Consider the following 959,844-nt stretch of genomic DNA (forward strand, 5'->3'; position numbering starts at 1 on the left):
GTCCCATCTCCCCAGGATACACCTCCCACTGTCCCAGCTCCCCAGGATACACCTCCCCATGTCCCAGCTCCCAAGGATACACCTCCCACTGTCCCAGCTCCCCAGGATACACCTCCCACCGTCCCAGCTCCCAAGGATACACCTCCCCCTGTCCCAGCTCCCAAGGATACACCTCCCCCTGTCCCAGCTCCCCAGGATACACCTCCCCCTATCCCAGCTCCCCAGGATACACCTCCCACCGTCCCAGCTCCCCAGGATACACCTCCCACCGTCCCATCTCCCCAGGATACACCTCCCCCTGTCCCAGCTCCCCAGGATACACCTCCCCCTGTCCCATCTCCCCAAGATACACCTCCCACCGTCCCATCTCCCCAGGATACACCTCCCCCTGTCCCAGCTCCCCAGGATACACCTCCCACTGTCCCAGCTCCCCAGGATACACCTCCCACTGTCCCAGCTCCCCAGGATACACCTCCCACTGTCCCAGCCCCCCAGGATACACCTCCCCCTGTCCCAGCTCCCCAGGATACACCTCCCACTGTCCCAGCTCCCCAGGATACACCTCCCACCGTCCCAGTACCCCAGGATACACTTCCCACTGTCCCAGCTCCCCAGGATACACTTCCCACTGTCCCAGCTCCCCAGGATACACCTCCCACCGTCCCAGTACCCCAGGATACACCTCCCACTGTCCCATCTCCCCAGGATACACCTCCCCCTGTCCCAGCTCCCCAGGATACACCTCCCACTGTCCCATCTCCCCAGGATACACCTCCCCCTGTCCCAGTACCCCAGGATACACCTCCCCCTGTCCCAGCTCCCCAGGATACACCTCCCCCTGTCCCAGCTCCCCAGGATACACCTCCCACTGTCCCATCTCCCCAGGATACACCTCCCACCGTCCCATCTCCCCAGGATACACCTCCCCCTGTCCCATCTCCCCAGGATACACCTCCCACTGTCCCAGCTCCCCAGGATACACCTCCCCCTGTCCCATCTCCCCAGGATACACCTCCCACTGTCCCAGCTCCCCAGGATACACCTCCCACCGTCCCATCTCCCCAGGATACACCTCCCACTGTCCCAGCTCCCCAGGATACACCTCCCCCTGTCCCAGCTCCCCAGGATACACCTCCCACCGTCCCAGCTCCCCAGGATACACCTCCCACTGTCCCAGCTCCCCAGGATACACCTCCCACTGTCCCAGCTCCCCAGGATACACCTCCCCCTGTCCCAGCTCCCCAGGATACACCTCCCACCGTCCCATCTCCCCAGGATACACCTCCCACTGTCCCAGCTCCCCAGGATACACCTCCCCCTGTCCCAGCTCCCCAGGATACACCTCCCACCGTCCCAGCTCCCCAGGATACACCTCCCACTGTCCCAGCTCCCCAGGATACATCTCCCGCTGTCCCATCTCCCCAGGATACACCTCCCACCGTCCCATCTCCCCAGGATACACCTCCCCCTGTCCCAGCTCCCCAGGATACACCTCCCACTGTCCCAGCTCCCCAGGATACACCTCCCACTGTCCCAGCTCCCCAGGATACACCTCCCACCGTCCCAGTACCCCAGGATACACTTCCCACTGTCCCAGCTCCCCAGGATACACCTCCCACTGTCCCAGCTCCCCAGGATACACCTCCCACTGTCCCAGCTCCCCAGGATACACCTCCCACCGTCCCATCTCCCCAGGATACACCTCCCCCTGTCCCAGCTCCCCAGGATACACCTCCCACTGTCCCAGCTCCCCAGGATACACCTCCCACTGTCCCAGCTCCCCAGGATACACCTCCCACTGTCCCAGCTCCCCAGGATACACCTCCCACCGTCCCAGTACCCCAGGATACACTTCCCACTGTCCCAGCTCCCCAGGATACACCTCCCACTGTCCCAGCTCCCCAGGATACACCTCCCACTGTCCCAGCTCCCCAGGATACACCTCCCACCGTCCCAGTACCCCAAGATACACCTCCCACCGTCCCAGCTCCCCAGGATACACCTCCCACTGTCCCATCTCCCCAGGATACACCTCCCACTGTCCCAGCTCCCCAGGATACACCTCCCACTGTCCCAGCTCCCCAGGATACACCTCCCACCGTCCCAGCTCCCCAGGATACACCTCCCCCTGTCCCAGCTCCCCAGGATACACCTCCCACCGTCCCATCTCCCCAGGATACACCTCCCACTGTCCCAGCTCCCCAGGATACACCTCCCACCGTCCCATCTCCCCAGGATACACCTCCCCCTGTCCCAGCTCCCCAGGATACACCTCCCACCGTCCCATCTCCCCAGGATACACCTCCCCCTGTCCCAGCTCCCCAGGATACACCTCCCCCTGTCCCAGCTCCCCAGGATACACCTCCCCCTGTCCCAGCTCCCAAGGATACACCTCCCACTGTCCCAGCTCCCCAGGATACACCTCCCACTGTCCCAGCTCCCCAGGATACACCTCCCACCGTCCCAGCTCCCCAGGATACACCTCCCACCGTCCCATCTCCCCAGGATACACCTCCCACTGTCCCAGCTCCCCAGGATACACCTCCCCATGTCCCAGCTCCCAAGGATACACCTCCCACTGTCCCAGCTCCCCAGGATACACCTCCCACCGTCCCAGCTCCCAAGGATACACCTCCCCCTGTCCCAGCTCCCAAGGATACACCTCCCCCTGTCCCAGCTCCCCAGGATACACCTCCCCCTATCCCAGCTCCCCAGGATACACCTCCCACCGTCCCAGCTCCCCAGGATACACCTCCCACCGTCCCATCTCCCCAGGATACACCTCCCCCTGTCCCAGCTCCCCAGGATACACCTCCCCCTGTCCCATCTCCCCAAGATACACCTCCCACCGTCCCATCTCCCCAGGATACACCTCCCCCTGTCCCAGCTCCCCAGGATACACCTCCCACTGTCCCAGCTCCCCAGGATACACCTCCCACTGTCCCAGCTCCCCAGGATACACCTCCCACTGTCCCAGCCCCCCAGGATACACCTCCCCCTGTCCCAGCTCCCCAGGATACACCTCCCACTGTCCCAGCTCCCCAGGATACACCTCCCACCGTCCCAGTACCCCAGGATACACTTCCCACTGTCCCAGCTCCCCAGGATACACTTCCCACTGTCCCAGCTCCCCAGGATACACCTCCCACCGTCCCAGTACCCCAGGATACACCTCCCACTGTCCCATCTCCCCAGGATACACCTCCCCCTGTCCCAGCTCCCCAGGATACACCTCCCACTGTCCCATCTCCCCAGGATACACCTCCCCCTGTCCCAGTACCCCAGGATACACCTCCCCCTGTCCCAGCTCCCCAGGATACACCTCCCCCTGTCCCAGCTCCCCAGGATACACCTCCCACTGTCCCATCTCCCCAGGATACACCTCCCACCGTCCCATCTCCCCAGGATACACCTCCCCCTGTCCCATCTCCCCAGGATACACCTCCCACTGTCCCAGCTCCCCAGGATACACCTCCCCCTGTCCCATCTCCCCAGGATACACCTCCCACTGTCCCAGCTCCCCAGGATACACCTCCCACCGTCCCATCTCCCCAGGATACACCTCCCACTGTCCCAGCTCCCCAGGATACACCTCCCCCTGTCCCAGCTCCCCAGGATACACCTCCCACCGTCCCAGCTCCCCAGGATACACCTCCCACTGTCCCAGCTCCCCAGGATACACCTCCCACTGTCCCAGCTCCCCAGGATACACCTCCCCCTGTCCCAGCTCCCCAGGATACACCTCCCACCGTCCCATCTCCCCAGGATACACCTCCCACTGTCCCAGCTCCCCAGGATACACCTCCCCCTGTCCCAGCTCCCCAGGATACACCTCCCACCGTCCCAGCTCCCCAGGATACACCTCCCACTGTCCCAGCTCCCCAGGATACATCTCCCGCTGTCCCATCTCCCCAGGATACACCTCCCACCGTCCCATCTCCCCAGGATACACCTCCCCCTGTCCCAGCTCCCCAGGATACACCTCCCACTGTCCCAGCTCCCCAGGATACACCTCCCACTGTCCCAGCTCCCCAGGATACACCTCCCACCGTCCCAGTACCCCAGGATACACTTCCCACTGTCCCAGCTCCCCAGGATACACCTCCCACTGTCCCAGCTCCCCAGGATACACCTCCCACTGTCCCAGCTCCCCAGGATACACCTCCCACCGTCCCATCTCCCCAGGATACACCTCCCCCTGTCCCAGCTCCCCAGGATACACCTCCCACTGTCCCAGCTCCCCAGGATACACCTCCCACTGTCCCAGCTCCCCAGGATACACCTCCCACTGTCCCAGCTCCCCAGGATACACCTCCCACCGTCCCAGTACCCCAGGATACACTTCCCACTGTCCCAGCTCCCCAGGATACACCTCCCACTGTCCCAGCTCCCCAGGATACACCTCCCACTGTCCCAGCTCCCCAGGATACACCTCCCACCGTCCCAGTACCCCAAGATACACCTCCCACCGTCCCAGCTCCCCAGGATACACCTCCCACTGTCCCATCTCCCCAGGATACACCTCCCACTGTCCCAGCTCCCCAGGATACACCTCCCACTGTCCCAGCTCCCCAGGATACACCTCCCACCGTCCCAGCTCCCCAGGATACACCTCCCCCTGTCCCAGCTCCCCAGGATACACCTCCCACCGTCCCATCTCCCCAGGATACACCTCCCACTGTCCCAGCTCCCCAGGATACACCTCCCACCGTCCCATCTCCCCAGGATACACCTCCCCCTGTCCCAGCTCCCCAGGATACACCTCCCACCGTCCCATCTCCCCAGGATACACCTCCCCCTGTCCCAGCTCCCCAGGATACACCTCCCCCTGTCCCAGCTCCCCAGGATACACCTCCCACTGTCCCAGTACCCCAGGATACACCTCCCACCGTCCCAGCTCCCCGGGATACACCTCCCCCTGTCCCAGCTCCCCAGGATACACCTCCCCCTGTCCCAGCTCCCCAGGATACACCTCCCACTGTCCCAGCTCCCCAGGATACACCTCCCACCGTCCCATCTCCCCAGGATACACCTCCCCCTGTCCTAGCTCCCCAGGATACACCTCCCCCTGTCCCATCTCCCCAGGATACACCTCCCCCTGTCCCAGCTCCCCAGGATACACCTCCCACCGTCCCATCTCCCCAGGATACACCTCCCACTGTCCCAGCTCCCCAGGATACACCTCCCACTGTCCCAGCTCCCCGGGATACACCTCCCCCTGTCCCAGCTCCCAAGGATACACCTCCCCCTGTCCCAGCTCCCCAGGATACACCTCCCACTATCCCAGCTCCCCAGGATACACCTCCCACCGTCCCAGCTCCCCAGGATACACCTCCCCCTGTCCCAGCTCCCCAGGATACACCTCCCACCGTCCCAGCTCCCCAGGATACACCTCCCACCGTCCCATCTCCCCAGGATACACCTCCCCCTGTCCCAGCTCCCCAGGATACACCTCCCCCTGTCCCATCTCCCCAAGATACACCTCCCACCGTCCCATCTCCCCAGGATACACCTCCCCCTGTCCCAGCTCCCCAGGATACACCTCCCCCTGTCCCAGCTCCCCAGGATACACCTCCCACTGTCCCAGCTCCCCAGGATACACCTCCCACTGTCCCAGCCCCCCAGGATACACCTCCCACCGTCCCAGTACCCCAGGATACACTTCCCACTGTCCCAGCTCCGCAGGATACACTTCCCACTGTCCCAGCTCCCCAGGATACACCTCCCACCGTCCCAGTACCCCAGGATACACCTCCCACTGTCCCATCTCCCCAGGATACACCTCCCCCTGTCCCATCTCCCCAGGATACACCTCCCACTGTCCCATCTCCCCAGGATACACCTCCCCCTGTCCCAGTACCCCAGGATACACCTCCCCCTGTCCCAGCTCCCCAGGATACACCTCCCCCTGTCCCAGCTCCCCAGGATACACCTCCCACTGTCCCATCTCCCCAGGATACACCTCCCACCGTCCCATCTCCCCAGGATACACCTCCCCCTGTCCCATCTCCCCAGGATACACCTCCCACTGTCCCAGCTCCCCAGGATACACCTCCCCCTGTCCCATCTCCCCAGGATACACCTCCCCCTGTCCCAGCTCCCCAAGATACACCTCCCACTGTCCCAGCTCCCCAGGATACACCTCCCCCTGTCCCAGCTCCCCAGGATACACCTCCCACCGTCCCATCTCCCCAGGATACACCTCCCACTGTCCCAGCTCCCCAGGATACACCTCCCACTGTCCCAGCTCCCCGGGATACACCTCCCCCTGTCCCAGCTCCCAAGGATACACCTCCCCCTGTCCCAGCTCCCCAGGATACACCTCCCCCTGTCCCAGCTCCCCAGGATACACCTCCCACCGTCCCATCTCCCCAGGATACACCTCCCACTGTCCCAGCTCCCCAGGATACACCTCCCACCGTCCCAGCTCCCAAGGATACACCTCCCACTGTCCCAGCTCCCCAGGATACACCTCCCACCGTCCCAGCTCCCAAGGATACACCTCCCCCTGTCCCAGCTCCCAAGGATACACCTCCCCCTGTCCCAGCTCCCCAGGATACACCTCCCCCTGTCCCAGCTCCCAAGGATACACCTCCCACTGTCCCAGCTCCCCAGGATACACCTCCCACTGTCCCAGCTCCCCAGGATACACCTCCCACCGTCCCAGCTCCCCAGGATACACCTCCCACCGTCCCATCTCCCCAGGATACACCTCCCACTGTCCCAGCTCCCCAGGATACACCTCCCCATGTCCCAGCTCCCAAGGATACACCTCCCACTGTCCCAGCTCCCCAGGATACACCTCCCACCGTCCCAGCTCCCAAGGATACACCTCCCCCTGTCCCAGCTCCCAAGGATACACCTCCCCCTGTCCCAGCTCCCCAGGATACACCTCCCCCTATCCCAGCTCCCCAGGATACACCTCCCACCGTCCCAGCTCCCCAGGATACACCTCCCACCGTCCCATCTCCCCAGGATACACCTCCCCCTGTCCCAGCTCCCCAGGATACACCTCCCCCTGTCCCATCTCCCCAAGATACACCTCCCACCGTCCCATCTCCCCAGGATACACCTCCCCCTGTCCCAGCTCCCCAGGATACACCTCCCACTGTCCCAGCTCCCCAGGATACACCTCCCACTGTCCCAGCTCCCCAGGATACACCTCCCACTGTCCCAGCCCCCCAGGATACACCTCCCCCTGTCCCAGCTCCCCAGGATACACCTCCCACTGTCCCAGCTCCCCAGGATACACCTCCCACCGTCCCAGTACCCCAGGATACACTTCCCACTGTCCCAGCTCCCCAGGATACACTTCCCACTGTCCCAGCTCCCCAGGATACACCTCCCACCGTCCCAGTACCCCAGGATACACCTCCCACTGTCCCATCTCCCCAGGATACACCTCCCCCTGTCCCAGCTCCCCAGGATACACCTCCCACTGTCCCATCTCCCCAGGATACACCTCCCCCTGTCCCAGTACCCCAGGATACACCTCCCCCTGTCCCAGCTCCCCAGGATACACCTCCCCCTGTCCCAGCTCCCCAGGATACACCTCCCACTGTCCCATCTCCCCAGGATACACCTCCCACCGTCCCATCTCCCCAGGATACACCTCCCCCTGTCCCATCTCCCCAGGATACACCTCCCACTGTCCCAGCTCCCCAGGATACACCTCCCCCTGTCCCATCTCCCCAGGATACACCTCCCACTGTCCCAGCTCCCCAGGATACACCTCCCACCGTCCCATCTCCCCAGGATACACCTCCCACTGTCCCAGCTCCCCAGGATACACCTCCCCCTGTCCCAGCTCCCCAGGATACACCTCCCACCGTCCCAGCTCCCCAGGATACACCTCCCACTGTCCCAGCTCCCCAGGATACACCTCCCACTGTCCCAGCTCCCCAGGATACACCTCCCACTGTCCCATCTCCCCAGGATACACCTCCCACTGTCCCAGCTCCCCAGGATACACCTCCCACCGTCCCAGTACCCCAGGATACACCTCCCACCGTCCCAGCTCCCCAGGATACACCTCCCACCGTCCCAGCTCCCCAGGATACACCTCCCCCTGTCCCATCTCCCCAGGATACACCTCCCACCGTCCCATCTCCCCAGGATACACCTCCCCCTGTCCCAGCTCCCCAGGATACACCTCCCACCGTCCCAGCTCCCCAGGATACACCTCCCACTGTCCCAGCTCCCTAGGATACACCTCCCACTGTCCCAGCTCCCCAGGATACACCTCCCCCTGTCCCAGCTCCCCAGGATACACCTCCCCCTGTCCCATCTCCCCAGGATACACCTCCCTCTGTCCCAGCTCCCCAGGATACACCTCCCCCTGTCCCAGCTCCCCAGGATACACCTCCCACTGTCCCAGTACCCCAGGATACACCTCCCACTGTCCCAGCTCCCCAGGATACACCTCCCCCTGTCCCAGCTCCCCAGGATACACCTCCCACTGTCCCAGTACCCCAGGATACACCTCCCACTGTCCCAGCTCCCCAGGATACACCTCCCCCTGTCCCAGCTCCCCAGGATACACCTCCCACTGTCCCAGTACCCCAGGATACACCTCCCACTGTCCCAGCTCCCCAGGATACACCTCCCCATGTCCCAGCTCCCTAGGATACACCTCCCACTGTCCCAGCTCCCTAGGATACACCTCCCACCGTCCCAGCTCCCCAGGATACACCTCCCACTGTCCCAGCTCCCTAGGATACACCTCCCACTGTCCCAGCTCCCCAGGATACACCTCCCACTGTCCCAGCTCCCCAGGATACACCTCCCACCGTCCCAGCTCCCCAGGATACACCTCCCACTGTCCCAGCTCCCCAGGATACACCTCCCCCTGTCCCAGCTCCCTAGGATACACCTCCCACTGTCCCAGCTCCCCAGGATACACCTCCCACTGTCCCAGCTCCCCAGGATACACCTCCCACTGTCCCAGCTCCCCAGGATACACCTCCCACTGTCCCAGCTCCCCAGGATACACCTCCCACTGTCCCAGCTCCCCAGGATACACTTCTCACTGTCCCAGCTCCCCAGGATACACCTCCCACCATCCCAGCTCCCCAGGATACACTTCTCACTGTCCCAGCTCCCCAGGATACACCTCCCACCATCCCAGCTCCCCAGGATACACTTCTCACTGTCCCAGCTCCCCAGGATACACCTCCCACTGTCCCAGCTCCCCAGGATACACCTCCCACTGTCCCAGCTCCCCAGGATACACCTCCCACTGTCCCAGCTCCCCAGGATACACCTCCCACTGTCCCAGTACCCCAGGATACACCTCCCACCATCCCAGCTCCCCAGGATACACCTCCCCATGTCCCAGCTCCCCAGTATACACCTCCCCCTGTCCCATCTCCCCAGGATACACCTCCCACTGTCCCAGCTCCCTACCACACACCTCTCAGCCGCTCTGCTCTGTTGCCCTAACTGCAGCTGTGCACTGGGGAGGGTTTGCCGGAAACACCTGGAATCGGGAATCAGCACAGGGGGATTCCAGATCCTCCTGGGAGACCAGCGAGCGAGGTAGCGAGGTGCTGATCTCGGCCTCACTGGTTAGCAGGGAGGGAGGGGGAGAAACGTGTGGCGGGGGTGCAGGGCAGGGAACAGAGACTCAATGCAGACCACTCTCATTACCTTACTGGAGGCCAAGAACAGGCAGGGTCTGGGACTGGGTCACTCACTGCTGCTGTTACATGGGGAATGTTTACTAGGGGGAAAACTGAAAGAGGAGGGAAAAAAAATAATGAAAATTGGGAGGGAATGAAAAAGTGACCTTTCTTGTTTGGTCTTTGGATGCTGGCAATGTCACATTTACCGCCTTTCTCTAGTTGCCCTGAGGAGATGTTGCTGAGCCGTCTTACAATTGGGGTTTGTTAGATCACTAAGCCACACAACTGATGGTATCTCTTCAATCGGCAGCCCGTCCACCACCTTAAACACCCACCCCCTCCATCACCGGCGCACCGTGGCTGCAGTGTGTACCATCCACAGGATGCACTGCAGCAACTCGCCAAGGCTTCTTCGACAGCACCTCCCAAACCCGCGACCTCCACCACCCAGAAGGACAAGGGCGGCAGGTACATGGGAACAACACCATCACCTCCAGGTTCCCCTCCGAGTCACACACATAACAGCCCGACTTGGAAATATATCGCCGTTCCTTCATCGTCGCTGGGTCAAAATCCTGGAACTCCCTTCCTAACAGCACCGTGGGAGAACCGTCACCACACGGACTGCAGCGGCTCAAGAAGGCAGCTCACCACCACCTTCTCAAGGGGCAACCAGGGATGGGTAATAAATGCCGGCCTCGCCAGTGACGTTCGCATCCCGAGAATGAATTTTAAAAAAACATAATGTCAACCAGAAGCCAGACTGTGTTGGGAGGTCAGGTTAGTGAACCAGTTGGGATTTTACAACAAGCTAACAGTTTTATGCTGCCAGCTCAAACATTTATTTGGTTTAACATACTGCAGAGGGATTTGAACAATAACAACTTGCATTTATATAGCGCCTTTAACAGAATAAAACATCCCAAGGTGCTTCACAGGAGCATAAAATCAGACAAAATTTGACACCGAGCCACATAAGGAGATATTAGGGACAGGTGACCAAAAGCTTGGTCAAAGAGGGAGGTTTTAAGGAGCGTCTTAAAGGAGGAGAGAGAGGCGGAGAGGTTTAGGGAGGGGATTCCAGAGCTTAGAGCCCAGGCAGCTGAAGGCACGGCCGCGAATGGTGGAGCGATGGAAATCGGGGGGATGGGCAAGAGGCCAGAATTGGAGGAGCGCAGAGATCTCGGACGGTCGTAGGGGCTGGAGGAGGTTACAGAGATGGGGGGGGGGGCGAGGGCCATGGAGGGATTTGAACACAAGGATGGAGAATTTTAAAATCAAGGCGTTGCCTGACCGGGAGCCGATGTAGGCCAGCGATAGGTGAACTGAGGAGGTCTAACGGAGAACTGCATTTCCACACCGCCATCTCATCTTTGTGTCTTCCAGGTGTTTGGAAACAAAACAAATTCCGAGCCTTTCAGCTCCCCGAACGTCAGAGAAGGATTCCAGCTCCCACCGAACGAGGCATCGGCCAGTCTTCTCCGCCCAAATGCCGGTCTGTTCCACCACGGCTTGATGCAGGCCAGCCGCACCTCCTATTTGGTGAGCGGCCAGTCCTGCGAGCCCAGGGGCGGCATCGTTGTCTCGGGGCCCAGGCCCCAGCTGGTGGGCCAATACTCCGTGCCCGACATCATCACCATCGAGCATAACTACTGCAGTCGGCGGGCAGTCAAGCGCGCCAACGGGGCCGGCGCCGCCGGCGGAGGAGGAGGAGGGGGCGCCCGGCGCATCCTGAGCGCCCACCGCTGGAGCTGCGGGGCGGCCGCGCTCCGCTCCACTCGGCAGCGCACCCGGACCCGGGCGCAGGCCAGGATCGAGGTGGACGAGGCCGTGGACCTGGTGGTGGGCATCCAGCAGGCGGGCAGTCACTCCGCGGGCAAGAGGGAGGCGACGGCGGCAGCGGAATCCAGCGAGCACCTCCAGTCGTTACGGCATCGCAAGGTTAGTACGAGGCGCCTTTCCCTCTCTTACCTTCCGTTCCTACTCCTGAAGGAAAGGACTCCCATTTATACCGAGCTTTTCACGGCCTCAGGACATCCCAGAGCACTTTACCGCCAAAAAAGTACTTTTTTGAAGTGTAGTCACTGTTGTAATGTAGGAAACGCGGCAGCCAATTTGCGCACAGCAAGATCCCACAAACAGCAATGTGATAATGACTGGATCGTCTGTATTTTTAGTGATGTTGGTTGAGGGATAAATATTGGCCCCAGGACACCGGGGAGAACTCCCCCTGCTCTTCTTCCAATAGTGGCCGTGGGATCTTTTACATCCACCTGAGAGGGGCAGACGGGGCCTCGGTTTAACGTCTCATCCGAAAGACGGCACCTCCGACAGTGCAGCGCTCCTTCAGTCCTGGCACTGGGAGTGTTGGCCTGGATTATGGGGCTCAGGAGTGGGGCGTGAACCCATGACCTTCTGACGCAGAGCTGAGAGAGAGAGAGAGAGACCCACTGAACCGCGAGACTGCACAGGCAGGGGTTACCACTGGTAGTGGTGTTAGGTCATGGGGTTCACAAAGAGTTGAAAAGGAGGAAAACTTGGCTTTCGAAAACAATTAAACTCTCTCCTTTAATTTCTCTTTACAGGAGAAAGAAGGCCTTGCTTGGAACGGCTCTGGGCCCAGCAGCGGCCAGACCGACAGCCTGAGCAGGACCGAGCTGAGGAGCGAGCGCAAGATAGAGGCCGACGACCAGCCCCTGAAAATCCACAGGCTCACCCCGGAGGAGTACAAGAGGGTCTTCAGCGCGGTGGTCGGCAAGGCACTGACCAACACGGCCTCCCGGCCCACCCGCAAGTGCAGCCTGGAGTTGGCCAGGAAGATCAAGGAGCAGCTGTACAACGCCGTCAACCGGCCGACCTTCAAGGAGATCGTCCACACTGACGGGCGGGTGGAGTTTATCGAGCGCTACAATACATCGAGCAGGAAGAGGGTCCCGCCCCACTTTGAGCTGGACACCACCGGGGAGCCGGACTCCGAAGACAAGGGCTCAGAGTGGACTGAGTTTGTGGCAAAGAACGTTTGAAGCTGAAGTCACTGCCGTTGGGATTCTTCCCTCCTTCGCTCTACCCCTCTCCTCCCTCTTTCCCCCTTCCTCGTCGCCGCCCGCACCCCCCCCCCACTCCAATAAACACCAAATGCAATTATTTTTATTGTATTTGATGGTCGAGTGTTTATTAATTAAATAAAACTGAAATAAAAAAGGTTTTACATTTTTCCTACATGGTATCCTATTTCTGATTCCGTAGGGGAAGTGTTAAGTTCGTGCCTCGCGTTGTAATATAATAAGGCGACGTCACATTCCAGGCATCACAATCCCGGAATCCCTCTCCAGATGTCACATTCCGGCTATCACACTCCAGTTGTTACACTCCATGCGTCACACATCAGTTGTGACATTCCAGATGTCACACTCCAGTTGTCACACTCCAGTTGTCACACATCAGATGTCACACTCCAGTTGTCACACATCAGATGTCACACTCCAGTTGTCACACATCAGATGTCACACTCCAGTTGTCACACATCAGATGTCACACTCCAGTTGTCACACTTCAGTTGTCACACATCAGATGTCACACTTCAGTTGTCACACATCAGATGTCACATTCCAGTTGTCACACTTCAGTTGTCACACATCAGATGTCACACTTCAGTTGTCACACATCAGATGTCACACTCCAGTTGTCACACATCAGATGTCACACTTCAGTTGTCACACATCAGATGTCACACTTCAGTTGTCACACATCAGATGTCACACTCCAGTTGTCACACATCAGATGTCACACTCCAGTTGTCACACATCAGATGTCACACTCCAGTTGTCACACATCAAATGTCACACTCCAGTTGTCACACTCCAGTTGTCATACATCAGATGTCACATTCCAGTTGTCACACATCAGATGTCACACTCCAGTTGTCACACATCAGATGTCACACTCCAGTTGTCACACATCAAATGTCACACTCCAGTTGTCACACTCCAGTTGTCATACATCAGATGTCACATTCCAGTTGTCACACATCAGATGTCACACATCAGATGTCACATTCCAGTTGTCACACTCTAGTTGTCACACATCAGATGTCACACTCTACTTGTCACACATCAGATGTCACACTCCAGTTGTCACACATCAGATGTCACATTCCAGTTGTCACACGTCTGATGTCACACTCCAGTTGTCACACATCAGATGTCACACTTTGTTGCAGTTGCAAATAAAACGTGCAGTGTTCTGCTGAGCTGCAAACTGAAACAGACAAGCACATTCCAGTCTCTGTAGCTTCCCAACCAGACAACAGTTAACACAAGCCACGATGAATTGCTCCCTATCTGGGCTGGTTGTCCAGAGAGTTCTAAACTATTAGGCCTGTTTCTCCACTTCTGACCTTCCTTATGCAGGGCAATTCATTAATTATTAACGATTTTCAATAAATTTTCATCAGCATCAGAACCTCAGCTATGATCCTATGCCCCTCCCCCTCCCACATACAAACCCTGCCTGTCCTCTGTCCTCACTTTGCAAAAGGACCAGGGCCACACACCAGGGCAGTGGGTGTAGAAGGAGCGAACACAGAGGAGGCCAGCTCCAGCCTGTGTTCTGGAACATACCTTTACAACAGCAACAAGGATTCACATCGCAGCCATTGTGAGGCCTGGTATACTAACAGGACACACAATGCTACACTGCAATCACCTGACCCATTCAAACAGGCCTCATAGCTGCTGCTGACTCCACTAATGGCACTCACAGCAGTCTCGTCCTTAACCCTTTAGCACCAGAGGCTACCACCGCATACATGCTGTGTCTTTCTTTTGGTGATTTTTCTTTTGTGCTCATGGAGCTACAGTACGGCAGCTTTTAGCACTCAGTGTCAGGATCCATCTTTCACAGGTCAGGAAGAGCATAGTTAGAGTAGAACTCCCTCCATTCTGCATCTATCCCGTGCTGTACCTGCCCTGGGAGTGTTTCATGGGACAGTGTAGAGGGAGCTTTACTCTGTATCTAACCTGTGCTGTACCTGCCCTGGGAGTGTTTGATGGGACAGTGTACATAAGAACATAAGAACATAAGAAATTGGAGCAGGAGTAGGCCAATCGGCCCCTCGAGCCTGCTCCGCCATTCAATAAGATCATGGCTGATCTGATCCCAACCACAAATCTAAAGAACACAAGAAGTCGGAGCAGGACCCGGCCACATAGCCCCTGGGCCCTCTCCGCCACCCACAGGGCATTGACCGATCCGAACTCAGCTTCATGTCCAATTTCCTGCCCGCTCCCCATAACCCCTAATTCCCTTTACTTCTAGGAAACTGTCTATTTCTGTTTTAAATTTATCTAATGATGTAGCTTCCACAGCTTCCTGGGGCAGCAAATTCCACAGACCTACCACCCTCTGAGTGAAGAAGTTTCTCCTCATCTCAGTTTTGAAAGAGCAGCCCCTTATTCTAAGATTATGCCCCCTAGTTCTAGTTTCACCCATCTTTGGGAACATCCTTACTGCATCCACCCGATCAAGACCCTTCACAATCTTATATGTTTCAATAAGATCGCCTCTCATTCTTCTGAACTCCAATGAGTAGAGTCCCAATCTACTCAACCTCTCCTCATATGTCCGCCCCCTCATCCCCGGGATTAACCGAGTGAACCTTCTTTGTACTGCCTCGAGAGCAAGTATGTCTTTTCTTAAGTATGGAGACCAAAACTGTATGCAGTATTCCAGGTGCGGTCTCACCAATACCTTATATAACTGCAGCAATACCTCCTTGTTTTTATATTCTATCCCCCTAGCAATAAAAGCCAACATTCCGTTGGCTTTCTTGATCACCTGCTGCACCTGCATACCAACTTTTTGATTTTCTTGCACTAGGACCCCCAGATCCCTTTGTACTGCAGTACTTTCCAGTCTCTCGCCATTAAGAAAATAACTTGCTCTCTGATTTTTCCTGCCAAAGTGCATAACCTCACATTTTCCAATATTATATTGCATCTGCCAAATCTCCGCCCACTCACCCAGCCTGTCTATATCCCCTTGCAGGTTTTTTATGTCCTCCTCACTCTCTACTTTCCCTCCCATCTTTGTATCATCTGCAAATTTTGATATGTTGCACTCGGTCCCCTCCTCCAAATCGTTAATATAGATTGTAAAGAGTTGGGGACCCAGCACCGACCCCTGTGGAACACCACTGGTTACTGGTTGCCAGTCCGAAAATGAACCATTTATCCCAACTCTCTGCTTCCTGTTCGATAACCAATCCTCCACCCATGCCAGAATATTACCCCCAATCCCGTGATTTTTTATCTTAAGTAATAATCTTTTATGTGGCACCTTGTCGAATGCCTTCTGGAAGTCTAAATACACTATGTCCACTGGTTCCCCTTTATCCATCCTATACGTTATATCCTCGAAGAACTCAAGCAAATTTGTCAGACATGACTTCCCCTTCATAAAGCCATGCTGACTTTGTCCTATTAAATTATGCTTATCTAAATGTTCCGTTACTGTCTCCTTAATAATAGACTCCAAAATTTTACCCACCACAGATGTTAAGCTAACTGGCCTATAATTTCCAGCCTTCTGCCTACTACCCTTTTTAAATAACGGTGTTACATTAGCAGTTTTCCAATCTGCCGGGACCTCTCCTGAGTCCAGGGAATTTTGGAAAACTATCACCAAAGCATCCACAATCCCTACTGCCACTTCCCTCAAGACCCTAGGATGGAAGCCATCAGGTCCAGGGGATTTATCCGCCTTGAGTCCCATTATTTTACTGAGTACCATCTCCTGAGTGATTTTAATCGTATTTAGCTCCTCCCCCCCGAGAGTCCCCTGTTTGTCCAGTGTTGGGATATTCTTAGTGTCCTCTACTGTAAAGACTGAAACAAAATATTTGTTCAGCATTTTTGCCATCTCCATGTTTCCCACCATTAATTTCCCGGTCTCATCCTCTAAGGGACCTATGTTTGCCTTAGCCACCCTTTTTCTTTTTATATAACTATAGAAACTCTTGCTATCTGTTTTTATATTTTTTGCTAATTTCTTTTCATAATCTAACTTCCCTTTCTTAATCAATCCTTTAGTTACTTTTTGCTGTCTTTTGAAGAATTCCCAATCTTCTATCCTCCCACTAAGTTTGGCTACCTTATATGTCCTTGTTTTTAGTCGGATACTATCCTTGATTTCTTTACTTAGCCACGGATGGCTGTCATTTCTTTTACACCCTTTTTTCCTCAGTGGAATATATTTATTTTGAAAGTTGTAAAATAACTCCCTAAATGAACACCACTGCTCATGTACCGTCTTACCCTTTAATCTATTTTCCCAGTCCACTTTAATCAATTCCGCTCTCATACCATCATAGTCTCCTTTATTCAAGCTCAGTACGCTTGTTTGAGAATCAACCTTCTCACCCTCTAATTGGATATGGAATTCAACCATGTTGTGGTCGCTCGTTCCAAGGGGATCCTTAACTAGGACATTATTAATTAATCCTGACTCATTACACAGGACCAGGTCCAAGGTTGCCTGCCCCCTTGTAGGATCAGTTACATACTGCTCAAGAAATCCATCCCTGATGCACTCAATGAACTCGTCCTCAAGGCTGCTCTGCCCAATTTGATTTGTCCAGTTAATATGATAATTAAAATCCCCCATAATTATGGCTGTTCCCTTATTACATGCCCCGACTATCTCCTGATTAATACTTCTTCCAGCAGAGTTGCAACTATTAGGAGGCCTATATACTACGCCCACTAATGTTTTTTTTCCCTTATTATTCCTTATCTCCACCCAAACTGTTTCATTATCTTGATGCTTTGTCCCAATATCATTTCTCTGTATAACAGTGATTCCTTCCTTTATTAACATAGCCACCCCACCTCCCCTTCCTTCCTGCCTGTCCTTCCTGATTGTTAAATACCCTGGCATATTTAATTCCCAGTCGTTGTCACCCTGCAGCCATGTTTCTGTAATGGCCACAAGATCATATCCATACGTAGTTATTTGTGCCGTTAACTCGTCCATTTTATTACGAATGCTACGTGCATTCAGATAAAGAACTTTCAAATCTGTTTTGTGACGCTTAGTTCCTGCTTTTTCCTTTTTTAACACTTTACCTATTACTCCATACCTTCTGTCCCTTCCTGTTACGCTTTCCTCTCTCTCCCTGCTCAGGTTCCCAACCCCCTGCCACTTTAGTTTAAACCCTCCCCAACAGCACTAGCAAACACTCCTCCTAGGACAGCGGTCCCGGCCCTGCCCAGGTGCAGACCATCCGGTTTGTACTGGTCCCACCTCCCCCAGAACCGTTACCAGTGTCCCAGGAATTTGAATCCCTCCCCCTTGCACCATTCCTCTAGCCACGTATTCATTTGAAATATCCTCCTATTTCTACTCTGACTAGCACGTGGCACTGGCAGCAATCCTGAGATTACTACCTTTGAGGTCCTATTTTTTAATTTACCTCCTAACTCCCTATATTCTGCTTTTAGGACCTCATCCCCTTTTTTACCTATATCGTTGGTGCCTATGTGCACCACGACAGCTGGCTGTTCGCCCTCCCCCTCCAAAATGTTCTGTAGCCGCTCCGAGACATCCTTGATCCTTGCACCAGGGAGGCAACACACCATCCTGGAGTCTCGGTTGCGGCCGCAGAAACGCCTGTCTATTCCCCTTACAATTGAGTCCCCTATCACTATAGCTCTGCCACTCTTTTTCCTCCCAGCCTGTGCAGCAGAGCTACCCGTGGTGCCAGGAAGTTGGCTGCTGCTGCCTTCCCCTGATAAGTCATCCCCCCCAACAGCATCCAAAGTGGCATATCTGTTTGAGAGGGGGATGGCCACAGGGGACCCCTGCACTACCTGCCTGCATCTCTTACTCTTCCTGGTGGTCACCCATTCACTTCCTGCCTGTATACCCTTTACCTGCGGTGTGACCAACTCGCTAAACGTGCTATCCACGAGTTTCTCTGCATCGCGGATGCTCCACAGTGAGTCCACCCGCAGCTCCAGCTCCGAGATACGATCGGTCAGTAGCTGCAGGTGGACACACTTCCCGCACACATGGTCGGCAAGGACACTGGTAGTGTCCATGACTTCCCACATCTTGCAGGAGGAGCATATCACGGGTGCGAGGTCTGCTGCCATGACTTGCCTTAGCTTAGTTACCCCTTTTAAATTACGTTGAAATTAGAAAATGTTAACTATACTAGGGACCTAGGTTCACTAAAAAAAAACACTATCTGCTATAAAACCTGCAGATCTTCCCTTTCTTATTACTTTACTTACAGTAAAATGGTAGAAATACTCACCTGAACCTACTCACCAATCAGCTGCCTCCCCTGTGCCGCGTCACTTTCTGACTGGTGACGTCACCCCGAACTCTGCCGCTGGTCTCAGAGTCTCGCTCTCAGAGTAAGCTCTGGTCTCGCTCTCTCCGCGCTGTTTATATCCCCGCTCTGGTCTCGCTCTCTCCCGCCGCTCACCGACTGGACTCTCGCTCTCTCCGCGCTGTTTATATCTCCGCTCTGGTCTCGCTCTTTACCGCCGCTCACCGACTGGACTCTCGCTCTCTCCGCGCTGTTTTTATCCCCGCTCTGGTCTCGCTCTCTCCCGCCGCTCACCGCTCTCAGGTCCACTACCGCTCTGCAGGAAAAGCAAGGCAAAGCAGCACCTCCTTCCCCCACTTTACCAAACTCCCACACGTACCGAACTCTCAGCACACTATGTTGTCCTCACACTGTCACACCGTTGATGGGACAGTGTAGAGGAAGCTTTACTCTGTATCTAACCCAGTACCTGCCCTGGGTGTGTTTGATGGGGACAGTGTAGAGGGAGCTTTACTCTGTATCTAACCCTGTACCTGCCCTGGGTGTGTTTGATGGGGACAGTGTAGAGGGAGCTTCACTCTGTATCTAACCCGTGCTGTTACTGCTCTGGGAGTGTTTGATGGGACAGTGTAGAGGGAGCTTTACTCTGTATCTAACCCGTGCTGTACCTGCCCTGGGAGTGTTTCATGGGACAGTGTAGAGTGAGCTTTACTCTGTATCTAACCCGTGCTGTACCTGCCCTGGGAGTGTTTGATGGGACAGTGTAGAGGGAGCTTCACTCTGTATCTAACCCGTGCTGCAACTGCCCTGGGAGTGTTTGATGGGACAGTGTAGAGGAAGCTTTACTCTGTATCTAACCCAGTACCTGCCCTGGGTGTGTTTGATGGGACAGTGTAGAGGGAGCTTTACTCTGTATCTAACCCTGTACATGCCCTGGGTGTGTTTGATGGGGACAGTGTAGAGGGAGCTTTACTCTGTATCTAACCTGTGCTGTACCTGCCCTGGGAGTGTTTGATGGGACAGTGTAGAGGGAGCTTTACTCTGTATCTAACCCGTGCTATTACTGCGCTGGGAGTGTTTGATGGGACAGTGTAGAGGGAGCTTTACTCTGTATCTAACCTGTGCTGTACCTGCCCTGGGAGGGTTTGATGGGACAGTGTAGAGGGAGCTTTACTCTGTATCTAACCCGTGCTGTACCTGCCCTGGGAATGTTTGATGGGACAGTGTAGAGGGAGCTTTACTCTGTATCTAACCTGTGCTGTACCTGCCCTGGGAGGGTTTGATGGGACAGTGTAGAGGGAGCTTTACTCTGTATCTAACCCGTGCTGTACCTGCCCTGGGAGTGTTTGATTGGACAGTGTAGAGGGAGCTTTACTCTGTATCTAACCCTGTACCTGCCCTGGGAGTGTTTGATGGGACAGTGTAGAGGGAGCTTTACTCTGTATCTAAGCCCAGCTGCTGTTAATGTCCGTGCCGTACACACTCCTTTCTAGTTATGTAACCTAAATTCTGTCCAACAAAAAAGTAAAAGAGACAAAAATATCAAAGAATTGAGCAGCAAGGTTCACTATCAGGATCCATTTTAAAAATGGAATCTCACCACCAGACAGTTTGGATTAACTTTAACACCCTATTTTTGTTGATCTTTAATAAATGTTATTTAAGCAGTTAATGAGCGTATCAGGGTAACAGACTTGACAGAAATGCCGAGCCCAATAAAAAGAAAGCACTTTCATTTCTACACGGCCTTTCACGACTTCAGGATGTCCCAAAGCGCTTTACAGCCAATGATGTACTTTTTTTTAAAGTTTAGTCACTGTTGTAATGTAGGAAACGCAGCAGCCAATTTGCGCACAGCAAGATCCCGCAAACAGCAATGTGATAAATGACCAGATCATCTGTTTTTCGTTAGTGATGTTGGTAGAGGTGAAAGATCTTATGATGTTATTGGAAGAAGAGCAGGGGGAGTTCTCCCCGTTGTCCTCGGCCAATACTTACCCCTCAACCATCATCACTAAAAACAGAGTATCCGGTCATTATCTCATTGCTGTTTATGGGATCTTGCTGTGCACAAATTGGCTGCCGCGTTTCTCTACATTAGTGACTAGATTTCAAAAATACTTCATCGGCTGTAAAGCACTTTGGGACGTCCTGAGGTGGTGAAAGACCCTGTAGAAATGGGAGCTTCTTTCTTTCTCTCATTCTGGTGAATCTGTACCCCCTCCAAAGCTGATATATCTTTCCTGAGGTGCTGACCAAGGTCTTCGGTGCACAGGGACGGGACATAGGAATATAGGAACATAGGAACAGGAGTAGGCCATTCAGCCCCTCGTGCCTGCTCCACCATTTGATAAGATCATGGCTGATCTGTGATCTAACTCCATGTACCTGCCTTTGGCCCATATCCCTTAATACCTTTGGTTGCCAAAAAGCTATCTATCTCAGATTTAAATTTAGCAATTGAGCTAGTATCAATTGCCGTTTGCGGAAGAGAGTTCCAAACTTCTACCACCCTTTGTGTGTAGAAATGTTTTCTAATCTCACTCCTGAAAGGTCTGGCTCTAATTTTTAGACTGTGCCCCCTACTCCTAGAATCCCCAACCAGTGGAAATAGTTTCTCTCTATCCACCCTATCTGTTCCCCTTAATATCTTATAAACTTCGATCAGATCACCCCTTAACCTTCGAAACTCTAGAGAATACAACCCCAATTTATGTAATCTCTCCTCGTAACTTAACCCTTTGTTGGCCAGGGGCTGTAGTAACCTGAGATTCCCAGCTGCTGACACACGGGCAAGAACAACTTTTGAACTGAAGTAACCTGAGTTCAGTCGCTGGCCTGAGCTGGCTAGAACCGGTTTGAATTAGCTAAGTTTTGTGAAAGACAAAGGAGATGTGATAAGACACAAGTCCTTATTTAGGAAAGGAGTAATAAGGTAATGCTACCTAAGTCCTTGGGACAGAGCCAATGAGGAGAAGACATAGACTAGGCGAGCAAGCCTAAACCAACGGGAGAGAAAGACACACAGCTTGAAGAGATAAGATTCGGAATAAGAATGAAGAATCTGGGGCGTGGAGCCAAAGCGAAGACTCCGGAGACCAACCATCGCGGAAGTGGAAGAACCTACGTCAGGGACGTAGAGACGACGTCGAGAGAGAGAACGGAACGCCTGCCCAGCGTCAACTCTTCTTTTCGGGTATTATCCTTTATATTCTGTGACCACTCAGGCAGTGTCAGAGAAACCTAGTGGGTGTGCGTTTAGATCCTAGTTTGGGTATAAAACTGTATAACCTGGTGCAAACTGCATGTCTATATCTAACCAGACGTATAAGCTATATGTATATGATCTAACGGCGTGAATAAAGCGAATTGAGAGTTAAGAGAGAATTGACTCTTCTCCTCTTTGTACTAAGCCAATAACCGTAACCGGTGACCTCCAGTCAACACCTTGAAGCCCGGGTATCATTCTAGTAAACCTATGCTGCACTCCCTCCAAGGCCAACATGTCCTTCCGAAGGTGCGGTGCCCAGAACTGCTCACAGTACGCCAGGTGCGATCTAACCAGGGTTTTGTATAGCTGCAGCATAACTTCTGCCCCCTTGTACTCCAGTCCGCTAGATATAAAGGCCAGCATTCCATTAGCTTTATTGATTATTTTCTGCACCTGGTCATGACATTTCAATGATCTATGTACCTGAACCCCTATGTCCCTTTGGACATCCACTGTTTTTAACTTTTTACCATTTAGAAAGTACCCTGTTCTATCCTTTTTTGATCCAAAGTGGACGACCTCACAATTGTCTACATTGAATTCCATTTGCCACAGTTTTGCCCATTCACCTAATCTATCAATATCGCTTTGTAATTTTATGTTTTCATCTACACTGCTTACAATGCCACCAATCTTTGTGTCATCGGCAAACTTAGATATGAGACTTTCTATGCCTTCATCTAAGTCATTAATAAATATTGTGAATAATTGAGGCCCCAAGACAGATCCCTGCGGGTCTCCACTAGTCACATCCTGCCAATGTGAGTATCTATGCATTATCCCTACTCTCTGTCGCCTTTCGCTCAGCCAACTTCCTAACCAAGTCCGTACTTTTCCCTCGATTCCATGGGCTTCTATCTTAGCTAACAGTCTCTTATGTGGGACTTTATCAAATGCCTTCTGGAAGTCCATATAAATGACATCCATTGCCATTCCCCTGTCCACTACTTTAGTCATCTCTTCAAAAAATTCAATCAGGTTTGTCAGGCACGACTTACCTTTCACAAATCCATGCTGGCTCTCTCTGATTAACTGAAAATTCTCAAGGTGTTCAGTCACCCGATCCTTAATTATAGATTCCAGCATTTTCCCCACAACAGATGTTAGGCTAACTGGTCTATATTTCCCTGGTTTCCCTCTCTCTCTTTTCTTAAAAAGCAGAGTGACATGTGCAATTTTCCAATCTAGAGGGACAGTTCCTGAATCTAGAGAACTTTGAAAGATTATAGTTAGGGCATCTGCAATGTGCTCACCTACTTCCTTTAAAATCCTGGGATGGAAACCATCTGGTCCTGGGGATTTGTCACTCTTTAGAGCTATTATTTTCTTCATTACTGTTGTTTTACTTATGTTAATTTTATCGAGTCCCTGTCCCCGATTCAATATTAGTTTTCTTGGGATTTCCGGCATGCCATCCTCTTTTTCTCCTGTAAATACCGACGCAAAGTAATTGTTCAACATGTCCACCATTTCCCCATTGTCAATGACAATTTCCCCACTTTCAGTTTTTAAGGGGCTGACACTGCTCCTGACCACCCTCTTTTTCCTAACATAACTATAAAAGTTCTTCGTATTGGCTTTGATATCCCTTGCAAGTTTCTTTTCATACTCTCTTTTTGTAGCTCTTACTATCTGTTTCGTGACCCTTTGTTGATGTTTGTATCTTTCCCATTCGCCAGGATCTGTGCCATTTTTTTGCCTTTTTGTATGCCCTTTTTACTTATGTCTTATACTGTCCCTTACCTCAAAGGGGCGGTACAGGGGGACTAGTATGAGAGAGCTTCGGGGAGAGATGAGGGGAATAGCCCGTCCCATCACTCGGGAGGCAAAACCACAGGCACTTGCCCCTTTAAGAACGAGTGTTGCAAACGCGGGTCCAATATCACTGGGGCGGGGAGGGTGGGGGAAAGGATGAGGATTGTATGAGAGGTGGGTGAAAAATGAATGGCAAGATTTGGGATGTCGTGCAGCAAGCGTCTGAGTGGGGAACTCCCGAGGGTCTGCAAGTTTCGGCCGGTTTTGTTTGTCTGTGATCTTGGCGATGTCCAGGGATCCGTGTGAAGAGCCTCTTGGGACTCGTGTGCATCGAACACCGAGTGCAGAAGTTTCAAGAGGACACAACAACTTGAGAACGCTTAAAAAAATATATATATATAAATTGCAGTTCGCTGTGCAATGGGCAGGCGGAGGAGGCTGCGTCTGCAGCTGATGCTTGTCCTGACTCTGGTTGTCTTCCTGCTGGAGTTGGTCGCTGGTAAGATGACCAGCTCCTTGACCGTGCTGTCCCACTCCTTCCACACACTGTCCGGAGCGCTGGCTCTCGGCACAGACCTGGTCTCCCTCCGGCTCGCCTCCGGCAGCCGACCTCCACCCGCCAGAAACACCTTCGGCTGGCTGAGAGTTGAGCTGTTGGGGGCACTGGTCGATGGCATCTTCCTCGCCGGCCTCTGCTTCACCGTCCTGGTCAAAGGGCTGGAGAGGCTACTGCAGCCTCGCCCCGTCCGGCAGCCCGGGGTCCTGGTCGGGGTCGGAGTGGCCGGGCTGCTCCTCAACCTGACGGGCCTCTACCTGTTCAAGGGGCAAGGTGGGCACAGCAGCACCGAAGGGGGGTGCCCGAGCCAGGTAGACCGCAAGCAAGAAAACCAAGGTAAGACTCTGCAATCGCCTTGAATTTATGTTAGTTATTTACAAGTTGGGAGCCTATGGCTTGGTAATAGCATTGCCATCACTGAGTCAGAAGAAAAGAACTTGCATTTATATAGCATCATTCACCACCTCAGGACGTCTCAAAGCACTCTACAGCCAATGAAGTACTTTTGAGGTGTAGTCACTGTTGTAATGTAGGAAACGCGGCAGCCAATTTGCACACAGCAACGTGTTACTGGCCAGATAATCTTTTATTAGTGATCTTGGTTGAGGGGTAAATATTGGCTCTTCTTCAAAATAGTACCTCGGGATCTTTTACGTCCATCCGAGAGGGCAGTCAGGGCCTGGGTTTAACACCTCATCCGAGAGACGGCACCTGCCAACAGTACAGCACTCCCTCAGTGCCGCACTGGGAGCATCAGCCTAGATTTTGTACTGCAAGTCCCTGGAGTGAGATTTGAACCCACAACCTTCTGAGTTGGAGTCAAGAGTGGCGACACACTGAGCCACAGCAGATGCAGGGTTCGAGTTCCACTCCAGACAGCCCCGGTGAGTGGAGACTGGACTATGGTCTCTATACTGGGTTGACAGCCAGCGAAGTACTCACATCTGGATACAGCAACCACTGGCTCAGGGGGTAATATTCCCGCTTCTGAATCAGACGGGTTGGGTTCGAGCCCCACTCCTGACAGTCCCAGTGAGCGGAGATTGGAGTGCTAGCTCTGATTGACATCCAGGGAGGGGGTACTTGTGCCCGATGCGATTGGGTGGTCTCTCCCTTCCCCCCCCCCCATTGTAAAGGGCAGGTGGGGCCCTTTACACTTGATTCCACCCCACCTTAGAAGATACTCTGAAGATGAACACCATGAGGAAGGCAAAGGGAAACAACCTTTGCTACTTTTCCCTAGTAAGTATCTCAAGTGTGAGACTTGAGTTTGTAACTTTCAAAAGGAAATTGGATAAATACTTGAATAAGGAGAAATTTGCAGGGCTATGGGGAAAGAGCAGGGGAGAGTGGGACTAATTGGATAGCTCTTTCAAAGAGCCGGCACAGGCCTTTTCAAGTATTTATCCAATTCCCTTTTGAAAGTTACTGCCTCCACCGCCCTTTCAGGCAGCACATTCCTGATCATAACTCGCTGTGTAAAGAAATGTCTCCTCGTCTCCCCTCTGGTTCTTTTGCCTGAATTGGGGGTTAAGCTCCTTGAATAACAACAGTACTTCACTGGCTGTAAAGCACTTTGGGACGACCTGAGGTTGTGAAAGGCATGATATAAGTGTAAGCTCTTTCTTTAACTACAATGGCTGTTGTTAAGTAGACAGATGAAGCTAATCTTAGTAGCCCCACAGCAGACCCAGTTGAGATGATGTAACCCGGCACAGACCAGGGAATTGTAACAGGGAATCTTCCTGCTCTCAGTGGCTTGGTTACCCACTGACCCGGTCGGGGAGCTGGCGAGTCCCATTTACAGGAAACATGAATATTAGGCTTTGTTACCAAGATGGCAACTACCTACATTTATGTAGTCCCTTTAACGTAGTTAAAGGTCCCAAGGTGCTTCACAGGAGCGTAAACAGACAGAATTTGACACCGAGCCACATAAGGAGATATTAGGACCGATGACCAAAAGCTTGGTCAAAGAGGTAGGTTTTAAGCGACTTAAGGGAGGAAAGAGAGGTGGAGAGGTTTAGGGAGGGAATTTCAGAGCTTAGGGCCCAGGCGGCTGAAGGCACGGCTGCCAATGGTGGAGTGATAAAAATCAGAGTTGCGCAAGAGGCCAGAACTGGAGGAGTGCAGAGATCTTGGAGGGTTGTAGGGCTGGAGGTTACAGAGCTAGGGAGGGGGCGAGGCCATGGAGGGATTTGAAAACAAGGATCAGAATTTTAATTTTAATTAATAATAAGAGGTTTAGTGGGGGAATTCCAGAGCCTAGGCAGCTGAAGGCACGACTGCCAATGGTGGGGTGAAGGAAACTGCAAGAGGCAAGAGTTGGAGGAGATTAAATGACGAAGGATGTGGACACTGGGATCCTATTAAAATTGATGAGACTGAGCACATGGTTACGGGTGAGGGGAGATCCAAACCGCACCAGCATCAGAACAATTGCCAACTCTGACGTTGGTCACTTGGCAGAAAATGACCAGAAGGCAACAACAGTTGGATTAACTACCTCACTAAGCCATTGTGCTGAATGAAAAGCCCTTTCATGTTCCTGGCAAATGATTGCCAGACCGCCTGAATGGAATGAGGGACTCTGGAATGTCCGGAGGGGGGCAGGGGAGGGGGGGGGGGGTTTCAAATTAAAATCTGACGTGCAGCAAATTGAGTTCAGTTAGATCAAATGTACAATGCCAGAGTGTACAGGAGCTGACGCTGATACACACATGGGTCACACAGTACTAGATGCGCAGGACACAGTGTCAGTTCATGTACATGTACAGTACACAACAGATAAAAGGGAACAATTCACTCACATCTGTTTCTGTACAGTCTGTGTGTGTCTCAGTGTCAGCTCATGTACATGTACAGCACACAGCGGGTAAAAGGGAACGATTCACTCCTGTCTGATTCTGTACCGCCCGTGTCTGTCTCAGTGTCAGCTCCTGTACATGTACAGTACACAGCGGGTAAAAGGGAACGATTCACTCCCATCTGGTTCTGTACGCCCTGTGTGTATCTCAGTGTCAGCTCCTGTATATGTACAGTACACAGCTGGTTAAAGGGAACGATTCATTCCCTTCTGGTTCTGTATGCTCTGTATGTGTCTCAGTGTCAGCTCCTGTACATGTACAATACACAGTGAGTAAAAGGGAACGATTCACTCCCATCTGGTTCTGTACGCCCTGTGTGTATCTCAGTGTCAGCTCCTGTACAGTACACAGCGGGTAAAAGGGAACAATTCACTCTCATCTGGTTCTGTATGCTGAGTGTGTGTCTCAGTGTCAGCTCCTGTACATGTACAGCACACAGCGGGTAAAAGGGAACAATTCAGTCCCGTCTGGTTCTGTATGGTCCGTGTGTGTCTCAGTGTCAGCTCCTGTACATGTACAATACACAGCGAGTAAAAGGGAACGATTCACTCCCATCTGGTTCTGTACGCCCTGTGTGTATCTTAGTGTCAGCTCCTGTATATGTACGGTACACAGCGGGTAAAAGGGAACAATTCAGTCCCGTCTGGTTCTGTATGCTGAGTGTGTGTCTCAGTGTCAGCTCCTGTATATGTGCAGCACACAGCGGGTAAAAGGGAACAATTCAGTCCCGTCTGGTTCTGTACGGCCTGTGTGCAGTAGGTCCTGTACAAGTTACCTGCAGACCTCTTGACCCAGGTATGGTTTGGGATGTGGGAAAACCTGAGAGGATAAGCCTTTCTCCCCCAGATGATGAGGTGTTGACGATACAAGTTCTGTTGCCATGCATGTCACCCTAACGCACTGGTTTTTTTGGAACGCAGAGCTTCTCAGCAAAACGACGACAGACAGCGGCCCGCGAGACAACAAGGGCTCTTTGGATGAAGGCTACGAGGTGCCTGTCGTGGCGTGTGAAGAATCGCACCTCAATATGCAAGGGGTCTGCCTGCAGGCGTTGGGGGTGACTCTCGGCTCGGTCATTGTGCTGGTGAATGGGTTGATGTATTACACCTCCTGGCCACCTTGCCCCAAGGGTCGGCTCTGTTACAGCCCCTGCGTCGAGGAGCAGTGTGAGGACAATCGGATAGACGGGACGAGGACCTCTTCGGATGCCGGCCTGCTGGATCGGGTGGAACTGGACCGCCTCTGTTGGCTGCTCTACCTGGACCCCGCACTCTGTTTCGTCGTGGTCTTTGTCGCCCTGTATGTCGCCTACCCCCCCTCAAAGGAGTCGGCTCTCATCCTACTGCAGGCCGTTCCCCGGGGCCTCGACCCGAGCCGGCTGCGAGCCCGGCTGCTGGGGCTCGAGGGGGTGGCTGCGGTGCACGAGCTCCACGTGTGGCGGCTGGTGGGGAACTGCCTGGTGGCCACGGCCCACGTCAAGTGCCGAGAGGCAGACTGCTCCGCGGGGCTGGTTGGGCGGATAGGGGGCCTCTTCTGCCAGGAGGGCATCCACGCCACTACGGTGCAGCCAGAGTTCTCTGCCGCCTGGTGCGGGTCGCGGGTGTCTCTATGCGAGCTGGCCTGCACGGTGCAGTGCGCCTCGAAGCAGTGCTGCTCTGGGTTCGGGCTGGACAGCACAGCCCAGGACCCCGGCCCCACAAGGGAAGCCTCTCATCGGCGACCTCAGACCATGGTCAACAAGGTGACCGAACGGCCCAATGTCACTCTTTCAGGTTACGTTACCGCGGAGTACGAGACCACTGTCTAATACTACACACACACAGACTGGGCTCTCCACTAGCACCGACTCCTCATTAAACCAATGGAGAACTCAAAGCAGATTGGTCTATGGTGGTCTTGAAATGCTTTGAGTTGTCTTATTGGTTAGGGGAGAAGAGGAACAGTTGCTTTGCTATGACTTAGAATTTACAGCACAGAAACAGGCCATTCGGCCCAACTGGTCTGTTCTGTAAGTTAATGTTCAACGCGAATCTCCTCCCACCCCTCTTCATCTCACCCTATCAGCATATCCTTCTATTCCTTTCTCCCTCATATTTATCTAGCTTCCCCTTAAATATATCTGTGCTATTCACCTCAACCACTCCATGAAAGAACAGAAGAAATAGGAGCAGGATTAGGCCACAGGGCCGCCGCCGCGAGCCTGCTGCGCCATTTAATAAGATCATGGCTGATCTTCGACCTCAACTCCACTTTCCCGCCCGATCCCCATATCCCACGTGGTACCGAGTTCCACATTCTCATCACTCTCTGGGTAAAGAAATTTCTTACTGGATTTATTAGTGATTATCTTATATTTATGGCCTCGAGTTTCGTTCTCCCCACCAAGTGGAAACATCATCTTTACGCCTATCAAAGCCCTTCGGAATTTTACAGACCTTGATTATGTAACCCCTCAGTCTTTTTTCTAAAAGAGCCCCAGCCTGTTTGAGTCTTTCCTGGTAAATTGTAACCTCTCAGTTCTGGTATCATCCTTGTGAATCTTTCTTGCACGGTCTCCAATGCCTCTATATCCTTTTTATAATACGGAGACCAGGACTGTGCACAGTAACTCCAAGTGTGGTCTAACCAAGGTTCAGTATAAGGCTAGTGTAACTGCTCTGCTTTTCAATTCAATTCCTTTATTGGAAGAGCTCAGGAACGTGTTTTTTCACCAGCATGTGGTATAGACAATGTGCCAATAACACACTTCAGTTTCCAACATCACAGCTGTCTCCTTCCAAATTTGGACTTGCTTGCTCCAAATACAAAGAGAACACGAGTTAGATGACACTCCCCTCCCCACCCCACCCCCAGCCCCCTCCACCTAATCCGCATCTCGATCATCCCCACACAGTTACCTCTGGAATCCTCCAAGGATCTATCCTTGGCCCACTCTTATCACTTGTGACCTGGCAACTGCTATGTTTAAGTGAAGATTTATTTTTAAAAAGAAATTATATTTGGAAAAATACTCTATTTGGCCACTTTTGGGTATTAAAACACCTTCTAAGAGAATTCTCGGCCAAAGGGAGCCCATCACATCTGATGTGAAATGGATTCTCAAGGCAGTTTGTTTAAAGTGAGGAGGGCTCACAACTAGAATTCAGGCTTGTAGGCCCAGCCAGGCCAAGGCCCACTGTGTAGGCCACATGTCCATGGTTGCCATGAGCGTCGTCAATCGTACAATCCAGGAAAAGGTGTTTTTAACTCAATTCACTAAACTGCTTTAAATTGGAACTGTCTTATATGATGCTTGATGAGTCACCCAGGTATTCAACTACAGGGGCCATCACAGTCGAACCTGATCCTGCCCTCTCCTGACATCCACATCCAGTTCTAGCAGGGGGTTGAGACCAGGAGCAGAAACTTTGGATGATTTCACCACTTGTAAAAAAAAGTTTCCCTTTAAAGTGCAATTTATTTAAAATACATGTAACTTTATTTAATATAGTTTAAACAGAGAAAAAACTCTGCAGGGCTATCATATTAATAAAAAATAATATATAGTGACTGTTTGTGTCTGGTGTGTGCAACAGAAAGACAGAATACAATCCAGGGCAACTGCAGGAACAAGACATCTGGCCCCATTGTCCAGCCATATATTCCAGTCCCGCTCAGCCTCATGTCTCCTGGAGGTCCCGACTCTCACCAAGGTACGAGTCCCACAGGTGCCAGTTGTGGGCAGGGTATAAGAGCTGGAGGGGATGGGAGAGACGCAGCGGGAAAATCACAGCTGACCCCTCCCCCACCCACGCAATTATCACCCAACAAAAAAAGCTGTTGAGGCTGGGGGTCAGCTGGAAACTTCAAGACTGAAGTGGATGGATGGATTTTTGTTGGGTAAGGTTATTAAGGGTTACAAAACCAAGACGGGTAGATGGGAGTTAAGATACAGATCAGCCATGATCTAATTGAATGGTGGAAAAGGCTCGAGGGGCTGAATGGCCTCCTCCTGTTCCTATGTCCCTAGAGCCACGACATAGTGATTTATTTTTTTTTAAACTCACCTTCCACAGTTGGGCAGGGGGCCCTAAGGGAGGGAACGGTACACCAGTGTACCGGGAGAGGATGCAAGATGGCAACTCGGAGAAAGGTGAACAACTTGTGATTTAAAAAAAACACAATCACTTTGTTTCACATTTTTAATAGTAATGTGTACAAGACAGAAAGAGAGAGAGAGAGAGAGAAAAAACAGCAGTCACAAAAAGGACAGGAGACACACCATGTATACAGATGAAGAAATCTCTTCAGAAAGACAAATACAAACAGGTTTAGAATTTTTTTCTTTTTTTTTTAAAACACAAAAAAACCCTTTCTACAAACATTTTTTTTCTACAGTGTAGTTGATATTAAAGATTCAGAAACTGAATTATATAAAATACCCTGGACTGTGCTGTGAACTAGAGAAGCTCGTGCGACAAGTGTGGGAGGCACTTTTTAAAATGGCGGACAGGGTGGGCGCGGCCAGAAAGGGGACCATTAACGAGTGTTGGAAAAGACGAGATAGGAGCCATTCCCTGTGAAAGAATCCTATTAAAAAAAAATTGTGCTCAAAGTGATGTCAATGCTGGGCAAAGGAACACTTTCCATTTCAGGCACTGCCAGGGCAGTTACAGCACGGGTTAGTTAGATAGAGGAAACCTCCCTCTACACTGTCCCATCAAATACCCGCAGGACAGGTACAGCTCCGATTAGATACAGAGTGACGCTCCCTCTACACTGTCCCAAACAACTTGCCTCAGCCCCAATCTCGGAACAGAACCCCCTACTGCACCAGTGCGGAATTTTTCCATTTCCCACACCAGCCATCCTTAGACCCACCAGTGGCACCGCCAATTAATGCTAGTTTTGTGATATAGGCCCAAGCCCACCTGAACCAAGACTGCCCAACCTCATCTCACATGGGACCCTTAACAGTCAGCAGACTGAGGATACTTTCATCCCATCAGCGTGTGTTGGATTTGATCAGGAGTCCCAAAAGGTGAAAGGTCCATGCCTAATCCTGCCTGCCTCCTCCCTTTTTTTTAAAAAAAAGAGATCCATTTGTTTTGGGAGGAAAACCCAAGTGATAGCCTAGCCATGATGTATGCTGTGCATCAGACTGGAAGGATGAGAACCCAAACGACCTTATTAAAAACAGCCGTCCACACAGACAAAAGTTACATTCTGACTCAGGCTGTCGAAGCATCTGAAAGAATCACCACGGGCAATATTTGGGACCATGTGACATATTCCCAATTCCCACAGAATTCAATCGCCAGTTGCTCATCCTTCCTTAATCCTGTGTTTTTTCTTTCAACCTTTAACATGCCAGTCAAGGTGTTTCTTTTTAAGTCCAACTTCAGTTAAGTCAGCAAAACAATGGGTTAAAATCTGCTGTTGGAGGCAGCCATTTTGTGAAGAATCTATCCTTGCAGTGATACATTCTGGCGACAAAATGGCAGGCAGCACTTCCCATTCAAGATAATGCCAGGAGAATGAAATTGAAACAAAAACTACTCCCCTCCCCCACCCCCATTTGAAAAGTTAAAAAATAAAACACAGTGCGACAGACACCGAAAACAAAATTCAGGTATGTTACCAATCTACTTTAAGCCATCACAGTCGAGGCAATAGCAGGAAGCAATAGGACACAGTCTGAACAGTTTGTCATCTCACGGCTTGGAGGCATATGATAAGCACCCATTGTCATTGCTTTTTTTTCTTTAAATTATCATGAACAGTAACATATTAGCAATGGAAAAATAAGTTTTTTTTTGCCATAGTATAAAATTTATTATAAAAGTCATGGTACCCATTGCTACTATTAGGGTGGTTTCGGCCCACTTAGGCCTGTATGCCACATCCATGGCAAGAGAGAAACCTTAAACACAGTGGCCAATTGATCACTGATATTTAATGTCGGGGGGGGGGGGGGGGAAGGGAGGTGGAGAAGGAGGCAATAAACCCAAATAATTTGAAGAAAACTGGATGCAGCAACCTTGTAGTCATCTTAAAGCTAAATTCTCTTCCTCTTTTCCACCTCCCCCCACCCGTAACGTGTTAAATAAGAAGGAAATCGGTGTACAATGACGGCGCAGCTCAGGATTAACCGTCACATGGAAACCGTGTGCAATGCTCCCAAACTGCAGTGCTGCAACCCAGCTGCTTGGCACGAGCCCGTTCGACGTTCACCACCCCCCCCCAAATAAAACACAATTGAGCTGCACAGGCACCCCCCCCCCCCTCCCTGTAATGGAACATCAAGATTTAACTCTTCTCCCTCCCCCCCCCAACCACCCCTCGCAGGAAAGTTTATGCAGGGGCATTAAGTGGTACATTTGAGGCATCACCAGGGGGAGCAGGAAAGAATGGTCGCCCCAGCTGTGATATGGTGCTGGGCTCCTGCATCACCCTCCCTGTCCGGCAGGTGTCTATAGTGCGCCCTCTGGGGGGGGGGAGGGAACCGACAAAACACGGCTATAGCGCCACCCAACGGCAGCAAACGGTCACTGCAGCCACCTAGCACCGAGGGAGAGTGGAGCGGGTCACGTGCTACACCACTCCATTCCGAACCAACAGTCCCTCCCTCCCCCCCATTTCCTACCTGCAATTCGACTCAACTGGTTGCCCGCTCCCAACTCACCTCAGCCGACAGACTGAATCCCAGAGACCCCGCTGATGGAGGAGGAGGAGGGGGAATGAGGAGGTCCCCATCAAACAAGTGCCCGAGGAGAGGGAGGGGGCACCGACTCTTTTTTTTTGGGGGGGGGGTGGGTCGGTCAAGCAGGTTAAGGATTAACGTTAGCCCCATGATGAGACTCAAATAGAACAGAGAAGAAAGAAAGGAGGAGGAGGAGGAGGAGGAAAGGGACGCCGAAGAAAGCCACCCACCCTCTCCTCCTCGACCGTTTCCAGACAATTCAAGATGGCCGCGTAGCTAGCTGTAAACAACGGAAACGAACGAGCACCGAGCGGAGTTGCGCACGCGCGGTTGGAGCTGGGCGCACGCGGAGGGACGGTTTTTTTTTGCGCGGGCCGGGCCGGCGCACGCGCGGTTGGAGCTGGGGGGGGGGGGGCACGCGGAGGGACGGTTTGTTTTTGCGCGGGCCGGCGCAGGCGCAGGCGCACGCGGGCTTGGGAGTTGGTTTTTTTTTGGGCGGGAGGATTGGCGCGGGACGGGACGGCACAGCACGACGTCCCACACTTGGCAAAAGCACCGAGCCCTAATTCATCTGTGAGGAGAGGAGGAGAGACAGAGAGAGAGAGAGAAAATTATATATTTTTTTGTTTTATACCTGGAGTTACCCCGCCCCACCCCCACACACCACCCCCAAAAGCCCCCTCCTAAAAGGAAGGAGTTAAAACAGTTGAGAGTTTTCACAGAGTAAACGTGACTGCAGCGCACCGCCGGAGAGGGGGTGGGGGGGAAAAAAAATCTATAACAGTCGACAGAACTACTGACAACGGCGACGGAGGAAAACTTTCGGCGACGCGGCCTCGTTCCCTTGCTGGTTCCCCCCCCCCTTTCCTCCCGGGGGTTTGCTTTAGGCGCGCTCCCCGCGGATGCGGCGTGCTAGCTGGATGTCTTTAGGCATGATGGTGACGCGCTTGGCGTGGATGGCGCACAGGTTGGTGTCCTCGAAGAGGCCCACCAGGTAGGCCTCACTTGCTTCCTGCAACACAGAATTTAAAACACAGTTAGATGCAAGGGGTTGGGGGGGGCGGGGGTGGAGGAACGACTGAAGGTTATATTGGGGGGGCGAGGGAGAAAAAAACGTCGACCTACTTTTAAACAAACAATCTTGGTCCACTTGCTTCTGGGTCCCTCTAGTGACGCCACTGGCACAGCCTTTGTGTCTTGGAAGTGAGTCCCCTGGTTTCATGGTGGCGCATACAGTGTAGCCCAGGGCCACCGAGGTTAACTGCAACACCCAGGATGCCAGAGACGACTGTCCTACTCTGTGTAGCTCAGTATCACACTCCATTGGGGACGGGGGAGCAATGTCATGCTTTATACAACAGTATTCTTTGTTCACTGACACCTCCCTCACCGCCCCCTCCCGGTACCACGACCCCCAACTTCCTACGGTACCCTTCGTCCGCCCCGTGTACACGCACCAGGACTGCCATATTTAACATGGCTCTCTCAGCCCGCCAGCAAAGACACATTCCCAGGATCTTTAGTCTCACTGGATGGCAGACAAGTAGGCCAGGCGATAGCAAGTGGACCAATAATTGGCAGCAGACTGCCTGCTCACTGAATCGCGCCCAAGGCCAGTGATTTGTGGTTTCCCCCTCCCCCCCTCTCTCCCCGCCTTGAGACTACAGAATGAGGAAGGAATCCCAGAAACCCACCTAACAAATCAAAAGTGAGCTTACCCAGACATTGTAACCCAGTGGGGCCCTGAACCACAACCCACTCCCCTGCAGACTGGCACAAGGTCCTCAGGCTCATATCTGAAGAGGGGCAGCCTCCACTCTATTTTAGATTATAACAGCTGGGCTATAAATAGCCTAGAAAAACATGGAGCAGTTACAACCCAAACCCCATCATGGCCTAGCCAGCTGTTGCTGCTGGGTGAGCTTAATTCCCAACTGAGCATGCTAAGTCAACAGCTGAGTGCCAGGATCATTTCAAGTGGCACCACCAGAATGGAAACAAACCAAGAGCAGTGTCTGCACTCTGTGCCCGGGTCCAACATTTCATCTAAAAGCACAGCAGGCAGGGGTTGCTGGAAAGTGAGATTATTCTTTAAAACCGTGGTTTAGGGATGGCCTGGGAATGCCCAACACTGTGTTTGGTTGTGGGGGGGGGGGGGGGGGTGCAGGGATGCCATCTGGCCTTGGGTCCCAGCTTGCTCAGTTTCCCATCTGAGTTGCAGCACGCAGTCCAGAGTGAAGAGACAGACACAGCACGCTCTGCCAGTGTGGGAGCCAAGAGGAACACAAGGAGCATGGTCCTGCTAAGAAAACAGGATACTCGGGGAAAATAGGTGGGAATTCACCCAAAGGGCTTCACTAAAAGCCTCTGAATCTGGTTAATGTCCAATAGACTTTGTAAAATAAAGACAAGGCCTAGAATTTGACCATCTTCCTCATTCCAGGTTGGTCCACAACACATTCAACCGAGGCCATGGGCCTGCTCCCCCACCCACGAGGAGGGCCGTGACCTCTACTTGTGATTTCCTTGGTGATGCAGCAGGGGTAGGAAGTTGTGGGGGTCGGACTGCCCATTCCATGGCATGTGGCCCTGCCCAGCAGTGAATTGGGACCCCCCCCCCACCACTAATGGCGGGGAGGCGCACTACTCAGATTGAACCCAAGACAGGCAGGGGGTGGGACGAGGGGAGCATGGTTCGCTTGGCGTAGAGAAGAAGGGCGGCCCCACTTCCTACACTGGCGGTTTAGTCCGTACCTGGAGGGCGCCGATCGCCGCGCTCTGGAAACGGAGGTCCGTCTTGAAATCCTGCGCAATTTCGCGCACCAGGCGCTGGAAGGGCAGCTTGCGGATCAGCAGCTCAGTGGATTTCTGGTAACGGCGGATCTCTCGCAGGGCCACGGTCCCGGGCCTGGAAACACAGACAGAACGGCAGGTGTCAGCTTTAGAAAACACGGGTAACCCAAAGCGATCGATACCCGATTCCCACTGCGGCATGGCACAGCAACGGCTCTCCAGGACACCCCAGCCCGATCACCTGGGAGAGAAAGGATTTTGGTGACTGTTTGGCAAGAGTGGGGGTGGGTGGGCGGTAGCATCTCATCCAAGCGGTCATTCGTTATGCAAGACTTTAGACAAGAGTGTCAAAGGGCTATTTCTCAGCAGAAGGCATCACAGTCGAGCCCAACCTTGTCCTCTCGAGAATTCCAGCAGGGGGTCCCTTTGCAGTGATCAGGAGCAGGGGGAGCCCTGGCTGATATTTTGCTCTCTTCTACCTACTGGTGCGGAGCTAATTGTCCCAGCATCATCTGCACGCGCACTCCCATCCCCTCCGACCAGAATAACACACGCACTCAGCACGTAACTTACCGGTAACGGTGAGGCTTCTTGACCCCTCCGGTGGACGGCGCACTCTTACGTGCTGCTTTCGTGGCCAGTTGCTTGCGGGGGGCCTTCCCACCAGTAGATTTACGAGCCGTTTGCTTGGTACGAGCCATGTTCCACCTTCAGTTCGCTGTACAGCTTCCTAAACACGGAAGGGAGACAGTTGAAGAGCGACAGTATTACTGAGCCCTCACTGTATCCCCGACATGAAAACCGGCAAAAGGCAATGTGCCTGGGACAGAGCTGGGCAACATCATGGATTTCTGCAATCCTTTCAAAACCAGTGCTCGTAATAAGAGTGTTTATATGTAAATGCATTTAATATACATGAATGTGATTGCATGGCGATTGAATTTCAGTAATAGTGATCAGCGGCAGCACTCTCCCCTCTGAATCAAAAGGTCGTGGGTTCAAGTCCCACTCCAGAGACTTGAGCCCCATAATCTAGGCTGACACTCCCAGTGCAGCACTGTTGGAGGTGCCTTTTGTTTTGGATGAGACGTCAAACCGAGGCCTTCTCAGGTGGACGTAAAAGACCCCATGGCACTATTTTGAAGAGCAGAGAGTTCTCCCCGGTGTCCTAGTCAATATTTATCTCTCAACATTATCTCTGCTATTTGTGGGAGCTTGCTGTGTGCAAATTGGCTGCCACATTTTCCTAAATTACAACAGTGACAACACTTCAAAAGTACTTCATTGTCCTGAGGCCATGAAAGGCACTATGTAAATAAAAGCTCTTTCTTTCAGTGAGATCAAGCTTTGTAAGGGTTGTAGAAGTTTGGAACTCTCTTCCGCAAACGGCAATTGATACTAGCTCAATTGCTAAATTTAAATCTGAGATAGATAGCTTTTTGGCAACCAAAGGTATTAAGGGATATGGGCCTAAGGCAGGTATATGGAGTTAGATCACAGATCAGCCATGATCTTATCAAATGGCGGAGCAGGCATGAGGGGCTGAATGGCCTACTCCTGCTCCTATGTTCCTAAGCTAAGAACAGACCCATGTGCACACTCGAGAGGCTGCGCTCACTGCAGGCGCACTGCACCAGGGCAACGGCCCTGGCACCCAGAGATCGGCCTCCAGCCCCCTGGCTGAGGTCAGCTAACATGCTTAGGCCAGAGATCAGAGCTAGGGCCCATGGCTCAGCCGCTCGACTCAATGAGCCATCGGGCGAAATTTTCTTGGCGTATTAAAGAAAAACTCACTGATCCATGCAGATCGGGGAGGGCTTAGATTCAGTCCCCAGTCCACGCTGAGATAACCGATCTGGTAGCTGCAAGTGACTTCGGCTCGGCAGGGCTAGGAAGGAAGTGGGAGGGGGAAAAAGGGAGGGAAATCATCATCCAGGGTTCCCATACCTGACCGCACCCCAGAGAGCGTTGCTGGGAAGCGCACAGATGCAGACACTGGGCTGCAACAGTCACACAGCCTGTCGGCACTCACTGTCCAGTGTCATGGACAGGAAGAATGGCCACTTGGACAAGGCACTGGAAGGAACTGTGCCCCAGTGAGGAGTCAGCATCATTTTCCTTGCCCAAAATACTGGCTTCCAGCTTACTCTGGCAAGCCACCCCTCCCTAGATACAACAATCAGGCACTGCATTGCCGTCTAATTCTTTTGTTATATGTAAAATTAAACTCGCCTTACAGTAGCAGGATTGTAAAAAGGAATGAAGAACATCCTTAATGGGGAAACAAGAGAGAATTAAGGATGAATTGGGAGAATTGGATCAATATTTGAAGCAGAGGAAGATGCAACAATTTTGGAATGATCAAACAAAGTGGGCAGACATGATGGGTTGAACGGCCTCCTATGCTGCAAATTCCTGTGGTTCTATTCCAGCTTCCTCACACTGTGTTAAGTAACTCTCGTCATCCAGCACCCTATGTTACTGGCTATTTCTACTGATGTTAATGCAGCTCCCTCACACAGCCACTCAGTAACCCCTAGAGCCCCATATTACTGACCGCATCTCTACTAAATGTTAATCCAGCTCTGCTACACTGTCAGGCTCAGTGACCCCATCCAACCAGCACCCAGGGAGAGTGGGCCGTTGCTGTGGAATTGGTCATTTGGTCGTTTCATTTGGAGGAGGGTAATGAAAGACGGTGACCACAAGAAGGACCAACATCCTACCGCATCCCAGTCAGTAATCTGAAAACGGCCTGCCGCAAGATTCTAAACTAATTACACTTGCGAGAACTCATCCAGATGCAACCAGTCGCTTATATATTTTTTTAAAAAGCAAACACACACCACACAAATGTCAGATGGTACTTATCACCCCAAGCACAGCTGCCTGAGCAGGACAACCTACAGCCCTGGCGCTGAATGCTACTTTGCCACCTGCAGATAGCACACCATTGCCAGTGATCAGACTTGACAACAAGGCTGGGTCAAGGGATCAAGAGCAACATCTGCATGAAGCAGAGGGACCAGTGACAGTCCCAACATAACCAGCATCTCCCGACTTAAAATGGCTCCCTTTCGGATCAAGTCTCTGGAGACTTATTCGAGTTAACTGCGATTAAACATGGGGCACAAACCCCTCATCAGCTAGGACATTCACAGGTTAAGTACAGATAAAACAGTGAGCAATTCACTAGATTTTTGTTCAATCACCACCACCCCCTCCAAAAACTGGGAGGAGCCCCCACTGTTACTGCTAGATAAAAAGGAAGGCCTGTTATTTCTAGAACATTCTATTAAATCTGGTCATCGGTACAAAAGATATCCGACAAAAGGTGAAACAGGTGATGTAGTGCAGTAATAGGGAACCATTTGGGGTGGGAAAGGGCAGGGACAGTCAACACTGCAACTCCCAGGTTGCTTGTCTCCACTTAACTCTTCCCCCCGGCAACCCCTGAACCACAACATTTAATACGGTAACAGTTTGTGTTAATTGAGCTGCCTTACAAAGGCAGGCTCAGGAACTCCTCCCAGCCTGACGCCTCCCACCCTCAATCCAGACCAAAAAAAAAGGATACTTGTACAACAAGGCTACTGACTCCTCTCTCTAATCTACAATATAGTGACAGTTTTAAATGGCAACTTAGTGGTTTAAAAAAATTACTGGCCTAATTAATGATATTTCCACTCTCAAATCAGATGTTGGAGCCAATGAACTTGGTACAGCTGCACTATGCATGCTTCTAATACATACTAGCTCATTCCTGACTCAAGTCCCACAAGATGAAGGATTAAATCAACAGCTTCTTGGCCCTGTTTTCTCCCCTGGAGACAGTCTCGCTGGGATATGGGTGCCACAGGCACCTGCCACCCTCGCTACCTCACCCCAGTGGCCGCTGCGCACGTGCGAGTCCAGGCGGAACGTGAACGTGCTGGCAGGCTGTTTGACTGTGGAAGATGCCACAGTCAAGGCAGATCCTGGCTGTAATCAAGCTCACTCAGCGCAGGACAGGGTTCAAAACCTGGGAACTTGCTGATCTGCCTGGCCCAGTATCACATCAGGAAGTGCATTTCCGCACAATGGTGGGAGTTCTGCCCCTCCCTCCGCCGGCTAGTGCTGTGCTATAGGTGGCCACCGGCAACCCCGAGGAGGTTCAAAATGGGGCTGTCGGCCTCTTTGTAACAAAAAACGATTGGCGGAGATAGGAAGCTGATCTCCTCTCTCTCTCTCTCTCTCTCTCTCCCCCTCCCGGCCAGGAGAATGCTGGATCTCACGCAAAAGGCATACAAGGTGACAAAGTAAGTCCCACGATTCTGTTGTGCCACTGTAGAGACAAGCAGCATCGAGCGGCCTATCCAACACACTGCACCATGAAGCAGTATGGCAGAGTTGGCACTAGACCGTCTGCCAACGGTGAGCTTGTGGTCTGACTCAGCCAGCATGGGTGGGGTGGTGGGTGTTAAAAAGTAAGTCCTTCAGTCTATGTGGAGTTAGCTGAACTGAGCCAGGGAAATCAGTCAGTGCCCCTACCCTCGGTCGCCACGCAGTGGGCCAGCGGGGTGTGCAGCTGTCAGGCTCAGCCTCCGTGCCCCCAGTGTTCGAATGGTCCGGGGTGGGGGGGGGGGGGGGGGGGAGGGGGGGGGAAGAGGGAGGGATAGAGGTTGTACTGTCTGGGCTCACACATGAAGAATGGTCACAATGTAAGACAAGGTACCAAAGGTGCCCCCAGCATCAAACCCCAGCAAGGGTCAGCACCTTTGGGTGGGTGGGTGGGGGAAAAGGAGGAGGACGGGGCCATGAACTGAAAATAAAGTATAAACAGGTACTAACAGCCCAGCCCAGCAAACCTCCTGCTATCAGGTTGTAGAGCTGCAGTGGCTTAGGAGCAGGTTGCTAACCTGATCCTCTTATCCAGCATATGGCAGGTAAAGATTTACTTGGGAAGTTGAGAGGAGAGCAAAGAGAAGATTGTTCTTCAAAAACAGATCAGAATAGCCATCCAGAACAATCCCAGTCATTTGAATGGGTAAAAGGGGAAGAACAGGGGCTGGGCTTGGCTGTGCTGCATCTCCTAGTGTAATATCCGGCCAGGTGGTGGGGCTCCCAGAAGAATGGTCGCATAGGGGATGTGATCAAGCTGGTTCTTGTGGGCCTGCACCCTGGCAAGAACCAGCAAATCGGGGAAGGCTGAAATAAAAGTGGGGTTCAGGTAGTGGGGGGAGAAAAAAAAAGTTTAGAAAATCTCACGAGCGCTCAACCAAACAAATAGCTTGCCGCCTCTCTCCCCACAGAATAAAATTCAAACAGCAGTGATCGGGAAAGCAGAGGATGACCAGTAACGTGCGAGTTGTTGCAGTGATGGGGAACAAGCTCCGGTTCAGCATCGGAAACTCCAATTCCCGGTTGGCAATGGACACAAGTTAACCCCGAGCTGGCAAGCTCCTGATCTCGGCCGGAACTATCAGAGGGCAAGAGACACCGGGTGGAAAGCCAGCACTGAACCAGATACCTTCCCAGGAGGCAAGGTCAACAATGCTGGCAGGAGCCTGGGGACAGGTCACTCCCAAACCTTTGAGTCTTAACTTATAACTAGTGATGGGTGATAACACGATCAGACTCCGGAGAGTGGAGGACGTTAATGATCCAGTTGAGTTTTTGGCCACCGTAATGGTTACCAGGTTTATTGAATTCCTTTTCACGCTTGCTACAGTGGGATGTGAACTCCCAACCTCTGGGTGGCTAATCCAGTACCATGCCTTCACCATTACTTGCACTCTCATCCTTTGCCCCCCTCATCTTCTCACCAACCCCTCCTTTCTGTTTGTTGCCTGCTGATTTGAAAAATGGAGAAATTCCACACTGAGGCACTATTCTGTGGTTGAGGCACAATGACGGGCATGCAGAGGGAGCTTTACTGTATCTAACCAGGCTGTACCTGCCCTGGGAGCGTTTGATCCTCTTATCCAGCATATGGCAGGTAAAGATTTACTTGGGTAGTTGGGAGGAGAGCAAAGAGAAGATTGTTCTTCAAAAACAGATCAGAATAGCCATCCAGAACAATCTCAGTCATTTGAATGGGTAAAAGGGGAAGAACAGGGGCTGGGCTTGGCTGTGCTGCATCGCCGAGTGAAATATCCGGCCAGGTGGTGGGGCTCCCAGAAGAATGGTCGCATAGGGGATGTGATCAAGCTGGTTCTTGTGGGCCTGCACCCCGGCAAGAACCAGCAAATCTTGCCGGGATTGTAGAGGGAGCTTTACTCTGTATCTAACCTGTGCTGTACCTGCCCTGGGAGTGTTTGATGGGACAGTGTAGAGGGAGCTTTACTCTGTATCTAACCCTGTACCTGCCCTGGGAGTGTTTGATGGGACAGTGTAGAGGGAGCTTTACTCTGTATCTAACCCTGTACCTGCCCTGGGAGTGTTTGATGGGACAGTGTAGAGGGAGCTTTATGCTGTATCTAACCCGTGCTGTACCTGCCCTGGAGTGTTTGATGGGACAGTGTGGAGGGAGCTTTACTCTGTATCTAACCCGTGCTGTACCTGCCCCGGGAGTGTTTGATGGGACAGTGTAGAGGGAGCTTTACTCTGTATCTAACCCTGTACCTGCCCCGGGAGTGTTTGATGGGACAGTGTAGAGGGAGCTTTACTCTGTATCTAACCCTGTACCTGCCCTGGGAGTGTTTGATACTGACACTGGGGCCCCCAATGTGGATAGTGTGCCACTCTCAGAGCTAACATTCAGCTTGATGAACACAAAAAGTCGCACCTGCCCCTGTGCGGGTGTTAAAATGTACACAAAAAAAACAACGCTAATCCCAAAGAGAATCTAAATCCCAGTTTCACACCTGACTGATCCAGATTTAATCTGGAATACAGGTCACAATGACATCCAGCTGCTGTAATAACGGTCACCTTATGTTCTTAAATGAGGGGCTCACAGCCTCTGTCCACAAAGAGTGAACTCTACATAATAAACATCTGGCAGTCAACACGGCAATAACGACGGTTTGAGACAAAGCAGCAAGTGTGGAAATATTTCCCGCTTAGAAGTTAGAGACATCCAGATGTTTACCCCCCTCCCCTGTTTAATCGATCCAGGTTCATTGACACATTAGACCCCTGAGAACGGGGTCTACATCGCTAACTCGAATTCCCTAAAATCATTTATTTACTTGTTCTCATTTATATAAAAAACACACGGATAATTAATCAGATCTGGTTATAAACGCGGTTTTTAAAAAATCGGGAGCACTGAAATAAATAATTGAATTGTTTAGTAAATGAAAAGTTAGTTGAAATAAGGCGCTGATGTGATTAAATAATCCTGGAATTCAAAACAAAACAGCATTCTCTGCAAATTCAGAAATCAATCACTCGATCAATTAATTATTGGAACATTGCAGGCCTGAATTATCCCAAAAGATCCTTTTCTGTCCCCGGGACTATCCCGCCAATCTTGGTAAATTTCAGGTGTTTCTCCCCCCCCGGTTCAATTTCAGCTCGATTGAAATTTACAAATCCGCGCCGTTTGCGCGAACCACGTGGGGAGTAGACAGGATCAGTAACAAAAACACACACACACACACACACAGCGAGAAATAGAAAGCTGCAATTAAAAACCTCTCAGAAAATTCTCACCCGAGAAAATCCATCCCTGGTGTATGGAGCCAAAATAATACAAGACATTTAAACTTGAAAGAAAGAGAGAGCGCGCGGAAAAAAACACACCCCGCCTCTTAAAGCACTCAAAATATTTATTAATTCTATTCTACGAATAAAAGATAGATATTCGTTAAAAACAACCCACCGATTCAAGAGTTGAAACAAATCAAACCCGGGTCGGGTAAATGCGGATCGCCAACCGTTCTTGAACAGATCTTTTCCCCTATTTTAAAAACGGAGCAAAAAAGAAAAAGCACAACATGGACACCCTGAGCAATCCTGTGGAATAAACCGTTTGTTTTTATTATTTCAAATCGATTCGAAATTCTCGTTTGAATCCGCGTGCAAACCGACAGGGGAAAAAAAAACTTATTGAAAAGTGCAGAGTCTGTCAAGAGGCAGAAAGCGCCAATCAAACACACATCGGCTTCGAGCGCAAAAAAAAAACAAATTCTCTCCCCTCTCCAACGTTTATGGCCGATTGTGTGTGTGACACACACACACACACAAAAGAAGGACAAAATGGTGATCGAATCTAAACCCCCCCAGAGCTCAAGGAACCGAGGCAATGAGACGAGGGAGAAACCGCCAGCACCATTTGCTGCGTTTAAATAACTAACCCCCGAGCTACCTCAAGAGTCACACAAACAGGAAACAAAGCAGATAAAATGTGTCCGATCAACTGGGCACTAATTAAACACAAAACCACTGTAACGAATATTTGATACCATTTAGCCACAAGACACACACACAAAAAAAAACAACAGGAGCTTTCAATGTAACAAGTCCACACATACACACTAAAAACACTTACTGCTTCCTGCATTGGGAGAGAAAAAAAATACATAAATAGAAGGGCTTGAACCCCAACTAAAGCCCCAAACGGTGACCTGAGGGGTTAGCAGGCGGTAAATTGGGGTAAATAGCCCCCAGTCCCTCACCTCCTCTGGCTGCTTAAATTTCTCTTGTCAGTTTCCCCCTCAATTGCTCGATACACAATGGCAACGTTCTAGCGTATCCCAGCGACCCACACTCGCTACACGTCCCGGCCCAATCAGCGCCCTCCCCCGCAGGGGCCCCCCCGCCAGCCAATCGCGTGCGGCAGAAGCTCACCACAGCACCGGCCCCATTCATAAAGCTGGCGAGGCCGCGCGGGGAATTCAAATCCCCGGGATTTTTTGTGTTTCTTTTTTAAAAAAAAACTTTCATCGATCTTCATCTCTTTCCCCTGGTGCAGCTCTTAAAAGGAAATATTTTTTTCAGAAGTGGACAGGAGATCGTAGAGCCAAAATAGCCCAGTGCAATGTCAGAGGAAGCCAAATCGTTTTTTTTCCTTCCTTTTTGAGAATGAGACTCCCTATTATTATTAAAACTTTGGTGCTGCGATCAAACAGCAATAATGACTCGTATTTACACAGTGCCCTTAACGTAGAAAGGCGGCTAAGGCTTTTCACAGAGGCATAATCAGAAATAAATGGATGCTGAGCCAAAGAAGGGAATATTAGATGGGGTGGACCAAAATTTTGGTCAAAGAGATGGGTTTTAAGAATCTTAAAGGAAGAGAGAGTGTTAAGGGAGCGACATCCAGGGCAGGGGGTCTAGATGGTTGAAGCACAGCCACCAATGTTGGAGCGAAGGGAGGGGGAGATGGAGATGGGGAGTGCTGGGGAGGGGGGTGGAGGAAGCTACAGATAGAGACTTTCCAATTGCCTGGATGGGTGCAGCTGTAACAACATCCAAGAAGCTCAACAGCATCCAGAACAAAGCAGTCCACCTGATCAGCATCTCATTTATTGGCCTAAACATTCACTCCCTCCACCTATGGCATATCATGGCTGCGGCGTGTACTATCTACAGGATGCACTTCAGCAACTGTGTCGCAATAGTGCCAATATGAATTGGGGGAGGAGAGAATAGTGTCAACATGAATTGTGGGGGGGGAGAGAATAGTGTGAACATGAAATGGGGCAGAGAGAATAGTGTGAACATGAACTGGGGCAGTGAGAATAGTGTGAACGTGAACTGGGGTGGTGAGAATAGTGTGAACGTGAACTGGGGCGGTGAGAATAGTGTGAATGTGAACTGGGGCAGAGAGAATAGTGTCAATATGAGCTGGGGTGGAGAGAATAGTGTCAATGTGAAATGGGGGGAGATAGTAGTGTCAACATGAACTGGGGCGGAGAGAATAGTGTGAACGTGAACTGGGGCGGTGAGAATAGTGTGAACGTGAACTGGGGCAGAGAGAATAGTGTCAATATGAGCTGGGGTGGAGAGAATAGTGTCAATGTGAAATGGGGGGAGATAGTAGTGTCAACATGAACTGGGGCGGAGAGAATAGTGTCAATGTGAATTGGGGGAAAGAGAATAGCGTCAACATGAAATGGGGGAAAGAGAATAGTGTCAACATGAAATGGGGGGAGATAGTAGTGTCAACATGAACTGGGGGTGGAGAGAATAGTGTCAATGTGAATTGGGGGAAAGAGAATAGTGTCAACATGAAATGGGGGGAGAGAGAATAGTGTCAACATGAAATGGGGGGAGAGAGAATAGTGTCAACATGAAATGGGAGAGAGAATAGTGTCAACATGAAATGGGGGAAAGAGAATAGTGTCAACATGAAATGGGGGGAGAGAGAATAGTGTCAACATGAAATGGGAGAGAGAATAGTGTCAACATGAAATGGGGGAAAGAGAATAGTGTCAACATGAAATGGGGGGAGAGAGAATAGTGTCAACATGAAATGGGAGAGAGAATAGTGTCAACATGAAATGGGAGAGAGAATAGTGTCAACATGAAATGGGGGAAAGAGAATAGTGTCAACATGAAATGGGGGGAGAGAGAATAGTGTCAGCATGAAATGGGGGGAGAGAGAATAGTGTCAATGTGAACTGGGGGAGGAGAGAATAGTGTCAATGTGAACTGGGGGAAAGAGAATAGTGTCAATGTGAACAGGGGGCAGAGAGAATAGTGTCAACATGAACTGGGCAAGCAGGGGAGAAGATTACCTCTCTGCCACACAGACCATGCGAGCCCCAGGTTTGGTGTTGAGTTAACTGACCTCAGTCAGTTAGGGGGTCATCTATTGGACTCGGAGCCTCTGGGATCACTTCGTCACCCCTTAAACACTGTTTATCAAGCTATTTCTGATTCAAGTAATGTCCCTACCTCCATTTTAATTGTGTTGTTAGCATCTGTTAAACAATTAATTACCTTTTATCGGCTCGCAGATGACTGAATAAATAAATACTCTTGTCCGATTTCCCTTGGCGTTACTCATGGGGTCTGGAGCACGGGTTGTGATGTTCCGCTGCTAAGCTGGCTTGTCCCTTTAAGGCCGACTGCTCAGGCAATTCCTGTTGGAACGTTATCTAAGTAGGTACACCCTGAGGTCATTTAGAGGCTAATTGCACGGGGAAGTTTCTCTATATTGGCAGCTGCTTGTAAATCCCCAGCCCCTGGCCCTGGGGTGAGACCAGGTAACCAAAGTCAGAAGAAACCAGCAGGAAGTGACTGGCTTTCTTTCTCTTTTTTTTTAATATACATATATACTTGAACTGCCATGGACACACATTAGATTCAAGAATATGGACAGCGAGAGATATTTTTTGCCTTGTCTGAATAAGCAGTAGTGGTTGCAGGGTGTATGTGGCTTTCAAGCAGGAGTCAGTCAGGTTTAATTAATCGTTGCCCTGATGTGGTGTTTTTCCAGATATCGCGCTTGCAATTCTGCACCATTGCCACAGGGTGGTGCCAGCTGGTAAATGATGCAGGAGGACAGAGGGTGAATTCCCTGCTCACAAGTTCCCATGCTTTCTCCGAAATCAATACCCTGCTGTGACTCTGCAGGAGTATTTGGCTCTGAACATACGGCCCTCAGAAAGGGATTTTATTAGCAGGTCGTTAAGTACCGATATTCTCTCGCCTTTTTGTAAAAACAGGAGATTCCCACTCCGAGCCCCGCGTGGAATCTTCACTTTATTGGGATATCTGATCAAGAAAAAGCCCGCAGATGTGTTTGTGTGTGACTCACGCTCACACGCAATTACACACTCACACAGAGCAGCACAATTAGACACACAGAAAACCAGACACACTCACACAAATGAATGTTGGTCCAGGACGCTGGGAGAAATCCCGATGGGATCTTTTACATCCACCTGAACAGACAGACGGTTTAACGTCTCATCCAAAAGACGGCATCTGCGACAGTGCAGCACTCCCTCGTTACTGCACTGGGAGTGTTAGCCTAGATTATGGGCTCAGGTCCTGGAGTGGGGCTCGAACCCACAGCCTTCTGACTCTGAGAGGCGAGAGTATACCAACTGGAAGACTGTGGCCTGTTCATTGATGGAATTTGAAAAAGGTGTAAGGTCAGATATCCACCTGTTAAACCAAGTGGGCAGCTGTACAGTGACTGCCTTCACAGGTTCACCAGACTGATTCCTGGGATAAGGCAGGACTGTCGTATGAGGAGAGATTCGGTCGACTAGACCTGTATTCACTCGAGTTTAGAAGAATGAGAGGGGACCTCATTGAAACATATAAAATTCCGACAGACTGGATACAGAGAGGATGTTTCCCCTGGCAGGAGGGTCCAGAACGAGGGGTCACAGTCTCAGGATACGGGGTAGGATATTTAGGACTGAGATGAGGAGAAATTTCTTCACTCAGAGGGTGGTGAACCTGTGGAATTCTCTACCACAGAAGGCTGTGGAGGCCAAATCACTGAATGTATTTAAGAAGGAGCTGGATAGATTTCTAGACACAAAAGGCATCAAGGGGTATGGGGAGAGAGCGGGAATATGGCATTGAGATAGAGGATCAGCCATGATCATATTGAATGACGGAGCGGGCTCGAAGGGCCGAATGGCCTACCCCTGCTCCTATTTTCTATGTTTTCTATGTTTTCACGGGCTGAGTAATGGCAGTCAGCAGAGATCAAGTACTCGGAGCCCTGCTGATATGGTTAAAACGAGTAAGAGAGCTTGGCCTGATGACTCAGAAGTTAAATGAACCGCCTGGTGTTGTGCTGAGCCGTACAGACCAGGAAGGGCCCAGGGATGCTCCTCGATCTGTTAGCTGATCTCATCCAGGGTGGTTTTAAGGAACACTATGATTAGTCTCAGTGAGGGGGAAACATCCCATTCCTGATCGCTACCTAGTAATCCCGCCCCGGAAAGAGTGCCTGTGTGGATGTCAGGTGAGGATGTGTGTGATGCCCTTCACAGTCGAATAGCCTGCTGCCATTCACTGCCTGGGCTTGTGAAGAATGAGCGAGGGACTGGATTGCTAGCATTGCCCAGGGGTCCATGCACTTGGTTTCGGGGAAGGTTGGTGTGAGATCTGAGCCCCATCGCCAATGAGGGAACATATCCATCGGTCCTCAGATGAAGTGAGATTAGATTAATCATTCAATTCCAGCATTTTAACCTTCCTGTTTGCTTGCACCTTTAGGTGAAGAGGGAGGAGAAAGCAGACCCAAGTTTATGGAGATGTCCAAGGAGTCGCCAGGATCAACAAATGCAAGGAACTCAAAGAGGGGGTCTGATTAATGGGAACGACCCTCACTTCCTGCAACAGCTGGAGCTTCCAGACCGGAAAGCAAGGCACGTTGGCCAGAAGGTGACATTCTTAAAGCAGGAATTTTGGCTCCAAAACTCACAGCTTGTATTTGTCCAACATGAATACATGTGAATCGTTTAGTTAAAAATTAACTTCTTCAACTCCGCCCCCCCCCCCCCCCCCCCCCCCACAGGAAGTTAATAACTCAGGTTAGGTCCCATTCCACAGGCACCCATTACTTTGAGGACCTTTCTGGTCTCTGTGTGGCTCAGTACCAACTCAGAGAAACTAGGAAACTGATTGTCACCATTTCATTGTGCTGACCGACTCCTTTCTGGGGTACAGGTGGGCACAGTGCGCCTGTACGGTACTGACCTGTGCCCACCCTTGCTCTCGCCCCTCGGCAGCACCCACAGTTTGATTGATACAAACAGAGAGGCATCAGGTGGCCAAGCAAACCTTTCCCCCCTCAACATTTTATTAACAGATTCCTGGGCAGTGGCGGTACCTGATGGATAGATTTATTTATTTCCCCTATTGTCCCCGCTCCTCTCTCTTTTGCTGATCTTCTGATTTCATCTCATTCGCTGTTGAGAATTCCCTGGTTTCCGCTCACCCCTGTCCCCCCGCGGTCCCCAGCAGCCTGTCTGTGTTTGGTAACTCACCGTTTGGTGAATTGCAGACGGCCTGGGGTGATGGGGGGGGGGGAAGCAAAGGGGCAGTCATCTTGGGCCTCTGTCACGAATCTCCTGGTAGCATTGGCAGGGGACTGAGCCCGGGGTGGGAGTACGCCAGTGGCTCTATGGTTAAGTGCATCTCTCGATATACCTCCCAATGTGAAACTGAGCCAAGCAAGTCCCAGGTTCAAACCCCTGACCTCTGCTCAATTAGTGTCTACATCCTACTCCAGGAGTTCGCATTGACCCTGATTTACATTACAGGATACCTACCTCTAGTATGGTGATGTCCCCCCTCCCCATTCCTCCCTCAGCCAACACCACCAAAAACAGAATAACTGGTCATTTACCTTATTGCTGTCTGTGGGATCTTGCTGCGTGTAAATTGTCTGCTGTGTTTGCCTACTCGACAACAGTGACTACACTTCACTAATACTTAATTGGCTTTGGGATGTCCTGAGAATGTGAAAGGTGCTATATAAATGCAAGTTCTAGTTGGTATCCAGCTGACAGTAGGAGTGCTACAAATTAGCCTTAGCTGCCTGGACTAGGGAGGGACAAAGTTGGCCTGGATTCCAGCCCAACATTCCTCACTGGTAAGTCCTCCTGGGAAGTGATGTGACGACAGGATGGGGGCTCGATTGTGACGGCTTCTACAGTCAGATTGGCTGCCATGTCAGCCGTGGCTGTGTGGTCGCACACTCACCTTTGAGTCAGAAGGTTGTGGGTTCAAGTCCCGCTCCAGAAATTTGAACATATGATCCAGGCCGACACTCCCAGTGCAGTACTGAGGAAGTGCTGCACTGTCGGAGGTGTCGTCTTTTGGATGAGACTTTAAACCGAGGCTCCATCTGCCCTCTCAGGTGGACGTGAAAGGTCCCACGGCCAATATTTGTCCCTCAACCAACATCACTAAAACATTGCTGTTTGTGGGACCTTGCTGTGCACAAATTGGCTGCCGTGTTTCCTGCATTACAACAGTGACTATACTTCAAAAGTACTTCATTAGCTGTAAATTAGGACGTCCTGAGGTGGTTACAGATGCTGTGTAAATGTAAGTCTTCCTTTTCTTTTTGCCGACACAAAAATAAAACAATTCCCAGGAGAGAGATTTACACAAAAATACTTTTTATTAACATCGGAAAATGTGCAAGAGATCTGTTTAAAACCATCGCCATTTCCCAATCGTACAATAGCAGGCGGCCCATAATATATACAAGCAGCGGCCAATAAAATAATTCCTGAGAACATCGCTCGCCAAACCACGTGATTTGATTGGAGGAGCCTGGCGTCCATCACCGGCGGCCGCCATGACAACCAAGCCCCAGCAGCGAGCAGACAAAAGAAAATTAAACTTGTTGAGAAATCACATTCGGAATAACATATGGCCTGCAGGAACTCAGTACAACCACGTCCTGAGGTTGGGAGCACATCAAAACAACAGCTTCGACCTGAAGCTTTCTGACATGCGAGGAACCCAAAGTCCTTGTGACCAACGTTATGAGAATTTTAAATGGACTACAGACATCAATACACCGCGCACAGACTGAGTCCATCAGATAGGAACATAACACACCAATCTGCTCTGCTCCCTCTCTGTAAGAGAGGCGAGGGGTAAGGGAGGAATGGATTTATTTAATCCGAGGGCAAATTTACATTATTAAACGGAAACTTCCGGCATCAATCAGGCAGCGAAGAGAGAAAATCAATCTGGCCCAGATTCCAGACTTCAAATGTTGGGCACCAGGGCCAAAATATGAGCTAACAGAAACCAGTGTCCTGACCAGTGGTACAGATGAAGACTTGAAGGGTGATCAAGGTGCAGTTGGATGATGGGATGCCAAAGGGACAAGCCTCAGTAAGATGAATGTCCTTTCTTGCCCTTATACGGTCTTCCACCTTAAGTGGAGCTGAGCACTGAGTTGGTGGACACTGTCCTTTTCGCCATCCCGCACAACTGACTCCGTGAGATATGCCTGTCTACTGCACTCCACCTCAGTTCTTTCTGCAGTGCCACCCGGCCTGTAACGAGTGCCAGATCCAGACGCACAAAAATTGGTTGCCCGTTAGCTGCTCTGCGTGAGTGCAACCGCCTGGCGAGGTCCTAACGGGAAAGACCGCACGCTGTTGCCAATGCAAGGAGTAAAATAGAGTCTTGGAAGGAGGTTGTGTCCATCGGGGGCGTGCGGAGTTCGATTGGATTGTTCTGGCCAACCCAGCAGTGAGGCCCTCTTTTTCTGACCCATTTTTCTCCCATTCTCCATCCCTCCTTGCCCACCTTAGGCATCTTCCTTACCTAACCAGGTGATGGGATGAGCCCCATGGGTTCTGGCAGAAAACAATGAGTGGATTGAGAGTTAGAACCTCTCCGGATGGATGAACTAAGATGGACATCCTCATCGGTAGTTATCTTCTCATTACAATCTTTAAGGAGCATTGCTTGGGTTGACCAGCGCATTGACCCTGAGGTCGGGCTCAGGAGGAGGAGTTGCACACTTTTTAAGTTTCCTCAGTGTTCTCTTGCTCCCACAGGGCTTATCATCTCAAGCCAACATTCATCGTAGAAAAATAATGTAAAAATTACCAGCAGAAAGACTTGGGCAATGTGCATTCAGTGTTAAACTGTCCTTGAAAGAAGAGTACGGAGGCCACACATTGGGTCCGCTGGCCCAGTTTAGGACGGGAGTGGGTTGGCCTTGTCATGCTCGTAGGTCGGATTCTGAAGCCCAATGCCGAGTGAGGGAGAGGCTGAAGAGTCGTGCGAAGCGGCCTTCTGCCGCCTGATGCAGAAGCACCTCAATAAGACGCAGATGATGATGAGGAGGAGCAGGAGGGTAATGGCAACGGCGATGTAGAGTATCAGCTGGCGGTTGAATTTCGTCTTGAAGACGATGCAAGGCCCAAATCCGGGCTCGGCTCCCAGATCCCCCTTGCCGACCTCGCTGGAGCCGGCTTGGTTGGAGGCCACGGCGCAGACCACGTAGCTGGTGTCCGGATTCAAGTCGTTGAGCGTGAAGACCCGGGAGCGGCTGGGGATGAGCTGGGTCGTGACGTTGTCCTTGGCGCCAAGCGGCCTGAACACCAGGTGGTACCCGTCCACCACGGACAGCGGCTCGCACCAGTGGACGCTGGCCGAAGAGTCGGACACCTGGGTGACCTCTCGGACCCTGGGCTGGTCCGGGGCAACGTCTTCACCGGAGAAACCGAGGCAAAGGCACATGTTGGCACGCTGCAGCTCCTCGCAAGGGACCTGCATGTGGGCGCAAGGGTTGTAGTCGCACCTGTCCATGGACCCCACTGCGATTGGCTTCATCGTTGGCTCTTCCTCTTCATCATCTACGTAATCATCGTTGGAGATCTCAATCTGAATGTAGCCTCTTCGCGTGGTCCTGGTGGGTTTAGTGGCCGACTCCGGCTTCTCCGAGCTCAGGTCAAGGTTGGGACCCTCCTCTGCAGTTGCCGGCCAATCCGTGGACCCGGGGCTCGGGTATGTGGGGACCATTTCCCCCCAAGCAGTGATGCTGACAGCCAGAATTAAAACAAGGAAAGCAGATAACTGGATCACCATAGTGCCTGGATAAGAACAGAGCAGTGTATCAGTACGGTCAGTCTAACTCCGAGTCAATATTTAATACTTGCCCCCCAGTGTCCTGGCCAATATTTATCCCCCAACCAACACCTAAAACAGATGATCTGGTCATTTATTTCATTGCTGTTTGTGGGACCTCGCAGTATGTAAATTGGCTGCTGCGCTTCCCTAAATAACAACAGTGACTACATTTCAAAAGTACTTCATTGACTTTGGGACTCCTGAGGTCGTGAAGGCGCTATATAAATGCAAATCTTTCTTTCTTTTCCAAAAGTGCTGGCTGCCCTTCAGTGCCTCACCCAATTTTTCATGACACCCCAGCAAGTGTCAGTTGCGTTATTCTACCATGAGAGGCGTTGCAAGCATCCTGTCCTCGCCTAGCAAGTGCATTTCGAGCAGGGACAGCGATGAGGAGAAGAAATCCTCGGCTGATTTTTTTTTTCCTCAGGGGTGCTGAGGCCAAATGCAGCGTCCCTTTGTGGACCGCCCGAGATCAGCTACCCCAGGGGAGGCCAGGGACTTGAACTGGGGAGCTGCTTGGCTCAACTCCACATCGGGTGTCCTGACCCAATGTTTATCCCACGACCAGCATCACTAAAACAAAGTATCTTGTCATTTATCACATTGACGTTTATGGGATCTTGCTGTGCACAAATTGGCTGTTGCGTTTCCTACATTACAACAGTGTCTACACTTCAAAAAGTACTTCATTGGCTGTAAAGCGCTTTAGGACATCCTGAGGTCGTGAAAGGCACTATATAAGTGGGACTTCTTTCTTTCTATATTTATATTATATAATTACTACTTTTAATTCAGAACTCTAAAAAGTTATAGAGCAAGGGGCTTACCTGCCTGTACTCCTGACAATTCGCTCCTTTCTCTGCTGTTTTATTTGATTGTCTTCCGTCTATTCACAGCCCCAATGCAGCCTGTGCACACTTCTAGTTAGGTTCCTGGAGACTGGTTTTTGCACTGTGTGTGTGTCTCTCTCTCTCTCTCTCTCTCGCTGTCTCTCGCTCTCTCTCTCTCCCCCTCTCCTGGTGTGAGCTGCTCACCGTTGTGCCTCTGTCCAGTTTATATAGAGCACAAAACGCTGACGTAACCCAGAACTTCCTGGCAGGGCTTAAGGAATTTCTTAATCAGGGGGCTCAGACTGCAGAGGTTTCAGGCAGCCAGCTGGTGAATGGAAATCACTGGAGGGCTTCAGCTATGCAAAAAAAAATGCAAAACACTCTGTTTCTCTGTTGCCACAGGATCTTGGAAAAAGTATTTTTAAAAAACCTACAGAAAAGTGCTTGGAACTAATTAAAAATATGAATTGTATTGAGCTGATTTTCTTTTCTTGTCCAGTTTCTCTCCCTCTTCCCTCCCACCACCCTCCCCATCTGACCCGAGCTGGGGTACGGGTTCCATATCAACATACGAAAATGATGGGCGGGAGAAGACCCGCTAGCCCACTCCCCGCTGGAGGATCGTGACTGGACCCTCACTACCCAGCCCCCCCCACCTCCCCCGCAGCCATGTAATCTCCTGGGAGAGGCAGGAAAAAAAAAACCCAGGGACAATAAGGGAAAAAGTACTCTGGAAAATTCCTCTCCCACCCACCCCCCACCCACTCAGGCAATCGAAACCCAGTCCAGGAGATCACATGGACCAAGTGTTACCTTCTCTGCCCCAGTCAGAAGCCGGTCCAGCTCCTTCTTGAAGGTTACAGAGAGTCACCACCCACCACACCAGCCGGCAACTCGTTCCAGAGGCTCACTACTCTCTGGGGAAAGAAGAACGGCCCATCGTCCAGTCCATTCCTACTCCTGCGTAGTTTAAACGCATGTTCCCATGTCCTCTCCAATCTGTCAAACTGGAATAACCTTATCAATCAGCGTGCTATCCAGCCCTTCCATTATTTTATGAATAATGCCACAGATCCTGCCCTTTGTTACCCCACCCGACCGGCCATTGCTGATTTTAACTCGCCTTAATCCCGGGATGGTTACTGGGTGGGGTAGCCCCCCCCACCCCGCCTCCCCCCACAAGATTCTGCCCAACCCCATCATTGCCTTTGCATCAGATTCCCGATTCAGTCACGACGCCATCAAACCTGGCGGCCGGGTGACCTGCTCTTGTCCTGCCGCCATTGCCCTTCTTAAAATGGCTGCCAAGAGTCACGTGACTGTCAGCGTCCATTTTGAAAAAGGACATCAGGCTTCACTTGCCGAAGGCTCCCCACTTGCACTGACGCATTTCACCTGACAGCGGAGGCATATTTTTGGAAAGCCCCAGTGCCTTTTAGCCGGTGCGCCGCGTTGGAATGGCGCAATGGGAGTTTGTGCCCAGTTTCCGATCTCTCGTGAAGGAAGGGGCGCCAAGGAGAAGCCAAACATTTCTCTACTGGGTGGGCGGGAAAATCCAGAGGCCGAATCGTGTCATGCAAGCTCCTCGCAATGGTTACAGCAAAACATTGCCACAAGGCTTTAGGAACAAGTCCTTCCTACTCACCCCCACCCCGTCACCAGGGAAACGGATTGTAATGTGGGAAGAGTAACAGAAAAGGAGGGTTGAAAATATGAATTAATCCCCCAGATTCAGTTCACGGTTTGTTTACATCTGTTTCTGTTCAGTGTTTCTTGTTTAGATTATAAACAGGCAACGGGACATAAATTTTTGAACTTGCTGATGTTATTGGGGGTGGGAGGGAGTCAAGCTCCCTGGTTCAAATGGATTGTCTCATCCCCTGCCAGATGGACGTGCGTTTCCAGTTTCGCCTCTCCCTTTGGTTTCCACGGAGGTCTGGCCAAAGAAACGATTACGGTTTTTAAAAAATGAGGCTTGCTGTGCAACAAGTGACACTCCTCAACCAAGATGGCCGACTGCTGCCGAAGTCCTTCCTAAAATGGCCACCGAGAGACTCCTGGTGGCCATTTAAAAAAGTCAAGACTCCACTTGACTTTTGCGTCTTTTTATCTCTGCCCACCCCCCCCAGTCGTAGGGGGAATTGAAAACATCGCATGTTAAATGACTATAAAAATTGCAGATGGAAGGGTCAAGGGTGTGCTTTTGACCACCTCCTATTGGCCATTGCAAGAGTGGCATTAGATAGAGGGATGGGGACCGGATGCCTCCTTCTCCTGTTAGCCACAGTTGGTGTGCAGATCAGAGACCCTTGAAAATGGGGCAGAAGGAAAGCTCCCCCTCCAGCTTCGTGGGTGGTTTACTGGGTAAAAGGTGCTGTCTGCTGAGCCAGACAGAGCATAAGGCCCCGGATGCAATCCCTTTAGTCTGTGCTGGGATAGCTCATCTCAACCGGGGGAAGGGGTGCTACCATTGACCTCAGCATCCCCGGGGTTAGGGAAGGGGAAAATCAGCCAGGGTTGCCGCTCCTAATTGTTGTTCCTGCTGGAAAGTGCACAATCACTCCCGCCCTACAGCCCACCGAGAACTCCACGTTCCTCCAACTCTGGGCTCTTGCACATCCCCCACTTCCTTCGCCCCACCATTGGCGGCCGTGCCTTCAGCCGTTTAGGCCCCAAGCTCTGGAACTCCCTCCCTACACCCTTCCGCCTCTCTCTCCTCCTTTAAGACTCTTGTCACCTGTCCTAATAGCTTCCTCCTTTTGGCTCGTTGTCAGATTACGGTCCTGTGAAGCACCTTGCGATGTTTTACTACTTCTCTAAATGCAAGTTGTCGTTATTGTTGTTGTAAGTGTGGCTGTCGAGCGAGGACAGGATCGGGCTCGGGTGTGATGCCGTCATGGTGGAATAGCCTGACCGAACTCCCCGAGTGGGGTTCACACACAAAAGGTGGGCTTTTGGGTGAGGTAGCGGAAGGCTGCTGAAGCTCTCCGAGTCTTACCCTGGCACGAGCCAGTGCCTTCAGGAGACGAAGGGGAATAAACTAGCGACAAACAAAAAGCGAGCCTTACTCTCGGGATTTTTCTCGGGCTGTAGACACCCACACGACGGGGAATGGAGGCATTCCAACGTGAGACAGACTCAACAAGTGTTCGGAGTCAAAAAAAAACACACAGCCCGCGACAGGGGCAAATACAGACACTGAATTTAAGTCAGTCAGCTCTCTCGCTGGGCTTGAGCGTCTAAACATTGTGTAATTTGTGAAGTGATTGGTGTTGGGAAATTGCCTGGCAGGAGGAAGCTGAGGGTTCCTAGCTGCATCTCAGTAACGTCTTACCTTTAACGCTCTTCCAACCTGAGGCCAGGTCGCAGAGAGACTCGGCTTGTAGTCCCTCGAGTACAGAAGATTAAGGGGTGATCTAATCGAGGTGTTTAAGATGATGAAAGGATTCGACAGGGTAGATAGAAAGAAACTATTTCCTCTGGTGGGGGGGAGTCCAGAGCCAGGGGGAATAATCTTAAAATTAGAGCTAAGGCCGTCAGGAAGCATTTCTTCACACAAAGGGGAGTGGAAATCTGGAACTCTTCCTCTCCCCCCAAAAAAAGCTGTTGAGGCTGGGGGTCAATTGGAGCTTTTAAAACTGAGATGGATAGATTTTTGTTGGGTTAGGGTATTAAGGGTTACGGAACCAAGGCGGGTAAGTGGAGTTAAGATACAGATCAGCCATGATCTAATTGAATGGCAGAACATTCAACGGCATTACCATCGCTGAATCCCCCACCATCAACATCCTGGGGGTTAGCATTGACCAGAAACTTAACTGGACCAGCCACATAAATACTGTGGCTACAAGAGCAGGTCAGAGGCTGGGTATTCTGTGGCGAGTGACTCACCTCCTGACTCCCCAAAGCCTTTCCACCATCTACAAGGCACAAGTCAGGAGTGTGATGGAATACTCTCCACTTGCCTGGATGAGTGCAGCTCCAACAACACTCAAGAAGCTCGACACCATCCAGGACAAAGCAACCCGCTTGATTGGCACCCCATCCACCACCCGAAACATTCACTCCCTTCACCACCGGCGCACTGTGGCTGCAGTGTGTACCATACACAGGATGCACTGCAGCAACTCGCCAAGGCTTCTTCGACGGCACCTCCCAAACCCGCGACCTCTACCACCTGGAAGGACAAGAGCAGCAGGCACATGGGAACAACGCCACCTGCACGTTCCCCTGCAAGTCACACACCATCCCGACTTGGAAATATATCGGCCGTTCCTTCATCGTCGCTGGGTCAAAATCCTGGAACTCCCTTCCTAACGGCACTGTGGGAGAACCTTCACCACACGGACTGCAGCGGTTCAAGAAGGCGGCTCGCCACCACCTTCTCAAGGGGCAATTAGGGATGGGCAATAAATGCCGGCCTCACCTGCGACGCCCACATCCCATGAACGAATAAAAAAATAACAGGCTCAAGGGGCTGAATGGCCTCCTCTTGTGCAAGGGTTAATCTCCGCCTCTGGGAACCAGTTGAGACAGAAGTAGGTGAAAGGTTAGTGCAGAGCACTCTTTTCTGTGGCCTTACTCAATGCAGCAAGTTGAAGCTCGGAGACATTCCACAGCGTACAGGTGCTCCACACTCCTTTTATCAATTTACCTTTTTTGGGCAAGACTGTGCAGATATTCTCAACATTTTTTCAGTTTGCACCCACCCACAATACCAAGCACTGCTTGGCAGAGTTAGGGATGAGTGTTCTGATGAAATCAGCCTTTTTATTCATTCAGTCCATCCTGAATAAAACTTCCCCGAACGCAAAGTCTGAATTAATCATGCGGGTCACATGTGTTGTAATAGCACTGGACTGTCAGGAACCTCGGCTAACAGGGCGGGCAGCACCGACAATCAGACACATATCTTCCCTCTCGCAATTAAATTACAAATTTGGATGCGTATTAGCATTAAAAAAGTACTAAACGAGCAAACGTATATAGAGTTCCTCCTCCGTACATCCTCGCTGTTAAAATCGAGATTTATTGCACCGTCTCTGACTCTTTCTTTTCCCAGATCTCAGAACTGTGAAACAAATGAGTAGCATTTCTGCCTCTGAGTCAGAAGGTGCAAGGTTCAAAACCCGCTCCAGACGGTCCCGGCCAGTGGAGACCGGAGCTCCAGACGGTCCCGGCGAGTGGAGACCGGAGCTCCAGACGGTCCCGGCCAGTGGAGACCGGAGCTCCAGACGGTCCCGGAGAGTGGAGACCGGAGCTCCAGACGGTCCCGGCGAGAGGAGACCGGAGCTCCAGACGGTCCCGGCGAGTGGAGACCGGAGCTCCAGACGGTCCCGGAGAGTGGAGACCGGAGCTCCAGACGGTCCCGGCGAGAGGAAACCGGAGCTCCAGACGGTCCCGGCGAGTGGAGACCGGAGCTCCAGACGGTCCCGGCGAGTGGAGACCGGAGCTCCAGACGGTCCCGGCGAGTGGAGACCGGAGCTCCAGACGGTCCCGCCGAGTGGAGACCGGAGCTCCAGACGGTCCCGCCGAGTGGAGACCGGAGCTCCAGACGGTCCCGGCGAGTGGAGACTGGAGCTCCAGACGGTCCCGGGGAGCGGAGACCGGAGCTCCAGACGGTCCCGGAGAGTGGAGACCGGAGCTCCAGACAGTCCTGGGGAGTGGAGAGCGGAGCTCCAGACAGTCCCGGGGAGTGGAGACCGGAGCTCCAGACAGTCCTGGGGAGCGGAGACCGGAGCTCCAGACAGTCCTGGGGAGCGGAGACTGGAGCTCCAGACAGTCCCGGGGAGTGGAGACTGGAGCTCCAGACGGTCCCGGCGAATGGAGACCGGAGCTCCAGATGGTCCCGGGGAGTGGAGACCAGAGCTCCAGACAGTCCCGGGGAGTGGAGACCGGAGCTCCAGACGGTCCCGGCGAATGGAGACCGGAGCTCCAGATGGTCCCGGGGAGTGGAGACCAGAGCTCCAGACAGTCCCGGGGAGTGGAGACCGGAGCTCCAGACAGTCCTGGGGAGCGGACACCAGAGCTCCAGACAGTCCTGGGGAGTGGAGACCGGAGCTCCAGACGGTCCCGCCGAATGGAGACCGGAGCTCCAGACGGTCCCGGGGAGTGGAGACTGGAGCTCCAGACGGTCCCGGCCAATGGAAACCGGAGCTCCAGACTGTCCCGGGGAGTGGAGACCGGAGCTCCAGACGGTCCCGGCCAATGGTGACCGGAGCTCCAGACAGTTCCGGGGAGTGGAGACTGGAGCTCCAGACGGTCCCGGCGAGTGGAGACCGGAGCTCCAGACGGTCCTGGCAAGTGGAGACCGGAGCTCCAGACGGTCCTGGAGAGTGGAGACCGGAGCTGCAGACGGTCCTGGCGAGTGGAGACCGGAGCTCCAGATGGTCCCGGGGAGTGGAAACCGGAGCTCCAGACGGTCCCAGGGAGTGGAGACCGGAGCTCCAGACGGTCCCGGAGAGTGGAGACCGGTGCTCCAGACGGTCCCGGGGAGCGGAGACCGGAGCTCCAGACAGTCCTGGGGAGTGGAGACCGGAGCTCCAGAGAGTTCCGGGGAGTGGAGACCGGAGCTCCAGACAGTCCTGGGGAGCGGAGACCGGAGCTCCAGACAGTCCTGGGGAGCGGAGACCGGAGCTCCAGACAGTCCCGGGGAGCGGAGACCGGAGCTCCAGACAGTCCTGGGGAGCGGAGACTGGAGCTCCAGATGGTCCCAGGGACCGGAGCTCCAGACAGTCCCGGGGAGTGGAGACCAGAGCTCCAGACAGTCCCGGGGAGTGGAGACCAGAGCTCCAGACAGTCCTGGGGAGTGGAGACCGGAGCTCCAGACGGTCCTGCCGAGTGGAGACCGGAGCTCCAGATGGTCCCGGGGAGTGGAGACTGGAGCTCCAGACGGTCCCGGGGAGTGGAGACCGGAGCTCCAGACGGTCCCGGCGAGTGGAGACCAGAGCTCCAGACGGTCCTGGCGAGTGGAGACCGGAGCTCCAGACGGTCCCGGGGAGTGGAGACCGGAGCTCCAGACAGTTCCGGGGAGTGGAGACCGGAGCTCCAGACAGTCCCGGGGAGTGGAGACCGGAGCTCCAGACAGTCCCGGGGAGTGGAGACCAGAGCTCCAGACAGTCCCGGGGAGTGGAGACCGGAGCTCCAGACAGTCCCGGGGAGTGGAGACCGGAGCTCCAGACAGTCCTGGGGAGTGGAGACCGGAGCTCCAGACAGTCCCGGGGAGCGGAGACCGGAGCTCCAGACAGTCCTGGGGAGCGGAGACCGGAGCTCCAGACAGTCCTGGGGAGCGGAGACCGGAGCTCCAGACAGTCCCGGGGAGTGGAGACTGGAGCTCCAGATGGTCCCGGGGAGTGGAGACCGGAGCTCCAGACAGTCCCGGGGAGTGGAGACCGGAGCTCCAGACAGTCCCGGGGAGTGGAGACCAGAGCTCCAGACAGTCCCGGGGAGTGGTGACCGGAGCTCCTGACAGTCCTTGGGAGCGGAGACCGGAGCGCCAGACAGTCCCGGGGACCGGAGCTCCAGACAGTCCCGGGAAGTGGAGACTGGAGCTCCAGATGGTCCCGGGGACCGGAGCTCCAGACAGTCCCGGGGAGTGGAGACCGGAGCTCCAGACAGTCCCGGGGAGTGGAGACCAGAGCTCCAGATGGTCCCGGGGACCGGAGCTCCAGACAGTCCCGGGGAGTGGAGACCGGAGCTCCAGACAGTCCCGGGGAGTGGAGACTGGAGCTCCAGACAGTCCCGGGGAGTGGAGACCAGAGCTCCAGACAGTCCCGGGGAGTGGTGACCGGAGCTCCAGACAGTCCTTGGGAGCGGAGACCGGAGCTCCAGACAGTCCCGGGGAGTGGAGACCGGAGCTCCAGACAGTCCTGGGGAGTGGAGACCGGAGCTCCAGACAATCCCTGGGAGCGGAGACCGGAGCTCCAGACAGTCCTGGGGAGCGGAGACCGGAGCGCCAGACAGTCCCGGGGAGTGGAGACCGGAGCTCCAGACGGTCCCGGCGAGTGGAGACCGGAGCTCCAGACAGTCCTGGGGAGTGGAGACCAGAGCTCCAGACAATCCCGGGGAGCGGAGACCGGAGCGCCAGACAGTCCCGGGGAGCGGAGACCGGAGCGCCAGACAGTCCCGGGGAGCGGAGACCGGAGCTCCAGCTCTGAATTCTGGGTTGACATCGAGCGGGATACTCGCATCCGGTGGGTGTAGCTGTTCCCCCCCCTTGCTTCGTCGTATGGGTTGTGGGAGTCCATAAAAGCCTCCCACCGTAGAGGACTAACCGCCCAATTGGCTAGTATATAGATAGTTACGGCCATGAAAGGAGTGTTCACAGCCTGTTAGACTGTCAATCAGCCTGCAGATTGTTCCGTTTCTTCTCACTGTTCTCCAAGGGAAGAGTGTGAAGATACAAAAACAATGACAACGCCACCCTGTCAGACTGTTAATCAGCCTGTGAATTCCTCCACTTCGCACTATTCTCCAAGGGAAAACATCAACCTCAGAAGTTTAGGACTCCCCACTGATCTCTTTTATCTCCACATATTTGTTGTTGAGTTAATTTATATATTTACGTTCTTTGTGTGCGTGTGGGGGGATGGGGAGTTGATTTTTTTTTTGAGCTCACTGAGGTTAGGGAACATCAGTGATCGGGAATCAACAGTTTTCACAATCGCAAACCACCGGGTCTCTCGAGACATTAACAGCAGCCCACAGGACAAGCTGGTCAAGGAACTTCACTCTACACTGTAAACGGGAGAAGAGGCGCACCAAGGAACAGCTGGAATAACACCAACCCCAGGCGGACTTGTCGACAGCATCGGTTTTTGCTGGACTAAAGCTGCTTATCATGGCGGGTCGCCATGACGACACGCCGCAGCAATTAGCCGCTGGCTTCTTGCCGTGCAGGAAGCTTCTTGCCCTGGTTTAAATAAGAAGAAAAGGGATTTTCACCGAATAACGTGAGCGAAGGGACAGGCGACCTGTCTGTTACACGTACATACCGCCACGCCTAAATTCACTGCCTAACCTCTTCGTGATGCCTCAGTCCAGGAGTGCCCAAGCCTTTTGTCTTTATGGGCCAGTATGGAGCTCAGGAGCCACATACAAAGTTTAAATTAATCTGTAGCTCGCTCGAGTTGCTGATGCTAACAGATCTCGCTGTTCTGATTTAGTATTTATCCAATGAGGCAACTACAGCCCTTTCCAAACCTCAAAGTCCAAGACAAACAAACGGTTCAGAAACGTAAGTAAAAGAAAGATCTTGCATTTATACAGCGCCTTTCACGACCTCGGGATGTCCCAAAGCGTCTCACAGCTAATGAAGTACTTTTGGAGTGTAATCACCGTTGTAATGTAGGAAACGCAGCAGCCAATTTGCGCACAGCAAGCGCCCACAAACAGCAACGTGATAATGACCAGCTCATCTGTTCTAGGTGTTGGTTGAGAACGTAAGAACTTAAGAAACAGGAGCAGGAGTAGGCCATACGGCCCCTCGAGCCTGCTCCGCCATTCAATCAGATCATGGCTGATCTTCGACCTCAACTCCACTTTCCCGCCCGATCCCCATATCCTTCGATTCCCCTAGAGTCCAAAAATCTAACCATCTCAGTCTTGAATATATTCAATGACTCAGCATCCACAGGGATAAATATCTGAGTGAATCGGAAGGGGTTTGGCCCATCGGGATTCTGTACAATGGGACTGAATGGGAAGGGGTTGAGGGATAAATATTGGCCAGGACACCAGGGAGAACTCCCCTGCGCTTCTTTGAAATAGTGGCCACGGGATCTTTTATATCAGTCCGAGTTGCCTGGGCTTCAAGGGCTGGGTTACTGAGTCTCCGAGGCCCTTCATGCGGCCCAAGGGCCAAAGTTTGGACATCCCTGTGTTAGTTCAAGAGTTTATCTTTTAGCGTGAAGCTGAGCCCAACGGAAAGGTGCCAGGTTTGATTCCTTCAGTCTGTGCTGGTCTAGCTGCTCCCAGCTTTCGTTGTGGTAGAGGTGCTACAATTGGCCTTAGTGCACTTATAATTGGGTGGAGGAAAAATCAGCATGGGGTCACTCTCCTGATTGCTATCCAGGTACCCCTGCCTGGTGGAGTGAACTCTACTTGGATATATTTTTTAAAAATTCCACTATATACGAAGCAGCTTTAGATGTCACAGGTGATCCTAGGCAAACGTGTACCTCATCTGAGCGTAGAATCCCAATGGGACAAACCGCTTCCCATTGACTCCCATTGTATAGATCCCAATGGATCAAACCCCTTCCCATTCACTCCCATTGTACACAATCCCAATGGACCAAACCCCTTCCCATTCACTCCCATTGTACAGAATCCCAATGGATCAAACCCCTTCCCATTCACTCCCATTGTACACAATCCCAATGGACCAAACCCCTTCCCATTTACTCCCATTGTACAGAATCCCAATGGATCAAACTCCTTCCCATTCACTCCCATTGTACAGAATCCCAGTGGATCAAACTCCTTCCCATTCACTCCCATTGTACAGAATCCCAATGTACCAAACCCCTTCCCATTCACTCCCATTGTATATAATCCCAATGGATCAAACCCCTTCCCATTCACTCCCATTGTACAGAATCCCAATGGATCAAACTCCTTCCCATTCACTCCCATTGTACAGAATCCCAACAGATCAAACTCATTCCCATTCACTCCCATTGTACAGAATCCCAACGGATCAAACCCCTTCCCATTCACTCCCATTGTACAGAATCCCAATGGATCAAACTCCTTCCCATTCACTCCCATTGTACAGAATCCCAACGGATCAAACCCATTCCCATTCACTCCCATTGTACAGAATCCCAACGGATCAAACCCATTCCCATTCACTCCCATTGTACAAAATCCCAATGGATCATATTCCTTCCCATTCACTCTCATTGTATACTATTCCTGATCCTTTCAGAGTAACTCATGTACAGTATATAACTTTCCCCAATTATCGGATTGACACACTCAGCGCATTAACTGTATTCATTCTACTTATTTTAGCCAGGATTTTAACACATTTATTGATGTAGTGCTATTTATTTAGCAAAACTCTTTTATTCAGTGTTTTCTGTTTTGATTTAGGCTGAATTATATAATTTGTGATTGCATTGGCTCTGATACAAGCTGCCTGGGTTTGCTCAAGTTTGTAACATCCTTATCGTAACATAACATTTCTTGGCAAACTCATCTGTTTCTTAGAAATCCACTGCATTATTTAATTGGTAACTAACCATCTGGAGGGATAGGCCTGAGACAGGCAGGTCCTGGGACCAGGAGGGATAGGCCTGAGACAGGCAGATCCTGGGACCAGGAGAGTCAGACCTGAGACAGGCAGATCCTGGGACCGGCAGATCCTGGGACCAGGAGAGTCAGACCTGAGACAGGCAGGTTGTGGGACCAGGAGAGTCAGACCTGAGACAGGCAGATCCTGGGACCAGGAGAGTCAGACCTGAGACAGGCAGATCCTGGGACCAGGAGAGTCAGACCTGAGACAGGCACGTTGTGGGACCAGGAGAGTCAGACCTGAGACAGGCAGATCCTGGGACCAGGAGAGTCAGACCTGAGACAGGCAGGTTGTGGGACCAGGAGAGTCAGACCTGAGACAGGCAGATCCTGGGACCAGGAGAGTCAGACCTGAGACAGGCAGATCCTGGGACCAGGAGAGTCAGACCTGAGACAGGCAGATCCTGGAACCTGGAGAGTCAGATCTGAGACAGGCACATTATGGGACCAGGAGAGTCAGGCAGATCCTGGGACCAGGAGAGTTAGACCTGAGACAGGCAGATCCTGGGACCAGGAGAGTCAGACCTGGGACAGGCACGTTGTGGGACCAGGAGTCAGACCGGAGACAGGCAGATCCTGGGACCAGGAGAGTCAGACCTGAGACAGGCAGGTTGTGGGACCAGGAGAGTCAGACCTGAGACAGGCAGATCCTGGGACCAGGAGAGTCAGACCTGAGACAGGCAGATCCTGGGACCAGGAGAGTCAGACCTGAGACAGGCACATTATGGGACCAGGAGAGTCAGGCAGATCCTGGGACCAGGAGAGTCAGACCTGAGACAGGCAGATCCTGGGACCAGGAGAGTCAGACCTGAGACAGGCAATTCCTGGGACCAGGAGAGTCAGACCTGAGACAGGCAGATTCTGGGACCAGGAGAGTCAGACCTGAGACAGGCAGATCCTGGGACCAGGAGAGTCAGACCTGAGACAGGCATGTTGTGGGACCAGGAGAGTCAGACCTGGAACAGGCAGATCCTGGGACCAGGAGAGTCAGACCTGAGACAGGCATGTTGTGGGACCAGGAGAGTCAGACCTGAGACAGGCAGATCCTGGGACCAGGAGAGTCAGACCTGGGACAGGCAGATCCTGGGACCAGGAGAGTCAGACCTGAGACAGGCAGATCCTGGGACCAGGAGAGTCAGACCTGAGACAGGCAGATCCTGGGACCAGGAGAGTCAGATCTGAGACAGGCAAATTGTGGGACCAGGAGAGTCAGACCGGAGACAGGCAGATCCTGGGACCAGGAGAGTCAGACCTGAGACAGGCACGTTGTGGGACCAGGAGAGTCAGACCTGAGACAGGCACTTTGTGGAACCAGGAGGGGTAGGCATGTCACTGGGGGCTGAGATTCCTGCCTCTCGGCTCCTGATATATCAGTGCCCAAATGGATAGGGTGGCTCTGGCTGGAGAAGTGTTGAGACTGGCCAATATCGAGATCCACAGACACAAATTGGGGGGGGGGGGGGTTCCTTAAACCTGCACCTTTTTATCTGGGTCTGGGTAAGTGGGATCAACTCCATTTATGTGGAATTCTCAGTAGTTTGGTTCGAAGACTGTGGAGTGTGTGGATGGGTTTCCAGTCGAGTCAGACACTAGGCGACCAAAAAAAAAAAATCCGAGGAGAGAAATGTTTTCACTGAATCTTTCTTTTCCTGTTTGGAAAAAGTTGTCTTCTCAGAATGAGTTGTCAGTAAACGCGGGACAGGCTGGCCCCTGAAAGTTGACGTTCTTTGTGCCTCTGAGCCCCTCCCGGGGTCCCGCTGGGTTCCTGCCCTGTTCCAGTTGCAGGGAGACCTCGCACACAATTCTTGGTATTGGAGTGCGATGCTCCTCCTTATAAAGGCACAAAACCTCGGCGTGACATCCGCCAGCTGTGGGGCGCTGACCTGAGGCTGACATTCCTGCTCCGTGAGATACAGCAGAAGGGAATTGGCGAATGTTCAAGGTGGGGGCATGACGAAACTCGCCTTCCACACAAGAAAGGGATTGGAATGTTGTGAGGGTGATGTGAGTGGTGGGGGAATCGTTCAAACACTTCACTCGTCTTTCACGTCCGTGACTTTTATCTTAAACCCCTCGTTGCTGAAAACCTGAAACGGTCTAAATTTAGGAAAACAGAATTGCCTCCCCCTCCCTGTCATTGACAATCTACTCAATGAGACCCAGCTGTCACCTCTGACCCCTTTCTTGCTGCTGGCTCTGTTTTCTTGGGAAGCGCTGTTGCAGCAAGTTAGAAAATCAACAACATACTGAATTTTTTTTTGGGAGGGGAGGGGTAGAATCATACAGCACAGAAGGCGGCCATTGGGCCCATCGTGCCTGTGCCGGCTCTTTGGAAGAGCTATCCAATTAGTCCCACTCTCCCCCTGCTCTTTCCCCGTAGCCCTGCAAGTTTTTTTTTTCCTTTTCAAGTACAGACCCAATTCCCCTTTTGAGAGTTGCGACTGAATCTGCTTGGTCAAAGAGGTAGGTTCTAGGGAGGGGCGGAGCAGGAATTCCAGAGCTTAAGACCAAGGCAGCTGTAGGCACAGCCGCTAAATGTGGGGCAAAGGGGAGGGGGGGTGGAATGGATAAGAGGCCAAGCCTGACCCCACCAATAAATTCCAGTGTTAACCTGTGTCAGCACACTGCACTGGAGATCTTGAAACATTTGCCTGAGGAAGGAGAAAATCTCCGAAAGCTTGTGAATTTAAAATAAAATTGCTGGACTATAACTTGGTGTTGTAAAATTGTTTACAATTGTCAACCCCAGTCCATCACCGGCATCTCCACATCATGGACTGTACTACACAGTGGTCAATGATTAGCCTTCCCTATATCCTGAAGGCAGCTGCAGTGATCTGTGGAAGGATTTGAAAACAAAGATTTTGAATTCAGTGCATTGTAGTCGTTACACTTCATTGGCTGTAGAGCGCTTTGGGATGAACTGAGGATGTGAAAGGCGCTATATAAATGCAAGTATTTTCTTACTGTTCTATGGATGCAAGTTGACGGCGAGTGTTAAATGATCTGTATGAGAACAGTCAGCAGAGAGGGACCTGGTTATAAAGACCAATCATCTCAATGCACAAAGAGGTTTGGGGAGATCTTATCTGAGACTACCAGCAGCGCTGTGTGTGTGTGTGAGCTTTTTAGAGAATCAAAGGGAGGAGCCTTGAAACCAGGTGGCACGTGTTGCCATGGTCACCGAGCGCATTAACCTTTTTTTTTGGATGCTCACCTGTGTTCAGCATTAACCCCCTCCCCTCCTGCAGCTAACTGAACACAGATGGTGGGTCCCAGTGCCAAGTGAGGCAGCTGCCGATCCACAAACCCATCACTTCATGCAGTCAATTTGGACAAGCGGAGAGTTCCGGGGGCTGGTTTAATATGATTCAGGCTGCAGGGGCAGGCCCAGCTGCACATTCCAGAGAGTATTAGCAAACAGCCACTGTGGTTCGGCTCCATTCTGGGGCTTTTCATTACAAACCCAGGCTGATTTATGAGGCACACTATAGAACAATATTACTCATAGATCATCTGAACTAACACGGTTACAGCTTACAACACAGGATATAAACTGTAGGGAGAGAGGGGGAGGGAAGAGAGAAGGAGAGAGAGAGAGAGGAGGGGAAGAGAGAGGGAGGGGAAGAGAGGGAGAGAAAGAGAGGGGGAAGAGAAGAAGAGAGGGGGACAGAGGGAGAGAGTGAGGGAGAGATGAATAGAGAGGGAGAGACAGACCAGATAGAGACAGAGAGACAGAGAGGGAGAGAGGAGGGAGACAGACTGAGAGGTGGTACTGACATAGGCAGACAGGTACAGAGAAAGGCAGAATGAGATTCAGAGATACAGATAGAGAGATTGACTGATAAATACAGAAAGATACACACTGAATAGGGACAGATACCGATCGAGAAAGATAGTGAGATTCAGACAGAGATAAAGACTAAAATAGACCAATATACGGAACTGATGCAGAGAGAAAGAAACATACACAGAGAGAATTTACACAGAGACTGACAAAGTCAGACAGAGAAACAGACAAAGATAAATCACAATGATTCTTACTTTCCTAAGGTGCAGGCTTTGGTCACAGATACCCTGTCCTGCACTGAACCCCCTAACCACAATCCCCTACAATTGCCAATTAGTAACCATGGAGTCCCCCTTCAGACACAAACCAACAACCACCCCATCGATTTCCAATTCCAATTCCTGCAAAACTGGGCATCTATCAGTATAGATGGAGGTGAGAGGACACGTTGGGTAAAGGGAGAGACTTTCCTGCATTGCATTCCAAGGCAGCATCACCGGAACATTAAAAGTGGGAAACGGACATTGTGACAAGACTCCAGTACTCAGCTGCCTCCCCCCAACCCCCCTTCCTAACACGGTCAGAGATCTGCATCTCTACCTGGGCTACTTTTGAATCAGGTATTGAGAGGTCAAAGTGAGAGGGTTGAGCGTCACCGGGAGAGCTAGGGGATTGGAGGGAAGGGTTTCAATGGGAGAGGTAGGGTACTGGAGGGAAGGGTTTCAATAGGAGGGGTAGGGTACTGGAGGGATGGGTAGGGTACTGGAGGGATGGGCTTCAATGGGAGAGGTAGGGTACTGGAGGGATGGGTTTCAATGGGAGGGGTAGGGTACTGGAGGGATGGGCTTCAATGGGAGGGGTAGGGTACTGGAGGGATGGGCTTCAATGGGAGAGGTAGGGTACTGGAGGGATGGGCTTCAATGGGAGGGGTAGGGTACTGGAGGGATGGGCTTCAATGGGAGGGGTAGGGTACTGGAGGGATGGGCTTCAATGGGAGAGGTAGGGTACTGGAGGGATGGGCTTCAATGGGAGGGGTAGGGTACTGGAGGGATGGGCTTCAATGGGAGGGGTAGGGTACTGGAGGGATGGGCTTCAATGGGAGGGGTAGGGTAATGGAGGGATGGGCTTCAATGGGAGGGGTAGGGTACTGGAGGGATGGGCTTCAATGGGAGGGGTAGGGTACTGGAGGGATGGGCTTCAATGGGAGGGGTAGGGTACTGGAGGGAGGGATGGGTTTCAATGGGAGAGGTAGGGTACTGGAGGGATGGGCTTCAATGGGAGAGGTAGGGTAATGGAGGGATGGGCTTCAATGGGAGGGGTAGGGTACTGGAGTGATGGGCTTCAATGGGAGGGGTAGGGTACTGGAGGGATGGGTTTCAATGTGAGGGGTAGGGTACTGGAGGGATGGGCTTCAATGGGAGGGGTAGGGTACTGGAGGGAGGGATGGGTTTCAATGGGAGAGGTAGGGTACTGGAGGGATGGGCTTCAATGGGAGAGGTAGGGTAATGGAGGGATGGGCTTCAATGGGAGGGGTAGGGTACTGAAGGGATGGGTTTCAATGGGAGGGGTAGGGTACTGGAGGGATGGGCTTCAATGGGAGAGGTAGGGTAATGGAGGGATGGGCTTCAATGGGAGGGGTAGGGTACTGGAGGGATGGGCTTCAATGGGAGGGGTAGGGTACTGGAGGGATGGGTTTCAATGGGAGGGGTAGGGTACTGGAGAGATGGGCTTCAATGGGAGGGGTAGGGTATTGGAGAGATGGGCTTCAATGGGAGGGGTAGGGTACTGGAGAGATGGGCTTCAATGGGAGGGGTAGGGTATTGGAGAGATGGGCTTCAATGGGAGGGGTAGGGTATTGGAGAGATGGGCTTCAATGGGAGGGGTATGGTAAAGAGTGACAAGTGCCAGTGGTCTGAAAGGTCTTTTCTAATCCTTGACAAAGGTCAGTTGAAACCATGCATTGCTCTCAGGATACTGTACCACAATCCAGAAAGTAAGATCTGGGAAAGTAAGAGGCGGAGTGATTTCCTCTCATCCCTGTCTCTAGTGAAATTGTAAAGACATTCTTTAGAGTCAGGGGTATGATTTTGTTACAGATTGGGATCTGAGGAAATATTTGTTTATGACTTGTCTAGAAACCCGGCACTGGTTCTTACACCCTGGGGTTGAATTCCCTCTGTGTGCTATTTTTAGAGTCATAGAGTCATAGAGTCATAGAGTTATACAGCACGGATAGAGGCCCTTCGGCCCATCGTGTCCGCGCCGGCCATCAGCCCTTCTACTCTAATCCCATATTCCAGCATTTGGTCCGTAGCCTTGTATGCTATGGCATTTCAAGTGCTCATCCAAATGCTTCTTGAATGTTGTGAGGGTTCCTGCCTCCACAACCCTTTCAGGCAGTGAGTTCCAGACTCCAACCACCCTCTGGGTGAAAAAGTTCTTTCTCAAATCCCCTCTAAACCTCCCGCCTTTTACCTTGAATCTATGTCCCCTTGTTATAGAACCCTCAACGAAGGGAAAAAGCTCCTTAGTATCCATCCTATCTGTGCCCCTCATAATTTTGTACACCTCAATCATGTCCCCCCTCAGCCTCCTCTGCTCCAAGGAAAACAAACCCAATCTTCCCAGTCTCTCTTCATAGCTGAAGCGCTCCAGCCCTGGTAACATCCTGGTGAATCTCCTCTGCACCCTCTCCAAAGCGATCACATCCTTCCTGTAGTGTGGCGACCAGAACTGCACACAGTACTCCAGCTGTGGCCTAACCAGTGTTTTATACAGCTCCATCATAACCTCCTTGCTCTTATATTCTATGCCTCGGCTAATAAAGGCAAGTATCCCATATGCCTTCTTTACCACCTTATCTACCTGTTCCGCCGCCTTCAGGGATCTGTGAACTTGCACACCAAGATCCCTCTGACCCTCTGTCTTGCCTAGGGTCCTCCCATTCATTGTGTATTCCCTTGCCTTGTTAGTCCCTCCAAAGTGCATCACCTCGCACTTTTCCGGGTTAAATTCCATTTGCCACTGTTCCGCCCATCTGACCAACCCATCTATATCGTCCTGCAGACTGAGGCTATCCTCCTCACTATTTACCACCCTACCAATCTTTGTATCATCAGCGAACTTACTGATCATACCTTTTACATTCATATCCAAGTCATTAATGTAGACCACAAACAGCAAGGGACCCAGCACCGATCCCTGTGGTACCCCACTGGCCACAGGCTTCCAGTCACAAAAACAACCTTCGACCATCACCCTCTGCCTTCTGCCACTAAGCCAGTTTTGTATCCAAAGTGCCAAGGCACCCTGGATTCCATGGGCTCGTACCTTCTTGACCAGTCTCCTGTGGGGGACTTTATCGAAGGCCTTACTGAAATCCATGTATACCACATCCACTGCGTTACCCTCATCCACACGCCTAGTCACCCCCTCAAAAAATTCAATCAAATTAGTCAGACATGATCTTCCCTTGACAAAGCCATGTTGACTATCCCTGATTAATCCTTGCTTCTCCAAGTGGAGACTAATTTTGTCCTTCAGAATTTTTTCCAATAATTTTCCTACCACTGATGTTAGGCTCACTGGCCTGTAGTTCCCCAGTTTTTCCCTACTCCCCTTCTTGAATAATGGTACTACATTAGCGGTTCTCCAGTCCTCTGGCACATCCCCTGTGGCCAGAGAGGTTCTGAATATATGTGTCAGAGCCCCCGCAATCTCCTCCTTTGCCTCACACAGTAGCCTGGGATACATTTTGTCCGGGCCTGGGGATTTATCCATTTTTAGGCCTGCTAAAACCGCCAATACCTCCTCCCGCTCGATGTTCATATGTTCGAGTATATCACAGTCCCCCTGCCGTATTTCTATGTCTACATCGTCCTTCTCCATAGTGAAAACAGATGCAAAAAATTCATTTAGAACCCCTCCTACATCTGCCGGCTCCACACACAGATTGCCATTTTTGTCCCTAATGGGCCCTATTTTTTCCCTAGTCATCCTCTTACCCTTAATATACTTACAAAACATCTTAGGATTTTCCTTTATTTTGCTCGCCAGTGTTATTTCATGGCCCCTCCTTGATCTCCTAATTTCTTTTTTAAGTATCCCCCTGCACTTTTTGTACTCCTCTAGGGCTTCCTCCGTCTTTAGCCTTTTGTATCTGCCAAAAGCCCTCCTTTTTTTCCTAATCCATTCTCGTATATCCCCTGACATCCAAGGTTCCCTGGAGTTCTTGGAACCACCCTTGACCTTTACGGGAACATGTTGCCATTGTATGGTCTCAATCTCCCTTCTGAAAGACTCCCATTGCTCCGATGCGGATTTTCCTACAAGCAGCTGATCCCAGTCCATTTTGGCCAGATCCTGCCTTATCCTATTAAAATCGGCCTTCCCCCAATTTAGAACCTTTATTTCCGGCCCCTCCCTGTCCTTTTCCATGACCACCTTAAATCTCACCGAATTATGGTCACTGTCACCAAAGTGCTCACCTACTAGCACTTCTTCCACTTGGCCGGCCACATTCCCTAGAATTAGGTCCAGTACCGCCCCCTCTCTTGTAGGACTTTCTACATGCTGGCTCAAAATGCTCTCCTGGATGCACGTTAAGAATTTTGTACCCTCTAAGCCTTTTACACTCTGAGTTTCCCAGTTAATATTGGGGAAGTTGAAATCCCCCACGATTATTACCCTATTATTTGCACAATTTTCTGAGATTGGCCTACATATCTGTTCCTCGATCTCCCCCTGACTGTTTGGGGGCCTATAGTACACTCCCATCAAAGTGCTTGCCCCCTTTTTGTTTTTAAGCTCCACCCATATGGCCTCATTAGAGGAACCTGCTAATATATCATCCCTCCTTATGGCAGTAATTGATTCTTTAATTAATATTGCGACCCCCCCTCCTCTTATACCTCCCCCTCTGTCTCGCCTGAAGATTCTGTACCCCGGAATATTGAGCTGCCAGTCTTGCCCCTCCCTCAACCATGTCTCTGTGACAGCAACAATATCATACTCCCATGTGTTTATCAACACCTTCAGTTCATCCACCTTATTCGCAAGACTCCTTGCATTAAAATAGATGCCATCCAGCCTTGCCCTCACATATTTGCCCTGTCTTCCAAGCTGACTTGTTTTTTTCTCTATATTTGGCTGCACATCACCCCCTATTGTAGCTCCACTCTGTATCCCATCCCCCTGCCAAGTTAGTTTAAACCCCCCCCAACAGTGCTAGCAAACCTCCCCGCAAGGATATTTGTCCCGCTCTGGTTCAGGTGCAACCCGTCCGACTTGTACAAGTCCCACCTTCCCCAGAAGCAGGCCCAGTGATCCAGGAAACTGAAACCCTCCCTCCTGCACCAACTCTTTAGCCACGCATTCATCTGTTCTATCCTCCTATTTCTATACTCACTAGCCCGTGGCACTGGGAGTAATCCAGAGATTACAACCTTTGAGGTCCTGCTCTTTAATCTGCTACCTAGCTCTCTAAATTCTTGATGCAGGACCTCATCTCCCTTCCTACCTATGTCGTTGGTCCCAATGTGGACCACGACCTCTGCCTGCTCACCCTCCCCCTTGAGAATGCCCTGTAGCCGCTCAGTGACATCCATGACCCTGGCACCAGGGAGGCAACAAACCATCCTGGAGTCACGTTTACGGCCACAGAAACGCCTGTCTGTTCCCCTTACGATAGAATCCCCTACCACTATAGCTCTTCCACTCTTTTTCCTCCCAGCCTGTGCAGCAGAGCTACCCCTGGTGCCAGGAAGTTGGCTGCTGCTGCCTTCCCCTGATAAGTCATCCCCCTCAACAATATCCAAAGCGGTATATTTTTTAGCACATGTACCTGTACAATTTAACACAGTCATTAATGTATTTATTTTAAATAGGTTAGCAGCTTTGTTAAAACAGCCAGGATGGGAATTTAACTCGAGCACATGAACCAGTCTGTGCGCGGAGGGAATTAAAGGCCCAAATATTTTGGGAGGGGTTACACTTTAAACAGACGCAATAAACCAAAACACTGAGTGGCAAAAAAAAACATTTTATTGCATAAATATAACTTGTTAGTTTGAATTATTAAAAAGGAATATAAAAACTGTGTGTTTAGAATGCTCTAGTACGTTCTGTTTCTGTCTGTGCCCTGTTATGAGGTGCGTGGTATATACATCGTCACTCTGATTTCTCGTCTTTTTCACACAAAGCTGTTCTGATATCTGCAGGTGACATTTGCTGAATCCACAAGAGGTGGCTGTTGACTCCGGTTTTCCAACTAGGAGTGTTCTTCATGTTCAGTAGCGATGTGAAGGGACCGGGATACTGCGGGGTAATGTATTCCCGTTTCAGAATAACAAGTGGGAACAGTGGCGGAGCATGAGTCACCACAGCAGCCACCGCCAGAGCCAGGTATGTACGAATTCTCCACGAGTTCAGCCGCAAACAGGTCCCCACCCTCGTCTCCCAGTGGGGAAGGAGTCTTCCTAAGGTAACTACAGAGCTGAAGCCTGATAAACTTCTTTGGAGATCCGAACAAAAAGTGAATGTGCAGCTCTCAGTCTGCACATCTCACCGAAAACAACTGACAAATACAATTATTTTTCACAGTTTTCCACCCTCCACTGGGATTCTGTACAGTGGGAGAGAATGGGAAGGGGTTTGGTCCATTGGGATTCTGTACAATGAGAGTGAATGGGAAGGGGTTTGGTCCATTGGGATTGTGTACAGTGGGAGTGAATGGGAAGGGGTTTCACCCATTGGGATTGTGTACAGTGGGAGTGAATGGGAAGGGGTTTCACCCATTGGGATTGTGTACAGTGGGAGTGAATGGGAAGGGGTTTCGCCCATTGGGATTGTGTACAGTGGGAGTGAATGGGAAGGGGTTTGGTCCATTGGGATTCTCTACAGTGGGAGTAAATGGGAAGGGGTTTGGTCCATTGGGATTCTATGGTAAGATCAGTTACATGCTTATTTGGAGTTACTGGTATGAATGGCTGGGCTCTTTAACCCCAAACACAAGGTGGTCAACTTCAGCCCTCTCCATGATCCTCCTCAATCCAAGTCATCCACCAGTGCGTGAGTTCCCCTCCAGCGGCAGAGAGACTGAGAGTCAAAGTGATTGGCTGAGTTGAAAGGACTTTTCTTCCCAAAACGATCCTCAAGTGTTTCTCAACATTCTTGCCCCTGCCAGTCTCTGTGCCTCGTCGTAGTTTTTCTCCACCCCGTGAACCAGCTCATTGTGCGCATCAACAGGCGGTGCTAAATCCCGATTGGGATTCACGTCACCTGGACAAAGTGCGAGCCCTAATTCTTGCTGAGTGAAAAGTCAGGTCAAAGACAGACTTGCTCACTTGAAGGGCTGTTCATTTTAAGACCTTATCCCTGCACGGGGGCTGTGGTTAGCGACAGCTGTCGCTCGCTGTGCGATTGAGACAGAGCAGGACTGATTCCCCATCCCCACAGCCAAAGGACTCCCCACTCCACAACGCAAGCCAGTTCCTAGCAGGCAAATGTCATTCTGTGTTTGGCCGTCAGGATCAAACAGAACCACAACAAGGCCAGAAGGTGATCAGTTTAACTATTGTATTACTAGTCTCTGACAGAGATATAAAGAGAGAGATGAAGAGTGCGTGTGAGAGAGACAGCGAGAAATGGATAGGGTTCGATGAAGTAAGGAGATTCATGTGCAGCATAAACACCGGCGTACACCAGTTGGGCCGAATGGCCTGTCTCTGTGCTGCACATTCTACGTTAAGGGGGAAAGGAGTTAGAGAGAAAGAATGAGAGAGAGAGAAGGAAGGGGGAGATGAGAGGAGAGAAAACACAAAGGAAAGAAAGGAGAGAGATAGAAGGGGAAGAGAGGGTAAAGGAGAGAGATGGGGAATGAGAGGGAAGGATGTGACGGAGAAAGCAGGACTAACAACTCTTTCACAGTTCATTGCAGCAGGCGTGGAGAGGGGGGGGGAAAAGGCTTTAAAACGAAAAAGAATTGATAAGTGATGGTACCAGGAGTGACTGCACATGACGAAAGACCTCCCTCAGTAACGGCTATTAAGAATTATCTTAAGCACCCCCTGATGGTACAGGTACGCATGTGCAAGGGTGGCCCTTCCTTCGCTGGTACAGCTGTGTCGTGTACAGCTTGTTGGATTAGCAGGGATTAATTCAGTTAGCATTCAAAGTTGAAAACTATTATTTTTTTTTAAGACACACAAAGCCCTTTTGTTCTGTAATGAATAGTGGTGTCTCCCAGAGACAGAGTGTGACTCAAAGGGCCTCGTGTCCGCCCGTTAGTTTGTGAAAGAGTTCTTCGTTAAGGGTCTCGCTCTGGTCCTTGGAGCGGGTGGACATGAAGATGTAACCGCCAATATACTCGTGGACTATCTTGCAGCCAGCTGTCAGGCAGCTGAAGGCAATGTTGATGTTTTCGTCAAACTCAATCGCGACCTGAGAACAAAAACGACGAGGAATGTAAATTAAACTTTCGCAAATAAACAAATACATTTTCACCAGCGAGAGGGTCGGCAGCCAGAAGATAGAGATTTAAGATCATTGGGGAAGACGAGGAGAATGTTTTTTTTACGCAGCGAGTTGTCATGAATGTGCTGCCTGAAAGGGCGGTGGTAGCAGATTCAATAATAACTTTCAAAAGGGAACTGGATAAATACTCGAAAAGGGCAATGGGGAAAGAGCAGGGGGGAGTGGGGCTAATTGAACAGCTCTTTCAAAAGAGCCGGCACAGGTACGATGGGCCGAATGGCCTCCTTCTGTGCTGTACGATTCTAAACCTGGTATTTAATTTGGTTCAGTGCAGTGAGTTCAAAGAGGCAGCCTCCATTAGTCTGTGACCAGAGGCCAGCCTGTTACACCAGCTTGGTGAACACACAGGGCTCAGCAATAAATGCCCTAAAAATAATCCAGGAGAGGAGATGACAAAATATCTAAGAGCACGGCCTGGGGGGTGGGGGGGGGGAGCACAGATCTTTTTTTGTAGAACAGAATGTTTTTTTATTGTGGTCATGGATCCCTGAGACTGCATTGTGTAAAGAGACTGTAAGCTGATCTGGGAATGGGGGAGGAACGGGGACTGTCTGACAGGACGGTACAGCAGCCAAGTTAAGGGTTGGTCACTAACCCAAAAAAAACCTACGTTTTACTGAATCCAACAGCACCATTTTTTTGTTTAGATTTTGTGCGAACCACATCCCTTCCTCATGTGACACCGTTTGTAAATCAGTCAGAGTCTGACGTGGTCCATGAATGAGACGCTTTGTCCCTGTCACTGATATCTGCTATGATTCACACTCTCTCAGATATGCCCCTGTCAATAAGTCTCTTGCTTACCTCTCTGTGGTTCAGCCTCTCTCTCTCTCTCTCTCTCTCTGATACATCACTCTCGCCCTCCTTCTCTCTCTCTCTCTCTCTCCATCGTGACTCAGCCCCTCTCTGCTTGTCTCAAGACACTCCCTTGGTGAAAACATCTCGTAAAGAGTAAGTTACTGATGTTTTCCCTTGTACTATCCAGCACTCTCTGTGAGGTACATCAGCAAGGTAAGGGGCTCAGAAAGAGGAGGGACACATTCCAAGTTAAGGCCCATTAACTTGGTTTGACTTATTCATTTTTTTTTTAAAAAGTTGATTTTCCTGAACCCAATTTTTTCTCAATCTTTCCCTAACCAGGGCGGGGAAGCTGAGATTAACTGAAGTCCTCAAACACCGGCCCCAGCTGAGATCAAGTAAGCAGAGCCAAGGTCTAATTGAATGGCGGAACAGGCTCGAGGGGCAGAACGGCCTCCTCCTGTTCCTAACTCAACACCCGGGACCCTCCGCGGTCGGTGTGGGTTGGGACCGCACTGGGCAGTGCATTTGCCCGTGGAGCTACAGGTGCTTCGAATCACCGTGCTGTTCTGGCTCAGTGGGTCTCCCTCTCTCTCGCCTCTGAGTCAGAAGGTCGTGGGTTCAAGTCCCCACTCCAGAGATTTGAGCCCATAATCCAGGCCGACACTCCCAGTGCCAGTACCGAGGGAGCGCTGCACTGCCGGAGGGGCCATCGCTCGGATGAGACATTAAACCGAGGCCCCGTCCGACCTCTCGGATGGACGTAAACGATCCCACGGCCACTCTTTCAAAGAAGACCGGAGGCGTTCTCCCCGGTGTCCTGGGGCCAACATTTATCTTTCAACCAACACCACTAAAAAAACACATTACCTGGTCATTTATCACTTTGCTGTTTGTGGGATCTTGCTGTGCGCAAATTGGCTGCCGCGTTTCCTACATCACAACAGTGACTACACTTCAAAAAAAAAAGTACTTAATTGGCTGTAAAGCGCTTTGGGACGTCCGGAGATTGTGAAAGGCCCGGTAGGAATGCAAGTTCTTTGTTTTCTTGACGTAAAAAGGTCAGTAATAAATCTAAAAAGCCCCCACCCCCCCCTCCCCGTACCTGTCGGATGTCCCAGTTGACGTTCCACTGCCTCATGTTGTTGAAACGCCACATCTTCACCACGTCCCCCACGTTCAGGTCGATGCGGATCAGCCGGTTCGGAGCGATGCCCAACACCTCATCCTTCTTACAGCCCTTGAACCTGTCCCAAACAGTCACACCGTCACAAACCAGCTCCAGGCCTCTCCACGCCACCCAGCCAACAGCTGCCTAAATTGCGCCCCGATCGGGAGGCGTTCGATTGCGCGCGCGATCCCTCTGGTCCCTCAGCCAAGTCACCATCATTCTTGCAGTGCGAGGGTCAGCGGACTATCCGACTGTGGGAGGCATCGCAGCCGAGCCCGATCCTGTCCCCATCCGACATTCACGCACGCTTCCGTCAGATAGTGATAAGAAGCAGGAAAGCCTGGCTGATTTCACCTTCCCCCACCCCAGGGAAGCCGGGAGTGGTGCTCGGATCACCTCCTTGGCTGAGATCAGCTTGCCCTTGATGCTTGAGGCGTCAGCCGTGCCTCAACGGGTAGCACTCGCCCCTCTTAAGTCAGAAGGTCGTGGGTTAAAGTCCCGACTCCAGCGACTTGAGCACAAAAGCCAGGCCGATGTCAGTGCAGAGGGGAGTGCTGCACCGTCGGAGGTGCCGTCTTTCGGATGCGACGCTAAAACGAGGCCCCGTCAGCCCCTCTCAGGTGGGCGTACAAGATCCCACGGGCCACTATTGGAAGAAGAGCAGGGGAGTTCTCCCTGGTGTCCTGGGGCCAATATTTGTCCCTCAACCAACATCACTAAAACACAGATCATCCGGTCATTATCACATTGCTGTTTGTGGGATCTTGCTGTGTGCAAATTGGCTGCCGTCTTTCCTACATTACAACAGTGACCATACTTCTAAAGTACTTCATTGGTTGTAAAGCGCTTTGGGACGTCCTGAGGTGGTGAAAGGCGCTGGAGAAACGGGAGTCCTTTCTTTCTTTCCTCATAATGAGACCGGGTAAAGATTCTACCTGCACGCTCCCACGCACTGGACACCGCGATCGGTTTACCGTCCTTTAAAATCAGTTTCAAACGTAAAGAACGCTGTGACCGCTACCTGACGACGAAGTAGGACAGTCCGAACTCCGGGAGGGACTGCCAGGCCTGAATGAACTTCATCTTGGTTTCCGTGAGGGCAAGTTGGGCAACGTTCTGATAAGCCTCCAGGATACGAGGGGTTAACTGCGAGAGGCAAGGCGTCAGAGGTTACAGCTCGTGAATTGTTTTCTTTGGTCAGACAGCTGTCCCCATGTTTGATTTTTTGAGTTGAGCCACTGAGGGTGAGTAGCAGTTTGCCTGACATCGAGTGCATGATCTCCCTCTGCAGCCCCACATGTCCCGCGGGTTCAAACGCAGGTTCGCAAGATCCGAGGCTCAGGGAGCATCAAGTGTGGATAGGGGCATTGCTGGAGTTTAACCAGCTAAAACCACATAGGCACAGACCCCCGTCCCATCACTGTGTGGGGGAATCACAGACACAGACCCCTGTCCCATCACTATGTGTGTGGGGGAATCACAGACACAGACCCCCGTCCCATCACTGTGTGTGTGGGGGAATCACAGACACAGACCCCCCGTCCCATCACTGTGTGTGGGGGAATCACAGACACAGACCCCCGTCCCATCACTGTGTGTGGGGGAATCACAGACACAGACCCCTGTCCCATCACTGTGTGTGTGGGGGAATCACAGACACAGACCCCTGTCCCATCACTGTGTGTGGGGGAATCACAGACACAGACCCCTGTCCCATCACTGTGTGGGGGAATCACAGACACAGACCCCTGTCCCATCACTGTGTGGGGGAATCACAGACACAGACCCCTGTCCCATCACTGTGTGTGTGGGGGAATCACAGACACAGACCCCTGTCCCATCACTGTGTGTGGGGGAATCACAGACACAGACCCCTGTCCCATCACTGTGTGTGTGGGGGAATCACAGACACAGACCCCTGTCCCATCACTGTGTGTGGGGGAATCACAGACACAGACCCCTGTCCCATCACTGTGTGTGTGGGGGAATCACAGACACAGACCCCCGTCCCATCACTGTGTGTGTGGGGGAATCACAGACACAGACCCCCCGTCCCATCACTGTGTGTGTGGGGGAATTACAGACACAGACCTCCCCGTCCCATCACTGTGTGTGAGGGAATCACAGACACAGACCCCTGTCCCATCACTGTGTGTGAGGGAATCACAGACACAGACCCCTGTCCCATCACTGTGTGTGGGGGAATCACAGACACAGACCCCTGTCCCATCAATGTGTGTGTGGGGGAATCACAGACACAGACCCCCGTCCCATCACTGTGTGTGGGGGAATCACAGACACAGACCCCCGTCCCATCACTGTGTGTGGGGGAATCACAGACACAGACCCCTGTCCCATCACTGTGTGTGTGGGGGAATTACAGACACAGACCTCCCCGTCCCATCACTGTGCGTGGGGGAATCACAGACACAGACCCCCGTCCCATCACTGTGTGTGTGGGGGAATCACAGACACAGACCCCCCCCGTCCCATCACTGTGTGTGGGGGAATCACAGACACAGACCCCCGTCCCATCACTGTGTGTGGGGGAATCACAGACACAGACCCCTGTCCCATCAATGTGTGTGTGGGGGAATCACAGACACAGACCCCCCCGTCCCATCACTGTGTGTGGGGGAATCACAGACACAGACCCCCGTCCCATCACTGTGTGTGGGGGAATCACAGACACAGACCCCCCGTCCCATCACTGTGTGTGGGGGAATCACAGACACAGACCCCCCGTCCCACCACTGTGTGTGGGGGAAATTACAGACACAGACCCCCATCCCATCACTGTGTGTGGTGGGAATCACAGACACAGACCTCCCCGTCCCATCACTGTGTGTGGGGGAATCACAGACACAGACCCCCCGTCCCATCACTGTGTGTGGTGGGAATCACAGACACAGACCTCCCCGTCCCATCACTGTGTGTGGGGGAATCACAGACACAGACCTCCCCGTCCCATCACTGTGTGTGGGGGAATCACAGACACAGAGCCCCGTCCCATCACTGTGTGTGGTGGGAATCACAGACACAGACCTCCCCGTCCCATCACTGTGTGTGGGGGAATCACAGACACAGACCTCCCCGTCCCATCACTGTGTGGGGGAACCACAGACACAGACCCCCGTCCCATCACTGTGTGTGGTGGGAATCACAGACACAGACCCCCCCGTCCCATCACTGTGTGTGGGGGAATCACAGACACAGACCTCCCCGTCCCATCACTGTGTGTGGGGGAATCACAGACACAGACCCCCATCCCATCACTGTGTGGGGGAACCACAGACACAGACCCCCGTCCTATCACTGTGTGGGGGAATCACAGACACAGACCCCCGTCCCATCACTGTGTGTGGGGGAATCACAGACACAGACCCCCCCATCCCATCAGTGTGTGTGGGGGAATCACAGACACAGACCCCCCCATCCCATCAGTGTGTGTGGGGGAATCACAGTCACAGACCCCCGTCCCATCACTGTGTGTGGGGGAATCACAGACACAGACCCCCCCATCCCATCAGTGTGTGTGGGGGAATCACAGACACAGACCCCTGTCCCATCACTGTGTGTGGGGGAATCACAGACACAGACCCCCGTCCCATCACTGTGTGTGGGGGAATCACAGACACAGACCCCTGTCCCATCACTGTGTGTGTGGGGGAATCACAGACACAGACCCCCCCGTCCCATCACTGTGTGTGGGGGAATCACAGACACAGACCCCTGTCCCATCACTGTGTGTGGGGGAATCACAGACACAGACCCCTGTCCCATCACTGTGTGTGTGGGGGAATCACAGACACAGACCCCCGTCCTATCACTGTGTGTGGGGGAATCACAGACACAGACCCCCGTCCCATCACTGAATGTGGGGGAATGACAGACCCACGTCCTCTCAGTCCATAGTGCAGAGTTCTTTAGAGTTAGTGAGCACCGTGGCTCAGGGTGATATACGGGAGCTCCCGTACCTGTTTGACTTTGTACTTCTTCTGATATCTGATTGACACAAGCGACTTTGTGTTGATGTCCTCTGCGTTGGCGTCGGAGGTCACCTGCGAGTTGGAGTTGACCTTCTGCATTGTGAGGAAGGAGCGGATACTCTGGACCTCGCTGGTGTAGGAGCTGTCTGCCATGGTTTTATTCTTGGCTGCTAACCGACAGGCTGCCATCCATTTGGCATACTGTTCCTCCTGGCAATGGGCAAACACTGGTGTCAGCAACAAGTTCTCCTTTTTAAATCAAAGAATCATAAAATGATACAGCACGGAAGGAGGCCATTCGGCCCATCATGCCTGTGCCGGCTCTTTGAAAGAGGTAACCCATTAGTCCCACTCCCCCTGCTCTTTCCCCGTAGCCCTGAAAATTTCTCCCCTTCCAAGTATTTATCGAATTCCCTTTTGAAAGTTATTATTGAATCTGCTTCTACCGCCCTTCCAGGCGGCGCGTTCCAGATCATAACAACTCACTGCGCAAAAAAAAATTCTCTTCACCTCCCCGCTTTGGTTCTTTTGCCAATTCATTTTTAAAGAAGATTTTTTTCCCGTCCGACTCTTGCCGGAGTACAGTTCCGCAGTCACCCTCCAGTACCTCGCCCAGGTAGCTGCCCCTCGTGTGAGCCGACAGAACGAGTGCAGGCTGGCTATTCAACTGAAGAGGGCATCACAGCCAAGGCCCAGCCGCTCCTGACAACCGCACACCGCAGGGAGTTCAATGGTGATCAGGAGCAGGAGTCCTGGCTGCTTTATCCCCATCCTAACCTAAGGAGCTCTGAGGACAACTGCAGCTTGTCCACTGCTGCCCCAGCTTGGTACCACACCAGGCAGTGCCACAGGCGGAGCGAGCGCCTGAGCTATCTCCTTTGGAAGGTATTTAAAGCTGCACCCAGCTGAGAGGTGGAGGGAGGCAGCTCACGGTTCACCTGCTCCCAGGAGTCTGTGATGCTGTTCCACGAGCAGCCACCCGGGGGCCACACCGAGCCCGGCATGTGGGGCACTGCCCTCTGGTGGCAAGACCGAGCTCGGCAGCATCACTAAATCTCCAGCCAAAAAACCCCAGCCACCATTTAAAGTTCCTGACACGGCAGCTGACTGTCCCCACCGGTTATACTGACATTCTCCGACTGTGTCAAAACCTGAGCGGACCTGAGGCTCAGGTCCTCCTGCAGGGAGGGGGCTGTAACTGGAATGGGTAAAGAGTGTAAGTAAAGTCACAGATCAAAGGAAGACTCACATTTCTATAGGGCCTTTCACGACCTCAAGACACCGCAAAGTGCTTTGCAGCCAATGAAGTACTTTTTGAAATGTAGTTACGCTGTTGTAATGTAGGAAACGTAGCAGCCAATTTGTACACAGCAAGCTCCCACAAACAGCAATGTGATAATGACCCAGAGAATCTGTTTTACTGATGTTGGTTGAGGGATAAAAATCGGTCAGAACACCAGGGAGAACTCCCCCTGCTCTTCTTCTAAATAGTGACCGTGGGATCGTTTTCGTCCACCCGAGAGGGGCAGACGGGGTCTCTGTTTAACATCTCATCCGAAAGACGGCACCTCCGACAGTGCAGCACTCCCTCGGTACTGGCACCATAGAATGTCGGCCTGGATTATGGGGCTCAAGTCTCTGGAGTGGGCGCTTGAACCCACGAGCTTCTGACTCAGAGGCAGGAGTGCTACACGGCTGACACAGTGCAGATCTTGCGCATTCCCTAGAGGATAGAACAAGAGGTAGACTGGCTGCCACTCAGTCTCCGACCTGACCTCTCGGCAGGGTGGGGGGGGAAGGTGCATGTTCCATTGTTGGGGGGGGGGCGGGTTTGGAGAATAACCCTAGTGCCCAGCTCACCGAGACCGTGCATCATGGTGGGCCTCACCACACAGTCTGTCCCAGTTCCTGTACCGACCCAATAAACCCTTCCCCCAACCCCCCGTTTGACCCCAGCCCCGTGTACCCCCACTCACAGTCTCGCAGCGTATGATGACCTCGGTCATCCCTTCCGGAGCTGGGATCAGCAGCTTGATGCAGAACTTCTGAGCTGCGATGTTGACGTCAGGAGCAACCTCACAACCTGCGGGGTGGGGGGGAAAGTTGAGGCAGGGTTAATGTTCAGTCTCGGCCAGCGCGCGCGGACTGTCTGAAGGAGGGACGCAAACCCTCCTTTTGCTGCTGCGTGTGACGCATTGTAAGTCCTCCACTGGAGGATGTGGGTCATGTAGTGGTGAAGTTCCCGGACCAGTAATCCAGAGGCCTGGACTAATAATCCGTGAGTTCAAATCCCATCACGGGATTCAGTTTAAAAAAATCTGGGAATAAAAAGTTGGTCTCAGTAAGAGTGACCATGAAGCTGTCGGATTGTCGTAAAAACCCAACTGGTTCACTAATGTCATTCAGGGAAGGAAACCTGCCGTCCTTACCCGGTCTGGGCCTATATGTGACTCCAGTCCCACACCAATGTGGTTGACTCTTAACTGCCCCTCTGAAGTGGCCTAGCAAGTCACCCAAACAGAAAGAGGCCCGTCACCACCTTCTCAGGGGCAACTAGGGGATATGCAATAAGTGCCGGCCTTGCCAGTGATGCCCACATCCCCGAGAATGAATTCAATAAAAGTGCTATCAGGAACAGCTTGTAGCCTGTAGGCCAATTGTCACGCCTTTTAACTATTGCCCTGGATGAGATCAGCAGACTCAACGCAGTCCCCGTGGGGCTGGAACCAGGGACTTTCCTGGTCCAGATGGCTCACTGCTACATCGTGGCTGGAAGGGGGTTCCCTCCTCTTGCTCCTCAGCATTCCCACTTTCCATTTCCCCAGTGACCTGCCCCCAGGTGTCCCCGCCCGCTGTGTATGCTCTACAATCCTCCCTCCAGGCCAAAGGGTAGAACCCTCCCCCCCCCCCCCACCCAGATGTCCTAGAAGCTTCTGTAAATCCTCACCCTTGAGGTGCATCTGATGAATCGGCTCCCCAAACGTATCTTGGCTTTTGTAGCAGGAGATGGTCATTTCCTTAAATATAAACCAGTACTGCTTGTAAGCTTTGAGGGTCAGCTTCTTGGGCCTGGAGAAAGGGAAAACGGGAAAAGTATTAAATCCATGGGAATGACCGTCGCCCCTGTGTGTCCCTGCCTCAAGTACCCTGACCGTCTCATTGTCCCATTGGCCGTTTAGAATCATAGAAGCTTACAGCACAGAAAGAGGCCATTTGGCCCATCGAGCCTGTGCCGGCTCTTTGAAAGAGCTATCCAATTAGTCCCATTCCCCCCTGCTCTTTCCCCACAGCCCTGCAAATTTTTCCTTTTTAAGTATTTACCCAATTCCCTTTTGAAAGTTACTATTGAATCTGCTTCCACCGCCCTTTCAGGCAGCACATTCCAGATCATCACAACTCGCTGCGTAAAAAAAAATTCTCCTCATCTCCCCCTTTGGTTCTTTTACCAATTATCTTAAATCTGTGTCCTCTGGTTACTGACCCTCCTGCCACTGGAAACAGTCTCTCCTTATTTACTCTATCAAAACCCCTCATAAATTTGAATACCTCTATTAAATCTCCCCTTAACCTTCTCTGCTCCAAGGGGAACAATCCCAGCTTCTCCAGTCTCTCCACATAACTGAAGTCCCTCATCCCTGGGACCGTTCTAGTAAATCTCCTCTGCACCCTCTCCATGGCCCTTGACATCCTTCCTAAAGTGCGGTGCCCAGAATTGGACACAATATTCCAGCTGAGACCTAATCAATGTTTTATAAAGGTATAACATAACCTCCTTGCTGTTGTACTCTATGACTCTGTAAAGCCAAGGATCCCATATGTTTTTTTAACAGCCTTCTCAACTAGCCCTGCCACCTTCAAGGATTTGTGGATGTGCACCCCCAGGTCTCGTGGATCCTGCACCCCCTTTAAAATTGTATCAGTAAAAAATTTACCATCCAGATATTGGTTATAGTCACCAGGATTTCAGTAAAGTGTAATGGGGGGGTGGTGGGGTGTAGTTGAAGACGGCGAACGCCCTGAGTCACCATCCCCAGGGGCTCAGTGAGTTTACCCAGGGAGTATCCGAGCCCAGGCTCGAGCCCCGAGTTGGCCGATCTCAGGCGAGACGGTGGTAGAGTTGTTTCAGATGACCCCCCGCACCCCTGTGTGCGCGTGTTAGGGGTGGGAGGGTGGAAACGAGAAAGAGTCTCTGCTTCAATCTTCAACTCCCTGTGGAATTCAGTGCGCGGAAACGTGCAAAGGGCAAGAAGGGGCTATTCTGCCCAGCAAGCCCGTCTCTCCTTGTACCCTAACTCACCCAGCCCAGCATCCGACTCCAACCTGAACTCCCCAAACACCTCAGTGGGCAGATTATTCTAAGCGGGCGTCACCCTTTGAGTACTGAACTTTCTCCAATATCCATATTCTAAATTTACTTTTCACTCATTTGACTTTTTTCCCCTTGCCTGCTTGAGGTAACTCGAGGCTGGGCTGGGCTGGTTTCACCTCACCTCTCATCCTGCAACCCGGAATGCCATGAAATTCTGCTCTGGGAACGCAGTCCATGTGATGCAACTTACCTGAAGAGCTTGAGGTTGTCTCTCAGCTCGGGAATCGAGGTGATGCTGTCCTGGAAAAGAGGCAGTGAGAGTTAAAGTTCGTTCGCAGCCTCAGACCACCCTCCTCTCCACCCCTCCCAAACTCTTGGGGGGGGGAAAGTAATCAGATTTACGCTTTCTCCCCTCATCTCCCAAAGGTGCTGCTGTACGGGTTTCATCAGAAGCGGGCACCCTCCACCGCCCCATTCTCCACGCGTGAGCCTTGTCAGCAAGTTATTCGAACTGGAAAGGCATCACAGCCGAGTCTGATGCGGCCCCTCTCCCAACACCTGAACTATCCAGCAGGTGTCACTGGACAGCGACCATGGGCGGTAACCCTGCCTCGCACCGCGCATGCTTCTAAACACGCTGCCTCCAAACACGCTGCCTCCAAACACGCTCCCTCTAAACACGCTCCCTCTAAACACGCTCCCTCTAAACACGCTCCCTCTAAACACGCTCCCTCTAAACACGCTCCCTCTAAACACGGCCCCTCTAAACACGCTCCCTCTAAACACGCTCCCTCTAAACACGGCCCCTCTAAACACGCTCCCTCTAAACACGCTCCCTCTAAACACGCTCCCTCTAAACACGGCCCCTCTAAACACGGCCCCTCTAAACACGGCCCCTCTAAACACGCTGCCTCTAAACACGCTCCCTCTAAACACGCTCCCTCTAAACACGCTCCCTCTAAACACGGCCCCTCTAAACACGGCCCCTCTAAACACGGCCCCTCTAAACACGCTCCCTCTAAACACGGCGCCTCTAAACACGCTCCCTCTAAACACGCTCCCTCTAAACACGCTCCCTCTAAACACGGCCCCTCTAAACACGGCCCCTCTAAACACGCGCCTCTAAACACGCTCCCTCTAAACACGCTGCCTCTAAACACGCTCCCTCTAAACACGGCGCCTCTAAACACGCTCCCTCTAAACACGCTCCCTCTAAACACGCGCCCTCTAAACACGCTCCCACTAAACACGGCCCCTCTAAACACGGCGCCTCTAAACACGCGCCTCTAAACACGCGCCCTCTAAACACGCTCCCTCTAAACACGCTCCCTCTAAACACGCTCCCTCCAAACACGGCGCCTCTAAACACGCGCCCTCTAAACACGCTCCCACTAAACACGGCCCCTCTAAACACGGCGCCTCTAAACACGCTCCCTCTAAACACGCTCCCTCTAAACACGCTCCCTCTAAACACGGCGCCTCTAAACACACGCCCTCTAAACACGGCGCCTCTAAACATGCGCCCTCTAAACACGCGCCCTCTAAACACCGCGCCCTCTAAACACCGCGTCCTCTAAACACCGCTCCCTCTAAACACGCTCCCTCTAAACACGCTCCCTCTAAACACCGCGCCCTCTAAACATGCGCCCTCTAAACACCGCGCCCTCTAAACACCGCGCCCTCTAAACACCGCTCCCTCTAAACACCGCGCCCTCTAAACACGCGCATGTACACATCTGCACATATGTACAGACATATATGCATGTACATGAACATACAAACACATACAGAAACAGAAACATATACAAATGGCATACATGTACACACACATATAAAGACATCTGCACACATGCCAGCACAGGTGCAGATGCAGACACAGTCCGTCCTCACCAGGACGTCTTTAGGGTTCGATCCCTCCAGTTTAACTTCCAGTGTGGAGAGGGCAGCCTCCACTTCATCCAGCTCCGAGTCCTTGTGAACTTCCTCTGCCTCCCCTGACTGCGACCGTTTGTTTATGTGGTACTGGAATTTAAAAAAATGAATTTTATTGCATTACCCAGAAAAAGCTCAACCTTTGTGCACATCAAGGGTAAAGTTTACACCTCACAAACAGTGGGAACGGCTCCATTCCCCCGGATATCCCGAACTGCTGATCTCCACCTTGTCTCTCAGTCTGGGGAGTGCAGGACCGAAGGACCAGAGGGCTTGCTGTCCCCAGCCTGCTGCCGTCTACCACCTAGTGGCTCGTACACAGCAGCACAGGTATCCAACACATGCTGTACCTGCCCTGGGAGTGTTTGATGGGACAGTGTAGAGGGAGCTTTACTCTGTATCTAACCCTGTACCTGCCCTGGGAGTGTTTGATGGGACAGTGTAGAGGGAGCTTTACTCTGTATCTAACCCTGTACCTGCCCCGGGAGTGTTTGATGGGACAGTGTAGAGGGAGCTTTACTCTGTATCTAACCCGTGCTGTACCTGCCCTGGGAGTGTTTGATGGGACAGTGTAGAGGGAGCTTTACTCTGTATCTAACCCATGCTAAAACATCTAGTACCTGCAGAGCAGCAAACATCATCATCTCCTCCTCTGTACACTCAATCTCCTCGAGGAGGACAGCCCACCGTGCCTGTTCATACAGCTGGTTTATCCGCACCACATCATACTGAAGGACAAGAGACAGCAACAGGTTAGGGATCAGAGTAGTGTTTTAGTGGCTATTCTTAACATCATACTCTGCTGAATATTGCATTCTCACAGTACGAGTGTGGGCAGGGGACCTGACGCCCCATTTCCCCCACTGGACTGTAAGGTTCTGTACTGTCACATGCCTTGGCCACTTTCAAAACAGCCGGCGATCTTCTCCAGGACCTTTGGTGTTTATTCCGCGAGAGTAGCAAGTACGGGAGAGACGGGTGGGCAGACTGACTCACAAGGAGGAAGAGTGTCTCATACACACAGAGTGACAGAAACACACAGACGGACAGAAAGAGAGAGGGCAGCACACAGACATGGAAACGTACACAGGTGCAGCAAGATAAACAGGCAGAAGGAGACAGCGATCTACACAGACAGGCAGCAAAATAGTCAGGGTTTGCAGAAATATCTGGCGATGAGGTGGGAGCGGCGGCCCCTTAAGGAGAAATGAAAGAGAGGACGGTAATGAGTAAAGAAGGGGAGGGCCTTAGGAAGCAATGAAGAGGAAAGTGTTCGGAATTATTGAATGAGAAGGTGCTGTGTAAAAGGGGACATTTCTGTAGCGTCTTTCACAATCTCAGGACGTCCCAAAGCACTTCACAACCGATGAGGTACTTTTGCAGTGTAGTCACTGTTGTGATGTTGTTTACAGACAGGAAGAGGTGGGCGACAGCTCCTCCCCTACCCCTCCCTCCCACCGCCGAATCAGTCCCTAATCACTCCTTACCTTGGGGTCCAGGTCAAAGAAGCTGAAATATTTGAAGCGAAGCAGCAATTTGTCATTCTCATTAATGCCCTGTGACATCAGCGAGCGGGAGGAATCCAGCCACCTGCCAAAAGAAAAGGCCCAGGAAGTGAGGGCAGTGTGCGAGCAAACGGAATCCAATCGTGTAATCAGGCACGAGTGGGGGGGGGGGGGAGGGGGGGATTGTTTTTTTTTTATTCGTTCATGGGATGTGGGTGTCGCTGGCGAGGCCGGCATTTATTGCCCATCCCTAATTGCCCCTTGAGAAGGTGGTGGCGAGCCGCCTTCTTGAACCGCTGCAGTCCGTGTGGTGACGGTTCTCCCACAGTGCTGTTAGGGAGGGAGTTCCAGGATTTTGACCCAGCGACGATGAAGGAACGGCCGATATATTTCCAAGTCGGGATGGTGTGTGTAGGGCAACTGGCCCCTGGGACACAGCGATGGATGTACGGGAGGGCAGTGGGGGAGAGGGAATGAGGGAGGCAGTGATGGACGCTGGACTCAAGGTTTCAACTCTTCAGTATTAAATAACAACACGGCTCCTGTGCTGGCAGTTTCACAACCCGACCGGCTCCTGAACAAAACCAAACAAGCGGCCAACCCAGAATTCACACCGAGAATTTCTCACCAACACTAGATCTGCCGCACTGACCTGTCCACCTCCGAGCAGCAATCTACTGTATGGGAGACAATCCGAGGGGATTGTAACGTGTTTGTGAGTTTCCACTTCCATTATCTGGGACTCTGCCAGTCTCATCCATCCATGCACAGGCATCTCATTCTTAGAAGAGACCGTTTTGTACTTAATTTGCAACGAATCCAATCTAAATCTCACTGTGGCGATGCCGCACGCGATGTGGAAGAAAATTCCAACCCCCACCCCAGTTTTCCAAGGACAGGTCACCGGCCCTTTAAAGCTCAAACCCCTCTCACCTGTTGTGGACCTGGGCCTTGTCGGTCAGCGAGCTCGGCCTGTTCATCTTTGCCATGACCTCTGGTGACACATTGGGCTGGCTGACGGCCAGTATCCTGTAGCCAGCCTCCCCCTCAGGGGTGTCCCTCAAGTAGTGGGCTCCACTGGGATGATTGTACCTCTGGTCTAGGATGAAAAAGAACTTGGTCTCAGCTTACTCGGCACAGAAGGGTACCCTAAATGGATGTACGTCTATACGCAAGCTCACCTGAGCTGTAGTCTGACTTTTGGGACAGTGAGAGGGAGGGCAGTGGGAGGAGGCGAGGGAGGGCAGTGGGAGGAGGCGAGGGAGGGCAGTGGGAGGAGGCGAGGGAGGGCAGTGGGAGGAGGAGGGGGAGGGCAGTGGGAGGAGGAGAGGGAGGGCAGTGGGAGGAGGAGAGGGAGGGCAGTGGGAGGAGGAGAGGGAGGGCAGTGGGAGGAGGAGGGGGAGGGCAGTGGGAGGAGGAGAGGGAGGGCAGTGGGAGGAGGAGAGGGAGGGCAGTGGGAGGAGGAGAGGGAGGGCAGTGGGAGGAGGAGAGGGAGGGCAGTGGGAGGAGGAGGGGGAGGGCAGTGGGAGGAGGAGGGGGAGGGCAGTGGGAGGAGGAGGGGGAGGGCAGTGGGAGGAGGAGGGGGAGGGCAGTGGGAGGGGGAGGGAGGGCAGTGGGAGGAGGAGAGGGAGGGCAGTGGGAGGAGGAGAGGGAGGGCAGTGGGAGGAGGAGGGGGAGGGCAGTGGGAGGAGGAGGGGGAGGGCAGTGCGAGGAGGAGGGGGAGGGCAGTGGGAGGAGGAGGGGGAGGGCAGTGGGAGGAGGCGAGGGAGGGCAGTGTGAGGAGGAGGGGGAGGGCAGTGGGAGGGGGAGGGGGAGGGCAGTGGGAGGGGGAGGGGGAGGGCAGTGCGAGGGGGAGGGAGGGAGGGCAGTGCGAGGGGGAGGGAGGGAGGGCAGTGCGAGGGGGAGGGAGGGAGGGCAGTGCGAGGGGGAGGGAGGGAGGGCAGTGCGAGGGGGAGGGGGGGAGGGCAGTGCGAGGGGGAGGGAGGGAGGGCAGTGCGAGGGGGAGGGAGGGCAGTGCGAGGAGGAGAGGGAGGGCAGTGCGAGGAGGAGGGGGAGGGCAGTGGGAGGAGGAGTGGGAGGGCAGTGGGAGGAGGAGGGAGGGCAGTGGGAGGGGGAGGGGGAGGGCAGTGGGAGGAGGCGAGGGAGGGCAGTGTGAGGAGGAGGGGGAGGGCAGTGGGAGGGGGAAGGGGAGGGCAGTGGGAGGGGGAGGGGGAGGGCAGTGCGAGGGGGAGGGAGGGAGGGCAGTGGGAGGGGGAGGGAGGGAGGGCAGTGCGAGGGGGAGGGAGGGAGGGAGGGCAGTGCGAGGGGGAGGGAGGGCAGTGCGAGGAGGAGAGGGAGGGCAGTGCGAGGAGGAGGGGGAGGGCAGTGCGAGGAGGAGGGGGAGGGCAGTGGGAGGAGGAGGGGGAGGGCAGTGGGAGGAGGAGGGGGAGGGCAGTTGGAGGAGGAGGGGGAGGGCAGTGGGAGGGGGAGGGGGAGGGCAGTGCGAGGGGGAGGGAGGGAGGGCAGTGCGAGGGGGAGGGAGGGAGGGCAGTGCGAGGGGGAGGGAGGGAGGGCAGTGCGAGGGGGAGGGAGAGAGGGCAGTGCGAGGGGGAGGGAGGGAGGGCAGTGCGAGGGGGAGGGAGGGAGGGCAGTGCGAGGGGGAGGGAGGCCAGTGCGAGGAGGAGAGGGAGGGCAGTGCGAGGAGGAGAGGGAGGGCAGTGCAAGGGGGAGGGAGGGAGGGCAGTGGGAGGGGGAGGGAGGGAGGGCAGTGCGAGGGGGAGGGAGGGAGGGCAGTGCGAGGGGGAGGGAGGGAGGGCAGTGCGAGGGGGAGGGAGGGAGGGCAGTGCGAGGGAGAGGGAGGGGAACCCTGGCCGACTTCTCCCCTCCCTGTCCTGTGAGGCCCTTCATGGTCAAATAGGCTCGCCTTTGGTGAGGTGCTGGATGGTGTCCAGACCTGTGAACAGTCAGCCCCTTTCAGGCAGAGAGAGGAGAAGTAAGAAGATGTGTAGCGACCATGTTAAAAGGATCTGCGCCAGCACCAGTGTGACCAGTGAATGGGAGAGTCCGACACTCTCCAGTCCCTGCCAGTGCCTGGGAAGCAGGGGGACTGCACCAGTTAAAAGTACTTTACAATTCTGTAAAAATGTCTTGCAAGTGAGAAATTCCACTGGGGGTTTGGTGGGGAGAAGTGAGATCAGGGAAATCCAACAGTTATCAAGCTGGCCTGATAATAATGGTATGGTCTGATCGGTCCAAAATCATCACTCAAGTGACGCATACTCATGGAATCATAGACTCATACAGCACAGAAGGAAGACAGAATCAATCAGGCAGTAATAGAGTGAAATCAAGCTTTTATGGTTTAAAAAACGGAAATTAAAAGCTTGAAACCACTCACAGAGTCAGAATCATACAGCACAGAACGAAGCCACTCGGCCCATCGTGCCTGTGCCGGCTCTTTGAAAGAGCTATCCAATTATTCCCAATCCCCTGCTCTTTCCCCACAGCCCTGCAATTTTCTCCCTTTCTCCTTATCATAGAATCATAGAAGGTTACAGCACAGAAGGAGGCCATTCGGCCCATCGAGACCGCGCCGGCTCTGTGCATGAGCAATCCGGCTAGTCCCACTGCCCCGCCCTATCCCCGTAGCCCTGCACATTTTTTCGTTTCAGGTACTTATCCAGTTCCCTTTTGAAGGCCATGATTGAATCTGCCTCCACCACTCCCTCGGGCAGTGCATTCCAGATCCCGACCACTCGCTGGGTAAAAAAGTTTTTCCCTCATGTCACCTTTGGTTCTTTTGCCAATCACCTTAAATCTATGCCCTCTAGTTCTTGATCCTTCCGCCAATGGGAACAGTTTCTCTCTATCCACTCTGTCTGGACCCTTCGTGATTTTGAACGCCTCTATCAAATCTCCTCTCAACCTTCTCTGGTCCAAGGAGAACAATCCCAGCTTCTCCAGTCTATCCACGTAATTTAAGTCCCTCATCCCTGGAATCATTCTAGTAAATCTCCTCTGCACCCTCACATCCTTCCTAAAGTGTGGTGCCCAGAACTGGACACAATACTCCAGTTGTGGCCGAACCAGTGTTTTATAAAGGTTGATCACGACTTCCATACTTTTGTACTCTATGCCTCTATTTATAAAGCTCAGGACCCTGTATTCTTTTTTAACCGCTTTCTCAACCTGCCCTGCCACCTTCAACGATTTATACACATACACCTCCCAGATCCCTCTGTTCCTCCACCCCTTTTAGAATTGTGCCCTCTAGTTTATATTGCCTCCCCTCATTTTTTCTACTGAAATACATTACCTCGCATTTTTCCGCATCTGCCACGTGTCCGCCCATCCCACCAGCCTGTCTGTGTCCTCTTGAAGTCTGTCGCTATCCTCTTCACTGTTCACTACCCTTCCAAGTTTTGTGTCATCCGCAAATTTTGAAATTGTGCCCTGAACTCCCAAGTCCAAGTCATTAATATATATCAAAAAAAGTGGTGATCCCAGCACCAACCCCTGGGGAACACCACTGTACACCTCCCTCCAGTCCGAGAAACAACCGTTCACCACTACTCTCTGTTTCCTGTCATTTAGCCAATTCTGTATCCATGTTGCTATTGCCCCCTTTATTCCATGGGCCGCAATCTTAATAGCAAGCCTACCACGTGGCACCTTATCAAATGCTTTTTGAAAGTCCATATACACCACATCAACTGCATTGTCCTCATCGACCCTCTCTGTTACCTCATCAAAAAACTCTATCAAGTTAGTTAAACACGATTTGCCTTTAACAAATCCGTGGCCGGCTTTCCCTAATCAATCCACCACCAAGGTTAAAGTGACTGGCCTATAGTTGCTGGGTTTATCCTTACACCCTTTTTTGAATAAAGGTTGTAACATTTGCAATCCTCCAGTCCTCTGGCACCACCCCTGTATCTAAGATTGTCTGGAAGATTATGGCCAGGACCTCCGCAATTTCCCCCCTTACTTCCCTCAGCATCCTAGGATGCATCCCATCCAGAACAGGTGACTTATCTATTTTAAGTACAGCTAGCCTTTCTAGTACCTCTTCTTTCTCAATTTTTAGCCTATCCAGTATCATAACTATACCTCCCTTTACCAAGACTCTGGCAGCATCTTCTTCCTTGGTAAGACCGATGCAAAGTACTGATTTAGTACCTCAGCCATGCCCACTGCCTCCAAGCGCAGATCTCCTTTTTGGTCCCTAATTGGCCCCACCCCTCCTCTTACTACCCGTTTACTGTTAACATGTCTGTAGAGGACTTTTGGATTCCCTTTTATGTTGGCTGCCAGTCTATTCTCATACTCTCTCTTTGCCCCTCTTATTTCCTTTTTCACTTCCCCTCTGAACTTTCTATATTCTGCCTGGTTCTCACTTGTGTTATCAACCTGACACCTGTCGTATGCCCCTTTTCAAATATTTATCCAATTTTCAAGTATTTATCCAATTCCCTTTTGAAAGTTATTATTGAATCTGCTTCCACCGCCCTTTCAGGCAGCGCATTCCAGATCATCACAACTCGCTGTGTAAAAAGATTTCTCCTCATCTCCCCCTCTGGTTCTTTTGCCAATTATCTTAAATCTGTGTCCTCTGGTTACCGACCCTCCTGTCACTGGAAACAGTTTCTCCCTCTTTACTCTATCAAAACCCCTCATGATTTTGAACACCTCGATTAAATCTCTTCTTAACCTTTTCTACTCTTAAGGAGAACAACCCCAGCTTCTCCAGTCTCTCCAGTTCAGTTTCTATCACTCAAGACACTTGCAAAACAAGCTGATCACTTTAAAATGTATCTTCGAAGTTTACGGCTGGAAAATTTTGATAATTACTTTGTGACCCTGTCGGCGCTGTGAGACTTTCCAAATCCACCACCTCCTCCTCCGACTCATTGTCCTTGTCCTTCTTCTTTTTCTTCTGGTTCGGGTCCTCTGCCGGTTTCAGGAGCGACAACTCCTCCGGATGTCGGATACCTGACAAACAAGTTAAAAAATGAGTGAGCGATGGTCTGCTGGAAGGCCAGAGTGGTGAGACTCGAGCCCCTCCCCGCTGCGCTGCCTGTGATGTCCAACCTATGGCAATGTTGCTACACGAACGGTCTCAGATTGTTCCATCTTGTCTCGGAAGTCCACATGCTTTGCAAAACAGGTCCAAACCAGTTGTGTAGTGAGTGCAGGAAAGCGAAGAGCAAAAGATCCACCCGCCATAACTTGCAGCCTCTGTGGCGTTTCATTATTAACTTGGCTTGAGGTGCCAACCATGCCTCAGTGGGTCGCACTCTCGTTTCTGAGGCAGAAGGTCGTAGGTTCAAGTCCCACTCAGGAGACTTGAGCACATAATCCAGGCCGACACTCCCAGTGCAGTACTGAGGGAGTGCTGCACTGTTGGAGGTGCCGTCTTTTGGATGAGATGTTAAACCGAGGCCCTGTCTGCCCCTCTCAGGTGGATGTAAAAGATCCCACGGCCACTATTGGAAGAAGAGCAGGGGAGAGTTCTCTCCGGTGTCCTGGCCAGTGTTGGTCTGGGATCAAACTGACTCATTTTGAACAGTTTCCTTATCTTGACAGCTATTCAGTGTCCTGAGCCTGGCAGAGACTCAGGTGGAGATTCATTAGAGGGTGAGTTGTCCCATTTTCCCAGACATGAGTGTAACGGCTCTACAACTAAAATCCCCTGGATAAGAGAGAGGAAGGTGGGGGGGGGGGGGGGGGAAGAGAAGGATCAGGAGGGAAGGGAGCAAAGGGAGGTGGAGCAAGGAGGAGGGGAGGAGGGAGAGGAAGGGGAAGAAAAGGAGGGGAGGACGATGAAGGGGAGGACGGAGGAGTGGGAGGATGGAGGAGTGGGAGGACGGAGGAGTGGGGACAGGAGGGAGAGACGGAGGAAGAAGAGAGGAGGAGAATGGGAAGACAAAGTAGGGGAGGGGCAGAATGGATGCAGAAAGAGAATCAGGAAAAGACTTACTGAGTATTTTACAGATGCCGATGATGGATCTGAAGACGGGGCTGGAGAAGCTTGCTTTCAGCCTCACAGTCTTCATATTGGGGAGCTTCAGCTGTAACGATTTGTGCTGAGTTGTGAAGAGGAGCTTGGCGTCTGCCTGGATCCCGCACTTGTCCAGCGTCCAGTTGGTTTTGAGGACCCAGCTGTTTTTCTGCTCCCACCACAGCCCATGGTCTGACCAGTTCTTCTTGATCTCTGACAGAGGAAAGGGAACAGAGTGAATGAGCCGCAGCTCCTCCGCCCAGCAACATAATCTGATTGGACATTCCTTAAATAACGAGCACTTGAAATCCAGCAACTCGAAGATTCCCCCAATGGTTCAATCACTGCCACAAATGGAACGGAGCCATTGAGGCCGGCATTATCCCAGTCTGTGCTGCCCCCCCCCCCCCCTGTATCCTAACTCACACCAAGTCCCGTTCACCCATCACCCCCTGTGCTCGCTGACCCACACTGGCTCCCAGTTTAGCAACACCTCATTCTCATCCTTGTTTTCAAATCCTTCCATGGCCTCCTCGCCCCCTCCCCATCTCTGTAACCTCCTCCAGCCCTAAAACCCTCCAGGATCTATGTGTTCCCCCATCTTTGGCCTCTTGCCCATCCCCAACTTCCTTTGCTCCGCTATTGGCGGCCGTGCCTTCAGCTGCCTGGGCCCTAAGCTCTGGAATTCCCTCCCTAAACCTCTCCGCCTCTCTCTCTCCTCCTTTAAGACGCTCCTTAAAACCCACCTCTTTGACCAAGCATTTGGTCGCCTGTCCTAATATCTCCTTATGTGGCTCGGTGTCAAACTTTACCTGATTTACACTGCTGTGAAGCTCCCTGGGGACATTTTACTATGTTAAAGGTGCTGTATAAATGCAGGTTGTTGTTGAGTTCGCTGATCTCAGACGGGACGAGAGCAGGACACGCTACAGTTAGCTTCAACGCCTTTGGATGAAGGGGAATAACGATCAGGTAGCGGTCCCACGTCTGATCGGTACGCAGTGACTCCTGCTGGAGCGTATTTGGGTGGGGGGTGGACACGACAAAATCGAGCATGTGACGCCGTCATGGCCCAACAGCCGACTGTCAATGACCATCTAGCCTTACGCACGAAGAATGGCCAGATGCAGAGTTACTGGAGGTTGCCCAGCCCTTTTGGACATTTACTTCAGCGCCATCATGAGCAGAAGGGATCTGTGGCTTTGGAGGCTCCTCATATGGTCAACTCCAAGAAGAGCCTTTATCTCTTTTTAAACATGGAGGGGAAATCCCATTTTTAAAAAAAATATCTAGCTGCAAAAACGCGATTAGTTAAAAATATTTTTACTCCTTTCTGAGAACTGGAATGGAACCCCGAGACAAGACTCACTCGTCAATCAGCCGCTGCGCGAGACCCTGTCAGCTGATGCCCACAAAATGCTGCAGCCCGGCCGCACAGCAAGAGTAGGTAACAGCAGCGCCTGTCAAACCCGCCTCTCCTCGAGCAGAGACAGAGCGAGGCAAATAAAAGAGCATTAATTCAGGCGGGTACGATCCCGGCCGGCTGCAAACCCGAGAGTCTCGGAATGTGCCCCGGAGGCTCGAAACCGGTTTTGGTTCCATGTACTCGACAAGATTAATGTTTTGCCTGGACTTTGCTACGTGGTGGGGTCAATATTCTAACTCGGGGCGGGGGGGGGGGGTGGTGGGTTTGGTAGAAGATTAAAGGGTGGTCTAATTGAGGTGTACAAGATGATTAAAAGGAGTCGACAGGGTAGATAGAGAGAAACTATTGCCGGTGGGAATGACGTCAAGGCCGGAGGGAGGGGAAACTGGGGCAGGAGGTGGCCCTCGCTGGGTAACCTGGCAGCGCTGGCTTCTTGGACGGGGTTTCCAAAAAGATGCAGGGAGTAGGGAGGTCGGAGGATTCCTATGGGCGTGTACATATAGGCACGTGTGCTACTGTCGGGTGGGCCCGGAGAGGGTTCCTGTTAAAAACGGCTGCTTGCAATGGCTCGAATTCATGATGCTAAAATCGTTCCAGGACCAGCCAGAGGCTTCCGTTTGTGCCCGGATGCCCAGAGCTGTTTCACTTCCCCTCCTCCCCCCCCCCACCCCCCCCACTCAGCGAACCAGAGACTGGAAGAGCTTTTGCTCCTGTTTAGGAGATATTCTGGCTTCTTAGTGGTTAGTCTCTTTCTTTCATTTCAGATCACAAGATTTATTTTACATCAGTCAGAAAGAAAGAAGGAACTTGCATTTATATAGCGCCTTTCATAACCTCAGGATGCCCCTAAGGGCTTTAAAGCCAATGAAGTACTTTTGAAGTGTAGTCACTGTTGTTATGTAGGAAACACGGCAGCCAATTTACACTCAGCAAGCTCCAACAAACAGCAATTGATAACGACCAGATAACCTGTTTTAGTGATGTAGGTTGAGGGATAAATATTGGCCCACAAGCAAAATACCAGCCTGGTGTAGTCCTTGAAACCCCTTCCTCAAGTGGGGTTTCCTGGTGTCTCTCGACAACTATCGAGGCAGCCCTACAAGGTAAGTCAGGCCCAAGATGGAAGGCCCTGCACTGATGTTCCCTTTTAATGGGCTGGAGTTGGAACGTTTTTGTTTTTCAACAGCACAGTGTAGCCGCGGGGCAGAAATACCTGAACATCCCACCCTGTTTGCCAATGGTAGGAGGGTGTGTTTGGAGAGGAGACAGCTCCGCCCCCCCCAACTCCTTCATCTGATCCATTCACCAACTCGTTTCCGAAGAATCTCTGACTTATTGTGAATCAGGACCTGTGATTCAGCGAAGTCAAGTCCTGTCTTTCTAAGAGGGATCATCTTAAAATTCTAATAGTGTCCCCACTTCCCACTCTCCTCCAGTAGCCAGTTGTTAAAGGCATTGCCCAGTGAGGTACAGTGCTACACAAACCAGGAAGGTCCCTCGTGTTCAAATCCCTCCATGGCCTCACCCCTCCCTACCTCTGTAATCTCCTCCAGCCCTACAACCCTCCGAGATCTCTGCGTTCCTCCAATTCTGGCCTCTTTTGCATCCCCCACTCCCTTCGCCCCACCACTGGCGGCCGTGCCTTCAGCTGCCCTGGGCCCTGAGCTCTGGAATTCCCTCCCTAAACCTCTCCGCCTCTCTCTCCTCCTTCTTTAAGAGGCTCCTTAAAACCCACCTCTCACCAAGTCTTTGGTCAGCTGTCCCTAATATCTCATGTGACTCGGTGTCAAATTTCTGCGCTCCTGTGAGGTGCCTTGGGATGTTTTATTGCGTTAAAGGCACAATATAAATGTTGTTGGTTCCATTCCCAGTCTGTGTTGGGTCAGATGATGTCAGCTGGGGTGCCAAGTTAGGGCACAACAATTGGTCTCAATGCCCCTAGGCTGGGAAGGGCATAAGAAAACCGGGGGGTCAACTAGCCGGAGAAAATTCCCCATCTAGGCACCGTCTAGGCTGCTTGAGCAAGGAAGCAGAACACGGTGGGTATCCATGGAAACCGTCCCCCCAAGTAAGAGTCACACCTTCAAGAGAGGGCATTGAGGAAAGAGGCAGAAGGGAGGGTGAACCCTGGGCTGCGGGCGAGACGGGCATTTCAGCAAAGGCCCACGTGTTGATCATTCCAGATTACCAGATGCCTTGAACTGACACGGACTGTTGCCACAGAGAAACTAGAGCCCCTCGTTGGAATGCAACACATCAGCAAGCTCCTTACACTGTAATTAGATAGGCCCAATGAATCATGTAATTTTCCTCCCACAGGTTTTCGAAACTCAAATCTGGTGTCACCTAGTCACTACTTTCCGATTTACCACATCTCACTACCTCACTCCTTTCAAAAACATTCCTTGAAAACCTACCTCTTCAACTGTATTTTTGATTCCCTCCCCCGCACCCCCTCTTAACCCTTCATCTCCTCCGCAACCCTTTGTAAAGTGTTGAGGGGTTCACCTCTGTGAGGAGCATAAATGAAAATTGGTACTGTGTTGGCTTCTCACCTCCTCTTTCTAACCCTGGCATTCTGGGGTCTCTCGTCAACAGCGATAAAGGATAAGGGCCAGCTCACTGTGGCTGTGGAAGACTGTGCCTGAGGCCAGACGTAGCATCAGATAGGTTTGGACAAGACCGGCTTGAAAGAATCAACAAACTTTCATTTATTTGCAAATTAATGGGAGCGTTGATTTAAATTTTATGGCCTAAAACAGGTGGATAGGGAGCGGAAAATGGCCAGACTTCCTGCCCACCTAGTGTCCCCAATGCAGTTTCTGTCGGGCAAAGCTGGTGGTGGAGGAGACACCTAACTTCAAGTTGGCACTTTATTTAAATAATGATTTGGGACGTGTCAGTCCTGGCCGCCATTTCACAAGGTCACAAGACAATTACGGTTGAGTTCGTCTTTCCAGAAGTGTTCCTCCACATTGCAGCATCTAATTAGTTGTTAAACGATTCCAGGATTTTCGCCTCCACTCTTCTGTCCGGGAGTCCATTCCAAGTGTTGATGACTCTTTATGTGAAGAATGTCCTGATATCAATCCTGAATTTATCATTTTTCTTTTTGTTCATTCTTGGAATGTGGGTAAGGCCTGGCATTTACTGCCCATCCCTAGTTGTCCTTGAGAAGGTGGTGGTGAGCCGCCTACTTGAACCGCTGCAGACAGTGTGGTGACGGCGTTCCCGAAATGCAGTTACCATGGGAATTCCAGGGTTTTGACTCAGCGACGATCAAGGAATTGCGATACATGCCAGTGCATGACTTGGAGGTGCGGGTGTTCCCACAACATTGTCCTTCTCGGTCGCAGAGGAGGGAGGTGTTGTCAATGTAACCGTGGTGATTTTCTGCAGTGCATCCGGTAGATCGTACATACTATAGTGTGGCAGTGACAGATGGGAAAAGATGTTGAGCCCCGTGTCCCTACAGCTTTGGCAAATTTGTCTAAACCCCTCCCTGCGCCCCCCCCCGCCCCCCGCTAAAATTACCCCAGTCTAAGCTGCGCCAAAAGAGGACAACCTGGGCTTAAACATGGCCCACAAGGTTCCATGAAGTTCCATGAAAGCTTGGGCACTCCTGCAGTGGGACCACGTTTCATTAAACACCCCTTATAGAGGAAAAGCAGAATCTCATCCCATTAGAAGCATCTTAACCAGCTCCTAATGCAGGATTCCTACCATTTGAAGCATCTTAACCAGCTCCTAATGCAGGATTCCTACCATTTGAAGCATGTTAACCAGCTCCTAATGCAGGATTCCTACCATTTGAAGCATGTTAACCAGCTCCTAATGCAGGATTCCTACCATTTCAAGCATGTTAACCAGCTCCTAATGCAGGATTCCTACCATTTGAAGCATGTTAACCAGCTCCTAATGCAGGATTCCTACCATTTGAAGCATGTTAACCAGCTCCTAATGCAGGATTCCTACCATTTGAAGCATGTTAACCAGCTCCTAATGCAGGATTCCTACCATTTGAAGCATGTTAATCAGCCCCTACTATTTATCCACATCCCTCTGCCTTTTCAGGCTTCCTCCTGTGTCAATGGCCATTCCAGGAAAAGATGCAGAATGGCCGTAGTCTCTGCACAAGAGAAGATGGCTCCCAGCTGGAAATGCACGAGGTCTTCCTCCGCCCCCTCGCTCAGTTTCTGCAGACTCTGGAGGGCTTTGTCAGACGCTGCTGTTCTGCTGAACTCAAGTCCCCACGTGACTGTTTGCAATGTGCCGCAACTTCCTGCTGTTAGTATCTTACTCATCCAAGGTACCAGAGGCCGACCAAACCACATCCTTCTGCATCGGCACAGTGGGAAAGGCAAAAATATGAAAAAGAGCGTAGCAATGTTTGATTGGTGGGGCCCTAGCAATGAAGGCAGGGATCTCAGATAGTGAAATCCAGAAGCAGTGGCCTGAAAAAAAAACCCCTCCTTCGCACATCTACATAAAAGGTCAGGCTGCAGTACACCCTGCGCCCATTGGTGACCTCACTACCCCACGCACACATACACTGCCTCAAGCTGGGGTTTCTGCTCCTGTCTGCTCTTCCATGAAGCCTTATTTGAAAAGTGCAAGCGTGTGGAGATCAGGACAGGATCGGGCTAGCCGGTCCGTCAGGAAGAGTCAAACAGCCTTCCTCTACTCACCTGTCTAGACTTGCGTTTATATAACGCCTTTCGCAACCTCAGGACATCCCAAAGCGCTTTACAGCCAATGAAGTACTTCTGAAGTACTGTAGAAGACGCGGCAGCCAATTTGTGCACAGCAAGATCCCACAAACAGCAATGTGATAATGACCCGATAATCTGTTTGAGTGATGTTGGTTGAGGGATAAATATTGGGCAGGACGCCGGGGAGAACTCCCCCTGCTCTTCTTCTAAATAGTGGCCGTGGGATCCTTTATGTCCAACTGAGAGGGCAGACGGGGTCTCGGTTCAACGTCTCAGCCGAAAGACGGCACCTCCGACAGTGCAGCACTCCCTCAGTACTGGCGCTGGGAGTGTCAGCTTGGGTGATGGGCCCAAGTCTCTGGAGTGGGGTTCGAACTCGCGGCCTATCTGACTCGGAGGCGAGAGTGCTACCACTGAGAGATCAAAGGATATTAGGGAATGGTACTCCAAAGGAATTCACTGCCTCAACGAAAAGAGGGGAGAAAAGAGAACATTAGGGGTAAAAGTAAAATGGCTATTTCGCCCATCCAGCTGGTTCATTATTTACAGCCTAACCTCCCAAAGCCACTGCTAAAAGCACAGATTAGAAGCCCAAGGACATTCTATAGATCCAACTGTTCGATCTCAACTGGAATATCACATCCAATTTTATCTCAAAATTAATTGTCTTTGAAAAGGGTTAAAAAAAATCTTCCCAGCTCCACAGCCCACCTGAGGGTCTCTGCCGGCCTACGACTGGCCCCCTTCTCGTTCTCTTTCCCACCTCCCCCACTCCTGAGACTTGCGGAAGCAGGACAGCTCACTGCGAGTATTTAGATGAGGCCCGAGGACCAATTTCTCATGATCCTCGGGCCTGAAAACTGGCCGAAACGAATTTCCAGGCCAAGATGTTGCTAAGTTGTGGACCAACCTCACTAGCCCAGTGGTTCTGGGGCCTACTATAGCACCCAGGCTGAGGGCAGTCAACTCTCGCACTTTCCTGCAGGGTTCACTGGACAGTGAGTAGGAATGGAACCCTTTCTGATTTCCCCCTCCCTGACCCAGAGGCAACTGTGGTCCTGGCTCAGCACAGACCAGGATCAATCCTGGGACCATCATGGTCTGTGTGGCTCAATGTCTTAATCACCTTAGGCAGAATAGGTCTCTCCTTATGCCCTTTCTGAGTACGTCCATGTGCTAATATCGCGCACAAAGTGATTTCATCCCATTAGCGTCAACCTGGGTCGAATTACAGTCAGTTTTGTGCTTGCTAGAAAATAGGTTGAAACTGTCCCAATCTCATTCCATGGATCCTCACAGCAGGCAAAGTGTAGAGGTTTTCTCCCCATCACTCTATACTGGACTCAAGCTCAGGTAAAAGGACAGCATTATACCTGTGTATCAGTTGATCATCGTCAGTGGTCCACCATTATTAGAACTTACCAATTTTTTCAACAAGGTTGAGGATGACACCACCGATGTGCATGTCCCCTGTAACTCTCAGCGTGATGGGAGCAGCATCAGGGCCCAATTCTTCAACTCCAATGTTTAGCTCCCATGATGCGCCTACATAGTCACCACTCGAAGTCTTGATGCCACCCAGCGCCATCTTTCAACATACCTGCCGATGGGAGAGCAGCCATTGAGTCAAACAAACTTTGTAGCGAGTTGTTATGATCTGGAATTCACTGCCTGAAAGGGCGGTGGAAACAGATTCAACAGTAACTTTCAAAAGGGAATTGGATAAATACTTGAAAAGGAGAAATTTGCAGGGCTACGGGGAAAGAGCAGGGGGGGGAGTGGAACTAATTGGAGAGCTCTTTCAAGGAGCCGGCACAGGCACGATGGGCCGAATGGCCTCCTTCTGTGCTGTATGGATTCTATACATCTCACCTCTGTTCGGTCCTTTATCACAGATGTGGTGAAAGGCATGGTGTAAATTGGAGACTTTCTTTAACCGTGGGATGGGCCCATTGTTATCCTTTCCCAATGTCCACACACTCACACAAACTTCCCAGCAGTGGAGAGCAGGCATTCTGGCTCGATCCCTCACTCTTAAAGTGCGTGCATGTCCACGCAACGCCCGCTGATTCCGTATCCCTGCGTGCGTGCGACATTTAATTAACAACTAGTATAAATGAACGTCTAGAGCTCCCGTGCAGTGTGAGTGGAGCTGCTCCTCTATCCCGGCCAGGGTGGGTTGCCTCAACAGAAAGCAGGTGTCTGGCACGCTTTGGGTCTCCGAATCAGGAGTCCAACCCTTTGACAGTCTGGCTCCTTACATCCGGCTCTGTTTATGACTGGGAGCGACGGTCGAGACACACAGCAAACACTGAGATTTGTTTTTCTATATTTTATTAGCTGGGCGTGGCTCTGAATTTCAGTAAAATGGCACATGTCCAACAGCGATAAAAGCACTAGTGAGTCGCACACACATCACTGACCAGTAATGACCTCAGTATATTTGTACTGAGTTCGGATCGGTCAATGCCCTGTGGGTGGCGGAGAGGGCCCAGGGGCTATGTGGCCGGGTCCTGCTCCGACTTCTTGTGTTCTTTAGATTTGTGGTTGGGATCAGATCAGCCATGATCTTATTGAATGGCGGAGCAGGCTCGAGGGGGCGATTGGCCTACTCCTGCTCCAATTTCTTATGTTCTTATGTTCTTATGTACTTCTGACATCATCCCACTTTTAATCTCCTCTCCCTTCTTAATTCATTTATTATCAAATAATAACTTGTATTAGAAGGTGCCTTTTGTCTAATGTAAAGGAGAGTGCTGGTCATGGGCAGGAAGTAGTGGAGAATAGGTGGCCAAGCTGACAGAAACCACGGTAAAAGAGGCAGTTTTCATAGGCGTGGAAGAAAGAACAAACTTGCATTTATATAGCGCCTTTCACGACCTCAGGACGTCCCAAAGTGTTTTACAGCCAATGAAGTACTTTTGAATTGTAGTCACTGTTGTAATGTAGGAAACATGGCAGCCAATTTACACATAGCAAGATCCCATAAACAGCAATATGAGAGTGACCAGTTAATCTGTCTTTTTTAGTGATGTTGGTTGAGGGATAAATATTGGCCCCAGGACACCGGGGAGAACTCCCCTGCTCTTCTTCAATATAGAACCCTGGGATCTTTTATGTCTACCTGCGAGGTCAGACGGGGCCTCAGTTTAACGTCTCATCCGAAAGACGGCACCTCCGACAGTGCAGCGCTCCCTCAGTACTGGCACTGGGAGTGTCAGCCTAGATTTTGTGCGCAAGTCTGTGGAGTGGGGACTTGAACCCACGACCTTGTGACTCAGAGGGAGACAGTGAGGTGAAGAAGTTTAGAAAGAGATGGAGGAGTGGGGTGAGTGGCCAGGGGAGGAAGGGTGGAGGGTCTGTGTTGGGATGTAGGACTGGAGAATGTTGCAGACATAGGGTGGGGTGAGGCAGTGAAGGGAATCTAAAGATGAGGCCGAGGATTTCTGAAACCAATGGGCTGGAAGCAGGAGTGAATGGAAGGCATTGAGCACAGGGATAATGGGTGTGTGGGTCTTAGCATACCACTGGCAGAGATCAGGATGTGCTGCGGTTCATTTAGCTCAGGAGGAGGATGAGGAGAGAGCTGCTGAAATTAAGCCTTGAGGTGGTGAGGTGAAGTTTGGGTGGTGTGGAGATGCAAGAGATGAAATTCACTGCCTGAAAGGGTGGAGGAAGCAGATTCAATATTAACTTTCAAAAGGGGAATTGGATATATTCTTGAAATGGGCTCTGGGGAAAGAGCAGGGGGGAGTGGGACTAATTGGATAGCTCTTTCAAAGAGCCAGCACAGGCACGATGGGTGGAATGGCCTCCTTCTGTGCTGTATGATTCTATGAAGTAAGGAGACCTGGCAATGGATGTGGAGCAGGGCACTGGGAATGCACACTGTTGACTTCGGTCTTAGTGATAGACAGGAAGAAAGATGGGATTCGCAACAGGACGCCTTCCATCTGAACTGAAGAAGGTTCTGACTCATCCAGAACTTTAGGTCAGAGAGGCAGTCCAAGGGTGACAGTGAAGAGCGACTGAGGGTGGTGGGGGGGAGTTAAAGACAAGTATCATTGGCGTTAATATACTGTCAAATGAGATTGCTGAGGGGCAGGCAGCATGTAGATAGTGAGCCAAGAATGGACCCTTGGTGAAGGTGCTCCCATGGTAATGTTAGGGAGGGAGTTCCAGGATTTTGACCCAGCGACAATGATGGAACAACGATATATGTCCATGTCGGGATGGCGTGCGAGACTCGGAGGGGAGCTTGGAGGTGATGGTGTTCCCACACACCGGCTGCCCTTCTGGGTGGTGGAGGCTGTGGGTTTCGGAGGTGCCGCAGATTGGGCTCAGCTGTGATGCCCTCCCCCCCACCCCCATGGTCAAATAGCCGTAAGACACCCACAGCCTGGGTTCGCGCATCAAGAACGACCACTTGGATGAGGTTGCCGATGGGGTGCCAGGGCCTTTGGGATGGTGAGATTCAGCAACTTCAGGAGAGGAGGTGGGGAGAAAACTGGCCATAAAACTCCCCCCTGCAATATCGTTGAAAGAGAAAACAAAATAAGATGTTGCACATCTCTCTGCTTACAAACACTGTGAAGTAAAGCAACAAGATCCCAGTGCCTTCAGTTTATCTGGCTGACAAGCCACAATATCCTGTCCACAGCCCGGGATCAGGGTGCAAGTATCAAAGATAGCAGTTGGAACAGGAGTGCTGAGCTGTCTCGGAACTGCTGGGGACATTACTGGACGGTTTAGCTTCTGTGACTATAAATATCGGCCAATCGCCCAGTGCTTATTCAGCAGCTCGATTCAAGTCCGCCAACCAGCGGCTGATTGTAATTTCAGACACTCTGCTTTAAATGAATTCCAGTTAATTAAAGGGGTTGGCAGGCCCTTCTATCAAGTTGGATGTGCCTCTGAGTAATATTTTATCTGTTCTGCACTGACCTGCCGTTTAACAGAATTGTGCCCTTAAATAGATTTATGAGGCTCCTGTTAAAGTCCCTCCCTATCTCTTGCCTCCCACTTCCTGCTTCGATTCAGCTGCACCCTTCTGTAAATCAAGCTGGGATATTCCATGATGTAAAGGATGCTGTGCCAATGTAAGTTGTTTCCACGGCATTGGGAAAAATACAATATGCTTTTTACTTTAATATACACAGGACACATTACTTGGCAATAATTAACTGCTGATTATCCCTCGACTAACTTGCAATAAATGTGCTACAATCATTGCTCCTTGGTGTGGACATAGATATTCATAAACAGGGCGAGCACTGGCTGTTGCTATCAGAACCAAATCCCTCCCACATGAATTTCACTGAAATTATTACATAATGAAGGGTTTTGATCGGAAAAACTGTTTACACTGGCGGGGGGTCGATAATCCCGAGGACACAGATTTAAAGTAATTGTCAAAAGACCCAGAGGGGGAGATGAGGGGAATGTTTTTTTACGCAGCGAGTTGTGATGATCTGGAATTCACTGCCTGAAAGGGCGGTGGAAGCAGTTTCAATAACAACTTTCAAAAGGGAATTGGATAAATACTTGAAAAGGAAAGATGTGCAGGGCTATGAGGAAAGGACAGGGGGAGTGGGACTAATTGGGGAGCTCTTTCAAAGAGCCGGCACAGGCACGATGGGCCAAACGGCCTCCTTCTGTGCTGCATGATTCTATTAGACAGATTATGATTCTATGAGTGGTTTCAAGCTTTTAATTTCATTTTTTTAAACCAGAAAGCTTGATATCAATCTATTACTGCCTGATTGATTCTGTCTTCTCTCCTACCCTTTCCAACTTTGGTGGTGTCTTGCAAAATGAACTTGACCTTTCAACTAAGCATCTTAATTTTTTAAAAATTGAATTTGAGGGTTAGGATGGTGGTTATAAAGTGCTGGACTGGATGCGTGCCTCGTCACCATTCAATGATCCAGCAGTTTCCACACGGATCATGTCGTGATCTGAAATCAATACAATGTGTACCAACACATAGTAAAACGTCCCAAGACGCTTCGCAGGAGCAATTATCAAACAAAATCTGACTCGAGCTACATAAGCAGAGATTAGGACAGGTGACCAAAAGCTTGGTCAAAGAGGGAGGTTTTAAGGAGCGTCTTAAAGGAGGGGAGAGAGAGGCGGAGAGGTTTAGGGAGGGAATTCCAGAGCTTAGGGCCCAGGCAGCTGAAGGCATGGCCGCCAATGGTGGAGCGATGGAAATCGGGGATGTGCAAGAGGCCAGAATTGGAGGAGCGCAGAGATCTCGGAGGGTTGTAGGGCTGGAGGAGGTTACAGAGTTAGGGAGGGGCAGAGGCCATGGAGGGATTTGAACACAAGGATGAGAATTTTAAATTTGAGGCACTGAAGAACCGGGAGCCGATGTGGGTCAGCGAGCACAGTGGGTGGTGGGTGAACAGGACTCGGTGTGGGGTACGGGCAGCAGAGTTTTGGACGAGCTCACGTTTGTGGAAGATGGAAGATGGGAGACCGGCCAGGATAGCACTGGAATATAACTATTAATGTCCTTAATGAGAGTATTCTCGGAGTCCTGCATCCTCACAGCGTTGAAATGAAGACTCAAAGCACTGTCTCCTACATAAACCCATTCTTTCCGAAGACCAAAAAACTGTGGGACTTCTCATCTCCCTCAGTCGTCTCTCCCTGCTACAAATTGACAGGCTTTTAAAAACCAAGTTGCACCTTCCTTCCTGATTAATCTTGGCTTTCATCCTTTTGTATTCAATGGGACACGGGGGTTTCACGGTGAAATGAAATTAAAAATAATTGATGATATCTGCAAAATCTGCTGATCGTGACTCCAGATAAAGGGTTAGTACATTCATGAAAATTCACCAACAATTCTTTGCTTCGCCTGGAAAAGAAGTGGAAAGCATGGTGCCATGGGGGTAACAAAGCATTGCCCCCACAGTGAAGTAGGACCTAGGCACGATTCGTGCCCTCGATCCGTACTCGTTGAGTGCTTGGGTCTTGGCTGTGCTGTCAGGAGGAGGTATACTGAGGGGGGTAGCCGGGGGCTGCACCGACAGAAAGGAAAGGGAGCATCATCATGGGAGGACTCGCAAGCTGCCTACTGTCGGCTGGTTACAGAGTGGCACTGCCAGAGGACGGGGCCAGGGGCCACCTGTCCTCCCAACCGCAGCTGTTGAACGCTATATAAGAGAAAAAACCCCATCATACTCTCATTAAGGAAAATGAGGAGGGGAAATCATTTAAACAGGTAGATTACAACCGGATCGTATGTTCCCATGTAACACAAATACTTCTAAAAATATAAATAAGCATTTTAAAACAAAACAATTGTTTTTAAAAAAAAACTCAGTTAAAATAGTGGACGATGGAGTTTCGATTTGTGTTTTTTTTTTAAAAAACCAAGGGTATTGGATGTACTTTACGTGGAGAGACTAGAGAAGCTGAGTAGAAGGGGAGAAAATTAAAGGGCACTGGGAAAAGAGAAGGGGAGTGGGGTTAACTGGATAGTTCTTTCAAAGAGCCGGCACAGGCTCCCTCTGTGCTATCAGATTCAATGATTTTACAAACTCATCTGTTCTAGCACAGTTGCATATATGTGTCCCATATACCGTGAAAATTGCAAGGAATCGACCAGAGTTCACTCCAACAACCTCAAACTTATAAACTTCACTCCTACACAGTCTCAAAGTTGCCCTTACCAGTTTCCACAGAATCTGGGTTCTCCTGATTCCAGTTGTTAAAAGTTCAGATAGCAATATTTGTCGATAATAAACCTTTCTCTTGTGCTCGCTTCCACACCCCTCGCTTCTGATCTTGCTCGCTCTTCTGCAGGGCGTAACCAAAGGTTTCAAACTGCGAACAGTTTCCGTTGAGTAAGAATATCGAGTCACACTTCTGCTGTTGGACAAATAGACACCTACCCGGGTTGAGAGAGGCCATCAAGATCCAGGGCTGACTTTTCTCCAGATCATACCGAATCCAAAACAATGCATGCACTTTGCAGAGCTCGCTGCATCAATGCATATAGTAAATCCAGATTTCTGCAGTGGCAATCTCTGCATACTGCATGCAAGAAGTGTGCAACTTGACTAGTGAGTGTGCAATAATGCATAGGCGTGCTGTGGCAATCCATATATGTGAGGCTGTGTTTTTAAAAAAAATACCTCTCGGGCTGCTTGTATGTGATTACAATCCCTGTCTATTTGCCTGCGAAACTCTCACCCCTCCTAGTTTGGCTACCCTTATACTCACACTCAGATCCTTTTTTTTCGTTGTAAATTTGTTTAAAGCTGAGATTTTTCTTTGCTGAGAATCGCGGTAAAGGTTGGGACTTGTAAAAAGGCCCTGTTTGAACACGTTGTGAGGGGTTATTAACAACAGTCACGATTGCCCGAGTGTGTGTGATGTGTAGAGGCTGCGGTATGCATGTTCTCGTCTACAGCTAAAATAACTCTACACAACACTTGTAGTCTGCACACAAACAGGAGCAGACTGGCCTGTGTGTGCTGTGACACTCCTATTGGGGGAAAAAAGGTACATAATCATTCACAGCTCCATTTCTTATACACAACGCGCTGTAGAGTATTTTCAAAGATCAGATAATTGACCAGCCAGCCTAGCTGACCTAGAGCTGGAACTTGAGACTATACATCATCTGTAAGTCATGCACTGACTCATGACGTTTTCACAATTGTTGTGTTGATTATTAAGAGGTGATTATATTCCTTTAAAACACTTTTAACGGGTCAGGGTGTAGGTCGTCATATTTGATTGCTTTGTACATAATGCCATTGATAACTGTTGGGATTGTGGTCACCATAAAGCCCTTGTCCAATTCCTTCCAATGACGTGAGGGGGAGGCCTTGCGTGATCCCATGAACCTGAGAGCTATGCTGGCAGGAGTTTAACTCCTGGAAGGGCCACCCAAGTCAGACAGGTAGAAAGACAGGAGCCTGACTAAAGGCAGTGCACTGGACCTCCTGGTAGAGGGCTGAGAGTCAGGCTAATGAAATGTCCAGGTAAAAATGCCATTATGGAAACATCCCAGAGACAAGACTGGACTGTTGCAGGCTTGCAAATGTAGACATCAACTGTGTTCTGTGGGATGTGAGACAAGATGATACTCCGATCGCAGTCAAATATCTTGTTCTAGACAAAGAGGAAGAAATGGGTTGCCTCGTGTGCTGCTAGGCCCAGGAGACCCTAACTAACTTGTCCAATTACATAGAACAACAGGTCTCTGGGAGTTGTCACAAGGACATTTTCAGCCATTGTTAGCGTTACAGGTTCGAACAACCTCCACCATTTTATTTTTAAAAAATATTAAATTCCATTATTTTAATTTTCTTTTCCCTAATTGTCCTGGGTTTACCGCCCCTCCCAGGAGATTACATGGCTTTCGGGTGGGGGGTGGGGAGTGTACGTATTGTGATGTACAAGGCATCGCAGTTGTATGGGACAGGCTGGATGGATCAGAGGGTCTTTTACTGTCCATCGTTGTTTGTATAAAACCCAGTACAACACTCCGTATCTGCTGAGGGCGACTGCAGCCTTCACCTAGTTACGGATCCTTGTAGAAACAAAATTCTACTTTTGCTCTTCCCACTGACAAGGCGGCCGGATTCACACCAACTTCCCCCCCCCCCCCCCCACTTCCGAGTGGGATAGCACTTTCCCTCCACTCCACATCTCCCAGTAAGCCGGAGCTAATCTTAGGCACTAGACAGGGACAAACTCACATCACAGCTGTTTTTCTAGCTTCTAATACTTGTGTATTTATAATAATTACTGTCATTGGTTAACTTACTAAGATCAGGAAGGGTAAGGTTCTGCCAACTCATGATTTAGTATATCTGAGCAAAACGGCTTCCTGTTTCTCCTGTCCATTATTCCTAATATTCCTCCCAAAAACCAATTGTGAATATTTATTTCTCCCAACTAGGTTCCTGTCCCTTCCATCCTCTTTATCCTGTTAGTGCTACAACGGACAACCATTCGTATCGAGACACTGAGGCCTATTTCCTGTGCACTGCCTACACAGGAAACTCTTAGTTACTGTTATATGACCAGTGAGCTGTGGCTTTGAACTTTTGTTCCTGTTGCTTGGCTGAAGGCTCCCCCAACAGACTGACATTTCTCTGCCTCCTGGCATGCCAAGAAAGGGGTTTCCCCACCAACTGCTTTCAACCCCATCTGTTCTGTGGCCTATTTTCACAGAAGTGATGCTGAATGGTTATAATGAGGGCCAGTGCCAGTGTGTTGGTGTCTGCCGTGACTCAGTGGTACCACTCTCGCCTTTGAGTCAGAAGATTGTAGGTTCAACTCCCACTCCAGACACCCGAGCACAAAATCTAGGTTAATGCTCCTAATGCAGTACTGAGGGAGCACTGCACTGTCAGAGATGCTGTCTTTTGACTGAGACGTTACACCGAGGCCCCGCCTGCCTTCTCAGGTGGATGTAAAAGATCCCATGGCACAATTTCAAAGAGCAGGGGGAGTTCTCCCCCATGTCCTGGCCAAAATTTATCCCTCAACCATCATCACTAAAACAGATTATCTGGTCATTATCACATTGCTATTTGCAGGACCTTGCTGTGTGCAAATTGGCTGCCGCGTTTCCTACATTACAACAGAGGCTACACTTCAGTAGTACTTAATTAGCTGTAAAGCACTTTGGTGCGTCCTGAGGTCGTGAGAGGTGCTATATAAATTTGAGTCTTTCTTTTTAACCAGTGCACTGCTTTGACCTGGATGGTGTCGAGCTTCTCAAATGTTGTTGGAGCTGCTCCCATTCAGGCAAGTGGAGAGTATTCCATCACATTCCTAACTTGTGCTTTGTTGGTGGTGGAGGGGCTTTGGAGTCAGGTGAGCCACTTGCCACAGAATATCCAACCTTTGACCTGCTCTAGTTGCCACAGCATTTAGGTGGCTGCTGCAGTTGAGCTCCTAGTCAATGGTGACACCCCTAGGATGTTGATGGTATTTATTTCAAAAGCCTCAAATCCTTGAAAAACGAGCTTCCTGTGCTGCTTAGATCATCCTGTAGAAGTTTGTGCTTGGACAGACAGCAATGTTCTGGAAGACTGCATTGAGAATTTTCCTCAAACATGACATCCACCACCTCATCATCCATGCAGGATGGTACTCCCATTCATGCAGTCACTGGAGCAGGGCTTTCAAGATCTTGCTACCTCTTGCAGCTTCGGACTACCAGTTTTAAACAAAAACAAGGAGGCCGAGAAGCCAATTGCAATGCAAATACCTCCCCTCAAGTGACATTTCGGAAGGATGTAACAAATTCAGATGAAATGGAGTTCCCCTTAAAATATAGGAAACATGGACTTTTCATGGCAAATAGAATACTTTAATCGTGATGCTACAACTGACCTCAATGCCCGTCACCACCACCCACCCCCTGAATTTTGAGTGGGGGGGGGGGGGGAAATCCAGCTCCTGATGACCACACTTATTTCAAGGCTCACAAGAATGGTCATTTGGGAAGGTACCCCAGGAAGTCTATGGAAATATATCCCAGGAAAAGCTAGCACTTTTGGGAGAGGAAGGAAGGAATTTGGAGGAAATATTTTGACTAGAGCTCCCATTTTAGATGGACAGAGGTAAGAGGCGGTGAAAAAGCAGAAACAATATGGTATCAGTGTATACAATTAAGTACTTGCTATGGAACCAGTCATGCAGGCAAGCCATTCACCGGAGAGAAGTTTTATTAAATTTCAGGCATTGCAGAAATTTCTCTCAGTTGTTGAGGAAGAAGGGGGAAAAGAAGATAGGTGTTTCTCAACTTAAGGGGAAGTTTACACTAAAATTAAGTGTCACTACATTATCTGTGAATTGCAACATTTATAGCAGCAGAAATTAATAAAAATTGACTAAAAATGTATAGTTGGATACAACTTTTTATTGCAACTCTCTGCATGCGATAAACTGCAAAATATCTGAAAACCCCGACATCTCTGCGGTTACTGCAAGGTGACAACAGCAGCAGAGATGCACATTTCACATTGTCTTCTTACAAATGAAAAAAATTAAAATTACAGAAAGTGCACAGGCTATAGGTTTGCACCAAGATCTTGCTAAATATCGTCAGATATCTAAATAATCAGATGTTACAAATACAAATTAAGATGAGATGCTGTACACGGTGTTTATTTTGGCTATTTTAATTCCCCCCCATCCCAAATCCCCAGAGGGTATGCTCCTGAAGAACTGTCCTAGTTTCATCTCTGCTGAAATTTTGTGATAGTCATCACCGGATTGCAATGAGACCAACATCGATGAGTTTTTGAATCTTCTGGGCTATAACAGGATTCTTCAAGTGGCTGGGGAGAAAGGAGAGGAGAGCAAGCATTAGTTGCACTGATATGACAGTTCAGCAACATAACAGAGTGCAAATTTGTCTTCCCTCCCCCATTTAAGACCAATACGGTGGGGTAGCACAATACCACACTGCAATAGAAATCTAAATGAACTACTTTACAGGTTTAGAAGAGTTGCTCATCAGCAATTATACTAGGCATGCTACATAAAGCGAGGCTCCAAACTCATACAGGACAGTCATGAATAAGATGCAACCAATTTTTGATAGGTTAATGCATGTACTCACTCGCTTAGTGCCTGTGGGTCCTTCTGCATCTGCTCCAAGATCAGCCTCATTGCAGGGTCACTCATGATCTGCTGCACCTCTGGGTCACCCATGGCACGGCGTTTTACATCCTCCGGGGTATCATTTCGGTTATACTGCATCATAAGGCAGCGCTGGTAGCCTTCAGAAGCTTCCTAAGCGAGTTTGGGAAAAAGTTATTTGTAGGATTGTTTTGATCACAGTAACTCCTGGTTACTGGATGTTGCCTAGCAATGTCTGCATGTTGATGCCATTAGAACTGTCCATGAAGTATGTGCTCCACATTGACAATGTCAACACTCCCCACATTTCCAACTGTACACTTAGGAATTGTCCCACCCCCAAGTTATGGGAAAAGTTCTAAGTGACTACAATTGTTAGCTTGTCAGAGTACTGCAGCCCCAACAGTGTCACAACTTCCAAAACGGTCACCTAAACTAGTCCACTAGCTTGGTGGAGAACTTGTATTTTCCTGAATGTGTCTTATTGGCTGTGTTTTGGGAGGGATGGGTCCAATGCTGTTTTACCACTTGTGTCCTTGTCAGAGAGACAGACTGTTTATGCACAGGGCATGGAATCAGCTCTCAACCATCAATCCACAAAAAGAGGATTGCTTGTTCACCAGATCCTCACTTTTCACTTCAAGCTCTGATATAACTAAGGAGGAGTGTCCTGGATTGCAACCCTCTGTATAAGACATTAATGCTACCCCTTCTCCTTACCCACAACAACCGTCCTCTATCTCCCATAAGATCACCACAAACTACTTGATTGAAGTCTCTCCAATCTATAATGCTCTCCTTAGATTTTTACATCATAGCCTTCGAACAGAACCAGAAGAGCTGAAATCAAAGATGATCCAATCATACCTTGGAGTTAGAGTCCAGCTCAAGTGCTTTCTGATAAACATCCATGGCTTTTGAGAAATCCTTCAAGGCTTCGAGGGCTGCTCCTTTTCTTGTGTAACCCTTAACTATAATAAGGTAGAGTGTTTGAATTAGATTCATTTGCAACATTCTATACCCAAACTACAGACAGCCTCCCTTTCAGAGACAAAAAAATCTAAACAACTGGATTTTTATTTCTGCATTAATTAGATGTGCAAATCAAAAGGTTTGCAGGGAACCAGATTTTGACACACTGACTGCCATTCTAACTCCACTGTGCTCAGCACACCTGTTATAAAACTATATGATAAATAGCATCTAGGTTACTGTCTTACTAATCTTGCGATCCAGTCACTCAACGGGATTATTGCCGGTTACTCAATGCCAGTCTCAAATGTATCGCATATTCAGTGTCTCCTCATTCCCCCTCACCAGTAATCAAAGTACAGCCCTTGCCAAGAAATGTCTGATCTAGCCTCTAACTGGTATGCATTCAGCCCTGGATGAATCTCATACTGTTTTACCTGTGAGGACCTTAATGCTGCCACTCAGCGCCTCCCCATCATATGACAGGAGGTTTTAATTTTGATATTTTAATGCTGCAGTTTGGGGGGGGGTTTCAACATTGAACTGTCTCTGTGCACAACTAGTCTCTAACCTAGCAGCTTGGGGTGAGGAAGTGGGGGGGGGGGGGGGAATTATGACCCAGGTATATTAAGAAGTACCTGATGTTGAGAAGGCAGAAAGATAAACGGCTGCTACAGCTTTTGAGGAATTTACATTTGACTTCAACATCCCTGGATAGGGAGGAACAAATAGCAAGAACGCTAACTGGCAAACTCTGCTACAAATGCATGTGTGTGAAGGCAGGACTAGACTTGGCTATGAGAACACTGGTGAGGTACCAGAGAGTTATCAATGCTATTCCAGTAGAGGAAGAAATTGGCAATGAGAAAAATCCATATCAAAATATACAGACAAAATGTCTTTGAAAGAAGTTTTTAGAGGTACATCTTTTGTTACAGTCATAAATTGTAACATAGCAACAGGTTAGACTTTAATATTTAAAATAAGTGCTGTAATCCACCAATAGGACTTCTACCTGCTCCCTCCCAACAAAAATTAGTATGAATTTGGGTTGACAAAGTTTGACAAAATTTACATAGGCTGAGTTTAAGAATCAATGCAAAACAGACCGATTATCCCATAACAAAATCTGAGCTACTTACGGAATGTGGGATCAAGTTGGATACAATCCTCACAGTCCTGTAAGCAGAGAAGAGAAAAGGCATCTTAAATTATTGCCAGTTACAGGCTCAAATAACTACTCATGCATGATTCATAAATCAAGACATACGGGGGATTAAAATGCCATCATTTGATGAAAAATATGAGTGAATATTCTAACTGGAAAAGTTAATGATTTTCATATATTACCTGGTTAATAAAAAGGCAGTGATTAAATTACTTATGGTGGAGGGGGGGGGGAAAGGGAGAATAAAATTCCATTGGCCCATTATTTAAAACTGGAAAGAAAAAAAAGTCAGATTGCAAAAATTGGAAATTTATTTTATAATCACATTGACCTATAGCAGTGGAAATTCCACACTTTTTCTGACTAGAACTAGTGTCTTCAAGACCTATAAATATATTTTATAACAAGGTAGTTATAACCTCAATATTATGACGACGTTAGGGAAAGTTCCCAACGACCGAATAATACTTCATAAAAAATAGCAGCATTGAAAGTACCTATATTTCAGGTTTAAGCTCTGAATCTATTTGAATAGGGATTTCAAAACTCATGTTATTCATCCCCTAATCTCCACTTTATTACAAGTTTGTGTTCAGCACTTGGAAAATCAGCAGCCTCCATTAGACTCCTACTTAGAGGAAGTTAGAAAATCCATTTTCATTCCCATCCTACCAACCACATCACAGCAGTAATCATTGCTGGATTATTGTAGTCAGTAGGACGTGAATGAAAATGGTTTTTCTAATCCCTCTAAGTAGGAGTCTAGTGGAGGCTGCTGATTTTCATTGGATGCAGATGAATAATGGTCAGCTTTTCAAAACAAAAAGCGTTGAGTGGCTTTTTTCTATTCCACTGCAGCTAGCTGGGTGTCAAAGGCAGTTATTTGAAGATCAAAATATAGTCCATTAGCTAGAATGACAGATTGCCAAATTGAAATTTGCATTCTGGCTTCTAAAACAGGCAAGTTTCAGCTGACATGTTGGGTGCAGTAGCTTTCCATCACCTCATATGTATGCTTCCCAACCAGTCACTCACCAGAGCAGCATTGTTTGCATTTGTAGACTATATTTTCACTTGGGACATATGACTTGTCCTGGGTTAGGAAGGAAAAAAGAAAACCCCAACCAGAATTTCTGCTCCTGATCGATAGCCAGTGATCATTGCTGGAAAAGGTGCACGTGTCAATGTTGGTTGAAGAAACAACTGGGCTCGGTTGTGATGTCTCTTTCCTAATCCCAATAGTTGAACACTGCTAAGGCTCAGATGAAAAATGGGCACTGGTACCATATCCCGCCAAGAATCAGCAACCTCCAGAAAACAAAAAGTGAAAAGATCGTCCCTTCAAAATTTCCTCCTCACCTCCCCTAATTGTGCTGACACTTACTGCCCTCCAGTACTTGCATCCAAGTTAGGATTCAAGTGTGAACCTTGATACAGAGCGTGCCTACAAGCTATCCAATCTAGGTTAGGTATGGAAAGGACACAGTCGAGCCAAATCTCGCCCTTACCCAAAATCCACATACACCTGTCCTCCCTCTCCAGCCAAGATCAGCTAATTATGTAGATTTACATAGAATCTAGAGCATGGAAACAAGCCATTCGGTCCAACTGGTCTATGCCGGTATTTATACTCCACATGAGCTTCCTCCCATTCTAATGACCTCTCCTGCCCCTGTATCCCACTATCCCCTTCTCCCTCATGTATGCATCATACCTGCTCTTAAATGCTATCTATTTCAACCACTTGAGTTCCATATTCTCACCACTCTCTGCGTAAAGAAATTCCTCCTAAATCCTTTATTTGTTCTGTTATTGGCCATCTTGTATTTCTGCTCCCTTGTTCTGGACTCACCCACAAGTGGAAAAAGTTTCTTCACATCCACCTTATTGAGCACAGACCAGGGATTAAACCAGAGATATTCCTGATCTGCATTACTCAGCTCCATGCGGCGCAGAAAACTTACCAACTGTGCAGCTGGGGGAAGTTCAAGATTAACTGTTCTAAAAGCTTTTATAATTTAAAGATCAGTATTACCTTCAAAGCTAGCTGGAATTCTAAGAGCTTGGTATAGCAGGCAGCTCTGTTACTGTAGAGTTTAGCATCATCAGGATTGCGTTTAATAGCTTCTGAGTAATGTTTCATAGCTTGTGGGTAATCACCTGTGATTAAAGTGAGAGGGCCATCCATACATTAGATACCAAATGCAGTTTAATTCATACAGAAGCAATTGCGCATCATCCAGGATCTGTACAGACACGTTATAATCCACAGTCTCCAATCATGGATGGTGTGGATGAGATTTTGCCAATTATAAACGAGGTCTAACAATTTAAAGAAATACTTCAGGTTTGAAAGCTTCTATTTAGAACATGCTCGTCACACGTATCATCATCCAGTCTACATGTAAAAAAAAAAATCAGATGACCTCCCATTGCTTTATAAAACAAATAGCAAGTGTCTCAATGTTAAATAGAAGTGGTTTTCCCATTGAAGTCAAGCAACAAGAACATTAGACCAGTCATTCAGTTTCGCAACAGCACAAATGCCCCTCTTTCTCACTGCCCATCCCATCCAATCACAGCACGGGAAGTACTCAACTCCAAACCAAGTCATCAATGAATGAATGTAAGCTATTGCAGTAAAGAGCAATCTCTATTATTTTAATGGATTCGCTGCCCATTCTCCATCCTGCTATCACCCGTTCCCATTTGGCAGTGGGGCGGTCAGGAGCAGGAAAGATCCACTAGCGCCCTCTTGTTATTTCTAGGATTATCTGATGGAAGTGATGACAGACGGTGAATATGTCTGTCCCTATCTGGGCGAACATATTCAAATAAAATAATTCAATGAAGGAGGAATGTGTCAACAGACATATTTCCCATTATTAACACCGTAGCAAATCTAGGTGTCAGGATCTCAGTGTCTAGCATTGCTAAGTTGCAAGGGCAGGTCAAAATCAGAGAGCCATCTCACAGTGAAATCAATCGATTGCAGTAGGCATTTCCCAGTCTTGTGGTTCACTGGACAAGCTACATTGCAGCAGGTCCTGTAGCCATTTCCCTCTCCCTCCACCCAATGTGGATGACCTGGTGGCATTAGAAATACTGGGAGCCTGCCAAATAAAATTTAGATGAGCTTGACCCCAGGTTCTTGCCGGATCAGAAATTCTAGGCTTTTTAGCTGTGGGATTCCAACAGAACCTGTTTGAATGCCCCAAGTGGATTGGAATTTCACTTTGCTGCTCAGTGCAACACCTGAACCAAACCACTGTAGTTTTGTTAGTCTTGTGAACACATTCCAACTTAAATGAAAAACACAAGTTGAAACGGGTTTAAAAAAATTCTGGGCAAGGTGAACACACTTTCATGGTGGAAAGTCAGAAACTTTTATGCATTCAACAAATTGCTATAAAGAACTGGAAAAAAAGTTGAAAACAAAAGCACAGATGTATCACAATGAGAGGTACAAAACTAAGCATCACCAAAACTTGGCAGGTATGCAAACTTTCAGGTGAAAAAGCCAGTTGGGATAAATTTTAAAATACAGATATTTGTTAAAAAAAAATCACTGACATTGAACTTGTTTTCTAGACACTGATGCAGTGTTGGGGTTCTGTGGCAGCACCCTCCAGTGCCAGAATATTGCTACTACAGGATTACGTCACTTCAATTTAATAAAACTTTGAACATAAAGATAAGTCAATCATTTCTGGTACTGGTTACACTCCTTTCCACCTGCATTTAAACACATGCAGAGCTTAAACTTAGTGTGACGTTACCATGCTGAAAGAACTCATTGCCTTTGCTTTTTTCCTCAAGGGCGAGCTCAGGATTAAAGTACGCTGCCCGCTGCTCATCTTTCAGGATCTTCTCAGCCTATAAAATAGGAAGAGTTATTTTGGAAAATAAAGCCACTAGAAAAACTAGGCAAAATACACGAACACAGGCATTTGGATCCGTCTTCCACAATGGGAATTCCCATATATAGCAGCAAACAATACCAAGTGCACTCATAGCACCAGAAGTAAGGTATGTCCCCCATAGTGAAGGAGATTTAAAACAGCCATAATTGGCCCCATTTTTAGTCTCTCCCACCCCCATTTTCCAGCCAAAAGAAAGCAGTGGGGTGATGACATTCCCTGACCTGGATCACTGGGTACTAAAACCACCTGTCTGCTCGAGTATCAATTTCAGCATTACTCTTTAATCCTACCCAAGCACAATAAGAGTGGAGGTAAGGACAGAAAACTCACCTGCTGACATTTCTTTATGACCTCTGGAGTCCTATGCTCTGCTAGTGACTTATTGTAATACCGAATGGCATCTTTGTACTTGTCTTGCTTGAAGTAGGAGTTTCCAATTCGTGCATATGCCCTGAAAAGATGCAAGGAAGTTAAGTTTTCAACTAAATGGAATTAAATGGACAATGTTGATAAGTCTTTATTATTTGTATCAAGGCATACACAAGCTTTAATCTCCTCCCTTACCACCTGGCTAATCATATTCATGTAAAAGAATCTTAGTCCTATGCACTTAAGAATGAGGATCATAAAAGTTAATCATTGTATTTCAACAAGATATTGTGGAATAGCATTACCTTATTGCTCCTGTTCAACCTTAAAACAAAATCAACTAGTTTTAAAAAAAGTATGCTCACTTTAGGCTGTCCTCTTTTCTTCTCCCAAAATGGTGAAGAAGAGGACTGTTCAAATAATGGAGTGAGCAGTCTTAAAGTTAGTGCTCAGCAGCTGGATTAGTCCACATATCACATTTATTCAGCTTACCATGACCGGCTCCCATTCTCCTGGTATAGTCTCATCTTTGCTCCTTCAAGTCAAAGAGCACAACCAAGTCTACCATCAATCAGCTGTCTACATCAAGCTCTACTGGGCCTCACTCTTCTATGCAACATTCCTCCCCCCCCACAAACTACTCCGGGATCATCCTAGAGAGCAAAGATAACACTGGCTTCTTCAATCCATGACCAACTGTCTCCTTAAATCCCTCTAGCCTTACCTCTAACAAGAAGCGCAAGGATAGAGACCATCCGTTCAGCTGCCTCTGCTGCTACCCTCCTCCACTAAACCAAACCTCCCCTCAGGACCCTGCCCAAGCCTTGAACACCTGTCTTTCTCTAATTTCTCTCTTCAGGCGCTCTCTGAGCTCAACAGATCCACAAGACCCACGTCCTTCTCCCTTGACCCCACTCCCACTAAACTGTTGACCATCCAACTTCCCTTTCCAGGCCCCATGCCAGCAGACATTGTAAATGGTTTCCTCTCCTCAGGCAATGTCCCCCTCATTTTCAAGACTGCAATCATCACTCCCTCCTCAAAAAAAAAAATCTATCCTTGACTCCTCTGTCCTTCAAAGTGTTGCTGCCTCCCGAATCTTTCTTGCAACCTGTTTGAATCTCTCCAATCAGGTTTCCACTCCTTTTATAGCATCAAAACGGCCCTAACCAAGTTCACAATCGATTGTCTCTTTGACCACGTACATAATCCCTCTTCATACTACCTGCAAGCCTTTGACACAGTTGACACAATCCGCTTATAATGCTTTTCGTCCACTGCCCTCGATTGATTCCACTTATACTTCAAACGTAGCCAAACAATTTCCAATAGTAATTTCTCTTTCCACCTCTGGGAGTTCCCCTTCTCTGCCGCAGACACATCCTTGGCCCCCTCACCTACATACTTGTCCCTTAGAGTCATCATCTGCAAGTATCGGGTCAGCTTTCACATGTACGCTGGTAGTACCCAACTCTATCTCTACACCACCTCTCGATCTTCTGCGCTCTCTTGACTGCTTCTTCAACATCCAGTCTTGGATAAACTGCAATTTCCTCCAACTAAACACTGGGAAGGCCAAAGCCATAGTCTTCAGTCCTTGGCACAAACTCTGCCCCCCTGCCCCCACTCCATCTCCTTCCCCAGCTACTGTCTCAGGCTGAACCAGACGATTTGCAACCTCTGCATCCTATTCGAATTTGAGATCATAAAGACAGCCTCCTTCCACCTCCGTAAGATTGCCCACCTCGATCTCAATCTATATGCTACTAAATCCCTTAACCACACCTCTGTCACTTCCAGATTTAAATATTCCAATCCTCCCCTTGGCTGGCCTCTCACCCTCTACTCTCCGGAAACTTCAGCTCATCCAAATCTCTGCTGCCTGCAACCTATCCTGCACTAAGTCCCGCTATTCCATCACCCCTCTTTGCTCATCCAGTTATTTTAAAATGCTCATCCTCATATTTAAATCACTTCATGGCCTTAGCCCTTCCAATCTCTATAACCCCATTCCCCAAACTCCCCATTTCTCTGATTCTTGCTCATACCTTTGCTCCACCATTGATGGCCGTGCCTTCAGCCGCTCTGGAATTCCTAAACCCCTCTGCCTCGTCACCTCCCTTTGTTCCTTTAACACCTTCCTTAGAACCTCTCTTTAACCAAATTTTTGGTCATACCTCCTAATATCTCCTCCTTTGGCTCGACGTATGATTTTTGATTACGCCTTTGGGATGTTTTTCTACATTGAGGGCATTGTATAAATGTGAGTTATTGTCGCTATGAAAAATACTACAACTAGGGCAGCAGCATTCAAAGGGTAATTAAACCTTTACCAGCAAATAGAGAGATGCACGTTTAGGGTAGACGTACTTTGCGAACATCTCCATAGGTACATTGGAATATAGGAACAGGAGTAGGCCGTTCAGCCCCTCGAGCCTGCTCTGCCATTTGATAAGATCATGGCTGATCTGTGATCTAACTCCATATCCCCGCCTTTGGCCCATATCCCTTAATACCTTTGGTTGCCAAAAAGCTATCTATCTCACATTTAAATTTAGCAATTGAGCTAGCATCAATTGCCGTTTGCGGAAGAGAGTTCCAAACTTCTACCACCCTTTGTGTGTAGAAATGTTTTCCAATCTCACTCCTGAAAGGTCTGGCTCTAATCTTTAGACTGTGCCCCTACTCCGAGAATCCCCAACCAGCAGAAATAGTTTCTCTCTATCCACCCTATCGGTTCCCCTTAATATCTTATAATCTTTGATCAGATCACCCCTTAACCTTCGAAACTCCAGAGAATACAACCCCAATTTGTGTAATCTCTCCTCGTAACTTAACCCTTGAAGTCCGGGTATCATTCTAGTAAACCTACGCTGCACTTCCTCCAAGGCCAACATCCGAAGGTGTGGTGCCCAGAACTGCTCACAGTACTCCAGGTGCAGTCTAACCAGGGTTTTGTATAGCTGCAGCATAACTTCTGGCCCCTTGTACTCCAGTCCTCTCGATATAAAGGCCAGCATTCCATTTGCCTTATTGATTATTTTCTGCACCTGTTCATGACACTTCAATGATCTATGTACCTGAACCCCTAAGTCCCGTTGGACATCCACTGTTTTTAACTTTTTACCATTTAGAAAGTACCCTCTTCTATCCTTTTTTGATCCAAAGTGGATGACCTCACATTTGCCTACATTGAATTCCATTTGCCACAGTTTTGCCCATTCACCTAATCTATCAATATCGCTTTGTAATTTAATGTTTTCATCTACACTGCTTACAATGCCACCAATCTTTGTGTCATCGGCAAACTTAGATATGAGACATTCTATGCCTTCATCTAAGTCGTTAATAAATATCGTGAATAATTGAGGCCCCAAGACAGATCACTGCAGGACTCCACTAGTCACATCCTGCCAATGTGAGTATCTACGCATTATCCCTACTCTCTGTCGCCTTTCGCTCAGCCAACTTCCTAACCAAGTCCGTACTTTTCCCTCGATTCCATGGGCTTCTATCTTAGCTAACAGTCTCTTATGTGGGACCTTATCAAATGCCTTCTGGAAGTCCATATAAATAACATCCATTGACATTCTCCTGTCCACTACTTTAGTCACCTCTTCAAAAAAATTCAATCAGGTTTGTCAGGCACGACCTACCTTTCACAAATCCATGCTGGCTCTCTCTGATTAACTGAAAATTCTCGAGGTGTTCAGTCACCCTATCCTTAATTATAGACTCCAGCATTTTCCCCACAACAGATGTTAGAATTATAGGTCTATAATTCCCTGGTTTCCCTCTCTCTCCTTTCTTAAAAAGCAGAGTGACATGTGCAATTTTCCCATCTAGAGGGACAGTTCCTGAATATAGAGAACTTTGAAAGATTATAGTTAGGGCATCTGCAATCTGCTCACCTACTTCCTTTAAAACCCTGGAATGGAAACCATCTGGTCCTGGGGATTTGTCACTATTTAGTGCTATTATTTTCTTCATTAGTGTTGTTTTACTTATGTTCATTTTATTGAGTCCCTGTCCCCGATTCAATGTAAGTTTTCTTGGGATTTCCGGCATGCTATCCTCTTTCTACTGTAAATACGGACGCAAAGTAATTATTCAACATGTCCACCATTTCCCCATTGTTGATGACAATATCCCCACTTTCAGTTTTTAAGGGGCCGACACTGCTCCTGACCACCCTCTTTTTCCTAATATAACTATAAAAGTTCTTTGTATTGGTTTTGATATCCGTTGAGAGTTTCTTTTCAATCTCTCTTTTTGTAGCTCTTAGTATTTGTTTCATGACCCTTTGTTGATCTTTGTATCTTTCCCATTCGCCAGGATCTGTGCCATTTTTTGCCTTTTTGTATGCCTGTTCCTTATGTCTTATACTGTCCCTTACCTCTTTAGTTGTCCATGGCTGTTTTTTTTTGGCAAATAGAGTTCTTGCCCCTCAGGGGTATAAAGCGATTCTGTATCACATTAAATGTTGCTTTAAACATTTCCCACTGATCATCAGTCATTTTACCCATTAACAGATTTGCCCAGTTTACTGTGGACAGTCTCTGTCTCATCCCATGGATGTCGGCCTTACCCAAGTCTAGAATCTTAGCAGCTGATTCACTTTTTTCCCTTTCAAACACTACATTGAACTCGATCATGTTATGATCGCTGTTGGATAGATGTTCACACGCAGTTAAGCTGTTAACTAAATCTGGTTCATTACTCATTACTAAATCTAGTATGGCTTGCCCCCGTGTTGCCTCTAGGACATACTGCTGTAGAAATCTATCCCGGAAACACTCAGCTTTGATGCTGGGTTAATCGCTTTACACCTTCTAGTTTTCACTGTATCTGTAGTGCCTTTCAGCTGCTCTACGCTTTTCCCTTCCCCTTGTTCTTGAACAACTATTTGTATTGTAAATTTCCTCTGGGTCCTCCCCTCTCTTGCTGCTCTCCTGACTCCACGCTCAGATTTCCATCCCCCTGCCACTCTAGTTTAAACCCTCCCCAACAGCAGTAGCAAACCGCCCCTGCAAGGATATTAGTCCCGGATCTGTTGAGGTGCAACCCATCCGGCTTGTACAAGTAATCCCGAGATTACTACCCTTGAAGTCCTGCTTTTTAAACTTATTTCCTAACTCCTTATATTCTGCTTGCAGGACCTCATCCCTCTTTTTACCTATGTCGTTGGTACTGATATGGTACCGATACGTCCTCTGGCTGTTCACCCACCCCCTTCAGAATGTCCTGCAGCCGCTCAGTGACATCCATGACCCTGGCACCAGGGAGGCAACATACCATCCTGGAATCACGTTTGCCGCCGCAGAAACACCTGTCTGCTCCCCTAATTATAGAATCCCCTATCACTAGTGCTCTCTCGACCTTTCTCCTCCCCACCCTGTGCAGCTGAGGCACCCATGGCGCTTTGGACTTGGCTCTGGCTGCACTCCCCAGAGGAACCCTCTCCCCCACCAGTACCCAGAACTGAATATTGGTTGGAGAGTGAGATGCCCTCAGGGACTCCTGAACTACCTCCATGGAGAACTTTAAAACTTTGACTTGCACATTGTACAAAGGTTGTGTACGAAAAGTTTGCAGTTGTATTTTAGAATTGGAAAGAACAGAATCAATAGTACTCAACTCATGTACAGTAGATCGAATACTATCAATGCTTATACCCCCCTCCCAAATATAGTTAAAATAATATAATGGGGCATAAAAATGACACTGATCCACCAGACCTGAGCCAGTGAACGACTGGTCCACGGGGACTTAGGAATCTTACAGTGCAGTGAATTGTTGTACACTGAGTTCAGTGAATTCTACAATATTTTATCAGTAGACAAATTTTGTTGACTGCACATGGTTCACTTACTTTGCAATTGGCCTGTAATCTTCACGGTTTTCCCGTCCTACTTCAATGGCGTTTTCACAGATTTCACGGCATTTGTCAAATTCATTTCGCTCAAAGTACACAGCTGTAAGAACAGAACAATATTTCAAGAGGTAGACTCAGCTAATTCTCACTGCAGACAAGTTGTTTTTTTTAAATAAAAGAGGGAAATCATTTATTCCACGTTCACATCCTGTACCAACCCAACTGAGGGGGATAGACAAGCAACCAGCTCCCAGGTATCTGGAATCGCTATCTCAAAATCAGCTACAAGGGAGATAGCTGTACATGAACAACCTCGAGAAAATCCAACCAATTTTCCGTGAGCAAGTGTCTGGCTTCCACTTAACACAGAAAGGAAGTTTTGGGGGGGTGGGGGGTGGAGGAAGGGAAGGAGAGAGTAGAAATTCAGTGTACGAAGGATTATGCAGGCCACTTCTCCATGGTACAAAGCACCTACAAATTTCATAATATACGTTGTTAAAATAATTAAAACCCTTCATGACTGGTATGACAGTTTTTCCCCTTTTCTTCCCCTCTCACTTTTAAAGCCCATCAAGCACAATTCCCAAGAGAGCAGTCAAGTGACCTTCTCCAGGGTCCAGATAATGCAACAACATGTGGACTGGAGCCAGATGGGTCCTGACCTCTGATGGGCCTTCTGATGACAGAGTGCAAGAAATATAATTCACTACAATCCTCACCTGCTTTGTTGGTTAAATAGGTCATATTCGTAGGGTCAAATTCTGCTGCCTGCTCATAATGCTTTAATGCTGTTTCAAAGTCCTTTTTTTTGTAGGCTTCATTACCCAATTCTTTCTCTTTCAATGCCTAAGAATTAATTTAAAAATACATATTTAGGATAATAATGGGAATGACTGCGAGGTAATTTAATCATGATATTGCATTCCAAAGTGACAGAGGGCCCTTTTAGATAGTAATGTACCTTTTTTTTATTTTCAGGGAGCTCCTCATCCATTGGCTCTGGTTTAGTTTCTTTTTTGTGTTGGGGTGGAGCAGGATTCTCTTCCTCATCATCATCTGTGCCTTGCAGATCAATTCCAAGCAAAACACTTAGCGTGGTCATAACTCTGGGATCTTGCAGTCTCCTGAGAAAGCAGAAAGGACACCAGCTGCTTACTGTACATTCAACAACACACACTTTGCTCCTAACTAGAAGAGACAGCCAGCGATCTGTCCGACTATCTTTCAGAGGAAGACCAATGTATATTTTGTAGGGTAATAAACTTTAGAAATTCTTCAGGCTATTCTGGTCACAGCTTTGATATAATTCAAACTGCACTCACTTAAGCAGTACCCATTTATTTGGCAGACTGGTTAAATGCACAGCCCAGTTTAGTGCAGTTTTAGCTAGAAAAATGTTAATATAAATGGGATTCAATGTACTATACAAGCGCAGGCCTTGCATTATGATCACTGTTCTTAAAAAAAAGAATCGATTTGGACTTACATTTTCCATTCCACTTAGAAAGAGACAGACACATTAACTCTGCACCTCTCTCAAACACCACAAAAAATTGGGACTTATTTCCCTGATTGTTCAGCCACAGACAAGGAAAGATCCAGGTTTGATCCGTAGTATGTGCTGGGTTACCTCATTTCAGCCAGGGCAGTGATATGATAGCTCCCTAGGTTAGGAAAGAGAACAAACAAAAGGGTTGCCCTTCCCAATTGCTATTGGATGATTCCTTATGGAAATACATGTGAACTTGGGCTCAGGGGTGATGCCCTCCCCTGTAAATGAATGGCTTGCCAACACTTATTCCTTGTGTTTACACATGAAACACTACCAGAGCACAACTGTGGAATTGTACTGCTCAAGAGAATCAGCAACTTCAGGAGAGGGGCAACGGAGGAGAGAAGATTGATAAAAAGAGATTGAAACTTGCTGCATGGGTAAATAAAGGGCAGAAGCTGGGGTCATTTCATTCAGTATCTACTGCATTGTACTCATTTCACCAGATCTTAAATTTATATTCTAAAAGTATGGGTTTAGATCTGGAGTTGGAGTTAAGTATTCAGTATGGCTAGAATAGCATTAAAAAAATTCAGTGCAAAATGAGATATTAGCCAGCATTCTGGGTGACTTCAAAGTCAATCTTCTATCTAACTAAAAATTCTCCCAAATGATAATGGAATACCCTGAAATGGAAGAGACTACACGTACGTGGCTAGGTCAGCTGGTTTGTTTTTCAACTGTTCAATCATTTCTCTGTAGCTAGGGTCACTCAGTAGTGCCCTTGTCCTGGGGTCGCTCTCCAGCTTCTGGTACAGGTTCGGAGAAGCGAACGGGTTCATGAACTTCTTTTCTGCAAAGAAAACAAATCACATTACTATATAGTGTCCAATAATAGAATTATTTTGCATTTACAGTCTATTTTTGCACTGAAAATATGAATCATTCAGTAATGTGAATTAAGCAAAACATCACAGGAGGCTTTTTAAAAAGTAAAAAAAAATCCACTAATTCTAATCAAGAGGCTGAATTAGCAGAAATAGATTGTAAATAGCAACATACCAGGGTAGATTTTCATCTTTAACGCCTGGGCAGTAATCTAGTGGAGTGGATCGCCCACCCAATTTTCATTCCATTGATTGTGATAGAGTGAAAATCAGGCGCTCTGTCAGATTACCACCCAGACATTGAAGACAAAAATCTACCCTGGTATGTCAAAACATCTTAAAAAGCACTTCATATAATCAATTACTCCTATCTGTTTCCTGACCAGAATCTGCTTCAAATTCCCTAATGAGATGATAGGCAGGTGATCTGTTCCAAGGCACTTGAGTAGGACTTGGATTTTCTTTGCGAGAAAGGAAGGAATACACCTAGCCATTGATGCTCACCAGTGGCTCACCAAGCCAAGATTGACACTTCAGAAATTGCACATGCAAATCTTTACCTTTCTGTGCACTGCATCAGCCTTTCATCCCACTGGCCAGCTCTATTTTTGTGACAGCTTAAGTTGCTACAATACTGCAATATTGTACTGCAATATTGTACTATTTGATTCTTTCCAGTTCAAATGGCCAACTCCACCCTATATTAAGAAGTTTGTAAAAGTTAGATTTAGTGTCTTACCTGCTAGCCTGGCATCCACATTTTGCATTCCCTCCTTCAGCTGTTGGCTCCCTGGTTCGTGCTTTAGTCCCTCCTCATATGTTTTCTTCGCCTCCTCAAAGCGATTAAGGAATTCCAAGGCTGCAGCCTTCCTTGAATAGCCCTAAATGTGGCACAATTATTAAAACAAATATTTTCAGGCATAAAAATATGAATGCAAGTTACAAAAAGTTATAGAATTTACAGAACAGAAACAGGCTATTTGGCCCAACTGGTCTGTGCTGGTGTTTATGCTTCACACAAGCCTCCTCCCCACCCTATCAGCATAGCTTTCTATTCCTTTCTCCCTATGCTATTTGCCTCAACTACTCCTTGTGGTAGGCAAGTTCCACATTCTCTCCAATCGGAGTGAAGACGTTTCTCCTAAATTCCTTATTGGATTTATTAGTGACTATCTTACATTTGTGTCCTCTACATTTGGACTCCCCCGCAAGTGGAAATATCTTCCCTATATCTACCCTAATAAAGAGGAAACTTGTGGGGAGCGCACTTGAGGTGCTGTGCCAGCAGGCAAGGCTCATGGCCGGGACTTGCGCTCGGGACGTCGGCCCCTGGAATGTTTCAACAATAACTTGCATTTATATAAAAGTGTCTTTTAACGAAGTAAAACATCCCAAGGCGCTTCACAGGAGCATTACCAAACAAAATTTGACACCGAGCCACATAAGGAGATATTAGGACAGGCGACCAAAAGCTTGGTCAAAGAGGTAGGTTTTAAGGAGCGTCTTAAAAGGAGGAGAGGTAGAGAGGTGGAGAGGTTTAGGGAGGGAATTCCAGAGTTTAGGGCCTAGGTAACTGAAGGCACAGCCGCCAATGATGCAGCGGTTAAAATCGGGAATGCGCAAGAGGCCAGAATTGGAGAACTGGGAGGTTACAAAGAAAGGGAGGGGTGAGTTTAAGATCATAAAACTCACTCCCAACAGCTCTTTGGTTAACAGATCTCCTGTGTTTAGGAGGGAGAGAACATTTTACGGGGTAGGAGAAATCAACCTGCGTTGGAAATCTCCAGTTATTGTACAAGTTTAAGGGAATTCGGAACTTTCCACAAGAGCATGTTTATCCTTGAACTGCTGCACCCTGTTTTGCCATTCACAGTTTCAAAATTAAGATTGGAGAACCTGGACCCCAGTGGCACAACATCGTGATGTACAAGCACTTAACACAATACAAGTTAGAAACTGAAAGTGAACAAAAATAGAAACACAGAGACTAAAAAACAAAGTTGTATTTATGCCTTTATGCCCTCAGGACAGTACAAAAAGCTTCACACAATGAACTGCTTTTGAAACATAGTCACTTAAGTTTTAGGTAAACACAGCAGCCATTTTGTTTTACATACAAGAGTTCTATATACAAATGCATGGAGTATAAGGAATAAATTAAATGAACTACAGGTTCAAATTCAAATTGGAGGGTATGACATGATAGCTATTACTGAGACTTGGCTGCAGGATGGTCAGGATTGGGAACTAAATATACCAGGTTATAAGGTCTACAGGAGAGATAGGGAAAATGGAAGAGGGGGAGGAGTAGCCTTAGTGATGAGAGATGAAATCACTTCAATGATAAAGGGGGATATAACGAGAGGTAAGCACCCATCAGAGACGTTATGGGTTGAATTGAGAAATAGGAAAGGATCTAAGACTATAGTGGGAGTTGTATATAGGACCCCTGGCAGCAGCTCTGAAGTGCTAGATTGTATAAATGCAGAGATTAGACAAGCGTGTAAGAAAGGCATAGTGGTCTTAATGGGGGACTTTAACCTTCACATAGATTGGGAAAAGCAGTCTAGCAACTGTCAGAAAGGTAGTGAATTTCTTGAGTGTTTCTGGGATAGATTTCTACAGCAGTATGTCCTAGAGGCAACACGGGGGCAAGCCATACTAGATTTAGTAATGAGTAATGAACCAGATTTAGTTAACAGCTTAACTGCGTGTGAACATCTATCCAACAGCGATCATAACATGATCGAGTTCAAGGTAGTGTTTGAAAGGGAAAAAAGTGAATCAGCTGCTAAGATTCTAGACTTGGGTAAGGCCGACATCCATGGGATGAGACAGAGACTGTCCACAGTAAACTGGGCAAATCTGTTAATGGGTAAAATGACTGATGATCAGTGGGAAATGTTTAAAGCAACATTTAATGTGATACAGAATCGCTTTATACCCCTGAGGGGCAAGAACTCTATTTGCCAAAAAAAAACAGCCATGGACAACTAAAGAGGTAAGGGACAGTATAAGACATAAGGAACAGGCATACAAAAAGGCAAAAAATGCAGCAGCCTATCAATCTGGAGGGTGGTAAACCTGCTTAAAAAATTAAAAAGACATCCTGACGTCAAAATCACCAGGAAGTCCAGGAAACCCATACTTCCGGGTTTCCCACCTGGAAAAGCTCCCCCCACCCCTCTATCTGCAGCTCAGAGTAAAAATCCAGGTCCTAGTGTCCAGCTGGCAATCCTCCCTCAACCAACCAAAGCCATCAAAAACAGATCAACTTGCATTTATACTGCACCTTATCACAAATGTTCTCCAAAGCACTTAATGTTCAACAAATTACCCGGAGGTACAGTGATTTATGTAGGCAACCGCGACCATCATTTTGTGCAGAGGTTAACTGCATTTCCTGAAAGATAGCCTACCTTGCCCCAGTCTGGCTTAATTTCAACAGTTTTGCAGCCATCCTCATAGGCTTTCTGATACTCTCCCTTTTTGGCATAAGCAGCAGACCGGTTGCTGTAAAGGACGTGGTTCTTGGGCTCCAGCTTTATGGCTTCACTGTAACATATGATGGCATCATCTATCTTCCCGGCACTTAGGGCTTGGTTGCCCTTCTCCTTAAGTTCATTCACCTAAGAGAAAAATAAAAAGTTAACATACTAGAATAAGACTATTGTTTCATCTTATGCTGTTGCACGAGTCTACCGTTAATTACTATTCAACCACATTGATCAAGGTCATTATTTAGACATTGGCAGCTTTGGGCCTGAATCCACACAGTGCTGTTTTAACCTTACTTTTTGTATTCTCAATATAATCATTTCTTCCTTTCATAAAGAGATAGTCTATGTCTATTTTAATTAGTAAACTATTCTAAAAATCCACTCAGCTTATTAAAGCTGGTAATGGGACCCCCCACGTAGCCGGATATCAACGATCTTCAGCTGATCAGCAGTAAACGAAGCAGTCCAGTTCAGTGACAAGTTCTGAACCAGTTGACAAGCACCCACTCGAAACTATCATCACAGCAACTTTTCTGCTCAACAGCTTCCCGAACACCACGCAGGAGTCTGGGAACTCACCACGTAGAAATTCATGGACACAAATAAACACCATACCACTCCATGACAGATACATTTATGTCCTCACACATTGCTAAATATCTAATTTTGGTTCCTCTGGGACAAGCAGATGAATTTGGATGCTGGACTTGTACAAGATGTCGTCATTTTTACATACCGAGGTAAATAGGCATGCCAGTAATTACAGTTGTTATAAAGATTCCAGAGAGGCAATGACATCAACAGGTGCAGGGATCTTTTTAAAAAAAAATCTGAACTGTCATAAGTTATTTCAATGATACTGAATTGTACCAGGATTGTAAGAATTTCATTCATTCATTACTGGCTGAAGACCAACAGAAATGTAAAGCTAGTGGCCCACTAGATTATGCCACTGATCTATTATAGGCAGCATAAATAGTACTTCAGCACAGAAACACTATAAATGAAGTGTCATATTCCTGTAAAAGCTGTAGTAAATGTAACTATTGCTCCAGTGTCGGACTTACTTCACGTACCAAAACTATTAGGACCACAGAGGTGGTAGCAACAAAAAAGACTCCAACCATAAATTGTAAATATACATTAATGTTACCATTAGTCAAGATTAACACATTTTTATTATTTATTGCTGGAATGGCAGTATTTATTGTCCGTCCCTAGTTGACCTGAGGACACTAAATGTTAAACACATAGTGTGGGACTAGAGTCCTTCGTAGGCCAGGCTGGGTCGGTGTGGCAATTCTCCTCTCAAGGATATTAGTGAATCAATTAGGTTTTTATAATAATCCAGCAGCTTTCATGTTAATTTTTGAATTCAATTTCACTCAACCTCCAGGTTGCTAGCACCATAACACTAGGCTACTGTACCCGTACCTCTGGAATGGAATGAAGTTTATAAGTCACTTGCATTTGACATTCAAATTTACTAAAACTAACAAATTTCAAACTCAAGCATGTTCCTGTTGCTAAAACCATAGGAATCTTGTTCTCAGCCCCTGAGATAACGTTTCCAGGTCTTTTTCTATTATAGAATGTGCTGATTCCTCTTCAGCCTAAGAGTAAACATGTTTCCTTAGCAACTACACTGCTACCAGTGAATGGGAGATGTAAACCAGGCAATTAAAATAGTTTCTGTACTCAGAACCATAACAACAGAACCAAACTTTAGCTGCTTGAAGACACCAAATTTGTTGCATTATCTTAATCCACTGCAAGGCTACATTGCTTTTATGCTTTATTCTAAACTTATAATTTCCCTTTATTGCTGTTTATATTCCTGGCACAAACACAACACGCCATAGACCCACTAGATACATCCACCTGACTGAATCAGCATTACAACTCAACATCATTCATTGCTCGTGGATATCGGTTAGGACAGCCCCTTGGATGTGGCTCCAGTACGCATCTCATGTATCCAGGTCAATTGGATGACATGGTCAAGAGATGAGCAGAAAATCTTTTGCACCTTTCCGAAAGAAGCAATTCCTGCTGATCCTGACACTTTCAGCCTGGTAAGTCAATTTGGTTCTGTGTAGTGTAACTAACAATGAGATCTGCAAATGTTAGACAGACCAGTGGCTACACAGACAGAAGGTGCTTTTACATTGCCATTTGTTTGGATCAGATTAAAGGAGTTGGTATCCACATGTCCGCTCCCACATTTTCACTGCTAAAACTAGCACCCTTCCTCTGGCAGCACAATTGTATGCTCGGTTTTTCATGGGTCTACGATTTTATGTTGAGGCTAAGAGATTGTTTTAGCAGTGTAAACATAGAGAGCCACTGTGTACAGATACAGTACCACTCCCTCACGATCCAAACAAGCAATGTCAAAGTGGCAGAGCAAGGCAGATGAAAGAAAGAACTTGCATTCATAGAATTCAAAAGAAACCATCAACTATTCCATATCTTAGGGACATCAAACATGGCTCCTACAGACCTAAACACGCAGGAACGAGGTGGTTCAATTGGTTAGATACAGGCCTGTCACCTCTAGAACATGGTTTCAAATCCATACCAAACGGTTAGCATGAAAGTTGTGTCTGTCTACTGACTTGAGTTCAATGTGAAATGACCTTGGGCTGTCTAATCCAATTCATTCACTAGACCAGCACTGCGCTACTATACGGCCATGCTGAGGTCTTTCAACAAAGCTTGAAACATCACGCTGTACACACACACACACACACGTTATGTTTGTGATACTTGCCTTGAGCAGCAAATAGTTCTACAGAGTAACACTAAAAACATTCTTGTATCAGTCACAGTAATTCTAACAATAGTTGATCTTGCTGTCCGAGAGTTCCAACTATCGAGATTTTAAATCAGTAGCAGAGCTAATTTTGATGGGGACCAAAATTCTCCTACTCCAAAGTCAAGGATCTAATCACCTGTAAAGTCATGATTAGCAATGGTTCAACAAGCCTCACATTCAGAAGGAATGGAAAAGATCAACTCAAATTTAGATATGAATTGTCAAAGATTAACCAGCATTAATCTAAAGAAAATAGAAATAGGAAAAATTGATTTATAACAGATACAAATCTAAAGACAAGACCAGCAGCTTTCCTTTAAATATATAGTTATTTTGGGTCAGAAACAAGACAGCAGGAAAAAAAAATGGTCTCTCTTTTCTTAACAGGTTCATACAAAAGTAACTATTTTGCTGGTGTTGTTAAATCCATCAGGTTATCTCATGCAATCACTGCAGTCTGATATCCATTACTACATCCAGCACCAACAGTGCTTCAAGGCCGTACCATATCTCAGGATTGTAAAGACATTGCTGAACAAAGCTGGAACTTTCCTCTTGCCATCTGTGATGTCAACAAACGATTGCTTTGTAACACAATGGCACTTTGTGGCACAATTCTGTACTCACCAACATGTACATAGTACTTTACTCTGACCCTCAGACCAGGTGGATTGTCCAGACCATTACATCAATAAGTAACGACAACTCAGACATAGCTGCACGACTTTTTAAATATAATGTCAATTTAATAATCCCACTGATGTTCTTCATCAGCAAATCTGATCCCTGGAGCATGAAAAGCTATAACAATGCTCAAAATGAACTCTCTACCAGTTGAAGTGATCTGGGGGACTAGTGAACATGTGCTTCCTATCTTGAGCAAGTACACACAGGACACTTTCTACTGAAAGTCTTCAAACAAATCCTGGTGTACAGACACATACAGTAGACTGGTGATTTGACAGCTTGAAAACCTTTCTATGGAACAGGAGTGGGGGGGGGGGGGGGGGGGGGGGAAAAAGTAATTGGGGCTGTATCTAGTTAAATCGACATTCAATTGAAGTAACCAGGCGCACTGTAAAAGTTTGTTGTAGTATGGTTTTCAGTGCATGCAATGGATGAACTTTGAATATCCTCCCCTCCCAAAGATCTCCAATTTAGCCATCGGACAGTGTCCTTTGGCTGTCAAGATGAGATGGAATGAGTTAGATTGTGGAACTCTGATCAGTAAGCATGAAATGCAGACCAAAGAATTATATACAAATATACTTGTCCAACTCACTTTAAAAAACTGGATCACAACCACTTTGACATGCAAAAAAAAGTATCAGGGATGGCAAAAGCAGGGAATGGAATACATCCCACTTTTACAACCAGCACTATCAAACTGTTCCCCACCCCCCACTAACACACGGCACAAGTTAGATGAGAGATAAAGCTCTCTCTACTCTCCCAACGTGCCTCAACTCAAACCTCAAAAGCACCATCCACTGCACCCATGAATTTTCTAATGCCCGCATCAGCCATCCTGAAGACAGTTTTAATGCCAATTTTATGCAGTGCATCTGCAACAGTGAACCGTCTGTGGAGCGAAATTTTAAAATGGCTCCCAAAGTTTAAAGACAGCGGGGCGATTTTAACCCTACCCAATCGACGTGGGTGGGCTGTTAAAATGGCCCAGGTTACTTACCTGCTCTGAAGCTGCCCGAGCTGATTGTTCCCAATTTTAACGTGCTCAACAGAGCAAGCAACAAGGACACCTGCCCAAAGCGGCAGGGTCCCTCAGTTTAACATATTCATGGCGGGTTCTGATGATGTCGCAGTAGCTTTCTCGCCAGGTGAAGACACCGGGGAAAAGGATCCGGGTCAGCAGAGGCACAAACAGTTACGGTTTTTAAACTTTAAAAAAAATTCCTCGTGGTGCGATGCTGTCAGTGGGTGGCCTCCAAGCCACGCGATTTTCTGCTGCTTCCTGCCCAGAACAGGTGGGAGGTCAGCCAGCAGGATTTAAATAAGGCTCAGAAGTTAAAATACCCCAGGCCTTATTTCTGGAGCAGCAGGTAAGTTTCTAACTTACACTGTTATTCACCTGCCCAAAACAGGCCCGGTATTAAAATCAGACAGTGTTATTTTACCTCATTTCTCTCTCTCTCTTCTCCATAACTCTCCCCACAGGTTAATTAATACCAATTACAGGTACACCACAATGGAGGCCTTTTGAAAAATGAAAACTGTTACCACGAATGGTAAAATCAATTGTAGATCAGTACAATATACAGTGCTACCCAATAAGAACTTGAATTGTACATTTGGAAGGGAAACTTTCTTTGTTCTTAGATAAAATCCCCACAGATCACATGTGTAGTTAGGTTGCAATTAGAATTTACTGTTTCATTTACAAAACCCTAAACTGGAGATCAGTTTAGGAAGTCTCCAAACAAAATGGTTGGAGAATCCAGAAACAGTGCTCAACTCCTGATAACTGTAGAATTGATCAAGTAGGGAATGATGCATGGGGCCTAAAAGGACATGGCAAATGATCTCAAATATTTAATATATAAAATGAATGTAGAGAGTACTCAACCTCCAACAAGCCTTCAGGTGTAGCAGCCCACATGGCTGCGTACCATTCTCATTCACACCAAGAAGTTCTCAGCAGGATATCAACACACTGTACAATCAACAACCCTTCCCCATCAAGTCATGCCTCTTGGAAGCACACTAGTAAAGATCCCTTAACAGCTGCCATATGAGTCTTCTTGGTGTGTGCACATGCCGAATGAGGGGAAGAATAACAACTGTTACGGCTTGCATCCCCCACTATAAAGGACGATTGGAGATGGGAAAAGTTGGTAAATTGGACACACTGAGCTAGTTCTATGTCAGAAATGGAACAAGTGACAAGAGATACCAGCCCAAAAGCAGTAACAACCTTGTATGTGGCTAATTTCTCCTTGACCACCTGTTAGCTTAGTAATACACATGCACTAATTATTTATTTTTTTTGTTTCCATGGTGGGAGAAGAAGCTACATCTGGGCACACAGGAACTATCTTGAATAGCAACAAGGTCATACAAAACAATGAGTGTGCAAGAGGTACAAAATTACCATGAAACAAACTACCCATTAAAGATTTGCTGATTACAAGATGTTATTTAAGAGAATGAGATTAAGTCACAAATAGGACCTTGAAAATATTGGTGCAGCATGCTAGAAGAGTTTTTTCAGACATGGAGGGAACTGCAACTTGGGGAGAGGGGCACACACTCATTCCTGGAGGCTTTCTGGCTACGATTACGATAAGAGTGGATCCAACCGAGGACAATCTCACTCAGCTGGACAATGGAGGAGTCTGAATTTCAGCTTCTGTCACTTTTAATAAGTCTGTTTTCCAATGGAGAACCCTAGCAACGAGAAATCTCGATTTGGTGAGACTCTGTTACAAGTTGAAAATTGACAGTTTCTGTAGTTACAACTTTGCAAAAGGTGGGGTGGGGGGGGGGGGGAGGGAACAGGGGGGGGGTGGGGAAGTAAATCAATTTGAACCAAAGATACTCCCCCATGACTTTCCTTTCCCTCTAAGCCAACAGTGAGACTATAAATAGACTATCAGTGACGATTGTTGGGACTACTGATGAAGGATTGCCACTCCAAACGTTAGCCTATCTTTCTGTACTTCTATTTTTTTGAACTACAGTCACCAGAACCAATTCTAAAAACACAAAGAAAATACCCACAGTATTCACAAGCATTTATAAAGCTGTCAGACGTAAAACCATAATGGGAGGGCAAGGAATTAAGGTAATTTATTACATTTTAAATCCATGATAATGTTCAAACCAAAGAGGTCACAAAGCAAAGAGATTACTAAAGTCCCCAATTTTCCTAAAGACAATACTCAAGATGTCAACAGCAGCCTAGGTCACTATTGTGTAAACCAATCCCAATATTTAATTTTGTTTTTTTAAAAAAAATTGAGAGAAAAATATACATTTTACTTCTAGTTTCCCAAAAGAAAATCTGTTATCTGAAGAATTGAAACCAACAATGTTAAAAGTTAAATCGACTTAAGTGAAGGTGATTTTCCTTCTTTGTGTAGTTAGTTTACAAAGATTTTACAGTAGATAATTTAATTCCTTAATATGGTTTAGCTCCACCCAAACCCTTTACATATTATTATTAAAAAAAAATAACACCTACCTCCTCACAATATTTTCCCTACACTTTTTATCTACTCTATGTTCACTGTTAGTTGATTATAGAGGCGATGTTAATGTTTTAATTAGCTCACCTTTGCCTGATCCATTAACAGCTCGACCGTCTCACCGATTTACCATGCGCCTTCTCGAACTTACCAGAACTCGCACCAGAATCCCGCCCTCACCCACTCTCATTGGCCGGACCTTTCGACACCTCCCTTCTGATTAGTCCGCTCATCAATCAATCACAGCTGGCGCCGGCCGGAAGGGGATGCGCGCGAGTGTGTGTAAAAAAAACCCGCCTACCAAAGGCGCTCATTGGTCGCTCGGATACATGCGGGTGGGGGGAAACCGCGTGGTTGTCAATCAAGAGACAACAACCAATCGCAAAAATACATCCCGCCTCCGTTCTGTGACGGTTGAAGTAATCAACGGCGGTCCATCCCTCTCTGTGACGTAAGCAGCGTCCAGCGTAAGACCCTACCCTCCGCGTCAAACTACGCATGTGCCACGCCTGCCGCCTTCTCATTGGTTCCGCAGGCCATCAATCAAATAGGAACGCACGTCAGAATTTTGACAGCTTTCTCCAAGAGTTAGATTGTGATTTAAACAAGGAACATTCTGGATCATAGCCATGGGGTGCTTCATATTTTGAAATTTGCACGAACTGTGCACCTCCCTGGATATCTAACTTTGTAAATTTAAAAATGCATGCAAAAATCAGAACTTTGGACATTTTATTAGGTTTCAGTTAACCTCAGGCTCCAAACTTGAAGAAAGAATTTGCAGTTACATGGGCCTTTCCAATCCTCACAGCCAATGAAGTACTCCTTGTAAAGTAAACAACTGTGACTACAATGTAATGTCCCACAAACAGCAACGAGATAGATCTATGACCAAATAATCTGTTTTATTGATTGAGGGATAAATGTTAGCCAGGACATCGGTAGTACTCCCCTGCTCCTTTTCAAAGAGTGTCGTGGGATCATTTACATCTGCCAAGATCATGCTGCACAAGTTGACGTACAGAAATCTTTGAAGGTGGCAGGACAAGTTGAGAAGGCTGTTAAAAAAGCATACGGGACCCTTGGCTTTATAAACAGAGGCATAGAGTACACAAGCACAAGCCTTTATAAATCACTGGTTAGGCCCCAGCTGGAGTATTGTGTCCGATTCTGGGCACCACACTTTAGGAAGGATGTCAAGGCCTTAGAGAGGGTGCAGAGGAGGTTTACTAGAATGGTACCAGGGATGCGGGACTTCAGTTAAATGGAGAAACTAGAGAAGCTGGGGTTGTTCTCTTTAGAACAGAGAAGGTTAAGGGGAGATTTAATAGAGGTGTTCAAAATCATGAAGGGTTTTGATAGAGTAAATAAGGAGAAACTGTTTCCAGTGGCAGAAGGATCGGTAACCAGAGGGCACAGATTGAAGGTAATTGGCAAAAGAACCAGAGAGGAGATGACATCTGCTAATGCTCTGTAACCACTCACTCGGAGGTGAACAAGATTAGCTTGGGATGACTCTGCGTTTGACTTTGTTCTGTGTTTTTAATGGGTTTTTTTCTGTGGGGAAATGCCTACCTCCATTCAGCTTGTGGTTGAGAACACACTATGTGTGGAATCATGAGTGTACTTTATTCTGTGGTGCAGAATATATTTGAATACCTAAATGCAAATCCTCATCTCACTTAAAATACATCATAAACACAGAAATGCAAGAAATATAAAAAGCCAAATAACCTTCAACTATGCTTTTTCAATACTTGCTATGTCTAGCTTGCTATCTCTTATTTTTCTTGTAACTACAAGCTCTCTTCAATATTGAGTTACTCTTCAGTGATATTTTGTGCCTGTGGGAAGGAACTATATGCAGATCTTCAGACACCGATTGAAATATAGTCTCTCACCCAAAAAGCTGTTGAGGCTGGGGGATCAATTGAAAATTTCAAAACTGAGATTGATAGATTTTTGTTAGACAAGGGTATTAAAGGTTATGGAACCAAGACAATTAGATGGAGTTAAGATACAGATCAGCCATCAACTAATTGAATGATTTACAGGCTCGATGGGCTGAATGGCCTCTTCCTGTTCCTATGCAACAGGCGCAAGGGGCTGAACGACCTCTTCCTGTTCCTGTGTAACAGGTCGAGGGGCTGAACAGCCTCCTGTTCCTATGTAACAGGCTCGAGGGGCTGAATGGTCTCCTCCTGTTCCTATGTAACAGGCTCAAAGGACTGAATGGCCTCTTCCTGTTCCTGTGTAACAGACTCGAGGGGCTGAATGGCCTCCTCCTGTTCCTATGTAACAGGCTCCAGGGGCTGAATGGCTTCCTCCTGTTCCTATGTCACAGGCTCAACGGGCTGAATGGCCTCCTCCTGTTCCTTCCTAGAACAGACAAGCAGGAAGAGAAAACTACAAATCCTAGAAGCCCTTGCGCTGGGCATCCGCCTCCCCTGATCTCTGATTGGCCTCCATTGCCCCGCGTCACGTACCCGGAAGAATTTCGCGGGCGTTGCGTGCACACGGCGAAGAAAGTTTTTAAAAAAAACTCAATTAAAAATTTTTATTTTAAAAACTCTTTTCCTCGACCCCCGCCGCACAAATGTTGCTTCAAAGCAAACCGATGGAGAAACTTTTCGCTTTGAGAAGCCGGAGTTGGAGTGCTGTTTGGAACGGGCGGCCGTTGGTGGTGTCGGCGCGCGCCCGCCGGCCGACAAGTTCAAACGCGTTCCAATCCCAACCGTCCCGCGGCTCGGCGCCCGCGCGCTCGCTGTTGTCCGTCGGCCGCCGCCGCCGCCGCCACTCGCTGCCGTCGAGCGGGGCCCCGGCTTGTGGCCTCTCGACGTCCTTCGCCAGCATGACATCCAAGGAGTTTAACCCCACTTACCCCACCACCGACTGGAAGGTGGCGAAAAGTAAGTTTCGTTTTCAGCCCCCTCCCCACACACACACACACAACTCCCTCCTTCTCCACCATCACCTCAAATGGAAGGGGAAAAACCAATCTTCTTGGAATCTAGAGATTAAAAAAACATATTTTAAAAAATTCATCTAACATTGCAATAGATTCTTCCTCAGAAATAAATGTTACTTCCCAATGTCACAAATATAACTCACTTAACATAGTAAAATGTCCCAAGGCGCTTCACAGGAGTGTAAATCAGACAAAATTTGACCCCGAGCCACATAAAGCGATATTAAGACATGTGTGACCAAAAGCTCCAGCCAAAGAGGTAGGTTTTAAGGAGCATCTTAAAGGAGGAGAGATAGGAGGAGAGTTTTGGGAGGGAATCCCAGAGCTTAGGGCTTAGATGGTTGAAGGCACGGCCGCCAATGGTGGAGTGAAGAAAGTGGGGGATGCACTAGAGGCCATGATTATTGGTCATCATTTTCTACCAACATTTCCCATTCAGTTTCACTATTTAACCTATCGCCATCTGGTTACAGGCTTAAGCTAATAGATAGTTCTGTGGAACCAGTCTCTGAAGTCTTCCATTGCCTTTTAAAAATAAACTTGTATTCATCAACTAACTGGGCAATGTCATGGACTATTTACTAGTTTACAGTAAAATATCAAAGCCTAACTGGAACTATTCCTGCAGTTGCAAAACCACTAAGTTTGGTACCAGCAACAAGGTGGAAGCAGATTTAATAATTTTCAAAAGGGAATTGATAAATACTTGAAGGGGGGGAAAGAGCAGGGGAGCGGGACTAATGGGATAGCTCTTTCAAAGAGCCGGCACAGGCACGATGGGCCGAATGTCTGCCTTCTGTGCAGTATCATTCTATGATTCTAATAGACTTTGATTGAATACCCTCCTCACCCTTCACTCTCAACCCGTTAACCTCCTCCTTCCTTCCTATTTGTTTCTCTCAGAAACTTTTTAAAGTTTAAGGCAGTCAAAATTAAATCTGCAACAGGCGGGTAAGTAGAAAACTGTCACTTTGTCTCACTCCCTCCCCCCCCCCCCCCTCACATAGCCACACACACACAGTATCTGCATTTAAAAAGAAACTACAAATATCATCTCAGTAAAGCTTTCTAAATTTGTTATCTTGTTCTTTAAAATGATTGGAAGAAAAGTTACTGAATAGATAGTGCTAGAAGTTTAAGAAAAATATTCCATCAGTACAGTTGTCTGGTATTGAGCATCCTGGGAAATTGCATCCTGCACATGCTCAGACTACAATATCCAAATCATTATAAGTCACATCACTGGGCAAAAGTATCATGCACGTGCCAAGGCTTTTGGGAGAGACTGAAACCTTCAAGTAAAAACTTTAATGAAAACATTAAAGAAAATGGATACATTTTTTCATGATATTGTGAAATATATAATTTGTTTGATCCCTAGACTACACTGAGTTAACTGTAATGTCAGCCAAGACAAAGATTAGGCATGCTACATGTGGCTACAGTGCCCTGGGTTAGGGAAGTAAAATTGGCCAGGGTTCCCGCTGCTGATAGCTGTCCGGCAACCGTTGCTGAAAGTACACATGTGTAGGCATTGGATGAGGGCAGGATTCGGCTCAACTACGATGCCCTCATTGTATATTAGCACTCCCTGTTGAGACTTACACATGATTATAAAGGGTACAGCAGTGTAGTGTTTATGTTATTGGACTAATAATCCAGAGTGTGAGTTCAAATCTCATCATAGCAGTTTGAGAATTTTAATTCAGTTTAAAAAAAGTGTACATGAAGCTATCGGTTTGTCGTAAAAACCCAACTGGTTCACTAAATGTTCTTTAGGGAAGGAAACCTGCTGTCCTTACCCGATCTGGCCTATATGTAACTCTAGTCCCACACCAACGTGGTTGACTCCTAACTGCCCTCTGAAGTGGCCTATCAAACCACTTGGTTGTATCACCACCTTTTCAGGGCAATAAATGCCGGCCTTTCCAGCGATCCCACCTCCCGAGAAGGAATTTAAAAAAAAATAATGCCCACTTGAATGAGGTACTGGAAAGCAGCTGCCATCTGTGGAACTGGATTGCTAGCAAGGGAGTCAAACTGTAGGAAGAGGAAAAAAAACTGAAGAGGGAATAAAAGAGTGGATGCAGTATTTGACAGAGGTCATGGATATGTGCCCACAACTTCTGTTAGCTAGAGTTTAGGGTATGTAGAATAAGAGGTGTAGCTCAGGAATATTTAATAGTTTTTGAAAAGTACCTATGATTTCAGTTTGCTAAATTGTAACTTGTGTGCTAGGGAGTGCTTACATCTTCATACAAATTGTTCACTGGTGCATTGTGCTCAGGAGCAGTAGGATGTTTACCCAAGATATACCCCTGTGAATTTGTGATCTTGACCAGACTGACTGGAGTCAAAATGCTTCTGCAGAGAGAAAGAATTGTCAAAGATCAGTAAAGCCTTGGAATAGGTTGACTGGTTGTTTATTGTTGGGGGAAGGATGTGTGGCAATGGTAAGAGGATCTACAGTGGCATGGAAAATCCCTTGGGGAAAAACGGGGATAAAAATACAGAACCTTTTTGTTTGTCTTTTTTCTAATAAAGAGCATCTAGAGGAAATTGATCAAACAGAGAAACGAATATACTACAAAGCTGAAAGGTTTGTTACCCTTGATGAGATTCAAACATGGAAAGACTTTGCTGAAGGTGAGTAATATATTTTGATATTTAAAAGAAAAAAATAAACTTGAAGGAAAAGGTACCTCAAAAGTTAGAACTGTAAATGGTTAATACTTAAATGTGTTCCATATCTTCCCTTCCTTCCTGAAAATTCTTATTAAAAAAAAATCACATTTTAAGGCTTATCAGTTTTTAGTGATCATTAAGTCTGTGCAGAGTTAAGAGCTCTGCCAGGAGAAAAGTAAGAAGGGAAGGAGGTCTACAATTCACCTCAGTGTCCCTGAACCAGGAAAGGAAAAAAGTCAGCTAAGGTTCCTGCTCTTGGTTATTATCCAGTGATGGAAGTGTGCATATGTGGAAGTTTGGTGAGCATAAGATTGGGCTTGGCTTTGATGCTCTCCAAATAGCCTGGTGACATTTATTCTCTCGGTGCACAAATGAAGAGTGGCCATTTCAGTGAGGTACTGGAACCTTTCCCCAGTGCGATTCTGCATCCTCAGGAGAAAGTTAGCAAGTTTGGGCAGAATGAAACTATAATTTTATCAATTAACTTCATATTTCAGAGTCCACCAAAGTGTTAAAAAACATGTCTTTGGTAATGGAGGAAATGTGTATAATATGGTTAAATTATTTCAAAACATTAACTTACTCAGTTCTGACAGCTGAGTAGGAAATGAGTTCCAATTTCCCCAAATATATGTTATATACACATGAAAGAATGTTGAATAATAAATTTACTTAATAATCTGTACCAAAGATGGTATATATATTCTACACCAATATATATCAGACATTACTTTGCAAAATACTCTTTAAGGGCTTGAAATGAAAGCTGCAGAATCAGTGATTGACAAAACTCTGGTTTATGTATTCTTTAAAAAAAAAACTGGCCTGTCAATATCCAAAACATTGTGTACTTACTTTACATTATACATACAGTACCTGGAGCCACTTAGTAAAGATTGTATTATTCAGCATGTGGGAATGCTATGAAAAGACCATTATGTTGCCATTGGAAATCAAGTATCAGTCCCTTGCACAAGTTCACTGCCGTGGGCCAGTCATATTACACAGCTTGCGTTGATTCTAAGTAGTTTCAGTTTTTCATTGACAATCAGGATGTGAAGTCACTCGAAGCAAACAGTGTGAGCCCATTTCCAAGAAGTGGTTTCACATTGCTTTGGCTTCACACCAGCTACAGTATAACTGCAATTGGCATGTGGTAAAGTTTAAAAACTTTTCAGGTAGTTTGACTTTTCAAACTTTTTAAAGTTAACTGAAAGACTGCTTTACCTGCTCCTCATCACTGTAAGGAGGTATCTGTCTCAAACTGGCAATTGTAATAAAACCATGCCATCACAGTTGTTGCTCCATTGCTAAGTCCAGTTATCTCGGTCTGGGAAATCTGTTAATTTTAAGTCCTATTTTATAAGCTCAGCTGCATTATGGAATTATATACAAGTTCGTGTGGAGGATAAATGCCAAAATGGACTGGTTCGGCCAAACAGCCTGTTTCTGTGTTATAATTTCGATGTAATTCTATGTAATATATAGCAACATTTTCTGGAATTACAATTGTTTATCAGAGCTTTTACTTAATTAAAAGTGGCTATTCAGAAATTAAATCTACTTTAATGTCTTTTTGCATTCCTTTTATTTCTGCTCTAACTAGAAAAAGAAAGTAAAATCAACTTTTCGGTTTGTGTAGAAAAGTAAACTTTGAAAACTCTTGTTTCATGACAATATACAGTTGTTCCAAAGTACTGCAATTCTGTTTAATAAAGCAATGAGTTCAAAATACCACGAAACCTTTTGAAGATCTGAGTCTCCCTGGTGGTTAAGGATTTTTTCTATGTTTAAGAGAAAACAGTTTTTTAATCATAGTTTGTTCACTAGCACCACTTGCACTTGACTCATTAATTTCTACGGTTTGAGATTCTTTTGTGGAGATTAATCCGCTTTTGTAACACTCAAGTTCTTCTTGTGCAACAAGCAACTGGGCCTTCAGCTTATTGCGTTCTTGCAATACATCCCTCAGTTCCTGTAGTGTGAAACGTGGGCGATCTGGGTTGTTGACATCAACCACAAGTTTGTCCTGCCGAGTGCATTGCTGCTTCTTTGAATCGCTTACTGCCTGTTGAAGTCTTTCCGTTTCAGCTCTGAGATTGTCCCGTTCAATTTTCAACGTTTCTACTGTTAGGTTGTGCTTATTCACCAGCGACTCGAACATTTCTAGAACTCTGATTATCTTATACTGCAGCTCAGAGACACTGTGGCAGCCTTCTGAGCCGCTGAGTTTGATTAAATCTCGGCCAATGACGTAAGATATATCGTAGACATCTTCAGCCGTGAGCTCGAATGGATCTTTCTCAAATGCTGATGCAGGGTTCAATTCCTCCATTGATTTTTCTTGCAGTGCCAATTTGTCTCCTCACCCTCCTGCTAGACTGAAACAGAAAATAAAACCAGATGATCATCAAAGTTTAAGAATTACTGTTTTATAAATGGCATGCTTAAGAAAAGCTTCACTGCCTATATTCAAATAATACACTTATAAAATGGGCAGCTTTTTATTTGATTACCTGCTTCAACAAAATGACTGTTCTCCTCACTTCCTTTTTTTGCAACTAAGTTTCACATGACAGGAAGCAGTAGAGTTGTTTGATTGACATTTCTAAAAACCAATCCAAGATTTTGTTTGCCAAACCCTAGTTGCTTAGCAACACTAGCAGAGAAGTAGGATTTGTGCCTGCTTTTTTCTCTTAAAAAGAACTTTTTTGATTCCATAATGGACTGCATGAAAAGTACTAAAATTAACATTTTTCACCCTCTTGTTTTTTTATTCGTTCATGGGATGTGGGCGTCGCTGGCAAGGCCAGCATTTATTGCCCATCCCTAATTGCCCTGGAGAAGGTGGTGGTGAGCCACCTTCTTGAACCTCTGCAGTCCGTGTGGTGAAGGTTCTCCTACAGTGCTGTTAGGTAGGGAGTTCCAGGAGTTTGACCCAGCGACGATGAAGGAAAGGCGATATATTTCCGAGTCGGGATGGTGTGTGACTTGGAGGGGAACGTGCAGGTGGTGGTGTTCCCATGTGCCTGCTGCCCTTGTCCTTTTAGGTGGTAGAGATCGCGGGAATGGGAGGTGCTGTCGAAGAAGCCTTGGCAAGTTGCTGCAGTGCATCCTGTGGATGGTACACACTGCAGCCACTGTGCGCCGGTGATGGAGGGAGTGAATGTTTAGGGTGGTGGATGGGGTGCCAATGAAGTGGGCTGCTTTGTCCTGGATGGTGTCGTGCTTCTTGAGTGTTGTTGGAGCTGCACTCATCCAGGCAAATGGAGAGTATTCCATCACACTCCTGACTTGTGCCTTGTAGATGGTGGAAAGGCTTTGGGGAGTCAGGAGGTGAGTCACTTGCCGCAGAATACCCAGCCTCTGACCTGATCTTGTAGCCACAGTATTTATGTGGCTGGTCCAGTTAAGTTTCTGGTCAATGGTGACCCCCAGGATGTTGATGGTGGGGGATTCGGCAATGGTAATGCCGTTGAATGTCAAGGGGAGGTGGTTAGATACTCTCTTGTGGGAGATGGTCATTGCCTGGCGCGAATGTTACTTGCCATTTATCAATCCAAGCCTGGATGTTGTCCAGGTCTTGCTGCATGCGGCCACGGACTGCTTCATTATCTGAGGGGTTGCGAATGGAACTGAACACTGTGCTAATATCAGCGAACATTCCCATTTCTGACCTTATGATGGAGGGAAGGTCATTGATGAAGCAACTGAAGATGGTTGGGCCTAAGACACTGCCCTGAGGAACTTCTGCAGCAATGTCCTGGGGCTGAGATGATTGGCCTCCAACAACCACTACCATCTTCCTTTGTGCTAGGTATGACTCCAGCCACTGGAGAGTTTTCCCCGATTCCCATTGACTTCAATTTTACTAGGGCTCCTTGGTGCCTCACTCGGTCAAATGCTGCCTTGATGTCAAGGGCAGTCACTCTCACCTCACCTCTGGAAGTCAGCTCTTTTGTCCATGTTTGGACCAAGGCTGTAATGAGGCCTGGAGCCGAGTGGTCCTGGCGGAACCCAAACTGAGCATCGGTGAGCAGGTTATTGGTGAGTAAGTACCGCTTGATAGCACTGTCGACGACATCTTCCATCATTTTGCTGATGATTGAGAGTAGGCTAATGGGGCAGTAATTGGCCGGATTGGATTTGTCCTGCTTTTTGTGGACAGGACATACCTGGGCAATTTTCCACATTGTCGGGTAGATGCCAGTGTTGTAGCTGTACTGGAACAGCTTGGCTAGAGTCGTGGCTAGTTCTGGAGCACAAGTCATCAGCACTACAGCCGGGATGTTGTTGGGGCCCATAGCCTTTGTTGTATCCAGTGCACTCAGCTGTTTCTTGACATCACGTGGAGTGAATCGAATTGGCTGAAGACTGGCTACTGTGATGTTGGGGATATCGGGAGGTGGCCGAGATGGATCATCTACTCGGCACTTCTGGCTGAAGATAGTTGGAAACGCTTCAGCCTTGTCTTTTGCACTCACATGCTGGACTCTGCCATCATTGAGGATGGGGATGTTTACAGAGTCTCCTCCTCCCGTTAGTTATTTAACTGTCCACCACCATTTACGACTGGATGTGGCAGGACTGCAGAGCTTTGATTTGATCCGTTGGTTGTGGAATCGCTTAGCTCTGTCTATAGTATATTGCGTCCGCTGTTTAGCATGCATGTAGTCCTGTGTTGTAGCTTCACCAGGTACGTTTTTAGGTACGCCTGGTGCTGCTCCTGGCTTGCTCTTCTACACTCCTCATTGAACCAGGGTTGATCTCCTGGCTTGTTGGTAATGGTAGAGTGAGGAATATGCCGGGCCATGAGATTACAGATTGTGCTGGAATTCAAATCTGCTGCTGCTGATGCCCCACAGCGCCTCATGGATGCCCAGTTTTGAGCTGCTAGATCCGTTCTGAATCTATCCCATTTAGCACGGTGGTAGTGCCACACAACACGTTGGATAGTCGTCTCAGTGCGAAGATGGGACTTCGCCTCCACGAGGACTGTGCGGTGGTCACTCCTACCAATACGGTTATTGACCGATGCATCTGCGACAGGTAAATTGGTGAGGACGAGGTCAAGTAGGTTTTTCCTTTGTGTTGGCTTGCTCACCACCTGCCACAGGCCTTGTCCGGCAGCTGTGTCCTTCAGGACAGGGCCAGCTCGGTCAGTCGTGGTGCTACCGAGCCACTCTTGGTGATGGACATTGAAGTCCTCCACCCAGAGTACATTCTGTGCTCTTGCTACCCTCAGTGCTTCCTCCAAGTAGTGCTCAAGATGGAGGAGGACTGATTGATCAGCTGAGGGAGGGCGGTAGGTGGTAATAGGAGGAGGTTTCCTTGCCCATGTTTGACCCGATGCCATGAGATTTCATGGGGTCCGGAGTCAATGTTGAGAACTCCCAGGGCCACTCCCTCCTGACTGTATATCACTGTACTGCCACCTCTGGTGGGTCTGTCCTGGTGGGACAGGACATACCCAGGGATGGTGATGGAGGAGTCTGGGACGTTGGCTGAAAGGTATGATTCTGAGAGTATGGCTATGTCAGGCTGTTGCTTGACCAGTCTGTGGGACAGCTCTCCCAACTTTGGCACCCAGATGTTAGTGAGGAGGACTTTGCAGTGTCGACTGGGCTTGGTTTGCCTTTGTTGTGTCCGGTGCCTAGTGGTCTGTCCGGTTTTATTCTTATGACTTTTCAACTGAGTGGCTTGCTAGGCCATTTCATAGGGCGATTAAGAATCAACCACATTGCTGTGGGTCTGGAGTCACGTATCGGCCAGACCGGGTAAGGACGGCAGGTTTCCTTCCCTAAAGGACGTTAGTTTCATGGTTTTTCAACTTTAATTTTCTTTTCACGAATTTGTCTCCCCTCCACTCTGATGGCACTGACTTATGTAGGAGTACAATTTCAAGAGTGCCAACCGCATGCCAGCATTTCACCAAGTGGCCTTGACAGTGAGTTCCTGATGGGCTATTTCACAATGGGGCATCGCAGCCAAGACGATCCTCTCTTCACTTAATGTACGTCGATGTACACTTTCTGGCAGATACCTGGATAGAGATGGGAAGCGGGAGCTCTGGCTGATACACTCACCTTCCAGTGTACTGACATCCTGGCTGAGAGAAACTAACTCAGCACAGATCAGCAATTGAATTTGGGACCTTCCTGTTCTGTATAACTGTATTACATTAGGTGCTGCATTTACCCCCTAAGTTATTGAGGGGGAAGAGATTGGCTTTTCAACTTTATTTTCTAACCACCATGCTTTTTCTCTCATTTCTTTTTAAAGACATTCTTTCTCATATTAAAGGAATTGTAAGCCCCTCTAATTCTCAAAAAAACTGTAACAACTTTTCAAGTTCCCTCATTTCTCACAAGGCTGCTGTTTAGGGGGGTAATTGAGGCAGTCACAACCAGCCTGGCCATTGACATCACAAAACTGCACCATCCTGCATTCTCTCTGTCCATTGTCATGATTTCATTTAAATACACATTCTCTTATCTCAGCTTTATTTTTTCCCAGCTGGGAGCCATTCCATCACCCAAGGGTTCTGATCTTCTGACTTACAGCACACACACCCTGCACATCACAATTTCTGTGTAGTTGCATGCAGGCTACCATCTCATTACTTCAGCAATGGACATTTCGTCCCAGCTGATACCAAACATCTTCTTAGCACTGTGCCTTCCGAATGCATCCATCTGCTATTAATTTAATGCAGTTAACAATTAAGTATCATTTGAAATGTGTATTTTTAAAATTGGGGAATTAATTTCTAAATCTAGTCAGTCCCCACTTTTCCATCCTGTGTCAGATTCAGCTGGATCGACGAGCACTGCAGTGAGCAGGCATGGGAACGCTGAATATCTGACTGGAGTCCATTTTGATTGACATGTTCACAATTTTTATCACTGGCAGTTTACTTGAAATTTAAAAAAATGGGTCAGGGACAAATGCTTCTGAACTGATACAATGTAGGTATGAGCCCTTAATTTCCTATAGCCGGTTTCCTGATCTTGACAATGCCATTGGAGGAGGTGCAGAATAGGGTTTGAATGCCTCCTCTTTCAAAATAAGGCAAAAATGTCAATTGCCATGTCACCCAGTGCACCTCCAGGTCGGCACCTGCTCACATTCTCGATTGAATAGCTGAAGGCCGGTGATGTGAGGCAGGAGAGTTTAATTCTTTTGCTATATTAGTGTTCCCAAGTCATCAATTCTGTCTTTTTTTAAATTGAGCAAACTGAGTGAAGGGCCAAAGCCCAAAGTGTAGGACACAATCAAATTTGAAAGGGATAGAAGAGAAGACCATGCAAATCAGTAAAATAAAAAGGAAAAACTGCAAATGCTGGAAATCTGAAGTAAAATGAGAAAATGCTTGAAATGCACAGCAGGTCAGTCAGCACCTGTAAAGAGAAAAGACAGTGTATGGCATTTTGGGTATGTATCTTTCATCAGATTGTAAAACGAAGTAAAAAAGGAAGTAAAGAATTGCACAATATTGAGGTTCTAGGAAAGAAATAGAATAACAGACTGATGAGTTTTGATTTCGACACAGTAAGGATGCAGAGAGGAGAAGGAGCGTATTTATTCCACAAGTTTGTGTTGAAATAATAAAATAGGTAAACAATATTAAATATTTTTCATTTCCCCCACAAAGGTATTTATCCGTCCTTTGGTCTCTCTATCTTGCACCATTCCCAGCCAAGGGGATGGTTTGACAAATTGTTCCTAGACACCTACCAATGTTGCTGTAAAAACAGCTTTAAGGAGATGTCTAAGTCTGTATATCCCTGTGATAGTTCACTCCCTTCCTGTAGGGAAGTCTTTTGCTCATATGTGCCCATAACAGCATGGTCGAGAACAGAAACTCTATGGAGGATTGTGGTGGAAACATACTAGTGCAATGCATTTTAGATCCATAGTGTCGGGCCACCTTTCTTCCCCACTCACTGTGTTTCAGTGAGTGTGTTGTATGAAGAAGCATTGTTCAATTTCTTTAGTTGTGGTAATAAGGGAATTGCAAGGTGGGTAAAACTGAATCGAAGCAATGTTTCCATTCTGTCCCATTCCCTGAAAGTAGAGCAATTCAGATGAGTTTTGCTGAACCCTGATGAGTTTTTCAGTGTGCTTTTATCATCTCTTCTACCCCACCCCAAGGCGTTGCTCATAATTGTTGATCAATTAGCTTAAGTAGGTAGCTGGACAAAAGATGCTGTGTGCATTTACTTTGCTTTGAGGGTTTATGTCACCGTATTTTATAATGCGTGTTCATAAGAAAAGTTCATGTTAAAAGATGGCCATTTGGCAAATCAAAGCTCATCCCTCTGGTACTATACCTGGCAAATTATTCTAAACATTTCTTGCTCTGATTAAAGACAATCTTCCGATTATCTGTTCTGAACTTAGTCTTAACTCATTTCCTTTTATGTCCTCTGGTCCTACTTACTTTGTGTACTTTAATACATGGGTTTACCTTATGCATTGATAACATTTAATATTTTAATACTTAAAGACAGCCCTTCAACTACATTGCAATGGGTTTAATGCACTGAACACTTGTGCCTCTTGTGTCTGATTTTAAAGAGGTCAGTACCTTTTATTAAGCAGTTCCTAATATCACCATAGCTGTTGCTAAAGTAACACATAGGAGCAAAAGAAAATGGGACCCGCACCGTCCTAAAGTAACCATCCTTAAACACTGTATTTATCATGGGTTAAAACTGCTATTCTACTCTTGTGATCTTTCTCCACAATTAGTTCAGTGATGGAGACAAAATATGCAGTGGAATGGGATGAATTGGATTGGGCCTACCCCAAGCCTGCTTTGTTTCCCATCTGGTTAGTGATGAACCTAAAAAGAGGCCATGGAGTCTCCCTGCAGAGGATAGAGGAGGAATTGGATGAAATTGTTCACAAGCCTCTTTATGGGTGGTCAAATGATGGAGGCATTGAGCATCTTTGCAGGATTTTTTTTTGCTGAGTATCCGAAATCCCCGTGAGTGAGATTCTGAAAGCAATTGAGCGCTGATCAGTCCCAATGACTGAGAATCATCATTTTTTTTGTTTTTTGTTTAAGCCCCTTGAGAGGTGGGGTGGGGGGGGTATAGGTGTGAATGTGGCCCATTTTTCTGATGACACTGGGCCATCCATGTCATCCCGACAGATCAATTAAAAGAAACAAATTAAATCATAATTTTATTTTCCTCATCGACGATGCACTCCTGTCCCTGCGGTGCCCACCGGTCGTGGAAAGCCTCAAGCGCACCAGCATCTTTGCAACATCAATAGGGGAGACCTCTGGTTTGCAGGAGCGAGGACAATTGGAATACCTCAAGAATGCCAAGGTGTGATGCTTGCTGACTGCAATACATTTAGAGACTGACTGCAGAGAACCGTGAGTGAAGAATTCAGAGACCGTATTTCAGTGCAACAGTCTGTGTTCAAACAGATCAGAAGTCAACATGAGCAGTTGCCTTACACAGTGTTCCTAGATGAGGTCAAAGTTGCTTTGTCACTTGCACTGAATAAGATGACTGGAGTAGTAGGGGCTACTGGTGCAGATGGTGTAGTTGTCTGTTTCTAGCACATTTGTTTTCATTTTAGACTCCCAGCATTCATACTTAAAAGATCCAGTTGCATCAACACAGAATGTCTAATTCAGTTGAAGTGTGCCTTTTCACTTATCCTTTGTAGAAACTCTTTTTCAGAACTTTTTTTTCACCATGTCATTGTAAGCATAGAATTCTTTTGTTCAAGTTTATATTTATGGAACATGCCTCATTTATTTTTGAATGGAGAATATTTAAAAGGAAAAAATAGTTATGTTATCAGCTGAACATCAGCTAAGTCTTTATTTGCAACTGTGTATTAAATTGACTTTTGCAATAGATTTTTAAAAAATTGTTCTAGGGACATGGGCAACCCTAGCAAGGCAGTATTTATTGCCCATCCCTAGGTGCCCTGAAGATATTGAGTCAACCACATAGTGTGGAACTGGAGTCATATGTAGGCCAGACAAGGTAGAGATGGTAGTTTCCCTTCCTTGAGGGACATTAGTGAAGCATTGTTTTTTTTTACGACAATCCAACAGCTTTTATGATCATTTTTTCCTGGTGCCAGCCCACAAGCCAGATTTGTTGAATTAAGTTTCACAACTTGCTATGATGGTAGTTGGAGTCACAATCACTTGGTTGCCACTAAACTAATAAAATAATATAATAGGGGCTTCGCCCCTTTCACTCTATGCTGTCCTAGTACTGCAGTACCTCTAGAAATGGTGCTGCCTCCCTCTCTGGGATGGGAATATTCATTCAAACAGAGAATAGAAGTTAATACAGTATTTATCATGTTTTATAGTTGTATTTAACGAGGTAATAAGAGATCACATATGAGGAAATATAACATTTTATTGGATTGCTTTTGTTGAACCATGATGTTCACCACTATAAGTATCATTCATGTGTGAAGTGACTTTTAAAAAGTCATCTCAACACTTCAATCTGATCAGCAGTGTAGTGTCCTCACCAGTGCCGCCAAGGAGCAGAGATGTGCCTAGAATGTGTGCTGTCAATATGATAGTGTATTTTTGATTTTGATTCCACTGGTTCAAATCTTCAACCTTTTCAATTATTTATTTACCTCCCCCACTCTGTTTATTCTGGCAATTATATAAGGTATAATTACTGCATTGAAACCATGCCCCTGCATCGAGAGTACCTTCACTGAACTGCCCCCTGCTAACACCTTTGCTCGAGCATGAGAGAGAAAGTAAACTCAATGTAGAAGGTAAATACTGTTATAAATTAGCATGGATCGGAGTACAATTCAATTAACTACACATAAAAGAATCTGTATATAATTTTTTTAACTGTTTATGATTAAACCCAGAATGGGCACCAGCTTTAACATTTGTACTTTTATTTCACTAGACAATAAAGAAAGGATTTCACATAAAGGCTCGTAAAGAGATTTAGAATTTTATTAAATGACACTTAATGAAATGCAAAAAGGACACCATCTTGACCACTTATAGACTCATTTGTATCACTTGGTAATAATTGAGAGGCTTCCACAGTTTAGGAAGTGTGTTGCATAAATGTGTGCAAAGACATTATTAATTTGATCAAATTGCTTACAGAAAGCTTAATAGAAACCATTAAAGAGCCATTCAGATGTGAATTTTTATTTTACTGTCTCATATTCAAGAGGTTTTCACAGTTTAGGAGGTTTTAAAAAAAATTAAATGCACCTTCAGGAATTAAAACTCTTGTTCTTACTCAGAATTAGCGGTCTGCTACTGGAAACCCTCGCTTTCACAATAGGGCTTCAGTTATGTGGCGAGATTGGAGAAGCTGGTGTTGTTCTCCTTAGAATAGAGAAGGTTAAGGGGAGATTTAACAGAATTGTTCAAAATCATGAAGGGTTTTGATAGAGTAAATAAGGAGAAACTGTTTCCAGTGGCAGAGGGTCCCTAACCAGGGGATACAGATTTAAGATGATTGGCAAAAGAACCAGAGGCGACATGAGGAAACATTTTTTTACACAGCGAGTTGTTATGATCTGGAATGCACTGCCTGAAAGGTCGGTGGAAGCAGATTCAATAATAATTTTAAAAAGGGAACTGGATAAATATTTGAAGGGAAAAAAATTACAGGGCTACGGGAAAGAGCAGGGGAATGGGACTAATTGGATAGCTCTTTCAAGGAGCCGACACAGGCACGATGGGCCGAATGGCCTCCTCCTGTGCTGTATCTACTATGGTGATACTATGAATGCCTGTTTCAGGCGTGTGCCCTAGTTGTCTACGGAATAGTCAACACCAATATGGTGGGTGGCGCACTTCCAATGCAGATTGAGTGCATGCATGCCGCCCACCATATTGGACTCTTAGGCGCCTGTGAAACGGACGCAGCGTGATCCAATTTTCAGCCCATTATCTGGTCATTTATCTTATTGCTGTTTGTGGGACCTTGCTGTGTGCAAATTGGCTGCTGCATTTGTCTATAATTTTGAAAATACTTCATTGGCTTTGAAATGCTTTGGGATATACTGAGGATGTGAAAGGCAGCATATAAAAGCAAATTTTTCTTCAGTAAGACAATTAAATTTTCATACAGTTACTGCCTAGTTATGTTGTTAGAAGGTATAGGATGCTAATGTTCTGTTAAATTATTCTGGGGGAGAGTGGGGCTAGGGCTCACTGTCTTGGTGTTTATACCCAGAAAGAGTGTTTTGCTCAAAAAATAGTTCAAAACCTCTGGTTTAGCTTTGTCATGGTTCTGTTTTGTAATTACCTAATTTTGCCTACATTTTGTTTTGCAGAAAATAAGTTTAAACAGCTGATATCCCACTATGCGAAGGACGATGTTATGAATGAAAAGCTTTCACTCTTGCAGGAGGACATCACCAAGCTGGAAATTGATGTAATCGTCAATGCAGGTTGGTACATTGGCACCTACATTACATGCAAACATACAAAAAGAATGGCAAGAAAAGGCAATCAAGCTTGCCCCACCCAGTTGATGGTGCAATCCACAATTCTATAAAAATAACCACCGGGAAGAGGCAAAAAAAGTAGGAAAAACCTGTGGCCAATTCAGGAAAACTCTGGGAAATGTCTCTCATCCCAGATGTGGCCCTCAGACTGTGGCAATCTGACCCTCAAAGTCAAGGCAGTTCGGTCCTATTTGTACTTATGTTTCTTACTTGCTTTTTTTGTCCTGTTCTTAATTTTGTGAGCCTGGAGGTTTAGAGGGCCATTTATAGTGCCGTTGGTTCATTGTTGGATTAAAGCATTTCCTAAATCAGGACATCAAGATCTGTTAGTATCATCAACTTGAGATAGATGCAAAATTAATGGGAATATGGAAACTTTATATATGGCCACCAAAGCTCCATGGTATGCATCTATGTGATGCATGAAGAAGAAAGTCTCCCCATCTTAAAACAACCAAGCTCCAGGAGAATGTAATTGCCTATGATTCATGACAGTCTCTGCTAACTAGCAACTTACCCCTCTGGATGAAGAGAAAATAATTAGAAGCGGCCAAGACGGATTTCAGAAAGGAAGATCGTGCTTGAAAAACCTGAACCATTAGACAAAAGAATTATTTGAAGAGATGACAGATATCGTGGATGGGGGAGATGAGGTGGATATGGTGTACATGGACTTTCAGAAAGCCTTTGACAAAGTACCTCACAGGAGAGTATCGGAGAAGATTAAAGGGTTTGGATTCAGGGTGGGTAGCAAATTGGATTCAAAACTTAGGAAGGAAGAAACAGAGAATTGAGGGCAGTTTCTCCGAGTTTTTGGAAGTGCGTAGCAGTGTCCCACAGGCTTCTGTCTGGGACCGCTTCCGTTCACTGTGTACATAGGGCTAGAGGGAGTGGTGTGCAAATTTGCAGATGATACTAAAATACGAGGCATAGTAAATAATTCTGAGGACCAAAGGAAGCTACAAGGGCATATTGATATGGGCAAAAAAGTAGCAGATGGAATTTAATGTCACTAAATGTGAGGTGGTACATTTTGCTGAAAAGGGGGAAAGCTGGGTGATTATATTTTGAATGGGGGAAAGCTGGGTGCAACAGCAGAGGGATTTGGAGTTTCAGGTTCACAAGACCTTAAAAGCAGTACCTCAAGTGCACAAGGCCATAAAAAACTAGAGGTATACTGGGTTTTATGGCAAGAGGTATAGAATATAAAAATCAAGATGTAATGGTGAATCTATATAAAACCTTAGTAACACCAGAGTTGGAGTACTGTTTGCAATTTTGGGCTCTGCACTATAGGAAGAATGTTGGGGCGATATAGAGGGTATGGTGCAGATTCATGAGGAAATTCACGAGGCCTGGTATGAGGAAATACAAATATGCAGAAAGACTTGGAAAAATTGGGGCTGTTTTTGTTAGAACAACAGAGATTATGGAGTGATTTAATAGAGATATTTTAAATTATGAAGGGATGGGGCAAAGTAAATAGAAACTGTCTCCAGTGATTTAGGGGTCCAGCATGAGGGAACACAGATACAAGATTAATGTAAGATATTTAGGATAGGGGATGGGAGAAACCTTTTTACATAGAGGGGATTGTGAGGCTGTGGAATGCAGTACCAAAGGTAGCAATTGAAGCAGAGACCATGTCAACATTTAAGAATAGGTTAGATAGGTGGTTGAACTAAAGGGGAATAAAAGGATTTGGAAACAGAGGGCACAAGCGATTAGGATTGCTGCTCATGTGGAGGATAAACACCACCTGGATTGTATTGTAATTTCTGTAATTCTATGCAACTGGAATTGTCCTTTCAGGAACTCGTTAAGTTGCCTTTTAAAGGACTGTAGCAACTCCATATTTACCAAGTCTTGGCAGTTTATTTCAGACGGCGATGACTTGGCTGTGAAAAATATTTCTTGGCATCTAACCTAATTATTTTTCTATTGATTTTATAGGCATGACCTCTAATCCTACTGTAACCTATCCATTTCAAATAATCTATCTAACTGGACTGTATCCAATCCCCACATCATTTATAAAACTTCAATCACATTCCCCCTAAGGTGGTTTTTAAATTGTAAAGAAACACCTGTCTGGTACCATGGACAGCTCTTATCAAATTTGTTCTGTAACACTGAGTTAACAATCCATTCACTTTTATCCTGCAGGAGATGGTGGGGTGGGGGGAATCATAGTCAAGCTTGGAGGGTGTTATTTACATGACACAACATCTGTACATTGTGACTGAAATACTGGACAATAGTTTAACTTTTGGGATATTTATGCTGATATGGGATTGCCAGCCATGCAGTTTTGTACCAGGTAGTCTGATGAACCCTTCCTGGAATTTATAAAACAATAGACTAGGTACAAAGTCTGATTTTTATTTTCCATTCACATCTGTGTCTCTTGATATGGAGGCATTTACCGGTTATTATGATTTTCAGTAAGTTCTCATCACCAGCAAAGAAAACATCTTTTAATTGAGTTTTAATTGAGTGCTCAGTGCACTGGATACTGCAAAGGTTATGGGCCCCGACAACAGCCCGGATGTAGTGCTGATGTCCTGTGCTCCAGAACTAGCCAAACTGTTCCAGTACGGCTACAACACTGGACATCTAACCGACAATGTGGAAAATTGCCCAGGTTTGTCCTGTCCACAAAAAGCAGGACAAATCCAATCCGGCCAATTACTGCCCCATCAGCCTATTCTCAATCATCAGCAAAGTGATGGAAGGTGTCGTTGACAGTGCTATCAAGCGGCACTTACTCACCAATAACCTGCTCACCGATGCTCAGTTTGGGTTCCGCCAGGACCACTTGGCTCCAGACCTCATTACAGACTTGGTCCAAACATGGACAAAAGAGCTGAATTCCAGAGGTGAGGTGAGAGTGACTGCCCTTGACATCAAGGCAGCATTTGACCGAGTGAGGCACCAAGGAGCCCTAGTAAAATTGAAGTCAATGGGAATCAGGGGGAAAACTCTCCAGTGGCTGGAGTCATACCTAGCACAAAGGAAGATGGTAGTGGTTGTTGGAGGCCAATCATCTCAGCCCCAGGACATTGCTGCAGAAGTTCCTCAGGGCAGTGTCCTTGGCCCAACCATCTTCAGCTGCTTCATCAATGACCTTCCCTCCATTATAAGGTCAGAAATGGGAATGTTCGCTGATGATTGCACAGTGTTCAGTTCCATTCGCAACCCCTCAGATAATGAAGCAGTCCGTGCCTGCATGCAGCAAGACCTGGACAACATCCAGGCTTGGGCTGATAAGTGGCAAGTAACATTCGCGCCAGACAAGTGCCAGGCAATGACCATCTTCAACAAGAGAGAGCCTAACCACCTCCCCTTGACATTCAACGGCATTACCATCGCCGAATCCCCCACCATCAACATCCTGGGGGGTCACCATTGACCAGAAACTTAACTGGACCAGCCATATAAATACTGTGGCTACAAGAGCAGGTCAGAGGCTGGGTATTCTGCGGCGAGTGACGCACCTCCTGACTCCCCAAAGCCTTTCCGCCATCTACAAGGCAGAAGTCAGGAGTGTGATGGAATATTCTCCCCTTGCCTGGATGAGTGCAGCTCCAACAACACTCAAGAAGCTCGACACCATCCAGGACAAAGCAGCCCGCTTGATTGGCACCCCATCCATCACCATAGACATTCACTCCCTTCACCACCGGCGCACCGTGGCTGCAGTGAGTACCATCCACAGGATGCACTGCAGCAACCCGCCAAGGCTTCTTCAACAGCACCTCCCAAACCCGCGACCTCTACCACCTAGAAGGACAAGGGCAGCAGGCGCGAAGGAACACCACCACCTGCACGTTCCCCTCCAAGTCACACACCATCCTGACTTGGAAATATATCGCCGTTCCTTCATCGTCACTGGGTCAAAATCCTGGAACTCCCTTCCTAACAGCACTGTGGGAGAACCTTCACCACACGGACTGCAGCGGTTCAAGAAGGCGGCTCACCACCACCGTCTCAAGGGCAATTAGGGTTGGGCAATAAATGCTGGCCTTGCCAGCGACGCCCACATCCCATGAACGAATTTTAAAAAATGGCTTTTGACTTGGCAAAAGGTGGCAACCCTATATATCACAAAAGAGCTAAAACTGCCGATGCCATCCACCATGTAAGTTATAAAGTGTCGATTGCCATCTTTGTGGTTTTGGCACAATGGGGGTGGGGATGCGAGCTAGTTGGGGTGTGAACAGATGTCCTCACTATCCCTGCATAATGCTCCTTGCCCTAAACATTTTCTCATGCGATGCTTAGCAACCGACAGCAGTGTCCTCTCCACTGCACTCTATCACCTTTATCACACCATTAGTCTTTGTTCCTTTTTGCAAGGCTGCTTAAAAACTTCTATATCTAAATTGTTATAAGGTCCTAACATCCACCTCCACTGATTGTACCTCACACTTCCATCCCACATCTCATATGTTGGCTAAAAGGTGAACATGTGACCCTCAATCATACAGCAGCAATTTTAGTAACAGAGTCAGCAGGTCATGTCGCTATGCAAAATTTCAAATTTGAATGGTTAATTAAAAAGTTATTCGTTTGATGCAAAGTGACTACAAAATATTACATTTAATACAATTTAGTACAAAATTCTAAGTTATATTAAAAATATATATTTAATTTTTGATCCTCTGGGACCAATCATTTTTAATTCTGATCATGTCTTAAGATTAAGGACCAGATAATTCCAATTTATATTCAGGAGGTTGGCTCTGAATGCAGATGAAGGGTTATGATCTTCCAGCTCTGACCTGCCCCTTATTACCTGTTACTCGACGGTTGTCAGTGATTGTATTTGCTGGAGAAAGTTCACAAAATACAGTTACTGATTAGCCTGGGTAATGAACAGTAAAATATGAATCAGGTTTGGAAGATTGCAACTGTTTCTTTGAGTTCAGATCCAATCTTCTGAAAAATACATTTTATTTTGAAGATATCCAGAATTTTTTAAAAAAAGAATCTGAGCTGTGAGATTGTGTGAAATTTGTTGAGTTAATAGATTTATTTAAATAACTTGTGTTGTTTCTATATTAAAATAAATTCAGTTTATTATCTTGAAACCTGTGCATCAGCTTTAAAGCACTTTTTAAAATTAATTAATAGAAAATTTTCAGTTCAGGGAATATGCTGTATTCCATTACCGAGATGCCTTGTGACCTCAGCTGAACTGATGGTTTGTAAGATATGTTCACCCTTCAGTCTGTTTACCTTTTTCCAGTTTTTTTCCTTTCCTGAAGCCACTGACTCCTGTCGGGGCATAGCTCCATGGATACGAGCTCTCTGGTACCTTACTCAAGTAGCCCTTCTTCATGTGAACTTAGGCAGTAAGACTATTTGAGAGTAGGGGGCATCATAGCGGAACTTATCATGTTCATGCATGTGCATATCTGAGCAGGTGTCACAGGACCACAATCAGGAGCAGGAATCCTGGACAATATTTTCCCCCTCTCCCTGGCCCAGGGTCACAGAGGTGAATTGTAGCACCTCTCTGCTATCCAAGCTGAGATCAGCCAACTCAGCACCGACTGGGAATAAAATCTTGCTTATGCTGAAATCATTCAGGATGGTGGTAGGCATGTGACACTGGTCTTAGTGTCCCTGAGTTAGGAATGGGAAAATTCAGGCATACTTCCCATTCCTGAATGCTATACAGTGATCTCCTTCCCTAAGCTGAGGCACTGAAGCCAATTGTGTCAGACCAGGGACTAAACCTGGGACCTTCCTGATCTGTATAGATTGGTACCACATCAGATAGCGCATTTACTACTGAACAAATGAGAAAGCTATCCTCATAGTTTTCTAAAATCATCTGAAGTAGATTGGAAAAATCAAAGGGATGTTGAAGTTAATCATAGTTCTTTCGAAAGACTTATGGAAGCAAGACAATCTCTTCAATTAGAATGAGAAAGCAACGAGAACCTGAGATGGGTGAAAAAGATAACGGAGTACAAATGGGATACAAATATAAGAGGGCATGCTGGAAAACATGGCTTGTGAGAAAGAGTACTTGGATGAGAAGAGAAATGGACAATGGATGCAGGGCAGTATTTGGCAAAACTGGAATAAAAACCACCGAAAATGCTGAAAATCTGAAATAAAAACTGCAAAGCTGGAAATGGAAAGCATTTCAATCTGTCAGAAACTTGCTTCCATCTGAAACATTGATCTCTGTCTTTTTCAGATGCTGACTGACGTATTCATTTCCAACATTTTCTGTTGGATAAGATTGGAACTGATAAATAGAGTTGAAGTATATAGACATTTCTTTGGAACTCTGCTAACCTCAACAGAAATAATATAATTCCGATTGGTACTGTGAGCGGTAATGAATATGAATGACAGTATTTCATTAATTTTGCTATCACTTGCAATATTCATCACTGTTTTTCTCAACCCTTCAGTTTCATTATTCTGTGGCTGCACCAATCTATTACTGCTGGTCAAGGCAGCAGATTTCCTGAGAAAGGGTGGCTAAGTCAGTGCTTTTAACATCCTTTTTAATTGTGAGGGTAACATTGTTTTTCTTTCCAAACCATGTGGTCAAGAGGCTGGTGGTGCAATCTGCTCCCAGGATTCCCCAAGCACTGCTGTAAAACCAGTCACTAGGAGGTCCACAAAAACAACATCTGGGATGACTATGCCTTGAAATTTACTCTCCTTTCCTATAGGAAACCACCGAGCCTCTGCTGGGCACTTTAACCTAGGAATTCTGTAGTGCCTTGGAATAACCCAGGTCTGCTTACTCACTCATTTGAAATGAAACTTTTAAAAAATCTTAATTTAAAAATCAACACTATTTTGACACACCTAACTCTGAAAAGCAAATAACGACCCCATGTGTAACAGGTTCGGCTGCTTTCCGTTTCCAGCATTGTCATTTTTATTTCAGATTTTCAACATTTGCAGTTTTTCTTTTTATTCCAATTCTGCCAAATATTGCCCAGCATCCTTTGCCCATTTCTCTTTTCCTCTGAATACCCTTTCTCACAAACCATGTTTTCCAGCATGCCCTTCATGTTTCTATCCATAGAGCTAGGCCATTCAGGAATGAAATCAGGAAGCACCTTTTCACAAAAAGGGTAGCAGAGAACTAGAGCTCCCTCCCCAAAAGGATGTGGAGGCTGGGGGACAATTGGAGCTTTCAAGACTGAGAAGGATAGATTTTTGTTAGGTAAGGATATCAAGGGATATGGAGCAAAGGCAGGTAAATGGAGTTGAGGTGCATATCAGCCCTGATTTAATTGAATAGCGGAGCAGGCTCAAGGGGTTAAATGGCTTCCTCCTGTTCCATATATTCCTATCCCATTTGCTGTTCTTTTCAAGTTTTTTTTGCCCTCCATGATCTTTTTCACCCCTCTCATCCTGGCAACCCTTCTTGTTGTTTTCTCATTCTAACTGTAGAGGTTACCTTGCTTTCATGTCTTTCAAAAGAAACTTCAGCATCGGTTTGCCGTATGTCATGTGCTCTCTACCCTTAACATTTAATCTAAAATATGCTTGACTGTAACAGTTTATTGGCCCCAACTTAACCTCAGATTACCCAAAATCTTTTATTACTTTCTATTCTGTTTGTATCCTATCTCAGTTGCCATTTTTTTAAGGCATATTCTCCCTATGCTTCTCTTTTGGCTTCTGTCTTCAATCCTTTTCTCCTTTTTCGTATGCATTAATTTCAGATTATGTTTTGAATATTAACGTTACAAATGTGATAATACTACTAAATGCCTGCTGGTGGTGCTGTTGATCTAACAGAAAGTCTGTTCCCCTCAGCACCACCTGCAGACTCTGTATTGTCCTTCTTTCCAACTTCTAAAATCAACCTATTCTCAAGACCATAATTTTTGCAGTGATTCTAGAAATGCAAAATGTCAAGACACAAAACGTATTGAGGTCTGCTATAAATCATCACCTGTGCTAAGTATAGAGTGAGGTGGTTGCATAGTAATTGGCACCCAGAGTCCCTCGCCATTTGGGTAAATTAAAGGTTGGTTCTAGGAAACAGGTTCTTTCAAGAGTATTTCATTTTTATTAACGCTTTTAAAGATTCCTTGCACAGTAGCCCAGATCAGTTGCTCGATAAGTAACTGCCCAGAAATACCTGGAAAGAATAGAACCTTCTTACTCGAGCACTGTGCAGTCCATATATACACATAGTGAGCTGAGCTCATACTTCTGCTTTGTAGACATATGCACAAAAACATTTTACCTGAGGCATTTCTAAAGGTGGGGGGCAGAAGAGGGAAGAAATATTTAATGTGATGTATAAGGATGTGGAATGGAAATGATAAAAGCTTGTGATAGTACAACTGGTACTTCAATACGTCAGTGTTGTAGTTACAGGAATATATTTTGTTTAAATGGTTAATGCTGATGACAACATGTCAGTTGGGAGCATTCACTGAGCCTTGCAGTATGAGCAAGGAGTTAAATTAACATCGATAGTGATATAGTTGGAAAGGGGGGCCCTTCAGCTTCAACTATTTGCATTTTAGTAACTTCCCATGTTTCAGTACCTTATTTACCCCCCTCTTCCAACTTGGTCTAAGGTTGTTAAAGTTGAATTAAAATTTCAAAATGGATTTCTTGGTGGGAATTGGATTGAAGGGATCTATGTTTTCATCTACTGCTTTGAGACTGAGATTCTTAATCTACTCCCGCCATAATCTCAGTCCAGATTACTTTTTTGATGTGTTTTGTGTTCATCAAGTTGAGGGATGTTGGTGCTCGGCATCAGTAGTGAATAATTGCTGTAGGTTGATTTATTTTCCTTGTTATATATTCTGAAAATTCCCAAACAAATAAGTTTTTTTTAAAAATGGGGTGCTGATGGTGTTGCTCGCTGTTGAAATCAGAAATGAATGGCTGAAAGTTAACCAAATGTGTATTAGTGCTTTTGAAAGATGACATAACACTAATTTGTAATGCCCACTCCTCCTCTTCTCTTCCAAAAGCATTGACTTATGCTGCTAAAAGGGCGCACAGGTACAGGATGGTCTCCAGTACCTTGTCCAAGTGGCTATTCTTAATGTGAGCCTAGACAGCGATTGATAACAGACTACTTTATCTGGCCACTAGACAATGATCAGGAGTGAGAACCCTGGCGGATTTTTTTTCTCTCTGCTGACTAACCCAACGATGCTGAGGCCAATTTAGCACCTTAGTTGTCACCCTGGCTAAGATTGATAAATTCATTAGATGCTGAGAGTTGCGACCTTCTCATCTGTTTGGCCCAATTTACCATAAGCCCTTTGCCCCCTCCAACCTTTCAGGTTGTAACTGATTATAAATAATAAAATGGTAGTGATGACCTAATGGAATGTAACCTTTTGATGATTTTGTGGATTCTTGCTGTTTACTCTGTTATTGCTTTATCAGTTTTTGATTAAACAGAGATAAAAAGAAAGACTATAAATGCTGAAAATCTGAGAAAAAACAACGTTCTGGAAATTCACAGTAACATAGAATCATAGAATCTTACAGCACAGAAGGAGGCCATTCGGCCCATCATGCCTGTGCCAGCTCTTTGAAAAAGCTAAGCAATTGGTCCCACTTCCCCCACTGCCCTTTCCCCATAGCCCTGCAAATTTTTCCTTTTCAAGTATATATCCAATTCCCTTTTGAAAGTTACTATTGAATCTGCTTCTACCACCCTGTCAGGCAATGCATTCCAGATCAGGACAACTCACAGTGTAAAAAATGTTCTTCTCATCTCCCTCTTGATCAACATCTGAAAGGTATAGTCAGTATGATGCTGAGGGCCTCTTGTGCACTTTTTTTATTTCTTAACTACAGATGTGTGTGTGTCAAAAATGACAATTTAAAAAAAAATATTATTCTATCCCAAAGTTCCTACTCACTTTCTCTCGACTTGTTTTGCCTACGGCCACTAGACTTTATGCTGATGAATATATTTGAGTCTGCTTGGAGAGCTCCGGGACTATTTACAATACATTTTGTCATGTATTTTTCCATTTGATCTGTTAAGTGTTTTCACTGAACCACTGAGACTATTACCCAATTCTCCTTTCCGCAATATGTCTGTAAATAGGATTTGACATTTGTAGTAAGCCTACAATGTTCTAGATGCATGTGTCAAGCTCCCCTGATTGCTCAGCTGGTTAAAGTAGTATGTAGTTGCGCTATCTAGACCAGGAAGGGCTCAGGTTTGATAACCAGACTGTGCTGCATTAACTGATCTCAATCTGAGTGGCTGTAAGGGCATTACAATTGCTTTCTGCATTACTGGTCCTTGCTTCTGGTATATTATCCTTTGACACCTGCTAGATGTCAAGTGAGATCAGATCTGACTTGGCTGTAATGTCCTCCCCTCCCCCCAAACATGGTAATCTGTCCTGCTGATGCTCATTGTTTAGGATTAAAGGTGACAATTATTATCTGGACAAGGTACAGGAAACTAGCTGACTCCCATGGAACCATAATCCAGAAAAGTGGGAAAATTGACAGAAAAAGGATTTTAAAAAAAACTGAAGCTCATCTGTCACCAGGGTCTTTAGAATTCTATGGTACCTCAAGGCCAATTTCTGTGACAGTCCAACTAGGTTCTGCAGAGAAAGAATGTGGACTCTGTAGTGGGTTGATCCAATTGCTATGACACATTATTGTGTGGTTCACACATTTATATCTTAAAGAAATTGTAACAGTGAAGAGTGGCAGGAAAATAACAAAGAAGCTGCTTACAAACTCCAGGCAGCATATAATTACAATTACAATCATTTTACAGCAAAAAAGCAAACAAAAAACTTGCCAATTTTACATGTATCCTCTTATTACCCCTATAAATTGCTAACACAATTCTTAGAACATTATCATAAAAGGAAAAACATGCTCATTTAAAGATTAATTTCTTTCCAATCGTAGCCAGAGCATCTCCAGCAGTGGCTTCTCTTCCCACCCCTGCAATGTTACCTCTGGAGTCCGCCAAGGATCGATCCTTGGTCCCCTCTTCGTCCTCATCTACAAGCTGCCCCTCGGCAACTTCATCCAAAGATATGGGTGAGTTGAGTTTCGGACCCTATATCCTCTCCATCATGAAATCCGCCTACTTCCAACAAAGCCCACTTTAGCCCCTGCCTCAGCCCATCAGCTGCTGAAACTCTCATCTGTACCTTTTTCGCCTCCTGACTCAACTATTCCAATGCTCTCCTGGCCAGCCTCCCATCCCTCCATGCTCTGTAAACTTCAGCTCAACCAAAACTCTGCTATCTGTATCCTATCCTACACCAGATCCCGCTCACCCATTACTCCTTACTGACCTACATTGTCTCCCTGTCCCCAATGCCTCCAATATAAAATTCTCACCTTCATGTTTAAATCCCTTCACGGCCTTGCTCCTCCTGCAATCTCCGCCAGCTATACAACTCTCCCAGAACTCTCCATTTTTCTGACTTTGGCTCCTTGTGCATACCCACTCCTTTTGCCTCACCATTGCCGGCTGTGCCATCCGCTGTCTAGACCCAGTGTTCTGGAATAGCCTCCCTAAGGCACTCCGCCTCTCCATCTTTTAAGACCCTTCTGAAAACCCACCTCTTTGACCAAACTTTTGATGACTCCTCCTAATATTTCATTCTCTGCCTCAGTGCCCATTTTTGTCTGATTACGCCTCTGTGAAGCACCTTGGGACGTTCTTCTATGTTAAAGGTGAAATATAATTGCATGTTTTTTTACAGCATTACTCAAAAAAAAATTAAAAATAAACTTAAATGATATATGGTATGTTAAATCACATGTATATTAAACATAGATCTGTAGGAAACCAAATTAAACGCTCAATTTAAAAAAAAAGTACCTTTAGCAGTAGAGCAGTAATCTTTTGTAGGTGGTGCTGTTCAGTCACATGCAAGTCCTGCAGAGCAATAGTGGATCTGTAACTGAGAGCAGGCCTTTTATATGCTCCCTAGAAGCTGTCAACGCTTTCTTTGTTATTTTCCCACTGTGCTTTGCTGTGCTGCCATCTGATTGGTTCATTGATATCAAATGCTATTTTGAAATGCAAAAGAGCAGTTATATATAACACGACAGCCATTTTCTGTTCTTTATTTTTATCTTTTAAAAAATATTTTATGTTAAAAATGGGTTTTCCATTGTGGGGGAGAAACTCTGTTGTTAGTTAGGCAAGTGATGCTGCAAAATTGCAGAGTGCTAGGGGCTCTTGTTATTGTTGTAAGCAAAAATAGACCAGGTAACACGTCGGGTTGAAATGGGAAGCAGGAAGTCGCTGATCAAATGAAGCTATAAGTATCGCTGTGTTGAAATCACTACCTATCACACACAGTATCCTTAACTCATTCTTTCCCAGGACTTCAAAACTGTGAAACTCCTTACTTCCCTCAGTCATCCCTTCATCCCGCAGTTCATGTCCAAATTTGCAGAGCATAATAAAATAGGAGGCATAGTAAATAATTTTGAGGACTGAAGAAAGCTGCAAGGAGATAATAATATGGTGGAATGGGCAAAAAAGAGGTGGATGGAATTTAGTGTCAGTAAATATAAGATGGTACATTTTGGTAAAAAAGAATAAACTTTGAATGGGGGAAAGCTGGGTGATGTGGAAGAGCAGAGGAATTTGAGTTTCAAGTTCATGAGACCTTAAAAGCAGCAGCTCAAATGAATAAGGCCATAAAAAAGCTGATGGAATGCTGGGTTTTATGGCAAGATGTATAGATGTAATGCTAAATCTATATAAAACTTTAGTAAAACGAGGTTTAGGGCTCCATACTGTAGGAAGGATGTTGAGGCAAGAGAGAGGGTACAGTGCAGTCATTAGAATGCTGCCTGGTGTGAGGAAATACAAATATGCAGAAATTGGGACTTTTTTTTTTAGAACAGTAGAGATTATGGATTGACTTAATAGAGATGTTTTAAATTATGAACAAATGAAACAGAGCAGATAGAAACGGACCATTTCCAGTGATTGAGGAGTCTACAACGAGGGAGGCAAAACTTGTTCTACACAGAGGGTTGTGAGTTTGTGGAATGTACCACCAGAGTTAATGATTGAAGCAGAGACCATGTCAACATTTAAGAATAGGTTAGATAGGTGGTTCAAGGACCCCGATCCTGATCCCGGACCCGAACCCCAGACCCACTTACCTGAGGGCCGCTGCAATGCCAGCAACGTCCTGATCTTGTACTCCTCTTAGCTGGCGGGCTCTTATTGCCTCGCCGGCTGCATTGAAATTATGCCCGATGCCCAATAATAGTGGAGCCTTGGGCCTCACTATTCAGGCACAGGGAATGTACTCTGCACCCCAAATTTCTGGGCCTAAGATTATTAAGTCTGTGGAAAAGGAAAATCTGGCATATTAAAATTAAATTGTGAGAGTTGGACACAGGTTTAAACTAGTAAAAGGTAAATTTATGACAGTTGTCAGGAAATTCTTCTTCACACAAAGAGTGATCAACACATGGAATGGACTCTCAGTTGGAGTAATGGAGTTGAAAACCTTGGAATCCTTTAAGAAACAATTGGATACCTTAATTGGTTGACTTTAGGGTCTTTCTAGCTGGGTTAAAGGGTCTTTCTCATGTGTAATTATCTTGTAATTCACTGTGAGCTTTTCACTGAGTGAATGAAAGAGAGAAACACTAGAAGGAAAAAGAAGCAGAAACAGAAAGAATAGTTTGGGTGAGAGGGCAGGCAGGCAACAGGTTTCTGTTAATGGGGGTTTCATTTCCTCCCTGCTTAGATGGAAGTTGCAAAAGAAAGCAATGTGGATTGACGTCCTTAGATTTTGTTTTCTTTCCCATTCTGTGGGGAAGTGTCTGATCATCCACTGATATGGCTGAAATTGAGAATTGGTCCATATGAGAAACTATGATTGCCAGATTGCCTACATCAATACAAAAATTTGCTATTTGAAAAAACAGAGTTACATTCAGTCATGTGCAACGCAGATTGTCTGTGTGTATGATTTATCTTTTAATATATATATGTTTCATCATCAGCTTCAAAGTTTACTTATCTGGGTGAATCATCATGGTACTTATAAGATCACAAAGCATGTTATGCTGATGATGCATTGAATGTGCTTTTTTCACATTGTGACTTGAAACTTAATCTCTGATTTGTCTTGCTTCATTAGTTCCCCACCCCTACATCGGTGTCCCTGATTCTAAGGCAGTATTTCCCTTTATCTAAGTGTAAAGAAGGTACTAATCTAAATGAACTGGACCATGTTTCTAATTGAACAGAAACTAGAATTTTGAATTAATTTAAACTAAAGGGAAAGTTAAGTGAGTGTTCGCTGCATTCTCACATGAAGGGAGGTTATTGTGCATTGTGGGGGAAGGAGTGAATTCTTGTGTAACTTTGGTTCTTGGGGACCTTCCTGCTCTGAAAATTCAGTTGAGAGTTGCTAGAACTGTTGAAAAAAAAATAAGAGTTAAGATGAAAGGAACATTCATTTATTCCCCAGATCTGATGGTACTTTAGTAGACTAAAGGCAGTATCACAGCAGTCTATAAATAAGTAATTTCTTCATTGAAGTCATGAAAAAACAGGTCCTGGGCAAATAAAAACTCCCTCTTTAGTTGCTGAGCTGGGCATGTTAAAAAAAATTGCTGATGGCAAACTGTGAAGGATTAAAAGTTCAGGAGGCCTTGGAACTATAGCCCTATGAGCCGGGTTCAATTGGTTGAATTTGAGAAAAGGGTTGTAGCAAAATAATGGGCATGACAGGGCTAATGCTATACAGATGGTTAACGATGTGATGGCTATTGAGGGGACTGAAAGACGAAGTGCAGATGTCACTGCATTTAAAGCCCTTTTAATTAAAAAAGAGATGCAGTGGGTTACGCACAATGAACTGAGAGTACGTTCAGCTTCAGCACATCACAACAAAGTTCCCTCTTCCGGTGTCACTCAGGATTTATTGGACCCCCTACTCTTCAACAATGTGTGCGGCTGACTTTAACAGGCATGTATCTGTAGTTATACTAGAAGACCTTTGTAAGAAGACAAAGTAACTGTTTTGCCTATTACAGTCTATTTAAAAAGTGTCTTTTTTTATGGAGTTAGTTGTACTTTTAAATTTTTTTCCTCGAGAATTTGTTGAACTTTTCAATTATAATGAATATTGCAAACCTTATTTAAGTTTTTTATATTGGCAATTAGAAAAAATAACTTTTCTAAAAAAATGGATGATATGTAGATGTTTTTATTGGTAGCTGAATATTTGACACTAAAATTTAATTTGATGCCTATTTTTTATTATCACCAAAAAAGAACAATTTTCTTGGGGAGTGGATGGGGGGGAGGGGTAATGGATAAGAGATGCAGAGATACTTGAAAGATAAGTACTAAAACATGCAATCCTCTAGTATTAGTAAAAAGTTATTTTCTACTTCGGTTAAAATTGTTTGTGACAGCATGGAAGGTTCCGACCTCAGTGTTGGCCTTCTGATGGACCAAGATTCACAGGTGCAGTAAAAGTCAAGAATATTGCTCATAGATTGTGGGTTTCTATTTGAGCAGTGGCCTTCCTGGAGCCCAAGCACCAATATAAAAGTCCAATTACTGTTAAGAGCTGTGCAAAACTGCCTTAAATGATGTGTCTCCAGTTCTTAATTTTGTATGAGGAACGTCTAGCCTTTGGTGTCTCCCCAGATGGTCAACATTTGAAAAATCAAGGTCACAAATTAGCCCCGTTTATATTGCAGATTCAGCAATACTGGCATTACTGGTGTATGGAACAGTGTGTTACTAAATCATATTTGCAACTTTATTGTTCTGGCCACAATGTTGGAGCAAGGCCAATGATGTCAAACATGCAGTTTGTCCAGGACCAGATCAAAATGGTATGTCCAACAGCAAGTGCCACTGCAAGCAATAATTTACCTGTGCCATCAAGAGCACTTTCATTCCACTTAAAGCGAAATAACCTCCTAAGAAGGGTTTTGATAACACTATTGCTGTGTAGTTTATGCTGTGAAAGTGCCTCCTGTAAGATAAATTGGGTATAAAATGAATTACAGAGCAGCTTATTGCTGAGGGATAATTTACATTTGTGAATTATCTTGTTCCTTTTTGCACAGGTAAGACATAATCCCATGGCTGAAAGGCTTTGCACACCACTTTATATTTAGCAGTTCCTCAGAAATCCTCCTGTTTGTTAATACAATTTCAAATTGTGTGCTGACCAAGAAGCATATCCCTATTGCCTGTACAAATTATTTGTGGAGCTTTGCTCTGTGTGCTTAGAACCAGCATTTGATGTGTATGCCTTAAGCACTGCTTGTTGGTAATGTAGGCTAGAGATGAAATAAAAGGTTTCATTTAGGTTTCCACGACTAATCCGTTAGAGAGGGTGGGAACTTCAGCAGCAGCCTAATTGAAGTGTTCCATTTACTTAGGCATTTCTTTGAAGTGAGAGTTGTACTCATTGATCTCTGGGGTATTTGAACTCTGAATAAAGAATTTTAAATTCTTCTTCATTTTTAAAAGGTAGTAGCAGTGGTGGCGAGGGCTTGAGTTTGAGAGATTACTTAGCAATGAACTTGAGTTCTAATTAAGTAAAAAAGCATGTTATTTTTCTTTGACTTTACACATATAAGGGCAGAAATTGTGAGGCTTCGCTGCTGTACGCAAAGTCTTACATATTGGGTGCAGAATTGGGGTTATGATGTTGTAGCCCTATTTCGGATCTTTTCTCAGGCCTACTGAAGCTGTGCACTGGCAACAGAGCCTTGCACTTTCTGCCATATATTCTAGTCTTCGTTACCTAAGCAAGTGTACTATAAATGTTTTTCATAATTGGGTACCCTGACTGAAGGACCAAGGCTTATAATGTGGGACAACTACCAAAATTGAAAAATAGTATAGGATAGAAGAAAAGGTAGTTAGAAAGTCGTGATTAGATGACACCAAGCTTGCTTCTTAAATTGTGGGATGGAATCAGATTGTACAGTTTGGTACTGCCATGTAAAGTGTAGGTTCATGCTTGTTGTTTCCCAGTGGTGAATTGCTGATGTTGCTACAGTTGAGGAGGCGAGGTACTTACTAATCAGAGATTAGGGACTTTCCCATAGGAAAGGAGAAAATAAATCAAGGGATTGAGTTAATCTTGGTCATTCTTGTGAAGTAAAAATAGAATGTGATGGAAATATTGAGTTGTTCACTCAACATCTGAAACAGAAAAGCCAGATTAACATTTTGGGTGAGATCCTTCTTCAGTCGTGGTTTTTGATCCCACCTGAAACATTAACCTGTCTTTCAGATGCTGATAACCTGTGCATTTTCAGAATTTTCTGTTTTTATTTCCAACATATAGCCAGCATTCATGGTTTTTATTCCCATCACTCTCATGTCTGGGGCTGGATCAAAATCACTGGGATCAAGTCACTGCCCATCCTCTCTTCTGGGTAATGGTGCATTCCATTGAGAGTCTCTCAAAACCTTGAATAAACACTCAAAATTGTTTAATTCTTAAATATTTGATCAATGAGTTCAGCTGTGTGGCCTTTCATGACATAACAGAAAACATTGGCCGATCGAGCGCCTCTTTCCATAGAAACCCATAGTTCCCCCTATTTTTCTCCAGGAATATATCATTGTGATTATAAAGAGTGATAACACAATTTGATATATTCCCCTTTTAATTTTTTTGGCTATGCTGTAGTTTTTGATATACTGTGGTTTTAATTAATTCTGTGCTAAATGGATAGCTGAAGACAGTGTAGTTAATAAAACGGTATTTTAAAGTTGTCTGTGACATAATTACTGCAGATTTATAGAGGAATTATTAGCAGCTGAGTACAAGGAAATTGTATGTTACGAATATGTTATATTACTTTGGAGTTGTGAAATTAACGGGGATGGAGCCCTCTGTCGTAATTTGCATGCCATTATGATTTATTGATATGTTCATTTCTGAAATATTGCCAACTAATCTATAGGCACTTTCATATTATAAAACTGCAGCCAACGGCAACGCATGGTTCTCTTGCCATCAACTGCACTTAGAAATATAAAACCAGTTGACTTGTCTAGTTTGGGCAGCATCAGAGACTCACTTTTTTGGAAGGTCTTGTAAACTGCTACCAGATTCCTTGATTTTGATCTGGCTATACAGACTGGCTGTGGGTGAAAATGCAATCTGGGGTGTGGCACTAGGAGGCCAGTTTTGTTACTGTTCTTTCAATGCCTTCACGGATAAAGGCACAGCCTAGTAAAAGGATTAGCTGTTTATAGACCAGTAAGATCCCAAGTTCAATCCTCAGTCTGTGCTGAGTTAGCTGATATTAACTGAGCCATAGTTGGAACAGTGCAATTGGTCTCTTTGCCCCTGGTACGGGGAAGGGAAAAGTGAATTGGGCTCTGGCTCTTGATTAATATCCAGTGACCTTTTTCTAGAAGTTTGTGTACGTGTGTGTGTGTGAACACACAGGATTTGCACATGAAGCGAAGGGAGTTGGGTGAGGTATCTGTGGAACTGTAATATAGGAAGAGGTTGAATTTCCCCCTTCAAGGATAATGTACCACATCTCCTTGTGATTGGTTCTACACTGGCATTGCTGGAGGCCTAGAGATGTGGGTCATCTTTTTTTTTGTTATTCGGTCATGGGATGTGGGCGTCGCTGGCAAGGCCAGCATCTATTGCCCATTCCTAATTGCCCTTGAGAAGGTGGTGGTGAGACGCCTTCTTGAACCAATGCAGTCCGTGTGGTGAAGATTCTCCCACAGTGCTGTTAGGAAGGGAGTTCCAGGATTTTGACCCAGTGACGATGAAGGAACGGCGATATATTTCCAAGGCAGGATGGTGTGTGACTTGGAGGGGAATGTGCAGGTGGTGTTGTTCCCATGTGCCTGCTGCCCTTGTCCTTCTAGGTGGTAGAGGTCGCGGGTTTGGGAGGTGACCCCCAGGATGTTAATGGTGGGGGATTCGGCGATGGTAATGCCGTTGAATGTCAAGGGGAGGTGGTTGGACTCTCTCTAGTTAGAGATGGTTATTGCCTGGCGCGAATGTTACTTGCCACTTATGAGCCCAAGCCTGGATGTTGTCCAGGTCTTGCTGCATGCGGCCACGGACTGCTTCATTATCTGAGGGGTTGCAAATGGAACTGAACACTGTGCAATCGTCAGTGAACATCCCCATTTCTGATCTTATCATGGAGGGAAGGTCATTGATGAAGCAGCTGAAGATGGTTGGGCCTAGAACACTGCCCTGAGGAACTCCTGCAGCAATGTCCTGGGGCTGAGATGATTGGTCTCCAACAACCACTACCACCTTCCTTTGTGCTAAGTACTTCAATTTTACTATGGCTCCTTGGTAGCACACTCGGTCAAATGCTGCCTTAATGTCAAGGGCAGTCACTCTCACCTCACCTCTGGAATTCAGCTCTTTTGTCCATGTTTGGACCAAGGCTGTAATGAGGTCTGGAGCCGAATGGTCCTGGCGGAACCCAAACTGAGTATCGGTGAGCACGTTATTGGTGAGTAAGTGCCGCTTGATAGCACTGTCGACGACACTTTGCTGATGATTGAGAGTAGACTGATGGGGCGGTAATTGGCTGGATTGGATTTATCCTGCTTTTTGTGGACAGGACATACCTGGGCAATTTTCCACATTGTTGGGTAGATGCCAGTGTTGTAGCTGTACTGGAACAGTTTGGCTAGAGGTGCGGCTAGTTCTGGAGCACAAGTCTTCAGCACTACAGCCAGGATGTTATCGGGGCCCATAGCCTTTGTTGTATCCAGTGCGCTCAGCTGTTTCTTAATATCACGTGGAGTGAATCGAATTGGCTGAAGACTGGCTTCTGTGATGGTGGGGATATCGGGAGGAGGCTGAGATGGATCATCTACTTGGCACTTCTGGCTGAAGATGGTTGCAAACGCTTCAGCCTTGTCTTTTGCACTCATGTGCTGGACTCTGCCATCATTGAGGATGGGGATGTTCACAGAGCCTCCTCCTCCCGTTAGTTGTTTAATTGTCCACCACCATTCACGACTGGATGTGGCAGGACTGCAGAGCTTTGATCTGATCCGTTGGTTGTGGATTGTTCTGTCCAGTTTAAACTGGTGTTCACCATCCAATGGTGAGGAGTGTCTCAAAGGAGGTCAGAGAAGTAGAGAGGTGCAGGGGTTTAGGGGGGGAAATTCCAGAGCTTAGGGTATAAATGGCTGAAGGCACATCCACCAATTGAGGGGCAAAAGAAATCAGGGATACACAGGAGGCCAGAATTAGAGGAATACCGAGTTCTCGGTGGGTTATAGGGCTGGAGGAGGTTACTGAGGTAGGGAGGGCAAGGCCATGGAGGGATTTGAACACAAGGATGAGAATTTTTGATTTGAGGCGTTGCTGGACCGGAGCAAATTTAGGTCAGCAAGCACAGGGGTGCTGTGTGAACAGGACTTGGTGCGAGTCAGAATATGGGCAACAGAGCTTTGGATGAGCTGAAGTTTATGGAGGGTGGAAGATGGGAGGCCAGCCAGGAGAGCATTGGAATAGTCGAGTCTGGAGGTAACAAAGGCATGGTTGAGGGTTTCAGCAGCAGATGAGCAGAAGCAGGGGCAGAGACTGGCGATATTACGGGGGTGGAAGTAAGCGGACTTGGTGATGGAGAGGATTATGTGATCGGAAGCTCAGCTCAGGGTCAGATGGGATGCTGAGGTTGCGAACAGTCTGGTTCAGCCTCAAACAGTGGCCAGGGAGGGGTTGGAATCAGTGGCTGGGCAATGAAGTTTGTGGCGGGAGCTGAAGACAATGGCATCTGTCTTCCCAATATTTAATTGGAGGAAATTTCTGCTGTTCCAAAACTGGATGTTGGACAAGCAGCATGACAAATCAGAGGCAGTGGAGGGGTCAAGAGAGGTGGGGATGAGGTCGTCAGCCTACATATGGAATCTGACGTGTTTTCGGATGATGTTGCCATGGGGCTGCATGTAGATGAGAAACAGGAGGTGGCCAAGGATAGATCCTTGAGGGAGTGTAGAGGTAACGGTGCTGGAGTGGAAAGAGAAGCCATTGCAGGAGATTCTCTGGCTATGACAGAACAGATAAGAATGGAGCCAGGTAGTAGCAGCCCCATTCAGCTGGATAATGCAGAGGGGCGTTGGAGGAGGATGGTAGTCAACTGAGTCAAAGGCTGCAGACAGGTCGAGAAGGATGAGGAGGGATAGTGCACCACGGTCGCAGTCACAAAGGATGTCATTTGTGACTTTAATAAGGGCTGTTTCAGTGCTGTGGCAGGGGCGGAAACCTCATTGGAGAGGTTCAAACACGGAGTTGTGGTAGAGGTGGGCATGGATTTGGGAGGTGACAACATGTTCAAGGACTTTGGAGAAGAAAGGCAGGTTGGAAATGGGGTGGTAGTTAGCAAGTACAGAGAGGTCAAGGGTGGGTTTTTTGAGGAGCGGGATGATAACGGCAGATTTGAAAGTTGAAAATGTAGTTGTAGGGAGGTGCTGAGTGGATGCCAGGCTTTTCTCACAGGCAAAGTGGAAGATTCAACAACAATTTGCATTTATATAGCGCCTTTAATGTAGTAAAACGTCCCAAGGCGCTTCATTTCAGCGGAAGAGTCACCTCTCAAACACATCCTAAAGCCTGGTCATAGAGCGTTGTCGGGAAAGGAGGTCTCACATCTCCTGGCCAAGTAGGTTGTGTGGTATGGGGAGACTTTGGAGAAAAATATAATTCACAAAGTTAAGTTACTAGTGATGGCAGTAAGCATCAAGTCTTTATTTTTAAAATTTTATTTTGAAGAGAACAAGGAAATTTTCACATTTGTATGTACAAGAAAAAAAGTCAGCCTGTTTCAGTCTGAACACACACTTAACATTGAAATTTCAAGGCACCTACAAAAAGAGGCCAAAGGGCTTCACAATGCACTTTGGTTTTGTCTTCTGAAAATCCTTATTTCTGTGTAGTAATTCTCATGATCAAAAACACAGCAAACCAACCCTAAACAATACAACATCTAGAGAATGAAAAAGGAATGACAATATCTTTCTTTAAATGGCTATTGAGCTTAACTAATTAACCTGCTCCCCTTGATTTACTGTCTTCTGTAGAAAGTAATTATTCACATTATAAAACAGATGCCAGAGTTGATATCAATAATTCACTTTTTGAAAGCCAGGTCTTCTTAGGAAGCAGTCTAATAACTGCGAGTGCTGTGAAAAATGAAACTGTATTTCTGCAGTTCCATCATTTCCCCCCATGTTCTCTGAAGTTAATTTTTGTGTGTTCACTCCTTGTCCCTCAACCTCCACTCCCAGATTTGAATAGAACATTAGAATGGTGGGTGCAGGCAATATTCACACTGACTTTTCAACCATCTGCGATATTTAGTGCATAGCACTTTTAACTAATTTCAGAAAAAAAATCCCGGGACAGATCCCTGCCATGATGTATATTTGATCACTTTTGTCCAGAACAACCTGAGAATGATAAATAGTGCTATGCAACATTATATTGTTTCTGCAGTCAACTGTCCCTCCCAATAATGACCACCGCTTCATCATATTCTCAGTGGACTGTTCTGGCATTTGCGTCAGAGGTATATCAGTCTGTGCAGCTCATGACACCATCCAAGACAATATTTTATTTGATAAGCAGGGTGCGACATACATTTTTCACAGTCAAGTGGATGCCATTATCAAGATTTTGACCTCATTTAAAAGGTTACTTTAGGATTCTTAAGTAATTGGTTAGTCTGGGATTTACATTAAGCAGAGAACATAGCTATTCTTTATACTGCAAGTAAGGAAATATTAGCGCAAAGCATACTTGTTGTAACCTTAGGATACCAGCATGTTTGCACAGAGTTAATTTTGCTGAGCAACAATTGATTCTGAATGCTGTATGGTGTGAGCCTGATCAGAGTTTAAATGCAGTTACTTTAAATTTGCAATGACCTAGGCCTGTGAGAATATAGCAAATTTTATTTGATAGTGAAAATTTCCTGATTTACAGTAGTCCCTGTAGCTAGTGTTCTGGTGATGCTATTATCTATTTAAATGTAGCAGACTGTCGGTAGCCATTATTGTGCTAAAAATGAGAAGTGAATTGTGGTAATCTTTGGCTTCTCCTCGGGTTGCCTTCTTTTGCCAAGTGAAAACCAAATAGGAAGTAAAACAGGAGCAGGTTAGGGAAGGGATCAAGGCTTGAGTTCTGAGATTTGTTTTGCTGATGGTAAAAATTAATCAAAACTTTAATTAAAAAAAAAATGGATGATGTGGGCATCGCAGGCAAGGCTGGCATTTATTGCCCACCCCTAGTTGCCCTGAGAAGGTGGTTGTGGACTGCCTTCTTACTAGGCCACGTCAGAGGGCAGTTAAGAGTCAACCACGTCGGTGTGGGACTGGAGTTACACATAGGCTGGACCGGGTAAGGACGGCAGGCTTAATTCCCTAAAGGACATTTGTGAACCAGTTAGGTTTTTACGACAACCCGACAATTTCATGGTCACTTTTACGGATACCAGCTTTTAATTACCAGATATTTAAAATTTGAATTCAAATTCTCTAACTGCCCTCGGTGGGATTTGAACTCCTGGGGTCTGAATTATTTTTGAATTATAGTTGAGTTAATTAACCACTATACTACTGTACCCTTATGGCCTCAATAATTAATACTTCCACATGATAACTCACAGAAATACATGGAAAAAATTAACTTTTATCTTAGAAATAAAACTTTTGTTGTCTGGTTTACCTCCTAGAAATATCCAGATAGTCTGCTCAAAAACTGGACTGTCTGTGGCAAAATTGGCAGGTAGTAGCCCTAGATTCTCCCTGATGCCTTTTGATACATGCACTGAGATGTTAAATGACATTTCATTATTCTTCAAAGTGGTCCCAATAAATATTCCTTGGAAAGGGAAAATGATGTTTCCTTGTGTAATGTTGACACCATTTGCCATGAAAGGGTAGATATATGGCGGGTTCAGCTGAGCTGCATAGTACAATTTTTGCAGTAGAGTTTACCCACTAATGCTATTGCCATTATGGCCTCAGCTGTATAAAAATAAATAGGTCTGCTCACCAGGGGCACACGATCATTTGTTCACATTTCATGAAATGAAGGAAGACAAAAAAGTAATTGTTTACAAAATATAACATTGTTAAGGAAATATTTTTTAGTGAATTATTTCTTGGTTTTGTGTCACCTCAGGGTTGATGCCCCTTAGTTCATGTGAAGTAGGTTTCATTGATTTCCAAGTAATTGAGAGCAAAGCGACATTATTGTTAGCAAGTGAACTAAGGTGGTGGTAGTATGGCTGACTTAATGGGCCATGTGTTTACCCTCTAATTCTTTCATGATACTCTACGGCTGACCACAGTGGTGTTTTGACAGCTGAGGAGATGGGATTCAAGACATCATCGAAAACCATCTACATTTTTGGTTTACAGGTCAGTAATGCTGTGCTATTTCAAAATGCACAAGTGCATTGCCCACCACAGTTGATCAAAGAGCAAATGTTATAGAATGCTTAAGGATACTGAAGAAAAACAATCTATCTACCTTGCAAAAGACTAACTTAGAGCTTAAATAGATTTATAAATTAATAAATACGTGCTTTCATTGGGAGTGGGGAAGGGTTTTTTAGGGGTGGAGCAGTTAGATGACAGGAGAACAGTAAAGGTTGGATTGCATATTCCTTTAAACCCAACAATCAGTGAAACATGAATAAAGGAAACACTTTTGAGAACAACTGTGTTGTCATTACAATTTCAGTAAAACATAATGGTGAGTGTGTGAAATGTTTGTACTACATGTAAAAATCATGTGTAATGTGAATTACATCCAGCCGTACACTTTATAGATTTTACCTGTCCAAACTTGAGTTGTGATTGAAGAGAACATTTTAATCAGTGTAACATTAGGGTGATGTACTGGTGATTACAGATCTCTCAGTGGTGATGATGCTAGTGGTGTGAGTAATTTGAGATGATGAACAGAGAATGTGTACATTAAAGCTGATGACCTTAAATGTGATTTTTTTTGTTATAATGCATTAGTACCATTACACTAATTATGACCAGTAATAAAATTGAAGAGAATATATTTTGGGTAGGGTAGTCGTTATGTTGCATATGGTTACAGTCAGTGTTGAATCGACAGGTCAAAACTCAAATGTGCTGTGCTAGAGAGTGTTTGGACATAGGTTCAATTCCTGATCTTGGTTGTGCTGCCCAGGGTGGGTGCTAAATAGATGGCAGGCACCACCCTGTGAGAGTGAAGGAAGATTGGAGAGGAAAGTCATCCTACTGTGCAGCACACTTCCTGACAGCAATTTGACTGCAGGACATGCTGCAAAATAAATTATCTATCCACCTTTTTGAGTGCAAAATTATGTGTTACATTGGAGGAACTTGACAGCAGTAAATGTCAAGTTGACCAAATCAAGTGTATAAGTTTGGTCTAGTTCCAGTCTGTATTAAGATCTGTAGTTTTCAAGTTAGAATTACATAAGAACATAGGAACAGGAGTAGGCCATTCAGCCCCTCGAGCCTGTTCCACCATTCAATGAGATTCCTCATACAAGCAGAATTTTAAAAAATCCTCCCACTCACTTTTCTCCTCTTTTTCTCCTTTCCTGATGGGGGTCTCTTATGCTTAGATAGGTGTGGTTGCAGCCAGGTACCATTTGTTACCTTCTCCAAGTTTCCATGTGTCAACCTGGAGAGGAAGCATCTGTCGGTAATTTGACTGTGAGGCACATCACAGGTGAGCCTCATTGCATATTCTTTCTCTCTCTCTCTCTCTGTTATGGGGCCAGCTTGGAATCTCTTTGATTTGTATAGCTCATTTACTCACTGGGCCATTGAAGGGGGTAAAATTTATTTTCCATTTATTTAACTAATATTTCACCAAATGCTATTCATGACATGATATTTTCTAAATTATTAAGCTAAAACATGGATGGGAGGATGGGTGAGACATTATAATAGTGGATGCTTACAGTCTTTGCACTAAAAATGCCTTTGTTTGTCAGCCAGTAGCAGAGTATTTTAAAGTATTGTCCTCGTGGCCAATGTTATTTCAGGCACAACGTCTATGATGCTTGATGCTCAGATATGCAAGTAATATTGGTGCAGATTATCATTCACGCTTGGCTGCTAGAAATGGTTTGTAAATCAAACCAGTGGAAGCATCTGGCAGTTTTCCTGTTTGGTGGAGTGATACTGTAAAGAATATTGGTGGCTCATTTTTCCCTTTTTGTTTTTTTACATTTTGAAAATGAGTTGTGTTACCAGTTTAAAGCTTTAATATCACATTTCTCTCAAGTAATGGTGCTGAGAATTAGAATCAATATTTTATTTCTTGTACTATGCTTTGTGACATTATGTACTGTGCACAGCATTTTAATTATATTCTGGGTGGCTGAGACAAATGTTTTGCATAACATTTTACTTAATTGTCTTTTTAAGTGATGCACTTTAAAAAAAAATTGTTTTAATTTAAGGGTGTATTATACTTTTATCTCTTCTGAGGCCACATATAAAAAATATATGCTAAAATTGTTCTAATATGCCTCTAACTCGGGTGATTCTGCTTCCGTCTAGATCAGTTGGTGTGACAGACACAACAGTCTAAACCTATCATGTACATCATTGTCTGAATGGTCAAGCTGCAGAACATTCAGCCCATCTAGAATGTAAATACTTATCCTGACACTCTTGGCAGCATTCTGCTACATTACACTCAGCCTTATTAATTCCAATTCTGAAAGTAATTTAAGAGTAATGGGGAGGGGGGAGCAGGGGCAGGGGAGTAGTCATTATTCTCATTAAAATGCTCTGATTTAAAAAAAATCAATATCTCATGGTTATTTAACAACAAATTAAGGCTGAGAAATGGTAGTAAAAGGTTAGATGACATAACTGTGCAATTACACCATAATTAAGAAGAATGATTTATTTAAAAGATCAGTTGTAACTCAAAAAACACAATTTTAAAGAATATTTACAGGAAAGTCATCAGAGCTTCAAATGATTTCTCAATTATTCTCCAATCCAGGTTACCGATGTGTCTGGTAGGCAAAAGTGTAGAAGGGCTTGAGGCTCTTAGCTCAAATATTCAGGAAAGCCCCATCAATAATATTCAGCAATCAAGTGAAAATCTTTTGGAAGGGAGTATGGGGATCAACACTTTCAATAAAGACTGTACAAACTTCTCTGAAGGAAATCTCTACATATAAGAACTCCATTTCTGGATGATCTCTGGTATTGCCTTTGCACCCTCTCATCCTATGTAAAGATGTCAAAAGTCTGATCTTAAAACGAAGAGCACAGGACTCCAGATCTTAGGTTAGCAAAAGTTCAGACACTTGCACACCCATAGTATCTTAAGAGATACTTTCCATTGAAAGTGTAACCTTTTAGCACCCATACCATGTTTAACATCAGCCTGGGTTTGCTTCAGTTTGAGGTTGTTCTTTACACAATGTTCTACGTAACTTCTTTTAAGGGGAGAGGATTTTGTTCTTCGTTAACCCTTTGAGTACTTGATTTTCCTAGTCACTTTTGTAATTGCATTGTTTTCTTCAAAACAAATGTTTTGTGATTTTTTTTTAACCTATATGTATTGTAAAGTAGAATGTGGGGTATTCCACTCATAGCCAGTGAAGTTTTAGGTAAATCGGTCAAAATGCATTTGCCCAAATCAAATGCAACACATGTAAATTTTTCTGCAGTTAGTGTTGTGGGAAATTATGTAACCACAGAGTTACATTGAGATTCACAGTGTTATTCAAATAAAATGTTCAAATTGTTATTTTTTAAGTTAAGAAAATGTTTTAGGTGAAACACTTCCCACAATAGTCCTCAAAGGGTTAAATTGAGGATAAAATTAATAGTGTTACTGGCCAGACAGCTACATCCATTTTGGCCTGACATTTAAGGACATGTAATTCACATTTTAGATACATACTATTTTTAACAATAGGCAGAAGTCTAACTCGATTTTTTTTTAAAAAAAGGTTTCAGCGAAATTTTCTTTAAAAATAACTATGAAAGTTCATCTCTTCTTCCAATTATGATAAAGTCCTAAAACAACACAGTAAAGAACTAAATATTTAAAACTATTTTACTCTTTTTTTTAAAACACCATAGCAGAATAAAAAATAATAAACAAAACATCAACAAATGATTCCGCTAGAATTGGGGATAAACCTTAAATCCTGCATAAGGAAACATGAGTTTTATGTGTTCAGCCTTCAGTTTATTGGTTTTTGCTTGACTGTATACTGTAAATCTCCAAGGTGGGAGAAAAAAATCATTCCTTATGAATTCTTCTCCAAGATGTTTACCTATGTGACACTAAAGGATTTTGGAGTATTTAGATTGCCTTATGACAGTGTTTCCAAAGTAGGCTGTTCGTTCTTTATCCCACTTCTAACCAAAATGCGAAAAGAAAAACTGGCTTGTACACAATTAGGTAGCTGTGTTTTCTTTCTAAATGTCCAGCTTTTTTTAATATTCATTTAAGCATATTAAATATAAATTATGTGACAAATGTACAAAATATTGTGCCAGGCATTTTCTGCTGGACTTTGTGTGTTTTATCCCTAATATTTTTTGACTTTTTTATGTAATATCTTTTGTTTGCAGTGCAGTGGAGATGATCAAGCTATGAGGCATCACTGCAATCACGTGTAAGAATATTCGGCATCTGGTATTCCACCGTCTCTGTAACCTCGGTTACTGCTGAGGGCTGTACTATGAGCGTTCTTGTAAAGACTTGTCCCATTGGATGGAAATATGGTGTGAATCACATATTCCTCCTTTGGTCGTTGTTGGTTGTTGAGTGGAATCATCTGAAACCCACTCCCTCTGATTTCCAAAATGGAATTATCTTTCTTTGTCCCTGCTTCTGCATAATCATCCTTTTTTCTACAACCTCTGTTGTATGGCTGATCCTGTGAAAAAACATTCCCATTGTTGTTGATGTAACAGCAGAATGCAGCAAGGACGACGACAATGAACACTAAGGCAGATGCGCCTCCAATAATACCAGCCAGTGGAAGGCCTACTTGGTCCGATTCCTCTTGCTCCCTGTTTAATGTTGTAGTAGGACTATATAAATCGGCAGTCTCTGCTTTAGCACAGACTGGTGTTTCATCCCTTACATAGAAGTTGCTGGTCTCCATTGTAACCATGCATATGATGTAGGTTGACTTGGGTTCAAGGGCTGTGAGAAGATATTCAGTCTTGTCTCCTTGTACCAAGGTTTCAGTGATGGAACCTACTGATGGGTTATGGTCTAGTCTGAGCCAACTGAGCCTGAAGGATGTGACTGGTAGCATTGCCCTCCATGTTATACGAATGCTGTCAGCAGTTAAAGGCATCACATTAATGATTAACAGCTTTGATCCTGGCCCTCCTGACAAAGGATAGTCCACAGCTAAATCTGGTGGCTTCAAATTTGGTCGTCTTGGTTTGTATGTGAATTGTAATCCTTGAGTGGCAGTAACCGTACGGACAATTGGGGTTGTTTTCACAGCTGTGTTGCTGCCCTGCAAGCTGGTCTCAAAGCACTCATCCATTTCTGTATTAATGTCTTTGACTGCCATTCCTCGAACTTTATCAGGCCCTTGGCACATAAGCCCTCGCACGTTGACGTGAAATGCAGTTGTTTGTAACCAGTCTCTCAGCCACATCATTTTGCAGCCACAATACCAAGGGTTGTTGCGCAAGAGTAGCTGACTCAAGTTTGCCAGGTCATCAAAGAGTCCTTTGGGCAAAGTTGTTAAATTGTTGTTAGAGATGTCCAACCGCTGTATCTGTCTCATTTTAGAAAAAGCAGTGGGTGGAATGTAGCTAATGAGGTTATCCTGAAGGTACAGCTTCTGTAGGTTTGAACTAGGTAGATTTGGTGGTGGAAAAATGAGAGAGTTTCTGATCAATGAAAGTTCAGTCAGATTTTGAAGTCTGCTGAAAGTTTCATCTGCTATTCTTTGATTAGCTAAAAGATTGCCATCCAGTACCAAGCGCCTCAAATTGACCAAGCCTTTGAAAGCATACTGTGGAATAGTTGCAATCCGGTTGTCATCCAGCCTCAGTTCCTCCAGTGTTTTAGGAAGGCCAGTGGGGATGCTGCTTAGATGGTTCCTGGACAAAAAGAGCAATTTGAGGTGCTTACTGTTAGCAAAAGCATCTTCCTCAATGCTGACTGTGGACACTGAGTTATCATCCAAATGTAACTTTTCCAACAAGGGAATCCTTGAAAGTGCATCGTGTGTAATGGCCCTAATATTGTTGTCCTGAAGATGCAGCTCTTTCAGAGATCTAGGAAGGTTTATAGGAAACTCATCCAAAGCATTTTCATAAAGGTAAATCACTTTTATATTCAATAGATTCTTCAGTTGGTTCGGGATTCCAGCATTGTTAATCTGGTTGTTTTGTAGGAAAAGAGTTGTAGAGTCTTCCGGTATTTTGGCAGGAATGGATGTCAAGCCTCGGTCATTGCAGTAAACAAATCCATTGTCACATCGACACATAGAAGGACAAGTAGAAATGACACGTGGTATCAAGAGTGCTAATATGATAACCCAGAACAACAAACTTTTTTTGATATCCATTGTTTGTAGCAGCATTTGGAGATTAAATTACTTGTAGTTTATATTTTCATCCACTTACTATGATCTGTTGGGGGGGATGAAGTACAAAATATACATTAGTGAGCATACTTTTTTCTTCCCCTGCTTCCTGTTTCATACACCGTTCCCCAAACAAAAGGGCAGATAGGTCATTTCACTAACCCCTGCCACCAGGTGGAGCATGGCGGTTGCTTATCCTCTGAGCACCAAATTGCCTCAGCTACATTAATGAACTATCACAGAAGGCCTTTCATATTATAAAAGTGCAGCTGACTGTACACATGTAGTTCTCCATCCATCAGCTACACTTGGAAATGTAAAAGGGCCAATTTACCTTGTCGTGGTGGCAACGAAGACCCACTTTTTCTTGGATCTTTTGAACTGTCGTCGGATTTGCTTCTGCATGGCGGCGGATGGAGAATAGCACAAGTGGTAATGTAAACCGGAAGGAGTGAAGCTGGTATAGTATTTTTACTCTCCTAAGACTGGACCAGTAATATAAAAATGCCGTAAAAGTGATATTACTTTCAATATATTCTCTGCATTCACATCCTAAAACTAATATGCCAAAAAGAGTAATGGCAAAACTAATCTTATCAGGCAATGGCTCAACTCTATAAAATTTGATACTTAATTAGATGAATGCTCAAAATGTATTCGGGTTTCTAAGTAGAGTCCTCCTTGATGTCTTTTCTTCTGAAAAGATTGGAAGGTCTTTTTTCAAAAATATTGCTACAAGTAGTAAAAAGGCCAAATATCATTTAAGATTACAAAATCAGAGCAATTCCATGAGCATGTCATATATACATGTATGAAATAGGAATTAGTTTATTTCATTGTTTATAAATTTGCAATTATTTAGATTTGCTATTTTCCAGTTCCTTTAAAACTAGAAACCATTGACAAAACATTTTTACCACCCTAAACATAGGAACAGGAAGAGGCCATTCAGCTGCTCAAGCCTGTTCCACCATTCAGTTAGGTCATGGCTGATCTGTACCTCAACTCCATTTACTCACCGTTGCTCCATATCCAACAAAAATCTATCCATCCCAGTCTTGAAAGCTCCAATTGTCCCCCAGCACCACAGCTTTTTGGGGGAGAGAGTTCCAGATTTCCACTACTCTTTGTGTGGAAAAAGTGCTTCCTGATTTCACTCCTGAATGACCTAGCTCCAATTTTAAGATTATGGCCCCTTGTTCTGGATGTCCCCACCAGAGCAAATAGTTTCTATCCATCTACGCTTTTGAATCGCTTTATCATTTTAAACACTTCAATTAGATCACCCCTCAACCATCTAAGCTCAAGGGAATATAAGTCAAGTTTATGGAACCTGTCCTCATAATTTAACCCTTTAAGCCCGGTATTATTCAGAATATAGTTCCCTTTTAATTTGAATAGCTGAAACTCATTTATGTAGCAAAGGTGACAACAGACAATTTTCTCACTGTTGGCAGTCAGTACAAAGGCAATGCTACAATAGCAGTATCCATATCAAAGAAAAAGTCTTTTTAAATTGTAATATTACCATCCTGCAATGGCCAGAGGGTGTTGCAAAATATTTTCTGTAGTAGCTTGGTTGTGTGTCAATGAGGTGAATCGTAAAAGAATTTTAAATTGCATTGATTTGAATAAAGGTCTAATTGCTTTGCTGATGCTCACTATAAAATTCAGTTGTGTATGGTGGCAACATAAATGAATAGCCCCGATAACAAGCTAGCAGGGCTCAAAGTTGTGCCAGGAGGACATCAGCACAGTAACTGACCAAAGATTACTTGTCCACAGTCTAAAAATATAACCGACATTACTGCTCCACAACATAATAATAGAAACTGATAGCTTGTACACAAATGCAGGTGTTTAATGAGCATAGTTTATATAAAAGCTGATCCAGATGTATGGCACAGGCACGATGGGCCGAATGGCCTCCTTTTGTGCTGTATCATTCTACGATTCTATATGCAGGCACTATGTATTGAACATATTTGGACATTGACATATATTCACTCATTAATTGGACCAATTGCAATCTATGGGCCACTTAAGGATTTTTAAAAATTTGTTCCTGGGATTTGGGTGTTGCTGACAAGTCTGCATTTATTGCCTATCCCTAGTTGCCCTGAGAAGGTGGGTGTGGGCTGCCTTCTTGAACTGCTGCCATCCTTGTGGTGATGGCATTCCTACAATTTTTTATTTTCGGATATTCTATGTTTTGGAGTTGTTTGTGTTTCCCCCTAACCTTAATTGAAGTATTTGGAGATGCATTTTTCTGTTGTGTTCATGGCACTGGACATGGGGCAGATTCGACAAAAAAACAAATTGGCCTGGGAAAGTTCGGGGTTACAGGCAGATATGATGGATGGCAATACGATGTTCTTGTGTTACTACAATAGCAAGTCAATTTTTGTTCAGACATAAGGTGCACAGGTCAAGGGCAAACTTTTGTAGTCCCATATTTGTACTGAGACCACTCTGGAGTCAAACAAAGAAACTCTTTCAGGGGAAAATTAGCAGTGACATCCTTTATCCTGGTTTGAGTGCTGAGTTCACAGTCTGTACTTCGATGAGTACAAATATAGACTCATCCAAATTTGAGCTTTTGGTTACTGAACAGCAGTGTGTAAAATTAGATAAAATTTATTCCTACCAAAATTGTTAAAAAATTAAGTCCTGCTATCATGCTTTACAACTGAATGGCCAGCTATATTAACCAATTTCAAGAATTTCATGTGTATGTTTGACACTAATTCAAAGCTGCCTATGGGATCTGACCTGATCGATTTTCACAGTTGAGGTCATGGAGTGGGATAAATTACACACACCTGTTTCTAACAAGTATTATGTGGTGAGGAGGAAGATTTTGCTTCTTCCTTGTGAATAATAGAGCATTATAATTTCAGCCTTCTTGAAATTATGTGTTGGGTATAGAGGGATGATTACATAAGAGTCTACAGCACAGAAACAGACCATTCGGCCCAACTATGCCGAGCCTCCTCCCACCCTATTCCATCTAACCCTATCAGCATATCCATTGATTAATGGAAGAGTGGTCTATAAAGTTTCATCATAATCTTGTGATTAAGTTACAGGCTTGTATTTTGCTCCTTGGGATATTACATGAAATACTAGTGTATATAAAATATCTAAGTACTGCACATCCGAACATGCCAGTTATTCACCTTAGAACTCGCTTTGTTACCCATATCAGAATTTATTTGTGCATAATACTATATTGCCTTTGTTTTAATTAACAAGCTGTGATTCATCAGGATGTTGTGAATTGGAATTTTATGCCATCCTTTTTTGGAAATTGTGTTCACTTATTTAACCTCGTCTTAGATCATGATGCTAATATTGGTAAAAGGAATTAAACAATGAGGGAGCAAACTACTTAGCCTCAGCATGCACTGGTCATCTGTCATACCCAGGTTAAGCTGCTTCTGTTATGATTCATCCTTGGGATAATTTGTTCTGAGTGGTGTGCCTTCTACATCAATACTATTGGGCCACACTCTTGACCAGCTTCCACTCCACTATGAAATAGCTGACGATTGCTGCTGCACCCATTTTGTAGGATGAAAAATCCTCCATACAATTTACTTCTCGAAATACTGTGCTAATACATGCAATTCTTGCTCTTCCTTTGTGTCATCAACTCCCTTTGTGAAAGGGGTTTAGGACTCACTTTTTATTTAAATAGAACCTGTGCAAAAGTGCACATAGAATCATAAGGCCTTCAACAAGCACTTATTTTATTTCACTTGCATTCATTTCAGGACTGTGGGCAAAGCTGAGACTAGTGATAGTGGGAGGAAAATCCGTTACCAGGTTTGCTTACCAGTTTAGTCAGATCTTTTTTTCCTTTCAGTTAACACCCAGAGGAAAATATACACTTTAATTGTTCATAAGAGATGTTTTACCGATGTCTGTGTTGTGGATTCCTTAGGGGATCTGGAATTTGATCACAAATTTTTACTTATGAAGACTAGTGTGAAGAATCTATTTTAAAACATCTGCCATTCAAAAGTATTTCCAGACTTGATTAAAAATATTATGAGGACAGCTTTGAAAGTTGCACTTCCCCCAGAGTGTGTCTCACTGGCTGAGTAGTGGGGCCGACACGCACTGCCTGGTTAGGTATTCAACATCTCAGCTCTGGGCATCCCAGTCTCTGAAATCTGAAAATTTTTTAACTCTGGGCATAAAGCTGTGTTCAGATAGCTGCATTTTCTGTTGAAGCTCCCGTCCAAAACATTAACCTGTCTTTCTCGTTCAGATCCTGACTCAGCTGCAGTGCAATTCCAGCATTTTCTTTTTTGTACAAAGCTGTGATTTTTTAAGTTGGTCCTGTGAAGTCAGCATCTACTATTTTTCTAAATTATTCCCTTGAGGAGGGATGTCTGTTCCAGCACATTTTGAGACTCAAAGGATGGCTCCTTGGAGGGGTGTATATTACGCGAACACTATAATCTAAAAAGGAGTGTAACTAATGCATTTTTATTACAAGATTCTAAACCGAACATAGCCTTTACAGCAGGTTAAATTATGTAGCATTTTACTGTGATCCTCCCTCTATCTTAAATGCTTCTGACAAGGTCAAGATTTATTTTGAGCTCTATGGCCTTCCAGCTGTTGGGCATCTCTGTTCCCACACACCAGCTTCATCTCTTTTTAAGTATGACTTTGCAAAGCACCAATAAAGCACTAATAGTGCTTTACGCAATAGCTAATTTGTTTTAAGAAACTGAGTATAAGCCGCAGACTTTAGAACAGGACCATTTTAAACAAGTTTCATAGATCTTTACTTAATTTTTCTAGTGAGTCACGGTTTGTGGGTTTTCTCATTGTCACTTGGAAACATAACCTTGTGATGTAACTTTGTAGTTTCTAAGCATTTATTTTAACAAAAACAGTATGGAATTTAGCAATACCATTGTAACTTCTTCCCTCCCTCCCTCACATACCACCAGTAAACAATAATATTATGTGCTAGCATCTCAAGATTGAGGTCACTGGGGTGGAGTTGTTTCACCTTGTCCTGTAATCTTGCTGAAATTCAGTTCTGGAACTTGGATCACCCAGAAGAGCTAGCATTACTTGAGACCCCAAGAACAAGATAGTGCTTTAGAACTCCCAAATTGCATACTGATTTTTGTGAATTGCTATTTTCATCTAGCTGAACTTAAGCAAACCAATACACATTTTAGTGATGTTGCTATACCAGCTTGGTTTTTTTTCTAGTGCGTAACATTTTCACTTGAATGCAATGATCAACCAAATGGTAATGCTACATATTGGAATAATCTTAAAAGAAAAAAAAACATGGTATATGGCAGCTTGGGAGGAACGAGGAGGAAAAATAACAGGCACATGAGCATAATATTGATAAATTAAAGAAAGATGGTAACTGTGCCTTGAGGTGAGAGAAGGGTTGTCAATCATTCAATAAGTTTGTTCTTGTGTCCTGAGCAGGAGTGTAAGAGAATTATTAGAAGAACCTCCCAGATATGGAAACTGTGTTTACGTCTTGGGACTTTATTTGGAATTAAGGTTGTTCAGGGGAAAGCAGGTGTTTGTCAAGAGAGAGACAAACAAGCTTCTTGGAGGCAGCTTTGGCAATGAAGAGAGTTGTGGGAGTTCCACTTGAGATCTAATGAGATGGCGAGACCAAGAATGTTGATAGATGAAAATGGATTAAATACCAACATGAGTTCAAGAGACAAACTATTCTGACTGTTTCTCTTTCAAACTTGGCCATTTCTACTCATAGGCGTAGACTGCAAAATTATTGTTGATCTTAGCAAGCATTGTTTAACAACCAGCTGGTCACTGGTTGCAAGATTGACCTATTCTGCAGAGGAAAATGGGAGCAAATCATGTGCAGAAGTACCAGAGCCATTTCAGAGTAAGGACAGATTATGTTTTTGTCCCTCTCTTTTGCTCACTTGGTTTAAGTGCCACAATATCAATCTCCAATAAAAGCCAAAGAAAGACTACAGATTTTCCAACTGACGGGCCATGCTCAGAGCTGTAATAAATATTTTTATACACCGAATTACGTGCTGTTGTTAAATAGAAAGAAAAATGAAAGTGGCACAGCATCTGTTTGGAAAAGATTAAAAAGTTATTTGGCAGCACTTTTTATATTTTTTAGATTCAAGGAAAATGGAAAAGATAAGGCAAGATTAAAAAGCAATTTGATGCTCCCATTTAGAATTGGGAAACTGATGTAGCATTGCTTTAAAAGATTATAGTGAAACTTCCATCAGTACATCAAAGCAGTATCCGCAAGATTCACTCACAAGTGTTTCTATCAGTGAGAACTTTGAGTATATACATTTTTTAAAAAGAGCTGAATGTTTGCTCATAATGCATTTTCATGCTCCAATATCTTGTGTCACTTAGTGGTAGAGTACAGGTTTACAATCTGAGAGGGGCATCATAAGTAGATAAGGCATTTATTTCCCCACTTTCTGAAGACGTGTCACACTGGATCCTGCTCACACGCCTCTTGATGTCTGGTTATAGAGGACATATTGAGAGAGTCCCAAGAGAAGGTGGTCAACATGCTTTCTTGGCTGGGGGATGGTATAACATGGCATAGGGGATATTGAAAAAATTACTTGATGGGTGATGTAAAAAAAATCCATCATGTTGTATTAGTTTATCGTATCTATCAAATTTGACTCTATTTTAAATTGCTCGAATTTAGTAATCCTTCCTAGTTACAGTTCTTATGAGCTTAACATACAAACAAATCATACTGCACTTTCAGTAGGAAAATTTAATTGAACATGGATCCAAAAGATTATTCCTTACTTTATCTAGGGATTTAAATGACATTCAGAATTGCTTAATCTTCATTTGTCTGGTTTATTATGACATTGAAAACCTCAATTTGATCACAGCCTTGTAGGTTACTCTCACCAAATTTTTTTCTGCCTCTCTCCTTACCTCTAATATTTCAGTTATATTGGCTTTACAAAATAAAACTTTAAAAATGTTATTGTGCATGTTTTGCCCCAAAATGTATCCCGGAACAATATAATTATATGCTTCATTGTACAGTGCCTTTTACTGCACTACAAACAGATGCTCAGCGTTGTTTCGTTTGTTCTGCCGTTGCCCAGATCGCGACAGATCCTTGTTGGTTATACTGTACGTTGGGGACTGGATTTTGGAGCTGTTCCAGTTCCCAAATTGCAGTACAAATCAGAGCATTACATAAATGTCCTCATTCTTTGTACTGTTTATCATACTTGTGTGAGTTGCATTTGTGTAGATTCTAGCACCCTTGAGAAATGACAACAGGTGACTGTGTCGGCGAAGGCAATGGCCACATCATCGATAATGAAACTGTGCTTGGGGATAGCAAGAACAGGCTTTTGTGTGTTCAATTCATCTTCTCAAGTAATGCAGGTTTTTCGGTTTGTTAAAATTCTGAACATGTTCTTACAAGGTTTAAGGGTTTTTTTAGAGCCTGCTATGGTACTGACAATGGAAGTTTTTAGTTGGTATACATATCTTCTGAAAGCAAGTGTACGTATAGATGTAGTACAATAAGAATTTTTTAAAATGTGAAGAGTGTAAGAGCATAATGAGACCTCAATATGTTCACTATTAGAGATGGGTGAAGTTAATGACTAACAGGTTTTGTAAGGAGATGAAGGTGACAGGTGGGCTATATTATGTCCTTGAGCACCTCCATATGACTCTTGCTACGGTCTGTTCTGGATTTTATATGCTACAAATTCTAAATCTCTGTCATCATGTAACGACTTGCTAATCCAAGGAAGAGATATTGCCTTCTGTTTTCTCATGACCATACTAACGCTTTTTATTTTCTCTGAAGGAGTTTCTTTTTACCCCCTATCACTATCAGAAAAGAAATGGCTTAGTGGCACGTCACACTGAAGTTGTAATGTGGAGTGGCAGAGTTGTGAGTTTTTCCCTAGTGATTTACTCAGGCAATGAGTTCCTGACCTTAGCCAGGTCGTTTGCACTGAGGAGGAGGCAAGGTATTGTCTCAGAGGACAGGAGGAAAATTGGAGAGTGAGTCAACTCTACTCCACTACTGGATTCTTCATCATGGCTAGGTCAAGAACACTATGATCCAGATTGCTGGTAACACGAAAGTCTCGTCCTGCCTGCGCAGGGGCATTGGGTGCAGGGTAATAGCGGATCGCACTACCCCCGCCCAATAACAGGCCCAATCCAATTTTTTTCCCCCACTTACTCTTGCTATATTATGGTTCCATGGGTACGGCAGCCCTTTAGGGCCATTTTTCACGTGTATGCCTAGACAGTGAGTGTGGGCAGGCTATTCAGAAGTGGAGAGCATCATAACTGAGCCTGACCTTGTTCTCATGCAATGTATATAGAAGCCCTGGGATAATGATCACTGGTAGCGTTTCTTGGCTTTATCAGAATTTAACTTCTTTCAGAGCCAGGATTCGGGAATGAATAAACCAGCATCCAAATGAAATAAAAAGTCATCTCTTTGCTCTATAATGCTTTGACATTATTCTGAGAACAGATATTACTGACTAGCTGATTTTAAATGAATGAAGTTTTTTATAAAAATAAATTGTAAAAGTAATGAAGATCTTGTCAAAGCATTTGTATTAATTCTTGTTAAACCTCCATGACTGCACATTTTTATTTTACTCTACAACAATGAACAGTTTTTAATATTAAAAAAAGGAAACCTAACCTACAGTCCTAGTTTTTTGAAACAAATGTAAAAATCGTAATAGCTTTAAGAATTTATATTTTAAAAGATCTCTATGCAGCTGCCTAAGTGAATACATTTTTGTCCAGTTAATGGAATAATATATTTTTGTACCTTTCTACAAAGTGGACGCTTTTTGCTCACACTACATATTTTATCATATTTACAGTCCAAATTATACCCAGCTACATTCTCTGTTCTGTCATTGATAGCATTAAGTACATTTTGACTCCATAAACTTAAAGACCACTTGGTCTTGAATTTCTGCCTTGAGACTCACATAATTGGTCTTCCCCAACACCTTCAGATGTTCTTTTTATGTAGACATTTTTGCATGCTTTGGCAAATCAGTGACGTTGAAAATTACATGAACAGACTTGCATAGGCTGGTAACTGTGGAACTGTTTTCCATTATTTTTGCAGCAGTTTAGTGACATCACCAGATTATTTTTCCAGTTTTACTGGACTAAAATAAAAATGGACAAAAACAATAAAGGTGAATCTACTAGGTTTAGTAATTGTATTATTACGTGCTTCTTTGTGCATTTTTGAAAAATTTCTACTTGTGCGGTTGACTATATCTTGGATCCAATTTTGGTGATTGAGTTATGTCAGTGGCCCCTGTGGAAATATCATATTTCTTTTCTTGAAAAATATTTCCCCCTCCATTCTGGAATACTAGAATATGTTTTCACAGGTGCCATCAACCCCTCAGTACTTCGCCCAAGTGACATTCTTCATATGTGATTCTAGATCACTGGTAGCCTATTTGACTGTGAGGCACATCACCTTAAAACCACATGAATGTACTTTCTAGCAGAGATACTGTATAACGATCAGAAGTGGACTCCAAAGCTGCTTTTTTTTCTTCTGCTTAGTTCAAGAACACTTAGACTACTGCCCTGGGGGATTCAGTGTAATAAGCTGGTCAGGGAGGACTATAGAAAGATGGGAATTGTTATAAATAACCAAAGCTGAAATCAAATGTTTTGCCCTAACATTCCCTCAGCATCTCTGTTCTATCTTCCCTCTTTCCTTTCTTTTTAAAAACTTTGAGTTTCCTCTTGCAAAATCATGTGTCACTACCAAGGCTTAACAGCATCTCAGTTCTTTGTGGGTGATCCCAGTGCATTCTGTTCCTTCACTATTCATAATTAAGTGATAACTGGTGCTCTGATTGGCCTGTTGAATGGTCTGTGACTGATGCCTCCATTCATCTTCTAGAAATTTGTTTGCTTCGTGGGAATTGGGTGACCAGCACCTTCAATTAGTTACTTACAGTGTTCTCAAGTCAGCAACCAAATACTGATTACTATCTCTATCTCTGACAGGCTTCTTGTTGGAAACAGCAATTTTTTTCTGAAATTATTAAACTTACTCAAATTTCATTTTACTTTATTTATTTGATTTACTTTTCATTTTGCTGTGGGTACCCAGGTTTCATGCCCATGCTTGGTATGCTTTCACAAGATTCAACCAATTACAATTTTAAAAATGTCTTCATATCATTTAAGTTTATCTTTTCAGCTTTCAATTTATCAGTTGTTTGCCCCTATTTTTCTTTTAACAACATTTTTGCTCCTGAGTGGTGGTGAATAGAGACATTCATTTGTTTTTATACTGCAGCCATTTTAGGAGGCCTAACTTGTTTAAATAAAATTGAACTTGGGTGAAATTTGATTAAAAGGGTTTTATATCAAGCCTTTTCCTCAGGGTTAATTGTTTCCTGTCTTTTAAATAGAGAGATTTATTTTTATACTGAAGCAATTTTAGGAAGCTAGCAGTACTTTCCAGTTTTATTTTTATATATCTTTTTCAATTAAGACCTTTTCCTGAATCTTGATTCATCAATTGTGCTAAGTACTTTTTTTTTAAAAGTACATCCAGCCTTCTAATAGTTTTAAAATAGGTTTTCCGTGTTATAATTTGCAACCATTTGTTATCCTGATTGTTATCTCAGCCATATTAGGAGGATCAACTAGTTTTAATCTCATTTCATCCAATTTCATTTTTATTTGAGGCTTCAATAAGTTTTTCTAAATCAAAACTCATCTTTTCTCCTGAGTATTTTTAAATAGAGCGATTTTAAACAAACACATTTTATATATACAAACCTTTAAAGAAAAGAAAGACTTGCATTTTTACAGCGGCTTTCACGACCTCAGGACTTTCCAAAGCACTTTGCAACCAATGAAATGCTTTTGAAACGTAATCAATGTTATGTAGGAAATAATTTGCGCACAGCAAGCTCCCACAAACAGCAGTGAAATAAATGACCAGATCATCTGTTTTAAGTGTTGGTTGAAGGATAAATGTTGGCAAGGATACTGGGAGAAACTCCCTTTCTCTTTATCCAGTAGTGATGCGGGATCTTTTATGTCCAAATGATTGGTAGACGGGGCCTTGGTTTAACGACTCATCTGAAAGATGGCACCTCCGACTAAATTATCGGCCTGAATTTACGTGCTTAAGCCTCTGGAATGGGACTTGAACCCACGACCCTCTGATTCAGAGGTGGGCCACTGTATATAGTAGACACTGTATTTTCTCCCATCATATGGTGAGAAACAATTAGTTGTTATGAGCTCTGACCTCACCCTTGCTGTAGTCATTTTACACAGATCAGCCTATTTTTATTCCATTTTGCTGTCTCACTACAGATTTTTGCCTACACTACAGTTAAACATTTAAAAAGGTAATTCATTTGTGAAATGCTTTGAGATGTATTATGGTATAACATAAATGGAAGTATTATTTATTTATGTATTTATAGCTGGGGTATGTGAGGAGCTTTTTCTACCTGCTAAATTATCTCTTTAATTTTGATCTACGAGCAACACCAGTGGAGATCAACTCATAATTAATAAATGTAAGGTAACAAGTAATGAAAGAACCTGCATTTATATAATGCTTTATCACAAATTTCAGAAACATCCCAAGCACTTCATATGCAATGAACTACTTTGAAGTGCAGTCACTATTATTATGTAGGTGAATATGGCAGCATTTTACATACAACAGCAATGAGATGAATGGCCAGATCATCTGCTTTTGGTGGTGTAGGTTGAGGTAAAAATGTTGACTAGAATAATGGGGAACTCCCTGCTCTTCTTTGAATATTGTCATGTGGTGTTTAACATCCACCAGAAGAGGCAGACAGAGCCTCAGTTTGAGGATTCATTTGAAGAATGATACCTCTGACTGTGCAGCATTGGAGTTGTCAGTCTACATTATGAGCTCAAGCCATAGTATTATATTTCATACATCTCTTTTATGGTGTTTACCTTTTACCAGACATATCACATTATTAAAAAATACTTTTGGTAGAGTTCCTGCCAGTAAAATAAAAGGTCATGCCAAACCAGTTACTTATTTTCTTTTGTGATAAATGATAAAATTAAAAGAATTCTTTTTAAATTAGTTGCATTCTTCTAGTGTCTATCCTATAAATTCTGATTTATTGAATTATTTTTGTAAATTTTTCATATGTAGAAATCTCAAACCCTCTCTAGTTATAGTTATAAAGCATATACCTCCCTGAGGCAGAATGGCTCCAATGAAATAAGAGTCCGAAGAATTCTTTCACCTTTCATTGTGACTAACCTTGAGTTTCTTCCACTAAGACATTTTTGATAATTGTAAACAATTTTACAACACCAAGTTATAGTCCAGCAATTTTATTTTAAATTCACAAGCTTTCGGAGACTTCCTCCTTCCTCAGGTAAATAATGGCTATCATTTTTGATAGCCATTATTCGCAGGCTTGACTGAAGTTTTCTTCATTTCAACTGGGCTAGGTGATTGTTAAGAAAACATAAGAGTATTGGGGTCTTTTTTTTATTAAGTAAATAAAAACGAGTCTTCCAGAAACACATTTTATCGAGACCCAAATTGTCACTTTTTACAATTCTGAGTGTTCCACACTTCAGACTGAGGATCTAGCTAACCTGACTCCACTGGTAAGTTTTTGATATTTTTTTCAGAAAAACTGTTTTACATTTTGAACAACACGCTGCTACTTAAAACAAAAACTACATGCTGTTCCTGATCTTCAATCTTTACTCACAAATGTGCATCCAGATTGATAATTTGCAGCTTTTTTCTCCCGAGGTACCTTTGGGAACAGAGAGAAGCAGTGCAAGTTATCCATTCTCTGTGTCACTGCTTTTTCTTTGTAACCTCAACTGTAAAAGAAATGGATGGGGCAGGGGGTTGGAGAAAGAGAGGGAGTCCCGACAAACTGAATAATGTGCAAGTGCTGAGGGGGCACATGATAGAGTCTCGTCAGATTTGGACCCCTGCCATTGCAAATTGTTATTACAGTTGTTTCAAGGTATCAGGTTTTTGTTGTGGTAGGCACCATTAGGCTGGCTGCCTGCTAACTTAGTCAAACAAAAGTGCATATGTTCTCAGTTAGTTATACTGGCACTCTGTGAATGGGGTTTCTTTTACAGTTTAATGGAGCCTTTTCTGTCACATAAATAACATGTTTTTGCGGCTGGGTTAAAAATGTAGAAAACTTTCCTCCTCCCCCCCCCCCCCCACCCAGAACTGACATAGTACAATCCAAGTGATGTTTCTAAGACCTCTTGAATCTTCCTTTAGTTTCTTTTTATTTAAATGTTATCCAACTAGCAGGTTTACTAAAGCATAATCAGATCTTTAACCTTAGTGGCCCTGAAATTATGTTGAGTGATACTGTTGTGTGAATGCTTTATATGTCTGTTGAAATCCCTCTCCCTACTATTTTAGAGCAGGTGTTGGCCCAAATATTGGGTTAATGCTGCCACTAAAATAGCAAAGAGAGGAATTTCAGATGAATATGTTAGGCATCTCTACAATAGTATGCCACAGTGTTATTTCTGGATCAGTGGGTTTCAGGAAATTTTATTGGAAGATAAAAATCTGCTGAAAGTTTAAACAGTTTGCAGTTTTCTGATTGGCCTCATAACACATGTCCGAGTCAGGATGGCTCTGGTGAGCCAGCGAATGTCTGTTCAGGGTAATTGTCTCTTTCCCAGTGCTTTTGCAAGCGAGTGAGGCTGAGGAACCCCCATTGTCTTATAGTTATCCAATTCAAGCATGGGTGTAGGTGAAGCCCCCTCACGTCTTGGTGCTGTGGAGCGTCCACTTTTGTGTTTTTTTAAATTGAAGCCAGTGGTTTGAGGCTGCAGTGTATGAGAATGAAGTGGATGCTGGATGGGTGGGAGTGGATTACAAGGTAGTATCCAGTTGAAGGGTTCAAGTAGTGTCATAAGCCATAAGAAGTTTTTCAATTCATTTAAGTTTTTTTAATACAGATATCTGCTTATGCTGCTTTGCCATTGCTCTTGTTGGGTAGTAACACGAGATTATAAAATATCTGGTCACCACAGAAAACAGCGCAGGACCTAACAGAACAATGTTTTTTGACGTATGGTGAACGACATAATTCATCATCTTACATAATGTGACATATCTAAACACTGGATAACAGGATCTTCAACTTCTGGACAAAATTCCACACATGGTTATGTATATATGACAGTGTATTTAATAATAACTATGAAACAGGTCAGCAACTAAATTTCAATCTCTCTTTCTCGATCTCTCCCTCTCTCATGTTAGCTTGGTTCATTTGGTGGCATTATCATCTCTGAGACAGAACATTGTGGATCCAAGTTCCACTCAAGGATATGAGTGCACAATCTGGGCCATATTTTTTAAAGGTGACATCTTTTGGATGAGACTGTAAAATGAGGCCCCATCTGTCTATTCAGATGGATGTAAAAGAACACACAGCACTTTTCAAAGAAGAGCAGGGTAGCTTTCCTGGTGTCCTGGCCAACATTCATCGCTCAACCAATACCACCAGAACAGATTAACAGGTCATTCATATCACTGTTGTTTGTGGGATCTTGCTGTGTGAAAATTGGCTGCAATGTTTGCCTATTTAACAAGTAAATTATTGGCTGTGAAGAGCAGCTAGGGATGGGCAATAAATGCTGTCTTACCAAGAACAAATTAAAAAATTAATAGCAAAACTGCAAAGCAGGACCTCTGCTGAGTTTATTTTGATAACTAACTAAGTTTTAAAAAAAAGCAACAATAGTGCACTGGGCTGTGAAATACTGAACTTCATTTGCCATAGTTCGATGGATTCACATCAATGCCTCTTCCCAATACATATTCTAATCAGAGAAACTATTATGTAAATTATATAGGCAAGACAAAAAGTGGCAGCACCGTAAATGATGCCAAAACTAATGCTTAAAAAAAATTAAACTAATGACAAAGTTTAGATCTGCGTAACCTTTATCAATAGAATGTGACATTTCATTTGAGCACCCAGCTAATGTTTCCCCCTTAGGGTCTTTAAGTAAAGAAGGGATTGCAGTGCCATGGTCAATTAAATGTTATGATGGCAAATGCAATAAGACTTTATGTTTTTGCCCCAAAATGTCAGTCAAAGTCAAAGAACAGTAACTACGCAGAGGACTTTGAGTGTTTAAAAAAAGTGTTGAAATAATATAGACTAGAGAATGGAGTATTACATATCCCAGAATTTATATAAAATAAAATTATGACTGAGTAATATTTCATACAACAGCTCAACTATATAGTTGTCTTTGATTCTTCAGTAATGAATCAGAATTTTATTTTATCTCCTTTTTGATGCAAAATAATATATTTTTTTAATTAGTTATTCTATTTCTCTTTTGTTTCTTGCTTAAGTCTTCATAAGCCATAACTTTTCCCAGGCTGAACAGTTGGACAGTTGACTTGTTCCCAGGCTTCTGCTGAGATACCCTTGAGCCAGGTGCTAGGAAATGCCAGAAGAGCAGTCTGGGATGAATCTCCCTCTGATCTTCCCTTCCTCCCTGAGAAAGCTCCTGATCTCTACTAAGTGGCATTGATGAGATTGGGACCTCACTCGTGCGAGGAATCTGGGTACAAATTTGAGTTCTAGAACATCATGTTAGAGTTCTCACAAGATTGATGTTGACTTTAGGGTCCTCAGCTTGCGCAATGGCAGTGCAGTAATTTTATATACAAAGCGGCCCTCAGAGCCACTTTTATATTGGTTAATTATTTTTAAAAAACAATTTAAATAAATAGGTCTTTATTACTTCTATAAAGGAGTTCAATCTCTCTCTTCCACCCCCCCTCCAATCCCCAAGCTTGCGATTTGTGTGCATTAAATCAACAGTGCAAAATTATTAAATTGTTAATTAAATTGAGTGTTTGCAATGCTGAAGAACAATTAAAAGATCAAGGCCATTTACTGTTTTAGAGAGTACAGTGGAGATTGGGACACCCCCCGCCCGCCCAATGTAAAGAATCAAGACAATACGAACAAGATAAGGAACGTAACAGGGTGAGCCAGCATATTGCTTGAAGAAACTCTTCGTACTCTGTGGCATGGCATACTGGAGCTCCATTATACTGGCCCACCCTGTTACATTTCTTATCTTGTTTGTATTGCCTATAGAAACCTGGAGGAATGCTAGTCAGGAGCAGTCTTCAGATCAGTAATTCAGCACACGAAGGAGTACAGCTGCATTCAACCCTTGCGTCACCACTCCATGGCATAGCTATTCTGCACCATGGCTTGTTGGTTTTACTTTAAAACTTGCAATACTCAAAGCATAAAGCTTTGACATCGGAATTTCCCCCCAAAATAGGTTTGTTCCAGCAAATTCAGCTTAAAAACTCGAAAGAGAAAAGTATACTCTTTGGAAAGATATTAGGGATTTTCTTTACAACTATTTGACAATATTGTACTTGGAAAGATCTAAAGATTTGAAGTTATTTTGATAAAAGGAAAAACCAAAGCTTTTTATTTAAAAAAAAGTATAGTGAATTTTTACTTGCTTAAAGAACTGATTCTGAGTTACTATGCAAGATCTTATTGAGATTGGGACACCCCCCCCCCCCCCCCCCGCCATGTAAAGAATCAAGACAATACGAACAAGATAAGGAACGTAACAGGGTGGGCCAGCATATTGCTCTAAGAAACTCTTAGTACTCTGTGGCATAGCATATTGGAGCTCCAATATTTCCAGTATCTCCAGCAATGTTCTTGAATTATTAAATATTCCTTCATACAGGCATTTGGAGAGGCAGGGACTGATTAGGAACAGTCAGCATGGTTTTGTGAGAGGAAAATCATGTCTCACGAATTTGATTGAGTTTTTTGAAGAGGTAACCAAGAAGATAGATGAGGGCTGTGCAGTAGACGTGGTCTACATGGACTTCAGCAAAGCCTTTGACAAGGTACCGCATGGTAGGTTGTTACATAAGGTTAAATCTCATGGGATCCAAGGTGAGGTAGCCAATTGGATGCAAAATTGGATTGACGACAGAAGACAGAGGGTGGTTGTAGAGGGTTGTTTTTCAGACTGGAGGCCTGTGTCCAGCGGTGTGCCTCAGGGATCAGTGCTGGGTCCGCTGTTATTTGTTATTTATATTAATGATTTGGATGAGAATTTAGGAGGCATGGTTAGTAAGTTTGCAGATGACACCAAGATTGGTGGCATTGTGGACAGTGAAGAAGGTTATCTAGGATTGCAACGGGATCTTGATAAATTGGGTCAGTGGGCCGATGAATGGCAGATGGAGTTTAATTTAGATAAATGTGAGGTGATGCATTTTGGTAGATCGAATCGGGCCAGGACCTACTCCGTTATTGGTAGGGCGTTGGGTAGAGTTATAGAACAAAGAGATCTAGGAGTACAGGTTCATAGCTCCTTGAAAGTGGAGTCACAGGTGGATAGGGTGGTGAAGAAGGCATTCGGCATGCTTGGTTTCATTGGTCAGAACATTGAATACAGGAGTTGGGATGTCTTGTTGAAGTTGTACAAGACATTAGTAAGGCCACACTTGGAATACTGTGTACAGTTCTGGTCACCCTACTATAGAAAGGATATTATTAAACTAGAAAGAGTGCAGAAAAGATTTACTAGGATGCTACCGGGACTTGATGGTTTGACTTATAGGGAGAGGTTAGATAGTCTGGGACTTTTTTCCCTGGAGAGTAGGAGGTTAAGGGGTGATCTTATAGAAGTCTATAAAATAATGAGGGGCATAGATAAGGTCGATAGTCAAAATCTTTTCCCAAAGGTAGGGGAGTCTATAACGAGGGGGCATAGATTTAAGGTGAGAGGGGAGAGATACAAAAGGGTCCAGAGGGGCAATTTTTTCACTCAAAGGGTGGTGAGTGTCTGGAACGAGCTGCCAGAGGCAGTAGTAGAGGCGGGTACAATTTTGTCTTTTAAAAAGCATTTGGACAGTTGCATGGGTAAGATGGGTATAGAGGGATATGGGCCAAGTGCAGGCAATTGGGACTAGCTTAGTGGTATAAACTGGGCGACATGGACATGTTGGGCCGAAGGGCCTGTTTCCATGTTGTAAACTTCTATGATTCTATAATGCAAAGAGTCCTCTCTCCTTAAACAGAAACAGCAAAATAGGCAATGTAAAAGTACCTTATTATTCAATTTTGTTCCTGCTAATGCGTGTCCTGAACACCAATTTATTTTAATCCTGATTTCAACCCCTGAGCCTACTGGGAAAGGCTTGTCTAAAAATGTTAAATGCTCTTAAGTGTGAATTGCTAACAAATCAGAAAAAGCCATGTTACCACTCTTGTCACTGGCCTATTTAGCATGTTTCTTGTGCTAGTGGGGGGAAAAAAATACACTTTAATGTGTGATAATTTTAGTTCATCACCTTAAATTGCTCCCACAATTACCATCTAAAGTGACAGGCCTGTAAAGCCAGTATTTCAGTCTGGTTCAGATATAGTTCAGAATGCTGTCTTCGACATAACCCAAGTTCAGAAAGTCAAAATATATAACTGGGGTGTTTTTCCACAGTTTTAAGTGAACACCATTTGAAAATTTCATGCGTCCTCCATTACAGATTACTGAAATCCTAATGAGAACATTGAGTCTGACTTGAATCTTACCTCCTTCACTGTGTTTTCAGCTCTCGCAGCATCTGAATTGACCAGAATTAGCTAGAGTGGCATGCATTCAGCTGCTGACGGGGTCCTCCTTTGGTCTGTTTAATGTTTCGGTTCAGGCATACATCAGTAGCTTTGCATTATCCCACTTACACAGGCAAATCCCCCACACATTCCAGTGTACACATTCCAGGCTTTCAGTGAGATCTTCCCTTTTTTTTATTCAAGCAAAGATACTGAAAATTGTTAACTTCTTGTGTATATATATATATATATACATATTTTAAAAAACTTTTTAAAAATCCTTTTTTGATTACCTTTTTGATTTCAGCCAAAAACCAACGTCTTGCAAATTACTTCCTAGCTGGATTCTTCAGCAGCAAGCAGGGAGTTAGCAAGCAGAGGAAAAGCTCCACAGTCTATAGTCCTGCTACTGGGGAGAGCAGTCTCCAGAATGAAGTAGGTGGGATCCCTGGTATAACATTACATAGCTGTGGCGTTGAAACGCAGGCCCTTATCTGTTCAATCACTTGACATGCAATTCAGAGCTGTCACAACTCCTAAGGAACTCCCAATGTGAACATTGACCAGTGGTGTCCACTTGTATGACCACGGAATCTGGCACAACTCACTTCTCGTTGCTTGTAGTACTTCTTTAGAACACGGTAAACAGTTTAAACGACAGAGAGCTGCTCTGCCACTTGTCCTTTTCTAACAAGAAAAGCTTTCTTTCTCCAGGCTTGTCTGTCCTTTTGTTAAAAACAGCCAGAGGTTCTTCCCTACAAATAGTAAAAGAAAATTAGCTACACCCTTTAAATTGTTTGCTTGCAATTTTGTTACTGCTCTAGATTTGAAGAAATATTTATTTTTCCTTTTGTTCCTCTTGAAGCACCATGTCTTACTGGGTACAATTCCGTGGGCATTGCGATCCTCCAAAGCAACTAATCTTCGTTTGTAAACCTAAACAGGGAGCTTTGACAGGCATATAGCCGAGCCCTTTCCTGTCCTTACCTGACGTTCACCTAAGTCAACTTTTCAGCAGGCAGGGGTTACTGGAGAGTGATCAGGGGCAGGGACTCTGATTGATTTCCTCTATTTGCTAGCTCTGAAGCCAATGTACTTCTGATACAGCCACCCTGGCTGAAATCAGCTAATTCAGACCATGGATTTTACCGGGGACCCTCCTGGTTTGGGTGATTCAGTCACATGCTGCCTTTATCAACTGACTTATCAGGGAAACTACCCTGGAATGGTTATTATCAGGGATTCACCTTTTGGAGAACTAGAAGTTCAAAAGGCATATACTGTACTACCACTCCATACAACACATGTTGCAGTACTTCACTATGGTATCCATAAATTGTGTCATTAGTGACAACCACTAACAAATCCTGCCAAAGGCAACTGCTCCTCTAATACATGCAGACTGGTGCTTTTGTTTTCTCTCCCTTTCGTGGCTTTAGCTGTCAACATGACTTGTTCCTTTGTTGAAAAATCAGAGGTTCACCTGCAAATGGTTACAAGAAAATGAGGCTGCACACTGGGAACATGTTTGAGAGCAATTCCATTTCAAATGCGACACTGGCTCCCTTTTACTGCAAAGTCTATTACTGTTGACAGAGGAGTAATTGTTTGAAAGGGAGAAAAAAGTAATATAAGAACAAAGTGATTACTACATAACTGATTAATTTCCCTTATCGCTCAATGGAACAGAGCTAGTGAAGTAAACAAAATGGAAAGTTTTCATTATCATACCCCACCCTCATTATAAAGCTCTCAGTAATAACAGTATTTATAATTCTATTTCTGCAGTACAGCCCATCTTTGTTAAAAGGCCCTCAGTTGCTGCTGTTTGATACAGAACCCACCAAGTTATTGTGCTCTGAGTCATAACACCATCTTTGTTATATACTCTTCTCACCAGAAAGATCACAAGATCCTTGGAGTTCTATACCAACGGCAGCCCCGATTTCTGTGGTAGTGCTGGAAAGTAAATAAGACTGCACTGCTGCTGTAGAGAAGCTGAGACCTGCCTAAGAGATGGTTTTCTCCAGCGCCTCTTGAGGCTGCACTGCTTCTGATGGCAAATATAAACACTGCCTCCAAAAGCAGAGGTGAGCATTTTTCCTGGCTACTGGTGGGCTGAGTATTAGGCCCCAAAATTCAGGCTAACACAGAAGTTTTCTGACCATTAGACCTGTATGGACTTTACTCACCCATTGGGGAAGGATGGTGACAAGCAATGAAGCCACAAATTGAAAACTGTGCATGTTTAGGTCTGTGTATGTGCATTTGTTTGTCTTTTTGCTCTGGTGTTGTGAAATCTGACCAGCATTTTAATCAGGGTGGATTCTACAGAAGCAGGAATCTAGGGTATTACAGAATTACTTCTTGAAGCAGCTCCATAATATAAAGAGGCGCTGGTTGTGACATCCCAGTTATGCATTACAACTGATTATAACAGCCTGATTCTTTGATATCACATTTTATTATTTTTGGTTTGTTCGGTGTGATGTATATTTTGTGAGTGAGTTACAGAGCTGTCAATGAAAGGGTTGGGAGATGTTCAGATGTCCTGTACCAAAAGAATGAAAAAGCTTGATTGGTTTATACCTGTCTTGTTAACTTGGACATTAGTTTACAATCTTGAACTTGCTCCCTGGTAAGTGTTGTAAAATAAATAGGATTTCATTCATTTGGGGGTTTTTCAATTGGGTTGTCATGTTTATACCATTGAACGACATATATATATATTGATAGTGTCAGCTGTGGTTCAGTGGTAGCATTCTTGCCTTTGAATCAGAAGGGCCTTAAGCACAAAATCTTGGCTGACACTTCAGTGCAGTGCTGAGGGAGTGCTGCACTGTCAGAGGTGCCGTCTTTCAGATGAGACGTTTAACCGAGGCCCCATCTTCCCTCTCAAGTGGACATAAAAGATCCCATGGCATTATTCGAAAAACAGCAGGGGATCTTTAACCGGCCAACATTTATCCCTCGGCCAACATTTATCCCTCAGCCAACATTACTAAAACAGATTATCTAGTCATTATCTCATTGCTGTTTGTGTGACCTTGCTGTGTGCAAATTGCTGCCGCTTTTCCTACATTACAACAGTGACTACACTTCAAAAAAAAAAGTACTTAATTGGCTGTAAAGCACTTTGGGATGGCCTGAGGTCATGAAAGGTGCTATATAAATGCAAGTTCTTTTTTATTTCTTTCTATTACATACCTTAACGTATGATAACTTTCACAACAAAGTATAAGAGCATAAGATATAGGAGCCGGAGTAGGCCATACGGCCCCTCGATCCTGCTCCACCATGCAATCAGATCATGGCTGATCTTCGACCTCAACTTCACTTTCCCGCCTGATCCCCATATCCTTTGATTCCCCTCGATATTAATGCTTTGGGATAGATATAGGAGACTATTGACAAGTGTCATCAGGTTTTTTTTTACATTATAATGCTTGAAATGTTTGCCCCATGAGAGCTATGCTATAACGTGGATGGAATGTGTATTGGTGAGTCTGAAGGGTCATGTTAAATAGAATGTACAATGGTTTAATTATGAATTTGTTGTAAAATCACTTCTGTCTTACATTTTATTATTAGAATTTTTCTGTATTATAGAGAAATGGTGTGATTCAGGATGCCTGTAGTTTCACAAATAATGAGCTTTTACTCTCAGCTGGGGTGTTGGGGAGAACAGATCCAGAAGACAGGGTAGACGCTTTTCTCCTGAAAGTGAGTCCATCTTTGCCATGATCACTTACTTCCTAGTTTGCTGATTGTGGCATCTTGCTGTGTGCAAAATGACTGCCGCATTTCCTACATTACAACAGTACACTTCAAAAAGTACTTCATTGGCTGTATAGCACTTTGAAATCTCCTGAAGTCGTGAAAGGTGATATATAAATGCAAGTTCTTTCTTAGTAGCCAGTTAGAAACTGGCTACTAAGAAAGCCTATGAGCAGAATGCCTGGCCAACCTCTATGCTGGGGCATGAAACAGGAACATTGTTGGAGACTACCCTGTAACAATCTGACAGTGATGTTGGCGGTACTGGAACCCTCCTCTGGAAAGAGATATCACAGGATACATTTGACAGCTGCCTCACGTGGCATGTGTGTCAGATCTGCCATCTTGGCTGCCAATGTCATTTAGCAAAGCTTGACTTTGGGAAAGGCTTCAGTCAAAATGGCATTGGAAACAGATCTGTAATATAAAAAGGGCATAAAGTCGCAAAGTCAATCTGTTCAGACAATCATGCTTTAGGTTTGAGAACTAAAATTAAAATGAAGAAAGTTAAAGGTGAAATTCCTCTATAATCATAACAATAAATAGACCACTAAAAAAAAAGGTGTTTTGCCATTTCCTACTTCTGTCCAGTTTTTTGATAGGATTCGTGAAGACAGACATTTCAATCCAGTCTGTTTTAAGGTTAGTGAATTGCAAGGTAAACTAATACACTGTTGATTTTGATCTGCTTTCTTTTGCCTTTTAACATTTTAAATAATGTGGGTTTGAGAGATGCTTTCTTTCACTTTTTTGATCTGGCATTTGTCACCATTATTTAAGCATATGACTTTTTAATTGTGATTGTTATCTAAACAGCTGCTGTGTAAAATGTTTTGTCTTATCAGTAGTGCTGCTGCTGGTTTGATAAAGGCTAGATAAACATGCCATTGATGATTGATGAGAATGATTTTCCTAAAGGGGTTGGGTCTGATAAACATTTCCATTGTTTATCAGACCCAACCCCTTTAGGAAAATCATGAGATCCCCTCTCATTCTTCCATTGAAAATTGACTGGGTCAGTTTCCTGCATTTACTGAGACTTAGTGAGGCGTTTACTAATTTTTCCTTTTTAATTTTTTTAATTCCCTTTCCCATTTTTTGGTTTCTCTATGCTGTGCACTGTACCTGGATATGAAGGCAAGGAGACGACATGATCCCACACCAATGCCAATGTAACTTTGCAGTGGGAGATGCGTAAATGTGACCTAGAGTGAATGTCTTGCTGATTCATCCCTTCCTCACTGGAGGGATTGCATGGTTTCCAAATGAGGTATTCCTTGGGTGGTTCAACGGATATTGTGAACTTGCTGAACAGGAATTGTAAATACAAACCTGTCCTGCAACTTCAACGCAAAGGGCTCTGCTGCCATGCCATACTACACTATATACAGCAAATATGTTGTCTTTGCTTCAAATATATTTTCACTGTTACATGAAAAAATTATTTTAAACAAGGGTTGTTTCGGTCACCCTGTAGCTACCTGACCTAAGTGGGCCCAATGGACGTATTGTGTATTTCTCTTAGGACACAGCTTCTAGTGCACCACAATGGTTACATATGCTGCAGATATCATTGTATTTTACACCCTGCCAACCAGAATATTCTTTTTAACTTTTTATGTGGATTTCAATGATTGAAAAGTTAGTTAGTATGTAGTATATTAACACAGGTTCACTATATTCCCTATACTGGATACCTTTTTTTCCTTCTACCTTTTCAACAACAACTTGCATTTATATAGAAAGAAAAAAGAAAAATACTGCGGATGCTGTAAATCTGAAATAAAAACAGAATATGCTGGTAACGCTCAGCAGGTCAGGCAGCATCTGTGGAGAGAGAAACAGCGTTAATGTTTTGGGTCGATGACCTTTCATTAGAACTCACATCGGACCATGTCTTTGGATGGTGTCACGGGTACATATGCGGGTACAAGCCTTCTTTCTCCCCCCAGATTTTTGCCCATTGTCTGTTTCACCCTCTGGGCACTATTCCTCCTGCTTCCAAGGCACCACCAATGGCTGAACTACTGGACACCAGGAGGTTTGTAAGAATAGATTGGTGCAGAGTCCTCAACTCATTTCCCCTTCCCCCCCCCCCCCCTTTATGGGGAGATGCTTGGATTCTGCTCTGTACCTTCCTGGAGCAATATGGCTGAGTTTAAGAACTCGGTGGAGTGGAGGATTAAATATGCATCTTGAAGTGTGGATATGTTGTATGTATTACACACGGGCTTGTCACCTTTTGCCAAATCCAAAATTGAACAGTGGGCAGAGCAGGAATGAAGCATATGATATAGGATCAAAGCTTGAATTCTGATGATGGCTTTGCTGATTATGAATATTAATTGAAAACTTTAATTAATAATATCTCAATTTCATGAGTCATAGAAAAAAAAATCAAACAGCCATCTATTTTAAAACACAGATATTTAGGAGTAGAAATAACTCTGCGCCTTCTTAACAAATTGCTGTTGTTAATTGGGTTAATTAGCTTGGGGTCAATCGTGCAGGAATATTTTTGCCACCATGAAAGTGTCAGTCTTGGTTCAGAGGTAGCACTCTCACTTCTGAGTCAGAAGGTCATGGGTTCAAGCCCCATTGCAGGACTCAAGCACCTAATTTAAGCTGAGACTCCAGTGCAGTACTGAGCGAGTGCTGCATTGCTGGAGGTCCTGTGTTTCAGATGAGACATTAAACTGAGGCCCTATCTTCCTAACACGGACTTAAAAAAATGAACATGGCACTATTCGAAGATGAGCAGGAGAGTTCTCCTGGTGTCCTGGCCAACATTCATCCTTCAACCCAAACCATCAAAACAGATTAACTGGTCATTCATATCGCTACTGTTTGTGGGATCTTGCTGTGCGCAAATTAGTTGCTGCGTTTGCCTGCATCACAATGTTGACTGCATTTCAATAGTGATTCATTGGCTGTGAAGCACCTTGGGACGCCCTGAGGATGTGAAATGCTCCATATAAATGGAAGTTTTTTCTTTTCTGTCTTGTTACTATAACGAATACAGGAATTTCATTCAAACACATTAAAGACTAGTTTAAAATAACGTAAAAGGTAATTACCACTTGGTGACTAGTTCATGTTTTAGAAATTTGCAGACTGCTTACTCACAAACCAGATGGTAGAACCCTAAACGCGCAGTGCAACCTTTTTTTCCCCCCGCTTGTTTACATTTTCTATTTTTCTCCCACAGCACACTCCTCAGTTTGGCTCCAAAGATGGAGATAGGCAGTGCAAATGGCCATTCTGTAATGAGGTGTGCAGTCTGGGATGACTTGCCAATTTAATTTTGTTGTTGACTGTGGCAGACCACTTGTTTATGCACCTCCCTAAGGCAGCTTAATTGTCAACAACTCAGATTGGAAATCATGGGTCTCAATACTTCTCTCCCCCCTTCCCGCACCCCCCCCCCCCCCCCCCAAGAAATGTTAATGCTGGACCGCAAGTCACTGACGGAGACGCTTTGCATAATTTATTAATCACAACTGTGAGGTGGGAACATTTGAATAATGGTATTTCCCCCCCCACCCACCCCATACACTTAGAGGGTTTGAATCTGAATTCTGCAGCGAGTGCATTTGCTGCAATTATGGTTAAAATATCTATTATTTTGAATGCACCTACTGTTAACGTTTCACATTTAATATACTGGTACCAGTCCCTGCTATGCGTCTTTTCTACAATAATGCAACTGGTTTATCTCATCTCCTTGTTAATTCAGCAAAATATTACAGATGACAAATATGACCAAATGACTGCTGAGTTAAGCTTTAAACTGGCTTAAGGGGAACAAGGAAATGTTGACAGAACATTTGTCAAGGAGTTTAATGCGGCTGCTGGAACACAAACTTTGCTAATAAAAACTTCAGAATAAGTGTTGTAACATTTTTGCTTTGCTTTTCCCCTTGGTATCCTTTGATTTCTCCCATTACTGACATCATGCCTAGCCAAGCATCATTCTCTGGTACACAGGGCAAACAGCCAGTTCCAAGATCCCTTCCAGTGCTGTTATCTAACCAGTTGCTAGGAAGTAACTCTGTTGTTCAATTTTCCCTCCAGCACTGAGCCTCCTCTTGGCCGTTGATAGCCTGACTGAGATCAAGACCCACTGTGTGGAGAATCACGAGTATCAGCTGAGCTGCTATGGCCAGTGAACATTAGTGTAGCAATTATGATGCTATTACACTAACATGGTTGTTCAACAATTCCAATTCAATAAAGTATTATAACAACAAAGCCATATCTCTCAACTACTATTGTACATATATCACTTCCCAATATTAATGGTTAAAATCTGTGTTCTTCAATAGATCTGTTCAATGGCAGAAGCAATTTCAGTTACCATAAAGGCCGTCTATAATTGTCATAATTTTCACAGTTGTTTATGTTTATATCATATATTAACAATTATCACAATTAAAGCACTATGATTATTCAGCTTTAAAAATAGGACACAATGCACAGAATACAGATAAAATAAAATACAAAGAAAGACTTGCATATATGTAGGGCCTTTCATGTGCTCAGGATGTCCCAATGTGTTTTAGAACCAGTGAATCACTTCTGAAGTGTTGTTACTGAAACATAGAAAATAGGAGGTGTAGTAGGCCATTCGGCCCTTCGAGCCTGATCCTCTATCTCAATACTATATTGCCGATCTCTCTCCATACCCCTTGATGCCTTTTGTGTCTGGAAATCTATCCAGCTCCTTCTTAAATATAGTCAGTAACTTGGCCTCCACAGCCTTCTGTGGTAGAGAATTCCACAGGTTCACCACCCTCTGAGTGAAGAAATTTCTCCTCATCTCATTCCTAAATGTCCTACCCCGTATCCTGATACTGTGACCCCTCGTTCTGGAGCCCCCAGCCAGGGGAAACATCCTCTCTGTATCCAGTCTGTCTAGCCCTGTCGGAATTTTATATGTTTCAATGAGATCCCCTCTCATTCTTCTAAACTCGAGTGAATACAGGCCGAGTCGACCCAATCTCTCCTCATAAGACAGTCCTGCCATCCCAGGAATCAGTCTGGTGAACCTTCATTGTACTCCTTCTATGGCAAGTATATCCTTTCTTAGGTAAGGAGACCAAAACTGCGCACTGTTATTGTGTAAGCATAAAGTAGAGGTTGCATAGGGTGCTATAAAGTTTTTACTGTAGGTAACACACAATGGATAACCTATGAAGACTAATTATTCAGTTATGTATCAGATATGTCAGACTTAATGGAATGATGAATTCACTACTCTATGAGATGATCACATAAGAAATATCAATCTGATAAAATATTGTGTGTGTGGAACATGGTTCTTCACACTGTACCATGCAATGTTAGAGTAGGTTCAGATCTGATATTGCTACACAATGATGTATAGATATAAGCCTTGCTATTTTTTCGGGGGGAGATGAAAATAATGCAGAGAAAAAGGCAAAATTGAAAGAAAAAAAACTTGCATTTATAAAGCACCTTTCACGACCTCAGGACATCTCCAAGTGGTTCACAGCCAATGAAGTACTATTGAATTGTAGTAATGTAGAGAAAAGCAGCTGCCAATTTTCGCACAGCAAGGTCACACAAACAGCAATTAAATGAATGACCAATCAAACTGTTTCAGTGACGTTGGTTGAGGGGTAAATATTGGCCAAGGCACCAGGTGAACTCCCCTGCTTATCTTCAAATAGTGCCATGGGATCTTTTACGTCCATCTGAGGGGGCAGACGGAACCTTGGTTGAACGTCTCATCAGAAAGGCAGCACCTCCGACAGTGCAGCACTCCCTCAGTACTGCATTGGGATTGTCTGCCTAGATTATGTGCTGAAGTCCTAAAATGGGGGTTGAACCTTTAACTTTCTGACAATAGGCGAGAGTGCTATTATAGAACCAGCGCTGACACAAAAGAGGAAGGTCACTTCAGGCCAATTCTCACATACTGTTGTCGAACTGAAATTGGCAGAACAACAGTTGAAGGTAGCCTCCTGCCTTATCTATCAGGAAATGGTGCATGGCTTAGGGAAGAGGCCTTCAAACTGCAACCCATACGCCACATGCAGCTCCCATGCCCTGACAATCTGACCCTTAAAGCCGAGGCAACTCAAGTCATGTTTATGCTTATACATTTCTTTGTTGGTTCGTTCTCCTGAGTTTTGTTGGCTGGATGGCTTGGAAAGGTCTATTTATATCAGTGTTGCTGCATTGGTGGATAAATCCTAATCAGATTGGTTAGCAACACAGCTTGAGAAAAACAAATTGATAGGAACATGGATTTAAACTTTGTGGGCCTCAAGAGCCACATATAAAGACAAAAACCTTGGATACCCATGGCTTAAGGGAACCAAGAGGGCATAAAATAATATAAAAGTAATACAGGCTGATTTTCCTGTCCACTCCTCTGCCTAGGAGCCCTCAAAGAAATCTAAAAAAAAGAAGTTTGCATTTAGGTGGTGCAGGATGTGGTTCACCCAACATTTTCAGAACACTATTCAGATTTTGGGTTTGTACCCATGAGTTTCCAAGTGGCAAGTTCTTGCATTCTGTTAGGGGACACACAAAGAGAGATTACCCATATAAATGGGTCTCTATTAGGTATGAGTGCAGTTGAACAGTCAGGAGATACCCCAGTGCTGTGGCAAGGATACTCAGTCCCTGAAATTTCCTGTTTTCTCCCCACATCAGAAGATGCGGCATTCACTTAATCTACCTCGGAAGGATGAAAGGCTAAGTAAACTCTGCTTGAATTTAAACCCAAGACCTTCTGGCCCAAGTCCACCGTTTAAATGGCTGAACCATCCGACCCAATGAGCAGGTGATGTGCAAAAGGTGACAAGATTCCCGAAGGGAGAAGAGTCAAAATGAAAGGGGTTCTTGATATTTGCCAGCAGTTAATAACAAAGCATCATTGGCAGAGACCTGGGAACAGGTAAATTGTCTGCCTACTGCTCTCACACCCATTTGCCCATTAAAAGTTCGTACTGCAGAAGATCGTAAAGAGGCAGAGAATAAAAGAGGAATAAAAGACTTGGATCTGAGTTCAGATGTGAACCCCATCTTATTTTCACTCACAGGACAATGTAGCACTAACCAGAAAGAAATTCAGTTGTTTTCGGGTCCTCATCACTGCATTTGAGGCAGTTGTGATGCTGCACTAAAATGCAAAGCAGTGCTTTTTTTAATGATCCTGTGAAAAGTCAAAATGGACAATTTTTTTTTACTCAAGACCTTTCAATCAACCTCAATTTTACCAGGGTCTAAATCTATTGGCTTTGTAATGTGCACAATGTTTGCTGAAACACCATTAAGCAGAAGGGAAAATGGTGTGACCACTTCAATAACATCAGCGCATCTCTCTTACTGATAGATTGCAGAGCCTCTGCTATTAGGATGGGCAACTGTGTATACAGAGTTATCCTGCTAATGGACAAAAGTGGAAAGTAATGAATATTTAGTTACTGCTGGCACTGAAATTTTAAACTGCAGTATTGATGCTGCAAATGGCTTCTGATTTGGTGATGTATTGTACGACTATGTGCCGAGCTGAAAATAATGAAGGTGCAGATATGATGACTTTAGTCATTTTCTCTTCATATTTTGATATGTACTATGGTGAGCTGTTTCTTTAACATAAGCCTGTGCTGAATGCAAAATATTAACCTTTTCTAATGGTACAGATAAACCCTGCATTTACTCTACTTTGCATTGTGATTCTATAATTGCAACCTTGTGAACATTTCCAGAAAGAACATTCTGCTCTTCCAGCAACAAACAAACTACAAACTGTATATTACTGATGTACAGTGTATACCTTCAGGTACATGCATGCCACTATATAGGCATCTATCTGCAGAGAGATAGGGCATGATTTTAAAAGTGAAAAATGGGTGGGTTGGGCGCGGGGCAGCAATCAAAATCGCTGTTTTTGGGAGCGGGCAGACATCCCGGCTGGAACCCACACATTTTTGAATGAGACTCAGGAAAATCTGTGTGCGTGTGTACAGCATTTATCAGGAAGTCCCGCCCCCCACTTAAATCCAGCAGACTGATAATTAAAGGAGAAAATGTACCTCATTGAGGTACTTAAGGTGGTTTATTTTTTGTGTATTGGATAGTTAAAAAGATTTTAATGTTACCTGGGCGGCTTTCCCATGGCATCCGATTCATGCCTGGTGAAACCAGGCGGGAAGGGCCGGATCAGTGAAAAATAAACTGAATAAATTAAATAAAATTACATTTCCCATTGCAAACAAATTAAATAAACATACCTTAAAAAACAATGTTGCCTGCATCCCACCCCCTCCCCACTCCGATCCCGATGTCCTACGTCCGCCCTCTGATCCTGATGTCCGACGTTTTCACTCTAATCTTTGTTCCACCCCCCCCCCCCCATTTCTAGCCTAACTGTCGATGAGGTCTCTCTCTCTCCCTCTCCCCCCCCCCCCACCGTCTCCCCCCACTCCCCTCCCCGGATATGCAGCTCCTGTTGGCAGCCAGCCTGTCAATCAGGCTGGCTGCCGGGCACAAAACCCATTAGAGGCTTTGATTGGCTTCATTAGGGTTGCGATTGCATTGCAACCCTCCTGCTTCCCTTCTGGGTTTGGCGCCCGCAAATCACTCCCCGGACTCTTCCCGCCGGCATATTAAAATTCTGTCTGCAGTATAGGCTTTCTGGAAACGTAGACGGTGAAGATTGCATTTGCACATCTAATTGGTGACGTGCTACTGTAGCTTCAAGTCTGCCTTTTTATACTGCTTTGAACAAACCGCCTTCTGGGGTGATACATGTACACTTAGTGTAAAGATTGTTACTTTCTATATTTAATCATTTACAATAATTGTTCCTATTTTCTCTTCTACCTCCAACCCAGCCCTGCAGGCACTGACTCTTGCTGGGCCGTTCTTCATGTGCGTATACAGACAGCGAATTTCATCAGGCAGTTCAGCTGCAAGTGGGGAGGGGTGAGGGCGTGGGGGGGAACCGGAGCCGAGTCTAATCCTTTCCTCATTCGATGTCCATGAATGTGTACTTCCATTAGATAGCGATTAGAAATGAGAACTCTGGCTGTTTTCTTTTCACATTCACTAGCCTAAGGGCAGAGGACAATTGTGTAATTCAACCAGCTAATTCAGTAGAGATTGGCGATGGAACCTGGAAGCTTCCTGGTATGCATGGCTCCATACTACATACATGCCGCAATTACCAGCTGAGCCATTGAGGGAGCTTTCAATAGATTTTTATAATTAGATGTAGCTAGGATTAATGTACTTTCTCACCAGTGTAACATTCTGAATGACTTAATTTAAAACAGATGTAATAAATATCTAGTAGATAATAAAAGTTTAGTAATAAATACTGGAGAAACTATGTGGTATAAATAAAGTAAATTTAAAATACCAATCTACTTGGATGCATACAGAATGTTTGTCAAAAACCTTGGTGGATCAGTTAACTTAGGAAATACAGACTATTTTTTGTGTTTTGCCCCTTCACTTTGTAACTGAGAAGTTGCCAGTGTCCCTAAACAGGTATTTATATATATTAAAGAGAGGGAATTTGGTTTAATTATATTCTGATATGGAGCCATTCAGGAATATTTTTTTCTGCATCTTTCTTTAGCATGTTCTTGCTTCAGTGAAGAAAAAGCCTTCCCTAAATTTCAAAATTATGTGTAGTGGAGGCATTACTACCTGCCTCTGCATCTTGCAAGGCTGTTTATCAGGTTTGGAGGAATAGTGGGTACAGTGACATGACTTGTGACACTGCATCAGTGACTACTTCTTACTGTTTCTCCCTCGTTTAGGTTTCATTACTACCACTCCTTTTCATCCTTTATTTCTCAGGAGGAGGTAGCAAACTCTTTGTACATCTCGTTGCAGCGCTGCACAATGTTCATTCAAACAGGAGGTGAGCTTGTGTGGAGTTGTGATCTGGTTCCACCAGTCTCCATCTGATGCTCCATCTAACATTTTGGTAAAAAAACTCAACCATTTTTCTCTCAGCAGTGGTTTCCTGAATTTGAACATCTAATGCTGCTGGATATACCAGGACAAAATCTTATTTTATTCCTCCTCTTGTAGTTGTTCAATTTAACTAAACTGTTAAATTGAAACATTAGGACTGATTTTATGACATCATGCTCCTCGCAAGGAGACTCATTTGCTGGGAGCGCATATTGGAAAATTGCTGGTGAACTCCCACGATTTTCTGTCCATTACAGATTAATGGAAGAAAAGTCAAGGGGAATGATCCTGCAGTTTCCTCGTGCATTCCTGGGAATGTACGTTTGTAAAATCAGCCCAATTAAGGGAAGAATTGCGCTGATGGCTATGTATAGAAACATCGTAACTATATTGAAACAGAGCAAACCAGGAGACTCGTGGACAGCTTGGTCCAGTGTTAGATATTTTAGCCTAGTGTCTCTTGTTCCTTGGAAAAATCACCTGTGAATTCTGACCAATGTTTTGCTCAGTATAATAACTTTAGTAAAAAAGGAGTAAGCTGACGGGATCTGTACATTCAGTTCCTCACAGGTAGAGCTCGTGATGTCAGTTATTCTTTGGAGAAGCCAGAAGAAAGAAGAGAGGAATCAAGGGAGTCATCAAAGGCACTCTTGTGCACCTTGCAGCAGGCAGAGCACGATTGCCAGAGACCTATGAGGTGATGTCTTGGTCAGGGAATGGTGTACTATGTGGGGGCTGAATCTAAAAGAAGGTATAATAATAATTTATAAAGTGGGTAATATTTATTTTTTAAGCACAGAAAGATGGATTGAATAGTTTTATCATAAAAGATTTAAAAAAACAATAATATTGGTCCCAAATATTTTTTTTAACCAAATAGCCTTAGACTAGAGAAGAAAGGAGTTCCCAAAAGCACATGTGAATCCTCAATGCTTCTTCTGTTATATGGCAGTAATTACCAAGACATGCATACAAGCTGACCTGCTGCCTCTGAATAATTATACCATGGCACAGCCTTTTGTCACAGTCAATGTGATCCAGGACTTTGATGAATGCTTGTTTTAATTTTCTGTACTGAATTTGTAACTCATTCCTATGAAATGTTTCTCAGTACAATAAAGGATGTGTTCTCCCTTCCATACCATTATTTTTTGACTCAACTTCTTAAAATTGCAATTTTCTTCATTTTTCTCAAAAGCTTGGTGCATTATCTTCTATGTAAGTTTCCTCTCAGTAACTTACATCGAAGATAATTAATTCCTAATGCAGTAATCAAATCGGAGGGTTTAGATACCACCATAAATGATGAGGGAAAGGTTTGAGTGGTTTGTAGCTATCATCTGGACCTCAGATCAAGATTGCTGCCTGGAAATCACTCCAATGTATCCACCAATAATCTAGTTTTGTTAGGTCAGTTTAATTCTGTGTTTGCTTCTTGTTCTGGCAGTTAGTGTCATGGCAGACATCAACCACCATGCTCGCTCAAGATCCTATGTGTTGGCACCCCACTGAAGAATTGAATATTGTTAAGTAATCACTGCAAATTCACTGCAGTTAATTATCAAGAAACAAGAAGCAAACACAGAATTAAACTGACCTAGCAAAACTAGATTATTGGTGGATACACAGGTAGTAAATATTATATGGTATTGATCTGATTGAGAAGTTCTGGTGGTAAACAATGAACAACAGAGCTGCATTTTTCAGATGAGACGTTATACTGAGGCCCCGTCTGCCCTCTCAGGTGGATGTAAAAGATCTCACAGCACTATTTCGAAGAGGAGCAGGGGAGTTCTCCCCGGTGTCCTGGCCAACATTTATCCCTCAACCAACATCACTAAAACAGATTATCTGGTCATTATCAGATTGCTGTTTGTGGGAGCTTGCTGTGCGCAAATTGGCTGCTGCGTTTCCTACATTAAAACAGTGACTACATTTCAAAAGTACTTCATTGGCTGTGAAGTGCTTTGGGACGTCCTGAGATCGTGAAAGGCGTTGTAGAAATGCAAGTTTTTCTTTCTTTCTTTGTTGTCTGAGACCTGATTGACTTATTGCTTCAAGATCACTAAGAAGGATCTGTTCATGTTTAAAGCAGGTTTGTAAAATAGTGAATTTTATTTTCCAATTAATTATTTTTGCCTGTTGTGGTGCCATGTTTCCATTGTCATTTCAAGACTTATGTAGGAACTGAAGAATTGTTGAATCTGTGACATTGGATCTTACGATGACATGTTGTGCTTGTGGTAGGACCTCAGACTCTAACTGGTTGTTTGAAATGCTGCTGACTTTGACAGATTTGAACAGTTAATATTCTTGGTAATGGTGGTAGGGAGGGTAGTGCGGTGAGAAGAAGCAATATTCTTAAAAGGTGACTGCTATTAAGTGAACAGTTTTCTCCTAAAGCTTTGGCTAAACCAGGAACATTAGGAAATAGCTTAGATGCAGGGTGAATAAACGTAACCAATCCATAAGTACCTGTCCACTGCATTGATCTGTCGAGAATAGGACATACATATATTACTTGCGGACCTCCTACTAATCCATATGTTGGATCACCTGTATGCTCTTTTCATGTTACTTGCTTTATGCATTAACAACTACACTGATTAATGCATTGAAAAACAAAACAAAACCCTCCAACTGTATAAATAAAAATCAAAAACTGCAGATGCTGGAAATTTGAAACCCAAACAGAAAATGCTGGAAACACTTAGCAGATCAGTTAACATCTGTGGAGAGAACAGACAAATCAATGTATCAGGTGTAGACCCATCATCGGACCTGTTCTGTGGAAGGGTCGGGACACAAAATGTTGACTTGTCTGTCCTCGCCACAGATTTTAACCGACTTACTGAATGTTCCCAGCGTTTTCTATTTATGTTTAAACCCTCCTACTGTTTTTGCTTTCATAATGATAATGGTAAACTTAGTTTTATGATGGACATTTTAAGCTGTTGGGGAGGAAGGTGGAAGACACAAACGTTTTTTTTTTAACAAGTAGAGGGGTTTGCAGTTACACGATAGGGACCATGGATTGCACTGCCATTAATAAAGAACATTTAAAAATATTAAAATGCATTGGAAAAGTGTGTGCAGCAGCAGATATAGTGCCTGCTGAATTGTGAACGTGTTTATGCAGTCAACATGACAATAAAGCAGCATAAAAGCATGTTGATCCTAGGTTGTTCCAGGAACTTTAGCCTGCCTCGCAATTTCCTAGCGAGGCGATAAAGTCCCTTTAAAATCTATTTCCAGAACTGAGAGGTTATAACTATCAGAAATAACTGAAGAGGTCTTTAAAATTATGAAGGGATTTGATAGGGTAGACTTAGAGAAGAAGTTTCCACTTGTGGGGAGACCAAAACCAGGGGTCATAAATATAAGATAGTCACTAATAAATCCAATAAGGAAATCAGGAGAAACTTCTCTACCCAGAGAGTGGTTAGAATGTGAACTTGCTACCACATGGAGTAGTTGAAGCGAATAGCGTTGATGCATTTAAGGGAAAGCTAGATAAATACATGAGGGAGAAAAGAATAGAAGGTTATGCTAATAGGGTGATAGAGGTAGAAACCCTCATCGCATTTAAAAAGTACTTGGATATGCACTTGAAGTGCTGCAACCTCCAAGGCCATGGACCAAGAGCTGGAAAGTGGGATTAGGCTGGATAGCTCTTTTTCAGTCGGCACAGACAGGATAGGCCGAAGGGCCTCCTTCTGTGTCGTAAATTTCTACGATTCTATGAGATAGGGTGGGAGAAGGCTTGTGTGGAGCATAAACACCAGCATAGACCTGTTGAGTCTGTTTCTGTGCTGTAATTTCTATGTAATTCTATTTTGCAGAGAACAAACAGCTATACCCTAAGCTGCTCCTTTGCCTGTGTAAGTTACTTTGATTGTGCACACTTTTCAGAAATAGAAAAAAAGAAGCAATCCTTTTACCTAAGCCGGTGAAACATTATGCTTTCTGCTCTGGATAGTGAGAGTATTTCATCATTATTTATACAGCAATCTAATTTTAAAGTATTATTACAAGACATTCCTTTTCATCGTTTCTATACAGAATGAAGTGATCTACTGTAGTATTACAACTAAGCCTGCAGGATTCGTACTGGAGCCTAGCAATTAACCTCCTCTAAAACTAATGACGTCAAATTTTCAAGAACAACATTCTGTGAGTTTTGATCCCCAAAACAATATGCAAACTAAGCTCCTTAAGATTAGTTTTCATAACCACAATGCAGTAAACCTAGCATTTTTTCTAGGGAGCACATAAAATTTCAGCACGTTTTTGAATGTCCACTTCATATGGCACAGAAGCACAACTGCATAATAAATTAGAATTGATGAGCATTAAATTAACTATCTCTGCAGACAGAATTAAATTCTTGCTTGTTGCACGGCTTGTACAGTATATGACCTCGTTATTAAATCCTTGCAAGAAGCAAATGTTTTCCTGATGAAATGGTCACAAATGAGCAAGTCTCACATGATTAATTATAAATCCTGATATATTGCATTGATAAAGGTGGGGTTGCAGCTTTTTATTTCACAAACATGAAGGGCTCATAACTCATGACTACTGTAAGCTGAATAAAAGCAACAACACATTATCAGTACAGTATTCTAATTATTCACTTACTATGTTGACATTTGCAATAAAAATGGAATAAACTTTTTCTTCTCTGGTTTTGACCAGTATAACTGTTGCTGGGATGTTGCTGGGATGTGATTCCATGGGTGCTGGCAGTCCCCTGGACGCCTCATCTAAATGGCCGTTCTACAAGTGTGATCATAGATTTTGGGTGTCCTACTCAACATCCACATACATACACTTTCCAACAGGAGTCACTGGGTAGCGGCCAGGAGCATGAACTATGGCTGATCTTATTTTTTTCCCTTTCCTAACCCGTGAGCACTGAGATTAATTGCGGTACCCCTCCTGCTGTAGCAATTGAGATGAGCTGGAAATCAAAGTAAAAAGTACATTTTATATAAAAATTAGAGAATCCTTTCTCTATTCTCGTCAGTCTTGTTTCCTTGCAGATCATGCCAGTTTGAGTGACAGATATGATTGTTGAAGGTACTGCATTTTGTTAGTATTCGACAACACATTGTGTGGGAAATAAGGTCAAGCTGCAGGTTGGCAGGGACATGTAAATGCATCTTGCTCAGCCCTCCTACCTTGGAGCCTGGATGAGGATAGTAGAGGTTTTCTGCTTCTGTTATATCTCCCCTCCCCCCCTTCTCTTTGTCCCCTTTATGTGGAGATGCCGGTGATGGACTGGGTGGACAAATGTAAGGAGTCTTACAACACCAGGTTATAGTCCAACAGATTTATTTAAAATCACAAGCTTTCGGAGGCTTCCTCCTTCGTCAGGTGAGTGTCACTCACCTGACGAAGGAGGAAGCCTCCGAAAGCTTGTGATTTTAAATAAATCTGTTGGACTATAACCTGGTGTTGTAAGACTCCTTACATTTGTCCCCTTTAGGTTTCTTCTGGTTGAAATAATGGGCAGGGGACATCGTCCCAGATATTTGACTCCGATACCAATAAGTTAGAAACAGGCTAACACAGTGCGCATGTTAAAAAATGGTGAGAAGACAGACCCATTAGCCTTACTCCAATTCCATTAAAATAATGGAATTGATTATCAGGAATAAACTTGAGGATTATCTATGCTGCAATAACACCCTGGTGAACAGCAGTCAAAGTGGCTTTAGATGGGGAAAATCCTGCCTGACCAAACTCCTTGCTTTCTTTGAGGAAGTGACAACCCAAGTTAATTGTGATAAACACTGTGATGTTGTGTACTTCAAATTCTAAAAGGAATTTGATAAAGTTCCACGTGAAAGATTACTAATTAGATCAATTGTAAACAATTTTACAACACCAAGTTATAGTCCAGCAATTTTATTTTAAATTCACAAGCTTTCGGAGATTTTCTCCTTCCTCAGGCAAATGTGCCTCAAAAACATTTGCCTGAGGAAGGAGAAAATCTCCGAAAGCTTGTGAATTTAAAATAAAATTGCTGGACTATAACTTGGTGTTGTAAAATTGTTTACAATTGTCAACCCCAGTCCATCACCGGCATCTCCACATCATAATTAGATCAAAGCTGTGGAGATTCAGGGCAAAACTTGGATATGGATAAGAAACTGGCTGAAGGGTAGAAAACAACAGGTACTGATTAGAGGAGTAGGAAGGGTGAAGTACTGAGTCGAGTGTCGCAGGGCTAAGTGTTAGAACCATTACTGTTTCTAATTGATGTAGTAACTTGGATTCTGAAACTCAATGCAAATTTGTTACATTTAAAGATGATACCAAACTAGGAAGGGCAGTGGAATCAAAATAGACAGCCCAGAAATTACAGAATGAGCGAATCAAAGTATGTAAGTGGGCTGAACAATGGCAAATGAAATTTAATTGCACGTAGGAAGGAAAAATGGGCAACATACATACTGCATGAGTGGTGTTGGAAGCTAAGGCTGAAGTTGAAAGAGACCTAGGAGTCTCAGCAGACGCAACATGTCCAATCATTTGCAGAGCAGCAATCACCAAAGCCAATAGAATGTTGACCTACACAGCTAAAACAGTAGAATACAAGTTAGAGGTTGTTATCATAGAATTACAGAGAAATTACAATACAGAAACAGGCCATTCTGCCAAACCAGTCCGTGTTGATGTTTATCCTCCATGCGAGCAGTAGTCCTAATCCCGCGATCCTGCTCTGTTTCCATTTCCATATCCCTTTATTCCCTTTCCTTCAACCACCTATCTAATCTATTCTTAAATGTTGACACTGTCTCTGTTTGAACCACTAACTCTGGTAGTGCATTCCATAACCTCAGAAACCCCTGTGTTTAAAGAAAAATCTCCTGCTCTCTGTTCGAATCTGGTATCTATAAAATCTAATAAGTCTAAATAGCCTAATAACACCCACTATCTAGGCATTATTTGCACTTGGTTTATTTTCTATCTATTCATATGTTCATTGTAACAGCCCTAACTTAAGAAGTAGACGTATATACTAAAATGTAGGGACAGAGATCTGTGTGTATTAAAAAGGGAACCGACTAGTAGTTGTATGAGGATAAAATGTTGGCTGCTGAGCTCATTTATTTTGAAGAATGTCCATTTGTGTGAGGTGTCAGAGGGTGGCTGATGACCATGATCCCAGAATACATTCACACCTTTATGACAGGAAGGGAGAAAATTAAGGTATAAAAACACACTCTAAAGCCTTCAAAAAAGTCCTTCAATTTTGTGATCATGATGTCATCTGAAATTAGATTGCTACCCTATAATCACGCCCAGGTATCCATTATTCTGTATATAGTTTTTAACAGTACTGTAGTGAATTACGGAATTAAGCCACCTGGCAGTAAAATTATCATCAGCTACTGCTGGATAAATAAATATCACTACAGCAATAATACTGCAGCGGTAATGGCATAACGAATGGGGCTGGGAAAGAATGATGTGCCTGTGTCTCTCACACACATTTCAGCATTTATTGATCGGGCAGCTGTAAATCTTTCATTTATGATAGAAAGTCGTTGGTTCAACCCAAGATAAATTTCAATCCTAAAATATATATATACCTCAGTGACCTCACACTTTAAGGAGATGAAAGGGAAAATGTAAGACAATTTAATATTTGACCTCACTTTAGCCGTTAGCCAACTCAACATTTGGCATTTGTTTTTTCTAGTCTGGCTTATAGAATACATTATAATGCAGGCAGTTGAATCAATTTATAATGTGAGCTTTTAGAAAAATATGAGTATATACTATACCCTGCAAAATAATACGGTTATAATTTAATTCATACAGCTAAAAGTATAGTTGACCTTCACCCATTGATCCATGACATCAATCTGCGAACAACATAAATCTGCTACTAAAATTGAAAGGAGTATATTCAGGCTTTTAAGCATTGCAGTATTAGAATGTTAAGAAGGGACCTATATTTGTGGAAGTTAACGGATTTGCTATTAGTAATTTTAGCTGAGGGACTTACTTTAAAAGAAACTGTTAGATATGCACCACTGAGTGGCAGTGACGTGCTTCTGTTTTGCACTTTACACTTCATTATGTGCCAAGGTACCAGTCTCAGGCATACTATTTAGAGTCTTTGAGTGGAAACTAGGTATCCCCTCTCCCCTCCGGTGGGGGTGCGGTGGTGGGGGGGGGGTAGAGGGGGGAGGAGGAAAATGGCAAGTGAATTACTTTCTACACTTTTTACAAATTGATGAAGAGGGGCATTTGCCTAGGAGGACTAAGAGAAGCAAAAGTTTACAAAAGTAAAAACTGTTAAGGAAACATGTTTAGGGAATAAATGCTTTTCCTCTATTTTGTGTAATTTAAGGAAACATAATCCTGACTCCATAGGGCGAAGAATTTATTTTTCTTTAGTGGAAAGTGTAACTGTAGTAGTATTAGTGGGTAAGCTCACCATTGCTAGCTCTGTTGATGACCTAGTGGGTCAAGACACTAGGCTGTACAGATGGGGGAGGTCCAGGTTTGGTCCCATTTCTGTGCTCAGTTAGCTGTTCTCAGCCAGGGTGGAAGTAGGTGTGTTACAATAGGTAACAGTGTCTCTGGGCTAGGGTATGGAAAGATCACCCAGGATTTTCATTCCTGATCGCTATCCTGCTAGAAAAGTATATGTGTAATTGGAACTGCATTGGACTTGGCTGTGATGCCCTTTGTAGAAGAGTTTGCTGACTCTCGCCATCCAGGCTCAGGTATGAAGAATGGCCACTTGTGTGAGGAAGCTGAGTTTTGCTGGCCCCTGTAGAATTGCACTCCAGTACGAGTCACCACCTTCAGGAAAGTAAGGAAGAAAAATTGGAGGGAAAAATAAGATTGTGGTCATTCAGCTTTACTGTAGAGTTATGTGTTTACCAGCAAGTACTTTTATAATCTTTCTACGGTAAGAGCAGTGGAATTCCACCTTATTTTTTAATTTCCTGAGCTTGCTAACTCATAAGTCATAAATCGAAGAGTGAGTTATGAAGGACTTTCTCACTTGGATGGGATTAAATTGGATAATTCTCCATTTCCGTTATTCCCAATCTTCCATTTCCATGAGTGAAACACTCAGGGCGTTAATGGAAGTTGGGATATATGATAAAGAATGGGGTCTGACCATATAATTTGGAAAGTAATCTTCTTATTTTACACTAGTCAGTTGGTAGGATAGAAGTCAACGCACAATGATGAATGAGATGAGCTGTAATTGAGCTGAGTTGGTATAGTACTGCACGGCCTGTGTGGCTTGCTCTGCAGATGCAATTATATAGTTCAGACAGACTTTTTCATTCATCTGCAGTGTGCTCAACTTACTGTATATAAAGGTTGAAATAAAATGTTGATGTATGTCCTCCTGTAAGGACGTAACAGTTAGACTTGGTCCCCAATCCATCACATGGACATTTTAAACTGCTGAGCCAAGTTTTTTTATGATCTCCAGAAATGAACTTCAGGTTCAAACAGCTTTAATCCTTTAGATTGACTGGGGTTGTATGTTTTGACATGACAGCCAGATTTCCAAGAAAAAGTTTAAGAATGTTAAAAGTATTAAGCCTAAAGGTCTTCTAAGGGATGTGTTATGGCACTTGCATTCCAGTAGTTTATTTTTGTAAAGTTAAAAATAAGTACTTTTTTCTTTTTGAAAAGTTGCCCTCTCATCTTCTGAAGGCAGTAGCTCCTGTAGTACCTCATCCAAGTGGCCATTTTTCATGTGTGAGACTATACAGTAATTGTTTGACAGCCAAGCCTGATGTCACCCTCACCCGAAATCCTGCGCTTTCCAGCTGGGGGACTCACCAGCTGGTGACGAGGAGTAGGTGGTCAGGCATTGCTTCCACTTTTTAGTCGAGAGACTCCAATTGTAGCACCCCACTGCTATCCTGGCTGAGGTGAGATAACTCACCACAAACCAGAATTGAACCTGGGACCTTTCTAGTTTGTACTTTTCATTACTACATCATGCAATAAATTTACTTGCCGAGCCATATATTTGAACGTTGAATTAACCCAGTCTTACTCTATGAACCTATATTACCTGACCATTCAACAAATTCCCTTCCAAATAGAGTGAAAAACCATGGGCCATTCTTGCCTATCTCCAAGAACCTAGTTCTTCACTACCTTTGGCAGAGGTATGGGAGTGCACACACAAAATTGCAATAAATAAATGCATTGTACATCTAACCTTGTTATATGAGGCTATTTTATATTGATAGTGTGCTGTCAGGTTCAGATGTGTGGTACTTCCATCGCCACCAGCACCTTATCAACAGAAATAAATCAAATTCTATGCCTTTGAAGTCTGGGACCTGACGTTTCTGAATCCTTGCGTGGAGCTATAGGAGGCAGCAGAAAATTGTGTTCTTGCCTGTCGACCCTGCACTTGGGACTGCTGAAATGCTAGTAAAAAGGGAGAGCAGTGCTGGGAGGTCAGCAGCTTCTCCTTAAGCACCATTCCATTGTGCTCCAACATCATTATAAAAGTGCCTTAAGTGGAGTTATCTGGCTTTTCATATATTTCTTCCATCGACCCAGATGGAGAGTGGTGGGAATAAGTTCACAATAGTATCTTTTTTCATCATTTATGAAACTCATTAACTGACTGTGTATTAAAAAGCTTTCTTCTTTTCTTAGTGCCCTAAAACAAGAATGTAAGAAATACAGACAAACCTTTTGGCGAACAAGTCACAACCTTGTCTTGGAGATTGGCTGACCTGTGACTGCTTTTTACACGTTTTTTTAAAACTTCTGATTGTATTTTCCCTGCCTCTGTTCTACATGGTAAGCTTCCAGAATCTCAGAATGCAGTTGAACAAAAGACACTGTGCTACTAAACTAACAGTACAACAAAGAAAACAGTATCACTAGCTCTTTTCAGATTGACTTCTGTTGCTGTCATTCTCTAGTAAGCAATTGCCATGTCACTTTCTCTATTTTTTGCCCTCTCTTAATGTTTATCTTTGCTCTCTGTATCAATATTTTTTGGCTGCTCTTGCTGAATTTGCAAGCTCCTGACATCTATTAAAACAGTAAATTGCAGGGTTTGCATTCATGAAAGCAGCATTACAACAACTTGCATTTATCTTGTGTCTTTAACATCATGACCAGGATTCAGTACAGTGCTGATTGTCAACTGGAGCAAAAATAATTTTTAACTCCCCTCTTCACTTGGTAAAGTTAGCCTGTAGCCAAGCCATACAGACCAAAAAATCTTAAGGTCAATTCCTGTTCTGTGCTGAGTTTGTTGATCTCAGCCACTTCCGAACTTTGAGAAATGGTGTCTCTAACACCGGTCTTATGCAGCATAAAAGCTGCTATCCAGTAGGAGAAAAAGTAGAGGGGAAAAACTGAAGGATAGAAGCTGGAAAAGAAAACACACTGGGGAATATTTCCTTTGTTTTCTATTTTAGGAAGATTATAAATGCTTTCTTTATACTTTCCTCACTGATGTTACTTGCACGTTGTTTAGTTGGTTTGTTTCTCAAGCTCAGCCAAAGGTGGAATGTAACTTGCCATGGCTCATTGGTGAGCAAAATTGTCCACCCCGCATTCAATATATTTTTATTTATTGAGAGAGTTTCATGGAGAATATTCAGTTTGTTCAATATAGCCCTGCTTGCATCAGATTTGAAATAATCTAGTTTAGTGAATTGGGATTATAAATGGGTCATGTTAATGAATACAGAGGAGGAGGTGGTCTATGTAATGGTGCATTTACCATACAGTGCTGTTGCTTGTGGCAGTCCTGACTTTGGCAACAGCGCTGTAAGATAAACAAGGTGGCACTGAAATCTACCTGAAAAGGTAGTTTTCTATGGTGTCTCTGCAGCCAACGGTATCAGGGCGGCAATGTAGACTCATGCCTCTGACGGCGCCAGTTGCCATTTTTTCTGGCTGTGAATGGACTGAGCACTTAGACCACCTGCAAAGGCCAACAATGTGGTTTTTGCAATACTGGCCAGCCACTGAGGAAAATCCAGCAGTTAGAACTTCAGTCACAAATTGTACATTTTTATTTTGTCTTTGTAGCTGGTGCTTTATAATCTACCTCACTGTATAAAGGCTATAATAGAACTGCTCCTTGAAAATAGAAACAGAACTTGAAAGCAATATTTATCAGGAGCTTGAGGTTTGTACATTTTTACTCTCTCTAGGAACAGATGAGTTTGGAGTATTTCATGCTTTCTTTAAAAAAAGAATCATTTTTATTTGAACACAAAGTTAATGAGATCAGTAGAACTAACATCAGTGAAGTTGCTGAGCTCAACTGTGTGAGAGGACAGAATGAACATACACCGAGAAGCTGAAGTACTGTAAAGTTAATGTGAACTTAATGATGGTCTTTTAATGATAATTCAGTTGCTTTGTACTGTATCTCCAAAAAGCCAGTTCTCCCAGTGATGTTATCAGCATTCACTGTTTAACCAAAACTATTCAGTGGAGGGAAGAAAGACGCTAAACATGGATGCTTTTACATAATTGTAGGATCCGGGACCCAGGTCTCAGGTAAGCAACCGACGTGAACTCTGCTCCTGCATTTAGAGAGTACACTGCCGGTTCCGGTCTTCGTATAGACAGACTATGAAAACCCTCTCTTATTGGCTCCTCCCTATCCTCTGTTTTACAACCAGGACCTATCTATCCGAATCTCTGTCATGCCATTATAACCTGAATTTCCTCTGTGTCCATTCGTGTGTGCAATTTGGCTGCTGCTCTGGACCGCATCCTCCTCCAATGCCTCTCCTTCATTGTTCAGCTGAATGGAACTGCCCTTGTTTGATTCCACTCTTACCTATCGAATCGTAGCCAGAGCATCTCCAGCAATGGCCTCTCTTTCTGCCCTCTCTGCTGTGCCCAAGGATCTATCCTTGGCCCTACTTATTTCTCATCTGCGTGCAGCCCCTCGGCGACATCATCCAAAGACTTGTCATCAGGTTTCACATGTACACTGACAACACCCAGCAATACCTCTCCACCATCTCTCTCAACCCCTCTACAGTCTCTGTGTTGTTAGCCTGCTAGTTCGACATCCAGTCCTGGATGAGCCACAATTTCCTTCAATTAAACATTATGAAGACCACAGGCATTGTCTTCGGTCCTTCCACAAACTCTGTGCCCTCGTCTCCGAATCCATCCGCCTCTCTAGCCACTGTCTCACGCTGAACCAGACTGTTTGCATCCTCGACATTCTATTTAAGGCCGGCTTTCCATCCTCCACCCTCCATAAATGTTGTAATATTTATATATCAAGGTGTCCGCCTTGGCTCAGTGGTAGCAGATTACGGGTGTACCTGGGCTCTCGTGTGGAGAAAACTCCAGGCCAGTTTTTTAAATAATAAATTTCCTGAAAGAAGTGCTGATGGAGAGAATTATCCGTTGAAATTCAACAAACAGAATAATTGGTATTTAAAATGTAAATGAATTATTTGAATCAGAATGGTAATTTTTTTGTCTGTGTAATAGGACAAGTGCCAAAATATAGTTGAAAAGAAACAAGACTAATAAATAATGTGGTCTTAAGAACCCTCCTTTTATGCTGTTAAAGAATGGCATGGAAAAGAGCTGAAGTGATTGTACTACAATATCCTGGTGTCTTTGTTCATTTTTGATGGCCATCATTTACATTTAAATGACATGCTGAACATTTCACACTGCTCAACGCAAAAGAATTAGGATGTCACATAACTGAAAGGTGATGAGAAATTTACCGCTGTGCTTGTCTGATTAACGTTGCAGTCTTAATTCCAATCTAAAGGCAAATAATCTCAAGAGCTCAGCAGAGAATGTACTTTTGTTTTCCTAACATGAAAAATTCAGAGTGATTCAATATGATAGCGTTGCGTTTAGGCTTTTCTTTAGAGACCCAGGTACTGAAGCACCAGATCACTGGATGTTTCTTCATTGATCCCCCACAGAACTGTGATTCAAATCCTAGGCTCAAACAACATTCTAATTCTACCAGTAGCTTGCTGAAGGCGTGCTTATGAAAACATTTTGCTCTCGAGGTAGTTTGATTTGATAAAATTATTCGGGCTGTGCAGTTTTCAATTTTAAAATTCCTTTCAATTTTTATTTGGTGAGTTTTGTGTTTATCAAGTCTATAAATGCTGAAGAATGGAACATTCTTCAACTTTCTTGACTTGGTGTCAGGACTCCCATCAAGCATTTCCCTTTTACTACAAGATAGACAGACAGTGATGATCTGTCAATACTGTCAAATTCGAGCAATGCTCCTTTTAACACAGCTTTTATATTACACTTAGTGCTGTGCTAATATTGCTGCTAGCTCCTGAGGCGCAGGTCATGCATAACCACTGGCAACACTAAAATAAACTCACCAGTTGGGTCTTCTTGGCCACTGGCCATATTGAATCTGATGAGCTTACTTTATTGTTGCTGCTAGTTGCACAAGACCTGTTGAGGGAGCTGATGGCACTGTGGCAATATAAAAGCAAGTTACTAATCTCAGAAGGTTACCTGCTGCTGCATCATTGCAACATTTCTATTCCCCACACCCGCCTTCCATCCTTGTGGACTTTGAGTGAGTGTGACAACTACTGCCAAATTCTAGGTAGTTTAGTATGATGGACTTGTGCCCATATTTGTTTCAGTTAGTACCCTTTAACCCATCAGAGAGAGAGAGAGTGGGTTTACATGACAAGAATGAAGCCGGTGGCAAACTCACACTTCCCTAGGTGTTGGCTGTACTTATAAACATAAATCATCGACCTATCTTGTTCTGGCAGCAGAAGAGACCCACTTTTTCATGGGTTTTGTGAGATGCTGTGGGGGTTACCATCTCTGCTTATGGTCCACTAATTGTGTGGAGCTCTTTTAATATGTATGACATCAGTGGCTGGAAGTCATTCAAAACAACAACATTCTAATCTCAGATTTCAGGTTTGTGTGTCTGTAAAATCAATGTTTTAAAAACGGGGATCCAGTGATTTCCAGTTTTCAACTTAAAACTGCCAAAATAGTAAGTGCAGATTGAGACATAAACAAATTTAGTGAATGCTAAAAAAAAAACTGCCCACAGTGTTTTCAATTGGGCACCTTCAGGACTATGAAGAGTGATGCCAGATGTGTAGCATAACGGGGGAAAGCACCACACAGAGGTTGGCATAGCATCGCTCTCCCAAAACTGGATAATAATCATTAGTAACATAAAAGCAGTGAGTGAACACTTTTACCCCGTTAGCCCGAGCTGCAATCGTGCCGAGGGCCGAGAAAGGGAGTGTTCTAACTGTGTACATCATTCTCCTCTCCCATCCTTGCAATTACTTTCTAATAATAATTGTAATTCAGGACTTGCTAAAACAATTTTATCTCATTTAGAGAATAATGGAATAAACTGTGCAGCAAAAAAAACCACAAGCACTGTTATCCTGAGTAGAAAAATAAATTTTATATTCGTGTTATTTTTACAGCACAGCTGGTTGGTCCCCTATATCTCATAAAATGTAGGAAAATGTGTTAACACATGATAATGAATCCCTTAAAACATTACTGCCTTTCCATTTATATTTTCTTGTTCAAAATTGTTAACTGTAAATTACAAGATGTGCGTCAGGCTATTTGTGTTTGTTTATGTATGGATCTGAGGTGAGGGATGATGACAGTGCTTAGTGCTGGGGAATACAATTTTTTTCCCATTCTATTTTGTAAGCAGCCTTGGGCACTTTTTTCCCCAGCAATTTTTTCTCTTCCTTTCCTGAAACTATTGACTTCAGCTTGACTCATGGTTCAAAGGGTACCAGCTGACCTCTAGTACTTTGCCTAAATGAGCACTGTTCATGTCTGAACTTAGAGGCTGAGTGCTGGAAGGCTATTTGACCACAGTGGGCATTACCGGTGAACCTGATCCTGTCCTCAACAGAAGGGCAGAGAGGGAGAAAAATGCCACCTTGAACTTGGGGTGGGGGGGAAAGAAAGAGTGCCATCTATTGAGGGAAGCGGAGAACAAAAATGCCCCCTTGAACTCGGTGAGGGATGAAAACATGTGTGAAAAGGGTAAGAAACCTTGGCCATGCAATTCCATCAATAACTGCAGGTACAAGTGCCGAGTGGATGATCCATCTCGGCCTCCTCCCGATATCCCCACCATCACGGAAGCCAGTCTTCGGCCAATTCGATTCACTCCACGTGATATCAAGAAACGGCCGAGTGCACTGGATACAGCAAAGGCTACGGGCCCCGACAACATCCCAGCTGTAGTGCTGAAGACTTGTGCTCCAGAACTAGCTGCGCCTCTAGCCAAGCTGTTCCAGTACAGCTACAACACTGGCATCTACCCGACAATGTGGAAAATTGCCCAGGTATGTCCTGTCCACAAAAAGCAGGACAAATCCAATCCGGCCAATTACCGCCCCATCAGTCTACTCTCAATCATCAGCAAAGTGATGGAAGGTGTCGTCGACAGTGCTATCAAGCGGCACTTACTCACCAATAACCTGCTCACCGATGCTCAGTTTGGGTTCCGCCAGGACCACTCGGCTCCAGACCTCATATCAGCCTTGGTCCAAACATGGACAAAAGAGCTGAATTCCAGAGGTGAGGTGAGAGTGACTGCCCTTGACATCAAGGCACCATTTGACCGAGTGTGGCACCAAGGAGCCCTAGTAAAATTGAAGTCAATGGGAATCAGGGGGAAAACTCTCCAGTGGCTGGAGTCATACCTAGCACAAAGGAAGATGGTAGTGGTTGTTGGAGGCCAATCATCTCAGCCCCAGGGCATTGCTGCAGGAGTTCCTCAGGGCAGTGTCCTTGGCCCAACCATCTTCAGCTGCTTCATCAATGACCTTCCCTCCATCATAAGGTCAGAAATGGGGATGTTCGCTGATGACTGCACAGTGTTCAGTTCCATTCGCAACCCCTCAGATAATGAAGCAGTCCGAGCCTGCATGCAGCAAGACCTGGACAACATCCAGGCTTGGGCTCATAAGTGGCAAGTAACATTCGCGCCAGATAAGTGCCAGGCAATGACCATCTCCAACAAGAGAGAGTCTAACCACCTCCCCTTGACATTCAACGGCATTACCATCGCCGAATTCCCCCACCATCAACATCCTGGGGGTCACCATTGACCAGAAACTTTACTGGACCAGCCATATAAATACTGTGGCTACGAGAGCAGGTCAGAGGCTGGGTATTCTGTGGCGAGTGACTCACCTCCTGACTCCCCAAAGCCTTTCCACCATCTACAAGGCACAAGTCAGGAGTGTGATGGAATACTCTCCACTTGCCTGGATGAGTGCAGCTCCAACAACACTCAAGAAGCTCGACACCATCCAAGATAAAGCAGCCCGCTTGATTGGCACCCCATCCACCACCCTAAACATTCACTCCCTTCACCACCGGCGCACTGTGGCTGCAGTGTGCACCATCCACAGGATGCACTGCAGCAACTCACCAAGGCTTCTTCGACAGCACCTCCCAAACCTGCGACCTCTACCACCTAGAAGGACAAGAGCAGCAGGCACATGGGAACAACACCACCTGCACGTTCCCCTCCAAGTCACACACCATCTCGACTTGGAAATATATCGCCGTTCCTTCATTGTCGCTGGGTCAAAATCCTGGAACTCCCTTCCTAACAGCACTGTGGGAGAACCGTCACCACACGGACTGCAGCGGTTCAAGAAGGCGGCTCACCACCACCTTCTCGAGGGCAATTAGGGATGGGCAATAAATGCCAGCCTTGCCAGCGACGCCCACATCCCGTGAACGAATAAAAAAAAAGTTGTCACCCTTTTTGTTATTCTTCTTGTATGATTAAGATTCAGGTTTCACTCCTTAAGATTGTTCTACCTATTTCCACTGGTATATTTATCATGTTATTTAACAACAAATATCACTCTGGGAAGTGCTTGCAATCTACTGTTTTTTTTCTGCAACAAAGAATTGTATGTAGCACCTGATTGTGGTGTGTTGGAGTGGCATGCCGGAGCATTAATGTGTAGTATAACATAGAGATGTGCTGCAGGTTTGATTCCCCTCTCCCCTTAATCTGGTTAGTACTTGATCTCAGATGTGCTGCTGTGAGAGTGAGTGAGCAGACACCAAGTGGCAAGAGAGGCTAAGCTCTTCATCTCAGCTGGAGGAAAATCAAATAGTTTCCACTGGGATGCTCTTGTTTAATGGCTGAGACTTGCAAGCAGATCCTCACGTTGTGCTCATGATAAAATGCATTGGTCTGTGGGGACCAGTGAAGGGAGAAAATTGAGCAGAAAAAGAGGATGTGTGCCCTCATAGGGTTACCACCTTTTGCCAAGTCCAAAACCAGATAGGGGCAGGGCAGTTGGTGGCTTGATTTCTGATATTTGTTTTGGTGTTGATGACAATTTATTGAAGACTTTAACCACTACTTGCCTCCACATTGTAAAACACAAATACATGGTAAAACTGGACTTCAGTTTAAAATCTACAGAATTTTGGTGGTATCTTTGCATTTTAGAAATGTCTGCATGTACTTGCCAAAAATCCTGTTGTGTGGTCTAAAGCTAAACATGACTGCTCTCAGCCTTCATAGCAGGATAACACCATGGCATCTACTGAAAATTCTTTTAAAATTAGTTCAATATAATATTAAATGGAATGTAGCCACATGGATGGAGATGGCTGGGAATTGAAAAGAGAGAGTCGGGAGGTTTGTTTGATTGGTGGGATGTGGGTAGTGGTGCCCCCCAGGGATAAGCACTGGAACATCTTTTGTTTACTATTTATGTAAATGATTTGGACATCGGGAGTGTAGATGCAGAATTGTTTGCAAGTTCTTCTGTAATATACTGAGACTGTGTGATCACTAAAATTATTTAGTTTGGGGCAGATTACGCAGCATAGCAGCTACACAAAACGAATTGGATTTTGAGTGACAATCACAACTTTTCACGTTAGGCCGCTGGACCTTGCCTACTAGCTGGGAAAACTCAGTACAGGCCAGTGATATGCTAACCAGTCTGCGCTTACCCGTGGCATTGCTGGTGACAGTCATTATGTTTGCCACTAGCAGCACTGCTACCTTGAAAGGAGCAGATGAACATCACCTCTTGAGGTGGTTCTCCATTCCCGCATAGCATAGTAGTGTTGCTGAGGAAGTCAGGGCTACTATTGGTGGCATTGCTGAAATATAAAGAGGGTATGAAATACACAATGGCCCAGATTTTGCTGCCAAAATAACGGCGAGTTTAATGCGCACGCTGTTATTAATGTGTAAATCATCCAGCAACTTGTGGCAAGGTAGAGATATACCGTGAATTGCGAATCGCCACAAGCTGGATGATTTGCGCCACTCCGCCGTTAGCCTCGTGAAAATAGCAGCACACCCTCAACCTCCCCGTGAGTTTCAAGAAATTGCTGCATTTGGACATTAATTGCCAATTAAACATGCCGCAGAAAGTTAAGGCTAGTACTTAATAGCTTAAGTACCTTTGCCCTCACTGCGCTGTTATCAGCTCGCACTTCCAGCAACTTGCAGGGCAAAAATGTTTGAGCTGAAGGGTGAGGGAAAAAAAATCTAACCATCTGGGCACGAGATGCCACACTCCAGCAAAACCTGGGCCATTGTATTGCAGCACATGCAGTGTCTGCTGCAGAATAATTTGGTTGTGCTGGTCAACATGCCCACACCACAGCACAGTTCTAGGAACTGAACTTGCCTAAAATTCCATATTGCGGTGCTAATGCATCTTTAAATTTTCTAAGTATGTAAAAATATGAAACCTTTTTGATATAGAGGATTATATACAGCTAGACTTGTCACCCATTTGATGTGCTGTGTGGTGCTTTTATGTTTGCACAGAACTTTATTCGGCTTTGGGATAGTAATGTATGTGTGGCGTGCTCCATTCAGCTTTTGTATGGAGCTCCAGAGAACAAACGCGTGGGCCTCACTCTTCGTGTTTACATTACTAAAATTGGCTTTCTTTTCCCAGTGGGAGAACTGTAAACCTGTATTTACACTTTGGAGTGCAGCTGACAGAGAGTGGATGAATCTCCCTCTGTCAGCTGCACTCAGAAGCTGCTATTACATTGGTGCTGTTTCAGTTTGGGAGACTGGTGGACATGATGAACCAGCTTCTTTACTCTGGTGGCAAATCCACTTTTTCATGGTTCTACGTGCTGGAATTAGCAGTGTAAATGCCGGGAGCTAGCTCATAAATGTCAGTCTCCTGGAATGTAACTAAACCAGTACCTGCATAAAAGCAACTATATAATGTGAAAGCATTGTTGGAGTGAATTTTGCAGAGAAGACAGAAACTGAAATCAAAGGCAGTGGCCATTCTGGTGTGTGATTTGGTTGTGCTAGTTGATGACGCGGCAAGGATTGTCTTGTGACTGCTGGGAAGCTGTGGTGAGATCTGCTAAGAGGATTTCTGGGAAATGTAGGGGATGACATTACACTGGGATGCAGTCTTGACCTCAGCAATGGAAATGTATTGAATTAAAACCGAAACACTTGTAAGTTGATCCAGTCTTCGAGACACTTAGTTCATTATATACAGTCAGAAACTCGATTTTATCTATTTCTCTCCTAATTAGTATAAATTAACTATAGTCTCAAAAGAAACTGGGATGATTTAGTACTGAGGTGGGGGGAAATAGTTCCTTCAACACTCAGACTGTTGATTTGTAACTAATCTAATATGTTAACATTCAAGTCTGGGGCAGACAGATGGCATCAGAGGTCTCAAGTCCCCGGTTTCTGTATGTGATTAATCCCAACAATCATCCGTACCAATGGGGAAAGACAGTCAGTGGAGACCAGGTGCTCTCCCATATGGAGGGACAATAAGTTGCCTGGTTGCTGTAATCCATCTAGTTTACACATGCTTGGGAGCAGATTTTCTGCCTTTATTTATGTTTAGAGAATTATAAGTGGGGTTATGAATCCTAAGGAAGGGAGAGAAAGAAAATAAATAAGAAATGGGCTAAGGAGGCAAGTATATATTTAATTCTTTTTAAGTAAAAAGAAAGGAAGAACTTGCATCAATATAGCACGTTTCACAATCTCAGGGCATCCCAAAGCGCTTTACAAATTTATTCTCCATAGTGAATTTTCAAAAGGAATGTTATGTTTTGGGGGCATCAAATAGGAAGCAGATTTTCTCGATTCACCCAACATAATTTGAGACTTTAACGAAGTACTTTTGAGGTGTAGTCACTGTTGCAATGTAGGAAACATGGCAGCCAATTTGTGCACAGCAAGGTCCCATGAACAGCGATGAGATAATGACCAGATCATTTTTTAAAAAAAAGTGATGTTGGTTGAGGGATAAACATTGGCCAGGACACCAGGGATAATTCCCTGCTGCTCTTCAAATAGTGCCATTGGATCTTTTACATCCACTTGAGAAGGCAGGCAGGGCCTCGGTTTTTAAAGTCTCAAATGATATTGGGTGAATCGAGAAAATCTGCTTCCTATTTGATGCCCCCAAAACATAAGATTCCTTTTGAAAATTCACTATGGGGAATAAAATTGTAAAAAATTCGACATTCAATACAGAGGTTCCTATTTAAACCAAGAGCAATATTAGCTTGCTAAATCACAGTTCTCCTTTAAGTAAGCTACAAATTTCAGTCTGCTCGCAATACTATGAAGTACGTAACTTTTTCTTTGTCATCTGAAAAATACAATAAATGTATTTTATATTTACCAAAACACTGATTATAATTCACATATCATGTTAGACGATATCAAACAATAACTGAAGGCAACTTCTACTTGGAATTTTAGGTTAATTCTGGAAAGGAACATTTTCAAGCACAGTACCTTGCCCATTCCCTCTCTGATACATAATGACCTCAAATACAGTAAGGTTTGGTGTTGATTTGGCGTTTTTCACCCTTGATTCACCCAATAATTTTACAATTGTCTGTTTCTAATGAACATATTTTCCACTTCATTAAAGACAGCTGCCTAAATAACCTATGTATATGTCTCTTGTAAACTAGAGCGGTTGTATCGACAGCTGCCTGCAGTGAAGTGTACAATGTTATGAAGAAATGCAGACACTGCAGAATTATCAGTTGAAGTGTGCAATGCTAATAAAACATGCATTGCTGATGACACTCTTTAAAATCTTTGTAGCATTTGCTGTCATTACAACGGACATTTCAACATCAAAATTAAACAAGTAACTTTTTTCGCTGACTTACAAATGTTAAAACTTCGGGTAAACTTTTGTGCTTATTGGTAGAGTGATGTCTGTGCTGGGGACTGGAACCTCTTTTCAACATTTTTTTTGACCAGCATCAAGTACTTCCAGGTCAAGTAATTCCACCACAGATTAAATGTAGAATCTTTTCATACTGGTCCAACGGTGTTCCTTGACCCCAGCTTCAGAAGAGCGCCCCTTACAATACCAATGTGTCATTTTAATTAACTGCACAATCATCCTTGTGGCCTCTCTAAGTGAGACTGACTGTTTAGTGCCAAATTATGGTTAGCTTTGTGTTGTGGATGGATTGAGGTTGCTCAAATTGGTTTCAGTTTCCATCATATCAACCATTTCTCCGAAAATAAGGGCTTTCTTTTCATCTGTTTATACTGGACTAGTTTTAAATGTCATTGAAAGGATAGGCTTCAACACCCAGCATCCTTTTCTAGCGTGTTCTAGGTTCATCAATATTCTGATGTACTCTGTAATGCTCATTACCGATAACCTCTTAAAAATTAGTAGCTCAGATATTCAGTGAAAGAAAAGAACAGCAGGCTTTGAAAGTGAAAAATATTCTTCAGTATTCCAGGGGTTAAGGAAACATTATCGCTCCTGTGTGCCTGCGAATGCTGAGTTCCAAATCTAACCCAAAAGGCAAACATGCCCAAGTCTTTATTACTAATTCAAGTCTCGTCATAAAGCTGCAGCCCTTGGGAGCAGTAGGAATAACAATGAGCACATATTTATTTAACAGAAAAATAACCTACTTTTTTCTTTCTTTCGCTTTGTTGTGTTAAAGGCCATCTGTAGTCCTGCAGGGAGGTTTGGAGTACAATTACAACAGGCCATTAACCTGAGGGATGAGTAAAATCAAAGGTGCAACTAGAAATTCAAGTCTTCGGTGATCCCAGGAACGGTGTTTTGGGAGAATTTCAAACTGATCTGAGCATTTGAATGTTACTTTGGCTTTGTAATATGGGTACAGAGGATCAGATAAGGACAGTTGGGAAGATATTCAGCCATAGCAATTTTTAAAATTCATTCTCAGGGTGTGGACATCACTGACAAGGCTGGCATTTATTGCCCATCCCTAGTTGCAACCTTCTTGAACTGTTGCAGCTTGTTATTCTTTGTAGCGGTTTGATACAGCTGAGGGGTTTGCTTGGCCACTTCAGAGGTAGGGTTGCCAATCCTCCAGGATTGTCCTGGAGTCTTCAGGAATTAAACACCAATCTGAAACTGCTGCAAGCAATCCAGGAGAAAAATATTAGTTATAAAAATATTGGAGATTGAGGAAAAAAAGGCTGTTTGACTGACAGTCAAGATTCATCCAATCGGGTAACGAAGAGTCTGTGTTCTAATTGGTGCGGGAAGTCGGTGCACTGCAAGAGGGACGTGTCGGGCGACCAATGGTGGGAGCGTGGGGGTTGGAGGCAGGAGGTCATGTGATGAAAGCTCCAGGAATACATCCAACTAAAGTTGGCAACCTTATTCAGAGGGCAGTTAAGAGTCAACCATGTTGGTGTGGAACATATAGGCCCAGACCCGGGTAAGGACGGCGAGTTTCCTTCCCTAAAGGACATTAGTGAACCAGTTGGGTTTTTATGACAATCCAATTGCTTCATGGTTTTTACTGATTGCAACTTTTATTTCCAGATTTTTAAAACTGAATTCAAATTCTCAAATGGCCATGTAGATTTTGAACTCGCGATGTATGAATTACTAGTCGAGTAATATAACCACTACACTACCGTACCCAACTTGAAATGGAACGAAAGAGACTGAAAACCGCACTACCTGCTATTGTGGAGTGGTAGAGGTGGTATTTGAGTCCACGGCCTTGAAAAGACTGGAGCCTTAATCCAGCCACTTGGCCAAACTGCCACAATTCTATTCATATTTTAGAAAAAAAATCCTTATTGTATTTATTAATATTTCCTTTTATTGACTTTTTAATCTGTAAATTATCCCCCATCTTCATAGGCATTTCTGTGGCAGAGAGATCATGTCTTAGGCCTGTTTCCACATAGCTCCTGTCTGGGGTCTCTGCATCTGGTTGTCCAAAGATCTAGTGACCATTGGGCATGACTCTCCCTCCAGGGAGATACTGCATTATCTGCATTTTGCAGGGGCCAAATTGGGAACTGGGCAGGGTTAAACCTACTTCTGTCCTTCCTCTGTGGCTAAGAGTGTTGTTGGTCTCTAAAGCTCAGCATACACTGTTTGTGCTATATGTTTTTATATTATATGTTCAGAAACATTGCTTCCTTTAGCAAATAAAGCAAGAGGTGTTGCTGCAGTTGTAACAGAGCGAGGGAGGGACGATATATGAGCCATAGGCTTTTGAGAGTTCTGTATCCGCGATAGGTGGTATAGCTTTAAGAAATTGTTGCTATAATTGCCTTTAATCAAGAACAACTCCCAGCCTGGAAGAATAAAAGGCAGGAATATAATCCAGTTGGGGAGAGGAATTTGGAGAGGAAGGAACGGAGAGGAGTTTGAAGAGGAAGGAACTGAGAGTGAGAAGGTGTATGCCAGAAAGTAATCCCTGTTACCGTTTTGTTCATCGCTGCATTTAAAGACACAACTGCTGTGGGTGAAACTTGACTTGTTTTAACCATTAAGTTCTGGTCTGCCTGTCATATTGACGACTGGGTCCTGGGCCTGCTTCAGCTTGTTACATAGTCCATTGATGCACTAACATGCTGTGCCATAAACTGAATGGGTACAGACTGGTGCCAGCAGTTTCCCTACACAGCGAGTTGCTGGACTCAAAATGGAGCTGTAAGAAGAAGCATGGAATTCCAAAGGGACGGAAGAAAAAATGATTCCACGCTGTTTTCACTTTCAGGGGAATTTTTAAATATCAGACATTTGCAAAGAAGTATAATTAATGTACAAAAGTTAATTACAAAATTCACAAGCCTCAAGCAAGATTAGATGTTTTTCACCACAGAATAGTGGATATATGCAATAGACTGTCAGAAAAGATAGCTAATTCTGGGTCTTTTGATATCTTTAAAAACATGACAAGAAAGGGAAATAAGCATTATAGAGATTGATTCACTTGGGATTACAATCTTGGATGGGGAAGGTAGAGTCCATGATTGAGGTAGTTATGCATGGACTATGAAGTAGGCTTGGTGGTCTGAGTGGCTTTGACTTTTCTAAAAAAAAAGAAAATTATGTTCTTAATTTTTTCTCCTATCTACTTCTGGCAGTAATTTGAATTTTAAAAAAAAATACGATGGCCATGACATCATTAAAGAGCTGTTTTGGAGCAGTTATTGAGCCCAGTAGAGAGAAGGAACTGAATGGAGATCGGTAGATACACATGTTCACCCAGGGTAAGATCCAGCTGGTTGTCTTATTCCAACTGTGCATGTTAATTCAGCTTCTTTACACCTTTCTTCCAAGAACTTTCATTGGTACTCACTGTCCAAATTACAAGAAATATACAGACAAAAATAAAAGAGTGTTGAAGTGGATCATTTCTTGTGAATTTTAGGAATTTTAAATGGGGAATTGACTCTCCTTTAAAGAAATAATAAAACACTGAGACTGGGCAGATGGCCTGTTCCTAGGTTTCTGCTGATGCTACTCTTGAGCTATTCCTTAGGGAATGCATGAGAATAACCTTATGAATTCATTTGTGTTGACTCCACTGCATTAAGTCCTTGGAGTGAGAAAGAGTCTGTGTAGAAAGGACAGACTAACAGGAAAGTCGATACCCAACGCATCACTTTAGTCTGACAGATAGTAATTATACCATGTGATTGTAAGATTACTTTGAATGTATTTATTAAGGGGTTGTGACTGTGTCCCATTTAATACTGAATCTATACTCATTACTTTTCTCATCACTCCATGGACTCATAGCTAGCCATGTGAAACAAATAATTATCAGGTCTATCCATTGGAGCACTTCCAAGGGTTAAAAAGAAAATTGTTTGTAAAATGTTTCTTTTTAGAATTTGTTTTTGTTGTCTAATTGTTGCTTAAAGTTGTTGATTTTGTACAGAGACAGGTGGGATTTGTGTTTTGCAGTGTTATTCATCTGTACAGCAGGTTCCATTTGTGAATTTTTCTGGGAGCACAGTGTCATTTGCAGACTGTTTTCCCCACATTAACGTTTTGGAACATTTGAGCTGCAGTGGGAGCTGTGTCTGTTTTAGTATGGATTTTAAGTGCAGTTTTGGAATTTTAATCTTTTTTGAAACATTAATTTAACATGATCAGGAACTACATTGCCACACAAGTTGCCTTTATTGCACTATCTTCTGTACATAATGAAGTGCTTTGCATTTGGGAGTAGTAAAATGACCAGGAAAAAAATTGAATATAAATGAATGGCAAATGAACAACTAGCATTGAAGTATTTGATTCCTGAGTCGGTGGCCTGAATTTGAACAGTCCTGACATTTGAAATCTCTTAGATCATGATTTTTTTTTCCCTCCCAGTTTTGGATTGGATCATCTGGCAGAGCAGGGAAAAAAATTACTTGTGGAGGGAATATATGGTAGGGAGAGCATCTCTCTCCACTTTGATTAAGCATGCTGTCTGGCGGATCTATCAGCAGATGGATTGATGGTACTTGTGATTGCAAAATAAATACAATGAGGGAGGCTAGTCAGTCCGTTTAACTCATCCATCCAAAAAAAATTATGCTCCAATCACATAATCTAAATAGATTTTGAATGAATCTTAAGATTTTTGCCTACTCCATCCCACCTGGAAGATCATTCAAGTATTCATCACTCTTTGCGTGAAGATGTTTCTCCCGACACGTCCCAAGTTGTCCTTTCACCACTTTCAGCCTATGAGACTTTTTGTTGTAATATCTTGGCTTACCTTGAAAGAGTGCTGTAGATTTACTTTATCTATACCATTTAATATTGTGTATACTTCTATAACGTCTATATGTACATGAAACTAGAGTACTCTCAACCAAGAAAAGTGAAAGAAACAAGCTGTATGCAACCTTTGGAAGAGAAAGTGGGATCTAAGAATAAATGGAGGCTTCCTTTGTGATTTAATTATACAATACATTTCTAAAAATGATTATTCAAAATAAATGAACATACGTTCAGCATTTTTTCTTGTTGGTGAGCAAAAGTCATATAGCACTGCAGAGTGGTACGTGATCAGGATAAGCAAACCTTCCATGGTTCGGATATTTAATTTGGTTTGATCTGAAGTAGTCTAAAGCAATCAGACTTTTGGAGCCAGACCGAAAAGTACTAAAATTTCTATTTTTTCAGATTGAAAAATTGGCTGCTTGCCATTTCTTGTCTGAGAATTCTATCATTAGGGGAAAACATTTTGAGCTTATTGGGGCCTGAAAGTATGTTAAGATGATGAGATTTCTTACTCCCATCTCCCCCAACAAGGTACATGCTGAGCTTTAGCTAAGGGCAGGCAACCATTACAATCTCTGGGTTGCTGCCCTGCCCATTAAAATAAACAATTGGACTATTTCTGCTGCCTTAATGAATCAGCTAATGCACAATTCAGTCAGGTATCTCACAATTTCCCTCACATTGCCAGGGAAGAGGATGGAAGCAAACGTGCAACATTCGGCTGAGGCTAGTTTCCAAACACTTTCATCAACACTAATTAATGTTTTAATAAAGCAACTATTTTTTGATAATGAAGGGAATGACATAATGTTTATCTTAAGAACACCCTGTGAAACCTTGAGAAAATATTGGGAGTGGGGAGAGATAATTTAGAGCAATTCCAGCCTTGAAGTATAATGCAAAGATGCCTTTTGTGCTGGGTGAGAATATCAGTTCATTGAGCTTTTTGATCAATAAATCTCAGTAGGGGAACTGACAAATGAATCGGTATTTGGTTAAACCTCTGGGAGTACAGTGCTTGCCTGCACATGAGCCTGTCTCGTCATTGAACTTGCTGGAATTCATCTTAAATATTTGTCTGCTTGATGGAGCACTAATTAAAAGGAAAGTAGGAACATTATTATTTTATTAAAAAATTTTGTCAGTGTAATTGGTCAGATGAGCACTCTAGGGAGCCAAGTACTCCCTGATTAGCGTAAAAGAGAATCATTGTGGTTTGCGCTGCCTTGTCTTTGTAGTATTTGTTGACATATTACAGCAGTCAGATGTGAATTACTTGTTAATAGCAACAACCACTTGCATTTCTTTAGTGCCTTTAACGTATGAAAATGTCTCGAGGCACTTCACAGGGCCGTAATCAGACAAAAATCGACACTGACAAAAAAATGAGATATTAGACAGGGTGACTAAAAGCTTGGTCAAAGAGGTAGTTTTTAAGAAGGGTCTTAAAAGGAGGAGAGAGAAGTGATTAGGTTTAGGGAGGGAATTTCAGAGCTTGAGGCCTAGCTAGCTGACGGCACTTAATTAACTATGTCTATGTAAAGAAAGCTTGTGCACCTTATGCAGAGAAAGCAACTGGTTAAGTATGCTACAAGGCTATTACACAAGGTTTTTTGTAAAAAAATGCACTGTTTCTTGATGTCATAAACCAAATGAATGAAACTCCAGGAACAGTTTTCACTGGCAGTAGGGTCAGATACCAGAGGACACAGATTTAAGATAATTGACTGAAGAACCAAAGGGGGAATGAGGAGAAATGTTTTTACAGTGAATTGTTAAGATCTGGAATACACTGCCTGAAAGGGCGGTGGAAGCAAATTCAGTAGTAACTTTCAAAAGGGAATTAGATATATACTTGAAAGGGAGAAATTTTCAGGGCTATGGGGAATGGGCAGGGGGATTGGGACTAATTGAACTATTCAAAGAGCTGTCCGAATGGCCTCCTTCTGTGCTGTATGATTCTTTAAGCAGTTTGTACAGTCAACTGAACCTCAAAAATGTGTTGCGACCTTGAGCAGAATCCCAGTTGTTTTATAATATACACAGTTTTGTAATTTTGCTTAAATGGATACAATTCATATCTTTGGCTGCTGTCGATTTCCTAATCGTCATTCTGGCTAAGTTTTGTTAATGCAGTATCCTGTCTTAAGATTGTTTATAAGATTGTGTAATTCTAGACAAGGGTTGTAATATCACAGGTTAATGGGGAGAGGGTGTTCCAAAGTCCTTACATTGAGTCATTGGGCAAGAAATCTGCTATTGACTAGTGTGGTGTTTTAACTACCAACTCCATGAATTGTATAATGGTTGGGCAGATGATTAGGGAATTTGTTGGAAAACTAGGTAGTAAGATAATTGTAAAAATCTGACAAAAATAGAGCTGTTTGTGTTGACATGATGTCAACACATCATTAGAAACTAGTTAATGAGCCAATCAACACATTTTGTTTATGGCAATATTCCAGTAACTTCTCACATGTAACACACACCATTTGAAACTGAAAAATGGCCTTGCTGTTCATTGCATGTGAACATTTTCAGAAAACAGAGCTTCAAATGATTTCCATGAATTGCATGCACTGTGGAATGTAGGCCTGAACCCCAGATATGGGTTATGAGCCAACAGTATTCTCACTTGGATTTTAGAGCAGTGTACTGATGAATGTATTAAAAATTCTCACAGCTATGTTATTGTTTTTTACCCAGTCGGACCAGCAAAGCATAATAATGGGCAAGTGAAATGATTATTCTGTTTCTACCCGAATTGTTAAAAACACCAGCATGATAATCATGGATTTTATTCTTGCAAACATGGGGTTGTGTCTAGAGACAGCATTTTGGGTTATATAACACTAACTTTTAATTAAGTGTATCACATAAGAAACGTAGTTGCATCCCACCGAAGCATATGGGCTTCAGTGTAATTTATTTTTTCCTAATATGTATATGTAAGTGTAGCATGCTTGGGAGGAACAGGTGACTTTGGAGCTGTGGTTCCCAAAGCTCTCCACCGCTGGGGGTTTCCTTGCCTCATGTCTGGGTCTGTTGGAGACTCATTGATAGAGATTCATTGCTATGATTAGATACCAACTCCATTGTCGTATCATGCGACTACCAGGATGGCAAACTAGGTCTTTTTTGTCTGGTAATTTCTATATTCCTAGTGACAACACTGCCAAAGGTTTTACAGAAACAGAGAAAAGCAGTATGTGTGAAAAATTAGAAGGATTAGATTTTCTGGATTCATGTATACATCAGTTATCAGGAAGGTCCAGAACTGTTTATTATATTATGATTGCAGAGAATATTGCTGAATCCACTATCCACTCATTTCCGGTTGTCAAAAGAACTACGTATGAAAGGCTTAGAACAACAAGTTTTCCCTGTTTTGCTAACTAGACAAACAAAACTTACATTGTCAATTTCATGAAATGAGACACGATAAGAAATTGGTCCACGCAGCGCCCAATATGGCGGGCAGGAAGCATGCGCACATTTTCAGACTTGAGTGTGCCATCCACCATACTGGGTAAGGAAAAACAAGACGCATCCTTTACCCATGCCTGAAGCAGGCGTTAGGCCCTATGGATATGCAAATAAGGGGCCTAACGCCTTTTTTAGGTCCCGTCTTCAAGATTGGTTTGCCCTGAGGCAGCCACGATATTGCAGTTTCTTAAGCCAATCGAATATCTTATAAAGCGCACTTTGCACCCTTATCGGCTGTGTCTCACGTAGCATGCCCATGATTAACAACTATCCTTTTATGGTGACATTGCTCACTGGCATCACATGGGTTACACAGCACGTTCACCTATCTTCTCCGCAATGCAGAAAACACCACACCATCAGATCCAAAGGGTATAGGCTAATAGATTTATTTAAAAATAGAACACACAGTAAGATATAGCAAGTTACTTAAAGTACTATACTTAAGGTAATGAAGGGATAAATTATCTTTTTTTTTTAAGAACATATTTCTTACACAGCTGACGTGAATGATGCAAATGTCTGATCAGTGGAGCTCAGATCTCGATAGAACTGAAGATATTGGGAGCAGTCTCCAGTACACATTTCAGATGGAAAGTTTGTCTTGACACTGCTCAATCAAATGAAATAAAGGAAGCAATGGAATAGAGTGTTTGCATAGAATTACTGACAAGCAGGTGTTCACATGTCATCACATGCATTTACTCAGTACTTTGCTTTGACCAAGTACAACTTAATTAGCATCTAGAACAAATCCTCAGTATTCTGAATACAGATCAAACAATCCAGCCTATTTTTCTAAGTCATCCTAACTCCAGTCTCCATTTTGAAATTTGGTAGGAAAAGAAAGCTTCCATTTTAACTGTGTCTGTTTTTCAAATACAGAAATATTCCTTCATGTCTCAGTCTCCACTAAATGGAGAATTTGGAAAAAGGTTTGCATGAGTCTTCCCAGAGACAGCGAAGAGTTTTCTGGATGGCTCCTGGTAGTATTTTCCTAACCTACTGCAGGTACATAAATGTGTTCCCCTTACATGCATAAACAAATCTCTGCACATAATATGAGGGAGCAACTCTTTACGTTTAATGTCCATTTGTCAGGGTGTTGGTTTCTAATAATGGAGGCTAAAAATATACAAAATGTGGGAAAATATTAAACTAATGCATCTTTCTTTAATAATTATCACTGCAATAGATCTGCTGAAATAAAATATTTACATGCAGGATTTTTTATTCAGAACCTCTCCCCAAAGTTGAATAATGATACAGTCCTTCTAGAATTTGTTATTGTTTATATTAATATTTTATTTTACTTTTTGTTTTTCAGTTCTGAGATAAAGAAATGCAACTGAGTAGGGCAAAAGAGTAACTAGGGCAAAAGAGTAACTAGGGAGAGAGTAGGGCCTCTTAAGGATCAACAAGGTCATCTATGTGCGGAACCACAAGAGATGGGCGAGATCCTGAATGAATACTTCACATCGGTATTTACGGTTGAGAAAGGCATGGATGTTAGGGAACTTGGGGAAATAAATAGTGATGTCTTGAGGAGTGTACATATTACAGAGAGGGAGGTGCTGGAAGTCTTAACGCGCATCAAGGTAGATAAATCTCCGGGACCTGATGAAATGTATCCCAGGACGTTATGGGAGGTTAGGGAGGAAATTGCGGGTGCCCTAGCAGAGATATTTGAATCATCGACAGCTACAGGTGAGGTGCCTGAAGATTGGAGGGTAGCAAATGTTGTGCCTTTGTTTAAGAAGGGCGGCAGGGAAAAGCCTGGGAACTACAGACCGGTGAGCCTGACATCTGTAGTGGGTAAGTTGTTAGAGGGTATTGTGAGAGACAGGATCTACAGGCATTTGGAGAGGCAGGGACTGATTAGGAACAGTCAGCATGGTTTTGTGAGAGGAAAATCATGTCTCACGAATTTGATTGAGTTTTTTGAAGGGGTAACCAAGAAGATAGATGAGGGCTGTGCAGTAGACGTGGTCTACATGGACTTCAGCAAAGCCTTTGACAAGGTACCGCATGGTAGGTTGTTACATAAGGTTAAATCTCATGGGATCCAAGGTGAAGTAGCCAATTGGATACAAAATTGGCTTGAGGTCAGAAGACAGAGGGTGGTTGTAGAGGGTTGTTTTTCAAACTGGAGGCCTGTGTCCAGCGGTGTGCCTCAGGGATCGGTGCTGGGTCCGCTGTTATTTGTTATTTATATTAATGATTTGGATGAGAATTTAGGAGGCATGGTTAGTAAGTTTGCAGATGACACCAAGATTGGTGGCATTGTGGACAGTGAAGAAGGTTATCTAGGATTGCAACAGGACCTTGATAAATTGGGCCAGTGGGCCGATGAATGGCAGATGGAGTTCAATTTAGATAAATGAGAGGTGATGCATTTTGGTAGATCGAATCGGGCCAGGACCTACTCCGTTAATGGTAGGGCGTTGGGGAGAGTTATAGAACAAAGAGATCTAGGAGTACAGGTTCATAGCTCCTTGAAAGTGGAGTCACAGGTGGATAGGGTGGTGAAGAAGGCATTCGGCATGCTTGGTTTCATTGGTCAGAACATTGAATACAGGAGTTGGGATGTCTTGTTGAAGTTGTACAGGACATTGGTAAGGCCACACTTGGAGTACTGTGTACAGTTCTGGTCACCCTATTATAGAAAGGATATTATTAAACTAGAAAGAGTGCAGAAAAGATTTACTAGGATGCTACCGGGACTTGATGGTTTGACTTATAGGGAGAGGTTAGACAGACTGGGACTTTTTTCCCTGGAGAGTAGGAGGTTAAGGGGTGATCTTATAGAAGTCTATAAAATAATGAGGGGCATAGATAAGGTCAATAGTCAAAATCTTTTCCCAAAGGTAGGGGAGTCTATAACGAGGGGGCATAGATTTAAGGTGAGAGGGGAGAGATACAAAAGAGTCCAGAGGGGCAATTTTTTCACTCAAAGGGTGGTGAGTATCTGGAACGAGCTGCCAGAGGCAGTAGTAGAGGCGGGTACAATTTTGTCTTTTAAAAAGCATTTGGACAGTTGCATGGGTAAGATGGGTATAGAGGAATATGGGCCAAGTGCAGGCAATTGGGACTAGCTTAGTGGTATAAACTGGGCGACATGGACATGTTGGGCCGAAGGGCCTGTTTCCATGTTGTAACCTCTATGATTCTATGATAACTGGTGTAACCATTTAGAATACATTACAAAATATAAAGGCCTGCTCCTCTCCTCAGCTGTCACTGTACTTGCAAGACATCAACTAATACATAGTATACATGTTTTTGTGTAAAACATTATCCCAGAAAAGCTCATGAGTTCATGCTTTATCTTGTTTTTGATGATCTACAAACTAAAATGAATTCAAGTTATTTTCATTGCTTCTAAAAATGGTTTTCCTGGGGGGTTTCATCTGCACACTGAGCTTCTGATTTCAATCACGTCACCATCAATGCACAGGAGTGTAGGAGGGGACAGGGCAGATCTTAGAAACAGCGAGTCCTGACATGCTCTGTAATTGGTAGAAACAAATGCCTGTTGGGAGTTTTAGCCTGCTACCCTGTTGAATCTTTTTAGCTGAGTGTGATGGGTCTGGGAACTCATATGTACTTAAGAGTCTAGAAACCAAATTAATGATCTTAGGTAATGGAATCAAGGAAAATGGACATTTGGGAAGGAGTCATAGATTGTAACTGGGAGGTCCTTATTTGGACGCACAGCATATGAACATCAGCAAAAGCTCTCAATTGGGTATTACAGCCTTTACTCACTTCCCAGCTACATTTAACTATATTTTTATATCTCACCATGAATTTAAATATTGGACATTAACTTGTAAATTATTGCGTTACCACTGCTATGGGGAGTGTTAGAGTTACGCTATTGATAGTTAAAACTAATGCTGATTAATCTTATCAACAAGGTATAACTGCCAACTGAATAGAACAGACGGAATCTTGTTTTAATGTCTCATCCAAAAGATGACACCTCTGATAGTGCAGCATTCTTTTAGTGTTGCACTGAAGTATCACACTAGATTATGTGCTCAAGCAATATAATCAAAATCTCTGATTCAGGTTGTAGAGAAAACATTGGCAATAAAATGAAATAACCCAAGTGAGTTAAACATTACTGCATTAATATGCTTAAAATTTGATTATTGTTACATTGCATGTCATAAATTTGAAAATTCACATTGATATTCTCCACTCTGTGTGATGCAACAGGGGAAATCAGAAATTCATATTGCGTTGGAACAGTGTCACTGATAATACTTCATGAGGGCATTTGCACCCCTTTATCTATAATTTAAGCCTGCATTCAGTGTAAGTGAAAGAGCCCCGTTGACTAGAACTATTGGTCCGCAGTTTTTTTATTTCTCTACCAGTTGGGAGCTTCCACTTGCCAACTATCCGTGGTAGCACGATTGAAATTGAGAGCTCAGACCTGCGTTCAATCACTTCATGGTGCAGCATATAGCATTGTTCTTGAGAATGGTCCTTGAGTAAAAAGATTTTTGGGACTGTGGCCCTCAACAAAGTGTCAGAGAAACACTGCTTTAAATTGTGGTTTTGTTCTGAACAAACAATGCAATTCTACCTGATTTTCACTATATTTTTAGTCTGAATTTCATTTTTTAGTACTAGTGTAAATCAGGTCCAAATGATTAAGAACTGGTGCTAATTCCACCACAGTGGTAAAGTGCTCAGTGCATAATTATTCACAGATCCAGGGGTAAATTTGGGTAGGTGTAGGATGCAGGTAATTGAGTGTGTTCATTTTAAAGGAATGGGAAGAATGAGTGGTAAGTGTCACAATAGGGTGAAAATTTTGATAGCTGTTCGGGAGGCATATAAAGAGCTCAACGTGTAGCAGCTTTTCCAAGGCTGAAGGGGCAGGGGATTAAGAAGGAAAAGGAAATCTCATGAACAGGCATAACTCTGCGAACAACTGAGAGAGCAGCCAGCACCTACCCTCTCTGTTTGATGGCTGCTGAAGTCAAGGTGGTTGCAAAGAGTGCTGCCCCCTTTGCTACTCCAAAGCACACCCCCATTAGTCCACATTATAGCATGCCTGTATGGAGGTGGAGGCAGGCTAGAGACTGCAAGTGATCGGTGCTATCACTGGCTATGCCAGCCCCATGGTGCTTGTTCGCAACAAGTGCCCTTACAAGCAGATGGACACAGCTCTGCTCTCTGCTGATCTGAAATTTTTGAAGACTGTTCCTCACTGCAGTTGCCAAATAGATGTAACAATGTCTGCAAATATAATTGGTGTCATCTTGGCAGGTGTAGCTAGTCAAGCTTTGCTGGCTGAAGATCATACTGGCATGACTTTTTTCATGCAGTACCACATAAAACGGACATACTGTAATTGCAGTGCTTCTCAAGAACCATCCATGTTTAGTCAGGTCTTCACATGTATATGAGCCATCAGGTCTGCTATTGTAACTTACCATTAAAGTTGGAGCCTCTGCATGCACTTAATGTCTGCCAAAGCAATGTCCAGTGACCTCTGTGTGCAGATGCCCATGAGTGGGCATGGAGCACCCCTCATGCAAGCTGACCTGTCGTCTGGCATCCTTTTGGTGGCCCTCCTCTTCTCCCAAGCACCTTAGATGGTAGGGCTAGTGCTTCGCGATGTATTGAAACAAATTCTAATTTCTAAGCATTCTGAAGTATATTCTTTCCCTTTTCTGATTATTGTGCTATTTCCATAAGGAAATGGCTGAGAATCTGTTCTTGGGCCTGTGACTAGGCAGATGTGTGATTCAGCTTTGGAAGGACGTACTGAGACTAGTCTGGAACATAGGAACAGGAGTTGGCCATTCAGCCTCTCGAGCCTGTTCCGCCATTCAATTAGATCATGGCTAATCTATATCTTAACTCCATCCATCTGCCTTGGTTCCATAACCCTTAATACCCTTGCCGAACAAAAATCTACCAATCTCAGTTTTGAAATATTCAATTGACCTCCAGCCTCAATAGCTTTTTCAGGGAAAAGGGCTTAACTTTCTTTCTCTTTTCCTCCCTATGGGAAAGTGCTTCATCTCCCAATTGGCCAGCAACTTCACATAGGGGAAGAATGCAGTTGTGCCAACTCAGCAATTCATAACTCTGCGATGCAGCACACCATTCATTGAGCAGTACAAAAAAAAATTACAGCAGTACAGCAAAAAATTGGAGGTTGGCAGTTTAAGTACTGCATTTATGAAGATGCATTAAGTGGTGCTGCAGTGGTGCTGTAAATCTTATGACTTTCAGCGCCTTTTTACTGTAGATATTGAACACTGCAAACTTGCATTTTTCTCCTTTCATTTACTGGTTCCAGTTGAATCTCCAACTTAGCTCATTTACTGTTCCCTGAGGAAGCAGATGTGTGTAGGAGTGACTAGCAGCATTCAGTGGAAGTACTGCAGGAAAATAAAAAAAGATAGAAAGGTCTCCAGTGATATCTATAATATGTTTAAAAATATTACATCTGCATACACTTCTGATAACTTTTTTCATTATGAAGTTCTATATTCACATTTATAATGGAAATTGTCTAGGTAAATTTGTCATGCTTCAATCGCACCCTCCCCCCAGTGGAGGCACTGTAGCACCAGCACTGGTAGGAGGGAATAATTACAGTATTGCATGTTTACATGCCGACATAGGAATTTATAATAGAAATATAAAAATAAGGACAGCATTATGACTTTAAAATGGGGACAGAATTAAATCTGCACAGCCTAATTCAGTGATCTCCTGCCTTCAAACTCCACTTCACTCAAAGACTGCTCTTGGTCTTGACTCCAATGCCACGGGACGTTGACTGGTCCCAAATAAAATTTAAATTTAAATTATAATTAGTGGAACAGCATCCTACTACCAGTAGTATTCCCATTATGTACGCAAGATTAAATGATTGGAACTATACATTTTCACCCACCTGCAGCTGGCAGATATATCTCCCATCCATCTCTCTTGTCTCTCTCTCTCTCTGAAAACATTGTATGCCTGTCCATCATACATTCAATATCACACACTGTCTAATGCAAATTTCTATGTCACATTTAAAAAAAAGTCAAAAAACAAATGCAGTCAAATTTGCAATACCTTGAAAATACCAGAGCCATAATGTTGCCAGTTCTTAATTGACTTCTCTATGAACACGCCCAGTGTTTATTTTACACCACACTTCAGTAGCAGCATAATACACTGGGGTCCAGAATCCACGGGACTTGAACTTGGCTGTAACGTTAGATCATGCCTGCTGGTGCCCTCCAGCAATGATCCCGCCAGAAGCTGCAGGGGGTCAGTGGGAGGGCACCTAAGTAGCAAAGGGCTGATGGGTGCAACCATTACCATGGGCGCATCACAAACTTTCTCCACATCTAATTCGTCAGGGCATCAACTAAAATGTATTGAAGTCTTCCATATAGACACATCACAATGTTAAACATGTACTGTACAAAAAAAACTCAGTCATACTTTTAGAATCATAGAATGGTTACAGCAAGAGAACCTTCACTACACGGACTGCAGTGGTTCAAGAAGGCAGCTCACCACCATCTTCTCAAGGCCAATTAGGGATGGGCAATAAATGATGGCCTTGCCAGCGATGCCCACATCCCATGAATGAATTAAAAAAAGGAAGGAAGCCATTCGGCCTATCGAGTCCATGCTGGCACTATGCAAGAACATTCCATCTAGTCCCACTCCCCGTCCTATCCCAGTAGCCCTGCAAATTTTTTCCTTTCAAGTATTTATCCAGTTCCCTTTTGAAGGCCATGATTGAATCTGCGTCCACCACCCTCTTGGGCAGTGCATTCCAGATCATAACCACTCGCTGTGTAAAAAAGATTTTCCCTCATGTCACCTTTGGTTCTTTTGCCAATCACCTTAAATCTATGTCCTCTGATTCTTGACCCTTCTGCCAATGGGAACAGTTTCTCTCTATCTACTCTGTCTAGACCATTCATGATTTTGAATACCTCTATCAAATCTCCTCACTACCGTCTCTGTTCCAAGGAGAACAACTCCAGCTTCTCTAGTTTATCCACGTAACTAAAGTCCCTCATCCCTGGAATCATTCCAGTAAATCTCTTCTGCACCCCCTCTAAGGCCTTTACATCTTTCCTAAAGTGCGGTGCCCAGAACTGGACACATACTCCAGCTGTGGTCGATTCAGTGTTTTATAAGGATTCATCATGACTTCCTTGCTTTTGTACTCTATGCCTCTATTTATAAAGCCCAGGATCCCGTATTTTTTTTCAACTGCTTTCTCAAACTGCTCTGCCACCTTCAACGATTTGTGCACATATACCCCCAGATCTCTCTGTTCCTGTACCCCTTTTAGAATTGTGCCCTTTAGATTATATTGCCTCTCCTCATTCTTCCTACCGAAATGTATCACGTCGCATTTTTCTGTGTTAAATTTCATCTGCCACATGTCCGCCCATGCCACCAGCCACCTGAAGTCCATCACTATCCTCCTCACTGTTCACTGAACTTCCAAGTTTTGTGTAATCTTCAAATTTTGAAATTGTGCCCTGTACATCCAAGTCCAAATCATTAATATATATCAAGAAAAGCAGTGGTCCTAGTACCGACTCCTGGGGAACACCCCTGTACACCTCCTCCCAGTCCGAAAAACAACCGTTCACCACTACCCTCTGCTTCCTGTTACTTAGCCAATTCTGTATCCATGCTGTGACTGCCCCTTTTATTCCATGGGCTTCAATCTTGATGACAAGCCTATTATGTGGCACTTTATCAAACGCCTTTTGAAAGTCCATATACACCACATCAACTGCATTGCCCTCATCCATCTTCTCTGTTACCTCATCAAAAAACTCTATCAAATTAAACACAATTTGCCTTTAACAAATCCATGCTGGCTTTCCCTAATCAATCCACACTTGTCCAAGTGACTGCTAATTCTGTCCCGGATTATTGTTTCTAAAAGTTTCCCCACCACCTAGGTTAAACCGATTAGCCTATAGTTGCTGTGTTCATCCTTACACTCTTTTTTTTGAACAAGGGTGTAACATTTGCAATTCTCCAGTCCTCTGGCACCACCCTCGTGTCTAAGGGTGTTTGGAAGATTTTGGCCAGTACCTCCGCAATTTCCACCCTTACTTCCCTCAGCAACCTAGGCTGCAAACCATCTGGTCTGGGTGACTTATCTACTTTAAGTACAGCTAGCCTTTCTAGTACCTCCTCTATCAATTTTTAGCCCATCCAGTATCTCAACTATATCTTCCTTTACTGAGACTCTGACTCTGGCAATTTTCTGGCTCAAATTTCCCAGAAACCAATCAAAAAACACTTTTCCACTATCCATTTACTTCACTGTGTGTCATCACATCTCTCAAATGTCTACCACTCACTTGTGAGTAATGCCACAGGAAATTCATTGGTTAAAACATCAAAACATAAGGATTTTCAGGAACAGGTATTAGGCTCAAAAAGCCTGTACTTTTTCCAAGATTTATGCACCCACCTTTTCAGCCATATCCCTTTTCTCTTCTGAAATGTATCTTGAATTTATTTGCACAGTTTACTATAATGGCCTTCTTAACTGGTTCCTTTGATAACAGACATGCAATATAATGTTAAAGAAAATTGTTCCCAATCTGTCCTGAAGATGTTGAAGTTTTGCAGTATTTCAGAAACAGACAGTTCGTTTTCTCATGTTGCAGACCTTGATTCTTTCTCTCCCCCTCATCCCCAAACCTCCCAACCTCAATAGTACTGCCACTTTTTGCAAGACCTAATTTCCAAGACCCTGGTTAGACCGCACCTGGAGTACCGTGAGCAGTTCTGGGCACCGCACCTTCGGAAGGACATATTGGCCTTGGAGGGAGTGCAGTGTAGGTTTACTAGAATGATACCCGGACTTCAAAGGTTAAGTTACGAGGAGAGATTACACAAATTGGGGTTGTATTCTCTGGAGTTTCGAAGGTTAAGGGGTGATCTGATCGAAGTTTATAAGATATTAAGGGGAACGGATAGGGTGGATAGAGAGAAACTATTTCCGCTGGTTGGGGATTCTAGAAGTAGGGGGCACAGTCTAAAAATTAGAGCCAGACCTTTCAGGAGTGAGGTTAGAAAACATTTCTACACACAAAGGGTGGTAGAAGTTTGGAACTCTCTTCTGCAAACGGCAATTGATGCTAGCTCAATTGCTAAATTTAAATGTGAGATAGATAGCTTTTTGGCAACCTAAGGGATATGGGCCAAAGGCGGGTATATGGAGTTAGATCACAGATCAGCCATGATCTTATCAAATGGCAGAGCAGGCTCAAGGGGCTGAATGGCCTACTTCTGTTCCTCTATTCCTATGTTTCCTTCCTATGAATGGGGACAGGATATTCACAAGGTGATGCATCATGGCTTGAGCTCTGAATTGTTTGCTTATAATGAAAATTCATTGAAAATCTCAGTTAATAAACATGGTCCATTAAAATAAATAGTAAGCAGGAAAAATAATTTTGTCGTCTGGTTTACAGGTTACAAATTTCCAGACAGTCTACTAAAAATGAGGCTGCCTGTTTCAAAACTGGACAGTGGCCACTGCACCCTGGATAGGTTTTGGTTATGTGATTAACGGGAGCAGGGTGGGGGAAGAATAAACTGCACAGTGCTGAAATTCATCTATTTTGCAAAATCTTCAATAATTTTTATAATGGATGGTACATGAGGAGAAAAATAAGTTAGCAATAACTGTGAGCACCACAGTTGTTTTGAAGGGGACTACAGCTTTATTGTATTTATCTATTGTAAAAATGCAGAAAATTGCCTCAAATTGTTTGGCAGTTACCATCCCCCTTCCCCCTCACTTTGGTTCAAGAAAATCTTTGTGCCTAATCTTGTGAGTTGACCTGCGACATAAGTAATCTTATTATTGGAAAGCAGGAATTCCCTTGAGATAGTTTTAATGAGGTACTCTCAGCCCTGCTAATGCTAAACATACCAGAGCTGCACTGTTCAAAGAAAAGCATAATACAGGCTGGTTGTGTGCTAAGACAGTGTGGGTTTTCATTATCGAACACTTAAGTGTTGCTCTGGCGGTTGCTGGTTGCGGTATGGTTATTTAATATGTTTAAATGCGTTGTGAATGAACATTTTATTCTGGTATAAAGCACAAAAGGGTGGTGTACAGTCGCTCTTTGTACATTATGTGGGTTTGGTATATTTACTCTGCTGTGCCTGTGTGTGTGTGTGTGTGTGTGTGCGTGCGCGTGCGCGCGCACTTTTTATTGACATGTCTTAAATGTTTCTTAACATCTGTGCAGAGGTATAGAATACTTAACGTGTTGTAGTGTGGAATATAAAAGAACTCTTTTTAAATAGCGAAAGTGGATTTACCTAAAAGGAGGGTTACTGGGTCATTTTGGGAGTTTTCAGGCAGACTTACTTCCCAAAACAATCCACAGTGAAAATATTGTTGATGTTGGCTACTGGGAAATGATGTGCTTCAAACACTGTAGGAGATATCATCCCACTTTTGAGATCAGTGTACTTATGCTACTGCTTTCCATACTAAACCCCATTTTCAGTGATGTACATCACTTCTCCCCTTTCCCACGTGGATAAAATATCTCTTTCCAGTGGGCCATCTACCACAGTGAAATTTCATTTTAATTTTTTAATAGTTTGGTATGGAAAGCGGTAGCACAAGTACACACAGGCATGATGGGCCGAATGGTCGTCTTCTGTGCTGCATCATTCTATGATTCTATATGTCAGCTTTATTGTTCGTTTTTCTTTTAGCATGTTGCAACATATATCAATAACCATATGTAGTGATGGAAAAATTGTTTCTTGTTTGTAATGTTTTATAGTTCAACTTATTAAATCGGACCATCTCTCAGCATAGTAACCCTTACCCTGGCCCTTTCCATTTTTTTTCTTTTTCCAACTACACTTTAATGGCATCATTTTCCCTTTTTGGCTGCCTAGGTCCTAGTCTATGGAAAAACTTCCAAAACCCCTCTGCATCTCCATCTCCCTCTCCTTCTCCTCCTTAAAAGCCACCTCTGAGCAATCTTTTGGTCACCCCATCTAATCTCTGCTTTGGCGTGGTCTCCATTTTCCCTCGTGTCTCTGTGAAGGCCTTGGGGCTTGAGTGGTTTATTTCATTAAAGGTGCTATGCAAATTGCTGTTGTCCAAACTAGCTAGCTATCCCTGTCTCACAAATTGTTTCTCTTTTCTTAAGACCGGCGCATCGTACTCTACTGCTTTCCCATTTTCCTTTATTCTCTGCTTCGAACAATAAATTTGTAATTTTCAAGATTCATCATATAGACACATATTTTCTTCCGTACATTGGGTTTGTTGTAACAAGTTGGTTTTGGCTCCCGGGGTTTAGCGAGATTGGCTGGGACAAGAGATCCTGTCTACCTGAGCTGGTATCCTATTGGTTGGGGTAGCTGTCTTTGTCTGACTATAGATTTATCAGTATTGTTGGCTTATTGATGCTTTGGATGGTTGTCTCTTCCAGGAAGGTGATCTGGGTGTTGGATATACAGCTTAAACTGCAAATTTAATAACCAGGACCATACACCTTAACAATCAAAGACACTTTATTTTACTATTTGCAGCAAGCTAATATTTTCACTTTGTACTATTATTTATTGGCTTCTATTAAGTTTATTACATTGTTATGGTTTCTGCAAATAGACCCCAATCTGCAAGGAGAAAAGACTAAAGCTAACCTCGGTAATATATAAAAGTTTCTTAAAATAAAAAAGAAAATCAAAGCAAGTTTCTGGGAAACATCAAAAAACTCTGTGCCCCTTTGATAGTGATTCAGAAAGAAAAAAAACAAAAGAAAAAACACTTTAACAGGCTATTTTTCAACAATTTTACAATAGTAACCCAGAATACAACGAAGTGTTAATCCATGTGATTGAGAAGTGAGAGAAAAATTATGCGAGTTTTGGTCTGGAATGTGCTTAATTTATTTTCTCACACCTCAATCAGATTAACCCCTTATTATATTTTGATATATAGTTTAATATGTCAATCCCTCTGACTGAGAAGTGTAAAAAAAACAAATTAACCACAAGAAGCCTTCTTTTATTCCCCAGCTCCTGTAATTCCAAAAAGAAAGGCACTTTTACATGACAGCAGGGCTGCACTCCATCTTGTAAACAAACTCAGATTCTAGGAACTGAAAGAATTCTCAGACTTGTTGGGATAAGGAGTTAGTTTCTGCTGTGTAAATATAAAAAGAGGGGCAAAACCGATGCAGGAAACTATTGAACTATTAGTCATACTTCCATTCTGTGTAAAATAATGTCATCGATTATCAGGAGTAAATTTGACAATTATTTGTACAATAACCTAGAAAACAGCAGATAACATAGAAAGAAACTTTAATTTATATAGCGCCTTTCACAACCTCAGGACATCCCAAAGCACTTTTCATCCAATTAAGTAGTGTTGAAATCTAGTCACTGTTGTAGTGTAGGAAACTCGACAGTGAATTTACACACAGCAAGGTCCCACAACACAGCAATGAAATAAATGACCAGGTCATCTGTTTTAGTGATGTTGGTTGAGGGATAAATGTTGGCCTTGACTCCAGGAGAACTCCCTACTCTTCTTCGAATAGTGCCGTGGGATCTTTTACATCCACCTGAAAGGGCAGACAAGGCCTTGATTTAATATCTCATCTGAAAAACAGCACCTCTGACAGTACTGTACTCCCTCAGTACTGCACTGAAGTGTCAGCCTGGATTATGTGTTCAAGTCTCTAGAGTGGGGCTTGAACTCACAACATTCAATGAAGAGTAGCAATCAGCAAAGCCAATATTGAACTACATTCCGATAACAGTAGATCGTAGGTCAAGCGAAGTCATGACCAAATTGTACAGTGCCTTGTTCAGCCTTGAAGCTTGAATACTGTGTCCACTTCTCGGTCTGAGTTATGAGGAAACACTGGAGAAACTTTGGCTTTTTAGCCTGAAAATGAGGTATATGAGCGATGATTTTATAGATGTATGCAAGATAGTTAAGGGAATGGAAAAGATAAATCTGGAATATTACTTTAAACTAAACTGAGAATAGGACAATGGAACATAGGTTCAAACTAGTAAATAGTAAAATTTAGGATTGAAACCAAGGAAATTCTTCTTTACGCAAACAGTGATCAAGTATGGAATAGACCTCCTGCTCGTCATACAAACACTGCAGGGAGAGAGAGAGAGAATGCCCACTATTCATACAACACTGCATAATCTCTCTAATTATAAACTACACTTAATCCAGTTAAAACCTTAATATAGCCGATGTTGGGTTCCATAAAAGGATATTGAGGGTTCAACACAGATTCACTAGTATGCTGCCTGGTATGAGGAAATGCAAATACGAAGACAGACTTGAAAAAGTGGGTCTTTTTTCGTTTGAACCTCGCAGATTATGATGTGATACAATAGAAGTGTTTAAAATTATGAAAAGATGAGACGGAGTAGATAGAAATGGACTGTTTCCAGTAGTTGAGGGGTCAAGAACATGAGGCCATAAATACAAGATTAAATGCAGGAGAAACTTCTTTAAATAGAGAGTTGTGAGGATATGGAATTCACTTCTAGGGTTAGTGGTTGAGGCAGAAACTATGTCAGCATTTAAGATTAGATTGGATAGGTGGATGAAGAAAAAAGGGGTTGAAGGGATTATGGGAACAGGGTGATTCGAACAGTTTGCTAATGTGAAGGGTCGAATGCCCTTTTTCCGTGTTATAACTTCTATAAATGTATTTCTATGTATGTTAAAGATTGTATGGACAAAGTCTGCTTATGGGAATTGCTGTTGAATTGTTGAGAAAGAAAACTTCAATGAAATATCTGAAATTGTAATAGTGTGTATATTATAATTTGCTTACATGGCATGTTTTTGGACGTCCTATTCCATTTTTACCTCTCCTGCTAAATTAGTTACATTCAAATAAAAAATTCAGTAACTAATGTATTTTTCATTTAGAAATATTAGTGTAACAATACAGTTTTGTGAGAATGAGATGTGATAAAAAAATTGAGTATTTTTGTCAGTAATTTGAGAGTCCTTTGTACTTCATTTCTTAACTTAAAAGTAACTAAGATAGATTTTGCTTCTGCATTTGCAAACTAGGAGAATGGCTTCTATTCTTTTGGCTCTGCATGAAGTCTGAGAAAATAGTCACCAAGCACACCCAAGTGCCAGAAATAATGTGTCACCAAAATATTAATTGACAACATAATCTAATCAGGAAAGCCCTAACAGAGCCAGCATTTGTCACATACCACAGGTGGCCATCAGCATACTTTGTGTCAATGGAGTTTGATGTATATTGTTCCAGTAAAGTGCCTTATGGATAGAAGGATTGGGAATTTTTGATTTATCATTAAGTTATGTTTCCTGCCTGCCATAGGAGGCTTAGGAGGTCGTTTAGTGCCCGTTTTACAGGCACTGTGCCTCAAAGTTCTAGGCCAGGAACTTTAAACTTACTTGAATCTTTAGTATTAATTTTAGGGGTATCACTGAAGATGCCATCTCTTCCTGCTTCATCTGTATCTATAACTATAATTAGTTGCATTTCTATATCTCTATAATAAACATTCCAAGGAACTTTATGTAGGAGAGAGCATACACTGAGCGTTAATAAGAGTTAGGAGAGATGAAGGAAAGCATGGGCAAAACATGGTTGTACAGATAGGTTTTGAGGAGGCTTTGAAAAGCAGGGAGATAAATAGGTTGAAACAATGAGGTTTAGGGAGAATATTCCAGAGAATATAGCTGAAATATCAGAAGATTCTGCCACCAATGGAGGGGCAGAGAGAGGAATGCCAGATTCAGAAGACTAAAGGATGCAGGTTGGGATGTAGGACTGGAGGACATTGCAGAGGCAAGGTGGGGGGAGGTTATGAAGAGATTTGTAAATAAGGACAAAGATTTTGAATTCAGGATAGGGAGCCAGTGGAGGTTAGCGAGGACTGGGGTGATGGGTGAGCAGCACTTACTGTGGTACAGGATCCAGGCGGTGGAGTTTTGGACTAGTCAGAGTTTGTGTAGGATAGAGCTTCAGAGGCTGACAAGTAAGGTGTAGAAGAAGTTAAGTTCCGAGGTAACAAAATCATGGATAAGGATTTCAGTGGGATTAGCAGTTTGTAGAGACAGAAATAAGTGGTCTTGGTGATGGATAGGATGTGAGATTTGAAACTTGGCTTGGGGTAGGACAGTTCATCAAGGCTGTACACCATTTGGTTCACTGAGTGAACAGCCACGGAAGAGGAATGAATCTAATTTACATATGATCAATTGCACCCATTATAGTAGATGGGGCAATGGGCTATTAGTTTGGTGCGAGTTTAGTGCCAGATGACCAGCACAATACTAGCGAAGGCTTCATATTTGGCTCTCGCTTTTAAAGCGGCACCTCGGCCAGATTTGCTCCCAAATTTTGGTAATTGGCCATTCTTCATATATGAGCCTATACATATTATAAGTGCAGGTAGACTATTTAATCGAGAAGAGGGACAACACAGCTGAGTCTGATCCTACCTTTGTCTAGCTTATGCACATACTTTCTAGGAAGGGTTTGCTGCATGGTGATCACCATTGGGAACTATTGGAGATTTTCCTCTCCCTAGCCCAAGGACACTTAAATCATCTGTAACACCCAAATTGCTGCCTAATTGAGAACAGTTAACTCGGTGTAGAACCAAACCAGAATTGTCCAAGTCATTATGACTAATTACCACATTGCATTTATTCACTGAGCCCTTATGGGTGCTCTCCTTGGTTTTAATGTAACGGAGATTCCCCTTCAGTGTGCTCTCGAGCTTTCAAAAGTAATTGTAGCCATCAATCTTGCTTTGATTATTACTTATTAATGGAAATGGGGAAGTTTCCAGTGGAAAAATCTGCGAGTGGTACAGCTACTTACAAAAAATAAATCTGCCTTACACAAAAGGTGAAAAAAAAAACCCTTAAGCACCTGGCATTCGTCTTCATGAACTGTCCTTCATGAACTCATGAACTGAGAGGACAGTTGTATGGATCACGGACTCCTTGCTGATTGTTCAGCCAAAGGGAGCTTGCTGCAGAATGAGACAAATGAAATGTCCCTGTTTCTAACAGCCCCCTAGGCAAGATGCTTCCCCCTACACCAGCCTAACAGAACCACCGATACTCGGTCCAATTTTCTCTTTCTATCTTCTTGATGGTCCAGTCGAGGTTGAGGCAAATGGGGAATTGCAGGAACTTGTTTCCTGGCCACTCTTTGGTGCATTGGGTATGAGTGCAACAATTGCCCGTGCTATAAGGTCACACCCCTGCACCTGAAGAGTCCACAAATTATATAGACTCATCATTTATACAGTGCAGAGAAAGGCGGGGTAAGCATAAGAATGTTCTTTGTAATTTTGTTTTTAAATATAGAAGGGCCTTCAGTTCAATCTATGGTCTGTGTTGTTAGTGTAACAGGCATTACAGTTGGACTGTACCTTGAAAGCATCCAAAGGAAACAATTCATGGAATCAAAATGAAGTTAAAAATCAATGATGAACAAACATTGATTGGGATATGTAACAACTTTATGAGCTGAAGAAGTAACAATATAACATTTGGTAGACGTCATGCTCCTTGGGGAATTCATAATATATTGTGAAGTAAACATTAAAATAATTAAGCTGCAACAAACGAACCATTAAATTTGCTGATGTTTGTATGATTACAATTAACAAGGCAACTGTGTTCATTAAGAGGGCAGAATACTTTCTGATTGGTGTGGGATTTAATATCTGTGCTTAGGGATACTGCAGGGTCAGATAAGTGGAGGTTGTATACAACAGCGGTGAGCAGCTGACAATGGCATGGAAGATTAAGATGAGTTGATGCATCGCCTCCAAAATGTTTTCATTGGATGCTTGGTGTCTGGAGTTATGGCGAGCGCACCGATCTCTCCATTGCTAACCTACTCCAAGTTTTGCTGGTTTTCTAATTAGAATAATCTGCAATGGATACTTTTATATATTTTCAGCTAAAGTACATTTTAGAAGTAAAAAGTTTGTGTAAATGATCTTCATGTTCCCTGCTTTGTTTAGACGGGATTGCTGAAAGAATCACTTTAAATTGGCTGTGCTACAAAGATTGGCAAGTTAACTTTTTAAAAAATCTGCTGGCTATAGATTCCTGATTCAAGCATAAAATTCCTGGGTAAATGAGTTGTGAGTTGTGTCAGGATTCAGTTCCAAAATAGATTGTGAGATAAATACAGACAACATGATAGTGTCACGTAAGTGGCTCAAACCTGTTAAAAGGCTACTCTTATGGCGCATGGCCGTGTTATTTACTGCAGTGCAATATAAGCAAACATTAATATAATTACTTGTGCTGCAACAAATGGACCATTATATTTGCTGATATTTGTGTGATTGCAGTTATTAGGCTGTTGTGGTGGGGGGGGGGGGGGCGCGGGGGCGCGGGGAGTGCAGTAATCCTACAAAGAATGTTTTACGGGCCTGCCACGTGCCTGAGCAGGAATATGGTATTGAGAGAGGATCAGCCATGATCATATTGAATGGCGGAGCAGGCTCGAAGGGCCAAATGGCCTACTCCTGCTCCTATTTTCTATGTTCCTATGTTCCTCCATGTTGTGACTGGAGTAAAAAAGGCAGTATAATGGTGGGCTTGTACAGCCACACAGAGCAGTTTGTACTTTGTCCACTTAAACAGCACCACATCTATAGATTTTCTCCTTCCAAACTTCAGAGCTGTGTTTGGTGAGAGCATTTGAGTTGGAGTGAAGGATCGTGGTTACAGGTCTGAGACTGGCGGCAGTAACAAGAGTAATTTGAACAAATGAATTAAAAGCATCATATAACAAGAGTATTGGCACAACATTGGTACCAACATGCTGAATAAGCCTAGTGACAACCCTAACTCTGCTCTGTTGGAAAACTCTTATTCTAAAATAATTATATATCACTAAAACAGATTATCTGGTCATTATCACATTGCTGTTTGTGGGATCTTGCTGTGCACAAGTTGGCTGCCGCGTTTCCTACATTACAACAGTGATTACACTTCAAAAAGTACTTAATTGGCTGAAAAGCGCTTTGGGACACCCTAAGGTCATGAAAAGCGCTATAGAAATGCAAGATCTTTCTTCCACATTAGAGCTCGTAATGATTGTTCTTCTGTTGTAGTTATAAGAACGGACTTGAATTTTGATTTTGAAATATAGAATTTATTTTGTGATGTAGGATCAGATAGCATCAGATCATGTGGTAATACTAGGTTGTTTTGATATTCTTGTCTTATCATAGTCAGCTTTTTATAATATCTCTTATTTTGTATTATCTGTCTTACCAAAGCTACACACCTCAGTTTGACTGCCAGAGAGCTTTTCTACAGAGATAAAATATGAAAAGATCAGTTACTTTGTGTTCAATAACAATCTTGCCCTTATAAACCTGACTGTCTCACAATGATAAGCTACAGGTTGGAGCCTGTCATTTCTCACATGATAAGTTAACATATGGACTAGATTTTCTCCCCATTCATAGGTTTTCTGCCTAATGACTATCTTTTAGAGGAGGCTAGGCATTTCCTGACAGATAATGAGGGGAAATAATCTGGCAAGTCATCCCTGGATTGCTCTCTTAAATTTTAGTGACTGCAACAAGAATGGCTTTCATAAAGGACTCGAAACAGGTTTTCTGTGCTCGTTTGTGGTGGAAGTTGATTTAAAAGGAAGGGAGAATTGGTGGAAAAGCAGAAACATTTGATTGGCCCACTATATACCCTGGTGAGTATCTGTGTGGGGAAGAGAGATCTTTAGTGACCTTCAAGAGCCTCTAACCTAGCCTTTGTTGTGTGTTCATCCTTCTTCTCTTCATAACATCAAAATAAATGTATTCCTATTGACAAATGCAAGTTTAGCGCGCAAGGCAGTACTTTGACCAGAACTGAGTAAATATAGCAGCATAGGTCACTCCCTCAAATCCAAAGTACCGAAAAGATTGCTATGCTAGTAAAGAAACACCCACCTTCAGTAGCAACACACGATATAGTAGCAGTAATTACTTGGGGTGAATATTGAGGGGAATGAGGCAAAGGGGTTAGCCATGCCCTCTTGACCCTATTTAAATGTGGTGGAACGGGCATGTGGCAGGCCTTAAAAGAACTGGCGGTATTTTGAGAGGAGAATTCAGGTGCAGTTTTTTTGCGGTGGATTTGTGATAGCCTTTAAGAACGTATTTCCCAAAACAGATGGTAGTTCACTGAAGAATCCAGGCCCATATTTCTAATGTTACCTGGCAGCTGAAATAAAACACATTAGATAGCCTGGGAATTGCACCAGAATATGATTAAGAAATCATTAAGTTGATTCTGCACTGCCTGGACTCCAATCAATCATTAGACAACTAGCAGAATGTTGCATTATGTTTTTTATCTCATTTTATGTTTGTCAGAATTAAACTGGCAATGCGCTGTCACCATGTTCAATTGTTACTTTGTTGAGAAAAAAATGTAAAAGTGCAAGTCAACAATTGGAAAGCACTCAAAACAAACAATATAAAACTTCAACTCCTTTATTAATTACTGAAATTAGGCATGGGGAACACTGTCCTTATGGAACAATAATGGTTGTTAAAATTAGGATGATGAATTCCATAACGTAGTTGTCAAGTTGCTTTTATCTGCATTATAAATTTTTTTGCCGTTTTGAGTTTTTTTTCTTTGTTTCGTAGAGGGATGCAGAAATTAAAACACATTTGTTACCTAGATGGATATCTTATTGCAGTCTCAATGCATCTCACTTGCAGAAGCCACAAGGATGGGTAGTGTGATGAACAGGAATGTCACACTACTACAGCAATAATTGTTCAGAATTCGTGGTTAAGCAGCAGAAGAATGTCCCAAGGGGCTTCACAAAGGCGTAATCAAAAAAAATTGGACATTGACTTCCAAAGAAGGAGATATTAGGAATGGTAACCAAAAGCTTGGTCAGAAGTGGGTTTTAAGAAGGGAGGGGCAAGGCCATGAAGGGATTTAAATATGAGGCTTTGAATCATTGGTCACTGGCAGCCTATGTAGGTCAGTGAGAACAAGAGTAATGGATGAGTTGGACTTAGTGCAGGATAGGATAAGGGCAACAGAGTTTTGGATGAGCCAAAGTTTACGGAGGGTGGAGGATGGGGGGCCTGCCAGGAGAGCATTGGAATAGAAGAGTAGGAGGTGACAAAGGCATGGATAAGGTTTCAGCAGCAGGTGGGGTTAAGGTAGGGGCGGAGGCGGGCGATGGAAATAGATGATCTTTGTGATTGGAAGCTCAGTTTGAGGTCATATAGGATGCAAAGATTGGAAACAATCTGGTTCTGCCTGAGCCAGTGGCCAGGGAGGGGAATGTAATCGATGGCAAGTGTATGGAGTTTGTGATGGGTGTTGAAGATGATGGCTTTAGTCTTCCCAATGTTTAGCTGGAGGAAATAGTGCTTCATCCAAGACTGGATGTCAGATGAGCAATTTGACAACACAGAGCCCGTGGAGAGAGGTGATAGTGAGGTAGAGCTGGATGTCGCAGTTAACATGTGGAAGCTAACTCCATGTCACCGAGGGACAGCACGTAGGATGATGAAGAGGAGGGAGCCGCGAATAGATCCTTGGGGGACTCTGGAGGTGACGATATGGCGGGAGGAGCAGAAGCTACTGCTGGCGATGGTCTGGCTACGATCGGATAGGTAAGAGTGAAACCAAGTGAAGACAGTCCCATTCAGCTGGACAATAGTGGAGAGGTGTTGGAGGAAGATGGTGTGGTTGATTGTGTCAAAGGCTGCAGAGAGCTTGAGGAGGACAAGGAGGGATAATGACCATTGTTGCAGTCAGAAAATATCATTTATGACTTCTGTTAGGACTGTTTTGATACTGTGGAAGGGGTGAAAACCTGATTGGAGAAATTCAAACATGGAGTTGCAGGAAAGTTAGGAATGGATTTGGGAGGTGATAACACATTCAAGACTTGAGAGGATAAGGAAATTGGAGATGGGGCGGTTGTTTGCAGGACATAGGGCTTGAGGGTGGATTTTGATGTCTGTTTTGAAAGGAAGGGGGACAGTACCTGAGGAGATGGAGCCATTCGCAATGTCAGCTAGCAAGGGAGCCAAGAATGGAAGTTGGGTGATCAGCAGTTCAGTGGGAATAAGGTCAGGGATGTGGGAGTTGGGTTGCATGGATGAGATGCATGCAACCCAACTCCCGTTGAGGGCATGAGGGGAGACGGAAGAGAAGCTGGAGAGAGAAATGGGTTCAGGGTTTAGGGCTTTTGAGGTGAGAGTCTCTCATTTTTATTTAAAAATGCCATCTAATTTGACACATCTCACTCTTAATAATCCCAGTTCCATATGTTTAAATGGGTTTGCAATTAGTTACTCTTTTTGATTACAGTTTTCATTCCGAGGATTTTCCCAGCGTTAAGGCACATTGTTGGCAGTGGGGAGGGGGGCATTGAAGAGATGTATTTTGCATCCAACCTGATCAGTACCGGGTCAGCTAGTATTGGAGAAATATTTTATTCTCCAGCTGACGCCTCCTCCCCTTAACAAGAATAAACATTTAAGGAGAATAAAAAGGAATTGTCACTTGTGAATAATTCAGTCAGCATCAAACATGAATTCCAAAAAAAATGTGTTTGACAAGTGGCAACATATCCTCTACAATATCTCTTTGAAATGTTTTGTGTTCAATCAGTTTGACTTTGGTATGGTACAGAGCAGTCAGTGAATTCCCTTAATTGTTTTGCATTTCAAACTGATTCACTTTTGTGTTCAGTTCAGGTTGTCCTTGATGGGAAAGTACGCCATGCATATAGACAAAAATATCTTGAATATCTGCATGTCACAGTGTTTCAGATAATGATTGTGGGAGGACAAACTGCTCGAGTGATGTATCCCTGAATTGTGGATTTTGAAAGTCAGAATTGGTGCCTATTGGTTTTGACTTGCTGCAGAAGTAGACCAAAGAGATTTGCATGTCTTTAATGCTAAGTTAAAAACTTTATGCACAGCATATATATTTTTTCTCAAAAAAAATTAATCTAATTAATAAGGAACAAAAAAATTGCAGGGATGGTAATTCCCCAAGGGTAACACGTAGCTGTAGCCTCCTCACTGATTTTACTTTTGAGCACTTATGGCATTTTTATGGCTGAGAAATTCCTGCAGCTGCTCTCTCTGGGTTTTGCCCACATGGGGGTGGTACACACTGCAAGGTTACCTTATTACCAGCAAAAGGTCAGATGTTGGCTGTTGCTTGCATGTTTACCTGCCTGTAATTATGATAAATTCCCCCATCAGGAGCACCAGCTGAGGCCTATTAAGAATAGTTGGGTCTTGTAGTTTACGCATTGTTCTAATATTAACTTTACATCCGTACAAATAGTGTGATAGCATTTGAGGTTTATTAGAAAATAGTAGCTCCTCGCATTGCTGCTGCAGCTTTGGCAGTCGCAAATAGGATTGCCAACCCTCCAGGATTGCCCTGGAGTCTCCAGCAATTGAAAATTAATCTCCTGCACATTGCTATGAGCAACCAGAGAGGAATCATAGAATGATAAAGCACAGAAGGAAGCCATTCGGCCCATCATGCCTGTGCCGGCTCTTTGAAAGAGCTATCCAATTAATCCTGCCACTCTGATCTTTCCCCATAGCCCTGTAAATTTTTCCCCCTTCAAGTATTTATCCAATTCCCTTTTGAAAGTTATTATTGAATCTGCTGCCACCGCCCTTTCAGGCAACGCATTCCAGATCATCATAACTTGCTGCGTAAATTTTTTTTTTCCTTATGTCGCCTCTGGTTCTTTTGCCAATTACCTTAAATCTGTGTCCTCTGATTACCGACCCTTCTGCCACTGGGAACAGTTTCTAATTATTTACTCTATCAAAACCCTTCATGATTTTGAACACCTCTTTCAAATCTCCCCTTAACCTTCTCTGCTCTGAAGAGAACAATCCCAGCTTCTCCAGTCTCTCCACATAACTGAAATCCCTCATACCCAGTACCATTCTCGTAAATCTCCTCTGCATGTCATGTGGAAAAGTCATAGGGACATTAAAAACAATGTTTTTATAAATTTTCTTTTAACACTTTTGTTTATTAATTGTATAAATATTGGAGATGGGGGCAAAAGGCAGTTAGACAGGGCGAGGCATGTGGTCAGGTGATGAAACCTCCAGGAATACATCCAACCAAAGTTGGCAAACCTAGTCGCAAATGTTGCAGAAATAATGGCTCTCAAAGTAACATTCTTTAGTTGTAAACAAAGTTATGTTATACTCCAAACTCTTTAATAATCAAACATAAATAATTTCTCAATTAACCTGTAGTAATGACGAATCAGCCATTAATCGTACAATGTGCACTTGATTTATTTTTAGCCCTATTTTCATAGGTTAACTGAATTTCTGTTGAACCTGAATTATTTACTGAGACAGGTGGTGTTGCAGCCTCTCGCACAATGCGGGGCTGATAGTTGTGACATTGTTATTGGTCTAAACCAGATGGACACAGATACAAGTGGTAAGAAGTGGGAATACTCCATACAAAATGAGCATTTAAAAACAAATCTACATTTCACAATCTTTTATTTTTCACTCATAATGCTCCCACCCCAATGCTATTCTCGAACAAGGCACTAGGAAATAGTCAAGAGCTAGTCACAGTGATTCTCTCTGATTTTATTTTTCACTTTTCTCCCCTCCTAACTCTTGGGAAGCACCTGACCTCTGAGCACCTCTACCTCCCGAGATTGTTAGCTCAACATTAGGGGAGTCAAAGTAGAAACCCGCATGCTACTGCCCTGAGACATTTATACACCAATGGTTGTCGTGCCAGCAGTTATCAGCAGGCTTCTGCTCTGAATTAATTTTTGTGTAACATATAAATGCTGGTGTGAATTCTGGCTTGTACTTTCTTCAGTGTGGTCCCCTCTCATACTGTCAAGAACCAAATTACTCGACTTTTTGGTTCTCCATTGTTTTTGGCTTTTGCATTCATACGGAGTGGTAATTACTGTGCGTGTTCTATGAGCTCTTCTAATTATAGTACATCTTTCAATATATCATTTTACAGCACAGGGGGCCATTCGGCCCTTCATGCCTTTGTCGACTCTTTGAAAGACATGGCTTTCTTATGGCTCCCAAACCTCTTTTTGCAGCAGAAAAGAGTGATAATTAAGTGTCACTGTTGAGGCAAATACCCCTTTTTACTGATACCAATGAATAGAATTATAAAATTTTAAACAAACTAAACCATTGCTACCTTTTACCTCTCTAAGATTTGCACTGCTACTCAAGATTTTAAACAGGGTTTACGTAAAGGTGACAATTGAAGTACTACAACAGAAATCAAGCACCATTTTTAAAAAAATTCTCTCCTTTTAAAGTTTCTTATTCTGCCTGAGATTTTATTTTACAGATGAACTTCAAAATGTTTGTTTTTTAAAAAGTCAACATCGCAAGATTATGATTTGTGTATTAAAGATCTTTATTGATGATACTATTACAATATGAAAAACTTGTGAAAACTGTATTTGTGTGTGTAAAAATTCCATATGATTCATTCCTGCTAACAATGTTTCGGTTTTCTCAAGTTTAAAAAAAATTAGTAAGAATATGGCTTTTTACTATTAATAACTATTTATGTAGCTTGTAAACCACATGGTGTTAGGAACAGAAACCTATAAAAGGACAACATGGTAATTTCCTAAGAACTAAAATATTGAGTAGATAGTTAGCTACCATGTTAGGGCAATCCAAATCTAAGGACATCAATGTATGCATTGAAAGTGAGGGAAAAGTTAGAGTAATAACTGCTCTTATTAAAATCTCTTATTATAACTTGGTGAAAGGAATCAATGCACATAGCAAAATCACTGTTACACAGCCAAGTAGCATAACTGTAGCCATTGGGGAAGAGAAATGAATAGCATGCAAAATGTTATAAATCAATGCAAAAGTAATAAACACATTATAATCAGTAATTAACACACACCAGGATAAATTCTACTTTGGTGTACTGCTATTAAACACTTTGACCATTACCCAGTTCATCCAAAGGAATTTATCAAAGTCAAAACAATTCAAAACTTTTTCCTTGCATCCCTTCCCATCAATTTTCTTTCCTCCTCTCTTAAAAGGTGCTGTCTCATGCTGGGTTACTAACCCTCCAGTAACTCGCTCAAAACACATATATATCTTAACTTTTGCTTGCCTTTTTAAATTTACCCTTTCATGAAAAAGTCTGCAGTCAAGTCTGGTTACAAATATGCCTGATTCAAAGGACAGAATTTCAAAGTACTCTTCCAATTCATGCCCTGCACAATGTAGCTGGGTTACCTTGATCTATGTCCAGTATTTCACAGCAACTGCTTTGCTACCTGGATTCAACTGGAATTGTTTAGTTGCTCAAATTTCTGAGGCTAAGACGTGAAGATGTTTAGTGCCTGTGTTAACTGGAAATGGAGCTTGGATGAGAGAGTAAATATGGAGGAAATTGGCGATCTGCCCTGCTAATTAAGAAGTTTTAGCAATTACCTGATAACTGTCGAGTCAAGAAGAGTAACTTGGGCAAATTGTGCTAATTGGTTATGCTAAGGTAGTCAGCTCAGAGGAAACCTTCTGTTAACAATAGGATTTCACATTATTGTGCTGAGTGAGCACAGACTAGATACGTTTAGACAATCTCAGTGTTGCCTGAAATTCCTGTTAGCAAGTACTCTTGAATGTCCTCATTGCTTGTTGTCAACAAATGTTATTGGCGGTCAAAGAAGCAATTCTGCAGGTCCCAGTGCTGTATAAATGGTGGCAAGTCTGTTTCTGTTTAAGTGACTTCTGGGGCAGCACTACCTCTAGCACCTGGGGAACGACTTCTTTGGTGGTGTGTGCGGAAGTAGTAACACCATCGATTTAGTCCATTGAATTGCTGGTAATGTTGATGCTGAGTGATAAATTAAACATGTGATGAATGAGTCTGGCCTTAGCTTGAAGTTGCAAATATGTTAACATCAATTTATCTGCGTTAGATTGTAAAATATGGACTGTTTTAAAAATTTTTTTGAAGAGTTACTTTTATTTTTTGCTCCCCATCTCTCCTGAAATGCTAACTCATGCCGAGATACAGTTACAGTAATCAGGTAGTGGCCTAGTGGTTATGGTACATAAGTTCAAACTCAATAAATCTGGTAATTTGTGAGCTTGAACCAGGAAAGTGATCATGAAAAGCTGCGGTTGTAAAAACCCAACTAGTTCACTCATGTCCTTCAGGGGAAGGAATCTACCACGCCTATCCAGTCTAACCTGCATATGAATTCAGTCTCACAATATGTAGCTGACTCTAAAGGTCCTCCATATGAATTCAGTCTCACAATGTGGTGAACTCTAAACATCCTCTGATGTGGTCTCCATCACCTTCTCAGAGCAGCCAGGAATGGGCAATAATTGTGGCCTTGAATGTGTTACCCACATCATGAGAGAAAATTCAACAAAAGACTTTGGGCTCAATTTTAAAACGGAGCCAGGAAGGGGGTAGGGGGGTCAAATTGAGGTTTCTTGGACGTCCTTACGATTTTGACGTAAGGACGTTTTGTTTTGTTGGTTTCCCGTCCGACTGACCGTCTGATTGACAGGCTGGTCTCAGTCGGACGGGAGACCAGCCAGGGAGAGGACATAGTCAGGTAAGTCTTTGAGGAGCTTAGAGAGTTACTGTTAATATTTTTGCACCACAGATTGACAAAAGGGGCATGCAGGCAGATGACCTGGTCCATGAGTTAACTTGCCTTGTGATTTTCCTTTCTTGTTTGGGCTGACCTCCACTTGCAGCTATCCTGAAATCAAGAGCATTTATTTTTTGTGGGGAATTGTGGGTGCAAAGCAACATTCTACTACTCAATGGCACATCATGCTGTGCTATTGGCAGACAGGGCCTTCAAAGATGCTACACTACCAGATATAAATAGTCATGTTGTTATTCACGACTACAGAGGAGAGGGAGTCCTCAAGGACTTGATCGTTGTGGAATTTAGAGTTCTGCACACAGACCTCAAGGGAAGGAGAGTCCCAGAGGAATCTCATTCAGTTGTTGTGTGTTTGCTGCTTTGTGTAGGTGTGTGTGTGTGTGTGTGTGTGTGTGTGTGTGTGTGTGTACGTGCTGAAACTGAAGAGTGTGGTGCATCTTGTGAACATCTATTTCCAGCAGATGTGTGTTGTTCTGCAGGACTGAGAGCGAGTGATATTCTGTCCATTTGCGACACTTGGTTTCAAAGTTAAAGAGACTGATTATTTTCTTCCTCACCAACTCCACATAATTTTTATCTTCTACTAATCCACCAAAGCAGTAACCTTTGTACCACTGTATTTGAGGGGAATGTGAAAAAGATTTTTTAAACAAAAAAATTGAACAAAACCAATGTAATATTTAAATAAAAAAGAAAGATTTGCATTTGTACAGCACCTTTCACAACCTCAGGACATCCCAAAGCGCTTTACAGCCAATGAAGTACTTTTGAAGTGTAGTCACTGTGGTAATGTGTGTGGAGTGTGTAATGATCTGGAGTGTTATTCTGCAGAGTTTGGATTTTTCTTATTTACTATTTTTTCTTATTTTTCCTTGCCTGTTTGCTGCAAAAGATTTTTCTGTTTTCTAACTTATAAGCATACATATAATAATGGCAACACTCCTCCCCTAATTCCTGTTATGGCTTGATCTAAGGGAAACTTAATATTAAAAGGATATCACTAAACAATTCTGTTGTCAGTAATGGAAAAGAAAAAGTTATCAATGTTTTAAATATCAAGTCAGTGTTTTTCCATTCCTCAAACAATTATTGTAATATATTAGAAGCGACTGTATTGTGGATAACTGATCAATTAATCACTCATGTCATTGCTGTTTGTGGGATATTGGTATGCATATAATGACTGCTGCATTTGCTTACAACACATTCAAAGCAGTTTATTGTATGTGAAGTGCCTTGAAATGTTTGAGATGTGAAAAGGTGTTACATAAAAGCAAGTCTTTCTCCTTTCTTTCTCATTCACAGCGTCAAACATTGAGATAAATTCTACATGCACAAAATTAGCCTGCCCAATTGCTTTTTCCCCACTTCAACACTACTATAGTGGGAGTTAGTGTTGGTTAGTAAGTAACAATATCAGATGAAATACATTAATAAAAGTAACCCATTTTTCCCTTTTACATATTGGTGAAACAAGTAGAGGCAGCACCTTTACTAATGTCCTAAAGCTACTATCTGATCTGAAAAAACAAGTTAGGGCAAAATATTAAAAACATTTTGTTGTTTAGATATGTATTATCATAATCTATAGAGTGATGCTTCAGATATTCAAGTTTTGAGCAGTAACCTAAGTTTCTTCCTTAGGGCTTTGTAAAGTGATTTCTATTGTCATGTTCGGTGAAGCTTTCGCACTGAACATGCAGTAGGGTTTTTGTCCAAAACCCTGTCGTGGTGCGCTTTAAATAGACAATAATGGATAGCTGAGAATGATTACATGGCAGTAATCTGATTGAAGCGATCACCTGAACAGCAGATGAGATTACAGCTTTGAAATCACTCCAGGGTATCTTAAAAAAAATGTGTACCATGTACTTCATGAGATAGATGTATTCTGTTTAATATATATTTTTCTTGTTTTTCCTACCTGTGGTTTTCAGTGTGGCCGCTGATAAATTTACACTGATATTCACACTAATGGACACAACAATTGTGATGAATTCTCTGCAAATGTATTGGGAATATTCAGTTGACGTAATGAGCAATAATATAGCCAGCATATTTAAAGCCATAATTTCACAAAGGATTATCAGATCTGAATATTTTAATAGTATTGAAATACTGGATGATCTTCATAAAGAAAAACCATAAATACCAGGAATCAAAAATAAAAATATAAAATACTGGAAGTACATGGCAAGCCCATCAAGATCTGAAGAGAGGAAGGAGAGATTAATCTACCTTGTTCTTCTTTGACCCCATTCCTACTAAACCCCGCACCACCCAAATTCTCTTTCCGGCCTTTATGCTAGCTGATATTATAAATGGGTCACTCTCTTCAGGCACTGTCTCCCACCCTTTCAAAACCGTCATTATCATCCCCTCTTCATCACAAAGAATGCCTGCTTCCACCTCTAACATCGCCCGGCTCTGTCTCAACCTCAGCTTATCTGCTGCTGAAACCCTCATCCATACCTTTGCCACCTCCAGACTTTATTAATCCAATGCTCTGCTGACTGGGCGCCTAGCCTCCACCCTTCGTAAACATAAGCTTATCCAAAACTCTACTGTCCTGCACAAAGTTCCACTGACCTAACACCCCTGTCCTCACTGACCTACATTTGCTCCCAGTCCTCAATGCCTCATTTAATTCTCAGCAAATTGTCATCCTTATGTTTAAATTGCTCCATGGCCTTGCTCCTCCCTATCTCTGACTCCGGCCTTTTGTGCATCCTCCCTCCTTTCGCGCATCCTCCCTCCTTTCGCCCCACTATTGGTGGTCATGCATTTGGCCATGTAGGCCCCAAACTTTGGAATTCCCTGCACCTCCCTCTCTTCCTTTAGATCCTTCTTAAAACTCACCTCTTTGTCCAAGTTTTGGTCACCCCTCCTAATCTCTGCTGCTTTAGCTCAGCATCAGTTTTTCATTGAACTTCAGTTTTTCGACATTAAGAGCGCTAGATAAATGCAAGTTTTTGTTATCGTTGACGTTAGCTTTTTTCTTTTCAGATGCTGAAAAATCAAAATTTTCTGGGTGGCGTTGTGGCAGCCCAGAGTGGATGGGAAGTGTATTCATTCATGTCTACCATCCTACACAACACTCAGTCTCCAATCTCAGCTGTGCTACAGTGCAAGTTCTGAGTAGAGGCCAAACACTAGCCAGAGCTATGACAGCAGGTTGCACATCTGCCTCATGGTCACATTGGGTGGAAAATAACTTGAAAAATGGTGCTGTTTACCAAAAAAAAGTACTGATTACATTCCAATAATTTTGGCATTTCTAGACCAACATTAGCCAAAATGCCCGGTGACATGTGCTTGTTATTTTGCACACATGAAATTTATTCCATGTATATATGAAATATTGAACGAACCAGAACTAATTTCTCACAAGAAACCAGCAGTTTAAAAATATGTCCACCAGCTGTGCATCCGCTTTCACAATCAGTGTGCACCAGTGTAACCATGGCAACTCTCACCGTGACTGGCCTTAAGCATTTGGGAGTTTCAGGAGAACAAAAATATAAGAAATATAAAACTTACTCATAACTTTAGTCACTTGCCAGTTCTGTACTCCTGTATTCAGTAATTTAATTTGCAATATTTTGTATCTTACCTCATTTCACAGCATAAATGATGACGCTCATCAGTGAAATGTGAATTATTTCACTGCCCACACACTCCATGCCACAAAACAATTGCTCTCGTCTCTCAGCAAACCCTCGAGACATTATAAAACTCAACTGGTTTCAGTATTTAATATATGAAAACAAAGTTAATATATTTGAAAAAAATCAACTGAATTTTTACAACCTTCTTGTATAAACAGAGTATATAATAGCCAAGTGTGCAATGGCTATTTATAGTTTGCTGATGAGGACTATCGACAAAACACGATCATGAATTAGTTGCTTGTGTTATACAGTTATCTTTGATGGTGAAATTTAAATGAGCATTGCAGATGTTCTGATTATAAATCCTCAATTAAAATAATAGTTTGGAGGTTGCCAGGGATCACATGAACTATACGTTGTAACCGCCACATTTTTATCCCCTCCATTCTGAAGGCATTGACATGCCAGGGTACAGTATCACAGGTGTAGATACTCTCCAGTACTTTGCCCAAGTGGCCATTCTTCATGTATGAGCCCAGAGAATGAATGTCAACTGGCAATTCACTCGTGAGGACCATCACAGCTGAGACTGATCCTGTCCGTACCAGCACTTTCAAGCAGGAATCACTGGATATTGATTCCTGAGGCACTGAGGCCACTTTGATTGTCTCAGCTGCTGCCCTGATGAAATAGCTAGCAGCATAGATCAGGGGTCAAATTTGGGAACTTTCTGATCTGTATGGCTAAGTTCCATACTGGACAGTATTGTACTGTACTTTTAAAAAGGATTTTACTCAATTTACAATCAATCATATACCTAAAGAAATATGCATGATGATTTATTCTGGTCTTATTTTCACCCTTCGAGGACTAGGGTAGCAGGATTGTATTTATACTGCACCTAATTTAATCTTCTGAGGACTGCAGTAGTATTTAAGCCCATATCTTGCTACACCAGGATGCATACATCGGTACACTGCCTTGCCTTCTATTACCACATTACTGAATGTACATGATATTAATCACTCCCAATCATATTCTCCTCCCTTCTCCATAATCCATTGCATCATACACCTGTAGATTCCCAACTTCATTTGTGTTACTTCCCCTCCAAACCTGTATCTTGCTGTCCTCCCAGGGAGACAGCCCCACAGCTCCAACCTAGGCATCCTCTCTTGCCCATCATCTGCTTTGTCTCCATCTTTGATGCCCTCATCCCCACTTGATCGCAGGTGGTTTCCGACTCTATCTTCTCCCCAGCTACAACAACCACCAACATGGTCTCAAATCTACAGGTCAGAGACTAGAGTGTACTTGTAACACAATTGGCTGCTCAATGCCAGGGGCATGATTTTGACCCCGAGCCGGGAAGGGGGCGGAGGGTCAAATTGCGGGCGGGAAACTGTCCTAACGATTTTGACGTAAGGACATCTTTTAATATTTTTTGTCAGTTTGCCTTCCGACCGACCAGCCTGATTGACAGGCTGGCCCCAGTCGGACGGGAGAGCAGCCAAGGAAAGGACATGTTCAGGCAAGTCTTTAGGTAAGTGTTTGTTTGTATGGATGGGGTGGGGGCCATGGGTGGGCATAGTGGTCACGGGGGAGAGGGATTGGGGGGGGGGGGGTCAGTCACTGAGGGGGGGGGGGTAAAAAAAAGAGATGTCGGAATTGGGGGTCATCGTGGGGATCCGCGATCGTTGGTGGGGGGGGGGGGGGGAAATCAGGGATCTGCACGGGTCCGTGATCGTTGGCAGGGAATGCCGCTGCAGGTAGGCTTGTTGGACCTGGGGGAAGTACTCCTGGTCCTTTGGGCCCACAACCTGTGCCAGAAAGGCACATACCCGATAGTTTGGGGCCTTCTCGCCTACTTTCACATGGGATAAAACAGAAGGCCCGGAACCCGGCCCCCAGGGGTTGAAATTGGAAACTCTGGAAAAATGGAGGCCCGCAGCCTCCTTAAAGGGTTTTAATCACCAATAAACCTCCTGGGAGCGGGTTGGTCGCCCGCTCCTCGTCCCACCTGGTGAAAACCGGAAGTGGGCGGGTTGGGAGCGAGTCTGAAATGGTTGTGATTTTGAATGCCCCCCCCCACCCCCAACTCACCCATTTTTCCCTTTTAAAATCGTGCCCCAGATCTTTTTTGACCATCTCAAGCAGTACAGTCACTCCCACTCAGAGACCAAATCCTTCTTGTACTGCAGGATGATTCTGAAGGCCAAGGACAAGCTCACAATTTTCTTCACCTCCATTAACCTTATTTGAGAAATAGCCAGCCATACATCCCAACACAAACTCTATTTCTTCTGACTCTGGATTACCACATGTCTTTGAACCTTTCCGCTCCACCCTATCCTATCAATGGAGGGCAACCCACTAGTTGTTCTGACCTTGTCCTCTAGAATTCTCTGCTAAAATAACTTCCCCGTGATCTCCCTTCCTACCTTCAAATCCTTCTAAAAATCTATTTCTTTGACTTTGCCTTCCATGTCTCTTGCCTCCTCAACCTTAACTTTGTTGCTCAATGTCTGTCTCTCTCCTGTAAAACACTCTTAAGACATTCTTTTATGTGAGGAACAATATATAAACACAGTTGGTTGATGATGATTGTATGCTATTATAACCATGTGCACGGTCACAACACGATGTGTTCCTGTCTTGTATTAAGGCTGTGATCAAACTTTCCAGCTTTAAAATCGTAGGGGGCTCCTTTGATGGTAAATGCACCATTTAGTGAGTACTTGCCTGGGCTATAGAGTCAAGGTTTCCATTCCTGATCATTATGCGGTGACCCCTGCTTGTATGTGCGTGTTTGTGGATGTCAGGTAAGAACAAATTGAGTTTGACTTTGATGCCTCTCCACAATGGAAAAGCCTGTTGATGCTCACTGTCTCAGCTCACACATGAAGAATGGGAATTTGGACAAAGCAATGGAAGATCGCCAGTGCTGGTGGAATTGTATCCCAACTCACTGCCTTTGGGAAAGGAAAAGCGGGTGAAAATTGATAGAATACCTGATAGTTGTTTCAAGAGAGTGGCAGCATGTTGAGCCTCAGAGCTAAGTGTACCTGGTCTTTCTCTCTGCTCCCCTACTAGTCCAACCTTGTTCCCATGCAGTTGTAATTTAAAAGCTGACCTAAGCCTCGAACTGTAAAGAAAGATGCATTCCAGCCCAGACTCTGATGAATCCCGTAGCCCTTTCTATTCAGGTAACACGGGTTGTAACCTGAGGCAGCATTTCCTTAAAACAATAGTGGAATACTTGAAATCCCTTACACAGTCACGCAGGGCTGCAAACTCTTATGGAAATTGCTGTTCTATGAAAACAAAGCTTAGTGTTTAACGTGCCCTTGCAAATACTCCTTAAAGCCCCAGGATTGTAATTTAATATGACATTTCCTGGCAACCAATTTGCTATTGTGTGATCTGCAGTGAGGAACCAGCATATGAAGTGGGGATACTTTTTAAAAGAAATATAGTCATTGCAGGCATTTCAAGTGCGTGATTATTTTGAGGTTTGTTTTTAATGAGACTTTTAATAGAATTTTTCTTTATTTTTTTAAATGTAGGATTGTATCAAATGTGTATTCTCAGGTTGCCTACCTCATTTGCTGATAGTCCGAAGGCCAGAAACCACAGATAATAACTGAGCTCATTGCTCTGAGTGAATTAACCAGGTTTTATCAAATTGAACACTACCATAACGGAAAGCTGTAGGAATTTTTTTTTGCAGTAGGTTAAGAATTTAAAACAGGGAAGCAAATTTACAATTATAGGGACTGCAGCTTCAATGTTCTGGTCAGAAAATAGAAACTACAGCAGCTGTCTAAAACTGCTTTTACACTGGCACTCATTTAATTTGGAGACTGACATCCACAAGCCAGTTCCCTGCGTTTACACTGCTGAATCCATCTCCCTTATTCCAGGGGCAGAACTGTAGACCCATGAAAAACTCTGAACAGTCTCCGAGAATCTAAGCTAAATAACTGACAGTGTAAAAGCGGCTTAACATGGCAACAGTTTACATAAGAAAACATCTACAGAAGACAGAAAATTGATGGAAAAAGGGGGCAAACTTTGTTCAGAAAACCGTGCTAATAAAAAAAAAATTCTGTAATTTTATTCTTTTAGTTCTAATTCATAATGCAGTCATTCCTTATTTGTATGGTCCCTTGGTGGAATCCTTGCTTATTGTTATAGATTTGGTTAAAGGTTTTCTCTCTACTGTGTTATTTATCTTGTTATACTGCCAACCCTCAGCTATCTTCCATCTCGTAACGTATTGGAGAGCATAGATGGGTATTGCTTCATTCATTTTATCACTTGTCATGACTCTGCCAGCAGTGTTGATCACCACCAAGAATGCTGATTGGAAGGGGTAACTTAGCCCAGCAATCTGAGGGAGCTTGTAAACAGACATTGTGGTACAGTCACTACCCCATGTGCTTCAGCTGTTTTTGATAGCATTTGTTAACTCTGCTCTTTGACAGTGTTGGGCTTTAAAACTCTTAAGTTGTTCCCTTTCAGTGAAAATCAGAAAAAAATAGCCTACTGTAACAAATGTAAATTACTTCTAATGGTTCGATTTTTAAAGCAGAGTACCAGTGAGACTCCCTCTATGTATGTCATGTATGTGCTGACCATAGCTGCCAATGTACACGTTTTCTCAATCATTATTGCCTATTTGCACTAGAGAAATTGGTTTGAAGCCATTATTTTACAAAATGTGAAAGCCTTGTAACTAGGGAATGACCATAGGCATGACAGTATGAGTGACATTTTTGGAAAAGAAAGCAGATGTTCTGGAATACAAAAAAAGTGCAGGCATTAGATGATATTTTATAGTGGTAAATGATCACATCACTGGACAGCAAAATCCTCAAAAATGTACATAGCAAAGGTCACAATATAACATTGGGGTAGTTAGAATTATTTTTAAAAATTAGGGAAAAATCTCAAGTAAAAAGGCAATTTGTGTTTTTAGTATTGTAATATATTTCTGTCTGGCGTTCTACTGTGGTGCCTTATACTTGTCTCACTTGAACAGCATCATCCCCTTCATAATGTCAACTCCTTGTGTAATGCTGTGGGTTTCTAGAATGCTCAAAAAGTATTGTGTTTTTTTAAATTGATAATGCACAGTTTAAAGAGTGAATACCAGTATCCATACTTATAAAGAATTATCATCTTCAACATCTTTTAATTTCTTCTTTCAGTTGATTTTATTTAAATAGCAAGTGTTGATGAAATTAGAGAAACTACCTTGTGGCGTTATGAGCCTAATCGGGTGAGGAAACTGATATAACTACATGAAGCTGAAGGACCATTTCCACAAATGTTCATGCAGCTTCTTCTCACTGTTGTATACTTGGAGGAAGGAGTTACCAAGTCTCTAAAGGCAACTTCAGTGAGGCTGTGTTCCCAGACTGGAACATCTTCCTAGATGAGAATGTGAGTTGGAGAAATGAAGCTATATACCATTAATTTCCGTGAAGGTTCTTCCGATCGCCTGCCTTAACTTAACTATTTGCATTTACATAGCGCCTATAATGTAATAAAACGTCCCAAGGAGCTTCCCATGAGCATTATCAAACAAAATTTGGCACAGAGCCACATAAGGAGATATTAGGACAAGTGACCAAAAGAGGTCCATTTTAAAGGAGCATCTTAAAAGGAGGAGGGAGGGCTACAGAGGCGGAGAAGTTTAAGGAGGGAATTCCAGAGCTTAAGGCTGCCAATGGTGGAGTGATGGAAATGGGGGATGCACAAGAGACCAGACTGGAGGAGCGCGGAGATCTCGGAGAATCGTAGGACTGTTAACACTGTTTCTATAGGGTTTCCACGGATCTTCTGCTGAAGTTACAGTGCACATTCAGGAAAACCCCCATGGAAAATCTACCTCGTGGTGTTATAATTTATTCTGATTTACGTTCCTGTCAAATGAGACTCCTTTCTGGGAGATCAGCCTTACTGAATTTGCTCCACAAATCAGCACTTGGTGCCTGAACAATATTTCATCAAAAAGCAACAGAAATAGTTAGCAAAACACTCTTACTGTGGCTTATTGGGGAGATGCACTGCTTGATGTTTTACTGAAGCTTTTATATCAAGAAGGTCCAGTTTCATTCCTTACACTATTAGTTAGTTAATCTTAGCTGGGACAATGGGTAGGTGAGGCCAGGCAAGCCGTTTTATTTCACAGCTTTCCACCACTGATTCCCCCACCTCAGGAGAGGGGTGGTGGTAATCCCCGATGCAGCGGCAGAAGACCCACTAATGCCCTTTTTGAGGGGGGCAGGGCCCGGTAGAAGCCACCTCTCCCTCCCATTGAGCCTCAGATCCTTACCTTTTTTGGCCTTGGCCATGGCCCAGTCCGAGGACTAAAATCTGCCAGGCTCTCTTCGATTTTTTGGGTTGGCAGTTGTGCTGCAGTACCGCCAGCATTTTCCTCTCTGGCAGTGTGGCTAGCTCCCTGTCAGTGGTGAGGTGATCCCCGCTGGGAGCCCTACCTCCACAGCTAATGATTCTATGACACCACCCCCACCACCAAGGCAGATTAAGGAAAATCCAGTTCTTCACCTCTAGGTTCACACATGAAGAATGACGATTTGGGTGAGTTACTGAACAATGACCATAGAACTGTACCTCAGCATGAGTCAGTGCATTCAAGAGAGAGGAGGAGAAAAATAGATAGCAAAAAAGGATGTTGATGATTTTATAAAGGGTACTGATAATGCAATTCATTAATTATGTTGTCAAGGAAACAGGATATTGGTATCTTCCTCATTTTCTTTTGTAATTTGTATATTGTTTATTTAAACCACCAGGATGTTTGAGTTGGAAAAATGCATAAAAGCAATATTTTCAATGCAAAACATATTTTTAGTAATTTATGACTGGCTTTTCTCTGCATTACTTTATACCATTGCTTTTTGTTTCATTCAGTCAAATATTGACATAATATCTGTGCTGAAGCTACCCCATTATACGATTTTATTTTGACAAAATTATTTCTAGTAGTGATTCTATTCAGTAACCTCTTCACTGTCATAACATACATTCTTTGTCTCTCTCAAATAGAGAAACTGTATGAACATACACCTATGTGTTGCTGTAACATTCTGACTTTAAAAGAGAAATCATATAAAACACCCTTCACTATAGTACACGCTGATATAACAAATGGTGTTTGCAGGTCCATCTTTCATAAAGAAACCACATTAAAAAACTCTTTGTAAAATAGATTAATATTTCAGGTCTAATGAAGGGTCCCACTTGAAACATTAAACTATCATTCTCTTCCAGATATTGAATAAACTGCTGTGAATGTCCAGCACTTTCTTTAGATTGTTTTATTTCAGGTTTCCAGCATTTGTGGTTTCTTTTATCTTGGTAAAATACAATCATTATAATGCTTTCTGTTATGACCTGGTGCTTTCTGATCCACTGTCAAACAAACAAACCATGTGAAATAGCCCCGTGATGACACATGCTTTTGTATGGATACCAAAAACAGCATTATAAAAAATGTAGGCATTTCCCCATTGGTGTGGCACTGATCCACGGGGTTCAAGGTTTAATTCCTGCTTCACGTTGGTTGAGATGATCTCAGCTGGGGCAGCAATGAGAATTGTAGAATTTTACAGCACTGAAACAGGCCATCCAGCCCATCAAGTCTACATTGATGTCCATCTTCACATGATGTGGTGATGCTGGTGATGGACTGGGGTTGACAACTGTAAAGAATCTTACAACACCAGGTTATAGTCCAACAATTTTATTTGAAAATCACAAGCTTTCGGAGATTATCTCCTTCGTCAGGTGAGCGTGGGACTCCTTGAACGTTTCGCATTTATAGTCAGAGAATACCTGGTGATTACAGATAATCTTTCCAACTGCCCGTTGTCAAGGCAATCAAAGTGTTCAGACAGAGAGGTGTTACCTACAGGACCACCGAATATACAAACAGCCAAAACACAAGACAGAGAGAGAGAGGGAGAAACAGGATGTTTCTCCCTCTCTCTCTCTCTCTCTCTCTCTCTCTCTCTGTCTGTCTGTCTGTCTGTCTTGTGTTCTGGCTGTTTGTATATTCGGTGGTCCTGTAGGTAACACCTCTCTGTCTGAACACTTTGATTGCCTTGACAACGGGCAGTTGGAAAGATTATCTGTAATCACCAGGTATTCTCTGACTATAAATGCGAAACGTTCAAGGAGTCCCACGCTCACCTGACGAAGGAGATAATCTCCGAAAGCTTGTGATTTTCAAATAAAATTGTTGGACTATAACCTGGTGTTGTAAGATTCTTTACATCTTCACATGAGCTAGCTACTCCCATTCTCCTGGTCCCTCCATATACTCTTTAATATACCTCTTTCAACCAACTATCTAATTCCCTTTCAAAAGTATTTATGGACTCTGCCCAACAACTGTTTATGGCAGAGAATTGCACATTCTAACGTGCAAGGATTTTTTCCTCCTAACTTCCCCTTTAATCCTTTTTTCATTTTTAAAGGGTATGAGCAAGAGAGTAAAATAGGTGGAGAACGACAGCACAGAAAATTGCTGATCCATATGGCCTGTTTTTGAGCTGTAACATTCTTTGGTTCTATTATAGTAAATGGAACTATATTCATTTGAATTGCCACATGATCTTCAATTTTATGAAGTGAAAATATCTGTGCGCCGATGGCAGGAATTTCCTTCGGGCTTCTCCTGCTTCACCACTGTAAGTTTGGCGCAAAGCCCAATTACGTGCACAAATAGGGTCTCTGTCTCACTTCCACCAAAGTTATGGCGATGGAGTGGGAGAAGGCCCGAGGAAATTCCGCATTAGAGTCAATCATTCATGAGAAAGTAAGAAACAAGCAAAAGCCATTTGGTTCAACGAAACCTCTGCCTCCATAAACGGCGTGTAAACTACCCCATTATAGACTCCACCCCAACCATCCAAACTCCTGAGGAAAAGTTTTGCAAAAATGCTTCCTGATCCCCAAAGATAATCAAGCGAAGCTCCTGAATATTCATCCATCCTTGCATTCTTTCTCAATTCTTCAATTTTGTGCTCTGAAACGCTTGGAAACAGACTGGGAACAGACATTTTGTATAGAATTTATCTTGCAATGACTTGTAGTTATGGTCCATTGACGACATGAATGGGCAGATCAGCCCACTGTCACCCAGTAAGATATGACTGGAGTGAAACTTATCATAGAAAGATTACAGCACAGAAGGAGGCCATTTGGCCCATCAAGTCCACACCGGCTTGTGCAAGAGCAATCCAGCTAGTCTCACTCCCCCGCCCTTTCCCCGTAGCCCTGCAATTTTTTTCTTTTCAAGTACTTATGCAGTTCCTTTTTGAAGGCCATTATTGAATCTGTCTCCACCACCCCCTCAGGCAGTGCATTCCAGATCATAACCACTTGCTGTGTAAAAAAGTTTTTCCTCATGTCACCTTTGGTTCTTTTGCCAATCACCTTAAATCTATGTCCTCTGGTTCTTGACCCTTCTGCCAATGGGAACAGTTTCTCTCTAGCTACTCTGTCTAGACCCTTCATGATTTTGAATATACCTATCAAATCTCCTCGCAACCGTCTCTGTTCCAAGGAGAACAACCCCAGCTTCTCCAGTCTATCCATGTAACTAAAGTCCCTTATCCCTGGAATCATTCTAGTAAATCTCTTCTGCGCTCTCTCTAAGGCCTTTACATCTTTCCTGAAGTGCGGTGCCCAGAACTGGACACAATACTCTAGTTGTGGCCGAACCAATGATTTATAAAGGTTCATCGTGACTTCCATACTTTTGTACTCTATGCCTCTATTTATAAAGCCCAGGATTCCGTATGCTTTTTTAACCACTTTCTCAACCTGCCCTGCCACCTTCAACGATTTGTGCACATATACCCCCAGATCTCTCTGTTCCTGTACCCCTTTTAGAGTTGTGCCCTCCAGTTTATATTGCTTCTCCTCGTTCTTCCCACCAAAATGTATCACTTCGCATTTTTCTGCGTTAAATTTCATCTGCCATGTGTCCGCCCATGCCACCAGCCTGTCTATATCCTCTTGATGTCTATCACTATCCTCCTCACTGTTTACTCCCCTTCCAAGTTTTGTGTCATCTGCAAATTTTGAAATTGTGCCCTGTACACCCAAGTCATTAATATATATCAAGAAAAGCAGTGGTCCCAGCACTGACCCCTGGGGAACACCAGTGTACACCTCCCTCCAGTCGAAAAAACAACCGCTCACCACTACTCTGTTTCCTGTCCCTTAGCCAATTCTGCATCCATGTTGCTACTGCCCCCTTTATTCCATGGGCTGCAATCTTGATAAGCCTACCATGCGGCACTTTATCAAACGCCTTTTGAAAGTCCATATCCACCACATCAACTGCATCTACCCTCTCTGTTACCTCATCAAAAAATTCTATCAAGTTAGTTAAACACTAACCTTCAAAAACAATCATTCATTCAATAAGTATACAGGATCTCTCTTTGTAAATCATCTTAGGCAAGGTTAAGGCATTCCTAACAAGCAAAGAGATGTTTCAAACATGTACATTCAGCCAGGAAGTATTCTGTCTCCATGGCAACTGATTATTGGATTGGAGCAGACAGTATTTCTTACAACAGTGTTAATTTTCTCACATTTTACACAAGTAATTATTTTTAAATGTTTGCGTGTAAATTTTACAAAGTACATATCCCAATAGTCAATGTCTTCTCTCAAAACCTTTCCACTGTTGTCGACTGCAGGATGAAGTCGGTAGAAGATGCAAAGTACTTCAGCATTCTATTATAAAATCATATTACGACCTTTAAAATAGTGTGGCAGCTTAGATAAATCTAGTTCCTTAAAGGGGAAGGAAGGTGTAGGAAACAAGCACTTTTTCAAATAAATATCCTCTTGTTGGTCTTGGTACCTTTAATAAAAACAATCTACTCTATTTAAAAATGTCAGGTGAGTGGTCCTGGTGTAACCATTTAATTTAGTGATGTCATAGCAATGACATGAATCACTGAAGAAGTGAGTGAGACTCTTTACTGGTTAACGTGCTAAAATTGCACTGGCAACTAGCATTTGAAGCACTCTGATTCAGAAAGTTATGCATTCAAGCCCCATTACGGACTTCCTTGAGCATACAATCCAGGCTGACACTTTAGTGCAGTACTGAGGGAGTGCTTCATTGTCAGAGATGCCGTCTTTCAGGTGGGATCTTAAACCATCTGCCTGTTGAGATGAATTGAAAAGATTCCATGAAACTTTTCAAAGAAAGAGCAGGGGGTTCTCTGTGTCCTGGCCAATATTCGTCCCTCAGTCAACACCACCAAAAACAGATTATTTGGTCATTCATTTCATTTGCTCTTTGTGGTAACTTGCTGTGTGCAAATTGGCTACCATGTTTGCCTGAATAACAAGTGACCGCAGTTCAAAAAAACAATTCATTGGTTGTGGAGCACTTTGGGATGTCCTGAGTAAATGAAAGGCACTATAGAAATGTAAGTTCTTTCTTATCTTTAAAAAAATCGAGAGAAGCTAATTGCCAGCGTGATTTTAGCGCATTGCAAAAAAAGCTTCATGGTTACTTCCCTGCAATAGACATCGCTATCATGATACTAAGTCAATTCCTGGGACCCACTCACGATATATAATAATTTCTAAGTAAATATAGATAAAATTATTTTAATAAAAGTCACCAAGTCTAACAATGAAGGAGCATTTACAGGATAAAATGCCCGTTTCTTATACTTCCTTTTTAAGGGACAATTTATGGAGGAGTCAAATTTAGCTAAACAAAGGATAATAAATGGATTGCAGTGAGCTTAAGGCACTAATTTAATTGAGCAGTTTTGATGTCATAAACTGTGAGTGCGAAGCTTGAAAGGTTTCTAAATGTAAGAGGTTGAATTGTGCCTTAAACTCACTGCAACATTTGCTGGTTATTTAGCCCATAGCCAACAATTACTGTGTAAATAGAGGTAACAACACCTCTATTACAATGCCGGACAAAGGAACTATTAAATTCTGTATGCAAATATTTGCACAATGTAATTTTCAGGATTTTTTTGGAACTGTTGTACAATGGCTATGCTGAGCAGTACAGGTGGTGTGATATAGTTGAAATAGTAATAAAGTTATCATGTAGGAACTGAAGGTACAGTAGCACTGGTATTTTTCCGTAAATCTTTTTATTTCAGTTTTCTCCACTCCTCCTTATTGGTGTGGTATGGTTCCATGAGCTCTGGTACCTCGCCCAATAGACTATTCTTCATGGGTAAACCTAGACAGTGAGTGCTGGCAGGCTACTTGACTGTAAAAGGTACCTCATTCAAGCTTGATTCTGTTCTCATCAGACATTCAAACAAACACACTTTCCAGCAAGGGTCACTGTGATCAGGAGTGGGAATCTTGGCTAACTGTTCTCCTCTTCCAAGCACCAAATGTGCCTCAGTTGCTGTCCCACTGAGATCAGATAATTCATCATAGAGTCTGGGCCTTCTTGATCTGAATGGCTCAGTATGACATTATGTGATGCATCTACCCAGTGAGCCAATGGGGCTGCTAATCTGCTTGTTCCATATCCTGTGGAGCCTCCCCAGTGGCCAATGATTCTTTTGTGGCAATAACTGTGCCTCACAAATTTCTTCCCTGGTCATCCTCATCAGCTTAGGAAATAGGCCATCTGTCTCAGGAGATTTGTTAATCTTAACTCCTTTTAACTTATCAAGTATCTGCCATTGATTTCAAAACCCTTTGGATATTGGTTATACTACAAAGATTGGATTGCAAGTTATTATTACCCTTTTTATACTTCTGGAAAATACTTAAGTGCATTTTACAATCAAATTCACTACCACTTTTAATTTGGAATTCAGACATCCCCTCTAACTGCTCTTTTACTTTTATGATATTGAAAGAAGTATTGCTCGAAATGAGGTCAGTTAACTCAGCATTTACAGGAAGTAAACCTGGGACCTTATGGCCAGTGCAGCTAAGTGCAATGTCCTGTGGTGCATTTGGCCACTAAACCATTTGGGAAGCTGTGTATTTGAAAAAAATATAACATTAACATTTGACATGTGTGACGTAATGTGAAGTATAGCAACACCAATTTGGTTTTCAGTTAAATTATTGAAAGAAAATATTACATGGGAGTCTTCAAATAATGATGCTACTTGTGAGAATGAACTGATCATTTAAGATATAGTGACTCGTGAGTTAGGAGGGGTAATTTTGTGAGGCTTTGCTTGGAGCCTCGCTAGGTTGGAGCACAAGGCAAAGGTGGGGCTATAACTATAGGGCTGATTCTGAAATGTGGATTTCCAATTAGCAAGGCTCACATTGGGAGTGGAGCCATCTAAATTAGTACTGGGTAAATTTCACTTGTAAGAATAAAAATAATGTTTTGCAATTGCTTGTCAAGGATTCAGTTTATCTTTGGTGTCTCCATTGCTAACTACTACTCAGTATAACACTAGCTGTTCAGACTAGGAGGTCCAGGGTTCAGTTTCCAATCCGTGCTGAGTTAGCTGATCTCAGCTGGGGTGCTACCATAGCCTTCAGCACCTCTGGGCTGAGGAAGAGGGGAGAACAACAGCCAGGATTCCTGCTCCTGTTTGCTAACTAGTGACCTCTGCTGGAACGTGTGTATGTGTGTGCACGTGCGTATGTACGTACGGACTGGGTTCAGCTCTTGTGTGCTCCCCCCCCCACATTTGAGTAGCCTTTTGACATTCACTGTCAAGTCTGATGCATGAATAATGGCCATTTGGGTGAACGCAGCAAGTGTCTGTGGAGCTGTACTCAGGCAAGTTGTCAGTGGCTTCTGGAGAGGAGGCGATACATTGGCAAAAAACAGCATTTATTGGGTAATTTAATTCAGGCAATGAGGATAGCTGGTATCGGTACATCCAAACTGACTGCAATGGAAAGCATTCTTCTGAGTTGAGACGTTAGCAGATTGTTAGCGTAGTCTGAGAGGGGGAAAATTATATTTTGCATCTCATTTATCCTGAGAGTGGTAGATGTTGATACTGGATGCAGTAAAATGTGGAAAGTGATCTATTTCCAACAGTGAAATTGTTCACCTTGATGAATGCAAAATTCAATAAATTTTAAATCAGAGATCAATCAGTGAGTGTCTCCAGCTTTGATGTGTATAATTTTTTTTAAAAGAAAAAGATTAATATTCCTACTGGGAATGCTGTATATAACCTATGATTTGTTATTTTAATGATGCATTAAAACTTTTACAGCTTTAGGACAGTGACCCAATATAAGATTAAGCATGTGCACTGACCTGTGGTAAAATAGAGGCATCGTTACTTCAGTAGAGGATCAGGTGTTGGTCTTGTGGCCTTATAATAGAATCTCAGTTTAGCAGAGCCTGCTTATCTATGGAGCTCAGTAAACATCTAAGCACTGAAAGAATGATTCAGATTTGAAGCAGTGGCAGGTCTGTAGTGATCCCTTTGGGTTTGTTCATTCTGATGGTCGTCATTAGATAGGTTCCAGTGTATTCTGAAAGGAGCTAAAATAATGCCAATACTTTGGTTTGATGCATAAATGCTGCTACAGTTAGGCGTTAAGTAAAATTAATATTTTACTGTTGAGTCTTGGAAATAAGTTGAATATGTTCCACTCTGTTTTTCCAGTGAGGTGAGCACAATTGTAAGATACTGAATTTAATATTTTGTTCTACCCTTCAATTTAAAAAAAGTTGTCTTTGTTTTAAAAACGGTTATTCCCAAACACACATCATTCCCCAGGCGAACTGCTCCCAGCCCTCTGCCAATACTACCGTGCAACTGTGCAATTGTAAGTGTACAAGTGTGTCCCAGGTTAACTTTCCCTTGTATATATTTTGCTTTACTTTCCTATGGGGAAAATGGCTCGCTTTCTGATCAGTATCATCCACAGATGGCCCCAGTTAGGATCTGGGGACTCAGTGTGTGGGGAATCATGAGGAGGAGGAATAAACCATGTTATAGCCTCTTGGAGTAATGCATGGTACACCAGAACACTGCGCCATCAGGCTGCCTTAGATTAACCTTTGAACAGATCTACTGCAATTGCTGTGACACTGTAATTAATCCCTGAAGTATTCAATCTGGACTGAAATTCAGTACGGAGCTGAGAATGTCTCTAGCAAACGGGCACGTTTCTTGTGAAAAGCTTTTTTGTGGTTTCTGCAGAAACATTGCCCCTGTTTGTTTTTAAATTACAAGATTTATTACAGTTACATCCAGAGACATGATAAATACATGCAGTCCTGATACAGATGCATCCTTATGACCATTCAATTACAATAATAAACCCACTATGTTTTCAGCTTTGACTGCTGTCAAAGCTCAGTTTACAATAGCAGCAGATGAAAGGAACTGGAGGGGCAGAAAGAAAACCAAAATCAAAACTGGCACTGAAAAGCAGGAGAGCAAAAAGAAAAAGAGGACCAAGTGGAACTTTCAAGCTCCACAAACAAAAATGGAGATCAGCGGCATGGAGCATTATCACATTCCCTGTTACATAAACTAAGTCCTCTGTTGCTGCTTACGAAGTCCATTATAACACAGCCAGCCTCGTCAGACGCTACTCTGGTTAGACTATCTACGTAGTCAGTAATGGTACAATCAGTCCTGTTATATGTGAGTCTGGTTTACAATGCAACTTTTCTCATTGGGTTGTATCCTATAATCGTCATATTATGGGATCCTCTATAATTGGCAGACCAAAAAAGGTTGATAATTTTATCAACAACGAAAGGGAAATTACCAAATATGGTTTTGGGCAGAAGGTTCGTTCTACTCCTGAATGCTGAATATCATACCGTGAAATCACTATCTGTAACTGCTTCTTGAACAGCTCTTGATTTCCATAACACTCTTTATTACATGTGTTGTATGGCAAGTGCCTGAAACCAGATAATAAAGGGAATATCATATACTTCCACACAGCCAAATATCTGACATTTAGAGACGTCATCTCTTTTTGTTACTGAACACACGGTAAATGTATAATACTTGAGGGTGTTTTTGTTAACCCTGGCAAACAACGTCTGCTTAGTAACATTTCATTTTTTTTGGTTGGTGGGGGGGGGGGGGTGGAGAAATAAATTCAGGTCAAAGGTTAGGCTTTTAGTACAATATGGTTTAATCCTCCTTGCCGTTCAGTGAAGTTGCTGAAAGGCTCCATTGGTTATGTGTGCTGCTCCTTCTCACTGCAGTGTCTCTTTTGTTCTTGGACTTTTCTCCATTTAAATCAATACGTGTCCTAATATCGGAGCTCCTACAAACTGTGCAGTTTTATTTCTTACAAAAAAAAGTCATGCAGCTTGCAAACTTGGCAGCTGGCATCTGTGCCGTCTCATGGACTGTTTCATAGAAAACTGTGACAACTTAACTGGTTTTTAACAGTGTAGCTCACAGAATACGTCAGGGCTGAACAGACTTTATGTGTGAGCAGGTTCGAAAGCGGTCACCCAATGGTAAGCCTGGGCTCTCAGCATTATTTGTTTCCAGGCTTTTTTATATCTCGCGCATTTCTCATTTCTTTCTCCCTCTGCAGATATCTGCACAGCATCTGTTATTTGGGCCCTAAAGCATCTTCCACAAATTCATTAACATTCAGTGCATAGAACAGTAAAAAGCACAGCTAATTTCTCGGCGGGAATACTCAGAAATGATCTAAATTCAGTGCATAATACAAAAGGGGAAAGAAAAGTGAGGACTAAAACTGTAACAGCTACAAATCGTGCAGTGCAGTAGATTTTTCAACATATTGCTTTGAAATCTCAGCTGTTTCACCAGAGAAACCAAAAATATAGAAAATCGCCTACCTGGTAAAAGCAGTTTAGACCATAACATTCTCTCTCAAATGCATACAAAATATATTTCTTTTAAAAATTAATCTTTATACTGAGTAATAAAAATTGAATTAATCAGCAATCTTAAGATTGTCAGGAATGAGCCCCTAAAGAGAGATGCATATTATCTAGTGCTTTTGACAAGCAGGTGAAACTGAAGAATGATGAGAATTAAGCTGCTGGTAATTTACTGCAAAATTACATTGCTTTGTGGTGCATGAAAACAGAATTTAAAAAAGGGAAAGTAAAGAGAAAGAAGGGAAGACTTGAGTTATACGGCGGCAGCTTGATGTGGCAATTGGAACGGGTTTGCAGAAAGAACTGGCTTCTTCATTGTCATAAGCTAAACAAGCAGAACGTTAGGAGGCAGCTTTTGGTTTACAGACAATTCAAACTCATTATACCTTTCTTTGGAGTTCACATAGTTGATGGTTAAATAGCTGAATATGCCTGCTTGTGTCTGCATGTATTTTTTTTCCAAGCTTACAATTGTTCTTTTTCTCTGTTCAAATCAGGGTATTAGTTTATACGGACCTAAGGAGTACAGGTATTAATGTCTTGTGTTAGAGATACTTAGACAATAGCAGATTCAGCCTTAGAAACTTATTTTATGGCACAATGTTAACACTGTTATATTTCTCCTGTTCATTACTTCCTCCACACAAAATGATAGCTATTATTCCTGTTTGTAATTTGCTTAGCCAAATTGCCAATTTTGTTTATTTGTAGCCAAAAAATATATACTTTGTGTTTGAACAAAACTGCGTCAGGGTGGCAGTAAAAATTATATCCAGTTTTGCACAATGCTGTTCCTCTTTGTAAAGGCGAGAGAATTTCACAGTTGCCTGACTTAACCTTTTTTAATTTACAAAGAACATGGACAACTATGGGCCCTGAATTAAATACACTAATTGGGATTGTATTAAAATATCCAATTTCATAAATAAAAGCAAAAGTAGAGCGTAAGTTTCCATCAGCAACCAGAAGTTAGTTACCACACGAAGCGCTTTCTAGTAAACGTGCTCGCTGAGGGGAGGAGGGGGTTGGTGTTTTTGGATCATAACCCTTGATAAATGCTACTGCAGCCTGTGAGTCGAAATGAGGAATCAGATTAATATTAGTTTAATTTATCAATGTAAATAAACTATTACAAGAATATTACAAATTAAGACATTATTTTTCCTCTCTACATTTCTTTTACGGCTAACTTTTATCGCAATCATATTTTAATATATTGCAAGATTCATTGTCACAAGTTTGATTTGTAGATGCACAGAAGAATTTCCTATTTTGAGAACGGTTAGGATCTTTCAGCCCTCACAGGGTTAAGCCCCACAATTACTCGTATTAAGATCTGCCAGTACTGACTGAATCTGTTCACAAGTGTAGAAAACTTTGTGTGTATTAGACACGGGGGCCTTTTATTCAGATTGCTTGCTCTGCATTTAATAATGAGTGGAGATCAGGTTGCATAGGAATCCTCTGTAATCCCTAAAGTAGAAAAAAACTCCAAATAAGTAAAACATGTTAGCGCCTGCTTACCTGTTCAAGGTTTACTCATCTTCAGGCACCGTGATTCAAATTCAAGCCCCCATAAAACACGAGATATTCCAGTAAGGGAGGGAAAAAGAGAGCAAATAGAGGACCACACGCTCCTGAAGTCAGACAGCACGAGCAAGGTACAAAGCCACCAGACGTTCACACAGCAAGCAAAAACAGGTTGAGTCTCAAAGCTCCATAGATGCCTCAAACAAGCCAGCTAGTACCCACTGCAAAACCTCAACTGGAGAACTGAGGGCTCCTGCTGACACGCTTGCAGAAAATTCTGATGAGATCACCGGTAGGTTGGGCTTCTGGGTTTGACAGACAGCTGAGGATGTGTTTGGGATCCTGCATTTCCAGCTATCTTGAGGGGATGTGAAGCTAACCTTCTTAAGTGGGCTATTCCATACAGAATATAGTAACTCAAATCAAGTGTGTTCATTTAAACACGACAAGCTGGAGACAAGAAGGAGCTGAGACAACAGACAGGAAAAGCAGGTTAAATGTTTAGCTAGTTGGCTGCTGTAACTTGTGAGAGTTTAATTATTTTTATTGTTTTCCAATTTACCTACAGAACATTTTGTAAATTAGGCCAATGCCAGCTGTTTTTAACATATAAAAATCCTGAGTAGCATGGCATAGTATTTGCTTCCAAACCAGATGGCCTCGAGTCTGCCATCCAGACCTGGGAACCTCTGCATTGGATGAAATGGAGTGCGCACTGGCAATCTAACATGGTACAGAAGTTCAGTGCATTCTATGAAAGATTTTAAGGGGGTTGTGGGATATGTGTCCTGTGCTTTTGCTATGTATTTTGTTGTTGTTGTTGTTGTTGTTGTAGTATGCTATTAAACAGTGTTTTTAACAAGGGGCAGCATTTTGGAATTCTTGAAGACGTTTTTACTACATTTATTCTAAGATGAGATTTTGTGGAGCTATCCTGTTGCTGCTACCCAGTTCCACTGAATACGTTCTGAATATATGTAGTCTACCAATGCATACTGCATTCGTATGCAGATTCGTTAGTCTGTGTGCATACAATGTACCTGTGTGTGCAAATTTTTTTTTGAAATATTATTTACTTATTAAAAAAACTAGACAGCCAGGTTGCAGCTGCATTACTGAGGGCAGAACTGACAAGTGGCAAAATATCAGTTTTCAATGCTGTGCTTACACAAGTTTAAATTATCAAGTTCTACTCCTGCTATGTGCCTCATTAACATTGATGCTGACTTAGAATTACAGAGTTCATGGCAAACAGAGGTCAGATTTTCAACAAATTCAACCTCCTCTTGTCACTATGAACTGGGTATTTGGTATCTGCCCAAGACCCACATAGAACTCCTAAAACTCTGAGAGTCCCCAAATATGCTGCTGCCCAGTTTCGTTTTGTTAAGTTCAGGGCAGGGTATTGGTTGGAGCTCCCTGAAATAATATTTCAAATTTAGAAAGGGAAGAGATTGACATTACTGAGCTTGCTGTGATACATGTGAACATGTACATACCAACACCAGCCATGCTTCTTTGTATATATGTGTGTATGTATATGTATATATGTGTGTGTGTATAAATGTACACACGTATGTATGTATATAGAATTATTTGATCTCCCGTGGCACTGCACACGGGGAATAAAGACTAAGTGCAGTCTTCTGGAGAAGTGGAATTAGATGGCAGTAGATAATTGGACCAAGGGTGCAGATATAATCCAGTCACCATTTTAAAGCCATATGTTCTGTTCTTATTTTTATAACAAAACGTACAGCAATTTGGGAAGTAGAGAAGTAGACTTGGTTGTAGCATTTTTTTGCAATGCAGGCTGTAGAACTGGGAGAGGCAAAACAGATGGTACAGTACCACCACCGGTGGGAGTGTGTGATTACAGTGTGACAGGTTTATTTGCAGTTCCCATTATAAATATGGATAGTGGAATTAATAATGGAATAAGTTGACAGGAAGAATGTGCAGATTTAAGATTTTGAATGTTATAGATAAACATGCTTATAAAAATGTAGTTTATTTATTTAAAGGGGCATCGCTGTGCTTTGGGGAATTTCTGTACAGGCTTAGTATCTAGAATATTCTGCTCCAAAAATACTGATTCAGATCTGCCATTCTGATGCAGTGGATGTTGCGTAATGAATTTTACAGTAAATATTGCAATGCAAGTTTTAAGTTTTGTTTATTGTAAATTTATACAACATTTAAATGCAGACAGGATCGGTCACGTAATTATGATTTCTCTTTTCACAAACCTGCTAAGATGATGCGCAAGTCGTGTTTCCAGGGCAACAGTGTCACTTAAAATTCTGTGAAATCTGACGGTACAACCCAAGTATCAGGTAAGATTTTTGGTTAGTACGTGCAGTTGACTAAAACCCACAAATTATGTCCGCAGTTGATGTACTTTGTACTCTGCCACATCAGTGAGTGCAGCAATTTGCACAGTGAACGGGAAAGTGTTAAGTTGTCTGAACAATTAGTAATTGGAACATTTGGAGAAAAAAAATAATTGGGTTTTGCTTTTGTTCCCTGAACATCTGACTGAATGAATTGTTTTCATTTTAGAAACAAATTATGTAGTCTAAATTGACCTTTGTGTAGAGAAATATTCTTCAGAAGTTTAAAGAAATATTTTAATTTGGCAGATAGAGTGAAAACTGGTTGTCAATCTTTTGTTTTATGATTCACACAGTTTCAAGGAGTCATCTTGCTAATGTTTGATTTTGCTTCAACTTACTAATATTTCTCCCTTACATTACTGTGGCACTGTGTGATCTCACCTTGGCATCAGGTGGAGATGAATAGAAAATGAGATGGGTATAGAACAACATTAGCAAATTCTTGGGCTTAGGAATGCTGTCAGGAAAGGGAGGGAAGTATGGAGAATAAAAGGATGAAAAGGAGAGAATTACCCTGTTAGGGATCAAATTAAATACAGATTGAAGTGAGCTGGAACAGGGTCAGCTTTGGCAAATATCAAATTGCAGTCCAACATATTCTTGAAGGTGCACTGAAGGGCATGAGTGGATCAAGGATTTAATTTTGGCTGTTTTACACCATCTAAAAGGAGTCAAATTGCTGCAGCTTTAGATTTACACCACTATCTGGGAGCTGTAATTGTTTTTACTCCAGTCCAAAGGTAGCGGAAGTAACTGCACAATTTTCGAGGTTCATTTTCTATTCAAAGCAGCTGCAATTTCATTTAAACTCGGTTTATCCTCCAGCAGTCAGAACGGCCAAAATCAGCCATGTTGCAGGGCCCCAAAGCAGCCGCAGATGGCTTCCAGACCTTGCACAGATTATTTTAAAATAACTTTTTGTTCACTATAAAGCTCCTGTGATTACGCAGTTTAGTGAGATGGTCACACCGCAGGTAAAGGTTGTACAGGCAGGAAGTAATTGGGTGACCACCAGGCAGAGTAAGAAGAGCAGGCAGTGCAGGGGTCCCCCTGTGGCCGTCCCCCTCTCAAACAAATATACCGCTTTGGATATTGTTGAGGGGGATGACTTATCAGGGGAAGGCAGCAGCAGCCAACTTCCTGGCACCAGGGGTAGCTCTGCTGCACAGGCTGGGAGGAAAAAGAGTGGAAGAGCTATAGTGGTAGGGGATTCTATCGTAAGGGGAACAGACAGGCGTTTCTGTGGCCGTAAACGTGACTCCAGGATGGTTTGTTGCCTCCCTGGTGCCAGGGTCATGGATGTCACTGAGCGGCTACAGGGCATTCTCAAGGGGGAGGGTGAGCAGGCAGAGGTCGTGGTCCACATTGGGACCAACGACATAGGTAGGAAGGGAGATGAGGTCCTGCATCAAGAATTTAGGGAGCTAGGTAGCAGATTAAAGAGCAGGACCTCAAAGGTTGTAATCTCTGGATTACTCCCAGTGCCACGGGCTAGTGAGTATAGAAATAGGAGGATAGAACAGATGAATGCGTGGCTAAAGAGTTGGTGCAGGAGGGAGGGTTTCAGTTTCCTGGATCACTGGGCCTGCTTCTGGGGAAGGTGGGACTTGTACAAGTCGGACGGGTTGCACCTGAACCAGAGCGGGACAAATATCCTTGCGGGGAGGTTTGCTAGCACTGTTGGGGGGGGTTTAAACTAACTTGGCAGGGGGATGGGATACAGAGTGGAGCTACAATAGTGGGTGATGTGCAGCCAAATATAGAGAAAAAAACAAGTCAGCTTGGAAGACAGGGCAAATATGTAAGGGCAAGGCTGGATGGCATCTATTTTAATGCAAGGAGTCTTGCGAATAAGGTGGATGAACTGAAGGTGTTGATAAACACATGGGAGTATGATATTGTTGCTGTCACAGAGACATGGTTGAGGGAGGGGCAAGACTGGCAGCTCAATATTCCGGGGTACAGAATCTTCAGGCGAGACAGAGGGGGAGGTATAAGAGGAGGGGGGGGTCGCAATATTAATTAAAGAATCAATTACTGCCATAAGGAGGGATGATATATTAGCAGGTTCCTCTAATGAGGCCATATGGGTGGAGCTTAAAAACAAAAAGGGGGCAAGCACTTTGATGGGAGTGTACAATAGGCCCCCAAACAGTCAGGGGGAGATCGAGGAACAGATATGTAGGCAAATCTCAGAAAATTGTGCAAATAATAGGGTAATAATCGTGGGGGATTTCAACTTCCCCAATATTAACTGGGATACTCAGAGTGTAAAAGGCTTAGAGGGTACAAAATTCTTAACGTGCATCCAGGAGAGCTTTTTGAGCCAGCATGTAGAAAGTCCTACAAGAGAGGGGGCGGTACTGGACCTAATTCTAGGGAATGTGGCCGGCCAAGTGGAAGAAGTGCTAGTAGGTGAGCACTTTGGTGACAGTGACCATAATTCGGTGAGATTTAAGGTGGTCATGGAAAAGGACAGGGAGGGGCCGGAAATAAATGTTCTAAATTGGGGGAAGGCCGATTTTAATAGGATAAGGCAGGATCTGGCCAAAATGGACTGGGATCAGCTGCTTGTAGGAAAATCCGCATCGGAGCAATGGGAGTCTTTCAGAAGGGAGATTGAGACCATACAATGGCAACATGTTCCCGTAAAGGTCAAGGGTGGTTCCAAGAACTCCAGGGAACCTTGGATGTCAGGGGATATACGAGAATGGATTAGGAAAAAAAGGAGGGCTTTTGGCAGATACAAAAGGCTAAAGACGGAGGAAGCCCTAGAGGAGTACAAAAAGTGCAAGGGGATACTTAAAAAAGAAATTAGGAGATCAAGGAGGGGCCATGAAATAACACTGGCGAGCAAAATAAAGGAAAATCCTAAGATGTTTTATCAGTATATTAAGGGTAAGAGGATGACTAGGGAAAAAATAGGGCCCATTAGGGACAAAAATGACAATCTGTGTGTGGAGCCGGCAGATGTAGGAGGGGTTCTAAATGAATTTTTTGCATCTGTTTTCACTATGGAGAAGGACGATGTAGACATAGAAATACGGCAGGGGGACTGTGATATACTCGAACATATTAACATCGAGCGGGAGGAGGTATTGGCGGTTTTAGCAGGCCTAAAAATGGATAAATCCCCAGGCCCGGACGAAATGTATCCCAGGCTACTGTGTGAGGCAAAGGAGGAGATTGCGGGGGCTCTGACACATATATTCAGAACCTCTCTGGCCACAGGGGATGTGCCAGAGGACTGGAGAACCGCTAATGTAGTACCATTATTCAAGAAGGGGAGTAGGGAAAAACCGGGGAACTACAGGCCAGTGAGCCTAACATCAGTGGTAGGAAAATTATTGGAAAAAATTCTGAAGGACAAAATTAGTCTCCACTTGGAGAAGCAAGGATTAATCAGGGATAGTCAACATGGCTTTGTCAAGGGAAGATCATGTCTGACTAATTTGATTGAATTTTTTGAGGGGGTGACTAGGCGTGTGGATGAGGGTAACGCAGTGGATGTGGTATACATGGATTTCAGTAAGACCTTCGATAAAGTCCCCCACAGGAGACTGGTCAAGAAGGTACGAGCCCATGGAATCCAGGGTGCCTTGGCACTTTGGATACAAAACTGGCTTAGTGGCAGAAGGCAGAGGGTGATGGTCGAAGGTTGTTTTTGTGACTGGAAGCCTGTGGCCAGTGGGGTACCACAGGGATCGGTGCTGGGTCCCTTGCTGTTTGTGGTCTACATTAATGACTTGGATATGAATGTAAAAGGTATGATCAGTAAGTTCGCTGATGATACAAAAATTGGTAGGGTGGTAAATAGCGAGGAGGATAGCCTCAGTCTGCAGGACGATATAGATGGGTTGGTCAGATGGGCGGAACAGTGGCAAATGGAATTTAACCCGGAAAAGTGCGAGGTGATGCACTTTGGAGGGACTAACAAGGCAAGGGAATACACAATGAATGGGAGGACCCTAGGCAAGACAGAGGGTCAGAGGGATCTTGGTGTGCAAGTTCACAGATCCCTGAAGGCGGCGGAACAGGTAGATAAGGTGGTAAAGAAGGCATATGGGATACTTGCCTTTATTAGCCGAGGCATAGAATATAAGAGCAAGGAGGTTATGATGGAGCTGTATAAAACACTGGTTAGGCCACAGCTGGAGTACTGTGTGCAGTTCTGGTCGCCACACTACAGGAAGGATGTGATTGCTTTGGAGAGGGTGCAGAGGAGATTCACCAGGATGTTACCAGGGCTGGAGCGCTTCAGCTATGAAGAGAGACTGGGAAGATTGGGTTTGTTTTCCTTGGAGCAGAGGAGGCTGAGGGGGGACATGATTGAGGTGTACAAAATTATGAGGGGCACAGATAGGATGGATACTAAGGAGCTTTTTCCCTTCATTGAGGGTTCTATAACAAGGGGACATAGATTCAAGGTAAAAGGCGGGAGGTTTAGAGGGGATTTGAGAAAGAACTTTTTCACCCAGAGGGTGGTTGGAGTCTGGAACTCACTGCCTGAAAGGGTTGTGGAGGCAGGAACCCTCACAACATTCAAGAAGCATTTGGATGAGCACTTGAAATGCCATAGCATACAAGGCTACGGACCAAATGCTGGAATATGGGATTAGAGTAGACAGGGCTGATGGCCGGCGCGGACACGATGGGCCGAAGGGCCTCTATCCGTGCTGTATAACTCTATGACTCTATGACTCTAAATGTACTTCTAACATTGACAGGGGGCTGCACTGAACTCACGTTGGAACAGGAGTAAGCCATTTAGCCCCTCGAGCCTGTTCCGCCATTCACTGAGATCATGGCTGATCTGTGACCTAACTCCATATATCCTCCTTAACCCCATATCCCTTAATACCTTTGGTAAACAAAAATCTATCAATCTCAGATTTAAAATTAAGAATTGAGCGAGCATCAACTGCCGTTTGCAGAAGAGAGTTCCAAACTTCTACCACCCTTTGCATGTAGAAGTGTTTCCTAACTTCACTCCTGAAAGATCTGGCTCAGACTTTTAGGCTATGTCCTAGACTCCCCAACCAGCAGAAATAGTTTCTCTCTATCTACCCTATCAATTCCCCTTAATATCTTGAAAAGTTCAATCAAATCACCCCTTAATTTTCTAAATTCCAGGGAACACAACCCTAGTTTGTGTAATCTCGCCTCGTAATTTAACCCTTGGAGTCCAGGTATCATTCTCGTAAATCTACGCTCCACTTCCTCCAAGGCTAATATATCCTTCCTAAGGTGTAATGCCCAGAACTGAACACTGTACTCCAGGCGTGGTCTAACCAGGGCTTTGCATTAGCTGTAGCATAACTTCTACCCCTTTGTATTCTAGTCCTCTAGATATAAAGGCCAGCATTCCATTAGTCTTTTTGATTATTTTCTGTACCTGTCCATGACATTTTGATGATCTATGTACATTGACCCTAAGTCTCTATGGACCTCCACTGTTTCGAGCTTTTCACCATTTAGAAGGTACTCTGATCTATCCTTTTTAGGTCCAAAGTGGATGATCTCACACTTGCCTACATTGAAATCCATTTGCCATAGTTTTGCCCCTTCACTTAATCTATTAATATCTCTCGCTAATTTTATGCATCCATTTACATTGCTTACAATGCTGCCTATCTTTGTGTCACTGGCAAACTTGGATAGGTGGCCCTCTATCCCATCATCTAAGTCATTAATAAACACAATGAATAATTGAGGCCCCAACACAGATCCCTGTGGGACAACACTAGTCATATCCTGCCAGTTTGATTACCTGCCCATTATCCCTACACTCTGTCTCCTGCCGCCCAGCCAATTTCCTAACCAGGTCAATAATTTGCCCTCAATTCCATGAGCTTCAGCTTTAGCTAACAATCTCTTATGAGGGACTTTATCGAATGCCTTCCGGAAGTCCATATAAACAATGTTCATAGACATTCCCCTGTCCAATACGTTAGTCACCTCTTCAAAAAATCCAATCAGGATGTCAGGCATGACCTTCCCTTTACAAATCCATGCTGGCTCTCTCTCTGATCAGCTGAAAATTTTCAAAGTGTTCAGTCACTCCATCCTTAGTTATAGACTCTAGTAATTTCCCGACAACAGATGTTAGGCTAACTAGTCTATAATTCCCTGGTTTCCCACTCTCACCTTTCTTTAATAGCAGAGTGACATCTAAAGGAACGGTTCCTGAATCGAGAGAACTTTGGAAGATTATAGTTAGGGCATCTGCAATGTTCTCACTACTTCCTTTAAAACCCTGGGATGGAAACCATCTGGTCCTGGGGATTTGTCACTCTTTAGTGCCATTATTTTCTTCATTACTGTTAATTTGCTTATGTTAATTATGGTGAGTCCCTGTCCCTGATTCAAAATTAGTTTCCTTGGGGTGTCTGGCATGCTATTCTCTTCCTCTACTATAAATACTGACGCAAAGTAATTATTTAACATGTCCGCCATTTCCTTATTTTCATTTACAATATAACCATTATCATTTTTTTAAGGGGCCCACATTGCTCTTGACAACCTTCTTTTTCCTAATATAATTGTAAAGAATTTTTGTGTTGACTTTGATATCCCTTGCAAGTTTCTTTTCATACTCCCCTTTTGTAGCTCTTACTATTTGTTTTGTCACCCTTTGCTGTTTCTTGTATCTCTCCCAGTCACCAAGATCTGTGCTATTTTTTGCACATTTGTACGCTTTTTCTTTTAGTTTTATGTTGTCCCTTATCTGTTTTGTCGTCCATGGCTGTTTTTTTTGGCAAGTAGAGCTCTTGAACACCTCCCACTGATCTTCTGTCGTTTTACCCATTAACAGATTTGCCTAGTTTACTGTGGACAGTCTCTGTCTCATTCCGTTGAAGCCGGCCTTACCTAAATTTAGAATCTTAGTGGTTTCTCCCTTTCATATACAACGTTGAACTCAATCATATGATCGCTATTAAATAAATGTTCACGCACCATTAGGCTGTTAACTATATCTGGCTCATTATTCATTATTAAATCTAATATGGCCTGCCGTCTTGTTGGTTCTAGGACATATTGTTGCAGAAAGCTCTCCTGAACACACTCAAGAAATTCGCTACCTTTCTGACATGAGCACGTCTGCTTAGCCCAATCTATATGAAAGTTAAAATCCCCCATTAAAACCACTCTGCCTTTGCTACATGCATGTCTAATCTCTGCATTTATACATTCTGCCACTTCACAGCTGCTACCAGGGAGCCTATACACAACTCCCACTACAGTCTTAAATCCTTTTCTGTTTCTTAATTCTACCCATAAAGTCTCCTCTGCCTGCTTACCTTTCATTATATCCTCTCTTATCATTGAAGTAATTTCATCCTTAATCACTAAGGCTCCTCCTCCCCCTCTACCAGTTTCCCTATCCTTCCCATAAAGCTTATAACCTGGTATATTCAGTTCCCTGACCTGACCGTCTTGCAGTCATGCCTCAGTAATGGCTACCATGTCGTACCCTCTAAGTTGAATTTGCTCCTGCAGTTTATTCAATTTGTTCCTTATACTCTGTGTGTTTATATAAAGAACACTTACCATGTGTTCTGGGACCCAGGCAACATAGAGCAAAATCATTCAGCGGATAATAGTTTAAAGAAACCAAATACTTTATTTCTATTTTCTTTTCCAATTTTCTCCCCTTCTGTCATTGAATCTTGCTGGTGCACGGTTCCACGTTGCCATCCATCTCCTGTACCTTGCCCAAATGGCTATTCTTCATATGGAAGCCTAGACAGTGAGTGTCAGCAGGATATTTGATCATGGAGGGCATCACAGCTGAACCTGATCCTGTTCTCATCCAATATCCACACATATGCACCGAGCAGCAGGGGTCACCAGATATCAATCAGGAGCAGGAAAACTTACTGATTTTTCCCTCCTCTTGTCCAGGAGTGCAGAGGCAGGCCTACTGCCAGCCTGGCAGGGATCAGCTAACTGGCTTCAAGCAGAAATTAAGAGCCAGGACCTTCTGTTCTGTACAGTTCAATTAGATTCTAACTTTATCAACTGTCATCAGAGGAGCTAGTATACCTTTTTTTAAAAAAATGTTGGTTGAGTATATCTGCATTCATTTATCACTTTGAACTGCCTGCTAGGAGGTGCATAGGAGCAACCAGGAATTTTTTCTCATCACTTTTCACTCCCTCTGCCCTGAGGAAGTGCCTAGCTTCTCCTCAGTGCCTATCCTCAACACTGTACAAGAGGTTATAAATTCAGTGGCACAGGTGATTGCAGAGCACTACTGTACCACCCATGCAAGTAGTATTTTTAAATCTCTTAATACTACTCCTTTCTATAGAATGAGAGTTTACCGATGTTAGAGTTGATGTCATCCTTGGAGCTCCCCCAGTGGCCTAGTGAATAAAAGCACTACCTAATGTCGTGCTTAAGCTATACAAACCAGAACGTTCCAAGTTCAGTCTCTAGTCTTGTGCTGAGGCAGCTGATCATAGCTTGGCAGTAAGGACGTTACAGAGATCCTCAGTGCTCCTGGCCTAGGGAGGTGAAAATTAGTCATGGTTCTTGCTCCTTTTACTATCCAGTAGCTCCTGCTGGCAAGGATGCGTGTGTGGCTATCAGTTGAAAACAGATTTGCGCTCAGCTTTTATGCCATCTGTGATCAAATATGCTGCCTGATGTCTACATTGTCACTTGGGCAAGCCATTAGAGGATTGCCAGAACTTATGGAACTATACCCAACATGAGTTAATCCCTTTATGAAAGTAGGGGAGAAAATTGAGGGGGAAGCTCCTCTGACCTCAGCTACATAAAACAAAGTAAGTTGTGTATAGCTATTATGGATTAAATTTGGTGTGTAGGGCACGTGTCTCATTTAAAATTAATTATAAGTACCTGCAGTGCTCGTTACTTCTGCAGGGGATGCTGATATAGGTGTAGCACTTTTAATATGCAAAAGATCCCAAGTTGCTTCACAGATGGTTGTTGGAAATGGAAGTAGATGCTGAGCTGGGAAGAAAGAGATTAGGAGATGGAACGGATAGCTTGGCTGAAGAAATTGACTTTGAGAAGGTTTTTGAAGGTGGAAAGAGATGAAGATGCAAAAAACCCCGGAAGGGAGTTTCAGAGAGGACTGAGGCTCAATTATCTTTCCTTACCCCTTTGCTTTCCAACATATTTAATAGCTCCCTTTGCTCAGGCCCTTTCAAAACTGCCATCGTCATTACCCCTCTCAACCCATCTGTCCTCTACAACGACCACCATACATCTAATCTCCCTTTTCTTTCAAAGGTCTTTGAACACATCGTCGCCTCTCAGCCCCATGCCCACCTCTCCAAAGGTTTCCTGGTCAAATCCCTTCAGTCTGGCTTCTGCCCTTTTTACAGCACTGAGACCACTCCGGCTAATCTCACTGCATTATCCCTCCTTATCCTCCTCAACCTTTCCTTAGCATTTGACATGGTCGACCATGCCATCCTCTTTCATTGCATCTCCTCTGTTGTGCTGTTCCACGGGACAGCCCTTGCCTGGTTCCACTCTTACCTGTCTTATTGCAGCCAGAGCATCTGGAAGCAACTGCTTCTCTTCCCACCTTCACACAGTCATCTCCGGATTTCCCCAAGTATCTATCCTCACCTTCCTCACCTAGATGCTGCTCCTTCTCCGTCTCTACCTCACCCCTATTGCAGTTGAAAATCTTGTCCACACTAGTGTTAGCTCTAGACTTGATTTCTAGAATGACCTCCTTGCCAGCCTTCCATTCTCCTCTCTCCATAACTCCAGCTTGTTCAAAATTCAGGTGCCTGATTCTTGTCTAGCACTTCAGTTCTGTTTACCCCAGTCGTTGTTAATCTAAACAGGCTCCCTTTCACCTAACAAATTGAATTTAAACTCTTCGTCCACTCTACTAAGTTCTTTGGTAGCTTCCCACCTTATGTCTTCTCCCGAATTCTTTAGTCCTTCGACTCTGGCATTCTGTGCATACCCCCCTCCCTTTGCACCATCACTGGTGACACAGCCTTTAGCCAGCTTGGGCCTTCTCCTCCTATCTACTTTTCTCCCTTCCTAGAAAAGCCTTCTTAAAACCCATTTTTTGAGCCTACCTTTTGGTCACCTCTCCTGACTCTCCCACCAAGGCTTGGTTTAAAAATTTTCTCTCCACAAAGTGCCTTGAGACATTTTTCTGTATTAAAGGTGCTACATAAATGCACATCATTGTTGTTGTTTTTATTATTACTATTATGCTTGCTCAATCATGATATAATCTATCCACCAAAATCTAATTCTATCCTCTCAATGCAGTCCTTATGTCTCTATTCAATCTGACAATTCATTCACTATGATGTTTACAAGACCTGAACTACAAATGCGTGCATGCGCCCAGCTTCATTAACAGCTGACAAAAAGAAAATGTTTATGTAGGTTTCAGTGGGTTGTACACAGCAGTGATGCTTTATTAGATAATGAATCCAAAACTCCCTGCTTATTTCTTTATATAGTAAGTTACTGTATTCCTTAAGACTGACTATGAATAGTGCACCGTTCGTTTCTTTCCTTTTGTCTGTAATTAGCAGCAATGACTAAAAAATAAGGTTGTCATGTTTCAGGTAAGCTAAATAATCCAGTTTGCAGAAAGTTCTGTAATAGAATAAATATGTTGCAGATTCACCTAAAATCATGGTTCCAATCTGCCCCAAAAGCCTAGTGGATAAAGGTATCATCCAGTGTAGTTGTAGGTAATATAGACTAGAAAGTCCTTGGTCCACTAATGCTCCGTGCTCAGTTAGTGATCTCAGTGAGGGTGGCCGTGGTGTTACTATAATTGGCCTCACAAGCCCACAAGGTTAGGGAAGTGAAAAATCCGCCTGGACTCCGGCTCTTGACTGCTACCCAGTGACGCTTGCTGGAAGATGTGTGGATGTTGGCTGAAAACAGGGTCAAGCTCAGGTGTGAGTCCCAATTTTATGAAAGTGGGGTTCAGCTGGCAAATAGTGCATCAATGTCCTGTGCTAGCAGCTCAGAGGGCATCTCATCCCAAATTTTACGACGGGAGTCCCTCCCATAATTTGAATAGGCTACTGGCAAATGAAAAGCTTGCCCAGAGAACTTTGCCTGTCGCACATTTGGATTAGGGGGCATAAAATCTGGTGAGGCAACAGTTCCTAGAGGAATGCAGCTTGCCATTAAAGGAGAAGTTATGGTGGTAGCAAAATAGTGGACTGATTGTTCACAATGGCGCAGCAGAGACAAATGGACAACATGGCTCCCTTTGATGATGAGAATTAGAGATATCCCAAAGAACGTTAGCCCTACTTGGGATTGAAAGCCACCCTTCAGTAATATTACAGGTGCAAATTGCACATAGGGAGGTCATCAGTCATGCCAGTGCAGTCACTGAGGACCCTCATATTTGGCTGAAATTGAAGTTTGCTGGTATCCGGAGGAAGGCGTGATGTGTGGCTTATCAAGCATGGCACAAACCTAAATTGGGAAAGAAGGAAAAGGAAACCTAATATGCAGGAAGGAGTTTAAAGGCAAGTGACACAGCAGCCCGGCAACTGACCCCTGTTTGATGGTTGCTGAATCGGAGGTGGCACTGCATGAAGTGGTTGCAAGGAGATTGGTCCTGTTTGCCACTCCACAGCACCATCCTCTAGGATCAGCATTGTATCATGCCTGCAAGGAGAGGGGGCAGGCTCGTGACCTCTGCTGACTGGCAGTCATTGGCAATGCCAGATTTGTGGTGCATGTTGGCACCAAGTGTCCTTACAGCAGGTAGCACACTTTTGCATCTGGCTCTCTGCTGATCAGCACCCTTTGAAAACAGTTCCCTGTGATCAATACCAGCTAGATGCAACAATGTTTACAAATAGGGTTGGGAGCACCTTGATGAATGCGATCAAGCTTTGCTAGATGACAATCACCTTGGAATGCCTTTTTTCAGCGAGTCCTACTGAAAACATAGCATACTATGATTAGGGCATATCCAAAGAATCATCAAGCTTAATGGTTAATTGCATATTTACATATTTTACCCGTGCCATCAGGTCTGCTGTCATGAACTCCCTTGGGAATAGGAGCCTCTAGAACATATCTGCCAGAGTAAGGTATGTGTGCTTGTCAATGCAGGTGTGCGGGTGCCAGTGGGTGGGCACAGAACATCTCTCATATAATCTGGCCTGTTTGGTATCCCTCTGTTGACCCTTCTCCTCCAAAAAACTAAGATGGGGTAATTCCCATTGGTGACACAAATGGAGCTGGAAGAAAAAAAAACAAGCAGTGGAGCAATTACTGCAAGGATCCTGAAAACCTAAATGGAAGCAGGAGAAAAAATTAAGAAAATTAGTGCACAAATAGCCTTAAACTTTGTGCACTAATTTTCTTAATTTTTTCTCCTGCTTCCATTTAGGTTTTCAGGATCCTTGCAGTAATTGCTCCACTGCTTGTTTTTTTTTCTTCCAGCTCCATTTGTGTCACCAATGGGAATAAATCTTCTTATTTGGTCCTTTAAACTTACTTCTGGATACACTCAGCACCAAGTAACCCTGAATTCCCATTATATATGGGTATCATTATGATCTTGCCATGCCACAGCTAAGGGCTGGAAGATGACTATTTTGGGTGGGAGCTTCTGCTGTCTGCTGTCCGCCCCCAAGCCGCAGCAAAAACTCGAGCAGCAGGCAAAATGGGCGCAGATTTATTGGGTGTGATCTCTGTCCATTTGTACAATCTGCTTCACCGTACTACCCGTGCCTCTTTCCAGGATGTAACAAATACTAAAATCAGCCTCAGTTTCTGAGGCTGCATTTAGGCAATTTGTTAGAGGGTGAAGTAGGCTGAATTCTGTATTGCTTTCGGCTCATGCTGCAGCAATACCTGATAATTATCTTAAAATACAGTGTAGTGTAACAGGAATGTGCAAGAATACACACCCTACATCTTGGTTCTACTTTTCAAGCTTTCTCTGAAACCCATGTTAATTTAAAATAAGGACAATGCAGAGGTCTGGTGACCCAAATAGCTCCTGCAAGTTGTCCTTGTGGAGCCAGTGCGTTTGCTTAATCTTTAATTTAATAGCTTTGTATCTCATTGCAAAGCCCTTGATGTAGGGTTGTCAACATCAACGAGATGTTGGAGGTGACATTTATGATCAGCAAGACTGACAGATTGCAAGTCCATTTGTAAAAGTGTTTCTCAGAGTGACATCAAAGCAGGAAACTAAAATGAGTGCTTGTCATTTCTAATGAGGGACCATTGACATGTCTGTTTGATGTTGTTGGTTGTGGAAAGTTGGGAACAAAAACCATCCATTTGCAAACACTCTTGAGAAGTACAAACACCAAAATGTGAATCTTATAGTAGCAATCCCAAGTCAATTCTTCACATTTAAAATCATTGAAAGATTGTTACGTTATTATGGCCCTGAATTTCCATAGGGGTTCTCCCAATCCCTATTGGCAGGAGATCGGCAGAACTCCCGGAGGAACATCTGGAAATGACCATTCAGACCGTTTCTCTGGGGCTCCGCTGGTCTTCTGCTGAAGTTACAGTGGGAGATCAGGAGAGCCCTCGCAGAATTTTCAGGAATATGTATTTCAACTCTCATAGACCTGATATCCTTTAAAAACTCTTTAAAACATATGCTGGGAATTTCCTCAGGGGTTCGCCCAATTGGCTGCCATAACTTCGGTGAAGATTGGTGGAAACCCCATTTGAGTCTATCCAGGGTCTGTATAGGCTGCATTGTTTTGGATGAGCTCAACTTTATGGAGGATGGGAGGCCCTTCAAGAATGATTGGAATCGCTGAGTCTGGAGGTGACAAAAGGCATGGATGAGAGTTTCTGCAACAGATGGGCTGAGGTGGAGGTAGGGGCACAGGTGGGCGATGTTACAGAGATGAAAGTAGGCAGTCTTTGTGATGGAGAGGGTTAGGGTTGGAAACTTAGCTCAGGATTGAATAGGATGCCAAGGTTGCGAACAGTCGGTTCAGCCTTAGAATGTAGCTTGGATGGGGATGGAATTGGTGTTGAGAGTACAGTTTGTGGTGGGGCTGATGACGATGGTTTTGGTTTTCCCAATGTTTAGCTAGAGGAAATTGAGGCTTATTCAAGACTGGATGTTGCATGAGCAGTGCGACAGCACAGAGGCAGTGGAGGGGTTGAGAGATTTCAACCTACAAGGGGCAGATGTTAGTCGGGTGCTAAACGCTTAGCACCCAACTAGTGTTACTTTCTGTGGATTAAGATAGTATCTTAAATTTGTCCAATACCCTTTATCCAGACCTTTGTTTTAAGATACTGTATGACTTCTTGTCCCATCACTATTTAACTTTGCAGAGCATTATTTTCATAATTAGAACTGAATTCACACTGCCTGAGGAAGGGGAAAGCCCCCGAAAGCTTGTGGGATTAAAAATAAAATCGTTGGACTATAACTTGGTGTTGTAAAATTGTTTACAATTCATAATTAGAGATAGTAAGCCAATGTTTACTATTTGTGGTAAGAAAAATACACATCACATATCAATGTAATCTGCCTTTTACAAAAAAAAGGAAAAATAAATTCAGTTTTCTATTGAAGTACTGAGAGGATGCTACATAGAACTGCTGTGTGCACGGCACATTTACTGCTATTATGTTGGGCTTTATTCGTTATAATGAAATTCCAACTACATTGTTTTTGTTTCTACACAGCCTACAATACTCATCATTGCAAACAGCTGTCTGTAAAACTGATGTAAATAAGTATCAGGAGATACATGTACATCTGCAGAGATGTGTAGGATAGGCTCTTTAGAAATGCACACAATGGGATTACAATTGTGGAGGTATTGGGTGAGCATGGAACAATAATTGTAGATATTCTGTATGTACTAAGGCCGAAACCTGATGAGATTATATTGATTCCAGATGGAGGGAAGGAAAAATAGGAGAGCAAATTATCAGGACTACAATATCTGTACCTCTGAGTATTTTGATGAACAATGGCATTGGCTTGCACTCAAAGCTGAGAAGTGGTGTGTGGTGATGAGGAGAAAATAGAACACTTTAAATCAGAGACAATCAAGCGCAGTAGGCAAGACATAGATCCCCACCCCCACCCTCCCTCCCCTCCCCGGACCAGTTCCTACAGGCATAGTTGTCCTTTCCAGATTTAGATAGCTGAAATGGCTTGTCACTGCCCCAAGCAGAGTTGGATCTACCATAAGTTTGCCTCATAACCATCTTATGGAATTAATTTCCAGATGTTTCATGCTACCTTATTCTATCTTTTCACCCTGTGTAATATTCTGATCATGGCTACCCTGGGATATGAAGCTTCTCTGTTGCTCTGCCAAATTTATTTTTTATATGAAAAAATCCTAAATGAAAAGTATTAACAAAAACTGGCAGAAATATAAATAAAAACGAAAGCGGTTATCATCACAAATTGCTTTATAATCAAGTTTAAGACAATTTTACATTTGCCACTTCTGCAGTTTGGATCAGGCAACTGACTCCTGTGTGCTGGTTCCCTGTGTTTGAATCTGGAGGTGATAAAGGCATGGATGAGGGTTTCACCAGCAGATGTGGTGAGTCAGAGGTGGATGTGGGTGATGTTACAGGGATGGAAGTAGGCGGCCTATGTAATGGAGAGGATATGGAGTCAGCTCGCGGTCGAATAGAACGCCAAAGTTGCGCACTTTGGTTCAGCCAGAGACAGTGGACGGAGAGTGGGATGGAATCAGTGGCAGGGTATGGAATTTGCAGCAGTGGCTGAAGATAATGGCTTTGGTCTTCCCAATGTTTGGTTGGAGGAAATTTGGCTCATCTAAGACTAGATGTCAGACAAGCAGCCTGACAACACAGAGGCGGTGGAGGGGTCAAAAGAGGTTGTGGAGTGGTAGAGCTTGGTGTTGTCAGCATACGTGTGGAACCTGACTCCATGTCTTCGGGTGATGTCACCATGGGGCAGCATGTAGATGAGGAAGAGGAGGGGGCCAAGGATAGATCCTTGGGGAACTCGGGAGGTAACCGTATAGGGGCAGAAAGAGAAGCCATTGCTGGAGATGGTCTGACTATGATTGAATAGATAAGTGGAATCAAGCAAAGGCAATCCCACTGATCTGGATAACAGAGGAGTGGTGTTGAAGGAGGATGGTGTTGTTAACTGTATCAAAGGCTGCAGAGAGGTCAAGGAGAATGATGAGGAATAATACACCATGGTCACAGCCACTGAGAATGTAATTTGTGACTTTAGATGGAGCCATTTCAGTGCTCTGCAAGGGGTGGAAACCTGATTGGAGAGATTCAGATGAGGAGTTGTGGGACAGATAAGCACCGATTTGGAAGGACAGAGGTTGAGGGTAGGCTTTTTCTTGGGGGGTGCGGGGGTGAAGAGAGGTGATGATGATGGTAGTTTTAAAAGGGAACCATTTATTAAGTCAGCTAGTATGGATGCCAGGAAGGGACGTGGGTGGTCAGCAGTTTAGTGGGAATGTGATCAAGGGAGCAGGAAGAGATGAGCTTGGAGAAGGCATGAAGCCAAATGAAAGTTCAGTTCAAGGCCAAAGCAGGGAGGAATTGGGGGGAGATTTGATGGTAGGCAAGAAACGGGGGGGGGGGGGGGGCGGGGAAGCAGCAGAGGCAACTGAGAAGATGGTCTCAATCATAGTAACAAAGAAGTCCATGAGCTCCTCACATTTGTTGGAACTGAGGGTGGAGGGGCAGGGGAGAGGGATTTAAGGAGATGATTGGTAGTGGAGAAAAGAAACCGGGGGTTATCTTTGCATTCCAGGTTAATCCTGGAATAATTGCTGGTTTTGACAGAGAAGACTGAGGCCCAATAGCGCGTTGTGCGGTCCAGCCAAATCTGGTGATGGATGGCTAAACCAGTCGAGTACCAGATACGCTGAAGTGTGCACCTCTTAAACTTCAGAGAGTGAAGATGGGGGCCATACCAGGGAGAATGACCTGTAAAGGTTTTGCTGGGGACAAGGGCATCAAAGCTGGAGGTGAGGAAGGGGTTGAGCAAACCGATGGCTGCAGGAATATCATGGTGAACAGAGGGGAAAAGGCTAGGAAGCTGGGAGTTTGAAAGTGCATTTGCACTCCTTCCCCGTTGGTAACTGCCTGGGTTATATCTCCTAATAACATCACAAAAATTGGGAAACTCACTGTGGTGGGGTGGATCGCGAGTGCAGAGCTGCATCTTAACACTCTGACATAATGGATTGAAGCAGCATGTTCTGTACTCCCATTGTTCCTCAAATTCTGAAGACGCTAAAGAGTTAACCTGATGCCTTTAAATTTGTAATTAGCCAGTCCCAAACATTAATCTCCGAATGACTGTTCATTATAATTTATGAGGAAAGGGTTGCACCGTGTATGGAGATATTAGCCAAGAGGCTGAACTGCATTTGCTAAAATCTCATTAGATCTAATTTTTTATGAAGGCAAACCATTACAAATGAACAATTACTGCACTTATGATTAACAGTCACAAGTAGCTTGGTTTGCTCACATTGACTGTAATTCATCTTTAAAATAATGTTAATGTAATTTTTTTGGACTCTAATGAGCATTTCATTTTGCAGTTTCTGCATTGTTATTTGTTTAACACTGTGCTGTTTGCAGGTACCCTTAGCGTGTTATGGCTTGAGCTTGAGGTCTACAGAATTTATAAAACTGTTGCTTTAACATAATACGTGATTTAGATTAATGGGCAAAATATGTTGCTGGCAGCAAGAGAAAATGTTTCACATCAAGACCTTTTAAAGCGGGACTTTCTCCTCCAAAAGAGGTCCTAAATGGCAGATCTGCTATAAAGAGGGGTTCTAATTGTGAGGGTTAAACAAGGACTCTTCAGCTCCCCTGATGGCCTCACAGGTAAAGACATCACCCGGTGTAGTAGTGAACCATTCAAATCAGAGAGTCCCAAGTGAGTTCCCTGCTGAGTTAGCTGTTGCTAACTGGAGCAACAATTGAAGTGTTACAACAGGCCTCAGCACTCTGAGCAATGAGGGGAATAGAACACAGCCAGAATTTTCTTGTAAATCGGTTTCCTACATAACAACTGTGACTTCACATCAAAGGAAATCTTTAGCTGTGAAGTGCTTTGGGATGTCCTCAGGTTGTGCTAAATGCCAAGAGATCACATGGTTCCATAGGGTGTGTATATATTGTGATGCATAAGGTATCACAATTGTGTGGGACAGGTTGGATGAACCAGAGGGTCTTTTCCTGTCTGTCATTGTTCGTAAATGCATGTTTTTTTCTTCCTTTTATCCAGCAACCTTTGCTGGAAATGTACATAAGTGGTTGTTTGGTGAGGACAGGATTGGGCTCAGCTGTGATTTCTCCCCATGATCAAATAGTGCCAGCCTGCACTGGGCTCACACATGAAGAATGGCCACTTAGGTGAAGTGCTAGAAGGAACCACAGCATGAATCATCACCTTCAGGAGGGGAAAAAACCAAAATCCATTGGTTATTATAACATCCTTTTGTTATGTTTTTGTCCCTGTTTAAACTCAGTTTTTTAAATCAACATAAACAGTAATGGGGCGGGGGTGAGGGAGCGGTTGCACTATCTAATGGATAGGGTGAGCATTGGTGGGCCTGATGGTTTTTTCCGTCCCTTTTCATAGATTCACATGTAACTGTGAGATAATTGTAGATTCTGGCTGGGAGGATTTATTGAGCTGACAGTCTGTGGGAACTAAATTAACAGCAGCAGAAATTTGATCATTAACCCAGTGGTATTTCAGCTTCAACTGTGCATGTTAATTCACTATCTTCGCACTGTCAATCTTGATGTTTTCTAATGCTTGTGACTGTGTAAAGTAAATACTGTAGGATGGGCAAGCAAATGAAATGTGTGAAATGACATTGATTAAAAGCTTCCAGGTAACAGAGAGAGGTGAGAATTGCACTTTGTTTGGGATTGAGTTTTGGGGGTCTGGAAGTCATGAAACTAGATCCGAAGGTTTGATCCCAGTGATCGGTGCATAATAATGCCTTTTACCATACGCCTCTGATCTTGGGAGAGCAGCACCATATCAACTTCCTCGTGCCCCTCTCCCCAATAAATATTTGTCATCTGGCAGTGCTCTCTTCAGTCCATTGGAGACCAATGTAGGAAATTGACCAGACTTCTCAGTGCATGCAGACATGTGGAACTGGCTCTGAGCTGACCAGCTAATCTGATGCCAGCTCACGAGGCCCAAGAAAACATTGGCTGCCAATATCAATGGAACTCCTGAGGTTGCCGTTGATGGTGCACAGCATATCTACAGGGATAGCATCCTTCCAAATAAAACTGCCTTGAGTCATACTTGACTGATAGTTAACATGAGCACCAGCAGCATTTTAGTATCTTGCCCTGGTAATCATTCTTCATGTGTGAGCCCAGACAGTGAATGTCAGTAGCATATTCAATTATAGCAGGCCAAGTGTAATCCTGTCTTCATCTGCTGTTTATGTTTGTGAACTTTCCAGCAGCAGTCACAGAATAGTGATCAGAAGCAAAATCCCTAGCTGACTGCTCCCACCTAGTCCAGGGGTGCTTATTATTACTCCCTTACTGTCACCGAGCTGAGTTCACCTAACTCAGCGCAGAGCAGGAATGAAGCTGAGCGCAAACCTGGATCCTGCTGAGCTTGTGGATCAGTGCTGCACCGTTTATCAGTTATGCTATCGGGTAGCTGTCAGTTAATTTTTAGAAGAACATCTACCATTAGCTGCAGATAAGAACATAAGAAATAAGAGCAGGAGTAGGCCATACGGCCCCTCGAGCCGGTTCCACCGTTTAATAAGATCATGGCTGACCTTCTACGTCAACCCCATTTTCCCGCCCTATCCCCATATTCTTTGATTCCCATGGTGTCCAAAAATCTATTGATCTCAGTCTTGAATATACTCAATGACTGAGCACGAACAGCTTTCTGGGATAGAGAATTCCAAAGATTCACAACCCTATGAGTGAAGAAATTTTTCCTTTTCTCAGTACTAAATAGCCGACCCCTTATCCTAAGATTGTGACCCCTAGTTCTAGACTCTCCAGCCAGAGGAAACAGCCTCTCAGCATCTACCCTGTCAAACCCTCTAAGAATTTTATACGTTTCAATGAGATCACCTCATTCTTCTAAGCTCCAGAGAATATAGGCCTATTCTACTCAATCTCTCCTCATAGGACAACCCTCTCATCCCAGGTATCAATCCAGTGAATCTTTGTTGCACCCCTTCTAAGTATATCCTTCCTTAGGTAAAGAGACCAAAACTGTACACAGCACTCCAGGTGTGGTCTCACCAGAGCCCTATTTAATTGCAGTAAGACCTCCTTACTCTTATACTCCAACCCCATTGCAATAAAGGCTAACATACCATTTGCCTTCCTAATTGCTTGCTGTACCTTCATGTTAACTTTCTGTGATTCATGTACAAGTACACCCAAATCCCTCTGACTACCAACATTTCCTAGTCTTTCACCTTTTAAAAAATATTCTGCTTTTCTATTCTTCCTACCAAAGTGGATAATTTCACATTTCCCTACATTATTCTCGATTTGCCACCTTCTGCCCACTCAGTTAACCCGTCTACATCCCTTTGCAGCCTTTTTGCGTCCTCCTCGCAGCTTACTTTCCCACCTAGCTTTGTATCGTCAGCAGACTTAAATACATTACACTTGGTCCCCTCATCTAAGTCATTGATATAGATTGTAAATAGCTGAGGCCCAAGTACTGATCCTTGCGGCACCCCACTCGTTACAACCTGCCAACCTGAAAATGACCCGTTTATTCCTACTCTCTGTTTTCTATCCATTAACCAATCCTCAGTCCATGCTAACACATTACCCCCAATCCCTTGAGCCCTAATCTTGTGTAACAACCTCTTGTGTGGCACCTTAACAAATGCCTTTTGAAAATCCAAATATGCTACATCCACTGGATCCCCCTTATCTATCCTGCTAGTTACACCCTCAAAAAACTCTAATAGATTTGTCAAACACGATTTCCCTTTTGTAAAACCATGTTGACTCTGCCTAATCATATTATGATTTTCTAAGTGCCCTGTTACTATGTCCTTAATAATAGTTTCTAGCATTTTCCCTACTACTGATGCCAGGCTAACAGGCCTATAGTTCCCTGTTTTCTCTCTCCCTCCTTTCTTGAATAGCGGGGTTACATTTGCTATCTTCCAATCCACGGGACCGTTCTAGAATATACGGAATTCTGGAAGATCAAAACTAATGCATCCACTATCTCTGTAGCCACTTCTTTTAAAACCCTTGGATGTAGGCCATCAGGTCCAGGGGATTTTTCAGCTTTAGTCCCATTAATTTCTCCAGTACTTTTTCTTCACTAATCTTAATTACTTTAAGTTCCTCACTCTCATTAGACCCTTAGTTCCCCACTATTTCTGGTATGTTTTTTGTGTCTTCTACAGATACAAAATATTTGTTTAATATCTCTGCCATTTCCTTATTACCCATTATAATTTCTCCTGTCTCTGCCTCTAAGGGACCCACGATTACTTTCGCTAATCTCTTCCTTTTTACATACTCTTACAATCTGTTTTTATATTTCTTGCTAGTTTACTCTCATTTCAATTTTCTCCCTCCATCAATTTCTTGGTCATTCTTTGCTGATATCTAAACCCCTCCCAATCCTCAGGCTTACCACTCTTTTTGGCAACATTGTAAGTCTCTTCTTTTAATCTAATATTATCCCTAATTTATCTAGTTAGCCGTGGTTGGATCACTTTTCCTGTGGAGTTTTTATTCCTCAAGGGAATGTATATTGGTAATTCTCAGGCAGGCAAGGATATACTGGGGAAAATTACAGCGGAAAAAGAATGTGATGTCATAAGGAGGAAGAGTGATCACTGTCCCACTACAGGCTCATAAGAACATAAGAACATAAGAAATTGGAGCAGGAGTAGGCCAATCGGCCCCTCGAGCCTGCTCCGCCATTCAATAAGATCATGGCTGATCTGATCCCAACCACAAATCTAAAGAACACAAGAAGTCGGAGCAGGACCCGGCCACATAGCCCCTGGGCCCTCTCCGCCACCCACAGGGCATTGACCGATCCGAACTCAGCTTCATGTCCAATTTCCTGCCCGCTCCCCGTAACCCCTAATTCCCTTTACTTCTAGGAAACTGTCTATTTCTGTTTTAAATTTATCTAATGATGTAGCTTCCACAGCTTCCTGGGGCAGCAAATTCCACAGACCTACCACCCTCTGAGTGAAGAAGTTTCTCCTCATCTCAGTTTTGAAAGAGCAGCCCCTTATTCTAAGATTATGCCCCCTAGTTCTAGTTTCACCCATCTCTGGGAACATCCTTACTGCATCCACCCGATCAAGACCCTTCACAATCTTATATGTTTCAATAAGATCGCCTCTCATTCTTCTGAACTCCAATGAGTAGAGTCCCAATCTACTCAACCTCTCCTCATATGTCCGCCCCCTCATCCCCGGGATTAACCGAGTGAACCTTCTTTGTACTGCCTCGAGAGCAAGTATGTCTTTTCTTAAGTATGGAGACCAAAACTGTATGCAGTATTCCAGGTGCGGTCTCACCAATACCTTATATAACTGCAGCAATACCTCCTTGTTTTTATATTCTATCCCCCTAGCAATAAAAGCCAACATTCCGTTGGCTTTCTTGATCACCTGCTGCACCTGCATACCAACTTTTTGATTTTCTTGCACTAGGACCCCCAGATCCCTTTGTACTGCAGTACTTTCCAGTCTCTCGCCATCTTTTGTCATTGTTGGCAGTTGTGAAGTCTGTCCAGTTACGTGCAGGAAATTACAGTGAGATGGAAAAGAAACAAATCAGTGAGCCTGCTAATAGAGCAGCACAGAAGTGTGTGAGTTTATTGGGCTCCAAAGTGGGAGGACGCAGGCCCTTTCCCTCTGCCCAGTTCTCGTGCACGGTGAGTTTCAGTTCTTAGGCTGTTGAATTTAAAATTCTCATCTTAAATGTGCCTCTTGTGCATCCCCGACTTCCTTCGCCCCACCATCGGCAGCAGTGCCTTCAACTCTCTAAGCTCTAAGCTCTGGATTTCCCTCCCTAAACCTCTCTGCTATCTCCACCTCTCTCTCTTCCTTTAAGATGCTCCTTAATACCCACCTCTTTGACCAAGCTTTTGATCACCTGTCCTAATGTCTCCTTATGTTGCTCAATGTCAAATTTTGTCTATCTGGTGTAATATTAAGGTTGTTGAAAGAGTGGGGAGACATTGATCATAAGCAAGGCATTTTCGCAGCATATGGGAGCAAAATTATTGATCCATGTTGCTTTTCTGCATTACCCAATTAAATTGATACCAACAAAGGTCTGGGAGTAGATCACTGACTCATTGGCCCCCATTTTCAAATGAAATTGCAGGTGCGTTGGAGGTGGGGGGGGGGCTGCGAAAATCGGGAAAATTCCAAACGGGTGAGGAAGCTGGCCCAACCCGCTGACTTCCAGGTTTCCCACAGACGCGCCTGTGTGCGCACGCGCTTCCCGAATGCGAAGTCCAGCCGGCAATTAAAGCTGGCGGGATGATCGTTAAAGAACCCCAAATGTACCTCAGTGAGGTACTAAGGGCACTTTATTTTTGACATAGTAGATAGTTAAAATGATTTTAAACTTAACTGGGCGGCTTTCCCACGGCTTCCGATTCACGCCTGTGCCGGATCAAGCAAAAATAAAGTAAATAAATTAAATAAAAAACCATTGCACAAAGTTTTAAAACAAAAAGAAACATATCTTTCCATCGATGTCACCTGCACCCTCTCACTCCGATGTCCCCTACTCCCCCTGTTGTCCCCCCCTCCGATGTCCCTCTCAGCCCCCAATGTCTCACTCTCCAATGTCCCTCTCAGCCCCCAATGTCTCACTCTCCAATGTCCCTCTCAGCCCCCAATGTCTCACTCTCCAATGTCCCTCTCAGCCCCCAATGTCTCACTCTCCGATGTCCCTCTCAGCCCCCAATGTCTCACTCTCCAATGTCCCTCTCAGCCCCCAATGTCTCACTCTCCAATGTCCCTCTCAGCCCCCAATGTCTCACTCTCCAATGTCCCTCTCAACCCCCAATGTCTCACTCTCCGATGTCCCTCTCAGCCCCCAATGTCTCACTCTCCGATGTCCCTCTCAGCCCCCAATGTCTCACTCTCCGATGTCCCTCTCAGCCCCCAATGTCTCACTCTCCAATGTCCCTCTCAGCCCCCAATGTCTCACTCTCCAATGTCCCTCTCAGCCCCCAATGTCTCACTCTCCAATGTCCCTCTCAGCCCCCAATGTCTCACTCTCCAATGTCCCTCTCAACCCCCAATGTCTCACTCTCCGATGTCCCTCTCAGCCCCCAATGTCTCACTCTCCGATGTCCCTCTCAGCCCCCAATGTCTCACTCTCCGATGTCCCTCTCAGCCCCCAATGTCTCACTCTCCGATGTCCCTCTCAGCCCCCAATGTCTCACTCTCCAATGTCCCTCTCAGCCCCCAATGTCTCACTCTCCAATGTCCCTCTCAGCCCCCAATGTCTCACTCTCCAATGTCCCTCTCAGCCCCCAATGTCTCACTCTCCAATGTCCTTCTCAGCCCCCGATGTCTCACTCTCCAATGTCCTTCTCAGCCCCCGATGTCTCACTCTCCGATCTCCCCACTTCCCCCCCCCCCCCCACCCCGATCTTCAGTGCGCTTCACTCTCTGTTCCAGCACAGGATGACATCTCTCTCTCTCTTTCTCCCCCCCCACCCGGGCATTGCAGCTCCTGTTGGCAGCCAGCTTGTCAATCAGGGGCTGCCAGGCGCGAAACCTGGAAACAACTTTAATCACCTTCAATTATATCGCGATCGCGTCAGAAAAGGTAAGTCTTTTTTATTCGGGTTTGCCACGCGCACCTTCACTGCCCCCGCCCCCGCTGCCATCCTGCCACCATTTCAAAATTGAGCCCATTGTCTCCATTGGGGAATGATCCATGGGACACATGAACCAAAATAGTCAGCAGGGATTACATAACAAATGAGAAAAGAAAGATTAGAGCTTTACAGTCTGGAAGGAAGACAGTAAAGGAAAGTCCAGAATGGATAACTTAAATCCAGAATATTAACTTCAAATTAAGCCAGGGAAGCAGGACAGAGAATATAACTATAAATTAGTGATAAATAAAATAGATTTTAGACAATGTGATAAATGTTTCGATTTATCGGCCAGGCAGAATGGTAGAGATAAAATCATTAGCACTATTCAAAATGCAGTTGGATACTGTAATGGAAAAGTTAGGGCACTAGAAGGATGAGCTTTGATCCAAATGGCCTTTTCTTGTCCTGGATATTATAGGCCTGAAATTCCTGGGTGGGAAGAGGGTGCAAAGCGGACAGATTGCCCATTAGGGTGAGAGGGGAGCTGGAATTTGGGGTGGAAACCATATCCACCAGGATTGCACCTTGTTTCTGTTGCACCCTATGTTCCCAGGCTACCCTAGAAATTTCACCCATTACACCACCCGATAGACCCAGCGGGACCCATGCATCCTGAGAGATGATGGAGGTCCTTTACTGAGCCTTAGGATGGCTATGAAACTACCCAAGAAGAAAATAATTTATACCAGAGGAAATCAGTCACCTTTACAAAGATGGTAGTTCTCTCCCTTGGCAGCAGAAGAAAATGTACCTGGCTTCAGGGATGCCAATCCGACTACCGCTGGCACAGCTGAATGGGCGACTGTAGTGCCTCGACAAGTGTGGGCTGCCTGCTTTATCATATGGAACTGACTCTGTCCTTGCAGTATGAGATGAGATCAGCACCTCAGTGCTCATTGATGCTTGACAAACCTGCTGTGCTTGATTCTCAGCGAAGCAGGAGCCCCAGAATTTGAGGGCATGTATTTGTATGTCAGAAAATAGTTTAAGTCTTTCCAAAACTTCAATTTCTTTTTTTTCAAAAAAAACCAAAACTCATGTGACTGATGGATAGCTTGAATTCAAATGAGTTTGAATAATAATCGCTGGACTCAGCTTGATTTTCACATTGCATTTAACAGAAAATGGGGGAGAACACTCATAACATTGGACAATGATCTGGCAGTTGGTTTTGCGCACTGTTTTCCATGGATTTAGAATCATAGAACGGTTACAGCACGGAAGGAGGCCATTCAACCCAATGAGTCCGTGCCGGCTCTCTGTAAGAGCAATCCAGCTAGTCCCACTCCCTGCCCTATCCCCATAGCCCTCCAAATTTTTTCCCCAATTTCCTTTTGAAAGCCACATTTAAATCTGCCGCCACAATCCCTTCAGGCAGTGCGTTCCAAATCATAACCACTCGCTGTTTAAAAAAGTTTTTCCTCATGTCGCCTTTGGTTCTTTTGGTAATCAACTTAAATCTGTGTCCTCTGGTTCTTGACCCTTCTGCCAGTGGGAACAGTTTCTCTCCATCTAGTCTGTCTAAACCCTTCAAGATTTTGAATACCTCTATCAAATGTCCTCTCAACCTTCTCTGCTCTAAGGAGAACAACCCCAGCTTCTCCAGTCTATCCACGTAACTAAAGTCCCTCATCCCTTGAATCATTCTAGTAAATCGCTTCTGCACCCTCTCTAATTCCTTCACATCCTTCCTAAAGTGTGGTGCCCAGAACTAGACACAATACTCCAATTGTGACCAAACCAATGTTTTATAAAGGTTCATCATAATCATTTGAGGTATAATCTAGGATTCACAGTTTTCCCTCATACTAGATTTCATAAGTCTTTAGAGTGTCTTTTATCTGTGATGTCCTGCTTTTGTTTCCAATAACCAAACTGTGCTTCACTGACTTTGATTGACACAAGATTAGTTCATTTATATCTTTGGTTGCATTTCCACAATCTAATAAAAGCAAAAATAAAAAAAATGCCGTCAACATCACAGATAAAGTAAAAGTTGAAAGAATAATTCGTATTTTGTAGTTTTGGCTTTGATATTAAATTCCGCACAACCCATTCACCAGCCAAACTGGTGGACGCAGACATGCCTCAGAGCGCTGCTAATTAATTCATCCTCTGCTTTTTCCCTTCCTGTGCTGGACACTTCTGATTCAAATTGGAAACTTCTGATTCTTTTTTATTATTGAGGAACCCAAATAAAAGGCTACGGCCCATAGTGCAGGACGCAAGTAAGGTTGAAAAGAGACAGAGCGGTGATTTGGTAACACCAAGCTTGTGTTTTAAAACCCTGATTATAGAAGCAAGGGAAGACTGAAGGAGATAAGGATTTGTACAGTTTTTAAAATCCTGAAAAAGAATGAGTTAAGGACTTGGATTAATCTTCCCTTCAACGCAGTAAGGCAGCAGGAAGTAGGAAGTGCACGTAGGACAGCCTGTGCATGTGGTGTTGGGAACTGACACCATAAGCCGAAGTTGTGTCATTCTGGTGCAGTGCTACATAATAAAACCAATATGTTGTTGCTCTAGTTAAGTGTCAGCTGTGGCTTAGTAGTAGCACCCTCACCTCTGAGTCAGAAGGTCGTGGGTTCAAGTCCCACTCCAGAAACTTGAGCACAAAATCTGGGCTGACACTCCAGTGCAGTACTGAGGGAGTGCTGCACTGTCAGAGGTGCTGTCTTTCGGATGAGACGTTAAACCGAGGCCCTAGCTGTCCTCTCAGATGGACGTAAAATATCCCATGGCACTATTTCGAAGACGAGCTGTGGAGTTCTCCCCAGTGTCCTGGCCAATATTTATTCCTCAACCAAAATCAATAAAAACAGATTATTTGGTCATTATCAATTGCTGTTTGTGGGATCTTGCTGTGCACAAATTGGCTGCCGCGTTTCCTACATTACAACAGTGATTACGCTTCAAGAGTACTTCACTGGCTGTAGAGTGCTTTGGGACGTTCTGAGGTCATGAAAGGCGCTGTAAAAATGCAAGATCTTTCTTTCTAGTTTGTAGGTACAGGACATATAAAACTAAAAGTTAGTGACCAATAGAACTGTGAAAGTAGTCCATATACAATATATAGCAGTTATATTGGTTCCTGGCAATCAACTGCAGGTTGTTTTTTTTTGCTAACACTGCCACAATTGTAATGACCGGAATTTGGATGTCCTCAATTGTACAGAGTACAATGGCAGTTGTCTACCCTGACAGCTGTAGTTTATGTCACAAACATGGATAAGGTGCATGAAACCCACTCCAATCAGTATAATATAAAATGTACATAAGTGGTGTTCATGCAAGCTGCATTTATTCTTTTTTCAACATGTTTTATCCTGGTGTTAGGTGTCATAACAGAGTGACAGATGGGAAGCTCCAGTAATCAAACCATGTATTTCAACTGAAATGATATAGATTAAATTGAAGCAGTGTTGGGTTTTATTTCACTACAGCAACATACCCTTCAAATGTTGTATTAGGAATAAATAATAGCTGTGCAGGGAGCTAAATTACGATAAGTAGAGGTACCGCCATTATCCCAGTGGGGCTTCAATGATTTTTGCCATTTCAACTGGTGCATGTGTTAATTTTGTACTTAAACTACTCAGTAACTTCTCCAACCCAGTCCTCCTAATGAAGCCATCAAGAAACATATTTTTCAATTAATACAGCTAGACTGCTTTCCTGGTGGCTCATTCAATAAATGTACCAGCCAGTGTGGTACTGAGCCATACAGACTAGGAAGGTCTGATGTGTGGTTCATGCAGAGTTAGCTGTACTACAGAAACCAAGAAGGATTCTTACTGCTAATCACGATCCAGTAACCGCTTGCTGGAAAGTCTGCATGAACAGGCATTGTTTTTAATTTGCTCTTGGGCTGTAGGCAGTGCTGGCAAGGCCACATTCCCTGCCCATTCCTAGTTTCCCTGACCACTGAGTGGCTTGCTAGGCCACTAGAGTAACTACACATGCAGTATAAAGTCCAGTATAAACCAGAATGGGTAGGGGTGGCAGGTTGCCTTCCTTGAAAGACATCAGTGAAACAGTTGCGTTTTACAACAATCCAGTAACTTTCATGGTCATTTTTCCTGTGTCCAAATTGTCATTTTTATTAAATTTAATTTCACAACTTGTCATGGTGAGATCTGAACTCAAAACCTCTTGGTTGCTAGACCACTACAGTACTGTACACGGGTAAAGACCAAGATTGGGCTCCATGGTTGCATAAGTACCAACAATCACTCAGTACACGAAAAGTGGATATTTGGGTGAGATACTGGAGGGCTGCCTGCATCCATGGAACCATGTCCCACTCAGCATCAGTCAACGCCTTCCGGGGAAAGGGGCAACGAAAATAGTCTGAAAAAAAATGTTAAGTCATTATTGGTCGGGAGACTCACATTTTAAAACTGAACTGGTAAAACTATAATTTTACTTTTTGAAATATTTAAAGGATTAAATTCCCCTTCTTGCCATTGCATGCCTGAGAAAATGATTGAGTCAGAACGTGATTCCTTAATATACTGGCGTGCTCGTATAGTTTAACTACAGCTAGGAGCTTCGAGTATTCAACACACAACACACAATCAGCTGGAGCTTTACACAAGTCTACTAAAGAATTACGGCATTTTATTTTTCTTTCTTACATCACGAATGGAGTCGCAATCTTGCACCAAAAAAGTGATATGGCCTTTTGTGACCCCTGGAAATGTATGCAGAATTTGAACTGAAGTCATAGATAATCCTTCAAGTTCAACAAATGCTCTCTAAATGACTCTTCAAAGCTTTAGAAGGATTTTCAGATTTGTAGCACTGCCCTGGGCATCGCAGGACACATCAGCAGTTATTTAGAATGCAACAAAAAAAACCTCTATCAATGGTGAAGCGCATTGGAGCGTGCTGCACTGCAACAAGTAAGGAACGTAGTTTCAATCTCCCATATCCATTTGCTGCTGTGTGGAACTACGGAGCAGAGAAAAAGAAAAAAAGAGACACTTGCATTTAATATAGCTTCTTTCACGACCTCAAGATGTCCCAAAGCACTTTACAGTCAATGAAGTACTTTTTGAAGTGCAGTCACTGTAGTAATGTAGGAAATGCAGCAGCCAATTTGCAAACAGCAATGTGATAATGACCAGATAATTTGGTTTTTTTTGGTGCTATTGGTTGGGGGATAAAAATTGGCCAGGACAGGGAGAGAAAATTGGATGGATAATTGTCACCGCACTTCCTAATAACTGACCCAGTGTAGTGTTAGCTGAGGCTTGGTTTCTTTCCCACTTTCTTGGTCTGTGGAAACCAAAGATACTTTGAAGAAAATGAAGAGATGAATTTCCTTACAAAGTATAAATTTAACAAAATTCAAAAGTTAATTAAACTTTACCATCTAATAAGATCCTTTCAATATGACAATGTTGGACAGGTAAAGACTCACCTTATTTCTAATATGGACTGCCTGTATTTTGTCTCCCTTTGAAAATTACCTTGGCTTCTTACCCAAAACCTAGTATTAGTTTAATTTACTTTCCCCATTAATTTTATGCAGAATTATTGACATACGCATGGGAGATTATTGGTCAAGTTAGTGGACTCAGTGATGTACTGCTATTTCTTTGAGGTATGCAGTGCCAAGATATTGTTTTGGTTACAGCATACAAGGGGCATTCAACTGGAAATGTGATAGTAGAGAAAAAGTGAATGCAGAAGATGTGCATTAAATCAAGGCACAGCTAGTTGTAACTGGGACTTGGGTGGGAAGGGGAAGCAATTTCAGATTACCCTGAAGAACTTGTGGTGGTTGGCACAGGCTACATAAAAGTTAACATCACACTGCACAGGAGCTGTATAAACAAATTGTACAGGAGCAGCCGGTTATACAACTGCAGAGCCTGTCTGAAATTCTAAATCACTGAATACTGGTTCCTCTGTCACTGATACAATTTATTCTTTTGTGCTTGGCAGTTTGACACCCAGTCATTAACGAACGTAGAGCAGGGATATCCAATGATTGCCCTTGGGCCGGGAGTTTGACATTCAGGCATTAACGAAAATATAGCAGGGGTATCCAACTATTGACCTTGGGCTGGGAGTTTGACACTCGGGCATTAATGAACATAGAGCAGGGGTGTCCAACTGTTGCCCTTGGACCATGAGGCCCTTGAGCCCTGGCAATCGAGTGTACGAAGCTCAGACAATTCAGTTCTTATAGAGGTCTTCAAAATTATGAAGGGGTTCGATAGGGTAGATGTGGAGCAAATGTTTCCACTTGTGGGGTAGACCAAAACTAAAGGCCGTAGATATAAGATAGTCATTAATAAATCCAATAAAGAATTCGGGAGAAACTTCTTTACCCAGAGAGTGGTGAGAATGTGGAACTTGCTACCACATGGAGTAGTTGAGGCGAATAGAATGCATTTAAGGGGAAGCTGGATAAGTACATAAGGGAGAAAGGAATAGAAGGATATGCTGATAGGGTGAGATGAAGCTGGGAGGATTCTCGTGTGGAGCATTAACACTGGCATAGACCTGTTGGGCCGAATGGCCTGTTTCTGTGCTGTAAAATTCTATGTAGTTCCATTTGAATTTCATGTGCCTGGAAGTTTGGAAAGTTCTGAATCCAATTGCCTCATTGATGGATAAATCATAAATCAGATCACCAGGATCTATTAGCATCCACAACCTGAGATCTGAAAATTAATGGGAACATTCACATAAATTTTACTTGGGATTGACGAGGCTCTGTGGTACACATCTTAAATGGCCCTTGAAAACAAACAGTTCAGACACTCCTGCAATACAGTACCAGATGTGAATGCATAGTTGCCAAGGTGGACACCCTTTTTCAAATTTACACTTTTTAAAAAACGTAAACATTTAATTGCAAATTTAATCATGGCAATTTCAGGAAATGACATCTCTCAAAGAAAGTTACTTGGAAAGAAACAGGAAGAAGTCTGACTGTAGATTGTTCCTATAGAGACAGAGCACATTAAAGTCTTTAAAAATTCTCAGTTCGAGAGCACTGCTCACCTTGTATGTATTATACATACATAGGAATATCTAATACAGAATATTATTAATAGAATTAAACAATGAACCACGGGGATATATCTGACTAAACTTGAGGATGCTGCCTACTATGTGAACCCATTGGGTGATTTTTTTTTTCCCCCCAGTTTCTTGAAACAGAATCTAGCGCCACATATAATGGTGGATCATCTGAGTTTAAAAAGGCATTTCCAAATTGGTTCATATTGAGACAGTTCCCAGTTGTGTGTTCCATGAGCCAAGTGTTCTGGAAGTATAGTACAGTATAACAAATTCTGTGCTTTTAATTTCAGACAATAATTTATTTGAGAGGCATTAATGGTGCCTATGGAGATATTTGCGAACAAAACCGGCCCCATTTTCCAATTTGAACGAAGACAGCGTTTGTCAGTGCGCAGCATGGGGGGTTGGTGGTGTCATAGAGTTATACAGCACGGATAGAGGCCCTTCGGCCCATCGTGTCCGCGCCGGCCATCAAGCCCTGTCTACTCTAATCCCATATTCCAGCATTTGGTCCGTAGCCTTGTATGCTATGGCATTTCAAGTGCTCATCCAAATGCTTCTTGAATGTCGTGAGGGTTCCTGCCTCCACAACCCTTTCAGGCAGTGAGTTCCAGACTCCAACCACCCTCTGGGTGAAAAAGTTCTTTCTCAAATCCCCTCTAAACCTCCCGCCTTTTACCTTGAATCTATGTCCCCTTGTTATAGAACCCTCAACGAAGGGAAAAAGCTCCTTAGTATCCATCCTATCTGTGCACCTCATAATTTTGTACACCTCAATCATGTCCCCCCTCAGCCTCCTCTGCTCCAAGGAAAACAAACCCAATCTTCCCAGTCTCTCTTCATAGCTGAAGCGCTCCAGCCCTGGTAACATCCTGGTGAATCTCCTCTGCACCCTCTCCAAAGCAATCACATCCTTCCTGTAGTGTGGCGACCAGAACTGCACACAGTACTCCAGCTGTGGCCTAACCAGTGTGTTATACAGCTCCATCATAACCTCCTTGCTCTTATATTCTATGCCTCGGCTAATAAAGGCAAGTATCCCATATGCCTTCTTTACCACCTTATCTACCTGTTCCGCCGCCTTCAGGGATCTGTGAACTTGCACACCAAGATCCCTCTGACCCTCTGTCTTGCCTAGGGTCCTCCCATTCATTGTGTATTCCCTTGCCTTGTTAGTCCCTCCAAAGTGCATCACCTCGCACTTTTCCGGGTTAAATTCCATTTGCCACTGTTCCGCCCATCTGACCAACCCATCTATATCGTCCTGCAGACTGAGGCTATCCTCCTCGCTATTTACCACCCTACCAATTTTTGTATCATCAGCGAACTTACTGATCATACCTTTTACATTCATATCCAAGTCATTAATGTAGACCACAAACAGCAAGGGACCCAGCACCGATACCTGTGGAGACTAATTTTGTCCTTCAGAATTTTTTCCAATAATTTTCCTACCACTGATGTTAGGCTCACTGGCCTGTAGTTCCCCGGTTTTTCCCTACTCCCCTTCTTGAATAATGGTACTACATTAGCGGTTCTCCAGTCCTCTGGCACATCCCCTGTGGCCAGAGAGGTTCTGACTATATGTGTTAGAGCCCCCGCAATCTCCTCCTTTGCCTCACACAGTAGCCTGGGATACATTTCGTTCGGGCCTGGGGATTTATCCATTTTTAGGCCTGCTAAAACCGCCAATACCTCCTCCCGCTCGATGTTAATATGTTCGAGTATATCACAGTCCCCCTGCCGTATTTCTATGTCTACATCGTCCTTCTCCATAGTGAAAACAGATGCAAAAAATTCATTTAGAACCCCTCCTACATCTGCCGGCTCCACACACAGATTGCCATTTTTGTCCCTAATGGGCCCTATTTTTTCCCTAGTCATCCTCTTACCCTTAATATACTTATAAAACATCTTAGGATTTTCCTTTATTTTGCTCGCCAGTGTTATTTCATGGCCCCTCCTTGATCTCCTAATTTCTTTTTTAAGTATCCCCCTGCACTTTTTGTACTCCTCTAGGGCTTCCTCCGTCTTTAGCCTTTTGTATCTGCCAAAAGCCCTCCTTTTTTTCCTAATCCATTCTCGTATATCCCCTGACATCCAAGGTTCCCTGGAGTTCTTGGAACCACCCTTGACCTTTACGGGAACATGTTGCCATTGTATGGTCTCAATCTCCTTTCTGAAAGACTCCCATTGCTCCGATGCGGATTTTCCTACAAGCAGCTGTTCCCAGTCCATTTTAGCCAGATCCTGCCTTATCCTATTAAAATCGGCCTTCCCCCAATTTAGAACCTTTATTTCCGGCCCCTCCCTGTCCTTTTCCATGACCATCTTAAATCTCACTGAATTATGGTCACTGTCACCAAAGTGCTCACCTACTAGCACTTCTTCCACTTGGCCGGCCACATTCCCTAGAATTAGGTCCAGTACCGCCCCCTCTCTTGTAGGACTTTCTACATGCTGGCTCAAAAAGCTCTCCTGGATGCACGTTAAGAATTTTGTACCCTCTAAGCCTTTTACACTGATCAACATCCGAAAAAGTTCTGCATTAGGTTTAACCAACCCCCTCCCAGTTTTCTCTCCACCTCTCCTGTAGCTGCTAACTCTTGCCAAGGTATAGTTCCAAGGGCACTGGCAGCCCTCTGATGTCTTGCCCTAGCTGACCATTCTCCGTGTGAATTTAGGCAGTGAGTGGAGACAGGATATTCAGCTATCAGTGGCATCGCAGGCATGCCTGATGCCTGCCCTTGCCCAATATCCACACGTGGACACTTTCCAACAGGGGTCACTGGATAGCAATTTGGAGTGGGATCCCCAGCTGATTGTTTTGTAATCCCCTTCTTGACCCAGTGGTACTGAATCCAATTGTAACACTCAACTGCTTCCCTGGCTGAGATCAGCTAACAAAGCACAGACTGGGGATTGTGAATAGTTCTTTTTTACTTTTCCTCGAGCTCTGTTTTCAGGATCAGCACTGATCACTTATGTCTGCCTTGTGCCTTGGCGCCAAGCCCGTTAACCTCTGTTCCCTGTTGATTCAAGCATCCACTTATTTCTTTTTAATAAAGGCTTTTCCCCTTAGCATTTTCCATTTTAATTACCATATTATATTCAAGCCTGATCACACACTCTTTTTCCCTCCCCTACACTGTAAACTGAAAATTTAGAAATAAATGATGGAAAAAAACGAATGTGGAAACTCTGCTAACCCATGGGATCTTCTCCATACAAGAATAGAGTATTCCCAAATAGCAAATGATTATTTTTCAAGAAAGAACTCACTGAGTGTCTTAATAGTGTATGTCCCTTGTTTGTGTTGTGAAATGCTTTTTGAGAAATTAGTTAGGAGTGTTGGGTCAGAGCTCAGCCCTGCACAGAGCTCCTTTGTGTAAATATTGATCGTATCAGTGGGCAAGAGAATTTCTATCAGGTGCATACAGAAGGAGATAATGATTTCAGGTGAAGAAAGAAGCCTTTATTTCCCAGATGACAGAGACTTCTGGCTGAGAATAGCTTTAATTGTCAAGAAACTGTTTTCATCGTCAAAAGTTGACTAGTACGCTATAAACCCTTGGAGTATTGAGATTCTTTTTTTCCCTCTCTCATTTCCTCAGCCTGGCTGGTAGCTACTCACAGAAGCATACAAGAAGGTGGGACAAGAAAGGGTATTTAAGCCATCTAGCCTGTTCTTTAAATCCATATACAGTGCTCCCTTTTGTCCCCTATGACTGGTATTACATAGAACAGCACAGAAACAGGGCATTCGGCCCAACTGGTCTGTGCTGGTGTTAATGCTCCACACAAGCCACCTCCTACCTTACTTCATCTCAGCCTAACAGCATATCCTTCTATTCCTTTCTCTCTCATGTACTTATCTAACTTCCCCTTAAATGCATCTATGCTATTCGCTTTAACTACTCCATGTGGTAGCAAGTTCCACATTCTAACAATTCTCTGGGTAAAGAAGTTTCTTCTGAATTCCTTATTGGATTTATTAGTGACTATCTTATTTTCTTATTTAGGACATTGGTGGGGAGGAGGCTTTGATGATTAGGAGCATTGCCATTCACAGGAGTAGGCAGTATGGGACCTGCACCATACAGTAGAGGGGAGGCTGAAAGACAGTATGTTTGACTGAGTGGCGTCTAATTTCCTTCATTTGCTAATATTAAATTAGTGTGAGTCTCAAGCAGAGAACCGTTAACTTTTTCACCAAAATATACCCAGTATTTATTTGCATTTCTGTGAAGCTTGCTAGGATTCCATGCAATGCCGTGTATGAATTTGTGTGCAAATGTCACTAGTAAACATCCTTGTAAATACATGGAGAGAAAAAAACTATTGGATCAGTTAAAAAATAAATATAATTTAGAAATTTAGACCCATAGAGTCCTTTGTAACGTTGAAGTGGCGTGACTGTATCAGGGTTAGGTGTGATGTTACTCCAACCTGACAACCCCTTCAGTCAACCAGGAACGTTATTTGAGGCAAAAGTGGATAGTCTGTGCTTCTCAGGGTGGGAAGTTCTGGTAATCACTAGAAACATAAAAAATAGGAGCAAGAGTAGGCCATTTGGCCCGTTGGGCCTGCTCTGCCATTCAAAATGATCTTGGCTGATCGTCTAATTCAGTACCCTGTTCCCACTTTTTCCCCATATCCCTTGATCCCTTTAGCATTAAGAAATATATCCATCTCCTTGAATACATCTAATGACTTGGCCTCCACTGCCTTCTGTGGTAGAGAATTCCACAGGTTCACCACCCTCTGAGTGAAGAAATTTCTCCTCATCTCGGTTCTAAATGGCATACCCCGTATCCTGAGACTGTGACCCCTGGTTCTGAACTCCCCAGCCATCGGGAACATCCACCCTGCATCTAGTCTGTCTAAACCTGTTAGAATTGAGATTACCTCTGATTCTTCTAAACTCTAGTGAATATAGGCCTAGTCGACCCAATCTCTCCTCATACGTCAATCCTGCCATCCCAGGAATCAGTCTGGTAAACCTTTGTTGCACTCCCTCCATGGCAACAACATCCTTCCTCAGATAAGGAGACCAAAACTGCACACAATACTCCAGATGTGGTCTCACCAAGGCTCTGTATAACTGCAGTAAGACATCCCTGCTCCTGTACTCAAATCCTCTTGCAATGAAGGCCAACATACCATTCGCCTTCCTAACTGCTTGCTGCACCTGAATGCTCGCTTTTAGCGACTGGTGTACAAGGACACCCAGTTCTCGTTGCACCAAGTTGACTATCCGTGGTATTTCACAGAGGTAATCGAGACCAAGTGCAGAATTCAGGTCAAGCAGGGTTTGAGGGTGTGAAATAACTGAATTGGACTAAGAGGGGAAGGAGGCAGATGGAAGGGCAGGGGGAAGGTTGAGAATGGAGGGTGAGAGATGTGGGGAGACTGAAGGAGAAGGGTAGGGAGGGGGTTGGGGAGGTATGGGGAAAGGAAGGGAGAGAGGGAAAGAGACAGGTGGGAGAGGATGGACGGAGAAACGGAAGGAGGACAGGGAGGTTGGCCCTAATCTGTTGACTGATATTCAGTGGGAGAGCGGAGGGTGGGGGGGTTGTGATTCTTATTGAGGTGAGCGGGCTGGATTTTTGCTTGGGGGAGAGGGTTCAGGGGTTGGGGTGTTATTTTGTGAACAGAAATTATGGGGTTGCCGTAGATTATTGATCTTCTTGGGTGGGGGGGCGGGGGGCTTGTGGCAATTTATAGGTCATAAGTGGCTGGTGGCTTGCTTTAGCAACTACTATTGTCCTTTACAGTGGTTTCTGCACAATTGCTCTCCTGCTTCCAAGCTAGAGAACTTCAGCAGCTATTTTCTTGGTGGAGAACAACAGCTTTGAGGAAAATGTGACCCTGGCCTATTTTGAGTTGGTTATCCTGGCCAGAGCAACTGTAGGAGTCCTACAAGTGACCAAGGAAAAATCATCTTGGATTCTCACTCCTGATTGCTCTATAGTGATCCCTGCTAGAAAACAGCAAATGTGTGGGCATCAGATGAAGGTATGAATGGCCTGTCCTCTTCCCCCCCCCCCCCCACCCCACTGCTTATATTCACTGTCTAGGTTCGCACATGAAGAATGGACAAGGCAACAGAGGACTTTTACCCTAGCAAGAGTAACTGCGCTCAGCAGAGAAGGGGAGAAAAAGAGAAAATACATTTTGTGTTAGGAAATCCTCATAGGAACATAGGAACAGGAGTAGGCCATTCAGCCCCTCGTGCCTGCTCTGCCATTTGATAAGATCATGGCTGATCTGTGATCTAACTCCACATACCCGCCTTTAGCCCATATGCCTTAATACCTTTGACTGCCAAAAAGCTATCTATCTCAGATTTAAATTTAGCAATTGAGCTAGCATCAATTGCCGTTTGCGGAAGAGAGTTCCAAACTTCTACCACCCATTGTGTGTAGAAATGTTTTCTAATCTCGCTCCTGAAAGGTCTGGCTTTAATTTTTAGACTGTGCCCCCTACTCCTAGAATCCCCAACCAGCGGAAATAGTTTCCCTCTATCCACCCTATCCGTTCCCCTTAATATCTTATAAACTTCGATCAGATCACCCCTTAACCTTCGAAACTCCAGAGAATACAACCCCAATTTGTGTAATCTCTCCTCGTAACTTAACCCTTGAAGTCCGGGTATCATTCTAGTAAACCTACGCTGCACTCCCTCCAAAGCCAATATGTCCTTCTGAAGGTGTGGTGTCCAGAACTGCTCACAGTACTCCAGGTGCGGTCTAACCAGGGTGTTGTATAGCTGCAGCATAACTTCTGCCCCCTTGTACTCCAGTCCTCCAGATATAAAGGCCAGCATTCCATTAGCCTTATTGATTATTTTCTGCACCTGTTCATGACATGTCAATGATCTATGTACCTGAACCCCTAGGTCCCTTTGGACATCCACTGTTTTTAACTTTTTACCATTTAGAAAGTACCCTGTTCTATCCTTTTTTGATCCAAAGTGGATGACCTCACATTTGTCTACATTGAACTGCATTTGCCACAGTTTTGCCCATTCACCTAATCTATCAATATCGCTTTGTAATTTTATGTTTTCATCTACACTGCTTATAATGCCACCAATCTTTGTGTCAGTCCTTCTCATCTGAGAAGGACTGTCATTTAAAAAGAATTGGATATGAGTCGGACTGGTGATATGTTGCAGCACAAAGTGGCTAGATAGTTCAGTCTGTTCATGCAGGCCAGCAAAGTATTTTTCTCATTGGCTGGTCTGAATGTAAATTCCTCAGCCAATGAAGGTAGCCAGGTTGCCAGAAAAAAAAAGCAGGAAATTTAAACCAACAGTTTCCATTCATTCCAGTGCTGTGGAATCCACACTGCAATATAAAAGAAATGGATATTACAGCACCAGGAGCCTCTGACAATGTACACAACAGGCCATTAATTGAAAGTCAGATTAATCTCATGAGTCCAGGACATCTTCACTTGACTGCATGAGAGGCATTTAATTAGACACTAACTATTGGTGCACAGAAAAAGGATGTGATCAATTATTTTTATTTTATAATCTTTGTGATGTGTGGAATGTTGTCTCAAATTTCCAGAAAGATTTTTTTTAATATCCCTGTCAGAGGTTTAAAAGGCTGACTGCATCTACTAAAATGGTCCCATTGATTTATTCCTGATTGAATGAATCCAACTAGCTAAAGACAGCTTTCAGCAATGTGAGAAGTACTGAAGTACAGAACCTGGCAGCTGCATTCATTGCTATTATGTGAACCCTGTTACTGTACTTACAGAACCTCTTTACAGAAATCGTAATGCTGGGATTGTGCAAATGCCTAAGTATTCATCTGAAATGGGAAAAGATCTTCTCATTCTTGTGGCTTTTTACTCTTTGGTGTTGCACCTATCGAATGTATCGCTTTTGTCCTTCCCACTCGAATATAGCTGATTTGTGCGCTGTCTCACTGGAGCCCTCATAGCTCAGTTGCTTTAATACACTGCCTAGTGTGAAACTGAGCCATACGTATTAGGTTTGATGCCCATTCTGTGCTGAGTTGGTTGATCTCGGCATATATAGCAACAGGGGCAATACAAATGGAATCAGTGCCCTGGGCCAGGGTGGGAAAAAATTAACCAGGTACCCTGTTTCTGGTCAAGATCCAGGTAAGTGTTGATGTGTAGACATCAGGTCATGACAGGAATCGGCTGGGCTGTGATATCTTCACTGGTTAATAGCTGACACTTACTATCTAGGGTGACAAGTGAAGAAGACTGGCCTCTTGGGCAAGATAACAGATGGCACCCTGTGCTCGTGGAACCTACTCCAGCAGATTGGTAACATGGTGTGAGGTGTGGCAGAAGGAATTGCCAGTAGCCTGGATGCATTGCTGCAAGATACCAAGGTCACCCTGTACTTTGAGTGTAGGAGAGAAAAATATAAAGAGATGGGAGAACTTAGCCACAAACTAAAAGAAATTAAAGGAGCCACTTGGTCCTGGAACATAGGAACAGGAGTAGGCCATTCAGCCCTTCAAACCTGTTCCGCCATTCAATTAGATCATGGCTGATCTGTTGGTTGGTTCTGATCTGATCTGTCCTATCCTGGGAGTAAGAAAATCTATCTGAGATATTTGAAGGAGCATTGGAAACTAGGCAGGATAAAACCCCTCAACATTCTTCCATCCCATAGTCTCATTCTATGCAAAATAAAATCATTAGATGGACGTGAAACATTGGATTTGTTGCTGCGATCTACTCAGGCGTTTGTGTTGTGCCCTTTTAAGTTGCGGCTGTAGTAGCTCTTTGCAGAAATAGCAATTCAGGGCTGTTATGCATGTGTTTGTGGAAGGGGGCAGCCTCTCAAAACCTGTGCTGACGAAGCTTTTATTCATTAAGCTTATCAGGGATAAGTTGCTGCTGGCTGGTGAATTGTGTTTTTCTTTCTATGTGTCTAAAAGCAGATACTTTCCCAAGAGTGATTTCATGTGTCTGTGTAAACAGGAAAATTGGCTCTTCTAAGACTTGGCATCTGATAGAATGACAACAAAGCTGGCGATCCTGGAAGGGATGATGTCCCATGTTAATGGCAGCAGTTGGTTCTGAAGTCACATCATTAGCGCTGTATTCAGATTCAGAGTGTAAATCAGGGAATAGTACAATGTGCTTTTTGTTGTTGTGATAGCGCAATAATTTAAAAAAAGCAAAAATCCAATTAGCACTGTGAGATCAAAAAACACCCTTAGACCTGGCCCTTTTTTGTGTTTTTTAAAAAAAAAAACCACATTTTTAAGGTCATTTGATCAGGAATTGCCTTGAGCAAATATGGTAAGTCTGTCCAGACTGTTCCATTGTCCAAAATCTAACCAATTGGCATTGTACTTAGCTTGATTAAGAAACAACCTGTCCATTGTGTTCTGCCTAGGGTCTCACACCTTATATTCTTGATCTACTTACTAGGGAAGAGTTGCTGAGGTGGTTTCCCGTTGCCTTCCCCATGGTTTTTATCTTCAGAGTACCCTCCTAGGTGGACTGAAATCAAGGCTAAAGAGCCACATCTACCCTTTATGGGTGGGGGAGGGGGGCACCTGGACCCATTGGACGCAAGTACCCCCTCTGGATGTCGATCCCGTATTCAGAACTGGAGCTCCGCTTGCTGGGACTGTCTGTGGTGTCAGAATGGCTGGCTGACGTCTAGTCATGGATGAGCCAAAATCTCCACCAATTGAACATCAGGAAGACTGAAGCCATCGTTTTCAGCTCTGCCATAAACCCCACTCTTGCCACTAATTCCATCGCCTGCCCTAGTTATTTACTCAGACTGAACCAAACCAAATAAAACCTTGGAGTCCTGTTAAACTCAGAGTTGAGTTTCAAATCATACATTCTATCCATCACCAAGACTGTTTATCTCCACCTCCACAATGTCGGCAGCCTCCGCTCCTAGATCAGCCCCTTTCCACTGAAACCCTTATCCATACCTTTATCTCCTCTAGCTTATATTTCTTCAATGCCTTTCTTGCTGACCTCCCACATTCCATCCTCCATAAAATTAAACATGTCCAAAACATCAGTATTTTGTCATGCAACCAAGCCTCACTTGCCCATCACCCTCATCCTTCGCTGACCTAGGCTGGCTCCCTGTGTTCCAACACAATTCAAAACTCTTGTCCTCATCTTCAAATCCCTCCACAGCTTCATCCACCTTATTTCTGTAACCGTCTTCAGCCCAGAGATGAGAAAGATATGGATGAGGGTTTCAATGGCAGTCGTAGTGAGGTAAAGGCATAGACGGGTGGGGGGTGCTGCAGTAGTGGACCAAATGTGGGATTTGAAGCTCAGCTCAGGATGGAACAGAACGCTTGAGGTTGCGCACATGTGGGTTCAGTCTGAGTAAGCATCTGGGGAGGGGAGCGAAATTGATGCCTGAGGTGCAAAGTTTCTGGCAGAGGCTGAACAGTTTGGCTTTGGTCTTACCCAAGGCTAAAGATTTTGCCAACGCTGTTCTGTTTAAACCAAACATTAGGAAGTCAGCGAGAACAGTCAAGTTTACTGTTCCCTCTGGGCTGGTACGGAATACCAAGTGATACAGACCAAGAATGTACCAGATTCAATCCCTATTTTGCGCTGAGTTAGGTGATATCAGCCAGGACAGCGATGGGGACACTACAGTTGATCACAGTATTCCTGGGCTAGGGAGGAGGCATAAAAACAGCAAGAGCTCCTTCCCAGTGATCTTCTGGGCTCAGATGAGCAGTGGCCACCTGGTGATATACCAGAAGGTTGCAGTCACCCCTGGAACTGTATCCCAGTAGTGCCTTCAGGGGAGAAAGAGAGAAAGTTGGAAAAATAATTGAAGCTGGTGCCAGTGGTTTGAAGTATAGGTGTTAGTGCAGGTCCATGAAATGTTTGGAAAGTAATGACGCTACTTTCTTCGTGCAAAATACTGTGTGATTGTGTTTTTGTCACCTGTGACTCTCTCTTTGACAGTTGTGTCTGGGATCTCCAGAGAGGGACCTATAGATTCATTATAACATTCTCATAAGCAGTGGGACACCATTAAAAATAAATGAAGTCACTGTATAATTTCAAACACTGATAAATAAAATTCATATTTCTGATACAGTAAAGCTTTTAATTTTTATATTTATTTTGTAATATTTGGGAAAAGTGGCAGAATTGCAGAATCTTTTATAGAAGAATGAAGTAAATTTACATGCATCTGTTTGTATTGTTAGGGATCAAGATGAGGTTTGGTGATGCTGGGGAATGAAATGTCTTTACATCTTCCATGAGTTTTCTACCTCTGGTAACAGAATGAGATATTCCCACATTAAAGACTTCAGCTCTGGAAAAGATTTACACTCTGATTCCACCATACCAATTCATACAGGGTGGTGGTACTATCTAGTTTATATGTTTTATATGTATATTCATCAAGGAGTAAAATAATTACATAAAGCGCAGGACCAAAGGTCCCCTGTGACTTCTATCACTGACACGGACAAGAGCAGCAATGTCATGGGATCACCTGCACCTCCAAGTTCCCCTCCAAGTCACACACCATCCGACTTGGACATATATTGGCATTCCTTCATTGTTGCTGGGTCAGAATCCTGGAATTCCTGACCTAACAGCATTGTGGGAACGCCACCAGCACTAGGACAGTAGTGGTTCAAGGAGAAGGCTCACCACCACCTTCTCAGGGCAACTATGGATGGGCAATGAATGCAACTATGCCAGAGTTGCCCACATCCTGAGAATAAATTAAAAAGAAACCTCTGGTGCAAGTGCCTGTGAATCCATATTAGGTGAGCCCATTGATATAATAGCCTGATGGACTCATTGTCTTGGCTTACAGATGAAGAATGAACACTTAGGGGGTACTGAAGTTTGACTTAAGCCCATGGAACCGTACACTGGCAAAGAGTCCGACAAATGAGGAGGACAGAAAATTTGCTCCTTTCCATACCGATCAAACTCCTGTGCCAAATATATTCTGGGTAAGACCCACAATCTGTTCAACTATGTAGCATTAAGGAAGCTGCAGGAGACCACAATCACACATCACAAACTAATTAACTTATTACTAAACTACACAGCAAAACTGCCTCTTCATTTTTGGGGCTGGGAGGAAAACCAAATTTCTTCCTACTCATTCAATGAATACAAAATGCTGTTTGCAAACACTGACTCACTGAATAATCCAACAACATTTGTATTTATACGATGCATTTGACACAGTTCGTATTGTTTCTGTCTGTGCCTTTCGTTAATATTAATAGCTACTGAAATGCTAAATGTCCCAGATTTCTGTCTTTCCTGTGCCTTCCTACACTGTCTAGCTCTGGCCACTTGGCAAAAAGAAAAAAATGGAGGTCATATTTAGAACCAACATACCCACTGACTCACTGTGGACAACACCAGAGGAGATGCACTAGTATAACAAAAAAAAGAATAAACCCTTCAAGGCTGTAATCACATTTTGGAGTTCAGATGACTCCCCCTATTAGATTATTGCCTGCTTAACCTCCTTATACCTATTCTGTATATGTAAGATATTATGTGTGTGTATATATATATATATATATATTATAGCTTCATAAAGTATGTGGTATAATTGTTTATAGTAATAAACTGGAACTCCTTTCCTCCCTCCTGCAATCATGCTTTTAAAACCCAAGCCTGATGTCAGTTAATTACTACTTCTTGACTTACCTTGTATCTTCCTTTACCACTTTGAACTTTGGTGATGTCCTGCACAATGGTATTTAGCTCTTCACTGTGGTTTGTCAGTAAATATATATACAGTGTGATATATTTTCCTCTATACTGCTAGAAATCAAGAGCTAGTGTAGCTGTAGTTACAAGATGTCTTTTATCTTTTTTCTTTATACCTTTTTACCTATATCATGCTGCCTCCACGGTGCATGCTGTATAACAGTACAAGAAGAAGTATGTTTCTTCTTTTCTTGAAAGCTCCTAGAGATTAGTAACTGGAGCAGCTTGGCATCTCGGATGGTTTTTAATAGAAAAACGCCAACATGTTTCATGTAAATATTTTTCATTCCCTGCCAAGTTTCTGCAGCAGCCCCTGAGGTGATGGACTAGGAAGGTGGAATCTGAGCATAAATCTTGAGAGCTGAGCCCCAGGTGCAGTGCCGTGCTGTCTTTACAGTGCCTGACATCGTAGCCTTTAACGCCTTCCTATGAAGAGCTCTCCAAGCACACGAAAATGTGACTTTTTTTATGACCACTCTCTGCAACCCTGCTGAATTTGCAAAAGATAGAAAGAAAAACTTGCATTTATACAGAACCTTTCACAACCTCGGGACGTCCCAAAGCAATTTACAGCCAATGAAGTACTTTTGAAGTGTAGTCACTGTTGTAATGTAGGAAACGCGGCAGCCAATTTTCACACAGTAAGATCTCACAAACAGCAATGTGATAATGACCAGATCATATGGTCAACCAAAAGTGATGTTGGTTGAGGGATAAATATTGGCTAGGACATTGGGGAGAACTTCTCTGTACTTCTTACAATAGTGGGATCTTTTACGTCCACCTGAGAGGGCAGATAGGGCCTCGGATTAATGTCTCAGCCGAAAGAGAGCACCTCCGACAGTGCAGTACTCCCTCAGTCTATGGAGTGGGACTTGAACCCACAACCTTCTAACTCAGAGGCAAGAGTGCTACCCACTGAGCCATGGTTGACACTTTTTCACTAGTTGGATTTGAATGTTGTGTGTACAAGTGCAGGCTTATGCATCTGTTTACAACAGCATTGAGACAAGTTTCTGCTGTAGCGACAATAGCATTTACTGCAGTGCAGCTTTCCCCAACAGCATGGCAGACTTTTGGTGGAGTTCTTTTGGGACAGTTGTCTTGGCTTCTCCAGGAATTTCGCTTTCATGAAGACTCCCCAAATGCAACAATAGAACATAGGAATAGGAATAGGCCATTTAGCCCCTCGAGCCTGTTCCGGCTCGAACACAGCCAATGAATACAGCGTCATCTGGGTCTGATTAGAATCATGAAGTGAAAGGACAAAGTTCTAATAAAATTAAAATGAGAATGGTCAAAGGTTTTAATTCCTCTTTTATGTACTTTAAATTAAAGGAGTAAATTATTTTGCTCCCCTGATATTACTGGAGTGTTCCACTGATGATATCTGTCAAATCTTGGACAGAATCATCTTCACTCTTCATCTGGGCTCACACATGAAGAAGAATCATGGGTCAATCATTAGAGCGGTCCACTAAATAAATAAACTCAGTGCCATCTTATTGCATCATATACACCTGTCTGTCTGCACACTGATTGCCTTGGCAACGGGCAGTTGAAAAAACTGTCTGTTATCACCAGCATTGTTCTGTGAATTATAAATGCGACTTCATTTCGAGGACTTCATTTCCGCATCGTTCACCTGAGGAAGGAGGTAGCCTCCGAAAGCTTGTGAATTTAAAATAAAATTGCTGGACTATAACTTGGTGTTGTAAAATTGTTTACAATTGTCAACCCCAGTCCATCACCGGCATCTCCACATCATCATATACACGACAGATCAAATCGTTGATGTCTTTTTTGGTGTTGGGAACTTTGGACTGCAATCTCACTGAAACAAAATAATTCTTGTGGTGCTCAGAGGGTTTAAAAATATATCAGGTGACCAGATTTACTTGAATCGGTTCCACTGAAAGACGTTTTCTTTTCAGATTCTTACATCATATATGGAGAGATCACAATATGATCTTTTTTTCCAACTGCACCAGCACAATTTAGAGAAAAGCTGTTTGTTACCGTGACATAGCCCATTAATAAGCGCAGTTGTGAAACATCAGCCCATTTCCTAGTTTGTTGGAATTGTGCAATAATTAGAACAGGATACTGGCTGTCTCTGTGGAAGAAAGGCTTTAGGACTTTTACTGGATGTATTGGAAATGACCATGACACTCCTTATCTCAGCCTTGCTGCTTCCTGACCCTGGAAGACAGAAAGGTGCCAGACATGTGCGTTTGTAACCACGGAGTGTTTGTTTCCATGGGAACTTGAATTCCAGCGCTTGAGAAAAATGTGCATTTTAAAATAAAAATAACCCATCAATTTCTCCTTTTTAATCTTTTGCTTGTAATATAATTAGGCTGAGGTGATTTGTGCTTACAATATATTTCCTATTAATCAGTTATTAAATATCACTTGATAAAAGTTGCATGATTAGTCACTATGAATAATCCTTTACAGTGGATCTCATAGCAGTTATGTGGTGTCCAAGCTATTGAAGGCTACCATGTCACATACTGTTGGCAAAGTAAAATCAAAGCAAAATACAATGGCCTCTGTGAACCCAATAGCAGACCTTCTGGTGTATGTGGCTTTGTGCTAATCTGGGTGGTTCCTTTACCCTCTGTGCTATTGAATGTTATAATTGTCTGTGCAGCACATTGGTACATTAATGTCTTTGCCATGAAGTGTTTGGGTGTGAGTTTGATTTTCACACCCTGCTGAGTTTCAATCTTACTGAACAGAGAGGGAGAGGGAAATTCAGAGGGTGAGTCATCATCAGATTACTCTTGTGTACCTCCTGGTGACTAGCTTGAGCAGCGATAGTAGAGTTCTGGGAGCAAGTCAGCCATAGGAGTGGGGAGGGGAGGGCAACTCCTTTCATTGCCGATCTGCTAAATAAAAGACTGACGGAGTGATTCCACAAAACAAAACTCCCAATGGGGGGCAAAGCTGACAGCTAGTGCATTTTGGAAAATTGCGGACTGAGCGCCTGTAATTTCCTGAGATGCCCTCCCAACTAATGATTATAGTCCTGAACTAGCAACTCAGAGGTCGTGAGTTCAAATCCTATTATAATAATATGTAAAATTATGTGCAATAAATCTGGTCAACTGGCACCGGAAAAAAAAATGCCATGAAAGTTGCCAGATTGTTGTAAAAACCTAACTGGTTCACTAGTGTCCTTCAGGAAAGAGAACATGCCAGCTCCACCTGGTCTGGCCTACATGTGACTCTAGTCCCATCATACGTGGTTGATTCTTAATACCTTCTGAAGTACCTTAGTGAGCTGCTCAATTGTAAAACAATCTCTATAATAGGCCCACTTCCTCAGGGCAACTAGAGATGGGTAGTAAATGCAGCCTTGCCAATTTCGCTAACATTCTGAGAACAAATAGAAAGATTTAAAAAATGGCCAGCTAATTGAAGATAATAAAGCAATCTCTCTATCAATAATTGCAATGATTGTGGTGTTTCTCTATATCTGTTATTCCTGGTTAAATTAAATCACAGTGGCAAAGTAAATGCTTTACTGTAGTAATCTTATGATGTGGTCTTATTTCTTGCAACCAGAATATTTCAGTCCTTTTCATTGGCTTTGTAAATAGGGGCATTGAATACAAGAACAAGGAAGTCATACTAAACCTTTACAAATCACTGGTTGGGCCTCAGCTGGAGTATTGTGTACAATTCTGGGCAGCACACTTTAGGAAGGATGTCAAAGTCTTGGAGAGGGTACAGAGGAGGTTTACCAGGATGATACCAGGGATGAGGAACTTCAGTTATGTAGAGAAATTGGAGAAGAATGGGATTTTTCTGCTTGGAGCATGGAAGGTTAAGGGGAGACCTAATAGAGGTATTCAAAATAATGAGGGGTTTTGGTGGAGCAAGTAGAGAGAAACTGTTTCCTCTGGCAACTGGGTCAGTAACAAGAGGTCACAGATTTAAAATAATTGGCGAAAGAACGAGAGGGGAAATTAGGAGAATTTTTTTTTACGCGCAGGGTTGTTGCGTTACCTGGAATGCACTCTTCCCCCCCCCGCCCCCCCCCCCACTTACGTCTAATTAGTATGACATTCATTTCACAAATTGGTGTAGGTAGACTGAGTTTGCCAATTAGAGCAGGGTGCCTGCAGTTGGTATTTTTTATCATTTATTCTGTTATGTAGTTGTGTACCGGCCATAGAATTTTTTAGGAATCACTTGCAGATTGTTTCTCAGTTTGAAAACCTGTAATTGTGTCACGGTTGTTAATCCTTCAGTGTCAATGTCATCATGCATCAATGATGTGGGACATTAGCATTGGCACTGACAACTGCTGTCAGTACAAAACTATAAAGTTCACAGTACATGGGATAATTTTGCGCGGCAAGGCTTTCAGCTGTAGCCTTGCTAAACGGGAAACCTGGGTTGGAGAAGGAGCTGTAACCCTACAGGGCCCTTTTTGCGAATTGCTCCTATCTGCAGAGACTCCACTCCAGGAGGAGACCCTCATAACATTACCCTTTCTATGTTACATAAATGAGCAAAAAAATTCCCCCAATGAGAAAGTGCAGAGATATCCCACCTTTTGGAGCTGGGAGCTGGACACATTTGTCAAAATCAGTGAGTGGGCTGCATGTGATTGCACAATAATGCGAACCCCCAAACACAAAAAATTGAGACCTTTTGACCATCCTCCTTCATTCCCGTCATACTGCCACTCCTTGTGTGCCAACCCAACCTGTCCTCGGAAGCCTGACTCTTTCACACTCTGCTTCTCATTCTTTCTCAATCTTCCAACCCCCTGCCTTTTCTGATCCACTCTCTCTTCTGCTCCCTCTCCCCCTTTGCCCTTCCTCCCTCTCTCTCTCTCTCTCTCTCTCTACCCCCTGCTTGGCTGATGTCCCCCCCTTTGTTTCTCACTCCCCTCATAGGGCACAGCACATCTTTAGAAAGATTCCATTATCCCTGCTTAAAAAAACGTTTCCTCTACTGAATACAGGCAACAGGGGCCACTAAGGCAGCATGGGGATTGGGAGATAATACTTCAGCTCTTCAAAATCGCTGCGTTAGGGTTAGGGTGCTGCATTAACCCTAATGCAGCACTGGCAGAACCTGCTCCCTGATTGGTCAAAATCCATCAATCTGGGAGCAACCTTTTCTAATCCTCCAGGCCTGGGAATCTTGTACAGCTTGAAGGGGATAAAGTCAGCACAAAGAAGGAGGGAACCAGCCAGAGCTTTGTAGACCAGATCAAAGAAGCTCACGGGCCACATCTTGAACATCACCAATTAGGATGCCGCCCAGTACGGTATCAAATCATACTGACCAAGAAAGTTGAAGGTTTGATCCTTGATCTATGCTCAGTACATGGGTTTCAGTCAGGATGGCAGGGGTTGCTGCATTTTATGCTGATACCCCTGAGTTACAGAGACAAAAATTTAATCGGGTTCCTGCTCCTAATCACTATCCAGTGAGTCCTACTGGAAAGTACATGCATGTGGACATTGGGTAAGGACAGGGTTAGGCTCAACTGTAATGCTTTCTACAGTTGACAACACGTACTGTCTGAGCTCACACATGAAGCATGGCCTTTTGGGTAAGATACTAGCATTCAGTGACCTAGGAATTGCACACCAACAAGAGTCAGCCCCTTTAAGAAAGGAGAGAAGGCAATTGGAGTGGGTTGGGGATAAGCTGCATTGGGTCTACTGATGATAATTCAGCTTCCTTATATAGTCTGGCTGTAACACTCCCCCTCCCCATTGCTGATGAGACCAACAGTGCTCACTGTTCAAACAAAATATGTTTAAAAAATTATGAAAACAGAAGAAAGGAAATTAAAACAAACTAATTATTCTGTAGCCACTTGATTTATAGACGAGGCCTTAAATCTCAAATGTGGGTGAGTAGCAGGTTCAGGTGAAAAACACTTGTCAATTTACCCTTGATACCTTGTGTATTTACTAAATTATGGAGTATGTTCAGCAAAGTGGCGTTATATTGGTACTTGTAGCTAAAAATTAAAGGAGTGAGATTTAAATTGCTTGTGTTTTATTCTGTGGGATAAACCTGTTGGATAAATGTCATTATTTTGTTCACATGATAAGTGTTTCATGGGAAACTTCAGTGTTAATTTTTTTTAAATAGGTAATTAAAAACTTTAAAAGCATATCAGACTTACCAGCATTTTTTATTTAAGGGCTGATGTGGCGTCTTCTGCATTACAAGAAAATCCCACCTCTCGAGTGTTGTTTCTCAGGCTCAAGAACTCAGCCTCTAATATAATTGCTTGGAACTCCCATCAATAGCTTCTGCTAGTCACTTTTTTGGGGAAAGCTCAATTTAGCTCCCGCTCTGATTAGGCCATAAAAGAAAATACTGTTACCTGCATCACTCTACAAAAAAGTTTCAATTCCTGCTACTCCCAGTTTTCTGACATTGGTTCTCAGTAGGTGAATCTTGGCAGCTGTTGTGTTCAAATGTATAAGCACAAAACCTGGTGTATAGTATGTCTTCAATTAACATATCGAGGAGATTACCAAACATCATTTCAAGCGGATGGAGATAGTTTAATATAAATTAGGTTCATGCTATGCAACCTGCTAAAGAAAATTTTGCACTCCATGGGTTAAACAGAATGATCTCAGATAGACATTAACTTTTTAAGAACTATAAAGCGTGTAATTGAGAACAAAGTGGACTTTATAATTCTTTAATGTGGAGTGCTTGCTTGGGTAATGGGATGTAACATATAGTCACAGAAACCCAGCATTCGCAGTTAACAACATCTATGAATGAATTTGCTAGTAATGTTTATTACAACTATAACAATTCATCAAACTATAGAATACCTAGAGAAAGCTCTATGTCTAGATATAAACATTTAAAATATAATAATGAGCTAATTGTCTTGTCACTGAGTGTTGTGTCCACACACTCGATTTGCCATTTACTGGGCAGTGAGTTGATTGATATCTAATCAAGATGTTTGGATGGCTTATATATAGAATAATAATGGATGTGGGAGTGAGTTACAGGGTAGAATCTAATTGAGGAGTTTGAATGGATATATTGAATTACGGATTTCCAGAAATCAGTAACACACTGGAATCTAATCCAGTGGATATATGGAATAATGGCTACATGGGAATGAGTTAGAGGCTAGTAACTAATAGAGAAATTCAGATGGTTAATCTACAGAATGACATATAATTAGGAGTGGGCTACAGGCTGGAAGCCAATCAAATGGTTTTGATGGGTACATAGAATAATGAATATTTGGGAGCCAATTATAAAGCAGTAATTTTAATGAACAGTTCTTCTGATGATGCAAATTATTATAATGAAGAAATATCAGGTCTCTTTTTTTGACAGGGGTAGTTGAGATGTTGTATAACTATACAATGGGAGTGATTGCAACCTAATCTGTTGGTTCAGAAGGAATGCTAAGCCACAGGAATGAAATTTGAGTGGTTTACAGCCATAATCTGAACCCCAAGGTTAGATTAAAGCCCTAAAATTATTAATTGTTGTCTGTTGTTTATTTCAAGATGCAGTTCTGTGTGTGGTTGTTATTCTGTATTTTCTGCGTTCTGGCATCAGATGATAATGTTCTGTATGTCGGATGTGTGAGAGCATTCATATCAATGAATTAAGATTTTTGTACTGGATAAGGAGAGAAAATTTCACGCTAGAGATTCCCCCTCCCAATTTTCTCCCCTGAAGGCACTGGGGTACGGACCCATGAGCACCACTATTTCACCTCTGTCGCCTCCAGATATCGAGGCTGTGGTTCTCCTCCCAACGGCAGTTTTTCCAGCCAGGTGGGACTTCATTAGGTGTGACTTCATCAGGTGCGCATAACAGAATTTCTGCCACCAAAAGGGAATCTGCCATTGTCAAGCAGCAAAATGCCAATGGTGCTACAGCAGGACCACCACTGCAAGGCCAGAAGAGGCAGCCGGGCAGTTAAAAGGGCGGAAGCACCCAGAGGATCTGCACCTCGGCTGCTTTGTAGGCCTCAGCAGAGACAGAGGCCTACTAAGCAAGGTAAGTGAGGACAGATTGGAGGGAGAGAAGACTGCTCTCCCTCTGTGGAGGGACCTCATAGCCATGACCGCTGCTTCTCGGGCCTACCACCACTTGTCCCATGGCAGCCCACGGATGTGGCAGTAACACAGGGGAATGAGAAGGAAATCTGCTGGGCACCTAGGCGACACCTCCTAACCCCCCTGTCATTAGTATGTGGTGAGTGGGGAGGGAACGGTCAGCAGCGATCGTGTTGAGGGTTGGGATGGGAAATGTAGCTCGGGCGGTGAGTTAGCAATAGGCCTCAAGGCCTGAATATTCCATCATTCTCTGTCGTTATCCCTCCCAATTTCAGTCAGTATCGCAGCAAATTCAGCCCTGAGTGTCAGCAGGATATTCAGCCATGTAGACCATCACAGCCAAGTGTGCTGACCCGGAGTACCTGAGTACACCTGCACTTTCTAACAGGCGATAAGGTGCGGAAAGTTGAAATGCAGAGCTAACCGTCATTAGCTGAAGCACCATTTGGCATGTCTTTGGCCATGGGAATACTCTATGTTTGTTCATTCACATCAAATACAACATCTTCTATCCATTGTATGATACCAGGTACCATCATTCAATCTTGTGTAAATATGGCTGTCTTAAATTTGACTCTAGTGGTATCCTATTAATATGTCATCTGTGGTAAAACATACTGATCATATCGGTGTAAATTTGCATTGTGACTTTTGCACCAGCTGTAGCACATACTTATGCTCCTACATTAGCGGGCTTTAAAATCCCAAATGAAGGTGAGACTTATGGTATAGGTTTTACAGTAAATATAAAACCTGCAGAACTACTTTGCCTGAATCTAAAGCTAGGCTGGAATTGGCAATATGCAACTTGTAGTGAAAGAAAAGAAGCAAAGATTAACTAATTGATGCCAAATAACTTTAATTTACATTTAGACAAAGCAAGTATTGAGACTAAACCACTAATATAATCTCTCTACCTTGTTAATATCTGACTTTTGATTTCCCTTAATGATTTCTTTAGATAGAAAAGTTTTTTTTTGTTTTTCTGGCCTCACCTGAAGGCACCAACACATAAGGAGTACAGATCCATGGGCAACAGCAGCCCTCCTGCACCTCACCAAGAGACCATGTATGAGCCTAGACATGAAATTTTGACAAGCTGTTCCTTCATGACAGACAACAAAGTCAAGTCTATCTTGTCCACTATCCTTGATAATAAGGAGGAGTTACCCTGGCTTACTTAGTCCTCCTTAGCTCAGGACACTGGGATAATTGTAACTTAGTCAGCATCTCCTAGTTAGATCAGCTAGCGCAGCACAGATAGGGAATTGAACATAGGCCTTCCAGGTTCTGTTTGGCTCAGTAGTGCACCATGTACTTTTATCCACTGATCCACTGTGGGTTTAGCCAAGTGTCTATTGAAAAATATTTTACCTGCAGAACAGTACATTGATGCTTCAGTCTGCATGACATGGTGCAACTCAACTTGTGCCCACTGTTGCCATATGGTGAATTTCTGATCTTTTCTCTGTGGGGCAGAAAGTGAGTGAAGCAGTCCAGGTCCAAGAAAAGGGAGATAAAAGAAATCACCCTATGAGTTGCTAATAGGAACTTCTTAATGGTCTGATAAAAGATTTGCACTGAGAACTGAACATTGCATTGTTTTGTTAGAATGTAAAGAAGTGATCTATGGCTCGTGACACATCACCTCTTCTTTGGCACTTCTTCACTAAGCACACCCAGTGGAGAAAAGGCCAAAACAACAACCATTACAGATGACCTTTACTGTTATGAATGATTAAGATTATTTTAGCAGATTTTGAATTGCTTTGCTTATATTGACGTTGAGAGATTATAGACTGTGAAAAGCCAAAAACTTGTCAGGATCAAATACTGGCTGGTTGACTGCAGTTTGGCTGGTATGTCAGTCAGATAATGATGTGAGGCCTGAAAGGAGAGAAATTATTTTGTTGTTATCCATTTAGCTTAAAATAAACACGTGCAGGCTTTAGTTAGCACAATGTCTTCAAAGTTAGATCAACACATGTATAGGTTCAATTTTATTATTCCAGATTTCTGCAGAGGACAGTTTAACTCAGTGTTTTGGATTTAACTTTTCAATACAGTCTACTATCTTGTATACCATTTTATTTTATGGTATTCTCTTTTTTTTGTAAGAATCTGCTTTCATGCCAAGCACCATGCTCAGCCAAGAAGACAGACAGACAGGCAGCTTTACCTTAAGCATCTGCCAAATGGCACTCTTCAGCAGTCTGCTGAGAAGCTGCAAAAAAGATTTATTGGGATGATACCAGAACTGAGAGGTTATACCTATCAGGAAAGATTGAGCAGGCTGAGGCTCTTTTCTCTAGAAGAAAGACTGAGGGGTGACCTGATAGAGGCCTTTAAAATTATGAAAGGGTTTGATAGGGTAGACGTGGAGAAGATATTTCCACTTGTGGGGGAGACCAGAACTAGGGGCCATAAATATAAGATAGTCACTAATAAATCCAATCGGGAATTCAGGAGAAACTTCTTTACCCAGAGAGTGGTGAGAATGTGGAACTCGCTACCACAAGGAGTAGTTGAGGTGAATAGCATAGATGTATTTAAGGGGAAGCTAGCTAAACACGTGAGGGAGAAAGAAATAGAAGGATATGCTGATAGGGTTAAATGAAGTAGGGAGGGAGGAGGCTCGTGTGGAGCATAAACACTAGCATGGACCTGTTGGGCCAAATGGCCTGTTTCTGTGCTGTACATTCTATGTAATTTTATGTAATGTAGGTGTATGAGAGTGGTCCTTAGTGACTCGTACTCTGATTTTAGCCTTCCTTCTCTCTGGGGAGGGTCAGTACAGAACCTCTGATGTCACCTCCAGTCATTGACAACTATCAAAGTACAGGAGTTTACTGTGTGGGAATCAGAGGAATGAAGATATATCAATACATTGCACTTCAACACCTCATTATGCTATGCCAACAGCTAGGATGTCCTCATTTTAATAAAAAGGACTTCAGATTCAGTGATCTGAAAACATCAGTATTTTGATCCATACTGTATGAATTGCCTCCGATTCTGACTTGCACTCACCCCTGCTTTCATTTAATTGAAGGTAATGGTAGGGTTTGGTGCCTTGGGAGCTTTGTGCTTGGATCAGTCTGAGTGAATTCAGACTAGCCAGCACAGCTTTCCTTCATTTCACTTTTTTTTTCATTCCACTTTCCTTTTTCACACCTGTGATGCATCATTACTTACCGGTTAGTGCACCAGTACCTCATAGCACAGAACTAACCCATTGTTCTCAAACCCCTCACGAGGTTCTAGACTGAGCCATCGAACCCAAGACCCAACAAAAAAATGAAATGTATTATAGCTGCACCATCAGTGAAACCCTTCCCCACAGGAGTCTATTCTCCTGCTGGTATCTATTTAAAATGCCATCTGGGGCCTCATTCAAATACTAAGCTGCTCCGCATATGACAGTATTGAGAAGATCTTAGCAGCCACCTCCTTTGGGAGGCTTTTCACTCTATAATAACACCATCCACTCTTGCACAGTGCTTAGATTAACTGAAGATTGAAATTCAGATGAACAGGGTCATTATCTCAGTTCCTCGTACTTGAGGAGAGCAGGTTTTATAATTTAACCCTTACCTTACGCTTATGAAGCCAAAATATTCTTCTGCAACTAAAACTTCTGGAATGCCTAAATATTATCAGAAACTGCTGGAATTGCCAACACATTGATCTGAAAGAGAAAAGACAGTGAAATGTTTCGGGTAGAGACGCTTTGTCCGAGCTGCTACAGGAAGGCAGGACTAATAAAAACAGAGAAGGAAGGGGAGAATAATAGGTAACGGTCAAGGGTCATGGATTACTATTGTAAAGAGGCAGCTTATGTGTTTAATATCCTATGAACAGACCTTGTGTGGAAAGAGGTGAAAAGACATTGATGATGTACCAAGAGCATCTCATGCGGGTTGTGAAAAGGAGTGAGAAAGACACAAGGTGGATAAAGCAGTTCCAAAAGCAAATGGACCACAGTATAATTTACGCTCTACAGTTTTAAACTTGAATGGAGCTGATTTTAATGCAGACCAAGTTTCGGCAGGCACTGAGGTTATCGTACGGTTAACACCAGACTTGCAGTCTGAGCCAGGAGTGCGTGGCTTCCATTGACAGCTGTGTTAACACCGGTTAACTGGCTATCGGCTTTGAGGTGATTAACTGTGGCAAACTGTGGGGATGGATTGTTGCACTGATGTGCTTACTGTCTTCTTGAATTTACAGAAAGAAAATCCAAATTAGCAAAGTGACACTTTTTGGAGGCTTGGGAAGGATGATGAGTTTTATTCACATGGAGATGAAGGTTGATTGTGTTGGGAATCAAAAGCAATGTTTAGAATAGGATTTATTAAAACTTCAATTTATTTTTCTCTCCCAAATTTTTATTCTTAAGATCTCCCTGCCTCACTTTCCCTTCCCTGAGCAGAAACCTGCTGCCAATGCTGTTCTTGATCCAGCTACAAAGAGGTGTGTGAGAGCAGCTTGTTGATTTTTTTTTCCTCTCTCCCTGGGGGAAGTGATGATTTCTCCTTATGCCACAGTTGCAAGTGGGTATTTGCAATGTGGGAATCATTGTTGCAAACCATATCAAGCCCCCTTCAGTCTTCCTCTTACTCCTTCTCTCGACAGGCTTTAAAAACCCAAGCTTGGCATTACCAAACCATTGCTTCCTGATTCACCTAGTCTTTTTCGTTCTGCACCGAGTCTTTTTTTCCCCTCTTACTTTTTATGCACATTAAGGTGACGGATATTAGTGCTAGGGAATGGAACTCTTCAAACACCCAGTGTTGTCATTAAGTACTCCCAGGTCAGATGTAGCACGACTACATGCTCCCTCTGCTCTGTTCCAGCAACGTGCCTCACCCCCCAACCAAATCACCTTCTGAATCAGTATGACATAAATTTTCCATTTCCTACACTAGCCATACCGTGGCCTTTGAGTAAGATTGGCAATTAGTGATGAATTAGAGTTGGTTTTGTGTGGTAACCCATTAGGAACTGGATTGAGATTGCTCAGAATCATTTCACATCGGACCCTTACAGCCATTAAACAAATGAGATTTTCATCCCACCAGCCTGGGGTGGATTTGAACTCAGGTCCCAGATGTGGATGGCCAGTGTGTAATCCAGTATGCCACCAAGTCTCCTTAGCACAAACCTTTTACGATGATTTCTCAAAAAAAAGCTGCTTGACACAGTTCGATCGATCATCAACACTCCTATTATCTTGACCGTAACTTGAAGAGATGAATCCTAGAAAGGGTTAAAATGGACTTCCATTGTTGATATGGCAAGAGATTGAATAGAGTGGTCACCCAGTGGGGGGGGGAAGTCATGTCCCCTCTAATCATTTTGAGGTCGGTCAATGCTGCCAGGACCCTCTGTCACCCGTCTTCAGCCTCCAGGTTCGGTCTGCTAGTCAGTGCGGTTCCCGGTTTGGCCTTCAGACTGGGTATGTTGGCATTCCCCAGTTCCCAGCTTGGTCCCCCGCATGCTAAGTTGGCCAAATTTCAAGTTCGACCCCCAGTTGCCAGCTAAACCTTTGAACTAGAGGGTACGATTGAGGATTGTCTCTTGGTAATTTTTGGTAATTGAAAATCCAGACAGGAATGTCTGGTTATGATTGTGCATATGAGAATAGACATGTTCTGTACAAGCACGCAGTTTTAAAAAAAAATATACAGCACTGTCCCCATCTGGTAGGCAGCCATAACTGAGAAAGATAGAATTCAAACAAGTAACATGCCACAAAAGTACGTGAGATAGCAGGGAAGAAAAAGAAACATTCTAGTGTAGAAGCTAGCAAGTTTCTTTGATTATTAGCTCCTCAAAACTGGAAGTAAATTGCGCTCAGCTAGTTGGCAAATCTTTCCAGCCCTGAATTGGACTGTTTTCTTTCCTTCACTATTAATGACATCAAGCACTCCCAGGTGTACATACTGTCTTCCTGCTTTCCCCCACCCTCAGAGATGCAAAAGGCCTGAATGCTTATTGTACTGCTAATGAGCGTTCCCCCTCAATAGGGAACCACAGAAAAACAGTCCCGAGTAAAACTGATGCAATTGAAATAAAGAATGAGTGTGTAGAGATAAATAAAATTAAGGATGGAATGTACACAGTACATCTTGCAATAGTCACGGGTAAATGGTAGTCTGTGTGGACAGTGTATAACATATGACATTACAAAGTGTACGATAGCGTAGCATGAAACTACACTAAATGATTACTGCAAATAGATTAATTATTAATCCTTGGGTGCGCATTTCTACTCAGTAAATTATGAAAAAGGTACAGTTTCTAGATTGTAAGGGATAATATCTACTTACAGAACTGCTGTTAGAACTGCCACCCTCGTGATGGTCTATGAAAACCCAAAATTGTGTGTTAGAATTAAAGAGATGAGCTTCAATGGCTCTTCATTGTCCCCAGGTTTTATTATATGTGTAATTCAACAGTTATTTTTCAATTTCCACCTCTTCTCCCCTTGTCCCCATCTCTCCTGAAAGCATAATTCCATGGATTCTCTCCAAACATGTAATAAAAGGCCCCTCAGAAGGGGGAATGACACCAAAACAAATTAACATTGCTAAAACTAAAACTATTAAGCAAGATTAAAAAATATACCTGTAGATATAAATCAAATGAAATGTAGCCTTGTGTGCACAATGCATGTTTCAGTGATTGCAAATCATGGGAGACTGTAGCCTAGTTTTTCTGATTGGATCTGCCTGGCTAATGGCCATGAATCGGGCAGACCCGATCATAAAATGGGGTGGAATTCTCTAACACCCATTTGCTGCCATTATTTCCAGTAGTCACAGGAATCGCCAGTCCATTTCTGGTTAATTCCCAGGCAAATTTAATGGAAATGACATCATAACCTTGTATGTTCAGTTTTTGGTTATTTCCACCTGATTGTCACTGTTTCATCTTACTGCCCAGCGTTGCTAGGTGCTATGGAGAGATGGGAAGAAAAATGAAACCACCTTGTATCAATGTTGATAGCAAGACTTTGAAGCTTATTTCTGACTCCATTTTGGATTTTTTTTTTGCTGTTGCTAAATACTTTGACATTTGCCTGTGTACCATTTGCTGTGGGCCTGCACATCTCAGGCATGTCATAAGCAGTTTCCCATTGGCAATTCCTTTGTACCTTTGCTTTCTGATGGTAGAGGAGGAACAGTCATGGAATGCCAGGCTGGTCAGACTGCATCGGAAGTGCACGACACCCACCTGCTGGCACCCTAAAACCACAATATATGGGTAGAGATGCTCATACCTGCATTTTTCAGAGAAGCAGTGCCGTGGGAGCTATCACTTTACAAAGGAAGCTAAGTTACGTCACATACATTGAATTACATGCATAGAAGGTGTAACATGGAAACAAGCCATTCGGCCCAACCAGTCCACATCAGTGTTTACCCTCCACTCGATGTTCTAATCACATTTACTCACCCTGTTCCCATATCACTGCTGTTATTTTTAAAACCAAATTGCATTACACTTACTACATTGAATTCCATCTGCCACTGTTTAGCCCATTCCTCCATATTATCAATGTGCCTTTGCAGTTTCCTTTGGTCTACTAAAGAATTAACTCCACCTCCTGCTTTGGTATCATCTGTAAATTTTGACACCACTCAGTCTAGGCCTACAACCAAATCATTACACAGTGAACAGAAGTAGCCCCAGAACTGAACCACTATCCACTTCCAACCACTCTGGAAAAACTTCTCTTAACTCCTACTCTCTGTTTTCTCCCTTTTAATCAATTTTTAATCCATTTTGCTATCCTCCTCCGAATCCAATGCCCCTTAATCTTCTCTTGTAATCTCCTAACAAAATTCCTAAAGTCTGCCACATCCACTGCATTTCCCCCCGCTCCATGTCTGTTACCTCCTCAAAGAATTCAGTGAGGTTAGTCAAGCACAGTCGTCCCTTTTGAAGTCTGCTGGCTCCTTCTAACTCTTTTCTCCTTATATAGACACAAATTTCATCCTTGATTCGAGACTCTAATAGTTTCCCTATCACAAATTGCAGGCAGGCCTACAGCCTACTTCCACCACAGGTGTTACAAGCTGGATAGCCCAGTGGTGAAGAATAGAATACGAGAACCTAGTCTTCAGTTGCTTCTAAGCCTTTATTCACAGAGCTCCACATTACACCCACCACCCCTAGATAAGCTCTCTCATATATGGATACAAGAGCGCCCCAATTGATACACACCACCTGAATACAATTAACACTGATTGATATAAATCACATGGATACAATTAACAGGCACTGCACAGCCAATTGCTTAGTAAGGTTACAACCACCCTTATCCGTTATACTTATAGAGTTTTTTTTCAGGCTGTCACGAGGGACACAAGTAACATTAGTCAATCAACTGTGCACAGATGTATTAAGCAAACCACAGATGCATTGTTTGCTAGAGTAAATAATTTCATCTCCATCCCCATTGACAATTGGTGGCAGCATGATGGGACACTGCAGTTTTATAAAAAGGCAGGATTCCTGCAGGTCCAAGGAGTAATAGATTGCACCTATGTGCCCCCGGCTCAGTACTCAACAACAGGAACAGGAATGTTCAGCTTGTTTGTGACAGCAGCACTGCAATTTGCAAGTGAATGCTCACGTCCCTGGAAGTTGCTGCAATGCCTTCATTTTGAGACAAACTACTGCGCTGGCGCTTTTTCACCCTGATGTGCAAGTGCATGGAAGGATATGAGTGAAGAATATTTCCAGTTGAGGGCTGGGAATATCAAGGGACAACGCTGCTTCTTAGGTAGTGATGGTAAGCAATTAAAGCACTTAAACACTGTGATGGAGAGGTCATTATAAATGACAGACATGCTTTATTGCTGTTCTTTCTTAGACAGTGTGGCTGACTCCTCTTACCATGCCTGACCTGATGAGGTATGCCCTGGCTACTTTTTTCCATTTCTTCCCAGGCAGCTTTCTGTGAGGCCCTGTAGTCCCTCATGCTAAGGAGGCTCTTGCTCCTCAGCCTCACTTCCAGCATCTGTGAACCTGGGAGCTCTCGGCCCTCCTGCGGATCTGCCAGGCGTATTCTCTGAATTTTGTTTCAGTAAAATCAATCATGGTGATGTCTGCCACCTTTAAGCTACTGCAGGCCTTCAAATTCTGCATTCAAATTTCTCGTCCCCTAACAGGCAAGCTTCCAATCAGGTGTTTTTGACGCCTGGGGCTTATTGGCTTGTGGTCTGGAAATAGCAAGCGCTAATGGGTCAGCAGGAAAGAAACTGTTTTGCAGGCTTGAATGGAAGCAGGCAAGGGTGCTTCAGCTTCTCAGTCCGGTGCTGGTCAGCAAAGTACTCGATGTTTAAGCTGTCATTGGAAGTGAGTTGAAGCTACCTATGTTTTGGCGTGTGCTGCCTCTGATGGCTGAAGTGCTGCTTTGTATACATTCGCAACACTGTGACAATAAATAGCTTGAATGATGGAGACACCATGTGTTGGTGCAGCCCATTTACAGGTTGCAGGTGTATCTCTGAGTCCCACTAATAGCCAATTAACAGATTGCAGCTTTCCTTAAAGATGTTGCAGGTACTCCCATTAATGGGCAATTAACAGTTTACAGGTGTACTGAGATGTCACATTAACAGGAAAAATAAAATGACTACAAGACAGCCTGTCTGCATGTGTGAGATGTGATTTTAAAAACTGGGACAATATGTGTTCTATATGTACATTCTCCCTGTGGAGACAACGAAGTGGGCAATTTACATTACAAGAAATCTACAGTGAAAGAGGCATCTGTAGTTAATGCACCACATGGTGAGGCACTCAAACACACAAAAATATCCCAGATTCTAAATTCCAGTTTCCTCCCCATTTCTCCCCTTCTCCAGGAGAACTTCTTTCTTTTCTTCAAATGGGATCTTTAATGTCCACCTGCACCTCTGCAACCGGCAATTCAGTACCTTAGTTTAATGTCTCATCCAGACGATGGCACCTCCGACAAAACAGTATTACCTGTCAATTTATGTTTGATAATGCTCCTGTGAAGCACCTTGGGATGTTTTACTGCATTAAAGGTGCTATATAAATGCAAGTTGTTGTTGTTGTTACCTCAGTACTGCACTGGAGTGTTACATTCGAGTTCTCAAATGGGCTTAAATCCACAATCTCATCACCCACAGGAAGAGTGCTAGGGATTGAACTAAGCTTTCATTATCTGGTTATATAACAAAATAACAACATTTTTGGGGGGGAAATGCAGCATAAAAGAAAACTCAGAGATGTGAGATCATTGCAATGCTATTGTGTAAGATCGAAACTTATGAATTTTCTCATTGCTTTGAACAAACACTTAAGTAGTACAAGCACACATAGCAGAAATAATGCAAAACTGTGACCTCTGACCAGGCAGCATTCACACCACTTAATAAGCTTTTAATACAGCTGAGAAAAAAAATTGACAGCTCCTAATAGCAAATTGTTCAAACCTTCAATACCTAACACTTTTATCACTGCATCATCTATTCCTCAAAGACGTGTTAGATTACTGACCATTCATTATTATCTTGAACTTCATTCTTTATTATACAAAGGCAAGTTGTCTTGAATCAAATTTAGAAACATACTACCGAGTAGGTCTGTATATTCTGTTAATTTGCAAATGGAATGGATCAAACATTTTTCCCACAGAAACTACATCATGCTCTTCAACAACTAGTTATCTTTATGCCAAACTGTGATGTCGGTAATCTCATGTGATGTTGCTCACAGACAAAAGAAAACTGTGCTTAAGCTGTCTCTCTGTCTCCCACTCTGTAAGCTTTCTGCCTTCCTCTGTTTTTGTGTTCATATTTCAGTCTTTCTCTCTCTTTTTCTCTGTAGCTCTCACATACTTTCTATTGTTGTTACCTCTCTATAATCTCTCTGTCTCCGACTCTTTTTCTCATCTTTTCTCTCCCTGTTTCTGTAAATCCCTCCTTCCCTTTATCTTCTGCTTACCTCCCACAAGTGTTTCTTTATTGAATTACTCAATTTGTGCTTTTTAAAACTTTTTTAAGCCCAGAGCATGCAGCAGGATGTCAACGAACATGTACTGGGCTGGATGTACGTACACTGGCTAGGCAGAAAGAAGCCACCGGAGAGCTATTTCAGCATGCACTGATGAGAGAGGAACTAGCTCCTAGAACTATAATGGGAAGTGAATGGGCAATAGGGTCTAGAAGTGAAGGGAGTCAGCGCATGGGCTGGGATAGATTTCTATCTGGATCCAGTGGTGGTCTTGTCACTGTCGTGTTGACTTGTTGGATATGAAGCTGTGGCCCCAACCCATACTGATAAATCTGTAAGCCGTCCAATCTGAGGAAATATTTTGATGATGAAGATTTAGCCAAGTGCCAAGAACGTAACAGATATCCATATTTGATCCAGAAATCTCAGTTACGCCGATATTGGGTGACTAAAATTTGGGCGCAAACCTATGGCAGCGCATTACTGGGGTAAATAAAAGAAATTCGCGTGAGCTGGTCTTTTGCATGGGGGTAGAGCTATCTAGTTGAGCGATAGAGGGTTTTGCTGGATGTATCTCAGAAGCGGCGCAAACAATCAAGGAAATTTGCGTGTACCAATGTTTCAGCATAAAAGTGGTATAAATCAGTTATGCTTGAATTTCCTGGCAAAATAAATGGTACCACGCACACTTAACGTCATAGTTATGCTGAAAATTTGGGCCAAACGGTACTCTTACCACGTCATGGTACTTTTGTATATTTATTCCTAGTTTATGTAGGATTATTGTGTTATTAGATAATACAAAGCGATAGTGACTATAACCGGTAAGATTTCTCACAATTTGCAAGTGAGTTTGTCTTTATGACTGTCATTCATAAGTTATCGGATCATTCTCACTTTTCCAACCCGTTTTTCCATGATTGCCTGGCCTCTGCTTTGAGGTTCCATGGATTTTGTCAAAATTATCTAGTTATATCTTCATAATTAAAATCTCTAGGTGAAGGGAAAACAATAATTGGCAATTAGTTTTGGGGAGTACAAAGGGAATAAAAAGCAAGAAAGATGTATTGTGGTCACCTTGACCAAGGTGATCATATGGTATTGGCGATGGTGTGAACTGAAGGAACCTTCTTTCATTTGGTAATATTGGACATTAGAAGGCTGAGGCACCAGAATGCATGTCAGTCAGTGGATGAAGTATAGACTTTGGTTGAAAGCAAGAATTAAATCAAACTGTAGGAAATCAACCTATTAGGTGAATGACTTGGTTTGAAGAGTTGAGAAAACAAAGTTGCCTTATCCCAGGGCTCACACAAGTGCCACTAGAGCGCTGACAGCACAATTACAGCTTTCTAATAGAGCATCCACCGCATTGTGGCTATGTCAGGAACCCACACTGGAGTCCAACCCACCATGAAGCTGAAACCTGAACTAACAGTATGTGGGCAGTTCTGCTGAGAATTTATTGCTGTGGTAACAAGCCTGGGACCACAAAGTGTGAATCCAATTGAATTCAGCAATGTTAAATAATTCCATACTGTTGTAGCTGCTGTGATCTTACTTTAACCTCTTGAATGTTGAATGGCCTTTGGTACTTTCTCAGCCTACTAGCCTTCTCTAAAAGGACTCATAAGCTTTGTTATAACAAGGGGAAGAAATAGTAGTAGATATAGAAACTGTATTCTATATATTTGAAGACCTTCTATTCCAGATCTGAATGTCAGAGTATAGCATCATCAGAAACTTCAAATGCAAAGCTGAAGGGTTGTGGAGAGCCCGTGTCAATTTAAACTTTGTGCCTCTTATACATTTGTTGACTTGCAAATTCAGTGTCCTCACAGTAGATTCCTACAATCCTACTTTATTTATTAGACTTGGAACCAGAAATGACAGGGGATCCTTGTCAGACCAGATGCTGGAATTTTCTGATGCATGCAAGTAGACCTGCCAAGTGTCACTCATTAGAAGTGACAATCACCTATCTGAGTTTAAATATCCAACCTGTTTTGATATGTCATTCTTAAATACAGTTTTGCACGTTTAAATATGTCGCTCTTGCTGATCATAAAAGTCACTCCGACATTTCTCTCATATTGACATCTCTGTACAAGTGAGCTGTGCATTTGATCCTTAAAGGGTAATTGCTTTCAGTTTCTGTCTCCACCAGTAGAGATAAAAAGAAAATACAAGGAAGACATTCAAGTATTAGAAGCAGTGCTGAGAAGAGCCGCACGTATGATCCCCAGTTTTAGAGGCCTGTTATCAGGAATGACTGGATAAACTGGGTTTATCAGCCTTGAAAGGAGGTGTCCAAGAGGTGACCTTATAGAGGTATATAGCTAGCTATCGGAATGGTAAAGGTAAATCTGGACTATCACTTTAAATTAAAATGTGAGAGTAGGATAAGGGGACACAGGTTTAAACTAGTAAAAGCATGCACATTCTTATTAGGACTACTGCTCGGAGTGGAGGATGCACATCAACACAGACTGGCCCGTTTCCCTATTGTAATTTCTATGTAACTGTCCATAGACAGGCCAGCTGAAAGGCGATCCATGTATAAGAATTAGAAAAGGTGAATGTGTGTCTTACTACTCCATGGTTCAAGATGCTAGGCACAGCAATCACTAGGCTGTCTCAGTAAGTTCAGTTCTGTATGACGAAACTGATCTGTTAGATATTCTTAGCAGACAAAGGAGTTTTACTGGTTTTTGTGTAAAATTGATTCACTAAGGCTTCTAAGATTACTGAAGTTCAGCACAAAGCCTGTGTAATAGCTTTACTGATATATGAAGCTGGAACTTGGGATCGTGAAGAAAGCAGATGAGAGTAGATTAAATACTTGAAGGAAGATGCTTTAGATATGCAGAAGGAATCAGGAAGAAAGATTATGTTTCAAATATAGAAGTGTGGAATAGATTTAAATAGCTACTTGTAAGCAACATAATGAGAATGGACCGGTTTAGTTGGTTTGGACGTGTGTAGAGTGGTAAAAAAGAAACTGGCTCAATATGGATACAAAGAAGGGTAAAAGAAGGAAGAGTTTGCGCAACATTGTGAAGTGAGACTGGACCCGATTTGCTAAGCACGTGCACGTAAGAAAATAACAATCTTTAGCAGAGGAAAAGACCAGTTAGTTCAATAAACCTATCAATTTTACAGAGACCAGCCCCACTTCCTCCCTACCATCTTACATTACCCCTTAATCCCATTCTTTCTCTGGAAACGCATCAAATAGCTGCTTGGGCCCATTTACACTGGCTCTTTAAGTGAACAAGTAAATGTGAGCATAAACCACTTCAAAAGGCTGATTTTACAAAATTGTGCACCCGGCTGGGATCCTCGCCCACTGGGAGCATATCTAAGGCAATTGCGGCTGCGGTTCCCATGATTTTGCATCTGGACTGCATTCGTAAAATCAGCCTTCACGTGTCTACATTTTTGATAAAATTATTGAGTAGATGAAACTGTAGCCCAAGGAAATTTGTGAGAATATTGCACGGTAGTTTGCATTGAAAGTAGATTTTCGTTCCTTCCCAACTGGAAAGCACCTACTTCGAAAGTACTTCATTGGCTGTAAAGCACTTTGGCATGTTCTGAGGTTGTGAAGGTGCTATATAAATGCAAGTCTTTCTTTTATGTGGAATTCTGTACAGTGGCACTGAAAGTGCTTGGGACTTCTCTCTAGTGGGAAGTAGTTTGGTCCAATGAAATTTTATGCATTGAATCTGGACTTCAGCCTGTGTTCATGGATATTGTGTGTTGAAATGTGCCAAGGCTAAGATGAGTGTACGGTATGTTAACTCTCTTTTTCCTCTTCTTTGTTTGCAGCAAATCCTTCACTGATGGGAGGAGGTGGAGGTGAGTATTTTGGATTTGATCTTTATACTGCCTACTATAGCAGAATAGTTTTTCTGACATATGCCCTGAGGTACAAATTGGGGCAACTTCAACAGCAAAAAAACAGTCATACAATGGAACCATCCAGTCATATAAAAGGGGCATAAGTGTTTGTATGTGTCTGTGTGCTGTTGAAGCCCAAATTATTAAGTCTCTGGGCTGTGTTAAGAACTATTCTCATGTAAAATGGATATGAAAATTCTCTCCAGAAGCTACAAGCTCAGTTCTGGTATTACATCAGAATCAAAGCTCAGCACCACCTTAACTCCATGTACACCTTCATTATCTACATTTCTCTTTTAGAACATTGGCTTATATTTGATAGTTTGTGGCTCCATCGAGTAACCAACAGAACTTTTTTCTCTGCCATGAGTGTCATGTAGCAGCCAACAAATACGTCAGAAATAGCAATGTAAATATCATTGCTACGTAACCAGGCCAATGAAAATAACCGTGCAGTACGCATCACATGGGGTATAGTCTCCACTTTAACATAGTAACAGTTTCAGGTAGAGGAAAACCTTCAGTCCATTCATCCCAATGATCCACAGTACTCCCTTGGTGCATTTCTAATAACCCCAACTCCCATTTGTTGACGAGAGCCTGTCTAGTTCCTTCTTGAAACCCGTGAAGTTTTCTTGTGTAAAGTTATAGCAGTGGCTATTTAGTAAAAGGATGTTAATTTTGTTCAGAGAAGAAAATATTCTTCAATATGTTTCTCTTCCCAGCCGGAGTGCTAAGTGCATCCTGAAAACAGTGATAAAGTAAAAATAAAAACTTAGAACTAGTGGTTTCCTTTGGTGTTGCTCACGGTAAGTTGGAGATAATGCTGTTTTTATAACAGGAGCAGTACGCAATGTGATGCTACAAGTGCAGTTGCTATAATAGGCACTTCCTGAGTTAATTAAAGGTTAATTGGTCTTAGTGAGGAAGTTTGCAGATTAGCAGGTGCTTTTAAATTTGCAGCTCCAGGTGAGAACAAACCATCATGAAATTACTATCTTCCTCTTTTTATGTATTTTTGACATCTTGAAGTGTGACATCTGAAGTGGGATTTTTGATGTGTTAGACACAAGACTTTTTAAAATATACTGCTGGATCTGTAATGGCATTATTCACAATAAATCGGATGATGCATTGTTTTATAAAGATTGGAGTGTTATGTCATTTAACGCAAAATGTATTACTCTGCTGCCAAGGCACAGCTGTGCCCTTTTAAGGTCACACTGTCTAATTGTTAAGTAAACACACGTTCTGGTCAGTCACAGTTTAATTTTTCTTTAGTCAGGGAGCTTTGAGGATTGGAAAATGCCTGTAAGTTTGGGGTTACAAGTCAGAAGCATCCAGCAATAAGAGTCTGGATTTTTTTTTAAAAGTGTGATTCATAAGGTCACTGGGGTACAGACAATCTCGCTCCTTTGTCAGGAAGATCATTTCTGCTGTCCTGGAAACGGGTTTCTTTTTAATGCTTTTGTTTTAGTGTGGTATAGAAAAGAACTTTGCATGTAGACAGGTGTAACAGACAAAGCCTGTGCTGGATAGGACGCACATGAAAGACTGGTGGTTTTTGGAAAATAAGCCACTCATCACTGCCAACATAATGCACTTGAGCCTTTGTTGCTGTGCGTTCCATGGTCAGTTTTCTCTGTGATTTTTTCCCCCCTATTTACCACCAATTGATGGCAAGTATGGAAACTGCACAGCTGCACCTTGAGATTTATATTTTTCACAATCCAGATGTTCTGTTCTGTTCTTCACTGTGCTTGCATATGCTACCATAGGTGAGACCTATTTGCCCAATATGAGCTGCTCCGCTGTAATCTTTAATGTGACTGGAAACAGCCCTGGTTTATTGTTGATAGCAGCTGGAGCCAATAAGTGTACGTGTGAGTCACTCTGAGTATGCATTAAAAACAGTTCTGATGGTGACCATTCAACATTTTTAACTTTCATTAAAATAGAATTTTAAAAAAACTAATTGTAAAAGTTCACACTATGGCAGACACAATGTTTGACCCACATATCAATATAGCTTTAACTTGATATAAAACTTTTGAGAACACACTGCCCTAGGAACTGAAGCGTTCTCAAAAAAAATCCGCAATATATTGATGCCACCCACTTCCTGCCCCATGTCCCTTAGTCCTCCTGCAGATTGCTTCGGGATATTTCATTACATGAAAGTTTCTGTATGAAAGTAAGGCGGTGTTGTCGAGAGGGAGACTGTCCCTTTAAAAGAGGTGTGGCAATGGGGCTTCTCATTTAAATAAAATATGTGCAGATAAAGATCTGTGGACTGTACAGTTAGTGAGGATGATGATGAAATATAGAGGAAAATGTTGATTTGTTTGTAGAAAGTCGCAATCCTTGGGATTCCAGCCTGTTCAGTCAAGACTTCCATTAATGCCAGTAAATGTTATTGCTTTATTAATGCTAAAGATCTTTATGGTACAGGAAGAAGTAAGAGAGTAGGGGAGAAGATTTGTGTTGTCATTTCACAAATACATATGCATTAAAGGCACAGATGGGTAATAAATTTATCTTGTGTTTCAATTATTGTAATAAATCATAAGCAGATTGCTTAGCTTTTTCTTGCTGACCAGCAAATTAGTTCGACAGTGGTTTGATTTATCTCAGAAAGTTATAGCACCTGCGAGTGCTTTCCTCTCAGTTGTGCTTTCTGAAATGTGTGTATAAAGTACTCAAAGTGCCGGTAAATTAAATGGGATTGTGGCTAATGTTGACACACAGTATTTAAAGTTGTCAGAAAAATATTGAGCAGTCAGTCAGTTGCATTGAGAGGAAGCAGGCTGTTGGTATCATTGAAATATATGCATTATTCCCAGATTAAGCTGCAGACCTTTTGGTGGAGTAAGTAGATAACACTTCCACTGGTATCTGTTAAAGAATATCTCTGTAAATGGAACTAACCATATTTCTTAATGATATAAGATGTCTAATCTCAAATATTTGGGAGCAGCCGCCTTTACTAATTGTAATTTAAGCACCCCCCCCACCCCAGATCTTTGTTGCTATGCTGTCCTTAGTTGGATGATAGGATGGTCCAACATATGAATGCTGTCAATGCTGCTTTTTTATCAATCTGCCAAGAGATCCAGCTTGGCATGGGTTAGAATCTCGCTCCTTGGTCAATTTTCTCTGCCTTCCCCAGCCCAACTTATCTATGACTGATACGCATTAACCCTATAAAAAGATTAGAGCACCATTGTCAGTGAAGGCTGGCCTTCAACTGTAGTAGTCCACTTATTGTGGGATAGAATAATGAGGCAGTCTGATTACATTGTTGACCTGTCTATCTATCTATGTATATATCTACCAATTCCTTCTTGCTATTATTACTATTAAGATATTTTTTGTAAGTGATGGGGGTGGCAGTGTGTATTTGACTTCTTTAGATATCAGTTGTGTTGAATTTTGTGTAAGTGGGAAGGAGCATCTCAGGTCAGACTGTTCATTTGAGCTTGTAAGTACAGTGTCAGTTAATCAGAGAACTGTGCTCTCACTATGATTGAATTAATATATGCAAACATATTATCATGTTTATGTCCAATAAGGTAAGATGTTGCTTATAACTGGGTTTGTATTAACTAAATGCCTATTAAGACTTTTGAGTCCAATTTTCAGAAATATAACATGGTGAATTTGAGGAATCTGAGTTGGTGCAATAATATTCTTTTATCTCTAGGTATCTTTAGCAGGGATTGTAAATATGACAAGACTATAGACTTATTGCCTGTGCTAGTGGCAGAACATCAATACAGTACATGTCCTTGTTTTTACTCTATTGACAGACTGTTTAATTTGGACCCTTTCTGTGGTGCATAATTGGAATGTCAATCGTCCTATAGATACTTAGAGCACTTGCTTTGATCTAATATTGGCTACATCAGTACTCGGCACTGACATATATCATGGTTATACTTAACTTCTAATGAAATGACTCCTGGAATGACATAACTAATGAGATTCAGTTGTGCCGGCCAGGTTATGTTAACTGTACACACTGCTCTTGCTCGGAAATTTGCCACACCATTGCGCATATGAAGAATGACATACATTGAGTATGTAGAGCAGTATGAATTGGATACGTACTTGCACAGTGGTGCTCTTGACTTTAGGATGAAGCTAGTGAAACGTGACTGGCACACATCATATTTGTCATTGTATCACCTACAGTCTGGTGGAGTCAGACTTGTATTGGTAGTTAAATGTTAGTACTTAGTGTTAGTCAGCCATTAGTGTCAGCTTGGCTCAGTTGGTAGCATCTGAATCAAAAGGTTGTGGGTTGAATTTCCACTGTAGGACTTCAACACATAATCTAAGCTGAAACTTCAATGCCAGTACAGAGGGAGTTCTGCATTGTCAGAGATGCTGTTCTTTGGCTGGGACAATAAACTCAGCCCTGTCTACCAATTACAGCAGTGTGATCTTGCATAAAATGGCTGTTCTTCTTAGTGTGGTTCTAGCATATGCAATTTCCATTGAGAATCACTGGGAAAAGATCAGGAGTGGGAACCGTGGCTGATTTTTTTTCTCCTCCCCAGCCCAGGGACAGTTCTAGCACTCATAATGACACCCTAACTGAGATCAGCTAACAGCACAAGCCATCGATTGAGTTTGGGATCTTCCTGTCTGTATGGCTTAATACTATTGCAGTGGTCAACATGTGTGAACTTAATGGGAGTGAAATTGGTCTTCGGTGATAGCGAATCGGCCACCCGTTTTACACTCTGCCCGATTTTCATTTCCATTGAAGGTTTTGCGCTACGGCCAGAGACCAATTTCACCCCCAATGTGTCAGCAGATTATTCAATCATGTAGTTGGATTATTGCTGGTCTTATGTACTCGCCTAACACTCACGCACACACTTTCCATCAGAGGTTGTGAATTGTGAATAAGTCCAAGCACCTCTCTGCAGTGAGAGGGAGTTTTGGGACTACTCCCATTCCTTCTTTGTAAACAGAGTGGCAGAGGAGTGGGAGCAAATCATCTTCAATCAGGTATGGAACGCAGTGCGAGAGAGAGAAAATGAAACAATCCTTAGGAATACAACTTTCAAAAATTTGAGGTTGGTGCTTTTCTTACGGCCAGGTGACCATGAAGCTGTCAGATTGTCGTAAAATCCCAACTGGTTCACTAATGTCCTTTAGGGAAGGAAACCTCCTGTCCTTACCTGGTCTGGCCTAAATGTGACTCCAGTCCGACACCAATGTGATTGACTCTGAATTGGCCCAGAAAGCCACTGCTACAGGCAGGTTCAAGAAGAAAATCCCACCAGCACCTTCTCAGGCTCACTAGTGGTGGGCAGTGAATGTCAGGGAATGCCATATCTCAAGAATGAATTTTTTTAAAAAGTGGCATATAAGTCCTTCAAACCTTCAGGATATACTGTACAAAATGATCACGTAAATCTTCTGGAGAAACGAGAAGTGATGTAAAATATATTAAATAGAGATATACAGCAGACATTGATGTAAAATATACAGGAAAGAGTGATGTAAAATATACAGAGAACTGGTGCACTCATGCCAACCATCAGTGTTTGACATCTGCTCTATTGGTAGGGGGATGGCAGTGGTCTTGGAGAATACTGCCAGCAATTGTCGACTTGCCTTGGAGTCTTCTGAGGCTGGTGAATTGGATTCTATCTGCGATCAAGGTATTTCAGATCGTAGTTATTGTTTGTTAACTACAAGAAGGGGAACCCTACTGAGTCTGAAAGCTACTAAGGAATCTTGCTGATATGAGTGGCTCTTAAGGTGGTTCTTTGGGTTGTCATGGCAAGCATATTGGATGCTTTGGAGGCCCAACAGTAATCAGAAATGAACAGGCTTCATTTTGCTCTTATGATGAATGTGTAGAGCAAGTTGTCACTTTATATGAGATTGCGGAGTATTGTAATACCCGGGGGAAACTACTAGCTTTGCTTTTATCAATTTTTGTAAGGCTTTTGACCTTGTGTCTCGTGTAGTTAGCATGAAGAAACTGGAAACTCTACATGGCTAAATCCTGGATTTTATCTACAAAATGTACTCAGGCTTCAAGGTCTCTGTAAGGATAGAGGGAAACTCACTAAATCTCTCTCTCTTGAAAAAGAACTGAGGTAAAGTTGTCCACCATCACCCATCCTATTTGATGTCTTCATCAATGATATGTTGGATGGTATCATAACAAACAGCCTTGGAATGTGTTCTGAGCATTTCTGTAAAAATGCGGAACTCCTTTTCACAAATGATATTGTCTTGTTGGTGGACTCACTGAGGATTTAATGTGCTGTACTCACCAACTGGGACTATGGCTAATCAATGGGATACAACAGTGAGTTGCCTTAAATGTGGTATTGTAGCTTTGCTTGACTCGAGGCTGGAGATCTCGAAGATACTGATTAAAAGGTATAGGGGTCATCTGTCCCAATTGCTTGATTCATATCAGTCCTGGGTGGGTTGGGTGATGTGGGTGGGGGGGGAATCACAGTCCTTCAGCAGCACACTAAGAAGAGCAAAAGGCACTTTTGTCTTTCTTCAATGACAGTACAATCATAACGCAGATTAGTTTGTGGCATATTGGACATGTGTTCAAAAATCATGGTTCAGAATTCCAATACATGGAACAGAAACACTATCTGCAGCCCCCTGATTTACATTATCCCGCTGTACCAAGCTCATTATGTATTTGTTACCTTCTAATGCTATAAAAGTCAATTGTAACTTTATTTTATTTTCCAATATTTTAAACATTTGAAACTATTCCAGAATAAATTATTTTTGGCTTCTTGGTTATTGGAGAAATGCTGGAAAATGCATTTTAAAAAAAGGTGTGAAAGAAATCTAGATTTCCTCAGGGAGTTTATCCCCAGAACCTCCAAGGAAATAAATATTGTGTCTTCAGTGCTCATGCTGGGTTCTGAAATTTCTAAATCCACCGCTGTAAAAACCACACTTCTGTGTACTTGATTTATTTCTCCACTACAAGTGATGGAACATTGCTTATACCTGTAGCTTATGACATTCTCATTACATTCTCAGTGTAATGACTAGTTTCACATGCTATAGACAAGGACTTTGAGTTTTGGTTTTCACAGTGAAGTGGAGTGAATTGTGAGATGTGATTTCCAAAACACTAGTAAAAATTCTGTCACCCTAAAGCACTGCCCCTCATCATGGACCTACATTCAGAGCTGTTTGGAGTTGTCAGTCGTTACTTGAGTTGCCCATTGTTTGGGCTGTGACAGCTTTTGCAAGTTTCCTAAGGTTGATATTTATAGCTGCACCCCAGGTGGATCCATGAAAATGCAGTTGGGGCAGAAGTAGGCTGATGGTAGACATTGTTTCAATGCCTTTTGGATTCTGCCAACAGTCACATCACACAACAGGCTGCTTCATCAATGGCTTGTTACGCTGAAAAACAGCAAAGCTTCCTCAACCTTATTACTAGGTGGTGACCCCCATTGGAAATACAAGTATGTAGATATTGGGTATGGACAGGATTCGGTTCAGTTGTCATAGCTCCCATGGTTAAATCCCCCCATGGAACTCACTGCCCAGGCTTGTACCTGTGGAACGGCAACTTCAGCAAGGTATTGGAGAGCCACCTGAACCTAGTGAAGTCATGTGCAGCATGGAGGAGAATAGAAAGAAACAGGTGGCACAAGTAGGAGGGGGAAGAAATCTGAGACGTCTGCATGTCTGGCATTGGATTTCATGCACCATGAATTCCTACATCATAAACTAAATATACCTTTACTTGTGGGGGAGACCAAAACTAGAGGCCATAAATATAAGATAGTCACCAATAAATCCAATAGGCAATTCAAGAGAAATTTCTTTACCCAAAGAGTGATAAGAATGTGGAACTCGCTACCACAAGGAGTAGTTACGGCGACTAGCATAGATGCATTTAAAGGGAGCTGGATCAGCACATGAGGGAGAAAGGAATAGAAGCATATCCTGATAGAGTTAGATGCAGTAGGGTGGGAGGAGGCTCGTGTGGAGCATAAACACCGACATAGATTGGTTGGGCCAAATGGCCTGTTTCTGTGCTGTAAATTCTATGCAATGTAATTCTCTGTATGTAGTTGTCACATGACATGGCATCTTCAGATGGCAGCACAAATGCAGTTTTATGCTAGTAAGAAAAATAATTGCAAAGCAAATTTACCCACATTTTGGTATTCAGGTGACAAATACAAAGCACTTGCGATTTACAGTGTTCTCTGAGCCCCTTAGCTGGAATTCTGCCTTTTACTACATGGAGCAGTATACAATATCTTCTGTAACCCAGGAAGGAAAATCTCATCAGATTGAACAAACTAATCCTGTGCTTCAGAGTTAAATAAGAGGCAAAACTATTGGTTGCTTTTAATGATTGTGGTTTTTTTAAATATAAAAGGTAAACCCAATTTGCAAAATATTACCACTTACAAATCTTGCACAGAGCACTTCAGCCTCAATCTGCAGGCCTCCATTTTTCCCCCTGAAAATGTCTGTTATCAGAGTCCGATCAGCCTATTGTGTTAATTTCTGTACCTGCTTAGTGTAGGTTTGGGACCCAGCAACCAATGTAATTGCATTATTTAAATGTTCAAATTTGTATCTGTTGTATTTTCCCAACATTACAACAGTGACTACACTTCCAAGAGTACTTCATTGTTTGTGAAGCGCTTTGGGATGTCCTGAGGTCATGAAAGGTGCTATAGAAATGCAAGTTCTTTCTTTTCTATTTCTATACCTCAGCTAATTCATAATATCTCAAAATCAACTTCAACTTTCTAACCCATTATTAGTTTTTAGAAGGATTTTATAAACTGGTTTACTAGGAAATCCAGTGGGATTAGTTGGATAGGAAACATAACTCATCTATTTATAACTTACGGTCCCATTTCTACTAATCCATATGAATATATGAGCTGTTGATAATACCGTTCAGTATGTTGTGCAATATAATTTCAAGAGGTATGCTTTTAGAGGTGACCTATTCAGAGAGGTGGGGAAGTAAGGTTGGTCACGTACTCCAGATTTGGATGCAAAGGCCTGTTAACTGTGGCAGGGTTAACCAGACTGCTGCATAGAAAGCAATAACCTGCATTTATACAGTGCCTTTAACGTAGAAAAACAGTCTAAGGTGCTTCACAGAGGAGTAATCAAAGCGGCAAGGTTGCAGCTTGGTGGAATCTGGGGGTGGATGATTTGTGACATCGAATCATAGAACCTTACAGCACAGAAAGAGGCCATTCAGCCCATCATGCCCATGCCAGCTCTTTGAAAGAGCTATCCATTTAGTCCCACTCCCCCACTCTTTCCTTATAGCCCTGCAAATTTCCCCTTTTCAAGTATATATCCAATTCCCTTTTGAAAGTTACTATTGAATCTACTTCCACCACCCTTTCAGACAGCGCATTCCAGATCATGACAACTCAAGTTCCTTTTAAGCGAGATTGGAAGTGGTGATGCTATTGTTATAAAGTACCTTTATTGATAAACCAAGGTGAAGAGCCAAGGCCCATAGCGCAGAACCCCAACAACGTTGAAAAAAGTAAATGAGAAGATGATGTAAATCAAGTAGGTAAAGAAAGGGATAGTTTTGTAACCATAATGAATGGTTGCATGCTCTATACTGGGAAATTGAAGATAGGCAGATCAATTTAAATTGGTCCGTTGTATTCATTACCCCAGAGCAGTACAGTCGGAGTCCCTTATTACTGCTTAAATATGGTCTCTGCTACTGCTTGAGCTTATCTTTCTGATCCTTTGTAGTTTTCAAAAGTTGTTGTAGAGGAGAACTATCTTTGCTGCTGATGTTGAAGGACATGATTGGTTAATACCATTTAAAACGCAAGTGCATCTGGAGAGGGTATTCTGAATCAAGCTCAATTGTCTGTAGTTTGAAAGTATAGGGTTTAGCCATTTAAGATGCAACATTTGCTTTTCTTCCAATTTTCACCCCTCTCCTAAAAGTGCTGACTCTTGATGGTTTATGATTTGCAGTCCCTGCTAATCTTGCTCAATGGACCATTCTTCATGTCTGAGCCATGGCAATGACTGTTGGCAAGCTATGAAGGGTGTCAAATCCAAGCCCAATCATGTCCTTACCCAACATCCGCACATGCGCACTTTCCAGCATCACTGGATAGTTGTCAGCTGTGGGAACTCTTGACTTATTTGCTCCTATCTAACATAAGAGTGCTGTGGACAATTGGAACCACTACTGTAGTTTTGGCTGGAATCAGCAGTGCTACCTTTTCAAACTTTGTGGTTAAAGAGTGTGTGTGACTGTGTGTGTGTCTCTCTCTAAAGAAATTCGGACCTAGAAATTTGATCGCACTGCACCTGTTTTACAGGCATAAAATTGGCGCCTAAGCGGCGGCGCACACAAACCCGTCCCCTGCTGGAAGTGCGCCGCTCGCCCTATTGGATCAAGCTGCTCTGCAGGCGTCTAGGACGTGCGCAGGAAGTATTAAAAAAAAACCCCAATACAATATTAAAATAAAGGTCCTACGCTTGCTGTAGGACCCTTTTGGAAAATTGGTCTGCCCCAGTGCCTGACTCGTCGCATGATTAGCCCACCCAGCAAATCATTGTGTCATATAAATACACTGAAATGTGTTTTTCACAAAACTCAAGCTGCAGGAATAGAAAAATAAAATACAGTCATTGGCAAGGTTTATATCTCTATTTACAGATTACTATGTATACTTGCTGAAAGTAGAAAAAAATCTGTGCCAACTAAGATAACAGGTTTATATGTTATATTTTATAATTTTAATTTGGAGAGTTATAAAAAAGGATCAAAAGCTTTTCTTTCAACATAATTTATGCAGGGACGGTATGTGATATTTTTTAGATGGATAGCATATGTGGTTAGGATATGTAAATAATAAAGTGGATATTCTAAGTCTGCACATTTGATCTTCCAACATGTGTTCGTAGTGGGCAAAGTTCCTTGCCGCAACCTACCCTGCACATTTATTAACTTCAGTCATTAAAATATATATATTCTGACTTTTGAAAGAAGTGTTAATACTCCTTTTTTTGTAGAATTAAATGGTAAGGAATTAAAATAGCAGCTCAACTCCATTCCCTATTGAATGATTTTCTGAAATATGTTTTCTTTAGGATTACTGCCAAGAACTCGGTCAATTTTGATGCACTTGTAATGCTCATTTCTCAGAACCGCCACTTAACTAGTGTAAATACTGGCAATGACCATTAAGCCATTTGTGGATTACGACAAACAGTAGCAGTTATATCTCAGCAATGAATTCACAAAGCCTGGTTTACTGACCGGTCCATTGAAATGCTGTTGATTCTGTAAGTGCATAGTGAAACAGTTTCTTCGTCACTAGAGCACTGGACAGCATAGAGCTGACTCCAGTGATGCCCCCTGTAATGCCTAGAAAGACCGTGGCATAAAAGTTGAGGGCACTGGTGATTTTCACTGCCATTGGGAGTAGAATGCAGACGATTGCTTGTTCCTTCAGGTCTTCATGAACCAGACAGCATACTTTAGTCACACCCACCCTGCTGAATCTGAGGCTCATCATGCATTGTTGCTCCATGAAGTTCAGCTAGTTCATTCTGTTCCAGTAGTTCATTGTGTGAGTGTTAAATCGTCTTTGTAGTCCATGGGCTCTTAGGCTGCCAACTTCACTGTATTTTGCAATAGCTGACTATGGCATTTCCACATTCTGTGAGGCTGATAGAATCCTGTCAGTGCAGTCTGGTGCTCCCAAACCTTGTTACAGTAACTCCAGCTTTAAGGACACAGCTCCCTGGTCACTTATAATTACTGCAGGGGAAAACTGCAGCATTTCTTGAGATAGGTTGTTTACAAGGCCTTAAAAGGCCCTTAAACACTTTTTGGTAATAAGCATACAGTTTTTTTTGTGTGGGCAGAAACCCTAAAAGGTAGTGATAATAGTGGAAAGGCAAGCCTCTGACTTTTACCTGGTTTCTCATTTCTTTTAAAGCACCACTGTATGATTGTAACATATAATACACAGCAGAAATACAGTGTTGTATCTAATTGCAAGAGAGGCTAAGCATCTTTTGAGCGTGATGTAAATGCTTATGGCAGAGGGACGAGGCTAGCAATTGTTTGGGGGGAGGGGTTATCTATTGTAGGGTTTTTGTTATTCTGGGGAAGGTTGGATAAAACAGGGTTATGGTCCAGGGCCTAGTTATGGGAGGGATGTTGCTGGTTTGGGGTCTTCTAGTAAAGAAGGATCAAAATTGGTTAGAGCCTATGTTGGAAAGCACAATAAAGGCATGATTTGGCATTCCCTCCAGGCTTACCTCTGGATCGTGCTGCAGAGTGTTGGGTAGAAGAAGACTAAGAATCGCAGACTTCTAACACTTCTGAGTTTTGAAAATGTGTACGTTTTTTCTAGCACCTCTGGAAAGAAATTTACCGTAAATTTTTAATTAGCATTAGTGATGGACAGAACATTGTTGCTGGAAAGACTATTCCATAAGTTAGAAAATAGCTAAACTGTTGTCAGGTCATTAGCTGATCACAGGTGCATGAGATGCACAAGATCGAACTAGTGATTTTCCCCCTTGACTTGGGGAATGGTGACATTTCCATTCTCTACCTTTTACCAGTCTCCTGCCTGAGACCAGGATCTCACTGTTTTATGGAGTTGTGAATGCAGTCTCAGATCCTGCTGTTCTGTTGCACTGGACACTGGTTCACCAGCACAACTGCCATGGTATCTGTACATTTGCTGGTGTATCTGATGCTACATTTGTAATATAAATGAGCAGGCAGAGAGTACCATCTCAAGGTAATGTTACCATGTGCTGCTGCAGACACAGCACCGCTGACAGCAGACAGCTGGACAAATTTGGCCTGGAGGCAGACATTTTGTGCAGAATTCTCTCTTCTACCCCACACTAGCTTAACAATCGTATGGACAGTAGAACCCTATTATATACAGTAGGTTGGGATGGACAACCGTAGACTCAATGCTAGACCTGTGTATGACCAGAACAGAGATAAAATAGTCGTGACAAAGCCAAGATCAGAGATTTTGGAACAAGGAATTTGCCTGAAGTTGATGTGCATACGTTTGAAATTAATTAACAAGACTGTCGTGGAAATTATTGCAATTTTTAATAGGTAGCATTTAAAACCTCCTTAAACTGTATAATCTTCTACTTTCTGACATTCTAATGATATCAATGTGTTGCCTTGCATGCAGTGCCCATACTTCTCTTGGAAACACCCCTATACTTTAGTTACTTTGTAAACAATTTTACAACACCAAGTTATAGTCCAGCAATTTTATTTTAAATTCACAAGCTTTCGGAGGCTTCCTCCTTCGTCAGGTGAACGATGTGAAAATCCTTAGTTACTTTGGTTATCCATAAGAGCTGTGTCAATTGATTTTTCTTATTTCCCCAGCCATTTGGAAAACATCTTGCCTTTTCTCCCTTTGTTATGCCATTCTGTCAAGATGCTGCACCACTGGGATGCCTATAAAATATCTTTAAAATGGATCATATGAGCTCCCCTGATGGTTCAGCTGGCAATGCCTGTGTGTAATTGAGCCACAAAAAACAACAGATTGCAAGGTCAATTCTTGGCCTGTGATGAATTAGCTGATCTCAGCTGGGGTAGTGGAATTAAAATTGAATGTGGGGTGGGATGGACAGAAAAAATCAGATAAGGCTGCTGATCTCTATTCAGTGACTACTGTTGGAAAACTGCATGTACAGACATTAGTTAAGGACAGCAAGGGTGTCCAACCTGTAAACCTTGAGCCCTGGCAATCTGACCCTCACAGCTCAGGCACTCAGTCCTATCTGAGGTTATATTTCAAAATTGCCGGTTTGTCCTGTTTGAATTTTGAGAACCTGGAGGTTTGGAAAAGTTTTTAGCACTGTTGTCTCACTGGTGAATAAATCCTAAATTAGAGCAACAAGATCTGTTAGTATCAGCAACTTGAGATGCATGCAAATTAATTGGAACATAGATTGAAACTTTATATGTGCCCCGTAAGGCTCCTTGGTCTGAATCTATGTGGCCCACAAGGTCAAAAAGGTGGGATGATAGGATGAGGCTGGCTGTGATGTACTCCATGGTCAAACAGCCAATGGACACTCATTGTCCAGGCTCACATATGTGATTGGCTGCTTGAATGAGATGCTGCCAATGCCCAAGGACTTGTATCCCAACAAGAGTCAGCATCTTCAGTAAAGCAGAGGAGAAAATTGGAGGGGAAGGGAACCACTGGAAAAAAAAGAAAAGTAGGTTACTGCCTCCATTTCAAAACTTGTATGTTACCAATAGTATTTCTTTGATCTCTTACTTAATATATTGTTCTCAATTTATGTATTTTCCCTGTTATTTTCAAAAGATTAAGAAATGTGTAAATGGACATGAGCTGAATTGCCTCTTTCAAGGCACATGGTGCTGCTTATTATCACTTAAACTGTCACTGTGATTTTACACTTGTTACATGAAACCCTGTCAAAATATGTTAAGTAAATTAATGAATTAAACTGTTGGCATTAAAGTAAATCTCCAGAGCTGACAACTGATGGGCTGCTAATTAAAGTCTGACAAACAAAAATTTGCAATTCTGACTATGTGTTATGTTTGTGAAACTTCTGCCTCCCTCATTTTAGCTAACCTGATTTATGACCTTGGACATTTCCTTAATATTAGATTAAGTATCAGAACTGTTCACAAGGATTGCTCTGGTAGCCTGGCGGGTTTGGCTGCCAATACACTGTGCGCTTGCGCTGGTGTTAGTACTCTTGATTTCACACGCAAAGTGAGTTTTGGGGCATCAACTGGAAGCTCTCTAGGGAGGCAGAGGAAGGAAGAGAAAGCAGAAGACCGTTGCTCCAAGTTCACGTGAACATAAGAGAATCAAGCATGCAAATAAAACATTTCAGCTCATGGATGCTAATTATTCTAGTCCTCTAACTCTCTGTTATAATTGTAGCTTCTCGGGGGCTCACAAAAATAATCTGGGCTTCTGCACCGCACCCCCCCCACAATCCGCAACTTAACCTCGCTTGTGGCAGTGGCAGCTCCAACCTGATTTTCAGGCTTTGTTTGGAAAAGGTGTGTTGGGATGCCAGTTTTGCCCCCTGCAGCTTGCCTGATGAATATAAATGAAGGCAGAGCCTCAAAACCTCAGGGGTCTCTTCACCACCAGAATGGGCAGCTGACCAGCCTACTCCACTGGTGGGCCACCCAAAAGTCAAAATCTACCCCAATCAGTGCTTTTTATGTCAATCCAATGAAACAGGGATCACACTACAGAGAACAAAGAATGTACAGTTCTGTCTAAAAAGAAAAAGAAAGAAATGTATTTATACAGCGCCGTCCACGACCTCAGGTTGTCCCAAAGTGCTTTACAGTCACTGTTGTAATGTAAGAAACACTGTAGCCAATTTGCGCACAGCAGTGTGATAATGACCAGATAATCTGTTTTAGTGATGTCCATTGAGGGATAAATATTGGCCCAGGACACCGGGCAGAACTCCCCTGCTCTTCTTCAAAATAGTGTCATGGGATCTTTTGCGCCCATTGAGAGGGCAGACGGGCCTCGGTTTAGCGTCTCATCTCCGACAGTGCAGCACTCCCTCAGTACTGCATTCAGTCTACAGAGATACAAAAAAAATTCACATTAATAGAACAAACCGCTTTAATCTTTTCAGTAACCGAAACAAGGAATTCACACATTGCAACATTGTCCCATCACAACAACCAACTATATGTTAAACAACCCCAATGTTTTTCTCTCTACTTCGCTGCCTGGCAGTCAATTCCAAACATTTATCATTTTGTGAGTAAAAAAGTTCTTCCTGCCATCTATTTTAAATTGACTTTTTACTAATCTCCATTTATGTCTTCTGGCCATACTTTCCCAACTTACTTTGAAGCAATCTGGCTTTACTTTCTCTACACCATTTAATATTTCATATACTTTCATGAGGTTCTCCCCTTAATCGCCTTGTTTCGAGATGATAATGCTTAAGCTTCCCTCATCTTGCTACATAGCTCATTTTATACTTTAGATCAGCCTTATTGATCATCTCCTCAGCCTTTTTTAATGCACGTTTATCTTTTTTGTATTGTGGTGGTCACATCTGAATACAGCATTAGTTGTGGTTTGATCACTGCAATGTAAAGCCTCAGCAGAACTTTCACAGGCAGATTTTTTAAATTGTTTCACCACATTGTCTGGACATTGCAAGTAGCATATCTTCTATTACTCTTTGGTCCTTATCTAAGTATCCCTGTGTTTATTCAGTTCCTTGCATTGTATACTTAAATCCCACATTTTTTCAGGCTCTGTGCAATCCTTCATTTATCAATGTTAAGTTTCATTTGCCATTTGTCTGCCATTGTAAATCCTTTTGCAAATCTTTAGATGCATTTTCTTTCTATACTATGTTCTCCATTTTAGTATTGTCAATCTTTACAAGCTTACAATTAGTTTAAGTATTTATATATAAATTAAAACAACATTAGTTCAACTACTGGCCACTGTGATACATCACTCAGCATCTCACCTCAAGTCTGACATTACAGTATTCTGTTTTTCTTATATTTTAGCCAGCTTCTTATCTAGGCTTATGTTCTTCCCTTGATTTCAGCGCCTTATATTTTAAGAAGTCTTTTTTATGTGGAATTTTGTCAGTCACAATCTATTTTAGGGAGTGGCAGTCTCTGCTTTATCTGTAATGTCTTCAAAGAAAGGAGATTTGTCAGGCAGAATCTAATGCTAGCTGCTACTTATTAAGTTATTGCTGTATAGATACTCCTGCAGATTAGATCCCATTATTGATGTTTGTTTAATAGGCCTAGAAATTCCACATTGTTTTTGGTGTATAATTACAGTATATAATTGGGCAGGTAACTTTTTTGACAGCAAAATTGGGCGTAAGCCATTTACTCCTGTTTTTCACCCCAAAATCAGTCCCCTGAATTCACTTGAACTTTTTGACCCTTCCTGCAATCTGCCTGCTCAGACCCAAGTGAACTCATTTACATGTATTATAATGAGGGCCAGTAGTGCTGCTCCTCCTAGTTTCCTGTGTCCTGCACAAGTTCACTGTACAAAAAGGCCTGGACTTGGACACCGCTGCGGAAGCTGCCCTTGCTGTTTGGGAGGCAGAAGTACATGGAGGAGAGCATCGCGATGACTTTCACTCAAAGAATTCCTCAGTGACTGCTGCAAGGGACATCAGAGCACATCTCATCACTGAAGTCTTCTCTTCTGTTAAACACAGAACCTTTGACACCAATGCTGTACCTCCTTTCCCACCGTCAAATAAAGGAACAATCCTTTGATCACTACCCATCCTAGAATATGACAGCACATCAGCTCTCTTTCCCCTACATGACTGTGCTAGTAATCATCACTTGTTTGAATAATTCAGCACTACATAAGTGTACTCTTTCCCTGTATGACTTTAACCTCTACAAATAACAACTCATGACATAAGTGCACATTCTATTTTAATATAATAAAGTCCAAAGTGAACACAAGCCAACTTATTCCTTTCTAACACTGTGCTTCCCCTGGATTTCTGAACATGCCTTTCTTTCACCAATTCTGGTACTTGTCATGTGCAATATCACGAGGAATGATTGACTGCTACAAAAGGGTCATGGGACTCTCATGGAAGCTTGCATCGTGACCACCATGGTCTGTTGCAGTTTCCAATGAAGATGCCGCACATTCCATTGATATCGGTAACAAAGAAAAGGCTTCCCCGATGTTGATGAAAATGGGAGCTGTAGTCTCCAGAGCCACTAACTGATGCAAACTAAGGATTGAGTATGGGACTGTCCCGTTCTGTTTGGCGTAGTACACACTAGTCAGTGCTAAGATGGAGCGTGGATTTGAGCTTTATTGCTTTTTGGTTAGGGTGCCAGTGTATAGAATCAGAGGTATTTCAATCTAGTAAGTTGGAGGGGAAGGACAGGAGAAACTAATGTGCAGCATGTTCCATTTGAATTGCATCTCCTGCTGACTGATGCAGAGCAACAATTCTGACCATCACAGAAGAATTCTTCCAAACAGACCATTCCAACCGGAGTAAGGTTCATTGTGGTGAGCAGTCTGTATTGGGGAAAAAAATGGAGCAAGTTGAAGGCACAGGATTCATTTAGTATTCACAAGTGTACCAATTTTACATTTGTGCATATGCAAGTGGACATAATTTGTGCATGTGTACAGTGTTTCTTATGCAGCATACTGTGTACCTAAATTTCATCCCCTGCCCTGCCCTTCCCTACTAAGATTTGGACTAGACAACAGATGGTAATACTGAGTGTGACTGATATTGGTGATAGCGCAGAACCCTGCATCCAACACTTTGCTGCCTTTCGTCGCTCCATCATGCTGCACTATCATATTTTCTTTTCATATAAAGCCAGTACTTCAGTGGAACTGCATTCTGTTCACACACAAAATGCCTCACACAGTTTGGACATTAAAAGACAAGCTGGCAGCACAAGCTCAAGTGTAAGTTAATGCAGCCTGGAGCAGTTTGTTTAAGACTAAATATACATTTGTGCCGGAGAGCGACGAAAGGAAATAACCTTCAAATCTAATGTGGTAAAACAAGCTTAGTCTCAACACTGACAGGTTGAACTGAATCCTGATGGCACTCCCAGCTGCCAAGAAATGTTGCTTGTATAGTGTTTCTGCTGGATCAGGATTTCTACAGCGCTGGGTAAATATAAACAATGGCCATTTCGCAAATGAAGTAGAATCCTATCAGTACAAACGTCCACATGGAAGACCATCCATTCCCTTGATCCAGTTTTAATAAAAGGAAGCTGTATCCAACTGAATTTCTGCACAAAGGGAGATTTTACTACAATTACTAATGATCACCAACGCTACTGGAGCATAACTTCATGGTGTTACCAGAGGAGGAATTCTGAATAAGATGACAGTTCCCAAGCTGTCTCTACCCATTTTTTTGAAATATAAAACATGTTTGGGGTGCGAGGGATTCAATTGCCACCCGCAGTTGAAAATGAGACGGCCGACGATTGAAAATCAAGAACAAAACTTGCCCGTTGTCCTCCCATAACCCGCCCAATACACTTTTCAAGTGGACCTTGAAATGTGTGCCTAGAGCTCCTGCACGAAACTTTTGGAAGCCTACATACACATTGAAATCAGGGTCTTATGCCAGTTGTAGGACCCCGATGCAACTTTCAGGTACCAATGGTTGGATCGTGCACTATGCACTCTCTCCGCCCATTAGTACCAGGCTTCTAGCAGCCTAATCAATCCTCAGCTTGTGTGTATGTTAATTCAGTTCCATCAGCTCTCAAACAAAACACTTTAAAAATCTTGACTAAAGGCAGTTAATTGCAATTTTGTTATGAACTCAAAGTGATACACCCTTTTCAATCTTCTCCCTCCCAAAAATGCCCACTTCAGCACGGAGTTTGATATTCTGTATCAAAGGCCTTGATGGGAATGGTGTGCGTCAATCTAAATTGAGCTGCAGTAAAATCAGTAAACACGGTTCTATAAATGACAACATTGCATACGAATACAGACAGTCAGCAATATTTGGGAGATGGACTGTAATTGCTTTGAGTAGTTTTCATGTAAAACTGCAGGAGTTTGCAGCTAAACGACAGAGTGAGAGAGCTGTTAACAACTGAATTAATGTTTACTTGCTCAATAAGGTGAAAACCAACCCTTCGCACATAAATCCTTGGATTTGTCCTCTGTTTAGATACTGCTGTGGCAGGAGTGATTATAGTAGCTGAATGTTAAGAGCACTTCTCTGCTAAGCACTTTTATGTTTGTGTGTGTGCGTAATTTGTGTCAATCGCATATTCCTTTAACCCCATGAGGGCCATATCCCAGGGTATATTTTTTTAAATATGGGATCGACAGGCCACATCCCCTCATGGCACAGTGGATAAAGGCACTGCCCAGTGGTACACTAATCCATACAAATCAGAAAGTCACAGGCAATATGTGCTGAACTTGCAGATCTCAGCTTTGGCAGCAAGTGTGGTAGTTGTACAACTGGACTTAGTGCTCCTGGGCTAGAAAAAGATCAGTGAGGGTCCCCACTTCTGATTGCTCTCCAATGACTTGTGCTGGATGTGTGTGTATGTGGATGTTGGGGGAGAATAGCTGTCATTTCACTTGGATGAAATACAGGAAGATAGCTGGAGTCCAAGGAATCATAGTCCACCAAAAGTTGGTATTTTCAGGCAAGGATGGGAGGAAAATTGACTTTGAGATAAGTGGGTAGAACTGTGCTGCTATTTTGCTATATATGCTATGATGTTGAATTTGAAAAATAAAAAGGTTTTCTGGTTTCAAACATCAAACAGATAACTTAAAATGCCAAAATCAAAATACTGCAGATGCTTGAAATCTGAAATAAAAATAAAAAATGCTGGAAACACTCAGCAGGTCAGACAGCATCTGTGGAGCGACAGAGTTAACAGAGTAAAAGGTCAGTGTTTCCAGCGTTTCTGTTTTTAATTTAAAATGCCAGTTAGTTTGCAGCTGTAGAGCATGTGACATGCATAAGCTATACAGTGCCAGACCTAAGTGAATTGTCCCCTTTTATACATCGGCTGTTAAATGATAGTGCCTTTGTTACACTCCTTTCTATGCTACTTTAAGTGGTTATTTTGAAATTACATTCTGATTATTAGTATGGAAACACATCAAGCATTTGTACACTAATCCTTGCATGGTGTAATTTCAAAATAACCACGTTAACGCTTCCTTAAAAGCAGAGAAAGGAACTCTTGTTGCCTCACAAATCTGTGTCCATCTTTTTCGCAACTCCCTGTTTGAATCTCTAATTAGATTTCCACTCCTGCCACAGCACCAAAACTGCCCTAACCAAAGTCATAAATGACATCCACTGTGACTGTGACCATGGTGCACTATCCTTCCTCTTCCTCCTCGACCTCTCTGCAGCCTTTGACATGGTCCACTCTTATCCATCCAATTATAGCCAGAGCATCAATGACTTCTCTTCACACCCCCTCACTGTTGCCTCCAGAGTGCCCCAAAGATCTACCTTGGCCCCTCCTCTTCCTCATCTGCATGCTGCCCCTTGGCGACATCATCAGCAGACATGGAGTTCACATATAGGTTGTGGAACCCCAGCTCTACTTTTCCACTACCTCTTCGCCCCCTCTGCTGCCTCTATGTTGTCATTCTGTTTATCTGACATCCAATCTTGAATGAGCCATAATTTCCTGCAACTAAACATTGGGAAGACCAAAGCTATTGTCTTCGGTCATCGCTACAAACTCCATACCCTTGCCAATGATTCCATCTCCCTCCCTAGCTACAGTCTCAGGTTGAACCAGACTGTTTGTAACCTCTGCATCCTATTCGATCCTGAGCTGAGTTTACGATCATATATCCTCTCCATCACAAACATCGCCTACTTCCACCTCCATAACATCACCCGCCTTCAGCCTATCTGTTGCTGAAGCCTTCATCCATGACTTTTATCACCTCCAGAATTGACTCTTCCAATGCTCTCCTGGCCAGCCTCCCATCCACCATCCTCCGTAAACTTCAGCTCATCCAAAACTCTGCTGCCCACTCACCCATCACCCCTGTCCTCATTGATCTACATTGGCTCCTGGTCCCCAAAATGTCAAATTTAAGATTCTCATCCTTGTGTTTAAATCCCCTTATGATATTGTTCCTCTATTTCTCTGTAACCTCCTCCAGCCCTACAACCGCTCTCCCCCACACCCCCATATACTCTGTTTCCCTGATTCTGGCCTATTGTGCATCTCCTATCCCTTCGCCTTCAGCCACCTAGGCTTTGTGCTCTGGAATTCCTTCCCTAAACTCCTTTGCCTCTCCACCCATCTCTCCTGCTTTAAGACCTTCCTTAAAATCCACCTCTTTGACTAAGTTTATGTTCACCCTTTCTATTATCACCTTCTGTCGCTTGGCATAACCTCTTTGATTAAGTCTCGGTGAAGCGCCTTTGGGTATTTTTCTCAGTTAAAGGTACTATGTAAATACAAGTTGTTGTGGTTATTATTTAATGTGGATACAATAAACATCTTCATGTTAATCTTTAGACAGCATAATTCAAGGCCAGTGTTTTTTTTATTTTTTATTCGTTCATGGGATGTGGGCGTCGCTGGCAAGGCCAGCATTTATTGCCCATCCCTAATTGCCCTTGAGAAGGTGGTGGTGAGCCGCCTTCTTGAACCGCTGCACTCCATGTGGTGAAGGTTCTCCCACAGTGCTGTTAGGTAGGGAGTTCCAGGATTTTGACCCAGCGACGATGAAGGAACAGCGATATATTTTCAAGTCTGGATGGTGTGTGACTTGGAGGGGAATGTGCAGGTGGTGTTGTTCCCATGTGCCTGCTGCCCTTGTCCTTCTAGGTGGTAGAGGCTGTGGGTTTGGGAGGTGCAGTCGAAGAAGCCTTGGCGAGTTGCTGCAGTGCATCCTGTGGATGGTACACACTGCAGCCACTGTGCGCCGGTGATGGAGGGAGTGAATGTTTAGGGTGGTGGATGGGGTGCCAATCAAGCGGGCTGCTTTATCCTGGATGGTGTTGAGCTTCTTGAGTGTTGTTGGAGTTGCACTCATCCAGGCAAGTGGAGAGTATTCATTCTCACTCCTGACTTGTGCCATGTAGATGGTGGAAAGGCTTTGGGGAGTCAGGAGGTGCGTCACTCGCCACAGAATACCCAGCCTCTGACCTGCTCTTGTAGCCACAGTATTTATGTGGCTGGTCCAGTTAGGTTTCTGGTCAATGGTGACCCCCAGGATGTTGATGGTGGGGGATTCGGCAATGATAATGCCGTTGAATGTCAAGGGGAGGTGGTTAGATTCTTTCTTGTTGGAGATGGTCATTGCCTGGTACTTGACTGGTGCGAATGTTACTTGCCACTTATCAGCTCAAGCCGGGATGTTGTCCAGGTCTTGCTGCATGCGGGCATGGACTGCTTCATTATCTGAGGGGTTGTGAATGGAACTGAACGCTGTGCAATCATCAGCGAACATCCCCATTTCCGACCTTATGATGGAGGGAAGGTCATTGATGAAGCAGCTGAAGATGGTTGGGCCGAGGACACTGCCCTGAGGAACTCCTGCAGCAGTGTCCTGTGGCTGAGATGTTTGGCCTCCAACAACCACTACCATCTTCCTTTTGTGCTAGGTATGACTCCAGCCACTTCAGAGTTTACCCCCTGATTCCCATTGACTTCAATTTTACTAGGGCTCCTTGGTGCCACACTCGGTCAAATGCTGCCTAGATGTCAAGGGCAGTTACTCTCACCTCACCTCTGGAATTCAGTTCTTTTGTCCATGTTTGGACCAAGGCTGTAATGAGGTCTGGAGCCGAGTGGTCCTGGCGGAACCCAAACTGAGCATCGGTGAGCAGGTTATTGGTGAGTAAGTGCCACTTGATAGCACTGTCGACGACACCTTCTATCACTTTGCTGATGATCGAGAGTAGACTGATGGGGCGGTAATTGGCCGGATTGGATTTTTCTAGCTTTTTTGTGGACAGAACATACCTGGGCAATTTTCCACATTGTCGGGTGGATGCCAGTGTTGTAGCTGTACTGGAACAGTTTGGCTAGAGGCGCGGCTAGTTCTGGAGCACAAGTCATCAGCATTATAGCCGGGATGTTGTCAGGGCCCATAACCTTTGTTGTATCCAGTGCACTCAGCTGTTTCTTGATATCACGTGGAGTGAATCGAATTGGCTGAAGACTGGCTTCTGTAATGGTGGGGATATCAGGAGGAGGCCGAGATGGATTATCTACTCGGCACTTCTGGCTGAAGATGGTTGCAAACGCTTCAGCCTTGTCTTTTGCACTTACGTGCTGGACTTCGCCATCGTTGAGGATGGGGATGTTTACAGAGCCTCCTCCTCCCGTTAGTTGCTTAATTGTCCACCATCATTCACGACTGGATGTGGCAGGACTGCAGAGCTTCGATCTGATCTGTTGGTTGTGGAATCGCCTAGCTCTGTCTATAGCATGTTGCTTCCGCTGTTTAGCATGCAAGTAGTCCTGTGTTGTAGCTTCACCAGGTTGGCACCTCATTTTTAGGTACGCCTGGTGCTGCTCCTGGCATGCTGTTCTACACTTCTCATTGAACCAGGGTTGATTTGCTTGTTTCCCATATTTTTCTGATATAACATTTCCTTTGAGATGCAGAAAATATCCATTTTCTGTGTAAAATAGCGACAGGTTGCATGAGGATTGTAATGTTAACTCCTGACTTTTTCTTTAAAGTGTGATGCAAACAGAAGTTTTTCATCAGGCTCAATTCGTTTTGTGGCTACATGGTTGAAGCCCATGAGTCTCGCTATCAGCAGTAGTTTATCGCATTGGTTCATTGGTGGCATAATGCTGATAAATCGTTTGCAATAATACTGATATCCCTCGTGGGAATGAACTTTTGCGAGAGGTAAAGCACTCAGTGCTAGTTTTATGGAGTTCTAATTTGCAGTGAGATTAAGAATTAACAACATTTGTTGTGCTGATGTGCAGAAATGCCAGTATAAACAAAAATCACTTTTAAACCATTATGACATCCCGAATAACAAAGTGCCACCACCAGCGTAATTCTCTCCAATCATTGAAGGTGAAAACAAATGACAAAAATGCTCATTAAATGTATTTTTTCCAGTTGAAAGCATGCTATAGGTGTTATAAATAGAAAACATCACTGCCAACAGTGTGTGGTACGATCAAGAAATGAAGTCATGGCTTGGATGCCGGTACATTATCCATTCCGCACAACTTGTGGGCATATTTTGATGGCAATACTGCCCATGCCACCCCTCCTGCATTTTTAAACATGCACATAGCTGGGGGGGAGACATCATTCCATTTTGTTATCTTGATCACTGAAAACTCCATCTACTAATTAAGTTGAGAAGCTATAGAATCTAGGGACCAGAATACTTTGGAGAAATGTGTGACACCCACGCAAGTTACATCATCAGATTTTGTTGTGGCTATTCTCAGTGGAACCCTGTACCTAAAAAAACAAAAAAATGAGTTGTGCTTTCAAAAAACACGGTTGCTGCTGGTGTGCTTCTCATGTGGAATGTTTTTAGACTAGTTCTGTGAGATAAAAAGATAGAAGTTATTTTTGGAAATGTTATCACACAAAATACTTAATACACTTGTATCAAATTCCCCTCTTCATTATTTTAATGGTGGCATTAATCAGTTTATTTTATAACTCCATTAAATTAGCAGAGAGAGAAAATTTCGGTCTAGCGTGTTTGTATGATAACACGTTTTAAATTCCCAATCATGTAGGGCAGACAGGCAAGCTGTTTCCAAATCTCAGCTATTTACTACTGTTTTAACTGTGAAGGTTGGGGAATTGTTTAGCAAGGTCAAGACTGGTTTAAAAACCCCGATTGCTTTCCTCGTTCTTCTCAGTAACCCGTAACTCTTTATAATGGCCAAGACTATCCAAACGTTGAATACTGCTTCCATATCTGGGGAAGCTCTTGAAACATTGTTCTCACGCTCCTGATAGTTGATTCCTTTCTCACCTCAAGCCTCCAAACTCACCGGCTCTGCCATAATCTTTCTTGCTCTTTCTTTTTTATCAACACTACTATGGTCATTGCTCCTCCAAACTTTCCTCTCTTGTTCATGCTAATCACCAAATACATTGTCCTGCACAGGCTTCCTCCTCCGGTATGCTGCATTGTAATTAAGACTCATCGCACAGCCTTTCACACGGCAACTCATTTTTTCCCAAAACTACAAAACTGTGGAACTCTTTACTTCCCTCCTACAATATATAAGCTTTTAAAACCCATCATGTAGTCATTCCTTCTTGATTCACAAGAGAAATTTAAAATAAACCGTTGTGAGTGTCACAGGAGTTTTAGAATGCTATCATAAGCAGTTTTCAGTCCTGCTATTGTTTCATCAGTGATCCAATAATATTAAGCGATTGCATTTATAAAGCTTCTTATCACATTGAAACACCTCAGAGTGCAATGCACAATGGGGTAGACTTTCGCCTGGTGTAGCATGTTAGCCATCTGCCCGTGCCAGGAGCGAAAAGGTTGGAAATATTACGAGGCCCAGACCTCATTTAAATAGAACCGGCAAGCTGCCCACCCTAAATGGGCGAGTTGCCCGCCCTACAGCACGCTCTAAATAGGTGTCCCAATGCAGCTCAGCAGATTTGGATTAGCATCGGTCGGCAGCAAGGTACGTGTTTGGGGAAAGTCGTGATTGCAATGTGGGGTGGGGGGGGTGGTGTCTGCGGTGGCAGGGGCACAGGTTATTTCTGTGGGGCCGGGAGAAGCAGTAAGTGTACAGACCCCATTTTGAGACCATCACCCCCTTGTTAATGCCAATTTGGCTAAGTTAAAAATAGCCCCAATAAATTACCTTTGGAGTGTAGTGACTGTTGTTATGTGACAAACATGGCAGCCATTCTGCAGCAGCAATGTCCCACTAACAGCAGTGCAATGAATGACCAGGAAGTGTACTTGCCCAATGCAGGAAGAAACCCCCCCACCCCTAATGGAAACAATTTTACAACACCAAGTTATAGTCCAACAAATTTATTTTAAATTCCACAAGCTTTCGGAGGCTTCCTCCTTCCTCAGGTGAACGGTATAACTTGGTGTTGTAAAATTGTTTACAATTGTCAACCCCAGTCCATCACCGGCATCTCCACATCACCCCTAATGGAGGCATGAACGTGAATATCAGTTATGACTGAGATTGATGCTTCAATGTGTGGTTCAAGTGTCTAGTACTCCAGCAAACACAACTGATCTCCTCTTTTCAGAAACTTCATATTTTTTTTCAATCAAGCTTAGGTTTTGAAGGTTAAGTTTTTAATAAGAAGGAATACATTTTTAAAAATTACTTTTTAAAATATATTATTAATTTGGGGCATATTGAATAATCTGCTTAAAGCTGTAATATCATAAATATTACAGTCTCACTATAAAATATTTAAAAAGTTAATAGGACATCTGTCAGTGTGTTCTGGAATAGATAGGATTAAAAACTATGCTTTTATTAGGGTGGAGGATAATTTATTTCATTAGATTAGCGGCCAAGCCTTCAGATGTCTCGGCCCTAATCTCTGGAATTCCTTCCCTAAACCTCTCCACCTCTCTCTCCTTCTTTGACCCTCCTTAAAACCTACCTCTTTAACCAAGCTTTTAGTCACCCATCCTAATATCTCCTCCTTTGGCTCGGTGTCAATTTTAGTCTGATAACGCAGCTCTGAAGCACCTTCGGACGTTTTTATCATGTTAAAGGCACTATATAATTGCAAGTTGTTGTTGTAGATGATGCAGACAGCACTGTTGGTATGTTGTGACTAAAGTTTCCTGGTTTGTTTGATAATGGACCTGCTGCTGTGTTTTTTGTTGAGGTAGTTGGGCTGTTTGAAGCATGTCCTTTGAGAGGGAGAGCTTGTGTACATTTTCTGACAGCTTAGTGGAAAGGTGAAGAACTGAGTGAGGCTTTTAAGACAGGTGAGCGATTTCAGCGTGGGCTGCTCTGAGCAATGATCATATCACTCATCGTCAGGTGGAAAACATACCGCCTTTCCTGGAATAAAAGGAACAAAGTGATTAGTCTATCATGTCAGTTCCTCTTCCCGATAGAGCAGCTGAGATTGGGAATTCATCCTGTGAGGAAGTCACAGGTGCAGACATCCATGGTAGAACTCTCCAACTTTAATCTCAGCGATAAACAAAATACTGAAAAGATCAGTGTGAAATATGCATTTTACTTGTTAATATTCCTATGACTCACAAGCAACATTATGAGGAATGTTCAATGAACCTTATGAATGGAAATAATTCTTTTTTTAAAAAAACATGAACTTTTTTCCCTGCTAATTTTCCTCCCTTCTTCTCAAGGTATTGACTTGCTGGCTTATGGCTCCATTGGCACTGGCAGCTCTCTGAAATCTTGCCCAGACTCACCTCCTGACTCCCCAAAGCCTTTCCACCATCGACAAGGCACAAGTCAGGAGTGTGATGGAATACTCTACACTTGCCTGGATGAGTGCAGCTCCAACAACACGCAAGAAGCTCGACACCATCCAGGACAAAGCAGCCCGCTTGATTGGCACCCCATCCACCACCCTAATCATTCACTCCCCACCACCGACGCACAGTGGCTGCAGTGTGTACCATCCACAGGATGCACTGCAGCAACTCGCCAAGGCTTCTTCGACAGCACCTCCCAAACCCGTGACCTCTACCACCTAGAAGGACAAGAGCAGCAGGCACATGGGAACAACACCACCTGCACGTTCCCCTCCAAGTCACATACCATCCCGACTTAGAAATATATCGCTGTTCCTTCATCGTCGCTGGGTCAAAATCCTGGAACTCCCTTCCTAACAGCACTGTGGGAGAACCTTCACCACACGGACTGCAGCGGTTCAAGAAGGCGGCTCACCACCACCTTCTCAAGGGCAATTAGGGATGGGCAATAAATGCCGGCCTCGCCAGCGATGCCCACATCCCATGAACGAATTTTTAAAAAGCCCAGGGATGCTGAAGCCAATTGGTTTGCTACAGATGGTGCTCAGAAATGATTTATTTGATGCTGAGTATCTTCTAAGTGCTGTTTATAGTGCAGTACCTTTTTAAAGAGTTGCCCTGATGACTCAGCTGGTTAAGAATGTGAGCTAGTTGAGCCTACAGATCAGGTCATTTTCAGGTTTAATCTGTGCTGATCAGTGGTTAAAGTATAGTTTGTTTAGAAGGGTTACACAACGCTGGCCCCATAAGCTTTGTAATTTCTTTCCTCAGGATTCAGACACCCCTCCTACATTCCGTGGAACTGGTTTTGTTTCATGGGTTATTGAGTTTGCTTTTCTTTCCTTGACAAAGTCGCTCCTAACTTTTCAAATTCTGCCACTTGGTCCAAGTGTTCTTTTTTCCAGCTTCTGGGATCTTACAGCTTCATCCTCTCATCCTGACAGAACAGCTGACCGAAAAGTACGGAGAAGTCACAGCTAATTGCACGCATCCACAATCTCCCCACTCTACAGGCCTGCCAGACAGCTGCGGGACCACGGTTGTTCTACCGCCACACAGACAGAACAACTGACTGAAATGCCGGGTGCCAGACAGGCGGGAGAGGTTCCTCAGCTCGCAGTCAGCCGTGAGACTTCGCTCAGCTTTGCCCCGTTCCTCGATCAGGCATTTCAATCTGCTGACTTGACTGCGTTGTTCCACTAGTTTGTAAACAGCTGGCTCACAGCTGGCTGTAGTTACATGTCTTCTTTGGGTTAGAGAGGGTAAAATCGTCCAGGATTTTTGACCGTTATCCAGCGAATCTTGCTGGAACTACCCGTGGGCATCAGGAGGGCACTGGAATGGGGCGAGCTACAGTGACCCGAGGGTTGAATGGCTTACTGACGCTCACTGTCGAGGCTCGCGCGTATTAGTGGCCACTTGAGTAAAGTACCAGAGGGCAAATGTGGGACCGAACTCAGCAAAGAGTAAATTGTTTCCATGGAGCATTGTCTGCCCCCTCCAATAACGTTGCCTATTTTCATTTGCTTATGAGTTTCCATTTTACGTGTTGCTCTGCAGATAAATAGATTTTTTTTTTGTAAACTGTCTTCTCCTGTCATTGTGAGCTATAGTACCAACCCTCATGCACCCAGTATGAGTTCTGAGCTTTGTTATTGATTGGCTCATACAGGTCCAAATTAAAGGGATGCGTTCACTTGACTTAAGTGCCCTGCATATGAGAACAGATATTTATTTCAGCCATTGTCATCAAGTTTCAAAATCAATTTTAAATATTTGTCAGCCTTAGTCAAAGCTGAGGGGGAAAGGGAGAAGTGTCAGGCAAATCCAGTGAAAGGAAACCCAATATATAGGCACGTAAAAAATGGAAAGCAAAGCAAAGGAGTGGCACAGAATTTGACCCCCTATTTCAGGTTAGGTAAATTGGCATGCAGCAGCATAAGCTGGGTGTAAGGAGGGTTGCCCAATTTGGCAGTTTAGGGCAACCTGCCTAAAGTACATCAGGGCAGCATTCTTGACGACACATGGTAAATGCTACTTGCATGACCTAGGAATAAATGAAGAAGAGAGCACACTTAAAGGAATCTGACAAGGAAACAGTACCCAACAGTATCACATAACTCATGGATGGCCCAAAGATTGTTTCCTGCAAAGTATTGTGCGTTCTACATGTACCCATTACCCATGCCAAGCCTTCATGCGACCTTACAGTACATTCTTTGCATCGCATGTACCCACACCTCAGGGGCACACCTTCAAGTTGCAATATTGGAAACCTTGTCACACTCAAATCTTTCAAGCCTGTGACAACTCAAATGGTTTTAGAACAAATTAACTGCATGATGCACAGATATTTATTGATAACCCAAGTTAGTTTGTAGGTTGTTCACATATCTGTCATTGTGCATGTACTCCTTCCGTGTCATTTGCTTGTGTATGGAGTAAAAGCACTAAGGAAATAGGTGAATCTAGGCTAAAAATGCAGTTTACTTACACCAAAACAGTTATGACTTTTTTTTTGCTTCAACATTTTAGCATGTCCTCATAATGTAACTTGTAGTTGATAAGTTTTTAATTTATTCCATTGACAGAATCAAAAATAAGCAATTCTTTAAAATTATTATTTTTGCCAATTTCTGCCCCTCCCTTCAGACTCTTACTGAGATATGGTTCCAAGACCACTGACAACTCTCTCTTAACTCATCCAAGTACCTATATATTTCATATGTGAGCAAGCCAATTGTGGGTATTACAATTGAGCCTGATCTTGTTCCCACCCATTCCCCACATGCTCTAACAATGGGTTGCTGGTTAGCAATCACCAGCAGAAATTTTGACGGATTTTTCCTTTACCTCGTTTGGGGTCATTGAGACTCCATCTGCTGCTCTAGTTGAGGTCAGCTAACTCAGCACAGACTCAGCAACCTGAGACCTTCTGGTCAATATATCTCATTCCATACCAGGCAGTATTTTTACCTCTTAGGCCATTATATCTCATTGTTGTTACCTCATGGACTGTACATTGTCGCCTGAATATTTTACGCAACTTACTGTGTGTGTTTTTTTAAGCCAATGAATAAAAATTGAACAGTCTAAATTATTAGCAGTAGAAATTGTGCAGCAGTTTTCCAACATGTACTGTAAATAGCTTATCACTTTCCTCATTTCTTTACTAAACCTTAGTGCATTACCAGCTTATCCTGTGCACAAAGTACAGGCATTCACAGCTGGCGCGCAAAAGCTATTAGTTTTCTGTAATGGAAATCACATACTTCTCAAAACAACAACAGCACGCTGTCAAGAATATTATTTGGGCACACAATGAAAAAGCAATTTTTCAAGCATTTACTGTATCGTTGAGTTTCCTCCTTTTAGATTTAATGGAAAATCGACTTTATCTGATGTTTTGTTTTCACTGACTGACAACACATGGGCAAGGTGCAAAATCAGCATCACAAACTCGTGCAGCAATGCCCAGTAATCAGGAACTCCTTATCTCCCTCAGTCTTTCCTTATCTTCTGCAATCTGTAGTCTTTTAAAACTCAGGGTTGGCCTCACCTAATCACTACTTCCTGATTTACCTCATTCTTTTTACTCTTTCCAACTTTTTGGTGTCCTACACAATGTGCCTTGGCTCTTCAATGAAAACAAATTACTCACTGCCTTTCCTGTCAACCTTGAGCTGCAGTCAGGAAATCGTAACCAGGCTATCAAAATAATCACACAAGAATGTAAGGAAATGGACCAACATAAAGGCAATTAGCCAATTAAACCCATTGCTGTCAACAGGCCACGTGTGGTTTGTGCTGGAGTGGAGTCTCCTCAGTCTATTTAATCTCTTGAGGGAAGTGACATTTCATAACTCTTTCACTTGTTTGCAAAACTCCCAAAAGAGAAAGATCCTATAAAAATTTCTCCTTGACCCCCAAACATAATCAGGCAAAAACTCCAGTACATCATCCCAACATTACAATTAATTCTTTCATCTCCCGCATTCCACGGACACTATTTTGATGGTGCGATGGTAAGGGGAACTTGGATGAGAGAAGAGAAAATAGCCAATAAAGAAAGATAAAATAGACAAGTCCAAAATAAAATTCTATTAAGTGTAAATGTCAGCACTTGTTGGGATTGATCTATAAAAACTTGTTTTGTACATGTATGACTATGTAGACGGAGCAAAGTCTTTGGGGAATTTAGCCAATTAACACCTGAAATAGCTCCCTTACCCAATTTCCCAGAATGCTGAGCAGAGCAATGACTATAGTCCCCGTTACTCACAGGGGATTGAGGTGATGAAAATGTCAGATTGTAGCTGATACAGTAATGGGTTAAAATAGGAAACAGAGGCTTATTGATATAAATGGAGGGACTTTGATGGCAGAGACCAGAATGTCATTGTGCAGTATGCTCTGTATATGCTAACTCAGGGAACAACGGGTATTCCAGATTAGCTTCAGAATCTCTAAGGACTGCACTCCTGGGGCAGCTGCCAGAAGCTCCACGTCAGGGTCTGAATTTGTTTTTTTTTCTTACATATATAACAAAACCCTGCTGAAGAATATTCCTGGCGCTCCCCAGTCACAGTATAGTAACAGCAACAGTGAGTAGAATGGTGTTCTTATTCTCACAAGGTCCCGACTACATGCAAGGAATGTAGATGATTGCATGTTGGCCATGTGGGAGAATATTGCATACTTACATGAATAAATTGTATATGTTTTTTCCTCCTCTCTTCCTGTCCAAAAGGTACTGACTCCTTGCAGGGTTACAGTTTCATGGCTGCCAGTTGATTGTTGATACTTTTCTCAAGTGGCCATTCTTTAAGTGTGAGCCTGAACAGTGATGGAGGTCATTTTAACCTACCTCGCCCGGCGGGAAGCTGACAGGATTGGTTTGGCCGCCTGTTTTACATCTCACCACGTTTTATGCTCCAACCCGAACCCACCCATTTCCTGCCTGGCGGGTTGTTAAAACCCCCCTCTTCCCCCGAGTGTCAGCAGACTTTTCGACCATGAGTAGTACCCAGTGGAGCCCACTTCTGACCCATCTACCATTCACATATGTGTACTTTTAGCAGGCCTTCCTGCTGCTAGATCAGGAACTGAACCTCCAGCTGATTTTCTTCTGTCCCTAACCCAGGTGCACTTCAGTCAGTTGTAGTACCCTACTCTGGTCGAGATCAGCTAACTCTGCACAGGCTGGGGATCGAACCTGAGAACTTTTGTGGTCATGTGGCTCTGCTACTTACTGGCCTAATAAACAGTCATCAGTTACTAAATTAGTTTTCTTATGTTATCTGGTTCAGTTGTACCTTTAAGCTCTTTTCTCACCAAAATGTACTGGACAAAAAGGTTTTTATATTTAGTAATTCTTTGCAAAGCCTTACTTTCATTTTAAAGAAGGCTTCCTCTTTAAAAGTTTTTATTGAACATTTGCACCAGTTACTTCATGTGTACTGAATGTCATTGTAAGACTGTGAAATGCATTTATTTTTAGTGTGCCAGTTTTTCGTTTAGATTTTTTTTGGTTTAGAAAATTTGGTTAGGTAGAGATACACTTTCTTCAAGTGTCCTAATTACTGCAGAATTAAATATAAGTGGCACTGAATCAGAATAGAGATGTTGATCAAGTGTTAGCTTGGACCAGTTAGAAGCACTCTCACCTGTAAGTTAGAAGGTTGTGGGTTCAAGTCCCACTCCAGGCTGATACTCCCAGTGCAGTACTGAGGGAGCGCTGCACTGTCGGAGGTGCCGTCTTTTGGATGAGATGTTAAAACAAAGCCACATCTGCCTTTTCCAGTGATTGAGGTGTACACTCACAATTCAGAGGCACTGTTTTTGAAGAAAAATGGGGGGGGTGGTGGGGGGGGGGGGCGGTTGGGGTTCTGGCCAACCGTCGCAACCAACACCACCAAAAACACAATAACCAGCCGTTCATTTTATTGCTCTTTCAGAGACCTTGTGTGCAAATTGGCTGCTCTGTTTACCCATGTAACAACAACAACAACTACAACTTGCTTATAGTGCCTTTAACGTAGTAAAACTTCCCAAGGCTTCACAGGAGCATAGTCAAACAAAACAGTAACTGTCTGTGTAATTAAATGTATGTGAAATACTCTAGAAAATTTCAGAGAAACATGATATGGTGCAATGTAAATGTAATTTCTTTTTTTCCCAAGTCTGACCCTCTTCTTCACCAAGTCATCCTCTTTGGTCCACGAACCTCAGCCTTTCATGTGCGCAGCATGGGAATGTGCGTCACATTGTGGACTTCTCTAAGTTCCTCACACCCACTGTGAGTAACTACTTGGGAAAGAAAGAATTTCAGCAGCCTTTCGGCACGTTGCATATGCTACAGCTTGCTAGAAAACACGGAGAAATGAAAACTGTTACTTAGAGGGCCTATTTAATGAGGAGATTGCGTACTGCTAGAGGCTAAAACAGAAGAGGGAGTTTCTGGGTTTGATTGCCATTGTGATTTTGCTAAAAGGAATAAAATTGAACTGTTAAGTTGAACTAGCTATTTTTAGCAAGGTACAGTCTTTGTTATAATAGCAGACAGTGGAATCTCAACTGAACATGATGATGCATTCATTACCAATATTACAGCACGATTTCAATCCAGTTGCCCAGGCTCGGTTGAGGTGCAGAAGAGTAGCTGGTGCTCATAGAACTGTAGTCCAATAAGAGTCAGTGCCTTAAGAGATGAGAGGATAGAAGGAGAGATTTTTTTTTTAAAGTGATGAAAAAGGATGTTTGATAGTTAGATATTTTGTGGGTTCTGCCTGCTGAAAGTTGATTGAAGCCTGGAGCTTCTCTTGTCCTGGTGCAGCGTCTTTCTGAAGTTGTTTATCAGTAGCTTTTACCTCAGGAGTAGCAGCCACACGCCACCTCCCTGTCTTGGGACTGCTACTTCTGTTTACCGCAACACAGTCACAGGTGTGCTAGTGGTTTGTGCTCGAGATAAATGAGTGAGAAGAGAAATCAAAGCAGAACTCTAATTGGACCGTGAAATTAGCTCTCGAACAAAATTCTGTTGTGAGTTAATTAGCGTTTATGTGACTTATTGTTTTGGATAGGGTCCTGCCAAGAGAAGCAGTTGTTGACATACCTTTTAACTAACTTGACTAATTAACCCAAGTGCAAGGCGGCATAATGAAAGAACGCCCAACAAACATTGACTTAAGCAGTGTATATAATACGATGGCTTGCCATATTTTTCCTACAAAAGGCTGCTAAGTTTTGGCCAGCCCAAAACTGACCACGGTCAAGAAATGCATTTGATCATGGTTTGAATTCAAAGGTTTGCTTTGCTGATTAAAAAGTTCATCAAAAAGTTTAAGAACTTCAGTAATTAATGCCTCCATACCATGAGCCACAGCAGAAAGTAAGAAATTATTGATTTTTGTTTTAAAATCCAGACATCTGTAATCTGGTTTACATATTAGAAATTTTTGGGTCGCCCTTTTAAAAGCCATTCTGCTCTTTCCAAAATCGAATGGATGACTACTCCGTTTATATTATGAGAGTGAGGATTCATGTATGTTGTCTTTTTTTCTTTAATTTCAACATTTTATATATTGGCAGGCAGAGGGAATGTGTGTAAACGGGGTTTCAGTTGCACTTCCGGTAAAGTTATGGTGACAGAGCAGGAAAAACTACGAAGAAATTCACTCCAAGCATTTTTTGTACTTGGTAGAGACTTTCTGCCTTGTCGGAGTCTCAAAGGTTTCTTGTTTTTTTTTGGTTTTATTAGTTAGAAATGTGCTAAGTATGCAATAAAATGAATATTTTGTTTCAAAAGTCTAGATCTTTTGCTTGGAAGTACAGTGGGGCAGGACTGCGAGGGAGCACTCTTTTGTGTGGCCAATTCTCTGGGATCAGAGTTCTCTGACAGATTTCCAACAGCTTAATATGTGTTCCAGAAACTGTGGTTCAGAGTGTCTTGGTTAAAGCAGAAGGGAAGCCTAACACACATACTCTCCCCCTTGGCATATTTTCTCTTCTTTTGTGACCTGCCACTTTGGGCCTCCATTCCCTGATCAATTGCTATGGGCCAGAATTTGTTGGCAAAATAATAGCGCATTTAATGCACACACTGTTATCAGTGTGTAAATTGTCCGGCAATTTGTGCCAAGGGAGAGATCCACCGTGTGTTGCAAATCGCTACAAATTGCTGATTTACTCTGCCGTTGGCCTTGCAAAAACAGCAGCTCGCCCTCAACCTCCCCATGAGTTTTAAGAAATTGCTAACATTATCAGCTCGCCCTTCCATTAGTTTGCGGCGCAAAAATGTTTCGAGCTGCAGGGTGAGAGAAAAAGTCTTATTAACAGATCATGCCGAGAGATGGATGCCCTGCTCCATCAAATTCTGAGCCATTGTGTTCAGCACTTCCTAGGGGAGCACCATTCATTAAAGTGGAAATCAGTGCTTTGGACTGGGCTGGGTGCCACTCTGGAGATACCCGAGCCACAAAAGTTAGCAGTAATTGGAGAAGCAGCATTCTGTAGAACTAACATTATACCTGTAAATCCTGTCAAATAAATAATTTTTTCCCCTGATGTGAAGTCAGGGAAAAACATGGGACAAAATAACAAAAATTTGCATTTATATAGCACCTTTAACATAGAAAAACTTCCCAAAGTGCTTCGTAGAGGTGTAATCAAAAAATGGATGCTATACCAAAGAAGGAGATACTGGCAGGGTGACCAAAGGTGGGTTTTAAAGAAGGTCCTAAAGAAAAGAGGGAGGCAGGGTGGTTTCGGGAAGGAATTCCAAAGTGTGCAGCCTACATGGCTGAAAGCATCACCACCAATGAAGCGACAAAATGAGTGGGGAATGCACAAGAGGCCAGATTCAGAGGAACAGAGAGTATGGGAGAGGGGTCGTTGTAGGATTGGAGGAGGTTACAGAGATGGGAGGGACAAGGCCATGAAAGGATTTAAATCAGCGAGGAAAGGGGTGAGATAAGGGGAGTAGGGAAAAACCGGGGAACGACAGGCCAGTGAGCCTAACATCAGTGGTAGGAAAATTATTGGAAAAAATTCTGAAGGACAAAATTAGTCTCCACTTGGAGAAGCAAGGATTAATCAGGGATAGTCAACATGGCTTTGTCAAGGGAAGATCATGTCTGACTAATTTGATTGAATTTTTTGAGGGGGTGACTAGGCGTGTGGATGAGGGTAACGCAGTGGATGTGGTATACATGGATTTCAGTAAGGCCTTCGATAAAGTCCCCCACAGGAGACTGGTCAAGAAGGTACGAGCCCATGGAATCCAGGGTGCCTTGGCACTTTGGATACAAAACTGGCTTAGTGGCAGAAGGCAGAGGGTGATGGTCGAAGGTTGTTTTTGTGACTGGAAGCCTGTGGCCAGTGGGGTACCACAGGGATCGGTGCTGGGTCCCTTGCTGTTTGTGGTCTACATTAATGACTTGGATATGAATGTAAAAGGTATGATCAGTAAGTTCGCTGATGATACAAAGATTGGTAGGGTGGTAAATAGTGAGGAGGATAGCCTCAGTCTGCAGGACGATATAGATGGGTTGGTCAGATGGGCGGAACAGTGGCAAATGGAATTTAACCCGGAAAAGTGCGAGGTGATGCACTTTGGAGGGACTAACAAGGCAAGGGAATACACAATGAATGGGAGGACCCGAGGCAAGACAGAGGGTCAGAGGGATCTTGGTGTGCAAGTTCACAGATCCCTGAAGGCGGCGGAACAGGTAGATAAGGTGGTAAAGAAGGCATATGGGATACTTGCCTTTATTAGCTGAGGCATAGAATATAAGAGCAAGGAGGTTATGATGGAGCTGTATAAAACACTGGTTAGGCCACAGCTGGAGTACTGTGTGCAGTTCTGGTCGCCACACTACAGGAAGGATGTGATTGCTTTGGAGAGGGTGCAGAGGAGATTCACCAGGATGTTACCAGGGCTGGAGCGCTTCAGCTATGATGAGAGACTGGGAAGATTGGGTTTGTTTTCCTTGGAGCAGAGGAGGCTGAGGGGGGACATGATTGAGGTGTACAAAATTATGAGGGGCACAGATAGGATGTAGAGAGTCATAGAGTTATACAGCACGGATAGAGGCCCTTCGGCCCATCGTGTCCGCGCCGGCCATCAGCCCTGTCTACTCTAATCCCATATTCCAGCATTTGGTCCGTAGCCTTGTATGCTATGGCATTTCAAGTGCTCATCCAAATGCTTCTTGAATGTTGTGAGGGTTCCTGCCTCCACAACCCTTTCAGGCAGTGAGTTCCAGACTCCAACCACCCTCTGGGTGAAAAAGTTCTTTCTCAAATCCCCTCTAAACCTCCCGCCTTTTACCTTGAATCTATGTCCCCTTGTTATAGAACCCTCAACGAAGGGAAAAAGCTCCTTAGTATCCATCCTATCTGTGCCCCTCATAATTTTGTACACCTCAATCATGTCCCCCCTCAGCCTCCTCTGCTCCAAGGAAAACAAACCCAATCTTCCCAGTCTCTCTTCATAGCTGAAGCGCTCCAGCCCTGGTAACATCCTGGTGAATCTCCTCTGCACCCTCTCCAAAGCGATCACATCCTTCCTGTAGTGTGGCGACCAGAACTGCACACAGTACTCCAGCTGTGGCCTAACCAGTGTTTTATACAGCTCCATCATAACCTCCTTGCTCTTATATTCTATGCCTCGGCTAATAAAGGCAAGTATCCCATATGCCTTCTTTACCACCTTATCTACCTGTTCCGCCGCCTTCAGGGATCTGTGAACTTGCACACCAAGATCCCTCTGACCCTCTGTCTTGCCTAGGGTCCTCCCATTCATTGTGTATTCCCTTGCCTTGTTAGTCCCTCCAAAGTGCATCACCTCGCACTTTTCCGGGTTAAATTCCATTTGCCACTGTTCCGCCCATCTGACCAACCCATCTATATCGTCCTGCAGACTGAGGCTATCCTCCTCACTATTTACCACCCTACCAATCTTTGTATCATCAGCGAACTTACTGATCATACCTTTTACATTCATATCCAAGTCATTAATGTAGACCACAAACAGCAAGGGACCCAGCACCGATCCCTGTGGTACCCCACTGGCCACAGGCTTCCAGTCACAAAAACAACCTTCGACCATCACCCTCTGCCTTCTGCCACTAAGCCAGTTTTGTATCCAAAGTGCCAAGGCACCCTGGATTCCATGGGCTCGTACCTTCTTGACCAGTCTCCTGTGGGGGACTTTATCGAAGGCCTTACTGAAATCCATGTATACCACATCCACTGCGTTACCCTCATCCACACGCCTAGTCACCCCCTCAAAAAATTCAATCAAATTAGTCAGACATGATCTTCCCTTGACAAAGCCATGTTGACTATCCCTGATTAATCCTTGCTTCTCCAAGTGGAGACTAATTTTGTCCTTCAGAATTTTTTCCAATAATTTTCCTACCACTGATGTTAGGCTCACTGGCCTGTAGTTCCCCGGTTTTTCCCTACTCCCCTTCTTGAATAATGGTATTACATTAGCGGTTCTCCAGTCCTCTGGCACATCCCCTGTGGCCAGAGAGGTTCTGAATATATGTGTCAGAGCCCCCGCAATCTCCTCCTTTGCCTCACACAGTAGCCTGGGATACATTTCGTCCGGGCCTGGGGATTTATCCATTTTTAGGCCTGCTAAAACCGCCAATACCTCCTCCCGCTCGATGTTAATATGTTCGAGTATATCACAGTCCCCCTGCCGTATTTCTATGTCTACATCATCCTTCTCCATAGTGAAAACAGATGCAAAAAATTCATTTAGAACCCCTCCTACATCTGCCGGCTCCACACACAGATTGCCATTTTTGTCCCTAATGGGCCCTATTTTTTCCCTAGTCATCCTCTTACCCTTAATATACTAAGGAGCTTTTTCCCTTCGTTGAGGGTTCTATAACAAGGGGGCATAGATTCAAGGTAAAAGGCGGTAGGTTTAGAGGGGATTTGAGAAAGAACTTTTTCACCCAGAGGGTGGTTGGAGTCTGGAACTCACTGCCTGAAAGGGTTGTGGAGGCAGGAACCCTCACAACATTCAAGAAGCATTTGGATGAGCACTTGAAATGCCATAGCATACAAGGCTACGGACCAAATGCTGGAACATGGGATTAGATTAGACAGGGCTTGATGGCCGGCGCGGACACGATGGGCCGAAGGGCCTCTATCCATGCTGTATAACTCTATGACTCTATGACTTAATGTGGGCTAGGATATGGGCAGCAGGGTTTTGGATGAGCTGAAGTTTATGGAGAGTGGAGGATCAGGAGAGCATTGCAGTAGTCAAGTCTGGAGGTGACAAAGGCATGGATGAGGGTTTCAGCAGCAGGTGGACTGAAATCGGACCAGAGGTGGGTGATATTACAGTAATGTTTGTGATGGAGAGGATATGGGGTTGGAAGGTCAGCTTGAAGTTAATGCAGAGGTTGCAAACCATCTGGTTTAGCCTGATATGTTGACCGGGGAGGGGTTGGAATTACTGATGAGGGTAAGGCATTTGTGGCGGTGGCCCATGACAATGGCTTTGGTCTTCCCAATGTTTTGTTGGAGGAAATTGTGGCTCATCCAAGACTCTATGTCAGACATGATACGTTAGACTGCTGCAAATAATGCTGATGAGATGGATGGTTTGAAAATCAAGATTTCATTGAACAGAAGAGTATTATAAACCAAAATTGCTATTTGCACATAGATAGCACATATACTACACAAACTGTAAACATAGAATACAGTGCAAAAATGGTTAACAGCACCTTATGTGTCAAAATGTTAATGCACAATCCAGTATGTTGGCTTACTTGAGAGTAGTATAGAATTTAGCCCTGTGTGTGGAAGTACTAAGCTATTCAATCCAGGAAGGCCCAGGTTCAAAGTGTTTACTGATGTCAGTTGCAGAAGCAGTTAGGAGTGTTACAGTTAGCCTCTGTATCCATGTGTTTGGAGGGGAAAATAATCAACAGGAGTTACTGCTCCTGATCGACTTATGCTGAAATTCTCCTTTTATGGGTGTTGAGTGAGAACAAGACTGGGGTCCGCAGTCAAGTAGACTGTTGACACAGTGCAAGTTATTGTTGATGACACTCTTTGTCCACTTGAGGAAGGTAATGAAAGACTGTCTATGAAATCATACTTAGCATGAGTCACTGGCTTCAAGAGAGGAGGGAAAAATTGGAGAATATAAAAGAAGTTAGACCATATACTGCAGTCAGGCACTAATTATTGACACTTAATCTATTCCACAGGTGATGGGTGCAGATTCACAATCTACTGTACCGGTGATGGGTACAGATTCACAATCTACTGTACAGGTGATGGGTACAGATTCACAATCTACTGTACAGGTGATGGGTGCAGATTCACAATCTACTGTACAGGTGATGGGTACAGATTCACAATCTACTGTACAGGTGATGGGTACAGATTCACAATCCACTGTACCGGTGATGGGTACAGATTCACAATCCACTGTACCGGTGATGGGTACAGATTCACAATCTACTGTACCGGTGATGGGTACAGATTCACAATCCACTGTACCGGTGATGGGTACAGATTCACAATCTACTGTACCGGTGATGGGTACAGATTCACAATCTACTGTACTGGTGATGGGTACAGATTCACAATCCACTGTACAGTTGATGGGTACAGATTCACAAACCACTGTACTGGTGATGGTTACAGATTCACAATCTACTGTACTGGTGATGGGTACAGATATACAATCTACTGTACTGGTGATGGGTACAGATTCACAATCCACTGTACAGTTGATGGGTACAGATTCACAATCTACTGTACCGGTGATGGGTACAGATTCACAATCCACTGTACAGTTGATGGGTACAGATTTACAATCTACTGTACTGGTGATGGGTACAGATTCACAATCCACTGTACAGTTGATGGGTACAGGTTCACAATCTACTGTACTGGTGATGGGTACAGATTCACAATCCACTGTACAGTTGATGGGTACAGATTCACAATCTACTGTACTGGTGATGGGTACAGATTCACAATCCACTGTACAGTTGATGGGTACAGATTCACAATCCACTGTACTGGTGATGGGTACAGATTCACAATCTACTGTACTGGTGATGGGTACAGAGTCACAATCTACTGTACTGGTGATGGGTACAGATTCACAATCCACTGTACTGGTGATGGTTACAGATTCACAATCTACTGTACTGGTGATGGGTACAGATTTACAATCTACTGTACTGGTGATGGATACAGATTCACAATCCACTGTACAGTTGATGGGTACAGATTCACAATCTACTGTACCGGTGATGGGTACAGATTCACAATCCACTGTACTGGTGATGGGTACAGATTCACAATCTACTGTACTGGTGATGGGTACAGAGTCACAATCTACTGTACTGGTGATGGGTACAGATTCACAATCTACTGTACAGGTGATGGGTACAGATTTACAATCTACTGTACTGGTGATGGGTACAGATTCACAATCTACTGTACTGGTGATGGTTACAGATTCACAATCTACTGTACAGGTGATGGATACAGATTTACAATCTACTGTACTGGTGATGGGTACAGATTCACAATCTACTGTACAGGTGATGGGTACAGATTTACAATCTACTGTACTGGTGATGGGTACAGATTTACAATCTACTGTACTGGTGATGGGTACAGATTCACAGTCTACTGTACAGCTGATGGGTACAGATTCACAATCTACTGTACAGGTGATGGGTACAGATTTACAATCTACTGTACTGGTGATGGGTACAGATTCACAGTCTACTGTACAGCTGATGGGTACAGATTCACAATCTACTGTACTGGTGATGGTTACAGATTCACAATCCACTGTACTGGTGATGGGTACAGATTCACAATCTACTGTACTGGTGATGGGTACAGATTTACAATCCATTGTACAGTTGATGTTTGCCGATTCACAATCTACTGTACAGGTGATGGGTACAGATTCACAATCCACTGTACTGGTGATGGGTACAGAGTCACAATCTACTGTACTGGTGATGGGTACAGATTCACAATCCACTGTACAGTTGATGGGTACAGATTCACAATCTACTGTACTGGTGATGGTTACAGATTCACAATCTACTGTACAGGTGATGGGTACAGATTTACAATCTACTGTACTGGTGATGGGTACAGATTCACAATTTACTGTACAGGTGATGGGTACAGATTCACAGTCTACTGTACAGTTGATGGATATAGATTCACAATCTACTGTATGGGCTTTGGCAGGAATTTGATAAATAGCAGGCTCTTAAGTCCTTTCTCGTTCTGTTGAAGTACTTTTCTTTATTCATTCCAAAGCTGCTTTGAATGAACAAGGCATCAGTCAAGCTCTTTGCCCAAGCACTGAATAAAAGGAAGCCTTTTACTAAGCTCGGGATTTTAATGCTGACAATCTGGTATTTGTTTCGAATGACAAATGAACGCAGAATCCATTGAGCGAATGGACAGGGAGAAACTTTATTAAAGGATTTTTTATAAGCATTTCCAAAATGCCTTTCAGCAAAGATGAGCTCCCTCATTTTAAAAATAGCAGTGCTGCAATGCAGCAGGTCAGGTTACATTGTGATCCCTGAAACATTCAACTTCAAAATACAGAGGATGCTGAATCTCAACCAGATAGAAACCAACTTATTTATTTCTTCCTTTTTTTTGTTGCCAGTTTTCTCCCTTACCTCCTTCTCTCCTGAATGTGCTGACTCACAAAATCACAAGATAATTAGGGATGAGGAAGGCCATTCAGCCCATCTTAGTTTATCCACCCAGAAAGTCCTAAATCCTTCTCATTGCAGCATCCAACTGTTTCTTAGATGATTCCAAGGTTTTTGCTTCCATTACTCTTTTCTGGAAGTCCATTCAATGTATTGATCACTCTTTGTGTGAAGAACTTCCTCATATCAGTCCTAAATTTACCTTCTACTAGTTTGAACCTGTGTCCCCCTTGCCTCAGATTCAATTTAAATTAATATTCTGGATTTACCTTTTCCATTCTGCTAACAATCTTATACACTTCTAGAAGATCACCTCTCAGACACCTCCTTTCAAGGTTAAAAAGTCCAAGTTTCTCTAGTATTTCCACATATCTCAGACCTTTGACACCGGCAATCAGTGGCTCTTCTCTGTGCTGTTTTCAGTGCTTGAATGTCTCCTTTGTGTCTCAACAACAAGACACAGTATTCAAGGTGTGCTCTGACCAGAGGGCTGTATGGTTTGATCACGACTTCCTTGTACTTCTACAGTTTTGCTACATAGTTCAAAATGTTATTGGCTTTGTTGGTTTGCAAGTCTGGATTTGGTTGGACATGCTGAGCATTGAGTCAACTAAAACTCCCGTGTCTCTTTCAACTTCATCCTTAGCTATTTTAACACATTTATGGAGTATGTGTGTTGCCCGTATTTTCTTCCTATTTGCAGTAATTTTCACTTGTCTGTAATAATTTTGATCTGCCATTGTTCTGCCTAATCACATATTTTGTCCAAATCATTCTGTAACTTCTGAGCTGCTGTCTCTGATTCCACTGCCCCTCCTTAATAAAGTTTTGTATCATCTGCAAGTCTGACCAAGTTTATGAACCAGTAGTGGTTCTCAATACCGAGACCTGAGGCACCTCACTCAGTGTTTCCGCCCCACCCAGACATTACGGCCAGGATTTTGACTTGGAGCTGGGAAGAGGGCGGGTGGGTCGAATCGCGGATGGGAAACCCGGAAGTACAGGTTTCCTGGATGTCCTTACGATTTTGACGTAAGGACGTCTTTTTTTTGTCCGACAGGCCGGCCTCATTGACAGGCTGGTCTCAGGTGGATGGAGCAGAGCAAAGAAGAGGACATGAAAAGGTAAGTCTTCGATTGTATGGATGGGCGGTGGTGGGCACGGGCACCGATGGGCATGGGGGGGTCACAGGGTGACGGGGGAGTCAGTCATCGGGGTGGGGGGAAGGTCAGTCACCGGGGGTCAGTCACCAAGGGTGGAGGGTGGTTCGGGATCGGGGTTTATCGCGGGGGGTGGGGTCCGCGATCGTTGGGGAAGGTCGCGATTGTTGGGAGGGGTGGCTACATTTCGGGCTTGTTGAGCCTGGGGGAAGCACTCCTGCTCCTCCGGGCCCACAAGCTGTGCCAGAAAGGCACTCACCTGCAGTTTCAGGCTTTCTCGCCTCCTCTCACGTGGCATGAAGGAGAAGGCCCGAGAATCCCGGCCCCCATGGGTTGCAATTGCAGAACCTGAAAAAATGGAGGCCCGCAGCCTCCTTGAAAGGTTTTAATGACCAACCTGCCTCCTGGGACCGGGTTGGTCACCTGTCCCGGTGAAAATAGGAAATGGGTGGGTAGGGGGCGGGTCTGAAATTGTTGCAATTTTCAATGCCCCCTCCCCCAACCCACCTGTTTTTCACAGTTAAAATCCTGCCCAATGTCTCTAACAAGTACCCAATGTTTTCTACCCTTCAGCCAATTTCTTATCCATTCCCAAAATTTACCCTGACTATAAACAGGTTTGAGTTTAACTAATAGTTAAACTCACGTGGAACTTTGTCAAATGCTTTTTAGAAGTTTAGGTACATCACATTGTAGGGTTTTCCAAAGCCCACCTAGGTTGTCGCTTCCTTAACAAATCTGAGGAGTTTGGTCAGGCAGCATGTTCTCCTTCTGATGCCCTGTTGACTTCTAATCACTTCCAGACTAGACTATTCCAATGCTCTCTTGGCTGGCCTCCCATTCTCCACGCTCTCTGTAAGCTTCATTTCATCCTAACGTCTGCTGTCAGTCCTCTATCCCACACCAAGTCTTGCTCACAGATACTCACTATTCTGTATATAGGCTGGTAATGCATTGCAAGGTATAGTTTGGTTCAACGCTTCATCATAAACTGTGAGAACATAAGGAAAGTCAAGGATGTGAAAAGGTCATTCAGCCCATCGAAGCTCATCCCTTTAAGATTAAGATTGTTTCATTGTAGCATCTTGCTGGATTTTGAACATCTGTAAGGTTTTTGGCCTAACTACCCAAATGTTTATCACTCTTTGAGTAAAGTTATTCCTAGTGCAACTATTTTAAATTTACATTTCAATAAATTACATTTCTGTCCTCCAGTCATACTTTCTGTCTTACTTTGACATAATATTCTAGGTTTACATTATTTCCTATTTTCTATAATTCCATACGAGCCTTTCTTAACTGCTTTTTCCTGCACTGAAGAGCTTGAGGTTTTCTAATCTTTCCTCATAGCTCATCTCCTTTACCCTTGGGATCAACCTTGTTGCTGTTTTCTATAGCCTCACCAAACCTTGTATATGTTTTTTGCGGCATTGTGATCAGAATTGAATATATTACTCTGCAGTAGTCTGAGGCCTACTCCAAGACTGTGGAGATCGAATTTACTGCAATACTGTGTCATGTGTAGTTTATTTTAAAAAACATTCTTTTTTTCCAACTTTTTTATAGTTAGGTAATGGGCACATTAGAACACTGTAATGTAGATGAAAAGGTAACAAAGATGATTATGAACTGGAGGTAAATGGCATTTGTGATTTTCCTTTCAATTTGTATCTTGTATAAAAATGTTAGGCCTTTGTATTAGATGTGATATCCCTTTCCCGAGGAATTTCCCTACATTGACTCCTGGTCCGGCAACGCCTCCATTTTAAAATTTCCATCCTTGTTTTCAAATCCTTCCATGGCCTCGCCCCTCCCTATCTCTATAACCTCCTCCAGCCCTACAACCCTCCGAGATCTCTGCGCTCCTCCAATTCTGGCCCCTTGCGCATCCCCGATTTGAATCACTCCACCATTGGCGGCCATGCCTTCAGCTGACTAGGCCCTAAGCTCTGGAATTCCCTCCCTAAACCTCTCTGCATCTCTCTCCTCCTTTAACATGCTCCTTAAAACCTATCCCTTTGACCAAGCTTTCGGTCACCTGTCCTAATATCTCCTCATGTGGCTAGGTGTCAAATTTTGTTTGATTTACGCTCCTGTGAAGCGCTTTGGGATGTTTTACTACGTTAATGGCACTATATAAATGCAAGTTGTTGTTGACTTATCTTATTTACCTTTCAGTGGATAGAAGGATCTGTACTACTTTAATAACACTGATATCAGCTAAAAGCTGCAGACATCTCAGGAGATTATCAACTACATTTTAGAAATTATGTACATCACAAAGCCTTTGAGAAAGCTGCTAAAGCTCTCTTGCTGGTCTTGTACAAGTTCTGTCCTTTTGATATTAAAATGGCAAATCGATAATCCAGACAGTGTGAATCTAACAGCTTTGCTAATGGGTTAGTTTTATACATTTGTACTATCATCTCTGTGGTTGAATATATTTATCAAACAGAACTTATTTAACTGGCAAAGATCACCAAAGAATATCTGGTGTAGAAGAGACTGGGAGACATAGTCTGTTACAACGCTCCTTTGACATTTATGACCTGTGTTCAAATCCAGTCCACACTGAGGGATGAAAAACTTGACTGTATGGCTCCTAAGTGAATTGAGTTTTGGTAGTCTGGTTTCTGCTAGGCACCTGTTCACAGCACAAAACACCATAGTTTGGCTCAAATTGGCACTAGATTAGTAACTGTACTGAAAGAAGCATGTCATTGTGGTATAGTGTCAATGCTGTGTGGTAGGAACTCTAATACATTGTTGAAACAGTCCAGAAGAAGATTTACTCTGTATCTAATCAATGCTATGGTAATATTGTTATCAGCACCAATAACATAATAGAGGGGGAAAAAAAATCACACTTTGCACCTTGCTTTCATGTTGTACAATATGCTTCTTAATTCATCACTGTATTCCACAACTAGTGACAGATGTTACCACTGCTACTTCAATGCCATTTTTCTGCTCTATCCCCATATCCCTTGATGCCTTTACTATCGAGAAATCTATCGATCTCTGTTTTGAATGCACTCAATGACTGAGCCTCTAAAAAGCCCTCTTAGGTAGAGAATTCCAAAGATTCACCACTCTCTGAGTGAAGAAATTTCTCCTCATCTCAGTCCTAAATGGCCTACCCCTTATTCTGAGACTGTGACCCCTGGTTCTAGACTCCCCAACCAGGGGAAACATCCTCCCTGCATCTACCCTGTCGAGCCCTATAAGAATTTTGTATGTTTCAAAGAGATTACCTTTCATTCTTCTAAACTCTAGAGAATACAGGCCTAGTCTACTCAATCTCTCCTCATACGACAATCCCGCCATCCCAGGAATCAGCCTGGTGAACCTTCATTGCACTCCCTGTATGGCAAGTATATCCTTTCTTGGGTAAGGAGACCAAAATTGTACACAATACTCCAGGTGCGGTCTCACCAAGGCCCTATATAATTGCAGTAAGACATCTTTACTCCTGTACTCAAATCCTCTTGTAATAAAGATCAACATACCATTTGCCTTCCTAATTGCTTCCTGCACCTGCATGTTAACTTTCAGTGACTCGTGTACAAGGACACCCAGGACCCTTTTGAACATCAACATTTCCCAATCTTTCACCATTTAAAAAATACTCTGCATTTCTGATTTTCCTACCAAAGTGGATAACTTCACATTTTTTCACATTATATTCCACCTGCCATGTTCTTGCCCACTCACTTAGCCTGTCTATATCCCCTTGAAGCCTCTTTGCATCCTCCTCACAACTCACAATCCCACCTAGTTTTGTGTCATCAGCAAACTTGGAAATATTACATTTGGTCCCCTCATCCAAATCATTGATATAGATTTTGAATAGCTGGGGCCCAAGCACCGATCCCTGCGGTACCCCACTAGTCACAGTCTGCCAACCTGAAAAAGACCCGTTTATTCCTTCTCTCTGTTTTCTGTTTGTTAACCAATTCTCAATCTATGCCAGTATATTACCCCCAATTCCATGTGCTCTAACTTTGTTCACCAACTTCCTGTGTGGGACCTTATCAAAAGCCTTCTGAAAATCCAAATACACCACATCCACTGGTTCCCCCTTATCTATTCTACTAGCTGCATCCTCCAATAGGTTTGTCAAACATGATTTCCCTTTCAAAAATCCATGTTGATTCTGCCAAATCCAATTATTATTTTCTAAGTGTCCTGTTATCACAGCCTTTATAATAGATTCTAGCATTTTCACTACTACTGAAGGCGGGCTAACAGGTCTGTAGTTCCCTGTTTTCTCTCTCCCTCCTTTCTTAAATAGTGGGGTTACATTTGCTATCCTCCAATCTGCAGGAACCGTTCCAGAATCTATAGAATTTTGGAAGATGACAACCAATGCATCCACTATCTCTATAGCCACCTCTTTCAAAATCCTGCAATGTAGATCATCAGGTCCTTGGGATTTATCGACTTTCAGTCCCATTAATTTCTCTAGTACTTTTTTTTTACTAATACTAATTATTTACTAATACTAATAATAGATATTGTACAGATGTAGTGGAAGGAGGACTGAAAACAATCATTCTGATCAGGGAGGCTGACATGTGTAAAAAGCACTGCAGTACGTTTTTACGCACGGAGAGCTGGTTATGAATAAACTAATGAAACAACAATTAAATATGTTAATTCATTCATTAAGATATTTCAGGTACCATTGATGGACATCTTGAAATGTTAAATATTCCTCATGCAGCACTGTGTGAAAATGAAATTAAAATAATGAGAGAATAATTTCCCTGCAAATTTGAGCAGAAAAATGCTAATTGATTTCTAATAAAATGCCCCTGGTTAACAGTACAGAATAAAGAGCATTTTACTTCTGATAATTCTAACTCCCTTTACCAGCATATAATAAAGATACATATTCCTGCCCTGTTTATCAGTACAGAATAAAAACTATTTTACTACCTAATGATAATGATATCCGTTACCATTACAGAATGCGGAGCCTTTTACTCCTGAAGATTCTGACCATCTGTACTAGTCCAGAATGAAGTGTGTTTACTCCTGATAATACTGATCAGGTTTTTCCAGTATAAAAGAAAGAGCATAGGGTAGAAATTACTGTTGAAGATATTAGCAGTTGGAAGCTTAATGCGCTCGTACTGTATTTGTCTCCTTGCTATTTTAATGGAAGCGTTAGCCCATTTCAGTTAAATGAGTTAATACTGCTTTGAAAACAATAGACAGGCATATTAAACATTCATTATTCTATTCCTGATTATTCTGACCATCTATACAGGTACTGAATAAATACATAACAGATATTAGACACTTTGTTTTGTCATTTGGACATCAGACTTTTTTCTACACAATGAAAGACTGATAAAGTATTAAAAGTGCATTCAATTTCAAGTTTGGTTTTCTGTGCTTTTGTGTACGTTTTTTAGTGTGTTTGGCTCTTGTGGCTGCCCCCTTTTGAGTCGTGAACTTCTCTATGCTGCTTGTGGATAAGCTCGACTACTAAGTGCTTCTGTAGGTAAGGGCAAAAAACTGATATATGACAGCATAGCCAATTAGTGAAGTGCTGGAAGTACATAAAGCCCACTACCTGCATCTGTGCCAGGTGTCTCCTTCGCTGTAGTCGCTATGGGCTTATTGCTTTCAAAGCTACAAGATGGCTCAGAACTGCTGTTGACTTGAGTGCCAACTGGCTGCTTCTGTGCTATTTCACATATGCCACTGCTAGAGGGTATCTTCTTACAAAGTCCACTGATTTATGTAAGCATCTATGAGCTCTTGAAATCCTTCTCTCCTGATTGCCTGTAATCACTTTCCAAGCAAGTTGAATCTGGCCATGACTACGCCTTGGGATTGTATAGTTGCAGTGGCCTGAAAACTTGAGGTCTCCATTGCTGGCATGCTGGTGTTTCCCTGTGCTCAGTGGTACGCTGCCAGTTAGACAACTGTTGCTATAACCTAGCCATAACAGTTTCCAGTACTGTGTGTATGGATGCAAGTGACCGTTTATCACCTCCATTGTAAAGCAGGCTCATTAAGATCTGAATCCCTTTGGAACTCAGGAGGCGCATTAAGGATGCTAGACCTCCACCTTGAACCAGCTGGCTCTTCTTCAGCCGTGCTACCCCTTTATCATCGGTGCTCAGTCTATCACTGGCTGCTTTATCCTCAACGTCATTATGATGATCTTATGTAGTGTATGAATCTGTGTTGATGGCTGCTTCAAGTGGGGATGGTGACTGTTGGTGTTCAGGTGAATGATGCTTTTGATTTGTGCTTGGTTAACTGCTGGGTTCTTCTGGCTCTGAGAAGAGAACAAGCACACTTATCCATTTAGGTATTGCCAATACGTGCATTGTTATGCACAATCAGTGTGCATGGACATATTGATATACCATATGATTAAGATGGTGCATACCAGTGATTAGGCGCACCTCTCCAATCTCCTCAATCTAAAGACTTTCCAGCCTTCCTTCCTAATAGTTCAACTTTTGCTTCCTCATATGGATTGCGTTGTGACATGTAATGTGGTCCATCTCCTGCTACATGCAGGGGCTTCCTTTTATGTCCAGTTTTTCCTTTTAACATAAGAACAGGGCGGATCAAGAAAGAATGATTTGGCCCATGAAAATTACTTCCTGCAGTTCGTTGCTTTCCCATCATTTACACGTATAATGTGATTTTGCATAACCCTGCATTTTCACTTCTACCTTATTTGCTCTATCCTTTCCAATATTTCTCTGTGTTAGTGCAGCATTTTTGTTTGCTTATATGTCTTTTAACAACTGCTACTTACCTTCACGTGTATCTATCTTGTGTTGCTATTTTATGATAACATTCGTGCTTTATGCTTGTGGTCTTCTTACTGGGTCCTTCAAATATTTGACATGCAGCTCTTTCAATGACAAATTGCTGTACTTGTTACCTCCTTAGTGTATTTGGGAGTCACCATCAAAATCTAAACAATGATGTAGAAAGGGCATTTTATCTATCGTACGAGGAAAGGAAATAGAGTGAAGAATGTTATACATTTTTATGTCCAGAAAATATGTATTCTTCATTCACAATGGATGTAAAACTTTAACCCCCACAAAGAGTCAGTTCCCTTTACTCTTATAACCTGACCTCACCACACAGAATAAAGGAAGAAAATTAAGTCATTCTCTTAAGTGATGGATGATTTTATTCTAGTTTCCTGTTGCAGGGAAACAGTTTGAGCTTTAAGATGCTGCTGTTTTTGAGACTGTTAATTTGGAGCTTCCTCACTACATACATCCCTGAGGCCTGTGTGAAATCATAGCAGTGGGATTTTTCCCACCTTACCCTTGATACTGCATTCTCCCAACAGAATGGGACATGGTTAAAATTGGGTCTCTCTCCTTTCAGCCCTCAGCTGGCCAGGGTGGATTAGTGGCAACCACTGGCTTTTAATTGCCTCGAGCCTTTCAGGCGCTTTCCACCTTCCTCTTATTTAGCTTTAGTCCTTGTGCTTTTCTGGAACAAAAGCTGCATCTGCGCCGACAAACACATCATTATTATCAAAGCTAGGATGTTGCTGTGAATTATACATTACAGGACAACTGGAATGCACCCAGCCTTTCACTCACTAATTGAACAGAAATAAGAGCGATAGGGTTCTGTGTTCTTGGCCTACCTTGTTCCGACTTCTTTGTGGGGGGAGAAAAATTAGGAAATTAAATCATCTTAGCATACATTTTTACAATTCTATTGCCAGCAAAAATAAATTCCTACTGAATTGCAATGAAGTTCAGTTTCATTGCCGCCAAATTAATATTACAGTTCAGTATAGAGACTGATTTATATGTGATGTGGAGATGCCGGTGATGGACAGGGGTGGACAAATGTAAGGAATCTTACAACACCAGGTTATAGTCCAACAATTTTATTTAAAATTGTTGGACTATAACCTGGTGTTGTAAGATTCCTTAGATTTATATGTGGACTGCCATCAAAAGCCTTCACAGATGTAAAGCGTTAAGAAAGAAAGAACTTGCATTTCTACAGCGTCTTTCACGACCGTAGGGCGTCCCAAAGCACTTTACAGCCAATGAAGTACTTTTGAAGTGTAGTCACTGTTGTATTGTATAATGAAAATATGTGGCCCCTGCCACAAAAAAACAGTACAGGAATATTTTGAAGATTCTGATATCATTTGCCGAACTAGAAAAATAACAGAAAATGCAAGAAATATACAGCAGGTCGGTCAGTACCTTTCTTAAAAATAAAGGGTTGGTGTCTGGTGTAACCCTTCATCACAGTACTGATGGAGAGTCCTGCCTGAATCATTAACTTGTCTTTGCTCATTCAGATGCTGACTGACCTGCTATGTGTTTCCAGCATTTTCTGTTCTTATTTCAGATTTTCAGCATTTGCAATTCTTTTTGATTTATCTCTAGAATTTTTCGGTATTTTTGCGCTGTGGGCTATTTTTAAAGCCCTGGTTGATAAACCTATGTCAAATTTCTCCATACAACTAATTGTTGTTTGTATACACTAGAGCTGTGAGTAATTCAAAATAGAACACAAGAGAAATGACAGTCATAAATGTACAAGTGGGTAAGTCGGGAGAGTGTCACAGAAGTTCCTGGTATCCTGTGACTTGGCACAATGGTATTTGTTACTTGACAGTAAATTACCAGGAAATAGACTGTGTGATATGGATTATAATGTGCATACAAAGGTGCAAAAAATCAAAAGATTTTACCTGAGAATTGTGACTGCTAGAAATCTGAAATGAAAACAGTAAATGCTGGAATAAACCTTGAAAAATATGTGCTCTTGCCAGACTTTCCTTCCCTTTTAATTTTGTATTGTGTGACTAACGCACAGGACTATTGATTTGTGACACTGTAAAACTGCAATTCAGTGGAGTGTCTGATGATATCATTAGCAATCAGAGCAAATTTGGAATGGTTTATGAATGTCAACAAGACTTTGACTGAATTATTCACATAAATTCACAACTGGATACTAGAGGTATCAACTATTCAAACAAATTGGTTAACACGTTTAAACTAAATTCCTGTGTTTACTATTCAAACAAAATAGTTACACCATTTAAAATAGGTGTTCTTTATGTCACCTATCCCATCAGTTAAATTAGTCGGTTTTATGTTTTGTGCCTGTTATCCAGCAATTGTATTGTGTGTGATAGCGATGGTGAGGTATACATGAAAAATTGATAAAGATGACGGCGACTAGGACACTGCCTGGTGTGGTGAGTTCCAGTGACTTTTCATCTCTCAGACCTGCATTTCAAATCCAGTCAAGACTGATGAGATAAAAGTCTTTTCCTGTTGGCTGTAATGGTGAAATGAGTTAGGTAGTTTCAATCCAATACATAGTGAGCATGTGCTTACTGAAAAACCTGTTCCTAATTTAGCACTTTTTTTTGGTAATCTCTCCGAGAGACCACAGGATGGCTGGTGTGGGAAATGCCGCACTGACGTTCTTCTGAGGTTGGGGTTGAGGCACATTGAGACAGAATAGGAGAAAACTTACTCTGTATCAAACTGTACTATACCTAACCTAGGAGTGCTTGATGGGACAGCAAAGAGGGAGCTTTAAGAACATAAGAAATAGAAGCAGGAACAGGCTATACGGCCTCTCGAACCTGCTCCGTCATTCAATCAGATCATGGCTGATCTTCGACCTCAACTCCACTTTCCCGCCCGATCCCCATATCCCTTGATTCCCCTAGAGTCCAAAAATGCAACCATCTCAGCCTTGAATATATTCAATGACTCAGCATCCACAGCCCTCTGGGGTAGAGAATTCCAAAGATTCACAACCCTCCTCATCTCAGTCTTGAATGGCTGCCCCCTTATCCTGCAACTATGCCCCCTAGTTCTAGACTCTTTAGCCAGGGGAAACAATCTCTCAGCATCTACCTTGTCAAGCCCCCTCATAATCTTATATGTTTCAATGAGATACACTTTATTTAAAGTTACACTTTATTTAACCATATTATTCTCTGCTTAGGAATGCTTGACGGGACAGGTAGAAGGAACTTTATTCTGATTCTATGTGTGCTGTACCTAGTGCTTGGTGCTGATTTTGACTGCTGGTTGTTAAAATTTTTGAAAAGAGAGCAGTTAAACCTTTTTGGGGGAAAAAAGGAAAATATGGCCTGTATTCTGTTAGGTCTTTCCAATGTCATATCTTTTATGAATAACCCAAGATCAAGCTTATCTTCTGCTAAAGTGTTTGATTTGATCACATTGTTACCTCGGTCACGTTACTTTCCTTGAATTTACTTTGGGTGATAGCTGCGATCCTTTTCAGTGACATGTTCATGATTACATTGGCAATAGCTGTACTTTTCCAATATCAACTCTCTTTCCTCCAGTAGATAGTACAGCACTATTTTGCTGTGTAATGGGCCTCATATAACAATAGGCTTGCAAAACACAGTCAACATTGGGAAGAAAGACAATCACATTCTGAGTGAAGCTTAGGAGCATTTAAAAATTTCCTCCCCACAGGATTTTACCTTCTGGCAATCCAAGAATGTCCATTTGAGTTATTGTAGGAGCCTTTGATTCTCCTTTTAGCATAAAGTCCTACTTCTTTCATCAAACACAAAGATTGCTATGGGATTTGGTGTGATGATAAAATGATGCAAGGCTTTCCCAAACACAGTGATCTTTTAACAGTAGTGTCTCCTGGACAAGACAGTAAACCAAGGTCTGGTCTGCCTGTTCCGGTGGTTTGAGAGGATGTTATGGCATTGTTTGAAGAATTGGAAGTTCTCCTGGTGTCCTGGTCAACAGTACTCACTCAGCCAATACTATCAAAAAATAGATCAAGAGATCATTATTCTCACTGCTGTTGCTGGTGAAGATTGGCTGCTGCATTTTCCTATAGAAACAAGAAAATAGGAGCAAGAGTAGGCCATTCGGCCCTTCGGGCCTGCTCCGCCATTCAAAATGATCATGGCTGATCGTCTAACTCAGTACCCTGTTCCCGCTTTTTCCCCATATCCCTTGATCCCTTTAGCATTAAGAAATATACCTATCTCCTTCTTGAATACATCTAATGACTTGGCCTCCACTGCCTTCTGTGGTAGAGAATTCCACAGGTTCACCACCCTCTGAGTGAAGAAATTTCTCCTCATCTCGGTTCTAAATGGCATACCCCGTATCCTGAGACTGTGACCCCTGGTTCTGGTCTCCCCAGCCATCGGGAACATCCTCCCTGCATCTAGTCTGTCTAGTCCTGTTAGAATTTTATATGTTTCGATGAGATCACCTCTCATTCTTCTAAATTCTAGTGAATATAGGCCTAGTCAACCCAATCTCTCCTCATACGTCAGTCCTGCCATCCCAGGATTCATTCTGGTAAACCTTTGTTGCACTCCCTCCATGGCAAGGACATCCTTCCTCAGATAAGGAGACCAAAACTGCGCACAATACTCCAGATGTGGTCTCACCAAGGCCCTGTATAACTGCAGTAAGACATCCCTGCTCATGTACTCAAATCCTCTTGCAATGAAGGCCAACATACCATTCGCCTTCCTAACTGCTTGCTGCACCTGAATACTCGTTTCAGCGACTGGTGTACAAGGACACCCAGGTCTCGTTGCACCTCCCTTTTCCCAATCTATCACCATTCAGATAATACTCTGCCTTTCTGTTTTTACAACCAAAGTGGATAACCTCACATTTATCCACGTTATACTGCATTTGCCATGTTCTTGCCCACTCACCCAACTTATCTAAATCACGTTGTGGAGCCTCTATGCATCCTCCTCACTGCTCACATTCCACCCCAGCTTTGTGTCGTCTGCAAACTTGGAAATGTTATATTTAGTTCCCTCATCCAAATCATTGATATATATTGTGAATAGCTGGGGCCCAAGCACTGATCCCTGCGGTACCCCACTAGTCACTGCCTGCCACTCTGAAAAAGACCCGTTTATTCCTACTCTCTGTTTCCTGTCTGTCAACCAATTCTCAATCCATGCCAGTATATTTCCCCCAATCCCATGTGCTTTAATTTTGCACACTAACCTCTTGTGTGGGACCTTATCAAAAGCCTTCTGAAAATCCAAATACACCACATCCACTGGTTCTCCCCTATCTATTCTACTAGTTACCTCCTCAAAAAAGTCCAGTAGATTTGTTAAGCATGATTTCCCTTTTATAAACCCATGCTGACTTTGTCCAATCCCGTTAATGCCCTCCAAGTGTTCTGTTATCACATCTTTTATAATCTCAGCATCGCGGATGCTCCACAGTGAATCCACCTGCAGCTCCAGCTCTGAAATGCGGTTAGCCAGTAGCTGCAGCTGGACACATGAGAGAGAAAGCAGTCACTTCACTCCAAAAGGAATTCATTGTGTGAAGTGCTTTGAGATACTTTGATCCGATAAGACACTTCAGCAAGCTTCTAATTGGGGAGTGCAATGCTCACCATATTACAGATTGTGTCTGCTACCATATATATTTTAATCAAAGTGTAAGAGCAAAATTATTTCACAAAAAAAACACATATACCACCTACTGCAACATGGACTTTAGTAATATTACATAGAATGTACAGCACAGAAATAGGCCATTCGGCCCAATAGGTCCATGCCAGTGTTTATGTTCCACACGAGACTCCTCCCACCCTACTTCATCTAACCCTTTCAGCATATCCTTCTGTGCCTTTCTCCCTCATGTGTTTATCCAGCTTCCCCTTAAATGCATCTGTGCTATTTGCCTCAACTGCTCCGTGTGGGAGTGAGTTCCACATTATAAACACTCTCTGGGTAAAGAAGTTTCTTCTGAATTCCCTATTGGATTTATTAGTGACTATCTTATATTTATGGCCCCTAGTTCTGGTCTCCCCAGCAAGTGGAAACATCTTCTCTACGTCTACCCTATCAAACCCTTTCATAATCTATCAGTCTTCTCCTTTTTAGAGCAGGACATTCAGGTGTCCTTTTAAGGATATCAGGATAGATTTTCACCTTGCCGTCATCAATGGAGATGAAATTCAGACAGTTTCTATAACAGGTGCCTGATCCGCAGCACCAGTTTACACCTGGCTGGCCAGTTGTTAATCTGTTCCATCACCTGACATCCAAAATATTGAAACAGCATTTACATCAAGATGCAAAAAAAAGGGGGGGCATCAGAATCTGCATGCAGGGTAGCAGAATTGGAAAGTCACAGGCACGCATTAGGGGCACTGTGTTTTATTGAAGCTGACAGTTAATTACAAATCCTTCATATTCCCTGTTCGGTGATTTCAATTAAACAGCATAATTTGCTTGTGACAAAAGTGATTTTTGAGGTAAGAATATAGAACTGAAACTTTCGAAAAAAGAATTAGTTCAAAACTGAAAGAAAAATAATTTTGTCAGTCCTTTGACAAACAGTGGCATTTCTGTATCACACTTCTAACTGTGCAAAGATTACACTTCATATTCAGGGAGTGCTGGGAATTTAAGAACAATCTATCGTTCTCTGTGTTACACTGGGAAATAATAAAAATAAAATTGTTGTAATTTTTTCAGATAAATCTGAACAGCATTTCTTTCTTTGTGGCTGTTTCTGTCTTTGGCATCACATCAGGGCGATAAGAAAATAACAGTAATCCTCAGAGTGAGAACGATTACGAGATACACGCCTATCTCTGAATCACTTACTAGATGTGAGAGTTGGTGATAGTAATACGAATGTAGCTCAATCATGCCTATGCATGTGCCTGTTTTCCATCAGAATTATATTCTGTAATAGTTCAGTCCAAAGTCTCCTTACTATCTGTACAGTTCACCCCTTGGCCTCCATTACTGTCTGTGTACTTTGCAATATTTCCAGAATATTGCAGAAATTCTACATCCACGTGTGCATACAAAAGTTGCAAAGAAGATTCAGTGCCTTAAAGAGTTAATGCTTTTCTCTGAATGGGTGGGATCATCCTTGGAAAGCCTCCATGGATTTTGTGAGGCGAATAAATTAGCTTAAGTGATTTTTTAAAAAATTAAGCCTTTTTATTTATATACTTCATCAGTGCAATTACCAGTCAACAGTATTGCGGCAGTCATTTAATTGGTGATTGTATTAATTTATTCTGGATTGTGTTTGCACTTCATGAATTCCCTCTTTTTTTAGAATTGAATGTGCACTTTTGTTATTTGCTTGTTTTTGTGATTTAAAGATTCGGAGCTTTAGATGATCGGGCTATGAAACCTTAGTTTGTTCCCTCCAATTTCCTTCCCTCGATGCATTGACTTGCTGGGGTATGGCACAAGTGCCAGCAGCCAAACAGTACCTCACCCAAATGCCCATTCTTCATGTGCAAGTTTAGAACAAGCAGGGCATCACAGCCGAGTCTGTTTGTGCCCTCATGCAATGTCCACACGTGCACTTCCCAGCTTCTACCTTCTACCCTGCTTCCTTACAGTCAGGAAGGAAGAAAGAAAGAAAGAACTTGCATTTATATAGCACCTTTCATAACCTCAGGACATCCCAAAGCACTTTGCAGCCAATGAAGTACTTTTTGAAGTGTAGTCACTGTTGTAATGGAGGAAACACGGCAGCCAACTTGCGCACAACAAGGTCCCACAAACAACAATGTGATAATGACTAGATCATCTGTTTAATGGTGTTGGGTGAGGGTTAAAGATTGGCCAGGTCACTGGAGAGAACTCCCTTTTATTCAATAATCAGTAGCAGGCGCCCGGGCTGATTTTTTCCCTTTCTAGCACTAGGGACCCTGAAGTCAAATGTAGCACGTGGACTGCTGCTCTGAGTGACATCTAACTCCACACAAATTAGGGGATGTACCTGGGACTTTCTGGTCAATATGACTCAGTATCACTCCAGCTAAGTGCATTTACTTACTAAGCCATCAGGAGAGCTACTCTACAGTACTTTTGCATTTCTGTCAGAATGTTTCTTCTTATCTCTAAGTGAATGTGAAATCCTTATTTAAAAATGCAAGCATCTTAGTTTTATTTCAACAAGAGGTGTCATGACTCATCCTCCAATGGCTGTTCCATAGTCTCAGGTTTGGATATGGGAATTTCTCCTGATACAACAAACATGGGGCTCAATTTTAAAACCGAGCCATTAGTACAGGTTTCCCGGACATCCTTATGACTTTGACATAAGTATTTTTTTGTCGGTTTCCCTGGTCTCAGTCGGACGAGAGACCAGCCAGGGAGAGGACGTGTTCAGGTAAGTCTGCAGGTAAGTCTTTGTTTGTATGGATGGGGGAGGCACGGGAGGGGCATGGGTGGGTGCAGGGGCCATGGGTGGGCATAGGTTTGGCATGGGTGGGCATAGGTTGGCACGGGGTCGTAAGTCATGGGGGGAGGGATCAGGGGTCAGTCACCGGGGGGGGGTTGTTGGGATCAGGGGTCACTGCAGGGGTTCGCAATCGTTGATGGGGAGGGTCGGGGGTGGGAGGATTGGAGTGGGGGGAGGATCGGGGATCGGGGGTCCGCGATCGGGGGGGATCCACAATCAGGGATCGGGTGTCCACGATTGTTGGAGGGTCGGTGCAGGTGGCTTGTTGGGCCTGGGGAAGCACTCTGGGCCCACACCTGCTTGTTAGTCTCGGGCCTCCTTGCCTCCTTTCATGAGGCGCAAAATAGAAGGCCCGGGAATCCCGGCCCCCTGAGGTTGAAATCGGGAAGTCCAGAAAAATGGAGGCCTGAAGCCAGCTTGAAAGGCTTTAAGGCCAGACCCGCCTCCTGGGAGCAGGTTGGTTGCCCGCCCCAGTGAAAACTGGAAATGGGCGGGTCTGAAATGGTGGCAATTTTCAATGCCCCTCCGCCCTTAACCCACCCGTTTTTCACTTTTAAAATTGAGCCCATGATTTCACTCAGGGGCTATCAGGAAGTGTGTGGGGAGGGGGCGGGCATAGTGTTGTCAATTCTGGTTGGACATATTCCTAGAGGTTTCTTCACATGACCTCCCACCCCACACGGCCAACAAGCCTTTATTCCCCATCTCCAATATTTTTATAACTAATAAACAAAAATGTTCAAAGAAAATAACCCAATGTTTTTCTCCTGGGTTGCTCACAGCAGTGTCTTTAATTTCTGGAGACTCCAGGACAATTCTGGAGGTTTGGCAACCCTAGGAGTGGAGGGAATAGAGGGAAAATTGAATGGTGAGTCACCCTGGATTACTATTACACATCTTTTGATGGTTAGCACAAAGTGGCAATAGCAGAATCCTTGCATCAAGCGTACTCCTGCTGTCCCAGGGGATTGGTGCATGCCATAGAGAAACAATAAACTGCATAAAAGTAGGTGGGTCTGATAAACAACCTTTTAACCATTATAATTCTAACAATAATGATAGATTAAATTGAGAAGTAAAAGATCCAAAGAAGGGCTTCCACCTAGGTTGTTGGACTCAAAGCTTAGTAAGTCATGACTTCAAATGCCAGTCACAACTGACAATTAAACTGGGCGCTTGACTAGTTCTTTTATGGGGCTGTTGGATATATTGCTGCACGTCAGCGGGGTGGGATATGAGAAGAAACATTTGCCGCTGTAATCCCCACTCCAATGAGTGCATTTGCTTCTGGCTGGCCATGTCGCACCGTTCATGGTGATCTGAGAAGTATGTAGGCCAGGCTTTCTCAAGGAGGAAGCAATTGTATATATTTGGGAACTTAAAACACGGGTTGAAATGTACCTCCATTTTAGATATAAATGCAATTATCGCATCAAACAATTGGATTTTTAGTTCTGCCATTTGATTTGATATGCAGATCCAAGTTGTCCAATTAGGCAGCCCAGTTCCCACTGTTGCCATGCTAAGTGGTTGCAATATATTGACCAGAAATTTTCTTAACCAGGCTTTGAGAATTTATTTTCCAATTAGTAATGTCCTGAGTTTTTACTTGTGGATAAAAAGTGAATGTTTTCATACTCAGGGCTGAAGTGCCTTCTGCTGTGTTTGTCACATGAACCTCTTCTCTTCTCCTCCCGTTCTACTTCTGGATCACACTAAGCCCCTGACTGCACTGCTGTACCACAGCATTTCTCTTGCTTCTTCGACATCGGTAGGGACGTTCCGACCATGAGCAGCTCTGACAGATATGTTGTTTTGCGACATGGTCACATACTGCATCCCCCATGCCTAACTCAAGAAAGTTTCCCAAGAGGGCAAATGGGTGCTTTGCTCCGAGGCCCCAACCAGAGAAATGTATGATGCAACTACTGAGATGTACACAAGACTGGGATGACTCATTTAGTATACAAGCTGACAGCTCACACATTGTATAATTATCTCATATTGCATAGATTGAACAAATACTCCTGCTGGCAGAGGGTTAATACCTAGCATATTTTATCACATTCACTTGAAGTTAGTGTCTGCTGGAGCAAACTACTATTTTTATGTCTTTTTTTAAATACAATGTGTAAAAAATTGGAATTTTATATTAAAAAGAACAAACTGTATATTTACTATAAGGCTATATATGCCTCATTATAATCTGCCTAGTGCTTAACATCTCTGCAGTTTCTTTATAACAAACCCCATTTCCAATCCTTGCCAACCGATAACATCAGATTTATATTGTACACCCTGTGAAATCAATGTGTTTGCTGCACTCATATCCAATATTAAGAAATTGAGGTGACCCACTTAGGCTCTTGGGTCTTCACACCCAATGATAGGTAAATGCATTAGATACACAGTCCTGATATTAAAAAGGAGATAGTGAACATGGCTAATGAGCAGCATTTGCCACTGTTTGATCTCCAGCAGCTGTAGTACCCTGGCTACAGTGCCTCTAGTTTAGCAGCTGAAAGGAGGATTATTATCTGTGGGGGAGGGAGGGGTTAGTAATTATGGTAAAACCTCAGAGCTTCCTAAGCTGTTATCAATAGCAACGAGCTAGCCAAAGTGTTGACACACTGCGAGTCCAGCACAGGCTTTTCAATGGGAGTTTTGGGGAACTTTTTAATCTTCTCTTAGACACTTCTCTTCAAAAACTTTTAACTGTTTCTGGTTCTGAAGGTGCCCTCAAAACGTCATCAAGTTCAGCTTCTCACATAATTGCCTCTGAAAGTTCAAGATTTGCTAATAATTTTTATTTAATTCTTTTTGCCAAAATTCTAATTATATCCATTTCAGTCAGGGTACAAGGTGAAGTAGGTTAGATTCTGGTCTTTGGGACTTGGTTTCAAAACCAACAACAAAACAGCAGCTTACATTTATATAGCGCATTTAATGTTGTAAACATCTCAGTGTTTATCCAATCCAAGGTGAAAGTTTCCTCTGCCTGCTCGCTGTAAGAGTCCTGCATGAAATTACTTTGAACCCAGTTCCTAGTGGGCATGGACTTTCAGCATTAAACTGACCCTAATTTGACACTAAATTGGCACTCTCAGTCAGAAGGCTTCACAATAACTCATATGGGAAATGGAATAGGAACATAGGAACAGGAGTAGGCCATTCAATAATACCGCAATGGCCTTTGATGCGCTCATCTGACGTTGTTGAAGCAGTGTAGAGGAAGCTTTACACAGCATCTAACTCATGCTGTACCTGCCCGAGGAGTGTTTGATGGGACAGTGTAGAGGGAGCTTTACTCTGCATCTAACCCGTGCTGTACCTGCCCTGGGAGTGTTTGATGGGACAGTGTAGAGGGAGCTCGACTCTGCATCTAACCCGTGCTGTACCTGCCCTGGGAGTGTTTGATGGGACAGTGTAGAGGGAGCTTTACTCTGCATCTAACCTGTGCTGTACCTGCCCTGGGAGTGTTTAATGGGACAGTGTAGAGGGGGCTTTACTTTGTACCTATCTCGTACTGACCTGGGAGTAGTTGGTACTGACATTGAGTGCTTGAAATGGAATGTACTTCAATCGCCAGCAATAACATTCTTGATGAGTACAAAATGCACAAAAAAAATCAATTTTGTTCTCCCAATTCTGACAGTATAACATTTAAACAAAGCTAACAAAGGGAAGAGGAATCTAGGTTACTGCTGTCTGGAGAGTAGTTTATTGTAACCTAAATATAGGTCTATGCTGGTGAAAGGTTGAAATTTGAGTCTCTTTTTGTTTTTTCACTTTTCATTTATTGTCCCGCATTATAATATATTTATCTTCCCTCTTTGGGTCTCCCTGGGGCACTCAGCTGAAAGCGTGAGCAACCAAGCTCTGCCTGCAAGCTCCTGCCAAAACTGTGCTTGAACTAGCCATGACATCCACCCATTCCTCGTCTTCTTTCCCACCACTACCATGGAGCAAATTCTAAGCTCCCCCACCCGACCTCACCCTGTGGCATAACTGAAGCAGAGAACTGTCCACGTGTAGTATTGTGGGAGGTGAATTCCATGTTCTGCTACTTTGAGCACATTGATTTAGTCAGTGGACTGGGCCACTGGTGAGGTATTAAATTTCATTTCTTTCTTCTTCCAATTTTATCCTCTCCTGAACCTTACATAGAATTTACAGCACAGGAAGAGGCCATTTGGCCTAACTGGTCTATGCCAGTGTTTATGCTCCATACGTGCCTCCTCCCACCCTTTTTCATCACACCCGATGAGCTTCTGACTCTTTCTTGGGGTATGGTTCCTTGGGTAACCATTCTTCATGAGGTATCCTGATCAGGAGTGAAAATGCTAGCCAACTTCTCCCCTGCATTGTGCGGATGTCCTATGGTCAATTGTAGCACCGCAACTACTGCCCTGGGAGGAAGTAGCTAACTGAGCACAGAGCCTGAATTGAAGCTGGAACCTTCTAGTAGATATGGCTGAGTGCTACACTGGGTAGAGGGTAGTATCTTTTTCCCTTTAGGCCATCTGGGGGAAGCAGAGTTAACTTTCAAAATAAGACTGGAGGATTGCAGTGCTGCAAAGTGTTGAAGCAGCAACACATTGTGCCACAGAATGGTAACATGTGGATTTATGCTTTGCTTTTTGCAAGTTTTAAATTGAAGGCCAGACAAACTCAGTGATTTTCACTAACCTTAACCCTAACCCTAATGCAGAGTGCTTGGCCTTCTCGTTTGGTTTGGAGACCAGGGAAGAGATGAAAATAGAGGGAGTCAAACCCTTATTACATAAAGGATTTCCCCCATGGCTCAGATAGTAAAGACAAAGGGCTCAGTTTTAAATCCGAGCTGGGAAGGGGGCAGGGGGGGGTCAAATTGAGGACAGGAAACCCATTAATACGGGTTTCCCGGACGTCCTTACGATTTTGAAGTAAAGACATTTTTAATTTTTTTTGTCGGTTTCCCGTCCGACTGACCGGCCTGATTGACAGGCTGGTCTCAGTCGGATGGGAGACCAGCTAGGGAGAGGACGTGTTCAGGTAAGTCTTTGTTTGTATGGATGGGGGGGGGGGCATAGGAGCGGCATGGGTGGATATAGGTTGGCACGGGGTCGTGAGTCATGGGGGGAGGGACGGGGATGGGGGGAGGGTCGGGTATCGGGGGTCCGTGATCGGGGTTGGGTGTCTGCGATCGTTGAGGGGTCGGTGCAGGTAGGCTTGTTGGGCCTGGGGGAAGCACTCCTGGTCCTCCGGGCCCACAAGTTGTGCCTTTCTGGGCACTTACCTGTTAGTCTCAGGCCTTCTCGCCTCCTTTCACGAGGCGTAAAACAGAAGGCCCAGGAATCCTGGCCCCCCCTGAGGTTGAAATTGGGTCCAGAAAAATGGAGGCCCGAAGCCTCCTTGAAAGGTTTTAAGGCCCGCCTCGCCTGCTGGGAGCAGGTTGGTTGGTTGCCCAGGTGAAAACCGGAAATGGGTGGGTTGGAGGCGGGTTGTGGCAGGTCTGAAATGGTGGCAATTTTCAATGCCCCCCGCCAACCCACCCGTTTTTCACCTTGAAAATTGAGCCCAATGTATATTTAAGCCATACACAACAGCAAATTCCAGTTTCTGTCTCCAATCTGTGCTTAATTAGCCAATCTCAGCAGGGGAAGCAGTTAGGACGCTACATCTGGTCTCGGCACCTCTGGGCTAGTGAGAGGAAATCCAGCCATGGCCTCACTATTGACGGAAAGTGCAGGTGTGTGGCATGTCGAGTGAGGACAAGCTCAGGTTAGGCAGTGATGCCCTTCATTGAGAAATAGTCTGCCAATGCTCGTTGTTTAGGATCGCACATGAAGAATGCCGCAGCACTCATGGAACCATATCTCAGTAGAAGTCGATAACTTTGGGAGAGCAGGAGGTGAGAAACTTTGCAAAAAAAAAGGATTTATCTAGGACCAGCAATTCACGACCAACTCTCCCATGCTTCTTGATGGTCTCTAATGGGTGCTTTGTACCAAATGAATTAATCTGTGAATGGACAATACTGCTGGAATGGTTACCTAAAGGAATCCTGCTAATGTCCAGCTAATGCAACAATACAATTAGTAGTCAGATTGGATTAGCAAGCACTGCATGGGATGAAGCTAATTATTTATGATGCCTGGATTCCTTTCTCTGACAGATTTTTATCCAGAAGCGATCAGCCTGTTTTTATCGGCAGCTCCCATTGCTGCTGTAAGCATTTTTCACGCACACATTGGAACTGAAAGGGTCCTGCTGAGCAGAATAACAGGAGAGGAGGAAATGCCCAGCCTGAAATTGATCACAATGCTCGAAACGTGATATTTCTCAGGAATTGGCAATTTCTCCATGTTTACTAATTAATTTTTATCTCCTGCTCAAATATAATGAATTTCATTCACGTGAAATTTAAAACTAAACACAGTTGATGACTTGGAGCCACAGGACTTTAATAGAACTCATGAATTACCAGTTCCTTAGGCACAAATGAAAGTTAATCCCAAATGTTGGGTATTGATAAAATATAATTTAATTTTGCTGTGTTTTTCCTCACAGTATGCAATCTCTGCATCTTCCATTGGGATTAGCTCCAAGGAAGTCAGCTGCTTTGCATACCAGCATTCCCAGATGCTGATCAGGTGTTTGTTGTATGCGATGCAGCAATTCTCTATAGTTTCCATATAAACCTTTGATCATTTTCTTCTTATTTTGTCAGCAGCTTTTGGCAGGAGAGGTTTCTACGCTTCACCGGGACTCTGAAAATCAGGTGCCATGGAGTAATTCAGGGAACTGAAAGAGGAAAGAAACTTAATTAAATGATGAGAAATTGTTGGTTGAATGTTTTGAAGAAGTTACAAAGTTGATGGATGTTGGATGTTGGCATTGTGTATCTAGACTTCAAAAAGCCTCTGACAAATTGCCACGCAAAAGGCTGCTAAGCAAGTTTGAGTTTTATGGGATTGATCGGCAGATTGTGGGTTGGATAAGGAACTGGTTGCTTTCCTGTAGCCAATTTAGTTATTAATGGTATAGGTTCTGCATGGAGGACGGTCATTAGTTGAGTCCTGCAGGGATCAATGTTAAGGCCATTGTTCTTTACCATCTTTATCAACGATCTGAATGAAGATATCGGGGGAACTATCTGCAGCTTTGCAGATGACACAAAGGTATGTACAGGTATTCAGGATCCTAGATGAACATAATAGAAATGGGCCCATGTCTGGCGGATGTCTGTTAATATAGATGTCATGTGATGCGCTTGGGTAGGGGAAACCCCAAGCATGTGGCAGCCTTAGCTCAGTGGTAGTACTCTCCCCTCTGAGTCAGAAGGTTGTGGGTTCCTGCACCACTCCAGAGACTTGAGCACATAATGTAGACTCACACTTCAGTGCAGTATTGAGGGAGTGCTGCACTGTTGGAGGTGCCATCTTTCAGATGAGACGTTAAACCAAGACCCCATCTGCCCTCTCTTGGTGGAGGTAAAAGATCCCATTATTCATAGGAGAGCAGGGGAGTTTTGCTAGTGTCCTGGCCAATATTTATCCTTCAACTAACACGATTAAAACATTATTTGGTCATTATCTCATTACTGTTTGTGGGACCTTGCTGCCTGTAAATTGGCTGCTGCATTTGCATACGTAACAACAGTGACTACACTTCAAAAGTACTTCATTGGCTGTGAAGCACTTTGAGACATCCTGAGGATGTGGAAGGTGCAATATAAATGCAAGTTCTTTCTATTTTCATGTATACACCATGCAGTATTGCGTGCTCAATGCTGGTGAGCAGGAGAAGGACCTGAGGGTTATAGTGCCTGAGTCATTGAAGGGTGATGACCAGTGAAAGCAAATAGGGTGTTAGGATGTATTGCCAGGACAATTGAATATAAAACAAGAAACACTCTTCTTTCTTTGTATAAGGCCCTGGTCAGTGACATCCAGAATACTGTGTCCGGTAGCAGGGGATATAGATATTGGAAAAGGCTCAGAGGAGGGCCAGTGGAATGATAACTAGCTTTAGAGCCCTTAGTTACCAGGGTTGTGTCACACAGTCACTGTGGTATCCTGGAGCTTGCTTGATTGCCCTCAGGGGTTGCAGAGAAATATCCTAAATTGACCTAAAGTTTTTCTCTGGCTATTTGACTGTCCCAGGAGATAGTATGGCTACATGTGGGGAGGGGTGGAAAATGAGGGTGATATGTGTGTGGAAGTTACGTCATGGCAGGATGGCACAGGCTTGATGAACTAGCTGGTCTTTTCCTGTCCTCTCTGTTATCTCGGTAACACCCTCCAGCCCTAAAACCCTCTGAGAAGTCTACATTCCTCCAATTCAGGCCTCTTGTGCATCCCCGATTTCCTTCGCACCACCATTGGCGGTCATGCCTTCAGCTGCCTCGGCCCTAAGTTCTGGAATTCCCTCCCTAAACCTTTCCGCCTCTCTATCTCTCTCTCCTCCTTTAAGATGCTCCTTACAACCTACCACGTTGACCTGTTCTAATATCTCCCTTTGTGGCTCAGTGTCAAATTTTGTCTGATAATGCGCCTGTGAAGCGCCTAGGGATGCTTTACTACGTTAGGGGCGCTATATAAATGCAAGTTATTGTCCTCCTTGCACTACCATCGCATCTCCAGCACTCAGCGATCCTTACACTACAATTGAATCTTGAATACAGTGTTCTAAATGATCCTTGCACTATAATTGAATCTCTAACAGTTTTTCAGCAAGCTTTGCACAATTGAATCTCTAGCACGGTGCACTCTGAGCAATGCACTGCAGTTGAGTCTCAAATACAATGCACCCACTAGGTCTGGCACTATAATTGAAATTCTAGCACAGTTCACTTGGTGAGCCTCAGTGCATTCTCTAGTTCTGTGCACTCTTTAAAGAAAAAGCTTCAGCTATCTACTGATAAAAGCACATTTTATATAAAAGGATCTGACTGTTAAAAGTTAAAAGCAATTAAAAAAGGAGCTTTACTCATAAGTTAACAACACAGATAGTTCCCTTTGTAACATTCTCTGATTTCTCTCACTCATCATTTATTCATGTGTTTCATGTATTAAAACTAATGGTCAAAGACAGCATGAGAACAACCATTTTTTGCAGAATTTCCCCTGCAGTAATACTAAGAATGGAGACTGTAGACAGCAATACCCATTCATGATGTCATTGCAAGGGGAACTCAACAAAACTGTCCATTTACAATTTGGAACAAGTGCAGCTGAGGCCTGGAGCTGTTCACCTTCCTGCCCTTTTTGCCTGGCAGCGGTCTGGTGGAGAGGATCAGGGAAAAGAGGAAAAATAAAACTCCATTAAATTTAAAAGAAAATATTCAGTGTGGGATCAAGAGTGGCTGAAAGACCAGTGGAGATGCACATATCACCTCCAAAAACGTTTAGGGCAATGTGTCAATTGAATACAGCTCCTGTATAAAGAGGCAGCTTGTTCTGAAAACTTCAAAATAACATTGTTTTGTTGGCTGTCTGGGAAAGTTCTCATGACATAATTTTTCCTACTTTATATAGACTTTTGTGATGCAGTTTTTTTGCCTTTAATACTTTGCAATTTGATTTGCGTGTCTGCAGTTTATACTGCGGAGTGGATTGGAGACTAGCAGCAATACAGAAACCGCTGGCTGTTGAAAGACCCAGGATTGATCCTCAGTGCCGAGTCAACTGGTCCCAGCCAAGGTTGGCAGTATGTGTATTAAAGTTAACCTCAGCAGATGCGGAAACTTACTCTAGCAAGGAATTAGTGCCTTCAAGCGATGAGTGGGAAAATTGGGGGAAGAAGTGTCTTTAAAATGAATGTGTGCACTGCACTTTCTTTAAAGCCATTTTCATGACTTCAAATATTGGCCAGGACATCAGGGAGAACTCCCATGATCTTCTTCAAATAGTGCCATGGGATATTTTACGTCCACATGAAAGGGCAGACAGGGCCTTGGTTTAATGTCTCATCCGAAAGATGGCACAGTACAGCACTCCCTCAGTATTGCACTGGAAGTATCAGCCTGGATTTTTGTGCTCAAGTATCTAAAGTGGGACTTGAACCCACAACCTGCTGATTCAGAGGCGTGGCTCAGTGGTAGCACTGACTCAGAGCTACCACTGAGCCAAGGCTGACACCCTGCATTCAGACGGAGGCAAAAGCAAGTTAGGAGAGTCGGATGGAGGTATCAGGTTGGGAAATTCATTGTAGAGGCAGCACCAGGCCAGCAGATTTGGGTTGGAAGCAATAGCAGGTTGGGAGAGATGAATCGAAAGTGTTAACAGGTCAAGAGAGTTGGTAGAATATCACAGTTCACTGAGCAATTCAGTGAAATGAAACAAAAGTACCACATGGAGTAGTTGAGGCGAATAGCATAGATGCATTTAAGGGGAAGCTAGATAAACACATGAGGGAGAAAGGAATAGAAGGTTATGCTGATAGGGTGAGATGAAAAGGGATGGGAGGAGGCTCGTGTGGAAAATGATTCACTGGCATCGACCAGTTAGGCTGAACAGCTTGTTTCTGTGCTGTACATTGTATGTAACTCTCTGTAAGTGAGCCAAGGAAGCTGTAGAATTGGGGAGGCTGGGACACTCTGTCTAGGCCATTTAAATAAACTGAAAATCAAGTAGAGATTTAAGAGAAGGATTTGTGCAGTGATATTTTATGCATTTAAGCAGGTCATTCGTTTATCAAGTATTCATTTATTGGGTTTCACTGTATAATCATCGAAGTCAGATCATTTGTTGTCTCATGACCTCTTGCACATAGGCTCAATATCTCTTTTTCTGTCTCGTTTCTTAATATGGCAGTAAATCCTCTCCATCCAGTTTTACGTTTATTAATCTATTAATCAGGCAAACTAATTTAATCATGTAATCTTTGTTTAGTGAGGACTTGAAAGGAATCAGTGCCAAGCTGCCCCTGACTCTGTCTATGCGTCACTCAGCATAATAGTTCTGAATAAATAAAACCATACCTCAGTGTAAGAATGGAAAATAAAATCGTTTAATTCTGTATAAAATGGTCCTGGACTTATAAGGGGAGGGATAGTGGCTGTTGATGGGAGGACACAATGTGGGTTAAGTCTCATGCATCTGGTAATGGAGATGTGACAATGTGTAAAATAAATTTTTGGCACGTAATACAAAGGGACACGAGTGAAGTTACTTGAACAAGAATGCTTGAGTATGGAATTTGAGGGAGAGATAATGGGACCCACAGAGATGACTCCATCAAGGACTGGCAGTAATAGACATTGTTGTGTTAATGCAGTTTATCAATGAAAAATTATCTCTGCTGCTAGATGCTTGTTAAAGTGACTGTAAATCTGAGTTTCTGTTTGATATGTTTGATTATGTTGCTTTTAGAGATTAAAATGAGTTGTTCTGTGGCAAGGACTTTAAGGCTGCTGAATTATATCAGAGTATTGTGTGTTGCTCTCTGTGCCTTGTTCCTCAAGTCCACAGATGCCACATCAGACAGATCCTGAGTGTAAGATTTTTGGTAGAGAACGGTATACCCAAGGCTTCCACTTGCTCCAAAAATATAACTATGATTAAAAACCACAAGCTGCGTCTGTCATATGGACCACTGGGGATAGCCAAATGGCATTAATGTATTCTTCTGTTCGCTTCCCTTGTGTTTCTCTTCTTTATCTCCCGACGTTCTCTCTCTCTTTTAATATATTTCTCTCTCTGTGTTCACAGCCCGGTTGGCTACAGGTTTTGCACCTCTTGCTTTCTCTGTTTGGATTTTGGGAATTGCTGCTGAATATGTGGGAATTGGTAGGCCTGCCCTAATCAAAGTTTATTTAGCTATACTATAGGTGCTTTACGGGGGGGGAGAGATAAATACTTAAAAGGAATAAAGGAACAGACAACGAGCCATGGTACATAAGATAAGAGAGGTGAGCAAAAGCTTAGTCAAAAATATGGATCTTGGAAAAATATTTTAAAAGAGGGAGAGAGAAGTGGAGAAATGGAAAGGTTTAGGGAGGGAATTCCAGAGAGTAGGGCGGAGCTAACTGAAGGCTCTGCCCCCAGTGATAAGGGGAAGGGATACACGAAAAGCTAGAGTCAGAGAACTGAATACTATATGAAGGGATGTAAGATTTGACCTAAGCATGAGGTTGCAGGGATAGGGTGGGATGAGGCCTTGCAGGGATCTGAAGACCAGGATGAGGAATTTAAATGTAGTTTATTGGGAAGATAGAAAAAGACGGGGGGTCAGAAAAGGACGGGAGTGATGAGCGAGAAGGACTTAGTGCAGGACAGAATGCAAGCATCTGGGTTTTGAAGAAATTGGAAGTTTATGGAGGATAAGAGGCCAGCAAGGAGAGTATTAGAAAAATCAAGCCTAGAGCTGACAAAACATGGGCAAAACAGCAGCAATGGTTATTGTTGTAGGAGTAGAGGTGGGTAATGTCAAGGAGACGGAAGTAAACAGTCTAGGTGATGGTTAGGATGTGAGGTCAGAAGATCAGTTGTAGGTGATAAAGGATGCCAGTATTTCACACGTCTGGTTCAGCCCAAGTGAGTAGCTGAGGAAGGAGATGAAGTCAGTGCCAAAAGAGCAGAATTTATGAGGGAGCCAGAAGTTATGGCTTTGGTCTTCCTTGTTCAGTTGGGAGGAAATTTTAATTAATCAATAACTTGATGTCAGACAGGCAGTTTGCCAGCACGGAGGGAAGTGGTGGAGAGATGGACTTGAGAGCCATCAACATACATGTAGAAGCTGTCCCCATTCCTGCAGATGACTTCTCTGAAGGGCAGATGAGGAAGAGGTGGAGGCCAAGATCATCGGGGAGTTCTGGAGGTGACAGTTTGGGGGAGGAAAGAGAAGCCATTGCTGGAAGTTATGTTCAGACATACAGGAGTGGAGCAACGTGAACACAGTCCTAAAGAGCTGAACAATGGAGGAGGATATAATTAAACAATTTAGAGAGGTCGATTAGGGATACCACATCCCAGTCACAGTCACAGAGGTTGTCATTTGTGCCCTTAGCCAGGGTGGTCTCAGTACTGTGAGTAGGGGTGGACATATACCCAAATATTAACATGGTGTTCTTTCTCTAATGCTGACTGAACTCCTGTGCACTTCCAGCACGTTCTTTTTTATCCTAAAAGTATTCAAACCTGGTGCGTCATTGTAAAACTCATCTTCCACTTAGCTGTAAGATACACCTGGAAGTGTGACCTGTGTTGCAGTGCCTTGCAGACAGAATCAAAATACGTACTGTATACACACATATCAGACTAGAAATTTAGGTTACCGCTTGGTGGTTGAAAGTAGGGTGGGTCGTATATGTGAGTTACTGTAGTGGATGGTGCTATATTACATTGGGGAGCACCCTCACCTGCTGCCGATCTGGTTCTATCCTGTCAATTTTGGAATCTCTGGTGCTGATTGCCATTTTCTAGTTCTGAGTCTCGCACTCTGCTCTCTCAGCCTCCCATTCTCCCACTCCCGAGATATGAGCAGGGGTGGTAGCATAAGGAACAGTCAGTGCACATCAAAATCAAATTTCCTGCTCTCTTGGAAGTGACTAGAGGTCTTGTATGTGGGCCATAGATTTTTTTTCAGGTTTTTTGTCTGGAAATAAGAGGAATCAACTTATACATGGATTGCATTATCCCATGTGTATAAATTTAAAACTATTCTGATACTGAAGTTGCACTTGATATGTTAAGAAGAGGCTTTGTACAGAAGTCCTGAGAACACTGGCCTGCACTTCAGCACTGAACAAATCTCCAGTGTTTCTCACAATTACAATGTGAAACTAGTTAGTCCCAGCATCCTTCTTATCATTCCAATCTCCACTCATGGAAAGCTGCTTGCTGTTCAGCCCACCTTCATTCAGGATAGCTGTGTGCTCCAAGCTGCAGACCCCGTTCCAGCATAGTGCTGCTCCTGAATTAGGTGACCACAGTAGTGCAAATGAGATACAAAAGAGATAAAGTTGATGTTGTGCGAACACGTTTTTCTGAAATTCCTTTGCCTGCTATTTAAATGGCAGCCTTAGCCTGTTTGCTTAATGCCTTTGTTAAAATAATTGTAAACAATTTTACAACACCAAGTTATAGTCCAGCAATTTTATTTTAAATTCACAAGCTTTCGGAGGCTTCCCCCTTCGTCAGGTGAACATCGTTCACCTGACGAAGGGGGAAGCCTCCGAAAGCTTGTGAATTTAAAATAAAATTGCTGGACTATAACTTGGTGTTGTAAAATTGTTTACAATTGTCAACCCCAGTCCATCACCGGCATCTCCACATCTTTGTTAAAATAGGGGTCAAAGGGAATTCATATACATTAAGGCATTTGTTACTGTACAATTTCACAAAAATTGACAATGCCAGATGTCTACACAAAATGTAGTAGTGATAAACTTGGCACAGGGTGAATTTGCTAACTCCATTTTCTCTCTGGCAGAGAGTAATGCATTTCCCTGTCCAGCTGACTCCTCAGTACATGTGTACATACAAGGATGGGAATTTGCCATGACCTTCATGCACCCTTCTCTCCATAGGCTGGATAATGTATTTTGTTTGCCTGCATTGCATCTTATTGTAACAGTGTTGAATGTGATGAGGATCTAAATCATTAATAATGCCATTGAGTTATGTTACTTCTTTGAGGTAACACTTTTTAAATTTGTTCCATTTATTCTGCTCCCTGAACCTTGTACAAATCTTTGCACATTGCTGCTCGTTGCCAACCGTCGGTATTGAGGAATGCAAACTGTTACATCCAGATCTGATTATGTTTTTTGCACAAGAGTCCTGTTATATCCAGGACAAACACTCCTAATATATCCAGGTCTGTTGCCACAACCTTTTTGCTTGCAACAGGATCAGGCTGTATTACAGCGTTTGAATATATATTGTATTTAACACTGCTGCGGAGTGTCCTTGGTTGTCAAGCAGTGATGTTAATAGTCATGGTTACAACTGGCATTAAATGAGTTATTATCAGTTTGTGAGGTGAAAATGTCACAGGGCCATTCAGGAGATATCCAACATGGCAATCATTGGAGAACCCACCAGAATTTTTGTAATAACCATGCAGTCTGAAATTATTCACATATCTAGCTGCAATATATTCAACATCTTACATCTGCATGCACTTCCTGTCAACTTTTTACATTATAAATTCCTATGTCCACATTTAATTGGAAAGTATCTATGTCAATTTGTCATGCTTTAATTACACCTCCCCACAGTAGAGGTGCTGCAGTGCTGCCACTCGCGGGAGGGTGTATTAACAATGCAACAAGTTTAAAAAGGCAGATTCCATTATAAATGTGGACATAGGAATTTCTAATGAAAATATATAAAAAAAGGAGCTTTGCCTACCCTGAACTCCCCACCTTCCCACCTGTGAGTCCCTCCCGATACCTGTTTCATGCCACTTACCAGGAAGCCGGCGGGGGACCAAGTGCCACCCGATCTTCACCTGCCGACATTGACTCTGCGCCCTCTTCATGCCCATTCCAGGTGGGAAGTGGACCATTGGCATTTAAATGAGGCCCGGCACTGCTTCCTGCTGGGTAGGAAATCAACTGGCTGGACCAACTTCCCGCCAGAAATCCGCTCTGAGTGGCAATCAGCCCCTTAGTCTTCACTCCCCGTGTGTAATACCATAGAAGATCAACTAGTAACGTTATGAAATTAATTTCCTAATTTGCCCACATTGAATTTCTGTTTTGTGAGGTTTTACAAATTATGGGATCTTTTAAATTGTTTCATTCTCTTTTGTTTCTGCCCCAATTTTCTACCTTCCTCTTCTAAAGGTGCTGATTCTTGCTGGGCTAAGGTTTCATGAGTAATGGCTGCCTTTCAGTACCTCTCACAAGTAGATATTCTTCATCAATGAGTCCACACAACGATTAGGAGCAGGTACCCTGGCTGGTGATATCATATAATTCAAACAGACTGGGGATTGAACATGAGGTCTTCTGGTCTGCATGGCTTAATATTGAAGCGAGTAGTGCCTCTGAGTCAGAAGGTTGCAGGTTCAAGCTCCACTCCAAGACTTGAGCACAACATGTTGACTGACATTTCCAGTGCAATACTGAGGGAGTGCTGCACTATCTGAGGTGCCATCCTTCGGATGAAACGTTAAACTTAGGCCCCATCTGCCCTCTCAGGCGGTCATAAAAGATCCCATGGCGCTATTTTGAAGAAGAGATGGGGAATTCTCCCCGTGTCCTGGGCAACATTTATCCCTCAACCAGAATCACTAAATAACAGATTATCTGGTCATTGCTGTTTGCGGGAGTTTGCTGTGCACAAATTGGCTGCTGCGTTTCCTTACATTACAATGATTGCACTTCAAAAGTAATTAATTGGCTGTGAAACACTATTGGACATCCTGAGATCATAAAAGGTGCCATTTAAATGCAAGTTCTTTCCTTGCTTTACCCATTAGACCAGAAAGCTGGCTTCATGGAGTTTCTATTTTGCAAGATGGTAAACCCCTTTTAAGGATGAGTTTATAATCAAATAATTAAAATTCTTGCGTGTGTGTGAATGTCCTGTACAGTTTGGTTTTGTTCTTGGTGAGAGAGTACCTCTGCACTCAGGCATATCAGCCAATCTTGTTTGCTTAATTACACTCTTTAACATTAATTGTCAGAATGCTAACACCATTAAGGGCCTTCTCTACAGTGAAGATGTGAATGCAGCAGTGCATAATTAAATAGTTCATGTCCTACTCATTACCCTTTACCTTTGTTGACCAGAGGTCACCGGTTCTGGTTACTGGCTTAGTACACAGAGGAGAAGAGTCAATTCTCTCTTAACTCTCAATTCACTTTATTCACGCCGTTAGATCATATACATATAGCTTATATGTCTGGTTAGATATAGGCATGCAGTTTACACCAGGTTATACAGTCTTATACCCAAACTAAGATCTAAACGCACACCCATTAGGTTTCTCTGACACTCCCTGAGTGGTCACAGAATATAAAGGATAATACCCGAAAAGAAGAGCTGACGCTGGCCAGGCGTTCCGTTCTCTCTCTCTTTCGACGTCGTCTCTACGTCCCTGATGTAGGGTCTTCCACTTCCGCGATGGTTGGTCTCCGGAGTCTTCGCTCTGGCTCCACGCCCCAGATCCTTCATTCTTATTCCGAATCTTATCTCTTCAGGCTGTGCTGTCTCTCTATTTCGTTGGTTTAGGCTTTCTGGTTACCCTGTGTCTTCTCCTCATTGGCTCTGTCCCAAGGACTTAGGTAGCATTACCTCATTACTCCTTTTCTAAATAAGGACTTTGTGTCTTATCACATTTCCTTTGTCTTTCACAAAACTTAGCTAATTCAAACCGGTTCCAGCCAGCTCAGGCCAGGACTGAACTCAGGTTACTTTAGTTCAAAAGTCGTTCTTGCCTGTGTGTATCAGCAGCTGACGTCTCAGGTTACCTTCTGCAGCCCCTAGCCAACACCTTAAACAAGGAATTGGTCAACCTCGGCCAAGGTTAAGCACTTGCAAAGCGTACTTTCAAATGGTTTAAATTCAATATTTCCATCTATTCAACTTAAGGCCTTGGCTGGTGAGTGAACATTCTGTTAAATGAATAATGATTCTGTATATATCAAAAAACTCAATATTTGTAAAGTAATTATCAATTCTGTTTACTTGACAAATAGTCTTTATTTGAATGTTAAACTAAATAATAGTTGTAAATGTTCAAGTTACTTCAGATACAACACCAAGAGCAGTGTGAACATGCATCATCAGCCAATGTAGAGGAATTTCTGATGATTTTCTGATTTGGACATCTGTTGGCTCGTCTAAGAATAAGGGCTGTCCAAAAAGGTCTATCAGTTTGATAATGAGACTCCTTTTTAACAACTTGCTGAATAAAGACAATGAGAATGGAGTTATATTTTGAAAACCATATCTTCATTTTAAAAGAACAATTTGAGGTGAATTGTGGAACAGCATGTTGGAAATGCTGCTACACGGGTTCACACCCACAATCATTATTATGTTGTTACTGACCGGCATGACTTTAGATTAGAAGGATTTTGTTCTGGAGAATTATTGATATGTGGAATAGACTCACAGCTAAATCAGTTATTGTTGGATTGATTAACATCTTTTAAAAACAGTTGGATGAATATCCAGTTAGGAACAAGATTGATGGTTATATGATAAGTGCAGATAAAGATGGTCAAACGCTATGTAGAACATAATGTGTCCTGAGGTCTGTGGAAGAAATATACTAAGGAAGGCAACTGGTCGAGAGTGAATAGTATAGATCGTGACGTTGGATAGTTATTGTAGAGTTTTGATGGGTTTGCAGAAGCTTTCAGCAGTAAATTTAGGTAGAGCTCTTGGTAGAATGGTTGGATGTGACCCATGGAAGGAAAGGGTTTGATGGGTCAAATTACTTTTTCTGCTTCGAGTCTTCCTTATGTTCTTGTCAACTTTGCCTTTGTGGCTAAGCAGCCAAGTCGAGGCCAGGAAATTCTCCACAGGAAAAGGAGGTAAAATTGATGGGAGAATCACTCCAGAATGCTCTTGTGTACATTCTATCAGCCGGTTGCACAGTAGCATTATCGAAAGTCTGGGTGCAGGCTTCACAGAGTATTCTCGCCCTTTTGATGGTTCAGTTGATTAAAGGCAACATCTGGTGTAGCCTTAAGCCATACACAGCACAAGTTCTCGGATTGGATTCCTGGTCTGTGCTGATTTCACCTTGTGTCCTTGAACTAGGGACATGAAGGGATCAGCAGAGGTTCCCATGCCTGATCGCTATTCAGTTACATCTTCTGGCATCCCAACAATTTTCATGTGAGAATTGTAACATAACAGTAGGCCTTAAAAGGTGGTGGAAGCAGATTCAACGGTAACTTTCAAAAGGCAATTGGATAAATACTTGAAGGGGAAAAAATTGCATGGCTATGGGGAAAGAACAGACGAGTGGGACTAATTGGATAGCTCTTTCAAAGAGCCGGCACAGGCACAATGGGCCGAATGGCTTCCTTCTGTGCTGTATTGTTTTATGTGGATCTATGTGGTAGTGTGGCACGCAGCAGCCCTTCAGCCCTGGGAAGAAGAGTAAAAGTGGTTACATAAAGTAAATTCACTTTGGAAATGGGATAGATAAAGTGTTTTCTTTCTGTATTCCTGCCTTGATCTGCCTTCTCAATTACAGCTCCCATATAAAATGAATGCCTTCAGCTACCCTCTCTGCAGTGCATCAGTCAAGCTAATTCTTGGTGCTAATGAGTTTTTTTCTCTTGGACAGCATTTGCACAAGACTTGGTACATCAAAAGAAAATGAAACACAGGCTTTTATGTTCAAGGCCAGTGAAAACAATTTGAAGAATGGGAAACAATTAAAAGTGAAATAATCCCACTTTAAGAATGCTTTCAGTGATGTTATAGGACTTGCATCATATTTTTTGACAATTTTTCTCCCCCCCTACTCTCTTGAAGGTGTTCACTTCTGCTGGGTAAATAAACATAAAATACTTGGGTTCATATGGCACCTTTCAGGTCAGTATCTCAAAGTGCTTCACACTGTTTAAGTAAAGTGCACTAGCAACGTTGAACAAGCAGCAATGAGACGGATGACCAATTAATCTGTACCATTGTGGTATTGATTGAGGGAGGAATATTGGCCAGGACACTCAAAGACCCCATGCTCTTCTTCCAATCGTGCTTTAAAATCTTTAACGTCACCTGAATAACTGGAACTAGTAGACAATACCTTGCTTTAACGTCTCAATCGGAGCATTGCACCTCCAACAATGCTGCAATTCGTCAGTACTGCACTGGAATGTCAGTCTAGATCATGACCTCAAGCTACAGCATGGGGCGCAAACCCTCAACGTTCTGACCCAGAGGCGAGAGTGTCATAAGCTGAGCCAAGCTGATACAGTTCTATGAATTCAGATGCCCTCCCAAATGTATCTCACCCAGTTGATGATTCTTATTGTGTGAGTTGAGTCTATGGGCATGATTTTAACATTGAAAAATGGGTGCGTGGGGGGTGGGGGCATTCAAAATCGCAACCATTTCAGACCCGCCGCCATTTTCGGTTTTCACCGGGGCAGGACAAGGGACGGGCAATCAACCCGCTCCCAGGAGGCGGGTTGGTGACTAAAACCTTTCAAGGATGCTGCAGGCCTGCATTTTGGCAGATTTTGCAATTTCAACCCCGGATGGCAGGGATTCCCGGGCCTTCTCCTTCACTCAACCTGAAACGAGGCCAGAAGGCTCAAAACTGCAGTTAAGTGCCTTTCTGGCACAGCTTTTGGGCCCCAAGGAGCAGGAATGCTTCCCCCAGGCTCAACAAGCCTACCTGCAATGACCCCCCCCAATAATTGCGGAACCCCCCCTCCTGATCTCCGACCAGCCCCCCACCCACCCAGGTCTCTGCTCCCCCCCCAACAACGATCATGGATCCCTGCAATGATACCTGATTCCCCCCCCAACAATCACAGACCCCTGCGATGACCCCTGATCCCCCCAACGATCGCAGACCCCCGCGATGACCCCTGATTCCAACACCCTCCTCCATCGTGACTGACCCCTGATCCCTCCCTCCATGACTGACTCCCCCTCCATGACTCCCATGCCCACAGGTGCCCCCATGCTCACCCATGCTATCCCCTGTGCCCCCTCATGCCCACCTATGCCCCCCCCCATCCATACAATCAAAGACTTACTTGAAGACTTACCTGAACACGTCCTCTCCCTGGCTGCTCCCCCGTCCGACTGAGACCAGTCTGTCAATTAGGCCGGCCAGTCGGACGGCAAACCGACAAAAAAAAGATGTTCTTACGTCAAAATCGTAAGGATGTTCGGGAAACCCGTACTTCCAAGTTTCCCGCCCGCAATTTGACCCCCCCGCCCCCTTCCCGGCTCGGGGTCAAAATCATGCCCAGTGAGTAGGCTGTTCAACTGGTGGGCTGATCACTGCTGAACCAGATCATATCCTCACCTAACATCCAAACATGCTCTTCCAAAAGCAATCACTGATGTATGGGAAACTCGTTTGATCCCTTAGACCAGGATACACTGAGGTCCATTGTCGCCCCAGCTGAGATCAGCTAACTCATCACAGAAGCCTTATTTTCTTCTTATAAATTTTTCATACAGATTTTGTTCCTGTTTTAGTTTTTCACTCTCAAGGATGACCAATGAGCACGTCATCTAATCGTCCTCAACTGAGAGACTGGTTACACTAGCCACTCCTCTGCTGTACCAATTTGACTCTGTAACCACCATTAATATCAAGCTGGTCAACTTGCCCTCCACCATTCTTTAATTACATTTATAATAGAAATATAGGAATCTACAGGGCTGGAAAACACTATTATGGTCTAATAGGTTGGACTCAAAATCTGGAAAATATACCCCATTGCATCTCTCCTCTCCCTCAATCAGTTCCCTTGCCAAGTAATTCATCCAGCTCCCTCTTGAATTTGCTGACACAATCCACCCCCACTGCTCCTCCAGGCACTTCATTTCCACACAATCAGCATCCTCTCTGTAAAGTAATTAAATCTAAACATGCCTCAACTCAGAAAACTTCAGTCTTCAGTACAGAATGTGTGTTCTCTCATTCGAGATGCTGAAATACTGGCTATGTAGATATAGCTTTAGCTGATTTTTATTTCAATTTCCAGCATTCATATTTTCTTTTTGTCGCCAGTGGGTGTAGAGATTGTTGCTTTAATTAATCTGCTTCAAAACAATTGCAAGAGCCGTGCTCTGCCAAGAAGAGGTTAAACTGATTACAGATTGTTCCTTAACTGGAAATTACTCATAAAAAGAACCTAGCCTTGATATTTAAACCAAATTCCAATTCTTCAGGGAGTGTGTAATACTATTCTCCATTTAGTTCGTGTTTTAAAAACACAGGCATTTGGAGCGATAATCAATTGACTCACACTCCTAAAATCAATTCGCACAGCCTGAGACAGCAGAAAGAGTGAAGGGCCTTGGATGAACATCATATTGACAGCAAAGAGTCCATATGTTCTTCATGTGTCTGACTGTGATTGCAGTACCATTTTTATCAACAGCTGCTTTGGTAGTAGCCACCAGTCTCCTCTTCAGCAGTCATGTCTTTCATCCTCTGTCAGTGATAGAACCAGCAAAACCTAGATATACCTAAGCTTAAAAGAAAAACAAACTGAGATGACACTGTAGTGGTTATAACAACATAAAATGTGATGCTATGTCAGAGAGGCAGTAACAGAAATGTTGAACCACAGCTATTTTCATTCCAGCAATGTGATGTTTCTTATGGGGTTTCCTGATTCTCTCCCTCTTTTGGTCTCCAAGCACTATCAAAAAGAAGTAGTTCTGGTACTTTGAGACCACTGCTATTGGTGCTCTGAAAGGAAGTGCAACTTGGGATATTTTCCCTCCCCATTCATGAGGAAGGACCTGGCCAGGCTGGTTGGATGATGGCATGGGTGAGATTGAGAGCTCACTCAATATGTACTGGAGGCATGAACCTTGGTCCCGCCTTTCCACAGTACATAGAATTAACTCCCAGCAAATTACATCACTGCATTGCCTTCCACTTTGCTTGTATTAAATTAGTCACTGTAGGCTACTGTGCTTCAGTTTTTGAAAGGGATATATGATAGACATTTTTCAAATGACCATACATAAAGTAATTTTAGACAGGTGGTGAGCGTTCTGGCCCCAGATCTGATTGGCCCCTGCTAAACAGATAATACCTCATGGTTAGCACAAACCAACGAAAAAGCCAGAAGCAACTCTACGTTCATTGATACATCCATATGGACACAAAACTTTTATAATTAAGATTTATTGTGGTCTGAACAGGAGATAATTGATGATTCCAACCTCGTTCAGTGACTAGACATATTTAATGCGGTTTTAAACACCGCCCTGTATTTATATAAATGAATAAGAGTTGTGCCTAAGCTGGTTGTCCTTGAATTGGTCACGGTACACTGGCTGTAGAAAGGTGTTTTAGCTTCATGATGTGCTGCTTACAGAATAAAGGTCCGATGCTACCTGGCAATGCAGCCTAAAAATGATCCAATTATGGCGGTGCTATGTGCCTAGTTCCAATTTTTGAGTGGACTACCTGGAAATTTCTAGAATGTAAAACAGTCTTTTATTCCCCAAATAAAAATCCACTTTTTCCACTTCTGTGCCTTGTATTGTGGAGCCATGAACCATCGAGATCATTTTGTTTTCCAATTAATTTTCATCATCAGTAATGTAGACCTTAGAACTAAAGCCAGGATCTCAACATCTTCTCCTCTACCCATCCCCGCCCTGCCCTCTGTCCAGCTTTGGACCTGGCAAAAAGTGACAAGTCTTTGATTTTTTAAAAAATGAATCACTTTTCCTCTCATTGTGCTGTCTATCCGTTTGACACACAAATGTGATGCTCAAGTTATATACAGAGGCACTTTTTAAATCAGTGGCTTTGCCTTTCAGTTTAAACTGTTCACCATTCAATATATTTCCGATGCATTGTTTTAACTATGTGATTATTTGAAGTAATAAGCTTTCAGGAATCAGTGAGGTGCTCTGTGACTACTGCTAATATCAATGAACTTGTGGCAAGGTACAACAGACAGTCCCACTATCTCTTCACCCTGGAGGAGAATGCTTCACTAACACAATTCCCAACGACCTATACTGTAAAAACTTTACTTGTCAATGACATAGAAAGATCACGTCATCTAATTGTACAGATTTGACTCACCTGGAAAATAGTTAGTACCAATAATCTAACAATCTAGTTGGATATTTTTAATCTAAGTGAAAGGATCTCCAGCGGGAGAGGTTACATCCAACAGCAGTGTTGAAGATAGTGTATTTTCAAGATGAAAATTCAGACAAAATTTCCCTATAGCCTGGAAGACTATAGCCTGGAAATTACTGTAAGCCATTTTATCATTTTGGCTCAGTAGCAGCACTCTCACTCTGAGTCAGGAGGTTTTGAGTTTGAGCATCAGTGCAAGACTTGAGCACATAATCTAGGTTGACAATTCAGTGCAGTATTGAACAAGTGTTGCATTGTCAGATATCTCATCTTTAGGTGGACATAAAAGATCCCATGCCACTATTTGGAGAAGAGCAAGGTGATTTAGACAATATTCATCCCTCAATCAACAACACAAAAACTGGTCATTTATCTTGTTTGCTGTTTATGGGACCTTGTGTGCAAATTGGTTGCCTTGTTTTCCTACAGTGACTAAATTTCAAAAAAATAATTAAACCGGCTATGAAGCGTTTTAGGACATCCTGAGAATGTGAAAGGCAATATATAAATGCAAGTTCTTTCTTTCTTATCATACAAACACTTAACAAGCACCTTTCAATTCCTTGCTCTGCTATTTTGCTGCTGTCCAACACAAATCACTGACTAGCCACAAGTATGGCTACGGCAACACCATTTTAGCCACATGCACTAATTTTAGTAGAACACGCCTTACACACCACACAGGTAAATATACTTCACACATGTATATTTACTTAACAAACATCTACCATCATTCAGTGCGAAACATTACAGCTTTTCTCTTTCACCAAAGTTTGGAATTTGGGCATGAATTCATCAGACATGGCACATCTTGGTGCAGCTTCCAGGTTTTTGTCCAGCAGTTGTGAGCGGTGCTTTGACTTAGTCAGAGTGATTGCTGTGAATGTTGACTCGCACCACAAGACAGATCTCCATCCAGAAGGTGGTTGGATGCTGCTTGCCCTTTGGAATGACATGTTCTGTTGGAGCAGGTCGTTATTGTGTGGGCCTTGCTTTCTCTTGCTGATCTGGAGTGGTTATTCCGATTGGTTGAGCTGACCACATTGACAGCTCCGCTCTCCATACAATGTTTCTGGTGTTTCTATGGTGCTGAAGTCTGCATTTTCACCTATCTTACACGCCATTTTAGCAGATAACCAATAAGCAGTAACCAAGGAAGAAAGCACACACAACGATCAAAAAACACTTGCGCACCTGTTTTTTGTCTTACCATTTTACCAACAAACATACAAAAAGGTTAAAGTACACATACATATGCCATGCGAATATAAGTATTGAGATCACATACCCAATGACAGTGTCTATTACTCATTTTTTATTTACTAATCAAAAATGCAATTAGTCACATCTGGATTCCTAATTAGCCAAGTGTGGCCAGTGGCTAATGTATTGGACAACACTGTGCTATTTAAATGAAAAGCTTAATGCCTCCATTAAAATAGCAGAGAGAGGAATTTGATATGTGTTCATACCATGATGTTGCTCACAGTAATTTCCAAGTTTATAAAATTCAAATAAAGAGACAAGACATGAACTAAAATAAATATTAATTCTCAGACTAATGTAATATTGCTGGATAGTGGTCCAACTTAAAGCAGACAAAAGAATCCCTGTTAACTGGTTCTGATAGATTCGTAAAGATTTCAGTCCACCATGCATGCAGTGTGATTCAAACCCCGTTACCCATGACATATAGATTTATTAGACTTAATGACTAAGGACATCTTAATTGGACGAAAGTGGCCACATCGGCCAAATCAAAAGTACAATGATCAGAATCAAAATGGCCATTAAATAGGAGAAGTAAGAGGCACAGCGATAAATAAACAGGGACCTGGAGCTCCACTGATGATTCACTAGATAAATGTATAATGTGGTATTGAACCACGCAGACCAAGAAGGTGTTGGGTCAATTTCTGGTTTGTGCCAGGTTAGCTGATCTAAGCCTGGTTTTGGAGCACTGTAACAGCCTGGGTAGGAGGGGAAAAGATTGATTGTGCTCCCATTCCTGATGACTCTCCAGTGAAAGCCTGCTGATGGTGTATTCATGAGGTGAGGGCATAGGCCTCCTTGGGCATAATTTTATTATGGTTGGATACCCTGCAAACAATCAGACATGTGACCCAGACATGAAGCGTGGCCAGTCGGATGAGGTACTAGAGGGCTGCATTGCCCATGGAATTTACTCCAGCATGAGTCAGCACTTTCAAGAGAAGGAACAGGAAAGAGGGAAAATGGGAGAGGGAAAAACATTGTTTCCAGTTGTCCTTAAATTTCCAGCACTATCCCTGAATAACTTGGGTGAGTCCAGTTTTGTCCCTGATTGAAGCTGACTGTTTAAACCTCTCCTCCTCCCCCCACGCCCACACACACTATTACAAAAGATTTGTATACTTGCTTGAGATCAAAGCTGAGAGGTAAATGTACTGAGCATACGCACAGACATACTTTTCATGTGCGCCTGGATGGATTTTTTGGGGGGATAGTGACAGTGCTAAGAACGGTGTCTGTAGCTATGTGTCCCTGAGATTAGGGTTTAAAGATTGGGATGTCCGAATAATTAGAAAAAAAGTGATGCAGTTCTCTGCTCTCTAAAGAAGGTTATTTGCAGCCACTCAGGAGAACAGATTGGTTGCTACAGGTGAAAGTGTAGGCAGGCAGGGTTATCCCTTCGGCTGAATCAAAATGAGAAACAGCTGCTTGCAATTCAGGGCACACAGAAGCTAACCTCGCTACACCAGTACACGGCAGGCTGCTGGTCACACAGCAGCTGCTTCTAGGTTCAAGTGTCAGGCCTATTTGTGAAATGTTCAGGCAATACAGAGCCTACCTTTGTTTCATGGTTTGCAATTTCGTTTTTAATTTAACTTTTATCTGACATTTTCCTGTTTTTCTGCCCTTCGTGGTGCCTGACCATCCCTTCACAGAGGATAATACACCGATTCGTTTCTTTTTTATGATGAATGAGGTGATTTTGCCTGTGCTAAGTTATATGACTAGAAGCAACCCAACTAGGATTAAATTAATTTTACAGATTAAAAAAAAAATTGGGGTTTGCAGCAACCAGATGATATCATGGGCCTGGCCCACAGTCTGTGAAAAGATCTCAGCCAATTCCATTCTAGGTTCCTGTTGACCCATAAGCAATTCAGGCTTTCGCAGTCCTCCACTGGGGATACAATTTACCCAGGCTATAACATATATGTCAAGTGGTTGACACTAAGATGTATGTTAGGCAGTACAAGGCATAAGTGATTTGTTCCTTTTAACCTGGTATGTACTGCACATGTACAGGATTGACCCTGAGATGTACACAAGTCGTACATATTCAGTGCAAGTGGATTATTAACTCTACAGCTATGTACGCAACCTCATTTTATTTTTGCAAATATGATCCTGTTCTTGAGGTAGAGTTCTAGCTGCCTACAGTACATCAGCCAAATAGATATTCTTCCTTTCTAAGCCTAGACTTGCGATCGTTGGAGGGCCTATCTTCTATGTAGGGCATTACAGATGAGTGTGATTCTCTCCTCACCTAAAGCCACACTCATGCACTCTCCAGCTGGAATCACTATATAGCGATCAGTAGTGGAAATCCTGTCCGATTTTCTTCTCCATAACTCATAGTAGTATCCCTAACTTCAGCCCCCTACTTCAGTTCCTGGCGGAAGTTTTCTGTAGCAACTCGCCAAGGCTTCTTCAACAGCACCTCCCAAACCCGCGACCTCTACCACCTAGAAGGACAAAAGCAGCAGATACTTAGGAACAACACCACCTGCACGTTCCCCTCCAAGTCACACACCATCCCGACTTGGAAATATATCGCCGTTCCTTCATCGTCGCTGGGTCAAAATCCTGGAACTCCCTTCCTAACAGCACTGTGGGAGAACCTTCACCACACGGACTGCAGCGGTTCAAGAAGGTGGCTCACCACCACCTTCTCAAGGGCAATTAGGGATGGGCAATAAATGCTGGCCTCGCCAGTGACGCCCACATCCCATGAACGAATAAAAAAAACAGTGACTACACCCCTGTAAAGTGCTTTGGGATGTCCTGAGGTCGTGAAAGGTGCTATATAAAATGCAAGTTGGTTCTTTCGTTCTTTTGTTCTTTCTTTCTTTCCTCCATTACAAGCTAAAAATATCTCCACCTTTTAGTTCATCTGCAACCAGATCAGAGCTATCTTTTAATTTGATGCGACTGTATAGCTTTGATGTATCCTTGATGTTTTGCTGTGAGTTACATTAAAAAAAATCAGTCCTGAGTTGTGTGTGTTTTTTCTTGAAAGCTAAGAAATCTGTTGCCTGTGAGCAGCTGGTACTTAGTAGGATTTAGTTTTGGTAGCCATGTGAAGGATTGCATGTGCCGCAATGGATCAGTGACCTTTATCAACCCTTGTACACATTGGCGAATTAAAAGTGTTTCAGATTAAAGTCAAGCCTCCCTCTGGCAGTTTTATGTAAATACGCCAGATTTAACCTTCACAGCACCCAGAGGCTTGTACTAGTCTGAGCCAGGGAATTGGTGAGCTCTCTTTGTTCATTTAAATGTTGTCACTCCAGATTGTGTTGAACTGCACTGAATCCCGTTTACGCAGTGAGGGTGCCCCCAGACTACTGCCGTCAAGAATCTGAGCCCTGTGTCAGCTACCGTTCCACCTACCCTGTCTATACGATACCAAAGCTGAAATTAATGATTATATATTTATTATATGTAATAGCCTACTTCCGTAAAATAAATGATGATGTTTCTCTCCACTTTCATTGTAAAATAGTATAGCCCCAGGATACTGGTGTGATGCGATACTTGTATAACTTGTGGACCCACGATCACAACACATTCAAAACGTTGTTCATTCCCTGTATAGATATCATATCACACTAATACCCATGGGCTATCCTCGATTTGCTATCCCTGAATTTACATCTCCTTGACTTGAAAAAGTGAATGTGTCAAGCTGTATCACTCTGTAACCGCAATACATGTGCAATGAGTGGACGTGACATTTTATGAATAATCTGATACTTGCCAGCAGTTCAAGACAATCTCACCATCGATGCCACTTTTCAAAATAAATTGGATAGTTAAAAATGAGCCAGGTTCACTTCTTATTTTTTTCTCTTGCCAGTTTTTCTCCACCAATTTTCTCCTCTCCTGAAGGTATTGACACCTTCTTAGAGTAGAGTACTACAGGCACCACTATCCTGCTCAAATGGCCATTCTTCAAATATGAGCTTTGACAATGAGTGTCTTCAGGGACCATTACAGCACTCTGGATAGTGATCAGGAGTAAAAGAAAGACTAGCATTTATACAGCGCTTTCATGACCTCAGGACAACCTAAAGCGCTTTACATCCAATGAAATACTTTAGAAATGGAGTCACTGTTGTAATGTAGGAAATGTGGCAGCCAATTTGCGCACAGAAAGATCCCACAAACAACAATGTGATAATGACCAGATCACCTGTTTTTAGTGATGTTGGTTGAGGGATAAATGTTGGCCAGGACACTGGGGAAAACCGCTGCTCTTCTTCTAAATAGTGTTGTGGGATCTTTTACGGCCACCTGAGAGGGCCTCAGTTTAACATCTCATCCGAAAGACAAACCCTGACTTATTTTCTTCTCCCCCTCCTTAATCCATGGGCATTGAAGCCAACTGTAGCACTTCTACTGCCATCATAGATAAAATCAGTTAATTTAGCATAAACAAGGAATTAAACCAAAGCTATTCCTGGATCTTAGGTTTCAGATTCTGACTGTCTTATCTATCTGAACCGTTAGAGGAGCCCTAGAATATTTTAGTTTTAATAGTTCTTATGCATTCTTAACCCAAATGCAGCAATACTGTAGTGACTCATCTTATTTATTACTATAATTTCTGGGAACACACAGCTACATCAACCTGCAAAATGCTATTTTGTCATCAACTAAAGAATTTGTCATTAACTAAAGAATAAATATTTTCTAAATGATACATCCTTATTTCAAAGACTCTTAGGGACCGATTTTCGGTTGACCGAGCTGGTGCGTTGGGAGCGGGAGGGCTCCAAAAATGGCGGGATCCCGGAGCGGGTTCGGAGCCCAGCTCCAACCCGCTCCCTTCTGGGTTCCCCAATTACGTGTTCGGGTGCACGCGCAGGTCCCGCATGCGGGACTCCCACTGGCAATTAAAGTTGGTGGGATGATAATTTAGATACTTATTTAGCTAGTTGAGGTACTTGACAGACCTCGGAGATTTTGGCAGGGGTGCAATTTTGAAGGATCAGCGTGTTTCCCGTGCTGTGAGAAACACTCCTGTTGGAACAGACGTGTTTCAGCCAGCAGCCAGTGGGAGATGCAAAGGATTTTTTGACAGTTGGGTGGAATACCTCATTTATTGCAGCAGGGCACTCTGTCACTTCAGACAAAGTTTTGGCTGCAACATCTTTGTCTTTCCACTCAAAATTATTAATTTATACCCAAAACTCTGCTGTACAAACACATTTACCTATTTGCGGACCCCCTCAAACTCACACTGTCAGGATGGGGGGCGCCATAGCTGCATTCATCACTTCATCCGAGGACGAGCAACATCACCAGGCACCCCTTCCACCTTCGCCACGTGGAGCTCCACAACACAGTGCTGCACCACAGGCACCTGCACAAAATAGTCGTGCAACCCACTGTAGGGTGACCCAATGAGTGGCATCATGTGTGGGTGTTCATGGTGAACCTCATGAAAGGGACTTATTACACAAGCCAGTCAAGAATGGCCAAGACGTGGCAGTAGTGGTGACAATAATAATATTTAATGTGCCATTAACAAAAATCAAATATAAATAAAAAAACATGACAAACTGTCAAACACCCTTGTGCATCCCCCTTGTGCTCACAAAACCTTTGCCTTACACTCCTACGTGGTGCTTCCCCTGTGGCTGCAGCAGAGGTAGTGGCAGGTTGCTCTTGGTCGTGCCCTGACCGATTAGATGCTTTGGGTCTATGCTCTCTGGGTTTCGGTGCCCATGAGGGCCCCTCCAAAGACTGCTCCACCTGCACCTCGATCACCTGGAGAGAAGGCAGCATTGCGGGTACTGGTTGAAAGGGGGGCAATGGGTGAGACGTGGGAGCGCTTTTAGCAGCCTCCCCACTTCCATGTCCCCTTTCACCATCATCCCTCTCCTGGGTCAGGCCCACATCACTCCTACCACCCTGCTGGATAACAGTTTGGAGGACATGTGTGAAGCCTTGTAAGGCCAGTGCTAGTGTATCTGCCTGCTTGTTTAAGGCGGCAGAAAGTTGCTCACCCTGAGTCTGAAGGGCCATTGGCAGGGCCTCATTGGACTCATTGGTGAGCCATGCTTGAAGCTCGATGGAGGCTAGCCTTCCCTCCATTGCAGACATTCCCGCACTTATCTGCGACACTATTTCAGAGATGCCCTCACGCCCCTGTGACAGTACCTCAGAGATTCCCTTCTGTACCTGTGCCACTATTCCACTCATGCAGGAGTTGGACTCCTCCATCCTCTGCGCGATTGTGGAGAGTGCGCGTGGCACCTGTTCCAGCACCTCGCAAATGTGCTGCTGCCCCTTGATCATTCTTCTTTTAAAGGATGGCCCCCAGGATTCAGCATCTATGTCCAGCTGAGCAGAGCTTGGAGAAGAGTGCTCCCACCGACGTGGACTCTCCACAGCTGCCCCTGCCACCAGTGTCTGCTCGTGTTCACATGTGTGTGGTGACTCACCATGTGCGACCCCAACTAAGCAAGGACAGGGACCCACTGAGGTGTGTGTATCTGCGCTGGTGGATGGCTCACTCAGATGTGACAGTGCCCCCTCAGAGGCCGGCAGGTCCTCTGAGGAATCGCCCTCCACCGTCACGCCGGTCGCTGAAGGCCCTGTAAGAGAACAGAAGGCAATATTAAGCATGATGACAGATGTTGAGGTACTGAAGATGGCAAGGCATGTTAACATCATTTGCTATTGTGAGTGCTGAATGTTAAAGTTCTGTCATCAGCCATTTGTCGGGTGGCAGTTTCGGTATCCCTGATGGACAGGCACTGGAGGGTACGGCTCACTTCAAGAGTCTCCTGCTCCACGTCCGTGAGGATGACCTGATGTTGTGGCCCCCCTCCGGTCTTCGCCCTCTCCCATGCATTCCGGGCTCTCTTCTATAAGGGGAGAAAGTAGAGAGGCGTGAGTGAGGGATGGTGATGTGGCCAACCGCTGAATGCATTGGTTTGGGTGAGGCTGACCGTGAAAGAGATGCATCAGAGGGTGAGTATGAGACAGAGCCATGACATTGTATGAGGATTGGGTTGAGTGGTAGTGGTGGGATGAGTACTGGGGAGGTGAGTAAGTGCAGGTAAATTGAGATGAGGTTTGAGTGGATGTGAGGATTGATGTGATAGAGTAGAGTTGGCATGTACAGAATGAGTGGGGGGTGGGGGCAGTGATGTGGAAGACAGAGTGTAGGAGAATGAATAAGTGTACTCACTTTGGCTGACCTGGTAAGGTCATTGAAGCGCTTCCTGCACTGGATCCATGTGCAGGAGACGTTGCTGCTGCTGGTGACCTCCTCTGCCACCTCGAGCCAGGCCTTCTTGGTGGCAGAGACAGGCCACTTCCTCCCGTCCACCTGGTAGAAAATATCCCTCCTCCTCACCCCATCCAGTGAGACCTGGAGTGAGGCATCAGTAAATCTGGGAGCAGCCTTTCCCCTGGGCTGCTCCATTCTATAATTTTGGTTCTTTGTTGCAGGAGCAGCCATTGGAGGACTGCCCCTTTAAGTAGAGCTCCTCCAGCTGACAGCCTGTGATGTGGGTGCGCAGTCCGCCCGCTGCGCAGGTTGACGACGGGAAACCCGGAAGCCACGGTGAGTGGCTTCAATTTGCCCGCGATCGCGTGGGGAACGGACGGAATTCACTGGGTGGGTTACTCACGCGCCCAGTCACCGCCCCCCCCCTGCTGCCATCCCGCCTCCCTGGTAATATCGGGGCCTTAGTGCTCAGTGCTGTAGAATTTCAGTATTCGCGATCACATCGCCACCTATGACAGGTTAATGCTTTAAAATCCTTGTTTTAGTTTCCAAAAACTTTTTCCTTTAAACACAAATATTCATATTATTAAGGAAATAAACTTGGAGTAAATGACTCTGTGAGTGTGAGGGGAGGTGTAGTTAACATACACATTTCAATCCACCCAAACTGATTCAGCAGAGTGTAGAAGCAGTTAGGTTTGGGGTGGGATCTGGTAAGATCGAGTTGTGAAACAGGATACGGATAATGGATTCAGCCTTTTCTCACTCCTACGGTCATAAGACAGGATCACGGCGTTTCATATTAATGATCTTCACTCATCATCTAACCTTATCCACTCTTTCTCTGGTAATTTCACCCTAGATTCATCCACTTATTTCAGATCTCATTCCCTCAGTGCTCACAATCTTTGACCTCTCATGTAATGATTTACTCTCTACACATTAATCTCATTCATGTCCTTTGATGGAGAATGGAAATTCTTTTATTTCTTCATCTCTCATAACTCTAACCAACAGATGTTGCCACTTACCTTTGACTGCTTCACCCTTGGTCTTTCTCCATATATTGGCATCCTTGGAGTCACTTCCTTCTCTGACCTCATGGGATTCTAGCATTTCCCCATTGCTAAAGTTTCCTTCCAGAAGGTTGATTTTTGACACTTCATTTGATGTACCTGCCAAACTCTTCTTTCCCTTCAAAGCCCTTAACTTGTTCACTATTTATAGCAAAATAGTAAACTCATTATTTATGTTTACGATTTTGCTATAAGGAGAGAAAGCTGAAATCTCTCCTTTTTAAGTGAAATCTGTCCAAGATTTGAATACAGCTCCTATGTCTAGGGAAACTCTCCTTGCATTTATCTTGTACTCCCGGAGAGGATACAAGAATAAGTTTATTGACTGTTGGTCCTTCTCTCACCTTGAGCGTTCAACCTCTCTCCATTGAAACCTTCTTCATCCATATTATTGATACTACAATGGTCAGTGCTCCTATTCTCTTGTTCTTTCCAAACTCCAAATACTCATAGTCCTATGTTCCCTTTCCCCTTCCCTCTTCCTATATTGAAATCAAGATTAATCGCAGCTTCTGCTACTTTAACTCATTCTTTCCCAAGAACTTTGAACTGTGGAACTCTTTAACTTCCCCAGTCTTTCTTTCCTCTTACAATTTCAGGATTTTTAAAACCCAAGCTTACGTTACCTAACCACTATTTCTTGATTTACCTCACTGATCTTCTACTCTTCAACTTGGAGTCTCAATTTACAAAAATACTTACACCTGTGTCCGATGCAAGGGTATTTACTGATTATTGGGCATCGCAACCAAGTTCATTGCGCACAGAATTCTCAGCACCAAACTGATACCATTCTATATTCAGTGAGACTAAGTAAGCAAATCTCATTCAGAGAGCATTGTTTGTGGAAATAAAACATATCAGTTGGTGTTTGGGGGCGTACCTTTGGGGATACGATGGAGATGCATCATTAAAGTAATGTGCTGGAGTTCTGCATTGCCTGTGACCAAAGAAAACCAGAAGCAGTCTCATCCTTCACCTTGATGAACACATAATCACACATACACTGACAATTTCTTTTGTATATATTATGTAAAATAAATCATGACTAGACAGCTGGCAGAGAGAAGAAACTGCCTAAAATGTGGCTGTAAGGATTCAACTGTTCATTGAACTCAACATTCAATCAGTTTCTCATCAAATTTTCCTGACAGATATCTGTGAGGTTATTATGCAGCTCTATATTTAGAGGTTTCATTCCTTTTATTTCGGTTACAAAGACTAACAGATGAATCCTGCTGAGGGGCTCCATTACACACAAGGAGGGTCATCAAAGAAAATTGATTTAAGATTTTGTTAAACTTGAACAATCAAGTCTCTAATAAAAGATCTTTCTTATTATGAAAAATGTAGAAGAGCCAATGCCCATAGTCCAAGACACTGTCAAGTGTGAAACAAGTAGGGGCATCCTTTGACTGGCTGCTGCTGCCCAAAATTCCGACCCAGAGCACTCCCAGCACATCATGCGCATGTTAATGAGGCTTTCAGATGAGACGTTAAACTGAGGCCCCATCTGCCCTCTCAGGGGGACGTAAAAGATCCCATGGCACTATTTTGAAGAAGAGCAGGGGAGCTCTCCCCGGTGACCTGGCCAATATTTATCCTTCAACCAACACTTAAATACAGATTATCTGGTCAGTATCACATTGCTGTTTGTGGGAGCTTGCTATGCGCAAATTGGCTGCCGTGTTTCCTACATTACAACAGTGATTACACTTCAAAAAGTACTTCATTGGCTGTAAAGTGATTTGGGACTTCCTGAGGTTGTGAAAGCCGCTATATAAATGCAAGTTTTTCTTTCTTTTATTTTCTATTTTGCATTTTGGGACAAGGACAGCTTACTCGGGGTAGAGTGGGGGGGAACAGACACAGCCAACAGTCCCACTGCTGTGCAGCCGCCATCGCATAATTGACACCATAATGGATATGCCAGGGCAGAAATGCAGTATAAGAAGTATTCAAAAGTCAGACAATCTAGATAATGCACAAGTTACCAAGTTGAGTGGATTCTAAGGAATTCCTTTTTACCGGTAGCGTAGCCTGTGGAATGGTAAGATGTGGGCTTGCAATCGAGGCATGAGTTACTGATCTTAGCCATTCTGTCATTGGGATGAGTGGAGGTTTGATGCTTCTTATCAGGGACAGAGAACCACAATGGACTACTGATATATACCTTGCACTGGCCAGTTGGCAAAAGCATGGCTGTGGCTTGGTCATGTTGGTAGCTTTAAACGTGACCTGTCACGGTAGCCTGGAATAAACAGGGGGCCAGGGTCTAAGCCAGAAAAATAATAAGATCCAATTTTACCGAGTGAGCCACGCCATGACAACTTGACCCTTTTGTAACCCACAATATGATAATAATGTGTGGAAACAAATGTGCCCCATGGTGGTGCATGGGTTCCCAGCACGGAGTAGGGGAGGAAGAGATGAGAGAAAAGAGAGGATGGTGGTAAGGAGGAGAAAAAAACATATGAACTTTGATTTACTTTGATGAAGAACTATGTTACTTTTTTTTAGCAATATCAATTTTATTTGAACTGATATACACACGACCCAGGAATGCTGGACACAGAAGTATTTGTAATCAATAGTGTGGAATGCAACCATTCTAGGCTTTGGCCCTGTTGAAGTCGATCTTTGTGCAAAGTATGGCAAAGTAATGTTTTTGGCTCTGAATTACACTGACCCTGATGGAAGACTCTCTGTTTGCACAAAGGTATGTTGAATGTGCATTTTAATGGAGTGTTATGGATACCCACAATGGGAGGCAGGCCAGCTTTGCAGTTTGTCCTTGAAATGGGCTATTAAGCTTTCTCTGTGGTCTAGTGGGCAAAAGCACAGTGGGTTAGTGTTACTACAGTGGCTTGATGCTACTGTATATCTAGGTTTCCCTACATAGCTTGCATACAGGCTGTAACTCCAACTCAAAATTATTTTGCTTTAAAAATATATGAGCTAATATATAAGCTCAAGAGACCAAAAGGTCCCAAGTTTGATATTTGGGTTGTGTTAGAATTTACAGCATAGAAACAGGCCATTCGGCCCAAGAGGTCTATTCCGGTTTTGATGCTCCACACGAGCCTCCTCCCCACCTTACTTCTATTCCTTTCTCCCTCACGTGCTTATCAAACTTCCCCTTAAATGCGTCTATACTGTTCTCCTCAACCACTCCATGTGCTAGCGAGTTCCAATTCTCACCAATCTTTGAGTAAAGATTGAGTTAGCTGATCTCTGACATAAGGTCCATTTAAAAAAGAAGTGTTACAGCTGCTACTGGCTTCTAGAGATGAGGTTTCTTGGGAATGCTGGTGCCCAGGGTAGGCAAGAAGAAAAGGGAGAGCTGTGTGTTGCCTTGCCTGCCCTACTCAGGATTTGGAGCTTCTTACAGCACTGTTTTGCAGTCCTGGGTGTGAAGGAGTTGGCAGTCATTGCCAGTGCCACCTCCCTCCAGGTGGCACGAGTGATAATTCTTGGTGGCATGCACACACTGGAGTCTGACCTTCCTGGGTATGCTCATTTACATATCCATTGGTGCGAGCATTGGTGTAAAACCAAATTGAAACCAGTGCAAGCAGCTGAACCAGCAGAAACTTCTGTGCAGACTTTTAAATGCAGCATTTAGCCTGTGATATTCAGCAGAACACTGGGGGAGAATCAGGAACACTTTTTCATATCTCTCTCAAATTACTTCATTGCATGACTTACCAAAATTTTTAGTACACTTGGCCAGAATTTTTAGTACACTTGGCAAGTATCATCTGTGTCCAAAGGGCAGCAGGTCATGGCATCAAGCCAGAAAAGAATGCACAACTTCACTTGTTCAGTCCTCCCTCTCTGATCCTCCTGAAGGCACTGTCTGTAAGAAGTAATGCTGTTGTAATCTCTAAGTCCCCTGGACTAAGACTGATGACCTCGATGGGGTGACTTCCCACAGTTCCAAAGTGTCTCTTTGTAGAGTCCTGTACTCTGTAGTGTTTTCAGTGGAGCCGTTTAGGGGTCTGTCAGATCACTCCGCATTGCTGAAGTCATGATGTGGTCTGACACGAAGGAAGATCCCTACTCAAAATTCTCCATGTGTGTAACAAAATTGACATTTTTAAAAAATGCCCCAAGAAAACTATAGTCAGTAGTGTTAATTTACTTTGAATAAAAAGTGCTCCCTCTAGACTTTATTTCCGCCTTAAGTAAATTGGCTATTAGTTATAAGAACATAAGAAATAGGAGCAGGAGTAGGCCAATCGGCCCCTCGAGCCTGCTCCGCCATTCAAATAGATCATGGCTGATCTGATCCTAACCTCAAATCTAAATTCATGTCCAATTTCCTGCCCGCTCCCCATAACCCCTAATTCCCCTTACTTCTAGGAAACTGTCTATTTCTGTTTTAAATTTATTTAATGATGTAGCTTCCACAGCTTCCTGGGGCAGCAAATTCCACAGACCCACCACCCTCTGAGTGAAGAAGTTTCTCCTCATCTCAGTTTTGAAAAAGCAGCCCCTTATTCTAAGATTATGCCCCCTAGTTCTAGTTTCACCCATCCTTGGGAACATCCTTACCGCATCCACCCGATCAAGCCCCTTCACAATCTTATATGTTTCAATAAGATCGCCTCTCATTCTTCTGAACTCCGATGAGTAGAGTCCCAATCTACTCAACCTCTCCTCATATGTCCGCCCCCTCATCCCCGGGATTAACCGAGTGAACCTTCTTTGTACTGCCTCGAGAGCAAGTATGTCTTTTCTTAAGTTTGGAGACCAAAACTGTATGCAGTATTCCAGGTGCGGTTTCACCAATACCTTATATAACTGAAGCAATACCTCCCTGTTTTTATATTCTATCCCCCTTGCAATAAAAGCCAACATTCCGTTGGCCTTCTTGATCACCTGCTGCACCTGCATACTAACTTTTTGATTTTCTTGCACTAGCACCCCCAGATCCCTTTGTACTGCAGTACTTTCCAGTTTCTCGCCATTAAGATAATAACTTGCTCTCTGATTTTTCCTGCCAAAGTGCATAACCTCACATTTTCCAAATCTCCGCCCACTCACCCAGCTTGTCTATATCCCCTTGTAGGTTTTTTATGTCCTCCTTGATCGGGTGGATGCGGTAAGGATGTTCCCAAAGATGGGTGAAACTAGAACTAGGGGGCATAATCTTAGAATAAGGGGCTGCTCTTTCAAAACTGAGATGAGGAGAAACTTCTTCACTCAGAGGGTGGTAGGTCTGTGGAATTTGCTGCCCCAGGAAGCTGTGGAAGCTACATCATTAGATAAATTTAAAACAGAAATAGACAGTTTCCTAGAAGTAAAGGGAATTAGGGGTTATGGGGAGCGGGCAGGAAATTGGACATGAAGCTGAGTTCGGATCGGTCAATGCCCTGTGGGTGGCGGAGAGGGCCCAGGGGCTATGTGGCCGGGTCCTGCTCCGACTTCTTGTGTTCTTTAGATTTGTGGTTGGGATCAGATCAGCCATGATCTTATTGAATGGCGGAGCAGGCTCGAGGGGCCGATTGGCCTACTCCTGCTCCAATTTCTTATGTTCTTATGTTCTTATGTTCTACTTTCCCTCCCATCTTTGTATCATCTGCAAACTTTGATATGTTACACTCGGTCCCCTCCTCCAAATCGTTAATATAGATTGTAAAGAGTTGGGGACCCAGCACCGACCCCTGCGGAATATCACTGGCTACTGGTTGCCAGTCCGAGAATGAACCATTTATCCCAACTCTCTGCTTCCTGTTAGATAACCAACCCTCCACCCATGCCAGAATATTACCCCCAATCCAGTGATTCTTTATCTTGAGCAATAATCTTTTATGTGGCACCTTGTCGAATGCCTTCTGGAAGTCTAAATACACTACATCCACTGGTTTCCCTTTATCCACCCTGTAATTAAATTATAATACAATTATCTGTTATGCAACTGAGATGCTTTAAAACATAGATGCTGGAAATCTGAAATAAAAAAAGAGAATGCTGGAAAACACTCAGCAGGCCGGGCAGCATCTGTGGAGAGAGATACAGAGTTAATGTTTCAGGTTGAAGACCTTTCATCAGGACTATGTTAAATTATGATTTTTTAAAAAAATATTAAGCTGGGACCCTAAGCTGCAACAGATACAAGCTGGAGCACTATAGTTCATGCCCCATCCAGCACTGCCCTGTTCTGTGGAATAAAACCAGTTCTTTTACAATCCTGGATGAAGCTGTTATAATGCAACTGCCATGTAATCAATCATAACATATAAAATATTGAATGCATTTTTCAAACATAATATTGGGCTACCTTAGCACCCAAATGAGGTGCTGATGTCTTGTGATAATGGACACTGTAATTCAAGAGATTGGATATAAAATGTCATAGAATATATACTTTTTGACTTGTACAGTTCAAATAACTTCTCAATATTATAGCTATGTGGTCACAAATTCCGACAAAGTGAATTGATAATCTCAACTGTTCAGACCTCCAAACCTCATATAACATAGGACCCTTACAGCTGGTTAAGAGAAGAGACTTTCATCCCATCAGTCTCAGTTAGACTCTAGCCCATGTCCTACTGGTGAAAGGACAATGTCTAACAAAATGCACCAACCGTGCCATAAACATGGCATTATTAAACCTTCCACTGCTGTAAGCAGAGATTTGCTGCGATCTGTTTGCTTGAGTGCAATTATTTTTAAAAAATAAGCCCTGTCCTCTCCTGTGGAATATGGATTTATTTGCAGTAGTCACCCTCAGGTACCTTGCCAAAGTGGCCATTCTCCATGTGTAAGTCTAGACAGCGAGTGTTGGCAGGCTATTTGACTGTGATGGCACCACAGTCAAGCCCAATCCTGTCTATTCATGGACACTTTCCAGCAGGGGGTCACTGGATAATTATGTGGAGCAAGGACTCTGGCTGATTTTTCTCTGCCCTCGGCTAGGTGCTTTAAGTTCAACTTAATGCTTTTACTTACCACCCTGGCTGGGGTCAGCCAACTCAGCACAGACCAGGAATCAATCCTGGGATCTTCCTGATCTGTATGGCTTAGTTGCATATCAGACATTGCCCTGGTGAATGTTATTTACACAGAATTACATAGAATGTACAGCACAGAAACAGGCCATGCAGTCCAACTGGTCTATATCGGTATTTATGCTCCACACGAGCCTCCTCCCACCTACTTCATCTCACCCTATCAGCATATCCTTCTATTCCTTTCTCCCTCATTTATTTATCTAGCTTCCCCTTGAATGCTTCAATGCTATTCGCCTCAACTACTCCTTGTGGTAGTGTGTTCCACATTTTTTTGTTGTTATTGTTTTTGAGCTGCATCTATTGTGAATGGGTGTGGGGGGGAATCTTTGCTCTTTTGAGTACTGTATATACAGTTCTATTCTTTAAGTTAACAGGAACCAATCAAATATATAGGAAATCATTTTTAAGTTACAACTGCACAGATGCAAGCTGTTTACGTTTCATTGAGCACTGCCTTCCAGCTAACAAGTCTCAAATGTTAAATTATTTGTTTGACTAAGTTTCCTTGTTATAACTATTTAAGGCTATTATCTGGGCAAGACCTGGTTGGTTACAATGATACCTGCAGGCATGATTGAATCCTAGACGGAACAAGATCATTCCTGTGTTGCTGGAACTATGGAAGCATTATCTGTGTAGTGCAACTGGTGGGGGTTGATTAAAGTAATTTCAAATGTTAGATTGAGAGCCTGAAATTTTGCGAGATTAGCTAAAGGGGTCAGGAGATTTCACATTTGGTTGATCACTTTCCTCAGGAGACAGACTGCATTGATTAGAGTCCACGAAAGGACAGATTGTAAAAGTGTCCAAATTTGCAGACAATACTAAATTGGGGGCAATGGCAAATGATGACTGCTAATGCCACAAATTGGAAAGGATCTTGACGAGCTCGACCTGTGGGCGGAGAAATGGCAGATGCAGTTTAATACAGGGAAATGTAAGGTTTCGAGATGTGGCAGAAGGAAGGTTGCTGTAGATGTTGTGCTAAATAGGAATGTACTTGAGCTATCAGAGGAGGAGAGAGATCTTTCAATAGAAGGAAATTCGGACAGATTCTGTTAGCGACATGTAACCCTCACCAGCTTTTCCTTTCTGCGCTCCGTTCAGGCGATGCTTAACACCCAAGCAGTAAAGATGAAAATCTAGCCCGTGATATCTAGTCCAGATCACAAGAGGATCCTTTTGCTGCATTCCTGGTTTATGTTATTGTATATTTAGATATTGGGCTGTGGACACACTCTAAACGTAAGATGTTCGGACCGTTGTGAGAGTATGTTATCCTCTCCATCACCAAGACCGCCTACTTCCACCTCCATTACGTCGCTCGTCTCTGCTGCTGCCTCAGCCCATCAGCTGCCAAAACCCTCATCCATGCCTTTGTTACCTCCAGACTTGACTATTCCAATGCTCTCTTTGTCGGCTGCCCACTTTCCACCCTCCATAAACCTCAGCTCATCCAAAACTGCTGCCCATATACTAACTCGCACCAAGTCCAGTTCACCCATTACCCCTGTGCTCACTGACCTACATTGGCTCCTGGTCTGACAAACCTCAAATTTAAAATTCTCATCCTTATGTTCAAATCCCTCCATGGCCTCGCCGCTCCCTATCTCTGTAACCTCCTACAACCCTACAACCCTCCGAGATCTCTGCGCTCCTCCAATTCTGGTCTCTTGCCCATCTCCAATTTCCATCATTGGCGGCCGTGCCATAAGCTGCCTCGACCCTTAGTTCTGGAATTCCCTCCCTAAACCTCTGTGCCTCTCTACCTCTCCAAGGCACTCCTTAAAACCTACCTCATCACCTGTCCTAATATCTCTTTATGTGGCTCGGTGTCAAATTTTGTTTGATATCGCTCCTGTGAAGCGCCTTGGGATGTTTTACTACGTTAAAGGTGCTATATAAATGCATGTTGTTTTTGTATAGTTATCCCAACAACCAGTTTTAAAAATGAGAAAGCTGTAAACAAAGACCAATCTGACAGACTTTGTGAATCACCCACTGCAGTTAGGTTTTATCTTATTTACTTCAAAATATAGAACAAGATTAATGGAGAACTAAGAGTCATTTCCTATTGTAACATTTGGGAGTAGGTGGTGATTCTGTTGAGTTCAGTTCCTTTCTGAGTTGCATGCAATGTCATTTAAATAGTCAGCAATTAGCTGCTCACATTATTTGAGCCATGTACAATCCTCTTCTACTTCATGAGATTTGGCTGAAAGAAGCGCAGTCTTCTGAAACTTGGCACCAATTGAACTCTTGTTTTTTTTTTCTCGATGCCAGGCTTCTCATGGGAGCCAAATAAAACAGACTGGCAGCCAAATCTGAGCGTTGGGTGTGAAATCCAGCCGAGTGGCTCATTTTGCACATGGTTTCGCTGTGTGTTCTTTGTGTCAAGATGCATAATGATCTGGTGCTGTGTGTGTAGAATTCTGTGCAGCCAGTATCTTGCTAACAACTTGGAATTTCTGAACCGCATTAGTACATTTCATATCACAAAACCACCTAATTTTCAGCTTAATTTTCTTGAAATGTTACGGGTGAATTTATGAAAAGGTTAAGATTACATCACTGCTTATTCGGTGCTGCATAGTCCTTGCCATTTATCTAGTGCAACAATCGCAGCAGATTTAAATTGTTTGATTGTTATGTTCTTTTCATCTTTTTTTTAACTCTAATAGTTGTTCTCCCATGGCATAGCACATGAAAATCAAAACCAATTCGAATTTTTCAGGTGAAGCAGGATTGGATTCATTATCCCCCATCCACTGCTTCACCTGAAAAATTCGAATTGGTTTTGATTTTCATGTGCCATGCCATGGGAGCACAACTACTATTATGCCCTTCCCCTCTCTCATCCTTATCCTCTCCCCACCTCCCCTTCCCTGGCTCCTCTACCCTTCCACCTTCTCCCCTCCCCATCCTCCCATCCCCCCTCCTCCCCTCCCCTTGCCCACATAGGATCCATTATCCCCCATCCACTAATGTGGGTGGGGGCAGCGGAGGAGGGATAGGGATTGGAGAGGGGAAGGGCATCATGGAGGGGATGGGAAGAGGACAGGAGGGAGATGACAGTGGGAGGGGAGGGACAAAGGAAGGGAGTGCTGAAGAAGGGAAAGTTAGATCAGTTGGGGTAAGGGTGTTGAGGCATGGAACAGCTAGCCATTAAAGGAGGTTCTGTGGATGGGAAATGGAGGGGGTTACTGTAAAAGAGGAAATGAGGCAGAATAGGAGTAGCCTGCAAAGGGGCAGCTGCAGGTAGAGGGGGGTTAGAGAGGGGAAAGGGATTGTCAGACGGTGAGTGGGCTGGATCAAGAAATGCAGCCAGCAGAGGAGGGTGAAAGGTTCAACATCTTGTTCATCAGTGTTGGGGGGGGGATTTGGGGGGGTGCGGAGGATTGTAGCCGAATCTTGCTCATTGTTCGGGGAGGGAGGGGTAAGGAGCCAAACTCTTGCTCATTGAGGGGAGGGAGGCTGAAATCTTGATCAATGGCAGAGGGTGGAGGAGATTCCTTTGTGCTCACTGAGACGTTGTCCTGTAATGTTAAGTCCAGCCCCATTGCAATGAATTAGTCATGTAATATTATGATTACAACACCACCTACAGGTGCAATACCTTTAGACTCTTGAAACTGTTTACTGTTTATAATATGTAACAGTCTATTGGCTATTGTCTTTCAGACTATTCTTGTAGGTGAGCTTCACTCCTTATATTCTGGAGTGTTTTCATTTAGCCTGGCATCAACTCCTGGAGTTATCTACCAATTCTCTTCATAAGCTACAGACAGACTGTCTTTGAAGTCTAGAGACAAAACTTAGTGATTTTGAAAAGTGTCAGTTAATAATTACCCCTGAAACAGCAGCATACCCAAGATTTCCTGATATACATGGCCATGGGAGTGAGGTGAGCATGAACTTGCACCAATGTTGCAAGCTTAGAAGATTACCCCAAAACCATATATCTGTAAAGCATTAAAAAATCCATAACTTCACAGAGGACTATTGGGTTTGAATGACTCTGAAGTCTTCTAAGCGCAGAAGTGTTTCTGTGAATCTCAGTGGTTTAGACAGTAGATTGCAGTAGAAAGTTTATACTCTCCGCTAGCATTGCAGGTATTCATAAAACTAACCGAATAATACAACTGGTGGGGAGTAATTTCCTCTGATCTAATTGCATTAGTAACATCTTAAACATAATGAGAAGATTTCTTATGATTGTTATTTGGAGCAAAATTGTAAATACATTCAAAAAATGCAGTTTCACTAGAAATAGCAACTTGAGGAATTCTAGCCCACAGATAGGGACAGTGTGAATCAGCTAGATTTGTAATTGAATATTTTTTTTTGCCTGGTTATTGCAATGTTCAGATACACTACAGTGAATGCATCATTACAAATAGTGAGGTAGATTTTCAACTTGGCACTGGGCATAAAACAGGCATTGGGGATTGATTTCAATGGAGATGAACATAGGGCAGGTTCCATAATGGGTGGCTGATCCGCAATGCCAGCTTCACGCCAGGGTGGCAAGTGGAAAATTGACTCCAGTGCTTACAGTTTATCTCAATATAAATTTTTAGGAGGTAGGTTTGTTTCAGTGAGTTGAACCCCATCGTGAGGTGGCGCAATATTAGTAGCATTCGACGTGGTAGAGAAAACATCTCCACAGGCAACTAGGGAAACATTAAGCAGATCGAGTCATAGACAGTTGAATTTGGGACAAGGCAGTATAAGCGGCAGCATCTCAGCTCCAGTTATGATAATGTCGGATCTCCTAACCATCTCTCAATTTCTTAAATTGTCTATGTTTTCCTAATTTTCCTGCATCCCAGAAGGACCAATTTTGACCCTGACCGAAGCAGATCATTGTAGACAATGTGCCAATTCCATTCTTTTTCTTCAAATTTCCCTGATTCCAGTTGACCTCAATGGCAGACACTGCATTCTAACATACAAACATGCCTCAAATATGTGCTTGCATGGAACATTTTTTTCAACAATGGTTATACTGTAATTGTTTCCATGCTAGTGACCAATTAAATATAAGTCTGCGGATTATGTAGAAATCCTGTTGTCTCTTAAAAAAACAAGCAGGAAATTCTAGTTTTCTCGCCTTTGCTTCCCTTCTCTCCTAAAGGTGCTGACACCTGCTGGGTAAGAATTCTGTTGCTGGAAGCTCTCTAGTGCTTTGCACAAGTTCCCATTCTTCCAGTCTGAGCATAGATAGTGAAAGTCAGCAGTCTATTTAGACCAAGGAAGAATCACAGCCAAGTCTGATCCCATCTTCAAATGATGTCCAAATCGATGCAGGAGTCACTGGATGGTGATCAGAAATTGCTGATTTTTCACCCCTAGCATGAGGCTAAAGATAGTACCACCACCATTGTCTGGCCGAGATCAGCTAACTCAGCACAGATACGGGATTAAACCTGGAACCCTCATGTGGTCTGGTACTGCACCAAGCTGTGCATTTACTAAGTGAGTCATCAGAGTGGCCCAGAAATGTTGAAGCCTTGATTGGCTTGCAGGTGACAATGTGACCTTTTACAAACTCCAGTTAATCCAGAACTGAGTCCTGTTCTATATACTTGTCACCCTGTCTTTACCAGGCTCCAGTGACCCCTTGTCCTCCAGCACATCAACTTCAAGACCCTCAGCTTTGTATTCAAATCCTTCAATGCTCTCACCCCACCCTTTCTGAGAGATGTCCTTCAACTATCTGTCTTACCCCATACCATCTGCTCCTCCGAGACTTGATTACTGCTTGTTCCCCATTCCATCTTCTTCTTAAGTTACTTACATCCCTCATTTTCGGAACTCTTTCCCATAAACACTTTAATTTGCTACTTCACTCTCTGCTCCATTAGAAGCCTCCTGTAAACTTATTCCTTTAACTGTGATTTTGGCCCGTCTGCCCTTAACCCTTCCCATTTCCTAATGTCCAAATACATACACTCTCAACAGTGGTCACTGGATAGCAATCAGAAACGGTAACTCCAGCTGATTTCTCCTCACCTAACCTAATTGTAAGGTCCCTATCGTCATCTTGGCTGCAATCAGCTGACTTAACACGGCAAAGAAGCCAAATCTGGAACCTTCCTGGTTTGTACAGTTTAGTAGCCAAACCAGGCAGTACATACATTCACTGAGTCATCAGAGCACCCTGGTGTGCTCCTTGCCCTTTTATAAAGCACTTAGAGGAGTTCTTCTATGCAAGGGCTGATTTTAGTTGTTGGTTTGCAACAAAGATGCAAATTGTATTTTGGCCTGATGTTAGCATTCATTTCCTCCCCACCGTTAAGTGCCCCTGGTGAGTTCCTGTTGGCTAATGCCATTCTAAAAGAAAGAAAGACTTGTATTTATATAGCGCCATTCACGGCCTCAGGACATCCCAAAATGCTTTCCAGCCATTGAACTACTATCGAAGTGTAGTCACTGTTGTAATGTAGGAAACACGGCAGCCGATTTGCACACAGCAAGGCCCCACAAACAGCAATGTGATAATGACCAGATAATCTGTTTTAGTGATGTTAGTTGAGGGATAAATATTGGCCAGGACACCTTGGAGAACTCCCCTGCTCTTCTTTGAAATTGTGCCATGGGATCTTTTACGTCCACCAGAGAGGGCAGATGGAACTAACTCTGGAACCAGCTATTTGGAGAAATGTGCAATGGGGAGTCTCACCATCCAACCTTACTATTGCATTTTGCCCAGCAGTAGTAGGATAACTTGCCACATGGGAAGTCACAGCCACAACCCCGTGTTACTTGGCAGCATCAACTGCCACCCAAAGTTTCTTTGAGGTTGTTGCCCTGCTACATAAAGAGCATTTCTCAGGTATTTGGACTGTTAATGGTCAAAGGATTATTTAGTTTGGATAATCTGGATGGTGCATGCAGTGATGCACAATAAAGCTTTTGTCAGTGATAATTACAGTTAAAATAGGCCTATGCACCAACTCATACAATTGTATGAGGTCCTGCTTTATTGCACATATAATAGTCTACTGTGTAAAATGGTCAGCTTGCCAGCAAGTCCTAGTACTACTCTGCAGAGGAAACCTGAGGGGAAGGATCCATTCATTGGCATTTTCCTGTCTGAAATAGCTTAAGCCATTTTGATACTAAATGACAGGCTTTCATTTTAACTAAAAGTGGAATGTAAAAAACTGGGAGATGTACCAATTTTAAAAACAGACTTATCTGGCTGGGTTGGCTCGGAGTATTTTCTATCATGAATGTTCCAATTAAAATTGTCCATATATACTGTGGAATGAGATGAGGTGCTTTTAAAGCGATGCATTGTCTTATGTTTGTGGCTTGGACAAGCCAGAGATCCCCCTGCACGCGAACAGGCTGTGGGCAGAAGCTGCTTTTATATCTTTTAACTTGGATTCCTGGAGCCTGGCATTCGGGAGTAAGCTCCCAGTGTTGATGCTGTTTACCCCAGCTTAGCAGCTGACCTGTAAACTCAAGTAAAACTGGCTCCATGAGTCTACTGTTGCGCAATGGAAAATGAGAATAATTGCATAAATGGTGGGAGCGCCTCAGAGAGGCTGGGCTCCTGGAATCTAGAAGAAAGAAGAACAACTTGAAAGAAAGGCTTGCATTTCTACAGTGCCTTTCATGATCTCAGGATGTCCCAAAACGCTTTACAGCCAATTAAGTACTTTTTGAAGTGCAGTCACTGTTGTAATGTAGGGAACTCAGCAGCGAATTGCGCACAGCAAGCTCCCACAAACAGCAATGCGATAATGAGCAGATAAACTGTTTTTAGTGATGTTGGTTGAGGGATAAATATTGTTCAGGACACTGGGGAGAACTCCCCTGCTCTTTATAAAAGATATAAAAGAGACTGAACAGTACAGAAAATGGCAGCGAGCCAAGCAAATCCAGCATCATTTTCTTAACAACAATGCATTTGGTCAAAATTAGTACACTAAAAATATCAAGAAATTTATATTCAAATCAGTGTACAGGATTCATGTAATCTTCAAAGAAAATGTTACACAGAAGCTAATTGTTTAACTAGGATTATATACATGCAACCCAGTGTGTAAATTGTTTCTGATTACTAAGAACCAATTTGTATCAATTGCATTAGTATTAAATAATGTAGGTGTGCAAGACATCCCCATACAATAATAGAGCTTAGAAACTGATGTCATTTGCCCTTTAAGTATAAAGCGACGGTATGGCAATTTATTTGGGCAATCCATGTACAAAGGCCGAGTTTCTAACTACACAGTACTGACAGGAAGCCTTGGCTGCTGGCCATGCATTTTGGGAAATTGTTGGTGCACTGTTGACAATTTTCTGCCGATTTAAATGAATGGAGGGGAAATCGGCAGCAGTGTGCCAGTGATTTCCTGATATGCACAGCCCGCGGGCAAGGCGCTCCACCTGTAACGCGCACTCGGAGAATCGGTCCCACAGTGTGTATCTACTGATGGAAGATGGCATTGGTGTATGAAGATGCTGTGCTGTGACAGGGATATGACATTCATTAACTCTCACCAGTCATCATAGTGAGTTTCAGGATGGTAATCGAGCACCAGAGGTATGGGAACTATTGATCACTTATTTTTGGCTGGAGAATGGTGTATGCAATGCTCATAATATGGCCGGGGGGCCTTTTTGCAGCCTATTTCAAATACTTTTGTGACCCTTGACTGACTTGCTGTTCTATGTGCCTCTTGGCTTTCATCTCCTGGCCTCCCTACCTGAGGGGTGGTGACTAAGCTAGGATTCAGTGCTGTTCCTTCTCTTCTTGCTCTCCAGTAAAAGGAATGTTAAGAGGCAGAGTTATCCCACTTTCCGTATAGCAAGTTGCTTGGCAGATTGTACATCTCCATCTCTTGTGGTCCTCTGCTCTCCTTATGGTGGAGAAGATCCCTATATTCTGGGACCTGAGGTCAGCTGTAATGGTCGAGAACGAGGTGCTTCTTGGCCAACCAGAAGGACAATTCCAAGTGTTTAGAGGACAGGCCCTGAGTGCCCTGGTGATGTCGTGTGACCGGTCGAGTCTGGCCAAGTGCCCAAACAATGATAAATGCCTATAGATACTTGTGACAGAGGAGGTTTGGGCAATCATCTTTCTTACCTGACTAATGGTGACATGGCTACACCCTATTAAAATAGAACTATTGGCACTATAATTTGGGTTTTCTTCCTGTGAGGAAGTGCTTGGCCTCCAAATGCCGTCAATGATATGACTGAAATTAGATACTCACTCCATAGTGCAGCATTCCTGAAAGTTAGCTTTAGCAAGACATTGGTTGGGATTGTAACCCATGCAAGAAACTTAATGAGTAACACTGGAGAGAAGTGGAATAAGTAATTTTAGCATTCAACACCGTTCAAACGTGAACAGATTTGAGGCCTGCTTCTAATAATCAACAAACTAATTAGCTGGAAATTGCAGTTCTCAAAGGGTTAATAATTTATTTAAGCTCAGGATGCAAGGTTGTTGAAGGATTAATTGGTAGTTAGAGTCTCTCATGAAATGTAATAGAACTAAACCTGGTTTATCAGGCTAATACTTAAATGCCAGCTGTCATACTTATGGGGATAATTTTTTTGATTATGATTGCCTCAATAACAGATTTGACAGCTTATGAAATTTAGCCTTTAGTCTCCTTAAATTCTTTGGATTTTGGAGATGAAAGCAAATCCTACTCTATATACATTAATTTGTAAACCGAGTGCAAGTTGACAGATATTTAGTTGCAATTGATGATTGATGAGAATTTTAAAATATCTGCCCTGGTGCAGGTCCTAGAGGTAAGGTATATTGTGTATTCTTTTTCTGTTATTTTCTTTCCTTCTCTCCTGAAGACTCTTGGTGGATATTGTTTCCCAGGCCCCTGCAATCCTTGGATACCTCTCCTAATTGGCATGTATGAGCCTAAACATTGAGTATCAGCAGGTTATTCAATAATGGAGGGCATCAATAATGAATCCACTCTTGTTCTCACCTGATGTCTTCACAAATGGGGTCACTTAGTAGTGATCAGAAACTGGAACTTTTTTCCCATTCATAGCCCATTGGTTCTGAGAATCAAATGCAGTGCCCAAAGTGTTCTCCTGTTGAGAGCAGCTGATTCAGCACCAATCAGGAATTGTGCTACATTGGATGGTTCATTTCCTAGATGATCAGGGGTGTCGTCACCATAATGTTGAGTTAGCAACTCTATTGATGTTCTAGGATAATGTGTTCCAAAAAAAACTCATTTATAAGCAGCCATGTTGGTAACTTTTTTTAAAGTTGAGAAAGTTAGGTGACTGGCTAAAGCCTACAGTTCAGGACATCAAAGGGTAGGACAGAAGACAAGGTTGAATCAGCAAGTAGTGAGTAAATGAACCTGTAGACTGTGGGAGGAAGGAAAGACTGAGGAAAGTAAGGAGATCCACCATTTTGTGACCCTGGGAAAGAATGAGTTAGAGTAGGATATGGCGCTATAAGTCTTGATTTCAACATTGTGAGGATGTAGGTTGGAGAAACACCATATAGGGCTGCACATTTGAAGCTTAGAAGGAACAAGACACAAAAGTTCAAAAAAGCAATGACCATAATAGTATTGATAAAATATTGAAAAGAAAGACATCGATGGAAGGAAAGAGTTTGGAGGCTTGAGGTGTAAGAAAGGTAGTTGTATCCTGCCTTGGAGTCTCAGAGATGCCAGAAGAAGTCTGCCAACATTCAAGTCTTAGATGGACTTGCCAAGATGAATGACGGTTCTGTGCAATTTAAAGGAAGTTGAAGAATATTAGAGTGGAATCATTAGCAAAAAAAATTCAATAGGGTTGTATGATGAGTGGAGAACAGAGCAGAATGGGAGAGAATACAAAGCCCTGGGGAAGTCCTTAGTTGATGGAACATAAGTTGGAGAACGGGTCATCAAAGTGCAACATTTTATATTGCTCTAATAAAAGGATCTTCCCTGCTGCTGGCCTTTAGTGAATCTGGCAAATTTATTTTGATGTTGATGCCGGCCCCTGACCTACGAGTCTCATACAGCTGCTGGAAAGACTCAATTTTTACTGCATCTTCCCAGTCGCTGGGCTTAGCGAGTCTATGACATTACTTTGATGTTGCTACCTATGAGACCTGTACATCAGGAGCCAGTGGCATTAGTGCCATATAATAACAGCCAATTATTCTGTGGAATTTTTTCTTTGTCTATCATACTTTTAAGTAGTTAATTATTGTTTGTGAGATTTTTTAAATTATGCATTGATATATTGTGACCTCAATTTATGTATTCGTCACCCGCACCTTGTTTGTAGTGGCAAGTAGGATTCAATTTACTAGAATAATAGTAATTTGGCCCTACTTTCCTCTACAAATATCATCAATTTAGAGAATTCTGAATAAATGAAGACCACCAATGCAAATTGTGTTTCCGTAGTACTTGCACCCCTGTGCTCGCTGTCCAGCAGTGCCTCGCATTTAAAATTCTCATCTTTGTATTCAAATCCCTCTATGGCCTCGCCCCTCCCTATCTCTGTAACCTCCTCCAGCCCTACAACCTTCCGAGAACTCTGCATTCCTCCAATTCTCTTCGCCCCATCATTGGCAGCCGTGCCTCCAGCTGCCTAGGCTCTAAGCTTTGGAATTCCCCCCCTAAACCTCTCAGCCTCTCCACCTCTCTGACCTCCTTTAAGATGCTCCTTAAAACCTACCTCTTTGACCATGCTTTTGGTCACCTGTCATAATATCTCTTCATATAGTTAAGTGTCAATTTTGTCTGATAACGCTCCTGTGAAGTGCCTTGGGATGTTAACTACATTAAAGGCGCTGTATAAATGCAAGTTGATGTTGTTATTGCATTGAGCTACTGAGGATCAATTGGAGACAAACATAATAAAGCCACCATCCGCAACACATAATTTTTTCCCTAAGATACAAAGCAAAAACACAAAATTCTGCCCTGTGTTTTTATGATGGCAAAATTGGTCATTCTGCACAGTGTTGATTTTAGTGCAGCCTACCTAACATACTGAGAGAATCACAGTTCTAAATCTAAGCTATGAGAAGAGGATGACGAGCCTGGGATCGGTTACTCTGGGCATTCAAGTTTCTTAAGCGAACAAATAAATTGAACACTGAGAATACGTTTGAGATTGCCACAAAGTCTAGAACCAGGGAACATGGGCTGGAGCTTAGAGGGAGGAAGGGACACAGATGGCTTAGATTTAGCTACTTTGCGCAGAAGGTGATGTATCTGTAGAGTGGAATGGACTGTGGAAGGAAGCAGTGGAGACAGTGTGGAGATATTTAACAAAGAATTGGATAGATAGATATTTGAGAGAGTGAACGATTGTGAGGTATTAGTTCTTAGGACTGTGATCTTTTCTGGTCCTGTACTTTCGTATCTTAGAGGTTTTGTGAGGTGTGACAGACTATATCCTTGTATAATGCTATCCTTTACCATTGTGGCTGTTTCGTCAATTGGAAAGTGTCCTTTTTAAATCAAATGCAGAAATGGGTGGCCCTATGTCAGATCAGGAATCAGTTAACACAGGTTTAGATCTGGGTCTATGGTGCTGTGCCCTTCACACAATTTGGATTGTTAATTTTACTATTGCACTTTCTTAATCAAGATATAGGGCATGATTTTATCGCGGGGTGGGGAAGTGGGATACCTGATGGGAAGCCCGCAAGTACGTGTTTCTCGGACGTCTTTACAATTTTGACGTAAGTACGTCTCTTTTTGTACATTTCCCGGCCGACAGGCCGGCCTCATTGACAGGCTGGTCTCAGTCGGACGCGAGAGCAGCCAGGGAGAGGACGTGAAAAGGTAAATGTTAGATGATGGTGGGGGGAGGGGGAGTACAGCCACCTTGGAGGGGGGGGGGCTCAGTCACCAGGATGTTGTCAGTCATTGGGGGTCATCAGGGGTTGGGGGGGGGAATCGGTCGATTGTGTTTGCAGGGTCGCTGCAGGTAGGCTTATTGGGCCTGGGGGAAGCACCCCAAGGCACTTACCTGCAGTTTCGGGCCTTCTCGCCTCATCTCACGTGGAGTGAAGTAGAAGGCCCAGAATTCCCAGTCCCCAGGGGTTAAAAACAAAAAAACCTGTAAAAACTGCGGCCAGCAGCGTCCTTAAAAGCTTTCACTGACTGACCCACCTCCTAAGAGCGGGATGGTTACCCGCCCCTTGTCCCGCCTCCGTGAAAACCAGAAGTGGGCGGGTTGGGAGTGGGTTTTAGATTTTTAAAATTTTTACTGCCCCCCCCGCCCCCAACTCACCTGTTTTTCCCATTTTAAATCATGCCCAGAATGTCCTTGTTTAGAGTGAATACATTGTATAAAAGCTTTGCACATGCCTGAAATGCTGAGGCCGGTGGACTTGGCATTTATCCAGCCTATGAAGCTTTTATTGCCTCATACACTCCTCTCAACACGAGCGTTATCTCTTAATTAACAAATGATTTATAATAGGTTGGGAAGACTTCAGACTAAGTCCCTTGCCATATAAAATTGCTTTCACTCAGCACAATTTCCCTGACAGAACTGCTTTCTTCTCTCTCTCTGTCTCTCTCTCGCTGTCTCACTATCTCTGTCTCTCTCTCTTTCTGACTGCCTGTCTCTCTTTGTCTCTATCTCTGTCTCTTTTAGCTTAGATCCACCATCGAATCAGATTTCCTAATCATTCCCATGCCCCTGCCAGAGGACACCAGCACAGTGCACTACAGATATAAATCTTCCTTTAGCACATAGGATACTGCCAACTCCATGTAGTGTTCAATGGAAATGTGAACAGGTAGCACTGTGAGAAAAAAAAGTTCACATTGAAGTCACCTGAACTAGCCAGCAATATAATTCTTCCCATTTAAAATTGAAATTTACAGCTAACTTTTACCAATTTAATTTCAATTGCTTGCCTACATTGTGAAATATACAGAATACATGATGAGCTGTGGACAGCAATCTGCATTGTACTCTTGGCACCGACTGTCACTCATACTCATAACTTCATCACTCACAAGATACAGGCCAGCCCACTTGTGGGATATAAATCATATCACATGGCTCCTAGCCATGGATACTCGATTTATACTAAGGGTTGCATAGTTCATCTCATTAGATGACACTTATTGCAGTTTTTCTGGCACTATTTTTTTGACCATATATGTGCACTGATGAATGATCTTATTCATCTAATAACTGAATATGATGTTAGTCAGACAATGTTTGGCGTATACTATGGAGTTCTGGTCACCCGATCAAATGAAGGATTTATTACCCTTGAGAGAGTCCAAAAGCAAACCGGTACGGTCGCTTCAGGTATTGGGAATTTAAGTTGTGACGAAAGGTTAAGGAAGTTGGGGTTGTTTTCTTTGAAAAAGATGAGATTTCAAAGTGATTTTTAAAAGGTTTGTTCTTGGGGTGCAGGTGATGCCGGCAAGGCCACATTTGTTGTTCATCCCTAGAGAAGGTGGTGGACCGTCGTCTTTAACCGCTGCAGACCTTGTGGTTCTGGTGCTCCCTCAATGGTGTTAGGTACGGAATTCTAGGATATTAACCAGCAATGATGAACAAATGGCAATATATGTCCAAGTCAAGATGGCATGTGACTTGGAGGTGAACTGGCAACAGATGCTGCCTAAAAGGATCCAGTCACAAAGAAATTCAGGTGGTAACTTTATCTGACACAAACAATGCTGTTCTCCTGATGGAAGTAGGCTGGAGGTCTTCAGCCAACAGTTGACAGAGCTCCTCAATAGACTCTGGGGGGGAAGTGCAGCCTTCAGAAAAATCTAGGTAAAACCTTCTTAGTCTGTGAACACTGGTGAGGAAGTATCTGCATGTAGGGATCAAGCCGCTTCTGTGATTCTTACTTTGATGTGTCCCCAATCTGGTCTCTTCCATCTCTTCATCCTCTTCCTCTTCATAACGTAGGAAAAGAGGGATTTCCATTGGGAATTCCATTCTCCCAATCGAAAACTGTAGTGTTTGCAGAGCTTCCTGGAAATAGCAGCAAAAGTCCTGACAGACCCTTCAAAGTACTTAAAGAGATTAATATGAAGTCAAAGTAACACCAACCTTCTGTTACACCAAACAAATTTGTTTTATGAAAGGGAACTCACGTTTGATAAATTTATTAGAGTTTTTTGAAGTTGTAACTGGCAGGATAGATAAAGGGGAACTAGTGGATGTCTTTTATTTGGATTTTCAAAAGGTATTCAATAAGATGCCACATAAAAAGTTGTTACACAAGGTAAGGGCTCATGGGGTTGGGGGTAATATATTAGCATGGATAGAGGATTGGTTAAAGGACAGAAAACAGAGAATAGGGATAAATGGGTCATTCTCAGGTTGGCAGGCTATAACTATGGGGTGCCGCAAGGATCAGTGCTTGGGCCTCAGCTATTTACAATCTATATTAATGACTTAGATAAAGGGAGCGAGTGCAATTTATTCAAGTTTGCTGATGATACAAAGCCAGGTGTGAAAGCTAGGTGTGAAAGTAAGCTGTGAGGTGGACACAAAGGGCTCTATTTTCGCACCCGCGATTGGATGTGTTTGTGGCGGGGGGGCTGCGAAAATGTGGGATTCCCGGGGCGGGTCCGGAGCCCGGCTCCAACCCGCCCCATTTTCGGGCTCCCCAGTGACGCGCTCACATGCGCGCGCAGCCCCCGCATGTGGGACTCCCGCCGGGCCACTTAAAGTACTTGAACAGGTATTTCAGGTTGTTTACAGACCTGATTGACCTGATATTTTAGGAGGGATCGAATTTTGCAATTAACTGAGACTGTTTCCTGTACTGGGGGAAACACTCCCAGTTGAAATGGACGTGTGGCAGCTGCAAAGGTCCATTTGACAGGTAGCGGGGGGGAGACCCTCAGTCATTGCAGGGGGCCACTCTGTCACTTTGGACAAAGTTTGGCCTCCACAACCCTCCTCCTAACAATCAAATGCATAAACTTGCACACTTACCCCGGTGTCCAGACACAATTACCTACCTTGCGGACCCCCTCAAATGTACATCTTCCGGATGGGGGCCGCCATAGCTGCAGTCATGACCTCCTCGGAGGGCGAACAGCATCACCAGCCTCGCCGGCCATGCCGTCCACCTCTGACACGTGGAGCTCCACAACACAGTGCTGTGACACATCCACCTGCACAGCAGGAGGGAGGGCAACTGCAGAGAGAGATGCTTCGCAGAGGGCACTACCCTCGCCACAGGGTCTACAGACTGAGGCTCAGCTTCCATGGACATGTAGTCGTGGACATCTGCAGCCTCCTTCATGCCGAGCTGCTCCCAGCTGGCCCGAGCACTATCTTCTTACCTGTTGCTGTCAAAGTCACCACTGCCCTCAACAACTTCTCCTCCGCATCCTTCCAGGGTGCCACCGGGGACATCGCTGACGTCTCTCAGTCGTCTGCACAAAAGAGCCCTGCAAATACACCTACACCCACTCTGCAGTGACACAATGGGTGGCATGAGTTGTGGGTCTTCATAGTGATCCTCAGGAAAGGGCATTATTGCACAAACCAGACAAGATTCGCAAAGATGTGACAATATAATATGTTATGTGAGTCGATCTGAAATTAAATATAGGTAAACACCATGACAAACCCTCAAACACCCTTCATGCTCACGACACATTTGCCTTACGCTTCCTACTGCACATATGTGATTCATGCCCTGAGGCTGCAGCACAGGTAGTGGCAGGTTGAGTGAGGCTGACCGTGAAAGAGATGCATCAGAGGGTGAGTATGAGATAGAGCCATGAGATTGTATGAGGATTGGGTTGAGTGGTAGTGGTGGGATGAGTACTGGCAAGGTGAGTAACTGCAGGTAAGATGAGGATGAGCTTTGATTGGGTGTGAGGTGTGATGTGATGGAATAGTGTTGGCAGTGCAGAAGGAGATGTGGGGTGGGGGCGGTGATGTGGCAGACGGAGTGTAGGGGAATGAGTAAGTGTACTCACTTCGGCTGACCTAATTAGGTGATTGAAGCGCCTCCTGCACTGTATGCAGGTGCGCAATATGTTGGTGGTGCTGGTGACCTCCTCTGCCACCTCGAGCCAGGCCTTCTTGGTGGCAGAGGCAGGCCGCTTCCTCCCGCCTGCCGGGGGAAGATCTCTGTCCTCTCCCTCCTCCTCACCCCATCCAATGATACCTGGAGTGAGGCATCATTAAACCTGGGAGCAGTCTTCCCCCTGGGCTGCTCCATGCTGTAATTTTTCCTATTTTCTGCAGCATCAGTCAGTGGAGGACTGCCCCTTTAAATAGGGCTCCTCCAGCTGACAGACCTTGCTGTGCATGCGTAGTCCGCCCGCCACGCAGCTTACCAGCGGGAAACCCGGAAGCACAGGTAAGTGGCTTCAATTATCCTGTAATTGCGTGCGGAGCACCCTGATTTCACCGGGCGCGTTACCCACGCGCCCAGTCGACCCCCCGCTGAGAACCCGCTGCCCTGCTAATATCGAGCCCAAAGAGTCTGCAAAGGGATATAGACAGATTAGGTGAGTGGGCAAGAAGGTGGCAGATGGAGTATAATGTGGGGAAATATGAAGTTATTCACTTTGGTAGGAAGAATAGAAAAACAGAATATTTTTTAAATGGTGAGAAACTATTAAATGTTGATGTTGAGAGAGACTTGGGTGTCCTCATACAAGAAACACAAAAAGTTAGTATGCAGATGCAGCAGGCTATTAGGAAAGCAAATGGCTTGTTGGCCTTTATCACAAGCGGGTTGGAGTACAAGAGTAAGGAAGTTCTACTACAGTTGTACAGGGCTTTAGTGAGACCTCAACTAGAGTACTGCGTACAGTTTTGGTCTACTTATCTAAGGAAGGATGTACCTGCCTTGGAGGTGGTATAACGAAGGTTCACGAGATTAATTCCTGGGATGAGAGGGTTGTCCAATGAGGAGAGGTTGAGCAGAATGGGCCTATTCTCTCTGGATGTTGGAAGAGTGAGAGGTCATTGAAACATATAAGATTATTAGGGGGCTTGACAGGGTAGATGCTGAGAGATTGTTTCCCCTGGCTAGAGAGTCTAGAACTAAGCGGCATAGTCGCAGGATAAGGGGTCGGCCATTCAAGACTGAGATGAGGAATTTCTTCACGCTGAAGGTTGTGAATATTTGGAACTCTCTACCCCAGAGGGCTCTGGATGCTGAGTCATTAAATATATTCAAGTCTGAGATGGATAGATTTTTGGACTCTAGGGGAATCAAGGAATATGAGGATCGGGTGGGAAAGTGGAGTTGAGGTTGAAGATCAGCCATAATCTAATTGTATGGTGGAGCAGGCTTGAGGGACAGTATGGCCTACTCCTGTTCCTATTTCTTATGTTCTTACGTTCTTAATTGGTCTCCTCAATGCACTATCTGCTTCAAGGATATCTTTCTTACCTAGTGATGGTTTAATTTGGGATGGATGTTGGGGAAAATGGGCCAGAGGGGTTAACTTTGCCCACTTGGCTCCATTTTAAATTTAAAGAGGACTGGCAATTTTTTGGGGAGGATAATTCTAGTGCAATGTTAGACCAGCAAATTTGAGGCAGTAGTCATCACAGCCCCATCATAATCCATTTAATGCCCTCAAAACTGCCAGAAAACAGATGGTAATTCAGAGGAAAATCTTGTCCTGACAGTCAAGTCGAAACAGAGGCCAGTGCTACATATCCAGCAAATTATTTAGATCACATTTAATTGAAGGCCTTTGGAAGTAGACTAGTAGCGAAATATTTAAAATACTGTTTAATAATTTCATTTAATTAAAACAAAAACTTAAGAGTTGAGTCCCTGTCTACTCTTAAAGTGCTTTTCCCCTTGTAAAACAGTAAGATTCATTATTGCTGGAGAATTTAAGAGCACCAAGGAGCTGGTAGAGTTCCCCAGCACGGCTCCAGATGTCAAACAGTTATGCTTAATTGTCAATTCTTGGAACCTGATGCAGCTTCCACTAAACTGACAGAAGCAAAGGTCCTTTGGAAAGTCTGTTTATACTCGAGTGTATCTCATTACTGACAGGTCAGCAACGAGGAACAATTAAATCCCTTCCCGTCATTATCTTAATTACACCATGGAGCTAAAGTGCTAATGAGACAGAAAACCTGAGATGCAGCTTTGAGCCCTGTCAAGCTCTGGTAGTGTTGTGCTACTGATATTATCTTTGATATCCGACTTGGAGTTCTCACCTTTTTTTTTGTAAAGTTATTTTCTTTTTTTCTCATTCTCGCCTTCAGGATCTATCCATGCAGGGTAATGAACCCAAAGGAATTACCTTGAAGGAGCCTGACAGTGTGAGAGAGATGAATTAACCTCAGTAGAGGCACTGTTGTTAACCCCCTAGGTGTATAACTGCATCTGCTGTTAGTAATTGAGATCCCTTGCAACTGTCAGGATCATTAACTTATTCAAACCAGTGTCACAACATTAATATTGAATCTTTAAATTAACAAGTATGTAGGGGTGAGAAAAGGATTGCTGGAGTTGATGGGAATTCTTTGTAACTGTGTTCTGAAAGAGGTGCGGATGATGCCCTCAACTCTTAAAGTTTGGTGTTGAAGTTAGAGAATGGTAGAGATCTACATGAAGGGTGTTGAAACCCACCCATTTCCTTAAAAGAATCCAATCTACAGCTCCCTGATGAGTTAGTTGGTAAATCCAGTGTGGAACTCAGCCGTATGGAACCAGAAGGTCCCAGGGTTGATCTCCAGCCTGCGTTGGGTTAGCTGATCTCAGTTGGGGCAGCACAGGCTCTACAATTGGTCTTTGCACTCCTGGGCTAGTGAGTGTAAGAAATGAACCACACTGCCTGTCCCCGATCACCATACAGTGAACTTTGCTGCAAAGTGCACGCATGCAGACGTTTGATGAGGACGTGATCGTTCCTGACTCTAATGCCATTCACGATTAAATAGCTTGCTAATGCACATGAAGAATGGCAACCTGGTTGATACACTGAAGGACACGTGGCATCTGTGGAACTGTACCCTGACAAACATCAGTGTCTCCAACAGTCAGGAGAGCATCACGTCACTTGCACATCCCTGCGCCTCTTCTCCTTACAAAATCTAAGCCGACACTCCCAATGCAGTACTGAGGGAGTGCTATACTGTCGGAGGTGCCACCTTTCAGATGAGACGTTAAACCGAGGCCCTGTCTGCCCTCTCAGGTGGACATAAAAGATCCCATGGTACTGTTTCAAAGAAGAGCAGGGGAGTTCTCCCCGGTGTCCTGGCCAATATTTATCTCTCAACCAACATCACAAATGCAGATTATCTGGTCATCAACACATTGCTGTTTGTAGGACCTTGCTGTGCGTAAATTGGCTGCCGCGTTTCCTACATTACAACAGTGACCACACTTCAAAAGTACTTCATTGGCTGTAAAGCGCTTTGGGACATCCTGAGGTCATTAAAGTCTTTCTTTTTCTTTTACAAATAGAAAAAAACTGACTCGTGCAACACTTTATCGTTGTGACAGCAGCTCTTTGAGAAAGTACTTGTCTTTTTATAATGCCTTAACATATCTTCAGGACATCTCAGAAGGCTTCACAGCCAATGAAATTAAATGAAGTGCAGTCACTGTTGTCACGTAAGAAAATATGGCCAATTTGTGCACAACCAGATTCCAGAAGCAGAAAATGAAATAAATGACCAGTTCATCTGTTTTGGATGATGTTGTTCGAGGAAGGGATGTTGGCCAGGGTCTCTTATACACAGTAAGCATTTCCTACATTCAAGTCTCGGGACCCAGACGTGGTTAGAGAGGCCAAGCTCAGAAGTGCATCACAAGAAGTACAAACCTCCATGGGAATTGCTGTAGAAAGGAAGTATGAGGGAAAACAATGATTAAAAAAATAATGCAGCTCTGTGCTTTGTAAGGAATGTTATCTGCAGTCAGGCATAATAGATTGACCGTCACATGTGAATGTGTCAGCAGGCAGTGGGTGATCAAAAATGAAAAACAGGTGCTAACATTTCATGGCAGTCAGAGGCTAATCTCCCTGCACCAATACAATGCAGGATGCTGGTCACACAGCAACCTGCCTCTTTCTCAGGTCGATATATGAAATGCTACAGACCTGACAGTTCTTCTTCGAAGTTATTCCCTCTTGATGATCTCTTGTCTACGTGCAGCCTGCGTTAGACAATGAGCCGTAGATTTTTCTAGGATTGAAACCTATCCCATTTGGTGAGATGCTCAAAGAAGTATGTTTAACTGCGAGTTGGGAACAGTAGCTTCCTCAATACATAAAAGAATGTGGAAATGAGAGGATACAGCATATTAAATCCAGCTTCCTCCCTTACCTAGCAATTGGACAGAGGCTTTTACCTATAATCCCTCATATACTGTTCTCATCTCTAGTGCCATACAAGCACAACAAGAAAAAAGATTCAGCTTGGCCCACTCTCACTCACCTCCCAGCAATTCTTTACAGAGGTATTAGCATAGGCCAGGGAGCAAGACTTACACCAAGCCTCTCAGCTAAGGATGGTACTGGGAGACCTAGAAAAGAAGGGGAGAGAATACCTTAAAAAGGAGTGTCACCTTTAAAAAAAAAAGTGTCATCCACCCCTCCAGCATTCCTCCTCATCCAGGATCAAATATCTGATCTTGTTACATCCTTTTCCTTACCAGAGGTGCACACACCTGAACGCCTTGCTGTTTTAGGAATCGATTTATTTTTCTTCTAAATGCTTCAGCTGCAGTAGGTGGTACTGTATTACATATGTTGAATATTCCAAGTGTTACAAAGTTCATTCTGAAGTTAAGTTTCTTTTATCAGCTGATTTTTATCAGCTCACAATCGTTTAGTGTGGTTTCTCACTTCCACTGCCTTCCTGGTTAGGCTTTTCCACATATCATCATCCCCTGCTTGAGGAGATGGTATCTTAACTGTATATTCACCGTTTCTCATCTAAGCTTGAAATCATGTCCCCTTGTCCTAGACATTGTTTTAATTTGATTATTGTAGAATCCAATTTATCTATTCCCTTGTAGATCTTAAATACCATAATAAGGTCACCTCTAAACTGCCTTTGTCCAGTGTTAACATCTTGAGCACTCTTAGTCTTTGCTCATGTGCCCAACCCCATTTATGTACTTGGTGTCCTTCTTTATACTCCCTCCAAGGATAGGATCTACCCCTTATGTCTCTGAATATTGGGTTGCCATCCACCGGAATACTCGTGTCTGATGGGAGTAAAGTAGCCCCTCCCCCATACATCATAGCCCAGGCAAGCGGGAGCCCAAAGCTCCGACCTCTGAATACTGGGTTGACATCACAAGGCAGCCAGTGAGCCTTGTTGGAAAGTATGTGTGGACAAGGGATGATGATATGATCATGATAGGCTCTAATGCTTACTGATGCAAAATGAATGAAGTAACAGATTGGTTGGCACCTTTGGAACTGTATCACAGCAGGAGATACAGTGAGGCGGGGGGAGAAAATAAAAGATTTTTAAAATTATCCATTGCATTAAATGTAACAAATATACAAATACATCAGTGTTAATATTTGTCAAACTCAAAATGCTTACTGCTTCAAAGAATGGGCGGAAACTGCGGCTAATTATCCTCCAACCCTAACTCAGAGACACTGAGCCAAATTGTAACACATCCTCTACTGCTCTGTTGTTTGAAACAGTCAAAACAGAAAATGGAACTGTAATTGATATGATTGGTTCCTGTACATGGATGTAAGCAGATAGGGCTGAGTGCATTTTCTTGTTACCAGCTTATTATATTTGTAGCACTTTTCCCAAGCGCAAAGTTTCAAGACAAAATTCAGGGTAGACGGTCCATAACTGTAGTCTCACATTTGACAGCTTTTAGCTCTAGAGTTATAGTTCTGAGCAACCTCAGCCCTGAGATATTAGTAGCAGACTTGAGACGTGAGAATATAGGAACCAACTGTAAGTTCCAGATTGATAAAAGGAGTAGTGTCAAGAAGTGACTCTCATAATGCTACAATACTAAGTTATCAGGATTTAAAAGTAGATACTGCTGTTTGCAAAGAATTTAAAGGCAGAATAACCTTGTACAAAAATAATGGATTTCATTCTTGGAATTCCCATTGTTTCTATGCTTCGAGAAAGAGATGATGAGGAGAGGGAGGAGGGAAGCCCTGCGAATCGGTCATCAGGTGTGTAGGCACCATACCAGAGGGTCTATAGATCAAGGAGGTCATATATGAACTTCTCTCAAAGCCACTGTGAGAGAAGGAGCAGTTTCCTTTAGAAGTGAGTTATTCCTGCTGTTGGCATCAGACCTGAAGCCCATTTCTACCAGTTGCACAGCCTAGTTAGTGTCTGTAAAGGTACCAACAGCTCTAAATTTTTATGCAACCAGATGTTTCCAAGTAGCCTCGGGCGACACAATCAGTAGTGCACCACTGCATTAAATAGTTGACGGATGCTTTGTTCAGGCAAGCCATAGATTTGATATCCTTCCCCGTGGAGCCACCAGATCAGCGACATTGAGCATTCAAATTTTATCAGGTGGTAGGATTTCCCAAGTACAGTGTGTCATTCATGCCACCCAATGTGACATTAAAGGCCTCAACTGAAGACTCCCTAAATTTCATCAACAGCAAGGGTTTTCATTGCTTGTCTGCATGTGAATGAATGCTGCCCTGGAAGCGGACATGGTTCTTTTGTTCTCTGACAGTCAAAGATACCTGCATTGATCAGCCAGAGCAGTATGTCACAATGGTTGCTTGAAGACCAGGGTTACCCACTTCAGCCACAGCTGGTGGCACAACTGCATCATCCGGGAAACCATAACAATGAACAGAATACCTGCTTCATTATCGAACAGGCTCATAAATATCTTGAAGTCCTGCATCTGTTGCCTGGATAGGTTGGGGGAATCCCCCGCAATACAGCCCAGCAAGGGTCTTGAGAATTATAATGGCATGCTGCCTGTTGCATAATTTTGCAGTTAGGAACCTTCCCATTCGCAAAAGATGAAGAAGAAGAGGGTGCAAGCCATCAATCCCCTCATCATGGTTAGGGCTCCCAGGAGAGAGAGGACAACTGTTGCCAGCAGCATGTGATATTCTACAGGAAGTTAACAACTTTTTTAATTAGAAAGGATACACCCCATCTCCAGAGCTCATAATGATGTTGAGGAGTCTTTGCAAATAATCAGAACTCAAAGCTGCTATACATTACCCATCCTTTCAGGGAAAGAACACTTCCAAATCTTCATGAACAAATAAAAAGAGACCCGAAAGCCTATATAAAAATAATCCATAAATGCACCAATCTGCCAAAGACATCTACATTTACAGATTGTCTCTTTATTATGTCCTATTATTATTTCTTATTGTTGTACCTACCCCTTATGCCTAATCCTTTTCAAATATGAACCTAACCCACATGGTGCTGCTTTAGCGTCATGAGGTTGGAGGCTGAGACTTTACTGATGGAGGGTTGAGGACTGAGGTGGCCATCATCTCAGTGCTATTGATGTTCTTGCAGGACCTGTTTCCAGTGTCATGTCGCTTGTACATTTAATGCCTGCATGACTCAGAGGCTCCCGCCTGAGCTGGAATTGGAGGGCGCTGGATTGATGTAGCAATACCGTCACCATCATGAAGTATTTTGGATGGATAGGTGCAAATGAATATGTTGATGACTTAGGAAAGCTGTTTCCGTAAACTTCAAAAACATTGCTTATGTGGAGAAAATTGTGTCGGATGAGGTTTAATTGGGACTGTGTTTTTGAGTGTGTAATGCAGCCAGATCACTCTCTTATGGGTGCTACCACCCTCAGGATATGAGAAGTGATAACTCCACAAAATGCATTGTCTGAATGGTGTGTTTTTTTTTGCAGTGGACGGTTGTATCCACATGGCAGCAGGGCCTTTGCTACGGAAGGAATGCAGTACACTGGGAGGGTGCAGCCCCGGAGATGCTAAAATTACCAGTGGTTACTGCCTGCCTGCCAAGTGTGAGTAAAGATAATGTTACCTTTTTCCTGTTAACACGAAATAAGCTGTTTCCTTTCATGCAATGGGAAATCTCTTCTGTATCAGACGCTGCAGTCACACTTAAGTTTATGTTTTGGGACAAAAAATTAAAGGATATAAAGAAAAGAGCATTCTTTCACTAAAGCTAAAAGTAAGAAATCCTGCCAGTAAGAGACCCGTGTTTAACCATTCACGGCATTCCAAAAGAATCATTAGGTGACTATTGTTCCTAAGAGGTTATGTTTAAAAGGCCTATCTAACCTCTGATCCTCAACATACCTACGCTGTGTCATTCTGGCTGTGGGCAGACTGAGCTCAGTGCATAGTGGCACTTTTCTCAGCATTGGGCAAGCTCCACGACCAAACTGAGAAAGCTTTGAAAGTAACTCAGAAATCATGCTGCACGTGCAGTATAACATGGCTAATTCAGCAGCAAAGTGACCCACCGAAAGTGGTTAAAGGCACTTTAAAACCAAGTGGGAATTTGGGAGAACTCAACAAAGAAACAAAGCAGAAATCGAATGTATCAGATATAATCCTTGGTACACCATGAAACGCTTTTTCAGAATGTCAATATGCAAACACTGAATGTTTAGGATTCTACCAGGTTCTTCAGGGTGTACTGTGAAATCCCGATGTACAAGTCTATAATTTATGCCCATAATTTTATGACCACCTAGTGTGAATTCCTATTACCCAGATTTGTAGATTATTAAAAACCTGCATGAAGGTCTGATTTTATTCAACATATTTTATAATAATTGTAAAAGATCAAGAACACATCGAATGTGGGCATTTTAAGTTGTTATCTAGGAACACCATTGGATTCTGTAAGATGTGGTAGAATATTCAGTAACATTAATTGGAGGGGATATAAAGAATTGTTTAATGGCAAATGTAAGTACAATATAATTACCTTTTATTTTACTGCCAATGGATTTCCCATGGCATTTCTCACAGTTAGTTGGATGATACGCTGCTTTATATGGACAGAATTTTCATACCATCTAATGCGTCGTATATTACTCTGCTGCCAAGGTGGATCTGTGTTCCTTTATAGCCACAAAGTCTAATTATTGTTAATTATACACAAGCTCAGGTCAACCAGAGTTTAATTGGTTGCTCACAGACAAGACTATCTCCGACCACTTCCTTGTATCCCTCACCACCCCTATCCCCCTACCCACCTCGAACCCCAATTTCTTCTATGGCAGCCCTTGGAAAAAAGATCTCCCTCAAGTCACTTACAACTGCATTTTGAAACCCCCATCTAGGCTTTGGCCCTCAGTTGCCACAATACTTCTGCTGCTGTTGATCTGCTCAACCCCTTTAGAATGTACCACATCTTCGTTCCCTCAAGATGGCTTTGTCTGTGATCAAGATTCTCAAGACTCTATCAACTCCAAGGGGTGCAAACTTGAGGTTATTTGGTGCATAAATCGTTTAACCATCCGCCATCAGATCAGGCTGGACAACATCAAGCACTATTGGGCCTTGCTCTCCTCTGCCAAAAGTGCTTACCATTCCAGGATCATCCTGGAAGCAAATTTTACCTCTGGCTTCTTTCCTCTACTACCAACTGTCTCCTTAAACCCCTCTCCCCTGTCCTTCGTGCCTCACCTTCAACAAAAAGCGCGAGAAACTCATGGACTTCTTTGTCACTGAGGTTGAGACCACCTGTTCAGCTTTCTCCGCTACATCCCTCCTTGAGCTTTGCATTCATCCAATCCTGGCCTCGTGGGCATCCTGAAATCCTTCCGTCCTAACATTGGCAGCCGTGCCCTCAGCCATTTAGACCCTAAGCTCTCTTTTAAGACTTTTTTAAAAGTGTGACATAACATGCACCAGATGTTCCATTTTTGCATAATATTTATAGATAGATAAGATTGTGTAAGAGCATTGCACATTTTCTCTGAGGTTTTCGACACTAAAAACATTTTCATGCCTCTTTATCATCAGGGAAGCACATTTATTTGAGTATTCCGTGCTCCTTCGTGCCCATCTAATCTTTTCACTAGTGGACCTGCAGTGCACACAATGTAAAAGGTAGTTTATGATCCAAGAGACCCACAGTATACAAGAGATGCTTGGCTGAGTTATGCATCTAAGATGCTAGCAAAAGGAATATTGGCTTCTGCATCACAAAACATCTTGTCCTGCTGTCAAATATCAATTCCTCAGGCTCCCTTAAAGGCTATATTGGTAAAGACTGTGTATAACTGAGCTATATGGACCAGGAAACTTACAGGAAACTTGTTGATCTCAACACAAAAGTAGTCTTTTCTCATTCAGTGCTTTCTGTAGCGTGCCCCTATTTTTTGACATGTGTTGTGTGTGCATTTATTACAATTTTAACAGCTGATCTAATTAGAATATTTTTAGTTAATCTTGTGCCCTGGAAGATTGCATTTGTCCATTTATCTATTCTTTCTTCATATCCACTCATGCTATGATTTGATATTCTCGGCTGTGTCATTCCCTTGGAGTTCGAATCCTCACTCAGACAACAAGTTAAAGGTCTGGATGGTGTTCAGTAGTATATTCCAGTCATGCATTATTTTCTTGTTTTGTCTGGAATAATGCATTTGAGGGGTGTTGCAGTGTGCGCTTTGAATCTTTCACACAGAAGTCACAGGTACACTCAAGGGGCTGATGTCGATTGAGTGGAAACTGTTTATACCTTAATCTAATTTTTGTTGCGAAGTATCCTACGGGTGTAAAAGATTTGATATAGGCACATGCAGAATGTATAAGATGAATGGATGTTTTTAAAAACAGACTGACAGTTTATAAATTGGCAGCTCACCATCTGCTGGGAATACCTGACAGCTTGAGGAAAAACGTGTTCGAAAATCACACTGCTGACAACAGTGATTTTAAGTGACCTGCTGGACTGACATTATTAATCAGCAGTGAACCATACATTTCAGAATTAAGGGAATTATCATGAGCATCATCATAATCTGGCATCTTCATTTTTTTTTGACCTAAGTGGATGAATTCTTTGCTTACTTACTGTTAAATGGCAATTGATACTTAATAATGATCTATGAAATCTAGAGTGACACAGAACATTTGTACTCCAGTTTGCTGTGCCATTGAATGATGAGCAAGGGTTTGTGCCCTTGCTTATTCACATCATAAGATAGATAGTAACACTGGTTAAATATCACCTCCACTGCAGGACTTAAGCACATAATCTAGGCTGAAACTTTAGTGCAGTACTAAAGAAGTGTTGCTCTGTCAGAGGTGCCATCCAATGAATGAGGTTTAAACTGAGGCCCATCTGTCTATTCTGTTGGTTCAGATGGATGTTAAAGATCTCATGGTAACATACAAATAAGTTCTCCCAGGAGTTCTCCTGGTGTAATGACCAACATCGTTCCCTTAACCAACACCAAAATAAAGAGTTAAGAGATCATTTATTTCTTTGCTGTTTGTCATAGTCTACTGTATGCAAAATGGCTTTCAAGTTTGCCTACAAAGGAAGCCTATCATGCAGCCCTCAGATAGTCGCTCAGTAATTCTTTCTAAGGGTGTTGCAATGCAGGGGAAGGCTTCCTGAGTATAACAATGACATTTTTCCCTCAATATCTGCAGTGACTCCCAAGATGTGGCTAACAGTATCCAGGAGCAGTCCCAGTTTAGCAGTGTCCCTTTAACCAACTATTTCCACCTTGATGTCATGACAAACTGCACAAATTGTGACATCATCCTGCCCTAACTCCGTCATTTGCATCTGGCTGCCACTGAGAGGGTGGACACTTCTTCAGCGCATCCTAAAACTCATTGGAATCGATGCGAGGGTGCGTCTGCAGGGGAACCCCAGCGTATATTGGACCAGTATAAGATTCCTGCCCACTGCAAAAGTGCAATTGCAGACTTATGCCCTCTACCAACCCAGAAAATTTGGAGCCTATACCTGTAGACAATGGGAACAGATAAAAGCAAATAAAAAAGGCAAATTTAGGATTGATGTCAGGAGGTTCTTCCCACAAAGAGTAATCAAAACATGAAATGGAAGCAAAAACCGAGGAGTCATTTAAGAAACAGCTGGAGGGACTATGGGGTCTTTCTGGATAGTTGAACTAAGATGGCTTTCTTCATCCATATCTGTAATGTAAATAAACTGGATAATATATGCATGACTCAACAGTAGCCTAAGTAGTGGGATTTAAAGATTTCAGAAAATACCTTATAGAGCAAATTGGGTGGGATGGAGGAGAAATGCTTTAAGATACCTGAAGGTCCCAAAATATCTGTGGTACCAGGAAAGTGTGGGGAGGGGGGAGGTGTAAAGCATAGCAGTGCTACTGACCTGAGTGTTGCGCTGAGTTGCATTCTTCAGTTCAACTTGGTTCATGTTATTGAGTTGCTAAGTGTAATTTTTCTATCCTAATCTAGAGTTCAGGCACTATTTGCATAAACCTATTCAAAGATTAGAGATGAGATTAAAAGTCTGAGTTCAGAATTTTTATGGTTGATCAGATATTTATTGTTCTTCCTTCATCAGCCCACTTTTTATTTATATTTATATATATATATATATATGTGTATATATAATGTATGTATACAAACCTTCAAAAGCTCTTGGGCCAAACAGCGTCACTAATTGTAGTTGTGTATGTCAGTATAGCATTGATTTAGCTACAGCAGTCCTGAGACCCCAGATTTTTCAGAAAATCCCTCACTTCCAGCTGTGAAGGATCAGGAGCTGTCAGTAACTGTGTCCAGGGCATATACTATGTGTCAGTTTCACACAGGGTCATGAGCCACACAAGAATATTACTGACCTCCCCTGCATACTTGGAATTTATTTCTGCAGCAGTGTTCCTTCTTCATAATCAATTATAAAAAATAAAATTCAATTTAATTATTAATATTTTAAACAGGAGTGTATTGGTAAGATTATTTCTGTGAAATGGGGAGGGTAATCATGATATGAGACCTTCTCTTTAATTTTTTATATAAAGGATTGCTACTGGTATTGGTGCAGGAAACTGGAAGGGAGACCAAGATTTGGAAGTAAGAATGCAGGTTAAAAGCTCGTCAATAATTCATATAGTTTCCCTGGGTCCATACACTACATGGCAATTGCAGAGTCCCACTCTGGAGGCTGCTCAAATTATGTTTAATGCAAGAATGGTGGAGAACTCAATCTGTCTGCTGTCGTCTTCAATATTACTAATCTGGTTATGTTGTCAGCATCAATGTTTTTAACCACTCAATTTTTATGCAAAGGAATTTCTGGCTCCCATGCCAGAAATTCTCCACAACACAAAGCTTTAATTTTGTTGTGCTAATACTGTTTGTGTGGATTGTGTTCTGCCCAACAAAAGAATGTGACCTGATGCCCTAGTGGTTAAAGGTGCCACCATGTCCAGTATTTGCTCTAGCTATAGCTTCACAGCATTGGTCATGAACCTTTAGAGATCCAAGCATTAGAATGCGTATGCATGCTCAGCATTTGACCTGCCCACGTGCATAACACTGCACTTTTCTAAGTTACACGCCATTTACCAGTCACAGGCCTGACCCCCTAGCGCCTCTAAATCATCTTATTGTAGTCAAGCGTCCTCTACAGTCCTGACTCACACATATTTTTGTGTCATCTGCAAACTTGCATATTATTCCAACATTTAGGTCATTAATGAAAATAGTAAATAGCAACAGTCCTAACACCAATCTCCAAGCAGAGCCAAATCCTCTTTCTGCCTAGGGTAGACTCTCCATACTCTTGCCACCGATACCATTCCTCTACCCAGCCTTTCTTAGGCTGAACCAGACTGTTTGCAACCTCGGCATCCTACTCAATCCCAAGTTGAACTTCCAACCCCATATCCTCTCTCTCGTAAAGACCAGCTACTTTCACCTCTGTACCAGCACCCATTGCTGCCCCTACCTCAGCCCGTCTACTACCAAAACCTTCATCCATTCTTTTATCACCTCCAGACTCAACTATTCCAATGCTCTCCTGGCTGGCCTACCATTCTCCACCCTCCATAAACTGCAGTTCATCCAAATCTCTGCTTTCCCTTTCCTAACTCGCACCAAATTCCACTTGCCCATCAGCTTTTCCCTTGTTGACCTATACTGGCTTTAAGTCCCCCATCACCTCAAATGTAAAATTATCATCCTCATGTTTAAATCTCTACATGGCATCACCCCTCCCTATCTCTGTAACTTCCTGCAGCCCTGCACAACTCCTCCCCCGCACTCTCCATTCCTCTGATTCTGGCCTCATGTGCATTCCCTGCTCCTTCCATCCCACCATTGGCTTCTGTGCCTTCAACCACCTGGGTTCCATGCCCTGGAATTCCCTCCCTAAACCCCTCCTCCTTTCCACCTCCTAGCCACTCCCTTCTTTCCTTTATGAACTCCTTAAAACCCACTTCTTTGACCAAGCTTTTGGCCACACTTCCAATTACCTCCTTTGGATCAGCATTTATTTTTTGATTGCATCTCTGTGAAGTGCTTTGAGATGTTTTTCTACATTAAAAATGTTATATAAATACTAGTTATTGCTGTTGATTCACTGCACAATGTAGTCTTGATCTTGATTAAGTAACATTGAAGGGGAGAGAAACAAAATCTAAGTACATCTCCACCAGAAAGGTCCATTTTAAGCATAAATACTACAGAGACAAACATTCAGCAGCAGCATTAGAAAGAAAGACTTGCACTTATATAGCGCCATTCATGACCTCAGGACGTCCCAAAGCACTTTACAGCCAGTGAAGTACTTTTTGAAGTGTAGTCACTGTTGTAATGTAGGAAACACAACAGCCAATTTGCGCACTGCAAGCTCCCACAAACAGCAATGTGATAATGACCACATAATCTATGTTTAGTGGTGTTAGTTGAGGGATAAATGTTGGCCAGGACACCGAGGAGAACTCCCCTGCTTTTCCTTGAAATAGTGCCTTGGGATCTTTTATGTCCACCTGAGAGGCCAGAAGGGGCCTCGGTTTAACGTCTCATCCGAAAGACGACGCCTCCAATAGTGCAGCACTCCCTCAGTACTGCACTGGGGCGTCAGCCTGGATTTGGTGCTCAATTTAATGCAATGCTTGAGCTTAATATGTAGTAGATTGTAGAAGTCTTTTAACTTCATCCAGATGTTCAAAATATCATCCGTATAACCACAACAGCATAATTGAATAATTAAAATTGAAACTCTCAATTGAATCCTTTTCCATCTCATTTCTTTAAACATCTGTCTGGAGCATTTGAGTTACTAGGGTAATTTGATGTGAGGAATGACAGACATGTACATGTGCTTCCTGTTTCTTTCTGCGTTGCCAGCTTTCTTGCATCCTTTGGGAAAACAGGGGGCAACACCATTGTCACCCTATTAGTTCTATGGCTACAGCATCCTTAAAAGGATTATATAGGAAATCCTGGTGAATGTGGATCAAAGAAAACCCAGGCATAGACGAGCTGCTAATTTGAGCATGCAAGGGAGTTGGTCCAGGAAACGAATAACTCAGAGCTCAGCAATTCATACCACAGCCCTGTTCCTGGTTCGTTGATTAAATAAAAATCACTTCAAATAGTGGTTATGTAAAGACACTGCACAGTGTGTCACTAATTGCAACAGATTAATAGGGTTCCTGGTTTAATTGCCCATACGTGCTGAGTTAATTGACCTCAGCTGGGGTTCTAGAACTGGCCTCAGCAACATCTGGGATAAGGAGGAGAATAAGATCATGGGAGCAACAGCACTTCTCATATACACATTGTTTGAAATAAACTGCTTTGTCCCTTTTCCCTTGGGTAGCCTGCTGTTCACTCCTGTGCTAGCAAGCCTCGTTTAATTGATCTAGAATACTAGGTACAGATGTGGTTGCTGTGATATAAAAGGACCATTCAATTTCTAAAGGGGAGCAATGAAGCTGAGCCCCAGTGTTAGAGGGATGAACTATGAGAAACAATGAGATAAGCTAGAGGTCTTCAGCTTCATAAAGAAACGTCTCAGAGGGGATATTTTAGAGTAAACACCGAACAGTGCTTTCAGATATGCAAACGGAACAGGGTCTGGGGAAGTTTAGGACAGACGCCAGGAAAAATGTCTTTATGCAGAGGTGATCAACAGGTGCCAGGAAGAGTCAAGCATTTATGAAACAGCTAGATGCTGTAATGGGAAGCCAGTAGGGCTTGTATTATGGAAGACTGCGATTAAATGAGCTGAAGGGTCTTCTTTATCCAAGACTTTATGATGTTGTGGTTTTACTATGGGTTTGAGGTTGTTGAAATTGTAGCTCCCAACTTGTGCTTGTTTTGCTGAAGTCAGGAAAGAGTTAAAAACACAAATTCCATTACAGTTCCCTTGCAGCAGTTCAGATAGTTGACCTCTCATTGTTTAAGTTCAGCCACTTAAAATTGTTTCAGTAAAATGTGATAAACCCGGGAATTCGAGTACTGTTATTTTCCTCTGAATGTCCAGAAATTTAGAAACTGCAATTCTTGGAAGCATTTTCAGAAAGGCGGCAATCTGTAGTTCAGAAAGGGTTGCTTTCAGACCTGTTTTAGATGTTAAATATTCCAAAAAGACCATTTTCATTCAAAATCCTTAATAAGCTAGGCTGACTCTACCTGTTGTACATCGTTTGACCTTGTGGATGGGAATGGTGTGGGAGGGGGAGAGAAATACAGAAGCTAACTTTGCAAAGAAAAGGTGATTGAGTTTGTAAAAGATACAGGTGGCCTGGATTTTTACTACCAGTAGGTTTCTGGTGAGTTAATTTCCCGCCCACCTGCAGAATAAGACCCAGCAGTGGGAAGCGGAAATGGTACGTCCCGGAGGTCACCGACTGACAGCAAATCAGTGACTGGATCGGCTGCCGGGCTGTCACTACCGGGAGGGAGGGAGGGGGTGAGATTGTGGCAGGGGAAGCCTAATCTTTCTGTGTGGGGCCTGGAGTAGCACAAGTAAAGTAAAAAAAAATTACAGTTAATTAAATTAAATTAATTATGGGCCTCTTCTCGCCCAATTCCTCTTTGCCGCTGGGTTGGCCTGACAGGAATCTCACTGCCGCTTCCCGCTCAGGCCGCCTAGTAAAAATTGCAATTGATGCCATTGGGACCCAACATGCGTATGTTAAAAAGGACCCCGCTGGCTTTGGGTGGATGTCCTTGTCACCTGCTTAGGAGAGCAGGTGAAAATCGGAACCGGTCAGCTCCAGGGTGGGTACTGTTTACTATCACCCTCCCCCCCCTCCAATAGGTCTGATCCCTTTACTTACTGTTTTTTTTAGGAATATCTCATAACAAATCTCTTGCTGATTTTACCAGCCCTAATGTGGAAGTGCCTCGTCTTTGCTTCCCGATTACCCCCAGTGATGAGACTAAGAACGAAAATTCAGTGATACTGGGGATTGTAGGTGCAAACCCATGTTCTACCAGTCTATCACACAACATATTGCTGTTTCATTTGCCTGAATAAGAGGGCAAACAGGTGACCTTCTGCCTTCTGTCTGTTGCTTCTCCACTCTGGAGGTTGGTGATCAAATCATACTTCATACTTTCCAGCCTCTGCACAGATTGTATCAGTATCAGTCCCTGATGCTGCAACACTGACACCAGAACTGAGAGGTTATAACTATCAGCAAAGACTGAACAGGCTGGGGCTCTTTTTTCTAGAAAAGAGAAGGCTGATGGGGTGACCTAATAGAAGTCTTTAAAATGTGAAGGGGTTTGATAGGGTAGACGTAGAGAAGATGTTTCCACTTGTGGGGGAGACCAAAACTAGGGGCCATAAATATAAGATAGTCACTAATAAATCCAATAGGGTTTACTTTTACATATAAGATTTGCCCAGAAACTGTTCCCTCGGTTCAGCCAGCCCCCTCTCCTTCTGTGTCTCCTGTCGGAGTTTGTCATTGTGCCAAACGCAGCCTACAAATCTGGGTCAGGCTGCGAAATCTCAAAACTGCAGCTAAGGACCCTAAGGCATAAAAAAAAGATTCCCATGCAGATGAAATGTGCAGAAACTCATTCTGCTTGATAGTTTGCTTAAAGGCTGATGCCAATTGATAGATGAGATGTAAGTGTGCACTCACTCTGAGGCAATCCAGCCTCTTTTCCAAATATTATCATTATGTCTTCCAACTACTGCTTATTACCCTGTCTAATTGTGCTCGCACCCCTGTTGTGTGTTAGCTGACCATCCCAATTATTGCTAACACATGCCATGCTTCATTTGAATGTGCGATGTCTGTCACTTTGATAACATGCTTCCATGTGGTCCAGGGTTCTGAATTAGCTGTTTTAAACCAATAGCAACATTTGCTAATGAGTCAGATACCCTTGAGAACATTTTATTTTGACTAGCAAGATTACAAACGCACTGAGTAGAGTCCCATCTCCCCACCCCTCCTACCCCACACGCAGAATTCTCATTTATTTTCTTATTTAACTAGAGATGTTCTACGATAAGTAATCATTAATTGACAGGAACTTTTGGCTTCCCGCTTTCCTCAACTTAAATTTGTCCACAGTAATTACTATCAATGTTTACATATACGAGAGACTGTTTACTGGAGTATTTTGTAGGTCATAGCCTGCTGAATAAACAGTGACTTCATATAGTTAATGCTTTAAGCTATGTGGTGTTACACTGAGGCCTGTACATTAGAAGGTTCCAGGTTCAATTCCTGGTCTACATTCAATCAGCTAATCTCTTCCAGGGCAGCAACTGATGTGCTTTAACTGGCCTCAGTGCCTGTGATCTGGAGAAAAGGTGGTGAAATCAGTCAGCATTCCAGTTCCTGAGTGCCAACCAGTGACCCATGATGGCAATTGCATGTGTAGACTTTGGGTGAAGATGGGATTGGGTTTGGCTGTGAAGTCCTCCACAATCGAATAACTTGTTCACACGTGCAATATGGCCAGTTGAGTGATTTGCTGCTGATACCCATGGAACTGTACTCCGGCATGAGTCAGAGTCTTCAGGAGATAATTGGGGGGGGGGGGGGGTGGTGTAGTGGCTGTAAAAAAAATAACTTTACACTGTTACATCGAAGAAAGAAACACTATGTGGTTAATTTTAAAATTAAATTGCGGGGGCGTTCGGGGCAGGTGGGGGGGTTGCTCCAAAAATTGTGGAAATCCCGAGCGCGTTCGGAACACGGCTCCAACCCACAGACGTGCGCACCTCCCGAATGCGGAAGTCCCACTGCCAATTTAAGACACTTATTTAGACACTTAAAGTACTTAATTTTGTCCACATTAAGGCAGGGGTCCGATTTTGAAACATCCTCAGCATGTTTCCCATGCAGTGGGAAACACTCTATGTTCTGCCAGACGTGTTTCAGCCAGCAGCACATTCAAATGCTTGTTTGACAAATGGGGAGAAAAGGTGAGTTCTTGCTGCAGGGCACTCTGTTCTTTCACACAAACTTTTGGCTGCAAGATCTTTGTGTTTTTACTGAAAATTCTTATTTTCTACATACAATTCTTCTGTTCATACATATTTAACAACTTTTCGGACCCCCTCAAACTCACACCATCAGGATGGTGCATTCACCACTACATCCGAAGACGAGCAACATCGACTGCCTTGCCAGGCACAGCGTGCACTTCCACCACTTGAAGCTCCACAACACAGTGCTGTGCCACAGGCACCTACACAAGAGCACAGAGGGCATCAACAGAGAGAGCGACATTGACCCTCGCGACAGGGTCTACAGACCAAGGCTCAGCTTCCTGGACATCTCCAAAGAGCAGTGCATACAGGGGCTCAGAGTGAGTTGCCAGGTTGTCGCAGACATCTGCAGCCTTCTTCTTGCTGAGCTGCTCCACGCTGGCCCGAGTGGCATCTTATTACCCATCGCTGTCAAAGTCACCACTGCCCTCAATTTCTTCGTCTCCGGATCATTCCAGGGTGCCACCGGTGACATCGCCGTGGTCCCTCAGTTGTCTGCACACAAGTGCATTAGGCAGGTCACCGACGGCTTGTTTTGCAGAGCCTCGCAGTACATCAACTACCCCATGGACGACCTCAGCCAGACGGAGAGGGCAATGGGATTCCACTCTGTGGCTAGCTTCCCACTGGTGCAGGGTGGAATCGATTGCACCCATATAGCAATACAAGCACCTCCACACGAGCCAGGCCTGTTCATCAACAGAAAGGGGTATCACTCCATCAACACTCAGCTCGTTTGTGACCACTGCAAAAGATTCCTTCTACAATTGAGCATGCTATAGGGCTGCTCAAGATGTGATTTAGGTCGTTCTGGGGGAGCACTTCAGTACACACCAGACAGAGTGGGATGCATTATAGTAGTGTGTTGTGCCCTGCACAACATGGCACAACAGAGAGGAATGCAGCTTGAGGAGGCCCCATCCACATCTGCCACCCACATGGAGGAGGAGGAGGAACCCATGGGTAGAGCAGCGGCTCACCTGGCTGCTCGTGAGGCTAGGGAGTCACTGATATGTGAACGGTTCTTCTAACATCAGAAAGTGTGAAGAGTCCAGTTGTCACACCACCTGGAAAGAGCAGCGCCCACACCACCTCCCTGCACAAAACAGTCCTGCAACTACACATACACCCACTGTAAAGTGACCCAATGGGTGGCATCAAGTGTCGCCATTCATGGTGAACTTCATGAAAGGGCCCTATCACAAAAGCCAGTCAAGAATGGGCAAGACGTGGCAGCAGTGGTGACAACCATAAAATTTAATGTCACTTTAACAAAAACTAAATATAAATGAAAAATATGACAGTCTGTCAAACTCCCTTGTGCATACCCTTCATGCTCACAAAACCTTTGCCTCTCTCTTCTGACAACTTCTACGTGGTGCATCCCTTGTGGCTGCAGCAGATGTAGTAGCAGGTTGCTCATGTTCATGCCCTGACTGCTCAGATGCTTTGGGCCTATGCCCTCTGAGTTTTGGAGCCCGTGAGGGCCCCTCCAAAGACTGCTCCACCTGCGCCTGTGCAGGGGCAGACTTGGCCACTTGGAGAGGAGGCAGCATTGCAGCTACTGGTTGAGAGGGAGGCAACGGGTGAGACATGGGAGCGCTTTGAGGGCATCCCCACCTCCATGTCCCCTTTCACCATTATCCCTCTCCTGGACCAGGCCCACATCGCTCCTACCACCCTGCTGGAGAACAGTTTGGAGGACATGTATGATTCCTTGGAAGCCCAGTTGTAAAGTTTCTGTCTGCCCGTTTAAGGTTGCAGAACGTTGTTCACCCTGAGTCCGAATGGCCGTTGTCAGGTCCTGAATGGACTCATTTGTGAGCTGTGCTTGAAGCTCAACGGAGACTAGCCTCCTCTCCATTGCAGACATTCCCGCACTTACCTGTGACACTATCTTAGAGAGTTGATCACGTCCCTGTGACAGTATCTCAGAGATTTCCTCCCGAACCTTTGCCATCATTCCACTCATTCAGGAGTTGGACTCCTCCATCCTCTGCGCTATTGTGAAGAGTGCGCGTGGCACCTGTTCCAGTACCTCGCAAATGTGCTGCTGCCCCTCGATCATTCTTGGGGTTCAGCATCTGCGTCCAGCTAAGCAGAGCCTGAAGAGGAGTGCTCCCACCGACGTGGACTCTGCACAGCTGCCCCTACCACCAGTGTCTGCTTGTGCTTGCTTGTGCGTGGTGACTCACCAGGTGCCGACCCAACTAACTGAGGACTAGGACCCACCGAGGTGTGAGTATCTGCGCTGGTGGATGGCTCACTAAGATGTGACGGTGCACCCTCAGAGGCCGGCAGGTTCTCTGAGGAATCGCCCTCTGCCGGCACTGCGGTCGCTGAAGGCCCTGTAAGGCAATATTAAGCATCATCACAGATGTGTCATGTTGCGATGAGCATACTGAGGTGTTGAAGATGGCAAGGCATGTTAACATCAATTCATATTGTTTGTGATGAATGTTAAAGTTGTGTCATGAGACGTTTGTGAGGTGCCAGTCTCGCCGTCCCCGACAGACAGGCACTCAAGGGTGTGGCTCAGCTCCAGCGCCTCCTACTTCGCGTCTGTGAGGACCAGTGTTTGTGGAGGCCCCCCTTCAGTCCTCGTCCTCTCGCGTGCATTTTGTGCTCTCTTCTAGAAGGGGACAAAGAACAGACGTGTGAGTGAGTGATGGTGAAGTGACTAACATTGCATTGGTTTGGGTGAGGGTGAAAGAGATGCATCAGAGGGTGAGTATGAGACAGAGCCATCACATTGTATGAGGATTGGGGTGAGTGGTGGTGGTGGGGTGACTAATGGGGAGGTGAGGAAGCGCACGTAAGTTAAGGATGAGCCTTAAGTGGGTGTGAGGAGTGATGTGATAGAGTACAGTGCAGAATGAATTTGGGGTGGGGGGGGGGTGGCGTTGATGGTGGTGATGTGCAACACAGAACGTAGGAGAATCAGTAAGTGTACTCACTTTGGCTGACCTAGTTAGGTCATTGAAGCGCTTCCTGCACTGGATCCAGGTGCGGGATATGTTGCTGCTGCTGGTGACCAGGCCTCCTTGGTGGCTGAGGCAGGCCACTTCCTCCCATGGGCTGGGTAAAATACAGCCCTCCTCCTCCTCACCCCATCCAGTAGCACCTGGAGTGAGGCATCATTAAACCTTGGAGCAGCCTTGGCCCTGTGCTGCTCCATTGTGGTGTATGGGTCTTTGCTCCAGCAAAAGCCTTTGGAGCAATGGCCCTTTAAATAGAGCTGCTCCAGCTGACAGCCTGTGATGCGGATGCTCAGTCCGCCCCCTGCGCAGCTTTCGGACGGCAAACCCGGAACCGAAAGCCACGCTAAGCGGCACCAATTAAATTGCGATCGCGTGCGAAACGGACATTTTTTATTGGGCGGTTTACCCACGCGTCCAATCACCACATCCCCCCCCCGCCCGCTACCATCCCGCCTTCTAATATTGGGCCCTATGCCTTTGCCATACTAATAATGTAGCCCCCATTCAGTATCATACTTAGTTGAATGTCCAAGTATACAATAGGCAGTTGACATTCTAATTACGGTTGGATGCCTGATGAAAGTTCAAAGTTGTCCAAAATTGTACAGTATGTCAATCATAAGCGTAAACCTTGGTTCAATATTGATCTTCTGCCAATTGGTGTCAGTGATGTGTTCAGTAAATCCTGTCTGTTATTATGCATTTACAGAACAAGGACAAACATTATTGCTACACTGTCATTTGCTCTACTTCTACTTTTTGCTCCAGAAAATTGAACGTGGGAGTCTGCAGGGACTACTAAATCTACCATTGCTCCTGCGTGTGCAGTGATCTTTCTAAAGTCCCGACCATATTGCTTCGCAGCTCAGCTCCACCCACTCCCTGTTCAAAGTCCTCCAATCAGGCTTCCGTCCCCATCCACAGCACCAAGACTGCATTAGTGAAACTCACCACAAACACCTTGTGCGACTGCAAATGAGATTCATTACCCCTCTTCATCCTCCTCAACCTCTTCACTGCTTTCAACACGATTGACCTCTCCATTAGACTATAATACCATAAGAGATAGGAGCAGGAGTAGGCCATTTGGCCCTTCGATATCATGGCTGATCTGATTTTTACCTCAACTCCACTTTCCCGCCTTTTTCCCATATCCTTTGACTCCCTTGCTGATCAAAAATTTGTCTAACTCAGCCTTGAATGTATTCAATGATTCAGCCTCCACAGCTTTTTGGGGTGAAGAATTCCAAAGATTCATGACCCTCTGGGAGAAGAAATTCCTCCTCATTTCCGTCTTAAACGGGCAACCTCTTATTCTGAGACTATGTCCCCTAGTTTTAGATTCCCCATGAGGGGTAACATCCTCTTAGCATCTACCCTGTCAAGTCCCCTTAGAATCTTATATGTTTCAATAAGATCTCCTCTCATTCTTCTAAACTCCAATGAGTATAGACCTCAAACTTTCCTCATTAGACAATCCTTCCATACCCGGAATCAACCTAGTGAACCTTCTCTAAACTGCCTCCAATGCAAGTATATCCTTCCTTAAATAAGGGCACCAGAACAGTATGCAGTTCTCCTTTGGCATCTCCCTTTCACAGTCCTTCTCCATGATTTGCTTTTTTGTGGTTCCACTGTGGATTTACAATGCTTCCAATGGCTTTTTCTTCCATGCCCTCACCTCTGGATACCCTGGATAGGGTTCCATCTTTAGACCACTCCTCTTCATCTTTGCATGCCATCTCTCGATGGTGGCATCATCTAGAAGTATGGGGTCAGTTTTCACGTGTGCTCTAATGACCTCTCTGCCTCCTCCCTTGACCCTACACTGTTGCCAATTTCAAAGTGCCTATCTGACATTAAGATCTAGGTGAGCCAAAACTTGCTCCAGCTTAACGTTAGCAAAATCAAAATTATCCATTTGACTCCCACAAAAACCTACGCTCCTTGCCTCAGCTCCATCTGATTCAAAGCTGTTACCTTAACTTAAGCCCAGAAGTTCAGAACCTGGTTATTCTGTTCAACCCCAAACCAGCCTTCCTTCCCCACGTATTTTCCATCACCAAGACCACTTTCTTTTACCTTGATGTGGAGATGCCGGTGATGGACTGGAGTTGACAAATGTAAACAATCTTACAACACCAAGTTATAGTCCAACAATTTTATTTGAAGGATCCCCAGGTAATGGACGAAGGGCGCATAGTCACTGCCGGCTCCCAGGGTGCCCATGCTGGGAAAAAGCAGATAATATCTTAGAAATACTCCGAGCTTGCCAAGGCTTCTTGGACAGCACCTCCCAAACCTGCGACCTCTACCACCTAGAAGGATAAGGGCAGCAGGCACATGGGAACACCACCACCTGCACTTCCCCTCCAAGACATACACCATCCCGACTTGGAAATATATCGCCGTTGCTTCATCGTCGCTGGGTCAAAATCCTGGAACTCCCTACCTAACAGCACTGTGGGAGAACCTTCACGACACGGACTGCAGCGGTTCAAGAAGGTGGCTCACCACCACCTTCTCAAGGGCAATTAGGGTTGGGCAATAAATGCTAGCCTTGCCAGCAACGCACACATCCCATGAACGAATAAAAAAAAATGTTGGATATGTGAAACAAGAACAGAAGCAAAGTTGACACAGTAAATGGAACTATAAAGAGAAAAGACAGCTTGATGTTTTGGGCGTAACCCCTTCTTCAGAACTGAAAATTGAAAGATCGTTTATATAGTGATAAGTACTTACAAGGAGACATCTCCTCAGAGCGCTTTGTAGGTTGGTGGATAATGAGAGAAACTCGAACATGAGGGAGAAAGGGAAGAGGGTCATTCATCAAGAAGGGTTTTAAGAAGGCTTTTGAAAGCAGGGAGGGAGATAGCAAGGAGGAGATGCTGAGAGGAGTAACAGAGGAAAGGGCAGGGACATAAATGGCTGAAGGTGCAACTGCCACGATGGAGCAGATGGAGCAAGCAATGATAAATAGGATAATGTCGAAGGAGCGTAGGGTGTGCACAAAGACCTAGTGCTGAAGGAGATCACGGAGGGGTGCCATGGAGAGATGTGAAGGTGATGATGAGAACTTCTGCGACACAGGAAGCCTGTAGAGCTTGATGAGGACAGATATGATTGGGATTTGGGCTTTAGTGTGCTGAGAACACAGGCCGCAGCATTTTGGATGATGTAGCTTTCAGGTTTTGAAAACATGAGGCCAGCCAGGAAAGCCTGGGAGAAGTCCAGGTGTGAGGTGACAAAAGTGTGGATTAGAATTTCAGTAGAAAGGGAGAGTTTTTTTTTATTCCTTCATGGGATGTGGGCGTCGCTGGCAAGGCCAGTATTTATTGCCCATCCCTAATTACCCTTGAGAAGGTGGTGGTGAGCCGCCTTCTTGAACCGCTGCAGTCCGTGTGGTGAAGGTTCTCCCACAGTGCTGTTAGGAAGGGAGTTCCAGGATTTTGACCCAGCAACGATGAAGGAACGGCGATATATTTCCAAGTCGGGATGGTGTGTGACTTGGAAGGGAATGTGCAGGTGCTGCCCTAGTCCTTTTAGGTGGTAGAGGTCGCGGGTTTGGGAGGTGCTGTCAAAGAAGCCTTGACGAATTGCTGCAGTGCACCCTGTGTATGGTACACACTGCAGCCACAGTGCGCCGGTGGTGAAGGGAGTGAATGTTTAGGGTGGTGGATAGGGTGCCAATCAAGCGGGCTGCTTTGTCCTGGATGGTGTGAGCTTCTTGATTGTTGTTGGAGCTGCACTCATCCAGGCAAGTGGAGAGTATTCCATCACGATCCTGACGTGCTTTGTAGATGGTGGAAAGGCTTAGGGGAGTCAGGAGGTGAGTCACTCGCCGCAGAATACCCAGCCTCTGACCTGCTCTTGTATCCACAGTATTTATGTGGCTGGTTCAGTTAAGTTTCTGGTCAATGGTGACCACCAGGATGTTGATGGTGGGGGATTCGGCGATGGTAATGCCGTTGAATGTCAAGGGGAGGTAGTTAGATTCTCTCTTGTTGGAGATGGTCATTGCCTGGCACTTGTTGCATGCGGCCACAGACTGCTTCATTATCTGAGGGGTTGCGAATGGAACTGAACACTGTGCAATCATCAGCGAACATCCCCATTTCTGACCTTATGCTGGAGGGAAGGTCATTGATGAAGCAGCTGAAGATGGTTGGGCCCAGGACACTATCCTGAGGAACTCCTGCAGCAATGTCCTGGGGCTGAGATGATTGGCCTCCAACAACCTCTACCATCTTCCTTTGTGCTAGGTATGACTCCAGCATGTACAATTATTTTTCTTTTTATTTGCTGTATAAACGTAAGTTATTGTTGCTGCTGCTATTAATCAAGATGATCCAGTTTTCATATAGTTCCATGGATGCTTCATTGATGGCTAGATTTCACCAGCTGGGAAAACATACATGACTTGTTAGGGAAAGGACCTAAGAAAGATTTTATGTTGCCTTCCACTTTCCAACTTTTCCTCAATTGAAATCTTCCACTGGTGTTATGGGGTAAATCGCACTGTGTTTCTTGCATATGGAGTGAATGTGAATATTAGCATAAGAACGTGTTAATAGGTTAACACCTTAGTGTTACAATAATGGTCAATGGAATTTCATGTTCTAATATTGCACAGTGCGATTTCACCCCAATTATCTGTTGAACATATGGCATTATTTGGTGCAGTGCATCCTGCAAAAATAGGCAGCGACACAAATTGCAACACAGGAAAAAAAATTCCTGGAGGTTTTGGCTTTTGACGCCTGAGACTGATGAAGAAAACCAGATGTGTTAACTGTGATTTTATTTTAAGGTCCCCCATCAGCTCAGAGATCTCGCAAACAGAAATGCAAGAGTGTTTAACAATGAGTATAATATGCAACAGTGTTAGTACAGTAGTCTGTAAGTTGTAGTTCTTTTCAAACAACCAGATGGGGAAAAAAATCTCTTCCAGCAGAAGCCTTTCATCTCCTTCATTTCCACTCTACCTATCATCCTTCTATCTGTCACCTGTGCTGGCCAAAGATAGGCACTGTTCTCTGTGCCAGCTTTAATTCTGTGTAAACAGCTGAGGCCATGCGCACGCTGAGGGATATTGTGTCAGCATGAGGGATAGGCAGTGTTACTTGGCTGTCTTTCTGTGCGGTCTCATCTCTGTTCATCTTGCCTATTATCACACTGTCTGCCTCCCTTAGAGACTGTGCCAGCAGTTTGGAAATTGCATTCAGATGTGACAGCTGCACAATATTATTTTTATATTTAGAAATCATTTTCAAAACACAACTCTTATTTGCCTATTAAAATCTTAAACCCTTAATAGTTAACTCTCCAAGGATTGGAGAGCATATATGTTTAAATTTTGTTAAGAATAAAGCTTAGTATATCCCTGTTTTTGTCCCCGAATTTTATCAATCACCTGAACATGACGAGTCTTGCTGAGGAACAATTCCGCAACTGCTGGTAACCAACCAGTTCCTCACACAAGTTTCCATTCTTTACGTGTGAGCCCAGGCAATGAGAATTGACATGCTATTTGACAGTGGGAGCATCGCAGCCAAGGCTGATCCAGTCCACATCTGACATCAACAGACATATTTTCCAGGAGGACTCATGAGCAGGTGCCTTGACTGATTTTTACCCTCCCTAGCCCAAGTTCCTGAAGCCAGTTACACCACCCCAACTCAGCCCTGCCTCACACCTGCTAACTCAACACAGATTAGGAATTGAACCTGCAACTCTCCCAATTTGCAAGAGGTGTCAGCCTTGGCTCAGTTGATAGCACTCTTGGCTCTGAGTCAGATGGTCATGGGTTTGAGCCCCACTCCAGAGACTTCAGCACAAAATCTAGGCTGACAATCTAGTGCCAATGCTGAGGGAGCACTGCACCGTCAGAGGTGCCGTCTTTTGGATGAGACGTTAAACCAAGGCCTCGTCTGCCCTCTCAGGTGGATATAAAAGCATGGCACTATTTGAGGAAGAGCAGGGGAGTTTTCCCAGTATCCTGACCAACATTTATCCCTCAACCAACACCTACAACAGATGACCTGGTCATTTATTTCATTGCTGCGAGTGGGAGCTCGCTGTGTGCAAATTGACTGCCATGTTTCCTACATTGCAACAGTGATTTAAGTTCAAAATTGCTCCATTGGCTGTAAAGCGATTTGGGACATCCTGAGATCCTGAAAGGCTCTGTATAAATGCAAGTTCTTTCTTTCTATTTGTATGGCTCAACTGCTACCTGGATCAGCTCGTTGCGCCATTCGGGGAATTCTTTCAATTGCCTTTATTAATCTAGCCTTTAACAATTTTATACAAAACCCTACGTGCTGAAGCTACACATTCCCCCCAGATGTCATAGTTGCTGTAATGAAATGGTGGACCTGACAGGATAGTGAACTGACCTCCATGATTTAATGCAAGATTCCTTAGACATGGCAAGAAATTAATTATTTAGAATCTCGCTTCTTCAAACTATGAGCTTTAAATGATCTGAGTCAGTACATCAATAATGTGAGAGGTCAGGGGGGAGTTCTTTAAATCTGATACAGTCTGCCTTCTGTGCTCCTTTGACTCTGCAAATACTGTGCAACTTGTAATCTACCATGACCGGAAAAAGCATGTAACATGTTCTTCTTTCATATTCAATAAAAAACCAACTGTAATTCATATTATTGTGCAATAAGGGAATTTTTAGGAACAATAAAAGTTATTGGGTCCAGCAACCCCATCCCTTTATGATAGGTAGATTTTCCGGGAGCGGATATCGGAAGGTTAGGAAAAACCCAACAATTTTTCACCTAACGCCTTTAAGGAGGAGATGGTTCAGGTACAGTCGAGGCACATTCCCACGAGGCAGAAAGATAGGGCAACTTAAGCCAGAGCTCCCTGGATGACAAAAGAGATAATGAGTAAGATGAAATGGAAAAAAGGGGCGAATGACAAATGTCAGGTTGATAACACAAGTGAGAACCAGGCAGAATATAGAAAGTTCAGAGGGGAAGTGAAAAAGAAAATAAGAGGAGCAAAGAGAGAGTATGAGAATAGATTGGCGGCCAACATAAAAGGGAATCCAAAAGGCATGTAAACAGTAAAAGGGTAGTGAGAGGAGGGGTGGGGCCAATTAGGGACCATAAGGAAGATCTACTCATGGAGGCAGAGGGGATGGCTGAGGTACTAAATGAGTATTTTGCATCTGTCTTTACCAAGGAAGAAGATGCTGCCAGAGTCTCAGTAAAGGAAGATATAGTTGAGATACTGGATGGGCTGAAAATTGATGAAGAAGAGGCACTTGAAAGGCTACCTGTACTTAAAATAGATAAGTTACCCAGCCTGGATGGGATGCACCCTAGATTGCTGATGGAAGTAAGGGTGGAAATTGCGGAGATACTGGCCATAATCTTCCAAACATCCGTAGATACCGGGGTGGTGCCAGAGGACTGGAGAATTGCAAATGTTACACCCTTGTTCAAAAAAGGGTGTAAGGATAAACCCAGCAACTACAGGCCAGTCAGTTTAACCTCAGTAGTGGGGAAACTTTTAGAAAAGATAATCCGGAACAGAATTAAGTCACTCGGACGAGTGTGGATTGATTAGAGAAAGCCTGCACGGATTTGTTAAAGGCAAATTGTGTTTAACTAACTTGATAGAGTTTTTTGATGAGGCAGCTAAGAGGGTAGCTGAGGGCAATGTAGTTGATGTGGTGGATATGGACTTTCAAAAGGTTTTTGATAAAGTGCCACTTATCATCAAGATTGCGGCCCATGGAATAAAAGGGGCAGTAGCAACATGGATACAGAATTGGCTAAGGGACAGGAAACAGAGAGTAGTGGTGAACGGTTGTTTTTCGGACTGGAGGGAGGTGTACAGTGGTGTTCCCCAGGGGTCAGTGCTGGGACCACTGCTTTTCTTGATATATATTAATGACTTGGACTTGGGTGTACAGGGCACAATTTCAAAATTTGCTGATGACACAAAACTTGGAAGGGGAGTAAACAGTGATGAGGATAGTGATAGACTTCAGGAGGATATAGACAGGCTGGTGGGATGGACGGACATGTGGCAGATGAAATTTAACGCAGAAAAATGCGAAGTGATACATTTTGGTAGGAAGAACGAGGAGAGGCAATATAAACTCGAGGGCACAACTCTAAAAGGGGTACAGGAACAGAGAGATCTGGGGATTTATGTGCATAAATCGTTGAAGGTGGCAGGGCAGGTTGAGAAAGTAGTTAAAAAAGCATACGGGATTCTGGGCTTTATAAATAGAGGCATAGAGTACAAAAGTATGGAAGTCATGATGAACTTCCATAAAACACTGGTTCGGCCATAACTGGAGCATTGTGTCCAGTTCTGGGCACCGCACTTTAGGAAGGATGTGAAGACCTTAGAGAGGGTGCAGACGCAATTTACTGGAATGATTCCAGGGATGAGGGACTTTAGTTATGTGGCTAGACTGGAGAAGCTGGGCTTGAACAGAGATGGTTGCGAGGAGATTTGATGGAGGTATTCAAAATCATGAAGGGTCTAGACAGAGTAGATAGAGAGAAACTGTTCCATTGGCAGAAGGGTCAAGAACCAGAGGACATAGATTTAAGGTGATTAGCAAAAGAACCAAAGACGACATGAGGAAAAACTTTTTTACACAGCGAGTGGTTATGATCTGGAATGCACTGCCTGAGGGGGTGGTGGGGGCAGATTCAATAATGGCCTTCAAAAGGGAACTGGATAAGTACTTGAAAGGAAAATATTTGCAGGGCTACGGAGAAAGGGTGGGGAAGTGGGACTAGCTGGATTGCTCTTGCGTAGAGCCGGCGTGGACTCGATGGTCCGAGTGCCCTCCTTCCTTGCTGTAACCTTTCTATGATTATATGATTCTAATGGACAGAAAATCCTGTGGGACCCACTGATCTCCTCACCCGAATTCTTGACTGCGCTGCTGTCATATTAAGCTCCATGCTGGGAGCGCTGATACAGAAATCCTACCTACTCCCATTTCACCACATCAATTAATCCCTTCTTTGCCTACACACACATCTAAATTGCCCACTGAGTCCGTTTATACTATCTCTTTCAATGGCTTTTCCAGACAACCTATCTCACGATACACTTTTGGGTGAAAAGATTCCACCTGACTTTCCTTCTTACCCCTAACTTACTAATTTTTTAACTAGTGAGCAATTTGCTTAGATCAGTTTTGTCCATTGCCTTCTATGGGGTTTAATTTGCTCTAAGCATTAGAGCTAGCACACATGTTAATTGTCTGTCATGGTCCAATAATCTAGTTTGTGTATATACAGTGGGTGCTAACTTTTGCTACACTCCTCAAATTGCTCCTTGGGGTACAGAGATTTAATGCACATCATGACCACTGATCTAGCATTATCATTTTTTTTTGCTAGTTAAGCAGCAATTATTGAAAAACATGCAAATTTACTCAGGATTTACCTTAATTTTGTATGGTTGAATCAGGCCGAGTTGGAGCATGAGCAGAACAGGAGTTAGATGCTGCCTTTCTGATGAGACATTATACCAGGGCCCCATCTGCCTGTTTAGCTGGACATAAAAATGCCATGGCACGATTCAAAGAGCAGGGAGCTCTTCCCGTGTCCTGGCCAATAAACATCCATCAACATTACCACCAAAACAGATTGATCTCATTTGCTGTTTGTGAGATCTTGCTGTGTGCAAGTTGGCTGCCACATCTGCCCACGTAAACAGTGGCTACACTTCAAAAGTAATTCATTGTTGGAAGTGTTTTGGGATGTCCTGAGGATGTGAAAATCACTAAATAAATGCAATTTTTTTTCTTTCTTTCTTGTTCAGTTTTCCCTTTTAAATCCAGTGGGCACACAGCACTCTCTCCCCAAACAAGCTGGCTAAATGAACTGTTTTCAAGCTTCGGTCAATTCCTTTCTGAAGCCAGCGGTTCAATGGTACCCAGGAGCAGTGTGAGCCAATTTCCCCCTCCTACTTCACCCTTGTTTCAAACAGAAAAGAAACTCACTTTTACTTAACACCATTTCCTCGAAGACCCAGCTAAGATCAGGAACACACCCCTGCAGGGGAATCGGCAGCACAGAATCGTGTCCACAGCACAGCAGGCTCTGCTAACAGACTGCCTCGAGGTAGATTAGTTCCAAATCCCATTACTAATGGCACTGGGATTGAAGCAACAGGCAGCCTCCACTAAGAATCTTACGGCTGCATATTGGAGTGTTACTCAAAGGCTAAAACTCCCCTTTGATCATGAGTTTGTTATGCCTGACCACTGTCTGGTATTTCAGCAAAGGAAAGCTGTATCACTTTCTTTTTATTAAATGCTGGAGCACGGTTTTATTATGTGGTGAGAGAAAGAAGATGGGTTAGAGGGCAGGAAGAAAAGAGAACTTTGGACCTATGTTCTTGATGCTTTTGTCCCTGTGCTATGCTTTAATAGGTTCCTGTTGGAAAATTTCCTTCTTCGATTGGATCCGCAAGAAGGAAATTGAATTTCCTAAAATTGTAATTTCGTGGGCTGCAGGCTTCCTTATGGGATTATTCTTCCCCTCTCCTCCCCTTCTGTCGAAGGAGTTTCGCTCTTTGCTGGTTAAAATCCTACAGACACCAGGCACCCTCTGGCACATCACCCAAGTGGCATTATTCATGTACAAGTCTTGATGGTGAGGTTTGGCGGACTATTTAACCACAAAACATTTATCCTGTGCTCAGTGCCCACACAGTGGAATTCTAGCAAAGGTCACTGAATGATAATCAGACATAGGAGTCCAGTCTGACCTTCCCTCCCCTAACTCAGTGGTGTTATAGCATTCCCTACTGCCAGCTTGCCAAGAACAGCTAACAGTACAAACTATGAATCGAACCTGAGACCTTCCTGGTCTGTATGCTTCAGCTACTCACTGGATAAACTTGTTGAGGCATCAAAAAGCTACATGAGAGTATTTTTAACCCATTGAATAATGAAATTCCACTGCAACTTTGTCAGCCTTGGCTTGGTGGTAGCACTCTCACCTCTGAGTCAGGAATTTCTGGGAGACCGGGTGGGAGTTTTAAGAAGTGAGGGAGAGATAAACCAGGAAATTATAGACTTATTAGTCTAACGTCTGTTGTGGGGAAGTTACTAGAATCTGTTTTTAGGGACAGAGTGACAGTACCCATACGCACTGACACTTCAGTGCAGTACTGAGGGAGTGCTGCCCTGTCGGAAGTGCCGTCTTTCAGATGAGACGTTAAACCAAGGACCCCGACTGCCCTCTCAGGTAGATGTAAAAGATCCCATGGCACTATTCAAAGAGGATCTGGGGAGTTTTCCCAGTGTCCTGGCCAACATTTATTCCTCAACGAACATCTAAAACATATGATCTGGTCATTTATTTCATTGCTGTTTGTGGGAGTTTGCTGTGTATAAGTCAGCTGCCACCTCTCCTAAATTACAACAGTGACTACACTTCAAAAATACTTCATTGATTGCAAAGTGCTTTTGGAAGACCTGAGGTTGTGAAAGACACTATATAAATGCAACTTCTTTCTTCCTTTCTATCCTGTGCCTTGCTCAAGTGATCATCCGTCATGTGTGCACCTAGACAGTGAGTTTCAGCAGGCTACTCATCATGGGGATCATCACAACCACACCAAATTCTATCCTCCTTAAACCCTCTTATTAGTGAAACAAGCCAAATCCTTCTGCCTGTGCTCACTGTAAATTGTCAGCATAAAGAGAGAAAGAAACAATCCTTTTCTATCAGAATTTCCATTTCTCCTCAGTGCACTCACTCGTGCTAGGGTACAGTTTCACTGCCAGGCACCCTCTGTTACCTCACCCAAGTGGCCACTTTTCAGTTAAGCCGTGGCAGTGAGCATCAGCAGGCAGTTCAACCGTGGAAGGACATAACAGCTGAGCCTGACTTGCACACAGGAACATTTCCAGCAGGGGTCATTGAACAGCGATCAGGAAAGAGAACCTTGACTCTTTTTTCTCCCTAGCCCAGAAATGTTGTGCCAATTATAGTACCCATACCACTGGCCTGGCTCAGATCAGCCAGAAGCAGAAAGCAGGAACTGAACCTGGGACCTTCCTACTGCATTCATCTTTTTATAACATCACAAGCACTGCCACAGCAGGCAGAAGTCTTGTTTCTCTAAATACCTTTTACTTCTTGAAGTTAGGCTAATACTCTGGGAATGCACAACATATTTGTTACTTAACTTCTGGTTTAGACCCTGTGAAATTTCTAGAAAGAGAGTGTTTGTAACCTATAGGCATTCACACTTTATTTTACTCAGGCTTAATTGAGGTCTGTTGGTTGTAATGTTAGCCCATCCTGAAAGGAAGATGTTTTACTGCTTTCCAATTTGAAAGAATACCTTGTCACAACCTAACCTAGCAGCTCAATGGAGAGTGTAGCATTAAACAACTTAACCCAGTATTGCGATTGTTCACCGCTTAAAATAATGAATTTGTGCAAAAGACAAGATTTATATTGAGCTGAGAGACTCTCATGGACTAAAATATCTACTACTGTGTTAAAACTAATTTCCAGCTCCCCCGATGGCTTGATAGGCAATGGTTAGTGCCTGATGTTGCACTTGGCCATACCAACTGGAAAGGTCTCGGGTTTGATTCCTGGACTGTGCTGAGCTATTTCAGGGACAGCAGTTGAGGCTCACATTAGCTTTTGTACCACTAGGCTAGGGATTTCTTGATCTTCAGATATCACAGGAATATAGGAACAGGAGTAGGCCATTCAGCCCCTCGAGCCTCTTCCGTCACTTAATGAGACCATGGCTGATCTGTATCTTAACTCCATTTGCCTGCCTTGGCTCCATATCCTTTAATACCCTTGGCTCGCAATAGTCTATCAATCTCAGATTTAAAATTATTAATTGAGCTAGCATCTACTGCTTTTTGTGGGAGAGAATTCCACACTTCCACCATCCTTTGTGTGAAGAACTGTTTCCTAACTTCTCTCCTGAATGGCCTGCATCTGATTTTAAGGTTATGTCCCCTGTTGCTAGACTCCCCACACCAGCGGAAAAAGTTTCTCTCTATCTACCCTATCAATTCCTTTCAAAATCCTAAAAACCTCAATCACATCACCCCCTTAACCTTCTATATTCCAGGGATTGCATCATGTTAAGCTTGAGGATACCATACAAGTGAATCATCATGCGTATGATCTGATCTGATGGGAAGGAAAGAAATTCAAAGGACAGATCACCCGAGGTGGCTCCTCTGTCCATACCAGCTGATTACAGTTGCAGTGACACTGAGAGAGACCTGAGGCAAGTTTGGTTAATCGGTTGCAAGGGAATCCGGTAATTTTAATTGAGGTTGAGGGAACATAGCATGACAGTTACTGTTTTAAAAAATACATATATAAAAATGAAAAGAACCTTATTTATTTTTTTTGGTAATAGGCAGATAAGAGAGGCTGTAATGGGAGTGAAACTAAAATTGTTGGTTTAGTTTATTCCAAATTTTATGCCAACTTAGATCCAGTGGGTCGGGTGCATGACATTGCAGCATCAAATTAAAGTAGCACTTCCAGCCATCCCATGTCTCCCAACTCAAGTAGATTCAATGAGACTTCTTTTAAATTAATTCTTGGGATGTGGGCATCGCTGGTAAGGCCGTCATTTATTGCCCATCCCTAGTTGCCCTTGAGAAGGTGGTGGTAAGCCACCTTCTTGAACCGCTGCAGTCCATGTGGTGATGGTGCTCCCACAGTGCTGTTAGGTAGAGAGTTCCAGGATTTAGACCTAGCGACTTATCTAACATGAAGCTCTTGTGATTTATTTTTTTAAAACTTTTTAAAACAAAAGTGAAGAGGAAAGGAAATTACCCATGTAGTGTTGGTGATTGCAGTTTTTAATTTAAAAAAATGTGTTTTTGGTTAAGCTGCTTTTTTTTAAACAATGCCAAGGAGAGAAACACGTATGGGTAAATACTGTTTAAACTACTTGCATTGTCACTGGGCCAGAAACAGCAAGCTGGGAGCTAGCCAGGTGTTTTCACTACATCCATCCATGCCTCTCTCCTTCCCATTGGTGAAACTGCCCATAGTATAAACAGGTGGCTTCACCGGTAAAGCTCAAAGAACAGAGCAGCATTCAAGAAGTGACTGAGCATAAACAGTGGAGATGGAAAGAAAAACCGAGAATGCTGAAAATCAGGGTATTTAGTTGTCAGCGCTTCTAGTTCCATGTACGTATAGTTTCTGTAACAGTAATTTAACTGATCGGAAGTGCAGTCTTATTGAGGTGCATTCCACGGGCGTCAGTTGTCCTCTGGTACCTCGCCCATATGACCATTTTTCATCTGGGAACATGGATAATGGGCTGTGGGGTTATTGATTGCAGTAGGTGAGGACTGCAGGTCACATATTATATATTGAGGAAATTATGTATTCAGGCCTAAGCTGGGAAGAAAATTAAGCCTTTTTACCAATTCATCATGTTTGCACAGTGTGCTTATTACAGCCCTAAGGCCTGGTTGATGTGATGTTATATTTAAAATTGCCTTTTGATTATTTTGTGAACATAAAAGATAATTTCAAAGCCCAGCGATGTGACAATTCACCAGCATGAAATTTTTAAAAAATAAGGCACACTGCAGGGAGTCACCACTTAACTAACTGACTCAAGAGTGAATTTGCAAGGGAGAGTGGAGACACCCATGGAATAAATCCAGCATCACTCCTGTGACACTTCTGCGACTAGTAATTTGGAAGCTTGGCATGATTTCTGTTCTATTATCACAAGTGCACAGCAGTTCCATCAGCATTCGAAAGAGAAAAGCGTGTTCACATTTCAGGGAGAGGCTCTTGCCAGAATTTTCTTTTTTTTAGCCCTCCCTTCCTTGCCTGAAGATACTGGCACTTGCTGATTTCATGGGCACCAGCAACCCTCTGGTACTCCACCCACGTGGCCAATTTGCATGCGACAGCGTCCCCGAGCTATTTGACTGTGGGGGGCACCATAGCCAAGTCTGATCCTGTCCTCACTTGGCATGCACATGTGCACTTTCCAGCAAGGCATGCTGGATGGTGATCAGGAGCAGAAACCCTGTCTGATTTTTTGCCCTTTCTAGTCCAGGGATGCTGAGATTAATTGTAGCCATTGAACTGAATCAGCACATTTAGAAATCAGTGAGGGAAGCAATGCTTCCAGCAGCAGATTGGACGATCCAAGAACCATTTCTACATTGTTGTCAGTTGTATGGATGTCAACATGCTTATATTTGCCAGTGCCATCGACCCCAACCCCAGCAAGAATCAGCACCTTCAGGAGAGGAGGGAAGAAAAAGGAATAAATAATTTTTAGAAAGAAAATTAGTGATTGAATATGAATAGCAGCTTTATATTTCATTATCTAGATAATGAAATTCAAAATCCTGAATTCGCTGATAGTCATGAAATCAAATAAGGGGAGTGAAGCAAATCGTCAGGGGAGGTAATTCTATATCTGGGAATCTGGCACTCATCTGAAGTGTGCCTTATTGGACAGACATCAAGAGAAAGCTGCTTAAAGTAATTTTATAACTTTAAACCTATTCTATACTGATTTTGTTCTGATGTACATATCATACTTGTTCAAAAAGGAAAGATTAAAACAATGGTACTGTCAGGTCCTGGTGGAACTGTGTGGGTCAGGAGAATCTATCAGTTGGAGTCTCCCAAGCGACTCCCTCCCTGTCAGCTCTCATCTATCCTGTGCCCAGTTCTACTCTCCAGTGATCTAGGTTAGGTAGAAAAATCTCCTTTGAAGTGAACTGTCGTCTCATTAATAAAAATAAAAAGTAATTTCGCAAGCAGGGAGCTGAGCTTGATTTCCATTGCGCCCAGCAAAATATTAAAATGATATTGCTGTTCAAAGTGGCTTCACATTTATTGTGGATTAAATTGCTCCAGGGCTGAAAGTTTTAAAAGGGAATCTGAAACCGTCTAAAATTTAAAACACATTAATAAATCTTTCTACAGTTCTGGCTTTATCTTATGAAGTGGGCAATTGCAATCTTGTAAGAGCTGCTATCTGTACTTAATGTAGTTAAGATGTCCAGTGGGAGAAAAATAATTTGAATCTGTTTAATAAACATTAGGCTAGTTTTAATCCTTGATTGAAATTTAATCGTACATGTTGGGCTGTAATTTTGTGTGTATGTGTGTGTCCATTAGAGGGGATCTGTTTCAGGGACAGCTAACTCATAAACCTCTCTCACCTTCCATAAATAACATTATATCTGACTGCTGCTCAGGGGTCAGGAAGTTGTCAGGGCGGTTAACCTGCTGAGATGTGAAATGATGATGCTGCGATGAATATTTAACAAAATCCCAGTTCTGTTTATCAATTACTCTGATGCTGCGAAATACAAATCAGTGGTTTTTTATTAAAGTTATTTTTCTCCCTTTTTTGTAAACACTGACTCATCCTGTGGCATGATTTCCCAGCACCAGCAAACCCAGTACCTCCTCCCTGGTGGCTGTATCTTCATGTGGGAGCCTAGACAGTGTGGGTATGGCAGCCTTTTTGACCACAGAGTGCATTGCAGCCTGATTCTTTCACCTGTGGACTTTCAAGCAGTATCACTGGATAACAATCGGGACTGGGAACCTAGGTTGACTTTTTTGTTCCTGTCTTGCCAAAGGCACCTCAATTGTGCCCCATTCAGATCAGTGAATTCAGCACAGACTATGGATAAAATCTTGGATTAGTGACTTAGTAGCTTAGTGCTACTCTGGGTGGTGCCTTTACCCACTGAGGCATTAGTGGAGATACACTTAATTCCTTTTGATAATTTCTCAGTATAGCACCAGGAGAGAATTGGTTGCTTTAGTTATTGAAAAAGTTAGATTTCTGTGTCTGTTGATGTGATAATTGGACGTGTGTCATTCTTTCTCTCTACAAAAACTGGGGAGTACTTGTAAACTGCAGTGGGTATCTGAATGGAACAGGAAAGAAGAGTAATCCAGGTAGTGACACAGGGAAATTGCAATAGAGTCACTACAAGCGGCCGAACAATTCTACTGGTTTGCCATGCAGGAAGTTCTTTCGGCAACCCCCGCCTCTCCATTATTTGTCCCTTTTTCTTTTCCTCTCTTCAAGGGGGTTGAATATTATATAGCTACAGTTCAGTCCTCCGATATACCACCAAAGTAGCCATTCTTCATGTGTGAAGTAGAAGAGTATGAGCAGGCTATTCAACCGAAGGAAGGCATCACCACCAAGCATGATCCCATCCACAACCTATATCCACATATGCAAGATGGTGTCACTTGCTAGTGACCAAGAGCGGAAACTCTGGTTTATTTCCCTATCCCTAGGCCAGGGACAAGTGACCAATAGCAGTATCTCTATAACTGTGCTGGTTTAGATCCCCTAACTGAGCACAGAGCAGGACATTCAGAGTTTCACATCCTGCGCTGTACCTGACCTGAGAGGGCTTGATGCTGAGACTCGGTGACAGAAAATGGAAAACGTGCCTAACCTTCGGTTCAAAACTGATATTATAGCTGCAATGGGGAGCCACGGGCAGGACAAGTTCCAGCACAGTCTGTTTTTAAAACCCTGCTGAGCACAGTTACCCGCCTGCAAATGTTATATTTACCGTAGGGTTGCCAATCCTCCAGGATTGTCCTGGAATATCCAGGAATTAAATATTAATCTTCTGGACATTGCTGCAAGCAACCGTGGAGAAAATCATAGTGGCATTAAAACAAATTGTTTGTTTTTTCATTTTCTTTCAACACTTTCATTTATTTATTAGCTCTAAAAATATTGGTGATGGGGGAAAAAGTGCTGTTTGACTGGGTGGGGCAGTTGGAGGTGGGAGGTCATGTGATGAAACCTCCAGGAATACGCCCAACTAGAGTCGGCAACCCTAATTTACCGTGGTAACAAAACCAAGATAATGCAAGAAACTGACAGGTACTCCAACCAGATCTTGGGTTTTGAAGCTTGCTTTTAACAGTTAAAGGAGTTGACGTATGTGTAATATTAATAACAAACACAAATTGTTTGCTATTTTAACAAAGGCATTGAGCTATTTTGAATTTCAGATTATGAAATAATGGATAAAACAATTTTATACAAGCGTGTTAATGATCTTGTTGCTATTACCGCACAGCGAAAGTTCAAAAAGTAAGCGCTATATTTTCCTCTTTGGGTTGGGGCTACCATTGCTTACCAAGTTCAAAACCAGACAAGGTCCATGATAGGCAGGGGGTGCGTGAGTGTGGCACAAGTTCTGGTGTTTGCTGTGCTACTGATGAAAATTTGTTGAAAACTATTGACTAATATTGCCACATAATAAGGCGAAGAAGTAATTAGGTAAATTAACTTCCTGTTTTACAAACCAGGCTTTTGGTACTTGGGTTACATTTTAGACATTTCTGGACAGCAGGCTGATAAATTGGAGCATCCAGTTGAAAACTGGAGAGGTGGCTACCCTACAGAATTGGGCTGCAACTTGAACAGAGCTGTAACCACAGTTTGTAAGGGTAAAGGGGAGGGAATAGGAAGCAGACTGCAAGCTAACCACCGCTGCTCCACCATGACCTCAGATACAATGCTTGCTGTTTACAGCTCCCCTCATTACTAGAGAAACCATATGAAACATCTCACCACATCACGGCCTTCTCTATAATGCACTTTTTGTCCGTACCCTGGAAACAGAGAGATTGTGGCTGCCGCGCAGAGGGAGGATCTGCTGTACTAAACTGATGATTTTCAACATGCAACAATGAAAGCTTTATCTTTGTACAAAACCATCATGTGTTTGGAATTTGAATGTATTCTGTAAATTGAAAATAATTTAAAATGCAGATAAATGTATATAGTCTATAAAAATCTGAAAGGAACGATACTGTTTTGCAAGGCAAAAATTCCAAAGGGTCAAATTAGGGACAGCCGACATTAGTCATTGATTCAACTGGCATTTGCTTTGCATTTGTTCTCCGGGCATGATTCCACTTCAAAACACTGTAGTTTAGGTGGGCATCGGGAGGCCTCTTCGGGAGGCCTTGAGCATAACCCATCACTGGCATTCTCAACATCATTGTGTGGAGAGGTTGCTTGTTTTGTTCTTGTGCTGTGGAGTGAGCTGTGCAATTCCCCAAAGATCTACAGGGAAACACTATGGCTTTACAGGGAGTACAAAGAAGGGCAACTAAACTGATAAATGGGATTGGGAACATGTGCTACAAGGAAAGACTATGTAGGGGGCAATAAGAAAAGATTATCGTACACACGTTCTTTGAAACTGCTTGATATTGTGTTCATCATTAAAAAGCACCATACAAGATGTGAGTTTGAAAAAATATTCTGATAAGATAAACACGCAGAAATGGAATACCCAGAATGGTGTGACTTGAACATCAAGATAATGCTTTTGTAGTGAGGCAGATACACAGATTGAAAGCAAAATCTTTCCTCCTTCTATTCAGTTTCATCGTGATGAAAAAAATTCTGCATGTTTCTTTCATTAAAAGTTGGTAATGTGTTTACGTCTCATGTTTTGGTTATTTTCTCTCCTCTCTTTCTCTCTCGCTGTCTGTGTTTGTGTCAGCCATGGCTCAGTGGGTAGCACTTTCACCGCTGAGTCAGAAGGCTGTGGGTTTAATTCCCACTCCGGAGACTTGAGCATAAAATCTAGGCTGACACTCCAGTACTGTACTGAGGGCTGCACAGTCGGAGGTGCCGTCTTTCGGATGAGATGTTAAACCGAGGCTCCATCTTTTCCCTTAGGAGGACGTAAAAGATCCCATGGCACTATTCGAAGAAGAGCAGGGGAGATACCCCCGGTGTCCTGGCCAATATTTATTCCTTAACCAACACCACGAAAACAGATTACCTGGTCATTATCTCTTTCCTGTTTGTGGGAGCTTGCTGTGCATAAATCAGCTACTAGGTTTCCTACATTACAACAGTGATTACATTTCAAAAGTATTTCATTGGCTGTGAAGCTCTTTGGGACATCCCGAGGTCGTTACAGGCACTATATAAATGCAAGCCTTTCTTTTCTTTATGCCATATACGATTCACTGGGAAGCAGGTGGGCAGCCAAGCGCCCAGTATGGTCATGAATCGGTTGCATTGTGATGGGCGAGATGATTCTAAGGTCGTCTGATATCCACCCATCTTCCTTCTGGGGCCGGGGACAGGGAGCACCGGATCCCCAATTTACATCTCTTCCATCAGATGGTTTAATTAATTCCTTTATTTTAACTTTCACATTCTTTAAAGTTACAGTCTGAGGCAAACATGATCCAGATTTGTTTTAAATCATGAAGGGAATCATTAAGATGGATGTAGGGAAGAACCTTTGAGGCCACTTTTAACAGTCAAAATTGGCGTTAACGAGGCACGAACAACTTCAAAATGGCATCCAAAAAGGAAATGCACTGTTCACTGAACCAAAAGCTTAGTGGCTGAGATGGTCTGAGTGGGTCCTCAATAACAGGGTGAGCTGGATGAACTTTTCTTTTCCATACCTTCTTAGATTCCTGTTTGATCCCTTCATTTTTCAGTCTTCTCAATCCGCACCAGATTTTTACCCACACCACTCTCTGATGGACACATGAGCAGCTTTTAACTGGACTTGTCCCTGCCATTAGCAAGGGACGAAAATTGAGTACCTTAAAGATGCCCTGCAATTTTGAGTGCTATAAAATGAAAGTAAATGGGAAAAGATTTGGGCCATTGTGATTCTATACAATCGAAGTTAATGGAAGTTTAATGCATTGGAAATCGATACAATGGGAGTGAGTGGGAAGGAGTTTTCTCCATTGGGATTCTATACAATGGAAGTGAATGGGAAGGAATTTGCTCCACTGGTATTCTATGCAATGGGAGTGGGAAGGAATTTGCTCCATAGGGATTCTATACAATGGGAGTGAGTGGGAAGGAATTTGCTCCATTGGGATTCTATACAATGGGAGTGAGTGGGAAGGAATTTGCTCCATTGGGATTCTATACAATGGGAGTGAGTAAAGGAGTTTTCCCTATTGGTGTTCTGTACAATGGGAGTGAGTGGGAAGGAGTTAACGCCACCGGGTTTCTATACAATGGGAGTGAGTGGGTAGGAGTTTGACCCACTGGGATTCAATGGCTGGCTCAGACAGCCTTTATATTGGGTTGGCTGCGCTGTGTGTATTCCAACGATGCTATTGAGAGTTTTTACACGGTGCTGAATTTATATAAATTACATTTGAAACTTGAATAAAAATCATTCATGCCATTGAAAAGAACGATTCATTTCATCAAGAGCACAAGCCGTGGCTTGGCATTATTCTAAATGAAGCTTGCCTGTCACAACTCTATTTCCTACGGATTTAATAAAGCTTTTAAAGGAATAATAAACACACACAAAAATGAATTTTGCAGTTTGCTAGAGTATCTTTTATTAATGTTTTAACATTTCCAACAGGATGAATAGGAGTCCACAAATCTTTTAGTGGGGAAGAATTGTTAGCCCGAGGCTGTGTTTCCAGTAACAGCAGTGTAAGGCCCCATACAACTAATATAAGGATGATTCTGGATGTAACTGTGTACGGATCATTGCTACCACGGTTACGTGATGGCGACATGCCACTGACCGTGACTGGAATGAGCCATCATAATTTTAGAATGCAAATCTCTTGATTGTCTTTTTCTCAAATATTTCTGATTGATGAGGCTGTTGCCTGGTCTCCCGGAGAGAAGTCAGGTTTGATTTCATTAGACATGGAGCCCCAGGTGGGGGGAAATATGTCTATTAAAACCATAGATTCCGATTGAGAGTGATAGCAGGACAGGGTAATAAATATTAATGACTCATCATATACAAATTATACAAACAGATTGGGTATTCTGTGTGCAGATGCAGGATGGTCTTTAATCCAGTACTCAGATGTGCTTTTAATATTATCAATTTAGCCCGAAGCCAGATTTGGTACAAGGCCTAAGTTTGGAAACTATTTCCTTAATTTTTTTCCTCCTCCACTGACACATGTTGGGAGTTCAGTTTTATAAGTGACATTGTTTATATATGAGTCTCAGCAGATTGTTCGATTCGGGGGTGGTGGGGGTGGGGAGAGTCACAGCCGAGTCCCATTCTTTCATCACCCAGTGTCCACACACTTTTTTTATTCGTTCATGGGATGTGGGTGTCGCTGGCGAGGCCGGCATTTATTGCCCATCCCTAATTCCCCTCGAGAAGGTGGTGATGAGCCGCCTTCTTGAACCGCTGCAGTCTGTGTGGTGAAGGTTCTCCCACAGTGCTGTTAGGAAGGGAGTTCCAGGATTTTGACCCAGCGACGATGAAGAAATGGCGATATATTTCCAAGTCGGGATGGTGTGTGACTTGGAGGGGAACGTGTGCAGGTGGTGTTGTTCCCATGTGCCTGCTGCTCTTGTCCTTGTAGGTGGTAGAGGTCGCGGGTTTGGGAGGTGCTGTTGAAGAAGCCTTGGCGAGTTGCTGCAGTGCATCCTGTGGATGGTACACACTGCAGCCACAGTGCTCCGGTGGTGATGGGAGTGAATGGTGGTGGATGGGGTGCCAATCAAGCGGGCTGCTTTGTTCTGGATGGTGTCGAGCTTCTTGAGTGTTGTTGGAGCTGCACTCATCCAGGCAAGTGGAGGGTATTCCATCACACTCCTGACTTGTGCCTTGTAGATGGTGGAAAGGCTTTGGGGAGTCAGGAGGTGAGTCACTCGCCGCAGAATACCCAGCCTCTGACCTGCTCTTGTAGCCACAGTATTTATGTGGCTGGTCCAGTTAAGTTTCTGGTCAATGGTGACCCCCAGGATGTTGATGGTGGGGGATTCGGTGATGGTATTGCCGTTGAATGTCAAGGGGAGGTGGTTAGACACTCTCTTGTTGGAGATGGTCATTGCCTGGCACTTGTCTGGCGCGAATGTTACTTGCCACTTATGAGCCCAAGCCTGGATGTTGTCCAGGTCTTGCTGCATGCGGGCTCAGACTGCTTCATTATTTGAGGGGTTGCGAATGGAACTGAACACTGTGCAATCATCATCCCCATTTCTGACCTTATGATGGAGGGAAGATCATTGATGAAGCAGCTGAAGATGGTTGGGCCTAGGACACTGCCCTGAGGAACTCCTGCAGCAATGCCCTGGGGCTGAGATGATTGGCCTCCAACAACCACTACCATCTTCCTTTGTGCTAGGTATGACTCCAGCCACTGGAGAGTTTTCCCCATTCCCATTGACTTCAATTTTATTAGGGCTCCTTGGTGCCACACTTGGTCAAATGCTGCCTTGATGTCAAGGGCAGTCACTCTCACCTCACCTCTGGAATTCAGCTCTTTTGTCCATGTTTGGACCAAGGCTGTAATGAGGTCTGGAGCCGAGTGGTCCTGGCGGAACCCAAACTGAGCATCGGTGAGCAGGTTATTGGTGAGTAAGTGCTGCTTGATAGCACTGTCGATGACACCTTCCATCACTTTGCTGATGATTGAGAGTAAACTGATGGGGCGGTAATTGGCCGGATTGGATTTGTCCTGCTTTTTGTGGACAGGACATACCTGGGCAATTTTCCACATTGTCGGGTAGATGCCAGTGTTGTAGCTGTACTGGAACAGCTTGGCTAGAGGCGTGGCTAGTTCTGGAGCACAGGTCATCAGCACTACAGCCGGGATGTTGTCGGGGCCCATAGCCTTTGCTGTATTCAATGCACTCAGCTGTTTCTTGATATCACGTGGAGTGAATCGAATTGGCTGAAGACTGGTTTCTGTGATGGTAGGGATATCGGGAGGAGGCCAAGATGGATCATCCACTCGGCATTTCTGGCTGAAGATGGTTGCAAACGCTTCAGCCTTGTCTTTTGCACTCACGTGCTGGAGTCCGCCATCATTGAGGATGGGGATGTTTGCAGAGCCTTCTCCTCCTGTTAGTTGTTTAATTGTCCACCACCATTCACGATTGGATGTGGCAGGACTTGCAGAGCTTTGATCTGATCCGTTAGTTGTGGAATCTCTTAGCTCTGTCTATAGCATGTTGCTTCCGCTGTTTAGCATGCATGTAGTCCTGAGTTGTAGCTTCACCAGGTTGGCACCTCATTTTCTCAGTTACTCAGGGGAAGAACTATGTTAGATGTCAAGAAGTTCCTCTTCTCCCAGAGGATAGTAGATCTATGGAACAAATTGAAGGCTCGTGCAGTGGGTGATGATTCATTGCATACCTTCAAAAGAGAACTGGAACAGTTCCTAGCTGGGATGGAGATCATGGCATATAAAATTTGTGATCATGAGTGTGACCCCTGGCTGAATGTTTCCCCTCTCTGACACAAGCCGCAGACGTCTAATTATAACAACTCCACTGCAGACCTAATGAAGATACGAACATACAAAATTGACGCACAGGAAAAGCCCAGCTGGTCCATCGAGCTTGCCCCACACAGTCGTGAAGCCTTAAGCATCACAACTGTCAACAACCCCTGTTTCCCCAGCAGCCATGTAATCCCCGGGAGAGCCACAAAAAACATTAAAAAACCCAAGGCCAATTTACGGGAAAAAAATTTGGAAAATTATTCTCCGACTTCCTTAGACAATCAAAATTAGTCCAGGAAACCAGTGACCATAATTTATATAACTTAGTATTCCACCTATCTTTTATATGCCATGATCTCCATCCCAGCTAGGAACTGTTCCAGTTCTCTTTTGAAGGTATGCAATAAATCATCACCCACTGCACGAGCCTTCAATTTGTTCCATAGATCTACTATTCTCTGGGAGAAGAGGAACTTCTTGACATCTAACATAGTTCTTCCCCTGAGTAACTTATATGCATGACCCCTGGTCCTCCCGAACCTATCTGATTGACATAGTCTGTCACTACAAACACAGAAGCAGGCCATTCGACTCAACTGGTTTATGCTGATGTTTATGCTCCATGCGAGCCTTCTCCCACCCCTCTTCATCTCACCCTATCGGCATATCCTTCTATTCCTTGCTCCCTCATGTATTTATCTAGTTTCTCCTTAAATGCATCTATGCTGTTCGCCTCAACTACTCTTTGTGGTAGCGAGTTCCACATTCATCTGTGCACGTAGGCATTGGGTGTCTGTAGGTTACTGGAATGTGGGCGACACGATAGCTAGACCTGATCCTGACCTCAACTGATGTCCACAAACAGGCACTTTCTAGCAGGGCACATTGGGCAGTGACCAAGAATAGAAACCCCACCCCAAACCTCAAAGGCCCCAAGACCAATTGTAGGGGCACCTCTCTGCTGCCTTGCTTTGATCAGCAACCACGCATCAGCTACACATCAGCCCGTGAATAACGGCTCTTGTGGAGAGTTCCGTTTCAGATAATTGTATTGAAGTTATGTGTTCAGTCATTCATAAAATGCTGTATCGCTGGGAAGTGGTGGTGCTTGCAATACTGCAGGAGGACAACGGCAGGCATCTCAGTGAAGGTCAGTATCTTCCTGGAGGCATGTTGTTCAGACTCCCATTTAATAGGTTTATGCTGGCAGAGGGAGATATTTAGTTTTCTTGAGTCTCTGTCAGCAGATGTCACGATTGTGCTTTCTTGAAATGTGGCTAACCTTATTGATAATTTAGTTTGTAAGGAATTTTTGGACTAGGTATTGATTTCCTAATTCATATCAGATTTCAACAATAAACAGGTATAAGAGAAAACCTTAATGGCTCAGCTGGTTAACACAGCGTGCAGCTGCGTAACACAGAGCATTAGGATCTCGAGTTTCATTCCCGTTAGCTGATCTCATGCAAGGTGGCAGTTGCTTGCTACTGTTCACCTCAGTGCACCTGGGCTAGGGAGATGTAAATCAACCAATGTACCTCATCCTGATTGCTATCTTGACAATCCCTATTATAAGTGCCCGCTTATGAATGTTGGGTGAGGACAGGTTTGGGCTCAGTTGTTGTCTTTTAAATAGCCAAATAACTGGCTGATTCTGACCGTCAGACTCACACATGAAGAATGGGTACTTGGGTGAGCTGCTAAAGGATGACATATGGAACCATGCCCCAACATTCTCAACGCCATCAACAAGGGGGCAAAAAATAAATATTAAAAAAAAATCTGCAGAAACCTTTTCACTGTACTGCGTATTTTATTTTTTTCATATATCTTTAAAACAAATTCATTTAAGTGTATATGTTGCCAGTGGGAGTTAAGTTGAGTGGAGTTGGGACTGACAGTCGGATTCGAGTCAGGTCGGGCCAAGGATTTGTGAGGTTGGATTGTCCGTTTCACAGTGAAATTCCACCTGCAAGATCACTGCAAGCCCTGCCGGTCGGAGGTTATTTTTTCATGCAGGTTGGGCTCCAGGCAGAATCCCCACCACCAAGATGGAGCCTGCTGCTGTGTAGGAACCTTAAAGGAGCAGATGAGCCTTGAAGATGCATCTGGCAGTCCTGGCGGGGCGAGGGGGGGGGAAATGGAGCTCAGGACAGGGAGGTGGTGATATGCCTGGCCGTCAAATGCGCCACATTTTCTGCCATGGTCCCATGATTGCAGAGTAAAATCCAGCTCACGATGCCTTTGCTAGGTCATTTTGAATAAGCTCTGTGCACCACAACTGGATGAGAAGAATTTCCATCAGCTTTCCTGGTTCCGTGCCAATTTAGGCACTTCAGAAGTGTGAAAACAACATTAGGTGGATCCTGATTTGCGAATACCAATGCATTTGGATTGCACAAAAAATTGGATCACCTACTGCATCTTGATTATGATTCATTCATTTATACAAAATATATGGATAATAAACCCTTGATTTGTGAAAATGGTTTAATAGCCTATTGATGCTCACTTGTGAAGAATAGACACGGATGATAAAAGAAAATGAGGAAAGACTTGCATTGATCACATCTGTCAGAAATGTCCCAAAGCATTTCACATCCAATGAATGACTTTGAAGTGTAGCGACTGTTGTTGTGGAAGCAGATGCGGCAGCTAACATGTGCACAGGAAGATCTACAAAAAGTAATTACAAGAGCAACCAGTTAACTTGTTTCTTGATGGTGTTGATTGTGGGAGCAACATTGGCCAGGATACCAGACGAATTCTGCTCTTTGAATAGTGCCGTGGGATCTTAGACGCCCACTGAAACAATCAGACAGGACTGCGGCATAACATCTCACCCAAGCATAATATGAGAGTCAGTGCCATCAAGAGGAGGGGAATATGATAACATAAGTCAATTCTCATTTTCTCAAGTGATTTCATAGCCGGATTCTCAAACTACATAGTAATAAAAAATGAATTTTTAAAAGTACACAAAAGATGACAAGTTTTCTTGCCATTCCGAAATAGAAATGAAATTCCAGTCTTCCACTGCTCTAAACATGGAGTATTATGTTTGTTTGCTGTATGTGATTTAATAATAATTTGAAGAGGTGCCAATTCATCACTGCAGAAAAACCCTGCTTCTCTCTGAGAAAAAAAAGGAAATATAATAAATAATAACTTTTTGATGTCTTTGGTTATGAAGTCTGACAGTTTTATTAATGTTTTAATTCACGTAATAGCACATGCTTTCAAATGGATGAGCCAGTTGCTGTAGCCCTGAGGCCTGCAGTCTTGTTCATTCGGAGCTCGGAGTCTGACAGAGTGACTGTACACTAATTTCATTTTACAAGTCTGCAATTTCTGTATCTTTAACCCATCAAAGGTCAAGCATGGTGTTTCAGCATTCCATTACTCGGAATGAGAAGGTTAGCATTTTCATCTCCTCCTCTGCTGAAATGTTACATATTTCCTGACCTTCACTGCTGGTCTGTTTCTTTTCTTTAATGCATTCCGCACAGTCGTGTGAAAGTGTTTCTTTTTTACATTCTTTTATATCTTGGGAATATTTTTGGTTAAAAATAGAGCTCCTCTGCCAATAGTCTAGTTGTAAACAATTTTACAACACCAAGTTATAGTCCAACAATTTTATTTTTAATCCCACAAGCTTTCGGGGGCTTTCCCCTTCCTCAGGCGGTGTGGCACACCGCCTGAGGAAGGGGAAAGCCCCCGAAAGCTTGTGGGATTAAAAATAAAATTGTTGGACTATAACTTGGTGTTGTAAAATTGTTTACAATTGTCAACCCCAGTCCATCACCGGCATCTCCACATCAATAGTCTAGTTGGTAGAGGTACTTTCTGGGCTGTTTAATACTACAACGGATGGTGACTTTCTAAGGATTCTTAAACTATCTAATTAAAATATTAAGAATATATTGCATACACTTCTTGTCAGTTTTTGTCATTATAAATTCCTGTGCTCACATTTTTCATGGACAATGCCTATGTAAACTTATCATGCTGTAATTACACCCTCCCTCTAAATGAAGGCGCTTATAAAAATAAAGACAGAATGTATGACTTTAAATTGGGGACTGATTTATGTTTGTATGCCTTGGTCCAATTACTCTTGCTCTATAACCCCATTTCACCTGAAGACTAAACTTGGTCTTTACCAACCTCATAGAATTCTTTGAAGAAGTAACAGAGAAGACAGATAAATGAAATCCTGTGGATGTGGTTTATATGGATTTTTAAAAAAAGCATTTGATACGACACCACAAAGATAATATCACATGGAATTAAGGGAAGTGTGATTACACTACTGATTGAGGAGAAGAAAGCAAAGAGCAGGAGTAAAAGGATATTTCTCAGACTGGAAAATGTGGTGAAAGGTGCTCCAGAAGGGTCTATGTTGTGGATTTTAATTACTATATATACATATAAATGATCTGGATTTAGGAATTGAAGGATCAATATTGAAATTTGCTAGTGGCACCAAAGTGGAGGGTGGTGGGGGGGGGTGGCAAATTGTGACGAGGGTTGTAACATTGATAGGCTGGTAGATGCAGTTCAATGTAGCAGTATATGAAGCAGTATTACATAGAATGTATTTGGGAGTAAGAAACGAGAAAGGAAATAGACTCTAAATGGTAAGTTTTTAAATGGAATAGGGAAGCTGATAGGCCTAGATGTGCAGATATGCAGATCACTAAAGTAGATAAAGCCAAAAATGAATCCTTGGTTTTGTTTCCAGAGGCATAGAATACAAAAATAAGGCGGTAACGTCGATCATATACGATACCTTCATTGGTGTACTTTATAGTGCAACTTCTTGTTTGTCTTCTTCCCCTGTGCCGCCCATCGGCAATGGCAGGTTATCACGGAAAGTACCCTCAGCTTTTACTTTGATATTGTTCTTTTTCAGCTCTCCCAGCTGACTGAAATACAGAAAAAATTGCTGATCAGGGAGACCTTCAACAGTACACTCTGCTCTGTGCACCAGTAGCACAGCTAAGTCTTACAACTGATTGAAAAGACGGAAGATTGAAATGCCATGAGATCGTAGATTTAGAGAACAGGACACAGCTGCTGTGCATCTCCTTGACTCAGTAATCTCTGCAACCTGCCTGTATTTCATTCATTTCATGCTCGGTTGTTCTACAGGCACGCAAACACAGCTAAGCCTTGGTAAAATGTTGTGATTTTACTGTTCACTTTGCACACCAGTGTGCATGGAGTCCCGCAGCTGATTAAAATGTCGACTGAGTCGACTGGGGGGACTGCTGAATAGGGGGGTATGCAGTCAGCTGTGACTTCTACTGCATTTCTAGGTCAGCTGCTCTGTCAGGGTGAGGAGTGTTACCTGAAGTGGGCAATTGACATCACCAAACTGAAAGACGCAAAACTCTGGGAACAAGTGGCAATATTTGAAAAATCAGAATTTACTCTGTCAGGAAAGAAAGCAAAACCAGAAACCAGTGAGTCAAAAACCTCCTCCACTGAAAGAAGCAAGTGTCTTGAACTCTTCAACAAGGAGGTTACAAGGCTTCAAGAGAAGCACAGCAAACTAAAGACCAGACCCAAAATTAAAGAAATATGGATTCCAAGTACATTGCATGCAAAGTTCAGAATAGAACAGTTTTAAGGCATTTGAAAAAGTTCAAGAAAAACAAAATTGAAAATTAAGGAAATTACTGATCTTGCAGGGACTTTGACAGCATTGAAGGTTGCTTTGAGATGGCTGAATATGAGAACAATAAATATGACCTGTTCTAAGTACAGAAGCAACCAGCAATGACTGAAAAGCATTATTTTTTTATTCGTTCATGGGATGTGGGCGTTGCAGGCAAGGCCAGCATTTATTGCCCATCCCTAATTGCCATTGAGAAGGTGGTGGTGAGCCACCTTCTTGAACCACTGCAGTCCGTGTGGTGAAGGTTCTCCCACAGTGCTGTTAGGGAGGGAGTTCCAAGATTTTGACCCAGCGACGATGAAGGAACGGCGATATAGTTCCATGTCGGGATGGTGTGTGACTTGGAGGGGAACGTGCAGGTGGTGTTGTTCCCATGTGCCTGCTGACCTTGTCCTTCTGGGTGATAGAGGTCGCAGGTTTGGGAGGTGCTGTCGAAGAAGCCTTGGTGAGTTGCTGCAGCGCATCCTGTAGGTGGTACATACTGCAGTCACGGTGTGCCGGAGGTGGAGGGAGTCAATGTTTAGGGTGGTGGATGGGGTGCCAATCAAGCGGGCTGCTTTGTTCTGGATGGTGTCGAGCTTCTTGAGTGTTGTTGGAGCTGCACTCATTCAGGCAAATGGAGAGTATTCCGTCACACTCCTAACTTGTGCCTTGTAGATGGTGGAAAGGCTTTGGGGAGTCAGGAGGTGAGTCACTCACCGCAGAATACCCAGCCTCTGACCTGCTCTTGTAGCCACAGTATTTATGTGGCTGGTCCAGTTAAGTTTCTGGTCAATGGTGACCCCCAGGTTGTTGATGGTGGGGGATTCAGTGATGGTAATGCCGTTGAATGTCAAGGGGAGGTGGTTAGACTCTCTCTTGTTGGAGATGGTCATTGCCTGACATTTGTCTGGCGCGAATGTTACTTGCTACTTATGAGCCCAAGCCTGGATGTTGTCCAGGTCTTGCTGCATGCGGGCACGGACTGCTTCATTATCTGAGGGGTTGCGAATGGAACTGAACACTGTGCGATCATCAGTGAACATCCTCATTTCTGACCTTATGTTGGAGGGAAGGTCATTGATGAAGCAGCTGAAGATGGTTGGGCCTAGGACACTGCCCTGAGGAACTCCTGCAACAATGTTTGGACAAGTTCTGATGCAGAACAGGTAGAGTGAAGCATATGCCATCTTCTGTGGTTCTGTGATTGGGTTTAAGGGTCATTCACAGGTGTCATGAGGCAGGATTGCCATAGATAAGCACAGTCCCATAGAAACCAGTCTTCCAACCTGTCCACTCTTTGAGAGAGTTGTGGCTCACTGGTTTGCCTCAAATGTAGGCATTGTAAGCGGTGCAAGTACATGCACATGATTGTCTCCCACCCCCCACCCACCCCTCAAGAATGCCCTTTTGCCTCTCCATGCCACCCTCCACAAGAACATGTAGGGCATCATCTGTGAACATTGCTTTTCTCTGCTGCCTGTATCCCTCTATGCCCAGCTGCAATTGCACACTCCACTGCTGCACAATCCAAGATTTGGACATTCAAAACTGTTGAAAACACTCATTAGCAGTTGGAAACATGCAATATTATTGAAGGTAGCTGCATGGAGCTCGATTAAAGCTAATGAAATTGCACACAACTAAGGTCCATATTACTAATTTGGCCCATTATTGTGGATTCGTTACAGACATTAGAGACTTTCTAAAAATATTCTTAACATTTCTTTCAATCACAAAACAGAATTTCAACCTCTGGTGTCTTAGAAAATAATGCAGAAATAATAGAATCATAGAATGTTTACATCTCGGAAGGAGGCCATTCGGTCCATCGAGTTCCTGCCGGCTCAAAGCAAGAGCAATCCAGCTAATCTCACTCCCCCACCCTTTCCCCATAGCCCTGCAAATTTTTTCCCTTCAAGAACTATCCAATTCCCTTTTGAAAGCCACGATTAAATCTGTCTCCACCACCCCTTCAGGCAGTGCAATCCAGATCATAACCACTCGCTGCGTAAAAAAGTTTTTCCTCATGTCGCCTTTGGTTCTTTTGCCAAACACCTTAAGTCTGTGTCCTCTGGTTCTTGACCCTTCCACCAATGGGAACAGTTGCTCTTTATCTACTCAGTCTAGACCCTTCATGATTTTGAACACTTCTATCAAATGTCCTCTCAACCTTCTCTGCTCTAAGGCGAACAACCCCAGCTTCTCCAGTCTATCTGCGTAACTGAAGTCCCTCATCCCTGGAACCATTCTAGTAAATCTTCTCTGCACCCTCTCTAAAGCCTTCACATCCTTCCTAAAGTGTGGTGGCCAGAATTGGACACAATACTCCAGTTGTGGCAGAACCAGTATTTTATAAAGGTTCATCATAACTTTCTTGCTTTTGTGCTCAATGGGCGCTAAATTGGGCCGTGTAGTGCCCATTGTTTCGGCGCTACACAGCCTCTCCGACCTCCAAGATGGCGTCTTGGATGCGCACGCACGTTTCCTGCATGACATGCGCCAGACGCCATCTTGGTATAGGAGTTAGCGCAGGCGCAGATAATGAACACTGGAATCATGTAAACTAGGGAGAAAATGGCATCAATCAGTATGCAAGGCTGATTTAAAGTGATAGACACCATTTTGGGACTTAACGCTCAACTCAACGCACAGTCTTAACCCCAACCATTTGAACATGTCTTAGAGTGCGTGGAGGACCCCCACCAGCGCTATTTAAAGGGACCATGCAAGATTTACAGGTTAGTGGCTGGATTATTGCTTCTGGCTGCCGAGACATTTGTAACTGTTTTTGGAGGTCTCCTAGACTTGAATACTAGGACGTGGGGATGTGGCAAAGGGTGGGAGACGTTTGGAACGCTGTTCTGCAGATGGCAGTTGATGCTGTCTTGTGAATGTTAAATCTGAGATTAATAGATTTCTGTGAACCACGGGTATTAAGGGATATGGGGCTAAGGCATATGGAGTTAGGTCACAGGTCCACCATGATCTCATTGAATGGCAGAACAGGCTCGACGGGCTAAATGCCACTGCCACTTGCTGCCTCTTGATATGCACCACCTTCTCCTGCAAAAAAGCGGGACTGTGTCTGGATGATGTGCCTATCATAGAGTCATAGAGTCATAGAGTTATACAGCACGGATAGAGGCCCTTCGGCCCATCGTGTCCACGCCGGCCATCAGCCCTGTCTACTCTAATCCCATATTCCAGCATTTGGTCCGTAGCCTTGTATGCTATGGCATTTCAAGTGCTCATCCAAATGCTTCTTGAATGTTGTGAGGGTTCCTGCCTCCACAACCCTTTCAGGCAGTGAGTTCCAGACTCCAACCACCCTCTGGGTGAAAAAGTTCTTTCTCAAATCCCCTCTAAACCTCCCGCCTTTTACCTTGAATCTATGTCCCCTTGTTTATAGTACCCTCAACGAAGGGAAAAAGCTCCTTAGTATCCATCCTATCTGTGCCCCTCATAATTTTGTACACCTCAATCATGTCCCCCCTCAGCCTCCTCTGCTCCAAGGAAAACAAACCCAATCTTCCCAGTCTCTCTTCATAGCTGAAGCGCTCCAGCCCTGGTAACATCCTGGTGAATCTCCTCTGCACCCTCTCCAAAGCGATCACATCCTTCCTGTAGTGTGGCGACCAGAACTGCACACAGTACTCCAGCTGTGGCCTAACCAGTGTTTTATACAGCTCCATCATAACCTCCTTGCTCTTATATTCTATGCCTCGGCTAATAAAGGCAAGTATCCCATATGCCTTCTTTACCACCTTATCTACCTGTTCCGCCGCCTTCAGGGATCTGTGAACTTGCACACCAAGATCTCTCTGACCCTCTGTCTTGCCTAGGGTCCTCCCATTCATTGTGTATTCCCTTGCCTTGTTAGTCCCTCCAAAGTGCATCACCTCGCACTTTTCCGGGTTAAATTCCATTTGCCACTGTTCCGCCCATCTGACCAGTATCGTCCTGCAGACTGAGGCTATCCTCCTCGCTATTTACCACCCTACCAATTTTTGTATCATCAGCGAACTTACTGATCATACCTTTTACATTCATATCCAAGTCATTAATGTAGACCACAAACAGCAAGGGACCCAGCACCGATCCCTGTGGTACCCCACTGGCCACAGGCTTCCAGTCACAAAAACAACCTTCGACCATCACCCTCTGCCTTCTGCCACTAAGCCAGTTTTGTATCCAAAGTGCCAAGGCACCCTGGATTCCATGGGCTCGTACCTTCTTGACCAGTCTCCTGTGGGGGACTTTATCGAAGGCCTTACTGAAATCCATGTATACCACATCCACTGCGTTACCCTCATCCACACGCCTAGTCACCCCCTCATGGTTGAATAGCTGCCAGTATGTGTGGCCTGTGAGTTGTGGGTGGGCGGCTTGCAACAGTGGTAATGTGTAAGGGTGAGAGGAAGCATCTGATTGGAAGAGTTGAGTACTGATGGAAAGAGTTTATTGGTATGTGGGGGATGGGGGCTGTAGTGCGTGGTGCAGTTGGTAGGAGACACCACTTGACAGTTGACCTCACTCACCTTGACCATTCATGTCAAAGCATTTAACTTCTTCCTGCACTGCATCCATGTTCATGATGCAGTGTGCCTGGCATTGACTTTGTCCCCCGCTGCCTCCCACTGCCTTTTGAGTATATGTCTGGAGGGCTTCTTGCCCCCCCCCAACCCCCCCCCACCCCCACGGATATAGGATGTCCCTCTTTCTGTCCACCTCTTGCACCCAAGGTCTCCAGTGCATCAGCGGAGAACTTGGTGCATGCACTCTCGCAGGCCTGGTACCAACTCAGATCAACAGATTGGTGCGGTCTGGCATGCAGATTGTAGGATGTGGGATTTAGCAGTGCGCAACCTTTATTCAATGTTTTAACATAACTCATCAGTGTGTAAACATAGGGATGGGACCTGCATCTGTGTTTTACGTGTGTGATGGTTGATTTCTGTTCAGATTCCATGCAGACAGTAGATTGTTATTTTCAGCAAATAACAGGTACCAGCTACCTTTAAGAGATTTCTAAGAAACAGTCTCCCTTTAAGAGATTGAGCTCCCTCTGGTGGCGGAAAGTGCAAATTGCATTGATTTCACGTGCAAGTCCTGGAAAGGAAGGCTGATTGCAGGTAAGTCCTCGGGTGGGTCCAAACTTGCGTCCTGCCTGCATGGGGTCCATCGGGGACGCGTAGTAGTGCATCGCGCTACCCCTGCCCGAAACAGACCCTTATCCTCATAGTCTGTATTTATAAAGCCCAGGATCTCGTATGCTTTTTTTAACCACTTTCTCAACCTGCCCTGCCACCTTCAACAAATTGTGCACATATACCCCCAAGTTTCTCTGTTCCTGCACCCCTTTTAGAATTGTACCCTTTAGTTTATATTGCCTTGCCTCATTCTTCCTATCAAAATGTATCACTTCGCACTTCTCTGCGTTACATTTCATCTGCCACGTGTCCGCCCATGAACAGGGAGTGCCTGGCCGGCTGGCTGGATTATTCTTCGAAGATCTTAGGGCACCTGACACACTTTCAAATCCTCTGTCTGCACAAATCGTAAGATATCTTCTCATTTTCCAGAACACCCTTCTGAATGGAGAAAGGTATCACTTTTAAAGGGGTGTCTAATTGAGGTCTTTTTATGCACATTTGTGAAATAAAATACAGTGAACCTTTTTATTTTCTATTTGGTTGAAACCAAGGAATATGTTGGTAATATAGTTTAATAAAATTGAGCTTGTTTTTCTCTAGATTAAAAGAAAAACTTGAAATAAAAACTGAAAGTACTGGAAATCCTGTCAATACCTGAAAGAGAAGAGGCTGGTTAATGTTTTTGAGGCAGAACCTGTATCAAATCTTTCCTCTCTTGACAGACCCACTGTGCATTTATGCATTTTCCAATTTTATTTTTGTATTTAATCTACATATAATTTAGAGCCTTTTCAGTTTCAAATAAATCCTTTCTTTTTCATTTAAAGGAAATCTGTGGTGAGGCCTGTCTCAGTCAGTCCCAATTACGTTATCTCTGTCTCATACAGATCCCTGCCTCAGCCAATCCCGTTAATGCTCACTTTCTCTCCCTATCTTTTTAGCTCTCTCTCTCTCTTTCTCTCAGACACTCTCTCTCAAACTCCCTCTCTCTCTCACCCTCCCTCTCACGATTTCTCTCTCACACCTTCTCACACCCTCTCTCTCTCACACCCTCTCTCTCTCTCACTCACCCTCTCTCTCACACCCTCTCTCACCCTCTCACAGTCACCCTCTCACCATCTCTCCCTCGCCCTCCCTCACACACCCTCTCTCTCTCTCACTCACCCTCTCTCTCACACCCTCTCTCACCCTCTCACAGTCACCCTCTCACCATCTCTCCCTCGCCCTCCCTCACACACCCTCTCACTCTCTCACACACCCTCTCACTCTCACACTTCCTCTCTCACCCTCTCACTCTTACCATCTCTCTCACACCCTCTCACTCACCATCTCACTCTCACCCGTGCTCTCTCTCATCCTCCCTCACACACCCTCTCCCTCTCTCAGTCTCACCCTCTCACTCTCACCATCTCTCTCTCACAGACCCTCTCCCACACACCCTCTCTCTTTCTCTCCCTCTCACCTTCACCCTCTCTCTCACCCTCCCTCACGCACCCTCTCTCACACCCTCTCACTCTCACCCTCCCTCACATACCCTCTATTACACCCTCTCTTGCTCGCCGTCTCACTCTCACCCTCTCTCAAACCCCCTCTCATTCTCACTCTCACCTTCCCCCTCTCACCTTCTCCCTCTCACCCTCTCCCTCTCACCCTCTCCCTCTCAAACCCTCTCTCACACCCTCTCTCTTTTACCCTCTCACTCTGACCATCTCTCTCTCACCCTCTCACACCCTCCCTCACACACCCTCTCTCATACCCTCTTTCTCTCACCCTCTGTCACCCTTTCTCTCTCACACCCTCTTTCTATCTCACACCCTCTTTCTATCTCACACCCAATCCCTCACACCCTCTCACTATGCATCTTGCAATGCAGCTTGAGCTTTAACAAAAGTTAAGAGATGAAAATTAAGCACCTAGAGAAAAGAATATATAATAATAATAATCAAGGTGCACTTTTTGTACATAGACTGAATCATGAAACATGATTCCCAAAACACTGGTAAAAGATTCTATAACACAATATAATACAAACACCATTTGACTTATTCAGTCACTATAAATCAACGGCTCTGATAACAACTTCCTGATGCATTGAAGAGCATCCTGTTGTTATATTTTTAAAAAACTTACCACTCACCAAGAGAAAACTGTGGTAAAAAATCCAGGGGGGAAATGGGGAGAATTTTTTTTATGCAGCGAGTTGTTATGATCTGGAATGCAGTGCAGGTTAGAAGCAACAAATCTGGAATGCATTGCCTGAATGCACTGCCTGAAAGGATGGTGGAAGCAGATTCAATAGTAACTTTCAAAATGTAATTGGATAAATGGTTGAAAAGGAGAAATTTGCAGGGCTATGGGAAAGAGCAGGTGAGTGGGACTAATTGGATAGCTCTTTCAAAGAGCCGACACAGCCACAATGGGCTGAATGGCCTCCATCTGTGCTGTATGGTTCTATGAAATGCCATGGGAGATCGTGTTTGTTACACATCAGGCATCACACTTTGTTACCTATGCAAAACAATCTTAAAGAGATAGAAAGCCAGTCACTAACCTTCAAGTCTGATATTCATAAGTAGTTACATCTGTCCTCCGATTAATGTCGGCAATTTATAGTTAGCTACAATTACCTGGATTTGCTTGTTCAGAGCTGTGACCTCAAAGACAAACATCACAACTGTGCTCCAGAGTGAGCAACACCATGTGACGTCCAGTTCATGCACGTCCATGTCAGTTCATGCAAATAAAGAGAAGGACAACATCATTTTGCCGATGAAATCAGATTCTGAGCTCTTCAACTTATGATTTTAATAAAGGGAAAGTATACTGAAAGGAAGGCTGGTTTATGTGAAGTATCTCCAGGAATACAACCTCATCTTTACCCCCTAATGTCTTGAAGCAATTAGCAATTATTCAGGTTCAGATAAGGATCCCATCGGTTGGAACAAACCTTTCTTTCACCTTGAACTGCTTTGCAGAGCTGGTGAAGGATTTATTGCCCAGAATAAAACTGTGTGCTGGTCAGTAAGCTCACCCTCCCAGGGATAGAATTTAATAGTTGTCATACTGTGTGATAATTATATTTTGCATAATTAATATGCCTTATGTATTGAGCTACCTGACAGCATGATTGCAACCATTGTGGTAATTGATAAAATGTGATTTAAAAAAAAACATTTTAAAAATATACAAAAACCTATTTCTTTGCAGGTCATGTGATAAGATCGCGTGCCTGCCTTAAAGGCTTTAAAAGCCATTTCTCTGCTTTTTTTCTCTTTTTCTGACTCTCTTCAATGATAAATTAAGCAGTGTTCAATGTGAATAGGTTTATTGGCAACATTTAGGGTTCAGAAGTTCGAGTGCTTCGGATGGCTTTATTACGAAAAAAAAGCTTTGTGATTGCGTTCTTTGGTGTGAAGAAAACGAGTACTGATGTCTGCAAGTGGTCTGTGCATCCGCTTGACAGCAAGTTCTCTTTGACATAACTTGGCCACATCACTGCCACGATGGAATGCTCCTACACTTACTGTCAGTTGCGCGAGTTCTTTTTGTGCTTGAACATTCTCTACACTTTCCACTGTAGTACGCACAGAGCTTGTAAGAGGCTGAAGGGGGAGGAGTACGACGAGACCAGCCAAGAAAACTTCCCCGAAAGAGGAATGGAGACTAAGTTGGAGAGGGTCAATATCACAAATCTCAAAGCAGCTGGCCAAAGACAGCAGAACTGGCGCAGGCATCAGCTCATGTTGATTACCTCATCTCTTACAGGGGAATCATGTGAGGAGCCTTTAAAAAGAGGAGACAGAGAATAAATAACCATTGAAGTGGAGACCAAAAGTCTCACTGATAGCTCAGTTGGTAAACAACAACAACTTGCATGTATATAACATTAATTGAGGGATAAATGTTGGCCAGGACACCGGGAGAACTCCCCTGCTCTTCCTCGAAATAGTGCCATGGGATCTTTTATGTCCACCTGAGAGGGCAGATGCAGCCTTGGTTTAACGTCTCATTTGAAATACGGCACCTCCGACAGTGCAGCACTCCCTCAGTACTGCACTGGAATGTCAGCCTAGATTTTGTGCTCAAGTCTCTGGACTTGAACCCACAACCTTCTGACTCAGAGGCAAAAAGTGCTACCACTGAGCTACGGCTAACACCTGAATGTAATGATACCAGTGCGAGGTGGTGTATATCATCCATGACCTCTGGGCTTCTGACCTCACAGAGCTGAGTTCTGGCAAACGGTTTCTACCCAAAACACTAACCTATCTTTCAGATGCTGACCCGCCTGCTGTACACAGTACTCCAGGTGTGGTCTCTCCAGAGCACTATATAATTGCACCAAGACCTCCTTACTCTTATACTCCAACCCTCTTGCAATAAAGGCTAACATACCATTTGCCTTTCTAATTGCTTGCTGTACCTGCATGTTAACTTTCTGTGATTCGTGTACAAGGACACCCAACTCTCTCTGAATACCAACATTTCGTAATCTCTCAACTTTTGTTCCAGCATACTCTCATTTATTTCAGATTTCCAGATAGTGGATGCATTGGTTTTGATCTTCCATAATTCCTTAGATTCTAAAACAGTCCCCGTGGATTGGAAGGGAGCAAAAGTAACCCTACTATTCAAGAAAGGAGGGAGAGAGAAAACAGGGAACTATAGGCCAGTTAGCCTGACAACAATAGTAGGGAAAATGCTAGAATCTATTATTAAGGACGTAGTAATAGGGCACTTAGAAAATCATAATATGATTAGGCAGAGTCAGCATGGCTTTACAAAAGGGAAATTGTGTTTGACAAATCTATTAGAGTTTTTTGAGAGTGTAACTAGCAGGGTAGGTAAGAGGGAACCAGTGGATGTAGTATATTTGGATTTTCAAAAGGCATTCGATAAGGTGCCACACAAGAGGTTGTTACACAAGATTAAGGCTCATGGGATTGGGGGTAACATATTAGCATGGATTGAGGATTGGTTAACAGACTGAAAACAGAGAGTAGGAATAAACGGGTCATTTTCAAGTTGGCAGTTTGTAATGAGTCGGGTGCTGCAAGGATCAGTGCTTGGGCCTCGGTTGTTTACAATATATATCAATGACTGAGATGAGGAGACTGAGTGTAATGTTTCCAACTTTGCTGACAATACAAAGCTAGATGGAAAAGTAAGCTGAGAGGATGATGCAAAGAGCCTGCAACAGGATATAGACAGGTTAAGTGAGTGGGCAAGAAGGTGGCAGGTAGAGTATAATGTGGGGAAATGTGAAATTATCCACTTTGGTAGGAAGAATAGTAAAGCAAAATATTTTTTAAAAGTTGAGAGATTACGAAATGTTGGTATTCAGAGAGAGTTGGGTGTCCTTGTACACGAATCACAGAAAGTTAACATGCAGGTACAGCAAGCAATTAGAAAGGCAAATGGTATGTTAGCCTTTATTGCAAGAGGGTTGGAGTATAAGAGTAAGGAGGTCTTGGTGCAATTATATAGTGCTCTGGAGAGACCACACCTGGAGTACTGTGTACAGTTTTGGTCTCCTTACCTAAGGAAGGATATACTTGCCTTAGAGGGGGTGCAACAAAGGTTCTCTAGATTGACTCCTGGGATGAGAGGGTTGTCCTATGAGGAGAGATTGAGTAGGATGGGCCTATATTCTCTGGAGTTTAGAAGAATGAGAGGTGATGTTGAAATGTATAAAATTCTTAGAGGACTTGACAGGGTAGATGCTGAGAGGCTATTTCCCCTGGCTGGAGAGTGTGGAACTAGGAGTCATAGTCCCAGATAAGGGGTCAGCCATTTAGGACCAAGATGAAGAAAAATTTCTTCACTCAGAGGGTTGTGAATCTTTGGAAATCTCTACCCCAAAGGGCTATGGATGCTCAGTCGTTGAGTATATTCAAGACAGAGATCGATAGATTTTTGGACACTAAGGGAATCAAGGGATATGGGGATAGGGCGGGAAAGTGGAGTTGAGGTTGAAGATCAGCCATGATCTTATTGAAAGGTGGAGCAGTCTCCAGGGGCCGAATGGCCTACTCCTGCACCTATTTCTTAGGTTCTTATGTTCTTATTTCTTGAATTTGCTTTCTCACTCTTTTCACATAGCAAACACAAGACCATAAGAGCCATAAAAGATTGGAGCGGGCCATTCGGCCCCTTGAGCCTGCTCTGCCATTCAATGAGATCATGGCTGGTCTGATTTTTACCTCAACTCCACTTTCCCGCCTTTTCCCCATATCCTTTGACTCCCTTGCTGATCAAAAGTTTGTATAACTCAGCCTTGAATGTATTCAATAACTCAGCCTCCACTGCTTTTTGGGGTAAAGAATTCCAAAGATTCATGACCCTCTGGGAGAAGAAATTCCTCCTCATTTCCGTCTTAAACGGGCGACCCCTTATTCTGAGACTTATGCCCCCTAGTTTTAGATTTCCCCCGTGAGGGGTGACATTTTCCTTTGAGGGAAATGAGGTGGGTAGGTGGGAAAAATCTGAGAAAGAGTCATCCCAGTAGCTGGAAGTAGCAGGAAGAGACCAGGAAATGGAAGAAGGGGAGAAAATATATATTTTTAATGATGTTTCAAGCTCAAAAATTTCATTTTGAAAAAAATACAAGCAATTCCTCCAAGATTTTGTCCTCTTAAGCCCAGTATATGTTGAAAGCAAAAGTCAGAATGTTATTTGTATACAGTCACGTGTTGTGGCCCTTTCTAATGAGGGCTAATGGTGCTTCTCATGAGATGGTGGATAATCTATCATAATTGAGTAGCCTCCTGCTGCAACCCTACCATAGACCAAGTACGGAGGAGCTCAATGGGTCAGATTTACATCCTCTTATCACCCAATACTCTTACAGATGGAATGAGATCATTAGTCCCTGAACATGTCACTGCAGATCAGAATTAATGGTGTTTGGCTAACAGGGAGAGTTGGATACAGTAACATATTGATCATCACAGGATGTTCTTATTAAGAGGCTCAAGCTTTGTATAGTTCTAGCTTCTTGTTTAGTTATTATTGGATGTTGCATCTGACTCTTCCTTTAAATGGAAGTATTAAGTTTCCTTTTTTTCCAATTTTCCCCCGCTCATGAAGGCGAAGACTGATCCGCGAGACATTGGGAACCATAATATGGAACCTCTCCCAAGTATTTATGCTTCATTCTACTGGACAGTAAATGTGTCTGTGTACAAATACCCTTTTAGGCAAAATATGGAAATTGTTTTAGATATAGGAGCCCTGGGAAAAAGTCACTGTGTTTTCTGTAGCTGACCTCACATGAATAAATCTGCTTGGCTTTTTGGCACACCAAATGGATTCCATTCACTGCTCTTTGAAGGATACAATATTCTAGATCATTCAGAGATTTCTGAGCAACTTAACTGACCTCCAAAATAGACTTTTATCAGCTATGTGCCTGCATTCATTCAGTGGGATCAATGGCCTTGCTTCATGATAATTCGATACTGGTGATGTGCTTTGAACCACATTGGTGGCATGGAATAGTAAAATAAAATGATTGGAATGTATAAGGAGGTACTTTCCAGTGGAGTAGCCTTCAACATTAAATAGCAAATCAAATGAAAATCCACCACTCTGGGTCAGAGTATAATATTGCAATTCAATTTTTGTAGCTCTTTGAAGTGGTTTGATGTACCAAGACGCTGTATTAATGTAGGTATTATTACTAATCCTGGAGTTTCTTTCTTTAACCGTTTTTTACATTTAAAATCTAGAGGTAAATAGAAAACAGCGAATGCTAGAAATCTGAAATAAAAGAGGAAATGCTAAAATTACACAGCTAAAGCACTGAGGGGTCTCAACCAGAAATTGATACTGATGAATTTGCTATGTATTTCAAACGTTTTGTGTTTTTATATAATGTTTTGCACTTTTGTAAAATACTGGTAGATCTCCCATAGTATTGCTCACAGGTAGGCTTGAGTATAGAGCATGATTGTGATGTTTAGTTACTAACCTGATCTGTCCCTTTAAGGACACCATTGTACATATTCCCTGTGAAGAAGTAGTATAAATAGATAAATTCTCATCAATGCAGCTGCTTGTAAACCACCGAGGTCAATCAGTGGGCAATTGTAACGACAGTCCCCACCACTCGCACCGTCCACTCAACCCATAATTGGTGTGATGTCAGGTTAATGCAACAAGCGGTTAATTGTATGAGAGACTTTTTTGGGGAGACAGCATGTTGGGATGTGGGTGAGGGTGTACACCCAGGTGAAGGCTGGGGGTGTAAAGATCATCATGCGACCTCATGGGTAGCGATGGTAAGTAATTCAAACACTTCAACACAATGTGAGGGCAAGTCATTGTAATTGATGGATATGCTTATTACTGTGCCTTCTTGGAAGGTATATCTGGTTCCTCTTACCTTGCCTGACCTGGTAAGATTCTGAAGTTTTTTTCCAGAACTATTTGCCTATACATGGGATGGTAGAATTGGCAGGGGCCCTATGGTCATCACTTTCCACGGACTACAACAACTCTCCTTGAGGTCCTCCTCATGTCATTTCCAAAGAGGGCCTTTTTCCTCCGCCTAACCCCTTGAAGCAGTAGTTCAGTGTCAGAATCTGTAAAGATGATGTGGAGATGCCGGTGATGGACTGGGGCGGACAAATGTAAGGAGTCGTACAACACCAGGTTATAGTCCAACAGCTTTATTTGAAATCACAAGCTTTCGGAGCTTTCCTACTTCGTCAGGTGAGTGCAGGGTTCCATAAAGGCACCTGAGGAAGGAGGAAGCCTCCGAAAGCTTGTAGATTTCAAATAAAAATTGTTGGACTATAACTTGGTGTTGTAAAATTGTTTACAATTGTCAACCCCAGTCCATCACCGGCATCTCCACAACCTGGAAATGATGACATGGTCGTCGCCAGTGACAGCAAGGATCATCTCCTAATGGAAGGTCCAGGCTTGTGTGACCACAATGGAAAGCGTTCTTTTTCTCAGCTCTAACATCCTTCATCGTGATGATCACAAAATTCTCTCAAAAAGCTTGAAAGAAATCTACTTGAATCTAAACAGCATCAGACATCCCATATAATCTCTCCTTGTCAATGTGGGAGGAATATATCTGGTGACTGCCAATGGGTGTCTTGATGTGATAAAAGTAAACACAGCCATTATAAAATGATAAAACAATGACTTATTAATGCCCAAGGCTGCTTATTTCAAGGACAGACTGTGTTACTTGGTAAATCTAAAATAAATGGTTTATTTACTAAAATCTAAACATCTGTCAGATTTTTTTTTAACATGGATGTACAGCACATTGGGTATCTGGGGCAGGACAAGTGAAAGGTTTGCAGTCTGTAGCCCAGGAAAACAGATTATCTTGTATTTGTTGACATCTGTGCTATCAATCCAGAGGGTGCAGTTATTACAAATGATAAACAAGTCTGCTGCCAATGGTGTTGAGCTATGTGCATGCACATGTTTTTCCATCTTCTTAACATGATTTCCATTTTATTGTACCAGAAAAACAAACCCTCATTTTTTAAACTTTCTTCCAATTCATGTTTCGGCAGTGCCACTTGCACTGCTGTTGGTGAAGAATTAAGTGTTTCTACTGAATCTTCCATTTGCAGTGTAAGAAAAACAGGCAATGATATATTTGCAGTTCCCTATTGTAGCAGCTCTTTTTGATATTACACTGTACATTATTTCCTTGTATCATTCCATCAAATATATTGTGTTATACTGCGGATTGAATTGCGTGGTATGATATTGCTGTGCTTTGAATCAAGTGGTATACTATTGATGTGGTTGTATTGCATGGTGTGATATCGCTATAGTATGAATTGTGTGGTATGATATTGATGCAGTTTGAATTACATGGTATGATATTGATGTAATTTGAATTGTGTGGTATGATATTGATGCAGTTTGAATTGCAAGGTATGATATTGATGCAGTTTGAATTACATGGTATGATATTGATGTAATTTGAATTGTGTGGTATGATATTGATGCAGTTTGAATTACATGGTATGAGTTTGATGCAGTTTGAATTATGTGGTACGATATTGATGCAGTTTGAATTACATGGTATGAGTTTGATGCAGTTTGAATTGTGTGGTACGATATTGATGCAGTTTGAATTACATGGTATGAGTTTGATGCAGTTTGAATTATGTGGTACGATATTGATGCAGTTTGAATTGCATGGTCTGATATTGATGCAGTTTGAATTACATGGTATGAGTTTGATGCAGTTTGAATTATGTGGTACGATATTGATGCAGTTTGAATTGCATGGTATGATATTGATGCAGTTTGAATTACATGGTATGAGTTTGATGCAGTTTGAATTGTGTGGTACGATATTGATGCAGTTTGAATTATGTGGTACGATATTGATGCAGTTTGAATTACATGGTATGAGTTTGATGCAGTTTGAATTATGTGGTACGATATTGATGCAGTTTGAATTATGTGGTATGATATTGATGCAGTTTGAATTGCAAGGTATGATATTGATGCAATTTGAATTGTGTGGTACGATATTGATGCAGTTTGAATTACATGGTATGATATTGATGTAATATGAATTGCATGGTATGATATTGATGCAGTTTGAATTGTGTGGTATGATATTGATGTAATTTGAATTACATGGTATGATATTGATGCAGTTTGAATTGCATGGTATGATATTGATGCAGTTTGAATTACATGGTATGATATTGATGTAATTTGAATTGCATGGTATGATATTGATGCAGTTTGAATTGTGTGGTATATCGCTGCAGTTTGGGGATCACAGGTCCCATGGTGCCATGAGTTGGTGCTTCAATATACTGCATTATTGAGCCACTCGCACATTCCCCATAATTGTTAATTAAATGATAAAAGATTATCTGGAAATGTTGAAGGTGCCAATTGGAAGACCTGCAGACAGGGATTGTATTTTTGGAGTGAAGATACAGGAAGGGGAGGAGGAGTCCTATATAATCCTTATCTAGACAGGACAGCTCCTTCAACCTGCAGTCAGGTTTGAAAAGAAAAATAACCACCTCACTGGCAAATATTCTCAACCTATTAGCAGAGCTGCTCTCTTGGTTGCACATATCTATCTCCTCAGGATATAAAGTAACGTTTTTGTAACTGGGGATAGATACCAATTACTCCAACGAGGGGGCATAGATTTAAGGGGAGAGATACAAAAGGGTCCAGAGGGGCAATTTTTTCACTCAAAGGGTGGTGAGTGTCTGGAACGAGCTGCCAGAGGCAGTAGTAGAGGCGGGTACAATTTTGTCTTTTAAAAAGCATTTGGACAGTTACATGGGTAAGATGGGTATAGAGGGATATGGGCCAAGTGCAGGCAATTGGGACTAGCTTAGTGGTATAAACTGGGCGACATGGACATGTTGGGCCGAAGGGCCTGTTTCCATGTTGTAAACTTCTATGATTCTATGATTCTATTACAAATACATTTTGCTCCAGTCTACAGACAGCCCGAAAGCCTTAAGATTTTCCAAGCAAAATATTAATTTTGTCACCATCCATATATTCTATTCTTTGGACATATTTCTCCATCTCACACATTCCCCAGAGACTTTTTGTTAAATAATAATGCAGTACCATTTTGTTTTAGTGACATCTAATATTTCTCCCTCGTGTCTTCAGGTTTCTGCCTCCTTTTTGGGGGGCATCTCCTTCCCTCTCGCCTCCTTGCTCCACTCCTTTTCCTACTCTATTCTATGGCAACTTATCAGAGGAGAATGAATTGAACGCATGTGGACTCACACTTGTCTCTATGTATTCCACTCTCATTGTTCCATGTGGAGCACTGAATTAAATGTTGCTTGCTGCTTCCTCTGCATCCAGTTGAGATCACAGTGCTGTTGAACATTCTGTCCTCCATTTATAGAGTGCTGTTTTACAAGTCAATATTAATTCCTATGTGAGGTATTTTACATAGAATTACATTACATAGAATTCACAACACAGAAACAGGCCATTCGGCCCATCTGGTCTATGCCAGTGTTTATGCTCCACAAGACACTCATCCCACCCTACTTCATCTCACCCTATCAACATATCTTTCTATTCCTTTCTCCCTCGTGTACTTATCTAGCTTCCCTTTAAATGTGTCTGTTATCAACAACTTTAAAATCATTCACCCAGGAATTTGACACAATTGTGCCAATCACTGTGTTAAAAGTGGCGATGCAGGTTAATATGGCCATAAAAAAGGCAAACCAAGCATACGGGTTCATTTTCTAGAGGTATAGAATTAAAAGCAGAGAAATTATGTTAAACTTGTATAGAACCTTGGTTAGACCACACTTGGAGTACTGTGCACAGTTCTAGTCTCCATATTATAAAAAGGATATAGAGGCAAAAAAGATTCACAAGGATGACACAAGAACTGGGAGGATATAATTATCAGGAAAGGCTGAACAGGTTAGGGCTCTTTTCTCTAGAAAAGAGAAGGCTGAGGGGTGACCATATAGAGGTCTTTAAGATATTGAAACGGTTTGATAGGGTAGACGTAGGGAAGATATTTCCACTTGTAGGGAAGTCCAAAACTGGAGGTCATAAATATAAGATAGTCACTAATAAATCCAATAGGGAATTCAGGAGAAACTTCTTTACCCAGAGAGTGGTGAGAATGTGGAACTCGCTCCCACATGGAGTAGTTGAGGCAAATAGCATAGATGCATTTAAGGGGAAACTAGATAAGCACATGAGGGAGAAAGTATTAGAAGATTATGCTGATAGGGTTGGATGAAGAGGGGTGGAAGGAGGCTCGTGTGGAACATAAATGCAGGCATAGACCAGTTGGGCCGAATGGCCTGTTTCTGTGCGGGAGACTCGATGCAACTCGGTGTAAAAATAGTACCTAGAGGAACTTCAGCCCTTCTGTGGAAATTGCAGATGCTGTACGGACAATTCAACATCCTAAACTGTTAATAAAATAATCTCTTTGAACCACGCTCCTCGTCAGCTTCAGCCAGCAAATGTGGTAATCAGGCGTAAAAGAATAATGGACTGCTTATTTAGTCAAAACACCCCATCTCCCCGCCACTGTTTCAAATTTGCATATAGAATGTTCCACACTCGTTGATTTCCACTTCACATCTGTAAGGAAAACGAACTCCCCCAAATTACTGTCAGTGTAGCAGGAATCATTTCACATGAAATTAACATACAGAGCGTTTGTCTCCTTCTCACAGTTGCTTCAAAAGCTGCTCTGTTTAAGTGTCTTCTGTAGCTCAATTATAAACAGCAATTTTTCCTGATCAAAATGCTCCTTTCACTATATTCGAATAAGCATTAAAACACTTCGATATTTCTTCAAGTACAAAAGTTGATGGGAGCATATAGGAACAGGAGTAGGCCATTCAGCCCCTCAAGCCTGTTCTGCCATTCAATTAGATAATGGCTGATCTGTATCTTAACTCCATCTATCCACCTTGGTTCTGTAACCCTTAATACCTTTGCCTAACAAAAATCTATCAATCTCAATTTTGAAATTTTCAATTGACTCCCAGCCTCAACAGCTTTTTGGGGGAGAGAGTTGCAGATTTTCACTCCACTTTTAACTACTCTGCTACCATGCAAATAAAAGGAAAATCCTGATACATAAACACCAATTCCTGAATAGTGCTGACAGCTGGAATTAGAAAAGCATCCAAATTTGGCAAGACCAACAAGAGGTCTGAAATCTGATAAAGAGACAAGATAATTTTATAGATCAGATTGTAGTACCAGAGTCGCTGACTATTTGGAGATTTGATTCTTTAGTGCAACAGGCTGGAAATTTTTATTGCAGTGTGAGGGCTACTCACTGGACTGGGCCAGAGAAAAGTCCTTTTGTTGTGTAAATTTAAATTTTTTGACATAAAAGCAATTTCTTTGAAGTTTGAAAAGAAAACAGAATCTTAACATTGGAATAAACAAGGAGAGAATGGTTTGGGACAATCACCCCTTCCAACTGCAGTTTTCACGCCTTTCAACCAGGCTGTAGTAACACACATGGCAACCATTACATTTTAAATGATGTGCACACCGTTCCTTTCTGTCGTCATATCTTAAACCTCCCATAAGCAAATTTCGAGGTATAGTAGGATGCAAAATTTCACAATGCTGAAAAAATTCAGAGAGTTAACTAATTTGTTCATCAAGGAAGATGGAAAACCCAGTCGGCTAACTGCTGCTGAGGGTTTTCTTTTTAATGCACTCGCAAATCTCCCCTGGCATTGCTGATGTTAACTTGGAGAATGGGGTCAGTTTTCCTCTCTGTAATGGGGCCAGGACCTACTCCGTTAATGGTAGGGCATTGGGGAGAGTTATAGAACAAAGAGATCTAGGAGTACAGGTTCATAGCTCCTTGAAAGTGGAGTCACAGGTGGATAGGGTGGTGAAGAAGGCATTCGGCATGCTTGGTTTCATTGGTCAGAACATTGAATGCAGGAGTTGGGATGTCTTGTTGAAGTTGTACAAGACATTAGTTAGGCCACACTTGGAATACTGTGTACAGTTCTGGTCACCCTATTATAGAAAGGATATTATTAAACTAGAAAGAGTGCAGAAAAGATTTACTAGGATGCTACCGGGACTTGATGGTTTGACTTATAGGGAGAGGTTAGACAGACTGGGACTTTTTTCCCTGGAGAGTAGGAGGTTAAGGGGTGATCTTATAGAAGTCTATAAAATAATGAGGGGCATAGATAAGGTAGATAGTCAAAATCTTTTCCCAAAGGTAGGGGAGTCTATAACGAGGGGGCATAGATTTAAGGTGAGAGGGGAGAGATACAAAAGGGTCCAGAGGGGCAATTTTTTCACTCAAAGGGTGGTCAGTGTCTGGAACGAGCTGCCAGAGGCAGTAGTATAGAAGTCTATAAAATAATGAGGGGCATAGATAAGGTAGATAGTCAAAATCTTTTCCCAAAGGTAGGGGAGTCTATAACGAGGGGGCATAGATTTAAGGTGAGAGGGGAGAGATACAAAAGGGTCCAGAGGGGCAATTTTTTCACTCAAAGGGTGGTCAGTGTCTGGAACGAGCTGCCAGAGGCAGTAGTAGAGGCGGGTACAATTTTGTCTTTTAAAAAGTTACATGGGTAAGATGGGTATAGAGGGATATGGGCCAAGTGCAGGCAATTGGGACTAGCTTAGTGGTATAAACTGGGCGACATGGACATGTTGGGCCGAAGGGCCTGTTTCCATGTTGTAACTTCTATGATTCTATGATTCTATGAATGCTTATTGTGTCTCAGTTTCTGGGGTGCTACAAGCAGAAAGAAAAGGGAGAGACTTATTACACCCTCATTGTGCAAGATGTGTATTTCTGGGAGCAAAGGTGTGTACAGGACACTCCTCCTGAAATGAGGAAGTGACTTCACAATGACTTCCTCATCAATTTCCTGCATTAACACTGAGCAAATGTCAGTTCATAAGAACGAATGGATAAAATGGTATTCGAAGTTGCTTGGTTGTGCCTTGACCACCAAAGATCAAAGGGAAAACCAGCACATAATACACTGGCCTTAGACAGAAAACACTGTTGGAGGCATTTCTTCCACAGAAAGTGCCACGTTCAGATAGTTTTAAACATTTGTTTAAATTTTACATTTTTTGTTTCTTTATAGGTTAAAAAGAAACAACGTGCAATGGTAAGTGCAGAGCTAGTGGAAAACCTGAGATGACAAACAAAAAAAGGATTTTCCAAAGTATTTTGATGGTTTACCATCTCCTTCTTTATTGGTAACTGTCGCTGATATCCCATTTTTGATTCATAGTTTTTTGATTTCATAATTGGTGGTTTTCATCCCTATCTGCTGATTGATACATTCCCTACAGATGTGATTTGTTGTTTTAAGGATACAGAATTTGAGTTAATCGACTGTAGGAAATGTGCATATACAAAGGTATGATGCCAGAAGTGCGATACAGGAAATGTGATGGAAGTGTGGCATGACAAAATAATCCTAGACAAACCATTTATAAATTATTTATATATAAAAAGAAATTACTCTGCACAAATCTCCCAGTTCATTACATGGGTGGAGATTAGATTGTAGCGCGAGTGTTGCTAAATAAACTGACGTGGAAATGAGATTGTATTGTCCAAGGCACTGAATACACTGGATTAGAGGTTTGACTGTAGTGACCTCGGTCAAGACTCCTTCTTGGGATGAGACTTGATGAAATTTGAAAATAGAAATGATCTGACCTGCCGCACTGGTCTAACCTCAGTAGAATCTGATTGTTTCACCAGATTTTATTCAAACCCCATAACACAAATTGGGCTACATTCTAAACATGGCTACATGCCCATTCACACGCCTGCAAAAGTTCTCTTATCCACTCCATAACTTGCAGGATACAAACAAAAACCGTGCGTATTAAAACAAGAAAGCAGTTGCAGTGGAGAGGAACCGTGGCCCACCCTCGCCCAAGGTGGAGATCCCATCCCAAATTCCAGGACAGGGTCATTTGCGTGGCTGGGGTGGGCCACCAGCACCTGAAAGGACAAATTAGTGATGGCCACCTTTCTAAGGTGAAGCAGAACTTTCCTAAACCAAAATGGACTGACATTTTTAAAAATTCTTCAGTAACCAACTGGAGCCACTCCAACTACCTTACTCCAGTGAAGCTTTGGGACCTTTAGAAAGCCTCAACTTAGGCCTTTCAAGCAATTTCCCAGGAAGCCTGAGAAATCCCCCCAACACACTTTGCTTGACGTAGACGATGGGCAAAAGATCCATACATTCCCCCCCACCCCGGACCGGGAGTTTAAAGGTCTGGTTAAAATGGGGCAGAATCCCGGGACAGTCGGGATCAGGCCCATATTCTGTCATCCTCCTGACAGTAATGCTACTTGGGCTCTCTTCAGCCCCAGGAATTTTGGGGCCATTATGTTTCCAGCTGATCGCTGCGGTTAACCAGTTAAATTGCACAGGTGTACATTCATTAGATTTGGCCCAAGATCTTTGTTTAGTCAGTCTTGTGCTGATTAAAGTATTCTTTCATTCTGGAATGTTCCTTTTCAGCCTTGCAGATTAATAGTAATTAATACTGAATCCAATGACGTGAAAGCGGTGGATTGATGCAGGCCGTATTGTTTCTAATAAGCTGCTAATCGCTTCTCTCTGTTCCTCGTGTCAAGTTCAAGTCATTTTGGGAGCCCGTAGTGATGAAGTAGCAGCTGACAGTGCTTCTGCATATGATTGTTTTGTCAGAACTGTATTGAGAAAAATGACACGAGATGCAGAGTGTTTTGGATGGAGGATATAATTTTTTTTTTGGACAATCGAAACTCTACCCTGACCAGCGGCCCAGTGCCATTGCCAGGGTATCTTAACCAGATTTGTCCACGTTCAGCCGAATATACTTTATTTATGCACTCATCCCGTTGTAAACTTTACGGGTAAGTGACGTCCAGGGCTGCAGTTAATCCTCTGTATTGTTCAGCGAGAGTTGTAAGTGCAGACTGCAGGACTGATTCATTCTTCCTGAGCGTATGTGTATTATACTTAATGTTATGACATCTGACAACCCAGAATCTTGACACTTTGAGGCAGCGTTATGATAGGAATGGGAATCTGGACAGGGTTGCATTGAGGGAAGGAGGAACAAGTAGCATCTACTATTGATGGGGTGACTATTTAGTTCAAGTAATTTTACCCCTTTTCTTGTTTTTCCGGGGACCTTTGAAAATTACTCAAAATAACTCCAACTCCGTTGAGATACGAATTGCAGGTGTACTATTGATAATTGTGTTGCACAAATCCTGCGTTGACCACACCTAATCTTCCCTGAAGCTGAACACGATGAAGTGTGTGAGGGTGATGGGATGTAACTCTTGTGTCTCTCCCTTCTTTTGGAAAAGCTCTTGGCATCCACTCAGTGCCTACAAAGTGAGTTAGGAAGGTCAATGACCAAGAGAACTGCAGGCACGAACCCATCACCCTGCACTTTGCAGCACTGCAAGCTTGTGCTTCAATCACACTGCATAACCATCCTGAAGGCAGTTTAAGTGCAGTCATATGAGCTTGGACCGTCTTTAATGAGCAGCTGTTATTGTTCCTGCGATCACCCTAGGATTGCTTCTTGTGCAGAAATAATTGCAAAAGGGAAGTAGGGAGCTGATGGTTTTGGTAAGATCAGCCAATATAAATAATTATCACGTGCTCCATATACATTCGACCATGAGCACTTTAGCTGCAAGTATGCAGGGAATGTTGCTCTTTGGAAACCTTGCTGTTTGCTATGGCTGGCTGCAAAAGTGGAATTGGCCAGGGGGCAGAACTGTCTCCTTTAAAGAAGAGACTTTGGACGTTCTGTTGGAAGAGGTGAGACAGAGGAGGTGGCTGTGTTTGGGGCAGAGAAGAACATTCTTCTGCGACCGAATCTACAGCACGCATGGTGGGAGGTAGCTGATAGAGCTGTGCTGTCTCCCACATTCACAGGTTATGGGGGAAAATTAAGAGGAAATTCTCTGGTGCAAAGAAAACTGCCTGAGGTTGACAACTCAAATTAAAGCTATGCCCATAGTGTGCATGTGTCATAGCCATGTCAGCCGTGACCCAGTGTGTAGCACTCGCCTCTGAGTTAGAAGTGGGTTCAAGCCGCACTCTGGAGACTTGAGCACAAAACCTAGGCTGACACTCCCAGTGCCAGTACTGAGGGAGTGTCGGAGGTGCCGTCTTTCGGATGAGACTTTAAACCGAGGCCCCATCTGCCCTCTGAGGTGGATGTAAAAGATCCCATGACACTATTCGAGGAAGATCAGGGGAGTTCTCCCAGTGTCCTGGCAAAAAATGATCCCTCAACCAACGTCATTAAAAGAAAACAGTTTATTTGGTTATTATCACATTGCTGTTTGTGGGACCTTGCTGAGTGCAAATTGGCTGCCACGTTGCCTACATTACAACAATGACTACACTTCAAAATTATCTCATTGGCTGTAAAGTGCTTTGGGTGACCTGAGGGTGCTGTATAAATGCAAATCTTTCTTTCTTTCTTTCTTTTGCATGCCACAAGCACTGAGCTCCCAACAATGTAAAAATACAGCAGCAAATAACAGCAGAACGTGTTGCACAAACTGCAGTATGAAAAGTCCAAAAAAAACCCAATTTGCAACACTATAGTAGCCAGTTGTTTATAAGAATCCAATTCCTAAGCCCAGGGCAGTAAAGCCCAGAAACACCAGTTTTAAAACACGAGCAGCACTAAAGGAATCGGGAAGGGGAAAAAAAATCACAGAATTTATCATGGGAAAGATTTACATATGATTAACTACAATTAGAAGCTTTAATGAGGCCCACAAACCCTTCCATTGTAGGGTGGCTAGGGAGGTCAGTCGGTTGGTATACCTGGGTTGCCGTCTGATGTTCCAGAATTCAGAGTGATTTCATCATCATTGCTTATAACGAAACTGTTGTTGGTGTCGGCATGGAAACCAAAGAGCCCCCAACCATCAATCACTGCGAGAACACAATTCTTGGCAATCGGCCTATCAGCGTTTGAAAAGATTAGGATTGTTCAGGAAGGTTTTGAAAGAGAATTACTGCAGAAAGTGTACGTATTAAAAGCAGGGACTGCGGCTTTAGAGACAGATTGAGTTCGCAAATCTCAGGAATCTTTATGCATGGCAATGGTATAAGATGTGGGAAGGAAGTAAGTATAGTATAGTAGCTGTCCTTAAAGGTGGATTGAGTTACATTCAGTTTAAATCAGTTTAAAAGTGTTCATGAATATTTTGTACTGTAGATTAATCTCCAAAAGAACTGATATATTGTGCTGGAAAGAATATATAAATTGATCTTAAAGTGACATCTTAAAAATAATAAATTTAAGTGCTTTAGACTGGGAAATAGTGACACGGGATTAAACTTTAAAAAGGCAGTTCAGTTCCTACTCTCCTCAACACTCAATATCAGCAAATATTTCACCCGTTGTGGAGTAAATGTAACCTCCAGTGTGCAGGAAATCCAATCAAACAAGCCCCCCACCAAAACTCTCAGATAAAGAAGGTCCAGTGTAGAGGGTTACAAAATACTGATCTGACCAATCAACTATTTTGTGACCAGCTAGTTTTTAGCATTATTATATCACTGATATTTGACTAAAAGATGGCATTTGCAAAAGTTGAATTCTAACAATGCATGATGCTGAACATAGAAATAGTCAGGGAGACCACTTTTAAAATGATTTTATGTTTCCCTAGATGATATCTGTCCTTCCCTTTTCCTTTCCCACCACAATTCTCCCATAATTTTTTGAATGCCTTTTAGCCCTTGACCACTGGGGCCAAAACCAATTCTTCAGATTGGAGAAAGGCAGACAAGCTACTAGAAGGTGTCTGAAAAAAATGAAGATTCATTCCTCTTTGAATTCCCTTCTTCATCTTGCATCTCACCCTGACCGCCTGTCCAGAATTGGTCACTATAGACAGAGTTACCCCATCTTACGCAACAAAGTCACCAAGCTGACTTACGAACATATGAACAATGACACACAGGAAAAGACCCTCTCTCTGGTCCCACACTATTCCCTTCAACAGATTATTTCAATAATTGATGAGAATCCGCTTGGCTGTCAAAACAATTGGACAGCAAAACAGTCAGTATTAATCCATTCAATAACCAAGAGTGTGACCTCCAACAAACTGAAAGACTATTGAGGAAGCACATGGAATCACTTAATGGGAGTACAGTTATTGGAATGTTTGCTTAACAGAACATTTGTTGAGGGATCCCTTCATTTCCTCAGTTTTCTACTGTGGTTGTTCAGTCCATTAAGAACGCACTTTATCAGCTTTTAAAATGCTTACATCTTTGTACAGCATCTGGAGGACTGAATTTTTTTTAATATAAATTTTCAATAAGTGCTACAAAGTTAAATTAGAGAAACATACAAAACAGAAGAGTTTTTCATTCCTGCTCTCCGCTCCTGGGACTAAGCATTGCCCTGGTCAAAATATGAAGCGACTTTGTACATGATTTCAAAAGAAACATGTTTACGATTTCCTGTAAACATTGCAACCAGAGCCAATCCTGAGCCTGAAGGCACTTATTCTTGCTGGGATCTGGTTCCACAGTGTTGGCAATCCTCCAGTACTTCACCCATGTGGCCATTTTTCATCTGGGAGTCTAGACTGCGAGAGTCACCAGGATATTTGGCCATAAAGGACATCACAGCTGAGCCCGATTCTGCCCTCATCCAGTGTCCACATATAATGGGTAATTTTGACATTAGACAAAAGTATAAAGTACAATATTGGTTCAGCCACCTGTTAAAAACATTTCTCCCCATCATTGTTTCTGTTGACTTCAATTGAGACAAAAATCAGGAGATGTGTTTAACAGGGGGCCGAGCCGATATCGTACGTTTACACCATTGCCCAGAGTCAAAATTACCCCCATACACTTTCCACAGGGGTCTCTGAATAATGATAATGGTAAGGAGCCTGTTTGATTTTTACCCAGGGATACTGAGACTGAAAATAGGTCCCCATTGCTACCCTGGCTGAGATCAGCTAATTCAGCACAGCCTTGGGGATTGATCCTGAGGCACTCAAAGTTCAATAGGGGCCATCTATACACAGACGTCATCAACCGAGCTGTCGAGGGAGCTACCAAAAAATAATGTTTCATTCACATGTTTATATATTCATTTTCCTCACAAATTCTTCCGAAATAAACGAGAAATATTACATTGTGTGAAAATATTGCACTGTCCCAGCTCACTGCTGCAATTTATATATTCCACTTAACAAGTAGCCAAGAAATAATTGTGTGCACTATTAGTGGGCGAATGCATATTGGAGATTGAGGAGCACATATCAGGAATGAAAATTCATAGATGGAAAATCGTGCAGGTTGCGCTAATCTCTGGGCATATTCCTGATAATGCGTTTCCATTGTGCCAAGCCCTTTGAATGAAGATGCTAATTTGTAAAACCTACCCTGCTGGTTCACATGCATTAGACCTCAATCTAATGATGTATCCATCCCAGTATATTGGACATGTTTCAGAGCAGGTCACTCTGGGAGCCAGGGAAGAAACTACCTTAAAAAAGAGTGTCACCTTCATAACAAAGATAGTGATAGATATTTTTGGTCCTTCTCCCAACACCATTCACCAGCGTTTCCCAAACTATTTTGGCTCCTGCCTGTCATGAGTGAATGTGAGCACTCTCACGCCCCCCTATAAACGTAAACATTAGATATTTGTTGATCATTTACAAAACATAAAGCCAAGTTCAATAAATCACAAGAATAAAAATAAAACATTCTGCTTTCCTAACGGTACTGGCTGCTACCCTACAGGTCTTTACCGTAAAGCAATGTTTCCCAAACTGTGGGGCATGCCCCCCGACGCAAAGAGGTTGGAAAAATAAAATATTTTCAGAAAAAATGATGTTGAGGTGTGTGTCAAAGTGAACACTTTTGCCGTGCTCCCTATACATGTAGCGGTTTGGGACACTGCCGTAGGTTTCAATAACCCACTCACGTGACCGGGGAAGTCCCACCAAATGGCAATGTTGCTCCGGCAAATGACCAATGGGCTTTGTGTGTGGAAGGCACCTCCCACACACATAGCCCATTGGTCATTTGCCGGGGCGACGTCATTGCCATTTGGTGGGAATTCCCCGGTCACGTGAGTGGGTTATCGCAACCTAAGGCAGTGTCCCAAACCGCTACACATGTAGGGAGCACAGCAAAAGTGTTCACTTTGAGACACATCTCAACATCATTTTTTCTGAAAATACTTTATTTTTCCGACCTCTTCGGGCCAGGGGGCGCACCCCACAGTTTGGAAAATGCTGCCATACACTATCTCAAGCAATGAGGATGGGAAGCAATCTGCTTCTATGCCTCTTATAATGCTGGATTTAACTAGCTTGGGAGATGTGAATGAGGGCTGTGGGATGGTGTCTGCTTTCCACTCAATGCCCCCCGGACAACACAACAAAATTGCTGTGTAGGGCATCATTGATGTACCAGCACAATCTACCGCCCTGTAAATAGTGTGTTGGGTGAAATAGACATTGGTAATGGTGATTTATTGGGTGCATTTGGCTCAAGTCCTTAGAATCCACCTATATTTGTAGCACTTGTAGATCATGGGTCTTCTACTGGTCTGGGATAAAGTTAGGAATGAACCACTATTAGTACAGGATAGCCTGTACACTGGAAACTCAATACATTTTTGACTTCCCTGTAGACATGTTGGTATACTCCTTGAAGGGTTAAACCGTGAAGGTTCCAATACAATATTAGAACCATAGAGATACAATAACAACTCACCCTTTTGTCCTATAAACTGAAAAAAACATCTCTATCCCTTTCAATGGCCATTACCCACCTCTCTCCAGAGGGTAGGTAAAATGTCCTGTTCACTTATATGTACACATTTCTTTAAAGGGAGAAATGCACTGTGTCTGATCCCAGCAAGTGTTGTCATCATCCAGGATCACATACTGAGATAGAGTTTGCTATGCTATCGTGGGGAGAGAGGAGGCCAGGAGGTAGGGAAGTGCAGATCTCCATAGTTATTCTCTTATACACTCCCTGTGCTCATATGAGGCAAGGCGGAAATAAAATAGTTATGGAAAGAAATTAGAAATAAAAATGTTGCACATTTTTATGGTTCGGTGTGAAAATGTTATTTTGAAAGTTGCAGAAATTGTCACTCTAGATGTTACATAAGTGACAAGATTAGACTATTGGGAATCAAAGGTGGTCATTCAGCACTCAGTGAGGAGTCAGTGACTCTGACAGGATAAAGAGAACATTTTACTCACAGGGGACCGCTGTTAAAAGGCTTCTCCTTTTCTGATAGAAGCAACTGAGGTAGAAATGAAGAAATCCAGTGACTGACAAAGATGGAATTAGAAAATGATATGTCAAAAAAGTGAAGTGCAGACAGTGAGGGAAATATTACCTGGTGCAAGAAACATTGGGAAAAGCGCAAGAACTGCGGTACACTGGGGCGAACAAAGAGGCCCAGTCTCACAAAATATTTAGCACAGATAACTGAAATGAGGCCAGCGTGACTCCTGCTGACACAGATGACTCCTGTTCACTGAATTGCTGACAGGTGGATATTTCTGTGAAGTGAACTGAAACATGGGGCCGGAACTTGCTCCGACCGACGTGACCAGGCTGTCCGCACGTCTTGCGGATAAAAAATACGAATATACTCACTGCGTAGGCCACGACGTCCATTTGCTTAATTTTGAAATCTTCTCTAGTAGTGCGCTTCGAGACCAGCGCAGGCCATGTGCGCATGCAAAGACTGTGAGACTGGAAGCCCCTCCCACAGGCAAGCAATACTCATTCATTTAAAGTGACATTCCCGATGTTAGCCTAAATAAAAATTTAACATAATAACATACCTTATTATAAAAAGGCACGGAAATTATTTATAATATACTAAACATACAGAAATTAAAAGTTAAAAAATTATTTTAATAAATTTTTTTAATGATCAAAAAATATTAAATAGGAATAACTAGACATTCCACATTTTTAAAATTTAATTTTTTTGTTGTTTTGCAATCATTATAGTTTCCGCGCTTTTAAAAAGTAGTGTAGGGCTGGTATTTTCAAGGGTACCTTCTCGTGGCATAAGTATCTTCATTTCAGCAGGGTAGATGGGTAAGTTTACGATTGTTTGGTGATTGTGTTTGATTGTATTAATTGTGGCATGGTTAGCCCTTTAACTCGGGACTGTCAAAACGCCGTTGAACCAATCAGAGCAAGTTCGCGATTTCCGGGTTTTAATGCGCATTCGCGAACTTGTTCCAATGAATTTGACGGCGGTGGGATGGACGCCAAGGTAATTGAGTTCTGGGCCATGAAAATCCCAAAACCCATTCCCTATCTATGTAAACCCTCTGCTCCTGATGACTGAATTATTTCAACTGCTACAGTTATTTTATGCTTTTGCTTAGATTAGACATTTTGTAGTATTTACAGCACAAATTACACACATTTGCATGACATACATTACACAGATTTACATTATCCACATTCACATTACATTTATTCGCATTGCACACATCTACTTTACACAGATTTAGATTAAACTCATTAGTATGAGACACAATCACATGTTACACGCACAAGTTCCTCTGGTGCTTTCCACTGTCCACCAATTTTCTCCCTTGCTTTCCTGAAGGTGTAAACAATTTTACAACACCAAGTTATAGTCCAGCAATTTTATTTTAAATTCACAAGCTTTCTGAGGCTTCCTCCTTCCTCAGGTGAACGAAATTCCGTTCACCTGAGGAAGGAGGAAGCCTCCGAAAGCTTGTGAATTTAAAATAAAATTGCTGGACTATAACTTGGTGTTGTAAAATTGTTTACAATTGTCAACCCCAGTCCATCACCAGCATCTCCACATCATTCCTGAAGGTGCTAACTTTTGCTCAGATGGTCCATGGGGCACCTTCCAGCACTTCACCCAACTGCGAGCTGAGACATTGGGGTGGATTTTAACTTTCACCACCGCCCTGAAAACTCACAGCAGCAGATCCGTCGACTGTTATATACCCCGCCCGATTTACTTTCCATCAGTTTTCTGACCGGCAATGAAAGTTAAAATCTACCCTGTTGAGAGTCAGCAGGCTATTCAACAGCAGATGCCATCACAGTTGAGCACGGTCCTGTCTTCATCCAATATTCACATATTTAGGAAGGATGTCAAGGCCTTAGAGAGGGTGCAGGGGAGATTTACTAGAATGGTACCAGGGATGAAAGACTTAAGTTATGTGGAAAGACTAGAGAAACTGGGGTTTCTCTCCTTAAAGCAGAGAAGGTTAAGGAGAGATCTGATAGAGGTGATCACAATCATGAAGGGTTTTGATAGAGTAAATAAGGAGAAACTATTTCTACTGATGGGAGGGTCGGTAACCAAAGGACACAGATTTAAGGTGATTGGCAAAAGAACCAGAGGGGAGATGAGGAGAATTTGTTTATGCAGCAAGTTGTTATGATCTGGAATTCACTGCCTGAAAGGGCGGTGGAAGCAGATTCAATAGTAACTTTCAAAGGGGAATTGGATGAATACTTGAAATGGAAAAATTTGTAGGGCTATGAGGGAAAGAGCAGGGGAGTGGGACTAATTGGATAGCTCTTTCAAAGAGTTGGCACAGGCACAATGGGCCGAATGGCTTCCTTCCGTGCTGTATCATTCTATATACTTTTTTCAGCAGGAACATTAGCTGATTTTCCCTTCCAAGCTGAGGGGTTTTCAGATTAGTTGTAGGGCCCTATCTGTATCCAGCTGAGATCTGTTAATTCAGCATAGACTGGGAGATTTAACCTGGGACATTCCTGGTCTGTTTGAATCAGTACCACACCAGGTGGTGTCTTTACCCAGGTCAGATGTGACTTTCTATTATTTCCCTAATTTGCCAAACTGCAATTGGTTAAAGAGTTTTCATAAAAACATGATTGGAAATTTCTTTTAATTTTGAGGGAGGGAGAAAACCCATGTGTTCTTTTGGTCATGATTATTTTTATCAAGTAATGCAAGATCCATTCATATACCATCTCGTCATATTTCACACAGGTTGTTTATACTGTAATGCGAGCCACACAACTCCTCATTCAACATTGAATACATGAGGTGATTTTTTGCTTATGTTTTTGCTGCATTCTTGAGGAATTTTGCCTCTTATTCCATGCATAATTCTAAAACTGTGAAGGCTTTACTTTTCCTTAGCCTTCCCTTTCTCATACAATCTACAACCTTTTGGAAACAAAGCTTGATGTCGTCTAACAACTACTTTTCTCAGGCTTTGTTTCTTCGCCTTCAAAACTGATCTCATCAGTTTTCACCTTAAAAAAACCCACACTCAACTCCTTATTCCTCTGACTACCGTCTCATTTTTAGCCTCCCCTTCTTCTCTGAAGTCCTTGAATGTGTTATAAGGACCCAAGTCAACATTCACCCCATTCACCGTTCCCTGTACAAACTCTTTCACTGGTGGCAGAGCTTCCAACCATGATGTCCTGATCTCCGGAATTCTCTTCCTAAACCCGCCACCTTGCTACATCTCTGCACCTTCAAAAGCCTCCTCTTCAACCTTATTTACTCTCACCGTCCCTAAATCTTTTCCCAATTCTTGCACAGTGTCCAAATCCCCCCTTCCCCCTCAGCTCCAGGAACATTTTGTTACAGTAAAGGCACTACATAGGTGCATGATGTTGCTGTTGTTGTTGTCTTCCCTCTTTTCATGGTGGCGTCCTGCATTATGGACTTTGACCCTTCACCTCGATTTTTGTTAAAAAAAAATTCCCAAAGGCGATGAGACGCAAGGGACCTGATCCAAACATCCCACCCTATAATTGACCTTTAGGAAGTACTGTACACAAGTGAAATAGCTTGGTGTGGGGTGCCCCTTTGCAGGGAACGCATGGAATTTATTTGTCACATCTTTCATATGGCCCAGCTGAATTTGGGAAGGAAGTTCATGTGAAGAACCTACATCTTACTCTGTGCTAGCACAGTAGTTTGATCACTAATGGGGTGCACAATCCTGAGGCTATGGGTTTTTAATTTAGGAACTTTATGATCACCCCTTCTTTATTACATAAATAAACTGCCCATTGATGCAGTGGGATCGCACGCTATTGGGGTTAATAATATCTGCACATCATTGAATGACCATGGCTGGGCTGATAAATAATGGCTAATGGTGCAGGATAAATTACCTTTCTCTCTGCTAATGATTACTTGAGGCCACTCATGCCAGGCAGGACCAGATGGTGACCACTTCGATCATACACTTGTCAGGAATTCTCAAGAAGTGCATTAATCATGCACTTTGTTGTATTGCTTTGTTTCAGCGTGAAGCTTGCTCTGCCGTCATTGCAGGTTTCATGTGACAAAGCACCCTATCCTGTCCTGGCCACACTCAGCTCTGGGGTGTGACTTTGACGTGATGTAGACAGCATCAGTAACAACAAATGAACAGGGTGTTAATTGGGGTTCCTTATTTTTTCCCCCGATTTCCCCCTCTCCTCTTCTGAAAGACAGTGATTCTTGCTGGAATATGGTTCCGCAGGCTGGCAGCTGTCAGATACCTCACAGAAGTGGCTCAATCTTTTCCTCACTTGATGTTCACACACACACGCTCTTCCAGCAGAGGGAAAAAAAAGAATATAAAGAGGATGAGTTTTGAGGAAAAATTAAAGAAGTTCAAGCTCTAAAGGAGAAGGTTAAAGGGGGAAGCTCATCAAATATCAATTTGAATCATCGAATCATTCAACACAGAAGGAGGCCATTTGGTCTATCATGCCTGTGCCGGCTCTTTGAAAGAGCTATCCAATTAGTCCCACTCCACTGCTCTTTCCCCATAGCCCTGCAATAATGGTATAGATCAGATAAACCCGGAAAGTCACTCCAAATTAAACCAGCGACACAGGACAGAAGACGTAAATTTCAACCAGTGAGAAATCATTTTAAACCAGATATTAGGAAGAAATTCCTTACTCATAGAGTGTTAATTTTGCATAATCTGCCAGGAAAGGTAATAGAGACAAAGGCACTGGATATGTTCAAATGCCGCTGAATATTATAACGGGGGAGTTATGGTTTTGGAGGGATGGGCTGAATGGCCTTTACTCATTCTTCACTTTTCTTAGGTTCTTACAAGGAATAATAAATAAAATAAAATTCGGTCTGTAAGAAATGGAGAGTAAGATGCTTTCTTTTCCTCTCTTTTGTGATGTAAAATCCTCACTTTAAAAAGAAAGTACTGTTACCTTTGCTTCTGTTACTGGAAGTGCCCCAGATGGCTCATTGTTGAAGATCTGGCACTGAGCCGTATAGGCCAGAAGTTTCCAGTTTTGATTCTGCACTGAATTAGGAGTGGGGCTCAAACCTACAGCCTTCTGACTCGAGGCACTTTTACATTGGTACTTGTTTATTTCGGATCATGCAAAAAGCCTGTCATGTAGGACGCTTAAAACCAGCAGACAAAGGAGACTTTAATCCCATCACTCTGGGCTGGATTTCAACCAGTGTCCCACAGAGAAAGGTCTGTGACTAACCCAATGCACCACCCAGCCCCCACAGTATTTAGTCATTTTGTTTCTCCCTCAACTCTCTGAGAAGAGATGGAGACCTAGATTTTCTGATCAGCGTTATTTTAACACCAGCATTAACCCTTTAAAAATAAAGGGTGATCAGAAGGCCTAGGCTGTAATGTTGGTTAGTGAGCGGCAATCATTCAGCGAGAGAGAGTTTGGATAAAATGTCTTGAGTTTTCCTTTAAGAGGCAGATCTTAGTAATCCTGCTGAGCTCTGCATATGACCTGAAACAACTAACAAACATGAAAATAGGATTCAAAGGATAAATTTCAGAGGAATGGCAGCTTCCTTTGTGATTGTATTCCATTACTAATTGATTTGCACCTAATGGCAGTATCTGATCTGCGTTTATCGATACAGAAACATTAAATTACTCCTAAAACTGTCAATAAATCTGCTGCAATAATATCCTCCCAATTACACAAAAAGCTTTTCCACCTCAAGCAATTACTTAAACTGTGTAATAAAAGGCCTGTGGAACAATAGAAAATTAAATCATTTGTGCTCTCTCTCATCTGAAACATTTTTATTATTCATCCTTTTCATTATTTTAGCACTACCTGCATATTCACCCCTCCCAGGCCAGTCAGTGCCCATGCAACCTCTTCATAGGTCTCTGGCAGTCACAAATTGTGCCAGGATATCAGGAGGTACTCGAGGATGAAACAGAGCAATTCTTTTGTTGTGTTAAGTATCCGGGCTTCACTTGGCACCTGCCTTTGATACCCTGGATGAACATGCCATCACAATCAGTATTCTATCATTGAATCATACAGCACAGAAGGAGGCCAATCAGCCCATCATGCCCATGCCGGCTCTTTGAATGAGCTATTCGATTAGTCCCACTACCCTGCTCTTTCCCCATAGCCCTGCAAATTTTTCTTTTTCAAATATTTATCCAATTCCCTTTTGAATCTCCACCCACCACCCTTTCAAGCAGTGCATTCCAGATATTAACTACTCGCTGCGTAAAGAAAATTCTCCTCATCTCCCCTCTGGTTCTTTTGCCAGTTACCTTAAATCTGTGTCCTCTGGTTACTGGCCCTCCTGCCACTGGAAACAGTTTGTCCTTATTTACTCTATTTAATTTTGAACACCTCTGTTAAGTCTCCCCTTAATCTTCTCTGCTCTAAGGATCACTCTGAGACTCAGTGACCTGCTGGACCAACAAACAGTGGTACCACATCAAAGTCAACAGTAACGTTCTTTTTTCTCTTATATTCCTTCAATTTTCTCTCCTCCTTTCCTGAAGGGCACAGTTCCTGCAGTCCAATACTTTACCCAGGTGACTATTCTGTGGGCCTGAGACTTGAGCACAAAATCTAGGCTGGCACTACAGTGCTGTACTGAGGGAGTGCTGCACTGTCAGAGGTGCCGTCTTTCAAATAAGACATTAAACCGAGGCCCCGTCTGCCCTCTCAGGTGGACGTAAAAGATCTCACAGCACAATTTCGAAGAAGAGCAAGGGGATTCTCCCCAGTGTCCTGGACAATATTTATCCCTCAACCAACATCACTAAAAAAAAAACAACGTAACTACAAATTTGAAAATTGAGCCTCATGGATATGCTCTGTTTTCCAATAAACCATGTGCATCAGATTCAACCACTTGCAGAAAGGTATATTGGGACGGCCCACATATTCTTTTCTGACAGTGGTGCAGAGGCGGTATTGGATTGGGTGCTGGTCTTATGCTATTTTATATCATGTAACAGGAAGGGCAATGCATTTGAAAAGGTTAGAATGGTACTGTGATAAATATAGAAGATAAGGCAAAGTGAATTACCAGTTAATAATCAACAAGATCGCAAGACAGATCGTGAGATAGGTTCAGGATGGGAAGGCCCTTCGGCTCAATGGATCTCATTCTCCCTAGCCCAGAGTTGCTGAGGCCATTTATCGTACCCAACTTACAAACCAGTTAAGATCAACTAACATCACAGATTGTGAATCAATCCTTGGACCTTCTGTATTAAGATATTTTGAACAGATTACAATAAAAGCCATTGGCATGTATTAAGTTGTGTGTTATGAAAGGTGTGTTTTACAAGTGAACATGCATTCTAAAGCTGCAGTCCCAACATGCACAATGCAGCAATCTCATACTCTTCAATACAGTGCAAATGTATCAAATATCAGTATGATAAAGTTACAAGGTAATAACATAATCTTGAAATTCACATAGGAAGTGTAAACTAGCCAAGTTTTGCTGTTACTGTGACATGTGAAGCCTCGGATAGTATTACAGCTTTGTCACTCACTCCTGCTGATCCATGTTTCTGTGTTTAATACAATCAGTGCTACAGGCAGATGTTGCTTTTCTCCTGCATGTTATCCATTATAGAGACAAGGAATTCTCTGCACCAAGCTGGAGCACAAGAATACCAAAACAAGGCAGTCACACTAAACCTGTACAAATCACGGGTTAGGCCTCACCTGGAGTATTGTGTACAATTCTGGCACCACACTTCAGGAAGGATGTCAAGGCCTTGGAGAGGGTACAAGGAGATTTACCAGGATGATACCAGAGATGAGGGACTTCAGTTATGTGGAGAAATTGGAGAAGCTGGGATTGCTCTCCTTAGAGCAGAGAAGGTTAAAGGGAGACCTGATCGAGGTATTCAAAATAATGAGGGTTTTGTTGGAGCAAATAGGGAGAAACTGTTTCCACTGGCAAACAGGTCAGTAACCAGAGGTTGTACATTCAAAATAATTGGCAAAAGAACTAGAGGGGAAATAAGGAGAAATTTTTTCACACACAGAGTTGTTACGGTCTGGAACGCATTACCTGAAAGAGGGGGGATGGAAGCAGATTCCATAGGAACTTTCAAAAGGCAATTGGACATATACTTGGAGAGGACTAATTTGCAGGGTTATGCAGAAAAATCTGGGGTGTGGGACTAAATTGAACACCTCTGTCAAAGAGCCGGCACAGGCACGATGGGCTGAATGGCCTCCTTCTGTGCTGTAAGATTCTATGATTCTACAAGCTGCCGTTGAGTGACCACTCTTATAAATGTTTTTTTTTAAAATTTTTGGGGAACTTAAGAAATTTCACCTTTCCACACACACAATACCAGAGATCAATGGACACATAGTCCTTTCACTAGACTAGCAGGATGGGACACACTCACTCACTTCCAGTGGAGAGTGCAAAACTCTTGTTTTGTAGTTACTGTTCTGTATCTACAGAATGTCCAGTTGGCCAGTTATGGACCTTTGGCAAGAGCAGTAAGGAAAATATTATCTGGTTCTCGTTCCCTGACGTCCAAGAAGATTCAAAATGGGAGAGACGAAAGGTGAGTTTTATAAATGAATGTGTACTCTAAAACTACAGATCCAACATTTACAGTGCAGCAATTTTACAAAATGTCTCAATTGGGCAGGGGGAGTAGCGGTGTGCAGAAGGAACACTAGTATGGTGATGTGTTTCTGTCTTGCCAGCTGATATTGAAGTGATGCATCTCCCATGGGTCAGACCATTCTGGCTGAAGAACGAAAAACAGGGAGGCAGAATTATGGAGAGAGGTGATTAATTGCACTCTTTTTTTTGTGCCACATGGGATTCTGGACAATGAAACCATGGTATACGGTTCAAAAACCTGACTGGCTTTGGCAATTAAAGATGCCACAGAATGTGTCTGTCTGCTTAGCATGGTATGTTTGTATGCCACAGAGTGACAAAGCATGGATTTGTGGCTGTGATTCCCCACACAGTAACGTCCTGAGCCTAGATTTTCCTGACCTTATAGCCAGATTTTGGGCTAGTTAACCGGTGTCCAGGAGCAGAGAATGGGGAGGATTGGGCAATGGAAGTGCCTGCCTTAAACTGGTGAGCGCGTCATTGAAACATGTATTCGGGAGTCGGGATGTTCTGTACGCCATTTCCAACCATCCAGATAATAAATTACACCCATTACAAATGAGTGTCCAGAGTAACAAGATGGCATATGTATATTGGAAGACACAGTAACAAGCCTATTTTAGCCACCTCTTAAGCATTTTGCTTTTGTTTTGTTTTGCTGCTGGCACTTAGGGTCTTATGAACCTTTGTACCATTTGTTGTAAAATATTTCTCCCTTCTCCCCACCCCCACCCCCGCAAACACCATTACTGGCACCAATACATTTCTCAGTGGGCATACCCTTCCTGGCATGTGTGTAAGAAGACAAAGACCTACGAAGGGATGTCAGGCAGGCTAGGCTGCAAGGAGATGTGCTCTTTGCCCATCTACCAATTACCTGCAGACAGGATTGAACATACTTTGCTTTGGCAGATGATTAATGCATGCAGAGGCTCCTCTTTCCAAAGGGAGCTGGGACAGTATATAAGATGGCACTACTAAGATACACAAATGCTTGGCTGGCTGTAATGTTGGGTGCTTCCTCAGAATCACAAGAGCATCACATAAAAGAAGAGTGATCAAGAGCCAACATAGCCTGATTGGCTACACCTATCAAGATGCCATCAATCATTTCTTCATGCCCGGTCACTTCATACCTGCTAATGACCATATGAATTCATGTTCTCTCGAACTGGATCAGCAAGAGGTAGATGCAGGGCTGCACCATCTGCTGCAAGGACATCTGTAGCTACCTACAAGCATAAGGCAGGCACATGCTGTGACAGTAACGGTCAATGGTGGCCTGAAACTTTGCTCCACCTCCTGGCGGGCATGCTGCAATGCTGACCTACTGGGATGGTGCCATGGAATGGCACCAGAATCACCATCCTTGCAACCAGCTCATTTGAGGCAATTTCTATGCTAATTTTCCACAGACACTCAGCAGGGATGGAGCTAAGGTTTCTCAGTGGGTCCCAGGGTGAAAATCAGTTTGTGGAAGCAAGCACTCACTTCAGAGGACCTGTGAAGTGTCATTTACAACATCTGATGTCTGGGACTGAGTGAAGTGAATAAAAAAAACAGCAATGCCTACTTTCTCAGTTCATGCTACATTGCAGATTACATAGGATCCCTTCTTGAGTAGTCTAGCATCAGGTATTCGCACTAAGTGACTAGCCCACCTTAGCTGCACCTTTACTATCATTACCTTTATGTCTGGCATATTTGCTTAGCTGAGGACCTCAGTATCGAGAATCTTGTGCTACCATCGAATTTTCATGAGCTTTCTGAGGCAACCTAGTTGGAAGTGATTGAGTTCTCTGATGTGGTGACAGTAAGTGGCCCAGCTATGACACAGATACAGTAAGGATGTTATAACTAGACTACTTGCCTTGTAGACCTTAAGTTTAGTTGCCAGTTTAATGCCCCTTTTATCCCATAACCTCACACCACTGACTTTAATCAGTCTGTGGTTCACTTCATCATCTAGGAATGCATCACGTGACATGGTGCTTCCTAGGTAGGTGAACCTATCTATTGCAGTAGTAATATCCGGTAGCACATAAGGTTTTCCAGGGGCTGGCTGGTATATAATGCCCTGCCTGAAAGAGTTGAGGAAATAGATTCAATAATAACTTTCAAAACGGAAATGGATAAATACTTGAAGGGGAAAAATTTGCATGGCTATGGGGGAAGAGCAAGAGAGTGGGACTAATTGTATGGCTCTTTCAAAGAGCCAGCACAGGCACGATGGGCCGAATGGCCTCCGTCTGTGCTTTATTATTCTATGATTTTATAACTTCCCGTTTTCTCCAGACTGATAGTGAGGGCAAATTTCTTACAAGCATCTGAGAAATGGTCCATGACGACTTGGATGTCCCCTTCTGTGTGGGCAACAAGGGCACAGTCATCAGCAAACAAGAAATCCAGAACAAGTTCATCAGAGGTCTGAGTTTTGGATTGCAGATGGCGGAGATTGTACAATTTGGCATCAGTCCTGAAGCGAATATACCATCCTTTATGCAAGGTCCTGATGGCATAAGTAAGCATTGAAACAAACGAGGTACTAAACAAGGTGGGAGCTGTTTCCATTGGAGACAGGGAAGGAGTTGGAAACCACCTACCATCTTCCATGACTCTGACCATCATGGAACTGGTGGATCATCTGGATAAACTTTTTGGGCCAGCCATCTTTGGTCAGTAGTTTGCGCGATCCCACCACCAAACACATCTTCCCCACCCCTCCCCTTTCAGCATTCCGAAGGGACTGCTTCCTCTACGATACCCTGGTCCACTCTTCCATCACCCCCAACACCCGCTCTCCTCCCCATGGCACCTTCCCGTTCGAGCACAGGAGATGCAACACCTGCCCCTTCACGTCCTCCCTTCCCACCGTCCAGGGCCCCAAACATTCCTTCCAGGTGAAACAGAGGTTGACTTGTACTTGTTTCAATTTAGTATACTGTATTCGCTGCTCACAATGCGGCCTCCTCTACATTGGGGAGACCAAATGCAGATTGGGTGATCACTTTGCTGAACACCTCCACTCTGTCTGCAAGCGTGACCCTGACCTGCCTGCCACATGCCATTTTAATTCCCGTCCCACCTCCACTCTAACCTCTCTGTCCTCGGCCTCTTACACTGTTCCAATGAAGCTCAATGTATGCTCAAGGAACAGCACCTCATCTTTTGTCTAGGCACTTTACAACCTTCCAGACTCAACATTGATTTCAATAACTTCAGATCATAACCACTGCTCCCATTTTTTCAGCCAGCAGGTGCTGGTAATGGTTCTGCTGTTGCCATTTACAGCTACTCCTGACCAATCTTTTGTTTCTTAACCTGTCGCATTACCACCTTCCTTGCCTTGCACCATCATCCCTTTTGTCATTTAATCACTCTGACCCTCTACCCTATAATAGATCTTCCCTTTTGTTCTTTCCTCCCCACCCCCCCCACTTTCCCTGGCTCTGTACTTGCTTAAAAACTTTAACTCTTTAACATCTTCCAGGTCTGATGAAAGGTCTTCGACCTGAAACATTAACTCTGTTTCTTTCTCCACAGATGCTGCCTGACTTGCTGAGCTTCTCCAGCATTTTCTGCTTTTATTACAGTACATTTAAATGATAATGAAAACAATAAAGCAGCCAAAAATCAAGAATCTTTTAGCTGAGTTTCTGACGATAGGTTACATGGCAAACACTTTCTCCAGAGCCCCTGTGGCAGCCCAGACTGAAAACTGGAGGTACAGGGGTAAACCTACATCTTTTATACATTTCTCTTTGGACCCCAAAGGAGGATTTCAACACACTAGATCAAAGGTGTTTTTTTCTACTAGACACATAATCATGTTATTAATCAGTTCTATCATTCATGTACATTGGATGTGAACAGCAGTCTTCAGGCTACTCTGGTGGTTTTACTTATGTTGCACACCGACTTTCATACCAAGAAGCTTCTTGCTCTCCTGTAGCCAGCTTGGCTCTGAGAACAATAATGTAAGTCTGTAAGGTCACTCACAATAATATTTCAAAAATATGAAGGAATTCTGAAGCAATTAACGTGTCAATATGTGCAACAATATCACTCTAGGAAAACACCTGGACCAGATAGTCCCTACAGAAATCTAGGAATTTCTGGACAGTATTTATGAATTGTCTTCACCCTCCCTCAAAGACAAAGGCCCCCTTTTTAATAAATTCACAATATTTTCTATGGCTAAGGTCATATGTAAAAAAAAGTAATAGAAATTTTGTATTTGTAGATGCATTTAAGGGGAAGCTAGAGAAACACGTGAAGGAGAAAGGAATAGAAGGTTATGCTGATAGGGTCAGATGAAGTAGGGTGGGGGGAGGCTTGTGTGGAGCGTAAACACCGGCATTGACCAGTTGGGCCGAATGGCCTGTTTCTGTGCGGTACATTCTATATAATTTACTGATCAAGGAATTCTGCTAATGTCACAAGCACTATCTGGGATACCCTTACGAAGTAATGGATCTGATGGTCTTGCCATCATAGGAAAGGTGTCTAGTAACAAACTTTGCATGTGGATCATTCACACACATGTACACTTAAAGTTGCACTTGCAACTTCCCAGCAACTGCACATCCATGAAACTTGCACATACACTGTGTCTCCCGTTGATGCTGAATCACAGCACAAATGGGGCAAATTCAGCAGCTTGGCAACTGACTCAATTGAAAACGGTTCTATAATCTAAAAATGGCAAATGTTAAAGAAATTTTGACTCCTCACTACAGTCAAGACACTTCCTGCCACACTTCTCGTGCTGTGAGTCTGCTGCTTCTGATAAATGGAGCTCTCCCCTATCCAGCATTAATCTCATTCCGCTGCATGAAGGAGAGGGATTAAGCTGCAGCCACAGCAGCATTCAATCTGCTACAAAGCAAGGAAGATCAAAGCAATAGGAATAGATAGAACTAGGATCCTTTCTGTATATGCTGCTCAAAGACTTTGAGACCCAAACAGATCTAACAGCCATGCCAGGCAATCACAGTGGAAATTGGAATACATCGAAAAGGAATTGCAGAGATATGTCATTGACAGCGCCAAGCTTGCCAGGAGACAAAAGAACTGAGCTTCTTGCCTTTTTCAACATTTTAAACATTTTCTATCCTTCTGTTGCTGTTGGGCTGTCACACATTGTAAACCATTAGCTATTTTTGTGGCTGTTTCCTTGCATTGAATACAAATGCTTGCAGGTACCGAAGTGGTGTGCTGTGCATCAAAGGGGATGGGAGATGGCTTCTCTGAAATGGAAACAGGTTTCTACAGTGGCTCCTGTATCGTGTCACTTATGTTCATTCTCCAAAAGATACAGTTGCAGAATAGGTGTCTTATGTCTATTGAGAAAACATATTTATAGGGATTTGAGACAAGGGTTTTATAAATTTTCAGTGCAATGTAGCCAGATGGCATTATAGTACATATGTAGGGACTTAGAACCTTTGGATAGAGAGACATATCACCCCACCTTGTACTCTTATTTTTTGCTTATTAGCTGTTTATGCTGTTCGCTATTCGCCCTTCCTTTCCTGAAGGACGTTGCTGGGGTAAAATTCCATGGGTGCCAGTCAGCCTCCAATAACTTGCGCAAGTGCCCATTATTCACCTGTGAACCTGGAAAGTGAGTGTTGGCCATGGGAGATATTATAGATGACTCCCCACCTGGCATCCACACATGTGCACTTTCAATTGGCATCACGGAATAGTGATGAGGAATGAGAAACCTGATTAATTTTTCCCCATCCCACCTGAGGACCATGAGGCCCAATGCCTGCTCCCCCACACTTAACAATTAACTCAGCATAGCCCAGGATTCAAACTTGGATTAGCTCACTGTGCTATTGGGGTGCTCGGGTTTACTTTATCAGTCACTGAGGTTTCTCGGAATGAATTGGGAAGAGAGAGGGGGCCATTACTGTTCTGATTGGATGCGAGTCAACAATGACTTGTGTATTTGACATTAATTGAAATTGAGAAGAAGAAGATTTCTTTAAAATCAAATTAAGAAGGCATAATTTTTTTTTGTTTGTTTGTCCACCGGGAATATCCCACCTAATTGTGAAATTAATCATGATGTTGCATATTGATGTTTTTACCATTTTTTAGCAAACCTACATCAGTAATTAGTCAGAGTACACAGTTAATATTGCCCCCAGGCAGTAATTTCAGCATCAGGTCAATACGGACACTAACTAGCTGCTTTTTACTGCAGATCCATTTCTACGTTCAGAATATCGAAGGATCTGATCTTGTTGTCAAGGAAGGGACAATACTGGCCAACAATTTAAAATTGCATTGCAAATCTGTATGGAAGCTAAGAGCTCATTCTGGCTGTTGCCAGAAAATCATTCCACCAGAGACAGCTGTTTTACCTTCTATGTCACCTTGCCTCTGGAGGCTCCTTGGAAACTCACCTGGTAAGGTGGGTCCCAGTGCCTGCACTAATTCTGCCTTGTTTATATTATTGCATTGTATTATAAATGTAAATGTGTGATTTTGTGCATAATAACAAGAATAGGAAAAGGACATTTGGGGCTATTGAAGCTTATCCATCTTTGTACCAAACCATCAAGTCTGGCCTCCAACTGCATCTTAAACACCCTTTTGACTTCACTATCATACCTGGCAAGCTATTCTAATCATTTATCATCCTTCGAGTAAGGAATTTTTTCTAACATTTTTTTTTCTAATGTTCATGTGGGATAGTCTGTGTGTAACTGTGTACGTGAGTGTGTGCTAGTATATGTGCTATCTGAAGCTCAGTGTCCACAGGTCAGTCCATTGCTTTGTGAAGAGGAAAACTGAAAGCTGCTTGTAAACAGAGCTATTGACTGCTCCACAGAAATCAATTTAAATTGAGTATGCGATTGATATGAGCTAACATGTCTTCAGGACACACGGTGATAAATGAGCACACTGACGCATTATGTATCAGTTACCCCTGCTGTATGGCGAAGGAGTAGCAGTATTACATGGTGTTCTGCACCCTACTGGACTAACAGCTGGGCTTCAGGTCCCTGCTAATCAGCGGCTTTCACACTCTTCTACACATACGATGCTAGTCTTATCTGGAGTAGCTCTGTGTGCCATAATGTACCAGCTTTGGATAAACTTACATTTTAAATGATGTCCCAAGTGCTAGGACTGCACCATGGTGCAGTGAATGGAGGATTTGTGTTTTCCAAATGCCAAGTTTGCAATTTAAGCCAGGATGTGGGCAGAGCTGCCCATGCTGGACACTAGATGAGATGGACTAATCATGCAAGGAGATCTCCATTGGCTGCCCAAATGTTCTCCATTTGAAACCTGATAAAGGGATTCCTGTAGCTCTTTTTTTGGTAGGAAATTTGTACTTCTCATGGTAAGAGATGTCAAAGCTGGGGTTATTTTTTGTCCCACTGTTTTCCAAATGCCAGTATCAGACACTCCCAAGTCAGGCATAGCATGCTATATGCAGAATAAAGGTTTCCCCGCACCACCCCAATAATGAGGCTTCTCATTAACCGTTCTTGTGGCTTATCTATAGGCAGTCTTGTACTGTGGAACCATGCCCATTAGATATTGGACAAAGATCAGCTGAAATTAATTTTACTTTGCAGAGAGAAAAGACATTCATCCCGTCAATCAGGGCTGAATTCCAGAGATGGAAGCAAGAGTCCTACTGAGTATGTCACCCAGTCTTCTGGCTTTCCACTTTTGGTTAGATTAGGAACATAGGAATCAGGAGTACGCTGTTCAGCCCCTCGAGCCTATTCCGCCATTCAATTAGATCATGGCTGATCTGTATTTTAACTCCATTTACTCCTTGGTTCCGTAACCCTTAATACCCTTGCCTAACAAAAATCTATTAATCTCAGTTTTGAAATTTTCAATTGACCTCCAGCCTCAACAGCTTTTTGGGGGAGAGAGTTCCAGATTTCCACTCCCCTTTGTGTGAAGAAATGCTTCCTGACATCACCCCTGAACGGTCTAGCTCTAATTTTAAGGTTATGCCCCCTTGTTCTGGACTCCACCACCGGAGGAATTAGTTTCTCTCTATCCACCCTATCAAATCCATTAACCTCCTTATACGCCTAGTTGAAGGGACAGGGTCTACAGTGCTTTGGAGCACTGAGGCATTGAAGAAAGTGGGGAGAAGATGGGGTTAATCGGGAAGTAAGAATTAGGTGATGCCAAACTAGGGTTTTAAAAGCCTATAGACTGAAGATAGAAAGGAAAACTGGGGGAGATAAGGAGTTCCTCAGTTTTGAAGGAAAGAATGAGTTAGAGTAGGAGATGATGCGATGGGTTTTGGTTTTGACAGTGTGTGTATGTGTGTATATGCCTCCACATGCTCCTTCCTTACAGCTGTACAGCACTGGTATTAAATGCAAAGTTTGACATTTCAGCTTCAGTAATATTTTGGTTTTCCCCTTTGATAACATAGATGTATAGTTTCCATTACTGATATCTGTCTGCAGTCACCAATCTAGGTTTGGAATTATTATTATTAATAGTCATTATTCTAGATTTGAAATTCTTCTCCATAATGTTGTTCACTGGGGGAAGGTTGTATTCTGCACGGTCAACGCTTTTACAGGCTGGTATTATCTAAAGATTATTCTGGCACGACAAACTGTGCCATTTCCACACACTACCCATTACCCATTACTGCTGTTACTGCCATTGAGTCGTAGATTTATACTTAAAGAAGACTGAATAATTATGATATTAAGGAAATATTATGTATGATCTGATGGGGTTTGGTGAGCCTGTCAGTTTGATTTATTGTGCGCAATATCATTTACCATATGGCTTCATTTTCATTACAATTACATTGTACTTTTTTTATAATGTAGGCTCCACTTTACTGACTTAAGTCCGTGTTTCAACATATCACTCGAAGCTGTGTAACATTGAACTGTTTATGAGGCTTGATTAGAGGCTTTAAAACCAGCAAGAGTGGTCTGATGATGATTGTTTTATAGTTGAGAAACCTAGAGGAAGGGCCAAGGCTCATAGCTCCAGACATCACGAAGGTTGGAAAGAAAAGAAGAGCAGGTGAGGTAAGTCAAGGAATAATGGTTAGGTGACACCAACCTGGGTTTGGAAAGTTTGTAGATCGTAGGAGGATGGATAAACTGAGGGAAGTGAAGAGTTCCACAGTATTGGGGTCCTCAGAGTAGCAGACTGTGTTAGGAGGAGCAAGAAGTATAGGACACCACTTTTGGAATTTAGAAGGAACAAATATATAAAAATTCATTAGAAAAGGGAATAGTGCCAGAGGACTAGCGGACAGCTAATGTTATTCCTATATTTAAAGAGGGAGATAGACCAGTTAGCTTAACGTCGGTGGTAGGAAAGATAATGGAATCTTTACTCAAATATATAATAGAAAAACATCTAGAAAACAAAAATCTAAAGAGTAGTCAGCACGGATTTCAAAAGGGAAAGTCCCGCTTGATCAAACTTATTGAATTCTTTGAAGAAGTAACAGAAAGAGTAGACGTGTAGATGTAATCCATCTGGATTTTCAAAAGACCTTCAGTAAGGTACCGCATTGTAGACTTATGACTAAGGGGCAGAGCATATTGAGTCGGGGGACAGGTAGCAGAATAGAAAGCAAGCTGGCTACAAACAGAAAACAGAGAATAGGGATTAAAAGTAGCTACTTGGACTGGCAAAAGGTGGGAAGTGGTGTTCCACAGGGATCGGTGCTGAGACCACTGTTGTTCACAATTTACATTAAAGATTTGGACTCGGGAATCGGAAGTACAATTTCAAAATTTGTGAATGACACTAAATTGGGGGGTGTAGTTAATAAGAAACATACGAAATCGGAGCAGGAGTAGACCATACAGCCTGATCCGCCATTCATTAAGATCATGGCTGATCTTCGACCTCAACTCCACTTAAATCCACTTTCCCACCCAATTCCCATATCCCTTGATTCCCTTAGAGTCCAAAGAATACAAAGAAAGAATGCGTAAAAATACAAGAAGACATTAATAAACTTGCAGAATGGGCGTGCAATTGGCGAATGAATTTCAATATAGATGAGTATGAGGTGGTGCATTTTGGAGGAAGAATAAGGAGGCCATATACTGCTTAAGAGTTTAAATGGGGTAGAGGAGCAAAGAGATCTGGGGTATAGATACACAAATCACCTAAAGTAGTGACGCGGGTTAATAAGGCCATAAAAAAGTCAAAACAAGCACTGGGGTCCATTTCTAGAGGGATGGAATTGAAAAGCAGAGAACTTATATAGAACCTCAGTTAGACCACACTTGGAGTACTGTGCACAGTTCTGGTCTCCATATTATAAAAAGGATATAGAGGCATTGGAGAAGGTGCAAAAAAGATTCATAGGGATGAAACCAGAACTGAGAGGATATACTTATCATGAAAGGCTGAACAGGCTGGAGCTCTTTTCTCTAGAAAAGAGAAGGCTGAGGGGTTACCTGGTAGTGGTTTTTAAGATAATGAGAAAGGGTTTGATAGGGTACACATAGAGAAAATATTTCCACTTGTGGGGGAGTCCAAAACTAGAGGTCATAAATATAAGATAGCCACTAATAAATCCAATAGGGAATTCAGGAGAAACTTCTTTACCCAGAGAGTGGTGAGAATGTGGAACTCGCTACCACAAGGAGTAGTTGAGGTAAATAGCATAGATGCATTTAAGGGGAAGCTAGATAAACATATGAGGGAGAAAGGAATAGAAGGATATGCTGATAGGGTGAGATGAAGAGGAGTGGGAGGAGGCGCGTGTGGAGCATAAACACCAGCATAGACCAGTTGGGCCGAATGGCCTGTTTCTGTGCTGTAGGCTCGATTTAAGACATTTTGGTTGGCGCAGCTAAATATAATGTCCTTTAAACTGGACAGTCTAAATGAAACAGATGAAAGTCTCTGATCTGTAAGGGCTCAAAGCAGTGGTGTGATTCAGCATCTGGTCGGCAGTGGGCATGTGTGGGGGGAGGAAACAGCTGGCAATGTATTCACTTCCTCTTTTGGAAGTAATGATGTCGATTGGGGCAGTTCAGGAAAGTAATAGCATTCTGCACCATTCATCTTGGAGCTGTACAATTAAAGAGTCCTTTGTGAATTGAGTCTAGGCATACAATCCAGTATCTGTTTGGCACCAGTACAACACTGCTGTAAATACTGTAGTTGGCACAAAGTCGGAAACCTCACTCAGAGATGGTGTAAGAGTAGGCAGCAGGGAACCACTCCCACAGGTGCAATAAGGACAAACAGCCTAGGATGTTAGATTTTCATGGGTAGTATAGAAGCTGTTTATTTTACAAAAAAATGGAAATTTTGGTCTTGTTACTGAGTTTAAAAGTGGGCATAGAGCAAAAAATAATTTCCGTACTATCATGTTGTGCTAGTATTGGTCCAGTATGTCTCTGGTATTCTGGAAGAGAGAAGATCTCTGACCCAGGCAACCTGGTTCTCATCTGTGCAGCAACCCATTGATTCCCATACATTTTAAATAGACATTCTGTCAGCACTTCCAGTCTCTTCTTATTCTTTTCCATCTACTCATTCCTTACAGATAACCCTGGACCATTTCAGCACTAATGGATCAATTCTAGCTTCCACACAGAGACTTTCAGAAAGATTTCTTAAGCTGCTTTTGACTATAACAAGGATATCATATATAAGATAAATATTTAGACCTGGGGGTGCTTATTCACAAATCTTTGAAGGTGGCAGGGCAAGTTGATAAGTATCCCATACACTTAAGAAAGTGTATGGGATACTTAGCTTTGTAAATAGGGACATTGAATACAAAAACAAGGAAGTCATGCTAAACCTGTACAAATCACTGGTTAGGCCTCAGCTGGAGTATTGTGTACTGGGTATCACACTTAAGGAAGAATGTCGAGGCCTTGGGGAGGGTACAGAGGAGGTTTACCGGGATGATACCAAGGATGAGGGACTTCAGTTATGTGGAGTGATTGGAGAAACTGGGATTGTTCTCCTTAGAGCAGAGAAGCTCAAAAGGTGACCTAATAGAGGTATTCAAAATAATGAGGGGTTTTGACAGAGCAAGTAGGGAGAAACTGTTTCCACTGGCAAATGGGTTGGTAACTAGAGGTCAGATATTTAAAATAATTGGCAAAAGAACTAGAGGAGAAATTGCTGCAGGTTCCTCAGGGCAGTGTCCTAGGCCCAACCATCTTCATCTGCTTCATCAATGACCTTCCCTCCATCATAAGGTCAGAAATGGGGATGTTCGCTGATGATTGCACAGTGTTCAGTTCCATTCGCAACCTCTCCAATAATGAAGCAGTCCGAGCCCGCATGCAGCAAGACCTGGACAACATCCAGGCTTGGGCTCATAAGTGGCAAGTAACATTCGCGCCAGACAAGTGCCAGGCAATGACCATCTCCAACAAGAGAGAGTCTAACCACCTCCCTTTGACATTCAACGGCATTACCATTGCCGAATCCCCCACCATCAACATCCTGGGGGTCACCATTGACCAGCCATATAAATACTGTGGCTACAAGAGCAGGTCAGAGGCTGGGTATTCTGCGGCGAGTGACTCAACTCCTGACTCCCCAAAGCCTATCCACCATCTACAAGGCACAAGTCAGGAGTGTGATGGAATACTCTCCATATGCCTGGATGAATGCAGCTCCAACAACACTCAAAAAGCTCGACACCATCCAGGACAAAGCAGCCCGCTTGATTGACACCCCATCCACCACCCTAAACATTCACTCCCTTCACCACCGGCGCACAGTGGCTGCAGTGTGTACCATCCACAGGATGCACTGCAGCAACTCGCCAAGGTTTCTTCGACAGCACCTCCCAAACCTGCGACCTCTACCACCTAGAAGGATAAGGTCAGCAGGCACATGGGAACAACACCACCTGCACGTTCCCCTCCAAGTCACTCACCATCCCGACTTGGAAATATATCGCCATTCCTTCATCGTTGCTGGGTCAAAATCCTGGAACTCCCTTCCTAACAGCACCGTGGGAGAACTTTCACCACATGGACTGCAGCGGTTCAAGAAGGCGACTCACCATCACCTTCTCAAGGGCAATTAGGGATGGGCAATAAATGCTGGCCTCGCCAGCGACGTCCACATCCCATGAACGAATAAAAAAAATTAGGAGAATTTATTTCACACAGAGGGTCATTAAGATCTGGAATGCACTACCTGAAAGAGGAGTGGAAGCAGATTCCATAGGAACTTTCAAAAGGCAACTGGACATACGCTTGAAGAGGACTAATTTGAAGGGTTATGGGGTAAAAGCTGGGGAGTGGTACCAAATTGGACAGCTCTGTCGAAGAGTCGGTACAGGCATCATGGGCTGAATGGCCTCCTTCTGTGCTGTAAGATTCTATGATTCTGTGTATTGGCCTTAGAAGGGGTACACCAGAATACCAGGCTTAAATGGTTAAATTATGAAGACAGGTTGCATAAACTTGGTATACCCTTGAGTTTAGAAGGTTGAGGGGTGATATAATTAAGGTGTTTAAAATGATAAAGAGATTCGATAAGGTAGATACAGAAAAACTATTTCCTTTGATGGGGCAATGCAGAGCAAGAGGACATAATCTTGAAATAAAAGCTAGGCCATTTAGGAGTTAAATCAGGAAGCACTTTTTCTTTTTGCAACTCACTGACACAAAAGGCTGTGGATGGTGGGTCAGTTGAAATTTTGAAGACTGAGATTGATAGATTTTTGTTGGGTAAGGGTATGAAGGGGTATGGATCAACGGCAGGTAAATCAAGTTGAGGTACAGATCAGCCGTGATCTAATTGAATGGCAGAATAGACTCGAGAAGCTGAATGCCTCCTCCTGTTCCTATTTTTAAATGGTGTGGGTTTGGTAATCTCCTCCAGTGAATTTGTGGGTAAAAATACCATACATCAGAAGGTCCTGGTTCAGCCCCTGGTGTGTGTTGAGTTAGCTGATCTTAGCCATTGCCTTGGAAAGGACACCACAATTGGTTTGCTTGCTTCTGAGCAAGGTAGGCGTGATGCAAATCAACACAGGTACCTGCTTTTGATCACAATCAGTGATCCCTGTTTGAAAGTACACGTGTGTAAAATTCAGGTGAGAACAAGATTGGGTCTGGTTGTGATGCCCTCCACAGGCCAATGCCCACCGCTTAGTCTCATGCATGAAGAACAACCACTTTGGCATGTACTGGAGAGCGTAGGCACCTGTAGAACTCAGCAAGAGTAAACTCCTTCAGGAGAAAAGACAGAAGAGGAAAATTGATAAAGAAATGGCACTCTAGGCACACATTACCAGCCAAAATTTAGAATTAAGGTTTGTTTTAATCTGAGCCAAATTAAAATGCACCAAATGTAAAGCAAGACACAAGTGAAAATAACTCCATATGTACAGCATCACTTTAAGGACATCCCTCTAAGCCTGCTGGCGATTGGTGCACAAAATTTGCAAATGTTCACCTAGATGCTCAGAAGTCTGATTAATGTCCATTCAGCAGTTAAAGTGTCTCCACTATCAGCAGCCTAACACATCTTGCCAAAGTGAATTGGTGGAGTTCTACATCAAAGGAGTCCACTTCCTGGTTAAAGCAGCACAACTCTGTTGAACAAGCATTACTGCCGTGGTTCAGTGGCTTGTTAGTGTTTGTGTGCAGAGAGCAGGATGATATCATCCTGTTATTGATCATATGTCCAAGTACAAAGTCATTTTTAATCTATTTTAATGAAATTGGTGTTAAAAGTGCAAGGAGCACGTTACTTGGGCTGCAGAAGATGCAGTGTCTGTTGCAGCGTGCCCTTTTCCTGGTAGCCAACGTGGTATTATTCCAGCAGAGCCTATACAGCGAGCTGTTCCAAAAAACGCCTCAAAATGTTGACTCCACTAATTCAAGTCTCAGTACCCTGAGCTCTGATTAGCAGAAGCTCTGGTTGTTCACTTGTCTCTCGTTCTTTATCATGATGTAATGTTGCAAGACTGTATACTATACATTGCATACAGTAGAGTAATGATTAACAGATAGATGGGTGCAGTAGTGTTGTGGTTATGTTACTGGACTCATACTCCAGAGAATGTGAGTTCAAATCTCACCAAGGCAGTTTGAGAATTTGAATTCAGTTTTTTAAAAGAATCTGGAAATTAAAGAACAGCTGGTATCAATAAAAGTGATTATGAAGCTGTCGGATTGTCGTTAAAACCCAACTAGTTCACTAATGTCCTTTAGGGAAGGAAACTTGCTGTTCTTACCTTGTCTGGCCTATATGTGACTCCCGCCCCACACCAAAGTGGGTGACTCTTAACTACCCTCTGAAGTGGTCTAGTAAGCCACTCAGTTGTATCTAACTACTGCAAAGAATTGCAGCAGTCAAGAAGTCACAGGGCAACTATGGATGGGCAAAAAATGCCGGCCTTGCCGGTGACACATACACGCACACTCAGAATGAATTAAAAAATAAATGGGCCATGTAGATAGTGTTTTTTTTTCCTCTCTTGTTTCTCCTTAACTCCAAATACTCTCCTTCTCTATATCCAGATTGTGTTTAAATTCATTTTTACTCAGGACCTCAAAATTCCTCACCTCCTTTGTCTGCCCTTCCTCCTACAATCCACAAGCTCTTAAAACACAACTTCAGAGTTACCTAATCATTACTTGATTTATTTTGCATTTTCTAAAAATCTTTTTTTACCTGATGGTATTCTGAACGAGCTTTCTGTGTCTTATGATTTGGAGAATTTAATTAAGATTTCCAATAACTTCTAATTGAGCGGTTAAGATGGTTTATATAATAGAATAATGAATACCCAGGAGTGAATTACAGGCAGGAATCTAATTAAGGGATTCGAGTGATTTATATATAGAATAACGGATACCCGGGAGTGAGTTACAGGCTGGTGTCTAATCGAGGTGTTCGGGTGGTTTATATATAGAATAACAGATACCCAGGAGTGAGTTACAGGCTGGTGTCTAATCGAGGGGTTCGGGTGGTTTATATATAGAATAAGAGAAACCCGGGAGTAAGTTACTGACTGGAATCTAATCAAAGGGTTCGGGTGGTTTATATATTAGAAAAACAGGTACCCGGGAGTGAGTTACAGTCTGGAATCTAATCAAAGGGTTTTGGGACACCATCAACAGAATCTTTGAAGCTCAATGATTGTAAGTTATAAGTAAAATGAGGTGCAACTAGGAAGGGAGGTGAATCAGAGAGTGAGTAAACACAGGCCAGCCTTTGTATCATTGGCAAAAGTCCGAAAGCAGGCCACGTGTCTGTCTTCACTGTGTGTGGTAGTTATTCAGAAATGGAAAAGTGCCTATAGTGGGAGGAGGAGGAATGGGTTGGAGTTTGAACAGTACCTAGTTCCTTCAAATAAGAAAAAAACTTACGATTCCGTTATTACAAAGAAATGACATTCTCATTCAAATAACTGCATGCAGGAGAAAAGGATATTGAAAAGAAGTCATTAATGTCTGAGACAAATCAGGGCAGAGTGATAGTGCAGCCCGAGCTGTTTGTCTGATTCATTGTTGAGCTGTGACTCCGCTACTGCATGCGCGCTCTCTCTTACTCTATATAAGTATAAAATACGTATCAAAAGTAGAACAGCAGAGTGGAACTGAGAGTGTTAAGATCCACTTTATATTCAGGTTATTACTGTAGAAAGTCATTCATCTTGAAGATAATCTTTTTCATTCCTCATCTGAAATTAATTTGGGGCTTTTGTGTTCTGCTGATCAAATGAATATTTCAGCTGGAAAGTATTCCTGTCATTAATCTTGAATTAAAATATATCCTCTATTATTGTGTGATCCTAGATTTGGGGAATTTTGGTGGAATCAGCGGGTTTAGAAGTGGCCTCTGTTCCTTGTGAGGCCCCAGTCATGGCAGTTGAGGGTGTTACGATTTTAACCAGGAGCCTGTTAGTTGAGAGACTGTGTGAACCTTGTGCTGAAATGTTATTCTATACTTGGTTTGATGAAATTGTTTCAAGTGCATAAGTCGTCGTTAAGACTCTGAGTTCTTTAGCCTCAAGTTCGTGTCTTGGATCTGTTGAAGGACCAAAGCTTGAACTTGAACAAAAAACAAAGAAAATCCTTGGCCGAGAATTTCCTGGGTGCAGCTCCTGATCCCCTGCCATAACTGCACCAGAAGTTTACATGTGTAAAATGGGGTTCCGGTGAAGTTACGACGGTAGGGCAGCTACAGCTCACAGGAAAATCCTGGCCTTTGTATTTACGTAGCACTCAAACACATCAACAAAATGTCTCATAGTGCTTCACACAATGGATTGCTTTTTTGAAGTCACAGACCCAAACACAGCCAGCATTCTGCACACAGCAAGATCCCACAATCAGGAATGAGATGAATGACCAGTTAATCTGTATTTTGGTGGTGTTGGTGAAGGGACAATTGTTGGCCAGGACACCAGAGGAGCTCCCTACTCTACTTTGAATAGTGCCATGGGATCTTTTATGTGTACCGGAACAGGTAGATAGGACTTTGGTTTAACATCTCAAACAGAGGATACCTGATGTCTTGTGATTGAAAAGGAGCAACATTCTTACTATAGCCTGCTACCTATGCTGTTTAAAATGTTGCCCTCTCAGCAACAGCAGTTAGTAGTCCGAATTACCACTCTGCATCAGGACACCGTCAAAAAATTAAATGGTTTGAAAGAATTCTGATTAATATTTTTTTCTCTCTGTTGATTTTATGTGAATGTTCTTGTTTAATTGGTTTAATTTGACATCATTAGGTGTCTATGTGAGGGACCTAAATTAACATGCTCTTTTGAAACAGCGCTGTCAATGAAGCATACTGGGTTAATTACTGTAACTATTCAAGGTAACTCTCTTCCCTAATAGTCTCAGACTAATAATAGTTAGGAACTTGTATTTATATAGCACCTTTCATGACCTCAGGTCGTCCCAAAGTGCCTTACAGCCAATGAAGTATAGTCACTGTTGTAATGTAGGAAACACGGCAGCCAATTTGCACACAGCAAGGTCCCACAAACTGCAATGTGATGATGACCAGATAATCTGTTTAGTGATGTTGGTTGAGGGAGAACTCCCCTGCTCTTCTTCAAATAGTGCCATGGGATCTTCTATGTCTACCTGAGAGGGCAGACAGGGCCTCAGTTTAACATCTCATCTGAAAGCTGGCACCTCTGACAGTACAGCACTCCCTCAGTACTGCACGGGGAGTGTCAGCCTGGATTATGTGCTCAAATCTCTAGTGTGGGACTTGAAACCCACAACCTTCTGACTCAGAGGCAGGAGTGCTCCCGCTGAGCCATGGCTGACACCCAGAAAAGTGCAATGACTGTTGTTAGATAGATAAACACATCAGTCATCCCACAAACAGCATTGAGATGAATGATCAGTTTATCTGTTTTTTGGTGGTGTTGGTTCAGGTTTTGAAATAAAAACAGTTTATTTTTTTACATGTAATACTGAATAAAACTTTGTTGGAAGTTTGTCACTTTGGTGGAAGGAATCACCTTCACTGCATTGCACTGGTGTACCATGCCACAGAATGGTGGGACACAAGTTTGTGCCCGCTGTGGTCAGTTCCTAAACTTGGCAGTGCCCAAATAATGCAAGAGATTAGAGGAAATGAGATGCTTTCCCATGAGAAGAGGAGCACTTAAGTGGAGAGTCGTACCAATCTGCTAGTGCGCAGCTTCCCTCGGCATCATTCATTGACCCAGGTGACCTCCTAATGTCACTTCAGTTTATACTCCATGCCTTTGGAAAGTGTATTCCTCCAACCTGTTCCACCAGTCTGTCTAAGGTCAGGAGCTCTCCTTGTGCATAACCACAGGGATCTGTGTGCTACTGTTCTTTGGCAAAGTGCTTTAGCAAATCATTTCCCCACACAACTGGTTGCCTTGCTGTTGTATTTGTTTAAAACAATTTAAACTGTTTTGCCAGAAAAGGATCTGATACAACACAGGATGGAAGTCCATGTGACAGCAACAACTCTCCCACTCTGAACTCTTCCCATATATTAATGTGTATGGGACTGATCCAAATTGGGGATGTCCTAGCAAATACTAGGCAGCCAGAGTTGTAGCCCAGAGACTGACATGAAAAGGCACATTGATGGCTTAATTGGGTACATTTTACACATTTGTGCTCCTGGCACGGAACCTCCCATGACATGAACATATATTGGGAATTTGGGCATGAAAAGCAGAATCACCTGCACCATTATTGGATGCAGAATCATGCAGGGCACACTGACCTTTGTGCTTGAATTCTTGATAAATGCTTCTGTCATGTGAAGCTCTGCACTGGGAGTGCTGATTCCTAAAGTCAATCCCAATGTTCTGTCCTATTAATGTAAGTCAAAGGATTGATGGTAGGTGCACAAAGTGCTTCATGCATGCATACAGTCAATGATGCAAAGTACCGGTGGAGGCAAGCAGTGTTGTTAATTACATGGAATTTACAACACAGAAACAGGCCATTCAGCCCAACAGGTCTGTGTTGGTGTTTATACTCCACAAGAGCCTCCTCCCACCAAACTTCATCTCACTGTCTCACCGTCTCACCGTATCCTTCTATTCCTTTCTCCCTCATGTACTTCTCTAGCTTCCCCATAAATGCATCTATGCTATTTGCTTCAACCACACCATGTGGCAACGAGTTCCACATTCTCACCACTCTCTGAGTAGAGAAATTTCTCCTGAATTCCTTGTTGGATTTATTAGTGACTGTCATATATTTATGGTCCTTAGTTTTGGTCACCCCCACAAGTGGAAACATCTTCTCTTCGTCTACACTATTGAACCCCTTCATAATTTTAAAGACCTCAATCAGCTCACCTCTCAGTCTTCCCTTTTCTAGAGAAGAGCCCCAGCCTATTCAATTTTGGTTAAACTGTGGCTCCCTGTCTTGCTGCCACTGGTGGTGCTTGTTGAAGTATTTAGGTGGATACAAGGTGAAAGAAGGTTTCAGTTCCATTCTTAGTGGAGCAGTTGATGGCATAGTGACTGACTCCTATGATGTCTCCTGTGATATAACAGTTAACTGTAAACAATTTTGCAACACCAAGTTATAGTCCAACAAATTTATTTTAAATTCCACAAGCTTTCAGAGGCTTCCTCCTTCCTCAGGTGAATAGTGTTCACACTATTCACCTGAGGAAGGAGGAAGCCTCCGAAAGCTTGTGGAATTTAAAATAAATTTGTTGGACTATAACTTGGTGTTGTAAAATTGTTTACAATTGTCAACCCCAGTCCATCACTGGCATCTCCACATCATAACAGTTAACAGTAGTGGTGACCTTCACTGTGACTGGTAGTGCAGTATGAATGGCTGACTATCCCTGCAGGTCTTATTGGACCAGATGGTACACACAAAAGTACCAGTGTCCTTGCTGAGCCTGAACCTCATTGTGCGTTGTTTCTCTGTCATACTCAGGTTGTAACTGTTGTGGTACATCCCTTACCCAGCTGTGGTTTGCATTCCCAAGCCACCTCACCTTAACATTTTGCTGCATTATGTAATAACCAGTAATGGTTACACGGTGAATAATGAACCTATCCGCCTAGTTACCCCCACCCTGAGCAAAAGTGCACCACTTTCCTTCAATCACCTTTTAAAACAGACTAAATAGTACAACAGAGTTCTGAGGAAAAATCATTGACCTGAAACATTAACTCTGTTTCTCTCTCCACATTTGCTGCCTGACCTGCTGAGTATTTCCAGCATTTTCTGTTTTTAATTTCAGATCTTCAGTATCTGCAGCATTTTATTTTTGCTTAACAAGTAAATGTCTGCTTTCCATGGGCCAACTTTCAAAAACACACTTTAATGTGGATACATGGCCCTCAGAAGGGAGAACAACAGTCGAAAAATACATTACTACTTTCCACCTGCCGTACTCACTTGTTTGGTCAGAACTACATTTTTGTTAAACTTCACCCACAGATGGAAATATAGCAAAAAATGTTGGAAATGCACAGAAAGTCAGTTAGCATCTTTAAAGCAAAAAGGTAAATTATTACATTTCGGGTGTCTATCCTTCATCATAAATTACTGATTAAGCCTCATTCAGGACACCACACTTTAGGAAGGATATCAAGTCCTTTGCAAGGGTGCAGATGAGATTTACTAGAATGGTACAAGGGATGAGGGACTTCAGTTACGTGGAGAGACGAAAGAAGCTGGGATTGTTCTCCTTAGAGCAGAGAAGGTTAAGGGGAGATTTAATAGAGGTGTTCAAAATCATGAAAGGTTTTGAGAGAGTAAATAAGGAGAAACTGTTTCCAATGGCAGGAGGGTCGGTAACCAGAGGACACAGATTTAAGAGGTCAGATGAGGAGCAAGGTTTTTTACACAGCGAGTTATTATGATCTGGAATGCACTGCCTGAAAGGGCGGTGGAGGCAGATTCAATAACTTTCAAAAGGGAATTGGACCAAAAGTTGAATGGGAGAAAATTGCAGGGGGGAGTGGGATTAATTGGATTGCTCTTCCAAAGAGCTGGCACAGGCACAATGGGCTGATTCTATGTCCAATATAAGCCCTTAAATTATTGTTAGTGACCAAGGTTTGATGTGTTTCTATTACATTTCTCTGTCCTCTACTTTTAACGCAGGTATTATTAACCTGTTTAATTTAAATGGGCTAACACCTTTATTAAAATGTTGGACAACAAGATGTAAATGTACACATTAAGTGTCCACCTACTTATATTACCAATAGTAATTTCTGGACCATACAAACCAATTGCATCCTTTCCTTCATCTGCACATGAAACCATTTTCTGTTTCATTTGCCCCAGCAGAATTCAATATCTTATTTTGCATTTCTCCCATGAGGTAACTCACTACCGAGATGTTCATCTCACTGGTTGAACACAAAAAGCTCAAATTTTGAAGAAGACAGCGGAATACCAGATTCATTTTGCGGAGAGAAGACAAACTGCTGCTCCTTTCTTGAAGCACATGATAATCGAAATCTTAAAGCGTGAAGTTCTGCCCTTTTAATTGGCACAGGCTTGAATTTTGTGAATGAAAAATTAGACTCATGCAACTCATAAATTATTAGGAGATAAGGTGGCACTTGTTGAGAGAGAATAATAATTGTAAAATGAACAAAATGTAAATTTCTGTGAGGAATTGATTCTTTTTTCTTTCAAATGTCCTCCTTTCCTTCCCTGAAGACATTGAATTTTTTTTGCTGGGGTACATTTCGGCAGGGACTCGCAGTCCTCCCTTATCCAAGTGGGCATTCTTCATTCGTGAGCCCAGACAGTGAGTGATGGCAGGATATTCCTCTATAAGGGAATCACAATCATGTCCTCACTTGACATCCTCAAACATACACATTCTAGCAGGGTCACTGGAGAGTGTTGAGGAGCAGGAACTCTGGTTCTGTTGAGGCTGGGGGTCAATTGAAAATTTCAAAACTGATTTTGATAGATTGTTGTTAGGCAAGGTTATTGAGGACTACAGAACCAAGGCGGGTAAGATGGAGTTAAGATACAGATCAGCCATGATCTAATTGAATGGTGGAACAGGCTCGAGGGGCTTAATGGCCTCCTCCTGTTCCTATGTTCCTTTGTTTTTTTATCTGGTCCCTGGCCCAGGGAAATTGAGGCCAATTGTAATACCCTGGATGAACACAGACCAGGCATTGGATTTGTAACTTCCCAGGTCCGTATGGGTCAATTCTCCATTAGGCAGTGCATATATTGAGCACTGGGAGCTCTATTTTTCTTTACATTCTTTCCCTTCCAATGAGGGAAGACCCCACCCTCCTCGAAACGCATGACTTTCCATCACAGCAGAAAATCTGCGTCCTAGGGTCTGCTTCGTGACACTGCATCACTGGCTCTTTGTGAGTCCCATGTTTGTATTGGCAGCCATTTTGACCCCAGATGATGTAATGCCCGGTGCTATTATGTACAATTTAGAAAGCCACGGCTCAAATACCTCCTGGCTTTCCTTTGTATTATTGTTTTATATTTTTGCCCTAATCAGTTACATCTGTGTCTTGGCCATTTGATCCTCAAGAATGTCTTGCAGATGTGTATTTTTCCTAAAAACAGCAATAAGCGAGCAGGCTAAATCATGATTTTGAGACCATCACGAAGTGTTCTGCTTAACCCCATCAATACTTGAGGTTTATATCCTACTTTTCAAAGAAAAAAGAAAAGAAAATGACAACATTCTATTATAAGAATGCAGGAAAATTCAGAACAAGAAAAGGCCATTCTCCCCATCAATTCTGTTCAATCCCAGAATCTGTGTCTGATTATATCATGGACTTTTCTCCCTATCACCTCTTGATTTCCTACTTTAGAGACTCTAGGTTCCTTCACCAACTTTCCCTGAAAAAAGAAAGCAATCACTAAGATTCAAAAGGAGAGCTGTGGGAGAATTGGGCTTGGATCTGGGAGGCAATAACGCACTCAAGAACTTCGGAGAGGAAAGGGAGGTTGGAGGGGTTGAGGGTGGATTTTTTGAGGAGAAGGTGATGATAGCAGTTTTGAAAGAGAAGGAGACAGTGCCTGATGAGATTCGCAAGAGAAACTAGAGGAGAGATTCGGAGGGTAGAGGAGCCAAGGTTTGGCTTGGTGGGTAGCGATGCAGAGGCAGTTCATTGTACCTTAATGTTGCATTACTCTGCACCAGAGATTGAGGTGCTCTAAACATGTGCCATTGTTACCTTTTCCTCAGCGTATCCTGTGCACATATATACAGAGTCAAAGTTTACTGCCTCCCAATGGATAGTGCATGGAGGGTTTCTCGTGAGACAGAGGAGGAAGAGTTAATTCTGCTCACTCATGGTAATGTTAATTAAAGTCTTGGTGATGTGAGTATTAACACAGCACACAATTTGAATGTTTTAAACCCATCTTCTGGTCTGTATTTAATTACCTTGCTTTAATTGACTTTAGCTGATATCGAGATAACAGATGTTCACATTTTCTTGTGTCTTACACCATCAATGACATTGTTTTCACAACATGAAGGTCATGAGCATGCCCGACTTATTTTTTTCACCTTTAATTATTCAAACTAGATCTATAAATTTAATTTAAATCTTCTACAGATAAAAATAACTGACTGTTTATTAGAAAGTGAGTTAAATAGAAAGAGAGATAGACATCCTTACATTTATATAGCGTAGAACTTTTCAAACTTTTCTGAATGGGGGATTCCCTGCAAATAACACACACTTCCGAGAATCCTCTGCAAATATTGAAGTTCAGATAGTTGTTGTTACGTAGGCAACCATGGCAGCCATCCGCATCAGTAACATCGCTCATACAGCACGATGAATGACCAATTAATCTCTTTTTTAGTGGTTTTAGTTGAAGGAGGAATATTGGCCAGGACACCGGGAGAGCTCCCTGCTTCTCTTCGAATAATGGCATGAGATCCACCTGAACTACCAGAACATGCAAGCAGAACCTTGCTTTACGTGTCATCCAAAGGCACCTTTGGCAATGCAACTTCTTAAGTATTACATTCCAGTGTCAGCCTGGATTGATTCTGGTTTGAACCCATAACCTTCCAACTCAGAATACTAGAAATCTGCAATATTTTTCTTGTTTTTTTCTTCCCTATCCCAAGCCTGTGGCAGTACTGCTGTATAATTGGGCATTAGGAGTTATGTAAAAGTAGCCCTAGGATGACTCTCTCTCCTCCTTGTGGTAAAATATGTCAACCTTGCTTGGCACATTGGGTTGCCACTTATGTCATCCAAGAATAGGTTTGTAGCAACATGTTGAGGTGGGGTCATTCCCAGGAGTTGATGACTTCATGTACCACTCAGTTCTGAACTTGAATGTTTAACAATGTTAGGTCCCAGGCTAGTACATCCATAAATTGCTTTTCCACTCCTGCTAAAATTAAGCAACCATTACTCTGTGATTCATGATGCATCTAAATTCTGTTATCAGGGGGGGTAATTCTTCAATAAAAGGCCATATTCTCTCACACTTTGATCCACAAAGTACACTATTTAAATCAGCACATGATGAGTTTCACCTTGTTGGTGGGAGTAGTGGGGTGGGGGGGGGGGGGGGTGGTGTGGGGGGAGATGATGTTGTAAATGGAACAATTACATTTCCATTACAATGTCATAATTTGTGAAGTTGTCTGCAGTGCTTTCAGTCTGTGTGCAGGTTCCAAAACTTCTACAAATAGTTTGTGATAAAAGGGTTAATACCCTGCAGACCATTTGAAGGAATAATGGGGAGGAAAAATCAGGCAAGAAAGCAAGAGATTAGTGAAGGGGTCTTGTAGCTGCCATGGTCCAAACTAACATCAAGCCTCCTCATGATAGTGCTCAAAGCAACACCAAGAACAAAGTGTTCTCCTGATAGATATTACAGTGCATTAATTTAAACTGCACTATAATAACACTTTGCTCTCTTGCGAAAATTCATTTGTGTGACGAGTACTATTCCAAAACTGCTGGCAGCTGCCGTCAGTGGCAGTAAATCAGGATAGATGGCCAACTCTAGTGGTTTTAACAGTCAGCCGTGGCTCAGTGGGTCGCACTCTGCGTCAGACGGTTGTGAGTTCAAGTCCCACTCCAGAGACTTTAGCACATCAAACCAGGCCGACACTCCCACTGCCAGTACTGAGGGAGTGCGGCACTGTTGGAGGTGTTGTCTTTTGGATGAGATGTTAAACAGAGGACCCATCTGCCCTCTCTGGTGGACGTAAAAGATCCCATGGCGCTATTTCGAAGAAAAGCAGGGGCGTTCTCCCTGGTGTCCTGGCCAATATTTATCCCTATTGAAAACAGATTATCTGGTCATTTATCACATCGCTGTTTGTGGGATCTTGCTGTGCACAAATTGTCTGCCCTGTTTCTTACATTACAATGGTGACTACACTGCAGAAGTACTTCATTGGCTATGAAGTGCTTTGGCACATCCTGAAGTCATGAAAAGTGCTAAGTAAATGCAAATTCTTTCTTTATCTGTAACAACAAGGTGACTGGCCTGCCATAATCTGATTCTGCAATAATTTTCTGAACAGGTTAAAAAACAGAGACCTGCGACCCCATGAGGATCATTATACAGAGAGCACTGGACATCTGGGCGGGTGGAGCAAGACTGGAATGTAGCCAAAGGGTTCAGATAGTTTATATATAGAATAACATTTACAGGCCGAAGCTAATCAAACGGTTAGTTTATATATAGAATGAAGGATGCCCCTAAGGTTAGAGACCGGAATCTAATCAAGAGGTTTCAATAGTTTATACATACCTCGGAATGAGTTACAGGTTAGAATCTATTTGAGGTGTTAAGGTAGAGTTTGTATCTATAGATTGATCTGTTTATTTCCATGCCTTAAAAAGCCTTGTAATTACTCCTGAGAACTCTTATTTTGTAAACAAAAAGCAAAAAAACTGCCGATGTGGATTGGGAACAAAAATAGAAAATGCTGCAAACACTCAGCAGGTCACTCCTTACAGATAGACGCTGACTGACCTGCTGAGTGTTTCCAGCATTTTCTTTTTTTGTTTTGCAATATGTTGATTTTATGGGGTGATTGTGTTGTCAGTTTAGCTTTGTCCTTGTGCTCAGTTCAAGTGCCAGCCTTTAATGTGTGCCTGCGTTGTGGATGCGCGATGATACTTGCAGTGAAAGATTAACAGCTGTGGCATCCTTGAAGTGCGATTATCAAGAGACAATTTACAGTTTATTAGCAAGGAACTCCATGGGTCGATATATATTGTAGATGGAATCCTAGATGTGATAGAGTTTGTTGCAATGCTATAATAAACACACACACACACACACACACACACACACAGGTTCAGGCAATGTCAGGGACTTTAAAACATCAGCTCATGCAGATTGCAAGTGCCATCTGACGCCTGAGGTGTTGCGTGGAGACTCTTATAACAAAAGACCAAAGGTGTATAGCATCATCCAATGGGAAGGGCCACTGATGTAAGAAAGTCTTTCCTGCTGTGTTACTGATGGCATTTCATCTTCCCTCTCCCCTCCCCCTCCCGCCACCACAGCCTATTCCTCCTCACAATATGCCCATCTCCCATATTGGGGAGTTGGGCTTGAATAAAACAACTTGCATTTACTAAAGGACCTTTAATAAACGGCCCAAAGGTGAAACAGATGCCAAGCAGTGGTAGGAGATGAATTAAGGGAGATGACTGAAGACATTGGTTTTGAGGAAGCTTTTAAAGGTGGGAAGAGAGATATAGTAAAGAACATGGGTTTAGGGAGAGAATTCCAGAGTGTGGGGTCACGAATCCTGAAGATGGAGTAGAAAGAGGGGGATGCAGAGGATGCCAGAGTTGGAGGAGCTGAGGGTTCACACTGGCACCTCGGGCTGGAGGAAATTCTTTACCCATATGAAGAATGCCTGTTTGGGTGAAGTGTGGCAAAAGGGCAGCCTGTGCTCAAGGAACTGTACGCCAACAAGAGTCAGCACTTTCAGGACAGGAGGGGTAACATTTGAAAAAGGAAAAAAAACTACTTAAAATTTTTTTTACCAAAACACCTACCGGATTATTCTCCACAGCCCTTTACTGGGCAGTGTTAGTGTGGGGGAAATGTAAGCAGTGTGCTGGTACTATGTGATGATATTTACAGGGAAACGTTAGAAGGTGGATACCTTGGATTGAATTCTCCTCCCATTGGTGGGTTAGAAACTAGGGACCCAGCTCTCAGGGTTTCCACACACATATGATTGAAATGATGGACAAATGAGAGGAGTCCGCCACGCACATCTGCAACACCTTGCAAGAAGTTTCCAATGACCTACAGAATACCCTGGCGACTTTTACAACTCGGAGATTTCTCTGACAATTAAGGATGTTGGTGGCATCCAGAGTGGTGGCTACCACTGCTTCAATAGATGCCTTGGGAGTCAGCCACACTTGCACCTGGTGTCCAAGACCTGGATGGGACAATTTGGTCTGTAATGACAATGATCATAAACACCTCTTAGCCTGTGCCCAAGACCAGTGGGCTGCAAGGAGGGGGCACAGATGCCACTGTGTCTCCGGAGAGTGACATTGAGTCTGCTGTCCTAAGACCCCCTCCAATGCCTGCACAGGAAGGAGCTTCAGACAAGGACCCAACACCCCTTGCCACTGCTACAGAAAAGTTGCTAGAAGTTGGTTCCAATGGGCCAGCTGGTTCCCTAAGATGAGAGCCAGTTCAGGGCTCTAAGGCTCCAGAGGGACCATTCCAGTCACCCACCTCTCAACCTCATCTCACTCTGGGAGCACCTCATAGGAGTAGTAGATTGGGAGCACAAGCAAGTAAGCTAGCTGACACAAAGGATAGACATGGTGTTAAGAAGTAGTTGTAGATAGGGTGACTAGAATTTTTGGACAAATGTAAGGAATCTTACAACACCAGGTTATAGTCCAACAATTTTATTTTAAAATCACAAGCTTTCGGAGATTATCTCCTTCGTCAGGTGAGTGAAGGGAAGGAGATAATCTCCGAAAGCTTGTGATTTTAAAATAAAATTGTTGGACTATAACCTGGTGTTGTAAGATTCCTTACATTTGTCCGCCCCAGTCCATCACCGGCATCTCCACATCATAGAATTTTTGGCACTTCTTCTGTAAAGTAAACATGGCTTGTAAACATGCTTTTACTTTTTGTGGATTTGAATGAGGGGAAATGAAGACTTCTGTCTTATGAAGCAACTTGACATAAGTCTTCGACAGTGTGGAGCCATGTGAGGGTGTGAGAGCTGATCAGAAAGGTGTGAACTGATTTTATTGGATGAGTCAACCTTTATTTATTGAAAGCACTGATCTATCCGTTGCACACTCCTTTCTCTGGCTGCTGGCTGCCTTGTCCCACGACCTCTCCTTCCTGTGTACTCTCCTCATGCTGTGGGGAGGGAGGTACTTACACCCCCACTTCTTCATCCTCACTTTCAGCTTACAGAAGCAGCAGGCCTTTTTATATTATGTAGAAGCTACATTGATTCTTGAGCCTCTCGCTAGGCTGTATTGCAGGGTCCCACCAGATTTATCCAGGCATTTAAAATTGGACTTGGGAATTCCTAAAGCCTGCTCTGTCACACTTCTTGTGATGGCAGGTGCCTCATTATATCTGTTGTCCCTCTCTGTGCAGAAGCCTTACTGGAGTCATTAGTCATGACTGCATGGGATAGTCTGATCACCAATCAACTATCTGAATACATGAATCTGAGTCATGAGAAGTAATATGGTAAAAGTGTCATGGCAGCTTTCTGGTTAGCTTTCTGGTTATCTTTCTGGCACTGATGTTCAAGATAAGGTGATTGGCATCACACCCAGAACATTAATAGAATGAAAGGCTTTTCCATTCATAAAATTGAAAAGGTTGTCATATGGGGCTTTGAGTGGCACATGAGTTCCATCAATTGCCCCTTGCATCTGTTTGAACCCTGCCAGTCTGTAGTTTAGATAGCTCTCTCCCTCTGATTATATGCTTTTATTGGGAAGGATATGAATTGCGCAGCCCTCCCAAATAGAGTGTCAGTGACCTTCTTGATGCAATGGTGCACAGCTGCCTGACTAACATGGCAAAGATCATCAAATGCTGCCTAGAGGGATCTAGTCACAAAGAAATTCTGGGCAGTGGTGACCTTGTCTGATACAGACTGTGCTGTTCCTGGTGACCTTATGTGGCAGTGAGGAGGGGGAAGCACAGCCTTCTGAGACACTGAAGAGACACCTTTTTACAGTGCCTAACTCTAAGACCCTCCAATCTAGCCTCTTCTGTATCCTCCTCCTACTCTTCATTGCATAAGAATAGAGACATTCCCATTGGGAAATCTGTGTCTCCAGTGCAAAGTGGTACTTTGAGCACAGGTGACTAAACTAGCAGCAAAGGTGCTGACTGAACTCCAAAGCACTAATGAGATTGATATCCAGACCAATCTTTAGTAACAGTGCACAAAATGGTCTTCTCAATATTGTATCGCCTCAGGGACACCTTAATGCAGCTCCTACCCCTACTTATATAGTGACAGTAATTATTTGAGGTAGGTTTGGGATAAAAGTTGAGGAAATGGGTTAGACACAAACCTTGACCCCACCTACATGAAACATATTGGGCTCTCAGGGGCCTTAAACAGGGATTGGCGCTTTTTTTTGAAGGATAATCCAGGTGCAGTTTTTTTTTTAGCAACAGTGGTCGCCTTTAAGAATCCATTTTACTCTATTTACCGCCCCAAAATAGGCAGTAATTCAAAGGGAAAATCTAGCCACATTTCTGGAGCAAGAATTCTATGCAGTGGGAGGAAATGAGAAGTAGAAATGTAGATTTTATAACAGCATAAGAATTTTTACTAACAGAAAGGAGTCCTAGGAACAAAAAGCTAGCCCCCTTCTCAAAGATCAACCCCATGTATCCATCCTCACTATATGCTTCAATCGCTTCTGTGCCCAGAAATGCATTGCATTGCCTCTTAGACCAATCTCCTGCTTCACTCACCTTCTCTTGTAACTTATTCCACAACATATTATTACCCTCTGGGTGAAGAGGTTCCACTTGACTTCTCTTTTTACTCCTAGCTTCCTCGATTTTAATTTGTTTGAAATTATCTATTGAAATTTTGTAGAATGGAAAATGTTTCAATTCATTGGGACGCAGTGCTTTGATTGAGCCGATATTTATAATGTTAAATATTTATATTTTTGGTATAAATATTGACAGAGCTCCACAGTAATATATAGAGATAACATTTCATATTGATAATTGCTTCTGTAAGTTCCTGCATGAATCTGCCATTTGGTGCTTTTCCAATGTTCCCAGCCTGTCTCTGGGGATCCTTTAACAATTGTGGAACATGTGTGTAATGGGCATTTAGAATTTATTTAAAACGCCTCCAAAGGAAAGCACATAAACATTGCAAGAGGGCACTGACTTCAACAGAGCCCATGATGGATGGCCCTCCTGGGACCCCAGTCAACTCCGCATGTTGAACAAAATGTTTTCTGTTTACCTCTCACAGATAAACAATGGTGCTTGGAGAAAGTATCCAATTTAAACGACATATATCAGGTGGAGATTTATCTTGTGCTGTGGCTGTAGGATCATAATGAGAAATGGAGATGGGCCTGCTGTGCATGCTAAATTTACCATGCTGAAATAGTATGCATCTCTTAATGAGAGAAACCCCAATGGCAAGCAACAAGCAGCTTTATCCATTCGCTCCAGTTATAATCAGTCATCCTTACCGCCATTTGGAGACTAATCAGTGGTTCAGGAGTGTGCAATAAACCTATACCAAATCTTTTTTCTCCTCGTCTCCTTATGGCACAGACCCACGCAGGGGTATTTTTCCAAAGGATCCCAGGTATTCCCCCCAGTACCTTGGCCCAGTGGCTATCCTTCACGTGTGAGCCAACACAGTGAATGTTAGCAAGCTATTCCTCCATGAAGGGCTTCACCGTCGAGCCCATTCCCTGTTCTCACCCAGTGTCCCCATACATGCACTTTCTAGCAGGAGTTTTCAAATAGCAATTTCAGGAGTGGGAACTCTGATTTATTTTCCTCCCTAGCCCAAGACACTAGGGGTCAATTGTAGTGGTTAACTCACTGCAGACCAGGGATCAAATCTGAGACCTTCTGGTTTTTATGGCTAATCTGTAGTAGAATCCTTAGTTCAGATAGCATCATAAACTCCTATACAGAATCATAGAATGTTAACACCACAGAAACAGGTCATATGACCTGTCAAGTCTGTGACAATGATTTTCTCCACACGAGCAACCTAATCTAATTCCAGTCTCCTGCTCGCTCACCATACCTTGAACATTTCTCTTTTTCAAGCAACTGTCTGATGCTATTCAAAAAGAATGTATGGACTGTATTTCAACAACATTCTCATCACCCTTTGTGTAAAGAAATTTTCTCTAACCTCCCCTTTAATTCTTCTTAAATTTGTGCCCTCTTGTTAAGATCTTGAGACCAGTAGAAACAATCTATCGCAATTTACCTTATTATAAACTTTCATAATCTTGAAGGCCTGTATCAGATCACCCCTTAACCTTTTCAGCTCTAGTGAAAAAAGCCCTGATTTCTGAAGTCTCTTTTCATATCCATAATCTCTCATCCCTGGTAAAGTTTTAGCGAATCTGTGCTGCACCTTTACCATTGCTTTTATATTCTTCCTATAATGGGGTGCACAAAACTGTACGCAATACTCTAACTCTGTCCTAAAGCCTTTACAAGTTCACGATTACCTCCTTACTTTTATGTTCTATGCCTCTGGAACAGCTTCATGATTGCCTTTTTTATCTACTTGTATCGCTACCTTCAATGACTTGTGTATCTGCACGCCAATGCCCCTTTGCTTCTGAACTTCATTTAAAATCTCACAATTTAAGGTATATTTCCTTTTCCTATTCCTACTTCCAAAATGTATTACTTCACATTTTTCCTCGTTGGATTGCATCAGCCCCTTTTCCCAGCCTATTGGCATCCATCTGCAGTCTTTTACGGTTCTTATCACAGTTTATCATACTCCCTAATTGGTGTTGTCAAAAAAGTTCAATACCGTTCCCTCAATTCTTAAGTCCAGTTTATTTTATTTATATAACAACAACTTGCATTTATATAGTACCTTTAACATAGTGAAATGTCCCTAGGTGCTTCACAGGAGCATTATCAAACAAAATTTTATACAGAGCCACATAAGGAGATATTAGGACAGGTGACCAAGAGGTCAAAGAGGTAGGTTTTAAGGAGCGTCTTAAAGGAGGAGAGAGAGGCGGAGAGGTTTAGGGAGGGAATTCCAGAGCTTAGGGTCTAGGCAGCTGAAGGCACGGCTGTCAGTGGTGGACCGAAGAAAATCGGGGATGTGCATGAGGCCAGAATTGGAGGAGCGCAGAGATCTTGGAGGGTTGTAGGGCTAGGGGAGGTTACAGAAATGGGGAGGGCTGAAGCCATGGAGGGATTTGAAAACAAGGATGAGGAAATAAATTATAGTAAATAAAAGCAGCCCCAATGCAGACCCCTGAGGAATTCCACTCACCACAAGTTTCCAGTCTGAGAAACTTATTTTTACCTCTACCTGTTGTTTTCTGCGCTCAACCATACTCCCCCTAATTCCATGGGCCACTGTCTTTGCCGTAAGTCTCTTGTGTGGTAGCTTATCAAATGCTTTTTGAAAATCCATTCAAACTATATCGACCGCATTTCCTTTATCTAACCCCTCTTTCTTCAAAGGATTCTATAAGGTTAGTCAAGCACAAACCTGCCTTTTGGGAATCAATGCTGAGTGGTCCTGATTAACTTGTGTTTCTCCAAGTGTTTAATAATTTCATCTTGTGTTATAAACTCCAGTAATTTGTCAACAGCTGAAGTAATACTAACTGGCCTTTAATTTCCTAGTTTACCTCTAACTTTTTTGAAGAGGGATGTCACATTTGCGACCCTCCAGTTTTCTTTTCCAAAAAAATCCCCCTTTTCTTCCTTGGGCTCTTTCAAGTTTACTGGATGTAAACCATCAGGCCCTGTGATTTGCGTAACTTAAATTTGAGTAACTTCTTTATTACCAATATTTATCTCTCAACCAACATCACTAACATCAGTGTAATAATTTTCTATTCCCATCAGCTATCCTGTGGTCTCTCTTAGTGAGATTGCCAATCTAGTGGCAAAGTAGAGGCAGTTTTGTGCTGTGATCCCAGGATTTGGATGTCCTGGCCAATATTTAAGCCTCAACCAACACCGTTAAAACAGATTTTCTGGTCATTCTCACATTGCTGTTCGTGGGACTTTGCTGTGCGCAAATTGGCTGCCGCATTTCCTACATTACAACAGTGACTACATTTCAAAAGTACCTAATTCACGATAAAGTGCTTTGGGACATCCTGAAATCGTGAAAGGCGCTGTATAATGCAAGTCTTTTTTTTTACTTTTACCATCTCTCTTTGAATAAAAACCCCTAATTGTTCTGTACCCACTTCTGGTGGTTCCATAATCCACCTCCTCTTAGAAAACTGAGGCAAAATACTTATATAGTATTTCCACCATTCCCATACTCTCCACTACAAGTTTGTCTCCTTTATCTCCTGGTAGCCCTGCCTCTACCCCTAACGTGACTGTCCTCTTAGGACTAATGTGCCTTGTCATCCACATCCCAAGAGCAAATATTTTTTAAAAGTAAGAAGTGTCCAGCCCTCCTGTTTTCTCCTGCAGGCACTAACTCATACTAGGGTACAGTTCCATAGCTCATTAGCTCTCTGGCATCTTACCCAAATGGCCATTCTTAATGAAGCTAGATGGTGAGTGTCAGCAGCCTATACAATCAATGTGAGGGATCACAACGAAGCTCATGAAATGTGTACACATGCGATTCCATTAGGATCAGATGGGGAACACTGGCTGATTTGTTCCAATGTATAAAAACTCTTGCTTCTGCCCCGTAACTGTAAAGAAAATTCTTAAGGACTGGGAACATTTTTGACCTATCTGCAGGGCATAAATCATTTTGAATGATTCATATCTCCCATGTTTTAAAAAAAAAATGCACCATTTCTGAAACTATTTTCCCGCTGTCTGAAATGTAGCCAATAAACAATAGCAAACAATCAAATTGTTGAAAATGAATTTCAAAGTCCCCTGATAGGTCCGCTATATAACCATAAAAATTACATTTTAAATATGGTAAATTAAATAATTCATAAAAATACCACAAAACTTACAAATGTAACTATTGTATGTTGATAATGCCTATAAAAACTTTTCTCTACATAGACCTTCCCTCTGTAGGAGCCTCAGGTTTGAGCAGTGCTCTATGTCTTAAGCTTGCATTATTCTCTGTACATTCATTCCTTTTCAGTAGGCAAGACTTGGATGACCTTAAATTTGCCTCTGTGCTCTGTGTGCATCTGCAATACATTTATATGTATATTTTATATTATATTTTACACATTCACACAATCTCCCATGACATTGTAGATAAAAATCAAGACCAAGTGTAGACTTCTTATGAAACACGGATGGGGGGGAAGGGGGAATAATTGGCCCAGGGTGCACAGCCAAAATTCAGTTTCCATTTTAAAGTCGGTCATTCTTCTCCTTATTTTTATATAACATTTTGATTTTATGTAATTATTTTTGGTTAAATTGCAAAACGTACAGCAATTTGGGAAACGGAGAAATAGAGTTGGTTGGCACGCAAGTGTTTCTCTGCAGTACCAGCTAGGTGATACACTAGAATGCCACCACTGTCAGGAGGAGAGAATTAAAGCACGACACCTTTGCTTAGACAGTTTCCATTATAAACGTTGACATAGGAGTTTATAATGGGCAAATTGACGGGAAATGTGCGTCGATGTTGATTTTTAAAAATCTTTTCCTGTGGATTGCAAGAATGAGATCATACTCCTTCTCCCAGGTTGTAGTGGAAAGTTCCCAGGTGTGCTGATGCAGCAAATCTGATAAATATTTAAACACACAACTGAGGGCACCACTGACAAGCTCCCACTCACATTATTCAATGCAATCTCTGGGTTTAAGTGCTGCCAGGGCTGAGACACTCTACTCTGGTACCTGCATTTGACTCCTCTTCTCCTGACTGCAATATGTGAATTCATGTGTTTGAGTGCCCAAATCCCAGGCCATTATTTATCTGACTTCAAAGAATGGGAATGCTTAAACAACTCAGCAGCACTGTATTACAGCAGCTTGAACCAGCACTTATGCTTAAGGGGAATTAACGCTGAGCATCACAAATCATTTTGAGAACTGATCCCAGGTCAACTTTTCAGACTGCTTCAAGGCAATATCTCAGGAAGTGAGAAACTTGACTCTATTTTGCTATAATCCATCTATTTGAAAAGTAGGGAATTAGACTCGTAGCTTCTGGATGCAAGGGTCGTTTCCAAGTAACCAATTGTAGATTCCAAAAAACTATCTTTTGACTTCCCCAATCTCAACAGTCAATCTGCATTAGCGTCCAAAGCAATTAAATATTGCAAGTCATCACTTTAAATGTCAAAGTAGTATATGACATTACCGAGCACTTAACTATATAGGCCCCAAAAATCCGCAGTGGGGCACACCCCACCACAACTGCCTTAATGCCGCTTCCAAGAACCTCTACCACTGACTTTGGTGGACTTTCTGGGATCAGTGATAGGTTTGCCTGTTTGCATGCCCATGCACCCTGGGTTGCATCTGGGACACACATCTGTCGAACTGGCCAAAGAGTACCCATCCACGGGAGAGGTGTACTTCAGTTGACCCTACACTGGGTCACAATGAAGGATGGGAAAGTGGGAACTCCCAACATAGGGAGTCCCTACTCCCACCTCCCTTACACCCATGGCTATGTTTGAGGCAGGTGTAGGTTCCATCTCGAACAAACCATACGGAATCTCTGATATAAGGCTTGTACCCAGCGTATCTTGGTCCCAGCCTAGTTTCAAGCCCTTCCAACCAACTTCCGAAATATTTCTAAGAGAACCTTATTTAGATTTTGCTAGAAATCTTGAACAGAGGACATATTCATGAACATATTTATGCTTACCTCTGACAGAGGAATTCTTACCCCACTGTGTCTTTCATAAAATAGAAATTGCAGGACATAAAGGGGCCATTCAGCACATTGTACCTTTACTGGTGATTAGCTCCTCAACTGGAGTAATCTAGTGCATATTCTTATCCTTTCCCCATATCCTTTCATATTCTTCCTTTTCAAATGTTTATCCAATTGTAATTTCTACCCTTATATTACAGCAATGTTGTTTCCCAGTAACCCATTGTAGATTAAATTCCATTAAATTTACAGTAATTACATCACACATATCATCTTTCACTGCAAACATTATTATGTCAGCCGTGGCTCAGTAGTAGCACTCTCACCTCTGAGTCAGAAGATAGTGGGTTTAAGTCCCACACCAGAGACTTTGAGCACAAAATCTAGGCTGACACTCCAGTGCAGTATTGAAGGAGTGCTGCACTGTTGAAGGTGCTGTCCTTCGGATGAGACATTAAACCGAGGCTCAGTCTGCCCTCTCAGGTAAAAGATCCCATGGCGCTATTTGAAAGAACAGCAGAGGAGTTCTGCCTGGTGTCCTGACCAATATTTATCCCTCAACAGATTATCCGATCATTATCTCATTGCTGTTTGTATGATCTTGCTGTGCGCAAATTGGCTGCTGCATTTCCTACAGTGACTACACTTCAAACGTACTTCATTGGCTGTATAGCGCTTTGGAATGTCCTGAGATCATGAAAGGCACTCTATAAATGCAAGTTCGTTCGTTCTTTCTTTCTTAAGGCTATCGGAACTTACAGGCAGCCGACAAGGAGACTTTCTCCCCAGTTATATTCAGTCTATTGCAGGTTTCATTTATATCTCTGTGATTCTGTGGAGTTGGCTGTTTTGTATTGGAATAGTTTGTAAAGTTGCTATCAATGTGATTGCTCGGTCTCCAGGTCTGTTGTCCTTTTTTTTTCCAGTTTAGACCATGCTGAGTTGCTTATATTAAATGTATTAAATAAATGTATTAAATAAAATATACCACACACATTGACAGGAGTGCTGGGAGAGAAGGTGCTCAGTGCCAATCCTAGCCTGTGTCACCAGAGACCATCCTCATCTCACCAGGATAATGGCTTCCCCTCTGGGTGCTATGGTGGAGCCTTTAGAAAGATAATTATTTCACACACAAATCTATGAGAGAAAAAAATGCAGAGAACAGATCAAGGGGTAAGTACTTAACAGTCAAAGTACTTACCCTATGAGTTATCTTTTTATATCGTAAAATGCATATAATTCTCAGTCAGGGAAAGCAGTAGGTAGTTTTGTGGCAAATTATTCACAGTTAAGACCATTCAACAGCAAGTCAATGATTTTGACCCATGGTGCATTTGATTCAAATAATTTCATTCCCACCAAATGTGTGATAGCAATGGTGTAATGACATGCTAGTCATTACCTCCTGAATATCTCTACCCTTTGTCACCTTATTTCACCATCATTAAACAAAAGTGTCACCAAAGGTTTAAAGGCATCCAGTGATACTGCAACTCAGTCAGGCTAAAGGAGGCTGTTGTCTTGTTTGATGTTAGTAGCAGTCAGCCTGGTAGGTGTCCTTTTATGTCTTCCTAGTGAATAGTTATGACCTGGCATGGAGAAGACACAATCACATCACAGTTTTGACATTAATTAAGGAGGCTTCATCTTTAATAAGCAATGTCTTTAAGTGCTGCATGCAGGAACTGTTGAAAGGTTCACCACCTTTTTAATAATGTCATCCAAGATGGCTTATTTCCTGGCTGTGTTCTCATATTTTTTTTTATTTTGAAAGGAAATTAAGGTCATTTTCTGGCAAAGAAGAACATTGGTTATACTCTCTCACTTATACAAGCTTCCAATCATTCTCCTCCCTGCTCCCCTGCCAATAAAAGAAGCAAGTCCTCAACTTAGATATACAAGTGGTCCATCCTAAGTCTCTCACAGGAAAGTATAAGAGCACAGACAAGGGGAGCCTACCTTTCCCCACTTCTCCTGTTAGGGGTAGGATTGTACCTTTGCAAAGTCCATAACTTGAAAAGAGGCAGGATAGAGGTGAGGCAATGGGGAGGATCATGGCTCAAGTTCTGGTGGTTTCTTTGCTGATTGAAAATCTCAATAACTAACTAACGCCTCCACATCATGAGAGTCGGAAGTAAGAGAGTAAAATGGACTTCCATTTAAAAGACAAATTTTTGGTGTCCAGTTTGCATTTTAGAAATTTCTACTCATCCCACTAAATAAACAAACTGTTTCATTCAAAAAACAGAGAGCTGGTAATTTTGTTTGGGTGGAGTATTCCACTCTCAGCCTTCCCCCGATGGCGTGGTCCAGATCAAGAACTTGTGCCAGACCAGCCAGGGCCTTTACCTACTAGGACATCAGGGAGCATTCTTAGCCCAGTGTGAGCCCACAGCATATTTGGTGCCGAATTGGCAGTCACACTTTGAGACGCCGTAGGATGGCCGTACTTGGTAATGAAAACTTCACATTGGTGCAATAGGGTTAAGACACATTGGCCTGGATTTTCTGATCTGGCGGGAGACCCGCGGTCAGACTAGTTACCCCACTTGTGGGGGGTATCTGGCGGTATTTCCATTCCAGATAGGTGGCCCGTTTTGGATGGGTGGAAGGAAATTGCTGCAGCATTTGTCGAGTATAATGTGCCATTTTGGATGTAAAATTATTTTTATAGAATTTTAAAAATTTAAACCCTGGCTGGGCCTAGTGCAATCGATCGCTCTGCAGCCCTTTAGATATTAAATAGTCCTCCACTGCCTCAGCAACACACTACACGATGGCATTCTTGTCACCCAGCGTATGTAAAGCATTAATGACAGAATTAATTTCTGCAAGTGAGGCAGCAGAGGCTTGGATCCAGTAGAACGGCTCCCCACTGTATTTTGCACACTTGCCTGCTCAGAGACTGCCCGTTTCAGAAAAAAACTTGAAGAATCTGAGTCATTGTTTGTGCCTGCGGGTACTTGTAATGTAACATAATCCAAGAAAACCCCTGCACACTTCATTGAATTTTTTTAAAAGATAGATTGTTGGCGAGAGTGAGGAATTCCTCCTCTGTCTAACCCATGATGGCCTTGACCCGGATGGTGGTGGTTGATAACATTTGATGCCATAAATAGAAAAAAAATTCAATTTCCTGAGCACTGCCATCCCTCATCGTGACAAACACCAAAATGACTACCCCCCCTGCCACATGCCGTGGTACTTAGTTGTAATACCTGGAAGGCACCGGGTCCCTGCTCTGTGCCAAGTTTTTTTTAACCTCAGTTGGATGGCAATTGGTCTCAGCATTCTTGGACTGAGAGAAGGGAAAAACTCAGCCAAGGTTTCCACTCCTGATCACAATTGCTGGAAAATGCACTTGTGTTCTGGTCATCAGATGAGGACAAGGTGGGGCTCAACTGTGATGCCCTCCATAGTTGAGTAGCCTCCTGAAACTCACGTGCAAAGAGTGGCTACTTGGCTGAGGTACCATAAAGTCCTTGGAACTGTACCCTAACAAGAGTCAATGTGTTCAGTGGAGGAGGGAAGAAAGAAAATCTCCACCCCCCACCCCCAGCAACCAGAAAGATTTATAAGGAAAATTTATAAGGAAAATTATTTTAATACATTGCACACCTGAGATGAAAATTCTGCATAATCCAATTAAATCTTCATAATGTGATTGCAAGGTATCCTGGGAGACACAAGGCTTAAATCTTTTAGGACCGGATTTATTGTAACTAAAGTATTTTTTGGTGCTTTCATGAAGTTGGTTAATTCGCATTCCTCATGGTATGCATTAACGAGTATTGTACAGACTATTAAAATCAATTTAAATAGATTTCGAAAGAAGTCAAAGATAAAAATCATTTTTTCCTTGCAACTTGGGAGCTGCTTATAATAAAGTAGTGTTGCGGCTGCAATACATAATTCCTCTCATTCACACAGCTAATTTCAACAGATTGAATGCAAATACATTTTGCAGATTAAAAAAATCTTAGATTTTCGTCAGCATTCCAAAATTAAAATTCACTTTCAGTGAATTAGATTTATTTAACTAAATACATAAAATATCCAAGGCTAAATTATGTTACTGATTTAGAGGTAATGTACCTCAGCTTGCTCAACGAGGCTTTCCAGAGGGTGTCTGAGCTGTGTGGATTAGGAAGGACCCAGGTTTAATTCCTGCTCTGTGCTAATTTTGTTATTCTCAGCTGGGATTACATTAAAGTGCCACAGTTGCAATATGTGGCAAGGAAGAGATACCCCGTGAGTTGCAAATTGCCACAAGTTGCTGGAGGATTTGCGCCGCTCTGCCATTAGCCTTGCGAAGGCTTCAGCTCGCCCTCAACCCTCCCATGAGTTTCAAGAAATTGCTGCATTTGCACATTCATTGCCAATTAAACCTGCCGCAGAAAGATTGGCTGGTACTTAACAACTTTTTAATGAGGAGATTTATGTTCCCACAATGCCAATCAACCTCTCTAGAGAGGGAACAATTTAAACTCACTCCTGCAGGTAGTAAATTGTTCTTAGGCTTTTAAAATTTAAATAATAAAAGAAAAATTCTTACTTCTCATTTCTGTCTCCTTTTTCTCTCGCTCTTAATTCAATCTTTCTTTCCCTCTCTTTATTTCTCTTTCTGTACCTGATTAAACTCTCATTCATTCTATTTTCTTCTGTCATTCCTCTGTTTCTTTCTCAATCCTTAAATCTCATTGGTTAAGGAGATAAATTGTTGGTCCCGTCTTTCACTAAGGTCCCAGATGCACCATTGCCCTTGCCGTTATCAGCTTGCACTTCCAGCAATTTGCAGCGCAAAAATTTTTTGAACTGAAGGGTGAGGAGAAAAGTCTAACTAACGGGGCACGCCACGAGATGCCCCACTCCAGCAAAGTCTGGGTCCTTATTGGCTAGTCTGACTGGGGCCAGCTGCTCTGAGCTAATTTTATGTGTTTCCCTGTTCAACCCCATCCTCTCCTGAAAGTCCTGACTCATGCTGGTCGCACAAATACCAGACGTTCTTCGCTAGCTCACACATGAAGAATTGCCTCTTGGGTGAGGTGCTGGTGAATGTGGAACCGTAACCCAGCAAGAAGGAAGAGGAGGACAAACAGCTGAGGGATCAGTTCCTTCTGCAATGCCCAAGAGCATCTCTTAGAAGCTGAGTCATTTTGTGCTGCTGATGGGATCAGTGGAGAGATTTGCAGCATTTGAACTGTCGTAACCTCCAAAAGAATGTCTCCTTTTGAGAAGTGGGGGGGGGGGTGCTGAGAATATATAGCTTTGAAAAAAATGATAGCAGCTTAATGAGAATAAGAAATAAGTTTGAACAGTTTTGTTTTGGTAAGTTTGAAGGTTGAAGAATCATCCTTAACCTGGCCCTTAATACTGATGGAAAGACTGGATGTCAGTTACCACAGGGCAAAGCCACTTAAGATTTACTGTAAGCTTTTAATGGTTTAAAGGATAAAACAGGTTGTAATACCATCGTAAACATTATTAAGCATCTTTATGGCCAGACCTGAGAGCTTGACAGGGTGAAATACAGCACTCACTGCAACCGCTCGGTCTATAAAAGACATTTTTTTCACTGTCAAATCTATGGCTATTGATTCTCTTAAAGATGCAGAGCCCCACAATTAAATTGTTCCACCATCAAGGTGGGAGCTGAAGAAGCCTACTTTTTGAAAATCAAATTCGAATAATTGGCATCCTAGAAAGAACTTGCATTCCTATAGCATTTTTCCAGACATCAGGATGTCCCAAAGTGCTTTACAACAAATGAAGTACTTTTGAAGTGTCGTCGCCGTTGTAATATAAGAAACGCGGCAGTCAATTTGCACACAGCAACCTCCCACAAACAGCATTGAGATAAGTGACCAGATTATCTGTTTTTTTAGTGTTGTTGGTTAAGGGATAAATATTGGCCAGGACACCAGGGAGAACCCCCCTGTTCCTCTTCCAGTAGTGCCGTGGGATCTTTTACATCCACCTGAGAGGCCAGACGGGGCCTTGGTTTAACGTCTCATCCTAAAGTTGGCACCTCTGACAGTGCAGCACTCCCTCAGTACTGCACTGGGAGCGTCAGCCTGGATTTTGTGCTCAAATCTCAGGAGTTGGACTTGAACCCATGACCTCCTGACTCAGAGGCAAGATTGCTACCACTGAGCCAAGGCTGACACCTTTGTTAGTCACAGGAACAGGTGCCTTGTGACATGAACTTCCAATCTTTGTTCTTCGAGAAATCCAACTTGTCATGCTGTGCTTTCTAATTCGTTCCTGTTTTCTTCTCTTTTCACCATAGTGGCCATTCTTCATGTGTGAGTGTAGACAGTTGGTATTGGCAGGTTTTTTGACAGTGGAGTGTATCGCATGCAAGCCTGATGCTGTCTCAGTTAATGTTCACACCATACGTACTTTCACTCGATAATATTGGGAGTTGGCATCCAAGACGCTTCAGTACATCTGGCACTGGCCATAGCATTATTAGCCCTACGAGTATGACTGACAGTTGAATGCAATTATTGCTGAATTGTGGACAGTTTCATGTTGTGGAATCTCATCCACTAGGAATTGGATTGAGAACGCCTAAACAACAATGACTTGCATTTATATGACACCTTTAGCATCGTAAAACATCCCAAGGCACGTCACAGGAGCGTTATCAAACAAAATTTGACACCGAACCACGTAAGGAGATATTAGGACAGGTGACCAAAAGCTTGGCCGAAGAGGTAGGTTTTAAGAAGCATCTTAAAGGAGGAGAGAGAGAGAGTTGGAGAGGTTTGGGGAGGGAATTCCAGAGGTTAGGGCTTAGGCAACTGAAAATAACTACACTGAGGATCCTTACATTCATCAGAGAGAGGAGACCTTTATGCCATCAGTTTAGGATGCGTTTGAACTCTACTTCCATAGGTGGAAGGAAAGTTTTGTGAACAACTGCAATACCTATTCCCTGATGGTGTGTTTACATTGATAATGTGCTGTTGATGGTATTCCCACCACTAATATCAGAAGGTGACCTCCAGGCCTCTGATTGAATACAGGATTTATTTTTTGTGGGTGCCCAAGAGATAGCCATTGAAGATAGCGCAAAAACATGAGCCTCCATAATATCAGCCCTCCAACAAACCCAATAAGGTCCTGTGACACATTGCTAAAGATAAATAGTGATGCTTGCAGGTCATGGGTTTAAGCTTGAACGCTACTCCCACGGTACCTTTTATTCAACACTACAGCACCATGAGACCACCCATTTTTATTGGGAGCTGAGTGTTTGGCTGGCTCACCTATAACTGCACGTTTCACGTCAGCCATTGTGTTAGATACATTGGATAAAGTTCAGTGATATGTTAGATAACCAGAAAGAAATTGTGCTGAAATCTCAGCTTATTCTGAAGCCCAGAAGAGTTCAAATCAAAATAGATTTTAACTGCCACCACGAAACTGCATTAGAATTTTGGTAATACCTTTGACTACACAGTTAAAACATAGACGAATGCAATAAAATTACGCAGCGTGATGTTAGTTTAAACCTGTTTGTATGAAATTGACTGCTGTTTACTGGAGGTGTTCACCTGTTATTTTTACTTTAAACTAGCGGATTGCCCTTGGTGTTAATCATTGGTCTAAGCACAGTTGTGATGCTTATCTGGCCTTTCCCTTTAAGGCCCCTGCTCTAAAGAGGCTAATTCAGATAAATGTAGCTTCTTATAAACTGCTGAAGTCAGTCAAAGGACACTTGTAACTACTTATAAAGATCAATAACCAGCTTTCTTTTGATTTTTAAGCTTGCTTTGCATCTGTAACTAAGTGTGATGGACATACACTAGATACAGAATGTATATAGAGAGAAGGGCACAGGTTAGTACTTCTGTTAAAGGAATTTGATAGGAAATGGGTTGAAACATTAATATGCTAATAAATATCGCACAGTGTGATTTCAAAGCCAAACACTGGAGCTATATTTGTTTAGTAAAATGAATGAAATAAGAACAGCAAATGGCATCATGACATTACCAGCTTAGCGAATATCCAGGCCTCACCATGAAGGCCTCCTTGTTTTTTTAAATCCAAGTTCCAATATTACTGTCAGAAACCTACTTATCCACCTCTGGTCAGCAAGGGACCTGACTGTTACCATAGTGACTGAAGCAGACCTGGATTTGAAAGGTTAAGGACTATCTCCTGACAGCCTATGAAACTTTAATGGCTTTATTCCCCAAATCCCATGCAAATAAGTACTTGGCAAGCAGAATACATATTACAAAGAACAAAGGCCTATGTCTGTATTATTAGAACCCTGTGATTAAATGCAGAAAGTCTCAGTTTGTTAAAAGTATTCATTTGTATAAAAGTACAAATGCATAACTCCATATCTTCACAGTATGCATTATTTACAGTAAATCTGAGGAATCTTTCTCTTCAGGCTAATATTCATGGCCTTAATATTGAGCAATGACATATACCATAATTGGTGAAAAGTTACTGTTCATTGACATTATTTCTTTTTTGTCTTCTCTGCTGAACGCGGTGACTCTTGCTGTGGTCCCACAAGCACCAACAGCTCTCCAGTACCAAATCTAATCCAAGTGGCCATTCCCCCTGGGTGAGCCTATGCAGGGAGTGTTGGCACACTATTCATCAATGGTGTCATAGCTAAGCCTGACCCTGTTCTCACATGACATCCATACACCGTTTCAGTAGGGAATCACTGACTAGTAATCAGGAGCAGGACTCCCCTCCACAGACCAATTGTAGCACCCCAACTTCTGCCCTGGTCCAGGGATTGAACCTGGTTTCTGCTGTACCGGTAATATGGTGGTGCCTGAACCCACATAGCTATTTGGGGAGCTTCACTGGCAGTACACAGATGCCCAGTCTTGATGGAACTACTGAGGGCACTGATGTCATAATACATGCGATTCTTTATAGCACAACATTTTCCACTAAAATAATCTTTCTTTATCCCTTTTATTCCTGCCATTAGGAGGTGTGAAAATCTGGGCAGGGTGACAATGCTGTTCAAACATTTTTTTAAATCTCAATTGTCACCCCCCCTCCTTTCCTGAAAGCGCTGACTCTTGCTGGGGTACTTTGCCCAAGTGTGAGACTAGGCAATGTGTGTCAACAGGTGATCTGAATGTTGAGTCCAATCCTATTCTCGTCTAATGTATCTGCTCTTGGTTGCTATCAAATGTTTTTTGTATTCCATTCCCACTACTCGAACAATGTGTTGCCGTTGTTTGTCTGTTAAGAGGTCTCGTATCAACTGGCATCCAGACCAGCAGGGGGAGTGAGCATGGCCGTTATGCTGGGCAATCTTAAATAGCATTTAAGTGCCCTCTTGGTGAGTTTGCACAGTGGTGAGTAGGATTGAGGCATGGTGGAATAAGGGGAACGGTAGAGGAACCAGGAGAAAAGAAGAAAGTAACTTACAAAATGAAGGGTGAAAGAAAGGAGAAAAATATAAAACCTCTGGATGTCCTTCATTAGACCAAACACTGCGAGAGTCACTTTATTCATATAAGTGGTAAGTGGAGCTTTATAGAAATGAATGTCTCTGTAGTTAAACAACAAATCAAACCAGTGGCAGCTGGCAAAATGTGCGGTGGTGCATGAATCACTCATGAAATTGGATAGAAATAAAGTTACAGAACCTTCTTGGCGTTATGATGATTTCAGTGGTGTGCAGCAGTAGTCATCTGCTTGGGAGAGGAGGTCTGAGTGAATGTGACTCAGGTCCCCACGTGGAAGACCAATTGCACATTTCTTGGTGTTCAAACAAATTCTCTAGAGCTTGATATATTAACCAAAAATACACATTGGGTGCATCAGCTCCTGAAAAAAAAGACAGGTGATCATAACAGGGGAGACCCTTTGCCAAAACCTTCATCAGGGATTCGAACTAGTAGCCTGTAACCAAATTGTTAATTTTTTTTCAGTTTCCCTCAGCATTTTCTGTTTTTATTTCATAGGGTCAGCATTTGTGGTTTCTCCTTTCTGTCTCTACATACATGATGTTGAGTGTGTGTTTGTGTTTGTGTATGAACTGCCCAACTCTTTCTCTCTCCCCCCCCCCCCCCCCCAAAAAACAGAAATAAGACTGTATACATATAAGCCTGGGAACATAAATAAAAACAGAATGCACAGGACAGATCCATCACCAACTGGAAGAGAAAGACGCAGGGAACTGTTTTGGCTGAAAAACCTTTCTTTTTGACCATGCCTTCGGCCTCCCCTCCAAATTTTTTTTCCCACCCGTTTACCCAATAGATATCCCCTTTTCTCACCTTATTAAATGCTGTGAGGGATTCTTTACCCAAGGGACACAATAAAAATGCAAACTAGTTGTTGAGGTAGTATCTAGGAGATGATACACATGGATTTTAAAAGCCCATAGATTTTAAGAGGAAGGGAAGACTGCGGGAGGTAAGGGCTTCCACAGTTTTGAGATCCTGGGAAAGAATGATTTGGAGTTGGAGATAGTGCGATGAGTCTTCATTGCCCGCACACTGAGATACTCACTATGTGGGAAATTATGGGCACCAATCAGCATTGTATCATTCCATGATTTGACATATAGCTATTGCTTTCCACAGTGTTAATTGAATCCATGTGATTTATATCAATTAGTGTTAATTGTATTCAGATGGTGCGTATCAATTGGGAACTCTCTTGTATCCATTTATAAGAGAGCTGATCTAGGGTGTGGGGTGGTGTAATGTGGAGCTCTGTGAATAAAGGCTTGGAAGCAACTGAAGACCAGGCTCCAGTATTAGTGGTATAAACTGGGCGACATGGACATGTTGGGCCGAAGGGCCTGTTTCCATGTTGTAAACTTCTATGATTCTATGATTCTATTCTATCCTTCACCACCAGGCTATCCAGTTGTAACACACTAGACTGCACTGAACAGTTTTGCAGTATCATAGCCATTAAATAGTTGAATATTTCACACAGGAAATGTTCAATACTTTTTTGTGGTAAATTTAGGAGCCTTATATGAATTATATGGTCATCTTTGTGATTCCAGACTATGGAGAGCCAAACCTCTACAAATGTGACATAGAAGTCATCAAAAAAAAACATGATCTGCACTACAAACAGAATGAATGTGGAGGTGTGTCTAGAGAATGTAGAGAACTAACTGGAATGCGTGTGGCAAGAGTGGCACACCAGGGTCTTGACCCCAAGCCAATCTCAGGAATGTGCTGGTTGAGTACCAGTGATACAAAATGTAGCCTACCAGCTGTTTCTTTCCCACTTCTCCATGAGGCTGTTAGGCTTGTTGCTCCTCTGAGCCTCCTCTTCCCCTCCCCCCACCATCTGTGATGCTGACTGAGCTGAGGTTCGATGGTGTTTCCTCTCCTCTTCTTGCTTCCCTGCAAAAGAACAAATGAATGCTGTCAGGAGACCGGGTTATCCCAGCTTCCATACTACAACAACAACAACTACTACTACTACTACTACTACTACTTGCATTTATATAGCACTTTTAACATAGTAAAATGTTCCAAAGCGCTTCACAGGAGCGATTATCAAACAAAATTTGACATCGAGCTACATAAGGAGATATTAGGACAGGTAGTCAAAGAGGTAGATTTTAGACAGCGTCTTAAAGGAGGAAAGAGAGGCGGAGAGGAGGAGAGGTTTAGGGAGGGAATTTCAGAGCTTAGGGCCTAGGCAGCCAGTGGTGAAATCAAACAAGAAAGAGATGGAATAGAAGAAAGTGAAAGGAATGCAGGAAAACTGTCGAATGTCAGATAAATCTACATCCTGTATTTCAAGTGAAGGGTAGTGGAGTTGACTGGATACTAATGAGGCCAGTAGGATTTGTGAGGACATAGATTGCAGCAACATATCACTGGTTTGCAGTCACCGCCAGATACTTCTACTTTATAATATGTAGCCATGATGTGGAGATGCCGGTGATGGACTGGGGTGGACAAATGTAAGGAATCTTACAACACCAGGTTATAGTCCAACAAATTTATTTTAAAATCACAAGCTTTCGGAGATTATCGCCTTCGTCATCTGACGAAGGAGATAATCTCCGAAAGCTTGTGATTTTAAAATAAATTTGTTGGACTATAACCTGGTGTTGTAAGATTCCTTACATTTATAATATGTACAGTGATGAGGATTATCCTTGAATAATCTTTTTCTCTTTCTCTGCTGTTATGTGATAAGCAGGCTAAGTGTTAATGCCACATGATGTACTGTGGTATGTTTTCATTCAGTGGATTACATACAGAAATAAGGAATATAATTTGTAATTTCTTTCTGTTGTTGCCGTTAGCTGTGGTGGTGATGGGGTGCTAGAATTGTCGAAGGAGGGGAAAATTCAATCAGTGTTCCTGGTGACCTTTAATGGAAGGTAAGTGTGTGCATGTTAAGCGAAGAGGACACAATTGGGATTGCCTGTGATACCCCCACAGCCTGGCAGCACTCACTGTAAAGGTTCATACATGAATAATGGCCACTTGGGTGAGGTATTGGCAAGTTTCCAGGACCTGTACCCCAGCTAGAGTCAGCACCTTTCAGAGAGCAGAGAGAAATTTGGTTAAAAAAAAAACAATTATCCTCCCATATGCCTGCTTCCCTATCCGCACCCCCCCCACCCCACCCATGCCTCGAGTGTAAAAACAATGCTACACAGATCTACATGGAACAGTCTCTGTACCAGCACCTTACAGAGTCATATGAGTCTCACTGGAAGTGAAACCTGCTCATTTGAATGGCAATTATCCAGTTCAGGAGCAAAATTGTTGCGTTCTTTTGAATGATTTACTTGTGCTTTCACTCTTTTGGCTACTTCCTGGAGGTCTGTGTGATAGTTCTGTTTTCACAGTTCTAGGATCGCACAAGTGTTAATAGAGAATATGGCTGGATGCCCACCAATGTGAAGTGATAAAAATCTGAACAAATGTCAGTTTTCACCAAAATTAAGACCACATGTCAAACTCAAGATGAAAAGAAAACCCAGATATGCTGGGAATCTGAAATATAACGAGAAAGTGCAGGACCATCAACAACTGATCGAGAAAAGGCAGACCTATGTCTTAGGTGGATACCTTTCACCAGAAATCATCCCTCCTTCTCCAGACTGGTCAGTTTCAAGCCATCTGGAACATATGTTTCTCTTCCAGCTGTGGACTGAGCTGCTGTGCATGTCCAGGATTTTCTGATGTTATGTCAAGCCCACAGTGGTTGTGTACCTAATTCTCACTTCTCAGGCTACCAAGCCTTTGCCCAGCTTGGCCAAGTACTGGCAGGTACAAAGCTTTACTTCCCATTGGCTATGTCAACTGTAATTTGTGTTGTAGTTTCTCATGATGGATTTTGAAAGCTCATCTCCCTCCCGATGCACCTTCTGTGAACCTTGGTCTGCCTGGCATGGACCTCTATAACAGCTGGAAGGCTCTTCAGCTGAAAAACAACATTGATTTTTGTTTTGTCCAAAGAAACCAGAGAAATTTGCTGGTTGATGTCACCTTGTCATCCTTTTATTTCTACCTGATTGTCATTAATGATGTTGGCATCTCCATGACAGCAACATTGGGCTGAGAGCCAGTCAGAGCACAGGAGCCTCAAAAGCTTCTGACAGTTACTGTACATACATGACAACAACATGTTGCATTTATATAGCGCCTTTAATGTAGTAAAACATCCCAAGGAGCTTCACATGCGTGCTATCTGACAAAATTTGACACCGAGCCACATAAAGAGATACTAGCTCAGGTGACCAAAAGGTTGGTCAAAGAGGTAGATTTTAAGGAGTGTCTTAAAGGAGGGGAGAGAGGTGGAGAGGATAGGGAGGTAATTCTAGAGCTTAGGGCCTAGGCAGCTGAAGGCACGACTGCCAATGGAGGAGCGAAGAAAACAGAATTGGAGGAAAGCAGAGATCGCGGAGGGTTGCAGGTCTGGAGGAGGTTACAAAGATAGGGAGGGGTGAAGCCATGGAGGGATTTGAACACAAGGCTGGTGCCATTGGGCTGGGTGTACCCCCTAACTCTTCTGTTTGTTATTTCAGTGCCAACCTTTTGCTATCCATCTCTCCATACTCTATGCCTAAAGGATTGATGCTGGGGATGCTGACAGTACTGCATGTTGTCTGACTTTGACCATTAGGCTTTGAATTCAGCTCTCACATTAGTAACATTTGAATTTACCCTCTTGGGCCTCATTAATGTTCATTGGATGAATCTTGCTATTACTAATGGGGTGTTATTGCAACAGATGCAGCAGTTCAGTAAACAATGAGATTGGATTATTGGGAGAGCTAGACAACTTGACTTTAGCATTAAGATTAAAGAGAAATGTCCCTTAGTCAAGTAATTACTACGAGTCAGTATAATTTGTTTTGTTTCTATAGTAACTCCAGCCCACCTACTCTTTTATAATTCCTTTTAGCAGCACAGCATCAGCTTGCTTCAGTTGGTAGCATTCTTGCATAGGAACAGAGGAATGCACAGGACTAGAGAAGACCACTGTGACCTGCCTGGCTAGTCCCAATGTCTAGGAAATATCATATTCTACAATAGTTCAAGCCTCCGCTGAGGGCTTGAGTGCACAGTCTGCCCTGATTTGGGAGTGCTGCGATGCGATAGGTGCCTCAGATGACACATTAAACTGAGGGCCTACCTGTTTGTTCTTGTGGTTCAAATGAATGTTAAAGATACTGTGGCACTTATTCAAATAGTAGGATGACTTTTTGATGAAACATTTGTCTCTTGTCCAACACCCCAAAAACAAATTAAATGGTCATTTAATATAAAAACAAAAAAATGCTGGAGAAGCTCAGCAAGTCAGGCAGCATTTGTGGCGAAAGATGCTGCCTGATGTTCTGACAAAAGATCTTCGACCTGAAACGTTAACTCCGTTTCTTTCTCCACAGATGCAGCCTCACTTGCTGAGCTTCTCCAGCATTTTCTGTTTTTATTTCAGATTTCCAGCATCTGCAGTATTTTGCTTTTGATTAAACGGTCATTTATTTCATTACAGTTTGTGAAATCCTACTGAGTGCTGTCTTTGCTTATATAACAGTCACTGCACTTCAGAGTAATTATTTCTTTGTGAAGTGCTTTGAGATGTTCCTCAGAGATGTGATAAGATCATATAGCAATACCTGGCTTTGACTTGATGGTCCCTGAAGAGATAAGTCCTGAATGGAGACTGATCCATTTACCATTCTTCACCCTGACAATTGGATTAATGGTGGATTGCTGTAGCAAACAGCCAGTACAGACACGGTGGGCCAAATGGCCTCCTTCTGTGGTCTAAGCTTCTATGGTCCATTCCACTCACTGTATGGGGTTTTCAGCTCAGGGCTAGACCGAACTGGAAAATATGAACCCAGTTCTTTTAGACCCAGATCCTCAACCAGATAACATATCTTTGGGTAGTACTTCTGGACCTTCAGATCCATAAGATTGCAAGATTTATGGTTATATGGGACAATGTTGACTCCATTCATGCAGGCCTAATTAATCTGTTAGAACTAGACATGTTGACATCAACAACTTGCATTTATAAAATGCCTTTAACAGAGAAAATCATCACAAGATGCACCAAGATCCTGTAGATGCATTTAAGGGAAAGTTAGATATGCATATGAGGGAGAAAGGAATAGAAGGATATGCTGATCGGGTTAGATGAAAAGGGGTGGGAGGAGGCTCGTGTGGAGTATAAACACCGGCATAGACCAGTTGGGCCGAATGGCCTGTTTCCGTGCTGGAGAGTCTGTGTAATTCAGTAGAGGACACACTGCTAACATTCAGTAAATCTACTTTAAATGAAAGAGATTGATTTTGAAGAAAGATGATGGTGCAAATTTAAGTAATATTCGTCTCTCCACCTTCCCTGTGAGGAAGTGACTTCCTTTCATTTTTCTCCCTGCTGACATTAAGATGTGGAGTATGTCCAGTTGACTGTCAAGCTGTGCAACTTTCTGCTCAAGGAGTGCAACCTTCGTACACATTATACATGTGTATTCACCCTTTATGGTACGTGAGTCCAGGCAGGTCCACATCATGCATGCCGCACGCATCACTAGACTCTGATCCTGCCATACCTATTTATACATTCAGCCCAATAGAAATTCTTCTTAAATTATCGTTTATTGAATTATTTCCATTTACTCACTGCAATTTAGTAATTTTACTTTATACATTTTGAACATCTCTTTCCATCCTGCCCCCTGAAGTTGTTATATAGGTGTCAGCCATGGCTCAGTGGGTAGCACTCTCACCTCTGAATCAGAAGGTTTGTGGGTTCAAGTCCCACTCTAGAGACTTGAGCACAAAATCTAGGTTGACACTCCCTGAGGGTGTGCTGCACTGTCAGAGGTGCTGTCTTTCAGATGAGATGTTAAACTGAGGCCCCACCTGCCTTCTCAGGTGGACGTAAAAGAACCCACAGTGCTATTTCAAAGAAGTGTTCTACCTGGTGTTCTGGCCATTATTGATCCCTCAACCAACTTCACTAAAAACTGATTGTCTGGTCATTATCACACTGCTGTTTGTGGGATCTTGCTGTGCGCAAATTAGCTGCCACGTTTCCTATATTATAACAGTGACTACACTTCAAGAAGTACTTCATTGGTTGTAAAGTGCTTTGGGACGTCCTGAGGTCGTGAAAGGCGCTATAGAAATGCAAGTCTTTCTTTCCAAAAACTACAAATTAGAATTTAGGTGAATAATTGGTTAAATAAATACTTTGCTTTTTCTTGCTGCCTCCTCTCCGCGCTTGTCAGTTGCTTTTCTGTGGTGGGTGGGGAAAAGAATCCAGTAATGAGTTGTTGGGGCTTTTACCATGAAACAAAAGGTGACTTCTATTTTGGGTTATCACTGCAGTGTTCAATGACTCAGCTCCTGTTGAAGGTGAGATGTGTCACAGACGTGAAGCTATAAAGAAGAGGAATTACCCAAAGGAATGTCAGATCCAAGTGACTCAAAGAGTGCTTAAAAACTCTCGATTGGAGAGTAGAATATAGAACAGGACATAACCAGGAGGCAAAAACCTGTACAACTGTTGGAGCCTGTTAATTGGGATGCCTTGAAGAAAGGGAAGCCATCCCGATATCAAAATGCCCTCATTAACCAAAAGCAATCAGTTTTTATTTAAATGCATTGAGTCAACTGATGCCTGAGGAACAGTCTCTACTAAAGGAATGACCCTTGTTAACTGGTGACAATCTAACAAAGCTCCAGCAGCAGAATAATACATTGTGGGTTGCATGATATAATGAAATTAAGTACCCTCTGACTTACTATGAGGCCTTCCTTGTGACCCCCCTTCATATCTTCATTTATTTTATCTAAGTCACCCAAGCTCTCTGCTTTCAGCAGGTCTTCAGCCATTACATTCTCTACCCCTAGCAGTATCTTGGAGTACACGTCTGTAATGAGTTATGGTTCAATCCTGCAGCGTCTAGCACAGCTCAGATTCTGATTTCAGCCAAGCAGATGTGGGGACGCAGTGAACAGAGGGCAAGACAGAGGGAGGCTTGTCCATGAGCCACTCTAGCACACCTCTTATTGGCTGCTTTCAAAACCGCATTGGATGTGGCCTGAGAGCAAGTCAGGCTCCGATTCAACAATGGCAAAGGGAGATTTTATCAGGAGGGAGGGAGGGCGACAGAAGAAAATAACAATTTTTGGAAAAGGGATGATACACAAAATAATTAACAGATAATTAGAACACTTTTTTGGGACAAAAAGTGTTACAACTGTGGCACTGTGGAGAAGTAAACCACTGCTGTACTTGACTGCCCCGTATCTTAACTCACACCAAGTCCCGTTCACCCATCACCTCTATGCTCACTGACCTACATTGGTTCCCAGTTCAGCAGTGCCTCAAATTTAACATTCTGTCCTTATCTTCAAATTCCCCTCCCTATCTCTGTAACCTCCTCCAGCCGGACAACTCTCTGAGATCTCCAACTCTGAGCACCCCTGACTTCCTTCGCCCCACCATTTGGCAGCAGTGCCTTCAGCTGTCTAGGCCCTAAGCCCTGGAATTCCCTCCCTAAACCTCTCTGCATCTCTACCTCTCTCTCCTCCTTTGAGGTGGTCTTTAAAACCTACATGCATTTGGTCACCTGTCCTAATGTCTCCTTTGGCTGAGTGTCAATTTTTTTTTGTTTGATTACGCTCCTATGAAGAGCCTTAGGATGCCTTGCTACGCTAAAGGCTATATAAATGCAAGTTGTTGTCTAAGAAAGTTGTTGCGGTGGTGGTGTACACCAACAGACATTGCATAGAAATCAGAAGAAAAAGGAAACTTCATTATATTTTATTTTTCATTGAGAAGAAGGGCCGAGACCCATAGTGTAGGACACAGCCAAAGTTGAAAAAATCAAAAGAGAATATAATGTAAATCAGCAGTTAAGTGTTGTCCAGTTTGGGTATTAAAAGTCTGGAGGAAAGGAAAACTGGAAGAGATAAGGAGGTCCATAATTTTGAGGCTCTGGGGGAGTCGGAGACAGTGCAGTGAATCTTGGTATCAACACAATGAGGATGGGGGGAAAAGGAAGATCATTAGCATGGTATATTTGGAGTATAAGAGGAAAGTTCAGAGGAGACCCCCTGTGCATTCTGAGGTTTCTACTGCCCTGTACTCTGTGGTTTCATCAGCTCTGCACTCTAGGTTTTCTACCAGCTTTCTCTTATGCATTCGCGATTTCCTTCGCTCCACCATTGGCGGCTGTGCCTTCAGCTGTCTAGGCCCTAAGCTCTGGAATTGCCTTCCTAAACCTCCGCCTTTCTACCTCTTTCTCCTTTAAGACGCTTCTTAAAACCTATCCTATTGACCAAATTTTTGGTCACCCGTCCTAATATGTCCCCATGTGGCTCGGTGTCAATTTTTGTCTGATTACACTCTTGCGAAGTGCCTTGTGATGTGTTACTACATTAAAGGCTCTATATAAATGCAAGTTGTTGTTGTTGTACACCTTGTACTCTCAAATTTCTACACCCTGCACAAGGCGCTAATTCAAGCTGGGCTACGATTGATTCCACAGCTCTGTGGTGCCTCGCTAAATTGTCCATTCGTCAGTTGTGAGCCTTGACAGTGAGTATCAAGTTATTCAGGGTCCCAGAGTATCGCAGCAGTGTTTTAAAATATTGTCTCTTTGTATGTTTTTTTATTTAAGAAAAAAAATTGCATTGCTCACTTGCTTTCTCTGCCACAGGCGCACAATTTGACATTAATTGAGAAAGTGTACACAAGCTCAGAACACCAGTCGTGCTTCATTGTCAGTTTTCTGCACTCACTCACACTTTGTAATGTAAGCTGCAGCTCTGGATTTGCTTCTCCAACTTTCTGGATTTCACACTGGTAGGGTCGATGGGCAAAATATGAACAGCCAGCTCTGGGCCAACATTCCTCCCTCAACCAACACTACCAAAAACAGCCTAACTGATCATTCAAGTCATTTGTTGTTTGTGGGATTCTCATCCCTGTTTTCAAATCCCTCCATGGCCTTGCCCCCCCCTCCCTATCTCTGTAACCTCCTCCAGCCCTACAGCCCTCTGAGATCTCCTCCAATTCTTGCTTCTTGTAGATCCCCAATTTTCTTTGCTGCACCATTGACAGCCGTGCCTTCAGCTGCCTAAGCCCTAAGTTCTGGAATTCCCTCCCTAAATCTCTCCACCTCTCCACCTTTCTCTCCTCCTTTAAGACCCTCCTTAAAACCTACTTGTTTGACCAAGCTTTAGGTCACCCGACTCAATATCTCCTTATTTGGCTCGGTATCAAATTTTGTTTGAAAATCGTTCCTGTGATGTGCCTTGGGATATTTTAGTACGTTAAAGGCACTATATAAATGCAAATTGTTGTTGTTGGGATCTTTCTGTGTGCTAAATAGCTGCCGCGTTAGTCTTCAGGACAGTGACGGCATCAAAAAGTAATTAATTCCATGTGTTTTGGGGGTTTTTTTTTCTTCTACGTAGCTTTCTCGTCCTCTTCATTAAGTGTCAGCCATGCCTCAGTGGTATCAATCTCGCTTCCGAGTCAGAAGATCATCGGTTCACGTCCCGCTCCAGAGACTTGAGCACATAGTCCAGGCCAACACTCCCTGTGCAGTACTGAAGCAGTGCTGCGCTGTCGGAGGTGCCGTCTTTCGAATGAGATGTTAAACGAGGTCCCATTTGACCTCTCAGGTGGATGTAAAAGATCCCATGGCACAATTCAAAGAGGAGCAGGGAAGTTCTCTCAGTGTCCTGGCCAATATTTATCCCTTGACCAATATCATTAAACAGATTACGTGGTCACTTATCTCATTGCTGTTTGTGGGACCTTGCTGTGTGCAAATCGGCTGCCGCAATTCCCACATTATAACAGTGACTACATTTCAAAAAGTACTTAATTGGCTTTAAAGCACTTTGGGTCCTGTACTCTGGGGGTTTCTATAGTTCTGTACTTACCACAGTTGCAGTTCTTCATAAATCTGGGCAGTTGTTATTTTGCGCAGTGACACAGGGTTGCTTGTCAGCTTTTTAAAGAGAATATATCTGCCAAAAAGTTAATTGTATAAATAAATAAGGATTAATCAATGCAAGAGTTTTTCCATTATCACTGAGTAATAATCTGTGCAGTTCACGGATGATTTGATTGTGCTGTTCTGTTAAATTCAACGATTATCAATTAACAGCCCATCACTTTTCATTTTCGGCGGTTGCAGAACCACGTTTCTGCTTTGGACTGGATCTTATGGTAGCATACTTGTACTGTGTTACTCACTCACAAACACTAGCATTCCCATATCAGTACAGCAACCAGTATTTTTTTTACTTGATGGAAGCCAAGCTTTTTGCATAAGCTTCATATGCTCCGCAACCAGCTCTCAGAACTATTTAGCGTGTTGATCTGGTATTAAACCAGTTTCACATTCAATCTTTAGTCTTTGTTGAGTTAAGTGGGCCAGCGGGTTGGGAAGCAACAATTGTCCTCAGCACTCCCGGGCTCGCAAAAGAAAGAAAATCAGCCAGGGTTCCAATTCCTGATCACTATCCTGTGATCCCCTGAAAAGTAGGCCTGTGTGTGAGCATTGTTGTGGGGATGGAGTGATGATGACTGATCCCTCCGCAGTTGATTGGCCGCCAACACTCGTAGTCCAAGGTCACCCATGCAGGATGGGCACTTGGATGAGGCACTGTGGGTAAAGCACAAATCGGTGCCTCCAGGAGAGGATGGGAGACACTAAAAAGAAAATGCTGCTCAACAGGGTACTATTCAAAACCACGAGCTCTCTGAAGGCCTATTGGTGTGGGATCAGCTGTGTTTCATGTGTTGGGACTGCTCTTCACTGTTCTCCTATACGAGACGTGTCCAGATTACGGCCGATTTGTTACATGTAGCCCACAGGCGCTGGCAATATACCCCTCAAAACCCAGGCAACGCATAACTACTTGTGTTTTTACTTTACTCACAGGTTTGCCCTGTTTGAATTTTCTGGGTTTGGAATGGACTTTATTTTAGCACTGTTGTCTCTGGTGGATAAATCCCAAGTCAGAACAACAAGATCTGTTAGTATCGGCAGTTTGAAATATATGCAAATTCATGAGAATATGCATTTAAACTTTATATATGGCCTCCCCGGGCCCCATGATGCAAACCTAAGTGGCCCACAAAGAGAAGAGGCTTCGGCACTGCCGCCCTATATATCTTGGTGTTTTCTGCAAGGTGGAAGCCACTGGCCATACAGCGGTATTCTGACCCCTCATTCCACATATCCTGGTCATGCTCCTGATTGTAGCTCTCCTGGACAGCAATCCTGAAAGCAGTAAGCACTATGGCATGGGGAGCTGGTCCTATACATTTGCACTTTGGGCTTCCATATTGTATGAGCCTCCGACCCTATATCCTCTCCATTGCAAAGACTACCTACTTCCATCTCCATAATATTGCCCGTCTTCGCCCCTGCCTCAGCCCATCTGCTGCTGAAACCCTCATCCATCCTATTGTTAGCTCCAGACTCGACTATTCCAATGCTCCCCTGATCGGCCTCCCGCCTTCCAACCTCCATACACTTGAGCTCATCCAAAACTCTGCTGCCTGTATCCTAACTTGCACCAAGTCCTGTTCTCCCATCACCCCTGTGCTCACTGACTTACATTGGCTCCTAATTCACTAATGTCTTAATTTTAAGATTCTCATCCTCGTGTTCAAATTCCTCCATGGCCTCGCCCTGTCCCTATCTCTGTTACCTCCTACAACCCTCCGAGATCTCTGCACTCCTCCAATTCTGGCCTCTTGTGCATCTCCAATTTTCTTCGCTACACCGTTGGCGGCCATGCCTTCAGCTGCCTAGGCCCTAAGCTCTGGAATTCCCTCCCTAAACCTCTCCGCCTCTCTCTCCTTCTTTACGACGTTCCTTAAAATTTCCCTCACCTATCCTAATATCGCATTATGTGGCTCGGTGTAAAACTTTGTTTACTAATCGCCCATGTGAAGCAGCTTGGGACGTTTTACTATGTTAAAGGCGTTATATAAATGCAAGTTGATGTTGTAAGGTGGAGCCCAGTAGCCAGTCGCCTATAACTGCTTTGACTGTTGCTGGAAAACCGGGGATCCCCACATCAATCTACAACACGGAAGGAGGCCATTCGGCCCATCATGCTTGTGCCGGCTCTTTGAAAGAGCTATCCCATTAGTCCCACTACCTTGCTCTATCCCCATAGCCCTAAAAATGTTTTCCCCTTCAGGTATACATCCTTTTGAAAGTTATTATTGATTTTGCTTCCATCACCCTTTCAGGAAGTACATTCCAGATCATAACAACTCCCTGCGTAAAAAACATTTCTCCTCATCTCCCCTCTGGTTCTTTTGCCAATTACCTTAAATCTGTGTCCTCTGGTTTTTTACAACAAAAATCTAAATGGGCAACAGAGGCTCCATCTGAAACTGCAGAGAGTGCTGTGGTCCCCCGATTATCCTTTTTATTTTAAGAATAAGTTTACAAGAATTTATTGGATACCAAGTATAAATTGGGTATAGCATCACATCCAAACAGTTACATTAATGTCTGTTTTATTGTGGCGTGATAGTTTATACTTCAAACATGTTTAGCTTATGTGAAAACTTTCAGCTCAAAGGTACACCTATCTTTTTTATGTGACACTTCGAAGGCTGTAGATTGCAGTGTTTCAGAGAGTAGCAAATGGAGCAGAGAAAGGAGGTGATGCAGCAGAAACGGGGCGAAGAAATGAGATGTTCACTGGAAATCTGATCGATGAGAGAGAAAGATGTCAAGTCAAACATATGGAGAAGCAGAATGGAATAAGAAAAAAAGTGGAGGGGGAAGAGGGCATTTCACGACTTTATGGTTTACCTCATTTTCTCGTTTACTTATTGCAACCTTGGTGGTGCCCTGCACTGTGGGCCTTGGCCCTTCACCAAGGTTTCTCAATTAAGGAGAAATGATTTGCAGCTATTTACGTGTAACAGAAGCATACAGACCAGAAACTAGTAGGTTGAATCCTTGGTCTGTGCTGAATTAGCTAATTTCAGGCAGCTACAATTTCAGGAGTGCTACAATTGGACTTCCTGCCCTATGCTGAGGGAAGGGAGAAATTAAAGAAAGAAAGACTTGCATTTATTTAGTGCCTGAGGACGTCCCAAAGTGCTTTACAGCCAATGTACTTTTTTTATTCGTGTAGTAACTGTTGTAATGTATGGAAATAGATTAGCTTGTGTTCCTTGCTCCTGATGATTATCCAGTAATCCCCTGCTGGAAATCGGAGAGTATGGCTGTTAGATGAGGGCAGGATTGAGTTTGGCTGTGATGGCCTTCACAGTTGAATAGCCTGAAACTGTTTAGACTCACACATGAAGAATGGCCACTTGGGAGAATTACAGTTGTAACCATTGATTATATTACCATTTGCACTATTGGATTAACATTTCTTTTGGCGCTCACCCATTGGCTCAGTAATAACATCCTACTTTTACCAACTGAGCCAACAGGGAAGAAGCTCTCAGGTTTAATTCCCGGTCAGACAAAAGACAACGAAGTCAGTGCTTTCAGGGTGGAAAACTAAAAAAAAATGTTTTTTGAAAAATTGTTTTTGTACTTAAAATTTTTATGAAGAATAAGACAAATTTGTGCCACAGGAGGGTAGACTGCTGCTTTGATCTGCCACAGACTGAATTCCTAATCTCAGTCGTGCTGCTGTGTGGATCCCAAGCACTTTCCTACAAGGAAAGAGAGTCATTCCAGACTGCAGTCACATTCCTTCCAGTGGCCAGGTTCAGGGTGCAATGGAGGTCTGAGAGCAGATTACCCTCTCAACTGGCATTGACACCCGTAATGGGAACTCAAGAAGGGGGAAGCAGAGAAAATGTTTCAGAGAAAGAGGCTCTCCGATACCTTGCACGCAAAAATAAATGTCATTGAAAAGTTGTGTATGCTGAGCTAAAACACATGCAGGTACTTAACTAACAAGTAACTGATTTATTGATGGATTGGTTGGTGGTGCAGTGGTGTGTTGTGCAACTGGACTCTGCCAGACGCTGGTGAGACATGGGTTTAGGAGCATCATTTACCCACAGTAGGGTGACTACCTGATCTCAAACAGACTAGGCTGGGGAAGGCACCAAGCAGAGCTGCAAAATTGCAAGAACTCAACCAGTCTCATTTCTCAAAACCTCTTACCTGAGTGTAATGTATGTGAGCGTACCTTTAAAGAGACACGTTCATGTGCAGGCTGGATCTATTATTGTTCACGCTGTACTGTGTTCACCGCACAGACGAGTTCCATCCTATTCTCTTTGTATTTAAGTAAGCCTGTAGATTACCTGATGCAATAATTCCAGGGGATTCTTAAAGCAGCACAGTAATATGCTGAGCATTAGCCAGAGAGTGGGATGGGGAAAGGCTTCCGAGCAGATCACTCACTGGCCCTGTCAGCGAGTCAGTGTTGCCTGGAAAAGGATTAGAATAAAAGAGATCAGTAAAATATACTGTTAGCTTTCCTCTCATTTTTTTCCTCTCATTTTTTTAACATTTGAAATCCAGTCAATGTTGGAAAATTAGGAGAATTCTTTCCTTCTTAGGGGAAATGCTTTTTGACCATGCTTTCCTATTTGTGTTCTTGTGATAATGAAGGTGCTCACATCAGACACCAGCTCTACTAACCTGTTTGCAAACACACTACAGCTGTCTCCCCTCCAGTCTAGCCATTTGACAAAAAAAAATTCTCAGCACCATTTCCTCAGGGGACAGGCATTGTCCTTGAAGAGCAACACTTGCTCTCCCTGTTTCATTTGTCTCTTGACAGGCTCCTCTGAGCTGTCGCTTCTGGCTGAGCATATATAAAATATAAAAGTGCTTTTCTAGGGAATGAATTGATTAGTACACAGCCTGAAAGCAGTGCAGCAGCCTTGGATTCGAGGATAGCTAAGGGGAGCCAGAGTGATTACAAGAATCTATTTGTCATGGAAGCGCAGGAAAACAATTGAGCTTGGAGTAGTGGGTGTCACTGGATATTTAGTTTTTTATTGTTTTGATTTTCTTTTTCCTTTTCATTTTCTTTACTAAACTACTCGAGCTGGGTTACGGTTCTACAAGCACCAACCACCGTCCGGTCCCTCACCCAAGTGATCATTCTGCTTGTGGTAAGGCTAGTGAGTTTTGGTAGCCCATTCGGAGTCAGAAAGCCTGTTAAAGGACCAAAGTCCATGGTGCAGGACACAACTATGAATAAGCTCAAAAAGGTCACAGAAATGACCAAGTATGTCAGGAAATAGTGATTTGGTGAAAGCAAGCTTGGGTTCCCAGCAGCTCTGGTGCACCCATCCTACACAATATTGAATAACTTAGCCAAAACAGTAGAATACAAGTCAGAGAACGCCATGATCAAACTGTACAGCCATCCCCTGGTGACTCCACCTTGAGGACCGTGTCCAGTTCTGGTCATCGAGAAACAAGGGAGTCTTTCAAGTGCTGGAGCCAGTGCAGAGAAAAGCCATGTCTGATCCCCAGCATCAGGGCTCTGAGTTACAAGGAAAGACTGGAAAGACTTGGGCTTTTCAGCCTGGAAAAGAGGTTCCTGAGAGATGACCTAAAGAGGTATAGAAGATAGCAAATTGTGTGGAAAAGGTTGATCCAGAGTACTATTTCAAATTAAAATAGGGAGTCGGACAAGAGGCCACAAGTTCAAACTACTAATAAGGTAACTTGAGGACTGATATCAGAAGGTTCTTCTTCATACAGAGAGTGATAAACACTTGGAATGAACTACTGGGCAGAGTGGTGGAGGCAAATACCCTGAAATCATTTAAGAAACAATTAGATGCAACAATGTGGGAGTGTAGAGTTGTGCTGGATGGATGTACAAAAATGGGGCGAATGGTATTCCTCATCTGTAAACATCTTGTGGTCTTGTGAAACAAATTGCACAAGTTTGCAGGCAGATTGCTGGGTTTTGTATAACATAATTCAAACTCACAGCAGCAACATCAAAATCTAAGGAGTTGGAACAGGACATTGCTGTTAGGGATAAGTGGCATCTGGTTTTCATAAGAACTTCAGAGGAAATATCACATACATCAGTCAGTGCAAAATATTTGGGTGGCCTGTGAGGGAAATGAGAACCTCCTGCACAAATTCCAGCTAAAATGCCAAGCTTTACAGAACAAAAGTAGAACAAAGTGCAGCTCACACACTGAAGCCACCTTTTTAGGCATGCCAGTAAAGGAACAGCAGATTTGTCTCCTACGCTTTTCCATCATGGTGGTATCTCAGACCACGGAGCTAGGGCCTTAACCTATGTTTCAAACAAGACAAAGCAACCTACATTGGATAGGGAATTGTAGAATTCCCCTCCAATGGATTGGACAGTATTAGTAGGAATGACCACCGCACAGTCCTCGTGGAGACAAAAGTCCCGTCTTCACACTGAGGACACCGTCCAACGTGTTGTGTGGCGCTACCACCGTGCTAAATGGGATAGATTCAGAACAGATCGAGCAGCTCAAAACTGGGCATCCATGAGACGCTGTGGGCCATCAGCAGCAGAATTGTATTCCACCACAATCTGAAACATCATGGCCCAGCACATTCCTTACTCTACCATTACCAATAAACCAGGGGATCAACCCTGGTTCAATGACGAGTGTAGAAGAGCATGCCAGGAGCAGCACCAGGCGTACCTAAAAATGAGGTGCCAACCTGGTGAAGCTACAACACAGGACTACATGCATGCTAAACAGCGGAAGCAACATGCAATAGACAGAGCTAAGCAATTCCACAACCAATGGATCAAATCAAAGCTCTGCAGTCCTGCCGAGCGGATGATCCATTTGTCCTCCTCCCGATATCCCCACCATCACAGAAGCCAGCCTTCAGACAATTTAATTCACTCCACGTGATATCAAGAAGCGGCTGAGTGCACTGGATACAACAAAGGCTATGGGCCCCGACAATATCCCGGCTATAGTGCTGAAGACTTGTGCTCCAGAACTAGCCGCGCCTCTGGCCAAACTGTTCCAGTACAGCTACAACACTGGCATCTACCCAACAATGTGGAAAATTGCCCAGGTATGCCCTGTCCACAAAAAGCAGGACAAATCCAATCCGGCCAATTACCGTCCCATCAGTTTACTCTCAATCATCAGCAAAGTGATGGAAGGTGTCATCGACAGCGCTATCAAGCGGCACTTACTCACCAATAACCTGCTCACCGATGCTCAGTTTGGGTTCTGCCGGGACCACTCTGCCCCAGACCTCATTACAGCCTTGGTCCAAACATGGACAAAAGAGCTGAATTCGAGAGGTGAGGTGAGAGTGACTGCCCTTGACATCAAGGCAGCATTTGTCCGAGTGAGGCACCAAGGAGCCCCAGTAAAATTGAAGTCAATAGGAATCAGGGGGAAAACTCTCCAGTGGCTGGAGTCATACGAAGGACAAAGGAAGATGGTAGTGGTTGTTGGAGGCCAATCATCTCAACCCCAGGACATTTTTTTAAAAAAATTCGTTCACGGGATGTGGGCGTCGCTGGCAAGGCCGGCATTTATTGCCCATCCCTAATTGCCCTTGAGAAGGTGGTGGTGAGCCGCCTTCTTGAACCGCTGCAGTCCGTGTGGTGACGGTTCTCCCACAGTGCTGTTAGGAAGGGAGTTCCAGTATTTTGACCCAGCGACAATGAAGGAACGGCGATATATTTCCAAGTCGGGATGGTGTGTGACTTGGAGGGGAAGGTGCAGGTGGTGTTGTTCCCATGTGCCTGCTGCCCTTGTCCTTCTAGGTGGTAGAGGTCGCGGGTTTGGGAGGTGCTGTCGAAGAAGCCTTGGCGAGTTGCTGCAGTGCATCCTGTGGATGGTGCACACTGCAGCCACAGTGCGCCGGTGGTGAAGGGAGTGAATGTTTAGGGTGGTGGATGGGGTGCCAATCAAGCGGGCTGCTTTATCTTGGATGGTGTCGAGCTTCTTGAGTGTTGTTGGAGCTGCACTCATCCAGGCAAGTGGAGAGTATTCCATCACACTCCTGACTTGTGCCTTGTAGATGGTGGAAAGGCTTTGGGGAGTCAGGAGGTGAGTCACTCGCCGCAGAATACCCAGCCTCTCACCTGCTCTCGTAGCCACAGTATTTATATGGCTGGTCCAGTTAAGTTTCTGGTCAATGGTGACCCCCAGGATGTTGATGGTGGGGGATTCGGCGATGGTAATGCCGTTGAATGTCAAGGGGAGGTGGTTAGACTCTCTCTTGTTGGAGATGGTCATTGCCTGGCACTTATCTGGCGCGAATGTTACTTGCCACTTATCAGCCCAAGCCTGGATGTTGTCCAGGTCTTGCTGCATGCGGGCTCGGACTGCTTCATTATCTGAGGGGTTGCGAATGGAACTGAACACTGTGCAGTCATCAGCGAACATCCCCATTTCTGACCTTATGATGGAGGGAAGGTCATTGATGAAGCAGCTGAAGATGGTTGGGCCTAGGACACTGCCCTGAGGAACTCCTGCAGCAATGCCCTGGGGCTGAGATGCTTGGCCTCCAACAACCACTACCATCTTCCTTTGTGCTAGGTATGACTCCAGCCACTGGAGAGTTTTCCCCCTGATTCCCATTGACTTCAATTTTACTAGGGCTCCTTGGTGCCACACTCGGTCAAATGCTGCCTTGATGTCAAGGGCAGTCACTCTCACCTCACCTCTGGAGTTCCTCAGGGCAGTGTCCTAGGCCCAACCATCTTCAGCTGCTTCATCAATGACCTTCCCTCCGTCATAAGGTCAGAAATGGGGATGTTCACTGATGTTTGCACAGTGTTCAGTTCCATTCGCAACCCCTCAGATAATGAAGCAGTCCGTGCCCGCTTGCAGCAAGACCTGGACAACATCCAGTCTTGGTCTGATAAGTGGCAAGTAACACTTGCGCCTGACAAGTGCTAGGGAATGACCATCTCCAACATGAGAGAGTCCAACCTCCTCCTCTTGACATTCAACAGCATTACCATCGCCGAATCCCCCACCATCAACATCCTGGGGGTCACCATTGACCAGAAACTTAACTGGACCTTTTTTATTCGTTCATGGGATGTGGGTGTCGCTGGCGAGGCCAGCATTTATTGCCCATCCCTAATTGCCCTTGAGAAGGTGGTGGTGAGCCGCCTTCTTGAACCGCTGCAGTCCATGTGGTGAAGGTTCTCCCACAGTCCTGTTAGGAAGGGAGTTCCAGGATTTTGACCCAGCGACGATGAAGGAATGGCGATATGTTTCCAAGTCGGGATGGTGTGTGACTTGGAGGGGAACGTGCAGGTCGTGTTGTTCCTATGTGCCTGCTGCTCTTGTTCTTCTAGGTGGTAGAGGTCGTGGGTTTGGGACGATCTATATAAATACTGTGGCTGCAAGAGCAGGTCAGAGGCTGGGTATTCTGCGGCGAGTGACTCACCTCCTGACTCTCCAAAGCCTTTCCACCATCTACAAGGCACAAGTCAGGAGTGTGATGGAATACTCTCCACTTGCTTGGTTGAGTGCAGCTCCAACAACACTTGAGAAGCTCGACACCATCCAGGACAAAGCAGCCCGCTTGATTGGCACCCCATCCACCACCCTGAACATTCACTCCCTTCACCACCGGTGCACTGTGGCAACTCGCCAAGGCTTCTTCGACAGCACCTCCCAAACCCGCGACCTCTACCACCTAGTAGGACAAGGGCAGCAGGCACATGGGAACAACACCACCTGCACGTACCCCTCCAAGTCACACACCATCCCAACTTGGAAATATATCACCATTCCTTTGTCGTCGCTGGGTCAAAATCCTGGAACTCCTTACCTAACAGCACTGTGGGAGAACCTTCACTACACGGACTGCAGCGGTTCAAGAAGGTGGCTCACCACCACCTTCTCAAGAGCAATTAGGGATGGGCAATAAATGCTGGCCTTGCCAGCAACGCCCACATCCCATGAATGAATAAAAAAAATCATGGAATCTTCCACCACAGAAGGAGGCCATTCGGCCCATTGTGCCTGTGCCGAATCTTTGAAAGAGCTGGCCAATCAGTCCGACTCCTCTACTCTCAGTTCTCTCAGTTTCTTGTGTGACTGGTTAACCGTTAGCACTGGCAAATACTAATGGCCCGTTATCCATCTGGCTTTGAACCAGACAATCTAGATTGGGGAGTAGCCATCTGGGAATTTTTAGGGATTAAAACTACGGTGCATTTTTCAAAAAGCTGTGTGCACGCATAAATGGGCCTGTCTCACTGTGTTCCATGTTTCTGAATGTTCGAGTGGACCTGTCTTACTCTGTTTCATGTTCCAAAATATATGAATGGGTCTATCTCATATTCCTGCATGCAAAAGGTGGTTTGCTTCATACATGCGCAGAATCCTTTGTTGAAGTACCCTGATTTTGGCCTTGGCGTTTGCCTGGTCATGCTCCTGTCTGGGAGAGTGCATTGTCGCTGGTTAATCTCATTTTCATTTCTATTCTTAGTCTACCTGTTATTCATCCCCAGCCCTCTATGATGGAGGATGAGCTATTCTTTGGTCATATCCAAGGCTACCATCAGTGGATATCCAATAGGAGATGCTCTTTTATTTGTAAGAACTGGTTTTGCCTCTTTTCTTAAGGGTTGCTCTCCAGTCTCCAGCCAGTATGTTTCTTTTATTACATTTGCCCCCTCCCATCCTGGAGGCGCTAACTAGAGTTACCAACTGTGGTTGAACGTATTCCTTGAGGTTTCATCACATGACCTCTCGTCTCCAACTGCCCTGACCAGTAAAACAGCCTTGCAGCCCCATATCCAATATTTTTATAATGAATAAATGAAAGTGTTCAAAGAAATTTTTAAAAACTCATGATTTTGTTGATGGTCCTCTGATTTTTCTCCCCGGTTGCTCGCAGCAGTGTCCAGGAGATTAATCTTCAATTCCTGGAGACTTCAGGGCAGACCTGGGGGGGTTGACAACCCTGGCGCTAACTCTTGTTCGAGTATGGTTCTGCAGCCCTCCAGCACCATCCTTACGTTTTCCATGTTTAATGTGTGTATCTTGGCATTGACTGTCAGCAGGCTACTTGATTCTGAATTGTGATGCCTCCAATCCTGAACTCACCTAACGTGCTTACAAGATCAGGAGTGGAAACTCAGGCCAATTTTTTTTTTCCCTTCTCTAGCACAGGGGCATTGAAGCTAATTGTAGCATCCCAACTGTTTGCCCAGACTCTGATCAGCCAACTCAGTACAGACCAGAGATTGAACCTGGGACCGTCTGGCCTGTACAACTCAGTACCATACAGGACTTGAGCACATTCTCAGCACCTCATCCTGTGGCCTGATGGTAAACTCTGGAAATGCCACCAATGAGAGAGGCAAGTTTGGACTGAAAGCTGCATTGAAACTCATGGTCGTTTACCCTCCGCCACCACCACCGTTTTCCTTCAGAATTCTAATAAGTTGCCCAGAGTTGCTCTTTCTGACCTCCTCACATTTTCAAATCCTTCTCTGTGTCGAAATGTATTTTCCAGGAATCATTGTGTGAGCTACAAGATGGTGACTAGGTAGGAGAGGTTATATTTCAAACAGAAATCAGTTAGCACAGATTCATGGTCTGCTTTTGTAATGACATTTAGTGGCCACTTATAGATTCCTCGGACTTTGTTCACACTGGCGATTCTGCAGATTAAACCTGGAGGGGGCAACTCGGCCCCAAGACAAACCTTACAATTAGCACATCCGTCAAAATCTAATGGTTGTAAAAATCATGATTTTTTTTCCCCTTATTTTGAGAGCCATTCGATTATTTTCCTCCCTCTCTTTCCCCGGGTTCCCCCTTTTGCCACATGCCTTTCCCAGGCCATAGAAACCATATCATTATTTCACCAACTTGATTTTTTTGTAATGAAGACCTGTGAGGAGTTAGCTGATCTCAGCTAGGCAGCTAATGGGGAATTACAGTTGCCCTCAGAACCCTTGGCTAAGGGAAGAAAAATCAGCAAGGGCTCGTACTCCTGGTAACAATCCAGTGACTCTTGTTGGAATATGTGTGTATGTGTAAATCAGGTACAGGAGAGGGCTTGGCAGGGACATATACAATGGATGTGTTAGCTCAGTGGTAGCACTCTCGCCTCTGAGACACAAGGTTGTGGATTCATGCCCCATTCCAGAGACTTGAGCACATAATCCCAGCTGACACTCCCAGTGCCAGTACTGAGGGAGTGCTGCACTGTCGGAGGATCTGTCTTTCAGATGAGACGTTAAACCAAGGCCCAGTCTGTCCACTCAGGTGGACGTAAAAGATCCCACGGCACTATTTCGAAGTAGAGCAGGAGGGTTTTCCCCGCTGTCTGGGCAATATTTATCCCTCAACCAACACTTAAAATAGATGATCTGGTCATTATCACATTGATTTTTCTGGGACCTAGCTGTGTGCACATTGGCTGCTGAGTTTCCCTGCACAACTACAGTGACTGCACTTCAAAAGCACTTCCGTGGCTGTAAAGCACTTTGGGACGTCTAAAGGCATCAAAGTTGCTTCCTTCCATTGGATGAATAGCCTGGGAAGGCTCACTAATGAAGAATGGGTGAGGTACCAGAGGGCTGAAGTGTTCATGGAACAGTAGACCAGCAAGAGTCAGCACCTTGAAGAGAGGAAAGGAGAAAATTCACACAAAAAACTATGGATTTAGGGAAATAAAGCAGATGTACGAGAGCAGGAACTGCACCCATGGACTGAGATCTGGCACCACACTTCTGTGCATGATCCTCGGATTTCAAATGGAAAAGCGTAGAGGTGTAGGATCAGATACTCAACTCCCAGCTTCTGCTCACATCTGAAAGGAAGAAGTGGGAGATTTCACCAGAATACAATTAGAGCAGCTAACTGGCTCTTTAAGTGGGAGCAGTTGTTGCTGTGGTCAGGCTGCAACAACCACAGAGCTGCAGCATAGATTTAAGTATTGTCTAATGCCTTACAACAGGCCCACAAGGAGCTGGGTTTGTGCTGTGACCTTTATAAACGATAGCTCTACTGTTGGGTTGATCGGGCCCATAAATCCAGGCCAGGTTCTGATCTCTGAGTGGACATGTTGAGGGCAGTTTGCCGCTCACACTTCTGAGTCGCACCTACTACAGGTACAGAATAACTTTGTATATTTATTGTGTAGTTGCACATAATGTGTCTCCTGTACCCTATTTGTGTTCCAGCAATTGTCAGGGTCACAGTGGCAGGACAAAACTATACATGCTTCTGGAAGCAGGCAATGCCAGCTTTGAGAAGTAAATGGCTGTTGTTGGCACCTCTTGCCACCATTTATTCTGGCTGGGTGAATGCCCAAGGGCAGAATGGTAAAATCAGGAGCATGATTTGGTGGCAATTATGCAGGGACAAATCTTAAATTTCCACTTGTGTCCAAATCTGCCCCACGGCACAAACAGGGTGAATTGGGCACGGTGGGCAGCTTATAATACACAACTGCTTTGTTGAAGACCAGTGCCGTTGTAAGTGGGGTGCCCTCTCAGATGGATGTAAAAGATCTCATGGTACTATTTTGAAGGAGAACAGGGGATTCTCCCCAGTGCCCTGGGGCCAATATTTGTCCCTCAACCAACATCACTAAAAACAGATGATCTGGTCATTATCACATTGCTGTTTGTGGGATCTTGCTGTGCACAAATTGGCTGTTGCATTTCCTACATTACAACAGTGTTTTAATATCAAATTATCTTCCCTTGCACAGCACCAAGCTGGCCTGATAAATCTATTTTTTTATTGCAAGAACAATTAAATAATTAAACATGTGTTTTCTATTCACTTCTCAGCACGGAGACAAAACTCAATTGTTCCCTGATATAAACAGCAAACTTACAAGGAGTCTAGACAATTTCCTCAGCCTTGTGTAAAGTTCATGGGAGAAGTTAATGCCTTGCAGTCATTAGAAAGAAGCCATGTTAAAAGAAAAAGAAAGAAAGACTTGTATTTATACAGCACCTATCATGACCTCAGATGTCCCAAAGCGCTTTACAGCCAATGAAGTACTTTTTGAAGTGTAATCACTGTTGTAATGTAGGAAACATGGCAGCAAATTTGTGCACAGCAAGATCCCACAAACAGCAATGTGATAATGACCAGATAATCTGTTTTTAGTATTGTTGGTTGAGAGATAAATATTGGCCAGGACACCAGGGAGAACTCCCCTGCGATTCTTCCAGTAGTGCCATGGGATCTTCTACATCCACCTGAGAGGGCAGATGGGGCCTCAGTTTAATGTCTCATCCGAAAGACGACATCGCGACAGTGCAGCAGTCCCTCAGCACTGCACTGGAGTGTCAGCCTAGATTTTGTGCTCAAGTGTCTGGAGTGGGACTATGAACCCATGACCTTCTGACTCAGAGGCGAGAGTGCTACAAACTGAGCCATGGCTGAGACTGTAGAGCTAGCACCCTCCTGCTATTCCCATACCATAATTTTTCATGCCCACACATCCCTGTTCATCCACCTACTGCTAGATACCATAGTGTCACCCTCTTTCAGGCCTCCTCAAAGGCAGAATTCATGGGCACCCAGACTGCTGTTTGGGGTGCTGCACCCATCATTAACATGAAGACCACTGACATGCAAATCACAGCTCATGGCAGGCATAAATTCAGTTAAAACTTGCCACAGTACATCAGAAGATGGCACTGCAGAAATCCTGCCCACTACCGTCAAAGTTTGAAGATCTTTCGTATCTCTCACAGGGCTTCCATTTGACCTGTCTCTTTAACATTGTCGCTGCCTTTAAGACCCAGGCAGCATTGGACCTTTCTTCACTGCGCCCTCTCCATACTGATGAGGACTCACTGGAAAATCGCATGCTGTTTTGGCCCTTCCCTACTCCACAGTGTACTTCCAATATGCTGTGTTTACATTGCCCTGGGGTTGCACCGGCCCAGTACAATTGGCTCTACTACGTATTACAAACTGAATAGAAGAGTGGACCGTAACTTCATCTTGTGGCTCAGTGCATCAGTAACGTGATGCATTACTGAGCCATGCAGTTATGGAGGATCCAGGTTCAATTCCTGGTCTGTGCAGAGTTGAGCTCCTGATTGCTATGCAAAGGCTAATGCTGGACAGTGCACATTGGATGAACACAACATGAGTTGCAATGCGCTGTACGGTCAAATGATTTATCAACGCTCACTGTCCAGGCTCCCGTGCGAAGAATAGGCACTTCAGTGAGGTACTGGGGGCTTGCTGACACCTAATGAAGCAGATCCCGGTGAGGGTATGCGGTTTAATAATGAGGGAAAAACTGTTAAACAAAACTGACTGAGAATAGAATGGGGTAAAAGAAATGAAAATGTAATGCATTTGTACAGCTTTCAGTAAAAGGATCACGGGAGGGTAGAAACAGTGTGCCCTCAAGGAGATGGCGCTCGGCTATGCACTCATGTTTCCTTTGTGCTCAGTAAGAGAGGAAATTACCAGCATAAGCTGCCTGTGTAACCTCATGCCTTCAAGGAGATGTTCAGGCCTCAGAATGGACAATAAACATTTTGCTCAGAAGTTCACAGATCGTTTTCTTATCTCAAGCCTCCAGCCAGATGCATTGCATCAGCATTACAGAGCAAGGCTCCAGTTTAGGTATCTTGGGCAGAACACAGGAGGAATGAGTACTTCCTTCTGCGATCTGTGCTCGTTGCCAAACCTATACTTCAGCTAATAGTGTGTTGTGGTAGAGTTCTATGATTGCAGCATTGGTGTCTTTGAGCCCAGTGCTGGTCAGCAGTTCCCATGTGAGTACAGCTGCTGTTGAATTTCTGTTTGAAATTGTGAAACAGAGTGGTGTAAAAAGAACAAAAGAAACATTTTTTTTAATGTTGAACAAAAAATTTTGACTCGTTTAATCTTAGATCTTCTCCACATCCCTGTTTTTTGATCTTATTTTAAAGAACCAATTTCATTAACAGCATTCTATTAAAAAATCAAGCCTTCACAAAGACATATTAACATCACTAACAGTGTGAGGGAGCTGGATTAACATCAGAAGAGATACGGAAACACAGCATGTTGTCTGGTAGGGGCTACTGAGCCCAACGCTGAATGGAATTGAACAAAAAAACAAAGGATGTTAAAGCTAGCCAGAATTTGTCATTGATTTTTTTTATAGAGAACCATTAAAGGTGACATTCACCCCCCTTTTCACTCCAATTTGCAGCCCTCTTTTCATGAAGACACTGACTCATGGTTGGTTAGGGCTCCAAAATCTCTCCGGTACTTCACCCAACACTCATCCTTCAGATATGAGTATGATTCTTCATAGGGTCATAGAGGTTACAGCACAGAATGAGGCCATTCAGCCCATCAAGTCAGTATTGGCTCATTAACCGGAGATGTCTACTCTAATCCCATTTCTGTGTCCTTTCTCCATATCCTTTCATGTTCTTCCTTTTCAAATTATTCAAGTACCGATTCAGATGATGTTAAACTCTCTGCTTCAATAGCCACTTGTGGTAAGCCGTTCCATGTTCTAACAGCCCTTTGTATATGAAAAAATTATTCTAATTTCCCCTTTCATTCTTCTAATGAGAACCCTCAATCTATCCCCCTTGTTACTGATTCACCAACCACTGGAAATAATCTTTTACTTTTTACTCTTTCAAAACCTTTCATAACTTTGCAAACCTCTATTAGGGCCTCCCTTAAACCTTCTCTGTTCCAGTGAACAATACCCCCGTATTCAAGCCTATTATGAAAACCAAAACCTTTCATTCCTGATAATATTTTAGTAAATGTTTGTTGTACCCTTTCCATGGTTCTAATATCCTTTCTATAATGGGGTGCCCAGAACTGCAAATGATAATCCAATTGGGGTCGAGCCAATATTTTGTACAAATTCAACATAATTTCCTTTTTCTTTTTTATGGCCTTTTCTATCCACACCCTCTCCTTTAAAGATCTATGTATCTACACCACTAGATCTCCCTGTTCCTCCACTCTTAAGAATCTTACTATTTAACATATGCTTCCTTTCACTGGTCATTTTCCCATAATTAATACTGCACATTTTCCTTTATTGAGATGCATCTGGCACCTATCTGCCCACTCCATTAACCTGCCTCTATCCTCCTGCAATCTTCCTCACAGTTTGTGATGCTCCCTAATTTGTATCAGTAGTAAACTTCAATATCATTCACTTGTGCCTATTACTTACATAAATGGAAAACAAAAGAGGTCACAGCACAGATCCCTGGGACACACCAATAACCCACATCCCCAATTCAAAAAAATTCATACACCCCTATTCTTTGCTTTCCGTCCCCCAACCAACTCTCTATCCATATGCCTACAATCCCTTTAATACAATGAGCCTTCATTTCTGCACTACCACTCTTATATGGTACCTTATGAAATGCCTTCTGAAAATCCATACATACAGCCTCGAGATTTCCTTTAGCTATGCATTCTGTGCTTTCCTCAAAAAATTGAATAAGTTAGTAAAGCAGGAGCTGGTCTTTCCAAGTTCATGCTAACTGCCCCTGATTAGGTCATTCGTTTCTAAACATTCACTAATTTAATTGGATATTATGGATTCTTGAGGGGTGATTTTGTGAATGAGCACTATCAGTGGGAGCTTCACTCGCCAGGTGTTAAATCATAAGATCGCTGCCTGCAATTTTCCCGTCCATCAATTTTAATGGACAGAAAATCAATGTTTACCACTGCAGCACTCCCACAGTTCCCTGAGATGCATGGACGGCAGGTGATGTTCCCCGCTGGCAGTGCCCAATCGTTCAAATTAACTCTCAGAGGTTTACTGAAAATTGATGTAAGACTAACTGGCCTATAGTTTCCCATCTTACTTCTTTTCCTTTTCTTGAATAGGCCTGGTCTATTTGCCATCATCCAGTCCTATGGAATAATTTTGTTTCCAAAAGATTTTTGAAAAGTGATTGTTAGTGTCTCCGCTATCTCTTTTGCCAATGCCCCTCAGTATTCTGGGATGCATACCATCTGGAACCTGGTGACTTTTCTACTTGCAGCCCATGTTTACTGACTGTCTTTTTCTCATACTCCTCTTAGCCTTCCTAATCTCTCATTTTGCTTCCCTTCTATATTTAATATTTGCCACCGTTTCCTTCTGTATTATCCTCCCGCTGTTTATTAAATGCCTCTCTTTTGTTTTAACCTCCTAAATACCCAAGGTGCCCCTGCCTTTGATGTACTCCTTTTCTAGTCGGAACGTATTTAAATTGTATAATCTGTCTCCTATTTAAATATCTCCTGCTGCCGGTCTGCAGTTTGATCTGCCATTTTTTCCAACCAATTAGTCAGGGCAAGATCCAATTTCATCCTGCTGAAAATTACCTATTTTCCAGTTCAACTCCTTTATCTTCAGCTCCTCTTTTTCTTTATCTGTTTTACATATGACCTTAATTAGGTCATGGTCACTATTTTACAAGTGTTCTCTTATCTTCAGGTGACTTATTTATCCTGCTTCATTACCCAGAACCAGATCTAGCACTACATCCTTCAACACACTACTTTAGGAAACAGTCCTGCACACTTTCTAAGAATCCCTCCTCATTTTGGCCAGAAACACTTGTCTTATCTTAGTCTACTTTGGGATAGTTAAACTTCCCCCATTATTACAGCTCTGTTATTATTGAAAATTGCTCAAAATTGCCTACAAATCTCATCCTTGATTTCTTTCCCACTATTTGTTGGTCTATAATAAAGGATGTGGAGATGCCGGTGATGGACTGGGGTGGACAAATGTAAGGAATCTTACAACACCAGGTTATAGTCCAACAATTTTATTTTAAAATCACAAGCTTTCGGAGATTATCCCCTTCGTCAGGTGAATGAGTGGAAGGTTCTCCGCTCATTCACCTGACGAAGGGGATAATCTCCGAAAGCTTGTGATTTTAAAATAAAATTGTTGGACTATAACCTGGTGTTGTAAGATTCCTTATATAATAAAGGATAACAATATGGTAATAGATCCTTTATTATTTCTTATTTCAACCCAGACAGACTCCATTTCAGCACTACCATTGATAAGAAAACCTTCCATTCTATGGCTGTAATTGTGTCCGTAATTAACAAGACCATACCTCTTCCCTTTTTTCCTTCTCTATTTCTTCTGAAAGTTCTTATGTTCTTTCTGTGATAGCCAGGAATATTTAGCTTTCAGTCCCGCCTGCAGAAGTCATGTTTCCATCAAGGCTATAACATTACGTCCCTCTATTGTAATGAGTGTCTCTAGTATCCTGATTTTGTTTCTAATGTTTAGCGTATTTGCATAAAACACTGCAAACCTGGCCCATTCATACTCCTCATTACCTTTTATCCTTCTATTTGTTCTTATTCTTTCCTTTACCACCTTTCTCGTATCTGTCCTAAGGTATGTTTTGCCATATCTTCCTTTAAACTTGCCATTTTAGACTGCTTTGGCTCTTCACTATGTTTATTCTTATCCTCTCTTCCCTTATGCTCTAAGGTAAGTCTCGCTATCCCCCGAGCTTAAACACACACCCACAGTTCTGTATATTTTCAATGCCAAGACATTGTCACCAGTTTATTTCACCATATAGTGTCCTGGACAATATTAATCCCTCAACCAACATCGCTAAAAACAGATGATCTGGTCATTATCATATTGCAGTTTATGGGAGCTTGCTGTGTGCAAAAGTGGCTGCTGCGTTTCCAACATTACAACAGTGACTATATTTCAAAAGTACTTCATTGGCTGTAAAGTTCTTTGGGACGTCCTGAGGTTGTGAAAGGCATTGTATAATATAAGTCTATCTTTTCTTTATAGGGGAGGAAGGGACCCAGGATTTGGAGTTGTTTCTCTGTGCTCTGTGATTTCAGTGATGTGCATTTTTTTTATTAGAGTCTCTCTGGGGTGGAGACAGGCAGATTAGAGTGACAGGGAGTCAATGGAAATCAAACCTGTGACTGTCTTGTTGCAGGTTGGGTTGATTTTGAAGTGAGGGCATTTACCTGATGGTACACTTTTAAGAATTTTCATGCTGTAAATGTCATGAGGGATGTCAATATTTCACCTCATTTTTCACTCAGTGGAAATAACCAGAATAGATAATAGGAACCACCATGATTAAACATGAGTTATGTGAACTGCCATCTAAGGTACAATGTGCCTGTGGTATATCCTAGGGCCGTGAAAGAAACAGTATAAGGGAGCACTGATTAATTCAGTTAAAAAGAGAAGCAGCACATGCCAGAAATCTGGAACAAAAACAGAAAATGCTGGCAATACACATCATATCTGTCAGTCTCTATAAAAAGATCTGTCAGTAACTATAAAAAGAGTTCTGACAAAGGGTTACCATTGAAATATTTACCTGTCTTTCCTCTTTACAGATACTAGTGGACCTGCTGTGCATTTCCATTGTTTTCTGGTTTTGGTGCTAATTAGCTGATGAGGCTAGAGCCTTTGGCCACTGAATATCAGGCCCTGAACACAGAATAAAGCTCCTGTTCCAACCAGCCTCAATACCCAGTGCCAACCAGGCTTCTTTAAATCTCATTAACCCTGTCTCAACAAGGTACATCAGAGGCAACCTCAGAGAGCAGTCGTCAGGGTTTCCCTTCCACCCTCCTCCCCTGCTGCACCAGTGCGATATTTACTATTCCCACATTAGCTATCCTTTTGGGTTCTACAAAAAGAAAGAAGATTTGCATTTATATGGCGCCTTTCACGACCTCTGGATGTCCCAAAGTGCTTTACAGCCCGTGAAGTACTTTTGAAGTGTAGTCACTGCTGTAATGTAGGAAACGCGATAGCTAATTTACGCACTTCAGGATCCCACAAACATCAACGTGATAATAGCCATATAATCTGATTTTAGTGATGTTGAACTATTGGCCAGGACACTAGGGAAAACTCCCCTGCTCATCTTCGAATAGTGCCATGGGATCCTTTACGTCCACCTGAGAGGGCAGACAGGGCCTCGGTTTATCGTCTCATCTGAAAGATGGCACCTCTGACAGTACAGCACTCCCTCAGTGCTACACTGGAGTGTCAGACTAGATTTTGTGCTCAAGTCTCTGGAGTGGGACTTGAACCCACAACCTTTCACTGAGCTGAGCCTGCCCTAAGTTTCATTCAGGACTCTCACAGCCAACAAGGAGAAAGGAAACTTTCATTCTGTCAGTCTGGACTGGATGCAAACTAGTTTCCAGAATTGATAGGATAGTGTTGTAACAGAATGCAACACCTGGTACCCCGCAGGCCACCTTCATTCTCATTTTCCCTGCTGCCCCCAGCAGCATCCCTCTGTGTGCTGCATCACTGTTGATCTTCCCTTCATCTCTAGTATGTTCCACCTGCCAAAACCCGTCTTCAGGGATTCAAACTATTACATAATTCAAAGACCATCTTTTATTTATCTTCTGTGTCAAAAAATATTCCTTAATGATGCATGTTTAATTTTTAATGTAAACAATTTCAGTGATACATTTTTACGTTTAGGTTCAGCTGAGTTCCCTCTCAATAGAGTAAACCCAATATTGGTCTTACATATTTGATTCCATTTTTCCTCTTTCTGGCATGCACAGAATCAGAGAACTTTCTGCACAGATATATTATAGCATTTTGGTCAATGTTAATGATTAAATAAGGATGCAGCTTCAAATTAAAGTTCTCTGCAGCAATAATCGGAGTTTCAATTATTGATGAACATAAAGTTGTACGTTCGAACATACAATAATGACAGTCAGGAAAAGACGTTAAACCGAGGCCCCGTCTGCCAACCCAGGTGGACATAAAAATCCCACGGCCACTATTCGAAGAAGAGCAAAGAAGTTCTCCCCAGTGTCCTGGCCAATATTTATCCCTCAACCAACATCACTAAAACAGATGATCTGGTCATTATCACATTGCTGTTTGTGGAAGCTTGCTGTGCTCAAATTGGCTGCCACGTTTCCTACATTATAACAGTGACTACACTTCAAAAGTACTTAATTGGCTGTAAAGCGCATTAGGACATCCTGAGGTCATGAAAGGCGCTCTATAAATGCAAGTTCTTTCTTTTTATTTACTTTTTTAGTGGTCCATCCAGCCAGTCCCACACAGTTATGATGGCTTATGCATCACAATACATACACTCCCTCCGTTTGTTACATAGAGTCTACAGCACAGAAACAGGCCATTCGGCCCAACTGGCCTTTGCCGGTGTTTTTGCTCCACATGAGCCTCCTCCCACCCCTCTTCATCTAACCCGATCAGCATATCCTTCTGTTCCTTTCTCCCTCATGCACTTATCTAGCTTCCCTTAAATACGTCTCTGCTATTCGCCTCAACTACTCCTTGTGTTAGCACGTTCCATGTTCTTACCACTCTTAAGTAAAGATGTTTCTCCTGAATTCCCTATTGGATCTATTAGTGACTATATTTATGACCTCTAGTTTTGGACTCCCCCACAAGTGGAAACATTTTTACACAGTGAGTTGTTATGATCTGGAATGCACTGCCTGAAAGGGTGGTGGAAGCAGATTCAGTAATAACTTGCAAAAGGGAATTGGATAAGAACTTGCACGGAAAAAAATGTATAGGGCTATGGGGAAAGAGCAGGGGAGTGGGACTAATTGGATAGCTCTTTCAAAGAGCCGGCACAGGCACGATGGGCCAAAATGCCTCCTTCTGTGCTGTAACATACTATGATACTATAAAAGAGCCCCAGCCTGTTCAGCCTTTCCTGATAAGTATATCCTTTTAGTTCTGGTATTATCCTTGTGAATCTTTTTTGCACCTTCTCCAATGATTTGATATCTTCTGTGACTGCTGCATTAATGGCCTGTTCGTGATTTCCATTTGTTACCGCATACCCAGAAGGTGTAATTTTAAAAATACTTTACTTTGTATCCATTTCTTTCACCGTTTCAGCATATTCGAGGGTAGTTTTGTCCCTTTGAAAGAAAAAGACATTTCTACAAATACAAAATGCGGTTTTAAAAAAAATGTTTTGTAAAGCACTACTGCTCCCTGATGGTTCTGCAGGTTCACACGATGAGCCAGAGAGACCAAGAAGATTCCAAGTTTGATTCCCAGTGTTTACTGAGTTAGCTTACCTCCACTGAAGTAGTGGGAGGGATGCTACAGTTGGCCTGCGTGCCATTCTGTCACAGAGGGGAAAAGCCAGCCAGGTTTCCCACGTCAGATTGCTATCTAGTGACTCCTGCTGGAAAGTTCACCTATATATATCTGGGTGAGGACAAGATAAAGCTGAGGTGTGATACCTTTCACGGTAAATAGCCCATCGACACTGAGGCCCCGGAATTCCTGGGTTGAGGGAGGGTGTAAATTGGCAATAGCACCTTTGCAGAAGCAAGAATTTTTGACAGGGCCAATGGATACCAGGATTCTGCTGCCGAAGCAACACCAGCATAAATTTTGTTGGTACAAATCAGCCATGATCTAATTGAATGGCGGAACAGGCTCGAGGGGCTGAATGGCCTACTCCTGTTCCTATGTCCCTAAGTAGGATGCGCTGAAGAAGCGCATCACCAACCCAGTGGCAGCCGCATGCAAATGACGGAGTTGGAACGGGATAATCTCTGATCCTAAATTCCATTCCATCCACCTTTGTGATTGTGTGCCACTGTTTAAAAGATGCAGTTTGCCAGGACCCATTCATTAAAGCAGAAGTTCTTCATTAAAGGGACACTGCTGACCTGAAATTGCTTGTGAAGGCTTTTGGCCATATCTTGGGACTCATTGCAGGTACTGATCAAAAAATGTCACTGTTACACTCAGGAACCCTTTCCCTCCATTTTGCATCACCCTGGGAAAACATTGTATTTAAAGAGAATTACTGAGCTACTATCTGAGGGCTGCACAATAGTCTTGCCAATGGAAATCCCACTTCACATGATATATATGCTGGAGGAAGAGGAGAACACGAGGGCTATAAGGGAAGCCAGATTAATCAGGCAGCACCAAAGGAGAGGCAGGCCATTCAGGCACTACCCATCCAGCAGGATGTATAGATCCACTTTCCGAGAACTTTAATAGGAGCTCTGTCTCAGGGGGCTGTGCTTCAGTTGTGACTATTTGGAGGAGCTCTGCTCATTGCCACAGCCAGATGTACATCCAAGCACACACAGCTCTAACTGTAAGCAGAGAAAGCAGCCAGAGCTCCCAAAGTTAATGCCACAGGCTCATTACAGGGAGCCACAGGGGACTTTTGCCAAATCAGCAAATTTGTGGTGCACTCCTCTATAAAGCAAGTCACTAATGATCTCTTTGTCTGACCACCTCAATTTACACTGTTCCCAGATAGATGACTGAGAGGGCCATCCAATTTTTCATAATTGCCCTATTCCCTCGGGTTGTAATGCTGTTGGTTACACCCAAATGGCATCGTGTGCCGCAGATGTAAACCAACATTTTTATATGAACTGAAAAGGCTGCCATTCTCTAAATGACCATCTCATTTGTGATGACAGATATTAATTGTTGTGTCTAACAGTGTGAATTCAGGACATGCTGGAAGCTGTCATGATGCTTTTATACTTTGTCAGTCCAGTATCTCAGCTTTATTTCAACAGCAGGGACAAGGGACAGGATGGCTGCTGGGTGACAAGGGATGCCTGCTACTCTTGTGGCTCATGACACCTCTTCATGGAGCCCCTAGTGCTGTACAGAAGTGGTACAGTGAAGCACACATCTTATGGATAAGAACAGAGGAAGCCATTGGGATGCTCAAAGGAAGCTGCCAATGTCTGGATAGGTCCAGACTGCCCAGCACTGTCTCATGAATTGCGATAGCATGTTGTGTGCTTCGCCACTTTGCAATTAGGGAAAGGACTGATGGTAGATGTCCCAGAGGATGCCACAGAGCCTGATGATGACACTGCTGATGCTGAATACCTGACCCATGAAGAACAGAAAACAGATGTAGGAGCAACTGCTGCCAGACAGCTGAGAGACAGACTCTTTTGGCACACCTTCACAGATGAATAAAGCAACATTATTTGGAAGTCTCAAGCAATCAAAAATATGCCTCCTCTTACCAACCTCTCTATGGTCTTAGTAAAATCTTTGATGCTCACAGCTAGCCTTCACATCCGAATCCTGAGCTTCAATATCAGCACATAACCTGTTCCCCATTATCCTAGAAGAGAACCAAAGACCAAGCAGTTCTTCCATCAAATATTCCAGGGATTTATTGCAACTATTTACAAAAATGTTTCTTGTCACTATGCACGCCACTTGAGATCAGGCAAACTTTTCTCTGTCCTATTCTAACATTGCTTCTATGTACCACCTAAGGACCAGGGGTCTGAGATGTACATGGCTGCTGAAAAATATTATGAACCTCTTGGGATGGAGGTGGCCCTTCTTTCAGAGCCCCCAAATCCTGTAATGGACATGAGACATGCTACTTCTTTGTCACGGGCTCATTGGCAGCCTGGTCGTGCAAAAATGAAGGCTTCTCCAGGAAGCTGATGGAGTGTTCCTCAATGCTGCTGCCATGATGGGAAGCAGCCTCTAAGGCACCAGCTTCTCCACTGCTACTGGGAACACTTTTCTGGTTACCAACGATCAATGGGAGAATGGATCTCACAAAATTTCAAAGATCTTTACTATCCTAAGAAAGAGAGAGATAGTCAACTGAATATCCTTTGGTCATTCCGAGATGCTTCTCTGTATATTTTGCAATCTGGTTGACATTGACCTCTCCAAGATCTGCAGCCTCCACATTGAGGTTACTGACTTGCCTGGATCTCTCATGAAGTGGGGGGAGGTTTGCAGATACTTGTGCAGCTGCCATTTTCTCCAGGCTGCCCTCCAATGGGTTGAACTCCTCTCTGATGTTGGCACACATGGATTTCTTATGAGGAAGGTGATAGCTGGCGAAGGGATTGAAAAATGCGTAGAACCATTAAATTAGAAAAGGTATATGTTCTCACGAACCCACTGAAGGCACAGAGACATCCCCCATCTCCATCTCCAACTGCCAGACCAGAGTTGAAGTCAATTATTGCTATTACTTCCTCTTTGTGTGCTGTCTAGCTTGATAGAGTTTTTTGATGAGGTAACAGGGAGGGTAGATGAGGGCAATGCGGTTGATAAAGTGCCGCATAATAGGCTTGTCATCAAGATTGAAGCCCATGGAATAAAGGGGGCAGTAGCAGCATGGATACAGAATTGGCTAAGTAACTGGAAGCAGAGAGTAGTGGTGAACGGTTGTTTTTCGGATTGGAGGGAGGATTACACAGGTGTTCTCCAGGGGTCGGTACTAGGACAACTGCTTTTCTTGATATACGTTAATGACTTAGAGGCTGCTTCCCATCATGGCAGCAGCATTGAGGAACACTCCATCAGCTTCCTGGAGAAGCCTTCATTTTTGCACGACCAGGCTGCCAATGAGCCCGTGACAAAGAAGTAGCATGTCTCATGTCCATTACAGGATTTGGGGGCTCTGAAAGAAGGGCCACCTCCATCCCAAGAGGTGTACAGGGCACAATTTCCAAATTTGTAGATGACACAAAACTTGGAGTGTAGTGAACAGTGAGGAGGGTAGTGATAGACTTCAAGAGGATAGAGATAGGCTGGTGAAATGGGCGGACACGTGGCAGATGAAATTTAACGCAGAAAAATGCGAAGTGATACATTTTGATAGGAAGAACAATGAGGGGCAATATAAACTAGAGGGCATATTTCTAAAAAGGGTACAGGAGCAGAGAGATCTGGGGGTGTATGTGCACAAATCTTTGAAGGTGGCACAGCAGGTTGAGAAAGCAGCTAAGAAAGCATACGGAATCCTGGGCTTTATAAATAGAGGCATAGAGTACAAAAGTAAGGAAGTCATGATGAACCTTTATAAAACACTGGTTCGGCCACAACTGGAGAATTGTGTCCAGTTCTGGGCACCGCACTTTAGGAAAAATGTGAAGGCCTTAGAGAGGGTGCAGATAAGATTTACTATAATGATTCCAGGGATGAGGGACTTTAGTTACGTGGATAGACTGGAGAAGCTGGGGATGTTCTCCTTGGAACAGAGAAGATTGAGAGGAGATTTGATAGAGGTTTTTAAAATCATGAAAGGTCTAGACAGAGTAGATAGAGAGAAATTATTCCTATTGGCGGAAGGGTCGAGAACCAGAGGACATAGATTTAAGGTGATTGGCAAAAGAACCAAAGGTGACATGAGGAAAAACATTTTTAAGCAGCGAGTGGTTATGATTTGGAATGCACTGCCAATCATGGCTTTCAAAAGGGAACTGGATAGGTACTTGAAAGGAAAAACTCTGCAGGGCTACGGGAATAGGGCGGGGGAGTGGGACTAGATGGATTGCTCTTGCATAGAGCCGGCATGGACTCGATGGGCCAAATGGCCTCCTTCCATACTGTAATCTTTCTATGATTCTAAATGTCAGATGTTGGCATTCCCTGGCATTTTGTGCTGTCTTCTCCTGAAAAAAGAATACAAAGTGTTAATTGGATGCTGCAATCTCCAGATTTTGCTGTCACAATCTTGAGATTTGTGAAATGGATGGTACTAATGGCATGTGGAAGGGAGCAAGGACCTAGGATGAGAATGTTCAATGTGCTAGCATACATTACAGGAATATCCAGGCCTCAAGGGCTAGGTTCACACATGAAGAATGGCCTCTTGTGCAAGATGTCAGAGATTGATTGGTGCCTATGGAACTGTACCCTAGTGAGGAGAATATGCATATGGGAGGGGGGAAAATTGGACAAGGCAAAAAAACAAATAAAAAGCACTCAAGAATATGGGAGTTTACTGGAAGCAGGAAAGAGCAGGTACTGTGCAGGCACAGAAATTTGTAAACAATTTTACAACACCAAGTTATAGTCCAACAATTTTATTTTTAATCCCACAAGCTTTCGGAGGCTTCCCCCTTCCTCAGGTGGTGTGGAGGGGGAAGCCTCCGAAAGCTTGTGGGATTAAAAATAAAATTGTTGGACTATAACTTGGTGTTGTAAAATTGTTTACAATTGTCAACCCCAGTCCATCACCGGCATCTCCACATCAGGCACAGAAAGACTGTGGTATATGACAACCAAGATTGAGAACACCTCCTGGTGGAAGTACATACAATCAGGGATTGTTAGAATGTTGGTTAACAATTGCCTACCACTGTAAGCTCTGATCTCAGTCTGGGCTAATGGGAGAGGAAAGGAAGACATATGCAAGAACCCAAGCCACACTCCCTGCATCGAGCAGACTAGTTGGTTACCTCACTCCCTCTACTCCTTGAACCACTTTGCTCCTGCACTCTGGAGCTCTCCCTCCCAGCATCTCTGCTTCGCCATCTCCCCCTCTACCTTCAAAAGTCACCTAAGTATCCTACTTTTTGATCATGCTTCAGCCCCTCTCTTCCCTTTTCCTGCTCGCTGTGCACTCATTGTTCACCATCCTATGAAAGGATCTGAGGTGTCTCACTGTGCGTGAAGGGCGTTGTATTTGCTGTTGTTGGATGGTATTGTCAGGGACCGAGGATAGGAGCCTTTGCTCTCAGTCAAGGGAATGGGACATAGTAATAGGAGGGAGAGATAATGAATGAGGCAATAGTAGATACCGTTTTTATGTATACCACATTAATAGGGTGCTAGAGTTTTACATTTTTAAAGCAGCGCTCATCATGGCACATTTATGAAATTTCCAATAGCACTGCAGATATTTTTGAGCAGCCCTGTCAGTCAGCTCCTGTCATGGTTCATTGTATATCTCTCTGCTCCACAGTCGTATAGCCTGAATTTTGATCATCTGTGCAGTTAGCCAGGACACCATGCTGTCAGATAATGAGCATTCCTGCAGGGCTAAGGCATAGCCATTTAATCACCATGTTGTAAATTAAATGAGACTTTCAGGAATAAATAGCAACCATGCGAAAAAAAACTCATGGCATTTAATGACATAATCTAACGATAAATTTAAAAGAGGAATGAGAGGATCCATATCTGTTAAGTTCATAGAACTGAATTTTATAAATGTAAAATTCTCTGTGCATATCTTGTACACATCAAAACAACTCTCAGAGGAATCTTACAGTCACAGTAACCTGGCTTTATGTGCATAATGGTCCTCTGGGATGCTGAAAATTATCTCCTAACTGCCTCAAAAATGCATCCTTTTTGATTTATGCGTTTTTTCCTCTCGCTCTGTCTCATCTGCCCACCTATGGCTGCCTGTCTTGTTTTATGAAACAGCAGTGCTAATGTGGGAGTTGTGAGCTCGCCTGTTTCTTCACTTGCTGTGCTCCCTTTTTGAAGTTGCAGGTGAAGGGTTTCAGCTGGAACTGGAGCATAGTCTCTACATGAAGTATGTGTGCAGCAACAGCAAAATAATGGCTGCACAGTTCTGAGTCCTTGGAGAAAATGGTCTTTTTGCGGGGGGGGGGGGGGGGGGATTTTTCTTGCCTCCTACGTCTTGCTAAAATTTAACTGTTACTTAAAAATAATCGTTCACTTGTCAAATATTCATTTATTCATTCGTTCAATAACTTCCATCTACCTTTAATGATTCAATTAAGATCTGAACTGATTATAATATTGAAAGACTTGAAAGAAAGAACTTGCAATTATATAGTACCTTTCACAATCTCAGGACGCCCAAAGCGCTTTACAACCAATGAAGTACTTTTGAAGTGTAGTCACTGTTGTAATGTAGGAAATATTAGTGGAAGATTTCCTCTGATCGCCATTTCTAGCAAAATCTTAAATCCGTTCTCTTAGAATTTTGTTTTAAGAAATAGATCAGGGAACTCTATGGGGAGAAACTTTTTCTACTGGCATGAGAGTCAGAAACCAGAGGACACAGATCTAAGATAATTAGCAAAAAATGAGGAGAATTTTTTTTTACGCAGCGAGTTGTTATGATCGGGAATGCATTACCTGTAAGGGTGGTGGAAACAGATGCAATAGTAACTTTCAAAAGTGAATTGGATAAATACTTGAAAAGGAGAAATTTGCAGGGCTATGGGGAAAGACTAGGGGAGTGGGACTAATTTGATAGCTCTATCTAAGAGCCAGCACAGGCATGATGGGCCGAATGGCCTCCTTCTCTGCCGTATGATTCTATAACTCTCATCTTGTGGGGAATCATAGATGCAAGCCCTCATCCTGCGATCTGTGGTACAAAGCATTGGGATGCCATAAACTGTGAAAGTAACGGCTTCTTCATCAATGACTCATTTGGTAAGTGTGTGGAGTTGGGCCATTCAGATTGTAAAACACACAAGTGTAAGCACTGGCCTTGCTGACTTAGCTGATCTCAGCAGGGGAGGAGGCAGTAGCTGTGCTTTAATTTGCTTAATCATATAATATTAGAATTTTACAGCACAGAAGGCGGCCATTCGGCCCATTGTGCCTATACTGGCTCTCTCAAGTCTATTTCTCTATCCTTCCCCCATACCTCTTTAAATTTTTCTTTTTCAAATATTTGCCCATTTCCTTTTAAAAATCTATTGTGAATTCTGCTTCCATCACTATTTCCAGTAGGGCATTCCATGTCCTAAACCCTTTGAAAAAAAAATTCTCCTAATCCTCTTCCTTTGTTCTTTTAGTGATGATCTTAAATTTATGCCCTCTAGTTACTGACTCACTGACCTGTGGCAATAGTTTTTCCCTATTTATTTCATAAAAACCTTTCATAATCTTGAACAGCTCTCTCAGATCTCCTCTTAATCTTCTTCATTCTTATGAAAACAGCCCCAATTTCTTTAGTGTCTCCTCATATCTGAAGCCTCTCATCCCTTTTATCACCTTGCTGAATCTCTTCTGTGCTCTTTCCATGGCCTTTCTGAAGGCACTCAAAACTGGACACAACATGCAGTAGTTGAACCAAGTAGCATAGATGCATTTAAGGGAAAGCCAGATAAGTACTTGAGGGAGAAAGGAATAGATGGCTATATTGATGGGATTAGATGAAGTAGGGTGGAAGGAGGCTCGTGTGGAGCATAAACACTGGCATAGACCAGTTGGGCCGAATGGCCTGTTTCTGTGCTGTAAATTCTATGTAATACTCTAACTACAGCCTAAACAATTATTTTTTTAGTGCCACTGGGCTAGGGAGAGGAAAAATCAAACCATAGTTTCTGCTCTTGGGTTCCAATGACCACTATTGGAGGGTGCGCATGTGTGGAAGGCAGTTTGTTTGTGTACCCTCCACGGTTAAATCAGTGATATCCTCCGCAGTTAAGTCATTGTCTAGGCTCACACATCAAGAAGTTCAACTTGGGCAAGTTAGTGAAGCATTGCCAGAGCCCCTGGAAGTGTAACCCAACACGAGTCAAGGCTTTCAGGAGTAGAGAAGGTAAAACAGGATAGAAAAACCTAAAGTGGATTATGATCCCCTAACCCATAGGTTTGAAGAACCAGTGTCGCAAAACATTAGTATTTGGTGTCAGCTGTGGCTCAGTGGTAGCACTCTAGCCTCTGAGTTAGAAGGTTGTGGGTTCAACCCCAACTCCAGAGACTTGAGTCCATAATCAAGGCCGACACTCCAGTGCAGTACTGAGCAGGTGCTGCACTGTCAGAGGTGTCACCTTTCGGATGAGACGTTAAACCGAGGTCCTGTCTGCCCGCTCAGTAAAAGTTCCCACGGCACTATTCGAAGAAGAACAGGGGAATTCTCCCAGTGCCCTGCCCAATATTTATCCCTCAATCAACACCTAAAACAGGTGATCTGGTCAATTATTTCATTGCTGTTTGTGGGACCTTGCTGTGCACAAATTAGCTGCCGCGTTTCCTACATTACAACAGTGACTACACTTCAAAAGTACTCCATCGGCTGTAAAGCGCTTTGCGCCGTCCTGAAGTCATGAAAGTCTTAGTTTCTTCTTTCTATTTCAATGAATGGTTCTAATTCGCGAAATATGCTGTCAGAGAATCAAGCTCTTATAAATGTTGGAGGTGTCAGCATAATAAAGATCAAAGCATGTAGGCCTGAGCTTGTCTGCATTACACAAAAAATATAAATCAATTGGTCTCTTTGGATTAATTATTAGAATATAAGAATTTTTAGAAAGAGGAAAAGCTCACTAAGCTCAACAAGCCTGTTTTTGGTGGCATTTGTTGAGAGAGGAATGTTAGCCAGGATACTGCTCTCTTTCAACCAGTACCATGAGATCTTTGTAAACAATTTTACAACACCAAGTTATAGTCCAACAATTTTATTTGAAATTCACAAGCTTTCGGAGGCTTCCTTCTTCCTCAGGTGAATGTTGTGGAATGTTGTGGATTTCCACAACATTCACCTGAGGAAGGAGGAAGCCTCCGAAAGCTTGTGAATTTCAAATAAAATTGTTGGACTATAACTTGGTGTTGTAAAATTGTTTACAATTGTCAACCATAGTCCATCACCGGCATCTCCACATCATGGGATCTTTAACATCCATCTGAGCAGGCAGACAGGGCGTTTAATGTTCTGTCCAAAGAATCTCTTTAAAAAAAACACTGCATCTCTGAAAATAGAACACTCTAGCATAGCTCATTGGAGTTTTAACCTAGATATGTGCTCAAAACCTGGTGTAGGGGCTCAAACTCACAATCTGCTATCCCCGAAGGTGAGAATCATATCTGCTAATACATAGGGAACTAATTGTGGAATAGTACGGGTTTATCTACAGAGAGCAGAACATTGATAAAACCTGAAATCACTGTGTACAACAGACTCTGCTTCCACCAACTGTTTTTGGTGCTGATGTGATTGTGGATAAAGCAGTGCTAAGGTACGCTGGGAGTGGTATCACCTCAGCTTACACCACCATTCCCTATCAAGAATCTGAAGGTCCAACGTTGGATGAGCCACCCTGCTGTTCGTGGGAACCTTGCTGTGCGCACAATGGCTGCCAGGTTTATCCATGTAGCAACAGCAATTGCAAAACTATAAAAGGTGCTTTGGGACACTTCTGAGCGATGTGATAAGGTGTTATATGAATGCAAGTCCTTTCTTCTTTACTGTAAATGAAGCACAGAGGTCACCCTCATGGGCATGGTGAAAAGAAGCAAATTGGCTGCACAAGGAAAGGTGACTAATTAACTACATTAATCATACTTTTCAAAAGCACAATAAACCTTATTAAATCACCATCTTTGCCTTTGTCATCTTTGCTTCATGTTCTCCTGATTAACACAACAGGAACTTCAGATGGTAGAAACATTACTCTTGATGAGCTTTGATGTGCTGAAAAGCCTCATCTTGTCCCTGACTTTTTATGTCCTCTGTTCATTTTTCAAACAACTCCATGGATTATGCACTCATCAGCCACCCTGACTCATACCAGTGTTGACCTTTTTTATCTGGAGATTTTACAATGATCTGACAGACACCATCAGAACCCATTTCCCTCCTCTGGTTGGATTCTTTAGTATTTCTGATTAATATTTCTTCACTTGGAATTTTTCATCAATAGTGTTTACTCCTATTAGAAATGCCTTGTTATAAAAACCTCAACAATGTGTCTACATTATTATTGTATTTTTCACTCATGGCAGTTTGTAATTCCTTTGCTCGTATTTTAATGACAAGTATTGTACTGTTCTTCCATTCAAGAAGGCTTAGCTTAAAGATGCTGGGATACTATGAGTTAGTACACATCCTCACCTCTGGAATTTGGATTTGAATGCAGCCTAGAAGGGAAGAATTAAATAAATCTCTCTTCCCCCTCTCCTCTCCTTTCCTCTTCGCTCTCCTCTCTCCCTTCTCTGTCTCACCCCTTTCTGTCCCATTCCTCTCTCTCTCCCCTCTCAGTGCTGTAATTGTCCTGAGTGAAATTAGTTTGATAAGTGTTAACCAAGTTGCTAGTGGGTATGAGCCCACAGCACATAACTATCCATAATTCAGAACAGTTTGCCACTAAATGGACAGTCTTGCTCAGGAAGGCCAGAGGATGGCTGGTGTAAAATGTCACACTGGTGCAGCAGAGGGTGATATTGAGAAATTGAAGATTGAGGCATTGTGAGGGCAGGCAGAATAGAGGGAGCTTTACACTGTATTTAAGATCTTAATGAGCATAACAGTCCAACCAGAAATGCTCTGTCAGAGATAGCTCAAGGATTGTAAGGCTGGGCTCTTCAAAGTCTTCAAAGAAGGTCGCTGATGGAGATGTAGCCAACAGGACACATTACAATGTGGGGAGAATGCGATCCTTGTTGAAGTGAGAGAGGTCTGTGATGGGAACCAGACAGTTTCCTGTTTTACCCCCGTTATGAACCTCAAACCTTGCCAGATCACATACAAGACCGGTTAAATAGGTAACAGCTTTCACGGGACTAAGTGATTAACCTGATGCCTCACACAAGTTCCACTCCCTCCATCACTCCTCATTAAACTGTCGGAAAGGGAAGAATGGTGGTTCGGCCACTGTCTGTACCAAATGCATTCTTTTTGATTTAGTGGTGGAAAGTGCTTGGCTACTTTGTGGCTTATCTAATCAGATATATGTAGGAAATGGCATGAAGGCCACTTTCTGTTAAAATGTAAATGATTCATCAATGAAGACAAGAGTGCAAAGCGAGCCATCGATCGGCTTCCATTAAAAATAATGTACTTTATAAATGGCACACTGTACATAAAGCTGTCAATGGCGTCAATACCAGCCAGCTGTTTTAGCTGTGCTTGATTAATACAAACTACTTACAGCACACCCTTCAGCTGCTTCCCCCTTCAAATCAATTGGAGTAAGAGCAAGGTAGCAAAGCAGTTTACAACACACTTAATGATCCTTCATCGAGAAAATTGCAACTCTGAGAGAGGTTGGCTCCGCCAGTGCCCCTGGAACATTTCTGGACTGTACATCTAATGGTTTGAAACAACAACCTCATTTTTTAACTTGTCCAGTAGGGAATATACATCAAGAGGGTGCACGTAGGGACCGTTGAGAGAGACAGCATAGCCAACAAGTGCTAACCTTGTTATCCAGGGATAATGAAGGTCTGAATCACAAAGGAACATTTTATGTATTTTGTCACGTAAAAGGCCAGTGAAGTAACCTACTCTAACTCATTCTTTCCCAGGACTGAGGGATTGCTGTCTTTCGGATGAGACATTAAACCGAGGCCCCATCTGCCCTCTCAGGTGGACATAAAAGATCCCATGGCACTATTTGAAGAAGAGCAGGGGAGTTCCCCCCTAGTGTTATGGCCAATATTTATCCCTCAACCAACATCATTAAAACGGATTATCTGGTCATTTATCTCATTGCTGTTTGTGGGAGCTTGTTGTGTGCAAATTGGTTGCCGTGTTTCCTACATTACAACAATGACTGCACTTCAAAAAAGTATTTCATGGCTGCAAAACACTTTGGGACATCCTGAGGTCCTGAAAGACACTATATAAATGCAGGTTCTTTCTTTTCTTTCTTGTGTTGCAATGTAGGAAATGCAGCAGCCAATTTGCGCACAGCAAGCTCCTACAAACAACGAGATGCTGACTAGATAATCTGTTTTTTAGTGATGTTGGTTGAAGAATAAATGTTGGTCAGGACACCGGGGAGAACTCGGTTGGACGTATTCCTAGAGGTGTCATCACATGACCTCTTGCCTCCAACCGCCCCGCCCCACACTCCTGCCATTGGTCGCCCAACATGTCTGTCCTTACGGCTCACCGTCTCTCCACGCCAATCGGAAAGCGAATGGACTCTTCATTACCTGATTGGATGTTTCTTGGCTGTCAGTCAAAGAGCCTTTTCCCCCCATGTCCACTAATTTTATAACTAATCAACAAAAAGAAAATTTTAAAAAACACAATTTTTTTATTGCCCCCATGATTTTTCTCCCTGTTGCTCACAGCGGTGCCCTGGAGATTAGTCTTTAATTCCTGGAGACTCCAGGGCAATCCTGGAGGGTTGGCAACCCTAGTCATGGTTCAATCAACTGACCTCCGAGTAGTGCAGAGCTGCCTCGGTGTGACTGACTGAACCCACAATAAAGCAGACCTGTCACTGCCTGACTAACTGACTTCACAACGGCACAAACCCATTGTTGTGTGACTGAATGCCCAGAATAATCGTAATAACATAAAAACAGGATTGTCCCAACCAGTCCATATAGCTCTTTTTATCAGAATGATCCCTATATAACTGTACTCTGCAGACACAAGAATGTCTATTAAATGTGTGTCCGAGCACTCAGAATTCCACTTGTATTTCGTACATCAATGCAGGGTTGGAAAAATTGCTTTTAGGATTTGCTAACTGCACACCAGTAGTCCTGACACATCTTTCCAGCTCACACAGCAACAGCAAGATCTTATTTAAAGTGGCAGGATGAGGATTTGTTTTTTCTTCATCGCAGCTGTTGTTCCCTGGGAGCCACAGTCTCCCCAGCCCACACACCTCCTAGCCTCTGCCACAGCTCTTCTGAGTTGGTGATTAGGTTAATGAACGTCCTGAGTCCAGCTCTCCCACTCACTTCTCCCCGGCAGCAGCAAGGATAAGATCAACAGTGCAGCAGAGCAGAAGATCAAACCGCATCCCCTGTTGTGTAGCGACTCCCTCCATTCAGACCCTGTTTAAAAAAAAATGTTTTTTGAAGAGTTACAAAGGACTATCATTAAGTTTTTAAAATTTCTTTTGGCTGATATTTTTAGAACAGTGAGTACAGATGATATCAGCCATGCAAACTGATTGGAAGGAGTTAATGAGCCCAGCAGTGTGAGGGAACTCGATTAACATCAGTAGAGATACAGTCAGTAATACAGGGTGCCGGGGGTCAGGGGTTACTGAGTAACAGTATGAGGGAGCTGGATTAACATCAATAGAGATACTGTGACTCTTCCTATAGTCAAATAGCCAGCTGACATCAGCTAATAAGAAAGACACAAAAAATTGCACTTATATGGTGCCACACACATCTTTAAGATACTTCAAGGTACTTCACATCCAATAGATTACATTTTGAAATGTAGTTGCTGTTGTTGGGTCAGCAAACGTAACATTTAATTTGTGTACAGTACAGTCCCACAAACAGCAAATCCGATAAATGACCAATTAGTCTGTTGTTGGTAGTGTTGGCTAAAGGGAAAATGTTGGCCAGAACATTGAGTGAACTCCTTGCTTTTCATGGAATCCTGCCATGAGATGTTTTATACCCCCAACAGGCAGATGGGGCCTCGGTTTAACATCTCAGGTAAAAGACTGCACCTCTGACAATGCAGCTCTCCCTCTGTGCTGCACTGTAATATTAGCCTAAATTATGAACCCACAATCTTCTGACTGATATTATTGGCTCCAAATGAAGAATGGTCCTATGAGCAAGAAGTCAGAGGGCTATTGGCACTGGTGGAATTGTACCTGAATAAAGTCACTTTTGAAGTACGATGACTGTTTTGTAGGCAATAGGACAGAAAGAAAAGAAAGAACTTACATTTATATAGTGCCTTTCGTGGCCTCAGGATGTCCCAAAGCCTTTCACAGCCAGTTAAGTACTTGCTGAAGTGCAGTCACTTATAATGTATGCAAATGAGGCAGCCAATTTGTGCACAACAAAGTCCCACAAACAGCAATGAGATAATGATTAGATAATCCGTTTTAGTGATGTTGGTTGAGGAACAAATATTGGCCAGGACACCGGGAGAACACCCAGCTCTTCTTTGAATAGTGCCATGGGATCTTTTACGCCAACCTGAGAGGGCAGATGGGGCCTTGGTTTAACCTCTCATCCAAAAGACGGCACTTCCAACAGTGCAGCACTCCCTCAGTACTACACTGAAGTGTCAGCCTAGATTATGTGCTGAAGTCCCTGGAGTGGGGCTTAAACCCACAACCATCTGACTCAGATGAGAGAGTGCTCCCCATTGAGCCACAGCTGACACCTAGAGCTCAATTTTAAAATTAAATTGCAGGTGTGTTGGGGGCGGAGGGGCTGCAAAAATGGCAAAAATCCCCAATGGGTTCAGAAGCCGGCTCCAACACCCCAACTTCTGAGTTTCCCACAGACGCACCTGTGTGCGCACCGCTTACCGAATCCGGAAGTCCCGCCAGCAATTAAAGCTGGCGGGATGATAGTTAAAGAACTAAATGTACCTCGAGGTACTTAAGGTACTTTACTTCTGACATATTAGGTAGTTAAAACGATTTTAAACTTACCTGGGCGGCTTTCCCACGACTTCCGATTCACGACTGGTGCCAGGCGTGAAGGGCCTGATCAGGCAAAATTAAACTAAATAAATTAAATAAAAAACCATTGCACAAAATTAAAAAACAAAATAAACCTACCTTTCCACCCTGCTCCAATGTCCGATGTCGCCCTCTCCAAAGTCCCTCTCAGCTCCCGATGTCCCTCTCCGATCTCACCCTCTTCCCCCCCTCCGATGTCCCTCTCCGATCTCCTCCTCTTCCCCCCCCCCCCCCCGATGACCCTCACCGATCTTCCCCACTTCCCCCCCCCGATCTTCCCCTCTTCCCCTCCCAATCTTCCCCTCTTCCCCTCCCGATCTTCCCCTCTTCCCCTCCCGATCTTCCCCTCGTCCCCTCCCGATCTTCCCCTCTTCCCCTCGTCCCCTCCCGATCTTCCCCTCTTCCCCTCCCGATCTTCCCCTCTTCCCCTCTTCCCCTCCCGATCTTCCCCTCTTCCCCTCCCGATCTTCCCCTCTTCCCCTCCCGATCTTCCCCTCTTCCCCTCCCGATCTTCCCCTCTCCCCCCCCCCCCCCCGATCTTCCCCTCTCCCCCCCCCGATCTTCCCCTCTCCCCCCCCGATCTTCCCCTCTCCCCCCGATCTTGACGTCTCTCTCTCTCTTTCTCTCCCCGCCTCCCCCCCCCCCCCCCCCCCGCCTCGGTGTTGCAGCTCCTGTTGGCAGCCAGCCTATCAATCAGGGGTTGCCGGACGCAAAACCCGGAAAAAACTTTAATCACCATCAATTACAATGCGATCGTGTCGGAAAAGGTAAGTTTTTTTTATTTGAGTTTGCCACGCACACCTTCACCTTCCCCCCCCCCCCCCACCCACCCTGCTGCCAACCCGCCACCATCTCAAAATTGAGCCCCTAATGTCTCACAAACAGCAGTGAGATGAATGAATAATTAATCTGTACTTTAGGTGGTGTTGGTTGGGAATGTTTGGCCAGAACACCAGGAGAACTCCCTTGCTCTTCTTGGAATAATGCTATGGCATCTTCAAGACCCACTTGAACAGCTAGAACTTCTCATCTGAAGGACACCTCTGATAATGGAGCATTCCCTCAGTACCTACAATGGAGCATCAATCTAGATCATGAGCTTTAGTCTTGGCATGGCACTTGAAGCCGTAACCTTCTGTTCAGCTCATTTTTAAAAAGACAACCCTCACTCTCATGGCAGACTCCCGTCTAATGAAGCCATGAGCTGTGTATCATGACTCTCTCTCTCCAGCAAAGAATCCTTCGCCCCACTGCAGTCCAGCAGGTTAGTGAGGGAGTACTTATTAAACTATTCATTAATCTGCTGACTGATGATGCTGGAGGCGATTAGCATTTGAAAGACTCATAATAATCTGAAACGCCTATTAATTTTAAGTGATTTTATGCTATTGGCACTGAGTAAGGAGAAATAAATGTTAAAGATTTAAATGGGCTGATAAATTTTATTACATGGCAAAAAATAAATAAATTCCGTCCTATTAACTCACTGCGATACTCAGCCTTGCTTGTGCTACAGAAATGAGCTGCGCACCATGGGGGATCTGAAGCAAGTCAGGCAATGCGGAACAGGCTCGAGGGGCTGAATGGCCTACTCCTGTTCCTATGTTCCTCATGGAAAATGTAGGGTTAAACTTTACACTCTGAGCTCCCCCACTAGCCTAGTGTGTAAAGGCATTGTCTGGTGTATTACCGAGCCTCCCAGGTTCAACCTTTGACCTGTGCTCAGTTAGCTGATCTCCATCTGGGCGCTACACTTAGCCTCAGCACCCCTAGGCTTGGGAGGAGGCAAGATCAACTAGGCTTCCCACTCCTGATAACTATCAAATGACATGACTGTTGTAAAGTGTGGATATGTAGACATTAGATGAAGACAGGATTAGCTTTGGCGATGATTCTCTCCACGATGGAATAACCTGTTGTTAGGCTCAAACATGAAGAATGGTCACTTTGTGAGATCTGGGGGTCTGCCGACAGCCGTGGAACCATAATTCAGCACCTTCAGGATTAGAGGGAAGAAAATATGTGCGACTGTGAAATGCTGCAGTGAGTTGAGTTGTTATGAGATGGCTGTAAAGAGACAAAGAAAGAGGCCATGGTAACAAAGACATCTGATCACTCCGTCTCTGGGCTTTATTCCTAAAAATCATCACACGCCACTCTCCTTGTCGTCAGATCTGCATTGAGATGAGAACAGAAAAATGAAAGATTACGGATGTTGATGACAGCACCGTTCGATCTGCCTGCCTTCAATTTTTAAGGTTTATGAACCTCGAGGTTTAAATGCAGGATGTCGCGAGCAACTTTTTTTTTGCTGGAGTTTTTTAAAATTTAGATTTCATGTTCTGAGCTGTCACTCACATCAAATCTCTGTCCTGAGCTGTCTGTCACATTTACTGAACTCTATCTTGATTTAATCTTGTGAATCTGTGTAATGTAATGATTTAACCCAAACCCTTCATTGTAGTGCTGCCTTGTAACTCCCACCCTCCATTATGTAAGGGTGAAAAATTAGCTGGTGGTATTTATACTCTGCAAGGACCTGGTCTATTAACTCATAATCAAGGATCTCCTGTTATAAAGCGGTAATTTTATCTTTAAAAGAAATGATAAACACAGAATCAAATAGGTTGGCAACAAGGAAGGTATCTATTTTATGAAATATTACTCTGAAATGTAAGTGGGGTGGTGCACATGCCTCTGAAAGTCCAGATCATCAGCTGGTGAGTTGGTTCTGTTCCTTGCCTCCAGAGGCAAAGTGCCAGCTCAACATAAATTGATACCATTGGGGCATCATTTTGATCTTAGTCTACCCACACGGTCCAAACGTGAACTTTTAACATTGTTGGATTATACGGAACTCTGCCTCTCACTCTCTACTCAAATAGGTGAGCAGCCAACTTGATTCCAAGACCTTGCCAATGCTCCTCGTCATCTGATCATCAGGGGGAGGATGACAGCAGCCACTGGGATAACTCAACCTCGCTTCCTTTTTTTCTCTCTTTATCCCTCAAATACTTGCCTCTGCTCTGTGCCTACTTCATGGCCGTGATTGGGGACTTGCTATGTGGATAACTGTTGACATGAAGTTTCATAGCATGGCACATTGGAATTCCACTGCGTGGTGGCATTCTGGAACCTGCTGCCGGGCACTGCCAACTGTAGAAGTGACTGTTTTGTATAGAATTGTGATTTATACAAAGGTTTCCTGGGATAACTCAACATTATTTTTGAATCAACTGCAACGGAATGTTTTTGCCTGTATTCATAGAATCATACAGGAAACCATTCGGCCTATCGTGCCTGTGCAGGCTCTTTGAAAGAACCATTGAATTAGCCCCACTCTTTCCCCATAACCTCATTCTAATCCTTTCTAGACCAGAACATCAATAAGCTATAGCCTACTTCATTAATTTACAGCTAGTGAAAATGCTTCTTAATAGAATAAGAATGATAAAATAAGATGAGGAGCATGTCCACAGATGTAATTGATAACATCACATTTTTCAGGACTGTAACACCTAGTCTCCTTAGATGCTTTTTTATTGACGATTTAAGAAAAAAAATACCAGTGGATTTGCCATTGCATTTCTTACAGTGAGCCAGAGGCTGTGCTTTTACAAGGTGGGGAGAGGTCCTGGGATGCGGGGTTCAGGAAGTGTCGGGGGGAGGGGGGAGGAGGATGAGCACTGCTGCTGAGAGGGCTTGGAAAGCAATTTGTGAGAGTTGTGCTCAGAACCAGTGACATAAATGGTTTTTGCTATTTATTCTGGGAAAATAAAAAATTGTGTTTGCCAGGAATCACTGCAGGTAGATAAATAATATAGGGCATTTGTTTCCCTCGTGTCCCAAAGTTACTAAATAAATCAAACTATTCATATAACACGGGGGAGAATGGATACTCGGGGCTGTGTGTTGCAAAATTTCTTTTATCTAGGAGAGCAATTTAGAATACGGGGGCAAAGTGGCAATGTGTTCAGTTGCTGATCAGATTTGGAGAGAATGTGGGGACTCACAGGCTCCAGATACAAATTCACTGTGAGTAAAAATCAAAGCGGACCAGTATTCCTGAGAGAGGGTGAGAAGAAGGCAGGAATTTGTTTCTGGAACAATTCAGCATCAAAGAGAGCAGTGTTAAAGAAAGAACTTGGGTTTATATAGCACCTTTTACAACCTCAGGACATTTCAAAGCCCTTTACAACTAATTAAGTACCTTTTCAAGTGCAGTCACTTGTAGGAAGTGTGGCAGCCAATTTGCACACAGCAAGATCCCACAAACAGCAATGAGGTATTGATCAGACAATCTGTTTCAGTGACGTTGGTTGAGGGATACATATTGGCCAGGACACCAGGGAGAACTCCCCTGCTCTTCTTCCAATAGTGCTGTGGGATCATTTACGCCCACCAGATGGGGCTTCGGTTTAACATCTCATCCAAAAGATGGCACCTTAGTGCAGCGCTCCCTCAGTACTGCATTGGAAGTTTCAGTCTAGATTATGTGCTCAAGTCTCTGGGATGGGACTTGAACCCACAACCTTCTGACTTAGAGGCGAGAGTGTTACCACTGAGCTGCAGTGTTACCAATGTGCTTCTGCTGTGCCATTATGGACAATTAGCCCACTTTTTTGCCACCACTACAAGTTACTCTTTAATGGTGTTACCGTTTGAGAGCTGTAACCTCGTAGGGTTTTATGCTCCCCGTCCAAATGTGCTACAGCTTTCTGGGCAATCTTTTCATGTGCCGGTAGCCTATTCAAATTAGTTAGATAAAACCCAATAACAACATTTGGTTTGGCCCTGCAATGGGCACAGTCGTACCATGGCTGTGCATCTCTCATCTTGCAGGGATTCCAAAATTAAGGCAACTGTCTTTACTGGGAGAGCTGCATCCTCCCAACCTGTGGCACATTGCACTGGTACACAAACCCAGTGTACCACAGTATCAAAACCACATCATTTTGTTTATCTTCTGGCTCTGCCCCAAAATTGTTTGGTGGTGCAATGAAGTGTGCATCTTTCGTCTGCACTAAATTAGATCTGAGGAAATTGCGCAAAAGCAAAATGGAGGGGCAACTTTCTTCCATCAATCCCAAGGCCCTGTCTCTCTGTCCATTATCGCTCTCGACTAAGAGCCCATTACTGGCCCTAGCTTTTAATTACAGCATGGAACCATGAGGAAGTGGCTTCCTCTAGCAGCCAGTTCTCTGACAGAGACGAATTATGCAGTGTTAATTAGTATTAATATCATTATTCCTTCCAGGGAAACTGCGCTGTTTTGCTTTCAGGCTCTCAGCTGTCTGCTTGCCCAATTTAATCAATCACAAAGGGCCTACTTGAGAAAGGCTTCCTCTCTCTGTCCTGGCTGACTTTGCCATTTTCCATTAATTCAGAGTTTGACAAATGTTGTCAGCTAAAACAAATATGAGAGGATTGATGCTAATAAATATTTTGATAGGGTCATAAATAATAGTTAAAAGCATAATGTTGTTATTCTTTGCACTGTTTAGCTGATGTTTTTTCCCAAAATGGTCATTGTTAATGTTGACCAGAATACACAATTATTTTTCACTGAACTTCTCTTAACATTATTTTAATTTTACTTGAGGCTTACCACCTGACTTTTAATCACAGTATTAAATTTGGACAAGTAAAGTTTTAACATTAGTGTATGTGGAGGGTCAGGGATGGCTGGACCCCAAGGGAAATTGTTTTAAAATAAATGTGGGAAAAATTGGAGTGCAAAGGGCAAAAGAGGGAGAAGAAATAATAAAAGAAAGGGAAACGCTAAGCTTTTTTACGCTAACCAGCGGATGTCCCATGGCACTGCTCATGAGCAGTCTGGGTTTTGGAACTGCTAACCTGGCTTTTCAGATTAAAGCCACTGGTGAAATCCCTGTGGGGAAGTGGTCACAAAGGCCATTCCAGGTAATTGTAGCTGCTTGTAAATTTCAGGCTCCCGGTCAATGACTGGCTTCCTTTCTCAATTTTGTAAAATTATTTTGCACTTGCAGGGGAGGGCGGTGTCAAGCCCTCCATAGATTTGGGAGACCACTGGGAAGGTGACACATCCTCACTCCACTGGCACCCTCAAGCTCTATAGGAGAAAAAATAAAACTTCTGCATATCCAATCTCACTTTAAATGTTTTCTCAATTTAAATAGGTGGCCCCGGGTTGTATCTGGCCGCATCTCCTCAAACAATCTATCTATTTTTAAGTTATTGATGCCCTTAATAATTTGAAATACCTGAATCAGATCCTTGCTAAGTCGACGCTGCTCCAGTGAATCCAAACCCAAGACATGATGTTTATCTCAATAACTCAATGAACGTAGGCTGGAGATCATCCTTGTTGCTCTTCTCTGGAGCTACAATGTCCTTGCTGAGATGGGGGGACAAATGGTGCATCGTATTCTAGATGAGGTTTTTTTTTATTCGTTCATGGGATGTGGGTGCCGCTGGCGAGGCCGGCATTTATTGCCCATCCCTAATTGCCCTTGAGAAGGTGGTGGTGAGCTGCCTTTTTGAACCACTGCAGTCCGTGTGGTGAAGGTTCTCCCACAGTGCTGTTAGGTAGGGGGTTCCAGGATTTTGACCCAGCGTTGATGAAGGAACAGCGATATATTTCCAAGTCGGGATGGTGTGTGACTTAGAGGGGAATGTGCAGGTGGTGTTGTTCCCATTCGCCTGCTGCCCTTGTCCTTCTAGGTGGTAGAGGTTGCGGGTTTGGGAGGTGCTGTCGAAGAAGCCTTGGTGAGTTGTTGCAGTGCATCCTGTAGATGGTACACACTGCAGCCACAGTGCGCCGGTGGTGAAGGGAGTGAATGTTTAGGGTGGTGGATGGGGTGCCAATGAAGCGGGCTGCTTTGTCCTGGATGGTGTCGAGCTTCTTGAGTGTTGTTGGAGCTGCACTCATCCAGGCAAGTGGAGAGTATTCCACCACCCTCCTGACTTGTGCCTTGTAGATGGTGGATAGGCTTTGGGGAGTCAGGAGTTGAGTCACTCGCCGCAGAATACCCAGCCTCTGACCTGCTCTTGTAGCCACAGTATTTATATGGCTGGTCAATGGTGACCCCCAGGATGTTGATGGTGGGGGGTTCGGCGATGGTAATGGCATTGAATGTCAAGGGGAGGTGGTTAGATTCTCTCTTGTTGGAGATGGTCATTGCCTGGCACTTATCTGGTGCGAATGTTACTTGCCACTTATTAGCCCATGTCTGGATGTTGTCCAGGTCTTGCTGCATGGGGGCACGGACTGCTTCATTATCTGAGGGGTTGCGAATGGAACTGAACACTGTGCAATCATCAGCGAACATCCCCATTTCTGACCTTATGATGGAGGGAAGGTCGTTGATGAAGCAGCTGAAGATGGTTGGGCTGAGGACACTGCCCTGAGGAACTCCTGCAGCAATGTCCTGGGGCTGAGATGATTGGCCTCCAACAACCACTACCATCTTCCTTTGTGCTAGGTATGACTCCAGCCACTGGAGAGTTTTCCCCCTGATTTCCATTGACTTCAATTTTACTAGGGCTCCTTGGTGCCACACTCGGTCAAATGCTGCCTTGATGTCAAGGGCAGTCACTCTCACCTCACCTCTGGAATTCAGCTCTTTTGTCCATGTTTGGACCAAGGCTGTAATGAGGTCTGGGGCTGAGTGGTCCTGGCGGAACCCAAACTGAGCATCGGTGAGCAGGATATTGGTGAGTAAGTGCCGCTTGATAGCACTGTCTACGACACCTTCCATCACTTTGCTGATGATTGAGATTAGGCTGATGGGGCGGCAATTGGCCGGATTGGATTTGTCCTGCTTTTTGTGGACAGGACATACCTGGGCAATTCTCCACATTCCAGTTTGGCTAGAGGCGCAGCTAGTTCTGGAGCACAAGTCTTCAGCACTACAGCCGGGATGTTGTCAGGGCCCATAGCCTGTGCTGAAGTTTCACCAAAGCCTTATATAATCCTATTATCATGACTCTAGTTTTGTATTGAACAGTCCAGGTAGTGTCAGCTGTGGCTCAGTTGTTAGCACTCGTGCCTCTGAGTCAGAAGGTTGTGAGTTTGAGCCACACTCCAGAGATTTGAGCACAAAATCCAGGCTGACACTTCAGCGTAACACTGAGGGGTTACTGAACTGTCGGAGGTGCCATCTTTTGGCTGAGACATTAAACCGAGGCACCATCTGCCCTCTCAGGTGGACGTAAAAGATCCCTCGGCACTATTTCAAAGAAGGGGCATGTGTCCCGGCCAAAATTCATCCCTCAACCAACACCTACAAACAGATTATCTGGTCATTATCACATTGCTGTTTGTGGGATCTTGCTGTGTGCAAATTGGCTGCCACGTTTCCTACATTACAACAGCGACTACACTTCAAAAGTATTTCATTTGCTGTAAAGCGCTCTGGGACGTCCTGAGGTCATGAAAGGCGCTATAGAAATGCAAGTCTTTCTTTCTATAGTATTTATGACTACTTGTTTGAGCAGCACATCATAAGTCTCTATATTCAATCAGTTTATCATGCATTATTATGTCTGCTGCTTTCAGCAATGCAACTGAACTGGTATCTAGTTTGCATGCTATTGCCCCGTGGTACTGAGTGAGACAAAAGCTTCTTTTAATATTGTGGTATAATTTATGCTGAGAAACGATGATGTATTTTTAATTTTGAATATTTTTAACAGAATTTAAAAATGCATACAGGGAGAGGGGTGGAGAAGGAAGAAAGTGAGATTGAGTAATGAGGATTCTGTCATTACCTGTTTGGAGCCAAGCCTCGTGCATAAGCTCTAAAGGACAACCAGTTGTCAGAGGGTTAAAGGGAGGCGAGTGAGAGGCTGACGACTTATAGACTCTGTGACAATTTATTCTCTTAAGTAGCAGGTCGATTCCAAACCCTCTATGTTCCCCTTGATTTATGGAGCTTATTAGGATGTACTCTATCCTTCATTTGTGCATTGTGTGCAGTTGCAGTTCTGAATGTGTAAAGGACTGGCTTTTGTTGAGAGAGTGTAAGTAAACACTATTAGAGTAGCCTCCATTTGGCATTTTTCCTATTTACTGTAGTTTCAGCGAGGACCTTAATAGACCATGCAATATTTCATATTGCACTTTCCTCAAGCCACTAGGCCACTTCTCAAACACAAAGACTTTCAAAGAGGTTTGGGCCATACAGATTGCTCTGTATATATGGTCAGGCTGGAGACACGCGTCAGTTCATCCATTCCAAGAGTGGCTGATTTAAGGGATTTTAGATTTACTAGAATGATATCAGGGATGAGGGACTTCAGTTATGTGGAGAGACTGGAGAAGCTGAGATTGCTCTCAGAGCAGGGAAGGTTAAGGGGAGATTTAATAGAGGCGTTCAAAACTATGAGAATTTTGTTAGCCAGTATATAGCAAGCCCAACGAGAGGGGGGGGCAGTTCTGGATTTAGTTCTAGGAAATGAAGAGGGGCAGGTGGAAGAAGTATCAATGGGAGAGCATTTTGGTGGTAGTGATCATAATACCGTTAGTTTTAGCATAGTTATGGAAAAGGACAAAGACAGAGCAGGAGTTAAAGTTTTCAACTGGGGAAAGGCCAATTTTACTAAACTGAGAAGTGATTTAGCAGAAGTAAACTGGAAACAGCTACTTGAAGGTAAATCAGTGTCAGAGCAGTGGGAGACATTCAGAGGGGTGATTCAAGGGGTTCAGGGTAAACATGTTCCCATGAAGAAAAAGGGAGGGGCTGCCAAATCTAGAGCCCCCTGGATGTCAAGAAGCATTCAGGATAAGATCAGGCAGAAAAAGAAAGCCTATGATAGACACTGGAAACTCAATACTACGGAAAGCTTAGAGGAGTATACAAAGTGCAGGGATGAAGTTAAAAAGGAAATTAGGAAAGCAAAGAGAGGGCATGAAAAAATATTAACAAGTAAAATCAAAGAAAACCCAAAGATATTTTATAAATACATTAAGAGCAAGAGGATAACTAAGGAAAGAGTAGGGCCTATTAGAGACCAAAAAGGTAACCTATGTATGGAGGCGGAAGATGTGGGTATGGTTCCTAAATGAATACTTTGCATCTGTCTTCACAAAGGAAGAGGGCTGATGCAGGGATTGAAGTTAAGGAAGAGGAGTGTGAAATATTGGATGGGATAAACATAGTGAGAGAGGAAGTATTAAGGGGATTAGCATCTTTGAAAGTGGATAAATCACCATGGCCGGATGAAATGTATCCCAGGCTGTTAAAAGAAGCCAGGGAGGAAATAGCGAAGACTTTAACAACCATTTTCCAAATTTCACTGGATACAAGTGTAGTGCCAGAGGATTGGAGGACTGCTAACGTTGTACAGTTGTTTAAAAAGGGAGCGAAGGATAGACCGAGTAATTACAGGCCAGTCAGCCTAACCTTGGTGGTGGGCAAATTATTGGAATCAATTCTGAGGGACAGGATAAACTGTCACTTAGAAAGGCACGGACTAATCAAGGACAGTCAGCACGGATTTGTTAAGGGGAGGTCATGTCTGACTAACTTGATCGAATTTTTCGAGGAGGTGACAAGGAGGATCGATGAGGGTAGCGTAATTGATGTAGTCTACATGGATTTTAGCAAGGCTTTTGACAAGGTCCCACATGGCAGATTAGACAAAAAAGTAAAGGCCCATGGGATCCAAGGGAATGTGGCAAATTGGATCAAAAATTGGCTCAGTGGCAGGAAGCAAAGGGTAATGGTGGACGGGTGTTTTTGCGACTGGAAGGCTGTTTCCAGTGGGGTGCCACAGGGCTCGGTATTAGGTCATTTGCTTTTTGTGGTATACATTAATCATTTGGACTTAAACATAGGGGGCATGATTAAGAAATTTGCGGCTGACACAAAGATAGGCCGTTTGGTTGATAGTGAGGAGGAAAGCTGTAGACTGCAGGAAGATATCAATGAACTGGTCAGATGGGCAGAAAAGTGGCAAATGGAGTTCAATCCGGAGAAGTGTGAGGTAATGCATTTGGGGAGAGCAAACAAGGCAAGGGAATACACAATAAATGGGAGGATACTGAGAGGTGTAGAGGAAGTGAGGGACCTTGGAGTGCATGTCCACAGATCCCTGAAGGTAGCTGGACAGGTAGATAAGGTGGTTAAGAAGGCATATGGAATGCTTTCCTTTATTAGCCAAGGCATAGAATATAAAAGTAGGAATGTTATCCTGGAATTGTATAAAACACTAGTTAGATCACAGCTTGAGTACTGTGTACAGTTCTGGTCACCACATTACAGGAAGGATGTAATTGCACTAGAGAGGGTGCAGAGGAGATTTACGAGGATGTTGCCAGAACTGGAGAATTTTAGCTATGATGACAGATTGGATAGGCTGGGGTTGTTTTCCTTGGAACAGAGGAGGCTGAGGGGTGATTTGATTGAGGTGTACAAAATAGAGTGGATAGTAAGGACCTATTTCCCTTAACAGAGGGGTCAATAACCAGGGGTCTTAGATTTAAATTGATTGGTAGAAGGATTAGTAGAAGGATTAGAGCGGAAATTAGGGAAAAAAAATTCACTCAGAGAGTGGTGGGGGTCTGGAACTCACTGCCTGAGAGGGTGGTAGAGGCAGAAACCCTCAACTCATTTAAAAAGATGTGCACCTGAAAAGCCGAGACCTGCAAGGCTACGGACTAAATGCGGGAAAGTGGGATTAGGCTGGGTGGCTCGTTTCTCAGCCGGCGCCAACACGATGAGCTGAATGGCCTCCTTCTGTGTCGTAAGTTTTCTATGATTCTGTGATTTTCCCCCTCCTTGTCCCAGTGGTGCTTATATTTTTTGAGGTTCACTGAGAAATAACCTGCTGTTGATCAAGTGGAAAACTGCATTTCTGTCATATTTAGTTTCTCTCCTCTCACCATAATTCCCCCACCCCCTCCCTCCCGCACCACATTAAATGCCCATTTTTCACAGTTAAACCTAGACTGTGGGTGCGGCACAGCTGAGCCCTGATCCTTCCCTCGCCCGACACCTACACACAGCAAGGAGTCACTGGATAGCAATCGGGAGTGGGAATCCCTCCCTAGTCCAGGTGCACTGAGGCCAATTTTGGCTCCCCAACTGTGAATGCAGGAGCATCTTAGGCCGGTGACTGATGAGTCACTCAGATTCTATTCCTCTCTTTCTCTTCTCTGATGCAAGGCCAAGGTTCCCAGATGGAGAATGGTCACATTTGGCGCACTGTCATTTCTGACAGGCTTCCGAAGGAAAAGAAAGAGGCAATTTCATTGGGTTCAACCTCATTGTCACATTTTTTTTTCTCTGTAAAAGAGAAAATTGCTGGCTTTCACAATACAAATAACATACTGTGCGATAATCTGAGCTTGGAAATTACTGTATTCCCAAAGGGAATTGTTGTTCAGTAAATGTATTTCAAATCCTTGAACTTAACTGCAGTTTTCTATCCCTGTAGGATTTGATTTTTGCTGAGAGTATTTTTTTGTCCCCCATTTGAAAATGTTTTTTCCCTCTGTGTCATGCATTTCCGGGAAAGGGGGCAATGGGATCTATATCATTGATATAGACTAATAGACATACTTCTCCTCTGTTACACACTCGTGTGTGTAGTCCCTCTGCTGCACACACTGCCCTTCAGTTATACACTTGTTTTTGTGTTGGTCAGACCACGTCTGGAGTGCTGTATGCAGTTCTGGTCACCTTATCCTGGCCAATATTTATCCCTCGACCAACACCACTAAAACAGATGATCTAGTCATTATCACATTGCTGTTTGTAGGAGCTTGCTATGCGTGAATTGGCTGCCACGTTTCCTACATTACAACAGTGACTACGCTTAAAAAGTATTTCATTGGCTGTAAAGCACTTTGGGATATCCTGAGATTGTGAAAAGTGCTATATAAATGCAAGTCATTCTTTTATTTCTTTGTCACAGGAAAGATGTTATTGCTATATGAGAGGGGAGTAAGGATAGATACTGAGATACCAGAAATTTAAATTGTAAGGAAAGATTAAGAAGATTGGACTTGTTTTCTTTGGAAAGGATGAGACGTCCAAGATGACCTTATTAAGTCCTCAAGATTATGATGGGAATTGACAAAGTTGATCCAGGTAAATCATCTCAGCTAAGTGAAGAGTTCAAATACCAAAGGACAAAGTTAGAAATGAGGAAGAAGTTAGAGATGTAAGAAGGGAAAATGGGGTGGGGGGAGGGATCTTTATATTATACAGAACAAGATAATGGACTGGTAGAATAAGTTATTAGAGAAGGTCATTGAAGCATACAGTTCAAGAGACAATTAGATGTATTTCTGGAGAGAGAAGGCTTTGAGAGATATGATGAGAAAACAGGCTGATGGGGTTGATCTGTAAATAAAAGGGATGGGTTTGTTGAGACAATTTTACCTTTTCCTGCTCTAAAAATTCTTACGTACTTAACTAATAAATGGACCCAACTGTTATGTTTTGGGGTCTTCAGTTATCTTTCTGGAATTCAGCTTTTCGGACCTCTGCTCTGGCAAGCCCTTACTTCCTATGGTCCAGAGTGTGCCTTTACCTGTCCAATAGCGAGGTAATTTGTAGTGATCGAAGGCCAGTGATCGAACAGAAAACCTTATTACTGTATTTCGGTTTGCTAGTTTTATTACTTGCCCTCACCTGATCTCTCTTGACTTCAAAAAGTGATGGAATAAACACTTACTTGGCTTAAACTAGAAACTGTCTGGCAGATTTATTGACCAGCAACTGGATAATTGAACAGAAGTAATAACACACTGTAGATTTACAGTAGTTACAGGCTTAACTATTCCTCATAAGATAGAAGATAACAAATCATCACATCTGCTGCACTAAACTACAATGTAAACTGGACTGAATACAGATAATACCGTGGTGGACACACACTCCCTGAAGTATCTGGCATCGAGGACTGGGCCTACAAGGCAATGTGCCTGAAGCACCCTGCATACCCCAATAGGATTATTGCAGTCTGTCTACGGAGACTCTCAGGCCTATCTCATGGGGTCAGCTTCAACATGTGCATTGAGCTGTACCTCTCCACCTTCTCTCTCGACCCCTCCACTGCCTCTCTCGTGTTGTCAGCCTGCTTGTCCAACATCCAGACCTGGACGAACCGCAAGTTCCTTCATTAAACATTAGGAAGACCAAAGCCATTGTCTTCAGTCCCTGCCACAAACTCTGTACCCTTGCGACCGATTCCATCACCCTCCCCAGCCATTGTGTCAGGCTGAACCAGACTGTTCGCAATCTCAGGATCCTGTTTGACCCCGAGCTGAGCTTCTGAGCCCTAATCCTCTCCAACACAGTGACCACCTACTTTTACACAAAAGGTAGTGGAAATCTGGAACTCTTCCCCCCAAAAAGGCTGTGGATGCTGGGGGACAATTGGAGCTTTCAAGACTGAGATAGATAGATTTTTGTTAGGTAAGGATATCAATGGATATGGAGCAAAGGTGGGTAAATGGAGTTGAGGTGCAGATCAGCCATGATCTAATTGAATGGTGGAACAGACTCGAGGGGCTGAATGGCCTACTCTTCTTCCCAATTTTGCCTGTGAAATTTAGGATATTACTGTAGTGTACTACTGTGATGCGTGATGCAAATTGTCAGCCTATTTATGTGCAAGTCTTAGCTGCTGGTTAAATTCTTTGAAAGCCTTTTCTTAGTTAGTTTACACACTTGCATTGCCATGTAGTAACAGGGGAAAAAGCTGCTCCATACATATCAAATCTATCGGCATAAATAGGAGGAATGACATTAATGATTAGTAAAGGTATGACAGATTGCAAACTCCAGAATGGAGACAGTCAGGTCCACGTGAGAAATAGCACTTTGGTAAAGTACAGTCTTCAGGAGAGATGGGGAGGAAAAAAAGGAATCGGATTCTATTCCCATCCCCTTCCTGAAAACTGCACTTTTGTGCATTTTAGTTTCTTCTCTGATGGTTGTGGTTTGCAATGATTTATTTTTGGTATTTTGAATACAATAAATCCTTTTGACAAGGGCAAACGAGCAAAATGTTTTAAAAACCAAATGTTTGAAATGCATAGCAGCTGGATCAGTGTGTAAAAGAGAAAAGTACAGGTTAATGTTTTTGTGTGACCCTTCACAGAATTCTGTTGCAAGGTTTAGTTTGATGATATTGACTCACCGATATTGCACCGGTAGCTATTTAAAAAATGAAAACTCAACACACCAGCAATTGAAACTGGGATTTTCTTGATCCATTTGCCTTAATAGTGGTGCCTTTTCCCACTAGACCATTGGGAGAGCAGCTAAAGAAAAAGAAACTGAAGATCCTGGCCTTTCTTGTGGAACCCTGGTAAAGATAAGTATCAGTGGAAATAATAATCATACCTCCATTGGGATAACTAAACAGTGACAAAGTGGCCTGCACTCATGAGGCTGATTATAACCCACTGCTCAATTATCTGATCGATCTGATGAATGGAGATATCCCTACCACACCAAACAGTAATGCATGTTCTTGATTAACTCACTGGGAGATGTGCAGGACTGTGTGGGTTGCTTGCCTCCCACTTTCCTTTTCTCCTCTGTTTGGTACTTCTTCTAAATACCCCAATTTAGATGGGAGATGGAAATAGAACCCGAATCCTTTTTTACCTCCCCTTCTCTCCTGAAGACTGTGACTGTTGATGGAGTATGATTCCCTCCAGTACTTTACCAAAGTGCTATTCATCATATGTGAGCTAGGGCAATGAATGCCAGCAAGGGTGGGTAACCCATGGGTGGGGTATCAAATGGCTCTGTCCAATCCTTTTTCCAACCAACTTCAACACACATCTTTCTGCAGGAGGCATTGAATAGCAATCAGGTGCTGAAACCTGGCTGAATTCCCTCCCATCCCCAGCCCTGTGGCGTTGAAACTAATCATAGTAGCCCTACCACCACCCTGGCTGGGATCATCCAGGGATCAAACATACAACCTGCTGGTCTGTGCTGCTCTATTTATCCATTGGGTCATGATAGGGGGTGGAGGGTAGGACATACCGCCTTTATCAAACCTACGTACAAATCACTCAATAACAACTTGCATTTATATAGTGCCTTTAACATAGTAAAACATCCCAAAGTGCTTCACAGGAGCGTTATCAGACAAAATTTGACACCGAGCCACATAAAGAGCTATTTGGACAGATGGCCAAAAGCTTGATCAAAGAGGTAGGTTTTAAGGAGCATCTTAAAGGAGGAGAGAAAGGTGGAGAGGCAGAGAGCTTTAGGGAAGGAATTCCAGAGCTTAGGGCTTAGGCAGCTGAAGGCACAGCTGTCAACGGTGGAGCGAAGAGAATCGGGGACGTGCAAGAGGCCAGAATTGGAGGAGCGCAGAGATCTTTGAAGGTTGTAGGGCTGGAAGAAGTTACAGAAACAGGGAAGGGCGAAACCATGGAGGGATTTGAACATAAGGATGAGAGCAATGGAGTATTTTAGTTCAACAACACATTCAGACTGCCCCACACTGCAATTAGAACAAATTTATAAATGCTGTAGGTGATAACAAGGGTTTACATATTTATGAGATGTTTAATAAACTCAAAACAAAAATGCTAATTGCTTTATAGCTCTGCAAGAACAGCTACACTTAAACATGATGAATGTTGAAACAGCTTTTTAAATGAAGTAGTTGCCTGTTTGTACAAAGAAATAATGGATCCCCAGGAGTGATCAGGAGGTAGTAATCTAATCAAGGGGTTCGGTGGTTATGTACAATAATAGATACCCGGCAGTGAGTTACAGGCTGGAATCTAATCGAGAGATTCGGGTAACATCATAAACGATTATCTGAACCCAGAAGTGAGATCTGTCTCCTCCCCTAAGCCCAGTGGTTTCATATTTCATATTTTTACCTTTATATTGCTGTTCTTGTTTGTGCTTTTTTTCCCTCACGGTGCTGTCATGGTTGACATTGATGGCCTGAGCTCCACTTGTGGTTGATGTATAGTGACACAGGCAGGGTAACAGAAGTGCTGTAATTACTACAAGTTTATTTAGTAACGATCACAACTTACATTCGTGCAGCGTCCCTCCCGCAGGAGAACATTTCAAGCTGCTTAACAATGAGAAGGAAGAGGACACCGAGTGAGGATGAGAGAAATTAAGATCGTGGGGGGGCAGAGTCAAAAGAACAATCAAAGAGAAAAGTTTTCAGAGGCTTTTGAAGGAGGAATGAAAAGTGGTGAGATGGAATCAATTAGGTTGGAGGAACAGATTGAAAGGAGCACAAGACAGGGTCAGCGGGGTGTAGGATGCTGGGATATATAGTTGGAGGAAATCTCTGAGGTAGGATGAGATGAAGACCAGGACCTTGAAATCAATAGGCTGGTCCATGGGGAGCCAGTGGAGCTTGATAAAGACAGGAATAATGGGAATGCGTGATATGGTGCATGAAAGGGCTTAGGCCGCTGAGTTTTGGATTAATTGACAATCACAGTCCCCAGAAAATAAAATGGCCACCGTATACCCCCAGCTATCTATTATTGTAGTGAATTACTATTTTACTGGTTTTATAGAATTGCAGTGATACAGAATGAAGGGGTTTAATTTCCTCGGGCAATGCCTAACACAAGTCACATAAGATTGTATTTTCGGTTGAAGTAATGAAATCGTAAATAGGTTACATATTCTAAAAGGCCAAGTTAATAGAAATATCGAAGAGAGGAAATCTTTGTGTGAAGTGACCAGAGGAATTCTTCCCCCCCCACAACCCCCGTGCTCCTTTCAGTCCGTGGAGTGATTTGATTTCACATCCTTTTCCCAATGCTTTCTATAAATGTACAAATGAGAAGTGTCTGTACTATTTAACACGGACAAAAGCAGTGTGTGTCTTAGTTGATTAAAGGGACAGTAAGATTGATAATGGGGAATTGCTTGCAAATTTTAGCCACACATGTTGTCACAAGGTGCATTTAGTTACAGCAATATACAATGAAGTATTTATGAAATATGAACAAATGGGCAATGTTCAGGGCCTGCAAACCCCATCATTTATGCATGCAAATGACATCAGAGTCACTTTAGCCGAGAGAGTGAAATAAATCATTGTAATAAGTACGACATTAGCCATGCCTGACTACACACTTTTGTTTCAAGAAATATGGAGTTGTGTTACCATGAGCTTTGTTTAGTGTTAAATCCTTCACTATGAACAGCAATCAAAATTAAAATGAAAAAATGCCTCATTGAAGGCGTTCCGCTCCAACATGTGGTTTATGGATGGTAGAGATACAGTATTCCGATGATGGTAATTTCTGACACTGGAAGATTCATCAACTGAGAAATAATCATTTGTTTCTAAATAACAGTTATCCAGAGGACTCGTCTGAGTATAATAATTCTAACTGTGGCTGCTTGTGTTTTTGAGTTGTGGGTGAGGGGTTCACGATGTGCAATCAACAGGGATGTTTTGAAAGTGTCTAAAGTGAAAGGAAGTGTCTAATTTGAATTTTAAAAGTTTTTTTATTCTGGTTTTTCCCCCACTTCTTCTGAAGGCACTGACTTTTGCAGAGGTTGTTCCACAGACACCGGCCATCATATGGTAGCTCAACCAAGTGGCCGCTCTTTACGTGCTGGCCTAGCTAGAGTGGTGGCAGGCTATTCGATGTAGAGAGTATCACAGCCAAGTTTGATCCCGTCCTCGTCCAATGTCCTGCACATGCACTTCCCAACAGGAGTCACTGGAGAGTGATCAAGAGTGGAAATCTGCCTGTTCTTCCCCTCTTTAGCCCAGGGAAACTGAGGCCAATTATAGTGCCTCCACAGATACTGTGGTTGAGATCAGCTAACTTGGCACAGACCAGGGAGTGAACCTAAGACTTTCTTCACTGACCTACATTGGCTGCCGGTCCGGCAATGCTTCGATTTTAAAATTCTCGTCCTTGTTTTCAAACCTCGCCTTGGCCTCGCCCCTCCCTATCTCTGTAATGTCCTCCAGCCCTACAACCTTACGAGATCTCTGCGCTCTTCCAATTCTGGCCTCTTGCATATCCCCGATTTTAATCGCTCCACCATTGGCGGCCGAGCCTTCAGCTGCCTAGCCCTAAGCTCTGGAATTCCCTCCCTAAACTTCTCCGCCTCTCTATCTCTCCTCCTTTAAGACGCTCCTTAAAACCTACCTCTTTAACCAAGCTTTTGGTCACCTGTCCTAATATCTCCTTATGTAGCTCGGTGTCAAATCTAGTTTGATAAAGCTGCTGTGAAACGCCGTGGAACATTTTACTATGTTAAAGACATTATCTAAATGTAAGTTGTTGTCGTCTGCATGACTCAGTATCACATATGGTGGCGTAGTTAGTCACTGAGCTTCATAACCAACGTTGGGTACCAACGGTAAATTTATAATGTAGTGGTCTTCCAGAAATGTGACCTTTCTCTCTATAAATGACCTCTCCTGGCTCCATACAGGTGCCAGTGTGGACCCATGCAGCCACTGCTGGTTTAAACTGATAAGAATAGTTGTAACCTGACTCCGCAATGCAGCCTCTTCCCACCACTGCCACTCCCTCCCTCCCTGTATGGCTCACTGTCTCTTCCCATAGCAGCTGCCGCTGTTTCCAAAATGAAGCTGTAAGTGATGTGACTGTAAACATAATTGCATTTTTAAAAAGCAAGTAGGATTATTTAGCAGAGTGCTAATTTAAATGAGGAGAGCATTTGAATTGCGAACCCACATTGTGACACCTGTTCGCCTTATAAACGAGAACCCCAGCTGCCCTAAACTCCCCAGTAATTGTCATCCATTTTCCTTTATCACTCAAAGATGATTAGTGCCGTTAGTGAGGGAGCTAGAAGTATCGCCCTGGTGCAGTGTGGGTGTTTGAGGTCGGCATTGAAACACATAATAGGATAATGTGTGGGGGTTTTTTTGGGTGGGGAGTTATTGCATCTGACCCTGGGTACAGATTGCAGCAATAGTCATAACCCTGACACTGGCAGTTTAAACTCTTCGTGAGTTCTTCATGAAACAGATGGGCGAGTTAATTATTAAAGCGTTTAGTGTTATTGGTGTGGTGGTGATACTAAGTGGTCGAAACTCTTGGTTTGAAAGTGCCAGACTGGTCTATGCACACCAGGAGTGCAAACACCCTCTGTGATTCAGCAAATGGAGACGACAGTACAAGTCCAGTGATTTCCCTGGGAATAGTATACACCTGGAAAAGGCTGCCGGCTCGTGCGGTGGACGCCAATTTGCTGAATTCCTTCAAGTAAGAGCTCGACCTGTTTATGGCTGGGGTGGAGATCACTTCTTACAAAAGGTAGATAATGCATAGAATTATCAGGGCCAGAGTGACCTCCTGGACTAGCTTTGATCGCCAAAGGGGTCGGAGAGGAATTTCTCAAATTTTTTTCCCCAAATTGGCCTGGGTTTTTATCTGGGTTTTTGCCTCTCCTAGGGGATCACATGGTTTTGGGTGGGGTGGGGAGTTTATCACAATTGTTTGATTCAAGCTGGATGGACCAGAGGGTCTTTCCCTGTCTGTCATTGTTCATATGTTCATATTTCTCCTTGTTCCGGGTAGGTGTTTCTAGCACTCCGGATCTCTGACTGGATTGGTTTGAGTGGTGTTGAAAACATGTCAAATTGCTTCCATTTTATGGTATTCAGAAAGAGTTCAGTCCTATTGATTGCAGAGGTGATGCTCACTAATGGTTTTCCGTAATGTCTAAATGGCATAATCACTGCTGTCACCACCTGCTGACAGGTAGCCATTTCGAGTGGCAGGAAGGGGACCTTGAGAAGGTGCTGCGATCTGACCAACAGCTTAATGCTAATTATTTGAAAATCTGGACAGAATGTTCCAGAGACGTTGGAGAAGGTGTGCAAAGCTTTCATTCTGTTGCTAATGTGGTTCATTCGTTTTGTCTCTGACAGGTCTTTTTTTAAAACATTTTTGTTCCAAATCTCCCTCTCCCTCTCCCTCCCTGACTTGTGCTGTGTACTGTTCCATGGGTGCGATCAGGTCCTTTGTACCTCACTCATGTTGCCGTTCTTTGTGTGTGAGCCCAAACAATCAACATTAGCAAGCTATTCAACTGTGGAGGGCATTACAGCCAAGCCTGATCCTGTTCACCCTTCCTCCTACATTACAACAATGATACACTTCATTGAATGTAAAGCGTTTTGGGACATACTGAGATTGTGAAAGGCAATATATAAATGCAAGTCTGTCTGTCTGTCTTTCTTCCGTTCGTCCTTTTTTCTTTTTTCTTTTCTTTTCCCTTACCCCTCCTCTCCAGCAACTCATGTTGGGGCTCACTTCCATGGGCTCAGGCTGTTCGTCCAAGTGGCTGTTCTTCATTGTAAACCTGGACAGCAAATGGTGATGGTAGCCATCACTGCCACCCCTGGCTGTGTCTTCACCTCCAGTCCATATACAAGCATTCCAACAAGAGTATCTTGGCTCTTTTTTTCTCTTCCTCCTCCCTCTTCCAGGGGTGCACAGATCAGTTATGCACCTCCACCACTACCCCAGCCGAGATCGTCTAACTCAGCACAGGCTTGAAACCAACCCTTAGACTTTTTGCTCTGTGTGCCTCAGTACCACACCAGACAGTGCGTGTACATACACACCAATTGGTTAATGGAATCGTTCTGGGTCATTGTGGTTTCAAATCCCACCTATGACACATTTAATCAGCTTACATTAAAAATCTGTTGCCTTGCTGTTGCTACGATGAAGATGTGAGAGTCTTGGGGGCTCATTATACTTTCATGCTATTTTTGTCACTAATTGCAATCTGTGTTATCTGTAAAAGTGTGGTTTGCACAAGCTTAAGATATCCAGAAAATGAGCCCATCACGTATAAAACCACCAACCTCATTCATGAATTTTGACCCTGAAATTCAACGCGATGAGTTGCGCCGGATTTGCGCCAGTGAGTCAGGTGTTGTATCTGCCAGGCCAAAATTTCCTGGGTTAACTCATTTACATATCTCGTGAAGGATCTTTAGCGCAAATCCCTTGTAAAACAGGAGTAACGTGCTGGAGATACTTAAAAATTCAAGCCTTTGGAAGATCTGGCTGTAGATTACTGAAGCAGATCAAGGGAGCAGTAGGCTAGTGTTTGGATTATTTACTTCACTGTCAGGCAGCTGAACTGCATTGCTCATCTATGATATTGCCCCACTTTTGAAGAATGTGTACCACTGAAGGATTTGGCACAGACAGGCAAAAAAGAGGCAAGAGCATGTCAAGGAGAATCGAAAAGAAGAGCTCACAGTTTCATTGAGACTGACCTCCAAACCCTCCTCAAGGAAATAAAATAAAGAGACAGTCTGCTGGATCTACATGAAAGGAAACCTCAAAAAAATGTCTCTTGGACCATGTGGAGGGAGGTGGCACTGGCACTGGCATTGTTCCAACTCCCTCCCCCTCAGAACTTCAATGAGCTGACTAGGGCAAGCTAGGTATCACTTGCATCACAATCTCTTTTCTATCTTGGCCATCCTGGGCACTAGCACACTCTGAGCTGCATAACTAACCCTTCACACTGCACTCTGGTTAAAGAGGGCACGAACTACGGGTCTCATGGTGTGTGTAGCCAGCTCCCCCAAGAACACTTACTCGCACATGCAACCACTGACTGCACTGCTGAACTGCGACTGCAGTTTCCCCAGAGCCATGTAGTAAAACTACACAAAAAGGGTTTCAGCATGCCCAGTGTTATGTATGTTGCAGAGTTGCCTCCAATGGTAACTTTGCTATCAGAGAAAATCCTGTAAGGTGAATGGAGCATCTAAGTCTCAGCATAAGGAGGCTTCTTACATTGCTTTTTAGCAAACAGGATTTTTGCTTGTGATTAATTAGGAGTTTGTTTGTGTTAATGGTCATCTTGCACTCAAGAAAATTAACCGAAAGCACACAGATTTCAATGTCATTTTAGTCAGCAGCAAGCACTGTGGTATCAGGGTCTGGGTTAAAGACTGCTAACAATCTCCTCGGTGATCAATTGCTGCACTTAACAGGTGTCAAACGGGTTTTTGTAATGCCGCTGAAATTATTTTTTTTTTAAAGTAAAAAGGAGCTAGGAATGAGAAAGATTGCAAGAGTGTCCTGTGAAATGTCATATAAATAAATGTAAGGAGTCTTACAACACCAGGTTATAGTCCAACAGCTTTATTGGAATCACAAGCTTTCGGAGCTTTCCTCCTTCGTCACTCACCTGACGAAGGAGGAAAGCTCCGAAAGCTTGTGATTCCAATAAAGCTGTTGGACTATAACCTGGTGTTGTAAGACTCCTTACATTTGTCCACCCCAGTCCATCACCGGCATCTCCACATCACGTCATATAAATATACAGAGACATATACCTGTACTCAGTCATCTCTCACCCCACATGTGTCTTATGCTTTAGATGATACCTATAATTTAAAAGGATTATTGTTAATTCTTATTATTGGATGTCCTATGGTCTTGCTCACATTAAGTTTGAGGATATGCTGTTTTACAACAATGGGAATGTTATACCATTTAATGCACAATTGGAACATAGGAACAGGAGGAGGCCATTCAGCTCCTTGAGACTGTTCCGCCATTCAATTAAATCATGGCTGATCTGTATCTTAACTCCATCTACCCGCCTTGGTTCCGTAACCCTTAATACCCTTGCCTAACAAAAATCTATCCATCTCAGTTTTGAAATTACTTGGGCACTTCAGGAGGCCAATTAGAGACTAATTGCTGTCCTGAGGGACATTCACCTGTAACAAGAAACTTCAACACAGCAATGATGCAACTTCCTCTGAGGCCAAATAGGATGGAACAATTCATTGACCTCCACTCCCCCCAGTGCTTTAGATTGACAGATTTATGTTAATCTCCAGCTCTACTCCTCGAGAGGCTAGGTTGTCAAAGTCAGCAGGAAATCTCTGGCCTTTCTTTTTATGTATTTTATGTATTTTTGAAAATTGGGATATTTGGTGATTTTATGAACACGAAATTTGAACCAATCATGTGCATGTATGACATATATATATCTGCGTGTGTGTATATATAATGATGAATGGGACTCACGAATGGTTGTTCATTAAATTGAATGGCCTGTCCATTTAATATTATATATAGGGTTATGGGTAGTCAGGATTCAGTATCATCTATAGTATCCCTGATGATTCAGTGGGTGTGTGCAGTCATGCGGTGTGGTATTGAACCACACAGACCTGCCTCTCGCATAGTTGCTTTCCAAAAGTGGAGATGGGGGAAGGGACCTTAGGACTAAGACACACCTCAACGGTCAGAAGAGAAAAGAAAGACTTGCATTTATATAGCGCCTTTCATGACCTCAGGATGTCCCAAAGCAGTTGAGATAAATGACCAGATCATCTGCTTCAGGATGAGGGATAAATATTGGCCAGAACACTGGGGAGAACACCCCTACTTTTCTTCAAAATAGTGCCATGGGATCTTTTACACTGGATTGTCAGTCTAGATTTCACGCTCAAGTAGATCTCTAGATTGCTTCTAGTCCTTACTGTTGGCTGCAGAGTTTCTCTTATGCAGATGACCTGTTTAGTAGGTTGCTTAAATCTCTTTGAAAAGCCAATTAGCAAATATGTCCAAATTAGAATCCCACCATGTTGAAATATCCCATTTCTTAAAAGCTTAAAATTGATCTTTCATCTTGGCTGTTAGAGGTGTACAGACTATTGCCGGAGCTTTGCATCGATGTGTTGGCAGCAGGTTTCACCAGGTCGTCACAACCTTAGTGTGTATCAGTACTCAAGCAAGAGAAGGGGAGTGTGTCTCCCAGCACTGGGCGAGGTGGAAGATTGATTCTTGCTAGAAAGGACACAGATTGAAGTGAACTGCTTTGAGAGCACAAAACGTTATCACCTTAATACAGACCTCATTGGTGAGCAATGACTTGCGAATAAAGGTGCTGAGCACTTTTGATGTCTTTGTGGGAGAGAATAGAGGCCTCTTATGGCATCTTATCAAGTTATTATGAGTTTAGAAATTGCTGCTTTTTTTAATATGAGCCTCAGAGAATCGGTGTGGCCTTGCTCAAATGAGCTGAATTGTTTCAATAAAAAGGAAAAGGTGTTCCATTTTATTTTTTAACTTTTTTTTGGACTTGCCCTGCCTTTAATCTTCTGGGGTTAAAATGCTATAACCACGTCCCATAATGGCTGTGGAGAAAGCGCGCATTGGATCAGGTGCAAATTACAGACTAGCAGCATTGTGACTGGTTTGTAATGGATTTATTTCAGCTGGCTACGACATCTGAATGCTTATCAACCTCATGGCAAGGGTGACTTTTAACCCTATTGGGTCTCGTTGCTTTCTTCCATATTCAAGGCTTTGTGCTTTTCATGAAAAAGTGGCCTGAATCAGGGAAAGCTATCCCAAAACCCTGTTTAAAAATCCCAGAAGCCCAAATAAAAATGGAATTTGACATATTGGATGGGGAGGGCTTAGACATAAACCAACTCGTGCAAATGCAAATTGGCAATGAAATTGTAACTCCGATCTGACCACATTAAGGCGAAATTATTTACAAGCAAAAAAACTCTGGGTATCTCTGATATTTTGCTGGGGCTCATCATTCTGGCCAGTACAGTCTGCGTTGAAGTCAAACAATGAGCAGCTGCGGGCCTTGTGTGAATTGCGCCTCCTGTCTGACTGTGGCAGTATAACCGCTGTGAAGGAGGGTCCACAACTTAACTCACAGTGCTACACCAGACAAAGAAAGAACTTCACCTGATTACATTTTAAATGTCAGAGTTAAGCCACCCAGGCCTTTTATTTTGTCCCTATGTGTAGTTTAACTCTTGGGGGTTATATTTGAGTTGAAAATTTCATTAAAAAGGTATAAACATGCACTTGACAGGAATGGTTTAACCAGTGTGCTAAAAATAGTGCACTCTGGGGCTTTCATTTCCTCTGGTGTGGACTGGTTAAATTCTTTTGTGTGTTATTTTCACACATTCGTTAAACCCTGATGATGTGTTAAAATAGCACACCGAGGTTTTTATATTAAGTTACATTTTTGATGTAATCAATGAACTACCAGAGAAGATTTAACACCCAGTGACTTGTGGAATCCGGCACTTTTTTTCTTTTCCTCCACCCTCTGTTTCCCTCTTTGTTTTTCTGATTTCCTTCCCAGCCAGCAGACGGAGGATTAATAGACATTATGAGTGGAATTTGCACTTAATCCAACATTTGCATTTCTGGTTTGCTTTTTAAAATGTTCCCATTTATACGGGAAATGGTTTTAGAAGCCAACAGGTAGGTTCGAGCAAATGGGAATTGTGCTCCTTTCCTCCTTGTGCAGTAGATTCATTTACTTTCTATGTTGCGTATAACCTCTGAGTGAGAGTGCCCACCAGAAACTGGAATGTGACTGCCGACATAAAATCCTTACAGCCAGCAGAGACTTCCATAAACATTTTTGGTACAAAGAAAGAAAGAATTTGCATTTATATAGCAACTTTCACGACCTCAGGATGTCCCAAAGCGCTTTACAGTCAGTGAAGTACTTTTGAAGTGTAGTTACTGTTGTAATGTAGGAAACGCAGCAGCCAATTTGCACACAGCAAGGTCCCACAAACAGCAATGTGATAATGACCAGATAATCTTTTTTTCTAGTGATGTTGGTTGAGGGATAACCATTGGCCAGGACGTGAGGGAGAACTCGCCTGCTCTTCTTCGAAATAATGCCATGAGACCTTTTACGTCCACCTGAGACTCTCATCTGAAAGGCAGCACCTCCAACAGTGCAGCACTCCCTCAGTATTGCACTGGAGTGTCAGCCTAGATTATATGTTCAAATCTCTGGAGTGAGAATTAAACTCATGACCTTCTGACTCAGAGGCGAGAGTGCTACCCACTGAGCCATAGCTGACACCTAAGTTGTATAATGGCACAGTCCGTCTACATTCAAGTTCACTGGTGTAATATACCAAAGTTGTAGCATGTGAAATTTATCGGGCCACACCAGCCTCAGCTAATAGAGAGATGTTGAGCAGAGGAAAGGGACCCATGCTCAAGGAGGCAGAGAGTCACTGAGTGAAATTTGGTACCCCCCATAAAGACAGAAAATAGGGGAAGGGGCTCAAGGGGTGAAGGCACTGAGCCATACAGACAAAAAGATTCAATCTCTAGCCTGTGCCACCAGGAGCTGCCAGATTCACACATGGTAACTTGGCCCAAGCCCCAGATGGATGGCCAGCTCCAGAAGGATGTTGGTGCCCTTACAACCTTACCATGGCAAGGGTCAGTGCTTTCAGGATAACTGTCCATTCTCCGTAGTGATGTCATGGTGTCGCCACTTCACGGATAGTCCTGGTCAAAATCTTACGGCCAGTTAGTACGTGCGCAGAATAGTGAACCTTACAATGCAGGCGATGCACAGGGAGCCTAACTATACCAACCATGACTGAACGCAGGAGAATGGTGCAGTTAGCTTGATCTCCCAACACCTGAGCTGCAATATAAAAGCAGATTTTTGAAGATAATTTCCTCAGTATCAGGAGAGTTAAATGGAAATATTAGTCTAACAGCTGAAATCCAGATCCCTGCTCGCTCCTGAAACTGTTAATGGTGTGAGAAAGTGCTACAGGCCAGTGAGTTTATTTCCTGGTTGGAAGATGAGAGATTTCGGGGACCCCTTTTGATCTGTGGCCTGGGTGCTAATAGGACAAGTACATAGACAAGAAACATTCTTTAAGTAGATGTTAAGCTGCTGGAACTTCAGACTATAAATAAATGAAAGTTCTGGGAGTGGGGGAGATGTCAGTGAGCTGAGCTGTGGATGATTGTGTTGTTTAATCTGCTAAAACAGCAACTGTTCTAAGTGCTTAGGAAATGAAAAGGACTTGAAAGAAAAGCGTCTCAGAGACAAAAATGATCAAGAAAGGCGGTTATTTTTTGCACAGGATTAAATGTTGGATCATAAGAATGGGCATGGTGCTTTGTAAGTTTAAAATAGAATATCAAAATTCACCTATTGCACCCTGCAGTACCATTGATTCCACATAGCCCCATTTTCTATAAAAACTATCTAAATGGCATAGCGCAGCCTGGCACAAAGACATACAGACCGGGTTTGATCCCCTATCCATGCTGAATTAGTTGATCTCAGGCAGAACAACAGATGTTACATTTGGCCTCCGCACTTCTAGGGTTGGAGGGGGAAAACTCAGCCTGGATTCCCACTCCTGATCATTGTCCAGTGACTGCTGCTGGAAACATAAGGTGTGAAGATGTCAGATAAAGATGGGATGTTGATACTCAGACTCACACATAAACAATGGCCACTTTGGCAAACTATCACAATTCACCCAGCTCTCGTGGAACCGTACCTTATGATGACTAACTGCCTTCAGACAAAGAAAGAAACACTTGCATTTATATGGTGCCTTCTTGACCTCAGGTTGTCCCAAAGTGCTTTACAGTCAATTAAGTATTTTTGAAATGTAGTCACTGTTGTAATGTAGGAAACGTGGCAGCCAATTTGCACACAGCAAGGTCCCACAAACAGCAATGTGATAATGACCAGACAGTCTGTTTTTAGTGATGTTGGTTGAGGGATAAATATTGGCCAGGACACCGGGGAAAACCCGCCTGCTCTTCTTCGAAATAGTGCCATGGGATCGTTTATGTCCATCTGGGGCAGACAGGGCCTCGGGTTAACTTCTCAAACAAAAGATCAGTGCAGCACTGGGAGTGTCAGCCTGGATTGTTGTGCTTAAGTTTCTGGAGTGGGACTTGAACCCACATCCTTCTGACTTAGGAGCATGAGTGCGACCCACTGAGCCACAGCTGACAGAAAAATCAAATTAGCCAAAAATATTTTTAAAGTAGAGGAGAGAGCTATCCCTCCTCTTTAACTATGCTATATCGGTTGGTAAGTATCTTGGGGCAGTAGGTGTGGATCACATGAGATCCGTAGCTCTTGTATCCAGTTATCCTGACCCTCTGCATAAAACCTACATGTAACCAGATGGGCTGTCCTTCACAGGAACATAGGAACAGGAGGAGACCATTCAGTCCCTCGAGCCTGTTCTGCCATTCAATGAAATCAGGGCTGATCTGTATCCTAACTCCATCCACCTGCCTTGCTTCCTATCCCTTAATACCCTTGGCTAGCAAAAATCTAATGATCTCAGATTTAAAATTATTAATTGAGCTAGCATCTACTGCTTTTTGTGGGAGAAAGTTTTGTAATTCTACCACCCTTTGTGTGAAGAAGGGTTTCCTAACCTCTCTCCTGAATGGCCTGGCTCTGATTTCAAGGTTTTGTCCCCTTGTCCTAGACTCCCCCACCAATGGAAAAAGTTTCTCTCTACCCTATCAATTCCTTTCAAAATGCTAAAAACCTCAATTAAATCACCCCTTAACCTTCTATATTCCAGGGAATACAAACCTAGTTTATGTAATCTCTCCTCATAATTTAACCCTTGGAATGGTAACATTCTGGTGAATCTGCGAGTATTCAGAGGGTCAGTGTCCGAAGACTAGTGCTCGCTCTATCTTATGTCTGTTCCAAATGCTCACGGTTTACGTCTCTAGAGCCCCCATCAAGGCTTGTATTCCCTGGAATCCTTACTCAAAGATATAATAGAAAAACATCTAGAATTCTAAAATATGATAAAGAATAGTCAGCACGGATTTCAAAAGGGAAGGTTATGCTTGACCAACCTTATTAAATTTTTTGAAGAAGTAACAGAAAGGTTAGACAAGGGTAATGCAGTAGAAGTAATATATTTGGATTTTCCAAAGGCCTTCGATAAGGTACAGCATGAAGTACTTTTGAAGTATAGTCACTGTTATAATGTAGGAAATGCAGCAGCCAATTTGTGCAGAGCAAGGTCCCACAAACAGCAATGTGATAATGACTAGATAATCTTTCTTAGTAGTGTTGGTTAAGGGATAAATGTTGGCTAGGACACAAGGGAAAAGAGACGACTCGGGGTGACGTGATAGAGGTCGTTAAGATTATGAAAGGCTTTGATAGAGTATACATAGAGACGATTGTTCCACTTGCGGGGGAAACCAGAACTAGGAGCCATAAAAATAAGATAGTCACTAATATATAATAGGGAATTCAGGAGAAACGTATTCACCCAGAGAGTGGTTAGAATGTGGAACCCGCGACCACAAGGAGCAGTTGAGGTGACTAGCATAGATGCATTTAAGGGGAAGCTGGATAAACACATGAAGGAGAAAGGAATAGAAGGATTTGCTGATGGGGTGAGATGAAGTAGGAAGGGAGGAGGCTTGTATGGAGCAGAAACACCGGCATGGACCTGTTGGGCCAAATGGCCTGTTTCTGTGCTGTACATTCTATGTAATTCTATGTAATCAAGGTTCTGGCCAATAAATCCCAATGGCAAACCATTAGCTAGAGATTAGTTTAGAGAAAGAATGACCTGAATTTGCAAACCTATTGAAAGGAAGAGAACTGGGCCTATTTTTATTGCTGTGGTTATTACAGGGGTTACATTTTTTCACACAACAATATTATTGACTGCCACTGCAGATAATTGATTCTTGACAGATTAACCAGTAGTTTTCACTTTTAAGTTGAGAATAGATATTGTTTAAAGTCTGTAATGCAAGGGGAAAAAATTAACTTGGTGCTAACTTGGACTTGCTAAGGGACAAAATTGGGCCCATATTACCCAGCAGGTGGCAGTGCCAAATCTAGAGTGCCTATGGCCATGTGTAGGTAGTTGTCATTCCATTCACATTCTATTGAGTTTATCCGACAACTCACCCCGTTACACATGCTGACATCTCCCTCCCCACTGTTGAGGTGAGGGGACTTGATAGCTTGTGTCCTAAGGGTCTTCCAAATCCTGGTTGATGGATCTGTGCAGTCATATGAACCACAGCAAAGAGCATTCCACCTTGGTGGAGACAATTTCTTCTGTTATCTCCCGGTACATTTTCTATACAGAACTATATAGAATGTACAGCACAGAAACAGGCCATTCGACCCAAATGGTCTATGCCAGCGTTTATGCATCACATGAGCCTCCTCCAACCCTACTTCATCTCACCATATCAACATATCCTTCTATTCCTTTCTCCCTCGTGTGTTTATCTAGCTTCCCCTTAAATGCATCTATGCTAGTCGCCTCAACCACTCCATGTGGGAGCGAGTTGCACATTCTCACCACTCTCTGGGTAAAGAAGTTTCTCCTTAATTCCCTATTGGATTTAACAGTGAGCATCTCCCCCACAAATGGAAACATCTTCTTTACGTCTAGGCTTAAACGCGTGAAATTTCTGTTTTTTGATTTTATTCAGCCCCATGAGTGTTGCCATGCTTCTGAATTCTACTTTATGGTCCGTTTACACAGTGCACACGGTGTCAGTTTGCAATTGTTACAAAGCAGAAAGTCATCCCGGGACATTAAATCCTTGTATGGTCTGTTAAAAATGTAACTGATTACCACAGCATTTTGGGAACCGCTAACCCTTCCCTCCTGGGATAGACTGATATGATGGATTTTAAAATCCCTTTAGGCTGGTGTTACCCTGAGTTTATTAGGATGTTCTTTATCCTTTCTGAGTTTTAACTGATTTGTGAATTTTTTAGAGAAGGCAGCCGCCTCCATATTTCCTCTTATTTTCCTTCTAGAATCTGTCATTGATTTACAAAAGATTTTTTTTGCCCAAAAACCACCAGTTGGCACCACCTTAAAAGGGCTACATCAGGATTCCCTGTGCTACAATCGCAATGTTGCCCTTTTAAGATGGAGCCGGCTGATCCAAAAAATCAAATAAGGATACAACGGCAAAGTACAGGGGATGCTGGAAATCTGAAACAAAAACAGAAAATATTGGAAACACTCAGCAGGTCAGGCAGCACCTGTGGAGAGAGAAACAGAGTTAATGTTTCAGGTCGATCCATCACGTCAGGCCTGATGAAAGGTCACCGATCTGAAACTTTAACTCTGTTTCTCTCTCCACAAATGCTGCTTGATCTGCTGAGTGTTCCCAGCATTTTCTGTTTTTAATCAAATAAGGATAGCAGACTTAACAATCCATTGGGCAAGTTTCTCATTTATATTCTCTTACTATGCTTGATTTAAGTGCTAAACACGGCAGCAGATTTCAGAGGCCATTGTCCCAGACCTTAATTGTTTGGAACGCCAGCACACAGCAATCCCTGGGCCATAAGTCACTAATCTCTGATGTTCATGTCTTCCAAGTGATCACAAGAAGTGTTCTTGTAAATGCTGTGCTTTAATTACCGCCATCTTTGATGCCTCCTCCAAACCATTACAGTTTGTAGCTGTAATTTCTGTCTTGCAAGCTGTTAAGTCGGAATAGAGTACACAGTGCTTAAAAACTGACAGTGGTATGTGTATCCTATGGGAGCTCTACGCTATTTATACGAGAAATTTATGCCATCTGCTGTACCCATCTGAGAAGCTCGGTAAATGAGTCGTGCTCTTGTGGCTCCTGCACAGCTTTCCCTGAACTCTCTTAATTGTACTCTGGTATGTTGAGTGTAGATCTTTTGTGGGTTGCTAAGCAGCACAATGCAGGACCAATGACACGATGCTGCCTGTTCCCTTTGTTGTTAGATTGAGATGAAAGTCTCTGTGATTCCGGCAATCTCGGGCAATCCTGATTCAGGAATAACGGCAGGATTTCTTTTTTCTTCTCCCCACCCCTTATTTTCACCCCACTTCTCCTGAAGGTATCCTTGCTGCAGGTACCATTAAATGTGCTCTGACATCTCATCAAGTAACCGTGTTTGAGCCTGAGCAATGAAGTCGGCGGCTATTCAACTGCGGGGGATGCGCCATCAAAGCAAGGCTGATGCTGTCCCAATTCAGCATCCACACAGATACACTTTCCAGCAGGGATCATGGGATAGTGAAAGAAAGAAAGAATTTGCATTTATATAGCGCCTTTCACAACCTCAGGACGTCCCAAAGTGCTTTACAGTTAATGAAGTACTTTTTGAAGTGTAGTCACTATTGTAATGTAGGAAACCTGGCAGCCAATTTGCACACAGCAAGATCCTACAAACAGCAATGTGATAATGACCAGATAATCTGTTTTTAGTGATGTTGTTTGAGGGATAAACATTGGCCCCAGGACACCGGGGAGAACTTCCTTGCTCAGGAGCGCAGGCTGATTTCTTTTACCTCTTCTTAATCCAGGGGTGCTGAAACCAGTTTTACAGCTTGTAATTTCATCCCGGATAAGAATAACAGACTGGGAAAATAAAGAACAAAAGACTTGCATTTATAACTTTATAGCTATATTTATATTGATAATTCTACTCTGATTGGCTCAATGCCAACTAAAATGGCAGATTTCTCCATTAAACCTCCTTATATGGGTGTGCCAGTGCACTGTGTGATGGAGTGAAGCACATTCACACCCAAAATTCTCCAGTACAAACAGCGAGACCCTCATCCCACCTGACGTCCACATGTGTGGGCATTGGTCGAGGACTGGATCGGACTTGGCTGTGAGGTTCTCTGTGGTTGATTAGCCAGCTGGCACTCACTAAGCTCTCAGATGAAGAATGGTGACCTGGGCAAAGATACTGGGCACTGTGGAACTGGCCCCGGTGTGAGTCGATGCTTCGGGACAGGAGGGAAGACAATTGGAAAAGTTTTTTTTTAAAAAGACAACTGCTAATATATTTTTCAGAGCTGGTTTTACATATGGCAAGGTAACTCGAGTATCATGCGAGTGTGTGACATCTGCAGCACGAACACAATGGCCTTTGTGTTTAACAGTTATAATTACCATTGAAATTCAATATGTCTATAATTACAACTGAATTTCTGTAAATGGCAATTATACATTAGAGGAACACAATGTCCACCAATTTTCACCCATCAATTTTAACAGTAATAAAATCTGACAACCGCCAAGCTGAAGCATAATAAGTCTCCTTCACTGTAAAACACTGACAGTAATATGAGGCAGTTTAGTTTGCTGCAACTAATAAAACTCTCAGAAGCATGGCAGCGTGCTTTAATTACCTCTGGCATTACTGCAGGAAATACAAATAGGGAGCGGAACGGAAATTGAGCGCAGTAAAACAAGTCACATTTCAGCATTACTTTGTGTGTTTGTGAAGTGTGTTCCTCAAGGTGAGGAATGAAGTGACAATGTTGCATTTACTCATTTTGCACTTAGTTACAGTGCCAGTAAATGCAGTTATCACTTTCTCGTCCTGTGGACTGGATGTAGTGTGAATCTCCTCCTCAATGTTCTTTTGAAATCTTTTTCTCTCTCTTTGTGAATTTTGTGCTCAACAAATGGGGTTGTTAGCATTGGGGAACACTTTCCATTTCATGTCCAATGTCAGCATCGATCAGATCAGTTTACATGTAGAATAATGTTCCCTCTATACTGCCCTATCAAACACTCCCAGGGCAGGTACAGCACGGGTTAGATACAGAGTAAAGCTCCCTCTCCACTGTCCCATCAAACGCTCCCAGAGCAGGTACAGCACAGGTTAGATACAGAGGAAAGCTCCCTCTACACTGTCCCATCAGGCACTCCCAGGGAAGGTACAGCACGCGTTAGATACAGAGTAAAGCTCCCTCTACACTGTCCCATCAACACTCCCAGGGCAGGTACAGCACGGGTTAGATACGGAGTAAAGCTCCCTCTACACTGTCCTATCAAACACTCCCAGGGCAGGTACAGCACGGGTTAGATACAGAGTAAAGCTCCCTCTACACTGTCCCGTCAAACACTCCCAGGGAAGGTACAGCACACGTTAGATACAGAGTAAAGCTCCCTCTCCACTGTCCCATCAAACGCTCCCAGAGCAGGTACAGCACGGGTTAGATACAGAGTAAAGCTCCCTCTCCACTGTCCCATCAAACACTCCCAGGGCAGGTACAGCACGGGTTAGATACAGAGTAAAGCTCCCTCTACACTGTCCCATCAGGCACTCCCAGGGAAGGTACAGCACGCGTTAGATACAGAGTAAAGCTCCCTCTACACTGTCCCATCAACACTCCCAGGGCAGGTACAGCACGGGTTAGATACGGAGTAAAACTCCCTCTACACTGTCCTATCAAACACTCCCAGGGAAGGTACAGCACGCGTTAGATACAGAGTAAAGCTCCCTCTACACTGTCCCATCAACACTCCCAGGGCAGGTACAGCACGGGTTAGATACGGAGTAAAGCTCCCTCTACACTGTCCTATCAAACACTCCCAGGGCAGGTACAGTACGGGTTAGATACAGAGTAAAGCTCCCTCTACACTGTCCCGTCAAACACTCCCAGGGAAGGTACAGCACGCGTTAGATACAGAGTAAAGCTCCCTCTACACTGTCCCATCAACACTCCCAGGGCAGGTACAGCACGGGTTAGATACGGAGTAAAGCTCCCTCTACACTGTCCCATCAACACTCCCAGGGCAGGTACAGCACGGGTTAGATACAGAGTAAAGCTCCCTCTACACTGTCCCATCAACACTCGCAGGGCAGGTACAGCACGCGTTAGATACAGAGTAAAGCTCCCTCTACACTGTCCTATCAAACACTCCCAGGGCAGGTACAGCACGGGTTAGATACAGAGTAAAGCTCCCTCTACACTGTCCCGTCAAACACTCCCAGGGCAGGTACAGCACGGGTTACTACTTCCTGTACTCTGTCCCAACAATGTGCCTCAACCCTAGCCTCAGAATAGTGCCCCCTACTGCAACAATTTGACTTTTTCCATTTTCCACATTAACATCCCGTTACTCTCTCTGAGTGAGATTGCCAGATTAATGCTGAATGAGGGGTATTTATAGAACAATGCCCATTATTCACTGGATTTTGACTTCTCAAACACTGTTTAAATAGGACCCTAACAGCCAGAACACACAGGACATTTAACACCATGTTTTTATTTAGTAGACATCCTTCCCTCTCATGCAGGAGGTCCATTTCCCTTGGCTCCTGATGCATCAGCTAAATCAATCTGAGCGACCTTTCTGGTGGCTTGGTTTCAGATGCTCAGAGCCAAACAGATTGGCACCCCACCCACCGCCCTAAACATTCACTCCCTTCACCACTGGCGCACTGTGTACCATCCACAGGACACACTACAGCAACTTGCCAAGGCTTCTTCGACAGCACCTCCCAAACCTGCGACTTCTACCACCTAGAAGGACAAGAGCAGCAGGCACATGGGAACACCACCACCTGCACGTTCCCCTCCAAGTCACACACCATCCCGACTTGGAACTATATCGCCGTTCCTTCATCGTCGCTGGGTCAAAATACTGGAACTCCCTCCCTAACAGCACTGTCGGAGAACCTTCACCACACGGACTGCAGTGGTTCAAGTAGGCGGCTCACCACCACCTTCTCAAGGGCAATTTGGGATGGGCAATAAATGCCGGCCTCGCCAGCGACGCCCACATCCCATGAATGAATTAATAAAAAAGGAGGGTTCCAATTCTGACCCCCGGTCTACGTTGAATTAGCTGTCCGAGGCTGGATGGGGCAAGGTGTGCTATACTTGGTCTCTGCATTCCTAAGCCAGAAGTGGGAAACATCAGCCACGGTTCCTGATTGCTGTCCAGTGGCCTGCTGTGGAAAATGAACGTGTCCGGACAAGTGGGACATAATTGGATGAGGGTCTGGTGCCCAGCAAGAATCAGCACCTTATGGAGAGAACAAGACAATAGGAAGAGGAAAAAAGTTGACAGCTATTCATGAGGAATTACATAGAATTTACTGCACAGAAATGGCCCATTCGGCCCATCTGGTCTATGCCGGTGCTTATGCTCCACATGAGCCTCCTCCCATCGTACGTCATCTCACCCTATCAACATATATTCTATTCCTTTTTCCCTCATGTACTTATCTAGCTTTCCCTTAAATGCATCTAAGCTGGTCGCCTCAATTACTCCATGTGGTAACAAGTTCCTGATTCTAATCACTCTCTTGGTAAAGAAGTTTCCCCTGAGTTCCTTATTGGATTTATTGGTGACTATCTTATATTTATGGCTTCTAGTTTGGATTCTGTTAGAATTTGCTTTGTGTCCCATCAAAGTTAATCACATCTCGATGTGATTATCAGATAAGGATATGTGTTAATATCAGAGGCTAGCTGGAACAATGGAGGCCAGCCACTCACCTGACAAAGGAGGAAGCCTCCGAAAGCTTGTGATTTCAAATAAAACTGTTGGACTATAACCTGGTGTTGTAAGATTCCTTACATTTGTCCACCCCAGTCCATCACCGGCATCTCCACATCATTTGTATTGTCAGGCAGGAGACATCAGGTTAAACTGATTAGCAATTAAACTATCAACATGGCCATTATATCGAGGTCTGTAGTAACCTCACTTCAATATACATTCTGGGCATCATGTGAGATGACTCACATTAAAGGGAAAAGTTTTGGATATGGAAGGGGATGATATAAGAACAAGCAGCAGGCTTTTTGGTTTTTTAAAGCTGACAGGACGGTCAGAAGTCCAACCTACAGAAGCCAAGCCTGATCACCTTGGTTCTGCAGGAAACCAGGTTGTATGAGTTTGTTGTATAACCATAATAGTTATTATCCTATTGGTGTCTGAGAAATAAACTTGCATTTGGTCAATATGCTTGAGCCTGAACCACGAGGAATCATTTAATTGAGTTTCAGAGATTTCCTTACAGACTCCCCCACACGTGGAAACATCTTCTCCACATCTCGGAAACATCTTATCTACATCTAGGAGTGCAGACTTCAGGATTGCAGCCTCTTTTCCAATCAGGACCCGGGTTGGTCCACCTCATTAAAGACTAAGGTGTGTCCAGGCAAACTCCTGGTACAGCTGAAATATCTAATGTTTCATTTGAGACAATGCAGCATTAGCAAACGAATCCAACACCCCCACAACATTGTAAACTGAGGCATTAATGGCTGCAGTGAGCTGGCTTGTGTGCTCACATTACATTTCATTTCTAATCTCGCAGACAGCTGCAAAATGTCAGGGAACATGCTCGAGTTTGTGGGCGAGGTTTGGCCAGGATTAACATTGTGTACCGAGTAACTGGCAAAGGAAACCTCTCCGCCTTTACACCATTTGATTTGCCGAAAATGAAATAGTAGATTCAAAACAAAAACTTTAACAAAATTATCTTTTTGATGAAGTTTGTCTTTTGTTCAATATTTTCCCCCTTCATTATTTATTTAAGTTTAACTGGTTATTTTCTACTTTTGTTATCAACCAATCATATTACACACTACCTGTCTCCCCACCTCAATATTTCCCAATTACATTCTACACACAATGAAAAATTGTCCATGTTCCTCCAAAGGTTTCCCTAATTATATTCCACTAAATTTAATCCAATCACATTCCTGAAAAAACATTATTCATACCAACCACAGTGATGTTTCGTCAAACGCCCTCCTACGTGCTCCTAGAAATAACATTTGGTAATAACAAACACATTAAATATAAATCACAAACTTACCCATAAACTGTGCTCCGATTTCCTCTCAGCCCTTTCCCACTAATAGCATGAAGCACCCCACTCACTGGCTTAAGCATCCTGGTCTTTGGGCGCATGTTACCCCGCACCCCCCCCCCCCCCCGCACTCCCTTTGCAACACGACACCCACCTGGCCAGCAGATTCTCCACATTCCACCCTCCAAGAACTCTGCATTCCTCCAATTCTGGCCTCTTGTGCATCCCCAATTTCTTCGCCCCACCATTGGCGGCCATGCCCTCAGCTGTCTAGGCCCTAAGCTCTGGAATTCCCTCCCTAAACTTCTCTGCCTCGCTACCTCCCTCTCCTCCTTTAAGACGCTCCTTAAAACCTACCTCACCTGTCATTATATCTCCTTATGTGGCTCGGTGTCAAATATTGTCTGATTATGCTCCTGTAAAGCGCCTTGGGACGTTTTACTACGTTAAAGGCGCTATATAAATGCAGGTTATTATTGTAAAGAAATCAAATGAGCAAGCACAGGAATCTGTTTGAAACGTAAGCATCAATTCCCACAAGTCACAGTGCGACAGGGTTCCAATATTACTTGTATCTTCTGGCTTCTGCGTCCTCCTGTGCCGCAGCTTCTGTCCCAGAAGACCTTTGGCTCCACCGCTGGTCACCAAGCTGATAGTGATGGCCCTTTGACATCAAATCAAGAATCAGAAATTTCCTTTTTTTCACAAAAGTTCTAAAATCTGAGAGATGATGGGTCATAGAAACCAGCCAGCCATAGAATCATAGAATCCTAAAATGATACAGCACAAAAGGAGGCCATTCGGCCCATCGTGCCTGTGCCGGTTCTTTGAAAGAGCTATCCAATTAGGGAGTTCAAATCACACCATGTGCACTAATATCGTAACTGTAATCCAACTGCATTTAGACCACTTCCCTCCCACATTCTTCCACCTATTACCTTATGTGGCATATTACTCAAAGCATTTATCGCTTTTTGAGTAATGAAATTTTTCTTTATTTCTATTTTCGCTCATTTAAATTTGTCATACAGACCTGACTTATTTTGAAGTAATATTCTGGGGATATCTGCAACTTTTCATAGTTTGCATACCTCAAGGTCCCCCTTTGATCACCTTCCCTCTAGACTCTAGTTTCTCTAAACTTTCCTCACCCTCTAACATCATGGTTGCTCTTCTCTGCACTCTTTCCTAAAGTATGTGCATCCTTTTTATAGCACGGTGATCATAATGGATCACAGTACTCCAGGTGGGTATTATAAACCCTCCGTATTATCTCAGCACACATGTACTCTAAAAATGAGATACAAAAATCAGGAGAGTATGGCTGATTTCAGCCAGAGCGGCAGTGGCGGTGCTGCTATTGGCCTCAAAGGAAGGCTACCAGGGAGGGGAATTCAACCAAGGTCGCCATTCCTGATCAGTAACACCTGCTTGAAGGTGTCTGTATAAGTTTTGAGTGAGGACAGGATTGGATTTGCCTGTGATGCCCTCTGCATTTGACTAGCCTGTTGATATTCACTGTCAAGATACCACCATCAGCAATAAAAATCTGTGTTGGTTGAGAGATAAATGTTAGCCAGGTCATCTCTCTGTTCTTCCATTAGTTCCTATGGGACTAAAAGATCCGATGTAAAAGATCCTATGGGACTTCCATTAGTCCCATAGGATCTTTTACACCTCACCTGGGAGGGAGACCTTGGTTTAACACCTCATCCGAAAGATGGCACCTCTGACACGACAGCACTAAACTGTCAGCCGAGATTATATGCTCAACTCCTGGAGTGGGGTGTGAACCCACAACCATCTGACTCAAAGGCACAAGTGCTACACTGAGCCAAGGCTGACATCTAACTTACTGGATGTTTCTCACTCCTCACCTGTTTTATGTTTTAGTCATCGTACACTCCTTCAATAATAATTTTCTAATCTAGGCATCACCCCACAATCTTCATCCCTGCCTGTGTCAGCTTGAAATCCCTATTTCCCAAACTCTGTGTGGTCGTGGTCATAGCCTTACTAAATAAAATCTGTGAATTGCTGAGGACATAACAACAACAATAACATGCATTTATACAGCGCCTTTAACATACTAAACGTCCCAAGGCACTTCACAGGAGTGTAAATCAGACAATATTTGACACCGAGCCAAAGGAGACGTTAGGACTGGTGACCAAACGCTTGGTCAAAGAGGTAGGTTTTAAACAAAGGAGGAGGGAGAGTATTAGGGAGGGAATTCCAGAGCGTAGGGCTGAAGGCACGGCCGCCAATGATGGGACGAAGGAAGTGGGGTGATGCCTAGATTATGTTATGCTTTAGCTTACATTAAAATTTAGACACATTATGCTTTCAATCCGCGTTCATAAGGAAGTGAATAAAGGCGACTAGTATTCATTCAGCTGCAGGATTTGTAACCATTCTATAAGAGAAGCCACTGTTGTTCCATTTGTCAGGATTGAAACTGAGCCGAAGTCCCATTGGTAACAGAGCTCTGTGGCACACAGCCCCTTTAATACTAGGACAGTGAGACCCCGCGGAGTTATTTTACAAACAGACACAGCCGTCGTAAACTACTGCTGAGAGACACAGAGCCCTGTCTAATTGCCATATTGTGTGCTGGGGTTATCTCTGTGGCTGCTGTCTGAGATTGGTGCTTCGTTCTTCTACTGCATTGCTGCAGGTCACTGCACACAGCATGTGCTTCTGTCAGAACAAACAGGCACAGCGTGCAAATTAGATTGTAATGCACCTTAATGCACTGAAGTCAACTATTTTTGTTTTCTCTTTTTCCATCATTTTTCTCCTTTTAGTTTCCCGCTTGCCACTCCTCTCCTGAAGACAGCGACTCACGCGAGGTACGGTTCTACAGGCACTTTTCATTTGCCTGTCAATGGGTTGTTCCACCATGTGGGCCATCACAGCTGATCTTAACCCTGTATCCAATAGAGACTTGAGCGCACAATCTAGGCTGACACTCCCAGTGTTGCACTGAGGGAGTGCTGCACTGTCGGAGGTGCTGTCTTTCGGATGAGACGTTAAACCAAGGCCCCGTCCGCCCTCTCAGGTGGAATTAAAAGATCCCACAGCACTATTTCGAAGAAGAGCTGGGGAGTTCTCCCTGGTGTCCTGTCCAATATTTATCCCACCAAAACAGATTATCTGGTCATTATCACATTGCTGTTTGTGGGACTTTGCTGTGCACAAATTGACTGCTGTGTTTCCTGCATTACAACAGCGACTACACTTCAAAAGTACTTGATTGTCTGTAAAGCGCTTTGGGATGTCCTGAGATCATGAAAGGTGTTATATAAATGCAAGTTCTTTCTTTTCTTTCAGTTTACACCTAATGTCCACACACACACGTTTCAGCAGGAGACACTGGATAGCAATCAGCAGTGAGAACTTGACCAATCTTTCCTCTCCTCTCTAACTGTTGAAGTCGCAATTTGAAGTAACATTAATGATGGATAGGGGTTAATGATCATGAAAGACTTCAGTGAGAAAAGCAGAGCTATTGGCACTGAATAGAAAAATATTTTCCAACTGAACACTTAGGAGCTTCACGAGCATTTTGTCTGATTTTCAGATCTTTCATTAATGTAATTGTATGATTTTCATACACATGCCTGAATACCAGAAAGACCAGAAATCCAGTCTGTCTAAATCATACATATATTCAGTCTGGGGCAGGTGTACAGACTGAAGATCTAACTGGAAGAGTTGCTGGAATTCTTGAAGTTGTAAATCTGATTTAATTTTATGTATTAGGAAGTGCCACTGTTTTTAACCTTTGTGATGTAGAACCTAAGTTGTCCTTTGGGGCTTCTTGAATAGACTCTCCAACATTACAATACATATATAACGTAACTTCTAACATCACTGCCCATCTCCCCAAAAGACTGGAGGCCTGAAACATCCTTGCTTTCTGACTCTTTGATGCGAGAAAAATATCAGTGCCCAGACTCTGACCTACAGCCATGTCTGATCATGGTCTCATCTGTCAGCAAGCAGAGATGAAAAGGATTATTGATGGAAAGCAATAGACGGCTCGAAATGAATCGTCTGATCTCTAACTGGCAGGATTAGGGACAGTTGGATTTGCTGTTTGATTGCATTGTTAATCTTTTATAGATCTTTCCAATTTCTTTTTCTTGGTTTCTGGCAAAAGAAAATGTAAGAACATACTTCTATATATTTCTCAATCCTAAAAAGACTTTATCCTTTTTTTTCAATTTTCTCACCTCCATTCTCGAGGACGCTGTCCCCTGCAGGGGTGTGGTACCATGGTGCCGGCAACCCTCCGCTACTTCGCTAAGTCGCCCCTTATTGGTGAGCCTGAACAACTGTGGGGAGCATCACAGCAGAGTGCAATCCTGTCGTCATGCGACGTCGACCTAGAAACAACAACTACTGGATAGGTATCAGCCATGGCTCAGTGGTAGCACTCTTACCTCTGAGTTAGAAGGTTGTGTTTTCAAGCCCCACTCCAGAGACTTCAGCACAAAATCTAAGCTGACACTTCACTGCACTACTGAGGGAGTTCTGCACTGTCGGAGGTGCCATTAAGCCGAGGCCCCGTCTGCCCTCTCAGGTAGACGTAAAAGATCCCACAGCACTATTTTAAAGAAGAGCAGGGAAGTTCTCCCCGTGTCCTGGCTGATATTTATCCTTCAATCAACATCACTAAAAAACAGATTATCTGGTCATTATCACATTGCTGTTTGTGGGATCTTGCTGTGCGCAAATTAGCTGTCACGTTTCCTACATTACAACAGTGACTACACTTCACAAAAGTATTCAATTTGTTTGTAAAGCACTTTGGGTCATGAAAGGCGCTAAATAAATGCAAGTCTTTCTTTTTTCTCTCTAGTAGTGGGAAACCTGATTGACCTCCCCTTCCCAAGCGGAAGGGTGCTATTTCACCATCACAGCCTCTGGGCTGCATAAGATAAGCTAAGTCAGCATGGACCAGGGAACGTGCTAGTTGGCATTATATTAACCAATCGAAACACTGGGGAAACTTAGATGAGCGTTCTTTGAGAAGGATCAGTCTTCAAATGCAGAACTTCATTCAAAACAAATACTATGGGACACACGGGGGGTGATTTTAACCCCTAAGAATGGGTGGGTTGGGGATGGGTGGGAGTTGAAAATAGTTGTTTTTTTGGGTGGCAACTGCAAAATTTTCGGAGTTTGCGTTCCCAGTGGGAAGCCTGTACTTTTACACGCCCAAGTTAAACCCGGAATTAAAGCCGGGTTGTGGTCGCGACCCAAAAAACAACTATTTTCAACTCCCACCCGCCCCCAACCCACCTGTTCTTGGGGGTTAAAAAACCCTCACGATCTCCTTAGAACAGAGTAGGTTAAGGGGAGATTTGATTGAGTTGTTCAAAATCATGAACGATTTTGACAGAGGAAATAAGGAGAAACTGTTTCCAGTGGCAGAAGGGTCGGTAACCAGAGGACACAGATTTAAGGTGATTGGCAAAAAAGCCAGAGACGACATGTGGAAACAATTTTTTACACAGCAAGTTGTAATGATCTGGTATGCACTACCTGAAAGGGCAGTGGAAGCAGATTCAATAGTAACTTTCAAAAGGGAATTGGATAAGTACTTGAAGGGAAAAAAATTATAGGGCTTGGGGAAAGAGTAGAGGAATGGGACTAAATGAATAGCTCTTTCAAAGAGCCGGCACAGGCACGATGGGCCGAATGGCCTCCTCCTGTGCTGTAGCTACTATGATATCATGATAATAGAGGGAAAAGAAATGTGCTTGATCTTGAAAGAACTTTCTCTGCAATCTCCAAGCCCCTTATTTGTTTGAGCAAATTTGTGTGGGCAATATCAATTAGCAGATCTCCTGCAGCATTGCTCATGGTTAGTCAAGGAATATGCTGTAGTACAGGGTTCGATTTTAACTCCCGGGCGAGGAACATGGCAAATCGAGCGGTCGGCCCACCCGGAAGCAGTGGTAGGGAGGCCTGGCCAATTTTAACGGGTGGGCCTCATTAATAGGCCGATTGCTGACCAAAATGGCAGGCAACGGCTGCCCGGCCATTAAAATCAGATGGCAGGAGGCCACCGCCGAGGACCCAGCGGAATGGTCCCCAATACAAGAAACAAACATTTGCGTTTATATAGTGCCTTTCACGATTTCAAGACGTCGCAAAGCTCTTAACAGTCAAATTAAGTACTTTTTTGAAGTGTAGTCACTGTTGTAATGGTGTTGGCTGAGGGATAAATATTGAACCAGTACACCGGGGAGAACTTCGAATAGTTCCGTGGGATCTTTTACATCCAACTGAGAGGGCAGACAGGGCCTCGGTTTAACGTCTCATCCGAAAGGCGGCACTCTGACAATCCAGCACTCCCTCAGTACTGCACTGGAGTACAAGGTATGTGGTCCGGGAAGGGAATCTCGTCGGGGGAGGTGGGGAGAAGCCTGGGGCAGGGGAGGTCCATGGTTTCTTTCTGGGGCCTGGAAAAATTAGCAACTAATCCTTGTATTCCCACATGCAGTACTTGAACATTGACCTTCAAGGGACAGGACAGGTTAGGTGCTAAACATCATAATTGTGCTTCAGACCCCAGTTTACCCACGAGCATCGCCGCAGGACACCAGATGGTATTTTTTTAAAAGATCGAAATCTACAGTGTGGCTCTCACTGATGTTTCCTAAAGCACAGTTGCTTCTCTAAGTTCAGCTTCTCTAACCCGCAGCCATTGAGACTTTAACAATGTTGACACGTCTATTGAGAACGGCTAAAAGTTACCGTCTGGTTCAATTGGGTGAATTTTTCCCCCCTACTCTCTCTACAGATGTCATTCACACGGTGGGGCCATTCATACAGGGGAAAGAAAGGCTTCCAGAGAAGGAGCTACAGAGTTGCTATACTAAGAGCCTGAAGCTTGCTGAGGACAATAACTTGCGGACCATTGTAAGTCATTATTCTTTACTTAAGTAGGTACAGTAAGATGCAATGAGAGGTGGATCTCAATTAAAGCGGGAATCTCAGCATCCTCTTTCACAAGGGACCTGATAGGGGAGTCTTTGTCCTATAAAAGAGATGTCAATAGTTTAGATTCCTTTCTTTCCTGTTTTTCTCTCCTCCTCTTATGAAGACACTGCTGCTTGTTGGATTGTGGCTTCAATAGTGCCAGGCCCTCTCTAGTGACTTGCCCAATTGGCCATTCTTCAAACACAAGTCTCAAGTGGCAGCAGGCTATTCATAGAGACTCTGTCTCAACAACAACAACTTGCATTTATATAGTGTTTTTAACGCAGTAAAATGTCCCAAGACGCTTCACAACATTTGGCACCAAGCCACATAAGGAGACATTAGGACAGGTGACCAAAAGCTTGGTCAAAGAGGTAGATTTTAAAGAGAGTCTTAAAGGAGGAGAGAGAGCTGGAGAGGTTTAAGGAGGGAATTCCAGAGCTGAAGGCACGGCCGCCAATGGTGCAGCGATGAAAATCGGGGATACGCAAGAGGCCAGAATTGGTGGAGTGCAGAGATCTCAGAGGGTTGTAGGACTGGATGTTACAGAGATGGTCCTACCTTAAGTCTGAACGTGCACTTTCCAGTACGAGTCACTGGATAGCAATTAGGAGCAAGAATCCTGGCTAATTTTTTTTCCCCTTCCTTACTATGGGATAGTGAGGCCAACTGTACCACCCTTACCACCACCCTGCACAGGTGCAGATACACAGGTGAAGCTGCACAGACTAAAAGAAAGAAAGAACTAAATGACCACATAATCTGTTTTGGTGATGTTACATAGATAGATGGTTGAAAGATAAATATTAGCCAAGGCACCGGGGAGAACTCCCCTGCTCTTCTTCCAATAGTGCCGTGGGATCTTTTATGACCACCTGAGAGAGCAGATGGGGCCTTGGTTTAACGTCTCATCCGAAAGACGGCACCTCCGACAGTACAGCACTCCCTCCCTAGATTTTTGTGTTCAAAGTCTCTGTAGTTGGACTTGAACCCAAACCTTCTGACTCAGAGGCGAGAGTGCTACCCACTACCCACTAGGCTCAGTTGTAAAGCTCTCCAGTAGAATAGCCCGTGGACACTCACTGTTTACACTCTCACATGAAGAATGGCTGTGGGACCATAGAACTGTGCCCTAGTCCAAGGGGAGAAGTGGAAGAAAAATATATTTTTCAGCAAATTTGTTGAATTTTTAAGCACTGATTAATGTGCTATTTTTCATATTTAAAAATGATTTCACCCCCTTCGTTGCCAGTTCAAAGCGACCTTGACAAATGCCTGGGCAGGGGTTACCCAGCAGCTCCCTCAGTGTTGGAAACAGGATGTCGGGGAGTCAAGAAAGAGGAGAACAAAGACATTGTAGAGAAAGGAAAAGTGGAGTAAATTTTACGTTAGGCCTCTTGTTACAAAGCTTTGCACAACGGGAATGCATTTTGTGAATTTGGATGCAGAGGTCAATCCGCAGCCCATACAAGTCGTCATCCATTTCAACTAATGGACAGAAAATCAAGCAGACTGAATCAGCAGTGCTGAGCTCCACACCCAAATGCCCAATTTCTGTTCTTACATTGAATGTACAGCACAGAAATAGGCCATTCAGCCCAACAGGTCCATGCTGGTGTTTATGTTCTACACGAACCTCCTGCCTCCCTACTTCATCTAATCCTATCAGCATATTCTTCTATTCCTTTCTTCCTCATGTGTTTATCTAGCATCCCCTCAAATGCATCTATGCTAGTCTCCTCAACCACTCCTTGTGGTAGCAAATTCCACATTCTCACCACTCTCTGGGTAAAGAAGTGTCTCCTGAATTCCCTATTGGATTTATTAGTGACTGTCTTATGTTTATGGCCCCTGGTTCTGGTCTCCCCCGCAAGTGGAAACATCTTCTCTACGTCTACCCTATCAAAGCCTTTCATAATCTTAAAAACCTTTATCAGGTCATCCCTCAGCCTTCTCTTATCTAGAGAAAAGAGCCCCAGCTTGTTCAGCCTTTCCTGACAAGTATATCGTCTCAGTTCTGATATCATCCTAGTAAATCTTTTTTGCACCTTCTCCAGTACTTCTATATCCTTTCTATATTATGGAGAACTGTTCTTATCATGGAACTGTGTAGCAGGAGTGCTAACGTAACATTTACCCCAGTGTTCACATATAACCTCACATCAGCCAGATCTACAGACCACCCCCAATAGTGGAACAACACTTAAATGCGCCTGTGACAATGGAAGGGTTAAATTTTGATGTCAAAAGATAACAGGAAGGACAAAAGGTCAAAGTGTGACACTTAATCCTCACTTAAGTGAGATTAGAGCAAAGGAAGTGTCAATTTCCAACATGCTGCTTCTCCAGAGGTGTCAGGGCACTGTTGGGCTCTCTGTTCTCATTGTAAAGTGTGTTGATAAATGAGACAGAGAGCTTGTCATTGCATCTTATGTCAGTGCCTGTCTATCGCCAGTCTCTCAAGGCACTTTTACCTTGCTCCAACTTTGGGAGAGTGGTGCATTACCAGCCTCCCAGCTCAATCCTGCACCATTTGTTTTGCTGCCCAGTGCTACTCTTGTAAAACAGTGATGATTATATGCTGACTTCTTCGTCTTTGCACAGCATAATGACGTTATTCCTGGTCTCTATTTCCGTGGCTCAGTGGGTAACACTCTTGCCTCTAAATCAGCAGGTTGTGGGTTCAAGTTCCACTCCAGAGCCTTTGAGCACAAAATCCAGGCTGGTACTGACAGAGTGCTGCACTGTCGGAAGTGCCATTTTTCGGATGAGATATTAAACCAAGTCTACCCTTTCAGGTGGATGTAAAAGATCCCATGGCATATTTTGAAGAAGAGCAGCGGAGTTCTCCCCGGTGTCCTGGCTAATATTTATCCCTCAACCAACATCACTAAAAAACAGATGATTTGGTCATTATCACATTGCTGTTTGTGGGAGCTTGCTGTGTACAAATTGACTGCCATGTTTCCTACATTACAACGGTGACCACACTTCAAAAGTACTTCATTGGCTGTCACGCACTTTGGGATGGCCTTAGGTCATGAAAGGCACTGTATAAATGCAAGTCTTCCTACCTAATACAACCCAATAATTTTAGTCCATGACTAATTTCCTGGTCATTTTATCAACTAAAGCAGAGCTCAGCTAAACGATCTATTGATATATTGATAGAGTGCGAAGAAGTAATGTGGGAGGAGGCTCATGTGGAGCATAGACCTGTCGAGCCGAACGGCCTGTTTTTGTGCTGTAAATTTATTTAATTCCATGTAATCTGGAGAAAGATGGCAATAAGAAGAGTTTGTGAGACAGATCCGACCAACTGTCTGAATACATTTGGAACAAAATACAGACATCTCCTGATTGTTCATTGGGTAAGCTCACTACAAATATGGTTGTGAGCAATGCAGATCAAGAAGGCCCCAGGTTCAATCCCCAGTTTGTGCTGAGTTAGCTGATCTCAGCCAGGGCAGCAGCAGGGGAGTACTGCCATTGGGCTGAGTGACCCTAGGAAATGAAGGTTAAAAATCAGACAGGGTTCCTGCTCCCGATCACTAGTCACTAACTCCTGCTGCAAATAGGGTCGCCAACTCTGGTTGGACGGTATTCCCAGAGGTTTCATCACATGTCCTCCCGCCTACAGCCGCCTCGCCCCCACGCGCCCACCATTGGTTGCCCAACACGTCCGTCCTCACAGCACACCACCTCCCTATGGCCAATTGGAAAGCAAACAGGCTCCTTATTACCTGATTGGATGGTTCCTGACTGTCGGTCAAATCGTCTTTTTTTTCCCATCTCCAAAACTTTTCTAACAAAGTGTTAAAAGAAAATGAAACCAACACACAATTTTTTTTTTAATGCCCCTATGATTTTTCTCCTGGGTTTTGCTCGCAGCTGTGTCCAGGATATTAATCTTTAATTCCTGGAGACTCCAGGCCAATCCTGGAGGGTTGCCAACCTTAGCTGCAAAGTGTACAGGTGTGTACATCAGGTGAGGGCAGGATTAGGACATTCACTGCGCAAACTCATGCATTAAACATGACCATTTAGATAAGGTACTAGAGTACACCCAAGGAGCAAACAACTGTACCACAGCAAGGACTTCACGCCTTCAGGGCAGAGAAAACTGGAGGGGAGAAAATAAAAAAGCCCACTGAAAATGAAAAAGAATAGTGGGCACTGGGAGCACAGGTTGGCATAATGCCTATTTACAGCCTTAGCATTCCTGTTCACTACAAGTACATAAGGGACATAGTGCGGGCACACAGATTCTACAAGAATACCCGGCAGCCTGATCATTTGCTTGCATTGTTCTACCTAAACAATGTGATTACCAGGATGTGATACGAATTGACTACAGGCTGCCTTCCAGCATGTCTCTGCTGTCTTCTCAGTCGCTGGTCTCAGTGTTACACAGCAGAGCTGATTGAAAGCCAGATGAGATCTGCAGTGTTTTGATATCATTTTTTTTTTGTCTTGTCTTGTTTTTATTTCAATTCACTCAGCCTTTTTTCCCCAGAGTGAGAGAGTGGGCAAGCAGTCTGTGGACCGCTCTGACTTTGTTTGTCAAAGGATTCTTATTTTCTGTATGTACGTCAATGTGCGGATGTCTGTTGAGGAATCAAATATTTTGGCAACCAGTGCCAGTATTAAGCACTCCCACATTAGATACAGAATAAAACTCACTCTGTGCCGTCCCATCAAGCACTCCCAGGGCAGGTATAGCACAGGTTAGATACAGAGTAAAGCTCCCTCTACACTGTCCCATCAAACACTCCCAGGACAGGTACAGCATGGGTTAGATACTGAGTAAAGCTCCCTCTACACTGTCCCATCAAACACTCCCAGGGCAGGTACAGCACGGGTTAGATACAGAGTAAAGCTCCCTCTACACTGTCCCATCAAACACTCCCAGGGCAAGTACAGGGTTAGATACAGAGTAAAGCTCCCTCTACACTGTCCTATCAAAGATTCCCAGGGCAAGTACAGCATGGGTTAGATACAGAGTAAAGCTCCCTCTACACTGTCCCATCAAACACTCCCAGGGCAGGTACAGCACGGGTTAGATACAGAGTAAAGCTCCCTCTACACTGTCCCATCAAACACTCCCAGGGCAGGTACAGCACGCGTTAGATACAGAGTAAAGCTCCCTCTACACTGTCCTATCAAAGATTCCCAGGTCAGATACAGTGCAGTCCTCCCTCTATTCAGGCCGACAATATGCTCTACCCCAACTTTAGGAGAGCACTGCAAAAATGGCGACATTTCTATTCCTCAAGGCAACCTTTGTGTGTGAATTTGCCAATTACTGATGAATTATGGACTGGTTTATTTTGGGCTGACTGCTATTGTAAGGAAGGTGGAACAGTACTGTACATTCTCCGATAACCCATTTTGAGTGTTCAGCACTGTCAGAAAATATCATAAAGGCCTTCTGCTCTTCGATCAATTCCTTTCTTCAGGCTGGCCCGGTAGACACCAGTCCGTTGCCCAATCCGCAGTGGAATGCCTGGGGATTCTCAGATGAGACACTGGAAGGGTTGCCCCTGCACCATTGACCTGCCTTTCTCTTCAAAATGCTGGCTGACCTACTCTGCATTTCTAGCATTTTCTGCTTGGATCGGGGATTTCCAGCATTCATGGTTTTTCTTCTTATCTCTTGAGCGAATAAACGACAGGCCTGACTACCAAAAATCATGATAACATACTTATTCATACAGTATATATTTGGTATTTTCATTAACGTCTTTAATTTGTATCTTCAGAAAAATAGTGCAGCGTCACTTAGCACTTGAGTTAGAGAGAAAGATTAGAGTTTTAAAATCACACAACTCATTGGATTTTGGTGCAAAAATATTTAGTTGGGAACATGAAAAAAGCCTTGTATCATATCGATTAATTGTGTTGAATAACGGCTACAGGTTGCTGAGGATATTATTAAGTGCTGATTTTCCTGATGCCAGTTGGAATGTATGTACAGCTGTGTGCACTGGGGCCTGAGATGTAACAGCAGAATTTAACATAAGACGTGCAGTAGTTCAGGGTGAGATGGGAGAATGCTTCTGCCTGATCAGAGTGGTGCCAGCCATTGTTACTGAGTATTTGTGCCAATGACTTTGTTTGGTGGTATCTATATGAGCACCAACACACTGGTAACAAACACGTGTAGCAGTGTGATTAGTGTTCCACAGGTAAATCAGTCTCGCATTCTCGTGGAATAGACAAGAGGAAACGGTCAGTAGAGGTCGATTTGATCGTGGGATCAGACCATGCCATAAACGTAAGAGCAAAGATCAGGTGGTTTATCAATGTCATCAATTCTCTCCAGTTTTCTTTCTTCACCATTTTGCCCGAAGACATGTAAAAAAAAAGACTTGCATTTCCATAGCGCCTTTTACGACCTCAGGACGTCCCAAAGCGCTTTACGGCCAATGAAATACTTTTTGAAGTGTAGTCACTGTTGTAATGTAGGAAATGTGGCAGCCAGCACAGCAAGCTTCCATAAACAGCAATGTGATAATGAACCAGATAATCTGTTTTTAGTGGCGTTGGTCGAGGGATAGATATTGGCCCCGGACACTGGGGAGAACTCCCCTGCTCTTCTTCAAAATAGTGCCATGGGCTCTTTTACGTCCACCTGAGAGGGCAGACGAGGCCTCGGTTTAACGTTTAACGTTTCATCCGAAAGACGGCACCCCTGACAGTGCAGCACTCCATCACACATGCAGCCGTCAGCAGATAAAGGATGCAGGGGCTCACCACGCATGTTTTGATGCTAGCAGATTACCAGGAAATATGGGATGAATAATTGGCACTGCATGATTGGCCCAGTAGGCTACATTTAATAGTGTTACATAAAGGAAAGTAATTCCATGTTATTCCATTTCTATGTTGTGGAATCATATCTTTGTCTAGTAAACTGATTGCAATAACCAGAGGGTGTGTAAGGAGAAGGAACACATAGTATTAAACATCAGTGTACACCATTCATTGCAGGTAATGTGCTAACCCAGGTCCAAGATACGTACTCATCAAATGAGTCAAGCACTACCGAAAGAGTGCATTAAGGGCCTGCTTTGCTTTCTTTGTTCCACTCAGATTAACATTGTGATTACCCGTGTGTGATGGAAGTTAACTGCGGGGTGACTTCCGACAGAGCCTGCCGTCTTGTTATCATCTCTTTGTCTGGGGATATAATGTTGCAGAGCTGTTGACAGGCAAGGGGAGAGCACCAATTGATTCTGATTGCATTGTCTTCACCCACCCATCACTGAGTGTAAACATGACGCCTCTAGGGTTTCCACTGAAGGGTTTGTGAACATTCTCACCACACACTGACTAATGGGACACTTATGGAGATGGTTCATTATTAATGATTTTATTTTAAATTCACAAGCTTTCGGAGGCTACCTCCTTCCTCAGGTGAACGATGTTCACCTCGTTCACCTGAGGAAGGAGGTAGCCTCCGAAAGCTTGTGAATTTAAAATAAAATTGCTGGACTATAACTTGGTGTTGTAAAATTGTTTACAATTGTCAACCCCAGTCCATCACCGGCATCTCCACATCATTATTAATGAGGCACACTTTGTGTGGAAGATTTATTTTTCTTCTTACTGTTTATCTTCAGTCTGTTTTTTCAACAACAAATGGTATTTTGGATTTTACCTCTCCTGCACCTCTTTCAACCCCTTCAATGCCTCCATGCTGTCAGACAGCTTGTTCAACATCCAGTTTTGGATGAACTGTAACTTCTTCCAGCTAAACATTGGTAAGATCAAAGCCATTGGCCTATAAATTCAGCAGTGCAGCGGCCTTTTTTTGGCACTAACGGGCCTACTAAGCCTCCAAAATGGCAGGTAGGAAGCACATGCACATTTCTAGCAATATTGGGAAAGGAAAAAAAATTGCTGTGCAGTGCCCCCACCTGAAACAGGTGTTAGGCCCTTTGCATATGTAAATAAGAGGCCTAATGCCTTTTTGAGGCCTCTCACTGCAAGATTGGTTTGCGCTGAGGTAAAACCAGACCTTGGGACCGCCTGCTACCAAAAAAGTATGTTTTTGAAATTTACTAACCTGAACGTGGAGCTGGGAGGAGCAGCAGTACTCCTCCCGAACCCACATTTAAAGAACACAGGCCACCATTCCCCCTGACTCAGCCTCCTATCTCCCGACCCGCTTCCGCCACCCCACCGGACCTCCGATCCCCCCGCCTCCATTTCTCCCTCTCTGGCCCTCACTTACCTGAGGGCCGCTGTAACGCTGGCAGCGGACGGCTCTTCGTTTATTCTTTGCTGGCTGCTTACGCCACACTGGCTTGATGTTAATGAGGCCCAAGGTCCAATATCGGGGACACCTCAGGCCTCACCATTTAAACGCAGGGATCCTACCCTGTGCCCCCCACTTGCCCAAAAATGGGTGTGTCCAATTTTCTACCCAGTGTCTTCGGCCCCTGACAGAAACTCTGCCTCCTCGTACACTGACTCCATCCTCCTCCCTGGCCACTGTCTTAGGGAGAGTCTTTTCACAACCTCAGCATCAACCTCCTATCCTCTCCATCACAAAGACTGCCTACTTACACCTCTGTAACATCGCCCATCTCCATCTCTACCTCTCCACTTCTCTACCTCTCTCTCCTCCTTTAAGACCCTCCTTAAAACCTACCTCTGACCAAGCTTTTGGTCGCCTGTCCTAATACCTGCTTATGTGGCTCGATGTCAAATTTTGTTTGATAACGCTCCTGTGCAGTGCCGTGGGACGGGTTATTACGTTAAAGACGCTATATGAATGCAAGTTGTTGTTGTTGAAAAGACCCCAAGTTCTCCAGTCTCTCATATAATTAAAGTCTGTATGGCTCAGTTATTGACTGGTTAAACTGACTGATCCACTGTGGAGCTGCTGCAATTTTAATTTTTCTGCTTCAGTTGGAAGCAGCAAACAGGAGGGGATGGGGTGAGGAGGAATCCTATTACCATCCACCCCCTCCCCCTCCAGTTTCCAGGTGTTTCTCACTTTCATTACTGAATGGATTAAAGTATGAGACGGAGCCTTTTCTAAGCTGCTGCATGATCCCTGTTTGTAATGAATTTTATGATTGACGATTTACTGCGGAGAGCTCCTGGGAACTGTCCAGTGTTGCCGAGTGGCAGGAAACCAGTTTAAACTGGATTAACGTCGTTCACCTCATACTCCTAGAGAATCAGTGCATAAGAGCTTTCTGACTTAATGCTTTTAATCAGCGGCTCTTTAATTGTCACCATGTTTGGGAAATAAATTACTGTCTTTAAAGCAGTGTCTCTCTCTACCTCAGACATTTCATATCTTATTTTAATGGGGGGGGGGGGGAGTAATGGATCTGACCCACTTTTATTTTCCTGTGTATTTGAGGCAGAGAAAAGCATTTTCAGCTACCTCAATACAGGCCTGAACCATACAGATTAGAAGGCCCCCAGGTTTGATTCCCAGCCTGCCTTGAGTTAGCCAATGAAGCAGGGAAATACAGAGGTTGTTTACCATGCAAGTAGCCCTGTGTATTAGCTTTCCTAGGTTCGTAGTCATTCTAAAGTGTTGATGTGGAGATGCCGGTGATGGACCGGGGTGGACAAATGTAAGGACTTGCACAACACCAGGTTATAGTCCAACAGTTTTATTTTAAATCACAAGCTTTCGGAGCTTTCCTCCTTCGTCAGGTGAGGAAGGAGGAAAGCTCCGAAAGCTTGTGATTTAAAATAAAACTGTTGGACTATAACCTGGTGTTGTGCAAGTCCTTAAATTCTAAAGTGTGCCTGATGCTGCGTCTGGCATGACCTTCTACACTCCATATTAAACCAGGGTTGGCCTCCTGGCTCCAAGGAGTGAGGGATGTGTTGGGCCATGAGGTTACGGGTTATGGTGGTATACAATTCTGGTGCTACCGATGGCCCACAGCACCTCATGGCTGCTCGATTTGACCTTAGTCTGTCCTACTTAGCTCCATGGTAGTGCCACACTATACGATGGAAGGTATCCTCATGGCGGAGATGAGAATTTGTCTTCACAGGGACTGTGCGATGGTCACTTCTACTAATACCGTTGTAGACAGCCATATCTGTGACAAGTAAGTTCGTGAGGAAAAGATCAAGTAATTTACTTCCTCTTGTTGGTTACCTAACACGGGCCCAGTCTGGCAGCCATGTCCTTCAGGACTCAACCACCTTGGTCAGTAGTGGTACTACTGAGACAATTTGGATGGTGGCCGTTGAAATTCCCCACCCAGAGTACGTTCTGTACCCTTGCTTCCCTTAGAGCTTCCTTCAAGCGATGTTCAATATGGAGGAGTACCGATTCGTCAGATGAGGGGCAGCAGTGGGTGGTGATCAGCGGGAGGTTTCCTTGACCTCGTTTGACCTGAAGCCATGAATAACCCAGGGCCACTCCCACCTGATTGTATATCACCGTGTCCCCCATCTTTGGTGGTTCTATCCTACAAGTGGGACAGAACATATCCAGGGATGGTGATGGAGGATTCTGGAGGACGTTGGCTGATAGACAACTACTAGGATAATTATGTCAGGCTGTTGCTCAAGTAGTCTGCGGGACTCTCTCAACTTGAACACCAGCCCTCAGATGTTAGTGAGGAGGACTTTGCTGGATGGATAGAGATCGCCTTAGTCTTATTCTGATATGATGGGTCCATCTGATTTTCTTCTTCTTATTGAAGGCCAAAACCCCTTAATGGGGAAACATTTTCAAAAGTTAGTTCATGGAATAACTGCACGGAAGTCCAACTGGTCCTGGGCTGGCTCCATATTCTGACCAGCTGGTCCCGCCTTGGCTCTACATCCGAACAGCCTGTCTTGGGCTGGCTTTACATTGTCACAAGCTGGTCCCGGGTTGGCTCTGCACCCTGACATGTGTCGTGTTGGCCCCTTGATATAATTTTGAGAGGAATTATGCTATTTACAGAATAATTAAGCCAGTTGATTTTAATTCCTGGCTGTACCAGCTTGTCTTACACACACAAGCTAAAGGTTGAAGGCTTGGTTGTTTTTTTCTGGTCTGTTCCACCACATCATTTGAGTGCAACATACTTCCAGAATCAGCACATTAAACACATCCAATAAACAGATTGCACTGGGATCAAGCGGCTATTATCCCAGTGAAGAGGTAGTCTGTTCTCATCTGATGGCCTTGGCACCAAACCAGTTTGTTCTGTGCACCCAATCTCCGTGTTCTAACCTAGCTGTTCTTCAGTCGTGTTTAGTCAGATTACTTTACCTCATAATAACCACATATCGGGGGTAGAGGGGGGGGGAGGCAAGAACCCAGAGACCATTCCTCAAATATATAGCCCTGGCTTTTGGAATTAAATCTGACCCGTGCTGATTATTCATAAGTCAGTAAAGACACTCCTATGCTCCTATAATACTCAAGCCCTGAATCTGTCATGAATTGTCAGATTTTGTGTTCTGTCCTGAAGAATAGCCAGATAGCTCTCAGCCCCACCCAGCCTGTCTCTGCATGTGTTCTCGGTGCAGGGAGGTGTTTGAATCCCAGCAGTTTCAATGCCGATTGGTATTACTAGTACCAGGTGTTTCGCATTCCCCACTGTCGTCACCATTTGGAAATGATTGTAGTCCATTGTTCTAGTGATGGAGATCACCACAGCATCATTGTCCATGTCTTAGACAGCGGCATTAACTTATTTTATATTCTGCTTCACGCCATGTTCTTGCTGCCCGCTCTTGACACGCAGGTTTCATGCAGTCTGTGGCAAAACCAAAGTAAACTTGCGAGATTTATTAAGGCCACAGTGGATCAGACACTAGGAACCACCACCACTAGTGTAATATAAAATCAGCTCTAATTCTGCTGCCGAAGTTCAGTACAGTGTGTCAGCTGTGGGTCAGTGGGTAGCTCGCTTCTGAGTCAGAAGGTCGTGGATTCAAGTCCCACTCCAGAGAATTGAGCCCATAATCTAAGCTGACACTCCCATTGCAGTACTGAGGGAGTACCACACTGTCGGAGATGCCATCCTTCGGATGTGATATAAAACCGAGGCCCCGTCTGCCCTCTCAGGTGGATGTAAAAGATCACATGGCACTGTTCAAGGAAGACCTGGGGAGTTCTCCCCAGTGTCCTTGCAAATATTTATCCCTCAACTAACATCACTAAAACAGATTATCTGGTCATTTATCTCATTGCTGTTTACGGGAGCTTGTTGTGCGCAAATTGGCTGCCGTGTTTCCTACAGTGACTATACTTCAAAAGTGCTTTGGGACATGAAAGTCATTATATAAATGCATGTTTTTCTTTCTTTACAGCGATGTCCATCTAGGGCAATATTGTTCTCACAGTGGCGATCAGCATGGCAAACTTTGTGTGTTGGGTGGAGCTTTATTCTAGAGCTGGACTTCAGCACAATGCAATGTTTTATGTGTGTCAGGCCATTGTCCTAACAGTGGGTAGCTACTCAACAACTCCCCCACTTAACTGTCTAAGAAAAATAGAGAAGAGTGTATTTGGATGCATTGGCCTAAAAATATCAGACAGGAAAAGACCAACTGGTCCATGTAGCATGACCCATACACTCACGATGCCTGGCTTATGCTTCCACACAGCAATATATAATATTGAGTCAGGCTACAAAAAGGTTAATTCCTGTAGCCCCCTCCCCAACTAATGCATTAGTGAGTAAAAGTGTTGTGGTACTGAGACAGGAAGGTCCTAGTTTCAGTCCCTGGTCTGTACTGAGTTAAGTGACCTCAGCCTGAGCAGAAATTGGCATCTGTGTTTCTGAACAAGGGAAGGGAAAAATTAGCCAGGGTTCCTGCTCCTGATCCCTGGTTTATGACCCCTGCTAGAACGTTAAGGCGCATAAATGCCAGGCGAAGATGGGATCAGGTTCTTCCATGACAGTCTCCATAGTTGAATACGCTGCCAACACTCCCTGCCAAGGCTCACACATGAAGAATGGTTACTTGGGTGGTGGTGGAGGACTACCAAAGGCCGTGGAACTGTACCCCAGCAGCATCTGCAGGAGAAGAGAGAAAAAATCCCAAGAGAAAAACACTCCCAAAAAAAGGAAAGAAATGAATTCTTCATTGGCCACCTGTTCCCATTAGATGTGTTAATGGAAGTGTCTCTCTCACTATCAACACTCTCTCTGTTCAGAGGGAGCAGCTGCTATCTGACAGTTTAATGATTTGTGGGTCTTTGTCTGATTCCAGCCTTTCTAAATTTGTTTCCTATTTTCTGCACAAGCACCATCCCAAGTTAAAATTTATCAACATGTACTTTCTGATAAATCAGTATGCTTAGAAACAGATTTGTAGGGTAACATGTTGAATATTGGCACTCCAGTCCATTGTGCAAGGCACAGAGTGGCACTATTGATTGCCCAGGTAGTGCTCAGAATCTTGTCAGAGGGGTGGTGAGCAGGGCCCAGTCAGCGGGCATCCAAATGCCAAATCCTACAGGAAAGTGGAGGGTGAAACAGACTGATCATTCTGCGGTATCAGACAGATAATGGTTTGTGGCATGGCTATACAGATTGAGAGAAAATACAACAGATAAGGGCAGAGGGTATGGGAAAAAATTCCATCTCCTTGGTTAGGAGGTTGCTGGTCTCTTAATTGAGGAACATCTCTAAAAATGCCATCAGTGGACCCAACAGGAGCAGCTGTTCAAGTGATAGAAGTTGCCCCTCCCGCCATGAACCCTGATCCGAATACCCCTCCCCATACACACACCCTGGGTATTATATACACTGTCATTTCCACCTGATGTCTGACTGGAACCAAATGGCAGCTGTGCAACTAATGCCAGCTTATATCCATATCCAATAGGGATCTTGCCTTCTTATCATCACTTTAAATTAAACGCCTGCAGTTAGCAAAGTATTCCAGTGCATTTTAGCAGCAGTTTGGCAGGGAGTGTTCTTGGCCACCAGGTATCAAGGTTTGCGCTGTCACCATTCGCTAGCGGTATTACCTTGATAAGTTGCTGCTCGCAGGACCTGCACAGTTCTCCTGTACCACAAGCACTGGGCAGCATAAAGAAGGTCAAATCAATTCCTCTGATCTTTTTGACCCCAAGTTCATGGCCCCTAATAATGCAGCACACCACAAGGAAATCAGTGAGAGCCACGCCTGTAGGCCACAGATCTCCAAAAAGAAAGAACTTGCATTTATACAGCGCCTTTCACGACCTCAGGATGTCCCAAAGCGCTTTACAGCCAATTAATTACTTTTTGAAGTTTAGTCACTGTTGTAATGTAGGAAACGCGGCAGCCAATTTGCGCACAGCCTTTCTTGTCACTTTCTTTTGCCAGTTTTCTCCTTGCCTGAAGACATTGACTCTTCCAAGGAGATACTTCCACAATCACTGGCCACCCTCTGATACCTCGCCCTCGGGTGCTGACAACATCTGTAGCCCAATCTGGATGAGATCAGCTAACTCCACACAGATTGACTCTGGGACTCTGTGTGGCTCAGCACTACAGCGGCAGTAAGTTGACCCACTAGGCCTTCGGGGAGCTGTTGTAAACCATTCTGAGAGCATTGGCTGGATACAGATTGTACCAATCCTTGTCCTTCATGTCAGAAACAACAGGAGCTTAGTTGCTTTTTAGTACTTTTGTGTTGGAAAGGGATTGAACGGATTCCAAATTAATTGGTGGCTTAATTAGTTTACTGGGAAGTAAAGCAAAATTATACAATGTGCTTGTCAGTGTATCGTATTTGGTGGGTGTTACAGAGTGTGGCTGCTTGGGAATTTAACCCGGGCACTGATCTCCCAATGCTGACCTGCTTTTAATTTATGTATATAAAAATAATGATGTTTTCAACTTTTGGGGTGAATGCAGGATAATAGATGTCAGTGACAAGGCACCACTTCAGTTGCATGCTTGCCATGTCATGCACTGTGTGAGTTTAAGCAGAATATGAACCATGAGATCACTGGAAAGTCCCAGATTCAGTCCCTTAGTCTGTGCTGAATTAGGATCTCAACAAGGGTGATAACATGGCACTACAATTTCCCTCAATGCCCCTGCTGACCACTGCCCAGTGACTCCTGCTAGAAAATGGGCTTGGCGTAGAGCGGGAACAGAATTGGGCTAGGCCGGCATCATTCTCATGTTGAGCAGCCTGCTGACACTCTCAGTCCAGGCACACACTTGAAGATTGGCCACTTGATCAAGCTAGCTGCAGGAGGTGGTGGGGGCAGGGTCGGATACTGCCAACACCTGTAGAACTGTACCCAAGAGTCAGTAGCTTCAGGAGAGGAGGAGAAAGCTGAATCAGTAAGGCCCAACTGGCCTTCTCCACGAGTGGGTCATTGTCCGCATGATACCCGTCTGTAGAGGTTAGCAAATAGAAGAGAGGGAAAATCAGAGCCCAAGTTACACTACACTCAGGTTGCCAACTTTGGTTGGGTGTGTTCATGGAGGATTCATCACATGACCTCCCGCAACAAACTGCCCCGCCCCACATTATAACTAGTAAATGAAAGTGTTCGAAGAAAATGAAAAAAAACACAATTTTGTTTATTTTTTTATGATATTTCTGCTGGGTTGTTCCCAGCAGTGTCCTGGAGGGTTGGCAACCCTACTCTCAGGTATCCCTGGAGAGGAGTTCAAAAGTGGCATTGAAAGATGATGAGGAACAGTTCACCTGCCGACTCACTGAGCTGAGAATAGCATGTGGTGCAGGGGGACAAAAAAGCACATGAGAAAATACATTTAAACACAGGGGACCAAAAACAGGCTTGCGAGCTACTTAATAAGGCAATGGTGTCCCTTTTAAAAAAACAAATTGAGTCAGTAAGAAACACAAGCTGATTAGCTGTTTGTTTTGTTGCAGGCTTTTCCGTGTGTCTCGACTGGAATTTATGGTAAGCTGTTGAAATTTTATTAATTCTTCAAATTTTTGCCCAATAAATAAAAAGACATTTTCCAGTGTTAAAATTTTCATCCTTGTTTTCAAATCCCTCCATGGCCTCGCCCCTCTATATCTTTGTAGCCTCCTCCATTCCCACAATCCTCCAAGATCTCTGTTACTGATTCTCAGCACCGTGAGACTCCGACCCCACTCTCTGCGTTACTGATTCTCGGCACCGTGAGACTCCGACCCCACTCTCTGCGTTACGGATTCTCAGCACCGTGAGACTCCGACCCCACTCTCTGCGTTACTGATTCTCGGCACCGTGAGACTCCGACCCCACTCTCTGCGTTACTGATTCTCGGCACCGTGAGACTCCGACCCCACTCTCTGCGTTACTGATTCTCGGCACCGTGAGACTCCGACCCCACTCTCTGCGTTACTGATTCTCGGCACCGTGAGACTCTGACCCCACTCTCTGCGTTACTGATTCTCAATACCGTGAGACTCCGACCCCACTCTCTGCGTTACTGATTCTCAGCACCGTGAGACTCCGACCCCACTCTCTGCGTTACTGATTCTCAGCACCGTGAGACTCCGACCCCACTCTCTGCGTTACTGATTCTCAGCACCGTGAGACTCAGACCCCACTCTCTGTGTTACTGATTCTCAGCACCGTGAGACTCCGACCCCACTCTCTGCGTTACTGATTCTCAGCACCGTGAGACTCCGACCCCACTCTCTGCGTTACTGATTCTCAGCACCGTGAGACTCCGACCCCACTCTCTGCGTTACTGATTCTCAGCACCGTGAGACTCTGACCCCACTCTCTGCGTTACTGATTCTCAGCACCGTGAGACTCCGACCCCACTCTCTGCGTTACTGATTCTCAGCACCGTGAGACTCCGACCCCACTCTCTGCGTTACTGATTCTCAATACCGTGAGACTCCGACCCCACTCTCTGCGTTACTGATTCTCAGCACCGTGAGACTCAGACCCCACTCTCTGCGTTACTGATTCTCGGCACCGTGAGACTCCGACCCCACTCTCTGCGTTACTGATTCTCGGCACCGTGAGACTCCGACCCCACTCTCTGCGTTACTGATTCTCGGCACCGTGAGACTCCGACCCCACTCTCTGCGTTACTGATTCTCGGCACCGTGAGACTCCGACCCCACTCTCTGCGTTACTGATTCTCAGCACCGTGAGACTCCGACCCCACTCTCTGTGTTACTGATTCTCAGCACCGTGAGACTCCGACCCCACTCTCTGCGTTACTGATTCTCAGCACCGTGAGACTCCGACCCCACTCTCTGTGTTACTGATTCTCAGCACCGTGAGACTCCGACCCCACTCTCTGCGTTACTGATTCTCAGCACCGTGAGACTCCGACCCCACTCTCTGCGTTACTGATTCTCGGCACCGTGAGACTCCGACCCCACTCTCTGCGTTACTGATTCTCAGTACCGTGAGACTCCGACCCCACTCTCTGCGTTACTGATTCTCAGCACCGTGAGACTCCGACCCCACTCTCTGCGTTACTGATTCTCAGTACCGTGAGACTCCGACCCCACTCTCTGCGTTACTGATTCTCAGCACCGTGAGACTCAGACCCCACTCTCTGCGTTACTGATTCTCAGCACCGTGAGACTCCGACCCCACTCTCTGCGTTACTGATTCTCAGCACCGTGAGACTCCGACCCCACTCTCTGCGTTACTGATTCTCGGCACCGTGAGACTCTGACCCCACTCTCTGCGTAACTGATTCTCAATACCGTGAGACTCCGACCCCACTCTCTGCGTTACTGATTCTCAGCACCGTGAGACTCCGACACCACTCTCTGCGTTACTGATTCTCAGCACCGTGAGACTCCGACCCCACTCTCTGCGTTACTGATTCTCAGCACCGTGAGACTCCGACCCCACTCTCTGCGTTACTGATTCTCAGCACCGTGAGACTCCGACCCCACTCTCTGCGTTACTGATTCTCAGCACCGTGAGACTCCGACCCCACTCTCTGCGTTACTGATTCTCAGCACCGTGAGACTCCGACCCCACTCTCTGCGTTACTGATTCTCAGCACCGTGAGACTCCGACCCCACTCTCTGCGTTACTGATTCTCAATACCGTGAGACTCCGACCCCACTCTCTGCGTTACTGATTCTCGGCACCGTGAGACTCCGACCCCACTCTCTGCGTTACTGATTCTCGGCACCGTGAGACTCCGACCCCACTCTCTGCGTTACTGATTCTCGGCACCGTGAGACTCCGACCCCACTCTCTGCGTTACTGATTCTCGGCACCGTGAGACTCCGACCCCACTCTCTGCGTTACTGATTCTCGGCACCGTGAGACTCCGACCCCACTCTCTGCGTTACTGATTCTCAGCACCGTGAGACTCCGACCCCACTCTCTGCGTTACTGATTCTCAATACCGTGAGACTCCGACCCCACTCTCTGCGTTACTGATTCTCAGCACCGTGAGACTCCGACCCACTCTCTGCGTTACTGATTCTCGGCACCGTGAGACTCCGACCCCACTCTCTGCGTTACTGATTCTCAGCACCGTGAGACTCTGACCCCACTCTCTGCGTTACTGATTCTCAGCACCGTGAGACTCCGACCCCACTCTCTGCGTTATTGATTCTCGGTACCGTGAGACTCCGACCCCACTCTCTGCGTTACTGATTCTCAGCACCGTGAGACTCCGACCCCACTCTCTGCGTTACTGATTCTCAGCACCGTGAGACTCCGACCCCACTCTCTGCGTTACTGATTCTCAGCACTCCTAAGCCAGACACCATCAATTGAGCACAATATCATCATCGTGTGTAAGTGATGCAATGAAATCGATGCACAGTTTTACTGGATCTTTGCTCCATATTTTCATGAAAACGCCACCCTAAATGACAGTGAGCAATAGTGAATAAAAATGAAATGGTACATCTGCTTTAAATAATCACATTGGATTCCATGTAAGTCTTGCATTAATTTGCTGGCACACACTATAAGTGGCTGGAGGCTGGTCATCTGGGCTCTTGGTGGGAAACACGCTGACAGGCAATTTGCATGCAAATTTCCTAATGCATTATATCCCCAAGACCTTCACCAAATCTACAGCTTTATCAGATGTATTTGGACATCCGGCCCCTCAGTTCTCACATGTGAAAGGTACTTTACGTTTCAACGTTAAAGAAACAAGGGAAGTGCATTTACATTTTTTTTTAAACTGGTCAATCTCGCATGGAGCTGCTCGCTGGTAATGCGGGATATTGGAGAACGGAGGTGGGATTCTGGTTAATAAGTGACAGGCTCAAATGCAGCGTTACAGAGGTGGAGCAAACAGCAAATGGAGAGTTTCTCATGTTTGGCATGGTGCGACTGGGAGGTCAGGGGTCGATGCTTGGTTGGGTGCATCTGGGGATACTCCCTACCACAGAATGCGTGTAAGTGGCTAGCTGGGAGGGGTGTGATGGTACCAGACCCTCACTTGGTAAGGGGATTGCTATTGTATCTTTAAAATAGAAATCCTTACTCCCCTCTCCCCGATGCGGCCCACTTGTGCCAGAATGGAGGCTGATATGCCTCTTTGTACACTAGCCTGCGATGATATGCCAGGTCCCCTATAGGCCAAGGACGTGGCAACTGCCAGCATTGAGAGTCCCTGCCCTTGACTCCACCCCGTCTGCCGACCTAAGACCTGGAAGGAGGTTCTGCCTCTTATTAGGTCCTGAGGGAACTCCTGTGCAAAGCCATGACCTGGTGTATCTGGGTCCTGGCAGAGTTTGCAGCCACTACACCATCACAGTGCATAATTTCAACCCCATGCCCCTTTTTACACCTGTGCACAATCAATGTCTTTGTTCATGTTGAAGTAATATGTTCTGCAGATCATTGAATATGGGAATACTTTCAAACGTCGACTCATTCTCACATCTGTTTTACTCTCTAAACTTTCCCTCACCATCTAAACTCTCTGTCAAAAAATCTATGATTATCTCCTCACATGGAGTTAGAACATTATAGTCTGGAGCTCCACCAATAGTGTGACCTTCTGTTTCTTTTTTGCCAGTTTTGACTTTAGATATAAGAGCACTGGAGATTAATAGAGGGTGATTTGGCCCCTGGATATTCTCTCCTCCGTTACATTCTCTCTCCCACAATGTGGAATACAATTTGTAGAACCCTACTGTTTTCACCTCTAATATCTTATTTTCTACCTTCTTGTTAATGTTTCTCTCTGCACATTGTTTACAATTCCAACTTTCTATCCAACTCCCCTTTGCCCTATTTAGTTTACAGTAGTATTCAGGTCTAACCTTGATAGTCCTCCTTAAGTTGTGTCATTTTTTTCCTTATTTCCTTTTAGTGCTAGCGACGGCCTTTATCACCTTGGTGATGTATTCCTACATAATCCCCTCTCTGAGCCAGAAGGCTGTGGGTTCAAGTCCTGCTCCAGAGACTTGAGCACATAATCTAGGCTGACACTCCCAATGCCGGTACTGAGGGAGTGCTGCACTGTCGGAGGTGCCGTCTTTTGGGTGAGACGTTAAACCGAGGCCCTGTCAGCCCTCTCAAGTGGATGTATAAGATCCGTGGCAGTATTTCGAAGAAGAGCAGGGGAGTTCTCCCCATTGTCCTGGCCAATATATATCCCTCAACCAAGACTTCAAAACAGATTATCTGGTCGTTATCACGATACTGTTTGTGGGAGCTTGCTGTGCGCAAATTGGCTGCGGTGTTTCCCTACATTATGACAATGACTACATTTTAAAAAGCACTTCATTGGCTGTTTAGCGATTTGGGCGCCCTGCAGTCGTGAAAGATGCCATAGAAATGCAAGCTCTTTCTTTCCTACATAACCCCTTCTCCTGCACATTTGAGGTCCTACCGTGCCCACCACTGTCATTGCGATGTTGCATTACACTGCTAATGAGAACATGCAGAGTTCAGTCACTGAAACGTCATTTTCTAACTTGCTTTTTCAGCTACTTCTAACATTGTTGAACATTGCACAGCTGGATTGGCAACATTTGGGAGATTTAAACTTGTTAAATGCTTCATTAGCTACTTGAGAAGTGTAAAAGCATTGTCAGCACAGATGGATCATGATTGGCAGATATTTGTTTGTTACCGCTAACTGACAAAATCTCATCCAAATCGCATATTTCAATATTTTACTTTGGCATGGCATGATTCTTGGGCGGGAAAAGCAGACCTCTCTCACCTTATTCATGAAAAGAGACACTCACTTCTGGGTGCCTGTGTCTCTCATGGAAACTCTCTCCCGTGGAATTATTACCATCTAAGTAACTTGCTCCCAGCCTTCTTGGTCCGTATGATCTCCTGGCTTGTTTCGATCTCCTGGCTTGTTTCAATCACCTGAGGGCATCAGAGAGGAATTTTTCAGAATATTTTTTCCTTTATTGGCCCTGAGTTTTTTCTTTGCTTTTTTTGCCTCTCCCAGGAGATTATATGGCTGCGTGGTTGGGGTGGAGGGGGGATGTTTAGTCATGATGCTCCGGCTATCATGGTGTGGGGTAGGGTCTTTTCCTGCCCTCAACTTATTATCTCAACTCACTTTCCAGCTCTATAGCCTTCTGTGTAACTCACTCGTAGATCTGTATTACTTCTGTACCAACCCACTACTGTCTGGTTAGTTCACTCTCGGGCCTCTATTACATTCTGTGTAGCTCATTCCCTCGTTGCTATTATTTTCTGTGTAATCCACTCCCAGAACTCTCTTACTTTCTGATTAGCTCACTCCCAGGTCTTTATTACTTTCTTAATAACTCACTACCTGGTTTCTACTACCTGTTTGGGTCACTCACACCCAACTCTCTCTATTACTGCCTCGGTTATTAGGGTTGCCAACCCTCCAAGACTGCTCTAGAGGCTCCAGGAATTAAAGACTAATCTCCAGGACACAGCTGCGAGCAAAACCCTGGAAAAAAAATCATAGGAGCAATAAAAAAATTGTGTTTTTTATTAAATTTTCTTTGAACACTTTTGTTTACTAGTTATAAAAATATTAGAAATGGGCAAAAAGGCTGTTTACCTGACAGTCAACAATCATCCAATTGGGTAATGAAGAGTCTGTTCGCTTTCCGATTGGTGTGGGAAGGTGATGAGCCGTGAGGATGGAAATGTCGGGCGGCCAAGGATGGTGGGGGCGGGGTGTTTGGAGGTCATGTGATGACACTCCAGGAATATGTCCAACCAGAGTTGCCAACTCTTTGGGTTACTCACTTTCAGCTCTTTCTTATTTTCTGTGTAACTCATTCCTGTGCCTCTATTACTTTCTAAGTAATTCACTCCTTGGTATCCATTCTGTGCAGGAATCAGAAATTCACAGAAACCCCTAGTGAGATAACACTTTGATTAGCATTTTAAGTGCAAATTCCTGTCATATTTCCAATATTTGGCTGATTCATGAATATGGATGTGTTTGTGCTTTGCCACTGTGCAGGGTTTCTGTACGTTGATAATTTTGAATAAGGAAGAATAAAATAGTTTAGGTTATAATGGGCCTGATAAATGAATTGAAATGGAAATAAGCAGGGCCAGTGTTTTAATCTGCAGTGACTGACAGCCATGGGCAACAAACAAAACAGGCAGTCCCCAGCCTCTTTACCATCTCTTCTTTGTCTCATGTACAATTGAAGAAACTTCTCCATAATGCTTTAGAGAGGAAATTTTATATGATATCTCTGTTAGAGACGTTGGTCTAGAAATTGGGCTGCATAAGGTCCAGTTTTTCAAGCGCTATGCGGCTTCTTAAGTCCCCAAAATGGTGGGCAGGAAGCACGCACTTCCAAAATGGGCGCTCCCGAATTTCTAGGCCAGAGTCTTAAAGAGTATGTACAACACCAAGGAGTGTTAGTGAGGAATGTAATATATCAGAGAATGAGGGTGTGATATATCAAAGTGAGGGATGTGGTATATTAGGAGAGTGAGGTGGTGCGAGAGTAAGTAGTGAGGTATATTAGAGAATGGGGTACAGTAAAATTAGAGAGTGGAGTATGTCCTTTAAGAGAGTGAGGAATTACACATATTAGAGAATAAGAGGTATGGTATATCAGAGAGTGATGGGTGTCATATATCAGTGAATAATGTGGGGTATATCAGAGAGTGAGGGGAATGTTACATATGAGAGAACGTCATGAGAGGTGTGGTACATCAGAGTGAGGGAAGTGGTATTTCAGAGTTAGAGGAGTAATATATCAAAGACTGAGCAGCGTGGAGTATATCAGAATGTGTGGAGTGTGGCATATTGGAAGGTGTTACAGGGAGTTGCATGGGTTATATCAGGGAATATTACATGAAGGACTGATAGTGGTCTTTAAAATTAAGGGGTTCGATAGGGTGGATGTGGAGAAACTATTTTCACTTGTAGGTGAGTCCAGAAAAAGGGGGCAGAAATATAAGATAAACAATAACAGAATAATTAAAGAATCTAGGAGGAATTTCTTTACGCAGAGAGTGGTGAGAATGTGGAACTCGCTGCCACATGGAGTGGTTGAAATAGAGAGCATTGATGCATTTAAGGGGAGGCTTGATGCATACTTGAGGGAGAAGGGAATAGAGGGATAGAGGCAGGGTTGGAAGAGCGAGAGACTGTCTAAAAACACTGATGTAGACCAGTTGGGCGGAATGGGCTGTTTCTGTGCTGTAGATTCTGTGTAATTCTATGTGATCTATTTGTGAGCATTACAGTGAGGGATTTGAGGTATGTCAGAAAACATTACAGTGATAGCTGTGTCATACCATGAGTGGCATGGAATGTATCGAGAGAGTGACGTGAGTGATCTGGAGCTGTCCATATGGATAAATTCACTGCTTGTCGTGGTATTGAGCTATACAGACCAGAATGTCCCAATTTGATTCCCAGTGTGTGAAGAATTTTCTGATCTCAGCTAGGGCATTAGGTGGGATGCTGGAATTAGCCTCAGTGATCTGGGTTCGGGAAAGTAAAATCAGCCAGAGTTCCTGCTCCTCGCTATATGGTGACCTCCTCTTGGAAAGTGCTTGTGTGGATAGTGGGTGAGGACAGAATCGGGTTTGGCAATGATGCCTCCACAGTTGAATATCCTGACAACACTCAATGCCTAAGCTCAGAACTGAAGAACGGGCATTTAATGTGTACTATCTACTGGATGCATTGCAGCAACCCACCAAGGCTTCTTCGACAGCACCTCCCAAATCCACAACCTCCACCATCTAGAAGGACAAGGGAAGTAGGTGCATGGGAACACCATCACCTCCACGTCACACACACCATCCCGACTTGGATATATATCGGCTGTTCCTTCATCATCGCTCACTACTTACTCTCTATATCTACACCACCTCACTCTCCTAATATACCACATCCCTCACTTTGACATATCACACCCTCACTCTCTGATATATTACATTCCTCACTAACACTCCTTGGTGTTGTACATACTCTTTAAGACTCTGGCCTAATACCACCCTCCCTAACAGCACCTGTGGGAACACCTTCACCACACAGACCGCAGCAGTTCAAGAAGAAGACCCAGCACTGCCTTCTCAAGGGCAACTAGGGATGGGCAATAAATGCCGGCATTGCTAGCGACGTCCACATCCCTAGAATGATTTTTTTTTTAAACTTGGGAAAGGTGCTGGAGGGTTGCTAACATCTGAGGAACTGTATCCCAGCATGAGAGCTGAAGAAAAAATTGGAGGGGAAAATATGCATTATTAAAAGGTTAACTGTAATGCCCAGAGCCATGGCATCAAATCCACTTATGCAGGAGACAGAACTGACATTGAACCTTGTGCCTTGCACAATTTCTCTATCAGTGTGGGAGAAACTCGGGTTATATTTAAGTGAAATGATAGATCATGTACAATAGATTTCTGAGGCTCCTTGCAATGCTATTCCAGTCAAACAAGCATTGATTTGGTTCTCCTGAGAACAGCCCCCATGTTACCCATTGCTTTGAATTTGAATGGGAGATAAATCTGCCTCACAACAGAGATCCAACTCTCAGTAGAATACTTAGCGAGATAAGTGGAAATCCATCAAATTTTTTTTTTCAAACAGTGCCATCCACTCCGTTTTTTTGGCTGAGGAAAATGCTTTTTCTGAGGCTTGTTTTTAGGAATTGAGGAGTGTGGCCTTTGATAGGCACGTGCTTCAGTCTCTGTGCACACTCTCCATAGTGTTACTGGCCCGATGATCGATGAAATGTGGGTCTGTGGTATGCAGTCGGGTTAAAGCCACTGTTTTCAGTAAACGTAGGGCGCTAGTCTTATGCATTTGCATCTGTATTGGCCAGTAGAACCTAGTCCACCTGAGACCAGCCCCTGACACAGTGTAAAGAGGGGACAGATCAGGATCCCTTAACCCGATGATTAAATGCCAAAGTAAAAGTGCCTTTTGATTCACTCTCAGTGCTAATAGTTGTGTTGTCTCATGCTGGAAAGTTCTGTGCAGATGGTAGATATTTGGGAGGTATTTTTGTACTGTAATGGCAGTTTTATGCTGTCCATGGGGTCTTAGAAGGATAGCGTTCTAGAAGATCGCTCAAACCATGAGCAGCACTCCCCCATAAAGAAAACCTTGCATTTATACAGTGCCTTTCACCACCTCAGGACGTCCCAAAGCGCTTTATAGCCAATGAAGTACTTTTGAAATTTATTCACTGTTGTAAAGTAGGAAACGCGGAAGGCAATTTGCGCACAGCAAGATCCCAGGGGTCCTCAAATTGCTGAATAAAGGTGAACTTCCACCCAGGCAGTAGCCAAAGCAGGCAGTGATTCTCTGTAGATAGATACGATCATAGGAATAGGAGGAGGCCATTCAGCCCCCGAGCCTGTTCCGTCATTCAATTAGATCATGGCTGATCTGTATCTTAACTCCATTGTTAGGAAAGTGAGTAGAAGAATTCCAAGGAGTCTTACTCAACACCTGCCGTGGCAATGGTGGGGTGGGAGGGGATGCGTGAGCAGAGGGTACATGCACGGTCAGGTTTCTGGTGCTTCAGGGTTTATGGACTGGCCTGGTTCTAATCCAAGGACCACGACTGTTCAGGCTTAACACAGTGTCATGCTGGCATCTGTTAACGTCTGCTGAACATTTCATTAACTGTCCTTTATTCGACACACAGGTTATCCCAATGGACAGGCTGCGGAAACAGTCTTGAAGACTGTCAGAGAGTATCTAGCCGAACACAGTGGCTCAGTAAGTCCCGGACAGCTGTACAAATAAAATTCAATAGACGGCACTTTAGAATTTTCCCTTGAGGCAACCCAGCTAGCCTTAATAGCTATTAAACTCACACTCACAAGCACAGAGAAACACCTAAACATAACCCAACCAGGGGTGTCCACTGCTAGTGGATTATCTTATTGGGGAGGGAGCTGCTTCCATTCTGCTTCCCTCAAGCAGGGCAACTTGTAGCCCAGTGGCATTCCTGCAGGTGTCTGTGGACTGGTTTCTCCTGCCCACCTCACTTGAAGTGAGCACAGCTGCACACATCAGAATGCAAGGAGAGAAAATAGGATTGGAAGCTAGAAACTAGAACACAAGGGCAACGTCTGGAAGCTCCCCTGGTGGCTCAGTCGTTAAATACACCGCCCCATGTGGCTTTCAGCTGTGAGGTCCAAGAAAGCTTCCAGATTCATTCTCCGTGCTGAGTTGGCTGATCACAGTCAGGCTGCTGATAGAGACCTACAAGTGACCTCAGCATCTCCAGCCTAGGAAGAGGAAATACTGGCCAGGCTTCCTGCTCCTTATTGCTAATGTGTGGATATTGTCTGAGGATCGGATCAGGCATGGCTGTGCTGCCTTCTCAGGTAGGACAATCTTGTACATGAATGGTCACTTGGGAAAGGTATCACAAGATGGCTTATGGAACCATAACGCAGCTAGAATCAGCACCTTCAGGAGTGGAGAGGAGAGATGGAAATAGACTAACATCTCAAACATCCACTACATTGCTCTGATAACTTTGGCTCGTTACATACCGATCCAAATACACTGACCTCTGAGCCCCATATCATAAAATTGACTTTGTAATTAACATTTTATGTTTACGTTACGATGCTCATTGGCCAGGTTGGGCTTGGACTGGGCACTGTGATCAAAGGGATTCTTCCCCTCTCTTTCCTTGAAAACTGGTCACCAGCTGCTGGCAACTTATACATGGGACCACGGCCAAAACAAGTTAAGGCTTTTAATAATAAAAAAAAGCTATGGATCTCGCAGAAATGTCCAGCATTGATTCTAAATAATAAAGGATAAAAAGGAGACTAATCTAATCTCACCCACTTTATGATATCATCGAAATCCCTTTTGATTAAATTACAGGCATATTACTCACTCCCTGTCCTCACCCACTATATATAATTCATGGATGTGTGTTCCGTGTTTATTGCTGTGGATTCTAACCATCGGAGACTGAAATTACCTTTTAATTCCACGCGACAAATGGGGATACCTGACCTGGTCCAACTCCAGTCTTCTCTTTGACCTTCTATTAGCAAAGATTTTTTAACCCTCTTGATTATATACAAAGTTGGGAAGTAATCGGTGGGGGAGAGTGGGATCAGCAGTAGGAAACCTTTGCATCAGATGGTTAGGTTTGTAAGGTACATTAACATGACTGTGATTAAATATAAATCCTTATGAACTAATAATTGTTAAAATGTTTAAACTGCATTTACATTGAAGAACTGCTTCAGAAGTGGTTTGTCAATATGATGTAGTTACCTATGCCCAGAGCATATTGCAGGGCAAACTGGGAGATCTCAGCAACACTGGATTTGCATCTGCACAGTCACAACCTTACTGCCCTGGTATCACCCCTTCCCCACTGTAAAGGGTAAGTCTGTAAGACCAACAACATGAACATCATTGCCGGCCTCTACAGAGGCACCCACAATCAGTATAAAATGGCGAACCTAAACGCAGTGGTCAGTTACGTTTCCCGCTGTGGCTCAGTGGGTAGCACTCTCGCTTCTGAGTTAGATAGTTGTGGGTTCCAGTCCCACTCAGAGATTTGAATACAAAATTCACAGATGAGATGTTAAGCCGAGGCCCTGTCTGACCTCTCAGGTGGACGTAAAAGATCCCATGGCACTATTTGGAAGAAGAGCAGGGGAAGTTCTCCCTGGTGTCCTGGCCAATATTCATCCCTCATCCAACATCACTAAAAATAGATTATCTGGTCATTATCTCATTGCTGTTTGTGGGACCTTGCTGCGTGCAAATTGGCTGTTGTGTTTCCTATATTACAATAGTGATTACACTTCAAAAGTACTTAATTGGCTGTAAAGCACTTTGGGATGTCCTGAGGTCGTGAAAGGTGCTATATAAACGCAAGTTCTTTCTTTTAGCCACCAGCACTTTGCCTCCAGAAACAGGGAGGAAAACCACCTCAGCGGTAGTATTCCCTGTTTCCAGATGCCATTTTGCTGCCTCATTTACATAACAGGGCTGCTTCTGAAAGCACTGCTATAATATATAGAGGTGACCACTACAGAGGAGTTTTCTACCTGAGAGTGGCCCTTGGTAGGCATATTGCAGTGGAGCCTGGAAAACGGGGTAGCCTGGGAGTGTAGAATTAAAAGAAAAGTTGTGGTTTAACTTGAAATCGTGCTCAGCATTAACCTTTTCTGTTCACTTAGATCCCCTTTCATTCACCCCTTTCAAGGCTGAAGTAACTTAGTTCCAGTAGCTTATCTTCTGTTTTCTATCAACGCTAAACCTTCCCTCTGTTCACCTGTGTGATGTACGACTGGAAACAACTAGACAGGAATAAATCATTGCCTTTTATACCTATATATGTGTGCTGTTGTGTGTATGTTCCTAATTGCTACTGAGATAGGCACTATACCTTGTAACAATTTGACTTGGCAACTGTGTGAAAATCGAGTCATTAGATTTAATAGTTCAGTTTTGCAAATCCAATCATAGATTCAGATTAGCCATTTTGAATTTTAAAGGGTAGTGGAGTGGTGGTTAAGGTGTCACAGAGTATAACGTGCTATGATGCTATTAGTTCGAACATCCAAAAATATTTTAAGCTCACTAACATGAGGGATGTGCATGCTGAAAAATTGGACAGTTCCCCCATTTGATTTCAAGGATAGTGCATAAGAAAGAGGAAAGGCTGTTCGGCCTCTCAGCGCTCATCCCTAATTTCTTTGTTGCTACTTCCTTGCCTGATTATTCTAGACATTTCTTATCCTTTTCAGTAAAAAGCTTTTATCCAGGATCAGTTCTGAGCGCCAAGGGGTCACACCCCCAACCGTTCAACTCCAGCACCATCTACTGGTAGCTCAATAACCTGAAAGGCAGCTCGGGTTCATGAAGAGAATTGAACCAAGGCAGTGTTCACTGTGGCAAAAGTTTCAAGTAGCAGGGGAAACAAGCTAGATCTGTTACTCCTCTCCCCGTCCTTAAAAGCCTCCTCAAAACCTGTCTCTTCAGCCCTGCTTTTGGTCATCTCTTCAATCATTCTCGCTATTTCTCTGCCGTGAAGCATTTGTTACTTTAAAAATGCCAAACATTGCAAATTGTAGTATGAGAAAGAACGTGAATTCATATAACGCATATTCACGTCCTCATGATGTCCCTAAACACTTTATAACCAATGTATTACTTTTGAAGTGCAGTCACTGTTGTTATGTCGGCAAACATAGCTGGCAATTTGTGCACAGCAAGATCCCACAAACAGCAAATGAGTGACCAGATCATTTTTTTTGGGTGGAGTTGGTCGAAGGAGGAATGTTGACCAAGACATGCTACCACAAGAAATAGAGGCAGAAGACAGCAAATATCCTCTCCCCCCTCATATACATCTGAAAGCTGGGTCTGTGCATATTCCAGACGCAAGGCCAGCCCTGCTCCCTCAGGAAAGCCCTAGAAATCCCGGGGCAACATAACCAGGGAATAAATCCGGCATAACAGGACTCCACACCCTTTTTCCTGACTATTGTGCCCAGGGATATTGGGCATTTCCTGGGGGCAAAATCAGGTACAATTGGCCCTACTTTTTTTTATTGAACTGGCTGGAATACACATATCAGACTAGTGCACACTCAATAAACAGCCTTTTTAAATATTAAATGCAGTATGTGTCACACTGCCAATTTATAGCCACCTTGTCCTGAATTGTGGACAACTTTTAAATAAACATTGCTTGATTGCTTATAATCTGTGGCACAGTCATTATGGAACAGTGGGGGGTTGGTGGCGGGGAGGGGTGTTATTACAAGGTTCATAATCCTGCACTTCACATACAGGAGATAGGTCTGTGGAGATTCTGCATTAAGGCTCAGTTGGTAAATGCACTTTCCTGGTGGTACTGAGCAAGATCCTAAGTTCGATCCACGGCCTGAGCTGCATTAGCTGATCTCACCTACTGTGAATGTTGGGTGCTGGGCTAGGGAGAGAAAAAAACCTCCCTGTTCATTGACCCAGCTTGTCTAGGTCCCTTTGTATTATCTCACATTGCACAAAAGGAGAGATCCCGATGGAGGTTGGCCTATCCCAGCATTCTGAGTGATAATCCAAAGGGCCCGTGGAGGGTTTGCCCTATTGCAATGAACGTTGGGATAATTTCGCCTCTATTGTTGCCTTTTGGTTTCCCTTGCTCAACCAAGGAGAGAACCCAAGAGAAAACATTTGCATGTCCAATAGCCCGGCAGCTGTGAAGAGAAAGACAGGAATAGAGGATAAGAAAGAGGGAAGGAGAATATTTTATTACTGTGTCCCATATGCAACACATATGATAGGTGCCTCTTGCTGCTTTTAACCATGTTTGTGTTTCTGGTGGGCACCTCAGGTGTACAGACTGTGACTTGAAAATCCGTGACTTTGTCCAGGGTTAATTGCTTTGGTTACACATAGACTGATAGGCAGGGAGAGCAACTGGGCCAAATATCCTCTCTGTCCTCACTAGGCAGAATGATAAAGATGTGAAGCTAAATGGAGGTTCCTATCATCCTGATACCAGTTCATCTACACCAGTAGGGAAATAAATTCAATTCCATTTTAAAATGAAATAATTACAGTTAAATGCAGTGACCTCGGAATGTGTCCTTTCTTGAGTGCTTGTTGATAAAGGCTTTGCTTGCAGCCACTGCATCCTTTCATTGTATTTGAAGCTATATGAAACCCAGTTTAATTATAATGACCCTTTTCATTTTACTCTCTCAGCGAGTGAATATCATTTTGTTTTGTTTTTTCATCTTGGAGCCACACAAGAAATGCCCCTGTCAGTGTCGCAGGTGGCCCTGTTTTAAATTGCAGGGCAGTAAATTTGTTTTTTAATTGAAATTTCACGCGACGTGTAAATCTCTCTTCTGAAATTAATTCTGCAGTGGGTCAGTGTCGAGTGTTGAGCTGTGATAAGAAATTAGCTCTCATTCTTTGGCGGTAGCCTGTCGGAGCTTTCTGCTATTTGCATGGGGGTATACACCAGCTCCTCACAATTGCAGCTGTGCCCTTGGATGAACACTGGCACACAATTTTATGCTGAAAGGCAAATGAAAGAAACTCCTTTTTTATTACAGTGTTAAAAATACAGTCAATTCTATATTAAGAGGTTTCGTTAGGAAATAGAGAGAAGTAATGGTCACCATGAAATCCAGCACCTCGATTTTAAATTTCTCATCCTTGTTTTCAAATCCCCCGTGGGCTTCGCCCCTCCCAATCCCTGTAGTCTCCATCAGCCCTGCAACCCTCTGAGATCTCTGCGGTCCTCCAATTCTGGCCTTTTGCGGATCCCCGATTTTAATTGCTCCGCCATTGGCCTTCAGCTGCCTAGGCCCTAAGCTCTGAAATTCCGTCCCCAAACCTCTCCACTTCTCTACCTCTCTCTCCTCCTTTAAGACGCTCCTTAGGGCCTACCTCTTTGACCAAGCTTTTGATCACCCATCCTAATATCTCATTATGTGGCTTGGTGTCAAATTTTGTTTGATAATGCTCCTGTGAAGCACCTTGGGACGTTTTACTACGTTAAAGGCGTCATATAACTGCAAGTTGTTGTTGGTAAGTGAACCACTTCAAGTGTGACTTTTTTTTATTTATTCATGGGATGTGGGCGCGCTGGCGAGGCCGGCATTTATTGCCCATCCCTAATTGCCCTTGAGAAGGTGGTGGTGAGCCGCCTTCTTGAACTGCTGCAGTCCGTGTGGTGAAGGTTCTCCCACAGTGCTGTTAGGAAGGGAGTTCCAGGATTTTGACCCAGCGACGATGAAGGAACGGCGATATATTTCCAAGTCAGGATGGTGTGTGACTTGGAGGGGAACATGCAGGTGGTGTTGTTCCCATGCGCCTGCTGCTCTTGTCCTTCTAGGTGGTAGAGATCGGGGGTTTGGGAGGTGCTGTCGAAGAAGCCTTGGCGAGTTGCTGCAGTGCATCCTGTGGATGGTACACACTGCAGCCACAGTGCTCTGGTGGTGACGGGAGTGAATGTTTAGGGTGGTGGATGGGGTGCCAATGAAGCGGACTGCTTTGTCCTGGATGGTGTCGAGCTTCTTGAGTGTTGTTGGAGCTGCACTCATCCAGGCAAGTGGAGAGTATTCCATCACACTTCTGACTTGTGCCTTGTAGATGGTGGAAAGGCTATGGGGAGTCAGGAGGTGAGTCACTCGCCGCAGAATACCCAGCCTCTGACCTGCTCTTGTAGCCACAGTATTTATATGGCTGGTCCAGTTAAGTTTCTGGTCAATGGTGACCCCCAGGATGTTGATGGTGGGGGATTCGGCGATGGTAATGCCGTTGAATGTCAAGGGAAGTTGGTTAGACTCTCTCTTGTTGGAGATGGTAACACCTCTCTGTCTGAACACTTTGATTGCTTTGACAACGGGCAGTTGGAATGATTATCTGTAATCACCAGGTATTGTTCTTTGAATATAAATGCGAAAGGTTCAAGGATTTCCTGACATTCACCTGACGAAGAAGGAAGCCTCCGAAAGCTTGTGATTTTCAAATAAAATTGTTGGACTATAACTTGATGTTGTAAGATTGTTTACATTTGTTGGAGATGGTCATTGCCTGGCACTTGTCTGGCGCAAATGTTACTTGCCACTTATGAGCCCAAGCCTGGATGTTGTCCAGGTCTTGCTGCATGCGGGCTCGGACTGCTTCATTATCTGAGGGGTTACGAATGGAACTGAACACTGTGCAATCATCAGCGAACATCCCCATTTCTGACCTTATGATGGAGGGAAGATCATTGATGAAGCAGCTGAAGATGGTTGGGCCTAGGACACTGCCCTGAGGAACTCCTGCAGCAATGCCCTGGGGCTGAGATGATTGGCCTCCAACAACCACTACCATCTTCCTTTGTACTAGTTATGACTCCAGCCACTGGAGAGTTTTCCCCCTGATTCCCATTGACTTCAATTTTACTAGGACTCCTTGATGCCACACTCGGTCAAATGCTGCCTTGATGTCAAGGGCTGCAGGTTATCACATGTTTAAAGAAAGAGCTTGTATTTATATAGCGCCTTTCAGGACATCTCAAAAGTGCTTACAGTCAATGAAGTACTTTTGAAGTGTGGTTACTGTTGTATTGTGGGGAAATGCGTTAGCCAATTTGCACACAGCAAGCTCCCACAAACAACGATGAGATACATGACTAATTAAACTGTTTTTTAATGGTGTTGGTTGAAGCATAAATGTTGGCCAGGACACCGGGGAGAACTCCCCTGCCCAAATTTACTGCCCAAGTTATGCACCATCCTCTCCTGCGTCATGTGACACATAACTGGCTGAATTTTCCACTCCAATGCAGCAAGTTAAACCTTAAAAGAATATTATCCCTTTGACATGATTTTGGGTGGGCTGAGGGATGTATATATTGTGATGCACAGGTTACCATATGGGGTATGGCTGTACAGGTACTAGCTGTTCTCTGGCACTTCACCAAAGGTTTCATGTGTGACTGAGCCCAGTCCTGTCCTTACCTGACGTCTGCAGATCTGTGTATTTTCCAGCAGGAGACCATAAATGGTGATCAGGAGCAGAAATCCTAGCTGATTTTTTTTCCCCAAGCTCAAAGGTGCATATACTACCTCAGACACCCCCATGGTGTGACCAGCTACCTCAGCACAGACTGAGGATTGAACCTGAGACCTTCTGGTCTGTCTGATTTAGTACAACAGTGGATGCTGTTTCTATTTCTGTTCCCCTTTAGCCACTATTTTGACCCTCCTGTGGCTATGCACCGTACCCTAGCTGAATGCGCGGGCTGACAGGCAATGGTACCATATTGATCCATTCCACGTTTTGTATCTGACACTTAATGTAGTGTACTGATCCATTCCATGTGTATCTGACACTAGGATAATCTCATCAAGGACTCCGATGATAGACTACAGACAACATGAAATGAAATGTCTTAAGAAAGAGATCAGAGATCAGAAGGGGAAGAGATCTATAGAAACCAGTTAGTACAGGCAAACCTGAAAGCAATAGATTTGAAAGGTTCTGAACAACATGTATCCTGAGTCTTTATTCATTCCCAGGCTAAGGGAAATAGTGCAAAGATAACCCTCTCTCTAGTCTTCCCTTCTTCAATGTAAAAAGTAAAGAATCTTACAACACCAGGTTATAGTCCAACAATTTTATTTGAAAATCACAAGCTTTCGGAGATTACCTCCTTCGTCAGGTGACTGAGTGTGGGACTCCTTGAACGTTTCGCATTTATAAGTCAGAGAACAATACCTGGTGATTACAGATAATCTTTCCAACTGCCCGTTGTCAAGGCAATCAAAGTGTTCAGACAGAGAGGTGTTACCTACAGGACCACCGAATACACAAACGGCCAGAACACAAGACAGAGAGAGAGGGAGAAACATCCGAAAGGAAGAGAAAGACAGAGAATGACCCGTTGTATTAAAAACAGATAACCTTTATTCGCTGGTGGGGTTACGTGTAGCGTGACATGAACCCAAGATCCCGGTTGAGGCCGTCCTCATGGGTGCGGAACTTGGCTATCAATTTCTGCTCGACGATTTTGCGTTGTCGTGTGTCTCAAAGGCCGCCTTGGAGAACGCTTACCCGAAGATCGGTGGCTGAATGTCCTTGACTGCTGAAGTGTTCCCCGACTGGGAGGGAACCCTCCTGTCTGGCGATTGTTGCGCGGTGTCCGTTCATCCGTTATCGCAGTGTCTGCATGGTCTCACCGATGTACCATGCTCCGGGGCATCCTTTCCTGCAACGTACGAGGTAGATAACGTTTGCCGAGTCACAGGAGTATGAACCATGTACCTGGCGGGTGGTGTCCTCTCGTGTGACGTAACACCTCTCTGTCTGAACACTTTGATTGCCTTGACAACGGGCAGTTGGAAAGATTATCTGTAATCACCAGGTATTGTTCTCTGACTATAAATGCGAAACGTTCAAGGAGTCCCACACTCAGTCACCTGACGAAGGAGGTAATCTCCGAAAGCTTGAGATTTTCAAATAAAATTGTTGGACTATAACCTGGTGTTGTAAGATTCTTTACATTTGTCAACCCCAGTCCATCACCGGCATCTCCACATCAATGTAAAAACGCATCTGGCCTCCACTTGGCATTCCTCCCAATGCCATGCTGACATCAAGTGCCCTCATGCAGTATTTATATCCTAGAAACTATCTCTTAATTCCACAGCACTGGGAACACAAAGACAACTCCTCGTGTGCAAGTTTCCACATAAACAGTAGTTTTGAAATTGTGTTTTGCAACTTATTTTCTTCCCAGTGAGCCCACCTCAGTAGCTGTGATGCCATTCATGGTTAAGTAGCCAATTGACACTTGACGTCTACACTCACACATGAAAACCTATGCTGGTTAAAGCAAACCCGGAGGAAGCTTCTTCACAGAAACAGTTATGAGAATATGGAATGCGGCAAAGAGCAAAGATGTTTAAAAAAGAGATGCATACTTACTTTGGAAGCAAGAGCGTTAAGGGATGGAAATTAGGATTTAAGAGATAGAGCTGATAGGACTTGATGGACCAAAAGACCTGTTCCTATTTTCTTATATTTCTAATGGCCACCTGGGTGAGATACCTGATGGCTTTCGGCGGATGTGGACTGTACCCAATAAGAATTGATGCTTCCATAGAGAAGGGGAGAAAATTGGGGGAAAAAATATCTCTTTACGTCCACTTTACATCTCTGCATCCCACAGAACATATCCTACCCCAGTGAGATGAAACAGCAACAACTTGCATTTATATAGCGCCTTTAACATAGTAAAACATCCTAAGGCGCTTCATAGGAGCAATTATCAAACAAAATTTGACACCGAGCCACATAAGGAGATATTAGGACCTAGAGCTTGGTCAAAGAGGTAGGTTTAAGGAACGTCTTAAAGAAGGAGTTGAACGTCTTAAAGAAGGAGAGCAAGGTGGGAGGTTTAGGAGGGCATTCCAGGGCCTAGGCAGCTGAAGGTATGGCCACCAATGGTGGAGCGATTAAAATCAGGAAGGCACAAGAGGCCAGAATTGGAGGAGGGCAGAGAAAGGGAAGAAGAAGGGGAAGAAGAAAGGGAAGAAGAAGGCATGCACTACTGTAGGTTTGTAATGTGCAAATGAAAATCCACCTCTAGTAGATGATAATGCACAGTGTTGACTGATGAGAGCTGATGGATTGTGTCTTTTCCAGTTTGACCGCATTATATTCTGTGTCTATGTGAAAATTGATTACCAGCTGTACAAGGAGAAGATGCCTTATTATTTCCCGTATGGTAAGAGAGCTCAATATTCTTAACTTTTCACTTTTGAATTTTCTTGTTAACATAACAAAATGAGATTTGAATATATAAGAGCATCAATCAAACCCAACATTAGTGATGACTTTCTTATTATAGGTATTTGGAAGTGTCATAAGTCAAGGCCCTTGGGTTCCTGATAAAGAGTGATGAGGAGTTAGTGAAGGGCACTGGGAAATATAAAAGTACTAAGGGAGATGGGGTTCACTTGGAGGGAGGGAAATGAAACACTTTCCACCCTGATTGGTGATTCTTCCATATCACCCAGCAAAATATATTGTGGTGGCCTCCAATTATCCCCAACAACATCAGTGTTCAAACAATGGGCTGTGGGTCACACCTGGTCGGTGGACCCTGGCAATCCATCCCAGGCAACTCAGCATGCATGCCAACCATCAGCTGTTCATACTGACATCAGGTTTTGGGGGCCTGGTCAGTGTTTGCTGACAAAAATCAGCAAGTGCTGGGCCCCTCTCCCCTCAGTCCTATTCCTATCCAAATGCAGCTGCTAATAGGCCACATTCAGCCCTCTGCCCTGAAAATGCTGGAAAGGGGAAATGAAAGCAAGAGGGAATGGACGGCAATGAAGGGGATATAGAGGGAGAAAATTAAGGGGCGATGGCAAATTGGAATGGAGGGGGAGAAGAGTGCCAGGTTCATTGAGGGAGGAGGAGGAGTGGGAGGGTGAATTGAGGGAGAGAAGAAGAATGACAGTATGAACTGGGAGGGTTGGAGAAGAGTGTCTTTGTGAAAGGGCAGGGATTTGGATGGGGGCATTGTCTCTGTGAACTGAGTCTGTGGAACTTTGTCTTTTTTGTCCCCCATCTCTCCTGAAGGCACTGGCACAGTTTCATTCATCTGGTACTTTGGTCAACTGACCATTCTTTATGTGTGAGACTCGATGGTATGTTGGCAAGCTATTCAATATGGAGGAGCATCACAGCCAAGCTTAATAATGTCATCACCTGGATGTCTACACATTTGCATTTTTCATCAGGGGAGTTACTGGGTAGCATTGAGGAGCAGGAATCTAATTGATTTTTTCCCCCTGCCTAAGTCAGACTCACAGATGCCAATTGTAGTACCCCCCTCTCCCACTATCCTGACTATGATCAACTAACCCAGACTGGGAACTGAACCGGGGGCCACTGGTTTATATGACAGTACAGCACAACTTGGTGCATTTACCAACCGAGCTTTCACAAGAGTTACTGGGGACACTAACCAAAGAACACAGTGACCCCCCCTTCCAACTGAACGATACTGGATGTAGGGGAGACTGACAAATGAAAGAGAAATGACGCAAAAAATAGCCATCTCCTCATGTCAGCTGTACAATCATTTTGTTTTATGGTTTTCATTTATCTTCAGATGCTGTTACTCCAGAGCCTCCAAAGGAGAGACCCAGCACTGCTGATAAAGATGAAAAACAGACTGAGAAAATGCTGAAACTCGGGAACAAACAAGGTTTGTGTCTGCACTTTATTGCAGTGTAGTGATTTATGGTGTTGCAGTAACGACCAGACATCAACTTCCCTTCAGCCTCCACTCCCTTTTTTTTTAATAAAACTGCCTCTTTACTGTCCTATCGAGCATTCAGAGTAAAGCTCCCTCCACACTGTCCCATCAAAAACTCCTAGAATAGTTACAGCATGGCTTAAATACAGCATAATACTCCAAGGTTGGGTACAGCACTGATCAGATGTACAGTAAAGCTCCCTCTACAGTATTTTAACAAGCATTCTCAGGCCAGATGCAGCACGGGTTAGAAAAAGAGTAAAGCTCCCTCTACACTGTCCCATCAAACACTCCCAGGGCAGGTACAGCACGGGTTAGATACAGAGTAAAACTCCCACGACAGTTGATGTTGTACCTAATGACCCAACCAAAATCACAGAGTCACAGAATCAGGACAGGTTCAGTGCATTGTTCACTAGTCAACAGTTTGTCCGGAGGATAGGAACAACATTTACGCCAATGACTAGAAGATTGGTGTCCGTACAGAAACCTGGACAATGAAGGAGAGCTCCAGAATGCTAGGCTGGGGGTGGCTATGGAAACTTCAAGCTTCCTTGATTGCGTACACTGCCAATATTGGGCTTCTGCATGAACAATGGCCACTTGGGTGAGGTACTGGAGTGTAACTGACCTCCTGCGGAACTGTACCCCAGCACGAGTCGGCAACTAAAGGAGAAGAGAAAGGAAAGTGGGACACAAATAAAAAGGGAGAGGAGAGCATTGGAAATAAACGAATGCTCCGTTGCCAAGGTCTTAACTTCAGCAGAAAACATTCTCCCTTTCTGGGAAGGATAACTCATTAAGGTGAAGCAGTGGTAATTTAAATCCTGTTAAGCTTTAAATTGCTTGCAGTTGAGAAGTCTGCTTTACGTGGAGTGCAGTTCTTATTGTGCCTTTAATGGGTGGCAGTTGTAGGTAATGGGCTCTCTCTCCCGCACTGCTGATATAGCAGGGTTCAAGCATTAACAAATAGTATGCTGCATGGTTGGGGGGGTGAACATGTTGGGCACAATTTTAACCTAATTGGCCCGTCAAGAAACTGATGAGATAGGGTGCAACACTGGTTTTACACCCTGCCTGATTCTACTCTCCATTGAAGTTAGTGAAGAGTAATATTGGGCGAGGTGTAAAACCAGCGCTGCACCCAATCCCGTGGGTTTCCCGCTCGGTGAGTTAGGTTAAAATTGCCCCCACATTATCTCTCACTCTGTCTTATGTTGGAATGCTAGCAGGAGCACTCATGAGGAACTGCAAGCTCATTGGCAGCCATCCCTGCTGAGTGCTGGCTGTTCCCGCATGTGACTGCACACACCATCCCCGTGGAGACAGAGACACATCCTGACCTCGCCACAGCATGATTTTCTGGGGCCAAGCCTTTTATTTGAATAACTTTGCATGCTGCAGCTAATGTTCCACAACGCAGCACAAAACATGAATTCAGGAGGCAGATCCAGCAGCTTTGTGCAGAGAATTAAGAGCCTTGGAACTAAACACACACGAAGACAGCGCAAAAATTCACTTGCCCACAAAACACGCAAATAGTTGCGTTCGAAAAATATTACTGATCCTTCTCCCCTAAAAGTATTACATTATCTAATACCGCAAAGCAATCCCATGGGCAGCAGCACCTCCTAAATGTTTCACCCAGGTGCCCGTTCTTAACGTGTCAGTCTGGTCTCTGCTGAGTTAGCTGATCTCAGGTGTGCCATTCAACCATGAAGAGCATCGCAGCCAAGCTCAATGCTGTCTTTGCCTGATATTCAAACCTACGCACTTTCCAGCAGGGGTCACCGTCATGCGATCAGGAGCGGGAACCCTGGCTGATTTTTTTCCCCATCCCTAGCCTCAAATGGTACTGAGGCCAGTTGTAGTGCCTGAACTGCTGATCATTTACTGGGCCATTAGGGAAGTCCTCTGTGGTAAAATTGTTAAGATTGTATTGTTTAGACGTAATTGATTCAGTTGCCAGGATTCTTCAGTGCAGAATGTGATCACTCTGCATCTCTTAATTATTTGCAGAAAATTGCGTGAAGGTCCACTGACTAAGTGAAGGACACCATGATTAAGTAGGTTAAGACCTCTGTTAAAATAGCAGAGAATGAAGTTGGATAAAAGTGTGTTAAACATTCATACAATAACATCAGCAACAGTCACTTTTTACCCTTTTATTTTTTAACCTGGGCAGTTTGTAAATCTATTTTCTTGTCCTGTTTCTGTATCACATCCGTGTTTTTTTTCCCGCTGCTAATGCTTTAAACGAACATAGGAAAAGGAGTAGGTCGTTCAGCCCCTCGAGCCATTCAATGAGATCATGGCTGATCTATATCCTAACTCCATTTACCTAACTTCAATGAAGGGAGGGAGATTGATGTTGTCTCCTGTAATTCCCCCCACACGATGAGTTCACAATCTCAGCATGTCTGGACCCAGGCCCTGAGAGGAGATGAGAAGCCAACATCACCCCAGAAGGAAGGAGAGGAACCTTATTTCATATTCACAGCCCACAGATCCAGTCATTTATTTTGGTCAGCCTTTTTCAGTCGGATACACAGGAGACCCACCACCAAGTTTAGCAATCTCCGAATCTAACCTCTGAGAAATCCACAGAAGTAAAAGGTTCCATTTTCCCGATATGGAATGTACACATTCTCCCTGTAGGGACACTCGCAACTTACCTAAATCCAGAGAGCTTAGGTAATGGTTGGCAAGAGCCCAGGCTTAGGGGCCCACAAGTGTACACAGGAGTAATGCAAGTGGACAGTGGACAAAGTATATGATAATGGAATTTGTATATGTTGGAGTCTGGGTGGATGTGTAATAGGATATAGAGGGGCAGAGGGCTTTAATTGGTCCACATGTGCCACATTTTATACTGGTTACCCTCTCTGGTTTTCAGATCAACACCTTCATAGCCAGCATCAGTCACGAGGGGAATGAGAGCCAACTGTAAATTCACAACCAAACAGCAGAAGCTAAGGTTTATTGAGAGCCCCAGGTGAAGGGCCAAGGCCACAGTGGAGAGATTAGGAGGAAAATCAGGAAGTAGTGATTAGGTGATGCCAGGCATTGGTTTCAAAAGCCTTTCAGTTGTAGGATAGAAGTAAGAGTGAGGGAGGGGAGGAGTTCTACAGCTTAGACGTCCTGCAAAGAATGAGTTAGTGCAGTGCACAGTGGAATGAGTCGATCACCACCAAAAACAGATTAATTAGTCATTCAGCTCATTTGCTGTTTGTGAGATTTTGCTGTGCACTAACTGACTGCCATGTTTACCGACAGGACAACAGTGACTGCACCTAAACTAATTCATTGGACGTGAGGCGCTGTTAGACATTCTTTCTTTTGATTTTAACACAGTGAGGATGCAGGGAGGGGCGATAGCAATTCAGTAGTAATTTGAGCTTAGAAAGAACAAGAGGAGAAGTGACCATTGCCGTATAATAAAATAGACAAAAAAGGTTGCGATGGAGAGAGAAGTGAGAGGCTAGAAACGAGAGAAGGATCAACAAGCTTTTCCTTGAATCTGTGTCAGAATCAAAACAAGGAATGTCAGTTTTGTGGGAAGAGATTACTGTGTTGTGAGGAACTTCAACTAAAGGCTTATCAGAAAGCCTTTAGTTGAAGTTCCATTAAGCCATTATCAAGTCCAAATGCTTTTTCTCCCCCTTCCATTTTATGTCTCAACTCCTTTCAGCCATGGGGATAGTTGAGTCTGAATGGCATTCAAGGCAGGGATTCAAATATGGGTCCTCTGACTGATTGCCTATTGCTCTACCCTCAGAGCTGTTGGTCCACTCAAAACCCATCAAATTCTACTTTCTTAAAACTTTGTGATTTTTTTGCACAAATTGGTGCCAAATGATGGGCAGGCTACAATATTGGACTCACATCAAGATGGCAGCTGCATTGCCCTAAAGGTAATCTCACTCAGAACTCTCACACCTTGATTTCCTCTGCGTGGCATTGACAGATGAGGTGAAAGAACCTGTTCTAACAAACTACCCCACCCAGCATCTCTTCATAGTTAAGACTGGCAGAAAATGAGGTAAACCTAAGCGTCAGGATGAAGCTCCTCCAATGCCTCCAATGCCTCCATGGGTAAATGCACCATATGATGTGATATTGAGCCATGTGGGCCAGGAACTTTGATCCCAGTCTGTGCTCAGTTAGCACATCTCAGCTGGGCCGGCAGTTAGAATGCAGCACTTGGCCTCAGCGTCCTTGGGCTAGGGTTGGGGAGGGAAACAATCGGCCAGAGTTCCTGCTCCTGATCTTTATCGACCGCCACTTGCAGGTAATTGTGGACGTCGGAGCAGGATCGGGCCTCCACGTTTGATACCGTGCTGACACTCACTGAGACAGTTCACACATGAAGAATGGACTCTTGTGTGAAGGTCCCAGAGTGTGCCCAGCACCTGTGGAACTGTACCCCAACTACTGTGAGCACCTTCAGGAGAGCAGGGAATTAAAAATGGCAACTCGTGATCTATAAATTGAGTGATCTTACTGCTAAAATAACTGGAAGATCGGATTTGGATGAGCACTTGAAATGCCATAGCATACAAGGCTACGGACCAAATGCTGGAATATGGGATTAGAGTAGACAGGGCTGATGGCCGGCGCAGACACGATGGGCCGAAGGGCCTCTATCCGTGCTGTATAACTCTATGACTCTATGACATCAGGCTGATGCTGTCAGACACCGAGATGTGGTGACCTCACAGTGCTCCATTTTCAACAACAACACATTTATATATCGCCTTTACATGGCAAAATATCTCAAGGCACTTCCAGTTTGCGAGGGCGGTGGGGAGGTAGAGCAGGAGTAGAAGGCGGACGTGGGGAAGTGGCTGAAGGCGATGTCCGCGGTGGATTTTGAAGGTGGGGAGAGATGTAGGAAAATGAAGGAGTTTGAGTAGAGTTTCAAGTGCGGGGGAGGCTGCAGGGATGGTGAATAGCACTGTAAAAGAGCGGAAGGTTGGAGGAGGTTGCTAAGGTAGGAAGGAGTGATGCTGTGTAGGGATTGTCTCTCAAACACAGATTTTTTAGGTCATTGTGAAGGAGATTTTTAAACTTTTAAACATTTGCACACTGAGTCAACTAAACACACACTGCTGTCTCTATGAAGTTTAATTTGCAATCACTCGCACTGTCTCACAAGTCACTCAGGTAAAACAGATTTTTAAATATTGTGGTGCAGTACATCAGATGATTGAATACTGAGACAGCTTTATTCCTCTGCATCTGTTTTGTTTTTCTAATTGTTAAACTGATTGGTGCCTCTGGTAATTAGGCACTGAAATTGAGGTGAATTGTCTGAATTTTCACTTCTGAATCTTTGAAGATTGAAAACCAGTCTTGGTCCTACTTGCTCTGACTTTGTCCTGATCGCTGGGCAAAAAATGTTGGTGGAATGATGGGTGTGAAGCATTTGTAAGGTTCAGTGGCCATATAATGACACTGAATAATGGCACAAAGCAGTGTTCAGGGCCTATTTTAGAGTATACATATCAATCAGTGTTTTGAATCAAAATATAAAGGAATTGTTCAGTCACTCTTGATAATCTAATGACTTTTTGGATTTGTGTTCTTAAATGAACTGGCAATAAAGAATTTTAAAAATTCTTGCCACATATCTGAATGTCCAGGTCTGTTTGAAGCAGTTCTGTACAATATAAATGGACGCTATGCGAGCAGTGTGAGGCAACCAGTTAAAATCAAATCAGAGGGGAGAGATGACTCGTAGTGAGCTACGCATGCAGTAATTGAATCTTGGGGTTCCAATAAACTTCATAAACTCTGATTGTGCTTTATATCAGTACCTCAGTAAATACCTGCTTATATCTACATGCCAATGTACGCTATTTACCATTTCTAACTACTGAGGAAGTATTGAGTTACAGGGAAATGAAAACTCCAAATGTTATAGGTGAAAGATTAATAAAGGTAAGAGTGACGTCAGACCTGAATGTATATAGCATCAGGTAACTGGTGCCATAGGGATACCAGTTATTGTGGGAGTTGGTTACAGACATAACATGAAGACTATATTAGAATTTCTACAAAGATTGATTGATACGTCTATTACAAGAAGGATGTAATATAACTCCAGTAAGCATATACTTTTCTGCTGAAGTTACACATCATACTCCAACTATTTAAACCATTCATAACAACCTACAAAGCAAAAAACAAGACAAGACTCTTTGACCCATCAATCCTGCTCCTTCCACAGACCATATACAATCTGTCAGGGATCCTACTCCATCCATTTAATATCCCCAGAGAAAGTTCTGTATAAATATTCTCTGATCACCAAAGGTAGCTAAGTAAATCTCCAGAATACTCATCCATCATCACCTCTCCACTATTCAACCTTGATCTTCCTGCCCTCAAAAGACAGCATTAGTATTTGATGATCTCTGTCTGTACTTATCCCTATAATCTTCTCATCTGCTTCCAACCAGAGATTAACTTCTTCAAAAAAGAGCTGGATCAATCAATTCAGCATAAGCTTATTTAGAATGAGGAAGGAGGAAGCCTCCGAAAGCTTGTGAATTTAAAATAAAATTGCTGGACTATAACTTGGTGTTGTAAAATTGTTTACAATTGTCAACCCCAGTCCATCACCGGCATCTCCACATCATATTTAGAATGAGACTGTGTGATGATTCTTGACTTCAACAGTGAGGATGTAGGGAGGAGGAAGAGCATGTAGGATGATGTATGTGGAGCTTTGAAGAAATAAGAGAGGAAAGCTTTGGCAATGGAGGCAATATTGAGGCCCGCAATGTCAAAAGATAAAGGACTAAAGGTGGAGCCACCAAAGGTAAGAGGTGGCAGTTCATCGATAGACTTGTGAGACACATGAAATAACTGGGTCTTTGAAGACCTGAAAGAAACAAGATTTTCATTGCACCATCGAAGGGTGTGGATGGGATCAAGATGTAGTGATTCAGCCGTTGCAACCTGGCATTTCTTGTGGGCACTGATTGTGTCCAGTCTGAAATAAGTTGATGATTGTAGAATGGATTCATCAGCAAGAGAATGTATGGGTTTGGATAATAAGAGTTATTGAAATGAAGAACAAAGACCTGGGAAACCTCTGAGTTTCTGGAGAAAGGCAGTGGATAAATCATCACCAAAAGCACAGATAGAGAAATTTGTGAGGAAACTAAATAGCTATGAAATTAGCTTTGGTGTCAGACCAAAACTTGTTTAGAAGTGCTTGGTGCTGACCCTTTCAAAAGCCTTGGAGATGTCCACATATAATTCACCAAGGTTCAAGAGGTGCATGACGTAGGTCACAAGATCACCAGTGAAAGGGCCACGCCGAAAACCATACTGGTGGGCCTAGGTGCCAGCAGCCCTCCCTCACTTCACCCCAAGTGGCCAATGATAATGAATGAGCCCAGACCAGTGTTGCTCACATAGGTTCAGACCATGGAGTCTTTGAGGCCACAGAATAAAGTTTAAATCCATGTTCCTATTCATTTGCATGTGCCTCAAATTGCTGATATTAATAGATCATGCTCTGCTGATTTAGCATTTTTCCACCAATGAGGCAACCGTGCTAATAATGCTTCTTTCTAAACCTCCAGACCCACAAAATTTAAAGACCAACCAGCAAATAAGAAATATAAGTCAAATAGAACTAAGTCCCACTCCAGAGAAATGAGCACATAATCCAGGCCGACACTCCTAGTGCAGTACTGAGGGAGCGCTGCACTGTCGGAGGTGCCATCTTTCGAATGAAACTTTAAACCGAGGCCCTGTCTGTCCTGTCATGTGGAAGATCCCATGGAACTATTTTGAAGAAGAGCAGGGGAGGCCTGGCCAACATTTATTTCTCATTAAACATCGCTAAAACAGATTATCTGTTGATAATCTCATTGCTGTTTGTGGGAGCTTGCTGTGCGCAAATTGGCAGCCGTGTTTCCTACATTACAACAGTGATTACACTTCAAAAAGTACTTAATTAACTGGAAAGTGCATTGGTACGTCCTGAGGTTGTGAAAGAGGCTATATAAATGGAAGTTCTTCCAAGTCTTTCTTTTTTTTTTAAGTTGCCTGGGCTTTGAGGAACGGAGTGCAAGGACTCAGTGGCCTGGACACCCCTGACCTAGACAGTGAATGTGAGCAGTGCGGTGAGCTACTGGGGGAAGTATTACTGAGTGCCAGGGTACTGCACCCTAGCATGAGTCATCCACTTCAGGGGGACAGGGGGTGTAGAGGGAGAAAACTGGAAAAAAAAGCCACAAAAACGAAGGGTTAAATGGCAAACCTTTCGCATAAAACCTTAAAGCCATACAATTCATGCTGAGTAGCTTTTTAGTAGATGAATGGTGGGAGTTACTAGAGAAAACTATTCCTGTCTTTCCTCATCAGTACTCACAATCAAAGAAACTGCTGAATAATTTACTACCAAATTGTTCCCATCGCCTCTTTATCAACCAAGCTATATGTCTTTGTTAAATATTACTTACCCAGAAGGAAAGGAATGGAAGGTTTTAGTGGTTATTCCCACTGTTAGCTCTACTTTAATTAATAAATGTAATCTACATTCACAGGGACTGGTTGCATTAATAACTGGACTTTTCTAAGTTACGGAACAACTGAATATAAATTGTGGAGCTTCTAATTTTTCTCTTTGTTTATTAATGCCATCCTTTCCTTCTTCCACTTTCCTTCCTTACTCTTCTTAAGGTACTGACTCATGTTAGGGTACGGTTCCATCAGCCGATCCTGGTCCTATCCTCACCTGCATCCCCACACACGCAAACTTTCCACCTCGTTGGATGGCGATCAGGAGTGGAAATGCCCAAGTTATTTATCTCACTACTGTTTGTCCTGTTGCATGTGTGGACGTCAGGTGAAGCTAGAATCAGGCACGGCTGTGATGACCACTGTAGCATTCGCGATCTAAGATTGGACATGAAGAATGGCTTCTTGAGTGAGGTACTGGAATATTACCACCTCCCATGGAACAGTACTTCTGCAAAAATAGCACCTTCAGGAGATGATTATCAAGATGCCATGTATGATTATTCTATTTTAAATTTCCCTCCGCATACCTGTCGATCCCCCACTTTAAGTTCTTTCCTCTACCTCCCCTGAAAAAAAATCAAACAATGATATTAATATCTCCATAATTCCCAATCCCATTTCACAATAGATATCGATCTTTTTACAAATGTCAATTGACCCCAAATCAGCTCCTTCCTCCAGGTGTCTGTTCCATGTGTCCACTATCCTATAGGGGGAACATTTCCCCAATCTGTAACCTTGTTTGAGGCTTGTGAATTTTGTACTTGTGTTCTCTCGTCCTGTGCTCAAGTTAAATTGCTTGTTTATGTCAGCCTTCTCCATACCTTTTACCTGCGAGCCTTTTCTTTTTGTTTTACCAAATGATGACGTAGCTTGCCTTAATAATGAGTCATCCTGACTTCGCTCTCTGATGAAGGGCAGCATTGTGTCTTTTCATCTCAAGTCAATTACAGAGTGTAAAGAATATCATTCATGTTTTAAAGCCTAGTTAATGGACAATCAATTCCTATCAGGGTGGAATGATATTTAAGTAAATTTAATTCCAGCTGAAATTGATTTGTGCTCAGTCGTGTGATCTTTCAAACATAGTAATCACATAACAAATAAAAGACGTCTGCAAGCTGATTGCTCACTGCAGCCTCTGACACTCCAGCAGGGCCACCAGCATTTCAACAAGAGCGAGTCTCAACAGGACTCCATTTAAAAAGGAAATCTCGTAATCAAGACCCCTTTTAAAGAGGGAGTCTCCTCATCGGGACCCCTTTTAAAGAGGGAGACTCCTCATCGGGACTTCTTTTAATAAGTATTTCATTGGCTGTAAAGCCCTTTGGGACATCCTGAGGCTATATAAATGCAAGTACTTTCTTTTTTCAATGAACCTTGATTTCAACGTGGTGAGGATTTAGGGAGGAGCAAGGGTTTGTGGGACAGTGTATTGAAGCATGAGGAACAGAGAGGAAAGTTGAGACGAGCATCAAATTTTGCAGAAGGGAGAGACAAAGGAGGTTATGGCCGAGAGAGATCTAAGGTTAGAGGTGAGAGACAGATCATCCAATTACATAACAAGCTCTACCTTGTTCCTATCCAGGAGTAAGGAATCTTACAAATAAATCTTACAAATTGAGTTTACCTCCTTCTTACGAATCTTTATTTGAAAATCACAAGCTTTCGGAGTTTACCTCCTTCGTCAGGTGAGTGAGTGAGTGAGCTATGCTTCACTCACTCACCTGACGAAGGAGGTAAACTCCAAAAGCTTGTGATTTTCAAATAAAACTGTTGGACTATAACCTGGTGTTGTAAGATTCCTTACATTTGTCCACCCCAGTCCATCACCAGCATCTCCACATCATGGCTATCCAGGAGTGTGAGAGAAGTGCCAAAAGAGCCTCCCCAGATATGGGAGCAAGATTTAAGTCTTAGTCAGCCTTGGGCTTTATAGAGAGCTGAGTTGTTGAGAGGAAAAGAAGTATTTGGCATGAAAGAGAAACTGAGCTTTTCTGGAGACAGCTTTAGCAATGGAAATTCCAATTATAGGTCAGAGCACACAGTGAAATCAAATAGATGAAGAAGGTCTAAGGGCGGAGACGTCAAAGGTAAAAGCGGAATTGATTGATGACCCTAATTCTTAAGTGTTTTGCTCCATGTATGGTGTCCTGGGACTCACCTGGGACAAAAAGGATGGGCAGCAAATTACTGCCAGGTGCACCCAATGACAGTCTACAGCTGGTCGGAGGGGTGTGTACAAGGGACATGAATTAAACAGCAACAACTTGCATTTATATAGCGCCTTTAATGTAGTAAAACGTCTCAAGGCACTTCACAGCAGCATTATCAGACAAAATTTGACACCGAGCCACATAAGGGGATATCAGGACAGATGACCAAAAGCTTGGTCAAAGAGGTAGGTCTAAAGAAGCATCTCAAAGGAGGAGAGAGAGGCGAAGAGATTAAGGGAAGGAATTCCAGAGCTTAGGAAGTTTTTTATTTCCATTGTTTTTCAGTTAGAATACACAACCATACATTGCATCGATAATATAGTACACCATATAGAAGATGCAGTATTCATGATACAGAGATACTGAGTAATCATTATATACTTAGCTGCTGACAGCCCTGGAGACTGATTCTGGGCACTAGTGTTAGTGTGTACCGCTGTCCTTGCTCACTTTGGTTGTATCGCCTCTGTGGCCTAAGGTTATTGCTCCAGATGGAGCAGATTTAATCAGCAGTTTCACCGGGCTAATTGTTTTCTGAAGTTTGGTAATGTTTTTACGGGCAGCTAGAAAGCAGATTGTTCTCATATAACCAGACCATCAAAGAGTGTGAATTGACGACACACTCTGGGCTGGAGAGGGAGACTAGCCAGCCAGGACTAGTTCAGGTCCTTGTGGTAGAATAGCCTGTCAACACTCACTGCCTAGGTGTATACATGAGGATTGGCCACTAGGTGAGGTATTAGAGTGGGGCTGGAACCTGTGGATCTGTTACCTGGGCAAAAGTTAGCACCTTCAGGAGAGGAGAGCAAAAAACTAGGGGATTTTTTTTTAAAGAGTCTACCATGAGGAAGGACCTGGTTTAAAAATGACAGTCAAAAATAATTTATTTTGAATAAACTGGCTAGTTCTGATGTTTTTGTGCATACTGACGACATGATTATTGGGTAAGTCGCTTGGGAGGAGTTAGTGAACCCAGTAATGAGGGGAAGCTGAATTAGCGCGCACACCGTGGAAATGAGATGACCTGTGAAGCAGTCGGGGTTAATGACTGTATCCGCACTGATGTTGATTTCGCTCCCTCACACTGTTTTGTGTCATCAGTTCTGGAGATGTTGCTTTTTTTTTTGCAGAGGAGTTTCAGGTTCAGCATTGTGCGTTTGATGAGAAGAGACCGCTGACCTCGCTATTTGCCCTGGAGTCCTGGTTCTGAGATTTATATTCTGTTTCTATTCCACTGGTAGCTCCGTGGTGCCGAGTTCATCTTGTTTCTACTGCAGGATAGAGTCTTCAGCATCGGATCTAAGATTTGCACCTGCAAAGTTACAACTTTCTCCTTCTCCGACTTTCATCGCGAGGTGTCAGCCGTGGCTCAGTGGGTAGCGCTCTTGCCTCTTGAGTCAGAAGGTTGTGGGCTGAAGTCCCACTCCAGAGATTTGAGCGCATAATCCAGGCTGACACTCCCAGTGCACTGAGGGAGGTGTTGTCTTTCGGATGGAACGTTAAACCGAGGCCTTATCTGTCCTTTCAGGTGGATGTAAAAGGTCCCATGGCACTAGTGGAAGAAGAGTAGGAGAGTTCTCCTGGTGTCCTGGCCAATATTTATCCCTCAACCAACATCACTTAAACAGATGATCTGGTCATTATCTCACTTGTTTGTGGGATCCTGCTGTGTGCAAATTGGCTGCTGTGTTTCCTTCATGACAACAGTGACTGTGTTTCATTGGCTGTAAAACGCTTTGGGATGTCCTGAGGTCATGAATGGTGCTATATAAATGCAAGTTCTTTCTTTTTCTATTGATCTTGGAGAAGGTGAGTACAGCCCAATAGTGCCAAAATTTCATAGTTGCTCTGTACATCCACTTTGATCACTCGCAGCCAAAATCAGAACAGTATAAAGTTCAGCCATCAGAAACTATTAAGCCTCCCAAGGAAGGTTTTGTTGCTTCCAACACCATTGGCGCCAGGTTACTTTACAGGGTTACCGTGTGGCTTCATAACAGTGACTGCACTTCAAAGTCATTCATTGCATGTGAAACCCATTTAGAGATGTGATAAGGTGCTATATAAATGCATGGTCTTTCTTTCCAATGGTGCCCTTGCTATCATTAGCATCCCTGTGGTGTAAATAGCATATTATCCTCAAAGCTATCAATCTAGGGCTTCCTCAGTGGCACTGTGCATTAACCCAGTGAGTAGTTGATCACTGATCAAGAAGTTACTAGGTTCAATCCTTGGCTTGTGTTGATCTTAGTCAGGGTGATAGTTGCTCTCTGTAGTCCTGGGTAGGGAGGAGAAAATGATCGAGGTTTTCTGCTCCAGATCATTATCCAGTAGCCATTGCTGGAATTGCAAATGTGTGGGCATTAGGTGAGGGTAGAATTGGGATTGGCTGTAATGTCACCTGGGATTGAACAGTCTGCTGACAGTCACTATCAAAGCTCAGGTATAATAATTAAACTAATAAATCTTGTGGGGAGGAAGAAATGTAACAGAGTCTTCCAAAAACTTCTAAAATGTTTGATTTACACACTTATGTGCCTTATGATATAAATGCATTAATTATTAAGGTTATCAATGTATCTTCATCAGCAATAAAGAGAACTCTCATCTTACCCCATATCTGGTTTTGGTGTGAATCCTAATCGTGCCCTTGTGATGTGGGACACAGTAATAACGTAGCCCAGTGTGCCCGCTTTCAGTGCCAATCAGATGATTTTTTTTTTAACAGGGAATCTCTTTAATCCTGATGTTTTATATCAGGAGACTGATTGATTGTGAGATATGGAAAGTTACATTTCCATTGCCTCCCTCGCGTTGGAAAGACACCTTAGAATATCTCACAGTGCAGAGAAGAAAGAAAATGGACACCAAACAAGATGGAAATAGGGGATGGGACCAAGAGAATAGCAGCCAATGTTGGATCACATTGGATGGTGGGGAACGAGGAGTAGGCCAGCGTCAAACTGTGAGTGGGAACATAGGGCTGATGGAGGTCCTGAGGTAGGGTGAGGCGAGATATTTGAAGGGAAGAATTTTGAAATTGATATGGAGGGGCACAGGAAACTAGCAGAGCCTGGCAGAAACCATGGTGATGGAAGTGCAGGGCTTTGAGTAGATAAGAACGTGGGCCGTGGCATTCTGAATGAGTTACAGTTTACAGAGAGTGGATGTAGGGGAGACAGCTACAAGAGCTTTCGAGAAATCGAGCTTCAAAGTGATAAAGGTCTGAAGTAGAGTCTTGGCAACTGTGGGGGAGATGTAAATTGTAAACAATTTTACAACACCAAGTTATAGTCCAGCAATTTTATTTTAAATTCACAAGCTTTCGGAGGCTTCCCCCTTCGTCAGGTGAACGATGTGAAATAGATGTAAGGCAGAGGGGGGTCGATGTTTCAAAGATAGGAGAAGGTGGTCTTCGTGAACGAATGGCTGCGGGGGAAGTAAACTACACACCAGATCAAGCAACACACCAGGTTCTGCACCACCGGGCTCAGCCCAAAGTGGCATTCAATGAGGTTGAAGTAGAGGAGAGGCACATAGGAATTGATGAGGGCAAAATCGGAATAGATTTCTGTTTTGCTTGCATTGAGTTGGGCTAAATTTTGATTCATTCAGGGCACTGCTCAAACAATAAAGCTTGACCCAACATTCAGAAGAGCACCCCTAGTGCCCCAGCAGGACATTCCTGTTCAATCAACCATCCTTACTGACTCTGGGTGGTTCAACTAAATGCCAAATCGAGACACTTTTTTGCTGTTTATCTGCATCCAGTAGGAACTGGGTTGAAATTAACCCAACTCATTTCACCTGGGACCCTGATGGCAGAGAGTGGAGACATTCATCCTATCAGATTTGAACCCAGTTCCCAGAGGTAAAAGGCCACTGCAGCATTTCACCTGTGGGGTAGTGTTGCTTTCAGTGTCCCTAGTACAGTGGCACAAGAATTATGAGTAGGAGAAAGACTGAGACTGAAGGCCTCTTCTAAGGGTGGGATTGATGTGCATTTGTCCAGGAAATATATGTGGAAGCTCAGCCTTGCATCCAGCCCAGTCCGAATATATTTGACGCTGTCACCATTTGCTAGAGTGTGAAAAATGTTATGTCCTCTGCATTAGCACAGTAATATCTCTTTGAAAAATGGAAAACGAGCAAAGAAGCCATTGCAGTTAGATTAACCTATTCTGCCCGTTCCCAATTGCCAACACACCCCACATTCATTAACATTTAGCTTGTGTTTTTGATGGATTAGGTGTCAAGTCACAGAACCAGCTTTAAGAACAGTCAGTGAAGGATGAAGGCCCTTGTTACACGAAGAAAGCTTGAACTGAAGACACAGCGAGAAATATATTCCTCACGGTTTCCATTCTAATTCATCTCTGGCGATTCTTGATCTGCAAGCTGAAGATATAATGCTGCATGAAAATTATATGGGGAGAAACTGTAAATTCTGGATTATAAAGCACACTCACTATTGAAATCAATACACTGGTAGCAGAAAATCAAGTCTAAAAGGGATGACTTATATTCTGTATTTTATGGTAAGCTTTTCCTATGCTTTGATGATTTTTTTTCATTATGTTTGCAAGCAGACATTTTTTTAATTCCCTCCTGCCTTTCCATTATTGTCAGTGTGACTCTTCCATCTATCTAGAATTCTCTAACTCCTCCCATCTATGCATTATTCTCAATGTTACTCCCTCCCACTATCAGTTATTCTCTTTGTAACTCCCACCCACTTACCTATTATTCTCTATGTAGCTCCTTCCCACCTATTCATTACCCTCCCACTAATCCATTACTCTCTATAAAACTCTCTTCCCCATATCATTCCCTGTGTAACCCCCTCTTATCTCTGTCTGTTATGCCTATTTGGGGAAGGATGGTTTAAATCGCAGCCTCCTCCACAGCTACAATCATTGCCGACTGGTAGTCAGTGGTCATAGACTGCGACTGCAGTGGGTGGACGGAGGGATTGAGGCTGGCAGTTATGTTTGAGATGCAACCTTTGTGACACTCACTAATACGCTGAGGGAAAATCTTTGCCTTCCCCTGCCCCATTTTAGTGTCTTCTTTCCCCTGAAGCATAGTTCTGTGCGTTGATGTTTTTTTTCCCTAGTCTGTATTTGTTGTTGTGCTTTTAATGGTTATTTGATTCTGACATCATTGTAGCTGATGGTCTGACTCTATTGATAAAGTGATTCACATGAAGCTGAATGTTTATATATTTCTCTTTGAAGGGATGTGTCGCTCATACCTCATGGACACAGGAAGTGTCAGATGTAAACTCCAGGCTGAGTCACAAAGGCAAGGTGATGGTCGTGGACTTCACAAATACTCATTTAGTACTCATTAATACAGTGGGGTTTTCAGTGTTTTAATGATCACTTCTTGAGTGACCATTTTACCAAACATCCCCATTCTGTCTGTAATCAGAAGCCTCCGCCCCTCTGCCAATAGCTTGCCATTTCAAGTCCCCCTCCCATTTTCACTCATGAGTTTTTTCTGTCTTTGGTTTTCTACACTGCTTCAACCAAGTTCAATGAAGACTTGCCGAACTGTGTCTCACCTTTCCTGTGCATTCTGCTGCCTCTGGTCTGACGATTGACTTCAACAGCCTCAAACTTTAGCTGAATCCCCCATTTCCTTGCCCGATTCTCCCGTTCACATTCCACTACGTTGCTTTTCACGTTGGAGCAAATATATTTACTTCTCTTGCCAGTGCCTGTTTGCAGCTTGGCTGAGATGACCTTTGCATAATATACAGCGCTTTTCATCTCTTTCCACCGTTAGCTGCCTCTTTGCAATATTACTCAACAGAGGTAAGAAAATTTGTGAAGCTATTCAAGAAATTACAATAACGGACAGATACCAGGCACTATCCAATAATCCAGCAGGAAACTGAGTCATAGAGGAAGAGACCGCTAGAAATCCAGAGAAGATAGCACAGATAAATTTGTGGACTGAAAGTTCCAAGAAAATAGACAATTATAGGACAATACCTAAAAGGTGGTGAGTTGTCTACCTGGAGCTAGAGCAGTGCACATTAAGGAAAAGTTAGAAGAGCTCCAGTAGGGGATCGGAAAAGAGCCAGTGGTGGTAGTCCATATAGGGTAACTGACATATGGAGAAATAACATAGGGGCCTTATAAGTCACATGTGGCGATTGCCTCAAAACTCAAAGATAATGATGCAAAGTAATGTTCTCTGGTACACTTCTGGTGTTTAGTAAAGGAGGGGAATCCACCAAGAAAATCAGAATGTAAATAAGTGGCTGGTGGTACGGTTTGAAAGTGAAGTAACTGGGAATATTTTCTGGGCAAACCAGATGGTACAGGAGACAGAGGCTGCACTTGAACAACACAGGGAGAATGAGACTTGCAAGGAACATAGAGGCAGCTACCAAGAATCATTTAAACTAGAAAGATGAGGGTAGGGCAGAGCCGACTACCTTTGACTCTATATCAGTCTCATCAAGACTGATCAGACTGGGAGGTAGTCAACAGGCGGGAATAGACACAGAAATTCAGAGCAACATATAAGAACTAGATACCAGGAACAGGCAGACACTGGGAGCCTAAGAAAGAAAGCACATCTATAATAACATGTATGTACATAAACAATAGAAGCATTAGAATAAGTTGCTGAAACGGGAGGCTGTTGTGACAGTCGGGAACTACGGTGCAGTAAGAATATCAGAAACATGGCTGCCCCAGAGCACAGTAATGAAAGGGATGTAGAGTGTTTAGAAAAGATAGAGTGGACAGGAGATAAGCATTGTAGACATATATATCAGGGACCTGTGGAAGGTTAATGAAGTTGGCCTTGTGGGAGGTGGAATGAACTACTCTGGCTTGATATTTGAGGACTGGAGACAATTCAGCGAGGAGCCGTGTGTCAGAGGAATAAGAGAAGACTGGAGAAACTTGGGCTGTTCAGCTTTGAAAGGAGGAGGCAGAGACCGATCTTGAGGTATGGAAAATGAAAATTACTTCAAACTAAGGGTGGAGGGGGGGGAGGCGGGGGTGAGGTGAAAACCCTGGAATCATTTAAGAAACAGTTGGAGGCTGCAGGGGGAGGACTGTATGGATGGATGAGTTAAGATGGTCCAATGGCCTTCCTCATCTTGCGATCTGTACTCCTGACCTTTACCGTTTGTTCTTCCCCTTTGTTTTATCAGTCTTGTCTTTTTATACTAGTTCTGATGAAGGATCGCCACCTGAAATGTTTCAGATGTAGACAGACTTGCTGTGCACGTCCAACATTTCCTGTTTTTATTTCATTTCAGCATTTTCTATTTTCACTTCTGTTTGTTAGAGATTGTTCAGATGTTGCCCGCCTCAACATCCCCAAGTGCTGCATTGACACCATCACGCTGGTTCCTCCCTGAATGTGTACAACAGCAATTCTTCCAGAAACCTGTAAAGCAAAACTTGACACTTGCAGATTGTTACAACTTGCTTATTATTGTATCGCTTATATAAGGCACTTCCGAATTACTTTCATACCGTGGGGTTCATGGATATCAGCACTTGCAATGGAACAGTTTCTCATTTATTGAAAATCCTGGGTGATGGGCCAAGACCCATAGAGCAAAATGCCACCAAGGTTGAATAAATTAGGAGAGAAAATAAGATAAATCAGGAAGTAATGATTAGTGATACCAAGCTTGGGTTTAAAAATCTGTAGATTGTAGGAGTTCCCTCTACACTGTCCCATCAAACACTCCCAGGGCAGGTACAGTACGGGTTAGATACAGAGTAAAGCTCCCTCTACACTGTCCCATCAAACACTCCCAGGGCAGGTACAGCACGGGTTAGATACAGATAAAGCTCCCTCTACACTGTCCCATCAAACACTCCCAGGGCAGGTACAGTACGGGTTAGATACAGAGTAAAGCTCCCTCTACACTGTCCCATCAAACACTCCCAGGGCAGGTACAGCACGGGTTAGATACAGATAAAGCTCCCTCTACACTGTCCCATCAAACACTCCCAGGGCAGGTACAGCATAGGTCAGATACAGAGTAAAGCTCCCTCTACACTGTCCCATCAAACACTCCCAGGGCAGGTACAGCACGGGTTAGATACAGATAAAGCTCCCTCTACACTGTCCCATCAAACACTCCCAGGGCAGGTACAGCATAGGTCAGATACAGAGTAAAGCTTCCTCTACACTGTCCATCAAACACTCCCAGGGCAGGCACAGCATGGGTTAAATACATTAAGTATGAATTAAGCTCCTTTATTCATACTGAATTCCAACCTCAGGAAAAGGCCCTCTACACTGTGATATTGCCATTTACTATACCAGCCACGATTTAGTGCTGATTGGTAGCAAACTACAAGTGATTTTATATTATAGACTCGTACCTACTAGTAAATGGGTTTAGGCTGTCCAAACTCATGCCACACAGGACCTAACACTCATTGATATCAGTCCAAGGTGGATTTGAATTCAATTCCCAGAGCTGAAAGGACAGCGTTGCCAACCATGTGGTACCATGGATGTGAAAATGTGGAGGTGGAAGACACAGGGCAGGCCCCAGACTTCAGGTCCTCTACACTTAGCTGTCTAAGTGTTCACAACGACCAAAAGAATCAAACCATGTCTGCGTGGCAGGGGTGGCTGGATATAATTGCAGAGTATATTTAGGCACAGCAGGGAGCTAATTACTGGCACAAAGCTTCTGGGCTCCGGTAATAACTGTCAAAGGTTTACAGCCTCCACATCACGGAGTCTGATTAAACTGTACAATCTTCACTTTTATACTTTACAGCTTATGTGATATCTTGTGGAGTACGTTTAATTCCCAATGTGAATATTTTTGACAAAAGAGGGAAAAGTTGTTTTGATTGAAGTTCTTCTGAATTCAATTTTTTTAAATCTCTGCTCATCAATGAGAAGAATAACAGGGAATGCAGGAAGGTGAAATATTTTTACTTTCCTCCAGCATTTAACATCCATTGACAGCACCACACTTCTAAAGGTAAACCATGCATCTATCAGACACACTCACAACAACTTGCATTGATAGAGCAGTTTTAACATAGTAAAACATCCCAGGGCGCATCACAGGAGTGATCATCAGACAAAATTTGACACCGAGCCACATAAGGAGATATTAGGACAGGTGACCAAAAGCTTGGTCAAAGAGGGAGGTTTTAAGGAGCGTTTCAAAGGAGGAGAGAGAGGCGGAGAGGTTTAGGGAAGGAATTCAAGAGGCCCTAGGCAGCTGAATGCATGGCATCCAATGGTGGAGTGAAGGAAATCGGGGATGCACAAGAGGCCAGAATTGGAGGAACGCAGAGATCTGAGGGTTGTAGGGCACGAGTAAGTTACAGAGATAGTGAGGGGCGAGGCCATGGGGGGATTTGAACACAAGGATGAAAATTTTAAATTTGAGGCCATTGTTCGTTGTCCAACAAGGACACTGGATAACTCATCTCAGCAATTGCTGAGGCTGCTACAGTTAGCCTCAGTCTCCCTAGGATAGTGAAAGGAAAAATCAGCCACAGTTCCTGCTCCTGATTCGTTTCCTGTAGCTCCTTCTGTAAGTGCATGTATGTGAATGTTGGGTGAGGACAGGATAGAACTCGATTTTTAAGTCTGGCCCCCTATTCATTGTCAAATAGCCTGCTGACACTTGGGCCTTGAAAATGTGCTGGACATGATCAGCCCCACCAGCACCCTCCAGTGCTGACCCCACTAGGGCGAGGCACCTCATTCGCATGAGGCCAGTGGGCATCCACTCCAATATGGGTGCATCTCTGTTTAAGGTGCCCATCCTGAAAGTTTTTTTTTCCAAAAATTTACCTCATCTTACCTGGCAGGAGGGCTGGTAACCAGAGGACCCAGAGGGGAAATTAGGAGAATTTTTTTTACGCAGCGAGTTGTTATGATCTGGAATGCACTGCCTGAAAGGGCAGTGGAAGCAGATTCAAAAGTTAATTTCAAAAGGGAATTGGATATATATTTGAAAAGGAGAAATTTGCAGGGATATCCTAGCATCAATAAGCACCTAGGAGCATAGGAACAGGAGGGGGCCATTCAGCCGCTCGAGCCTGCTCCGTCAGTCAATTAGATCATGGCTGATCTGTATCTTAACTCCATTTACCCGCATTGGTTCCATATCCCTTAATACCCTTACCGAATAAAAATCTATCAATCTCAGTTTTGAAATTTTCAAGTGACCCCCCCCCCCCAGGCTCAACAGCTTTTTGGGGGAGAGTGTTCCAGATTTCCACTCCCCTTTGTGTGAAGAAGTGCTTTCTGACATCACCCCTGAACGGCCTGGCTCTAATTTTAAGGTTATGCCCCCTTGTTCTGGACTCCCCCACCAGAGGAAATAGTCTCTCTCTATCTACCCTATCAATTTCTTTAATCATCTTAAATATTTTAATTAGATCACCCCTTAATCCTCTGTACTGGAGGGAATACAAACCTAGTCTATTTTTTTTTATTCGTTCACGGGATGTGGGCGTCGCTGGCGAGGCCGGCATTTATTGCCCATCCCTAATTGCCCTTGAGAAGGTGGTGATGAGCCGCCTTCTTGAACCGCTGCAGTCCGTGTGGTGAAGGTTCTCCCACAGTGCTGTTAGGAAGGGAGTTCCAGGATTTTGACCCAGCGACAATGAAGGAACGGCGATATATTTCCAAGTCGGGATGGTGTGTGACTTGGAGGGGAACGTGCAGGTCCTCATAATTTAACCCTTTTGGCCCTGGTATGATTCTGGTGAATCTGCGCTGCACCCCCTCCAAGGCCAATATATCCTTCCTGAGGTGCGGTGGCCAGACTGAACACCTTCAAGAGAGGAGGAGAGAAAAATGGAGTGAAGAACCCTTGGCTAATGAGTAAGTTCATGTTCTTATCATTTAAACTTCCTTAAAGTAGACTTTCAAATCCCAGAAGTGGGAATGGAAGTCTGAAGTAAAAACAGAAAGTGCTGGAAATACACAGCAGGTCAGTCAGCTTCTGAAACAGCGAAGACTGGTCAACATTTCGGGTGTGACTCCTCCCCAGTTCTAGTAGATGCAGTTTGGGAAAGTACTGACACTGCCGATGCGGGAATGCGGGCAGATCCCACACCACCTTCAGCAACATGTTGAACATCACTTGGAGGAAGCACTGAGGGTAGCAAGGGCACAGAATGTACTCTGGGTGGGGGACTTGAATGTCCATCACCAAGAGTGGCTCGGTAGCACCACTACTGACCGAGCTGGCCAAATCCTAAAGGACATAGCTGCCAGACTGGGCCTGCGGCAGGTGGTGAGCGAACAAGCACGAGGGAAAAACTTACTTGACCTCATCCTCACCAATCTACCTGTCGCAAATGCATCTGTCCATGACAGTATTGGTAGGAGTGACCACCGTATAGTCTTTGTGGAGACGAAGTCCCATCTTCGCACTGAGGACACCATCCAACGTGTTGTGTGGCACTACCACCGTGCTAAATGGGATAGATTCAGAACAGATCTAGCAGCTCAAAACTGGGCATCCATGAGGCACTGTGGGCCATCAGCAGCAGCAGAAATGTATTCCAGCACAATCTGTAACCTCATGGCCCGGCATATTCCTCACTCTACCATTACCAACAAGCCAGGGCATCAACCCTGGTTCAATGAGGAGTGTAGAAGAGCATGCCAAGAGCAGCACCAGGCGTACCTAAAAATGAGGTGCCAACCTGGTGAAGCTACAACTCAGGACTACATGCATGCTAAACAGCGGAAGCAACATGCTATAGACAGAGCTAAGCGATTCCACAACCAACGGATCAGATCCTGCCACATCCAGTCGTGAATGGTGGTGGACAATTAAGCAACTAACGGGAGGAGGAGGCTCTGTAAACATCCCCATCCTCAACGATGGCGGAGTCCAGCACGTGAGTGCAAAAGACAAGGCTGAAGCGTTTGCAACCATCTTCAGCCAGAAGTGCCGAGTGGATGATCCATCTTGGCCGCCTCCCAATATTCCCACCATCACAGAAGCCAGCCTTCAGCCAATTCAATTCACTCCACATGATATCAAGAAACGGCTGAGTGCACTGGATACAGCAAAGGCTATGGGCCCCGACAACATCCCGGCTGTAGTGCTGAAGACTTGTGCTCCAGAACTAGCTGGTCCTCTAGCCAAGCAGTTCCAGTACAGCTACAACACTGGCATCTACCCGACAATGTGGAAAATTGCCCAGGTTTGTCCTTTCCACAAAAAGCAGGACAAATTAAATCTGGCCAATTACCACCCCATCAGCCTACTCTCAATTATCAGCAAAGTGATGGAAGGTGTCATCGACAGTGCTATCAAGCGGCACTTACTCACCAATAACCTGCTCACCGATGCTCAGTTTGAGTTCCGCCAGGACCACTCGGCTCCAGATCTCATTACAGCCTTGTTCCAAACATGGACAAAAGAGCTGAATTCCAGAGGTGAGGTGAGAGTGACTGCCCTTGACATCAAGGCAGCATTTGACCGAGTGTGGCACCAAGGAGCCCAAGTAAAATTGAAGTCAATGGGAATCGGGGGAAACTCTCCAGTGGCTGGAGTCATACCTAGCACAAAGGAAGATGGTAGTGGTTGTTGGAGGCCAATCATCTCAGTCCCAGGACATTGCTGCAGGAGTTCCTCAAGGCAGTGTCCTAGGCCCAACCATCTTCAGCTGCTTCATCAGTGACCTTCCCTCCATCATAAGGTCAGAAATGAAGATGCTCGCAGATGATTGCACAGTGTTCAGTTCCATTCGCAACCCCTCAAATAATGAAGCAGTCCGAGCCCGCATGCAGCAAGACCTGGACAATATTCCAGGCTTGGGCACATAAGTGGCAAGTAACATTCGCTCCAGACAAGTGCCAGGCAATGACCATCTCCAACAAGAGAGAGTCTAACCACCTCCCCTTGACATTCAACGGCTGGGTATTCTGCAGTGAGTGACTCACCTCCTGACTCCCCAAAGCCTTTCCACCATCTACAAGGCACAAGTCAGGAGTGTGATGGAATACTCTCCACTTGCCTGGATGAGCGCAGCTCCAACAACACTCAAGAAGCTCCACACCATCCAGGACAAAACCGCCCGCTTGATTGGCACCCCATCCACCACCCTAAATATTCATTCCCTTCACCACCGGTGCACAGTGGCTGCAGTGTGTACCATCCACAGGATGCACTGCAGCAACTCACCAAGGCTTCTTCGACAGCATCTCCCAAAGCCGCGACCTCTACCACCTAGAAGGACAAGAGCAGCAGGCACGTGGGAACAACACCACCTGCACGTTCCCCTCCAAGTCACACACCATCCTGACTTGGAAATATATCGGCCGTTCCTCCATCGTCGCTGGGTCAAAATCCTGGAACTCCCTTCCCAGCAGCACTGTGGGAGAACCTTCACCACATGGACTGCAGCAGTTCAAGAAGGCGGCTCACCGCCACCTTCTCAAGAGCAATTAGGGATGGGCAATAAATGCCGGCCTCGTCAGCGACGCCCACATCCCATGAATGAATAAAAAAAAACAGTGAAACAAGCACAAGATTGCGCTAGTGTTGAAAACCATGCCTTCGGTTTCTGCAAGAGGTCGTACCCTGAAGTCTGGGGAAGGTCAGTGCATGTTAACAAACAGGAAAACACAATCCTGGCTTCTACTGCCTGCCCATGGATGGAATAATAGCCGTCCGTATCATCAATAGCGGTGTTTATAATCTGTCTCGGGTGGGGGGTGGAGCTGGAAAAACTACCTCTTAAAATGTACAGTTTCAACTGCTTTACGTTCCAGCGCTGATGTCAAGATCGGGTCTGCCATCAGGGCAGGGCTGTGATGTAAAGGAGGGTTTAAACAGTTGCTGTTAACAGCAGTTTACATTTATATGGCACTGCCTACATAAAACAAACATCTCAGCTTCACAAAGGAGAAGGTGGAGACCAAGCAGGAAAGGAGGAAGTGGAGGGGAATGTGCTGGAGCATACACAGGCCTAATTATACAAGCACTGGAGGTTAAAATAACTCACTTCAATTTATAATCAAACGTCCTTGAGCTGTATCCCAGTGCTGGATCAGCCTTGTTTACGACAGCCTTGCATGACCAGATATTCTCAGTGATCAATGATCACACCCAAACCCTGTGCTCCTTTATCATTAGTCCACAAACAAACTTGGCCTGTTCCCATTGAATACCACAGCCTGGAAATGAACGAAGAACAAAACGCCACAGATTCTGGATATCTGAAACAAAAACAGAAAAGTGCTGGTCAGGCAGCATCTATCGAGAGAAAAACAGAGGAGTTGACGTTTCGGATGTGGACCGTTCGTTAAAACATTAACCTAAAAATTACAACTTGCATTTATATAGCACCTTCAACATAGTAAACATCCCACGGCATTTCACAGGATCGTTAATCAGACAAAATTTGACACTGAGCCACATAAGGAGATATTAGGACAAAGAGGTAGGCTTTAAGGAGCGTCTTAAAGGAGGGAGAGCGAGGTAGGGAAGCAAAGAGGTTTCAGGAGGGAATTCCGTAGCTTGGCGCCTGGGCAGCTGAAGGCCCAATGGTGGGCCGAAGGAAATCAGTTTACAATATCAACAGACAAACACCCAACACATTTATCCTCTATGCACTATTTTAACGGAGGCACCAACCTAATTAAAATGAACAGGTTACCATCTGTTAAAATAACACAAAGGAATGTCACCTTAAGCATTCTTTCATTAATATTGACATTTTTAGGTTCAGCTGCCTTCCTCACATTAGTAACTACTCTTACATCTCATGCCATCAATAAAACACTTGAAATACTCTCCCCTACATCTTTTACATAGTATATTACGAAAGGGCAGTGACTAGCAAGAGTTACAAAAAAGACATAATGACAATGGCGAAGGTGCAAAATAGGTTTACAAGGATGGTACCAGAACTGAGAGGTTACAACTATTAGGAAAGACTGAACAGGCTGGGGCTCTTTTCTCTAGAAAAGAGAAGGCTGAGGGATGATCTGGTACCGGTCTTTAAAATTATGAATGGGTTCGATAGGGTAGACGTAGAGAAGATGTTTCCACTTGTGGCGAGACCAAAACTAGGGGTCATAAATATAAGATCGTCATTAATAAATCCAATAGGGAATTCAGGAGAAACTTCTTTACCCAGAGAGTAGTGAGAATGTGGAACTCGCTACCACATGGAGTAGTTGAGGCAATTAGCATAGATACATTTAAGGGAAAGCTAGATAAGTACATGAGAGGGGAAAGAAATAGAAGATTATGTTGATAGAGTGGGATGAAGTAGGGTGGGAGGAGGCTGGTGTGGAGCATAAACATCAGCATGGACCAGTTGGGCCAAATTGCCTGTTTCTGTGCTGTAAATTCTATGTAATTCTTTGTAACTCCTGGGGACCCAGAACAGACTGCAGCAGAACTCTTGCTAGTCACTGCCCTCCCACAGTCAGAGAGCCTCGACTGTTTATTATCACCTTCTGCTTTCTGTTGCCCAGACGGTTTTCAATCTAGCTGGTTAATTTGCTGTTCGGCTTGTGAGGATGAATGGACTTTGCATGAGTCAAAGCATTCAGTCATTCCCGGTCTATTCATCTCGCCAATGAGCCGTGTGAAGCAGAACGGAAAGGCCACAGCCTTCAAGCCTGCTTCTTTCAGCCGTCTCCCATTGTAGTCGGCAGCAAGCCCCTTTAACTGCTCGGTAAGCTGTTCTGACCACTGACTGAACATGTCAATTATCGCACTGCGTTGCAAAGGCTGTTCAGCAACAATTAATGACACAGCCTTCCCGATGGCTCATTTATTTAAGTCAGTGATTAACTGTACCACGCAGACCAGAACATCCCAGCTTGAATTAGCAGTTTGTGCTGAATTAGCGGAGGGGCAGTATTTGGGAGACGATAATTGGCCTCAGTGCTGCATGGACAGTGGAGGGGACAAATCAGCAAAGGCTCCTATTTCTGATCACTGTCCAGTGACTCTGCTGGAAAGTGCATGGGTGGAGGTAAGGTGTCAGCCTTTGCTCAGCGGGTAGCAGGCGCCTCTGAGTCAGAAGGTCATGGGTTCAGGTCCCACTCCAGCGACTTGAGCACAAAATCTAAGCCAACACCCCCAATGCAGTACTGACGGAACGCTGCACAGTCGGAGGTGCTGTATTTTGGATGGAACATTAAACCGAGGCCCTGTCTGCTACTTCGAAGAAGGGGAGTTCTCCCCTGGTGTCCTGGCCAATACTTATCCCTCAACCAACATCACCAATATCTGGTTATTATCACATTGCTGTTTGTGGAACCTGCTGTGCACATATTAGCTGCCATGTTTCCTACATTACAACAGTGACTACACTTCAAAAGTACAGTACTTCATTGGCTGTAAAGCACTTTGGGATGTCCTGAGGTTGAGAAGGGCACTATATAAATGCAAGTCTTATTTTATTCTTATTAAGGTGAGGACAGAATCGGGCATGGCTGTCATGCCCTCTGTCGATGTATAGCCTGCAGACACTCAGTCTAGGCTCACACATGACAAGTGACCACTCGGGTGAGGTAGTGAAGGGAACCCAGGCCTGTACACCAATGCCTTAAGATTCATTGGCCCTCACCCCCTCCCTCTGCATCCCCTGCTGAATCAAACACAAAAAGGATGTCAGTGATCAGAAATGATCAGGAGGCGGCTACGCAAGCACAAGAACATGAAAAACAATGGAGCCACAGTCAATGAAACACAGCGACCTTCCAGATGGAGATTATCGATTCCCGTCAGCGTGAACACTTCAGAAGAACATCCGACAGGTGATCCCATGGTGTTGATGAGAAGTTGCCTACTGTAGGAAGTGTGATCTTTCAACCAATGTAAGGCGGGGGGAGGGGGGGTGTGTGGGGAGACATTAACATGGTGGAGCGAGGTCCTTGCATTTAAAGATTAATCAGCTCCAACCAGCTCCAGTTTCTTTCCCAAGAGACTCCGACAGGCTGTGGACTAAATGAGAAGTGAAATTGCATCCAGCTGCGATCTCATGTACTAGCGCCACAGCGATTATTGTAATAGTCTGTTAACCTTAACCCCAAAAATGCTAGAGGGATTGGAGACAAGATTGGGGGACTCTCAGGAATAGATAGCGTCACTGAGTATCTGGGACCAAGGGCAGATCATGGACTTAAGAGCAAGTGCCGCGCAACTGAAGGCAGATCCATGGACATAGCAAGTCAGTGCCAGTACCGAGGGAGTGCTGTACTGTTGGAAGTGCCGTCTTTCGGGTGAGACGTTATACTGAGGCCCTGTCTACTCTCTCAGGTGGTTGCAAAAGATCCCATGGCCACTATTTGGACAAAGAGCAGGGGGAGTTTTCCCCGGTATCCTGCCCAATATTTGTCCCTCAACCAACATCACTAAAAGCAGATTATCTGGTCATTATCACATTGCTGTTTATGGGAGCTTGCTGTGCACAAATTGGCTGCTGCGTTTCCTACATTACAACAGTGACCACACTTCAAAAGTACTTAATTGGCTGTAAAGTGCTTTGGGACGTCCTGAGGTTGTGAAAGGCGCTGGAGAAATGCAAGTTCTTTTTTTTAAAAGTGGAAATCTGCGCCACTAGCTCACAGATCCTGCCTCCAGTGATAAAAAAAAACAGCATGAAATCACATACCAGGTCACCTTCACAGCCTATAAATTCAGCCAAATATCATAACTTTGAAAGCACTAATTTGATTTGTTTCTGTTTAGACCCATTATATAAGGGCACACCAGAGTCCCACTGGATAAATGCGCATCCTCTAACCCTCGGTTTACAATCTGTCACCTAAGAGCACAAATAGATCTGGGGACAGGCAGTAAAATATCGGCTGAAAATCCCCAAGGGGATGAGATCAGTGAGGACGAGCTGCCTGGATCCTGCCTTTCCCTTTGAGCATCAGGACCAGGGGGAATTTACAGAGCAGCATTTCTAAAAGAGAAACCAGCAAGCCAGGCGTGAAATGTCCCAGTTTGGGATCTTTCAGAGCTGCTGAATAATGAAGGGCAAAGAGAAGGGACAGGTGGAGGAGGTAGTTTGTGGATGTGTGATATGATTTATGACAGAAGGTGCATCTTCTCACCTTATCGATGAAATGTTTAAGTTCACTATCTTTACCTACTGTCTCTTAATTTTTTGTGTTAATCATTCTTTATAGTAATAATTTAACAGGGTCTTGGATTGTGAGACTCTTTATCTGAGATTCCAAACCATCATTTTTTTCCTCCCACTGTTTCAAATATAAAGTTTCTGCTGGTTGATGACATACTGATTTTATTGTGAGATTTTGCCAGGAGATTAATTGTCAGTTGTGGCTCAGTGAATAGCACTCTCACCTCTGAGTCAGAAAGTAGCGAGTTTAAGCCCCATCGCCTCAAAATTGCTGCTGTCATTAAACCTGATGCAAGTGACAACGGAGTATTATAAAACTAATTAATGGGTAGCCTGGCCATTGTACACATGCTCTGAAATTAGAAAGAACTTGTATTTCTACAGCGCCTTTCATGACCTCAGGACATCATAAAGCGCTTTACAGCCAATGAAGTACTTTTTGAAGCGTAGTCACTGTTGTAATGTAGGAAACGAGGCAGCCAATTTGCGCACAGCAAGATCCCACAAACAGCAATGAGATAATGACCAGATCATCTGTTTTTAGCGATGTTGGTGCAGGATAAATATTGGCCCCAGGACAATGGGGAGAACTCCCCTGCTCTTCTTTGAAGTAGTGCTGTGGGATCTTTTAAGTCCAACTGCAAATTGATGTAGTCAGGATGGCTCATTGCGTGTTTTTCTGTGCTAATGAAGGCATACTTGTTATTTGTCAGAGTCCCAGTTCAGAGAAGCTCCCGGCTGCGAAAAGACAGATGTGCACAGCTCTGGTTGCGCTACTAAGTTCCACAGCTTGCTGCTCCACCTCCGACAGCATCATGAGGTTGGCTGGTCATCTCCTGGCCTTGCTCCTCACCCTGGTGTTGTCCTGCAGAGAGAGAGGCCGAGCATTAGTGAGTGTCTCCTAGAGTACAGATATGTAGGACTTCTGCTTCTGCTTCCAGTGCAGATCCTGGGAGGGAAACAAGATGCAAGCAGGCTGGTGAGGTGTTGAATGTCAAGCAAGCATGTCTACCAGGCTGAGTTCTATAAAAGCTGTCTCTTTTTAATCTATTTTTTATTAGTGCAATAACCTTGGGTAAACTGCTACTGTTTTGTCTGCCATATTGTCATGCTACATATTAAAATAGGTTTTAAATGCACAATTAAACCAGCAAACAGTCAGCGCCAGGGATGGAATTATTTACAGCAAGTGTTAGTTGTACCAATTTCTTTTCTAACCCAGTGAAGGGACATGTCAATGGTTACCAGTGGTTATCATGATAGACGAGTACTGATAGCAGAACTGGGGCAAATATTAGGGAATTTAAGGTCCCTGGCACAGAAATCAACATTATTCTAAAGGAAATTAGACAATTAAATAACAATTTATTTATTATGATCTGGAATGCACTGCCTGAAAGAGAGGTGGAAGCTGATACAATAGTAACTTTCAAAAGGCAATTGGATAAACACTTGAAGGGGAGAAAATTTACACGGCTATAGGAAAAGAGCAGGGGAGTGAGACTAATTGGAGAGCTCTTTCAAAGGGCCGGCATAGGCACGATGGGCCGAATGACCTCTTTCTGTGCTGTTCTATCAGGTGAGAAGAGAATGCTACTAGTGGCTGCTGTGAAGGGAGCAAGGAAGAGGTGAGTGTGTGTTTGGAATTACAATGAGAGGTGGTATAGGGTGCCCTTTACTGGATGGTGAGGGAATAGATCAAAGTGCTGGGGTAGGGGTGGGAAAGACTATTGGCAGGTGTTACTGAGAGAAAATGCAGAATGCAGACTTGTACTCATCCTTTGTACTCTAATGAGGTCATTGAATCTTTACTGACATTGAATCCAGGTGCTGGAGGTGATGGTCCTGGAGTTGACCACCCAACCTCTGCCACCTCCCTCCAGGCCTGGTGGACCTTATTCTTAGGGACCCTACTTCCAGTGCTGGGCTAAAGGACATCCCTCCTCTCTCTCACCTCTTCCAGCAGGACCTCCAGGCCTCAGAGAACCTTGGGGCTTGTTTCCTCGACGTCCCCCATCTCAAAATTTACTCAGGAGCCAGAAGGCACGGCAACCCCACCTTAAGAGGTGCAATGCTGCTTTAAATGGGCCTCTGGCTGGCCCGCCAGGCATTGCGCTGCCAAAGTGGGCGGGTTTTCCATTGTATTGGCCAATCAGGTAGGAACCCCGCCCATCAGATAACAATGAGGCCTATTTCTGCTGCATCAGATGAGTTTGTAACTCACCCCGCCCAAAACTCGCCCGCAGTTAAAATCGGGGCCTTACGGCGTAGTCCAGCAAAGCCGCACAGTCCCGATGGCAGATGTGTCCAGGGGTCTGGGAAGTCAAATAGGAACATAGGAGCAGGAGGAGGGCATTCAGCCCCTCAAGTCTGTTCTGACATTCAATGTGATCATTGCCAACCTGTATCTTAACTCCATTTACCCCGCCTTGGTTCCATATCCCTTAATACCCTTGCCTAACAAAAATCTGTCAATCTCGGTTTTGAAATTTTCAATTGACTCCCAGCCTCAACAGCTTTTTGGGGGAGAGAGTTTCAGAATTCCACTCCCTTTTGTGTGAAGAAGCATGTTTTACAAACTAGACGTGCTTCATTGTGGTGGTTGAGGGAGCTTTGAGTGCCATCTCACCTGTTCCCGAGATACAAAGAAATGAAGGAGCTCAATAGGTTTAATTCCCACTGCAGATGTTTTGTTGACTCACTTTATTCTCATCAAGAATCCTCCTCCTCCAGATAAGTCTGGCTTGGCTGATTGCCCAGCTCTTCGATCCGTATCATAATGTTAGTTCAATTACTACATCATACACTTTATGTTCCGTGCCGCAGGCTACTACACTTACATCTCAGAGATATGCCATTGCACCAATGTATCGTCGGCCAAGGAGATATTGGCAGGGGGTGGGGGGACAAATATGTTATCATTTGACTGGATAGCAATCATTCACAGCCGATGTAACACCAAGCACAAGTTTTATTATCTAGATTGAAATAATGAAACCTTCAAACCTAGTTGTCCTTCATTAAAGCTGAATGTAACTCTCGGAAGGGACTGGTCCAAAATACATCCATCTTTTTTCTGAACTAAGTTGCACCCTTATGACAGAGGTAGAAGTGGTACAGCTCACAGCAGGTCAGAGGTCTTTGGGGTCACTTTTACTTTGGGCGATAATGCCCCTGTTAAACACCTCTCCCGATTTTAGTTTCCATTAAACACATAGACATATTCACACAGACACATAATAAACATTCACAGACATATACACAGACACACATACACAAACACAGACACATACATACAAACACAGACACTAATAAACAGATACACATATTCACACAGACACACTAATAAACATACACAAACACCTACATATACACAATTGTAAACAATTTTACAACACCAAGTTATAGTCCAGCAATTTTATTTTAAATTCACAAGCTTTCGGAGGCTTCCCCCTTCGTCAGGTGAACGATGTGAAATGAGATCCTCGAAATGAAATCGCATTTATAATTCACAGAACAATGCTTGGTGAGTACAGACAGTTTTTTCAACTGCCCGTTGCCAAGGCAATCAGTGTGCAGACAGACAGGTGTTACCTGCCAGGTCTCACAGAATATACAAATCACCAAAAAAAAACAACAAACAAAAAAAAACAGAGATAGAGAGGTAGAAACATAGAAAAGACAGCAACTGACCCGTTATATTAAAAACAGATAACATTTGTTCGCTGGTGGGGTAACGTGTAGCGTGACATGAACCCAAGATCCCGGTTGAGGCCGTCCTCATGGGTGCGGAATTTGGCTATCAATTTCTGCTCGACGATTTTGCGTTGTCGTGTGTCTCGAAGGCCGCCTTGGAGAACGCTTACCCGAAGGTCGGTGGATGAATGTCCATGACTGCTGAAGTGTTCCCCGACTGGGAGGGAACCCTCCTGTTTGGCGATTGTTGCGCGGTGTCCGTTCATCCGTTGTCGCAGCGTCTGCATGGTCTCGCCAATGTACCATGCTCTGGGGCATCCTTTCCTGCAACGTATGAGGTAGACAACGTTGGCCGAGTCACAGGAGTATGAACCATGCACCTGGTGGGTGGTGTCCTCTCGTGTGATGGTGGTATCTGTGTCAATGATCTGGCATGTCTTGCAGAGGTTACCGTGGCAGGGTTGTGTGGTGTCGTGGACGCTGTTCTCTTGAAAGCTAGGTAATTTGCTGCGAACGATGGTCTGTTTGAGGTTGGGTGGCTGTTTAAAGGCGAGTAGTGGAGGAGTGGGGATGGCCATAGCGAGGTGTTTGTCCTCATTGATGACATGTTGAAGGCTGCGGAGAACATGGCGTAGTTTCTCCGCTCCGGGGAAGTACTGGACGACAAAGGGTACTCTGTTGGTTGCGTCCCGTGTTAGTCTCCTGAGGAGGTCTATGCGATTTTTTGCTGTGGCCCGTCGGAACTGTCGATCGATGAGTCGAGCGTCATATCCCGTTCTTACTAGGGCGTCTTTCAGCGTCTGTAGGTGTCCATCGCATTCCTCCTCGTCTGAGCAGACCCTGTGTATTCGCAGGGCCTGTCCATAGGGGATGGCCTCTTTGACGTGGTTAGGGTGGAAGCTGGAAAAGTGGAGCATCGTGAGGTTGTCCGTGGGCTTACGGTAGAGTGAGGTGCTGAGGTGCCCGTCTTTGATGGAGATTCGTGTGTCCAAGAAAGAAACTGATTCTGAGGAGTGGTCCATGGTGAGCTTGATGGTGGGATGGAACTTGTTGATGTTATCGTGTAGTCTCTTTAGTGATTCCTTGCCGTGGGTCCATAGAAAGAAAATGTCGTCGATGTATCTGGTGTATAGTGTTGGTTGGAGGTCTTGTGCAGTGAAGAAGTCCTGCTCGAACTTGTGCATGAAAATGTTGGCGTATTGGGGTGCGAATTTGGTCCCCATGGCTGTTCCGTGTGTTTGGGTAAAGAACTGGTTATCGAAGGTGAAGACATTGTGATCCAGGATGAAACGGATGAGTTGTAGGATGGCGTCTGGAGATTGGCTGTTGTTGGTGTTGAGTATTGATAGCCAAATTCCGCACCCATGAGGACGGCCTCAACCGGGATCTTGGGTTCATGTCACGCTACACGTTACCCCACCAGCGAACAAATGTTATCTGTTTTTAATATAACGGGTCAGTTGCTGTCTTTTCTATGTTTCTACCTCTCTATCTCTGTTTTTTTTTGTTTGTTGTTTTTTTTTGGTGATTTGTATATTCTGTGAGACCTGGCAGGTAACACCTGTCTGTCTGCACACTGATTGCCTTGGCAACGGGCAGTTGAAAAAACTGTCTGTACTCACCAAGCATTGTTCTGTGAATTATAAATGCGATTTCATTTCGAGGATCTCATTTCACATCGTTCACCTGACGAAGGGGGAAGCCTCCGAAAGCTTGTGAATTTAAAATAAAATTGCTGGACTATAACTTGGTGTTGTAAAATTGTTTACAATTGTCAACCCCAGTCCATCACCGGCATCTCCACATCATACATATACACAAACAGAGACACTAATAAACACATGCACAGACATATACACAAACGCAGATACTAATAAACACATACACATATTCACACAGACACACTAATGAACACAGACACATATACACAAACACAGACATTAATAAACACATACACAAACAAACATATACACAAACACAGACATTAATAAACACATACACAAACAAACATATACACAAACACAGGCACACACATCCGTTTACAGACACTATTAAACACGTACTCATAGACACAAACACAGACGCATATATACAAACACAGACACTAATAAACAGATACACATATTCACACAGACATACTAATAAACATACACAAACACCTACACATATACGCAAACAGAGACACTAATAAACACATGCACAGACATATACACATATACACAAGCACAGATACTAATAAACACACACATATTCACACAGACACACTAATAAATATATACACAAAGACATATACACAAACTCAGACACTAATACACACATACACATAATCACAGACACACTAATAAACACAGACACATACACAAACACAGACATACTAATAAACACATACACATGTACACAAATACAGAGATTAATAAACACATACACATATTTATAAAGACACACACACAAACAAACATACACAAACACAGGCACACACATCTGTTCACAGACACACTATTAAACATGTACACATATACACAAACACAGACGCACACTAATAAACATATACATTCACAAAAACAGACACGCACAAGCAAATACATACACAAACACATCAACACAGACATACACATTCATTCACAGACACACTAATAAACACATACACATATACACAAACTCATCGCACACTAATAAACACATTCACATGTTCACAAAGATAGACACACAAACAAATACATACGCAAACACAGACACACACATCAGCACACAGACGTATACATCTGTATACAGACACACTAATAAACAAATACACATATACACAAACACAGACACAAACTTCCATAGATATTACAGTAACTCTAATTTTAATGTAATTTCCACAAGATTTTATTTCCCACATAGAATTACTCCAGCAATGTATTAGCACAAAGCTCAAACAACAATGAAAGAATTAATTAAGGGGCAAACCTGATTAAACTAAGCCAGGCTGCTGTTCTTGACATTTTGTTGCGTGTTAAACGCTGTCTGTAAGTCATAGTTGAAGAGCAATTAATACCTTCGACACCGTTTGTGTACCAATTAATCACATCTCTCAGATAAATTCTGTACAGATGAACCAACTAGGATTATATAGCTGGAGCAATTTGTTAACATTCACTGTGGTGCAGTCACTGAGGGAGTTTTGCATTTGAAAGCTAAGTATATTTAAAAAACTATTATACTTTATCAACTTAAAGGAACAGCAATAATAATGACATAAAGTCATGTTCCAATCAATTCAAGTCCTAACACGTGAAAGATAATCAATATGATAAATCCGTGTCACTGGACTGTTGGAGTCTCAATAGGGATGCCTGAGTTCAGGTGCATCTTAGAACTGTCTCTTGCACATGACCTCCACATAGCGGGCACATTTGAGTCTCGGCTGGAGTTGTCTGCTGACTTTGTCCTATTTATAGTGGAGTACGTCTGCTGCCACTTTGACAAAGGTGTAACTTTGATATGATGACCTGCACCCTTTCCTGACAGCGAAGGAAAGTCTATTCAGTGTGACATCTTTATCAAAAGGGCAAGGGATGAACCCCTTTATAGAGGAGTCCATTCAGCCCTTTTAGCTTGTGCCAGCTCTCTGAAAGTCCCATTCCCCTGCCCGTTCCCATACCCTTTAATTTTTCAAACATTTATTCTCCGTCCTTTTAAAAGCTATTATGGATTCTGCTTCCATCGTTGTTTCTGGTCGGACATTCCTTGTCCAAACAACCCTCTTCGCAAAAAAAAATTCTCCAAACCTCTCCCTTGGTTCTTTTGGTGATGACTTTAAATTTATGCCCTCTCATTACCAATTCACTGACCCCAGAGGAAATAGTTTTTCCTGATTTACCTTATCAAAACTGGAAATAATTTTGAACATCCATGAGCAGATCTTGAGCCTTAGCTGAAGGAGAGAAAGTTTTGAGAATTTGATGTAGGATAAGGGATCATCTGGAAGGACAGGGTCTGATTAAAGAGAGAGCAACAGCACTGATTTAGAAGAGGCAGCTCGTGCCTGATCAATTTACTGGATTTTTTTGAGGAGGTTATAGATCCGGTAGATAAGGCTGATTTCTTTCGCCCCACCATTGGCGGCCGTGTCTTCAGCTGCCTCGGCCCTAAGCTCTGGAATTCCCTCCCTAAACCTCTCCCTCTCTCTCCTCCTTTCAGACGCTCCTTAAAACCTACCTCTTTGACCAAGCTTTTGATCACCTGTCCTAATATCTCCTTACGTGGCTCGGTGTCAAATTTTGTCTGATAACACTCCTCTGATGCGTCTTGGGATGTTTTACTATGTTAAAGGCGCTATATAAATGCAAGTTGTTGTTGAGGCAGTGGATGTTATCTACCCAGATAACAGGAAGGCATCAGACACTGTCCCACATAACAGATTCACAAGGTGCTTGCTTATAAGATAAATAGCAAAGTATTAGGTTGGATTGATACATGACAGCAATGGGTGGTGGTGTGTGAGGAGGTGGCAGAATGGAAACTGTTCCTCACTGAGTCGGTTTTGGAGCAGCTGTTGTTATCTGCTGCAGAAACCCTCATCCGCGTCTTTTTCACCTCCACATTCAACTGTACCAGTGCTCCCCTGGCCGGCCTCCCATCCCCCCTCACCCTCCGTAAACTTCAGCTCATCAAATCTCTGCCGGTGCCAATGGAACCGAACTCTAGTTGCAGGCAAAGCTGTCAGGAGAGGAGGAGGAGGGAAGAAACCCAGGAAGGGGGTGAAAAAAGATTTAGAAAGAGGATAGACTATGAAAAGGGAGGTTAGAGATGCAGGAAACAAGAAATCATTTAATTGAAATCACTTAAGTGAAATCTGGAATTTTCCCTATCTGTTATCAACGGGGAAAAATTTAGGCCCAAGACAGGTGTCAGCAGTGGTTCAGTGGTAGCATACTCTCGCCTCTGAGTCCAGAAGGTCATGGATTGAAGTCCCATTCCAGGGACTTGAGCCCATGATCCAGGCTGACACTCCCTGTGCGGTACTGAGGAGCGCTGCACTGTCGGAGGTGCTGACTTTCAGATGAGACGTTAAACCAAGCTTTGTCTGTCCTCTCAGGTGGATGTAAAAGATCCCATGGCACTATTTTGAAGAAGAGCAGGGATATTCTCTCCGGTGTCCTGGTCAATATTTATCCCCAACCAACGTCACTAAAACAGATTATCATGACATTATCACAGAGCTGTTTGTGGGACCTTTCTATATGCAAATTGGCTGTCGCATTTCATACATTACAAAAAGTACTCAATTGATTGTAAAGCACTTTGGGACGACCTGAGGTCGTGAAAGACGCCATATAAATGCAAGTCCTTCTTTCTTTTAAAAAGGGTTAAAATCTCCACATCAAGACATAAATAGACGGGTGAGATTTCTCCATTTGCAATTTATAAAAGAATTGGCCTTGTCAGAGGCAGGCTCGACTATTTATCTTGGTGCTGCTCTCAGGGTGTGTGGTAGAACACATTACTGACTTTAACAGTGTCCTTCAACATCTTCCCATGCAAGACCACAGGGCAGGAGCTCAGAGACAGTAAAAGAAATGCTTCTTCTCACAGACAACAGACTATTACATCCAAGAAGGGTGCGTGCAGCACAAAGTGTCGCTGAGCGGCAGAAAAATAACAATCATAGCCCATGCACGGCCGTAAAATTCCTGCAGCACATTTTTCTTTATTGTTGAGGAAGCGCTGTAGGACCTTTCTGTGAAGTGGCTGAGCATGGACTCATGGCAGGGTTTCACTGCACGTTGGGTTTACACTCGTAGCTGGGGCATGAGAGAGTGAGGAGGGAGGTGATGCCCAGAGGGGATCAAGAGGGTGAAATTGGTCTTGGGCAGTAGGTCAAAATGGGCAATAGCGAATCGTCAGTCCGTTTTACACCCCACCCGATTTACTTTTCTATTGAAGTGTCCTAGGCCCAACCATCTTCAGCTGCTTCATCAATGACCTTCCCTCCATCATAAGGTCAGAAATGGGGATGTTCGCTGATGATTGCACAGCGTTCAGTTCCATTCACAACCCCTCAAATAATGAAGCAGTCCGTGCCTGCATGCAGCAAGACCTGGACAACATCCAGGCTTGGGTTCATAAGTGGCAAGTAATATTCGCACCAGATAGGTGCCAGGCAATGACCATCTCCAACAAGAGAGTGTCTAACCACCTCCCCTTGACGTTCAACGGCATTACCATCGCCGAATCCCCCACCATCAACATCCTGGGGGTCACCATTGACCAGAAACTTAACTGGACCAGCCATATAAATACTGTGGCTACGAGAGCAGGTCAGAGGCTGGGTATTCTGCAGTGAGTGACTCACCTCCTGACTCCCCAAAGCCTTTCCACCATCTACAAGGCACAAGTCAGGAGTGTGATGGAATACTCTCCACTTGCTTGGATGAGTGCAGCTCCAACAACACTCAAGAAGCTCAACACCATCCAGGACAAAGTAGCCCGCTTGATTGGCACCCCATCCACCACCCTGAACATTCACTCCCTTCACCACCGGCGCACAGTGGCTGCAGTGTGTACCATCCACAGGATGCACTGCAACAACTCGCCAAGGCTTCTTCGACAGCACCTCCCAAACCCGCGACCTCTACCACCTAGAAGGACAAGAGCAGCAGGTACATGGGAACAACACCACCTGCACATTCCCCTCCAAGTCACACACCATCCCAACTTGGAAATATATCGCCGTTCCTTCATCGTCGCTGGGTCAAAATCCTGGAACTCCCTTCCTAACAGCACTGTGGGAGAACCATCACCACACGGACTGCAGCGGTTCAAGAAGGCGGCTCACCACCACCTTCTCAAGGGCAATTAGGGATGGGCAATAAATGCCGGCCTCGCCAGCGATGCCCACATCCCATGAACGAATAAATAAATTATGATGGGGCATTATTAGTATGATGTAGGGGCATGGTACAGCAATAACAGGTAATGTATCATAGTGGTTATGTTGCTGTACTAGTAATCCAGAAGGCCTGAACTAATGATCCAGAGAGCATGGGGTAAATTTTAAATGCAAGCCAGGAAGATAGTGGGGGGGAAGATTTCCAGGTGCAAAACCCGGAAGATAAGTGGGCGGGTCATGATCGCAAATGAGGCCAAGCAATTGCACTTCCGGGTTTCACGCCTGGCAGCCGCCTGATTGACAGGCAGGCAGGCTATCGGGCGGGAAGACCTGCTACAGCAGGCCGCAGCCAGGGATCGGAGGGAGGGAGAGAGGGATCATGGGCTGGGGAGAAGATCGGAGGGGGGTGTGCTGCTGGGGAGGAGTTCGGAGGGGAGAGGCCGAGGAAGAGGAACAGTTTGGGGGAGGGGGGGGCCAAGGAATAGATCGGGAAGGGGCCGAGAAAGAGATCGGGGTGGCCAGGAAGAGATCGGGGGGAGTGGGCCAGGAAGAGAACGGGAGGCCCAGGAAGAGATCAGAGGGAGAAAAGATCGGGGGGCCCAGGAAGCAATCAGGGAGCCCAGGATGAGATCCGGTGAGGGGGGGGGGGGTGTCGGGAAGAAGATTGGAGGTCTCAGTAGATCCAGTGAAGAGTCGGAGGTAGGTGGGGGTCCACCATGGTGGGAGGTCCACCATTGGGGGTGGGGGGGGGGGGGTGGCGGTGGTTGGCTGATCACAGGGGTCCTGTTGGCCAGGTGAGCTTGTCGGGCCTGAATGAAGCACTCCTGCTCCTCCAGACCCACAAGCAGTGCAATAAAGGCACTCACCTCATGGATCCAGCCCTTCCTGCCTGCTTTCACCTGACGTGAATGGGAAGCGATGGGAAACCCGGACAGGTAATGTTAAGTTTGTTTTAATGTTCCAATACACAAAATATTAAGTACCTCAAGTATCTCAGAGAGGTACATTGCCCTTTTAAGTATCGGCCCGTCGGCTTTAAGTGGGGGCGGGACTTCTTGGTGTCTGCTCTCCACTTGCATATAAAACCTGCCTGGGTTAAACCCAGAGATAGGCATGTTGGAGCCTCTGAAAACAGAGGATTTTTACTCCCGTCCCGCCTCCAACCCACCAGTTCTTGGGGGTTAAAATTTATCCCCATGAGTTCAAATCCCACCGTGGGCAGTTTGAGAATTTGAATTCAGTTTTTTTTTAAACATCTGTATATAAAATTCAGTAAAAGTGGCTATTAAGCTGTCGGATTGTTGTAGAAACCCAACTGGTTCACTAATGTCCTTTAGGGAAGAAAACCTGCCGTCCTTACCCAGCCTGGACCTATATGTGACTCCAGTCCCACATCAGTCCCACCTCTTAACTGCCCTCGGAAGTGGCCGAGCAAATCACTCAGTCGTACTAAACCGCTACAAAGAATAGGACTGCAGAGATTCAAGAAAATGGCCAACACCACCTTCTCAGGGCAACTAGGGATGGGCAATGGTCGTCAACACCCACATCCCGAGAATGATTTTTTTTAAATGCCCTCTTGTGCTGTGAGGTTAATTTATGTAACGCGAGGGGAATGTTAGTGAGCTATCCAATTAGGCCACTTCCCACACAAGGCTTTGTCCTGCAAAAGTCCTGGTGTATAATTGGAGATGATGGAAGTTCTATTATTGGATCATCGTTAACTCTCTGCACTTTCTACACTGAACTCTTAAATTTAAAGTTTAAAAATCATAACAGGGTGCTAAATATTCAGTAATGTCCATGATGTTTTTGCAGAGTAAAGCTTCTACACACAGACTGGATTCTTTCCCATACCCAACATACATTTGGGCCACACGAGCCTCTGAGTTTTGCAAATGGTCAAAGTTGGCTTCGGTTCTTTACATTCATATTTTTATCCTTTATTCCCTTTCTTCCGCCAACCTCCTAACGAGCTGCCCTCTTACAATCATCATGAGAGATCATGGGCCTCTTTGGAGAGGTCATAAAGCCTGAAAGTCCGCCTCTCCCCAGACCAGGGATTTTTGGCTTAGTTAGAACAGCAGTGAGGCATTCGGCTCAAACACAAACATGCTTTTGTACGCCGATAAAAAGATTACTCAGCCTACTGCCCACACGCTGACAGTTCCCATTGTTTTCCTTAAATTTTTCCACTTTTCAGAAGAATAGAATCCCCACTTTTCTATTACAGTAATCCTCGGATTTTCCCAGCAGGGGTAGTTGGAATCAGGCGCTCAGGTCAATTACTTTTGCTGTGCGTTCAAAGGAAGAAACGACCCAGCCAGAAAGGGCCTGGGAGAGATTTGAATGAAATTTCCGGGGCAGATATTACACCGACTTTGTCCTAAAGCCTGCCCTTTTACTTTCAGAGCCATGGAGAAATCAGTCTTACACACTGTACACAAAAGGCCACAGGTCCTATTAGTGAGGCAGAGCGAGGGCACTATCAGCTAAATCTGGGCCTTTCTCTGCTAAAGCCAGGCATTTGAGTAATAATGTTTCAGGTCACATCGTGCAGCAGCTACTGAAAGTCAATGTGGTCAGGCTATCGTAAAACTTTATCCCCCCACCCTCCTCCCATTCTTCGTCCCTCCAGAAGGTTCACATTTGGATATAGTTCCATAGTCACTGGCCGCACTTCCGAGAAACCACTTCAGAGGCTGTTAAGAGTCAACCACTTTAGTGTGGGGACTGGAGTGACATATAGGCCCAGACCGGGTAAGGACAGCAGGTTTCCTTCCCTAAAAGGCATTAGTAAACCAGTTGGGTTTTTACAGCAATCCCAACTCTTCACGGTTACTTTTACTGATTACAGTAACTTTTTTTTTATTTCCAGATTTTAAACTGAATTAAAATACTCATACTGCTACAGTGGGATTTGAACTCGCATTCTCTGGATTATTAGTCCAGGCCGCTTGATGACGAGTCCACCAACAGTACCACAATGCTACACTGCCATATGTGTTTAGTTAAATGCTTCCTAGTCAGACAAACTCAAGCTGACCATTTGCGGTTTTTTTATGCACCTTTGTTTCTTATCAACATAATTGATCCACCAGAATGTTACCAGGGCTCCAAAGGTTAGATTCTGAGGAGAGATTAAATAAACAAGGTTTGTATTCCCTGGAATATAGAAGGTTAAGGGGGTGATGTGACTGAGGTTTTTAGGATTTTGAAAGGAATTGATAGGGTAGATAGCGAGAAACTTTTCCCCGCTGGTGGGGGGAGTCGAGGACAAGGGGGCAGAACCTTAAAATCAGAGCCAGGCCATTCAGGGGAGAAGTTAGGAAACAAAGGGTGGTAGAAGTGGGGAACTCTCTCCCAGAAAAAGCAGTAGGTGCCAGCTCGATTAATCATTTTAAATCTGAGATTGATAGATTTTTTGCTAGCCAAGGGTATTAAGAGATATGGAGCCAAGGGGGGTGGATGGAGTTAGGATACAGATCAGCCATGATCTCATTGAATGGCGCAACAGGCTCGAGGGGCTGAATGGCCTCCCTCCTGCTCCTATGTTTCTAATTGGATGCAGAAACTAATTTACAGATAAATAGTGAGCGCACTAGGGACGGAGAATATAATTAAGATTTGGCAGAAGGATTAGGATCAGTTATGCAAATGAGCAGATGAATGGCAGATTAAATGTAACACTGACAATGCAAAGTACTGCATATCAGGTGTACAATGAAGGGAATAGAATTAATAAAAGGGAGACCTTGAAAGGTTCCTGGGAGTAACTGCAGAATCGCCATTTGTACTGTCGATACAAACGTGGAGAAGCAATTAAAAAGGAGACAGAATGTTGAGATCATAGCCGGAACCGTGGGGTTTAGGGATAACTTTGCAAAGCTCTGCTGCTAGAGCAAGCGGGGGTTAGAAAATCGAGCTTACAGTGCTACAGCCCTGTCTTCAAGCTGTGCTCACATCTAGAGAGGCTCCCAGACAGTGGTGCTACCTCACAAAATCACCCCTAATAAGTCTACAGAACTTATGCTGAGGCTTTGAAATACATTGGTCAGGCATCACCAAAAGTACTGGGTTCAATTCCGGCTGCCACCTTCAAAAGAGATATATACGCAGTGCAAAGGGTCAGGAAAAGAGCAACAAGGTCATCTCAAGTGTGCTGGGGTGGCTGAGTTGGATACCGGGCTATGTGAGTTTAATGTTGGGCTGGGTGCATTGGATGTAGGGCTGGTGAGTTGGATGTGGGTCTGGGTGAGTTGGATGTGGGCCTGGGTGAGTTGGGCATGGGTTTGGGTAAGTTGGATGTGGGGCTGGGTGAGTTGAATGTGGGCCTGGATGAGTTGGGCATGGGTTTGGGTAAGTTGGATGTGGGTCTGTGAGTTGGGCATGGGTTTGGGTAAGTTGGATGTGGGTCTGGGTGAGTTGGATGTGGGTCTGGGTAAGTTGGATGTGGGTCTGTGAGTTGGGCATGGGTTTGGGTAAGTTGGATGTGGGGCTGGGTGAGTTGGGCATGGGTTTGGATGAGTTGGATGTGGGACTGGGTGAGTTGGATGTGAGACTGCGTGAGTTGGATGTGGGGCTGGGTGAGTTGGGCATGGGTTTGGGTGAGTTGGATGTGGGTCTGGGTGAGTTGGATGTGGGTTTGGGTGAGTTGGATGTGGGACTGGGTGAGTTGGATGTGGGACTGGGTGAGTTGGATGTGGGTTTGGGTGAGTTGGATGTGGGACTGGGTGAGTTGGATGTGGGACTGGGTGAGTTGGATGTGGGACTGGGTGAGTTGGATGTGGGACTGGGTGAGTTGGATGTGGGTCTGAGTGAGTTGGATGTGGGGCTGGGTGAGTTGGATGTGGGACTGGGTGAGTTGGATGTGGGACTGGGTGAGTTGGATGTGGGTTTGGGTGAGTTGGATGTGGGACTGGGTGAGTTGGATGTGGGACTGGGTGAGTTGGATGTGGGACTGGGTGAGTTGGATGTGGGACTGGGTGAGTTGGATGTGGGTCTGAGTGAGTTGGATGTGGGGCTGGGTGAGTTGGATGTGGGACTGGGTGAGTTGGATGTGGGACTGGGTGAGTTGGATGTGGGACTGGGTGAGTTGGATGTGGGACTGGGTGAGTTGGATGTGGGACTGGGTGAGTTGGATGTGGGACTGGGTGAGTTGGATGTGGGGCTGGGTGAGTTGGATGTGGGGCTGGGTGAGTTGGATGTGGGTCTGGGTGAGTTGGATGTGGGTCTGGGTGAGTTGGATGTGGGACTGGGTGAGTTGGATGTGGGACTGGGTGAGTTGGGCGTGGGTCTGGGTGAGTTGGATGTGGGACTGGGTGAGTTGGATGTGGGTCTGGGTGAGTTGGATGTGGGACTGGGTGAGTTGGATGTGGGTCTGGGTGAGTTGGATGTGGGGCTGGGTGAGTTGGATGTGGGGCTGGGTGAGTTGGATGTGGGTCTGAGTGAGTTGGATGTGGGGCTGGGTGAGTTGGATGTGGGACTGGGTGAGTTGGATGTGGGACTGGGTGAGTTGGATGTGGGACTGGGTGAGTTGGATGTGGGACTGGGTGAGTTGGATGTGGGTCTGGGTGAGTTGGATGTGGGGCTGGGTGAGTTGGATGTGGGACTGGGTGAGTTGGATGTGGGACTGGTTGAGTTGGATGTGAGGCTGCGTGAGTTGGATGTGAGGCTGCGTGAGTTGGATGTGGGTCTGAGTGAGTTGAATGTGGGACTGGGTGAGTTGGATGTGGGTCTGAGTGAGTTGAATGTGGGACTGGGTGAGTTGGATGTGGGTCTGAGTGAGTTGGATGTGGGACTGGGTGAGTTGGATGTGGGTCTGAGTGAGTTGAATGTGGGACTGGGTGAGTTGGATGTGGGTCTGAGTGAGTTGAATGTGGGACTGGGTGAGTTGGATGTGGGTCTGGGTGAGTTGGATGTGGGTCTGAGTGAGTTGAATGTGGGACTGGGTGAGTTGAATGTGGGTCTGGGTGAGTTGGATGTGGGACTGGGTGAGTTGGATGTGAGGCTGCGTGAGTTGGATGTGGGGCTGCGTGAGTTGGATGTGGGACTGGGTGAGTTGGATGTGGGTCTGGGTGAGTTGGGCGTGGGTCTGGGTGAGTTGGATGTGGGACTGGGTGAGTTGGACGTGGGGCTGCGTGAGTTGGATGTGGGGCTGGGTGAGTTGGATGTGGGACTGGGTGAGTTGGATGTGAGGCTGCGTGAGTTGGATGTGAGGCTGCGTGAGTTGGATGTGGGGCTGGGTGAGTTGGATGTGGGTCTGAGTGAGTTGAATGTGGGTCTGAGTGAGTTGGATGTGGGTCTGGGTGAGTTGGGCATGGGTCTGGGTGAGCTGGATGTGGGACTGGGTGAGTTGGATGTGAGGCTGCGTAAGTTGGATGTGGGGCTGGGTGAGTTGGATGTGGGACTGGGTGAGTTGGATGTGGGACTGGGTGAGTTGGATGTGAGGCTGCGTGAGTTGGATGTGGGGCTGGGTGAGTTGGATGTGGGACTGGGTGAGTTGGATGTGGGACTGGGTGAGTTGGATGTGAGGCTGCGTGAGTTGGATGTGAGGCTGCGTGAGTTGGATGTGGGGCTGGATGAGTTGGATGTGGGTCTGAGTGAGTTGAATGTGGGACTGGGTGAGTTGGATGTGGGACTGGGTGAGTTGGATGTGGATCTGGGTGAGTTGGATGTGGGTCTGAGTGAGTTGAATGTGGGACTGGGTGAGTTGGATGTGGGTCTGGGTGAGTTGGATGTGGATCTGGGTGAGTTGGATGTGGGTCTGAGTGAGTTGAATGTGGGACTGGGTGAGTTGGATGTGGATCTGGGTGAGTTGGATGTGGGTCTGGGTGAGTTGGATGTGGGTCTGGGTGAGTTGGATGTGGGTCTGAGTGAGTTGAATGTGGGACTGGGTGAGTTGGATGTGGGACTGGGTGAGTTGGATGTGGGACTGGGTGAGTTGGATGTGGGTCTGGGTGAGTTGGATGTGGGTCTGGGTGAGTTGGATGTGGGTCTGAGTGAGTTGAATGTGGGACTGGGTGAGTTGGATGTGGGACTGGGTGAGTTGGATGTGGGTCTGGGTGAGTTGGATGTGGGTCTGAGTGAGTTGAATGTGGGACTGGGTGAGTTGGATGTGGGACTGGGTGAGTTGGATGTGGGTCTGGGTGAGTTGGATGTGGATCTGGGTGAGTTGGATGTGGGACTGGGTGAGTTGGATGTGGATCTGGGTGAGTTGGATGTGGGACTGGGTGAGTTGGATGTGGGACTGGGTGAGTTGGATGTGGGACTGGGTGAGTTGGATGTGGGACTGGGTGAGTTGGATGTGGGTCTGAGTGAGTTGAATGTGGGACTGGGTGAGTTGGATGTGGGACTGGGTGAGTTGGATGTGGGTCTGAGTGAGTTGAATGTGGGACTGGGTGAGTTGGATGTGGGACTGGGTGAGTTGGATGTGGGACTGGGTGAGTTGGATGTGGGACTGGGTGAGTTGGATGTGGGACTGGGTGAGTTGGATGTGGGTCTGGGTGAGTTGGATGTGGATCTGGGTGAGTTGGATGTGGGACTGGGTGAGTTGGATGTGGGACTGGGTGATTTGGATGTGGGACTGGGTGAGTTGGATGTGGGTCTGGGTGAGTTGGATGTGAGGCTGCGTGAGTTGGATGTGGGTCTGAGTGAGTTGGATGTGGGACTGGGTGAGTTGGATGTGGGACTGGGTGAGTTGGATGTGGGTCTGGGTGAGTTGGATGTGGGACTGGGTGAGTTGGATGTGGGACTGGGTGAGTTGGATGTGGGGTTGGGTGAGTTGGATGTGGGTCTGGGTGAGTTGGATGTGGGACTGGGTGAGTTGGATGTGGGTCTGAGTGAGTTGGATGTGGATCTGGGTGAGTTGGATGTGGGTCTGGGTGAGTTGGACGAGGGACTGGGTGAGTTGGACGTTGGACTGGGTGTGTTGGATGTGGGTCTGGATAAGTTGGATGTGGGTCTGAGTGAGTTGGATGTGGGTCTCGCTGAGTTGGATGTGGGTCTCGCTGAGTTGGATGTGGGTCTCGCTGAGTTGGATGTGGGTCTCGCTGAGTTGGATGTGGGTCTCGCTGAGTTGGATGTGGGTCTCGCTGAGTTGGCCATGGATCTGGTTGAGTTGGGCATGGATCTGGTTGAGTTGGGCATGGATCTGGTTGAGTTGGATGTGGGTCTGGGTGAGTTGGATGTGGGACTGGGTGAGTTGGATGTGGGTCTGGGTGAGTTGGATGTGGGTCTGAGTGAGTTGGATGTGGGTCTGAGTGAGTTGGATGTGGGACTGGGTGAGTTGGATGTGGGTCTGGGTGAGTTGGATGTGGGGCTGGGTGAGTTGGACGTGGGGCTGGGTGAGTTGGATGTGGGGCTGGGTGAGTTGGATGTGGGACTGGGTGAGTTGGACGTGGGGCTGGGTGAGTTGGACGTGGGTCTGAGTGAGTTGGACGTGGGTCTGGGTGAGTTGGACGTGGGTCTGGGTGAGTTGGACGTGGGACTGGGTGAGTTGGATGTGGGTCTGAGTGAGTTGGATGTGGGTCTGGGTGAGTTGGATGTGGGCCTGGGTGAGTTGGATGTGGGTCTGGGTGAGTTGGATGTGGGACTGGGTGAGTTGGATGTGGGACTGGGTGAGTTGGATGTGGGACTGGGTGAGTTGGACGTGGGACTGGGTGAGTTGGGCGTGGGACTGGGTGAGTTGGGCGTGGGACTGGGTGAGTTGGGCGTGGGACTGGGTGAGTTGGGCGTGGGACTGGGTGAGTTGGGCGTGGGACTGGGTGAGTTGGACGTGGGTCTGGGTGAGTTGGACGTTGGGCTGGGTGAGTTGGACGTGGGGCTGGGTGAGTTGGACGTGGGACTGGGTGAGTTGGACGTGGGTCTGGGTGAGTTGGACGTGGATCTGGGTGAGTTGGATGTGGGCCTGGGTGAGTTGGATGTGGGACTGGGTGAGTTGGATGTGGGACTGGGTGAGTTGGGCGTGGGACTGGGTGAGTTGGACGTGGGTCTGGGTGAGTTGGACGTTGGACTGGGTGAGTTGGATGTGGGGCTGGGTGAGTTGGATGTGGGACTGGGTGAGTTGGACGTGGGTCTGGGTGAGTTGGATGTGGATCTGGGTGAGTTGGATGTGGATCTGAGTGAGTTGGACGTGGGTCTGGGTGAGTTGGATGTGGATCTGGGTGAGTTGGATGTGGATCTGGGTGAGTTGGATGTGGGACTGGGTGAGTTGGATGTGGGACTGGGTGAGTTGGATGTGGGACTGGGTGAGTTGGATGTGGGACTGGGTGAGTTGGATGTGGATCTGGGTGAGTTGGATGTGGGACTGGGTGAGTTGGATGTGGGACTGGGTGAGTTGGATGTGGGACTGGGTGAGTTGGATGTGGGACTGGGTGAGTTGGATGTGTGTCTGGGTGAGTTGGATGTGGGACTGGGTGAGTTGGATGTGGGACTGGGTGAGTTGGATGTGGATCTGGGTGAGTTGGATGTGGGGCTGGGTGAGTTGGATGTGGGACTGGGTGAGTTGGATGTGGGACTGGGTGAGTTGGATGTGGGTCTGGGTGAGTTGGATGTGGGACTGGGTGAGTTGGATGTGGGACTGGGTGAGTTGGATGTGGGACTGGGTGAGTTGGATGTGTGTCTGCGTGAGTTGGATGTGGGACTGGGTGAGTTGGATGTGGGACTGGGTGAGTTGGATGTGGGACTGGGTGAGTTGGATGTGGGACTGGGTGAGTTGGATGTGGGACTGGGTGAGTTGGATGTGGGACTGGGTGAGTTGGATGTGTGTCTGGGTGAGTTGGATGTGGGACTGGGTGAGTTGGATGTGGGACTGGGTGAGTTGGATGTGGGACTGGGTGAGTTGGATGTGGGACTGGGTGAGTTGGATGTGGGACTGGGTGAGTTGGGCGTGGGTCTGGGTGAGTTGGACGTGGATCTGGGTGAGTTGGACGTGGATCTGGGTAAGTTGGATGTGGATCTGGGTGAGTTGGATGTGGGACTGGGTGAGTTGGATGTGGGACTGGGTGAGTTGGGCATGGGTCTGGGTGAGTTGGACGTGGGTCTGGGTGAGTTGGACGTGGGTCTGAGTGAGTTGGATGTGGGATTGGATGCCAGCCCGGGTGAGTTGGATCCTGGGCTGGGTGAGCTAGATGGTCTGGAGTTCTAGAGGGATAAGCTCGACTGGCTTTTAATAACTTTTCGTTATGTTCACATATTCTAAAATAGAGCAGCTCCGCACCGGTGTATTGGTTCAACTGCACCTCCTGCAATGTGAAGAAGATTGGTGTGCATGTAGCATATCTGTAATAGATTAAAAGTATTTATTTAAACTAGGCACTGGGGGCACGGAGCTCTGTTTAGGCTCTATATTTCAGCAGGTTTTTATTTACTTTTTGTGTTGGTTATATGACTCCATTTTGGACGTGTGGAACCTAAACTGTTAGTTGGCGAGCCTGTGTTGAATATCTTCTTAAAATAATTATAAAAATAGAATTACATTGAATTTACAGCACAGGAACAGGCCATTCAGCCCAACTGGTCTCTGCTCCGCACGAGCCTCCTCCCACCCTACTTCATCTAACCCTATCCCCATATCCTTTTGAGACTGAGATGAGGAAACATTTCTTCACTCATCGGGTTGTGAATCTGTGGAATTCTCTACCCCAGAGGCAGCCAATTTGCTCACAGCAAGCTCCCACAAACAGCAATGTGATAACGACCAGATAATCTGCTTTAGTGATGTTGGTTGAGGGATAAATATGGGCCCAGGACACCAGGGAGAACTCCCCAGCTCTTCTTTGAAATAGAGTGCCATGGGATCTTCTACGTCCACCCTGGATAGGGCCAACGGGGGCCTCAGTTTAACATCTCATCCAAAAGGCAGTACCTCCGACAGTGCAGCACTCGCTCAGTACTGCGCTGGGAGTGTCAGCAAAGATTTTGTCTCAAGTCTCTGGAGTGGGACTATGAACCCACAACCTTCTGACTCAGAGGCGAGAGTGCTACTGCTGAGCCATAGCCGATGCATACTAAAGCCACGTAGGACCGTAAAAGGGTCTATTGTGCTGTCTGAAATTCCCAGCTTTGCATACCAAGCTGTGATGCCCCCCCCTCTTCCAGATCGAATATCCTGCCAACACTCACTGCGTATGAAAGGATGGTCACTTTAGCAAGGTACGGAGGGCTGCCATCGGTCATGGAGACATAAAGCCAGGTGGAGTCAGCTCCTGCAGGAGAGATAGGGAGCAAATCAGAACAAAATAATGTTGAGAGACGGTGGGGCGGTCGGGGGGGGGGGGGGAGCAGTGATTCCGAGAATGCTGAGTGTCGACCAGGTTAAAAGGACAGCAGCGCCTCAATTTAATTTACCGTGCGTTAACAGCAAAGAGAGTGGGGATCCAAGAACAAAGGCCTAATGGATCAGATAAAAGGTCTCTGTACAAAATTAGTTTCCGTGGTAACTATATGCCTAAGCTGCACCAATAAATAGCTCCTGTACATCAGGGTAAGGAGATCTTTTAACAGCAAGAACATTCAGAAAAAACAAGCGGGTCAGACTGATCAAGAGTGTTTCGTTTTAGTGCATTAAAAACTGCTTTTTTTCCTTCTGTTTTTGAAGTGGTAATTTTATGGCACTTTCACCGTTTGATTGGTCTGTCTGTGCCTTTCTTGTCTTCCGTTAAAGAGGAAGTCCGCAGAGGTTTGCCAAGCTGTTGGACAAGCTGACACCGAGCCCTGTGGGACTGGAGCAAGCTGTTTGGTTGCTGTCCCCTAGAGGGACAGGAGAGGGACATCAGTTGTCATCTTGGCAGCTAACACGGAAAGTTATTAATAAACGCATCCATCACAGGGTCAGACCACCTGAAACTGAGGGTCTCTCTTGTCACGGAGTCGAATATTCAGTCACATTTTGCTTTGAGCAACCAAAGTGATCAGACTGCATTCTAATTTGTTTCACTTCTGCCTCAACTCCCTCCTCTCCTCTTCTGAAGGCACTGACTCTTGCTAAGCTATGGGTACCCTCCAGTATCTCATCTAAGTTGCTGTTCTTCATGAGTGAGCCTATACAAAGGAAAGGACGTGCATTTATATCGCTCCTTTCACGATCTCAGGACATCCCAAAGCGCTTTACAGCCAATGAAGTACTTTTGAAGTGTAGTCACTGTTATAATGTAGGGAAACGCGGCAGTCAATTTGCACACAGCAAGATCCCACAAACACCAATGTGATAATGACCAGATAATCAGTTTTTTTTTTAGTGCTGCTGGTTGAGGGTTAAATATTGGCCCCAGGACACCGGGGAGAACTCTCCTGCTCTTCCAAATAGCATTGGGATCTTTAACATCCACCTGAGAGGGCAGATGGGACCTCGGTTTAACATCTCATCTGAAAGACGGCACCTCTGACAGAGGCAGCACTCCCTCTGTACTGGCACCGGGAGTGTCGGTCTAGGTTTTGTGCTCAAGTCTCTATATAGTGATTGTCACCGTGACGAGCAATCACTGCTGAGCCTGAACCTCAAACAACATTTACACATGCACTTTCCAGATTGGATCACTGGTAAACATCAAGGGCTCTGGTCTTCTTCTTAATAAAAAACCTGTTAACAAAGTGGCAGGAATGGTCATTTTGAAATGTGCAATTCCTGAAAATGCAATTTTGTTTGTGGGAATGAAAACACGTGCACCGGAGTCGATTTTAACCCGGCCTCCTGCCTCTAATTTCCTACTCCCACCCGCCAGCCAGGCCGTCAATCTGGCCGGGTGTCAGGGTGCACATATTTATTTAAATAAGGCCCTGCCATTAAGATCGACAGGACCTCCACGTTAACCCGGTTTTGGACGAACAAGGGGACGTGGGACTAATTGGATGGCTCTTTCAAAGAGCCGACCCAGGCACGATGAGTCAAATGGCCTCCTTCTGTGCTGTAAGATTTCTATGAGCCCCAGCACCACAATCCCTCACTTTGATCAGCACAAAATTACCCTCCCAACACAAGCAAACTAAAAAAACAGCTTGCATTCCCGGAGTGATTTGTGTTTGGATTGCTGTGGGTGGGGAGTGTACTATGCAGGGGCTGTATACTGTGCAAGAGTGAACTCCTTACCAAGCCCGTGAAAATGATTGGATGCACTCAGGCACAAATACCACAAATTGGATTTTTTTTTTAACAGTTGTCAAGAATCTTGATGAAAACAATACTCAGCAAAGTGTTACATCCTTAATCAGGATTGCACTGTGCTAAGAATATATATTGTTATGTGATAGGTAATGACTAAAATGTAATATTAGTTGCTCACAGACAAATGTAAAAAAAAACAATTGTTTCTAATTTTTTTCTAGCTCTTTAATTCTTTCTGAGTACCTCTCTTTTCCCCTTTGTCCTTTACTCTTTCTTTCTCTCTATATGACTCTGGGACATATGACAGGCTAGGTTAGCAGTCAAACATCACAACCCTTGCTTCAGACCTCAGATTTGCTGCAAACAATTCCGCGGGGAGGTCCACTCGTTTATTAAAAAGCGGTCAGCTTGCCCTCATCCAACAGTAACAGTGAACCAATTGAAGAGATGGAGCCTTACAGATGGTATAGCGATTTTGAGGAGACACAGAATGCCTCTGCCATGCTCTTGTAGCCACAGTGTTGAACATGGCTGGTGCCGTTTTATAACGGGTTTAACCTCTGTGGAGCGTTTCCATGGAGCCATTGCTAATTGCTCCCCAGTTGATGTGTAGCTGGCCTCCAATAGGATACCATATCTGGGAGATATCCCGAGAGCCATTTTGCAGTGGTCGTTAAGGAAACCCATGAAGGCGGTAAAAACATGGGTTGGAATTTAGCACTGAATAAATGTCTAAACATTCCTTCAACAAGCTTTAGAAAGGAAGTCACAGCAAAACTCTAGTCATGGTAAGTTTTAAATTCTTTTTTAGACATTTATTTCCTATTTTTCCCCTTCCAATCCCCTCTTGAGAGCATTGATTGTACAGTTCCGAAGACACCCTCTAGCACCTTGGCTCAGTGGGTAGCACTCTCGCCTCTGAGTCAGAAAGCTGTGGGATCAAGTCCCACTCCAGAGACTTGAGCACCAAGTCCAGCCTGATAGTCCCCGGTGCCAGTACTGAGGGAGTGCTGCACTGTCGGAGGGGCCGTCTTTCGGGATGAGACATTAAACAGTCCCATCTGCCTCCTCAAGTGGACGTAAAAGATTCCACGGCACCGTTCGAAGAAGAGCAACTAAGTCTTGTAATCAAGACCCCTTTCAAAGAGGATGTTGTTTCATCAGGAACCCTTTAAAAAAATTTTTAATTGGTTGTAAAGCACTTTGGGATGTTCTATGTTTGTGAAAGGCGCTATATAAATGCAAGTCTTTCTCTCTGGACATTGACTGTTTCCAGATTGCTTGACATCACAGAGGAGCTCAGTGAATAGTGATCAGGAGCAGGAACCATAGCTGATTTTCTCTCTCCCAATCATAGGAATACAAAGGCTAATTGTGTTACCTCAGCTAAGATCAGCAAATGCTGCACAGAGCAAGGATTGAACTATGGGACTGTCTTGGTTGGGTTATAGCTCAGTACTATACCAGTTAGTGCCTAACTACTTACTAAGCCACTGGGACAGCTTGACAGCATTTCCTAAATACCACTAAAGGCATAAGCAAAACAAATTTGGGAATTGGTTGGAACCATCAGATTGAAAGATTTAAGAGATGTACATTATGTTTTAATGAGCCAAGTTAAGAATCTTTGAAACGCAGCCAAAATAGTGAAAAAGTTGATTTTCCAAAGATCATTTCCTTCCAATTCATTTTTATTTAATTTCCAGATAGTTGGCCACAGTCCAGCCCCTCAGAGGATATCTCAAGCCCGATCGTCACGAAGGAATTAAAGGGACCAGCACCACAAGGAACTAGCTTTCAGCGTACAATCCACACACACCTGATGGCTTGGTGAGTAAACGCACCACGTCTGTCATAAGATGGTTTCCTTGGTTCAACTTCTGGTCTGTACTGAGTTAGTTGACCTCAATCGGAGCAGCAGCTCCAGCCTCAGTGCCCCTGACCTAAGGAGGGGGGAGAAAGCAGCCAGGGTTCCTGCTCCTGATCACTCTCCGTTGACACCCGCTGGAAAGTGCGCACGAGGACAGCATTGGGCTCGGCCGTGAGACTTTTCAGGATTGAATAACCTGCGACTCTCACAGCCTAGACTCATGCATGAAGAACGGGCATTTGGATGGGGTACTGGAGGGGACACTAACACCCGTGAAACAAGACCCCAGGAAGAGTCGATATCTGGGGAGGAGGGAAAAACTGGAACTATTTTTAAAAATAAACTAAAGCTGTTTAGAATTAAAAACCCAGCTGGGTTCAATTACCCTCCTTAAAGTTGATGTATTAACCACCCCCCCCTTCCCCACTCGTATTGCCCTCGGGACAAGCAGGATTGAACGATTAAGGGGATTCAAGGAATGCGAGATATGAGGAAAGGTTAAGAAAGTTTGGATTGGTTTTCCTTGGGAATGAGGAGATCTTAAGGTGACCTTACTGAAGTTTTCAAGAGAATTGACTAAGTTGATCTGGGAAATTGCTCACCCTTGGGGAGGGTTCGAACACAGGTTAAAAATCAGGAAGTTAGGGGTTAGAAGGGAAGTCATAGGAACTTTTCACCCAACGGATCCACTTCAGTGCCTTTCCCTGGTAAATGTAAATTGGTTGAGGAGACAGTGCGATGTGTTTCTAGTGAGAAGGAATTGAAGGATATGATGATGGGATTTGCTTTGCAGTGTTCGTCAGAAACTGATAAAGCCGTTCTTTATATGGGTTTATCATTTTGTTCAACATGGCATGAATAGGAAACACTCCCAGGGCAGGTACAGCGCAGGTCAGATACAGAGTAAAGCTCCCTCTACACTGTCCCATCAAACACTCCCAGGGCAGGTACAGCACGGGTCAGATACAGAGTAAAGCTCCCTCTACACTGTCCCATCAAACACTCCCAGGGCAGGTACAGCACGGGTCAGATACAGAGTAAAGCTCCCTCTACACTGTCCCATCAAACACTCCCAGGGCAGGTACAGCACGGGTTAGAAACAGAGTAAAGCTCCCTCTACACTGTCCCATCAAACACTCCTAGGGCAGGTACAGGGTTAGATACAGAGTAAAGCTCCCTCTACACTGTCCCATCAAACACTCCCAGGGCAGGTACAGCACGGGGTTAGATACAGAGTATAGCTCCCTCTACACTGTCCCATCAAACACTCCCAGGGCAGGTACAGCACGGGTTAGATACAAAAGCTGGGAATCTCCTTGGAGTTTCTCCTGATTGGTTGCCGTAACTTTGGTGGAGGATTAGTGGAGACCCCGGATAGGCATGGAATCAGGCTTTCCATCGAAGTTACGGAGAAACTCCTGAGCAAATTCCCAGCGATTATTCTAACAAAGTACCTTAAGCCCATATTTGCACCATTGGCGGCCGTGCCTTCAGCTGCCTAGGACCTAAACTCCGGAATTCCCTCCCTAAATTTCTCCACCTCTCTTTCCTCCTTTACCCCTTTGACCAAGGTTTTGGTCACCTGTCCTAATATCTCCTTATGTGGCTCGGTGTCAAATTTTGTCTGATTACGCTCCTGTGAAGCGGCTTAGGAAGTTTTTGGTACATTAAAGGCACGATATAAATGCAAGCTGTTGGTTGCAGTCTCACATTACCATTTCACACAGCAACCATGCTCATACCCTTTCTGTGCGAAACTGTTGTTGAGATCATCTTACAAACGGGTTCTAAGGGTGAAACTCTCTCTTTATATCTCAGACTCCTGGTGTGGGGAAGAAATCTGCCGATCAATAACAGAGTACAAACTACACACACTTTCTTCCTTCTCTAAACGTGTAAGAAGCTGCCAGATCGTTCGCAGTAATTAAGGGTTCCGCTGGGAGACCGGCTGGTGCTTCGTGTTAATTGAGGACCATTTTAATGAAGCAGAAGAGCTTTAAATATCCTGTCGCACCCCGAGAGAGAGAGAGAGAGAGAGAGAGCTTGTTATTCTGTGTTAGTGCGGCCCGCAGTCCACGGGGCAGAGGTAAGGCGGGGCGTGAGGCTTCCAGGAGCCAACTCGTTTACTCAGGCAGTGGCATCGTGCTCAAATTAACGACATGCTAATGAATGCAAATTTAAACTAATGAGTATTCGCGCCAGCTGAAGATGAAAATTGGAACAGTGAGGCTAATGGTGTTCGCCGTTATTTGTGCACAAATGTTACAGCAACTTCAGGCGAGGGCAGATGCACAGTTAAACCTGGAAATCCAGAAGTTGCTGTCGGAGAGGCGCTGCTCTGCCGTTAGCTGCGCAAAAACAGGATCTCACTGCCTGCCTCACCACTCAAATGCATTGAACGGCATAAAGTTACTGTATTTGTGTGGTAGGTACAAACTAAACTCGCCGCAGAAAGTTAGGTCTTGTCCATTTCAGTCTAAGTACACTTTTAACGACGTGATAAGCGTTAATTACCGCTGGTCAACCTCCCTGGCACTGAAAATTAACTATTACAAGTGTGGAGTCTCATTCCTTCGGGTTTTAATTGTTGTTGGATTTTAAAAATGTCAAATTTTAAATTAATTTTTAAAAAAACTTTTCCTTTCTGTCCCTTCTTTCCCCCTCTTTATCTCTCTTTCTGTACCTGATTTGACATTGAATTCACCCGTTCTAATTTACATTTCCTTCTCACTCCTTGCGCTGTCAATTTGCACAATCCTTCGATCTGATTCGTTAAGGAGTTGCTTGCCCAGATCCAGGATACCTCGTGTCCCTTGTCACAACGTTATCAGCTCGTACTTTCAGCAACAATTTTAAAAACCTAAACAATCAAGAGCAAGTCTAGCTAGCGGCAGACGCTGGTAAATGCCCTGCCACCGCAAATCATGATCCATTATCTGAATTCACACGTCGCAATACTTTCCCCATCAAGTGCCCAGTCTTGTACGTGCGGTTCTGTGGGTGCTAATTACCGTGTGCTGCAGTGCTATGTGTCTACCATTCGAGACTGTAAAGGCCCTGTGGATTTCCTACACAGCTCGTTTGCCCCATCCAGTGGGAGAGGGCCGGTATTGCAGCAAAGAGCCCCCCCAACTGCACATTAAAACGCAAGGCATTTTCTTCCCCGTGTGTTATTTTCAGATCATGATTGTTGACTGTATTCACAGCGATAGCACTGGTCTGGTACCGCCTGGCCAGCTTAAACTAGTGGAGTTGAATCCTGACTAGAGCTAAAAAGAAAACCAGCAAACTGTACCGGTGAAGGGTGTCATCCCAAACTTGAGACCCTCTTTTCTCTTTCAGAATCTATCTGACCGGCAGTGTATTTGCTGCTCTTTTTAAAAAAAATTTAAAAAATTAAACCCAAAAGTAGTTCATCATTCTGCTACAGTCAGGCTTCATAAAAACGCCAGTTCAAGGTGCCACTGACTGCAGGTGGGATTTAACAACGGATAGATTAGAGTTCAAGAAAGACCATCATTTATATGGCCCCTTTCACAACCTCAAAGCGCTTTAGAGCCGATGAAGTATCTTTGAAGTTTAGTCATTGTTGTAATGTGGGAAATGCAGCAGCCAATTTGCCCACAGCGAGATCCCACAAACAGCAATGAAATAAAAGACCAGGTTAATCTGTTTCAGTGATGTTGGCTGAGGGATAAATATTAGCCCCCAGGACACTGGGAAGAACTCCCCCGCTCTTCTTTGAAATAGTGCCATGGGATCTTTTACGTCCACGTGAGAGGGAAGACTGGGTCTCGGTTTAACGTCTCATCTGAAGGACGGCATCTCCGACAGTGCAGCATCTCCTCGGTGCTGCACTGAGGAGTAGGCCTGGATTAAGTGTCCAAGTCTCTGGAGTTGGACTTGAACCCACAGCCTTCTGACTCAGAGATGAGAGTACTACCCACTGAGCCAAAAATAACACATTATTTAATGTAAGAGTACAAACTCTCCCTGACCAGGGTAGAGGTTCTCCACTTGCAGCCTTCTATTCCCTTTTTGGTATTTTTTTAAAAAACCTCTCACTGTCCCCACAAAGACCACAGATGTTTTCCAACACCCAGGAGCAAAGTGTGTGTGCAAAGTGAATAGCCAGACATCGCTAATGAATTGTACATTGTTTGGGTCTCAAAGAAACAGCTTCCCATCTCACATTATAATTACCATTTGTCTGTCTCCTGATCCACAACTCAATCTTGGAAAGCTAACCTCTTTTAGGCGAGATTTTTGCTAAAAACAAAACACATTTTAACATAGCTCATGTCCAAGCCGTTTCCATAAAAATGCCTGTAGATATATCTCTCACTGTTTGCAATGGAGCCCCTCTGGCATGTTTCCCATAATCGATGTCACCAGTGCAGCCTAGTAGGGAGCAAGACTGCTCTGGGGTTAACTATTGGAATATAGGACTTACTGGATGAAAAATGACCAAGGTCCATCTAGTTCGCCTTCTACCATCCTGGTAGTCACCTGATACACTGATAATGGAGTTGTTGACTCAATCAATCTCCATCAATTGGTCTACAACAGACACGATGCGAGGAAAACCCCCAGTGGTGGAGAGCTTTGGGAACCATAGGTGAAAAGTCACCTGTTCCTTCCAAGCATGCTACATCTAGAATTTGTTACCTCTAGACTTGACTATTCCAATGCTCTCCTGGCCGGTCTCCCATTCCACTCTCCATAAACTTGAGCTCATCCAAAACTCTGCTGCTTGTATTCTAACTCGCACCGTCCCGTTCACCCATCACCCCTGTGCTCGCTGACCGACACTGGCTCCCTGTCCGGCAATGTCTCGATTTTAAAACTCTCATCCTTGTTTTCAAATCCCTTCATGGCTTCGCCCCTCCCTATCTCTGTAACCTCCTAGAGCCCTTAAACCCTCCGAGATCTCTGCGCTCCTCCAATTCTGGCCACTTGCGCATCCTCGATTTTAATCGCTCCACCATTGGCAGCTGTGCCTTCAGCTGCCTAGGCCCAAAGCTCTGCAATTCCCTCCCTAATCCTCTCCGCCTTTAAGACGCTCCTTAAAACCTACCTCTTTGTCCAAGCTTTTGGTCACCTGTCCTAAAATCTCCTTATGTGGCTCGGTGTCAAATTTTGTTTGATAATCACTACTGTGAATCGCCTTGGGACGTTTTACTACGTTAAAAGTGCTATATAAATGCAGGTTGTTTTTGTTGCTACACTTACCACAAGTCACATCTCAAATCACTCATATACCATTACAAAGTTGATTTTTCTTTTTAAAAAGGGATTAAAGCACCCCCCCCCTTACAAATATCAGAGACCTCCCAAATTGTTGGGAACTCTCCTGCAAACACCCTGGAACACACTCCTGGGGATTCCCTGCAAATACTGATACACCACTGGGCTCCCCTCCAAGTATTAACACTCTTAGGTACCAGCTGCTGAAAGACAGTGTTCAGTAACCGAAAGAAAACAGTGCTAACCGTTATTTGTTAGTATAGAGGATCAGGAATAAGTCAACAAATGCAAACAAATATAAACCTAATGACCTCTCAGGCGCCCTGAAACTCCCTTCGGATCCCTGAACCTTAGTTTGAAAATCACTGCATCATTTGCTGTAGGGCCACTGGAGTTTGGAAGAATGAGAGGTGATCTAATTGAAACATATGAGATTATGAGGAGGCTTGACAGGGTAGACGCTGAGAGGTTGTTTCCCAAGACTGAAGAGTCTAGAACTAGGGGGCACAGTCGCAGGATAAGGGGTCGGCCATTTAGGACTGAGATGAGGAGGAATTTCTTCACTCGGAGGGTTGCGAGTCTTTGGAATTCTCTACCCCAGAGGGCTGTGGATGCTGAGTCGTTGAGTATATTCAAGGCTGAGATGGACAGATTTCTGGACTCTAGGGGGAATCAAGGGATATGGGGATCGGGCGGGAAAGTGGAGTTGAGGTCGACGACCAGCCGTGACCTGACTGAATGGCGGAGCAGGCTGGAGGGGGCCGAATGGCTCCCATTTCTTATGTTCTTATTTGCTGCCACTCTAACTGTGAACTACATTTCCCATAAAGCCTTGCTAAATGTGCTCATGCGCAGTAAGAACACAGAGGAGATTTCAATACGTTTTTTTAAAAAAGGCCTCATTTGCTTCACGTTTCGGATACAACTTCAGCGACGCTATTTTGAACATTGAAAAGAAAACAAAAAATATTAATTGTGTTTGTTTTCTTCCCCCCCCCCCTCCTAATTTATCTGTTTTAAAGACTACAAAGACCGTCATGCCTTGCTGCGGAGGCGCATGCGCAGTGCGGTGTTTACCGGCGGGCGGGCGGCGGGGTTGTGCGCAGGCGGGGACGCTGTCGGTGTTTTGGACCCGTTTAAAAATTCCTCCCGAGAGCGGAATGGACCCGATTGACGGGGAGTGCGGGTGACCGGACACCGACATCCCCCCCCATCCCCCCCGCCCCTCCCAACGGGAACCTGGAATAACACAGAAGCCCTTGGCTCCGCCTCAACCTCCCCCCACCCCCCCGGGCCGAGGAAGAAGGAGACGACGAACCGGCTCCCCAACTAACTTACTTGGGGCAAAGTCCGATTGCGGCGGCCGGCGAAGTTTGGTAATTGTTCCCGACGGCCGAGGAATTGACCGCGGTTTCGGCTTTAAAATGCCCGCCGGCGGCTGTGAGCCGCTTTAAAAAGGCTTGGGGTTAGTTGGCAAGGGGGAGGGGAGGGGTCAGGAGGTCAGGGCTCTGATTTGTGCTTCTCTCCTCTAGGATTGACATCTCTGTCTCTATCTCTATCTATATATCCATCCATCCATGTCTGCCTGCGTGTGTCTGCCTGCCTGTCTATGTCTATGCCTATCTGCCTGTTTGTCTGCCTGCCTACCTATGTCTGTCTGCCTGTTTGTTTGTCTGTGTGTGTGTCTGTCTATGTCTGTGTGTATGTCTGTGTGTGTCTGTCTATGTCTCTCTCTCTGTCTGTCTGTGTGTGTGTGTCTGCCTTTCTGTCTGTGTGTGTGTCTGTCTCTCTGTCTCTTTTTTTGCCATGTCCAGGATTGGGCTATGGCACAGTTCCCCATTTGCAGCCTCTTTTCAAATTATGTTTTCCTTTTCCCTCTCCTGTTCTCAAGGTGCTGACTCTTCACTGACATACGATTCCATGGAGTGGATCAGATAGCACAGGCTGTTCACATAGGGGTCATTGCAGCTGAGTTTGATCCTGACCTCCGTGCATTCAGGGGACACTAACTAATTGTAAGGACCAGGCTGATTTTTTAAAAAATCCTTCCTCCCCCCCCCCCCCCCCCCCACCCCCCACCCCCCACTTTCCTAGCTCAGGAGTGCTGTGGCCAATTGTAACTTTCTGTTGCCTTAGATCAGCTAACTCAGCACAAAGCAGAGAACCAAACTGGAACGTTCCTGATCTGCATGGCTTAGTGCTGCAGCAGGCAACTCAGACTCTGCTACCATAAGTGAGCAAAAGGAACATCACAGCTGCTGCATTTCCACAGAAGGAATGGAGGGAAAAATGAACTTTGGTCTTGCGATTAGGGTTTGGCGTGCTCACCATCCATGGCCTGGGTTTGATTCCTGGTCAGGGACTGTGGCTTTCTTTTGGGAAAGATCAGGGGAATGGGACGAATTAGATAGCTCTTTGAAAGAGCTGGCACAGGCTTGATGGGCTGAATGGCCTTCTCCTGTGCTGTACCTACTATGATACAATGAAAAACAAATTTTCGTGTCTTTTGTTGCAGATTAGATATTTTTCAGACAGATCAGATGTGTGACAACCTTGCCTGTATGGTGTACATTAAAGTATATGGTATGGTACACAAGGGAGGAAGTATTTTCAAACAAGTAATTGCTCACATTTTAACAAAGGTGGCTTTTGTTGCTCCCTGGTCTTTGCATTGCTGTTTGTTAATGAAGATTATTGGCCCCTTAGCACTAACTTGCATGTGTCTCTGTTGTGGATCTGCTAATGCAAGAGTTACTGTCTGTCCAGTGTGAATGTTGATTATTGCTTACAGCATTGAATAATATATAAGCTGAATTGATTTTTTTTTCTTTCCCCTCGCCTATCTCCAACCTTAGATGGGGCTCGCAAATCTCCTCTGCTCCAAGAAGCTCACTTTCCCCTTTTGTGCCAAGCACTTCCCAACAACTCTCAACTAGTTGTTAGAAACTATAAAGTCTAAGTCTACGTCATGTCCAGGGAGATGCTTCCTTCTCCAGCTTCTGGAAGATACAACAAAAAACCTGTGTGGGTGATTTTGTGTGCGCTCTCTCTCTCTCTCTCCATTTCAAATTGTTCCTCTTTAGTTCCTCCTAAGGTGCAAATGTGCTGTTCTACACATTCTCCCTCCTCCTTGCATTGTCAGTGTTGTTCAAATAATGATTACTAGTCCAGCTTATTATTTCTCAAGACCTCAAATCTGTGCAAATCCTCACCTTTTTAATCTTCCCTTCTTTCCTTGGGCTCCTGCACTATGGCCCTTAATTTAAACGTAACCGTGTGAAGGCTTCAGCTGCTCGTCAAAATTTTAACATAGGCTGAGATTTTCTTACGTTTGAAAGCCAAGCCCAGTGTCTCTCTTCCAGTGTTAACACAGGAAATACCGTAAACCAGTAAGCTTCCCCATTTGCACAGTTTGAAGTATTTGTGTTGCAGTGCCTCTGTGTTGGTAGTTAAATCAGCTCTTTGCAGGAACTTTGATAAGCAAATGGTTCACGCATCCATTGAGCTCTAGTCTGGTGTTTGCATATCCAGTGCTGGACTGAAGAAATGGTTTATCTTTCCCATAAGTGAGTTAAGACATTTTTTAAATGTCTGTGTGTTTTTAACTTGAACCAAAGGAAATTAGCCCTCAAAAGGATTTTTTTGGTGTCAATGGAGATTGGACCGTGGCCCCTCTCCTGGGTTTCTCATAGTGCAGGGCCCCGCCATGGTTTAAAAGTATAACGGAGGAGACTTAGGGGAATCAAGCAGTGCTGACGAGCTTGAGTTTTATAATCCTCTAAATGTAGGTGGGAAAAGTGAAGGAGGTAAGGAGTTTTGAGGTCTCGGGGGAAAGAATGAGTTGGAGTAGGAGGTGATATTGATTGGCGTGAGAGTGCAGGGAGAAGGAAGAGCATGCAGTGCAGAGTATTTGGAGCTCCAAAGTAATGAAAGAGTCAAGTTTAGAGGACCAATAACCATAGTTGTAATCATATAAAATAGGCAATAAAGGTTGACACCGAAAGGCAATACCACCCTCACCTCTATCAGGTGACTAGCTTTTTCTTGTATTCTATTCAGGGAGTGTGAGAGGGGAGTTAGAGAATTTAAGTGTTGGATAGACCTGGGCTTGAACAGAGAGCTGGATAGAGGGGTAAACAGAATGGTGCTGAAGCTGTAAAGTTGCTGTTTTTCGTTGGTAAGCGAGATTTGTCTGGGATGGTTAAATCTATGCACAGGCTGTGTTGACACTTTGTTGTCAGTATGGGCCTGGCAGGTGATTCAAACTAATGAGCAATTCTGGAGCTGCTCTTACAATGCTGTAGCACTGTGCAAGGGCACCTGCTCACCCTCGATTGCCCATGTGGGGAAGTTATCATCGTGGCTGATTTATCAAGGAGAGGCACATATCAAGTGCAACGAGAGGGGGGGGAAAAGAGAGAAATCAGCAACCAAGACTTCCAGGGCTCCTCCATACAGTTAGCATCAGAATATCTGATGTCCACATCCAGTACTGCCTTGATTAGCAAATTGTTAATGGGAGAGGGAATCTTAATATTAAGAAGTAAACAAAAGGTATATGCGGGAAGGGGAGAATCTCTACTCTTTTTAAAACCTACCTCTTTGACCAAGCTTTTGGTCACCTGTCGTAATATCTCCTTATGTGGCTAGGGGTCAAATTTTGTCTGATGTCGTTCCTGTGAAGTGCCTTGGGACGTTTTATTATGTTAAAGGTGCTATATAAGTGCAAGTTGTTGTAGGCAGTATAGGAATTGGGAACTTAGTTTAATTTTAACTGTTGTTGACGTTTCTCTATCGACTGTTGGATGGTACTGAGGTGCCTTATTATCTGCCCTGCCCCTGCTGTCAGGTAATTTAGTTTGAAGTGGAGAGTCCATTATTTTGTCAGTGAAATACTAGACAGCTGTGGTAGGTGAGAGGATGAGATATTTTGAGGACAGGAGAATTATATAATGTAACGCACAATGCTGTATTCCGCAGCTATGTGGAACCGTTTCCTTCATTAACCCCACAAGATGTAATTGCTGTATCTTGAGGCCAGTTAGAGGCTAATTGCTCTTAGATCACCTAGTCAATTAGAGGTCAGGCTGACTTTCTATGTCTTTCCAGATGTGATTCCTGAAGCCAATTAAATTATTTTTTATTACTGAGGCAGTTTCTCTGTACATTTTTTTTTTAATGTGCGTCACTGAAATCTCCCTGTGTGATAGTCTCGGACCTGCAGTATGACAGACACAGCCCACCGAACAATATATGTGGTGGTGTAGATTCAGCAATCTAAACAGGGGGCACTAGTTTTCAGTACGGTACTTGGTGCTGTCAAAGTAAAAAGTGGATCAGGGATTCATACGAGCTTCAGTTTTGAGGGAAAGAGAGCTAAGCACCAGGGAAGTAGTTTTAAAAGTTCACCCCTGAGAAATAGTCTGGCTGCCAGGTAACAGCGATCACTAGATTTATTTGTGCTAGATTTATTTTAAATTCCTTCTAGTAGTTTTTTTATTGTAAGGTTGGTTTTATTGAAGCTCTGATGACTGTGTTTTGAATGCTTTTTGCCTGAAGCAGTGTGATCTGGAGATTCTAATACTTCCATTCTTGCACAGTGAACAATAACAGCCCTGTTACAGAAAGGAATATTCTTCTGTTCAGGCAGCCATGGTGCAGTGCATGACTTAAATGCTTAGCATTTTTTCCTCCCTCTAAATTTCTTCCATTTTGTAAAGATGTTTAAGCGTTGCTGGACACTGCGACGTCAAACCATTAGATTGATTTTATTTTTTCAGCGATATTTCCCAGTAATTCCACTTGGGTCAAATTCCTTCAGCTGCACCACGAGTGTGTCGCAGGTGCAGAATGGAATAGTGATTCCACGGTTGCCGACTGCGCTAAAGGGGCCGTTCTTCATGTGTGAACTTGGGCAGGGAGAACATTGCCCGGACCTTGATCCAGGTACCCCCAAGCGCACACTTCCTAACAGGAGTTACTGGATAGCAGTTAAGTGCAAAGAGCCTGGCTGAGTTTTTCACCCCCTACTTAGCTCAGAATACTGAAAGCCATGGTGCTATACTAACGTGTTTTAAAAATGTAGTTTATTGTGAAATTTACAGGGACAGGAATAGGCCATTAAGGCTGATCTGTATCTTAACTCCATCTACTTGTCATCAGACTCCATCAGACATGTCAGAACCAGACTGGTTGTATACAAGTCATTGATTCTTGTCTTAAGCAGGTGACGCTACTGCAATGCTGAGATGAGCCGACTGCCCACTTCATATTGCTCTTGGGTGTTAACATTTGGTACCACTCTCGCCTCCGAGTCAGCAGGTTGAGAGTTCAAGGCCCACTCCAGAGATTTGGGCAACGGTGGCGACACCAAAATAAACTTGCCACGTTGGTAAAGCTGACGCCCGTGAAGGCCCTTAGATCCTCCTACCCGCCAGCCTCGGTGAACCTGGCAAGGTTGGTGTTGCTGCCAGCTCCAGAGACACTGGTATCGCGTTGGAGGCACTAGCACAGAACTCACATCAATGTAAAAGCAGCTTCTAAAGTTTCTTTTTTTTTGCTGTGCAGGGGAACCCCCTTCTCTATTCTCAGCTCTTGCATTGTTTTTCAAAAGAAGTGTTTTTAATTGGGGAATAATGGGTGGGTAGAAATCATTACAAGAAAATCTCATCAGTTCAGATAACATTGTCAGCCTCGAAAGCAAATCAGGAGCAGCTCATTAATTGAAGCTGTAGATGAGATCATGTCTTTGTGATCACTCCTGCTCACTTTTTTTTCTGTCTGATTTTTTTTTTGTGCTTATCAGTGAGTGAGTGGAACATTTTGTATTTCAGGCATCCATTGTCAGCATTAAACACTCCCAGGTTAGATACAAGGTAAGTTTTCTTTTACACTGTCCCATCAAATGCTCCCAGGGCAGGTACAGCACGTGTTAGATACAGAGTAAATCTCTCCCTCCACATTGCCCCATCAAACACTCGTAGCGCAATAACAGCACGGGTTAGATAAGGAGTAAAGCCCTCTCTACGCTGCCCCATCAAACACTCCTTGGCCTGGTACAACATGGATTAGATGGCTAATGAAGTTCCCTCCATTCCACACCAACAATATGTATCATACTTGTAGATTTATTTGAGATCCAGCTACTCTAAACAAGTAATCAGTGTGTTACAGCTTTTGTATGGAATTTCTCTGTCTGCTTTTTTAATGACTTCATTAGGCGGGTGAGTTAAAGTAATGGACAAAGGAATTTCCATCAAACACATTAATGTATCTGTTGCTAAGATAGCAGTGTGATTGCAATGCCATTATGTGCTTTAACATTTACGATGAAAAATTACATTTGTGCAACCACTGTATGACCGCATCTGCATTGGATTACTGGGAAATGACGCTGGCAGTCTCGTGTTTAGCTGCCTGTGGATGTAGGTCTGCATGCGTGTAATGAAGAAGGTCAGTCCCAAGTATTGATTGTGCTAGGGTTGCCACAAGAATCTCAGTAAATGTAATGGTGGATGTGTGAAATTCTTACGCTATATCCACTTTAACTATGAACCTTCCCCTGTTCTCCCAGCCAGCAGTGCAATTCTGGATTTGATCCTTTCCAAACTTGAGTTGAGTTGGTGGAGAGCATTTTGAGTTGTATAATAATGGGGCAAAAGACTGGTGTCTGGAGGTCTACCGCTGGTGTTGGGAGCAGTTCGGTCTCGATTTAAGTGTATTGCTCAACATTAAGATGTATCTGTTTCAATGTGCTTTTTGCCTGCAGTACATTGGTGCTGATTTGTGAAAACACTGTCATCATGTACTTGGGGTTTGTTGCAAGGTGTAAAACTCTCTCTCTTTATTTAACAGGTAGAAGAGGAGTCTGCTGGCTGTTAGCTGATTGGAAATGACTGGCTGCGCGCTGGATTAAACTGAGCTGTGTCCGGGTTTGAGGGGCTTCAGGAAAATCTCACCCGAGTTCTGCATACGAGAGGAAGTTGGAGGATTTGTGTCCCTGGGTTAATGACTGTTTTCCAGCACTGGGATGGGACCGGGTTACACACTAACATTGGAGCAGTCCACAAAAGGAACAGCATTGTTTTTCTTTTACTGGGGGAGGGGGGGGTGGGAGGGGTAGAAACTGGAAACCGATCTAAACTGGGAAGAAGAAAAATTACCCAATTTTTTTTTATATAAGCAGATTTTAATTCCACATTTTATTAAGTGACTCATTCCCAACTGTGAGTGGTGTCAGCTCAACAGAAGACAAGCTATAACAGGGAGACGGACCTTTCACACCACCTCTATTCAAACTGGACCTTTTGTTCACAAACTCAAGACTTTTATTACTACCACGTGCTTTTTGTGACCATTTGCTCCCCAATCTGAAGTGACAAGGAGCACAGAAACCAGAGAAATTCAACTTTTATTTAAAAAAAATATATATCTCTACTTCTGAGGGCGTTTGAATACATGTCAGGCCGACAGCAGGCATTTTGGGAGTCTCCTGTGTGAGACAACAGCACTGAAGTGATTGGGGTCTAATCGGACTGAAGTTGGCCTGGGTACACACGTGAGACTAAATGGTCTTATTTTTAAAGTTTTAAACCGTCGGTTTTCTAAATGCTTTTATCCACAGTTCAGGATCTGATGCTCATTTAGATTTTTAAAATGCTGGATATTTTGTGTTTGCCTGGAAATCAATCTAATACGACCACTCGTGGAGGTGATGGGAAACGTCCAGATGTGTACTTGGTGCTCATGACTTTTAGCATTTGTTGATTTTTTTTTAGGTTTCAGCAGTCTCTAGCCCGTTCCTAGTTGCCAATGGTCAATGTAACAAAACTGCCCCCAAATTCACTGAGTCAGCAATCTCGCTCTGAAACCAGAGAACAGCTGAATTGGGAAATTGAAAAATATCACCCTGGTGCAAGAGGGTCGATCTTCCGAGTAGAGTTTTATTCTGCATCAAACCAAGCTGTACCTGGTTTGGGAGTGTTTATTGTTAATGGGGGGAAAATGTTGATTCTCCAGCGCTGGACTCAATATTAAAGGGAGTATTTGTCAACCAGATGGAGAATGTGGGAAAAATATTCATGACTTTCTGACAAAACATCAGCAGATTTTGTTGGCGATGAAAGCTGGCACTCTTGAGGTACTTTGTGCTGACAGTGTCTCCTCGAGGCTCGGTCTTGTGCTTAAGATCCATTTTGGCCAAATAGCTTTGCCTTAAGGGAGTCAAAAATTCTTAATCTAGAACTGAGAGTCTTCAAATATCACTTATGAAATTGTTATAAATTACCGTTAAGGAGCAGGGGTCATGGAAGTCAAATGTCTACATTTCCACCCCCTTCCTCTCCTGGAGGTCCCAGGTTATGCTGGGACACAGTTCCGTGGGTGTCAGTAACTTGCCTAAGTGGATATTCTTCATGTCTGACCCTCGATGGCGAGTGGAGAGCGTTACAGCTGAACCCAATCCTGCCCTCGTGTAACGTTCCCAACCTGCATTTTCTAGGAGTCACTGCGTAGTGATCGGGGGCACGAGCCCTGGCTGATTTTTTTTTTCACTTGCTCTCTCGATTTGGTCTGTATCTGTTAATTAACCAGAAATTAGACTTCTGAATTCCCCAGCAATTGTCAATTTTGAAGGTCTCACAATAACTTCGGTTAGGGTAGAATGCTGTACTGTACAGTTAAGTTTTTGATGATTTATAATGCATGTTTTTAACACTCCCTTCCATTGGACATGTCTGGCTGTTATCTACTAGTTCACGGATTGATTAATAGAGTTAAAGGTTAAACTCGTATACATTTCTTTCCTTCCAATAGGTTATCCTAAGACCAGGTCAGTGCCTGGTGTCGTCGTGGCACTAGACCTGAAGATCAGAAGATGGAAGGAGTTCAAACTATGGATGTTCGTTTGAGCACTGTGCGCCCAGAGCCCCTGCAGCCCGCTGTTCCGCCATCTGTGACTCTGGGACTGACCATTGTCTACACTGCACTTTATGCACTCCTCTTCCTCCTCATCTACATCCAGCTCTGGCTGGTGCTGCATTACAGGCACAAGAAGTTCAGCTACCAGACAGTCTTTCTCTTCCTGTGTCTCCTGTGGGCCGCCCTGAGGACTACACTCTTCTCGTTTTACTTCCGAGACACAATCAAAGCCAACACTCTGGGCCCCTTTTCTTTCTGGCTGCTCTACTGCTTCCCGGTGTGCCTGCAGTTCTTCACTCTCAGCCTCATGAACATGTACTTTGCTCAGGTGAGTGTGATAACCTCTCAAGACTTGCTATTGGGAGCAATGATATCTTTTCATTTGTCTGACCAGGCCAAATAACTGGTTGTATGTAGTACCTGTAAACACAGTCTCCCTCGGGCTGTGCATGTGAATATTGGCAGCTGTATTTTAAGGCTAATGGTGCGTTTGTGGGGGTTTTTGTGAGCATTGGATGGGAGGCTGGAATCTTTTTTAAGAGTCCAGAGTCCCAAATCATCACTTGTTACCTTGAGTCAGTTGGTAGTGCAGTTGCCTTGAGTCTGAAGGTTGTGGATTGAAGTCTCACTCCGGGATTTGAACTCCTGAATCATTTCGCTGCACTACTGAGGGAGTGCTGCGTTGTTGGAGGTGCCAACCTTCAGATGAGATGTTAAATTGAGGTTCTGTTCAAGTGGATGTTAAAGAGCCCATGACCCTTCTCGAAGAACAGCAGGGAGTTCTCTCAGTCCTGGGCAACACTTTCTCCTAAACCGACATCACCCAAAAAAAAAATCACTACTGTCATTCCATTAATTTTTTTTTTGTGAGGCCTAGCTGTGTGCAAATTAGCTGCTGTGTTTGCTCATAATAGTGACCGTACTTCAGAAATCATTTGTGTGAAGCACTTTGATGTTTCTCTCAGATGTGTTACTTCGTGATGTAAATGCAAAAATTTCCTTTTAAAAATATTTGTATATTATAGAAAAGCGTCAGTGGAATACAAAGGAGTGTTTAGCCTCTGTATTCAGATGATCATCAAACTGCTTGAGTTTTGCTCTTGTGATTTATCCCCTCTTAACCCTCAGCTGGATCACTCCTTTATAATCTACTGTCCTTTATTAATAGGAAGAATTGTATAAATGATAGTTCGTTCTTTCTAAGAATGCTGCTATTTCTCCTTTCACCAAACTCCTTTATCTGAATTTGCGACGGTGACTGTTATTTAATGATCAAGAACCTCGCATGGCAAAAGTGTGTTTTTGAACCTCTTCTTGTATGAGCCCAGACGGTATTGGGTTATTCAACTGTGGAGGGCACCATGGCTCAGTCATACACGCTCGTGAGGAGGAGGCCTGGCTCACCCTCCCCTCTTCCATTTCCTCTCCCCACCCAAGGAACGCTGAGGGCAATTGCAATGCCCCAGATTCCTGAGTCATGTTACAGAAACCCCCCCCCATTCAAACATTGAAACTGCGACCTGCCTGTTCTGTATGGCTCTGTCCCACAGTGGGCAGTACACTTAAAGCGAATGAGCCTGCAGTAATCTGTACAATCCAGTGCATTATTTTTGTAAGTGAGGATGAGGTAAGCTAATGGAAAGCTCTGGCTTAATTTTTTTGTTTTCCCTCATTGGGGAAAATACCATACTTATTGAAATAAGATGACTCATTGGCTCCTTGGCTTTTTTTCTGCTCTGTGCATGTTGAGGGTTTTGTAACATGAGTGTCAGAACAAAGGGTTCGAAGGTCCGCAACACTGAGATGAGCTGACGGAGAAAAGTGTGATTACTGCTTGTTTTGGGTAAATGGTTCAGTGCTGCACTGCATTCAGGTCAGCAGATCCAGGGCTTCGTTCCCAGTTTGTGCAGTCAGGGATCCTGCATCTAATCACTGTCTAGTGACTGCTGGAAAGAGCACCCGTATCATAGAATGGTTACAGCACAGAAGGAGGCCATTCAGCTCATCCAGCCTGTGCCGGCTCTTTGTAAAAGCAATCCAGTCAGTCCCATATGTGGGCATTGGGCAAGTCTCTGTTGTAACGCCCACTGTAGTTGAATAGCTGCTGACATTCAATGTCTAGGCTCACCTATTAAGTAGAGCCATTGGCCGTGGGGTAAGTAGCCCATGTGGAACTGTACCCCAGAAAGGAATTGCCAACTTTGGAGAAAGACAAACTGCTTATAAATGCTAATAAAAGGCAGTGCCAAGCCTTCCAGCAGCCCTCTGGCTGGTTTAATGCAGAACCCACCCTTGTAATGTTTACTGCTATAATTGTTAATGAAGCAAATGTGGGCGGAGATGAATCTGATTTTGCTTTTTCTTGCATCTCGTGTGGGTGGGTGTCAATGTTTGGAAGGTCCTCGGGTCTGGTTGTTAATAAGTGTTGGGTTATTGCAGTCTTTCGAGAGGTGAGCTGCAATGGTGTGCATCACATGTGTTCTAACTACACAAGTGTCTGCAGAGAAGGGAGCAGGGTAATCAAATTATCTTCCACAAAAGTTTGCCATTTGTTCTTCTGGGGTTTTTTTGCTGCTGGGCTACAGTCCCACAGGTGCTGGTTGTCCTCTGGTATCTCGCCCCTGTTGTGGGCGTTCTTCCTGTGACCCTGGACGGTGACTGACTGTTGGCAGGCTACGTAGCAGCTCGATGATCTGACTTGTAAGTGCGCACGCTTCAGCATGGGTTCCTGGATAGAGATTGGGAACGGGATCCCTGACCCTTTTTTCCTTAGTTCCCTAACCCAGAAGTGCGGAGACCAATGTAGTGGCCTGTCATTTCAGCTGAACTCAGCTTGCTTGACGTAAACGTGGATGTAACCTGGGACTTTCCTGGTTTGTATAAACATAGAAATAGGAGGAGACCATTCAGTGCCTCGAGCTGAGATACACTCATATGGCTTTTTTAAAAGGAAGAATTACGCTCTTAATAATATCAGAGAAGTGTTATGTTGTTGTCATGTCACCAGTGTAATCTCCATAATACAAGTACTCGTGATGAATTTCTCCAAGCCTCTCGTGCTGCCTTTTGTAATACTTGTGAGCTCCACCTGTTTACATTGTTGCCACAGCACTGAGGTCACTAGGTAAAACAGCTGAATACACACATTTTTGCTTATTTGCATTGGTTTCGAAGTCACAGCATTCATTTGTGGCTGGGAATAGTTTGCATAAGCAAGCATTACATAAAAAAGGAAAGCAAAACTGATGCCATGCTCCCTCTATAATTGGGAATTATATTTCCTTTTTTTTTAATTGGGTAGGGAGTCATTCTCCATTTCTGTCAAAAGCAGTGCCTATCTGAAGTCCCGCTTTCCAGCGTGGGAGAAGGTTGTCCCTCCTCCGCTGTCCTCCGTGTTGTTCCTGTGTGAGGTTTAAACACTGCGTTGCATACGTGGACTTTGCCATATTAACATGCCATGAGTAATCGAACCCTTTTATATTCCAGGTGGTTTTCAAGACCAAAGCAAAGTATTACCCTGAGATGGCCAGAAAGTTGTAAGTGACACTTCTACTGTCATCAATTCTAGAATAAAGAGCTTGTTGCAAGTCCTGAATTTTAAAAAGAACTTTCTTGCGCTCACTGTTGTGATGTTGGTGCAGGGGCATTGGCACTGTTCCCATTTCAGCACCTCCTGGCTCAAGTACAGCGTGGTTCTAATTTGAATCTGAGCCAACAGAGTGGAACCGGGCTTGAGCCCATCACCACCGGAACAGATACCACGACATGGGCCTCCCTCAAGAGGAAGGCACCACTAATGCAAAACAGTCTGTTTAGTGCATGCGTAGTGTATTAGATAACGATTCCGCTCTCCTCATCGATGAGGTACACAATGTTCTGTGGTGCCCACCAGTTGCATAGTTAGGTGCAGAGTAAAGCAACTCCTACTTTATGGTCTCTTGAAGGAGATTGACCATTTTGTGCTGAATTAGGGGCATATGTTAGGGCCCTTGTACCGACGTGACTGAGTTAATGCTTTGTGATTCGGAAGAAGGAGATGAGGCTTTGACACAGCATCGTGAACAGAGTGACGTGCACCTCATCTCGCCCACAGCAAAACTTATTTTGTTAAAAGGTCACCTGGTAGCCAAATAATTTGCTGGGGGCATGGAATCTTTTCTGTTTCAGGCACCTAGTGACTTCAACAAGCAATCCCAGTAAAATAAAAAGGGAAAACTACAAATGAAGGATATAGCCATGGTCAGAAATTATTAGTTAATGCTTAGACCAGTGGGGTGCAGAGTGCCCACCAGGAAGATGAGATTCTATTCCTGAAGCTTGGTCGAGCTTTGTTGGATCGGAGTCGGTGATCAAGGACTGAGGTCGGAGTGGGAATGGGAGGTTGTTTAAGGTGGGGAAACACAGGACGATTGGGATCACACTTGCAGACAGAACTTAGATGTTCAGCGACGTAGTTACCTGATCTGCGTTTGGTCTCCCCAGTGTAGGGGCGACTACACCATTAGCAGCAAACAGTATACCAGATTGGAGCAAGTACATGTTCGTTCTTATCTGTCAAGGAAAGAGTATTTTGGGACGCTGGATTAGGGTGTGAAGGAGGTAAATTGACAAATGTCACCTCTCCTGTAGACAGCTGGACAGAAGAGTGAACCAGGGTACTGAAGGGGCCGGTTGCTCCAGAAAGTGTCGGAGTGGAAAATGTGCTTGGTGTTAGATCCTGTTGTAGGTGGAAGATGATCTGACGAATATGAAAGCTGCTGGGGTCGAAGTTGAAGACGAGGAGGGACACTGTTGGGGGATGTGGCAAGAACAGGAGCCCGGGAAAAGGGGTGGGCTTGGTCACGATTCCTGTCAACCACTGTGGACGGGACCACTCATTTCTTGTAGGACCCTTGCAGAGAGAAGAGACTATCAGTCAGTCTGGGTTAGATTCAAACCCAGATCCCATAAATGAGGAGCCACAGTCTGACCCATTGCACCACTCCAGCCCCCAGAAATATCATTAAGGTTTTAATGAAATCACTGCGCTTTGCTTGTTCTGTTCAGCTATGTTTTGGGCTTGCCTTTCTCCTGCAAGCTTTAATTTGACTTTCTCTTCACCTCATCTCAATTCTAATAGAATTTTTGCAGTTGCAGTTTTATAGAAAGTGTATGTTTGTTGTGCAGAAGTTGAAAAATACAAATCAGCTCCAACAGCTTACAGGAAGGCTGGAGGAAGTGTGTCACCACAGAGCAGTGTTTCCATTACCTCAGCCAAGCCAGTATTATGAACTAGACCTTAGTGCTGCCAAACTTGGAGTTTTGGAGACACTGAAAGGCGTTGAGGCTGTTTGTATGGCCGATCTGTGTGCCAGTCACCTGGATGGACTCCACATTTTTTTTCTCTCCTGTTCATTCGCCAAGTACAAGTTTTGTGTAAGAATTTCCTCCCAACTCCCCTGGCTTAATGGGGGAAGTGGATACCAACGCAAAGCCACGCTGATGAAGGTAGCGGGAGTGATCCTTGCATCTCTAGAATAGAGACGGTTAAGGGGTGATTTTGAAAGGAATTGATGATTGGGTAGATGGAGAGAAACTTTTTCCATTGGTGGGGGAGTCTAGGATAAGGGGACATAACCTTAAAATCAGAGCCGGGCCATTCAGGAGAGAAGTTAGGAAACACTTCACATAAAGGGTGGTAGAAGTGTGGAACTTTCTCCCACAAAAAGCAGCAGATGCTAGCTCAAGAAATAATTTTAAAGCTGAGATTGATCGATTTTTGCTAACCAAGGGTATTAAGGGATATGAAGCCAAGGCGAGTGGATGGAGTTAGGATACAGATTAGCTATGACCTAATTGAATGGTGGAACAGGCTTGAGGGGCTGAATGGCCTCCTCCTGTTCCTATGTTCTAAGTTAACTGAGCAGTATAGTTTGTCTCCAAGCCCAAGGTTATGTTGGAGGAAAATCAGCCAGGGTTACTGCTCCGAATTAATATCCAATGGTTCCCGCTGGAAGGTGGGACGTCAGTTGAGATAATCAAGCCTGGCTGTGATGCCTCCACAGTCGAATGACTTGTTCGTTGTCTAAGTTGACATGACTTATGGCCACTTGGTTGAGTGGAGGATGTCCAACATCCTCAGAAGAGGCAGTAAGAAAATTGAGGGAAAAGATGAAAATAAAATCTGCCGTCCATTTTGTTTTCTCCCTTCTTTCACAACAGTGAGTTCCTGCACGGTGATCGCTGCTGGCAATATCCTGTACCGTCTTCAGGCACTACTTGTCATCAGTACTTGCTGAGGACCATAACCAACTGATGAGCTTCTGATTTTAGAATAGTCCCTGTAGCTTATCATGGTTGGAGTCCTTGTGCTTCCAATCTGGAGAGTTTCTGTTTCAAATTGTAGCTCTGTCTGACGTTTAGAATCATACAATGATTCAGCACAGAAGGAGGCCATTCGGCCCCTCGTGCCTGTAGCGGCTCCATAAAAGAGCTATCCAATTACTCCCATTCTCTGTAGCCCTCTAAATTTTTCCTCTTCCAAGTATTTATTCAGTTCCCCTTTTGAAAGTTATTAATCGCCTGCTCTCATTGGGTAACTTTTTCAGTTCCCATTTCTGCATGCTATGGGTCCATGAACTGTTGTAGCAATGCACCCCTGTTGGACAGTCAAAGAGACAATGATTTTTTTTTAAAGTTGCTTGTTGTACTGACACACACTAAGGGAACGTAAAGCTGGAAAACGGTAATGAATGGGGGAGAATTCCTGCCCTGCATAAAATGTCTGGCTGCTGGGGGATGTGATTTGATTCTTGATTCTTCTTTCTTTCCTGGGCTGGCAGAGTGTATTAATCCAAAGAATCTTACAGCACAGAAGGAGGCCATTCAGCCCATCGTGCCTGTGCCGGCTCTTATTAGTCCCACCCTCTTCCCCCCCCCCCCGGCTCTTTCCCAGTAGTCCTGCAAATTTTTTCCTTTTTTCAAGTATTTATCCAATTTCCTCTTGATAGTTATTATTGAATTTGCTTCCACTGCCCTTTCAGGCAGTGCATTTCAGATCATCATAACTAGGTGTTTTTTAAAAATTCTCATCCAACCACTGGTTCTTTTGCCAATTATCTTAAATTTGTGTCCTCTGGTTACTGACCCTCCTGCCAATGGGAACAGTTTCTCACTTACTCTATCAAAACCAATCATCATTTTGACACCATGAAAAATATTTTTTTTTAAGGTTCTGCAAAATATGATGTGGAGATGCCGGTGATGGACTGGGGTGGACAAATGTACGGACTTGCACAACACCAGGTTATAGTCCAACAGTTTTATTTGAAAGCTCCGAAAGCTTGTGATTTCAAATAAAACTGTTGGACTATAACTTGGTGTTGTGCAAGTCCCTGCAAAATATGCTTTCGATACAGTACATGGCCAAACCTATCAAAGGAACAAAATACATTACACTGCAGAAAGCACTAAAAGTCCTGGAAAGAATGGTTATAATATGGGGAATATGATCCTTGTGACTGGTTGCACTGTATTCTGTTATTGAGACCCCCCCCCCCCCCCACCCCCCCAACCTCTCCTTCACCATCCCTGGTTAGGCATCCAGCAAAGACCCATTAAAACTTACCCAGGGGATGGCTGAGTTTGTATGTCCTGTGTCTCATCCAGGTTGATGGTTTTTGGCTACATAAAGCAGAACACATGCCATAGTACATCATGCAGTGTGTGTGCCAACCTCGACCTCTGAAAACATTCCCTTCAGGACCAGTGTGACATTTCCATTTCCCATGCAAGCTGTTGGAGTAAGATTGCCAATGCTGTACTGAATTATGGTAGCTCAGCACTGTAATGTCTTGCTAAGATCGGGATTGAGATTTGGCTGAAATTTATTTCACCTGGGACTTGTACAACGGGCAGGGAGAGGAGATTTTCATCCCATGGATAAGGCTGGATTTAAATGCGGGTATCAGGTGAAAGGATAATGGAACCTACTCCACCTTACCAGTGCTGATTTAAAAAAAAATAATAATAAGCAGTAATGGCTTTTAAATCACTTCCTTTCATTCTGAAAATTCACTCCTTTCCTTCTACTTTCTGTACTCCCTCAAACATTTTCATCCTTGTGTTTTTACTGCACCCTGGTTTCATGTTTCGTTTGCCATTCTGTAGACATTCCTCATTCACCATTCAGTTGAATTGTGTGGAACTTTCCCAGTTGGCAGAATTCCCATAGCAAAACCGATTCTGCAGGAATCGTCGAGTAGGGAATTCTCTTATCCGGTAATAGGCACTTTAAACTGGGAACATTAAAAGCCCAGTACGGGAAATGGTGGGAGCTGATTGCTTTAAATACAGAGTAGTGGTGGGTGGGTGTAATTTATTTGCATTGTAATCTAGCGCAGGGGTTCAGATGGGTCTCGTAAAACTGCTAAAGAATAAAGTGTCAAAGTGATTTGTCAAAGTAGATTGTTGTCTTCTGAACCCTGTGATGATTTAATCACTTTCACCCACACTCTCCTAATGACCTTTCCTCTTGATGCTGGTTTGATTAAAAATTAAATCCAAGCTGTTGGTGCCATCTGTGGAAAGTGTGTGTGGTTTTTATTCCTCCTTTGCCCTCCCGCCCAGGATACTAGCACGATAATCGAGCTCAATCATTGCGCAGTGGCTGAAGGACTGTGTTTTGCTTCATTTTTCTCCCTTTCTCTTCTCTCAAGGTGCTGTCCTGTTCCTGTTGGGATACATTTTTTTTTCTAAATCAGTATTGGGAGAGGTTAAGCGTCCCAAATAATGTATGAACTTTAGATACTGAGTGTTAGTAAGCTTTGGGGTGGGAGACCATTGCTGCTGAGCCCAGTCTTGTCCTCACAAAATATCTGCACACATGCACTTTCCAGTGCAGGCTACTGGATAATGATGAGCAGGAAGCCTGCCTGGATTCTTTCTCTCACCGTCCCCCAATAAACATCCCTACCATTGTCCCGAGCTGCCTTCGCACAAAGAAAGAACTTGCATTTATTTATTTTTGGTGAAAAGGGATTGAACTTAGGCAGAGAGACCAGGAAGATCCTAAGTAGCACAAAGACTGTGTTTATCATTGCAAAGTTGTTTGAGTTTAATCGGTGGTGGGTTGCTAGTTAAAATCGCTGCTCTTTAAATACGACCTGATTAGGACTGAAGAGCGTAGAAGGAATTTTTTTTCTTCTGGCTTCCTTTTTAAACCAATGTTTGTGTTTCAGGCTTCCTATACGATTGGCTTTCCTGGTTGCGAGCCTACTGTTTCTGACTGTAAACTTGACCTGCGCCTTGCTCGTGAAGATTCAGCATACGGAGACCAAAACCATCGTCTTGGTGCGCGTGATCATCAATGACTCCCTTTTTGTTGTCTGCGCCATCTCGCTGGCGGCCTGCCTCTACATGATTGCTAAAATGTCGCCTTCTACCAACATCTACTTGGAATCCAAGGTATAACGCAGCTGAGAAATTAGCACTGGAGACTCGCTGCTATAAGAGCACGGATCAAATGTTTAAATTCGTCTTTTGCATTCAATGAAAAAGGGAGTGGCATCGCGGAGGTGAATGGAGTCTGCACACTCAGCCATGCCACTTTACCCACTGACCCAGACAAGATGGTGTGAACTCTTTTTGTGTAGAGAAAGTGTCCAAGTCTGGGTTTGAAACCAATCGAGACCCTTCCTTGCCCCCTTTAGTGCAGCAACTTGAAGCTAGTGTATTCAATATTTAATCTCTTTAAAAGAAATTTATATAGTTCAAGTGAACAAAGGGATTTTAAAGTTCATTCTTTATCATTTTAACAACATTACGCCTCAGCATCTCTGACCCTGGAGAGGAAACAACCAGGGTTCCAGCTCCTTATAATTATCCACTGACCTCTGCTGGAAAGTTGAATGGGGCTGTGTTGCCTGCATAGCTAAATACTCCGCTGAGCTTCAGTGCTCAGGCCCTCGTGTGAGAAATGGCTTTAAAGGGGGAGGTATCAGAGTCTTCATGGAGCCATGCCCCCATCAAACTTTGGAGGGGGCAGGGGACATGGGAAGGTGTTCAAACTCATTCCTTGAAGGAGTAGGTTACTGTGAGTACTTTAGGAACAAATGGGCCAACGGGTTCAAAACCGACTAATTGTTCATATCGACCCCGGATAGTGAACTCAAACTGTGGGGATAACTCCTAGTTGCTGTTAGCAGAGCATGTTTCCTTCACTTCAGGGCTTTACAGAGGACACCCTTCCAATACTGATCTCCAGAAACACTCGCTGCTCCATCCTTTTAACTGCGATGTGCTGTGTATACAGGTGTATCAGAAGTATACTAACCCCATACAGCAACTATCTTCTAGAATAAAAACAGAAAATACTGGAAATACTCAACAAGTCAGGCAGCATCTGTGGCGAAAGAAAGAGTTAACGTTTCAGGTCGATGACCTTTCATCAGAACTGGAAGAAATTGAAATTTAACAGTTCTAGAGAGAGTTTCAGCTGTCAGGAATTTAAGTTATGAGGGGGATGGCACCATTTCATTTTTGGACTAGGTTACGCTGAAGGGTTCGAGCCAGTGGGATGTAATTTTTGGGGCGAGGATCGGTATGGTCAGAAGGTGGATAAGTGAGGCTGATCCAACAAAAAGGGATGGAGTTTTCCTGTTATGTTTGTGGAACTGAAATAATTTGTGTTCCTATAAAGTTTTTAATAATTTTACTGACTTTTCCGCCGTTTCGTTTAGGGGACGACTGTCTATCAGACCACAGCTGTAGGAGCAATGGTAATCCTGCTGTATGCAAGCAGAGCCTGTTACAACCTGGTTGCAGTAATGCGTTCACCAGACTCTCACGTGGACACTTTTGACTATGGCTGGTACAATGTGTCTGACCAGGTAATTGTGGGATCCGAATGTTACAGCTTTTGATTCCTTTCCGTTACTGAATGTGATTTGCTGTTTGTGAAACCTGGATCTGCTCCCCTTGTGACGCAGCTGGTTAAGGCAGTGAGTTGCTGACTCCCCCTGGGTTAGGGAGGGGGGAAGAAAATCAAAAGTTTTGATTCCATGATTTTCCTCTCCTGGTGAGTTCTCATTGTGGATAAATGTTGGGTGGAATCTGCTCTAGTAAGTACTACAGTGGAATATCAGCCCAGGTAATGTGCTCAAATCTCTAATGAGGCTTGAACCCACAACCTTCTGACTCTGGGAGGGAGTGCTACTAACTGAGCCAAGCTGACGAGTTAGTGCCTTCAGGAGATGGGAGAAAATCATTAAAAATTGTTCCCACGTGGCTGAAAAGTTAGACGTGCTGGTGAACAGTGAGTTTACGTGCTGAAATGCTGGAGTACCTCATTCCTGCACAGATCCACGCACATGGGCACGTTGCCAATTTGTCTGTGTGTGTGAGGGAAGGTGGTTTTTTAAAAAAAAAACAAGATCCCTATTTTGTTTTCACAGGCTGATCTGATGTCAAACCTCGGGGACAAAGGTTACCTCGTGTTTGGTTGCATCCTGTTCTTCTGGGAGCTGTTGCCGACAGCCCTGCTGGTGTTGTTTTTTCGTGTTCGGAGACCTGCTCAGGACCCGGTGAGTCAAGCGGGCGGTTGTTGTCCTGTCTCTTGCCTCCATTCTCTTGTAGTGAAAACGGGCGACCTGCATTCTGCTGATTCAGAGGCATACCAGGCATAGTTAGGATTAGTTGTCCACTAACTTTCATTTGTGTCCTCTGGTTGCAAGATTGATACAAATGAGGAGTTCAGACCATCTCCGCTCACCCATCCAGAAAAAGCCTGCAGTTACGTAGCATTACATAATATTTACAACACGCAAACAGGCTGTTCAGCCCAAAAGGTCCATGCCAGTGTTTATGCTCCACACGAGCCTCATCTCACCCCATCAGCATATCCTTCTATTCCTCTCTCTCTCTCTCTCTCTCTCTCTCTCTCTCTCGTGTTTATTCAGCTTCCCCTTATATGCAGTTCTCCCTCCACTTCCCTCCCTCATCACTGTTTCTTAAACGATTCCAGGATTTTTGCCTCTCCTACCTGACCTGGAAGACCATTCTACCTGTTGATCACTCTTTCGCTCGTCACATCTTCAGGTGCTTCATAGTGCAGTCACTGTTATGAATTAGCCAAACATGTAATCAGCCAATTTGCACATGACAATATATCCCAACAGAAAATCATTGAGTGACCAAGTAATCTGTTTCGGGTGGTGGTGATTACTGTAGGCGAAGAGAATGTCCTGCGTTTCTTGGAATAGTGCCATGGTATCTTTAACAGCCTGGGTTAAGTGCCCGCAAGTCCTGGAGCGGGATTTGAACCCACAGTTTTCTGTCTTGCCCCTATGCTTTTTTTTGTATGTGTGTGACATGATTATCAGAACTGAAGACAGAGTACTACAGAAGTTATGCTGAGCCTTTGCTACGTACTAGTAAGATCATACTTGGACTGCTACCATTTGACTTTATAGGGTACCTTTGCCAAGCCTACTTGTAGGAGGCAAGATACCTTGACATAGCAAGGCCTCAAAATCTACACTTGTATTTCAATATTGTGTGGGCCTTATTAAAATGTTCCACCACCTTGGTTTGGGCAATGAAAGGCTGTTTCCAATTAATCCCAGGTCTCTTTCTAAGTCTTCCATTTCAATTTAATTCTTGTTATATTTTTGTTCGATATACTTTTTTGATCTATGTGCAATTCTTTACATTTATCAATGTTAAATTTCTCTTGCCATTTATCTGCTGAAGAACATTACCAGCATCGACCCTTTTGCAAACCCTTGGCTGCATCTGTGTCTACTGTTATCAGGACTTTTGACCAGTTTAGGAAGGAAACCTATTAATAGGGACACCATCTGTGGAGCTAAGTGTTTTATCCAGTTACTCCTGTGGCCACTTGTTGCATCCTTTTGGCATAAACTGGGAATTAAACGCTGGCCTGCATGGTTATGTAAAACACTGCAAGTGCTTTTACGTTAGGCTGTCTGGGTGAACTCCGGTGCTGTCCTTGCCTTGAGCGGTTTCGCGGGTTGAAGGAGATCTGAAGCTACTTACAAAGCATTGTAATGTTGGGCAGCCGGCTGCTTTTCCAGGGTAAGGTTGAGGTGAACAGCGTAGATGCACTCAAGGGGAAGCTAGATAAGTACAAGAAGGAGAAAGGAATGGAAGGATATGTTGATAGGGTGAGATGAAGTAAATAGAGTGGGAGGAGGCTCATGTGGAGCATAAACACCGGCCAAATGGCCAGTTTCTGTGCTGAAAACTCTTATGTAAAATAGGATGCAGCCAAGTTTTTTTTGGAGGGAGGGATGATTGTCAGGTCACTGAAAGGATTTCCTGGTCGACTTGGAACAGTCTCCTGGGATCTTTAACATCCACTTGAACAGGAGGACAAGTCTTTGGTTGATTTCAATAGACAGAAAATCACTGACTGACTTTTAATTTAAACTGTGTGGTGACATCCCTGGGTATGATTGTTGTGGGCTCTGATGCGTTTTGTTTTTTCCTTCCTGCAGGCTGGGACTGGTATAATTAATGGCCAGAGCTTTGCTTCCCGGTCATATTTCTTTGACAACCCTCGTCAGTTTGAAGGTGACGACTCTCCTTGGGCAGTGAGGCCACAGAGTGAACAGGGCAGGTAAACAATCCCATTTCTTTTCATTCCTGCCTCTTTGTTCCCCTCCATTTTGAATGAACATTTAATCAGGTCGGCCTCCTGTGACTTCCAATTACCTGGTGCGTCTCTGTTACCCTTCAGCTTGAGCAGATAAACTGAGTTCAGGTGCACATGTTCATCTCTTTTTTTAAAGAAAACTTATCTGGGGACACACATGGGCTCATCAGAAGAGTTGGGAGCAATGTGGGAATGATGAGTTCAGAATGCAGCTTCAATGCCAGCCACCTTCTCCTGGGGGCTGCGTATTCGCCAGAGTATTTTTGTTCCCCTGGAACACTTCAAACGGCAACCAACCTCCCTTATTTCCCTGGCTGTTTTAATAACCCCCCCCCCAGGTCGTCGTGAAGGCAGTGACTCGCTGGGGTGCAATCACATTGGGCAGCAGATCCCAGATGCCCCTCAGCACTCATCCAAGTGGTCGGTCTTCATATTTGAAGCTGGACAGTGGGTTCTGACGCTGCATTCAGCTTCCCCCCTCCCCCCCCAAGTACCCATGTCACTGCAACTCCCCCCCCGCCCCGACCCCAGTGCCAGTGTCAATGCAGCTCCATCAACACTGATCGCACTTTTGGGTGCAAGTGGCGCTCCGAGACTGATCGCGTCCTTTCCCCGTGCCTATATTGCCACACTTTTCAGCGGGAGGCACTGAAAAATGATGAGTGGTCAACCCCCAACTGACTAGTTGCAGCCCCTCAGCTGAGGTTGGCCAATTGAGCAGTGGTTTTGGGACCTTCTCCTGAACTAATACCATTCCCAGCAGTACATTTATCCCCATAGCCATCGGGAAAGTCCTTCAGAGTCTTCAGCCTTAACCTGCAGGCTCTGGATTGTCAAGTGGATGGACTTATTACTATACAGCCGGTCTAGCCTTCCCTCGCCTTTTTAGAATTTAATATTGCTCCGCCTTGTATAGCTACATCTATCTGTACAACAGTGATCTCAGGATCCAGATGTTCAGAAATTTAAATCCGTGTCACCAAATGTTTGAACTCTTTTGTTGGGCCCAGCCTGAGTAATCTGTACAGTTGCCACTAGAGGAAGCAGTGTGTGACCAAGGACACTGAATGCTCCACCTTATTGTTGGGGATGGAGGGGGGAAAAGAGGAAGAAAACTGTTGGGATTAATCTTTCACCCAAAAGTGCGATCAGTGTTGATGGAGCTGCATTGATACGGGTACCGGGGTGGTGGGGGGGGGAGAGCTGCAGTGACACGGGTACTGGGTATGTCTAGGCTGTTGTTGTCAGAACTATGATAGTGAAGATCACCGCAGATAATCTACAGAAGTATAAAACTTTTAAATATATCTATCGTATATTGGTTGTGCAGCTGTCCTTTTTTGGAGGGAGAGCAAAGGCAGGAAGCAAAATTGAATTCCAGATGTTCCACAGACTTTCAGATGCCTGTTGCCTGCTTCACACGCTCTTTTTTTTCCAGCTTATCCGGCAGCCTCCAGCATAATGGCTGGTACGGCACCGAGAGAAACAACATTGAATCAGCCTGGTATGAGGGTGTATCCCAAGGTACCACTGCACCGTTACTCTTTGCCAGAGACCACATGCAAGGCTCCAACTACTACCACACCTTCTACTCCACTCCGCAGACGTAGTTTCGAGTCATTCCATCGGGACACTCCATATCCTCCGATTCGTTGAGCAGCTTGTTTTATTTATTACTGTTCTAAACTAATCATCTGTTGGAGGAAGCAGGCAGCGGGGTCTGCTGTTGGGATCTAGGCGAGTCAAGCAAACAAATATGGGTGGTTGCCGACCGCCTAAAAGAGCGGGGACCGTACTGAGCATACCCCCAAGACTCGTGGATGTTACTTTGAAATTATCTTTGCTATTGAATAGAGGCTGTCAATTGCCAAAGTAGGAACTGCATTCGGCATCGAGCAGATTGTTGCTGCGGTGGTCTCTCTTGCATCCATTTTTATCTGTCGGGTATCTTGGTTTGCTTGGGTTAGCTGCTTCTCCCCGGTTCTGTCCTGTTCTTGAAGGCACTGACCTGTGCTGGGCTCTAGTTCAGGCTTGTACCCTAACTAATTGACCGTTTTATGTGTGTGAGCTTAGAGTGAAAGTCATTAAGGGGTGAAGTAGGACGTGGGCGGGGACGTAAAACAGGCGGAATGGCTTTTGCCGCCCGTTGTATGACATGCCGATACTCTGTTCTGTTGAAGTCAGCGGGACTGAATACCGGGCGGCCAAAAGCCATTCTGCTCGTTTTACATCCCCGCCCATGTCCTACTTCACCCCCGTTGTGTGCGATCGTCCCCTGTGGGGTGCTACAGCTCACCTGGAATTGATCATGAATCCATGGGTTGTCTGCAGAACATTGGGAGGCTGTGGTCCGATTAGGATAATGGGTAATTTTACGTTATTTTGAACCACTTGCCTGCAGGTTTTGGTGAGCGCTTGACCGAGAGGAGCTAAAAATGCTCGGGACCAAAAAATAGTCAATTTGCTAGACCAGGTGATGCTTGAGTTGCAGGGAAATAAAATTTAAATCTAGACTGTTTTTGGGGGGGGGGGGGGGGGGGGAGGAAACCAGGTGATATGGGGTGGTTGCCTGTACCTGTTAGATTTGTGCCACAGCTGTTTACCTTCTTGCAAGATTTGACACATGTTGGGATCAGCTATCCAGTGAAACACCAGTTATGTTAGCCAGACACACAGGAGCAGTGAAATTTGGGCTGAGTGTGAGATTGGTATTGATGCTATTTGATTGTGGGGGTAATCGTACCTGAGCCTGATACCCATCCTTGCCTGCTTCCTCCCCCATCTCCTCCCCATGCACATGCAGCTAGGGTCACTAGATAGCAGAAGGTGAATGAATCTTGCCAGACTTTCCTCTTTTCCCTCCTAGCCCAGGGGCACTGAGAACGATGGCACTATCCCCCACTACTGCTCTAACTCCGCACAGACCAGGGACCGAGCTTGGGACTTTCCTGGTCTGTAGGGCTCACTCCCCAACTGGGTGCTGCATGTACACACTAAGCCATGAGAGGGCACTGTGGGGAAAGACATGAAGACAGGTGAAGAGGGGAAGGAGCCTGGTCATCAGACTTGACACTCCAGCCACATGATGCTTTTACAGCTCTGACGTACGTCACCTAGTCGCATGTTTGACCCACACGTGTGTTGATCAAACTTTGATCAAAAATCCTTGGTACATCCAAGTGATAAGGATTTAACAGAACAAGCCTACGTGGCCAGGTACCCTTAAAAGTGGTGACACTGTCGATGAGTCTCCTAAATAGATATATTTTCTAAGTCAATCATCTTGAGGGACAACACAGGCGCCCTGTTATGAAGACTGATCAAATCTGTGTAAAGTTTGCACTGTTTTGCTCCCTGCGTACAATAGCATTTGCACTCGCCTCTACTCTTCCAGGCTTTGACTTTAAAGGATTGTGTTCAAATCGAGGCGATGCCCACCCCCTATTTATTTTAAATGTTATTTTCTACTATTCATTACTGTCCTTCAGTTCCTTCACTTTCAGAGCAGGCAGCTGAATTTCTCCAGAATTTATGTCGATTTTAATTTTATCGCGCCCCAATTTTCTCCTTGTGTCTCCCTGAAAGTGTTGACTCGTGCTGCGGCACAGTCCAATGGGGACTGGCCGCATTCTGGTACCTCACCCAAGCGGTCACTCTTCACGTGGGAACCTAGACGGTGAGCGTCAGCATAAGTCGCTAGAAAGCGGTTGGGAACAGGACACTGGCTGCTTTATATCCCCAGCTGCTGCCCAGGCCCAGATCCGATAACTCGGCACAGATGGAGGATTGAACTTGGGCATTATCTGTGCATCTCCATGAAAGTAGGCGGTAGCGCCTTTTCCTGCTAGGGTTCCAGAAAACTCCAGTCTTGTGCACCTCATTGTAATGAGTTCAAGAGGAATGACCATGGACTAATTACTGACTAATTTTTATATTTAGATTTTTGTCTCATTCCACTGTATATCTGTGGCCCTTTTAATGGCATGGCCGAGATGAAAAACTCTGGGCGGAGGCAACAGATGATATTATGGGCTAGCACTTGTGACCTATTCCCCCTGTGGCACAGTGAGTTGGAGTAAAGCACTGACTGCTCTGCTTTCCTTCATTTTATATCTCTGTGTGTGTAATATATATCTTTTTTTGATAAACGTGTTAAGTGACCTGTCCGGGCACAGAGTTTTGAATTTGTACTGGTTACTGTACTATAACTCCTGGAATGTATTTTAATAAAGATTTCTTCTACCAACAGCCTGCTTGGACACATCATTGCACAAACGAGTCCAAATCTCTGGAAACATATCCTGGCCTCCATTTAATTACTCTGACTTGTCTCTTTGGGTCAAGCACACTGTGTTCCCTTGTTTAGACGTTATGCCACTTTCTGCCCACGCACCCTTTGATTATTTACCAGTAATTCATAACAAACTGCTCCACTGCAAAATCAATCCTTCCCACTTCCCTGTGTTGTCGGAAATTTAAGGTGTGCCTCAAACCAAATTCGCAAAATTATTTGAGAAAATATGGTTGCTTCCTACTCCTTGCCAGTTTGGGATTGGAAGTATTTTTTTCCCTCAAAGTTATTTGCTCAGTTTATCTGGTCCTTATTGGCACTCACTGCCTGGTTTTGATTTTGTTCACATTTAGTCAATTGGATATATGACAGTTACTTAGCAGATAAGTCTTAATTTCAGTCAGCCACTAGTTTTTGTTCTGATAGATAATATGCCTGAAATGTAACAGTTTCAAGTGCGATATCTTTAAAAGGCATTGACTCACTCTAAACACAAGACATTTAATTATATAAATGAGTCATTTTTCTAGGATAATTTTAGCTCCCATTAGAAAACCACCAACAATCTTCATTTTGAAGAGTCTAGTGACTCACACCCACTAATGGCTTTGACCCTCCCTGTGACCTTTTTTATAAATAGTAATTACTGGTTTAAATGGGTAAAACATCCACCAGGAGAGAATGCCTGAGAGAAACTCCACCCTCAGTCCAAGTACCGAATTCCCAATCTACTGTCCTTGTAGTGAGCACGGGGACAGTTTAAGGCTTTTTGCACTTGTGCACGCCTTGATTTAGACAGTGTTCCTTGATCCTGCTTGCAGTGAGAGTGGATTGCCTGTACAGGTCCATAGAATTTCTTAACAGAAAAGGTCATTGGTATAAAAGGACAAACAGAATGAGGTCATGTTTTTAAACTCTGGCCAATTTTGTGCAATCTTTAATTTAGTTTGTCAAGTTGTCTCTGGAGAGACTGGGAGGAGGATCTCGGGCTGGTTCATTCACTTTTTTTTAAAAAAAACACAGTCCCTCATCTCTCCAGCTGTGGCAAAATATATATTTTTTTAAAAGCTCAGAATTCTGAGCTATCCTGTCTGTTTGAGGAACTTACAAGAGAGGTCATTCTCTGCAAGGCTGTGATAATCAGAGTAGAGATTGGGTGAAGGACTAAACACTGCGATTAGACATCAGCGGCACGAAAGAGGCAGAAAAACCATCCTGCAGGGGGTAAGTAAATGTATGTACAATAACATCAAATAAAGAAAGTTTCTAAAATCTCTCCAGCAGGGCTCCTTGTGAAGAGAATCTCATTGTCCAAACCATTTTTAAAGAGGGCGCCTTCCTGTGAGAACCGCACTTCAATCTTAAAAAGCACAGTGATTTGTTTTCAGTGTTATTGCCATTCACTGTGTTTGCATTTTTTAAAATGTTTTTGGTTTGAATTATGAATGGTGACGCATCCAGGGAATTTTTTCTTGGAAGAATTACAAAATCCAATGGTGCATGGGAACACTGGGATCAATTGTTACGAAACCAGAGTGCTACAGTGACCCTGTGTATACCGATCAGCTCAGTCCAACCATCGGAGCCCGGACTCTCAATGATGTCACCCAGATTCTAAATCTGATCACTCTTCCTATCCGCTCATTGATATTTTTTCAGATAAGGGACCCTGATGGTGAAACACTCTGTTTTGGAAAGATAATGTCTGGTCATCTGCCGTTCTGTGGTTTTTTTTTAAACAAACAAATAACAAAAGGCTTTTGAGGGGACTTTTTGCTCTTTGGCCGATGCTGTTGCAAGGAATCTTGGCTGATTTTTTTTCCACCCACCCCGCCCTACCCCAACCCATAAACAGTGCTGGTAGAAGCTCTGCGACTTTGAAGTATAAGTAACCTTGTGAAGGTGCAGTTACGTGCAAGCTATGTTCACAAATTCGAGTTTTATTTCACCGGCAGAGGGACTGGGGTACTGTCGGATAGAGTAGTTAGATTGACCGAGGTAATTGAATGAGGAAGATGGGGGGGGTCTAAGGCTTTTAAAAGTGTGAGTTAAACATTTAATCTTGCATCTATGTTCCTTTTGTTCTAGACCTCCCCCTCAACCACTGGAAATGGTTAGTTTCTATCTAATGTCCCATCCCTTCATAATATTAAACACCTTTATCTAATTACGGGGAGCGGGCAGGAAATTGGACATGAATTTAGATTTGAGGTTAGGATCAGATCAGCCATGATCTTATTGTATGGCGGAGCAGGCTCGAGGGGCCGATTGGCCTACTCCTGCTCCTATTTCTTAATTGACTCTGTTCTAGCAAAAACAGCCCCAAGCAGATCACATTGTCGTACAGAACTAAGGAAAGCATCCAGCAAGTGTAATGTTTTAATGAAGGGGCATTTTAATTGACCAAATATAAAATGGCGTTTGGGCAGTGAGAGACATTTCCAGATGTGGTCAAGACCCATTACATAACTCAACATTTAGGGGAGGGGACAAGAGCTTGTACTCTACCTAATGCTGACCAACAGTGGGAACATTATAGTGTAGCAGCTGGGGAACAGTGATCGTAGGGCTATAAAGTTCAGGTAAAGGAAAAGAAATATGAACACTGATGGATGGGAAAAGACCTTGGTCCATCCAGCCTGTCCCACACTATTTTCATACCTGTGTATCACAATATACACACTCTCCACCCCCCCCCCCACCCAAAACCATTCGACCATTGCACTTTGGGAGGGTAGATTTTAAGACAATGCTCACGGGTAAAAGGGGAGTGGGGCAATGCTTAAAAACAAAAGTGGGGGGGGGGAGTGGTAGCTAAATGGAACAGGCTTTAAAGATAAGTGAGAGTACTGACAGTGTATAACTAGGAGTTGCAGGAAGAATAGTGTGTAACGAAGGCTTGGAAGATAGGGGAGGCAACATAAACTAGAGAAAGAAAAAGCATTCCAATAAAGTTGTTTGGGACAGAGGGATCAGTATAAGGAAAATTTAGCATAAAAGCACTGTTGGAGAGAAGAAAGACCTGCATTTATACAGTGCTTTTTATGACCTCAAGACATCCCAAAGTGCTTTACAGCCCATGAAGTATTTTTGAAGTGTAGTCACTGTTGTAACAGCAGCCAATTTATGCACAGCAAGGTCCCACAAACAACAATGTGATAATGCCCAGATAATATGTTTTTAGTGATGTTGGTTGAGGAATAAATGTTGGACCAGAATACCAGGGAGAACTCCCCCTGCTCTTCTTCGAAATAGTGGCCCGTGGGATCTTTTACATCCACCCGAGAGGGCAGACGGGGCCTTGGTTTAACGTCTCATCCGAAAGACGGCACCTCCGACAATGCGGCACTCAAGTCTCTGGAGTGGGACTTGAACCCACGACCTCTGAGGCGAGAGTGCTACCAACTGAGCCAGAGCTGACACCCTTAAAGAGCCAAGCAAGCAAAAGAAAGAATTGCCAAGGAAATTAAAACAAATGACAAAACTCCATTGGGGGGAAGGAAAAAACACAAGGGTTTGGAGCCATGTTACAGAAACAGGCGTCAGGATTAATGAAGATGTGGGCATATCTGAATTGCTGGACACGTTCTTCAATAATTATAGGTGGGGGAGAAAAGCAAAATGGATGTTGCAAGAGAGACAGATTGAAGAGTATTGTAAAATTAACATTACTACTGAGCTGGATACATCCACAGGTTCTTAAAACAACTCTAGGCTCTAGGTTGAGCTAGCAACACCACCAATAGAGGAATTCTGTGTTTCGCTAGAAAGACTTGAATAGGAGACGTGATGCCTTTATTTAAAAGGGAACATCCATTTCGCTTTCCTTTCTGGAGGGAATTACAGTCAATCCTCTCCTTGTGTGACGTACACTTTCCATCAGGGGGTCACTGGACAATGAGAGAGTGCATCAACCCTGGCTCATTTTTATCCTCCCTAATCCAGGGGCACTGAAGCCAATCGTGCCTTCCCCTCTCCAACCTCCCAGTCCCAATTGCTGCATAGGCCTTTTCTATTCTGCAGACTAGAGACCCTCATGGACTGTATGCTTTAGTACCACAACGGATGGTACATTTACCACTGAGTCACTGGCAGGAAGCTTTCTGTTTGTTACAATAAAGCTAGCATTAACACTATAGGACAGTAGGTAATATTCCTCTGATACAATGAGAGCTGTACACCTTTAATTCAAACTACAGCACTTTCAGGGGACTGAGTCTGACACAAATTACACTCGCTTTCTAGCCTCACACATGAAGAATGGCCTCCAAGCCTGAGTGAGATGTTGGAGAGCATCTCTGATATATCTGGAACTGAGTCCCACCAAGGAGTCAACACCTTCAGGAGAGGAGAAAACGGGGGTGGAAAAACATCTTTAAACTGGGATATACTTTTTTTTACACGAGGCCTTGGTAACTGGTCAGACCAGTTTAAGTTATTTTTATATTACACAAGTTTCCTGCTTTTCTAACACGCCCAGGTTTTGAAGGGATAGCCTCTCCTCCAGAACACATCAGTTCCCTACCTGCTCATGTTTACTGATAATTCCTTGACAAGTGGCATAGAAAACCAGGCAAGTAATTCTGGATAAATGGAATTTTACTCGATCATCATTGAGGATCAGGAGATTGGGCGGTAGAGTCCATGATAGTGTAGATTGTACACTGTGGAAGTTGTACTCAAGGTATGTGTGGAAGTGATGGGCTGGGCGGCCTTTTCTCAATGTGAACTTTTCTACGTTCGTTTGTTGCGGAACTCGTATGTCTGCTTTCACCAACTTTTAGCTAATGCTTAAAAACAGATGGCCTGTTAATAGATATGAAAATAGCAAGTTACTGGGTGGTGTTGGGTTCAGAACAAAGCCCTTTCCCTGCAGCAAGCTGGGTTTGAAGGCAGGCTGTATTGATGATCTGAAACCTTCTTCTCCGTGGTGCTCGGAAATTGCTTTTATTTTTCAGTACTGGTTTCGGGTTGGCAGGTGTAGTGCTGTCCCTGCAACCACTCGCCATGTTTACAATTTCACCCAGTGTCATTCTTCATTGGGCTGAAGTGGAGCCACTCTTTTAATTCAGGCCCCCTTTTTAGAAGTGGGGGGTTAAGGAGTAACTTTATATATAAAACTCATAAATCAGACTCAAAAGAATCTCATTCCCCCGATCGCGGATGCACTCCAGTCCCTGCGGTGTCCACTGGTCGCAGAAAGCCTCAAGCATTCCGGCAGACACCGCGTGCTCCCTCTCCAGGGCTGAAATGGAGCCAGACACAGCTCATACGTTCCATGACAAAGTAGTCTCCACTGCCGCTGGAACAAAGGCAACTGCAACCCTTAGAAAAAAAACATGTACTTTCAAATGTAAAAGTGCCATAAATTACCAACCCACTTTGTAATGGGCACCAGTCAACGGGCATAATCTTAGCAGACTGATTTACTCGACGGGCAATCCCACTCAAATTGTGTTGATAATGTTCCTGTGACGCGCCTTGGGATGTTTTACCACGTTAAAGGCGCTGTATAATCTATATAAGTTATTGCTGTATGGACCCTTCCTCAGGACTAGAAGATATTACATACAGCATTTACAAAGAAACAGGGGAAGGGGGAAAAAAACACAACACACACAGGAAAATAAATAATGATCCATAAAGTACTTAAGTAGAGAACAGGAGATGGTTTAATGGCAGCTGTGATGTTAGCATGAGACAACAGGAGGCATCGCGAGAAATAAAAGACATATACAAGACACTGAGAGTGTGTGAATAACGAAAGGTGTCAAGGCAGTGTGTGGAATAAGTTAAGGAGTGGGGAATGGGCAGCACGATAAACTGGCAAAATGGAGCAGGGTCCAGCGGCTTAGTAGAAAGGGGAAAAAAAAGCCTTTACAGTTTTAATTCCTCAAAATTATAATCTCCAATCTGGTTCTAGACTGGGCTACATGAGCCAGGTAAAAAGTGCAATGATTTCCATGATTTGAGGATCAGCCATGATCGCATTGAATGGCGGAGCGGGCTCGAAGGTCCAACTGGCCCACTCCTGCTCCTATTTTCTATGACCGTGCAATCTGAGTCATGCTAACCCAGCAGAATTGCCTAGTTTTGAGAAGTCATTTGGGGGCTGGCAGCAGGAGAGAGGTTTTTTTTGTTGTTATTAGTGCCTTTGCTTTTCTTTTAAAAGACTTTTATTATATGCTTAAAATAAGCAACAAGAAAAACTACAAATAAATTAAGGCATGAAAGACTTTGTGTGTGTTGTGTGTGTGTGAACTCTGACCCAGTCCCCCTTTAAGGCTGTTGCCCTGGGAAACAGGCCGGTGACGTCACCCAATCAGAGCGCGCTTGTCGTGGGGGCGCGAGCTGCGAGTGAGCGAGAGAGAAGAAAGGGAAAAATTGGAATAAAACCCGGTTTAACCTTCAATTCTTTCAAAAATCGTGAGGAAAACCCGGCCTATTTTTTCGGTAAGTTTCTAAATTTCATACTGACTTTTTATAAAAACGTTTTTTTAACAACCAGACGCTGCATTTGTTTAAAAACCTTGTTGGAGTTGCTTTTTTTCGTTGGTTTTTAACTCTGTTCCTGCCTTTTAAAAAAAATATATATATACAAGTAATGAGGAAAATTAACTGTTTTCCGTAACTGAAAATTTTAAACAAATAAAACATTTTTTTTTGTTTTTTTTCCCCCAAAACACATTCGTCAACCTAACTTGTTTGCGCAGAGGTGCGGCCCGCGCTTTGTAGGGATTGGCGGGGTTGTTGGCCAAGGCGCTGCCTGATTGGCCGGAGTTGCTGTCTGTCAAGATACGTCACGGCCATGTGTGCTCCCCCCCCCCCCCGGGGAAGGGTTTGGTTGCACGGAAGCTTGTCAAGCCTCATGTGATGGAAAAGAAGGAAATGGGTTCATCCCAGGGATCTGGCACTGAATCCAGGCACAGGGTGCGACATCAACAGAAACTGGGACAGCTGTGAGCTACATATAGATATAAAAAACAAACAAACACTATTATCTCTTTTTTTTAAAAAAAGGTATACAAAATCTGGGGGTGGGGTGGGGAGAAACCCCCAAAAAAGGTATATAAAATCTGGGGGGAGAAAAACCCCCAGAAAATTCTGGAAATGCACAGCATCTGTAAGATAAAATGAATGGGGGGGGGGGGGATTTGCAGGGCTCTGGGGAAAGAGCAGGGGAATGGAACTAATTGGATATCTCTTTTTCAAAGAGCTGGCACAGGCACGATGGGTCGAATGGCCACCTGTGCTGTATCATTCTATGATTCTATGAAAACATCGGGTTCGAGTTCCATTGCCAGTTAACCTGCCTTTTTTTTTTGTTTTCAGATACTGGCAGATCTTACTGTTGCCACTTGTAAGTCTCCAAAGGGAGTACTTTTTCCTCCCAAGTATTTCAGAAAGATTTTTTTTAAAATACACCAAATGTTTAGCTGAACAGAAGGCCACTGATATCACCAGTAGCAGTCTGATATTTTTGGCCCAAACCAAAATAGTATGGAACAGGACAAAAACTGCGTGCACAAAACAGACTGATCATGTGTTACAAAAGTCCACACGAGTGGATCTTACTGTGGGTGTATAATTGGCTGTGTTTCGTGTGTGTGAACAGCCCTTTTTTTAAACAACCCCATTGTTGGCAAACAAGACTTTTTTCCGATCTGCGTTCCAAATATCACAATCCTTGACTGTCCCAGTACAAAACCAGATGGGTGATCGTGCTAGATGAGCATCTATGTTGGTTCTATTTGAAGTAATGGGATACGTGAATTTGGACTAGCCTGAAAGCTGCTTGACCCTTAGAAATCTGCTACTGGCTGATTCAGGGTGTAGTGTGGTTTTGGGAAAGTTCCCCTGGACTAGGGAGAGGGGAAAAAAAAATCAGCTGCTCTTATTCATAGAATTTTACAGCACAGAAACAGGCCATTCGGCCCAACAGGTCTGTGCCAACAACTGTAACCCCTGTTGGAAAGTGTGCTAGTGGGTGCTGGGTTAGGCACTGTGAAGCCGCTTGTGGTCAGATGTCCTCAGTGGTCTCAAATGCAGAGAATGGCCACAATGAACACGGCTGCTGCCACTTACGAAACTGTACCCCAGGATCGATCTGCATCTTGAGAGAGGACTTGGAAGTGGAGGGGGAAAGTAAACAAAAAGTGAAACAATAGCAGCTTGCTCTCGGATACCATCAGCACTGCTGTGAAGTGACTCTTCCCGCAGCAACTTGGTATGTGAATATCATCCCCTTCTGTGCCACTTGCAGCTCCATTTTAGTGATCACCTTTTTGTTTTCTTCTAGGCCTGATTGTTGGTTGATGTTGCGTCCCAGTTATCATGAGTTGGGCATTGGAAGAATGGAAATCCGAACTATCCAGCAGAGCCCTGCAGAAAGTATCCGAGTACGAGAGCCAGCTGGACAAACTCAAGAGGGAGCGACAACAGAAGCAGCTTCAATTGGATAGTTTAGAAGTTGCATTCCAGAAACAAAATCAAAAGGTGATTTACCTCCCCCTCCCCCTCCCCCTCCCCCTCCCATGACTCTTATTGGGTACATAGGAATTGCTAGACAAAAAAAATCAAGCTCCATCTAGTTCGCCTTCTACCATCCTTGTAGTCACATGATACAACAATAAAGGAGTTGCTGACTAATCATAGCAATTAGTCTCCATCAATGAGTCTACAACAGACCCAGACATGATGTGAGAAAAACTCCAGTGGTGGACAGCTTTGGGAACCATAGGTCCAAAGTCACCTGTTCCTCCCGAACCTGTTACACTCACCACGTCATGTCTCAAATTACTCATATACTGGATCCTAAAATGTTATTTTCAGAAAGAAATTTATCTAATTTACATTTGAATGAATCGATACTAACTGCTTCCACCGTTTCTCTCGGAAGCCTGTTCCATAGATTTTTCATTTAGGACTTTTTCACTAGTGATATCAAGGTTGAAGTTGCAGCTACACTTTGGCATCATCCAGTTTAACAGTCCACCTGAAAAGAGGAGAGAGAAATTTTGCCAGCAGCCTGTAAGGTGCTTGTCACAATATATTTTAAAAATGATTTTGAGTGCTAGGTTTTAGAAATGTGTCACCATGCATGGGTCGCAGATGAGTTTTTGCATCGATGGTGTAACAACCCTGAGTGATTGAGATGTGTGAAGGTGGAGTTGTGATTCTCCCACCCCTGGGATGGGGAGAGGGAATTTGGTTATGTAAGGAAAAACACGAGGGAGGTTGAAAGAGATGCTGTTTTAGTTTCTGACGTGTATCATTGTTATTGTTAAATACAGCCTGTTCTGTGTACATTGTGTTTGGAGCTTTGTTTCAAATAAGCTGAAGACCCTGCTAAACGGTGTTTACATGGTGTCTTCATGACAGCTACAACAACAGCTTGTATTTAAATATCTCCTTTAACATTGTAAAACGTCCCATGGCACTTCACAGGAGCGTAATCGGACAAAAATTGACACTGAGTCAAAGAAGGAGATATTAGGAGGGACGACTAAAAGCTTGGTCAAAGAGAGAGGTTTTAAAGAGGGCCTTAAAGGAGGTGGAGAGGTTTAGGGAGGAAATTATTGTTGTTTGTGCACCTTGAGTGGCATGCACCAACTATTCCTAGCACACCACCTGCTGTCTCATGCTGATTTTGTGTAACTTGGGTTATTTTTTTAAGCTCGAAGGTGAACGGAATGAAAACGCAACCTTGAAGAGAGAGACTCAGAGCCTGACAGAGGCGCGCAACAATCTGGAGAAGGCACGTCAGAGGCTGTGCCACGAGATTCAGGTAAAGGAGGCCCTGGTATGCAGTCTGGAGGGGCAGCTGCTGGCAGCAAAGAAACAGATAGACGACCTGGAGCAAGAATTAAAAAGGTACCATCTTGGCTTGTGCCAGCTAATTTTATATACTTGTCTATTGGGGTGCAGTCTGTGTCTGTGGAGCTGTACCGCAGCAAAAGTTGCATAAAATGGGGGAGGGGAGCCAAAATGTTTGAACTCAGGTGATGTGAATATTGCATGGCCTTTAAATGGCGTGTGTGTCTGCAGTATTTGCCCAGGGCACTGAATTAAAGGTTCAGGTGAGTGGATATGGGGCGTGTGTGATGTGCCAGGTGCTCTGCAGTTTGTTATCCAGGGATCAGCTGTTGTTTGTTTGTAATTGTTCTGATGTAAAATAGGTTACGTAAGAATACTTTGCTTCACAGATGAGAAATTAAGCACTCGCTCATCTCGGCCTTCAGTCTCTCTCCGTCACGATCTTTCTTGCCTTTACTGGTGCTGCTGTGGTCGGCGCTACTCTGCAGTTTTTGCTTTTGTTCCTTCTAAGCTGCAGATACACCATCCTGCGCGCGAGATGCATTGCATTGTCTCGTACTCTTAACTCATTCTTTGCCAGGACTGTTCAACTCCTCTCCGCCCTCCCCCCTCCTTCTGCCTTTCCTTCCTGCTACAATTTACAGGCTTTTAAGTCCCACGTTTGGTGTCACCTAATCAACTTCCTGATTTCCCTTGTCTTCTCTTCTACTCTTTTCAACTTCGATGGTGTCCTTGCACCATGGGCTCTGCTCCTTCACCTCAGTCTCTCAGTAATAGTAATTAAAACATTTTAAAAACTTTTAATGCAAAGTAAAACCGTGGAATGATTTCAGGCTGGAATCGGAGCTTGAGCGGAGACAAAGGGTCCCAGCACCAGCAGAATGCCAGCTCCATCCTACTCCAACTAAGAGCTATCCTGGGTGTACCATGCTCAGCAGGGCCAACGAGGGTAAGTTTTATAGCCGAAGACTAGCAAACTTGGTTGGAATATTTTTTAAAATTCTTATTTGAGAAATAAAATTACGTGATGTAGATGAGAGATGGAACACCTTTCTATTTTGGGCACATGGTGTTAGCATCAAGCACTCCCAGGTGATGTGAGAAAAACTCTCTCTACACTGTCCCAACATTGTGCTTTAAGTCCGACCTCACAACAATGCTCCTTTGCTGCACAAACGTGACCTTATTCAGTGACCCAGACCCGTCATTATGTGGCTTCTTTGATTGAAATCGCTAATTAGTGCCAATTTAAAGGCAGCATGCCCACTCGGAACGGGACTGATGCTGCCTCCCGACCCATTTCATGTAGGACCCACTGGCAGGAGGGTCGGTAACTCTGGTCACCGGGAGTTAAATTGCTGCTGAATATGAACAAGGACCTCATGCTCCAGTTGGTGGGTTATCACGGGCCCACGTTGTTATCCCTTTTGAAAAGTGAACAATATGAGAACCCGGACATTCAGAACGTTTCCGGAGGACACATATTTAAGGTAATTGGCAAAAGAACCAGAGGGGAGATGAGGTGAAAAAATGTTTACGCGGCGACTTGTTATGATCTGGAATGCACTGCCTGAAAGGGCGGTGGAAGCAGTTTCAGTAGTAACTTTCAAAAGGGAATTGGATAAATACTTGAAGGGGAAGAATTTGCAGGGCGATGGGGATAGAGCAGGGGGGCGGGGATTGGGACTAATTGGATAGCTCTTTCAAAGAGCCAGCACAGGCAGGATGGACCGAATGGTCTCCTTCTGTGCTGTATCATTCTGTGATTGTATGACTTTCTGCCAGAAGATAGGGAAGACAGTCATCCCAACAGTCTCAGATTCAGACCCAGGCTACAGAACTGAAATGCCAATGAACTAATTCATTGCAACCTCCCAGACCCCATTTGGCTAGAAACTTTGTTATATTAGTTGTAGAAGTTATAACTTTTTTAAAACCTCATCATAATTTTCATCCCCAATTTTTTCTTTATTCAGTCCTCATATGCACCAACTGAACTGATACCAATTTTGCCTTTAAGCCGATCACACCCTCCTTGACAGCCTGGCCGAGATCAGGAGCTTCCTTTGTTCTAAATCAAGGGGATAAAGTCGCACAGTCCATTAATAAGCTGAGCTACTGCACAGTCTTTGCCCAATTTACCAAACTGTGTCCCCCCGGGTTTTTCCCCGTCTCTCCTGAAGATATTAACTCATTCTGGGGTTATTGTTTCACGGCTGCTGGCAAACTTCCAATACTGCACCCAAATGGTAATGTTGCATGGGTGAGGCAGACCGTAGGCATCAGCAAGCTCTTTGACCATAGAAAGTATAGCAAGTGAGCACGGTCCTGCCCTCGCTGGATATACATGTATGCTTTTAGACGGGGGTCACTGGTTAGCGATCAGGAGCAAGAATTCTAACTCTCTCAGCCCCTCTAACCCAGGATGATTTGTAGACCTTCCAGACTAAGAGATAACTCTGTGTGCATAGCACGGATAAAGCCTGGCACCCTCCTGATCTGTGTGGTTCTGTTCCACACTTGAAGTGTGTCTAACAATGGAGCCATGATTGCGTGCAATGTTTGGGGGGGATATTTTTGTAAGTTACCAAGATGATGGATGTCAGTGTAGGGGAACGAGTCCTCGTCTGCTTTATATACCAGTGCCAGCAGCAAGCATTCCTGGGTCAGGTATTGCTTAGGTAAGAGGCAGAGCAAAGATCCTTATTTACTGCTCTGTCAAGCACTCCTACATCATGGTATAGGTACAAGGCGAAGAGGTTTAGGGAGGCGAGTTCCAGAAGATAGGACCAAGAGTTTAAAGTTCTGGAGACTGCCATGAGGATATCTGTGGAGGAGGACTGGGAACATGTCCAAGTTCTTCGATTGGGAGGGGGGGAAGGGAGGTCCTCGCCAACCTCCATTGGCAACCAAATCCCAAATCCTTGCCCTCACCTCTGCAACCTTTGAATTGCTTTCTCAGTACAAGGAGCAAAAATAAAACCTGACAAAATGGGGTTAATAAACACACACTGACTTCCCACTATACTTGTGTCTTTCAGGCTGGCTTGCTGATTGACTGGGTGGGACCCCTTAAATCACGGGACCATGGTTTGTTAGCCTGGTCAGAGAAATGTGCCACTGAGAAGCTTCGATGTACTTTTATATTGATGCTATTTTAGTTCGGATTGTGGGCGACCAGTGTCCGTGAGCCAAATCTGTGCTAAATCGGCTCCTTTATTTCAACGACAGACTCTCGGACCCATGAAAAACTGGGTCTACCAGTCTGCTACTGGGGTAGGAGAGCTGGATTCAGCAGTGTAAATGGCCAGGAGCTAGCTCACAGACTCTGGTCTTCTTTCCGAATCCGAAATAAAATGAGGCTGGACTGCAGTTTTGTGGTACTAGGAACATGTTTGAGACAACTAAACTCATCGACTTTAAAATCTTTACGTTCAGCAAAGGGGAGGAGACTTTAATCCACGGAGTCTTGAGCTATATGGAAGCTCAGCTCCCAAGGAGTGAAGGGACATGTTCTAACTGACCGCCCCACCCAGTCCAGATTTGTACGTTCACATTTGGATTTTAAAAAAAAAAAAGTTGTAATTCCTAAAATACTAACGCAAATTGTAAAATTTACTATTTTATTTTGACTTGCAGGTTCGAAATGGGAAGAACTGCAAGAAAAATACAACCGAGAGGTAGAGGAGAAGAAGCGCCTGGTCTCCGAAGTGAAAGCTATGAAGCTGCAGGTCGGGTGGCACTGTAATCTGCTACAGCATTTGGTTCTTGTATAATTTTAGGGGTCCCACCAATCACTCAGTAAGCCAGCATGACAGACACAGGTATAGTGGCCTCTTGGGCATCCCCGGTTTCCATTGCTCCACCATTGGCGGCTGTGCCTTCAGCTGCCTAGGTCTTAAGCTCTGGACTTCCCTTCCTAAACCTGTCTAACCCTCTCTCTCTCCTCCTTTTAAGACTCTTCTTAAAACCTACTTCTTTGACCAAGCACCTGTCCTAATATCTCCTTATGTGGCTCGGTGTCAAATTTTGTCTGATTTACGCTCCTGGGGACGTTTTACTATGTTAAAGATGCTGTGTAAATGCAAGTTGTTGTTGAAGATACAATAGTGAGTGTTTGCCAAATCGACCAAAAAAAAAAATTCTATTTAAAGTGTGATCTTTAATTGCGAGTACTGATATTTTGTTTACGTTTTGACTTCAGTAAATAAAATCTAGTTTTAATTTGCCCATATTTTCTCGTTCTGGCACTCCCAACTTGTAGAGCATCACCATAAGCACCTCTGCTGCTGCTGTTCTGTGACCAGCTGTAAGGGGGGAGGGATACTGACCTCCCCACTTCCCTTCCCTCGTTGGCGAAAGCTTTTCACTCCTGCCCAGTGGCGTACTCTTCAATTCCCCCAGTTTCCTCCACTTCTTGCACTGACACCTCTGCAGGTGCTAAGTACTATCCAGCACCTTGCCCGAATAGCCATTCTTCTTGCGCGAGTGTTTTTGGGCTGTGAAGGGCTTCACAGCTGGGTCTGATCCTCTGCTCATTCGTAGTTCATGCATGCTTTGCATTCCTGGATATAAGTTGGAAGTGGGAGCCCAAGCTTACTTTTTGTCCTCTCGAGAGAACAAAATGGCTGTGATGCCCTTCGCAGTGGAATAGCCGGCCAACAAGCACTATTGATACCCACACATGAAGAACGGGCACATGGGTGCTGTACTCCTATCCTGCAAGAGTCCGCACATTCAGGCAGGGAGGAAAGAAATATTACAAGATACTCAGTGCAGCCGTAGATTCCTGCTGCAACGCAAGAAATGTATGTTCATTAAGTGTTCTTTGGCCCAAGATTCAACAGTTGCAGTTTAGTAGCAACAAGAGTCATCGAGAAAGTGCTCCGCAGCAGATTAGGGCCTCTACGTTTTCGTGGCAGCAAGAGAAAACACCCACTCGTGTGCCCGAGAGTCCCGTTGGACGAGGTTCGCCTTCATCTGTGTTTCCTTGGGAACAGCCGAGGACACCTCCGCACTATGATTCCAGAAGCGTGCAGCAGAATGACAACAAAACAAGTAACCTTGGATCGGAGTCCAAGAGCGACAATCTCAGCCAGCTTGAGGGGTCCGGGAGCATACAAGTGCAGGAATTGAGAAAAGAAAACCAAGGTACTGTGATAATCCTGTGATCTCCAGCACAAATTATTTTTTAATTTTTATGAGGAGACACTAGTTGAGTTGTGTGAGATTTTATTCAGATTTCCAGGGACACAAATTGAAGTAAACTGGGTAAATGTTAACATTTGTGTTTGATTGTTTTTACAGTTACAGTTATGTAGGTGTATGTAGGTTATGCAGGGTGTAGGTTGTTGTGATGAAAGTGAAGGAGTGATAGTGATTAGTGATACAGGGACAATAATACTTGAAGTTTAAATTCATTATTATTTTGGAATATCTGATACAGGACGCAGAATCTCCCGTTCTTGTTTTTGAACCTTGCTGTTGTGTTGGGAGGAATCTCACTATGATTTTTTTTCTTCTTCCCCTCTTATTTGTTGCAGTGCTGCAGTGTACGATGTCTGAGCTGGAAGTTTGGGTTCAGTCCCAAGAGAAAGAGATTAAAAATCACCTGAACAAGTTGCAGGAGGTGCAGTCGCACCTGGAGAAATCCAAAGCAGAGCTGGCAGTGAAAGAACAAGCTCTGAGTAAGAGCAGGGATGACCTAACAAGAGTGACTGTACAGCAGGAGCAGACCAGCAACAAGGTTTGATTATCTCTAAGGGAGTCCAGCTATACTTACCTGATCCAGTAGCTGCACACAGCATGACCTTTGAGCACAGAACAATCAATATAAAGAGCAGCGAGTGATATACTGGATTAGACACTGGGCTTTCACCTCTCTGACCTAGATTCAAATCCAGTTCAGGCTGAAGGGATGAAAATCTTCTCTGTCCGTTGCTGCATGAGTTAATTATAAGGTGTGTTTGGTGCAGCCCCAACTAGTGAGCGTAGAGTCATAGCACAAAAATGTCCTTAAGTTAGAATTATGTTGGCAATTTCAATCAGAGTAGCCACAGAATAGTAATGGCCATGTTCACACACACAGTAACAATGAAGCTCCCTCTACACTGTCCCATCAAACACTCCCAGGGCAGGTACTGCACGGGTTAGATACAGAGTAAAGCTCCCTCCACACTGTCCCATCAAACACTCCCAGGGCAGGTACAGCACTGTTACTGTGTGTGTCACACTGGTGCATTAGCGGGCACTCTTCTGAGGTTGGGGATTGAGGCACATTGTTTGGGCAAAGTAGGGGGAGTTTTTACTCTGTATCTAACCCGTGCTGTACCTGCCCTGGGAGTGTTTGATGGGACAGTGTAGAGGGGAGCTTTACTCTGTATTTAACCCGTGCTGTACCTGCCCTGGGAGTGTTTGATGGGACAGTGAAGAGGGAGCTTTACTTTGTATCTAACCCGCGCTGTACCTGCTCTGGGAGTGTTTGGTAGTGTAGAGGGAGCTTTATTGTTACTGTGTGTGAAATGGAAGGGTGTTCTTATGAACATCTCTCGCGTTGATGAACACCAAGATTTTTTTTTTAAAAACTTCTTGCATGTTTTGCTATGGCGATGGTATCAAGTAATCACGATGATGAATTCTTTTTTCTTTATCTTGTTAGTGTGCACTCCTGGAGCAGAAGCTGAGGCAGGTTTCTGAGGAGCTGAACTGTCAGAGGCAGAATGCAGAAAGTGTACGACACCTGATGGAGCAGAAATTTAAGGACAAGGAGAAAGAACATCACCAGGTTAGAATAAGCAGAGTGGCGTAGAGTAGAGGGTTATCCACACAAATGCGTCCTCTAATCCTTCTATCGCTAATTGCTTCACCCCCTCCCTCTCCCACCCCCTCAGTGTATTGCAGTTTCCTCCACTTTACAAACTCTTGGATCATACATCCATAATCCAGTTTAAATTGAGAGCCAGTGTCTGGATAATGCCCACTCTTCACTAATTCTGCTATGTGTTCAGGACCATATGGGGTAAAAGGTATAACTGGTGACTAACCTCCTTGGGATGGGAGGAGAGAAATAAGTGGGGTTGACTTGGCTCCAAGATGACACACCTGGTGATGGAAGGTTGGCACCAACTCAGTAATCTGATACCAAGCCGGGTAAGCCTGTAGTATTGTTGATGCCTGACCAGCCAACTTGACTATTAAGGAACCTGGAGGGGTAGACCCGACACTGAGGACTGAGATTCTTCCCACTTGCTCCAGTTAGCCCTGCAAGCCTTGTAGGGTGATCCTATCTGAACAAACAATGGGAAGTTTACCAGTGCTCTGTACTGGGAAGCTGGATGATTTTAGATGATTGAACTCTGGCCATTCCCCTTGTGCATCTTCAAGTCCCTAAGCCTTGGCTGTGCCAACCTGCACCTAAGCTCTCTGGGCTTAGTTAAGTGAAGTGTGTCCCTATGGGTAAGGTGTATGCACTCCATATCAAGCAACCAGAAACAATAGGGGTACGGTAGTGTAATGGTTATGTTACTGGACCAGTAATCCAGAGGCTTGGGCTGATAATCCAGAGAACAGGAGTTAAAATTCCACCATGGGTCATCTGAGAAATTGAATTCCAATTAAAAGTCGGTATCAATAAAAGTGACTGAAGCTGTTGGATTTTCATTTTTTTCAAAAAAAAACAATGTCCTCACTAATGTCCTTTTTAGGGAAGGAAACCTGCTGCCCTTACCCGGTCTGGCCTATATGTGACTCCAGTCCCACATCAACGTAGTTGACTCTTAACCGCCCTCTGAAGTGGCCTAGCAAACCACTCAAGGGCAACTAAGGATGGGCAATAAATGCCGGCCCTGCCAGCGACTCCCTCATCCCGAGAATTAATTTTTTAAAAACTTGTTTGGATTTCTCAGTGGTTTGGTTTGGTGACTCTTCAACACGGTGATGTGTTTCCACGTATGTCAACTTGGCTGACCAGATGCTGTTGTTAACCAAACATTCGCAGATTTTGCACTTTTTTCCCCCCCAGCACTAGATGGTGGTTGGGAGCAGTTGCCCTGGTTGATTTTCCCCCTCTCTTCCAAATCAAGAGGTGCTGAGAGCATTTCCTCAGCCGATGTATGGGCTGAGATTGGGTTTCTCGCCAGAGAGTGGAATGGAACTTGGGAGCTACTTGTCTGTGTGGCTTGACTATCACACCATGTGGTAAATTCACCCACTAGGACTGTGGGGGGGAACTGTACCCCTGAGCGCTTTTAGAAGCGTAAGTACATGTCTTACTGAGATTGGCAGCTTGCCTTCTCGGGTGATGAGTGCCCAGAGGTCTGGAGTTTGGTCCTCATGGCACATTGCACCAATACTTTGTGCCACCTAGCTGCTTCTATCACTTGACGTTAAGTTGCAGAAACGTTGGACGATGACAAGAGTATGTAAAGGTGTTTTGTGGTTTTCCTCTCTCTGATTGTAGGAGCTGTCAGATCAGCAACATGCATACCATAGCCTGGAACAACAGTGCAAGCAAGAGAAAAACCAACTAAACCAGGAGATCCAGCAGCTCAAGACCGAGCACCTTGCCTTACAGTCTAGAATAGATAAAGTAAGAAATTATACACAGGCACACGTTTCATTTATTTACTCTCAAGTGGCTTTAAAGAAGGAGTTTCACTATCAGGGGACACTTTTAGGATGGGATCTGTCCTCTAAAGGGGAACCTCACTATCAGCTCAACAGAAGGAGCTTTCGTTAAAAGTTGCTTGTGGTTTTTTGGTGTCTTTTTCCTGAGTTTGGGAGGATGGCGGGGAGGGAGGAAATTCTGTTGTATTCATCAGAAAACATCTTTACCAGGAGAGTGGTGAGAACGTGGCACCCGCTACCACAAGGAGTGATTAGCATCAATGCATTCAAGGGGAAAGCTACGTAAGTACATGAATGAGAAAGCAATAGAAGGATATGATGATAGGGGGGTGGGAGGATGCTCGGGTAGAGCATAAACTCCGGCTTGGACCAAATGGCCTGTTTTTGTGCTGTACATTCTATGTAATTATCCACTGTGGTGAATCCTTCGATGGCTCTATTGATAAAGTGCACTGCTTGATGTGGAACTGAGTCGTGTGGATCAGCTTCCGTCCCGGTGTGTGCTGCGTTCGATGATCTCAGCCGGTCGGCAGTAGGGCCGCTATAGTTGGCCTCACCCCCTGCTGGAAAGCATGTGTGTGGATATCGAGTGGAGTCAGGATGGGGCTCAGCTGTGAAAGCTCCTTTGTGACCAAGCAACCTGCTGACGCTCAGGAATAGCCAGTTGTATGAGGTACTGGAGAGCCATCTGCCATCAGTGAACCTTCATCCCAGCACAAATCAGCACCTTCAGAAAAGGGAGGGAGTTTTTAATATAAAACCTTCAGATAGAAAAACACAATCAGTCCGATACAGAGGGAGCAAAACCTTTTTTAGTATAAAATGTCTGTTTTAGTTAAATGTTTACTGGCTATATTCAGGTTTTTGTTGATATATGGGCTGGGTGAAATTACCCAAGATTTTCAAAATCTGCAGTTTGTGCATTATCCCGAACTCAGCAAAACTTTTCTCGGCCGCGTAGATCTGCATTTGCCGGGATGGCACTTTGAGCTTACGTAAGCTTTTTTTCTGACAGGTGGCAGCACAGAAACAGCTGGTGGACAGGGAGTTGGAGGAAGTCAAAGCAAAATTTCACTGGGCAGAAAAGGAACTTGCAACTCACCAGAGGAACGGGGACAATCTGCAGAAAAATCTCCAGGTGATGTTTAATGTGGGTGTTACTATATTTAAATAAATCGGCCCTTTTAATGTTAATTCCCACTCTGCCATTTATGGGTCTTCCTGCTGTGAGGCTGCTGCAGACACGTTAATGCCTGGGAGTCAATCTGGACTCCGGGAAAACTTGCTTCTGGGTGTATATGTAGCATACGGAGCCCAGGGTTGATTTTCTATGCATTGGTCCCCTTGCATTCAATGGAGCCACTCTGGGATACATGAGGTGTGTCTCCATCACTGATATCGGGTGGGTGGGTCTCTACTGGAGGCAGAAAATTGATGCTTTTTTTAAAAAAAAAATTTGATATCGTGGTGCACTAGAATTAGAGAATAGTAGGACATGAATTTATATAGCAAGCCCTTGATAGAGACACTGAGCAGCAGGAGGAAGTCATCGGATTATAGAGCACTGCTGATGGAGAATTGGGAGCAGGTTTCCAGCCTGCCTTCGTTGTCCAACAGTGGCACAGGGGACCAAATGAGAGGGAGGAAAAAACAGAGACAGGACATGGTCTGACAAGCTGGCAACCTGCTGGAGTCTTTTGTTCCGGTGTTGCTATAGTATCTAGGATGTTGGTGATTTGATGTAGATTATTGAAGGTGCATGAACAGCAGTTTGCCATAGTAATCTTGTTCTATTGCCATTTATAACTTTTTTTTCCTTTCAGGATGCGCTGAAGGAGAAGGACCGCGTCAGTACCTGGCAAGACCAAAGCACTCAGAGAATCGTGCACTTAGAAGCACAGCTGAAAAGGCTGGAGCAGCAGCTAACTCTGAGTCAGAAATCAAGAGAAGAAATAAAAAGTGAGACTTTTAGTTGAAGGACAACTCCGTTGCAATAGTTCTCGATGTATGTTCCTCAGTAGAGTTGTTGAATAAGAGTAACGGTGGCTTAGTGTTCAACCCTAGCCCCTCAACTCGAGGCGGATAAAGTGCTCTTCCCTCATGTCTGTTAATATAACAGATAGTTAGCTTGATACATGTAGCACCAGAGTGTCGTGACTTCTCAGTAGGAGCTTACCTCAGTCTCTCACTGATACTCACCCTCAAGGTCTCCCGGGTCCACGGTTTGGATGTTTCATCCAGTTGTGTTGGGCAGGACAGGGTGGATTTTGTGACTGGGTATAACAGCCTTTTAATTGCAATAGTCTGAATCATGGGGTCAACAGTGCACACAGGAGATTACCATATACTGAGACACTGCTCGGTTATAGTGATCATTTGGGCTTTTTTTTTATTCGTTCACTGGATGTGGGCGTCGCTGGCGAGGCCAGCATTTATTGCCCATCCCTAATTGCCCTCGAGAAGGTGGTGGTGAGCCGCCTTCTTGAACCGCTGCAGTCCGTGTGGTGACGGTTCTCCCACAGTGCTGTTAGGAAGGGAGTTCCAGGATTTTGACCCAGCGACAATGAAGGAACGGCGATATATTTCCAAGTCGGGATGGTGTGTGACTTGGAGGGGAACGTGCAGGTGGTGGTGTTCCCATGTGCCTGCTGCTCTTGTCCTAGATGGTAGAGGTCGCGGGTTTGGGAGGTGCTGTCGAAGAAGCGTTGGCGAGTTGCTGCAGTGCATCCTGTGGATGGTACACACTGCAGCCACAGTGCGCAGGTGGTGAAGGGAGTGAATCATTTGGGCTTTTGGCCAAATCAACCACTGTAACGGAATCCCACTATACAGTGTCATGGCGGTAAGGGCAGGTGATAAAAGAACATTTTTGCTATTCTGGCAGTGGGAAATAGAGCTAGTTATGTTACCATAGACAACTCCAGCAAAGTTTGTGTGTTTTTTTTTAAAATTTTAGCTGAAAACCTGGCTCTTACGTCAAAACTTAAAGATCTTCAGCAGAAACTGGATCATGATGTCCGACTGAACTCTGGGAGCATGGACCTTGCGATGATACTGTGTGAGTTGAATAAGAATGATAGAAACAAGGTCAACAAATGTGAACTAAATGAAGAGCAAGAGAGTCATCAATCAAAGGATGAGCAGTTTGAAAATGTAGAGACAGTAGTGGGATTGCAGCTAAAAGCTGAAGAGAAAACATTGGACTTGATGGAAGGAAGTCAACTGGGAGAATTGGAACTGATGGAGAAGTCTGTTAACTTGGAACAAGGTGTTGGGGCCAACATGAAGGAACATCAAAGTTTAAACACTAAAGTAAAATTGGAAACTGAGCAAAGTGGAACATCAATAGAATCCCAAACCTCGGAAAAACCAAGGGATGCGTTCCCAAATCCCGAAGGGAAAATGGGGACAGAACTCCAGGAGTCCAACAAAGAAACGAAGAAAGAATTTGAAGCAGATGGAGCGGAAGTTACAGTAACGTCCAGTGACTCAGTAGAGAAGGGCGAAGTGGTGATCGACTGGCTTGACAAACCGATTACAGTGTCTGCACGTCGAAGAGAACATGAGGTGGTATTGGAGGAAGTTACAAGGAAAAATCAGATGTTGCAGTGTGAGCTGGATAACGTGAAACAGACGCTTGACAGTAAAGTGGTGGAAAGCCAGAAAGACCAGCAGACCCTTGCGGAGCTGAGGTGGAAGCTAAAGCAGGCTATGCAAAGATGCGCCACAGAGGCTGAGCGTTCAAGCACGCTGGTCACACTTCAGACAGGGCAGATCAGTGTACTGGAAAAAGACCTGGAGCATGAGAGACTCAAGGTGGCAAAGCTGCAAGAGACCAATAAGACGCTGGAGACTGAGTGCAAAAAAATATCACCACTAACAAGATCCAAAGATGGCCATATGAGATCAAATGAAGATGAAATTCAGATTCTGCAAAATGCTGCTTCTAAGAAGATACAGCAGCTTGAACAACAGATTGTGGACCTTAACAGTGAAAAGAATTGTATTGAGGAGATCATAAAGGCAAATGATGGGCCAGTTGATGATGATGATAACGATGAGAGCAGAGACCTCCTATTGGAATATTTTAAGCACAAAGATGTACAAAACCTTGAGCTTAATGAGATCTCTTTAAATCACCCAAATCGTGTGTGTTGTGACCTGAGAGAAACTTTGGAACACAAACTCAACGAGGAGAAAACTCGTTTTATGGAAATCGTGAAGGGAAGTGACGGGAGTGGCAATGAGAAAGACAGTCGAGAGCTTTTCCTAGAATACCTGAAGCACAAAGTTGTTGAGCAATTTGAGTTTAATGAGCAGTTGCTGGAGCATCAGAAACATCTGGGGGAACTTCAGAAAAAGTGCGAAGAGCTGACCAGAGAGAAGGAGCAGGAAGGAAAAGCAAGAAGACAGGCCCAAGACAAGTTTGATAATCTACAGTCCAAAATTCACAGGGAGACACAGCAGTTAACAGTGGCCCTGGAAGCCCAAAGTAAGAACATTGAGGGCCTTCTCTCGAGCATGGAAGAGAAGGACCGCACCATTCAGGTTTTAAATGGACGTCTGCAAACTACTTTAAAGGTTCTGTCGTGCCTTCATAAGGAGAATAATGAGCTGAAAACTAACTTGAAGGTTGTTTTGGAGAAGTCTAAACAAAAGTGTGTAGACAGTGCAAGCCCCTCCAGAGGTAACCTGCTGGAGCAAACCAGTTGTGGATGGTTCCCTCAGGCTGATCAAGACGAGCACGAAAGTGAAGGTGTGCTGTCAATGGAAAAGTTGGGGTTGAGTGAGCAAGTTTCCCCGATACAGGGAGGAGGGGTGTCTGCTGATGGAACAGCACAAAAACCAGAGACAGACCACAATGAAAATGTGTTTAATAATTCATTGCTCCTGCCCAAAGAGCTGGGGGTCAACTTGATCCTGTCCAAAGAGGATCAATTCAAAGAACCAAAGATGAGCTCACTGATCAGTTCTGCTGTGCACAAGGTAACAGAACTTAAACAGGATCCTGAAATACAGGCGCAGCAAATAAGAAAAGTCGAAGCCAGCTGTTGTGAAAATACGTTTAATAATATGTTAGCTGTACCAAAAGAGCAGAGGGCAAGTTCTGTCCCATCTACAGGGGATCCCTCAGGCAAACTAGAGGTGACTTCCGCAATTAATTCTGCATGGCAGAACATAATTCAGCTGAAACAGGACATTGAAATCCTAAGGCAACACAAGGAACTGGATTATGAGGAGAGCAACAGCGGTGTTGCAATGCAACATTGGAAGAGCAGCAGATATTCTGATGGTTTGCAGATGAAGATCGGTGAATTGGAGAAGGAGTTGATGGTCCTTCAAGCCAAGAGGCCCCAAGCTGAAGCTGAAACACTAAAAAAGGAGATAACGGTAGAAATTGCTGGCTCTAAGTTTGATACTCTTGCTTTAGAAGAAAAAGAGTCAGTTGAAGAATTGAGAACGAAAGAAGAGCTGATTGAAGAAATGGAAAGGGTGAATGGCAGATTGAATGACGCCTTAAAGGTTTCAAAAGAGGAACACGCAGAGACAAAAGAATTAAACCAGAAAGTGGTTAGCACTTTGAACGCAGAATTGAACTGCTTAAATGAAAAATGCGCAATTCTGGAACAAGAGAAGGAACAGCTTTGTTTGGAAGTTCAGAGAGCGCAGCAGATAGCCAGTGACGTACAGTCTGAAAAAGATGACTTGATGTGCACAATCCAATCCAGTGAGGCTCTGCTTGGAGGGAGCACTGAAGAGCAAAACAGTCTTAAGCAAGAGTTGGAGGTACTGCAAGAGTGGAAGCAGAAGGTTTTAGAAGACATTGCTATCTGGGAAGCTGAAAAAGCAAGTGGCCAGGTGGAAAGGCGTGCCTTGCAGAGGTCTGTGCTGGAGGTGCAAAACAAAATGGAGGCGCTGGAAGCTGAATGCAAGTCATTGCAAAACGCAGTCGAAAGTGCAAAGCACTCCCAAAAGCAGCTTCAGGAGGAGTTGGAACATTCCCATTCTGAGAAGTCTGCACTACAGAATCAGGTGTTGTACAATATTTTTTTTCACCCTTATTTTCCAGATTTCTCCTCTCTTCCTGAGGGTGCCAAATCTTGCAGGAGTATGGTTCCATGCACGGATACACCCAGGATTTAAGAAAAGCCGTCTCGGTGCCTCGCATAATGTTTCCTACATCACAATATTCTAATATATTTATTATTCTACCTGTCTTGGGATCTGTTTGCTTCAGCTGAGAGCTCTGATCAGCCACTGTTTTCCCCCCCCCCCCCATTTCCCCGTGGCTGTGTCTAGCACTGCCCTGGAGTCCGACTCCAGAGCAGGGTGCGTTATGGGATCCGAGGAACTTTAGGGTTAGGGCTGGTACCAGGAGTACAGAGCAGGCAATGAAGGACAGTGAGTTCTAACCGTATGAATTTTGAGTTCTTAATGTTATATTGGAGGGGATTGTGGAATCATAAAGCACAGCTACATTCAGACTTTTTAGTGCAATGCTGAGGGAGTGCTAGGCTGTCGGAGGTGCCATCTTTCAAATGAGACGTTAAATCGAGGCCCCGTCTGCCCCCTCAGGTGGAAGTAAATGGTCCCATGACATTATTCGAAGTCGAGCAAGGGTGTTCTCCCCGGTGCCCTGGCCAACACTTATCCCTCAACAGATTATCCGGTCGTTATCACGTTGCTGTTTGTGGGACCTTGCTGTGCACAAATTGGCTGTTGCGTTTCCTACGTTACAACAACTTCAAAGGTACTTAATTGGCTGTAAAGTGCTTTAGGACGTCCTGAGGTCATGAAAGGCGATATATAAATGCAAGTTTCTTTATTCTCCAAAGCAAAAGTTTCTTTTTTAAACAGTTATATTTTGGCAGGCAGAATGCTTCAGCACTTCAAGTCAGGAACGATTTATTCCTAATGTGGAAATTCTGGATGCAAAATTGAGATTTTATCATTTTTGACCCATATCAAAATGCTAATTTTGTTTCCTCCCCCCTTCACCAATTTTTGCTCTTTTTTTTCCTCCTCCCCCCACCCCCACCCCCCCCTGACCCTTGACATTTTTTTCTCAGGTGGTTCCATAGCTCTCTGGCACCTAGCCCACGTGTTAGTTCTTTATGTGTGAGCCTAGACGGTATTGGAAAGATATTTGACTGGTAAACGACTGTGCACCTGACGTTAACACACAGTCATTTTCGAGCAGGGTGCCCATTAGGAGCTGAAACTCTGGTGATTTCCTTTCCCTAGTATAGAGGCACAGAGGTTAGTGTAGAGCCCCCAACTGCTCCTCTGCTAATTCAGCGCAGGCCAACAATTGAACCCGACACCCCCCCCCCCCCGCCCGTCTCTGTACCTCAGTCCCACACAGGTTATACATTCACCAGTTGAGCCACTCTGTCCTCTTCCTGTTAAGTCACATTTCCACTACCCAGAGATTTTTTTTTGCCTGTTTGTTTATGCTACTGAAAGTAGTGCTTCAAGTCTGTACAAAAATGTTCAAATTAAAATTATGATGTACACAATTTCATCAAAGTGCTTAATCCTTAAACAGGAATTTGACATAAACGTATTAAAATTAGTGCACAGAGGAACTTCAAATTGCTGCTGTTGAATTGCAATTCATACTCCAAATTAGCAAAACAAGATTAGTCACACAGGCTCCAGAAATAGGTCCACATATATCACTTGCTCAAATGCTTATTGCAGGTCGACCATCTACAGAAAACAGCTGTGGAGCTGAATGAGGGAAATATTGGACTGCATGGCAAGTTGAAGCAGTGGGAGAGTCGACCTGCGGACAAGGAGGGGATTCCCAGAGACTGTCAGTGGGATAATGGCGTTTGTGAGGACCGCCTGCCAACAAGCAGCCAGCAGCAAGGTACTGTATGAATTACTTTTGGAACGTGTCACTAATCATAGACATGGAGTTGCAGCAGTTGTAGGGTGAGGAGGTCGATGCAGGATTTCAGAGATGACTGGTGTTTTGCTAAACAGGCTCCCTCAATAGGCTAATGTGCAAAGGCTGTGTGGCACTGATCTGTACAGGAAATCAGATCCAATGTTCAGTCCCAGGCCCTTTAGCTGATCTTGGCTAATGCAGTAGTTAGGGCACTACAATTGCCTCAGTGTTCCCAGGCAGCAGAGGGGAAAAATCAGCCAGTGGACTTGTTGCTGATCGCTATCCAGTAACCCTGGCTGGAAAATGTGGATGTGGAGCTTGACTGTGATGTTGACAGGCTATTTTTCCAGGCAGACACTCACTGGTCTCGCACAGCAAGAATAATCACTTAAGTGAGGCCAAAGTTCCTTGATGCAAACGTTGGGATCTCCCAGAGTTGGCTCCATTTGTTGGAGAACCTCCGTAAAGTGATCATTTGCAGGGTGTTCATTTCGTCCAGAAGATAGATAGTGGCAGAGTCCACATCCTCCTGTTTCATACTAATCTGATTCAGATTAGGCATGGTAACTGCTGTGCAGTCACATTCAGATTTACTTATTTGAAGTTTCTGTAAATTAAGCTAACATCGATTTTTCTAATTGCATTTAAAGTGGGAATGGCTTGTTGCATTTATGACTGGTTTATATTCGAGCGGATGAGTGCCTCTTGGAGCAATTGCACCTCTTGATAGCTGAACACATTTTGAGTGTTAAATGTCCCATTTTGGTTCAGTTGATAGCATTTTTGCCTTTTTTTTTCCTCCCTCCAGGACTTGAGCACATAATCTAGGCTGACACTTGAGTACAGTACTGAGAGAGTGCTTCATTGTCAGAGGTGCCGCCTTTCAGATGAGATGTTAAATCGAGACCCTGTCCGTTGTTCAGGCGGACGTAAAAGATTCCATTGCACTATTCAGATAAGAGCAGCTAGCTCGCCCAGTGGCTGCCCAACTTTTAACTTTTAGCCTTCAGCCAACGCCACTGAAAGACAGTGATGCTGTTTGTGAGACCTTGCTGTGTGCAATTTGGCTGCAGCATTTACCTACTTAACAACAGTCACTGCACTTCAAAAAGTAATTCACTTGCTGTGAAGTAGTTTGGAATGTGAAAGACACTATATAAATGCAAGTTCTTTTCCATGCAGACTTGTCTTGCTGCCTGCCCCATTGTGCATTGGCTTGTTTTGCAATAGGGCAAAAGTTATTGAACGGGAAACCAATAAGAAGTTTCTGAAGGGAGGAGGGAGCCAATAACTCATTTTGAAATATTATGAATTGGGAAATACTCACATGGGCTTTATTTTCACTAGTTTTTTTGCATCTGTGGTGAAAATTAAAACATCAGTAACAGCAAAATTAAAACCAAGGAAATTTAAGCTTGTTCTCATAAGAATTTAGCCTCAAGAAATTATCTGATTTAACAGAAGCAATTTTTAACATTATATTTTTGATGTTTCTTTAAGCTACCGTGCAGATCACAGCAAGCAAGCTGGCCGCTGACCTGGAGGCTTTGAAACGAGCCCTGCAAGAAAAAAGTAAAGAGGCTGATTGGAATCTTCTCAACTATTCTGATTTACTGAACGAGCACCAAGAGCTAGAGGTGGCCAACAAAACCTTGTCCAAAACTGTCAGGCCGCTTAATGATCAAAGGAACAAGACAGAGTCTGTGAACAGTGATGAAGGGGAGGCTGCAGATCGGGAGCCACAGGCCTCGACTGAGGCTGGGAAGCCCGTCGCTGGACAGCAGATCGTTGAAGAGTCTGCTGAGGCGGGTGAACAGGGCCAGATTGGGAACGGCCAGAGGTCGAAGAGGCACACAGACCCCGTGGAACTCTCAATGAGGTTAAATCCTGCAGAACTCGCGATGAAAATAAATCCTGCGGAACTCGCCATGAGAATACAGAGGAGTCAGCGGTTCAGGCATCACCTGTCTGTGGCGTTTGACGAAACTGAATACCAGCCGTATGGACTGCCTGACGTGGTGCAGAAAGGTGGGTCACTGGGCATGTTTCTTTATTCTCCTGCAGCAATTTGTTCAGATAAATACGCAATTATTTCATTCTGAGGACCAATAACCATGGTACGCATTAAACACACCCAGGGCAGGTACAGCACGGGTTAGATACAGAGTAAAGCTCCCTCTACACTGTCCCATCAAACATTCCCAGGGCAGGTACAGCACGGGTTAGATACAGAGTAAAGCTCCCTCTACACTGTCCCATCAAACACTCCCAGGGCAGGTACAGGGTTAGATACAGAGTAAAGCTCCCCTTACACTGTCCCAACAAATGCCCAAACCCCTCTCTGAAGAGCACTCCTGATTGCACTAGTGTGATATTTCTATCCACACAAGCTCCCCTTTGGAGCCTCTTTAAGTGAGATTTCTGTAAAAGGAAATCAGTCTCAATAGCAGGAACATACAATAAATGTAGGAGAACACTCATTAGGGGTGCAAACAAGTTGCAGAGCAATGGGGTCACTTGCTATATGATGGGATCACGTTTCAGATCTGGCAAGACATTGGTTGTTTCTTCCATATTACAGCTAGCCTCGGAACAGCAATTTCTGCGGAATAATTCGGACAAGCTGTTGAAACTGCGGGTTAATTTAAGTTGACAGCCATGATCTAATTGAATGGCGGAACAGGCTCGAGGGGCTAAGTGGCCTCCTCCTATGTTCCCAACTCCTCCTATGGTGGAAGGTCAAGGTTTCCTCAACTAATGTGACGAGAGCTTTCATCACCTATCCCGTGGGTGTCCAAAACCAAACCCAATGGCTTAATCCAGCCCGTGAGCTGCCGTTATTTGGCCTTGACGCCCCGGGCTGGTTATTTTCAATTTGCGTACTCGTGTGCATAAGTTTCTTCACTGTGGCTTAAAGCATTTTAAACTTTGGAGGGGCTGGCGGACTAGACAGGGACGCTGCCTCTTTGGCAGGTTTAGACCAGTGAGAGAGCGGACCAATCTCTGGAGTGGCCTTCACTGATTCTCCAGTCCCGGGAAGTTCAAACCGTGGAAATCAGCAGAAGAAAGAGAGAGCAGGCGATGATTGATTGTACGAGTGGCAGGCCAAGAAGAGGGCAGCACCAGCCTCTGTGTGTGTGTGTGTGTGTGTGTGTGTGTGTGTGTGTGTGTGTGTGTCCACGCACACACTATTGCCAACACTCACACCCTTTGCAATTTTTAATGATTTAGATTATTTTTCCAATAAATGTGAAAATCTTTATTAGAAAAGAGATTACGTTGGACACGGTTTTTACTCCCGATTTTGCCAGATCCAAATTAACTTAATTAGACCCTGCCCTCTTTCTAGTTTGGCTGCTCCAAAAGGTTTGACACCCCTACACTAAATGACCTAAAGGTTCATTAGCAGTAATCTACAGTATATGTTTTGTATAATTACAAAAACAAATCATGGGGTTTAAATAAGTAAGAGAAACAGTATGTTAAATCTTTTTGTTTCATCTCGGGCGTGAGAGCAGATCTTTCACTCTCCATATAATGGAGCATCCTCCCCCCCCCCCCTTCAAGTTACTTTCTCCCTATTTCTCTTCCCCACCTCCCCCCTCCTCTGAATCATACAACAGTGGTGCTGGGTCTTCATCAGTGACCCCTTCTCCCCATGCGAAACCACTTGGGTGTGACATTGCAAAGTTCAGAAATGTAATGGTCTGGTGGAGTTACGAATGGACACGTATAATCCCATCGCTCCTTGATACTGCGCATTGACACCTGTAGCGGAATATTAAGTTGAATTGTGAAAGTGCGCTACATGCCTGTGTATTTTCCTAATGGTGTTTTCAAAATACCTTTTCAACTGCAGTTTTTTTTTAAAAACTAGTTTAGATTCCTACTTTGCCTGTACGTTGATCGCGGAGTTCTGAAGTTACTTTCCCTGTTCCCAGGTTTTGCGGATATTCCTTCTGGACCTTCCTGTCCACACATCCTGCGCCGAACAACTCTACATTCTGCAGCTCGTCCCCAGCAGCAGGGAGAAGGACAATCTCTGCTTAGCTTCTTCAAGGCACCAGGTGGTAGTAGCAAGCAATAGGTACAGAGCAATGCACCGTGTCCGGCAGCAACAGGGCGTTTCAAAAATGGTGCACGTTTCATGGTATTTCTCGTAAAATGGGAATCCGCTTACAGCTTTTTGCTCCAATGATGAATGAGAGGGACTGTCCCGGGGAAGTCCACGAGATTCTCTGTCTAAGTTTGCTGGATCAGAATTAAAGTTGCACAGTCATTAACTCTGCCTGGGTTAATGGCTGTATTGTTGCTTATATTTAAGCTCCTTTACATGATCTTAATTTATTCAAATCTTTATTTGTTTAATGTTTAAAAAAGGGATCTGTGGCTGCAGCATGATGCGTTGAAGTGCCGGTGTCCTTTGCTACAGGGGATTAATGTACAGTTTTGTGTTGGCGACGGTCTACACAGTGATTGTTTCAATCCTCATCATGCTGTTGTGTGAAGCGTCAAGAGGTTAGCCTTCCTCATAGGTAGGAAGGGCGATTAATCCCCACGATGCCCGTTGCCTCTTCTGACAGAGTGGCATTAGCAAAGGCCTGGCTACAGGTCTCTTCCCCCTCTGCTGGCGAAGGTGATGGGAAGACTTAGAGGGGGGGTGGGGATAACAAACTGAGAAATTGTCTCCCCTTCTTTAAAAAGGGGACAGTGTTGTTTGTTGTCATGTATTTTCCCCCCAACTGTTTTTTGTACAGTTTTGACCGTAACTTTGAAGATTTTTGGCCATTTGATTACCGGTACATAGAGATGTTAGCAAGCCTTATCAATTTACATTCGTTACAAATGTTGACACCAGTTCCATTCTGTTGATCTTGTGAATGATAAGGATTACTTTTCACAGTGATATAGATCCATAAAAAGGAATATTGAATATCCAATTTCCCCAACAAGAAGATAAGACTTGATGAAGAAGTGAAAGCTTTGTTCATATGTTGGGTTTTCCAAATTTCTGCATTGTGTATCTTGTTTGTATAACGGGTGTTGGGATCTTGTTTAAAGATTTTATTTATTGATAATGTTTTTATTTGGGATTTTGGCAAATGTGGAGGGCACTTTTATATTCCTGGTTTTCATGGCCATTGTCTCCAGGCTCAAATGCTGTTATTTTCATAATATTCTTCGTATGGATGGAGTATTGTATTCCAGGGCCATTTTGTTCTCATTATTGCCTTTGTGTAGTTCCATTACTCCACGCCGAAAATACACTAAAGGACATGTTGCTGTTGACCCTTTTAGTTTTGTATAGAACAGACAGCAGACATTATATTACAGCCATAAAGTGCACAAACAAATCAGATTCTGCTGTTGTTACCAATTACAAAGAATTTACAGCATTGAAACAGGCCATTTGGCCCAACTGGTCTATGCCAGTGTTTATGCTCCACACGAGCCATGTTATGTTACGCTTCATACTTGGGAATGAAAATACTGCTTTATTTTGATTTATGTTCCAATTTACATCAGTAACCATGTAGAGAGAGGATATTCATTGCTTAGTGTCCACTGTAATATCTGACATGTATTGAGTGATTCCAGGTCAGTGCTGTGTTGTCCTGTTGTTTCAACCAATTACCAGAATTGCAACAGACATTCATATCTAGATTGGAGCTGTCTGCAGAATTTGACACAGCCTCACTGTCGCTCCAGCAATTCCTATATGAGCTCAACAACCAACAGGTGTCAAGATTCAATACAATGTAAGAAATAGATTGTTCAGTGAAAGTCTGAGAATCAACTTAGAGACATCTCAAATACAGTGGAATGCTTTTAGAAAGAAATCTTGTTTACAATGACAGAACATCACCAAATCCTGACTCTGACCAACAGTTTGGGATGGCAATAACTTCAAGTTCAGTTACACTAAACAGCTTCTTGTGAAATGGCTAATGTTTTTGACATTGATTCGAAGAATCACAGGCAACAGGAAACTCTGCATTCTACACTTCAGGTTGTGAGGCAGACCTAACACTGACCGCATACTTTATATATTTAAAAAAAACAAATCTGTTTCCTTCAGATGAACTGGAATGATCTTTTTAAAAAAAAAATTGAATTGAAAAAGCTTTATACCGTGGAGATACAAGACTTCATTCATTTGTGAGATGTCCACTGCTGGCCATGTGCTAAAGTGGATTGTAATTGTTGTTCCATTCAGTTATGTGAACGAATGGGGATATCAAAATTTTTAACACTATAGAATTTCACTTTATCCTGTGTTCTGGGAATTTTACAATCGCCAGATGTTAGTCAAAGGATGATTATAATAAGAAATGGGAGCAGGAGTAGGCCAAACGGTCCCACGAGCCATTCAATAAGATCATGGCTGATCTACCTCAAATCCACTTTCTTGCCCGATCCCCATATCCTTAATTCCCCTAGAGTCCAAAAATCTATCGCTCTCAGTCTTGAATATACTCAATGACTGAGCATCCACCGCACTCTGGGATAGAGAATTCCAAATATTCACAACCCTCTGAGTGAAGAAATCCCTTGTCATCTCAGTCCTAAATGTCCAACCCCTTATCCTGAGACTGTCCCCTAGTTCTAGATTCTCCAGCCAGGGGAAACATCCTCTCTCTATCTACCCCGTCAAGCCCTTTTAGAATCTTATATGTTTCAGTGAGATCACCTCTCATTCTTCTAAACTCCAGAGGGTATAGGCCCATTCTACCCAACCTCTCCTCATAGAACAACCCTCTCATCGCAGGAATCAATCTAATGAAGCTTTGTCGTACCTCCTCGAAGGTAAGTATATCCTTCGTTAGATAAGGAGACCAAAATTGCACACAATACTCCAGGTGTGGTCCCACCAAAGCCCTGTACAATTGTAGCAAGACTTCCTTGCTGTTGTACTCCAACTCCTTCAGAATAAAGGCCAACATACCATTTGCCTTCCTAATTGCTTACTGTACCTGCATGTTAACTGTGTGTTTCTTGCACAAGGACACCTAAATCCCTCAGCACCAACATTTAATAGTTTCTCACCAGTTTAAAAAATATTCTGTTTTTCTCTTTTTTTCCTACCAAAGTGAATAACCTCACTTCCCCACATTATACTCCATCTGCTGCCTACTTGCCCACTCACTTAACCTGTCTATCACTTTGCATCCTCTTCACAGCTTACTTTCCCACCTAGTTTTGTATCGTCAGCAGACTTGGATACATTACACTCGGTCCCTCCATCTAACTCATTTAATATAGATTGTAAATAGCTGAGGCCCAAGCATGATCCCCGCAGCACCCCACTAGTCACAACCTGCTATCCCGAAAATGACCCGTTTATTTCTACTCTCTGTTTTCTGTGCATCCATCTCATTTCCACATCTGGAACCAGGAACGTGTATTCCTGAAGCTGGACTAGTTTTTTGCGAAGGACTCCTCTTCACTTTTCAGCAGTGCTGATAGCCGTTTAACAGCTGGATAGGCTCGAGCTCCACTTCTACTTGGCCCTATGATGAAACTATTAGTTTTGGGAGATTCCAACCAGCAACTCCTGGTTGGAAAACCCAATAGTTGGTCACTGGACTGTATAAGACCACCCATGAATTGGGATATCAATATTTTTCACATTATGAAGTTTCACTCTCTTTTATTGAAGTGACTGACTTGCGTTTAGCCAGTTTCTCCTTAAGTTTAAAAGATCTCCAATTTCAAACCCTAGGTGCTGTTAGTTATGGCAGTCTCATACTTAAAGGACTGCCTGGAATTTTGTGATGGTTTTGATGTTCTGTGCCCCTTCAAGCTCTCCGCAAAGCCTTAAGCATTGTCTCTGTCTGTTTTACCTTACTTCCCGGCAGAAGTGATCCAACATTGGGGGCACCAAACCCTTCCTGTTTTGCTATCGCTGGCCTATATGGACCAGGACCAACACCAACCCGACAACAGGGATGATCAATCGGAGACTGACCAGTCGCAACTGCAGTTTTGTACTAACTGCCTAGGTGCAAGAGTTCCGAATGTGCACTTGCTTTAATGTTGTGTTCAAGACTTTTGATAGCTGTGTATGTACAAACCCTGTTCGTGTCCAATTGTTCACAGTTGTTGAATCTGGTCCTCGGTATAAAGTTCTTTTCACCTGAGAGTGATTCTATATGAGATACATCAGATGGAATCCTTGAACAGTTCTCTCCGCTGTCGGTTGCAAAGATTACTTGCTGTATTTAGGTTATCACTGTGTATTTTCACTCATGGACTTTTGGGCAATAAAATGACCGATACCGTTGAAAGAAATAAAATCACATTGGTACGGTGCAAGGTGTGAAATAGAGTGTGGTGATTGTCTTTCCTATTTAAAGCACAACAGAAACGTAATGGAGGGTTTCTGTTTTGATGAAAAAGGTAACCTTTCATGTGGCCTCATTGTTCCTGCAGAATAATGGGACATCCGTCAATTCTGATGATTTCCCCTACGTATAGCCCTCAGTTTTACCTGGAAGGGAGATGGTGAGGTTTCCAGTGAAGGTTGGTTGCACTCCTATGGCCATTTGATGTATTTAATTTCTTTTTGACAGCTAGCTTGTTTGTCTCTCTCGCTTGCTCGCAATCTTTGAATGTCAGATAGGTGGTTGCAGGTTTGCGTGAATTTACCGGTTCAAAGGCATGAGGTACCTTCTGGCACACTTGACTTAAAAATGTAGGTAAACAAACATCACTGGCCAATCTGCTGAGCTAGAGAGCCCTCTCGGGAGCTGTGTAACTTTAACATGAAGGAACACCTTTAGTGGAGCAGAGAGAAGCCATCTTGAGTAAGTTTAGTACCAGCCATGGAAAACTGATCAACTGTCCTACCTGCCAATTTTTTTTCTGCCTGAGTGAACCAGCAATTTGATTTCTCACATGTTGCCTGACTGGACAAAAGTCACAATTTCTGGTACATTTGAGCCTGTCCCACAATGTAAATCGGTATGTTCCACAGTACCAGAGGGGGAGTAGCTCCAGAGTATTCAAGTGCAGCTGGAAAAGGTTCTGTATTGGGGTATAAGATCACAGCTACAGATCAGTTTGTTGAAACTGACTGGTACAATTATGGGAGGGATGCTGTCTCGACATTGGGATAGTTAAGATGAAAATCACAATCTTTTAAAAAAAAATTACATATCTGTAGTTGCTAAGACTTTATTATGTTGTTGCTTGGTATGTTAATTGCTGATTGATTTAACTACTGCACTGTTGAATTTTTCTTGCTCATACCATCCAGTTGCTTTCTTTGTACAGAATGACGTTTCACCTTGTATAGAATCATACAGTACAGAAGGAGGCCATTTGGCCCATCGTGCCTGTGTCGACTCTTTGAAAGAGCTATCCAGTTAGTCCCACTCTCCAGCTCGATCCCTATAGCCCTGCAATTTTTTTCATTTTTAAATATATATTCAGTTCCCTTTTGAAAGTTAATATTGAATCCGTACCCTTTCAGACAATATAAAAGAGAAATTCTCTCATCTCCTTTATAATGGGTAACGCCCATGAGTCCATGTCATTCCTCACTTGTTTAGCCTTTGCACAATTAATAAGCAGTTATCCAGGGGCATGGGTGGTGCTGTGGGTTGGACACCAACCTTTGTGGATTCAGTTCAGTGAAACTCATGTCTCTGTCTTGGCGAATGTCAGACTTGGCTCAGATAGTAGCACTCTCACTTCTGAGTTGGAAAGTTGTGGGTTTAAGCCCCACTCTAGAGACTTGAATGTATAATCACGGCTGACACTTCAGTGCAGTACTGACAGATTGATGCAGTGTCAGAGGTGCCATCTTTCAGATGAATGTAAGGAGTCGCACAACACCAGGTTATAGTCCAACAGCTTTATTTGAAATCACAAGCTTTCGGAGCTTTGCTCCTTCGTCGGGTCACCTGACGAAGGAGCAAAGCTCCGAAAGCTTGTGATTTCAAATAAAGCTGTTGGACTATAACCTGGTGTTGTGCGACTCCTTACATTTGTCCACCCCAGTCCATCACCGGCATCTCCACATCATGGCTACTATCTTTCAGATGAGAGGTTTAACGGAAGTCCCTTTTGCCATCTCCGGTGTATGTTTAAAAAAAATAAAACTCCATGGCACTATTTATAGACGAGTACTTCTAGTGCTCTGGCCAACATCTATCCCTCAACCACCATCACTAAATTAGATTAACTGATCATTTATCTCATTGCTGTTTGTGGAACTTCGCTGTGTGCAAATTGGCTGCTGCATTTGCCTACATTACAACAGTGACTACACTTCAAAAGTACTACATAGATTGAGGGCTGTCCTGAGGTTGTATAAGATGTTATAACAATGCAAGTTCTTTCTTTGCCTATAGGACGTGAGTTTGGACACTCTCAACGCAGTTGCTTGTAGGGTTACAAATTAGGAAAAAAATAAACTTATGAAATTTAGAAACAGCAAGCCTGCACACCTAACCAACAGCATGACCAATGGGATGAAAACCCTATAAGAGTAGGTCAGACAAGGCCTTGAGGCCACTAGCCAAGAGGTAGGACTAACAAGCGTCAGCCTTGGCTCACCTCGAAGTTAGAAGGCTGGGTTCCAGAGACGTGAGCACATAATCTAAGCTAATACTTCACTGCAGTACTGAGGGAGTACTGCTCGGTTGGAGGGGCCGTCTTTTGGATGAAACATTAAACCGAGTAACCCATATGTCTTCTCAGGTGCACGTTAAAGATGCCATGGCACTATTTGAAGATAAGCAGTGAAGTTCTCCCAGTATCCTGGCCAATAGTGAACAGTGATCATAGTATCATAAGGTTTAGATTAGCGATGGAAAAGGTCTCAGAGCAATCTAGAGTAAAAATATTAATTGTAGGAGGGCCAATTTCAGTCGGTTGAGAACGGATCTGGCCCGAGTAAATTAGATTCAAAGATTGGCAGGCAAAACGGTAATTGAACAATGGGTGGCCTTTAAAGAAGAGATGGTTTGGGTGCAGTCTAGATACATTCCCACAAGGGGGAAAGTTAGGACAACCAAAGCCAGACCACCCCGCATAACAAAAGAGATAGAGAGCAAGATGAAGCCGAAAAAGGGGGCATATGACAGATGTCAGGTTGTTAATACAAGTGAGAACCAGGCTGAGTATAGAAAGTTCAGAGGGGAAGTAAATAGGAAATAATAGGAGCAAAGAGAGAGTATGAGAGTAGACTGGCAGCTAACATGAAAGGGAATCCAAAAGTCTTCTATAGGCATATAAATAGTTAAACGAGTAGTAAGAGGAGGGGTGGGGCCGATTAGGGACCAAAAAGGAGATATACACATGGAGGCAGAGGGCATAGCAGAGGTACTAAATGAGTACTTTGCATCTGACTTTACCGAGGAAGAAGATACTGCCAAAGCCACAGTAAAAGAGGTAGTTGAGGTACTGTATGGGATAAAAATTGATAAAGAGGAGGTACTAGACAGGCTGGCTGTACTTAAAGTTGATAAGACACCAGGTCCAGATGGGATGCATCCTAGGTTGCTGAGGGAAGTAAGGGTGGAAATTGCGGCAGTACTGGTCACAATCTTCCAATCCTTAAACACAGGTGGTGCCGGAGGACTGGAGAATTGCAAGTGTTACAACCTTGTTCAAAAAACGATGTGAAGATAAACCCAGCAATTACAGGTCAGTCAGTTTAACCTTGGTGGTGGGAGAGCTTTTAGAAACAATAATCCGGGACAAAATTAATAGTCTCGGACTTGGGTGTACAGGGCACAATTTCCAAATTTGCAGATGACACAAAACTTGCAAGTGTAGTAAATAGTGAGGAGGGTAGTGATAGACTTCAAGAGGATATAGACAGGCTGGTGGAATGGGCAGAGACATGGCAGATTAAATTTAATGCAGAGAAGTGTGAGATGATACATTTCGGCAAGAAGAATGAGGAGAGGCAGTATAAACTAAAGGGCACAACTCTTAAAGGGGGTGCAGGAACAGAGAGACCTGGGGGTTTATGTACACAGGTCATTGAAGGTGGCAGGACAGGTTGAGAAAGCAGCTAAGAAAGCATACGGGATCCTGGGCTTTATAAATAGAGGCATAGGGTACAAAAGCAAGGATGTTATGTTGAATCTTTATAAAACACTGGTTCAGCCACAATTGGAGTATTGCTTCCAATTCTGGGCACCACGCTTTAGGAAGGATGTGAAGGCCTTAGAGAGGGTGCAGAAAAGATTTACTAGAATGGTTCCAGGGATGGAATGGGGATAGTTAGTTAGATCAGTTACAGGGATAGACTGGAAAAGCTGGGATTGTTCTCCTTAGAGCAGAGAAGGTTGAGAGGAGATTTGATAGAGGTATTCAAAATCATGAAGGGTCTAGAAAAAGTGAATAAAGAAAAACTGTTCCTATTGGCGGAAGGGTCGCGAACCAGAGAACACAGGTTTGCGGTGATTGGCAAAAGAACCAAAGGCGGCCTGAGGAAAAACTTTTTAACGCAGCGGCGGTTAGGATCTGGAATGCATTGCCTGAAAGGGTGGTGGAAACACAGTCAATTGTAGCTTTCAGAAAGGAATTAGATAGACACCTGAAGGAGAAAAATTTGCAGGGCTACGGGAAAGAGCGGGTGAGTGGGACTAGCTGGATTGCTCTTGCAGAGAGCCAACAAAGGCTTGATGGGCCGAATGGCCTGCTTCTGAGCTGTAACCATTCTATGATTATATTTATCCCTCAGCCAACACCTAAATGATGTTATTTGGTCATTTATTTAATTGCTGTTTGTGGGAGCTTGCTGTGCACAAATCGGCTGCAGAGTTGCAACACCGACAACATATCAGAAAGTACTTCATAGGCTGTGAGGCACTTTGGGATCTCTGAAGGTCGTGCAAGGCGCTATATAAATGCAAAGTTCTTCAACCTATCAAGTCTCCAGTCCTGGGCTGGCGGGAAAGGGGGCGGGGGCGGGGGCGAGACCGAGACCGTTAATTGACAGAAGAACTGGCCAATCAGGTGCTGCCGTCGGGCACGAACCTGTCAGACGAGCGAAGCTTCCAATGAGAAGCTTCGATGAGTGACCGCGCGGTGGACCAATCAGAGCGAGAGCGTGATTGGGTAATGAGCCAATCACATGGTAGCGGGGGGCGGGATGTTTGAATTTTTCCAAGTGCGTAGGGGCCGCCATCTTGTGCAAAGCCGTTGGGTGGGAGGAATAAAAGTGGTGGTTGAAAAACTATTTAGGATTCGTACATTTTCCTTTTTTTAAAAAAAAATGGTAAAAATTTTTATCGGGAATCTGCCGCGCATAGCGACGAAGGAAGAGATTAAGGAGCTGTTCGAGAAGTACGGCAAACTGACGGAGTGCGACATCATCAAGGTGAGAGGCAGACGGTCTAAAGCGTATAAATAAATGGGTTTAAACTATTAAGTTGTCCTCGGTGCGTGGGGCTTCAGGCGGAAACTAGAGAGACTTTTTTTTGAAGTAACTCAAGGGGAACAGAGTTTGAGACGGACCGATATGGTTGTAAAGGTGTTGCAGTGAAATCCTTCCCCAACGACTCTGAATGAGCTCTATGGAGGCAGGGTCATTATCTCAATCCACGGAGCTGGTTGCACCAGTCTGGGGGACTACTTTTAGTACAAAGAGTTTCCCTCTCCTCAGAAAACAAATGTATAATCTTGTTTCATAATTTCCTTGAGTCTGCCTTCAGCATAGAAGGGGAGAAAATTGGGAAAGAGAATCCCATGAAGAGTGTCACAAACAACATTGAAGCATATTGGCTTAAAATGAAAGTCTAATCTTTAATGGAAAAACATAATAGTCTCGCCATTAGTTTCTTACCAGTTTTTGTTTATCAATTTTTGCCAACCTTTTGAGTGAGTTTCACTTCACATAGGAACTTTAAAAGTGTGTCTGAGTGGGTAGCACCCTCGCCTCTGAGTCAAGGTTGTGGGTTTAAGTCCCACTCCAGATATTTGAGCACAAAATCTAGGTTGACACTCCTCAGTGCCAGGACTGAGGGAGAGCTGCGCTGTCAGAGGTGCCGCCTTTCAGATGAGACATTAAACCCAGGCCGCGTCTGCCACCAGGTGGATATAAAAGATCCCATGGTGCTATTCAAAGAAGAGCAGCGGAGTTCTCCCCAGTATCCTGGCCAATATTCATCCCTTAACCAGCACCTAAGACAGATGATCTGGTCATTATCTCATTGATAATTTGTGAATGAATGTAAGGAATCTTACAACACCAGGTTATAGTCCAACAATTTTATTTTAAAATCACAAGCTTTCGGAGATTATCCCCATCGTCAGGTGAATGAGTGGAAGGTTCTCAAATCGCCAGTCCATCACCGGCATCTCCACATCATGATATTTGTGAGACCTTACTGTGTACAAATTGGCAACCATGTTTCCTTCATTGTAACAACAAATACGCTTCAGAAGTGCTTCATTGGCTGTAAAGCGCTGTGGAACGTCCTGAGGTTGTAAAAGACGCTGTATAAATGCAAGTCTTTCTTTATCTGATGGAAAACAACAGTGCGGCCTGTCTGGCTGGACCCTTCGTGCTTGGTGGATCAAATTTGGTTAATTGCAGTGGTCAAATTCATATTGGCCCGAGAGCTGAAAACAGAATGTTTTCCTGACGTTAGGGTGATTTCAGGCTGGTTTGGAGTTGCAGTCTGAAATGGAATGGTTTTGCGATATGTAGAGAGGCTTTCTTCACTTTGAATACTCGTAATTATCCAAGTGGCCATTGTTTATGTTTGAGCCGAGACAGTTAAAATGGAGTTGAGGTGCAGATCAGCCCTGATCTAATTGAATGACGGAGCAGGCCCGAGGAGTTCAATGGCTTATTCCTGTTCCTATTTTGGCAGACCATTTGATCATGGCCTGCCAAAATTCACCTGACGATGGGGATAATCTCCGAAAGCTTGTGATTTTAAAATAAAATTGTTGGACTATAACCTGGTGTTGTAAGATTCCTTACATTCATTCACAAATCAAATCACAGCCAAGCTCATTCCTATTTCTCTGCTTGCGCACAAAGGTGCACATAGTATGAAGTCACTGGATACAACAACATGCACCAGGATAGATTGAGGGTGCTATTTCTCTGGATGGAATCAGACATTAGTATGAAGTTTTGGGTGGGGGGTGGGGTGTTGAATAAGATGACTTTGGCCTTGTTACCGTTAAGGTGGAGAAAGTTAATTTATGACTTGATGTCGGAAGCTCATGGTGGTAGTGGAGAGATAAAGCTAGATATCCTTGCTACACATAGGCGCTGACCCCGTGTTTATGGGCATGGCTATAGAGAGGCAGCATGTAGACAGGGAATAGAAGTGGGCCAATAATGAGGCACATCAGATTGATTGCAGCCTAGACAGTGGAGGAGCCATTGGCGGAGATGTGTTAATTATTTGGAGACCGGATTGCTGCCACAGAAATGGACTGTGCAGGACAGGTAGTGGATGGTGGTTAACTGTAGTAAAAACCACGGAGAGTTGAAGGAGGGATATCATTCCGTAGTTACATAAGTTACTAGTTTTAGTGTAACGGTCACGACGCCAGGCTGAAGACGTTCAGTCAGGGGGTGGTATTATGGATGGGCGTGAAGTTGGGTGGCAGTGGTAATTGTGAGTGGGGACTGTGGATAAGCAGCAGGATGCTGCCATTGGCCTCAGCCAGAGGGATAACACTGTAAATGTACTGGAGTCTGTAAAAAGCTTGATTTCTTTTGCTCGTTTATCCTTTTTGAATTTTATGTGCTCAAATTGGGATGTTCTTAAGGCTGTGACTGCCTAAATCGGAACTCCAAGATACATGTAGAAATACAACACGGAAGCAGGCCATTCGACCCAATCAGTCCACGTCACTGTTTACCCACCTTGTTCCCATATGCCTTCAACACCTTTTGCTTCATCCATCTATCCAATTTAATCTTGAATGTTGACATAGTTTCTGCCTCAACCACTAACTCTGGAAGTGAATTCCACAGTCTCACAACTCTGTGAAAAAGTTTCTCCTGCCCTTTGTTCTAAATCTCTTGCATTTAATCTTGTATTTATGGCCCCTCGTTCTTGAAACCGCAACTCTGATTCTATTTACCTTGTCCCATCCTTTCATAATTCTAAACCCTTCTATTGTATCACCCTGTAATCTGCATTGTTCCAATGAAAAAGACCCAATTTTTCCAAGTCTTTGTGTTGCATTTCCTCATACCAGACAGCATCCCAGTGAATAGGCATTTCACCCTCTCTAAAGTTTCAATATCCTCTCTGTCGTATGGAGCCCCGTATTGAGCACAGTGCGTTAGTTGCAGTCGCTTGAGCTATATGCAGTTTAATGGGAACATTGGTTTTAAATGTTTTATGTCTTCTCTGTGGGGTTTTGTAGCATGCACATAAACAGAAGACTAAAGGCTGGGACACGTCTGTAGATTGTAGGAACAATGGAGGTAAAGAGCTCACAGTTGTGATAAAATGTGAAATGGAGCATGAGGTGTCACGGCGTGGTGCAAAAGACAGATCAGGGAATTAGGTGGCTGCGTATCCATCCTCTCGTTCAGGGTTGGTGGGGCTGGAGAAGAGGATTGAAAATGAAATGTTTTACAATTGTTTTCGTTTGATAGAATTATGGCTTTGTGCACATGGAGGATAAAGAGGCGGCAGATGAGGCCATCAAGAACCTGCACCATCACAAGCTCCACGGGCTCCCCATCAACGTCGAGGCCAGCAAGAGCAAGGTGAAGACCTCGACCAAGCTGCATGTCAGCAACATCGGCGCCGAGTGCACAAACCAGGAACTACGGGCCAGGTTCGAAGAGTATGGGCCTGTCATCGAGTGCGACATTGTCAAGGACTACGCCTTTGTGCACATGGAGAGGGAGGAGGATGCAATGGAAGCCATCCGAGGGTTAGATGGCACTGAGTTTAAAGGTGAAGTAGCTGGAGGATTGCAAGGAGTACTGACCGTACCCGGCAAGGGCACCACTGCAGTACTGACTAATGTCATTTTTGGTTTAGAATCTCATGGTTCTCCCTGTGAGTTGTTGTGGGTGGAAATGAGGGAAAAAGCAAACATTTTTTAAAAAAATGCATCAGCCTCTCTCCTTTCTCTCCCCCACCCTCTACTCAGGAAAAAAACCAATAGAATTTTCCTTTTAAGAGAAAGTACTTTTTGAACTGTTAATGTCTTGCAGTTTCCACGTCCTAACACTGATACCAGTTGTCTTCATCTCTACATCGACACCCATGGTTTTCCTAGTATCTAGTTGCTGTTTGACTGTTCTCTTTGTTCCTGATGGATCGCTAGGTGAAGGCACCAGCCAGTGTAGCATTGAGCCACCCATCATAAAAGTCCAGCTTCAAATTCCCAGTCTATGCTGAGTTGGCAAATAGCCTGGGAATTACATAGAATGTACAGCATAGAAACAATTGGTTAGCCCAGTATTATTGGCCTGAGCACTCCTGGGCTGGGGGAGTGGGGTAAACCCCTGTCAGCTCGTGATCACTATCCAGTGACCTTTAGCCGGAAAGTGCACACGTTGAGCATAGGGTTGAGTTTGGTTTTGATTCCTCCCACAGTTGAATAGGTTGCCAATACTCGAGCGTCTAGGCCCACAGGTGAAGACAGGCTATTTTGGGCAAGGTATTTGAGAGCCGCTAGCAGGCCTGGAGTTGCATTCTGTCCTTCAGGAAATTAGGGGAGAATGTATGAATTACTCTGTGGAACTTGAGGGTCAGGTAGCTTTTCTTCCAGACATGATTAACTTTGCTTAGCATTGCCTAGCATTTTGGATAAATGAGTAGTGATGGGTTCATTTTGTGATGCTGCTGAGTACCAATTCACAAGTGGTTCATTCACTGTAATTTCTGTCATGTCTATCCATTGATTGGTTCTATGTTTTCAAAGCAGGGGGTGTTTGCCTCCAATTTCATTTGGTGCGTTTCGGGCTTTATTCGAAGGCTGTGAGGTTATTCTGGGCGCTGGCCGTTGCAGCAATGGCTGACTGCACATAAACAACTGCTGTAAATATAACACAGGCTGTACGAAAAGTACAGTGCTCGGATAGCAATGTTTAAAATGATGAGCACCCTTGATGGTCTAATCACTGCTCTGGTCTATCGCTGAACTGTACATACCAGAGGAGCCTGGGTCAATTCCCAGTGTGCCCTGAGTTACCTGACATCAGCTGAGGGTGCTGTATGGTCTTGGCTCACCTGAGGGAGAGGGGGATTTGAAGGTGAAGAGAAAATCGCCCTGGGTTCCCAGTCCAGAGACTCCTGCTGGAAAGAACAAATGAACATATAGCTACGATAGGATTGGGCTCTGCTGTGTTGCCCTCCATTGTAAAATAGCCTGTTGACACCCATCGTCTAGACTTGCAAGTGCAAATGGCCCCTTGAGAGAGATGCTGTACCACAGCAGGAATTGGCACATCCAGGAGGGGAGAAAACTGTTTGAGAGGATATTTTAACCAGCAAACATTAGGCAAATAACTTTTTGTAAATGACAGCCCAGTTACATCAGCCAGAAACGTGAAAAATCTAGCCATCTGTAGATAAATGATGATAATTGGGGTGGTGGGAGGCTTTGTTTGTTCAGCAGTTCAGCAGTTTTCAGTATCAAATGTTTGTGTCAACCACTAAAAAAAATTGTGCATCAGTCAGATTGAAATTGTAAGTGCTGAGATTGCGTTGATGTTTGCTGCTTTTACACAGTGGTTTGTAGACAAACTGCCACGTTTGTTTTTATTTGGCATTTGGTTCTCGATTTGTCCTCGGGTGCACTCCCGATTGCTGCCTCCCACAAGAGCAGATCAAGAATGTTCTTTCAGGAGCGCAGTATGTGAGCTTACGAGTGGTTTGTACAATGATGTGACGTCTCTACATTAAAGGGGCAATTCATCGATCCTGCGTCCCAGTGGGGTCCACGCACTGGAAGAGAGCACAGGTGGGAGATAGAGTTCCGACGTCGTCTCCCTGATTTTCCCTAGTCCACGTTTCCTGTGAGTGTAGCTTCCTACTGAGAGTGCAGGACTGTGGAATTACCCCACAAGGCTCTGTTTACAGGGCAGAGGGTCTCGATCGCGGGTCCCAATCTGTAATGCAGCCCAACCCCTGTTGGATCTCCTGCTGGCGCAGTGAGCGCAGAATGAAACTTGGCCCTTTTCCAAAAAACTCTCTATGCAACTTTGAAATAACTTGAGTGATGCTCCCCTTGTGGCTTGGCAGGTTTATCGAGGGATTGGCTAAGCCACAACGATCAGGAAGGGTGTAGTTAATGATCCCTGGTCATTGCAGAAGCAGTGTTATTACATTTGGCTTAGCAAAGGGAAAATCAGCCAGGGTTCTTGCACCCGACCGCTATCCAGAGACCAGTGACTTCTGCTGGTAAGTGCGCGGATGGTGGTTAAAGAGGATCTGGCTCGGCTGTGATGCCCCTTGCAGCCGAATAGCCTGCTGTCACTCATTGCCTAGGCTCAACCATGAATGGTGACAGCTGGATTGAGGTACTGGAAGGTGACCAGTGTCTGGAGCTGTCTTCAGCAAGGAGTCAAAACCTTCTGGAGAAAATTAGTGAGAAAAGAGGGGGGTGTCGGTGGGGGGGAAAGAAATAACTCCAGCCACCTCACGAAAGGGGAATGACATACAGCCCTACCCCCAGCTCCACCTTTATTGTTTCTTGAATGGTGACCCTGTAAAATTTAAGTGTGTGGCTGTGAATTGATTCTATTGGTTGTTGGTAACAGAATTGGCGTTTTCAGTTACAGCAATTCTGCTGCTGTTCCAATTTATTTAATGCTTATTATTGTGAGAGTAACTTGCTGCGTTGTTTGTGACTGGTAACGCTGCAGCTTCCTGTCATAGCCTCCTGGGATTTTTCGGGTCAGGTACAAAGCACAGCGTTTGCAATCGGAGAACTTTGGTTTAATGCGGACCACCATTTTGGAAAGGAACAAACAGAGTACTTCAAAACACTTACAGCTGTGTTTGCAAAGTATAATGTGAAAAGCAATCATCTCATCCTCAGTGGCTCCTCCACAGAAAAACTTTATTCACTTGTCTGTACGTGACCTAGGTGACTGACTGTGTGCTGTATGTCGGGGAGAAGATGGAATCCGCGCTATGCTAGAGAACACATGCAAGTGTCACGTCAGACCTGCAGTGTGCAGACTGACGCCGTTTAGGGCAGGTTTAAAGTAATGTCCTTGTATCTTACCTGCCCCTGTGGCTGGTGATCTTTAAATTGCTCACCTGATTGTGGTTGTATGGCTATAGATGCCTACAAATTTTGGAACAGGCCATTAGTCCCAACAAGCCTGTCGCGAGCAGTTCTGTGGCTCATCATCATAAATGTTTGAGAAATGCCCTATGAGGCTTTTTTTTGTTAGTCTTTTTAAAAAGGAAAATTCTCTGATCATTTTAAAACCGGCCCGCTGTCTCCCATTCGCTTGAGGGGCATGTAAGAGTGCAACGAGGGAGCAGTGGTTTTCTATCGTCTATCCCTAACTCCTGTTTCTTGTCCCATTCCCCCCCCCCCGGGCCTTCAAGTTCTTGGCGTTGTCACCAGTGTTATTTAGTATAGGCGTGTCCAATCTGCAGCCAACAGGCGCTCGCGGTGCGATCCTCGAAGTCTGGGTAACTCGGCCCTGTGCGCGCTCGTATTTCTTACTTGCTGGTTTGTTCCGCGTGGAATTCCTGAGCCTGGAAGTTTGAAAGGGCTGTTCTTAACACTTGCCTCACCGTTGAATAAATGCTAAATCAGAGCATCAAGATCTGTTGGTATTAGCAGCTTGAGATCTCTGCAAATTAATGGGAACGTGGATTTAAACTTTCTTTAGGCTCCATGGTGCCCACACGGATAAAAGCTTGATCATCTCTGATTTGGTGTATTGATATCGGTACAGAGTGGGAAAGCTGAAGTCGAGATGCTTCTTGTGTAACGCTCTTAGTTCATCATCTCAATCCCTGCCACAGTGAGATCAGTCCTTCACACCAGTGCTTAGCTCACGCTGCTGACTCCAGGCACAACTCAAGAATCCGTAACACTACTGCTGTACGCTCAAGTGGACGTGGTGTAAAAGTCTTGCATGCTCACCATTAATGCTTTACAAAGACCCAGTGACGACTCGCGGTTCTTAGTAGCTGCATTCTGACTTGATGCGCCTGACAAATATTCTCATCCCAAGTCAGGCCACCGTGATTATTGGTCCTTGTTTGGAAACTCATTCCCGGCCAAGGTCCTGCTGCTCGGATGCCATCTGTGGAAGTATCTTGTGGGGTTCCACGGCTTTAATGTCCTTAGAGGGGGAAACAGATCAGCAACACAATCTGTCTGATCTGCAATCTCCTAAAGGAAACCTCACCATTTTCGCCCCTTTTAGAAATTTTCTTCTGTGTTTTCTTTGTGGAAAATCGACAGTCAGTATGGTCCTCGTTGAATCTGACCTGCGATGAATTGCTGGGCAGCAAGTAGTGTGAGGGAGCAGAAGGTAGAATCAGTAAAAGCAATCGGAGCTAATTAATTTCTACTGACGTTTGGTTTCTGCGCACTGTCTGGCTCAGAATCTATTCTCAAGGTGGTTTTACTTTCCTCTTCTTCCTGTACCCCACCCCCTCGGGTTAATTGAGACTTGCAAAGATAAAAGCGTATTAAAAGTCATTAGTGTCCCTCCCGGGGAAGCAATATCTAAGGATTTTCTTTTTCCTTAAGGTACCCCCCCCCAACCACTTACAAAAATTGAACGTAAAGTTTTTTTTTAAAAGGTCAGATTTTCTGATCTTCCTGGAGAGCTGTCAGATTGGGTCCCCCCCTCTGCTAGTCCAGTACATGATGCTACCGATGGAAAGCTCAGCCATGATTCTCAGAACAACTCCACAGAAAACTGGGGGGAGGAAGGGGGGCATGAATTTGAACGCTGCGGTACCTGTTGTCGCATACCTAGGAAATCACGCAATCAGCTGGGTGTTCTTTATCCCTGGCCGAGGTGGTTATGGAGCCGATCAGATCTGTGCCGCTCACGAAATTTGACTTCTGCCAATAAAAGAAACGTATTCTTTTAAGGAATTTTCATTCCTTTATGGAATGGGGGAATACTTTAAACAAAGTGCTTCCCTCCCTTCCTCTTTAAGTCTTCATTTTACAGTGGCATTTGACTTGCTCGTCACATATTACCGCGTGCTAGCATTTCAGAACTGTGTGTGAAATCCCTGTTCAGCTTCATCAACAAAACATTTTACAGGATTAGTGCCTCTCTTTCCCACCGCCCCTCCACCAAATGGCGGTTATTTGGCTCCCCTGCAGCAAGGTGACTGCCCTGCTCTTCTCCTCCTCCTCCTGTGGTAGTTGTAATCAGTTTCCCCCCACCCCCCGTTGCATGGGGTTTAAACAGAACCAGGGGAAGCGCCCGCGTTAAAAATGTCACTGAGCAAACTCTCTTGCGTCTTGTTTTCAAAGGCAAACGGATCCATGCCCAGCTGTCGAGGAGCCGGCTTCGGACACAACCTGGGATGGGTGAAAAAAACGGCTGCTTCCGGTGTGGTAAAGAGGGCCACTGGTCTAAGGAATGCCCAAAAGATCGCGGCGGTTTCGATGGTGGATACCCTTGCGACTACCCCCAGCCTTACCCAATGCGGCCCATGTCGGCGTACGGAGAGCGGCCAGTGTACGACGAGCGGTACGGGGTCGCTGATCACTACGAGAGCTATCCGGCGCAGCCGTATGCGGCCACGGGAGATCCTTACTTTGACCGGCGGCCGACTCAGCTTGCACCCGTAGGCACCGCGATGAGCGATTGCGTCCCTGGCGGGTTAGACCCCTACGGGAGGCACGCTGTGCCCCCGCCCCCTCCCTATTACGACCGGGATAGGAGCCCTCTGCGACGAACGCCCATGGCCGCCTCGAGCACCGGATATGGGTTTGATTACACACAAGTCACTGCGGCGGCAATGCCCACTAGATCTCCGTATGACGTGTCGAGCACAGCGGGGAATACCTACGTGGACCGTACGCGATACTCTATGTTCTGATCCAAAGGTGAGGCTCTATCCATTTTCAAAACTGCAGTGTGTCTGACGTTGCAGACTTCGCTTCAGTGGGACTTACTCAGTGGCTAATGCACGTGGAGTTGCAAGGCTTCCCCCTCTCCTGATCCCACACACCCCACCGTCTATCAGCCTCTGTGCTCAATACCGACCGAGAGGACCCCAGGTTTGATTTCCCCCCCCAGGTTTCTGCTGAATTAGCTGATCTCAGTTGGGGCTGGTAATGTAGGCCTCTGCATCCTTGGGGTTAGGGAGGGGAAATATCGGGTACCTGTTTCCGATTGCTGTCCAGCGCCCCCCTACTAGAAGTATATGTGTGGTGACTGTGGGTGATCAGGGTGGGCGGAGATTCCCCATGGTTATTGACTAGGCTTCTGATGCACTCTTACCAAGGTTCACAAGTGAATTTGGACTGATTAGGCATACATTGGAAGGCAACGGGGCACCTGCAGAGCATTAACTCTTTATATGGTCAATACTTTTAGGGGAGGGTGAAGAATATTGACCAGAAACCCAGTATATTGACCAGCATGGCAACTATTATTGAAGTTTAGGCAGTAGATTTTCTGTGTTTGGTGTATAACCGGAAAACTACTGAAACCTCAAAAGCAGTTGATTTTATATAAAAATGTAGGAAAACTCAACCACTTATGAGTTTTTCTCTCTACTGCTAAGGGCATCAATTCTTTGTGCATTAGCCACTGAATGTCAATGTCCCCAAGTCTGCTACCCACATGGCTTGTGCAGGACAGAGTGAAACAGCTGTGTGTTTCAGAGCAGTGGACCCGGCTCTGAACTCGAGGTGAGATGCGTGCCTTTTTTAAAAAAAAATATCAAGATTGACTTCCATGTGTGCTTTTTTTTATTTCTTGCAGGAATTGCTAAGTATCCCTTGATGAGAGAGTCGGGTTCCCCGGTACACGTGCGAATCTTCGGGTTGTGCGGAATGCGTCCATCAGTGGGATATAGCGCGAAGGATGTTTGGTGCGATACCATACCCTAATTTTTTAAAGAAGTTAATAAAATAAAACTGGGTTCCAGATATGAGCTCACTTTTTCCGCTGTGAGCTGTGGCCAACCTTTTCCTGTTTTTTCGAAGACTGGGCTTGTTCAGCGTGTTTTATTTTTAAACAAATGTTTTGGTAATGGTTCTTTGTGCTAGTTAGGAGTATATTGCGCACCTGTCAGCAGTTAGAAAACATACTTTTTTTTAGTTACGCATTTTCTTGTATTAAAAGCTTGTACAATAAATACCAGGTGTTTCACATTCAGTTGCTGGCTCTGAGTTGCTACTTTCCAATTGATCCCTTTCCTGCCTAGCCTTTTCAAATGGTGTGAGAGATGGGATGCAGCTTCAGGCAGATGTTTCAAAGCCAAGCTGTTGCCCAGCGTAGCACTCACCCACACAGACCATGAGATCCCAAGTTCTGTTCCCGGTCTGTGTTTAGTTAGCTGATCTCTGCTGTTCATTGACTCCTCTTGGAAAGTGTAGGTGTGTGAATGTTGGCTGATGCCCTCTGTGGTTCAATAGCCTGCTGACATTCACTGTCTAGGTGCAAAATGTGAAGAATGGTCACTTGGGCGAGATAGTGGGGCTGCTGAGATGTGTGGAACTAGAACCCAGCAAAATCAATCAAATCCATTTATTTGGGATTCAAAGCTTTGGCGCTGTATCTTTCGAGACTCTGAACTGGCCCTGGATGGGACTGTATGATGCACTGGATTCCAGCTTTGAACCTAGACTGTGATGCTTGGACCATGGATCCATGGTGCAAAACTACCAGTAATTTATACTAATATCATTCAAGGACTTGGTGTGGGCAGTGGAAAAATGAATTGGTGCAGTGGGAAGGGGTAGGCTCATATGAGTTAACAGCGCAATGTGGAGGGAGCTTTATCGCTTATCCGACCGGGGAGCGCTTGATGCTGTTGTCACTGTGTGCAGAAATATCGGAAGATCCTGTCCTCACTGGTGACCACGTTGTCCAGAAGGAGTCACTGGATAGTGACCAACAACAGTGTGCATTTATACAGCGCTTTTTAACGTAGTAAAACATCTCAAGGTGCTTCACAGGAACGTAATATGACACCGAGCCAGTGAGATATTGGGACAGGTGACCAAAGGCTCGGTCAAAGAGGTAGGTTTTAAGGAGCGACTTAAAGGTGGAGAGAGAGGCGGAGAGGTTTAGAGAAGGAATTCCAGAGCTTAGGGCCCAGGCAGCTGAAGGCACGGCCGCCAGTGGTGGAGCGATGGAAATCGGGGATGGGCAAAATCAGGCTCATCTTTCCCCTCCCTCGCTGGGAGAAACCATTGTAGCCTCTCTAAACACTGTACCGTTGACAACCATCGGCTGAGTTTCCATGCTTCATTTTTCTCAGCTTTCTATCCTGATGCTAGCCGACCAAACTATCGTGTGTGAGCCTAAAAGGATAAATGTTAACAGGCCACTTATCCATTTGCAGCCGGGATCACCTTTTATACAGTCAAGAGTGGAATGGATTCTAGCAGCATTCTGAAAGAGGACTATTGGAGAGTAATGTTGTAAAGTCAACACAACAGTCTGTAAGAAATATCTTCTCGCCCCTTATTGGCTGTATGTGCAAAGCAGGATTGAAAATTATGAAGGGGTTTATAGGGTAGACGCAAAGAGGATGTTTCTGCTCGGTGGGGGGTGTTCTAAACTAGGGGCCATAAATATAAGATAGTCACTAATAAATCAATAGGGAATTCAGGAGAAACTTCTTTACCCAGAGAGTGGTGAGAATGTGGAACTCGCTACCACAAGGAGTGGTTGTGGTGAATAACATAGATGCATTTTAAGGGGAAGCTAGATAAACACATGAGGGAGAAAGGAATAGAAGGATATGCTGATAGGGTGAGATAAGTAGGGTTGGGAGGAGGTTCGTGTGGAGCATAAACACCGGCATGGACCAGTTGGGCCGAATGGCCTGTTTCTGTGCTGTAAATTCTATGTAACTAACGCCATACAATATGTTAATGTAAGCTATAAAAGTGAGGGGTTCCAGTCCAATCTTTGTTGGGCACCTTTAACTTGAAATTGTGCAGCATACTTTTGTCTGCTATTTTAGTGGTAGTATTAATCTGTTTGTTAAATAGTGATCAAGCGAATGTGTTCAAAAACTAAAAAAGAGCAGTTTCAACTCCAGTATTGTAGTGCCCTCTGGTATACAGCCCTGGTCTTTGGTGCTAGCTACAGTGGACTCTTAATTTTTTTAAATGTTTGAATAGTTACTGAATCTTGACATTTTTGTCGTCATTTCCCTGAACATGTACTGACATGTCTTCCAGCTGCAGGTAAGTTGGTACCTTTTGCCAAACTGGATACTAGATGGGGAAGGGATAGGGGTGCAGTGGGGTGATGGATTTGCTGTGATACATTTCAGTGTGATAAAGACATATCATACCTTATCACGTCCCCCAGGGAATCCCCAAGCACTTTACAGCCAGTGGAGTAATTTGAAGATTGACTGTCGATATGTAGGTAAATGCAGCGGTCGGTTTTGGACACAGCAAGTTCCGACAAACGGCAAATGGAATCTGTTTGGTGGTGTTGATCGAGGATGTAATGTTAGGACAGATGGGGTTAAATCCAGCTGACTGATTACGGAGACCTAATTACCCACTACTTGCAGAATTGCGGAAATTGTACGGTTCATCTCAGTCAGGTCAGGTTTCCTGGAGTAAAATGCTGGAGGGTAGAGGCAGCTCTTTGATATGTAGCACTGTTGTAAAATCCCTTTTAAAAGGGGCTGCCTGCCTCCTATGGTGCACCTGTGGGCAACTGTACCCCATACTGTGATACTGAGTCAGACCGACCGGAATTCAATGCTCAGCCTACTGATCTAGTTGATCTTAGCTAGGGTAATAGTTAGGGTGTCACACTGGACCTCAGCATCCCTGGACTAGCGGAGGTGAAACATCAGACAGGGTTCCTGATCCTGATTGCAATTCTGACACCCTGCCAGAAACTATGGTCGGACAGGGTCAAACATGGCTGTGACGTCCTGCATGATGAATTAGCCTGTCGGCCCCCCCGTTACCCATCTTCTCACTATATCCCTCTATCTCCAGAAACTCTTCAACCTGTTTATAATTGTTTCAGTGACCGGTACCTTACTCCTTGTGTGTATTACTCTTTGTGTGAAATACTCCAGCCTGAATCCTCGATTTTACTCCTAACTTTTAAATGATGTTTTTTTTTAAATCTTAGTCAGGACAAACAATTTGGATCAACTTTATCAATCTCTTTTGTCATTTTCAAAGCTGCGAGGTCACCTTGAATGAACAGCGCTGGTAAGACTTTATAAATTATGCTAAATCTTAACCAGTCCAAATCAAAATATTACAGAGTAACTGTAGGGGAGCTAGCCTTTAATTCAAAATGTTGTCCTTGGGTTCTTGTGCACTTTCTTGAGGCAGCTGCTGGAAGATGCACGGCATGATTGTGATATCTGATCCCCAGAGTGGAAGCTCGGTAAATTCCCCCCTGATGGTCTGGCCCCTCTAGCTCACCAAAGTGGCAGCCTATAGAGTGATTGTCGGCGGGTCTTTCAATTGTGGAGGACAGCACAGCTGACTGCGATCTTGTCCTAACTCAAAATTCACACAAGTCACTTCCCAACAGGAGTTACTGGATCAAGAGAGAGGGGTCCTTGCTAAACTTGATTTTTTTTTTAGATAGCCCAACCACTGAGATCGGTTAACTTAGCACAAACTGGGAATCAAACCAACGACCCTCCTTATCTATACAGCTCTCTGCCTTAAGCAGTTGAGCCGTTGGGAGGTGAGCGTCTGGGCACTGCAGCTTTAAAAGAGAATCTAATGTCCTTGACAATTCCACATCAATTTGTAATGAGGACTGAGAGCCATGTGTTGCACGGGGCTGTAACACCATCTTGGATTTTGATTGCGTTGTAAACCACAGCAGTGCAAGTATGTGATCCAAACTCTCCCACCATCTACGTTATATACCCATGTTAGAAGATGCGTACCCAGCAAGATTCAGTGCCTTCGGGAGTTTTCCCAGTGTCCTGGCTAAGATTTTCCCCTTTAACCAACAACATCAAAAACAGAATAAATGGTCTTATTCCTGCTACAGAATTGCAGCCTTGCTTGCCCACATACAGGTCAGTGCTGTTCAAAATCAGAAATTGTCTTGTAGGTGCTTTTGAGACAGGAGATGCTACATAAATGCAAATCTTTTTTTAAAATCAGAAACTGCCGTAAACATTCAGCATCTGCGGAGGTGTAAAGTTTCAGGTCGATATGCTGTCATCCGAGTCGAGAGCTGCTATAGAAAGCCCTCTATTTCCTGCTGTAACCATTTACACATCCCCAGGGTCTTGGTTACATCTTTTATTTCTCTAATTTGCCTCGTTACTGCCTCCTTTTGTATCATCATTATCACTTCTGTCATTTAATAAGTCTTCGATCCTCCTCCTAATTACAGACCTTTTTTTTCCCTCTCTCTCCTTATAAGCTGCTCACCTGTAACATCCCTCCACCCTCTCGGGCTCTCCACAGATGCTGCCTGACCTGCTGAGTGTCACCCAGTATTTTCTGTTTTTAAAAAAAATTTCCAGCATCTGCAGTATTTTTTGCTTTTTAATTTCTTAATCAAATCTGGGAATTGCAGTTCTTGTCATTCTGTTCCTCTGCCACCAGATGATGCTGTCGTCCTGTGTAAATAGATCAGTACAGTGTTCGTAGCACGTGGTCAGACAGTGCATTGATTTATAGACCAGGTCCAAGGATCTATTGTAAGCAGCGCCACCAACTCTTGTTAATCAGCATTCGTTTGTGGTAGGATAGCAGCTGTCTCTCAAACTTACCCGCAAAGAGCCAGCTCCAGTACTTACTGTTAGGTCTTGAATACAAATGGTGAAAGATCCCTTCCTCTCACTTTTATCTTGTTGAGGTCGGAGGTGCATTATTCAAGGGGATGTTGTCTGTGTAACCGATGTTATGAATTCACTGGGGAATTTACTTGTAACCATAGTTTTCAATCTGTATTATGGGGCATCGACAAGAGAACCGAACCCTGCAGGGAACAGTCCTACGGGCAGTGAGCACCTTCTCACACTGTGCCTAATTCACCATTCTCCATGCATGGGGTTGGGCAGTGGGTGTCTGCGCCCTATTCGACTGTGGAGAGCATCACAGCTGTGCCTGATCCTGTCCTGAGCTGACATTTTTTTTTGCACTTTCCAAGCAGGAGTCACTGAATAGCGATCAGGTGCAGTCGCCGTGGCTGATTTTATTAATTTTTAGTCATTTCCCTCCCACCCTAGCCCAGAGGCACAAAGACGCCACTACTCTCCCAGCTGAGATCAGCTAGCTCCATACAGAGTGTTTGTTTATTCTCTTGTGTAATGTGCAGTGCGGTGCTAAACCATACGGACTAGGAAGGTCCCAGGTTCACCTTTGATCCGTGCTGAGTTAGCTGATCTCAGACAGGGCAGCAGTAATGAAGGTGCCTCAAGCTGGGGAGCAGAGAAAGCAGCGACATTCCAACTCCTGATCACTATCCGCAGCTCCCGACTGAAAAACGTGCGTGCGCGCGCGCGTCAGGTGAGAACAGGATTGGGCCCTGCCCAAGATGAGTGTGTTGTGTCCATCCCCCCCTGCCGCATTCTCTCGGCCTTCAAACTCTCTCCAGGCTCGTACATTAAGAAGGTCCATTTGGATGAGGTAATGGGGGGGATTGGGGTGTGGGGGAGAGCACAAGTATCTGTGGAGGAACCTTAGGGGAGGAGGGAAGGAAGGAAATAGAAGGGGAGGAGGAAGTGAAATAAGAAAACAAATAGAAAAATGAGCAGGTTTGAAATCTCTTTCCCAGTCCTGTGTAGCCTGATCTAATTTGCTGATGGAAATTTATTAGATTACGGGGGTTCACCTGGTGTCTTCTCTTTAGTGACAAGCTGATGATAATTTACTGCAGGTGTTTTATCTGTTATGTTTTTTGCCATAACAACACTTACAGTCTATTAAATCTCCACCTTGATGCATCTGACACTGCCAGGTGTATCATTCATTGTGTACAAAGTGTTCAGATCCTGACCCAGCTAGAATCAGACTCAGTGTGTAAACAAAATAAAAGGCAGCTTGTGGCTTCTGATGGCTCAGAGTGAGTAGCTGAATCACACTAGACGATCCTCAGTCTGGGCTGCGTTTGCTGATTGCAGCTGGTTGCTGCAGTTGGGTTCCTGCTGCTGACTGTTATCCAGTGAGTCCCGTGTGTGTGTGTGTGTGTGTGTGTGTGGAGGTGAGGCGAGGTCAAAACTGGACTCTGCTGCATGTACTCCACTGACTAATAGGGTGCTGACGCTCGTTGTCCAGGGTCACACATGAAGAACAGCAAATTTAGGACTAATGTCAGGAAGATCTTCACACACAGAATGGAATCCATTGGTGTACATAAAACCATAGAATGATACAGCACAGAAAGTGGCCATTCGGCCCATCGTGCTCTTTGAAAGAGCTATCCAATTAGTCCCACTCCCCTGCCCTTTCCCCATGGCCCTGCAGATTTTTCCCCTTCAAGTATTTATCCAATTCCCTTTTGAAAGTCATCATTGAATCTGCTTCCACTGCCCTTTTCAGGCAGCGCATTCCAGATCATAACACCTTGGAATCACTTCAGCAACCATTGAGTGCTTTTGACAAGGTGTTTCGAGTTGAACGCTTGAGATAGCAAATGTCCTGTGATGCTATCTGAATGTATGTTGATCTACAGATCCAATTTGGGGTGAGATGGCGGAAATGGGATCGCTTATGTTATGGCCAGAGATTATTTATTTCTTCAGTATGTGCTCGTCAGATTTCTCTCCTCAACCTTAAAAGCATTTCAACAGATGGCTCAGTCTGAAAATGCGATACCTGGTGCGCAAAACTGAGCTGTACAGACTAAGGCCCTGTGAGGTAGCTGATCTCTGTTCAGACAGCTGCAATCAGCTTCTGCACCTGTTAACTCTACCCCAGCAATCGTCCCAGTGGCTTCAGGAGAAAAGGGAAGGAAATTGGGAAATGAAAATATTCCTTGCCTACCCCCACCCCCCCCCCCACAAGTCTTATACAACTCGTGCTGTACAGAATTGGCTTCAATTTACACTGTAATTAAAATATCATTTAATCTGCTAAAAAGATGAAAGACTTTGCTACGCTATTAAAATATTCAGACCCTTCAGTTGTCATCTTATTCAGAGGCCCTTCACCCGTTTAAGTTGTGCTAAAGAGGCTAGCTTTCGTTTTACATTAAAGTTGGAAAAGAATCTTTCGAAGTCTGCTTTGATCCTTGAGTTTGCCATCCATGGCTTTATTGAGTAAGATCAATCTGATTGTATTCCCTCCCCCCATTTCTCTACTCCCAATCTCCCTGTGTGACTACTGTCACCTAAAACACTGAAGGAAGTTGGTATTTGAAACATGTTGTGCTGATGGAGCCCATAAGCAGTGACAATATTCCCCAAATCTTTTAGCAGCAATCACATTCAACCTGTCTTTACAAACCGATTAATCCAGGCCAATTGTTCGTTGTGCACATACCAGGGCGTACAAATTACAAATAATAGGAGTAAGAAGGGAAGTCAGATGGAATTCTTTCGCCCAAAGTGTAATAAAGTTGTGGAATAAGTGACATTGAAGCAGACGGTGTAAATGGGGTCAAGAGACTATTAAGTGCGTTACTGGAAAGAGAATGGATTGAAGGGTGTGGTGAGGAGGTGAGTCTGGAGGGTTAGCAATTAGTTGTAGGCCAGTGGTCGATTGTGACAAAACCTTGTTTCCAACCATTTATTCCCGATCTTTATCGTTTAATGTCTTCTCTTTGATCTTTCCATTTCTTTCTTGCTCCGAGCAGTGTTATTTTCTCCTGACTCTTGGCCACTTGCCGGTCGACGCTTACAAAATGAATTGGTTTGAATTAAATGGGGCGTCTGGTTGTGATATTGACGAGGCAGGAATAGTTTGAAGTCATCGCACCAAATGCACTTAGTACCAGGAGGGTGACCACTGTGCAGACAAAGGGCCCCTTAAGAACACGAAGCGAACAAAATGCCCGCAGGAGCAGCCTGAAAGATGTAGAAAGTAGCTCTTTGTTGTCTGAAGGGGCTCAGACAGAAAGGGAGCTGTCACTGTAACCTATGGAATTGTTTTTATCAGACTGGAATCCAGCTGAGACAGGTACTGAATGTTATCCAGTGTTTGTGGTGTAAGGTGGGTGGCTGTATGTCAGATGAGACCTGATGGGCTTAAATATCTTGTTCTCACCTCTGGCGTTTATGTCCCTATGAGTTTGCCACATTCATTTCAGTGGGATTTAGTCTATTGAGTTTGTGCGTTCTCTTGAATGTATCTCAAGTGTTCACCCCACTGATGGACAGTGATCTTGTGGCCCTTCTTGCTGACTTTATCATCCAAGTGGTTGGCCATTTAGGACCGAGATGAGGAAAAATTTCTTCACTCAAAGGGGTTGTGAATCTTTAGAATTCTCTACCCCAGAGGACTGTATATGCTCAGTAGTTGAGTATATTCAAGGCTGAGCTCGATAGACTTTTGGGCACTAAAGCAATCAAGGGATATGGGGATAGGGCAGGAAAGTGGAGTTGAGGTCGAAGATCAGCCATGATCTGATTGAAGGGTGGAACCAGCTCAAGGGGCCGTATGGCCTACTCCTGCTCCTATTTCTTATGTTCAATGAAGAATCTTCAATTCACAGCAGAAACCTTGGACTGTAGTTACAATCTTTAGCTTTCATTTGCCCCAATTTTCTCCTTTTCCATTAATAATGCTGGCTCTACACTTTTTTTAAATAGAGGATTTTCCCTATCGTGATGTGAATTATCAGTGCACAGTACATACATACAGGAGATTGTGATTCTTGAACAACAAGGTGGGAGCTTGTGATTTTCCACGTGCAGGAGAATTGATTGGCCTCATCCCTCAAGCCTGTTAACTCTCCTCGTGGGTGTAGGTGTTTCATGACGTAGGGAAACAAAGAAGAAAGAACAAACTACATCGCTTTTCATGTCTTCAGGACGTCCCAAAGCATTTTACACACAAAGAATTACTTTTGAAGTGTAGTCACTTATGTTGGGAAAGAGATGGTGTGAGAGAACAAGAGCTCAAAGTGTGAAATTTGGCCTTTTTTTTAAAAAAAAGAGTGCAACCATTTCCTTTCCTTCCATTAATTTTATTCAACACTATTGACATTGCAGGAATAAGCAACACAGAGAGCAGCTACAGTTGTCTAAGGAACCACTGACATGATACAGCACAATATTAGAGAAGAACCAGCTCATTTTACACAGAAATGGAAAACCAGGGCCTGAGAATCTTGGTCTTTCTTTTGGAAATACACCAGTTTCAAAGGCTGGATTTCATCCAGATTTGATGTAACAGGAAACACCTGAAAAGGGAATGATATGTGAGGCTGTTTCAAGCTATTTACAAGGTATTTGCTTATCACCGATAGTCATTAGTGTTTTATAATTTGATATTTTTTGGTTTCCCCATTTTTCTCTCCCATTTATGTCTGTCCGAGCTCAAAGTGAACTAAATGGACTTGCTGGAGAAGTTTTGGAGCATGCTGAACATGAGAATTGTTTGGGATGTTTCTGAGAGGCGTGGTATGTGCTATATAAACGTGAGTCTTTCTTTCATTGTAGGATTAGCAAATTTTCCAATCCACCTCTCCCTGCCCCAGAATTACTAGACTAGTGTTTTCCCCCCCAACATGTACGTGAAGAGACATTGACACAAAACACACCAATGTATAAAGCTGTCTTGTAATTTCATATAGCTGGCGGTGGTTTGGGAATTGATGTGCTTTATCCAGTAAAATCAGTTTCAGATAAGGAGTTCGGAAATTAAATGTTACTTGTGGAATACTACGGCCCTGTTTGGCAGGTTATATAGAAGAAAAACATCTCTTGGCTCCTGGACTCAACAAGTCTGAAGCCGTTGAGACCAGTAAACCTGATTAGGAAGGACTAGTCAGAACCCCATTGTGGTGATGTGGTTAGGGAACTTGGCCCTCTATAACTAGAACAGCGCCCCGAGAGTTACCAGCACTGAAGCATTCAACATTTGGTGTCAATCCAATACCAGAATGGACACATCACACAGCTGCTTCACCTGCCTGTAACCTGTATGTAGAAGTTCAAACACAAAATTAACCTACTGAACTAAGGTTATTCAAGTAGAAACTGGTGATTTGAAAAGCTCTGGCTTGCTCACTTACACCCCGGGTCTTTCTCAAGCACCGCCAGAATCAAGTTCATGACAGATACTTGCCTTTTTTATACAGTTGCCCCGAGCTGCTCTCCCGTCTTCCTGCAGAAGACCATCTATCTTCCATTTTGTATTTTCTTGAAGTGAGCATGATAACTGAACGCCTGGAAGTTTGTAAGTACCAGCCTGCACCCACCACTCTGGCACCGCCTGTTTGTGCTCCAATCACTGATGTCACGTGCCATCATCAGAGAACTTAAATCTTGAGAAAACATTTTCCCCCCCAATCTTCTCTCTGTTGCTGAAGGCAGTGAGTTGAGATGGGGTTCCACAGCATTTGCTGGCCTGTTGCCGCACCTCGTTTGATCCTAGACATTGGGGGTTGACGAGCTGTTTGATCATGGGCTGCACCGCAGCCAAACCCAAACTGTCGTAACTCACTTTCCAGCACAGGTCACTAGATAGAAATCAAGAAGTCCTTGCTGATTTGCTGAAAACCCAGTGGCACCTCCAACCATTGCCCTGACTTAGCACAGTTCAGGACTTGAGCCTGGGACTTCCCTGGTCTGTCGGACGGCTCAGCTACTCACTGAGTAGGGTTTCGGTGGCATTTCTTCAGTGATGCATCTGATTGGCTCTCAGTGCTGCTACTGAGAAGACTCCTCACCATTTGGTTGATTTGAAATGGGCGAAGCATTGGGATCAAGTTCAGTGTGTGACATCAGGTCTTGATCTTGGCTCCATTGACACCAACAGGTTTTTGTCTTCATTGAGAAAACCAGGTGAAGCCCAAGATGTAGGAGACCACTAACGATACAGAGTAGGAAAGACCACCAGGTAAATAAGGAAGTAGTGATGGGGATGCTGCCGAGCTTGAGTTTTAAAAGCCTATGAGGTTGAGGGAGGAAGGGAATTCTGCAAATTCGGCAACTCCTTTGGAATTGGAACCTGGGGTTTAAACTTTGGGTGAGGCTTTGCTAATTTATAACAAAGATGTTTGGGTACCTTTTTTAATCTCTTCCTCCTCCTCCCCTGCACTGCCATTCCACACACACAACCAAAGAACTCTACCAACAATCATCTCAGGAGGCCAAGCAGACATTGTATTGTATTGCTTTGCTTCACTGCTGGGTTTGTAGCTGCCCACTAGCCAAATACAACATACCTACTGGTAACCAGGGCTGGCTGTCATATCTGTATATAAGTGAAATCACTGTTTGAGGTTGTATTGCCAGAACATCCATCCATGTATAAATGTTATCCCAGCTTTCAACCCATGATGGCTATTGCTGATGAAGCCGTTATTCGGATACAGGCAGCACCGAGGTGCGGCACTCTTGCACTACAGTGCTTTTGTCCAGCGTGTAGGTAGCCGTCCACCGCTGAAGCAGCATCTTTCTCGTGTACTTGACGTTGTTGTTCTTCACAGTGACGAAGAAGAGCGTATTTATCATGCTGTTGCTCACTGCGATGCACTCTACGATGTAGTATACTGTGATCGAGTGCCTTTCTCTGAGGAGCACGCTTGGGAAGAAATCCCGGACGATGGCGTATCCGTAATAAGGAGCCCAACAAAGGATGTAAGCAGTCAGTATAACCATAAGGACCAGGACTGTCTTCCTCCGAGCACGAAGCCTTTTCTTGATTTGGTTGGTTTGGACGCCTGGCATGCTTTTGAACCACAGCTCCCTGCAGATCTGCACGTAGCACAGGGACATAGTCGTCACAGGGACGACAAACTCCAGGATGAAGAGGAACAGGAAGTAAGATTTGTAGAAGAATTCCTTGTCTGCCGGCCAGATCTGCCCACAGAATATCTTCCCGTCGCTGCCCAGAGAAGTGTCGAAGGTTGTTTCCGTTGTGAAGTAGGCTGCGGGGATGGAGATGAGAAGGGAGACAACCCAAACTGCAATCAGAATACAGTACGCTGTCTGATACTTCATACGAGGTTTCAACGGGTGAACGATCACCATATACCTACAATGTGTACAGGAAAAAAACAAAATGGAAAATACAGTGGGAGAGTCTGAGGTAAGCAGAAGACTCTTGGGGTTAGCCCAAAAGCTGCAATAATTGAGTGTTGGACTTCTGACCAAGAGGACCCAATTTGATTTATTTTGGTGAGGAATATCACCAACAAAAAATGTTACTTATAATTATTGTAATTCTCTCTTTTTATCCCCCCCCCCCCCCCCCACTGCTGATTTTGCTCCCTCCCTTTTCCTGAGAGGGTTGCTGCTTGCTGAGGAATGGGTTCCATGGGCGGTGCAACCCTAAGCTAACTCGTCCAAGTGGCCTTTCTTCATGTGTGAGCCTCAGCAGTATCGGCTGGCGTGCTATTGTACCTTGGGGTGTGGCAGCCGAGCCTGATTCAGCCCCCAGCTGACGTTCAGCCACATGTGCTTTCCAGCAGGAGTCACTGGATCGTGATCAGCGGTACGAACCCTTGCTAATCCAGGAGGTGCTGAGAGATCAGGATGGAAGGTGAGACCCCCTTGTCTGTTTGGCTTAATACCAAATTGAGTGCTACTTGGACGCAGTGAGCACGAGCTCACACGTGAGGGAGAGGCTAAGTATGGCAGGGTTGCTGGTGTCAGCACAAAATCAAACATTTTTTTTAAAAAAAGGTTATGACTTGCAGGGGGTTTTTCTGAACTTATATAAGGGCCCTGATGCAGAGATTCCCTCTTTTTAAGCAGAATCAACTGGATATTTACAGTTCTATAATTTTAGGCAACAAATGGAAAGTTCTCACCTGTCGACAGCTATGGCCAACAGAGCATTGGTGGAGACGTAGAGGGACACTGTTCTGAGGTAGTTCACAGAGGAGCACAGAACATGTCCAAAGCTCCACGATAGCTCCCTGACCACGTAATAATCCATCTCAAAGGGACAGCACACAATGGCCACAATGAAGTCCGAGATGGCCAGGTTGACTATGAGGAGATTGGTGATGTTCCTCAAGTTCCTGTGTCTGGCCAGGGTCACAATGAAGAGGAAATTGCCGACACCACAGACCAGCATGATGCAGACAAGGGCCACGCCAATCACCACCCTGGCCTGGTGGAAGGTCTTGTCGGCAGTCTCCTGCCCTCTGATATCAGGAGACGTCATGTACTGGTCATACTCACAACTTTGGTTCCAAAAGGAGCTGACATCTGACATTGAGTCGTTGTAGCGTGACAAGTTGGCACAGTGATCCACCATGGCTAAACTTTAAAATCTCACCAAAATCCTGGGAACTTCTGTGTATACTGAAATCTCCTCCTCTGGCAAAAGCTCATTAATGTTTCTTCACATAAAAATTGGTCAGGATGCAGTTTTTGAATAGAAGGATTCTCTTGTAAATGTTCCGTCTGTGTGAAGAGAGACATTTTAAAGTGCGCAGTTTACAAAGTACTTGACTGTTGCACAAAATTGAACAGTTGTCTGCATTGTTCTGAGAGACTGGTGAGCAGGAACAGAACAGAGCAGTTTGATCCGAAATTTTATGCTAGAGCTGCCCCTCTGGCTCTGGATAAACGCATGCAGCGTGGTTTTGAGTCGGATCGAGCAACAAGGTCCCAGGTTCAATCCTGGTCCATGATGAGTTTATTGAGCTCAGCCCAAGCCCAATAGGAGAGATGTTATTTGTTCAGCCTCCTCTCGGCTGGAGAGGGGGAGACAATCAGCTAATGTGTCGCCCCCGCTTCCCGCTCGCTCGCTCGCCGCCCCCGCTTCCCGACCAGTTCAGATCGTTATCTAGTGACACCCCCCCTCCCCCCCCCCCCTGCTGAAAAGTGTATATTGCTGTAATGGCTTCTCTGAGCTATACAGACCAGGACGGTCCCCAGGTTTGAACTGTGGTCTGTGCTGATTATGTGGATCTCAGCGATGCCAGCATTGGGCTACCGAGGGACGTTTGGCCATCGAGCCCTGCTGGAAGCATGCAAGCACTGGGGTTGGTCGAGTGTGAAGCTACCCACAGTTGAATAGCCTGCGGACGCTCATTGCCTTGGTTCACCCTTGCTTAATGGCCATTTTGACACGGTGCGGGAGGATGACCAGCGTCCGTAGACTTGTACCCCAACCAGGAGTAAATGAGACGAGGTGAGGAAATGGTCAGTAAACAGCGATTGTGAGTTTGGACTGAGCCTGCCCAGAAGGGGTTAATGTTACAAATGTATATTGGCATTTTTACAGCATTGGTCTCATTTATTTGCCCAGCCTGTGGTCCTTGCTCCTCACCACTGTTAGAGCCTGAATAATTTTGTAAGACAGTACACAGTTTTTATTTTTGTCTCGTTTGCAACCTTCATGTCTCTAAAAAGAACTGTTTTCCTGCAAAGGGTGTTTTTCTGGGTAAGCTCCCTCTTTTTTTTCTGCAATTTTTTTCTCTTTATAATTTGCTGTCCAGCGACCCCAACACTGTGCAGCCCTGAAAGTGGGCACACAGCCTGTTGTTCCTAGCATGCCGCTAATGCCTCCAGTAACTGGGCGCTGAGTTACCAGAGACGGATGAGTGTGACTTTCCCCCTCAGAGTCTCCATCTGCCCTCCTTGATAAAGCCACAACCTGCACTTGGCACCCTCCCACTTGACATCAATTAGCTGAGTGAAACTCAAATTTGCACCCATCCCCTCACTGTGGCACTGCCCTCCTCCTGACAAGGATATCTGCACCCATCCCCTCACTGTGGCACTGCCCTCCTCCTGACAAGGATATCTGCACCCATCCCCTCACTGTGGCACTGCCCTCCTCCTGACAAGGATATCTGCACCAGTCCCCTCACTGGGGGCACTAACGACGAGGATATCTGCACCCATCCCCTCACTGTGGCACTGCCCTCCTCCTGACAAGGATATCTGCACCAGTCCCCTCACTGGGGGCACTAACGACGAGGATATCTGCACCCATCCCCTCATGGTGGCATTAACATAGCAACAGGAGTAGGCCATTCAGCCCCTCAAGCCTGTTCCGCCATTCAATGAGATCATGGCTAATCTGTATCCTAACTCCATCCACTTGCCTTGGCTCCATATCCCTTAATACCCTTGGCTAACAAAAATCTATCAATCTCAGATTTAAAATGATTAATTGAGCTGGCGTCTACTGCTTTTTGTGGGAGAGAGTTCCCCACTTCTACCACCCTTTGTGTGAAGAAGTGTTTCCTAACTTCTTTCCTGAATGGCCTGGCTCTGATTTTAAGGTTTTGTCCCCTTGTCCTAGACTCTCCCCCACCAGCAGAAAAAGTTTCTCTCTATCTACCCTATCAATTCCTTCCAAATTCTAAAAACCTCAATCAAATCACCTCTTAACCATCTGTATTCCAGGGAATACGAGTCTAGTTTATGTAATCTCTCCTCATAATCTAACCCTTGGAACCCTGGTAACGTCCTGGTGAATCTGTGCTGCACTCCTTCCGAGGCCAATATATCCTTTCTAAGGTACAGTGCCCAGAACTGTACGCAGTACTCCAGATGTTTTTTTTATATAGAATGTACAGCACAAAAACAGGCCATTCGGCCCAACAGGTCCATGCCGGTGTATAAGCTCTACACGAGCCTGCCTACTTCATCTAACCCCATCAGCATATCCTTCTAACCAGGGCTTTGTATAGCTGTAGCAAAACGTCCTCCCCTTTATATTCTAGTCCTCTAGTTATGAAGGCTAACATTCCATTAGCCTTTTTGATATTTTTTGTACCTGACTAAACATTTTAGTGATCTGTGTACATGGACCCCCTCAATCTCTTTGGACCTCCGCTGTTTCTAGTTTTCCACCATTTAAAAAAATACTCAGATCTATCCTTTTTTGGTCCTAAATGGAAGACCTCGTACTTACCTGCGTTGAAATCCATCTGCCGCAGTTTTGACCACTCACTTAATCTATCAATGTTCCTTTGTAATTTTATGCTCCCATCTACATTACTTACTGTGCCACCAATCTTTGAGTCATTGGCAAACTTGGATATATAGCTCTCTATTATGTTATCTAAGTCATTAATAAATATAGTGAATAGTTGAGGCCCCAGCACAGACCCTTGTGGGACACCACTAGTCACTTTCTTCCAATTCGAGTACATACCCATTATCCCTACTCTCTTGTCTTCTACCGCCTAACCAATCTCCTAACCAGGTCAATAATTTGCCTTCAGTTCTATGAGCTTAAATTTTAGCTAACAGTCTCTTATGTGGATCCTTAACAAATATCTTCTGGAAGTCCATATAAATTACATCCATAGAAATTCCCCTGTCTACTACTTTATTTACGTCCTCAAAAAATTCATTTAGGTCCGTTAGACGTGACCTACCCTTTACAAATCCATGTTGGTGCTCTCTAATCAGCTCAAATTTGTCTTAAGTGCTCAGTCACTCTCCTTAATTATAGATTCCTATAACTTCCCCACAACAGATGTTAGACTAACAGGTCTGTAATTTCCTGGTTTCTCTCTCTCTCCTTTCTTAAATAATGGAGTTACATTTGCAATTTTCCAATCTTAAAGGGACAATTCTTGAATCGAGAGAGCTTTGGAAAAGGATATCTGCACCCATTCCTTCACTCTACCCTAAAGGCACTGATCCTTGCTCAGGTGAGGGTGCCATCCGGTACTTTAAACTAAACAGCGTTTCTTTGTGTGTAAACCCAGACTGTACATCGCCTGGCGTATTACTAAGCCACACGGACCAGATTCAGCCCCTGGTTAGGATTAGCTGGCATATGTGAGCCGGGGTGGTGTTAAGTGTTATACAATTGACCTCAGCATTTGTCAGCTTGCGAGGGGCAGGTCAGACCAGATTCCCATCCCGATCGCTAACCAGTGACCGGGCTACAAAGTGCACGTGTGTGAGAGTGTTGGGTGAGGACAGCGTCGGACTTGGCTTTAATGACTCCCATAGTGAACCAGCCCAATGGCGGTCATTGTTTGGGCTAACACATGAAACGGCACAGCCTGTGTCACAGTATTCTAGGAAGAGTCAGCACTTTTTTAGGGGAAGAGCGGGAAAAAGAAGTTAAATGTCTGCTAAAAGCAATATCTCCATCTCTCTGGCACACTGCTACTAGCTGGACAGCGCAGGCACTTTAGAAACGGGTACGATGCATTGCTTCAGTGTAGCTGAGATCCCCCTAACTCACTCACCAACAACAAATGTAAGGAACCTTACAACACCAGGTTATAGTCCAACAGTTTTATTTGAAAATCACAAGCTTTCGGAGGCTTTCTCCTTCATCAGTCTCACACTCACCTGACGAAGGAGGTAAACTCCGAAAGCTTGTGATTTTCAAATAAAACTGTTGGACTATAACCTGGTGTTGTAAGATTCCTTACATTTGTCCACCCCAGTCCATCACCAGCATCTCCACATCATCACCAACAACAACAACTTGCACTTATATAGTGCCTTTAACATAGTAAAACGCCCCAAGGCGCTTATCCTGCCCAGCCCAACTTAACCCCTCCGAGGATGGAAATTGACCTGCCACAGTGTAGCACCGATGAATCGTACAAGGCTATCTGAAACTTTCATTACTCGTATCCATAGTATGTCATTTGTAATGACTTCAGAAAGCGGGTTTTTTACAATTCAGTTTTAAAAAGTCTCTCGGACAAGTGATCGAATTAGGAAATCTTACCTGGTTGAAGTTGTAAGCATAATATTTTCAGCTGTTCGAAGCAACAAGAAAAAGGCTTTGTCCCAGATGTTAGAAAAGGCTGGATTGGAGGTCAGTTAGTTGGAGACTCCTGAACTGAACTCAAGTCACCAGAAGGCAACTGAAGTTATTTTCTGTCTTTGATCACTTGACTCTTTTTATAATCACTCCGGACAAAATCAACCAGGCGTCAGTTTCTATAAATCAGCGGCTTAAAAAGAAACTGGTTTATTGTGGGGTTTCTTCCTCCTGCGGTTTCTAGATAACGAGTAAATTTAATGTCCCATTGCTTCTGATTAGCCCACAAGCATGTCTGACAGCCTTGTCTCTCCCACAAGGACTCGATGCCGAGTTGAGACAGCTATGCTGTCCTTTGTTATAAAATGTCTCGGGATCCAAAGAAATTTACCACAATGCTGGGAATCCTCTCCCCTTTATTGCAATTTTAGATTCTTAAAATAAAATGGTGTGTTTCTCTGGAGGTGTGCTGATGGAATACTCTCCTCTCTCCCTCAGTCTCTGTTTTGAAGATCTCGTTTCTGTGGCTGGTTTTTGTAGCTCATTTACTCACTGGCATGCAGCTGGTGTGACTGCCTATTTCCCGTCTCCAGGAGGAGCAGCTTCACCAACCAGAATGTCGTCTTAAAGGAGAAGTTCCCCTTTTTGATTCTGCTAAATTAAAGGTAACACAGATACCTGGTGTCCCATGGTTTCACAGCAGGAAACGGTGTGAGGCAGTTCCCTGGGATTGTGGGAGGGGGGAGTGGGGGGGGGGGTGGTGCAGGTGGAGTTTCCAGGTTCAAGATGCATAGCAACTAAAGGGTTTTTCTTTCCCCTGAGGAACTACAAAGGGCTTCATATATTTAACAGTATGTCAGAAATGCACATCTCATCATTATTCCTGACAGTTTCCCACTGGTACTCAAACTTCTTAAAAGGCCATTGTCTTCTGGTCTCCATATTATGAAAAGGATATAGGGGCACTGGAGAAGGTGTGAAAAACATTTACAAGGATGATACCAGAACTGAGAGGTTACACCCATCAGGAAAGATTGAACAAGCTGGGGCTCTTTTCTCTAGAACAGACAAGGCTGGGGAGTGGGGGGGTCGACTTGATACAGGTCTTAAAGATTATGAAAGAGTTTGATAAGGTAGACGTAGAGAAGATGTTTCCACTTGTAGGGGAGACCAAAACTAAGGGGCATAAGTATAAGATAGTCACTAATAAATCCAATGGGGAATTCAGAAGAAACTTCTTTACCCAGAGAGTGGTTAGAATGTGGAAGTCGTTACCACAAGGAGTAGTTGAGGCAAATAGCATAGATGCATTTAAGGGGAAACTAGATAAACACATGATGGAGAAAGAAATGGAAGGATACATTGATAGGGTGGGAGGGCATGGACCAGTTGGGCTGATTGGCCTATTTCTGTGATGTACCTTCTATGTTAAAAAAAAAATGACTTTAATGGCAAAATCTAAATGAAGGGACAGGATGCTACCAAGGCTGAAAATAGAAGAGAAAACAAGGTAAATGAAGAAGTAATGATTAGGTGACGTCAAGCTTGGGTTTTAGGCAAATGGGACCTCTGTTTAACATCTCATCTCAAAGTCGGCACCTCTGACAATGCAGCACTCCCTCAGTACTACACTGGAGTGTCAGCCTAGGTTATGTGCTCAAGTCCTGGAGTGGGACTCGAACCTGTAATCCTCTGGCTCGTAGGCGACAGTAACTGGTGATTTTGAGTCCTGTAGGTCTGCAGCCAACACCATCCCAGGACAATTGCACCACTGCCTTGTTGCTAATGTTACTGGGCACTGTCCACAGTTGGTGACATACGATGAATTCTGAATGGTTAAATCAGCAATTTATGTCAATCGAAATCGAGCTTTTTTTTTTGCAAGCTCTTCTAACCCTGCAGACCAATTTCTGAGGGGAAAAAAACTGCCTGATTCACAAAACTAATATGCTGTAATGGTAAAGGATAGTTTGGGGGGGACGCGGGGGAGTGCTCTCAGTATAAAGTACTTCTCCATGAGCATCATTTTCAAAAGCTGAATTACATTTTCTTCTCGCAGATGTGCAGTTGTTCTTGGTCACTGATCAGTCCCTTCTGTGCTACTTTGGGTCCTCTCTTGCATTGTGGAACTGCTGACAGGTAAGTCCTAGCAGCTTTATGTACTAATTAAAAATAGACTCGTACACAGGTCTGGGTGCTTTTTGGAGGACCAGGATCGTAGAAATTTCATACAGGAGGCCACTTGGCCCATCATGACTGTACCTGTGGTGCCTTTATATTGGAGCTCTGAAATCCCATTTCCCTGTTCTTTCTATATACCCTTCAGTACTTTTCTTCTTAAAGTGCTTATCCCTCTTAAATATTACAATTGACATTAGTAGACCCTTGTGGTAATGGATTCCATATTCTAATAACCCTTTGTGTGGAAAACATTCCTTCTCCCCTTTATGCTTCGAGTACTAATCCTAAATTTCTGGCCCCGTTGTTACCGATTCACTAACCAACGGAAATAATCTTTCATTATTTACCCTCTCAAATCTTTTCATAATTTTGAACACCTCTCTGTTTCCCCGAACCTTCTCTGCTCCAATGAAAACGGCCCCAGTTATTTTTTTAAGTCTCTCATCGTGACTATATCTTCTCGCACCTGGTTATCATTCCAGCAAAACTAAGGTGTATCTTTTCCATGTCCAAATCTGCACACAGGACTCCAACTGTGGCCTAATCAATATCTTGCACAGATTCATTGTCGTTTCCCAGCTTTTGTATTCACTGACCGTGTCCATATAACTCAAGATCCCATTTTCCTTTTTTTTCTTAACTTTTACGACACCCCCCCCCCCCCTCCCCTTTTAGAGATTACCGTTTATGTCACTCTTGAATAGGGCACGGGGAGAGAATCAGAGAACCTAGGAAATGGAGAGAGAGCAGGAGAAAATCTCAGATCCTGGGAAATGAGAGCGAGGGTAAATTGGTGCTTTAATCAGAGAGGGGTGAACTGTGCGTGAACATCTATCCAGTAGCGATCATAACATGATCGAGTTCAATGTAGTGTTTGAAAGGGAAAAAAGTGAATCAGCTGCTAAGATTCTAGACTTGGGTACGGCTGACTTCCATGGGATGAGACAGAGACTGTCCACAGTAAACTGGGCAAATCTGTTAATGGGTAAAACGACTGATGATCAGTGGGAAATGCTTAAAGAAACATTTAACGAGATACAGAACCAGTTTATACCCCTGAGGGGCAAGAACTCTACTTGCCAAAAAAAACAGCCATGGACAACTAAAGAAGTAAGGGACAGTATAAGACATAAGGAAAGGGCATACAAAAAGGCAAAAAATGGCACAGATCCTGGCGAATGGGAAAGGATACAAAGATCAACAAAGGGTCACAAAACAGATAGTAAGAGCTATAAAAAGAGAGTATGAAAGAAACTTGCAAGGGATATCAAAACCAATACGAAGAACTTTTATGGTTATATTAGGAAAAAGAGGGTGGTCAGGAGCAGTGTTGGCCCCTTAAAAACTGAAAGTGGGGATATTGTCATTGACAATGGGGAAATGGTGGACATGTTGAATAATTACTTTGTGTCAGTATTTCCAGTAGAAAAAGAGGATAGCATGTTGGAAATCCCAAGAAAACTTATATTGAATCGGGGACAGGGACTCAATAAAATTAACATAACTAAGGCAACAGTAATGAAGAAAATAATAGCACTAAAGAGTGACAAATCTCCAGGACCAGGGTTTTAAAGGAAGTAGGTGAGCAGATTGCAGATGCCCTCACTATAATCTTTTAAAGTTCTCTAGATTCAGGAACTGGCCCTCTAGATTGGAAAATTGCACATGTCACTCTGCTTTTTAAGAAAGGAAAGAGAGGGAAACCAGGGAATTATAGACCAATTAGCCTAACATCTGTTGTGGGGAAATTGCTGGAGTCTATAATGAAGGATAGGGTGACTGAACACCTCGAGAATTTTCAGTTAATCAGAGAGAGCCAGCATGGATTTGTGAAAGGTAGGTCGTGCCTGACAAACCTGATTGAATTTTTTGAAGAGGTGACTAAAGTAGTGGACAGGGGAATGTCAATGGATGTTATTTATATGGACTTCCAGAAGGCATTTGATAAGGTCCCACATAAGAGACTGTTAGCTAAGATAGAAGCCCATGGAATCGAGGGAAAAGTACGGACTTGGTTAGGAAGTTGGCTGAGCGAAAGGCGACACAGAGTAGGGATAATGGGTAAGTATTCATATTGGCAGGATGTGACTAGTGGAGTCCTGCAGGGATCTGTCTTGGGGCCTCAATTATTCACAATATTTATTAACGACTTAGATGAAGGCATAGAAAGTCTCATATCTAAGTTTGCCGATGACACAAAGATTGGTGGCATTGTAAGCAGTGTAGATGAAAACATAAAATTACAAAGCGATATTGATAGATTAGGTGAATGGGCAAAACTGTGGCAAATGGAATTCAATGTAGACAAATGTGAGGTCATCCACTTTGGATCAAAAAAGGATAGAAGAGGGTACTTTCTAAATGGTAAAAAGTTAAAAACAGTGGATGTCCAAAGGGACATAGGGGTTCAGGCACATAGATCACTGAAGTGTCATGAACAGGTGCAGAAAATAATCAATAAGGCTAATGGAATTCTGGCCTTTATATCGAGAGGACTGGAGTACAAGGGGGCAGAATTTAAGCTGCAGCTATACAAAACCCTGGTTAGACCGCACCTGGAGTACTGTGAGCAGTTCTGGGCACCACACCTTCGGAAGGACATATTGGCCTTGGAGGGAGTGCAGCGTAGGTTTACTAGAATGATACCAGGTCTTCAAGGGTTAAGTTACGAGGAGAGATTACACAAATTGGAGTTGTATTCTCTGGAGTTTAGAAGGTTAAGGGGTGATCTGATCAAAGTTTATAAGATATTAAGGGGAACAGATAGGGTGGATAGAGAGAAACTATTTCCGCTGGTTGGGGATTCTAGGAGTAGGGGGCAGTCTAAAAATTAGAGCCAGACCTTTCAGGAGTGAGATTAGAAAACATTTCTACACACATAGGGTGGTAGAAGTTTGGAACTCTCTTCCACAAACGGCTATTGATACTAGCTGAATTGCTAAATTTAAATGTGAGATGGATAGCTTTTTGGCAACCAAAGGTATTAAGGGATATGGGCCAAAGGCAGGTATATGGAGCTAGATCACAGATCAGCCATGATCTTATCAAATGGCGGAGCAGGCACGAGGGGCTGAATGGCCTACTCCTGTTCCTACGTGAAGCAGACAGCATTAGATTCATTAAGTTGGTACATCCTGAGTGAAGTTCATCATCTGTACTGTGATCGACTGCAGCCTTCATACTGATATCCATGTTTGAAGTACACTATCGGTGTATGAAAGAATGGCAGTGTATTGGGTTCAGCTGTGAACTGATTCAGTCTCAGCCTGTCTCACAAAAGCAGAAAATGCTGTCCGATTCTGAAGAGAAAAGTCAAATTAATGGTTCAGGTGGGGACTCTTTATTAGAGCTGGAAAGTGGAGGTAGATGAGCCCCTTTACTGGACTGACTCCATCCAAGAGGGGATCTTACGGATGAGACGTTAAACCGAGGCCCCACCTGCTCTCTCGGGTGGATGATCTCATGGCACTATCCGAAGAAGAGCAGGGGAGTTCTCCCATTGTCCTGGCCATCATTTATGCCTCGACGAACGTCACTAAAACAGATTGTTTGTGCGTAAATTGACTGCCACGTTCCCCTACATTGTAACAGGGGCGGGTCTATTACCACCACTGTGATGGAGCTACAATAATCTGCTATTGCCCCCACCCCCGCTTCTGCTTCCCCCCGCTCTCCTCCTCCATTATGGCTAGTTGCATCGGCTGCATTTTTGGTGCTCGAGCATCGACCTCAAGTCCGCACTTTTAGTGAACGGCAGCGAGGGCAGTTGGTGACCTACAAGATCGCTGTCTTGCGCATGCGCGTCATTGAAAGAGGAAGTACTCGATCCCTGGTGCTCGTCACAGCGTTGTAACAGTGACTGCACTTGAAAGGTACTTCGTTGGCTGTGAAACGTTTGGGATGTACCGAGGTTGTGAAAGGCAGGATATAAATAGGAGATCATTCATTGAAGAACAAGTAAAAGTCCCCGGTCAAATATGCTAAATACGAATACAAAGAGTTGTTAATAGGTTTGATAGTCTAGAAATGAATTTTTAGTAAAAGCTATAAAGAGGTGAAAGGTGCTGAGTGATAGACACAGTTCATCTTAGTCAAGCTATGAAAAGGCACGAGCAAAGACAAAGGGGAGTAACACAGCTTCAAAACAGAATGTGAATGGAAGAAACTGGTAGGTAAATGGAAGAAACGGTGTTAACTCTAGAGGCTGCAAAGTGTGAAGCCGAAGAGTCATAAATGTAGGTGGGTGGAGACTGAATAAGAGGAAAGTGAATGGATTCCAGGTGAGCTGGATGAGTTAGGAAAATTGAAATAATCTCGAGGCGAAGGTAGAAACGGGCAGCGTGTGGTTTGGGAACGATGAGATAGCAGCTTTCTTGAGGCGGGGGGAGTTATCTGGAAGAGAGATCAGTGGAATTCTGAATAACTAATGTCTCTATGCCTCCAGTCTGATCATTTCCCAACCCTGCAGTGCCTTTTTCCACCTTCCCACCTCTCATACAGGACTGTATTGTCAGGCTCACTTGCTGCTTGTTATAAATTGGATAGCCTGGTGGTGAAGGATACAATACTGGAGCCTGGTCTTCAGTTGCTTCCAAGCCTTTATTCACCGAGCTCCATATTACACATTATAATAAATAAGCTCTCTTATATATGGATACAAGAGCATCTCCAATTGATACACACCACCTGAATACAATTAACACTCCTGTCCCATCAAAGACAAGTGGGTGGGAAAAAACAGCTTTTATTTGAAAAATCAAAGTTTTTGGTGGCTGATTCAACTTTTGAGAGATTTTGTTTAGATAGCTGCCTCAAACCCAGACTGTTGGGTCCAAAACTGGATGTAGAGCAACTCATACTGCTTGGATCTTCAGGAGGCCCTGATCATCTGTGTGCGGTTAGGTTTGCTCCTGAATATAATGGGGCACAGCTGTGATGGTTAGTGTGTGACTGGGTGAGAAGCTGTTCCTGATTAAATTTGATTAAATGTTCAGCACAGAATAAAAACAAACACAAACTTTTAACCCTTTCACTCACACACCTGTACAGTGGTTATTTTACCAGCTGAGTGAATGGATGCACTGCCCAGTATGGTACCATCCCATAACCGTTAAGAGGTCTAATTCCCTCCCAGTGCTATTTTTTAGCGTACTGAACAAAGCATTTGCTTCAAATTTGAGACTGGAAGGTGCTATATAAATCCAAATTCTTTCTGGTTTGCAGCCAGAATGATTTTTTTGGTCCATTAATTTAAATAGACTGAAAGTCATTCGTGCCATAAATTGAATGAGCTGTCCTTTGTGCCTGAATTGTGCTCCTGTTGAATGCAAACTGGAAAAAAAATGACCCCTCAGAAACATTCCCTTGGGCTCTCGTTCCTCTTTAAAGGAATCAGTTCTTATCCAGCTTTGATGTAGTGGGCTGTCTGAGATAGAGTGGCATCTCCGGGGGTTTGAAATATGACAAAGCCACTGAACGTGAGAAGATTTTAATGCTCACCAGGACTCCTAGCAAAGATGTGAATCAGAACAGGGCGCATGAATCAACACGAAACTCTCGCCACAGTGCAAACCATGCAGTGTGATGTGGGCAAAAAAAAAACTAATCTTTCACTGGTTGCTTTCTAGATCATTAAAATATAATTAGATAAATTCCAAACACACCAGGGATAGGTTTTGACTTTGTGCAATAGTGTAAAATGGGTGATAGCAAGTCAGCAGCCTGTTTTACATCTCTCCCTGATTTTTATTTCCATTGAAGTCAAATACTCCCTGATTTCCAAAGGTAATCAAGCAAAACAATTCAACTCCTGAACATTGCCCTCCCCCTCCCTCTCCCAGCACCCTGGCAGCTCAGGCCGACACAGACTGTACATCTACCTGTCAGTAAATGATGCATTACCTTGAAGAACAAAGAGGAAGGGGAGAGTGGACATATAAATAAAATATTTTTTTTGGCGGGGGGGTGGGAGGAGACTTGTGCAGTGGGTTAGTTACTGGCCTTTCATCTGAGACATGGGTTCATAAACAGCTCTGACTCTGCTGGCTGTAAGGGTCCTACATAAAATAAGTTTGGGCAGCCTTAACCCAGTTCCCTGTGGCCATGGGTGCACAGCACAGAACGGCATTAAAGTGGTAAGAGGGGCCAACAGTGGTTCATTTGGGAAATGGAAAAATATTACTATGGTGCAGTAGGGGGATTCATTTCACGTTGTGGCTCAGCCACCTTGTTGGAGTGGTGTGCAGGGAGCTTTCATCTCTCTTCCAATCCCACAGGTGCCGCTTTCTCTGCCGTTCCCCAGCAACTCATCCAAGTGGCCCTTCGTCACGTGTGAGCTTAGACCATGAGCAAAATATTCAACTGCACGGAGGTTGATGCAGTTCGCAACCGAATGCATTTCCAGCAGAAGTCACTGGATAAATGATCAGGAAATCTGGCTGATTTCCCCCCACCAGGAGTGCCTAAGCCAATTGTGGCACTCCTTACTACTTGCCCAGGTGAGATCAGTTAGACTGTGCACAGGACCATCCTGATCTGTGTGGCTCAGTACCACACCAAAAAATGTCATTGGAGGAGCTGTATATTTCTCAGAAAACAAGAAGATTAGGGTTGACTGTTGAACCTTCAATATGTTATTGAGGCAGACATTTCAATCTCCTTATGAAAGGGACTAAATTAGATTTGATAATCAGAAAATAGCTGGGTCAGTCTTACTGCTTTACACCAATCTCACACAACAAAAATTTGGAATATTCACATAAGAACAATTATGCTGAGAAGTTTTGGAAAGAAAAATGTTTTTTGATATATGCAAGAATATTTGATATAATTATGTGTGGAAAAATATCTGGCCAAACGCATGGGTGTTATCAATTATCTGTCCATCACGGAGGGGACAGCACTGTCCAATCAGGTTCAGAGTTATATTAAAAACTAATGTGTTTAATCTGTCTGTTGCCTGCACAGAATACTAAATAAGTCAATCATGCTTTTGTCCTGTCCAGTTTAAACAAAAAAAATTATACTCAAAAATTGCATGTACCACTGGATGTTATTAATCCAACATGATTAACAAAATTAATAAATTCGCTGTATTACAGGCTCTTGACTTGATGTGAAGTGTTTAGCCCTATTCGTAGTTGATAAGAGTATTAAAGGCAAGAGCACCACTGGGAGCAGCCACGCAGGGTAACACCATTGGAGGTTCCGAGACCCTCCTTGGTAAGTGTACTGCGTTTGTGCTACTGGGCTGCTGTCTGTAATGTGCGCTTAATGTGCTCATGGGTTCAAGCTCCATTCCAGAGACCTGGGCACTGAATCTAGGCTGACGCTTTCAGAGCAGTACTGAGGAAGTGCATAATTATTAAAAGTTGCTTCAGTGCCCCTATTTTGGGGGGAAATTCGTCAAAGTTCCCACTTTTGACCACAATGCAGTGATCTAAAACTGTAGCGTACAAGTGGAGGAGTGATCTAAAGTTAAGTATGTTCTGGTCACTAAAACAGAAGGGAGACATTGAACACCTGGAAGTGATGCAGAAAAGAGTCACAAAGCTGATCCCTAGTTTAGTCACTGTTGTAATATTGGGATACACGGCAGCCAATTTGCGCTCAGCAAGACCCTCCAAACAGCAATGTGATAATGACCAGAAAATCTGTTTTTATTGATGTTGGTTGAGGGATAAATATTGACCAGGACACCGGGGAGAACTTCCCTGCTCTTCTTCAAAATTGTGCCATGGGATCTTTTACATCCACCTGAGAGGGCAGATGGGGCCTCGGTTTAATGTCTTATCCGAAAGACAGCACCTCCAACAGTGCAGCACTCCTTCAGTACTGCACTGGGAGTCTAGATTTTGTGCTCAAGCCTCTGGAGTGGAACTTGAAACCACAGTCTTCTGACTCGGAGGCGAGAGTGCTACCCACTGAGCCACTGTACAGAGAGATGTTTGTTAAATCTGAGTTAACAATGCCATTTGGGTTTTGTTATTGCCCTTTCTAAACTGGAAGAGAAGTGCCCTTTTTACCCTCTGAACTTCTCTCCTCTTTTGGCTATGCTGACTCGGGTTCCTAAGGCATCAGGTGCCCGTTGGTAGGTACCGTTGGTAGGTGCCCGTTGGTAGGTACCCAAGTGACCGTGTGTGAGCCCAGTGAGCGTCAGTAGGTTGTTCAACCATGGAGGGAAACACAGCCCAAACGTGGTCTTCAACTCCTCCATGTACATGCATTTTCCCTGGCAGCAAACCAGGGAATGAATATGGAATCAGAGGGGCGGGGAAATGGGATGCAGAATTTGGTGGAGGCTGGGGAGATGGGATATGGCATTAGGGGTCTTAGCTGTGGAATCGGGGCTGCCTGTGGTTTGGTGTGTGGAATGGGGAATTGGCATACAATTGAGGAAGCTGGCAAAATAAAAACATTTAAACGGGAGAGACCGGAATTTAAAAAAAATGAATTATGCAGAAGCCTGCATGTAGTGACGTGAGAATGCCACAGATTCAGCACACTGCAGGGTGCAGATATAACTGAGCAGCAGTCAGTGCAAGGTGCAGTGCGTCATTACTGGAAAAAGGAAGCTCAGGGATGGACTGGAATTCTAATCAACAGGCTGTACATCCCACTCCACTGCAAAGCCCCAGAGCAGGTGCTGTTCTAAAATACTCAGCCTTAGGCAACGATGGAGAGAGCTCTGCAACGCTGCACTTTCTGATCATTGTCCAGTTGTTGCTATGTCTCCTTTTACATCTCCCATCCTCTCCTGAAGATTCAGAGGTATAGCATCTTACTGGGGTATATTTCCACCGGCGCTGGCTGCCCTCCTGTAATTCAGCCGCAATCACCATTTTTCCTGTGTGAATCTACACAGTGTGTGTTGGCTGGCTATTCCACAATGCTGGGCATCACAGTCGATGCTGTCCTCACTTGACATCCACACTGTGCCCTTTTCAGCAGAGATAGCAATCGGGAGCAGAAACCCTTTCTCACCGCTCCCCAAACCTGGGAGTGTTGAGGCCGATTGTACAGTCCCCGCCTGCCTCCCCAAGCTGAGATAGCTAACAGCACGGAGTGGGGATAGAACCTGGGGCATTTCTGGTCTGTATGGCTTAGTACCACACGCACATGGCATCTACCACTGAGCCATGGTGGCTTTATAGGTTAGTTGATTAAAGTGGGCCATGTTTGGGAAAGGAGACAGCCCAGAATTGCAGAATGTTGTTTTTGCCGTTGTGACCTGCATTTGGTCAGCGGCACGATATTTTTGTGGCGGATGAGATCTTGTCACTGAATATCATTGTGGTATTGAGGCACGAGGAGCACAAGGTCCTAGTTTTCATCCCAAGTCTGTGCTGAGTTAACTGATCTCAGCAGGGATGGTGACATTTGGCCTCAGTACTCCTGGATTAGGAAGGGGAAGAATTAGCCAGGATTCTGCTCTCCACTGACTCCTGCTGGAAAGTAAGCATGCATGAATGTCAAGTGAGGACAGGACCGGCTGGGCTGTGATGCCTTCATGGCGAATAGCCTGGATTCCCTTCCATTGGAGGGTGAATGGCAGAGAGGGAATCCACCTGCCAATGGGACCCGCTGCAATTTCCTCCCAGGGCCCTCATTTGCAGTGGGACTATCACTCCCAATTGGTTTATTGTTGCAGGGAGAGAGGCAAATATAGGCTTCGAAAGGCTGTAGTCAGTTAAAAGGCAGCATTACTTTTCTGCAAGAATTGGAGAAGCAGCTGCAGCCTTGGAGGGGCGAACAGCTGGAAGGGCTCCCGGATTCTCAGACACATTCTGGAAGTGTCTTTGGCAGAAGTCTAGGGCACAAGAGTAATACTGTTTTGGAAAGCCTTGCCCTCAGCTACTGTTTCCTCCAGGGAGAATGTCACTGTATGTGCAGCTAAACAAGCTGTTCTGTGTTTCACATTATAAGCCATGATGTGGAGATGCCGGTGATGGACTGGGGTTGACAATTGTAAACAATTTTACAACACCAAGTTATAGTCCAGCAATTTTATTTGAAATTCACAAGCTTTCGGAGGCTTCCTCCTTCCTCAGGTGAATGTTCACCTGAGGAAGGAGGAAGCCTCCGAAAGCTTGTGAATTTCAAATAAAATTGCTGGTCTATAACTTGGTGTCATAATGTGAATTGTAAACAATTTTACAAGGGCTGCCTTGCAGGAAGCAGCTGGGCATGACACTGATCACCCAGACAATTTGCACTGGGGCATTAGCTGCCAGAATCACAGCCTCGACTGCATCCTATTTTTCACCATCTAAGTCAGGGGCATCCTACTTCCACAAGCTATTTCCTCCTGAGTGAGTGTCTGTGCTTGTGCATCAGAAGGTTTGTCACAGGTTGAAGCATTGAGCAGTAGTGAGGAGCTAGGAGTAGAGAAATGACCACCTGCGAACTGAGGACCCATCTCTCGCCTCATCTCACTCGGGGAGCACCTCACACAACTAGTGGATTATACTTGACACTGTCACGCTAGATGTGGTGTTAAGCAGTAGTTGTAAATGGGCTGATGGGAATTTGACACTTTCTGGCGATTGGGAGACTATGTTAATAGTGTGAAGTAAACACAGCTTGTGTACAGAGTTCTGACTTCATTTTTGTGTGCTTTCAGGTTTTGGGAGTTGGAATGAAGGCAGTGAGATGTAAACAGGCAGATGAGAAGTGTCTTTATTGGGTGAGTCAACCTTTATTGAAAGCAATGGATTATCAGCTGCGCCCTCCTTTCTCTTGCTGCCAGCTGCCCTGATCCATGTCCGTTCCTCCCAGTGCACCTCCTCATGCTCTGGGGAGGGAGGTCCCTCCACCCACACCATCATTGTTTTCATTCCAGAAGCAGCAAGCCTTTCTTCATTGTGACTTGATGCAAACTATTACTGGGCTCTACCGGATCACTTCAGGCGTGTAAAATGGGACAAAAAAGCAACCCGTGGGGAAGGGAGGTTGTTCGGGATTGATAACCTTAGTCTAGGTATGGTTTGTGGTCTTTCAAAGACACCCAATCCTGGACCAGTCACAATTTCCTATAGTTAAACATTAGGAAGCCTGAAGCCATTGTTTTCGGCCAAACCACCGATTCCGTTCTCCTTCCCGGCCAGTGTCTTGTGTTGAAGCTAATAGTTTGCAGTGACCAGAAGGAAGACCCACCTACAGGTCCCACCCCACCAGAAAATGGCTGCACCAAACACAGTGGGGCAGGGAACGGGGTTCCAAAGGTGGCTGATCCGCTCACTCTCCGCCCTTGATCTGGGCCATAATTTTGGGGCCACTGTGTTTGGTTTCAAGTGTTTGGGAGTGACCAGGCCTTAGTTAAAGCTAAACCCAAGAGGGCTGTTAATGAGGAAGAGGCTGTCACAGGCTGCTGGTTTTTTTTTTGTTATCAGGTGCTGGCTCTGGCTTTGGCTTAGTCCTTGCCTCAGCTATCCCACTCTGGCTGGAACCTCCTTCCAGTAAATATGCAGGGCGAAATAATGTCATGTTGTCCAAAACTGCTTTGAACCTATTGGTTGAGAACAAGATTAGTGAACGTAACTGTCGAGCCCAAAGTCAAACAGCCTACCAACACTAACCATCTAGTTTAACACCTGAGATTCTGTTGGGTAGCCAGGGCTCATCGAAACATACCCCAAAAAGACTCAGGAGGCTAGATTTTTTTTTTGATGGATATTGTTATGAGGAGAGATTACACAAATTGGGGTTGTATTCTCTAGAGTTTTGAAGGTTGAGGGGTGATCTTCGAAGTTTAAAAGATATTAAGGGGAACAGATAGGGTGGTTGGGGATTCTAGAAGTAGGGGACACAATCTAAAAATTAGAGCCAGAGCTTTCAGGAGCGAGATTAGAAAACATTTCTACACACAAAGGGTGGTAGAAGTTTGGAACTCTCTTCTGCAAACGGCAATTGATACTAGCTCAATTGCTAAATTTAAATCTGAGATGGATAGCTTTTTGGCAACCAAAGGTATTAAGGGATATGGGCCAAAGGCAGGTATAAGGAGTTAGATCACAGATCAGCCATGATCTTATCAAATGGCAGAGCAGGCTAGAGGGGCTGAATGGCCTACTCCTGTTCCTATGTTGTTAACTAATTTATTTTAAATGGGTTAACGCTAGTGTTTTACTACATTAAAGGTGCCTGTTGTGGCTGTTTGATGTTTTTTTAAATCAGAAAATATAACACAGCAGCACTTCAGGACGGAATTCACTGTTTCAACTGATCGGCAGTCTTGCTGAGATTTGTTCATTTTCTACTTGTGTCCTCTAGCCCTGTGATCACAGACCAGCAACAGAGAGTGAGAAAGAGGGACAGTGAATGATAAGGTCGGGCAATAAGTAGGGCCACCCATGGTTCATCCTGCAATCAGAGAGAGAGATTTAATAGAGAACCTGCAGCTGCTCCAAACTGGAAAGAAACACCAGGGAGACATTAACAGGATTTACTCCCAGGGTCTAATGGCGTGTATGCTGAAATAATCTTGCTGCTGACCTAGTTCCCTTTAATTGTTTTCAGGCATTTAAATCCCACTGTTAAAGAGTAACGAGTGGAACTCCCGACCTAACAGCACTGTGGGAGTACCTTCACCACATGGACTGCAGTGTTTTCAAGAAGGCAGCTCACCACCACCTTCTGAAGGGCAAGTAGGGATGGGCAATAAATGCCAGCCTTGCCAGCAATGCCCACATCCTGCAAATGAATAATAAAAAAATTCAGCATGAATATTGAGCTAAATTGTAACAACCCCTGCCTAGGCGGAGGAAATTTTTCTTAATTGGAAAACGAGCCCTTGAGTTCAAGTACTTCCCTTCTCTCCCAGCCGCCCCTCAAACCACATACCCACGCACATACTTCCTCATTCAACTGCCTAGATTATATGTTAATTAGCAATTCGCCTCACCTTTACCAGTTGTCATCAGCAGGCTTGCTGCTCCATGTGCCTCTGGGCCTCCATACATGACGTGCCTGGTTGGGGATTTTGGCTCAGCTGGGATTCAGGGCTGTTGCTGCTGCTTCTTTCGTGCTGTGCAGCAGAAAGGAGGCAAGGAGATGTTGTTAGCAGGCAGGGCTATCCCAGCTCCCAGTTTCCTAGAAGTAAAGGGAATTAGGGGTTATGGGGAACGGGCAGGAAATTGGACATGAATTTAGATTTGAGGTTAGGATCAGATCAGCCATGATCTTATTGAATGGCGGAACAGGCTCGAGGGGCCAATTGGCCTACTCCTGCTCCTATTTCTTATGTTCTTATACATCAAGTGACAGAGCCCCATTAAAATACAACGACTGGGCTTGGAGTTTTAATTATCTCCGTATGCATTGCCTGAGCTCCAATTTGCAACTGCCCAGCAACATGATTAAAATCAGAACTCTCAGTGTGGGGATCCTCATCATTCTATAATTTAACAGTCCCTCAATTTATAAGGCTAGTGGTTTATGGTTGCTCTACAGTTACGTAGCATTTGGAAGTACGTTAGCGGTTGGAACATTTTCATGCTGGCAGCTGCCTCATCTGAGGTGGTGACCATGATTCATCGCTGGTTAAAATTAGCTGTTTGTTCCCATTTTCAAAGAGGTGCTCTCGAAAAAAGACTCGAGAACAATAGAGACTCAAATCAGAATTAATTCACCTTCATTTTCTGAAGTTCTTCATAACTATAGTTGCAGTGCAGTTGAACTCCAGTTAGAAATGCAGCTTGAATTTTTTTCAATTAAGCTTTCACTGCTGCCTGGAAAAAAGCCAGAAAATCTTGACAACAAAATTATATCAATTTTCTTTTACGTAGAATGTACAGAAACAGGCAATTTGGCCCAACTGGTCTATGCCGGTGTTTATGCTCCACATATTACAGTCAGAGTCACCACATTGTGCAAATCAACAAATGCAGAATAATGTGCAGGAGCACTTTTTTAAAAAATGTGTGAATTGGGGTTCATCAGGTGAAAAAATGTCATTGCCTGGAAATGGAAGAGTTTACATTTTGGGCATCCATTGTCAGCTTCAAGCATTCCTGGGTCAGCACAGGGATAGATATAGAGTAACACTCCCTCCACACTATCCCATCAAACGTTCCCAGAGCTGGTTCAGCATAGGTTAGATACAGAGTAAAGCTCCCTCCACACTATCCCATCAAACACTCCCAGGACAGGTACAGCACGGGTTAGATACAGAGTAAAGCGCCCTCTACACTGTCCCATCAAACACTCCCAGGGCAGGTACAGCACGGGTTAGATACAGAGTAAAGCTCCCTCTACACTGTCCCATCAAACACTCCCAGGGCAGGTACAGGGTTAGATACAGAGTAAAGCTCCCTCTACACTGTCCCATCAAACACTCCCAGGGCAGGTACAGCACGGGTTAGATACAGAGTAAAGCTCCCTCTACACTGTCCCGTCAAACACTCCCAGGGCAGGTACAGGGTTAGATACAGAGTAAAGCTCCCTCTACACTGTCCCATCAAACACTCCCAGGGCAGGTACAGGGTTAGATACAGAGTAAAGCTCCCTCTACACTGTCCCATCAAACACTCCCAGGGCAGGTACAGCACGGGTTAGATACAGAGTAAAGCTCCCTCTACACTGTCCCGTCAAACACTCCCAGGGCAGGTACAGGGTTAGATACAGAGTAAAGCTCCCTCTACACTGTCCCGTCAAACACTCCCGGGGCCGGTACAGGGTTAGATACAGAGTAAAGCTCCCTCTACACTGTCCCATCAAACACTCCCAGGGCAGGTACAGGGTTAGATACAGAGTAAAGCTCCCTCTACACTGTCCCATCAAACACTCCCAGGGCAGGTACAGCGTTCTCTATATTCTGCACCAATAATATGCCTCATCCTCAATCTGAGAGGAGTGCCCCTAATGCACCAGTGTGAAATTTCCATTTTCCACATCCTGTGGCCTTGATTTGAATGTGGGACAGATATAAAATGCCAAACCTGCTGTATGACCCATACGATTCTCACGGTGCAAACCCAGCTCATCGTGATAGTATCCTTTTTTTTTTGGAGGCTACAAGAGTCCTAATAGATGACAATGAACTTGGGGCCTCATCCATTTAACAAACTCTCCACAGTCAGGTGACCAAGTTTTCATACACTCAAACAACATAAAGCACATTAACCATGAATAAATAGTAACTCCATGCAGTTGCACAGCACACCCTGCTGAACAAAGAGGAACAACAACAATTTGCATTTATACAGCACCTTTAACGTAGTAAAACGTCCCAAGGCACTTCACAGGAGCGATATCAAACAAAATTTGACACCGAGACACATATGAGGACAGGTGACCAAAAGCTTGGTCATAGAGGGAGGTTTTAAGGAGCATCTTAAAGGAGGATCGAGAGGCGGAGAGGTTCAGGGAGGGAATTCCGGAGCTTAGGGCCTGGGCAGCTGAAGGCACGGCCGCCAATGGTGGAGCGATTAAAATCAGCACAAGAATTAGGTAGAATGAAGCTAATGGAACATGTGAGGACGCTATCCCTCTATTTTCTGCAATCCAGCCGGTTCGATTCCTACACTGAGCTGATTCTGTGTTTCAATTTTACAATAAACAAGAGTAAACTTTGACAAGCAGCTGGCCTGATAGAGCTCTCTAACTTTGTATTTAAACTTCTAATATTGTTTGCTAATGTTCCAGGTTGCTATCGCAGACTCTTCCCATTTACTGAAACCAGGCCTGAGAGCAACATCACTCTCTCGGGTCCTCTGGGCCATGTCTTAAAATGAAATGAATCCAAGAGATGTGCTTCGCTGAAGAGAAGTGTTTTTAAAGAAGAGCGAGAACAAAACAAAAAAAAAATCATCTAAACCATTACTAAAATGTAGTATTTTGTTTGGAACCAAAATGAGGGATTGTTGTAGCCAGCATCCCGCGTTGGGAAAGGCAAGGCACAACGGTAAACTGAGATTTTCCAGGTGCCTCATGTTATATGGTGGGGAATGCAAGTCTTTGAGTAAATAATATAGAATATAAATAGTGCATGAGTAATGGCTCAGTGGATACCTACACCACCAAATGTGGTAATGAGTCCCACAGTCTAGTCCCCAGGTTCTATCCTCAGTCTATGCTGACCTCTCAGTAAGGACATCATGGAGGGGGCAGTTCTGGATTTAGTTTTAGGGAATGAAGCTGGGCAGGTGGAAGGAGTATCAGTGGGAGACCATTTTGGTGGTAGTGATCATAATTCAGTTGGATTTAGCACAGTTATGGAAAAGGACAAAGAACAGCAGTAAAAGTTCTCAATTGGGGAAAGGCAAATTTTACTAAGCTGAGAAGTGATTTAGCAAAAGTGGACTGGAAACAGCTACTTGAAGGTGAATCAGTGTCAGAGCAGTGGGAGGCATTCAAGGGGGAGATTCAAGGGGTTCAGAGTAAATACACAAAGAAAAAGAGTGGGACTGCCAAATCTAAAGCCCCCTGGATAGTAAGGAGCACACGGGGTAAGATAAAGCAAAAAAGGGAAGCTTATGTCAGATACCGAGAGCTCAATACTACAGAAAACCTAGAGTAGTATAGAAAGTGCAGGGGTGAAATTAAAAAGGAAAATAGGAAAGCAAAGAGAGGGCATGAAAAAGTACTGGCAAGTAAAATCAAGGAAAGCCCAAAGATGTTTTATAAATACATAAAGAGCAAGAGGATAACTAAGGAAAGAGTAGGGCCTATTAGAGACCAAAAAGGTAACCTGTGTGTGAAGACAGAAGATATGGGTTTGGTTCTTAATGAATACTTTGCATCTGTCTTCACAAAAGAGGGGGATGATGCAGACATTGTAGTTAAGGAGGAGGAGTGTGAAATATCGGATGGGGTAAACATAGTGAGAGAGGAAGTATGGGGTTTAGCATGTTTGAAAGTAGATAAATCACCAGGCCCGGATGAAATATATCCCAAGCTGTTAAGAGAAGCAAGGGAGGAAGTAGCGGAGGTTCTGACCATCATTTTCCAATCCTCCCTGGCTACAGGCGTGGTGCCGGAGGATTGGAGGACTGCTAACATTGTACCATTGTTTAAAATGGGAGAAAGGGATAGACCGAGTAATTACAGGCCAGTCAGCCTAACCTTGGTGGTGGGCAGATTATTATGTAAGGGAGAGTATTAATCGTCATTTAGAAATGCATGGATTATCAAGGGCAATCAGCATAGATTCGTTAAGGGAAGGTTATATCTGACTAACTTGATTTAATTTTTTGAGGAGGTAACAAGGAGGGTCGATGAGGGTAGCGCGTTTGATGTAGTTTACATGGATTTTAGCAAGGCTTTTGACAAGGTCCCACATGGCAGACTGGTCAAAAAAGTAAAAGCACATGGGATCCAAGGGAAAGTGGCAAGTTGGATCCAAAATTGACTCAGTGGCAGGAAGCAAAGGATAATGATCGATGGGTGTTTTTGTGACTGGTAGGCTGTTTCCAGTGGGGCTCTGCAGGACTCAGTATTAGGTCCCTTGCCTTTTGTGGTATATATTAATGATTTAGTCTTAAATGTAGGTGGCATGATTAAGAAGTTTGCAGATGATACAAAAATTGGCCGTGTGGTTGATAGTGAGGAGGAAAGCTGTAGACTGCAGGAAGATATCAGTGGGCTGGTCAGGTGGGCAGAAAAGTGGCAAATGGAATTCAATCTGGAGAAGTGTGAGGTAATGCATTTGGGGATGGCAAACAAGGCAAGGGAATACACAATAAATGGGAGGATACTGAGAGGTGTAGAGGAACAGAGGGACCTTGGGAGTGCATGTCCTCAGATCCCTGAAGGTAGCAGGAAGGTAGATAAGGTGATTAAAAAAGGTATAGAGGATACTTTCCTTTATTAGCTGAGGCATAGAATATAAGAAGCAGGGAGGTTATCCTAGAACTGTATAAAACACTAGTTAGGCCACAGCTAGAGTACTGCATACAGTTCTGGTCACCACATTACAGGAAAGATGTGATTGCACTAGAGAGGGTGCAGAGGAGATTTACGAGGATGTTGCCAGGACTGGAGAATTTTAGCTATGAGGAAAGATTGGATAGGCTGGGGTTGTTTTCTTTGGAACAAAGGAGGCTGAGGGTAGATTTAATTGAGGTATAAAATTATGAGGGGCTAAATAGAGTGGACAGGAAGGACCTATTTCCCTTAACAGAGTTGTCAATAACCAGGGGGCATAGATTTAAAGTAATTGGTAGAAGGATTAGAGGGGAGCTGAGGAGAAATTTTTTCACCCAGAGAGTGATGTGGGGTCTGGAACTCATTGCTTGCAAGGGTGGTAGAGGCAGAAACCCTCATTACATTTTAAAAGTACTTGGATATGCACTTGAAGTGTCGTCACCTACAGGGCTACGGACCAAGTACTGGATAGTGGGATTAGGCATGATAGCTCTTCTTCGGCTGGCACAGACATGATGGGCTGAATGGCCTCCTCCTATGCCGTAGATTTCTATGATTCTATGATCAGTAAGGATGGTCTCAGTAACCTTGAGTTAGTAACTGGAACAATCAATCCCTGACCCCAGTTGGGGCATGGATGTCAGGTAAGCAAGGGGGCAGAAGTTATGCTGCAGCTATACAAAACCCTGGTTGGACCGCAGCTGGAGTACTGTGAGCAGTTCTGGGCACCACACCTTCGGAAGGACATATTGGCCTTGGAGGGAGTGCAGCGTAGGTTTACTAGAATGATACCCGGACTTCAAGGGTTAAGTTACGAGGAGAGATTACACAAATTGGGGTTGTATTCTCTAGAGTTTAGAAGGTTAAGGGGTGATCTGATTGAAGTTTATAAGATATTAAGGGGAACAGATAGGGTGGATAGAGAGAAACTATTTCCGCTGGTTGGGGATTCTAGGAGTAGGGGGCACAGTCTAAAAATTAGAGCCAGACCTTTCAGGAGTGAGATTAGAAAACATTTCTACACACAAAGGGTTGTAGAGGTTTGGAACTCTCTTCCGCAAACGGCAATTGATGTTAGCTCAATTGCTAAATTTAAATGTGAGATAGATAGCTTTCTGGCAACCAAAGGTATTAAGGGATCTGGGCCAAAGGCAGGTATATGGAGTTAGATCACAGATCAGCCATGATCTTATCAAATGGCAGAGCAGGCACGAGGGGCTGAATGGCCTACTCCTGTTCCTATATTCCTATGTTAAGCATGTCGACACGTGAAGAATGCCCACTTGGGTGATGTACTTGGGTGGCTGTTAATGTTCTGGGAATGGTGCCCCAGTAAAGAGTCAGCCCCACCAGGGGAGAAAACAGACGGGTTAAGAATAAAGAAATGCACAGATATGAATTGTGGGATCACATATTGGGAGCTGCTGTAATGCAAGTCTCCTGTTGCCATAGTGACACCAGCCAAATGTGATGTGACATTTTAAATGAATGTGCTAATGTTCCACAAACAATGTGGGCGGCCCTGCAGGGGAGAAACAACTTGGCTGCCATAGTGAAGGCATATTTATAACAAATTTGCACACTCCCATAAAGTATCTCTCAAGAAATGGAAAGGGCAGCTTCATATAAGAACACTGTATGTGCATCTACTGTCATTCACATCCTGGGTTTGGAAGGCTGTGAATGACTTGGGTATGTACTATGTATGATTTGGCACAGCAGGGTTTAAATGCTGTCCTACGCATGTAAAGTACTATTCCTGACTCACTGCACATATAAAACAGCTCCATCAATGAATCTTTCATTTTACACAACTATACTTTTTGCTTCTTCTAGGCCAAGTTATCATGTAGCAGCAGAGCCAGACAGAAGTTTCTGAGAGACTTTGCTATTCCGGGATAAACATACATACAGTTACACAGTAACCCGTACCCTATTAAACAAACAAAAACTCTACAGAAACTCTTACCCTGCTGAATAAATAGAATAGCTTGAGTACGAGTCTTTTCTGGGAATAGCTGGCTGGCATACCCAAGAAGGTAAGTGCCATTTGCTGGTGTTGGCATAGGACTGCTAGCAACAGGAGAGCCAACTGACAGACCCTTCCTGATGTTACACCTCATGCACTGGACTGTTACAACACAGAATGATGCGCCTGGAGGGGCTCCTGCAGAGTGTTCTGCAACGTAGTTCATAAAGAGAGGAAGGTAGCATCTCAGCTGCTTCCAGTTGGTCTCCCAAGGATTTCATAACTGCAGTGAGTATGCACGTGAGGTACCCACACTGCTTATGGTCTCACTGAGGCTGCTACTGTATGTGGCATTTACTGCATCTCTGTGATATCACAGCGTGGAGCGGCTAAACAAATCGATTCAGATACCATGTACTTTACAGATAATATGCTCAACATCACTCTCGTCGTGCCATGTGCTGTCTTCACAAATGAAGGACCCAGTCTCACGTCTTAGTACAACACCAAGCAGTGGGTACACCCCCGGGGCCAGAGTTGGCTCAATATGTCAAATTGCCATTTCTGATTGGGATACGCCAGATTTTAGAAGGAGCATTAGGGCCACTCGATCACAGTGCAATACAGAGACACGGTAACAAGCTTACCCATTCTTTGTGGCACCCATTTCCATAACCATGCCACAAAAAATGCACCTTTTAGCATCAATACAATGCAGCTGCAATACTAAAGGGCAGAGGCATCAGGTTTCTGGATAGTAAGCACATTAAATGTTGCTGCTACCTGAAATATCACTCTGTCTATGACTTCTGTATCAACACATGTTTATTAGTAAACATCACTTCAGATGTAGGTGAGTACCAGAAACTTCTTTGTTTGCCAGTGCTGAGGAAGAAGGAGAATCACTGGCAAATTTATTTCACCCAGCAGAATACAGGTCAAGTGGGTCAGTAGCCAGATAATGCCCCCCACCCTTTCCCCCCTCACCAAGAGGGACTATAAAGTGACAGCAGAAATTACCACAGGAAAGAACAGTATCAATGGCGCAGCAGACCTCAGCTGATACAACTATTGCTAGTTTTCCATTTTTGTGCCCAGTTTAATTTTTATCATCAGCACAGGAAACACTTCCTGCTCTTCGTTTATTTGAGCCTTCCAATTTCCTCCCCACCTTTTCTAAAAGATGAGACCCGTGCTTGGGGCCACAGTTCTGTGGAAACCGGCTTCAGCCAGGTGGCTGTTCTTTATGCATGAACTTGAACAGTGAGTGTTGGCAGGACATGACAGCCAAGCCCAACCCTGTCCTCACCAGGTGTCCACAGGTAGAGGTGACTGGACAGTAATCGGGAGTAGGAACCCTAAGCCAGGGGTACTGGTGCACGGACCAGGGACCGAGTCCGGGATCTTCTGGTCTGTGTGATTCAAGCGGCCATTCTTCATATGAACCTAGACCATGACTGCCAGTATGTGAGGGAGGCATCACTCCTGAGCCCAATCCTATCCTCAACTGACGTTCTCATACATGTTTTCTGCAGGAGGAGGCACTAGATGGTAATCAGGGGCATGAACCAGGGCTGATCTTCCTCTCCCTAGCCCAGAGGCACTGAACCCAACTGCAGACCCCCCCACTGTTATCCAGGCTGAAATCACTAACTCAGCACAGACTAGTGATAGAACCTGGGACTTAGCACCACACTGACTGGTGTCATTATCCACAAGTAAAAACAAATGTCAGATAGAAAAGGAATTGTTTGAAACAATAAAGAAAATTAGAGAAAAATGGGAAACTGAGATATATATGCAGCAAAACTACTGAGGCTCTTTGAGTGGAGACTTTTATGAAAAAAGATTTCCAACACCAGAGAGGCAGAGATGTGAGGGTGAAGTTTTACTGATCACATGAAGAACAGAACTAGAAAAAAAATCACTTTAAAAAATGACTGATCAAAGAAAGGCATTGTTTGAAGAGGAGGAGAACAGGTTTAGAGGCACCCTCATTAGCATCTCTCTTTTATCTGAAGCCATTACAGACCTCGTTCTCAGAAAAGAGAGCTTTTAAGGAGATAGTGCAAGGTAATAGAAGCAGGGAGAGAGGCAGCTGTGTGATGACACATTGCACCTGAGATTATCAGGCTTTTAGAGATACTGCAAGGTTTAAATCAGCCCAATTTAATCAAACACGTGACTTTGATCAACAAAGTATTGATTAACAAGTTATGGCACCAGATGTTTCCAGATTATTAAAGCGTCCTTAAAGTAGGCCATTCTCTCAGTGGTTTAAGGGCTAAAAGCATGTTCCGTACAGACCATCAAGGTCCCAGGTTTAATCTCTCATCTGTGCTGAGTCAGCTACTCAGAAACCACTCCCGACATTCCTGAGGACATAGATCTCTGAACAAACCCCTTTGAGCAAAGGATGCTGACCCATGTGTGTGATGTACTCACTTTTATTTGACTCTACAACAGAGAGTGTGAGGCAAAACCGGGATGCCCTGAAAGAGCCTGTGTCCCAGGTCTCAAGCAAACTTAACAACATGGGTAAGGCAATCGAGGAAGTCACCTCTAGCCTGAAGTCTGAGATGCAGTGAATGGCAGAAGCTGCAACACAGCCTCAGTGAGTGAGATCATAAGCAGTGTGTGCGTCTCACACACATGCTCATAGGCAGCCTTGGAGTCCTTGGGAGATAATCTGCTGGAAGCTGTGAGGCTGTTTCCTCTTTAGGAATCCATGAGCACCTGCGTGCATGCGTGGTGCTACAATTGGCCTCAATATTAGGGAGTTGGGGAAAAACAGCTGTTGGCAGTTGAAGTCTGTGCCAGTGATCTCTTCAAAAGAGGCAAGGCTCCACAAGGCGGTCTGACTCAAGTCAATTTCAGCATGTTAATGAATAGACGCATGACAAGCAGGTTCAGGGGCTCCTGCAGGGAATAATTAAAGCAATATTGTGCACGGTGTTCTGTCTGCCATCTCCCTTAGCTCCACATTCCAACCTCACACCCTCTCTGAACTACCCATCAGTTAACTGAATGCAACTAATCATGACACGGAGTGCAACTCCTCTGCAACCCAGTGTGACTGCTCATCCAGATTAAACGTCTCTTCAGAAGCTTCTTGGTCCTTGTAGAGGCGGTTACACCTCTAGAGAGGCACAGCAATCAGGAGCAGGAACCCTGGTTGATTTCCTCCTCCCTAATCTGGGGTGCCAAAGCCAATTGTAGCACTTCAAACACCATTACTAGCTGTGACCACAGTACAGAGCGAGGATCACTGCGGTTCTATGGATTTGCTACTCAGTGGATAAACTCACAGCCCTGGGTGGGGGGGGACATGAACAGATTACACCTTCCCACAATGAGTTCTCATCTCCGCTGAGAGAAATTCACAAATGGAATGGGAACAGACGAGGTACAGTCTGCAGTGAGCTGCCCTTATGGACCTCTCTTAACAGCTGGTCAAAAGCAGTTTATCCAAAATCCTGGGAGGAGCCTGGAACCAGAAGGAAGGAAAATCCAGGAAGATGGGAGAGAGCAGAGTGTGGGTAGCCCGGGCTCATTCTCCACAAGGGAAGGTGAAAACAGCGCAACACTCCTGGGAACCTGCTGTAATTCACGCTCGTGGGGACCCCTGAAAATACTGACACATTCCCAGGGGAACCTGGTACCACCTTTCAAAAGATGGGGTGTGAGCAGTCCAAAGGACAGCAGTGCCATCACTGCAGAAGGGCAGAAAGTTTTTATTATTATACAACAGCAGAAATAACGTGTTACTAAGTCGGCAAATATATAAATCTGATAACCTCAGTAACCTCCAAGTCTGGGACCCCCATTTTGAAACCTATGGCTTTAATTAGAATAATAATATGAACCTACTTTACAACAGTACTTATAATAGTCTTTGCTGCCCACCTCTGCATCGTTTGTGGCCGTACGCAGACCTCTGCGTGCTCCATGTGCCTCTGGGTCTTCACTGCGGCCCCTGCCAGGCTGTGGGGTGGTGACCGAGCAGGGTTTCACTGCTGGTTACTCCTTTTCTTGCTCTCATTAGGAGGTCGCTTCCATACGGCAAGTGACGAGGCTCTGTTAAAATAGAACGGGATATGACGCTCGACTCATCGATCGACAGTTCCGACGGGCCACAGCAAAAAATCGCATAGACCTCCTCAGGAGACTAACACGGGACGCAACCAACAGAGTACCCTTTGTCGTCCAGTACTTCCCCGGAGCGGAGAAACTACGCCATGTTCTCTGCAGCCTTCAACATGTCATCAATGAGGACAAACACCTCGCTATGGCCATCCCCACACCTCCACTACTCGCCTTTAAACAGCCACCCAACCTCAAACAGACCATCGTTCGCAGCAAACTACCTAGCTTTCAAGAGAACAGCGTCCACGACGCCACACAACCCTGCCACGGTAACCTCTGCAAGACATGCCAGATCATCGACACAGATACCACCATCACACGAGATGACACCACCCACCAGGTGCATGGTTCATACTCCTGTGACTCAGCCAACGTTGTCTACCTCATACGTTGCAGGAAAGGATGCCCCAGAGCATGGTACATTGGCGAGACCATGCAGACGCTGCGACAACGGATGAACGGACACCGCGCAACAATCGCCAAACAGGAGGGTTCCCTCCCAGTCGGGGAACACTTCAGCAGTCATGGACATTCATCCACCGACCTTCGGGTAAGCGTACTCCAAGGCGGCCTTCGAGACACACGACAACGCAAAATCGTCGAGCAGAAATTGATAGCCAAGTTCCGCACCCATGAGGACGGCCTCAACCGGGATCTTGGGTTCATGTCACGCTACACGTTACCCCACCAGCGAACAAATGTTATCTGTTTTTAATATAATGGGTCATTTGCTGGCTCTCTCTGCCTTCCGGATGTTTCTGCCTCTCTCTGTGTTTTTTTTTCTCTGTTTTTTTTTCCCTGTTTGTTTTTTTGTTGAATGTGTATTCGGAGGTTCTGCAGGTAACACCTCTCTGTCTGAACACGGTGATTGCCTTGGCAACGGGCAGTTGCAGGGGCAGTCTGTAAACACCATGTATTATTGTTCAATATGTATAAATGCGTAGGCTTCAAGGAGATCTTGAAACATTTGCCTGAGGAAGGAGAAAATCTCCGAAAGCTTGTGAATTTAAAATAAAATTGCTGGACTATAACTTGGTGTTGTAAAATTGTTTACAACTGTTAAAATAGAACTATTTAACATAACTGTAGCATTAATCTCTTCCTGTGGGGAAGTGCCCACAGCACCATGACTGAAATTAGCAGCTCATTGTGTGGGGAAATCACAGGTGCCAATCCATGTCCTTGAGAACCTCTCTGCATTGCTGCAAGACATTGCTTGGGATTGCAGCACTTGACAAAGCAGTGCGTTTGGCCAAGGACTTGGAAGAAACATCACTTTCAACAAATCTTCAGTTTTAGCTTTTACCAATCTTCATAATTAAATATCACTTTGAGGGTCGGTTGATGGAATGCCCCTTAGAGAATGAGATCTGAGGAGGCCTCTTAAAACTAATACAGATAAATCCTGACAGCGAACAGCAACACGAAGGAACACGAATCACGATAATACTCAGTCCCAAGCTTCTCTAAATTGCGGGTGAGACAGTCAATTGGTAAATTTTTTCCCTGGAATCTATTTAAGCATTCCTTTAATCATTTAATCTCAACAGATGCAAAACATACTTAAGCACATTCAACAAAAATAATTTGATTTCTGAAATGTCACTGCTGCCTCGGTGAACAGATTGGACTGTATTGATTGTTGCTGCACATTGAACACTGAGCAACTGGGGGCGGGTTGCTCATTCTTGGCTCAGGAACTGCAATCACAGTACATGGAGGATTGTGTTGGAGTCGTTTTTTCAGCCAGTGAGTTCCTGGCTGGAATCCCCTTTGTCAAAAATTCCTACATGAGGAAAGAAAGTTCCATAATTGAGCTGAAGATAGCTAAATGGATACCAGCGCTGCTGGACAGTCAACATGGGATGCTGGCTAGGCACGTCATTGTTTGCCTTGTCCAAAATTGAAAAGGAGCTGGGGTTTTGGATAGGGACAGGACATAGCAGGCAGTTTTAAAAAATAGTACATGACTGCACCCCTCCACCACCACCGTCTCCAAGAATAAGTAATAGCCTGACATATGAAAGAGACATGGACAATCCCACGATTGCTGGCCTTTGGTTACATTTTGGTTGGAAGCGTTTACTTTGAATAGGATTTGGAGGAAATATGCTATGCTCCTGCAAACAAAACACCAGTGGGAGGCACCAAACTAAATGAAGGAGGAATATAACAGATGTCAAAGTGTCCCAAGCCTCTCTCAACATAAATACGGAGGAGGAAGACAATTCTGTACCCCGTATGCCTTTTTGACCACCTTATCTACCTGTCCTGCTACCTTCTGGGATCCGTGGACATGCACTCCAAGGTCACTTTGTTCCCCTACACCTCTCAGTACCCTTCCCCCATGTATTGTGTACTCCCTTGCCTTGTTTGCCTCCCCAAATGCACTACCTCACACTTCTCTGGATTGAATCCCATTTGCCACTTTTCTGCCCACCTGACCAGTCCATTGATATCTTCCTGCAGTCTACAGCTTTCCTCCTCACTATCAACCACACGGCTAATTTTTGTATCATCTGCAAACTTCTTGATCAAGCCCCCCCCCCACCCAGATTCAAGTTCAAATCATTAATATATACCACAAAAAGCAAGGACCTATTACTGCCTTGTGGAACCCCACTGGAAACAGCCTTCCAGTCGCAAAGACTCCTGCCAGAAAGTGAGCTGGCGTGGAGCTTGAGTGAGAGGAAGATCAGGCTCAGCTATGATGGTCAAACAACAATATATTGCATTCATAGAGCGCCTTTAACATCATAAAATGATCCAAGGAGCTTCACAGGAGCGTAATCAGACAAAATTTCACATCGAGCCACGTGAGATATTAGGACAGGTGACCAAAAGCTTGGTCAAAGAGGCAGGTTTTAAGAAGCGTCTTAAAGGAGGAGAGATTGGAGAGGTTTAGGGAGGGAATTCAATAGCTTGGGGCCTGGACAGCTGAAGGCATGGCCACCAATGATGGGGCGAAGGAAATTGTTCTCAGAGGGTTGTAGGGCTGGAGGAGGTTACAGAGTTAGGGAGGCGCAAAGCCATGGAGGGATTTGAACACAAGGTTGAGAATTTTAAATTCCAGGTGTTGCTTGCTGGACCGGGAGCCAATGTAGGTCAGTGAGCATGCTAACAGAGCTTTGCCCTGTCAATAGACAAGGGTTGGGGTTTTGGATAGGGAATTGGGAGCTAGAAATAGCACCCATGGACATATCTTAAAATGCAGCTAGCGAAAATTGGACCTTTATTATCAAAGATGATCACTCCGGAAACTAGACTGTCAAGGTCGTTAAGTGTATATGTAATGAATGTTTATTCGGTGGTGTTATGGGTATAGTGCAATCATTGTCCCTTATGAATCACATTATTCCAGCACAGACAATTCCAAGCAGCTGAATTTAATCAGAACACTCATGGAGACATCAGCAGATAAATTCAACAGTTTCAGCTAAATGTCAGCTCAGAGAATTATTCTAAAAATGTAGAAAATTATATTACCACCCAACATGCCACATTAAATCACTTTGCAGTCTTTCTGCCGAATGTCTCCCCCCTCCCCCAGAGATCTAACTGGACATCTACTGCTTTCAAATGAGCTGTAGAAATTGACTGGTGCTTTATTACATTATATTCTGTTATATTGGTCCTAATAAATTCTGCATTTGCTAACGGGGTTTAATTCTGTCAAATTTAAGTTACTGATCATTTTAACAAGAAATGTTAAAGGATCAAATAGTGCAGTGAGTTGGATATTGGTCTTTTATCTCAGGATGGGCTGACAGATGGGACGGACGTTTTCTCTCTCTGCTGGCTGTAACAGTCCGCCAGCAACGAGGCAAACCGACAGCTGTAAATCTGTAACATTAACCCCTTCATCAGGCCTCGAGTGAAGTGAATTTGAGGAAGCCCCAACCCGAGGTAACTACAAAGCTGACCACAATTGGGCACAAACTGGCAATCTCATTCACAAGACAGATATGGATGAAGTAATGCCTTCCTGGCTCATTCATCCAGAAACACCATAGAATCTCTCCAACCCCCATCACTGCATTCAACTGTTTCATAAGTGATTCCAGGGCATTCTACCCAGATCCCACAATGAGCCCCAAATTTGCCTTTTACGAGCACCGCGCACCCATCCTTACTGATCTACATTGGCTACTAGTCCCCAATGCCTAAAATTTGAAATTCTCATCCTTGTGTTAAAATCCCTTCACCTTTTACTACCTCTAGCCTGCTGCAGCCCTACAACGCCCTCCCCCCCCCCACCCCAGTACTCTCCCGTCCTCCGACTCTGGCCTCTTGTGCATCCCCAATCCCTTCGTCCCACCATTGGTGATTGAGTCTTCAGCCATCTAGGCCGCATGCTCTGGAATTCCCTCCCTACACCCCTCCACCTCCCTCCCCTCCTTAAAACTCACTTCTGACCAAGCTTTTGGTCATTCCTCCTAACTTCGCCCTCCCTGGTCCAGCATCGGTTTTTGTCTGATGACGCCGTGACGTTTTTCTACACTGAAGGTGCTATGTAAATGCAAACTGTTATCCACTGTGACATCAGATGCCTAGCAATGGGTGATTACCCTCAGGTTTTCTGCTGTCATGTTGATACCTCCCAAAAAGTTCAATCTTAGTTCATTCCAATTTACAGCATCAAGAAGCAGTAAATAAAGCAGACTCTAATACAAAGGGGAGCTGTAAGAACATAAGAAATAGTAGGAGGAGTCGGCCATACGGCCCCTCGAGCCTGCTCCACCATTCAACAAGATCATGGCCGATCTTTGACCTCAACTCCAATTAGTGGAGTTGTAATATATAAGTGTAATGAGTCTGAAGGTTGGGCCTTTTAGTCTAGTTGTCTCTCTTCAGTTACAAATTATTCTAGAACTGCTGTTTGATTTCACCTAATTGTTTTGCAAAATGATTAAAATAAATATTTTCCAGGTGCCCTTTCTATTTTTCCCCATCTCTCCTGAAGCCTCTGATTCTTGCCGAGGTACACCGTGCCTTCCCCATTCTTTCCAGAGTTAAGTGCAGGAATTCTACCAGACTGTGAAAGTATCATAGCAGAGTCCCACCCTGCCCCTGCCCAGCAATCACGCATGGCGCTCTCCAGCAGGGATATCTCTTTTTTTTGTCAGCGGGAAACCCCATCGTGATTAAGTGTCTCCAACCAAACTACTGCTAAGTCCACACGGGTAATTTCTGTTTGCATGATGAGCGGTGCACACTCTGTCCCCAGTAAAATGACTAGCACCAAGGCTTGGGGACCCCCCTAGTGTATAGTGGAGTTTAACCAGCTAAAGCTGCCCAGTTTACCGTAGAAGGCACTGTTAAGCTACCTACTGCTCGTCCAACTAGCATCACTGTTACGGAATTGGCTTTCCAGTGTATCTGAAGCTGAGTAGAAAGTATCCCAATAAAAAGTCTAGCCCTTGAGGTCCCATTAATAAGCCCGTTTGGCTGGTCAATCAACAGCAGTGCCCGCAGTACTTCAGACCTACCTAGTTCATGCAATGGATTATTAAATCTACCACAGATCTTCCATCACAAGTTTGTCATCTTGAAGTTAATTCAACCCCACTCCTGTTCCTCTCCCTCCTTGCTGCCATACTCAAGTTAGAACAGGAATTAAAAAATGTACAGGTCATCTCTAATTGCAAACAGCACCACTTTTAACAGATGCTAACTCACTGGATATCCCACCCTGTAACCCAATGCACATCTGCACAGGGAGCATATAGAAATGACTGGCCTCACAAATTGTCGAGGTTGCTTCTAGCACACAACGTTGCTGGCACTGCGATGGGACAGCATAATCAGTCCCCTTAGAGTTAGTTTATTGTTGAGGGCCAATGTCCAGCAGGACTTGGATTGAGAATGCCCCACCTTCATTTCATATAGGATCCTTACAGCGAACAGAGAGGAGACTTTCATCCTGCCAGTTGACACTGGTCTCAGACGTAAAGGGCGAGTTTTTCATCTGCTGCACCACCTAGTCCTCTTAAAGTACTAGTAATACTATCAACAAATCATTTGCATCATCCTTATTATTCAGCGAATAGATATATTTCAGCCTTGACTGCCTGGAACTGATGCTGATTACTTAAACCCCTCAGACAGTCTCATGCTGAGCGCCCGCAATTTATCATTCTGATATTGCATCTGTTGTTGGTGTGAATTATTTGATCAACACCAGTCCCATTTGTGCCTGACGTAACTCGCACGGGGCAGACTCTCCTTGGGACACACTATCACAAACTAATCTCCGACTTTAATCATTATTCTATTGGTCTCTGTTTCCTCTCCCAATTAGATAGTTGCTGCAATTTTTTTGCTAATCAAAGTGAGGAATGCAGGACTGAGGCCCACAAGGAAGATCAGGATCAAGGCTGAAAAATGTCAGAGAGAAGACTGGGTAAATCAGGAAGTAGTGCTTGGGTGATGCCAAACCTGGGTTTTCAATGGATTCGATATAGCTGCTTTTGGATGTTGGCATTAACCTCAAGTCAATTACCTTTTCTGGCAATCTGTTTCACGTTTGGGGGGAAAAAGTGACCATCTCCCTAATTTATGAGGCAATTGATGTTTTTTGTGACACAAGAAATAAAACAAATATTTAAAAGAACATTGAAAAAAAATAAATCAAGCAAGACAGAACCAATCTATCCTTCCATCCTACATTAAACCCACTCTCAATGAGTTGTTATCCTTGACATGACATTTCCATGGTCCCACAACTCAAACCTCATCATTAATAATACCACTAGATTTCCCTGATCTTAAAACCTACTTTACACGCAGTTGGTTTGACCGCAAATCTAATCCAGCAACATTAAAAAAAGTGTTCCTTTTTTTTTTGTCAACGTTCTCCCTTCTCCCATTCCTGAAGACATCTGACTTTACAGGATGGAAAATCGTGAACTGCTGCTTTTGGGTTGGCAAAGCACACTTGAAAAATCACCCCTGCAGTGTACAGCCACTTGGCAAGTTGCAGAGTGTATATTCTTGGAGCGGGGTGGGGTGGGGAGGTCTGTGCCCTCATGAAAGAATTGAAGCTAAATTGGTGAAAATTTGCCGAGGAAAGGATGGAAAGTGCATTTATATATGGCGCGGGGACGTCTCAAAGGGCTTTACAGCCAATGAAGTACTTTTTGAAGTGTGGTCACTGTTGTAATGTAGGAAATAGATGACATTTATGATATAAAAACTCCTTGATTTGAAACTTTTAGACAAGGGCAGCAGCGCAGATATGTAGGCAGGTGCAGCTTGATAGCAAGGCTGATGTCAAACCCAATCGACAACTTATTTAGCATCCTCAACATAGTGAAACATCCTGAGGCACGTCACACAGTGAGGGGGGGTGGGGGAGTCGGGGTCGGGAGAAGCGAAAAGAAAGATGGCTGAAGATGTTGTTGAATCCAATGTCTGACAGGAATTTTAAAGAGGGATTCGAGCTGTTCTTGAAATAAGAATAATTTGAAATTCAAATGTGGTTTTAATTTTAAGCATTTCAGATTTTCGCTTACAAAGGTGACTCATTCCAACCACTAGTGATCAGATTCTATTACAATCAGTGATAGAAGGGTGTGTAGCTTCAGAGGTACTGAATCCTTTCAAATCTCAGCCAAAAATAACTCAAGAAATGATGAGGATAAATTGAGTCGTGGTATCCGTGCCTGAAGAGCCAGACCCAAACAAAGAGCAAACTGGGGACTTATCTGATTACCTTCAACCGTAATCAAGATTCCTCGCACTGTCTCCTACTCTTTTTCAGGGCCTCAAAACGACCACATTTCAAAATAGAAGATCACAGGCACTGTTCCCCATACCTTTTCCATTTTCTTCCTTTTCAATCATTTATTCACCTAGTTTTTAAAAGCTATTATGGATTCTGCTTATCACGTTTTCTGGTAGGGCAAACCAATGAGTTATATGGGTTTTGCTTTTGAATTTGTACTGATATTTATAAAACCTAGGAATCCCATATGCTTTTTACAGCTTTATTCTCCCACTTCTAAAGATTTGTGTTTCTGAACCCTAAAGGCCCGATATTAGGAGGGAGGTGGGTTGACTGAGCGTGGGTATCGGTGAAATCGGTGTGCTCCGCATGTGATCGCAGCCTAATTGAAGGTACTTACGCGTGCTTCCGGGTTTCCCGTTGCAGACCTGCGCAGCGGGCGGACTGCGCACCCGCATCACAGGCTGTCAGCGGGAGGAGCCCTGTTTAAAGGTGCAGTCCTCCAATGCTCCTCCTGCAGCAAAGAACCATATTGTCAGCATGGAGCAGGCCAGAGGCAAGGCTGCTCCAAGGTTCTCTGACTCCTCACTCCAGGTGCTGCTCGATGGGGTCAGGAGGAGGAGGGAAACGTTTTTCCCCATCAGACGGGAGGAAGTGGCCTGCCTCTGCCACCAAGGAGGCCTGGCTCGAGGTGGCAGAGGAGGTCAGCAGCAGCAGCAGCAATGTCGCCCGAACCTGGGCCCAGTGCAGGAAGCGTTTAATGACCTGATCAGGTCAGCCAAAGTGAGTATACTTACGCATTCTCCCACACTCTGTCTTCCACATCACCTCCACCACCACACAACTCCTTCTGCACTGCCACCACAACGCTCTCGCATCACTCCTCACATCCACTCAACCATCATCCTCACCTTGCCTGCACTTACTCACCGCCCCAGTTCCCATTCGAACACTATCACGCAACCCAATCCTCATACAATCTTATGGCTATGTCTCACACGCACCCTCCCATGCAACTCCCTCATGGTCACCCCCACCCACACTATGCAACCATCACTCAATCACGCCTCTCTGTGTTTTGCCTTGATAGAAGAGATGCCAGAATGCCCAGGAGAGGGCAAGGACCGGAGGGGGCCTGCCACACCAGGTGGTCCTAACGGACATGGAGCAGCAGGCACTAGAAATAAGCCGCATGTTGGAGTGCCTGTCCGTGGCAGATGCCGAGACTGGGAGCGCACAAGCGGCTGGTGACAGAAATCTAACACTCAGCACTCATGATAGCGAATGATCTTAACATCACTTGGCATCTGCAGCACCTTAACATCTGTCCACGTGCTTAATTTTGCTTTCTGTTCTCTTGCAGGGCCATCTGCGGCCGCCCTGACTGCAGAGGGCGATTCCTCAGAGGACCTGCCGGCCTCTGAGGGGGCATTGTCACATCTGAGCCAGCCATCAACCAGCGCAGATACACACACCTCGGTGGGTTCCTGTCCTCAGTTAGTTGGGGTTGCACATGGTGAGTCACCACACGTGAGCACGAGCAGACCCTGGTGGCAGGGGCAGCCGTGGAGAGTCCGCGTCGGTGGGAGCACTCTTCTCCAGGCTCTGCTCAGGTGGACCCAGATGCTGAACCCTGGGGGCCAGCTAGGAAAAGGAGAGTCATCAAGGGGCAGCAGCACATTGCCGAGGTACTGGAACAGTTGCCACGTGCACTCTCCACAATCGCGCAGAGGATGAAAGAGTCTAACTCCTGGATGAGTGGAATACTGTCACAGGGACGTGAAGGCATCTCTGAGATAGTGTCGCGGGTAGGTGCGGGAATGTTTGTGATGGAGGGAAGGCTAGCCTCCATCGAGCTTCAAGCACGGCTCAACAATGAGTCCATTCAGGCCCTGACAACGGCCGTTCGGATTCAGGGTGAGCAACATTCCGCCGCCTTAAACAGGCTGACAGATACGTTACAACTGGCCTTCCAAGGCTTCACACAAGTCCTCCAAACTATCGTCCAGCAGGGTGGAAGGAGTGATGTGGGCCTGGCCCAGGAGAGGGATGATGGCGAAAGGGGACATGGAAGCGGGGATGTCACTCAAAGCGGTCCCACATCTCACCCATTGCCCCCATCTCAACCAGAGCCCACAATGCTGCCTCCTCTCCAGGTGGAGCAGTCTTTGGAGGGGTCCTCACGGGCACCGAAACCCAGAGGGCGTCTGTGCAAAACATCTCATCGGTCAGGGCATGGACAAGAGCAACCTGCCACTACCTCTGCTGAAGCCACAGGGGTAGCACCACGTAGGGGTTCCCATAAACGTACGGCTAAGGTTTTGTGAGCACAAAGGGGATGCACAAGGGTGTATGATGGAATGTCATGTTTTTCATTTAGATTTGTTTTGCCAACCACATTAAATTTTGTTATTACCACTACTGCCACATCTTTGCAAATCTTGTCTGGTTTGTGCAATAATTCCCTTGCCCGAGGATCACCATGAAGACCCACACCTGGTGCCACCCATTGGGTCACTGCAGACGACTAAGACACCGGCGATGTCTCCAGTGGCACCCTGGAAGGATCCGGAGGAGAAGTTGAGGGCAGTGGTGACTTTGACAGTGACAGATAAGAAGATGGTGCTCGGGCCAGCCGGGAGCAGCTTGGTATCAAGGAGGCTGCAGATGTCCACGACTACATGTGGAGTGACTCTGAGCCTCCGTGTGCACTGCTCCTCAGAGGGCCAGGAAGCTGAGCCTCGGTCTGTAGACCCTGTAGTGAGGGTAGTGCCTTCTGCGACGCATCTCTCTCTGCGGTTGCCTTCCCTCCTGTTGTGTAGGTGGATGTGTCACAGCACTGTGTTGTGAAGCTCCACGTGCCTGAGGTGGACGGCGTGGCCGGTGATGCTGTTTGGCCTCTGATGAAGTCGTGACTGCAGCTATGGCGGCCCCCATCCAGAAGATGTACGTTTGAGGGGGTCCGCAAGGTAGGTAAATGTGTCTGCACACCAGAGTTGAGATGAAAATCCCACCCCTCCTAAAACATCCTCCCAATCAGGTCTGCAAACGACCTGAGCTATGTAATTAATTGCTTTAAATGGGATCCCGCCGGCTTTAATTGCCGGTGGGAGTCCCGCATGCGGGGGCTGCGCGCGCATCTAAGTGCGTCATTGGGGAACCTAGAAGTGGGCAGGTTGGAGCCGCGCTCTGCACCTGCCTCGGGAATCCCCAATTTTAGCAGCCCCCCCGCCATGAACGCACCTGCTCGGCCTTCCGAAAATTGACCCCCAAGTCTCTGCTCCTTTTACCATTTAGTGTTTACGTCCTCTTCTGACTCCTCCTCGCAAAATGTATCACCTTGCATTTCTCTGCAGTAAATGTCACCTTTTTTGTTGTCTACAAATTTTGATATTGTGCCCTTTATACCCAATTCCAGATCATTTTATATATAGATATAGAGAGATATAGAGGTAGATGTGTATAACTAATATATACATTATAGAGGGATATATATATATATATATATATATATATATAGAGATAGATATATATAGCACCTCCCAAACCCGCGACCTCTACCACTTAGAAGGACAAGAGCAGCAGGCGCATGGGAACAACACCACCTGCACGTTCCCCTCCAAGTCACACACCATCCCGACTTGGAAATATATCGCCGTTCCTTCATTGTCGCTGGGTCAAAATCCTGGAACTCCCTTCCTAACAGCACTGTGGGAGAACCGTCACCACACGGACTGCAGCGGTTCAAGAAGGCGGCTCACCACCACCTTCTCGAGGGCAATTAGGGATGGGCAATAAATGCTGGCCTCGCCAGCGACGCCCACATCCCGTGAACGAATAAAAAAAAATATAGAGGGAGAGACAGACACAATGGTCACAACACTGACCCAAGGGGAACAGCACTGTTTACATCCCTCCAGTCCAAGAAACACCCATTAACCCCTACTCTGTTTTCTGTCCTCTACCTAATTTCCTAATACCGCGTGCTTTAAATTTTTATCAAATGCCTTCTGAAAATCCATAAACACATTTCTAATACTCTCTCAAAGAACTCTTCAATTTGTCAGACCTTGGGATTCCCTCTGCACCTTCTGAAATGTGCCGACCTACATCACTTTTGTACTCCCTCCCTGCATGTACGTGCTGCCCTGCATTAACGAGAGATCTATGCCCCACCACAAAATACCCACCTCTATTTTCAGAAAATAGGAGAGCCTCAACAGTCTTTTGTACAGTGCTGAAGGGCTAGCAAGCTCGTGGAAACAAGGAGTTCAGTGAAATTTCTTGCATGGATTGTATTTTTCACCCAGGGGTCCTGTAAGCCTGTCACCAATTCATTTTTGTAATGCATGCTGTAGAGTTTGTTATGGTGGTTTTTTAAATTTTTAGATCTAGTTTCACAGCAAATATTGACTCCCAGCAAGATGGGAAGAATCGTACAATGTATTTTGGGATAGAATTGGACAGTCTAACGTGTTCATGAGACAACTGAATACATTTCTGGAGAAAGAAGGGATTGAATATAGTGAGAAGGTGCGGTTAAAATAAAATTGGGGCTAACGCGTCTTGAGGGCGACACAGAAAGATGAACAATTCTGCCTAATCACCGCAAGCGTATCAATATATAACCAAAAGTCAGTTAGCAGATTATAGATAGTATAAAATATTTTCTCCTTCTTACCAGTGTCTCTTTGTTGCATTCCTCTTCTTCTTGCGCCCTTGTTGAGTGTGCTTCCCTCTAGTGGATATTCTTCACTTGGCATCCTATAGAATGAGTACTGGCAGGCTATTCATTCACAGGGGGCATCACAAATGAGCCTGATTGTATACGTGGACTTTGCTTGAGGGCACAAATGTCCAGGATGAGAGCGACAGCAGGAATCCTAGCCCAGAGGGACGGCAGCGAGTTGTAGCGCACCTAGGTCCATCCTGCCTGAGATCAGGAATCAAACCTCCTTGTCCGTATAGTTCAGTTACAGGCTTCCTTAACCAATTGAGTCACAGGGAAATGTTCTTCTTTTAACACAGCACATTAATATTTACAACAGCCCTCTGGGACTCAAACAATGAGTAACCAAGGCACTGGGAGAACAGTTTTAAATGCACTCTTTATTTGCAGTACAATAAGAATCCAGTAAATAGAGAGATTATAATATTCCAAACGAAAACTTCAAATGGGAACACCAAGGCCACTCCATTCAACAGTAAGCTTTTAAGGGAACATTCTGAACTACCCAGTAGAGCCACGTTGTTAACCAAGCCTGTTGGGTCAGTCCTTCCCTCCTGTATGCGAATATACGCTCTATAGCTTTCACTTCTGTTACTATTATTCTTTAGTTGGAATAGGTCTGCAAAAAAAAAGTTTAACAGACCATTTCCCCCTCTTTTGTGAATGGGCTGATGATGTACGTGCACTTGCGTGACGACCAAAAGTAGCTGGCTCCCATTCACTGTTAACCATTTCAGTTGGATGAAGCCACTGACACTAATTTATTAAATGAGCTGGTGCCTGAGAACACATTTCAGTCAAGCTACTTTTCTTATTTTGGGGCTGAATGTTGTGCTCATTAAACTGATCCTAGCATCAAGCATTCCTGCGTTTGGTATAGAATGGGTCGGATACAGCATAATTTCACCCTACACTTCCCCATCAAACACTCCCAGGGGCAGGTAGGGCATGGGTTAGATACGGAGTAAAGCTCCATTTACACTGTCCCATCAAACACTCTCAGGTTAGGGACAGCACGGGTTAGATACATAGTAAAGCTCCCATTACACTGTCCCATCAAACACTCCCAGGTTAGGGACAGCACGGGTTAGATACAGAGTAAAGCTCCCATTACACTGTCCCATCAAACACTCCCAGGTTAGGGACAGCACGGGTTAGATACAGAGTAAAGCTCCCATTACACTGTCCCATCAAACACTCCCAGGTTAGGGACAGCACGGGTTAGATACAGAGTAAAGCTCCCATTACACTGTCCCATCAAACACTCCCAGGTTAGGGACAGCACTGGTTAGATACAGAGTAAAGCTCCCATTACACTGTCCCATCAAACACTCCCAGGTTAGGGACAGCACGGATTAGATACAGACTAAACATTCCAATCTCAAAAAAACATTCTCTGCACCAAAGCAACATTTGCACTTCCCATACCAGCTATTCCTGAAATACTCCATGTTATTACAACCTTGTTTCAGGCAGGGAAGATTACATAAATAGTTGTGTGGGCCCAAGTTGATTTAGTTTGCAATTTCTTTGAGTGACATTCCTGATAGAGAAAACCTGATTTAACACATTATTGGGATGGGGTGAAACTTTGATCTAAAGCCATATGCAACATTATCACAACAGAAACAGCACAGCAGGTCAGTCAGTTTTTGAAGGAGAAACGACAGATGAACTCAATCAGTTTTTTTTTTAATACCATCAGACCTGCTGTGCATTTTCTGTTTTTATTTAAGATCTCCAGCAATTGCGCTTTTCATCCTTACCTAGTTTTATTTCTGTTCACTGCAAACTTTTTCTAACCTTATTTGATTTGATCGAAGTTTTCAAGATATTAAGGGGAACTGATAGTTTAGATAGAGAGAAATTATTTCCGCTGGTTGGGGAGTCTAGGAATAGGGGACATAGCCTAAAAATTAGAGCCAGGACTTTCAGGAGTGAAGTTAGGAAACACATCTACACACAAAGGGTGGTAAAAGTTTGGAACTCTCTTCAGCAAATGGCAGCTGTTACTAGCTCAATTGTTAATTTTAAATCTGAGATGGACAGATTTTTGTTATCCCCATACCCCTTTATACCTTTGGTTAAGGCCATATGGAGTTAGATCACAGATCAGCCTTGATCTCATTGAATGGCAGTACAGGCTCGTGGGGCTAAATGGCCTACTCCTGTTCCTATGTTATCCTTTGCTTAAGTCACATGTCAAGTTTATAAACCATTCCAACTTACGTAACTTCCATATTAAGCATTGTAAAACCATTTAAAGTATACAATAAGCCTTCTAATTGTGACATGAATATTAGATATTATAAAAAGGCTCTGGATGCTGACATCTATCTGATGCTACTTTCTCTCAAGAGTCGTTCTTCTCATTCCCTTCCTTTTCCTTCTTCCCTCACTTTCTGGAGGTGTTGACTCCTTTGCTGGGATACAATTCCACAGGCATTGGGTGCTCTCCAATACCTTGTGCAAGTGGCCAACACAGCGAGTGTTGGCAGGCTTTTTGATTCATCCTGTCCTCAGCCGACATCCACAGGTACACATTTAACATGCAGGTGTCAGTGGATAGTGAGCCCTGGCTGATTTTCCCTTCCCTAGCCCTTGGTCGGAATGGCTGGACTTTCGCGTGTGCTGGCAGGACCAAGGGCAACACCTTGTGGTCTAGGATGTTAATTTGCAAGAACTACTTTTGAGCTTTAAATTCCTCACTTGCAAAGAATTTGCTGAGTTTTGATAATTCAATGCCTTGCATATCTGCTCAACCCACAGAAGCCCCTGTGGAGGTCTTGGCCCTTTTGCTCTGCTAGTGATTCCATATAGGCACTCGTGCGCTACTCCATTTTTCCATGTAGATAATGCAGTTACATTCAAATGCAATGCCGAGGCACTAAAAAAATTTTCAACTTTATTTTCTGAAGCAAAAATTATTTAAACAAGAGGGAAGTCTCTTCTTGCAGAAGCAATTCCAAATACTAGCTGCAGGCAGGCCCGGTAGTGCAACCGAAAATGTTAACTTACATCAATGTGTTGGCAGAGTGGCAGCGACATTGTAAAGGAGCAAACTGATTCATCGGTAAAACAGGACTGGTTAGCCCGGTAGGACAATGGCACTGGGTGTGCTAAGCCTGAATACTACTGGCACCACGATGGCACTGGGTTAACACTTTTGAGATGGTTCCTCTTGGAAAGTAATGGGTGAACGCTTGGGACTGAGGAACAGTGCCGTAAAACTATTTGATGCAAGAGTTGAAACTGATGCACTTTTCTCTTGTATCCTTCAGGGATATGCTAGCATCTCATCATTTCCCCCAAAGGATTCCTGCTTTCTCCTCTGGATTCCCTATTTTATGAGAACAGAGAAATGTCATCATTAAGGATTTCAGTACAATGGAAGGGTGGGAGTGTGAAATTTTCAGTGTCCACTTGAACTGTGAGAAACACCCAGCCGTACAATTCTACATTGTGTCCTTCCAAAGTTGCATTTTGAGCTGTTTAGCACTAGGAAGAGGTACTGGTTGTCTGTCACTGGTGATGAGAACAATTTGAAGGGATGAGTTAAGATTATTGCACAAGAAGCGTATCACACGTGGAAGTGTATTGGGCTCAGTACAAATTTCTGCCGCGCACTGCATTCGTACCAATACACTACGTAAGTGACAGCAGATAATTATCTGCTGTTTCTTTGCTCCAACTGAGAGTCAGAATCCAGCCACCTCTTGCCTAAACCAAAAGGTCTGTTAGTGTGCGTTTCCACTGGCGAATCAGCGGCAACAGGTCCAGCAGAATCGCGATCAGTGGGAAACAGAAGAGACCGTCTGCACGCAGCCATGCTGCCTGCTGCAGTTATGGTGTCTTGAGGCTGCAGTCTGCCTCGCTGACCACGAGATCTGTTTCTACCACTTCCCTCCCGAGTCTGTGTGCTGTAGGTGTTTTGGTGCGTGACTGGACAGCTCCGGAATCTGCTATCCTTCTTTAGTTCCAGCTTTAAAAATATTTCAAATGGAACTTTCGTGTGAAAGTACACTTTTAAAAAAATTGTACTGGGTTGTGTCTGATATCTATCGCTAATAATACATTCAAAACCTTACGTCCGCTCGCGTTCCCTGTCCAAAATATTTAACTTCTTGTCACGATTTTTGAATAACGCTTTATGTCAACAACAGGCTGTCACAAATGAGGTCTCCATCTAGTAGGAGCTCCTCTGTCTGTCTCCCAGCGGCTTAGCTTTTATTATTCACGTCTAACAATCTGATCCTTCCTACTGCAGTCTCTCCCTTTGAAGTTCCTGTAAATTCTCAACTCTTGGAACCATTTTTTTTTTGAAGTTCCAATGACTGATTTTTTTTAATATCAGATCGACATCCACTTCACCCCTTTTGTTTTTTATCTTCACCCGGATTCCGTATTTCAAGTAACACTATTGGAGATTTA

At 44.0% G+C, this 959,844-nt stretch overlaps 12 protein-coding genes and 2 long non-coding RNA genes across 27 annotated transcripts; 6 read left to right on the forward strand and 8 right to left on the reverse strand.

Annotated features, from left to right (window-relative positions):
• The first annotated feature begins 24,403 nt into the window (after nucleotides 1-24,403).
• LOC137306333 (proton-coupled zinc antiporter SLC30A1-like) lies at nucleotides 24,404-30,941 on the forward strand. The gene is made up of 2 exons (XM_067975481.1): nucleotides 24,404-24,875; nucleotides 28,327-30,941. Exons 1-2 carry the CDS (start codon nucleotides 24,404-24,406, stop codon nucleotides 29,211-29,213), a joined length of 1,359 nt encoding a protein of 452 aa, XP_067831582.1. The 3' UTR covers nucleotides 29,214-30,941.
• A 3,557-nt stretch (nucleotides 30,942-34,498) lies between these two features.
• On the reverse strand, nucleotides 34,499-45,583 carry LOC137306402 (histone H3.3A). 3 transcript variants are annotated; one of them, XM_067975573.1, is made up of 5 exons: nucleotides 45,485-45,576; nucleotides 44,689-44,766; nucleotides 37,455-37,611; nucleotides 36,843-36,996; nucleotides 34,499-35,100 (listed from the first exon to the last, which is right to left on the reverse strand). In XM_067975573.1, the coding sequence occupies exons 3-5, from the start codon at nucleotides 37,580-37,582 to the stop codon at nucleotides 34,972-34,974; spliced, it is 411 nt and encodes a 136-aa protein (XP_067831674.1). In that variant the 5' UTR covers nucleotides 37,583-37,611; nucleotides 44,689-44,766; nucleotides 45,485-45,576; the 3' UTR covers nucleotides 34,499-34,971. The 3 variants fall into 3 exon arrangements, with proteins under 3 accessions (XP_067831674.1, XP_067831675.1, XP_067831672.1); XM_067975574.1 differs by lacking the exon at nucleotides 44,689-44,766 and adding an exon at nucleotides 38,676-38,769 and having other exon boundaries at nucleotides 45,485-45,560; XM_067975571.1 differs by lacking the exon at nucleotides 44,689-44,766 and having other exon boundaries at nucleotides 45,485-45,583.
• A 6,310-nt stretch (nucleotides 45,584-51,893) lies between these two features.
• LOC137306506 (LRRN4 C-terminal-like protein) lies at nucleotides 51,894-55,429 on the reverse strand. Its single transcript, XM_067975771.1, has 2 exons — nucleotides 55,220-55,429; nucleotides 51,894-54,355 (listed from the first exon to the last, which is right to left on the reverse strand). The coding sequence occupies exon 2, from the start codon at nucleotides 54,348-54,350 to the stop codon at nucleotides 53,457-53,459; it is 894 nt and encodes a 297-aa protein (XP_067831872.1). The 5' UTR covers nucleotides 54,351-54,355; nucleotides 55,220-55,429; the 3' UTR covers nucleotides 51,894-53,456.
• A 20,905-nt stretch (nucleotides 55,430-76,334) lies between these two features.
• LOC137306403 (fermitin family homolog 3-like) lies at nucleotides 76,335-113,599 on the reverse strand. Its single transcript, XM_067975575.1, has 15 exons — nucleotides 113,346-113,599; nucleotides 107,086-107,263; nucleotides 99,505-99,738; nucleotides 98,376-98,516; nucleotides 93,480-93,645; nucleotides 92,529-92,631; nucleotides 91,662-91,769; nucleotides 91,000-91,131; nucleotides 89,360-89,409; nucleotides 87,748-87,869; nucleotides 86,777-86,883; nucleotides 84,789-85,010; nucleotides 81,833-81,957; nucleotides 80,746-80,887; nucleotides 76,335-78,749 (listed from the first exon to the last, which is right to left on the reverse strand). Exons 2-15 carry the CDS (start codon nucleotides 107,249-107,251, stop codon nucleotides 78,570-78,572), a joined length of 1,998 nt encoding a protein of 665 aa, XP_067831676.1. The 5' UTR covers nucleotides 107,252-107,263; nucleotides 113,346-113,599; the 3' UTR covers nucleotides 76,335-78,569.
• Nucleotides 113,600-117,542: 3,943 nt separating this feature from the next.
• On the reverse strand, nucleotides 117,543-143,659 carry stip1 (stress-induced phosphoprotein 1). Its single transcript, XM_067975576.1, has 14 exons — nucleotides 143,584-143,659; nucleotides 136,393-136,602; nucleotides 133,713-133,854; nucleotides 132,798-132,939; nucleotides 131,556-131,718; nucleotides 131,314-131,440; nucleotides 130,592-130,694; nucleotides 124,681-124,801; nucleotides 124,207-124,303; nucleotides 122,463-122,587; nucleotides 120,402-120,438; nucleotides 119,155-119,258; nucleotides 118,268-118,440; nucleotides 117,543-117,983 (listed from the first exon to the last, which is right to left on the reverse strand). The coding sequence occupies exons 1-14, from the start codon at nucleotides 143,596-143,598 to the stop codon at nucleotides 117,911-117,913; spliced, it is 1,632 nt and encodes a 543-aa protein (XP_067831677.1). The 5' UTR covers nucleotides 143,599-143,659; the 3' UTR covers nucleotides 117,543-117,910.
• Nucleotides 143,660-145,977: 2,318 nt separating this feature from the next.
• On the forward strand, nucleotides 145,978-777,001 carry LOC137306405 (ADP-ribose glycohydrolase MACROD1-like). 4 transcript variants are annotated; one of them, XM_067975577.1, is made up of 11 exons: nucleotides 145,978-146,405; nucleotides 149,009-149,110; nucleotides 161,468-161,584; nucleotides 374,986-375,015; nucleotides 500,449-500,565; nucleotides 722,737-722,855; nucleotides 738,753-738,783; nucleotides 748,908-748,981; nucleotides 759,410-759,491; nucleotides 760,887-760,982; nucleotides 776,043-777,001. In XM_067975577.1, exons 1-11 carry the CDS (start codon nucleotides 146,093-146,095, stop codon nucleotides 776,066-776,068), a joined length of 1,107 nt encoding a protein of 368 aa, XP_067831678.1. In that variant the 5' UTR covers nucleotides 145,978-146,092; the 3' UTR covers nucleotides 776,069-777,001. The 4 variants fall into 4 exon arrangements, with proteins under 4 accessions (XP_067831678.1, XP_067831681.1, XP_067831680.1 ...); XM_067975580.1 differs by lacking the exon at nucleotides 759,410-759,491; XM_067975579.1 differs by lacking the exon at nucleotides 500,449-500,565.
• On the reverse strand, nucleotides 149,931-151,725 carry LOC137306407 (RILP-like protein 2). The gene is made up of 2 exons (XM_067975581.1): nucleotides 151,666-151,725; nucleotides 149,931-151,530 (listed from the first exon to the last, which is right to left on the reverse strand). The coding sequence occupies exon 2, from the start codon at nucleotides 151,482-151,484 to the stop codon at nucleotides 150,921-150,923; it is 564 nt and encodes a 187-aa protein (XP_067831682.1). The 5' UTR covers nucleotides 151,485-151,530; nucleotides 151,666-151,725; the 3' UTR covers nucleotides 149,931-150,920.
• LOC137306507 (leucine-rich repeat transmembrane protein FLRT1-like) lies at nucleotides 188,485-192,268 on the reverse strand. The gene has a single exon (XM_067975772.1). It carries the CDS (start codon nucleotides 192,233-192,235, stop codon nucleotides 190,289-190,291), a length of 1,947 nt encoding a protein of 648 aa, XP_067831873.1. The 5' UTR covers nucleotides 192,236-192,268; the 3' UTR covers nucleotides 188,485-190,288.
• Nucleotides 777,002-785,280: 8,279 nt separating the features above from the next.
• LOC137306410 (uncharacterized) lies at nucleotides 785,281-822,141 on the reverse strand. Its single transcript, XR_010958872.1, has 4 exons — nucleotides 822,022-822,141; nucleotides 811,589-811,671; nucleotides 790,594-790,759; nucleotides 785,281-786,001 (listed from the first exon to the last, which is right to left on the reverse strand). It is a non-coding gene; the product is annotated as an uncharacterized lncRNA (long non-coding RNA).
• Nucleotides 821,757-846,791, forward strand: LOC137306409 (G protein-coupled receptor 137Ba-like). 3 transcript variants are annotated; one of them, XM_067975587.1, is made up of 9 exons: nucleotides 821,757-822,059; nucleotides 828,538-829,253; nucleotides 830,497-830,929; nucleotides 834,088-834,137; nucleotides 839,820-840,045; nucleotides 841,320-841,469; nucleotides 842,034-842,162; nucleotides 844,098-844,219; nucleotides 845,694-846,791. In XM_067975587.1, the coding sequence occupies exons 3-9, from the start codon at nucleotides 830,558-830,560 to the stop codon at nucleotides 845,863-845,865; spliced, it is 1,221 nt and encodes a 406-aa protein (XP_067831688.1). In that variant the 5' UTR covers nucleotides 821,757-822,059; nucleotides 828,538-829,253; nucleotides 830,497-830,557; the 3' UTR covers nucleotides 845,866-846,791. The 3 variants fall into 3 exon arrangements, with proteins under 3 accessions (XP_067831688.1, XP_067831687.1, XP_067831685.1); XM_067975586.1 differs by having other exon boundaries at nucleotides 828,538-829,240; XM_067975584.1 differs by having other exon boundaries at nucleotides 828,538-829,232.
• A 2,880-nt stretch (nucleotides 846,792-849,671) lies between these two features.
• Nucleotides 849,672-883,209, forward strand: LOC137306408 (centromere protein F-like). 2 transcript variants are annotated; one of them, XM_067975583.1, is made up of 15 exons: nucleotides 849,672-849,770; nucleotides 856,846-857,042; nucleotides 858,223-858,419; nucleotides 859,196-859,311; nucleotides 862,002-862,093; nucleotides 863,201-863,513; nucleotides 863,906-864,108; nucleotides 865,021-865,146; nucleotides 866,821-866,949; nucleotides 868,003-868,125; nucleotides 868,811-868,946; nucleotides 869,944-873,020; nucleotides 874,692-874,863; nucleotides 876,385-876,912; nucleotides 878,826-883,209. In XM_067975583.1, the coding sequence occupies exons 2-15, from the start codon at nucleotides 856,881-856,883 to the stop codon at nucleotides 878,969-878,971; spliced, it is 5,520 nt and encodes a 1,839-aa protein (XP_067831684.1). In that variant the 5' UTR covers nucleotides 849,672-849,770; nucleotides 856,846-856,880; the 3' UTR covers nucleotides 878,972-883,209. The 2 variants fall into 2 exon arrangements, with proteins under 2 accessions (XP_067831684.1, XP_067831683.1); XM_067975582.1 differs by lacking the exon at nucleotides 849,672-849,770 and adding an exon at nucleotides 854,887-854,999.
• Nucleotides 883,210-887,997: 4,788 nt separating this feature from the next.
• On the forward strand, nucleotides 887,998-899,170 carry LOC137306411 (RNA-binding protein 4B-like). 3 transcript variants are annotated; one of them, XM_067975589.1, is made up of 4 exons: nucleotides 887,998-888,226; nucleotides 891,482-891,788; nucleotides 897,313-897,532; nucleotides 898,775-898,868. In XM_067975589.1, the coding sequence occupies exons 1-4, from the start codon at nucleotides 888,122-888,124 to the stop codon at nucleotides 898,782-898,784; spliced, it is 642 nt and encodes a 213-aa protein (XP_067831690.1). In that variant the 5' UTR covers nucleotides 887,998-888,121; the 3' UTR covers nucleotides 898,785-898,868. The 3 variants fall into 3 exon arrangements, with proteins under 3 accessions (XP_067831690.1, XP_067831689.1, XP_067831691.1); XM_067975588.1 differs by having other exon boundaries at nucleotides 897,313-897,891; nucleotides 898,775-898,864; XM_067975590.1 differs by lacking the exon at nucleotides 897,313-897,532 and having other exon boundaries at nucleotides 898,775-899,170.
• Nucleotides 899,171-907,551: 8,381 nt separating this feature from the next.
• LOC137306413 (uncharacterized) lies at nucleotides 907,552-943,475 on the forward strand. Of its 4 annotated transcripts, none has more exons than XR_010958876.1 (8): nucleotides 907,552-911,634; nucleotides 915,635-915,721; nucleotides 917,299-917,465; nucleotides 918,860-918,939; nucleotides 925,257-925,478; nucleotides 926,082-926,202; nucleotides 929,603-929,665; nucleotides 934,624-937,707. It is a non-coding gene; the product is annotated as an uncharacterized lncRNA (long non-coding RNA). The 4 variants fall into 4 exon arrangements; XR_010958874.1 differs by lacking the exon at nucleotides 934,624-937,707 and adding an exon at nucleotides 942,858-943,475 and having other exon boundaries at nucleotides 907,553-911,634; XR_010958873.1 differs by lacking the exon at nucleotides 934,624-937,707 and adding an exon at nucleotides 931,498-931,704 and having other exon boundaries at nucleotides 907,553-911,634.
• LOC137306412 (prokineticin receptor 1-like) lies at nucleotides 908,098-917,416 on the reverse strand. The gene is made up of 3 exons (XM_067975591.1): nucleotides 916,765-917,416; nucleotides 911,906-912,506; nucleotides 908,098-911,127 (listed from the first exon to the last, which is right to left on the reverse strand). The coding sequence occupies exons 2-3, from the start codon at nucleotides 912,355-912,357 to the stop codon at nucleotides 910,452-910,454; spliced, it is 1,128 nt and encodes a 375-aa protein (XP_067831692.1). The 5' UTR covers nucleotides 912,358-912,506; nucleotides 916,765-917,416; the 3' UTR covers nucleotides 908,098-910,451.
• Nucleotides 943,476-959,844: the final 16,369 nt, after the last annotated feature.

This window comes from Heptranchias perlo, chromosome 43 (genome assembly GCF_035084215.1).
Source record: "Heptranchias perlo isolate sHepPer1 chromosome 43, sHepPer1.hap1, whole genome shotgun sequence".
Classification (NCBI taxonomy): Eukaryota; Metazoa; Chordata; class Chondrichthyes; order Hexanchiformes; family Hexanchidae; genus Heptranchias; species Heptranchias perlo.

Coding starts and splice junctions, on each gene's coding strand:
- LOC137306333 (XM_067975481.1), top strand. CDS start 24,404: ATGGGCAGGCGGAGGAGGCTGCGTCTGCAGCTGATGCTTGTCCTGACT. Junction 24,876..28,326: donor CCGCAAGCAAGAAAACCAAG/GTAAGACTCTGC, acceptor TTTGGAACGCAG/AGCTTCTCAGCAAAACGACG.
- LOC137306402 (XM_067975571.1), bottom strand. CDS start 37,582: ATGGCTCGTACCAAGCAAACGGCTCGTAAATCTACTGGTGGGAAGGCC. Junction 36,997..37,454: donor AAGAAGCCTCACCGTTACCG/GTAAGTTACGTG, acceptor CTGTGTTTCCAG/GCCCGGGACCGTGGCCCTGC. Junction 35,101..36,842: donor CGGCGATCGGCGCCCTCCAG/GTACGGACTAAA, acceptor TCTGTGTTGCAG/GAAGCAAGTGAGGCCTACCT.
- LOC137306506 (XM_067975771.1), bottom strand. CDS start 54,350: ATGGTGATCCAGTTATCTGCTTTCCTTGTTTTAATTCTGGCTGTCAGC.
- LOC137306403 (XM_067975575.1), bottom strand. CDS start 107,251: ATGGCGCTGGGTGGCATCAAGACTTCGAGTGGTGACTATGTAGGCGCA. Junction 85,011..86,776: donor TCATCATACGCTGCGAGACT/GTGAGTGGGGGT, acceptor GCCCATTGCCAG/GAGGAACAGTATGCCAAATG. Junction 78,750..80,745: donor TCAACTGGGACATCCGACAG/GTACGGGGAGGG, acceptor TTTTGTTCTCAG/GTCGCGATTGAGTTTGACGA.
- stip1 (XM_067975576.1), bottom strand. Junction 124,802..130,591: donor GATTACAGGCCAATTGCAAA/GTAAGTGAACCA, acceptor GCATCTTTTCAG/GGCATATGCACGAATTGGAA. Junction 118,441..119,154: donor AGCTGGACTCTAACTCCAAG/GTATGATTGGAT, acceptor AAACTCGCTTAG/GAAGCTTCTGAAGGCTACCA.
- LOC137306405 (XM_067975577.1), top strand. CDS start 146,093: ATGTTGCTTCAAAGCAAACCGATGGAGAAACTTTTCGCTTTGAGAAGC. Junction 500,566..722,736: donor TTACTGCCTGCCTGCCAAGT/GTGAGTAAAGAT, acceptor CTCTCTCTACAG/ATGTCATTCACACGGTGGGG. Junction 738,784..748,907: donor TGTCTCGACTGGAATTTATG/GTAAGCTGTTGA, acceptor TTCGACACACAG/GTTATCCCAATGGACAGGCT.
- LOC137306407 (XM_067975581.1), bottom strand. CDS start 151,484: ATGGAGGAATTGAACCCTGCATCAGCATTTGAGAAAGATCCATTCGAG.
- LOC137306507 (XM_067975772.1), bottom strand. CDS start 192,235: ATGCTGCTACAAACAATGGATATCAAAAAAAGTTTGTTGTTCTGGGTT.
- LOC137306409 (XM_067975587.1), top strand. CDS start 830,558: ATGGAAGGAGTTCAAACTATGGATGTTCGTTTGAGCACTGTGCGCCCA. Junction 830,930..834,087: donor TGAACATGTACTTTGCTCAG/GTGAGTGTGATA, acceptor TTTATATTCCAG/GTGGTTTTCAAGACCAAAGC. Junction 840,046..841,319: donor ACATCTACTTGGAATCCAAG/GTATAACGCAGC, acceptor CGTTTCGTTTAG/GGGACGACTGTCTATCAGAC.
- LOC137306408 (XM_067975583.1), top strand. CDS start 856,881: ATGAGTTGGGCATTGGAAGAATGGAAATCCGAACTATCCAGCAGAGCC. Junction 862,094..863,200: donor TGAAAGCTATGAAGCTGCAG/GTCGGGTGGCAC, acceptor CTTTGGCCCAAG/ATTCAACAGTTGCAGTTTAG. Junction 868,126..868,810: donor ATCTGCAGAAAAATCTCCAG/GTGATGTTTAAT, acceptor TTTTCCTTTCAG/GATGCGCTGAAGGAGAAGGA.
- LOC137306411 (XM_067975588.1), top strand. CDS start 888,122: ATGGTAAAAATTTTTATCGGGAATCTGCCGCGCATAGCGACGAAGGAA. Junction 888,227..891,481: donor CGGAGTGCGACATCATCAAG/GTGAGAGGCAGA, acceptor TTCGTTTGATAG/AATTATGGCTTTGTGCACAT. Junction 891,789..897,312: donor AGATGGCACTGAGTTTAAAG/GTGAAGTAGCTG, acceptor TTGTTTTCAAAG/GCAAACGGATCCATGCCCAG.
- LOC137306412 (XM_067975591.1), bottom strand. CDS start 912,357: ATGGTGGATCACTGTGCCAACTTGTCACGCTACAACGACTCAATGTCA. Junction 911,128..911,905: donor TTGGCCATAGCTGTCGACAG/GTGAGAACTTTC, acceptor TACACATTGTAG/GTATATGGTGATCGTTCACC.